This window comes from Drosophila mauritiana, chromosome X, assembly GCF_004382145.1.
Source record: "Drosophila mauritiana strain mau12 chromosome X, ASM438214v1, whole genome shotgun sequence".
In the NCBI taxonomy this organism is placed as follows: Eukaryota; Metazoa; Arthropoda; class Insecta; order Diptera; family Drosophilidae; genus Drosophila; species Drosophila mauritiana.
Window position 1 is genome coordinate 11,199,095 of NC_046672.1, and position 1,069,389 is coordinate 12,268,483.

General features: G+C 41.9%; 111 protein-coding genes and 6 long non-coding RNA genes across 215 annotated transcripts; 57 read left to right on the forward strand and 60 right to left on the reverse strand.

Annotated features, from left to right (window-relative positions):
- The first annotated feature begins 868 nt into the window (after positions 1 to 868).
- On the forward strand, positions 869 to 7,822 carry LOC117148819 (glutamine synthetase 2 cytoplasmic). 2 transcript variants are annotated; one of them, XM_033316465.1, is made up of 5 exons: positions 869 to 1,069; positions 2,255 to 2,427; positions 6,339 to 6,679; positions 6,774 to 6,965; positions 7,033 to 7,822. In XM_033316465.1, exons 1-5 carry the CDS (start codon positions 1,059 to 1,061, stop codon positions 7,423 to 7,425), a joined length of 1,110 nt encoding a protein of 369 aa, XP_033172356.1. In that variant the 5' UTR covers positions 869 to 1,058; the 3' UTR covers positions 7,426 to 7,822. The 2 variants fall into 2 exon arrangements, with proteins under 2 accessions (XP_033172356.1, XP_033172355.1); XM_033316464.1 differs by lacking the exon at positions 869 to 1,069 and adding an exon at positions 1,919 to 2,070 and having other exon boundaries at positions 2,243 to 2,427.
- A 1,235-nt stretch (positions 7,823 to 9,057) lies between these two features.
- On the reverse strand, positions 9,058 to 32,085 carry LOC117148816 (ecotropic viral integration site 5 ortholog). Of its 4 annotated transcripts, XR_004459938.1 has the most exons (10): positions 31,534 to 32,085; positions 16,287 to 16,731; positions 14,886 to 15,921; positions 14,701 to 14,815; positions 14,451 to 14,468; positions 13,437 to 14,104; positions 13,260 to 13,377; positions 13,092 to 13,190; positions 12,198 to 12,509; positions 11,022 to 11,108 (listed from the first exon to the last, which is right to left on the reverse strand). XR_004459938.1 is itself a non-coding variant. In XM_033316460.1 (9 exons), the coding sequence occupies exons 2-9, from the start codon at positions 16,516 to 16,518 to the stop codon at positions 10,971 to 10,973; spliced, it is 2,424 nt and encodes an 807-aa protein (XP_033172351.1). In that variant the 5' UTR covers positions 16,519 to 16,731; positions 31,534 to 32,084; the 3' UTR covers positions 9,058 to 10,970. The 4 variants fall into 4 exon arrangements, 2 of the variants coding, with proteins under 2 accessions (XP_033172351.1, XP_033172352.1); XM_033316460.1 differs by lacking the exon at positions 12,198 to 12,509 and having other exon boundaries at positions 9,058 to 11,108; positions 31,534 to 32,084; XR_004459939.1 differs by lacking the exon at positions 14,451 to 14,468.
- Positions 20,184 to 23,657, forward strand: LOC117148818 (sphingosine kinase 2). 2 transcript variants are annotated; one of them, XM_033316463.1, is made up of 2 exons: positions 20,184 to 20,272; positions 21,219 to 23,657. In XM_033316463.1, exon 2 carries the CDS (start codon positions 21,285 to 21,287, stop codon positions 23,238 to 23,240), a length of 1,956 nt encoding a protein of 651 aa, XP_033172354.1. In that variant the 5' UTR covers positions 20,184 to 20,272; positions 21,219 to 21,284; the 3' UTR covers positions 23,241 to 23,657. The 2 variants fall into 2 exon arrangements, with proteins under 2 accessions (XP_033172354.1, XP_033172353.1); XM_033316462.1 differs by having other exon boundaries at positions 20,194 to 20,376.
- Positions 32,086 to 32,485: 400 nt separating the features above from the next.
- LOC117147276 (serine/arginine repetitive matrix protein 1) lies at positions 32,486 to 36,016 on the forward strand. Of its 2 annotated transcripts, XM_033314109.1 has the most exons (4): positions 32,490 to 32,895; positions 32,989 to 34,227; positions 34,395 to 35,483; positions 35,922 to 36,016. In XM_033314109.1, the coding sequence occupies exons 1-4, from the start codon at positions 32,781 to 32,783 to the stop codon at positions 36,002 to 36,004; spliced, it is 2,526 nt and encodes an 841-aa protein (XP_033170000.1). In that variant the 5' UTR covers positions 32,490 to 32,780; the 3' UTR covers positions 36,005 to 36,016. The 2 variants fall into 2 exon arrangements, with proteins under 2 accessions (XP_033170001.1, XP_033170000.1); XM_033314110.1 differs by lacking the exon at positions 35,922 to 36,016 and having other exon boundaries at positions 32,486 to 32,895; positions 34,325 to 34,414.
- A 10,741-nt stretch (positions 36,017 to 46,757) lies between these two features.
- LOC117147127 (TWiK family of potassium channels protein 7) lies at positions 46,758 to 55,159 on the forward strand. The gene is made up of 8 exons (XM_033313893.1): positions 46,758 to 46,826; positions 51,227 to 51,388; positions 51,458 to 51,581; positions 53,514 to 53,663; positions 53,963 to 54,154; positions 54,211 to 54,326; positions 54,389 to 54,481; positions 54,547 to 55,159. The coding sequence occupies exons 1-8, from the start codon at positions 46,758 to 46,760 to the stop codon at positions 54,700 to 54,702; spliced, it is 1,062 nt and encodes a 353-aa protein (XP_033169784.1). The 3' UTR covers positions 54,703 to 55,159.
- Positions 55,160 to 55,727: 568 nt separating this feature from the next.
- Positions 55,728 to 61,867, forward strand: LOC117148098 (cytochrome P450 4g15). Its single transcript, XM_033315313.1, has 6 exons — positions 55,728 to 56,458; positions 57,059 to 57,256; positions 57,690 to 57,872; positions 60,188 to 60,885; positions 60,963 to 61,254; positions 61,359 to 61,867. Exons 1-6 carry the CDS (start codon positions 56,260 to 56,262, stop codon positions 61,520 to 61,522), a joined length of 1,734 nt encoding a protein of 577 aa, XP_033171204.1. The 5' UTR covers positions 55,728 to 56,259; the 3' UTR covers positions 61,523 to 61,867.
- Positions 61,868 to 62,175: 308 nt separating this feature from the next.
- On the forward strand, positions 62,176 to 63,714 carry LOC117146613 (ubiquitin-like modifier-activating enzyme 5). Its single transcript, XM_033312941.1, has 2 exons — positions 62,176 to 62,598; positions 62,691 to 63,714. Exons 1-2 carry the CDS (start codon positions 62,318 to 62,320, stop codon positions 63,622 to 63,624), a joined length of 1,215 nt encoding a protein of 404 aa, XP_033168832.1. The 5' UTR covers positions 62,176 to 62,317; the 3' UTR covers positions 63,625 to 63,714.
- Positions 63,715 to 63,916: 202 nt separating this feature from the next.
- Positions 63,917 to 64,933, forward strand: LOC117146614 (signal peptidase complex subunit 2). Of its 2 annotated transcripts, XM_033312943.1 has the most exons (3): positions 63,917 to 64,100; positions 64,237 to 64,841; positions 64,909 to 64,933. In XM_033312943.1, exons 1-2 carry the CDS (start codon positions 64,062 to 64,064, stop codon positions 64,795 to 64,797), a joined length of 600 nt encoding a protein of 199 aa, XP_033168834.1. In that variant the 5' UTR covers positions 63,917 to 64,061; the 3' UTR covers positions 64,798 to 64,841; positions 64,909 to 64,933. The 2 variants fall into 2 exon arrangements, with proteins under 2 accessions (XP_033168834.1, XP_033168833.1); XM_033312942.1 differs by lacking the exon at positions 64,909 to 64,933 and having other exon boundaries at positions 64,237 to 64,907.
- Positions 64,934 to 65,166: 233 nt separating this feature from the next.
- LOC117146612 lies at positions 65,167 to 73,094 on the reverse strand. Of its 3 annotated transcripts, none has more exons than XM_033312940.1 (2): positions 68,138 to 73,094; positions 65,167 to 67,810 (listed from the first exon to the last, which is right to left on the reverse strand). In XM_033312940.1, exons 1-2 carry the CDS (start codon positions 72,924 to 72,926, stop codon positions 65,418 to 65,420), a joined length of 7,182 nt encoding a protein of 2,393 aa, XP_033168831.1. In that variant the 5' UTR covers positions 72,927 to 73,094; the 3' UTR covers positions 65,167 to 65,417. The 3 variants fall into 3 exon arrangements, with proteins under 3 accessions (XP_033168831.1, XP_033168830.1, XP_033168828.1); XM_033312939.1 differs by having other exon boundaries at positions 65,167 to 67,802; positions 68,130 to 73,094; XM_033312937.1 differs by having other exon boundaries at positions 65,167 to 73,094.
- A 311-nt stretch (positions 73,095 to 73,405) lies between these two features.
- On the reverse strand, positions 73,406 to 74,255 carry LOC117147580. Of its 3 annotated transcripts, XR_004459849.1 has the most exons (3): positions 73,959 to 74,255; positions 73,775 to 73,832; positions 73,406 to 73,543 (listed from the first exon to the last, which is right to left on the reverse strand). It is a non-coding gene; the product is annotated as an uncharacterized LOC117147580 (long non-coding RNA). The 3 variants fall into 3 exon arrangements; XR_004459850.1 differs by lacking the exon at positions 73,775 to 73,832 and having other exon boundaries at positions 73,861 to 74,255; XR_004459848.1 differs by having other exon boundaries at positions 73,775 to 74,255.
- Positions 74,256 to 74,377: 122 nt separating this feature from the next.
- On the forward strand, positions 74,378 to 127,403 carry LOC117148201 (death-associated protein kinase related). 3 transcript variants are annotated; one of them, XM_033315482.1, is made up of 6 exons: positions 74,378 to 74,621; positions 74,954 to 75,255; positions 124,894 to 125,106; positions 125,168 to 125,343; positions 125,431 to 125,749; positions 126,129 to 127,403. In XM_033315482.1, the coding sequence occupies exons 2-6, from the start codon at positions 75,122 to 75,124 to the stop codon at positions 127,300 to 127,302; spliced, it is 2,016 nt and encodes a 671-aa protein (XP_033171373.1). In that variant the 5' UTR covers positions 74,378 to 74,621; positions 74,954 to 75,121; the 3' UTR covers positions 127,303 to 127,403. The 3 variants fall into 3 exon arrangements, with proteins under 3 accessions (XP_033171373.1, XP_033171372.1, XP_033171374.1); XM_033315483.1 differs by having other exon boundaries at positions 74,388 to 74,432; XM_033315481.1 differs by having other exon boundaries at positions 74,378 to 75,255.
- Positions 127,404 to 129,618: 2,215 nt separating this feature from the next.
- Positions 129,619 to 132,891, reverse strand: LOC117148202. Of its 2 annotated transcripts, none has more exons than XM_033315485.1 (4): positions 132,800 to 132,891; positions 130,537 to 130,699; positions 130,280 to 130,465; positions 129,619 to 130,150 (listed from the first exon to the last, which is right to left on the reverse strand). In XM_033315485.1, the coding sequence occupies exons 2-4, from the start codon at positions 130,651 to 130,653 to the stop codon at positions 129,971 to 129,973; spliced, it is 483 nt and encodes a 160-aa protein (XP_033171376.1). In that variant the 5' UTR covers positions 130,654 to 130,699; positions 132,800 to 132,891; the 3' UTR covers positions 129,619 to 129,970. The 2 variants fall into 2 exon arrangements, with proteins under 2 accessions (XP_033171376.1, XP_033171377.1); XM_033315486.1 differs by having other exon boundaries at positions 132,794 to 132,886.
- A 3,154-nt stretch (positions 132,892 to 136,045) lies between these two features.
- LOC117148942 (peptidoglycan-recognition protein SA) lies at positions 136,046 to 136,905 on the forward strand. Its single transcript, XM_033316667.1, has 3 exons — positions 136,046 to 136,396; positions 136,455 to 136,573; positions 136,641 to 136,905. Exons 1-3 carry the CDS (start codon positions 136,092 to 136,094, stop codon positions 136,823 to 136,825), a joined length of 609 nt encoding a protein of 202 aa, XP_033172558.1. The 5' UTR covers positions 136,046 to 136,091; the 3' UTR covers positions 136,826 to 136,905.
- Positions 136,906 to 136,922: 17 nt separating this feature from the next.
- LOC117148940 (DNA-directed RNA polymerase II subunit RPB1) lies at positions 136,923 to 144,399 on the reverse strand. Its single transcript, XM_033316666.1, has 4 exons — positions 143,979 to 144,399; positions 141,153 to 143,396; positions 138,844 to 141,088; positions 136,923 to 138,717 (listed from the first exon to the last, which is right to left on the reverse strand). The coding sequence occupies exons 1-4, from the start codon at positions 144,057 to 144,059 to the stop codon at positions 137,624 to 137,626; spliced, it is 5,664 nt and encodes a 1,887-aa protein (XP_033172557.1). The 5' UTR covers positions 144,060 to 144,399; the 3' UTR covers positions 136,923 to 137,623.
- A 287-nt stretch (positions 144,400 to 144,686) lies between these two features.
- On the forward strand, positions 144,687 to 145,602 carry LOC117148210 (transmembrane protein 242). The gene is made up of 3 exons (XM_033315499.1): positions 144,687 to 144,850; positions 144,937 to 145,178; positions 145,240 to 145,602. The coding sequence occupies exons 1-3, from the start codon at positions 144,784 to 144,786 to the stop codon at positions 145,369 to 145,371; spliced, it is 441 nt and encodes a 146-aa protein (XP_033171390.1). The 5' UTR covers positions 144,687 to 144,783; the 3' UTR covers positions 145,372 to 145,602.
- LOC117148209 lies at positions 145,597 to 146,325 on the reverse strand. Its single transcript, XM_033315497.1, has 2 exons — positions 146,073 to 146,325; positions 145,597 to 146,014 (listed from the first exon to the last, which is right to left on the reverse strand). Exons 1-2 carry the CDS (start codon positions 146,278 to 146,280, stop codon positions 145,671 to 145,673), a joined length of 552 nt encoding a protein of 183 aa, XP_033171388.1. The 5' UTR covers positions 146,281 to 146,325; the 3' UTR covers positions 145,597 to 145,670.
- A 240-nt stretch (positions 146,326 to 146,565) lies between these two features.
- On the forward strand, positions 146,566 to 147,507 carry LOC117147475. The gene has a single exon (XM_033314368.1). It carries the CDS (start codon positions 146,687 to 146,689, stop codon positions 147,356 to 147,358), a length of 672 nt encoding a protein of 223 aa, XP_033170259.1. The 5' UTR covers positions 146,566 to 146,686; the 3' UTR covers positions 147,359 to 147,507.
- A 107-nt stretch (positions 147,508 to 147,614) lies between these two features.
- LOC117147802 (transcription factor grauzone) lies at positions 147,615 to 150,003 on the forward strand. The gene is made up of 4 exons (XM_033314853.1): positions 147,615 to 147,849; positions 147,918 to 149,059; positions 149,119 to 149,503; positions 149,563 to 150,003. The coding sequence occupies exons 1-4, from the start codon at positions 147,724 to 147,726 to the stop codon at positions 149,902 to 149,904; spliced, it is 1,995 nt and encodes a 664-aa protein (XP_033170744.1). The 5' UTR covers positions 147,615 to 147,723; the 3' UTR covers positions 149,905 to 150,003.
- On the reverse strand, positions 149,956 to 150,437 carry LOC117147803 (enhancer of yellow 2 transcription factor). The gene has a single exon (XM_033314854.1). It carries the CDS (start codon positions 150,323 to 150,325, stop codon positions 150,020 to 150,022), a length of 306 nt encoding a protein of 101 aa, XP_033170745.1. The 5' UTR covers positions 150,326 to 150,437; the 3' UTR covers positions 149,956 to 150,019.
- Positions 150,438 to 150,696: 259 nt separating this feature from the next.
- Positions 150,697 to 152,646, forward strand: LOC117147818 (transcription factor grauzone). The gene is made up of 4 exons (XM_033314872.1): positions 150,697 to 150,906; positions 150,973 to 151,646; positions 151,705 to 151,902; positions 151,961 to 152,646. Exons 1-4 carry the CDS (start codon positions 150,781 to 150,783, stop codon positions 152,595 to 152,597), a joined length of 1,635 nt encoding a protein of 544 aa, XP_033170763.1. The 5' UTR covers positions 150,697 to 150,780; the 3' UTR covers positions 152,598 to 152,646.
- Positions 152,647 to 152,811: 165 nt separating this feature from the next.
- On the forward strand, positions 152,812 to 154,236 carry LOC117147819. 7 transcript variants are annotated; one of them, XR_004459874.1, is made up of 5 exons: positions 152,884 to 152,898; positions 152,989 to 153,009; positions 153,102 to 153,180; positions 153,294 to 153,310; positions 153,453 to 154,236. It is a non-coding gene; the product is annotated as an uncharacterized LOC117147819 (long non-coding RNA). The 7 variants fall into 7 exon arrangements; XR_004459875.1 differs by lacking the exon at positions 152,884 to 152,898 and adding an exon at positions 152,913 to 152,929; XR_004459872.1 differs by lacking the exon at positions 152,989 to 153,009 and having other exon boundaries at positions 152,812 to 152,898.
- Positions 154,237 to 160,519: 6,283 nt separating this feature from the next.
- On the forward strand, positions 160,520 to 165,237 carry LOC117147444 (kinesin-like protein Nod). The gene is made up of 7 exons (XM_033314326.1): positions 160,520 to 160,771; positions 160,836 to 161,030; positions 161,135 to 161,669; positions 161,802 to 161,947; positions 164,056 to 164,246; positions 164,310 to 165,020; positions 165,083 to 165,237. Exons 1-7 carry the CDS (start codon positions 160,655 to 160,657, stop codon positions 165,186 to 165,188), a joined length of 2,001 nt encoding a protein of 666 aa, XP_033170217.1. The 5' UTR covers positions 160,520 to 160,654; the 3' UTR covers positions 165,189 to 165,237.
- On the reverse strand, positions 161,720 to 163,949 carry LOC117147445. The gene is made up of 2 exons (XM_033314327.1): positions 162,293 to 163,949; positions 161,720 to 162,236 (listed from the first exon to the last, which is right to left on the reverse strand). Exons 1-2 carry the CDS (start codon positions 163,903 to 163,905, stop codon positions 161,957 to 161,959), a joined length of 1,893 nt encoding a protein of 630 aa, XP_033170218.1. The 5' UTR covers positions 163,906 to 163,949; the 3' UTR covers positions 161,720 to 161,956.
- A 626-nt stretch (positions 165,238 to 165,863) lies between the features above and the next one.
- Positions 165,864 to 171,998, forward strand: LOC117146582 (protein rhomboid). Its single transcript, XM_033312896.1, has 4 exons — positions 165,864 to 166,356; positions 170,413 to 170,774; positions 170,842 to 171,184; positions 171,248 to 171,998. The coding sequence occupies exons 1-4, from the start codon at positions 166,117 to 166,119 to the stop codon at positions 171,554 to 171,556; spliced, it is 1,254 nt and encodes a 417-aa protein (XP_033168787.1). The 5' UTR covers positions 165,864 to 166,116; the 3' UTR covers positions 171,557 to 171,998.
- LOC117146584 lies at positions 169,368 to 170,287 on the reverse strand. The gene is made up of 2 exons (XM_033312897.1): positions 170,182 to 170,287; positions 169,368 to 170,010 (listed from the first exon to the last, which is right to left on the reverse strand). The coding sequence occupies exon 2, from the start codon at positions 169,993 to 169,995 to the stop codon at positions 169,447 to 169,449; it is 549 nt and encodes a 182-aa protein (XP_033168788.1). The 5' UTR covers positions 169,996 to 170,010; positions 170,182 to 170,287; the 3' UTR covers positions 169,368 to 169,446.
- On the reverse strand, positions 171,931 to 177,704 carry LOC117146581. 5 transcript variants are annotated; one of them, XM_033312893.1, is made up of 10 exons: positions 177,588 to 177,704; positions 176,503 to 176,692; positions 176,203 to 176,412; positions 175,917 to 176,128; positions 175,032 to 175,370; positions 174,345 to 174,937; positions 174,195 to 174,282; positions 173,874 to 174,142; positions 173,655 to 173,793; positions 171,931 to 173,596 (listed from the first exon to the last, which is right to left on the reverse strand). In XM_033312893.1, the coding sequence occupies exons 2-10, from the start codon at positions 176,684 to 176,686 to the stop codon at positions 172,424 to 172,426; spliced, it is 3,207 nt and encodes a 1,068-aa protein (XP_033168784.1). In that variant the 5' UTR covers positions 176,687 to 176,692; positions 177,588 to 177,704; the 3' UTR covers positions 171,931 to 172,423. The 5 variants fall into 5 exon arrangements, with proteins under 5 accessions (XP_033168784.1, XP_033168783.1, XP_033168785.1 ...); XM_033312892.1 differs by having other exon boundaries at positions 176,203 to 176,421; positions 176,458 to 176,692; XM_033312894.1 differs by having other exon boundaries at positions 175,032 to 175,244; positions 176,203 to 176,692.
- A 333-nt stretch (positions 177,705 to 178,037) lies between these two features.
- On the forward strand, positions 178,038 to 181,178 carry LOC117146998 (ATP-binding cassette sub-family F member 1). Its single transcript, XM_033313677.1, has 3 exons — positions 178,038 to 178,148; positions 178,219 to 179,322; positions 179,393 to 181,178. Exons 2-3 carry the CDS (start codon positions 178,221 to 178,223, stop codon positions 181,009 to 181,011), a joined length of 2,721 nt encoding a protein of 906 aa, XP_033169568.1. The 5' UTR covers positions 178,038 to 178,148; positions 178,219 to 178,220; the 3' UTR covers positions 181,012 to 181,178.
- A 116-nt stretch (positions 181,179 to 181,294) lies between these two features.
- Positions 181,295 to 181,925, reverse strand: LOC117147001 (replication protein A 14 kDa subunit). The gene is made up of 2 exons (XM_033313681.1): positions 181,581 to 181,925; positions 181,295 to 181,509 (listed from the first exon to the last, which is right to left on the reverse strand). Exons 1-2 carry the CDS (start codon positions 181,815 to 181,817, stop codon positions 181,408 to 181,410), a joined length of 339 nt encoding a protein of 112 aa, XP_033169572.1. The 5' UTR covers positions 181,818 to 181,925; the 3' UTR covers positions 181,295 to 181,407.
- A 433-nt stretch (positions 181,926 to 182,358) lies between these two features.
- On the forward strand, positions 182,359 to 186,271 carry LOC117146999. The gene is made up of 2 exons (XM_033313678.1): positions 182,359 to 184,366; positions 184,433 to 186,271. The coding sequence occupies exons 1-2, from the start codon at positions 183,086 to 183,088 to the stop codon at positions 185,288 to 185,290; spliced, it is 2,139 nt and encodes a 712-aa protein (XP_033169569.1). The 5' UTR covers positions 182,359 to 183,085; the 3' UTR covers positions 185,291 to 186,271.
- A 2,031-nt stretch (positions 186,272 to 188,302) lies between these two features.
- LOC117146996 (tyrosine-protein phosphatase 10D) lies at positions 188,303 to 231,898 on the forward strand. Of its 4 annotated transcripts, none has more exons than XM_033313673.1 (14): positions 188,303 to 188,644; positions 189,960 to 190,430; positions 219,999 to 220,248; positions 221,866 to 222,147; positions 222,343 to 222,390; positions 223,383 to 224,055; positions 224,134 to 224,558; positions 224,621 to 225,052; positions 225,519 to 226,916; positions 227,082 to 227,099; positions 227,300 to 227,982; positions 228,053 to 228,311; positions 228,374 to 228,502; positions 228,795 to 229,136. In XM_033313673.1, exons 2-14 carry the CDS (start codon positions 190,317 to 190,319, stop codon positions 229,043 to 229,045), a joined length of 4,962 nt encoding a protein of 1,653 aa, XP_033169564.1. In that variant the 5' UTR covers positions 188,303 to 188,644; positions 189,960 to 190,316; the 3' UTR covers positions 229,046 to 229,136. The 4 variants fall into 4 exon arrangements, with proteins under 4 accessions (XP_033169564.1, XP_033169566.1, XP_033169567.1 ...); XM_033313675.1 differs by lacking the exon at positions 228,795 to 229,136 and adding an exon at positions 230,386 to 231,898 and having other exon boundaries at positions 188,304 to 188,644; XM_033313676.1 differs by lacking the exons at positions 222,343 to 222,390; positions 227,082 to 227,099; positions 228,795 to 229,136 and adding an exon at positions 230,386 to 231,898 and having other exon boundaries at positions 188,304 to 188,644.
- A 102-nt stretch (positions 231,899 to 232,000) lies between these two features.
- LOC117147000 (COMM domain-containing protein 10) lies at positions 232,001 to 233,639 on the reverse strand. Its single transcript, XM_033313680.1, has 2 exons — positions 233,457 to 233,639; positions 232,001 to 233,403 (listed from the first exon to the last, which is right to left on the reverse strand). Exons 1-2 carry the CDS (start codon positions 233,486 to 233,488, stop codon positions 232,719 to 232,721), a joined length of 717 nt encoding a protein of 238 aa, XP_033169571.1. The 5' UTR covers positions 233,489 to 233,639; the 3' UTR covers positions 232,001 to 232,718.
- A 387-nt stretch (positions 233,640 to 234,026) lies between these two features.
- Positions 234,027 to 249,401, forward strand: LOC117148861 (transcriptional regulator of filamentous growth FLO8). Of its 3 annotated transcripts, XR_004459943.1 has the most exons (8): positions 234,027 to 234,333; positions 235,886 to 236,156; positions 236,731 to 239,276; positions 242,407 to 242,580; positions 244,155 to 244,497; positions 245,767 to 246,487; positions 247,762 to 248,140; positions 248,503 to 248,595. XR_004459943.1 is itself a non-coding variant. In XM_033316531.1 (6 exons), exons 2-6 carry the CDS (start codon positions 235,895 to 235,897, stop codon positions 247,770 to 247,772), a joined length of 3,336 nt encoding a protein of 1,111 aa, XP_033172422.1. In that variant the 5' UTR covers positions 234,029 to 234,333; positions 235,886 to 235,894; the 3' UTR covers positions 247,773 to 247,827. The 3 variants fall into 3 exon arrangements, 2 of the variants coding, with proteins under 2 accessions (XP_033172422.1, XP_033172421.1); XM_033316531.1 differs by lacking the exons at positions 245,767 to 246,487; positions 248,503 to 248,595 and having other exon boundaries at positions 234,029 to 234,333; positions 247,762 to 247,827; XM_033316530.1 differs by lacking the exons at positions 245,767 to 246,487; positions 247,762 to 248,140 and having other exon boundaries at positions 234,030 to 234,333; positions 248,503 to 249,401.
- Positions 249,402 to 250,092: 691 nt separating this feature from the next.
- LOC117146739 (phosphorylase b kinase gamma catalytic chain, skeletal muscle/heart isoform) lies at positions 250,093 to 259,283 on the forward strand. 7 transcript variants are annotated; one of them, XM_033313188.1, is made up of 12 exons: positions 250,093 to 250,239; positions 250,774 to 251,261; positions 251,353 to 251,490; positions 252,037 to 252,215; positions 252,282 to 252,566; positions 252,629 to 252,719; positions 253,268 to 253,404; positions 253,469 to 253,566; positions 254,295 to 254,378; positions 255,650 to 256,159; positions 258,310 to 258,468; positions 258,541 to 259,283. In XM_033313188.1, the coding sequence occupies exons 3-12, from the start codon at positions 251,399 to 251,401 to the stop codon at positions 258,673 to 258,675; spliced, it is 1,770 nt and encodes a 589-aa protein (XP_033169079.1). In that variant the 5' UTR covers positions 250,093 to 250,239; positions 250,774 to 251,261; positions 251,353 to 251,398; the 3' UTR covers positions 258,676 to 259,283. The 7 variants fall into 7 exon arrangements, with proteins under 7 accessions (XP_033169079.1, XP_033169081.1, XP_033169082.1 ...); XM_033313190.1 differs by having other exon boundaries at positions 250,774 to 251,095; XM_033313191.1 differs by having other exon boundaries at positions 250,774 to 250,889.
- Positions 259,284 to 259,303: 20 nt separating this feature from the next.
- LOC117146740 lies at positions 259,304 to 259,961 on the reverse strand. The gene is made up of 2 exons (XM_033313196.1): positions 259,750 to 259,961; positions 259,304 to 259,670 (listed from the first exon to the last, which is right to left on the reverse strand). Exons 1-2 carry the CDS (start codon positions 259,856 to 259,858, stop codon positions 259,435 to 259,437), a joined length of 345 nt encoding a protein of 114 aa, XP_033169087.1. The 5' UTR covers positions 259,859 to 259,961; the 3' UTR covers positions 259,304 to 259,434.
- A 2,202-nt stretch (positions 259,962 to 262,163) lies between these two features.
- On the reverse strand, positions 262,164 to 265,751 carry LOC117148225 (alpha-(1,6)-fucosyltransferase). The gene is made up of 4 exons (XM_033315515.1): positions 265,009 to 265,751; positions 264,057 to 264,606; positions 263,383 to 263,807; positions 262,164 to 263,319 (listed from the first exon to the last, which is right to left on the reverse strand). The coding sequence occupies exons 1-4, from the start codon at positions 265,251 to 265,253 to the stop codon at positions 262,680 to 262,682; spliced, it is 1,860 nt and encodes a 619-aa protein (XP_033171406.1). The 5' UTR covers positions 265,254 to 265,751; the 3' UTR covers positions 262,164 to 262,679.
- A 193-nt stretch (positions 265,752 to 265,944) lies between these two features.
- On the reverse strand, positions 265,945 to 270,802 carry LOC117148228. 4 transcript variants are annotated; one of them, XM_033315518.1, is made up of 4 exons: positions 270,390 to 270,802; positions 269,587 to 269,637; positions 268,598 to 269,520; positions 265,945 to 268,199 (listed from the first exon to the last, which is right to left on the reverse strand). In XM_033315518.1, exons 3-4 carry the CDS (start codon positions 269,394 to 269,396, stop codon positions 267,349 to 267,351), a joined length of 1,650 nt encoding a protein of 549 aa, XP_033171409.1. In that variant the 5' UTR covers positions 269,397 to 269,520; positions 269,587 to 269,637; positions 270,390 to 270,802; the 3' UTR covers positions 265,945 to 267,348. The 4 variants fall into 4 exon arrangements, with proteins under 4 accessions (XP_033171409.1, XP_033171408.1, XP_033171412.1 ...); XM_033315517.1 differs by having other exon boundaries at positions 269,587 to 269,640; XM_033315521.1 differs by lacking the exon at positions 270,390 to 270,802 and adding an exon at positions 270,240 to 270,260.
- Positions 270,803 to 272,851: 2,049 nt separating this feature from the next.
- Positions 272,852 to 275,693, forward strand: LOC117148229 (thioredoxin domain-containing protein 5 homolog). Its single transcript, XM_033315522.1, has 3 exons — positions 272,852 to 273,118; positions 274,178 to 274,580; positions 274,642 to 275,693. The coding sequence occupies exons 1-3, from the start codon at positions 272,928 to 272,930 to the stop codon at positions 275,296 to 275,298; spliced, it is 1,251 nt and encodes a 416-aa protein (XP_033171413.1). The 5' UTR covers positions 272,852 to 272,927; the 3' UTR covers positions 275,299 to 275,693.
- A 565-nt stretch (positions 275,694 to 276,258) lies between these two features.
- On the forward strand, positions 276,259 to 279,557 carry LOC117148227 (BTB/POZ domain-containing protein 17). Its single transcript, XM_033315516.1, has 4 exons — positions 276,259 to 276,801; positions 276,973 to 277,957; positions 278,025 to 278,182; positions 278,268 to 279,557. Exons 1-4 carry the CDS (start codon positions 276,469 to 276,471, stop codon positions 278,520 to 278,522), a joined length of 1,731 nt encoding a protein of 576 aa, XP_033171407.1. The 5' UTR covers positions 276,259 to 276,468; the 3' UTR covers positions 278,523 to 279,557.
- A 532-nt stretch (positions 279,558 to 280,089) lies between these two features.
- Positions 280,090 to 291,667, forward strand: LOC117148136 (3-hydroxybenzoate transporter MhbT). Its single transcript, XM_033315363.1, has 4 exons — positions 280,090 to 280,250; positions 289,762 to 290,289; positions 290,362 to 291,018; positions 291,079 to 291,667. Exons 1-4 carry the CDS (start codon positions 280,208 to 280,210, stop codon positions 291,486 to 291,488), a joined length of 1,638 nt encoding a protein of 545 aa, XP_033171254.1. The 5' UTR covers positions 280,090 to 280,207; the 3' UTR covers positions 291,489 to 291,667.
- LOC117148137 (mediator of RNA polymerase II transcription subunit 29) lies at positions 280,688 to 284,841 on the reverse strand. Its single transcript, XM_033315364.1, has 2 exons — positions 284,312 to 284,841; positions 280,688 to 283,120 (listed from the first exon to the last, which is right to left on the reverse strand). The coding sequence occupies exons 1-2, from the start codon at positions 284,535 to 284,537 to the stop codon at positions 282,285 to 282,287; spliced, it is 1,062 nt and encodes a 353-aa protein (XP_033171255.1). The 5' UTR covers positions 284,538 to 284,841; the 3' UTR covers positions 280,688 to 282,284.
- LOC117148140 lies at positions 283,033 to 288,367 on the reverse strand. Its single transcript, XM_033315368.1, has 2 exons — positions 287,953 to 288,367; positions 283,033 to 283,120 (listed from the first exon to the last, which is right to left on the reverse strand). Exon 1 carries the CDS (start codon positions 288,258 to 288,260, stop codon positions 288,015 to 288,017), a length of 246 nt encoding a protein of 81 aa, XP_033171259.1. The 5' UTR covers positions 288,261 to 288,367; the 3' UTR covers positions 283,033 to 283,120; positions 287,953 to 288,014.
- On the reverse strand, positions 283,044 to 289,479 carry LOC117148139. Its single transcript, XM_033315366.1, has 2 exons — positions 289,182 to 289,479; positions 283,044 to 283,120 (listed from the first exon to the last, which is right to left on the reverse strand). The coding sequence occupies exon 1, from the start codon at positions 289,477 to 289,479 to the stop codon at positions 289,210 to 289,212; it is 270 nt and encodes an 89-aa protein (XP_033171257.1). The 3' UTR covers positions 283,044 to 283,120; positions 289,182 to 289,209.
- LOC117148138 lies at positions 286,813 to 287,312 on the reverse strand. The gene has a single exon (XM_033315365.1). The coding sequence runs from the start codon at positions 287,299 to 287,301 to the stop codon at positions 286,879 to 286,881; it is 423 nt and encodes a 140-aa protein (XP_033171256.1). The 5' UTR covers positions 287,302 to 287,312; the 3' UTR covers positions 286,813 to 286,878.
- A 4,851-nt stretch (positions 291,668 to 296,518) lies between the features above and the next one.
- Positions 296,519 to 312,069, forward strand: LOC117146898. Of its 2 annotated transcripts, none has more exons than XM_033313504.1 (8): positions 296,519 to 296,835; positions 297,899 to 297,995; positions 305,900 to 306,005; positions 308,906 to 309,059; positions 309,130 to 309,257; positions 309,327 to 309,474; positions 309,572 to 309,694; positions 309,757 to 312,069. In XM_033313504.1, the coding sequence occupies exons 3-8, from the start codon at positions 305,928 to 305,930 to the stop codon at positions 311,163 to 311,165; spliced, it is 2,040 nt and encodes a 679-aa protein (XP_033169395.1). In that variant the 5' UTR covers positions 296,519 to 296,835; positions 297,899 to 297,995; positions 305,900 to 305,927; the 3' UTR covers positions 311,166 to 312,069. The 2 variants fall into 2 exon arrangements, with proteins under 2 accessions (XP_033169395.1, XP_033169396.1); XM_033313505.1 differs by having other exon boundaries at positions 296,519 to 296,714.
- On the reverse strand, positions 306,161 to 307,193 carry LOC117146899 (farnesol dehydrogenase). Its single transcript, XM_033313506.1, has 2 exons — positions 306,549 to 307,193; positions 306,161 to 306,484 (listed from the first exon to the last, which is right to left on the reverse strand). Exons 1-2 carry the CDS (start codon positions 307,122 to 307,124, stop codon positions 306,305 to 306,307), a joined length of 756 nt encoding a protein of 251 aa, XP_033169397.1. The 5' UTR covers positions 307,125 to 307,193; the 3' UTR covers positions 306,161 to 306,304.
- Positions 312,070 to 312,347: 278 nt separating the features above from the next.
- Positions 312,348 to 319,361, reverse strand: LOC117146897. Its single transcript, XM_033313503.1, has 3 exons — positions 319,196 to 319,361; positions 315,259 to 315,577; positions 312,348 to 315,149 (listed from the first exon to the last, which is right to left on the reverse strand). Exons 1-3 carry the CDS (start codon positions 319,337 to 319,339, stop codon positions 313,513 to 313,515), a joined length of 2,100 nt encoding a protein of 699 aa, XP_033169394.1. The 5' UTR covers positions 319,340 to 319,361; the 3' UTR covers positions 312,348 to 313,512.
- A 6,522-nt stretch (positions 319,362 to 325,883) lies between these two features.
- LOC117147772 lies at positions 325,884 to 326,551 on the reverse strand. The gene is made up of 2 exons (XM_033314807.1): positions 326,209 to 326,551; positions 325,884 to 325,985 (listed from the first exon to the last, which is right to left on the reverse strand). Exons 1-2 carry the CDS (start codon positions 326,465 to 326,467, stop codon positions 325,900 to 325,902), a joined length of 345 nt encoding a protein of 114 aa, XP_033170698.1. The 5' UTR covers positions 326,468 to 326,551; the 3' UTR covers positions 325,884 to 325,899.
- A 2,362-nt stretch (positions 326,552 to 328,913) lies between these two features.
- LOC117148179 lies at positions 328,914 to 333,442 on the forward strand. Its single transcript, XM_033315447.1, has 4 exons — positions 328,914 to 330,508; positions 332,287 to 332,424; positions 332,490 to 332,613; positions 332,667 to 333,442. The coding sequence occupies exons 1-4, from the start codon at positions 330,230 to 330,232 to the stop codon at positions 333,017 to 333,019; spliced, it is 894 nt and encodes a 297-aa protein (XP_033171338.1). The 5' UTR covers positions 328,914 to 330,229; the 3' UTR covers positions 333,020 to 333,442.
- Positions 333,443 to 333,597: 155 nt separating this feature from the next.
- On the forward strand, positions 333,598 to 341,049 carry LOC117148237 (casein kinase II subunit beta). Of its 6 annotated transcripts, none has more exons than XM_033315536.1 (7): positions 333,598 to 333,721; positions 334,452 to 334,527; positions 334,786 to 334,888; positions 334,946 to 335,137; positions 335,621 to 335,810; positions 335,910 to 335,991; positions 340,739 to 341,049. In XM_033315536.1, exons 2-7 carry the CDS (start codon positions 334,456 to 334,458, stop codon positions 340,805 to 340,807), a joined length of 708 nt encoding a protein of 235 aa, XP_033171427.1. In that variant the 5' UTR covers positions 333,598 to 333,721; positions 334,452 to 334,455; the 3' UTR covers positions 340,808 to 341,049. The 6 variants fall into 6 exon arrangements, with proteins under 6 accessions (XP_033171427.1, XP_033171431.1, XP_033171432.1 ...); XM_033315540.1 differs by lacking the exon at positions 340,739 to 341,049 and adding an exon at positions 336,525 to 338,608 and having other exon boundaries at positions 333,599 to 333,721; XM_033315541.1 differs by lacking the exon at positions 340,739 to 341,049 and adding an exon at positions 336,390 to 336,432 and having other exon boundaries at positions 333,600 to 333,721.
- Positions 341,050 to 342,390: 1,341 nt separating this feature from the next.
- On the reverse strand, positions 342,391 to 347,733 carry LOC117148236 (endoplasmic reticulum chaperone BiP). 3 transcript variants are annotated; one of them, XM_033315535.1, is made up of 3 exons: positions 347,507 to 347,733; positions 345,553 to 345,698; positions 342,391 to 345,126 (listed from the first exon to the last, which is right to left on the reverse strand). In XM_033315535.1, exons 2-3 carry the CDS (start codon positions 345,675 to 345,677, stop codon positions 343,281 to 343,283), a joined length of 1,971 nt encoding a protein of 656 aa, XP_033171426.1. In that variant the 5' UTR covers positions 345,678 to 345,698; positions 347,507 to 347,733; the 3' UTR covers positions 342,391 to 343,280. The 3 variants fall into 3 exon arrangements, with proteins under 3 accessions (XP_033171426.1, XP_033171424.1, XP_033171425.1); XM_033315533.1 differs by lacking the exon at positions 347,507 to 347,733 and adding an exon at positions 346,911 to 347,043; XM_033315534.1 differs by lacking the exon at positions 347,507 to 347,733 and adding an exon at positions 345,939 to 346,034.
- A 2,251-nt stretch (positions 347,734 to 349,984) lies between these two features.
- On the reverse strand, positions 349,985 to 357,120 carry LOC117148235. 3 transcript variants are annotated; one of them, XM_033315531.1, is made up of 8 exons: positions 357,003 to 357,120; positions 355,723 to 356,108; positions 355,257 to 355,441; positions 353,797 to 353,976; positions 352,240 to 353,185; positions 351,527 to 351,939; positions 351,131 to 351,458; positions 349,985 to 351,064 (listed from the first exon to the last, which is right to left on the reverse strand). In XM_033315531.1, the coding sequence occupies exons 2-8, from the start codon at positions 355,835 to 355,837 to the stop codon at positions 350,532 to 350,534; spliced, it is 2,700 nt and encodes an 899-aa protein (XP_033171422.1). In that variant the 5' UTR covers positions 355,838 to 356,108; positions 357,003 to 357,120; the 3' UTR covers positions 349,985 to 350,531. The 3 variants fall into 3 exon arrangements, with proteins under 3 accessions (XP_033171422.1, XP_033171421.1, XP_033171423.1); XM_033315530.1 differs by having other exon boundaries at positions 356,999 to 357,120; XM_033315532.1 differs by lacking the exon at positions 357,003 to 357,120 and adding an exon at positions 356,809 to 356,826.
- A 300-nt stretch (positions 357,121 to 357,420) lies between these two features.
- On the forward strand, positions 357,421 to 377,571 carry LOC117148234 (breast carcinoma-amplified sequence 3 homolog). Of its 2 annotated transcripts, none has more exons than XM_033315527.1 (8): positions 357,421 to 358,580; positions 363,738 to 364,933; positions 365,244 to 365,547; positions 365,612 to 366,542; positions 366,610 to 366,916; positions 366,991 to 367,241; positions 367,308 to 367,460; positions 369,964 to 374,926. In XM_033315527.1, the coding sequence occupies exons 2-8, from the start codon at positions 364,062 to 364,064 to the stop codon at positions 373,368 to 373,370; spliced, it is 6,225 nt and encodes a 2,074-aa protein (XP_033171418.1). In that variant the 5' UTR covers positions 357,421 to 358,580; positions 363,738 to 364,061; the 3' UTR covers positions 373,371 to 374,926. The 2 variants fall into 2 exon arrangements, with proteins under 2 accessions (XP_033171418.1, XP_033171420.1); XM_033315529.1 differs by lacking the exon at positions 369,964 to 374,926 and adding an exon at positions 375,163 to 377,571 and having other exon boundaries at positions 357,424 to 358,580.
- Positions 377,572 to 377,939: 368 nt separating this feature from the next.
- On the reverse strand, positions 377,940 to 378,354 carry LOC117148488 (putative protein TPRXL). Its single transcript, XM_033315868.1, has one exon. The coding sequence runs from the start codon at positions 378,352 to 378,354 to the stop codon at positions 377,947 to 377,949; it is 408 nt and encodes a 135-aa protein (XP_033171759.1). The 3' UTR covers positions 377,940 to 377,946.
- Positions 378,355 to 379,925: 1,571 nt separating this feature from the next.
- LOC117148525 (probable cytochrome P450 28c1) lies at positions 379,926 to 382,206 on the forward strand. The gene is made up of 5 exons (XM_033315939.1): positions 379,926 to 380,113; positions 380,184 to 380,529; positions 380,588 to 380,998; positions 381,053 to 381,176; positions 381,236 to 382,206. Exons 1-5 carry the CDS (start codon positions 379,926 to 379,928, stop codon positions 381,682 to 381,684), a joined length of 1,518 nt encoding a protein of 505 aa, XP_033171830.1. The 3' UTR covers positions 381,685 to 382,206.
- A 1,084-nt stretch (positions 382,207 to 383,290) lies between these two features.
- LOC117147600 (histone-lysine N-methyltransferase 2D) lies at positions 383,291 to 386,396 on the reverse strand. The gene is made up of 2 exons (XM_033314550.1): positions 386,362 to 386,396; positions 383,291 to 386,188 (listed from the first exon to the last, which is right to left on the reverse strand). Exons 1-2 carry the CDS (start codon positions 386,365 to 386,367, stop codon positions 383,291 to 383,293), a joined length of 2,904 nt encoding a protein of 967 aa, XP_033170441.1. The 5' UTR covers positions 386,368 to 386,396.
- Positions 386,397 to 391,648: 5,252 nt separating this feature from the next.
- On the reverse strand, positions 391,649 to 392,810 carry LOC117148152 (transmembrane emp24 domain-containing protein 3). Its single transcript, XM_033315384.1, has 2 exons — positions 392,703 to 392,810; positions 391,649 to 392,621 (listed from the first exon to the last, which is right to left on the reverse strand). Exon 2 carries the CDS (start codon positions 392,542 to 392,544, stop codon positions 391,912 to 391,914), a length of 633 nt encoding a protein of 210 aa, XP_033171275.1. The 5' UTR covers positions 392,545 to 392,621; positions 392,703 to 392,810; the 3' UTR covers positions 391,649 to 391,911.
- A 182-nt stretch (positions 392,811 to 392,992) lies between these two features.
- Positions 392,993 to 395,223, reverse strand: LOC117147810 (nudC domain-containing protein 1). Of its 2 annotated transcripts, XM_033314863.1 has the most exons (3): positions 395,124 to 395,223; positions 393,694 to 394,971; positions 392,993 to 393,634 (listed from the first exon to the last, which is right to left on the reverse strand). In XM_033314863.1, exons 2-3 carry the CDS (start codon positions 394,949 to 394,951, stop codon positions 393,150 to 393,152), a joined length of 1,743 nt encoding a protein of 580 aa, XP_033170754.1. In that variant the 5' UTR covers positions 394,952 to 394,971; positions 395,124 to 395,223; the 3' UTR covers positions 392,993 to 393,149. The 2 variants fall into 2 exon arrangements, with proteins under 2 accessions (XP_033170754.1, XP_033170753.1); XM_033314862.1 differs by having other exon boundaries at positions 393,694 to 395,221.
- Positions 395,224 to 395,311: 88 nt separating this feature from the next.
- LOC117148528 (copper-transporting ATPase 1) lies at positions 395,312 to 405,183 on the forward strand. Its single transcript, XM_033315941.1, has 4 exons — positions 395,312 to 396,606; positions 401,193 to 402,439; positions 402,510 to 403,301; positions 403,367 to 405,183. Exons 1-4 carry the CDS (start codon positions 395,637 to 395,639, stop codon positions 404,120 to 404,122), a joined length of 3,765 nt encoding a protein of 1,254 aa, XP_033171832.1. The 5' UTR covers positions 395,312 to 395,636; the 3' UTR covers positions 404,123 to 405,183.
- On the reverse strand, positions 405,068 to 409,276 carry LOC117148529 (nardilysin). Its single transcript, XM_033315942.1, has 4 exons — positions 408,922 to 409,276; positions 407,104 to 408,864; positions 406,752 to 407,036; positions 405,068 to 406,686 (listed from the first exon to the last, which is right to left on the reverse strand). The coding sequence occupies exons 1-4, from the start codon at positions 409,110 to 409,112 to the stop codon at positions 405,507 to 405,509; spliced, it is 3,417 nt and encodes a 1,138-aa protein (XP_033171833.1). The 5' UTR covers positions 409,113 to 409,276; the 3' UTR covers positions 405,068 to 405,506.
- A 267-nt stretch (positions 409,277 to 409,543) lies between these two features.
- On the forward strand, positions 409,544 to 411,556 carry LOC117148531 (AH receptor-interacting protein). The gene is made up of 3 exons (XM_033315945.1): positions 409,544 to 409,717; positions 409,872 to 410,048; positions 410,130 to 411,556. Exons 1-3 carry the CDS (start codon positions 409,625 to 409,627, stop codon positions 410,820 to 410,822), a joined length of 963 nt encoding a protein of 320 aa, XP_033171836.1. The 5' UTR covers positions 409,544 to 409,624; the 3' UTR covers positions 410,823 to 411,556.
- A 181-nt stretch (positions 411,557 to 411,737) lies between these two features.
- LOC117148530 (BLOC-1-related complex subunit 5) lies at positions 411,738 to 413,132 on the reverse strand. The gene has a single exon (XM_033315944.1). The coding sequence runs from the start codon at positions 412,921 to 412,923 to the stop codon at positions 411,874 to 411,876; it is 1,050 nt and encodes a 349-aa protein (XP_033171835.1). The 5' UTR covers positions 412,924 to 413,132; the 3' UTR covers positions 411,738 to 411,873.
- Positions 413,133 to 413,670: 538 nt separating this feature from the next.
- Positions 413,671 to 415,736, forward strand: LOC117148273 (pyridoxal phosphate phosphatase). Its single transcript, XM_033315587.1, has 3 exons — positions 413,671 to 413,869; positions 414,264 to 414,647; positions 414,808 to 415,736. The coding sequence occupies exons 1-3, from the start codon at positions 413,867 to 413,869 to the stop codon at positions 415,345 to 415,347; spliced, it is 927 nt and encodes a 308-aa protein (XP_033171478.1). The 5' UTR covers positions 413,671 to 413,866; the 3' UTR covers positions 415,348 to 415,736.
- An 80-nt stretch (positions 415,737 to 415,816) lies between these two features.
- Positions 415,817 to 417,641, reverse strand: LOC117148272 (4-nitrophenylphosphatase). The gene is made up of 6 exons (XM_033315586.1): positions 417,322 to 417,641; positions 417,105 to 417,186; positions 416,877 to 417,043; positions 416,691 to 416,825; positions 416,427 to 416,634; positions 415,817 to 416,363 (listed from the first exon to the last, which is right to left on the reverse strand). The coding sequence occupies exons 1-6, from the start codon at positions 417,328 to 417,330 to the stop codon at positions 416,017 to 416,019; spliced, it is 948 nt and encodes a 315-aa protein (XP_033171477.1). The 5' UTR covers positions 417,331 to 417,641; the 3' UTR covers positions 415,817 to 416,016.
- A 510-nt stretch (positions 417,642 to 418,151) lies between these two features.
- LOC117146664 (anoctamin-6) lies at positions 418,152 to 427,695 on the reverse strand. Of its 5 annotated transcripts, XM_033313007.1 has the most exons (10): positions 427,475 to 427,695; positions 425,358 to 425,598; positions 423,662 to 424,176; positions 421,756 to 422,328; positions 421,637 to 421,692; positions 420,803 to 421,373; positions 420,118 to 420,739; positions 419,849 to 420,054; positions 419,495 to 419,776; positions 419,188 to 419,433 (listed from the first exon to the last, which is right to left on the reverse strand). In XM_033313007.1, the coding sequence occupies exons 2-10, from the start codon at positions 425,368 to 425,370 to the stop codon at positions 419,188 to 419,190; spliced, it is 3,084 nt and encodes a 1,027-aa protein (XP_033168898.1). In that variant the 5' UTR covers positions 425,371 to 425,598; positions 427,475 to 427,695. The 5 variants fall into 5 exon arrangements, with proteins under 5 accessions (XP_033168899.1, XP_033168902.1, XP_033168898.1 ...); XM_033313008.1 differs by lacking the exon at positions 427,475 to 427,695 and having other exon boundaries at positions 418,152 to 419,433; positions 425,358 to 425,370; XM_033313009.1 differs by lacking the exon at positions 425,358 to 425,598 and having other exon boundaries at positions 427,475 to 427,694.
- A 100-nt stretch (positions 427,696 to 427,795) lies between these two features.
- On the forward strand, positions 427,796 to 428,762 carry LOC117146666 (glycine-rich selenoprotein). Its single transcript, XM_033313013.1, has 3 exons — positions 427,796 to 427,949; positions 428,017 to 428,101; positions 428,165 to 428,762. Exons 1-3 carry the CDS (start codon positions 427,931 to 427,933, stop codon positions 428,385 to 428,387), a joined length of 327 nt encoding a protein of 108 aa, XP_033168904.1. The 5' UTR covers positions 427,796 to 427,930; the 3' UTR covers positions 428,388 to 428,762.
- A 130-nt stretch (positions 428,763 to 428,892) lies between these two features.
- LOC117146665 (glycine-rich selenoprotein) lies at positions 428,893 to 429,637 on the forward strand. The gene is made up of 3 exons (XM_033313012.1): positions 428,893 to 429,047; positions 429,105 to 429,189; positions 429,249 to 429,637. The coding sequence occupies exons 1-3, from the start codon at positions 429,029 to 429,031 to the stop codon at positions 429,493 to 429,495; spliced, it is 351 nt and encodes a 116-aa protein (XP_033168903.1). The 5' UTR covers positions 428,893 to 429,028; the 3' UTR covers positions 429,496 to 429,637.
- Positions 429,638 to 445,905: 16,268 nt separating this feature from the next.
- On the forward strand, positions 445,906 to 447,521 carry LOC117148213 (NADH dehydrogenase (ubiquinone) complex I, assembly factor 6 homolog). Its single transcript, XM_033315502.1, has 4 exons — positions 445,906 to 446,127; positions 446,197 to 446,311; positions 446,539 to 447,164; positions 447,366 to 447,521. The coding sequence occupies exons 1-4, from the start codon at positions 445,946 to 445,948 to the stop codon at positions 447,445 to 447,447; spliced, it is 1,005 nt and encodes a 334-aa protein (XP_033171393.1). The 5' UTR covers positions 445,906 to 445,945; the 3' UTR covers positions 447,448 to 447,521.
- Positions 447,522 to 448,385: 864 nt separating this feature from the next.
- LOC117146526 (poly(A) RNA polymerase gld-2 homolog B) lies at positions 448,386 to 453,696 on the forward strand. 2 transcript variants are annotated; one of them, XM_033312793.1, is made up of 7 exons: positions 448,386 to 449,606; positions 449,664 to 451,144; positions 451,213 to 451,684; positions 451,738 to 451,951; positions 452,008 to 452,151; positions 452,440 to 452,749; positions 452,812 to 453,696. In XM_033312793.1, the coding sequence occupies exons 1-7, from the start codon at positions 448,548 to 448,550 to the stop codon at positions 453,236 to 453,238; spliced, it is 4,107 nt and encodes a 1,368-aa protein (XP_033168684.1). In that variant the 5' UTR covers positions 448,386 to 448,547; the 3' UTR covers positions 453,239 to 453,696. The 2 variants fall into 2 exon arrangements, with proteins under 2 accessions (XP_033168684.1, XP_033168685.1); XM_033312794.1 differs by having other exon boundaries at positions 449,667 to 451,144.
- A 152-nt stretch (positions 453,697 to 453,848) lies between these two features.
- Positions 453,849 to 459,144, reverse strand: LOC117146527 (regulator of nonsense transcripts 1 homolog). 3 transcript variants are annotated; one of them, XM_033312797.1, is made up of 4 exons: positions 458,803 to 459,144; positions 458,512 to 458,684; positions 455,117 to 458,449; positions 453,849 to 455,048 (listed from the first exon to the last, which is right to left on the reverse strand). In XM_033312797.1, exons 2-4 carry the CDS (start codon positions 458,677 to 458,679, stop codon positions 455,007 to 455,009), a joined length of 3,543 nt encoding a protein of 1,180 aa, XP_033168688.1. In that variant the 5' UTR covers positions 458,680 to 458,684; positions 458,803 to 459,144; the 3' UTR covers positions 453,849 to 455,006. The 3 variants fall into 3 exon arrangements, with proteins under 3 accessions (XP_033168688.1, XP_033168686.1, XP_033168687.1); XM_033312795.1 differs by having other exon boundaries at positions 458,512 to 458,693; XM_033312796.1 differs by having other exon boundaries at positions 458,512 to 458,744.
- Positions 459,145 to 460,120: 976 nt separating this feature from the next.
- Positions 460,121 to 460,808, reverse strand: LOC117146939. Of its 2 annotated transcripts, none has more exons than XM_033313588.1 (2): positions 460,507 to 460,808; positions 460,121 to 460,419 (listed from the first exon to the last, which is right to left on the reverse strand). In XM_033313588.1, the coding sequence occupies exon 2, from the start codon at positions 460,368 to 460,370 to the stop codon at positions 460,158 to 460,160; it is 213 nt and encodes a 70-aa protein (XP_033169479.1). In that variant the 5' UTR covers positions 460,371 to 460,419; positions 460,507 to 460,808; the 3' UTR covers positions 460,121 to 460,157. The 2 variants fall into 2 exon arrangements, with proteins under 2 accessions (XP_033169479.1, XP_033169478.1); XM_033313587.1 differs by having other exon boundaries at positions 460,483 to 460,807.
- A 268-nt stretch (positions 460,809 to 461,076) lies between these two features.
- On the reverse strand, positions 461,077 to 470,788 carry LOC117146938. Its single transcript, XM_033313586.1, has 7 exons — positions 470,588 to 470,788; positions 465,839 to 466,078; positions 465,076 to 465,159; positions 464,868 to 465,005; positions 464,653 to 464,792; positions 462,395 to 464,597; positions 461,077 to 462,311 (listed from the first exon to the last, which is right to left on the reverse strand). The coding sequence occupies exons 2-7, from the start codon at positions 466,013 to 466,015 to the stop codon at positions 462,162 to 462,164; spliced, it is 2,892 nt and encodes a 963-aa protein (XP_033169477.1). The 5' UTR covers positions 466,016 to 466,078; positions 470,588 to 470,788; the 3' UTR covers positions 461,077 to 462,161.
- A 633-nt stretch (positions 470,789 to 471,421) lies between these two features.
- On the reverse strand, positions 471,422 to 473,658 carry LOC117148171 (RISC-loading complex subunit tarbp2-like). Of its 2 annotated transcripts, XM_033315439.1 has the most exons (4): positions 473,094 to 473,658; positions 471,985 to 472,697; positions 471,649 to 471,892; positions 471,422 to 471,591 (listed from the first exon to the last, which is right to left on the reverse strand). In XM_033315439.1, the coding sequence occupies exons 1-2, from the start codon at positions 473,305 to 473,307 to the stop codon at positions 472,102 to 472,104; spliced, it is 810 nt and encodes a 269-aa protein (XP_033171330.1). In that variant the 5' UTR covers positions 473,308 to 473,658; the 3' UTR covers positions 471,422 to 471,591; positions 471,649 to 471,892; positions 471,985 to 472,101. The 2 variants fall into 2 exon arrangements, with proteins under 2 accessions (XP_033171330.1, XP_033171329.1); XM_033315438.1 differs by having other exon boundaries at positions 471,985 to 473,657.
- Positions 473,659 to 474,473: 815 nt separating this feature from the next.
- On the reverse strand, positions 474,474 to 477,534 carry LOC117148172 (leucine-rich repeat-containing protein 20). 2 transcript variants are annotated; one of them, XM_033315440.1, is made up of 4 exons: positions 477,018 to 477,534; positions 475,076 to 475,219; positions 474,837 to 475,004; positions 474,474 to 474,768 (listed from the first exon to the last, which is right to left on the reverse strand). In XM_033315440.1, the coding sequence occupies exons 1-4, from the start codon at positions 477,301 to 477,303 to the stop codon at positions 474,617 to 474,619; spliced, it is 750 nt and encodes a 249-aa protein (XP_033171331.1). In that variant the 5' UTR covers positions 477,304 to 477,534; the 3' UTR covers positions 474,474 to 474,616. The 2 variants fall into 2 exon arrangements, with proteins under 2 accessions (XP_033171331.1, XP_033171332.1); XM_033315441.1 differs by lacking the exon at positions 477,018 to 477,534 and adding an exon at positions 475,419 to 475,598.
- A 1,653-nt stretch (positions 477,535 to 479,187) lies between these two features.
- Positions 479,188 to 483,751, reverse strand: LOC117148219 (PDZ domain-containing protein 8). Its single transcript, XM_033315509.1, has 8 exons — positions 483,242 to 483,751; positions 482,913 to 483,173; positions 482,603 to 482,795; positions 481,106 to 482,393; positions 480,880 to 481,029; positions 480,191 to 480,823; positions 479,879 to 480,125; positions 479,188 to 479,816 (listed from the first exon to the last, which is right to left on the reverse strand). The coding sequence occupies exons 1-8, from the start codon at positions 483,404 to 483,406 to the stop codon at positions 479,628 to 479,630; spliced, it is 3,126 nt and encodes a 1,041-aa protein (XP_033171400.1). The 5' UTR covers positions 483,407 to 483,751; the 3' UTR covers positions 479,188 to 479,627.
- A 4,218-nt stretch (positions 483,752 to 487,969) lies between these two features.
- LOC117146675 (voltage-dependent calcium channel type A subunit alpha-1) lies at positions 487,970 to 537,057 on the reverse strand. 13 transcript variants are annotated; one of them, XM_033313023.1, is made up of 34 exons: positions 536,821 to 537,057; positions 532,028 to 532,346; positions 531,814 to 531,953; positions 531,266 to 531,366; positions 529,146 to 529,301; positions 528,861 to 529,081; positions 528,663 to 528,766; positions 528,018 to 528,133; positions 525,728 to 525,787; positions 525,561 to 525,665; positions 524,336 to 524,533; positions 523,753 to 524,266; positions 522,627 to 522,962; positions 520,940 to 521,503; positions 516,945 to 517,088; positions 516,378 to 516,579; positions 514,797 to 514,961; positions 514,575 to 514,685; positions 514,373 to 514,456; positions 512,447 to 512,452; positions 506,615 to 506,797; positions 504,651 to 504,745; positions 502,506 to 502,787; positions 501,725 to 501,927; positions 501,324 to 501,532; positions 499,213 to 499,272; positions 496,549 to 496,766; positions 495,849 to 495,858; positions 492,673 to 492,794; positions 492,453 to 492,616; positions 491,687 to 491,887; positions 489,497 to 489,648; positions 489,054 to 489,298; positions 487,970 to 488,990 (listed from the first exon to the last, which is right to left on the reverse strand). In XM_033313023.1, the coding sequence occupies exons 1-34, from the start codon at positions 537,036 to 537,038 to the stop codon at positions 488,840 to 488,842; spliced, it is 6,159 nt and encodes a 2,052-aa protein (XP_033168914.1). In that variant the 5' UTR covers positions 537,039 to 537,057; the 3' UTR covers positions 487,970 to 488,839. The 13 variants fall into 13 exon arrangements, with proteins under 13 accessions (XP_033168914.1, XP_033168915.1, XP_033168917.1 ...); XM_033313024.1 differs by lacking the exons at positions 499,213 to 499,272; positions 528,018 to 528,133; positions 531,266 to 531,366 and adding exons at positions 526,513 to 526,628; positions 529,701 to 529,801; XM_033313026.1 differs by lacking the exons at positions 491,687 to 491,887; positions 528,018 to 528,133; positions 531,266 to 531,366 and adding exons at positions 526,513 to 526,628; positions 529,701 to 529,801.
- A 612-nt stretch (positions 537,058 to 537,669) lies between these two features.
- On the reverse strand, positions 537,670 to 539,870 carry LOC117148412 (serine protease gd). 2 transcript variants are annotated; one of them, XM_033315781.1, is made up of 5 exons: positions 539,578 to 539,870; positions 539,375 to 539,525; positions 539,151 to 539,310; positions 538,520 to 539,071; positions 537,670 to 538,417 (listed from the first exon to the last, which is right to left on the reverse strand). In XM_033315781.1, exons 1-5 carry the CDS (start codon positions 539,788 to 539,790, stop codon positions 537,907 to 537,909), a joined length of 1,587 nt encoding a protein of 528 aa, XP_033171672.1. In that variant the 5' UTR covers positions 539,791 to 539,870; the 3' UTR covers positions 537,670 to 537,906. The 2 variants fall into 2 exon arrangements, with proteins under 2 accessions (XP_033171672.1, XP_033171673.1); XM_033315782.1 differs by lacking the exon at positions 537,670 to 538,417 and having other exon boundaries at positions 539,009 to 539,071; positions 539,133 to 539,310.
- A 214-nt stretch (positions 539,871 to 540,084) lies between these two features.
- Positions 540,085 to 541,065, reverse strand: LOC117147565 (protein twisted gastrulation). Its single transcript, XM_033314508.1, has one exon. The coding sequence runs from the start codon at positions 541,012 to 541,014 to the stop codon at positions 540,265 to 540,267; it is 750 nt and encodes a 249-aa protein (XP_033170399.1). The 5' UTR covers positions 541,015 to 541,065; the 3' UTR covers positions 540,085 to 540,264.
- A 1,182-nt stretch (positions 541,066 to 542,247) lies between these two features.
- On the reverse strand, positions 542,248 to 544,880 carry LOC117147253 (fibrous sheath CABYR-binding protein). Its single transcript, XM_033314072.1, has 6 exons — positions 544,664 to 544,880; positions 544,502 to 544,605; positions 544,371 to 544,442; positions 543,058 to 544,310; positions 542,794 to 542,980; positions 542,248 to 542,717 (listed from the first exon to the last, which is right to left on the reverse strand). Exons 1-6 carry the CDS (start codon positions 544,752 to 544,754, stop codon positions 542,322 to 542,324), a joined length of 2,103 nt encoding a protein of 700 aa, XP_033169963.1. The 5' UTR covers positions 544,755 to 544,880; the 3' UTR covers positions 542,248 to 542,321.
- Positions 544,881 to 544,996: 116 nt separating this feature from the next.
- LOC117147252 (sushi, von Willebrand factor type A, EGF and pentraxin domain-containing protein 1) lies at positions 544,997 to 555,913 on the reverse strand. Of its 2 annotated transcripts, XM_033314070.1 has the most exons (15): positions 555,768 to 555,913; positions 554,013 to 554,602; positions 550,428 to 550,690; positions 549,285 to 549,759; positions 549,056 to 549,208; positions 548,846 to 548,995; positions 548,590 to 548,766; positions 548,137 to 548,432; positions 547,669 to 548,077; positions 547,376 to 547,555; positions 547,186 to 547,312; positions 547,009 to 547,121; positions 546,588 to 546,941; positions 546,004 to 546,528; positions 545,587 to 545,720 (listed from the first exon to the last, which is right to left on the reverse strand). In XM_033314070.1, the coding sequence occupies exons 2-15, from the start codon at positions 554,179 to 554,181 to the stop codon at positions 545,587 to 545,589; spliced, it is 3,525 nt and encodes a 1,174-aa protein (XP_033169961.1). In that variant the 5' UTR covers positions 554,182 to 554,602; positions 555,768 to 555,913. The 2 variants fall into 2 exon arrangements, with proteins under 2 accessions (XP_033169962.1, XP_033169961.1); XM_033314071.1 differs by lacking the exon at positions 555,768 to 555,913 and having other exon boundaries at positions 544,997 to 545,720; positions 554,013 to 554,181.
- Positions 555,914 to 559,170: 3,257 nt separating this feature from the next.
- On the forward strand, positions 559,171 to 561,812 carry LOC117147594. The gene is made up of 6 exons (XM_033314543.1): positions 559,171 to 559,410; positions 560,127 to 560,670; positions 560,736 to 560,862; positions 560,937 to 561,088; positions 561,153 to 561,487; positions 561,546 to 561,812. The coding sequence occupies exons 2-6, from the start codon at positions 560,230 to 560,232 to the stop codon at positions 561,697 to 561,699; spliced, it is 1,209 nt and encodes a 402-aa protein (XP_033170434.1). The 5' UTR covers positions 559,171 to 559,410; positions 560,127 to 560,229; the 3' UTR covers positions 561,700 to 561,812.
- Positions 561,789 to 564,052, reverse strand: LOC117147592 (glutathione hydrolase 1 proenzyme). The gene is made up of 4 exons (XM_033314542.1): positions 563,846 to 564,052; positions 562,800 to 563,785; positions 562,533 to 562,726; positions 561,789 to 562,474 (listed from the first exon to the last, which is right to left on the reverse strand). Exons 1-4 carry the CDS (start codon positions 563,934 to 563,936, stop codon positions 561,967 to 561,969), a joined length of 1,779 nt encoding a protein of 592 aa, XP_033170433.1. The 5' UTR covers positions 563,937 to 564,052; the 3' UTR covers positions 561,789 to 561,966.
- Positions 564,053 to 566,188: 2,136 nt separating this feature from the next.
- Positions 566,189 to 568,803, forward strand: LOC117147519 (regucalcin). Of its 2 annotated transcripts, none has more exons than XM_033314435.1 (3): positions 566,189 to 566,295; positions 567,744 to 568,462; positions 568,525 to 568,803. In XM_033314435.1, exons 2-3 carry the CDS (start codon positions 567,744 to 567,746, stop codon positions 568,715 to 568,717), a joined length of 912 nt encoding a protein of 303 aa, XP_033170326.1. In that variant the 5' UTR covers positions 566,189 to 566,295; the 3' UTR covers positions 568,718 to 568,803. The 2 variants fall into 2 exon arrangements, with proteins under 2 accessions (XP_033170326.1, XP_033170325.1); XM_033314434.1 differs by lacking the exon at positions 566,189 to 566,295 and adding an exon at positions 567,264 to 567,335.
- A 155-nt stretch (positions 568,804 to 568,958) lies between these two features.
- On the reverse strand, positions 568,959 to 569,750 carry LOC117147520 (chromatin accessibility complex 16kD protein). Its single transcript, XM_033314436.1, has one exon. The coding sequence runs from the start codon at positions 569,627 to 569,629 to the stop codon at positions 569,201 to 569,203; it is 429 nt and encodes a 142-aa protein (XP_033170327.1). The 5' UTR covers positions 569,630 to 569,750; the 3' UTR covers positions 568,959 to 569,200.
- Positions 569,751 to 570,803: 1,053 nt separating this feature from the next.
- LOC117148067 (LSM12 homolog A) lies at positions 570,804 to 572,839 on the forward strand. The gene is made up of 5 exons (XM_033315258.1): positions 570,804 to 571,471; positions 571,781 to 571,911; positions 571,968 to 572,084; positions 572,161 to 572,292; positions 572,644 to 572,839. Exons 1-5 carry the CDS (start codon positions 571,327 to 571,329, stop codon positions 572,770 to 572,772), a joined length of 654 nt encoding a protein of 217 aa, XP_033171149.1. The 5' UTR covers positions 570,804 to 571,326; the 3' UTR covers positions 572,773 to 572,839.
- Positions 572,840 to 573,186: 347 nt separating this feature from the next.
- On the forward strand, positions 573,187 to 575,076 carry LOC117148948 (pleiotropic regulator 1). The gene is made up of 2 exons (XM_033316688.1): positions 573,187 to 573,393; positions 573,452 to 575,076. The coding sequence occupies exons 1-2, from the start codon at positions 573,275 to 573,277 to the stop codon at positions 574,779 to 574,781; spliced, it is 1,449 nt and encodes a 482-aa protein (XP_033172579.1). The 5' UTR covers positions 573,187 to 573,274; the 3' UTR covers positions 574,782 to 575,076.
- Positions 575,077 to 575,179: 103 nt separating this feature from the next.
- Positions 575,180 to 581,102, reverse strand: LOC117148947 (ubiquitin carboxyl-terminal hydrolase 7). 2 transcript variants are annotated; one of them, XM_033316687.1, is made up of 4 exons: positions 580,528 to 581,102; positions 578,690 to 580,119; positions 577,168 to 578,565; positions 575,180 to 577,099 (listed from the first exon to the last, which is right to left on the reverse strand). In XM_033316687.1, exons 2-4 carry the CDS (start codon positions 579,929 to 579,931, stop codon positions 576,362 to 576,364), a joined length of 3,378 nt encoding a protein of 1,125 aa, XP_033172578.1. In that variant the 5' UTR covers positions 579,932 to 580,119; positions 580,528 to 581,102; the 3' UTR covers positions 575,180 to 576,361. The 2 variants fall into 2 exon arrangements, with proteins under 2 accessions (XP_033172578.1, XP_033172576.1); XM_033316685.1 differs by having other exon boundaries at positions 575,180 to 577,111.
- A 481-nt stretch (positions 581,103 to 581,583) lies between these two features.
- On the reverse strand, positions 581,584 to 583,283 carry LOC117148392 (probable cytochrome P450 311a1). Its single transcript, XM_033315756.1, has 4 exons — positions 583,108 to 583,283; positions 582,682 to 583,059; positions 582,229 to 582,581; positions 581,584 to 582,176 (listed from the first exon to the last, which is right to left on the reverse strand). Exons 1-4 carry the CDS (start codon positions 583,256 to 583,258, stop codon positions 581,604 to 581,606), a joined length of 1,455 nt encoding a protein of 484 aa, XP_033171647.1. The 5' UTR covers positions 583,259 to 583,283; the 3' UTR covers positions 581,584 to 581,603.
- A 1,494-nt stretch (positions 583,284 to 584,777) lies between these two features.
- Positions 584,778 to 587,340, forward strand: LOC117147814 (probable cytochrome P450 318a1). The gene is made up of 7 exons (XM_033314867.1): positions 584,778 to 585,025; positions 585,088 to 585,279; positions 585,405 to 585,605; positions 585,980 to 586,049; positions 586,102 to 586,417; positions 586,480 to 586,969; positions 587,091 to 587,340. The coding sequence occupies exons 1-7, from the start codon at positions 584,857 to 584,859 to the stop codon at positions 587,264 to 587,266; spliced, it is 1,614 nt and encodes a 537-aa protein (XP_033170758.1). The 5' UTR covers positions 584,778 to 584,856; the 3' UTR covers positions 587,267 to 587,340.
- A 23,299-nt stretch (positions 587,341 to 610,639) lies between these two features.
- Positions 610,640 to 612,854, reverse strand: LOC117146908 (ubiquitin carboxyl-terminal hydrolase isozyme L5). Its single transcript, XM_033313526.1, has one exon. The coding sequence runs from the start codon at positions 611,819 to 611,821 to the stop codon at positions 610,799 to 610,801; it is 1,023 nt and encodes a 340-aa protein (XP_033169417.1). The 5' UTR covers positions 611,822 to 612,854; the 3' UTR covers positions 610,640 to 610,798.
- A 2,351-nt stretch (positions 612,855 to 615,205) lies between these two features.
- LOC117146906 (collagen alpha-1(I) chain) lies at positions 615,206 to 620,584 on the forward strand. 9 transcript variants are annotated; one of them, XM_033313520.1, is made up of 3 exons: positions 615,206 to 615,297; positions 615,779 to 618,959; positions 619,059 to 620,584. In XM_033313520.1, exons 1-3 carry the CDS (start codon positions 615,256 to 615,258, stop codon positions 620,390 to 620,392), a joined length of 4,557 nt encoding a protein of 1,518 aa, XP_033169411.1. In that variant the 5' UTR covers positions 615,206 to 615,255; the 3' UTR covers positions 620,393 to 620,584. The 9 variants fall into 9 exon arrangements, with proteins under 9 accessions (XP_033169411.1, XP_033169413.1, XP_033169414.1 ...); XM_033313522.1 differs by having other exon boundaries at positions 615,207 to 615,297; positions 615,779 to 618,254; positions 618,420 to 620,584; XM_033313523.1 differs by having other exon boundaries at positions 615,207 to 615,297; positions 615,779 to 617,990; positions 618,156 to 620,584.
- A 5,121-nt stretch (positions 620,585 to 625,705) lies between these two features.
- Positions 625,706 to 626,106, forward strand: LOC117146910. Its single transcript, XM_033313531.1, has 2 exons — positions 625,706 to 625,885; positions 625,945 to 626,106. The coding sequence occupies exons 1-2, from the start codon at positions 625,715 to 625,717 to the stop codon at positions 626,104 to 626,106; spliced, it is 333 nt and encodes a 110-aa protein (XP_033169422.1). The 5' UTR covers positions 625,706 to 625,714.
- Positions 626,107 to 627,010: 904 nt separating this feature from the next.
- On the reverse strand, positions 627,011 to 627,874 carry LOC117146909 (moonshiner). Of its 3 annotated transcripts, none has more exons than XM_033313530.1 (2): positions 627,623 to 627,873; positions 627,011 to 627,565 (listed from the first exon to the last, which is right to left on the reverse strand). In XM_033313530.1, exons 1-2 carry the CDS (start codon positions 627,803 to 627,805, stop codon positions 627,296 to 627,298), a joined length of 453 nt encoding a protein of 150 aa, XP_033169421.1. In that variant the 5' UTR covers positions 627,806 to 627,873; the 3' UTR covers positions 627,011 to 627,295. The 3 variants fall into 3 exon arrangements, with proteins under 3 accessions (XP_033169421.1, XP_033169420.1, XP_033169418.1); XM_033313529.1 differs by having other exon boundaries at positions 627,011 to 627,568; XM_033313527.1 differs by having other exon boundaries at positions 627,011 to 627,874.
- Positions 627,875 to 641,338: 13,464 nt separating this feature from the next.
- Positions 641,339 to 641,912, reverse strand: LOC117147366. The gene is made up of 2 exons (XM_033314233.1): positions 641,681 to 641,912; positions 641,339 to 641,609 (listed from the first exon to the last, which is right to left on the reverse strand). The coding sequence occupies exons 1-2, from the start codon at positions 641,792 to 641,794 to the stop codon at positions 641,397 to 641,399; spliced, it is 327 nt and encodes a 108-aa protein (XP_033170124.1). The 5' UTR covers positions 641,795 to 641,912; the 3' UTR covers positions 641,339 to 641,396.
- Positions 641,913 to 642,056: 144 nt separating this feature from the next.
- Positions 642,057 to 642,799, forward strand: LOC117147367. The gene is made up of 3 exons (XR_004459835.1): positions 642,057 to 642,296; positions 642,349 to 642,442; positions 642,501 to 642,799. It is a non-coding gene; the product is annotated as an uncharacterized LOC117147367 (long non-coding RNA).
- Positions 642,800 to 646,137: 3,338 nt separating this feature from the next.
- On the forward strand, positions 646,138 to 646,743 carry LOC117147521. The gene is made up of 3 exons (XR_004459846.1): positions 646,138 to 646,345; positions 646,417 to 646,584; positions 646,659 to 646,743. It is a non-coding gene; the product is annotated as an uncharacterized LOC117147521 (long non-coding RNA).
- An 11,430-nt stretch (positions 646,744 to 658,173) lies between these two features.
- Positions 658,174 to 659,075, reverse strand: LOC117147141 (ADP-ribosylation factor-like protein 3). Its single transcript, XM_033313920.1, has 2 exons — positions 658,404 to 659,075; positions 658,174 to 658,284 (listed from the first exon to the last, which is right to left on the reverse strand). The coding sequence occupies exons 1-2, from the start codon at positions 659,040 to 659,042 to the stop codon at positions 658,174 to 658,176; spliced, it is 750 nt and encodes a 249-aa protein (XP_033169811.1). The 5' UTR covers positions 659,043 to 659,075.
- A 3,277-nt stretch (positions 659,076 to 662,352) lies between these two features.
- LOC117148261 lies at positions 662,353 to 668,528 on the forward strand. Of its 2 annotated transcripts, none has more exons than XM_033315566.1 (5): positions 662,353 to 662,436; positions 662,496 to 662,546; positions 662,613 to 662,788; positions 662,909 to 663,237; positions 663,300 to 668,528. In XM_033315566.1, exons 1-5 carry the CDS (start codon positions 662,432 to 662,434, stop codon positions 668,442 to 668,444), a joined length of 5,706 nt encoding a protein of 1,901 aa, XP_033171457.1. In that variant the 5' UTR covers positions 662,353 to 662,431; the 3' UTR covers positions 668,445 to 668,528. The 2 variants fall into 2 exon arrangements, with proteins under 2 accessions (XP_033171457.1, XP_033171458.1); XM_033315567.1 differs by having other exon boundaries at positions 662,616 to 662,788.
- Positions 668,529 to 679,544: 11,016 nt separating this feature from the next.
- On the reverse strand, positions 679,545 to 680,965 carry LOC117148739 (RISC-loading complex subunit TARBP2-like). The gene is made up of 2 exons (XM_033316309.1): positions 679,786 to 680,965; positions 679,545 to 679,719 (listed from the first exon to the last, which is right to left on the reverse strand). The coding sequence occupies exon 1, from the start codon at positions 680,831 to 680,833 to the stop codon at positions 679,871 to 679,873; it is 963 nt and encodes a 320-aa protein (XP_033172200.1). The 5' UTR covers positions 680,834 to 680,965; the 3' UTR covers positions 679,545 to 679,719; positions 679,786 to 679,870.
- A 5,365-nt stretch (positions 680,966 to 686,330) lies between these two features.
- LOC117147142 (GATA zinc finger domain-containing protein 5-like) lies at positions 686,331 to 752,252 on the forward strand. The gene is made up of 5 exons (XM_033313921.1): positions 686,331 to 686,832; positions 703,328 to 703,361; positions 748,724 to 749,329; positions 750,829 to 751,644; positions 752,179 to 752,252. The coding sequence occupies exons 3-5, from the start codon at positions 748,999 to 749,001 to the stop codon at positions 752,250 to 752,252; spliced, it is 1,221 nt and encodes a 406-aa protein (XP_033169812.1). The 5' UTR covers positions 686,331 to 686,832; positions 703,328 to 703,361; positions 748,724 to 748,998.
- On the reverse strand, positions 728,013 to 730,219 carry LOC117148736 (calnexin). The gene is given in 2 exon segments (XM_033316306.1): positions 728,013 to 728,646; positions 728,649 to 730,219. Coding segments are annotated over 2 exon segments (1,629 nt in total). The 5' UTR covers positions 730,155 to 730,219; the 3' UTR covers positions 728,013 to 728,523.
- LOC117148738 (RISC-loading complex subunit TARBP2-like) lies at positions 740,745 to 742,244 on the forward strand. The gene is made up of 2 exons (XM_033316308.1): positions 740,745 to 741,959; positions 742,026 to 742,244. Exon 1 carries the CDS (start codon positions 740,885 to 740,887, stop codon positions 741,845 to 741,847), a length of 963 nt encoding a protein of 320 aa, XP_033172199.1. The 5' UTR covers positions 740,745 to 740,884; the 3' UTR covers positions 741,848 to 741,959; positions 742,026 to 742,244.
- Positions 752,253 to 758,690: 6,438 nt separating the features above from the next.
- LOC117148735 (teneurin-a) lies at positions 758,691 to 885,613 on the forward strand. Of its 3 annotated transcripts, none has more exons than XM_033316304.1 (17): positions 758,691 to 758,867; positions 759,008 to 759,287; positions 783,985 to 784,553; positions 827,354 to 827,659; positions 829,541 to 829,647; positions 838,358 to 839,563; positions 839,705 to 839,899; positions 841,626 to 841,835; positions 844,916 to 845,101; positions 848,328 to 848,474; positions 848,609 to 848,816; positions 864,374 to 864,493; positions 868,367 to 868,534; positions 868,821 to 869,013; positions 869,633 to 871,017; positions 873,403 to 873,947; positions 878,743 to 885,613. In XM_033316304.1, exons 3-17 carry the CDS (start codon positions 784,408 to 784,410, stop codon positions 882,633 to 882,635), a joined length of 9,015 nt encoding a protein of 3,004 aa, XP_033172195.1. In that variant the 5' UTR covers positions 758,691 to 758,867; positions 759,008 to 759,287; positions 783,985 to 784,407; the 3' UTR covers positions 882,636 to 885,613. The 3 variants fall into 3 exon arrangements, with proteins under 3 accessions (XP_033172195.1, XP_033172194.1, XP_033172196.1); XM_033316303.1 differs by having other exon boundaries at positions 758,691 to 758,861; XM_033316305.1 differs by having other exon boundaries at positions 758,707 to 758,760.
- LOC117148737 lies at positions 788,641 to 789,993 on the reverse strand. Its single transcript, XM_033316307.1, has 2 exons — positions 789,335 to 789,993; positions 788,641 to 789,269 (listed from the first exon to the last, which is right to left on the reverse strand). Exons 1-2 carry the CDS (start codon positions 789,876 to 789,878, stop codon positions 788,821 to 788,823), a joined length of 993 nt encoding a protein of 330 aa, XP_033172198.1. The 5' UTR covers positions 789,879 to 789,993; the 3' UTR covers positions 788,641 to 788,820.
- A 49,947-nt stretch (positions 885,614 to 935,560) lies between the features above and the next one.
- On the forward strand, positions 935,561 to 939,762 carry LOC117147153. The gene is made up of 3 exons (XM_033313936.1): positions 935,561 to 935,569; positions 938,968 to 939,361; positions 939,422 to 939,762. Exons 1-3 carry the CDS (start codon positions 935,561 to 935,563, stop codon positions 939,502 to 939,504), a joined length of 486 nt encoding a protein of 161 aa, XP_033169827.1. The 3' UTR covers positions 939,505 to 939,762.
- A 5,585-nt stretch (positions 939,763 to 945,347) lies between these two features.
- On the forward strand, positions 945,348 to 946,682 carry LOC117147337 (casein kinase I). Its single transcript, XM_033314193.1, has one exon. It carries the CDS (start codon positions 945,465 to 945,467, stop codon positions 946,497 to 946,499), a length of 1,035 nt encoding a protein of 344 aa, XP_033170084.1. The 5' UTR covers positions 945,348 to 945,464; the 3' UTR covers positions 946,500 to 946,682.
- Positions 946,683 to 956,295: 9,613 nt separating this feature from the next.
- Positions 956,296 to 958,389, reverse strand: LOC117148830. Its single transcript, XM_033316480.1, has 3 exons — positions 958,001 to 958,389; positions 957,337 to 957,892; positions 956,296 to 957,279 (listed from the first exon to the last, which is right to left on the reverse strand). The coding sequence occupies exons 1-3, from the start codon at positions 958,387 to 958,389 to the stop codon at positions 956,296 to 956,298; spliced, it is 1,929 nt and encodes a 642-aa protein (XP_033172371.1).
- A 23,055-nt stretch (positions 958,390 to 981,444) lies between these two features.
- Positions 981,445 to 984,140, reverse strand: LOC117148432. Its single transcript, XM_033315805.1, has 2 exons — positions 981,835 to 984,140; positions 981,445 to 981,763 (listed from the first exon to the last, which is right to left on the reverse strand). Exon 1 carries the CDS (start codon positions 984,048 to 984,050, stop codon positions 982,551 to 982,553), a length of 1,500 nt encoding a protein of 499 aa, XP_033171696.1. The 5' UTR covers positions 984,051 to 984,140; the 3' UTR covers positions 981,445 to 981,763; positions 981,835 to 982,550.
- A 752-nt stretch (positions 984,141 to 984,892) lies between these two features.
- On the forward strand, positions 984,893 to 985,860 carry LOC117147586 (ubiquitin-conjugating enzyme E2-17 kDa). The gene is made up of 2 exons (XM_033314532.1): positions 984,893 to 985,455; positions 985,557 to 985,860. Exons 1-2 carry the CDS (start codon positions 984,976 to 984,978, stop codon positions 985,788 to 985,790), a joined length of 714 nt encoding a protein of 237 aa, XP_033170423.1. The 5' UTR covers positions 984,893 to 984,975; the 3' UTR covers positions 985,791 to 985,860.
- Positions 985,861 to 987,229: 1,369 nt separating this feature from the next.
- On the reverse strand, positions 987,230 to 987,890 carry LOC117147390. The gene is made up of 3 exons (XR_004459839.1): positions 987,692 to 987,890; positions 987,443 to 987,637; positions 987,230 to 987,377 (listed from the first exon to the last, which is right to left on the reverse strand). It is a non-coding gene; the product is annotated as an uncharacterized LOC117147390 (long non-coding RNA).
- Positions 987,891 to 988,217: 327 nt separating this feature from the next.
- On the reverse strand, positions 988,218 to 988,716 carry LOC117147389. The gene is made up of 3 exons (XR_004459838.1): positions 988,628 to 988,716; positions 988,408 to 988,520; positions 988,218 to 988,348 (listed from the first exon to the last, which is right to left on the reverse strand). It is a non-coding gene; the product is annotated as an uncharacterized LOC117147389 (long non-coding RNA).
- A 19,874-nt stretch (positions 988,717 to 1,008,590) lies between these two features.
- LOC117147745 (putative protein kinase C delta type homolog) lies at positions 1,008,591 to 1,029,831 on the forward strand. Of its 6 annotated transcripts, none has more exons than XM_033314750.1 (16): positions 1,008,591 to 1,008,705; positions 1,009,405 to 1,009,641; positions 1,011,368 to 1,011,723; positions 1,012,333 to 1,012,652; positions 1,012,896 to 1,013,011; positions 1,013,069 to 1,013,154; positions 1,013,214 to 1,013,343; positions 1,026,470 to 1,026,571; positions 1,027,012 to 1,027,095; positions 1,027,305 to 1,027,441; positions 1,027,500 to 1,027,673; positions 1,028,439 to 1,028,593; positions 1,028,655 to 1,028,802; positions 1,028,886 to 1,029,065; positions 1,029,138 to 1,029,278; positions 1,029,352 to 1,029,501. In XM_033314750.1, the coding sequence occupies exons 3-16, from the start codon at positions 1,011,631 to 1,011,633 to the stop codon at positions 1,029,499 to 1,029,501; spliced, it is 2,016 nt and encodes a 671-aa protein (XP_033170641.1). In that variant the 5' UTR covers positions 1,008,591 to 1,008,705; positions 1,009,405 to 1,009,641; positions 1,011,368 to 1,011,630. The 6 variants fall into 6 exon arrangements, with proteins under 6 accessions (XP_033170641.1, XP_033170643.1, XP_033170642.1 ...); XM_033314752.1 differs by having other exon boundaries at positions 1,008,592 to 1,008,705; positions 1,027,395 to 1,027,441; positions 1,029,352 to 1,029,831; XM_033314751.1 differs by lacking the exon at positions 1,008,591 to 1,008,705 and adding an exon at positions 1,008,778 to 1,008,870.
- A 1,285-nt stretch (positions 1,029,832 to 1,031,116) lies between these two features.
- LOC117147496 lies at positions 1,031,117 to 1,032,517 on the forward strand. Its single transcript, XM_033314398.1, has one exon. It carries the CDS (start codon positions 1,031,240 to 1,031,242, stop codon positions 1,031,810 to 1,031,812), a length of 573 nt encoding a protein of 190 aa, XP_033170289.1. The 5' UTR covers positions 1,031,117 to 1,031,239; the 3' UTR covers positions 1,031,813 to 1,032,517.
- Positions 1,032,518 to 1,032,750: 233 nt separating this feature from the next.
- On the reverse strand, positions 1,032,751 to 1,034,261 carry LOC117147154 (glycine-rich cell wall structural protein). The gene is made up of 2 exons (XM_033313937.1): positions 1,034,064 to 1,034,261; positions 1,032,751 to 1,033,893 (listed from the first exon to the last, which is right to left on the reverse strand). The coding sequence occupies exons 1-2, from the start codon at positions 1,034,259 to 1,034,261 to the stop codon at positions 1,032,853 to 1,032,855; spliced, it is 1,239 nt and encodes a 412-aa protein (XP_033169828.1). The 3' UTR covers positions 1,032,751 to 1,032,852.
- A 1,933-nt stretch (positions 1,034,262 to 1,036,194) lies between these two features.
- On the reverse strand, positions 1,036,195 to 1,039,473 carry LOC117146839 (ras-related protein Rab-40C). Of its 2 annotated transcripts, none has more exons than XM_033313394.1 (5): positions 1,039,229 to 1,039,473; positions 1,038,102 to 1,038,238; positions 1,037,823 to 1,038,016; positions 1,037,358 to 1,037,580; positions 1,036,195 to 1,036,952 (listed from the first exon to the last, which is right to left on the reverse strand). In XM_033313394.1, exons 2-5 carry the CDS (start codon positions 1,038,232 to 1,038,234, stop codon positions 1,036,735 to 1,036,737), a joined length of 768 nt encoding a protein of 255 aa, XP_033169285.1. In that variant the 5' UTR covers positions 1,038,235 to 1,038,238; positions 1,039,229 to 1,039,473; the 3' UTR covers positions 1,036,195 to 1,036,734. The 2 variants fall into 2 exon arrangements, with proteins under 2 accessions (XP_033169285.1, XP_033169284.1); XM_033313393.1 differs by having other exon boundaries at positions 1,037,823 to 1,038,046.
- A 469-nt stretch (positions 1,039,474 to 1,039,942) lies between these two features.
- On the forward strand, positions 1,039,943 to 1,054,599 carry LOC117146838 (TBC1 domain family member 5 homolog B). Of its 4 annotated transcripts, XM_033313390.1 has the most exons (6): positions 1,039,944 to 1,040,965; positions 1,041,569 to 1,041,808; positions 1,051,860 to 1,052,060; positions 1,052,131 to 1,052,213; positions 1,052,469 to 1,052,584; positions 1,052,654 to 1,054,599. In XM_033313390.1, the coding sequence occupies exons 1-6, from the start codon at positions 1,040,358 to 1,040,360 to the stop codon at positions 1,052,888 to 1,052,890; spliced, it is 1,485 nt and encodes a 494-aa protein (XP_033169281.1). In that variant the 5' UTR covers positions 1,039,944 to 1,040,357; the 3' UTR covers positions 1,052,891 to 1,054,599. The 4 variants fall into 4 exon arrangements, with proteins under 4 accessions (XP_033169280.1, XP_033169282.1, XP_033169281.1 ...); XM_033313389.1 differs by having other exon boundaries at positions 1,039,943 to 1,040,965; positions 1,052,469 to 1,054,599; XM_033313392.1 differs by lacking the exons at positions 1,039,944 to 1,040,965; positions 1,041,569 to 1,041,808 and adding an exon at positions 1,047,849 to 1,048,100 and having other exon boundaries at positions 1,052,469 to 1,054,599.
- Positions 1,054,600 to 1,063,110: 8,511 nt separating this feature from the next.
- On the forward strand, positions 1,063,111 to 1,065,435 carry LOC117147286. Its single transcript, XM_033314130.1, has 4 exons — positions 1,063,111 to 1,063,212; positions 1,063,953 to 1,064,167; positions 1,064,404 to 1,064,583; positions 1,064,723 to 1,065,435. The coding sequence occupies exons 1-4, from the start codon at positions 1,063,201 to 1,063,203 to the stop codon at positions 1,065,024 to 1,065,026; spliced, it is 711 nt and encodes a 236-aa protein (XP_033170021.1). The 5' UTR covers positions 1,063,111 to 1,063,200; the 3' UTR covers positions 1,065,027 to 1,065,435.
- Positions 1,065,436 to 1,066,254: 819 nt separating this feature from the next.
- On the forward strand, positions 1,066,255 to 1,068,930 carry LOC117148012 (larval serum protein 1 alpha chain). Its single transcript, XM_033315173.1, has 2 exons — positions 1,066,255 to 1,066,539; positions 1,066,605 to 1,068,930. Exons 1-2 carry the CDS (start codon positions 1,066,330 to 1,066,332, stop codon positions 1,068,840 to 1,068,842), a joined length of 2,448 nt encoding a protein of 815 aa, XP_033171064.1. The 5' UTR covers positions 1,066,255 to 1,066,329; the 3' UTR covers positions 1,068,843 to 1,068,930.
- The last annotated feature ends 459 nt before the right edge of the window (positions 1,068,931 to 1,069,389 follow it).

Genomic DNA, 1,069,389 nt, shown 5'->3' on the forward strand with positions numbered 1-1,069,389 from the left:
ATTTATTTGATACGTGAAATTGTTGTTTCTTTTGACCGTCTGCCCGTCCAGACGTTTTTATTTGCGTTTAAATTTAGATCAGCTGGCGAATGGCTTACACCCAAGCAGAAAATGAGTTTATCGAACTCGAGAGATTTTAAATGTAATAAAAAGCGGTGTAAATTAGGCATTGTCTGTTTGCTCCGCACAAAATATATACTGATATTAGTTTTAAGTAAACAAAAAAATAAACTTGGCTGTTTTATTTAGCACCTCTTTAGGAAGTAGGAACAACTCCACGAGAATCTGATTTCCACTTACCATTTTAGGCAGTGGCTTGTCAAATATGGAAAACTGCCCTGATAAGTTGTAAATTCCGTTCAATTTACATTACCGCCTAGACGCAGCCATAAAAAATCGAAGCGAACAATTAGCCTTTTTGTGCCAAACTCGTTTGCAATTAACAAATTCACACCTTCGGCTGGCAAACATGGCTAACATTTTGCTTTGGGTGTGTGTGTATGGGTTCAGGATTCGCAGTTGGCAATTTTTTCTTCTGTTTTTTTGTATTTGTTGTAGGGGGCTTCGGCGGGGGTCTGTCACTTTTCTGGGCCAAAGGAATTGCTCCCTTTTTGGGGCTTATTTACTTTCGTTTCCCGACCTGGCGAGCCGAGCACACAGCCAAATAATAATAATAAAAATGTGAGAATCTTGAAAAGGTAATTAGCACATGGTCGTGTTTGCTTTATGCGCCATAAAAATAATCAAAAAATCGAGTCACACATCCGAACATCCCCCCAGTTGTCCGAGTGCGAAGTGATCGGTGATCGGAGACCGGAGATCGGAGCCTATAAAAGCGGATCAATCGCCGCTGGATCTGCGCAGTCGCTCCTAAGAAGTGCCCACTGTATCAGCTCCAAGATCGAAACTCCCAATTGGAATTAGAGCAAACAGCTCCCAGCAAACAAAAAAAAAAAAAAGAAAAAACAACAAGAGAACAAGTGTTTGGTGTCAAAGTTCGCGTGTGGAATTACTACTTTCATTCACAGTTCGGGAAATCATTGAAATCACACAATAAGATGCATTCCGCGTAAGTTGTTCATCATTACATCAGCCGACTGTCCTTGTCCTTGTCAAAAACAAAAAAAAATAATAATAATAATACTATTAACAGCTTAACATTTGCTGGCGATCCAGCTGATAAGCGACATTTACTCATTCACACGCATTTGCTGGCACATCAAAAGTGAATTAAAAATAAACAAAACAATTTGGCAACTCAACCTGCAACTGTAAATGTACACTGCACGCAATAAGGGGTAATTGGGATTACACAAAAAGAAAACCAACAAAATGCACAAAAGTGTGGACACCTTCTTCGGTTTCATGAGTGATTTGAGTATATTCTTGAAGTGAAATCAGCTGAAGTTCCTTTAAAATTGGAAGTACCCAAATTCATGAAGTGCTCGACTATTTTTTTCCGTGCTACCGGAAGCGTCAGCCAGGAATCCAATTGGGAGAGCAGCTCTCAGACTCTCTCGCTCTCTCTCTCGCGACAAACTGCAAAGCGTCTAATCAGACAGTGGGTGGGAGTGGGCGGTGGGCGGTGCGGGCGAGCGAGCGAGCGAGGCAGCAAGGTGGATGAGTGGCGGAGAGGGGGCGTTGATCGTGCGGCGACTGCGCTGCGACAACAGCTGTTGCTTTTGTTTTCAATGGCGTGCTGCCCGCCTTCGCTGCCGGCGTCGCAGTCGCAGTCGTAGCTAGTTTGTTGTAACTATAGTATACAACAACAACCATAACAACAGCTACAGTGACAACAACTACAACAACAATAATAACAACAACAACAACAACAGGGGGGACGACGCGGGCGCGTTGCTTTTGTTTTGCTTTGTTGTTTATTGTTGGTCATTATAAATTGAGTTGGAACAAGGGGCTCCAGCTTAGTCGTGTTCCAGTAACGCTTCCGCGCACACCAAATCCAATTCAGTACCAAAATCCCCCAAACAGCGCAAGGACACAGCAGACAGCCGTCGTCCCGCCACCAATCAGAGATCGTCAGTCCAATCAGAAGTGCATTCAAACAATCAGGTGCGGATCTTAAGTTCCACACGACAGCAAAAGCGTAGGGGTCGCAACCCCCCATCGCCCCCCCCCTTCCCCCACCCCTTTGCCGGGACGAGTGCCAAACGAACATTGTTTATTTCTGATCCGCTTTCGATTTGTATCATTATTTTTTTGGGTGCCCTAATCGCAAGAGCAGTATGTCCGCTAGGATCCTGGAGGACTCGCCCAACGCGCGCATCAACAAGACGATCCTCGATCGTTATCTCTCCCTGCCGCTGCAGGAGAACATCGTCCAGGCCACCTACGTGTGGATCGATGGCACCGGCGAGGACTTGCGCTGCAAGGACCGCACCTTGGACTTCATTCCCCAGAGTCCCAAGGGTGAGTACCACCAATGAATGTCCATCAGATCAGAAGCTCCAATGAAAGTTGTGATAAAAATCAAACAGATTCAAACAGTTGAATGGGATTTTGAGTACTTTACCACACTGCCTTAACATTAACATTATAGTGCATAAAAAAGAAAAAACTAATAGTGCAAATGCAGCGTATTGAAACGAACAGTAATCACAATGCCCGATTAGTTAGTAGTTAAAAATCGCTTGGATTAAGTACTTGAAAGGGCGGCATTAAATAATTTCCAACTTATCGGAACATAGGTCGTGTTCGCACTTGATTTATGTGCCAAATACTCGGTTTTGTGCGTTAGTGTTATCTTATCTGGAGTGTCTAGAGACTTCAAACTGTCTCCGTCTCAGCTAGTTAGTTGGCTAGATTTATCGCGCTAATTCGCTAGAATCGCCGATCCGCGTTTGTTTTATAACCCGCTGCAAATGGTAATGGGTATTTAATAGGTCGCGTGTGAATGAACTTAAATACAGAAAATGTAGTTAATCTCAAACTGAGTTAAATTTAAATGCAGAAACTAAGGAATTGGCAAAAAACACGCTACTTGCCAGGTGCTAATTAGTCAGACGCCTTTGATGATCGAAACTGCAGGCACACTCTTAAATTAGAAGCTAATTGAGTAGATTTCTTAAATCGGAAACCCCTCAAGTTCACACAGTTCCGTATAGACCAAATAATGGAAGATGATAGACCAATAAATCAAAAGTTCACATATGGTCTATGCTTCTCGCTATCAGCTTAGCATAGATAATAATCTCTTCCTAATTAGAAACTATATAAACGTACATGTCATCCACTATCTGCCGCCTGCAAATTGTCAGTCTTTTAAATCGCTTAAATTCGCATTTGGCAGCAATTACTACGCAATAGCTATATGCTATATGGGTCTATACTATAAGTGGATCTGTGCGATTTTACGATCGTCTGAAAAATCTAGCCCATAAACGCCCCAAAAAAAAAAAAAAAAAAAAAAAAAAAATGTGTGTTCAGCCACGTCTGTTGCGGTTTTTTATTTTCTTTTATTGATCCCTCTCACGGGGTTATATAACCCCAACAAAGCCAACCCGGCGATGGGATGACCTTTGCCTTGGCACGATTCTGGCGACGGTTCTTGGGCTCCTCGAAGTTCGAACGTCTGGGGAAGTGCTCGCGACGCTTTAGCTTTATGGTCTAAAAACAGAACAGAAACAGAAACAGAATTTTCACGACTCGCGCGTCTGATAATGCGATTTAATCGGGGCGGAGGGGCTTTTTAACAGGCCGTATGGACTTGAAAGAGTTTTTTTTTTTTTTGTGCTTGGCACTAATTGATGCCGTTTTAATGTGCAATTAGCCGGGGCGTGTGGAAAGAGGAAGCAGTCTAGGGATATGACTTATGGGGCATTGTAAAGTCATTTCGAACCCTCTAACTTTGGCTGTGACACGCGCTCGAAGTGCTCTAATTACGCGGAAAAACGTGAATTTTATCACTCAAGCAAAAGCAAGTGTGTGACAACAATCAGTCATATCAGTTTATCAGCTTCACACAGCTACGTTTATTTGGAATCGAAGTACATTTAGTTATTGCACTTGGAAATAACTAAATTTATGGAGACTCACTTTCTCGTTTGTGTAGAATTCCCAATCCAAACAAGAAAAGTTGTAACTGTAATGAAAAACCCCATAAGCTGTGTGACAAGGACGGATAGCTGTCGCCCCCAAGTTTTTGACTTGCATTTGCAAAAAGCAAAAGCAAAACAAAACAAAAAAAACAGAACTCAATGCCTTAATGTGCACAATTACTATTGCAATTACAATTACTCACACGCTCTACCTCCCACTCGCACCAAGTGCCTCCAATTGCCGTTGAAGCAGGAGGGGTATATAGAGCGTCGGTGTGAGACAGCTGCAGTTTCCTAATATTTATTTTAATTACTTTTGAAGAGTGAAGTGAAAAAAGGGGAATTGCATTCTCCATCTCACATTTCAGGTTCAAAGTCAAATTGTAATGTGCCACTTGGATTCAATTATTACAAAATTGCCAGGCAAATGACATTTAATCGCTGAAGCGTGCCTCTTTCAATAAAGGACAATCGATTTTGTTGTCCAATCCTTTTGCCAACCCCCCAACCCCCCAACCGCGAATATCATTTGCAATCAATAGTAATTGACAACTTTTTAACCCGATTGCATTTATAAACACTTGAGCCAGTCACTTCAAGGATGGGCACGTCAGAAAGAGATAGGTGCAAGTACGTGCTGGTAGAAAAGTACAGTTTGCTAAATTGAAAAGACTTACACTTGGAAAAAATGTACTTATTTAAAAATAAACCCAATTAGGAAAGAAATCTGCGGATTAGTTATGTTTTTTTTCAATTATTTTATTTCATTTAGCTTATTATTATATTAATCTAATGTTGAGAGCTTCATTTTGCTGAGTGTAACTCTTTTTACGATCTATTGATTTGAGAAGTGATTGAATTTCGTGTTTTAAGATTCACTAATTTGGCATTATGTTTGCTTAAATGCATTAAGTAGTAGTTTTCAAGATCAATGATCTTTAGGATTGCTATCTCCAACGACTGATAGTGGCTGATAATTGATAATAGCCGGCCTTTTGCATTATTTGTCGCCGTGTAGGACAGAAATCGGAAGCAAATAGCAACAGTAGCTATTGGGGGGGCTGTTCAGTTTCGAGAAGGTGAAATCGCAGGCGTGCGGGGGGGAGAACTGTGGGCGTTGGGTGGCTGGTTGGAGAGCAAGGCTAATAACTGTAGTGTTGCCGGCACAGTGACACACTGACACTCGTGCGTTGAGAACCAGTCGTTCTTGCTGCGCGTGTGTGTGTGTGTGGAAAAATCTACAGCTGTTTATCAATTCGAGTGGCACACAGATACTCAAGCGCACACACATACACACACACGCGCGCACACATGCGGACCAGCAAGTGGGAGAGGGATGGGGAGCGGAGATAGGAAACCAACACGAGATACCAGATTGTAAATGAAAACGCTGGCTCAAGGTCACCCCCCGCCTGTTACAACAATGCAACGCCCCCCCCCCCACTTCCCCGCCAAAAGATTTGCATAAGTGAAATATTTTCATTAGCATTATTTACATACGGGGAATTAACTATTTATTATCATAAACAACAGGCAATGGGGAAAAGGGTGGGCGAGCAAACAAACATTCGTCACCCAACACCTCTTGATTATCTCGACATTTTTATTATTTATTTATTATTTTTTATTCTTTTAATGGATCATCAAAATGCAAGGCGAGATTCTAGAATGGGAGAGGTTGCCGCTTGCGCTTTGAAACTTAATAAGCACAATTGTTTAATCCATTTGAATTTATACTTACGTAAACAAAGGGCTCCAAAGATGTAACGTCACTAAAGATACATTAGTTTCTCTGTGAGGAAAACGTGTTCACAATAACACTAAATCATTTGTGTATAAATAAGGTACTATGACTTACTTTCCACTTAACTTTAAAATAGAAGTCTATTAAGTTAGTTGTAAATCAAGGTAAATTAATATATATATATATGAAAGTTCGAGCTAGTAACAATTTAGAAGCTAAATAATGATTTTATGATTTAATAGCAGAACGGGGGTTAATCTGTACCGGTTTTACAGTACCTATCATTTTGCTATGTAAACATTTTTCAATTGGATTTACAAAAGTACGTTAACGAGTTTTGGTTTCGAAAATACGGGGGATGTGAACTTTCGAACGGAACCCCGCAATCGCAAGTCAATTGCCCTCAATTATATTTAATTCGAGGGTATCGCATGCTAAGTGAGCGACGAGGTCACCCCTTTCAAATTAACCCCCATCGTGCACAAATGTCCAAAGACTAAGCCCCCCAATTTTTGCATTTTTGTGTTCGAATCTTGCAGAGCTACCCGTTTGGAACTACGATGGAAGCTCGTGCTACCAGGCCGAGGGCTCCAACTCGGACACCTACCTGTATCCGGTGGCCATCTACAAGGATCCCTTCCGGCGCGGCAACAACATCCTGGTGATGTGCGACACCTACAAGTTCGACGGCACCCCCACGGACACCAACAAGCGCAAGACCTGCCTGGAGGTGGCCAACAAGTGCGCCGCCGAGGAGCCCTGGTTCGGCATTGAGCAGGAGTACACCTTCCTCGACTTCGATGGCCACCCGCTGGGCTGGCCCAAGAACGGTTTCCCCGGACCCCAGGGACCCTACTATTGCGGCGTTGGTGCCAACAAGGTGAGTCGTTTATTTGATATTACATTTTTTACCCAGCCAATGGGGCGTATACGTTATTTAATTTTTAAACACATATTTTTGAATTGGCTTACAGGTCTACGCCCGCGACATTGTGGATGCCCACTATCGCGCCTGTCTGTACGCCGGCATCAAGGTGTCCGGCACCAATGCCGAGGTGATGCCCGCCCAGTGGGAGTTCCAGGTGGGACCCTGCGAGGGCATCTCCATTGGTGATGATCTCTGGATGGCCCGTTTCCTCTTGCACCGCATCTCCGAGGAGTTTGGCGTAAGTTTCATAAGCTGCGATCTCTGCGGAGCAAGAGTGACTATATATATTTGCAATATCCGCACAGATTGTGTCCACTCTGGATCCCAAGCCGATGCCTGGCGATTGGAACGGTGCTGGTGCCCACACCAATGTGTCCACGAAGGCTATGCGCGAGGATGGCGGCATCCGGGACATCGAGAAGGCGGTGGCCAAGCTGTCCAAGTGCCATGAGAGGCACATTCGCGCCTACGATCCCAAGCAGGGCCAGGACAATGCGCGTCGTCTGACCGGAAAGCACGAGACGAGCTCCATCAACGACTTCAGTGCCGGCGTGGCCAATCGCGGATGCAGCATACGCATTCCCCGCGGCGTCAACGACGATGGCAAGGGCTACTTCGAGGATCGCCGCCCCAGCTCCAACTGCGATCCCTACTCCGTGGTGGAGGCCATCTTACGCACCATCTGCCTGGACGAATAGGACGGGACATCATGGGACATGCCCATCTCCCGAATTGTTGTTATCGATTTATAGCTTGTTGTTAAACCACCTTTTGATCCACTGATCCAATGACCCACGAACACCCGATCAACTGAACACCGAACGCGAAGTTATTTGCATAACGTAGGATTAGTTTTTACCCAACGTATTTCCCACAACCCAGAACTAGAAACCTAAGGCAGCCCCCTCCTCCTCTTGCTGATATTTTCAAAGTTTTTTTTCTTTTTTTTTTGTAGCTGCTGTTACTTAGGTTTTAGTATGAGGTTTTTTTTTGTGTTGACCAATCAAATATATACTAATGTGGTCAGCGTAATGACGATGAAATGAAGAGGAGCAAGAACCCAAAAAAGACATCCCCACGAAGAAGAAGAAAAAAGAAAAGATAACATAAAGCTCTAGTATCAAACAATTCCCTGAGACCCCGAAAAAAGTAAACCCAGCCCCCTACTTGTTAATGATATTAAATAATTAACTTTAATCGTAAACTACATACATATACTCTCTAGTTAAGTAAATGCACTAAAAAATAAAAAAAAAATAAACAATACAAAGCGGAGACTTTCTTGATTACTTGGTAACTCGCCAGATATCTAATTGTTAAGATCATTTTACAATTTAAAAAGAATACTTAGTATGCCTGCTAACGTCTAGACTTTCTTTCTCCTGAGTCGCCGGCACGTGCTGATTTTATACTGGCTATATAGTACATATATAGTATACGGACTGCATGCAGATAAGGATGAAGTTCAGTTCGGCGAGAGTTCATTGATGGGGTTGATGTACATATGTTTTCCACTGGCCGATAAGCCGTATTTACCCCAATATAAAGCCTATTTTTGTTGGTTTTCATTTTATTTATTTAATACTAAAAATTGTAACTTTGATTTCGTTTTGTATATCCGTTTAATTTTATTGATTTGTTGTAGTTTTAGCTGCATTTTACTTCTTTCTGCTCTTCAGTTATCAGTTTTATCGTTATATTGATATAGTTAGGTATATGTAAAGTATATAACACTATTTGTTGTGGTATTTTGTCAACTACTTTCCAGTTCTTGTGAATTATTTTTGTAATTTTGTCATCAACAATGAATGAAACGATGAAACGCAATCAATAAGTGCAAATCAAGTTGAACACAGAACATATAACACTGAAGACTATAGACTGTTGACTGTAGAGTCTTGCTCAATGGAAGCTGAACTTGATTTATTTGAATTAAGTATACGCAATGAGCGAGTGTGCTCGCTAATTAATTGCGAAGGAGTTTCGATCGTTCTCGCCGCCCAAGGTCAACAAATCATTACCGTCTGCTTTCTGTCTGGGCCCAAAAGTCGTTGGCATTCGCACGCTGAATTGATAAACGCCAAGAGTCTTTCTTTTCACATTTCCACATTTATCAAATCGAACTGACAGGGCAGGGCATTGAAATTAGCTGCTATCGACGAGGGGGTTCATTATACTACCGCCCCGATGAGTCACTCAAGTGGGGGGGCCCAGTTGTTTGAACGGCAATTCGCACGAGTTCCACACTTATTGGTCAATCAGTTAACACCGAACTATGCGCGGGCCAAGTCTAGACTTTGGCCAACAATGATGCTCTCCATTTGCGTGTATAAATTTGTATAAACTATTTTAGATATCGTATAATTTGTGCCTTCGCTTGCCATAACATAATACGCAATTAACTCTAGACTTGCCAATTTTTTAAGACTCAAGGCTGTTGGGGGGAATTTGAATGAATTTGCTTATCTTTCACATCTTTTCTTTTCTTGGGGGAAATTTGACTTTCTCGGGAATGTTTGCTATATTTAAATGTCTGTTAACTGCTGCTGATTGTTAATACTGCCCCTCCCCCAGCAGCCTCCTCTTTTAGCCGCAAACATATCGTTATATATATATAAATGTGGTACATACATTACATAATCATTAATTATCGCGTAGAACAAAAAATTCTAATAGTTCTGCCAAAGTCGGGAACAAAACTTAAGCATTACATACATACTTAGTGTTTACATAACAAAGTTTTGTGACATCATTTTCGACATTCTTACAAGCTACGAATCCTACTTTTACATAGATCTCTTATTTCTCTCGCTGTTTTTTTAATCGGTTTGTCATGATGGGCAAATCAATGGAATTACAAAAAATTAAGTTAATTAAGTTAATAGGTCTTAGTTGCGATAAGTAACAAACCTAAGCACTGAGGACGTCATGCTAACAAATGATAATAAAAAATTGTCATAGAATACGAAACGCAATTGAAGCGAAAGTAAATGTATAATATTGCACATGGAAAACATGGTTCAACCTGAATAATTGTATTGTTTGTGAATAATTGTTGTTAATCGTTCGAAGCTGCCAAATATGGGTTAAATTAACCATATAAATCATATAATTGTATTTTGTTTGTTTTGGGGATAATGACAAGCGCTACTGTTAACTAAGTAGAATATCGTAAGTAGTGTGAATATCGTAGTCGTTATCGTAATATCGTTCTTAAACGGGGGAAATTGTGGGCCCCTTTCTCGTGGTTCTTTCACATATCGTTTTAAACTATTTTTAATAGTTATATATTGGTTTCTCAGTTTCTCATCCTGCATTTGGCCACGCTTGTTACTTTGTCTTTCGCACTTGGTTTTATTTTAGTTATCGTTTTAGATTTAGATTGGTTTAGCTTACTATACGAGAGTTACAAAATTCATTCCAGACAACTATGTGTTTGAGTGTTAATATCATTCTACAGGGATGAAATCATAATACAAATCTTGTGGATAAACCAAGCATATTCCGCACACTTTAAACAGGTGTGGGTGTTGATTAAAATCGTTTTGTTTTTTTTGTTTGTAGCCAAGAACAATTGGATTCGCTTAAAACTTACATTAAAAGTGGTTCACAGGATGCGTGGGTTGGGAAATGGTTTTGTTTTTTCCTCAGGGGGTTTACATAAAATTCATTGCATTGCATATGTGCCATACATCTAGGGGATATCAAAATGCCAATCTCCTAACTCCAATCCATCGCATCGCATCGAATCGGATTAGTTTCCGTATTGATTAATGTACAGGGGTGTAAAATACTCTCACAATATCGTTTCAATTAGGATTTAAAATAAATAAATATGAGTGTGTTTCGATTGCAAAACATAACAGTAATAAAAATATTGCAAAAAAAAAAGTTGATTATAATAATCGTAATAAAATATCCACATATCGTAATAGTAGTAGTACAATTTTAACGAATATTATACATAACTAATATTGTAATGGGATTGCAACTATTCTGCCCTCTTCCTCCTCCTACTTCTCCCTCCACTCGATGCTACTACTTCCCTTTCCGTTTCCGTTTCATGATCACAGGCCCCTCATATATGTATATATATATATATATAAATATATATAAATCGCCTCCAACTTTTACCCACCCATATAGATTTGGGTGTATCCTGTACTGCCCTCTCACTCGCTGCTTTTCTCCTGGTTGTGGCTATTGGTTGGTTAGGATATGCTAGATCTGATCCGTCTGTAGGTTATGTGGAGAGCTCCGTGCTCCCGCGCCTCACCATATTCAGATCATTGAAGTCGATCTCGGTCGATTCGATCGATTGGATCGAGGAGCTGCGCAGTTTGGCGCCCGGAAATTTGCCACGACTTTTCAATGCCGTCAGCTGCAGTAAATCGAAAAGATTTATTAGTTAAATAGTTCGTTAAAAAATAGTTATAAAATACATACGTATAAAATACGATTACAAGGCTAAAGCAGTTGCTAATTTTGATCATGCGGCGATTGAAAATTAGACATTTTTAATTCAAATGAACATAACTTTTGAATGTAACTACATATAATACCAAGTATCACAAAACTTATAAAAAAGCCGCCTTAAGTGCTTTAACCTAGTAATTAGAAAACAAGTAACATAGATCCGACTACGGATAAATCTTATTAAATGTCCGTGTAGTGGAACGTGTCTTAAATACCTTATTGATTAGTGTGCTGTGAGTGTGTCTGTTAGATAAGAAGGCATGCGAGCGTGCAGAAAATTAATAATATTACAAAATGCATTTCGATAAATCATAGCTATAGAACACTCCCTCATTTTCTGGCACAGTTAAATTGAAAATCGAATAATAATAATCCATAGCAAGGTCGAAACGAGCTCGTGTCAAAACAGCATCATTCTCATGTCAAGACCAACGATTACAATACGTCATTACAAGTATGCAAAACAAATAACAGAGGCTTTCGATTAAAATCAAGCCGACACCTTCCACATGCCACCATCAGTCAATCTTAAAGCGAATGCTACTCGGAGTCATTGACCCACATCGAAATGAGTGATATAGAATCGATCGGAACTAGAAGGTATTCCATATAAAGGTTCGCGTACAAGCTCAAAGCTCGCAGAAAGCTTTTTTTCAAAATTCGGAGAGATGTACACTATGCAGCACGTTTAAGGTACATTAATAATAATATATTATTTTATAATGTTTTGAGCTCTAAAAGTTATTATGCGTAATATGGCTTACTAAAATCGACTTTCCGATGAACTACGATGAACTAGCAATACAAAAATGGTTAACTGGGGGTTCATTCATGCATTTTCAAACTATGGAAATGGGATTCAATGGTGAGGATTCTAGGGACTACAGATCGTGCGAACGAACTATGGGATGGATGGTAGGGTCAACAGCAAATGCTACAAATACGCAATGGTTAAAAGTACTGAGTGGTTTTTTTTGAGCAGTTTCATAGAGACCTGGGTTGAGTTGGTAGCTTGGCCTGCTGCTTGACTTTTGAATTTCTTTAACGTTTTCGGGAGTTGAGTGTGTGTGTGTTTGTGTGTGGCAATATAGATTAGAGGATAATTGTGGCTTCTTGACTTTCAAACTGGGTTTCGGTAATTTGCTTTTTAAATCTTCTCTTTTTTTTTGTAATTTTCATAATTTTGATCGTTTTGTTTCGTTATCAATCAATTTCGTGTGTTTTCGTGTTCGGGGGCGGTGTTAAAATTAGTTTAGCTTATCCATTTCCACGGCTCAGTGTCGGGGCTGGTTATTGGCGTGGGATACTATGGAGCAAGACCAACAACGCATTGTATTTTTTTATTTTTTTTTTTGCGTGTGAAAGAGAAATTCAATGAGAAATACAAGATTATTATCTTGGCTTACGGAATGGGTTTTCAAAATTAGCCAACGAAAATTAAAAACAAAACGTACAATAAAATCCCTGAATAGCAATTATAAATGGGTGTACAGTAAAGCACAGCAAACTCAAAAATTCTTTAGTTTTTTCTTTTAAATTAGTAACTTCAAGTCAAATCTGTATATTTTGCTATTTGAGCATAGCAATTGCATAGCAAACAGATTTGACTTGCGCTCAGCTAGCAAACAAAGCATATTTATAGTGAAAATCCGCTACAGGAGGCCACAGCGTGCTCCTCCAGATGGGAAACGTGTCTCTGATCTGGCCTCTGGTTTAGTCAGTTGGGTGGGTGGACATAAAATGAGTGGGTGGGACGTGTTATTATTGAATGTCTGCTGCTGCTGGCATTTGAATGAACTTAAAACCAAACCGAAACCGAAACCGAAACCAAAAGCAGTGGGGGATTAGCGACAAATGCTGTGGGCATTGCAGGTCATGCCGCGCTCACCTCCGCCTTCATGTCGGCCAGCCTGTCCTGCAGGTCGCGCACCTTGTCCGAATCATCCAGATTCGCGCGCAGTTCGCCCTCGGCGAGCATTTCCGAGTTCTATAGTTTAGTAAAAAGCAGCAATTTAGAAAATGCTCAAACAAGTAATCATATGCAGTGGATAAATACCTTGGTCTCAAGTCGGGAAATTTCCTGTTTCAGTTCAGCCACCGTTTGGCTTTGCTCGGTGAATTTGATTTTCACATTCATCAGCTCATCCTTCATGCGAGATTCCAGATCCGAGTATCTAAAGATGAATTCATATATATATAACGTGACATGGCTCGTGAAAATAATGCAACTAACCTGTGTTGCTGTTCACGCGCCTTGTTGGACATGTCCTTCTCCCGGGTCACGGCCATTTCGAGCTCCTCCTTCAGCTTCTTGTGCTCCTCGTCCTGCCGCCTCAGTTGATTGGTGGACACCTGGACCTGCGTCTCCAGCTCCATGACCTTGAGCCGCAGCTCCTTGAGCTCGGTGAGCGTCTCCATCTCGCGTATGCGCGTGGTCATCAGCTCCTCCTCGAGCTTCTGCGTGTGCTCGCTGCTCTTGGAGCTGTCAAAGAAGTTGGTCAGCAGCTTCTTGGGCGTCGAGTCCACAGCGTTGGTGGTGCGTTCGCTTTCGCTGCGCTGATTCTCGGCCAGCTGACGCTGCCACTGGCTGCTCAGCTCCTGCACCCTCTGCTTGAGATCCTTTAGCGAAAGCGAGGCCTCGGCCTCGCGAAGTTTACTAGCAATCAGTTCATCCTGCAGATGAGCCACCGAATTGTCTGGCGTCGTTTCCCGCAGCGTCTTCTTGTCCTCCTCCAGCTCCTCCACCTTGGCCTTGAGGTTCCTGATCTGATCCTCGCTTTCGGCCAGTCCCTGACGCACCTTCACCAGTTCCTCCAGCAGACAGGAGACCATCTCGTCGCGCTGCTTCAGCGCCTCCTCCTTCATGCAGAGCTCGTCAATGGACGACTGCCGGGAGTTATTCTAAATGTCAATCGATAATGGGATTAGTTGAGCTGTTTTATGTTAACATTAAATGATTTTGGGCATGCAGAATGTGAGTTGTTAGCTATGAGACAAAAAAAGTCTACAGGGTTAAGAAATCGCATCATGTACTTATCCTAGATTACAGTTTTAATTTAAAGCGAAGTACGATTTCCGAATTAAATGTTATTGAATACTCGCTGGGCGTACTGATTACAAATACGATATTCTATTTATGTATTTAGGGCAAAACAATAAACATGCAAAACAACAGAACGGCAGAGTTATTGTATTGTACATTCAAACTACAAAGCAAGGTTGCGTGAACAACTCACGAGATACTTACGCTGTCGATGGATACGTTCTGTATGTGATTTGAGAATTTATTTTGGATTTATTTGTTTTCATATTAAAGCGAACAATTTGTGTGTGTGTATTTTGAAGCACCACAACCATAAGAAATCAAATAAAATAGAAAAGAATACAGAAGATTAGCAACAGATTCCGTTTTAGTTACAGGACAAATGACCGAGACATGGGGTCGCATATCGCCGAAGCTAATTGGGTAATTGGGCTGTTCACCCAACAATACTCACATTCTCCTGCAGCCGAAGACTCAGGCCGCGCACCTCCTCGTTGGCGTTTTCCAGCTGATGCGAGACCTCCAAGTATGACCGGCGCAGCTGCATCAGCTCCGTCTGAATGGCATAGCTGTATTGGAAACAGGAAAACCACCAGTTTATACATGCATTGATAAACATACTATATTCCAATTGCTTACCTAGTTTCCTCCTCCTCAGCTCGGGAGACCTGACCACGCACCAGGCGATCGGCCAGTTCGGCGCTCTCGGCCTCCAGCAGCTCGTTGCGCTGCTTCAGCAGGCAGTTCTCGCGTCTCAGTCGCCGCAGCTCGGCCATCTCCTCCTGCTCCTTCTTCTTGAGGTCCTGGTACTCCTTCTCCATCTTCTTCATACGCTTGGTATTCAGCTTTATGGAGTACGCTAGACTGAAGAAGCCCTCGACATCCGCCTCCACGCGACCGGGCAGCTCCTTTTGGAAGAACTTAAGCATGGCCTCCATGTCCAGGCAGAGCAACGTTTCCTTGCCGGTGAGCAGCAGGGCCAAGGCCACCTTGAAGATGAACTCCATGCCCTCGCTGAGGAAGACGTCCATGATGCGACAACTTAGATTGACATTCAGAGTGGTCGTGTATAGGGTGAGGAACCAACTGGAGGCGTACATGGTCGTCTGGAAGCCCTGCTGCTGGAAGTGAATGTGCATGTCGGGTATTTGCTCCTGCACCAGATTCTCCAGCTGGTACATGCACAAGCCCAACTCCGACATGGAGGGCTTGAACATGTGCCGCATCCGATGCTGCTGCATGATCTGGACGAGCACAGCGAAAGCCTCCTCCTCGGGCATTTGCATCAGCAGCAGGCCCACAATGAATCCCGAGCCCTGGCAGTAGCCCACCTCGCGATCGTGCAGGGAATACGCTTTGATCACATTGAACAGGGCCTCCTGTCCGGGTCCATCCTTCTCCTTGAAGAACTCCACCTCGGGATAGGTGCGGGCAATGTCCCGCCGTATGACCTTCTCGCAGGCACTGGTCGCCTTGATGTACTCCGCATACTGCTTCTTGTCGCCCTCGGACGCTCCACTCAGCTGCTGCCACACGATCGCTCGGAAGTGGTGTGGAATTCCACGACGCACCAGCTCACTGACGCAGGGATTCTTTCGTTTCAGTGCTCCCTCCCAGTCATTGAGGATGGTGGCCCACGTCGTCCAGATGTCCTCTTCGGCCACCGAATTTCCACCTGAAGCGAACACACTAGTTAGTCATCGGGTTCTGTTTGTTTAACCACTTGCTACTACATATTGTGACATATATTACCCAGGTAGTGGAACATATCACAGTTTAGCTTGTAATTTTGTTAATGTGTTTAGTCACCGATTATTAGTCAGCTTGTCACCTAGTCACCTAGCCACCTATTCACCATTTAGCTATCTCACATGTCGGATCCCTTATCGATAATATCTATTAAAGTGGATTTTGCTTTTTGTCGTTAAAATGAAATGATAACCTTTGACCCGAACAGAAAACCAGATAGGATATACCGAGTATTTAAACCTTGGCAAGGTAATGTCACTGGAAGATCCACTACCACTAACTCATACTTACTCGATGAGAGGCTGATCTGACTCGTGTCCGAGTTCTTGCGACTGTGCGTGGAGTGCAGTGAGTTGAGGGACTTGGCATCGCTCTCGATGAGCTTGTTGGCCGCCTCCAGCTTGGCCAGCAGATCCATCTCGGAGGTGGGCAGGTTCTCTTCGCCGGGAAGTGCGCCGCCCTTGACGTCCATTTTCGCTTGGCTCTCGGCTGATGAGGCAGTGGTCGTTGTGGTCAGGGTCATCTTCTGACACAGAACGACGTTCTCCGATCTTTGATCTCAGTCTATACTCCCCTCTTTCACTATCTTGCGTCCCTGGAACACCCTTTTTCCTCGACTTCGATTGCTGCAATCTGTAGTGCTCCTGACACTGCTCCTGTTCCTAATCCCGAATCGTGGTTAATAGTTCTTTGCTGCTTCTCTAAAACCGCCACATGGTGCTCCTAGTTTCGCAAACTGTAAGAGAAGAGTTGGAAAATTGTGTTGTTAGTTAATTTGTCAATTGGCTGGCGAAACTGAAGTTACCGGAATTCGAGAAGCCAGCGAAATGAACTCCTCTCGAGATCTGGCATGTGCCACATAATGGAAATACTACAAAATACTATATATGTACTATATATGTATATATATTAAACAAATAGAAGCGCGAGTGCAAAGTATTCCACTCTGTTTGCCAGCCTCTGTGTTTTTGTTTCCCTCTTGTTTTGTTTATTATTCGTGCGCCCTACAAAACCCGTGCTTATAAAGGGGGTTAGAGGGTGGGGGGGGGGGGGACCAGAGGGGGGTGTGGGGTTTGGACCTGCAACTGAACAATGGAAAAAGCTGTCAGGGCTTTCTGTTGATTGCCTCTAGGCGGCAATTTCTTTGCGGCGGGTATGTTCAACTTTACCACGCAACTAGATCAAGTTTAACTTTCTTCTTTTTCGCTCTCAATAAAAAAAAAAGAGCAGCGAAAAATGCTTAACAAATAAGGCAATTAAATGACTTAGAAAATAAGTAGTTAAAATTAGAACTTAGAAATGCAGCAAATAATCAGAAATATTGTCTTATAAAACATAAAAAAATCATGACAAGTGAAATAATAGAAACTATATTCACTGAGAACCCCATATTCTTATCAAGAATTTCCGACTTTTCTGGCTGTCGCGACAAAAACATAAATAAATCCAAAGGAAGTTCAAACTTGTTACAAAAAACGCAACAATTATCAATTTCGAGAGCAAAGATAGAGCCACAAAGAAGGCAGAAAAGAAAAAAAAAAAAACAATAAAAGACGCAATATTAGATTGGTAATTATTAAGACTCAATTTTGATAGCTTCTTCGGCGGTTTTTTAATCAATCAGTTTGGTTTTAATGCAGTAAAAGACTGCGGATGATTTTTTTCATTTTCAGTGGAAGTAGAAGCTTTTATCAACGTTCCGATAATCGAATATTATTGCCGCAGTTACTGTTTCTATTAATCCGACATTCCTAATTAAACTATTCCAAGGAAATGTATTAATTGGTGTATCTATGGATTTGAAACATTTCGAATTTATCAAGTTTCTTGCATCAAGAGGTATGTGATCTTATCTAAAGGTATCAAAATTTGATAAATGCTGATAAACAAAGTTGTCATTTATAAAAATATACAACGAAAACCAGCTTATTTCAAATGTAACCTTTTTTTTTTGTGTGCACTATTTGCCGTTCCTAATGGATACACTTGTAGTCCATCAGCCGGCTCTTAACCCCCTTCCAAGCCAGCTGTTCATATCTGGCGGCACTCTGAGCCGCCTTTGGGTTTGCGTCTGCTCCGTCTGGCCATTATCTAATGGACTCCTCTGGCCAGACAAAGCCACGCCCCAACCCCCCACCGCCCACAGATGGCTGCTCCTGCCCCCCCATCGGTGTGGTCTCAATGGAATTGAAAGGCAAAGTAAATTCAAATAAATATGTAGGTCAGGAAACGATAAACAAGCAGGCAGCCAATGGAATACTTTTCGACTTTTCGTGAGCAAGTGCATTCAGATGTATGTTTGTATGTTTATAGATATGTGTACGTTGCAGTTGCACCACTTGAGTGGTTCCCTTTTCAAATGATAAATCAAAGTTTTTAAGCTTTTGAGACTAATGAACGAGTTATAATTACCAAAGTGGAGTGTATGGTATTGCCCCTACTGCACTGTCTGCATTGCTCCTACTTTTTTTTTTGGTCTGATTCACTTAGGTGCGAACGCAAAACCTTCCATGAATCAGTGAGAAAACGTTTTAAGCCCATTAAATATTCCATTTTGGCGTGTCTTTTCTTACAAGGCGTATCTCTCAATTTAGCTACAGTAAAATACGGGTAGGTACGTCCACTTGCGTCAATATTATTGACTTAGCGAAACTTGGGTGTGTTTAATTTGGAAAACTCAAAACAATTTAATTGCCTTTTTTAAAGGGTTTGTTTAAAGCGAAGGAATGGTTGCCACTATATGATAAAAATGGAAATATATATATATTAATAATACAAAAGTTTAAATCTTAAATGAAATTTAATATTAAAATTTTGCGTTACTTTGCTTCAAGTTAAAGTTATACATCTAGCTACTTAATTATTCGTTTCAAATTCAAATCACTTTGGGTGCTCTTTTCGTATTACCACTGTACTTTGTATGTGTCCAGGAATGACCGTGGCCAATATCAATACACTGTACAATCTTTATTTCGCCTACTGATATCGATAAACGCGCAGTTTAAAAGCAAATAGAAAATATTAAAAGAACAAAAATACAATTTGTGCACCTGCCAGAGGCAAACAACAAACAAATTTGATTTTTCTGAAGAAATTGCGATTTATTTATGGCAAGCCCTTTAAAATCGCAAATTGACATAAACATATCAAGTAGATCCAAAACCAACACCTGCCAGCCGATTCTACCGAAATGGTTACTTACATTTTTTTTTTTGCCATTTAAGAGCGTTAAATGTGACACTTTGGGTGAATTGTGATTGGGTGAGTCACTGGGACACATGATAAGCGATAAGATCTGAGGACCAACGTGACGTATACGCAACATGTGCCGCAATGCCCCTTCTCCACTGCCTATTACTCACATATCCCACGCAAAATGATCGATTAACGCAATAGACAGCTCACACACACACACACACACACACACACGCACACACACACACACACACACACACACACATGTGTACAGAGAACTGTTGGGGTTAAGTGCCGTTTTATTGTCTATGTAAGCAAACAATTGCATTGTCGGTACATTGCAAAAAGCTGGCACATGCACAGTGGTCAAACAAATTCGTGACTTCTTCACCTTTTCTATTGTATTTCCCTTTTTATTTCCCCATTTTATTATACTAGTCGCAAAAAATCAATAGTTAGCAACAAAAGTCCAATAATAATAGATGTACATACATATACATATTTCCTATGCATTGATAATGCATTTGATTTGAATAGTAACCCAAAGGCAAATCCAATTTATCCACTGATCACTGTACCTAAAAAAAGACCTAAAAAATGCAACATTCCCACATCCCCAAACGCACAATGCCAAATGCCAAAAAGCTCGCGTTCCCAAAGTCAAAGGCAAATTGTTCAATTGCAGAAGTGCACTGAGCGAAAAGCCCCCCGGCCAAGCAAGTCAAAAAACAAAAGCAAAGTGGAAATGATAAAGACTTGGCGCAAAGGCAGCCCACAGGTAAATATCTCATCGATACGATACGTGTTGATTAGATTTCGACATGACATACAAAAAGCCAAAAACCAACAAGTGTATGTGCGCTGATGTGTGTGTGAGAAAGTAAAAAGCAAAGTAAAAAACAAAGGCAAAAGCAAAGGCAAAAGCAACAGCAATACAGTGCAATCGTAAAACCAAATCTCCATTGAAAATAAGGTTAGTTCACCCTCGCGATTCAGAGTTTCAGTACGAATTGTCGTGTCAAGCGCACAGGAAGCGATCGCAACCCGGATCGGATTGGATCGGCCGGATCGAGCCGCCATATGTACTATATACACGCACATATACATCTATATATATATATATACACCTATATATCGCAGACTTTACGGTGAACAGCGTCGATCGCATGTGGACAAACAATTAAATGTAATGCCAAACAAAAATAGTAAATAGTTAATAGCGGCAGTCGGGGCGAGTTATCAACAAAAAAAAAAATTAATAATAATAACCCTTAATTTAATAATACGTAAACATCGCAATGGAAATTGCCAAATAAAGCGTAAATAAAATAATCCAATTCCGTATGCCACAAATAAACAATAAACAAGACAGCGCTATCAACATTCAATGTGCATAGTTTACACAAAACACTATACGTTTCAATATAAATTAATAACTAATAACTGCAACAATAAAAACTTAAATTCTCTTGTGCACTCAGATATAAAAAAAATATTTCTTTTAAGTATGAGCAAAAAAAAAACACTTAATTCTATATTGTTTGTTACTTTATTGCTCCATTTCCGAGCAACACAAAGAAAATGATAAAACAAAGAACAAAAATTGTTATTAACAAATGCCAAAAGAAGGAAACTTAATCATTAACTGGTTTGCAAACTCCACAAAAAGTTAACAAATTTATTTTCTTAAAGTGTAATTTAAGGAGTTTATTTTGGTTACCATTCAAGTGAAATCATCACCAAACGCGGCGCATATAAATTTCAACACAAATTCGAGACAAATAGAAATAATTGTATATATATAGTAGATATTCAAAAACCAGTTTTGAAACTCCAATTTCACATAGATGGAATACAACTAATGATAGTAAAAGCCAACGCACAATAAACAGCGAAATAAACGAGTTTTCAAGTTGGCAATTATAATATTTTTTGCAACCGCTCTACTACTTTTTTTTTTTTTTTTGCACTACCAATAACCATTGTGTTTTTTGTTTTGTTTTTTTTTTCTGTTTTTTGCATGTGAAGACAAGGTCAAAGAAGCGCTAAAAAGAGAAGTTAAGTCGAAATAAACACGAAGATACCAACGAAGTTATGACGGCCAACACAGCGACGTCGGAGGAAAATCTGCTGGGAAAAGGTGGACAGCCGCAAGAGCCCTCCACGCCCACCTCGGATACGGAAGTGGGCGGCGGCACGCCCACGGAACTGAGCGAGATCTTCTTCGTGGACAACAGCCGGCGCAAGCAGAGCATCAAAATCCAGGTGAAACTGTGCCCGGAAGGCGTTTACCTGCGTCGCGAAACCGACGAAGATGACCACATCAACGAGCAGCTGATCAGGATCGATGATATCATAGGTTCGCGCTACGGACCGCGTTTGAAGAAACGAGCCCGAGGCGGCCTCAACTCCTGCCGCAATCCAAATGTTCCGGGACAGGAGGCGGATCCGGAACCGGATAGCGATAATAGCGCCTATTTGTACATCTATGCTTACTTGAAGAAGGAGAAACCGTTGCGGCGTGTCCAAACGCTCAGGATTCTACGCTTTCGTTCGAGCAATGACTACGGGGTGAATCTACAGACCGCCGAGCTGTGGCATCATACGATTCGAAGGCACAAGCGTGGCAATGGCAGCAGTTCGCCCGCCGATTGTGGCAAACAGTTGCTCATCCTACTGAATCCGAAGTCCGGTTCGGGCAAGGGGCGTGAGCTCTTCCAGAAACAGGTGGCACCCTTGCTGACGGAAGCAGAGGTGCAATACGATCTCCAGATCACCACACATCCGCAGTACGCCAAGGAGTTCGTGCGGACCAGGAGGGATCTGCTGGAACGCTACTCAGGCATTGTGGTTGCCTCCGGCGATGGTCTGTTCTACGAAGTGCTCAATGGGCTGATGGAGCGCATGGATTGGCGCCGAGCCTGCAGGGAGCTGCCGCTTGGCATCATACCATGTGGCTCCGGGAATGGTCTGGCCAAAAGTGTGGCCCATCACTGCAACGAACCGTACGAACCGAAGCCCATTCTCCATGCCACCTTGACCTGCATGGCGGGCAAAAGCACACCCATGGATGTGGTCCGAGTGGAGCTGGCACCGCGGGACAAGCACTTTGTGATGTACTCCTTCCTGTCGGTGGGCTGGGGTCTGATCGCCGACATCGATATAGAGAGCGAGCGATTGAGATCGATTGGAGCGCAAAGGTTTACGCTGTGGGCCATCAAGCGATTAATCGGGCTGCGCAGCTACAAGGGACGAGTGTCCTATCTACTGGCCAAGGGCAAAAAGGAACCACCAGTGGAAGCGGCAAAGGAGGCGCGAGAGATGCCTGCAGAATCAGACCAACCGAAGCGACCGTCAACCGCTGCAGCAATCCGTTCATCTCTGCCTCTGAATGCCGGGGAATTCCATGATCTACCCGAGGAGGAGGAGGTGGAGGCGGTCTTGGATGGAGAACAGTTCGCCGATGCCATATCCCTGGATCGTTCGGTTTATCGCCAGCATGCCGACAGTTGGCACTCGGCCATGTCCAGGCGAACGGCATATTACTCCCTGGGCGGACCCAGCATGCGATCTAATCGCAGCCGGATGAGCATTAGCCAGCGGATCGAGGCGGCCAATGCGGAATTCGCTGAGAGGGTGCCAACGGGCACCATTCCGGGATTACAGATGCCACTGCCCAGCAGCGAGGGTTGGATCTGCGAGGATGGTGACTTTGTGATGGTCCATGCCGCCTATACGACCCATCTCTCCTCCGACGTTTTCTTTGCGCCCGAATCCCGTCTGGACGATGGCCTCATCTACCTGGTGATCATCCGAAGTGGCGTTAGTCGCCATCAGCTGCTCAATTTCATGCTGAGCCTAAACACGGGCACCCATCTGCCCATCGGCGAGGATCCGTTCATCAAGGTGGTGCCCTGTCGGGCATTCCGCATCGAGCCGAGCAGCTCCGATGGCATCCTGGTGGTGGACGGCGAGCGGGTGGAATACGGACCCATTCAGGCGGAGGTTATGCCCGGCCTGATCAATGTGATGACCACCAGTGGTCAGTAGTGGAATTTTTAATCCGTGTGCTTTGCAAAGCCTTATTCATAACGAGATACATTCTGCTTCTTTAGGACAAACTTAGTTTATAAGAAGCTCACCTAATACTTGTTGCCTTTCCATTAATAATACTTACTAAATTCATACCTTTTTTATATCTACTAGGAACTTATTAGGTGGTAAAGTTGACTAAAGTTCTATTATCTCTGTTTCTATTGTTAGTGAAAACCCATTCTCATGGCTCTGAAACGCAATCCGTAATTTTTCCATCCGCCCATGTATCAAAAGAAAAAGGAACTTCACACTATGCACTTAAGTAGTTGGTTATAAGTTGTTTTCTATTATTTTTTTTTGTCGTTTTGAATCGGTCGATAGTGTTAATTATTTTAAGAACCCTACGTAGACAAATAAACCAAAAAGCTATAAAAAAAAATGTGGCAAAAGATTGTGCGGGTACAAGGGCTACTGGTACTTTGCAGGTGTTTTGTTGCCTTGGAAACGATTGATTGATTCTACTGCATATTTAGCAAATTCGGCTTTGCAAATTCGCAAATTCACAAATACACCGAAAAAATGCGGGAATTCGCCGCTCATCCGGTTGCATGGCGATCTTTATCGATATTGGGACCCCAAAGTTGGGGCCTACGAAAGCACCAACACGAAGGCAAATGGAAACGCACCTGGTCGATGTTCAAGTGGGGACTTCATACTTGTGTTAATACAAAGACCGATTGGCCAGATTAACCCTGACTAAATAGGAAAAAACAAAAAAAAAAAAAAACAAGCAAACCGATTGCAAGGGATTACGGTTACCCAACCAACAAGATGGAAAATTAACACCTAGTAATCGTGTGTAAACACTAAAGGTCAAGTTGGTCAATTTGTGGCGATGATGTAGCGCTAATCCATGGAGTTCATAGATATGTAGTTACCTAATTAGTCAGGCTAAACAATAAAACAGTATTAAATATTAACTATTTGATATAGAAATTCTATGAAAATACGCTCATGCGAAGACAAGACTTTCCTTACTGAATTGGAAAACACAAAATGCGATAGAAGTGACCCATTTTCCCCAGTACAGTGTAATTAGACAGCCTTTCCTTTTCTCTTTTATATCGCACACATCAGGTGGGATTATCTTTGACAGGCACTCAAACAAGTTGAGCAAATGACATTCGAAAATGGTAATAAACTGGTAGATAGACCAAAGACCAAACGCTCACACATCCAGAGCGGTTTCTTCAATGATATTTGGCTCAAAAGCGCTTATGTAGACGAGTCTACTGCGGATACACTGATAACAAGTCTAGCTCTTATCATTCACACACACACACACGCGTTAAACGGCTTGAAATACTAAAACCATACTTGAGGTATACTTTTAGGCCATACTAGTTACTGTTTTTGATTTGTTATTAAATGTGGGACACAGTCAAAGGATTTGACGTCACAGAGGCACGAACAATTTCACCCGATTTCCGATCAATGAAAATCAATAGGTATGTGTGTTGGTTTACGCTCATTCAAAGTAGTCATACTTTTAGGCGGTACAATTTTTGTGACAGTGCGACCTGGCTATATGGAAACCAACAAGTTTACCTACACATACTTACATATAGAAACTTTGATTTCGTATTTCAAAATATAATGAAACCATAAAATATGAATTGTAACTTTCGATATATGATTCCATATGCTATATATTCAAGTGGTGTGCTTTGCGGGTGACCACTGTACCACTAGCATGTATATTTTTGTGCTGAATTGGCAATCCAGTGACATTATTTCACTGCCACTATCAATTCAACGCAAAGATAATTGCGACAACAACAACAAATCGAGCGAAAATAATGCCAGCAGACAAGTGTACATACATATGTACATCCATATGTATAGACGGAATGAATAACGATAACTAATTGTAGTCACAGTCTGTTAACAGATGTTTACATTCCGCTGGCGGCGCTACAAAAAGTAGCCTCTGGACTTTAATTAATGGATCTTAAATTAGACAGAAGAAGCAAACCATAAGTTTGCAGCTTAAACGACAGAGGACACAACATATAGTTTGTGCATATATGTATGTACATTGTACATCTATACATTTACATATATTTCTAGCATGGTCTGCGAGTTGGGCCCCTTAATTATTAACGCCCACTGTGGGTTCTAAGACCTCTCAAGTTTCTACAGCCTTAAGCTTGAGTGCATATATGTACATATTAAAAAATTATATATATATATATAAACACATATTTATGTACCAGCACATAGAGTGAAGAGTGAAGTGGCATGTGTGTGTGTGCTGGCAGATATTTCTGCACTATTTCCAGTCTAATTCATTCATAAAAAGTTCTTCACATTTCGCTTTTTTACTTCAGCTTCTTGGCTTGAAGTCGCTGGCTTCGTTGGCTTTTATGAGAATCGTTAGTTCCGAGCCGACTCATGGTTTTGGCATTATAAATATATGCATTATGCATACATATATGCACGACCGTTAGAATCGTCGGCAGCCCGCAGATGGAAAAGGCAAACAAAGAGTATAAAAAACACCATCACAATTTCCGATTCGATTCGCGGGGTATTTCAAACCAATCGCTCGCTTTGTCGCAGGTAAGTTTTTTTTTTTTTTTTCAGCCAAATTTTTTGTGACTCATGGCATTTGGGATGTATGTATATTAGGTATTTCCAAAACTTGTTTTGCTCACCCTTTCACTATCGATTTCTAAAATATCTGTTTTTAAATACTGTTTTGTATTCCATTGCTTTTATTCATGGGAAAAAAAATTTGCATGAAATCAAAACATTTGCGTTATTAGCAAGAACATTTAACTATCAATAAATCTTATATGAACTAATAATTTAAAAAGGCTAAATATAGAAATTGTAAGTTTCGATTGTACATCCTATTTGGAGAGTTTCTTTTCCAAAGTAGAGCATAGAATATTCGCAAATTATAATAATCTTTGTGCCAGCCACATGGCAGTGTTATTTTATTTTATCTCCGCGGTTTACTTAAATTATACATCTGTTGCGACCGCAGTCACATCTGCTCCACATCTTTTGCCGGCAGCCTGTCGTGCGTATGACCCATTTGAATGGACTCCACTGTACCGGGGCGGCGATTAGTCAGAAACCTGATGGTGAATGCTTTGGCTAATTTTTGTCCGTCTCTTTTTGACTCTTGCCACTTTCGAACAAATCACAATTTGCTTATTTCGTGTTTTTATTTCACTTTGTTTTGTTTACGAGTTTTGTTTGGTTTTTTGTGTGTGATTTCTGTTTCTGTTTCATTTTTTTTTTGCCGGACAATAATGAATAATACATGGGTGACCGGGGCGATAGCATTTAACGAAGTTCATTTGTTGTCTTGCTAATTTGCGCACGCACACACGCCGCATTTGCATTTGCATTTGCATCTTTTAATGCAACGAGTCACGCCCCCGAGCCAAATAGTACCACTTGGCACACTCGCGTCCATGGCTATAAGGCACATACATATGCACACAGCCAGTGCGCTGATTAGCCTGTTATCACATTATAGCTTGGTTGGCTTAGAAACTCATTCACTCATAGGTTTGAAATATGAAAGTGTAGATTTATCCAAGTTGAACTTTAAGCAAATTGAATGCAACTAGTATCACAAATTTCTCAAAGGATATGTTGAATGTAAACCCATGGGATGGCAGCAAATCCTAATCATACGTCTGACTCGTATAAGAATCTTCCCTAATATCACAGCAAAGTTGTTGTGCTTCGCTTGCGCTTGCTGTCCCCAATGTAATTTAAGCCCAATCATCAAAAATTCAAGAGTGCCACGCCCACGCAACCCCACACCCAAACCGCCGCCCACTTGTGTGTACATACATATAGATACAGATACATTTACAGATACACAACACCGATACATATAGAACCAAGCCCTGAGTTGGCCAACTCTCATTAACCCAATTTGAATTGTTGACTCGCTGGCTATCTCGCTCCCACGCACGCCAATCGAGCCCTTGGCAATGGTGTGACGTCAGTCACAGTAAACACTCGATAATGGAAGCTGCTTAAATTATTTACATATTTTTGCCACCCCCTTTTTTTAATAGTTCAAATATTTGAAACATTTGGTTAATATACAATGGGTTTAAAAAATCCTTTTTTTTTTAAACAATGTTAATTTTAAGGCATAGCTAGAGTTTCACTTAAGGAGCGACCACTGTCCCTGGGTGGCAATTACAGAATGCATTTACCTGTCTGCTTGCCACAATTAGTGGAAATGCCAATGTGGCCATGTACATACATACATAATTCCCAAGTGTCGCCCCAACTCGAACTCAATTTTCCATCTATCGCCACGAATTCTAAACAAGTGAAAAACAAGTGCAACAGTGGAACTGATAGGGCGTAGTTACCCATTAAAAACCAGAAGCAGGAAGGGCGAAATAGAAGCCACAGGGGGGTGTACGAGGCCCAGACGATAAGAATTCGACGATTTCTTCAATCAGTCGAAAGACGCACTCCGCTCGAGCACAATTCAAGATTTGAGAACAATGAAACTTTATCGCGCAAATTACATTTACAGATGCAGTCAGAAAAATAGGTTAGATTAGTGGTTTCATATAAATTCTAAATCAGCTTTTATACTTTCATAATAACTGAATTAATGGTAAGTTTGCAAGTGAAATACATTTTAAATTTTATAGTTTACATTTAATTTACTAGTTGTTTTGTATTATTAGCAAATCGAAATATTTCAACAACTTTTGTAGTGCATTTGAGTGGATTGAAAGGGGCGGCACGATGAAATAAAGTCTAGCAAACTGAAAATATGAAAAAAAGGGGAAAAGCAGCGACCAAATGGAATTATGAAATACAATTCCCCTGAGTTTTTTTTTGGCCAGCCCACGGAAGCCCCTGCCAACTCCCAAGCTCATTAACATAATTTATTCAGCACATGATGCTGTATGCTACTAGTACACTTGAAAAAAAAAAAAACAGCTGAGATAACGCAGAGTAATATGGCAAATCTAGAATGTATTTTGTTTTTTCATTTCAGTACTTAATGAGATGATCACGAAAAGCAATGACCTTTTAACTTAATCATTTCAATTAGCAATCAATTTAAATGTCAAGTTCAATTCCAAAAGGGATTGTTACGACACGATTCGATATAATACATCTCCATTTACAGTGTACTCGTACAATTGTTGTTTAAGTTGCCATTGGCTAAAATAAGTTCCCAGTAGCATTCACAAGTGCTTCAATAAAAAGTGTTTTCAGCGCAATATTCGAGCCGTTTTGGATTTCAACACAGCCGCAAGAAACCGAATCCGAAACCGAGACTAAAATGGAAATTGAAATCGAAATGGAAATGGAAATGGAAACAGACGAAACTCCTTCAGTTTCCAGCAATAATAAATAGCAAAAACGATATGTGTCTGCAATTGCTGTTGAATGACTGAGTGAAAAAATATAGGGAACGGCAAACAAAAACAAAAGCAAAAAAACCTCAACAAATCAGGAAAGAAAACTGGCTGGCTGAAGAAAACAACAAACAAACCGACATTGTTGGCCAAACTGTAAATTCATTGCTTGAAATCTGGAATTCGACCAAACACACAGTGGCTATTGGCTGACACAAACAAAGGCAAGCATATCAATGTAAACACAAAAAGTACACAAATTATAATAATAAACAATATTTCTGGTTCAGCTGATAGAAAAATAAAGTATCGTAATTATTTCGCACTTATCGAGCATTCACTGTGCCCCGAAATACCAGCACGTCTGCATTGGAGATTGGCACACATATCGGTATCGCCACTACCGCTTCTGTTGTTACCTGCTTTTCTATGCTTTGGGGCAGGTAAATCAGGTAAGCCTCCAGTTGGCCAAGTGGCCACAATAGCTTGGCCACGACTGTGTGGATGCTGGATGCCGCCCCATTGTTGTTATTTTCGATATTTCTCGGCGATACATATGTATGTGTGGGTTTTATGCTGTGGAAGCTATTGCCTCTGATTTTACATAACGGCACTTTTTGCCTCGCCAGAAAGGGACGGCTAACAAAAGGTAGCTGCGCAATCGCAAGAGACGGCATGAGGTTGTCAAACTTTTTCGAAAACAAATTTCACAGGAAGTAACGAAATGCCAATAAAGTAAAGCCACGCTACATGGATACTTTCCGTTGGGCACCAAGAAAGGTGGCAGCTCGATCATAAACTTGACTCCAATAATTAGTATTCGCTTAAACAAGTAATTACAGATATATTTTAGAATTTTAAATGCACTTAAAATGTTAACAAAATCGTAGTTATTTCGGAGTCTTTTTTTTGCACAGTGATCACTGTAATTTCACAGTTGGCTTACTTAATTTGCGTTTAGTTTGGTTGCGCGAAAACGTGTTGGCAAGCGCTTGGTATGATCCGTTAAAAAATATGTGTACACACATAAATACAAAATAAACGCCGATAGGGAAACAGACTCAAGTGCAAATTATTTTTGACATATATTTTTTGCGGCTTTGCGGCGAAGGTCGAAAGCTCGCGCGATCCAAATGGGCAACATAATAAGCAGCAACAAACAACCGCCAAAATATCATAAAACAATGCAAATAATGAAACATGGCGAAAACACTTGAGCAGATAGTTGAAAAACCCGCTAAACGCAAAAAGAATTCCGTTTGAAATAACCCAAAAAAAAGTATCTTGACTTTTGTTATTTATCATTTTTTTTATATATATATGTTTTTTTTTTGTTGGCCAGAGAAGGCATAATGAAGGCTATCCTGCCCCAACCTTCTCCAGATAATGACGGATGATACACCAACACACCCACGCGCTCTGCAAATTTATGATCATAATTAACATGACGATGACTTTCTGCTCCATGTGCTCCACTAGTTTTAATGCTCGTGATTTAAATAAATAGCACAACTGAAATTTGAATAAGCACGCAACAATCCCCGCGCACAAAAAAAAAAAACAAAAACAAAAGACTTGAGGGCGATGGGTAGGGTACAGCAGAGGTCAAAAGACTATGGCTTCATTTTCAAAGCAAAGTACAGTACTGTAACTATCTGCCTTTGGGCATCTTTAATATCTCAATATCATTTAGCAAAAACACCTCAGTTGCACGTAGATGTAATCTACATACGGATATAAATCTTATCACGACCGGCAGATAAGCAAGAGTTCAGCAATCTTTAAGCTAGTTTCAAGGAAATTCGCTGCAGCGAGTTGGTTTTTGATGCAATGAAATTGTTAAATTAACTGTATTCATATTAAACCAACAACACAAGGTTGACGTAAGCCTAATAAGCTAGTAACTTACTATTTTACTTTTTCTTATTGCTAATTTTTTCACCCCCACTGTTCGTTGCGTCTACGTGGGCCATGTGCAAGGTGGCAACGCTGCCTGCAAGGTGTCGCCGAGTTGGCAATGCGCAGGCGCAGAGCGGGCTAGAGCGAGATGAAGCGATGCACAGTGGACATTGAAGAACAATGCAGCTTGTGTAAAGTTGTCTGAGGTTTTTAGAATTTATTTTTAAATATTACTAAGCCATTAGTCGTTATTAATGGTTTACTGAAGAACGGACGTAGAGTTATTATTCTTCGAAAGATTTCCATTTTCTAACTGATAAATAGTTTCTCCACCCCTCGATTGCTGAATTTTCCCACTGTGCGTTAGGCTCACGAAAAGTGGGTGGAAAGCAAAGGAAAGGAGAGCAAGACAAGGTTACAACAGAGCAAGAACAACAACAACAACACCAACAACTAGTGGCAGGAGCAGCTGATGCGGTGGGAGTGGAAGAGCAAAGCGAATTGGAAAGAGGAATTGGGAAAGGGAAGCGGGCAGTGGGAAATGAGCAATGGGAATGGCAATAGGAATGGAAATGGAAAAGGAAGGAAGAACAGGACTGCCCTGTTGTCATTGTTGTTGTTGCTCAGCGAAGCTGCGAAGAACGATGATGAATGATGATGGACAATGAGCGATGAGCAATGGACAATGGACGCTTTTAATTACATTAATGCGCGAAATTTAAGCATACTAAATTTGTTGTACCCGTTTTTCTTTTGCTGCTTCGCTAATTTGTAAAAAAAAAGGTAGCAACTCACACAGGCACACACACGCGAGCAGAAACCCACACAGACAGCGAAAGAAAGTTTCTGTATTTTTTCTCACTCCACTTTTTTTTATCAACGATAATGTTTACACACACACGTTCAGTTATTTTACGGAAGAAGAAGTGAAGATGATGAAGAAGAAGAACGACACATAAAATATAAATAAAGATGCTGGAACTCACCTTTGCTGCTGCTTCTTCGGCCACTGTGAATGAACCGTTAGGCTGGAACAGGGGGTGGTGGTGGTTGTGTTAGTGCGCTGCTGCGCTGCTGTTGTTGATGTTGCGGCAGCAACAAATTGCCGTTGTTTATCGTTTTTTTATCCGCGATTCGTTTTCAATCAGCTAGGCTTTTCCACATCCAACCAAATCAATGTGTCGCGATGAACTCGTATCCGATCGAGAATCGTTTGCATTAACTTTACGCGACAATTTTGACGACACTACCGAACTTTTTGCTGCTGTAAACGTCACACAAACACACACACACGCACAGGCAATTGCACACACCTCAGCAGCAGCAATTTTTTACCCTCGCCCTCTCTCTACCACTATACTGTTCTGTATGACTTTATTTTTAATTATTTACTATTACTTTTTGTAAAGGGACTACTTTAATTCAATCACTCGTTATACATCGACCGAATATTGCACTGGAAAAAAATACAGCGTTCGTTCGACGACGGTGAATTCACGAATGTTTTTTTTTCGCCCAATGGCGGTGTGACCGTCGTGCAAAAGCTGAAGTAAGCCGCTAAATAAGTAGCACCATATACTAGAATTCTCAGAAACGCAGAAAACCGATAGATAAGTTTCTACTGCACTATCGATTATCTAAATAATACAAAAAATACCAATGATAACTGTTTAGCTTGGACTCAAACCTGTACAGTGGGCTACAAGTGCTGTTATTACATGTTTGTAAATGATTTTCAAACATTACAACATGTAAGATGTAAGAGAGATAAGTATGAATCTTCATGAAGTTAGGTTGCTCAGAGTAATAAATTGTTGATCGGCATTCCAATTGATGATCTTTGTCGTTTAATGATAGATAATAGACATTTTGTTGATAAATTAAAAATAAATTGGCGCCATAAACAACCTATAAAAATGGGCCGAGGCGGTGAAATAATTTCGCGGTATCTGCGCACGGTCACATCGGCTGGATGGCGTCTTTAGGAGTGCGTAAAATTAATAAGAAAAGTTGCCTGAATGTAAACGCGATTTTAAAGGTGGAATCTGCTGATTAAGTGGACAAATCGAGTGCTCCTCGGGCCACAATTAATCCGTGGTAGAGTGGACCCAATAATTGTGCAAAACACACAGCTCTAAGCGCATATTAACCGTATATTTTAAAGCGGGAAATCTGCGCTCTTTGCTAATTTTCATTTTCGTGGGAAAAACGCAAAGGGCGGAATCCTGCGATAATGGATATTTTTGATATGGTCAAAGCGGCGCCGCCGCCGCAAACTATTAATCCGGTGGACACCAAGCTCTCCACTCCGTCGCCCATACCGCCCGATTCGCCAATCGACGTAAATGGTAAATTAAGCATAATTTTGTTTGCCTGCAAATTGGCTAGCGATCCTAAAAATTTAGTCACCTACGTCTTCTGTTTTTTTCATTTTCTGTCAGACATCCTGGAGAGTGGAAACGTGGACGAGAACGACTTACACACGACGAGAAAATCGAAGAAAGTCGAACATGGCATTGATCTATTGGATTCGGAGACATCCGTCGACGATTTCGACGATCTCGACGAGCTATTGAACAAGAAGAGGCGTAAGAGCGTGGCTACCTCAAAACCGAAAAAAACGAGGAAATCCACTGTCTCTGCATCGACGCCACACATCAAGAGTACAACAGTGTCCATGGACGACGTAGGCGAGGCCTTTGAGGAGGACCAGCAATCGATGGTGGTCGGTCCCACCAAGACGAAGGCTCAGCAGAAGATGTTCAGCGATCAGCAGTCGCCGAACGTTAAGAGAAAGGTGCGGGTGCGAATACGTCGCCTGAAACAGCCAGAAATCGATTCGGCCGTCGGATCGTTGGCCAATTCATCATTTGTCAATGTGCCCGAGATCGTTAACCAGAGCGTTACTAGTGGCCGTAGCAGGCCAAAAAAGAAAAAAACGTCACCCAAGAAACAAAAATCATCAACAGCGCAGACCAATTTCCACATCAAAGTTCCTTTGCAGAATGGCGCCAAAAAGCGTGCTCTGAACCACTCGTTGCGCGCTCATACACCGCCGCCCAGTTTGGCCAAGAGGGCTGGGAGCACACAGTCGGCACTGAAGCCAAGTCCCAAGCCCAAGATCAGGGCGAAGAGATTCTCCGGTCGCGGCCGCAACACCGATCCGGATTTGGTTAAGCGTTATGGCGCGCGTTTCTTTGGCTGTGTGGTGAAGGTGAGGAGGACGCGTTTACCAACTGCCAAGTGGCCTGACTGCAGACCCCCTCCCATTGGCGTCGCCGGTCTCAGGAAGGGGAATCCCAAGAAGGCGGTGTCCTTCAGCGAGGCCGTCGAGATTCTGGGCAGTCCCGGGGGTCCATCACGTCGGGCTACTTTCGGTTCGCTTTCATCGAGAGGAGCTCCGAAACCAACACGCCTGCAGCGTGTGGATGCCACTGGCAATGTGCTGGAGGATATAGCACTGACCTCCACGCCGCTCTTCTCGCCATCTTCTGGAGGCTCACGCGAGCGGGGTAGGCGACGCTCATGCAACGGTACGCCCGTGGTCGGAAGACTCAAGCGCTCCAACCAGAATCTGCAGCTGCGCAGGTTGGGCCGCCTGAGCATAGACAACAACTCCTCCAGGTCTGGTGCAGATGGAGATAGAGATAATGATGATGACGACGATGAGGAGTATATAGGTAGGTAGATTCATTAATTGAACTGACATCAAACTGAATGTAATCGCATTAATCATGTCTCATTTGTTATTAAATGATTTCGTTATTTTTATGACAGGATTTGACCAAATGAAATTAAAGAAGAATTGAGCTAAAACTAATGCAATTCTCTCCATTTTCACGTCCAGTGCCCAACGATGTGCCGGGGTCCAAGAGATCTGGAACGCCTCCGCCCAAGAAAAAGAAGATATCCTTTACCACGACCATCAGTGATGATGAGGACGAAAAGCCGGTAGTGAAAAAGCAGAAGGATGCACAAAAAAAGCAGACAAAACCCCTTAAAGCAAGCTCAAACAAAAAGACGGACAAGAAGCTAAAGGAAAAGGGGACGACTGACAAAACGCAAACGAAAAAGGAGAAAAAGACGGAAAACTCAAATGAGATTGTTAAGGGTGTACTTCCACAACCAGATGTGAAAATTGAATCCTCCGATGCTGATGACCAAATCAAACCACCAGCGAAGGAAATCCAACCGGAGGAGCGAGAGGGAGACGCACACGAAACTGAGACAAATGAAGTAGAAAGAGATAGAGCGGAACAAATTGAGGATGCAACAGAGCAAAATACAGATGAGGCGAAGGAAACAGTAGTAGTAGAAAAAGAGGAGGAAAAATCGGAAGATGATCAAGAAGAAGCTTCGCTAGACGAGGACGAGGAAAATCTGAAGGAAAAAGCAGCTGAAACCATCGATAAGCCCGGCGAATCTCCAGGAAAACCAACGAACGAAGACAGGGTTGAGAAAGTAGAGGACGTGGTCGAGCAGGCCGAGGAGTTCAGTGACTTGCCGACCCCACCACAGCTCCCGTCCACAACTGACGATAACGAAGATGACGTGCTGGAGATTCAGACGTCGTTGGACGATGTCCGTCAATTGCATACGCCATCATCCCGCCAGAGTACACCCAAACCGCGCAGTCGTCTCGATTCCGGTGACTCCGATTGCAGCTTTAAGTCCGCCAGCGAAAACGCCAAGCTGCTAGCTGAGAAGGATGCAAGCAAAGCGTCGGACGATGACGAGGATCAAAAAACAGCAGCAACCATCATCGATGTTCCCATCGATTCAGACGAACTTCCGGACGAGCTTATGACCCCGCCCTCGGCGCCCAGGAGAGTGAATGGTGATCCCACCAGCGAATCCTGCGCCTCGGCGCCATATTACTCGTCCATTGATGATTCCATGGCCACGTTAGATGACGTCATCAGGGACCAGCTATCCGGTAAGTGCCCGACGATCTCCGACGTCGAAAGGCATTCTAAAATATTAACACGAATAATTAATGAGTTGAAGTAGGGACTGTTAGGTCATTTTCTACTTTGATTCTTGCCAATTTGTCTCGCTTTTCACGAAACTCCTCTATTTTGTGAGGCCAAAAACCCTCACGTTCAAGCTTTAGCGACACTTGGTCATTGCTCAAGCATTCCATTGGTTGATTTAATCATCATTCGCCCGTTGCGTCCATTTGTCATTAGAACAACTACTTAATAGGCATTTTTTTTTTGTACTTTCTACAAGTCTGGGTATCTTAATTAGGTGTAAGTGTTGACTCAATGCACAATTTCCAGTTGCAATTTGAACGTGCTAATATTTCATACTTTCCTAGTTGTTAATTTGAATGCACCTTCTAATAACTATTTGCTCTGCTTGTGCCTTTTAGAACCCGACTTTCAATTGAACTCCAGCCGCCATGCCATCTCGAGGGGCACACTGGACGAAATAATGACCGCGTTAGAATCATAGTAAGCTGGCAAACAGATAGTCAGATAGCAGATACAGATCCAAACCGAAGTATACACACGGACACACAGACATAGCTACAAACTCACACACACACCACACGCAGTTTTATTAAGGACCGATTAAATTCTACAGTTAACTGAAATTATAATTAGTTCTCCCTACGATCAAGAATTAGTCATACGTTTATTTTTAAAGACATATTCGATTTGTAGGCGAACTCACGTTGAAAATACCAAAGTATTTTTGCAAGAGAAAGCTATTGGTGCATACTTTAATATTTAGCACTTTTGATTGCTGAATAAGTCAGCCAACAGGGACAAAAATCAACACAACTCACTCACTCAACTTGCAAATGTGTGCGATAGACCATGGAAATTAATATTTTAATATAATTAACGGTTAAGCGGAATCAGAAAATCAATTTTCAATGTTTAAGCTACTTAAACAGAGCGTTACCTTAATTTTACTTTAAAGAATACGTATTGTTCGTTTCTCCCCCTTTTTTTTGACAACTTAGATTTAAGCAAAAATTGCGTTCATGCACATATATAAATATAAATATATATTTAAGTATGGATCATCTTAAATGTACTGTAAATTCAATGTATTAATGTACATCATCATGAAATGTATGTATGTAAAAAGAAAACAGATTAAAAATGTATAAAATATGTTGCCAGTTTTCGATGGGATTGGCCGAGAAACTTTTTTGAAATTTGCCGCCTTTTGAAGATGTTGCCACATTCGAAATTTGACGTTGCCATACTGTGAAAAGTTTTGTACCGTTTATTTTAAGCTATGCAAAAATAATGTTATTTTTATTACTTCATCACTCATACATAAATACATAACATCACAAGATTTTTTTTCACAAAATATTCTACAGTTAAAAAAATTATTTTTTTTGTGACTAATTTGGAAAAATTGTTTCTTGCCTTATGAATACACACTTTACTTTCTTATATATTAATCAATCAACATAACTTAAGCTCGTTTTTTTTTCATTTTCTTTTGTATAATTAATATAATAAAATGTTTGTATACTTACGCAACCATCGCTCAGCTTTTTCCTCTTTATATATTCGTATTATTATAAGTATGTATTATTTCCAATTTATTCAATGATTTTACGTTCGCTCAGTTTCGCTGCCAACGTTGCCACATGCTTGCCCCCAAAGTGGCCACCTTTCGTGGGGAGCCCTGCGTATCCAATGCAGCGCCAAAAGCAAAACAGTCGCAACTTTGACTTGTTGACGGTTGGTTCTCCTCGGGATTCTGGGGCTGCGTCGAATTCCAGATCGTTTGGCGCGAGTGCGAAACATTTCAAAAGTTGCCCCTTTGCGTGAGACGTGCCCCCGAAATGTTGCACTCACAGGACCAAGGCGGCCCGGGCCCCTGAAAACCAAAACCAAAAAAAAGAAAGAATTTAAATAGTTATAAAAGAAAATACACAATTAAATGATAGCACAAGTAATTTGGGCATAGGCCGGCCAAATCAACCAGAAACGGAGTGCAGAATGCCCATGAAGAAGGTGACGGTGAAGGAGTACGATTCGCAGGACGAGGCCAGCACCGAGCTGCTGGAGAAGCTCAAGCATCTCGACCGCCGTGTGGATGCCGCCGAGGGCGGCGGCGTGGCCAAGGGATCTGCCGGCGGACGAAGGAGCACCGCCTGCTGGCAGTCGATGAAGTGGAAGTCGGCGCTCAATCACATCGGACTGCTCGTCTCCCTGTCCATTTACTGCGGCGTGGGCGGATTGGTAAGCGATGTGGTGGAGGGATGGGATGGTGGGGGCGCCGTGTGTGCCCAGTTCGGTGCCCACCAGACCCGAACATAACTAGGCAAATATTTAATTATTTTCAATATGTTTTTATTTATTTATTTTTGTTTTTCCCCCCACTACCACCAACCCCCTCACTTTGGCTCGCCTTTTGCGGCTGCCGCGAACATGCAAAATGATTTGTGTTGTTGGGCCAAAAGCCGAAAAATGGCTAGCGTTCAAATTGTTTGGAGCAAGAAAGAAATGCAAAACACACATAAATACAGTGCCCAATCGAGCTGGGGAATTAACTGGGCCTAAAAGAAATATTTCAAATCCATCTAATGCCAACAAATTTAAGATACTTTCCTTCAAAGCCAATCAAATATAATAATGCTGTCACATTTAATTAAATGTTGAATCTTAAATTATGAATCCAACGATCGCACACTGTACCAAATGCGATTAAAAACAATAACCCAAACAGAGCGCAATTTTATTGCAGTGGGAAATAGTAAAAATTAGACCAAAATTAAGTCATAAAACTATTTTGTACATTTAAGTGCCCCGCCTCCCCTAATTGCCACTGCACACATATCGCCACATATCCAGACGCCCAAATCTGTCTGGCTGGCGGAGCAGGAGGCAGTGCATCATGTGGACCACGTCCAGGCCTTCTTGGCCTTGTCTAAACATTTACATTTTCGCCAATGACGTCGTGGTTTCAGCTCTTGGCCAAGTTATAGATACATATATACTTGTACATATATGTATGTGTATTTGGAACTGATGCCGTCAGTTGTCCACGACTGCAAACTACTACTTACTGGCTGCAGTTAGTCCGCGGCAATGTTGGAACTCCAGCAGGAGCTGGAGTCAGCCAGGAGTCCTAATTGCTGTGTCCCACGACTTGACATATGGCCAAGTGTCGTGCCGGCTGGGTATTTGTTATATTGCCTCTCAATTTCCGCGGACTACAACAATTGGCCACTGCGAAACGGATACGAGGGCGTGGGTGACGGGCCAAATGAGCCAAGCGACTGAATGTCGAAGCTTATCGAGAATGTCGGATATATATAGAGGATATACGATGGAGGTAGCCATCACTATATAGCATCTAAAGCAGGCTAATTGTGCTTAAGGAGGCGCAGATTAGTTGATTTCTAAGATGTTAAGTTATTTATCATTAATTTGGCTTGAGCTGGCGAACTTAAAATAAATGTTGTTAGCAAATTGACTCTATTTTAATGTACTTCCATCGACGGACCGCCGTGGCAACTAATGATGATTCATGGCGCCTTGAGTTGCTCGATATTTTCCTCTCGGCCACATCGAATGGGAAATCGCACAGCATTATCTTGGCCCAATCAACACCTCGCTGATATATCGGGCGATTTGCGCAGATTTCTGGCAACTAGAGCCGTGCATTAATCAGGCAGCACATTCGCATTCATATGGATTGTCGAGGAATCCCCACCCCATTCCACGCCCTAGCCGAATTTTCCGACGAACGGATCGGGACGGGACCCTTCAATCTCTTGGCCACACACCACATGTTGGCCAATTATGCGCACTTCTCACTTAAATGGCTCATCAAACTTATTTCGGATTCAAATTCACATGGTGAATGGCATTTGTTTTATGTTCCGATTTCCCGAGGCCTCAATCGCTTGATCTTTTTCTTCATCCCCATAAACGTAATGCATTTGAGCTGTTGAAATACAAATTATATGAGTAAATGGCAATTTACAAATCATAATCGTTCTTAAATTATGTGCCACGTGGCATACAAAATATTGGCAACTTAAAAGTTGACCCTCCGTCTTTTGGTTTGCACTGACTTAACCCTTTAAACGGAAATGAACCCTGCGACGTGAGCGGAAGTGTCCACATCAGCATATCACATGTCATTCAAGTTTTCGCACAGTTTTTCCTCTATGTTTTCCGATGCCGGAAATCAGTTTCGGTCACTTGACCAGCGACAAAAACTCGCATTTTCTTCGATATTGGTATTAACAAATGTTTTGGGTCTCAAAAAATACATAGCTTTCAAATATGATCTTTTGATTTTGGGTAAAAGTATAAAGTTTTGTGTTTATTTAAAAGCCTCTTTTTAGTTTTAATAAGTTATAAGTATCTAAAGCTTACTAAATTCAAAAATAAAATTGTACAATTTTTAATTAACTAATACGTTTTTTTTTTAAACATTTAAACAATATTTCTAAGGTCATGGCGTCATCCTTTTGGGTATCTCCATTTCCCGGAGATGAGCCACTTTAAAGTGAAATCACTTTTTGGGTGGCACAAGTCCATAAAGTTTTAATTGCTTTTGTTGACGAGCTGGCCATGAAGCAATTGACATTTATCTATTTAATGCGTTCGCTTCCTTTTTTCCCCACGACAGCAAGTTTATTTATTAATTAAGCCAAATTCCCAGGGGATCGAGGGGAGTGGGTCTCGAATTACCAGCCAACAGCCTCCCTTTCACATATGGCAAAAAAAAGGAGAAAAACTCGTGGGATGAGTGGCCATAAATCATTTTAATTAGCATTTTGTAGCATACTTCAAGGCGTCGTCGATTCCCTGCACGTATGTGTGTGTGTGTGAGCTTTCTCCCTTTATCTGTGTGTGTCTCTGTGTCCTTGTGTGCGTGTGTGAAAAATTTCACTTTGTCAAAAGTTGTCCGGCGGAAAAAGTTAGAGGCCGAGTGAATTAAGTTGCTGGCCAAAACAACAAAACGGCCAATTAGACTCAAGTCAACCCAGCCCATTTTCCCACTTTCTCCCCTTTCTGGCCATTGGAAATTGGACAGCCAAGGCCAAGTTATTAGCAACTATGTAACGTTAATAAAACAGAAACATCATTAAGTGGCTTGACCAGGAAAAATGAAAAGATACTGGGCAAAATTAACTCAGCTTTGTAAATATTCTCATCATTTCAATGATTATGGTGATAAATGTCAATATAAATACATAATTGAAATTTATATTGGTTTAATATTTTGCTTTAGGACAACTATTTGCTTGACCCCTGCTGTCTTGTCTTATATGTGGATTGTCTCATGTGTTTGCTGGTGTTATCTGATTAACTGACCCATCCAAGCCTGCCCAGAAATGATTTTTCATATCGAGGCCAATTTGCTTCTTGGCCCTGAACGCAGGCCAAAACAGCAAAAGACAAAGCCAAAAGTCAGGAACTAGGCACGGCCCAATAGACGCTTTTCCGCTTTTCCGCATTTCCAACGCGGATGTTTGCAGCAGGAAAAGCAAAGACGTAGACGAGCGAAAGGACAAAAGCGCGGCGAGGGAAATTCATTTCGTGGAACGCTGGAAAATCACGTCAGGTTCACATTAGCAGCATATTTTGACAAATTTTCTTGGCCAGCCATCAGGCTCAAAGGTTAGACAAGCGAAAACAAAAGATAGTTAGTCTGTGGGCTTTTCATTATATATATTTTGTGGCTATGTATAATAAAACATATATATTCCACATAAATTGAGTTATTCGCTTTGTGCACTCTGACCACAAGTGATGAAATACCTAGAGTCCATTTGATTTGGTTTGCTAATGCTAAGACCTACCTTCTTGCAAATTCCAATCATGTACGCTCCATTTGCGCAACCCGAAACTTTTGCCTAAATTACAAAAGGATGACAACCCTGGCCATTCGCTGTCAGATGGGCGTGTAAAAAAACAAAGTCTGTTCGAAGTGCTTAAGTGTATTAAGCGAAAGTCGCTCATCCTTGCCACGCATGTGGCATACAAAGCGGCATTTGCGCAATTTGCAACCGAAAACGGGAACACAGATCAGATCAGTTGGAAATCGCCAGTCATAGTCATATCCATCGTATCGAATCGAATCGTTCATTTTCGAGGGCGCAAAAGTGAAAAGCCATCGGCAATTTAACACGCAAGAATGAGCCGGCCCCTTTTGTTTTACATGTGTCAAGTGGCACGAGATACAAATTATTTTTGGCCAGCGGCCAGGAAAATGAATACAAACTGAATAAAAGTAGGCACATCGAGTGGATGGGTGGGTGTTTGCTGCGAGTTGGAGAGCCGTAAAATTATTAACAAATTATGCGGCGACAGGCAGGTGACAAGTATGGGACAGATTTATGCGTCGAGCCGCCAAGTGTGAAATGAATTTATATCCAAAAAAATCGAGAGTTGCTCCTCCGTCGCGTGTGCCATCCAAAAATACGATATAAATATGCATCGAATTGAGTCGTTTGGGGAAACTCGTTAACTTGCACACACTCAAAGCGGCTGTGTACACAGATCTTGTATTAGTATAGATATACTCGTATATAGTGGATGCACAGACGATCCAGGTCACCGAAGTGCATGGGGCAGTTAGCCCCGATCCGCTGGAAGCTGAAAGCTGAAAGCTGGAACCATCAATCAATCGTTAATGTCCCAGCCAGTTGGTTCATCGCATTTATCAGTTTTTACTTTTAATTGTTTGTTTACACGATGCGATTTATTATTTATATATCCCTGGGCCCCCATATAAATCTGGCCCAAATTTGGCGAATTTATGTACTTTAAAAGTGCGAGAAATGGATGGTCGGCCATTTGACACGAAATTTTTTTTTTTTTCAGCGAAAGTTATTTGCAAACTTTTTGGTAAATAAGCGTTTGCAGATTTATTTAGTTATAATATAACTTTCCATTTCGATCCTATGAATAACTATTCCTTTGCTGGAATAAACGAAAGGATTTCTCCAAGAAATTGTAAACTTTTTTAATTTTTTTTTGCCAGTCATTTTCAATTTTCCGTCGCCAAGGAAATTCCATTGCATTTTCCGCCAGACGGACATTATTTACATTTTGCCCAGTATTTATTTGCCATTTAAATGTTCGTGCTTTTCATACAGATTTTTTAAACTCTTCCCACACACAGTTTTTTTCTTTTTTTTTCGATTGGAGAGACGTCACTGTTTGTGGGCGGGGCACATCGCACACGCCCCTTGACAATAGCAACAATTAAAACACCCCCACCCCCCTACCATCACTATCACTTTCATTTTCCGCATTGTTTGCTTGTTCGCATCGTTCTCACCTTGTTTTCTTATTTTCTTTTTTTTTTCTTGCGGCGCACGAGGCGTATGAGTAATATGCGTATGCGTGATTTTTTGTATGCTACCATGTAGCATATTCCACACATCCCCCCCCCCCCCCTCTCGTTTCGGTTTCTATCTTTAAGCGTGAAGCAAATAAATTTGAAGAATTCTTTGTTTGCATCGGACTTTTTCTCGATTTCGTTCTCGTTCGCGCTTCCAGCTCGCGGAAATAAATTGAAAATCATTTGTAAACTATTTGCAGAATCGCTGTATAATTATGATGATGATTGTTGGCCGTATGTCTGCCAAAACAAACTGGCCATTGAAAATGTGCTGGCATTAATAATTTATACAATTTATTAGCGCAAATTAAAATAATAAACTACCGCTGCCGTCGATTTGATTTATTTATTTGCTTAGCATAATGCTTCGTTCGTTGCTCGAATATAACGAATTTGTGGTGTGAAATTTAAATTGGCAACAAGGAAAAAAAAAAGAAAAACAAAAATCAACATGGAAAGAACCAAACAATTTTATGTGGAGTTGGCATGTCAAGGTTGGTTGTTCTTGCTCTTCGCAAAGTCTTGTTATTTTCACTTTTTTTTTTTTGTATTCTGCGGTTTTTGTAGGTGAGTGTAAGTGGGTGGAAGTGGCTTATAACAAAACGTTCGACGGCGAATTAGCATAATTGAAACGGAGTTGTGGCAAGTACTTCAGTTAACGGAAAGGAAAACATGTAACCATTTGCATAGAGACTGAATCAATGCTCTTTTGTATGTAAAATGTGATTTAATTTAAATTTTAAATCACAATTTATTTAAATGCCTGCATTTATAATGCTTAAATGAGATCTATAAATGGAAATAGCAAGAATCGATGGGCGTCTGATCGAATCCAGATGCTCATTATGATTTCTAGCATATGATAGCTTCTACTAGAAGACAGCCAAATGAGCAACTGACTTTGATCTCTGCTCTATGGGTTCTTTGGCAAGTCTAATATCTCTATATATTTATTCCATCAATTTCTGTGAATTACCATAATTTGTTTATGTGCTGCTAAAGGAATATTGTTTATTGGCCTTGGCATAAGAGAAACTAACTTCGCATACACTTTCACCGTCATTTGGACCATTCGCACCAATTACCAGCAGTTAAGAGCCAAGCCAGCAAGAGGAGCCAACACAGGAGTTGTTGGCCAAAAAACAAGCGAACTAGAACTCGGTCAACTTTTTAGTCCCGGCCATTGTGGCGCCTTGCGTGCTGCACCAAAATCACTGCTAAGCCAAAATCCGAGCCAACCTCAGCCCCATTAACCCACCTCCAGCTCCACCAGTTCCTCCAGCTCCAACTCCTCAACTTTCAACTGTTCCAATTTGCCCCTACCTTCACTTGAACATTGACGCGGCTTTGATTGTTTTACTTCCTTTCCCGCAGGTCGACAGTCGACATAATCTTAGACATCAGGCAGCACGCGATTCCGAGTCGAAGCAACTCAATTTTGAACGGAAAACGCAGAGGAAGAAGCAGATGGTTAAAAGGTTTGCCCAGGGTATCAACAGGGCATGCTGGGCAGACTAAAACGTAGCAGAAATGCATTGATGTTCCTGCTGCTAAGTTAGATTCTCCAGCTTATGTACAACTTGCTGCTATTTATAAATTATTAACTTAATGGGTATCTTATAGTTGATATGTGCTGATATTCCACTTCCGCGGCAAAGTTGCGTGCAACATTTTTGCATGTCGAAATGGCGTTGATTGATGGTGACTTTCTGTGTGTGGCCGCGAGTGTGCGCTAAATGCACATAATGCGCATACGCAGCGTGTGCCGGCGTTTGGGCCAAAGTTTGCCGCGACTCAGCATATTTTCCGCCTTGGCAAGAAGCTGAAAAAAAGAAGAGAAGTGAGCGACAGGCGGCAAACAATAAAAACACTTACGCACTCACCAGCAAGTAAATAGATGGATGTAATACTTTGCTGAACTTTGACAAGCGGCAAAATGCATTAAAGTTTAACTTATTGAAAAGGGGGGCGCGGTTGGGGTGCAGAGTTATGAAAGTTACGCAAGTCGATTATGTAAATTGCCAGCGAAGTTCAGACAATGTTAGTAGGTCTTGGACTTAAGGCGCCTTGGCTACGGACTTATGTGTAACTTTCTTAAGTTAAATTACATTTTTTGACAGCATTTACTTGCACATTTTGCTAGATTGTTTATTAAAAAACAATCCCATATGATTTACATATGCATGTGGCAACTTAAATTGCAGACTCTTTTGGCCAACTTATTATGGCCAGCAAGACTATCAGTTTCATGGCTTGAAATGATGCCATCGCTTGCAAATTGAAAGTAAATAAAATAGAATAAAATGAAATGAAATAAAGTGAAATATGCGCAAGTGAAAGCCACAAATCATCGTGGCCAAGCCAAGAACAGCAAACTCATTAGCCAACAAATTCATCCGGCAGCTGGCCACAACACAGTGTCAATCAAAAGTCAGCGCCCATCGCCCCCCTTTTCCCCATGGACAGTTGCCAAAAAAAAAAAAATAAAAAAAAATACTGATGCCATAATACACCCAGCTCATAATTAGAAAATTAAAAAACTATCATTCTTGGCTGTCCACGAAATTTGCCTAACACTTCATTATGTTCGAGCAATCATTATGTGTGTTTTCATTTCTTGTTTCGCTCATTAAGACACTTGATCTCGAAATATTTATTAGAGATGAGACTGAGTCCAGGGATTTGTCCAATTTGGACAGCTCAAATTCATGACTCATTATATATGCCTGATTCCGAAAACGGGTATATAACAATTTTAAACACTGCATATTTAGGGCGCAACTACAACTTTCTTGTTTTTTCCAAGAATCTCTCTTATTGGCACACGCAAAGTTGCTAGAGAGGAGCATGGATTAACGCTATTTCTAAGCTTTCAAATATTATTTATAAACTATATTATAAATTATATTATCTTATATATGGTATATTGTATTTTATTTGTATGCGACGTTTTTATACGCAAAGGTAGGCAAGCAATCAATATTCTGTGGCAAGCTGTGCGATACTATCGTAAGTGGCATCCATCGCCAGCCTCCGCCTCCACACCCTTCCCCTTCCCCCTACCCCTGCCCCTACCCCTCCCCCACCATCCCCTTGTTATGCCCTTCCATGTGGCACGCAATCCGAAGACCTCCATTCCGATCCCACGTTCGTAATCTTTCTGCTGCCATGTTTGGCTCACTCGCACTCGCAATCGTGGACGCGGAGCGGTAAAAAACGCACAAATCAAAGGCGGAACTTACATGAAGCAAAACAGGCAGTCAGGTGGGCGGGGGCACGTGTGTTTGGAGTGTATAAAATGTATATATATGTATATGGATATTAGCTCCAACAGCTGATTTGTTGTTGTGCCATGCAAATGGCACCCAACTCTGCGATTTCCTCTTTTTTTTTTTGGTGGTTTTTCAACTTCTCCATTGGCTTGTCACGTGCTGATGGACACGCAAAAAGGGTGGGTCATTCTGGGGGTAGCAGGGGTCACAGGTTGAGTTGAATGTGGGCTCCACTCACGTCGCATTTGCTATGATTTGTTGTAACCAAAAGCAGCGCACAGAGCTTAAAGTCGGCTTTGGATTGAGTCAAGTGATTTGGTGGATTGCTTTTAACTTGGAAATATTCAAGTAATTGAAAACTAACTAATTAGCTTCGAAACTGAATATGCAATTTGCCAAAAGAGATCATCATCTCTAACTACTTAACAAGTAATTGCAATTGATATCCATCCATCCATTCCTGCTGACCATTCCTGCTGATTTCCAATTCCTCAGATGATTTCCCATTTCATTCGGTTCGTTTGTATGGCAAATCAAGTGCTCATCCTGGCCATGTGACTGAATGGGTCTAGAGTCTAGACCCGATGATAGCGATGGCAATCTCTGGTAGCTACCACCATGCCCAGCCCATGGATGAGCTTCGTCCGCTGGCGATGGCCGATGTGGGTCAGGCGATGGCATTAGCATAAAACGAACATCCAAACCGGCGCTCCAGGAATCAGGAATGGCACTTACTCGCCGCCTTTTTGCCGGCCATTGCCATTGTGTCCGGAATTGGTTAATTAACCGCAGGTGGGGCACAGTCCACAGTCCACAGTCCGGCATTATCATTCCTTTTCGACTTTAATTCGATTTCAGTCTGCTGTTTTTGTTTCTTTCTTTTTTTTTTTATTTTATATTTCTGTGCTGCTCGGCCTTGGCCATAATAATTACGCATAAATATGTCAAGTGGGCCAGGGTGCGAATGGAGCACGGAGTGGGCCAAGCGGCGGGTGGTCCTCGTCGGGCTGCTGTGCCGTTGGCAATAAAAAGCCATAAACGTTTATACATTTACCATTATAATTGGGCCTTCTGCCGTTGTGTGTGTGTGTCAACGATACGATACGGATGGGGATGGGGATTTGCCTGGAAGTGTTTTTGCGTGGAATCCAACTGTTACAAGTGCCGCCGTGCTGTGATTCTGCTGCTCAGCAAGGAATTTATTACGCTTCAGTTGAGGATAAGTTGATTATTGTAAAATAATAGTCACACCATGCAGAATGATTTATTAAAGTGAGTGAAGCAAAACACACTCACTTCTATTCAGTTTTATGAGTTTAAAAGGTCTTCAAGGATTCACAACCCTATGAGATTTGTATCTCATAAATACTTAATTTCACATTATATACGCCCTTTTAAATCCTAATCCTTCACTCAGTTACTAGCCGAAAGTGGGGATGCCCCGGTTTTTGGCACTGCCATCAAATCGCTTAACAAGTTGGATCGTTAAAATCTTACAATAGATCTTCGCGTTAAGAGCCCTCAGGCCATTCGGTTTTATTGCGACGAGCGCGGCGCACTCAATAAATAATCAAAACTTAATGGACTGACAGCGATTTATGCGTGCAACAACAAGTTTTCGTTTTGTGGAAATTATGTCTAATTTGGTATCAAATCATAAACTCATAAAATCAACAAGATGCCCGCGGTTTTAAACGCGACGACAGCAGCGGCGCGGAAAATGTGGGAAAATGTTTTCCCTTTTCCCATAAACAAAGAAGTTTCTTTTTCTTAACATTATTTAAGGTTGCTGCGAAATCAAAAGCTCAAGAAGCGCGCCCAGCAGACGCCGCTGTCCATTTTTCGCATTTTCCACATTTTTCGCATTTTCCGCCTTTGCCACATTTTCCGCATTTTCCACATTTTCACAACGCTTCCGTTTTGGCAGGACTGGCCGAGAGACTTTCCTTGCTTGGGTCAGGGTCCTGGGAGCAACTGGCGGTCATTGCCGCCCATGAAACTAATTTTCAATAAATAATACCAATTTATATTTATTATGCATTCGCTCGCAATAATGTGCGCTTCTGGTAAATAATCATAAATACGCAAGGTTAAGATTTATTGTTATTTTTTGCGTAGTGCGTTGAGTGAACCCGTCTACATTTCGTTTATTTGGGCAATTCACACTTTGTTGCTGTTGATTTTGGGGCATAAATCTTTTGAAACAAAGGGTATGTAATTTGGTTCAGTCATACGAACTGAATGATATGTATTTATATAAGACCTATAAGAACTGAAATATATGGTTAAATATTTCTGATAATACATATGAATATGATGATGATATGATATGATACATGATATGATATTATGATACAATAATCATATGAAGATATATGAATATCTGGCTCTATTTCTACAATTTCAACTCATATATGATATATATATACTCAGATATGATATATATATGACTTTCATAACTCATATAAAGTCTTAATGATTGGTTCCTATATCTATCTATACATCTAACCCCCTGCTCAACCGAAAGTTCAGCCTTGATAGATCCCGAAACATGACCCTCGTATGCCAAAGTTGCTTATAGTCAATCCTGCGCCCCTCTAGTGAATCCTTCAGAGGATGGTGTGCTGAATCAATCCGTGACCTTGTGTCGAACTGGAGCTGCCGTCCAGTCTACGGATTGTTTACTGACCGTAGCCCACTTTTCGGGGCGCTCGCGGCGGAAATGAATTATCGCCCGCTAAATGGGCGCGCACATCATTATTGCCATACTTATTTGCTCATGGAGGCAGCCGAGCAACATTTTAGATGGCTTTCTTCTTCCTAGGTTTTGTTCTTTTTTTTTTTTTTTGCCATTTTTGTTATTTGTAAATGAAGAGAAATCTCAGTGGACATTAAAAAAAAAAGCAAAAAGGGGAGGAGCTGTAAAAGCGGGGATTACGAAACTGGTTCCGGTCTCTGGGCTTTTGTTTGTCAATCTGGATTAGCTGGGCTGCCAGCCTTACTTCTATATTAACTGCCACTCCCGAAAAGTCCGGAATAACGCTGAAAGAAAATATAGTTACATAAATATTACAGAAATAAATATAAATCATTAGGTCTTTTTATCTTTACAGATAGCTTTAATAGTATCTATGTAGCTTACATGATATATATAGATGGATTAAGTAGTTTACAGATATTTAGATTTCTTTATATCCCAAGTAAATACTAAACCAATGCATATAGCCAAGCATATACAATACAATTTATTTGTTAATTATTTAATCTAGGAATTTTTAGAATTTTTCTGTTGTGTATACCATGAAGTCCAGTTCAGGTGGTCATTTTGGAGCACTCCATTATTTCCATATGTCGTGCGTTAATTGCGGCACATGTATGATGATGGCTGGGATGGTCAGGGGTTTCAGGATCTGGAGTTGGGAATTGGGTATGGGGCATGGGGCATGGGGCTTGGGGATTCCCCACTCTGGCTCCGCTCCTTGTGATTTATGGTGTGCAAAGTGGGGTGACAAAGTGACAAGTGCCATAAGCCGGTCACGGCGAAGAGTTGTGGGCAGGAAGTCACTTTGCGAAACAGTGATTTTACGAGCAAAACGGGTGGAACGAGTCACTTGTCATAAATTTGGATTGGGGCTTAACCCAATTGTATAGTTTGTAGAGCAATTTTCTAGTTTGAACTAACACACGCATATTTACAAAGTATAATGTAATAGCAATAGTTACTTACTCACTTACTTACTGAATATAAAAAGCTGTAGTTAAAAGAAATACTTCTATACACATATCTGAATCTGTAGATACATTTTAAGGTACCCGCATATTTCAATCTGTAGATACATATTAAAGTAACCGCATATCTCAACCTGTAGATACATTTTAAGGTAACCGCATATCATAATCTTTAGATACATTTTAAGGTACCCGCATATCTTAATCTGTAGATACATCTTAAAGTACCAACACCCGTCACGGTTTTTGCTGCCCGGAGTGCAGCTCACCCTGCCACAAACCTTCACTTATCATAACTCAGGGGAACCCCCTGTTTTCCGAGTGGTCAGGCAGCAGATGGGGCAGGGCCCAGGATAACCCCATGTCCAATAATAATTATAATTTATGCGCCGGCACAGAAATAAACACAGACGCAAACTTTCAGCTGTTCGTCTGTCTGCGGATGTAGCGAACCAAATTACAGATCTGTATCCCTGCTCCTGCCGCAAGTATATCTATCTATCTATCTGTGTGTATGTGTATGAGATGGCTCCATTGGAGCTTGGACAACTTGTCGCCTTTAAATTGGTCAGGGAGCTGGTCGAGGGATTGATTTCGGTGGCCGGGAATTAATTAACCAAGTGCAGAAATGTGCAACTGGGCAACCAATTCAATTAATCAAAATGGAGACGTGCGTGGAATGCAAAGCATTTGGCAACTCTGTCAAAGTCATGGAAAGTGATGGAAACACTTTGAGTCACTCAAGGCTGCCCATATATCTTTCTTACCCCATTTTCTTTTCAGTGTGTGTGTGTGAGCCGAAGAAAAATTGTCTGACACATTTAAATTGAATTTCCCAATTCATTTGGTTTCTCTGTCTTTTTTTTTTGCAAACATTTCGCTGGCTGGCTGCTTCGCCTTTCGATTTGCTGTTAAAAATAAAACTCGAAATCAATTTGTACAAACTATTTTTATATCGAAAACAACATACTACAAGTTAAACAAATTTCCAGCGATGATGTGCGAGAAATTGAATGAAGATTGGATTCTGTTGTATTTACGTTTTCTTTCCATCACTTAAGAACATCAAACAATAGCATTTCGAATTCCGCTGAATGGGCATTTTTTCATCTTCCTCTTTGGCTCATTAAAAATAATCGTTAGGTTATTGTTCATCATTATTATTAGTCGTCGGGGGCGAAGGTCACGGGGGAAAGTTCAACATTAAGCGGAATTCGAATGCGTTTGTATTGGATGCTGGGAAAATACCCATTCTGCATTCCCCAAATAAATCTTATTTATTTAGTTTATTTTTAAAATATGTAATTGCTAACTTTTCACACATTTCCTTCAGATATTTCGCCATTTAGAACGCCCTGCGGAAGTGGAGCGCCTTTCGCATCTGAAGGACATTGTGAAAACGCACAGAGAGCGCTTTCTGCACACCATACTGAACAACACCGAAGTGCACAATCTCGACGAGCTGTTGTCCTTCGAGCTGGCCAAATATGAAGCGGTTGGAACCCCTTTGGGAAACCCCAAGCTAACCACTGATTAACACTATTTAACGAAACCCATTTTGCAGGCCGTTCAACAGGCGGCTGAGGGAGGGCTACTCATTGTGGCCGACAAAGACTTTCCAGAGCCCTACGAGCGATGGAGCATCCTGCAAGCTGTGTTCTTCTCATCGACTGTGTTAACCACCATAGGTGAGCGATGCATCCTAAATTATTAATAAATTATTTAAAATAACAAACAAGATCCTCAAAGGGTGGAAGTTACGGCGTTATGGAGCTATGGTGTCAACTTGGCTGAAAATGTTCATATATCAAAACGAATACAAAGGGTGTTTTTATCATAACTTATTCAAAAATGGTCAAAAAAGTACAAGATTGACTTTTTTGTGCTGCTAATTACCAGTACTAACTATCCCTATCACTTTTTGACGGATCTTGAAAAATTAATTTTTTGGTCGATTTTTGCATTTTCGGTAAGGGGTAACATCATCAAAATTTGCGAAAATTGACAAAAAATTAAAATTCCAAATTTCGAACGCCAATCGATTGGGAATTAAATTACGAGCTCAACAAGGTATGGCAATCCATATTTGGATCATTATTTCCGAAATGTTGGCCCAAAAACTAAATATTTTCTTCCTTTAAATCTGGAAAACGACTTTGGCCAAAAATACGATTTATACAAAGGGTGTTTTTCTCATAACTTGTCTAAAAATGGTCATAAAATCACAAGAATGACTGTTTTGTGCAGCTAATTACCACTACTAACTATCCCAATCACTTTTTGACAGATTTTGAAAAATGTATTTTTGCGTCGATTTTCGCATTTTCGGTAAGGGGTAACATCATCAAAATTAGCGAAAAATGACAAAAAATTAGAAATCCAAATTTTAAATACAGTTTGATTAGAATTTTAAATACGAACTCAACAAGGTATGGCAATCCATATTTGGGTTATTATTTCCAAAATGTTGGCCAAAAAACTAAATATTTTCTTCCTTTAAATCTGGAAAACGAGTTTTGGCCAAAAATACGATTTATACAAAAGGTGTTTTTATCATAATTTGTCTAAAATTGGTCATATAATCACAAGAATGACTGTTTTGTGCAGCTAATTACCACTACTAACTATACCTATTACTTTTTGACGGATTTTGAAAAATTAATTTTTGGGTCGATTTTCGCTTTTTCGGTAAGGGGTAACATCATCAAAATTTGCGAAAAATGTCAAAAAAATAGAAATTCAAATTTTAAATACAGTTTTATTAGAATTTTAAATACGAACTCAACGAGGTATAGCAATCCATATTTGGATTATTATGTCCGAAATGTTAGCCAAAAAACCAAATATTTTCTTCCTTTAAATCTGGAAAACGAGTTTTGGGCAAAAATTCGATTTATAAAAAGTGTGTTTTTATCATAACTTATACAAAAATGGCCATAAAAGCATAATAATGACTGTTTTGTGCAGCTAATTACCACTACTAACTATCCCTATCACTTTTTTAAGGATGTTGAAAAATTAATTTTTGGGTCGATTTTCGCATTTTCGGTAAGGGGTAACATCATCAAAATTAGCGAAAAATGACAAAAAATTAGAAATCCAAATTTTAAATACAGTTTGATTAGAATTTTAAATACGAACTCAACAAGGTATGGCAATCCATATTTGGGTTATTATTTCCAAAATGTTGGCCAAAAAACTAAATATTTTCTTCCTTTAAATCTGGAAAACGAGTTTTGGCCAAAAATACGATTTATACAAAAGGTGTTTTTATCATAATTTGTCTAAAATTGGTCATATAATCACAAGAATGACTGTGCAGCTAATTACCACTACTAACTATCCCTATTACTTTTTGACGGATTTTGAAAAATTAATTTTTGGGTCGATTTTCGCTTTTTCGGTAAGGGGTAACATCATCAAAATTTGCGAAAAATGGCAAAAAATTAGAAATCCAAATTTTAAATACAGTTTGATTAGAATTTTAAATACGAACTCAACGAGGTATGGCAATCCATATTTGGATCATTATTTCCAAAATGATGGCCAAAAAACTAAATATTTTCTGTAAGCCTGATTAAATTAATAAATTAATTACTTTTATAATTCAACTATTTCAGGCTATGGCAATATTGTGCCAGTGACGACCGGTGGTCGGGTGTTTTGCATTTGTTTCGCCCTCATCGGCATCCCGTTCACCCTCACCGTGATTGCCGATTGGGGTCGACTGTTTGCTACCGCAGTCTCTGTGTTTGGCAAACACATGCCCAGTAAGTAACTGAAACATATTAAAAAAGCAACTGAAAATTACAGGTAAATGTAGGTAGAGTGCTTAAAGTGATAATTAAATGGTAATATACAATAATAACATAGTAATAAAAACAGAAGCGTACACAGTGCGTATGAGCGATAATTATGCGGCTGCATTGAAAAGCATTACGCATACGCACCGTTGACTTTTGAGCATATTTCATTTGTGCAATTATTGCAATGATGCGTGAAGACGCTGCAGCTGAATGAATACTTTATTAATCATACAAATGCATATGTTATTATATCAACCCACTAGCCAAACCAAAGTTTACCAACTTTATTGGCAAAACCTGGTTCTATGCCATTTTGGCCGTCGGCTTTCTGGGCGTTTACTTGGCCGCTGGAGCTGGTCTTCTCCTGCTCTGGGAAGATGATTGGACATTCTTCGATGGCTTCTACTTTTGTTTCATCACCATGACAACCATCGGATTCGGTGATTTGGTGCCAAGTAGGTTTGTGGGAGCGCTCAAGTGTGTATTTACTTAATTTTGCCATACTCTTCAGAGAAACCCAACTACATGCTACTGTGCACATTGTATATTCTCATTGGCCTGGCCTTGACATCGACCATCATTGAGCTGGTGCGCAGGCAATATGCCACCAGTTGGGCCAAGCTGCAGGTGGGTTCTACAAGTATGCACTATTTTCCTTGTATTACTTACCAAATTTAACCATTTTCCAGGAGCTATCTGGTCCCATGGCGGAGACCCTACGTCGCTTGGGCGAAACAGCGGGCACGGGCCTGGATTACACAGCCCTGCAGAAGGTGCTTACGGTATGATGATTCCCATTAAAGAAAAAAACACAATCATACGATACTAAATGAAGGTGTACCACCAGGTGTCCATGCCCAAATGGAATAGCAAGAAGAACGAGCATAGTCCCGATATTGCGGCCCTGGAAGCCATCACGAATGCCATTTTGAAGGAGGTGAAGGAGGCGCAGAACAACAAGCCGAAGGTCCTGCAGATCGTCATCTACGAGTCCTCCGTTTAGGATTATGCAAATATTAAACAAAAATCGGGGGAAAGAAACCAGACAGCGAGAGAGAGAGAGAGAGCTTCCAACGATGAAAAGTGCTGCATAGTTTTGGGCGAGCGGGCAGAAATGCAAAAAAAATATATATCAAGCGAAATATCAATTGTAGTTAGGCTGCCGATCGTCAACCACATGTTACAGTGGACACTGGCTACTGTAGCACTGCCAGACTTCCATAAGTTAGTGTCCGTACTTATAGCTATTATATAGTCAAATGTCTAGGCAATAATATTGCTCATACGTACACACACACACACACACTCACACATGCAAAGCACGGCAGGTGATTTAATATCTATAGTAATAGAAAATCTTTTTTTTTTAGTAATTCTAACCGTATGAGGTAGCTTAGGTTATTGGTAATCTTAATCGTAACTCTTGTCCATACCATGCATAAATGTCATCTTAAAAATAAACCAAGAAAAAGACTTCAACAATCTGCAAGCGTTTTTAACCCAACAGATATGTACATATGTTCAAAAGGGTGATTTTTCAAGTGATTTTTCAAGTAATTTTTCAAGTGATTTTTCAAGTGATTTTTCCCTTTGATCATTCATTTTCCTGCTCGAAAGCTTTGAAGCTCAGTTCTCGTGACGAATGGAACTTTCACCGGGAGGAGCTTAGAGAAGACCTGAGTTCCGATTCACATGATCCAATTCCACAGAGAACCCCCCAATTCCATACGGCAGTTATTTACTCGAGCACTGTGAGAAAAAGTGCCACCATTCGTGCTAAGATCGTGAAAAAAGCGCAGTGTATGCCACATAAAAATATTTAAATGTGCATTGAACTATAAAAGTATACTTGGAATCTTTTTGTTCTATATTTAAGTTAGTAATTGAGTTTAGCGGATCAACTTTTAGCAAGCCGATGCATTTGCTTGCGCGCTGGTTGCACAGTTTTTTTCGCAGTGCACACATGCTGCACATTGTTGGCTATAAAAGTCGTTCGCACCGTCGGCGCTGTCTAGTCGCTGGAAAAGAGGCGCGAGGAGTGCGAGTGCGCGGGTCCAACGTATCCAATTTATACACACAGCCAGCCGATTCCGAGTCCGTAACTCCGCCATCCGATCCGGGTCCGGTCCACTTCGCTCCGCTCCGATCCCATCCCATCACATCTTTATCCATCGCAACCCCTGTGTGTGGGTTGTGATTTTCGCGATCATTTCGCGCTTTTTGCCTCGGCGAGGGGCTGTCACCGTTTAGTTGTGCGCTGGCCGAGCAGCGAGTAACATCCGGTCCACCGATCCGATACGATCCTATCCGATCCCGATCCAACCCAGCCCATGGATAGCTGATCGATCCGTGTGTACTGTGTGGGAAGTGTGCGTGCGCCGATCGATTGGTTTTCTTTTTTGTTTTGGTGTTATTGCTGTGACCTGGTGAACATTGTTGACCGATCGAAACAGAGAGAGAGAGAGACGGAGAGAGAGCGAGAGAGAGAGAGAGCGAGCGGAGCGAGAGAGAGGGAGAGTGTGTGAGAGAGAGAGCAAGAGAAAGAGGATCCCGACAAGCAATGGAGGTGCTGAAGAAGGACGCCGCCCTGGGCTCACCCAGCAACGTCTTCTACTTCCTGCTGCTGCCCACGCTGGTGCTTTGGTACATCTACTGGCGATTATCGCGGGCCCACCTGTACAGGTTGGCCGGACGACTGCCGGGACCACGGGGCCTGCCCATCGTGGGCCATCTGTTCGATGTGATTGGACCCGCTTCATGTAAATCCACTAGACTAAGTGCCCTTTCTTTCGCGGGAATAGCCCCTCAGCACACATAAGGGTTAAGCAGCCAGTGAGAATAACGAGGATAACCAGTTTTAAATACGGATGATCAGGCAAACTCAGAATTTAAATCAAATCAAATCAAAATATTTCATTTTTAATATTTTCTAAAAAGAGATCCTGCTGCTATTGAGAAATCAATTTGGAACAAACTTTAAACTCTAAGGAAACATAACTACAAACATTTTTGAAACTTGTATAACACTAGTTTGAAAGTTTTTTAAAACACCTCTGAAAGTACAAATTTATTTGAAGTTATACTCTCTAGATTGTTGCTCAACAAAACTTTAATTCTGATTTAAAAGTAATTATCATGCATTTTCCTAAATTTGAAACATTGATTGTTAGTTTTTAGTCGCTTGGGATAAAGTTTCCAAATAATAGTGAAATAAAAATTCGTATCCTTTTATTTTAAGAATATTAAAGTGCTGTCGAAAGAACTTATTTCTCACTTTTAAAATATAACGTATTTTCAAAATGTTCGTGGTTTTGAATTGACCCCCTCCAATTAATCCGTGTATCCTCGTATCCCCGCAGCTGTTTTCCGAACAGTCATCCGCAAGAGCGCCCCCTTCGAGCACATAGCCAAGATGTGGATCGGGCCCAAGCTGGTGGTCTTCATCTACGATCCGCGGGACGTGGAGCTGCTGCTGAGCAGCCATGTCTACATCGACAAGGCATCCGAGTACAAGTTCTTCAAGCCCTGGCTGGGCGACGGACTGCTGATCAGCACAGGTGAGGGGAGAGGGGAAAGCCTCCCACATTTAGGGGGTGGTGTCCACTTGCCACTAATGCAATTTGCGAAATCATAAATTAATTAAGCGATCCGCTAGCCTGACAGTTGGCACAACAATGCCGCTATAAATAAAATCAACGTCGCAAAAAAGTCACGGAAAAAAAATGCACAGTCGTTTGCAGTAAAGATATACAAATTTCAAATGTAATAAATTCAAAATGATAATATGATAAATAATATTACACATATTGGATTGAATTTAGAGGAGTTTATAGTAATACTATTTGGTCAACATAGAATTATTTGGTTTAAAACTTGAAACTTGTTAGCTTGAGTGATAATCATGAAGAAATTTTGAAGATTGTTGGTATTTTTTAAGAGTAGCTTCCATGTACGATCGGTTCTACATCCCTGCTCCATCTATTGTTGCAGGTCAAAAATGGCGATCGCACCGCAAACTGATTGCACCCACATTCCATCTGAATGTCTTGAAGAGCTTCATCGAGTTGTTCAACGAGAACTCGCGGAATGTGGTGAGGAAACTGCGTGCGGAGGATGGTCGCACTTTTGATTGCCATGATTACATGAGCGAGGCAACCGTGGAGATTCTATTGGGTAAGTGAACAGATCTACAGATATATGGATATACAGATACAAATGTATACAGATATACAGATACAGATAGGTGCGATATACGGATACGGGGCTAGAGATAGCCATACCATGATTACACTAAAGTACAGTCAACCCACACGCACTCGCAATCGCAACGATCATCCGAAAACCCATGCCATCCCATACCATACCATATAGTTATACGATACGATACCATAGCATACCATGAGCATACAATCCAGCATCATCATCATCATCATTTCAGTTATATGCGTGCGCCCAAGTCACCCAATCCCCGCTAGAAACGCCGTGGATATGGACACATTATATTGTATGCCACACACAATTGAGTGCAGACCCATTTCCCTATATACTGGCAAATCAAAAATTTGCCGCTTTTGTTGTGGCCCCACAATGGGAGCAAATGAGCTATATGCATACATATATATACATATATATATGTGTATATATATATTTCAAATCCCGGCCCCCCGATTTAACCGAATTATGCCAAACTGATGCAAACTGGTTGGATTTGTCCCCCAAACGATCATGTGGCTTGTTTATGAAAATTCCATAAGTAGAGGTTTTTAAGTGAAAACTAACAAACGCAGATCAGTTAAAAAGTTAATCGATATCTTATTTGTAGAGTGAATTTGCAGCATATTATTCAAAACATAACTATTGTATCTCAAAGTAGGCCAAAGTTATTTGGGAATTTGAAAGTAATAGCAAAAACATATAACATGTACAAATACCATACTTATGCTTTATAGAAGCTTAACAATAGTTTCAGTTTTAGTTTCAATTTCATGGGAATATTACACCGAGATATCTGAAAGATCCAAGTTCTATAGCAGCAATAAACAACCCCATATTTCTAGATGCAGGTTAAGGTAATCCCTATGAGTTTGGGCCACCCAAATGGGCTTGTTTATGATCATGCCAATGCCACCCAGACGGCAATTCGCTTAAAGCCAGACACGTTTTGGGCCTGGAGTGAAAAGTGAAACCGGCCAGAGCCTAGACAAATTGGCCGGTGGCCAATGTTAATGACATTGTGGAGCTCGGAGTGCTCGGCCGATTTGGGATTGATTTGTAGGCCATTGCATAATAATCCGAGCCCTGCACAATTGAAATGCAGCCAAGATGGCAGAATGCAATTGCCTTGGATTGGATTGGATTGGATTGGATACGATGTGATGTGATGGAATGGGCTGGAATGGGTTGGGATGTGATGGAACCGAGGCGAACCGAACCGAACCGAACCGAACCGAAATGCAACGAATGCGGGACTCGCAGTCAGCAGTGCAATTAAAGCCACGTCGCACTGCCATTAAGCATTTAATCAGGAAAATTTGAATGCAACGACTGAGGTTGTTGTTCACGGCGATTATTAGTCAGGGGTATATGGGGTCTGGGTCTGACGCAAACGGGCAATTAGCAATTAAGAACTCAACGAAACGAACCCAAATGCCAGACGAAATGCGAATGAAAAGCCGGGCCAGTTTCCACAGGAAAAGCCCAAATGTGTCATTGCATAAGTCAGATTTTCATATTCCTTTTCCGCACGAGCAAAATTCAAATTTAGCAGTGTAATTCAAATTTACTGACCTATCTCATTCGCAACCTGAATCTTTCAAATCGTTTTCAGATTGCGCCCTCACTTTCCCCGTACATTTCGTTTAGTTCAATTCCAGTTATAGACCGTGATCCACTGTGATTGCCAATCGAGAGCTTATCAACAAAAAATAAAATGCCAAATTCCAGGCTCGCAGTTTTCCCACAGCACAAAAACACACATGATTGTACACACGAAGCGGATTTGTCCGTAAGCTCGTTTATGCTGTCATCTATAGATCTATTTATGCATTGTATCTACAATTAGACAGGCGGTGGATGGATGGTGAGCTGGCGGGGAATCCGGGGTCTACCTCCGCCGCCTGTTGTCTGTTTGTTAAGTTCAATTGGCGCTTGGGTCAGGCGAGTGCATTCCACTTCCCCCCATTTGTGCTGGGGGTCCATCCCATCCACATCCACATGCCATCCCTTGCCATCTCATCTCATCTCATTCTATCCGATCTCCTCGCATCCGATCTCGATCGCAATCTGCTCTTCAAATCCAGATACGAGTCTCTGCACTGAAAGGAAAAGTACGATTCAAATGTGATGGGATATTGTTTTCCAAGGGATTTCTACTTGGATATGGAGGTTATACCCATACTTCCCTTTAGTTATGAGTTAATATATATCACAACCTAAAGCTCCTTGTATAAATACACACCCTGCTGAGTGCTCCGTTTGGACCATTCCAGAGACTGCGATGGGTGTGTCGAAGAAAACGCAGGACAAGTCGGGATTCGAGTACGCGATGGCCGTGATGCGGATGTGCGACATCCTTCACGCCCGCCATCGCAGCATCTTTCTGCGCAACGAGTTCGTGTTCACCCTGACGCGCTACTACAAGGAGCAGGGTCGCCTGCTGAACATCATCCACGGCCTGACCACCAAGGTGATCCGCAGCAAGAAGGCGGCCTTCGAGCAGGGCACCCGTGGATCCCTTGCCCAGTGCGAGCTGAAGGCAGCCGCCTTGGAGCGGGAACGCGAACAGGATGGTGGTGTTGGTGGTGGTGACCAGACCGCATCAACAGCTGGCAGCGAGGAGAAGGATCGGGAGAAGGATAAGGAGAAGGCCAGTCCGGTGGCGGGACTGTCCTATGGACAGTCGGCTGGTCTCAAGGATGACCTGGATGTGGAGGACAATGATATTGGCGAGAAGAAGCGGCTGGCCTTCCTCGATCTGATGCTCGAAAGTGCCCAGAATGGAGCACTCATTACGGACACGGAAATCAAGGAGCAGGTGGACACGATTATGTTCGAGGGACACGACACCACGGCAGCCGGCTCCTCGTTCTTTCTCTCGCTGATGGGCATCCACCAGGACATCCAGGATCGCGTGCTGGCCGAACTCGACTCCATTTTTGGCGACTCCCAGCGACCGGCCACATTTCAGGTGGGTAACTAATGCCAATGCCACACATCACCATAGTTAGTTAGTTATATTCTTGAATGTCCGCATTCCGATTGCAGGACACACTGGAGATGAAGTATCTGGAGCGGTGTCTGATGGAGACGCTGCGCATGTACCCACCCGTTCCATTGATCGCCCGCGAGCTGCAGGAGGATCTCAAGCTGAACTCGGGCAACTACGTGATTCCCAGGGGCGCCACGGTGACGGTGGCCACCGTTCTGCTCCATCGCAATCCGAAGGTCTACGCCAATCCCAACGTCTTCGATCCGGACAACTTCCTGCCGGAGCGGCAGGCCAATCGCCACTACTACGCCTTCGTGCCGTTCTCTGCGGGACCACGCAGCTGTGTGGGTGAGTTGCAGATATATAACACTGAAGCAAATTGTGTGTATATTCGGATCGTCTATAATGAATAACAATAATGTGTTGTTTCATTTATTATACATTTTTTTTAGGGCGCAAGTACGCGATGCTCAAGCTGAAGATCCTACTGTCGACCATTTTGCGGAACTACCGTGTCTACTCGGACCTGACCGAATCGGACTTCAAGCTGCAGGCGGACATCATCCTGAAGCGGGAGGAGGGATTCCGCGTGCGCCTCCAGCCGCGGACCAGGTGAACCCCGGTGGCCGCGACGAACATCAGCTAGGCGAACCAGGTGGACCAGGTGGAGCGGGTGGGGCAGGCGGCGCAGGCGGACAGCACACCGTACACCGTACACCGCAAACAATAAGCTACCCAGAACGGACACTTATCCATACATATAACTCCACTTGTTGGCAAGTGATAGTCACCGGTTTATACAGTAATATTGATAATATTAAATAATAATAAACGTGCTCCCACACTCGATTTATTGAATAGTATAATGATTATTTTTTTGTCGCATTTAACACGAAAAGCAAACACAACTATCGTCATCTTCCTTTAATTGTTCTACTCCTCTTTTTTTTTGGTTATTTAATAATTATAATACCTATTTGTGTGTAATGATTTTGACAATAAATCTTTTGTGTAATTATACGAATGGATTTTAGTGGGAAATTGAAATGTTTTCATACAGCAAATATAGTTAAGAGCCATTTGGTTGCTGTTATTACTCGTCTTCTATTTTATGTATTTTAAAATTCAAATATGCGCGCCATGGCAGCATTAACCAACACTGTACCAGCAAGCAAGGTAATTTGGTATGTTTTTGGTATTTAACTATCGACCCTTGGCATTCACTAGCATGCGGCGTTGCCCCATCCCATCGAACGCAAGTACCAAAGTAATTTGGCCATCTGGCAGCACTGGCCAAAAGTGACACGGCGACAACGAGCTTAAAAGCGAAAGTTAACAATTAACAATTAAGAATTGCTGGCGAGCACAGCCAAACACACGAGCCAGGAACTGGAGCCACCCCAACGCTAGGATGTCGCACGCCATCGACGAACTGCAGGCGATCATCGCCGATCTGAAGACGGAGCTGGAGACGGAGCCGAAATCCAGCAGTGGCGTCGCTAGCAACAGCCGCCTGGCACGCGATCGCATCGATCGCATGTCCGCCGAGGTGGTGGACTCCAATCCGTACAGCCGCCTGATGGCCCTGCAGCGGATGAACATCGTCAAGGACTACGAGCGCATTCGCGACAAGGCGGTGGCCATTGTGGGCGTGGGCGGCGTGGGAAGCGTCACCGCCGACATGCTAACACGGTGCGTGCACAGCGAGAAGAGAAGGACAACAGTCATTCTAACTATGCTGTATTGATTCAAAGGCTATGTATTAATCAATTGATTTCCTGCAGCTGCGGCATTGGCAAACTGATACTCTTCGACTACGACAAAGTGGAGCTGGCCAACATGAACAGGCTGTTCTTTACGCCCGATCAGGCGGGCCTCTCCAAAGTTGCGGCCGCCGCCGCCACGCTGAGCTTCATCAATCCGGACGTGGAGATTGAGACGCACAACTACAATATCACAACGGTGGAGAACTTTGATCGCTTCCTGGACACAATATCGCAGGGCGGTCGGATAGCTGGCCAGCCGGTGGATCTGGTGCTCAGCTGTGTGGACAATTTTGAAGCACGAATGGCAATCAATGCGGCGTGCAATGAACGCAATCTCAACTGGTTTGAGTCGGGCGTTTCGGAGAATGCCGTCTCAGGGCACATTCAGTTTATCCGTCCTGGCGATACCGCCTGCTTCGCTTGTGCACCACCCCTAGTGGTGGCCGAGAACATCGACGAGAAGACGTTGAAGAGAGAGGGCGTGTGCGCCGCTTCGTTGCCCACAACTATGGGCATTACGGCTGGCTTCCTTGTCCAGAACGCACTGAAGTATCTGCTGAATTTCGGCGAGGTCTCTGACTATCTGGGCTACAATGCCCTCAGCGACTTCTTTCCCAAGATGACGCTCAAACCGAATCCGCAGTGCGATGACAGGAACTGTATAGTTCGGCAAAAGGAGTTCCAAGCCAGGCCCAAACCTGTTGTGATCGAAGAGAAGGCAGTCAGCGAAGAGCCGCTGCATGCCACCAACGAATGGGGCATCGAACTGGTCGCCGAGGATGCGCCACAAAGTAATCCAACGCCCGCCGAAACCCCAGTGATGGGTGAAGGGCTGAGGCTCGCCTACGAGGCTCCCGAGAAGTCCAGCGAAACGTCAGAGGAAACTGTAACTGCAGCTACCGCGGAAGAAACCAGTCTGGAAGACCTGATGGCACAAATGAAGTCCATGTAAATTGATTCCGTACTCCGTATTTATAGACACTTTTTGTAAAACACACTGTCTTTTTTTTTTTGGATAAACTCCGCTTAGATTTGTGTAATATTTGGGCCAAGCCATTTTTTATTTATTTAAATATAAAGTGCACGCTTTTGTGCTGATATAGTAACTTTTCGTCACGCTAATTTATGCTCAAAATGATTGAAATATTTGAATTACGCGGGAAATTTCTATGCTAGCACTTTTTAGTATTTCAGTATTTTAAGCTTGCCCTATCTGGCAGCACGGGCAGCTAGCCAGATATCGATTAGCAGCGATAACGATTGTCAATTTTGTTGTCGCGTTGTCACACAAAAACGAAGAAAACTCCTGAATAAAGAGTTTCTCTGGGCATTTCACAAACTTCTCTTGGAAATCAAGGGCAGCAAAACACAATAGAGAGCAGATAGAAGATGGGCAAGAAGGATGAAAAGTCACAGCAAGGCGAGGAGGTGAGTAAACCGGTTGCCGGCTTGGCATTTGGTCCATTAAGATGTGTTCCACGTCATTGTAGACTGTAAATATAATATGTTATATTATTAATACGTGCATAAACTAACTCGTTCCCTGTTTCATGTGCCCTGCCAGCTGGTGAAGGTCAACAAGTGGGATGGATCCGCGGTGAAGCACGCCCTCGATGATGCAGTGAAAACCTGCCTCCTTGGCGATCGTCCCCAGCTGAAGGAGCAATTCGGCCTGGTCAACACCCGTTTGGCCCTCTGCGCCCTCGCCGTTTCCGTGGCCATAATGGCCCATGCTTGGGACTTCACCCACCCCTTCCCGGAATCCCGTCCAGTGCTCCTATTCAGCGTTTTGGCCTACTTTGCCCTCCTCGGCATTCTGACCCTGCACTCCAGTTTCCGCGAGAAGGGCACCTTTGCGGTCGCCCTGCAGAAGGACAAGGAGCGGGAGCGCCTGTGGGAGGCCAGCTCCGATATGCGCAAGTACGACGACAAGTACCTGCTGACCCTCAGTGTTCGCGACACGAAAAATGGCAAGCGGCGCGAGCAGAGCAGCAACAAGTCGTGCGCCGCCTTCATCGATCAGAATGGCATCGTCCTGGACAACCTGGTGGCCAACGAGGTCAACCGTCTGTTCAACGCCTTGGCTGCCGACAAGAAGAACGCTAGCAGCCTTGCTTCTAATTAAACCAAATCCCTCACTTTTCTCTCATTAAATTGTACACTTTCGTGGTAAGCCGACTGTTTGTCGTTTGTAATAAGCGGAAAAACTATATAAAATGAATTCTTTGATTTACAGCTTATCATAAATTGTCTAAATCTGATTAGAAACTTCACCAATGATTTGTGGGCTATTTCATGCTGATTTCATGGTTTCAGCTGCAAAAATCTAAAAGTTAAGAGGGCGGGGATTTCGGTGGCGGAAGAGGAGAGGGTGCCCAAACTGGAACTGGCGGCGATGAGGAAACCCATATTGCGCTGATAAGGCCATTGATATTAATTCCATATTTAACTTGGCAGTCAAAATTGGGGGTTGTCAAAATCAAAACGTGGTGTATATACTCCAAAATTATATATATTTTTAGCTGATACATGTGACATACTAAAGATTTTGGCTACAAGAGAGTGTACGACAATCTCAAGTATATTTACAATATTTTATTTTAAATGGCACAATGTGGAGATGACCCAATCCTAGTGTACCCAGAAATGTGTCTTGTGTGTCAATGTGTCTTGTGGGTCTTGACCTTCTTTCTGCGGCTTCCTTCCTCCGGCTTCCTTCGTTAAAACATCTCATTATACATATGTTCATTTCCGTCCCCATCTTCTTGGGGCAGAACGTCTCCTCTTTTCATTTGGCATGGCCATATTCTCTTTAATGGATAAAAATTTCTTCTCTCTTTCCAATTTCTCAAGTTCTAACATCTGATGGGCCAGTTTCAATTTTATATTCTTCAGCTTTTTCAACGCCTGTTTTACCATTTTCTCCTTGGCCTTCTTTAGAGCCTTCAATTTTTCCTTAGCTATCGTTAACCTCTTCCCAATTTTCTTTTCCAGTTCAGTCTCCGGCCTCTTCTCCTGCATTTTCGCCGTGGCCATCTTCTGGTTTTGCAAGTTTTGCTTTATCTTATCTTTCTTATTTTTCTCAGGGAGCTTCTTTGATACCTTCCACCATTCTTCAATGTTCTCCTTATTCTTTTCCATTTTCTTTCTTTCCATCTCCTCTACCATGTCCAGCTCCTTCATCACTTTTCTCTCAGAGGGACCGACATCCTCGGTATGTTTACGTTTTAAGGAAGAGATCTTCCTTGGAATCATTATCTCTTTTTTGCTGGTATCAATGCTTTTAAAGCCTAGAATCATTAATCCATCTTCGTTGCTATTGACAGCAAAGTCCTGGGCACCGAATGTGCTGCCTTGATGACGCTGGCCTAGCAAATTGTCCACATCCACTTCTTCCAGCACGCTATTATTCGAATTACGGCTCATTGGATCCGGCGTGGGGCGCTCCCCAGGCTTCTTGGTGGTCACGCCGCCCCCTAGATCGGAGATGACATTCTCCAATGTGCTTGGAATGCAGGGACTGTCATCATCGCTGGTATAACAGCTGTCCCAGTCTGGAATCATCATTTCATCTTCGTTGCTATCGACAGCGAAGTCCTGGGCACCGAATGTGCTGCCTTGATGACGCTGGCCTAGCAATTTGTCCACATCCACTTCCTCCAGCACACTATTATTGGAATTACGGCTCATTGGATCCGGCGTGGGGCGCTCCCCAGGCTTCTTGGTGGTCACGCCGCCCCCTAGATCGGAGATGACATTCTCCAATGTGCTTGGAATGCAGGGACTGTCATCATCGCTGGTATAACAGCTGTCCCAGTCTGGAATCATCATTTCATCTTCGTTGCTATCGACAGCGAAGTCCTGGGCACCGAATGTGCTGCCTTGATGACGCTGGCCTAGCAAATTGTCCACATCCACTTCCTCCAGCACACTATTATTGAAATTACGGCTCATTGGATCCGGCGTGGGGCGCTCCCCAGGCTTCTTGGTGGTCCCGTCGCCCCCTCGATCGGAGATGTCAACTTCCAATATGCTTATTATGCTGAGACTGTCATCAACCATGGTATTACTGATGTCCTTGCCTGGAATCATCTTTCCATCTTCGTTGCTATTGACAGCGAAGTCCTGGGCACCGAATGTGCTGCCTTGATGACGCTGGCCTATCAAATTGTCCACATCCACTTCTTCCAGCACGCTATTATTCGAATTACGGCTCATTGGATCCGGCGTGGGGCGCTCCCCAGGCTTCTTGGTGGTCCCGTCGCCCTCTCGATCGGAGATGACAACTTCCAATATGCTTATTATGCTGAGACTGTCATCATCCATGCTATCACTGCTGTCCGAGCCTGGAATCATCTTTCCATCTTCGTTGCTATTGACAGCGAAGTCCTGGGCACCGAATGTGCTGCCTTGATGACGCTGGCCTAGCAAATTGTCCACATCCACTTCCTCCAGCACACCATTATTGGAATTACGGCTCATTGGATCCGGCGTGGGGCGCTCCCCAGGCTTCTTGGTGGTCACGTCGTCCTCTCGATCGGAGATGTCAACTTCCAATATGCTTATTATGCTGAGACTGTCATCAACCATGGTATTACTGATGTCCTTGCCTGGAATCATCTTTCCGTCTTCGTTGCTATTGACAGCGAAGTCCTGGTCACCGAATGTGCTGCCTTGATGACGCTGGCCTAGCAAATTGTCCACATCCACTTCTTCCAGCATGCTATTATTCGAATTACGGCTCATTGGATCCGGCGTGGGGCGCTCCCCAGGCTTCTTGGTGGTCAAGTCGCCCTCTCGATCGGAGATGTCAACTTCCAATATGCTTATTATGCTGAGACTGTCATCATCCATGCTATCACTGCTGTCCGAGCCTGGAATCATCTTTCCATCTTCGTTGCTATTGACAGCGAAGTCCTGGGCACCGAATGTGCTGCCTTGATGACGCTGGCCTAGCAAATTGTCCACATCCACTTCCTCCAGCACACTATTTTTGAAGTTACGGCTCATTGGATCCGGCGTGGGGCGCTCCCCAGGCTTCTTGGTGGTCCCGTCGCCCTCTCGATCGGAGATGACAACTTCCAATATGCTTATTATGCTGAGACTGTCATCAACCATGGTATTACTGATGTCCTTGCCTGGAATCATCTTTCCGTCTTCGTTGCTATTGACAGCGAAGTCCTGGTCACCGAATGTGCTGCCTTGATGACGCTGGCCTAGCAAATTGTCCACATCCACTTCCTCCAGCACACTATTATTGGAATTACGGCTCATTGGATCCGGCGTGGGGCGCTCCCCAGGCTTCTTGGTGGTCACGCCGCCCTCTCGATCGGAGATGACATTCTCCAATGTGCTTGGAATGCAGGGACTGTCATCATTGCTGGTATCACTGCTGTCCGAGCCTGGACTCATTATTTCATCTTCGAAAGATTTATAATCCTCGCTGGTATCACTGATGTCCTTGCCTGGAATCATCTTTCCGTCTTCGTTGCTATTGACAGCGAAGTCCTGGTCACCGAATGTGCTGCCTTGATGACGCTGGCCTAGCAAATTGTCCACATCCACTTCCTCCAGCACACTATTATTGGAATTACGGCTCATTGGATCCGGCGTGGGGCGCTCCCCAGGCTTCTTGGTGGTCACGCCGCCCTCTCGATCGGAGATGACATTCTCCAATGTGCTTGGAATGCAGGGACTGTCATCATCGCTGGTATCACTGCTGTCAGAGCCTGGACTCATTATTTCATCTTCGAAAGATATATAATCCTCGCTGGTATCACTGATGTCCTTGCCTGGAATCATCTTTCCGTCTTCGTTGCTATTGACAGCGAAGTCCTGGGCACCGAATGTGCTGCCTTGATGACGCTGGCCTAGCAAATTGTCCACATCCACTTCCTCCAGCACACTATTATTGGAAATACGGCTCATTGGATCCGGCGTGGGGCGCTCCTCAGCCTTCTTGGTGGTCACGCCGCCCCCTAGATCGGAGATGACATTCTCCAATGTGCTTGGAATGCAGGGACTGTCATCATCGCTGGTATAACAGCTGTCCCAGTCTGGAATCATCATTTCATCTTCGTTGCTATCGACAGCGAAGTCCTGGGCACCGAATGTGCTGCCTTGATGACGCTGGCCTAGCAAATTGTCCACATCCACTTCTTCCAGCACGCTATTATTCGAATTACGGCTCATTGGATCCGGCGTGGGGCGCTCCCCAGGCTTCTTGGTGGTCACGCCGCCCTCTCGATCGGAGATGACAACTTCCAATATGCTTGGAATGCAGGGACTGTCATCATTCTTGGTATCAATGCTGTCCGAGCCTGGAATCATCTTTCCATCTTCGTTGCTATTGACAGCGAAGTCCTGGGCACCGAATGTGCTGCCTTGATGACGCTGGCCTAGCAAATTGTCCACATCCACTTCCTCCAGCACACTATTATTGAAATTACGGCTCATTGGATCCGGCGTGGGGCGCTCCCCAGGCTTCTTGGTGGTCACGTCGCCCTCTCGATCGGAGATGACAACTTCCAATATGCTTATTATGCTGAGACTGTCATCAACCATGGTATCACTGATGTCCTTGCCTGGAATCATCTTTCCATCTTCGTTGCTATTGACAGCGAAGTCCTGGGCACCGAATGTGCTGCCTTGATGACGCTGGCCTATCAAATTGTCCACATCCACTTCTTCCAGCACGCTATTATTCGAATTACGGCTCATTGGATCCGGCGTGGGGCGCTCCCCAGGCTTCTTGGTGGTCACGCCGCCCCCTAGATCGGAGATGACATTCTCCAATGTGCTTGGAATGCAGGGACTGTCATCATCGCTGGTATAACAGCTGTCCCAGTCTGGAATCATCATTTCATCTTCGTTGCTATCGACAGCGAAGTCCTGGGCACCGAATGTGCTGCCTTGATGACGCTGGCCTAGCAAATTGTCCACATCCACTTCTTCCAGCACGCTATTATTCGAATTACGGCTCATTGGATCCGGCGTGGGGCGCTCCCCAGGCTTCTTGGTGGTCACGCCGCCCTCTCGATCGGAGATGACAACTTCCAATATGCTTGGAATGCAGGGACTGTCATCATTCTTGGTATCAATGCTGTCCGAGCCTGGAATCATCTTTCCATCTTCGTTGCTATTGACAGCGAAGTCCTGGGCACCGAATGTGCTGCCTTGATGACGCTGGCCTAGCAAATTGTCCACATCCACTTCCTCCAGCACACTATTATTGAAATTACGGCTCATTGGATCCGGCGTGGGGCGCTCCCCAGGCTTCTTGGTGGTCACGTCGCCCTCTCGATCGGAGATGACAACTTCCAATATGCTTATTATGCTGAGACTGTCATCAACCATGGTATCACTGATGTCCTTGCCTGGAATCATCTTTCCATCTTCGTTGCTATTGACAGCGAAGTCCTGGGCACCGAATGTGCTGCCTTGATGACGCTGGCCTATCAAATTGTCCACATCCACTTCTTCCAGCACGCTATTATTCGAATTACGGCTCATTGGATCCGGCGTGGGGCGCTCCCCAGGCTTCTTGGTGGTCACGCCGCCCCCTAGATCGGAGATGACATTCTCCAATGTGCTTGGAATGCAGGGACTGTCATCATCGCTGGTATAACAGCTGTCCCAGTCTGGAATCATCATTTCATCTTCGTTGCTATCGACAGCGAAGTCCTGGGCACCGAATGTGCTGCCTTGATGACGCTGGCCTAGCAAATTGTCCACATCCACTTCCTCCAGCACACCATTATTGGAATTACGGCTCATTGGATCAGGCGTGGGGCGCTCCCCAGGCTTCTTGGTGGTCACGCCGCCCTCTCGATCGGAGATGACAACTTCCAATATGCTTGGAATGCAGGGACTGTCATCATTCTTGGTATCAATGCTGTCCGAGCCTGGAATCATCTTTCCATCTTCGTTGCTATTGACAGCGAAGTCCTGGGCACCGAATGTGCTGCCTTGATGACGCTGGCCTAGCAAATTGTCCACATCCACTTCTTCCAGCACGCTATTATTCGAATTACGGCTCATTGGATCCGGCGTGGGGCGCTCCCCAGGCTTCTTGGTGGTCACGCCGCCCCCTAGATCGGAGATGACATTCTCCAATGTGCTTGGAATGCAGGGACTGTCATCATCGCTGGTATAACAGCTGTCCCAGTCTGGAATCATCATTTCATCTTCGTTGCTATCGACAGCGAAGTCCTGGGCACCGAATGTGCTGCCTTGATGACGCTGGCCTAGCAATTTGTCCACATCAACTTCCTCCAGCACACTATTATTGGAATTACGGCTCATTGGATCCGGCGTGGGGCGCTCCCCAGGCTTCTTGGTGGTCACGCCGCCCCCTAGATCGGAGATGACATTCTCCAATGTGCTTGGAATGCAGGGACTGTCATCATCGCTGGTATAACAGCTGTCCCAGTCTGGAATCATCATTTCATCTTCGTTGCTATCGACAGCGAAGTCCTGGGCACCGAATGTGCTGCCTTGATGACGCTGGCCTAGCAATTTGTCCACATCAACTTCCTCCAGCACACTATTATTGGAATTACGGCTCATTGGATCCGGCGTGGGGCGCTCCCCAGGCTTCTTGGTGGTCACGTCGTCCTCTCGATCGGAGATGTCAACTTCCAATATGCTTATTATGCTGAGACTGTCATCATCCATGCTATCACTGCTGTCCGAGCCTGGAATCATCTTTCCATCTTCGTTGCTATTGACAGCGAAGTCCTGGGCACCGAATGTGCTGCCTTGATGACGCTGGCCTAGCAAATTGTCCACATCCACTTCCTCCAGCACACCATTATTGGAATTACGGCTCATTGGATCAGGCGTGGGGCGCTCCCCAGGCTTCTTGGTGGTCACGCCGCCCTCTCGATCGGAGATGACAACTTCCAATATGCTTGGAATGCAGGGACTGTCATCATTCTTGGTATCAATGCTGTCCGAGCCTGGAATCATCTTTCCACCTTCGTTGCTATTGACAGCGAAGTCCTGGGCACCGAATGTGCTGCCTTGATGACGCTGGCCTAGCAAATTGTCCACATCCACTTCCTCCAGCACACTATTATTGGAAATACGGCTCATTGGATCCGGCGTGGGGCGCTCCGCAGGCTTCTTGGTGGTCACGTCGTCCTCTCGATCGGAGATGTCAACTTCCAATATGCTTATTATGCTGAGACTGTCATCATCCATGCTATCACTGTTGTCCGAGCCTGGAATCATCTTTCCATCTTCGTTGCTATTGACAGCGAAGTCCTGGGCACCGAATGTGCTGCCTTGATGACGCTGGCCTAGCAAATTGTCCACATCCACTTCCTCCAGCACACCATTATTGGAATTACGGCTCATTGGATCCGGCGTGGGGCGCTCCCCAGGCTTCTTGGTGGTCACGTCGTCCTCTCGATCGGAGATGTCAACTTCCAATATGCTTATTATGCTGAGACTGTCATCATCCATGCTATCACTGCTGTCCGAGCCTGGAATCATCTTTCCATCTTCGTTGCTATTGACAGCGAAGTCCTGGGCACCGAATGTGCTGCCTTGATGACGCTGGCCTAGCAAATTGTCCACATCCACTTCCTCCAGCACACCATTATTGGAATTACGGCTCATTGGATCCGGCGTGGGGCGCTCCCCAGGCTTCTTGGTGGTCACGCCGCCCTCTCGATCGGAGATGACAACTTCCAATATGCTTGGAATGCAGGGACTGTCATCATTCTTGGTATCAATGCTGTCCGAGCCTGGAATCATCTTTCCATCTTCGTTGCTATTGACAGCGAAGTCCTGGGCACCGAATGTGCTGCCTTGATGACGCTGGCCTAGCAAATTGTCCACATCCACTTCCTCCAGCACACTATTATTGGAAATACGGCTCATTGGATCCGGCGTGGGGCGCTCCTCAGGCTTCTTGGTGGTCACGCCGCCCCCTAGATCGGAGATGACATTCTCCAATGTGCTTGGAATGCAGGGACTGTCATCATCGCTGGTATAACAGCTGTCCCAGTCTGGAATCATCATTTCATCTTCGTTGCTATCGACAGCGAAGTCCTGGGCACCGAATGTGCTGCCTTGATGACGCTGGCCTAGCAAATTGTCCACATCCACTTCCTCCAGCACACTATTATTGGAATTACGGCTCATTGGATCCGGCGCGGGGCGCTTCCCATGCTTCTTGCTGGTCACGCTGCCCCCTCGATCGGAGATGACATTCTTGGCACGGTTCTTGTCGCCAAGCACTTTCATGCTGAAATTCGTGGTTATCTTCCCGATATGGCAATGGGAATGGTGACACTAATTCGGCTGACTTGGGAAGAATTACACGGGAAAATAAAAAAAAATTATCCGCTGTGACGCTGTTACCTGGTGAACGACTTTGTTGAAATGAAATGACTCCAAGGAGCGAACACCAAATGTCAACTTTCAACTGTCAAATCAAGAAACTACTCCGTTTCTACTGGTAAACCCCCCCCCCCCCACCCTCCTTCCTCACCCTCCATCAGCCATTTTTTGGGGTTTCTTGCGATCCCATTTTCTATTTTCGCAGCGGCCAAGCATTTTCCCTAGGTCAAAAGCCGGATCTGCTAAACTTGAATGGCTGCCAAGAGGAGTTTTTGGCGAGTTCGTGGCAAGAAAATCCACCACCCGACCAAAAGAAAAATAAAATCATTTTGTAAAAAACCTGAGCAGATCCGGAGACGACAACATTATTAATAGACGGATGCTAAAGGTTTTTGCACTTGGTTTATTTCTGGTGCTCCGCATTCCTGAGATGCCGTCGTGGTGACAAAAATATATGCAACACACACGAGAAATGCAAACATAACGCATATCCACTGCATATCCCATCCAATACGATTACACTGAAAGAAAATAGCAACGTTATGATTTTTAAACAAAGTAGAAATGGCGAGGTCTAAAATAGATCTATTCCTGAGGGAGGGATTAAAATGTACAATTTTATAAAAAAAAAAAGTTTTCTCTGTCACCAAGTAAACTTTTTTTTAAACTTTGGTTAGACTATATTTTAGATCTTAGTAATGATTTAGAGTGCACGAGAAATGTGCAGTGGCTTGCAAGTGGAGCACACACACCTACACACGGTGGGAAAACAGAGCGGGAAATGTTGGAGGGCGAGAAAAAGCCAGGGAACTGCAAGCAAGCATAAATATAAATATACATTTAAAATTGAGAATTCAATGAAGACGCGAGGTGCCAACTATTTGCGGCCTGTGCCACGCCAACACGCCCCGATAACAGGCGCCAGCCAAAACGCACATTGGATCCCAAAAATTATATCTTTATATTACGTTACCACCACATAACAATAATTGGTACATTGAAATCATGCTATGAATCGGCCGCTGTGTGACCATGTGCTTTCCGCAAAACTTAACATTGGAAACGTCTTACACATAGTTTTGTAAGATGAAATGGTGTTCATACAACTGTATATTAAGTTTTACATTAGTTAGTTAAAACTGAAACGAAATGGGGCAATTTAAATGTTCCTATTTCTGCCTTTTCTCAGCTAACATTAAAAACAAATCTGCACTCTTATAAACCTAATGCTGTTAACAGACTTTCGGTATTTTCTGGTATTTTTCGCAGTGCCTAGCGTTAAACGCAGGACAACAGAGTGACCAGAGGCACTGGCAAGAAATACCAGGCCTCAGCAGCAGAGTTATTTTCGTGGTGTGCGTTCACTTTACGCGAACGCGAGTAATTGAAATTTCAATCCGCCAACGAACGGTTCGTGCGCGCTGCTCCGCTGCGAGTTTCTTGTACCTCCGTGCCTCCGCAAAGCGAAACACAAAAAAAAAGAATAAAGCCTGGCCAAAATCTGCGAGCCGTTTTTTCGTATAAAACCCTTTCTGAAACGAGCAAGCGGAGGAAGAAGAAGAAGAAGAAGAGAAGCTGAGGAGTTCTTCGGAGAGAACGGTACTTAACTGGCGAAATACCGAAAATAACAAAAACAAAAACATAACCAGCAGCAGCAGCAGCAACAGCATCACACATACATACACACGCGGGCATTTTTTCGGGCCTCTCTTGGCGCGCGTGTCTGTGTGTATGTTGCAGTTGCATAGTTTTTGCTGCTTTTAATTCATTTGTGTGATTTTTTTTTTTTTGTTTCTGCTGTTTTTGTCTTGTACTGGAATCTTGTCGCCTTCTCCCTCTCTGTCGCTCTCCCGCGCGCAACGTATTCCGCTGAATTATTTTGAAGCGTGTGTTTTTATCACTAAACTACAATTTTTTTTGGTTCTGTGCAGTTGATATTTGAAATAGTTCGACCCTCAAAGAAATAACAAGTTACCACTAAAAAAATAAAAGCCAATCAAACGAAGGATTAAATACAGCCAACAATCGAAAGAAGATTCGATCTTCAAACACACTACACACACACAAACACCACAATCCCCCCCACACACACACACAAAATGTTCACCGAAAAGGGAATTTTTCCCATTGGCGACGGACTTTTGGATGTGGACGCCGATCGGCTGAAGGGACTCCTCGTCTCGTGTCCCGACATCAACGAGATCTACGAAGTGGAACAGACGCCGTTTGCCAGGTGAGTTTTTAGTTTTCAGTTTTCTGTTTTGAGTTTCGCACTATTATTCTCCTTTTCCCTTGCCAAAAATCCAACCGAAAATAAGAAGCAAAAAAACAAGTTTCTCGCATCTCCACACTGCAAAAAAAAATCAGCTAGAAAGGAAAGCATATAGATATTTAACTCTTTTGGGGAATTCTGGTCAGAACCTAACAACAATCCAATTTTAATGAAAATTCAAAACTAGGAATTTTTCTTACTTGTTTTAGGTACTTGAACACCATTAATCTATACATATGTGTTTTTGTTGATCGCCTTATTTGTTTTTCTAAGCTCGATCTTTTTCTTTTCGTGTCATATTATTTTCAAAAGTAATCCAAGATAAATATGCATGTCTCTATGCATAGTTATGCCAAAAATAACCATATTGAAAATGATCTTCTAATTGCGATCTCAATTGAAGGTAACTGCTACAAAATCACACCAAAAATCAGTGAATTTATCATCGTTTAATAGATTTGTTTTCCTTTTTTCGCGAAAGCAGCTGTCAAATACAATAAAAAATAAAAGCGGAATCCCAAAAACCACCGAAACAAAGCTAAAAATGTTAAAGAAAGTCAGTCAGTGGCGAGCCTGTTTTATTTTTCTGAAAAACTTCTGCGTCTCAAAACTTGTTTTATTTACTTTTTTCTTCTTTCTTGCGACTCGCCTGTGTGTGTGAGCTTCTACTCAACACACACACACTGACATGTGAACGGGAGACAAAAAGAGAGTTTTGTGTGGATAACGGCACAGTGGTTTTGTTATGAAAATCGAAAGATTCGTAAACAAATACGTATATATATTCATTACGAATTGGTTTTGGAAATAGCTCTGTACCCGAAATTCATGAATTGGGATTTAAAAAATTTGAACTTTTAAAAAAGAATTTGCTTGTTACGTATTTTAGTTTTTCATTAAATTGGTACACAATATGGTCAGTTTCGCGATTGTCCTTATGCACTTGGTGTGTATCAAGAGATTCAGTTTATTTACTTACCTGATTTCGTTTCAAGGGTTCTGCCCTCCAGTTAATTATGTGGAATTTTAGATTTGTGCAACGACCACTGTGCACCTCGTTCTGCTTCTTCCTCTTCTTCAGTTTCTTTGCCTGCTTCCCTCTTCCGCATCTACCTCCCTCTCCATTCATCTTCCTCATTCTGCTCCCTGCATTTTCTCCCTTTTTTCTCACTTCTCCAAAGAGCAGCTGTTACCGTTTGCTGGCGAACTGACCCTCATGCACCGTCGTCTCTTTCTACGTCCCTCTCTAGGCCCTCTCCCTCTCACACCATATGGTTGGGACAGCCCTATCTCTTTCTGCCAAGCATTGCTCTCCTTGTCTCGAATGCCCTTTGACTATCTTTATTTTCAGCTAGATTTGCATTTTGTACCCTTTTTCATTATATATATGTTTGTTTGTATTTTTTTCGCATTGTGCCGTGTTTTTTTGCCTCATTAGTTTTGCATTTCATCGTTTCTTCAAAGTTCTTCAGACTCCGCCACCCACAACACCCACACCCCCTTTTCACCACACGAAGGTCGCTTGCTTTCGAGCGTTTTGTGGTTTCGTGATGCCCGGTGCCCAATCTATCATCATATTCCCCCCATTCTTTGATAAGCATTGTGTTATCAGCCAAAAAAAAAATTACAAAAAAAAAAAGAAGAAAACGAAACGAAAATTAATAATAAAACGTAAATCTCAATCGACGTGTTGGAGTTTCGAAAGCAGTCAGGCGTATGAAATACAATTTTTCTGTCACATCGATCGATGGTGGTTCTCAAATCGTAATTCTTATCAGTGAGCCGTTTGTCCGAGGTGTTTGTTGTAAAAACAAAAGCGCAGTGTAAACCATCGTATATGTATGTGATGTGGGAAATATTTGACAAAAGTGGCTTCGAAAATACATACATTTTTAGAGGCGTACATATCGCATTAATGTGAAATGCGATCGCAACAATTAACTGTAATTTTCTAATTTAGTTGTTTGCCAAAATTTAATGGATTCAAATTTGTTATAATAAATTCAACTTTCTCGTAAAATGTTATGCTTTGCTATTTGTTGTTTTGCTGATCACTTTGAAGTCTTCAAATTTCTCTATTTTATAACCGATTTGATTTTGCTAATGTGCTTTTATAATAATGTTTTATTTATTTAATACCATTTGGCTTGTATCTTTACACTCACAATTGCGTTGTTTTCTCGATTCAAGTTTTAAGTTCTTTGGCCCGTAATTTATATTCATTTTATTTGGGTACATTCATATATTAAAATGCAACTCCCTTGGAATTCCGTTTGCCAAAATTGCCTTATTTAGCAGAAGTAAATGTTCTGTTTCAGACGGGTTTTATTTTTCCTTGGCAATGGTGCTCTTTTTTCACCTTTTCTTTTGTTGGCCATTTCGTTTTGGTTTCTCATGATTCTCTGGTTCCGTCGTATTCGCTCAATACCAACTTGTTGCTGCTGCGTTTGCTTTCGTTTCACGTTTTGTCTTCACTTTGTTAAATTCATTTTTATGTACTTTATACCTTATACTTAATATTTCTTTTTGTTTTTTTTTTTGGTCGTTTGCGGCTTTATCAACGCATTATTTTTAAACGTTTCGCCGAAGAAATGCGTTCTTTAGGCTACAAAAAAAGGCTTTAGTTTTTTATCAGTCGCAAAGAGATAAGGAAAACGAGGTGAGGAAGGTGATTTAATGGAGGGGAACTCTTTTTTTTATCGCTCGTTTGCAGTGCCATAAATATCATTAAAATCTTCCGCAGAATTGGGATTTGGCTAAAAGTGTTGCAACTGTAGAGAGAACGGTACAAGTTAAGCTCTTACTTTTGTTGTGACAGATTTACTATTCAATTTAATATAATATAATATAATTAAGCACAGAAAGTGTGTTACATACAAATTGAAATGATGTTGCTAATCGCGCAACAAATGCAATTTATTTAAATTAACCCACCTATGTCACAATGTTTAACCCTAATGACCGACCAGTGGAATATAAGAAAACTGCCAAAATGGAAACATTTGACAATTGCAAGCCGTCAATCAATGCGAATGGCAAATAATGGTGGATTGTGGAGGGGGGTTTGGTGTATCGCGGGGGGATTCCTGATTTCTGCAAGCCGGAATGCCAAAAAATGTTGGCCAATTGGGCGACGCACATACACAATGTTTCTTATAACTTTTTGAGCTGTGCATAATTCGACTTGGATGGATGGGATGATGATATATGGAAAAATAAAAATAAAAAACCAACTTTATGCTGCTGCTGCTGGCTTATGGCCCAATTTATATGGTAAAAAAAAAGAAAAAAATTGAAGAAAAAGAAATACAAATTGACAGCGAGACAAATGAAGTTGTGGACACCGGAGTTTCAGATTTGCTAGCTGCTTTTTCAGTTGTCTTTGGCCGTGTTTGCCTGTTTGGCCATTTGGTTGTTGGACTGTTGTGGCTGCCACAAGACTTCACAAAGCCCACTTGACTTCAGCATTGGCACATTGTCCAGTTTTTGTTCGTAGCCCGGAGTTTTTGGCCTTTCAATTGGAAATTAGGACGCACATTTTGTGGGCAGTCGAACGCTTGCATAATGGAAATTTTATTCAATTTTTTGTGCAAACTTATAATGTGTGTACATATGAACATATATAATATATATGTATATGGTTTTTGGCAGAGAATGCGAATCAATAATAAATAACAATAATTACAATTCAATTGAAGCTCGCACACGAGGAAAGTCACACCTTTGGGAGGCCTTTATTTATTTATTTATTTGGATTGAGCTTGGGATAGGTGTATATTTGTCCATTTATTATTCACATGTCTGAAAATTGTATGCATGTATATTTGCCTAGGCGACGAATATTAAATATTGTGTTCCCTAAGCAAATTCTTTAATGTCTCTATTTACCTGAACTCCATACTTTTTGGTAACTCTCTTGACAAATATTATATAAAAGATATAATATAGTATAATGCATAAAATTTCACCGAGTGTCAAATGTTGCGCAGCCAGACTTACCCACTGAAAAGCGAATTTTCCCCAATGCTTTTGGTCCTTTTTTTTTGGACCTAACATAACCTCATTGAGTGTGACTGACGTCACGGGAAAATCAACCCCCAGAATCCCAACCAAAGCGAGGAAAAGCACGGGATAATGTAAAGGTGGTGGAGCTGGCCGCCCACACAATAGCAAATACATACATAGGCAAACAGCTGATAGATGATGACTTTTGGGCTCCGTTTTCTCTGGACTCACAAACAAATTTGTGCGTGGGCGAGGTTCAGCCCTTGGGAAAATAACATAAAAGCCTATTATAGCCACCCTCTTCGCCAGCACACGAACATCATTTATTCTCCAGTCAAAGTTTTCTGGTAATCTTAGACGCAGCATTAAGCGGTGCGAGGGGGGGGGATGGGGTCATAAATATCGATCAGAAGTTATGGGGTCGTGGGCCCAGGTTGGGATGTGCCAATCGCACATCTTGGAGTCCTTAAATGGCTGGAGGACCCATTGACAAAGTCAACAAGACTCGAGACTCGGAACAAGATATAGGGGTAGTTGGAGGAAAGGCTTCCCTACAATTGGCGGAAATTTGAAGTGCCTTTGCTAAATATTGCAGTGATAATAAAACTTATTATTAATTTTTAGCATCTCTTTGGCTATTTAAATGAAAAAACAACGTGTGTTCGTTCCAATTCTTATTTGTTTATCTGCATTCGGTGGTTTGTTTTAATGCATTTGTTTATCTGCTCAAGCGTACGCATTAAAATTCAACTTTAACTGCCCAATGATGCCCACCCACATTAACCCATTGGGGCCGTTGCTCCGTTTCGAATCGCCTTTTTGTTTATTTGCAAATTAATTTTTCAAATTGCCATTTTGGCTAATTAAGCGAAACCAAGTCGAGACGCCCACGCTGCCAATAATTTATTGCCTCGCATTGATACACATTTGATTATCGCTTTTATGGCCTGCGAAATGGAAGAAGAACTGTCGATGATGAGTTCATTTTAATTGAGTTTTTCAATATGCCCCAACTGCTTCTTCTTCTTGAAAGGGGGGGGGGGGGGGGCTTGTGTCAGTCAGCAGTCGTCAACAGACGATATGAAAATGTTGGGGTAGTTTACTGGGAATGCGACCTTGACGGCGATTCTATATTGGGGAATGATGGAAATTTCAGTTCTGGAAAATGTCGGCGGGACATGGAAAACCCCATCGCGACATGCGATGAAAAGCAAGCGAACTCTTCAGACCAAAAACAGACAAATTTTCAATGGTGTGGCGGCTAACATTCATTCATTTGTTATGCATGTGAATAAACAACAAATGGTGGTGCTTGTAAACTGGTATAATTATTTTATAATAAAACGCACCCGCATCAGGAAGCGAAAGCATCACAACACTTTTGCGTTCGAAAACAAGAAAAGTTTGTGTTTTCTTTAGATAATTACCGCGTTGACAACTCCGAAGAAAAACCATTAAAGACAGAAGACCGAAGACAGAAGACTAAAGACTGAAGATAATAAAAAGGCAAGCGAGCTGAGGGGAGCGAAGACGCCGAAGAGCCGGAGCTAGATATGTAGAAAGAGACAGAAATAATCGCAAGCTAAGCTTGAGGAAAGTGCAATCAACATAATTTCCGCTGTTACAGGGCACGTTCAATAAAGTGAACCGTTCCATAAAGGAGTTTCCATACATTTTCTCTACCCTGCAATGTAGCTTAAAGTCGTCCTTGTAACACACTTTGCACAACGTATTTGTGTTCACTCTGTGGTGCGTTCACTGTGGCACAGTGAAAATAGGGGTAAAATGCGGCAGCAAAAACGTGAGAGCCAGATATCAGAGAAACAAAAGCTGCTTATCAAAAGAAATGCAAGAAAATATGTGTCTCTGTAAACATTTCCTAGTTGTTGTCAACACTGGATGGAAAATCCGGTGGGTGTTGGAGGATGAGGAGGGGGGCGTATGTTCAAAAACCTTACCCCAAAAACAAACGAACGAACAACTAAAACCGAAAGGACAATAAAATGGATGGCGAAACATAAAATTAGAGGAGATGTTCATGTTCTCGACCAAAGTGAAATGTTAGCCACTAGAAAGTACTTCCAAAAATAAATCGTGCTGTCGACAACCCTGGACATTGACATTAAATAAATGGGCATGGATTGCAACCCTTGGCATGTGGAAATGGTAAACCACCTACGCCCCCACCCCACCACTCGTTGAATATTTGTTTTTCGGATCTTTTTGGCTACTACAAATGCACTGAAAAAAAAAGGAAACCAAGTTTATATTTTTAATGCAGACACTAATGCAAAGATCTAAATCAAAATCTACAGCTTCAACATTAGAAAATTATCGTACATATTATCCCTTTTGTGTGCGAACAGTTTCGTTTGCTGATCCATTTGCCACTCCATGTGGCATGTGTTTGCCTGCCCCCTCCACTCGCCCGCTGCATTGAACTTTAATTGCTGCCATAAAACCCCCCTCCTGCCACATTCCCGCCCAACGCCCCTGGCCCTATTCCTTTTGTTGATAAAGCTGCAGCTGCATTTAATGAGGTTTTTGGCTGTCATTTCGACGGGGATGGGTATGGGTATGGGCCAGGGGGATGGTTGCCAAGGGGGTGTGGCTGCGGGGGCAGGGTCATTGACAGGGTGACTAAGTCATGGTGACAGCTCAATGTGAACTATGCCCAAATGGCATGCGACAATTTGGCAAAAGGTAAACAGAAGGGTGATCAATAGAGCAGGGTTGGCAATATTGATTGTTGCATCCCAAATGGTAAGCCACAAAAGCCATAAAATTAGGAAATGCAATTTGGTCAAGTTCTGGAAATACCACATAGAATGTCAAGGACAACTTGACAACTTCCTTTTAGCCTAATGATTTAGTTTGGCTTTTTGCGCACTCAGCTTGTTATTATTATTATTATTGTCTCTTGTTCATATATTTTGTGTTGCTTGGTTTTTCGGCTTCAGTTGCTTTGTTATTGAGCAATTTTTAGGCCATTTTTTTTGTGTTTTTTCCATTTCCGCTTGACGCGCTGTTAGCTGGCCTTTAACCTTTTAGTTATGAATTCTTTGTTACCCCCCTCCGTTTTTAACGTATTTTATATATGTTTTTAACTGCCTTTTTGTGCTTAGTTGACTTCAGCGAAGGCCGTGCAAAGCCAACGAGTTTGAAATCAATGTGCAGTGACCTTGACAGGGGAACGGCACCCCCTGCCCCAAAAATGAAGCGGCGGTTCTTGCAGATTTTTGTATTGTTTTTTATTCATATAAACATTGCATCAAGTTGGTATTGCAAAAGAGTTGGTCTTCAAGTCTCGTGATTACAGCACCTATGTTTTTTTTTTTTCGTAATACTTGTATATACAGACCAGTGGAAATTTATCTAGGCACACAAACCACATACCTTGGCTGGGTGGTTTTTGGGTGGTGAGTGGGTGGTATCCAACACCCCCTCCCCAGACTATCTGCCCCCCTTTTGCGACGCGTTTTATCATCGCTTCCCTTTGTCTCTGTTCTCGGTGAGAATGATAAGATAATAAAATGCGACTCCGCAACGCGAGACATTTTTCGAATAATTTATTCGCTGAATGCACAGTGAGAAACGTAAGTATAAGTAAATTATATGGATAAAAGTCCAAAGACTTGCCTTGCAAACCCACTGCGAAATATTTCTCTGTGTAGCCGGTCAGCTGATATATCTGCTCTACATTTCTTTGTATATATATGAGTATTTGTGTATATTTGGTTGCCCTGCACTTGAGTCGCATTTCCACAATACAAAGCCCGTGTGCTTTCCCATTTTCCTGCCGCCCAACCTTCGCCTTCTCGCGTTTCCATGGCTCACAATTCCAAATTCTTCGGCTCAATGACGCATTTCATTGGGGGGGTGAACCAACGATTTTGTTCTTGTCTCTGCTATAGTATTTTTTATACATTTTTCTTTCTTGTGCCATGCCAAATACAAAAGTCAAAATAAAAAGCCGTGGCCTGTTGACATTGACATGGCCATGGGCAACAAAAGGAGTCATTTTTTGGCTGGATTTTATAATTTTTTTTTTTTTTTACTGCGGGGGATGTCGAGAAAGGAACAAAAGTTGGCACTGGTGGATTCGTTTTGAAAAGTTCAAAAGTGAAGGCAGCTTGGGACGTACTCCTTTGTCCCTCAAATGGAACTGACTCACACATGGGTACAAATGATGGGATGGATCGCTGGGGTTTCGTTTTAAGCAATATTAGCTTAGTGGTATACATTGTCCATAGTTCATCCAGCACTTTGTAAGCTTTTGCTGAAAGATTTCCACTTTTCCAGGCACCTCTTTTTTTTTTTTAGAGAACTAGTTCGGTTTGCTGCTGACTGCACAGCGAATGATGCAAGTTAGTTGTTTCGTGCGGTGTTATTCAATCGCCGACAACAAAGTTGTGTTGCGCATGAGAAAACAAATTTCCATATGACGACGAGGGGACTTTGATCGGGATGGCACGGTATGGAGCTTAAGGGCTCTACTATATCTCCCTGTTTTCGTGTATAGTCCAGATCAGTTCAGTTCAGTTCGTTTCATTTAAGTTGATAAGAGGCGCTGGTAGTTGAAACAGGACGGGTGTTGATAATGAAACTGGCAAGTTGACATTGGCTTGATCGAGGAAAAACTGCGAAGCTAATCAAGCGATTAATCGATCAATCAACTGACACTGAAATTAATGAGCCGCACACACACACACACACGCACACAATTGTAAAGTAATCGAATAGAAAGAGCGACCGACCGATATATGTAATGTAATACATATATTCCAACTACGTAGAGTTCAATTCCAAAATTGGACAGGCACAAAGGTGACAATGAGGCGGGCTTTTAATTTAAAGCTAACAAAATGCACACGATTGTGGCGGGGGGATTGAAACATTTCCGCTGAATTAATTATAACTGGAAACAAATAATGGGAAGCTGAGAATTGCATTCGAGTGACTAACCAAGCAAAATAAAAGAAAATGAAAAAAGTCCCGGCACACAAGTGCAATGCCAAAATGGCATTGGGCCAAGCCGTGAAAAAGGGAAAAAGAATAAAAATAAATCAAGAGAAATGGAAATGGAAAACCAAACCTCGTTCCCCAAAGCAGAGAAAAAAGTACAAATCAAATCTGAAACAGAATTGGAAGCCAGCAAAAAGCCAAGTTTATGGTCAAGTTGTAACCTTAGTTTTGGCATTCACTTTGGATTCGATTTTTCTCTGCGTTTTCCACATTTTCACTTTTTAACCCTCAAAACTGTACCCATCCGATATCTAATCGATGGTCAGGCCAATTAGTCTGCTTATCGCTCGAGCGATAAAAACTCTGGCCGATAATAATACGTAAACTATCACTCCAAAACTGCTATGCACTTAACTTTTGGCTCGGCCTTTTCTTTTTGCAGTGCCACGTGAAAATAGAAGGGCTAGTTTGTTTATAAGGGATAAGCCAACAGTACTGATAATTTAATATAATTTATAACCAGTATTCGTGAGAACCACACGAAATGTTATCCTAAAGCTATTATTTCAATAACATATCGATTATATCGATTGTTAATTAGTTGACGTAAATAGTTTCTGAAAAAATGTTCTAGTGATATTGCAAAACAGTAAGCACTTAAAGTTCTAATGAACAGCTGTCGTGCGCAAAATTCTTATCAAAAATTAATTCGTAAAAAGACAATTTAAGCTGCCCTACCCAAACAGCCGACCACGAAAAACGATGACTAATTTTAAAATGCTAACGGTGCAATCTTGCGACGAAATTTCCGCACTTCACGCTCGAAAAAAATACAACAAAACAAAATAATAAAAAAAAAAAGAAGAAAGAAAAAAGCTGGCAAAGCCAATTTACCGTTGCATCAGAAGCCGCTAACAGCGGCAACAACAACTACAACAGCAAATGAAATTGTCTAATTGCCGAAGCAACAGGGCAGCAACTTTTGGACAACATTTGGTCAACGCGGCGTATGCGCAACATTTTCAACCAAGCAATGAAAACAGTTTACGTGATTTGCGTGAACAATTGTCGAAGAGAAAAAAACCCACGAAAAAGTGCACTTCAAAAAACCAGAAGTTAGAAAACCCGTATGAAGAAGCAGATGAACATTTGTTTTTATTTTTGTTCGTTTTGCTGTTAAATAAAAAAAAAGGGGTAAATAAACTTCTTATTACTTTTGCGCCTTTTCTTCTTTTTCGTTGGCCACCAACTTTTTCCTGTCACCCACCCACCCCTTTTGTTGTCCATTTTATGCTACGTTCTTACGACTTGTTTATATACCCTTTAATAGGGTATTTCAGACATGGACAAAGCTTGGCCATGCCCTTTGTTGTTGGAAATGAAGCATTTCTGCTTGCCAATCAATAAAATTGTCAGAAATATTTAAATTCATTTAATGGCACATACTATGTACATAGATTTGTTGTATTTTTCAGGGTAAGTTAGATGTTAGTTAGATGAACTAACTGAAGCAAACTCCATTTCTTCTTTGCCATAATTTTCGTATGTTTATGTTAATTTTTCGCTTAACAACACTACACAAAAACAAAATTGTTGGCAAAAAAAACGTGACATCGTTTTGGGACTTCAAAATTGGTTTGGTGCTGTTGCTTTTGCTGTTGTCTCTTGTTGAAGGCTTTAACCCATGTTGACCCTACTCCCTCTCTATCTCTATCCCTGTCTCTGTCGCCCTTTCTTTCACTCACCTTTTGCCTTGTGTGTGTTGCCACACACCGAAAATGGCAACAATATTTTTCTTTTTCAACTCTTTTTTTCTTTTTGTTTGTACCGCTTCGGGGGCTTGACAAATTTGAAATTTTAATTTTTACGGTTTTTATTTCGAGTTTTTGTCGGGGGTTTTATGGGAAATCGTTGCTGCAATTGCTTTACATTCGAAACGGATTTTTTGGTTTCGTTTCTAGTACTCATTTAATTGAGAGGTTAATAAATGAGGCGTTTTTTTCCAGCGCAAATTGAGAATTTTTCGTAGCGTTTCGATTATCTAATACTGAATATTCCCTGATTCGAATTCTTTCGTACTTTGTAGCATTGTTGTCAAGATTGCATTTACATTTGCTTATTTATTGCCACACTTTGTGCGAATTCCTTGGGCTGGCAATATATTTATTTCGCTCCCATTGAAATGAACTCTACATTCATTCATTGATAATTCGCACACTCATTCACTCTTAACCCCTTACGAAACAGAGGAAAACAAAACAACATTGCCCACATGTGTGGAAATGTGTTTCACTTTTTAATTAGTTACATATCTCTTGGTTTTTTTTTTTCGTTTGTTTGCTACCCGTTTGCTTTTTGTTTTATAATTCTGTTTTTTTTTTTTTTCATATTAAATTAATCGAGAATTATTTTGCAATTGTTGCGTAGTTTTTCTGGTTGCATTTTCCTCTCTTGACCGATGTAATTGCTTTAATTGTTATTCAAGAAATGCGCCGACTGCCCGTTTTCCCTCGATTCCGCGATTCGCGATTCTCGATGAAATTTGCCCACCAACAGAGACAATTAATGGCTTATGGCTTATTTTGCAATTTGTTATAATTGAGTGAGTGCAATATGCAATTGCAATGGATCGTGCGTTGGGGGCGTGGAGGAGGGGTTAAGCGGCATTCGGTATTGGCTTCAAGGCGACGTTTGCTTGACTGTTGCTAAGAAAACCTGGCAAAATGTGCGCGGGGAATTGACATGATTCGACACCTTAATGCTCTATAATTTTGAAGTCAAAAGAGCCCTACTACACCACACCCTCTTAACCTTTTTAATCGAGCATTGTATAGACAACAATATACTTAAGTAATAGCTTTCTTTTACGAAACTAAGGAAAAGCTTCCTGAAAGTTTAGAAATCTTTATTTTGCATCATATAAGAAGGGCATACCAAAATTCAGATCGGTTGGCTAACTGAATCCCAAGTTACCCATAGAACCACCGATGAAAGACCGAAAAAGTCTTTTCAAAGCACACACACACACACACTGACACCCCGCATCACACTCACTCACGCACGTTCCGCACTATAAACGACCTGGCATGTCAAGTATACAAATTGCAGAAAAAAAAATGAGAGAACGCCAGAGAAGAGAACAGAGTCAAGAACGGATTGCGGAGGAGAGATCAACCCAACCGCACCCGCAAGTAAAATACGAAACAATATTGTAAAATGCAAAAAACAATCATAAAAAAACATAACGAGGAATGCAGGAAAAGGCAAATCAAATCAAATGGACAAACCAAAGGAATGCGGCTTTAACGATCATGAAAGAGTGAGACGGGTAGAGAGGGGGACGGGGGTCTGAAGATGCTGTCAAGGTCGTTGGTGTTCGCCTTGAAACCAACAACAAGAGCTACAACAACAACAACAGCAACAGAGATGCAGCGAATGGAACTGCCAAGAAAACTGGTCAGTCTGCAAGAAGATGCAACCAAGCAAAGCGCAAGAAGAGCGGAGAATCGGAGATGGCATCGTGCCGTCTCTTTCTCGGCTTCTTGTTAACCATCTCGTACGCAAACCATTGTTCTTTGAAAAAGCAAGCAAAAAAAATTACAACAAAAAATTCTGGAAAAAAATTGCGAACTCCAAAAAGTACTTGACTAATTAGCAAGCACCACGAAAAATGCTCATGATCATGATGATGCGAAGATGATGTTGATGGATCCCCCAAAAAGTCTGTCCGCTAAATCACAAGCCAAACAAATCTGACAAATGGCCACGTCTTCCACCGCAGTCTCCTCTTTACATAATTTGCACGCTTCAAAGATTTTCGAGCTGAAAGGGTTTTTTGAACCTCTCCCTAAAAACTGAAAAAAAAAAAGTAACAAAACAAATTAAAGCGATCCATTAACAGCAGTTCAATGGACCGGGAAACTGGGAAAGAACAAGGCCAGCTTATGGGCATTTAAAGAGCCTTAACTATAAAGTTATATAACTATAGTTTCCAAAAAACCGTCTTTCGAATTTGATTGTCTCAATGTTTGTATCTATGTAAATTCCAAAGTACTTTTTGTAGATCACTAAAGATTGCATTTAAAGCCCCGCTTGACCTTCCGTTTACCTTTCTCCGCACCCCCGTCTCTCCACCTGCCTGTGTTGACTAATTAAATGACATTTATTATCCTTAGCTAACCAGCTTGAAGGTCTCTTTGTGATTGGATAACTTGAAAAATGCTTAATAATTTCGCATTTTTCGCTGGCATTGTTTGTAGGCTCCTCTTTTGTTGGGCTTAGGTTTTTTCCTCATTTCATTTTTATTGTGTTGTTTTTTTTTCCTGCCTTAAAAGGTAATTAACACTCGGCCACGTTAATTTGTTTTTAATTATTGAGATTTATTGATTTTTCTCACATTTCGGCCAAGCCTTGAACTTTTGAACTTTTGTGCAGTTTTTTGGCTGGCGCCTTGCTATATTTTTTTTGTTCAATGTCTTTGGAAACCAACCTAGCCAACAATCGAATGAGATATATCTCATATCTCCCGAACTCGAACTTCATGTGCTTTATTCTGATTTGCCTGTGGCGTTTTTAAAAATAACTCGGCAAACGAAAATAAAAATCATAATAATAACATCGTAACCACATGGAGAGAATCGTATTTATAGATTTAGTACGAAGGAGGAACTTGCAGCTTTGGGTGTGGATATTTCTGGCCAGCGTTATTTTTTTTTCCACTATGTTCATTCTATTTCTTTTCATATCATTTTGTTTTGTTTTGTTTGTTTCTTTTGGCATAAATTAAAATTTTTATTGTTTGGAGCAGCGAGAACTTCTCACATCCCATATATGCATGTATGTACATATGATGGGGCATTTTTACTATATAAATATTATTGTTATTGCTTCTTCATCTTTCGGTGATTTCCTTCATTGTTCGCTCTAAAAATAATGTATATTTCTTTGTTTACTTGCAGGTAAGAGATGCCAAGATAATTGTTATTGTTATGATAACTATTCAATTTGATGGGCCACGGAATGCTCGTGTAAGTGGGAAAAGTTCTAAAATTTCGAGTGGCTTCCAACGGATATTTAGAATATGTATGTTTAATAACTATTTGCTATGTATGTGTGTATGTGCGTGATCTTGATAAGCCGATCCACTGCCAACATATCCCATAATTTGCAAATGATCAACTGCAGCAATCACTGCAGATCGAAGCCGAGATTGCCTAATTAATCGTGATGGCGGACAGGTAAACAGGCATCGAATCACAAATCACAAATGGGATGTCAGTTTGCCTCAAGATCAACGATCATTTCGATCGGAGTTCGTTATTCCGTTTTCCCCGCAAAGACAAGTTCTTCGCTCTGTATTTCCCCCCCCAACCATCAATTCACGTGGAGCACACTTTTCCAGGTTATAAACTTCAAACTGTGAAGGGCCTTGCATAATTTGTGCCTCGTACCTGTAACCTGTAGGCCAGCTGCTCTCTTCGAGATGAAAATGCCATGAAAAGGCAGACGGGATGGGGGGAAAATCGGGGGAAATCCGGAGACAGCGCGAGATCGCCAAAGCATGAAAAGATGATGAACAAGTTCTGGATGCGGCCAGTAGAGGGGGAAAGGAAAGGAAAGTCCCAAGTCAGAGTCGGAATCGAGTTGAGTTGAGTCGGTTGGTCGGTGGGAAGTCAAAGCACTTTAGAGCACTTTGAACTTTTGCAGTACACGACTCTATATCTCTATATAGCGTAATGTGTGCAGCCTAAGTGTGTATGTATGTATGCATGTGTTTGTAAAACAAATTGTGGGCAACACAGATGGCAGAGGGTCGGAATGGAGTCCCAGTTGGTTAATGAATAGGAAAGAATTCTACAAATAAATAAATAAATGCTGTGGAAAGCAAACGGAAAACGGTAAATTATCTTCTATTTGAACTTGTTGCACAATTGAAATCTTTCGTTTTGCTCGCAGGGTATTTATAAGGGTTCTTTTAGAATTATAAATATATAGTGTTCAAATTTTTGAAAAAATATTAAAAATTACTGAAAAAAAAGAGTAATTTCGTATGGAAATGAAATATCCAATTGTTTGTCCACTAATAGCTATGATAGTGTATTGCTTCTTCGTTAACCTTGATACACGAAATTCCCCAACCGAAGTTGTTCTTTCTCTTTTGCCTATATCTTGATTCGATTTGTTGAAATTGTAAAGAAACTCAACGGTAATTGATTGAAGAGAAAGAGCGGATGATGACAATGATGATGATGATGATGACGATGATGGTAGATGATGATAGTTAGTTAGTTGCTTGAATCGATCGATCGATCGATCAGTTTAGGGCATCAAATATAATTTCTTTAACCTTAACATTGTCTGCCCATCGCTGATTGATTCCCAGCAAGTCAAGTCAGTCAGTCCATCGACTTGTTGTCCAGTCATGCAGAACGGAATAGCCCCAAAACCCCACAAAAAAAAAAAAAAAATATACAACAAAAATACATAAATAAAAAGACCGACTCGTCGCGAAGCTCTTCTCCAATTGTTAAGCACCTCTAATTGCGAAAAGCCCGACAACAGAAAATAAAACTGTTTTCAGTTGGAGCAATTTTTTTTTTTTTTTTTTTTTTGTATTTTTGGGAAAGGTTTATTAGTCGAGCGCGTGAGACATTTGTCAAGAGAAGTGCGTGTTTTAGAAGGTAAAGGGGGCTGCGGAGGTAAATTACTCACAAAAGTTCAATGTCAAGATTTTCGTTCACTTTTTCGAACAGTTTATTGAACTTTTTCCCCTTACAACAAAATAAATAGCGTCAAAGCCCGAAAAATGTGATTAGTTTTTAATGGAATCATTTTTGATCGATTCATGTAATTTGGTAGATTTTTAAGGCTTTACACTTACTGGTTATAGATATATATATTTTTTTTTATCGATTTAAATTTTAATGTAAAGATAGCTGGGAGAAAAAACACATTCTGATAAGAGCAATTCATAAATATCTGTTGAAATTCCTCAAGCTGTTGTTGATAGCATTTATTTACAAACTGATAAAAAAGCATATTTATGTGCCTTAAGGAATTTGCTCATCTGGGAGATAGAAGATCGTCGGAAAAGTTTTTTAGCTTGGTTTGAGAACCTAATTAAGGCGAACTATGAACGAGTTTCCATTTATTTGTCAGAAAGGCAGCCGAAATATGTGAGCAAACAGAGCAGCAGATACAGATACAGATACAGATACAGATAGACGGCATACAGATGCAGATGCCACAGATACAAATATGGATAGACAGAGTAGAGATACACACACGCCAAAGATACTTTTTGTTTGGGACCAAGTCTCCAACTCCAATTTGGCGCCGCATTTTGCCGTTAGTCATGCACACACGTACCCAAATGTATATATAAATATATATATATATATACATACATATCTATATAAAGCTCGCCGATCAGCGGACAAATATTTCAACTTGAAATACAAAAACTTCTTGGAAAACATTGGCAGATAGATACACACAGATACACATATGTACATAAATGCCAACTCAGCAAATACTCTTAAAAGTATTTTATTTTTCGAGCCAGTTTCAGGTTTACTTTGTTGTATATCAAAAACTTGCGGGGCAGAGGCGATATATGGCTATATGGCTATATAGCGATATGGAGAGAACTGAACTGAACTGAACTGAAATGTTTGTTGTGCGACTTGGAAACGACCTTTGCAGGCATGTTATTTTTGTTGTTGTGGCCAATACCTCATTTCGTTGCCATGTCCAAAAGTGGGCGGCAAAGAGACAAAACCGAGGCAAAACCAGATCAGATCTTAGCCAAACCGATTGGATCGCTCAGCAGATACTTACTCGTACTCACTGAATTGCAGACTAGGCCAAGTCAAAGCTCACTTGTCTGCGGCTGGCCAGAGTAAATCACAACTAACTAGAATGTTTATAAATCAGAAAGTTATGTAAAGCCTGCAGTTGGGCGAATGATAATCCACGTTCCACAATACATTTTTGTTATTAACATAAATTGGTAGATTTATTTATTAAGTAAATGCGACTATTTGCATTTTAAGTTTTGTGACTACAAATTTACTACTTCAACGAAACGATCACAAGGTTGGTGGCACTCAATGTTGTGGCATCTTTTTTGCATCCGGCTGGAGATCATGATTGCCATCATACCATCATCATTATCGTCATTGTCACACTCATCCAAAACTGTCACATTAACTTTGATGAGGTGGTGTTTGGTGGTCTAGGATCGGCGGTGTGGAGATCGAAGAGACCGTAGAGCCACCGAAAGTAATCGTCGCTTGGAAAAGTGCAGGCGAAAACTGAAAGAAGAAATTGTATTTATTTTTTTTTCTCTCTCTCTGTTGCTTTTCTTTTAACTTTCACCTGATGCCGGCGACAGCCCAGCGGCAAAAGACGCTAGCAAAACGCGCGCCGCTCGCGCACAGCATTAGAAGTGATCATGATTGCGATTATGATCGTGATCGTGGCCATGATCATGATCATCCACATGATGGAGTTGTGCCGCAAAAAAATTAACGCACACACGCACGCTGAAATGTCACCGCATAAATAAAAAGAGAGTAATACTTATAATAATAATAACAACAACAACGAACAGACAACGGGCAACGAAATTGTGGCAAGTAAATGGAACTGTGTTGGAAAGTTTTTCGATATGTCGCCCATATGTGGAAAGGTAATCCAATCCTCGCCGCGATATGCGAGCCCAAGTGAAGGTTTTCCGCCCCCTTCAACGCATTTCAATTTTCCAATTTCACGACAATGACCTCTATGGTTCACAACTATTTGTTTGTGAAAATCGTTGATTTAAAATATTATTACGATGGCTGAAAGCTTATTTCATATGCGTTTGACTCGATTGTAATTAATCAAACAAACATATCTCAAATTGGAGGACACCATATGGGGGTGCTGTAAAAACGGAGTCCCTTTGAAAGAAATAAAAAAAAAAAAAAAAAAACTCTTGGCAAGGCCAACACGGGCATATCTCAGTGTGTGGTGTTGACCTGCTTTTGCTTTAAATTTACCCCGCTCCCCGTTTTTCAAACTGCGTTATCTTTTGCCATGGCACACTGACTTGACTGAAGAGTAAAGAGTGAAGACTGCGGACCGAAGACTGTAGACTGTAAACTGTAGACCGGAGACTTGAAGACCGACCGGCACATAAACCAACCATTACCGCCATTAAAGCCGCAACAACAACAGAAAGCGCTTGCAGAGAATTGTAAAAAACAATCGTAAACTAAGAAAACAACAAAGCAAAGTTCGTTTTGTGGCTCCGCAGATTTCGCACATGCAAACAAATTGCAAGCAACACATGCACACATGTGCATATACACATGACCGCGAGTGTGTGCAACCACCAACTGACCTTAGCACTCGACACATCGCACACACAACATCCAACATTCAACATCCGAGCCAGCAATAATGTAGTGACTGACTGCTAGCGAAAGATGCAGCGAAGACTGCAGAATGAAGAATGAAGAATGAAGAATGAACTTCGCACAATGGCGGCTTGTTAACGATTTTGTGTGGAAATACCCTAACTGAAAAGAGGTTGTTAAGGTTTATAGCGTAAACACATTGCACACAACTCAAGTACTCAATATTTACAAACCGAAAACAAAAAAAAAAAAAAACAACCCGATTAATTCTTCAAATTCAATCTAAACAACAAAAAACCTAAAGAATTCGCGGAATCTTGAGTGATTGATAATACTCCCGTTGCTTGCTAGTTTTTAATCCCCAACATTTGTTTGCAATTTGCATAAATTTTTTTTTTTCATTCCAGGGTATTTAAGTCAACGTTCTTGCAAAGTCTTGTGTTTATTTTTGTTAGCATTTTTTTTTTTTTTTATGTTGACTTGCTGACTGACTGTGCTCCACACGAAAAGTTGCTTTTATTTCTTACCTTCGCTCCCTCCCCGTCGCACATTCGCCGTCCCGCTCGCTTCTTGTAAACAAAAGACCGTTAATTGACATAGAATTTTTTGGTTTATGCCGCTGACGTGAATACACAAACTTCTCGGTCGAAATAATTTCCATAAAGTTCCGTCGTCAGCGGTCATATACCTACATAATTTCTTTTTTTATTTATTTTTATTTGTATATTTCTTCCTTTTGTAGTTTAAAACAAAAGCAGTTTGTCTATCGCAGTTCAATAGCCTCTTGAACTGTCAACTCGGAGGTTTTGAACTCGAGGCAGAAGTGCCCAAGTGCCCCATTGTAACCTTTTATGCTGTCATTTTTGGTCAGAGGGGGGAAGCAAATACGAATCGACCCAAATTTATGTGTGGGAAATCAGCTGATTGCCCAAGAACACGACGGTACATTTAAGAATTTTAGGGGAACTCCACAGGTGGGCTTAGGATATGAGGGACTGACAAAAAAAATGGTCGGTGGACACTCTAAAGATGAATGGATGATAATTTTATAGTTTACCTTCTTAGTCATAGGTGGTAGTAATTTATTAATACAAACCATATTATTATAGATCTCTTTCCAAATGCGAGCATATGTAAATCCCCTTCTTAAACAACTCAATTTGGCATCTCCTTCTTGCCTAATTTAAACGAAATTAAAAAAATCTTTGTTTTGCGAGCAAACAAGCCCAAGTTAAATGATGATTGATTCCCATTCGTTAATTACATGGATGCAGATTTCCTGATAAACATCGGCATCAACTCATCAACAGCATTATCATCATCTGTCATCGTTCCAGGGGATCGTCTGCCACCCCTCCCACCTGCCATCTCCTCCTGCGATGCACCATTTTAAAGCGCGGCAATTGCAATTGAAATGTTGCGTTAATTGTGACTAATTAGTCATCAATGCAGCATAGAAAATAATTAAAAGATACGTCTATATAAGAGCAGGAAACTTGAAGAGATTGACGCGAGAATGACTGATCGACCGAATGAATCAATCAGCACAAACGAGTTTACATTGACCTTTGTCAAACAGCAACTGCAACAAAAGCAAAAAACATAAAACAAACAAGTAAATAAATAAAAAAGTGCTTTAAACACAATGGCAACTACAGATAGTTCTAAGATAACCATGTTTGCTCGAAGGTGAAGGGGGAGTTGCCATGATCATTATAATAAGAGAAGACGCGGCCATAACAATAACTTTTCATATCTTATGCAAATGAACTTGAAAATTATTTTCATTGCAACTCATATTATCGCTGCGCGCTCTTAGTCATTATGAAACAATTAAAAGGAATACTATATATTGAGCAGAAAAATGAAAACAAATAGGAGAATACGACCATTCGGGGCGTCGGCGTGGGCGTTGAGCTCTATCTGCACAGATACTCGTACTCGTACTTCCAGATTTCCGCTCCATTACTCACCCAGGGATCCATTTGGCGCAACGGCAATAACCATCAATTATCGTCTGTCAATTGCGAGTCTTGTAATGTGTATCTCAGCGATACAGATACATGGCACCGCCGCCACCGCCATCGCCTGCCATTAGATATATTGATAGATTTTTTTATTGCAAAACTTTATTATTCATAATTAATTGATTTTGCATTTTGCATATGGCCCGCACTTCCCGCCGCTCTACGGCTGCTACTTTACATGCTCATTATAAGGATCCCAGGCGATTGCATAATAAAAATAACGATTTTTTACTTTTGTTTGCTTGCCATTTGTGAAAGGTATACCACACTACAACAATACACTATGCTCAATGGGGGATTGTTGGTAACCGATACAGATTCGGATCGGATCGGATCGGTTTGGAGCTGGTTCGCAAAGAGTTCAACAAACCGCTCGGAATTCAAATCCATTGACCCAAAAACCACTCACAATACATATTTGCAATAAATGGCAATTGAAAAACGATTTAAGAAAAAAAATAATAATAATAAACATAAAAACAGCTCGCAACAAAGTAGTAGTGAAGAAAAACAAAAGTGCCAGATCGCATTGCAATATCATTAAGCAAACAATGAGCAATCAGTGGAGGAAAGTTCAATTCCAGGCCAAGGCCAAAATCAGCAGGAAGAAAATTAAGGTACCACTGACCAATGGAGCGAAAGGGCTAAACAAAAAAAAAAAAAGAAAAAAAGTGGCACAAGGCCAAGATAATTTACGGAATTGCCAATCAAGGGAAAGATCAATGAGTGGGCGGCAGGAAATGGACAGGAAAAATATGTATCTGCTGTCAATGAAATAAGAGACCAAGTGCTCGATGTTGGCGAAGGAAGAAGCTTGTTTAAAGTAGTAAAAATATTTATATATTGTTTAGTATTTACAAAGTGTAATCAGGGTAATAAGTCAATGGTGTTCTGCACTAGTCAAAACCATAATAGCAATAATAACCGATTTATAAACGTTGTTTCTTTAACACTAGTTTCTCACCCCCCCTTTTTTTTTTAATTTTCACAAATTGCGTATACGCAGCATGTGCCGCCTTCGGCATTAACGGAAAAAAAAGCCACAACAATAAAAGCATTTTTATGGACTACCTTGAACGACCTTGCCGCCGTTTAGGCGCCCGCTAAACAAACTTGGTCAAAATGCATTAACAAAATCGAAATACACCGAAACCAAAACAAAAACCGCACGAGAGTCGCGCTTAACATTTTTGTAGCCTTTTCGTTTCGTGTCGTTTCGTTTGGATTTTTGATTTGGGTTCGATCTGAGTGTGTGTGTGTGTGTGTGTGTGGTGTTGTGCACCTGTGTATACATCATAGCTACATTTGTATCTGACTATTTCATTATTATTCGGTTACGCATTGGTGTTGTTGTTGGTCTTGCTGGTGGCGGTGGCTGCTACCACTTTTTAGGCCTTTTTTTTTTTTTGTTGTGAACCCGTGTGTGTGTGGGCTGCACTTTGGTCAGTAACTTTTGTGACGATGATATGGTGTCATCATTGACACCACAGCACCAAAAATCCAGCCATAAAATACGAAATAAAACGAAATAAAATCAAGACGTCCAACAGTCGGCGACGCCCACGGAGGTTTGACTCATGGCTTTTCGACCAGGCCTACAACCGTCCTTGTTAACTTCTATCAGAAGAAGCCAGAAACATGGGTGAAACCTACAATTTCACTGCCGCCAGCTCTACACATTATTCAAATGACAATTTCATTTTACCAAGGAATAGGCATTAAATTAACAACAGACTTAACGGTTTGCGCTCCAATGCCATCTAGACCAAGAACAAATGGCTTAATTAGGTTAGGAACTGGCGAAAAGAAGCCGACTTTCGCCACCAAAACAATGGCAACACAAATTTGCCTAACCGTTACAGTAAATATGAATATAGCTCTGGCTGCTATTGGCCAAAGCCAAAAGCACGATTCGTTTGAGCCACAACACAACCTTGAACTTGATGTGATTTTGGCCAAGCTCAGACATTTATTATATACTATATACCCATATATTTAATTACAATCGCTTCTGAAGACTTTGGCACGCAGCTCAAAGAATCGTGACAAACAATTTGGCTGAGCAGCAAAATGAAAAAAGCCCAAAGCCCAAAAAAAAAGTAGAAAAAACTCTATATATCGAGCAAAACTGACAAGTCGCGATTGCCTGACTGTTTTGACTGTTTATGGAGCGAACACGACACCCCGACTTTGATTTGGCAATCAAATAACTTGGCTAGCGACATGCGGAAAATGAAAATGGCACCGCAAAGCAGCTTATTACAAATCGAAAACAGAAACATTTTTGTTCTAAAACCTATTTAAGGTGGCGATCCAAAAACTGGCTTGAATGAATCAAGTTCAGCTCCGATTTTAATGATTGAGAGTGAATAAATGTCGAAAGTGTGCAGAAATATTTAAACAAAATGCATATGAAATCCTGTTTATTTCTGCTCAAATGGCAGAAGATCAATAAATGCCAAAGGACTTGAATACCAATAAAATATGAAAGTAAATATATGGCAGAGCTACTAAAGATATGTGTAGATTAAAGATATATTTGAAATTCCCGCAGTGAATCATTCGAATATTTCATAAACGGAAAAGTTTTGACGAAATAAAGCTCATGACGGCAATAAAACTTTGAGATATATCAACATATAATGGCCACTTGGTTGGACACACACACACACGAAAGATGCAGGCCATATGGGAAAGGCAAGCAAGTAACCATTATCTTGGTGACAAATTCACTTCCTCGCCTTGCTCGCAAGTAAATATTTATGCCTCTGCCAGAATCTCTGAATATGGCAAACCCCCAGTCGAACCCGAACCCCTTTTGAAAGAAATCTTCCGATGCAAACTAAACCGAACCATACCGAACCGAACTCAACCGAACCGAGTCAAGAGAAACACCTAAGTAAGCTGGTGTATTATGAACGTGTTTTGTCTAGTTTTAATTAGCATAATTTACATGCAAATGCTAAATAGAACCGGGCATTGGGAATGGGAATGAATAGCTTGGCTGGCTGGCTGGCTGGTTGGCTTAGCTTGGCTTTAACTTGGCTCAATTGTGAAATGTGTCGAGTGGCTTCGAAGTTTGATTTGACAGCCGAGAGGCGAGATGATGACTGCGATGACTATGGTGATAATGATGATGACAACGACCATATATCGGGCGTGTTCCAGTGTCAAATTAGTCGCCATTAAAGCAACTGCAGGTGGTAATAGTGGGGGGATATGATGTCTGGGGGGGATGCTGTAATAGCAATGATAAATCATAAGCCCAAACCCAGCCATAAAAACGTATTAAATGTATTAAATGCGATATAGTAATTGCCATTTGGCAAAACGCGTTTTTGGCGCGTGAATTCCAGCTCGCCGCCACCCGCGCAATTTGAAACTAGCAAGAAAAAAAAAACGCGATCAAAGGCAACGCCATTCGATACGAACCGAATCCAAAACCAAATCCGAATCCGAATCCGAATCGATTCTCGCTCCTCCGGTCCAGAAAAAGATGCCAAATGTAGATAGGAGCCCGCCAAACGCTTGATCATTGCCTTTTTCCGTGTTTCGCCGCCAAAACGGGCCAACATTTGTAGCTATTGTATATAATTTTTTTTTTTTTTTTGTAATTTTTACTATCTATCTAGTGGCGCCGCAAAAAAAAAATATGTATATATATAAATCTAAAAAACAAAAGCCGCGCTCGCGACAAAAGCAGCCAGCTCATGATTTAATGCGGTTTTTAGTTGCCCAGTTTGTTGGCAACGTCAAACTTCAATTAGCTTTTTAACTTATAAACTTAAACGTTCAATAAATTGTGATCGCCGCGCTTGCACCACCCCCTTCTTGGCAAATTAACAACGAATACCAACAACTCACGGCTAGAAAAGTCCAGCGGACATCGATGCAAACACGTTTAGAGCGGGCTCAAAACAGGGGCGTTGGCAATGGGGGTCACAAGTGAAAAATTAGTTGAGAATTGTAATTACTTAGTCGGTAACTTGGGTTTGAATTTAGATTTGAGAATATATTCTCCTTACTAATTAGGATCCCCCTTGCCAACGCCCATGCTGCCGGAGCTAATCTCAAGCATTGATTTATGCATGCAAAGCCAGAAATAATAAACGAGGAAATGGAGTGAGTCAGTAACTCAGCAAGTTTCACGGATAGAAATATGTCTGTCTGAAAATTAAGTAGCCAAGAATGTTATCACAAACGAATCTGAATCTGAATCTGAATCTGAATCTGAAATGCAATGCAAATAAATCCCACTCGAGAAATCAGTTCCCGTTCACTTGCCTGTTAACAATCGCGGTTTGAATGCATAGTTGTATTCGAATTAATCGATTGATTATGGGTGCATACTTCGACTCCTTCGGCCAACTGAATGCCCAATTATTTGCATTGGCCCAAAGGCTGAAATACGAGAAAATCCAATGTACTTTTCGCTGAAATTGAATTTTCACACGCGGTCGGGGATAAAAGTCCCTGAATTAAAGGAGAATAGCGAAGGGGGCGGTGCCTTGCATTGATAGCCACAATTTGTCTGGGGACAACTTTGACCCAATTATGAAATGGAAAAGCGCCGGCGAGCTGAGGAAAACCCAGCAGCATACTAAATGGGGACAACGAGGCGTATGATTTATGTGCTAGCGAGCGAATGAATCAATGGTTAAACGAATGAATCAATTCCAAGAAGAGGCAACAACAGACCAGTTTGTTGGCATTCAAAAATCGTTGAATAAAGGAATTAACTTAAATAGTTTATGCATACAAAATATACAGCAAATTAACCAATAATGTTTCGTACTACAATTACAAGAGATAATTGAAAGATATTCTTTAGGAATCTAATCGTTTAATCAAAAAACAACTTAACTGTTGTAGACAATAGGTAATTATATAAAAAAAGGGTAGAATATGAATATTAAAATGCATTAAGAGTCAATTCTATAGTATAAAGTGCCCACTCAATATCTTAATTTTGCAAAAAATTAATAACAAATTAAGACACAATGAAGTATGCTAAGCAAGAAGTGAAAGAGAAAAAACCAAGTGAATCATTTATCTAACAACTTGTTCTGTGAATCATCTCACCACAAAACCAAATCAATTGGCAGTTAATTACAGTTACTTGTTCGCTTTGAGTTTCTGGCCGAAAGTCATTCATTAGCCAAGTTAACGAGCAGCTCGCCCAGAAGCCCCTATAATAATAGAACAAATGTTTTATGAAGTTCTATTTTTTTTTTTTCGACGCGTGCAAAAAATAATGTTTTGCCCCTACTTCTTTGTTTTTTTTTGTGTGTGCATTTTTTAAGTGCGCGTTTTATTCTGCTTTGCTTTTTGTTTTTGTTTTTATTTCTATGATTTTATTACGACATTAGCTTTACCGTTTACAGTCGGTTAAGTACTTGGTTTTTTTTTTTTCATTTTTCCTCGCTGTATTGGGGGCGATGTTGAGGCGTCTAAACAAGCGAAACGTTTTGCCGGTTGTTGCGACTGCGGCCTTTGTTAAATTGCCGCCAATAGCAACAAAAATGCCACAGTAATTCCAGCAATAACAACAACAACAACTGGCGAGAGCAATAACAAAAAACAAGCGACTAATGTGCAGCCAATATTTATTGTCTTAACAATATATTTATGCAATAATTGCAGCGAAGTGGTGCCATTAATTATCTTTTTGCCACTCTCTCTCTCACTCGCTCTATCTGTCTGTCCCTGTCCAATGCACCCACACACACACACACGCACACACACTTGCGGAAGCTGTTGCTGCGATGACCTTAAGTGGTTTGCATCTCCGCTAGAAAGCCAGCCGATTGCACAACCAGTGCCAACGATCCCATTTCCATATCCATATCCATCCATATCGATATGATCTGATCTGAAGGTTTTCGCCGACTTCGTGCTCCTAAAAATCTAAATTAAGAAATGCAAATCTTTGAGTAAAGCCTAGTACTATGCAGTTGCATTTTTATTTTAGTGTTTCACAATAGAATAGTTCCATTGGAACCCCTTTTGTGAATATGAATATATATTTCAAAAATTTAATAAGCAAATCTATCTTGTTCTAATGATTAACTGATTAATTCTTATTAATCTACTCATACTTCTTGCATTATTCCATTTTAAATACAATCCAAGTTGATTACTCCAAGGTACGCACTGTACTTGTTTTTTAGGTTTATTTATGTATTTTTGCAGCCACCGCCCGCTGCGTTTTGGCCGCGTTTTCCGTGCGTTTTTGGTCGCTAATTTCGTTGTCTTTTCTTCTCTTATTTTTGTTGCGGGTGGTCGTCAATTTGGCCAACTGCTTGATGGCTCGACTGGATGGTGTGTGTGTGTAATAATCCAATCCAAGCCAGTCGACACACGTGGCGGGGGTGTGGCTCCTGCTGTGCTCAAGTTTACAAAAAAAATTAAAAAAAAAAAAATACAAATAAAACACCAACGAAATGCGGCAGAAATCGTGCAGTTGTCCATATATACACATATATTTCTATGCTCAAATGGGTTTCGTTGCGGGATTTTCCAACTCGCTCGCAATTGCCGCCAGATTTCTTTTCATTCTGATATTTTTTTCTTTTGTGCATGCACATTTTTTTTCCTATTTATTTAAATTGAAACTAAAAAACTTGATGAAAACAAAAGCAAAAAAACGAAACTCTTTTGAACTTTTGCCGATGCCATAACGAGCGGACGGCTGTCGTTGCTAAATGCAAATTAAAACGGCAGCAAGAACAACGAAAAAAGACAACTAGAATAACAACAACCACAACAAATACAGTGCAACAAACAGACACCCACAAGAAGAAGAAAAATGTAATAATAAGAAAAAAATTGATAAAAAGAGAACGCCACAGAAGAAAACTGGGTAGAGATATAAAACTATAGCACCCATAGGCCTTCCATCTTATCACTCGACCCCTTTTCCTCACGCCATAAAAATGGGTCGAAAAAGTACCATTTCTGGACAAAAATATACCCTAATTTGAAAAAAAAATCCTACTTTGAAAATATGCCTATTGAAATATGGAAGTCTTATACTTTTCAAGCCTCTAAATAATGTAAATTTTCTTAAAACTTAAACTTTATGAAATTGATGTGACCTATTAGCTGAATATTTCCAATTGACGGACTACCAAATAGTGTATTCCATTATTCGTTGTGATGCAATTTGCGAAGTTAATTTCTTATGTTTTCCGCTTGCTGTTCGTCTCGCTCTTTTTTTTTTTGTGCTTCTGACTCTTCGATAACAATTCCCAACCCGGCATTCGTTTGTTTTGTTATCGTCACGCCTCTGACCCCGCGACCCCTTTTTCCGCGCCGCCCCTGTCCACAAAAGTTGATTTTGCTGCGTGCGATATGAAGTATAGGGAAATCGCGCGGGGAAAAGGCGGCGGAAAACGACTTGAGACTGCTACTGCATTTTAATTTATTTCGTTGTGCTATTTTACGCAAATTGAGGACAAAAAGAAAAGAAAAAAAAGAACGAGTGCTACAACAATACACGCAATGCGGGCTCCATGTTATTGCTGTTTTTGTTGTTGTTCGCAGTGGTGTTGCTAGTTGATAAGAAATTGTCATTTTCCATGATTGCGTCTAGCCCGGCAGAACTGAAATGAAACTGAGAGAAGAGGGTAGACAAAAAGGTGCCTCCAAGTGGGGCTCAAATCCGGGCAATGCACATACACACATGTATAGAGTCCCCAACTTAATCAATTGAATATATAGAGTATAGTTGTCTATCTCCATACACTGTGCAGCTTATCTATTTGTATTATTCATTATAATTTCTAAAAGCTCCTCAGCTGCTATGCAAAATGAGACCCCTTCCCTACGCCCCTGCATTCTTGCACATATGAGCAATTGAATTAATGTTTGTGTTCTCTTTTTCTTTTCTTTTTACAGGTAAGCTTTTGCCCCGTCCATAGATATATAATTATAATAAAAAAAAAAGAAAAAAGTGAGGAAATTTCGCTGGAACCGAGCTGTGTGAGTTTGCCCCATATTACCCGTATAATTATCTCTGCTGGTGGACAAGGTTTGCCTGAATTATGACATATTTGCTGCGGAAACTAGACTTTAAATGTCCAAGCATAGGGCTTAGAATATGCTTGTCTTGCACTACTAAAGTAAAAATAAATACCAATTTATTATTTGAGTTCTTTTGGTTGCTTGCAAGTTTCATATTGTTTCTCAAGTCCTGCGGATACTAGATCTCTAAAGTTAGGGGGAAATGTTAAGTGAGTTATCTGGTAGTTTTGCTTGCTGTCGCCTTGCTGCAGCGAAAATTGCCAACTGTTCACCTGTCAAAGGAGGCTGTAAATAAATTTTAAACATTAGTGGCAGCCACGCCCCGTTCACCCACTGCCGCCCCCTTCATGGATCCTACCGTTTCGTATCCACTCCCAAAATTGTGTTAATTGAATTTGGTTTTTTGTTTTTTTTTTTTTTCGGGGTGTATTTTACAATTTTGGTGTACTGCCATTTGCCAATTTGCCTGCCATTTGCGGTCACGTTTTTGTTTTCTGCACAGAGAAAAACAATAGTTTTACCCGAAATGCATTGAAAAACTAAATGTAAGCAGCTAACTTTGTATTCAAATGAAGCATTTTTAAGCATGGCCAATAGTTTTGTGCTTGGTTTTTGTATGAATTGAATTGGTAAATTTGTTATTGTGTATGAATACGCCTCCTGCCACCCACCGCCCGCTTTAACCCGCCTGGTGCACCATTAACCCTCGTGCCACTTCACATTTGGTTGCGCAAAATGTGTTTAACACTTTTTGGCCAACATTTTTGCTTTGTGGGTCAGCTCATTGAAAAGTTGACTGCCAATTGCAGTTAACCAATTAGCAATACTCGACTCTTTGTTGCTGTTGTTTTTTTTTTTTTTTTGTGGACAAACCGCTTTTCACTTACCCGCAATTTTCAAGCAATTCTGTCAACACACAACAACAACAAAAAAACAGAAAAAAGCCCAACAAAAATAAAACCTTTTTGGCCAAAGCATTTACGTTCTTGGCCCAAATAAGTTGTTGCTTTCTCTCTCCACCTCGTTTATTATAAAATAATTGACAAGCCATATAAAAGCTAAAAGCGAAGATGACAAAGTAGAAGCCAAGATCCGTCAGGTAAAAAGCCCGCGGGCAGGAAAAAATTAAATAACATTGCAAGAAATGAAAAGCGCGAAAAATGTGTATGTATGTGTGAGGAAAAGAGAAGAGTTGATTGCATTATATCGAGAAGAAGCCGGCTGAACTCGAAAAAGAAAGTAGCCGAGAAGAAACCGCAAAACGAGCGAAGAAACCAAACGCATGGCAGAGCAAAAAAAAAAAAAAATCCAAAAAAAACTGAAGAAGAAGAAGTCGCTGAAGAAATGACTTTCTGTTGGCCAAAAGAACCACCTTGAAGATTGGCAATTCAGAGAATCGGAAACATGTACAGCTAAATAAACCACAAATGTTATTTCCTCATTCTTTGCCATACCACCTTAATGGAGTTTCTTTTTGATTCTTCTTTGGGCTTTCGTTTCTTTCTCTACAGTTTCATTCACAGATTTGTATTCTCTTTGGTTCATTCATTCTACAAATGCAAAGCTGGAATTTTAAACAAATTGAACGGCAAGATTTGCTACCAAATTTAATGGCAATTTTTGAATACCATTTCGAACACAAGATCCTTGTACCAATTGCATATTCCCGCGTATTCGTGGTTCAAATCCAACTGAATGCGAAATGATTTTCAAGCCACCCGCTTGGCCAATTTTCAAGGTAATGTAAGACAACAAAAATTGCATAAAACTCGCCAAAGCGCCTAGCAAATATACAAAAAAAAAAAAAATGTGAGAGAGGGGAAGGGCGGGCTAAAATTAACAAACGGCGGCGGCTTTTGTCTATATATATATTATTATCTAATGGGCGGACCGGCGACTGGGACACATTGTCCAAGCCACGACCGCAAAGCCAGACGCACAATGACTACTAAAAAAAATGGAAAAAAAAAAATTGAAAAACCCGGGAAGGGAACAAAAAAAAAAAAATTGCAGTCGAAGCGTAGAAAACATTTCATGGTTCAATGCCAAAGCAAAAGCAAAATAGAAAGAAAAAACCTAAAAGGAAACATTTCGTGTTACAACTTAGACGCCGCGCTTTCTGCGACAGAAGACAGTCTTTTCTTTTACTGTTTGTTTGTTGCTTTGCTTGTCTTTTTTTTTATTTATTTATCTATTTGTTGTTGGACCCACTACCCAGCCATCCAAGCTGACGATTAGTTTTAAACGCTTGGCCAAGTTGTCCAGGGGGGCAAAAAAAAGGGGGGCGGTGGTGGGCCACTTGGGGAGGAAACTGTTTTGTCGCCAACTTGCGGTAATTATTATGTCAGTCGGTTGGCGGCGATTCGAGAGTGGGCTTACACTGCGCGAAAAGCAGGGAGCGCTTGTTTCCAACTAACCTGGCGATAAATTAACATACAGATTTAAAGGAAATTCAAGAAAGTATCTGCGGCATAAACAAGTATCTAAAGCAAATACAAGTATCTAATGCAAATGCAAGTCTCTTTATGCTTTTAAGCCTTAAAAATTACATGTGATTTTGTAGGTCAAAGTGCACTTTAAACTTGGCTGGGTGAAAGGTAAGAACGCAAAGCTTAGAACTTGGCCCTTTAAGCCTATTATCTGGCATAATCTTGGTGTTTTCTAAGTCAGCGAGGGATATTACCTATTTTTTTCTTTTTTGCCAGGTGTAAAAAGAGGGTTAGGTGGGGAGTGTTGGTAAGTGTAAAAAAGGGGGCCGTGACAGCTCAGAACTCTGCGGACGCCTGCGGCATTTGCAATTAGCCAAACAGCGGTTTGCGGGCAGGCGGCGAGTGAAAAACAAACAACAAAAGTGAATTTAATTGATTTGCATATTTGTTTACGGTGATAACAAATCGCAGGCGGTGGGCTGGGGTGCCTAGAAAGGGGTGCCCACCACCACGCACATGTGTGTGTGTGTGTGTGTGCTAATCTATATAATCTGCAGGCGAACTATAGTTCGATTCGAGAACCAACTTTTCAAATCGCCAACAAAACGCGTTGGCGTTTGCGAACATAATTGAAGCTGCTGCATGGCGCCAGTTTTTCCAGCATTTTCCTTGCCCCTTCGATTGCTCGCTATGCACATGTAATTTGCAAAGACAATTACCAGATTAAAGGGTAGAACATAGCTAGTACCTTTAAGCCAATTGTTGCTTGGCTTTAAGCGCTGCTTTTGGTTGTTTCAAAAAACATATATATCGTATATATTTAGAGGCAATTTACATATATTTCACTGCATTTGCCTATCAGAAAAAGCGCAATCATAGTTGCACAACTATGAGAAGCCCTTTTTAAGTGTTGCCGAAACTTGTTAGCCATTTTAAACTTCTAAAAGTCTCAAAGAAAGTGGAAAGTTTGCCCACATTTACTTGAGCGGGAAAACGAGATAGGCGAAACCCTTGCGGTGGTTGCGACTTTATTTAATTTTCTGCACTATATGCAGCCGGATTTTTCAGTTTTTACTGAGTTGGCCAAGGAAAAGTTTCTTGTTGGCTGCACTGTTACATATTAAAGGGAAAAACAAGCGAGCGAAAAAGAGAGGTGAAAACAAAGCGCACTACAAAATAGACAATGGAATGTTGCGGCCCAAAATGGAGTTGGCTAACACCAACACTCTACATGTGTTTGTATTTCGCTCGTGTGTGTGTGCGTGTGTGTCTGTGTGTGGAGTGTGCAATTGTCTTCTTTGCGGTTTCGAGGCGACTCCGACGCGACTTTCGCAGCCGCGTCCGCATTTTTGCCACTTCTTCCAGGCCAATACAATCCAATCCGTCTTCATCTAAATTTTCATCTTCATCTCGAATGCAAAATAGTGGCGAGAAGAAAAAACTACACAAAAAATAAGCTTCCCTTTACATAGGAAATAGTGTTGCATAATTTATGAGGGGAAATTGTTATACTTTCTTGTTTTTTATTTTTCGCACAGCTTTTTTTCTTTTCTTCTGCTAATGCTGTGCAATAATTCGCCAACATTTAAGGCAGCGGCCTTGAGGTTTTTTTCGTTTCATTATTTGCCTATTATAGTTTACACTCTTTTCTACAAGCCTAAATAATTCCTAATTAACCTGTACTTATTTTTTTTAACATTTTAAGTACCAAAGTGAAATAAAAACTTCGTTTTATTCGTCATTTTTAAAGGCTTATAAACATTCTTTGCTTTTAATTAGTCAAAAATGCTTCGTACGCTTTCATTTATTTTTGTTTATCAATCGATAATATCAACATGGAATGTGGAAGAGGAAGCGAAACTCAAATTGAAATTTAATTGAAAAATGGCAACGAGTAGAAAACTGAAAACGAAATCGAAGAAGAAGCGTGGCGGCGAGCTAAGAATAAATAAACAATCGTATTTTCCTTCGCTTAATTTGTGCATATGAATGAATGAATGACTGACTGGCTGGGTGAATGAATGAATGATCGCACGCATGAATGAATGAAACCAAAAGGCCATCGAAGAGGGTGAGAGCGAGACAGGGCGAGAGGCAGAGAGGGAGCGAGACAGGGTGTGGGAGATCAATGAATGAAAAGTGCGATTGTGTGTGTGTTCGTAATTGAAGTTAAATTTGTTGATTCTGATCCATACGATGGTGGGCAAGTAACTAGGTGCAGAGCAGGTTGTGCCCGTCAAAATCAATCAAAATCAAATCCATGCCACTTACCTTCTCCCTTTTCCTCTAATGCATTACACAACACATTTCCCTATTTCAATCAATGCAGAAAGATCGTCGTACATCGTTTGAGTGTTCGATCGAAAGCTGTCATTCGATATCAAACGACTTCCTGAATTTCTGTTAACTATTTCCCAACACCTCTCTCCCCCTTTTAGCCCTTCGGCATCGGCATGAATGAATTGCAAACGAATAAGCTGAGATACTCGATATATTCGGTGGGCTATCAAATGGCCCTACAATTCATTCATGGGGGTGTAAACAATGATTATCAATTGCAATTGAAAGGGAAACGTGCTTAAGGCGTTGTAATCGATCATTATCGTGCCTAAAGATATATTTCGCTAGTATCTCTGTTTTGGCAAAATATTTTAGATATGAATAATGGCTTAAATCCTCCTGATATCAGATGAGTAACAAGTGAAATAGTGTTGTAGTGTTGAAATTTGCTTGCGCATGGCGTGATTCACTAGTTGTAACTTTGATCGATCAATTCATGAATACCGATTGCTGAATTAATTATACAGGAAACGTGTTGATTTTATGTGTCCAAAAAAAGTTAATTTAAATTCTTTGGGGGTACAAATCCTTTTCCCCCTTTTCTTTACTCTGTTTTTTTTTTTTTTTTTTTTTTTTTTTTTGATTCCTGGCCCATTTAAGTGGTCGGCATTGTGAGTGTATACTCCAACTCCCTCGCTCTTTGTTGCTCTTTTACTGAGGCCATCTCTTTCTAGCGGAAGTAGTCATACAAATAGAATCATTCACATGCTTGTATAAAAAAATCTTTACGCATGATTTTACCTCGTTTTGTTTGCTCCCCTCCGAAGGGAAACAACAAAATGTGTATATATAGTATAAAAGAATCATAAAAATGCATCGCCTCATGTCGCTCCCTTGCGACATGGGCGTAGTCTAGGGGGCAATAATGTCAAAAACATTAACCAACTTTCTGTAGTAGAACTATTGGAATTCCTGCACAAAGAACCCCCTTTTCAGTATATTTTATATTATTTGACTACGCCCATGTGTTGGGCTGCTCTTCTTCCGCTGCAATTGGCATGTGGATCGCACTGTGCTCGTCCAGGGGCGGCGGGGGCCAAAGGGGGTGTACGTGCTGGGCATTAATGCGATGTCCCCCCTCAATACTTTCCACTAGAAAGACTTTGCGCCCTTGCAACCAAAATGAGTCCAATGCCAAGTCGAGCTTTAGAGATGGGTGCGTGATACCAAAGGTTTTTGAAGTTACTTAAATATAAGTTAAAAAAGTTTAATTTATCCTCTTTGCCAGATTTCAATTAGCTAACAAAAACGCTCAGATATTCAGTTCCCATTCATTTAGCATGCTCCCACTCTCTATCTCTTTCTGGAATCCTGCTTCAATGCTGTCGTCTTCCTCTGGCACAGTGTTGCTCTCTCTTTCGTTTGGGACAGGCGGAAGCCACCCACCGGAGAAGAGGAAAGTTGCTGAAACCGAAATGAAACTTCACTTTTCACTCGGCCACCAGACGAGAGCAACCCCCTCTTTTCTCAGTTTCCCCCCCTTTTTTTTATTTATATATTGCATACCCCTTTCTCCAACTTCCCCTTGACGGCGTCCCCCGGTTTCTGGACCCCCCTTGCCACCGGACCCTGGGTTAGCCGGTTGCCATGATGCTGCAAACCTGTAAAGTAAAAGCTTGCATTTTCAGCGTCACATGTTTGACCCATTTTTCGGCCCCCCCAAAAAAAAAAGAAAAATAAATGAAAAAAGAGCCACAAAAAAATTAAAACTTTTGCACTGAGGTTTCGGTCTAACATCGTTGCTACCATCTTGGGTATTTACTACTCTTTGTGTTATTTTGTATTGCATTTTTCCATTTACTACTACTTCCTCGTAAAAGTGTAAAAATATTTACACACTAGCGAAGGAAACGGCTGCTTAAAAAGTTATAAAAATAATTAATTGCCAATTAATTGTTTATTTCACACACGCAAGGTGTGGTGGCATGACTAAATAAAAATCAACATCATCATGATGTATGCATGTATAGAAAGAGAGATCTGTGTGGATAAAAGCTATGGGCATGGGTTCAGGGCTAGAAGGTGGAAATAAGTCGAGTGTCCTCGCCAGGGATTAAAGACACCAATCAGTTCGATAAGTACAATAATAAAAATTCATTACAGAACATATTTAACTTTATGACAAATTTTAATCAGGACAAATAAACATGTTTTTCTGTTTTATTACCTCTAAATGAAAGGGTTTTATTTCTAAGCACTTTCTTATGTGCACTTTATCTGCCTTGAAGCATATCAAAAAGTTAATGTTATCATTGATCTTTCACACGAAGGCTTTAACACGTTCATTTCCAAGTATTATCACCCAGCATTCCCAGACATTTTCATAATCTTCATTTTATATAGTATTCTTTTCTTCTGCCGATCCACGCGTATTTAATGCATTTTTGATGCCTTCGATAGTGGAATAGATAATCATTACGATATGTTTAATTGATAAGTTATCGATAAATAAACCATTTCGGACGACTATCATTTCATTTTTATTTGTGTGTTTCCCCATCGTTTAAATGCTGGCATTTGCATGGCCCCAATGGCTGGCTCTTCTAGACATTTTCCACCGCTTTTCCACGGCTTTTCCCCCGCCATCGCTCACATGCTAGGCGGGTTTTATTTATTTCTGTTCAACTCTTTCTTTCACTTGGCCAAGGCAATCCGGCTATTTACTTACCCCCTTCTGCCAATCTGCAGACTGGCTTTGCGTGCCTGGATTTCGATTCGATTATTTTCATATTTAATTCTCTAATGTGAGCGCAAAAAATGAAACAACGATATATGTTTGTTTTTTTCCTCGCATTTTCTTTTGAGTGGCAGCTTTTCATTAGTTTTCCATTTGCATTTCGTTTCCACTTTGGCGGCCAGTAGTGCCAAGTTTACGCTCATCATGCCGTTTGTTGATTATTGTTATTATTGTTATTATTAACATTTTTAACATTTTTAACACGATCAACATTAACATAGTAAAGATTTTTCGTCTTCTATTGCATTTAGCTAGCTTTGATTTATGAGCTGAGATAAGGAAAATTGTTAGCACAAACGATTTCATAGATTGATGTGGAAGTATAATAAATTTGTGGTTAGCTATTCTAAGATGAAATCACATGGCAATCATAAATTCTTTGATGCCATCCACGGGGCAAGTTGTATAAAATCATTTAGTTAGCTTATGACTAATATGAATAAAATATGGTATTAACAGGGTATCAAACTGTATGATCAATGCAAGCAAGCATGGAAACCTCAAGAAGTTTCTTTCCAAATCCCTGAAATCGTACCCTACTCTTCCCTCTACAAACCAACCCCTTCAATGGATTCATTTACTCTATAATTGTAGACGGGATTAGGCTGCGGATTGAAGATCTCCAGACACGCTAATGGGGACTGCTGGGCATATAAATCTTTGATTCAGCGAGACGTGAGAACTTTTGAATGGAAACCGAGTGAAGAAAGACTGAAGAATCAGACGGCTGGGCAGTCGGCTTCTGCATGCGAAGAATTTGGAGACTTTAATTTACTCTATAAAATCGAGCTTTTGTATTTCATTTATGCCACTGCACAATCTTGCTCTCTCTCCCTCTGTTTCCTTCGCCTTCTCTGTCTCGCCTTTTCCCACTCTAGCAACGAAAAAATTGTTTCCATGAAATTTCCCACAATTTTCCCACTGCGAACTGCCGTGGAAAACGAGTTTTCATCAAAACGTTTGCCGGCAGTGGCGGGGCAAAAAGGAAAAAGAAAAAACTTTCAATGCTTGGCGGCTGTAAGCTAAAAAAAACCCCTTTTTCCCACTCCGCCCATCCACTGCAGCACTCCCCCATCAATCTACCCCACCCCCATTTTCGATGCGCCCCTGTGCCGCCCCCTTTGTCGCCAGAAAATGCATTCGCATTCATGTGTGAAAACATTTCCACTTTTTCCCAGAGAAATGCAAGCAGCAGGCAAAGAAGAGCTCTAGAAAACAAAAAGAAAAGCGGGGAGGCGAATTAGCATAATTGACTAGCATTCAATTGAGAGCGGAACTGCTCTCGGCTAAAATAAACAAAAAAAAAAAAACAAAACAACACAAACATATGTCAGCGACAAACAGGAAATAAAATAAAGAATTTCTTAAAATTTTTTATACCCTAAAGGTGTCGGAGATTGCGAATTATTTCCGTCGAAAAATAGTCAGCATTTTGGCTAAAACACGGCAAATAATTGTCCACAAATGGATTGCCATACCTCGTTGAGCTCGTAATTGAATTCCCAATCGATTGGCATTCGAAATTGCGAATTTTAATTTTTTGCCATTTTTCGCAAATTTTGATGATGTTACCCCTTACCGAAAATGCGAAAATCGACCCAAAAATTAATTTTTCAAAATTTGTCAAAAAGTGATAGGGATAGTTAGTAATGGTAATTATCTGCACAAAACAGTTATTCTTGTACTTTTATGACCATTTTTAGAAAAGTTATGATAAAAACACCTTTTGTATAAATCGTATTTTTGACCAAATGTCGTTTTCCAGATTTAAAGGAAGAAAATATTTAGTTTTTTGGCCAACATTTTGGAAATAATGATCCAAATATGGCTTGTCATACCTTGTTGAGCTCGTAATTTAATTCCCAATCGATTGGCGTTCGAAATTGGGAATTTTAATTTTTTGCCATTTTTCGCAAATTTACCGAAAATGCGAAAATCGACCCAAAAATTTATTTTTCAAAATCCGTCAAAAAGTGATGGGGATAGTTAGTAGTGGTAATTAGCTGCACAAAACAGTTATTCTTGTACTTTTATGACCATTTTTAGAAAAGTTATGATAAAAACACCTTTTGTATAAATCGTATATTTGGCCAAATGTCGTTTTCCAGATTTTAAGGAAGAAAATATTTGGTTTTTTGGACACACCATTGGAAATAATTTTTCAAATATGGATTGCCATACCTCGTTGAGTTCGTATTTAAAATTCTAATCAAACTGTATTTAAAATTTGGATTTCTAATTTTTTGCCATTTTTCGCAAATTTTGATGATGTTACCCCTTACCGAAAATGCGAAAATCGACCCAAAAGTTTATTTTTCAAAATCCGTCAAAAAGTGATAGGGATAGTTAGTATTGGTAATTAGCTGCACAAAACAGTTTTTCTTTTAGTTTTATGCTCATTTTTAGCCAAGTTATGCTAATAACTTCATCGAAGTCGATATAAAATGATCTTATGATTGTGCCAATCAAGTTGGCTTATATGAGCTTATGGAACCTATTTTTCAAAACTCCATATCCCAAAATTCGTGCTAATATTCTTTGCGACTCTTTCGTTTGCCGTCTTCCCCGTTTCGTTTAATTGAACTGTGTGACTCATTCTACTGCCTCTCGGCGAGAAGAAAAAACTTGAGTGAAGAATCTGAGAAGGTAAAAAGCGTTCCTGGTCGATGAATCATCGTCGGATTTCAATAAGGAAAGGATTGCTGCTTAACCGTTAATCGAATCAGGAGATTCGTAGTCTCCACGCTGATTTCATGATGTAATCGCAAATGTTTCGAGTTTGGTCTTTTGAAAACCGCATTTGAAGAAATCTTGAGCTTTCAAGGGTTAACCGCGTGTGGGTTGCCCTGCTGCATTTGTATGTGTGCGTTGCATGAGTGTATTTTGCGTTGGACCAAAGTCAAAACCAAGGCAGACACCCCCACCCAGTTTAACCCCTAGTCGCCCCTGGTTTTTTTTTGCTCTTTGCCACTTTGTCGTGTAATCCAACGCTTTGAACTTTAACGCTTCGCTGGTTTTCACGCATGCAGAATTCAAATGCTTACTTTATTTAATTTTTTTTTTTTTTTTTTTTTGTGTTCGCCTTACATATCGTTGCTATGTGCCACACGATGTAAGAGTTTTGTTGTCGTCCCAATTCTGTCAATCAACTGCAATCTTTTTTTTTTCCAAGCTCTCGTATTTTTGTGGGTGCCAAAGCGTTTTGTTTGGTTAATGTTAAACCGCAAAAGGCCAAAGTCAAAGTATTAATGACAGCTAAGGCAAGGGAAATAACAGCGACGCCATATCATCATCCAGCCGGCCAAAGGGAAAGGCAGGCCCAAAAGCCCAGAAAAATGCATCAAATTGCAGTTGAGGTCAAGGGCTAAGCCCAAAGTGTTGATTTAACCAACTTATTTTGTATTTAACCCCTTGAATAAAATATAAACATACATATGTACATGCGCATACACAAGTGAATCACGCGGCCAACCAAACGAAGAAAAACCAGTTGAGTGAGGAAGAAGGGGTTAACAAATTGGGGACTTGACTCAATTCTGAAACTTGGGCAACAAACTCTCTTCTAAGAAAACCCTTTCTCTGCGCTTTTCTTGTGCCGCGAAAACCAGTTGAATTAACCAAGAAATAAAACTAGTTCAAACCGCTAGTCCACATATCATACATCATTTCATGTTATTGTTATTATTTTCCTCATTTATACAAAATATACACATGCATACGTATATGGCTATTTTTGCTGCTTTTTTGGTTCAGTTTCAAGTCCGATTTTTATGTAACCTCTTAAGCGGCTTAAAGAAAACAACAACAAGCTGGCTGTGCGACCTTCGTCGCCAGCTGCCACGACAATTAAACACGAGAAATCATAATTTGTGGTGACTGCCAGTTGGATTTCCTAAGAAATTCCCATCTCTCGCTGTGCCCTGCATGCAAAATCAGCGCCCGTCTTTCGTTTATAATTCCTCATCTCCTGCTGCATATCCGCATATCGAAGAAGCGACAATAATAACAGGAAAACAAAAAGTAAAACATGCCACATAAGTGAGCATAAACTTGAGAAGCAAATAAATGCACCTCCGCGCGAGCTGAACCTTTGAATGGATACCCTCTGAGATTAATGGGTACATTAATATGAAACAGAATCGAGTTTTGGCCAAATGGAATAACTTGATGTGTCGTATTGTGGCGATGATCTACAGAAGTGCAAAATACGGACAAGGCTAAGATATGTTTTCTAAGATGTATCTTTTGCTACAATAAACTGTAGCATCATGTGAAGTATTTATGAAATGAATAAGAAGGATATGGTGTATTGAAAGCTATAACTAACGGACAAGCGATACGGACAAGGTTCATTGTGCTTTACAGTTTACCAAATTAGTATCTCAAGTAGCATAGGTATGATTCTTCTGGTGAAGGAGCATTGGTATTCCTCGCCTATTTTAGGAACTACTAGTACCCTCAAAATGTGGTCTATTCGAAATGCACCATCCCGGCAAGGGCATTATATCGTTCTCTTGTTGCATCGGGCATGACTCGAGGCCTTGATTGCACCGATGACACGTACAGTACACCATATACAATATGTTAAATGCGTGTTCCGTGCACTTCGTGCTATCTCTCAGTCCGCGACAGCAGTTTTTACGTGTCCAACGGACAACGGCGACAAAATGATGATTCCCAGCCGCAGGAACGAGACCGATGATATTCTACTGGAGGGCCAAAAAGAGATATAGCTCTTCGATTCGACTTCCCTTTCTTGGGCGCCTGATTTTTTATATTGGCAAGGTCAGCACATGTGTGTGCAAGAATATATATATATACATACATTATATAGTATGTATGTATGAATACTTATATCGGCAAACAAATCGCAATGTTGTTTGCAGTCTCAGTTTCTTGTATTTTGTTTTTGTCCATGGTGCTGTGATTCTTGGGGCTGGCCAATAAATTCATTTTGTCTGGTGGCATGTGCCCCGAGATTAGCCCCACAGCTGCCACATGGAATGGGAGTTGCGTGGAGTGTTGGATGCTGTGGATAGCAACTGGGAACTATAGTTCCCTCGTGGAGTTAAGGTTACAAAAGTCAAAGATTAGCCCTTAAAGTGCAATAAATAAGGATGATCGAACCGCTTATTACTACTCCTACTCCATATTTGAATATTGCATTGAATCTAAACTCGTTGCCCCAAACTGGCCAGCTCAGCCCGACTGCAATCAACTACAGTCGACAGTCGCTAAACAAGTCAGCATGTCTTGTGATCCGGCTGCAAAGAACTCGAGGAATGCGTCGCCGTCTTATCAATGGCCAGCCAATCACAGTCGATACAGAAATAAAAAACAAGCACAAATGGAAACAAAATGAAATGGCCACTGGCAGCTCAAGGATATCGGGCAGGCCAAAAGCCAACTCAGATCAATTGTGTGGCTGTGGAAAACAGAAATCGAAGTGGGGAGCAGCGAGCCAGTACAAGAGGAACAGGCAGCTGTGTGTGCCATATCAGCCAATTGGCAATTGCTAAGCTAATTTATCATAATTAAAGCCGCTTAAATGTTGCTGTGAAAGCGCGAAAATAGGTGAGCCGAACGGAAGCTGCTGAAAAGGGATGTGTGCAAGTGGGAAGGCATTCAGGCATCCAGGGGTTAAGCCAAACCAACTAAGCTAACGAGCCTGACACATTTCCAAGTGGGTGTCGATGGCCCTGCGCCTATCTCTCTCTGGCCACGTATGGCCCTCTCTTTCTGTTGACTGACTGACTGAAATGAATGTGTCAAGCTGAAGTGGAAAACGGGAAATGGGAAATGGGAAATGGAAACGGAAATGGGAGTAGGAGTAGGGTTGCAAAAAGGATACGAATGCATGCTGTGCGCCAAGAATACTCGGAAATGCATGGCAATGCACAGTGGGTGGCCAAAGTCTACGTTCGGACCTGGCCAAAGCTATCAAATATTTCTTTTTATGCTTTCCAATTAGCATTCGAATGGAAATCGGCTAGCCAAATATTTATTCAGCGCTCCTACTGATTCAAATACACATTTGCATACATTTACGTTCGACATGGATTGGCATTTTCAATGATGTCTAAACTATGTTGGCATTAAAATAATATAGCCACGAAATCGAAGGGAGTTCGATGGTATTTTACGGGCTGAATATTATATTTAATTTAATATATAATATTTATGTGGCGTCCTAGGGATCCCTTACTTTTGGCACCCACTGTACTTACACCACCTACATTGCAGGCTCTTTTGCCTGAGTCTGCATATATGAGTGTGCGATTTTTTTTTGTCCGTAAGCTCCTCGTAATAATGTCAAGTGCTTAAAGCGAAGGCAAAATCTCTCCGCCCGGGCAGATAAACAAAATAAGAAATGCAAAAGAAAAAGAAGAAAAAAGCGGCGGAAAAAACATGAATTAAATATAAACAAAGGCGGGAAAAACAAAAGCGCCCAGGACACCCGATTATGAACCTGTCCCTGTTGACAAACCCTCGTCTCGGGGGCTTTGACACGCTCCTAATTGAAAAGGAAATGCATAATGCAAAATCCCAAATGCAAGGCGCAAAAAAAAAACGCATGTTGTCATGTGTTCTGCGTTTTTGTGTTTTACGTGTGTGCCGCGAGCAAACAAACAGAACTGCAAATTAATGAAATAACACAAAGAAATTAATCCTTGACTATGGTAAAACTCAAACACAAACTCGAAATACAGCTAAGAAAAATGAAAAAATGAACGCGAAATTATTAAATGAATTAAATGCACACACAGGCAAACATACACACGCGCTTGGTTGCCTTTAAGCTCTGACCAAATTTGTCCACAATTAAAAACAAAGCGCGCGCGACGCCCACGCGATTTGTGCGCGTTTTTTGCCGCTTCGCCAGTCACAGTCGATGCTTTTTTTGTGTTTAAGCTGACCAAAAATGGCCAAGCGATCGTCGAAAAAAGCCACCAACCGGGGGCTCTAAGACGCATTAACAATTGGCACATTTAACGGAAATTATTGATGTCAATTTGCAAATTGGAAAGTGCCCGACGTAAAAAAAAAACAAAAAAAACAAGCCAAAAGCCAATACAATATCATAATCATAATCATCGCACAATATATGTAAAGCAAAATCGTACATTCGAGTGGGCTTCGTTCGATCTGAGATTTATTCTGATACTCGTAGCTGGCCAAACGGGAAATGAAATATGATTTGGACAAAGGCCGAGCAAAAATGAAAAGAAACGCGATTTGAGTATTCTCGGATGGGCGAAACAAATTTTGAAATAAGTGAACAGATAAATCTATAAATATATACTTCTCATATAATTTGATTTATTAATTAATTCCTTTTGGGTACTTTACTTCAAACTCAAGTTTAATTGAGATACCCTGTGTGTTTTACAACACTTTGACTTATCCTTGTATTTTGGCAGACTCACACCTAGTCGCTTGGCCCCGTCTGTTCGTTTTCCCTTTGCTGGAAGGAAACTGCCCTTGCCTTGGTTTGTTGACATTTTGTGGGTCAAAAACCTAATCAGAACCACCTCGATGCCCCGTCCGTCGCTTCGGTGTTTGCCTTGTGTTGTTATTTGCATAACAAGAGGCTTGTCTCCCCATCCTCCGCCTCCAGGGACCCCATCCACTGTGCCTCCATCCCTCCCTTCCACCATCCTCCTTCCCAGCACTGTGGATGCACTGGCTGCCCTGCAGCTTAATAATATTATCGTGACGCATGGGCCCTCATCTCGTCAGCGCTTCTCCTTCATATAGTAGTGTGTGCATGTGTGAGTACGATGGTCTGTCTCTTTCGCTCGCCCGCAGGCTGTCTCTTTTGCGCGGCATTCTTGCATTTCTCCTCTGGGCAATGCACTGCTTGCACACATTCTTTGCACTGCTTGGATTTCCTGACAAATTTAATTGTCACATTAGAAGCAATCCAGCACACTGAGAGAACATGCGATGCTGTAAAACATAATCATATTAGTAATGATTAATATTGATACCTTTGGAAAATTAATTATTAGTATATTCGTTTACTATTTTATTATGATTTTGAGGAATATCCTGTTTGTTTTTCGTTGATCATTATTTCAGTGACATTTTTTTTTATTTTTTGGCTGTGTGCATGAATGTCTCTTGTCTCGTTAGTCACCTTTCAAACAGTCAGTCAAAAAAGAAAACTATTAGTTGGCTTGACGTTAAATGTGATTGGGAATGGGAATGGGGATGTGGATGGGGTTGGGAATGGTTATGGGTATGGGTATGGTGTGGGTATGGGTATGGCTATGGGTATGGGGCGATGAGGACGAGGATGACGATGACGATGATGACTCCACTCTGCACTTCACTCCTGGTTCATTGCACTCGCCGTCTCTCTCTCTTTCTGCTCCATGCGCACATACCCGTCCTTTTCTTTCGCTGCACTGTGCTAAAAGCATCCATCCAGCCCAACAGCAACAACAACACTTAGATGCACTTTGGGCCCAGACCATCAAAGGCAGCAATACAAAAACAAAAAACAAAAAACAAAAAAAAAAGGGGGAAAGAAATAGAAAAACCTCGAGCGAAAAAAAAGAAAAGAAAACGTCGAAGATGCTGGGCAAATGAAGAAGAGGAAGCTGAAATTCTTCAGGCCGTCGAGAAGTGCAAGTTGCAAAAATGTTATTGTAAGTCCACAAGGAGGAAATATCTGGGCACCTGGATAGGTTGATCCATTATATATAGCCAGACTGCTCAAGAGACCGATTCCTTAAAATGCAACCCAAATGGCGCTCAAGTTTTTTTGTTTCGAAGGAACTTGGAATGAAGATGAAGCACATAAAACTATATACATTTAAAAGCTGTAAACAAAAAACAAGAAATAAAATAATATCAATTAAATGCACTTAATAATTGAGTCAATTACAATAACAGCAAAGCAAAGTCCGCAAACTATATGTAATTACCATGCCATTGAAACTCTCATAATTGCTATTTAATTAAAGCGAATGGGAAAGCGCGAAACCTTCGGAATCGTTATGAATCGAATATTTCAGCCATTTCCCATGATCGTTTTGCCGCTTTTGGCCGACTGGCTAACCTTTTGGCTATAGAACAAACAGCACCCGCCTAACAATTTGCACCTTGTTAACAAAACAAATTCTTAAATTCGCAATTTGCAATTCCCAATTAGCTAATGAATGCCAGTGACATTGTTCCGCATCGCATTGCATTAGCATTAGAATGGGAATTGGAATCGGAATTGGAATTGAAATTGAAATCGGATTTCGAATCGAAACGATTCGATCGAAATGTGGGGGAGTTTTGAAATTACAACGATCTCAATGCGATTTGCCAATCGACTGCAGCTGCTGTTCTGTTTGATGTGTTCTATTTGTTGCTGGCTTGTTTATTCGTTTATTTGTTTGTTTGGATTTTGGTTTACATATTTGCCTAATCGCTACGCTAGTCCATCCCGACTAACTTAAAAAGCCAAACAACTAAACCAAAAAACCAAAACTGACCCGCTCAAGAGGTGGAATGCGTAAACACGAGCGCCCCGGCGAAAGGCGAAAACAATTAAAATGCCATAAACAACCCAAAAAACAAAAAAAAAAAAAAAAAAAAAAAAAAAATACGAATAAAGAAACCAAATGAAACAATACGATCCTGCAATCTGCTATAGGAAAAATTAAAGAGGCAACGCTTTTCTGGCTCTCCGTGTGCGGTTGTTTATTTAATTGAGCCGCGAGTAAACAAAAATCCACTTGAAAATTATTTGCACATTTTTGCGGGTGATTTGTTTAACGAGGGAGAGAGTTAAGCGAAAAGGCCATCACACAGATCACTCATCGGAAAATTCAGCAATTTAATGTTTAAATAAAAGTCCATTTGAATGATAGCAAACATTATTAAAAAGAAAAAAAAAAAAGTACGAAATCATTATGTTCGTTCGATTAGTCTTTCACCATAAACAAGAAGTCTTAGTTATAGTTAGTTAACCAAAGTACCCTTCTTCTTCTTCTGCCTTCCCCAATTGGGCAACATTAAATGAATAGTAAATAAATCGAGTAGTGTTTACTGTACCTTTCTGGGCATCTTCAATCGCCACCTTCAGAAAACCACTAAACTTTCGCAACATTTACGATTTATTTTCCCAATTTTCTGGCGTTTTTTTTTTCGCTTATTGTTTTCCAATCTCTCAGCCTGGCGGTAAATGACTGGAAAAGGGCAATGTAAATATTGCGCAGCATTATTATTTTTTTTTTTTTGGAGCCCCCATCATCAAGTCTTAACCCCAGCAAACCCCCTCGCAACCGTTTCCCCCCGCCTTCCATAATCCCGCTGGCATTATCTTGACACGTGCACGCGCCGCGTTTTCTGCGCGTTTTTAAACGCCACCTTATTTGGCCCTCGGTTTTGGAGCCTCCATCTCCACTGTCATCTCTTCACTTCACTTCTCGGTGGATCGGATCAAGAAATCAGCATTTAAGGGGTTAAAGGGGCGGGCTGAATGTGCCATGTTTGTATGTAGATCCGATCAATTGACGATCATTTGAGGCGATCAAACAAAAAGAAGAAGAAAAACTGCCAAAGCTGACCAATTTTAGAATCTTCTCCGATTCCACACCACTTCGAATCGAACAAAATTCACACTCGAATTTTTTGGGATCTCTTTATAAAGCATTTATTATTATTTATTTATTATGTTTTGTCGAGAGCTTTCAAAAAAGTCAGAAGACAACGCAACAACAATACAAAAAGGGCAAAGCTGCGTGGGTGTGTCCAGTTTAATTCTACGCCACCGATCAACCATGAACTCTCGACTATAGCCAACGTATTTTGCCCCTATATCATCATCATCACATAGTCATCATCGTCGTCATCGGGCTTGACCTTTTAAAGTTCAGTTAACCAAGTGCCGGACACTTTTTAGTGCCCATAAATACGAAAGACACTTGCAGTCAGAATAGTACATTTAAAAAAAAGCAAGTAATTGAAAGGTATTAAAAGTCGCTATGCATTACTCTTTGTCTTCTATTTTAGTTAGGTGTTATTCTTTGGTAAATTATATCTTAGGTGCGTACCTAAGAATTCCACACCGATTTTCGCGATTTTCCGCCCATTAACTTTAAGTTGAACTGTTAACCAAATCAAATTGAAAAATCCCTGAACAAAAAAATGTCCATCCAGTCCAAAAAAGTCGTGCCAAAAGCATTTCAACTGTCTTACGTAACGGACAACAGCCAGCAATGAGCAAAAAAAAAAAAAAAAAAAAAAAAAATCCACAAAAAAAAAAGGAAAAACAGAAATAAAAACAGAAACAGAAGAGCAGATAAAATTCCAAAAAGGAGAGTAGAAGAGGGCAATAACTTTATTACGATCAGAGAAGACCTTGCCCAATTAGGCAATGTTTTTTGTTGCCGCTGCTGGGAATTAAATTGTAATTTAATTAAAATTTATGTTAATGCACAGTCGTCGCAACTTGTGGCTGGCTGGTCGAAACACTTGATACCCTGGCGTAAATGGGTAAAAATAAAAGGGGGCATCTCAAATTGAATTAATAATGGGCTAGCATTTAGTAATAGCAATGTACCTCTTATAATTACCCCCTACCTTCCGTTAAAGTAATCCTTATATGCAGACAAGCATGTTTCTACCCCCACCAGCAAAAAAAAAAAAAAAAAAAAAAAAACCACATGATCCCCAGGTTCCTGCAACATTGTTGCATTTTGTTTATTCTCATCGCGTATGCAAATCGCCTGGCTAATTAAATCAAACGAATAACATGCATACGAAACCATTGGGAAATTGAGTTGTGGCCCAGACTTCCTTCCATATTCCATATGTATGTTCATGTTGCTGTTGTGTTGTGCCGCTGCAGGCTTTAAATATTTCAATTCGATGCCGGGACAACTTTTATTTTATGACCCGCAACACTACACAACAGGCATGTTGTGTTGTTTGTTTAGTTGTAGACTGCCGACTGGCCCAAATGCTAAACACGGCAGCCGATTCTAGTCATGGATGCACCGCAATAAAAACCTTCTCCTACAAAAACTGAAAATATTTTAACCAAAAGATAGTAAAACACGTAATAGTACTTCTTATTAACCATATACCTAAGGTAACTCTTACCAAACTCGGCAATTGCATATATTCCTCAACTAAATTGATCATACACTGCATAAATCTGACTTTTCTCTCTCTGTAAGACCAGACAACAACTGTCACTGGAGGAGCTGGTGAAAGCGGGAGGGCAAATAGACATAGAAAGACAGGAGCGCCCGAGTCCAAGTCAATGTTTGTTGTTGTCGTCTGTCCGCTGTCAATGTCAGGGAAAGAGACAGGGACAGTTACCAGGGGCTCGAATAGTTTAGCGAGAGAGAGGGGGGTCGAAAGAACTTTGGCTGCCGGAACGCAGACACAGAACTTGACAGCTCCCCAAAGGGGCAGGGGGATGGGGAAGGAGGGTGCCATCTCCATCTCCGCCAGAGGGGGCAATTAGAAAACCAGTGTGGCGAAGGCGACGACGTCCAAGCGCTACTCATTATTGATGGCCAGCCAAAGCCCCTTTTTGGGATCGAAGGAGCTCATTAGCTAAGTGACGCCAATGGGCCATCAAGCGACTATCAAAATTCAGAAGCAATCTGTGGGAATTTTTGTAAGGCGCTCTTTCTTATGGTTGGAAACTACCTAAGCGCATGCTTTAACTATATAAATAATCGGAATTTCTCTTACTTATCGAAAACATTGACAACAGTAGCCATAAAGTTGATAACATGGTTATCTTCACCTCATTTGTATTGTCTGTTTTCACTTAGTCTTGAGCTTGTTAGTTAGTAGGCTTTAATCATTTCGCTTAAATGATTTATGCATCTCGCAATATTTGTAATAGTAGTATTAAAGCCTTTCGGCTATTATCGAGATTATCGATAAGTAATCATTCTCCCAATGCTAAGAGTATTTGCGATGGGTTGTGATCGAAATAAGTGCCTCCCTTTTATCCATTCCCCCCAAACCATTTAACCGATCGAGGCTTGCGTGATCGTCTTCTTGGCGGGATGAGGTGGGTGGTGGGCGGTGGGGTTCCCGACAAGAGAAGCAGCTGGCCAAGTATTTGGTATGCCAGCTTTGTCACCAAAGCTTCTTTCCTCCGGCCACCGCTCTGGGTTGGCTCTGGCTCCTGTTCTGGCTGCCGGATCGCATCGCCAGTTGTGGTGTCGCTTTGGGTGTTGGCAATACTCGTAGTGTTGCTGTTTTAGTTGTTTTAGTAGTTTGCCTGTTGCCGGAAGCGCAATTGCTTCATTATGGCACGTACTTTGTCAAAAGGCGTCGCGTTGAGTCACTTTTCGTTCGATTTGTGCACTACAAAAAAAAACCAATTTGAATATCTTAGCAAAACATTAAGATTACCCCTTTTGTGTAAATATTTCTCTAAAGCATTCGCTAAGAAAATTGCCATTAGGAATGAATCAAAATGGTTTAGTATCTAACTTTTGGGAACTTTGAGCTTTTTCGTTCAGTGTTTATTATCTGACCAGCGTTCCTTCTTCTTCTCTCCGCAACTCGGCCCAAAAATCCACTTAACTTATGAATGAAAAATGATCGCAGCTGGCTCACGCACTGTGTGGGCTGGTCGTAACAGAAACCAGTGGCTCCAATCCAACCAACCAATCCAATACCATCTCCATTCGCAGGGGCAAATTCGCCGCCGTTCGACGCGCCATTCACAAGAACACGGGCTCTCACTTTGCGGCAAAGTTCCTAAAGCGGAGGCGCCGGGCGCAGAGTAGCGACAAGGAGATCAAGCACGAGATCGCGGTGCTGATGCTCTGCGAGGGCGAGGACAACATCGTCAACCTCAATGCCGTCCACGAGACGCGCTCGGACACAGCACTCCTCCTCGAGCTGTAAGTAAAACGCTATATACATATGAAATGGGAATCTAAATGGATTTTCCTTCCTTTGCAGGGCCACTGGTGGCGAGCTGCAGACGATCCTGGACAACGAGGAGTGCCTGACGGAGGCGCAGGCCCGCCACTGCATGCGCGAGGTGCTCAAGGCACTGAAGTTCCTGCACGATCGCTCCATTGCCCATTTGGACCTCAAGCCGCAGAACATCCTGCTCGCCGGCGAGCGCATAGAAGGTTTGTATACTTTTGAATCAATTATGCAGATGCATATGCAAGCAGAATGCCCTGAACTAATGGATTGCCTTTTAATAACAACAACAGATGGATTGAAGCTGTGCGACTTTGGGATCTCGCGGGTGGTGTGCGAGGGCATCAATGTGCGAGAAATGGCCGGCACACCGGACTACGTGGCCCCCGAGGTGCTGCAATACGAGCCGCTGTCCCTGCTGACGGACATCTGGTCGGTGGGCGTGCTCACCTACGTGCTGCTATCCGGATTCTCGCCCTTCGGCGGCGACACCAAGCAGGAGACCTTCCTCAACATCTCGCAGTGCGCCCTCACCTTTCCGGACAACCTCTTCGGCGGCGTCTCGCCGGTGGCCATCGACTTCATCCGTCGCGCATTGCGAATTAAGCCAAAGTGAGTGTCGGTTTTGTAATTCAATGTATCAGCAGTAGACTAGACTAGACTAGACACAAATCTTTAATGAAATGATTCTTAATTTTGTGGTCAGCTGATTAATAATGTTTATACGCATTGATTTAAATATGATGCATGGTGATTAATGTAAAGCTTCTGCCTCATGACATTGATTCTTATAAACAATATTTTGATTAACATGAAAGGAATTCGTAACTTCCGTTGCTGTGAATGCATTACCTATTCCATTAAACAATCAGTGGATTTCCTGTACGTGCCATTTATCGTTAGAAGTTTTGTACACATAATGTTATATATTAGTATTTATTTATAATGCAGTTGGTTTAAATTTATTAACCGTGTATAACCATTCTTGCAGCGATCGCATGAATGCCACTGGCTGCTTGGATCACATCTGGTTGAAGGACGACTGCTCGCTGGACAGACAGATTTATCTGCAGCCCCAGAGCGATGCCGAAGAGGAGGAAGAGGAGGATATCGACGACGATGTGGAGGACGAGGAAGAGGAGGAGCAGGTGGAGGAAGAGGAGGAGGCACAGAACGTGGAGGAGCCAACGACAGAAGCACCACAGCAGCAGCAACAACCTGTCCAGCAGCATCAGCTAGCCAAATCCGGCCAAATTCACAGCAAACCGACGCACAATGGCCACCATCGGGCGAACAGCAGCGGCAGCATCTCCAAGATACCCATTGCGACCAGCAAACTGCAGAGTAGTCCCAGCTCCGAGACCACCACGGCCATCCACACGCTGACCAGCAACAGCAATGGACACGTGCACAAGCCCACTCAGATTGTGACGCCAACGCGAAGAGCTTCGGATTCGGACAAGGAGAACACGTATACGGCCACGTTTGTAAAGAAGCCAGTCGCCACCATCCAGCTGGGCAGCTCCAATGGCATCGAGGATGCCACGGTGGTGGCCACCCTCACTCTGTTTCCCGACGCACCCACCACACCAAAGGTGATTCGCAAGACGCCGACGGGCGAGTCGAATGGCTCGGCCACGTCTGTCAAGGCTCTGGTGAAGAAATTTCAGCTGGAGGACTCGAACGGTTCGGCGGTGGCACGGCGCAGTGGAGGAGCGGTGACCAGCAGCAGTGGACTGCATTCGCCAACGACGACATCGGTCAGGTTGAACAGCATTCGTCGCGCCTCGGAGCCGCTGACCACGGTCTACAAGAAGCAGACGTCACAGAATGGATGCAGCGGCACTTCGAATCCGAGCCCAAGTCCCGGCAGCAGTCCCACCACATCCGGCAGCACCGCCACCCTGCTGATCCACAGCCAGCGTTTGGGCAGCAGCACAGCGCCGGCGAGCCACTGCGTCGCCGTTCCGGTAACAGCCACAGCCACCTCCTCCGCCAGCAGCAGCAGCTCAGGGAAGTCAACAAGTGCCGCCCACCATCTGCACCACCATCACATGCACCACCATCATCATCACCACCACCATCATGTGGTGATTGCGGCAAAGAATGCCGCTGCCGTGGCCGCCACCAACAACTTGAGCCTGGATCAGGGTATCATCTGTTAGCTAAGGGCCAGCCGGGCCAGCCGCAATGCCAAAAGTTTCTTTCATCGCTTTCTGTGCTGCATGTAACCACCAGCTGCCATGGCTACCACCACGACCACTAACACGACACCACATCCTCCCCCGACCACCGCCCACTGGCAGAAGGCGAAGAGGAGTGGCTGCGAGTCACCTAGCTGCAGGATCACTAGGAGGCAAAGTGGCGATTTGAGGAGCTATGGCTACGGCAAAGGATCACCGTTGGGAAGCCGGTGGAGTTGGAACGGAATAGGAAACGGGAACGGGAACTTGAACATGAACTGGAATTGGAAGTGGAGCTGGAATTGGTGCTGCAGCGGGAGATGGAGATGGAAGTGGAAGTGGAGAGGGGATCATCCGCCAGACTGGCACGAAGACGATGATGCATTGATTTTGATTTGAGCTTAGTTTAGATAATTTTTTTACGGCCTTAGCATCTGGAGGAAGTGCCACACTATCTCACGGTTGCCACTCGAGAACCTCTTCTTATTCAACGGAAAATTGAAAGTTTTCATATTCATCATACCAAACTTTGCAGTTTTATAAGTTAAAGAAATTGATGTTTTTTTTTAATATTTGTTAAAGTGAATGTAGTATTAGACTACACTATTGGACCTTTTCGGTGGCAACCGTGCGTTGGCGACCCGCAGCATACCCCACACACACACACACACACTAGAAAAACGAAAAACAACTTAGCTAAAGTCACGAGAATGCGAAATGTGAGGGAAGAAATGAAGCTAAACGAAAAAAGAGATGAATGTGAAAGATTAAGGGATCGAACAGAGTGTTAGGTGTATTAGAGAGTAAGCTGATTTCAACGGAATTTTTGGTAGACATATCATCCATGTTTGTTACGCGTTTAGAGGAGAACACTAGGAGCTGCTGAGGGAGGGGATAGTGTTCATTGTTTCAACGAATATATAAATGTCAATTTTTGGCCCACAAGGCGAGCAAGTAAGTCCTTTGGCCTAGCATAAATTATACAACTAAATACATTATCTATATATACATACGCATACACATATAGACTATACATAGCATATATATGTACCAAAAAGTGAAGTGAAACGACATTTGAGAGCCAGCCCGCCATTGGTTATGTAGTGTGTTTGTTAATCGGCCAATCAGTGAGTGCATCAATCAGATGATAATCAATCATATAGCATAGCATAGCATACAGTGTTATTCGCCTAGGGGGAATCAGAATTTAGAGAATGTTACCAGCCAAGCAAAATTGTTAATCGTGTGTCCGGTGTGTGTTCAATCGTTCAATCGTTCAAATCGTTGCATAAATGTTGCCTAGAATACATTACATTACTTGAAGGAAGGCAGGAAGCCAGCCACATGGATCATATTGGAGGACATCTAGAGGGACATAACTAATTGCTTAGCCCACATATCCTTAACCCGATTCCGATTCCAATGCCGACCCAAATCCACAATCACATCCAGATCCAGATCCAGATCCAGTTCCCAGTTCCCAGCTCCCCCAGTCGTTCGCTCCTCGTTTTAAGTCGGTTTTTGTATATATTTCCAGCCAGCAGAATGCAAAATGCAGCCAGCAGCGAATATAATTAAATGTAATTCTTTTTTTTTCGATAATCATATCTTAATGCTTGATATACGAGTTGTATTTATTAGGCGAAACGTTTGTGTGGTCGGCGATCGAAGGAGGGTCAGTTAATTGTTAAAGAAAAATGCTTAATTTATCGTAATCGATTACCCTTTTCTTTTATATTTAATACTTGCGTGTACTTCTCTTAATTACTATGATTTTTTTTAATACACCTAAACCACTTATTTGTGTTTACTGTATATGTAAATTAGTAGTTAAAGGCGAGGGCTTTATGGCCACCAACAGATAATAAAAGCTGCGCCAGATGGAGCGAGAAGTGTGTTTTAATTATTATTAGTAATTAGTAATTTCTATTGATTTTTTGTGTTTAGAGAATCTATTTCTATGAGAAGACAAACAAAGATGCAAATTCTATTATATATTATATTATATAGTAATTATTTTATAGATAACTAATTTAAAATATATTCAATAAAAACCATAAAAATTAGCAATGTATTTTCTATTCCTCTCCGGTATTAAATTAAATGAAATTGTAATTTCATCGAAAGTATTTGTTTGCTAAGAGCAGCATTTCCCGCGCAGCCCAGAAGTATGCAACACTTTTACGATCGGTTCAAAGTCAGAAAATAAACCCAAAGTACACTGGCCAACACAATTAAGGCATGGCGACAATAAAAAACAAATGCAGCTGAAGCAACAAATATACAAACTACTGCACATTTAGAAAAAACATATAGACACACATCTTTATTCGAATACATGACAATCTGTTTGGTACAAAAGAAAGTGAGACAAAAAAAAAGTTTTGTATATATCGGTAAAAGTACAAGTAAGTGTAACTAGCGCCAAAGAACGTTTCACAGTACAACAAAGATTCCGCCGCTTGGCACCCACTTTCTCTACACCTATGTATGTATGTATATCCCTGGGCTCTCGCCTCCTCTTCCTGCTTCGCATGGCCAGTGGCTAGGGTTGGATGTGGGAAGAACAAATGCTTCGAGATTGCAAATTCCACTCGCTGAGGGGCTGGGAGATGGCCGAGTGGGCGGTGGGTTCTGGGTGCTTTAGTGCTTAAATGCCGCGATAGGATCGATGGGCCAGGAAGGCGCTGATGAAGTACAGCACCGTATTGACCAGGCCCAAAACGCCGGCTGCCATATAGGCGTCGTGCTTCACATCGCGCAACTTGAGCAGCAGGATGGTGGACGAGACCAGGATCAGGATGGCGGCCACACTGTGGTAAATCAGCTCCTGCAAAAGGTGAATGGTCATTGAAATGCAGTGATTGCAGACATAAGGCCAAGCACATATATGTACGTTTGTAGTTCCATGGCTAATCCTAAGGAATCCAAAAGATATAGCAATGATCATTATACTCACATAGATCGTCTTGGCAATAATGCCTCCCGTGCTGAGCGACGTGAGGCAGGCGAGGAGTAAACAGAACGTCCCTATCATAAAGGTAACGGCCATCAGATAATGGAACAGATCCTGCTGGCCATAGAAGTATCTGTGGTAGTCCTGGTAGTTGAACGCCAGAATTCCCACAATGGCAGCACCAATGATCTGCGTAAAAAACGTAATGGAAGGTACATTAATTTTAAAGTTGAGATGGAATTTTGGCAGTTGTAACGCACCAGCTCGAAAAGCTTGAGGATGCCGGGGAAGGACTTCAGATAGCCCGTGTTCAGGACAATGTAGGAGGTGTTGGTGGTGCTGGTGGTGGTGCGGGTAATGGTCACTGAGTGCGACATCTTCGCTCTGCTTCGGTGGTTCTTTTCGGGGGGTTAAAGGTGGGGTCTGCAAAGACAAGTAAATAAATTAATAAATAAATTGATAGCAAAACGGCTATTAGCTACTAATATCAATACAGGAATATTACAAACTTCGGTGATAAGAACTGAAATTAAATTATACTATTTATCAAACAATAAATTCCTCAAATTCGTGGAGATAAGCAAAAAAGTTTGCTAGTGATTCATGCTAAGTATATTTGCATACATGTGTAAATCTCTGATTAAATTATTTGATTAAAATGAGTAAGACTCTTAGGTTTTTCTAATTTCACTTATATTCCCCGAATATCGTAATTCATATGGTGTGTTTTTTTTTTGTATCTTTTGTACTTTTTGGCCAGCTGTTACAGATCGAACGCCCTTGCCACGCCCATCGATCTGCACTGTATCCATACAATGTTTGTGTATTTTTGGCCATCCATTTGTTGCTGTTTTTGTTTTGGATTTTTGCTTTTTGTCTAATTTTAAAACAATTTTCAATGCCGGCCTCGCAGGCGAAAAAGCGCCAAATGCGTTATTGAAGCAGTGGGAGAATCGGAAAAATCTATTTACTTGACCGACGAGAGAAAACCCCTCCTCCCCGCAACGATTTCCCCCCTTCTTGGGGATCGTACAAAATAGATGAATCGCTCTCGTCTATATGTTCGCCTAGGATTGGATATAAGTCGGTATGTATGTATGTACATATATGTACATATGTATGCATAAACGTCATGAACTTTATGGTCTGCTGCCTGCTGTTCGTTGTGGAAAAGCTGAAGGAAAACTGAAGAAAAGCGCCGCGTTCGTAATTGGGACACACACACACACACACACACTTTAAGTGTACAGATGCCGTGGGTGGGCATAATGTAGGGTATTCGCAAGTGCCGTTCCAGACCTCGAAATCAGATTGTGACTATAAGATCTGACTTCAGATTTGATGATTGGTAATCAAGCCGAAAAACATTGTAGGCAAACAAATAAAACCAGTTTCGCTTGTTTGTGCTAACAAATAAGCTTAAAACAAATAACAAACGGAAGGATAGTGAGATTAATGCCAAATTAACTGCTCTGCTATAGCTATATTTGCCATATTTGGCTTAAAACAAACAAGCCTAGTAAGAACCATACAGAGTAGTTGAAAATCGTAAATAATATTATATTTTTGATATTTAACTAGGGAAGGAAGAATTAAATTTAGAAAAAACTACAAGATTGATGGCGATTGAAATTGGAATGGGGTTGGATTTCAGAACTTAGACCTTCCTCAAAATCGGTGGCGCATTAGACGAGTCCAAAAACGATGACGCCACCGGTGACGCAATAGTTTACACACAATGTGAATGATGCTCATCGAAATTCACAAAAGTGGTAGAGGCACATACATATATCCCAGTGGCGTGGAAGGGGTGTGGCCCAAATTCCGGAGCGTAATACCGAAACCAAAAACCGAAAACCAAAAACAAAAAAATCAGAAAACAAAACAAAGCGAAAACCAAAATAACAAGACCCATGTGCGACATTTTATCGGAATTAAACAAAATACAGTCCGAATTTTGATTAGACGGCGGATTTCCGCCGAGGAGCGGAATGATATCATAGGCATGAATGATATGATATACGATAGTTTAATTCGCATGCTAAGCAACGTGGGCCAAGCAACAGGTTGTTGTTGTTTGGGCCCTTCGAGATTCCCTTCCCCTTGGAACCGGAAGAGCTGAACAAAGAGGCCGCCTTTGGTAATTTCCCAAATGACAACAGTTAATCAATATACATATGTACCAAAAAAGCAAGCTATCAAATGGTCTGCTGATAAGAGTATTTCCCCACTGCAAACGCGACTCACATTCGTTTCGCATTTTCGACCTCTGGAAATGATATCATCGCCGTCAATAATAGTGCAGTTTAATGCTTGTAGGAGAAAAAAAATTAACAACATTTTAATGCACAGCCAAGTACCGAAAATTCCAATTCCTTGTGCTTTTCGAAATGTTCAAAAAGTATATACAAAAAAAAAAAAAAAAGAAAACAATAAAACACACATATAGTCCCAGCGGAAGAAATGGGTGCTATGTACCTCTCTCTGTATATCTAAAGTTTTCGGTATGGATCTTACTCTTACTTTTCTCAAAATTCGGCGTAGGACTCGGCCAACTGGTTTTCCTCGCACTTTTCTTTCGACTTTTGCGTCTTTTCGCGCGCACGTTGCAAACGAAACTGAAACCGAAACTGAAAAATAGAAGCGTTTGGCCCGCTGCCTCTGCCTCAGTTTTCAGCGTCGCGGTCGACGCAGCCGAGACGAAAACAAAACACGACCCAGCAGAAGCCTTCCAGCCCGATTTACTGCGACTCGACGCGGCTGATACCCTGTATCTTGGATCACTTCACAAGCGATTTGGTTTGGTAGTGCAAAACATTCATTGCAATTCTTTAAATAGGTCGATTTTTGGGCAAAAAATGGGAAATAATGGTCCAAAAATGGATTGCCATACCTCGTTGAGCTCGTAATTGAATTCCCAATCGATTGGCGTTCAAAATTGGGAATTTTAATTTTTTGCCATTTTTCGCAAATTTTGATGATGACCCCTTACCGAAAATGCGAAAATCGACCCAAAAATTTATTTTTTAAAATCCGTCAAAAAGTGACAGGGATAGTTAGTACTGGTAATTAGCTGCACAAAACAGTTATTCTTGTACTTTTATGATCATTTTTAGAAAAGTTATGATAAAAACACCTTTTGTATAAATCGTATTTTTGGCCAAATGTCGTTTTCCAGATTTAAAGGAAGAAAATATTTGGTTTTTTGGCCACACCATTGGAAATAATTTTCCAAATATGGATTGCCATACCTCGTTGAGTTCGTATTTAAAATTCTAATCAAACTGTATTTAAAATTTGGATTTCTAATTTTTTGCCATTTTTCGCAAATTTTGATGATGTTACCCCTTACCGAAAATGCGAAAATCGACCCAAAAATTAATTTTTCAAAATCCGTCAAAAAGTGACAGGGATAGTTAGTACTGGTAATTAGCTGCACAAAACAGTAATTTTTGTGATTATATGACCATTTTTAGAAAAGTTATGATAAAAACACCCTTTGTATAAAACGTATTTTTGGCCAAAAGTCGTTTTCCAGATTTAAAGGAAGAAAATATTTAGTTTTTTGGCCATCATTTTGGAAATAATGATCCAAATATGGATTGCCATACCTCGTTGAGTTCGTATTTAAAATTCTAATCAAACTGTATTTAAAATTTGGATTTCTAATTTTTTGCCATTTTTCGCAAATTTTGATGATGTTACCCCTTACCAAAAATGCGAAAATCGGGAGAAAATTAATTTTTGTAAAGCAGCTAAAAAGTGATTCAGATCGTTAGTTTGTATCAAAAGGTGCAAAAAGCATTCATTCTTCCAGCTGCGTGCCCCATTTTGGCCGAGTTACGATGATAAAACACTTTGAAAACCATTAAAAAGAACTGAAACTCCAAAAAACCGCGAATGCTCTTGCGTCGGACTGGTCGATGCCACCCGGAGGCGTTTTCATCCAGGGTATCAGCAAGGCAATTCAGCCAACAACGCCAACAAGTTGACTTCAGACTGCTGGCTAGCGCGGTATAAATGACGCCTGACGTCATGATGTCATCGAGTGAGCGGCAGAGCAGCCGAGCAGCCGAGCAGCCGAGCAGCGGAGCGGCCAACCTTAATATTTGTAATCTTCAAGTGCAACTAGGCCCCCGGCCACGCCCCCATGACACTATTCACTAGCCGCCCACGGATTGGCAATTAAAAAGAAAGGAATTAAACTTGCTAGTGGAAGCTCCTTCGACTTTTTCTCTGACTCAGCGCCACCTGAAAGTGGTGAGTGAGAAGAGTGGGTGAGGGCGATAGAGAATGCACTGGAAAGAAATACTAGTGTGTATTCATATTACATTCTATTGGAATTATTATATAAATATGTAAATGCTTAGATAATGTATCTAGTACTACAAAGTACGTATGCATACTGTATTTATATGATTATAAATATCTGATCGATCTGATCCTACGTTATTCATGGATAACCCATTTATAAACAACATATCTATTACCATTGATAGCAAATACCATTTGCTTGCTTTTCATCATTTGTTTATATCATAAACACTTTGATAAAAGTATCTCATTCGGTGAAGTAATGCTAGAAATTAGATAGTCTTTCTAGCCGTGCAGCAGTAAAACACTGAGCGGTAAGTCCGATGAGTAACGCTTCTGCGGCGGAGATGACGCCGGATTGCCCCGCCCCAGTGGGTGGGTGGCAGTTATCGGGCAAACGGCTTTTATCAAAAGCGCCAATAATAACAGAACCCAAAATAGAATGAATGAATGAATGAAAAAAATGCATGCAGTGCTTAAGCGTAATGCATTTGCAATGCGGATCGCCTTCGGAGGAAAACCTTAAGGCAGAGACATGCAAATGCAAATGCCATGAGTAATTCACAATTTATAGACACCACACATCGCAATCAAGTTCATCGCATGGGGGTCAATTATTATCTACTTTGTAAAAGAATCTTTAACTTTTCCCGCGAGCTATTCATCCTAATGAAACTCCCTCTTACCCAAAGCGAACTCTTTTACCCCTGGAAATTAGTGTTAGAAAAGAAAAGCGGACGGCATAAACAATTTAAACGCATTTTTCATTGACCTACAAAATATATTGTTTGTTTGTTAATTTTTTTATTTTACAAAAACTATTACCATTACCATTAAGTTCTATTTAAGGGAAGTATACGTTTTTCCTCGCCCTGTTTTTTAATCCATTAACCATAAATTGATTTAATGTACGACATGTGGGCATGCGAGCCTTCTACATCTTTTCATTTATACACTCGAACGATAATATATCATATATTCGTGAGTAATATTGCTTCATTTATGGTTTATTTCATATATTTCTTACACAATTTGCAAACAAAAAAAAGCCCTCTCAATAAAAAATAAAAAACGCTCTCTGCGGGGCTGTTATCAGCGAACTTCTCGCGAGACTTTCAGCTAATCATTGGATTAGACTGATTGTTAGTATTTGTGTGTACAGTACATATCACATATTTTACTGCTTCTGGGGAAGCATTCGTCACTAGCTGAAAAGCGGAAATGCCAACACAGATCGGCTTTTAACCCGTTTTAAATGGTTGTTTGGGCTTTTTGCTTGTCGCTTCGCAACAGTGATGCAAAACAAAAAGAACCGAACAAAGAACGCGGAGATTTGCGACGGATCGGAAGATCTGGAGATGGCTAATGGTCGGGAGTCCCCTGTGGTGGCTCTGTGGGATCGTAAGCTTCAGAAAGCTCGGATCGTTGGCCCTGATAAATCCGGGAGATAGGCCACCGAGATCAGTTCTCATCCAGCCTCAGATCTTAGCACATCAACATCATGCAGACCGTTCGATTCGGATCTCCTTGGATTATGGCCATAGGGCTGGTGCTACTGGTGGCACTCGTCTCCGCCGGAAAGTCGCGTCAGCGTTCGCCAGCCAATTGCCCCACCATCAAGCTGAAGCGTCAGTGGGGCGGCAAGCCTTCGTTGGGACTCCACTACCAAGTGCGTCCCATCCGCTACGTGGTCATCCACCACACGGTCACCGGCGAGTGCAGCGGACTGCTCAAGTGCGCCGAGATTCTCCAGAACATGCAGGCGTATCATCAGAACGAGCTGGATTACAACGATATTAGTTACAAGTACGGCTGGTATCTTCGCAATGATCCAGATAACCATTATGATAACGATCTCTTTCAGCTTTCTGATCGGCAACGATGGTGTCGTATACGAGGGCACTGGTTGGGGATTGCGCGGTGCCCACACCTATGGATACAATGCCATTGGCACGGGCATAGCCTTTATCGGCAACTTTGTGGGTAAGTTGCAAATAGATATTCTCTTTTTTCGCTATGTGGAGCACTACATGACCAACATCTCCGATAGATAAACTCCCATCGGATGCGGCTCTCCAGGCGGCCAAAGATCTGCTGGCCTGCGGAGTGCAGCAGGGGGAGCTGAGCGAGGATTACGCCCTGATCGCTGGCTCCCAGGTGATCAGCACCCAGAGTCCCGGACTGACGCTATACAACGAGATCCAGGAGTGGCCGCACTGGCTCTCAAATCCCTAAATCAACTACAAGGAATAGCAGTTGTCTGCCAGCGTGAGCACATCAGTTTAGTAAAGTAAATAATCCAATGTTGTTGAGTATTTTTTTGCGGTTTTTATTTTATAATTTTCTATTTTGTTTTCTGTCATAATTTACAAAAATGTGTCGGACATAAAAATATATATGAATATATAGGTAGCGTATGGGTGCCCACGTGTTATGCTTTTATACGTAACTTTTGTGTGCAGGCGAAAACAACTGATCGGGTTAATTGGAGGGTATATGGAAAGGGTATATGGAAAACGCTACAAATAGTGTTTGGCGTTGGCTTGTTGAATTGGTGTCCTTAATAACTAGGGTCTTTATACTAACTTTAGGCCATTTAAGGATAGGGATATTAAAAAAATGTGAAAGTATAGTGACAAGAGTCTTCCAGTTAATAAACAATTTCATACAGTAGGTTGTGCAAAGAAATAGATTCGCATTATCAAATACAGTTCGAGCATTGCAACTTGAAACAATTTGTGCAAATATAAATGGCTTCGAATTCGCTTTTCTGTTAAACGCAAACAATTCAAATTGTTTACTTTACCACAAAACCAAATACGAAACTGCACGCTAATTTATACAAATTACTTAAAGCTGCTATTGCAAACAGTATTGAATTTTCTATGAGAGACCTATTAGCTGTATAAAAACTAGATGTTATTAAATTCACCTTTCCCGTTTCGGGCGGTCAAGCGTAGTCGGTACTTAACTACGGCTCGACCGCCCCGGGGATCGGGACGTGCTGGGGGAGCTACCCCCGTCCTCCCTTCCTCAGTCTTCGCTCTCCTCGAACGTGGGACTGCTGGGCGAGTAGGCCGGACTCGTGGGACTGTAGTGCGATGGTGCCGTTGGCGAGTACATCGGTGACGTGGGCGAGTAGTTGCGGGCCGTCGGTGTGTACGTTGGCGAGGTGGGCGAGTACTTGGTGCTGCTCGGCGAATAGATGGACATGTTCGGCGAGTAACGCGGACTCGTCGCCGAATAGGTCGATCCTGTTGGGCTGTACTGGTTTGAGGGCGAGTGCTGTGGTGAACTGGGCGAGTACAGCGGTGAGGTCGGCGAGTACTTAGGCGAGGCCGGCGAGTACTGCGGAGATCCTGGCGTATATTGTGGTGATCCTGGAGACCCATCGTACGAAGGTGACGGCGGCGAGTACGTCGGCGATGTAGGCGAGTACTTCACGCCCGTTTGCGAGTAAGCTGGCGAGGCTGGAGAATATTGCGGGGACGCTGAGTAGTTCGGACTTGTCGGCGAATATGAGGGTGTAACGGGTGTGTAGTTCGGACTCGTTGGCGAGTACGAAGGCGATGTGGGCGAATAGCAAGGCGACGTTGGCGAGTACGAAGGACTCGACGGCGAGTACGATGGTGATGTCGGCGAGTAGGATGGTGAATTGGGTGAGTAGTTGGACGAGCTGGGCGAGTACGCATTGCCCGGTGAGTAAATGTTGCTACCGCTGCCCGCAAACGACGGACTCGACTGAAACTGTGCCGTGGGCGAGTACCCCGGGGATGTTGGCGAGTATCCCGATGAAGATGGCGAGTAACCCGTCGACTGGGGATTGAAATTTGGCGTTGTCGAGGCGTAACGTGGACTTGCATAAAGCGGCGATGTCGGCGAATAGTTCGGACTCGAGGGCGAGTAATTGGGCGAGGCTCCACCGGGAGAAGATGCCGTGTAGTTCGGACTTGTTGGCGAATAAGAAGGAGAAACACTCGGCGAGGCTGGGAAGTACGGCGACATTGAAGGTCCTGGTGAACTGGGCGATGAGCCCGGATGAGCCGGCGACCAGCTAGGCGACATTCCGGACGCATCCGATGCAGCCGAAGGCGAGAAACTGGGACCGCCAGGAGTCATGGCACTTACTGCAAGCACAAAAAAGAAAGAGATGAAATATTTTAGGCAATCGAATCAAAAAAGTTATTTAAAAAAAGATACAGCGTTGCTGAGTCGAGAGTATAATCAAAAACACATAATGGATGGGTACTCACCGTGGCCGGGTGGAGAGAAGTATCGCGGCGTGTTGCAGTTAACCCACGGCGTCATCGGTGGCGTCATGCTCGGTGTGGATCCACCGCCAATGAACATAGCAGCGCCACCTAGCATACTGTTGCCCAACGTATTGGGAATCTCTATGCCGAAACGACACTTCTCTGCATCGAGCAGAAGGTCAAAGCAGCCAGTACCCATTTTGGGAAGCTGTCCCATGATAATGTTCTCAGACACGCCCCTCATGGGATCCGTTTCGGCGTGAGCGGCGGCATCCATCAGCACGTCCACTGTCTCCTCGAAGGAGCATCGCATAAGGGCACCAGTGTCTTGCCTGTTAATGCCGTGACGGGTGATGGCCATTAGATGGCCCTTGGCTGTCATCACATCACACAACAGGGCCAAGTGACGATAGTTCACGTACAGGCCGTAGAACTGCAGCACGGCGTTCATCTCCTTTTCGACAGACTTTCGCACCGCCTCGATGCCCAGCACCTGGAAAATCTCGCAGATATCGTTGGAGGATGTTCGGATTGGGTCCACGTCACGCTCAGACAGCACTTTCATCATCGATGTGCCGTCAGTCTCGAGCAGCCACTCGCCGATGGCCTTAAACTCTCCGGTCTCAGTGATCACGATACGCTTCTTGCTGTCGGTCTGTGGCAGATGCATGTACACCTTGCCGATGGCTTCGATACCCTGCAGTGTCATGTCCGACAGCATGTTGGCCTCAATGCAGCGCAGGAACATGTCGTCCTCCATCTTGTCGACGGCCTCGTCTTCGTCCTGGAACTTGTTCTCTTCGTTGTTCATGATCCTAATGCGCAGCACCAGCTTATCGGCATTGTCGTCATTGAAGATACAATTAAGATCCTCCCCGAAGCCCACGTTAATCTTCTCGGCGATCTGTTCCATTGTCAGCTTCTTGTCCGTCATCCGCTTGCGGTCCAATTCAATACGTAGCAACCAGGGCGAAATGCGTGTGGGATCAAAGTCGGGCATTTCGTAGTAGACATTCACAAACTCTTGATCCTCGGATATCACCGTTCTCTGCGGATCCGGGTCGTAGTAAATAGCCGTATTAGCCGTAACCTTGCGCAGCGTGGTATGCTCCAGGCGGCACAGTACGTTCTTGGCCTTCTCCGCATCGCGGGCAGCGCCGCCAGTAAGGAAAACGGTTAGCGACGGCGCTTTGGGCTTTTTGGATATGTTGATGATCTCCTTGAGACGAGGCACACCCAGTGTTACGTTCTTTGAAGACACACCAGCAAAATGGAAGGTGTTCAGTGTCATCTGAGTAGCAGGCTCACCCAAACTCTGGGCAGCCAGGGCACCCACCATCTCGCCGGGATTGGCCTGGGCCTGTTGGAAACGCGTCTCGATTTCTCCGACCAACCACTCAAACGCCTCCGTGGACAGGCGGAACTCCTCCGACACGTATTTCGTACACAGTGTCGAGCGGATTAGGCACTGGAATAGCAGCGTGGCGTTCTCGTTGGCCTGCTTTGAAATTCGATCATTTCCCGTGACAATAACACACCGTTCGAGCAATGTCTTAACGCCCTTGATCACCCGAATGGGCGAGAGATCCGTGGGCAGGCGCTTGTTGATGTGAAAGATCTTCTGCACATTCCAGATCATACGCTGCAGGTTGCACGGCAGTACCACCTTGGATTCGCCGTTGGGGAAGATTTGTCTCAAACTGTCGCGATCGGAAACCAAACGATCCCACTCTGCCTCCAGTTCCTGGATGGCGTCGCTGCTGTCGGTCATCTCCTTGATCACATCATCCGTAAATACCTTCTTCATTAATCGCTCGTTGCTCCAGTCAAATTTGAAGCGCTTTTCAAACAACTTGTTCGACAGTTTCACCGTTGGCATGTTCTGGAACTCAACCAGCTCGCCGCAAAGACCGTCTTCGCCGTAACGCAGCTGAATAAGCTGGCCCACCGAGTTACGCACTGTACCGTCGTAGTTTACCATCACCGACTCCATAGCCTTTATAAGACGACGCTGGATATAACCGGTTTCAGCTGTCTTTACAGCAGTATCGATAAGACCCTCACGACCACCCATGGCGTGGAAATAGAACTCAGAGGGTGTCAGGCCGGCAAGATACGAATTCTCCACGAAACCGCGCGACTCAGGACCATAATCGTCCTTAATAAAGTGGGGAAGAGTGCGCTTGCGGAAACCGTAGGGGATTCGCTTACCCTCCACGTTCTGTTGACCCACACAAGCAATAACCTGGAAGATAAGAATGCCAGCACATTAAATGAGTTCGAATGAAAATCGCTAGTCAGTTGCTCACCTGGGATATGTTAATGTTGGAACCCTTGGAACCAGACACCACCATAGCCTTGAGATTGTTGTACTCAGTGAGAGATTTCTTGGCCGAACCACCAGTCTTGTCACGAGCATCGTTTAGGATACGGTTCACCTTGTTCTCGAACGTCTGACGCAGAGTGTTACCCGGCGTGGGCTCCAGCTCCATGTTGTGGGCCTTTTGGATAACGTTTATCACGTCGTCCTTGGCCTTCTTGATGGCCTGCTGAATCTCGTTGTAGGTCTGCGGATCGGCAATGGTGTCACCAATACCGATACTATGGCCCTCGAAAAGCAACCAATTGTTAATCACGGTCTGAATGTTGCCATAGAACCGACCAGCGATGTCGTGACCAAGTTCCAGGAAACAAATATGCAGCAATGATCCGGCTGATGTACCCAGTGACTTCTTGCAGAGAATGCCCATGATAAGTTCGCCGTGCTCCACCATTACCTTGGTGTCACCGGGCGAGATCCACTTGTACGGTCCTTCATCCTCCTCGTCCGGATGCGTGGAATGAGTGCGTATCATGTTCACGTTGCCGGGGATGATCAGGGAGAAGATCTGTTTGCCCGTCCACAGGGGACGCGGTTTCAGGATGCAGGGTTGCGGCATTTTAGCGTCCCACGTGGGCAGGAACATGAGCAGATTCATCACCTGCTCGCGCGTGATGAATACGTCGCGCTTGGTCATCTTTCGCACTGCAGTCAGAGTGTCCTGCACGATACCCATGACAGGTTTGTTCGCCTGCGGCGTGATGATCTGTCTGGGTGTGATGTGGATGTTCTCCACCTCGGCGCGCGTCTCCATGGACTGCGGAACGTGCAGATTCATTTCATCGCCGTCGAAATCAGCATTGTAGGGCGATGTACACGACAGGTTCATGCGGAACGTCGACCAGGGCAACACTTTCACTCTGTGACCCATCATACTCATCTTGTGGAGCGTGGGCTGTCGGTTGAAGATCACCAGATCGTCGTCGCGCAAATGGCGCTCTACTTTGTAGCCGCACTGCAGATGTAAGTCAGAGGATTTAGGATGGAAGCGAAGATCAATACGCTCGCCATTGTCGCGCACAATGTACTTGGCACCCGGATACTGCGAGTTACCTCTGCGCACCAGCTCCTGCATGCGATCGATGTTGAAGGGAGTGACCAGCTCGGGGAAGGTTAGATTCTGGGCAATGGAACGCGGCACACCGACCTGATCGATACGCAGATTTGGATCGGGTGTGATGACAGTACGAGCGGAGAAGTCCACACGTTTGCCCATCAAGTTGCCACGAATCCTACCCTCCTTACCCTTGAGTCGCGCCTTGATGGCTTTAAGGGGTTTTCCCGACTTTTGCATAGCCCTGGGCATTCCAGGCATATCGTTGTCCACCAGTGTGGCGACATGGAACTGCAGCATCTTGATGTTCTCCTGGATCACATGCGCCGCCGCTCCACTGGCCTCGTTTTTGCGCAGCTCATTGTTTGCCTTGATGATATCGGACAGCTTGTGTGTCAAATCATCCTGATTCTTGGCAGCACCGAACATCACGACCGCGGGCCGTACGGCCAACGGTGGAACAGGCAGGACGGTCACGATCATCCAATCGGGACGCGCATACTTGGGATCCATGCCCAGAATAAAGCACTCCTCGTCGGTGATATGCTTGAGGATTTCCCAAACCCGCTCCGCCGAGACCACGATCTTCTTCTCCTGCGAATCCTCGTTCTGATGCTTCCACTCGGCGGTGAGATCCAGTCCTGTTCTCCGGATCGACGGCTGGTAGTGACCGCAACCACCGTGGCCGGGCTTTTTGTTTGGATCCGGCTGCTGGTTCTCCTTGGTGAGATCCATGTCCTCGCCGCCCTCGCAAATCGTCTTGCCCTTGCACAGATCATAGACGTAGGCCAGGCGCTTACGCGGCTGTCCCCTGGACTTCATCACGATCTCCTTGATCTTTGGATTGTGTGGCGAGACAAGCATTTTGGAGCAGTAGAAGCACACACATCGCAAAATCTTAATTGTCTTGGTGATGAAGCCGATGTGGAACACTGGTTTGGCCAGGTCAATGTGTCCAAAGTGACCGGGGCACTCGGTCATGTTGCCGGCGCACGTCTGACAGCGCGACGTCCTGTCTATGACACCCTGGCGCGGATCCATCAATCCGCCCAGCTTCGGTCGTCCGCCCTCCATCGTCTCTGCAAACTGGACGCCACCCTCGGTGACGGACATGCGACGCTGCAAGCAGGAAAGAAGTAACACATATGGATCAACAAAAGTCGAATTCGTAAAGTGCGTGTCATATTGATATGGCCAACAGGTTCTTGAAGGATCATAGTTAGAATATATCTATCTGAATTCCCCTGTCTTGAACCCTTTAGATAGATATCAATAACTTGATATTCGAGATAGTAGATTCCCAGTTCCCAAAATCTTGTGTTTTATTTTCCTATGACTTCGAATTTTCCCAGGAAACTAATAACAAGTATACCATTTCTTTACGTAATATATTCATAAACTTTATTGAGAAGTAATGATATTCAGCTGGAAAACATTTCTGATACCAGGGAGAGATCCTACAGATACATGACTTGAACTATCAGTATTTGTTGCCCTGCTCCCGTTCCATTTCGAATTAACCTTGCAACAAATCAAACTGGAATGCGTGTGTACATGAAATACCCATTCATTTGCCCATATAACCCATATAAAACCACGATATACGAATTGCGAATTCGATGGAATGCTATTTTTGCGTTTACAATATTGTTCAATTTTTCAATATGGCGTCGATCGAATGAATCTCTGAGCCGCACTTACAATTTCATCAGGCGACAAAATGCCGAACTGTACGCGTTTCACCTGGCGCAACGGCGCCTTCGAGTCCGTGGGGGTGCTCATCCTGGTCGTCGGCGGTGCTGGTGGCCACTAGACCAAAGTGGAGCCTGCTTTCGATGTGTGTGTGCGGGTGTTTTTTATTCCACCCTTTTTTTTTGCTTTTGCTTTTTCTGCTGCGTCGTCACACTTTTCACCTCGTGCGAAAGACAAGGGAAGGGAAAAGAAGGAGATCGAACGACGCGAATGCCCAAATTGAAGGTAAGCAATCACTGTTTGTTGCTGGCACGCTGGGCGTGCATTCTATACCAGTCGGGCGCTACAGGCGGTTGCGAATGCGAATTAGCCCGTTTTTTAAGACGCGTTGCGATGTGAAAATGCGGACAACGCCGACCGAAAAGTGTGACTGCAGAGCGAGCGGCAAAATACCATATCGCATAGCTGTCGTGATAACAGGGTTGCCAGACTGGCGTTTTTAGCTATTCTGTTAGATATATATATCTATTAGCAGTCAGTTATTTATTATATAAATTAGCTGCAGCACATTAAAATCAAACTTCTTGCATAATCTGTGATAAAGGCCAGCACTTGTTGAATATTTTTAACTATCTTCCAGCATTTCACTTCTAGCTTTTCCTCCCGCCATCTTAGCACCTCTGCAAACGCGTCGGTGGCAGTGGCAGCTGCGGCACCAGTGTTGGCGGTCAACAGCGGTCAAGCAATCAGCTGTGTTGTGCGATCCAATTTGGGCATTAGTAGTTACGACAACAATAAATCGCAATTGAGAAGGATGAGCGAGGCCGGCACCAACGCGGATGCAGTGGCGGCCGAGAAGGAGCGCAAGTTCCGCATCCAGGGTGGGTGGTTCTCCAAACACACACACATATGTGTATATCACCCAGCGACTGACTGGAGGACAACTCCATTTCATCCTCATTTCTAGCCGCCGCCTTTCTGGGTTTGGTGGGCGGAGTGTCCGCTCTGTTCGGCTTCTCGCGCACGCTGGCCACCGCTAAGAAGACGGATAGCAAGGTCCTCCAGCAGGCTGGAACGCGGCAAGGCATGATCCTGATGGACGAGGGCGCCACCCTGGCCCTGCGGGCACTGGGCTGGGGCACACTGTACGCCGTGATGGGCACCGGCGCTTTCTGCTACGGCTTCTGGAAGCTATCCGGAGCCAAGGATGTGAGCATTGCCTCCGGTTTGTTCAATGAATTTCGCTTTTAATCTTTCGTTTCGTTCGCAGTTCCAGGAGTTCCGCCTCAAAATGGGCCATGCACTGCCAAGGATTACCAAGGACGAACCACAAGCCAGCCGCACCGATTTCGAGAGTCTCACGGACCTCATGAAATACCTGGCAGCCTGGAACAAGGAATAAGCAGCTCACAAATAACACACAATTTAAAGTAAACCTAACGCCTAAGTAGACCAGAACATAAAACGAAACCTTTGTTAACTTCAGTTTACATTCAGCCAATGTTTTCAAGACGCTTGACCGGTTTTCATTTCTTTCTGTCAGATTTAAAGGCAGTCGTCATAAGAAGTGCAACTTAGGGAGTTATATATTAGGGTAGGAATAAATATAAGCCAAAAGCAAAGCGTCTTACAATCTCCGAGTCTTACTTTAATTTATCAATATCTACAATTCACATATGTATATTTATGCATAGCTTAGGGTCACCGTTGGCTGGCCATATTCTGGTGTATAGCGTTGTTGATCATGGTGTTCCGCATGAATAGGTAGTGATCGTCCAGATTGCACTGCAGCTCCATCATGTCCTCGTGCTCCGCCTGAAATCGGATGGCCGCGTTTGTGAACGCCAACGAGCTTCGCACGAAGTTTTGCAAATTGGGTCCCTGATCTAGGTGACGCTGCTGCTCCTTGTTTGGCTGGAAGCTAACCTTGCGATTGTCCGTGTCCAGTGCCGCATGCATCACAAAGTCGAAGAACTTTTGCTGCTCCTTCTGGGCGCGCTCCTTGTACTGCTGCACCTCGTCCTGCTGACAGCTGGGATCCCAGACTGAAAGTCGTTACATTACGTAAATGTAAATTTAATTAACCACCAGGATTGCACTTACTATCGTCCAGGTCAATGTTAAACAAAGTGCTTGCTTCGTAGCGACGCGGCTTTAAAGTGGCCTCCAGTTGGGCGGGCACGTCCTTAAGATCGATGTCGGAGAGATCACCGCTCGATAGATCGACGGCACTCATGTTGCCCACATCTTCCAGTACGTCACTGCGGCGTACGGATTTCATTAGTTTTTCTGGACTTTCGGCTGGCTCCATCGCGTCGCTTCGTTTGTTTTGAGTTTTTAAATCTGTAAACGCTTGCCAACACCCATCGCTGATCCAGTGATGCCACATCTTTTGAACGTAATTCGCTCTGGCTCTTTTCAAGCCAAAACCTTTTATTGAAATTCAAATATACGATTGAAAACTAACACTTTTAAAATTAATAAAAGTAAAATATATTTATTGAAAAAAAAGCTCAACTGAAAAGGTTGTTATAGTCATTTTAGGAATGCTAAGCAGGTCTAGCGTTTAGAATCACATTTCAGTTTATTGTATTTTTTCAAGTAGTAGTCAAACCAAACGAACCAAATCGAGAAACGAATACACAGCTAGATACTTTCTCAAAATCCAAAATTTAAAAATTATCCATAATTGAAAAATTATCAAAAATTTGTAAATAATGATTTATGCAATCGTGGTACACATACTGTCCCTGCTGGTGGGCTGTTTCTATCCAACATTCGCGTCCTACAAAATCCTGAGCAATCAGAAATGTAGTGACAATGATCTTCGCGGGTGGTTGATCTACTGGACTGTCTATGGAGTTTTTGTGGCTTTTGATTATTTCACTGCGGGTCTGTTGGCATTCATTCCATTACTAAGCGAATTCAAGCTGCTTCTCTTGTTTTGGATGTTGCCCTCTGTGGGCGGCGGCAGTGTGGTGATTTACGAGGAGTTCCTGCGATCCTTTAGCTGTAACGAATCCTTCGACCAGGCCCTGGGACGTATCACCTTAGAATGGAGAGAATTGGCCTGTCAACAAGTTTGCTCTGTTCTTAGCCATTTGATGATCTTGGCAGATCGCTATCTCTTGCCCCGCGGACATCGTCCTGCCCTCCAAATAACGCCCAGCATCGAGGATCTGGTCAACGATGCCATTGCCAAGAGGCAGTTGGAAGAGAAGCGGAAACAGATGGGTAACCTATCAGATACCATCAACGAGGTTTTGGGAGAAAATATCGATTTAAATATGGATCTGCTGCACGGATCCGAATCTGATTTACTGGTCATCAATGAGCCTATTTCCAAGCCCAAGGAGAGACCTCCAATACCGCCGAAGCCAATGCGTTAGCCGTCATCGACCAACCAGCAAGAAATGAATCTTTCGTAGCAGTTTATGCAACATCAATTGATGTCCTCAATATGTCAGACAGAAGTTATCAAGGTTCAAAGCGTTCGAAAAGCATACATCTCAGAAATAAAGTTTATACAAAAAAAGCATTTAAATTTATTAATTTTAGTCACAAAATATTGAACCAATGTGTTGGTTATCTTTTTAGCTATTTTTTCTAGCCTATTTTCTTGTGTTTGCACAATCAGATGCGGAGGTCTCTGTTCGCGGTCCGGTAACGCTCACATAACAAAACTCAGCAACGAATCAAAAACAGCTGCATTTAACGCGATTTGACTCGGGATTTGTGTCCTTCCTTTTATGAGATGATATGCCGACTCTGCCTGGAGGATGCTGAGCACGGGGTGCCCATTTTCGGCCAGGAACCGCCAATGGGGCAACCGGCACATCGCCACCTGGCCGAGCTGATCGAGCGACATCTGCTGCTGGTGGTGAGTGGATTTGGACTTTTCTACCCCAAAAAGACGTTTTTCCTAATGATTGAATCGTTCGTTTTCAGTTGGCGGAAAACGATGTGGTGTCCACGTGCCTGTGCAACCGCTGCTGGCGGCAGCTGGCCGAGATCGAGCACTTCTGTTCCATGGTGGCGGATAAGCAGCGGTCGCTGCACCGCTCCCTGCAGCTGAAAACTGAATTGCCGGAGCTGCCCGAACTGACGGAGCCGGAGCCCGCCCTGGTCGTGTGGAACACAGAGTCTCCGATCGAGCCAAAGCTCAGCTATGAGGGCGATGACATCAAGGATCACATACTGTGCGAGCCCGTCATCGACGCCTTGTCCGCGGGCGATGAAAAAGACAGCGACTATGGCGATACCTTTGAACCGGACTTCGAGCCGGAATCGCAGCAAGATGAAGAAGAAGAACCGGAGCCGGATCCGGTGAAACCACGCCCCAGGGGCAGGCCGCGCAAAACAGCGCTGCAGCAAACGCATCAAATAATCAAAAGGAAGTACGAGAAGCGCAAACAGCAGAACAAGGCAAAGATCACAGATTTATCATTGCGGGAATCAAGAGCCCGGCAAAGGGAACTCAAACGCAGCAGTGCTGGACCAGAGGACGATCAGGATGGCGACGAGGACGAGGAGGAGGAAGAAGATGTCGGGGGCGAGCTAACGCCAGATGCCGACGAACAGCCAAAGCCGCGCGGCAAACGTGGCCGACCCAAGACCAAGAAACTGGTAACCGCCGACGATAATGATGATACCTCGGAGGTGCCCGTCAAGCGCAGCAGCATCAAGGAAATGGACGACTATATAGCCGCCAATGTTAAGCTGGACTGCGCCATTTGCGCCGCCCCGCTGGAGGACTTCAACGATCTCAAGCGCCACTTTCGCGTGGAGCACGACTGCACTGGCTATGTGAAGTGCTGCAACAATCGGTACAAGAAGCGGACGCTGTACGTCGACCATTTGCACTGCCACAAGGATCCGCAGTACTTTAGCTGCCAGAGCTGCCGCAAGAACTTCCTTAACCGCAACAGCCAGGTGATGCACATGCTGCGCTTCCACTCGCAGCAGCAGGAGCTGGTCCACCAATGCGCCATATGCGAGGCGCGCTTTGCCAAGAAATTCCTGCTGACCATGCACCTTAAAGGACACAAGGGCACCGAGCGCCCCGAGGTGTGCGACACCTGCAGCAAGACGTGAGTGGCGCTAGACTGGTAGGCGAATGCACTAATGCGTTGCTCTCTCACTTTCATAGATTCCGCACCAAGTTCGAGCTAAGTGCCCATGTAAAGCGCATGCATGCGGCTGACTTTACGCCCATCATATGCGACATATGCGGTACACACTTCAGGAGCAAGGCCAACTTTCTCATCCACAAGAAGGCGCTGCATCCGGACGGGCCGGTGGCGGAGGTGCAGTGTACCCTGTGCGGCCGCTGGCTGCGGGACGAACGGAGCCTGCGCAAGCATCTGGCACGCCACGATGACCGCGACGGCGACACCAAGTACCGATGCCTGCTCTGCAATGCAGAGAAGTCATCCCGTGCCGCACTCAGCAGCCACATGCGGTACCATCACTCCGCCAAGCGGCACAAGTGCAGTCTCTGCGACAAGGAGTTCAAGCTGCCGCGGGCATTGGCCGTGAGTTAACCGGCGTATCAGATGCTGATCGTGCTAATTCCGAAACGTTTTCATTACAGGAGCACATGGCCACTCACACGGGCATCGATCTGTACCAATGCCAGTTCTGTACGCGCACCTTCAAGTCTCACGCCAACATGCACAACCACAAGAAGAAGATGCATCCCAACGACTGGGTGAGAAAGTACTCGCAGCCCAGCAGTAGCATTACCTCCACAGCGGCTCCACTTGCTCACCCCAATCATCCTAACCAGCCTGCTCCTCCAGCGGCAGCTCCGGCTAACCTAGCCGGGCACATGCTGCCGCCACTCGGTGGCATTGCCAAGTCGCTGATTGAGATACCCGATACCGAGGGCTTCGATTTCGTCAGCAACAGCTCCGTGTGCCCCACGCCCGACTGAATCTGTGTTTGGTGTCTGTCCCAACTTTGTGTAAACGTTCACTGGTCGGGATTTATGTATAAAATCGTACAAATAAACTTTATTAATATACAAATCCAATGACGCTGAGTTAAAGTTAGGATTCGTCCTCTGGCTCATCGGCCTCCTCCTCAATCTCCGTAAGAATGGTGCGTATCTTCATAAGCAGCTCCTTTTTGACGGCATCCGGGACCAGGGTGCGTGCCTTGGGCGTTACCTCGGCGATCAGCTGCTCTACGGTGAAGCTGTTGTTGGTGCCCTTCTCAATCAGGATGTTGCGGCACATCAGACGCACCTCATCCCGCCAACCGCATTCCGTAAGGCGGCTGCAGAGCAAATCCTTGATTTTGGAACGGTCACCGGTTAGCACCGTGTACTGGTCAACTGCGCCGGAAACGTTCATCCTTGTGTCGCGTATCTATGCTTTGCAAATTTCCAAGTTTCCTTTTCTACAGTCCTTGTCGATTTCACAGCGCCTGCTTTTCCGCTGCATCTATCGTTTTCTGCTATGTTATCGTTTTGTTGTTGTTGTGTTGTTGGTCCAGTGGCCATCGCAAACAGTCTGGCTACCTTGTAGCTAGTTTTTAGATGGAGACATTAACCAACTTCAAATATATGTTACCAAATACGTAAATTTTTGATAATTTATAGTTTTAATTGGAATGTATGCACAACTTGTATGTTTTTGATCATTTTCCTGGGGCACTTTAAATTTAAGCTGCTTTTAAACGCCCACCTTGGCATCTCTGTCGCTCGAAGTTTATTCAGCCTGCGATCTGGCAACACCGCGGCGACGTCTTAAACTGAATTTGCGAGGCAATTAATTGAATTAATTGCATTTTCTACAGCTGTAGTGCAATGATATGCCGCCTGTGCCTGCACGATGCGGAGCACAGTGTGCCAATCTTCGACCAGGATGACTCCGGCGATCAGCCAGTGCCCTCCAATCTGGCGGAGCTAATTGAGAAACACCTGCAGTTGGTGGTAAGCAGTGAATTCCGTTTAAACCACCAACATTTGTTTATGGCCAGATTGCATCCTTGTTACCAGCTCCTGCCCAACGATGGGGTGTCCAAGAGCCTCTGCACCCAGTGCTGGCAGCAGTTGGCCGACTTCGAGCAGTTCTGCGCCATGGTGATGAAGAAACAATTGGGCCTGCAGCAACTGAAGATGGAGCCGTTCTCCGAGGACGAGGATGCGGACACAAAGGCGCAGATCCTGTGCGAACCTGAGATCGATGTGAGTCCCGCGGCCGCCGACAACGAGGAGTGCAACGAGATCGATGGCGATGCCAGCAGCAACAGCAGAAGCAGTAGCACTCGCACCACATCGCTAGGAGAAATGTGCCTGCTGTCGCCCCTTAGACGCCGTATGCGTCTACCAAGGGCAGTTACAGCACCCAAAACTCAAGCGCTCAAGGCCAAGGCCAGGTCGATGCCCCACAAGGCGGAGGCGGACGAGGATGAGGATGGCGAAGGTGAGGGCGATCCAGAGAGCCGCAGCAGCAATAGCCGCGAAATGGACAGCTATATCGCTCTGCACGGTCGTTTGGAGTGCAGCATTTGCGGCGGCGACGATCAGTTTCCCAATTTCGCCGAGATGAAGCGGCACTTCCGGAATCATCACCAGTCCCTCGGTTATGTGGTCTGCTGCCAGCGGCGCTACAAGAAGCGTGCCCTCTACGTGGACCACCTGCACATGCACAACGATCCGAATTACTTTAGGTACTAGGCCAGCCCAGGCAATTGATTGAATCCCCCCACTAATGAATGAACTGTGCAGGTGCAAGATCTGCTCCAAGCAACTGGTCAGCCGGATTAGCTACGATGTACACATGCTGCGCTTCCATCCCAACAAGGACGACCTGAACTTCGCGTGCGATCAGTGCTCCAAGCGGTTCTCCAAGCAATTCCTTCTCACCATTCACTCCAGGGTGCACCAGCAGGAGCGCAATGAGCAGTGCAAGCACTGCGACAGATCGTAAGTGTAGGCAGGAAGTAGAAAAGCGAATTGATGAATTGCCTATATCCGCCCACAGTTTTCGCACCGCCGTTGACCTGCGGCTGCACATGCGACGCACCCATGACCCCGCCTTCGTGCCCTTCATCTGTGACTCGTGCGGCGCCAAGTTCAAGACGAAACAGAACCTGCTAGTGCACAAGCGGACCGTGCATCGCGAGGGCTCCCAGCTGCCCGAGGTACAGTGCCAGGAGTGCCAGGTGTGGCTGTCCGACGAGAACAGTTTGCGCAAGCACATGTACATGCATCTGGATGCCGCCTCGCTGCGTCAGTGGAAGTGCGAGCAGTGCGGCCTGGAGAAGGGTTCGCGGGCCAAGCTGGCGGCCCACATACGCTACCATCATCCGAAGGAATACCACAAGTGCACGCACTGCGCCAAGGAGTTCAAGAGCAGTCGCAGCCTCGAAGAGCACACGGCCACGCACACCGGCCAGGATTTGTACGAGTGCGCATTCTGCGAGCGCACCTTCAAGAACTCGGGGAACATGCACAAGCACCGCCGCCAGATGCACGCAGCCCAGGTGGCCGCCCTGCAGCAGCAGAAGAAGGTGCCGCCCAGCAAGCGTAAGGACAAGGGTGACCTGCTGCTCGACGTCCTGGCCGCTGGAGGCAAGGATATGAACCACGTCATGGGCGCGGGCGACATGAATGACTGATTGAATCTAAAAACCAAATAAACTAGATTGGAATGACACATAAAACACATTTAATCCGAAATTAGTTTGGGTATTATTAGCTTATACTATTCAAAAGAGTATTTTGCAATTGGAACGGTTTTGGAATCCCGCTATTTTCGCATTCATGCTGTTCCCATTATATTTTATTTGGTATTTTTGCAGGCATTAGTGTGGCCAAAACTCGAAGATATCAAGGGCTAGAGGAGCTAGATGTTGCGGCATTCGCGGCCTGGTCACTCTAAGCTAGGGCTACTTTTTATATCATAAATCCAGCGTTTAGGTAAGCGAAACAAAAAGAGCTTTAGTTAGAGGTATTAGTTTGGTTGCTATTATTTCTAAATTAAAAACTACACTTCCTTTGATCCAAAAGACACTGAAAAACACGTTTGCAGTTGAGTTCATTATTTTCTGGTATACATACACACTGATTACGCATTCAATTGGCATTTTGCTCTTGTCTTTCTCCGATTGCCTTGCACTCAGCATAAATTTAACGAAAAAGGAACGTAAGTTCGGGGTGTTTAGAAAGTTCCATCCACTTGGTACAGTTCCCATCGAGCTGGTGAGTACTCCGCGCAGTGCAACGTATACACACTTGAACTCGAATTGTGGCAGCAAAATGGTGGTGACCTATTAATAACATCCGTCCAATTCTCCCTCGCTTTTCCATTCCAGTCACCAACTATCTACAAGTGAGTGCGGTACTTCCGAGATCCTCTCCAATAAAATTAAAACATAGATCCAAATCCAACCAGTATAGCATCCATTGAATTAGATTATCCGACACGTTGCGCTCACGACAATCCTAATTCCATCCTCTTCTCTTTCGTTTAGGTAGCTCGGATGGCCATCGGAAGGGTAAATTGGTGTTACATATAGCTTTAGAGATCGTTTCGAATCACATTGATAATGGTGCGAAACGTTCTCCGAAGCAAAATCATAAGAGTAACGATTTCCGCACAGTCGAAAATGTTTAAGTTTAATTGTCTTACGGACAGTGAGATGAGTACGACTATTTGGAAATCAAAAAGCGAATTGTTTTCATGGTTGACACGTTTGTCAAGCTGAAAAACAAAATGAATGAAATACAATACACAATACTATATAATACAAGACAAGAAACATGTATCTTGGAACGCAACATTGTACAAGTCGCAATGCAAACTGAAGTCTTAAAAGACGTGTAAAATGTTGCAAATTAAGCAAATATATATGCATATATGAGTAATGTTTTACGCGCCTTAACCAGTCAAAATACTAAATAAATTGGTAAATTTCATATAACTAGTGAAATGTTATACGAAACTTAACAATTGCCAAATAACACAGATCTATTTAGAGCGAGATGGCAATAGAGAGGCGATCTCTCTCGTATATGAATCTTGAAAGGAAAGAGAAGGCGAACCGTGCTGGCTTAGAGCGAGATGGTAATACTACTTAACTGCTTTATGAAAAACATTTGTTTAAATGTTTCACTTCCAACATTGCCGCCATTTTGTTGGCGCTAAAAGTAACGGAAATTCGAGATGCTTTTAGGGCTGCCACCTTGGTTTTCAGGGTGACCAGAATTGAAACTTGAATTACATATATCAAATAAAGACTAAATTGACATTGGAAATACCGTTTTAACTGCCTTTTTTTCGATCAAATTCGTTAGTTCTTGTTCCAGTTTTGATAAGTTGGCAATACCGATCATCCGCGCTTGCTATGATTATCTATGATCAAATAGGGTGGCAGCGCAGGCCAGGGCTGGCAAGGGTGGCGCGTTAACAGAGTGCTGTTATGTTATGCTCATAACCAATGTATTAAAAGTGAAAGGGGTTGTTATTTGGTATTTTGATCAAAACATTCGAAATAATTACCCAAATATGGAATGTCATATCTCATTGAGTTTGTTTCTTAAATCCCAATCGAATTGCATTCAAGTTTTGGAATTCTAGGAGGTTTCAATTTTTTGCAAATTTTGATGATGGTACCCCTTACAAAAAATGCGAAAATTTGGCCAAAAATTAATTTTACAAAATCAGTTTAAAAGTGAAAGGGGTTGTTAGTATTGGTTGTAAGGAGTACAAAATGGTACTCCTTTTAGCTCTGTGACCATTTTTAGTCAAGTTATAGCCAAAAAAGCCAATTTGAAATTTCATTTTTTTGCCAAAAATATTTTCCCAGATTTTTTGTGAAAAAAATATTTGGTATTTTGATCAAAACATTCGAAATAATTACCCAAATATGGAATGTCATATCTCGTTGAGTTTGTTTCTTAAATCCCAATCGAATTGCATTCAAGTTTTGGAATTCTAGGAGGTTTCAATTTTTTGCAAATTTTGATGATGGTACCCCTTACAAAAAATGCGAAAATTTGGCCAAAAATTAATTTTACAAAATCAGTTTAAAAGTGAAAGGGGTTGTTAGTATTGGTTGTAAGGAGTACAAAATGGTACTCCTTTTAGCTCTGTGACCATTTTTAGTCAAGTTATAGCCAAAAAAGCCAATTTGAAATTTCATTTTTTTGCCAAAAATATTTTCCCAGATTTTTTGTGAAAAAAATATTTGGTATTTTGATCAAAACATTCGAAATAATTACCCAAATATGGAATGTCATATCTCGTTGAGTTTGTTTCTTAAATCCCAATCGAATTGCATTCAAGTTTTGGAATTCTAGGAGGTTTCAATTTTTTGCAAATTTTGATGATGGTACCCCTTACAAAAAAAGCGAAAATTTGGCCAAAAATTAATTTTACAAAATCAGTTTAAAAGTGAAAGGGGTTGTTAGTATTGGTTGTAAGGAGTACAAAATGGTACTCCTTTTAGCTCTGTGACCATTTTTAGTCAAGTTATAGCCAAAAAAGCCAATTTGAAATTTCATTTTTTTGCCAAAAATATTTTCCCAGATTTTTTGTGAAAAAAATATTTGGTATTTTGATCAAAACATTCGAAATAATTACCCAAATATGGAATGTCATATCTCATTGAGTTTGTTTCTTAAATCCCAATCGAATTGCATTCAAGTTTTGGAATTCTAGGAGGTTTCAATTTTTTGCAAATTTTGATGATGGTACCCCTTACAAAAAATGCGAAAATTTGGCCAAAAATTAATTTTACAAAATCAGTTTAAAAGTGAAAGGGGTTGTTAGTATTGGTTGTAAGGAGTACAAAATGGTACTCCTTTTAGCTCTGTGACCATTTTTAGTCAAGTTATAGCCAAAAAAGCCAATTTGAAATTTCATTTTTTTGCCAAAAATATTTTCCCAGATTTTTTGTGAAAAAAATATTTGGTATTTTGATCAAAACATTCGAAATAATTACCCAAATATGGAATGTCATATCTCGTTGAGTTTGTTTCTTAAATCCCAATCGAATTGCATTCAAGTTTTGGAATTCTAGGAGGTTTCAATTTTTTGCAAATTTTGATGATGGTACCCCTTACAAAAAATGCGAAAATTTGGCCAAAAATTAATTTTACAAAATCAGTTTAAAAGTGAAAGGGGTTGTTAGTATTGGTTGTAAGGAGTACAAAATGGTACTCCTTTTAGCTCTGTGACCATTTTTAGTCAAGTTATAGCCAAAAAAGCCAATTTGAAATTTCATTTTTTTGCCAAAAATATTTTCCCAGATTTTTTGTGAAAAAAATATTTGGTATTTTGATCAAAACATTCGAAATAATTACCCAAATATGGAATGTCATATCTCGTTGAGTTTGTTTCTTAAATCCCAATCGAATTGCATTCAAGTTTTGGAATTCTAGGAGGTTTCAATTTTTTGCAAATTTTGATGATGGTACCCCTTACAAAAAATGCGAAAATTTGGCCAAAAATTAATTTTACAAAATCAGTTTAAAAGTGAAAGGGGTTGTTAGTATTGGTTGTAAGGAGTACAAAATGGTACTCCTTTTAGCTCTGTGACCATTTTTAGTCAAGTTATAGCCAAAAAAGCCAATTTGAAATTTCATTTTTTTGCCAAAAATATTTTCCCAGATTTTTTGTGAAAAAAATATTTGGTATTTTGATCAAAACATTCGAAATAATTACCCAAATATGGAATGTCATATCTCATTGAGTTTGTTTCTTAAATCCCAATCGAATTGCATTCAAGTTTTGGAATTCTAGGAGGTTTCAATTTTTTGCAAATTTTGATGATGGTACCCCTTACAAAAAATGCGAAAATTTGGCCAAAAATTAATTTTACAAAATCAGTTTAAAAGTGAAAGGGGTTGTTAGTATTGGTTGTAAGGAGTACAAAATGGTACTCCTTTTAGCTCTGTGACCATTTTTAGTCAAGTTATAGCCAAAAAAGCCAATTTGAAATTTCATTTTTTTGCCAAAAATATTTTCCCAGATTTTTTGTGAAAAAAATATTTGGTATTTTGATCAAAACATTCGAAATAATTACCCAAATATGGAATGTCATATCTCGTTGAGTTTGTTTCTTAAATCCCAATCGAATTGCATTCAAGTTTTGGAATTCTAGGAGGTTTCAATTTTTTGCAAATTTTGATGATGGTACCCCTTACAAAAAATGCGAAAATTTGGCCAAAAATTAATTTTACAAAATCAGTTTAAAAGTGAAAGGGGTTGTTAGTATTGGTTGTAAGGAGTACAAAATGGTACTCCTTTTAGCTCTGTGACCATTTTTAGTCAAGTTATAGCCAAAAAAGCCAATTTGAAATTTCATTTTTTTGCCAAAAATATTTTCCCAGATTTTTTGTGAAAAAAATATTTGGTATTTTGATCAAAACATTCGAAATAATTACCCAAATATGGAATGTCATATCTCGTTGAGTTTGTTTCTTAAATCCCAATCGAATTGCATTCAAGTTTTGGAATTCTAGGAGGTTTCAATTTTTTGCAAATTTTGATGATGGTACTTACAAAAAATGCGAAAATTTGGCCAAAAATTAATTTTACAAAATCAGTTTAAAAGTGAAAGGGGTTGTTAGTATTGGTTGTAAGGAGTACAAAATGGTACTCCTTTTAGCTCTGTGACCATTTTTAGTCAAGTTATAGCCAAAAAAGCCAATTTGAAATTTCATTTTTTTGCCAAAAATATTTTCCCAGATTTTTTGTGAAAAAAATATTTGGTATTTTGATCAAAACATTCGAAATAATTACCCAAATATGGAATGTCATATCTCGTTGAGTTTGTTTCTTAAATCCCAATCGAATTGCATTCAAGTTTTGGAATTCTAGGAGGTTTCAATTTTTTGCAAATTTTGATGATGGTACCCCTTACAAAAAATGCGAAAATTTGGCCAAAAATTAATTTTACAAAATCAGTTTAAAAGTGAAAGGGGTTGTTAGTATTGGTTGTAAGGAGTACAAAATGGTACTCCTTTTAGCTCTGTGACCATTTTTAGTCAAGTTATAGCCAAAAAAGCCAATTTGAAATTTCATTTTTTTGCCAAAAATATTTTCCCAGATTTTTTGTGAAAAAAATATTTGGTATTTTGATCAAAACATTCGAAATAATTACCCAAATATGGAATGTCATATCTCATTGAGTTTGTTTCTTAAATCCCAATCGAATTGCATTCAAGTTTTGGAATTCTAGGAGGTTTCAATTTTTTGCAAATTTTGATGATGGTACCCCTTACAAAAAATGCGAAAATTTGGCCAAAAATTAATTTTACAAAATCAGTTTAAAAGTGAAAGGGGTTGTTAGTATTGGTTGTAAGGAGTACAAAATGGTACTCCTTTTAGCTCTGTGACCATTTTTAGTCAAGTTATAGCCAAAAAAGCCAATTTGAAATTTCATTTTTTTGCCAAAAATATTTTCCCAGATTTTTTGTGAAAAAAATATTTGGTATTTTGATCAAAACATTCGAAATAATTACCCAAATATGGAATGTCATATCTCGTTGAGTTTGTTTCTTAAATCCCAATCGAATTGCATTCAAGTTTTGGAATTCTAGGAGGTTTCAATTTTTTGCAAATTTTGATGATGGTACCCCTTACAAAAAATGCGAAAATTTGGCCAAAAATTAATTTTACAAAATCAGTTTAAAAGTGAAAGGGGTTGTTAGTATTGGTTGTAAGGAGTACAAAATGGTACTCCTTTTAGCTCTGTGACCATTTTTAGTCAAGTTATAGCCAAAAAAGCCAATTTGAAATTTCATTTTTTTGCCAAAAATATTTTCCCAGATTTTTTGTGAAAAAAATATTTGGTATTTTGATCAAAACATTCGAAATAATTACCCAAATATGGAATGTCATATCTCGTTGAGTTTGTTTCTTAAATCCCAATCGAATTGCATTCAAGTTTTGGAATTCTAGGAGGTTTCAATTTTTTGCAAATTTTGATGATGGTACCCCTTACAAAAAATGCGAAAATTTGGCCAAAAATTAATTTTACAAAATCAGTTTAAAAGTGAAAGGGGTTGTTAGTATTGGTTGTAAGGAGTACAAAATGGTACTCCTTTTAGCTCTGTGACCATTTTTAGTCAAGTTATAGCCAAAAAAGCCAATTTGAAATTTCATTTTTTTGCCAAAAATATTTTCCCAGATTTTTTGTGAAAAAAATATTTGGTATTTTGATCAAAACATTCGAAATAATTACCCAAATATGGAATGTCATATCTCGTTGAGTTTGTTTCTTAGATCCCAATCGAATTGCATTCAAGTTTTGGAATTCTAGGAGGTTTCAATTTTTTGCAAATTTTGATGATGGTACCCCTTACAAAAAATGCGAAAATTTTGCCAAAAATTAATTTTACAAAATCAGTTTAAAAGTGAAAGGGGTTGTTAGTATTGGTTGTAAGGAGTACAAAATGGTACTCCTTTTAGCTCTGTGACCATTTTTAGTCAAGTTATAGCCAAAAAAGCCAATTTGAAATTTCATTTTTTTGCCAAAAATATTTTCCCAGATTTTTTGTGAAAAAAATATTTGGTATGTTGATCAAAACATTCGAAATAATTACCCAAATATGGAATGTCATATCTCATTGAGTTTGTTTCTTAAATCCCAATCGAATTGCATTCAAGTTTTGGAATTCTAGGAGGTTTCAATTTTTTGCAAATTTTGATGATGGTACCCCTTACAAAAAATGCGAAAATTTGGCCAAAAATTAATTTTACAAAATCAGTTTAAAAGTGAAAGGGGTTGTTAGTATTGGTTGTAAGGAGTACAAAATGGTACTCATTTTAGCTCTGTGACCATTTTTAGTCAAGTTATAGCCAAAAAAGCCAATTTGAAATTTCATTTTTTTGCCAAAAATATTTTCCCAGATTTTTTGTGAAAAAAATATTTGGTATTTTGATCAAAACATTCGAAATAATTACCCAAATATGGAATGTCATATCTCGTTGAGTTTGTTTCTTAAATCCCAATCGAATTGCATTCAAGTTTTGGAATTCTAGGAGGTTTCAATTTTTTGCAAATTTTGATGATGGTACCCCTTACAAAAAATGCGAAAATTTGGCCAAAAATTAATTTTACAAAATCAGTTTAAAAGTGAAAGGGGTTGTTAGTATTGGTTGTAAGGAGTACAAAATGGTACTCCTTTTAGCTCTGTGACCATTTTTAGTCAAGTTATAGCCAAAAAAGCCAATTTGAAATTTCATTTTTTTGCCAAAAATATTTTCCCAGATTTTTTGTGAAAAAAATATTTGGTATTTTGATCAAAACATTCGAAATAATTACCCAAATATGGAATGTCATATCTCGTTGAGTTTGTTTCTTAAATCCCAATCGAATTGCATTCAAGTTTTGGAATTCTAGATGCCATTGTGCAGGATATGTTTGCAAAACAAGTTAAGTTGTATTCAGTATTTCGGCAAGATTAAATCGCTTAACATCAGCTTATGTTTAAAATAGAGGCAGCCCCTACAATATACACGTACCGAAAGCAAGGTCACAAGCCTCAATGTAAATATCCATGACACCAACCCAGATAGTTTTTAATGTTATTGCCGCGACGGTCACACTGCCAAAATCGCAATTTGAAATACAAATGACGCTTGGCTTCGTTAAAAAAGTAAAATACTTACGGTGAATGCAAGCTAATTGTGCATTATTCAAACAACTTCAATCCATCAATCTGCATGGAGGGCGCCAAATTAAGCGCAGTTCGGATTGCGGTCCGCGAGGCGCCGTACCGCCAGTTCTTGGGGCGTCGGGAGCCCAGCGTCGTCCAGTTTCCACCATGGAGCGACGGAAAGGTATGTGCCCCACCATTGGCTATGTGCATATCTAACGGTATATGACCGCCATCTCGCTTTGCAGTCGTTAATGGTGGAGCAGAATGAATTCTACTTCGATCACGCCTTTCCCGCGACCATTAGCCAGGATGAGATGTACCAGGCGCTGATCCTGCCGCTGGTGGACAAGCTGCTCGAGGGATTCCAGTGCACCGCACTCGCCTACGGCCAGACGGGAACGGGCAAGAGCTACTCGATGGGCATGACTCCTCCGGATAAGGTGGGTTTTTGGTTTAGCCATCGGTTGATCCTCGGCACGAGATCACTCAAAAACACAGTGGCATAAACCTTACCCTATGATCTATCGCTTTTAATCCTCTACAGATACTGCCCGAGCATCTGGGTATTCTGCCTCGCGCCCTGAGCGACATTTTTGAGCGCGTGACCGCCCGGCAGGAAAACAACAAGGACGCGATTCAGGTGTACGCCTCCTTCATAGAGATCTACAATGAGAAACCATTCGATCTGCTGGGCTCCACGCCACATATGCCCATGGTGGCGGCGCGTTGCCAGCGATGCACCTGCCTTCCATTGCACAGCCAGGCGGATCTGAATCAAATCTTGGAGCTGGGCACTGGCAATCGACGCGTTCGTCCCACCAATATGAATTCCAATAGTTCGCGATCCCATGCCATAGTCACCATTCATGTAAAGAGTAAAACCCATCACTCGCGGATGAATATTGTGGATCTGGCCGGTTCGGAGGGCGTGCGGCGAACTGGGCACGAGGGCGTGGCCAGGCAGGAGGGCGTCAACATCAATCTGGGCCTGTTGAGCATCAACAAGGTTGTGATGTCCATGGCGGCGGGACACACAGTTATACCATACCGCGACAGCGTCCTTACCACAGTTCTGCAGGGTAAGTGCTCCGTTTGGGATCGTCCCATGTTCAATTAGTTAATGGAACCATTTGGGTTCAAGCCTTTATTGATTAGCATAGTGACTACTATAAATATTAACTGCAACTTCTTCCCTTTTTAATTCTTTGCAGCGTCGCTAACCGCGCAGTCGTATCTGACCTTTCTGGCCTGCATCAGTCCGCATCGATGCGATCTCAGCGAGACGTTGTCCACCCTGCGTTTTGGCACCAGTGCCAAGAAGCTTCGCCTGAATCCGATGCAAGTGGCGCGCCAGAAGGTGAGCCATCTATATGTAGTTAAAGTCCACACAGTCGAGGATCACCTCGCGTATACGCTGTTTAAAAGTAGCCTCGTTGCCCGCGCCCAGGAAACCAGCTCCATGGAGATCCGTTGTGGCCCCCGCCTCGATGCGCTCGCTGATCGCCTGAAGGTCGGGCACATCCTGACCCTGCATCGTTACAATGGGTAGAACCATCATGGCAAGGAGCAGGCCCACAGCCGCTTTGGTAGCCACCTGTTCATCGAATGCAGGACGGGGAAAAAGTTGCTCCACCCGCTCGCCTAGTCTGTTGCGAACACAACACAATAGTTTAAGCTCTAGGATTCTCATACTTTCACTTACCTAATCAGCTGCTGGCCCAACTCTTCGTAGTAATCGTCGAGCATACTTTCGAGGTGCCGCTGCCGGAATCGCCGCGATGTGCAGGTGAAGAGGAAGTAGGCTAGATCGGTGACCGGCGAGGCATAGCGCATCAGTTGCCAGTCGATCAGGCGCACGTCCTCGAGATCTCCCCGCTCTGCAATCTTGTAGAGAATGTTGTTATTCCAGCAATCGCCGTGGCAGATGACAGCGAAGGGTTCGCAATTGGATCCGCTGACCAAAGGCAGCAGCAGCTCAAAGTACGATCCCCTGGCGAAATACGCCTCCAGACGAACTCTGTATGCATCATCTGCCGGTGCGAGCAGTGCAGATAGGGCGCTTCCCTTCAGATTCTCGAAGTAGACACCCAAGGCATGATCATCGCGTCGCTGCTCAAAGATATCCACCAGCTGCTGCAGTTGTTGCATTCTCTCGGGCAACTGCCGCTTCCCGGCCAATGATATAGCATGTAATTTGGCATAGGTAAGCATAACGCGACGCACATGCTCGACGGGTAGGTCGAGAAAGCGATTGTGCAGTGAGAAGCCGGCACAGGTTAGATCCTCCAGTACGATGCACTCGTTGGGCTCATCCTGGCGAGTTCCAAAACAGAGCGCGTGCTGCCGGAAACGATCATCTCCGGTTATCTTCCACTTATCCTGCATCAACGCAGTCAGCGGCAGAAAAACCTCATATGCTGCCGTCTCGCGCAGGAAACATGGTCGTGCAAAGAATTGCTTGCGGCGCACGCGATTCTGTGGCGGCAGCTTAACCACCAGGCTGCGTTTCGAATCGGAGGCCGCCTGTAGGCGCCACACCACACCCAAATAGTTGTCGCCCTTGGCACTCGCCCTTTCAAGACGCAGTTCCGGATTGGCGCCCAGCTCGGGCCACATCTGGCTGACCAGTTGGCGAAGGAACTGTGTTACCTGCTCGTTGGGCAGATCTTCTTCTGGCTTGGCTGCGTCCTTTTGTTGCTCTACAGGATTCTCCACCCTGTCTGGGTGCTCTCTATTCACCTTCTCGTTTCGTTCATCTGGTTTGTCTTCATGTGGATCTGGATCTGGAGCTTCTAGATTGCCAGTGAGCTGAATCTCACTCGCTGAGATTTCTGCTATCTTCTCTCTGTCCGCATTCTCTGCCAGCTCATCCTTTGATTTCGCCTCAGGCTCATTATCTCCTTCCAACAACTTATCACCAAATGTTTGATTCAACTGGGGAATACTTTCCTCAAGCTCCTCTATGCCTTTGAGCTCCGGTCTGTCGATTACTTTCGAATCAATCTCTTCGGCTAGTTGTTTTTCAATGTGCTCCACTTCAGCAACTTCCGGTTTGTCCAACTCCGCCACCCATTCATCCCTTTTCACACGACCATCTTCTAAATCCGGTACTTCTTCGCTGTTATTTGAGTCCTCCTCCTTTGGTTTCTCAACATCAATTCGTTTAGGTGACTTCTCGACATCTGGATTACTTTCTGTTGAGTCTGGCGAATTTCCTTGATCGGATGCCACTTCTATAACTTCCCGACTTTGGCGATCTTTCTGTTCATTCTCGCCCTTCTTCGCCTCCTGCGTCTTCTCACTGGGCTGTTCCATGGCACACTACGCCATCGCCGCGAGTGTGGATTGTTTATATAGAGAAACCAAACCATACCGAACCGAACCGAACCCATCCCAACCGCACTGACCGCAAGTCGAACGATGCAGTTACTCGAGTTTCATTCACCCATCTCGCTCTGATTGCAGCAATCGCTGGCCGCACGGACAACACACATCCTCCGCCAAGCGCTATGCACCTCGACGGCCATCAAGCCCAACGCCGCCAATCATAACAGCCTAGTTGTTCCGAACTCCAAATATAGCACGACCAAGCCGCTGAGCGGCGTGCTCCATCGAACTCGCTCCGAACTTGGCATGACGCCCAAAGCCAAGAAAAGGTGAGTAACGCGGAATGGACGCAAAGCGAACATGCTCTAATCCTCCCATATCTTTCTCCGTAGGGCTCGCGAGCTATTGGAGCTGGAGGAGACCACGCTGGAACTCTCGTCCATACACATCACGGACAACAGCCTTAGTCTGTTGGGTTTCCATAGCGGTAGCGATAAGGATAGGCATCTAATGCCTCCTCCAACAGGGCTTGAGACCAGACAAGCCAGCAGCCAGAACTCCACGCTAATGGGCATTGCCGAAGAGGCCGAGCCCAAGGAGTCGTCCAAGGTCCAACAGTCAATTGTTGCCAACACGGTGCCCACAACTGTACGCTGCCAGCTGTTCAACACCACCATCAGTCCCATCAGTCTGCGGGCATCCAACTCTCAGCGAGAACTTAGCGGCATCCAGCCAATGGAGGAGACAATAGTGGCTTCGCCACAGCAGCCATGCCTTCGTCGTTCCATGCGTCTAGCGAATAGCATGCGTTCGCAGAACTACGGCGCCATTCCCAAGGTGACGAATTTGCGGCGCAGCACGCGGCTGGCGGGAATCCGGGAACATGCCACCTCCGTTGTTGTGAAAAACGAGACGGATGCGATACCACGCCCTCGAGGTGCAGTGCAGAAGAAACGTACGCGAAAAGTGAAACCTGCGCCCAAGGCCTGGATGGCCAATAATACTAGATGTTTTCTGGATCTGCTCAACAATGGAAACGTTAAGCAATTGCAGGAGATTCCAGGGATCGGTCCAAAGTCCGCCTTCAGTTTGGCCTTGCACAGGTCAGTCGCCATACGTTCACTTGCGTTTTACCCAATAACCCACCTTAATCCACATTTTTCAGATCCCGCCTGGGTTGCTTCGAGAATCTCTTCCAAGTCAAATCCCTGCCCATTTGGTCGGGAAATAAATGGGAACGATTTTGTCAAATTAACTGTCTCGACACTTGATTCAATTACTAACTAAATAGAATTTCAATTCGAATATATATATATATAACACTCACTATGTTATTTATGTGCCAAATACTTTGATTTGACAACTATAGAAGGAGTAAAAAAAAGGAGCCGGATATCCTAAAACAAACAGTTATATGAATATGTGTAATATTTCTCAAGATGTTTACTTATTTTTTATTTTCGACTATAATTTACTTGATGATAGCTAGACTACCTATTAATAAGCGCTTTGTAAGTCAATATTTAATGGCATTTAATTGATTTAAAGTAAAATATATATTTCATTTTTAAGTCAATAATAACAATAATAATAGGACTCACATATTTAGTTTTTTTTTTTAGATATTTTATTCTTGGCATATAATTTTTAGACAATATATATATACATTGATTATTGAAGTCGTTTTATTTGCTTTGGGGTTTTATTTTTTGTTAATTGATTGTTATAAAAGTATTTAAAAAAAAACTAATCAAAAAGAAAATCTTTAAAATAAATGACTTATTAAAAGTGACCAAATAAATAATATTCATTAACTTTTTCAAATTTAACCGCCTTTCAGCGTTGCCAGATTGGGTTGCATGCGGGATTTGATTATTTTTATTCACAACTCCTGGGTAGAGTGTCATTTGTGCTGCTCCAGCAGCTGGTCACACTGCACAGTCGCGCAGTTTGGTTTCTTTGGTGCGAGGAGTCGGTTGGTGTTGTTAATTTTTTTTTTTTAGTTCGCTCCGCTGTTTTGCAGGTGCTACGCGCTTTATGGCCCGCTCTTAATCTTATCGCAAATCAAACCGCGGCCAATGAGCAGCGTAATTGCACTTTTCGGCTAACGGTAACGGCATTTCCGCACTCCGAATTCGAATTCAAACAAATCGCATCGCATTGCATCGAAAAGCCAAACAACAAGAAGTGGCCGCAAAAATGCCCGTGAAAACAGTGAATCGCCAGCAGAGCCAAACGCCCGCCCAACAACTGCAATTGCAGCAGCAGCGGGACGTCGAGAATGGGCTATATCCCACGATTCCGGCCGAGCGACGATCGCCCCCTTCGCGTCCACAAACGCTGCGACAGGACACCATCGATATGGAGGAAATACCGCTCAATCAGACGAACAGCCAAGAGCCCGAGGATCGGCGCAAAATGCACGAGATATTTGACAAGGTACGTAGAACATATAATACTTGCAAATCCACAGTTTTCCCAGCACAAGTAGGAGCTCATCCCAAGTCTTAGATATTTTATGTTTGTAGAGCCAGCTAACCAAGTAGTAGCCATGGTAACTAGAACTATTAAGGAATTACTGTTTACTTAGCACTATATTCTTAAACTAAATCTGATAGAATTCCGGAAATGTAGGATTAAGGTGAGGGAATAATTAATTTCTAGTAGTTTTCAAGTCATTTTGGAGAGCACATAGTGGTTAACCCATTAGAACCAGCTACCATTAATTATTCCAGTTAAAACTGGCTGGTAAGAAACAGAGGGTTAATGCTGAGATCTTGTGAAATTGCACCATATTAATGCATGGGAAATTGGCGAAAAACAGAAGAACAACTGTAATTAAAACACTCAGCCGGCACTTCGCGGCAGTCACACACACACACAGCCATACGTGCGTGTGAATGGAGTTGCTTGTGCTTGTGGGGTGGGCTGCCCTGTTGCCGTCTTCTTCTCACCCTCGGTGAAAGTTGAGTTCGATGAATCATCTGAGCATCGATCTGCTATGTCGGCGCTCTTCTCTCTTCGCACTCCACCAAAAAAAACCCCACCTTTAACCCTTCAATGGGCCGGCGGGCGAAAAGCGACACAATCAGATGCTTTTGTTTGCAAACATGCCAACAGTGGAACAAACTTAAGGTCAAGCGGTTGGGTGTAAAAATCAAACCCTGTATCTTGCGGTGATTAATAAATACGTGAGATTTTAGTGAGTTAAGAATTCGATTATATTGCCTAGAAAATCAACTGCTATATGTATTTATACCACACAATCATAATTCAACTTTTCGGTGTATTTAACCCATCACCGTGTGTCTGTCACTCAACTTTGCACCTTCGCAGAATTTCGTATCACATTTTATGAGCTATTTTCCGCTGCAGTTTGTTTTCTTAACATTGAAAAATCGTGTGTGGTGCAAAAAAAAAAAAATAGGGGCACTACTGCTGGGGACTGAGTTTTCTTATCGTGACAGAGGGTTGGGGGAAAACAGCAAGAAAAAAAGAAGAAAAAACCGGTTATAAATTATTGTTTGTTCGCTTTGAGTTCTGTCTTTGTTGTTGCTTTATTCTTTGGTGGCGTTAGTCACTTAACCCCCAACTGGCCCACCGTCCCCCGTTGACACCCACCGCCCACCTGTTTGCCCGAGTGTTACCATTATCAATTTAGCAATTTGTGGATTTCAGCTTTTCGATTTCTGCCACTGCGAGTGCCTCGACGTACACATACTCCTCCTTGATTCACCATTTGTTTATAGCCATATAGAGTGTTAAGCGTTCATATCGCGTTCAATGGCCCCCGGCAACAGGGGGATTCTATCTACGAATCCATCAGTTGAGGCCGCTTCGATTCCAGTTTAGTTAGCACTCTCTCCTGGTAGATTTGGTCAGATATGCACATACATATGTAGGTATTCTGACCATACGATTAGCATACAAGATGAGCTGCCCATCCAATCCAAGCCCATTCGATGCCGCTGGAAATCGGCATTCCAGACACATTCCTACTCTCTCGGCTGGCAATCTTATCTGAATTCCCTCGCTCCAAACATTCAAGTGGCCAAAATACTCTGTTTGGGTTTCCCGAGCGTTGATTCAATAATCTAGCCATGATATTACAACCAAAATAAAGTACACACCAAATAATAGCAAGCATATAGAGCATATTTTGTCAAAAAAAAAAAAATAAATAAATAAAAACACCAATTATCCTTTCAACCAACATTATTCATTGCAAAGTTCAACTTGAACTCGAAGGGGACTGTATCATTTTGATATTTTTGAAATATCATGTTTGATATGTCAGAGATAACAGTCTTTCTGATATGGGAAAATACCTGATAGATGACCATTTTCGTTGATATTATTTTCATTGAGCTGTGCCAAAGAGTAAATCTTAAGTTGTCTGTTGGCTAATATAGGAAAGTTTTGGAACTTCAGGTGTTCGAATGCTTTTACAATTAACTATTTCCGAAAACCATATTTTCAACAAACTGACCAAGTGGCTTTTGTGTGTTCCGAATCATAAAGCCAGCAAATGCAATGACCAACAACACTTGACGACTATGACTAAGTCCCAATCCCCGCGAGACTCCATAACCACTGGCAGCTTATCGCCTGGTTATCCAACTTTTTGGTTGTTTTTTCCCCTGTTCTGTTCTTTTTTAAAAACACCTAAAGGTGTAATATATTAGTTTACGACTGGAAAGGAGGCTACATATGTACACGTACATGTGCACCTATCTAATTACCTATAGTATATGCCATTGTGAATCTAACTTTTAAGTGCGAGCATTGACTTTTCGCTTGTTTTTCTTTGTTATCCCAGTTTGCAGTTATTTACTTAACTATAACTGAAATGTGATGAACGTATCCATAGAGTGAGCTGATGATGTGCCATTGTTTGTATTCCGATTAAGTTCTGGAAACCCATTTGTTTAGACTAGAGTTTTGTGAATATTTCCCAGTACCAGATACCTTTGAATTACATTTATAAATAGACCTATAATGGTGACAAATTCGAAAAAGGCAGACGGCTAAATAATAAAAAATAAACCATACTTAAAACGGTTAGTGCAGAGCTTATCTATGACAAATGTTTTTTATGATCGAGAACCGGGAACAAAAATCGGTAAGACAGTAACATCCAATTGAGAATTTCGAACTTCTGAAAGGAATAGATCCTTTTGTAGTTATCAGTGGGTATTGACCTTTCGCAAAAACCATCAGTTGCGTTTAGTTAACTATAACTTTGTAGGCCTTTGTGCAACTTCAAGTGACATTGTTTCGATTTGTTTTCGATTAGCCCCGTTTTGGATTTCTAGTTTCTCGTCTCGATCTGTGGCATTCATTCCTGCCCATTTATGGCCACTTTTTGGCCCGACAGCATTCGCGGCTGTGTTGCAAGTGCTGCTGCTGGTGAAGCAATCAAAAAGGGGAAAAATCACTCAACAAACATATTAATATGTGGGGACTTGTTTATTTGTGAACTCATGCCGCTACGCTATGATTTGGAATAGTTCTTCGGGTGGATGGGATTCATTCAGAGTCCAAGGGAAGGTCAAAGAACGTGGAATTTTGGCTCTTGGGAGCGAGGCAACTGGTGGCCTGCTGCTCCTCCTCTTCCACATCCACAGCATCGTGCCAAGCCTGAGAATCCGGCAACTCCTGCTCCTTCTGATCCGTCAGCTGGAGCAGACGCATCTGCAATCGCTCTTGCTCTTGCAGCTGAACGACTGGACGCCTTGGAGCAGCCACTTCGCGGATCAGCGATGGCATGGCGGTCGGCCAGTTCGGCGGCAGAGTTAAGCCAGTTGTCCTGCCCTGCCGCTCCAGGCGCTGCAACTGGCGGCGCTCCATGGCCACCAGTTCCCGCTTGGCCCGAGCCCGCACCTGGTCGTCGCTGGTCGTGGTGCAGAGACTCAGGACCGCAAAGATGCCGGCCATGCCCAGGTAGAGAACCAGTACGGTCATAATGCCGGATGATTCCTGCATCGGCTCTTCCTCCGCCTCGACGTCGCATATGGGCGTCGGTGTCCAGCCAAGCCAAGAGGTCACGTGGCGGGTCATCTCCATCAGTTGCGACATCGTTCTCGGTTGAATCTTGAGGCGAAGATACAAATAAACTGATAAGTATAGTTTATACTAAATAATTATATCATTAACCGATGTCACTAGAGTATAGAGTAGATGGCAAATGGTAGTTTCTTTACTTCCTTCTAGAGATGAGTCAGTAGTCTAGTTCTAAGAGGTAGGAGGGATGCTGATATGTACCCAATTGTAATCGGTGTTTCCAAGATGTTGTTTTTTTCTGGATTCGGTGCGGGTCTGTCCGACCACCCGGAATTTCAGCTGGGAACTGAGAGTTTGAATCCCTAATATTTTCAAGCCCCCATGACGCTTTAGTATATGGCCTACTGAGTAGTAAATGTTGACTTACCAAGTTCATAGGTGTGAGCTTAACCACGATGACTAACCAACCAACTATATATGCCTCTCACACAGCACGACTCTGACAGAGATGGGCTGATCAACACGCACGAGCTGAAGGAACTGATCTCGGATGGCTATTGCCGGGACATTCCCGCCTACATCGCCGACCAGATCCTGAAGCGCAGCGACCAGGACAACGACGGCCACCTGGACTTCGAGGAGTTCTATGCGATGTCCCTGCGCCACAAGTGGATGGTGCGCAACATGCTGACCCGCTACTGTCGCTACGTTGTGCCGCCACCGAAGCCCTTGGAGGGCGATGAGCCCGACGGTGCCTATGAGAAGCAAATGTCCATCTGCCCGCCGCCGCTCACCATGGTGCTCTTCTCGATCATCGAGATCATCATGTTCCTCGTGGACGTCATACATTTCCAGTGAGTAGTGATGGTACAATTGGTTGCATATGATAATACCTATTAACTATTAATGTGCTATGTTCAGGGACGATCCCAACTACCAGGATCGCATAGGCGAGAGCACAAGTGGACCGGCGGCCACCTTGTTCATCTACAATCCGTACAAGCGCTATGAGGGATGGCGCTTTGTTAGCTACATGTTCGTCCACGTGGGCATCATGCATCTGATGATGAACCTGATTATCCAGATCTTTCTGGGAATCGCCCTGGAGCTGGTGCATCACTGGTGGCGCGTGGGTCTGGTCTACTTGGCTGGCGTGCTAGCCGGTTCCATGGGCACCTCGCTCACCAGTCCTCGCATCTTTCTGGCGGGCGCATCGGGTGGAGTATACGCACTGATCACAGCGCACATTGCCACGATAATAATGGTAAGTCGTTGATATTTTTGATACTATTTGATATTCCATCATTACCTTCTGGTTGCCAAATAGAACTACTCGGAGATGGAGTACGCCATTGTCCAGCTGCTGGCCTTCCTGGTCTTCTGCTTCACCGACTTGGGTACCTCGGTGTACCGCCACTTGACCGACCAGCACGATCAGATTGGCTATGTGGCGCATTTGTCCGGTGCCGTGGCCGGTTTGCTGGTGGGGATCGGTGTGCTGCGCAATTTGGAGGTGCGGCGCTGGGAGCGCATCCTCTGGTGGGTCGCCGTCATCGTTTACTTTGCCCTCATGACCACTGGCATCATCATACACGTGTTTGTTCCCGACTACTTCCCAAAACAGGAGTACAACTAGCCCTACCCATAGCTCTAGCTCTAGCCCTAGCCCTAGCCCTAGACCATGTCCAAAGTGCACTTCGATATTGAGCCGAGGTTGCAGTACGCACAGTACTAACTATAGGATTCCCGACCATGTGCCTATGCCAGCTGCAAACATAATTTATTTTCTTACACCTTGCCATGTCAGCTTCATCCCAATCCGAACGTGGTGCACGCATGTCGTACGTATTTTTATATATTTATATACATACATATATGTATTCTCGATCCACATGACGCGACGCAACGAAATGTCAACGGAGAACAAAACTCAGCTGCATTTGTATTATACATTTCGTCGACATTTTTTTTTCAAGAATAACAAGAGATATCTTTAAACAAAGTGTTCTGTATATTTTTGGAGATTTATTATTAAGATCTTATATTTAAATGCAATAAAAACAATGTCTTTGTACGAAGATGATGGGTTGTTTTGCGTATGAATTATATTTTTTAATTGTGTCATTCATGTTCAATTGTAATGAGTACAACTTCGCAGGGCCAGCAGGACCAACAGAACTTACACGCAATCTTACATAAGTACTATAATTTTATAGTGAAATTTATAGTTCACTTCCCAAAACAATGATTTAAGTCGATTTAGTACGCCCCAGCAATTAACCCATTTATTTATTGTGTTTACATGTTTTTGTTTTATGTTCATTACAAGCTGATTATATCGTCCACAGCTTGTGACAAAGAAACGTATGGAATGTCGTTCAAGAAAATGGTTGAGAGTGTGTTTAAATGTGGTGTGGTGTTTGGGAGTGATGCTTCTCGAAAAGACTCAGTCTTGGCATTCTCTGCTACTGGGAGGGCTTAAATATGAGCTAACTTATGGCATCTAGGAATTGTTTGTCGGCTTTGGAGGCTTGAGGAAGGTAACCATGGTGCTGTTGAACATGTGCACCTTGACAAACGTAACAAAAGTTGTTGGTGCCACATCGCGCAGAATCATCAGCAGGCGCTTGGCGGGCAGAAAGGTCACGCATTCGGTGTGATCAGTTTCGGTGCAATAGTCGTCGGGAGCACAATAATTTAGGTCATCGTCATCCGGAACTCCCGGTACAGGGCGCTGCACGGGGATCACATCCTTCTTACTTCCCTTGTACAGCTCTCCCGTTGCACTTAACAGCTGGGTAACCAATCCCAGGCGGAACACGCGAAGCTGTAAGGCATTTTCGCAAACGGCACGCATCACGGAATAGATCACGTTGGCCGAATTTTGAATACACTTTGGGACCAGCAGCAGGTCCGTAACAGAGGTGCACATTCCAATCAACGAGGTTAGAAGGTCATCCACCTCGACGTTCACCAGCTCCAGTTGGTTTACCGTACCACCACTGGCTACACCACACATAATGTGGTACAGCGGAAAAGTGGTATTGACCATGTGCTTGTTTTCTAGGCGGAGTCTGCGTAGAGCCTTTAGATAGGGCAGCACTTTCTGGCCAAATTCCTTGGTATTCATGCCCTGGCATGAAGACAACACTAGCACCTTCAGTTTTAATAGTTTCTTCAAGAAGCGAAAGTCCTGCGAGCCTATATAATTCACTCCACGAATATTCAACTCGGTTAGATGTATCAGGTTGCCCAGAGAGTCTAGTGATTCCACTTTGCTTCTGTGGTCCGTCATTAGGATTTCGAGCACGCGAAGCTCAGCGCATTTCTGTTCCAGGTTGGAAAAACTATAAGTTGGACTGCAGCAGATTGCCCTTAGCTCCAGCAGATGGGGCAAGTCACGAAAGATCGCATACAGGAACTGGTCATCTACTGGACAAGTGCGAAGAACGCGCAATGATTTCAGGACGCTAAGGTCGAGATTAGCGAGAATATCCGGACTCGGCAAAAATGTGCCCAGCATGTCCAGTTCGCGAGTGTCATTCTTTGCGAGTTCACGGATAAAGCACGGCCAGTTGTTGATATGGGTGTGGCGTAGAGTGACTGTGCGCCACACACTCCTATCCTGACTGATCATGGACCAAGTTTTGCAAACCTGCGCCATATTTACACGTTCCTGTATGGTATGGGATGGGATTACGAACTTTAACTTTACGATGACCTAGACATTTTACCTTCATCGACATGATTTTCATAACGGCCATCACTATCTGGCATCCGACGTGGGAATCGGTCAGGCTCTGCACCAAATTGGAGCTAACATTGTCCTTTGAGATCGTTTTCAGGCCAGTCAAATTGGTCTGTTTTGGAATCCTGATAATTTGGGGAAATACATATAAATAACTGTGGGTTTCGTAGGTCTTTGCATTGGTCTTGGAACTAAACCGACTCACACTTTCATATTGCAACCAATCGGATCGGTTTTGATGGCTACAGCCTTGCGCCCTCCAATTACAACAACCTCTTGTTCCTTTGTAGCGGTCTGCTGCTCCACGATTTCTAACTGCTTTTTCTCCGCCTGTGGAACGGATATTTCATCTTCCACGGTGACTTCTATCATACTGAAGTCACTGTCGTCATCATCTTCATCACGATGACGATCATTGCCTGCAGCCTTTTCCAACCATCTCTTTTTGGCAAATCCCTTCTCATAGATACACTTCTGCAAAAGGATATTAAAGCCTTTGAATCTCCAATAGCATTTCGTAAATTACCTTGCACAACTTAGGTCCAGACGGATGAACCGTAGCCGTGCAGTTCGCACAAGGCTTTGACTTCTTAGGGGCTGCTTTTGCGTGAGCTCTGGACATGAAAATACAGACTATATAGAGATCGAAATGTGTATATATATACAATATATCTACCTGCGCCTGCGAATGTTGGAATTACCAATCGGTGAACTGCACGAGCTGCTGTTGGTGTAGTTGGATGCATCAGCCCGAGAATTCCCCTTCACCGCCATGGTGGAGGTCCAGCCCTCACTCGGTGGACTTGCCCCTTTGGGCACCTTGGGCTTCGACACCCGCTTTCCAGTGACCGCCAAGGTAGGCGTCTGGGGCATAACGCTGGACGGATTGGCCAATCCTTCCTTGCCCTCTACCACCGCCTCTTCCTTTGCCACCGTCTTATCCTTCACCACCGGGACATGCTCTATCTCCGCCACCTTTGGGGCTGGGTTACCATTGGTGCGAGTCCTTGGATTTCCAGAGCTGGGTATAAAGAGATCTCGTTCGACGCCTGTTTGCTTTAGGCGTGCGTAAATAACTTTAAAAGAGGTGTCGGTGGATGTTTCTTTCCCATCGGCCAGCGGCGTATGGCTACTGAAGCGCATGGAACGACGCGATTGCATCGGAGGCGAATCATGGGTGGACATGGAACGTTTCATGATGCGAGCGGACATAGCGTCCTTAGTTTCTATAAGAGATTTGTGCGAGGTATCCTGTTTATTAACTTCAACCTAAGGGGAACGAAACAAGTGGAAGATAAGGTCAATGGTTAGTAAGTCTGCGATATTTCCGACTCTTGGCATAAGATTTTTTTAGGGTCTCCACCTGATTGTTTAAGTCTGATGGTTGCATGTTGGTTGCTGTTGTACTGGTACTGGATGTGGTTGCAGTACCAATTGCATTTGGATTGTTATTTGTGTTCAAAGGTTTTTTAATGGCTTCATCCAATTCCCCCCCGGTGGCGTCGAGTTGCGATGTCATTATCGGCGTTGTTAGAGACTGCTGCTGCTGCTGCTCCTGCTGCTGCTGCTGCTGCTGCTGCTCCATAGACTGATTAGTGATATGAGCCGGCTTTGCTGAACCTGCTGCTGTCTCCTCTTGCGGTTCCACTCTCGGAAAAACCTTTAGGCCACTCCATGGCAGTACACCTGACTTGGCCGTCGACTATTGACGTCGTGTGCAGATTGTGTATTGTTTGGTTGAGATTTGAGATAAGCACAGATACGATTTCGTGTTGAGAAATACAATAATACAGAACAAACAAAACGCTGTCCGCGCTCTAACGGACACACAAAAAACAAACATAGTCCTCTGTATACCAGTTACCAAGTTTGGATTGGAATTGGAATAAACCTAGGGCATTAGCCAATAAACAATTAATGGGGATCTAGAAACCTTAAGCTCTTTGGATGTATGGAAATTTCCGTCCCAAGATTATTTACAATATTTTTATGTTTACTTCGATGGGGCAATTTGAGTATAAGTTTATATGAGTTATAAGTTTATAGTATAAGTTTATACTCAAATTACTTTGATTCATTATGTGTAATATGTGTAATTATGTGTAATATATGCCGACCGAAAGGGAGATTCAAATTAGCCCATTTGTGGATTGGACATGAGTATACAGAGAGGTATGTTCTATAAGCTTGAACAAACAGCAGCAGGCCAGCTCGTCTCCTGGACAGCACCGTCATCCCCTCTACTCACCAACGGATTTTTATCCGAGTTACTTTCGATGTTGGATACGGGCGTTAGCTTTGGGAATTCCCCAGTCCATCCCATCAGACCTAAATCGCACGGTTCAAGATAGCGCCTGTTGCGCATATACTGACGCATATACGGTGGAGGTGGGCTACGGCGTCGGCGGCGTACATCATATTTGATGTCATTTGATGTCCTCAAAGTCTTAATCATAGTACCTAAGTGGGTTTATATGAGATGTGTTAGAATACGCTACAGATGCTGGTTCAATTATTTATTTATTTATGCTTACTTTTTTTATCCTGCTCAGTGTTCGAGTCTTTGAAGCTAGAGCTATCCCGATGAGCAGAAAGATTCGCGTTTGTGGCATTGGCATTGGCATTGGACACCGGCAGGTCGCCGTCAATAATGTTGCGTCCTACGCCGGCACTCTGTTTACCGATGGAACCTTTTCCATCTATAGCACCCATAGCACCTTTTCCATCTATAGCATCTTTTCCATCTATAGCATCTTTTCCATCTATAGCACCTTTTCCATCGTTAGCACCTATAGCACCTTTTCCATCTATAGCACCTTTAGCGCCAATAGCACCTATAGCACCTATAGCACCGCCTGTGCTATTGACACCGGAACTACGTCCTGCAGCTGTAGATGATCCGACTAAGGAATCAACGTTACCATTATCATCAGAATCCGACGATGAATTGGTAGGGCTGGTAGAGTACTCAGCTAAGGGCTTCTTGTTACGCGGCTTTGAAGGCCCAGGATTGTCCATGACGCTCTGGAATGGATGTGCAATAAATCAAGCTAAGTTTCTGCCTATATGTTGTACGTTTTCTCATAAAACAGTAATAGAAGCGATAGGCAAACAATTCAATGGAATATCGGCTGTCAAAAATATTGACCTTGAAGACCTGGGTTGTCACCTTTTCCAGTAGCGACGTTTTATTGCTGAGTCATTTTATTTCAGAAGTATGCGATGTAAAGTCTACTCACCAGAATTAGCCCTTTTTGATACTTTACTGTAAGCAAATTCTGAAAAAAAGTTTTTTGCTCTATATTCTCCTCCTTCCATATAAAACAGTAATTTTGGCTATCGAAAATATTACTTAGCAACTTTTCGAGAAAGACAAGAGTTGTCAGGCCTGCTGTTTAGAAATTAGCTTTACAACAAGCGAACGCCGATTACAAATGTTAAAAAAACTAAATATGTTTTCCTATTCGGACAACACAAGCATTTGGTTTCGCACAAGGAGCTAACACTGTATTTTACGCATTTGTGTTCGTTTGCCGGTAAATCTGCACACAACTCACACACACACACACGTATATAAATTTATACAAATGTCAGGGTTGTTGCTTCGCGGTTTGTTTTCGTTACGATTCTGCTTTGATCGCCGAAGCTCACACACGAAAAAACTGAATAGCGGGTTCTTGCACTTTCGCCTTCACAAATTACACAGTTTTCCTTTTAAGTTCAATTTACTAGAAATCTTTCGGAACGTTTCGCTTTGTCACTGTGTTTATCAGCCTATGCATTGCCGCCTCTTCGGTGTATCGCGAACTTGCGGAAGTGTGTGTGGATGCGACGCTTATTAAATCTGCAGCGGATTGTTCACTTAACCGTGCCTAAATCGTGTCGAACTCAACAATTTTGTTTCAATTTTTAAGCTTACCTTTGAAAAAGAAATAAAAAGTTCACTTAAAAAGACACTGACTGAACACGACAACTTCTTTCGGAAATATGAATTTAACTCACAAGCGACTTAACTTGTCAACTTCCATTCACACAATTATTCGGTTAGATGGAAAATCTCGAAATGATTATTCAATACTATCGAATAAGTTTTGGGATTTTCCTAACACATTTAAATACTAAGTATTAAGCACACGATATGTTTTAAAACATACCGACATATACCTTCACTGAGATCACAGATTTTATTCAAACGAATGTCTAAACGTATTTTATTTTTCTCAACACTTGTTGTATACTAAAAGTAACGTTTATCGAAATTGCCATTTCTGGTGCCACCTAACGGTTTTTCCATCGCACAGTTTCGTTCCATGTGCTGTCATCGATAGTCCAACAAAAAAAATATCGCGTGCAATCATCCCTGGCGACACAACTGGTTGTACAATGTACATATGTATATAGCGATATTACATACACCTATATACTGCCAGCTCTGCACGTGAAATTCGAGGGCGGCTGTAGTAATCTGTGATCAATTCAAGTGAGTCAAGCGCTAAAGCAAGTACCATCTTGCCATACAATACCATCTCTTTATCCCTATGTGTTCACAGACATGTCCAAGGCCAAGGGTAAGAAGAAGGAGCGTTTTGATGACGACGAGGAGCAGCTGGAGAAAGTGCAGGAGAAGAAGCTACCGACGAGCAAGAAGGGCGGTAAGAAGGGAAAGCGAGGAGGTGGCGGCGCCGACTCCAGCGACGAGGATGTCACGCCCAAGAATCGGGACAACGAGGATCTGGAGAGCATAGCCTCGTCGAATCAGAGCAAACAGCAGTCTGCCGGCAAAAAGCAGGCCAAGAAGGGTAAAAAGGGCAAGAGGAATGATGACTGGAGCGACGAGGATGAGAAGCCAGAGAAGAGTTTGCCTGCCAACGACCTGGACGATGAAGATGACGATGAGGCGCCTCTGGCATCCAAGCCAGCTGCCAAAAAGCCACAGCCCAGCAAAAAGAACAAAAAGAACAAGAAGAAGAACGACGATTTCTCGGACGAAGATAAACCGGAGCTGGACTTGGACGACCAGGACACTGAGGACGAAGTGGAAGTGGTTGCTGCCAAGCCAGCCTCCAAGAAGTCCAAGAAGAAGCAGCAGGCTCAGCAAAAGAACAAGTTCGCCATGAGTGATGATGAGGAGGATGAGGTCGCCGAAGATCTGCCAAATGACAGCGAAGAGGAGGAGGGGGAACAGGTGTCCAACAAGGCGGCCAAGGAGTCAAAGAAGGAACAGCAGAAACAGCCCGAAAAGGAAGTGGATGAGCAGGAAGTGGCGCAAGTCCTTAGCGAAAAAGTGGCGAAAGTGAGTCTCAAGGAAAAGACACCTGAGCTCGTACCCAAGGTCGAGCCCGAACCCGAGCCCGAACCCGAGCCCGAGTCTGAACCCCAACCCGCCGAGGAAGGCGAAGCCGAGGCAGATCCCAAGTTCGAGGAGAGCAAAGAAACCAAGGAGAAGAAACTCACTCACAAGGAGAAAAAGAAGCAAAAGAAGCAGCAGGAGTACGAACGCCAAATGGAGCTGATGACGAAGAAGGGTGGTGCCGGTCACTCGGACTTGGACAACAATTTCACCATGTCGCAGGTGCAGAAGAGCGCAGGTCAAAAGGCGGCTCTGGAGCAAGCCGTGGACATCAAGATCGAGAATTTCACCATCTCAGCCAAGGGTGAGTCATCATTGCTACAACTTTTCGTTGTGCATTATCAATTTTAAACCCGAACATTTTTTTTTTTTAGGTAACGATCTATTTGTGAACGCCAACCTATTGATTGCACATGGACGCCGTTATGGTTTGGTGGGTCCCAACGGGCACGGCAAGACCACCCTGCTCCGGCATATTGCCACCCGTGCCTTTGCCATACCGCCCAATATCGATGTGCTGCTTTGCGAACAGGAAGTCGTAGCTACCGATAAAACGGCCATCAATACAATCCTGGAAGCGGATGTGCGTCGCACAGAGATGCTAAAGAAGGCCGATGAACTGGAGAAACAGTTTGTCGGTGGCGATTTGACTGTGCAGGAGGAGCTAAACGACACCTTCGCGGAACTGAAAGCCATTGGAGCCTACTCGGCGGAAGCCAGGGCACGCAGAATCCTTGCCGGTTTGGGTTTCAGCAAAGAGATGCAGGACAGGCCGACGAACAAATTCTCCGGAGGCTGGCGCATGAGAGTGTCCCTAGCAAGAGCTCTCTACCTGGAGCCCACGTTGCTTATGCTCGACGAACCGACCAATCATTTGGATCTTAATGCTGTCATTTGGCTGGACAACTATCTGCAGGGCTGGAAGAAGACCCTGTTGATCGTGTCCCACGACCAGAGTTTCTTGGACAACGTCTGCAACGAGATCATACATTTGGATCAGAAGAAACTGCAATACTACAAGGGCAACTATTCCATGTTCAAGAAGATGTATGTCCAGAAACGCCGCGAGATGATCAAGGAGTACGAGAAGCAGGAGAAGCGCCTGCGCGAGCTGAAGGCCCACGGTCAGTCGAAGAAGGCAGCGGAAAAGAAGCAAAAGGAATCGCTCACACGCAAGCAGGAGAAGAACAAGTCCAAGCAGCAGAAACAGGACGAGGATGAGGGACCGCAGGAGCTGCTGGCCAGGCCCAAGGAATACATTGTCAAGTTCCGCTTCCCGGAGCCATCGCAGCTCCAGCCACCCATTCTGGGTGTCCACAATGTCACCTTCGCCTTTCCAAGCCAGAAACCGCTGTTCATCAAGGTTGACTTTGGCATTGATCTAACTAGTCGAGTGGCCATCGTGGGACCCAATGGTGTGGGCAAATCAACCTTCCTGAAGCTGCTGCTCGGTGAATTGGAACCGCAGGAGGGTGAGCAGCGCAAGAATCACCGACTTCATGTGGGCCGCTTTGATCAGCACTCAGGTGAACATCTCACGGCAGAGGAATCGGCTGCGGAGTACCTGCAGCGTCTGTTCAATCTGCCTCACGAAAAGGCGCGCAAGGCATTGGGTTCCTTTGGTTTGGTCAGTCATGCACACACCATCAAGATGAAGGATCTTTCCGGTGGTCAGAAAGCCCGTGTGGCCCTCGCTGAGCTTTGCTTGAGTGCGCCGGATGTACTAATTCTCGATGAGCCTACGAACAATCTGGACATCGAGAGTATCGACGCCTTGGCGGAGGCAATCAACGAGTACGAGGGTGGCGTGATCATCGTCTCCCACGACGAGCGTTTGATCCGTGAAACAGGTTGCACTCTCTACGTGATTGAGGATCAGACGATCAACGAGATTGTTGGAGAGTTCGATGACTACAGAAAGGAGGTTCTCGATTCGCTCGGCGAGGTGGTCAACAATCCTAGCGTGGTGGCCAATGCGGCTGTGCTGCAATAACCCTCAAGTTGCATACGGACTTGGAGTCCATGCAACTGGTCATCACTCGTCATCCGGCTCGCCCTATGTTAATTGTTCAACTGTTGAATTGATTATCTGCTAGTTAGCCTTTTTATACCAACATATATACAATAACAAATTGTGAAAGTAAATGTTATTACACAAGAGCGGTTAAGAATGTGTTGTTTATATTATTGATCTAATAAGAAAACAGGAATTATGAGAGTATTTTGTTGTAGAACATACTGGTAGAAAACACCCGTAAATTGTAAACAAATGTAAATATGTAGATGCTTTATATTTAAAGTTTATGCCAGCTCTGGGTGTTCTCCAAGAAAATGAGAAAAATAACATTAGAGTGTATAATATTAATTCTTAGATATAATTGTGGACATCCTAGCCGCTGCGATAGAAGGCCTTGACATTGTTAATCAGGTGGCTCAACCCATTATAGCCATCCTTATCGAAGTCGATGTTCTCGCCGCCAAACTCAATGACCTGCAAGTGAATAGTGGGCAAATGGTTTGGGATCATATATGTACATGACTCCATGGATTGAGTGCACCCACCTCTTTGGCCCTGAGGGTGTCCGCGCCATGGGGCACTCCAATGACCTCCACCCAGGCTCCTTCGGCGGCGCCCAGTTCTCCCGGCAGATTGATCTTCAGCTTGTGGTTGTCCGTGGAACTGGCCAACAAAGTGGATCCCGCGACGCTTTCAACGCGAACCATTATGCTCACGGTTTGGCCGGAAAACTGCTTCAGCATGCCGCCGTTGATAATCGAGCGTGGATCAAAGGCATCCATAATAACTTCTCAGTTAATTAACGTTCAACAAACAGCCTATTTCGGCAGAAAATGAAATGCCGTCAACGAGAAAGAGCGCCAATACAGCTATCAAGTATGATAATCGATAATATTATTGCATTACGTCTCATATCGATATTATTCGAATTTTGTTGCAAAAATATTTATGGATTTATTGAAACGTCAAAAGTTATTACTTTCCCACAGTAAGAATCTAATAACTTTTTATATGTATAATAATAAAAAAACCAATTGTGTTCTATTTAAACAGTGATTTGCTGTGTGTTATCTGGTTACTAAATATAATAATCCAAATGTTTAATGCAATACGAAATATAACTCTTTTTTATAACATCAATGTATAATGCGATATTTAAAAAAGTATCCGGAGTTGCGATATATACTGAAAATTTACTTCACACCTAATAGATTACATGTATTACAACAATGTTATCGACTAGCAACAAGATGTTCGAGGTTTTCTGATACTTCGTCCGGTGTGAACGTGCGAATTTTAGTACGACAACCAGTTACATCGATGTATCGATAGTTTTTAGACTGGCCAATGTTTATTGTTATAAAATAAATGTTAAAAATAAACAATTAATCACTTAGTATAAACAAAAACTAGTGCAAGCAGCAAGTGCGTTGTTAAAACGACCCCCGCCCTTCGAATTTCCTTATTGCGGGCATTAAAACGCAACAACAACAACGACACCAGCAGAAGCAACAACAATAAGCAGGAGATTCAGATTCGCAACGCAATCAAAACGAAAAAAAAACGAAAAATAAAAAACTACAAGGCGAAACGCATAAATAAATAGGGAAGCAAATAATAGTAATAATAAGACTAAAAGCAAGTGGAAAAGTACGAAAGCGAAAAGAGAAAACATATGTACGTTGCGTGAGAGTGACGTGTGTGTGTGTGTGTCAGTGAGCGAAGGAGAGCTCGTGAGAGAGGGGAGGCGAGCAAAAACAAAAACAACATCACAGCATAAGCGAGACCTTGAAAACTTTAAAAGCAGCAACAAAAACAACACAACAGCCAAAAATAAGAAACTAAAAGCTGCAAAAGTAATAAAAAATATATTTTAGCCGAAAAATTTCCATAATAACAATTCTAGAAGTGCGGAGCGTACACTCTGTTATGGAGAGTGACGATTTTCATTTACCGCAAGGCGCCAATTAAAGGGGAAAATCCATAAATCGAGGATTACAAGTGGAAGACAAGGAGGCAGTAACTCCAGAAAACTCCAGAAAAGTCCAAAATGGCAGCAGCAGAGACGGGCAACACGGGCTCCACAGGATCCGCTGGCTCGACAGGATCGGGATCGGGAAGTGGGAGCTCCTCAGATCCAGCGAACGGACGGGAGGCCCGTAATCTTGCCGAGAAACAGCGACGGGATAAGCTTAATGCCAGCATCCAGGAGCTGGCCACCATGGTACCACATGCAGCCGAATCCTCCCGTCGCCTGGACAAAACCGCCGTCCTCAGATTCGCCACCCATGGCCTGCGACTTCAGTATGTCTTTGGCAAATCCGCTTCCAGACGTCGCAAGAAACCCGGCCTCAAGGGAACGGGCATGTCTGCCTCACCTGTCGGAGATCTACCCAATCCCAGTCTGCATCTAACGGACACTCTAATGCAACTGCTGGACTGCTGTTTCCTCACCCTAACCTGCAGTGGCCAAATCGTTTTGGTATCCACCAGCGTGGAGCAGCTATTGGGCCACTGTCAGTCCGATTTGTATGGCCAGAATCTGCTGCAGATCACGCATCCCGACGATCAGGACCTGTTGAGGCAGCAGCTAATACCCAGGGATATAGAGACCCTGTTCTATCAGCATCAGCACCACCAGCAGCAGGGTCACAATCCCCAGCAGCACTCCACTTCCACGTCGGCCTCAGCCTCGGGCAGTGATCTGGAGGAGGAGGAAATGGAGACGGAGGAACACCGTCTGGGGCGGCAGCAGGGAGAGGCGGACGAAGACGAGGATCACCCGTACAACCGACGAACACCCAGCCCGCGGAGAATGGCCCATCTGGCGACCATTGATGAACGACTACGCATGGATCGCCGCTGCTTTACAGTCCGCTTGGCCAGGGCTTCCACGCGAGCGGAGGCCACGCGTCATTACGAGCGGGTGAAGATCGATGGCTGCTTTCGTCGCAGTGACTCCTCCTTGACCGGAGGTGCCGCTGCCAACTATCCCATTGTCTCCCAGCTGATACGACGCTCGAGAAACAATAATATGCTGGCTGCTGCTGCAGCGGTGGCAGCAGAAGCGGCGACGGTCCCGCCCCAGCACGATGCCATTGCCCAGGCGGCGCTGCACGGGATCAGCGGCAATGATATTGTCCTGGTGGCCATGGCCAGGGTGCTGCGAGAGAAACGGCCGCCTGAGGAGACGGAGGGTACTGTGGGCTTGACCATCTATAGGCAGCCAGAACCCTATCAGTTGGAGTACCATACGAGGCATCTAATCGACGGCAGCATCATCGACTGTGATCAAAGGATTGGTCTGGTGGCGGGATATATGAAGGATGAGGTGGGTATACTAACATCTCCCTGAACATTTTATAACAACTAATCGTGTATTCTCCACTCGAATCAGGTGCGCAACCTTAGTCCCTTCTGTTTCATGCACCTGGACGACGTTCGCTGGGTGATTGTGGCCCTTCGACAAATGTACGATTGCAACAGTGACTATGGCGAGAGCTGCTACCGTCTGCTGTCCCGCAACGGGCGCTTCATTTACCTGCACACCAAGGGCTTTCTGGAGGTCGACCGTGGCAGTAATAAGGTGCATTCCTTTCTGTGCGTCAACACGCTGCTCGATGAGGAGGCGGGCCGGCAAAAGGTGCAGGAGATGAAGGAGAAATTCTCGACAATCATCAAGGCGGAGATGCCCACGCAGAGCAGCAGTCCCGATTTGCCCGCCTCGCAGGCACCGCAGCAGCTGGAACGGATTGTCCTCTATCTAATAGAGAACCTACAGAAGAGTGTGGATTCAGCAGAGACGGTTGGCGGCCAGGGCATGGAAAGCCTAATGGACGATGGCTACAGTTCGCCAGCAAATACGTTAACCCTCGAGGAGCTAGCTCCCTCGCCCACGCCCGCCTTGGCCTTGGTGCCGCCGGCTCCCTCATCGGTCAAGAGCTCCATCTCCAAGTCGGTGAGTGTGGTCAATGTGACGGCGGCCAGAAAGTTTCAGCAGGAGCATCAGAAGCAGCGTGAACGAGACCGTGAGCAGCTTAAGGAGCGCACCAACGCCACGCAGGGCGTGATCCGGCAACTGAGCAGCTGTCTCAGCGAGGCGGAAACGGCATCCTGTACCCTATCACCAGCCAGTAGCTTGAGTGCCGGCGAGGCACCGGACACGCCCGATCCGCACAGCAACACATCACCGCCACCGTCGCTCCACACACGACCCAGTGTCCTGCATCGAACCCTGACCAGCACGCTGCGATGACGGGCTGATGGAACCTGGTTTGCCTTCTAATTGGGTGTGGAAATGGACGTCATTGGTAGCTCACATGCCCACATACGACTTAGTATCGGTAATATAATCCTGGCCAATCGCAAAGTCAAAACCCAAAATGTATCAGGAAGACGAGCATGAATCAGATAATTTGAAAATGCAGCCAAAAAACTGAATGTGTTTTTGCCAAAAAGAACGTGGGTTGAAGAACCTTTTGTTTTCGCATTCACATTTCCAAGCTTTGAGCAATCAAACAATTTTAAGTTTCAGTATACATATGTATAATGAGTTGGCTTACAAAAGCCATTAACAAATCAAGCAATTGTGTAATTTAATATGGGACTTTCCGCGATTTTTGCTTTCTACGTACTTTTCAACTTGTTCCAAACGCATTCTTCATTATACAGCAAACTGATTCATAAGGTTTCCGTATTATCAACGAAATTACCGCGGTTTCATTTGAGTTTAAACATAACCATATGGCTATGTGATGAATATGCAATATAAGCTCGCATTTATTTTGATATTATGACAGTAATAATGATCTGATCACGATAATCGGTTTTCCCAAAACATAAGCGATACATTTTGGGTACATTTGGCCATAACTGTTTCTGTGTGTGATTTCGGTATAAAGAAGTAGTTTGATTACATGTTATATTGAATGGCGATCGGTGGGTGCTGCTAAATGCGTTCCATTATCAATAATCTTCGTTATGTAATTACGTTTAATTTGTAAATATGTATGAGTGGTGAGCGTGCGTGAGTGGTGTGTGTGTGTGAGCGTGTGAGCATGGGTGTGAATGAACATTAGATCAGTGCTCTGATTTGGTTTTAGTTGAAATTTAAGCCCCATTTCCCCGATTTCCCAGTTATCACCTTCCGCCCCAAAACACCAGTGTAAAAAGAGTACAAAAAAAAAAAAAGAAAATAGAAAAACAAACAAACAATTATATATTTATTTCGCCCTAAGTCTAGAACGTGCTAAACACAACTCATTAATAGTTAAACAAACGGATGTTGCAATCGATGGAAATTAAACGCTTGCTTTTAGATTTGCCGTCTCACTCGAAGAAAGAGAGAGGACTACATATGTACAGTCAAACTTCAGTTTTTGAATTGGAGATTTTATTAACTTGTCAGTGAACAATGTTTTTATTTTATGAAGAAGAGCATAATTTTTTTTTATATATATATTTATATCACAAATCTTCTTTGATATCCCTTTGTAATCGATAAAAACACTTCCAGGCGCAGCTTTATTTTTCAACAGTTTTAGTTTTGGGAACATTACAAAGAATGTAGAAAACGATATTAGATACCAAAATGTGTATTTTAAAATATGCTTACAGCTAACTTCCCCATACTCCATACTCCATACCCTTATAAACGTTGTAGTTTGTTAAAAATTTGTTCAAAATTAAAAAAAACCTAAAATCCAATCCGCTAAATACAATATAATCATTTAAATTGTTCTAAGTTACACTTCTATAATGTCTACCGGACAAAATATGATTAAGTTGAAATTCCAAAGTGTTGTTGAGGTTCGTACTAGCGAAGTTTGGCTGTAGTTCAATACTCACAGAGAGGGAGCGAGACATCTTCCCATCTCGCTCCGACCTGTTATCAAAGCCTTTGCCATTGTCCTTGGCGTTGCGTTCTTATCACCGGCGTATCGGAGGGAATATATGATTTTTTTTCGGGCAAGTGTTTTTAGTGGTAAATATGAGGCGGTGGGTGGTTTCGGGGGGTTAGGGCCACGGCGGTTGGTGATGGGCGTAGAGGATGAGGGAGGGGGGTGGTGTTTGGTTTAACACGTTTCGTTATTTTTTGTTTTATAGCGAAATTCCTGTAGCTATAAATGTATGCATACATATATGCTATTAACTTTTCGTTTAGCTCAATTTTCTGTTTGTATTTTTAATTATAACTCGGTTTGTCTAGTGTGTAATTTAATTAAAAGTCCAATGCTAATTCCCCAGCGAATCGTTCAGTGTTTGTTCAAACGAGTTGTGCTCTTTAAACACTTTTGGCTTATCCTGTCATTTAATTTTTGTTTGTTTTCCTTGCGTTGTTATATATCCAAATAAAAATTAAAGTTTGAATTGTTTTTTTTTTAGCAATTTAGTTTTAAGTGTAATGTCAAATGTCAAGAGGTATACTCTGTATAAGAATAATAATGTGTAATGTAATTTTTAGAACTTGCTAATCTCTAGCAATTAAAACATAGCCTGTAATTAACAATAATTAATTATAATAACCAGTAACAGTTCATGCAAATGAAACCTTAATAAATAATAAATTATATAAAAGAAAATTAAAGTGTTTTTATTTAATGAAGGAGTTGGAATACTACACTTTTCTATAGTAGGTACATAGGTTTCAATCGAAAAACTGATTTGAAATGCGCGCCCCCTTATTGCTGCCTTGCTCGCGCGCATTGTAGCCGAATAACGGTGATTCAATTCCCCTCTGAGGTGAGTTTGAACTATCGATTATAATCGATAGCATTCGGAGTTCGGAAACAAAGAACACCTTGAGTTCGATCACATCGGTTTTGCGCGGAATAAACAATAAAATATGAAGTGTTTGGTTTGTTAACATTTCGTCGTACATGCTGTCTGGGTGCGCATATATAGCCTATCGCCTTGGCTCACTGGAGCTAAGAAGTCCAATTGGACTAACATTTTGTGTGAGTAATTGAGTAATAATAATTACGGAACTCTGACTTGTAATGGCCAAAAACCTACTTCCGCAATGCTTGATTCACGTTAAAAGAATCGAGTAAAAGAAATTTAATTTATAGCCACGCAGCAAAGTAAGGGTTAATGCTGATTTTAAATAGTTGACAGTTACAAGCGACCATAGAAGCCGCAGAGGTTCCTATCGATACTATCGGTGTGTCATCGATTATTTGTCCAGCTCTACAGGTGAAACGAGCGTCGACGATTCCGATTCCAATTCCGATTCGAATTTCGACTCCGGACTCGAATCCGAATTTGAATCAGATTCCAATTCAGTGTGGTGAAGAGCGAACGGGAGTGCGGACGGTACGGACGCGAAATCTATTTAGGCGGGCCGCAAAGCAAACGCTCGAAAAACGCAAAATTTGTCGATTGTCCGTTCCGCTTTTTTCTTGTGTCTGTGCTTTGCGTCGCGTGCCTGCGTGTACGTGTAAGTGTGCGTGCGCCTGTGTTTGTTTTTTGTTATTTTTTTATAACCAACGACAACAACAGAAGAGAAGTAAATGAAATACACAAATTAACGGTGTATATATTTAAATGTTTTAGTTTTTTTTGGTGGCGTGCCGAATGAGCAAAATTTGAGAAAAACGCAGTGGAAAACGTAAGAAATGCTGAAATAAAGCTCAAAGTAAAAGCAGAAATTGAGAGTTGTTTGTGTGTGTGTATGTGTGTGCAATAATAATAACAAAAAACATTGGTCGAGGGGGGGCAGACACAGGCAGAGCGAGAGAGGTAGAAGCAACACCTACGCAGCTTTTTTATGTTTTATTTCGTTTTTTGGCATGCCGCTGCTTTCTCTCTTTCACACGCAGCCTCATTTGAATATTTTGTTGTTGTGCGGCAAATTTCTCCACTTCCTGTTTCTCTGACGGCATTCAATATTTTTGGGGATCTTTTTGGCTTGTTTCATAAAATCTCTATTTAATGCTCACAATAAGTTACGAAAAATTTCCAGCCGCATTAAAAAAACTTGTCCCACATTCAACAATAAATAGGAGGTGAAGAAATACGTTTTTAAAAACTTGTTTTGTTTTTGTGTTTTATGTGCCGAGATCATAAAGCTCTCCCTCTCTCTATACCTCTCTTCCTCTCTATCTCTCTTGCTCTTCTCTCTCGACCAGAAGGAAAAAGATCAATCAAATCTGCTCTGCTCTTCTTCTGTCTTCTCCTCTCTTTGCAACAAAGTTGAAGGTCTTTTTTGCATGACAACGCAACAACAACACAGTGCAACAAAAACAAACCATACACAGAACAAAATTAGAGTAGCTTAAAAGGAAACACTCCTAAATTAAATTAGTCCTACACCAGGATTACTGATTTATTACAAGTCTATTCAAAAGATACAAGGATTACAGCTTTAATCTTCCAGAAGATATGATAATTGTCAAAACAATTTGATTTTTGTGCCGTGCATCGTTTCGATTTCGCAAAACTGGTTTTCAGACGTTTAGTTTTATTTGTTCTTCATATTTATTTGTTTTATTTGCTGGCTGCGATATTTTAAATATTTCAATGACGTCAGCGGAGGCTAAATTATTGATCAGCAGTATTTTTTTGCAACTGCACAAGACAGTGCAATTAATTAGCACTTGTCTGCGAATTAGATTTAAATTGAATTAATGCATTGCTTAATCACACAGTTCCAGGAATGAAAACTTAAGAAGAACGGGTATTTCAATATTATACTTTACGGGTATTTAAGCAAAATGTTTAGTTTCAGTTCCACTGTGCCGAAATATAGAAACAAGTCGCAGAAAAATATGTAAAAAAGGAACTGAAGCTTTTGGCGCAAGCGCAAAGTGTTGGATAAGAAGAAGAGGAAGCGGAGCAGGTAGAGAGCAGGACAGCGCCACTATCTAGCTATCTCCTTCTTGAGATCACTCTTTCAGTTATTTTTAATTCATACTCTCTTGCAGATCACAAAAAAAAAAAAACAAACATACAAAAATATGTTATAATCAATTCAAATTAAACCAACAAACTGCAAGCAATTGGATTCAGGATAAAAATATACAAAATTTCACCAAACTGACGGGAAAACTGTGAAAACAATGCATTTAATCAAAGTAAAGACTAAACTCGCGCTGAAAATGCCCGAATTCGAAAGAAACTAGCGAAAAGCCCAATTCAAAAATCGCACAATAAATTGCAAAGTCCGCAGCAACAACAACCATAGGAACAAAAAAAATAAAATAAGACAAGAAGCAGGCAACAAAAGAGAGCCAGGAGGAGAGGAACACAAACAACGAAAACAGCAAAACGACGGCCCCAAAATGTTGTACCAGCTAAGTAAAGCCACTACTAGAATCCGGCTCAAAAGGCAAAAAGCCGTTCCACAACATCGCTGGCTCTGGAGTTTAGCATTTCTGGCAGCATTTACACTAAAGGTAAGCGAGAGGGCCAACAAACATGGCCAAAACACACAGTAGCGGGTGGATTTATTGGCCCGTAGAATTACCTGTTTCGTAGTTTTGGCTTGGGAAAAACGATTATTCAACACAACTTTTCATCTTACATCATTACTCATACATATGTACATCAATACAAGAGAAATATGCAAAAATAGATAGAAGTTAAAAGTCATATGATAAACAACAATAACCTCAAAGTGTGCACAATTAACTTTCTAAATTCGAGGGCTATCGGAACGACAAGGTTCTGCAAACATTGTCCGAAGTTATTTAATTATTTATTTGTGATTTACCCCGCCACCCCCGCCCCGCATTTAACCACCCACATGGAAATCATCGTCTTCGTCACTTTTGTCTGTGGTCTTTTCCCATGTTAATTAAATTCAATTATTTCGCATCGTGTTTGCTTTTCGCCATTGTTTATGCGAATGTATTTGTCTCACTGGACACAGTACTAAAAAACAAACAAACTCCAACCCGATCAAAGACCTTGAGGAAACAACAAACAAAAGCACAATAACCGAACAAGATTTTGCATTTTGCATCTTAAGTCGTGTGCTGTGCAGATATGAAGTAGAATGCATTCAACAGAAGACAACGATGATACCCTGTACACTCAGAAGAATTAGGTATATCAAACTTAACAGGCAGTTAGATTTTCGTTTCAAGGAATTGGTCTAAATACTTTGCATGCCTGGCATTTTTAATTGATACTTGGAGCTGTGTATTGCATAATAAGTAATTGCATTGCCGATTCCTCGATGTGTGCAACCAGCTGAGTGATGCAATCGATAAGGCTAGCAATTTTCCTAATTCGGTTTTTCACTGTTGCACTTTTGCACGAATTTCAATTTTCATAAAGTTTATACTTTATGGGGAAATATCTGAGAATAGGCTTTTTCATAGGGCATCGAGTCGTATTTTTACGTACTATTTGCTTTTTACTCGTTACTGGTTACTCGTTATGGATAATTAATGTGGGCCCGACTTGGCATGAATTCTGGACCCGCAATGAACCGGCTAGAATTCTGAATCGGTTTCATTTTACATTGACAAACTTTCATTCGTTGGCTTTTTTATTTGTTTATTTGCTTAGCAAAATTGTTGGCGCGTAACGACTACTATGTATGTGTGTAAACATTTATTCTAGTTCTAGTACAACTAACCAATTGTTTCCCGGTAGATCCATTTCAATTGGGTTTTTTAAGTCATTTGAGTTGTCGGTTTGTTTTGTTTATTTTTTTTTCTTTAACTGCACCGATAAATGGGCAGAAATATTTGCCATTTGGTCACATACAATCTCAACTTATTTCGTCGCTGGTGGCCATAAGTCACGTTTCAGTTTAATAGTAAACACGAGTATGTACATACATTCATTAATGCGAGTACACATCCATAAGATACTTTTCGCTTATATTCTTTTCCGTTTAAAAAGGTACAGTGTTTAACCGAATTGTCTTACCGATTATTATGCGATAATATTATAAAGCATTGTAAAACAATTTGTTGATAGCCTTAAACAAAAAAGCAATGGATACATATGTATGCACCGAAGTGCCCGATTAAATGGAGCGGAAAATGTGGCTTACAGAGAAAATTAAAAACAATTATCCCGGTAGGAATCTGAGGGGAACGAGAAAGTGTTGGGTAATTAAATGCCGGCCAGAATCCTCAGATGCACAAGGCAGATAGGACGACACTCTCCTCCCAAAAGAAACCCCGTGGAAGACCACACCCATTTCATGTCCAGGACACGTGTCAGCCGTAGCCGTAGAAACAAAAACATCAAGATGGGGCACATTTCTTCCAGAAAATAGCCGAGATTGGGGGAAAAAGGTGGCAAGAAGTCAGTCGGTGCAGGATGGCAATTAAATGCAACCCTGCATTGTCATGCAATTGACACCGAAAACACTTAGGTTTTTACCCCCTCGACTGCCGGAATGAAACCCCTTGGTTTTCTTTTTCCAACCAAAGCATAAACCGAATTCTACTCGAAAATGTGCATAAATTAAGTAACAATTAAGCCAAGTCGAGCTGAGCTTATTAACCCTGCGATGGCATGACTAATTGATCTTGTTCGAACTTAGCAATACTGGAATGAGTTAGTTGGAAGTGCATAATAAAGTGAAGGTTTCCTTAGAACTCAGAACCTGAAATCATATTCGATATCTCAGATCATTTCCACTTAACTCGCATAATTAACCAGAATTAGCAAAGATATAAGTTGTCGCCTTGGCACACTCTCCCGGTGCACTTCGTCACTACGCGGACTGCCGTTCACACTGATATATGCCAGATCTACTTTTGCGCGAGTCTTAAAAATATCTTGCAACAATATTTTTTGAACGAGTTACCGCTTCGCTTTCCACTCGCTTTCCCAGACATCAAACGCAGACTGAAAATAGAGCCTAATGCCGGAAATGCAACATCAAAATGTGAAATTAAGAGTGCAAAATCGAAAAGGAAAATGTGGTTTTTCGATGTGGGGGGAAACTGCTTCCATAACAGGATCCATTTCTCTGCCTGCAACATTATTTCAATGATCGATTAAGGCCCGGGGAATCGTTTGGCCAATCCTCCCTGCCTTCAAGAATAGTTTCTGATTGGAAAAACGAGCATTTTTCGGCATCGAGGAAATGTTTGGCCCATGCAGAGTGTTCCTCATTGTCCTGCCACAAAAGCATGAAAAGAACCGAAAACGAAATTGCTCTAACGGTGTTTGCTCCCGTGAGGCGTTTTTCGATTCACCCACTATTTATAAGGGTGACTTTTCCGCACAACTCTGGGCATATAGAACACCCATATATATATATATATATCTTTTAAGGTATTTACAGCTGCGGCGATGAACGCGGTAGTAGATATATAACATAGAAAAGTAACACACTTATTAAATATAATAATTTTTTTATTTTAATATTTAAACTTCTTGTGAATCCTAGTTCGTTTTTAAACACTAAGTTTCATTACAATACTGTTTAGTATTTCGAAAGATTACATTACGAAAGTTACATCTTTTGATACTATTTTTCGAAGTTAGTTCTACAACTGTGAACGCGTCTGTTGCCGAAATATGTGTGTGTGTGTGCGTTTACTATGCGAAGTCACTTAATATTTAGTTCACTGTACACATGATTCATAACCGGGGAGGTTTCTTCCAAATGAGGGGAGTTATTATATGAGGGCGAGGCCGGAAGGAGACTGCACTAGTTCCTGCCGCCACTTGAGCATTATGAAAGTCATAATTTTTGTATGCGAAAACTTTGTTACGCGTTCTGTCTGCTTACTAATTACTTGTGTGTGTGTGTGTGTGTGTGGTTGTGTGTTCTGCAGCAAAAGGTCGATAAAATGACTTGGCACAAATGGAGAGCTGAAATCTGGTGGCCAAAACTAGACCAGAATAGAATAAGAACATATGGTCGGATTATGTGGTGTACCCAGTCTAATCCATTTCGGAATGCAAAACAGCATTCTTCACTGAAAATGTGTGCTAAACACTTGCAATTCTTATTTGATAAATTGTGAAAAAACGATTCAAACTTTCCCCACAACTTTAATTACTTATATTGATCCGCTTTGCATGCTCCCTTTTTTTTTAATAAATCCTGACTCCATTTGTGATTAGCTGAACTTGTATTAATTAAAATCGATGCACGTACATTCTGTGCTGCAATCGTAAATCCCGATCCGTTTGTATTCAGGAATTCGCAATTTCAAGTGAACAAAAGGAGAACAAGCAGGGGGGAAAATAATAATAATAATAAAAAAAAAAATGGGCTGGGAGGGGGGTTGGGGCGGCGCTGTTTTGCAGTTGCTGTTTGTTTAATTGAAATTTATTGACTGCCCGCTTGTAAATTGTTTCATCTGGGGGGAAAAGAGAGGAGAACCAGATGCAGGGTGGCCTAAGAAATCACACCCGGGTTTTCCCCATTTTCTGCGCCACTTTTCCCCATGCGTTGACCTTTTCACAAAGAAAATCTTGCGAAATAATCCATAAGATAAAATTACTCCATATGGACGCATTATAGTAGCTCCATCGCATTTTCCGGGCTTGTCAATCTGTTTATTGGATAGTTCTTAGTCCGATGCCTGTCAGTTGGCCCAAACTGACAGGTTGTCTGTTTTATTCCATATTTTGACAGGCGAAATAAGGTGATTTTTAGGTGTGGAGTGAATGAAGTAGGTCTAAATACTTGAGCACTGCAACTAAAACTTTGACATCAATTTAGGGTAGAATGACTATATATATACATTTAAGAGGTAACTTCGAACAGCACTGAAAAAATATCTAATATTAAACGTGCCAATTGCACTTATTAACAATCCCAATGCAGTAAACCACTTTCATGGGGTTATTATACTCGTATATCACCAATTCTTTTGTAACAATGAAGCAAGCCAACTGGAATCGAACGAATCCACCCAAAAATCGAAGCTGAACAGGAAGGGAATGGATAGCGAAGACAAATCGGAACGCATCAATGATTTGCCATGGCAGGAAATAGTGACCGATGTCATTGGCCTTGAAATTTTTGTAAACTCGACAACCCTCCTCCGATGGGGGAAACTAGGGAAAACTCCCTCTAGGAAAACTGTTTGGCCAGCACGATCGTAATTTAGTTGAGTTCGAAGGGTGTGAATTCATTTGTCGATTTAATTATTAGTTGCTGCTGTTGCTAGTGCACTTGAAAAAAAACGTGGTAACATTAAGATTATTACATATTATATTGAAGCATCTTATTACGTGACTTGTGCATGTGAATAACATTTTATAGGCCAAGTTGTTTAGTTGCCAACTTTGCTTAATGTCAATCAATATAGCTTCCTTTTCTCTCAGTGCCGTTTTGTGAAACCCAATTCCCTGGCACTCCTGCTTTATTTTTCTGTGCCGCAGAAGCGGCGAATGCGTAGCGAGGGTGGATAGAAAAAATGTCCACCCCCCGAAGAAAATTATCGAGTGCGTGCGTACAATTCACTGACCTTGGGATATATGCACTCGTATTTGGGAATCGGAATGCGGAAACCTCAAACTCAATCGAATCGGGGTTGCGAGTTAATCCACTCCACATGGTCCACCAATTCAATTAGTCGATGCGAGCAGAATCAAAGATAAAAGCAAGACGGTTATTTGCCATCGATAAACGAATAATGAAAGAATGTCTTTTACTTCAACATGAAAGTGATATCGTATAAGGGGCGAGATAGTAACTGATATCGTTGAAGATATTTTCCCTTTTTTCTAATCAAATCTCTTCAAAATGACACCAATCTAAACCCGATTTCGTAGTGTCATAGAACTTTAAACTTGTGCAACTGATTCAGCTCTTCAAACGAAGTTAAATTGGACATAACAAGGATGACAGAGTTCCTGCACATTGCATATTCATCGCTTGCAACCCAATCACCCGCCAGACTGGGCTATGGACTCCATAATTGAGGTGCTTTATGCTCCAGGAAAAAAGAAATGTGCAGGAATATTCAGAGGATGTGCTCCTCCAGGGCTTGGAGTCTCTGAACGAGCATGTAACTAGACGCTAAATAACGTTTAGCATGGAAATGGCAACATTTCGCACAGTTGGCTTCGGCTTCACCTGTGGCCAAAACCACCACCACCACCATCTGCATCTGCATCTCCATTTCCACACACTTCCTCAAGCCTTCCAACTTCACTCGTGACTTAAACTGTTTGCATAAACATTTCCATTCTTTCTGCCATCCACATACGGCGTTCGCAACTCGCAACTCAGCCAAATCCCACCATGCACCATCATCCAGCATTAGGACTACGTGCTAAAGTGCACTGAGGAGTCAACAGCGTCTTCCCTGCAAATTCAATTTACCGCAAGTTTACCAAACACTGCAAAAATTATCACAAACTTTGTTCGAAGTTATTTTAGTAGTTGGGTTCTTTGAAAAAAGGTCAAAAAAAAGTCTCACAACAAATAACTACAAGTTTGGTCCACCCGGGGGCGCCACAAATGTTGTTCTGATTTCGTAATGTTTAATATATTCAATTGGTTAATGCTTCCAACTCTTATTTAAATATTATATTCAAAAAAAAATTTAAAAAAAAAATACAATTACGATTTTTTCTTATTAGTGAAGATAAAGTTTTCTATAACAAAGTTCATAATTATTTCAAATGTTCTTTATTTTCTCAGTGCCCACGCTGTTGACAGTTATGCCAGGTTGCGGTGGGTGGTTGTGTGGCACGTGGAAATTGGAGGTGCATCCTTAAGCCGTTTCTTAAACGTAGCAATCAGCTTACATGGCCATAATTCGCATAGGGTTTCAAGTCAACTGTGAATATATGATATCGTGTGCGCCAGCGACATTTTGATCGTCCTTTGCAGTTTGTGCGAGTTATCAGCACATTAAACGGTTCACGAATTCAATGACCATTGGCAATTTTCGGTGATAAAGTTCATTAAATGGCCTTTTCGACACGTGTGTGTGTGTGTGATTCGCGCTTTATTAGCACAGTATTTTATTGCCATTTTTATGGAATTTCACATACAAAAAGAAAAGATTGTACGAGTTTTTTTTTGACATTAAGAATGCTGAGACCTTTTCAAGTTTTAAAGAAAAAAGTATATATTATTTTTGAAGTATAATAAAAGTTAAATGATTTATGATACTATCCACCTCCAAAGGGAAAAACCCAGCACATAGGAGGGAAATCAAAGCACATTTTCCTCTCTCCCTCTGTGGAATGCATTTTTAACACTTTTTTGGCACGCATCTCGCGCCACTTTTCCCAAGGGTGGAATAAAAAAATGAAGGGGGAATCCCCTTCCTCCGGTTACGATGAAAATCGTGGGGTGTGAGTGGGCAACGCGGGGTAGTTCGATCTGACTGCCTTTATTATTTATCGATTGGCATTCGATTGGCCATTCTGCCTGTTAACAGTTCAGCTGGCGAACAATGGACGACAGACAGACATCAATTGATTGTTTTGGAAAAGCACCTCAAGCTCAAAAACATCGTCTTTTTCAATTTACTCAGTAAATACGTTCAGTAGCGTAGAATAAAGTAAGGAAATGTGACTACTTGGCATGAAATTTGAAATTTGTAAAGCCTTAAATTAAACAAAAAATAAAATCTGAAGCCAAATAAGCTGAAAAAGCCGAGACAAAACCAAAAGAAAGCAAACAAACAAACATATCAAACGTCCCTCAACATCTGTTGAAAAATGATTGAAGAACCAAAATGCCGACCGACACAAGCGAATGGAAAAGGCCAACATATGTGGCAAGCTAACCAACCAGCCCTCCCGAAATGACATCTATTCTTTGACATCTTTCTGGTATTATGTCACTAGGTGGGCAACGTGTCGGGCTGGCTTATGCTAATTTATTGCTGCACCAGAAGCTCCGGGACTCAGGTTGTACCGATGCTTCCTACGCCTGGTGCCAACTTTAGCCACCACCCGCGGACAATTGAGATATTTGTGTGCTCTAGTTATTTTCTATATTTTTTTTTTATTTATCCATTCATCCATTTCGACTAGGGGTTCTCGGAGGTTTTCAGGGGGGTTAAATCGCAGGGCAACAACAAATGACATTAACAACGCTTAGAGCAATTACACAGAGACAGACGACGGCTAGTGAGGGCATGTGTACGATGGGCAGGGTGGGTGAAGAAGGGTGCCTCTGGGCAGGGGATCGGATTATTTATAATGAGGCAATAACAATTTGTGCTGCAGTTGGTCATGACATTCGATTAAGCTGTCGGATGGCTTGGCTTTTGTCTCTCTGCCTTCTCACATAAGCAAAAGTTAAGCTGCTGGTTGCCGCCTTTGAATGTTGTATAACTAATTTGCGCTGTTTCCACATTATCATCTTCTGTAATCCGTGTAGTTCTTACGAATTCCTTGCCAGCGATTGAAAGTTATTCAATAATCTTCAATAATTTATGATGCAATTGGATTAGAATGTGTATTTAAATTCCGTTTCTCTCTCTTATCGTTTCAGGTTCGTAAACTAAACTCACGAATTTAACTGTAAAACGTCTATGGTTGCCCGAAGAGAAGGAAATTCAACTCTGTGAACTCTCACCACTGAAAGAAAAAGGGGGAAATGCGGAAATTCAGAGGTTTAGGTCTGATGCCACTTGAAAGCACTCAAGTTGTGACAGTAATGCTCTTAGGAGCAGCTATATATGCATATGCATTTATATACCATACACACATATGTACATGCATACGTACATATAGTAAAATTGCAAAGAGTGGGCGAAATCCATCTCATTGTTGCTCACAAAATTCAGTTTTATTGTCAAAAAGTGACAAAGACAAAGTTAAGACAAGTCGCAAGCAAATGTTATATTTCCAATATATGTAAACTGCATCTTTAAAGATTAAAGGGCTTTAAAGACTTATCGTAGATTTTGAATAATTTTATAATATTTATTACAAAGGGTTCTTGAAAAGCATTATTGTCAGCCCGAAATTTATTCATGCACTTGGCCCCTGCATAAACTTACTTGCTGCATTTAAATGCATTTAGAAACGCTTAGCTGGCACTGAAAACAGCCAGATGGAGACGGAAAGATATGGGATATGGAAAGATATGTATGTGCATGGGGATTGGTGGGTCAGGGGGTTTGGTGGGGGGCTCCACAAAAGGTCGGCCTTAACCCCTGACAGCGCCCCAAAGAATAGAGGCGAGCTGTGGAGCCCGCTAAGCTAAGACAAAGCTTTCTGGTTTATCTGTCTGCAGCAGGCAAGTGCGACTTCTCTTTCGCACTCTTTGTTTCTGTCTCTTTTTGCCAACGCACACACACACAAACACAGATCAGTGTGTGAGTGCGGCTCTATGCGGTTTATTTATGCCGTCTGCCTGATTTCCGCTTTTTAAATGTTTCTGCCCTCTGTTGCAGCTTCTGCTGGTTTGCTGCTTGGGCGAATACACTGGAAAAAACAAAAGTGAAATTCAAATGTTCACTTGCACGAATAATACCAGCCCAACTTAGAACACTTCTGCAATCTATGAAGATTATATGCATTAATTCAGACAACTTGATCATAAGTTGATATGTACATATGTATATTTAAAGGTATATAAAGGCAGTATTAACTTTTCTCAGTGTATGCTACATCGCCTCTGTCCTTCAAATCACACAACAACAAATTTATTTCCATTCTGTTCTTTTCTATGCGTTCGCAGTTAATTTTCGCTTTTTGTTTCATTCCGTCTGTCTCACTCCTATCTCGCTCCATCTCTTTCTGGCGGAGGTGCTAAGTGGAACACCAATTGGCCCTGACAAAGGCATTGCAATTAGAGAGGGGAGCAAGCGAGAGCGTAGACGGGCCTGAGTGAGATGGATAGAGATTGAACTGTGGGTGCATAGAAACGTTAATGGAGAAAGGATTTCTTGTAATAGATCCGTTCCTAATGAACAGCTCCATTTCCTCAATTTGAGAAAGGAAGAGAACTCGAGAAAGTGAGGAGAAATTAATTATAAAAGGGTGAAAAAGTTCTCTTCATCAAGGAGACGTTGGCAAAGGATTGAGAATTAATGTAGAGGTAGAAATTGAAGAAAAGTTTAAACAATGTACAATCCATTGACTTATGGGCTTGCATACATTTTTAATTTTCTAAACTTTCTGGTTTAAGTTTAAACTGAGATCTGTCAGTTTGCCAGTGTTTCGTTTTCAACGTTCCTACAAAATCGTAGTTCGATCAAGAAACTCTCTCATTAAATATACACTAATTATCTACCTAATACGATAATTTCCGTGTTAAATTCAACCCCGACCGCATGGTAACCTAATCAAACAGCAATTTAAAGCATTTCCCCATCGCCACCATCCAAAGTAAACAAATCAAACGGGGTGCAGATAATAAATGGGTGACGTACGGTGACGAGTTGCATGCAACCCCAGAGAAGAGTTAGATGCACTGACCGCAAACTGAAATGGAATTCCCTTGTCCAACGTGTCCGAAAGCCGAAAGGTCAACGCCAATAAAAGGTTTTGTGGATGGATGGATGGATTGACTGTATGCAAATGAGACTAATTAGATGACAGGACACGCACAAATGATTAAAACGAAATATTTCGGTTTTGTCGGGGTCACCACATTGGCTGTTCTTCGTGTTTTATTTAACCCCGTCCATCCAGCAGACAAATAGAGTTAAAAGCCGAAATTTGAAGCGGTTACACATAATTGTCAACAAATTTGAGCATGAAAAACCTCAACCCCCCCACAGAAACCTCAAACATTTTCAAGTGTACACCCTGCTGAGCATTGAAATACTTTTAAGCCAACGCTAAAAGGAAAATGATTAATTGCATTTGCTTCACGGCTGGGGAAAAATGGAAAAACGCCAAGAACAAGAGCATTTTCCAGCTTCTTAAGTAATTCCCTTCCAGCCACTGCCAACACTTTTCGAGGGTTGATGAACTCAAAAAAATCTTAGCTTTTTGATTCGATTTTAAGTGTATATTCGTTTTTGATAATATATATCTGCAGTCAGGTTATGTCGAATACTTGAGGCATTAGAACGAGTATTCCGTGGCAAGAAAAGTCTTCAAAGCAGTACTTTATTTCCGAAGGGCTTTTCATTTTGTGTAGGCGTGTTCCTCCGTGCGACTTTTACTTTGCCGCCTGATAAATTAAATTGAATTCCCCGCCTTTGCCGGGCTGTGGCGATGTGCTGAAATCCGTTTAAACGCAACTTTATATAGACACCCCGTCCCCCAAACTGGATACCATCCCCCTTATAAGTCTGCCACCCCGCCAAGCTGTCGCATCAGATGATGATGATGATGACGATGATGGTGGGAGCAATGAGCATTTGTTGTCGCTATGGCGATGGGAAGTGCTTTTGACCAGCTTACCAACCCCCGAACTCCGCAGGAAAAATTGTCTAATTTCTGAAGGATTTTGGTGCAAAGGGGGAATAACTCTGGACTCGGTACTCCTCAAAACTCTACCCCACTTTATCCCTTCATTTCCGTTGATCAGGAGGAGGTGTGGAGTGGGGAAATAGTTGCTCTAGGCTTAAGCTTTTCCTGTTTGTTGTTGCTATTGTGGTTGGTTTGGAGTCGCAGGTTTATTTCATTTGAAGAAGGTTATAAAAATTGCCAGCTAGAAGTCTGAATGCTTGGGGGGGACAGTAAAAGATAAGGGACAAATGCATGGAATAATTAATGGTAAATGATTTTTCGATGGATATACATTTGATGAAGATGGATGCTCTTTCATGCCACATTGCCCATTGAGTTTTAATTACTTAAGGTTAGGAGTACGCTTTGTGATCAGGAATATGATTGATATTAGTTGGCTATGTTATGAGTTGAATTCGGTGTTGTAAACTTTAGTTAACGTTTCAAAATCAGTAATATTGCACCAAGAGAAAGAGAAAGAGCATCTGTGTGGGACCTACTGAAATGACAGGAAAGAAAGTCCGTGTTTAAATCACCTTTTCCCCATTTCGCCTGTCTGCCTTCTTCCACCCTCCTTTAACCCCCTTTTTTTAAGTCAGCTCGTTGATTTTATCGTCTGCTTTGACAGCTGTCACGCCGTCATTGTTGAATGCCATTGGTGTTGCCGTCGAGCATTGTTGTTGAAATTGCGTTGTCGCTGTTGTTGAGTGTTGTTATCATTGCATTCCCCCATGTGATTCGCAGTGATTGATAGTCGGCAAAGATTTTTGCGAAAAGGAAATGAGTTTGCGACATTTGGGGAAAGGTGTTGACTGAAATTTGTATTCTGGTTCTGATTTGATTCGTGGATAAGCGTTATAAAGTGGATAATTAGTAAAATGGCTAAACATTTGGGTGAAAATCATGGCGGATCCACTAGTAAGATAGAGATAGTAAGTACAGTTTGGATTTAGGTACTTGTGTCTCTCAGTTCGGAAGTTGTGATGCTTGTATCAAATTCACTTTTATTAATAAGTGGAGAAAGCTTTTGCGAATTGTGCCCGCAACAAAAGATCACAATTTCATTTCCGTGCTAGTCGCTTCCTAGCAATTTCCTGACGCCAGGTGTCGCATTTGTGCATTAATGCTCACCTCATCCATTGTGCTCCGGTAAATTGCATCTGTCTCACTTTTGGTGGCTGTCTCTGTCAACATTTCCGCCACAGACGACGAATGGAAAAGTGTCGAGGAAAAGTGGAGAAGGTGTATGTGTATGATGGGGTCGGGGTAAAGGGCTGAAGTAGCTAAAAGGGAATTGTTTTGCTCTCGTTGTGCATTGTGTGATAGCTGGAAAGGTGGAGATTGCAAGGGAGCAAAGCAAAGGTGTATAGAACACACACACACACACACATATTGATCGTTGCGGACCCAATGCGGGCAAATAAACTGAACTATGCATGAACCCAAATCAAATTACCTGTCTGGGTCCACGTCGGACTTCATTAAGCGGTGGAAATCACCTCTTTGGTTCCTGTCAAACCCCTATTTGCCTCCTTTCACCCGGTGTCACAGCTAATTTTCCATGCAATTACATGCAGTTTACTGTGAAGTACTGCCAGTGGTCTCCTCGACTACGTTTTTCACATCCCTCCGCCTCCGCCTTCGCCTTCGCCATCCACTTTCACTCGTCGTGTTGTTGTCCTGTTTGGCCTTTGGGGCATATCCCTTCTGCCGTTTGGTCTTTTAATTGCATCAGCAACGCTTGATTTAACTTCTTCCAAAGCGAGTCATTTGCCAAATGGAAAAAGTCATTTTTGTAGCCATACAAGAGGGACTATTTTTGACCAATATTCCATAAAAGCATGGTAAAATAAAGACAAAGCCGAATTGGAATACAAAGAAGAACTGCTATCAATTTTGTAGTTGGATAAAAAATGATGAATAAATTGTTTTCAAAATAAAGAACCGGCTAGTATAATAGAAAACTCCACACAAAAAGCATTTGTAAGCCAAATAAAGAGAGGAGAAATATTTGGAAAAATCTGTATAGACCAAAAATGTGGCCATCAAAGGTGGTCGGAATTAATCAATGAATTTTTGTGGGAATTAACAAGTGGGTCAGATGAAATGCCCATGGAAAACGCACCGAGATACGAACAAACACATGTAAGTAAATACGGAAGGCAAACGGAAGTGGGGAAAAAACAACAGAAGCTTGCCGAAAAAATAAGACTTTTGTGAATGATGGCTGCTGTATCGCTGTCTCTGTCTGTCGCACCATCTCTTTCGCACTTTTTTTCCCACTGTTCATTCATGGAAATTCAAATTTTCGCCGCTGTTTTCGCATTTATCTAACGGCATTTACTGCGCAACAATCGTGCCCTCTCCCTCCTTTGGCCATTCGCCCTCTCTCTCGCTTCCGGCATCGGGCCCTCTCTTTCGCACTTACGCTTTTGGCGCTGTACCACATGGCGTATACGTATACGTAAGTTTTGCCGGCAACTCCTCACAGGAGCGAACTGTCTGTGTGTGTGTGTGTCGGCGTGTCTGTGTGTGTATCTGCCGAAATATATTGATTTTCTCTATTCCCTTTTATTAAGCATTTTCTGTTCACTGTGGCTTTTGTTGTCTGCATTTGTTGTTGTTCTCTTTTCTACCCGCAGACGAGACTTTCCATTTTTGTTGTTGTAACTTTTGCAGCAAAAAAAAAATAAAGGAAATCACAACAAAAAGTTTGCCGGTTCCGGGTGAAGAATACATATAGTTGTAATGCTCATTTAATATTTCCCCCCTTGTATTTTTTTATTTTGTTGCCTGACAACCCTGGCACAGTGTTGTAATTTGATTTGTAAAGTTGTTTACATACATACTACATTAATTTATTTTCTAATTTAGAAAATGCTTAAATTATATTAAAAAATACACGAAAATATACTATGCTATTTATAATATAAATATAATATAATTTTCGGATATTTCTAAATGGTATAAATAAACTTCGAAATATCGTGAATTGATCCCACTGTACAATAAGCACTACATTTGCTTTCTCAGCTTTATTTTTGTTGTACTTTTTTCTGTCGGCTCTTTTTTTTGTGCAGCTTCCGCTTTCACATAGTTGGGCTTCCATCTGCCACTCCCACCCCCTGAGCCGCCCACTTTAGACCCTCCCATTTGAAAGAAACATTTTGTAGGAGAAAACAAATTGAATTTGTCTGCCCGGTATTCCAAGATTTTGCCGGCAACCAAAGAGAATCCCTCTTTTTTAGGAATTCCCTTCGGAGAAAGTGCGAAAAAGGGCCAGCAAGTACAGTAACTAATTTTGAATATTATTTTTATAGAGAAATTTATAGGGATTATGTATGGGAATCTTTGGAAACATATCGTATATCTGTATGGAAACTTAACACCTCAATATTTAAAATATTGTACAGAAATCTTTAAAGTTAAGCAGTTTTTACTTTATGATATTTAAACAAAAATGGTCTATTTTATGTGGTCCTACTTAGCGAGTGCTCACTGTAACCCTTAGCTTCACTTTCAGGCGGCTCTTTGTAACCGTAAACAAAGCGCCAGGGGAAAAGGTTTCCGGGAAAAGTGGAAAAAGGAGCGGATTCTGAAATGGCTACAGGGCGAACACATTTGTAAACACTCCCACACAAACACATACACTGATGATGATACATACATACATATGTACATACATACAAACATCACCCACACACTCGTAGCAATTTATATACTATGTGCAGACACACACTTTGTGGCTGAAAATTGTTTGCACAAATCTTTTGGCAAGCAGTAGAAGGATTTTTTGTGTGAAATGAAACTTTTGCCAACCGAAAAGTTCCTGCTGATGATGAACGATGAACAAACCAAACTTCTGTGTGTCTCCTCTTCATGTCTAATAGTATTAAAGTCGGAAATATTCATATTCATTCCGTTCAGCCAGTGAAAGTTTTCCTTCCGCACAGATTTCCCTTTGAATTTTGCATAGATTTTTTAAACAAACGTTGAATGGAAGGACAGGACAGGGCAGGACGCAGGACGCAGGACTCCTTCTGTCTGCATTTAATTGAATTTAATTCCCTGATTGTGTGTATGGCTTTCTTGGGCTGTGTATTTTTTTTTTTGGGGTATCACAGCATCTAATTTGATTATTTAGAGATTCTGCATAGAAGTCCAAGAAAGATCTTAGTTTGTGTGTGTTGTAAATTAAATAAAAGTCCTTGCATGTCCTTCGAAGTGAGCTCGGTATAGAGTTACTTGGCTTTTTCCACATTTATGCTGCCTACTTTTATGGGCTTCCATTTTTGGTGGTCTCCTGTTTCAATTGCTAAGTAATAATCAATTTGCCATAACAATTGGACTTTTTTCCCTTAGAGATTTCTTGTTTTCACATTTTATGGTCTTTAATCAAACATTAGAGTTTGCACTTTTCATTCGGTATCCTTTTACAATCCGGCCAACCTATTAATCATTCCATCAATCAATCAATTCATTAAATTCTCGGACTTTCTCCCCTTCCCATTGTGCAACCCTTTTTTATGGCCAAACTTTCTTTTTTTTTTTTGCCATCATCTGGCTTTTTATTTCTTTGACGTCTTATACGATTTTGATGGCCATAAAATGTCATGGGATAAGGCGTCATAAAAATAAGATGGGGGAAAAAGGGAAAACGAGAAAAGGGGAGTTCTTTTTTGAGGCTTGGGGGAAATGGGATTTCTTTGCGATTTTTCGCAGTAAATTAGGCAAATTAAAATGGCAAATTTCCTTTGAAAAAAAAAATGCAAATTTATGTGCAGCACACGCCCATTTCTCCATTTCTCGCTCAAGGATGTGATCAAGAAATTTTGCAGCGAGAAAGCTGAAAGCCGAGAAAGGATAAAAAACGGGCAAAAACAAAAAGGAAACTGAGTGCAGAGATGCAGAAAAAGGAGTTGGGGATTCTGTTGGGGTAAGCAAAACAATAGGCGGCACATGGCAAGGAATAAAAGCGGAAATGGGGAAAAGAAGACGTTGATTTGTGGCGCTGGATTCGCCATAATGTCCTTGAAAGGCATGTCTGTATGCATGTAAATGGCTATGTATACAGGTGGCCCATAGCCAAAAGCCATTTTCCGCATTTTCCAACACTCGCCCCACCATCATTTCGACGCCTCCGACACCGTATTCCCTATTATTCCAGGTCCTATTCCTTTGGCCCTCCATTTCCCATTTCCCTATTAACCGGGAATTGTTTGCACAAATATTTCCACCGCTTGCGGCCTCAAAGGAAAACAAAACAAAAGCTTACAGTCCACACGGCATCCACAAAAGGAAAAGTATAGCGATTTTCATCTAGGATTACTCTAGGATTCGTTGGCAAATATTTTACGGGCGCTCAAGAAGAACCTTTTGGATAACGGGATTGAAATGTGCAGACTTATAGTTATTTCTGTTTTAATCAGTTTTTATCGAAAATAGTAATCGAAGTGATTTGAAATCACTAGCAAATTAAGCTTTTCTTGGCATAGTTGAAATCCAAAGTATCAAATTCCGCATTCTACCTATCTTGGCAATTAGAAAATTTAAATTGCCCGAGAAAAGAAGGCAAACTCTGTACTCCCAAACTCTGCGTACATCTGTCTGGCTTTTAATATTCTGCTGCTGTTTCTTCATTTCGGAGTTTGGCAAATGCAAATTGCCGCACAGCTGCCGTAAGTCACTGCCTCCTAATCCTGCAGATCCTGCTCTCTCCTGCTTTCCTGGGTGGCTGGGTTCCTGCTGCCAACGTTGCTGCAAAATGAGAACAGCAAAATGTTAATTAATTTGAATTTCAGCACCAAGTAGGGCGGGCCAGTCTGCCGTCATTTCCCATTGCCGTTGTGTTTTGCAGCAGAGAAAACAATTATGCTGCTTCTAAGCTTGAATATGATTTTAAATTTGGTTTGTATGAATAAATAAAGGATAAATAAAAAGAAGCCTGCAGTAAAAACTAAGAAGTGTTTAATACAACCGCCGCTAGGTGGCGCCTGGCTATCTTATAATCAAAACACTTGTGTTTCTTTATATATGAAATCACGATGAACTCTTACCCAGTTCTTTTTTGTTGCATACATTTAAAGATATCTTTTTAAGTACTTTTATACTTCATTACATTACACTTTTTTGTACGGTGTATATGATAGCACTCCCGCGAAACTGGCGAACTGATGCAATGACAAACTGACGCCGCTCTCAAGTAGGAAATGCGATGCATTGTTGTAGTTTGTTGTCGCTGTCGCTTATAACAATGACACCAAATTACATCATTAATGAAAAATATAACACAACAAGAAGGCGGCTGTGAGCTGGGCGCTGGAGATGAAAACTTGCATCACGTCAACAGACGCGGCCTGCTTTTGCCACATAAATATATGTACATATGTATGTACGAGTATATATGTACATGCATATATGAAAAGCAAAAAACCCTAGGTACTAACTAGCATATGCATTGCACACACATACTCGTAGATAACCTTATCTAAATATCTACAAGTGTTTGTCTGCATACTTGAGTTTGAGTTTTGCGGTTTGAGTTACATGCGAAGTGAAATCGCTGGAAAATCCCAAATAGGGTGAGAGGAAAACCTTACAAAGAGAAAATGCTCGAGCACTCGAGCATTAAAGTACTTGATATACATTTGTGGTTCTGCGGAAAACCGAGCTACTTAATTCCACTGAATAATGTCATTCCGCTTTCAACGACTTCTAGTTGCGAAAATTTGCGAGAGATTTTCTTTAATTTACTACATTTTATGACAGTTTTATTGCTACAAGTTGAAGTTATCGAATGAAACTTTATTTAATTTTTCCCAATTAGTGCACCAAATAAATGAAAAAGTTTGCATTGAAAGTTTCATCCACAAAAATTGATAGTAAAAAAAATTCGCCGCTTTTCTGCAATTTCAATGCGTTGCATTGCGAAACCAACACGAAACTTTCGGAAATTTCAGCAAAAACTTGGCCATAAAGTTTGCTTCTAAAAAGAAAAATCTTCAACTTTTGACACTTCCGTGCACTCCGACGCTTCTCAATACATTTTCCAGCACTGGCAGGTGTTGTTTATCGCGGAAAATTGGTCCTCAAGCTGTCGTTCTAGGCGAATAGTGTGTGTTTTTGCCCATATGCACGTATCCATGTATATTTCTATCTTTTCGCATCATCAAAAACCATCAGCTGAAAATGTGTTCGCTATTGGTTGGGTGGTTATATACATAGATATAGTATCTATAGCATGGAATATAGTGCAGAGTGCTGGTTTTGGTTTTCAGCAAACAGCTTTTGGTTCAACAAACTTCAATTAATGGCACACGGCAGGTTGGGCTTTTGTTGTTCCGTTGTTTGTTTGTTGGCCAAACTAGGAAAAAATGTGGAAAAATAGCGTTGAAAAAGAAAACTTTGCGACACTTTCAAGTGTCGACGGCGGCTGGTGGTGGGCTCATAACGAACACCAGTTGAGAACTAAGCAAACTGCACTGGCAGAAAAACGTGGTAGTTATTATCGGGTCATGTTTTTAACAGTAGTTTTAAGATCTTATGACACCTTTATATGACAATAGGTCATATAGTGGCATAATCTCTGGTGACTTCTTCGCAACGGTGTATTTTCAAAGTTCCAATTCGTTTTTCCCAGTGCATCCTCGCCATATACCCTACCCACTGGCACCGCGCCCTCTGCCATTCATCTAAATGTTGCCTAGCCTAGTTCGGTTTTGGTTTAGGCCTTATGGAGCCACCTCCGACACCAATGGAGTTTTTGAATTTTCCTATGGTCTTTCTGCATTTCACTCCACCCCACCAACACCACCTCCCATTTAGTTTTCACTCTCTTTTATGCGTTTTTGTTGGCTTCTTCCTCGCTTCTTCTGCTGCGTAAATATTTATGTTGCTTAAAATGTTGCTCTTTGGACTTGTATGGCAGGGGCGTTAATGCCTCAGTGGGCGTGGTTCAATTACCGCGTCTGAGGTTTGTGCAAAATTCACTTCACACATTTCTTTTCATCGCGATTTGTGGCCAAAAGTGTACCCACAAAGCCAAGTTCTGGCGAAATGGTGTGCCATTTGGTTAAACTATCAACTGTGAACTATAAAGTCGGATTCAACACTGTTGCTTATCGTGGTTGGGCTATATTCATTTGTCATTGCTTTCTGAAAAGTGCACATAAAAAAACAGCACATAAAACTGTGGCATTGCGAATTTTTATGCAGGAATAAGTTGGTTTCATTACAATGTTGGGCATAAATTGGAGAGAGCTCAAAGTAATGCATGCAAAGCGGGCAACAAAGTTTTTAATTACAAGTGTGGCATACTTTTGCGCCAGTTGTTTGGCTTAAACAACAGAGGACCAAGGTGGCCCAATTAATTGGCAACTCAGGAAAGGGCCAAAAAGGCGCTGTTCATTTGGGCCCAAAATCAGCGCAATTGGGTATCCCATCTGCCTTGGCATCAATCTGCCAGGATTTGGCCAACTGGGCTAAGAAGCGATTCTCCACTCTCTCACTTTAAATCCTTAAAGGATTGAGTTCAGCCAGCTGAATTGGGGCTAAGGCCTCGCCACGTTTCGCTGCACATGCTAAAATGGCAAAATGTGCAAAAAGCAAGTGGCTGCGCAAATCCAAATCCAAATGCAAATCCAAATGCGAATGCGAACGACGCCGAGTGCAAGTCGAAGTCATTTAATTAAAATGCTGCATGCTGCAAACTTTTAATTAAGATTAAACGCACTGGCCATTTAAATCGGAAAATGGCAACTTAATGGAGAAGATATTAAAAAAAAAAACAATATAAATAAATACTGCAAATACTCACATGATAACTTATCTCTGGAAATGAAATCAAAACCAACTAATGTCGCTCAATTTCGCCAAGTTCTTCGTGTTCGTCGATGGAAAATAGGTTGGTGTGTAACGAATTTCCCCAACCTCATTTACTCGGTTATGGGGAAAATCCTAACTGACATTTGACATGGCCAAAACCGAGAAAGCTTTGTATTGGCAAAATGTCAAAGGGGCCAACAGCCAAATCCGAAATCGAAAGAAAAGCCGGAGAAATGCAAAGCACACATTAAGGTTAATTCCCCGAGATGGGCATTCGAAAAGGTCCATTAATAATGCTAATTTATTGATTTTGTGTTGCACAACTCGATTTGCGTCCACTCATTTATCTAATTCCACTCTTTATGTTTATTGCCGATGGTGACCCCGATTACGTAACTGTGTGTTAAATATATTTGGGATTTTAAAATGTGTATATTTATCAGAACAAATAACTGAATATTTTTTAGCTTAAATCTGGAAAACGACGTTTGGCCAAAAATACGATTTATACAAAGTGTGTTTTTATCATAACTTATCTAAAAATGGTCATAAAAGCACAAGAATGACTGTTTTGTGCAGCTAATTACCACTACTAACTATCCCTATCACTTTTTGACGGATTTTGAAAAATTAATTTTTGGGTCGATTTTCGCATTTTCGGCAAGGGGTAACATCATCAAAATTTGCGAAAAATGGCAAAAAATTAGAAATCCAAATTTTAAATACAGTTTGATTAGAATTTTAAATACGAACTCAACGAGGTATAGCAATCCATATTTGGATTATTATTTCCGAAATGTTAGCCAAAAAACCAAATATTTTATTCCTTTAAATCTGGAAAACGACATTTGGCCAAAAATACGATTTATACAAAGGGTGTTTTTCTCATAACTTGTCTAAAAATGGTCATAAAAGTACAAGAATAACTGTTTTGTGCAGCTAATTACCAGCACTAACTATCCCTATCACTTTTTGACAAATTTTGAAAAATTAATTTTTGGGTCGATTTTCGCATTTTCGATAAGGGGTAACATCATCAAAATTTGCGAAAAATGGCAAAAAATTAAAATTCGCAATTTTGAATGCCAATCGATTGGGAATTCAATTACGAGCTCAACGAGGTATGGCAGTCCATATTTGGACCATTATTTGGCAACTTTTAGCCAATTTCCAAAATATGCCCAGTGCGTTATCATGGCTTTTGGGTTCAGACTTTTACCTTAAATAGCCACTGAATGTTCTCCCATTTAAATGGCCAGTTTTCCAGTTGCCTCAAGGAATCAGCAATCCTCCCCAAAATATTTTCATTTGTATCCCTATCCAGGATACGCATCGTTGAGCAGCAAAGAAAATGGCAAAACGAGGAATAATATTCAGTGCAAAAGTTTCTGGCAGAAAGAGAAGAAGGAAAATAAGAGGAGGCTAAGGAGAATTGCCAGCGGAAAATTGTTTCCATCTTGGTATAAATATTGATTTTTTCTTTTTTGCATTTGTTATTTTGAATTTTGCATATATGTATGAATGTATGTATGTAAGGGAAGCTAACTGCAGACCCTTCACAATTTCTCCCCTCATTTAAAACATAATTTATGCAATCCGCAGCAGAAACTTTGATGGCAGGAGTAAAAGGGTTTTCAAAAGTGTCATTTTCAGCGCAGGAGAAGTCGGCTCATTAAATTCCCATTGTGCAGTTTTCATTTTTCATTGACTGGCGAAAATGCATTGATTGAAATAGGCAACAATTAAACCGAAATGAATTATGGCGATTCAATCGAAATGAATTGCAATAATAATACATATAAAAAAACAATTTGAGTGCAGATAAATTCTACTGTCTAAGTTTCCAAATATTGGAATATTATTATTGATAATAATATCAGTGAAATAATTCGTAAAATGCAAAGTATGCATTTTTGAAAGAATGGGAAGAATACTATATATAAAATGTTAAAACGGTCATTTTGGTTTTTTTTTAACTTTGGGAGCCCATTTAAATTTACATATTCTCGTACATATTTTTCCACTTGCAATGAACATACAAAAACACGATGAACAACAACAAGCACTTGACAATTTTTCCCCCTGGCCTTTCAATTTACATATACACATTCGATATGCAGAGAAGATAAGCAGCAAAAAATGAAAATGGTGAGGTGTTGAAAATATTATGATAAAGCTGAAACAGACTTGTTAAATTTTCAACATTCAGAATACTCAGTGAAGTAATTTTTAAACGAAATTATAATTAGTTGGTAGGTGATAAATAAAATAGTCTTAAAATAAGCATTATCGAAATATTGTTAGAGAAATAATGACGGTTTCTCAAATCCACGAGATGTACAGGCCGTCTCATTCCCACAGTCTACCTGTCTCACCTGTATCCTGTATTAAGCAATTATCAAGATGGCGCCTCGTCTGTGTAACAGGAACTTTTGAATGCTCGCTCACTTTCCCATACAGGTAATTTGCCCATGTGTGCAAGAGCACACACACACACGCATACTTTCACAAACTGCGCCTAGACATGCCATCCCTTTCCCTCCCGCTGCCTATTTTCCGCCACCCACCGCCCACATTTGCCGGCACCTTTGGCTCCTTTTATATGCCCATTTGTCACAATATTTGCCATGAAAGGCAACTAATAAATTCTCTTACTGCGCTACTTGGCCTTTCCTCCTCCTTTTGTCCCTCCTTTATCCACCGTTTCACTTTGTCTGCAAGTTTCCAACTTCTACACACACACTCGCACACGCACGCACACAGGCCGGCATACACATGTCAACAGGGCAAAAGTTTCATTGGTAAATTGCCTGGTCAAAAGCAAAAGGCGAACTGTAGTTTGCTTCCAAGGGAGGCTAAGCAAGTCAGCCCACGAGTTAGTGTAGTTATGCACTGAGAGAAATCTGTATTTACTACAAAAAAAAAAAAGAAATTATGAACAGAACAGATTGTTAAATTGACAATTTAAAAATACTTCAGCTAAGCAACCAAATTTCACAAGACAGTTAGGAGCAGTTTAAAATTTAAACATATATTATTACATCAACTTAAGCATAACAACTTTATAATAATGGTTATTGTTGGCTCACTTTCTCTCAGTGCACAAATACATAAGTTGGTATGTCCTTATGTCGGGGAGCCTAACTCAAGTCCACAAATGCTGTCCTTTCGCTGTCTGCTTGTGCTTTATGACTGAGCCATTCACAAAATACTTTTCTATACCTTGGGGCATCTTCAGTGCCAATGGGAATGGCAGCTGGAAAATGGGAAAAGTAGAAGGTACCGAAGCTACTTAGACACTGACCACCGCCGGTGATGAGGATTTGGGCTTTGAGGTTCCTTGGGGACATTTGTTGATTGCCGTCTGCCCTCGAAATCGTTTTGTAATTGCAAAATTGAGCACTAAGGCCAATTTGGCAATATTTAGTTAGTTTTTCTTCTTCCTTAGAACTACATTCATTTCTAAACTTGAAGCTAACGAACATGTGTACCTATTTTTGGCGAGTCAAGCCCATGGCGAACTGAACTTGCCAGACATTAATGCAAAGCGGAAGTCGTAGGCGGAAAGTAATGATCGGCTGAGCTTAAGATTAAGATTCGTCTGATTCCGCTTGATTCGCAACTGCGGACTTCGACTTGCAGACAATTCTCTCGGCTCCAATTTAAGTTTCCGGCTTTCGTTGTCAGTTATTAAAGTTGCGGATAATGTTGATAAACTGATAACTGGCGATGTTATGACAACGAGCAAAACAAACAAATAAACGAGCGAGTGAGCAATTCTAGTCACGCATATTAACCAATAAAAGAAAGAAAGGTGAAATGCGGAGTGGAGGAGGGGGGGATAGGTCTTAAGCGATTTAAATAGACGCTCAACTGAACTGAGCTCGGCTCAGAGCACAAAAACATCCGTAATAAAAGTACAAAAACAACAATACGGGTGCAATGCGAAAGAAGGGAGGGAGAGGAATTCCAAGAGAAATAGAAATGGAAATAAAAGAAAAGTAACGAGAAGAAACGAAAAGAAAAGCGACTGAAAACAAAAACATATCCAAAAAAACGGGACGTGCAATGAATGGCAATTTGAACGCAAAGAGATGGCGAAGAAGCAACAAATGAGCATAAATTGAGGCAATTGAGGGGGGAGAGTGGGGAGCAAAGTACACTGCAAAATATAAATGTACCATATTTCACCTTTAGAAACAGCAATTGGGCTACCTTTGTTTAAATCCTATATATACAACATAAGAAAGGATTGTTGCACACTTAATATCCTTGTTAAAATACTTAATATGTATGTATATTTTAAATTAAAGAAATATTAAGAAATATTTCGAACTGAGAAAAGTCCTTTCTTGGTGACACAAAACAATTGATCATTAAAACGTTAAGATCCGCTTTTCATTTGTGTACACACGCTATAAACAGACAACTTATTCATACACATGTATTTACATATCTCACTACCCTGCCTTTTCCGCCACGCCCACTTACTCATTTCATTGTTCACTCTTTATCTTGACCCCCCATCTACCTTCATTTCCCCATTCCGCACCCCGTCTGTCTTCCACCTTTCGCCTGAAACCTGCAATTCAACCGCCAACTTTTCACACTTCAACTACAGCAATAAGTAAAGAACTAGTTGCAACTACAACAGCGTCTGGAGCCAGGGGCGTAGGTTCTGTTTTTATTCAAAGGGGGGATGTAAGCAGAAAAATGTATTCCATATGTATTACATCATATATTAACCATATCCCAACAAGGTTCGTTTATTGACTATGTTTGATTTCACATCACTATTCTAAGAGAATAACAGCATATTGCTTTGAAAACAAATGTAGAGTTTCGAAGAGCGTTGCCGGACATTTATTTTATGATTAGCAATAGGGCATCCTGGTGATTTTGGGAGCCCCTCTTCGTGGCGCCACTGCCATGCGCAACCGACTGTCAGTTGGCTGTCCGAGGCACGAACAAGCTCGAGACCCCCGAATGGAGCACTTTATGCTAATTGCGCTTTTGCCTCTCGGTCAGGTAGCCCGGCAACCAATGCAACTCATAGACAAGTCAAGTGCTCTGCTATTCGCTGAGTGGAGTAGTGGAAAGGGGGAGGGGGGACTTTACAAGTAAAAGTTCTGTGTAAAAAAGAGATACAAAAATTTAGCTTTCAAGTGCACTATTACTGGCTAATTAATGGTTTAAAGCGATCTTAGCAATTATGTTACTCACTTCAAGATGAGTAATAGCTGACTAAATAATAGTTAACAATTTAGCTGGGTTTTTTGTGATTTGCAACGGGCATATTGAAAATAGTGTGACCTTGCAACACAAAGAAGCATGCACAGCATACAGTGTGAACTTGCAACGCTAAGAAACATTCATTTCCACATTGAAGTTTTAAATCCTAAAAAAATTTCCGCATTTAAACGGATAAACAGAATGCGAACGATATTTAGGTTTTCAAGTGAGAGGAACAGGGAAAACTTGTGTTTACAACTAAGTACCCAAGTCAAGAAAAGGTCAGGACAGAGGCCAAATTTCTAAGGGCGAGTATTTACGTGCATTTACCCTAAAAAGCACTATAACAAAATGTGCTCCAGTTGTTTTCTTGTGCTGGCTTATCTCTGGAAAATGTCCAGCTTTTCTTTATTCAGTTGTTGCCGGCATTGTGTTTGTGTGGGCCATGTTGCCATTGTTCTACTTATATTGTTGCTTCTTGTATTGGCTCTGCTGTGAACTTCTTTTATTCATAGGCTGTGCCCCACCTGAGATGACGTTGAACTTTTAGCTTGTGAGCTCTCGTAACTTCCCGCATCTTGATTTCGCTTCTTATTTCTTGTCCAAATGTCTTCATGGGCTTGAAGAGGTAGGAATCTAGTCCGCAGACTCTGGGGAATTTCATTCTTGGCAGTTTGAATTGCAATTTTACGCGTACTATATTGTTGCTAAAAGTATTTGGGCTAAAGTTTTTACTGAATGGGAGTAGCTCTAAGTAGATCGAGAGCATATTTCAACTTAGGTTCCAATATTGTACCCATGTACCTGTAACGGCCTAATCCCAAAATGCCTTTGGTTATAACGGCTTTGGACTTGTTAGCCAAACCGTTTTGGCTACTGTGTTTTTAATTATTTAAACGAAACTCGCCCGCTGTCGTTGTTGTTTGTTTGCAGCGTGTGTTTGTTTGCTCCGCTCGCAATGTTTGCTTTGCATTTGTTTGTCTGTTTGATTGTTTGCTCTTGGCCTTTGTTTGCCTTGGCCAGTCTGCATCAGCAGCTGCGACAGCGACGGCAAAAGTTGAAGTTCATGTTTCCTTAGTGGCTCACGGCTGAAAAGCACGCACAAACAAATCGCAGAAAAAACAACATGACGAATAAATATGATTTAAATGCGGGAAAAGTCTTTTACAGAGACATTTTAAACATCAAACATCAACTCTCTAATGTGTGTATTTTAAAAAACAAGATCTGCAGTTAAAACCCTCGTTCTGATCGACTTTAAACAATGATAATCTGCGATGTTTTCGAAGCCTTGGCCATAAAACCACTTTTTTACGAACTTCAAGACCATGTCTGGCTTAGGGTTTATACTCTATACGTTAAATAACAAATTCGAAGGCTTTGTGGCGCATTGTTAATTGCCATTAATTTTATATTATTATTATTATTATGATTTGTTGTGTATTTCTGCAAAAATCGTGGCTTTGCCTCTGGCTTAAACGCACAATGTGTGAGTCACAAAGCGTGGACTTGAAATGAGAGGAGTGTTGTACATATGGGGTGTGGTTAAATTAACTCAAATGGTTTGTGCCCGAGCAATTGCAAAATAAATAAAAAATAAATAAAACCGCCAGCGAAAACTCATGTGCGAATAATGCAAAGTGTAAATTGAGCATTTAAGTGAAACGAAACCACAACAAATCGTATATATATATCCATATCCATATAATACACTTCTTCAATGGAGTATGCGATGCGAATATTTAATTGCATAATGTGACCAGACTGACACACTATGCGTTAATAATAATCAACGAACTTACCATCATCATCATCATCATTATTAACGCTGCCATTGATTTCAGTGATGTGCGTTTGGAGTTTTTCCAGTCAAACGGCTTTTTATTCATTCTTGCACCGCCGTTGTTAGTTAGAGCAGGCTATAATTCCCAACTGGTTAAAGCCAATCTAAGTTCTGATGTTAAAAGGCAGCTATACTTTAAGTTCTCTGGTTTAAAATGCATAAAACCCATTGACTGCCAGTTATATGGCTTTGAAATAATAGCATCTCTAATTCACACCATCATCATTATCTTGGCTAATGACTAATGGGCCATGGTAGCTGTTGAGCTCATGTAATGGCCAGAAAGAAGTGAAAAGAAAACGCCAGTAACAGACGCACAGCTTGAAAAAGCGAAATGAAGAAAGGAAAACAAGAAGCTCAACAAAAAGTGTTCAATTATGCAAGCGAGTTACAGTTAGGCGCCCACCAAATCAAAAAAAAAAAAAAAATGGAAACATTAAATAAAAGAGGTAATACGGGTATTCCAGGGGTAAAAGTGGGGTATAGCCGTTTTTGGAGCTGCTGGCCAACATTTCATTTCGATTTCGAAGCGAAAGCGCAACGCAAATTGCAATTGAATTCATTTTGTACATTTTTCTTTTTCACTTTGCCTTAGTTTTCTGACGAAAAAAGTGTTGTGAAAATATTGCAAGTAAGCCGACTGGGGTGGGTAAATAATAAATAATTGATTGTTTGACCGATTGATTGAGTGAGTGACGACGGTAATTGGCAAACTCCATTCCGTATGCAATGGAATGGGGTGCGATTTTGCGACGGGGGTACAGGTGGGCGCCACTAAGTGCTCTCTTTAAAGTGATAGGCGCAAAAAAAAAAAAAAAACGGGGAAAATTGAGCTGTCAAATCAAACAGGTTGACAATGCTTTTTGCTAAATGGCAATGTGAAAATTGCCACTGAATTAAGATTTGCATACGCTGATGATTTTTTGCACGTTATACGGGTTTATGCGTGCCTCAAATTGGTGATTATTCTGATAATATTTACAACTCAAGAACAATGGAAATACGATTAAGAGAATAGTTAAATTTTAATGGAATTTTTTACGAAACATTCTTAATAGTTGTTCTTGGCATAAATATGTATCAATAGTTATCATAAAGTTCTGACGCATAAACATGGCATGCAAGCCACTTTTTATTTGCAAAAGTCATCAATCAAGCCAACAAGTTGAGGAACTTTTCTCTTTTTTTTTATCCACTTCCTGGCGCCATTTTTTCGAACGCCATTTTGTGTGTGTTTGAGTTATACCTTTTTCATTCTGCTGTTCAAACGCTTTCAGTTTGATGGTCAACTTGCTTCTGCCTTTTTATGAACTTTCTGTACTCTGTACACATTTGAAAACATTAGAACAGTCACGCCTCGCATAAAAAAAAATAAGAGTAGTCCCGCAATTTGATCGAATTGAATTGCTGCCAAATGAAATTACAAAAGTTTGAACAACCGCCCCGGAGAAATTGATAGTTTCAGTTGAATTGGAGGATATAACCACGGGTTTCGTTCATTTCCATTTCTCTAATTGAGCGTTAAAATTGAGTGGTTCGAAAACGTCAAGTAATTGGGGATAGTAATGACCTTAGGAACTAAGAGGAATTTTAGGATTAATCGTGTGTTTCTGGTAGGGAATGGTCTGTATTAAACTGCTATAAACTTAATGCTTTAAAAAGGTTTTTTAGCTCTAGAAAACATTTGGTTTTGAAGTTATCAAATGTATGTACTTATTCTAGGTTCTTAAAGTAATATTCATATTTTACTTTCTTTAATTCAAAAGCTATTTTCTATATTAATTTCTCAATTTAAAGTTGAACTACATTTCATAAAGTGTACAATTGTCTGGCTTTAATGCAAAGCAATAATACAGAGTCTGGATTTAAGTCTCAACCGACGGCGACTGCATTTCCGTCATTTTAATCCTTTAATGTGCCGTAGTCCTTTTCGCCGCGTCTGCCGTCCTGCGGGATATGTGGCAGCATCTGTGTCCTGTGTCCTGCGTCCCATGTCCCTCTGCCAGTCAAATCCATTATACCTCCTGTTTTTTACTTTATTTTTGCCGCTTGCCTCATTTTCGCGGCAGTTTCATGGGGGACGGGGTGAGGTATCGAGTCCTGCGAGAGGAGTCCAAATAGTTGGGAGTGGGCGTCGGCAGAGCTCATTGTTTGCGGTGTTAATATTTGGCGTCTGGCACCAACAGACAGCGCCAGGAATGCCGACGGATGCACTGAGAAAAAGTACGAAAACTGTGCAAAAAATAAAGCAGTATTAAAAAAGGCAATAAATCAGAGAGCTAATTTCTCTCTGTGCAAGCGAGCTGAGTGACAAGGACAACCGTTAACGTCAACACCCACTCATGCCGTCCCTGTCTGTATCTGTATCTGCATCTGCATCTGCATCTGCATCTGTATCTGCATCGGCAGCTGCATCTCTATCTGCATCATCGTCATTATCATCATGATGTGCCATTTAATTGTCACTCGCGTTGCTTTTTGTTTGTTTGCCAGTCGTCCTTGTTGCTTTTGCTGTCGGTATTGTTGCTGTAATGTCATTGCACTTTTTGTGCTAACTGAAAATGACGGAGGGTAAACTTTAAATGCAAGTACGTAACAACGAAGTCAAACGTAAACGCATATAAAGGGCAATGTCATAATAAACTATTTATTTAATGAATAAAAAGTAAATAATAGCATTTTCTGTTTTAAATTGGGTTAAGCATTTGGAAGCTCCTAACTAAATGTTAAATGTTGCATATCTTATTTCTTGCAGGACGTTCGATGTGCAGATCTAGCCATAAGTATACCCAATAATCCCGGCCTGGACGATGGGGCCTCCTATCGACTGGACTATAGTCCGCCCTTCGGCTATCCGGAGCCCAACACGACGATTGCCTCGCGGGAAATCGGCGATGAGATTCAGTTCTCACGCGCCCTACCGGGCACCAAATACAACTTTTGGCTGTACTACACGAATTTCACGCACCACGATTGGCTCACCTGGACGGTGACGATAACAACAGGTGAGTGATAAGTGATAAGAGTAGTCCTGTTATTACTGAATACTTCAACTGTAACAATACCTTTAAGATATGCGAACATAAGGGGTTGTATTACAAAGCTTTCAACCAAATTACTCATACGCAACGTTGACTTAGAACTCATTTACCAAATGCTCTTTGTTGCTTCAACTATTTAAATATATATAGCTATTAAATTATAAAGTTATTCAGCTCTTTGAATTCTAGTAGCATAAATAAAGCAAAAGATATAACAAAGTTCTTCTAGTAGATCAACGTGGCGTATGCGTAATTTAAGTTCCTTTAATGCGTATTCTCCAGTGTAGGGCAGTATACCAAATATATATAATCGATCGTCATCTTGACTATATATGTATATTGTTGTCTCCCTTTCACTTGCAAACTCTGCCGGTTTTTGAGTAAAAGTGGTTGGCTATTACTGGTTTTGTTTGTTTTGCCTTTGTTTTCTGTCTTTATGTTACTTTTTTCTTTCTTTTTTATTGTATTTCTTTTTTTTTTTTTTGCTGTCGATCGGCGCCGATAACTTGAAATTTTTGTACACTTTCTTTAGTTGACCAGCTTGGTTCATTTGTTTTTTTTTGCAAAAACAGCAGTGAAAATAAAAACAAAAGTGCAGCGAAGAGTGTTTTTTTGCGGAATTTCTTGAAAATGCGTTGGCAATAATAACATAACAGCATTTTGCTCATTATTGTAAACAGTTAAAACTACAAATGATACAATCGTTCGTAGCGCTTTTCTTTCCTCTTCTTCCCTTCTCCCATAACTTTTCCCCATTTTCCCCAAAACGAGACCCTTGGGTAATTTATAGGCATAGACTGGCACTCAACGCCCTGTTTTTGTCCCCACTCCCACTGCCTTTATCAACCCCTCTTTTTGGCTGGACTTTCGCAGGTGTCGGTCGAATTTTCACCCTCTGTACTTTTTACAGTCGCAAAAATATCAAGTTACTCGTTTAAATCACATTTTATAACTGATCTCAAGCAATATATTTTAGATCCTTAAATTAGTTTAATTTTAATCAATTTCAATTTTCTATAAATCCTACATAACAACTATTATGCTGGCAAATATGTTTCTATGCAATTTTCTAATTCCCAGAACACATACATATTTTGTATCAGTGTAGACACAGTGTACTCCGAACTCCCACTCCAATTAACCAACTTTCGTCCTTTTCGCTGTACTTTATCCGTTTGTCTGATTGATTTCGTTACTTAGTTCGATTTGCTCATTAGCCAGCTTACAAACATTTGTCGAGGGGGCTGTTTGAAGGGGGAGGGAGGGGGGGGATGTGTACTATCGAACTGCAATTAGCAGTTTGTGGCACTTGCAACTCGTATTCGGTTGCATGTTTCGTTTGCTCTCTTTCAAACAGCACGCAACACAACAGGAAAAGGCAATTAGATGGAAGCCATTTGGAGGACAAGGCCAAGTTCTATTAGTTTGTAATCTTGCATCTTGAATTTCAAACTATTTCGAACGGGGGTAGTTGTAATTTTATCTCTAAACCCTTACCAAAGCTTCTCCAATTGCAAAGCCTTTGGAATATTGATAGGAATTAAATCCAAATCGTATTAATGTGCACTCCCCAACCTGCAGCACCCGATCCGCCATCGAATCTGTCCGTTCAGGTGAGGAGCGGCAAGAATGCCATCATCCTGTGGTCCCCGCCCACCCAGGGCAGCTATACGGCCTTCAAGATCAAGGTGCTCGGACTGTCGGAGGCGTCGAGCAGCTACAACCGCACCTTCCAGGTGAACGACAACACATTCCAGCACAGCGTCAAGGAGCTGACACCGGGAGCCACCTACCAGGTGCAGGCCTATACGATCTACGATGGCAAGGAGTCGGTGGCCTACACCAGTCGCAACTTCACCACAAGTGAGTCCATCCAAGTCAATGAATAACTAGAATAATCCAAACCAATACACTCAAAAAACGAAGATATGTTATTGTTCTATTCGGTGATGGTGACTTAACCTGATTAACTTCTTTGTCTCCCGCTTTCATTGTAACTAAAAACCAAATATACACGCACAAAACATGAACTTAAATTAACAACACAACAACAAAAAGGTCGAAGGACGCGGCATAAAGAATTGCTGGACATTAAGATCCTAAGAGGTAATATCTAAGCTTATACCACACCAACCCAAAGAACTAATCCCTCCCCGCCTACGACTAACCCATAATCCACTGATTTGTACACTTAAATAAAACATCAGCACACAAAGATTTGCAATTTCAAGTATTTATACGATTTTCCGTTCATGCGACTCGCCTATTACCCATTAATTTTCATTCAGCATGTTTAACCTTTTAGTTTACTAACATAAGCCATCAATTGCAGTGAAATGATTCTGGTAGTTAATTTCTGTCAGTGTACGTAGCACATAGCTGACCTCAAACCACCCCCTTTTGCACAGGCTACAGTCGAAATTGCATTCCAAAATGCATTTTTGATTCGACAATTGGCAACCGCAGTGCACTTTCTCCACCCAAAAATGGAGGCGGAGGCTTTTCCCCATTTTCCCACACTTTTTCCTGCCGCTTTTCTCGCAGTTTTCCCATCGCACAATGTGGCTTGTCCAGCCGCATCAAAGCAACCGAATCGCAAATAACAGTGGTCACTTTGTAAATGCAACGTTTGCTGGCATAGATACTTTAACCGGAAAAAATCGTACAAAACGCCAGGGGTAGCTGGAATTTAACAAACAGTAGATTATTATATACTTGATTATATATAATTGCTAATGATTAACCCTTTTACTTGTATGTAATTTTCGGCACTGAAGTTTTCCTTAACTAAACTCGAATATAATTTATTTAGTAGTTAAATCATTACTCAACTAGAAATTACTCGACTCACAACCACTGTGCCAAACAATTTCTAACTAGCACACACACACACATACTATACACACGCACACACACACACGCACACACACTGCCTGCCCAAAACCCAACAATTCTAACATCCCCGCAACGAAAACTAAAACTCCAACCCAACCAAAAATTCCGAACGCGACCGCAACTAACGCAAAGCCACTTCTCTGTCTTGTCCGGCGAATCCACATCCACTTCCGCATCCACAACGCGCAATTGGGAATCCGCAGAGCCCAACACTCCAGGGAAATTCATCGTCTGGTTCCGTAATGAGACGACACTGCTGGTCCTGTGGCAGCCGCCGTATCCGGCGGGCATCTACACGCACTACAAGGTATCCATCGAGCCGCCGGATGCCAACGATAGTGTGCTCTATGTGGAGAAGGAGGGCGAACCGCCCGGACCGGCGCAGGCTGCCTTCAAGGGTCTGGTGCCCGGTAGGGCGTACAACATATCCGTGCAGACGATGTCCGAGGATGAGATCTCATTGCCGACGACGGCGCAATATCGAACGGTGCCGTTGCGTCCGCTGAACGTGACCTTTGACCGCGACTTCATTACCTCCAATTCGTTCCGGGTGCTGTGGGAGGCGCCCAAGGGCATCTCCGAATTTGACAAATACCAGGTTTCGGTGGCCACAACACGACGCCAATCCACGGTGCCGCGCAGCAACGAACCGGTGGCATTCTTCGATTTTCGCGACATCGCCGAACCGGGCAAGACGTTCAATGTGATCGTGAAGACCGTATCCGGCAAGGTCACCTCGTGGCCAGCCACCGGGGATGTGACACTGCGACCTCTGCCCGTACGCAATTTGCGGAGCATCAACGATGACAAGACGAATACCATGATCATTACGTGGGAGGCGGATCCGGCCAGCACGCAGGATGAGTACCGCATTGTGTAAGTAATCTTCGGGATTTTTTTCGTTATTCTAGTTCAACTTTATGGTAATATTTGCCTTTTTTTTGCCTCCAACAGATACCACGAACTGGAGACATTTAATGGGGACACCAGTACCCTGACCACGGATCGGACTCGATTCACCCTGGAGAGCCTGCTACCCGGCCGCAACTACTCATTGTCCGTCCAGGCGGTATCCAAGAAGATGGAATCGAATGAGACTAGCATCTTTGTGGTCACCCGACCCTCGTCGCCCATCATCGAGGACTTGAAGAGCATCCGGATGGGCCTGAACATCAGTTGGAAGAGCGATGTCAACTCCAAGCAGGAGCAGTACGAGGTGCTGTACTCCCGCAACGGAACCAGCGACTTGCGCACCCAAAAGACCAAGGAGTCGCGCCTGGTGATCAAGAATCTGCAGCCGGGTGCTGGCTATGAACTCAAGGTGTTTGCAGTCAGTCACGATCTGCGAAGCGAACCACATGCCTATTTCCAAGCAGTTTGTAAGTTTGATGAGCGAGATTTTAAAATATATTTTTTCTAACTAAAAACTATTATATTTAAGATCCCAATCCACCACGCAACATGACCATCGAGACGGTGAGGAGCAACTCGGTGCTGGTCCACTGGTCACCGCCGGAAAGCGGTGAATTTACCGAGTACTCCATACGCTATCGCACGGACAGCGAACAGCAGTGGGTGCGCCTGCCCAGCGTTCGGTCCACGGAGGCGGATATCACCGACATGACCAAGGGCGAAAAGTACACCATTCAGGTGAACACGGTCAGCTTTGGCGTGGAGAGTCCAGTGCCGCAGGAGGTGAACACCACAGTGCCGCCGAATCCGGTGTCCAATATCATTCAATTGGTGGACTCACGTAACATCACTTTGGAGTGGCCCAAGCCAGAGGGTCGCGTGGAATCGTACATTCTTAAGTGGTGGCCCAGCGATAATCCCGGTCGTGTCCAGACCAAGAACGTCTCCGAGAACAAGTCGGGTGAGTTAGCGATCGATTGGATTGGTGGCGCCTTCTCGAATCCTGAATATAAACCGGAACCACTCTCACATCCTTCTGTCTGAAACCCCCCCTCCTCATCTTTCAAAAATCATCCATTTTCTTTCTGAATTTTCGAATTTCATCTCAACTGCTTCTGCCGTTAGACTTGGATTCGTTTTTCTGGAAATACTCTTCATTGCCCTAAATGGATACCCTAAATTCCTTTGCCTGCAATCTGAACTCTATCTTTAAATCTTTCCTGTTGGTATATATATAATATATTCTCCATTTCTCTGATGGATCAACTTTTCCAACTTGTCATTCATATACTCTTGTTAATCCAAACCATTTATACCACATCTTTTCCTTTTACCTTTCCCTTTCAACTGCAATCTTCTGAAGCTTCACCCTGTTCTGTTCCACTCTAACCCTTCCCCTTCTGCTTCTGTAACTCATCCAACAACAGCCGACGATTTGTCGACAGTGCGTGTCCTCATCGGCGAACTGATGCCCGGCGTGCAGTACAAGTTTGACATCCAGACGACGTCTTATGGAATCCTGTCGGGCATCACCAGTCTGTATCCGCGCACTATGCCGCTCATCCAGTCGGACGTGGTGGTGGCCAATGGCGAGAAGGAGGACGAGCGGGACACCATCACTCTGAGCTACACACCCACGCCGCAGTCGTCGTCCAAGTTCGATATCTATCGGTTCTCCCTCGGCGATGCCGAGATCCGGGACAAGGAGAAGCTGGCCAACGATACGGATCGCAAGGTGACGTTTACGGGTCTGGTGCCTGGTCGACTGTACAACATCACAGTTTGGACTGTGAGCGGTGGTGTGGCCAGTTTGCCCATACAACGACAGGATCGCCTCTATCCGGAACCCATCACTCAGCTGCATGCCACCAACATCACGGATACAGAGATCTCACTGCGCTGGGATTTGCCCAAGGGCGAGTACAATGACTTCGATATCGCCTACCTTACGGCGGACAATCTGTTGGCTCAGAATATGACCACCAAGAATGAGATCACCATCAGTGACCTGCGACCTCACAGGAACTACACATTCACCGTGGTGGTTCGTTCCGGCACTGAATCGTCGGTGCTGAGGAGCAGTTCACCATTATCCGCTAGCTTTACGACCAATGAAGCGGTGCCAGGGCGAGTTGAACGCTTCCATCCCACGGATGTCCAGCCGAGCGAGATCAATTTCGAGTGGTCGCTGCCATCCAGTGAGGCAAATGGCGTCATCCGCCAGTTCTCGATAGCCTATACGAATATCAATAACCTCACGGATGCGGGCATGCAGGACTTTGAGTCGGAGGAGGCATTCGGTGTGATCAAGAATCTAAAGCCCGGCGAGACGTATGTGTTCAAGATTCAGGCCAAGACTGCCATCGGTTTCGGTCCGGAGCGGGAGTACCGGCAAACGATGCCGATACTGGCACCACCACGTCCTGCCACCCAAGTGGTGCCCACCGAGGTCTATCGCAGCTCATCGACCATCCAGATTCGATTTAGGAAGAACTACTTCTCGGATCAAAACGGCCAGGTGCGCATGTACACGATCATCGTGGCCGAGGATGATGCCAAGAATGCCTCCGGCCTGGAGATGCCCAGCTGGCTGGATGTGCAGTCGTACAGCGTTTGGCTGCCCTATCAGGCCATAGATCCGTACTATCCATTCGAGAACCGATCCGTGGAGGACTTTACCATCGGCACGGAGAACTGTGACAATCACAAGATCGGCTACTGCAACGGACCACTGAAATCGGGAACCACCTACCGGGTGAAGGTGCGGGCGTTCACCGGAGCGGATAAGTTCACGGATACCGCCTACAGTTTTCCCATTCAGACAGGTGAGTGTGGGGTTAGCTGGATAGATATTAAATGCAATTATGTAAGGTAGTCACTAGAACTCAGATCAACTAAGTTTGTATTTGTAACAAATGATACCTAAACCTTAAATATCTCTAATTATCCAACATCTATGTATGTCTGTTCCGATATATACTTGTATATAGAAATGCTAAGTTCGCCGGGTAAGCAATTTTAATTATACAAAATTGTATTAACCTCATCGTTTACTTAGTTTAAAGATAAAATCCATCTTCAAAGTTATGTTTTCAATATTTGAACCTTTATTTAAGAATTTTTTAGCATTTTTTATGATTTATCATTTGGTTTACTGCAATATTTCCTCGTTAATCTTACTAATGTATTGAATAACTTCCATCCACAGATCAAGACAACACCTCACTGATTGTGGCCATTACGGTGCCGCTAACTATCATCTTGGTGCTCCTGGTGACGCTTTTGTTCTACAAACGACGACGCAACAATTGCCGCAAGACGACCAAGGATTCGAGGGCCAACGACAATATGTCCCTGCCGGATAGCGTAATCGAGCAGAATCGCCCCATTCTGATCAAGAACTTTGCGGAGCACTATCGCCTGATGTCCGCCGACTCGGACTTCCGTTTCAGCGAGGAATTCGAGGAACTGAAGCACGTGGGCCGGGATCAGCCGTGCACTTTTGCCGATCTGCCCTGCAATCGTCCGAAGAACAGATTCACCAATATACTGCCCTACGATCACTCACGTTTCAAGCTTCAGCCGGTGGACGATGATGAGGGCAGTGATTACATCAATGCCAACTACGTGCCGGGTCACAATTCACCGCGCGAGTTCATCGTGACCCAGGGACCATTGCATTCGACTCGCGATGACTTCTGGCGAATGTGCTGGGAGAGCAACTCGCGGGCCATAGTCATGCTGACCAGGTGCTTCGAGAAGGGGCGCGAGAAGTGCGACCAGTATTGGCCAAATGATACGGTGCCCGTCTTCTACGGGGACATCAAGGTGCAGATACTCAACGACAGTCACTATGCCGACTGGGTGATGACCGAGTTCATGCTGTGCAGGGTGAGTTGTCCATCAAGCCATACCAAACCATACTCACTAACGACCTCTGGGATATCTCTTTGAATTCCAGGGCAGCGAACAGCGCATCCTGCGGCACTTCCATTTCACCACCTGGCCGGACTTCGGTGTTCCCAATCCGCCACAGACACTGGTGCGCTTCGTGCGCGCCTTCCGCGATCGAATTGGTGCGGAACAGCGACCCATTGTGGTCCACTGTAGCGCCGGAGTGGGAAGGTCGGGCACCTTCATCACCCTGGATCGCATCCTGCAGCAGATCAACACGTCTGACTATGTGGACATATTTGGCATTGTGTATGCCATGCGCAAGGGTGAGTATTTATTTGATGTTACCATTGTTAAATGCACATCTATATCGTTTATCAATTTTTAGAGCGCGTTTGGATGGTGCAGACGGAGCAGCAGTACATCTGCATCCACCAGTGCCTGCTGGCGGTGCTCGAGGGGAAGGAGAACATCGTGGGTCCCGCTCGCGAGATGCACGACAACGAGGGCTATGAAGGTAGGTCGTTGGCCCAGGGGCATTGATACCTCCCCAGCTAAGCCCCAACCGTTCGTTCGCACACTGACTAACCAAAGAGAAAGGAATAAAGAAAGAAACCAGATGGACAAAGAGCCCCAGGACATTGTGGGACTTGCAGCCAGCTGCTTTTTTTTTCTGTTTAGTTACGTAGTCCTTAGTAGACCTAAGCTTAATGTTTCGATTTTCATTCTGGTGATGGGTGACTAACTATGAGCAAAATCATTTTCCTTCATTTCCCCCCCAAACAATGCAATGCAAACGCAACACGCAGGCCAACAAGTGCAGCTGGACGAGAACGGTGATGTGGTGGCCACCATTGAGGGTCACCTGTCGCATCATGATCTGCAGCAGGCCGAGGCGGAGGCCATTGACGATGAGAATGCGGCGATACTCCACGATGACCAGCAGCCGCTGACCAGTAGCTTTACTGGACACCACACTCACATGCCGCCCACCACATCGATGAGCTCCTTTGGCGGCGGAGGTGGAGGCCATACAAATGTGGATGCACCGGATAGATGACATTCGGTTGTCAACCAGAGTGATAACAACAATTCGGTGGTTATCGTCCTGGTTGACAACAAGCCCAGCTCGATGATCTGCAAGGATAGCAAGGGCGGCAACATCGATGTGCTCGATTCGCAGCAGCAGCAGCAGCAACAGCAACAGCAGCCCAACCAGGGAGGCCACAACATAACCACCATATCCGCCGTCAACGGCTACAATACGCTACAGCATAGACGGAAATCCCAGCTGATCACGTTCAGCTCGTCGTCCTGTGATATCAAGAACAGTCTCAGTCATGAGTACATCAATGGATCCAATGGATCGGCAGCTAATGGTCCACCCAGTTCCGGTTCTGGTTCCGGTTCCGGTCCAGGCAGCAATCGGGCCAGTCGTGCCAATGTCCGATTAAGTTTCGCCGAGGAAGATGTGATGATCTTGCCACAAAACCACAGTCAGCAATCCAATCATCAAGATGACGAGGTCTTCACGCGACGTCGTTCGCTTCTGGAAGTGGAACTCGGTGTCGAGGTGGGCGAAGATGGTGAACTGGCACCCCACGAAATGGAAGAGGATCTCGAAGAGGAGGACGAGGATGAGGAGCTGTATATGCACGATGAGTTCGAGACCCACATCGACACCAAGTCGAATAATGCCAACGATGACAGCGGTGGCGGCAGCTACGAGGACTCCCATGCCCTGCACTCCTCGCTGGGGGGCAGCAATCGAAATAGTCTGGAGAAGGATGACGACGACATCGAGGTGGATGTGATCAGCACGGACGTTAGCTGTTACGATCAGCTGCTCGGCAGCAGTTGCAACACGCGAAACGGCGATGACGACGACATAGCCACGCTGGTCGGCGATGGCGACTATTCCACCACGAAACTCAGCAAGGCATCCAGATTATCCGGCGCTGGAGTCGGCGGACTGGTGGTCAGCGGGGGAGGAGGCGGAACTGCCATCGGCGGTGGAATCGCTGTTAACGGTGGTGGTGTTTTGGGAAATGGTGTTGGTTCCGAGGCTGGCGGCGGCATCATCTATGCCAATCCGTTCATGGGTTTGTAGACACTTACGCAAATCCCGAGGAGTGCGTCCAGGTGCATTTCATGGTCAAAACAATATCTTTGTAAATATACAATTTCTGTAGTTAAATTGACAGTTTTCACCGTGAAACGCACTATGGCCACATTCCGTAGATGTTTTGTATATTTCCTGATTGTTTTTACCTGCATGATTACCTGTTTGTTTCAATTATTGTATGCCACCTTTATGGTTTTCTAACCCCGTGCATGTGCTAAGCTTTTGCTTTGTAGTCATCGTACAATTCTAACCGTGCCACTTTCACTGTCTTTCAGATGACGAGGGCATTGCAGAGTCGGGCATGTAAAGCCATTCCAAAACCCAATACTCCAGCCAATCCAAGCCAGCCAAGCAACCAACCAACTGAACTCAACTCAACCGAATGGAAACCCAACCCAACCCAACCCAACAGAACCCAACCATCTTGTGGCAACTACATTATTATTTACTTAAGGGACGAAGTGCGGAGGGAGCGCGGAGGAGGATCAACGCTTGATATTATACTTGGATATATGTGTACTACACTGGATACTACTGGATATATATATATATACTCTACACCGCGATCTATCGAATGGGAATGCAGCAATCTCGCCAAACAGAACGAACACGCATCAATTTATACATTTTATATATATATATAAATATATATATCTAAGATATCGAGGAATCGGCGTACAATGTAACCGCAATTGCCGCTTCACACCGACGGCAATACTAAATACTGGAATACTGATTGTATTTTTACGCTAGCCACAATTTGATATAAACTATATATCTTCCAATTTTTTTGTACACCTAATGTTAGTTGAAATATGTGAGCGAGACGAGCAAATTTTGTAGCAAACTAAAAGCGCTAAATGTTTACTTTTTTATATTATTATATATATAAATACTTGATAAACATATACCTAATATTAGACCTAAACTAAACTAACTATAAATCGCACACACTCATACACTCACACAAAAACACAATGCAATAATTGAGTTACATAGTTTTAAACAAATGTTAAAACATTTTGCTGCAACCGTCGGAGATGTAGTGTACAATTTTTAGTTTCTCGTATTATTTTTTTTTATGTCTGTTTTGTGTTTAATTTTTTGTAACTTTTTACAAAGCGTAAACTGTGTATGTATGTGCTACATTGATTTTTGTTTAATTATATCAAGTTTTTATTTAAAAAATCGAACACCACCTTGCATTCTCCTCATTTGAACTTGGCGCTCACACTTATTACTTATATAGGTCGAATACAGCGGGCGCTGGAGGTCAATCCAATCAGCAGAAAGTAATGCAAAACACCGAAGTTAATGTTTAAACATAAACACACAAAGTGAAAAGGGTCGTGTTTCCATATTCACTTGTTTTTATCGGCATGCGATTTTACTCACAGCGAAAAGAGCTTAAGACTCCAGCTTTTAACAATTCAGCAAGCTTGAATCGATAAAATTGTTGTATATATTAAATAGTTTAACACTGTGTAATTTTATTTATCCTAGCTCGATTCCAAGTGCTTGCCCAAATGATCATTTAAATTTGCTAACCCAAAAGAACTTATTTATTGGTTTATTTAGACAAAACTGAAATGAAGTGCATATGGAAACGCAACTCACAAACAGACAGCACAAATAGAACAACAGGAACAAATGACCAACGCATTTCGAAAGGCGATAATCATTTACACGAAAAACCAATATAATTAAACAGAATCCCACGCAAACTGAAGACTAACTAACAACCAAGTTAAGAAGGGCTAGTTAATGGAGCCGGTGCCAAAGCAAAAAGAAAAATAATAATAACAAGACCTACACACACGACAACTAAATGTAACAATAGCAATAAATTTTAATGAAAATTGTAGTCCAAATAATTTGCAAACATTTGTGTTTTGTCCAAACTTAGTTGAAATGATTAACCGAACTGTGAAAGAGTGCAATAGAAATCGTTTTGCTTCTAGATTAGTGAAAAATACAACGAAGCCCCTAATTTGAATACGAAGCAAACCCAAAATCCCCGCCCTCCCGCAATAACAATAAATACACATATGCATAATTATGCAAAAGTTAGAGAAGATGAAACTAGAAAGTCTGTATAATGCGTACATAATATACGACTCCATTATATACACACACTCACACATACTAAGGCCGACGAATAACATATGCATATACAATATAGACATATATTAAATATATATCATTGTAATAATTTGTAATGTTTATCAGTAGAATTATGATCCGAGGTGGAGTAGACGAGTAAAACGCATGCAGAGATCCATTAAAGTGTACTGTAAAATGTGCCACATATTGTTTTATCTAAATTTATTAGGGGATTTGTTATTTTGCAGAAGATCCTAATGCATTTTCGAAATCATTGCAACGTTTGATATATCAAAGCAGAACTCTTACTCTAGTAAACATTTGGCTACGTTCGGAAAATTAGCCATAACTTAGGAAAATCCCTACTGAATTAAACAAAAAAACGTGTTTAACATTTGGCTACGATCGTGTTAGTATTGCATACTTTTAGGTCCATCTTTTTGCACAGAGTTTTGTGCGAATTAACAATAAAATTGGCACTGGAATTGGTCGATGGTGTCCCCTATTACTGATTGCCAGGCGCCGTTGCTCCTGAAGCCTTCATGGCCAGCATGGCGTCCAGTTCGCCCTGGATGCTCTCGAACTGATTGTACAGTTCCATTAGTTCTGGTTGTGTCATTTCGATGTTGATATCCTCACCGACGGCCGTTTTCATTTGGAGCACGGCCAGCGGGGTCTTCTCCCGCTGCTGGCAATGCGAGGAGATCTCCATGTTGAGCTTCCAGGCCACATCTTCGATGACATTTGATTCGTACCGCTTGCTGGCCAAATTGTTCATAATGGGCGTCGTTTCGCGCACCCACAAACGCAATATGGCATCGATCTTGGCCTCATCCTCCAGCTGGAGTTTCTCGCGCAGCTCACGCTGCAGCAAACTTGGCTTGATGATGAACGTGGAGATGCGACGCAGGATGTAGGAGAAGGTCTTGATCAGCAGCAGGAAGTCCTGACGTGGTACGCCCACCAATCGCTCCAGTTCCTCGAGTGTGTACTCCGGTTCGGTGCTACTCGTGGGGTTCTCCTCGTTGCTGCTGTCCACCCGGCCGGCGGTCGTCACACTGGTGCCCACTGTACTACTGGTGGCACTCGCCGTTGCTCCGCTGGGACTCATCTGCCGGTGGGTGTAGAACAGAACCGTCGTAAAGGTCTCGTAGGGCAAGGCATTGATGATTTTGATGCCCTCTCGGGCTCTAAGATATAAATGCAAGCCATTAATCTCTATTGGAACATTGATATCACATACCTTTCCGTGATCTTTATCCAGTTAATGCTCATTGTAAGATATATTTAATAATTTGTGAGGAACATAGAGTTATTAAGTGTTTAGCAGCACTTTTTTATTTTGGCTTTAATATTATTTGTTTATACTGACCAACAAAATAAAAAAAACTATCGACTTGCCACGGTTCGGCGCTGCCACACAGTTAGTAGTGCCAATAATAACGGTAAGTGCTAAAATACGAAAATATTACACTTTGTCGATGTGGTTTTAAACATATTTCTTATTAATTTTTTGGGTTTTTAAGTTAATTTATTTTTCTGTAATTAAGCCTGATTAAATAAACATATAAAATTACAATGTTTTAAATAATATTTCCTGATGTGTTGCCTGCAAAATAAAATGTAAGAAAAAAAAACGCTTCAGCAATTATCAATACAAGATTGTCGACCGCACCATTGGACGGTCGACGGTTCAATTTGGAAAAGATTATTAAGTACGTATAGTTTCCCAACTCATTGAAATAATCGTCCTACCTGGCAACTCCGCTTATGCCTATCGATGGTCCGCTCGATAGCGCCAACAATCGATAGGCAGTATTTGTGTATTGGAAACGCGGCTTAACTTAATGCAGATTTTTCCGCTGATTCGGCTGCTAAAGATGCACTTTTGAGCCGCAGCGAGTGCACCCACGCCCCCGAGTTCGAGTGCAGTTGCAGTCGGGAAAGCTTGAAAAGTGCGCGGAGCAAGGAGAGCGACAAGTTCGTTGAGCTACAGCGAAACGGAAAAGTGCAAAAGCGGGGGAAACAGGCGCAGCGGAGCGGATGATAAACGGAACTCGGGATCGGAAAATTGGAAGCAAACCCAACCACCGATTATAAAAAAAGGAAGCATCTTAAAAGTAAGGATTTCAAGCTAAAGTTTCTGCGAAAGCGCGAGGAAAACAAAAACGCCAACTAAACTAACGGAACAGTGCGTCGAGATATATGCATGTGTATGTGGTATTCGTATGTGTGACTTTAGCTGCGTGCGATGGTATTGTTCCTGTGTAAATAAACAAAACCCGGCTCTTTAGTCTTCCTTAGTTCGTTTCGCATTTCTCTGCGAGGATTTTTTATTGAAAACACCTAATTTGGCATAGCATAACTTCCAGTTTATTTCCCTATTCTGCAAACTGTGTGTATCAGTGTTCTGGTGCTTCCAGCATGCCGTAAAAATCGATAGCGCGTCGTCGGTTGTTTATTTTATGCTTCGTCTGCATTTTGCAGCCCCTTTTTATCGCTCTCCCCTTTTCACCCACCCTTGCACACACTCACACTCTCTCCGGCGGAGTCGTGTGATGCATACACACTCACACACACCCACACACACATGCATACGGCTGATACGGGAAATTAAAAATAATACTTTTTATCGCGGCATGCAAAAGGCAAAGCTGCAAAAACAGAAACAATTCCAATTCCAACAGCAATAATCTAGCCATGCAATCAATTTTAGCCAAACAATAAGAAGAATCGTTTGGTTTCAGTTTCCCCGCTTTTCTTTTCCGTTTTTTTTCCTCTTTATATTCGGTTTTATCGCATTTTCCGCTCATTATGGCAGTTTAGCATATTTATGCTGGAAAAATATTGGGGTTTCTTCGCTTCTTACCTTTGTTTTACGTTTTGTTTTGCTGTCGGGCTGTAAAAACAGCAGTTAATCCAATTAAGAAAAATAAAACTCTAAATGCCATCGCCACCACGAATTCGAAATCACCTATTATCTACTCAAAAGATATTCATCTTATTTATGTTCCAAGATAAATATTAAATTGTAAATATATAAAAGTACCATACACTTGTTCAAATAGAATTTCTGCTAATCGCAGCTGTTTTACAGTCATTATTATTATTATTTATTAACTTAGATTTCTGCAGTTTGCGATTTTATAAAAATGATTCAATTTTTTATCTCGACTTTGCTATTAAACTTTATACATAAGCAGAAAATATTTGCTACAATGACGAATATTTCATTTTCAGCTTATGTGTAACGTAGCTTATTTTTTGTTAAATTAATATTGAAGAATTTACTCTACTTCTTATGTGATATATTGAAAAAATAGTACTTTTGTCTATTAGAATATATTGAAACCGTAACTTATTGGTTAATCTCGAAAACTGGTCGAGTAAACAGAGAATCTTGAGATAGTTTCTTGAATTGGATATAATTTGCATGGTTGGCCAATCTTTTGGGTCGGCTATGCCCGCCTCTTTGCTTCGTAGAGGAGCTTGGGCACCGGGCACTTGCAATTGGCACCAGCTTCGGGCCAGTCAGTCCGCCAGACTTGGTCTTTGGGTCGAGATGTAGAGCTGGATAGTGTGCCACACTATATATATAGGGGATACTACTGCGATACGGATACCGCGAACACGGCTGACATGCACTAATGCTCCGAATAATGCCTATTGCAGACGGGGATAATGGAGTCACAGAAGCGGCCTTCGTTGGATTTACACACGGATGTGCCAGCAGGATCAGCAGCTGGAGGATCTGGGCTGGGAGCTGCAGCTGAGATGTCGCCCACTTCCGGTTTCCTGCCGGACATGCCGCAGTGGAAGAAGGACCTCATCCAGCGCCGGAAAACGAACGTGGCCCGCACCCAGGCGGCGTCCATCACCTCGCCCACCGACGGCAGTTGTGGGGCTTTGGCAGAAGCCAACGCAGCTCCAGGTGCAATTGCAGGTGAGTGGTGGTTGGACAAACTGGAATACTTTCACCTGACATGCAAATTAAAGGTATTTTCAAGCCAAGCATTTCTGTCAAGGCATGTTAGGTGCAAGTATTCGTATTTCTAATCGCTATTTCTTGCATTTTGTACAAACGGAAAACTTGCAATTATTTTTCTTATCCGTTTTAAGAAATACCGTTCGGTACTTATAATAATCTCAACGAACTTCGGAATGAGTTTTAAAATATTTAAAAACTGCCGTAGCAAATAGTAATCAGTGTGAAATATATTGACTGGAAAAATGCGAAAGACTAATTGTGACTTACACAATCTGCAATTGCTCAGTTGGCATTAACCAGCCATGAGTAATGGTAACAAGTGTTTTTAATTCGTTTTGCCAACAGTTACGATTTCCAATACCAGTATACTTTTAAATTACCCGCCTTTCATATCGATATTGGCTTATCGATAGCTCACAGAGTTGTCAGATTGCGGACGAATAAGAAAAAAAAAAACAAAGTTATGTTTTAATGTTTTGTCTTTATAACATTTGTATTTGCTTTCTTTCTCCAACCCTTTTTACAACAGATTTCACAGAACCGGCGACAATCAGTAGCACTAGTCAAAAGAGAAACATGATCGGTTCAGAGGAAAAGTCTGAGAAATCTTCTATTTCGAATACCAATTCCGATTCCACTGGAGGTCATCACTCTGTTGTTGCCGTCTCCCTTTCGCCCGATGCGGCAGCAACAACAAATGTAACAGTAACACCAATACCAAAGCAGCGATCGAGTTTACTCAACACAAGAAGTCAGGAGAGGGAGATGGTGCGATATATTCTAAGCGAGAGCGGAGAGCGCGATGGAGAGCCAGAGAGCGGCGAACAGCCGGCTGGTGTGGTGAGTAGCAGCCGGTGCGGTGAAGTTGAAACTGGCACAATTGGATCGCCGTCGTCGTCAGCAAATCAAAATCCAAACCCAAATCATTTAAAAACGAAATGCAAACCGGGACAGAGCGTTGCTGAGGGCAAGCCTTCAGCGAAAGAGACCATCGTCGATAACAGCAAGAGCTGCAGCAAAACCAAGAGTATTTCCGATAAATTGCAGAGCAACAAGTTTATAATTCAACAGCAGCAGCAACAACAACAGCAGCAACAACAGCAACTGTCGCCCACAAAGGTAACGGTAAAACCGACAATGGTCGCCATGCAAGAGATGAAGAAGACAACCAAACAAAATGGCCAGCACCGACATCTAGCGGGCAAAATTGGCAGCGTAGCAGGAGGAGATGTGGATCCACAACATCCACCGACGAATCCCATACCAGATTCATTGGACACCGGTGAGGATCTGAGCTACGGGCCCGGAATTGTGTCCAAGCTGCGATGCCGCTACTTGAGCCTGGCCCTCCGCGAGTCCCGCCAGCAGAGCAGCAAACAACGCCTCCAACGCTCCACCAGTCTGAATACCCTGCTCGACCGCGACGATGACGAGGTGGAAGTGGAGGAGCCCGAAGTACCCAACAGCCAGGTGCGTGCCAAATCCACACCGCCACCGATATTGGGGGCAAAACCGACACCGAAACCCAGCAGCCAGCAGCAGCGTCCCGTCAGTCTGGGCGCTAATGGAACTGGATCAGCTGTTAACCCGCCCTCGAATTCGGATCAGGCCCAAACGGGCGCCGTTGCCAATGGAGGCACAGGATCTGGCCAACGATCGCGTCACTTTAAACGCGGCAACGAGGTAATGAAGCGGGCACGTTCCGTGGAGGCTCTGCTCTGCGAGAAATCACCATGGAACAGCCAGAGAATCAGCACTGCCGGCGCAGCTTCAGCAGCAGCGCCTTCACCATCTGCTCCCAAGGCCACACCCGCTGCTCCCTCACCTGTTACATCGCCCACCTGCGTTACCATCGAGGACAAGATCCACAATGCCCGCGAACGACTGCACAGCGGCACGGATACGGCGCCACCCAAGCGTCTGACCTCCATCATCGATGACACCGAGCGGCCGCCACCGGATCTGGTCAAGCAGACGCTCAAGATGTTTGAGGCGAGTGCCAATCGACGACCGCGCGCGGCCCATCGTTCCAATGGTGTTGGCGGAGTGGCCAGCAAGGTGGCCAACTACAAATCGATCATTAAGGATCAGAAGCAACCATCATCAGCAGCGGCGACGCCTCCGCCGCCCGGCATGGGTTTTGCCTCCTCAACGCCGCTAAGGCATGTCCATCCGGATATTATACCCCGTCAGGTGGATTCGCCCGTATCGGCGTTGAGTGTGATGATGCGTCGCATGGAGCTGCAGGAGCCCGAGACGCCGGAAAGGGAAACACGGGACGCAGAGGCCACACCGCAGAGCGAGGCGCCAAGTGAGACTGAGCGAAATGATCGCGATGAAGGCGATGGCGAAGTCGATGACGACAACCACAACAACAACGACGACGACGATCACGACGACGGCGACGAAGGCAGCGACAACAATGAGCAACGCGATAAAATGGGCGCGGCGGCGGCAGGCGATAAGCCTAAGCCCTCAGCGGAATCGGCAGCGGGAGGCGCCCAACGATCATTCGGTGCCTCGACGGAGAACGCGCATGTAGCCAGCGGGAGTAGCAGCAGTACCAGTGCCAGTGTACGCAAGCTCAACAACAACAACGACTCCAGCAGCGGACCAGCGGTGACCAAACAGATCGGAGTCATCCGTCCGCTATTCAATAGCCAGGGAGCTGGGAGCACGCCGCTAACGAGTCGCGAGATCGAAAAGAATCGCATCAATGAGATGAAGAAGTCGACGGCCACAGATGCCGGTGGTGCGGTAACCGGATCGGGATCCGGATCCGGAACGGTTGCTGGTGCTGGATCAGGAACCTCGCCCACCACTAGTCTCGACAGCGTGATAAACACCAAGGAAGCGGCCAGCAGCGAAACGGATGCCAGTGCCTCGCCACTGTGGACACTGCGCAAGCTGAGGAATCAGAGCCAGTCGGCCGGCGGAGGATCGGGTCCCAGTTCGAGCCTTCATTCCACAGAGAACACCTCGATGGTGTTCAACTTTTCCAAGAGCACCAAGGAAGTGCCCGACTACATCGAAAGCGACGTTGTGATTTACAGGCGCAAGCGTGAGCTGCCAAAGGTGAGTCCCCGGATTGGGGAAATGGGTACTACTACTAGGTACTAGGGTTTCCACTTCCATTCCTTCACGCAATTCTTTCGTGCGTTTCGTTTTCATTTTTACGAAATCTTTCCCGGAAGAGTCACATTTTAGACGTCTTATCGGCGGGCAGCCTTGCGGATTATTCATGCTTAACAATTACCCCATGCATTATTATTTTCGCCGATAGTAATTTGGTTTCTTTCGTCCGTCCCCAATATCTTTGTTGTTTTGGCTCATTTTCCTTTTCTTTCTCGCGTACTTTTTTTTGTATTATTATTATTTTTTTGTGTCATACGGCGGCGGCAGCCATGCCGTATAAACAAATATGAAACAAAGCACACAGAGAACAGCGATCATGCGCATTTCGAAAGTTCAGGGCGAGAACGGAACTGAGGAACTGCGGAGAATTGGGTGGCGCAGTGACAAAGCGCCACTTGGATACTCTTTCTTTCTTTCATTCGAGGAAACTCGTGTGCCATATGTATGTACATGTATCTTGATATCTTCGCCTTCTGGGAAATTAGTCATGTGTCGTGAATACGTCGTTAATAACGCCAATATTGCCAAGATGACTGACTAACTGCTCACTTGCAATCTCCGCCAGCTGTTCGATCGCTGATCGTTAATGGGTATATTTTTATGGGTTGGAGTTTTACAGATTAGGAAGCAGTTGTTAGTTGCTTTAGGAAACTTTGTGTTTTTTAGTTGGTATGGCATTAGGAAACTACTGGGTTACACTTAATATATCTGCAATATATACAAGAGATCAGTAATGGGACATATGTAAATGCATTATGATACAGTTTCGATGGTTAGGCCTCCTCTGTCAATTATCATTGAAATTAGCAGAACCATAGGTTTCCAATGACTTCTGATGGGTATTTGTGTGTGGCCATTTATTATCTGCCGGCAGCCAAATCATCGTGTTGATCAATAAGTATCTGGCCAAGATTACACAGCACAGTCGGTTAATCACAACAATACGGCGATCTGGCAGATCAGTTGGGGGGATCTGCCACTGCCACTGCCATCGCTGGTGCTATTGCTTTAGGAAGTGGCAAACCCCTAATAGAGATCGAGGCTTGCATCACAGCTGCGAATAGTTCGATGTGATCTTCTGGTCCGAGTCAATTAAAATTCGCCTTGAATAGCTCGCCGATCGATAGCCCCGGATCGTGTGCGACATGAGCAGATGCCCCTCCTATATGTATATGCATATACATAGCTCGATATATATATATGTACATAACACATATATCTGCATATTCTTTCCCAAGTCTGCTTTGTTCCCAGCCAGATGCAAGTCTCATCTTCTGGCAGTCTTCTGTCTTCGGTCGCTTCTTCTTCGTTTGGGCTCTTCTGTGGCTGCACTTTTCGAGATCGGAAGAATGGGAAACCAGTTTTGAAGCATGCATATGGACATGAGAAGATATTTCTGCGCTTCCTGCTGCTGCCAGCAAAAGTCCGAGTCTATAGAGATATGTATGTGTACACAGTGCCCATGAGATATTATGTGTCTGTCTCTCGGTCTGCCTGTCTGTGGGGAACTTTATTCTTGGGGCACAGCAGCTCCTCGGGATGCCGGTTTCGATGGTATGGGATGGGATGGGATGCAAGGCAAGGCTGCTCCTTACAGCTGTTCCTGTTGCCTTGCCAGGCATGTTTAAATACCCTTTATTTTGTGCAGGCAACTGAGCTTTTCTTATTGTTTATATTATGATCAGAATTGTTTATCAATTCAATAGCTCAACTTGAGACATCAAATCAATAGAATGATTCTTGTTTATTGTAGATATCCAATACGTATGGGTTGATTTGATATGAAAGAGATACTACCAAATCTCCACAATAGTGTCTAACCCAAATATTGTTCTTCGCAATTGGAAAAGCGAATGGTGCAGCCCATACTCTATAGAGTCTATATAGCTCTCCCTTAGCTTTAGACTTAGCTTTCGGTGCGGTTGAGTTTTCCTCTTGCCTTCTTCTCGCTGGCAAACCCGTTTTGTTTGTGCTTAGTGCCGTTCTCCTCTCCCTCTCTCTCTCTCTCTTTCTCAGCTGCCATGTTTCTCTCTATGTCCATATCCATATCTCCATATCTCCATGGCTCCACGGCTCTCTTCGCCCTCTTCCTGCCACTGAACTCAATTTTGTCAATTCTTTTTTGAGGCTCACTTCTACTTACTGTGTTTGCTTTTGCTTTTTGCCTTTGCCTTGTCTCTTTTATCTCGCTATGAACTTTATTATCTGCGGCACTGGTATATATATGGCATATATAGCATATGGTATGGTATGGTATATGGCTGGGGGTCGATTTGTGCCACAAAAAAAAAGTATAAAAAAATGGGCCAAAAACAGTGGGACAGTGGGTTTTGGTGAGGGAGGGGAGGAAAGGAGAGCAGAGGAGCGGAGCGGAGCGGAGCCGATAGAGTAGATATATGACATGGAACGGGACTGGGAACTGAAATTGGAACCGGGGGACCTGGACTTGGTACTTGGTACACTGCTCTGGACCTCTGGAACCCCCGGCGTGAGTCACAGATGACCCATAACATAACGCCGATTAAGAATGGCTTTCCATGAATTTCACTTTTCGAACACATGGTGACCTGGAATTTGGACAGATTTTCGTGTGGAAGGGGTGAAGCTGATCCTCCTTTGTAAATTGTCGAGAGACAGCCATTTAAATCCAAAAAAAGAAAAAAAAATGAAATACTTATGGTAAACGAGTTATGCATCAGCGAAAAGAGGAGGGTTGCTGGACGTTCTGCAACTTCTGTAGGTAGTTAAAGCGAAATAAAGGCGTGTTAACCTTTAACTGATAATATCTGAAGCAGCAGAAGAACATTGCAAATAGCTTTAACAACATTCGAAAGCAATAACACATTTTTTAAGTGCCTTGTTTGCATTTTAACGAATTTCATTTCCAAGCCAACAAAACGTTTGCACTGGAGATAATGAATATTTTTGTTGGGGGTGTTGTATACTAATTCAAAATCAACATCTACTGTTTTTATTATTATTATTTGAACTATTTGAACTACTTGGTAATGGCAAGAGTCAAGTATTTTTTGGTTGTACTAATAGTTTTTTTATCATCTTATCCTTTTAGCCAAATGAACCTGGCTTCGTGCTGCTGGGCGATCTCTCCGTGGAGACGTCGACGGACACGGACTACGACGACTACTCCATGTGCCCACCATCGCCGTGCGATGTGGAGTTTGAGAATGCCAACATTGTGATCGACGGCAAGTCCAGCATACGCCAGAAACCCAAAGAGTCTTCGGTAGGTACTACACCAAGGGATATTGCCGGGATTCGATTGGAGATCGCCTAGATCTCAACTCAATCCCAAGCCATATATGTATGCGTTCGTTACATAGCCCACTATTTGTGAGTGAGTCAGGTGCGGCGTTTTGTTTTTTGCCACCGAAGGGTAGATAGCATTGGTTCTTTTTTTCAATTCCAGTTTGAGTTGTGTAGGTGAAAAGGATAAGATAAGATTACTTGTGCCCCTTGGCAAGGAGGGAATGTACATACACACACATTCGAACTGTTTGACCACTCACTTCGATGGGTGGTGAGGGCGTCCGATAAGCGGGAATGTAAAGCATAAACACTTTTGCCTTATATAACCTTTATATCGAGTGTGTGTGTGTGTGTCGGTCGGTCGTCGCCTGTCCCAGGGACTATTAATCAACCCGCATTAGGTTCGCCTTACTTCGGGATTTGTTTGCCCATTTTGTGCTTGTGCTGCGGCCAGATCTGTTTCGCCTGGCGCTAATTTATTTATTTATTCCTTTGCTCGGGTGCGTTCCATCAGTGTGACTGATATGGGAATCGCTACTCGACTATTGTCTTTAGCCTCAGCAGCCACCGGCTGTATTTCGGTATCAATTCAATCGTATTCCGCGTATCGCATCGCATCGCATCGAATTGCGTCGGCCTGTTGGGGTTTGTTCTCCGATAAGGAAGGAGCCCGATTTCTGCAGTCATTGGGGTTGACTCATTGATATGGCATTGCGATAAGGCATCCATCGATGAGTAAGTGCCGACCGGGTTTGGGAGTTGCTTTTGTAACAATCTATTTGCCATTAAACCAATGTCACGGTTAAATGCCATTATTGCCAGCTGAAAACTGGCCAAAAATTATCAAATGCATTATGCATTTGCACCCCACATTGCCGAAAGTCCATCAATCAGTTGGATATTTTATTATATTTATTTATAACAAGGCATTGGTCCAATGCTTTCGTCTAACCTTGAATTTTTATGGCTAGCAGAGAAACTACTGAGTTTCGAATATATGTATATTCAATGATTTCTGGACCGCTAAATGTAAATCGAACCATCTGGTTATGCAAATTACATTTAGACCAATAGTCAAACGAAACCAAAATAAAGGTTAGAAAACACTAAACATATTTAAGTGCCTTTAGAGGCCTTAAGTTAATATGTAATCTTAGTCAAAGTGCAATATCCAAATAGTTATCACTAATTTCAATGGCGCCAGTGTTATTGTAAGTTCTACATTCGCTTCGTTATCAGCAATGCCAGCTAGTCATACATTTATGCCAAATTAAAAATAGTTTCGTTTAAAGGGAAAGTGGTTGAGTGGCATGATTTCAGTTCACTACGGGTATTAATTATATGACTCAAAACAGTTAGGCATGTAAAGATCTGTAGCAAAAATGGCATTTGATTATTAGTTATGGTTATTATCCAACAAATGATTAATTATAATATGAACGCTGCTGACTTCGGATTCTGCCACATTACCTGATACCCCATTGAAGCCCATCGAAGTGAAAGTAATCTCAGAATCGACCACTGATCAGATTTCTTTCGATTTTCCCACAGTTCCGCGTGCAGTTCAACGACACGCTGACGTCGACGTTTGAATACCCCTCCGAGGCATCGATGACCATCGAGGATCCGCCGTACGCCGATCCCTTCGGCCATGTGAGCAAACACCATCAGATGCTGCTCGCCGAGCAGATGCACCTGTTGCAGCACCAGGAGCAGCTGGAGCTGGAGCAGATGCACCAGCTGGGACTGGCGCCGGAGCAGCACCATCATGTGACCGTCGACGAGATCATCGAGCTGCCCACATCGACGGCGGGACATGGACATGGCATCGGAATTGGACACAGGGCGGGTGCAGCGGGGGGCGGCGGCACGATGCTGGGGAATTTACCGTTGGGTAAGTAATATCTGTTCCACCGAGTCCATCCAAGCGTGCATTGTATTATTATTATTATTATTATTATTATTTTTATTGTTGTTGCTGTACGTTGTACGAGATGTATGTTGTGTGTTGTTGTATGTGGCATGCAGCAGCGAATGATGATGGAATGGCTTTTGTCTTTGTCTCTCTCTGCGCTCTCTGTCGCCGTCTCTCTCTCTATATATATCTCTCTCTCTGTCTGCCTGATTGCCTGCATACTTGCCTCTCTATCTATCCATCTCTATCTATAACAATCTATACCCGTCTCTATCTCTGTCACTTGCCTTGTCCTTAATCTTGACTTACCATCAACCAGCGTTGTGTTCTTGAGTTTTGTTTGTTTGTTTACCATCATTAATACCCACTCATCCATCACACATCGTCGCGATCTCTTTGTTTTTTGTTTTTGTTTTGTGTTTGAGTTCAACACTTTCGTTTGCCTTGGGCGGATCGCGAATATAGCAATTCAAAAACTCCAAAGACAACTCAAGACACTTGTTTAGCAATGAACGTAGAAGAAAAGTGCCAATGGGCAGCAGGGAAATATATGTAAATCAGGTGGATAACCATTCTTACAATGCTAGTTATAAAATGTGATGATGTTAAGGAATTTACATGCACAATCTTATGCTCCATTTAGGATTTACAATGTTCCAATTAAAATGTTTCCAAATTAAAAAAATCAATGTGTAGTTCTCGTACAAACTAGAGTTTATAGGACTACGAGCCCAGTTCGGAACTGGGCGACCTGGAAGCCCACATCCAATGCCTCGCTAAACTCTCGGGTATATAACAACGAAGGTTTCTGCACTTTACAGATGCTGATAATAGAGCCACAGAGCATATTGTCTCCGTATCCGTTTCTGAGCCCGCTCCACAATCCGCTCCAGCCTCCGTCTCCGCCTCAACTTTCGTAACCGTCTCAGACCCCAAATGTCGTAGCGCCAGGACCTCGGGCAACGGCGGCTGCTGGCCGTGGCCGAAGTTCCGTACGGTCCTTGGTGCTCAGTTTCGCCGGCTGACCAGGCGCATCAGGTGGGTGCAGCCATCAGCTAGCAGCAGCCCTTCCAATGCCCCGTTTACCGATCCCCGATCCACCTGCTCTTCTATATACATACGCTATGTCACAGCTCTCAACGAACCAAAAGCTAAACCCAAGCCACCGAGATCTCCAAATAGCAAACCATCGTGCTGTGGTCTTTTCTGGCTGAAAGGCTTTCAATTTCGCCTCACGCATATTTGCAGATTACCCAAGTTTAGGGAGGGGTATTATCTTGCCACAGTCGCCACAACAGCAGTCACCGCAGCGGCAGGAGCAGCCAGAACCTGCCAGAGCCACATCGGCAACAGCAACACTGGCAGCAGTGGCAGGATCAGCAGTGGCAAACCCAACCGAAGTGGAAATCGAGCCACCACTACCAGCACCACCAGTCACAGTCGCCAAGCGCCCGCAGCTCCCGGCGAAGCCAGCACAGCAGCAGCAACAACAAGCGGCGCGTAGGGCCAGGCCATCGGTGCTGCTGAAACCGCAGTACGCCTGCTTCCTTCAGCACGACGATGACGCACCCAAATCCCAGCCAGCTGCTGCTGGACGACCGCGCAAGGCAGCCTCGTTTTCATTGGGCAATCAACGCCAATCGAAGGAGCAGCAGCAAGATCATCATCATTACCAGCCGCAGCATCAGCAGAGTAAATATGAACGCAGCGATTGCAGTAGGAGTCGGGGCAGTGGCGAGAGTCCAGCTCCAGAACTCCAGCAGCGACGTCGTCGGCCTAGTCTGCCGTCGTCGCTGGCTTTGTCCAATGCCAGCTCGGCCCTGCTCCAGGCACGCATTCCAGGCACCACGCTCTACTATGTCTGATGGCCACCCGATATGAAAAGCACTAGTCTCCAAACTCCAGATAACCAGATATCCAGATAACCAGATACTCCAACTCCGAACCGATTTGAAACCGCCAGCGAAACGTAGGCATTGCCCAAGCTTTACTATATGTTTACAACTAGGCTAAAGAACACCCATCATCCCCTGGATACCTCTTGGTGACCCCGTTCCGCTCCCAAAAAATAAAAAACAAATATATATTGGTTTGATGGCCGCTAAACTGTAAAGTGTAACCCTGTGCATATCCGACTCACTCCAAAACAAATAACTCAATGCGGAAACCAGGAACACCAAACCCGAACACACCAATCACAACACACACAAGAAAACAAACACTGGGGCAACCGGACACTCGAAACACACGTTTAATCGATTCATAGATGCCACGATGCTTCCCGATGCCGATGCACTGACGCCGTTTATCGTTTATGCGATGCTCTGGATAACAATCAACAGCAATTCGCGAATTAGCGATCGAAGAATACGCGAAGGATGATGGATTTTAGAACTAACCTAAATGAAGGATAATGCTGGTGTCCCCATGTTCCACTAAAACCAAACCATGTTCCTATGACTGCTGCTTGATAATGCCCTGCTCCCCCGTCTGTATTCATTATCCAAAACCTTAGGTATAAGATGCTCCATAGTCTATAGCAACCATTATATGGTATTTTACCTAGTAAATCGTATGCCAAGCATCAGATTGAACTGTAGTATGCCCACCCAGCTCATGTGGAAATTAAAGATGATTGTAGAAAAGTATTTAGGTCACCTATAAATGTTGGAAACGCTTAAGAATTAAGCTAACTATTCAGCTAGAGATCGAAGAAACCATTGCGATAATTGGTAACTAAGTGTTCATGGCAATTTTGGGGTGTAACTAAGCGTTTAATAAACCAAAAGCAAGCCTTCAGTTGCAACTAAAGCTGCAGACAAATCAAAGAACCCTATGTAGCGGCTGATTTCGACATGTGTCCGGTGTAAACCACACAAAAACGAATCATAGAACACTAGTTAGTGACTATTTTCATTTGAGTTACGTACTTAAGTATACATATTTGTGCACCCGTGTGAGTTGGCGTTAGTTATGTGTTATGTGCTTATGTATGTTTGCTTTGTTTGGCTCAGTTCGGTTTGGTATGCAGTTGTGGGGCATGTATTGAATTGCAATTTGCGATTTGAAATTGTAGCCATGTAGTTACGCTAACCTACCTTCTCGCCCCCGCTGTTTCCCGCCATCCGAATGGTTTTTCATTTCAACAACAACCTTTTGTTAAAGTCACCGCTGTCGCTTTGTTTGTTTGCTATTTGTTTACTTCTATTTCTATTTTTTGTTCATACCAATTTCTTTTTGCAGATATTATTTAAATGTAACAGAATACATAAGCAAAGCGTTGAAATAATATCTATTGTATACCAAAACCAAAAATATCTATGATAACAAACAAGCAAAGGCAATTAAACCGATCCGTAAACTGAATAACCGATTAATAACTGCAGCCGCTCAACCCGAACCGCAATAAATAACTATCAAGTAAAGAATAGAAGAACTTAACAATGAGAAATGCAATATTCAATATGCGAAATGCCAAATGCCTAATGCCAAATGCCAATCCAAATAACCCAATAACCGATTCAAGTGCGAGAACAGATATGCCACACCTCTAACCCAGTGCACTTGCTCTGTCTGCTCCGCTGGGCAATCAAACTAATCGCCAATTCATATTACTATTAAGGTAACTAACCCAGATTAGAACAGACACTCAAACACACGCACACACCAGCCACCCACACCCACACTTGGCACATCCTAGTCATATCATCAACTTCCATCGCTCATCTCCACTTCCATTTCTCCATCAACTGGTCATGTTTCGTTTTCATTTGCTTGAAAAGATCCAGGCGAGATCCTCCTTTATCCACAACACCGTCACCTCACCTCGATTATATATACATATATATATATATATATTCTCAAATATATATTTCCCAACTTGGTGCCACCTTATTTACCATTGTACTAACCCCAAATCCTTCCAAGGATTTAAACCCACTTGAAATTAAGATATACAATCGACTAATCTCGTTCTAATTGCAGGCTCCACGGCTCTGGGCTTCTACACGCCCATGAAGGGCACGGCGATGGACAACCTATTCCAGCTGGGTGTCACCCGGTACGCCCTGCCCGAGAGCAGCAGCAGTGGGAGCAGCAATGGCAGCCACAGCCCGGGCAGCAACGGGAGCAGTCCAGCCGGAGCTGCAGGCAGCCGGTTGATGTTCAACGGGAATGGCAGCATTATGGGCATCGGCGAGGGACTGATCAAGGAGGGCGACTTGGCGGCAGCGGAAGCAGGACCTGGAGCTGCAGATGGAGCAGGTGCCTCCAAGAAGGGTTCAGCTGTTGACGAGGATGATTACCATCTGACGGCGACGCCGGGCGCCGAAGTTGTGTACAGCGAGGGTACACAGAAAACGGATTTGCTATATTAGGTCGTCCTGCCAGCCAAATAACCGGAGCGTCTAGCTCTTTTTCTACCGGTTTCCACCAAACTTCAAACCCAAACTCCAAACCTTCCGAGCATAGTACCCTACCACATCCTGATCGTTCCCCCAATTGAAAAGCGTGCGCTTAGGTGAAATATCAATTTCGGTTAGACACGAAAACAGTAATGAAGGAAATAAAAATAATAACAACAAGGCAACGTAAACCAAGTATGGCAAGATATCCATCAAGATACGTATATAAATAGATATTATTTGTAAGTTTGTAGGCCTAGAGATCCGATGTGTATGTGTACAACAGCAAGCGTGTGTGTCTGTCTTCTTTATAAATATATATATATGGTTTTTTTTTCGATAAATTAATAATTATATTATTGTAATGTATCTACATACGGCACTGAATGAACAACTTTGCTGCTGCAATTGTATTTGTATTTGTATTGTGTATTCCATTTACGGCATTTTGATAGTAAATATACAACAACACAAAATCAACGTATTTCCGACTGCATCCAGAAGGTTACTGAAACCTTAATTCACGAAGTACGCGACGAGCGGTCAGTTCCGCCCGAGTATTAACTTAATGGATCCTAACGATCCGATCTTGTGACCCATCATCATCCCTTTCCGCGACCCTTCCAAAACGAAAATGAAGAACATTCTAAGCTCCGCTTGCCCATTCGGCGGAAGAAAGCAAAGGAAAATGTAACATTTGCCTCATAATTATTATATACATTTAGCGCTTATTGAATATTTTTTACAATTGTATTCCGTAAATAAATATAATATACATCAACTTCTAGTTGCGTGTTTTAAGTTAAAGGATATTCTCTAAAGCCGCAGCAAACTATTGGCAACAATTATTGTTAAAAGTTAACATTGAATTATTATTAAATTCTATGAAGTGATTTATTTTAATAGTGCAGTTATGTTTGTTATATTTAATTGGTATTTAGAAACGGTTTCATTTAAAATAACTGCTTTGAAGGTTTAATTTTTTAGTGCGTCTTTGCTAACCATGCCAATTGGGATCAAGCCTTTGCTAAATTGGTGGTTGTCTTAGCTAATTGTGCCATCCCTGGTCGGTGTGTGTCTTTGCTAAAAATAGGCATCGTTGATAGATATCGGTATGCTATCGATATGACACATTGTCGGGAATAATCGATAGTATTACTCCGATATCGGTACTAGTGCCACCTCCAGTTTTGTGATTGTGTCAAAAATACAGGGTTTTATTGTTGCACTAGCAATTTAATCCGAGGAATATATATTTTGTGTAGAGTTATGTTCGAGACGTCGTTGCCAGCGATTCAAGAGGCGAGCGGTCACACGTGTATGTGTTTCACTGGCGGTGCGGGCGCCAACTCCGCCAAAAAGCGTACTACTTTTAACCTTAGTTGACATTGAAATGTACCCGCTTAGTTGGATGTCCACGATGGTGCGTGTGTGTGCGTATATGTGTGCTGTGCGGCGTCTGTGTGCGCGAGTGTGTGTGTGGGATTGCAAAGGAGGATGGGTGAAACGAGAGCAGAGCAAAAACAAAAACAAAAGGAACCTGCTGCACATAGTCGGTGCATGCGAGCGTGCGTGTGTGTGTGTGCGTGCTAGCAAAACAACTGCAAGAAATCAGCAACAGTAGTAAGAAGAAGAGAAGCAGTATCAGTGATAAGGAGGCTAAACAACAACAAAAACAGCAACGATAATGTGCACCCTTTTGAAATGCAAACAAAACAAAGTTGTAGTTGTGTAATCATTCGTTGTGAACACACCGCACACACACACACACACTTGTGTAATAATACATTTTAATTCTATTATTTTTGATTTCATTTTTGCCTGTTATTCAAATCGATCTGTGTTTTTGCAGTTGGCATTCGTTATTAATTAAATCAGCCGCCAACAGCTGAGCGAGAGAGCAATAGAGAGCAACAGGAGAGGATCCACTTCCAATCGAATCGGGTGGAATCGAATAGCAGGGGCTTGGTAATTAAAAGGAAGACCGAACTGAACTGAACTAAACTGAAACGGAACGAAGCGAAGCGAAGTGCGGCGAGGCGACAAGAAACGAAAAGAAAAGAACGAAAGTCGGCAGAGTCGGAAAGTCGGCAAGTCTGATTGTCGGCAAAGTCGCAAAGTCGGAGAGTCACAGTCTCAATCGCAGTCGGCGAGAGATTCCACTCGTGTCACACGTCCGTTCGTTTCCACACTGTCGTTATAAAAATAGCAACGCCTTAAACGATCGCATCAACCTCATCAACAGAACACTACCAGAAAACACAGCCCCCTCCTACGCCTCCATCGCCATCGCCACCGCATCCCATCCCCATCATCTTCATTAGCAGGCAGCCTGACAGAGTAACTAACTGATCTTGATTGCGACCATAATCACCGTCATCATCATGTAATCCTTCACTAACCAATTGCTTTCCGCTCGTCCACCAAATAGATTCCACACTGCCGTTTCGGCAGCCGGCAAGATTTCACGAAATCTAATGGCCAAGGACGAGGAGGATGACCTGCTGCCCGACAAGGATGCGGCCAAGGGCTTCTATGCCAAATACGAGCCCAAGGAGATTCTGGGCAGGTAAGAATCAAATTACACTTGCCGTGATCTCAGACCCCTTATCAGATCCTTTTGAATTCAGTTGAAGTATAATTGATCCTGCACAAATACGTTTCTTTCTATTTTCACTTTAAATAATTAATATTCTTGGCGTAGTTAATTTTGCAACTTAAAGATCGTAGAAATATTGATACTTGTATCCTCAGAAATCACTAGAACGTCCAAATATCGATTGTTTCTGCTTTCCCAACATCTTACTGCCAAGTCTGCAGTAATGCAGATTGGGCTAAATGGTGCCAAGTGAGTCAGCCTCATCAAGCTTCCATTGCATGGAGCAATGGCATGGGCTGCTTTTCAAGCGGCGCCTGTCTGCCGGCCACTTCTCCGCCCACTCACGCCACAACGAAGATCAGAATTTGCCAAGCAAATAGTAGAGACTAAGCGAAAACAAGGGCTAATTACATATTACAATTCTAGGGATTAGAGATTAGATAAATTCCCGATCATGGCAATGTCAAGTGCAGCAGAAGCAGAGCTCTTTATCTACATGCAATGTTTGTCTTACAGGGGCATCAGCTCGACCGTGAGGCGATGCATCGAAAAAGAGACGGGCAAGGAGTTCGCCGCCAAGATCATCGACTTGGGCGCCACCACAGAGTCGGGCGAGACCAATCCATATCACATGCTGGAAGCAACCAGACAAGAAATCTCAATACTGCGCCAGGTCATGGGGCATCCCTACATAAGTTAGTCTCACATAGCAACCACATGTACTCAATTCCACCACTAACCATCTACGTTATCGTGCACAGTTGATCTGCAGGATGTGTTTGAGTCAGATGCATTTGTTTTCCTCGTCTTCGAGCTGTGCCCCAAAGGCGAACTCTTCGACTATCTGACCTCTGTGGTGACGCTCTCCGAGAAGAAGACGCGCACCATTATGCGACAGATCTTTGAGGGCGTCGAGTACATACACGCCAAGAGCATTGTCCATCGGGATCTTAAGCCCGAGAACATCTTGCTGGACGAGAACCACAACGTTAAGATCACGGACTTTGGCTTCGCCAAGCAGTTGCAAGAGGGCGAGAAACTTACAAGTAATAACAACACAGGATCCTCCTTTATCTGCTAAGCTAAACTATATGTAAATTTCTTTTAGATCTGTGCGGAACGCCGGGCTATTTGGCGCCCGAAACGCTCAAGTGCAACATGTTCGAGGGATCCCCCGGCTACTCGCAGGAAGTAGACATGTAAGAGCGTATAAACTAGCCACTTATTACTGCATTACACCTTTTTTTGGCTCACGTAAATTATAGAAGTAATTTAAGCACAAAAAGTATCACATTTATTGTAATACGAATTGTCTGCTCAAATTACTAAATTGCTCATGTTAACAGCTAGTTTTATTATTACAATTTTTTGCTTACATAAATGTAAAAGAAAGGCCTAAACTTTTTTATCGATATTAGACCCGTTTTCCTTCTTCTTTTTTATAGACGCAAATTTTGCTGATAGTTGCTTATACATACATTGCCTTTACTGGTGTGATTCGTGTCAGGCGATTTGTTTTGATCTTTAGGTGTGCATTTTAATGAATGAGTCATGAATGAAATCTGAGTAGTTCCGATACCGACGTCTATATTTCTTCGGTTCAGCAAAACGTAGGGCTTTTTGTATTTTCGAGTTCTTTAACGTTTCCCACTGGTATCTACGTTACTTGGTTTCAGCAAAAAATTTTAATAGGAAAAATTGACACCTTTTACCCATTTCTTTTTCGATTTCTTTTTGTTGTTTGCAGATGGGCCTGTGGCGTGATTATGTTCACGCTGCTCGTCGGTTGTCCACCTTTCTGGCACCGCAAGCAGATGGTTATGCTGCGGAATATCATGGAGGGCAAGTACAGCTTCACCTCGCCGGAGTGGGCTGATATTTCAGGTTAGTCCAATTGATATGCACATGCCAAACGTATGCTTACTTGCTTTGTTTCGATTGATTGCAGAGGATCCCAAGGATCTGATACGCAAATGTCTAGTCGTTGATCCTGCGCAACGTATAACAGTCAAGGAAGTATTAAGACATCCATTCTTCAACCAAATGGTAAGTGCCGGAATTGTTGGCAGCCGCCGGGCTCCAATTACCACCACCACCACCACCACCACTACTACAACCGCCTATACAAGAGGAATATCAGTCAAATTAGTTCAATTAGTCGCCAAGAATGAGGTCCGCCTTCGAGTCGCCTTTTGTGTTCGGGCAGCAGAGTTTAGCTTTCGGGTTCCTGTTCTTGTACATAGATACTAGATCTCTAGTTGATGGGCTTAACCTCGGGTGGGTTTATCTTCTACACAACCAATCCACCCAACCAACCAAATACCTGGCCCTGCAAATGTTTCTAAACACAACGTACACCTAAGAACACACACTCTGATGGAAAAGAACACCCACCTGTGACTCACAAACCAACCACTCACAACAGCCTATTAACTGCTTCTTCTTACTGTTACCTCCTAAAATTACGATTATGATTTATAATTCGGTTAGGGTAGCAGCCTAACCCCGTAGCTTAGTTCAATTGTCAGATTTATAGCCTGACAGGATCAGTCATTAGTTTGGATCCCCCGCCCCCTTAAAAGAAATTAAAAAGAAATGAAAACCCTTCGGACCCTCTTTGCGTTTTGTTAACTTTTTATTTCTATTATTACTATTTATTATACCAAACATTTTCTTTCTTCTTTTCCTTACATATAAACTATATATCAAATCGAATCCAATTAATTTTAAACGAACCCAAACGAACGATAACGAACACACACTACCATCGATAGCTGTTCGAGCAAAACATTGATGGCCTCAAGCGCAGCCTGTCGACCAAGTCCCGACGAATGAGTCGCATCACTGAGATCGCACTGGTAACGAACCGTTCCCGGACTAACCCAAAGCTCTCTCTATCTCTTAATCTCTCTGTGCTGTGTGTCTCCGTGTCCATATATTGATATCGGAGACGTAATCGTAATTGCTGTAATAACGATTATCCCGATAATCCTGATAATCCCGATAATAAAATCAAACAATCGGGCCGGCAGACCCAACTCATGACCATATGCAACCCTGCCGGCCCAGCATTCGTGTGTCTGTGTTTCGTTGCATTCTGTTTTGTTTCGTTCTGTGCCGATCTAATATAACCCAGCTAAACTGTACATCATAGTGCATATCAATTGTATACTATACATGTTTATTTATTTAAAACCCGTTCAGGTCATCTGTGCCAAGCATAATAACTTTTAACCGGCCGGCAATAGCCAGCGAAAAACGAAACAAAATCGAATACGTACCCGATCTGCTTCGTTTTTGTTTGCATCTGATTTGATTTGCTTGTCGACTGATCGATGCACCACAATGATAACAAAAAGAAAGAATATATATATATATATAACCCTTTTCCAATCCCATTCCTTTTTGTACTCGATGTTTTTTGTCGATTTTGTGTGTTTTTTGTACAAATCAACCGATTGCCTCGATAACTAAAAACGATAACACACGTCTGCAGCTCAGCGCTTGCCATTTGAATCATAATCTGTTAAGTTAATAACTGTGTCTGCATGCCAACCAATCAACCAAACAAAAATCCAGCAGGGTTTCCTTTATCCCAACCTCCAAAGAAAACCCCAATTCCTATTTTGAGTCACTGCATGCAAGCGTGCATTAACCATTCAGTTAGCGAGAAGAAGGATATAAAGGCAGTGAGATTTGAGGATTTGGTGATAGTACCCCCATACCTTGAAGAGAATTCACAGAGTAAAATAATAGAGTAGAATAAAATTCAAGATATCGGGCGTACTTTAGATACAATACCCCCCACAAGGTGCATATAAGTATGAAAACGTAGGTATATATTATTAGTAGTCCACTAGGATGTTGTACAATTGCCACAGTTCATATAAGTAGACTGTAAGTTGAAGTCATTTTAGGTATTATATTCATATACGTATAAGAAAGTCCTGTGATTCACCCAACCCAATTTTTGATTTAACCCCCGTGACTGATAAACCAATTTTAATTTCTTCCGGGCCCAATCTGCTGCTGCCTCTGACCCTCCTGCCCACTGCCAATCTCATCCTTCCTCCGCCTCGCCTCGCCTTCGGTTTTTTGTGTTTATTAATCGCGGTGTCGACGGGATCAGGTGTTAATGGGTGACCGCCGGCATCCGGCCCCGCCCATCGCGGCCGCCCACACGAACAGCAGGCACCTGCTCCAATCCGAGGCGTCATCGTATCGCTTTGGGCAGCTGAACAGCAGTGGCGCCGGTGCCCCCAATTACCTGTACTGTGCGCCACAGAGCTCCTACTCGTCGAATCGAATGCGCGACGGGCCGCTGGACGATGCGGCTGCCAGTGCTGCATCCGCCACCTGCCATGCCATGTCGCCATGCAGCGCCTCCAACTCGTACGCCACCAACACCAACGCCAACACCTCGAACTCGGCCTTGGCATCCGCCTCCTCCCACAAAACGCTCACGGCGACGGTCTACTATCAGCAGCAGCCGCAGCAGCATCAGACGCAGCAGCAGCAGCAGCAGCAGTACCAGCAGCAACAGACGACACAGCTGCCGGTGCAGCTGCAGTTGCAGCATCCACAATTGCAGGCCGGTGGCGATGGCAAGCAATCGGTGTATGCACCTCCTACAGTGCAGGCAGGTTTTCCAATGATATTCTTTGATCTTGCTTACCCATCACGAATGGCCCAGCGGGCGATGGCAGGAATCGCTAGGGAAACGTTAAATTGCATACCACAGAGCATTAGAGTTGCCTGAGATTTTTTGGACAGTGTGGTTAGCCATTCAGTCATTAAAGGAATACTTAAAGCTATCCTTTTAAATGTTTAAATGCCTTTTCTTGACAATTGTTTATTTGAACTTTTTGATTAATGTGTGTTTTAGATTTCCTTAAATACTTGTAAATGTAATCTTATGTTGATTACTTTTCAAACATTTAACATTCCTTATTAATTTGAATAATGATTTGGTTAAACACTATATATCAGTTAGTTTTGTATGGAATTTTTCGTTTTTGCTAACGTTTTTTGACAGCCGCGTGGGTTATACCTAATATTTAGTTGCCACACGTACTATTACCGATTAATTTCTAGTGCTTTTAGTTGATTCGAATCGGTCGACTCCACTCATCCACAATCATCAGAGACAAGCTGCACTCGATTCACCTTCATTGTATCACTCACCCATTAATCCATTTCACTCCATCATGTCGTTCGGCTGTCTCTTTCTAAATGATGTTCGATCCGTCGATGGATCGTTATATCTAGCGATCGATATGCTTTCCACCGCTGCTTTCCACCCAAAACCAAACCAAACCAAACCATTCGTCTACTATTTAGCGTAAGACTTTGAAAGTACCTCTACTGCATTATACTATTACTATTACTATTACTATTATTGTATTCTCTTATAGCTGACACTTAGTCATATCATAGCGAGTAAACACTATGTTTGTATTATATGCACCTTTCTCTAGTACATATCTCTCGGGTGAACTGGATGATATTTACAAGAACTGTATGTAGTTGACTTGCTTCTGCCGTTTATACCTCTGTGTTGTAGCCCTATAGTAAATAGTATATAGATCACTAATCTACTCAGTGTCTCTCATTTGTCTCATGTGTCTTGTGGAGGAAGTCAGGATAGTTAGATAAGCTAACTAGCATGATAGACCTAAACTTAACTATCAATAACCCTACATTCACACTGTGTACATATATACACCCAAAGAAAAACTATGGTGCTTTTCGATCGTAACAAAAGTTATTAACCATTGCTTCTAATTACTTTGTAAAATCAACTGTAAGCTTTATTTTAATCGGATTTAATATACTTTTGGGTGTGCATATGCTGCCCATCTATAACCGTATCAATTATGAAATAACGCCAAAATCGATTCACTGACGGATTATTTTGTTTAATTTCTCCTCTGTTGATGATGTTATACACGTTTTGTTTGTGTGTCATGTTCTCTATATTGTCAGAGTCTCAACGCCCTTATAAGATGTGTGTCTATAAGTCGGTGTTGTGGAGACTCCCTTGTGAGTAAACCAAGTCAAACTGAGATAGATTTGCATTCAGTATTATATCCATACAACCACGCCCACTCCGCATATACCTAAATTTATCGTCTATGTATATTCGTACTATCTGCCTAATGCCACACACATGTGTATATATATCTATCTGTGTATGTACGTTTATCGTGCCAGTTTTCAATGTTGTGGTTCACCTCGAAATGTTTCTCTGACTGTAATTACACCGCTAACCCATTGCCCTAACCTCTGACCCCTGACTCCAAACTGTTGGCTAATGGCTTTCGGTTATGGCTTTGTTGTCTTCTGTTACTGCCTCCGCTTGACCATCTAAACCTAGAATCATTCGAAACGAAAGTAACTAATGCCACCACGAATCACTAACAACGAATCACCCATCGAAACTCTGACCCCGATGTTGTACACTTCACTAAAAAAATAACAACCAAAAGAAAAGGACTAACACTACTGGGCATATCGAAACATATCGCTGTCCACGATCCCTGTTGTTGTTCCTCGTTTGTCCGAGGAAGTAACCATTAACCATTAGGCTGTAGTTCACCAACTGCTAACCACGAGTCGAGTTAACAAGAAACCCATAATCCCCTGCTAATTTAACCCGTGGCGTGTGCACCTCTAACCCAAACACGAAGCCAAAAGAAAGAGATCGATCCGCATTGCCGAGCATCCAGATGGTTTAATCCGTATCCTTTGCCCTCTCTCTCTCCCTGTCTCTCTCTATCTGATGTTTAGCTGCGCAAACAAAGTCGCTTCAACGCGCGCAAAAAGTTCCAATTCGCCATACTCGTGATACGGGCCGTCATCCGCATACGGCGCCTGCGCTTCACCGCCGAGCCGCTGCACGTTGAGGAGGCCATCCGGGATCCGTATCGCGTCAAGGTTCTGCGCAAGGTGAGTTGCCACAAGGATCCATATCTCGAATATACATATACTTAGCATGTACTAATTCAACTTTTGTTGCAGGTCATCGATGGCTGTGCCTTCCGTGTCTACGGGCATTGGGTCAAGAAGGGTGAGGGCCAGAATCGGGCCGCCCTCTTCGAGAATACTCCGCGCACCGAGCTCCACGCGCTCTATATCAACAATCTCAGCCGATAGAAGTCGGTCGGGCATGGGGCATGGGGCACGGGGCATGGGACGTGGGGGGTGGCGGCGTCCCGCTGATCTACACAAGCACACACACACACAGAAAAAAAAAAAAAAGAAAACACAGCAACAAGAAACCTAGAAACAAACAAACGCATTAGCAAAAGCAGGAAATTGCGATTGCAACTGGAGAGACACCACACCAAAAAGGATTCAATCCATCCATACATTCGGCTCGTTCTGGACGGATATACAAATCGCCTAGTAACATTACCTCCCTGCCTTCGTCGTCCTTGTGATTTTGTTTAATACTTTTAAATTCGATTTTATTGCGTCTAATGCGCCAGCCATCTAGTGTAATCAGTTAGTGTAGTGAGTGTAGCGTTCAACCACGGCCACGCATACCAGCCCGATGGTATATGGCTACCCTGTGGTTCAACGTTATTATCCGGCGCCAGAACGAGCCGAATCGGATGATGAGATTGAAAGTTGGGTTGGGGAATGCACACACACACCTCATCTCATCATACTCCACACCCAACTAAGCCCACACAAGCAAGCGTACATGCATATGTATTTTCTGTTAATGATTCTATTAAATTATTTAATTGTATTGCTAAGCGTTTACATTTTAATTGTTATGTTGTAGTATACACAATAAATAAAACAAACAAAAAAAAAAGAACGAAATAATAAGCTGAAAGCAAATCCATTGCCCATTGCCTCCTAGTTAGTTGAGCAATTTAAGGATTATGGCAATTAATAATGACTTTAGATGTGCTTGTCGCAATTGTATTTCCGCTCGCAGCACGCGGGAAATTCGCGATTGATGTTCACAAAGTCGCGCTGCTTGCAGCCCGGCGGCGGAGCGACTGCATCGCAGGTTTTGAAGGTCACCAAGCCATCCGCATGGCATTCGGCCCGCACACATGGCAGATTCGGCGCCCGACCCGTCTCCCCGGGCGACAGGATCGTGTGCGTGTCCAGCACACACTTGCCGGGATGCGCTGCAAGCAAAGAAGCAAATAGTTAGTATCGCATATGACTGACTGGCTTGCACCCAAGTGGACAGCACCACCAACTTACATGGATTGTTCAGTTTGACCTTGGCAACGGCCGCCTGGCCACCGTGGCCGCCAAGGATGACGACCAGGCCGAGGAGTAGGAGTGCGGCAACGGTACTGAACTGCGACATACTGCTTGACACTGGATTTGGTTTTGGCTAATCTCTGGTAGTAACTCTGGGATCGAGCTAGGTGTTATCAACTGGGATGCTGGTCCGCAAGTGCTGATGTTTGAGCCGCACTGGCAATGTTTTATACGCAGCCGGGGGCGTCGGTTATCAGAAGGCGAAACTGAATCCGAATTCGAGAACGAAGCCAAAGCCCCCGGAATGAGGCGGCTTATCCGCTCCAGCTGCCGACGACACCGACGTGACCTTGTCCAACGAGCGGAGCTCCTTTTTCCGATTCCCCGATTGCCGGTTTAGCTGCCTGTTTGGCCGCTTTGTTTTAATTTTATTTCTTTTTATTATTATTATTCTTTTTTTTATATCTGTGATCTTTTTTTTTTGTTTTTTACTTCCCTGCGGTTCATTGAGTACTTAATTACATTTACAATTGCTCCACGCACACAGACGCCTTTAATTTATTTATGCACACACACACACGCGCGTGCTTATTGTTATTATTCTTATTTTGTTTTATTGACGGTGTGTGGTGTGTGGAGGCTTATCACGTTTCGAATTTTCGGCACCCGTTTCGTTTTTTTTTTATTTATTTTTTTTTTTTTGGGGAATTTTCTTGTTTTGGTGTTTTGGAATTCCTGCGAGTTTTTTGAGAGTAGCAGTGTTTACAGCGGGTTTACCGCGACTTGACTCATCATCACGAGGGCACGCATCTTCAATTTGCACTTTCACCGGCGCCTCGGGGTTCTTGAACCGCCGCAAAGCCATCATAAAAAACTGGTCCTTCAATATTCGATGATTATATGTATATATTTACAATACAGTGCATATTGTTGATGAATGATCATTGATATCCAGCTCGGGTTAAAAAGGCTTTCAACCCACAGTCTAATGTAATTGATGTAAGTCATACGAATAACAAGCTAAAAGGTTTGTTTTGAACCCCAAATATGGCATTTTGTTCAAAATGTTATATTTGCAATTGGATTTTTCATCATAAGATATCCTAAAATGGTAAAATAGCTGAAATAGTTACTTTTCTATGCAGCTGGTTAGCAATCCTAACGATTCCTATCACTTTTAAAAGGATTTAGGGAATTTTATTTTTTGAACAATTTTCGCATTTTTTGTAAGGGGTAACATCATCAAAATTTGCAAAAAATGGCAAAAAATTATAAATCCAAATTTTAAATACAGTTTGATTAGAATTTTGAATACGAACTCAACATTCCATATTTGGATCATTATTTCCGAAATGTTGGCCAAAAAACTAAATATTTTCTTCCTTTAAATCTGGAAAATGACATTTGGCCAAAAATACGATTTATACAAAGGGTGTTTTTGTCATAACTTATCTAAAAATTGTCATAGAAGTGCAAGAATGACTGTTTTGTGCAGCTAATTACCACTACTAACTATCCCTATCACTTTTTGACTGAATTTGAAAAATTAATTTTTGGGTCGATTTTCGCATTTTCGGTAAGGGGTAACATCATCAAAATTTGCAAAAAATGGCCAAAAAATAGAATTTCAATTTTTGAACACAGTTTGATTGGAAATTTAATTACGAGCACAACGAGGTATGACATTTCATTTTCAGGCTATTATTTTTAAAGTTGTGGCAAAAAAACTGATTATTTGATGTATAAAATTCGGCTTTTGCCAAAAACTTCATATTTACAAACGGAATTTTCGTCATAACTTCGCTTAAAATTGCCATATAGATAAAAGAATAACTGTTTTGAGCAGCTAATAACCAGTGCTAACGATTCCTATAACTTTTTGAAGAATTTAGGAAAATTAATTTTTGGGTCGATTTTCGCATTTTAGGTAAGGGGTAACATCATCAAATTTTGCAAAAAATGGCCAAAAAATAAAATTCAATTTTTGAACACAGTTTGATTGGAAATTTAATTGCGAGCACAACGAGGTATGACATTCCATATTCAGGCTATTATTTTTAAAGTTGTGGCAAAAAAACTGATTATTTGATGACCGAAATTCGGAAAAACGGCTTTTGCAAAAACTTGATATTTACAAAGGGAATTTTCGTCATAACTTCTCTGAAAATTGTTATATAGATGAAATAATAACTGTTTTGAGCAGCTTATTACCAGTGCTAAAATTCCTATAACATTTTGAAATCAATAAATAATTGATTTTTAAAACAAAGTAGTAGCCGGTGTCTGCTGAAAACCAACCAGGCATATTTTTAGATAACCAGTAAGTAGCAAGATTCCCTTCTGAAATTCCTGTTCGCCTGGTAGCAGAGCCCACAGCCCAGAGTTGCAGAAAAGGACAATCGCTTTCAATATTTGCTTTTCAAAACATTACTATTTATTTCTTTTACTATGACGCTTGAATTTATCAGTTTTAGTTTTGTTTTGCGTTCGTTTTTCATCTTTGTTTTTTTTTAACTATTTTACAGGTGATAGACTATATTGCGCTTAGTGAAACTACATGCACTTCTATATATAATTTATTTATATATATAAATATATTTATGTATATTCTTGTCAACATAATTTCTTCGGCTTTCGACTTACATCTTATTAAAAGACTTGTACAAATGCAAAATAAGAATAAGATTCGGAATCGAAATCAGAGCGTAAAAGTGCGCAGACGAGAACATGAAGAAAAAGTCACATATTGATGGACAAGTACAGAAAGAGCGAGATTTCATTTGAGATTCTGGACATTCGATAGATTCTGGAGATGCTGATCCGAGCCGAATCGAAGTGCACCATGGAAATTCCAGGTGGAATGCGGCAGATAGGATTTACAGATCGATCAACAACACGGCCGAGAATGTAGTGATGTGAGCAACTAACTAAATGCCCGCATAGAGAGGCAGCTTGGCGGTGTCCACCTTCTCCTCCACCTTGAACGAGGGGAATAGGCCGCCCTGGTTGGTGCGGGTGTTCTTGCCCTTGGAATTGCCATCCCAATGGTTACCAGCCACCGAGACGAGGTCACCAACACGCAGCTGTAGATCCTCGTGCGTGCGCGGCTTGTGGGCGATAACGACGCGGCGATTGTGCGCATTCTGGCCACCGTAGTAGTATATGTCGTCCAGCGACTTGAACCGATGCGCTGCATCCGGATACATCGTCTGCATTATCTCGTAGGCCACGCGACACACCTGCGACGAGAAAGTGCACACCAGATGATCGGACATGGAAAGCAGGTGGATATCGAGAATGATCCCGTTCAGGGCGGTGTCCGTGTATCGCGTGGATACGGACGCCATGCGCGCCACCTCCGGATCACCAATGATCTGGTACTGCGGGTACTTTCGGCGCGCCTCTTCAATAACCTGGGCGTCATCCGACGCAAGGAAAATCCGACGAGCCACAGTGCTGCCGTTTACCTCCAGTGTGCGGTAGTAGTCTTCGACATAGGTCATATACTCCTCCACACTGTGGCAGGCCGCCTCTGTGCCCACTTTGTCCGTGCGACGGACATGAACGCTGTAAGGAAAAAACCGAATATTTATTTCTTCAAGAAAACAAATTCACTCTTGATTCACATACCCAACAATGGGACGCTCCCATCCCAAATTGCGCATGCCAGAGGTAAGGAAATCCCGCGTCGTTGGTTGCGGTCGAAGCAAATACTTAAGGAACTGACCCACCCACCAAACGATGGGGTCTCCATGCAGACGCTTAAGTCTCGGCGCCAGATCCTCGGGAACGGCGAGCGGCAGGTACGGCGGTCTCGGCATCAGCGAGTCGATGATGGGCAACACCAGCACCTGAGTGTTCGGCTTGCCCGGCCAATTGTAGGTGTTGGCTGTGCCCGCATCATGGCAGCTGTTGGACACCGGCTGGAACACCTCCTCCCAGCCGCCCTTGTGATACCGCCATCCGCGGGATTTTAAGATGAGCGTCCGCTCGGTGGCGTAGGCCACTATAAAGCAATACACCACATGGTGCAGTTGGCAGCCGTAGCCACAGCCCTGGGAATTGAGGAATTACTAATTAGATTAGAGTCGTCGATAAAAACATATGAAAGCAGTTACGGAATGCATTGGTAATTACTAATTACAATATAGAATTACAAATAATAAGCAGATTAAGTGATTTACTTGTTGAAAAGTAAACCATTTCCTAGGTATTTAAATATACTCATCGGACTGACAAGTAACGTGGTAGTTACCATAACCAAAAGATTAGCTCAAGAAATGGGAATAATCTATAAAACGCACCTTGTTGAGCTTACAGACCAGCTTGCGAGCATTCTGGCAATCACTGGGATTCTGTAGATGGTGCAGGCGCCGCTGTACCAAATCGCTCAGATCGCGTGCCTCCTTGTGCCGCCAGGCCTCGTAGCCATCGGACTGACGCATCCGCTCCATGTCGCTCAGCAGAGAGCGCTTGTGTTCGGCGCCTTGGAGCAGCACCTGGTTGATGGACTCCTCCAAATCGGCACTCGCGTGGCCGGCGGCCACTGCCTTACGCACTTTGCCCAGTTCGCTGCTGAAGAAGTTCCAGATCTCTCCGATGTTCGTCTGGATGCGTCTGCGCGTGAACTCGTACTCCAGGCTGGGCTCGAACTCGCCATGATCGGGGACACCGGCCTCCAGATCATTGGGCGCTCCCTCGGCCACATTATTCCAACCGCGCAGATCAGCGGGGGCGGACTCGAACATGGATTCTGGTTCCGGGCCGGCGACCTCGGGCGCCAGCTTTGGATTTAGCGCATCGTTCTCCAGCCTTTGCACCAGTTTCATTGCGCTCTGCTTGTCCAGTTGGTCACTGGAAAATAAAAAGATGGGAGATGGGGGTTCAGGTTAGCAAAGCAGCTTATCGCATGTAATTCCGCGAACGTGCCATGAATAATTAGCCCCGCTGCTGACAAATCATCATAATGGTGATCGCAAAAGTGTAACTGCTATGCTACAATGTTTCAGGAAGCTATATTTAATACAAATACTATTGAAGCTTCTTTATTTCTACATAAACCGAGAACTGGTTATTGATTGATGCTAATCTCTTTGATATCACAGCTATGGCGGTATTTAAAATCGCAATTAACGTGTATAATCATTTGTTTACTTTATAGCAAGACCAAAAGGGGTTCCAGGCGAGTGCTAACAATGATATATTTTGTGCTATTGTGCTCCCCCCGGCTGTATCCCCACAGCTCCAGCCACCTACCTCATCAACTCGTCGATGAGCTGTTTAAGCTCCTCGTTTCGCTGCCTCGTGTGCTCCAGCATCTGGAGCGCCTGTGATATGCGACGGGCGTTCAGCTCACTCTCCCCGGCCGCCTGCTGGCCCTGAGTATTGGTCAGCTTGACCACGAACACGTAGACTAATCCGATCCAGGCCAGTACGAATATGATGAGGGCGCGTGCCCAGGAGTTGGCCGAAGCCCCGAATAGCTGACGTACCAGCAGCATGACGGCGTTCCCACAGGTGCTTCTGCTCCTGCTCCTCCTCTGGATTCTGCCCTCCGCTCGTCGGGACCACAATCGATCTGCCAGGGGATCAAGGAACGGAGCTCCGAACGGGGGGCGGACTCGGGAATGCTCTCTACGTGTACTTCGATGCCGAGCTGTTTCGATTCCGGCGCATAGTCCCAATTAACTCCGATCCGGCCAGCAACCAAGGCGATCCAATGACATGGTCGGCGGGGCTAGGATTCCTCTTCGAGTTATAGATATTCTATAAAGGATATATGGACGTATGGATGGTGACCAGCTGGAATGCAAGTTTCACGCAGCTCGATCAATGCCGGAATGAAATTTCTGACTGACGGATGGGCCGGCGCTCTATATCGCCGATCGAGCTGGCCAGGTAGTCGTGGCAAAGTCGAATTAAGTGCAAAAGTATTCTATATATTTCCGTCCTGTTCTGTGTTTTCTTTTGATTAGCACTAGAGCTGTGTAGCTAGCACACCATGCTATCGATGCATAGACATCGATACATCTGCCCACCACTTGAAGAGCGTTGCCATATTCGGACAAGCCATAACATTATTTCCGATAAGTCGATGACTAGTTCCAAGGGCTCTCGATGTAACGCTTATTCAAACGCCAAATGCAAAAAACCCATTGAGGTGATAAAACAATTGAAGATGCTTGTGGGATGTTTTCAGTTTTATGCCGTGTTCTCTTAATATTTCACATTTTATTCGCACTTATGCTACTAATAATAAAAATGATTATAATTTTCAGATGTGTTGTTACTTTCAAAGTTCCGACCGATCTGCGAGTGGTATGGGTCGTGGATATCGGGGAAACCATCCGGTACCGGCAGCCCAAACCACGCGGAGATCGGACGACCTGCGTCGGGTGCAATTAAGATGCGGGCTTCTTATGCTTCCGTTTCTTCTTTTTTCTCTTTTGGAAATCAAATGAAAAGTGATTATCATATAAATTATAAAAAATTCAGTATATGTAAAGTTAAAAAAAAGTTTTACACATAATATAAATTATATTATTATAATTACGACCACAAAAAGTTCTTAGTGTTGAAATGAGTTTTGTTTTGTTTCTTCCGAGTGTTTGTGTGTTTAATGTGTGTGGGGAGGGGGTGTATTGTGTGTGCGGCGTGTTTTGAGTGAGAGAGATAGAGAGAGAGCGCGAGTTGCTGCGGGTCGAAGGTCGAGGGGGTGGTGGAGTTGGTGGTGGGGGGCTTGCTTGGTTTATACGACAAGTTTTGATTTATTATTAAATTTAAATACCTATGTATATAAATTACGTTTCTGTTTTATTATAATTATTGTTGTTTCCATCTTAATCATTTTGTTTTCTTTCGCTTTTTATTTTTTTTTCATATTTTTTTTTTTTTTGTTTTTTTGTATGTAGTGGGCAACTGCGGCATTTGTAAATTTTCTTTATATTTAAATGTTCCTTTTGACTGTGTAAAAATATCGATTTCCATCTGATCTTGTTTTGTAGTTACTATTCATGTTTGCATTTGCTTTTCGTTTCAGTTAAATTACGTTAACGCTGCATTCTGAACTCTCTTTTGCTGCTGCTGATGATGATTCTGCTGCTTGTTCTTCGGATTCTTGATCGGATTCTTCTGATTCTTCATCTTGGCGCGCTTCCTATGCTATTGAAATGTTGTTTGTGGTGCTGCTTACTGCCTTCTGGATCGGGATCCTATATTCCGCTCTGATCTGATCGGTTATGTTCATGTTATGTTGGGTTGTGTGTGTGTGTGTCTGTCTGTGGCGTGTGTGGTGTCGTGTTGTGTGTATGAGAGTGGAGTGTGTTGGGTGTTCGTTTCTCGTTATATGTTGTATATATATATATATATAATATATTATATGTATGTATAGTTAGTTGCTTAATAGTAGAATTTCTTGAATGTTGTTGTGGTAAAGTGTAGGTAATGTTGCTCTATGTCTCTATGTCGACTCAACTGCACTACATACAATGTCTTTCCACCGGATACGCGGCGAAACGAACCGTGCCGAGCCGAACCGATCCCCGTTTCTGACACGCATCCGCATCCGTATCCGTATTTCGTTTCCTCACCTCCGCCTCATTCGCTGCGCAGTTTCTTTAGCTCCGGTGACTTCTCCCCCACGCCCACACCCACTCCGCCGGCGTTCTTCAGCTCCATATCGCAGTGCAGGGCAGTACGCTTCTGTCCAATGGCTGGTGCCGAGTCTGCACCCGCTGCTACCGGCGAAACCGCATCCACCGTCTTGTTCGCCGCCAGCTGCTGCAGTTTACTGTCCCTCACAATGCCGTTGCTGCTATTGCTCTCGTCAGCCTCTAGCTCCGCCTCATTATCCTCCTCCTCGTCCAGCTCATCTTCCTCCTCGTCCTCCGCCTCATCCTCATCCTCGTCGCCCAGGACGCCGTTCCCGTTACCATTTCCATTGGCTGGTGCTGCAGTCGCTTTGCTGGCTGGCTGTGGTGCTGCTGTAACCGCTTCCTCTTCTGCCAATGGAGCAGCCTGACCGTTGTTGGTGATCGAATTGTTAGTTTTGTGGGGCTGGCTCGGCGCCTGCTTCTGATTCTGGCTCGAGTGCTGTGTGGGAGTCAGGATGGGCAGGCTGTTGGTCTTGGGCGGCGCCTCCTGATTGCTTTCAGAGTCCGAGGCGAGCGGTGTGCCACTCGAACCGATGCCAATGCCAATATCTAGGGCGATGGGCTCACCGTCCTCTGTGGAGGTAGTGGCCGTTGTCTGTGTGGTGCCATCGTTGTCATCGATGATCGGCTCCTGGGAGGTGGAATCGTTCGAAACAAAGTTGGAGTCACCGTCCTGCAGGGCGGCGCCAACGGCAGCTGCGTTATTCTTGGCCTCACCCGACTGTAAAGGCATCAGAGGAGCCGGGTTGGTGTTCTCATTCTCTGTCTCCGATTCTGTAGCAGTGTTGCGACCGCCTGGGGGATAGAAAGCATTGGATTAGCCATCAATAGTCAATTTGTTAACTCGGCAAACTGCGGTCAGAGTAATCGAACAAAGAAACTCTCTGTGTTTAAAATTATTGGACGTCCTAACACTTTTGCTAAGCTGCCAACAAGTATAAGCTTACTGATAATGTTAAAAGTTACCAATTTTACAGTAGTAACTTTACAATTCCTCCTTTTTTTTAACATGACACCACGCGTAGCAAATAAATTTAAAATTGTAAATTGACTCCTACGATAGTACAAACATATGGTTAATGGAAAATTCCGGAAAGGAAAAAAACTTGGTTTCTGGAAAAGATTACTCGGTTTGTGTGTTTTGTTGCATGTGTGTATCTAGCCGCAGTTACCGGATCATCTTAGCTGCTTACCTGCTCCCTGGCTTTCGTCGTCCAAATCGACACCCACACCATCGTTGGTATCGTCGCCATCGAGCACCTTGCTGCTGTTGCCGTTTGTGCTGAGTGAACCGGTGCCAGTGGCAGAGGCGCCGGATCCCGGCGGCGGCATATCGTCGAGCATCTCGGGACTGAGATCATTGGCCACATAGTGAGACCAGAGGGCCAGCTCCACGCGATGCGGCGACCAGTGCGGCGTATCCCCGCCCACCTCCGCATTGAGGCGCTCCACGGTGGCCTGAATGTGATTGACGAAGTTGAGGTACTCCTTGGTGGTGTAATCGATGCCCTCGATCTCTGGTATGGCCATCAGGCACTCGTCGGCCATGAATGGTGCCGAATCGGGAGCGGCGGCTGCCAGCAGTGCACTGGCCATTGTGGTGCCGACGCCCTTGAGGTTCGATAAAGCTGTGATCGCCTGCTCCAGATTGGGCAGCTTGCGGAAGGCCTTCTTTGTCTCCTGGATGACGGCGCGCGGTGTGTTGACCTTGACCAGGTAGGAAAGCTGCGGATAGAATTTGCCGCGCGACTGCTTCCACTTCATCGACTGGACGAGCTCATCGTACACCATATGCGCATCCTTCCCGCGTGCCTTAATCAATTTAGGCAGTTCATTCTGATACCACTGATCCAGGCGGATCAGCTCTTGCGGCTTCTTGCAGCGCTTCTCGGCCTTTAGCTTAAGAACCTGGGGATAGAGCTGGTAGCAGTACTCGAACTGTGTGGTGCTCCCGGTCTCGAAGAACGAGACCGTCGCCTTGCCGTTGGACATCTTCTGCGGATGCGGATGTGTCGTTGTCGCCTGCTAATGATTGGTGGTATCGCTGTATCTCCGTATCGTGGTATCTATCGTCTTGGGTCCCAGGACGTTGGCTGATCCGCAAGTGCCCGGCTGACTATATATGCGGCGATATATGTACTTAGGTGTAAGCTACAATACGCCAAATCAATTTATTGCTTACTGTTTAATCTCCTGCTTTTCCTGTCCGTTCCGAGCTGCTCCTGTCAACGTACTGCTATTCGTGCGTTGAGAGTTCCCGGCGAGAAAGAAGCGAGTACGTGAGAGACAGAGAGAATGCGAGTGCGAGAGAGGGAGCACGAAGAAGCAGCAACGCAAAGGAGAGTGGATGAAAAGAGAAGAAAAGAGGCACACAATTAGGTTTACAGTTACGATTACATATGCAAGGGGGATCGGTGCGGTGGCATCGGGAGGTAGTTCGATTGATTACTGTTAATGCTGCTGCTGCTGCGGCCGTGTCTCTGTTGTTTGTTGTATTTACTCAATCCGATAATCGCTCACTATTTGCCAAAAATCTGCTCGCTTCCGCCGCCGTGTGCACAGCACACAAATCGAATTTTTACAGTGCGGTCGTCGGGTTCTTTTTAGTCCGCCATGCACTCACACAGGCAAACTGACAGGCACACGGACGGACACACACACTCACTCAGCACACTCGCTCTCGCCACCCAAAGAGAGCCAGGCGCTCATACACAGGCAAAAACACGCACACCACACACACGCACTGACTTAAACACACACACACTTATATACTGAGGCAACAGCAGCAGCAGCAGAAAATTTCTTTTCCATCTAGGTTTTCGAAAAAATACGAACGCGAGCATTAAATAAACGAATGCTACTATTTTTTTCGCTGTTGTTGTTGTTTGTTCTTTTTTCGTACGTCTTGTCTTTTTGGCAAACGCTGAGAACAGCTTTTCACTAGCGCACTGCACGCACACAGATGAGTGGGTGAACAACAAATACCTTTTAGTTAGTCGCCGCCAGTCTTCCTTTCCGTCCACATCCAAACAACTACTCCAATGCTTTGCTGTTTTTCTGTGTTGCCTCTGCTTTGCTTTGCTTCGCTTCGCCTCTGTGCTTGTGCTGTGCTGCGTGCTTCGTGCTGTGCCCGTGCTGTGCTGCTTCTTCTTCTTCCTCTGCTGTTTCAGTTTCTGCTTCTGCTTTCTGCCTGCAGGGGCGCCGTTGACAACTGACAAATAAAAAGGGGTTACTCTGTTCTCGAAATGAGCACGCCACCGAAAGCACAACAAAAAATTAAAAAGGATCGGAGTGGAGCGATGCAGCTGTGCGATGTGCTGCTAACTCGTGTGACGGGAATTGGGAATTGGGATTGCGAATGGGAATGAGAGGGAATACGAGAAGCGAATATGGGAATGACGAACGACGACGAACCGGGAACAGGAGTTGTCGCTCTATCTCGCCCGCACTCGCTGCCCGAATGTATCTGTATCTCTCTGGCACCCTCGGCGTTCCATTTCATTTTGCCGGCGACGTCCGTGCTCTCTGCCGCCGCTCTGCCATCGTATCTGCCGCTGCGTTTATGCGCAGTGCGTCATTACACGAATACCTGTTCAAAGCGGAGGCATAAACGCGGCTTTGTCGATCAACATCCATGAAACCAAAAGCCATGTTCGGGTTATAGAAACTTCGAGTAAAAAATACCTATGTATATTCAAGCAATGTTTACCCTTATTAGTTTAGTTAATGCAAATATGTTTTATGTTTTTACAAGCAGCAGCATGTTCTTAAAAATATTTATCTCTATATTCAGGCCCTTCGATTAAATCAGTACTAAGTTGCAAAACAAAAAGGAATGGGTTGTGTGAGTGGGTTGGCCTCCAGTGAGACTTGTTAATAATTTAAGAATTCGCGATATTCTAGTGTAAACAGCGTGTCTCTGCATGTTCGCTGCTTTTGTTGTGCCAGTTGCCAGCGGCAGCGGCGTCGTTGTGCCATTATTCATATTCATGAGGGGGTGCGTCAGGTTTGCTGAATTTTACCGACTTGTTTGCGCGAACCGAAATTATTTATGGCTCAGCACGAAGAGCGATAGAAACGCATGCATATGTTGTTAGTTGGTTAAAAAGTTGCCCTTACATGCAGTTAAGTGCATATAATTTGTCTACTTGCGCATTTAATAAAAATGCATACATATTAAATAATGTACATAATTAATCAGCGGTTTGAGGGTTGGAGCATTTACAGATGGAACTATAGTGATCAAAAAGTAGCTATACATGTATAAATATCGAAAATATTACAAAGCTGTTCCAGCTTTCAAGCATTAACTAATTCGAGAACAGCTGCTGGTTCCATAATCGAGTACACACGTGTGCTACTCAAAGTCTAAGCTAAATGAGCGGTCGAGCGGCAACTTGATATTTAAAAAACAGAACCCTACTTAACAGTCGACTCAAGTTTGATCCCCCCGCCGGTACGCCCCTCAGTTCACCTATCACTCGTTTGCCTTTGCCGCCATCATTCGCTGTTGCTGTTTTTACCCTATTCGTCGAGCAACATAGCAGCTGCAATTTAGTTGTTTCTGTTTGTGCCTTCCATGTGCCTGCCATTCGTTCATTATACCCTTGCATAGAGCATTATCACTTTTTTAGATAGCGTTAATCCTATCTAATACATTATCAATGTGATCAGTTAAATGGTTTCATATGTACTTCAGTGCGATTTGCCTTCCAATTTGATGATCTACTGAAATGGCAATTGGCAATTGCTGCCAAAATTGTTCAAGCGAAATTTAATTTACTAGAAACTATTCCAGTTCATAGAGCATTAAAACGTCGGCTAGACGCACATAGCTTCCTTTTCTCGCGGCGATATGCGTGCGATATATCGCATCGATACTCGATGCGGATGCCCATCTGTTTTGCGACATTTTCCCGCTTTCCCTGTTGCAAAACCCGTTTTTCAAATTACAAATTCGAGTATATTTCAAAACTTATATTGATTAATTTTCTAAAATCCCCACTGGAGAGCGACATTCGTATTTGTAGTGGTTGGATTTGTATTCTCTCTTTGCCATGACACAGCTGTATGTATTAATCATTCGGTATACAAGCAACTTTTTCGCACAGGCCCCTTTCCAAATCAACTACGTCTCTGTGTGTGCGACTCGCTCGTTTTTGTGTTTTGCCATTCTCGCTGTTCACGCACCAATACACACAAGTGGCTGTTCGAAGTTGCCAGATCAACGTTTTACCGGTGCCAGAGTGTTTTAAACTTAAAGAGATGTACTTGTGCTCATATATTTTTTGAGACTAGAAATTAAATTCTTAAAAAAACGTACATAATTCCGTTTCATTATTATTTTTTAATATATAGTTCCTCTTAACAACGTGTGTATTTTTTTGAAATCGATGATCAGCTGGCCTTGCCTGTCTATCGATTGCCCTTTTTGGCATCTCTAGTCCTATTCATCGAAATTTTATTTTGTATCCGGACGTGGTCCCCCAACACTTTCAGATCTCTCCAAGCGTTCCGTGCATCATGTTGACCAGGTCCATTTTATCCGTTGCCGTGTGCGGCCTCCTTCTGTCGCCCCTCCTGCCCATCACCCGTGCGTCCCAGGAGGAGGACGCCGGCAAACAGGACAAGGAGTTCGCCGTGGAACTGGACCCGGAAACCTTCGACACTGCGATTGCCGGCGGCAATGTCTTCGTCAAGTTCTTTGCTCCATGGTGAGTTGCAATTCGATTTGGGTTCCTCCACCCCTCCATTCCGCCCTGCGCCCACACCTGAACGAAATAAAAAATCGCCGTCCCAAATTGGCCAACTTTTGCCGGCGAATCGCGGCGGTCCACATAGGTCGTCTATTTTGTGTGACCAAGCCACGCACACATAATTATCAGTGGGTGTTTTGGTTTACACATTCATTCAATTTCTGGCAATTTTATTGTAATGAAACAGATTGTTAATAATTAACAAGTATTTACAAAAATGAAATTTAGCTCACCAAAAATGGTCTTAAAAAGCTAGCGAAAATAAGTATTTAATTAGCAATTTAACAATAGTCGCCTTTATTTGTAGTATTAATAATATAAACTGCTAATCCTGAAATTCAAACCGATGCAAAAATAGCGAAATATCTTTACCCTCATAAATCCTAAAGAATTTGAATCTGAAAACCAGAACATACCTTTTGTTAAAATTGGTATATTTCGGCTTGTGAGAAATTTACCTGATGATCGTGAGTGACATAAATTCGTGACCCCGGCAATTTGGTCAAAAACTATAGATCCGTGGAATTGAAGATTCGTCATGTCTGTCGAGCAAATCGCACGTTCGTTGATAAGACGATCAAAGGGGCTTTGTTGTCCCCCTTGATTGACAAACTAAATACTCCAGATTTCGGCAACTATTATAGTTTTCATAGCGCCCGGCTTTCACGTCTTATCAAAAGCCATCGCAATGTCTATGAGCTAATTTGATTAGGTTCAATTATGTTGCTAGGAAGTGCCATGCGATTAGAGGGGGGAGTTTAAGGAAGCTCGAAATGCGATTCGGCGACTCTAGCAGCCCGATGATAAACTCTTTGTTCGGGACAAAGCGCCAACTCTTATCGCTGTTCATTGTTTCGTGCTCCTTTGTATGGGGGGAAAACAATGTGAGTTTGACCGATTTATCGATTCCTATTTCAAAATCAATTTAATCGCAATAGATTAGGTGTTAAATATTGTTTTTTAATTGTGAGTCAGAGAGAATTCGTATCCATTTCATATGGCATTTTTTAATCGAAGGTGCGGACATTGCAAGCGTCTTCAGCCGCTGTGGGAACAGCTGGCCGAGATCATGAACGTGGCTAACCCCAAGGTGATCATCGCCAAGGTGGACTGCACCAAGCACCAGGGACTCTGCGCCACGCACCAGGTAACCGGATATCCCACACTGCGCCTCTTCAAGCTGGGCGAAGAGGAATCGGTCAAGTTTAAGGGCACTCGCGACTTGCCCGCCATTACCGATTTCATCAACAAGGAACTGAGCGCACCCGCCGAGGCGGATCTGGACGAGGTCAAGCGCGAGCAGGTCGAGAACCTCAATCTTGGCAAGGTGGTCGACCTCACCGAAGACACCTTTGCCAAGCACGTGTCCAGCGGCAATCACTTTGTCAAATTCTTTGCACCCTGGTGCAGTCATTGTCAGGTAAGCCGAATTCAATGACTTCTCGCCTAAAATGCCTAACTGTGGCATCCTTTTCGTACAGCGTTTGGCACCCACGTGGGAGGACCTGGCCAAGGAGCTGGTTAAAGAGCCTGCCGTAACTATCTCGAAGATCGACTGCACCCAGTTCCGTTCCATCTGCCAGGACTTTGAGGTCAAGGGCTATCCCACTCTTCTCTGGATCGAGGATGGCAAGAAGATTGAAAAGTACTCGGGTGCTCGTGATCTGTCCACGTTAAAGACGTACGTGGAGAAAATGGTGGGCGTGCCACTAGAGAAGACCGCTGGCGAGGCCGGCGATGACAAGGTGGCTATCGAGGAGGTTGCCGGTGAGGAGGACGCAGCCAAGAAGCTGGCCCCACAACAGCTGACTGGCGAGGACGAGTTCGACCAAGCCATTGCCGAGGGCGTTGCCTTCATCAAGTTCTATGCTCCGTGGTGTGGACACTGCCAGAAGCTGCAACCCACCTGGGAGCAGCTGGCCACGGAAACGCACCAGGCTCAGAGTTCCGTGAAAATCGCCAAGGTTGACTGCACGGCGCCGGAGAACAAGCAAGTGTGCATCGATCAGCAGGTGGAGGGCTATCCAACTCTCTTCCTGTACAAAAACGGTCAGCGCCAGAACGAGTACGAAGGCAGCCGCTCACTGCCGGAGCTGCAGGCCTACCTTAAGAAGTTCCTCGGCCACGACGAGCTCTAAAGCGTCTGCCGGTTCACAGGGAATCAGCAGTAGTCGAATGATCAAATAATCGCCCGCCAAATTAATTGTAATCGTAATGATTTTTCTCCAGCATAAACCTCTGTGAGGAGTCCGCATTTAATCAATATATCCAACAACACCCAAAAGACAACGCGCTAGCTGGAATTTTGACTCCCTTTTCCTCTATTTTCGTTTTTGTCCCTCTTCCTTAGCTGTCTTTGTAGACCTTTTTTTATACATATTTGTTTAGTGTTTACGTAAATGGGGCACGGGACTGTGTGCGCGAAGATAAGCCATTTAGCGAACTTTAATTTCAATTTTAAAATCATTTTGTAGCCTACGTTTTAGGAAAATTCGTCAACGCAAAGCAAATAAATATCAATTCGAAAACAATAGCCTGCTGTTTAAAGTATTTTATTATTAAAGTTAGCTTAATACGGTAAGATAGCAAATAATAAACTGTACATATGGTTTATTTGAATAATTGTTTGGGAAAAACCACTATTTAATGTTCCGAGAAAAGCTGAAAACCAGTTGTTTATTGGTTTTTTTGAATAAATAAGAATAAGCCAATTCTGAGTTAAGCTGACTTATTGGCGTCCTTCAAATATTTATTTAACACACTTTAAAATACATGTAGATTTTGATGCCAATTAAAATTATTTAACAGCAGGCAGGTTTTTGAATTTAACTTTTAGCAACGCGCGCTAGTGTCGATAACAATTTATCGATTACAGATATAGTCGAGTATCTTAATTTGGGCTGCCAGATCTATGTAATAGATTAATGTATTTATATTGCACTTAATTAAAAGTTGTGTTATTCTTATCTAAAATTGCTGAACCCGGTAAAATACTACTTAAAAAAGAAATAGCATTTTGGGGAATAATTATTACGGATACGACTAATCTATCCATATATCGTATATGAAGTGTCATCGGTCTGCCCTGCTGTGTGCAATGCATGCCTGGCACACTGCTGCTACGATATAAATCGTATCGTGTCTGCATCGTCTGTAGTTTGTTCTTGCATTTGAAGTGAGACTTTTTGCCGTGTCTTTGGCTCGTGCTTACGGAGCCGTCCCGTAGATTGTCCTTGTGCCAGTTGTCAGCGCAGAACGAATCCCTAGCCGGGTGCAAGTCTATCCATACCCAATATCCCCGATTCCCGATGAACGACAACGGTAACGGCGGAGCAGCGCCAGTCTCCGGTGGAGTGTGCGGTGGTGCGCACGGAGCGGCTGCTGGCGCTGGTGGTGCTGGCGGTGGCGGTGGAGCTGGTGGCGCAGGTCCGGGCGGAGGTCCCGGTGGCGGAGCAGCTGCTGCGGACTTGCTTGGCGAGGCAGCTGGAGGAGCAGCAGGTGGCGATGCAGCCGCCAATACACAAGGAAATGCCAATGGAACCAGCGAGAGCCCAGCGAACGGACTTAACTCTAGCGAGGATCTAGACGCCAAGCGGCGCAAGTGTCGCGAAACGGAAGAAGGCCAGGATGAAGCCAGCACGGTGGGTATAACGCCAAAAATATGATCTTATTTGCCAGATTACCAGCCATATGCGCTATCAACATTTATTGATTTTGTCCACTATGAGTGGGGACTAGCTCAGACCTTAGTATTAAGTTAAGTTGATCCTGGGAGAATGTGCTCTAATCCTGATTAAATATTACCCATCTAGATGATCGATGCGAATAGTGTGCTCAATAAGATCGCCAACCTGTACGCCGAACAGCTGATGTCGGACATAGTACTACTGGTGGACGGCAAGGAGTTTCCCGCCCACCGCGTCATCCTCTGTGCCAGCAGCGACGTCTTTCAGGTGATGCTAATGAATCCGGAGTGGAACGAGTGCAGCAAGCATGTGATCGAACTGCACGAGGAGGCCTGCTGCTCGGCGGTGTTTCCGCAGTTCATCAAGTACCTATACGTTGGCCAAATCGAGGTCACGCTGCAGACGGTGATGCCAATGCTGGCGCTGAGCGACAAGTACAATATTCGCGACCTGATCGATCTCTGCGTGGACTACATGAACAAGCACGTGGCCAAGGCGGCCACCAGCGGTTACCTTGTGTCCTGGCTGCAGTATACGCTCTCCTTCACGCCCACCCACAACGATCTCACCGAAACGCTCAAGCGGTTTCTCAAATGGAACCTCGAGATGGTTGCCGAGTCGCGGGACTTTGTGGAAATGGACCCGGCCATACTGATACTGCTGTTGCAGCAGAACGATCTGGTTGTCACCAGCGAGTACAAATTGTTTGACATCCTGCAGACGTGGCTGCTGCATCGTCGCGAACAGATGGAGGCCACTGGCAGTGGCGGTTTCATGGAGCTGATCGAACAGACTGTGTCCCACATACGCTTCGGCATGATGACGCCGCGCCAGCTCTCACACCTGCTAATGAATCCGCTGGTGGAGTATCACAAAGAGTTCCTCGTCGAGCGCATTGCCATTGGCATGAGCTATCAGTCGGGCCATGAAGATCGTGTGCGGGAGGTGCGAGCCACCGAATCGGGTAAGCTGCAGTTTACGCCGCGGCTCTATTGGAACGACACCTGGAGCGTCGACATCGATGTGCACAACTTTACCGCGATCGAGGACTATAAGAACTATGTGACCTGCTTCTTTTCGCAGCGACACATTGCCGAGACTGAGGAGGACGGTAAGTAGTGGCCGACAGCTGACTTCGATTGATATACAGAAAAAGTTTACGATTACTTAATCGCCAGATCCTTGCATGACATGGGAAATCGAGTTTTTCCCGCGAGGTGTTAGGTATAACAAGGCCAAAATGGTATGGGGCGAGGATGTACCAGGCTGCTCCTTGAACACAGTGCGTCTACGGGTTACCTGCAAGCATCAAAACATCGGAGAGGAGCGATTTAAGGTAATTAAGCGGCAACCGTAATATTCTGTTGCGGATTAACGAGTATTTTGTAGCATATTATTTCACGCATTATTCCTATTTTTAGATCGCCGTGCTGATCGTGGGCATGCAGAACCAGATTATGCACATTCGCACTGTTGCAGAGCGTACGGAGTACTTCTCCGATACGTCGCGCGTCGTCAACCTGGACAACCTGCTGCCGTACGAGGAGCTGGAGCACACATCACTGTATTTGAGTCCCCATCTGACGGGCACCGCTCGCAACACGCTTACCCTGCACGTGGTCATCACGCCGATGGGCGCCCACACCTGCCGAGATACGCCGCCGTTTCAGTTCTAAAAAAAAACAAGGAAAAAAACAAATTAAGAAGCGGTCCTGTGGGCATCTCAACTATAGCACTCCGTACTTCCCGGCGCATCCACAGGCACCTCATGCATCCACAGCCACCACTGTATTTCAACCTACCATTTAACATGTGTATGTATGTAAAAATCCAATGCGACTGCAAATCCCCCTGGGCTCAACCTTTGCGATCTTAACTGGCGGTCTACTCCGACCCCGCGCAATATGATTTGTTATTAGTTTGTTGTTTTATATTACACTATTTCCTTTAAGTTAAGAATAAGTTCGTAGGCAGAGCCATATTCAGTGATTGATTGGACACGACGCCCATTTGGTACTGTATTCACCTGACCATTTCGCAGAAGAATCGCAAATGAAAATGGACTATGGAAAGGAGTTTTTTTAATAAACGTTAAACTGTAAACTAAAAAAAAGAAAATCATAAAATCGCTACCGACATGGCTGAGAAAGAGAGAGGGTCACGTTTGGCTATTTGCCATCTCGTTTGCATGAGGCATCAGTTTTAATGTTTTACAGCCAATAGAAGATACATATGTGCAGCTGCTTAGGCTTTTGGATCCCTTTACGAGTGCGTTTATGGCCCGGGATCAACCTGTCGCGTCTCGGGGGCCTATCTTTATGTGTGCTCTGCTGTCCATATAGTCTACAGTGCGGAACACCAAATATGTCATATGTAGATGGGACTTTGGGCTCTGGTCTCTGGATATCCAGATAGCCAAGGCATAACGAATATATATGCACAGATGTGTAAATCGGTTCAGGTATCGGCCATCAATCGAATTGATTTAATCTTGGCGTTAATGTAGTTGTTAAATAAAATAATGTCTCTTCAAAAATCAGCTATGGTCTATTATTATGCGTTTTCATTAGACTGAACTAAAGAGTAGAATTACTGTCTTTTAACGATATAATTTAGTGATTTCGGTTAATTTAATTATTGCCTAACACGTTGACCAGTCATTTTGTAAAATAACGTCTCTGAGAAACCTCGAATAAAGGTGTGTAAAACTATAACTTAATGTTTTTATTACCTCCTGTAGTACAAAATACGATAGGCTTGCATGAGAATATAAATAAAGCATTTTATTTTACTTTAAATCCGAACTATTGTTTTATTATTTCTCATGGTTTATCATTAATTCAAGGGAAATTATCAATTAGTGACCTATCTGTATCTACACCTATGGCTATACCTTCATTGAGTCCGGTTAGCAACTGTTGCCATGCTCCACAAATATCCACAAATTGCTTTTCAGACATCCAGTCCCCAGGGGGCTGTTCCTTGATCTTATGCGACGCCCCATTTACGATCGCTTGGCTTAGTCTTATCGCCGATCTTCCAGCTTGCTAGCTCAACTAACCAAGAACTTTAACACCACGATACTGACTTGCAAATTGCTTGAAGATGGTTGGATGGATGGCGGTTATTCAAGATTTACAGCTTTTGTTTTCGTCTTTATTTTTGGTGCGGATATCTCTGGCCGGGTTTACGATTGTGTTACCGTACCGAGCTTTACAGAACGCAATTGCGATCGGACTTTGAAGCACGTACCTCTGCGTTCGGATACCCGGACATACTTCTATGTCCACAGACCCACGGAGCTCATCAGTTGGCCGTGGACTGTGCCGCCAGACGCAACGCATCGAAGTTCCAGGACATCATGGATAATCCCGGATATGTGATTGACTGCGAGCGCGAGTTCGGTGAGTGAAAGAAAGCAATGGTTCCCTATGGGTTCTACGGTTTGAAATGGAAATCTGTGTGATACAAAGTTGTGAAATATAAGATGATAAATTATTATTATAACGATAGTAGTCGTATGGACCAAATGACTTTTTTTTTACAAGTGAAGATAGTGAAAATATCCCAAAGCATAAGTAAAAGACCATGCTTAACTTATTTTTGTTTGCTATGCTTTATTATTGCCAAAATGACTTTGTTTTTCTTGGTATACATATATAAGATATATGCGGTATATAAGATATATATGCGGTATATGCCCATCAGTTACAGATTCAATTCTATATCGTATGCATATCGTTTATACGTATGTTATTATTGATGAATTCAATTCTCGTGTCTTTGGATGCAGATGCAGTTTTACTATCTCTCCCTTTCACTTTCTCTCTCTCTCTCTCTCTCTCTTTTCCCCTCTCTCTCTCGTCCTCTCTTGACCACTTTCCTTAACTACCTCTCCCGCTTTTTCGCTTAGTGTAGTTGGTTTTTGATAGGTTTGCATTTAGTGTTTGAGTATGTGAATAGAACGAGCCAATGTCACGTCACACATCGGTTATATGCCCCATATATATGTATATATGTATATAACCACATATTTGTTCTTGACTTGAGCACGCCAGGTTTTATCTTGAGAAGCGAAGCGCCTATGGGTAATACGTCAGCTATTTATAGGCCACTTTATAGTGCGAATCTTCTGAGTATCATAAACGTTGTAATTGGGCTTACATTTGTTTATCCAATGATAAAGTTCCAAAACTAATATTTTGTTTGAAAAACATATGTTACATAGAAAGCCTAAAGTGCTTTTCGAAAATTTGTAAAACCTTTGAAATAGGTTTTTGCCAATTTGAATGAAAAGTAAAAGTACATATTTAGAAGTACATAATATAGAATGCATACACCGATATCTGATCATGACATAGTTCTCTTTTTGCGTGAGGCGACTTGGATTGTGTGTGATTCAATCTGATGATGCTGAATTCTAGTGACATTTATCCGCTGCCCCGTTTGCAAGGGGGGTATACTCCTTGGATGGGTTACTGGTAATTGGTAATTGGCTACTAGTTACTGGTTACTGTTTACTGGTAAACTGATTACTCTAGGGTTGGCTAATTATTGTAGTTGGTGTAGCGTTCGCTAGCTGCCTGGAAGCAGTGTCCTAGGTGGGGTGAGTTTGCTGCTGAGCTTGGTGAGGTGAGCCGCCTGTGTGATCCGTGATCCGTAATTCGTGATCCGTGATCGCTGATATCGTGTGACTTTCTACTGAAGTGGGTCCCGTATTATGCGTGAGTGTGTGTCCCTTTCGAGTGTGTTTTTGAATTGATTTGAGTTGAGTTGATTTGAGTGGATTGGATTGGAGTGGAGTGTGGTTGGTACATCGACTATCGTTTAGCTATGGTTTCAACTATCCTTTTGCAGTACATAACGTTTATTAACCTCTATATGTGGCCAGGCCTGGCTACGTATATATGGACCAATTTATAGCTCAGTACTGATACAAGTCAAGACTTATCTATAGCAGAAATGAGTTATACAACCGATCTACTTGCTTTGCCTTTAGTTTACATTATTATAGAATAAGCGATTACAACTTTTGTTCCTAAGTTCTTGCTATAAAACGTTAAATTTGTTCAATTGCAAACGCATTCTACGCATTAACTGAGATTATATTTGTACCTGTAAATTTCAATATGAAATGTCTAATATCGCTATCAATTTGGAAAACATATCTACTCGAACTGATTAATTGAAATATTTTCCCCATGCTTATGCCAGTACTGAGCTTAACTGAGTTATTTCTCCATTCAAATAGGTATGACAAGGTATGGAGGGTATTATTGCCCATATGTTAGTCGTTTCTTTTTTTTTTTCTTGGGCAGTTACCATTTCTGTGAGCTAATCTCCAATTCCGATCTTGACTGTAGTGTATATACCTCTACATGCATTAAAAAAAAAAAAAAACAATGAACCGCGACGTTTCCTGATTTGGGTGCAGTCCCTTACTTCTCGAAGATCAGCTCGCCGGTGAGGAACGGATTGAGGTAGGTCTGCGCCTCGTAGCCAGAAACCGAGGCCGTCGTGGTCCTTCGCCGGCCGCCGGATTGCGCCCCGTTCCGCCTCTCGCCGTGGACATGACCGTGGGCGTGGTGCGAGGGACGCTTCTCGTCGCTGGGACTCAGGATCAGTGGAATGGGCATCGAGGTGTATAGCTGCAGTTGTGGTGCCTGGACAATGGTGCCTGCCGCCGGATTTAGTGGGGCGTCCATATAACCATGTGGCAAAGTGGCCGCAGTGGCCAAGGACGCGTCTCCTCCGGCTGTGGTGCTCGGCGTGGAGCTGGCCATCGAATTGGCAATGGACAGTTTCTTTTGACCACCGGCTCGGGCTCTATGATGTTTGTAGTGACCGCGATGTGTCTTCCGCTTCAGGTGACCCATTCCGGTTACTTCGACCGGCGGCGAGGTGTCCAGGATTAGCGGCATGTGAGCCTGCTCCGTTTCTGCATCCAACTGATCGCCACCCATAGCGTGACTTATGTTGCCGGGTTGCGGGCTATATGGTCCTAAAAGCGGCTTCTTGGGCGGCTCCCTGGGATGTGGATGGGGATGCGGATGTGCCTGAATGATGGTGGCCGTGGCAAAGACCTCCTGGAAGCGATTGTTTGCCTCCAGCTGCTGCAGTTGGAGATGTTGGCGCTGCAGCAGTTGCTGGCGCTGCTGCTGCATGTGGCTGAGGATGCGGTACTGCTCGAGGATGTGCTTGTAGAACTGCTCCGCGGTCACTTCCGATGAGTTTAGGAGGCGAATGGCTATTTTCTCGGGTATCACAATTTTATCTGCAAGAATCAGGAATCATAAGGATTTGATTAGTTTGTTACTTATGAGTAGGATTTTATGGAAATCTCAACACGTTTCTCATTCAAAAGCATATATTCCTAAATATTCCTTGTAATTGGTTGAGTGTTTTGATGCCCATTTTTGCGGCTCTTAATTTAAATTTAAACTGAGTGGAATTAAATTGCGAAGCTCCTCCAAAGGGGGCAAAACTTTAAAAGCGAACACTAACCATATTACCTTACATTCAGCTCTGGAACAGTGCATTCTCGCTATCATAAATTGCAATTTGTTTGGCTTTCTGGCGTATAACTTTCATTGAGCTCCCAGATTCCGCATTTAATTGCATCAAATTAGATTTATTGAACTGCAAACTGCAAATGGAAAGTACACCAAGGAAAACTGCACCCTAGCGTGCTTAGGGCGGTGGGTGGCTGGGTGGTTTCGCTTGGCTTTGGGTGGTTTCGGTGTAGTCGTGTGCATGACACCCCATTGACCCAATTTCGAGTTGATTTACAAAAACTGAACAAAAAGCGAAGAATCAGCGGAAGGAAGGAGGCGGAACAAGCTGAAGCCGAAGCGAGTGGAGCGTTGTGGGCGGCTTTTTCACGTCCTTTCCTGAGAAAGTGCTGCCAATTGCGATATTTTGCCAAGAAATTTGGGTACATTCTATTTAAACGTTATAACAACAACAGAGTGCTTGGTAGAACAATTATATATTCAAACCATCAATTTAAAAAGGAAAAAAAAAACTTTAATAACTGTCACTTCTTTGAATCAGATATGGCAGTACTTATCCATTATGTGTTCGTGCATTTTCCGTTAAAAGCTCTTTATAATGAGGCTTCAAGAAAAAAGGGTCAACATTATCCTGCCAACCATCGAAGCCCATTTAATGGTAATGGCTAACTACTAATGGGTAGTGCAGCCCCAACGTTCACCCTAATACCCATACCCATCCCTTTGGCAATCGTAATACCGCTAGCTCTTAACTCTGGTAGCCTAGATTCGGGCTTTGTCCCAGATTGACCGCTGGCCGCAAATTACCCGGCGCGTGATTGGTTTCTGGCTTTTTTGGTCACATGGTCACTGGTCATTGGTCACCGGTTGGCAGTCATCGGTTTATGATGGAGCAGTTTGGCCGATGATGTGGAGTGTACAGTGATTACACGGTTGACTAACCGCCGCCTTACCGCAATGCGTGGCCTTGGTGACAAAGGGCCGGATGGTGGGGTCCCAGATGAAGATGTAGTATAGGGATAGCATGATGGCCGCCAGTGAAACGCAAAGGACATAGACGGCGACGGTCAGGATGCGGATGACCTTGCGGTTGCTCTGCTGCGGCTGGTAGCATCGGCTTATTGTCTCCGTGGGCGGCAGTTTCACTTTCTCCTCCAGCGAACTGTGTTTCGAGTTCATTTTTGATTCGATCTATTCGTTTGGTTTTTTGATTGTTTCGATATGGCTCTTCTTGATTTTGGTTGCTTTCCTCTAAAAATTTATTTGAGTTCTCTTCACGTTTTTTTTTTTTGGCAGTGTCCCGTTATAGTCTAGTATTTTGTTTTTGTTTGATAAATGCAAAGTTCTTTTCGGTTTTTAGCTTGCCACACGCGATTAGTTTTACATGTAAATGATATATATTTGATTCGAATTAATTTATTATTGTTGTTTATGCGTGGCGAGCTTAAAAGTACAAAAAAGGGCGCGCAAAAACTTGTCTGCCAACCGACGCGTCGAAAGTGTGAAAGCGAAATGAGAGCAGAGAGAGAGATTCTGGCAGGAGTTGGTACCGTTTTTCGCCTTCGTGCTTTTGCAGTTCCTGCTTCGTGCGAGAGCGAATCGCTCTCTCGCACTCGGTTTTTTCTTCCTTCGTGGCATTTTCGGCTGCCTTTGGGGGAGTTTACCATTGCATTAGCGATCTTCGCTTTTAATTTCATTCATAAAATCCATCTCTCTCACTCGCGCTCATTTGCATTTTCGGCTGCCCACGCTCATTGTTGTTTCTTCTGCTTCTTTTTTTTGTGTTCTTTTCAATATTCCGTGGGCATTCCTTGAAGGCGAAATAAAAACAAAAACAAACCGCACGTCGGCACGTTGCCGCTCTTTGTGTGTCAAGTGCAGTTTTCACTCCCCCGAAAATCAGCGCTCCCCTTTTTGCGTTCGATTTACATGCGGAAATTAAAATGCGCGCTTGAATTAATTTTCCATTATTTCAATAATTTCAATGCCAATCAAATGTTGTGCCAATCGAGGCGTTTGTTCGCATCGATAAAATCAAATGTTGTGCAATTTGTGGTGGACTGTTGGTGGGCGGTGGGTGGTGGCTGCCTTTAGTGGGCGTGGGCGTGGCGGTGCACTGCTGGCTTTGACAGCAACCTTCGCAGGTGTCGCGAAGGACGTTCAAACTTTCGCCCCCACCCCCACAGGCTACCTTTAACCCGCCGTGCACACCTTCGTTTTCCGTTGCCTTCGGGGGGTTAACAAACTGCAACTGGGTCACTAGGACAAGTCGAGAGAGAGAATGAGAGAGAGAGCGGCAGAACGAGCAGGAGAGAGCTAAGGGAGAGAGCGAAACGAATGCAGCGCTCGGCGAATTGAAATGCAGACGTGCGAGTGAGAGGGCCAAACGGTATTGCAATGTTGGCCATTGATTTTGTTGTGTAAGTTCCATACACACGCACACACAAAGAAAGTGCTGGGAAAAGAGATAGCCAGTCACACACCCACATGCATGTGCAGTTACAGGTTGCACTCCAAAACGGAAACGCTGGATTATTGTAATGCCCAAAAGTATGCTACAAAAACATCAAAATGGGTATATTGATATTTATCATATCTGTAACCTAACCATAAATCTAACAGAATAGTCATAAGTCGCAGGTTGTTATTAATCAAAAACAAAAACCTATTTGTGGATAGTGGTTTAGTGTTCCAGAAAGATCTACTGGAGCGCGTTCGCTTAAAACAAAGCTCCACTGTACTTGCACTTAAATGCATATTCATCATGTGGGCCAGGATGTAGGACACGCTCACACTCACACGCAAGTTCACATGCATTTGCCGAGCAGCATTGTTGCAAAGTTTCCTTCAAGGAGTTTAATTCGCCAACGTGGCCAGGTAGAGCCCTCATCCTGCCTATTCTGGCCTCGAAAATGTTTTGGGCCCGGCCTATTGCATTTTCCATTTTCCATTTCCCTCCCCAATCTCCCATTTTCCACTTCCGTTTCCCTCCAGCCATTTTGCCCATGGCAAGTTTAAGGATGGTTTATCCATCTGCTTACTTATGTGCAGACAAAGCTGATTAAGCAGCTCGGGCAGCCGGAACGATGGGATAACTTGGGCTATGGGCCTTGGCAAGCGAGTAAGGGTAAACTTATTCCCCCAACATGCATGATACAGAGTTGGATACAGATAATTAAACATAAACTTTTGCTGGGCGAAAAGTTTCTGGGCCAAAAAACGATGGGCGAGACGGGCGGTTTATCAACTTAATAAGAACTAATGGCATGGCTCGAGTAAATGTGTGTGCAGGAAAGATATTGGCTTTGAATTAATTAGACTAAGATGGTTTGCCATTTAACATAAAATGTAAAAGCAAAAAATGCTCCGACAACATTGCGTATGAGTAACAAAAGCGTGATCCTCGAATATAACTCATACGCCACATATGCCAGAACGGGATTCTTACCAAAAATGAAATTAAATTTCACTAGGTTGGGAAATATTTCGATGAATGAAGTGGATGTGTAACCAGGCTGCTCTAGCCGAAGGCAGGCCCCTTCTTCTGGCCCTTGTAAACGGGTGGCATACGTGAGTCCCAGAAGAAGATGTGGTAGATGGACAGGAAGAAGCCCAGGCTGCAGAGCCCGCACAAATAGATCACGATCACAAAGTATCGGGCAAATCGCTCGGTACACGTGGGCTCTGCGAACACAATCTCCTCCAGCTGCGGTGACTTGGGCACATACGATGTGGCACAGGCACTCCTGCGCGGTGCACTGCTGCTGGCCAAGCGGACGCTGCTGCCACTTCCGGTTCCGGTTGATCCCCTGACCGCATCCTCAAGCACCTCCACCTCCTCGCTCTTCACATTCGATTCGATGAGATTGACAATCTTGGCCAGATTCGCCATGCTGGCGGCATTGCCCAGGCCCGCTCTGGCGGATTCCGACGTCGTGGACATTACTGCGGATATGTAATTTACTGGTCGCGTCCGTCCAGTTCGCGTTGTGGCTGCTACTGATTTGGAATCGCCACCGCGATTAAATCAAAATCACACAAATGACGCCATATTCCCCACCAGGCTGTGTGGATAGTGTAGAGCAAATGGGAATTGGTGGTTCAAACTCTGCGATTCGTTGGCACGTAGCAAAGCGGATTAGTTTTGTGCCTGGCTGTCAACTTTTGATATTGGCCACGGGGGCTAATTAAGCCACTAAACCCAGCCCACAAACAGTGTTGACTGCTTTTTGCCGAATAAAATCTCTTCAGCGGATTTAATCCACAATAGGATTAAAGAGTACTCTCGCCAAATGTTAATGCAAAATATAAAGGGAAATATATTGTATTGTGCGATTATGATATGGTTATAGTATGATGCACCTCAAGCGAGATGAAGAAACCCCAAGAGCCAAATTCTGTAGCATACTTTTTCGCGCAGTTTTTTCCAGATTTAACATCAGTGAATATTTTCTGTGTGTGTTGCATATTGAATAGCCAATCTAATTAGGTAGCAACGATTTAATTGACAAATAGCCGAGCTGACAGCACTGTCACAATGCGAATGGCCCCAAATGCTGTCCGCTGTCGTGGTCAGTTCCACGTGGCCACTTACCCAATTCCGGTCACTGATGTCGCTGGGAGATGGATGGCCAACTAACTGAAAGCCATCCGATCCTAGCCAATCGGATGCGTGTGCTTGAACACGGGCAGCGGCGGCATGCGTGAGTCCCAGATGAACAGGTAGTAGACCGCCAGTGTCAAGCCCATGCCGCTCACGCCGCCCATGTAGAGCATCAGGGTGAGCAGGCGGAAGGTCTTGGACTCGAAGAAGTCATTCGACTTGGGCATCGGGATCTCCTCATCCTTGGCCTCCTTGACCACATCGGCCAGGTTGGCCATCAGTGCCGATTGTCCGCTCATGATGCTGCTTCTTTTTTATTTCGGGAATGTACTGAATGACCCAAGCGATAGAGAAAAAGGTGGCCAATTGCAACCGTAACCGCCTCTTCGAACGAACTGAACACAATTGAGCAATGGCTCCGACTGTCCGGGGATCTGGTCTTTGGTTGTGTTTCTTTTGCTGTTCGTGCTTCCTCGATTTTCGCATTCCGCTCGACGGTTTTTTGCGGTTTCTTTGGGTTTTTGGGTGGCGTGGACACCCAAAGGGTTGGGGAGCAGCGGGCTTGGATTCATCGTCTTGGCGGCCACGCTAATAAGATTCGCCAGTTGCACTTTGAGTATCCCAACCGAGCGCAACCCATTCCAACCGGATCCGCATCACGTGCTGCGTTCTTGGACGCCGTCGACGACCACTTGACCCGGTTAGGCGTCACTCCTCCAATCCTGATTCCGTGCCCACTTCGCTTCATTCTTTATTCTTTTCCCTGTCTATTCGTTTCCCTCCTATTCCTTCCGTTCCGTCCATATGCAGATTCTATATTCATGTTTGGCCAGGGAAATGAAAGTGACGATGGTGATGGGCAGTGTGTCTACATGGTATAACCGAATTGAAAATCTTCTAGAATGTTTCATTCATATTGATTTTTGACTTTCGAATCATTTGATTCATGAATCATATAGAATCATATGTTATTCGTCTTTTAAATGTTTCCATCTCTAAATTGTTTATTTTCTGATTTGAAAATAGGACTTTGTAATATTTGAATATTTCCTTTTTTTGTAACTAGTAAATAATTGTATATTCAAGGGCATCTCCCAGTCGAGATTTCCACTTGGCCATACTTGGGCCACCTTTGCTAGCATTCCCAAATCCAATTAGCAGCAGTCTGCCCTCCATCTCCAACCCGCACTGCCTGCAATTGTGAAGGTACTGGTACTTACCACCCGGCTGGGTCAAGTGGTCAAATGGTCACTGGTACTCGTGCACCTTCTGCACTGGATGGCCGCCAATGGAGACGGGGAACTTGAGATGGATGTCCGGCATGCTGGAGTCGAAGAACATGAGATAGTAGAGGGCCAGCACCATTCCCAGGCCACTGATCCCGCCCAGATACAGAAAGATCGAGATTATCCGGAAGGTCTTCGATTCGAAAAAGGCTGGTGGTGGCTGCTCCTTGGGCAGGCGCACATCGTCATTTTCCTCCGGCTTTTCACCCAAATCCAAAGTGAACGAGGCCATGATTAAACGGCAACTGAGCTCGGGATTCCCTGCCAAGCCAACTGCTTGGGTGAAACTTGAATTATTCCATAAACTCTAGGGTTTCACTTTGAATGACACTGATTGACTGATTCCATTTGATTGGTAAACTGAAAAAAAAAAAATTAGTTTAAGTTAAGAAAACTTTAAGATACACACATCAAGGATACTTTACATATCATATTTGTTACTTCGAAATTTCAGATAGCTCAATAGCAATATTCTCAATAATTATGGCTCAACAAACATTTTCTCTCTGTGTAGCAACCGTGGAGGGTGGTCGCGAGGAGAACCTGTCGGAGAAGCCCCGCCCCCACACTTTCGAGGAGGCCATCACGCTGACGGGAGTGGGCCGCTTCCACTACAAGTTGCTGCTCATCTGTGGACTGTGCTTCATGGGCGTGATGGTGGAGATTATGGGCGTTAGTCTAATCATGAACCAGATGAAGTGCGACCTTCAACCGACGCTGGACCAGCAGGGCATCCTGGCGTCCGCCGGTTTCCTGGGCGTCGTACTCAGCTCACATGCCATGGGCTTTCTGGCGGACACTTGGGGCCGGGCAACCACATTGCGATACGCCCTGTGCCTCAGCTGCGTGTGCTCCCTCATTTCCGCTTTCTCGGTGAACATCTGGATGCTGATCGTGTTCCGCTTCCTGACGGGCTTCTTCATTTCCGGCGGACAGGCGTGCGTGTTCAGTTTGTGCGGTGAGTTCCATGGCTCGGGATCGAGGATCAGGCATGTGACCCTGCTGTCCGGATTCCTTTGCACGGCCATGATCTTTGCGCCAGGTGAGTTACTATTGGCAAAGTTAATGGTAATTACCTAAAAACCAATTTGAATTGCTGTTAATGTTCGTTTAGCCATGGCAATTGGCATTTTACCACTGCGTATCGAGACCATTGTCTTGGGTATGCGCTTCTCGTCCTGGCGCGTTCTGCTCCTCGCCAATGTGTCCGTTTCTCTGCTGGCTCTGGTGGGGATCACCGCACTGCCCGAAACGCCCAAATATTTGCTGGTCCAGGGACGTGGCGATGAGTCGCTGGAAATTTTGCGCTTCATTTTTGCCAAGAACTCTGGCCGAGATCCCTCGGAGTATCCGGTTAAGGAAGTGGCTCTGGAAAGCGGTGGCGTCAGCTTGTCCGATGTCCATGGTTTCCTGGACGCAGTACGTCTCGTTTGGCACCAGACAGTTCCGCTATTCCATCGCACGCGACTGTGGCACACCCTGAACATCTGCTGCATCCAGTTCCTCATCTATTTCCTGGCCCAGGGCATCTTCATGTGGTTCCCCACCATCCTGGATGAGCTGGGCACACGTAATGGCAATGATACGCTGCTCTGCAATGTCCTGCAGGGTTTTAATATGAATTCTGGGTCAGGGGATGAGGCGTCGAGCTGCTCAGTGGAAGTGGACACCTCCACATACCAGGTGATGATCATCATCGGCGCCTGCTTTGTGCTGATCTACCTGATCTTTGCCTTCATCATCGACCTCATGGGCAAAAAGAATCTGCTGAGTGAGTAGCCAAAAAGAGCGCGATTATTGCTCATCCCGTACTAATCCTTGTCCATTCCAGTGTCCTGGATGATCCTGACCATGATCTGTTTGGTGGCACTGCACTATGTGGAGCAGTTCGCCCTGGTGGTGATCGCCCTGACCGTTGTGATGGCCATTGGCAATTGCGGCGGCCTGGTTAGCACCATAGCCATGGAATTCTATCCAACGCACATCAATGCCATGGGCATGTGCTTCATCATGATGGTGGGTCGTTTGGGCGCCGTGGTGGGCAGCAATATCCTGGGTCGCCTGCTCTTCGCCAGCTGCGATCCGATGTTCTGGGCCCTATTGGTCTTGGTGGTGCTGCTCTGCACCTTGGGCTACTTCCTGCCGGAGAAGACACGCAGCCAGCAGGAGAAGCCCTCTGCCACAGCAAAGGCCATTGTGGCTGCCACCACTAGTCCCATTTTCGCAATTAACTCCAAGTAGGATTAGGCACCGTTAAGTATAGAGGCTTCATACAGAACATCCATTCAACAACCCATCCATCATCCATCATCCATCGTTCTATATATTTTCGTTTTCTTGAATACTGTATATATTAAAAACAAAGTAATTTTTTATTTCAATATTATTAAATATGCATTTATACATTATTATAGCCTGAAGTAGAGTATTCGTAAGCTTAATAAAATTTAGGACTTCTGTAAGTTCCACGCTTTAATACTCAGTGTATTAAAAAAAAACACATTTAAATATTAAGTTAAACTATTTGTAATGCAGAGGAGTGGTGATGGTAAAGAAGAAGTTACACCCAAATGGCTAAGGAATCGAGAACGGGAACAAGAGCAGCCGCCTTGGAAATGGGAAATGGATTAGGTAAATGTTTGTGCCCATTCCTCCGCCAGTGGCGATGGATGTTGTCACCGAGGCAACAGGCACAAGTAGAAGTAGCTGCATTAACATTCCACGCATTCGTCGCTGGGCGCAGGAGGTGGTGGTCACGGGATTGAGGAAGACTAAACGCATTCCAAGTGCCGTCGCATCACCAACTTCAACTTCAACTGCTCTCCAAGGTAGCGGGTATTCCTGGGGCTTGTGCGGCATATTTGTCACTTTGTCACAATGAGTAATATTAGTATTCTGCCAAATCATTAATAAATATATCATTTAAATAAATAGAAAGCAATGCTTTTGTCCGTAGACTTGTCCGCTCAAGAGAGTAACGATCCTTTGCTGTATTTAAAATGTATCTTTTACAGGGCATAGCATAGTCGAGCCACTTAAACGAGTTCTTGCCCACTTGTCGGCCAGTGTTGTTGTGCGCCTCTTTTATTTTGTTTGTATTTATTCAGCAAAACGGTATTTGCTCCGCCGGCTGGTCACAGTCTGCGCCTGCGTCTGCGTCTGTGGCGGCACCTCCAACCCGCCGATCAGGTAGGAAATGGGCAACCGAGCAAGTGAACAGGTAACCAGGTAAGCAGCCAAATAGCCACGGAGCCAAGCTAGCTGGCTGGCCAAGCAACAAACCGTTGCCAATCATAACACACACGTTGCCACAGTCAAGCCAACCGACGGCGAGACTATGAGACAGTGTCATTGCGGATTCCTAACGCCGATTCCAACTGCAAGTCCAATTCCGATTACCTCCGCCACAATCCCTGGGCCCAAGAAACGATCGCCATTGATTGCCTAACTGCGCATTTCTCGACTTATATGGCATTGGCCAGATAACCACCTAACAACTGCCAGTCCCCAGTCTCCAGTCTCCAATGCCCAGTCTTCAGTTCTTCACTTCTCCAGTCTTCGTTTCGGTGATACTCCAGTGTCCACCGTCTGAGTCTCAGTTTCGTCTTCGTTCTGGTCCCAATGCCAGTTCCATTAGCCAACGGCATTGCCATTGCCATTGCCATCTGCCGGCGATCAACATCGCCGATGAGCCATCTGTGGGGGCTAGCTGAGAATCCAGTCCACACAGTCCAGACAACCCACAACGCCTTGGCCACCGCCCAATTGTGGAGGTGGCTCGAGGTCATCATAGGGGAAACAACATCGATTCTCATTCTAACAAATTAAACTATCGTTATCTACAGAACTAATCAGATATATTTTGCATCGGGGTCACCTGTTTGCAGGAACTGGAATAGTTCTTCGAGATCACTTGCAATAAGAATAACTTTAATTATTTTCAATGATTCGGGGTCACCATCTTTAAGGGTCGGGTGACAAATGAGGCATCCATCTTGCTCAGGCCCATCGACCGGCCCACTAACCCATAATGCTGGCAAATTAGCATCGACATTAACTCCGTGGCGATATTACCACCTCCTCCAGTCACAAATGCCCTGATAATGGCAACAACACTTGCGATGATGGTTCGTAATGGCGATGACAATGAAAGAGTCTGTCCGCGGAGGCAGCTTCATTTACTTCTGGGTCACGATGCTTGGTTTCTTTGTTGCTGGTGTCAAATGACTTGGGACATCATTGGAGCCACAGGTGCTGGGCACACGACCGTCCGGACCAGGTGGGCTCATGGAGGTTATAAACATCGCACACGCCCCAAATGGAGCAGCATCTGCCGGCGAGTGGCAAAAATAGTTAAATAGCCGACTTAGCCAAATTGGCACTTGGCGACCAAGGAGGCAGCGTACAAAAAGAGGGATGCACTAGAAGAAATGTCAATAGCAAATTTAAGTTATAGATTAAACCAACCAATCAACAGTGAAGTGGCTTTCATGGGTCCAAATTAGTGACGAAAAGTTCTTGTTACCCGTTTAGAAGAATATAATTTAATTTCAAGTTACATTTTAGTGTATAATGCCAATACATTTCTCTGAGTGTAGCAGAAGACAGCAGCAATAGGAACAGCAGTCAGAGCAGAGATGAATTTAGAGGCAGCTTTAGAAGTGCGTTGAGGAATTACAATGATGACAGAACGGAGGGGAGCAGGAATACGGTGAAGGAGGGGGCAGTATGAGTTGGTCCGCCTCCCGACCAGGTATGTCTGGTGGCCAAGGAGGTGGTGAAGCAGCGGGCGGACAAAGTGTGCCGATGGATGTCTTTGAAACGGGCAATGGCGATAGCTAACACGCCAAGTGGGAAGAAAGAACGAGCAACTGAGACGGCGACAGACGCCAAATTCAAAAGTGGACTGCGCATGCGTGGAATGGGAATGAGAACGAGAAAGCGATTGCGAACATCAGAGCATCAGAGAATCAGAGAATCGGAGAATCGCACTTGAAGAGTTGGGACAGAAACAACTTTGTTGCCCTGACTCCCATGTTGAGCTAATGAAGCGGGCCAAGAGGTGGTTTGGTGGAACGACCAGGAGGACGCCCGCCAAGTCAAACGTTATTTAATCACAATCGCAATGGCCTCAGTGGAAGCAACAACAACAGCATCAGCTCCAGTCTGGCCTGGGAGAAGTAGCTACGACAGGTGCTGCTGCCGCAGCGGTACTGAGTCCAAAGGAATGCATCAAGGCACAAAAAAAGCAGTCCAAAAGATGGAGGATACCTTTTCGAACTGGATTATACTTATCATTACCCCTTAAAATTAATGTGTTACGTTTGATTTGATTATTTAAAACAGTTTAGAAAATGTTGTTTCAAACGAATTTGGCTTATTAATGAAGAATTCAAGTGGTGGTATTGTTAAATATCTTTTTATGAAATAACTTCAAGGAAAAGTAGTACGAATATAAAATAGTAAGTCAATAAACTAGTTCGCTTAAGGAAACTTCAAAATAAGGAGCTTTGTTAGCTCACATTCTTCTGAAGCCCAGGGATTCCTCCACTTTCTTCCGCTAAAGACATCATGCTCAAAGATGCTCAAAAGCAGAGGGTACTAAATAAAAAACCCGATGTGGCAGCCGAGACTCTGGAAGAGGCAGTCGCAGTGGCGTGTGGAGTATGCAGGCGCGACGGCCAATCAATTCTCAGAAATGAAAACGCCGTCTTCGGTGGGTATTACCGTTGCTGTTGTTCTGCTTCTGCCGCTGGCTCTTCTGATTCTTCTGGCTCTTCACATTTCTCCGCCTTGTTGTTGGCACAATTGTGCGATGCAACACACAGCAACAGCCACATAAACAGAAAAGAATGCGAAGAAATGCAAAATGCAAACACCACGAACCACAACACAACCACTTTCCAAATGCATTCATGATGTTTACCGTTTAAATGCGCCCAGTCTACAAAGAGAGATAGAGCCAGCACGTGGGAAAGAGACGGAGAGAGACAGGGAGAACGAGAGAGCGAGTGAGGAGCGAGGAGCAGCCTCTCAAACACTAACAACAAATATGGAGAAAAGCAGCTGCCAAGTAGAAGACCAAGAGGAAGAAGAAGAACGAGGAAAAGAAGAGCCAGCATGAAAACCGTTGCAGATTCTTGGTGTGCAAATGTATGTGTAAGCTTGCCAATTCCGATGTGTGCTAAAGAGAGATGGAGCATAAGATCGCAAGAGGAAACGGATTTCGTTCTTTTTTTTTTAGTTTATTGCTCAAATCAGCTCTGATCAACTTCTGTTCCCATCTTGATTAGTTGTCAACGACGGGCGAAAACTGTTTAACCGTTATGAGCCGGCAGATCGGTTCCCAGCCCCAAAAAGCTAACTTATACACCTTGCCCACCTGAAAAGCTGGCTACAATATTTCGCCCTGCATGTGTCCAGTATTTTTCGGATAAGGTATGAAGAGTATAACGATTTTTTGAATGGTATCAAGGTGCTTACATTTTAATTATTATTTTTGAAGCGTTTCTTTACGTTTTATAATTAAAGTATTTTGAATAAATATAAGCTTCAAATTCCTAGAGATTTTCTTATAATCCTATTACGCGTTTCGTACATTTCATAATGCAATAATTTAATGTACATATGGAGAACACTTTAGGGTATCCATTAAGTCGAAAGCTTCTCTACGAAACGAGCGCGCCGAAAGTTCAAGTTCAAGTGCGCCAAATTCCCGACGTCAACGTCGGCTGCGCTGCCAGCTTTCCGCTGCGTTGCCATTTTCCTGCAGGAGGAGTTTTCAAAATCTCGCGATCTTCTGCTGATTGAGTGGGCGTTCGAATGTATGTATTTTTATTGAAGTGCTAGATGTAAGTTTCTTTTTATTGGTCGTCTAATTGGCAGGCTATTCTATGTCATTAGGCCGCTTGATTAGCGCCACCAACAACAACAAAAACAGTCTCAACAATAACAACAACAAGTTCTGGCTGAGCTGTGCTCATTTGCGCAGCTGCCAACGCAGGTGTAAAAAGCTCGTCGCGCAGTCGCAGTCGGCGCAGGCAGAGCTACTCTCTCAGTGTGCTTGCGTGTGTGTGTGTGTGTCTAGCTTTGCCAGCTTCTTGCGCTGCCTCTCTCCCCCTTTCTCTTTTGCTCACTCTACTGTGCTTGTGCTGCTGCTTCTTCTTCTTCTTCTTCTTGTGCTGCTGCTGTTGCCTCTTTCTTCGGCTGCTGCTGCGGCTGCTGTTCCCGACAGTTACATTACGAGGCCAAAGAAAGTATCGCCTGGCTGGCTCGCGTATTTCGCGTTCGTCGCTCGCCGAGTCCACACGTGCTGCTGCTGCTAACGGTCGTGATCGGTGATCGTGATCCGTGATCCGATGCCCAGTGTGCTGTCCAGTCCCGCCCACAACAAAAGTTGATAAAATAAATCAATTTCAAATAAAATAGAAAATCAAATAAGTAACACCACCCGAAGTGCTTACAAGTGTTAGTGCAATTTTTTTTTATTGTTCTTGTTGTTGCCACTGCCTGTTACCGTTACTTGCTTAAGCTTAGCAAGATACCGAGAAAGAACGAGAAGAGAGTTGAGAAGAAACGTCCCCGCGAAGTGAGTGTTTCTTCCATCCAAAAGCAAATAATTTTTTTTTGTTTTTTTTTGTTTTTGTCACATTGCCAATTTGAATTTTGAGTTGTGGGAAATATCCACGATTTGCAACTCTACCAGCAACTTATTCTATTCCTTTGGAGAAGCCAGTCTACGGCTTTCCAACATCTTAAGTCTATTTCTTTTCCTTCCTGTAAAGACTTTATCCAGGATCTGTCATTCCTGCATCTTATTCTTATTCCTCTCTCCGCAGAGCCAATTGCATTGCTTGAGTTCTGTGAAACATCCAATCTTAGTCTTTCCAGCATCTTCTGCCTCGTCTTCTTGCACTGCCAGTGGAGCCGATTAACCAGCTAGACAGCAAATGCAGCCGAGCATTTCATGCTTTCTAATTTTCCCAATTAGCACAAATGCGGCTGGCTTGTTGCCTCCGCTTCTTGTGCGCCCCTGCGTCCTCTCGTCTTCTGCCACTGATTCTTCTGCAGCAGAGTGGTGTCTTCTCAGCCTGGCCAGAATCGAAATCAAAATCAAAGGTGTTGCATGCACTGCGCCTTGGCGGCTGGCACTTTCCAAAGTTTTTCCCGTGTGGAAAATATAACAATCATACATAATAATAGTTAGTCATAACAATCACACGTACCAAGAAGACGAGACGCGAGACTTAGAGTTCCATAAAAAAGAGCAACGTCATCTGGCGGATCATATTCCCACACGCCCAGCAGGTGCACTATTTATTGACCGAACTCCAAAGCCCCCAATTCTCTCTCCCCCCCCCCCCCCCTGTCCACGGCCACCCCGCACAACTCGCATACACCTGTCAAATGGCAACTAATCATCAATCAGTCGCCATGAGCACGGACTTCTCTCGGACTGAAAAGTCTCTGATGACGATGATGATTCTTCTTTATTTGCGTTACGTGTTAGGCGGTCCGGTTCGGTTTGGTCCGTTCTGTTCCGATTTCACTTCTGTCCTCCTCTGCTCTGTACAATTTTATGCCACACCATTTTGCTACTTTTTTTTTTTGTTTGTGCCTCACTCACATTTTAATGCATTTGCCAAACGCAGAGCCGGGATTTCACAAAAGCACGGAAATATAAGGAGTCCAGAGCAGCTGTAACACACTCAGCTGTGTCTTGACCTTCGGAAAGATTACACTTTATCGGTAAGTTACACACATTATCTATCTTTTATTGAAACTACAAACTTAGTGGTAAGATATTTTCATATTTATAACTTTTAGAACTGCGTAAGATATAGAAGCATAAGTTGGCTAAGCTTGCTCTTTAAGGATTCCTAGAGGAAATTTTGGTCATGTTGTCTCTTTTAAGACAGTCTTCATCAGGCCATAAAGCTTTTAATACCAGATTCCCCAGCAAACTTAAATCAAAGAATGTAAACTAAGAGCCCCTTTCCTTCGCATCCTATCTATGTACTTATTAAGTAAACAAGCCAGACGATGGTCGATACACGCCAGACACAGATAACACGAGGATAAGAGTGGCCAAGAGCACGTTTATTAGCATACTGTTTTGACATCTTTTACTGGCCACATTGCCACCATTAGGCCGTGTGGCAATGCGACAGGCAGCAGATGAAATGTTATGACAACTTTCGTCACTTGGCACTTGGTTCATTAGTCTGCGAGTTTGTCTGCGGAGAGCAGATAAATAGAACAGATCTTTGCACAGATACGGGGCCAAGTAGATGGAGAAGTGAGTGGTAGCGGTGCAAATGCATTTGATCCGTTTTGGAGCGCATTAAATGCACCGTTAACTACTTCGAATTCTAATTAAGCTGATGCGACAATCCGAAGCACGCCGCTGTGGCACAATAAACTCAATTCCAGGAGGCCAGATTGGCAGCAGCAAACAAACACGCGACTTGGCCATAAATGCAACGCCAAGTTGCAACCAGCTAGTTGCAAGTCTCGTTGTCGCATTCGCATTCGCATCGGAATCGCTATTGGTATCGGTATATCGGACAACGGCAACTATCTCCACGCTGGACTATCTCTTTGTCTGGCCTCAAATGATTGGCTTTAACCATTATTGGTGGGACCCTAAGCCTCACCTCACCTTACCCCCTAACACTTTTCGATTCAAGGTCTGATTCTGCCCCTTCGTTTCTTCATTCATTGTTCCCGAGCCCCTCGCTCGACTCCACTCATCGATGACGCATAATTTATGAGCTGCTGCCGCGATCGACCCAGTAAATTCTATTCCCAGTGCTCTTTCACATCCATACAACATATACACATTCGCAGATACATCGTAGCAACAGCAGATACATGGATACAGTAGGTACAGATACAGATACGAAGACGTGTACAATATGCAGATGCGGATACAAGATAAAACCTCGTCGACAAGTCTTTTCTTTCACAGAATGTTAATTTGTATTCAGCCAACATCAAAGATACTTTGGACACTGGAAAATATTTAGATTGTGTGTGTGGTGTGGTGAGGGGGGAGGGGGGGGGTCTATTGAGTTTGAGATGCCGGCGTCTCGTCGTCTAACTGTTCTTCGCCTTTCTACAAACATTCCATAATGAAATGGAAACTTTTCGTGGCACATTTTGGCCTTTAGTGCATCTTTGGCCCAATCAAACGGTTAGAAAAGTGAGAGTACTGATCGACCCAATGGGGCTCATCAAGCTAAGATATCTCAAACACTTAGGAATGTTGTTGAGTTGAGATTACAGTTGAACAATACGGTCGAAAGTAAATATTAAAATAATCCAATCCGTAGAGGTTTCTTACGATTTTTCACGTAACTTGGTCAAAACAGGCCGTACAGTCGAATGGCATCAAAATTTGTAAAAATTCGTAAAAAAAATGGAATTCCGATTTTAATTACAGTTCAACGAGGTATAACATTTCTTATTTGGGACATTATTTCAAATGTTATGGTAATGAAACCGATTGTTTTATTACGCTAAACTGCTTTTGGCCAAAATGCACTACTTACAATAGGAATTTTCACCATAACTTGGCTAAAAATGGTCATATATCATAAGTAATATCAGTTTTAAGCATCTAATTACCCAGTTTAACGACCCCTATCACTTTTTGAAGGATTTTGAAAAATTGATTTTTGGGCCAATTTTCGCATTTTCGGTAAGGGGTAACATCATCAAAATTTCCAAAAAATGGCAAAAAATTTTAAAATCCATTTTTGAACACAGTTTTATTGGAAATTTAATTACGAGCTTAGAGAGATATGGCATTCCATATTCAGACTATTATTTTTAAAGTTTTGGCCAAAAATCCTATTATTTTATTATGGAAATTCGGGAAATCGGTTTTTGGAAAAATTCCCTATTTGCGAAGGGTCTTTTTATCATAACTTGGCCAAAAATGCTTATAAAGATGAATCAATAGCTGTTTTTTAGAGCTCGTTACCAATACTAACTAACCCCATCACTTTTTGAACGATTTTGAAAAATTGATTTTTGGGTCGATTTTCGCATTTTCGGTAAGGGGTAACATCATCAAAATTAGCAAAAAATGGCCAAAAAATAGAATTTCAATTTTTGAACACAGTTTGATTGGAAATTTAATTACGAGCACAACGAGGTATGACATTCCATATTCAGGCTATTATTTTTGAAGTTTTGGTCAATAAACTGATTATTTTATTACGGAAATTCGCAAAAAGGGTTTTTGGAAAAATCCGCTATTTGTCTTTTCATCATAACTTGCCTAAAAATGGTCATAAAGATAAACCAATTGCTGTTTTTTACAGCTTATTACCAATACTAATTATCCTTATTACTTTTTGAAGGATTTTGAAAAATTTATTTTTGGGTCAATTTTCGCATTTTCGGTAAGGGGTAACATCATCAAAATTTGCAAAAAATGGCAAAAAATTAATACTTCCAATTTTGAATGCCAATCGATTAGGGAATAAATAAGGAGCCCAACGAGGTATGACAACCTACATTTGGACCATTCTTTGCAATGTTCCGGCCTAAGAACTGATTATATTCATCCCGAAAATCCAACAAATTAGTTAAATTTGCTATTAAGGTGTGGAAATTATGCAGAATCGGTCCTCAAAGTCGAAGCCACTCTGAGTGAGCCTTAAAGCAAATGCCATAAGTACATACATATTTAAAGGCCTCGAGTCCTCTTCAAAAGCAGAGTGCCAAGTGACCCAAGGGCACAGCGCATCGAGCAACTCTTGAACACTCTCTGGCATAAACATGCCCAATAAAGATGTTAGCTTTTCGTCTGTGCATCCGATGATAAGCAGCTGGATGGCTGGCTGGCTGGCTGGCTGGGCTTGGCTCTGCCGTCGAGACGGTCTGCCCCATTGCTACCAGCTCCAAGCTCCAAGTTCCCAGCTCCACAATCCCCAGTCCCCCCACTCCGTGTCCCATTCTCGATTCCGGCCAGCATTGTTTGCACTTGACTCTGATGGCTGTGGGGAAGTGGGATTCCGAGTGGGAGTGGGAGTCATGGATGCTGATGGGGGATGAGCGGTCTCTCAGTTGGCAGTTGTCATGTTGACAACAGACTGCCAAACAAAAGTTTCGCTGCAACGGCCTCATCGCACCGAGTGAATAGGCGGGGAGGGCGGTTTTGGTGTTTTGCAAATGGGTCTCCAAGCCGAAGGCATGATTCCCAGGCTCTGGGCCTGGCCCAAATTTGAATGGCAACTGCAACTGTCGGAGGACGGAATGGTATACCATAGTGCGCCATGGCATGGTATGGTGCGGAATGGAGTCAGGGGCCATTTGACACGTTCTCGGTCTTTGCCAGCGCCATTTGAACGTTTTCCAGCTGCAGAATAGCTGTTGACAACTGCTGCAACAACTGGGAAACGATGTCATCTTCACTGTGTCGCCTCACATCCCATTCCCATCCCACTGCCATGAGATTTAGTGGCAAATTGTTGCCTTCTTCGAGTCGAGGAGGCCCACAAATTTAATATTCTGAAGCTATTAACTCCGGACTGTTCGCAGCTTGTTTGGCCAACTTAAGTTCGTAAATTGGCCATCTCTATGGTTGTGTTTTAATTGCTGAGCCGGCTTTTCGTGCCAGCCAAATTAAGCCGCATAAAATTGCATTTGGCGATTGTGTACGCTGGCAAATGCGCCCCCGAAAAAAAAATGAAAAACGGTTGCCAAAAGTGGACAAACTTGCTCGAAAAATAAAGGTGGCTAAGTCGGAGGTGGCTAGCTGGTTTGTAACCAGTTTAATTAAAAGAAAGTGAACCATTTAAAAATGTATTTTGATTTCGGCATTGCGCTTTTCCCATAGCCAAAGCATCATTATCATTATCGTGATTATTGTGCTTTTCACTGGGGCACGGTTAGCTAAAAATACGAGATGGTTATGGTATACATAGATGTATCTCATCAAAAAATAAGCCAACGAAAAGATATATATACGTTTATATCTGTATCTAAGCTGAAATGAAGCATGGGCTGGTGATTTACCGTTTGCTTTTTGCACAGACCGTTATTCGATTCGAAAGTGGTCGGCGCCATCGGCATTTCCAAGTCGGATCCAACTTCATTTCCACTTCCATTTCCACTGGCATTTCCATTTCCACAAGAAAAGTGAAAACTGGGGTTAACCGTAAGCAAAGTTCGGCATTGATCGCCTTTTGATGCGACAATTTCTATTCGATTTCGATTTCGTTTTGATTCGATTTTGATTCGTTTTTGATTCATATTCGTTCGTTCGACTCGTTGACTTGATGCATAGTTAATGAGCAACGAATGGATCGCATCAATTTAGATCTATTGAAGTGCTTCTATATGCTTGTATGTTTTTTGGCCATTTAGTTGGATTTTAGGGGGCCCAATTCACCGAGCGTGTCGAGTTAACTTCTACTTTTCCGCTCTTCCGCTCTACTCAGCTCTTCTTCTTCACTCTTCTTCTCGCTTCTTCTCCTCGCCGCGCGTTGCAAGTGCGGTACTGTTAATTGCACCGCGAGCAGTGGAAGAAGTCGAAGAAGAAGAAGCACCACCATCGGCGGCGTCATTAATTAAGCGCCACTAGAGCGTGCAACACGCGGCCAAAGAGCTCTAGCTCCATCGCACTTTCTTTGGCTTAGTTAGTTAGCTAGCTAGCTTGCCAGTTAGTTAGTTGTGCCAGTCATGTCCCCAAGCGATGGGAAAGGTGCTACATACATTTCTATCCTAAAATCAAAGAAGAACTGCCTCTTTTATGAATCTTTGATTCGTCTTCTCTGGCACATTGAGTATAGTACAGACAGCTCAGTTCCTAATCCATAATCTAATCCATAATCTAGTACGGTAAAGAGACCCGCAGATATGTAGATACCACCCATCAGTGCCCCTTGGGTAAAAACTCTTAATTGGACGCCCTCTGTCGGCGCTCATGCAAATTAGCACCTGGGTTACAGTTAGTCTAGCCGCAGTCTGGAGTTTTTTTGTTCACCTATTTGGGCGCTACTTGGCAATTTTGGGCTCAAATCCGACCAGTTTTCACTCTTCACTCGCTAGATGAAAGACCAAAAAAAAATAAAGAGTTGAAAAAAAAAAACAATAAACAAGTGGAGAGAAATTAATTGGCTCCGAATTAAAGACAAATAAGCATATCGGCTGTTTGCCGTTTACCGTTGGGTCTGTATGAAGTCGGGTTTTTTTTTTATTATCTCTCAGTTTTTTTTTTTCTTTTTATTTACAGTTCTGCGCGAGAATCTCCAGTGACCGCATTTTTTCGCTTCATTCGGAGGCTTGTCCATCATCTTTTCGTGCATTCGAATCTCGAATTCGGAATCTCGAATCCGCGGCTTCGAATTCGCTTTGTTTCCCAATTTCATTTTCACCTGTTTTATAGCCGCGCACCTGGGTAAAAGTGGGCACACAAATCGCACAATGAAAAGCAGACAAGAAATGAGATTTTATTATTATTGTTATTATTATTGCTCTATGGCTCTGTGATCTGTGCTCTGTGCTCTGTGCACTGTGGGCTTGACTGACCAACCGACCGGCCGACTGACTATCTGATTGATTGATTGATTGCCGGCGTCTCCTTAATTGCTGGTCGATCTCTGGTGAACAGGGAAAGTGCTGCCAACGCACAATCGACCGGGTAAATATTTGTCGAATTTATTTATACGCCAATGTGTGCGAAAGAATTGAACAAATTGGAAAGTTTGCAGTGAAATGTTCGTCAATCAAATAGCAATTAATGGCATTTCCTGATGATTCTCTGCGCCAAAAAAAGGTTCTATAAATAGTTGTCAATGGGGACACCAGACAGTTCCATAAAGGTGACCAAAAAACGTTATGCCAAAAGGATGATGTAATATTTCAAAATATTATGTTCTTTACAAACTCATGTACTTACATTCCACTGGGAATTTGATGTCTCAATAAATTAGTTTGACATTTGCCACATAATGTGGGCAGTGGGTCACCAAGCGGATATTTCCACCGCCGCATGACTCACGACCAGCGGAGTTACCTCCAACTCCAAACATAACTACCCGGCTCCAGCTCCAACTCCAACTGCAACTCCACCTCCATTTTTATTTTCATCGACATCGATCTCAGGCACCTCAATTTGCAATGTTGAAATGACGCCCCCGGGGGTCCCGCGATCGAATGGATCAGAGTCGATGGTGATCGGCAGGTTGCAAGTTCCAAGTTCGGGTTCGAGGATCAGGTCCGGGCGAAATTGGCCGCCCGGCCGTTTATTAAATTTCAATTTGTTTATGGCTTCTTTTCGTGGTCGCGGCCGCAGCCTCACATTTGCGGCCATTTCACGTAGTCGGGCAATTTTCGGCCGATCCATTTGGCCATTTGGCCAGTGGTCCAATGGCATAGTGGTCCAATGGTCCAGTGGTCCAATGGTCCATTGCTGCATTGGCGCATTGGCCGGGGGCGTCAGGTTAAGTGCGATCTGGCCCCGGATACGAGCAGCGCGCTAATGACGAGCATCGACATCTTTATTACCCCAACGGGCTCCATCGACAAGCTCCAAAAAAAAAAAAAAAAAAAAAACAAGGGAAAAAGAAAAAAAAGGATGCATGAGGGTAAGGGCCTTTAACAATTGATATTTAACATACGAATTGGTCGGAGGACGACAACGATGATGATGATGACGATGTGACCGCGCCCACTCTGTGTTCTTGTGCCGCCCCACCAAAAAAAAAAAGAAAAAAAAGAACAATTAGGGAATTTCATGGGAAAAGGCGAAGAAAGGCAAGAGGAATTCGATGGGAAGAAGGTCTGTGGACTGGGCTGTGTAATTAAGTCAGATGGAATTTGCTTAAAGATACAACAATTCAATCGGAAGGTTTAATAAATAGCGGGAATATTTGCGATATATACCTTGGTAGCTTGAAGATATTAATTCCCCGCTATATCTCTTGCCCTAAAAAGAGTTTATTATGGACATTCGCTCTTTGAAATAGTTTAGCCTAAAACTATCCCGATTTGGGGTTTTTTTCTGGCCAACAACCACCATCGCAATGGGATCAGGAGATCAGTCAATCTCTCAATGCAATTGCCGCAATTTTTATGGCCACATTTACTGCGGATCACGACTTTCGCTCCCTCAACCTGTGCCGCAAACCGAATTCGTGCCTCCAAATCGATTGCTTGCCGCGAAATATCTACTATGTATAGTGCAACACAAGGCCCTCAGTTTATTGTGCAAATGAGATCAATTAAGAGTGTGCAATTAATTGAATATATATGAAGTACAGTGTTGATTAGCTGGCACGGACGTAGAATAACACACGCGCAGTGCAGTGAAAGCGTTTCAATTATACATATCTGTTGTGTTTTGGGGGGGAAACAGGTGATTTCTACTTTCTAAATTGAGCATTATTTAAATTGTAGTGAAATAAGATAAATACTATGAATGCCAGAAAATAATATTGTTAAGGTTTTTCACCTTTTCTTGTTGCCCAACGAACAAGCAATCCATTAAGAAAAAATAGGCGAAGAGAGAAAAAACCAGTTAAGACCACTTCTGGATTTCCCCCTTTCAGTGCTAATACACATATTATTGAGGTAGTCCCAGCATTTAACTACTGTTTAAACTTATCTGATTGTTATGAATTTTTCGCTATTTTCAGATCCGATCGCCACGCCCACAGCGCCAACATGTGGAGCCCACAAAAAGGCCCTACACGACTGTGGGACCTTAGGTTTAGTAGCTGTATATTTATCTTACACTTAATGGTGAGTAAGCAAAATCAAATTTAAACAATAATAATTGGTGTGAACCATGGGCAAACAACAACAAAGAACAATATCTTATCTACGGAAATATGATTACAATTTGTTTGAACAACAAATGTTTAAGAAAAGTTAGAAACAATTAGGAATTGGTTTGCTAAAGAATTTTAATCACATAACGTTTGCTGCATATGCAACATGCATAAATATATAATAAAAATAAAATATAGTAGATCAAGTTCATATGACACTTCCTTGTTGTAAACACAAATAGCAGGTGCATCCAGTGGGAAATCGTACGTCTAGAGGGTTTCTCCTACGGGCTTGATGGTCAGCTCGTGGATCTGGACATTTGGCGGGGTTTGGATGCAGTAGCTGATGGCATCGGCCACATCCTCGGAGCGCAGCATTGGAAATTCGGGAATGCCACCGAGGGCCTCCTTGTCGATGATCTCGGTGTCCACGGCACCGGGACTGATGCTCTGCAAATGGAATGGAAGTAATTGAAAAGCCAAATCTGAGCAATATCTCTCTCTGCCCACTTACCGTGATCTTGGTCTGGGTCTTGTTGTTGTGGAACTCCTGACGCAGCACCTCCGTGAGAGCGGTGACTGCGTACTTCGATGGCGAGTACATGCCCATGGTGATGCCCGGGTGGTTGATCACCCGGTGTCCGGCCACACTGTTGACAATCAGGATGTGTCCATCGTTCACATTGCGTCTCTGCAGTGACTTGAATGCCTCGCGGGTGCACCACGAAACGCCCAGCACATTGGTATCCAGAATGGCACGAAGATCAGCGCCATTGCCCTCGTTGGTGATGCCAACACCAATGCGAACAATGCCAGCGTTGTTGACCAGCACATCGGCACCGCCCAGTGTGGCATCGATCCAGGCGAAGGCATCGATCACCTCCTGCTCCTGGCTGACATCGCACTTGCGTCCATGGAAACGACTGGCCTGTTCCGCCGGCAGCGAAGCCTTCAGCTCCTTCAGACGCTCCTCGCGACGTGCCAGACCCACGACCACCAAGCCCTTGGCCACCAAATCCTTGCAGCAGGCAGCTCCGATTCCCGAACTGGCGCCAGTGACAACAGCAACGCGATTTAGCCAACGATCCATAGTTTGTATTTGCTATTTGTTTATATATATATCTGTATATATATATCTTTGTATATACGGTTGGTTTGCGACCTGATCTAGAACTGCTCTTTCAATGCCGACCCACTTGCTTTTATAGATCACCCCAACCCAGTCCCCTGCAGAGCCGACCAGTTCCGAACTGAAATTCGAGAGAGTAGTAGTATTTCACCATTCGTCTCCATTTTGGCCCGCGTCCAAAACAATCTCGCCGTTCAGCCGGCGTTTTTCAATTGTAGCGTAATCGTGAGTCTGCATAAAGCCAACGCGCCTCCGTTGATCAACTCATTCTCGAAAGATACACCAAACATATATGGTATATACGTACTATGCGATAGCTCTCCCCTTTCGACGATGATGAGAATGAGCGTGAGTGGAGTTCATTATGGGTCAGCACATTTGGTGCGGAGGAGGAGGCTTCCGAAGACGGAACACCACATTGTGTCGCTCGTTTAGAATGATATGGAATCGCTGGCAATCGTCTCTATTTGTTTAATGTAGTCGAATTCAAACATGACGTATTTTTGTTTTGCTTGAAAACTGCAATTCATTGTAAGTAAGCAGCTTGTTTTGCTTTTGGAAGGGAAAATCATTGATAGTACGCAGTTTATAAGTTTATAAGTATAAATAAACATATGTACATATTATCAGACTAACGAAAATCGAATTTAAGCAAGAGCTAAACTTGGGAAACAAGTTGATGTTTTTATTACGTATACGTACTGTTGACTGTTTGCATTTGACTATTACGCATACGCACTGTTGTCGCTGATTATGTTTCAATGTTTTATTTAAAAGAGGTAAGCTTGTAAATGCAATAATGCTAAACTATTCGTTGGCTTGATCAAGATGTAAAACAATTACAACGCATTTGCATAAACTAATTTATACAGTAACAAGCAACGAGCAACTGGAAGATCTGGCTGCGATCCATAAGATCCATTCCTGCATTTCCATTCTCGTCCGTTGTGGCGACGCCAGACAATGTGGCACCAGCTAAGATCGGTTGCTATATACCCGGTTATATATATCCATATATATATATGTATATATGAATACCCACTTGTTCAGGAGCCACTCGTCCAGTAAGTCAACTTTTACTGCGGACGGGGGCAAGGAAAATGCAAATTCCTTGAGCCAGCGACTCGCTCAGACTTCCCTCGATTTGATTTTGCTGATCGAAGCCGATCTATGCGGCATGTGGCAAGGCAGTTTGGGGCAGGTATCGGTATGCAAATATGCAAATATGCAAATGTGTCAGGTGCAACTACCTCCCGAAAACCACAAGCCCCACAAGCATGATTGGACTGCACTGGTTCCAGTTAGATCCCCCTCAAAAAGCCAAACGGATGCTGGCCAAGTGGAATTCGCTTTCCCATTTCGATTGGCCTTCATTGGCCATCGAAATGGGGGGAACTGAGGACAGCAGACCGAAGACCGAAGACCGAAGACTGGAGAGCCTGAAGACTGGAGAGACTGGATTGCCGTTTCGTTTTTATTGGCAACACGTTTGTCAGGTGCCAGGTGCCAGTGGAACCGTTAGGAGCCCACCCACAAGGCTGGCCAATGAATTTCGGGATCGGGAATATCAAGTTATAGCTGATATCCATACCACTTGTAATTCATAGAAGACTTTTACGGGTATTTCTGTTCTTTAAGCGGTTCATCACTTAAACTTCGTCCAGCCTAAAATGCATAAAAGTTTTCTTTTTCTTTCTATACAATTAACTAAATTGTGATTCTCGGCTTAATTTTAATTACAGTTTAGTTTAGTCATAGCTGGTAATGAACTGTGGCCCATGGAACGGCCAGACGGAATGCCCAATATCGTCTCACTGGAGGTGATGTGCGGCAAGGATCACATGGATGTACATCTCACCTTTTCGCACCCGTTCGAGGGCATTGTCAGCTCCAAAGGTGAGTCACCTTCATCATATGGCAATGTTCCATATAATCCTTTAACTTATCGACCCCATTATCCCCAAAGGACAACACAGCGATCCGCGTTGCGTTTACGTGCCGCCCTCCACGGGCAAAACGTTCTTCTCCTTCCGCATCTCGTACTCCCGCTGCGGCACCAAGCCGGATCTCAACGGACAGTTCTACGAGAATACGGTGGGTGGTCAGAGTGCTCCTCTATAGGAAGAACGTCGTCTGAACATCCAATTTCTCTTTTAATGCCAGGTGGTGGTTCAGTACGACAAGGATCTGCTGGAAGTCTGGGACGAGGCCAAGCGATTGCGATGCGAGTGGTTCAATGACTACGAGAAGACCGCCTCCAAGCCACCGATGGTCATTGCCGATCTCGATGTTATCCAGCTGGATTTCCGAGGTAAGTACTTTTCAAACATATATTAACTAGTATTATACCCGTTTTACTCACGTGGTCTACTATTGTGGAAAGCAATTAACTTTCTTCGATCTTACAGGTGACAATGTGGACTGCTGGATGGAGATTCAGCATGGCAAGGGACCCTGGGCGCCGCCAGTAAGTGGTATTGTACCACTCGGCTCAACTTTGACCCTGGTAGTGGCCATCAATGATTATCGAGGTGAGAATGGGACTATGCGTTAAATGCTAGATGTAATCTAACTCATACTCGATCTCTGCCAGGCGAATTCGACATGCGTGTGAAATCCTGCGTGGCCTCCGATGGATCTGGTCATGTGATCAACCTGTCCGATGAATTTGGCTGCGTGCTGCGACCCAAGATGATCTCACGCTTCTTGAAGGCACGTGCGCCCGACGAGAGGGCCACCGTGATCACCTATGCCTTCTTCCATGCCTTCAAATTCCCGGATGCCCTCAGTGTGCACATCAAGTGCAAGGTGGAGATTTGCCGCCACGGCTGCCTCGATCATTGCCAGAACACGGGCGTGGGCGGTGGTGGCGGTGGATCCGGCGAGAGCCTGGGATTGGGTCTCGGCCTGGGACTGACCAATGCCAATGAGCGCAAGGATGTGCACATGTCGGATGCCATGGGCAGTAGCAGCAACGATCTGCTCAGGGATCTGGCACTGCCGCCGGGCGGTCAACACGGCATGGGCATGGGAATGGGTCCAGATCACGACATCTTCTACGAGGACATCATTCACGATCACAAGCAAACGCTGGGCGGCGGAGGAATGCCAGCTGGCGGAGATTATGGTCACGAGAAGAGTGTTAATCTGCAGCCACGACCCGTGCACGAGGAACAGGAGGAGGCGGATCTCTCAGATCTGTTTGGCGATGAGGATCTCGCCGACTTGGACATGGAAGGCGGCGAGGGCGAGCGGTACTTGGGCCTTAAGAAGAGCGGCAAGTTCCCACACGGTCCACGGCAGCTGGAGGCCCAGAAACGTATGGGTGTACCGATGGCGGGACCCCGTTCCCTGGAGCCACACGGTCATGGCGATGAGGACGTGCCACGACCCGTCTACAGACCACAGGCGGAGGCGTTGAAGCAGCCACGCGAGGATCACATCGATTTGGACAAGGAGGAGGATGAGAAGGAGAAGGAACAGAAAACGCAGCAGGAGGACAAGCTGACAGGAGAAGCAGGTGCAGCAGCCAGCAATGATTCCTCCAAGAGCCGTCGCCGCCGTTCGTTGGTCATTTCCGATCGCAAGGTGCGCAGTGCCGACGTGGGCGTCAGCGGTCTGTACGATGTTATATCCGAGGCGGATCTGGCCTTCTCGCCGGACTCCAAACAGGAGGCGGTCACCGTGTTCCAGGGCAAGATTAGCGAGGAGGTCGTCTACGGCATTTGTATGCCAGTGCCTGGCTTCAGCATTCTCTTCATCGTTGTCATCTCGGCCACGATCGTGTCCGCTCTGGTGGCCGGATCCCTGCTATATCGCTATCAGCTGCAAAAGGAGGCGCTGGAGAAGCAGACGCCCATGCCGGTGACCGGAACACTGGCCTCCTGGATGACCCTGCGACTCTTCCGCCTGCGACACATGCAACAGCAGCAGCAGCAGCAACAACAGCAGCAGCAGCAACAAGTGAGGCAGCCGAGTTCAGGTCACGAAACGGTCCAGTGATCGTTCGGCATCAAGATATAGATCGCAATCAGAATCATAATCAGAACCATAATCAGAATCGGAATAGCAATCGAAAGCGAATTCAAAATCGAAATGGAAACCAGCAGAAAGCGAAATCAAATCACGTTGCCCACATCTACGCCTTCCATTATTATTTATTTATTATGATTATTGTTTTTTTTTTTAAACGTATTATTGGGTTGTTTGTTCGGGATCCTGATCCAAACGAAAAGAGATACACATGGTGCAGATATCAGATATCAGATATCAGAGATCGGGCAACAATGCAATACTCAAACTGCTCGATTCGGTGCTGAATGTTTTAAAAGTTTTTTTTTGCAATTTGTTTTTTGGTTGCATTTAGTCGTTAAATTGCGTAGAGGAAATCATAGAAAAATAATGGAAGAGTACACAAAGAGAGAGAGAGATGCACAAACAAAATGAAATGAAGACTCCGGAAAGGTGCTCCGTGCTTAAGGAGATGGATGTTATGCAACGCATCCACTAGGCGTAAGGGAACTTATTTATTTATACATATATCTATAAAGTATACATACGAGATTTAGCTGTAAGTCGTGTGGTATGGAAATTCTTAATTTTATTTTGCTTTCGGACACTTGTTTTGTTTTTTTGTTGTGTGCTCTTTTCGACCGGCATCCAAAACATAATTAGGGGAATTTTAGTTAAATTTTAGTACATTCTCACTCTCACACACACACACACACACTCATAAAAGCACAGACTTACTGACGCACACATACAAAACCGACTACCATTTTCCATTGAAAGTACGAAGAAAAGCAATTGCAACTCCTTGCATGCGTATCAAAATTTAAACTTAAGTGCAAATTTTATAACTGCAAAATTGACAATTGAATAAAGACTAGTTAAGATGAAAAATAAATAACCTGCCATTGTTGGATTTCATTAGAAGCTTTATGAAAGAAAGATACGCTATTAATCCACACCACTTGCACTTTGCAAGGTGTCTAAAAGTATGCAGTGAAAAATGGACCGCAGACTTCGAGGAAAATGCGTTCGTCTATCGGTCTTAAAATAGTGTTGCATAGTTTTAGACACATTTGTAGGTAATTTCTGTGGCACTAAGCCATTTTAGTGATTTCGCAACACTTACGTAGAATATTAAACACCCTTTCCATAAAACCAAAAACATTAACAGCGTTTTAGGGATTCTAAACAATTTATTGAACACTTTCTCTTCTCACTCGCATTGCTCGGCTTACAAAAGTAGACAAAAAAAATCGAAGATATATATAAGGCGGTATATATGTGGGTATGTATGCGATATGTATAAGTCATTATGCAAATAAATAAGTGGACTATAGGGCGTACTATCTGATATAAGTAAATCAGGTCTGGGAAAATCTCTGACAGTGGGACGCAGAAGTATTCGGCTTAGTCTACGGCTTAAAGCGCTTAAAATATTTAGTGACTAATTCAAGTGTATATTTGTTATGCATATGTTGTATAAGTGTGCGTGTATGTGTGTGTCTTTGTGTGCAAAATGTGCGTGTATGCGTGTCTACAAAGTCTTAAGAGAGTCTTACGAGAAATACTCTAAGTAATGGATTGTATCGGCTCAAATGCTGAAGAAAGCTACAAGTGATTGTCAGATGGATATATGTACGAGTATGATGTGGGCTGATCATGGCTTAGCACCGTTTTACATGAAATAGAACCTAGGCTTAAACTAAAACAAAAATAATCGATTATCGGACTGCCACCAAGGATGGAATGTGGAAATGATAGAAACAAACAGGAAGTGGTGTGCTGAAGGGGGTTTAGAGCTACAGTTTTCACGAAACGGAAATGGAATTAGAAATGAAAATGGAAAAGGAAGTGGAAGTGGAAGAGGAAGAGGAGAACCCAGTAAACGGCTTGAGTTAATGTTAAATGATTTGTATCAAAAATTATACTAACGAAGTGTACGCTACAAATTTAAGAGCCGCAGACGCAGACACAACTGTACCTAGAACCGGAAACGGAAGCGCTGAAAGAACGCAGTAGCTAGTGATGACACTAATGGCAGTTACTTTTCAAATCGGGGTCTTTGGACGTGGACCTTCTTACCAAGGCAAAATTATAATTAATTTGTTATAAATAGAATACGATTATAGCAAATATTTTCTTAACCAACTTATATGGTTTTCGATTTCAATTATAGAATTTGATTACTCGATTTAAGAATGGATTTGAAAAGAACTTCTTCTGTTTGCCAACCAAAAGACCTGATCCCGAAGAAGCTATCAGTAGTGCCATTGCCCAGCCGCCGGAAATCGGTAATCCGCCCGCGGAACTAGTTCCAGTTGCACAGTCGGGGTCGTGCTCACGACATCGCCCGCTTCTTGGAGAGCGTTCCCTGCAGATCCGCCGGCGAGGGAAGCTGGATGACGGGGAGCGGTGCCAGCTGGGGATTCGTGAAGGCCACAGCCCGCTCCTTGGCGCTGCCTGCGAACGAGGAGAACGGACGCAGTCGGACGTAGAGCACCGCAGAGGTAAGGCAGGACGTGACAAGGATACCCAGGAGCACGATTAGCGTGATGGCAAAGCCCGGCGTGGTCATGCAGATCAGGCCCTCCTCGCGCAGTGGAAATACCATGGTCTGTGGACTGCGATCCACGCCGGAGTTCGCGCCATTCGGTGAGCTTCCATTACCGCCGGCCTGCTCATCGATGGCGAAGGTCAGATCGCCGGAGGACACCACCTTGATGATCCTGTTCAGACCCACCTGCGGTTCGGCCACCGCTCGGGCACGTCGCTGCACCCTTCGCTCGTCCCGCCGCTTGCCAATCGCGCTGGCCACGTGGTAGGCATCCACATGAAGTTGCGGCGGTGGACCGTACTGCGATTCTGGACCCACCTGCAAGTGGTGGACATCCTGCAGGTTCGTTTCCGCCGAACATTGCTCCGGACAATGGTAGCGACAGATCTGGATGGTGCACTGGAAATGCACCTCCATCGAGTCGGGGAACTTGAAGGCCTGGAAGTGGGCATAGGACAGCACGGACGCAGATGCTCCAAAGTTCTTGATCTTGGTGAAGCGCGACATAAGCTTGGGTCGGGTGACACAGCCCCGCTGGTCGACCAATTGGATGGGCGCCCTCTTGCCGTCGTGCGCCACACAATTCCTCACCAGCATATCGAACTTGGAGTCGTCATCCTTGATCGCCAGCACCATGGTCATCGTCTGGCCGATCTTAACCAGTCCAGAGACTTCGGATGCCCACGGACCCTTGCCCACCTGTATTTGCATCCAGCAGCCAACGTTATCGCCAGCAAAATCGGCCCTCACCACATCCAGCATATCCACCGGGAATGGACGGAAGGTCACGCTCTTCTCGTACTGATCATGCCACGTGCAACGGAGTTTCCTGGCCTGATCCCACACCTCCTGCACCTGCGGATCGTACTGGATGACGATGATGTTCTCGAAGTAGGTGCCTGCTCCCGTGCTGCCCGCCTCATGGCCATACCCCTGGCCATAGTTGTCCGTATTGCCGGCGGTGCCGCACTCGTGCAGTCCAATGTCGAAGCTCGCCGAGCTGCGTCCCAGTCCCGATGGCAAGTGGACGCAGTTCATGTTGCTGTAGTGACCCTTGGAGAACACAATGCCATTGAAGGGCTTGTCGAACTGCACGAACACCTTCATCCCGTTCTTCTCGCACTTGACGTCCAGGGACACAATCTTGGGCATATCCTGTACAGGTGCCGCCCATATCTCATTGTTGCTCGATCCGCCCACACTCAAGTCGGGCACCTGCACCTGCTGCTGCTGACCCTGCTGCTGCGTATGCTGCTGTTGCTGCTGCTGCTGTTGCGGCTGCACCTGCAATTGCAACTGCGGCGGGGGCTGCGGTCGCTGCTGCAGCTGCGGTGGAGGTGGTCCCTTGTAGAACTGGGCACCCGGCGGCGGAGGAGGTCCGAACGGCTGGCCAAAGCTCAGCGGAATGTTCTGGTGATTGTCTGTAAGTGCAGCAGCAGTATAAGTATTTTTGTTAATATTATTAAGCTGTTTATATATAATTATTCAAACATTGCATATGCAAGTAGTTGCTAGGCTATTTTCACTTACTTCGCATGGTGAGTGCCACATTTGGAGGCGGCTGTGGCATGTTGTGCTGGTAGTGCACCTGCACCTTGGGCACCGATTGGGGCAACTGCATCTGGATTTGCGGCAACTGCTGATGCTGCTGCTGCTGTTGCTGCTGTTGCTGCTGCTGCTGCTGTTGTTGCTGTTGCTGCTGCGCCTGGGCCTGCTGCTCCTGCTCCGATTCCTGGGCCATCTGGTCCAGCTCGTTCTCGTGATCCCCAAGAGCGATGGTCAGATCGTCGTCGGGTCCACCGGCAATCGCCTTCACCACCTCCACATCGTCCGCGCAAACGAGTGCGACCTGTAGCCCCATTTTCGGGTTTGCGGTTTGTGGGGGGTAAGATGAAGAGAGGGTGAAAAGATGAGAAGTTGCGATGATGAAGAACGGTATGATTTCAGTTGGGGAATGTCAAATGGAATGGGCGCAGAGCAGCTAGTGGCAAGTGGTAGGCAGGTTGCAAGGCGGATGCGGCATGCAACTCAATTGCATAAGGCAGCAAAAAGCCACTGGCTGCCGTGGAGAAAGAGAAAAACAAGAGAAAAACCACGGGCACTGCAACAATTTCGCTTTTTTCCGACGTCTGTTTGCCGATTGCCGTTTTCTGTCCGCTGTCTTCTGTCTTCTGTCTTCTGTTTTCCAACCAGCAACTCTTCTTGTGCCACATGCAACGTGCGGCGACCCAATTGCCAGGGAGATCCGCCTGGCTTAAAAGGCGATGTCAAGGCTAGAACCAGACCAGACCAGGCCCCAGACCAGACCAGACGGCAACACAAACAAAAGGCGAAAGACCATGGACGATGGACCCAGCCCCAAAGACCGAAGACTGAAGACCGAAGACGGAAGACCCAAGACACCAGACATTTCAAGACCCAGATTGAGATCGCAATCGACATGGATGGAACAGGAGATGCCGGCCTGGGATGATGGTGGTGTGTACCCGATAATAGCCGGGTAACAGATTAGATGCAATCCAGATAACTTAGATGGTGGGAAGCAACAGATCTTTACTTCTGTACTTTTCCAGTAATGTCAATATTAAATGTTAGAAAAGAATAACTCGGATAGAATTAACGAGTCATACAGCAAACTTTAACTGATAATGGACCAAATTTCAAGTTAATTTCTATACAAATAAATATTTATGTATATAAATAAACCTTTCTCTCTGAATCTGAATCGTTTTCAAAATGTATCTGTATAGCCCATCCATCCTTTCTAATCAAGATTCCCATGTCGCATCTTGTGACCAACTGTGCGATCTGCTAATAAACTTAATTAATTTTCCATTACTTTCTTTTTACGTCCTTCACTTGGCGCGGATTGGATTGGCCAGTGGCCATGTTCCGGGTGACCATTTCTTCATTTCGCCCGGCCATTCAGGAACATCTTGATCCGCGTCGATGGCTTGGCCGTGTACTTGTCGCCGAACTGGACTTATTCAGTTACCAACTCGCCAAGTTGCCAAGTTACCTGGCTATCTTGGCAATTAGACGAAAGAGGAGGAGCAGGAGGAGCGGGAGGTTGGGGGCACTGGAGCAATTGCGGACAGGTGGACGATGATGGCCATGGCCATGGAAATGGCGATCATGGCCAAGATACCCATACCCATACCCAAACCCATACCCATACCCATACCCATAGCAATCCCATGATGAAGATGCCCAGCGAAGATGGCGAGGCTGCATCCCATTTGGCCAAATCTGTGCCGCACCGCCGAAAACAACTTTCTCCGCCAACTGGGAAGCTGAGAAAACTGAGCATCCGAGTGTCTCAGTGTCTCAGTATCTCAGGTATTGGATTTTTATATTTTTGTACTTGGTTTTTTTTTTTTTTGTTTTTTGTTTTCTTAAGATGGGATGTCGCAACGGCTGAGACGGCGGCATCCTGAAGCAATCCTGTTTGGTAGAAAGTGATGTGGCAAGCGCGGCAGACGATTGACGACAAAAAGGTAAGTAAGCAAGTAGATGGTAAAATCGTAAATGCTCGATGGGGCAAGATGGCAAACGAGTGGGCCACGAACTCGGGAAAACCCACTGCTCAAAATTCTATAATCAAATTTGCATGCGGGTACGTGATTTGGAGCAACTGCAGCGGCAGGCCATGAATACCAAAAAAATGACTAGAAAACATTACAAAGTTACATTTTTTCCCACTAATACGCCGCCACATGGAAATCCACCAAATGAGTATTGAAATGTATCCTGTTTCGTTTTCCAACTCATATGCGAAACTAATCATCTCGAGAGAACTGCGTTAATTGAAATGTGTGCCAAGTGGGCAACAGTGTTTGCCCATCCAAGCCAGTGGGAAGTCGTGAGTTTCAATAGGCCCCCACTTCCCAAATCCCCCATTTCACATCCCCTGTGCAGTCCCCCCACGTAATACGAAATGGAGAAGACTAATGATGTGACTAAAGACTAAAGACTCAAGACTAGAGACCAAAGACGGAAGACAGAAGACAGCAGAAACCGGCTGTTGTTGCCAATCTTGACCTCGACCAATGCATGGTGCTAGGCTGTTTTTTTTTTTATTATTTTTGGAGGGGATTTCGGGAAGAGGCTGTCTGCCTGGCAGCGCACCAAATCGGGAGAAAGTGAAACATTAGCAGAGAATCGGAATTTGGCAAACATTTGGGCTGGAGGAGAATGGCGGATGGTGGATAGAGGACGGAGGGTCAAAGGTGAACGCCAGGTCGTTTGGCAGCATTTCTCGACCCCAAGATGAAAGCGAAAAGGAGGCGAAAAGTGGAGATGATGCTGCCACCACATGCTGCCGCTGGTTAAAGCAATGAAAATGCTTCGTTTTCCTATGCTTTTTTGGCTACCAGGCTAAATTGTGTCATCGCCCCAGAATGGCCAAAAAAACGCTGGCGAACAACAAAAAGAATAACTTTCTAACGTCATGAACGCTGGACGAGAAGAGATTCGGTCTGGGGGATGGGCCTGGGCATGGGGGTAATACCTAGGCAGCACATGGGATGCACATGGAATTTTTAATATGTGCCAAAAGGCGGAAAAGAGAAAGGAATGCTGCGGAACGAGTGTAGAATTGTGCTCTGTTATTGCTGAATTCTATTTGCACACATGGAAATACTTCAAAGGACATTGTAGAGCCTCAAATTGTTGCAAATGCAGCATTCTTTTAAAAACCGCAATCTTAGTTAAAACGCCACCATTACTACGTATGTTTAGTTTCTAAATTGCAGAGATGGCATCTCCAATGTGTATCCTTTTCATTACCCGCACTAATTACTCAATTTTCCGTTACTTTCCCCGCTGGTCAGTTCACTTGGATATGCTATAAATATATGTGTTCCTGATTGATTCCAGGAACTAAAAGCAGCACATGTAACATTCGCACAAGCTCGAGAAACGAGGCCATGCCAATTACACGTCCCATCCCAGCACATTCCCACCCATTCCATGCCGTTCCACTCGGCTCCTCTTTATTCCGTTTCATTCCGGCAGAGGCGCTCTTTCACTTGCACACATGCACACTTGGACTCACACGCACACGGCGAGGCAGACGACAGGCAGACAGAAGGAGAGGGTGTGGGCGGCAAGGCGGAGAGAGCAGGATGCAGAACAGTGTCGAGAAAGGAGGAGGGGGGCCAATTGCACCTATTTCAAAGATAATAATAGGCACTGCCTGAACAAATTATTAAATGCTTTAGTTTTGAACTAAACATTCCTTGTATATTCAAGTGGCTATTGAAGAACCCAATCTAGTAAGTGTAAGCTCAGTTAAAACCCCCTTTCATCAAAATCCCCGCACGCCACTGTAAGAGAGAGAGAGAAGCTTAAGCCGGCTGCTGCTAATGGGAATTATCTTTTTATAAGCTGATGTTGCTTGTGCTGCCGTTGTGTCTGCGGCTTTTCGCTTAAATTGATTTCAATTATTTGCATCGGCTCAACTCACCTGCAGTGAAAGGAAAATGATAAGCGGCAGCCAAATCTTCTTAGCACCGATTTCTACGTTTCTTCGTAGATTTCTGCAGCGCACTTGCTTGTGTTGTTGCTGCTGCTGCTGCTGCTGCTGTTGCTGTTGCTGCTGATGTTGCATGTTGCTGCTGTTATTGCTGCTGCTGCTGCTGATTGTTGTTGTGATGGTGTTGCTGTTTGTTAAGTGTGTAATTAATTTGTTTATCGTTATTCGATATTTATAGTGTTGTTGTGGGCGGTCAATGAAGAGAAGAGAAGAAGAAGCAGAAGAAACGGAAAACGGAAGAGGGAGAGAGAACGTGGCGAAGAAAGTGCTTTTCGCTTTTATTTCTTCTCATTGTTATGGTTACCTGCTATATGAAAGTGTTTCCCGCTAATTGCAATTTATTAGCAATTTCTCAGTCAACTCAATGATGATTGATTGACTTGCTAAGTGTTGTGGGCCCTCTTCTTCATCCCCCTTTCTAGCCCCTTTCTAACTCCACCCACTGACCATAAATGAATAGACTGAAGTGTAAAAGACAGACAGGCAGAAAGAAAGAAAGGGAAGCTGCGACAAGTCAAGAAAGAAAAGAATCTGTTTAATGACAACTCACTTGAGAAAATAAAAGGGTAGCTGCGGAGGTGAAAAGTGTTAATAGGTTTCCCCATAACTCAAGTGGGTCATCTTGGCCCAGACAAATACGAGTGCTCTTAGTTGGCCAATTAGAAGGCCAAAGATAGTGACAAAGGTGTGAGGAAATTCCGTCGAAAGAGAGAGTGAGGAAAGAGTGAAGGCGAGAAAGCAACACTCTGGAAGAATTAAGTGAATTCTTCACTCGCTATTTATTGACCTTGAAAACTGATCACTGACATTTGTCATTGCTGATGATTATTCATGCTTAATTTATCTATTTTCTCACTTAGTTCGAGGTTTCTCCTTCATAACAGCAATCTAAACACTTTTAAGTTATCCTCAGGATTTTAAGTGGCAATTCTTTGCGTTTCAATTTACTACCTTTGTTTTATGAAAACAGAAAGCTTAATAACATTGCATTCTAATAATCTATTTATGTTGTTCTGTGTTCCTAACCCATCTGTATTGATACGTTTGTGATGAAATAATATAATACCTATTAAAAGTTTTTTTTGTAGTAAAAAGTAGCTACCCATTTTAGTTGAAATATGTAACTTAGTTAGTTAGTAACCGCAACTTGGTTACGAAAAGTAGCCTCTGGGCCCAAGTTAAGATCTCTCCCTATATCTACCTCCTATTTCCCTTATCGTTTTCGTATTTTAGGATCCTCTCACAGCTGTTCTACTGCTTCCGTTTCCGCTGCGCACAAGGCAACTTCCGGCATGTGGATCCCATCTGCCGGCACTCACCTATTTGGTCCTAGGCCCAATTCCGATTTCGATTCCGTGATGTTGCAGCTAAAGTTCCGATTCCAATTTCAATTCCAATTCCGAATCGAAATCAAAAATTCCGAAGGCTGACAAACAGGATGCGTTAGCGGCAACTTTCGAAAACAGTTGCACTTGAACGGTGGCCGTTACTTCTGCCCGCCGATGATGATGTTGTTGCTGTTGCTGCTGCAGTTGATGCTGCTGCTGCTGCTGCTGCGTCTGTTGCTGCTGCTGCAGTTGCTGCAGTCCGCCGATGTTGCCGATGGGTTGCTGGTAATGACAGCAGCGGGCGAGGAGGGCGGCGTGTTGCACGCGGTCAACAATTAACGATCGCAAGTGGAGCACACACAAAAGAAAATGCAAACAAAAAAAAAAGAAAAGGACACAAAAAGCGTGTTGATCACCACTTTGCTAACCGTTTTCCCAGCGGTTCTTTCCGTTCCGTTTCGTTTGGCTTTGCTTTATGTTTGTTTGTTTTCATTTACTTATGTTTCTTTTTTGTTTTTTTTCTTTTACATATGTAAATTGGCTTGTTTGTTGATTACGCTCGCATATATCGAATATTTTGGTTTGTACATCGGGTATTTTTTGTGTTATTTTTGTTTTTCGCTATGCATGCGGCTGAGAGCAACGAGGATCGATCGCGCCTGGAGGAGCAGAAAGAGGGAGCAACGCGTCTGCTTCGCGCCGTGGTTAAGCGCCGAATGCTGCAGACACCTGCTTTCTCGCAGCGGAACACTTCGCATGCGCAGCAGCAGCAGCAGCAGCGGCAGCGCGCACTGTCGCCGCCAACGTCGCCGCCTTCGTCGGCAGCGAAATTTCTTCTTTCCATTGAGGCCTCCACTGAGGCAGTCGGCCAAGTCCAAAGCCAAAATACGATGCCAAGTACGACTTGTTCAAGTACAGCTTGCCGGCTCATGTTGCATGTGGTTGTTGCTGCTGCTGCCTGTTGCTGTTGCTGCTGCTGCATGTTGCTGTTGCTGCTGTTGCTGCTGCTGCATGTTGCTGTTGCAGTTGTTGGTGTCGCTTTTTGGGCCCAAATGTTGCCGCAGCAGCATTGCCTTGGCCATTTCTATTGTTGTTGCAGATACTGCTCATGTTGTTGCTTGGGCCATGCTGCTGCTGCTGCTTGTGGCATGCGTCGCCAGTTGGTTTCCCCCAGCCTTCTGTTTGTTTACACTGGGCAGCAGTTAGTTGTATGAATGTATGTACAACTTTCAGTTGCGCTGGGTTACAGAAGCAGCAGACGACTTCGTTGACAATTGCATGTGGCACAAGTCCTCTAACTGTTTGCACTTTCTATTCCCCGCCAGCCTTCTGCCTGCTTGCCACTGACCAAGCCCACAAGACGCGGACTCCACAATTATTGGCCACTGCCCATGCTCCAGTTGTGGCAAGCAATCAAGCCGAGCAGCGGGGAAACGCGTGTGTGGGCGCCCTTCGATTGCCGCACGCTGCGCCGCCCCAAGTGGGTGGCAACTGGGTGTTGCAAGGTGGCTTGGCCGGCTTGGGTGGCAGTGAATACGTAAAAACTAACACACACACACACACACACCCAAGTGCGGCAGAGATATCGTGGCTTTTTCCTGGACTTTTCTTATGCAGACTCCCCTTGTAATGTTTCATCGACTGTTCCACTTTTCCATAAAATATTTTTGCCAACTGCCGCATTTGGCATTGTCGAGCAACAACAAAAACTGTAACACCAGCAACTGAGGCAACAACAAGCACAACAACTGTGCGCCACTTGCTCTCGTTGAAATAATAGGATGAGCAACTGAGCAACACCAGCGACAACGAAGCCAATTGATAACCAGACGGCACAGTGGGGCAAAAACATTCATATCCCTTGTTTCCTGATTGTCCAGGATCCAGAACAATGGAATTATTGGTCCAAATATGGATTGCCATACCTCGTTGAGCTCGTAATTGAATTCCCAATCGATTGGCATTCAAAATTTGACCTTTTAATTTTTGACCATTTTTCGCAAATTTTAATGATGTTACCCCTTACCAAAAATGTGAAAATATAGTCAAAAATTAATTTTTCTAAAACCTTAAAAAAGTCACAGGGAACGTTAGTATTGGTTATTAGCTGCTCAAAACAGTTATTTATTCATCTTTATGAGCATTTTTAGCCAAGTAATGAAGAAAATTCCATTCGCAAATATCGAATTTTACGAATTGCTGAATTTCCGCAATAAAAAAATCCGTTTTTCGGCCACAACATAAAAAATATTCTTCCAAATCTGGAATGCAATACCTTGTTGAGCTCGTAATTAAATTTCCAATCAAACTGTGTTCAAAAATGGATATTCAAATTTTTTGCGATTTTTTGCAAATTTTGATGATGTTACCCCTTACCAAAATTGCGAAAATCGACCCAAAATTTAATTTTTCAAAATCCTTCAAAAAGTGATAGGGATAATTAGTATTGGTAATAAGCTGTAAAAAACAGCAATTGGTTTATCTTTATGACCATTTTTAGGCAAGTTATGATGAAAAGACCCTTCACAAGTAGCGGATTTTTCCAAAAACCCTTTTTGCGAATTTCCGTAATAAAATAATCAGTTTTTTGACCAAAACTTTAAAAATAATAGTCTGAATATGGAATGCCATATCTCGTTGAGCTCGTAATTAAATTCCGATTCAAACTGTATTCATAAATTGGAATTTTATTTTTGACCCATTTTTTGCAAATTTTGATGATGTTACCCCTTACCGAAAATGCAAATTTTGACCCAAAATATATTTTTTCAAAATCCTTCAAAAAGTGATTGGTATAAGAAGTATTGATAATTGTCTCTTCAAAACTGTTATTCTTTTAACTATACGACCATTATTACTCCACAAAATACTAATTTACGAAACGAAATTATTAAATTATCAAATTTTCACGGCTTTTTCAAGTAATTGTTTTCGAAATAGTCCATTTAATGTGCAGTATTATGTTTAATGAACCGTGAATGAATTGTAAATTTATCAATTAACATTTTCACGATCAATCGACACTCGCACATTGGAGGCAATAATCTCTGGATGGCCATTTTAATGGCCCAATGACCCACTGTGCCGCCCCATGACGATCCCATGTCGTTCCGGGGCATTTCATCGCCATTTCAATTCCACTTTGCGGTCTTGAGTTTTTAGGGGCGCCACGGCGCGTCCACCTCGCGCGATTCATTCCTGTTTGCTAAATATGATCAAAAAGACCCGTTTCGAAATTGGAGTAATTTCGATTGGAGTCACCAGTGGCGGGGCCCAAAGCTGCTCCGGTTCCGCCAGAAAGTGGCGTCTATCGCTGCGCATTGCACACATTAAGTAACACGCGCCATTCAGTCTGCCGTCTACCGTCTGCTAACTTGGTCAATTACTTGGTCAATTTTGCATGATCCATGATGATTCGCATTCGCATTCAATGCCAAATCTGTGCGGTAGAACCGAGTGCAGCACATGGGGTACATACGTATGTGGCATGTGGCATGCTGGCATGGCTGGCACGATGGGCATATATCATATAAAGAAGGGCAGTAACTCGCTGGATTTTTCTGGTCGCACGCCTCACGCATCTTAAGCGGCATCGCGAGATGTCTTATTAAAAGTATCTTGTTACTTTCACCATCCACCGCCGACTTGAATTGCGCTTCAATTTCTCACAACTTTTTTTCCGTTTTTATTTTCTTCTTCTGTGTGTTTTTTTTCCCATTTTTTTTCTTCTTATTTTGTGGGCTTGTTGGCTGACCAAATGTGGTGGCACATGTGTTTGTTGTGCTGCGTTGCAAAAGGTCTGGGTGAAAACGAGCAGGTCGAAGTACGTCCATCGGGATTCTACGGTTCTTGCGTTGCATCTGAGGCTAATGCAACATATAGTACACCCATACACATGCACCTGCATATGTATATGTACATACATAAGTTGACGGGCCAAAATCCTCTTCGCCACGCCGGTTTTCTAGCCAACTATTTGGGTCGCTCTCACAATTTATTGGTTTAGTTTTCATTGCATTGACACTTCATCATCGCCGGGCAAAACAGCCTGCGTTTGTCATCTGTCGCGCTTGTTGCTGCTGCCGCTACCGCTGTTGCAACGTGCTGCTGCAACTGCAACGTGCTGCCGCTGCTGCTGCTGCTTGCTGTTGGTATAACCTTTCGGCTGTTTGGCCAGCGCCCAGAGGGGTTACAAGGTGGCAATGGCAGATATCGACCAAAGTGAAAATGCCGACAGCAAAAACAACAAGTGCCACGACAGCGGCAGCAACCGCGATTGCTGCAAGTGCAACTGCAACAGCAGCATGTGTCGCCACAAGGCGGCAAAAGAGCAAACAGTAGCAATAGCTGCCATTAGGCCATGAGAAGACACTTTTTGTCCGCGGTGGGTGTGGAGATATTAAGCGAAGTAGCCGCCACCCAAGGGAGCAGAATGGGGTTAAAGCCGCAGCCGCCGCTGCACTGCGAGAAAAGCGCAGTAATAATGCTTATAACATATATAAGAAACGCAAAAAAACACAGAATGAAGTTGGTAGTTTACCTATATGCTCCTCATTTTATTTTCCATTGTGTTACAATAGTTACAACTTAAAATACGTAACTAGCTCTTAGTGATTTGTTTCGAATTGCTTACACCATTGCGGCGCATTTTCTCGCCGTGCACGGCCAGCGGCATGCCAACTCATGCCTTTGGAGGCTTAGAAAGTGCCTCCTTAGAATCCCATTCGGATGCCCGCCGCCTGACAGACAGTTCGGAGCTTGGAGCTCGGATTCGCCGGGAGAGCCACTTGTCTGCCTATCAATTTCACTTTCTCGCCTCGACAACGCTCAAATGAAATTAAACGAAACGAAAGAAAAATAAAACAACATTGAAAGTCAATTAGCCGCTGTCGAAAAAGATTCTTCAGTCGAACCAGTCGCCGGCTCCACAGCCCCTAGTCCACTTCATCCGATTCCAAGCGATATGATACGATCCAATCCGATCCAATCCGATCCGATTCGATTCGATCCGCTTTGCAATTCGGCAATCTAAGCCAGCAGCACACACGCATGTACATATGTATCTCGAGTATTTCGGAGTATCTGAGAGTACGTATCTCGGCATCCCGGCATATCCGAGCGAGTATCTTGGCCCGCGGCCATATCTTCAGCCTGGAAATCGAATGGAATTTCAGGTGCGGACTGAATGGCTGGATGGGTACGATCCGTCGATCGATCGATGCGAGTCGGTTATGAAAGTTCCGCAAAAAAAAACAATATATACACTTTTCGGATACTTTTAAGAGCTACATTCTCGCCATGAAAGTTTTATTTCTGGGAAATGAGACGAAGAACTTGAACTTTCATATCGATGGGTTGGGTAACACTTTGCAACAGGCACAACTTAATTTGCTCTAAATACGAGAGATACAAAAACAAAAAAGATTGCTTAATTACACACACTTAAAAATTGCTTTGAGCCCGTCTAATATTTCACTTGCTAAGTATATAATAAATTTAGTTTTCACTCGTAAATTAGAAACCCAAAAAATAGTTAAACACTCAGTGCAAATATTTAGAGATCATGCAAAATGTCATCGTAAATTAGATGGGCCACTTAACTGGCGTTGAACTTACCACTCATATTAGGAAGATCAGTTTGAAGAGCATCGTAGATCACTTTCCTCGTTTTTCCACGACATTCCTCGCATTTCCTTTCTTCGGGCCCATAGATTTCAGTTTTCAGTTGACCCCAGTCCATCAGAGGAGGCATTTTCCCAGACTCGAAGCGCCCAAGTAGTGACCACAGCGTTGACATTGGAGAAGGGGACACAGTCTGCGAGTCTGGTGAGGATGGGGAGGCTGGGGAGGCTGGGGAGTCTGGGAGCCCGGCCATTCGGACAGCTAGACAAACACACCCACTTTCCAAATGAAAACAAAATCGCGGACCACCAAATAGCAGCACGAAGTCGGCTCCATCCTCTTCCCCCATATTTCCCATTTTGTTTTTATTTTTCTACTCCATCGCCATAAAAATAAAAAAAAAAATGAAAAAAAAAGGCGAGTGTCTGAGCCGCAGACCGACGATCGTGAAATATCGATGCTGAATGCGCCGCGCATGCGCAAACAAAACGGAACCCACTTGATGGGCTATGTTTTTTTCTTTTTCGGACGATCTTGGACGCCGCATGATGGATGGTGGCCATGGGAAGGGCACGCACAAACCCCAAGACCCCAATCCGCACCCATATCCCCCCACCGATGGATACCACGCCGTTTTTCCAGCATTTACGAGCTTGTGTCTCTGCATAATTGAGCCAACGGCCAGCGAAAACTAGCCATGATCTACGGTGTATCATGTGGCAGCAAGTGTGGCACTCCAAGTAATCCCACACGCTTTCCCAGCCACACGCACTCGAGATCTGGTGGAGGAGCAGCTGATGGCCACCACTGCACTCCAGAATCATGCTCCGGAGTGCCGCGAGTGGGTAAAAGTTGATTTACTTGCAAAGGCCAAGATCTTAATAGCTTGGCTTAGTTGCACGAATGGGTTGAAGTTGCAACTAATTGCAAGAAATTGGTGGAATATTGAGGAAATTATTATTAGTAGGATGAAATGATATTAGTAGGATATATTAATGTTAAGTTATACGTTTAAGATAAGATTAATTTATGCATCTAAACCTTCTGTTTTTTGTTTCTAATATGTATTTCATATTTATTAACTTTATGAGCTTGGCAAGCTACTTTTAAAAAAAGTAATGGCCATGTAAAATATATATGTACATACATATATACATATATATATATATATTTGCAATAAAACGAGAAATTTGCCTATCGCTAATCCAGAAGGTCGATTGTCTTGGCAGCTGAAAGTTGCTACCATAATCCATCGATCTGATCCCAAGTTCGGTATGCCATTAACGAACCCACCGGACGTGGACACCATCCAACAACGTCCAGCTCAATTTTTTTTTTTTTTTTATTCCACCAATTTGTTGTTGCGTTTTATTTTTGCCATTTTATGCGGCTGTTGTTGCGGATTGCTTGGCAGGCGAGCATCGATCAATTGCAAATAGAAAACAAATCTCCAATCAGCCGGATTGCTTCCATGGATTGCCCATGGGTGGAGCTTCGAAAAGGGGGGGAAGGGGACTCAGCTGGATGGGTTGCGGGTGGGCAATTGGCAAAAAAAAAAAAAAAGAGACACCAAACGCAGCGATGCTGCGAAAGAAAGTGTTAAGACCTATTTGGAATATTCGCTGGTGAAATTTAAATCATTTTCAAATTTAATTACCGGCAAATAAACGTTTGACATTCCACACCGCACCGCACCGCGCCAGACATTCCGTCGACTGTCACCTGTAGCTCAAGCTCCAGCTTCAGCTCCAGCTCAAGCTCACCTGTGGATTCCGATTCCGGCTGCAGAGATTTCAGTTTTCAGTTTTCAGTTGCCCCACCTGTTGCCCCATTCAGTTTTTGGATGGCAGCTCGAATTCGAAGTCGGATTCGGGTGTGGCACTCCCAGTGAGTGAGGCATTCCGATTCCGGCTACAGACCCCCATTTATGTGGTCATTTCGTTTGGATGGATGGATGATCGGCTGGCGTGGCCGAAAGATCTCAGCCAGAGTCGTTCATTCAGAAAACGCAATGGGTAGCCGGATGAGCACACTGAGAGAAACTGGCGATTACTAAAGTGCTATTGCTCAAAATGTTATAAGTGAGTTCGAATATTACATTAAACTTTTAAGCCAGCTCACTTTCTGATTTGGTATTCCAACATAGTAAATATCTTTGGCTGAACTTGATAATACCCAAATAGTTCTATAACATGTTAACTAACCTTTATTTTATAGGTTTATTATAGTTAAAACTAATTATTCGAATTTGAAAGTATATTTGAATATCTCCATGATATCCTGTTTACTTGAATAGGCTTCAAAATGTTCGCCCACATATGGGTTAAGGTCTTTCGGAATGTTGGCCTACTTATTCGGTTTCGCTATCTTCCTCCCCGCTGATCCTGTCCTTCATCCGCCCTTGATCTTGGATTTCATTCATCCGCACACATACGCACGCACAAGCTCCACTTAGAGAGAGAGAGCGCGTGCAGAGAGAGTAGAAAATAGAGAGAGCGAGAGAGCGAAAGGAGCAGGCGACATTTCTTCGATTGCGCACTTGTTGCTTTAGTTTGTTTCATTTCGTCTCGCTGCCGCATTAAGAGCCGCTTTTCGCTTCGGTGCGTCTGCGAAGGAGCGAAAGGGGGTGCAGAGAAGAGGGGGGTGGCGAAAGGTGGGAGAAAGGCGATGGAAGGGGCGAGGAAGGAGCTGCCGTAGAAGCCGGAACTGGCCGCTAACGCATCGCAACGCAATGCGGCGACGAAAGTTGCGCCGCTTTTTTGGGCTGGCCAACAAAAAACCAGACGGCTCCAAAAGAAATGGGAGAAAAAAGCAAAAAAAAAGAGACGAAGCTAAAAGAAGCTAAACTGCAGACGCAGGCGGAAGAAGAAGCGGCGGCGGCGGCGGCGGCTGCAAAAGTAGCAACCTTCGAGGATGTCCAGTTTCATTCCAGTCCGGTCGTGAAAATGCCGCGCAACTCGTTTCGCAATAAAGAGAAAGTGTCCAGCGGATCGCGCTGTTCGTTCTGGCGATCGTAAAGAATAAATTTGCAGGCTATTAAAATGTTTCCTGTTTCCACTCACCACCGCTCAACACTCCCCGCTCTCACCCGCTCTTTTCCGCATCCACTTCGCCACCCCGAAAATTTCGCTCTCCGCGGCGAGAAAGTTGCCTGGAAATCTGGAAATCTGCATCCATGCGACAAGTGAAAACAAGATGCAGCCAAAAATACCTACTCGCGTTCCCCAGACTCTATATATTTCCATGCAAGCCTGCAAATATGTGTATGTATATGTTTACATATATAGGTATGTGCGCATTGGAAGGCGTTGACTGGACTTTACTGGCAAACGGACGTTATAATTGATAAGAGCGACTAACTCACCCGCGCTCTTGGGAGCGAGGAGAAATGGAACGGCGACTGATTAAGTTCCAATATTAAACTGCTGAAAAGAGATGGCATCGCCTTGGAAAACCGCTAATTTTTCGGTGTTAGCGATTAAAGGAATTACTGGAAAGGTGGAGCCAACCATATCTTGGTTCTCAAATGTTATACTTTTAATTTAATAACTCAATTGATTATATTGTAAATGAATGGCACGACAACTGCTACTTTTTTCCGCTCAAATCCACTCCTATATATGGCTAAAATCGAGCCAAGTGCTCAGTAATGTCGCATTTATTTCCAGCTACCCGATAATGACCCAGCCACAGCTATTCCCATAGAATTCTGTGGCAATAAGAAGAGGCGCCTTATCCGCAAAAACATCCGAATCCGTTGCGTTCCGATTTGTTGTGCACTCGAAGAAACAACTCTCAACATTTAATAATAATAATCATTTTAAGAGCTAATCAATTTGTCTTTTGTAGAACAAGGAATTATTTTGGAACCCTAGATTAAGACACTTAAATATTGTGATGATACAGAGATTTCCAAGACTTTTCTTCCAAAACTAATGTTATTGCACCACTTTGTGCCAAGATTTTTTAGAGTGTACTCATTGCTGGCTGCTAATGTCGCACGCTACTCGCGGAGATGGCGCAGTGCCATCGAAAACAGTTCCAGCTACAGCGCAACGGAGATCGAGCGTCTGAAACCGCCGGAAGATCAACGACAATAAACAATTGTAGCTCACCGTCATCCGGAATAATGGAGGCGATCATGGGCAGGAATGGATCGCTCCTACTGACCGCCGTGCTCATAATTATCCTGGATGTTGTGCTCGACCCAGTCGGTGCCAACATGTGGACACGACACAATAGCAATGCCCATCAAACCAGGAGGCGCTCAGGTCCCAGCAATCGGTGTCCAAAGGTAAATACATCACCCACTAGCCCCTCCCGTCAAGGTCAACTAAACATTGAAGTGCATACATATATGTACATATAGTTCATACTATGACTCAGACTTTTGATAGAGATGTAATCTTGCTGAGTGAAAAGCCCCTTATGAAATTCAAATTATTACTAAAACTGAGACAATTCCTAGAGAAAATAAGAACAATTGTTTTAAACCAACCAACCAGATATTAAGGTCACCTTCGGGCTATAAATTTGGCTAAGCGAATAGAACGGCAGACAGGCGAGGCAATCCATTAGATAGTCAGACGCAGGTGCAGTGTTGGATGTACAGGTTCCCGTCCCTGGTCACGTCCCCGGCCTCTTCTAACTGGATCACTTTCTTTGGCAACGCTTCGATTCGATTTCATTCTAAGCACAGCCGCCGGAGGAGGAAAGCATCTCAAATCCAAGCCCAAAAGCGAGTCAAACTCAAAGGCTCATCAATATGCCGGGCGCACTGTGACACATTTCAAGTCGCTAGTGATGGCACCATCTAGTTAGCTGGTAGAAAAAAAATAGCGCCTACAGTCGAACTTCCTTAAATCAAACGACTCTGTGGCAAAAGCTATGAACCTCTAACCTCAAAGCTATGATAATATTCTGTTATAATAGTTCTATGGGTCTTATAGTAGACTTTCCTGTGTCCTCCCCCACTGGAAATCATCCAACGTTTGACGGGAACGTTCCATCTCTAGCGAGTAGAATGAATGGGACATAAAGCGAGCGCAGAAAGAGCCAGGCAGAAGAAATGGGCTCACACCGATGCCAAAATCAATCACACTTTCTAAGTGGCTCAGACGTCGTCTGAGTCTTGTCTTGTCTTCTCTTCTCTTCTTTTCTGCTCGCTCCCCTCTCTTCGCTGTCTGCATCTCCGTTGGCGGCGACAATTGCACTTTGATGCAGGTGCAGTTCGACAAATACTGCTACGAATACAAACACCGAAAAGCGAGCCAAAAGCCAGAAAACAATCAGCAATAATAGACAAAAGACACGCACGTAGAGACCCGAAGAAAGAGATGGCGGGAAGACAGTGCCGAAAGAGGGAGTGCAGTGAAAAGGGGATAAGGGGGGGCAGCACATGCGGTGCAATGCGCTTTTGAGGCGCATCAATCAGAGGCTGTCTTGCGTCTGCATCTCGTGTCTGCGCGTCGCGTCTTCCAAAACAGAGAAAGAGACGGCAACAGCGGCGCAGAGAGAGAGACGGCCATACTGACTCCTCAATGAACTGTCAGTAGTCAATCACGGTGACAGCGCTAACGGCTTTCGTCGTCTGTCGCTTCTTCGACTCTTTCACCAACCGAAGTTTGTTTTGTTTTGTGGTCGCCAGGGCTAACTATGTAAATACACACATGCAGCTAGCCAAGTTGAATTGGGATTTTAGCCAAGAGGCATTTGTGGTCTAAACGTTTATTGGGCTTATTTATTAGCAGCCCTGACCTCTCCTCAAATATCATAATAATGATCGTTCACTAGGGTTTTTAAATACCCATTCAAAAGCACCAATGTCTCAAAGGTGATAATAAATATAAGATATGTATGTGAATCTTAACCAGAAAACATCGTTGTCTAATGTATGTATATATATATAGGTAATAGAAAAAGACTCCCGAAATACTAAAGTATAATAGATCTCGTTATAAATAATATTTTAAGGATCTCTAGAGATGTTCCTGTTTCTCGGTTACCATAACATTATAAAGACCTTCTCTAAAATACTTATCTAACTTATTTTGGATCTTATTTTCCGTTTAGGTGGGCGCCATTAAGAACTTTGACTTGGAGCGCATGATGGGCTGTTGGCACGTGGTTCAGTATTACGCATCTACAGAGGAACTTCCGGAGTACGCGTGCATGCGCAGTCACTTTTCCTTCTCCAAAGAGGATCAACATGTGAGTGGCAGCAAGGATCTCTTTCCCCGTCACAAATTATACCTCAATACCTTAATTTAAATTAGATAACGATGAACTTTAGCTACATATTTGCGGAGGATCCGTTGCGCGAGAAGCTCGTGGGCAACATCACCTGGATGATACCAAAATTCCAAGAGCCAGGACATTGGCAGCATACGGAGGACATCTGTGAGTGATGGAAATGTTTATATATGCATGTAGTTGAAGATACCTCCTTGCAGATGAGGGCATCTACAACACATACGTTCTGGACACGGACTACGACACGTGGGGCCTGGTGATGCACTGCGCCGAGAAGAAGAAGCAACCACGTTACCTGTCCGCCCTGCTTTTGTCGAGGAAAACATCGCTGGCCGACAACGAGATCAGCTTTCTGCGCGGCAAGTTGCCGCAGGACATCGACACGTCCTTTATGTTCAACATCGGGCAGGAATCGTGCGACAATCTAATGGAATCCAGTCGAGACGATCCGCTGGCCTATGTGGTGAATGGACGCCAGAGAGCCAAGGAAATCTTCAAAATTATCAATAAGCCTGACGGCAGAGTGCGCGCGAGAAGCGAATCAAGAAGATAAGAGCAAGGCGAGAAGATGGCAGAGTGAGAGCTTTCCGAGAAACGAGCTACTGTGCTTTGAAAATAAACGGTAATTAAAGCACAGGATACAAAAAAACAATCTTGCGCTCTGAGCGAGTTGAAGCGATAAAGCAGGTTGCAAACTGCTCTCTCGCTTTGTCGCCTGAGCTCGCAACTCGCTTCGCTCTCACTCTGACAACTTTCGAGCGATCTAATCAATCAACTAAGAGAAAATAATCCACGAATAACCGATTTATTTTGTCGATAATTCAAATTTAAAAACGCACGTTCAAAACATTCAATATAGTGTTACCATACACCTAAATGAAAAAATACCCTAAAATTAGTAGTAAGTCAATCGGTAAATTGTTTGACAAATAGCAAAACAGCCAACTAAATGCTGATAATAAACCATATTATAATATTTGGCTTGCTTTTATTTAAGAAATAATTCCGCGTTTTGTTTGATTAATTGCTTTCCCGAACCATTGTTGCGAAACGCGCAACCCTGATTAGCCGATACATCGCCTAGCGATGACACGGCGCCACATCGATTGGCAATTGCCTGCTGACAGCGCAGGACAGCGGTAATCGATAGTCGAGATTGCATACCTGATATCATCGTCTTCGCTACAATATTTGCCTTTACCGGTTCAGCTGCAGTGCAAAAGTCAATCAATTTGCGTAATTATTAACAATTTAGGTGAGTGCTGGCCACTGGAAGACAGCCGCAGCGGGAAAAATACAGAATAGCAAGTTGGTGTGCGTTGGATTGCGCTCATCAGTGTGAAGGCGTGCGTGTGTGCGCTTCGCGGTGTGCGTTTGTGTTTGTGTGCGTGTGGTGGCCCCTGTATATGTGTCTCTTTTTTTTTTCAATTTCCAACAGTGTGTGCTTCTTCTTGCTGCTCGGCACATTTTGTATGAGCGCTTGTCAATTGTCACAATACGAGTATAAAAATTTATTTTTATGCTCCCCAATTTCAACGGTGCGATCATCGAAAACTAGTAACATTACACAAGCAACGCGAATTAAACGAAAAACCGAAAACAAAAACCCCGAAAGACCAATCCAACCAAAAAAAAAGAGGAGGAAAGAAGAAAAAAGCGGAAAAAGAGAGTGTGGTGTGTGCGAGCAACAAGAAGCGAAACCAAAAGGAAACGTAAAGAAAGCAGGGGGGGTGGGTAGACAAGAAAGTGCCAAGATTGCGTTCCATGATATTTTAACAATAAATTTCGCACGCCAGCTCCAAATTACGCAAAATAATCCCCTTAATGTATGTAATAGTGCGTGAGCGTTTGCCTTAGTGTGTGTGCCATGATTGCGTGTGTGTGTGTGAGTGCGGTGTGCATGTGTGGTATGCGTGTGCAGGATAATTTGTCAGCAAAAAACGATGAAAATATGAATTAGCAACTCCATTCGCTTATCTTTGCAGCAAAATGAGCAGCTCCGAGGAAGTCTCCTGGGTCACCTGGTTCTGTGGACTTCGTGGCAATGAGTTCTTCTGCGAGGTGAGATATTATGATCATATCAGCATCAACGACGAATTACCCGCGTTGTTCGCTGTAATCGCGTTATCTAAGCGCGCGCTGTAAGTGCAACAATTGCAAAGTGCAGCCCTCAATCTCTGCCTTAGCGCGCGCGTGTGTGTGTGTGTGTGCCGCAAGGTGGGGCAATACCGTGCCCAACTGTACACACATGCCCAGATAACCCACGATATAGTGTACAGATCCAGTACAGATCCTAATTGCATACGCTTTCGTTTCCAGGTGGATGAGGACTACATACAGGATAAATTCAATTTAACTGGTTTAAATGAGCAGGTACCCAACTATCGCCAAGCATTGGACATGATCTTGGACTTGGAACCGGGTAAGATCGGAATGGGCTGTCGTAGTGTATGTAGCTAATGCGCATTACCATCCACAGAGGACGAGCTCGAGGACAATCCCCTGCAGTCCGACATGACCGAGCAGGCCGCCGAGATGCTCTACGGTCTCATACACGCCAGATATATACTAACAAATCGCGGCATCGCTCAAATGATCGAGAAATATCAAACTGGCGATTTCGGACATTGTCCACGTGTCTACTGTGAAAGTCAGCCCATGCTGCCATTGGGTGCGTAACCAGATCCTTGATCAATCTTACCTATAGCTATTATAAATAGTTACTAATCTTTCTGCGCGAAATTGATTGTAATCTTAAAAAGAACAACACATCCACGAGGAACCTCGTGCTTTTCAAAACTTAAGCTTCGCCTAGCAATTACATAGCCAGAAACTATCAACGCGATCATTTGCACAACATCTAATTTAGTTCCCTGAATAGCATATCAATGGGGATTTCCCATGAAATCTTACACCCAGAAGAAATCAACTCATTCTTAATGGAAACTTCCCTAAACGTTATTATCCATCAAATAGGACAAACTTTAATCAAATGCATGCACAAATCGTAAACATTTCTGTGATCACTATGCATATCATGTTGAGTTGAATCAAGTTAAATATGTGTGTACCAGATTCCACCAATGAATTCCTGCTTTATCTAGCTCTTTAAGTTTCACTGCCACTGCTCTAATCCTTTGATTATCATCCTCAGGTCTGTCGGACATCCCCGGTGAGGCAATGGTGAAGACCTATTGCCCCAAGTGCATTGACGTGTACACACCAAAATCGTCGCGTCACCACCATACCGATGGCGCCTATTTCGGCACTGGATTTCCACACATGCTCTTCATGGTGCATCCCGAATATCGTCCCAAGCGTCCTACTAATCAGTTTGTTCCAAGGTAAGATTTATTCCCAATACAGTACTATAGATGCACATTGTTGATACATTCTCTTTCGTTTTATGTGCCCGATACGACGACAACTTGATCTACACATAGGCTGTATGGATTTAAAATACACAGCTTAGCTTATCAAATTCAGCTGCAGGCAGCAGCCAATTTTAAAATGCCACTACGAGCGGTAAATTTAAAACTTAATAACTAGCTATTAGTATCCTTCCCACCGTTTACCCCACTCTCTCATCTTTTTTGTTGTATTTTATTTTGAAATCTAAAAATCTATATATTGACTAAAAAAAACACAAAGCCACCAAGGGATCATTCAACTACTAAGCATATAAATATATTATATCTTTTTTATTTGTTTTCTCTCCCCACACATACAAAACCACCAAACCAACCACCACCACTACAATAAAAAACCAAACCAAATCAAATCAAACATCCATAAAATCCGATCGACAACCTGAACCTGAATATGATTATGAATACAATCATGTCTCTGCCTGTCTGAATAAAACCAAAATATCGATACATTATCGATCGTTCCAATCGATCGATTCTTAAAATTGGGTGTAGAAAAACTAATAAAATAAATACACCAACAACAACAACAAATACTACAACACAAACACATACGCACGAATACAACAACAAACAAACAATCCATTTAACTGCATGTAAACGAAACAAAAACATAAATCGAAATGATAGTTTACAACGGGAAGACCGATAGACAGCAACACACAACAACAACAACAACAACAGCCACACTGAGAGACGGAGAGACAATTGTATTGAGGTTTTTAAACGCTAGGCGCTTTCATTTATATAAATATAAAAACTAAAAAAAACAACACAAAAAACAAAAACCAACTGCGTTTGTTTTTCAAAATGAAAAGAAACAGAAGAAAATGTATAACGAAACAAAATAGATAAAAGGACACACAGCCACACGCAGATTTATTTAGAGCCCTTAAGCACTCAGACATGTGGAACTTTATGCGATGTTGATTTTTTATTTAAAACACTGCAACTACTTATTGATCTAAACTTTATGAAAATATTCAGAAACATGTATTTGTGTTACATTTTAATATTACCGCTGAGCAGAATATCCTTCGCATTGAAGTTTAAGTTCAAGGACTATACATGCATAACTCTTAAATACACACACACACAAACGCCCACACACACACGCGCTTATATATAGATTATTTTCTTCAGTCAATTAACCAATTAAATGTGTTTTTATATGTTCGTTTCCTCACTTTTTATGTATTTATGTATGTTTTGTGTAACATTCTAAGACACTGGCGGTGCAACACTTGACCAAAAAAAGATAAAAAGAAGAAAACAAAACAAACAAAAAGGATACTCGAATTAGACAGAAAAAGAGAGTGTGTGAGAGAGAGAGAGAGAGAGAGAGAGTTAGAAGTATAGAGATAGGTATGAAGAAACTAATTTAAAGTAGAGAAAACAACGATATAAGCAACATAGTACTTCCAAATAATAGAGAACACAAATACCGATCAGCATTTATGTAAACGACAACGCAAATAAAACCCTGTATAAATCCATAGCCCAATGCGCCAATCAAACGCTCGAAGAATCCCAGAGTAGGCGCCTGCAAGAAGATGGCTACTGAAGGAAAGAAGTTACCGGAACCCCAACTCCCAAAGAAGTAGACGAAAATTAATGAAACCAACAAAAACATCCAGTACAGCCATCCCCATCCAACCAAACGCCCACTCACCCACTAATTTACACACACACAGCGACTCACTCACACACATAGATACCGCAAAACCCCCCTAACACCACCCACCCATACACAGAATGAATGCAAATGAACGGAAGCAAAAGCAACCGCTTGGAACATAAGGATGTGGATCGAAGAAGAGGATGAAGATTGGCAGCAGGACACGAGCAACGAACCGAACGAATCAAGCCCCAAAATTCCAACAGACACACACACACAATGAAGCAAGCACACATACACACCCACACACACTCATGAGCACGCACAGACAAGCGGAAAGCGAAAGAATGACAGAAGGATCCCTTTTCTTTCCATGATGTGCACACACTGTTATCCAACCGATAGTTACGGCAAGTGTTGCCCTATCGTTCCCAGAAGCAATAACAAACTTGTAGCAGTGTTCAACAATCAATCAAAAGCGCAATAAGAAAACGAATGATAAATAAATTGAAATCTGAAGCCAGCATTAAATTTCATTGCAGAATGTGTGTGTTCGTTCAGTAAAGTAAAGAAAACATAAAAAAAAACGGAACGTACATAATACATATATAGCTTTGGCTTTGTTCCAGTTGTAGCGGCATTAATCGGTATAGTTTAGTTTTTTAAGGGTCCAAAATTGGAAACTTTTCCCTTTCAAATTTTACTAAATTCAACTCGCCCTCCCCTTGTTGTTCTTTTTTTTTCTAATTCTTAACTCTAAACGTATTGTATGTTGTGTGCAAAAGCATTATAACCCAATTGTAATAATATAGAGAATAGCATTTTTTCTGCCAAAACGAATTAATTGAATTTGATTTTTTTTTTGTTAAGATCAATATGAATATTTGCGTGATTAGGAGAACGCAAAACAAAAAACACACAAACAATAAGTCGTGAAGTGAAGAACGTTTTTTAAGAAAATTAGAAATAAAGTATAAATATATATATATATATATGAAAATCTATATAGAGATCGATAGAAAGGCCGAGGACCGTTGATAAGTTAATCTGAACGTGTGCAGAAAACTGTTTACAATTAATTGATGAGAAAATAAAACGAAACGAGAAATGAAAATAATGGAGAACAAAAGTAATAATAACAATAACTAAAATAAAAACGAAACTGATATTTAATACTAAACGCAGTCTATCATTTCGCGCCCCTTCGATTTGAACATCCCACAATCCACTTGCAGATAAAGTCAAGAAAATATTATATTATTTTTGAAAATCTTTCTTTTCATTGCAAACATAAAAAAGTGCCGCTCTGCCCTTTACTAACACTTAGTTATATTTGCCATTGGGCCCATTGTCTTAACCGTAATTGATTTGTAGAATTGTGAGTGGCTGCACCTTTTGTTTCCATGTAAGATTTTCGATACGCACGCACAAGGATTGTAATATGTATGTCGCAGCAGTGTTTTATGTTTCATGGGTATTTTCGTGTAACATTTTAATTTGATTTCACTTTTCCATATGCTTCGCTTTTTGCAATTCCTCAAGGACTACATTGCACTCTGCCAGGAGATCCTGAGTCGTCCTGATCCCGAGGCAGAGGCCGAGTGATCGTCGTCAATTCATTTTCCACAGACGAACTTCTCTAACACAGAAAATGCATATTTCGAGTCCTAAAGTTGCAAAAATAATGTTCAAAAGCTAAAAAGGATAGGAATCAGTTTGACAGTTTGAAATTTAGTGTTGCCAGACATTTTTTAGTCTTTGAAAATAGAGTTCAAATAGATGTTACTTTAGGATTGCCAGTTCGACGAGATAATGAGTTTTTCAAACACATAGTTGGAGAAGTTCTACTGCTAATATATCTCGATCCATTCACCAACGACGACACACTGCTTCATATTACCTGTGCTTACAGAAGCTGGCTGCTGCAGCACCCGCCTGTCCCATTTTTTATATATATATCTCGACAAATTACCTGCTTAGCCGCCGATCCTAATGCGAATGTGAAACGAATATGGCAATGAACAAATAAATATGCTGAACTTATACATTATTGGTTTATTTTAATTAACTTAACTTAAATGGGCCCAATCGTGCACCTTAACCGACATTAACACACATACGAATATACAGTAAGTTCGGCACTGCTTGCTTCTCCATTTCCATGGACATAAAAAACACTAACTCCCGAAAATCACAAGCCCTACACTTACACCTGGGAGGGCGGAAGCTCTAGAGATTTAATAATATTATTTTAAAAAGAAAATATTAATCCGGTGCTTGCAGCGGTATTGTTTTAATCACTTAATATATAGTTTTAGAACCATACTTTGCAGCACTTCTCAAATATCTTTTCATTTATGTAAGCCTAACATTATAAAAACCAAATGCATTTTTCAAGTACACTTTTGACTTTACTGTATTTTTGCTGCGCTCAAAAAATTAGAACTATTGAACTATTTAAATCTCTAGAGATTTCGAGAGTACCACAGAAATTTTGAGATAAAACAACACAATTGGAAAATTAATTGAAGCACACAGAGACGCAGAGACACACACATAATGAAGATTGCTAAGAATTTGGAGATTTAGAAGGACACTCATATCACCGCTCCGTTTTCCCGGATTTCCCATGGAACTTTTCCGTTGGCTCGGCCAACTCATTTGGTATAGACATTCACGGTTCAGATCAATATCCTGATGCCATTCCATGCCATTATAATCTCAACCCGTTTTCCAATTTCGAAATAAAGTTGACTGAGTCACTCTTAATGCAATTGTACTATTTCATACATTTAACAAAACATTCAAATACATATCGAAAGAAACAAATGCCTCATCTAAAGAGCAACTTTTTCCAAATCAAGTTCATAATTTTTAGTTTTGCATTAAAATTAACATTCCCCAACATGTAAATACTAAAACAATTTTACTGTTTCGATTAAGAATTTATAAAAATTTTCAAAAACTTATTCGTGAACTTGCACTAATTTTGATTCTGCCGAAATTGGAAAGACGGTTGTATTTACACCAACTTACTCCCACAATTGATTGAATTCATATTGATGTGTGTGTTTCTTCTTTCTCTTCCGCTTTCTTTTTCTACTTTCTCCTATCTTCCACGTTTTTTTTTCTTCCTGTACGCGTGTTTTTTTTATCGCTTGTTTTTCCAACCATTCGCTATGATCTGATCCGATTTCATAATGGTAATTCGCTGATCCCCGTGCAGCAACGTGGTCAGCCGCCCAAGGACGAAGAGCCTGAGAATAATGCCGATACGGTGCCCAAGCGCCTCTAAGCGCAAGCAGTGCAGCCAAGCAGTCCAGCAGCCGATACACCACAACACACACCTGAAGACAGACACAGATACACACACACACATGCAGGGCGGCCCACACTGAGGAAAACAATTTGGATATAGACAGGAGGACCAACATCAAAATCTTCAACGCTGGATCCAAAACCAACAACAACAAGTCACCAGTAAAACGCATACAGGCATACAGACACACACACACAGCCAGCTCCTGTTCGAAAAAAGAAGGAAAGTAGGATCAGGTGCAGTGTGTCCAGAGTTTTGAACGCAAAGGTAAAAACTAATCTAATAACAAGTACAAAATTGAGTAATGCATTATTTATTCCCATGTTTTGTGGTTTTTGATCCTAAAATAATTGTAAGACTTGTTATTATTTTCCTATTTACCATTCGAGTGCATCAAATGTGCTAATTTAAAACTATTTATACTTGTACTTTAAATATTTGATGTTCGAGAATTTTTGAAAATTGTTCCTGAATTGAGAGTTATTAGATTACTTTTTACGCTGGTCACACTGAACAGGTGTCGTCAACTATATTCTTTGCATTTTATTTATTAAGTGAAATGAACGGGGCTAAACCGATTTAGATATATAGTATCTTTAAAATATTTAGTCAAGTGGCCGTATAAACACCCACCTTTGTTCCCTCATTTCCAACACTTCCCTCCTGCCCGCAAAGAGCCCATTTCGATTTCGAATCGCCCAGCCTGTTTGCTTCCTCCTCAAAGCCTGCTACTACTTCAAAAACTTGGATATATCGAAAGCTGAATGCAGCAAATCTACAACAACAAAAACAATAAGAACGGAAAACAAAAACCCAAAACTGAACGTGACCCGAATTCGAATGCGAAATCGTTCGGCGTTCCCTTTTTTCGAAATCTGAGAGTGCATATACTTATATAGAAATACATATACATAAACATATAAACAATATACCGTTAGCTTATTTATATATGTACACACAACACAAACACACACACACAGAACATACACACACACACACATCCAGACCTGTTCCCAAATTCGAATCGGGTTTAAATTGAGCGAAACCGGAAATTCAGTTGTTTTCACTCCCAAGCGAAGCCAAGAAATTGTTAAGTGCTTCGATGGGGTCAAAATCGCCGCTATTCCGAGTTCGTTAAATTCAAGATCAAATGCGAAAACGAGAACAGAACTGATATTGAAAACAAACAAGAACAACAACAAACAAAACGGAAACCAACAAAATATTTTATGTATTTTTTTAATGTATTTAAGAATAATTAAGATTAAAAAGAAAGAAGAAAAACAAAAATGAAAGAAAGCAGTTGGCGTAAGATGATGATAAAGCAGTTATCGCAGGAATTATATAGCAAAAATCAGAGATAAGGTTGATATGTTGCGCAAGGAAATGAAATGATGATGCATTTCGATGCCAGCGAATGAGGAGAAAACAATAAAGATGAAGAAAAACGAAAAGTATTGTTATTTATTTGGGAAAACCAACACCGATTCATTACCCATCATTTCCCATGCCCAATTCAAACAAGCAGATTTCATTTTTTCAATTTTTTTTTTATTTTATTTTTAAATAAATTAGAAAATTCTTCGTAAAATCGAAGAACCCATTTACGAAGCCTGGCCGATGGTGTGTGCCGCTGCTCTCTAGTGGTTTCCGTATGATTTCGTGGTTTATCTCTTGCTTTGCTGCCGTTCGCATTCCTCATCGACCTATTCTCCTCCTCCGCACGACCCGCAGCTCCCTGTGCTCCTCTCTCTTCTATATCTCATCAACATAGCCCGATTCCCCGATATATTCGCACTGCTATTGGGATATCAGTGGGGAAATATGCCCGAGGAATTGGTACCACATTACTCGCTTATACATATAACATTTGTCTGTTTGTTTTGTTTGTTGCTACCGCTTTACATATCCGTAGGCTAACCTATTGATTTGCGACTCCTCGGGGATTTCGGGGCTTACAGTCGTTCACATTTATGTGTATACATATATAAAAAAAATTTACAGTTTTACATAATTATGCAGCTAACGTGAGGGGGGAGTGGGCGGAAGGGCGTGAGAAATGCGAGGAACACTCGAATAAATCGTTATTACATCTCTCAAATTTTTTTGCCGACAAAAAAATACTTTAAATTTAAGTGTAGAAAAAAAAAAATGTATAAAAAAAGGATTGTGTTTTTTCTTTTGTTTTGTTTTCATGTTTTTCGAATGGATTTCTTTTTGGGAATTTTGCCTTAAAGGTCGAATGGATGGGGGGATGGCTGCTGAGGGCTGTAAAGTAGTATTATCTTTTGCTGTTGTGATCTTTCTCTATCTTTCTCTTGTTGTTGTTGTGGCTACTGCGTTTGCAATTAAGTTATAATTGTTTTTTTCAGTCTGAATTCCAACACTATGATCTCGAATGGATGCAGGCTGGGCTGTGTGTAAGTTATGTGAGGGGGGGGTGGCCATCTTACAGCTCGTCCTTGAGATCGGCATCATCGCCGCCCTCTGGAGGAGGAGCACCACCAGCACCCTGGTACAGCTTAGCGATCACGGGCTGAACGATGGCCTCCAGATCCTTCTTCTGCTTCTTGTACTCCTCGGGATCGGCATCGGGATTCTGTTCCAGCCACTTGATCGACTCATCGATAGCCGACTCCAACTTGGTCTTCTCCTCGTCGCTCAGCTTGGCGCCCAGCTTGTCCTTGTCACCGATCTGGTTCTTCAGGCTGTAGGCATACGATTCCAGTTCGTTGCGGGACTCCACACGCTCCTTCAGCTTCTTGTCCTCATCGGCGAACTTCTCGGCATCGCGGATCATGCGATCGATATCCTCGGGCGTCAGGCGGTTCTGGTCGTTGGTGATGACGATCTTTTCCTTGTTACCGGTACCCTTGTCCTCGGCACTGACCTGCAGGATGCCGTTGGCGTCGATCTCGAACGAAACCTCAATCTGGGGAATGCCACGGGGTGCTGGTGGGATGCCAGTCAGATCGAACTTGCCCAACAGATGGTTGTCCTTGGTCATGGGACGTTCGCCCTCGTACACCTGGATGGTGACGGTGTGCTGGTTATCGGAGGCAGTGGAGAACACCTGCGACTTCTTGGTGGGGATGACGGTGTTGCGGGGAATCAGCTTGGTCATCACACCGCCGACGGTCTCAATACCCATGGTGAGTGGGTTCACATCGAGCAGGACAATAGCATCGGTATCTTGTTCGCCAGAGAGCACGCCAGCCTGCACGGCAGCACCGTAAGCCACAGCCTCATCGGGATTGATGCCTCGGGATGGTTCCTTGCCGCCGAAGAAGTCCTTAACCAGCTGCTGCACCTTAGGGATACGAGTGGAGCCACCGACCAGCACAATCTCGTGCACGTCCTTCTTGTTCATGTCAGCATCCTCGAGCACCTTCTGCACTGGCTTCAGGGTGGAACGGAACAGATCCAGGTTAAGCTCCTCGAACTTGGCACGGGTCAGGGTCTCGGAGAAGTCATCGCCCTCGAAGAAGGATTCAATCTCGATGCGCACCTGGTGGGAACCAGACAGGGCACGCTTGGCCTTCTCAACCTCACGACGCAGCTTCTGAACGGCGCGGTTGTCCTTGCGAATGTCCTTGCCCTTCTTCTTCTTGTACAGCTTGATGAAGTGATCCATCACACGCTGATCGAAGTCCTCACCTCCCAAATGAGTATCACCGTTGGTGGCCACCACCTCGAACACTCCGTTATCGATGGTCAGCAGGGAGACATCGAAGGTGCCGCCGCCCAAATCGAACACAAGCACGTTCTTCTCGCCCTCCTTCTTGTCCAGACCGTAGGCAATAGCCGCAGCAGTGGGTTCGTTGATGATGCGCATCACCTGCAGACCGGCAATCACACCAGCATCCTTGGTGGCCTGACGCTGGGCATCGTTGAAGTAGGCTGGCACGGTAACGACGGCATGGGTGACCTTCTTGCCCAGATAGGCCTCAGCGGTTTCCTTCATCTTGCCCAGAACCATGGCGGAGATCTCCTCGGGTGCGAACACCTTGGCGCCCTGCGACGTGTCCACGCTGATGTGGGGCTTCGAGTTCTTCTCGACAACCTTGAAGGGGAAGAACTTGATGTCGTGCTGCACATTGGTGTCAGACCATTCGCGACCGATCAGACGCTTGGCATCGAAGACCGTGTTCTCGGGATTGGTGGTCAACTGATTCTTGGCGGCATCTCCAATAAGACGCTCACCGTCAGCGGTGAAAGCGACGTAGGAGGGAGTGATGCGGTTACCCTGATCGTTGGCGATGATCTCAACGCGTCCGTTCTTGTACACACCAACGCTGTAAGAGAATTTGGGTAAGAAATATTTAGATTAATAACGAATCGTAAATGAAAGCAGTGGTAGAGATACCCATTTACAAGTGTGAGTAGTGCTAAACTTGAACTTGAGTCACTTAACTACAGCGAAAATTTCTTATTACAATGCGCACGTGGAAGTGTGTCAGCTAAAATTACTAGTATGGGAGTATAGATAAAGTCCACTTTTTTTAAGAAGTAAAATCTTATACATTCTACGTTATTTTAAGGTCATATCTACATTATAAATATTTAGATATAACTGTGATTATGACTGATCAATTGCAATGTACACGTCTAAAGCATAAAAATGAACTGTAGGTTTATGGCCACTGTATACTTTATGATCCAGATATTTCACGTAAGCATAAATGGGTTTTAGAGTCGAAGGACGAGCATGTCTAACTTACCAGGAGTACGTGGTGCCCAAATCAATGCCGATCACTGTGCCCAGCTCCTTGTCCTTCTCCTTCTTCTCCTCGCCCAGCGAGAGGCCAACAAAGGCCACGACAGCCAGTAATATGCATAACTTCATATTGAAGATCTCTCAGGAAAACTGCAAATAAGAAAGGGATTGCGTTAATTTTCGCCCAATTATTTCAAGCTCGGCTTTTTGTACACGTCAACACAATCACACACATGCAAACATAAATGGGCACAGTATTCTTTTTGGCTCTCTCTCTCCCTCTGCGAGAGAACCAGTACTGATGACGTCGACCAACTGTCAACATGTACCGTTAGCTGTGCCACTTTGGCAACCTTATTATTTTAACCACGATTCTACCAGTATCAGTACCTTGTAAATCTTACTAGTAGTCAAGATCGAATAAAGAACACGTCTACTCCAATGGCTAACTGCCCGGCAACTGCTAAGCGGTGCGCTCATCTCCGTTCTGCTGACATTGACCGACGTCGACGTCGCCGGAAAGCAAGAAAAGGAGAGAGAGAGAGCGAACGAAAGAGCAACGAAATTTGTATACGTGTAACATTTTTCTGGTTCTTTCTTTGCTGCTACCGGTGAGAGAGCGGCCAAATAACTGGTTTAATTCTTTTCGTTCTTTCACGCACGCCGAGAAACTCCCCCTCCCCACGCACATTTCTAGAAGGAAAGCTGGATTTGCACAGCTGTTTGTAGCTTAACCACTTAGGTATTTTATTCTTATTTTTCTATGCCGCACTGACGTGTACTTTGCGACCAGCGGAGAGAGGCACACAGAGAGAGCAAAGCGAGAGCTTATAAATCTGCCAAATAAATGACGTGTACCAAGCGGATTGAGCGCAGACAAACGCACACAGATAGGCCTACTCCCACTCACACAGACGCCAGAATGCGCAGGCGCTTCGCGGTCTTTTAAAAAAAAGAAGGAAATGCAAGCTAAATTAACCGTAAATTAATGTAAATCGAAAACAAGAACTTCACCTAAACGAAAGCTTAGGCTGTAAGAAACTAATACGAAGAAGACAAAGTTCATTCACCGAACTTGTCATTTGTGTATTATAACTTATTCGTGCGTCACGACCACCACGTCATTGGTTGGCCTTTATTGGTTGGAACTATAATAGAAATTAATTTCACACGTTTCTATTTCTTTAAGGGCACGTGCGGGCGAACTTTTTGTAGCAGACCCCTTTTACTTTTGCCAACATGGCGACTGTAAAATTGCAGTGTATTGGTGTCCCTCTTTGCCATCGGTTCCTTTACACGAATATTCTAGCAGTGCAAGTGCACTTTCCTGTATTTAGGCCTTTTCTTTGAATAAACACTTACACTTATCGCTGAGCGGCTAACAATTTCAAATTCGTTTCGATTTAATGTGCTTTCTCGACGCTTCAAAGTGAACTGACAGAGCAGTAGAATATGTGGCTGCTGCTTATCTGACGTTTTTGCCGGCGCTTTCTACGTTCGCACACAGTCACACGCTGCGGCACACACACACACGTGCAACTCTGGGGCCAAAAAGACACGTCAGTGGTAGATCGGTGTTGGAAAGCACGCGATTGTTGGGCCAACGAATAACCGCTTTTTAAATATGTTTCAGAGTTACCAATGTGTCTGTCAAGCAATCCTTTTTTATACTTTTATAAATACTTTTCAGTCAGTTTAAACGCTGAATTTTTGCCTCAACTTTGTTTCAAAATAAACAAAAATAGGATATAAAAAAAATGATACAACGTGATTCAAGCCACTGAATTCCTTGCAGCACATACGAATAAAAAACATATATATATATTTAAATATGCACTTAATGCTGGTTCTTTTGGGCCGAAGTAAATGTGATAAATATTTTCCTGTTTCTTAGATGTTAATGCCAACAGCATCCACTCATATCAACTTTCAATATCATTTTCTTTTCGTATACTTACATTTTCTAACTAAAACTATTAAAAAAAAATCACTTATTTAGGTAATTGTCACTTTTTGTCACAGAAGTATTAGTCTTTGTTGTTTTTTGGCTTGGTTTTAATTGATCTAATGGGAATGTAACGATTTCTTGTTTATATTTGCGGTCACAGCGCGTTACAATATTCTTGGGGTAATAATTTGTATTTATTAAATCGCGTTTCTCTTTTGCTGTGATGTTATTCCTTGTACTTTTGTTTTGAAACTGATTTTCGCTCTCTGTTTTCCGGCTATTTATTGCTCTTTGCTCTCACGTACCACTGACGTGTCGATGAGTTTAGTTTTCTAGAAACATCGATAGACATCTGGCAATCGAATAAGTCGAACAAATATTACGTTAGACCAAAATAAAAGTATTGAGAATATATAATATGTTGATTTATTATTTATTTAAATTAAGACTTGAATAAACAAGCTATCATGCATGTGTAGGTATGTCCAACTATTTCAGACAAATAATTAATAGAAAATTAAAATAATATATAACTATTTCTAGTGTAGGGTTTACAATAATTTTAATAATCGTTTTTTTTAAATTTAACTTATTTTATATATATTCATTTTATTGAATGTAATTTTAATCGATAGCTATCATTAGCTGTTCCACCTCTAGCACTGACGTGTCGCAGGCGTCGCGGTTCCGCCCACTGAAGCCAACTCTCTCTCTCGCTCTCTCCCAGAGCTTTTCACTATTTGTTTACCCAAACATTTTCGGAGAGCGTACGGTGTTTGGCCTTCTTCTTTTTCTTTTTATGGTGTTTGGTTTGTCTGATGCAAATATGCGTTTGCCTTAAGTAACGCAGCAACGAAAACTGACGTGTACATTGCCCCAGGTTAACCGTTATGCTTCCAGCTGGATCTGGATGTTTGCCGTTACTTTAAGTGGGGCGTAATTATTGACGATTTCCCAAAACTATTTTTAGACTTGGTAATTGTTCATTCCGATATTTAAAGTTATAATTTGGGTCTTATTATTATAAGCAAATAAATACATTAGAAATTTAATTTTAGGCTGATTAGCAGCTGTTTTTTTAATACTGAGACAACCGGAAATGGTGCTGCAATATAAAAATGTAAATACGAAAGATAAATTTTACGGAATGTAAAAATAACTGCTTATCCATAGTTTTGAGTGGCTAACGAACGGAGTTTTGTATTTATAATAAAAATCGCTACTCGTAATAGAATCAAATCTTTTTTTTCAAACTTAGCTCTTTCATACATATGTAAATGTTCTTTATATATTATATTATTAAAAAATATCTTGTATTATATATTGCTATTGCTATTTCGAATTCCATATAGCAACTCTTGATTTTAGCACTTCCCAGAATTTGTATTAATAATATTTATCCGAAAAATAAGATTTAAAAGCTGTTTAAACAATACACTCAAATTCTGATTCATAAATGTTTCGATAATATCATGACTTATATTTGGGGGGATTCAAATGATACGTTTTCCGAAAAAGTAGAAAATACCACGTTTATCTGGCACTTTCCAGGCATTTCGTCGATCTTCATTTGAAATGATATTTTCCATAAATTAAGCGACTACCGATAAGACCAATCCCCAGTCTATATATGTAGCATATTTATAGCGAGTTCTTGACTTATCAGTCCGCATCCGCCCGAGATTGAAAAACACCCACTTTTTAGTTTTCTCTTCTCTTTTTTTTTTTTGTCGATTTTCGTAATGACACTCATTCAATATCAATATATTTTCATAACAATACATAATAGCATGTAATAATCTTTTTATCATCTCCCCGCTCAGCGCCCCGTCGATATCGTACCGTACTTTACATTATAAAAGTAGACGTTGCCCAAAATTCTGGTTTGGAATCCAGCCAATTTAGGTTTCTTTCTGTCGCAGATTGTGTGCAGGAAAAACTATGGACAGGTTGTACTCTAAGCAATACATTCAATAATCTCTATTCGGTAATTTTCATATCTATTCAAAAAAATTATAAAAAAAAAAAAAAAAGAATTGATACAATCTAGGTTCTCTATGGCAAATTTGCTAAAATTGGATTATTGATAATGAAAATAATGGTCATAATGGTCGACGTGGTCGAAGAATGGGCCACATCATCTGCTCTCCACAATATTTAAAGCTTACGACGTATAAACATTAATTGCTTTACAATGCTGTCGTGTTTTTGTTTTGTTTGGTCAAATGTGTTTGTGGCTATTTGTGAAAAGTGAACTAAAATCGCTAATATATATATGTGTATATAAAAAGTCGGAGCATAAAGAAAAGCACATCGAAAAACGATTAATAGTTAATAGTTTGTATAAGAGTATAGTTACAGTTTTCTTCTTTCTTTTCGGCAATAGAGTGCACAAAAATGGTTTGCTTTCTTCGTATATAATATATAAAGTTGCTTTAAATTGAATTTGTATGCTTGGTTTTCCATCGCGAGTTGCTGAAACACTTGAGTTGCATAGATCCGTTTTTTTTTTTTCTTTTTTTTTTTTTGGTTACCATTGTGTGAGAGTTTTTTGGTCCGAAACTGCGACACGAAGTGATTTATTCTATGGATACAGCATGCTGGCTATACTGCAACAAAGGGCAAGCTGGTGTTACTGAAAGAGTGTGGGACAATGGAGTAATCTGTGGACAATACCTGCCGGCAGTTGGCCTCAATTATTTACAACAGACAACTAACAACTGCTTACTTTAAAAGTAATGTCGAAATGTCGATCAAACATGGAAGCTTTTCGAATGAAATGTAGTATTTTGTGACCCATATCATGTGAGAAAGCCAACTGGCTTGGAATTATCCAAAGATTACCCTTTGCCATTGTCAAACCAAAAAAAAAAGACCCATTCTACTATATCTGTGTATATATAGTGGTGTATATATATATTCTGTGTTCTGCTTGGTGCGGTGGCAGCAAATTGTTTCATCATTTTCCTCCATATCATCCTCATCATCAGCATCATCATCATCATCATAATCCTTCAAGTTTCTGCGTGCGGCTCCTACTCGTGCCTCACCCCGCAAATGGACAGGAACGTACTGAAGTTGTGCAGGCTGCAGGCCGGCAGCACTGTGTAGACAATGGCGGCCGTATCCTGGCACTTGAGTCGGAAATCGTGCAGCGCCTGTAGCAGCAGATCCGTTGCCGGTGCAGCATTCACTTGATAGAACAATTTCAGGTGGATCGCCGGCACTGGCTGCTGCTGATCTCCGCCAGCACCGCCCGGTTGCGTGGGCGTGGCCGGTGGAGTTCCCGAATTTGTCGGTTGCTGCGCCTGCTTCTTGGCCAGCGGATAGTCCTTCAGCAGACGATTAACCACGTACGTAAAGATTTCGTCCAGGTGTTCGGCACTAACCGCTTGCGCCAGACGGCAGTGATTCCCTAGAATGTCGTCGCTCAGCTGCGTCAGTTGGGTGGTGGACGAGGCCAGGCCGGTGGACACATAGCAAACGATGGCCGCACAATTGTTCTCGTAGTTCCAGCGTCGACGTATCGAGATGGTGTAGTCGCCCACCGAACAGCCAGTCTCCTCATCTGTAAAGCAAAATAGTGAAAAAAAATAAGGATATGTTTTCGTGATTTATAATGTGTGTGCCTTACAATCGAATCGATCGTTGTGCGTATGCGCCCACACCTGCCATTCGACGAGTGCCTCGCGCGGCAGTGCCGGCAGCACTATATAGTCCATGATGGCATTGGTGGTGCGACGCTCCCACTGGCGACGCGCCTCGCCAATGAAGGCTGGATGGGTCACAAAGCAGATGCCGTGCACCACATCACGCAGCTGGCCGTGGGCGTTCATCGCCTTCGCAATCCGGCTGATGTGGCGCAACGTGAGCTTGCACTGCGGTCGGATGCCGCCCTCGATGATTGTCATGCTGCCGGGTACGAGGGCGATCTGGCCTGAGATATACGTAATGTCGCCAATCTTTAAAGATACGCGAGTGATTAGTGATTGAATGTAGCCATTGGGATCCTTGGATCTGTAAATCTCACCCTGGTGGACTGGCTATATGGACCAATGTTGGCCGGCGCCCAGTGCGAGATGCCCTGCACATGCATCGTGTTCCGTCGCCCGTTGAGCAGCGCCGCCGCAGTCTCCTCGCCCTCGCGATCACGCTCCTCGGCACTGGATATCGTTCCGGCCACCGGCTGGCGGTAGGCAATGGCCTCCATCACCACATGGCAGCCATCGGGCAGCGGACACTCGACACAGACGCGCGTCGGTGGATTATGGAAGTCGAAGGCGCGATGGTAGACACGATTCAGCAAGGGATACTCGCCGATCGAGCGGACATATAGCGTGACATAGCACAGATCCTGCAGATCGTAGCCCTTGGACTGGCACAAATCGCGCAGCGTGTCCAATGCCTGCTGCATGCCCTGCTCGATGCCCTCCGTTCCGGAGCCTGTCGAGGAATTAAGCAAATCATTAGCAATCGATTTTGCAGTGGATATAAATGTCAAGCACGATGGCCACTTGAAAAATCTACTCGCAGTGTTCTAGTGTTAATTTACTTCTACTTTGGTTAGACATTTTTAAATAGTTTTAATCTCAGACTAATTTAACTACGCAATTTGTCAACATCAAAATTGATTATTAGACACGTTAGTAACAAATTCGATATGGGTTAGTCTACAAAGATCAAGTGGCCACCGTGCCCATTGAAAGTGATAGCATTGAGATGCAATAGAGACTCTTTGGATACCCTGTATGCCCGCCAGCCACATCCAGCCCTTGGCATTGATGGCCGCTCTGGCCTCGTTGGCCAGTGGACGGAATTCCCGCTCGTACTTCAGCGGACTGGGCGGTTGTGTGGTGGCCGAAGGTGCTACTGCTCCTGCTCCTGCTCCTACTCCAATTCCAACTCCTCCTCCAGCTCCTCCCGGATGACAGCAGGTATTGGCGCTGAGCCCAAGCGAGGAGATGGCCAGCGACAGCGAGCCGCACACGGCGGCCGTGCTGCTGCCGAGCCCATGGCCACCGCCCTGGCTCTGTGAGCTGGCCAGGCTGCTCAGGCCGTCGGCGGTGGTGGTCAGCAGCATGGACGCACAGGCTGAGGTGGAACAGATTGGCGGTCCTCCAACTCCGCCCAGTATCGGCGCCGCCGCCGCTGTGGGCTCGTCGACGCTGGCGCTCTTCGTGACAATGGGTATCGGCGAGGAGGCGGTGGCGGCCAGATGGCGACCAAAGGAGTTACTGCGCGATATCAGCTCACTTTGGCTAAGCGATTCGCGCAGCCTGGTCTCCTTTTCGATCAGTTCCAGCTCCGTTTCGCTGAAATCCGGATCGCTGAGGTCGCTGTACGTCGATTCGTTCAGATCGCTAATATAGTCGAGTGAACGCTTCACGAACACCACCTCGTTGCCGCCGCTGCTGGCCGCGCCCGCCGCCTCCTTTGGCTGCAGCGTCAGTTTGGTGAAATTGATGTAGCCCACCGGGCAGATGGGATCGGCACTGCTGATGATGGTCTGGATGTCCTCGACAACGATGCGCTGCCGGAAGAGCGGGCAGTCCAGGGTGAATGTCTCATACTCGCCACCCTCGCCGCACACATTCAGTCCGTACTTGTCGCGCATCTTCAGCAGGTGCGGCTGCATCTCGCGCAGCGACTTGCCCAGGTGACGATCCGGCACGAGGCCCAGGGCAGCCACCTGTGTCCGGGATATCGGGGGAGATGGAGGCGCCATGGATGGTTAAGCGGGGTAATATTGCGACACAAGGAACACCTTCGATGGTGGGCAGATTTGCAATGCTAGTTAGGTTTACTTTCAGCATATGAACTCTAGTAACTACTACTTTTCATTATTTACTATGACTTCTGCATTCAAAACCTCCATCGTTCGCAAATGGAAATGTGGCATATCATCTCTTTTAGCTCGTTCATTTGCGTACAATACACATGTTGAAGATTCAAATTGATGGGCAAACAAAACAGTAAATTATTTAGTTTATTTACAATTGCTGCATATGGCAGTTGGAGTGGCAGCATCCAGGTGAAATAGCTCATTTTCAGCTGAGCAAGTCGTCGAGCGTTCTGTTTACATGGGCTAAATTTAGCACAAATGACAACTCAGCTGAGGAACTACATACGCATGTATGTAGCTGATAGCTAGCGTGGATTGGATACAAACGATTATGTCATGTTAGTCCATCCTCCTAAGTACAACCCCTTTAAATCTGCCCAACATCGAAGTTGTTCCTTAACTCTTATTCATTTCTTTTTTGGATATCTCAACGTGCTGGTGGATTCCTGCGTTCGTACCTTGATGATGATGGCGTGCACCTGGCAGTCGATCATCTCCTGCAGCAATTCAGTCTGATCTCTCCTCCACAGATAGGCCAGGGATATCAGGTTCAGGCGACTGCACACGTTCTCCACACGCACGCGTTGGTAATCGGAGAGGATGGCGCCCACGGCCACCGCATCCACCTGCAGTTCGTGCTGTGAATTGAATGCAGAATGAGTATATATCGAGCGGAAAAGCAGATAAATATAAATGGTACAAGTGCATAAAGGGCGAGGAGTTGGTTGAATAAACAAATAATGAGCAAAACTATAGGAACCTAAATGGAATAACCCAAAACTGGAAAATGAGCTGCCCAAAAACCCCACTTGCTAGTTGATCTTAAAGTCATCGTCATAATCAATAAATTCTCAGCGAATTATTAGTTCCTATATACGACACATTTTCAATGCAATTAATTTCCTATCAGCTCAAAGCTGATCAAATTGTAATGCACGATAACAGCTAAGCGAATGCAAAAATGTAATTACACTGTGAGTGCAGGCGATACTGATACTGATGGGTCGGTTAATAATACTATAAAGCCAATGAGGCCTGCCAAACTGTAAACACCATCAACAAAAGCAAATTGTATGAATTTATATTATAATACTCCTGGTTTGCGTTGTTATTGTTTTGGTTTCTGCGGTCTTAATACTATTTGTATCACTATTTTGAGTTTTTTTATTTTATTTTTTTTTTTTTGCCTTATTTAACCCGGTGGAATGGTTCACGTGCACGGCAACAGTTCGGTTCGTCCCGTCTCGATTGGTTGGGCATCGCGATAAGATTACCCATCGACCCACCGACCCACCGGCGCCTTCCCATCGCGAATGGATGGATGTACATATACATATACCGAGTATGTGAATATTTAAATGCGATTGCGCCCACCCAATTACCAAGTGGTTTGCGGTTGCAGTTGCAATCTGGGCTGCAGTTGATTGATGCGCTGCAACGCGGATGAGTGGGCACGACCAGAAGCCCAAGGACATGGCACAACAAGCGCGGATAGACGAACCAAATCGCAGATCTCTGATAGGCTCACGAACGAAAATTATAAACTATTACGTGCATTAAAAACCAAAACCTTTCCAACTAATATATACTATTTTTAAGCACGTTAAGATCCAAAAGGAAATCCCAAGCTCATTTTCTTGCGAATATAGTTTTGATACTGCCTGTAGCTAGTTTTGTCGGTGTATGTAATCCAAACCCATTGAAGGTCATACATATAGGTATATATATATTAAAAATCAATTATGTATTATATACCGAACTTGAAGGGCTTAGCAAAACAAGAGTATCAACACAGCAATTGCAGTCGATTTCTCCCCACTTTTCTTATCACCCATATTAATCAGAGTTTGGGTAAGGGGTTCGGGATTGGGGTTTGAGTTTGAGTTTGGTGCCGGCCAATCATTAAGCAATCAATCACCTTGCATGTCTCCAGCAGACTGTATAGATCCTCGACCTCGTCGTCATCGGTGGGCACGTACTGCTTGCCGGTCTGGGTGCTCTTGCCCTTGGTTTCGCGCCGGTACAGTGGCAATCCCATGGCGCTGGCCAGTATCTCGATGCCCATGTGGCCGACCGTCTGGTACATGAAGCTGTCCAGTTCGTCTGGAAATTGAAGATGCATGATGAGGAGGCGCACAGCGGCAAGAGATCAAATAAGGCGTATCGGTGGTAAGTGATAGTGCAAATAGGAATACACCAAAATGGCACTGTTGGAATCTGTTTGTCACAAGAATCCAAATTGAAAGCATACCTTGCTTCTTCAGAATTCAATCATGATTGAAAGGGGATACAGGGTATGTACGATATTTACGTTGGGATAAAGGAGATGTGGTACGTTTTCTATATCCTTTAAACTAAAGACTAAGTGATCGTTGTGGACTCACCTCTGTCCTTGGGATGCAGATTGGCCAGGGCGACGATTTCGTGACCCTCGGCGACGCACTGCATCATGTTGTAGCAGCTGTCCTTGCCGCCACTGACCATGGCCACTACCCGCATCTTGAAGCCGATTTGCGATGCGGTTTCGCTCAGTGTAATGGCTTGTGCTAGTGTTTGTGTGCGTGTGTGCTTGCGTGCGTGTGTGTGTGTGTGTGTGTGATGCCTCTGCCTCTCTTTTATCTTTAGCTTTATTTTTGGCTTAGTTTGTGCTGCTCGTTAGTCCCGAAGTGCGTGCTCATTTGGTCTGCTTTTGTTGACTAGACTGATTTGCCGTGTCTTTTGGTTTGTTTTTCACTCTTTTCTCTCTGCCGCCACCTCCGCCGTTCTTGTGCTGCAAAAGAAATATCAATATAAAAATAAAAAAAACACACCATAAAAAAACAAAAACAAATAAATATGGAGGTGCTGGGTAAGGAAGGAGGAAGGTAAATTGCCTGATTACAAAGCTTTCAAACTGTAAAAGTGCCCGTGTGTAATTGTTTTAAAACCGTAAGTGCTTGTTGCTCGTGGAAATTGAATTAAAGCTGGGAAAATACCCCCACACACACACATACACGCATGCACAGGCGATCTGATTGCATTATCGCAGGACCTCGCTCTCCGGCTTCCATCCTCTCCTTCGCCGCTGCTTCATTCTCTTCCCCTCTTCCAATTGGAAAATTGCACGAAGGTCACACACACAAACATATAAGCGCGGGCGCGCGAATAGATAGATGCTTTTATTTTGCATTTGTTTAGAGCAGAATATTTAAACATGTATAAATCTACGTTTTATAAATAAATCGAATTAGTTGCGCCGGCAGAAGAAGCGCGTGCAGCAGCAACAACAAACATGCGGAGCAGCAAAACAAGACGGCGCAAAGAAAACGAAAGTAAGGCGAAAGGAAATCAAGGAAAAAAAACGAATGTGCCTTATATACAATCACACCCACGCACACACATGCATCCACAGATTTGACCCAAATATATTATTTTCAACATATAACACTTTCTTCATTTCCTTTCCATTTTTCCCAATTGGATGAACTCACTTTGGATACCAAAACACAACCCAACACTCACACACACCCACACACGTAAGCACAACCGCAAATAAACACACATTTTGCGAATTTCGAAAAACAACAAACTTAATGCGCCATGTGGCTGTTGTGCAAAAATATGCCGCTGGACAGGATTAGAGGAATGCTGCGGCGAACGGGAGCGATCATGAACGCTTACCAACCCAGCTGGTCGAGTTTTATAATTGTTGTGCGACAGAACTTTACGCCAACGTAAATGGCCAAATTAATTTTTTTTGCCGCTAATGCAGCGACAGTGTTGCCAAATGGCGGTGGTCTGAATTCAATAATCGGTTCCGGCCTAGGGCAATTATATACTAAATAATACTACAAAAGCTCAAATTTGAAAATGAAAAAAATACTAATTAAAATAATTATTCAATAATTCGATCTTGAAAGTATAGGTTTTTTCAGAGCATATGTTGTTTTGATTTTATAGTTAAAAAGACGTTAGCTATTCATATCAAGCTGTTTTGGTAATATTTTAAATTAATTGACGGCAACTAGAATAATCCGTTACACAGTCGTACACTCAAATACAAAGTCTGGTCACACTCGGAGTGTTGCACTATAAAATTTGGTATTTCATGTTACAGCTGCCACGGTCACACTGGCATAGCACCCAGAAACCAAAAGAGCGAGACAAAAAAACAGAGACAGAAACAGCGCAGCAACCAAAATAATAACAATTAATAATACTAAGTGTCCGCTAAAGATATTGCACGAATAAAGGCAAACGCTCGCCAGCAGTCAGACCAGCTAGTACTAGTTTTTTCCCTTTCGTTCTGGCAGCAGTCTCTCTTGGTTATTTTATTTTTTTTCTGTTGCGACGCATAAATCGTCTCTTAATCGATATATACATATATATATATATAGACCTATATATATATAAGTTAACGGGAGAGTACGAAAACAAGGCGAACGTTTTGCAGATTTAATGTCGCAGTTACTTTTTGTGCAGCAAAAACAACAGCATTGGCAGTAAGCAACAGCAGCAGCAACAACAACAACGATAACAATAACAAAATCATAAACGAAAAACGACGAAAAGGAAACTTAAGTAAAACGTACGACGCAGCGCAGTCGTTGTGTCTGTATTGGTGCGTGTGCGTGAGTTTGTGAACGCGAGTGGGAGTGAGCCAGCAATAGGGCTCTGCGTCGACGGCGGCAGCGGCAGAGGAAGACGAAGAAGAAACATACAAAAAAATAGTTCAGTTTTTTTCAAACAAAACTCGAGCTCCGCAGTTGAGAATTTGCTGCGCGTCTCGAAAAAGCTTGTAATAATTAGTAGACGCCCATTATTAAGCAACAACAGTTGGAGGGCGTGGCAAATCATAATAATAAGAAGCACATAAACACAACATAAGGGGGAGACGGAGCGAAAGAGAGAGAAAGAGCAAGACACAATTGGAGATTTTGTTGCTGCTGCTGCCGCCTGCAACAACCGAAGATAATAATAAAGAGGAGCTCTAAACAAGAACCAAGAACAACAACAGCAACAACTGACGAAAAGCACACACCATAAAGGAAATCAACAACAAAACCTAAAGCGAGAAAGAGAGACCAAGTGAGAAAGAGTAGGAGAGCGAGCAGCTGAAACATATGATTTTTGTTTGTGTTGTTGTTTTTGCGCGCGCTCTGCGGAACGTGTGAGAAAAGTGGAACGAGCGAAACGAGTGGCAGTGTTGTTGTGTTTCAGCTGCTGCTGATTCAACCAGCGAACAGCAACAACAACGCAAGTGGTAAGTTCTTCCTCTTCTTCTTCTAGTTGTTTTTGTTTGACGCGCAAAAAAAAAAATTGAAAACGAAAAGGAAAGAAAATCGTGTATATATGTGTACGGATATGAAAAATCAAATCCTCTATTTATGCAACTATTTGTTTATTGTTGCTCTTTCGAAATCACAGACGTGTAAGTTGTGCAAACAAAGAGCCAAGAATAGAGCGAAATAAATGGGGAAGCGAAGCAGTGGAAAGAGAAGGAGAGAGCAGAAATTGTACCACCAAGTATTTGCTGTTATTTAAATGTCAAAAGTAGTGGAATTTTTGTTTTGGCTGTGACGCGAATAAAAACAATATTTCAAAACACAAACAATGAAGGAAAAAAAATCACACAGATACACTCACCCACGTATATGTATGTGTGTTTATGTGCGCATTAGACGGACAACAACAAAGCAGTGGAATCGAAACGGACTGATAGTGGAACACATTTGGGCACAGTGCTCTAAAAGTGAGAAACCTGTCATAGAAAATAGAAAGCTATTTACCATAATTTGTTTGTCAAGGACAAATACTATATTTTACTGCTTAACTTTGGCACAGTTTTCTTTTTCATCTACAACCTCATTGCACTAAAACTTTTACTTCAAATACAATATGTGTTCATTTTTATGTTCCACTGTGCGACGCTGCAAGGCAAAGAGAGAGAGAGAGAGATTGAGAGAGAAATAAAGAGCTTAGCTGCAAAAGAGAGGACAGCAACAAAATATCGTTGCAGCTGAGTTGCTGAAAAATGCGTTTGTGTGTGCATTCAAGTGCAACTGGCTGTGTGTTAGAGGTTTGTTTTCGTTTTCGGCTCTCTTCTTCGCCATCTCTCTCTGTCCCACTCACTTTTCGACTTCTGTATATATTTTGATAATTGCTCTGCTTTTGCCTCTTTGTTTTCCAGCTGAATTCGAGGGCAAAAGCAAGAACAGCAAAATGCTGTCGTGTAATCAAAGAATAACAAAAATATTTGGATGGCACAAATTGTTTTGGCTTCATTTACAAAATTTAAAACGCACATTAAAAGTGACATTTTTCAATTGCCACCACCGCTGCTCTTCTTCATTCCGCTTCATCACTGTTTGCACCCCACTTTCCCCCTGGTCCCATCTGTGATTTTACCTAATAGAAATGTTTGCCAAAAAATCGCCCAATGTTTGTCCGAGTGGGTGGGTGCCATTGAAAATAAGCAGAAACACAGAAGTAGAGAAACAAAACATAGTAAAAGCGAAAATTGCATTCCGCCTGTCAGCACTACAGTATTACTTACTTTCGAAATTTCTAATTTTAATTGACAGTAAGTTTACTGACAGTAAACGAAAAATGCACTGAAATCAAAAACTATGTAATAAAATATTGGCTCTGTATTTGCCTTATTATTTTTTAATTACCATAAAAATATCTTTGCTTTAAACTGTTCATCTTGAAGGGATTTTACTGTGCTAGTATGGCCTATGGGCTAGTTTTATCTGCTCTAGACCAAGAGGTTCCTTTGTTCGCATCCAAGGACTGCCAAAGGTTGAGGGACGTGGACGGAAGCCCATGTGCCTTATCATCTGGTGAGGTGTATATGGGGGCGTGTGTGACTGATATACGTATGCATATGTACATATGTATTTTACGTTAATCTGCATCAATAGGAATTATTTCGCCCGTCGTAATCAAGTAAAAATAATCAGCTGTGTGTGGGTTGATGAACTTGTGCTATTAAAAAAAAATCTGTTTCACAAATACTTTATAAAGTTGCTATGTACATATGTACGTATGTAGAACTCGGGAGAATAAGCACTGCAAAATAGAATAGTAACCAGGAGATAGATATTTCTTTGTATAATTTAAAACAGGTATTTCTCAGCTCAAAATTGCTCATAGCCTAAAAAAACGTTTAATTATTAGAACTGGTGAAATTAGTTGTCTAATATCTTAACGGTGTGTCGGTGTGTGATGTTTTTGAGAGGCGATGAGACTGCAGGGACCTGTTCGCGAACTGCAATTGTGTGCGAGAGAGCTGTCGTTGTATGTTCTTAGCCAATTGTAAAAGGAAAGGGAAAGACTTGCTGAGATTTTGTCAAGTGGCTTTTGGCACTGAGCAGCATATACAATGGGGCTTCCAATGAAAAAAAAAAGAAATTTTTTTGCATTGGGCCTGACACTCGTTTATGCGTAGGCCGAGTTCCCGTTTGAACTTGCTCTGGAATTGATCGAGTGTCAAGGATGCGTGTAAACTAATTCGAGGCCAGGTGCAGTCTTACCTCCATATAAAGAATCTCAGTTAACAAAACAACCTGGCAAGTTAAGATAGGAAATGCAACATGCTCAAAAGCACATCAAATAATCTGAACAATCGTTCTTATATAAAATATAGTTTGCAACATGATTTAAATGATCAAAATAAATATTGAGTACAGATATACAAATCCATATATGAAATTACTATTTTGCTGACCTACATTTTTGATGCTGCCTTTGTTTCGGAAGTTTGACTGTATCAACATTGAGGGGTCTGTCTCTAGCTCCCTCACTCTTCACTCTTTCTGCGAATTAATGCCGTTTGGATGCCTATTGCTAAACAAAGACAAATGCGTTACTTATGGTCGTCGTGTGTGTGTGGAAGCGAGCGAGAAACAGCGAGGGGGTGGTCGATTGTCTCTCTTTCGCTCGCTAGTATGTCGCTTTTAGGTTTGTGTGACATTGCACGTTCCTATTGCAGTTATTGTTTTTGTTGTTGTTTGTGTTGCGCGTGTGCCAAGCCAATTGAGGAATGCAGTGATGCAGCTGCACTCCTTCCACTCTCCCGATTCCGTGGGGGAGCTTAACCCTTGGTTCCCCTTTGAACCCACCACCACCCCCTTGGTCCTGACATTGGAATTTCGTTTGGGAATTTCAAGTGCTGTAGAGCAATGTGTGCCCCATCTCTCGAAATTCCTCACTGGTATTTCGCAATTTTAACAAGCGTTTAATTGAATCATTACGCCTTTACAACACGACTTCGTGCCTTATCATTTGTTAATTCCAATACGGAATACTATAGACGCATATAGCTGTGGTAATTACCTCATTTCTATCTATATGTGGCGAAATACCCGTTTAATCAATTGCCACCACACGTGGAAAAGTTTTGCCAACTGCATATATTCATTATGCATTTTATTTGATCAGTCATCATCGATAGGGATCGTTCACCCAACGTCCTTGGAATGGGTTAAATGGTAATTGAATCTGCGAATTGGTTTAAGAGGTAAAGACAAATTTGTTAAAATTATAATAAGATGATTAAATTAGCTGCGAAGCTTAAAACTGCTTGGAAATAAAAAGTAAAGATAAAAGAGAAATTATTTTCTACGCAGGCTCACAAGGGTTAATGTGTTTTATTTCTTGGACATTTGGAAAATGGGAAATGGAGAAGAGATCTTAGGCTTGGCTTAAACGGTTATTTCCAACAAGAAGGGAAAACGAAACGGAGAGAAGAACAAGCTCATTGCTAGCTTCTTTGTGGTTTGCATATTGCGTTTTGCTGGCGAATTTGAGGTGAAAAGGAGCAGAAAACCCAAACTAGAAGCTAAAAGCTAAAGCAAATGGCTAAAGATTTCTTCGTGACTTTGAGGCTTGTTGTTGTGGTTTGAAGCTTGCTTTTCTTTTCTTACGTGTTTACAAATTTTGTTTTATTTTTTGCGCTGTTTATTTATTTTTTCGATACCTACAATATGTAAGCGTATTTTGTTGCTGCTTTATTGCACACAATTTGCACCCATGGAATTGAAATTGACAAACGTGGAGAAGATGGGCACAAAAAGCCAAAAAGCTAAATTTAAGTAAAAACAAAGCGCAGCGAAGAAATACACGTAATGCGCTAATAAATTGGTAACAAGAAAGTGAAGAGGGGACGGGGAATTGGGTGCAGTGGGTGGGGGGTGGCACTGTCCAAAGATTAAAGCAATTTGATTGAGACAAAGGGAAACGGAACGAAATGGAATGACCAAAAGAAACTATGAAATGTGCGCATTAGGGTGAACCTTAACTCAATGTTCAATCATACATTTTATATCACGCATACGTAGTGTTGTCATTTTTAGGGAGCTTGTTTTGGAACGAGCTCGCCAATGGTGACCAATGGTTACCAATGGTAACGACACGTAATTTTTGGTTGAATGCTAAAAAACTAGTTTTAGTGTTAATTCTCGTATTTTTTGTAAGGTAAGGTAACATCATCAAAATTTGCGAAAAATTGCATAAAACTAAGATTTTCGATTTTGAATGCCAGTCGATTGGGAAATTGAATTCCCGAGTTCAACAATGTGTGTATAACAATACATATTTGAACCATTTATTCCGATGATAAGGTCAAAAACGGATTATTTTAGTACAAATTACGAATTTTTGTCAAAATTCTGTATTTTCATCATAACTTGTCTAAAAATCGACATAAAGTTGAAAGAATACCCTTTTTATGCAGCAAAATACCAATGCTAACCACCCCTAACATTTTTGAAAGATTTAGAAAAATTAAATTTTTTGTGAATTTTCGATTTTGATAAGGGGTTACATCATAAAATTTTGCAAAAAATTCGAAAAAAATAAAATTTCCAAATTTAGATGCCAAATAATTGCAAATTTAATTACGAGTTCAACGGGATATTACAGTCCATATTTATACCAATATTTAAAATATTGCCGGAAAAAAACATTATTTTTCAGCGGAAAATCAGAAGTTCAAATATCTTCGGACGTATTTTTAACATACATAGCTTGACTGCAAATACTGCATACTTATAATATTGCTTTGTTCAACCAATGTTTAATACGTTAACTGGGCGTAAAGGTATTTTTTAATGATTAATCAAGTTACTTTCTGGTATCGCTTGTTTGTGCAACCTGTTTTTTGTGCATTTTAGGTTGTTTTGCTGTAATTGTATTTAGCGATGAGTCAACCCACTTATAGGAATAATAATGACTCGCAAAAGCGAACAAAAGGTTGGGCAGACTATCAACATAAGATCTTTAAACTATTGGTGCACAGTTCATGTTTCGAAAACTCGACCAAAGGTCGTTTGGGTTCACCCTAAAGAGAGTGGGACAGATGAATGTGAGAGATTGTTCAATTTGTTTATTTATTGTCTTTGCTTTCTATTTGCAGTTGACAACAAGAGAGCAAACGAGAGAGAGACAAAGAGAGAGCGAAACAGCTGGGCAAAAGAAGCAACCGATCAGACGCAGTGTCTCCATAGAAGGCAAACAAGAGAGAAAGAGAGTAGGCGAGAGAAGCTAGCGAGCGAGGCTGCCACCCGCCACCCACTGCCATCAGCCATCTACCATCTGCCACCCCCAGCCGGCCGCTGCCCATTGACCTCCAGTGTGGAGGCACTGCATCATTGGCAACAGCTGTGGTAGCAGCTAGAAGAGGAGCAATTCCGGCGGTCAGCAGTCACCACCGGCCATCCCCCCCAGCAGCCGCTGCATCATGTCCGCGGACTCGCCACGCCGTCATCCCTCTGGCGTGGTCGGTTCCGGCATTGGATTGGGCTCCGGATCCGGTACTGGCTTAGGCTCCGGTTCTGCCGGTGGCAGCAAATCGGGTGCCGCCGTGCCGGCCATTGTACCTCCGCAAACAGTGTCGGATCGATCGATCCTTGACTCGGCCATTGGTTTCATCAACGATGTGACGCTGGCCAATCAGCCGGTGCAAGATCCCAAGGACACGATCACCTGGGCCCGTTTCGAAACGTGTGCGGATGTAAGCGATCCACGTTTCGGTGATGACTGGGAACTGGAGGGAAATGCAGCGCCACCACTACTGCTGATTCTCGGCTACGGTCTGGGCGTCCAAGTGTGGGCCATACCAGCCAACGGCGAGGCGGTCGAGGTGCTATCCTGGCGTCACGGCGTCGTCACTGCGCTTCGTGTGCTGCCCACGCCGGCCACGGCTGTAGCTCTGGATGAGAATGGTCGCGCGGATGAGCCGGTCGATGCGTTTGCCGAGAAACGTCCCCTGGTGGCGTTCGTCGATGGAGGCAGTGCAGCGGCCAGTGGTCTACTGGCTGGCAGCTCGGGATTGGGTCTGGGTGGCGGCAGCGGAGGAGTCACAACAGTTGGCGGATCGGTTGGAGGTGTCGGTGGCATCGGCGTGTCGGCCGCTGCCCAATTCAGTGCCGTAAACTTCATGTCCCTGAAAACGGGTGTCCAGGTGAAGACGATCAAGTTCAAGAACGCCGTGCTGGACATCCAGGCCAATCGATCGGCGGTGGTCATCACGTTCCACGAACGGATAGCCGTGTTTGATGCCAGGACACTGGAGGACCGTCTCACTATTACCACCTGCTATCCCAGTCCGGGGTAAGTGAACTTTATTCCACGTTTAAAAGAATCCACATAATAAATTAGTTGAAATATAAGTTAATTATAACGCCTAATCATATCACATTAACTGAATGTGATAATGATTAATGATAATGAGGATCTAATGGACCTAGTTTTCATTACACGGTGACAGTGGATCATTTTAGATGGTCCATTAACTTTGATAGTGACTCTTAGTTTTATTATAATTGGGTTCAAAAGTGATGATAGTTAGACTTAGTTAAAAATATTCACCGCTTGTGTTGCTGACGTGAACTTGTCTAATATTGATTGTCTTTCTTGCCAGGATCAACCCCAATCCCATTGCTCTGGGACCGCGCTGGCTGGCGTATGCGGAGCATAAACTGCTCCACTCCAAGCGCAGCGGCGGCGGATGCGATGGCGAGGGCGTTCCCAGCTACACGGCCACTGTTCTCAATGCGGCCAAATCCCTGAGCAAGGGACTGCGAGAGTTTGGTGAACAGGTGGCCGCCGGCCTAACGGGCACCACCGCCGGCAGCGGCGCCAGCTCCAAGAGCAGCAGCTTCGACTCGGCCAGCGGCGGTCCGGATGCCAAGCAGTCCGGTGTGGTCACCATCATCGATGTGAAGGTGCGTGAATGAATATTTATAGTGCCATACTCGTTGCAGACCTAATCATATTTTTGATTGGCAGCATCCGGTGAAGGACTACAGCCCCACGTCGGGTACTCCGTTGAGCTCCACAGCTGGCTCACAGGGCGGCGGCGATCCCATCGTTGCTCACTTTGTGGCCCACAGCGAGGCTCTGGTGGCCATGGAGTTCGACAGCTCCGGTATGCTGCTTCTCACCGCCGATCGACGCGGTCATGATTTCCACGTGTTTCGCGTACAACCGCATCCTGTCGGTCCAAGCCTGGCTGCCGTGCACCACCTGTACGTGCTACATCGCGGCGACACTAGCGCCAAGGTGCAGCACATTGCCTTCTCGCTGGACTCGCGCTGGGCTGCCGTGTCCACGTTGCGCGGCACCACCCACGTCTTCCCAATCACGCCCTACGGCGGCGCCATGGGCGTACGCACGCACACCTCGCTGCATGTGGTCAATAAACTGTCCCGCTTCCACCGGAGCGCCGGCCTCGGAGCCGATGGACGCTCCAGTTCGCCGATCTCGCACTCGGAGAGCACGACGTTCGTGCAGTCACTGCAGCCGTATCATAATCCCACTTTGCCGCCGTATCCGCGGCCTTCGGTGGTGCAGCCGCTGGCCCAGCTGCGCCAGCCCTTCACTCTAGGATCACCGCCAGGATCGGCGGGTCTGGGCGGTGGAGTGGGCGGCGGTGGAGTGATGGGCTCTGGCGTTAGTTCCGGCGGTCATGGAGTCGGTGTTGGTGTAGGCAGCAATAGCCAACGGCAGCGACAACGCCTGTCCTCGCTGTCAGACGATAGCGGCAAACCACTGAGTGTCTGCTCCATCTTCGCCAAGTCGCGCTCCTGGCTGCTGGAGCCACCAATGGCGACGCGAGAGCAGCCGCATCGTGTCCAGCGCAAGGCGGTGGACTCGCTCTTCGTGATGGCCGGCCACGGGGCGCTCATCCAGTACGATCTGGACACGAAGCTAGCCTCACGTGAGTCACTCATTTAGCTTTTACGTAGCATCTACTGTATGGCACACAATCATCTTATCCATTGCAGATGTTGCCAAAGAGAAGATTTGTGATGACACGCCCATCGAGCTGGAGGTTGAGGCCCGCGCCCAGTGGAATCTGGGACGGCGTAAGGATGGATCTCAAGAAATCGCACCACCGCTGGGGCTGGACAATTGGCTGATTAAGGATCGCCATGCCAGCCTGCTGTTGGACAGCGCCCATCAATTCGACGATCCGGACGAGCGAACCGAAAGCTGGTTGGCCCAGGTGGAGATCATCACGCACGCTGGTCCCCACCGCCGGCTGTGGATGGGGCCGCAGTTCGTCTTCAAGAACTACAATACGCCCAGCGGGTGAGAATTAGTTGATTTGTTCGAGCGTAATATGTTGAGTGAAATCTAATCCGTATATGTCCATCCTCTAACAGTTCCAATCTGAACCACGTCGATGCAGAGGCTGTGGAAATTGGCGTGACCAAGACGACGACCACCACGTTGCCCTCGACTGCGGCTTCATCTGCCTTGGGATTGGGTACGGTGGGAGGCAAGGATCGGTCCAGTCCGCTCAATATGCCCCTAAGTGCAGCCACATCGGTGGGAGGAGCTGGTATTGGCAGTTCGGCTGTCACAGGGCGCAGCGGTGCCGGTGTACCGGTTCTCATCGAGTCCGGGTCGTACAGTAAGTGGTGAAATCTTCTCTCAACGTACCAATGTACGAACTCTTATATATTCATGAACGAAACAGGCAGCATTGAGCAGAGTCCCAAGTTGATGGATCGCTTCCGACATGGTCACTTGGATTCGGATTATGGCCACGGCGATACACGCCTGAAGGAGGATTTGGCGGATGCCATGCGAGAATCGCCATCAACGGCAGCAGCACGACGTGAGACTACCGGTAAGTGGCAGGCAAATCCTATATCGTCCTGGATAGATGTACACAAGATTTACGCATGTTGTGCAAGACTATTCGAATGTTAGCCGCTGATTCCGGGAATTAACTTGCTTGTCTGCTTCTGGACGGGATCATTGAAGCGGGTTAGCTCCCGGAATCAAAGGCATCCTCGTTGATCATTTGCCGATTCTCGATGTCTTCACAAATCTGTTTATTAATTGTTTACGTTCTATACAAACGTTTTATGTTCTCTTTCTACATTTTCGATTTTTGATTTGTATTTACGTTTTTGTTTTGGAAACACATATATTTATCTATTTATATATATATATATATATATTTACGTTTTTTATTTCGAACGCTTTCAAATGAAAATGTTTAATTCAAAATATTTTTGGTGGTCAAACATAAGAACAAAACAAAAAAAAAAGCTGTATTTTGATCTTGATTATGAAACACCACGAAATTGGCATTGGTTGTTGGTTGTTGATAATGATGATAAACTTTGATGATATGATGCTGATAATGATGATGTTATAGCCATCCCTCCCACCTCTCACCTTTGCATGTTCCTTTTACTCTACTTCAAACTCATTTCACCAAGCTTTCTCCTCATTCTCCATCCATTCACATTTCCCCCCTTTATCTGTGTGTGTGTGTATATGAGTGTGTGTATTGGAGTGTTTTTGTGGTGTAAGTGTGTTGGTAATTTTTTTAAACTTTAGTTGTTGAAACTTTATTTTTCTAGCCGGAAACAAAACTCACTTAACCAAATTATTAATGAACTTATCTTTGGTGTTTTTGTCTAGCCCTAAAATGAGATACCACTAAAATTAATCTATTTCTATTTTATTGACAACTAAATTTAAGCTAACAACATTTTTGCCACAGCAGTGTCCACTATCTAAACGAAAATATAAACCCACAAAACCATACCCCCAAAAAGAATTCTTCTGCAACACGTTATATACACATCTACTTTTGCCCCATTGGTCGCTGTTAATCCTGTCGAGCACTTAACCCCTTGGAATTTGGTCGGACGGATCGGGTGGAATGTATGGAGTTATATATCCTCGATCTTGTCTGATTTTCCTAATGAAAATTTGAACGCTTTTCTCAACACAAAGCAGCACAGTATTTCCATTTTCTTCTTCTCCACCACAGACTTCTGATCCTATTTTACTTTTCCACACTTGATTTCCCCATTAATCTTTTTTCAGTTGCAAGCTTTATTTTAAAAATTTTACTCACCACAAAAGTTTTTTCAACACACTTTTTTACAAGCTACACTATCCATTCACTTTCCATTTTTTGTAATTTTACCCGTAAAGTAAAAGTTACAAAGAGTTTATATTCTGTTCTGTCCGTATCTTTTTTCGCTTGTCCTTCTGCATAATTGTCTGTTGGTATAAACTTCTTAAAAATACCGACAGATGTCGCTCTTTTCCGCGAGTTTTTCGAAAAAGTACATTTATTTTCCAATTTATTACCAATGCAACGGGTATCAGATAGTCGAGCATTCGACTATGGCGTTTCTTCATAACTGCACATTGATTCCTAACTTTTCATCACACGTCTGCATTTTTTATCACATGCATTTTCACCATTGTACTTTGCTGCTTCCCCTTCCTTTTCTACTGCTTCACTCCACTTATGGGCGACTATTTTTCGTCTCTTGTCTCTTGTGATTCGTTTGATGCACTTAAAAATTTGTGTTCCTTAAAAAAAAAAGAAGAAAAGAAAAATTGTGAACCGAAAGTTTCATTGCACGTGCGAGTGAGAAAGCATTAGAGTGATTGGGGGCGAGTGAGATGGAAAGAGGGAGAAAGCAAGGGGGGAGAGAGAGAGAACGGTTGAGAGGAAAGAGCACATTAATCTACATGAATCTCTTAATAAAAAGCCAAAGCCATAAAAATTTCGAAAACGCAATTCAAAATTCACGATTAAACTATTTCCAGTTTCGTTATTACTTCCCCAAATTCAATGTCACGCTATTTTCTTAACTTTATTTTTAAATTATTTTCGTTTTCACACTAAAACAAAACAAACAAACAAAAAAAAAGACAGTTAAAAATTTATTTTCGTTTTTCATTTTTTACTTGCCCAATACAAATATATATCTTTACAAATTTATATATTTTTCTGTTTCACGTTCGATTTTTCCTTTTTTGTATTGAGTGTTTTCCGCTTCCTTTTCAATCGATCAACTGCTCGAGAAAAACAAGTTTTAATCGCGCCTACTGCCAATAATGCATTACAAGCTTAGCTTAAATGTTACAAAATATGTAGATCAAACAGACGCTGAAATGTATTTTCCAATTAAACATTTTCAAAATTTCGAATCAGTATCGAAATCAGTATCAAAATTCGCCTTTGGCTTTTTGTTTTTTGTTTCTTGTACGAACAAAACTGCGCTTTTCTCATAATTTGTTTTCTCTTCTATTTCTCTTTTTTCTCCGCTCTGTGTTCTGTGTCCTGTGCCCCAACGTTGTTGACCCGCCTCCAGCTGCAACTGTTGATCAGGCAGCTCCCCCGTGTGGCGATCACCTGGCTACCGGTGCCTCGCCAGCTTCAGCGGATCTCCTGGCTGCCGGCGCCGGAGGAAGTGCTTCCTCGAATTGTGATAATGCCTGCTATTACGATGCACTCGCCGAGCACGAGAGTCTCAATGATCTGGACGAGGTGGTGGAGGATCAGCATCCAGATGCAGAGACGCATTTGCACTCAATGGACTCCATTTCAGCTCTGGCATCTGTTCTGCCCAACATCTGTAGCTATTCGCGTGTGGAGAAAATGGTCAATCCGCTGGGCACTGTGACGGATCTAAATGCTGGCATCTCCGGTGAACTGCAGACGGATATGCTGGACGAGGTGGTCGGCCAACTGGCCGCCGAGGATACGGTCATCCATGAGAATTGCGATGAGGCTCTGTTCCGGCCAGTGGTGGCCATCTTTTGCAGTGATCCCGCTGAGAGACAAAAGCTCCTTCAAAAAGATCAGCAGACGGAAGAAGCGACAGCATCGGAACTGGAACGCGAACAGGCCAGTTGCCAACCGCCCGTTGTGTTGGTCAATAAGTTGGTTGTACCTGTGATTGCCAAGGAGGTGGACGAGGTGCTTGTCCAGAAGGAGAAGCAAAAGTCCCAGAAGCAATCGCACAAGGCACAGCAGCAGCAGCAGCAACAACAGAAAACCCTAAGATCCCTGGCTGCCGCCGAGGATGCGGCACAGGCGCAGAAATTCGCAGAGCTTTCAAATCTCAACAAGCCCAAGGGCAACAGCAACAACAATAAAACTGCCAGCCAGAAGAGTGGTAGTGGAACGTCCGAGGATGAGGCCACCACCACCATCACACTCGCCAAATCAGCGAAGAAGGCCAAGAATAACAAGCAAAAGACCAGCGCAAAAGTCAGCGAAAAGAAGCCAGAGCAGACGAATCTGGACGAGAAGAAGGTTGCTGTCGAGAAAGAGGAAAACGAAGAGAGGGCTGTACCGGTGGTCAAGGAAACCACCAACAAGGATGATTCGGATGCAGAGTCTGATCATGCAGATAGTCTGCTGGCCAACAAAAGCAGCATTGCGGCCGTCATGGTGAGCAGTGCCAGTGCCCAGGGATTAAGTTTGCACGTGGAGATGAGTGCGCCGGATGCGGAGCAAGACGAAGATGAAGAGATAGAAGAGCTCGAGGAGGAGCCACCCAAAACAATGTCTAAAGACAACAAGAAGAAGCAAAAACCAGGAGATGCAGTAGCAACCATGACAATCGACAAGGAGAAGGAAAAAGCCAAGGAGAAGGAGCTGAAGCTAAAGGAGAAAGAACGGGAAGCCAAGCTTCAGGAGAAAGAAAAAGAAGAAAGGCTTAAACAGAAGGAAAGAGAAGAGAACCTTAGGATGGAACGAGAGGAAAAGCTTAAGGAAGAGAAGATCAAGGAGAAGGAACGAGAGGAGAAGTTGAAAGAAGAAAAGATCAAGGAGAAGCAAAGAGAGGAAAAACTAAAGGATGAGAAGCTTAAGGAAAAGGAACGAGAAGAAAGGATCAAGGAAAAAGAGCGCGAAGAAAAGGCTAAGGAGAAGCAACGAGAAGAAAAGTTAAGGGAGGAAAAGATCAAGGAAAAGGAGAGGGAGGAAAAACTCAAGGAGAAGCTAAGGGTAGAGAAGGAGAAGGAGAAGGAGAAAGAAGAAAAGCTCCGAAAAGAGCGTGAAGAAAAAATGAAGGAAAAGGAACGAGAAGAGAAAATCAAGGAGAAGGAGCGAGTTGAAAAGATCAAGGAGAAGGAACGAGAAGAAAAGCTAAAGAAAGAAAAGGAGGAAAAGCTCAAGGAGAAGGAAGAGCTGCTCAAGAAAAAGGAGAAGGAGGAAAAGGAGAGAGAAGAAAAGCTCAAGGAAAAGGAAAGGCAAGAGAAGCTCAAGGAGAAAGAACGGGAAGAGAAGCTCAAAAAGGAAACGGAAGAGAGGCAACGAGAAAAGGAAAGGGAGGAGAAGCTAAAAGAGAAAGAGAGGGCTGAAAAGCTTAAAGACCTGGAAAAAGAAGCAAAGCTAAAGGAAAAGGAAGAACAGCTCAAGGAGAAGGAAAAGGAGGTTAAAATCAAGGAGAAGAAGGAGAAAGACAAGGTCAAGGAGAAGGAGAAGGAGAAGTCCCTAGAAAGCGAAAAGCTCCTCATCTCGGCAACCGTTAGCAATCCATGGAGGCGAGTCGTCGAGGATGCTCCACCCAAACTGCCTGCGGTTCAGGACTATCCCAGTCTTGGCAAGAAACCCACTAAAGCGAGTCCGGAGAAGAAACGGGATGAAAAACTGCTGCCTGGACTGACTACTCCCCCCAAAGAGGTGAACGACACCTTTGAGGACTTCTTGAGCGGCTTAAAGCCACTGGAGGCCTTGCCACCTCTTCCTGCTCTCGAACCCCTGGAGGTTAAGGAGGACTCGAAAAAGGAATCTGTCAGTCTAATCAACTTTGAAAGTCCGTTGCAGGAGACAGCATCCATACCGCGGAAGATTTCCCCACCGCCACGTGGTTTCACCGAACAGAATTTGATCCTCGCCTTGTGCGGTTCCCTGCACTATGAAAATGAACAGGAACGGATCCGGGAAACGGAGGCAGAGGTGCAGCCTGAGGTGGTAACTACACCGGAACCGGTATACATTACCCTGGATACGATGGCCCTGCAGAAATCCACCTCTACATCGAATAACTCATCCGGATCTGAGGAGATTGTCGTCATGGAGGAACCCGTAAAGAAGCTGAGCAAGAAGCACAAGCGACTGAAGCAGCTCCAACTGCAGCAGCAGCAGCAGCAAAGGGAGCGGGAACCGGACGACGAGGAGCTGCGTCCCCTGATCAGCATCAGCATGTGCGATTCCCAGCTGGACGTGCCGGATATACCAGTCAGGGCCATGCCCGACGACGATGAGGGAGTCGAGGAGGAGCCCGAGACGGAGCCGGAGCAATCACTGCCCGAGGATCTGCTGCACTTTGGCAGCAGTGGAGTGGCCACCAATGCCACTACAACGGACAGCGAGGGACCGGTGCCGGCCACCACATCCGATGATAATGTGGTGTACGGCTCCTCCAGCACAACCAATGCCGCACCGCACAAGCTGAAGACCAAGAAGCTGGAGCACAAGATCAATCTGATAGCGGCCATCGAGGCGGCCACCTCCTCGTCCACATCCTCGGCGGAGGAGAGCAGTGTGGAGACGACGGTACATCCAGATCCTACGGGTCTCGGTCTGGGCATTGGCCTGCAATCCCATTCGCCGGGCGCTGCAGTCGGTGCTGGAAGCTCGACCACGGGTGCCGCTACAACTGCATCTCTGCCCGCTGCCGGTGGCGTTACCTCTGTGGGATTGGCCGTAGGCGTGGCCAGCCCACCGAGTGCCACAAAGAAGAAGACGAAGCGCCGGAAGAGATAAGAATTAGCGATCTGTTTGCTGTGCGTCTTTAGCCTGGTGGTGCTGTGGCATCTGTACGCCGCCAATCGACAGGATGGAGCACCCACTGCCCATGCGCTCCAACAACAGCAGCAGCAGCAGCCGCAACAGCCGCTGCAGCCGCCGCCACCGGATCATCCACCACCATCGGAGGAGCCAGGTCCAGCCATTTTTCAGCCCAATCCCATGCTGAAGCAGGAGGAAGTTGAGCAGCCGGTGGGCAGAACCAGAGCCAAGTAAAAGAGCAATGGACGCCAAGCAAACGAGTGCAGGAGGTCACTACTGTGAGCTCCACACAAGAGATTCGCAAAACTATATACATGAGATGGAGATGGCAACCACGACATGATGATGACTCTAGATTCTTAGATTTGTAGCTGAGTGCAAGAAAAGTATATCATTTCAGTAACCGCGAAACAAAAAGAAAACCAACAAAAAACAAAACAAAACACAAAACTCTGCAAAAAAAATTGTGATTTATCGAAAAGAAAAACAACAAGTTAGTTATAATGCATAATTTAAAACGAAACATAAACAAAAAAGAAAAAGAAAACGACTGTAGCTACTCGTTTAGACAAAAAACATAAAAGAATTAAGGAAAAGCGACAAAAATATTTAAATACTAACCGATTTTTAAGTGCAAAGTTATATGTTAGCTATACATCTCTAGAAATTTAAAGTATAACAATATATATATATAAACCAGACACACACATATATATATACATACATATATATATAATATATTGAAAAAGGCCTAAAAGTAAAAACACTGATTAAGTATCAAAACTAATTAATGCTCTCAAATTGTACATAAATGGCGCCCGAAAATCCACTCACTGTGGAAATCGAAATTTGTAAAATTGATATCCTGCCCCTTAGCTAACACACACACACACACACTATACACACACACATGCAGCTAAAGCTTGCAGGACACACAGTTGGAATTTAATGGTTAAATAGTAATATTCAGACCCATAAATGGGTGGTATTCAATAGAACGAACGACTTTTCCCCCAGACAAAACTACATTTTCCTGCCCAAGAAGCCAACTGCGTGTAAGAACTACTGCAAAGCGACTAATGACTAAACTATGTGGATTATAATACTAATTGTCCAATGTCACAACTGTTTAAACTCGTTTTCTAGGCTTTGCTTTCGTTAAGTTTTCTCCATACTCGTTCAAGTTTCATATAGATCCTCCCAAACTCAAGGTCTCTTTTTTTAAATCCTATTTTTTTTTTGTTTGTTAATTTATTCATTTTATTTGAAATGGTCTCTGTTTTGTTTTTATTTCGTTTTAATTTCGTAATATGTTCTGTTTCTTGAAAAGATTGTAAAAAGTGAGGAAATCAATTGTTTTCTGTATATAAATATATGTATATCGTATAAAAATTACATCTAACTCGCAGTATTTATGATTTACGTTTGAGAGATGGATGAAAAAAGGAGGCAAGGAAATCGCTAAACACTAAAATTTAATTTAATTAAATGATGTATGATTAAATAAATGCAATTTTAGTTAAAACAACAAATGTGGCCATCAAGTGTTGTTATTGGGAATCGGAAACATGATTTTTGCAGCGATTTGGAATAAATTTCCAGGACTTTCAGTTAATATAAATGCATGACAACCCTATTTTAGATTTGAAATCTTAAAAAGATTAATTTTTAGATGTTTTTATAACTAATTTCTTATGCTGTGCATCCTTTAGATACATTCGAAAATGAAAAATCATAAACTTATGTGCATTTTATGTATATTTTGTAGGCAACTATTTTACCACGGATCAGCTGGATGGCTTGGCTCTCAACAACAACAATAACATTAACAACAACATAATCCCAACCAAAGACAACCCGAATCCCAATCCCAATCCCAATACCAATACCAATCCCAATGCGATCCCGAGCAGCAACAAGGTCCAGAAAGCGGAGGTCACCGATGCCGGAGACTATCCCATTCGGCATTCGTACGGCGATCACGGCGAACTGTCGACGGTGGTGAACATCGAGGTGTTCGACGACCAGCTGAGCATGAGCAGCATCAGCACCAACAGTCGCCTCTCCCTGGAGGGACCGCCATCGCAATCGTCGCCGCCGCTTAGCCTGACCAACGGCCTGATGGACACCAATCTGATGCACTTCAGCGAGAGTGCGCATGGCACGGGAGTGGCGCAGGCACAGGCGCATGGAAGGGGCGCCAATCGCTACGAGGCGGACGACGACGAGGAGGAGGAGGAGGAGGAGCTGGATGAGGAGCCGGAGCCGGATGAGGATGAGCGGGAGGATCGCCCACTGGGCAGGCGGAATTTGTGAGAGTTAGTGCAGAGGGCGGGCCTGTTGGGTGGCCAGCTCCACCAGATGCGACGTATGTGCGCCCAGCTCTTTAGTGCGCACGCTGGCGAGGATTCCTAGACGAAGCTTTTGGTGCCGTTGGCTACACCCTGTATTCTCTGTAACTGCATATGCATCTGCAACTGCATCTGCCTCGGTATTTGTATCTGTATCTGTGTCTCCGACGAGCTAACGTAGATTTATTTTTTGCTTGTTTTGTTTAGTCCAAGTAGTCGATAGTCGATATATCCGGCAGCGTTTCTGTAGCCATTATACTTCCTATTATTTTTTTTTTTTGATTCTGATTGATTCTGTTTTTTTGATTTCTACGAAAGAGAAGAATACGTACTTTCCCCGAGAGAACTAAAATGTGAAATGCCAATGCAATAAAAGTGAAAACAAAATCGTGTGAAAAGATATATAAGCATAAGAAATAGATCAGATCAGACCTCAGCTGAATGCCGTGATATTTAAAATAAAATTTAACAAAAACAAAGTGAAACGTTATGAAAGGAAATGAATTGAGGAGCGTAGAGCGAGCGAGAGGCGAAATACAGTACATTATTAAATATATATATATTAATAAATATATGTATGTATTCAGAGATCGAAAGGCGCATAAAGCAACCACAATGAACCACAAAATATGAATTATGTAATAGCATAATAATAGCTGCATCTACTTACCCTAGACTAAAGAAGAGCTCCTTTAAGCCCAAAATTCGCTTATTTTTCCAACTCTTATTTTATACCATAATTAAGTAGGAATTTAGTTTTATATACTTTTCTATTGTGAACCAATGAAGTCCAGTTCGAGAATTCACTCTGCGTTTAGTGACTAATGATTTATTTTTACGGATTTTCCTTACCAAATTTTGTGAAATGCACTGAAAATAGTTAACTGATTCCGAGTCCTGAATATTCTGCCTTCAGCATTCACAGTCTTGTTAATAATTCTTCGATGCGGAAACGAGAATTCATTCCAAAACAAATACAAAAAAAAAAAAATAATAAATAAATCGCGCAATAAACATTAACGTAAAGTCCATAATATAAAGTTGCCCAAATAGATGAGAAAATTTAAACATATCCATTTACAGATATACATATAGTATAAATATTTCCACATTGGTGCATTAACGACAACCCAACAAAAGAAAAAAGAAACAAAAGTCTTGAGAGAACAGTTCAAACTTCATGGCAAAACATATATACTATATATATTTTTTTATAAACGTTGAACGAATGATCTACACATTTATATATTATAGATGAGCATACTAAGAGATCCCATCCCACAAATAATCAAAAATCAATCGCAGATAAGCAACGAGAATTTGCTCTTGTTGCCGCTTCCTGTTTCCACCTAAAAGTAAAAAGGGTAAAGATACAAAACTGAGGTCGCTGAAATCAAACATAGATACAAAAAGCATACACACATACACACACGCATACTGCTGGCCAGGTTGAGGTTGTGGATATAGAAGATTGAACATTTTATATAACAAAATATTGAAGAGAGGAGATTGAAGGTTTTGTGCAAGGAGAAACCGAGAAGCATACAAATATTTTTTATACTTGCAACTGTCGTCTTCACTTTGTGTTTCGATTTTCAGCAACAAATTTTAGCCAACTAAGTCTACGGATATGATTTCGCATATATACACATATATATATATAGACATATAGATACACAAATTGGCAGACCATTTACTTAAAACCTATACCTAAATATATGAGTATATACATATATCTACGTTTATGTGGGCATCTTATCCCGATGTTCATTTCATGTCGTCGCATGTTTTCCCCTTTAGTTAATCGAAAATCAAACAAAAAAAAAGTCTATAAGAGAAAAATCACAAAAAAATCTATCTTTTTTAATTCATTTGTATAACCGAAAGTGTCATAGAATTCATTTGAGAGGTCGATTCTAGAATTGATTCCACCATATAATAATAATAAATGCATAAACTAAAAAACTCAACAACTATCGTTTTTCTCTGCAAGGATTTTGAGTATAGTAATTCCCTTAAAAAAGCTTTTTGTATATATTATTATATAATCCCTTAAAAGAACTAAAATTCGATTTAGAAATTGTATTTTTCAATGTTTTTCAATTACTTTACTTGGTAAAAAAAATGTATATTACGATGTGATATAATCATAGTTTTTGCTGCGATCGGTGGGTTGATTTCGAGGGAAAGGACTCAAATATTTAACCACTGCGCCGGGTACGTCGGACTTTCTTGGTTTTCTTGTCCTTCTTGTTTTTCTTGCTCTTCTTGTTCTTGTTCTTGGACTTCTTGTCCTTCCTGTGGCGCCGGTTGACGTAGTGCCTCCTGTGCCGAACTTTCTTATCGCTCGACGATGATGAACTGGACGCCTCCGTGGTGGTGGTGGTCGTGGGAGCAGCTGTCGTGGTAGTGGTGGTCACCGTGGATGATGAGGACGACGATGGTGAAGTAGAGCTTGAAGTAGGTGAAGTAGTTGAAGCAGCTGGAGTCGACGTAGAAGCTGGTGGAGTCGACGTAGAAGCTGGTGGTGAAGTCGAAGCAGCTGGAGTGGAGGTGCTGTGTGCCACTGCCAGGAGGCAGGCGAGGATCAGTACGCAGAGGAATCGCATCTTGTTGCTTTGGAGCAGTGGCACTTGGAACTGTGTCTTTCGCTTCATTCTAACCAGGCTTTTATAGCACCCATACCTATGGCATCTAACCAGCATCCAACCACCCGAAGATTAAACTTTTATTTGACTAGGGCAAATACAAGCCCCCCACTTGGATCTCCGGTGCTCCGATCCATGGCATTGTTTCATTCTTTTCGCTATTTGCAAAGAACACGAGTCACATAATTGGCACTATTTGCCAAAATCGAGGGTAAAACTTCTGTTCGTAATTAAAGCATTGTTGGAGCTGTGAGCCATTTTAATAATATCTTTTGCACTTGCGATTTTGTTTGATTGTTCTGTTTCATTTTTGTAGGCAGTTTTTGAGAAAATGTTGGTTCTTATTATATAAGATATATGAATCTGATACAATATATCAGAATATATCATTAGGGATCTTCGCATATCTTGCAGACCAGCGGAATCATCACCTCAAAAGCTGGCCAAGATCTCTTCATGATGAGCTGGAGTCCATTGGATACGGTCTGGTCTCGAGATTCGTCTGGCGAAACAATGTCAATGCCACTGACTAGTGGGCTCTTACACTTAATAGTGGGATCTACACTTAAAGACCACCTACATTTGAAAATCAGTTATAGTCAAAAGCAATCATATTTTAATATTCTACACCAAAGACGAAAACATTAATATCTATATTTTTTAATAAATATATAACAAAAATTTAATATCTATATTTGAATATATAATATAATATAATATATAATCTTAGAGCAATACTTGTTTATTTTTCTCTTTGTTATCCGGAATTGGAGCAATTCGTTTACATAATACCATCAATCATGGAAAAATCTTGGATGATTGATGAAGCAAAAGCCTACTGCACAAATCCCCAAATAGAGACTCGATTTCGCAGTTGATTGATTAGTTCACTAAGCTGACAAACAAGCAACCTCATCTAATGGCATTCGTCACAACGCAAATGGCACAGAAGATGGCAATCTGTCGCGATTCGAAATTGAAAGTGTTTTTCGCTGACGTTTTTCGAAAGAGAGAAATGATTTGCTTGGAATTTTCTTCTTGCACGAGTCGTTGGTGAATAAATATTTACACTCAAATATGCGAATAAAAAGCAGCTCAACTAAACATTCGACAATGGCCTCTTTTGTTGAATTAAGTGTTCCGCGATTGTCTTGTGACTCTTGACTTTGCTTCGTTCAGGGTTGTCAGGTTGTTGGCAGTTACTTTCACTACCGCTGATCCTAACTGGCTTGTGACCTGTGACCTTTGCTTGAACACGTTCTCTGCTCGACTTCGAAATGCAGCTACTTAGTTGTTCTGATATAAGAGCAGTTCGCTGGTTAATTCGATAATGGCACCCCTCCTAAGTTCCAGCGACACGCAAACCCACATAAGATCATTGCAAAATGGGAAATAATAAGTGTATGCATAGTATATGTGGGCAATGGAAGCACGCTACGGAGGAGAACCCCAATCTCCGCCGGTCTCCTTGTGCCCCCAGATGCGCGTATCCGATTCAATTTCATCCACTCAGTTTCGCTTACAACGTCGTCATGTTTGGATCGCTTCTACTGGGGATTGCCACCTTGCTGGGCGCGATCTACGCCTTTCTGGTGTCCAACTTTGGCCACTGGCGGCGGCGCGGAGTCACGGAGCCCAGAGCCCTTCCGCTCTTCGGTTCCTTTCCCAACATGATTTGGCCACGCCAGCACTTCACCATGGACATGCGCGATATCTATATGTGGGTATCCTCATATTTGAGTTGGGTTTTAATGGATGAAATTACGACCTATACTATGTTTTCTTTGCAGGCATTACAGGAATACCCATAGCTATGTGGGCTGCTATCTGTTGCGTGCACCCAAGCTGCTCGTCCTGGAACCCCGCCTGGTCTACGAGATCTATGTGAGCGCGTTCAGTCACTTCGAGAACAACGATGCCTCCCAGATGGTGGACATCGCCAAGGATCGCTTGGTCGCCCTCAATCCCTTCGTGCTCGAGGGCGAGGAGTGGCGCCACCAGCGGGCGGTCTTCTCCACCCTGCTGACCAATGGTCGCATCCGGACCACTCATGCCATCATGCAGCGCGTCTGTCAGGATCTCTGTCAGTTCATTGCGATAAAGTCGGCTGGCGGCAAGGATCTGGACTGCATTGATGTGAGTATCACTTGAAACATCTTCGAAAAGGATGCACTAGCTCGACGTTCTTGTCCAGCTGGGTCTCCGCTTCACGGGTGAATCGCTGTTTGACTGCGTCCTGGGCATCCAAGCGCGCACCTTCACCGACAATCCACTGCCGGTTGTGCGTCAAAACCACGAGATGTCCGCCGAGAATCGAGGATTGGCTATTGCCGGCGCCGTCCGTGGCCTCTTCCCGAATCTTCCGCGCTGGCTGCGTCCCAAGGTCTTTCCCCGTTCCCACGATCTATTCTACAGCCAGATGATTAGCGAAGCTCTGCGCCTGCGCCGTTCCAAGCACCAGGATCGCAACGACTTCATCAACCATCTGCTCGAGATGCAGAGGGAATTGGATCTCAGCGAGGAGGACATGGCCTCGCATGCCATGACCTTCATGTTCGACGGCCTGGACACCACCTCCAATAGCATTGCCCATTGTCTTCTGCTGGTAAGTTGCTTCATCTTGTATTAGATATATTTCAGCTCATAGATATCCACTTAGCTTGGTCGTAATCCCGATTGCCAGCGGCGTTTGTACGAGGAACTGCAGTTGGTCAATCCCGATGGTTATCTGCCCGATCTGGATGCGCTGATAGACCTGCCCTATCTGAGTGCCTGCTTTAATGGTGGGTCATGGGTCATGGAGCATTGAAGTACCAAATATCACATCCATCTATCTATTCAGAAAGCTTACGAATCTATCCGGCTGGCGGCTGGGCATCAAAGACCTGCACAAAGGAGTACGAGCTCCGGGGTAGCCACCACTCGGAACCCCTCAGGCTGAGGCCCGGCGACAATGTGATGGTGCCCATCTACGCCCTGCACAATGATCCGGATCTGTATCCGGAACCGGATCTTTTCCGACCCGAAAGATTCCTGGACGGCGGTCTGAAAGACTGCAAACAGCAGGGCATCTTTTTGGGTTTCGGGAACGGGCCACGTCAGTGTGTCGGGATGCGATTGGGTCTGGCCATGGCCAAGGCCGCACTGGCGGCCATTGTCCAGCGATTCGAGGTGCTGGTCAGTCCACGGACACACAATGGCACAGAGTTAGATCCCCTGATCTTTGTGGGCGTCCACAAGGGCGGCATTTGGCTGCAGTTCGTCGCACGGGAAAATGTGACTAAGAAATAGATGGATCCATTAGTAAGTTCGAGAAAGAAGTTGCAGCAGAAACACAGAAAAGGGTTAAGCTGTAGAAGGGGTTAAGTGCAGGAAAATTTAAACAACTATAAACTGAAACCTTTTAGTAAGTTTAATCATATAATATTGTCGGCTAAATTCTATAGTTCTAATTGTTTGCTAGAAAAGATTTCAGTTTGATCTATTTTTTTTTTTTTAATATTTTTTTTACACATGGCACATCAATGGAAATTAGAGTGGACCATCGCTTTTGTTAGGCTCAGGGTTTAGCTGCATTCAGCTGGGAATTATGTCATCGGTCGATGTCAAAACACTGGAATTATAATTCATCAAAAGGGCGGAGGAAATAAATGCATTCATACACTGAGAGAAAGTGGTGTAACCCGAATAATTAAAGAATTGTGTCGAATATTTATTCAAAATCATGTTACCCCAAAGAAATCCTGAATTTTAATTCAAAATCATGTTAATTACCCCAAAGAAATCCTGAATTTTAATTCAAAATCATGTTAATTACCCTAAAAAAATCCTGAATTTTAATTCAATTTAATATTAATTAACCAAAACAAATGATGAAGGATCTTAATAAATATTAATGATATTATTCACAATGGCGACAACATTTTCCCAATAACTTTAAATGAGTTACTTGCAAAATCATGTGGTTTTTTTATGCCTACGATATTTGGTATTGAGTAAGGTGCGAATAATTGTCATCGTAGCACGAATAAACTGAAAAATGGAACGTGTAGGCCACAAATCCGGTCTGGCCTTTCACTATTAGCCGCTTACTAAGAGCGGAAGCAAACAAATAAATAAAAACCCGTCAAAAGCCCACTGTCCACAGCCCCCAAATGAAAATGAAACCACAAAATCCACGAAGGTCACGCGTTTGGGAGAGAGTTTTGTTTTTGGGTTTGGGTTTGGGTTGGGGAAGACACGCCTTTTGGGATGAATAATTTCGGATCAGAGACATCGTCTAAATTATAGTGGCAATCATAGAGATGCCACAACATTTGTTCACATGGCTGTTTTGAAGTAATAATAGTTATAATAGTTACTCGAACTAATGATTCCAAAACTGCTTAAAATGCGATGCAAATGATTCATAAAGTTGCTACTACAGATCTTTGAATATTCAAGTGAATATAGTGAATACTGAGTTTTGAGTTTGTAATCGAAACCAATTTGAAACGAATAAAACTCGAAATGCACAACCCATTTTCTGTTGGCCATAAAAATCTGAAGGTCCAACTCCAATTTCCGACTAGCCCAATCCCCAACGAAATTAAACAGTCAAATTATTTACATATTTTACGTAAGTATAAATTTATTAGGTAAGAAATTCGAATCGGTTGTTATTGCATGCAAATGATTTGATTTCGAATGCGATGATTGGCCATTTGAATCGCTTGTTTGTGCACAGAAATTTCATGCGAAATGAGGTGAAACATCGACATCAGAGTTGGAACAAAAACTAAAATGCAGAATAATAAAAAAAAAATAGTGCAGTGCAGACGCTGGATGGATGAGATAGATATATTAACAACTAATCAGTGCTGGGAATTGCGCGCGGGTCCAATCCTGGCCCAATCCTCTACAGACTGGCCACAGGATGCAGACGCAGTGGCTTCGACGCCTGCCGCACAATTCGCGCCCTGGGACGCGCTGGTGGCAAGTAGGCATTGCTCTGTGGCAGCAATCGCAGTGGCTGCTGCACATCGTCATAGATCTTGACGGTCTGCACATGACTCTCCGCACCACTGTGCGCATTCTGGGTGACCACCTTGACCACCTGATGGCGTCCCTGCGGCTGCTCATTGGTCGCTCCCAGAATCTTGATCGTCTTCACACCAGCCTGATCGAGTTGCTCCAGCACCTTGAAGGTTCGTGTGGCATGTGGCTTCACTATCTGCACGGTGCGCACACGGGAGCTGCCACGCAGGGCGGGTGGTGCCACCACGGGCGCCGTCGCCGCCATGGCCACATTCACCGCCACCTGAACGTCCTTGGGCATGAACTTCTGCAGCGATTGCTGCGCCTTGAAGCTCAGCGTGGGCTGCAGCTTCTGCTGGCTCTGCACCACGCGATGGTAGTGGTGGTGCAGGTGGTGCTGGGCCTGCTGCTGGCGGGGCACAGCGTTGCTCACGTAGGCGGGGGCATAGAAACGAGGACGCTTCGATTGCTCACGGTACATGGGCGCCACCTCGATGACCTGTTGCTGCTGCTGCTGCTGCTGGACATGATGATACTGCTGCTGCTGGCGTAGACTGACTGGCTGCGCATAGCGTGCGAAGGGCTGTACGGTGTTCATGTAGCTCCTTAGGGAGTGGATGTGCGTCACCTGGGTGGGCGCTGGAGCTGGCAGGGAAATGGCAATGGGAGCGGGTCCACTCACGTGAATGGGAGCGCGAGGAGCGGGCGCGGGCGCTGGAATGGGTGCTGCAACACGCACTGGAGCTGGAGCAGGAGCAACAACTCGAACGGGAGCGGCAGCAGGAGCAGCAACTCGCAGAGGAGCTGGAGCTGAAACATGCACTGGAGCAGGAGCAGGAGCTGGAGCCGGAGCAGCAACTCGAACAGGAGCAGGAGCGGCCACTGCTGGGGGCAGATAGCCAGAAGCCCGGTATTGCTGTTGATAGGCACTAGAAGTGGCTGTAGCCTGGACAACGGCAACGGGAGCTGGAGCTGGAGCAGGAGCAGGAGCAGGAGCAGCCAGGGGAGCAGGAGCTGGAATGGCAACGGGAGCAGGAGCTGCAACTGGCGATGGAGCTGGGGCAGTGGCAGTTGGAGGCAGGTAAGCAGGAGCCGTAAACTGTTGCTGGTAGCTGCCGGCAGTAGATGTTGCAAGTGTGCTTTGAGGAGCCAATGCTTGTTGCTGCTGCGACTTGGGGCGACCATAGACGATGTCTGCGTTTTGCTGTTGCTGGGCAACCTGCAACTGAGACTGCACGACGATCTGTTGTTGCTGTTGCTGTTGCTGTTGCACCTGCTGCTGCTGCTGCTGCTGCTGTTGCTGCAGCTGTTGCTGCTGCTGCTGCTGTTGCTGCAGCTGTTGCTGCTGCTGCTGTTGCAACAGCAACTGCTGCTGCTCCTGCTGTTGCTTCAGCAGTTTGGTTTGAGTCTGCAGGCTGTGCAGCTCGGCAATGGCGGCCTCGGCATTTTCGGGCTTAACGAAATCATAGCCATCGGGAAGGGCACCAGGATTGCTAATGGTTGCCTGTGTAGGAGCAGCATACACCTGTTGCTGCTGCTGAGGTTGCTGCTGCACCTGTTGCTGCTGCAACTGTTGCTGTGGCTGCTGCAACTCTTGCTGCTGCAGCTGTTGCTGTGGCTGCTGGTACGTGATCTGAGTTGGTGCCTGAGGACGTGGTTCATCGTAGCCAGGTGGCAGATAGCCAGGAGCACGATACTCGCCGACAGTCTGCTGCACGGATGCAACGCTCTGTGCGGTGGCAACATTCTGTACGGACGACACACTCTGCGAGGTGGCGACACTCTGGCTGAGCGACACGGGCAACTGATCGGGATTGGAGAACTCGTAGCCAGGTGGCAGATAACCAGGAGCACGGTATTCCTGACCCTGTTCCTGCACTGAAATCTGCTGCTGTTGCTGCTGCTGAACGGATTGAATCTGCTGCACTTGCTGCTGCTGCTGCTGTTGCTGTTGCACCTCTTGAACTTGCTGCACCTGCTGCTGCTGTTCCTGCTGTGGTGGCAGATATGTTGGTCCTTGGAAGACCTTCTGCTGCTGCTGGTAGCTGATGGTAGTTGGTAGCTGGTAGTTGGACACTGGCTGAGCAACTGCCTCGCTGGTGGTGGGTGGCAGATATGCTGGTGCCTCGTAGTTCTGTTGGCTGTACTGCTGTTGCACCTGTTGCTGCTGCACCACTTGCTGTTGCTGCTGTGGAACCACTTGCTGTTGCTGCTGCTGCACATACTCCTGCTGCTGAAACACTTGTTGCTGCTGTTGCTGCTGCTGCTGCTGCTGCTGCTGGATAATGGGTGCGGCAGCCGTGGGTGGTAGATAGGCCTGACCACTGTAACCCACCGAGGATGCAGCCGGAGCCTTGCGCTGGAAATCATGCTGGTAGCTCGAAGGGAAGGGCACAGGAATCGACGCAGGAGCTGCTGCAGGAGCAGCTGCGGCCGAAGTGGCAACTGGCGCTGTAGCTGGCGCATCGGGGAAGTTGAGGAAGCTCAAGTCCAAGCTATCATCGTTGGCATGACCACTTGCAGCCTGACCCTGAGGCGGCAGATAGGCGGGTCCCTTGGCGGCGAAATGGTTGTGCACCTCAAAGATCTGATAGCCGGAATTGCCGTAGTTGCTCTCCTGGAAGCCACCGCCCGTCTTGTAGTATTGCTCCTTGGTGATCAGCGGCTGTTGTTGCTGCTGCTGCAGTTGCTGCTGTTGCTGTCGCAACTTGAGCGATATATCCGCTTGGGTTAATCCGCATAGTGCACAGATGGCGAGCGCAATGAAGGCGCCAAAGAACTTCACCGAGAACGAATCGTAAGAGAACACAAAACAAATACTTTGAGTCACAGAAAAAAAAGAACTTATGGATATTATATCACTGTCATATGGATGGATGAATAGATGAATGGAATGTAAATGGATCCTTGGCTGAATGGTAATCCTTAGCCATGGGCAAGTGCCCTGCTTACATTCATCTTCACAGTGGTCGTGCTTGAGCCCTCGATGTCCAACCGATCAATGATGCCCCCATTGACCCAGCCACGCGTTTTATACAAGGGCCATCCGAAAACTAGTCGGCGCATCTTCATCGACATCGATCGACATCTCCATCTCTCCATCTCCGCATCATTTTGCCCCCTGTTTGTCGAACCTTCGTCATCTTTCGCCAAGCTCCAAACTCCAAGCGGCCCAGTGGTGGTCAGTGGACAGAAGGGGGCCTTTCATTAGTTTGGGGCTAGTTACCATGGGATGCTGCGCAACATTTTCGAATAGTTGCGCTGTGGCTGCTCGTTCGCATTTCGCTCGGATATTCAGATTCCGCTTATTGAGTTATCGCCGCTCAGCTACACGCAGAAAAATTTATAGGTCGTACATAGTATATTAGCAAAAAAAAAGTTTGATTTGCCTATTTAATAATATAATTATTATATAATAATCAATTATAATTTTCATAAAAAACTTAAAGAAGTTACTTGGAGTAAGCTAACTTCATACACCTAGAAAAATTGGGAACGACAAAAAATCGAGATCGATTGTGTTCAGCATTCCCCAGAGAGGAAACCTGCTTGATTTCGGGTTTCGATATCTTGGCTAGATTTTGCGATCGAAATTCTCAAATCGAGATCGCTGAGAATGATTTTTCCATTTCCAACTCACTTCAGTTTCTCGCAGTGCATGCCGACTAATTCCCGAAGCCGTGTGCTTTGGGCGGATGTAACTAATACGCCTGCCGCCAAAACGCCTCGGACATGGGACATCAGTCACCGGTGGTCAGTGCGTTCTCCGTCCGGATTGCGCAATACTCCGGCTCGTTATCGACTGGCTTGGATTTCCTGTTATTAGCTATTTAGCTCTGCATTTGCATCGGTCTCGGATACGGATACGGACTCGACTTCGGATTCAGATACGCGTTTCGCAAAATGCTTGCTAAAATATCTGGCTGGCATTGCCAAAAATTATTACACCTGTCATTAGCAATGCATTAGTTTTTTTTTCGAGGGCCTATGAATTAATCATTAAACATTGATAAGCATGTCGCCTCACCTCTGTCGCGAATAAAGTTTCAAAAAAATAATACCACCTGCTAAACACGATATATTCGTAGATTCTTGTGCAACATCAGTTGATATTTAACGATGGCTTTAAAGTTTAATATGCATATATGTAGTGAGGAAGGCAATTATTATCAGTACTTTTATATGGCAATATATTTACACAGTGTAAAATATATATTTTATCTTTCGAATATAATATTTCACCTCTGTGCGCCAAAAATCGAAACTAGGCCCACCAAAATGTCAACCATTCACAAATAGCCTAGTAAAAAAAAAAAAAAAACAACATAAAACATGACTCTATTCATAGGCTTTTAATACCAATCACAACAAAACAGATTGGATTGTATAACCATTATAGCCACCATATGTATCTTTCATTTGGTTTTCCGCAGAAACGCGTGTAATTTTCCCATGGCGATCGGTTTTCGGGGGGATTTACCCCTCGCGCCGCTAATCGAGGAAACCTTGACCCATCTTGGCTCAAATATTTTATGCATATTTGGCCCACCGACTGGCCAACTGGCCAATGCACACAAAACGGCCAAAACGATCGCCAACCACTTGGCCAACAGACGAAAGATTCAGACGAGATGGCCAACAAAGGCGGGACATGCAAATAATTGAATCGAATTGAATTGAATCGAAATATTGGCCAAACAATATCGAAATGGTCAAAAGGGTCTGGCCCAAAGATACTTATTAACTGATTAAATAAAACAATGTGTGAACATTTTTTTATTGTTGAGATTGCACAATCATTTGCATATTATTTCAAAATGTTTTATGGCCATATTTTGACATGATCTATAATAGTTTAGAAAAAATGAGAAAAAAGGTTAGCAGCTTAAGAACTCATTATAGATATTAATTATCTTTTATAAAATATTCACACTTAAATTTTAAGTTTTAAATTAAAGACGTATTTTATTTTGTAAAATATATAATTTAGCAAGAAATATTCATCAATATTAAGTTTAAAATAACTATTTTATTTTATAATTTGTTTTAAATGTGCTTATAATTATTAAATCTTTAATCAAATAATTCGTGTTGCCACAGTAATTACAATCATTTAATCGAATTATTATAGGTTTTTTTTCAAAATGAGTTATGAAATGCATTTGTAACTCAATCCGGAATTTTCGTGCGTCTCATCCTCAATTCTTTTGGGCCATAAATTTGGGCTCAAGTTGAATTAGCATTGGATATGCATTATTAATTATTTATGAGTGTTCCCCTGCAGTTTGTTGGCATAACTACAAAATTTGATATGCATATTGCCTGGCTTGTTAATTATTTAATTTCTCGCTCCCCGTCTCTCTCTTTCTGCCACTCTATCGCTCTCCCTTTCCGGTTCTCTGTGAAAATGTTAAAATGCTCAAAAACATCAATATGTATGTATGGTACATCCATACATATATTCACATTAACAAACATCCATTGGAGGTCGATTTACATAGTTATTGGAATATCTACCAGTATTGAATTTGTGCCATATTCGAGCTGGAACAGCAACAGGTTGCACTGAAAGAAACGAGGTGTTTCTTCATATATAAAAAATGTAAAAATACCATTTATGATATATCCGGTTGTATCTAGTTAATCTTATTTCTTATTTTTTATATTTGTTTTAGGCTGTAGAGAAGGGTAACTGAAAGTACTTATCAAGAAATTATCATTTTTATTGCTACTATTATTTCTTTCAGTGCATTGCACATATTTGGCAAAGACGATAAAGATAAACAAACTTACTACCACAAAAAAAAATCACGACACGAAAAATGAAAACGAAATGAAAAGGGAAACCGAATCGATTTTAAAAATGCGTCTGCCAAGAGGGCAGATCTATAGCTTTTCTATAATATGATTAATATATTTAGAATAATCTATATATATATTAATCATAGAAACATTTTCATTACAGACTCAGTTCAGAAATCTTTCAGTTTAGAAAACTTTTCTTTCAGAAATCAGAGTCTAAATGAAGAATATTTAATAGTTAAAAATGTATTGCCCAATCTTTTGAATATATAATAAGCATAATTCGCTCATTGCTTACCTATAAGGAATATTACTTGCCATTTTCCAGTAGTTACTGAGCAACCCTCGCAGCATCCGATCCAAGATCGCCCATTTGACGGATGAACCGGTGTCGTCGGATTACTAATTGACACATAAAGCCCGTAGAGACTCCGGCAGCCAAAGCGGCGACCTCTTGTCAAAAAAAAAAAAAAAGTCGGGGAACAGGGAGTGAAATTCACATAAAAATGGGCGTGGCGCTTTAGGAAGCTTGGGCTTATTTGTTTTGGGGGCCTCCGGAGTGACGATTCATTGATTGACCATTATCTATTGAGCCACGCCATGCAAAACTTGGGAAACTTTTGAATTCAAAGTTTTTAATTACCGCCCGCTGGCCAAAATTTAATTGCTGCACATGAATAATTTATATCAATCAACGATTGTTTATGCAATAAAGGATTGCAGGCTATACAAATATCCTAGTACTTTTTAAAATAAAATATAAGCCACAACAGAGATACATTGAGCTCGCTTTAATCGATGAAAGATACATGATGAAATGTAGATAACACATTGAGCACGCTTTAATCGATGAAAGATACTTGATGAAATGTAATTAAGGTTTCATATCGGTTTCTGGGTCTGCGATTTAAACTGTGACACGCGTGCCAGTTATTATTAGTTATTACTATCATTATAACTGGGTAATTGGCACCCCAAGTGTGATTAACCCCATTTTTGGGGGATCAATCGATCCGGATCCGCTGACAATTCATTTACAAAAGTCCTTCGCATCGGTTAACCCTTTCACTTTGGCCTTAAGCTGCTGCTGGCCATCTGTTGTTGCCAAGTCGCGAATTCCGTTTGGGCCAATATCGTTTAGGGCCAGCGCCAGGTAATTAATTAATGTGGAAAAAACCAAGCCAACAAAGAAATTTCAATGTATGAATAATACTATCAACTAATGGGATATTTAGAATATTTCATATTTTGCAAAGTAGTTGTTAAGCAAAATCAACAATCAGTTTAGATAACAAAAGGAGCCGCAGGATAAAGTGTGTATTTATCATTAATATTACCATTCAATATACATTTGATTAAAAGAAAAAGAGTTAACATTTTTGCTTTAGCACTTTTTGCCTGAATGGGGCAATAAACAATTTACTACCAACGATGTGTCACTGTCATTGTTTTGGACTGATTTAAATACTATTAATTGGCCGGCGGACAAACGGCGCTATTTGCATACCATTCATCGCATTTGATATCTGGCCATATATATATATATATTTGGCAATGCCATATATGCGCTTGACAAAAGATCTGCGAAATTCCAAGAGTCAGTCAATGAAGATCAGCGAACAAAAGATGACAGTCCGTACACAAAGCGGTTAAAAAGATTTATTACATTCGGCGGTGGCAATAAATTGGTTTGCATAATTGTCGTTTAGTAACCCGAATCCGTACGGATTTCAAAATATCCAATACCATTTTGATATAACGGGGTGCGAAGAGATATCCTCTTATCAGCTTGCAAGCCCAAATGTATCTCAAAAGTTGACCAAGTTGCGCGAATAATTATCATGCCGATAAGATTGATAGCACGAACAAGATTAATGCATTAATAAAAATCAATGATAACTTTTCGTTTCTGATAAGTATATCCCTTTTATTCCACTTGATGGGTACGTGTTGCAATTATCATATTCGTGGTTCCTTTAATTTGTATCTTTGTATCCATTCAATTAGATGTCATATCTGTATATTAACTTCCTTTATAGAGACTGAAACTTAATTTCCGTGTGAAGCTAATATGAATTCTGCATTAAAGTACATTTTCTAATACCACCTATTCTCACACGCGGCTAACATTCTTTTCTATTGACTCAGCTGAATTTTGGAAGATATATATATATATATACGTACAGATCTGAGCTATATCTATGTAGTATAATAGCGGCCACGCCATCTGAAATGGGATATGTAGGATATATCTTATGAAAATTCAGTTGATTTGGTGTCCAGATTGGAATTAAGATAGATTTACATAGTGCTAGATACTTTTACAGCGCGAAATATAGATCAAGTCAATAGGGGTTTTCGATTCTTTGTCCGATTTCCTTGCTTCTGGTCGAGATTCACGCCCGATTGACCCCCTTCTATTGAAACGCTTTGTGAGTACCTTCAGCTATCGAGTTCTGGTTTTTTATGTATTTTACCGGGTGGGGTCTTAACAAAAAATATTACATGTGTCGTTTGGGGGGTTTTTTTTTTCCCGAAAAAGAAACGCCCTTGAGGGGGGGATGGGGAGAGGAATGAATACGTTGTGGCTAAGACGAGATTGACAACATTTCGGGGGATTTGGACAGTTGGGTATTGGAGGAGACCCTCTCCATCCGAGGGCTCTGAACTAAGCTAGATCCCAACATGAAACCCGATCCTCTAGAGCCGCCCGTAGTGCGCCTGGCTGGGCTTTCGGTCCGTAAAGAAGTTCCTCAGCACCAGAATCTGGACGAGACCGATCAGGATGACTGCGGCCGTCTCCACGGATGACCAGACCATAACCCGCTGATTGAGATCTTCGGCCCGCTTGCGACCTTGCGCCTCCCTCAGTCGATGATGCGTCTGGGCGTCCAGGATGTCGTTGAGGCCCTTGTGAATCGCCTGCGACGATGTCTCCATTTGTGTGAGCACCGTGGCATGTTCATCCACACCGGGCAGAGCCGGCTCCTCGCCCACTTGGAAGTCCACGTAGACGATCTTGTGCGAGAAGGCCGAGAATTGATTGCCAAAGCACGCGGTGTACACGCCCGTTGTCTCCGCAACGAACTGATGACTATCGAAGGTGGCCTTCTCCAGATTGTAGATGACCTTGCCCTGCGGATCCTTTAGGGTGACGTCCACGTCTAATTGGCCACCGGCCGACACCTGGAACTCAAAGTAGGCGCTCGAGTTCTTTTTGATCTCCTCGTAGAAGCAATCCACCGCGTTGTCGGCCAGATCAAAGGTGAATTCGACGGCAGAGATGCAGTGCATCATCAGAGCTACCGCAAGTACAACGATTTGTGTGTTCATGGTTCACCCTTTTTGCTTTTTGGTATTCCCTGCTGGATTCGTATGATTCCCTGCTTCACCGCCTGCTATACTTCCAGCTGCAAGAAAAATGCGCTCGGTCAGTGCCAAGATTCCGGCCAAATGCAATGCCACCTGTCATTCCAATTCCATTTACTCACCAGCCTCCGTCCGGATTACGTGACGTGTTTTTGTTATTTGTGATATGCTATCGATATCGCCAGCAGTCGGCGTTCTTTGTTATCGCCGCACGATAAGTCGGGGTTCTGACGTGTCAACACTCTTTTCCGCCACTCGCTGTGCAGCACTGGGGACCCACGTAGGTAATATCGGCTACTGTGAGCAGCAGAGTTGCCACTCTTTTTTTTTTGGCGCCATTATCAAAATTTGTTAGGCACTAAAAAATAAACTTTAAATAATAAAATAATTAATAAAAATACATACAACCATATATTTTTAAAATTTTATTTCGTCATCACTCAAGATTGTTGTAAGTCTATTAATTTTTAAAAATATACATTTCAGAATTATAATTGTGAATCCGAAATTTTTTAAAAGTAAATGGAGAAAAAGGGAAAAGCTACTTTCCAATGGTAGCTGAACACGGTCTACACCTGCAGGCGTACCAGTTCTCGGTTGGAGAGAATGGTGATCACATTGTTTGCTGTGGTTATGCCTAGAATCTCTTCTATGTCGTCGTCCAAGGTGATGAAGTTCTGTTTACCCAAGGTGACGGGAGGTCCGTTGCGCCTGCGGAGACCATCAGCGAAGCTACGAGACGGAAAGTAGATGATCAAGTAGCGAACAGGATCACATATGGCCACGTAATCCAAATCCGGACTGCAGACGGTGAATTTCCGCACAACCTTGGAGGCCTGCACGTAGCCGAAGGCGTGAAGCTGGCCCTCGTGGCGGACACTCCATTCATCCGGACGACTGGGCTGGTACATCTGTAGCCATATGGAGGCGTCGACGCCCTGGCGGGTAGAAAAGGCGGCCGGAAAGCCAGGACGCAGCGTGGTGGTGAGCACCAGTGGCGGAGGACCAAGAAAAACAGTGTGGGTGATGCTTCCGCTGGTCAAATTGAAGCGTACTAAAAGGAGAAAATGTATTTATTAAGCATATGTAGCAGATATATAATGGAATGCTCACCCATCTTTATTTCTTCATCTGCGGATGTTAAGTCGCATTCTTCAACGGGATCCTGCAGATTTGGAATGGTCAGTGGTGGAGCTTGAATTGGATGTACTTCCTCCGGTACGTCATCTTTCTCCTGTGCGAGCAAACGTGGCCAATTCTGAATCTCCGCCTTGGTAAGTGACAATTCTAGGCCATTCTCAGCCAACTTGAATGCACTTAAATCATCTACCACACTGGCGTATAACTCTTCGGTGACTATAACCTCATCCAGATGCTTTACAACGACAGTGGTATTAGAAGCGCTCACGTCAAACTCTTCAGCGGATGCAGTTGATGATACATTGAAACAAATGAGCACATTATCATCCGTTTGGGACCAGATATAACTAGGTGGGCCACCATTTTCCAGCTGGCCATCGTGATCATCTGGGGAATTCAAGCGGGCAGCGGCTGCTTCATCGGCTGCCCGACGCTCCTCGGGAGTCTGAACATCGTGGTTGCTGGCAATGACTAGGGAATCGGCGCGAGGCTCAAAGGCGCAGTAGTGCAATGAGCCAGTGGTCTCCAGCCGTTGACAGATATTATATGACCACTCGTTATTGGTGGGGGAATGAGTCCACCGTGCCCAGGTCAAGTCCATGTAATAGACGTGCGTCTGATCTGGGCCAACTGCATCACGGCGTGCCACATGACCGGCCACCAGCGAGATCTGCTTGCGTTCCTGCAGCACATCCAGCCGGGCATCGAAGAGTGCAAAGCCGCGATTACCACTGTTATTATTTACCGGCGAGCGTGTAATCCGTTCCCAGTCCTGCACACCGGTGCGCGATCTGTCGCCGGTGTCCACCAGATGGTAACTGGTCATACCGTCGCAGATCACACAGAATCGCTCCGAAACGAAAACTATTGTGTAGTTGTAGTCACCCGACCGATGTAGTTCCTCATCGCCCTGATCGCTATAGTCCACCGTGAGGACAACGCGCTGGGCACGTGCGTTTCCAGTCTGTATATCGTAGTTGCACTGCACCAGCTGATGGCGGTTGTTGAAGAAGTAGCTGCAGTGACGCATCCATGGATCGGCTACCAGGTGATTGTGCTGGGCAAAGAGCTCCGTGTGCAACAGCGAGAACTGATTGCTGCTCGGTTGCACCGTGTAGGCTTCATATTCAAGTTCCTGCTGAAGAACTGGCACCGGATCGAATGTCAACTTGTAGCCAGAAAAGTCCGAGTGCACTAGGTTGCGGTCCACTTTTAGTTCCACCACCGGCATCTTGGGTTACTACGCCAATCCTTATTTGGATTTCAATGCAGATTTTGAACAAATAGAAATAGATATTCCGAAACAAATCAAATCAACTCGGCAGTCGACCGGATAGGAATGACAGCTCGGGCGGAGGGCTCGTATCGACTTCTCATCGATGAGTGGGGGATATGTACGATACCTTGATAATTTTAAAATCTAATAAAATTCCATTTTTTTGGTTGAAATTTAACTAAACAAAAAAATAGTAAAGAAATCATTAGTTAGTCACAATTAGTATTTTTTTGCTTATCGAATCGAAAGTTTAAGCAATGTATCGATATACCCTACATGGGTATCTCGCTCATCTCGACAAAGCCTGCCTATCGACGGACGGCCATCGCTAGTTGCGTGCCGTGGGAAAAACATAACGGGAGCGGAGCAGCTGTTGCCTGCTAATTGAAAAATTAAACGCAAAATTGTGAGTTTCGTGTGGAGTTTGGCCAAGTGAAAAGCGTTGGCGGGAGGCGAATACTACACCACAACAAATCAGTAGCAGCTGCAATACGACTCACCCGACTCCACAAAGTTAGTTTAGTGACACAATTCGGTACGTGCGATAGGGCGAGGGGCAACTCAAAAGTTCAAAATCTCAAGTGTCTCAAGTAATTCCGCATCGTCGTGTTCCGCCCACCCAAAATTATGCACATTGAGGATGCCAAGTGACGAGAGAGTAGAAGCGACGATGTCCACGGTGCGCCTGCCCATTGTGGGCATGACTTGCCAATCGTGTGTGCGCAATATCACAGAGCACATTGGCCAGAAATCGGGAATCCTTGGCGTGCGCGTCATTCTCGAGGAGAATGCGGGCTATTTCGACTACGATCCCCGACAAACGGATCCCGCCCGGATAGCCAGCGATATCGACGACATGGGCTTCGAGTGCAGCTATCCAGGGGAAGCAACAAATCCTCCCACAACTCCTGGCAGCGCATGGACCACCATACGGGTGGTGGGCATGACCTGCCAGTCGTGCGTGCGCAACATCGAGGGCAATATCGGCACCAAGCCGGGCATCCATTCTATTGAGGTGCAACTGGCGGCCAAGAATGCCCGCGTTCAGTACGATCCCGCCCAGTATGATCCCGCCCAGATAGCCGAGCTCATCGATGACATGGGCTTTGAGGCTAGCCTGCAGGAGCCTCGATCCCCATCCCACTCGCCGTCGCCCGCCCCCGCGTCATCACCCAAAAAGAGGGCAACTGCTACTCCTCCACCTCCTTCATATGCTCAAAATGGTTCGGCAGTGGCCATACCCGTCGAACAAGAGCTACTGACCAAATGCTTCCTGCACATCCGAGGCATGACGTGCGCCAGCTGTGTGGCCGCCATCGAGAAGCACTGCAAGAAGATCTACGGCCTGGACAGCATCCTGGTAGCTCTGCTGGCCGCCAAGGCGGAGGTCAAGTTCAATGCCAATGTTGTGACGGCCGAGAATATAGCGAAATCCATAACGGAGCTGGGCTTCCCCACCGAACTCATCGATGAGCCGGACAACGGCGAGGCGGAGGTGGAGTTGGAGATTATGGGCATGACTTGCGCCTCCTGCGTCAACAAGATCGAGAGTCATGTGCTCAAAATAAAGGGCGTGACGACCGCCTCCGTCACTCTGCTAACAAAAAGGGGTGAGTGTTTTTTGTGTGCTTAAGCTAAGTGGCTTTCTGGAACTAGTTTATCCAGAGAGAATTTCAAATCACGTTCTGGGTCATGCACACGAATCGAATTGCGGGTCTAGTAGTCTAGTAGCATTCCACAACAAGTGGCAGTGCCAATTGTTATGCAATATTTATAATAATAAACACCTGGAACGGGGCCATCAACCGATATGCACCTGTTGCGCTTTATTTACCACAGACAGATGTTGGGATATTCTGTTTAAATTCGAACGTAAGGGATCGAATAATGCAATCGGAGTAATGAGAGCTAACAGAAGCAAACTATTGGCAATCGTCGGTTAATGCATCTTATGGCAAATATCAAATATTAATAAGCCATTCAAGGGAATTTCGTAGAATGCCCTTTTATTTGCTTTGCATTTCCCGGAAAGCGACAGCTGTTCCTTTTTATTAACCCATTAGCATCGAGATCGAGTGGAATCGGTGCAAATGTTTCTTTTATTTATTGTTCGCTTTTCACAATTTCCACAATTGAAAACTGGCCCAGCAATTGTTTATTGCAACTGATATACTCGATTTACTTTATGCTCCGTGGCCGGGGGGGTTTAGTTTTTTTCTTTCTTTCCTTTTTTCTGGGAAGGGGGAGGTTCGTTGATAAGAAAGTGCGAGGAACACTAATATGCACACATATATATGTACATTATAAACCATACACTACTAACTATGCTTTCAGCAAACAATGCCAGTAGATTAAAGTGCTGGAATCCACAACGCTCGTGTGCGTGGGCAGTAAAGTTATCTGGAGCACTTGGGTGAGGGGAATTCAAATTGGCGAGCCGAGAGGCGGAATATTTTAAATATTCAAGATATTCGCTGGAAACACATAATATAACTATTATTTTGTGGGGCAGCTTGAGTTTTATTTGCCAGATTATAGCTAGTTTTTTTTTGCGAGTGTTCGGGAAGAGAGATTAGCTGACAAGGGGGAGCTCAATTAAAATGCGATGGGCGGGCTAAAGAACAAATGAAATGATACGAGCTCTTTGTTTTCATAAACTTCATACTGCCAATCGCATTTAGCAATTAGCATTTAAGCCTTGAAACTGAAAGTCCGCTTGGTTAAAGAAAAATCAAAACAAAAGTGAAAGAGCTACAAACACGCCTCGAAATACAAGTACATACATTTATATACTTATACATATATATATGCGTGAATGTATAATAATTTATATACCCGCGATTGGCGTTCAAACGGGCGAGTAACTAATCTCGCTTTTGTCTGGAAAAAAAAGAGGGAGACCTCTCTCTTTTCAGCTTTGTTGGACTCTTTCTGCTCCGCATGCGTGGCCACGAACTCCACTTCCACTTTACACACAGCGAGAAATGGGGCTAACTTTGATATTAGCACTAAATAGAAGAGTGCTATCTACTTTCGCATGTTATCATATAAAATCGACTAATATTTGGAAGCAGAAATCTTACTATATTCAGCATGTTCCTTTACTCGAGTGCTTATGTTAGGCACACACTTTTTCTTCCAGTGCATTTCCAGTTTCATTCACCTTCACTTTGATTTAGAGCTCGACTCCTTTACTTTTGCTTTGCCCCCCAAAAAAATGTTGCTCTTGTCTCGAGTATCTTGATTTGAAATTAGTGAACTAGTGGCGAATTATGCAATAACTTTTGCTTTTAACCAACACATTCGCATTGAATTCTGGCTGATTCACGAATATCGGTTTGCATACCTGTAGTTATATATGTACTTAGGTGTACATACGTGCGCCGTTTTGAGAAGCTCAATTGCAAATTCAAAAATGGAAAATGCATAAATGGGGAGCCTCGTAATTATGATTGCAATGGAACTGGTTTTTGTTTTCTGTTTCAGTTCAACTGACTTTTTGCGCTTTTTTCGCATTCGACATGGAGATATGCACACGAAAAAGAAAAGCGAGTGAAACTATTTCGATTAAATGTCACTGAAAATCATTTCAGACATTTAAAAGTGGTGTGAAAACAGCGAGTCCACATGAATATCACTCGCTGGCAGCTGTATGATGGTATATGACACACTATATCGTTTGTTTTTAAGTTTTTTTATTCAGTTTATTTGATTATTTTGAACTTACATATACTTTTTAAGATACTTAATTGCATTGTAATCATTTTCGAAAAACAAATACGTACCAGGCATACTTCTGAAAGAGTTCATAGTTGTTTTTGGGCCTGCGAAGTTGGACTTCTGCCATATGGATTCGGCCAATTCCGTGCGGCTTCTTATCATTCAATCAATTAGCACTTAAACTTCATTTAGCTAGCTAAACTTGTTGTTTGCCAATTGTTACTTGGCTTGTTTGCAATTTGTTTGCCGCAAGTCGGTAGTCGAAATTGGAAATGTAAACTGTTGAGCAAAACATATGTTTTCCTCCGATTCTTATCGTCCGGCGATAAGTGAACGACAGAGAAAGAACCACAGGCAATCTCAATTCAAATTGAAAATGTTCTAAAATTGTAACAAACGAATCGCGGGCGATAAGATGCAATAGGCGGGCAAATAAAAGAAAGAAAACAAAAAAAAAGAATCGAGAGCCCTAGAAAATGTACATTTCGACGACTACTTGCATAACGCATAAGGGTTAGATTAAGATACCTACATGTATAGTACTTATACTACTTTACTTTTGATTCCTCGAAGTTCGAAAAAGCGATTTCGAGTGTACGTACACACGACCCGCATCAATTATCAATTGAAAAGTGGGCGAAGATCGATGGGTAGCACTGATAATTAGCGGCAATTGTCACATTCGGTGTGATCAACCCTAATCCTTCCTCAATTTTTGCACACGACCCATGGTCTGGTGTCCACTGGATGGCCCTCTAATTGAACGATAAATAATGATATCATGGGTTATGTCAGCTCCCAATCTTTGCTATTAAAGCATATTTGCAGATGACTAGGTAGAGATTTCCATAGAAACTCACATTGACATCAATTGAGGGACTTTACCTGGATAAAACATTTTCCCTTTGTCTGATTAAATCATCTTTCACCACACAGACGGCTGGCTAATAAATTGTTTAATAAACAAACCGTTGCTCTAATCTAAACGTAAATTTGCCTAGTTACAGTTTACGCTATGCCGAAACGAAACAGAATGATCTTTTGTTATATTCCCACGTCTGATAAGAAAGTTGAACTAACAACGATTGCAATGAGTAGGCAAAAGTGCAGGCTCACAAATGTTGATAGACTGAAATGTTGTGTCTGCTAATAAAATATAAAAATATTACTAAGCGCAGCAGATGAATAAATCCATAATTCTTTTGAAATAATACTTGGCTGGTGGAATAATTAAGTAAGTTACTCATTATAGAACTGTGTGATAAATATGGTATATGGATTTCCCCTTTGCAAATGAAGGAAAACAAATAAGACGATGAATGGGAGAACCTACTGGGGGAATAACATGGCCAACAGATTAGAAATAATGTCGAGAAATTCCATTTTGCGGGCCAAAATTGGGGCGACAACATCATGCTCTCTAATCATGTAGAAACGGCAGCGATTTAGTTTACACATTCGACATAGTTGAAAAGTAGCTATCTTATCTACAAAATGTGCTGGGGGGAAAGGCAATGAACCTACAGCTGCGATATTTTGTACCCAAGATTCCCGGAGCCTCTGTGAGCCCCACGGATTTCTCTATAATTCGGCTGCATGATGCGATAGTTTTGGCCACATGTCTGATATATGGGCAAATAATACTACCTTAAGTTGTGTAATGAGGCAAATGTATGTGTGTGTATTGCAATCGAATCGATTCAAATCTGTCGCCATCGAACCGGTTGTATGCTCCAATTTCAATACCAGAACAACCGGCATTTTTTCCACAAACACTATTCACTTGACGCCAGCGAAAAAGGAAACCCACATGGGTTCCCTACTCCTCTGTCCATGTCTACCATAAGGAAACCCTTCTCCTATAGAGTTTTCGCTGGCGTCTTTGTCAAAACAACAGGAGTGGCCATAAAAGTGATAACAAGCTGCAGAAACTGTGATGAAATTGATATGGCATTCAGATATGCGAGTGTGCACATTCAGATTCACATACTCATCGAAATGAAATCGAATATTCCTGAAAAGTGGTAATATATCAATTCCCTAGATATACATGTAGCCAAGCCTAATTATTTTTCTTGGCTTGCACGCTTGGCATAGCTATTATCGCTATTATAGATCAGCAGTATATAGCTTTCACTTCAATCAACTGAATCTGTGATAAATATCCTATGTGAATATTCACTGGCCATTCAAAGTGGCTTTCTCTATTATTTTTTGTTTTACGACTGGTTCTGTAAACGTTGCACATGAAGCAAGTCCGGTTTTTTAGTGTACCAATTGAAACTAACTAGGCTGAAATGAGGAGGAATAATTGAGATACTGCGTCACCGTAATTAACTTATTCAACTGATTTGAATAGATGATATTCAGTTGGGTCTCAGTTAGTTCTTTACATAGGCTAATTCAATTTTGATGAATACTTAAACCCATACATATGAAAGACAGCAACTTATAATCTTAATCTTCATTTTTACAGGCAAATTCCGGTACATCACGGAGGAGACGGGTCCCCGGAGCATCTGCGAGGCGATCGAGGCGCTGGGATTCGAGGCCAAACTGATGACCGGCCGGGACAAGATGGCCCACAATTATCTGGAGCACAAGGAGGAGATACGGAAGTGGCGCAACGCCTTCCTCGTTTCGCTAATCTTTGGCGGACCCTGCATGGTGGCCATGATATACTTCATGCTGGAGATGAGCGACAAGGGACACGCCAACATGTGCTGCCTCGTGCCCGGCCTGTCGATGGAGAATCTGGTGATGTTCCTGCTATCGACGCCAGTTCAGTTCTTCGGTGGCTTCCACTTCTATGTGCAATCGTATCGTGCGATCAAACACGGCACCACGAACATGGATGTACTGATCTCGATGGTCACGACCATCTCGTATGTGTACTCGGTGGCCGTGGTGATCGCCGCCGTGCTGCTAGAGCAGAATAGCTCCCCACTGACCTTCTTCGATACGCCGCCCATGCTGTTGATCTTCATATCGCTGGGTCGCTGGCTGGAGCACATAGCCAAGGGAAAGACATCGGAGGCCTTGTCCAAGCTGCTGTCGCTAAAGGCGGCCGATGCCATGCTGGTCGAGATATCACCGGACTTCGATATCATCAGCGAGAAGGTGATATCTGTGGATTATGTACAGCGTGGTGATATCCTAAAGGTGATACCGGGAGCCAAAGTTCCAGTGGACGGCAAAGTCTTGTACGGTCACTCCAGTTGCGATGAATCACTAATCACCGGGGAGTCCATGCCGGTGGCCAAGCGAAAGGGATCCGTCGTAATCGGCGGTTCCATTAATCAAAATGGTGTGCTCCTCGTGGAGGCCACGCACACGGGTGAGAATACGACGCTCGCACAGATTGTGCGATTAGTGGAGGAGGCCCAGACGAGCAAGGCGCCCATCCAGCAGCTGGCCGATCGGATCGCCGGCTACTTTGTGCCCTTCGTTGTTGTGGTGTCCAGTATCACGCTGATTGCTTGGATCATCATTGGTTTTTCCAATCCAAGCCTGGTGCCCGTGGCCATGGAGCATAAGATGCACATGGACCAGAATACCATCATCGTTAGTTATGCATTTAAATGTGCCTTGAGCGTGCTGGCCATTGCGTGTCCATGCGCTTTGGGCCTGGCCACACCCACCGCCGTAATGGTGGCCACTGGAACGGGTGCGATCAATGGCGTGCTGGTGAAAGGAGCCACTGCCCTAGAGAATGCCCACAAGGTGAGCGAGCGCATAAGCATGCAAAACTTCAACCCACTTATACGCTTTTTGCGCTTCCCAAATATTTCAGGTAAAGACTGTGGTCTTCGACAAGACCGGCACCATAACCCATGGCACTCCGATGACCAGCAAGGTTACCCTCTTCGTCACAGCCCAGGTCTGCAGCCTGGCGCGGGCTCTGACGATCGTGGGAGCCGCCGAGCAAAACAGCGAGCATCCGATTGCCTCCGCCATTGTGCACTTCGCCAAGGATATGCTGAACGTGGGCGCCACACCCCAGGCCGGCAGCTTTGGCAAGAGCAGTCACTTCCAGGCTGTTCCCGGTTGTGGCATCCGCGTCACCGTCTCCAACTACGAGCAGACTCTGCGACAGGCGTGCAACGCCGAAGGGATCATTAACTACGAGAACCTGCATCGCACTCATCCACAGGGTTCGGTGCCGGTGGACAATGGAGCCAGTATCGAACACTTGCTGCCGCACCGCAGCGTACGCAAGTCCATGGAATTGAACAATCAGCAGTTGCTATCCGACTTGGTATTGGATCCGGAGGAAGAGCTCCTCACGGATCAGAAAATCATCGATGGACCCGAGATTCTGGTGCTGATCGGCAATCGCGAATGGATGGAACGCAATGCCATCGAGGTGCCGCTGGAGATCAGCGATTGTATGACGCATGAAGAACGAAAGGGACACACCGCCGTGCTATGCGCCCTCAACGGGCAGCTGGTGTGCATGTTTGCGGTGTCCGATATGGTCAAGCCGGAGGCCCATCTTGCCGTCTATACACTAAAGCGAATGGGCATCGATGTGGTGCTGCTCACGGGGGATAACAAGAACACGGCTGCCAGCATAGCCCGAGAGGTGAGTGTCCAGCGTGCTAACAGCAATACTGTTCCTAGGCTAATAAACTTATGTATATTCATTAGGTTGGCATCCGAACCGTGTATGCGGAGGTTTTGCCCTCACACAAAGTGGCCAAAATCCAGCGGATACAGGCCAACGGTATCCGCGTGGCCATGGTGGGCGATGGAGTCAACGACAGTCCGGCGCTAGCGCAGGCAGATGTGGGAATTACGATTGCAGCGGGCACGGATGTTGCCGCCGAGGCATCGGACATTGTGCTGATGCGCAACGATCTGCTGGATGTGGTGGCCTGCCTGGACTTGTCCCGCTGCACGGTGCGTCGCATTCGCTACAACTTCTTCTTTGCCAGCATGTACAATCTGCTGGGCATACCGCTGGCCAGTGGCCTGTTCGCACCGTACGGCTTCACCCTGCTGCCATGGATGGCGTCCGTGGCCATGGCCGCCAGCTCCGTGAGCGTGGTATGCTCCTCGCTGCTGCTCAAGATGTATCGCAAGCCCACGGCGAAGACGCTGCGCACGGCAGAGTACGAGGCGCAGCTGGCGGCGGAACGCGCAGGTGGCTCCGAATACGAGCTGGACAAGCTGTCCCTCCATCGCGGCCTTGACGATCTGCCCGAAAAGGGCAGGATGGCATTCAAGCGGTCCAGCACATCGCTGATTTCGCGCATTTTCATGCACGGCAACGGGGGCATCACTTCGCCGGATGGCAAACACGAGGAGGGACTGCTGGATCCCGAGGAGCAGTATGATGGCCGCACCAAGATCGTGAGGAGTCGCTTCCATGCCAATGACAGCACCGAACTGCAGAAGCTGTGAGCTAAACGATGGCAACTAGCAAGCTAGCAACCACAATCCAACCGAAGACCTTAAAACGACAAATTTTCAGTGAAATTATTAGCGGACTTTAAATTGAACCAGTAAGAGAGCGAATTATAAAAACCTATGTACATATTTGCAAATTGTTTTGACAAAGGTTGAGCACTAGGATCCTAGGGTTATCTTTGTACTACGTGGCAGTCTAATATGAGTTTGTGTGACTCAACATAAGGGAAAAGATATAGGTATCTTAAATAAAGTATTCTCGGTATGTAAATATATATATATATAGCTTAATCACAAAGTCATTCGCTTTCATTTTAAGTATGCTTTTTTGAACTACTGAGGTGCCTTTTTATGTTAAAGCAACTACATACTTGTCTTTCCTAACTTTGAGAACTACAAACGTTGTATTGGAGATTGTTGAAAACAAAGATGACATTTCGCTACCACTGATTCTAGAGATCTTTTGTTCCGAAATCAATTTGTGGCCGGTTTTCCATTTCTTAGACCCGCGCACCCAAACCGTCCCACTTTTCTATATAATTGTTATTTTCCCATATTTTTTTTATTTTATTAAGAAACCTACAACAAAAAAAGTTCGATACGACAGCTTCTTTCCCACTTTATTATATTATTATTATTATTATTGTATGCAAACCTTTTTTTTTTTGTTATAATCGTAAGTGCAATATTTTTATTATTAAGTTCAACTAAACAAAGGCAAAGGAGTCCACAGACCAGGTTTATCTCCCAGACATCAATCATTGAAATATTGTTACTCATTGTTAATTCACATTATCATATATATCCACATATGCAAAGGTAAAATAAATCAAAAGACGAAAATCGAACAAAAAGATCATTTGACCCCATATCGGCTTTAACACTTGTAATACCAATTGGGCACAAGCGCATAAGAAAAATTGAAACGCAAAAGAACGATTAACATTCTTTATGTGTAACTTTATTGTTAATAAACAAAAAGCACTGATGTTGTACATATTGTATGAATAAAACGATAGATGCGGAAAGAAGAGTCCCCATACCAGCAAATTGCATCGGAAGTTGTTTTCTAATTAGGCAACTTGATCACATCAAATTTTGAATATTTTTTCCTGCAGTACTAAAGTCCATTGGAATCCAACATATATGGTGTCCCCTCGATGCTTCAAAATGCATTCGTCATTTGCTGTGTTTCTAATTTATAATGAATGATGGTATTACAACATAAGAGTAAATTACCGACTTGGTCAGGAGGATGTCGTGGAAAAGAGGTTACTTCCTGTGTAACTAATCGTCTACCTTTGGCTAGTTAAAAAAAAAAATCGAAATCGTAGATAGTTTGTTGGGTGGTGGTGGGTGGTTGGTATGGCCGTAAATCTCACACCTGACGGATTATACTCGCAATGTGAGCAGAGATCAATTCATCCTCCTCTTTCGTCGGCTGGGTCTTTTGCTTGGGAAAAACGTGTTGATCGTCCTTGAATTTACAAATATCCGTGATAATAAATGCATCGTTGAATGAAACGGGCAGGAAGACGACATTCAACTTGTTTTCTAGTGCATAAAATAGATCGTCTTCGTCGGCCACCTCCTTCTCCTCCTCTGATGAAACTTCTTCCTCCTCGTCATCGTCATTTCCAGATTCACTCTCATCATCCGATTTGCTAGCGTTGTTGGCGGTGTCTTCGTCATGGGTACCACACAATGGTTCCGGCACACCTTCTGGCCGATGGCCAATCACCTGTACGGATAGCTTCCTCATGTTATTGCCGTCAATACCCATAACAAAATCAATGATCTCATTCTTTTGAAGCGTGCGCAGTACTTCAATCTGGCGCCGTCGACGATCGAAGAGATAGTGTTCGTTAATGATCTCGTCCCAGTTGCGATTCATTTCCGTGCTCAATGCCATGTCCGCCACCAGCTTCAGCTTGATCAGCGAGTCGCGAGTGTGTTCGTATTCATCCTCAGGCAGGTGGCGCAGAATTTGCAGCATTTTGGCTCGGAACACCTCGATGCGGCCCTCCACATGGCTGGACGTTGTCTTTGTTTCCTGTGAGTTAACCATAATGGAATAGCCAGCAATGCCGTAGTTGACTCTAACAGTGGCGCCCACATGGTAGCCCAGCTGCTCCTTGGTCCTCAATTGGTCAAACAATGGTTCGTCCACGAACATCATCAACAGATCAAGAATGCTCTCCACACGAACGGTATTGGGTCCGATTTGATAGAAGTTTGTGATCACCGTGTTTGTATCCTGCTCATTGAGCGCATGGCATCGGATAATACTAGTTCCCACCGGCAGCTTTACGGTAACATCGTCCAAGTAGTGTCCACGGTCCCTGATCTGCTTGCAGTTGAGGCGACTTAGCAACGAGTTCATTACATTGTGAGCGGACTCCTCCGTATAGTTGCCCTGGATGAGAGACTGGATGTATAGTTGCTTGGGGAACTCCTGGGCAAACTCGCGCATCTCCTCCAAAGTAATACCGTTTAGGCACTTGTACTTGTCGATCATCAGCCAGCGGACTCGTTCCAGCACACAGAGACGAACATCTCTGAAGAATGGCGAGCAAGATGTATAGTTTAGTATCAGCATTGTGTAATTTCAGGGATTTCTTACCTGTTCAGTGCCTTTGGCTTGATCAAAGTGTTGAAAAAGGTTTTACGCTGGTTCTTTACGAAGGCAGAAAGCATATTTTCGTCGAGCGTCTCTGCCACATGGAGCATGCCTTCGGCAATGGCTTCCACGATGAGATGCAGTTTTTCATTGTAGCCGCACACCTTGAGGAGCAAGCCCTTTTCGATGGTGCTTATGGTGTAAGAGAGTCCGGCGCTTATGGCTGGATAAAGTTCCTCGCACACATGGAACCTGACCATTTCCTCGTAAAGTGAGCACATGGCATCGCTGAACGAAAAATTACGTGTTAATATATGAGAGGAACTTAGAAAACGACGCATATGTATGTACTTACTTCTTGGCACTTTGCCGCTGCAGCGGCGAGATAAAATAGAAAGCCATATGGGCTTCAGGTAAATCGAACTTATCGTCCTGGCGGAACCAGAGCTCGCACGTGTCCGTCTTGATCAGCAACTTCGGGGATTCGGGAACTTCCGGCTTTCCCATCGAGTGCCAATGCAGTGTGAAGTCTTCCGTGACAAATTTATTCGGCTCGGGCAAGAACAATTCCGGAAGGGGCTTCGAGTCCTCCCACAGCTTGCGCCACTTCTCTGGCATTGGAATGGTGGCGTACTCGGTGCCGAACCACTCTTCCGTCTTATCAAAGGCGGAGACACCTTCATACTTTCTGCGTGAGGTCACCATCAGGTTGAACTTCATCTCATTCAGGTGGCTAATCAGTTCTTTGAGATGCTCCTCATTGTACTCATAGTAGAGCTCCTTGCCGGTGAGAATATCTTTTGGTGGGAAATACTTCGAGTTCAACACTAGCTCCTGTACATTGTCAAAGGCTGGACGCTGAGCATTGAAACGGAAACCGGTTTCCTCGATGCGCTGTTGCTCCTCGTAAACTTCCTTCATGGAACCGCAGTTCGAAAAGAGCTTTACGTAGGCAAATGTTGCGGCCAAGACCTCGTCCAGATTCTTAAAGCCCTCGTCGGTGAGATAAATGCAAATGTTAAACAGGGCATACATGGAGTTCATATCGAAGCCGTTCTCATCGATGCCAGCAATCAGTTGGAGAGCCCATAGGCGGCGTCTCAGGTAGGAGCACAGGCTGCCACGCCCCTCGTAGCCCAGCAGATACGAGAGGAACTGGTCGGGCTTGCTGCGGTAATACTGACGTACATTCGGCAGCACCCAAGTCAGCTCCAATTTGGTCTCGTTCTCCACCGGCTTGACGAAGAAGACCTGCTCGTGGAACTCGGCCTTAAAGGCGTCCTTGTAGTTGAAGCTGCTCAAATCGGGAGCCTTCACGTCATTGTGCGGAATACCAGAGAAGTGGCTCACCACGAGTGCTTCCAGCTCATCGATGGGCATACGAGCCTGCAGGCAAACGTACATGCGATTGGCGCCATAGTGCTCCTTGCGGATCTCGTGCAAAATCTTGTGCAGCTCCGCATCGTCAACGTTCTCCTTTAGCGACTTCATATTGCCCCAGGCAAAGGTGCCGTGGGGGAAACCTTTGGTGGCCAAACTGGCCAGCAGTTGATCACGCCTGGTCTCATCATCCTGAAGAATCTGCTGGAACTCTGAGTCCACGGCGCTGCGCTCGCGTTGCATAGCCTCCTGCTTCATCAGGGGCGCCTTCATCAGGGCCGTAAAATAATCTAAGCTGGAGTCCAGATGCTTCTCGGCTACCTCGAAATAGAAAAGCGTCTCCTCGCAGTCAGTGTTGGCATTGGTAAAGCCGCCGCATTTCTTAATATGTGCATCGAAAATGTTCTCCTTTGGGTACTTCTCGGAGCCCATAAAGATCATGTGCTCGAGAAAGTGTGCCAGTCCCTGGTATTTTGTGGGCTCAGCAAAAGATCCATAATCAATCAATAGGGCGCAGGCGGCCAGTTTCTCGTCACCTTCCTCGCTGTCCGTTTCCTCGCTGCTCTCACTATTGGTAGAGGTAGATGAGCTGGAATCGCTGCGTGAAGTCGTGGAACCGCTGGTCGACACGCTCGACTTATTCGAGGACGACTCGGATGTGGTAAAGCCATCGTGTGGCATGGGAGTGGGATCAGAGACAATCAACGCATGCAATCCATTCCCCAAGAGCAGAGTCCTAAGAGAATAGCAACCATTGAATGCAGTTGAACTGGGTTAATAGTCCGCAACTTACTTGTAAAGCTTCTTGTCCGTTTCCGACTTGTCCGGTGTGTCCAGATACTTGACCTGGTCGGTCATTTTGCACAACGAGCTGTATGTGATCGCCCGTACGCCGGCTAATTGAGTAATTGGGCTCCGGCGTTTCGTACGTACGTGAAATTCGAATCTCCTGAACAACTGTGCGCTGTATCGCTGCCAGAGCATGCAAAACTCGAATGAGAATAAGACGTATGAGAATCCGTATCAACTGTGATCGGATCTATGGAAAATCCAGATGGAAAAAATCACAGGCTGTCCAATATCCGACGCAAAGGCAACGAATTTATATGTTAACCATACAAGCTATTAATCGAAAGACGTGGGTTTAGTGATGGACCAGGTGCTTGGGTGTCGCCTTATCGATAACGCCGCAAATGTGAAATGGTTTGTGTGACGACGGTATTTTTACATATAGGGAAATAAAAATTGGAATAAATTTTGTGATGTACGACAGTGTTCTTCATAGCTAGTTGATTAGTGATTCAGTGTGGGCTTAGACGAAGGAAAAAAACTACACATAACATTTCTATCAATAGGTAATAAAAAATACCAAAAGCTTTGCACCGATTGGCGAGTGCAGATATCGGGAACCGATAGGCTTCGATAGGTTCGGACAAATAACGTCTGGTATCGAAAGGAAATTGTGTTTATTCCAAATAAAACCGATTCCAGCGGAGATGCAGTCGCGCAGCAAGTCCGATATGAAGCCCATACGAAAGGAGATCCTCAATCCGGGAAACGCCTACATAGAGCTAACCCCGGGCACCAGGGTGAGTTACCAAAATCGCTTGGCAGTTTGGCAGGGTTAGTTCCATCTGCGACAGCTGCAGCAGGAGCAGAACAGTGGGAAAATGGGCCAAGGCCACAGTCAGTGGGTGGTGCAACCAACACAGCCTCACGCCTCATGATATTGCCCTTTTCCAGGTGAAGTTCCACTTCCAAACGCGGAGGGCCGGCGACAGTCGCATCATCGATGATAGCCGCAAGATGGAGAAGCCCATGGAGCTGGTCCTGGGGAAGAAATTTAAGCTAGAGGTCTGGGAGCTGATTGTGCAGCAGATGTCCCTTAACGAAGTGGCCAAGTTCACGGTGCATAAGTCGGTAAGGGAATGTGATGTACACAGAGTCTGGACAACCTGATACCCACTGACCTAATTATTCTCCGAACTCTCGCACCTGCAGCTCTGCGCTCAATATCCTTTTATATCCAAGACCCTGCGGGACATTGGCAAGAAACCGGAGGAGCGACGTCACTGCTGCGGAATGACATTGCAGAACGAGGGCATTGGGTACACCGACCTGGATGAGCTGCTGCAAAATCCTGCCGAGCTGGAGTTCATCATTGAACTGTTCTCCATTGAGCTGCCCGAGCAGTACGAAAAGGAGCGCTGGCAGATGTCCGACGACGAAAAGATGCTGGCCACCAGTACGCTGCGCGAACGGGGCAACAACTTCTATAAGGCCAGTCGGTTCACAGAAGCGGAGACCTGCTATCGCGAGGCCGTCGGCATTGTGGAGCAGCTGATGCTGAAGGAGAAGCCGCACGACGAGGAGTGGCAGGAGCTGGCGGCCATCAAGACACCGCTGTTGTTGAACTACGCGCAATGTCGGTTGATCGCCGGCGACTTCTACGCTGTGATTGAGCACTGCAACGAGGTGCTCACCCTGGATCCGCGCAATGTCAAGGCACTTTTTCGTCGGGCCAAGGCCCATGCGGGTGCCTGGAATCCAGCACAGGCACGTCGCGACTTCCTCGACGCTTTGGCCTTGGACGCCAGCCTTAAGTCGACCGTGTCTAAGGAGCTCAAGTCCATCGAGGATCAGCAGCAGGCCCGTAACGTCCAAGATCGCATTCACATGCAGAAGCTCTTCTAGAACATAAGTTGCGTCAACGTGCTGCTCATGCTGCTTGTCTATTGGAGCAGCTACCTGCAGCGCTAGCAGTACTTGTCACTACCTTCTTTCCTTTCGCTGGCCGTCAGCTTCGCTCATGGTCTCGTGCTGCTCTGCTCGATGGCGAACCTATTCCTCTGCTGCTGGACCCTCAAGAAGCTGCTGCGAGCACTGCAGGGGCTCAGCTGGTGATCTTGCGACCACATAACACAATCAACCACCTCGGTACCATACCACCTCATTTTGTGAGATCTGCATTTCGGGGCACTATATGCCCATACTCATCCTCCGCCTCGATTCATATTCAACGGTGAAGGCTAAAGGGTCTAAATATAATGTAAATGTACCATCCAGATGCTTGTGTGGAAGTGTAATCGTGTGTATATGGAATGCAAAATGTTGTTTGCGTAGCGTTACCAAAAATAGTAATCAAATGTTTCACATTTGTTGTCCATAGTCGTATATGTATGTTTGTATTGTATTGTATATCCCTATATATGCGATATTTACTCGTAGCTAGAATCTACTCTAAATCTAGACAAATTGTGTAAGATGTAATAAATGTGCTTTTGACCGCTGTCTAATTGTTAATTGTAGTTGGAGACTTTATTGTTTGTATATATGCGGCGAGCATACGTAATAACATGCATTTTCATAAGAGAATACACTGTATAAAATAAATATCCGAACCTTTAAATGGACAAATAACGTCATAAGCAATTTGTTTTCGCCCTTTATATGAGTTTTAAACGATAATACTGTGGTGAGATATCTATTGTGGTTGGCTGACCGAAATATAATTATCGCATTTGCTAAGCTAGACTCACTCCAATGATAAAGAATTTGTTCCTGATTATATATCGTAATTATTTGTAGTTCGGGAAATAAAATATCAAATTGAGTTTAATATTAGGTTTAATTTACTAATTAAAAATCACGATTAAGCGGCATCGTTAACGAGTAATATACACAATAAATACACGATTATTATGAGCTAGGAAAATCTTTGGAGACTAATAAGTGTGTGGGGATCCTACAGTCGCCACAGGCGACTGCTGTTGCCTCCGATGGCGCCCTCAGCCTCGCCACGCAGCTTGTTGTCGTCGGTGCGCCAGACGAAGGGCTCCAGGCGGTCCTCGTCGTCCAGGAAGTTATTGATCGCCTCCAGACTGGCTATGTTCTCGTGCAGCAGCGAGTTGCATCTGCTAAGCTGATGCGATATGCTCCGAATCTTGGCGAATTGCTCGGCGTACGAGGCGTACGTCTTCTGCATGTCCACGAATCCGGCAAAGAGGGTGGTGATCGAGTTGCTCACCACCTTGGTGCGTTCCACGAGGTGATTCTGTTCGCTGGCCACATAGCTGGCGCACAGATTCAGGTGTGTTTGCATGCGGGTACATATGTTAACCAAATGCTGCGAGTTTAGCCGCTCAAGAATCTCCGCATCTCGTGTATTGGTCGCCGATGTGATGGACTCACGGAGCACGGGCAGAAACTGCGGTATATTGCGCAATCGTGCCAAGTCCATGTCCACATCCTCGCCAGCATCGCTGGCACCGGGACGTACAATCACTATATTATGACTGGAGGCCGTGGACTGCGGTCGCTTCGGTTTCACGGCGCTGGTGAGACCACTCGGATGTGACTTCCTGGCCGCCGCACGGCTGGCGCTGCTCTGCTGCAGGATGTGAGCCGGCTTGCTGCGTATCTTGGGCGAATCGCCGATCGGCCGATCTGTATAGGACACATATGGCAGGTCGGAGCAGACGCTAAGCGGCGGCGAAGGCGGTCTGCTCAGTTCGGAGCCGCCGGGCGAAGCGGCCTCGGCGATGATCTGCTTGCTAGCTATCACAATGCTAGCTGGGCCCACTCCAGCTCCCGGGCCCACCACTGTTCCGCCTGCTCCTCCTGTCGTCTGCTGGCGATGACCAACTCCGCGTCGTTTGTTGGCCGCCGCCGTGGCCGCCAGCATCATGGAGCTTCCATCGCCGAGGGATCCAGTACCCGCTCCTGGTGGCTGGCGTCCGTCGAAGATCTCGTGGCCATCGGCCTCAGCCCGCTGCTGCGAATGCTCGGCGCCCATTTATCGATCCGATTCCTGGCAATTCCGACTCCAAGTACCGCGTACTCCTGGCCCGAAGTATGTGGTTAGCTGGCGCTGTCACTGCTGCTGTCCTGGGCACACCTGCTGTTTCATTTCCAGTGGCCCAAGCCTGCGGATTTACACCTGAAAACAAATCGATGCCAAAGCCTCAAAACGAATCGCAACAAAGTCTCATTAAGGTCCTAAAAATTTCCCAGCTGCCCAGCTGGAATGCGCTAGTGCGTTTTTCGGTATTAAAGTACTGATAACGAGCTATTTCCACTGCAGGCATGATGTCAGCTTTCAAATAGGGGGGTTTCCATTTTCATTAAAACTAGGCTTTTCTTAAAAATATCAATATAAAAAAAGTTAAGCTATAATAAATAAGCTATAAAACTATAAGCTATAAACCAATGATATTGAAATTATTAAATATGTTCAAGTTAAATAGTTGTATATTGAGAGCTTTGAGTAAAGTATTATAAATACAGAAATTTAATTCTTTAGTTTTAAAATCTAGACATGGAGTTTAAATTTGAAGCTATAGCTTATAACTTTCAATTCCTATCATTTCCTAGACTTTTAAGGTATCTGTTGATATTTTTAAATATAAATACTATAACTTTTGTTTGTAAGCTCTTCTACTTTCGTTGTCTCTTGTTTTGAGATCGAGCTCCATTGGGGACTGTATAAGTAGGGGGATGTCGTTGAGGTTCAGATAAGACCAGGCGATAAGTGGAAAGCCCTCTCTTCCATTGCTTCCGTATAAGTTCGCCAGTGTTTTAGTGGCCGTCGTCGTTCTGCCGTTTGAGGTGCTAATTCTCAGCATCGGATATAGATTCGGTTTTGGTTTCGATTTCAGCTCGAGCAATATTCAGCAAAGTTAGTTGGCTGACGACCGTGATCGCGATAGCAACACTTTCACCCACCAGAACGGATTGCAATGGTGAGCAGGGAACGGGGCTTTGTTGGAATAATCTTATCGAGGTGCTCCATCGATCCCCACCTAAGTGTTTTTCAAGTCTACGCATATACTATTATTATTACTTTCTGGGCCTGCCATCTCAAATGTTTCCATATTTTAGACCAAACTTTAACTAATGTTGGTCTAGGTCACGGATGCTAAAAGATGTTTTGTCACTAAGAATGTAATTTTTCTTTTATTGCTAGGAGATAAGAGCTATAGACAAATTTAATTTTGTGTACCAAGCGCCGAATTCGTTTTTTTCAAAAAATTGCATTACTATTTTTTTTTACTAGTTTTGAGTTTAATTATTATTTAGTTTTAAAGCGTTCCCTGCTCCTTTTAGTCTTTACTGGATTTTTAATTGTCACCTTAGGCCAAACCACAGCACATTTTGCAGCTGAGCGAGGAGCAGCGGAGCAACTTCGTCGACTCCTTCGACCGGGTGATCAGCGACATCGATGGCGTCCTGTGGACCTTGGAGCACAGCGTGCCGCGTGCCGCCGACGGATACGCCGCTCTCGAGCGGATGGGTAAGCAGCTGACCTTTCTGACCAACAACAGCGTTCGCACGTCGGCGCAGTGCGTCAAACTCTTCGACAAGATCGGGATGCAGGTGCGCCCGGAGCAGATTTGGCATCCGGCCCAGTCCATCGTTAGCTATCTGCAGAACATTAAGTTCAATGGGCTCATCTACATCATCGCCAGCCAGTCGTTCAAGACGGTGTTGCGCGAGGCGGGATTCCAGCTCCTGGATGGGGTGAGTGGTAACTAAGATCGGTGAAAAGTGACGCTGGTTTTCAGTGCATCTGAGCCACTTGCCAAGGATTAGAATCCTTGCATCGTATGGTTTCACATGTAGTTTGAACTTGAACAATCCATTAACCTATCTATATTTGATATACCAACTCTGCCTGTAGCCCAACGAGTTCATCGAGGAGAGCTATGCCAGCCTGGCCGAGCACATCTTTGGCAGGGAGCCGGTGCGCGCCGTCATCATCGACGTGGACTTCAACCTGACATCCCCGAAGATTCTGCGAGCTCACCTGTACCTGCGCCATCCGGAGTGCATGCTCATCCAAGGCGCCACCGATCGCCTGCTGCCGGTGGCCAAGGGAGTGAACATCATCGGTCCGGGAGCCTTCGCCTCCATCCTGGTGGAGTCCAGTGGCAAGAAGCCGATTACGTTGGGCAAACCTGGTCGCGAGTTGGGTGATCTGCTTGTCGAGCACTACCAAATCGTTCAGCCCAGTCGAGTGCTCATGATCGGAGATATGTTGGCCCAGGACGTGAGCTTTGGACGCCAGTGCGGCTTCCAAACGCTGCTCGTGCTTAGCGGCGGATGCAGCAGGGAGCAGCTCCTGGCCGAGACGGATCCGCAGCGCATTCCGGACTACTATGCGGACAGCGTCGCCGATGTGGCCCAGATGCTAGGCGAGGCGCCCAAGTCGCGTGTCTAGACGGCGTCCGGCGGAGGAGATCGAAAAACAATATATCCATTGGCTATAGCTGTAGTTATGGGTACCTGGGTAGCTGATATAGTGTCGTATTCCTAACAAGATCACATTCTGTCTGCGAAATTTGAATCATAGTCAGCAAACAGAGTTGACGAACTTGGGAGTTCCAGGTAAACAAAACCACTGCAACCATTTGGTCGTAAAAGATCCATAGATGTGCAGTGCATATACACAAATAAATAGAAATATATATAGTCTGGCTGAAACAATGCACTATATTTTATTAACTGAAATATACACAATTACTAATTACCAAGGCATTGGAGACAAGCAATCGAACTTTGGGATACCCCGCAATTCACAGAGTTCATATATTAAAGGTTGTGAACAAATAAAAAGTTAGTTTTATTTAGAAATTTCGACAAAACATAGATTTAATGGGATTTATACCAGATTAAAAAAAAAAAAAAAACAAAAAAGACATGCAAGTTAATTGAAAGTTTTGCACTTATAATAGTAGATAGTGTCTAGATTATAGGGTATCCCCCACTTCCGAAGTCGAGGAACACATTGTGCAGTGAGTAATTGGAGTCACTTTTGGTTTCCGCCTATTACCAACAAACAAACTTGATTAAAAAGCCGCAGATAAGTTTGACAAACACTTGAACACTATCAACACATCGAATGCGCCGAGTCAGAGTTACTCGATGCCGGATTATTGGTTGCTATCTGGCCCAGGCAATCGGCCAGATAGTCGGGCATCTGGGCATGGTCAATCGGCAGTCGCTGGACATCCTCCAGCTTTGTGCCGCCGGTGAGGACGAGGAGAGTCTGGTAGCCACTGGCGCGGGCGAATCCAATGTCGCTGGCCAGACTATCGCCCACGAAGAGCACGCGGCTGGGCGGGATTTCCCGATGGCGTTCCAGCAGAAGCTTGCGCAGATCCTCGCCCGGCTTGCCCAAGGTTATGGGCCGACGGCCAACGGCCTGGGTCACCACATCGATAAAGGCTCCAGGTCCTGTTTTGGATTGGAAACAAAGGGAAAAACTATGACATGGATTTTCCGAAAGACCATGCTTACCTATAATTTCACCCTTGCCAAATGGAATCAAAGCATCGGCAGCTCCGGCGAGGAAGAGGCACTGGGGATTTTGGAGCTGGAAATGGGCACGCATCAACTTGGCCGCCGACAGGTTGAAGTCAACGTCGATGATGACCGCATCCACCGATTCGCCCGAGAAAATGCCCTCGTGCAAATCCTTCAGACTCGTGATGATTCCCGAACCACTCTATTGAAATTCCATCTAGAGATTGGAATGCCTTCACCCAGATCTCTAGTACCTACCTCTTGGGCCAAACGAAATCCGGCATTTACGAGGACTTCCTTGAATGGCGCCGTGGCCAGGCAGTAGATGAGTCCCTCGAAGTTAATGGACCTCAAGTGATCGCAGATGGTTTGGGCAGGATGAACGATTTGATGCTGGTGAGGAAGAGATAATAGTTTATGTAGTTCCCAATCATTGCTGCTCACCTCATGAATCGTTAGATGGCCCTGTTTCTCAAACTTCTCGATGTGCTCCTTCACCGAACTGATGCTGTTGTTGGTCACGAAGGTCACATCCTTGCCAAGATGGGTCAAATGGGCCAATGCCTCGGCGGAACCGGGTATGAAATCCCTCAGTGGATACCAAACCACACCTGGAGGAACAAGACCCACTCATGACCATATATTGTGTAGGTACAAATGAAACAAACTTGCCATCGCAATCGCACAAAACCAAATCGAATGAGTCAAAGAACTCATCGCGTTCCTTTTCAGTCATATTCTTTAGATACTTAACCTGCGGAAATAGATATTTTTAAACAATTGAAAGCTTATCCCTTAAGATCTGACAAATTGAAAATCAGGCAGCTGAATCGGCTATTCAACCAGATAATGATTGTCTTATTCATTGTTTCCATTCTACCCTACACACCGAGCTCATTCCGATCGAGTGATAGAAACTACGACACAAATCCGGATTTAGAGAGATTTTAGCACGGTATTCCAATTCCAATTCCAATTTTGATCCAGATTCGGATTCCGATTCCTCGCAGCGCAAAGTTCCAGTCCAGTGATGCGACTCAATCGAAGTGCCAGAGACAGATGTGTAACTAAGTGCAGCGAGACGAGCTCGCCAATCTGGAAGACCCAGCCCGAAGAGAACTGCCTGGTCGTGGAACGAGGAACGATTGCATTACACATTTCAAATTGCATTAGACCAGCAGCAGGCAGCCCAGCGTGTGCAGATTGGGCGAGGTAAGTGGAACACACTGCGGGCAAATAGTAGATCAAAATATATATATGATATTTTCAAAAATCTTAGTACAAACTAAGAAAATTGAAAATATAGCAGAGACCTATGTAGATCTATAAGTCTGCGTCACTCGCTAAGATCGCACGACCACCGCAGATTTGCATAGTATAGTAGTAATTGTTGCTGCAGGTGCGCTTCGTCACTACGCAGTTTGTGTGCGTGTGTTTTCCCAGTGTAGTTACACCTCAATCGCTCGTAATCCGTGGACTGCTCGACTGGGAACTAGGGTGGCAAGGGGCAGTAAGTGGTGTCTCTGTCAATTGAATGTTGTCCAGCCAAGTCGCTGGGTGGCGTTCCAATTGATTTGCTTTCATCGCCTCTCAATTGAGCAATTTGGATGCCACCTTATCCAGTGCATCCGGTTTACTTATCTACGAAAATATATTTGTATTTGCATATGCACCATATACAAACCCATCATATACTACATATGGATAAACACAGGGCGATGATCACCGTTCATACTAATGGAGTTAAACCCATTTGATTTATTTGTTATTTTTCATATTTTCTTTTTTATCCCGGGCACACAACACAATTTGTTTTGTTTCTGGCTTAATCTCTATCGTAATCGTAGCTGGTATGATTAGTTTTAGTTCGTATCGTATAAATATGTTTATCAAAACAACAATTCACTATAGGTGTTACGCACTGGTAAGTAGCATTTAGAGTTCTACAAAATATTGCGAAATGTGCAATGCTCTCGCTTCTCGCTTGGCCAATAATCAACAATAAAAACGATGGATTTGTGGGGGTTTAGGAGCAGGTGGATGAAACGCACATACATATGTCTGAGTTCGCTTCTCGGTTTGTGGGCAACATTGCAAGGTACATTGGATTGTTTCTTAGTGTCTGGATGGATGGGCTGCCAGCTGCTCATTCAGCTCGCACCCACTTGTGGTGTATATAATTCGTGATCGTTTTGCTCATGATCGATCCAACATGGCCACCAGGAGTTGCCCCCTTTCCAAATCATAAATACTCCTCGTTAATGCACTTCGGACGTGTGGTGTGGTTTGGTAGTGTAGTGTGGTGTGGTGTGGTGTGGTGTGGTGTATTTAATTTAAAAATATTCAAATACATATACCTAGAATTGTAGTATATCTCTGTGTGCTGCTAAAGCGACTTGGCCTTACTGTTGATCCAACCGGGTGATGGATGACTCGGGTTACTCATTGTACAAAATACAATGATCCGTTTGGGAAATCAACTAACAATATAAAATCCTATTCGTGTATGTATATAAAAATGCAATTGCTTGACTCGGGGCTCCGATGCCCCATATTCGTTGAGCATTTCCAATGCAAACACAGTACAAAAATCATCGTAAGTACGAAGCACTGCATCCATGCGATCCCCATAGATCGACAATCCCTAGATATTCGCGTGTCGGTATATACAAAAGTCTAGCTAACTACGTGTTTCTGGGGGTGGGCGGAAACCAAGGAATGATCTGACGAACATGCAGCTTCCATTCGCCGCTTCCTACACGAACGAGGTGGCTTCGTCGCGACTCCGGATCACCGTTTCGTTGTTCCGCTGACGCAGTTCACCTTCCGACTTCTGTTGCCCATTGAGTTCCGTCTGCACCAGTTTCATGGCGTGCTGTTTCTCGTACTCGATAATGTGCTCCCGCAGCAGGAAGTTCTCGCGCTTGATGCGCTTCAGCAGGCGACCAGAGACATCCGGCACGGCCCAGCGCAGGATGCCCTGCAGCATGGTGATAATGTTCTGTGGCGACACGATCAAGGTTAGCTGGAAATTTTATGTGATTTGCACAGATCATTCTCACCTGGTAGATGACGATGAAGGCCAGCCGACCCGTCAGTATCTTCCAATATATCATGGGGCGTTTATAGGGATGCGGATCTTCCGGCGAGTTTCGGAACTCCGTGTAGCGACACACCGTCTCGTTCACATGCTGACTGCCACCGAGCAGTGGCTGCACCTGAAAGTCCTTGGTGTTGAACACGGCCAGCGTGAAGTTTAGATAGTTGTTCAGCTCGGGATCACCCATGGAGGCGGCATACACTATTTTTGGTATGAGGTTCGTGCTAAATGCGATTATCATTGCCTGCAAAGAGGATAAGGATTTGGATGACGAATTGTAAAGCAATTGGGGCAGACATATCTTCCACAGACTCACACTTGAGGCCACGGCAATCCGCGTGACGACGGTCATGATGCTGTGCCAAACGCCAATGTCGCGCGCTCGCATTCCCACTGGCCGTCGCAGGAAGCGGAGCATCTTGATGGCGTCCAGGCGCACCTCAATCACATTGTTCAGCAGGGCCAGCAGCGGCGCCAATGGAAACGCAAGACTAAACAGTGTGATGAAGCCGAATTGCACAACTGCGCAGGAAAATTTTTAATAAATAATAGGGAACTTTCGAGCTAAGTTAGAGAAATTCGTACCCATTTCGAGGTATTCCACGTAGAGCGAGTTGTTCTCGGCAGGCAGTAGATTGTAGTCCTCGGTGAACTGGTTGTAGGGCACCAGACGCTGGTCCTGGTGGCTCTTGTACCAGCCGTGGCGGTAGCTCAGCTCCTTGAAGGTGCGCATCAAATAGGGGATTAGCATCTCCACGATGGCATTGACCGCCTGCTTGCCAGCCATAATGATTACCAACTGCATGCAGAGCTCCATAAGGCAGCCGCCAGGATTGCACTCCTCCTGGCGAAAGCCCAGCACGCGATTGTACTTCGCCGGATAGCCGACGAATTTGCCCTTGAGGAAGGCGATGTAGAAGAGCGAGGAGTAGTAATTGACGAACTGGAACACATAGTTTTTGATAGTTAGGCTCTCATCGTACTCCGTCTGGGTGCGACAGTACTCGTAGTTGGTTAGCTTCACAGCCAAACTCGAGTAGACCATGTCCAGCAGAGAGATCACTATGAGGTCAATGATGCCCGCCGTCATGGGCAATATCATAACCTTAAAGGTCATGGAATTCTCGCTGCCCAAAATGCTGTGCGATGCTCGCTGTGCCATTCTATAGATGATTATGCCCGCTATGGCAATGACTGATATGCAAATCTGTAAGAGAATAAACTTTATAATGCGGCTCCAATGGCACCAGATTCGTCGAGGTATACTCACAAACAAGACCATAATGCTATAGCTGGTGAAGTTTGGCAGGAACTTGAAACTCCAGAAGGGTACATCCGGATCCAAGATGGTCCGCTTGCCAGCCTGGTCCTGCTCATATGCTTTTCCGGCCAGCCTCTTGGTGCGCGATATTCTGGCCAAGTATTGCGGACGCGGGTGCTCCACGTGGTGGGTAAAGCCAGTCAGTCCCCAGCGGTGCACCAGGCCCGCCGAGTAGCGTTTCCAGAACTCCAGGTAAACCACTGCCCAAATGGCCATCGAAAAGGCAAACACCACTGTCATATTGTTGTCTATCAGATAGTTGAACTTAGAGGAGGTACACGTCTCGTTCAGTCGCCAATAGTCGCAGCTGCGGTCGCACTGTGGACACATGATCGTTCCATTGTCGTCGCAAATGTCCCGGCTAATCGGATCGCTGTTCCACGTGATGAAGCCGTACAGGAAACAGAGCACGCCGAATACGCTAATGGGTATTAGCATTTGCGTGTAGAATCCCAGCCAGGCAAAGTAGAGTGCCACCTTTGCTCCAAAGTAGTCTTTGATTTGGTCCAGTGGTTGCAGGCTGCAATAAAGTGGTTGTAATGTTTCTATTAGTTGGTTTCATCAAGTGCTAATCTTATGATATTATAATTTCTTCCGCTTCTATGGCTCCATAGATCTACCAGGAATGCTACATTCATTCAAGTTATAAGATCTTCTAACATAACACCTGCTTCAGCGGAATTAGATTGTATGTCTGATCGAGCTTGCTTCTGAGAGATCAGATTTCGCTCCTCGAGCAGGCTTTCCAAGAAATCCAACTATTGTTTAAACAGATTTGCTTACTTCTTCCACTTGGATATGTTGGCCCACTCCTTTAGCAGCCGATCGCGATCGTCTTTCTGCAATAAAATATGTATACCTTATGAGTGGAAAATTTGAATTGAAATGGATCTAGAACCCACATCATGCAAGGTGTAGGCGCAGGTGTACACCCCATCCTGGACGAGCTTCTCGATGCCCAGATTGTCGGCCGTCTCCTCGCCCTCCACGAAACGCTGGCGCTGCAGAATGAAATTGATGATGGAGTAGCGGGTGCTGGCGTCAAGAAAGTTCGGGTGCTCCGTATCGTACAGCTCCAGGTAGTTGCGGGAAAACTCCAGATGGATGCGCGGTTCGCGTTCCGGAAACAGGGCCGTATTCAGTTGGACGGAGCTGAAGAGACTTTTGCACATGCGACTGAAGCAGGTCTTGAACTCGTGCGCCGACTCGGCGAAGATTTGATCCTGGCCGGGAATCGGCTTGAGCGGCACCTTGATCTTCAGTATTTCCGCATAGCGATACAGCACCTCCGCCGGCGCATGGATCTTGATGAAGTGGACGCGCTGCACCTTGTTGTGCTCCAGCTGTAAGCCCTCCCGCTGCAGATTCGCCTCAAAGATCTCGCACTTGCGCCGATGCTCCTCCAGCTGCGTCTCTCCGTTGTACGCCAGCACAAAGTCCACGCTCCGTTTGCCATCGTCGAAGCGTCTGTATGTCTGCAGAGATTCCGAGAGATCCGGAGAGGAGCACGTGATGAACAGCGGAAAGAGAGTAACGGAGATGGAGAGCATTAGTATAAATCAGTGTCACGGTGAGTCACTCGAGAGCGATCTTAATATATACATTTGCTTATTATCAACTAGACGGAAACAAAGCGTGTGGGTGCGTGTTTGCCTACTGGCCATTTCCCCCTGGTCACCCCACCCTATCACCGTGGCGGACTCCTCCCGCCGATCTCCCGAGCGCAATCCGCGCAGGAGGCAACAGTTCAGCATGATGACAGCCCGGGCACCAAACCAAACCGAACCGAACCGAAACACAACCGTCGTGGTCGAGACACTACACGCAAATATTGGATTTTGGCCGCTCTGCAGGCTCTCCTGGATGGCCCAGCTGTTTGTTGTAATCAGTAGCGCTGCTCCACAGTAACAAAACGCCCGGCTTAGATACTAAATAACAGTATACAAAATTCGGATTAAGTGTTCATACCCAATCCCGCAAGCAAACTATAGGAAATAGAGAAATATAAACAAACAAAGGAGAGCGTGAAAGAAGGCGGCAAGAACTTGATCAAGTGCAGAATACATATGTAAATGTGTGTGTATCATTACAGCAGCGGGGCAATCGTATGTGTGACTGGTGTGGGTACAGTGATCGCTCCTTAACGCGAAATCCTCTTCGATTCTCTACTATGAATATGAAAGTTACGGAGCCTCTATTCATTCTTCTATGTGTTGAGAGACACATACAATCTGATAATGAGCTAAATTCAAAGATTCTATTTTTAGAAGATACTCTATAGATTTTAAAAAAATAAAGCTGAGTACTTGTTAGATTGGCATCTAAAAACATTATTAATATATTAAGTAATGGGAATTGTTTCGAATTTCGCTAAGTAATCAAACAATAAGTTATTAAATAATGTTTAGACTATCGCTTTGTTTTGCATTTCCAAAGGGAACACTATGAAATTAGGTATGAATTTGAAAAGAGATATTCTAAGTACTATTGTTAAAAGTTCCCTCGGAGTGCGTAGGAGCAACCACTGCACCACTGACCATCGAAACTCGTGTGTGAAAGCTGGGGAATGAGCGATCCGGCAGATGGGTGAATGTGACTGGCGAATGGCGAATGAGATGACTGACTGACTCCGGCGCATCCGCAACTGCAAGACAAACATGGAGGTGAAATCGATGGACGTGCGAGGGATAAGGACATCGGCGGCAGTGCAAAAGCGTGGCTTTCAACCGGAGCCATGTGCTTAATCGTTGTGGAACGTATTTGGTTTTGAAAATTGATTTGGAATCGTATGCTACTGTCGTTGTTTACCCTTGATTTCCACTGGGAGTATGTTATTGGCAATTTCTTATCTTTATTAGAAATGTTGCTACTAGTTCTTAACAGACGTCTAGAGACCTCATCGTCACCACCTCCTTGTCCTCCATCTCCGGTCACACCGATCCCGGTGGGCAGGTGGTTTCGTCCGTTTTGCAGGGCAATCATTTGGGCGGCAATAGCGGCATCCGTGTGATCACCACCACCGCCGCCGTTGAGGTGCTCTAGTGCTGTGGACTGGCGGTATCCGGGCTGCCAGGCCAGTGCCGCGTGCTCGGCCGCTGCTCCGCCGCCCAAACGCAACCTTCCTCCTCCGCCTCCTACTCCTCCCTCATCGCCCGCCAGATCGACCGCCGAGTGGTAGATGGTGTTGCGCGACTGCGAGATCGACTTGCGATGTGCCGCCGCAGCAGCCGCCGCCTCCGATTCCGCCAGCGATATGGTGTCGAAGTACAGACTCTCCCGCTCGTCCATTTCAGATTCGGGATAGTCGTAGTCGTGGGTGCGGACTGCAACGAAGTTTGAGATTAGTCGGAAGTACTGGAACTCGCATTACAAGTAGGTGAGATTCAGATGAGATGAGTTGAGTTAAGTTGAGCTGAGAGGTGAGGTGAGGCGGTGGTGCTGATGAGTTAGTTGTTACATTGCCACATTTCAATTACACAAAATAGTGCACAATTACATTTAATTTATAAGCGTATCTATCAAGAACAGTAACAACAATTTGGTTTTGCATTAAATATGGTATGAAATATGATCTCTTGATGTTCTTTTAGTTTAACAAATGATAGCTGATAGGTCTGACTTAGCGATTTAAAAGATCATTCTATAAAATTACTTTGAACTGGTAAAAAACGAAAGTGCTTGACCCATACCCCTCTAGAACGAACATCCAATTGGGCTTCATGACATAATAGCAACTTCATTAAATTATTAATTACTTAGAAAAGAGCGACATATTTAGCTTGTAGCGTCATCAAAATATGAAGAGCAAATAATATTTTAATGAATAAGACTACATTTTTCGGAGATCATTCACAAGTGCCAACGGAATAAGTTAAATAAATGCAATAAATAGAGTATTTCCGCAATGTTATTAATTGAGATTAATCGAAATATCAGACCCGCTAATATTAATTACTGATAAGCCTTGAAAATCCCGATAGTGAGTCTGTGGCCATGATAATGGGGATGATGGAATTTGATGGCCTTTCAGGCGTACCCAATTTGGAAGCCAACTTATCGGGCTCCAGCTGTCGCTGATACCGCCGCCGCCTGACTCATTTAAATGCGGTCAATTACATAAGTGGCCCACAAGTGCGTTTCCATGTCCATGGCAGTGCGTGTGAGAACTTCGATGAATGAATGGATCGAGGGTTGGCTGGATGGATACACAAATGGTTGGTGTGGCCACAGCTGCAGATGGTGATGATCAGTTTCCGGCGCCGGAAACCCCCAGCCCAGTTCTAATCCCAAACTAAAAACGGACAAACAGAACCAAATCAAGCTCGAAACAAGAACTAAACAATGACAACGCTCCAAAGATCAATATTATGCGAACGAAATGAAACAAGTTGGACGATCCGACGTATTCATTAAGTGTGTACATAAATAGCAGAACAACCAAACAAATTTGCATGACAAAGGGTGCGATGTTGGGAATGGTGGTTTACTCAGTTAACTTATTTACCCGCCGAATACATGATTGGTGGCTGGGGAAGAGCAAGGTGAATTTCTTGGCGGCAGTTTGCTTTGTGGGGGAAGTCGATCGATCGCTGATCCCTCCAGCGGTCTGTTACCAGCGATCCAGCTGATCCTGCTGAGCCTTCTGCTCCCTCGTCGCGAGCGACTCCCTCTTGAATCCTGAATCTTTCGGCACTTTCTCGGCGGCTGCGCAGCGGCACCGACTTCCACGCATTACGATACTCGGACTGCCGGCAGTGGAAGAAGAGCAATTGATGCAGGGAATAAGGTCGTGGCTCCACAGGACAAAAAAAAAAAAAAAAAAAAAAAAAACGAAAAACTGGAAATTTCTAAGCAACAAATTTAAACCAAAAGCGAAAGCGAAACACTCGGAGAGATTCACCCGCGAATGATGTCAGAGGGAAAAATAAATGTTGAGCCAGTGGGAATGAAATGTGCGTACAACGCGAGTGTTTGGCGATTACTGAAAACAGAGTACGAAAAGAATAATAGAGGCAGAAATATACACAAATTCGGTTCGGGTTTGCCAGCCAGCCAGCCAGCCAGGCAGCTAACCAACCAACCTCACAAATCGCCGACCGCCACAATAAACTGATTGCCCAAATAGGCGTGCAGCTAGAAGTGACGTCGCACAGTGGCCGGAAATCGATGGAAATAGTCTATGCACCCCCAAGAATATACAAATATGCCAGACTTCAGAAGCATCCAGAAAAATAGAAGAAATAACTTCTGTTCAATCAATTATTCAGTTAAGGGATCTTGCAGTTCTACATACTTTAGTTTCAGTATTTCAAAAAATGGTCTTGTTTCACATGATATTTATATGAAATATTTAAGAAAATTAAGAATATTATAGCTGCATATTATATGTATATATATACCACTGTAGTCATATGAACATTAATACAGAAAAAATCTCCATTTGCGTCGAATATTTCACGAGAGAACAACTTTTTTTTGCTCATCTTAAAAAGTAAATAAATCCGAACAGTCGATTGTGGTTTAGATTCAATTTCTCATGTGTTATGCTACTATTGTGCCATATATACACAGCTTTTAATGCGATGGTGAACATTTTTTTCTAATTTTCCACAATTTTAGAACCAGAAAACTGATAATAGGTGATGCTTATTTTAATGCTAATTTATGGTTCTTTAAAAGTTGAGCATTTAGAAAATGGGAACCCACTACATTTGTAATCTAACTACCGCAGTTGGTAAACATTTTTGTATTTTTCGAAAGAAATACATTTGTTTTAACATAATAGACGGCCATTGACTGCTTATAAAAAAAAGATCACATCGATTCTGATTGATGTCAAGTAGTTGACCCGTCTGGTTTGAATATGCTAACAACGACAGGATTTTTATATAAAATATATAAAAGTCGAGAAACGGGCAATTGTGATATAGAATAATGACTCTTCCTAGAGACAGCTCTTCCAACAAAATTCAACCTGATAATGATTCAAATACTAAGTGCAACCTACATTTGTTTTCGAATGCTAAAATCCAAGGGAGAAGCCAGAAGCATTAACCTTGACGGAGTACAGACAATCCCTGGGTGGCAGACGCATGTTTGACGGGGAGAACGGGTTAACATGTTGGCGGCAAAGGTAAAGGTCAAGTTGCTCCCGCAGATTGTTGACAAACCAAAGTGCGAACCGAATGCTCGTATAGAATTCTTTCTGTAGGAACGAAACCCGTTTTGGCATGTGTATAATGGAACACCCATAAAATAAAGGTGGGAGGAACTAGTCCAAGACACGCGAATCGGTTGAGAGAACATGGAAGCATGTCGGAGAAAGCTATATTCCCAAAAATTCTGAATACCGTATGACGATGTTGGTGATGATAATGATGATGATGGTGGTGATGGCCTTTCTGATGATGATGCACTACACCTTCGATTCTGTCTATGTGGACATTTCTATTTTTAGCAAACTGCAGTGGGCGAAAATAAACGGAAGGCCTGCCGCCGGTGGACCATTGAATACTATAGCTACGGAATATCGAGATTTTGGTTAGGAACAAGCTGTTAGTATAGCTGGCTATGCCCTGCCAACGTGATAATTCCAAACCCATTTATCTTTGTTGGTCTCACCTGGGTTTGTTGTCGTTGATTTTATCTGGTGTTCACCGTAGTTAACATACCCACTGGCCCCCCAATTGAATGCCGCCTCCCGCGCACTCCACTCGATTTGCACAGCCGACAATCAATTATTGTGCTTAAAGAGACCGCCAGCGAGGCTTGTTTTTAATAAATTTACTTAAACGCCACAACCGAACCGTCCGCGGCCAGTGTTGCCAGATGCATTACATTATCCAATCAGCTGTTGATTGGGTTATTTGTTTTGCGTTTACTAACACCAAATTATCTATCGATAGGTATATGTTTATGGTGAGCGATGCTAGTGACTTGACATTGCAGCTGGTCCATCCCTAGTAGTATTTTGAGATATTTGTTGAACCTAAAACATCCGTAAAAAAACATATATCTCCGTTAAATAGTGCATTAAATCGAGGGTGGCTGGAGCTTCCCGGAGGATAGCGAGGCGCCATGGTGTACATCGACCATAGTGAGTGCAATTGACTTGGGTACACCCTTGAATTTCCCTCACATTTCGCATTGGCCTAATTCCACAGATGGGCGCGTGTGGGAGAAGCGTCCGTGGGATTGGCGACGGATTGTGGAGCTATTTGTCGGGATATGGTTTGCCATTAAGCAGCTGTGAGTCTACCACTAGACTGAACGTCGTGCAAAAAAAACTAATGCTGTATGATTCCTCTACAGATTCCTCACATTCCTCGCTCCCTTTACGGGCAACGATAACCAGGCCAACCCTCGTCGCGGAAATGGATGGGGAGGCGGTGGAGGATGGGGCGGCGGCGGTGGAGGAGGTGGCGGCGGTGGAGGAGCAAGACCTGGATCAGGATCAGGAGGACTAAGACCAAACCGCCGGATCGGCCGCATTCAGCCGACTATGAGCTGTAATATGCCCGCTGGAGGCGGATGAGGATAGTAGCGACATCCGGTTCCCAAGACTCTTGGGAGGATGTCGCGCCGACAGAAGGCTGGTCATGTCTAGCAGCACCCTAAATGGCCCAGATATCACGGTTTATCCCGCCCACGTGGCACTTATGACGCAGTTGTCTTAAACTCGGACTCGAGCGGGCAATTGCTGAATACGATTGATCACTGATTCCTTGGCCGCTGCTTCGTGGCCGTCGTCGGTTCCATTTATCAACTATTAGCTCCAATATATGGCTACAGGTTTTTTTCCATCGGTCTGCGGGTTTACATTCGTTAATTTACAATTGCAAGTTCGAAGTCACAGTACCCAAATAGGATAGTTATTCTGGTAAAATACATAAATAAATACCAACCATAACTTTTGCAAAAGCTTTGTTTTAATGAATTCATAAAAAACTGTATTTTAAATTCCAAAAGAATTTATATTAACATATGAGACTATCGAATGACATCAGCGTAGGCTATGCGATATTTGTTTCATCAGCTGCTTTGCTTGTCCATCTCTAAACACCACGTCAATTTTTTTTCTACACAAACAGATCAAAATATTCAGGTTTGGCCCAGATTTGGAAATATTTGAAGGAAACGAAAGATATTGAACGCTATATTGCGTTTAGCTTTAAAATGGCGTACGTCGATCAATGTGAGTGCTAGTGAATGAGCATATGATCTCCAGAATGCTAAGCCCTTTGTTTTGCAGATGGTCGTCTGTGCGAGAAACGTCCTTGGGACTTGAAACGAGTTTTGGACATATTCGTGGGTATATGGTTCGCCGTCAAACAGTTGTGAGTGCTCAATGGGTGTTCCTAGTCTAGGATTCCTTAACCCATATCCCTCCTTTCAGGTTTGCATCGTTCCTGTCTCCATTCACTGGAAATGATAGCAACGGAGATAACTTCCGTCGAGGAAATGGATGGGGAAGTAGCAGCTGGGGTGGAGGGGGCGGTGGCGGTGGCGGTGGTGGTGGTGGCGGAGGTGGTGGCGGTGGCGGCGGCGGTGGATATCGCGGAGGCGGATTAAGACCTAACCAACGAATTGGGCGTATTCCGCCCCCCTCCCAATCCTGCAGTGCCGGAGGATGCTGCGGCTAAGCCAATAGTTCATGCATTTTGGTCCCCGGAGCTGCTTAACCAAAATGCTCCAATAATTAATCCAACTCACCTCTGTGATGCGGCAATTGAAGTAGATAGGTTTTTGTTTTACGTTTATATTAAAGCTATGTTTTAGTCATAATGATTTTGATTAATTGGGAAAATTCAAAATATGCAATCATATACGTATTTACATTTTCATAAAAATATACTTTTTTAATTTCCTAACTTACAATGAATCGTTCTTTTACATTCTTTTGACTTATATTTGCAACAATTTTTCATAAAACTGTTAATAATTGCCATTTACAGCGAAACAAAAAATCAAATTTCGAATTTATATTTATTGACTTAGGGAACAAGACAGAAAACCGGCTTTAAATTGGCTAAAAATGATCACACCGCTAGAATAACTACCTGTACTCCTAATGAACAATACTTACCACCCCTTTCACTTTTAAACTAATTTTGTAAAATTCAATTTTGGCCAAATTTTCTCATTTTTATTAATTATTTCTATTATTATTAGCATCATCAAAATTTGAGAAATATTTTAAAATCCCAGAATTCCCAAACTGGAATGCAATTCGATTGGGATTTAAACAACGAACTCATCGAGGTATGACATTCCTTATTTGGGCCATTATTTTCAATGTTTTGATCAAAATATCGATTATTTTATTCACAAAAAATCTGGAAACTTATATTTGGCAAAAAACTCACTTTTCAATTTGCCTTATTTGGCGATAATTTGACTAAAAATGGTCACACAGCAAAAAGGATTACCATTTTATACTCCTTATAACCAATACTAACCACCCCTTTCACTTTTAAACGGATTCTGTAAAATTAATTTTTGGCCAAATTTTTGCATTTTTTGTAAGGGGTACCATCATCAAAATTTGCGAAAAATTCAAAAATCCTAGAATTTTCAAACTTGAATGCAGATCGATTGGGATTTAAACAACGAACTCAGCGAGGTATGACATTCGTTATTTGGGTCATTATTTTCAATGTTTTGATCAAAATACCGATAATTTTTTTCACAACAAATCTGGAAAACTTTTTTCGGCAAAAAACCCAATTTTCAAGTTGGCTGTTTTGGCTATAACTTGTCTAAAAATGGTCACACAGCAAAAAGAAGTACCATTTTATACTCCTTATAACCAATACTAACCACCCCTTTCACTTTTAAACGGATTCTGTAAAATTAATTTTTGGCCAAATTTTTGCATTTTTTGTAAGGGGTACCATCATCAAAATTTGCGAAAAATTTAAAAATCCTAGAATTTCCAAACTTGAATGCAGATCGATTGGGATTTAAACAACGAACTCAGCGAGGTATGACATTCGTTATTTGGGTCATTATTTTCAATGTTTTGATCAAAATACCGATAATTTTTTTCACAAAAAATCTGGAAAACTTTTTTCGGCAAAAAACCCAATTTTCAAGTTGGCTGTTTTGGCTATAACTTGTCTAAAAATGGTCACACAGCAAAAAGAAGTACCATTTTATACTCCTTATAACCAATACTAACCACCCCTTTCACTTTTAAACGGATTCTGTAAAATTAATTTTTGGCCAAATTTTTGCATTTTTTGTAAGGGGTACCATCATCAAAATTTGCGAAAAATTAAAAAATCGTAGAATTTCCAAACTTGAATGCAGATCGATTGGGATTTAAACAGCGAACTCAGCGAGGTATGACATTCGTTATTTGGGTCATTATTTTCAATGTTTTGATCAAAATACCGATAATTTTTTTCACAACAAATCTGGAAAACTTTTTTCGGCAAAAAACCCAATTTTCAAGTTGGCTGTTTTGGCTATAACTTGTCTAAAAATGGTCACACAGCAAAAAGAAGTACCATTTTATACTCCTTATAACCAATACTAACCACCCCTTTCACTTTTAAACGGATTCTGTAAAATAAATTTTTGGTCAAATTTTTGCATTTTTTGTAAGGGGTACCATCATTAAAATTTGCGAAAAATTCAAAAATCCTAGAATTTCCAAACTTGAATGCAGATTGATTGGGATTTAAACAACGAACTCAGCGAGGTATGACATTCGTTATTTGGGTCATTATTTTCAATGTTTTGATCAAAATACCGATAATTTTTTTCACAAAAAATCTGGAAAACTTTTTTCGGCAAAAAACCCAATTTTCAAGTTGGCTGTTTTGGCTATAACTTGTCTAAAAATGGTCACACAGCAAAAAGAAGTACCATTTTATACTCCTTATAACCAATACTAACCACCCCTTTCACTTTTAAACGGATTCTGTAAAATTAATTTTTGGCCAAATTTTTGCATTTTTTGTAAGGGGTACCATCATCAAAATTTGCGAAAAATTCAAAAATCCTAGAATTTCCAAACTTGAATGCAGATCGATTGGGATTTAAACAACGAACTCAGCGAGGTATGACATTCGTTATTTGGGTCATTATTTTCAATGTTTTGATCAAAATACCGATAATTTTTTTCACAAAAAATCTGGAAAACTTTTTTCGGCAAAAAACCCAATTTTCAAGTTGGCTGTTTTGGCTATAACTTGTCTAAAAATGGTCACACAGCAAAAAGAAGTACCATTTTATACTCCTTATAACCAATACTAACCACCCCTTTCACTTTTAAACGGATTCTGTAAAATTAATTTTTGGCCAAATTTTTGCATTTTTTGTAAGGGGTACCATCATCAAAATTTGCGAAAAATTTAAAAATCCTAGAATTTCCAAACTTGAATGCAGATCGATTGGGATTTAAACAACGAACTCAGCGAGGTATGACATTCGTTATTTGGGTCATTATTTTCAATGTTTTGATCAAAATACCGATAATTTTTTTCACAACAAATCTGGAAAACTTTTTTCGGCAAAAAACCCAATTTTCAAGTTGGCTGTTTTGGCTATAACTTGTCTAAAAATGGTCACACAGCAAAAAGAAGTACCATTTTATACTCCTTATAACCAATACTAACCACCCCTTTCACTTTTAAACGGATTCTGTAAAATTAATTTTTGGCCAAATTTTTGCATTTTTTGTAAGGGGTACCATCATCAAAATTTGCGAAAAATTCAAAAATCCTAGAATTTCCAAACTTGAATGCAGATCGATTGGGATTTAAACAACGAACTCAGCGAGGTATGACATTCGTTATTTGGGTCATTATTTTCAATGTTTTGATCAAAATACCGATAATTTTTTTCACAACAAATCTGGAAAACTTTTTTCGGCAAAAAACCCAATTTTCAAGTTGGCTGTTTTGGCTATAACTTGTCTAAAAATGGTCACACAGCAAAAAGAAGTACCATTTTATACTCCTTATAACCAATACTAACCACCCCTTTCACTTTTAAACGGATTCTGTAAAATTAATTTTTGGTCAAATTTTTGCATTTTTTGTAAGGGGTACCATCATCAAAATTTGCGAAAAATTCAAAAATCCTAGAATTTCAAACTTGAATGCAGATCGATTGGGATTTAAACAACGAACTCAGCGAGGTATGACATTCGTTATTTGGGTCATTATTTTCAATGTTTTGATCAAAATACCGATAATTTTTTTCACAACAAATCTGGAAAACTTTTTTCGGCAAAAAACCCAATTTTCAAGTTGGCTGTTTTGGCTATAACTTGTCTAAAAATGGTCACACAGCAAAAAGAAGTACCATTTTATACTCCTTATAACCAATACTAACCACCCCTTTCACTTTTAAACGGATTCTGTAAAATTAATTTTTGGCCAAATTTTTGCATTTTTTGTAAGGGGTACCATCATCAAAATTTGCGAAAAATTTAAAAATCCTAGAATTTCCAAACTTGAATGCAGATCGATTGGGATTTAAACAACGAACTCAGCGAGGTATGACATTCGTTATTTGGGTCATTATTTTCAATGTTTTGATCAAAATACCGATAATTTTTTTCACAACAAATCTGGAAAACTTTTTTCGGCAAAAAACCCAATTTTCAAGTTGGCTGTTTTGGCTATAACTTGTCTAAAAATGGTCACACAGCAAAAAGAAGTACCATTTTATACTCCTTATAACCAATACTAACCACCCCTTTCACTTTTAAACGGATTCTGTAAAATTAATTTTTGGTCAAATTTTTGCATTTTTTGTAAGGGATACCATCATCAAAATTGGCGAAAAATTCAAAAATCCTAGAATTTCCAAACTTGAATGCAGATCGATTGGGATTTAAACAACGAACTCAGCGAGCTATGACATTCGTTATTTGGGTCATTATTTTCAATGTTTTGATCAAAATACCGATAATTTTTTTCACAAAAAATATGGAAAACTTTTTTCGGCAAAAAACCTAATTTTCAAGTTGGCTGTTTTGGCTATAACTTGTCTAAAAATGGTCACACAGCTAAAAGAAGTACCATTTTATACTCCTTATAACCAATACTAACCACCCCTTTCACTTTTAAACGGATTCTGTAAAATAAATTTTTGGTCAAATTTTTGCATTTTTTGTAAGGGGTACCATCATTAAAATTTGCGAAAAATTCAAAAATCCTAGAATTTCCAAACTTGAATGCAGATGATTGGGATTTAAACAACGAACTCAGCGAGGTATGACATTCGTTATTTGGGTCATTATTTTCAATGTTTTGATCAAAATACCGATAATTTTTTTCACAAAAAATCTGGAAAACTTTTTTCGGCAAAAAACCCAATTTTCAAGTTGGCTGTTTTGGCTATAACTTGTCTAAAAATGGTCACACAGCAAAAAGAAGTACCATTTTATACTCCTTATAACCAATACTAACCACCCCTTTCACTTTTAAACGGATTCTGTAAAATTAATTTTTGGCCAAATTTTTGCATTTTTTGTAAGGGGTACCATCATCAAAATTTGCGAAAAATTCAAAAATCCTAGAATTTCCAAACTTGAATGCAGATCGATTGGGATTTAAACAACGAACTCAGCGAGGTATGACATTCGTTATTTGGGTCATTATTTTCAATGTTTTGATCAAAATACCGATAATTTTTTTCACAAAAAATCTGGAAAACTTTTTTCGGCAAAAAACCCAATTTTCAAGTTGGCTGTTTTGGCTATAACTTGTCTAAAAATGGTCACACAGCAAAAAGAAGTACCATTTTATACTCCTTATAACCAATACTAACCACCCCTTTCACTTTTAAACGGATTCTGTAAAATTAATTTTTGGCCAAATTTTTGCATTTTTTGTAAGGGGTACCATCATCAAAATTTGCGAAAAATTCAAAAATCCTAATTTCCAAACTTGAATGCAGATCGATTGGGATTTAAACAACGAACTCAGCGAGGTATGACATTCCGTTATTTGGGTCATTATTTTCAATGTTTTGATCAAAATACCGATAATTTTTTTCACAAAAAATCTGGAAAACTTTTTTCGGCAAAAAACCCAATTTTCAAGTTGGCTGTTTTGGCTATAACTTGTCTAAAAATGGTCACGTCATTTTATACTTTTAAAACCGGATTCTGTAAAATTAATTTTTGGCCAAATTTTTGCATTTTTTGTAACGGGTACCATCATCAAAATTTGCGAAATTCAAAAATCCTAGAATTTCCAAACTTGAATGCAGATCGATTGGGATTTAAACAACGAACTCAGCGAGGTATGACATTCGTTATTTGGGTCATTATTTTCAATGTTTTGATCAAAATACCGATAATTTTTTTCACAAAAAATCTGGAAAACTTTTTTCGGCAAAAAACCCAATTTTCAAGTTGGCTGTTTTGGCTATAACTTGTCTAAAAATGGTCACACAGCAAAAAGAAGTACCATTTTATACTCCTTATAACCAATACTAACCACCCCTTTCACTTTTAAACGGATTCTGTAAAATTAATTTTTGGCCAAATTTTTGCATTTTTTGTAAGGGGTACCATCATCAAAATTTGCGAAAAATTCAAAAATCCTAGAATTTCCAAACTTGAATGCAGATCGATTGGGATTTAAACAACGAACTCAGCGAGGTATGACATTCGTTATTTGGGTCATTATTTTCAATGTTTTGATCAAAATACCGATAATTTTTTTCACAAAAAATCTGGAAAACTTTTTTCGGCAAAAAACCCAATTTTCAAGTTGGCTGTTTTGGCTATAACTTGTCTAAAAATGGTCACACAGCAAAAAGAAGTACCATTTTATACTCCTTATAACCAATACTAACCACCCCTTTCACTTTTAAACGGATTCTGTAAAATTAATTTTTGGCCAAATTTTTGCATTTTTTGTAAGGGGTACCATCATCAAAATTTGCGAAAAATTCAAAAATCCTAGAATTTCCAAACTTGAATGCAGATCGATTGGGATTTAAACAACGAACTCAGCGAGGTATGACATTCGTTATTTGGGTCATTATTTTCAATGTTTTGATCAAAATACCGATAATTTTTTTCACAAAAAATCTGGAAAACTTTTTTCGGCAAAAAACCCAATTTTCAAGTTGGCTGTTTTGGCTATAACTTGTCTAAAAATGGTCACACAGCAAAAAGAAGTACCATTTTATACTCCTTATAACCAATACTAACCACCCCTTTCACTTTTAAACGGATTCTGTAAAATTAATTTTTGGCCAAATTTTTGCATTTTTTGTAAGGGGTACCATCATCAAAATTTGCGAAAAATTCAAAAATCCTAGAATTTCCAAACTTGAATGCAGATCGATTGGGATTTAAACAACGAACTCAGCGAGGTATGACATTCGTTATTTGGGTCATTATTTTCAATGTTTTGATCAAAATACCGATAATTTTTTTCACAAAAAATCTGGAAAACTTTTTTCGGCAAAAAACCCAATTTTCAAGTTGGCTGTTTTGGCTATAACTTGTCTAAAAATGGTCACACAGCAAAAAGAAGTACCATTTTATACTCCTTATAACCAATACTAACCACCCCTTTCACTTTTAAACGGATTCTGTAAAATTAATTTTTGGCCAAATTTTTGCATTTTTTGTAAGGGGTACCATCATCAAAATTTGCGAAAAATTCAAAAATCCTAGAATTTCCAAACTTGAATGCAGATCGATTGGGATTTAAACAACGAACTCAGCGAGGTATGACATTCGTTATTTGGGTCATTATTTTCAATGTTTTGATCAAAATACCGATAATTTTTTTCACAACAAATCTGGAAAACTTTTTTCGGCAAAAAACCCAATTTTCAAGTTGGCTGTTTTGGCTATAACTTGTCTAAAAATGGTCACACAGCAAAAAGAAGTACCATTTTATACTCCTTATAACCAATACTAACCACCCCTTTCACTTTTAAACGGATTCTGTAAAATTAATTTTTGGCCAAATTTTTGCATTTTTTGTAAGGGGTACCATCATCAAAATTTGCGAAAAATTCAAAAATCCTAGAATTTCCAAACTTGAATGCAGATCGATTGGGATTTAAACAACGAACTCAGCGAGGTATGACATTCGTTATTTGGGTCATTATTTTCAATGTTTTGATCAAAATACCGATAATTTTTTTCACAAAAAATCTGGAAAACTTTTTTCGGCAAAAAACCCAATTTTCAAGTTGGCTGTTTTGGCTATAACTTGTCTAAAAATGGTCACACAGCAAAAAGAAGTACCATTTTATACTCCTTATAACCAATACTAACCACCCCTTTCACTTTTAAACGGATTCTGTAAAATTAATTTTTGGCCAAATTTTTGCATTTTTTGTAAGGGGTACCATCATCAAAATTTGCGAAAAATTCAAAAATCCTAGAATTTCCAAACTTGAATGCAGATCGATTGGGATTTAAACAACGAACTCAGCGAGGTATGACATTCTTATTTGGGTCATTATTTTCAATGTTTTGATCAAAATACCGATAATTTTTTTCACAAAAAATCTGGAAAACTTTTTTCGGCAAAAAACCCAATTTTCAAGTTGGCTGTTTTGGCTATAACTTGTCTAAAAATGGTCACACAGCAAAAAGAAGTACCATTTTATACTCCTTATAACCAATACTAACCACCCCTTTCACTTTTAAACGGATTCTGTAAAATTAATTTTTGGCCAAATTTTTGCATTTTTTGTAAGGGGTACCATCATCAAAATTTGCGAAAAATTCAAAAATCCTAGAATTTCCAAACTTGAATGCAGATCGATTGGGATTTAAACAACGAACTCAGCGAGGTATGACATTCCTTATTTGGGTCATTATTTTCAATGTTTTGATCAAAATACCGATAATTTTTTTCACAAAAAATCGGAAAACTTTTTTCGGCAAAAAACCCAATTTTCAAGTTGGCTGTTTTGGCTATAACTTGTCTAAAAATGGTCACACAGCAAAAAGAAGTACCATTTTATACTCCTTATAACCAATACTAACCACCCCTTTCACTTTTAAACGGATTCTGTAAAATTAATTTTTGGCCAAATTTTTGCATTTTTTGTAAGGGGTACCATCATCAAAATTTGCGAAAAATTCAAAAATCCTAGAATTTCCAAACTTGAATGCAGATCGATTGGGATTTAAACAACGAACTCAGCGAGGTATGACATTCCTTATTTGGGTCATTATTTTCAATGTTTTGATCAAAATACCGATAATTTTTTTCACAAAAAATCTGGAAAACTTTTTTCGGCAAAAAACCCAATTTTCAAGTTGGCTGTTTTGGCTATAACTTGTCTAAAAATGGTCACACAGCAAAAAGAAGTACCATTTTATACTCCTTATAACCAATACTAACCACCCCTTTCACTTTTAAACGGATTCTGTAAAATTAATTTTTGGCCAAATTTTTGCATTTTTTGTAAGGGGTACCATCATCAAAATTTGCGAAAAATTCAAAAATCCTAGAATTTCCAAACTTGAATGCAGATCGATTGGGATTTAAACAACGAACTCAGCGAGGTATGACATTCCTTATTTGGGTCATTATTTTCAATGTTTTGATCAAAATACCGATAATTTTTTTCACAAAAAATCTGGAAAACTTTTTTCGGCAAAAAACCCAATTTTCAAGTTGGCTGTTTTGGCTATAACTTGTCTAAAAATGGTCACACAGCAAAAAGAAGTACCATTTTATACTCCTTATAACCAATACTAACCACCCCTTTCACTTTTAAACGGATTCTGTAAAATTAATTTTTGGCCAAATTTTTGCATTTTTTGTAAGGGGTACCATCATCAAAATTTGCGAAAAATTCAAAAATCCTAGAATTTCCAAACTTGAATGCAGATCGATTGGGATTTAAACAACGAACTCAGCGAGGTATGACATTCCTTATTTGGGTCATTATTTTCAATGTTTTGATCAAAATACCGATAATTTTTTTCACAAAAAATCTGGAAAACTTTTTTCGGCAAAAAACCCAATTTTCAAGTTGGCTGTTTTGGCTATAACTTGTCTAAAAATGGTCACACAGCAAAAAGAAGTACCATTTTATACTCCTTATAACCAATACTAACCACCCCTTTCACTTTTAAACGGATTCTGTAAAATTAATTTTTGGCCAAATTTTTGCATTTTTTGTAAGGGGTACCATCATCAAAATTTGCGAAAAATTCAAAAATCCTAGAATTTCCAAACTTGAATGCAGATCGATTGGGATTTAAACAACGAACTCAGCGAGGTATGACATTCCTTATTTGGGTCATTATTTTCAATGTTTTGATCAAAATACCGATAATTTTTTTCACAAAAAATCTGGAAAACTTTTTTCGGCAAAAAACCCAATTTTCAAGTTGGCTGTTTTGGCTATAACTTGTCTAAAAATGGTCACACAGCAAAAAGAAGTACCATTTTATACTCCTTATAACCAATACTAACCACCCCTTTCACTTTTAAACGGATTCTGTAAAATTAATTTTTGGCCAAATTTTTGCATTTTTTGTAAGGGGTACCATCATCAAAATTTGCGAAAAATTCAAAAATCCTAGAATTTCCAAACTTGAATGCAGATCGATTGGGATTTAAACAACGAACTCAGCGAGGTATGACATTCCTTATTTGGGTCATTATTTTCAATGTTTTGATCAAAATACCGATAATTTTTTTCACAAAAAATCTGGAAAACTTTTTTCGGCAAAAAACCCAATTTTCAAGTTGGCTGTTTTGGCTATAACTTGTCTAAAAATGGTCACACAGCAAAAAGAAGTACCATTTTATACTCCTTATAACCAATACTAACCACCCCTTTCACTTTTAAACGGATTCTGTAAAATTAATTTTTGGCCAAATTTTTGCATTTTTTGTAAGGGGTACCATCATCAAAATTTGCGAAAAATTCAAAAATCCTAGAATTTCCAAACTTGAATGCAGATCGATTGGGATTTAAACAACGAACTCAGCGAGGTATGACATTCCTTATTTGGGTCATTATTTTCAATGTTTTGATCAAAATACCGATAATTTTTTTCACAAAAAATCTGGAAAACTTTTTTCGGCAAAAAACCCAATTTTCAAGTTGGCTGTTTTGGCTATAACTTGTCTAAAAATGGTCACACAGCAAAAAGAAGTACCATTTTATACTCCTTATAACCAATACTAACCACCCCTTTCACTTTTAAACGGATTCTGTAAAATTAATTTTTGGCCAAATTTTTGCATTTTTTGTAAGGGGTACCATCATCAAAATTTGCGAAAAATTCAAAAATCCTAGAATTTCCAAACTTGAATGCAGATCGATTGGGATTTAAACAACGAACTCAGCGAGGTATGACATTCCTTATTTGGGTCATTATTTTCAATGTTTTGATCAAAATACCGATAATTTTTTTCACAAAAAATCTGGAAAACTTTTTTCGGCAAAAAACCCAATTTTCAAGTTGGCTGTTTTGGCTATAACTTGTCTAAAAATGGTCACACAGCAAAAAGAAGTACCATTTTATACTCCTTATAACCAATACTAACCACCCCTTTCACTTTTAAACGGATTCTGTAAAATTAATTTTTGGCCAAATTTTTGCATTTTTTGTAAGGGGTACCATCATCAAAATTTGCGAAAAATTCAAAAATCCTAGAATTTCCAAACTTGAATGCAGATCGATTGGGATTTAAACAACGAACTCAGCGAGGTATGACATTCCTTATTTGGGTCATTATTTTCAATGTTTTGATCAAAATACCGATAATTTTTTTCACAAAAAATCTGGAAAACTTTTTTCGGCAAAAAACCCAATTTTCAAGTTGGCTGTTTTGGCTATAACTTGTCTAAAAATGGTCACACAGCAAAAAGAAGTACCATTTTATACTCCTTATAACCAATACTAACCACCCCTTTCACTTTTAAACGGATTCTGTAAAATTAATTTTTGGCCAAATTTTTGCATTTTTTGTAAGGGGTACCATCATCAAAATTTGCGAAAAATTCAAAAATCCTAGAATTTCCAAACTTGAATGCAGATCGATTGGGATTTAAACAACGAACTCAGCGAGGTATGACATTCCTTATTTGGGTCATTATTTTCAATGTTTTGATCAAAATACCGATAATTTTTTTCACAAAAAATCTGGAAAACTTTTTTCGGCAAAAAACCCAATTTTCAAGTTGGCTGTTTTGGCTATAACTTGTCTAAAAATGGTCACACAGCAAAAAGAAGTACCATTTTATACTCCTTATAACCAATACTAACCACCCCTTTCACTTTTAAACGGATTCTGTAAAATTAATTTTTGGCCAAATTTTTGCATTTTTTGTAAGGGGTACCATCATCAAAATTTGCGAAAAATTCAAAAATCCTAGAATTTCCAAACTTGAATGCAGATCGATTGGGATTTAAACAACGAACTCAGCGAGGTATGACATTCCTTATTTGGGTCATTATTTTCAATGTTTTGATCAAAATACCGATAATTTTTTTCACAAAAAATCTGGAAAACTTTTTTCGGCAAAAAACCCAATTTTCAAGTTGGCTGTTTTGGCTATAACTTGTCTAAAAATGGTCACACAGCAAAAAGAAGTACCATTTTATACTCCTTATAACCAATACTAACCACCCCTTTCACTTTTAAACGGATTCTGTAAAATTAATTTTTGGCCAAATTTTTGCATTTTTTGTAAGGGGTACCATCATCAAAATTTGCGAAAAATTCAAAAATCCTAGAATTTCCAAACTTGAATGCAGATCGATTGGGATTTAAACAACGAACTCAGCGAGGTATGACATTCCTTATTTGGGTCATTATTTTCAATGTTTTGATCAAAATACCGATAATTTTTTTCACAAAAAATCTGGAAAACTTTTTTCGGCAAAAAACCCAATTTTCAAGTTGGCTGTTTTGGCTATAACTTGTCTAAAAATGGTCACACAGCAAAAAGAAGTACCATTTTATACTCCTTATAACCAATACTAACCACCCCTTTCACTTTTAAACGGATTCTGTAAAATTAATTTTTGGCCAAATTTTTGCATTTTTTGTAAGGGGTACCATCATCAAAATTTGCGAAAAATTCAAAAATCTAGAATTTCCAAACTTGAATGCAGATCGATTGGGATTTAAACAACGAACTCAGCGAGGTATGACATTCCTTATTTGGGTCATTATTTTCAATGTTTTGATCAAAATACCGATAATTTTTTTCACAAAAAATCTGGAAAACTTTTTTCGGCAAAAAACCCAATTTTCAAGTTGGCTGTTTTGGCTATAACTTGTCTAAAAATGGTCACACAGCAAAAAGAAGTACCATTTTATACTCCTTATAACCAATACTAACCACCCCTTTCACTTTTAAACGGATTCTGTAAAATTAATTTTTGGCCAAATTTTTGCATTTTTTGTAAGGGGTACCATCATCAAAATTTGCGAAAAATTCAAAAATCTAGAATTTCCAAACTTGAATGCAGATCGATTGGGATTTAAACAACGAACTCAGCGAGGTATGACATTCCTTATTTGGGTCATTATTTTCAATGTTTTGATCAAAATACCGATAATTTTTTTCACAAAAAATCTGGAAAACTTTTTTCGGCAAAAAACCCAATTTTCAAGTTGGCTGTTTTGGCTATAACTTGTCTAAAAATGGTCACACAGCAAAAGAAGTACCATTTTATACTCCTTATAACCAATACTAACCACCCCTTTCACTTTTAAACGGATTCTGTAAAATTAATTTTTGGCCAAATTTTTGCATTTTTTGTAAGGGGTACCATCATCAAAATTTGCGAAAAATTCAAAAATCTAGAATTTCCAAACTTGAATGCAGATCGATTGGGATTTAAACAACGAACTCAGCGAGGTATGACATTCCTTATTTGGGTCATTATTTTCAATGTTTTGATCAAAATACCGATAATTTTTTTCACAAAAAATCTGGAAAACTTTTTTCGGCAAAAAACCCAATTTTCAAGTTGGCTGTTTTGGCTATAACTTGTCTAAAAATGGTCACACAGCAAAAAGAAGTACCATTTTATACTCCTTATAACCAATACTAACCACCCCTTTCACTTTTAAACGGATTCTGTAAAATTAATTTTTGGCCAAATTTTTGCATTTTTTGTAAGGGGTACCATCATCAAAATTTGCGAAAAATTCAAAAATCCTAGAATTTCCAAACTTGAATGCAGATCGATTGGGATTTAAACAACGAACTCAGCGAGGTATGACATTCCTTATTTGGGTCATTATTTTCAATGTTTTGATCAAAATACCGATAATTTTTTTCACAAAAAATCTGGAAAACTTTTTTCGGCAAAAAACCCAATTTTCAAGTTGGCTGTTTTGGCTATAACTTGTCTAAAAATGGTCACACAGCAAAAGAAGTACCATTTTATACTCCTTATAACCAATACTAACCACCCCTTTCACTTTTAAACGGATTCTGTAAAATTAATTTTTGGCCAAATTTTTGCATTTTTTGTAAGGGGTACCATCATCAAAATTTGCGAAAAATTCAAAAATCTAGAATTTCCAAACTTGAATGCAGATCGATTGGGATTTAAACAACGAACTCAGCGAGGTATGACATTCCTTATTTGGGTCATTATTTTCAATGTTTTGATCAAAATACCGATAATTTTTTTCACAAAAAATCTGGAAAACTTTTTTCGGCAAAAAACCAATTTTCAAGTTGGCTGTTTTGGCTATAACTTGTCTAAAAATGGTCACACAGCAAAAGAAGTACCATTTTATACTCCTTATAACCAATACTAACCACCCCTTTCACTTTTAAACGGATTTGTAAAATTAATTTTTGGCCAAATTTTTGCATTTTTTGTAAGGGGTACCATCATCAAAATTTGCGAAAAATTAAAAATCTAGAATTTCCAAACTTGAATGCAGATCGATTGGGATTTAAACAACGAACTCAGCGAGGTATGACATTCTTATTTGGGTCATTATTTTCAATGTTTTGATCAAAATACCGATAATTTTTTTCACAAAAAATCTGGAAAACTTTTTTCGGCAAAAAACCCAATTTTCAAGTTGGCTGTTTTGGCTATAACTTGTCTAAAAATGGTCACACAGCAAAAAGAAGTACCATTTTATACTCCTTATAACCAATACTAACCACCCCTTTCACTTTTAAACGGATTCTGTAAAATTAATTTTTGGCCAAATTTTTGCATTTTTTGTAAGGGGTACCATCATCAAAATTTGCGAAAAATTCAAAAATCCTAGAATTTCCAAACTTGAATGCAGATCGATTGGGATTTAAACAACGAACTCAGCGAGGTATGACATTCTTATTTGGGTCATTATTTTCAATGTTTTGATCAAAATACCGATAATTTTTTTCACAAAAAATCTGGAAAACTTTTTTCGGCAAAAAACCCAATTTTCAAGTTGGCTGTTTTGGCTATAACTTGTCTAAAAATGGTCACACAGCAAAAGAAGTACCATTTTATACTCCTTATAACCAATACTAACCACCCCTTTCACTTTTAAACGGATTTTGTAAAATTAATTTTTGGCCAAATTTTTGCATTTTTTGTAAGGGGTACCATCATCAAAATTTGCGAAAAATTAAAAATCTAGAATTTCCAAACTTGAATGCAGATCGATTGGGATTTAAACAGCGAACTCAGCGAGGTATGATATTCTTTATTTGGGTCATTATTTTCAATGTTTTGATCAAAATACCGATAATTTTTTTCACAAAAAATCTGGAAAACTTTTTTCGGCAAAAAACAATTTTCAAGTTGGCTGTTTTGGCTATAACTTGTCTAAAAATGGTCACACAGCAAAAAGAAGTACCATTTTATACTCCTTATAACCAATACTAACCACCCCTTTCACTTTTAAACGGATTCTGTAAAATTAATTTTTGGCCAAATTTTTGCATTTTTTGTAAGGGGTACCATCATCAAAATTTGCGAAAAATTCAAAAATCGTAGAATTTCCAAACTTGAATGCAGATCGATTGGGATTTAAACAACGAACTCAGCGAGGTATGACATTCCTTATTTGGGTCATTATTTTCAATGTTTTGATCAAAATACCGATAATTTTTTTCACAAAAAATCTGTAAAACTTTTTTCGGCAAAAAACCCAATTTTCAAGTTGGCTGTTTTGGCTATAACTTGTCTAAAAATGGTCACACAGCAAATAGAAGTACCATTTTATACTCCTTATAACCAATACTAACCACCCCTTTCACTTTTAAACGGATTCTGTAAAATTAATTTTTGGCCAAATTTTTGTTGGGCACATCTTTGCGTGACTATTTTTTGATAAGTTATTCTTTGATTTAATTCTATAAAACAATTTCAATAATACGAATACACCAGAGGTCATTCAAAAGTCGAGTAACGCGGCCTTATTAGCTTTAATCTTCCTGTTGGCTGGAATGGGACGAATCAAATTGCTGGCAGATTGAGGTCAGGCTGTGAAGTGTAAATGGAAATGGAGGTGCATGTCAATCACTTGCTGTATCTGCCCAGGAAGCTTACCTGTTTGAGTTTGATATCACTGGACGTGAGCAACAACAAGATCGCTAGTCTGCCCCTCGAGATTCAGCTAGAGGACAAACCTCTGACCTCGCCTCCGGCTAGCGTAAGTTTATTTTATTATTGTTATGCATAAAATACATATTTTAAATTACCTTTGCTTACCTGTGCATACGCGGCCTGGTGCACGTGTTCAAGTTTTTGGAAACGTAGGCCACCAAGGACCACCAAGAGATCCCGGTCAAGTGGCAACTACGATGAATACACCACCAGCGGCAATGTTCTTGAAGCTAGCATCACTGGCACCACAACAACAACAGCACAACAGTCAAGAAGTCAGAAAAAAGAAGTCAGGAAAATGACGCATGGCAAAAAAAACAATACTTACGGAAGGTATAGTTTAAATATACCTAAGCTAAGCTATAATAATCTATTATAAATTTACCAACAAGTCACATACAGGATTTTGAATCTTCCGCCAAAATTAATTTCCGAGTAATAGAGAATACCCCAAATGTGGCCACTTTCTGACAAGCCGAGCGCCATCTGGCAGCACCGCTCAGAACATATGTTCAGTTGTCTGGTGGAAAGAAGAAGCACAGATGCGGCGCCTGGTGCGAAATTGGAATTGCCGATTGTTATTCAACGCCAAGTCCGGCCAAGAAATTGTCAGGCATGCCGGAATTCACCAGGAGGCCAAGATCAATGCGGTTCCCAAGGAAAAGAAAGTGGTTGAGACGGACAAGAATGGATACGGGGCCAAACATTGCATGAGTCTTGTCGAGTAAGTAGCGCAAACTTGTCGATTGAAGTTATCCGTGTAATTGAATATGGATATATTTCGGATAACCAGGAAATACGACTACGAGAACTACCTGTGCACCTTGCTCCTGCCGCGGGAACTGCGACGAGCTGCATTCGCCCTACGTGCATTCAATGTGGAGGTCTCCAGATCGGTTAGCGGCCATGTGAGTGGAGCATCGAAATTCCTTGGGGCTTATTTGCTAAGTTAGAACAACGTGGTGCCTTAAATTCAGAAGGAGCTGTTACTCAGCTGTTAACAGAGTTAATTTCTTGTACACTGAAAGAGTGGAATTTCTCTCCTCCCTTTTAAACAGAAACAGCGTACTTTTTTTAAACTTCTTTTTTCATTCTGTCCAACAAAATCGTTTATATAATGTATGTGTCCTTGCAGCAAATTGAGCCGCAAATAGCTAAAATGCGCCTTAAGTTCTGGCACGACTCCATAGACAAGTGCTTTGAGCCGGATACCCAACGATCGTACGTGGAGGACCAGCCTGTCCTGCGCGAACTGAAGCACACGGTGGGCAGTCGCAAGCTAAATAAGGTCTATTTGCGCCGTCTGGTCACAGCACGTGAACGTCCGCCCACCCATGCATTTGAGTCGATACGCGAGCTGGAGGAGTACACGGAACAGACCTTCTCCTCGCTATTGCTCCTACTGCTGGAGGTGGGCGGAGTGCGTGACCTGAATGCTGATCATGCCGCCTCCCACTTGGGCAAGGCCCAGGGCATCGCCACCCTGCTGCGATCCATACCGCTGGCAGGACGTCAGCAGGCGCCCTGCATTCCGCTCGAGGTGCTAGTGCTGCATGGTGTCAGCCAGGAGCGCATCATTCGCTCCAAGAGCGACGACAAGGGTGTCGAGGACTGTATATTCGATGTGGCCAGTGCCGCTAATACGCACCTAAAGCTCGCCAGGCAGCTGCACGATAAGGTGCCACCGCAGGTGCGCAAGATCTTCCTCTCCGCCGTGGCCACGGATGCATATTTGGAGCGCCTCCGCCGTGCTAACTTCCTGTGAGTTCCTTTGTTCTATATAACTTTGTTTTATTTTACGACAAACACAGAAGGCAACCAAGTTCTTTTTGTAGTTAAGATGTTATTTTTATTTGCCTTTTTATTTCACCTAGCTATAGTTTGTTTTTTGTTCAGTATTCATGGAGGGGACCCTTCTTATTAACAAACCCATAATAATAGAATAATTTTTCTATCTTATAGGCTAACCCACAAGAGCTGCGTAGGCCGCGACACCTTATTACCAGCACGTTTATTCTGGAAGTCGCTGTTTAATCGGTTCTGATAGCGATTATGTTAGTAGTAGTACGAAAAAATTCTTCATTGTTGACTTCTTTAATAAAAATTACTTTAAAATAAGAGCTCTTACTTTTTCTCGGATCAATAGAAAAGGATTTCCAATTTTTATAAGACTACGAAGTGAATCCGATCGTAGATCTTTTGGATGAAAAGGGTTAAGAGCGGTTGCAGGAATATCGCTATCTCGCTTCGAATCGGGACGTAAATACTATCGATGACATGTGCCCCAAAGGTTCGTCCCGAAGAAGGTATCGGTGGATACGATGCAAGACCCGATTGGTACAGTAGTTGCTAGCTGATTTCAGAGCGTTTCGGGAGCAGTTTTAGTTTTTTATGAATGTTAGAATTGATGTGGAAAGTGTGTGTTGGATATAAATGAGAACGGAGCAGTGCGACGATCGCTCAACAAGATAAGCACCGTTTGTTTTTGGTCCCGTTTCCGGCTTTCGGTTGCTGGTTCCGGGAAAATTGCAACGCCCCCTTATTCTTGGCATGGTGAGTTTTTGGCGCGCTTTCTTCGCACTCCTGGATTGAACTTTGTAAGCCCAGATTCCCTCTCTATTTTAGTTTCCGGCCTTTATTGCCTTTTTTATTTTGCCCACTTTGCGTTGCGATTTCGCTTCTCCTCGCATGTAACGGTTCTTGCAAGCCCCCTATCACACACAACGAAACGAGAAGATCAAAGAGAGGAGAAGCAAGGTGACCGCAATTTACGAATACTAGGATAGTGTGTGTGTGAAAATACGGTACTTTACACTGGTGGACGTTGAAAGTGAAAGTCAGAGTCAATATATAAAAATCCTGAAATGAAATAAAGTGTATCTGACTAAAAGCACCAAAATACAAAAAGAAAAGAAAGAGTAAAAAAAATATAAAAATACACAAAATTTATAATACATATATATCAAAACAAATAAAAAAAAAAAAACAATAAAAAATCTAAAAAGTTTTCGAATTTGAAAAGAAAACTAAAAAAATAAAACATAATTTTACCCTAACTTAAAACTAGTTCTAAGCAACTGAGCGCACGGGCCGAGCACTCGAGCCACGACAGCCGCATACCCTAGAAAACTCGATACCTGGGATATGTTCAGCACCCGAATATCCGGCGATATGAAGATCTTTGCCGCAGATGTTGCCGAGAGCAGCGGCACAGCAACATGCAACACGTCCGTACAGCAGCAGCAGTCGCAGCAACTCGAGTTCCGGCCACGAATGTCCGCCGGATCGCCGATCTCCAAGCCGGGACAGTGTCATCTGAAGTTCGGGAAGTACAACAATAAGACGGTCAATCTGCTGCGCCAGGTCAATAGTTGCCACAGCAGTAACAGCAGCAGCAACACTAGCAACAACAACAACGAGGTCATCAAGGGACAACAACAACAGCCAGTTCACTACTGCAACAGCAACAACAGTCACTCGTGGGCCCGAAAAAAATACTTTGGCAATGGCAACAACAGCAGCAGCAACAGTCTGCTGCAGCAGCAACAGCAGATATCTTCGTACTTCCAGCGGCAGCAGCAGCAACAGCAAATGCAGCTGCAACAAGAGAAGCAGGCGACGAACAACAACGATGAGCTGATGAAGAATCAGAATGTTGTCAACGCACTCGTGTCTGATTGCAACTCTAGCGACAGCAACAACAACAACAGCAGCACCTGCAACAACAACACTAGCAACACCAGCAACAATAACACTGGCAGCAGCCACAACAACAATACTGGCAGCAGCAGCAGTTGCATCAACAGAACAAAGCCAGCCAAATGGCTCAATGAGAACAGTAGCAGCAGCAGCAGCAATAACAATAATATTAGCTGCAGAAATAACAACACCAGTAGCATTGATACCAAGCGACGCAACTCATCAGCGGACGCAACTGCCGCCTACTATCGCAAATCGGAATCGGAATCCGGCAGCTCGGAAGGTGCAGCAGAATCGATGGAAACGGATGGAACTCGAACAGGTGGCTGCAACAGCAACAGGACCACTGCAGAATCGTCGAGTGCAGATGATGTCACTAAAGCAACCATGGGTAAGAGCCAGGATCAGGAGCAGGATCAGTCGGTCAAGCAGAGACCGCGACAGCAACCTCTGAGTTTCTGGAAAACTAATTACCCACAGACAAGCGCCAGTCAGCTTAAAGATGTGAGTAGTTGCTTAAATATGCTCTCAACTCAGGGCTTAATCCATGACTACTTTCAGAAGGAAACGGTAGCAGCAGTTGTGTCGGCGGCCGCAGTAGCAGCTGCAGCAGCAGCAGCAACATCATCGGAGCAACAGCAGCAACAGCAGTCACTGTCCATCGAGCACAGGCGCAACTCGGGCTACCAGCAGCATCAGCAGCACAACTACTATCCGTATTACTATTCGCAACCTAAGCAGTTGACCATTGCCTCGTTCCTGCAGAAGGAAATGCTTCCGGATAGCACTGAGAAGTCCAGCAGTAATACGGGCAGCAGCAACATGATTAGAAGTAGCAGCAACGGCAACAGCAACTTCTCACGGCATCAATATGGCCATCAGTCGACGGGGTCTGGCTACCAGCAGCAGCAGCAGCGGTACCGGAATGCCCAGAATATCTATCAGCAGTACCAGCATCAGCAGCAACATCATGCGCAGCAGCACACGCATCCGCACTTCCGGCGGAAGCACAGTGACAATGGCAGCGGCATCAACAAGAAGATGCACTATAGTCCACCGGGAAAGAGTGGGGATCCAGCGGACAGATCCGCATCTGGACAGCAACAGCACCACCATCCACATCAGCAACAGAAGACCATCGAGATCTTGGCCAGCAGCCACTTCAACGCCATGCACCGCCGGATGCAGGGTGGGAATAATAAGAACGGATACTATCAGCACAGCTATAACCCGATGACGGGCGAAGTTGGTTCCACGCCCACGCGCTCCGAGCACCAAAATATCTATAATCTTACTTATATTCACGTGGACACGGAGGCAACCGGCGAGACCGCATCAGCAGCGGGATCAACACCGGTGGTCAAGCCGTCGCTGCTCAGCAAGCCGAACATTTCGATAACGCCAGCTTCGAGCACAACGCCGACAGCTGTGGACAGAGCACTGCTACCGGCGGTTCGCTCCGTATCTGCTCCGGTGTCCGGTTCTGTTCTGCCGGCGCCAGCAAACCACGTACGAAACATGTTTCCACCGCCACCGCTGGCTATGCTTGGTAGCCACGGATTGCTGTCGCCGGTGACCACGACAACGCCCACAAAAATGATTAGCTGCGCCCAGCTAGATGAGGCCATAACTGCCGCGGCCGCCAGTTGTGACAAGTTGTCCACGAGTCCCAGTTATAATCAGGCGGGGCACTACATTATGCCGCCCCAGCAGCAGCAGCAGCTGTCGTCGCACCCAATCCCGACTGGAACGAGTTCACATCCTCCGCCGCCGCCCCCGCCACATATGTTCTTTCACTTTGCCGACGGGCTCTGCAATCCGGGTCAGGGTCACCAGGCGCCTCCAGCTACCGTGTGGCCACACTCTAGCTCTCCCTGCTACCCGGCTTCCTACGGATCCAGCAGCGGAAGCGGAACTGGAGCCGGAACATCACCGCACAACAATGATGGGAATGCCGGTGCACTGCGACCAGCATCGCCAGCACTTTCCTCATCCTCACTTGGCAGTGAGTCCCACTGGAGCGGTACAAGCAATCGCAGTCGGTAAGTTCGAGACGGACTGAGGTCAGGTGAGGCCAAGCTGATGATTGGGTCATTGCATTTATTTCCAGCTTGGGCCACAATGGCCACCTCTCTATTTCGCCAACTCCCAGCGCACTGGGATCTGCCCAGCTATCACCGCATCTGCCCGAGATGCGTGTGCAGCATCCACTGCACCAGCAACATCCTCCATCGCATGCCAGTCATCGTCCACATGGGCAGATGGGCGGACATGCAATGAGCTCCTATGTCCAGCACCGCCCACCGCCACCACCACCACATCCGTCCATCTCGTCGCCGAACCCGACGCCAGTTGCTGCTGGAGCCGGAGGGCCTTGGTATGAGATGATCCTGCCGCCCGATCGCTACTTGGCCCAAGCGCGAAACATTGAGGTCACCGTGCAGCCAGAGAAGCTCATCTGCATGTGCAAGTACGACAATCTGTCGGCGGAAATCTGGAAGAGATTCAGGGGAGCCCAGCAAACGCACAAGAAGTTTAAGCTTAAAATGCGTCTCTGGCGCTACTTGCACCTATGGATGCATGTAAGTTAAGATAATCGATGTGTGAACATTATTAATAGCAACGTAATATACAGCAACCGATGTTTGAGAGGTATCGCATCTGCCTAGTTGGATCCACCATCACGGGCTTCGGAACGGACTCATCGGATATCGACATGTGTCTGCTGCCCGAGCAGGGGGTACACCCCCACCAGCATCAGTACCACCAACACCATCACTTTCACAACGAGAAGCGAACGGAGGCTCTGATCATTCTCACTTTATTCAACGCGGTGTTGAAGGACACGGGTAAGGATAGCGTATTCCGGACACTGATTTCGGCACAGAGTGACTGTCGTTTGCAGAGGTTTTCCAGGACTTCAATCTGATCGAGGCGAGAGTGCCGATTCTGCGCTTCAAGGACATCAGCAATGGCATCGAGGTCGATCTTAACTTCAACAACTGCGTGGGCATCAAAAACACCTATCTGCTACAACTTTACGCCCAAAGTAAGATGACCTTCAGAGTCCTTTCGAATTTAAATTTAATTGTGTATTGAAAATTCTTCATGTTCTTGTCAATGAAAGCAGCTTAAACAGTTCTGAAAGAATTTGGTGTGCGTTTGAGTGCCTGTCCTAAATGTTTTTAAAAGCTATCTAGCAATCCTTTCAAAAGATAGTGTACAAGTAAGTTTAGAAATGCGAGTTATCGTCTGAATCCATTAAATATGTTCGATGTCAATTGTGTTTCCCACTTTGTATAGAGAATATGCTTTAACTCAAACTATGTCCTTGTAGTGGATTGGCGTACACGACCATTGGTGGTGATCGTGAAGCTCTGGGCGCAGTATCACGACATCAACGATGCCAAGCGCATGACCATTTCCAGCTACTCGCTGGTGCTAATGGTTCTGCACTACCTTCAGCACGCATGTGTGCCCCACGTCCTGCCCTGCCTGCACTCCTTGTACCCGGAGAAGTTTCAGCTGGGACAGCAGGACTGCCTGGATCTGGATCTCATCGAACCCATCGAGCCCTACCAGGCGTTAAACACCCAGACGCTCGGCGAGCACCTTCTGGGTTTCTTCAAGTACTATAGCAGCTTTGAGTAAGTCCCGATCCGATCTTGAATCCATTGCAGGTAATCTCCCATTGTTCGTTTGCATACAGCTTCCGAAACTTTGCCATCTCGATTCGAACTGGTGGTGTCCTGCCGGTATCCACATGTCGAATGGCGAAGAGCCCCAAGAACGATGTCTACCAGTGGAAGGAGCTAAACATCGAGGAGCCCTTCGATCTGTCCAATACGGCGCGATCCGTTTACGATGCGCCCACATTTGAGCGTGTGAAGGCCGTCTTTCTGGTCTCGGCACGTCGCCTCGATCACACGCTCGACCTGGCCACCATCTTCCGCCCCATTCACCACGTGCCCGAGCACTTTCCCCAGCTGCAGCACCAGCAGCAGCTTCTCCATCCCATTTCCGGTCAGCAGCGAAGTACTGGAGGAGGAGGAGAAGGTGCCAATCCAGTGTCCAGCACATTGAACCCAAATGCAGTCTCGACCTATGCCGAGACGACTGCAGCGCATGTCGCCTAATTGAAGCCCTTTAAATGGCAAACATAAAAAGAAAGCAAAACAACTTTATGGTACTTGGAAACAAGAATGAAGAAACTAAATGGATAGGTAATATGTGCAGCAATGTTAAATCGAAGCAGGAAAGCTTGTAAATTGGAATTCAAAAGAATCCGAACCGAATCCGTACGGGAAAGAACGTGAAAGCAGCCGCCCGACTGAAATCGAATTTCAATAGACTTTTACATTACATACACTATCTTGTTAAATGTTATTATATTCTCCTATTTATACCTTAAACACTCGAATTGTTTGCTCGAATTTCATTAATTATTGTAAACAGCCACGGAGGTGTGCGATGTTCGTTCCTCCAGTGGTGTGTATGTATCTTTTTGAAAAACAACATGTCAACCGAAAATGTAAAATTGCAAGTTCTGTAAATTAAAAAAGCAACAAAACAGCCAAGTGTCTGGAAACTCGAATTTAAATTCAATTTTCACATGCCCCAAAGACAAAATTCTTGGCGCACTTATTGGTTTTTTTTCGCAAGGGAAATCTTTATTTTGAATTTCAAACAAAATGTTCCATTTTCTTGAGACAAATAGTCGCATGGAGGAAGAATTAACTGACAATATATGGAAATATATACAATTTTTATTTCGTTTTAAAAACAATGATCAGGCATCTGGAACTGCATTAATATTATTAATAACTAACCTTTTCTGATCCTGATCATTTATTCCGTTGGTTCGGGGTTTGTTAATGTTTGCGTGTTTTTTTGTGGTGTTTTTTTTTGTGGTGTACCTATGTAGATCGGTAAATCGCAATGCGTTTTCCTATCAACCATTCGATATCCGATCTGCGCTGGAAGCATGCATCCGCTTTGGGGGATCCGCCAGCGTTCCCGAGCGATTAAAAATGGTGTATCCATGTGTTTTGAGTTTGATTTTGTTTCGCCTTGATTTTTTGTTTGCGTGATTTTCCTTGTTTTTGTTTGATTTTGTTTTCGTGTTTGTTAGGATAACAAATGCATCAAAAAAGAGTCCAAAAAATGTACAACAGTGGGCATACATATATGGGGATCGGTGTGTGAGTAAGCCGCTTTGGCTGGGAAAATGTTAAAACAGGAGCTAAAGATTGGCTGCTGCACTAGAGGCCAGAAGAAGGTTAGAAGATAAGCCACTTGGTGAATACATGTCCTGGGCGGGAGTGATTGCGTCTTTGTTAGGCTCCGGCTGCGAATCCTGGCTGGCAAAAGAGAAAAGAAACGTGTCGAGAAGTTGTCCCATCTTGTGTGGCGCCTCGCTGGCAGATTGTCTCATCCGTGGGCGAACTCCGTCTTGGGAGCGCACTCGTGACCAATTGCCAATGGCCGGTGGCCACTGGCAAGACGCCTGGCTATGACACCATGGCCCGCGGCGCTACGGGAACAGCGGCTGCAGCTGTGCATCCTGGCAGCCTACAGTGATTTGCACTCGACATTTCGATCATTCGACATTCCTCTCCCGTCTCAGTCTTCTTTATAACTTTGCAACTCCACATCTTGCCATCTCCGTATCCATCTATCACGCTGCCTCGTCTCGATTTGCCATCTCTAATGTCCCGCTTTCTCCTAATGTTCTTAGGTCGCATTGTTTCCCGCATCTGTCGTTGTTCCCGTGATAGTCCTATCTGCTTTGTCCCTGCTGCCTACTGATGCTACTCCTTGATGATGACTTCAAAGTTGAGTTTGTTGTTGTTTCGTTTGTGTTGCTTGTTATCGATTGTAGTTATTGCACCTCCAGCCGGATTCTCAATAAGGCTGTGAGAACTGATTCAAACTCCGCTCGCCCGACTGCGACACACAAATAATTCGGATTACCTAATACTCTTTTGATTCAGAAATATCACTTCCACACTTACCACGTTAAAGGCAACATCCTGGGATAGCAGACCGTCCATCTGCGATATTTGCCCAAAGTCCTGTGAAAGTTCTGGCTGCTGGGACAGAGCAAAACCGCTGGGCTGGGTCATCTGCAGCGACAAAGGTATCGGGTGCTGACTGTATGGAGCAGCATTGGCTACCGAGCTTCCTTGTGTTTGCGGTGCTCCACCAGTCCCACCGCCCATTACGCGCGATTTTCCCAGCTTGTGGTTCTTCTTATTGCCGCCTAGGGAGGCGCTTCGTCCGGCTCCGACTCCAGTGACTCCAATACCCGAGTTACCCGGAGAGAAGTTACCCGACTGCTGTTGAATGGGGCGATTCTGCTTGACCGCCATGATCGCCTGCTGGTGCTGGTTGTAGAAACGCGGCGGAATATTGCTCATGTTCATGAACATGCCAACCGGCACTGGCATGTTGCCTAGGGTTGCTGCTCCATGCTCGTTGGATATATAGCCAATGGAGTCGTGGTGGAGTTGGGCAGCTGCCCAACTGGGTCCTGCCCCTCCGAAGTTGTTGTTGCCACCGGCCGCGCCGTTGCCTCCGCTGCCCATGCCAAAGCCCATCATGGAGTTGGAGCTGGGAGCACCGTAGCCGAGAGGTGAGTTTCCGTAGGGACTACCTCCACTGCCACCATACTGGGCGCCATTCATTGCCTGTCCCACCATTTGTCGACCTTGGCCGTAACCGCCACTGCGATCGTAAATGGAGCCCGGTACCATCACTTCCTTAGCGTCGGCAATAATGGTAGACATAAAATGTGCCCCAATGTTCATGCTGTTGACGAGCTTCTTGGGCTTTTGGAAGTGGATGAGCGACTCCTTAAGGTTATTCAGAGATCCCTCGACGAGCACCTTACGGTCCTTGTAGAAGTTGAGCAGATGGTTCCACAGCTGCTGCTTGGCGAGCACTTTGGGATTGCCCACAATGATGATGCCGAACTTGGCCCGGGTAAGGGCAACGTTAAGGCGACGTGGGTCGTTCAAAAAACCGATGCCTTGACGCTCGTTAGATCGCACGCAAGACATGATAATGATGTCCTTCTCACGTCCCTGGAACGCGTCCACACTGGCGATCTCGATCTCCTGGTATAGGCGAGAGTGCAGGCTGCCCTGGTATTGCATGTACTGCACCAGGTACGCGCGCTGACCTTCGTAAGGCGTGATGATTCCAATTTGTTCCGGCTTGATGCCTGCCTTAAGGAATCGCGTCGTAATCTTTTCCACGTTGGCCGCCTCTGTGCGGTTGAGGAACGAGGTGCCGGAGCCGGCAATCTCCTCCTGTCCCTGCGTTACCAGGAAGAACATCGGTCTCTCCGGCTGTGGCCAGGGGAAATCCAGCTTAAGGCGACGATCCTCCGCGCAGACGCCGTTCTGCAGCGATCCCTCGTAGAAGAAGTTGGACGGGAACTGGGACAGCTCGGGGTGCATACGATATTGCACCTCCAGCCGGAACGGACGGATACCCAGAACCACCAGGCGCTCGAACAAACTTTGCGAAAGGCCGGCACGAGCTGCTTTCTTGCACATAACAACCGGTCCCAGCTGGCAGTGATCGCCCACGAGGATCAGCTGCTTGGCGCCCAGCACCACTGGCACCATGCACTCCGGCTCCGTTGACTGCATAGACTCATCGATCAGGATCGAGGTGAACTTGACTCGCGATAGACGTCCATCGCCGGCGCCCACGCATGTACAGCAGATAACGTCGGCAGCCTCCAGCAGTTGGTTCTCGGAGGCACGTTTCAGGCTGCGGTAGCGCTTTTCGTCAGCTGAGCTCAGCTCACCGGTCTCGTCTTTCAGCTGCTGCAGCTTCTTTAGCTCCGAGTTGGTCTCCATGTTACGGATTTGGTTGTGCAGCGCCAGGAAGCTTACCGGGCTATCGATGGCCTCACGACTTTTGGCGCAAACACGCACCACTTTAAGGTTTGTGCGGTGGATCTTCTCAGTTAGCTGATCCACGGCCGTGTTGCTGGGAGCGCACACCAGCACTGTGCCACCATGGAGCTTGACCAGCTGGTAAACGATGGTCGCCGAAGTTACGGTTTTGCCCGTGCCAGGCGGCCCTTGGATCAGCGAGAGCGGACGCTGAAGCGCGTGTTTCACGGCGTACACCTGGCTGCGATTCAAATCGGGCAGATGCGGGGCACTAAAGAGTTTGGGCTGCGGGCCGCGGAACAGCACCTCGTCGTTGGAATCCGCACGACCGTGGCCCAACAAGCGCGAGTAGATGAAGTTTGACACCGAGTTGCGATCGATGGCGAATTTGCGCAGAGCACGAGTCATGCGGTCAAATGACGTGCACTTCCAAATGAAGTCCACCGTAAAGTTGCTGGTGCACTTGACCGGGGCACTCGTTGAGGATTTCAGCTCCAGGCCGACGTCATCGCCGAAATTGTCCGGCACCTTGATAACGTGGCCGATCTCGCTCCACGGATTGTACAGCTCGCCCACGTAGTGCAGGCGCAGCTCGTCGCCATGCATGAGCTTCATGTCCGAATCGGTCTTCGCCAGCGTAAAGTAGGCAATGGTCTTTTTGTTGAGGCCGACGTCCCAACGTACCTCGATGTTCTCCTGCGTGGCCGACTCCTTCAGCTTTTGGTCGTATTCGGCCTCGAGGCGGACAAGCGGCCCAAAGGTCTTCTCGTACTGATAGCCATCCTCGTAGCGGAGTAGCACATGTGCTGGCTCCGAGTCAATGCCTGGCTTCTCCAGATCTTGGAACGTGGCCTCAATATTATCCTTCCATAGCTCCTCCAGCTTGTTGATCTGAGCGGCTGAGATTTGGCGCGCTCGCAGCTGTCCCTGTTCGCTGGGTTGCTTTACCAGCCAGGCCAAAAAGCAGCGGTCTGCAATTAGAGGCTTCCACTGCTCCTGGTCCCAGTTCATGTCCTTTAGCGAATTCTGGGCGGCACACGGCTGGCGGCAGAGCAGCACGACCACAGAATCGGCCTTGGCCGGAATGAAGCCAAGCACAAAGACGTTGCGCACACCACAGGAGTAGCACTCCAGGATTGTCTCGCCCAGGGGACCTTCCCCGTGGAGCGTCACCTCGCGGTGCTTGGCCCTCACCAGATGGTTGATGATGTGCGAACCGGAAGTGCTTCCACGACCGTTGCAAAACCATTTGCGGCAATTGTTGCACATGACCACCGTGGCTGGATCATGGATGCCGCAATACTTGCACGCATGCGGCGGCAGCTCCTTCACATACGAGCTGCCAGGCTCGTCGTCCTCCTCTTCGAACTGCAGATCGGCCAGATCGTTGGTGATGCTGGCCAGTCGTGGATGCGAGTCTCCGGCAGAGCGGCGTGACTGTAAATTAAAAAGGGTATATGCCATTTGGGTTTAGCGGTATGTTTTGGGGGACAACTCACGTGCATCTCGAGCTGATCATTCTGGGTCTGGCTCTGTGAGTTGGAGGGCATGGTGAAGTCGCGGTAATCATACTGCGTGGGTTGAGTATCCGCTCCCGGAAGCAGCTCGTTGTCGTCCATGTCCAGGAACGACAGCGCCGAGCTGGGCGCGTACGTGTCCACGCTCATGGCGCCTGTTGTTTCTTCTCACCCAAGGTGATTATGGTGCGTTTCCGAAGGGATCGTGATGAGATCTAGTTAGCAATGAGCATTGGCCGATAGGTACGTTACCCGGATGGGGCTGATGCTTACCTGCAGTACCTGTTCCAAGACCACGGATCGCTTGGTCAGTATTTCCGGAATTGACAAATACCTAAGCTTGGAGCGTGGCCGCGATGATTATGGTATGGTGATGGTGTCGTGTGTGCGTTTCGCGCTTTCCGTATTCGGGAGCCCGCCGTTCGGCGCTCTTTCGAAACTGTGGCTGTTGTGTGTTTTGAATTAAGTTTGTTCAAGAGTCCCACGCTATTGCGGTGAATGTAGGATTAAAAACACGTACACTTTCTTGCTCGTTCAACAAATTTGCCCGGCCTGTTTTGCCAGTAATAAATATACGTCAGTTTGCATTTGACTCACGAGGGGTCTATCGATAACCGCAGATGGCAACATCAATCGCTAGTGTTGACAGTAAATATTATCGGTGACGGGGTGAATAAAATATCGTTGAAGTATTGTGCCTTTAGTAATTCGTAAAATAATTTTCTTGCTAAATGCATAAAAAAATTACTGCTTACCAAAATATCTCCCAAATTTAAGAAATGAATAAACAAGCATAGGATTCCCGTACTGCGTATTTATTTATCGGTACTTATATATAGTAGACTTTATGATGAACTATTACAAACAGCATTTAACCATTAGGTTTAAATTGATACCGTTGGTACCGTTGGAATTATGCAATCTGTTAGATAAAATGGAGGAACAAATAAAACCTTCAAATATTTTCCACTGGTTAAAGTTTTAGTTGCGAATGCCATCATTATAATCAAAACTTTTTCCGTTATCAATAAATATATGATATCAATATATATACAATAATATGATTCATCAAGATTTACCTTCAGTAGCAAGTGTTCCTTGTTATTATTAGGGGAATTGAAAACAAAACAAGAGAGAATGCTTTAGTCGAGTTCCCCGACTATCAGATACCCGTTACTCAGCTAGTGTCTATGCGAACGCGAAATTTCATCATTTTTCTGGGATATCGATATATATTGGGAAATATTATGAGAAAAAAATTAAAAATTTTCTAAAGTGTGGGCGTGACTGTTTTGTCGGCTTTAGGGCGTTAGAGTGGGCGTAGCAGAAATTTTTTGGCAAATCGATAGAAATTTACAAGACTAATAGAATTAAAAATAAAAAAATAGAGAAATATGGTTCAAAAATGTGCCTTCTGCCTGTTGCATACTTTTAAACGTATCTAGTATTCCCTACGATCAACGGGTATAAAAATAGGATACACTTAAACTCAAAAACCCAAATCTTAAATAAACAAGGAAACCAATCAAATGTGAACGAATCAGCATAATAAAATACAGTCGAGGTTTTCCCATAAATAATAATACAGTGGTTACCTTAGATTGAACCACTTATAACTTTAACTTTGATTAGCTTAAAAAATATACATATATAGAAATACATATAGCCAGACAAATCAAAAATATGAGAACACAGCAGCATACTGCAGCCCAGAAAAATAATTGTAGCTTATATTCAATAAATAAATTGTGGGAATAGCTGGCGCAATCCGCAGCATTAAGTTTCCCTAAAATATTTCGTCTGTAGTATTGTTCCTGGTTTGAATCGCTGTTGATTTTCATTTTAGAATTAAAGGCGGTCGCACTTAAATTAGATTTGAACAATGTCCACCTATAACACAAAAACGGATTTCAAATATTTGTCATAAAATAACCAACTATGTAATATTTATACCATTTGTGAATTGACATCACTCACTTTAATTGTCTGCAATTTTTGGATGCAAAAAGCTGTACTAAACAATTACTTAACAGATCGAGATAATTTACGTGTTACCCGCTCGAGTCACTGAAACGGTTTGAGTTCAGAAAAATGTTTTACTTGAATTGAGCGAGGGCTTCATAAATTTACATTCATTCGCATGTACATATGTATGTGCATATGTTTGGGCATTTTCCTTAAATTGCGACAGCGAAACAATCAAAAAATGCGCATTCATCATTTAAAATATACACTTGGGAAAATAATTGCATAAACCTTAAAGGTAAATGTTTACAAATCTTGCTATTATTCATTTATTTCATTTCATACATTTATTTACTTCATTTTATGAATTAAGGTAGCAGAGAAACTGATATATTTTTTGATTTTGAGCATTTGAATTTGAATATTTAAGCACATAAACGTTCAAATTTTGGTTGGGACATATCAAACTTCATTTTGCAATTAATGCATTTTTTTCTGATATTATATCTCCTTTTACTCGATTGTGGTGGTATTGAAATGCTTTTAAGAAGTACTTAGAGTTGAATTGAAACCAAGGACGCCTTTGTTAGTGGGTATTTTATTTATTTATAATTTATTTCAAATTGTTTTAGATTATACACATTTTGGAAGGCTTGCCCAGCCAAAAAGCGAATTAAATATGTAAGTTTGTTTATACGGCTGTAGCATGTCGCTTTCGCTGATTTCGCGACAATTATTATTTATCAATTAAACTTATAGTATATGTCTTGGACGGATTAGTACTATGTTACGCGAAAATTGATTATCATGAGAAAGTATATCGTGTGTGCATCCGATTCATCGTGGATTTGCAATCTACTTGTGTCATTTGTTCAATTAGGATACCCCAACATTAGGCTACTCGTATTCAATTCCAATATGCAGTGTATCGAGAAGAATACTAATCAGTAGTAATACTTTTATTTCAAACCTGTGTATGTATCTATCCCAACTACCATAGTGTATATGTATATTTTTAAAGACTGAAGGATCCTCGAATCTGTTCAAAACTCAATCGTGTGCATGTGGCAGTTTGTTTATATATACATTTGTAACTAGAAAGTATTGGACTTGCGATCAACTAATTTTGACGATAAGTTGAGAAGTTGTGACTGCTCATACAAATTTCCTATCGAACGGCAGCGTAACATTTAAAGAACACATTTAGCTAGAATTGTAACCATCTGGTTAATTAACTACCCTGCTCTTTTCACTCATCTTTGAACATCTTTGATTAAATGCGAAATCTCAGTTGGGAGTGCAGAACACACGAATCGAATGGAGTTGATACCACTGGGAAATGAATTTCAAAATTACGATAAAAAAAAGAAAATAATAATCAGAAAACCGAAAACTAAATCATCATACGCTTCGAACTGACAATCAGATTTTTCTTTATAGTGGCTACTTTGTCAGGCAATTGTAATTGGCACGTTTGTTAATTATTGTAAGGTTATTGAGTACTCATGCATATATGACCCATTGATTCGAATTACATGTAAGGGGCATTCTCGAAACTGGCTGAACTGCCCTCGATTACTCGCTCCTGATGGGACAATGGGTGGCTCATCTGGATGTTTTGTGCTATATCGATTGTTAGTTTCAATGGGCGTTGTCTTCCAATCCGTTCACCACTTGCGTGGAGGCAAGGGCATCTCCTTCTCCGCATGGTAGACCCTCCGATGGGTCTCCACGTATTCACTCTGCGTCTGGGTCTGGGACAGCACACGTTCGCCGCTCCTGCCGGTGGCTAAGGCCACTTGATTCGACGACAGGGGCTGCAAAGATTTGATATAGGATGTGCGCATATAGGATCCACGATATGAGAAGTGATTGGGATTCGATTGGAAGGCTGACTCACCTGTCGGGCGCGGCGAGTGTGCGGAGTGCCCTCCGGGGAGGAGACCTCCATCTCGTCGGGCGCAGTCCAGTGCTCGGTGAACTCGCTGGCGGATCGGGCCAGCGAGGGATGGCTGAGGGAGCGGTGGAAGGAGCGCCGATCGTCGTCGTCGTAGTACTGCATCCTGTAGTAGCTGCTGGCGTCGCTCACGTTGTCCGGATGGTCCACCTGGTGCGGGCGCCCAAAGTCGACGGTCACCTCGGACATCGAGCGGAAGTCGTTGTGGTCGGTCTGGTAGGAGGTGCGCGAACTGCGACGCGATCGCTGCATATTGAAGGGTCCGCCAGGTGCCCCGCCAGGTCCTGCGCCTGTCATCAGCATGCCGGACATGCCCGGATCGTTGCGGATGGTCCGCACGCTCGATCCACCATCGCTGTCGTACTCGTAGAGCGTGGGCAGCGAGCTGCGACGGGAGCGGGTGTCCCATGGCTGCGGTGATGCCTTCTTGCCGCGCCTTGGCGTGCGCATCTCCACGTCGGGATCATCGTCGCCGGGCGGAGCCAGGATGCGAATGATCACGTCCCAGGTCTGTGGCTCGAACATGCGCTCGTACCGGGTGTCCTGACGAATCCGCTCGAAGTCCTCCCTCACCACCGCCTCGGTGAGCATGGTGCGCAGCGAGGATTGGGTGGTGATGATCTCCTTCCACTTGGCCCGATCGTCGTAGGTCAGATTGTGCACGGAGCTCACGTCGTCTTGGCCCACCTCCGACATCTCGGGCTCCTCTAGGATACGGATCAGCACGTCCCAGTTGGGCACATCCTTGTCCTGTGGCGGCACCTCGATCGGCTTCATGTTGCCCACCAGCTCCGGACTGGTGAGCTTTAGCTTGTTGTCGTGGATCTGAGCTGGTAGCTCCGCCGGCGGCAGACTGAGCTCGCTGCGCTCCATCTTGGGCGTTAGGGTCAGTCCAGAGGCACTGGATATGTCCGAGAAGTTCTCCCACAGCTGCTGCTCCCGGTCGCCAGGATAGTTGCGCACCCGCACATCGAACTTGGGATCCACTTGCGGTGGTGGTGGTGGCGGCGGCAGTGGTGCCCTCGGCTTGCTCTTGTACTCCGTGACCCTACGCTTGTGGCTCTCGATGTCCTCGATTGTCTTCTTTTCAGTCACCGTGCGCAGGTAGACATCGTCGACGGTGTGCGAGGTCACCGGTGGCTCCAACGCCGGCATGAATTCATCCTCGTAGTAGTGCATCGTTTCCACAGTCTTGTCAGGTGCCTCAGAGGACAAGTCCGTGATCTCACTGGGCGCCGGGCCGTCGGTGTAATCGGACCAGGTCTCTGGGCGACCATCCACCACCTCGTGATGGGTTCGTGTGTACACGGAGAACTTGGGTTCGACGACAGCCGGCGGCGGGAGGGGAATAGATTGGGGTGCTTGCGGTGCTGGATGGAGTTCGGGAACATAGGTGAACTGCGAGTGCATCGTCTCGACCTGCGGCGGCAGGGAGTCCATGGTGAGCACGCTCTCGCGATCCTCGTAGGCCTCCATGATGGTCGAAAGATTGTTGCGATCCGGACGCAAAGTGGCCACACTCTCCGTATCCGAGGTCACTGGGGATGGAGGTGGGGGTGGTGACTTCTTCACGCGCACTTGGACATCGAATTTGGGCGAATCCACGGCGGCCACTGCCTCCTGTATGGGAATCGAGTGGCGGGTCACCGAGGTGGTGGTCATCACCGCATTCGCGGACGGCATCTCCTGAGCCGGAGCATAGTGATCACTGTAGATGCTGGAGGTTTCGTGGACAAAGGCGCGATTCTCGAAGCTGCCCGCTGAGCTAAAGGGCAGTGATCTCGTATCGATCTCCTCGATCTCCGAGTGCGATTCACTGGGATAGTCGGAGGGTATCAGTGCACCTTCGCTGCCCGAAGAGCTGTATACTGCCTGCAGGGCGGCATGGGCTCTGGGGATCTTGACGCCCTCGAACGCACTGATGTTACCCACACTGCTGCCACTCAGCTTGGTGATCTCCGATCCGCTGCCCATGCTCATCGGCAGGCGACGTACCACCGGAATTGACCGACTGCGCAGACAGTAGTAGGAAACGGCGAGTCCCAGAAGGAGGAGCGTAAGGAACATGATGGCGCAGATGATCATCAGGATCTGGATGCTCTTCAGCGGCGGCTGCAGCACAGAACTGGTGGCGATCGGGTTCAGGCTGTGGAGGAGCATAGATAGTATCCAAGCAGATAGGTTCGGATTGAAGGACTTACATTGGAGCCGGCAGTGCAGGTGGAAGCGAGGGAACTGGAGGTGGATAGCGGCAGACTATCGTGATGATCTCGTCGCCGTCCATTTCCAGATTGGCGTGGAATCGAACAATGATGTTGTTGGTGAACACACGGGTGGGGTTCTATAGAGGAGAATGGAATAACCAAGACTCAGATCCATCTGCAAGGTATGTAGCTGTCGCCCTGAAGATACTCACCTGGATGGTACCGCATCCCTTGAGCGGCAACTCGAGTCGGTAGCTGAGGGCTCCCTTTCCACTAACGCGGCACGCACTACTGCGATCATAGTCAGCCTGGATAATGCCATGGAAGGGATCGTTGAACTTGAGATCAACCTGTTTGGGGGAAAAGCTTAGTTAATTGCGGCTTTGGGATGGGGTAATCCTCGAAAGGAGATCCAATTACCTGCATGGAACCGGCGGCGCAATTGAGAGCGGCCTTCGTTCGGTTGAGGAAAATCAGTGGACTGATGTCGTCCAGTTTGGTAACCTTTAAGAAAGTATAGTAGTTTTTAAAGCCATATTTTTGCATCTCCGAGAATTCCGTTTGGTATTTCCATAAACAATATAAAACCTCCTCCAGATGCCCAATAATAATTCCCATATAAACGTATAAGCTTAGACATTCCACAACAAACTAACTAGGTGGCTAGGTTCATGCATATTTAATGGCCACTTTCTGCCATGCTCGTGCTCCATTTCGATCCAAGACAATGGGCCTGGGATTTTCCCTAGGATCTGTGCAACTGGCTCTGTGGCGAACCGAGCATCCATTGTGAGTGTGGACCCCACTTCCATCGGAAGTACAGTTGAATATGGAGCCCAAAGTTACTGATATAACACTAGCTTATAAAACGGAAAGATGAAAATGCATCGCTAACATATCTTTAATTTGTGGTTGCAGTTGCATTTCCTCATTAAAACCAAGACAAAGCTGGCAAGTTCGCCAGTTTTCTTTAGCCCATTAGCGATGTATCTATTCTTTTCAGCTGCGATTAAGCCCAGTCTTGGATGCAGTTTTCGACATTGACGTCCGTTTAAATGGATAAACTGGCCACGCTTGATGGATGGCACAGCCATGACGCCCCACCTGGCCCCACCTGGCCCCAACTGGCAATTCCAAGGGCGTTAAGCCGAGCGAATGGAGTGCGGTTGGAGTGATCACTCACCTTGCCGTCCAGTGTCGCCTCCTCGGGCAATCCGTTGGTGGTGTAGTTACCGCTGTCTCCATGCTGCACGTAATTGGACTGGGCCGCCGTCTGGCCGGCGAGGCAAATCAGCAGGAGAGCGGACAGCAGGCCATGCCGTCCTCTTTTGGCCAAGAGTGGCCCTTGGTCCGAGCTCATTTCGGTTGGCAGTTCCACGCGGGGCTCTCCAGAGCCGGAAAAACAGACAAAACGGGGTTCGGGCTGTGAAAAAGAAAGCTCAATTAGGGTTTTCCCTTAAAGGAATGGAATAAAAAATAAGAAGTATCCTGCTTGTGTCATGATGTTATCTATATCTTTAGATATAAAATAGTTACGTATTCCAAATGGCATACCCATAAAGCGTACAACATGACGTATGTGTGATAAACATCTAATACGACCTGTGTACCATAAGATCACAAACTCTCTTCGCTTAAATTGAAAACAGTGTTTTCTTGTCTGAAGTTCTATCTTTCTCCTAGACTTTCGCGGAACTTCAAAGTAGCTCTGTTAAACAACTGAGCATAAATCAGGTAGTTGAAGTGCATAATTTATTGCCCTCGCAAAGGGTACCGTTCAGTGAACCATCATCCGAGTCTTTGAATAAACTACCTCCACCTCGCCCATTGTATTTATTTTGCTTTTGGCTTTTGGCGGCCTTCTGTCAACGACCTTCGCCCCAAATATCGCGATACGGAGATACATAGATACATGGATACCTAGGCACATACACATATGTATGTGATTCATGTGGAACACGGCTTAGCTATAAAGCCAAGAACCAATTTGCAAGCTGCTTTTGCTGCGATCTGAGTTCTTTTGTATCTTTTTTCACTTTGCCTTCAATTTTGGCTTTGATGGACAAGCGTGGACCGCCGCAGATGAACAGATAGATGTTCGATGCGAAGATTGATAGGTCAGCCAACTTGGGATTTGAAGAGATTTGCGACTGCCATACGCAGATTACACTGGCTAACACAAAATACACAATGATACAGCAGCACTTTTGCCGCAGAAAGAAATATCTTTACTTGGATGCTGATAATTTGGTTTTGTCATCCAGTTTATTTATTTATGCACGCCATGCCAACCACTTACACCTATTGCATAAAAGCGTCTGGGCTCACGCAATGCTGACAAGACAAGAGATTCGATGTAGAAGTTGAGGCAATTGGTAGACCAATATAGACAGACACCTACGACAATTTAGCCATATTTGTCACAGGCACTCGCCTTGAAGCGGATCTCCATCCATCTGCCGACTGCATTGCGACAAAGCAAAGCAAAGCACAAGCAAAGCACAAGCAGAGCAAAAGCAGAGACTAAGCAAAGCAAAAGCAGAGCCAGTTCGAGTCGATCCAAGACAAAAGTGTAGCGAAAAACCAGCAATGGCAGTGGCTAAAACTCTACTCCTCCGATATAAGCTTACCACTTTTAGCAAGAACGGGTTTTTCACTCAGCCAACCAACACAAGGCACAACACAGTTTCAGCAGACAGATTCAGATACGACGAAGCTCGGCTACAGCCACAGATACAGATACAGATACATTGGCAGGGCAAAAAGCTGGGCACGTAGGAGCGGATTTTGGCCACAGCCCTGGCAAGGTAACTTAATGGTACACCTGGGCCAAAATCCTGTTCCAGCCGCTCGATTTAAGCCATACAGCACTCGAACTGCACTGGAAATGTATGTACTTGTCAAGGTTGCTGTCGCGTTTCAATAGACAAACTTTGTTATCATTCGAGTGACTCACGAAGCTGGCTTAAATAGGCGCAAAGAACTTGTTTTTGGTTCCACCGGAAACCCGCTATTTGACTGCCCATTTGAAACGGAACTTGAAATATATTATATATATGATTTCTCTAAACTCTGATCTTTAAAATCCCGTGTTTTTGAATTTCGCTTGAACAGCTAAGCTTTTAGGCTGAGTTATTTTATATATATGTACATACATATATACTATATTATATGGGGGCTGTAAGTGCAGTCAACCGGAAAAATTCTAAGGTCCTATGAGATAAGATGTTGACTCAATCATTAAAAATGCAATGAGTCAGTTGAATGCGCCGAAGGCTTTTCTTATTCATTTTTCAGAAAGGTAATTGCGCGATGAAGCATATAAGTAAACATAGAAACCTATTTATGTTTCTTTTTTTTAGTTGTTTAAATGTATAATAAGTAAGATATCGCTTTCTGAAATATAGCGTTATTTTTATTTATGAGTATCTTTTTAAATGTACCTTATATGAATAAAATAACAACCAAAGTATTTAAAATCTTCCCCAGTTGGAAAATAAAATATGAGCTCACAACTTTGAATACTTTCCACCAAAGAAAGAGTTTTTTTTATGTTACTATCCTAATTGCACCGGAAAAATCATAAAAAGTTTTCTAGTTTTATTTTCGTGTACGTGAGGCCGCGCAAAAAATCGCAATTAATTGGATTAGTGTTCTTTCTCATGTAAAAATTTCGGCACACACATCGAAACACACGTGTATGTGCAGCACACCTTTAGCCATGTAAGTGGGTATGTACATATTTATGTATATATGTATGCACAGGTAGGTAAGTATCTTTTGTATGCAGCCTCACAGGCACACTCGCACACCAGCACACACATACACCAACCAACACTGGGAGACCAGAAGGTATCTATAGGATAGGTTCGCATTGTCGCTCAGTTGGAATAAACTGGTATTTTGACTCGCTCTGGTCGCTCGCTCCGAGTCTCAAACACCCCTGGTAGCTCCACCATGCTCCACAATACACCGCACACCGCTCCCTCCAGATCCGAGCTATGGTTTAATGATTACGCGACGAACGAGAGTTGGCAAGGCATGAGTACCAGTTGAAATACAAGTGCACCGAGAGAAGTAACAGAGCACATTCTTGAAATCGAATCTATTCTATTTCCTTCTTTATACTGGATTGTAAAATTAACTTATACTTTTCATATTATATTTAATTTTATAATAATATTGAATTACAAATTAGTAAACTTCTTTTATAGATTTCCAACAAAGAATGCAATGCATATTACGAAGTACCGCTCTATTTTGCTCGGTGTACGCCAGGTATGTATCGCGAACTCGAGCTGCGCATGCGCTGTGCGCTTATTGAGCCGTCCCAACCGCTCTTCGCCGCCCCGCATCGCTGCCTCTCTTTCGCGCCCCAAAGACGAGCTTGCCTCATCGAAATGCGTAAGCATCGGAGACACTGCTCGGTGTTTGGTGTTCAAGCTCTGGAAAACAACAGCTTCGGCGGCGTTTCGACAGCATTCCAACTGGGCGATACCCACGCATTAGCCATGAATACTGGTACCTTCTGGTGTACAATCAGTTCTGAAAATCTGCTGCCTGGTACCTACTAGATTCTGGTTTGGCACACGTTTTACCTTCTTAAGTGGTGCAGTGGCGAAACTGGACTATACTTGTCCTATACTTGCAACATATTTGGTTGCAACCATCTTATATAATCCAATAAGTACCCATATCATGATATTCGTTTTAATTGCCATTGGTACCTTGCTCTATTTGAAGATGTTTTAAGGAACCATACAGTATGAAGTACCTTTAAAGAATTCTTAGCCAGTTCTAATTGTCTTTTAGACACCAATTACTAGATGACTTGTAGAATATGCTAATGCAGAATCTAACTGCTAGAGTGCCATTTAAGAGCACAAAAGAATGCACTTCCAAAAGCCATTCCAGCTAATCGATTCAAATTCGGCCAAGAGCTAATTGAAGTGCAGCGACTTAAGAGCCCCATAAGCCAGTAGCATCCGTCCACGAAAAAAGGCAGTCGTCACGATGGCGATAACAATTAAATTTGATGAAATCATCAAGGCGGTGAGAACTCTCCATTCTGCCACACTTCCGCACACGATCAGATACAATTGAGTGGAGTGGAGTGGAGTGGAGTGAAACTTTCTCGGATCAGAATCAAACGCCATTTATTCTGCCAGGGGATTACTGTACCTTACTTTTGATCCCTTCTTTTCATTTGTCTGGCAGGGAAAGCCAAAGATTGGTTCTTTTGTGAATGGACCTGCCTCGATTGGAAACAGGGCGCCATTGTCCACTTGACCGCACACTGCCTATTCGAAATGTTAAGCTTTTCAATTTTTCTACTTGCGGCCGAGAATCGTATCCACCATTCCACTGGGTTAGGATTAGTAATGCAAATTCCTGGAAGACCGACGACGATGATTTATATTCAGTACCCAGAAGGCATCTCAACTGAGAAGGCGTCACACACACCTATCTCAAACTCAATTGAGTTGCAGCACAACACATTTCGATGTTTGTTTTTTACCTGTTAGCACAGTTGCATTATTGAAAACTTAAACAATGATCTTGTGTTTTTAGAAGGTTGGTGTGTTTAGGCGATTAGCTTGTGCTTTTAATGGGCCATCATATCGTAAGCCGTCTTTTTTTTATCAGACTATAACACTACTTGGGTCATTATAGTTTTTCTGGTTACCAACTTAAAAACTTAAAACACTCCAAAAAAAAACCAAATGTAGTTTCACAGACGAATGTTATTCACAAATGTTGTTTTCTATGCCATTTTCAAATGCTGTTTGCAAGTTGGGGTATTCAAATTAGCCACGAAGAGAGGAAGAGCTTTCGCAAGTGTATTACGGGAAATAGATATGCAAATAAAAAAAACTACAACTTAAACGAACAAAAAATATGAAACAAAACAAAAAAAAACGCTGGTATATACTTTTTCCGTTTGAGTCGCGCTTCGACGTCTGGTTGATTTTGGATTTACTAAATGCCGATTTGTTTCTCTTCTTGCTTTTCTCACTATACTTTTTTTTTTTGGAATTTTGTGTGATCTGAGACCAGACTTGTCTCTAACACTTGTCCGTGCCCGAACGCGCTCTAGTGGATTACTGGCTGGCGACTGACTGTTTGCTTTGGGCCAGACTGGTTGGATCGGCCTTCTCGGCCCACAGCTTTTGAGCCAAGCTCCCAAGTCGCCAAGTTGCCAGTTAGCCAGGTTGCCAGGTTGCCAGGTTGCCGAGCTGCGGCTGGGTCTCTGTGCACTTATCATTCGTTGTCTCCCCCCGCCAAACAGCTCACTGGCTCTCTGGCTCTCTCTGCGGCTCTCTCTTTGGCACTCTCTTTGGCTCTCTCTTTGGCTCGACGGAGATGATCATCTAGCTATAACGAGCGTTTTTTTAACCGAAGATGTCTAAAAGTATGCTCTAACTGGGCTTTGTTTCTCATAACTTGGCTAGAAATGGCATACAGCCGAAGTAATAACTGTTTTGAACAGCCAATTATGACTGCTAACAATGACGGATTAAGGCAAATTTTTTCGGCATTTTATTAAGGCTTCATTACCAATACAAAACATTCCTTAAATTCCTCTGCTCCATTGAGATCAGGTGCTACTACAAGTTATAACAATTACCATGTAAGCTAGGGTATTTGAAGCTTCGGTTTGCTGCACGACCCGCCAACATTTATTTATAAATAAGTTTGCACATTGTTGATGTGAAGGATTAACAACCTCCCAGATCAAAAACATTTCTAATTTGCGTTCGATGAATTGTTTTTATATTGTGTTTATATAGACAAGGACAAGCGAATTGTTAATATCGGGCAAAACGACGAAATCCTCTCGTACAACGGGACCGGTACCATCGATTTGATAGCTATACTATTTAACCCGTTGGCAAAATGTCAAATGTTGAAGGAGTCTTGATGTTCGTTTCCCAGCTGCGTTGCAAAATTTGATAGTTAATGCAAAAGAAATAGGACAGTTTAATTACTTACTTTGATGCGTTAAACGGTAGTTTTGCCATTACTTTCATGTCGTTACAAAAGGTAATGTGGCGTGGCTGCTAGCACCTGTATCAGCGGGATGGCAATTAATTTGGTTTATGGCTTAAAAGTGGGACGTTCCTGGACTTAGCAACTGCACTCTGTTCGTGTAGGTATCTTGTATCTGTTTGACTTGCATGGCAGTATGATTATTCGTTTGGTTTGCAAGGCAGTATGATTTTCTGTATGTGTGCGTCTAGAAAACAAAAAGATTTGTATTTTTTTTTCTAGTTTCTCACTTTTTAAAAATTCATTTTTTCAAACTTCAACTTCAAACTTTCAACTCACATGTCGCTGCGTGCTGCGTGGTCCGTTTCGGCACAGAGATATTCACCAAAATAATTTTCACTACTGCGGGGTTCGCCCTCCAACTCGCCGCAGATCCTGTCGCTGATTTTGCCCGCATCAATCCCGGGCAAGCCGCACACACATGCTGTGGGCGGCCAAGCGCTTGGCTATCTTCTTGGTCGTGCCCTTGCCCATCACGCGGTGGTGGAGTACCGAACAAGCGATCGTGAAGACCCGCTCGTGGGGCAGACCCACTTCCGCTTCATACGACGGTGGTGGCCACCGCAGTTGCACACACAATTCTTGTAGCCTGCCAATAGGATTACCGACGGTCTCCTCGCCGGCATCTCCTCCGCCAGTCACTGACGGACCAGCGGAGCTGCTAGGCGATTCCGGCAGCTGCGCGCCGCTCAGCTCGTCGATGACCGCACGGTCCGCCGCATTCTTGGCCGACTCCTTCGAGCGTCCTGCACCCATGGCCGTAAAGGGCCGGGCAAGCCGCACACACATGCTGTGGGCGGCCAAGCGCTTGGCTATCTTCTTGGTCGTGCCCTTGCCCATCACGCGGTGGTGGAGTACCGAACAAGCGATCGTGAAGACCCGCTCGTGGGGCAGACCCACTTCCGCTTCATACGACGGTGGTGGCCACCGCAGTTGCACACACAATTCTTGTAGCCTGCCAATAGGATTACCGACGGTCTCCTCGCCGGCATCTCCTCCGCCCGTGGCATTAGCAATGCCGTCTCCTCCGCCAGTCACTGACGGACCTGCGGAGGTGCTAGGCGATTCCGGTATCTGCGTGCAGCTCAGCTTGTCGATGACCGCACGGTCCGCCGCATTCTTGGCCGACTCCTTCGAGCGTCCTGCACCCATGGCCGTAAAGGGCCGGGCAAGCCGCACACACATGCTGTGGGCGGCCAAGCGCTTGGCTATCTTCTTGGTCGTGCCCTTGCCCATCACGCGGTGGTGGAGTACCGAACAAGCGATCGTGAAGACCCGCTCGTGGGGCAGACCCACTTCCGCTTCATACGACGGTGGTGGCCACCGCAGTTGCACACACAATTCTTGTAGCCTGCCAATAGGATTACCGACGGTCTCCTCGCCGGCATCTCCTCCGCCAGTCACTGACGGACCAGCGGAGCTGCTAGGCGATTCCGGCAGCTGCGCGCCGCTCAGCTCGTCGATGACCGCACGGTCCGCCGCATTCTTGGCCGACTCCTTCGAGCGTCCTGCACCCATGGCCGTAAAGGGCCGGGCAAGCCGCACACACATGCTGTGGGCGGCCAAGCGCTTGGCTATCTTCTTGGTCGTGCCGTTGCCCATCACGCGTTGGTCGAGTACCGAAAAAGCGATTTCTGTTTAGTTTTTCTTTTTTGTTTTGCTTGTAAAATTTTTAGCTCACAATTAGAAAATAATTGGGAAATTTTTAGATTTTTCGTACTGAGACGAGTTCTGCTCCAGACGAGCTCTGAAAGTAAACTGAATAAATTTCGGGTGGGGCAGGGGTACATGGTTTTGACAGCTCCGTTTGTTGGATGAAATTAGATCCAAGGACAATGTGATCAGTTGCCATCTACAAGGTATAACATTCCATATTTGGGCCATTCCTTTCCATATTCTTCACTCCTAGTTACCAATACAAACCATCCCTATCACTTTTTGACGGACTTTGTTAAATAAATTTTGAAATATTTAAGAACCAAGAATTTCCACTTTTAAGTTTGAAATTTCAATGCGAGCTCAACGAGGCATGGCATTCCAAAAAAAATGTTGTTCTTTTACGGAAAATCAGGAACCAACTTTTGTTAGCTGTAATTTGGCTACTAATGCTAACTTGGCTCATCACTGGGTAACTATTGGCCGTCCCTCTCTTTCTCGTGCTATCGTAATCTGAGCTCTGGTTTCGGCTTAAGCCTCGTTTACCATTGCTGGTTCAGCGTATTTCAACGATATTTTAGTTGAAAAACCTTAAGCTTGCACATTTTTCCCACACATTTTCAGAGTCACTAGAAAATAAATGAGCTGCATATATAGATTTCGTAATGTAACAAAGAAATTTAAAGTATAATCGGCAAGTATTCGTTAATATATGTGTATATATATTGTAATTTTGCCCAGTGCATCTTTTATTGAGCTAACGATCTGCACTCTCTCAAGCTCCAAATGTCTCTCCCCACCTGAACATCGAGCTTTTGGGTCCAAAAGCTTATGCTTCTAGTAAAAAGCTTCGCATTTAACCAATTTCCAATGATTTTGACCAAAAAGTACATTCCACAACAATTAGATCAAGCTTGTTGACCAAATTTTTCCATTTCACAAAACTCTTTAGGAATTTACCTGTGGGCTATAACTTCTATCCAATTCTATTAAAATATATTTACATATATTGTCTAACTAATTTGAACTAGACATTAAAATAATACATTATAACGTTACTAATGCATAGCATTTCCCAGAGCGATTTGTCGCCGAATTTCATAACACATGGGTGGGTTTTTGATAAATATATATATAGATTTTATAAACAGAATAAATAAGTTGAAGGAGGGCCGTTTAGGGCGCTCTCTTTCGAGATAACGAGAGATTTGTGTGTGCTGTGTTGGAAAATGGATGGACAGGACATACATCCGGTTTACCAGTCGTCATCGACATCCTTGGAGATCTCAAGGAGGAAGGGGGTCTTGAAGTTCTGCAGCTTTCGTCGGCAGTTTCTGCTCAGCGGATTATTGCGAAGATCAACGAGGGCCAAATTGTCACTGGTAATTGCCTCATCGGTATCAATTTCTAGTGGATTCAACGTACTTGGATCATTAGGTATTCCACAAATGGACGGTTTTTGTTTTTAGACTTACCCAAAATGGCATTGTTCTGGGCATCCAGACTGGCAAGACTCTGAAGCTTAAAGACTACTTGTGGCAAAACGATGAACGAGTTGTTCGAGATATTCAGCTTGGTTAGCGCAGACAAGCTGGCGAATTCTTCTGGCAGCCTCGAAAGTTTGTTGTGTGACAGATTAAGATCTGGAAAGGGATAAACGATTTGTAATTTAAACATAAGAATATATTTTATATATTATTGTTGGGCAACCCACCTGTGATGGTGCTAAACTTTTGCGAAAACTTGGGCGAAACGCTTTTGAGCACATTGCCACTGAGATTGCAGGTGATCAACTCTGTGTTTCGCATAAGATGATACACTGCATCTGGTATTTGCATCAGTTCACAGCTCGAAAGATCTGAAAGAACCGAGATGTATACGAGTGGTAAATAACCTTCAGATATGGATAGCTGAAACAATAATACTGGGTTCAAGAACAGAATGCATGCAAAAATAGCTTTTTGCCATTAAAAAGCTATCACCCAACATAGTTCTTTAAGACCGCAATGTATGGGTTATGGTTACATTGATTTGGCTTATATCTCACGAACTCCTACCTAAATGAGCACTCTCGTTGGCATTCTCACAACGCTCAATCACCCTAACCACCAAGTGCGCCATCTCCAAGTTTCCATGCGATCTCCTCGATTACTACCGATCGTAACCAGCCTTATCACTATACCTATATGTATATATGTATATATAACTTCACGATTCTCTTTGTGTTCGCTCACAGCCGAATTGGTCAACACTGAACACATGAATGGAACTGACTAAATATAAATACATACATTTCCCCATCTGCGCACGCAACTTATTATGCGAAAAGAGCGCCGATATCGGGCGACTCTCTATACTCTATATGCTCTATACAGTTATAGTGACTCACGATCGCGAAAGCTTTTCGTCGATTTTCGAGTATAAGAGCGAGAGAAAGACTCTGTTTGCTTCGCGGAAACTGCGTTTGTCCACACTGGGAAATTGCGATGTGTTTTCTTTTTGGGGAAAACCAATGAAGTAAAATTGAAAACAAAAACATTGATTTACAACATTTTACAAAGAGTGCCGTTGTAATATTTGTATGTTTTAAAAGCAGAAGCACTCGTAAACATATTAATAGAGTATTTCTGAGAAAAACATTTTTTTTAATGTTTTCGGTTCATGGAAAACGAAAACTAAATAAATACTGCGTTCTTTTTACGTTGCGTTAGGATGTGATATGTACCATTACAAAAATGCCTTAGCATTAAAAATAAGTGGATACATTTAATACATTTTAGTTATGTAAAGTTGCATTGTTTTTAGAAATATTTCTACTAAAATTAATGTGACCCTTACTTTTATAGCAATTAGTTTATAGCATCGTAAATGTTGCCTTACTACGCTATTAAATTGAAACAAATTGCTCAAATTTAAGACTCTCAGATACCCTTTAAGACAAACAGTTACCAAAGTTTGGCTACACTTCTTATATCAGTTGTGCTAATAATAATAATAAGCTAATACTAATTGCCGATCTTTTGGAACGAACGTATTCTTAAGATTTCTATAACAATTCCTTCGTTATTTAAGAGTTTCAATCGAGGGATCTCGGTCTTTGATTTCATTCATCATCACAACAAATAACCCTGAAGAATAGCTGAAGGCAAATCTGCGTAGAATCGTAGAATCCCAGAATGAAATCGATTGGGGGTTAATGTCTGGGCAATAATTAACACCCCCACTACCACTTATCGCGCCCATTGATAATTTACCTTTCTTTGTTAACCGATGGGAATTCGTGGCCACAATCTGGTAAAACAATGCAATACCAATATGTATGTACATACATACGTAGTAGAATCGCAATCGGCAGAGACGCACTTTCATCGGCAATTTGTGCGGGGAGTGTTCTTTTCGGATTGTCCCTCAATTATAAACAAATTGTCGGCCTTTGTATGGGGAAGTCGGTGCGCAATAACTGAAATTGGCAATTGGCCAATTGTCCATACTACGACCTATATACGAATGTGTGCATATATGGAAGGAATAAACAGAACCCGTATAGTAGTTGCAACTGCGCCTCAAGCAAAAATGACTGGGTCACATATACACATACCTATGTATGTGCTATATGCATAAATAATATAATTATAATTATATTAACCATAACTTACCCAGCTTGTGATTCTCCTTGGCGTCCTCGCACCGCTGAACCACCCGGATAACTCCTTGTCCAGCGATCGGGGGGCAGGTAACGATTCCGCCGATCCTCGCTATATGCGGCGGAATACTCGGATCGTCCGATAGTCCGGACTCCTCGCTGGGATCCTCACTGGAGATGTTGGTGTTCCGGTTGTCGTTGCCGTCGTTGGGATCGTTGTTGCCATTATTACTACCATTATTACCACCATTATTACCACCGTTCGGGATGTTTGTTATGTCGTTGCCAAATGGCCGCATCTTTTGTTTTTGTTTTTTTTTTTCGATTGGTTTGAACTAGTCTTTGGTGTGGGTATATTTTAATTTGGCTTTGTCTCACTGGGTTATCACTCGAAAAAAATATGTGTGTTTTTGTATTTGCAATCGAGCAAGTGTGGCAAGTGTGATTGGTTCAAGATATATCTTTCCTATTATTTGGATTGTTTAAACGCGAGCTACTTCGCAGCCAACTGAACGTGACTATCTTCCGCATTGAAATATTGAAAATGCTTTTTACTTTCGGTTTTTATAGCACGAAGAAGAAAGAAAAGCTGCGCATAACAAAACAAATGAAAAATAAAATGGGAAGAAAAGCAGCAAATAATAGCACAATTTGGCATTTTCAAGCGCACACCGATTCCCAGATACTCTTTCCTTTGCTCCGAAATAGTCATTAGCCCTGCGATAAAAGGTACTATTAATTGGATGTTGCCAAGGCTTGATTGGTAGTATGTTTAAAGAAAATGGGAAGTGATCTCATTAATTTCCATACAAAAGTATCTGTCAGATTATAGTATTTAAGATATAGATCAAAAAGAAATATAAAATATTGAAAAATATATACTTGTAGGTAGGGTGAGAACTGAACTAAAAGCGGCTTCATTTAATCTAATTTAAATATGTTATGTTCAAATAAAGGGGTATGGTGCATCCAATTAACACCTTCTAAAGGGTATAAATGCTTCGTAACAAAATGTCTTGTCATCTTAAGAGCAATAGCCTCTGATATAAACAGTCCTTCTTTCTCTTGCCAATAAAATAAGCTTGTTCTACCATATCTGCGAAAAAGTGTAAAAGTTCAATGCGAAAATAGAGAGTGAACGTTTGAGAGAGAGGATCGCACCGTACACTAGTCAGCAAAATAATGGAAAACATAATACAAATAATTTAACAAACCTTAAGTTATATAAGATCTGAGACATATGTATATGCATATACATTCAATATATGTAGTTCATTTGGAACGTCTGTCCAATCTGTTAGCCAGTGTAAATTGGCCAACATACTTATAGAATCGACTTTTACGCATCAGCCCCGTTCGCTGTTTTTTTCCAGTCAAAAACAACTCGTATTGAACACCTCATTTCCATGTATCATACATGTAATTATAAAATAATAAGCAAACATTTGTACACTTCTTCAAGATAATGGCCATTTTCAAGGTTGTCAAGGCTATTCTACCCATTATCTTCAATTTGCGGGGAATGAAGATAATTCCATTTGATCAAAGAGAGCTGCACAAATCCAAAAGGCCAATTTTAAGTTCTGCTCCCCAAAAGCTCCACACTGCTCTTTCTTTAAAGTTGGGAAAAGCTTTCGCCACTAAACAATATACATTTGTAATACCACAATACCCTATAGATACGCACATTATGTAAAATACACGAACAGTTTCACCTATTTAATAATAATTAGGATTGAGATCTTTTTGTATCTAATCTAAAAGATCCGGTGCAGTACCATGTTTAATTTCTAAAATTTCATATCCTTCAGATGAGTATACCTGTATTGAGAACAAAGTGTCTTGTCATCTTAAGAGCAATAGCCCCTGATACAAACACTCATTGCTGCTGGCGCGGAAAAGCTTGTTAAGTCTGCGGAAAAGTGTAAAAGTTCAATATACATGGAGAAAGTGCGTCGTATATAAATCGTACTTATAGAACCGATCTCCTACGCATCCGCCATATGATTTTTCTCTGTTCCGGAACTGTCTGTTGTCTCATTAGATATCACTTGGTAGTAAAAACATGCCATTCTGAACTTGACATTTCCACGTTCACGTCTCTCATAATTATATGCAGAATGCAGTATGTTTGTAGAGAAAATCAATGCCAAAATTTTAAAATCAACGTCAAAAATATTTAATTTAATTTGCACACACGTTCATTACGTACTCTATTACATACCGATATACAAACATTTTGCTATAAAATATTAGATTGAATATCATACGAAATGTGATAGAACTTGGTTAAAAATGTTTATTTGCCAAAACAAATTGGAACTCTATGGATGCCATTGATATATCCATTAAGTTTGGGTTAATCCCATATTATGTATGTACAAATCGGTTTCAAAACTGACAAATAAGCGTATTTTGATCGAAACAAATGGCTAAAATTGAAATACTTCTAGTTAAGTATGCCACAACACGAATTAAAAATGCCCATTAGTTCACTAACACATTTCCAGTCTACTACTTAAGATTATGTACGAGTTCACGCGAATACACAAGTATTTAACCATTGACATTACGAAGATCACGGAGATCCTTGTAGTCCATGATCCCAGGATCGCAGGACCATCTACTGCAGCACCACACCCTGGGCATGCTGCAGACCCGTGCACAAGTACAGCATGATGATGCTGAGCGCCTGGACACGCTCATCCGATCTGTCCGATCTCCAGGGCGAGGATTCGGTGGCCTTCTCCGCATCGTTCATCAGCGTATAGCCCTCGGTCTCCGCATCCAGGGCTACTTTCAGTTTCGTTAACTAGACATAGGAACATTATACATACATATATATATATTTATCCATAAGCCATGCAGACTTACCAACTCGTTTATCTTGGCCACACGCTCATCGGGCGGCAGGGCAACGTATAGGAGTTTGCTGGTGCTCTTGGCCAGATTCATCAGATCCTCGTTGCGGGTGTGACGGATGATGGGCTCCGTGATGACGATCACCTGCTCGAAGCTGAGCTCTGGACAGTCCAAGGGCAGGGCCTCCAGGTGCTGGGTGACGCTCTCGAAAGGATTCTGCTGCAGAGCAGGAGTCGCCTCTTCCACAATCGACGATTTTCTGTCAGTATTCAAATATGGTATTCAATAAGTAGCCATTCCAGATGGTTCTGTATGCGAACTTACCGCGATGGCGTGTGCTGTGGACTGGGAGGCAAGCTCTTGGAGTTCACCTGCTGACCACTGCCAGTTAGCGAGGATACGATGCCGGGAATGTCCAAGTTGCTCGCCTGCCGCTTGATGCCCTGGGCCAGCATCCCGGTGAGGCTGGATCGATGTACATCCAAGCCAGGGGCCGTTGGCGATTGAATTTGCCCCTGATCTCCGCCAGATGCAGCAGACGTCTCATCCAACGGAGTCGCACCGGTGCTGGAATCAAGGATCTGCGGATTGTCGGCCTGTGTGATGGTGAACTCCGGTCGGCTGGCCATCGAAGGAGTAGAGGAGGTGGCCGGCATGGAGCCGGTACAGTCCACCGGACCGCAGACGGTGGCCATCTGGCACTTGACTATGCACTTCTTGTGGCAGCACATGGAGCACTCCTGGCACTGCATGGCGTCCTTTAACCAAATCTTCTTGCCGCAGAAGTCGCACTGTGTCGCCCGATGGAAGTGGGTTCTCACAAAGTCGTGTGCCCTTGGAGCGGCTGTGGTGGCACTAGAGGATTCGCCAGATGTGGAGCTGTCCGCCATAGAGCTCGTCAGCTTAAGGAACTGCGACTGATCTTCTGAAGCTACTCGATCGCCAGATAAGGGGTTTCTGCATTGGGAGCATAAGAATTAGTTTAGTCTTTTAATCCGGAACTTGAAGCTTACCTGGCCGGAGACTGGGACTTTGATGTGCTTTTGATGGGAACATCACCCACCGTCAAATTGGGATTGCCCATCCAGGAGAAACCAAACAGAATGTCGCCAAAGCAGAGGTTCGGATTGAAGCCGGACTGATTGGACAGCGGATGCGTCTTTCTGGGGATCAGTAAATATATATATCAAAACCATTGTGCATCCTGGAGTGTCCAGTGGCGGTTACTGGCTAACTTACACAGCCTGCAGTGATGCCGGATTGAGACTGATCTGCTTGAGGCACTGATTCAGACTGGTTTCGGAGCACTCGACCAGGATCTGACCGATCTGGACATTGTTGTACCCCAGAAGCACACTCTCGCCGGCGGATTTGCCAAAGACGCAGACGTTGAGGAAGCGACTGGAATTGTCCAACTGGAAGCTGCACACGTCTTCCATGTGGATAAGTGGACTAAACGGACAGTCGATGGTGGAGTGCTGGTAGAAGTAGTTGACCGGCTCCTCCACCTCCTCCTTGCCTTTTTCCTTATCCTTATCCTTGTCCTTGTCCTTGTCCTTATCCTTGTCTTTATCTTTGTCCTTGTCTTTATCTTTGTCTTTATCCTTATCCTTGTCCCGATCCTTATCCCCGCTTTCCCGACTCATTGTCTTCTTGATAGCCTTGGCAATGAGGTTGGACTTCTTGGGGGAATTGGTTGGTGTTCCGCTCAAGCTGGGCTTCACCACCAGGTGCTTGGGTGTCGGATCAGCGGTTGCAGGCTCATCCGTTTCCAACTTCGGCTGGCAGGGATACGAACTTGGCAGATCGCCGATATCCTCGTACTTTTCGAAGTCCTCCAGTATGGCATCGTTGCGAATAATTCCAGGAATAATGCGCTCGATGCGCAGACTAAAGACAGTGGCCTGCAGCGTCTTGACCACCTTGGCGATCTGCTGAATGGTGGTCACCGGCCTGCCCTCGATGGCCACCAGGACGTCGCCGGCCAGCAGGTTGGACTTGCAGGCCGGTGTATTCGGGAGCACGGACTCGATTCGCACCACCTGGCTGCCGCTCTGCTTAAAGACAATTCCAATCTGCTGGTTCTTCGCCTTGTGAATGAACACGTCCAGCGAGATTAGCACATTCCGGCTGTCCCGCTGACTGGCCTCGATAAAGGGCACCGGCGCCAGCGTGATGGTGCAGTACGTCTCACTGGCACCCGGGTAGCCCATCAACCGGGACAGCTCCGCCAGCTTAACGGTGAGCAGGCCATTCGGCTGAATGTCACAGTCGCCCGCGTCCTCCTCCGCCGTCCAGTGGAAGAAGGGCTTGTAGCGCAGTTTGTAGTTGGGTAGCGTGTGTTTCCGGCGCACCGCCTTCCGGATCTGGTTCGAGATCAGGTTGGTTATGTTCGACTGCATCTGGCGGCCCTGGTACTTCGACTCGATGTCCAGGATCAACTCCGGATCGCCCAGGAAACTAATTGACCAATGCGTGTAGGGCTTTCTCGTGAACTGCAGACGCGCCATTCCCGAAAGCTGTTTGACTGCAATAAAAGATGTTTTGATGTTAATACAAATATTAGGAATAAGTAAAATATATATGTACATATAAGAACAACATTAAATATTTAAATATTTTTAAATATACACAAAACCCATGCATTTTTTTTTCATTCCCAATAGCTTTTCCAGATTCGTGCAAGGCTGGTGGTAGGAACAATTAAAGCCCATTCCCTGTCGCCAACTTACTCACCCCTAAGCGTTATCGATCCCTTCTTGCCCAGCACCATGTCCGCGTCAATGGAAGTTGTGAAATTGCCAACGTAGTTGATGTCCAGCAGAAGGTCGAGGTTCTCGATGCGCTGCTCATCCTTATCCAGTTCCACGTTGTGCACCGATAGGGACTTGACGTCTGGAAACTGGTCGCCCAACTCGAGCTCTTTAATCTGAAATATAATAGATGATTTTTTAGTACACCAATTAACTTTGCAACTAACGAAAGGGCATAATATCACTCTAACTCTTTTATTTTAATCAAAAACAAAACTCGAAATACATCTCACCGTGAGCTTGTCCAGCAGTTTTCCGGTGGTAGTTTTCGAAATCAGTTCGTCCAGCTCGATGGACAGCTTGCGATAGAACCATTTCCGCACCCGATTGGAGTTCTTGAACTCGTGGAAGAGAAACTGCATGACAAAGTTGAGGGAGACCAGGGCGGAGGCCCGCCGGAGGCTCTCCTGCTGGTTCTCGCATCCATTGCCAGCGCCACCTCCCAGTCCGGAATTGGATAGCCTCTTCAGGTTCCTGGCCGTCTGCTTGATGTTCTGCGATTGTGGAGAAACGAATTTGGAAATTGTGAATCGAGGAAGGGAAATGTACTCCAGGTACTTACCAATGGTAGGGTGTATTTAGCATTCGCCTGCTTCTGCTCCTCGCTTTCGTCGGGCAGATTCGAGAACTTGATGAAGATGAGGTACTGCAGCAGGATCATCACCACACCGCCGATCAGCAGAAAGATCAGGCAGAGCAGCAGAATGTTTGAAATGGGTATTTCCATGCTGGCGACGCCTTCAATTCCCACTCTCACTCAAATTTACTGTCTATTCCTCCGGATCGTATTAGCTGGAGGAGCTGCGAGGCTTCGATTGGACCAGCTGGAGAGTCCAAAGCTCCACTGGCCACTGTATATCTGATGTCAGTCTTTTCAATTACGTTCTGGATGTGCTCGCATTGTATCACCCTCGACCAGTAGTTCGTTCGCAGTTCACACGGAGTTTGGATGCATCCGTATCTGAGCTCTTGACCCATCCATTTGGCTGATACCCTAGCCGATTTCGCCAATTTGAGGCTGTTCCCAGCTATCGGTAGCTGTAAACTTACAACAACTTACAACTGCTGAATAGGCGACATAAAATCAATATGTATCCGCAGCACTGGCTGCACCTTTTTTTGTGCCGTGGCCCCAGCGCAGTGCGGCTGCGCCCGGATCAGCTGGCAATCTTCCTGGGGGTTGATTCTCAGCCAATCCAATGCGGAGGCCAGTCATCAGCCGGACCCCTTGGAACAGCTGTTCGGAACGGTGGACTGGGTACAGCCCAGGAATCCCTGATGGCAGGAAGTTTCAATTGCCTTGGGGTAGATAATTTCGAGAGGCGTTGCAGGCTCTTCAATCTCTCAAGGATGCTGGGATCCATGTGCTCATCCATTTAGTCAATATAAACTAAAATAGTTGGTCATGTATTGAAAAGGTATCAAAATCTACTCAATGCACAAGTAAAACACAAGATGTGCAATTTTTGTGTTATTTTTTTGACATTTATTTTCTTCTTGCTTTTTTTTTATTATGGTATTCCTTTACTTTATGTAAAATAAGAAAGTATTAATAGTTTTATTAACAAATTTGTTGAAGGCAGGTATTTATGTTATTATATGTTTATGTATGTATATCTTGTATATAAATTACGAGTCATCTTTATAATTACATAATTATTAAATGTAGTTTAATTATCTCTAGCGTATCTTAGTAATTAATTTAACTGCTTTATTCACTTAGTATATTAAATTAAGATATTTATATTTATATTTATGTTTTCTCTCATATATTTATGTATATGTATTATCATTACAATTTAGCCGTAACAGTTACATTCTTCTAATTTTAAACTAATTTCATTATTATTAATTTTGTTTCCTTTCCTATTTGCGTATCATCCCCTCTCACATCCTATAATTTATATTTCTTGTTGCTTTGTAAAAAAAAGTCAGATCTACTTACATATATGTATTTCCTTTTTATTTTTGCTTGTTTCCGTTCTTATTTTTGTTTTAGTTTTCTTAATTTTTTTTTTTTGTTTCATGTAACCGCTCACACTAGACAGTAAACAAATAACAAAATATGCAGTCGAATCGTTAAGTTTTGGGTTCAATGGTTAAAAATGTTTGCCATTTCGACAGAAGTAAGCCACCTACGACATGAGTCAAGTTTAACAACACAGGAGCGGACCGTTTGGGTCACCTCAATTTTTGGATTTGAATTCAAGTGTTCGAATTGAGGATTGGCTCGGCAGCAGCCTTGTGTGCACTTCATCATGGTTGCATGCATAAGTAACCAGATTGAGAATATAATGACTCTGGATCTGGATCTGAATCTGGATCGGGCAATGCTTTCCATGGCATCTCCATGCAAGGATCTGGAGCTGGAAGAACAATCGATCGCAGCATTGTGTAACAATATATATTTTTGTTTTAATTTTGTAGTAAATGGCGGGACGTGGTGCCCGAATTGTTCTTCCCCGGAAAGTGATGTTCATATCGGATCCCTGCACTTGGCACCTAACCATACAAGTAGGAGTACATCATGTTGGGCAGAGTTCGCGGTCGGCCAGCTGGGAGCCTTTTTCGAAGGACGAAGCGAAAGTTGTGAGCATTAGAAGCGAATCGAATGGAATCGAGTTGAAATGGTCACGAGCATGCCAATATTTTAGCTAACTAAATATTTCCTCTATAGGCATCATGAACTGGATAAACGTCTGATACTGAAATGCACATCAGTAAACTAACTTAATACTTTGTACTCATTTCTATTTTTTTTTTTTTTTGTTTTTCGGTTTTGTTTTTTCTCATATTTTTTTTTTATTTATTTTCTTTGGTGTTTTTTATTATTTATCTATATTTTGTTTAGTTTTGGCATCGGGGCAATGATTCAGTAGTAGTAATTGAGCTAATGAGCCCTAAGCTGCCCTTCCAAGAACTCTACTGTTGTGTGGGGATATCGCTAGTTATAATTCGAATGTTAATGTTAAGCAAGCGGTGCAAAATGAAGGTAAAAAATCGGATCTTAGCCTAGGACTGAGGACTTGAAACATTTGCCGCGTGGACAAACTTTTACTGGAAGTAGTCAAAAGTGAACCTCGGAAATACAACGTGCAACGTGTATACAATTAATTAATTGATTAATTAATTCATTGGAGAGTGAACTTTTATATCGGCGATCTTTGTTCTATGTTTTTCCTTAGCGTTGGAGTTCCCATTTTATTTGATACTAGTTATAAACTATTGTATATTTATCTATGTAGGCGTGTATATATATCTTCAATGTATTTTTTTGTCAGCATCCGTAATTAAGATAATTATAGAAGAATACGCTTGTCGGTTACCTTTCTCACACTCCACTCCATTCTCTTTGTCTAGATTTTAGAAAATCGCCATCAAATCAAAAATTCAAGGTTTTCAAAAACTTCACAACGTGCAGGAAGTGTTTACGAACAATTATTTTTCAAAATTATATCAACAAGTAAAAAATCGTATTCACACAATGATTTTTGCTATTACAAACTAATAGCGAACGAAACCTCCAAATTAAGTATAAAATAGTAACTGAAAAATGCGTTTTGGAACTTGGGAAATTTTCGGAGATTTTTAAAACTTACGGCTCACAGCCAAAGGACATTATAAAATGGCGAGTTTCTAAGTTAAATGGCGATCTTGAACTTTTTTGAGTGTATATTTGGGTTAATCGTTTCTAGGTTAGTCGTTTTCCCTATTCAGTATTGCTCAGTTAATATTTAAGTATCGTACACAGCTAAAGTCAGCTCAGTTAAGTTAGTTTAGGGCAAGTGTTTCTGTTTGCTAAATGTTTTTGTTTTAGTTTTTTCCTTTAACTTCCGTATGCACTCTACGCTAGTCATCGTCATATTCGTAATGGTAAGTTCATTTGCTGTGTAAATTCGCATTACTGCTCAGCTGCTATAATTATTTACTTAAGTTATGGATTCTTTTCTTTAAATTACAATTATTGTGCGCTCTTCGATATCCCGTCGTCCAACATGTACGATTCGTCTATCTATACACATGATGACTGCATTTTCTGGTAGTGAGTTGGAGGGGCTGTGTGCATGGCTATAGTATATTTGAATACATTACGTTTGGTGTGCCATGAGCTCTGCATTTTTACACATTATACACATTCAATTCGAGTATGAGGAGTCGGAGGTGTATATATTATATCTACACATGTTTTTGTTTACGTCGAGGATGCTCGATTGTGAGAATAATGCCTTGTTTGCTTGTCATTTATAAATACATATGGACATCGAGTTCTTTCAACTGATCGGAAAGTTTGCGAGGAGCTTATTTCAGCATACGAAACGCATTAACAGAAGCATAAACCTCTCTTCGATTACAGATTACAGAGTAACTATGAAAACAACGTTTCATTCGCTAAGGCAAATATATGTATGATAAATAAGCTATTGTAAGTTAGCTAGAGTCTGTATACACAAATGGCACTGAATGATGCTTACTTTACAGATACATGCTTTGGTCATAATTGAGTTATTTGGATCTAGTTTTGGACTTGGATTTGGATTCAATATGCTGGACTTGCCATGTTGCGTGGACTTCTACTAATCGTGGGAAAAAAAGAATCCGCTCGAGTATAAATACACAACTGAATGTAAAAAACCGTGGGGGACCAAATTGCGCTGAATTGTTGCTAATATTCGCTATAGGGATTCGTTCCGATGAAGGTATTTATAATAGTAGTCGTAGGTAAGTATGTTACATACAAAAGAAGAAAATAAATAACAATTTCATATCTACAATTATCTGGTATGTACATTGAGTAAATAAATAAATGTCGCATTTAAATACACATAATTGAAGTACTAACTTTTAATACAAACAAGTCAAAAACGCTTGCAGATTACCGTACCGATTCCTCGAGCTAAATCCTAGATAACTTACAATGTATGCGAGTACCTACAATCTTTACTTCCTATGTATATTTTCGACCTAGATCTATGTGTGTGTTCTGCTTGAAAGAGTTCTGTTATCGTTAGCTTCATTTTGATGTGCTCTTCGTCTAGACTTGCCCTTACATTAAAAAAAAGTACAATACACTTGATCATATTCATATCTAAAATTAAATTGTCTACTCCTATTTCTAAGCAAATAGTAGCTCTAATCTGTTTACAATCTCCCCACGTCCACTCCCAATCCAATTGCGTGGAATAGAATCACTCTCACATTCTTTACACCTCGTTTCAGTTTCAGTTTGAGTTTCAATTAAAGTTGCACTTTTAGTGGATCTGGTTTCTGGTTTCTAGTTTCTAGTTTCTAGTTTCTAGTTTCTAGACTCTGGCTACTAGTTTCTGGACTATGAAACTATGGATTGTGGCGTCTGCATAATGGATGCTCGTTCTTGATCCTATCCTCCTTAGAGCGTATGATACGAATACTGCGGATAGTGCTGGTGATGCTGCTGCAGTGGTGGCTCGTGTTGTAGATCTGGTGTAGTTAGTTCTGGCTGGTGATAATGAAGAGCTGGTGCTTCGTCCACTCTGTCATTATCAGTGGCTCGTTCGGTATTATAATTAATGTCATTATCTGAATATATCTTTTTAATAGCTAATGGGGACGTTATTGTAATTGGTACGCTTAATATCATTGCTTCAGTTTTAGTTGTCCTTGGTGTTATTGCAGTTGTTCCGGTTTCACTTCTCTTCATAGTTCTGATGAATTCGATATCGGAGTGGGGCGATGTTGCTCTGGTCTCCGGCAATGATGCCATCACTGGGGATCCGTATGGACCCGATTGCCGGTACCATCTAAGCCACCCATCCTGATGCAATTGTTGCTCCTGCTTCTGTTGCGATTGCGGTTGTCGATTCGGGTTTAATTCCTGTAAGCTAACTCCAGCCAATTTGATATCAGATATAGTTGTTCCTAGTTTCGGTGTCGATACGTTCGTGCCATACCTTTGATATAGGTGCTGCTCTTGGTGTTGTCGTTGGTTTTGGGTTTGGTGTTGGTGTTGGTGTACTGGTGGACAAAGGTATGGAAGGGTTTGCAGATGTTCGGGTATCTGGTAGCTGTGTCGTATCGTATCAAAATTGTGATCTAAGTTTGGTGCTGACAAAGAGGAGCAAATGGCCTGATGCTATACCCAGATCTGATCCTTTCGATTACGCGATCGCAATCAAAGCCTTTGCTAGCACCAATCCTCCTCATCCGAATCGGAGTGTCGAGGGTTCAGACCACTCTTTGGCTTAAAACCGTTTAGAACTGGAGATGGCAGTACACGACCTGTTCGGCCCATAGCCAGCGCTTGTTCAAACGACAGCGGTGCTATATATTCCAGTCTGCGGGACATAAGGGCACATATTACTTGAGTGCTCCAATACTACATATATAGCACCACTCACCTTTCTCTTTCGACCTCCCGCTCGCGATCTCTTTCGCGCTCGTACAACTCCCGTTCCCGATCCCGGTACTCGTACCGCAGGTCGTACTCGTGCAGACGATCGCGATCCCTATCACGATCCCGATCCCTAAGGCGTTCGCGATCCCGCTCGCGTTCTCTACTACTATAGTACATATCCCTTGGATCTCGCAGCAGGTCGCGGTGGTGTGGTAGCGAGTGAACACTGTGGGGCGTTGAGTGGTGTGTCTGTCAGAAAAATTAAACATTATTAATTATGATAATTCTATATAGTTGTTCTCTTTGTTTTCCTATGAATATTAGTTGATATTCTACTGAAGATTTGGTTATTCTCATTATGAGCAAACAGTTGCTTTGATGCTTGCATCCCACTCGCAGGCAGAGTGAGTCTAGGGTATCAGATACCCTCGATCGATAGTCACTTACATGTGTGGGACTGGCATTCAGCTTCGGGAAATTGATATTGGTTGGCTTGAGCTGCAGTGTTGACGGTTTGCTGGGAGTCGGAGGAAGGCGTCTTCCGATTCCGGCTCTTCGGGAGGCCAGTGTTGGGTAACTATGCTGTACATGCGTTACACCTGCGGGATATCGAAAAATTACTTCCCTGTGGGCTGAACAAGTGCAGTTTAGGGCATAAGTCGTTGCAAAAATACTCTGCTGTTATGATACTGAACAAAGTGTACCTAAGTCGTTCTTCATTGACATTAACATGGACTTAAAACATACATACAAATATATGAAACATAATATAGAATGGGACATGTTCATTTGGATCAGTTAGGACTAACTAACTATCTATTAACTGAAGACAATCAGACAGACTTTATCGTAACCAGATTTATGTGGAATTTTATTGTGCCACATTTAGTGGGATTATTTAGTCTCAGTAAGGACTATTGGATTCTGAAAGTACAGGTCAAAATCAGCGTTAAATGATTTAAGATTTCATTAGTTATTTCTAAAAATACATGTACAAGCATTATAGAAACAAGATTTATTTGACAGGTTCTTTCAAAACTTCTAGCTAATATTTTTTGCACAATTATGATTTTATGGTTATTTTACGATATTGTGTAAAGGATGAACATGTCCCAATCAGAACGTAGTTTACATATTAAACTTTAATGTTGTTTAAAAATTGTTGCTATGCCAAAAATGCATTCACTGTATCTACGTTCATAAGCGTGTGGAATTATTTGAGCACCCTACAGAATTATACAACTTAGAAAAATATGAAACAGTAACAACAGTGCTATATAATGTATTGAGAGAAATATACACAAGTAGTTGGATGATTTGGGGAATGGGCCGGTCGGCAGCTAAATTGTTCATGGCAACATGCGTGACTGTTTTGATTTCGATTTGATCTATAGAGATACCATTTATGCAAAAACGAAAAGGATGGATTAAGAAATGGTGCAGATTACTATTGACGCACATTCACAGATAGATAAGATAGATAAATATGCACACACGTCTAGATACTGAAACACCCGAAGACTGCAACCCAAATTATTCCTCTGGTTAATATTACATAGACGAGTATGTATGTAGCTCAGTCTATTTTACCGCCCAAAACTGGTACAAAAAACAATACTGGAACATTGCCTGCATATCTGTGGTAGTAACTGGGTGTTTTTTTTTTTGTTTTTTTTGGAACAAGTAGCAAGCTTTAAATAGAGATTCTTGGTCAGTGTCTTATCCTGTGCTGGTCAGGCTGACAGAGGTCAATTTCGAACAAAAAAAATAGATACATGTACTACATACTATGGCTTACGAACTTCACCTTCTTTGTGGGATAGACTAGGAAATGATGTTCACTTATCTCACCCCTACACATTGCTGTTCCATAACATATTCACACTCCTCTCACATCGATGCTGTTTTTAAAAAGTGACCAGTACTAGGTGTTCTCGTCGGAGTCCGTCGAAAGTAGTCCTGACTCAAAATGGTATATATTTAAACTCCTCTATTGCTATTCAACAGTTCATTTGCCAGAGAGATTCAGTGTGGTAGTTTAATGACGAGGATGAATGTCTGTACATGTCAGCACCATTCATACGAGATGTGATTATATTATAAGGTGGATGGTACGAGGATGGCTTCTAGAGAAATGAAAATAATAACGCTGCTAGTGTAACAAGAGTACGAGTACGAGTACGAATAGTTGGGCACATAATCATGAGTTCTTCGGTGTGGTAGATCGCAGATCTGAATGAATTTGAGAGCTGTGTGGGATGTATGAAAAGAGTAGTTGAACTATTCGATTAGTTGAAGCTTATGGTTGACTGATTGGCTGATTGATTGATTGATTGACTGTTTGTTTTCTGATTGAACGTCTGGGCATGACAATACATGTATACATGTTAAGCATGGTTGGCAACTATGTACGAATACAAGTTAGTTACGAGATACGAGTTACGAGTTAACGATTTACGAGTAAGCATGTCTGATCTTTGATGTTTGTTAAAGTTGAGATGGTTGAGGTCGAAATTTGTGTAGAAGAAAATACTAGCATATATAGAAAACAAGTTGAGTAGTTGTTTTTGTTAAATTGTTTAAAGTTGATTTTGATTGAGCTTGTTGGACTTTAGATAACAAGTGCTAAGGATGTACCCATATCAATCCCATAACCAAGTCTGTCTCGTTCACGCATCTCCTGAAGTCTAGCGGGACTCGGCGATCGTGATCTTTGACATAGACTGGTTGTCCCATATGTGGGATAAGGCAGTTGAGTGCGTTTACTGCGAGACAAATGACCACCATATCGAGAAGGCGAAGGCGAACGGGCCGGACTTGTCGATGCTGACCATGAACCTATATTGTACATATAACAACAATAATAAAAAAAAGTAATAATTAAGGATGTCGGGGCACAACATTTTACGTATTGGATCTTAGCAACATATTTTCTCTTCTCTTCTTTTGTTTTGTTTGTTTTTTTTTTTTTCATTTTGGTTTTTTGCGATTTTCAAATTGCTTTCGAAGAGATAAACGATAAACGATAGAGAACCGACTTAACGGAAACGATAAAATTATTATTGAAATATAATATATTTGTATTAAAAGATTTCGTTAATAGCTATGGAATTGTAGACATATATGTATATATGTATATAACTACGGTTCTACAAAATAGATCAAAAATCCCTGGAGTATCCAAGTCCCTGGTTTTGTGTGTGCCCCATGCAAGCCGATCGATCTCAAATGGATACGAAGTGATTAGGGGCAACATCAAGGACAGACAACTCGATTACAGGATAATGTTGACGAATCCCTAACCAGATCATTTGGCTTACAACCAGCACACACACACACACACACGATAGTCAGTTGGAAGTAATTAATGGTTAAATGCCATGGATGTCGAGCCAATAAATACCTCTTGGATACCGCGGATGACTGTTGCCATGCCTAGGATGACGAGTCTCCTTGACCATCTCTACAACATTAGATACGGTATCGGAGAACCCGATATCATGATGTATGTATTGATGGCCACGCCGTCGAGGACTCGGAGATCTGGCCAGTGGAGAGCCGTTGTGCCTGCAGTATAATTAATTATTAAGGAAATTTATCAATCAACTTTGCAGCGTTCTTACCTCAAGCTAGGCGATCGCCGATGGCCATTCATATACGAATGTCCAGGATGTAAATGGCCAGCATCGGCACCGGTAAGCGACTCCTGCGAGGGATGTCTCGACGCGTCCTGCAGCTCCAGCATCTAGTTGGAAGATGATTGTGGAACGTTTTAGTAAGCCAACTGGTTCACCATGAATGCTACCACTCGAAATCAGTCCAAAAAGATTGAGAAGTAGTTCGGGGTACGGGGTTTGGGGAAAGCAGGTGGGTGATTTCGATTGGGGGAAACACTTCCAGATGGTCAAATCGATTCTAATTTGGTCAGCATTTCAAAGTTTTTGTGTTTTTTTGGTTTTTTGTTTGGGACTCCTCTAGACCGATTTCTTGTGGATTCATTCATTGCAAGGATGCGTAAGTTTAAGTATATCTGTGTATTTATAAATTTAGAACTATAGTTGTCCAATGCCCAGTAATGGAGCGTTGGCAATAGATATGTATATATGCTTGTACTTGTATATAATGCTACAAAATAAATATACATAGAGACATGTATGCTTACTTTGCGGGATATAGTATTTAGGGGATATACGATAGTATACGGTATATAAAAGTAAACAAAAGCAATCATTACTGCACTGCAACAAAATACATATTCAAATGCGTTTTTAATTGTACTAGTTTGTATAGAAAGGTTCTTAAATGCGGGATTATATTGGTTTTGTATTTGATGGTTAACCTATTTTAGGGCATGTAACATTTAAGGGATTCCATACACTACTCGGGAGTATACATATACATATATACTTGGTCACTTTCTCTAGATAATTGGGATTCTTTTGGGTTCTTTTATAATCGACTGGATGTCTGCTTATATTTGAGGTTTTTCTGAAAATGATATGACTGCCATATTGCGTTTCATCTTACGCCAATTGTTTAACATTCGACTTCATCTACGTTATTGATTTTGGTTTATTGTCCTATATTTATGGTGATTTGATGTAGTACAAAAGAAGTGAAACGCAAAATACGAAGGAACAGCTAGTATCAATCGATCTTTGCATCCGGAAAGTGAAGATTTAGCCAGATTTCTCTACAAGATATATCTACAAGATAAAAAGGATAGCTACTCATGCAAGTGATTGTGTTTATAGCGACTAGTTGAGAAAGCAGTGATATAATCTCAATAACAACAAGGCGGAACATTGAAAGCTAAGCAAATGTGTAACTATAGGCATGCACTACTTAGTCAAAATTCTTTGGATAAATGTGTGGTGTGATGGTGGGTAATGGGTTTTGGTCAGGTCCTGAGTCCTTTTCCAATTGCTCCTTTTTGGGCCGTGGAAAGAGCAGCTTCATCGAGCGCCAATTGATTTAGAATCGAGAAGGCCGACGAACTTACTTACCGTTCACAAACCGTTTCGCATTCGTGATTGGACTGACGATTAACATTTAAATACCAAAACTGTTTACTTATTACATTCAAATCGAATTCGAAAACAATTACTACCTACACATAAAGCCGCCTTTACATGTGTAACTAGAGGGTTAACTCGCTAGAAATCAAGAATCACTTGGGCGAATGGGGTATCTTCGCCACACTTTAAGTCTAAACCATTATAATACAAGTTACAATTTGTGTGCTAAGTGGCTGGCTTTAACTCTAAGAGAAAAAGCCATTCTCTAGTTTTGTATATAGTAGTGTTACAGTTGTTGCCCTAAGAGTGGCTACAAATTATTTCCTGATAAATTCATTCACTTGCGACCGAGAGTTCAAATGTTTTTCTTCGCGTGGCTTTATGTGTACGTAGAAAAGTCGATCAGGTCATTTCCGGATCTCACTTCCGATGTCCCACCGGAAGTCGGTGACATTGAACGTGACAACTACAAGTGACGTGATTATTCAGTCTGATTGAACCCAAGATTATCGGACTTTGCCCAAAAGGCTGTTGTGAGTGGGAACAGAGTTAGAACCGCCAACTTATTTCACATGGCTGGCACGCCTGATGCGAATTGGAATCAACGATTGTCAATTGCTAATTGTTAATGGGGCAGACTAGATCTGTGAGTAGGAAAATTGCAGTTTCTGGTGTAAAATGAAGGTGTCGCGGTATGTCTAGGTCGCAATTGTACTGGGATTGGTGAGTTAATCATACATTGCTGGCATGTTGTACGTGATAACCAAAGATGTTATTGCACTTGCCTATGCTTACACTATATTCCTAAAGGACCTCGCAAACCAGTCGGTGCAACGGGGTCACACACTCATTGGAATTGGAGAAAAACGATTGCAAGTCCGCTTTTTGAAACTACAAGTCAACTAAGCCTGCTCAAAGAGGCCACTCAACTTTGTTACCGAAGTAAACTATTTAATAACTGAATAATGCACAGAGAACCACAACTTAAGTGTCATTTATCAGAAGAGTGCGTTTTCAAAGTTAAAACCTCATATCTTTCATTGATGAACTATGGTTCACTGTATATTTTCAGGACTGAATTGTGGGATCAGACGGCAAAATCGGACTGCGATTTATTGGGGTTGAGTGGAGCTTTGCCAGAGCCCTTCGGTTCGCTGTTCGTTGCCACTGTTAACTGCTCAACTTGTCCAAGAAACCAACGAACCAAGGAATGCCTAAGTACATGGGAGTACATTTAGTGGTTATAGAAACGATCAAATTACAACATTGAGTACGAGTACGAGTACTAAGCCAAGTTTTGCGTTTCTAATGTTTTTTTGTTAAATTGCTATGCAACATTTAGGTACGAGTATGTATTGCACTATTGAGTAAACGCAAATTAAAGTTTTATTGTAGGTTGAATACGCAGTACACACATGTGCGCATGTATATATGATGTATGTATGTATTTATATATATTCATATTTATGCATGTGGAGCTAAGCTGAGCACCCGGCAATATCTGGCATATTATATATTCATATTGTACATAGTCATAGATACGTCGTACATGGGCGCGTACAGCTATACATATACTTATGAGTGAGTATGTATTTAAAGGTACTAGTTGATTACTTGACTTAATCGGTTTGTGAACAACATTTATATCGGAAACGGAGTATGGACACAAAGAGTATTCACATAAATTTATATAATACACAATTAATTATTATTTTTGATTAGTAAAATTTGTTGATAATTTCATTTTGGTTTACCGCTTGGAGTTTATCAAACTTATTCACCTTTTTGTTTCTGAAATATTTAAAAGTTAGAAGAAAAACAATTTACTTATGTCAATGTTGAAGAATGCACAAAGGCACAAAGATCTTGTAGTTAGTTGCTAATAGTGTTGGTAGGTGTTGTTGTTAGTAGTAGTAGTTGTATTTCGATAGTGTTTTGAAGCGAAAGTTATCTTATGCATGTACGTATGTATGTTGAATGTATGCTATGGTCCTTCACGATCAGCGAGATTACTGACTTATCTTCATGGGAAGATATAAAGATTACATCTGATTTTTGGAAAAGCTGCTTGCAAATCTTTAGGTAAAAGTTACTTGAACTCAACACTTTTATTTTGGGTTTACAACCAAACAGCTGTTGTAGTGTTGGTAAATACGTTTTTAAGATCCTGAAACTTTATAGAGAATGTTTTACGGAATCGCTCGTTGACTTGTTCGTTTAGCTGGGAAAATGAATTTACAACTGAAGATTATATAGCATACTTTCTTGCGCAAAGCGGAATAGATATTCCGGGAACGAGGTCAGAGCTTAGATCTATGTATATAAAGTACAATCGAGTAAAGAAGACCACTCGTCGTCGTCTGGTTTTATGGCTGATGGTGATCGAATGAATGGACTCAAATGGTGATAATGACAATGGCGATGGTTATAATACTTTGCACTTTACGGACTATGGTTAAGATTGAAGCTGGTTTAAATTACCTAACTGATCGCTTTCTGATCGTACTCCGCCGTGCTAGTGTTGCCAAACTGTTGTGTTCGGCATCACCGTTTGCGTGGTGGTGGTGCGTGCTGGCTAACAAATGTGTTTGTGAGTTGGCGGCTCCTTCCCCATTCGGCTCGAAACTTATGGAGCCCTGTCGCGATCCTCCTTTGTCAAGGGCGGCCATATCGAGTAGGCAGTTAAAGAATGATTGTTTCTACGGATTTTTCGATTTTGCGATTTTTTGATTGGCAATTGGCAGTCGATTTGGTAGACAGGAAAGTGCAGTGGTTGTAATTCATAGTTTTAATTGCCATTCCGTTCCGTTTTGGTATTGGTATTGGTTTCGTTCGTTGTTGTTCGTTTTCATGAATATTTTTCGTGTATTTTGTTTATATATATATTTTTTTTTTTTAAGTTGTAGTTGTTTTTAAGTTGTAGAAATACAGATTTCAGATAGTGTTGCAATTCAATTAAATTGTTGTTTATTGTAGACACAGTTGTGGTTAAAGTTGGGTGATTGGTGAATATTTGATGTAGTAACATTGCAACGCATTGGGATTGGTTTTGATTTTGTTTTGGTTTTTGTTTTTTGTATAAGCATTGAAAATGGAATGTAAGAATTATTATAGAGTAATTAAAAAGTATAAGTAGATTACAGAACAGAAATGATAATTAAAAAGTATCGTTATTATCGCATATATGTATGTACATATGCATAGTATATATTTTGGTTTATACATATGTACGATTGTTAATAATGGAGCGATAGCCCCTGCTTAATATCTTTACATTGAGGTATGGTAGTATATAGCATTTCGAGATGTGTCAAGCTCTATTCGGATTGTGTCGGTATTATGTAGGTTGGTTTAGAGGAGGCAATGTATATAAGAGATGCTTTCGCTTAAGATTTCATAAATAGCTTAAAAGAGAGGCTTGCTTAATATGGTAAAAGCATGCGCAAACATTTTTACAACTCACTATGATTTAAAGAAAATCTAAGAGGTACCGCTATGAGACAAAATTGTTACGATTGTTTTTAATATTGTTATTATTATTATGTGCCGATTTAGAGAAATGGTCAACCAAACAAGTGATTACGAGTTTTATTAAAGTTTTGACTATGAATAACAAAAAAATAAACTATCGGGTGGAAAAGAAAAACAAAACTTATGCTTGTATGGCATTTAAATGTTTGTACCAAATTAATAATAATCTTACATGCCCATATGACATTTGAATATTTGGAATATTGCAATATTTTGAATCAACCAGATTATTATATATTAAACCCTGGTTTTCATGATTTGCTATATGAGCTGTTGATATTTCTTTTTTGAATATAGTGAACAATATTTAAAACCACTTTTAAAAATATCTTCGAATACTTTGCTATTAACACTTTTAAGTCTCTTGTCATATGGGCATATATGATAAGCATACAAAAATTGGACCGATTTCATTCTTCCATGCTGCTGTTTTTATTAATTTTTTAATTAGTGTCTTAAATTGATGCGATCGCTTGGTTACCTTAAGCATGCCTATTCAGCAGAAAAGATTACAAGAAATTCAGTGGCAATTCGACTTGTAAATGAAAATATTAAATATAGGACATTTGCCTGAGATACTATCACAAATGGCCTGGTTCATATGAAGAATGCTACCATTGAATCCACGTGTCTTTGAATCTAATCAAATTCCAATATGTACACATACTCTAGAGTTCTTTGTATCAAGGGTTAAGTATATATATATTTGGTCGGTATATTAAAATGCAGACTTGCGATTGAGTGCAATTGAGTCCGATTCATACTTAAAACACAGTGCTTTACTTTTGTAAAGTGTACAATTAACTAAAGGACAATTACTTCAAATGCATCAACACACAAGGACTTAGACGTTCCACAATGTAAAAATAAATATTAAAATCGTAGATCCCTACAGAATTATATTTTCATCGCCAGACTAATAAAATCTTCAATTGCTCTATATTCACTTTTTATGTATAGATTTTTCCTACATGAAAATAATATTTACAATCCTTCGTTTCAAGTAAAAGTCCTCTGCTGCCATCGTGTTTGAAAATTGTAACAGACTCAAGAGGACGAAGGACTGGTTTCTATGTCAGAACTTCCATCATCACTTGCGCCATTCCAGCTCAAAAGAATAGGCCTAAACACAAAGCTTTTGCCAGGACCTCAGAGGGTCCTTTTAGGGGATTTAAAAAGCAGGCAACCTATATCAGACCACGGGGCATTAGCCCTGTAAAGTGCACACTCTTCTATGGCTATTAAAGTGTGATTGACTAGTGGGTGTGTTAAGCGAAACATGACCATGGCATTGCAGTTGGGTGTTCATCTACAGCTGGATTATTATATAGGATATAGGTGTGTTTTCGTACTGGATTTCGGTAATTGGTATTTGGTTGCACTTTATTTCATTGATATGATGGGTAGGCAGGCTGGTTATTCTGGTTTCCTAGTGATATTATTGCTCTTAGGCGAGTATGCAAAACATGCCTCTAGCCGAGAATGGTGAAACAGTTGGTTGTACAAAAGTAGTAGACGCAAAACATGTGGAAGAGGAGGAGCTTCATATTTAAAAGGCGAAAGTAAAACCAAGCGAAAGATAGATAGGTATATATATGGAAATATATTATATACCGGCTCCTCGACTGCCGTTGGGCTATATTTATGCTCATCGTCGTGCTCCAGCTTCTTCCGCTATCATAGATCATCGATGTAATTTACATTTTACATCGTCCAATTATCATTTACGTTCAGTGAACGTGGACCGAATGTCAATTATGGATTTTTTAAGTATCAATTTTGAGTTGTCAATTGATCGTTTGTGTGTTGTGCACAAAAACAGGATAACAGATAAAACATTTGAATTAATTATTTCCATACGAGTGTGTTTAACCCACATGAATTCGCTTTGTTAGGTAATTTCATAGAATCATGTTTTTTTTTTTAAACAATTTATTGTAAAAGCGAATCCGAAAGTGGTAAGATTTAGAGATAAAATGGATGTGTTAGGATGTTCCTTGACCCTCTAGTAATACGACTAATTTTGCGGATATTAAATGTTTCCAAATTTTCTCTTGTGTTCACGTTGTGTAAAAACAAATGGCAAACCTCTAGAAATATCTAAGTATCAATACATACAGTTTTGTGTAACGTAGTTAACTCTGTTTTTGTTTTGTTTGTCGTATCTACTTAGAACGAACATACAATCGCAAACTGGAGAATCAAAATACGAACTTCTCAACTCTACCGATATATGTAGGTATATATATTTGAGTATGTAGTTACTTAAAGATACTCGACTTCTACTAAACGGTTTTCAATCGCTCATTATACGAGTTAAGTTTAACCGTCACCCCTATTGGATTGCAATATTTTCAGCTATCGATTTGGAATCTCTTGATTCGATTTTGCATCGAGAAGGAGAAAACTATGCATCCCACATAGTGGCAGATCCAAGAGTTCTAATAGTAAACAAAATATCAGGATGGAATCATAGTTTATTTAAATTTGCTCGTTAATTTTCCTCTGGATCCGCCCCTTTTGGTCCCACATGCCTGCCCGTAGATAATTTCAAATTTTGACAGTTAAATATATAGTATTTGGGATCGGATCTGATCGGGCCTGATTTAGCCAATTACGGGCAGCTGCGTGTACACATACTTTATAATATATGTACGCAACTATGTGGTTATATAAATGCGATTGTGTAATTCTAAGTTTCGTGTATTTGAGTCACATACAAACGGGCATGTATGTGCGGAATATATAGGGTATTGTATATACAAATGTGATAAACATGAGGTTGCATATAAAATTAATTATATACCTCCTTCCAGTTCTGCATATTTTCATTATTTCGTTTAATTTGTTTACGTTTTTTTTTTTAGTTTTAATTGTTGTTTATGAAAGAGTTCATATATTCAGTCGTATGAGAAGAGAAATCATAATATCACATATTTATTCCATGGTATATAGATTTTATAGAATATTTTGTAGTTGGTGTAGTTTCGTTTCAAAATGTAGGTTGTTTGGGGCGAAAAGAAATTTTATCTTTGCTCTTAAGCAGAAAATCGCCCTAAAATATTTAATAGTAGAATGCTTGTTATTTAAAAACGCCGTGTAAATGTAAACCTTATTTTGTATTATATAGTAAGTTTCTGTGTTATATACATAAACGTTCCGAAGATAAGATTTTCCCGCTTTAAATGCGGATTATAAAACTTTTTATTTCTAATAAAGTATATTTTTTGAAAAGTCAAAACTGAAAAGCTTGCAACACTTGAGGTTTATATCTATTCCTGATATATATATATGTACATAGCTTAGGAAAGTTGAAAGTTGTGACGCTTTTCTGTAATTCAGGGCGATTTTTTAGAGTGCAGCATGAGCTTTAAGTGCTTAGAATTTGCAAGAGACTGATATATAGATAGTTGACTTAAATAAATCCCAAATCCTGGCTAAATGTAAACTTAGACTTATCATTACATTAAAGAGGACTAATCGACGTACTCCAAATAAATCCTATCCGCCTATGTTTCGGGCCTTACTGATGCCTAAGGATTCCTAACGGGTCGAACCTTAAGTGTCTACCATAAAACTGGGTAATATCTTGACTGGGCGAGTCAGTCCTGGGGGACAGGTGGTCTGACCACCGAATATCGACTCATCTCCGACTCTACGCAACTGGAGTTGTGCGGTAGTTTGTGTTTAAGGGGCTGAATGAGTGGGTATCTTGAGTGGCTTACCGGCATTCCCGAATCGAGTTGGCCGAACCGCGTGCTACGCCAGGACTCCAGGATGAGGAAACCTGCATAGATTTTACCCACTGACAGTTTGCCCTTGTTGAGCTGATCGCTGGGCGGCACCAGCAGGTTCAGCATCTTCTTCGCCTGCAATGGCCAGATGTTCGTGATGGTCTCCCGCAGTTCCATGTCCGCCTGGTCCATCTCCTCAGCTGATGGTTAGATGAATATGTTAAGTATAGAGCATTATATTGATTCCATAAAGAACATAAACCCAAATTACACAACACAAATCTATAAATTCTAAACATGCCATTTTGTTTCTTTAAAATTGATATACTACTATATAATACAAGTGAAACATGCTAAATAATTATACATTGACTATCAGTAGAAATACATACGCGCTCTCATTTTGATGCTGAGATTCTCACGAATCAAAGCGAATAACGTTGTGGTGAACTGAACTCTCAATTCATCGTCCAATGGCATATTCATTCTAATCAGTTTCTTGTAGGCCAGTCGGTTGGGACACTTGTTGCCAAAACCCAACGGTGGATCCATGTTCTTCAGCATGTCGTACATTTCCGTGTAGTGTATTTTTCCACTAGTTATCCGGGGAACACAACAAAAGTTAGATGCTTAGTTGGTTAGTACCTCAGCTCGGGGAACTTGTTCCGCAAAAAGATCATATCTATAGTCGAGTGTACAGACTATGACTCACCCAGCACTCACATTTCAACTGCTATTCGTGAAATGTGAATACCGGGCATTAACAGTGTAGATAATCGTTTAAATTGGGTAATATCGGACATATTTTGAGTCTCAGACTGGTTTATTTCATGCGAGGAAAAAAGTAAAGAAAAATTAAGTACTCGGCATTGCATTTTACCCAATCCTTCGGCATTTTCCGGTCGTTAGATAGGACTTAAGCTCAACTTGTGCACAAAGCCGCTCGGGAGCGATGTCAACCAACGAGTATGAATCAAATACGACCAAATAATAATCGTTTAATATAGAAAGACAGCCCAGATTGGCTTAAATTTCTCCTGCTCGAATGACAGAAATCGAGTGAAATCAAAGTGAAATCATAGGATAAGAACATAAAATCTGATTTTGAGTGGTTGGTGGGGTAAATGTGGCATGTGTTGTTGGTGATGCTGATTATATTAAACAGATAATTACGTCGCATTTGGATCATATTCCGCCCATATGCGCACAAATTCGTCTAAGTGATGGGCACCCAATATGCTGGAGTCCCTGGTGAGATAATCGAAATTATCCATGATGACGGCGACGAACAGATTGAGCATCAGGAAGGAGCAGAAGAATATAAACGATACGAAGTAGGCGTAGGCCAGTGTGGATCCGCAGTACTCCCCAGGTGCCTTCTCGGCGTCATCGTCGCAGGCCTTGCCCTTCAAACATGCCAGCATTATGTTGGGCCAGGCCTCGCCAGTTGCACACCTGTGTGTCGTTCAGTTACATATACAACAATATACAACATGGTTAATTAATGCGGCTTAGTCGTGCCCAGACTTACGGCTCTACATGTGCGATTGATTGGTCGGTACGAAAATGCACTTGATGTTTATAAAATGGGTCGGTTCGCAACTACTGACCAACTTCTAGGTATTTACAGATACCTGGCACTCGAAAGCGCCAGGCTGTTCAAGTGTATATACATACGGATGGGGGGACGGCGGGGGTATGGTATATCGGGAACTGAACGATGTTATCGGTATAAAGCTTACTCTATATATGATTACGAGGTATACGTATGCACTCTCTTCAAGGCTAGTTGCTATCTACCTATCTATCTAGCCTAGATATCTACGAGCGATGGACACATATTGCTATATATCTCAGGGATCGCAAGGATTGCATAGTACGAGATACATACTATCGCAGCTATGCAGCTTGTTCAATTACCCTGAAATATATGGCTTTCTCATAAATTACCATTAAATTAGTATTAAGCTTACAAATTCTCAATTACACATTAAATATATATGCTATAAAGTTAGGCCGTTCAGTAAACGAAAACAATTTGGAATTGGTATGATTTTCAAAATTCTGACTCTGGTTATATGTTCAGAATTGCTAGGACTATTTTTTTCTCAGTACACACTATAACGATTGATTTACATACAGACTAAGCTACGGTTTAAAATTACTTATGGTATTCCGGACAAACGGATATTTATGCCAATGGGAATTAATGTTTTTATTCCTACAGTCTTTTCATACCTAGAGTTATGGTGTTAATAATGGAATATGATGATATGGATTTCATACAGACATATTTCAATCGAGAGTTCTATTAACTTTGCTATCGATATAGTTATGTAGATATAGAAAATTGTAAGTTGGGATGGGCGTCAAAAATCGTTTTGCGACGTACAAGTATATAACAGCTATATATGTATGTATGTTTATATAAGTAGCTATAACGTAAATTACCAGCAATACTGTAAAACTATTGAACTTTCATTTAAATCTCAACTGATTAACTGCAATAACGAAAAGTGCAAACTTTGAAAAATCAAGCTGCGCTCAAATTTAGTAATTTTTGAATAATATATGTAGCTCTACAGGTTTGTAAATACATTGATATTACATACATATATGTATACGTATATTCCAGTTTTGTTGAATCAGTGTCACAACTCTAGAACTCAATCTACTTACACAGGTATCAAAGAACTTGAATTGTTGTTTTACGCAAAACGAATGTATGTAATGAAATTGGTTCGAGATCTGAGTGGTTTTATATTGTAGTTATGGATTTACCACCGTTTATATGGCTGTCACAAATCCGATTTACTCCGCGATCAGCTTGGAGAACCTCGAAAAAGTTACAATTCATCGTACTAGAAACCAATAAGGGTTACATAAGTATATGCTAAGAGAGTCGTTCTAAAATCTAGATTTTTCTATGCATGACTTCGAGTTAAATGAGCTAGGCTATTAGTAGTTTGAAATTATTTTGGGAGAATCCGAAAATGGGCTAGGACTTAAAGATCTCTATTAGACGAATATATCCCATTAAGGCTACGAATCTCTAAGTATCTAACTCACACATATCGTTGTTTCTAGGGTTTTTCACTTTCCAAGGTGCTAACCACCAGGACCCTATCGCTACTATTTAGTTATAGGATATGTTAGATCGCGACTGAAACGAGTATCTATCAATGCGAACATATGGATAGTGGTAAAGTTAAATTATGCTAACTTGTATTATATGTATAACTATTAACTTAATTACTGAGAGACGAAACTTTTTGTTGGGTTATAACAAATGACTGGAGAGATCTAGGAGTTACGTACCTGAATAGCAACATGACGCCTTGAATAAATGATTGGAAGTTGTTGTGTCTAGTAATGGAATTTTCCACCGTACCTAGTTTGATATTCCCGAACACCTATTCACGATTCAGATATCGGTAAAGAATGCATTGATTATTGGTTCATTTTTGTTTAGTAACTGAAATGGTTAAGTTATATTCGTTATACACATTACACAGATTTAGATTCGCCTCCACCTCAATAGTATTCAATATTCTCCACAATGCTGTCTCTACTACCAATGCAAAACCCGCGAATCCTGACCAAAAAAAAATATATATAGAACGGCAAATCCATGTGTGAGTGATTCAGGACGATCAGGATCAGGACTACAATGTGTGCCCACTTTCCCCGATTTGCAAAGTCGATGTGGATGTGTAGGTGTGTTTGATTGGATAGTTTGGGAATTGAGTTGCATAGCTAAAACTCTATGACAGTTAACATTGGAACGGGAAACGCTTATTTCATTTACTCAGCAGCTCACGAATCCAGTAAATAAATTCAAGTTTCGGGTTATTAAAAAGCTTACTTAACGAGGTTACCGAATTTATAAATTATACTTATAAGTGTGCTATTTACTGAACCCACAAAAACTAAAGCCAAATGATAATTAATGCAAACAATAATGACTTCTGGATACCACAAAGAAAAGCAATTCCTTAAACCTTCAAATGCATTTGGCATGTATACTATTAACGAGTTTAGTTAATTTACTTTATACGTTTTTCCTTTTAAGCTGCGTGTTTTTTTACAATAACTTCCGAACAATAGATAAAATATTTATACAGTTGACAAAATCTGAGCATCTTTGATTGAAGCATATCTACTAAATAATTTAAAAATACATCATTGTTACAATATTATGAATCTGTTATTGCTTAATCGATTTTTTATGCTAACTCGATTCGATTTGGGAAATTGGGAAAGTTTTCAGCTTTTTAGATGCACTACTGGCATCTTTGCAAACACACAAATATTAAAGGGAAAATAACTTCATTAACTAGCGCATCTATGTACAACATTAAAATAAAATGTGCTATGGAAAAGCTACATTCACATTCGATTAGTGATAGAAACGAGTTCGGGATAATGGAAAGGTATAAAAATCAAAGCTACCAATAGCATACGAATATGTAGCTCGATTCAAAGTCACAAATCTCAACTGCAACTGCAAACAATACGGATCAAACAACTTTCAAACGCATACACTGTTTCCACGATTTTTAGCGAATATGCATAAGCTTTAAGGGTTTTTCTTTTTTTTATTCGAACAGACAATGGATTGATGGTTATAATTTGGTATTTTAGATTATGGAAAGTTGAGCACAACCACAGCGGATGGATGCCCTCTAGTATAATTACACCGACCGAATCCACCACAATCGTAGGATTATTTCGAATAATGACTCGACATATGACTACGTTTTGATGTTGAGTAGAGTATATAGGTGACTGTGGTGCCTTTATCGTTTTGGGTATTCGCTATTGAGTTACTATTGCTAACTAGGTTACAGTTCTCGTTTACCGAAAGAGCAGCATGATTCCACCGGAGAACGACTGGAAGTTATTGTGGCGGTTGAGTTGCGTGTCCGGATCATATCTAATGTTGCCGAAAACCTTTTGGTTTGATGTAAACATTATAATTGAATTGAATAGGCATTAAATGGGTCCAGCATTCATGTATTTGTATTATTTGCTTCAAACGAAACCAATGTCCTCGTTTTTTTTCTAATCTAGAAGGCTAGTTCAAAAAGTAACTAATGCAAAACCAAACAAGAAAACTAGTTACTTATTCTACGTGATATTTATTTGTAGATCACCCGAATATTCAACCCCAAAAAGCATTTGACAGTGGAGATAGCCTATTTAACCCTAGCTAAAAAAAAGCCCACCAGTGTTTATCGTTAATCGTTTTCGGAAATCAGGATTTCCGGTTTTTGACTTACCTGCATGCCGATAATGGCGTATATGAAAAATAGCATTGCTATAAGCAAACAGACATAGGGAAGTGCCTTAAAGGATTGCACAAATGTCCACAGAAGAATTCGAATCGTGTATCCTTGACGAAGTAATTTGATAAGTCGCGCCGCTCGAAATAAACGCAGGAAGCCGACGTTGATTGAGTTCGACTGTAAAATATTATTGGCCAAAGGAAGAGAGTCGAAGAGATAAACAAACAAATAAAAAAACGAGAGAGAGAGAAAACAGAACGGATAAGGAAATTGGCATTAGACTGGTTTCAAGTTCCCATCATTACAGTGCGAATTCAATGAGCTCGGCTCACGGAATCCAGGGAACTCGGGAAACTCAAGGATCTAGAAGGCGTCGCCATCGATCTACGTGATTCGATGCATTTCAATCTAAGCTATCGATTGGTAGTAGTAAGCAGTAGGTAGTAGTAAGTGGGTAGTTAGTAGCTCGTTCCGTTAGTAGCAGTAGGTAGTTAGTAAGAGTAGGTTGTAGTTGGTGAGGTGCAGTAGTATGGTTTAGTAAGTAGTAAGTAATAGGTAGAGAGTTACATACATAGAAGTGGCAGTAGTAGTTTCTTGGGTTAGTTGTACGTTACAATCAAAGTAAACAATTGAAGCTATTTTAGTTAGTTGTTTGTTCTATCGCAAAAGGAACAGAAATGAATTCAAAGCAAAGACAATCCAATTTGAATTTACTGATAGTATGTTTATATAGAGGCCAAATGCTAAACAAAAACTTGTCTTTTAAACCATTTGTACAGCAAAATTGTAATATACAAATTCTTTTTTTTTTTTTGGTTTTCGCAAAAAGTTAATCAGCAAAAAGAAAAGTAATCTATTTAATTAGTATTTTGTGCGTATCAGTGTCGGTGTCGTTCTGATTCAGTGTTTTGTGTTTAGATTATCACCCAAAAACATAGTGATTTGTGCGTGGGCATCTGCCAAATACTAATTAACAAACTGTACGGAGTAGAAAAAATTACACATATTATTTATTAGTTTGTTCGTCTAAGGAAGCAATTTGGAAGAGCGATGTTTGTGCGTGGGTACTTAATAGTTTGTATTTAAAAAATTGTATTTTGTTTTTTTTTTTCGTCTAATCTAATCGTCCCAAGGTAAAAGTGGAACATGCGAGGCGTGTTCTACATATGTGTACGTAAATTGAATTTGAAATGGGCCTAGGCTGGCGAAAAACCAATTGGACAGTACAACAGTTAGGTAAGTTATGTACAATGAAATTCTCGATTTGTGAAGAAAGTGAACGTTGCAGTACTAGTTGCTTGTACACGTTGGGTTTGATTCGGTTTTTCGACGGGGCTTTGGCCAAAATATTTTACGAATCAGCTGTTGAAATCGTCGCATGGGCGGATGCAAGCCAGGGTTGCATTTAACCCGGTATGCGTCCGATCATGCGCGATGTGAATGTGGCATTAAGTGGCGGTTAAAATGTAACCGCCACATCAACCGCTGATTTAAGGACGCATACCGCCTCACCGTGGGATCTGCATTGATAAATCACATTCGACTCGACACTGTAGAACATGGAATTATTTATATATATATATATATATATATACTATTGGTGGTTATATTAATATTGCGTATGTACACTGAAACAAACAAAATTGAATTCAATACCGAACGGCATTGATAACTGGGTAGTCCTGAAAACGCGATGAATTGTTATTCGAAAAAGATTAAAGTTGAAAGTTATTAACATTATTACACTAAGGCGTAATCTCTTTCGGATCAATTTAGGCCAATTTCGGGATTACCCTATTGCCAATCCCGTACGGATGTGAATTTGGTGTGAGTACTTAACTAATGAGTTTGCATATACTTAAAGTTAGAGAGTGTGTATATAGAGACTACGGAGTCTAGAGCGGATGAGGGATATTAGATGTTTGAGTAGCAAGTGGTGACACTACAGTGTCCTCGTTGCCTGTTGCAAAAACATTGGTGTGAAGTACGTGATCAAAAAATGAAAGAGACTCTAACGTCGCAGTGTACGTATCCAATGCCTCGGTCGAGGGTTATATACACGGGATATAGAATGGCATGAAAGCTAAGCAGAGAGGCTATATCACTACCTGGGATTCTGCACTCGGCTATATAGTAGTTGGAATAGCTCTGCGGGTTATGCGGGATACAGATTTAGATATAGACAGAGATTGAGGACAGTTCAATGAAGAATAATTCCACGCTGTTGTTCCTGGCGAAGATGTGAGTCTTGGGAAACTTGGGACGACGCACTTAAAAGTAACTTGGATGGACTAATCTAACCCAAAAATCGAAAATTATCGATGCGGATAAGTACACACAAGTATATATATTCATGATCACAACCCTGAATATACTCGCTCATTTATATATATATGTAAATATATATAAAGGTTTATATATGGTTAACTAGCTAAGAGTAATAACGTAGAGAGTGGGCGAACGAATAAACGAAAGTTAAACTTGAATCTACAGATGATTCATCGATGTGATCTACTCGTATATTAAGAATTTAAGTTCAAAATGGAAATTACAATTCGTGGCAAACATTCTGGTTGAAGTTAAGTTTCGCTAAATTTGCTAATTAGAGAAAAGAATTTTGTATAGTGTTGTGTTGTGGTTTTGTATCATATTGTATTGTTTGTCATCGTTGATGTTGGAGTTTTGGTTAGTTTTGAAAGTAGAAAGCTTGTTAGGATAGATTTGTTTACTTACATCCTGTTAGTCAGAAACCATTTTCAATTGAAATTTTTGGATTTGTTTTGAGACAAATCAATGTGCACACAACTCATAAACAGCACAAGAAACGATTCGTATATATATTTGAATATATATATATATATGTATATTTTTTTGACGACTCAGGCAATTGTTCAATCATTGTTGTAGTTGTTGTTGTTAGTTGTAGTAGTAGTAGTGGTTGGTGTTGTTGAATTTATCATTCAGCAGTTTGCAATCGATTGCAATCAGATATTCAGATTTGTAGTTCAGATCGTTGCAATTTACAAGACGAATAACAACAGGGAAATGTTTATGATAGTTTTTTGCATTCAATTGGTTTCGTTTTTTTTTTTGGGTTTCGTTTTTTTTTTCAGTGCAGTTAATATATACTCAGACGTTTGACGATCGATCAATCACAGGTCAAACGAAATTCGTTGGGCGGCGTTCAATTTGTTGATTTACGTAATGGTTTTAACACAGTTTTTGTGATATTTTCGTTTCGTTTCGATTCGTTTTTTTTTTTTTTGTTTTTTTGAAAAATACAGAAAACAAATAAAGTAGAGTTGAAAATTAGTAGGACAAGTTTTCTGCAGTTTCTAGCAGGTATACAAAGATAGATCAAGATCAATATCAGTAAGCAGAGAGTTTTCTATGTTGTTGTGTGTAAATTATGTATGTCATTGTTCTAGTGTCTCGATTGTTTTCTAATTCATTTGGTTGGGGAAATTACAGCTCAGCAAGGGTCTAAAATTTGATATATTTCTATTCACGCAGATCGGCTTAGCTATGCTAGGCATTTGTTTTATATTCACTTCTACAAGGGCTGTTATGTTCGAGCACAGAATTGTATTTATTAAAAATGAATTGAAAACAGAAAAGAGAGAGAGTGGAAGGTTGATAGACGAAATTAATTACGAAAACCGAAAGTTACCTCGGATAATAGCATTCGTTTATTTTTTTTTTTCATTTTTTTGGTACCTCTCTTACCCAGGACTTGACTTTTGTAAGGACTCGCTGGATTTGTGGTGGAACAACCAATGCAAGCAACTATAACCACACATTTCAGCATTGGAAACTTCTTAAGCAGTTAAAAAGAATTGGGTTTGCGTGTGTTTAGTAAGCGGAAGCCAAATCTTATTGGATAGAAAAACTCCGAGTGAATTGAACGATCAAAACCGCAAATGTGTGAGTGACTCGAGTTAATGGTTATACCAGAATGTGTATCTGAAGGTGCAAAATGTGAGTGGAACATGCAGGAGATGTAACGAAAGCTAATCCAAAACCCTACTAAAAAGTTGCAGTCATGGTGGTGAAAGATGTGAGCATAGCAAAACTGAATGTGGCGGTGTTAAATAGAATTGTTTTTTTGGGGGGCATTAGTTTACTTTCTTATTGAGGCGGGAGGAGTAAGCATATCTGGAAAGCCATCCTGTGACTAATGATAGAGAGAAACTACTGGCTGAGCCGGCGAAAACATTACCCAGAGAGAAAACTAGCAGGAGCAGGCGGAAAATGGGCTGGGGTTTTCTCAATCAATCACAGACGAAAAAAAAAAACTAAAGACCAGACAGTAGTATTTGAAATCATGCTTTTGAAGAGTCAAGTTTACGATTGGTTCAAGATCAACAGAATTCAATAGACGTACTATATGTTAAAGGTTAATCCATTCTGAGCCTTTTTGCTGATTTTTTTATGTAAGTACCTCTTTGGTTGGCCTCAATGCAATTTACTCGCTGACTTCGAATGCGGCTACTTACAGTTACTGATCGACTGTTGGGCAGCTCAGAAAATACCTCATCCGATGCACAAGTTCGATGTGATAATGATGGCAATGATGCTGATTTTGATCAGGATTTGGTTATATATCGTTTTATATATCGAATAGTTTCTCGAAGCATTATTCAATATCGGATGTTCTCAGGTTAAAAGAGGGTTTGCGTATATTTTAAGTGTGCGTGATTGACGACAGTATGAGTGAGCGCAACGAGTTTTGGGTTGTGTGTTCTGGATTGGTGACGAATGTCGTGAAATTGCAATATCGATTAAACCAAAGAAGTCCATGTGCACTGTTAACCAAACGGAAGCAAGTGGATCAAAACTCGAACAAAAGTTGCATAATGCGTATGCATACTGTAGGCACTTTAAGATCAACACCATTGGTTCAGCAAAGGGTCTTACTAAAATTAAGAGCCAGATATAACTAACTTACAGCTGTAATTGGTCATTGATAAGCTCAACAGCCTGAAGCAGAATATTTTGTTATCGAATCCTTTAGTTGTTCATGATCTCTTGCTCTTTTTTATTCAATGATTACACTCAAATCATTTATGAATATGTACTAACTATAACCATTTCAAAGCAATTTGTTTTGTATTTATATTTATATTGTAAATAAAACTTCGGCCTTTTTATTTAGGATGCTTAATCAAAGCCTAGGATTTAGGATTGTGAAATATTGATGAAAGCAAATATTGCAAGGACTTTTAATTGAGCTTCCAAACTCCCAAGGATTTGATAACACATATACATATGCATGGGTCACCCTTTCGCTGTACATTCCGCCATTATCTTACGCTTGACTATATAAGCCTATATAAGCAACTTTTTACAGGAGACAGAAAAGACAGTTTATAGGTAACCATAAAATACAGATAGATATAGTGACAGACAGAAAGACACAGTAGCAAGTACAAATCGCAATGTAGTGTGCTATGCAACAGAAAATCTGATTGCCAAATCGGAAACGGAAATGAAAATAGGAAATTTAAGCAAGATGGATCAACTAAGTTAAATTAGTATATATAGTGTCGCACGGAAAAATTGAGCTAATGGTCGGTGAGTTAATTGTGATAATTATTGTGATAAGAACTAAAATGAAACTAGGTAGATGTTCTTAGGCACAAAGAAAATGATAGAGAAGTTAATAGAGTTAGAGGATCGTAATTAATAAGCTTTTCTTAAGGTGGAAGGCCATTACTTATCGTTTTAAGCATTTTAAGAATCTAAGTTCATCGATTGGTATTGGAATACACATTGAAAACTTTTTGGATAAATGCAAAATCAGTGTAGACAGTGTTTCGTACTTACATCGTGCTGCAGGTTGTGTCGTTTGGTTGTACATTTTGTAATCGATGTTCGGATGTAGTTGTTGTTGATGATGATATATAGAGATATAGCCACGTTCACACATACACGGACACCGGGCACCGGAAGCCGGGCACATATGTGTGTGTGCACGTGCAAGGATGCGATTATGCATGTGTATATGTGCGTGCACGCGGTTGATTAACAGACACAGTAGCAGGACATACACATACACATGCATGGGATTGGATTTGATTCGATTTGTTCAGATGATTGATCATTTGTAATCGACATTGTTGATCGATTGTTTGATTAATTTGGTCGATTAATTCGATATGTTGATTGATTCGATTCGATTGGAATTCCATTTCAGATTTTGATTGATTTCATTTGATTTTTGTTCACATTTTGCATATAATAATCGGTTGAATTTGATTGGTTCAGTGAGTTGATATATAAATAATTTGTTTTTTTTTTTTTCATATACAAATTCGTGATTTGGTGGCATTGGTGATTGTGGTAGTGGGTCAGTGGATCGGTGGATCAGTGGATCAGTGGTACAGTGGTTGGTGGTGGTTTTTGGTGATCGAGAGAGACATATATAGAGTTTGTTGCACATTCATTGCATTTGGTATTTGTAATTACATAGATGGTATTGTTGTTATTGGTTGTATTTGTTTTTGTTGTTGTTGTAGTTGTTTGTGTTGAAGTTATTATTGTTTGAACGTTGATTGAATTCGATTTCAATTCATTCCCGATGTGGCCAATTGCAAAGGACATATAAAACGTGGCGTTCGCATATATAAATTACATTATATATAGGATAATTGTACACCAGTGTATAGATGTGGAGATTGGCGTGAGTTATATATATGAAATTACACATTTTTTGAGATGTGTGCGTGGGTTTTTTGGATTGTTGTCATTATTGTGTAGATATATAGTTATATATATCATTGCGTGAGTGATTATTATATATTTTATGTAATTTATTTTTTTTATTTGCATTCATCGAAACATATTTTTGGATTGATTCGGATTGGGTTTTCCCGATTTTGAAACCACATTTGGTTTTTGGTATTCGTACATAAATAAATATGGAAAAGGAAATCAAAAAAGATATATGATTATTAATTTCTGTAATTTGTGATGTTTTGTTTCGTTGTTGTTTGATTTGGTTATACTGATTGTGTGTTTTCGATATCATATTCATAAAAAAAAAACCAACATAAATTCAGGTATAGGTGTTTGAATGTAAAAGGATAATTGATAAAACATGTTAAAACAGTGGGTGTAAACTGTACTGTCCTTGCCATCTGTGCATAGTGCCAAATCCTGACTGTTGCGCTGGATAAAAATACGACTTAATGCTAAACGGTAAAGGCCCGCAAAAAATTGTATTAGATATATGGTTTAAAAGTCCGCAAAATCGGACGAACTTAGCTGATTCCCCCTGTTAAAAGCAAATCGTTGAAATGGTTTTCAAGAGCCAGATCCAAAAGCTAATGACTCTTGAAAGATGCTAACTGGAGCAAGCATTTTTCAAATCTTTTTCCCTGATTCTCTGAATTCTTCGAATAAAATATTGGTTTGCAAAACAACATTCGTGTGTATGAGAGCCTAACGTTGGTTACGAAATTATATAGACTTAAAGATACACCCGAGATGCATATGAACATACGCATCGGGGTAATCATATAGATACTTATTTTAGATATATTCTTCTTTCTTAGTTGAGTGTTCTTGGTAAGGTGTGCTTGTGTCAAAGTTCAAGTGTAGACTTGTATCTTGGCAAAATAATGAAGCTAGATACATTTGTTATTAGGTTTGGCATTACATTGTTTCTTGTCTTGCAAAACGGCACAGAAATCGAACACAACAATAATATGTATGCTCTGGGTTGTGTAATGACAAGCAACTGATAATTACCCCGAATTCCATCCAAAGTGCATCCACAATACTGCCCAAAACGGTGATTAAATCGAATATGTTCCACGGGTCCTTGAAGAAGTTCTACAACGCGATCGAATTCAGATTATGTATTATTATGCAAAGTAATAGACAGTAATTAATAATACCAAAAGGTAGCTGGCTTTCCCATTAAAGAATATTAATAGTCACAAACACTCACCTTAACACCGAATCCAATGATCTTCAGCACCGTTTCTACACTAAACATTCCGGTGAATCCCATGTTGATGTACTTCAGCGACTTTTCGTACATGTCTCCCTGATTGTGATACTGTGGAGATTTACAGATATAATCAGATACAATATATATACGATTTGGACATAGAATCGATAGCAGATTAGTATACATTTTGCCAAAGTGCTTCAAGGCCCAGAAACTTACCTTCATCATCAGCAATAGGGTATTGAATACGATCAACATCATAATGAAGTACTCAAAAGGCGTTGACACCACAATTCGCCACACCTTATACTTGAAGGTGTTCCGATTCTTGGGCATATAGCGTTCGAGAGGTCGTGCTCCTATAGTAAAATCGATGCAGGATTTCTAGAGTGAAGAGAAATGTAATTATGCAGATGAATTTCGGATGTCCTTGAAGTGACGCTCGTGGCTAAATGCATTGCACAATACATTTTGTACCAAACGTTAACATCTTAAATGTTAGTAACACATTAATTCGAATACCAGTTGGTCATTTACAAATGGGATTTCAATTCTATATACACACATTAATCATCAACATCGATTTTAACCACTACATTTCGTTACCAATTTCAACAAATCATTTCAAATCAAAAAAAAACACAAAAAATATATATTAATAGGTATATGCAAATTGTTTTGAAGCAAAATAAAAAGTTCTACCCCCTTAGTTAAAGGCGAATAATACATTCATCTAACACATGCCCAATTTGAAATTTATGGTTTTACTTTCGAGTTTTGTCTAGCAGGATGTGTCTGTATTTGGATGGCACAAAAAAAAAAGGGATCACCCATTTAATCGCAGCTCCAGATTTCCGAAAACAAAAAGTTTAAACTAATAATACACATTTCTTACGATAGTTCTTCTAATGGCGGATGTTGTAGAATGCATACTTACAATCGTCTTTGTTCGCGATTTGCGATTTGATGGACAACGCGCGTTTGAAAAGCTTTGGCAACTGACTTTACGATACAGATCGTTAAATATTCCAAAACTAATGCGGAATATTTAAGGACTATCGTGTGTGAAATGATATATCTCTATTTTCCGGTAAATGTTCACTATTTATATCAAAAACAAAGGCAACTAATCGAGGCTTCTAAGCGAATGTACATAAATATTTATATGTATATATGGTTCTGGGGACTAAGGACTAAAGTCGTTTTGAGGCCCACCAAAATACACGGGAATCTATGGGCGGATCTATACGCAAGTATATATATTCAAACATATATGTAGAGATATATGTATATGGAAAGAGAGTGTTTTTTTTTGTGGTAGGTGTTATTGGGGGACATCCACAACGAAGGGCGAAAAAGCAAGGCAAACATTTCGAGTTCATACATATGTATGGAGCTAGACTAGGTTTTACGTTCTTGGATTTGGACACATTCGATGTACGAGTATTTGGCTCAGTGTACAGTGTGTACTTGTTGTGTTGGAGAGTTCGTTGACTTATAGGTATTTATAAGTATATTTTTGAAAATTAGTAGTTTGTTAGTAGTAGGCAGTTGTGGTAATGTCGATAGCGGGCTTTTACGAGTTAGTGAAATGTACGTGCAAATCAATCAATTCAGTAATAATTAACTTTAACTTTGTTAATGGTTTTTTTGTTTTTTTTTTTGGGTTTTACATATACGACTAGCAGTACATTACACACACAACACACACATATTTATAAGCAGAGAGAGAGAGACGGAGAAAGGTAGAGATTTGGACTCACATATGTAGGTATTACGGGTCGAATGGGTGTGGCTCACCTGATTTTTGTCAATTTCGCCATCTTGTAACTCAGCTTCGCCTTGCTCTTGAAACGTAATAATAATCAAGGCGACGAATATGTTGACGAAGAAGAACGGAAATACAATAAAATACACAATATAAAATATGGACATTTCGATCCGGAAATTTTGGATTGGACCCCTATCTTCATAAGTGGCAGCCATTGAGTGTTGCAAGACCCTATTATTCGTATATTCGTATATTCGCAGTTCATTCGGAATCGAGTTCGATCGATTTCGAGATCGATGTGGAATGCATTTGTCGTTTTGTACACGGATGTGTGTGGATGGACATTCAGGTGCAGTTGTTATTGTGTTGTGGATTGTTGAAGAAAGAGAGGCAAAAGATATCAGTTAGCTATGTCTTCCATTTCGATTTGTTCATCCGACAGATAGACAGATAGAGAGTTCGATAGACGGGATACAGATACATTTTACAGATACATATAACAGTTGTAGATAACAGTTGTAGAATGTAGATATAGCGGGGGGAAGTATACAATATTCGATCTTATGAGCTATAACAACAACAACAAATTGGCTTACTGTGGCCATCCCTCGCCGGTCTGAACGGCGAACAGGGTCAACATCGCAGCGGCAACATTGTCGTAGTGAAAGGCCCGGGGCTTCCAGACCCGTAGTTCCTGTCTTGGCAGCAGTTCGTCCTCCTCGTACTTGAAGTACGAGCCCCTTTGGTTGCGTATTTAAGGGTTTTTTTTTGTTTTTTTTTTTTTTCGTTTTCGGTTCAATGGGGGTTTTCATGTTTATGGTGTGGTTTAGTCAGTTAGTTATGTGGATTTATATTAGTAATTTGATTGAGACTCATTTGAGAAAATACCAAAATAAGGTTTGCACATTAAACACTAAGTTCAAAACGAAAAAAATATAGCAATGAAACTAAAGTTTGGCAAGCATCTAAAACGGAACCGAACATCAATTGGGAATCGTTGTTTTGTACTAGGTTTTTTTTATTTCCTTATGTTTTGTAGCTTTTGAAATCTTAATGGAGTGGAGTGGTGAAATGATTTTAATGTGAAATCGAAGTCTAGTAAACAGAACGACAGTTAGTTTTCTATAGAAACACATACTGGGGTGCCGTAAAAATCGTTAGCGATTTGGAAAATCAATGTGTGCCGCAAGATATTCAAGATTTTAGGACTTCTGTCTTATGTACTACCAATATATTTCAGGATTTTTTGACACCCCTTGATTTTGAGTCGATGAAATACGGTGGGCCTTGTTTTTTGTTTTTTAAAATGACATGACGGTTAGTCAGTGGTGCAAGAAGCTGCTGTCACATCTACATACTGCATTGACCTTGTACGAGTGGGCAATTTGACTTGGAATACGAAGGTTCAAACCAAATCAACACTCGATACGGTCTGAATAGGAAGGCGTACAAATAAAGAAATGCTCGAAAATTACTACATACAATAAAAAAAGGAGAAATTCTACGCCCATTACCCGTGGAATGGATGAATGGAACAAAAATCTATGGGTCGACTTGGAGCTGTGGATCAAAAGTAGAGCTCCCTTTTTACTGGGACTACGTGGTTCGTAGTTGGTAATTCGTGGTTCGGCCCGTTGTCGGTTCGGTGATGTGTAACAAAGCAGCTGCGCTCAAATGAATGGGTTCTCAACGTTAATTTAAAAGAAATCTAACTAGACTACACACCTAGTTCATTTAAAAAAAGGGTAAAATGCCAACGAAAATGTATTCGAAAACTTTAGCTGTCTGTTACGAGCCTGCACAGGCTCTATTTCCTAAAGTTGAACTCGAACCGATTTCAAATTTTGGGTACATTTTGAGTTACTCAAAAAAAAAAAAAGAACAGAACATTAACTTTCATCGCTGGCGGCGTATAGGCGTGAGTGTAAATGCTAGTGGGCGTTGGGATGTACGTGTACATATGTATTTGGTTTTTTAAGTAAAATTTTTATTAGATTTGATTTGGTTGTCAATTAGGGTTGACCACAGTTATTGCATACGAAGGCCAAACAGCTAAAACAAATCGATACTCATTGGCTTTTGATAGTCGTTGAACGTCCCTCGGTTGCAACGCAAGTATCGTGCTTTGTTTTTCACTTCTCAACAGCGTCGAGTGTAAGAAATACGCGGTGTTATATAATAATATAATACACATAATGATACTCTTTATACACACATAACTTGGGAAAGAGCGCTCGTCATCTAGTTGGATATAGTCTACTACAAAATATGGTTACGATTCCTACGATAGCACTATTCTTTTTTTTTTTTTTTTTTTTTTTTTTTTTTTTTTAACAGATCGAACATACAAATAATGGCGTGTATGTATGGATGATGGCTAGATATTGGGATACACACGTACTACTTGGTTTGCAGAAAAACTTTGGAGTTAAAGAGGAAGCCAGGACCTTGGGCAAGAACTGAAATTCGAACTGGGCAGGTGGACTGCGTCTGGAGCTTCTTCAAATATTCGATCTGAGTTACCCTATCTAGTAGTCTAGTCTAAAGCGGTCCGTGGACTGCTATGCGCGTGCTTATTAAGAAATCTTCTGGTAGTAATATGGACTCTTTGGTATTTGGAGAATACCCAATTTGCAAGTAAAAATGAAACATTTAAATATTGATATAATTATGGTAGTACGCAAGCTAAACGCGAAGATTCTTGGCTAGTTCCATTGGTATTGGTGTTACCCGAGCTTTGGTTTGTGAAGACAACATATACAAACATACACTGATACGGCTTAACTGATCAAATATACATATATAAAATAATTATAGAAAATTAGGCGTAACTGGTAAGGTATTTCAGGTGGCAACTAGAAACTGTAGGTTTGCATTTCTATATCACAGATGTTGGATTCGAACGCATTTTCTCTCTATATGCTTCTTTTTATCAGTCACTTTTTGATTCGGTTGGTTTTCTTTTTTTCTTTTTTGCCTCTTCTTTTCAATTTTTGTTTATGGTTAGTTTTGGGTTTTTGTTTTTTTTTTCTTTTTCTTTTTCTTTTTTATTGTGTTGTTTTTGGCCCGTTTAATCGCGTGACTGTTAATTAGACAAGTCAGGCAAGAAAAACATGGCGAGAAACTATAAAATGCTACTCTTACATTCTGTTAAATCAGTGCACCTTTTTTGGTTTCATGAAAACAAATATGATAATAGAACAAACGAAAGGGTAATAAAAATGCTCAGGTTAACGAAACAATCGTACAACACACATACAAAACAGGAATGGATCTGGAAATATATTATATAATATCCTAATTGCTCTCTATTAGGACCACTTCAAATTTATACATAAACGTGGGCATTCATAGTTATATACACTAAGCGGGATAGATTATCTAACAAAGGCCTCAACCTGCTTTCTCTCTGCATCGTTTGGTTTTAAATATCCTAGTTGCAAAAGCCCATCAAATATTAATTAAGCTATTCTGAGTGTTAAACTCGCAAGGAAGTAGAATATTTGTAAGCACAATGTCGAAATATTACAGCTAAACATCAATGTATTCGGAGTTTTGGGAGTGTTGTGTAGGCAAAGCACTCCTAAAAAATGCATCTGGCCTAGAAATGTATATAACTTGTAGTATTCATCCCTCACTCCCATCACCTAAAACCACAAGAAGTCTCTGGCTTTCATATGGGTTTAGAACAGTTGTGCAATTCCATCTATGATTTAACTATGTTGTGTAGAAAATAAACGTAGCACCACCAGGATTGTTTTACTCAGCATTTTAGAAGGCTGCCCTTTTAAGTAGGCAACATAAAATAGGATAATCGCTAGTCCTAACACACATAGCTAAACACATACATATGTATAATGATGCATCGGGTCGATTTGAAAGACATTTAGTTTGTTAAATTACTCACTTTAGCTCTACTGTAATAATTGGTGTTTAGGAAAACATTAAAGTTACATTATTTTCTACAACATCTAGTTAAGTCTTACAAACTATTGCACAGCCGACCAGTTAAAAAGTTATAGAAAAGTTGTATAGAGCCAAGGCAGTTTGAATGGGTGATGGAAGAGGGTGGTACTATTTGCTTGAACATAGCTATACATGTACGTGTAAGAGCCCAGAAAAATATCGGGAAATGTACGTACGAGTGGGTGGTATGTGTTCGTTCTTTCCGGATCTATAAGCTACATATGTTTCGAGGTATTTTCAATCATCTAGTTGTATAAATGGACCTTAGACAAAGAAACACACAAAGTTAGCAAGAGAGACAGATAGAAAGATAGTCATAGAGAGCGTGTTTTTTGTGGTAGAAAGTAGGGAAAGCTAGAGCGCTACAATGTAACGCGACTATACGATTGTATTGGATTAAATGGTCGAGATGGTAAATCAGAAAAACCGAAAATAGAGATCACTACGGTGGGACAATGATATTGAAGTTGGCATCTCGGCCGGGGTTCCTATGGCAAAATGATAAACGAATAATAGAAAATAATAGCGACACAACATTTGGAAAATCAAGAATAAGATTACGAAGAACTTAGGTAAGCGAACGAACAGTTTGGTAAACTTTGAATTGAATATAAATGTTACTTACTGGCACTCTGCGGAAGTATGTTTACTTTCGTCCGTACAATAAAAAAATTTTCCATTGAACAATTGTACTCCAATAACAGAAAATATAAATTGAAACAATATGTACACGATTAGAATGTTAACAACATTTTTCAATGAGTTCACGACGCAATCAAACACGGCTTTCAATTTCGGTACACGCTTAATGGTCTTCAATGGGCGTAGTACACGCAATACCCGAAGCGATTTAATAGTCGATAAATTTTGTCCAGCGCTGCTACCGCTCATATCGAAACCGAAACTAACAGCAGCGCATATAACGACCACAGCATCCATAATATTCCAGAATTCTCTTAAATAGCTGCCAGGGTGCAGGATCACACCCAAGTCTACAATTTTCAGCAACATTTCTATCGTGAATACGCCGGTAAATGCATAATCGAAATAATTCAATATCTTGTTTCGCCTCGAGTTCTCACGAACGGGATCTTCGGCTGCTAATGCTATTGATGACATTGAGATGACAACCATAATGAAGAAATCAAAATATGGCAAATTAACCACCCAATGGGCGCCGCGTCGTATGCTGTATAAGTCGTACGTTATCGTTATCGTTATTCATTTTGAATTGATCGAATTCATCATCGGTGGATAGGTTTTTAAATTGGTTTCGATTCAGTATTCAGTATATATGAATATATAGAGTTTGGTTTAATCATGTAATCAATTAGGATCATGGTCGTATTTTTGCATTCGGGATTGCGTCAAATTCGGTGGCAGTTTTTGTTTATTATATAGTTTTGATCGTTTTTGATTCGCAATTCGTTTTGGTGTGGGTAGAAAATTTCAAAGATTTTTGTTCAGGTTTCAATATCAAATCCGATTGTAATTTTCGCATTTTTTTTTTTTTTGGTTTTATTGATTTGTTTTATTTTTTTTGGGGGGTAACCGTTCATTTTTATTGAATTTGTTGATGGTTTTCATTTTTGTCATCATTCCAATTCGCATTGAATTTGTTTAGGTTTCGATTTAGTTTATTGTTTGTTTGAATTTTGAGATGAGTTCGTTGTTTATAATGAATTGTTGTTGTTAAGCAGTTTGTTGTTGTTTGGTTCGAAGTGTCGATGATTTTTTAACAAAATTGTTGCAGTTTTTCGAGATGATTTTGTGGTGGTGGTTGATGGTTGATGATGACGATAATTGTAGTCGGATATTGTGGTTGAATATATTTACAAACACATGTCAATTCATTAATTTGTTTGTTTGTTTGTTTGTGTGCAACATAAGATTGTAATTCAAAACAGGAAAAAAGGTAAAAAGAAAAGAGTATATTGCATCAGTAATTGATTAAGTTGTACTACGGTTATAGAAGTTTATCAGATATTAGAATATGTCATTGGCTATGGATGATATACGTAGTAACTAGAATAGGATACTGTACAATATGGATAAGAAATACTTCTATAGAACCCGTAAAAACTTTAGATAACCTTCAAAACTGGATCATGGCTACAAAATGATCAAGGCATCATTATAATATCATATAGAGAGTGTTCCAGTAGTCTTATTATCTCCCTAGCAAACGGGATAGGATCCTGGAAGAGACTCGATTAACTTAACTCTAGGATGGAACCCTAACTGATAGCACTACGATTGAATGACCCATGACCATGATCAATGGACAGCGGATTGAGTGATGGAATATTTACGGATTGGTTGGTGATAGTATGAACATCGATGAGTAGGGCAGCATCGGCTTGGGACCCTCGGTCACTTCCTCCTCCTCTTTCTTCTCCTCCTCCTTCTTCTTGCCCTTGGACTTGCTGGGGGCGACAGCACCATCGCCGTTCTCCACATGGACTCCATCCGCCTGGAGGGCCTCCATCTCCTTCTCGAGCTCCTGCAGTTGTTTCTCTTTATCCTCTTCGACTTGTTCCTCTTCGGCTGCTGTAAGTTCTTGGGCATTCGCCAAATTATCAACGGCGATAGCCAAGAACACATTCAATAGCGTGTAATTTCCGAAGAGTACCAAAACGATAAAGTATCTGTCGAAAGAGCATCAAGAACACACAAAAAACAATCAGAGTTGAACACACTCAATTGTATCAATCTATTTTTGGGGCATTAGCTCAGGAGAGGAACCTCCTCGATGATATGAAACTCAAAAGATACGTCAACGTGTGCTGGGAAATTCTTAAAAAAACGTAATCGGGTATTAATTGTACGGCATTGTGGGGGCTGTTTGAAAACTGGGGCAACTACGTTTGGTTTTGAGAAACCCATTTCATTTCATTCAATTTTTTCTGTTCTGCTGAATTGCTGTAAAGAGAGATGAGATTGAGAATAGACAAAAGGTATAGCGTTTAATTGGCTGTACAGTTTCAATATCAAAGACCAAAGGCTCTCTACACTTACGGATTAATGGGTATTCACGATGAATGATATAGTTAGTGGGTGGCTTGTTTGGCGGTTTCTTGGGACTTGCGCTTGCAGAATTTTGGTGCGTAAAATTCTTCAAGCTCGTAAGTCTAAGGTCGATTGCACACATTAATGGTTCGACGTTCAATGAATTGCGAATATGCTCGCTTGGTAGAAATTTCATAATCATATTGTCGCTATCATTTCGATTTTGAGGGATAGAAGAGGGGCGGCAAATAGAATCATAATCCTAACGTCTTTGATCGAGATCAAAAGGTTTTGCATTGTGCGTTAACTACATTTACATTTACATTTACATTTACTGGTACTTGTTTGTTCGTTTGTCTGAGTTTTCGACTGGCATACATACAATGCACGTGATAGAATGATGGGTACGTAATACAAACATAAACTTACATAGAGTAAATCATTCCTTTCTGCGCACCACCCTGAGATATGATGCCCTGGTACATGACCTCGTTCCAATCTTCGCCAGTGAGGATTTGGAATACAGTCAACAGTGCTATCGGGAAAGTGTTAAAATTGGTTTCGGGCGTGCCTCCGGGCAGATTGAACTGGCCGCCAAACAACTGCATGCCCAGTAAGGCGAATATGAGGATGAACAAGAAGAGCAGGAACAACAATGAGATGATCGATCTCATCGAGTTCAACAGAGAGATGACTAGATTGCGCAGCGACGACCAGTACTTGGTGACTTTGAAGATGCGCAGCAATCGCAGGGCACGCAGCACAGACAGACCAAACGAACCGCCTTTCACCTCGGACCAGATCACTTCGAATATCGAACCACTAATGACAACGCAATCAAATCGGTTGAACGACGACTCAAAGTAGATGCGGGGCCCCAACGCGTACATCTTGATGAACATCTCCGACATGAAGAGTCCCAGGAAGATGAATTCAGCATAGTCTGCAGGGAATAACACACAGTTTACAATCATTATCCAATGCATATATAAATGGATATCGTGATACGTACACAGAAACTCCGTGAGGAACGAGGGCTGGCCGTAATGCTCGACGGCAACGCAGACTGTGTTCAGAAAGACGAGGACGATCACGAACCAGTAGAACCACTGCGTCTTCACCGTGTGCCGGATCCAAAAACGAAACCTTTTCTCCGCCCGCCAAAATCCGGTACAACTTCCTTGAGGTTTCGAGCGCGTTTTGAGGTAACCTACAGAGAGCAGAGTTGGACAGTTAATCAGTTTAGAAGCCTTTAAATACATTGATATATCTCCACCTATGATTACAACCAGGCAAGTGTTGTGACCGTTGTTTAAATACGGGTGCAGTGCACTTCAAAACAATCGACTCTACTGTTTTGAAACGCACTGTTGGCAACAAATAATGTACTCAAATATAATGCGACAGAGGTATGTTGTTGTTGATCTTAGCGATAAAAGAGTATGATTGACTATTTGTTGAAAAGACGACGTTGTACAAGTGCGAAGTTGATTGTTTTTGGTGGGCACTATCTCTAAGAAGAAGGCACTCTGTCCTTGCAATTGTAGTCCTTAAAGTTTCTATCTAATGTGCTTATTTTCATATGCCAAAGATCCTTCAGCCAAATGCATACCCTCACTACCAGAACGTAAGTAATCAGTGTCTTATTTTTGGGAAAATATGGGCTTTTGTTTACGAAAGCGAATGTTCGTTATGAGTTAATTAGTTGATTTTAGTTTACTAATATTTATGGAAATCGTATACCCCAGATACATCTAATACCAACTACTTTCTCGTATTTACACAAGTGACAAGTTTACATATATTTTTCAAGAGTTTCTGTACGATGAGAACAATGAGTTGACTCAATTCTATTTATTTTGTTAGCGTTTTAAAAGGGATTTCAACTATCTGACGCTGGTGCAGATTTTTCACGTTGTGAAAAAATAAATAATAATTTACTTACACATTTTGGAACATATTCAAGGTAAGATTTACAATTTCGTTTGTCGTTGTAAGTTCAAACATAGAAATAAAAAATGTATTAATTGCATATCGAAAGTTCGTTAAAACGCAATGCAATAGGAAAACTAAAAAGTTAAATTAAGTTTGCAGCCAATTGTTTCGGTTTCGTTTATTTGTTATTTGCTTTATCCCATTAAGCATCCATTTCATTTCTTGGAATGTCTTTTATGTTGTGTGTTTATCAATTATAGACCTGAGCTCATTGAAAACTATATTCAAAATATCTTTCTTACCATCATCTCCATAATCTTCCTCCGCTTCCTCTTCCTCCGTATCCGTGGACTTTGATTTTCCCAAACTTTTCAGCTTTTTCCGCTTGGCAGCGTTTCGTCTTCGAGCTGAAAGGCAAAATGTGGTTATCATATATATGGGTGCCACAATCCATTTTGTTAGAACTTACCCTCCATTATGTGCATTTTCTCTTCTTCCGTGGTGCGCTCCTCGGCCAGGATTACCTCCTCTGAAATAGCATCAAAATCCAGTGATTGGTGATGGGTCACAACAAGTGGGAATCGATTTGATCAACACATAAGCAGAAAGGATATACTCGTATGTACATTATAGTCAATGTGGTTAGATGTTTATATATTGGGGCGGCATGAGGGATATGTGTCCATATTTCCACGAAAACTATTTTAATTCTGAGTATATTGAGGAATTTATTCACTTTCAAATTTGGCAATGTATAGGATTCGAGGGTTTCAATTCTATGAGGAGAGGGATGCTAAGAATGTGCCAAAAGTGTGCTGGCTATTAAGAAACATCTCAATACAACGTATATTTTATTCTTGTATCACTTTAAATATGTATGAATACATCGTCATTTTATATGAAAATGATATAAACGATATCCAGTTAATGTATCTTTCAGTGAAGCAATGACATTGAAGAAGAATCTTATGTTAGGCATTTTTTGTGATCCCTGTTCGAATTTTGAAAGTAAATTTAATGTGATTACTTTTGCCCTATTTTCATTGAATTCAGTTTTATAGTCATAGAAAAGGACCTGATTTAAATGTTGGCATATATCTCGTTTTTATAATATATATATGTACATATGGATGTGGATGAATATGGGGCGCATAGTGTTTAAATTTTTATGTTTGTATATATGTGTGTATGAGAGTTATTCATTGTGTGTGTATATATAGATTTACAAACAAGAAATAGGGGTAAATACTATACCAGCTTTACAAATCCATTCAACATAGCCGTTTAACTCTCTTTCTAGTTGCTGCTGCCTTCTAAGTTTAAGAAACTCTTGTCTATTTTCTACTTTTTCTCGTTCTTTTGCGAATTCACTACAAAAAATAATTAAATAGAACGTGATAAACCAAAAAACAGGATTGATTGATTGCTAAAACGATCATGTATGCTTTGGTATTCGGTAATACAATATCAAAGTTCACACCATACTTTCGTCATTGTTTTTGTACGAGTGTAATCAACAGAGAAGAATAACTTAAAGATTCGTAAAATCAAGAATATTCCAGTGCTTTGTTTTCTTTTTTTTTAGAACACAACAAACGGGCATAAACAGAAAGTCGAAATTATTTACTGGAAATGAAGTAACAGAAATGCAATTTAACACATATTTATATATATTATATATATTTATTGCGCCTCCCCGACGAGAACCTTCAATGAGGTCAAAAGTCAAGGAAAAATATATATAAAAGAAGGGAAATGTGTTAGATTATATGTGTGCATACAAGCATATATAAGATGATTTATTCGGTGGCGACAAATAAATATAGAGTACGCATGGGGTGATGATGCCATAGCGTCATCGGGTTTTGAATAACTCTAATCTTGCCCTGATTCGCTGGGGAGTCTGGGTGTCTTGGAGTCTTGGAGTCTCTGAGTCTGGAGCGATGATACATTTTGATGGCGATAGTTAACCGGGGACAGAACATTGATATTGATAGGTGGGTGCACTGCTCTATCAGTGTATATAGTGTATGGGGAGTGTACTATATAGCCGAGATATCGAGAACGAGGCCGCGACTCAACAACAATTCACGAGTCCGCTGGCGGGGATATGTAAAGTATATAACTGGAGGTTAAGTTGACTAACTGCAGTTGAAATAGCTATGTATTTGGTTAGTTTGGTTTAGTTGGACTGGGGGAATTCAACTTTATCGCTATGGTAGTAAGAATCGGGTTAAGTGTGTGGCAAAATGCAGAGTATATCATATAATACGCATTACGCACTGCAGAGTATATGGATTAGATTATTGGTTGGTTGGTTGGTTGGTTAGTTGAAACTATAGTGGGGTGAACGGCATTTCGCAGTTAATATTATTAATTCGGTTCATTGGAAGTACATAGTAGTTGTATTGTATTGATAGTTAGTTAGTTTTGGGTACCAGAACTCTTTGTAGCCGGGGAATTGCTTGCGATCTATTTAAGAATACATAACTAGCAGCAAATCAAACACGTTCTTTATAAACTGGTTAAGGAAGTATAGGTCGGAGTTTGCTTTTTTGGTTTAATTAGATGGGTGTTTAACTCAATGAACTCGCTCGGATTCGATAGCATTAGCATTACGATACGAGTTGACTTATTGTTCTGTTTTTGGCCGATAATAGTTATAATTAGTTATAATTGCAGGTTGTGTTGTATGACGTTCGGGTTGATTATGGCAGTTTACTTTGGTTGCACTTAGATATAGATCTAGTTGTATAAACCTGCTTGTGTGATCCAGTCAAGGTACGAGACCATTGCTGTCTGAAACATGGCCCGAAAGCGGCATTTTTGAAACTCCATGCGACGTTCGACACGATTTCGTTCGTTCGAAAACTCTCTGAATTCGGGAATACGATAGTTAAATGCATTGAACAAAATTTCGGAAAAAGATAAAAAACAAATATATAACGAAACGTACAAGTTGAATGCAAATCAAAATGACAGTATATCAAACACGTACATACATATATTTCAATCGTCCGGTCACAGGCGAAAATTTTGAATAATTTACAGCCAAATTGACTTTGTTTCATTTTTTTTTTTTGCACCGTGTATGCTCATGCACGTAGCTCTACGTAAAACCGATATATACATATGTATAATCTGGCAATTGGACACACTTTCTTTACATTTCATCTTTACAAAAATATTTAAACGCGTCAGAAGAAACACTCGACGACATTCCATATGGAAATGATCTAAACATATGTATGCAGTATTTTCAGATCCCATTTTTCCATAATTTTTTCTTTTTTACTTTTTTTTCTCAGTAGAACAGAAGTAATCGAAATCAAAAGTAGAACATAATGTGAACTGGTGTAGAAGTGGCTTCATCGGCAAAATAAAGCAATTCGCGATCAACTTACCCACTGAGGACACCAAGAACTAAGTTGAGCATAAAAAATGAGCCTATAACTATAAGAGGCACGAAATATATCCAATTAAATGCTGAACCTAATGCGTCGTTGGTCTGTGAATTAGAATCGATTAGGATATGAAACATATTAACCAAGATCAGTGATCACTGATCGAGTCTACTCTCGTATTGATTAATTTCAACTTACCCAATACAGTATTGACGTCCAGCCCTCCATCGTGATACATTGGAATACGGTCAACATGGCAAATCCGATATTATCGAAACTCGTGATACCTGAATTTGGTCCCTCCCACTTCTCCAGACACATGCTCGTGGTGTTGTTGCATACGAATGAGCCGGTGGCCTTTTCCAGGATGTTGTCCGTGTTGCAAGGCGTCTCTGATTCGCCCTCCTTCACTAGTTTGTCTGCTCGGAAACGAAATCGATTAGATGCGCGATCGCGGAATATAGTCATTCAAGGGTATATTACTTGGATCTTCTAAGCTATAACAAGTCTTATGCAGTGCGCCCGAATAAAACTCGAGTCCAATGATTGCAAAAATTACGATTGCAAACAACACCAAGAGACCGATTTGCAGTAAAGGTGCCATCGCCTTGATTATAGATTTTAAAACTACTTGTAAACCTGTTGACGTTGCCGTTCATCCGATCCAGAAACGATTCAGTTAGTTAGTTGTTTGGAGAAGATGGACGTTGGATTAGAAATATGGATATGCTGGATATGTGTTTCACATTTAGGACATGATTGTCGCAGACATGGATAGCTCCGCCACGACAATCATGTGCCACAAACAACCATTCTAGTCAAAAAGAGTACGTTTCAAACGAAAATCGAAAACTAAGTGGTGGCAAAAATGCAGGCTCTTGTCTCACTCGTTTTCCACTCACTCGTACTAGAACTTAAAACCGAATCAAAAACAATCTCATGTACGCACATTAAAGAGTCTGGAGCGAGATTTGGTTTTAAAATCAAGAATGTAAAGACAACAAACGACATGTAGAATTAAACAGAGGAACTACTCACTAGGAATTCCAGACACTAATTTTAAGGGCCGTAGCACACGAATGGCTCTAAGTGTTCTTAGGTCTACCTCGGGCCCTATTTGTGGGTACTGTGTCATGAATCTGTTTGCAGACGTTAAGCGATCGAAATGAAGTTATATATATATTGATTAGCGATACTCAATGGATACAGATCAGATAATCATAATTGGAATATCGAAATCATACGTGTACGTTCGAAACAAAATTTCATACATATGTATTGTGCAGCTTAAATCGAAACTTGAATCGAAAGCAAGAAGCAACTAAGGAGTGTACAAAATTTAAATAACTTAAATAACACAGAGTAACGTTTAACGCGCGGTTAGTTCATATTTTTCGCACACACAATGGGTAACCCAAGCGAAAACGCAGAATAGTTTAGTTTTGCTCTCCATTCCGAACAATATTGGTCAATATTTTCAGGCATTAGTGTTAAAGAGCAAATATAAACTATAGTTTTGGTCATCTATAGAGTTGAATATAAGTTAAGGCTATAATTTAAACTATAACATGAATCTATTGCTTATAACATACACACTGCTTATACCAATGTTCTAGGACAGTATAAATAAATTTTCCCTTTAAGAGATACAAATTTGCGATGTATAAAAAATAATAAAAAATTGAACACATCTACAGTTGGCTAAAACTGATTTTGGTCAGTCACTCTATAGTTTCGGCATTATATATAGATGTAAATTTATCATTTATGTGCCAGCTATTATCGAAAATCAATAATATTCGCTATTATTCTACCACCTTTAAAAGGGGGTTCATAGATGACTTGCAAGTTGCGATCTATTTTAAATCGAATGGAAAGGTAACTTGAATTACGTTCAAGACTTAATGTCTAATATATAAACATTTTAGTCGTCAGAATCACACACAGTTATATAGTCTTTAACTCACTTATATATATAAATATCTAGTTATTATAAAGCTAATATAATATTTTGTAAACATAAATAAAAATGGCTAGTCGAAATCACTACAAATCAGAAAGAATATACAGCTATAAATATATATGTATTCATAAAAAACTACCGAGTGATAGCCACGAAAGGTAATACAATTTTAAAGTTCCTAAATTCGTGGCCACCACTGTACATGAATTGATTTATATTATAAACCTACAAGTTAACACATTGCATCCTACTGATGCCATCTATAGTTGAATAATACTAATCCTATTTTCTTTATAATAATATTTTACAACCATGCTACCGTTTTCCTGAATATAATTTATTTTGTTTCGTTTGAAGGCTCAAAGGAAATCGTAAGCTTGATTGTGATATCATTTTATATGTAGCTACTTAATATATAACTAATAAATAGATTTTAGCATCTAAGTTTGTTTCTGTTTATGCCGTTTTCACTACTCCTAATCCAATTAAATTTATATTAAAGATCCATATAGGTCAACTAGCTTTTTCGAGTGTAATTTGTTTACTTAATATATATGTTTACTGAAGAAAACGATGTATTATCTGGCCTAGGTTTTTGGTAGTAGCAACTAATGGTTCTTTTTGTTGGCAGATGTCTTACTTGGAATTCGGGATACGAGCTTCAGTGGGCGTAAAACACGAAAAGATCGTAACATACGCAGGTCAACATCTATATTGGCCTCAGCAAATATCGTCATGGCTCTGCAATTGGCATTGTTATTTGCCATTTCGAGTTCGTTACACGAATTTGAACATATGGAAGAAGTTGTTAATATAGTCGCTTACTTATAATACATTTATATGCTTTAGTTGAGGCAAATATCTTACCGCAACACAAAAATTTAGTGGGCACTTAATAACTAAATACATATCTTAATAAAGAGTTTGAGTGGTTTTTACAATTTTATATCTTACAACTAAAATGGATCAGATCTATAATGAATGTAGAAAAAGTAACTAAGTTTTTCTGAGCGTATTAAGTTAACTTTTTCTTGCGATTCTTTATGATCAAGACTTAAACATAGGTGATATTGCTTTGGTTTGAATAAAAACAGATAATGCTTGCACGGCGTGTAGTTTTTTAATACGATATTAGTTGAAAATAAAATTGGTGCATGTGTTTCGAAAATAGTTTGGTTCATTATTTACCCCGTAACTACAACGAAAAAATCCATGATGTTCCAAATATTCCTGAGATAGGAGTGTTTATGCAGAACAAGCCCTAAGGCGAGGATCTTGAGCGACGCTTCTACACAGAAAATGCATAAAAAATAGGCCTCCGTTTTTTCCTAGTTCAATGGCCAAAAACGTAGATCAGTCAATCCGTTCACGTTCCGTATACCAATAACACAATTGATCTTACCAATTTTTGAGCCAATACTGTCTTGTCGCCCCCTGGCAAGTGCTCCTCTAGTGCCAACACAACACAGTTGGCTATGATTGTCAATAACACAGCGTATTCAAAGGGCGGCCATTCTATGATGAATCGTGTGTACTTTCTAATTGGGTTATCCTCGGTTAGAATAAACAATGACGTCGGACCACCACCTGGTGGGTTTTCCTCTTTTTTCGGGCCACCCATTCTATCAGCTAAGCGATGGGCTCCCTTTCGACCCAAGTGCCCCCCGCCTAAGGAGTCCTGTTGATGCTCTGCTTGCACTACTTCCTGAGCCGCTTCCAACCTGTACGGAAAAGGATAGAGTGTAAAATATTTACATATGTTCTTCCTACGCGAATCAATTTGAGCTATTCCTAGTCAGTTACTAGCGCCTAACATACATAAACCAGATTTTAATGAAGGAATAATTGTTTGGCTTGTATTTGTGCCTATATCATTACTGGCCTTATAAATTTAAATTAAAAAAAAGGATTTTTAACTTAAATAATCTCAATTCTTGTTGTCTCTAAAGTATTGCTCATACGCCATGTGGGTGTTGGTTTTGGTCTCTATATTTCATATTTTGCTCACATTACATGCCTGTTTTATTGTGGTTTTTATATAAAAAAAGAAATTAAAAAGAGACTTTATATTTTGACTAGCAAAGATACCAGGGATATATTCCGTAGGTGGTTTACTATTAAGTTTGGCAAATAATTGCAAAAAATATTACATTTTTATAGCTCGAATTCAAGGGAAGGGAAAGTCAGTCCCGTCCCGAGATTCAGAACATCAAGCTGTTGGAATTCTGAATTCATAATATTTTGTAATTAGATGAAGGTGGCACGTACCGTCACTGTATCCAATTTCTGATACTTTTGTAACGACCGCTCGGCCATAATTATATTAAACAAGGTCAACCACAATACGCATTTGTCGGGAGTGACACGCCGTCCGTATGGAACGATAGCGGCAACTGGACATTTAGCTCGCGAGTCCGATGGCTGTTGCTGGTGATTACTGGAGGATGTGGCGGTTGTTTAGGATGGAGGCTGGTGGCTGAAGGATTCCGGCTGCGATTCCTTAACTGCCTTAACTCGCGTCCTCGTCCTGAATCCCTCGATCGTTGATTTCGGCTCGTCTGTTTTTTTTTTCTTTTGTGCACGTTATTATTTATCCCTTTGCCGTATTTATCGCTCTTTAAAACGTTGTCTTTTATTATTATTTATTAGCTATTCCGCATTACCACCGTGTTATTATTGCACTTGAACTGAATTTGAAAATACGAATTCGATTAGATGCAAATCACACTCACACACACACACCCGATTCGATTTTGATTTCGATTTGAAGTGAAACTGGTCAGATTCCGGAATCTCTGTTTCATTCGCTTGGCTTTGCGGTGGCTTTGAGTGTTTCGATGTTGTGCTACTTATTTTGCCAACCGATAATTATGATGCGCTCGGGTCAATTCAGTTCATGACCTATTGAAAACATGCTCATACACTCGCGCACGAACATATACATACATATGACTGGATGGGAATGGGTACGGGCATGGGTATGGGAATGTGGTTACTTAGGTGCATGCCAAGTGCATGGCTGGTGTTATTCTTGTACCCAATATGGGATGTATCTATAGAGAACCAGATCCACAACATTTAGGACTGGCAATGGCTATGGACACGGTCAGCAGATAGATGTGGTTATTTCGGTTATTGGTATAAAATTCCATTACTGGAACACGCCATGAATGAAAAACGTTAGGGGATGAAAAAGTCAGAGGCTGAGAGACTGGCACACATACAAATAATGCATGTGTATGGAACACCAAAAAAAAGCTTTATACACTCGCACACACACACATACACGGGCTGTGGTGAGTTGTGAAACGGTGAGATTCTGAATTCCGACTGGAAGAATTCTGAAAACTTGTTTACCTTTTTGCGAGTATTCTTGAATTAACAAATTAGCCCATAAGGCAGTGAAGCTACGAACAAGGTTTTATCTTTACAGTTATTTGCAGATTAATCGAATGTTTTGATTTATTTCGCTGATAACAAGAATTGGCATTTGCGAATTTCAACTCTCTCCATTCCATCCACACAGACACACATGTACCGGCAGAAGCTCTCTCTCTCTCTCTCTCTGGTTTCAACAATCACTGGGTCACACCGATAACGATAACATCGCAGCCACAAATCGCTTGCCTACTTTTAAGGGCCCAGTAAATCTGGTTGCATTTGCATTTAAATTAACTATTGCCCTATTTGGAATAGGTCATTTTCAATTGCGCAAAGCAATGTCTTTTCCTTTAAGGGAAATCGTTGCTGTTAAAAGCAATTATATAGTTCCAGCTCTATTTTCCCTAGTGACGTCACCAGGCACAGTTGTTTGCAGATTTTTTTTTTTGTATGTTGACGATGTTTTTCGGAACGAGTTTGGGTTTTTGGAATGGGCAGAGGCTATATATATCTGTGTGTCTGACTACAATCGGGCCACAGTGAGACCAACGAACCTGTAATTGCCAAAAATAAACAGCAACAATGACACACTTGCCATCGTCGCCCCCTCTTAACTAACGCTTTTTGTTATTTTTTTTCTGGAAACAGTTACACTTTTAATTGGGCTTAAAGGACCAACTAACTGAAATTTGATATGTCGTTATACTTTAGTTACAGAGCACACGACTACCACAATATTTGTTCATATGCTGGCATTCATACGAATATTCATATGAGCATTGTACAAAGAACAGAGACAAACAAATTTTTCACTTCCGTGAAGAGAGGAGAACATCATTAGAATTCGTTTCCGGTATGGAAAACATACACATGCGTATGTGTGTGTGTGTGTGTGGTTGGGTTGGGGAATTTACGACTAGTAAATATTTGTGTGGACTGGGAATATAGTTAATTTAAATATTAATTCGGGGGGTGCTTCCTGCTACATCGCCGCAATTCATTCACCTCGAAAGTGCGTGTACACGTCACAAAAATAAACGATATACCGATAGGCTAAAACACCCGAAAACTCCATATCTCCTTTTCCTTCTCCTTCAGCTTTAGCTTTGGCTTTAGCTTTTCCTTTCGCCTTTGCTTTTCCACTTGCCTCTTGCCACATCCACTTCCACTTCCATCCACCGCAATATATAGCACCACCGACGCAACATTCCGCCCGTTGTGCTACCGACCCGCTGACCCAATCCCAACAACTATGTATATATGTATATATATGGCTATACATATATATGTATATGTATATGAATATGTATATTCGTGCGGGTGTGTTGGTGTGTGTGGTGCGTTCGTGGTGCTTGTTAACTTTAACTTTTACAACTGGTTTTTAAGGATAACTTGGGTAATTGGGACTTGAAACGATTGTATATATAGGTATATGTATGTGGCTAAAAATAAAAATTAGATCTGGGTGCCTGGAGGAGCACAATCAGAGGTCGTTTATTGGCTTCAGTAAGCCCGAATAATGCTTTTCACTTGGTTTCCCGATTTCTTTTCTTGCTATTTTTGCTGTCCTCGCCGCCATTGTCGCCAATTCGACGTTTTGCCATTGGGTTTTCTCACGATTTTCACGCTTTTCCGACTATATTTCTTGTTCTTGGTTTGGATGTTTGTAGTGTTTTTTCACCACTCGACCCGAATTCGGATGCCAGCGCACACAACATTCGAAATGTGGAATTTTCACAGCACTTTTAAGCCCGCATTGCGAGTGATTTGCACTTGATTTCTTAACACCAGGCTTCTGTATTCAGCCACATTTGTGTTGTCGCACATTTGCTGTTAAATTTGATGGGCCCGAGTTAAAAATAAAAAACAAAAACCGCTTCTACGGGAGCTGTCACCACCGACTTTGTCTCACCAGTTGGACGAAAAACTCAACAAAACGCAAGACTTCAACTCGGCGACTTTGTATCACATACTACCACATCGCCAGGGTCCACACACACGCACAAAGGGCAAAAATATGGGAAAAAAAATCTACCAGCCCTGCGCTCTGCGTCCGCCCGAAAGCTCCGTTCCAAGCTTCAGTTCAAGCTCAATCGGAGGGGTGGACACACTGGCCAGCAAGTGCGGGCGAGAGCGCATGCGTGTCCTCCAAGGAAACCCGCTCGTAAGACCGTTACAGTCGTCGATTGAGCTTTAAGCTCCGCTTGCTCTTCACCCCTTGGGAACAAAACTATCGAACTTTCGAGAAATCGAGGTTTTAAAAACCGGGCTTAAATCATAATTCTAAACTTTAAAAAAAGATGGGCGAAGTTTAACCTACTTAACTATCCTAAGAGATATTTAAATATGTTTAACGTTGCTGATTTACTACTGCCACAATTTTTGACAAAGCTTTAAGCTCTGAATACTTTCAACCCCTTATTATAAAAACCATTGCATCAAGATATCGGTTATTTGAAAACCCGGCTTTAACCGAATTACAAAGAGTCAAAGGGGATCTCATGCTTGACCTAATTAATGAGTTTAGAAAACAAACGAGAAACATATTTAACTCTATTTCAGACCTAATTTTATCTCTGTGCATTTCAATAACCATTGTCAGTTGATTCAGTTATTAAGAACAGCAAAGTATTTTCCGAAAAGGTGACATTCCATAATAAGTGAATAGTTTTTGCCAGAACAACTACCTGTGCATACTATCTATAATAAGCCATGGATTTTTACCATTTTTCAATACTTTTCTAAATATCAATTGATCTTTTAAAAAGATGTTAAGTTTAAATAATTTATATTTAAATTGTTGGTGGTACTCACATTAGGTCGCCTAGATTTGGTCGCGTCTGGACAAGAGCGAAGCTTTCCGGAGCCCGGCGCCTTTTGCTGGACCCTTGCGAGCCGTAGTGCGTGCTCCGCCGGATGACGCCATCGCCGATGATGGCAATATTGTCATCCAGGCCGTTGATGTTGCTAATGGTCAATCGCGCCATAGGAGATGAGCCCCTTCTGCGACGAGCTCCCACTCCGCCCAGCATTCTGGGAATCGGTGAATCGAACTTTGCAATGCGCGAAATGTACTCCAAATATGGCCATTTCTGTAAAATATTCACTACCAACTACCGGGCACGTTCACAATTCAATGCGTTGCACTTGTCTGAAGATCTTCATCGATTGCGGATGTCCGTAGACGAACGGGCCCAGAGCCCCGGGTGTGATGCACCAGCTGCCACGGTCCGGACGGAACTGAAAGTCGATGGCTACCGCCGACTGCTGTCGATGCCCCAACAACCCAGCAAGATAGATAACGGCCCAGATGGCGATGACGACGATTGCGGCTGATGACGTGCTTGATAGTAGTCAGCATATGCGCAGTGCAGTCTGCCGCTGGTAATTGGGGTGTCCAGGTGTCCATGGGTGAACGCCACTCAGACGGGCCAGGCCGCCCACTCCGGAAATTGGCAGCTTCCTTTGTTCACGAGCGCCAACACACTGATAACAAAGGCATGGTAAACGTTACTCTGTATTACAATTAATTTCGATATCAAACATACCTGTGATTCTCTCTACATACATGTTTTCTATATGTTGGTCGGAGGAACTTTTAAACATTGCAAATTTCGAGATTTTTAATGTTAATTTTAAGGTGGAGATCTAAAAGCGCAGCGATTCTATGGGAAAATTGCTTTTGGCTTTCCCGTGCCATAATTTATTATTTGAATTGCCCTACTGTCTTAGATAAAAGTATAACTGAAATGCCATAATCAGAAGTTTTCGTAGTGAAACTAGCCAAAAAAAAACCGATATCCGCTAATTACTCCGAGTAACTTTTTCCCATCGCCATGCCCAAGGGGCTATCACAGCGCTCACTTAGAAATGCGTTCCCATACACATTTCAGATGCGATTCAAATTACGAAGGCCGTGATCCAGTCCAGAAACTTGGCCACGTCGGCATATATGATGTACTGGTTCTTACAGCAAAGCTTATGGCTAGATTCCGCATCCGGTGACTCTACGGCGGGCAGGGCCGCTGATACTGTGCCACGCAGCATCCAGCGATTGTTCCGGCGGATGAAAAGTCCGGCCCCCGATATACCGGTGTAAATGCTCGCACCGCTCTGATGCGTATCTTTCTCCCCCAGGATGCCGGCGCAGAAGGTTCGGTTTGAGGATAGGCTGCGAAAGTGGGCATTGGCCCGAAAGCATTCGGCATTGCCGACAATGGGAGCCCTTACTACCTTGGGTGCACTGGCATCGGTGGAGATCTTGCCCGGTAGCCCCGACGACAGCTTCTGATCTTGCGTCCTGTTCGTTCTGTCAAAGCTCCAGCCGATGACGATGCCCCGCTCGCCCACAATGTACTCCGTTTTGCTGGAACCAGACCACAGGCAAGCGGGTCGAATAAAGGTGTTAAATCTGCGAAGAAAATAATGGTATGTCAATATAATAAATGATATTTATATTGGGTCTTAAATCGCGCTTTAGATTGAATATGTATAATTTAGGCATCGGACCCACCGAACTTCGTCCTTGAGTATAATCACTGCGATATCCGCATCGTAGCTGCTCAGCTGACTGTTGAAGTCGGGATGAATGTAAATGCCATCGACGGGGGCCGCCAGAGATCCCTCCTCGTTCCAGTTCTTCAGATTGTGGCGGCCCAGAAAGACGAGCACCTCGTTGGATGTGTAGCGCTTATTGAACAACTTGAAGCAGTGCGCCGAGCTGATAACCACACGTGCCGAGACAAGCGAACCGCCGCACTGAAAGTCCAGGGAGGTCAGGTTGTTCACATAGATGGCCGCTAGCCAAGGCCACGATCCTCTGGTGATCGATGGCAGGCTATCTGCGCTATCGCTTTCTATCGCTTCTGCTTCTGATTCGTCCACGAACTGATGCTCCAGGACATCATCTTCATCGTCATCGACAAAAACTGGTGATGTGATGCCATCGGAGCTCTTTGGTTCACCGATTTCGCCATGTAGTGATTCCGTTCTTTGGGACAAGTGAAAGTCCAGATCCCTGTCGATGCGTCCGCAAATCTCCTTGGGCGCCTGGGCAAAGGGTTTTCTACAAAAGCGGACATTAAGTAACGAATGAATGTGACGATCGTGTGTGTGTTTTAACCGACCAAAATCCGGATGCATACTTCTTGAACTGGATGTGCGGCGTACTGGGCGGCTTGTCGTCCGTTTTTCGCACCTCCTCCTCCTCCTCGGGATCCAGCAGCAGGGAGCTCTTCTTATCCGGTATAAAGGACAACTTCCTGATGTGCTCCAACTGGATTTGGGTCATGAAGATGCTGTGCTCTGTGGTGCGGGCAAACAAATCATGGGTTAAATCGTTTGCTACCCAAGTTCCATGGATACGCACCGCCGGATCCGAAGCAGATCACATGATTGTTGGCCGACATGAGGAGCAGCTTGGGCGGGAAGTGATGTTTGGGAAAGCGGATCTTGTACAGCACCGGTGCATTGTGGGTGAACTTGCCGCGTGTGAGTAGCTCGATTTCGCCCAGATAGTTCTGTGTGTACTATGAGGATTAGGTAACATCTGGATGACACTGTACCACTTACCGTGGTGGGCTTGCCACGCATCGAGAGCGTCACTCGGATGTGGAGCGGCTGGTGGCCATCCGGACTGCGCACGGCCATCAGGCCGAACCACTCGCTGCCGTCGAAGCGGTACTGAAACACCTTGGGGCACGGACTGATCGGCATTCCCTGGGCGACCGCCTTGGTTACGTGCTCGATGCAGAGGATGAGGATCGCCGCCAGGTGCAGCCTCATCGTTAGTGTCTGGGAATGCCCGGATGAAAATGATTTTCACTCAAAACAAACGTAAACAACAATGCCGCAATCTCGATCGAAGCTTTGACAGTCCGGGAACACTGTGTGCATTTTATCCACCAACAGAGTTGCCAGACCAAGAAAATAACCCCTGTTAGTTGAAATGAGAGAGAAATGCCTACGCAAGGGAAATTGATCCTTCAAATTCTCCATTCCGTTCAAGTTCAAATGTTAAAAAGATGAATAAATTATATCCCACAAATATTGATTCAACGTAACATTTACTGGATCTACTATTAGAACTTAATGGGATACTTTTATAATTTCCAAGTTTATTGTTGTCTTTTTTAATATGAACTTAAATTAGCAAGGCATTTGGTATTTTTACATGGATATTTACAAAGAGATCGTTTGCCATGATGAGCTCCAAGCTCCAAATTGGAGAGCCACATTTATTTGAAATTGTCTGTGCTATTAGGAAAATTCATCCTCCTCGCCATAGCCCCACTCGTCCTCGATCTCCTCGTTGCCAAAGAATCGCTCCAGATCCTGTTCAGCCTCCGCCGGAACGGTATCGGCGGTGAGCAGCTGATCCTGATCCTCCGGACAGCCGCGGCAGCGACTCTCGTTGATTCCGTAATTGAGGCAATTCTCGCCGACGCACTCGCAGCATCCGTCGTGGAACCATCGATAGCTACTGGCTCCCATGCTCTCGCATTGCTGCCGGCACTTGTTCGCCCGGATGCACGAGTTCACATAGATCACGGTGCATAGGGTGACACCTGCAGCCCCGGCATTTCCATTTCCATTTCCGTTTCCGGCATCACCGCCTGCGCCGCCCTGGACGCGCTGCTTGAAGCCGGCTCGCATGGAGAACCGTATGGTGGACCATCCCTCGTCATCCTCAGCGGTTAGAGTGTCGAACAGCTCGGGCACTCCCTCAATGTCGCCAATCTCCGAGCGCGGCGTCAGCGAGGGCAGGACATCCTTGTGCTTGGGACACATGTCGAGGCAGCCACAGCACTCGATGTACAGTTCGCCAAGGCAATTCAGACAGTCCTTGCAGCAGTGGCAGTCATTCAACTTGCACTGGCAGCTCTGGGTGATGAGGCACTTGGACACCACCGATCCGCAGACCACCTCGTTGCATCCATCGTCGTTGGCCAATGATGACCACGGTGCGATTCCAAAGAAAAGTATGACGAAGTAGCACAGCAACTGCATTCTGGTCGAGATCTCGCGGCCTTATGATACATTATCCACGATTACGGCATGCCTTTATATGTTTTGGTTATATTAGTATCCAGGTGGTCAGGTAGATGGCTAATCCTTACCACAATTCGCTAATCCTCGTGTAGCGAAAATCAGGTAGTTGCCCACATCAGGCGGGCTGGTCATTTAAAACCATTTAGAGGCAACTCCCCCTATAAAATAGGCCAAAATAAGGGATGATCATCTCAAAATAACCTCACTTTTTACCTGTATTATTGACTAATATGAACCGCCATAAAATAAGCCAATTAGGTAACATAAATAAAGTCCACTGGTTGGCTGACGCAAAACGCAGATTCTTAAACCTATGTATATCTTAACCGCAAACAGGTATTATTAGCTCTAAGGACTTATCAGGTATAAAGGCCAAAACATTGGCCAAAAATTGAAATATTATGTCAAAAAAACGACATTTGTCAAAAATGCCATTCTTAAATAGGGTTTAATCTTTATAACTTGGCTTAAAATCATCACATGGCTAAAAGAAAAACTGATTTGCGCAGATAATTACCAATGCTAAAGACCCATATCATTTTTAAGCGGATACTAAGATATTAATTTTTAGATCAATTTTTGCATTTTTGTTAGGTATCAAAATGTGAAAAAAAATTAAAAAAAATAAATTACTCAAATTATAATCCAAATCGACTGGAATTTAAATAACAAACTTATTGAGGTATAGCATTCCATATATAGACCATTATTTCGAATTTTCTGAGCAAAATACTAATTTTTTTATTTACAAAAAATCGGGGAAACGATTTTTGCTGTAACTTGGTCAAAAATGGTCACAAAACAAAAATAATTACCGTTTTATGCTCCTAATTACCAATACTAACCACCCGTAACACTTTTTGACGAACTTTGTAAAATTATTTTTTGATCAATTTTTTGCATGTTTTGTAGATCATCAAAATTGTCGAAAAACTGGAAAAAAATTATATATCCAAATTTGGCTGCCGTTCGATTGGGAATTTAATTACGAGCTGAACGAGGTATAACACTCCATATTCGCAACATTATTTCCAATGTTTTGACCAAAATATTGATTTTTATTTGCATAACTTCAGATAGCTATGCACATTTCAAACGCAACGATTTTCGTTACGCAACAAATTTAATGGGTATTATGGCGATATTACTTTTTCTTTTTTTTTTTATTAAATAGATAATTTTAACATTTCAACAACTTGGAATTTTTGCGCATACACTAAAAACTTTAGTAGCCAAATAATGAGTGCTATTGGTTGTCATACTAGTTACTCGGCTGCTGGCTCAGGTGCTGGCTCGGCAGGAGCAGGAGCTTCTGCCTCCGGCTCTGGTGGCGCTTCGGCGGCAGGTGCCTCCTCCTTGGGCGCCTCATGTGGCGCCTCCTCCGCTGCTGGGGCTTCCGGAGCTGGAGCTGGAGCCGGTGCATCCGGCGCCGCTCCTTCGGCGGCTGGCTCAGCTGGTGGTGGGGCCACCGGTGCGTCATCTCCGGCTGGCGGTGCTTCGCCAGCCGCTGATGCGGCATCTCCTTCCACGACAGCGGGAGCCTCTGTGGCGGGAGCTTCTGCTTCGACTGGAGCAGGAGCCTCCGGAGGATGAGCCGCCGCTGCAGCTGCAGCTGCAGCCGCAGCCTCCATTTCCTGATTGATTTCGGTGGCCCGCTTGCTCTGAAAAAACGAAATATGATTAATATATTTGATATTAATAGTAAGTTAATAGTAATAATATTTAGATAGAACCTACCTTCTTCTTTTTCTTTTCGACCTCGACGACGACCTCCTCCTGGGGCTTGTAGTCCTCCGGGAAGAACTTGAGCGCCTCGTCCTTGCCGACAGTTACATTGGGACTCACATAGCTGGGACCGTACGAGACCAGGGATAACATCATGTTGGACTGGACCTTGTTGACCTTCAGCACGATCTTGTCGCTCCTGCAGTTGGGCAAGCAAGAGATTGAATATTGAAGTACTATTGAACTACTTGGGCTAATCCCGGCCAGAATACGTACGCTGCGTGAGGGCTGCTCTCGTACTTGTCCGTTGAGGTGGCAATCAATTCGGCCTCATCCGGTTCGGCGCTTGAGAAGAATCCATAGAGCGGCACATCGTCCTTGTGTCGATCGATCACATGCATGATCTCCTTGCGCTTGGAGGCGTCGAAGGCCATGATGACGTGCGGCGGTTCCGGTTTGGGATCCGGTGGCAGAAATCCGGACGTCTGACCGCGGAAGAACACATAGATGAGAGCGGCATGGGTGCGCCGGCTGTTGGGCACCCAAATGGGTGGCATTTTCACCGTCTTGGTGCGAGTGAGTGGCTTCGGTGGCTCCTCCTCTTTGATCTCCTGCACCTCCTCCTCATCTTCGCCGGCCTCATCGACGGGATCCACTTCCAGCTCGAAGCCGGGCATGGATGGGATCCCGCCCATTGCATCGCCTCCGGGCTCAGGCATGACTGTCTCCTCCTCGCTGGCCTCCTCCTCGGCATCCAGATCGGCTGCTTCCTCTTCGGCCAGATGCGCTTCCTCGTGGCTAATGGACTTGGTTTTGGCCTTGCTCTTGGCCTGGTGCAGCCTAGCCTCCTCCTCGGAGCTTATCTCCTCCACCCAAGTCTCGCCCTCCTTCAGCTCCACCTCGACTTTTAGTTTCATGGTTGTGATAAGCGGCGGTATAACATGCTCCTCGGGTATATCATCGTTGGGCGGCGCCACTCGCTCCTTGGTCAGCTCGTGGGCATAGGCCATCAGGACGTTGGGCACTGTGCCGATGCTTTCGTCAATCTTCCAGAAGCACATGAGCAGCTCCTTGCCGTCCAGTTGCTCGATCACATCCGGCGGCATGGGATTCTTGCATGCAAAGTTCACAGTCTCGAACTGATCGCTGCTCACCTGGATGACCCGGCGATCCTTGCACTGCATCTTGAGCGCCTCGGCTGGTTCGGTTAGCTTCTTGAACATATCGCGATTGACCTGCGGTCCAAAGACCGTCACTCCAATATCGGGCATATTCTCCATAATGGAGTCCGTCACATGGGTGAGGTAGTCAATCTGCTTCTTGTGCTTTATCTCGCGCTCCGCCCGCTCGGCCCGCTCGATGGCCTCCATCTTGATGCGCTGCTGCTCCACCTCGATGGGCTGCAGTTCGTCAAGTCTGTAGGTGCCTGGACGCGATGACTTCTGCGTGGTCTTCTCTAGCTCTTTCATCAGCAGCCCCACCAGCTTGGGCACATCCGAGCCGAACAGAAGATTAACGGCCCTGCCGCCCTATAAATCAGATATTATATTCCCTATGTCTAACAATCCAGCGATAAAACTAAGACTTACGGTCACAAAAAGCCAGATGGGCTCGCTACGCTTATTGAATCGTTTCAAGGCCGTGATCGTATCCGATTTGCACTAGGTAAGAAATCAATTAGGGAGCTGAGGATCAACGTGAATAGTACGAATTAACCCACAATGGCCAGATGCAGATTATCGCCGCCAACATCCAGTTTGATTTTACGCAAGGATCCGACCATACCCTGGCAAGGACCACACCATTCCGAGTAAACATCCAAAACTGATGGGAGGAATTACTTATAGAGTTTTTCGGACCCGAAAATGGGCTGCAGACAAACCCAAGAGTCCTGGCCGCTCCATGAAACGCTCCAGCTCCTCGTCCGTCTGGATGTCAGCCTGCAGTTGTTGTTGTCCCCCCTTCTTTGCCATTTAGCCAAAAACTTGCATACCAACTTCCAAAAACAAAAAAAAAAAAGAAACGAGTTTTGGATTTTGTTTCTGAATTTTGAACGCCTATTTTTTACACTTTCAATTGGATGCCAAAACGAAACTGAATGTTCCATGAACTATTGATTAAACAAGACGCCCCATTTTCGCCCGCCTCCCAATTCATTTACCAGTTTTTTCTCCTTTTTTTCGCATTGAATTTAAATACACTTGGCAATCGTAAATAAATTAGTCAACCACAATCGTTTAATTGTTCGTAAAATTAACGCTTTTTACATTACACACATTGGCGAGTTCTTACACATTGCATAACAAAAAAATTGTTCACTCCTCTCACGCTACAAATACAATTCAAATAATTTAAACAATACAAACAAACAAAAATACGAGTATGAATATGGAGCGCATATCTTTCGGCTCGTGATCCAAAATTCCTACGCGACAAGTCACGATTTCAGTACATGGACTGCAGAGTAGGTACATCGATTTGGATATGTTAAGTTCATATAGTAATTATAATTATAATAATAGTAATAATAATAATAATAGATTATGCGGTATATGGATAGACATATGTCATACGAAGGGGCTACAGTGTACATGTGCGCAGGGTGAGCAAGTTTTAAAATTTAGGCGAACTACGAGTAACTCAAAACCTCCCTTAAACAATTAATATGTACAGTTATTAACACAAAACTAACGTTTAACGTTCGTCAATTAATTCTGCCATCCGTTGCCATCCCTTTGGATTTCGATATCAAGACAAGGACGCTTATATAAATAAAGATATCGATATATATATCGATATCGATATCTATCTCACGGAAATCCCGTTGATGGTGATGACATTACTGGCCACCGGTTCCGGTTCGTAAACCTCATCATTGGTGCGCATCTCGTAGGGAGCGTCGTAGAATTGCTCGTTTGGTATTTGATCGTAAATGTTTTCTGTAAAGAAAAAGAAACAAAAAATATATAGATAATAATATAGATAATAAGTGAATTTCTAATATAGTTTTACATGTTCCTAATATTTAACATGTCATTTTAATATTAAACGTCCTGAAGATTTTCAAATATTTCTAAACTGTTTGATATTTTTGAAAGCTTTAAACATTTATAAACTACTATTTTTATATACTGAAGAAGATTTAAATATTCTATACAATTATTGTGATATTGTTTATATATTTATGAATATTATGTTCCATATAATTTAATTCCCACTTACCCGACCGATTGTTGTTCAGTCTTTCACCATTGCTATTTGGATCCGGATTACCGCCGCCGTTGCTCCTTCCGCCGGCTCCGCCGTGGAACGTGTTGAACGTCGCCGACGGATTGTTGTCCATGTGCATCCGGTTGTTGGCCTCCAGTGTGGAGTAGGACATTACGGCGGCATTGCGCTCGTCCTTCGTCTCTGCCGCCTGCACGTTCTCCGTGTTCTTGACGGGTCTCGCCTTGTTGCGATAGAGGAAGATCAGACCAAAGATCACCAGCAGGGCGACAATCACGGTGGCACCAATGCCCACGCCCGTGCCCAGCTCCGAAGTCTCCTGACCCTCCGCCGTGGCCAATTCACAGCGCGGCTGCTTGCCGCTCCAGGCTCCATCCTCGGTGCACTTGCGCAGGTACTGGCCAATCCGGTTGTAGTTCGGTATGCAGTGATACTCCGCCGATCCGCCGTACAGCGTGGAATCGTTGACCACTATCACCCGACCATTCTCGATGGCCAGCGGACGACCGCAGTCGACGGCTGAGTTAAAGACGTTGCGAGGTGAATATGAATCTTTGGTTAGAGTGGCATATACTTACGTCTGCAGGTGGGACTCTTGCCAGTCCATTTGCCATTTTTCTGGCAGACGCGCGTATCGTTTCCCATCATGATCCTGCCCTTGGCGCACTTGAAGGTGGCCACGGAACCCACAGCACGCGGACCCGCCTCCACGATCAGATTCTCATTGATGTTGGGCGTATCGCAGACCACCTCGACGCATTCCGGCGCCTCGTGGCTCCAGTTGCCGTGCTCCGTGCACAGGCGTCGTGATACTCCGTTCAGCTTGAAGTTCACATTGCACTCGTAGAGGACAGCGGCGCCGTAGTAGGTGGCATTTGTGGCCAGGACCACCTTGCCATTGTTGATGCCTTCCGGAGCACCGCACTCCACATCTGAAGAGGATGGCAAAATATGATATCATGAATTGAATTCTTGGTAGGATTGGCTGCATATACTTACACACACACTCCGGAATGGTGCCGCTCCATTGTCCACTATCCGTGCAGGTGGCCAGTGCCTCGCCCACCATCTTGTAGCCCCGTTCGCATCGGTACTTGGCCAGTGCTCCAATCCTACAGAAGAAAGCAACCCATAGAATTAGAAGGAGCATTACGAATGGTGGGATCTATCAATTACTTGTAGGTTTGAGCTGTGTTCTGCGAGGATTCCGCGGTGCGGATAAGTGTCCTTCCGTACATGCGATCATTCCCGGTGACGGAGAGCAGACTATGCGCAGCCAGTTTCGGTTCCGGACAACGGATCTCTGTGGAAGATGTACGCGATGAGCAAGTGCATCGTTGGGGCATCTATTCGCTTGGATACTCACCCTCGCACTTGGGCGACGCATCGCTCCAGACAGCCGATTCCAGGCACGTGCGTTTGAGGACTCCGCTCAGTTTGTGCGATTGGGAGCAGCTGAAGACCACCTCGGAGCCCACATAGGTGGTATTCGTCACGTACTTGTGGCTGCCATAGGGAATGGGCAGGATTGTGCCGCAGTCGATATCTGTATCGAAGGAAAGATTATATTTAATATATATATAATAATTATAATTACTATGTAGAAGTAAGAAGGTTCTTCTGTAAAGATCACCATTATAATGGTTACCGATGACTTACATTCACAGTAGGGCGCATCGGCACTCCATTCCCCGGAGTCCAGACACTCGAGCACCGGAGTGCCGTGCATGATGTGACCGGGATCGCAGTTGTACTGGATCTTCGAGTGGACATTGTAGTCGTAGCCGATGACAAACGAACCGGATGGCACCGATGGCGTCTCGCAGGTGACCAGTTCGCAGACGGGCGCCTCACCCGACCACTTGCCATCCCGGGTGCAATAGAGCTCCGACTGCCCGTCCAACCAGTGATCCTCGTCGCACTCGTACTTGACCACCGAATTGACGGTGGTGGTGCCGTTCAGCAGGATGGCAATGCCACGATTTGGTCGTGCCGGTGCGCCACAATCGACGAATCTGCACGAGGGCGTCTTGCTGGACCACTCGCCACCCAAGCCGCACGAGATGATCTACAGAGTGAAGTCAACTGGCTTAGTTGGTGTACGTAACGGGTTGATTCATTACCTACCGCCTCGCCAACCAGCACATAGCCCGGCTCACAAACGTACGTGGCCGTGGAACCGGCTCGCTTGTCATTGAATCGCACATCGCCACCGGCTATGGGCTGCGGATCCGGACACCAGTCCACCAGGCACTCCGGCTGCTTGCCACTCCAGCCGTCCACGGCGCACGTGCGATTCTCATTCCCGATCAGCGTGTAGTTCTCGTGGCAACTGTACGTGGCCACCACGCCGAAGCTCGTCCGCTCCTCCGACATGTGGATGGAGCCAAACTTCAGCTCCGGCAGACTGCCGCAGTCCACATCTGCGGGAGAGTTCAAGGATTTCGGTGTGAGATTTTTGATTGAATTTAATTACAAAATGCAACCCATTTGCCATAATATTTCTGCATAATTGTTTGATCATTCCACTTCTCTTTGTTTTGGCTAACTGAAGCAGTGCGATTGCACAATATCGCTTACATTTGCAGGTCGGCGAGGAGCCACTCCAAGTGCCATCGAGTCTGCACTCCCGTTCCGTCTGACCGAGCAGCGAGTGGCCCTTGGGACAGGTGTACTGGATCTTCTCGCCCAGAGTGAACTTTTTGCCCATGACAGTGGTGTTTTGCTGGGCATCCGGCGAGCCGCAAGACAATGGAGCTGCCGGAAGAAGGTAAAGAGACGAAATCAGACGAGCTGGTGATGTGCCGCCATGTGATGGCGCACTGGCAAGACCTACAGTGCTGGCAGATGAAGTGCAGATAGTCCAGATTGCAGCCCACATCGTTCCACAGCCAATTGCGACCTCCATCGAGGACCACGCAGTTCTGCTCGCCATTGTAGTTGTTCGGCTGGTCCTTGCCCCAGGTGGGCTTTTGCACCACATCGCCTGGAAGTGAAGATCAATCATTAGTTAAATGATAGCAAGTCGTTTATTGGCCAGACCTACCGTTCACCCATTTCCAGGTGCGCGATGTGATGCCCGGCTCCTTTTGGGCGCCAATCCACACGAGCTGCGGCTTCAGTTCGCTCTTCCGGCGCTCCAGCTCGGACAAGATGTACGAACTGGTGGCGCCACGAAAGTCGTGTACCAAGTCGCCACCTATGATTATGGAGGAATTCATCAGTGCCACCGGTGGACATGCCCACATAGCGAGGCGGATGGCCAACTAACTCACCAGTTTGCTTGCAAATGGCTTGCGCCTTGTCGAAGCTTTCTCCTTTTGTGATATGAAAGTCGTAGCAGGTTTTCGAGAATGTCGTTACCACGGTGTCCACACCGATTTTCGGACTCAGGCATCGATCCACGGAGAACTCGTCGTTGGTGAAGGTCTCCACCTCGCACAAACTGAGGCTGCCCTCCACGCCCACCAGCTGAATGGCCACATACTGGCCGACCAGTGGGCGCGCGCACGTGAAGGTCTTCACCACGCCCTCGTCCAGGGTGCCCGGATACCAGGCGCACAGCGGATTCCGCTGCAGATCCGCACTGCTGTTGCCCACACGGATCTCCAGATCCTGCAGTGGCTGATGGCCGCAGCAGCCGCGCGTCGTTATCCGCACCACGTGCACCGCCTGCGGGGTGAGGAGATCGACGCGCCACCACGGCGATGGCTCCTTCTGCGTCTCGGAGCACTCCTGGCCATCGGGATTCTGGGCAGAGAATCGAAAAAGAAACTCATTTTATTCCAAGTCAAGCGATTGAGTAGCTAATGCAGTTATCTTAGTTAGTTTGAGCCTCAAAATAAACATTTTCTACTTGGCCAACATGGCGGATGAGTAATATTTCTAGTTATTTGCATATTATATATTATTTATTATCTATAAAATTTTCCATGCTAATTTAAAAAATATATTGCCAAGCTTTATTAACAATTTCAACAGCTTTTAGTAAATTCTATTATTTTAAATCTATGATATTAATTTTAGCAACTTGTTTCAAATCACCTTTTGGATATAAATACATCAATATATCTTGGCGCAGCCTGACAAATATTATTGTTATTGTTTTTAATTCGCTAAAATGGCACATAAAAAAAAAAATAGACAAAACTAGCAAACTGAATGTATAATTTGCATGCGATTAAAATACAACAATTTGACACCTGAACACCTTGAACTTTGACTTTTCGCATGAAAAAACGAAGCAAGCAAATTGCAACAAAATGATTGCTAATAATACTATTCGCACAACGGATTAAAAATATATTTGGTAGTAATTAAATCAGTTAAAAAGGTCAAACCAAAAGTAAATGAAAGTAAAATTGGCCATTTGCATGTTGGATTGGATGTTATGTGTCCAAAGGACGTGGCCAACTCACCTTGTTGCCCGGCTTGCCATCGTTCGCATAGCTGGCAGGACCGCTGCGCGTGTAGGAGCTCTGGTTGACCGGCTTGCGGTACGCCACATTCACCCCGCAGAAGGGCAGGTCCCGCTCCCAGCCCGTCCGCCGGTCACACTTGACCGCCGATGGCCCGAAGAGCTCGTAGCCAGCGTCGCACTCGTAGTGCGCCTCCGCGATCTGGGAGTCAACGGTGATGGTTCGCACCTTGGCATTCAGCGGCACCGCCGGCGGACCGCAGACTGAAACAAAGGTAATAAACAGCAGGCATAAGACGTTGATATTTGTATGATATATATATCTATACTATACTATATATACAACACGAAAGACTTAAATCTCGAATATCCACACACTCGCCGCTTGACGCAATCGAGTTTTTTTTTGCCGAGAAACTGGATTAATTAAATGTAGCCAGAAAGCGATTTTTAATCGCTTTAGACTCGCCTCGGCTTAATTCATTTTCGAAAGTGCTAATTGCTGTGAGTTTTGGATTTATCGAGGGAAATGCTAAAGATTTCAATGGGCGTTAAAAAATGGGTACTTCCTTAAAGCCAGCATTTAAAAATTGATCAAAAATGCTTAAATAAAGGGTAGGTAAATACACAATAAATAATAATAAATAATAATAAATCGACTTAAGAGAGAATATTTCCTATTTAAATATATCTATATATATTTTTTTTATTTAAAAAAAAATATTTTTTTTGTTCTTTAAAGTAGAGTGTTAAAAAATATATCTAAAGCACGTACAGCCGCAAAAAAGCAAACCAGTTAAGTCGGCTGAGTTGGGAGTTTGCTAAACGATTCCTTATATAGTAATAGTAGGACGCCAAAAGTCGTGTCTCTTTGTGTTTTTTTTTTTTTTATTTTCATTGCGTGGGTATTTTATTTTTTCTTTTTTTTACTTGCTCGTATCTCTCAGCTTTGTTTCTCCATCCGACGAAACCGGTGACCCATTCAGGAAAATTGTAATTTTATAAACGAACACTTTGAGCTAAGAACTTGTGAAAAGTATTTTTCCTATTCCCATGATAAATATGCAAAAGCCTAAAAATTCCAATGCTCCCACAATTGTTTGTTGCTCACAAAATTAGCAAAAAAAAAAAAGACTACATAATTATGCTGTTCATAGCTTACATATATATGTATATTTCATTGGGCCTGAGTAATTTCATTAAGAATAAAGCGGCAATTAGGGGACAATGTGAAAAAGAGCGCGAAACGGTTTGGCAAACATGTTTTTGGCCAAGTTAAAGGGCACAAGTTGGCCGAGCCAAGCTGTCTTGTTTCCAAGGGGAACGCCGTTTTGCGAGGCAAACAAAGTGGTTGCGAAATGCAAAGTGCGGTTTGAGTGGCCCAGTTACCACTTTTCTGTATTTGCCGACTGTCTTTCGAACCTAATCTTCCAAAAAGATGCACAAGCCAGTTGAATTCAAACGTATTTATATGCATTCACCTGGCTTTTATTTTGGCAAAAAAAAAAAAAACACAAGCTGTCTCGAAATCCGACTAAATCGAATTTGAAAACAGTATTTTGCATACGTAGGTTTCTCAGATCGAAATTGGCTTTTATTTGTTATTCGACTGCAGCTGTTGATGGCAGTCAGTCTTGAGTTTTCGCAAAATGGTAAAATGGTAATGGTAAAAAAAAAAATGGTAACAGCTGCGCTCGCTGAACTCGATGATGTTATTTTTTCCCAACCGCCAAAGAGCCGTTATTGTTATGAGTTTTGAATCGCATTCATCCGGTTTTACTGGTGTCAATGATCTTCCTACACACTCCCAGCCATCCCCCATCCATTCCTCCATCCCTCCATGCATCCCTCCTTTCCTCCATCCATCCAACCATCCAACTTCCTCCGAAAGGTAAAAATGCTGAAAGGGCGTGGATCGTTGAACAGCAATGAAGGAAACCAGATTTTTGACAATTTTTTTTTATAGGAGAACCCAGGAAGGATGCCTAAAACATTTATGGCTATGCTACAGGCCACGCACAGTGGGAAAAATGCGGGAAAACTGGTTAAAATGAAGAAGCAGCCACCAAAGTAGTTACATTTTTCATACTGAGCCTCATTTACTTATGAAGTTGTAATAAGTTTTAATAGGCAATGAAAAGTTATATATTTTCTATTTTTTATATAAAAAGTCCTGATTAATCCCACTGTGCGTTGGTGCGAAAGTTGCGTATTTAACAAGATTTTTTGGTCTGCCATTCATGGCTGACCTTCGAAAAACTGAAGTCAAGGGGGAATCAGCGTTCAAAGACCCCAAAAAGAAATTGTTTCGAAATCTATGAATTATCCCATATTTATAACTTTTTTTCTATCTGAAAAAATGCGCAAATATCAGCGTTTTTAAGCCAAATAAATGAGTGAAAATAGCTGCTCAGTAGCAAAAATAAGCTTTGGCCAATATTTGGGTATTGTGGCTTATTAGAAAGGTGCCCCATATTGCCGATGTGACAACATCGGTGGACGACGATGATAATCAAACGCAAATCGCCAAGGGAAATTGTTATTTAGTGCACGTAGGAGGGCGCAATACCTAAATACATAACTACATACATATGCGAATGGTTGGATACCTGTAACTGTTGGCTAGTAAATCTACAAACGGTGAAATGTACAAAAGCAATCACGTATTGCACGACGTGAACTTGTGAAACTTTTGAAGTAAGAATGTCACAAGCAAAGTGCCTTCCTCGAAGCCAACATAAAACCCAACTCAAACACATTGTCGCAGAAGTCGTTCAACCACTGAGTCTTCAGTCTTCCAGTCTTTCCGTCTCCGAGTCTTCGAGCATTTCAGTCTTTCGAGGCACTGCGTCTGTGAAACTTTCACTGCTCCACTCCAGCCGGCTGTCCATTTCTTCTCGCCCCTCCCTCCAAATGACCCAAAAGAGTTAGCCCCATTTACTTGGCGGCCGAAGCCAACAAACAAACAGCCAGAAGAAGAAGAAGAAACAGGCCATAAGGCAATTTGTGTCTCACAGTAATTGGGATGTATATTCCCAAACTCTAATTGAAATCACCCCATTAACTGCAAGATCATTTCTATGGATTTTGTATGGAAATACTCAAGTAGTTTTGTTAAGAAATTCACATAAAATTTACCATGGCTAGAACTATTAATTTTTATATTTATTCTAATGTTTCTAATCATTACATTCATTATGAGTTCAAATAAGATTACTTTTCTTCAAAAATCTTCTTCAATAGAGAAGATTGATTATCATTAAAATATGGTATACAGATTCCGAAAGTCACCACTCCAGCTTCTTTTGAAGCTCAGAATTGTGTGTTTTTTCAAATTTATATATAAATATTTTTTAAATTTGAGATTAATAAATTACCCGAAGATTACATAAATCGAAAAGCGTCTGAGTTTCTGAGCTTATAATTAACTTGAAGCTGCTCATCTGGCGCTTTCCCAAGATCACAAAGAACGACTTGAGAAATTCTCAGCGTGGTGACCCCGTTTAGAGGTGATAATTGGAAAATACGACGAGTCTTATATACATATATATAGATATAGATTGTATATAGTATGGGATGAACTTACTGTGGCCATTCCCAGCTGCGCACAGTGCCAGCAGCAGCAGCATAATGAGTGCCATTGCATTTGGAGGAGTCATGGCTCTTTTTGTGGCCCGTTGCAATGGATATGTGGATATGGATGTGGATGTGGATGTGGCCACGGATGCATCCAGCAGCATGTTGCAGCAAAACATTGTGTTTGTCTGCTGGTGGCAGGTGTGCTTGTATTGTTGTTTCCAATGCCCGGGATGTTGAAGTTGAAGTTGATGATTATAATGCCCGATGCCGTTCGTTGGCTGACGATTAGCATTAGCTTTGGCTATATAGCTTTAGCTTTTGTTGTTTCAGTTGGGGTGTTTTTCGTTGTTGTTGTTGTTGCGGCATCAGCAGCGATTAATTTATGCATACACTTGTCGATTATTCATATATATATGTATACATATCTCGCTATTTTTTGTTGTGAGATTGTTGTAAAATTTACACATAAACATAACACATAGATGGCGTGAGCGATCGTGATGCGTTCATTAAGGTTTCACTTTGCATTCACACTGAATTTCCACTGGCTAATTATGATGCTTTATGTATATTACATATAGCACTGGATACTGGATACTGCATAAAATCATTGTAATAATCGTGATAATCACACACATAGTATTCGCTGTCGGCCGTTGACTCCACCCTCACCTGTCCAATTCAACCGCTTGCCTAAGTTCCCATACCTTGCTAGCTCATATATATGCATATCCATATGTATGAACAACTATATAGATATAGATATAGTCTGTCTGGCCGTCTGAGCGACTCAGTTCCATTCGATTGCTTCGATTGAAAAAGTAAAAGTAAACTTTAAATGGCTTCCCTTTTTGGGGGCTGCCCGGCTATGCCATGGGTATTCGAAAGAATAAGCCACAGACATTCGATGAAATATATATGTATATAGATACAGATACATATAGTATGGTATAGTATAGTACGGTATGGATAAAAGAGAAACAAACGAAATCGCCCGAGGGCGAGTGTTGTGTTTTGGTGTTGCTTTCAAGGTTGCAACTACTACTACCACTCTATGAAAAAAAAAAATAATAAAAAAAAAAAACAGAACCCACTGGGACTTGGTTTCACTTCGCCCCGGGGATATGGATCTGAAAACTTGAAACTGGGTACCATCCGGTACAACTTTCGTGCGAGAGCCAGGCCACTATCATTTTATATATGTATGTGGTATATATCTTTCACTAATTATCGGCTACTGTGGATAGCCGCTGGTGGAGAATTAGGAAAGTTTCGGCTTGGGCACTCTAATTCGATTTTGGTCGGTGCTAATTTGAGCCGTGCGTGAAAGTACACGGTTTTTTATTATTATTATTTTTTTTTTTTTGGCTCGATGGAGAACTAGAAATATTGGGGCACACACACACACATTCCCGATTTTATTTGCATATTATAGTATGTGTGTGCACATACGTACATATGAATCGTGAACTGCTAACATTCATATCTCAGCCATGATTCAATATGACCGGATTTAGCCGTTTTTCTGGGTGGGAGCTGTAAGACAAGCAAACTCACTGAATCTCTGACCAGTTCACACACAAAAAAATAAATAAAAGAAGAAAAGAAACACTTTGAAAACCACTAAAACAAAAATATATACAAAACAGTAACCACACACAGGAAAAAAAAATAAAATAAAAATAAAGAAAAAAAAAAGAGCGCGACTTGGTTTTGCGGCTGAATTGGATTGCCGAGGAAAATGGGAAAAATTAATGGCTACCTATGAACGTGAACTTATTTCTCGTTTTGGGCGACCTGGCTGCATTTGCACGAGTTAACGCTGCTGCTGCAACGGCGAAACAAAAAACCGCCGCTTTCCGATGCGAAACTCCCAGCACGTCTGCTCGGAATGAAAGTTGGCTTATAACTGGTTTTAATGTCCCACAGAAGTTCGCAACGAACCACACTCCAAGCTGTATCAAGCCACTCTGCACCGAAGCCGAGCCCATACGAACCAAGCCGAACTAGCCCGAACCGAACCGACCCGAACCGAACCGAACCGAACCGACGCAACACGATCCGTTGCGATGCGAACTGCGCTGAGCTGAGTACTGCGCATGTGCAGCGATGGACTCGCCAATAGAAGCAACCATGGGCCACAAACAGGCGCTTTTCCCATTTATGAGTTATTTTGATAAAGATCCTACATAGTTTCAGAATCTGCCACAATACGATACTCCCAATATTTCCTAGGTTATACAGCTTTTGTTAGCCTTTTCAGTTGAACCAGTTGGTAAGTTGGCCAAAATGGCCCATTGTGCACCGTCACCAACATGAGGTTGATTGGTAGGTTGTCTGCTTGGCTGACCGATCGCCGCTTACACTTGACAAACAGACATTCTCAAAAGTTACTAGATTTTCCCAAAATTGTTAAAATATTTAGAAAGGCGAACTTAGAAAACAATGTGGTTCTCACACACTTTTCTTATCACTTCGATCCGAAAGCGAACTTTACAGTTTATTATTTATTAACTCAACCGGTTCTGAGTCGAAAGTATATATAATATATATATATATAATATTTTATATATATTTTGCTTGAAACTTTTGTTTATTTTTGTAATTATGCGCTTTTACAAGTGGCCAACTAATGCGGTTTTGATGGAAGTTACTTATGCATATATTTTGATTTTTGTTGTAAACTTACCAGTTCAGCCTAATTTCTCTCAGTGTAGTAGCCTTATTTACCGCTCGACGAATGGCGGTTGCTTTTCGCTGGTCGCTTGGCTGTCTTTGCATTGTGGCGTCGTTGCCGACGCAACGCGAAACACAATATGCGCAATCGCAGAGCTTTACACAATTCGCTGGAGAGTCGGATCCGATCCAAGCGTTCCATACGCTATATACTATACCTTCTCTGCCCCCCGTCCACCGAGGCAGTTCATCCGAGCCATCAAGGAAAACGCGGTGGCCAACTATTTGCATATTATCCACCAGATGCTGGACGCACCTTACTTCAGGAATATATCACACACATCCGTTGACTTGGAACTTCTTTTCATTGGAAAGAATCTGTTTGCATATATTTTTTAGAAAGTCCGTATTTGGATAGATTGATTGTTTAGAATTCTACAAGAGGCGTATAAACTTATGCCGCCAAAATGGCTAAGCTATAAAAAATTTGTGTAAATTTCGCAATTAGCGGGGGCGAAACAGTCTTTCTTTTGGCAACAAAAAAGTTTTGCTAATTAATCTTGTCTCCCTTTTTGATTCTAGAAATGTTGGATTAAATGTATTTTACAGATAGATGCCTAAATTATAAGGTTACTAAAGCTACATAAAATGGTTATTTTTATGCATAATTTAATAATCTATCAAGAAAAGAAGTTAACTCCAGTAGCTATAATTATTAGGAATATATATGAAAGTGTATACAAACTTCGGCTTCCTCGTTTTCCAGACTTCGCTGGCCAGTTGGTTCCCAGCAAAGTAACCCAAGCCGACAAGTTAACACAAGTTAATGAAAGAAGTGGGACTTAAAACCCGTACTAAAACTGGATCACAATAGTAGTCGTGTTCTATTTAATACCGATAATTGGCAAATGCCCAACGTTCTAAGTCGCAAACTGTGGCAAATTGTGCAAGTAAAAGGTGACGAACGGACTTTCGGATTTTATTTCTATAGTTGTTCTAATTCCAGGTTCAATATACCGCAATGACAAGTGCTATTTTGGCAACAAAAAAAGCTCTGAAACTAAAAAGAAAAATCTATAAACGAAACTGGCGATTATAGTTCAACTAGCGGAAAAAGGAAGTCAAATTTGACAGCTTTTTGTGGGAAGCGGGATTTTTAAAATCGCATATCGCGTCTATTTGTCATCGTAACATTTTCGATTCATTCTCAATCCAACATTGCGCATGATTAACAATTTATTATCGTTATTCCGCAACATTTCGCAAAGTTGCATTGGTCCGTTGACCAGGCTTTGTCGTCATCTTCGACGTGAAAACAGTCCCCCTTTTTTTTTTTGCCCCCAACTGACGTCAGTTTATGGTCTTTTGAGCCAGCACTGCAACGCTTCAGTTGGCATATATTATTTAACATTTTTACCTATGATATAACTAGATTAACTGCTAAATGCAAAGACAACTGCAAAGCAATTCAGCGGTCTTGAAATCGAGGGCTAAAACAAAAGAGTGGCCAGCAAAAACTAGCGTACTAACAATTTTAATCAACGTCTTAACGTCTTGGGTTAGTCGTCTTGCCAACTTTAATAAGAGCTTTTTATGGCTGAACCGTTCAAACTGAAAGCTTAGTATAATCAAGCTTGCGAATATGGGCTAAGATATACGCAAATCCATTTAAATATCAAATTAGTGTTAAGTGAAATTTATCTACAAGATACATTTCGAACTAAGAACTTACGAAATACTAATGATCTGTTAGTGATCTATGGTAAAATATTATACAAATTTAGGTATTGGTAGAACCTGGACATCTTAGGCTTGTTCTATAAACTAATACTAATACTATACTATAAATATATGGATCTTTTGAAATGCTATAAATGTTATAACAAGCCAATTTTCCTAATGAATAAATATATGGGTTCAAAAGTCTTCAGTTCATTATCAATGTAAATGGTGTGATAAAAAACGCAATTAGGCGATAATTTCATGAACATATGACCGTAATTGCAGAAGATATTTTTATTTACCATTTTTAAAGGGATATATTCATTTTAACACTAATTCCAGCTCTAAAGAACATCTTAAAATGATTCTCCAAATATGCAAAACTTTTTTAAAAATATATATTTTTTCACATATATTTAAATATTTATTATCTTCTTCTGGGATCAGCTCAGGAATGTGGAAAAGCATCTGTTGCTTTTCCAAACACTGAAAGTGGTCAATAGTTTTAACCTTGGCTAAAATGCCTTCTACAAGACCGCACTTTTCCCAACTCTCTCTCTCTCGCGATCTCAGCTTGTGTTTTACTGCCTCTCCGAGAGAGAGAGCGAGAGTAGGAGAGAGTGAGAGCGAGGTGTTGGGCAGTACCTGTGCATTCAGGTATTTAAGGCCATAGGTGTACACACACACATGCATAGATAGAGAGATAGAGAGCATAAGTGGATATGGCTCGCTTTAAATCGTACTCGATGAGAATTATTTTTAGTTTGTTTTCGCCTCTTGGTGCGTACAGTTGCACTCACGATCCGTCCAATCCGCTTATATTTTTATTTTTTTATTATTTTTTTAGTTCAGCTTCAGTTCGATTTTGTTTTGATTTCAGTTCGTTTTTAGTGCGGTTCGGTTTTTCTTCTTCTTTTCCTTTTTGTTTCATTTTGTGAACGCTGCTTTCCCCGCCTTCGCTGTTCTCCAACGCAACGATTCCGAATCGGACTTTCGTTTTTCTGTTGGTACGACAAGTTTGCTCTTTATAAAGTTGTAAAGTTTTTTAGTCTGGCCCGCCCAACCGACGATCAGAAATGTTTTTTGTTGATTTCGATGTGTGTTATGTGTGTGTGTCTCCCTAAATAGATCGAAAGTAGTGGAGTTTGGCAATCAGAGGTTTATATATTGATGGCACCAGCGGCAGAAATATCTTCGTATTTTCCCATTTAACGAACGCCTGTCCAGCGATCCGTAACTTTAGAACGGAGAAATTTTGAGAGTTCCAACAAACTGGCCAAGTAACGAAACCAGCAAATACCAATATCGTCGTTCTCTGGAATTTGTGAATAACTATCATTCCTCTCTCTCTCTCTCTCTGTCCCGCTCTCGCTGTCTGCATCTCCCTCTCGCCGATTGGTAGCATCAATGGGATGCCAACGACCCATTTAAAAACCGGAAAAATCTATGAAACCGGAAAAAATGACTAATCTTTACGCACCGGGGCTTTGAGTTAATAGAACTAGAAATTGTTTCAAAAACAGATCAAATATATATCTAATATATCGATTAGATTGCAATCTCAAAATATATAAACATTTAGGATCTCATATTTGCTAACAAAAATAGTAGCATAACCAGAGGCGTGGGAATTGTTATTGAAAAACAACAAACTTGATTATCTAAGAACTCATATTGCATATAGCTGTAGTTTTGTAAACTAAATAAACATTTTTTCTTACAGCGAATGCCGCCGAGAGTACTATGCTCGTAGCACCTGAAGCACTGCTTCCGCCTGGTTACCTCCTAGTTCCGAAATGTCCATCTAGCCAGGCGATTGGGGAGTCATGCCAGTGCAGCAAGTGCGTCCCGTGAGCACCTACGACAACTTGGGCGTCTCCCAGTCCAGGCAGCTGACGGCCGCCGGTATGGCTGGCGAACCGGAAGCGGAAGTCGAAGTGGAGCTCAATGGCAGCCACACCAGCCACAGCATAGCCGCTGTGAAGGCGGCTCTCAACGATGCCAAGTCCAAGTTCTTTGGCATCAACAACTATGAGTCACCCGTGGCCAGCAAGAGTGCAGCCGGAGTGACGACGATGGCCAAGCCGGAGCCAAGGTACCAAAATGTTCCGCAACGCGAGGAGCTGCCGGCAGCGGCTGCTCCCGATCCTCCAGCGCAACCAGCACAGCCGCCGGCTCCAGCTGGCGATCATAGTAGGGCACTGCGCTATGCGACCACCTACGAACAGATTCCACTCAGCGACTTGGAAGCACCGCAGGCATCGCAGGTGAATGACGCCATCTAGATAATCGAAAAGTCCAAATCAAATGTCCAACTCTTATTCCAAAAAAGGCCGTCTACATGAGCACCACAGTGCCGCAGAACATGAAGGGCATGAAGATCGCCGGACGACATACGCCAACTCGCAACAGCCTGAGGCACAGCCGCATGATCGTTGTCAATCACAAAAACCACGACAGTAAGTGCTCCAGCTACATGGAGTGTGTGGGTGTCATCAAAGTTTGGCTATCTATACTTATGCTTTATGTACAGGTCTCCAGGCCACCAGGAATCTGAATATATCGCGCCAGCTTCTGGTTATGCAATTAGCTGTGGGCCTGTTCATTGTGGCTCTTGCCGCTTGGATACTAATCCTGGCCCCCAATGCGTCCATATTGATTAATCCGTATCTGAGTGGACTGTCGGTAAGATGAATGTGGGTTTGATGGATTAGTATGTACAATAGGAATAAACTTATCTCTTGCTCAGCTGCTTTTGGCCAGCATTGCCGGGCTCATACTGCTGCGACGGGATCACAAGATCACGGAGCACCGACCGCCCAACAGTTGCTACAAGGTCCTGCTGGCCGAGTCGTATGTGTTCACTGGCCTGGCGCTAATCTTCTGCTGCTTGGCCCTCGTCTGTGCGGCCATTGAGTTCGCGGAGCTCATCTCATCCGCAGACGGAGAATGTGGCCCAACATCGAGCTCACTGCTTAGCTATCACAATTGCACATGCTTGGCGGCAGGTGAAGTGGTGGCCAACTACTCCTCCTCCGAGGCTTCAGCAACAGCATTCGCAGCTGGCCAGGAGGAGCCGTCACAGTAAGTTTCCAACTGCAGTATGCTTAAACATCGTTATGGAGAATATTCTACTTTCTAGAAACGATGGTTGTGCCGAGCTTCGGATCGAATGGAAGTATCTGCTCGCCTTCTCCATGGCGCTCAACACTCTGGGCGTTGTTGCAACATTCTTATACATAACGCTATTTATTTGTTGCCACCGCAAGCGAGAACACTTTTACACGTCTGTGTAGGATATTACTTAAATTAAACATACTACTTAAATTATTCTAGCAACTGATACAAATTACAAATAAATTATTATTTATATCTAAGTACTATTAAAATAACACAACGTTTAAACAAATACTGGTTGTTTTTTCATTCGTGCGGCTTACTAACTTCTTAAAAAATAATTGGTAAATTCAAACATATTTGAGCAATTAACGTGTTTCAACATAATTAATACTTTGTGTGAATACTATATGTTTGGTATAATTTGTAAAAAGTCATCAGACTTCTTAAAATCCACTAACTCCACCTGGCTTCCGAAAATCCGAATTCACCCAGATGGTGTCATTTGCTTGAGCGATTCCACAGATGACGGAACCGCGGTTCTCATAACGCTCGCATCGATGTCCCCTCTCCGCCAAGCTATCCACATCGCTCTGCCGTAGTCCATACTCGTAGAGCAGAACATTGGGCAGCATTTGATGATGGAGGCGACTGGCATCGATGGCGGTCTTGATGCTCGCCTCCTGCCACAGGATGCGCACGAGGAGGGGCAGGAGGGCGGATATTATTTTGGTACCGCCAGCGGCACCCACAACCAAGCGAACTTTGCCAGAGGCGCGTTCGGTGACAATCACTGGACTCATGGAGGACATGGGACGGGCGGCAGGAGCTACACCATTCGTGCCAGCCACGAAGGGCAGATCGAAGTAGTTCTTGAGCTGCTCGATGGAGAAATCCGACATGGCGTTGTTAAAGATGACACCTGTGCGTCTGCCAGTTCGTCCACTGCCAAAACTGCAAAATGTAAAGGTGATATAGGAATATTTATAGAGCATTCTTAATATATAATTACTAGAAATTGATGGAGCTGGTCACTGAAACAGCATCGTTTTCATGGAGCACTGAAGTGTGCGCTGTGCCGTGCTCATCTCGTACTTGAATACCAGGTGCTGCTCCATAGAACTCTGGGCGGTTAAAGGTATGTGTGTGGTTAATTTTCCTAGCCACGGATTTTGCCAATTCATAACTGGTCAAGTTAGCCAAAAGCTGTAGGATAAAGGGTACATTATTAATCAATTTCAAAAGCACACGAATTGGAAAGAGATGGATATGTGCTCACCTCCTCGCTCGCGGATTCGTCCAGTTGCCATCGCTTCACGAATCCAAACTTCATCGCCTCGACCAGCAAATGGATTTGGCGTGGGCTCATAATTCCCGCTTTTGCGAATTCCGCCCGGAACTCCTTGAGTATGTTCATCATAAAGCCGAGAACGTGACCACTTCCAGGTGGAGGAGTCAAATGGAGATCATACTCATCCAGTGGCATCACAATCGCCCTACTCAACTTGGCGTGCGCTTGGTTGAGGTCTTCCTTAGTTATTGCACTGCCCGCGTCCCTCAAGTCGGCCAGCAGATCATCGGCGATAGATCCGCGGTAGAAACTGAGTGGTCCCTCGTTGGCCAACCGATCGTAGGTGGTGCACAATTGAGCCGCGGGGCGAACGAGATGGCCCAATGGCCAGAAGCGCCCGGTGGCGGGATCGATGAACATTCGGCGCAGGCCGGGATCGGCCCTGATCATGTCCTGGTTGAGTATGAGCGCATCGTACTGGTGCTTATACAATCGGTAGCCACGACGACACAATTCCAAAGTGGGCAGCACCAAATCCTTCCACTTCAGCCGCCCGAATCTCTGGTGGGCCACCGCATAGCCGGCCAATTCAGCTGGCACGGCAATGGACCAGCCGGATCTCTTGAAATCCTGCTCATCGCGAAACGACGAGAAGTTCTCCGCACGCAGTGCCAGCGGCGCCATTTCCCTGGCCAGAATGCTGTAGGATTTGTTCTCCTTGGCCACGTAAATGTTCATGACCATGCCGCCACCGATGCCCATGCTCTGCATCCCGATGAGTCCGTTGCAAATCAGGGCCGCCAAGGCGCCATCCACAGCACTTCCTCCGTTCTCCAGGACTGTTCTGGCCAACTGGCTGCATACATCGCTGTCGGAGCAAATGGCCGCCTGGGAGAATCGATGGAGCGGCGAATTGGAGGGCGGCAGTGGATCCTCCGGGTTTGGCGGTCTCCTGGACGTCTTCCTTGTGCCAGCTAGAAGAGAAATGTGGGTTAATTGTGGGCAAGGAGCTGCTTCTTCGTCGCTTAACTCACCATTTCCGCCCGGATGTCGGTAGATATAGACTGCCACCAGGATGACAATCACCACGGATATCAAACTGTTCAATCCTATCCTAATGTACATCGCTAGCACCTAGATTTGCATTGTTTTCAACCCCATTGCCGCACCATCGCAGTTCAAATGGAAATATCCATATCCTTTTCATTTCAAAAATCAGCTGTTCTCTGCTCTTTTCTAGTGGTCAGGTCATACTGCCGTCGATAGGTCAAAATAATCGAATATATATACTAAAATTTTGAAAAAACTTCGGCGCGTTTTTATTTAAAATTTGTGCCACTTGTTATCGAATGTCAGCGTATGCGCGTTGCCAGACAGTTGGCAACTCCAAAGAGTGTAGAAGGTGGCAGCCCTTTAAGCTACCAGCTGACCCCATAGAGCGTTTTTGTTGTTGTATCTTTTATCTTTTCTTTTACCGCTTTGTTTAGTAATTATTTTGCTTAATTTAAGCATAGTTAATTGTGATTTGCTAATTGCTCATCTTCAGTAAGTAACCACAGGTTGCAAGGTGATGCACAGACGTTGCAAATCTGTCTAATTTGCACAATTATTATAACCTTGACATAGAACAGGGGGCAATAACATTATCGATGAAAACAACAACAAAAAACCGGTTGATCAAGCGCTGTTTACTTTTTACTTTGCGCTGCCAATCTTTTTGAATGTAACGGTAGTTCGGCAACAATATGTTTTCATTTCAAAAATCTCCATTAACGTATATAAATATAAACAAACATATAAACATAAATCGTATTTTTCATGCTTTGAAGTTCAAAAAGACTTAACCAAACGCAAAACGCTCCAAAATCGCACGAAAATCACGAAAAAAAGGAACAAAGCGAAACGGTGAATTATATTTGGCTTAGACGCGTTTTGCCCGCGATTTTGGCGCGGTTTGCAACTACTTTTGTTTTTGGCGCGTTTTTTGTGCGTTTTGAAGGCGTTTTTTGGTTTGGAATTAAAATACACAGAACAGACCATTTAAAATAACTGCATTAGATATATATTATTAATAGTAGCTAAATAATCTAAATTCCTATTGAAAATAATACCTCTAGCAATAATCCCACACAACCAAAAGTAATAGTTAACTTCCAACAGCTGTTTTAAAATTACAAACAAAATGAATATTTAAGTGCTTAGCATTTGGATTTCAGTGGCCACTCTATTGTTACGATTTATTTAGATTTATTGCAAATTTGGTTGGTAAAAGGTCGCGCTTTCCTTATCAATAATGCCCATAAATCTTACAGCAATTAATTAAATAACAATTCGAATTTAAAGTACCGATGAAAATAGAAAAAACACCAGTCAGGGGGCAAACCTGTGTGCCAGCCGTCTGCCGATAAGCAATCCATCTTGGACCAACCATTTGGACTTGGATTCTGTCCAGTCATGGCTCCCAATCCCATGCCCATGCCCAAATCCAATTCCGAACCCAATCCCATGGTCTGGGTGCAAAGGGCAGCGGGAGATGCGCCATAAATAACTTGGCACTGGAGGTCACTTGGGCAGCTGATACCATGGACCACCACATGCACCATGTACTTGGAGATCCATCCTTTGGCACTTTGGCACAGTGGCTCGGATGCGATTTATCGCTGCAACTTATCTCTCGTCCAGCGGAAGCATAGAAATGCGCTCAAGAAATGCGAAACATTGAATGTTTCAAGTTTAAAATTGAAATTTAATTTTATCGCCATTCGCCCACTCCTGTGCATTTATTATTGTAGAAATTGGCATAATGCCTTAACCCCTTAAGTTTAAATTTTATGCATTTTTAGTAAGAAAATTCAAGTTGATTTGTTTAAGTCAGGTGAAAAGTTAAGTTTAGCCAGCTGGAAATCGAAGTTGATTAGTTAGTTGAAGCCAGAGAATCTTAATGTTGTACTTAAAAACACATATATTAAACAACTGCTGCTTAAATATTATTTTTTATAGTTACTAAGATACTTTTATAAATTTAGGTAGCTTAATTATTCTGAAAATCATTTTCCAACATTTAGGCTTCAGTTTCTGTGTTCTGTTCAAAAAGTTTTCAAACTTTGCGACGCTTAAACTTGAAAACTTCTCATTACGCTTTTCAAAACTGCGATGCTGCGCTTTCGCAATCTGTTTTGGAATATTTTTTTGCAATTTGCCATCGGGTTAATTTGCCCGTTGGCGACTTCTGTTGCTCTGTTATCAGGCCGGGCTATCCAGCCCTCCAATTGTCCGCTTATCAGTGGGCGGAGGAGGAGGTGAAGGTGGAGGAGGTCTTGGCGAGATTGTGTGTCACGCCCGTGCCAGCTGGGGTATATAAGAATTGGGCCGGATCGGATGGCATTCAGTTTGAACGCGCTACTCAACGGAGCCGTGTCCAAGGATTCTCGATTCTCCATTCTCGATTCCCCATCTCTCAGCTCAAGCTTAAACTATCTCCAAGGTAGGTGCTCTCCTGCAAGGATTCCCCTATTTTTTTTCAAGTGTGTTAAAGTGATGCGAAAAAGAAGGTTTAGCTTATGCTGAAAACTTCTTCGAAAAAATCGAAATAACGTCAAATTTAATGGAAATTTATGAGCTTACGCAAAAGAATCTATTTAAATTTGCTAAAAAATATAGCTTCAATATTTTTCTTCTATTAAAGTAATAGCACAAAAACTTTTTTTTATTAATTTTTTTTTTTTATTAAAAAAAAACTGAAGTCGAAACAAATTTTGAATAAGAAACGGATTAAGTATTCAATTTTTTTCATATGCTCTACACATCTAAGCAGCTACTTGTGTGTTTGTCATTTTCGCGCGCTCTTGCCCCACTGTGCCCTCCACATGTGTCCGATAACAGAAGTGCCTGCCAGTGAGCATCTCTTTAAGGTCTCCACTTGACCAATTCAATAATAGCAGCCGAATGACAACAAAAGTCAATTAAAAATCGCTAAATGCCAGGCGCAATCAAACTTAAAAGTTAATCGCGGCATCTGTGTTGTTTTTGTTGTTGTTGTTGCTTTTGCTTTTGTTTTTGCTGAGTATGTGAGTAAGTGAAGGGCATGACGTCACAAGAGCGCAGCTGCATCGCACAGTGGAACCAATTGGCCGATAAAGCCGACAAAAAATGTTAGCTTTGCATACAGAAGAAAGGATGTTAATTGTATATTTAAATGGGAAATACTTTCCAAATTGCTTAAAAATAAAAAACCGGAAAGCGACATATGTTAAAAATCGAAAATGAAAAAAACTCCACTGTGCGGCCTGTGGAAAAATTGAACTTAAAACATGGAAATGGAAGTAAATAAATAATCTCGCATTGTGTTCCGCTTGCGATGATGACGATGCCGCCGGTTCTCAGCCAGTAATGTCAAGCCCCTGGTCTGGAGGTAATAAAAGCAACTCCGGGCGACGGCTTTGGGCTCAGTTTGGATTCGGAGCCACCGAGCGCAAGATGATGTTACTAATTCCCGTTGTTGCAGTGTGCCTTTTCGGCCTAACGGTACTGCGTCTATAAGTAGGACTAAGAGATCGATGAAAAAAAGTGTTGCGAAAGTCAAGTGTTTGAAAATAGCACGGTTTTGAATTCGTTTTAAATGGATGTTGCATATATTCTGATTATTTATCCTGATAATTCTATATAATCGCAATGTTGACAGTTCAAATCTTTAGTTTTTTGCTTTGGTGTGTAATTTTCTGATTTAATCCTACAACTAAATTTCAATTGTTCTTAATTGTTTAATCCAATTTAAATGCGCTGATTTTAGTCTAATTGAAATGGCAACCTTGATAAAAACCATGAAGTGCTGTAATGCATTCCACCAAATGCCACATTCTTATATATGTAAATCCATATATAATCAATTGGATGCACTAATCCGAGAATCGCTTTTCCCATTTTCGCCAACAGATGTCGTACAAGGTGGAACCACTGCCCGATTCCTACGCCGGCCTGGGCGAGGGTCCTCACTGGGATGTGGCCAGGCAGAGCCTGTACTATGTGGACCTGGAGGCGGGCAGCCTGCTCCGCTACGACTATGCCCAGAACAAGGTCTACAAGACGAAGATCGAGGGCGAGACCTTGGCCGGATTCGTGCTGCCCGTGGAGGGACGTCCGCAGGAGTTCGCCGTCGGCTGCGGTCGGCGCGTGGTGATCGTCAACTGGGATGGCGTCTCGCCCAGCGCCAAGGTGGTGCGCACCCTGTTCGAGGTGCAGCCGCTGATGGATAAGAATCGTCTGAACGACGCCAAGGTGGATCCCCGTGGTCGCTTCTTTGGCGGCACCATGCGCTACATTGGCGATGAGTTCGAGTTCCGTCACGGCGAGCTGTACCGCTGGGAGGCCGGTGGCCAGGTGTCGGTGATCAAGGGCGATGTGGGCATCTCCAACGGACTGGCGTGGGACGAGAAGGCCAAGAAGTTCTACTACATCGATACCACCGACTACGAGGTGAAGTCGTATGACTATAACTTCGAGACCGGCGTGGCCACCAATCCCAAGGTGATATTCAACCTGCGCAAGAACAGTCCCAAGGATCATCTGCTGCCCGATGGCCTGACCATCGATACCGAGGGCAACCTGTATGTGGCCACCTTCAATGGCGCCACCATCTACAAGGTTAATCCCAAGTGAGTAGTTCACTCTAGCATTCCAAGCGTTGACGAGCTTTAAATGTCCTACTTCATTGCAGCACTGGCAAGATCCTGCTGGAGATCAAGTTCCCAACCAAACAGATTACCTCCGCCGCCTTCGGTGGCCCCAACTTGGACATCCTGTACGTGACCACCGCCGCCAAGTTCGATCAGCCCGCTCCGGCTGGCACCACCTACAAGGTGACCGGACTGAACGCCACCGGCTATCCCGGCGTCAACCTGAAGGTCTAGGAGCAGCAATCTCTATCCTTAGCCCCAGTTAAATGTACCAATCGAATCCAAGTGCAATTATATGTTATGCTCTTTAACGTTTTAAATCGCGTCTTTCAACGTTTTGCATGCCAGTAGGGAATTCCTTTTTTGCAGTTCAAGGTCAGCTTAAGGATCACACTCCTTCCTGGGAATATCCAGGATCTGGATGAACATCATCATGTAAACCCATATGCCATATGCTATTAACTAGAGTATCCGATTTCGAACGGCAATCTTATCAGGCGCAGACACACGGTAATCATCCGCGGATCTTATGGTCATTTGGAGGACGCAGTGCTCTTATGCTTCTTTATTAAGTATTTGGTTCCATTAACAATTGTACACTTATCGTCTAGTCTAAATTTAAAGATAGCAAGGTGGCAATAAAATCAGTCGGTGTTTTGATGGATGGATGGATGATCCACTCAATTTCCGTGTAGAGAAATACATCTGCATGACCGTCTATTCATCAGACTCCGATCCCGATTCGGACTCTTCTTCGTCGTCGTCGTCGTCATCGTCGTCGTCGTCGTCGTCGTCGCTGCCGGCGGAGCGATTTAGTCGCAGCATCTCCTGGAACTGATGCACACGAATCTTCTGCGGCACGATCTGCAGCAGAAACTCCAGATTCTTGTTCTTGTTGACCACCTGGGAGAGGTGCTCGTACTTGAGTGTTTCGCCCGGTCGCTGGCTGAATTCCTCCGTGTATGCCGCACCCGCCAAATGGCGAACGAATAGCTCCGTGCACTTGGTCATCAGGAAGAGCACCTCGTTGGTGATCAGGCCCGTGTCCATGGAGCTCTTCATGATCGTACGCACGCGGCTGAGGGGCAGAAAGGTCTCCGCGGTCGGTGGACGCTCCACGGGCGGTTGGCTCCTTGGTTCGCCCATTTGTTTATCTAATTCCCAAGCAAACTATGGCTTGGGAATTTTTGGTTTTAGAGCTGGGCTCTCAAGCGGAGCTGGGAAACTATCGATGCTACCATCGAGGAATCAAATTCCTAACTTTCTAAGCCACTATCGATTCCTTTTTGTCGCTATCGATGGGTATGTATATAGATCCCCTAAGATACAGGAATGTAACTATACCTACGATTTGCACTAGCCATTGGGAGAAGCATACATCAAATTATCTTTATATTAGCATTATATAATTCTAAGAACAAATAGTACCTACCATTTTATGTTTGCCATAGCGACAGTCTGAGTGCTTGTTTGGCAATACCAGACTTATAATAGGTAACCGAAGGGCTTCCCTTAAAGCGAACAATGCTGACATATTTCTAGTTTTGAAAAAGAATTGGATTTACCGAATAATATTTTGGTTATTTTCTTAGTTAAATTGACTTGAATGTTCTTTTTTCGTTGGACAGCTGTTCTCCCATTTAGCTTCTTATATTATTATTTTTAAAAATTTTGTTTATCACACTGCAAGGTAAAAATAATTTTGATCTCTAATATTTGAAGTTATAGTTATAGCAATAAATATATAGAAATCCCTTCGGAAGTGCCTCTATTTTCAATGATTTCAATAATTAAAAAAAAAATGATACTATTGATCGTATCGAATGTTTGCTCTCAAGACATCGAAAATATCGAATGACTACATTATCGAAAGTTTCCCCGTTCCAGCTCGGCTAACAAGTATCGATATAGATGGAACGGGAATTCGCCCAAGTAGCGTTTGCCGATATGATATCGATAGTCAAAACAAGTATTTAATAAAACTTTTTCAAATATTTCAATTTTAAGTGGAAAAACAGCTTTAAGCAAATACCTTTAAGTCAATCAAGAGATTAGGGGTAAAAAGTCTAGGATCTGCGTGTTTTATAAGGAAACAATTAATCATTTAGACAAGTCAATAGTATCTACATTCTATCTTTTCAGTATGCAATCAACTTTGTATTTTCGCACTAATAGCTTAATAATCTGCCTTAATTCTTGCACTCCCATATTATTATAAAAAAGGAATTATTATTGCACATGATTTGCTTGCAGCAATGTTGCCAGCGTTTCGCAATCGATGACTATCGAACCTATCGCTGCGCGGCATGTGCAACACTGCGTTTTCTGCCCCCTTTTGGCTGTTGTTTCGTGTGTTGACCAATAAATTTTTCGGGTACTTTTCCAACTTTTCAATTACCGAACCGCAATTGCCGCCAAAATCGATAGCCGATAGCTAGTCAAGCGAGTAAGCAGCCAATTTTTGGACAATTCACGCAAGGATCAGAAGCAGTGGAAGCAGGAGCAGGATCTCGACCAGATCGCCAGGAAGCGACATTTCCATTGGAGCGGTTTAAGTGAAAGCGAGGGAGCTGCACGGCACGAGCGAACGAGACAGACAGACGGCGAGAGTGAGAGCGAGCGAGAGAGATAGTGAAATCCTTTCGAGAATTCCAGGAATTCAAGCATCCAAAACAGCTGCTGCTGCCGCAAAATCATCAACATCATCTCCGTTTGTGAAACGTTGTTCAAACAGCGGCGTGCCAACAGACCAGTATCGACATTTAGATCTAGATTCAAATCCCCTATCCACATAGCTTGTGGGTGCACTTTTCCAGTTGGCCAATCTCAACCAGCAATTAAAAATGGCCGCTGCCGCTGCGGGCGCAGTGAATGCAGTGAACGACTGCTTCAGCATCGGATCCACAGTCGTCTGCACGACCTGTTTCAACGAGGAGGTGGAGGGCGAGGTGCTGGCCTTCGATCACAACACAAAGATGCTAATCCTGAGTATCCTTTTGCAACAAAATCACCGAAATGCATGCCCACACACACACACACACACACACACCTTGCCCGCCGGGTGAAAGCGAGCACTTTCTCCGGCTGTCCACAGGGATCTGTTGGATTGTCTGTCCTTTAGATTCATATATAATTCTAATTCACACTCATCTTAACTGATAGTATTTTCATATCACCTATCTCTTATCAAACTGATTGTTTACTGCTTGACAATTTGGTTGTCCGTACATGGTATATCTTTGCCCCTGGCTTTGCCCCCGCCATTTCTGCTCTTCTCTTCCCTTTCCAACCGCATAGAATGCCGATCCAAGTCCACGGAGGAGCTGAGTGATATCTACGCGATGAACCTCTCGCTCTGCAGCAACGTGCAGGTGATCAAGGAGTGCAACGGCAACTTTGATGATCCGCAAAAGCTTAATCTGGAACAGGTAAGCATGCCAGGCTCTGCCCAGAAAGACTAGAGCATCTTTACCCACTTGAACAGGTCAAAATGCGCCTGCGGAAAACAGTTGAGCGAAGACAGGACTACTTGAAGTCCAAGAATGCGGATGTCAGTCCAGAGGCACAGGAACTCTATAGAGCGATAGCCAAACAATACGGGGTAATGACCACTTGCACGATGCCTTGGATATCATCGTTAATCATTGCCATTCCTATTGCTATTTTGTATTTCGTAGTACAATGAAGTCTCCTGGCAAGGACTTAACATACAGATCCTAAATGAAGTCACCATCTCGCCGCCGTACCGAGTGGACAACGTGGTGTCCAGCTCGAACAACGAAACTTCATGCAACTACATCAAGCGCATCGTAAGCAATTGCCCAACCGCAGCAACTTCAAACAAACTGTCATAAATCGGAAATTAAGTTCGTAAAATCTTAGATCAGCTTAAACAACGATTTAGTTAAATTAATGTTCAGAACATTCTAGATTCGCTAATGTTTATAGGTTATTCACATGTCAAGCGAGTCCTAAATATTTCAATTCTTCCAAATGTGGTTTAGGATTTGATTAGCGTTAAGCATTCTATCATTTTGATATTATAAACATAAACATGCGCAAAGTTGCGGTCAAAGATATAATGTTTTATGACAGAATTGTGACAGGTCGGCGATGTTTTGCGTTCATTAGTTAATCCTTACTCCATCTTTAATCCCCAGATCAAACAGTTCTTCAACACGAGGCCATCGCCGGTCCCGGAAAGCGGAGCTGCGGCCAGCACCTCGTCACCATCGGTGTCTCCCACGTCCTCATCTCTTGCATCTGGATCGCCGGTTCCCGCAAACTAATAATAAGCTGCAAAAAAAAACAAACAAAACAAAACAGAAAAACAAAAAAACAGAAATGTGCTTCAAAAAAGAAAAACGTATTTTTTTTTATTTATCGGTGGGCGGATCAAGTTGATACTTTCATGGGTATTCGATAAACGATTCTGAAATCGTTTATTATATCCAATCGCTTTTATGGAGCTTTGAATTCAGGACCCACAATTTCTCATATCGACAAAGTTTTGAAAAGTTAAATCATTTGTTTCTTATTGTTAGATAATTCTATTAGATATTTTAAATTAGATATTAGAAATTTCAAATTAGATATGTATTTACAAAAATTCATTTAAAATGTTAATACAATTTGCCTTGAAAATGGATGCTAACATTTGGCTATAAACAAGCTAGCAGACAGCACTGTTCGATAACCGATAGCCCGATTGTTGTGATTGGCTTGTGGTCAGCTGCAAAAGCCGCGCCGCATTTTTAACAAATTTAGCGAATAAGCAATAAATAACAAACAATGGCCACGGAAGAAGTGCAAAAGCACAGCGTGCACACGCTGATATTCCGCTCCCTGAAGCGCACCCACGATCTGTTCGTCTCCAACCAGGGAAATCTGCCCGAAATCGACGAACGTTTGTGAGTATACTGGAGTTTGCAACTTACGCATTGGTTATTTATGTTTTACCCGAAACAGAGAGAAGTTGCGACGTTCCATCAAGGCGAAGGATGGCTACGGCCTTGTGCTGGACAAGGCGGTGAAGATCGGCGAGGCCAGGAAGGCATCAGGAGCCCAAACGCCGGGCGACAAGCCGCTGGCCATCACCGATGGCAGTGCAGTGGATGCGGCCAGCGCCGCCGGCAGTCTGGTTAAGTACAATGCGGGCGCCAGGCCAGCGGAGAAGGCAGCGCCACTGGTTGCCGGGACACACACATCCCTGGTGCGCGCCTCCCTGGCGAACAGCAATGGTGATAAGAGCGCCAATGGCACCATCGCCAGCCATCTGCAATTGATACCGAAGAAGGCGCCCAGCATACCCAAACCCAAGTGGCACGCACCCTGGAAGCTGTCGCGCGTCATCTCCGGCCACTTGGGCTGGGTGCGCTGCATCGCCGTGGAGCCGGGCAACGAGTGGTTCGCCACCGGCGCTGGTGATCGTGTGATCAAGATCTGGGACCTGGCCAGCGGCAAACTGAAGCTCTCGCTCACCGGTCATGTGAGCACTGTGCGCGGTGTGGCCGTCAGCACGAAGCATCCGTATCTGTTTAGCTGCGGCGAGGATCGGCAGGTCAAGTGCTGGGATCTGGAGTACAACAAGGTGATACGGCACTATCACGGTCACTTATCGGCTGTTTACTCGCTGGCCCTGCATCCCACCATCGATGTGCTGGCCACCTCCGGTCGCGACTCCACTGCCCGCATCTGGGATATGCGAACCAAGGCGAATGTGCACACACTGACGGGGCACACGAACACGGTGGCCAGTGTGGTGGCGCAGGCCACCAATCCGCAGATCATCACCGGCTCCCACGACTCCACGGTGCGTCTGTGGGATCTGGCCGCCGGCAAGAGCGTCTGCACGCTGACCAATCACAAGAAGTCCGTGCGGAGCATTGTGCTGCATCCATCGCTGTACATGTTCGCCTCCGCCTCGCCGGACAACATCAAGCAGTGGCGCTGTCCGGAGGGCAAGTTTGTGCAGAACATATCCGGCCACACGTCCATTGTCAATTGCATGGCGGCGAACAGTGAGGGCGTGCTCGTTTCGGGCGGCGACAACGGCACCATGTTCTTCTGGGACTGGCGAACCGGCTACAATTTCCAGCGCTTCCAAGCGCCCGTCCAGCCGGGCTCCATGGACAGCGAGGCGGGCATATTCGCCATGTGCTTCGATCAATCGGGCAGCCGGCTAATCACCGCCGAGGCGGACAAGACAATCAAGGTGTACAAGGAGGATGACGAGGCCAGCGAGGAGTCGCATCCGATTAACTGGCGACCGGATCTACTGAAGCGACGCAAATTCTAGAGACCTAGTTTTTAAGCCTAACTACATAGACTACGATTTTCCAAACGATTTCATTAAAAAGTACTTTAAACACGCTCGAATCTTGGAGTAAACAAAACCACCGACTGGAGTTTCCAGTCAAGAATCCTGCATCCAAATGCAGAGGGAAATGAAAGCGCTGTCCAGTTGAATTCTTGGTATTTTTATTGGGTTTCTGTTTCGTTTTTCGTTCCGTTTATTTTGTACACATAAATAGAATTATTTGCTGCATAAATAATAATAGCATAAGCAGTAGGTTAATAAAATATGATTTCTTGTTGGCTCTTTTCTCATTTGATTGGGTTCTTCGAAACGGAAACGGATGCGGGCGCGGATCTCGATTCGTTCGCTATAGTTAACAAAGAAAGAAAAGCACTAAACTGTGTATTATTGTAATTTATTAATTAATTTTATGTTGTCTAGTCCTTTGCATACATTGTTATCATTTCATGTTTAAAAATCACAAATAATTGTTTGAAACAAATCCTATATTTTTCATCTCCCTTACGCCTTCTTGCCATCTCTTTCGATTTGCTGCTCGAATATATGCATTATATATATATATATCCACCGCCATCGTCTTCAAGTTTATCTTGCGTCTCGTTTGGTGACTTTTCTCTTTACTTAATCGTTTTGTTTCGTTTAAAGTTAAACTTGTTACATAGTTGCGTTCATTTGTTTACAGCTCTTCCCTCTCGTTTACCTATATCTATGTATATGCTCCTCTTGCTGGTTGCTTTCATTTAGTTTATGCTCCTTCTATGCCTTCTATTAGTTTAGGCTTTCTCTCATTTCCTTTCCTCGCCTGCTCTTTCTCTTTCCATCTTTACATGCTCCTTTCCTTCTTTGTTTATGTTTTATTGGGCAACTAGCAACGAACGCTTATTTACACTTGGACAAAAGCGAGTTCACTTCTACTTCTGCCTGCGATTAAACAATTATCGATTAAGAATATTATGTAGCATAGAAGAATAATTGTGTAGTTGAGCCTAAGCCTAAATTGAAGTTACTTTAGTTCAAGCAATGAGTCGCTGGACTCCTTGCGAAAGCTGATACTCTGGTCAGGATTGTTCGGCGGACGAAGCGGAAACGAAAACGGAAACGGAAACGGAGACGAGAGAGTAAAAGGAAAGGAAGAGCGGTAAAACGAAGTAAGAAGAGGGGGAGCAAGCTTGCGCGGCATGGCGTGGCCAGTGGATCTGATCTCCAAACACTGCCGTCGGCGGCGGGGACTAATAAATACCTAAATATTACTTAGCTGTTATAGACTACAAACAATTTATATGTATAAAAGTAAAAAGGGTAAGTTCCGCGCTTGTATGTGTGTGTGTGCTTATGTGTGTGTGTGGTGTCTATGAATCGTTTCCAATGATTGGGCTCTTTGTTTTCGAATTTTGAAGAACAATAAACACGTGTGGCCATGATCCCTTGCCCGCTATCCATCGCACATTCGCACATTCAACATTGATTCCTTTAATCCCGCTCCGCACGCAAACTTGCTCCGCTCCGCCATCATCCAGTTTAGAGCGTGTGTTCTCCTCATCCTCATTCGTATCCCCGCCTTAGTTGTATATCTTGATGGCCTTCTCGGAGAAGTTAAGCGAGCTGCGCTTACGCGACTTATTGATGTGATCCAAGCCAAAGAAGGGCAACTGGCCGCTGGTCCACGAGCGATACACCTCCAGATCAACGGGCGTATTGTCGTTCACATCCGAATTGTGGCCCATGGAGATCACACAGAATTTGTAGTTTTCCCACTCCTTGTCCTGCACATTCAGACGACGCTGGATGCGCTGCTTGACCGCACCGTACGGCTCGCCGTGGCGCGCCTTGGTTAGGAAGGGTATGCCGAATGAGTTGTACAGCTCCTTGCTGAAGTGGGCCACTGGGATGAGGAACTCGTTCTCCGCCAATTGCATATCCTCCGCCGGCACCTCCTCGATGCGAAAAGTCTTTTGAGCGCCCTGTGTGGTCGTTATGGACTCGTTGGACTTTAGCAGCGTATCCAGCGGTATATCGTCCTTGCATACCGCCACAATCTTATGATTGCTAATCTTCATCAGGCGCAACTTGCGACGGCTGTTCTCAGCAAACGAGATTTTCTTGGCCGCCTCCTCCAGCAGTCCCTTAACCGTATCGTTCTTGTTGGGGTACAGGACCAGCTCCTTCTCGTCCTTGAGGTCGCTGCTCACCCAGACGCACTTGAACTGCTTCTTGTTGTCCAGCTCGTGAATGCTGAGCGACAGCCGTTGATAGAAGATACGCTTCGTTGAGCTCTGTTTGGTGTAAGAAACCAGATCCTTGATTGTGCCCTTCAATAAATAGTAAACTTTAATGGAAAAGGCATTAATTGCATATCTATATTTACCTTAAATGTGTAGGGCACGGCATTGCCCGCCGTCTCCTTGTAGTTGTTGATGCACATGAAGAACTGCAGCTTCTGTGGATCGGTGTTCAAGCGCTCGGCCACCGCATTGGCCAGCTGATCGTAGTTATAGCGATTGGACAGCTCCAGCGTAAAGTCCGGCTCATTGGGATTGCATTTGTCGCTGAAGATGATCTCGATGCGATAGACCAGATCCAGGAAGTAATCCCCAACCGTGGGCAGGTCGAGTTTGGCGTCAACGTTTTCGCGCTCGAAGATTAGGATGTGGCCTTGCAGATGATCCTGCGGTATGAACAGCGCACTCTCGATCGGCTCGTTCAGATTGACCAGCTTCTTGTCGGCGTACTCATCGTAGATGGTCAGCTCGGTGTCCGGATCGAAACCCAATTTGCTATTCACATCCGGCACCAGATCAATGAGACGGCGGGTGTGCGGCTGCTGAGTACATCCAATGTAATTGAGACGCTTGTTGCGCGGATCATAGTACTTGATGAACAGCAGGGCTTCGGTCTTGGGATTAAAGGGCGGCAGGGGACCAGGTACATCCGTCCAGGCCAGCTGCAGCCAGATGACCCACGGTTTCTGTGACGTTGATATCTGCTCGATGGTGCGCGATCCCTCCGCCACGAAATCGAAATGCAAGAACTTTTGCGTCTGGGCGGTGCACAAGTTCCACATGCGCATGCGTTGGCGCGACACACCGAAACCCCTCACGAACATGTCCACCAGCTCGTCGACAGTCTGATTTTGTTTGATGCGGAAGACGCGCGGATGGACCTTCTCCAGATCGAAGAGACGACGCTTGTGCTGCTCCTCGAAGTTCTCCTCGAGGATCACGTGCACGGACACATAGGTGTTGGCCTCGCCGCGCTCCTTGCGGCGCGCCATTTCGATGCGCTTCTCCAGATCGAGACGCTCCACCAGATCGCTTGATATCTCGCTCTCCGTTATGTCGCCGAGTACGCGATCCAACTCCGACTGGCGGATGTAGACCAGCATATAGGCATTGCTGCACTTGGCGTGGAACGAGATCTCGTCGTCCATGCCGCCGTAGTTCTGTTCGATTGCCTCCTGCTTGCGGCAACTGGAGACCACATCGTCGTCGAACTTAAACCAACGTCCGTCAGCCTTTGGATTAATGAAGACCACATAGTGCCCGCCATGGTTATCGCCCGAGTGCACCAGCACGGCGTGCAGAACGTAGTCCGCCAAGGTATTCTCGCTCTCGGCCAGGTAGCGATCCAGATTGATCTGTTCGTAGAACTCGAAGCGATCGTTGTACTTGATCGAGCTGTCCGTGACGGGATCGTACTGGAAGCGCATCAGGTGCAGATGCAAAACGGGTGGGAATGAAGTGAAGATGACGCCCTTGCTGGCTTCCTAAATTCGCAAGATAATTACTATCTATTACTATCATGAATAAACTGGCAAATATTGTTTTAAATAGTAGCTCTTTTTTCTTGGTTTTTGTTTTGTTCAATTCTATTCAAATCCTGAGACTCACCTGCAAGCCATGCACACCAGCATCGTATTTGTTGTCACCCTCCAGCGTTTCGGGAGCTACGTAATCCTGGAAAGACTCGTAGATATTCTTCTTATCCTTGATGTTCAGCTGGATGTCGTAGAAGGTCTCGTAACGTGTGCTGTTGTAGTCGACATTCTTGCACTTGATGTACGACGACATTTTGCCCTCGAACAGACCCGGTATGGTGCCCTCCAGGATGGTGCCCTTCATCTTCGACTCGAGCTTGTCGAGCAGCACGCGCAGAAACTCCTGGACATCGTGCTGCATGAACGAATCTAGCGTTTCCCAGCCAAAGGACTTGGTTAGCTTCTTGGTGCCAACGGGACGGTCACCGAACTGCAGTTCATGGAACACACGCTGCAGCGATAATCCAACTGATTTGGCACTATCGTCAGCCTCCGTGGGTATGCGATAGACAGACAGTCTTAGCGAATTGGTGAAGTACAATGTCTGCAGCAGCGAGTTCATATAGCAAGTGGCGCCTTGGTTTTTAAGGCCAACATAGCCTGTATGCTTCTTGGAGTCCCACAGAACGCCATGCGGTGCATCCGCAACGACGTGAACCTCCAGGGTGATGCTGTTGTTGTGCACATAGCTCTTTTCGGAATCCTTCAGCTCCTGCCAGGTGATGAAATTCGAGTAGCCATAGTCATTCTCCTTGGAGTAGAACAAATGCTTAATGCGGGCACGCGTGAAGGGCTGTGCATCCGGCTTGTGGCACTTCAAACGCAGCTCGGCAATGGCATTGCACGACCAGGTGGGCGAATCATTCTCCCCATTGCACTGCAGAAAGAAGCCGAGCGCACGATCATTGGGTATGACCATTATCCTCCATGGCAGCATGCGGACAAACACTGGCGGCGACAGTCTCTGCGATTTCAATTGTACCACATTCTCGACGGTAAAGGAGAATGTGGTCTCCGATCGGAACTGATCCTCCTTGGACTCATCGTCAATGCCCATGGCCTCGCCGTCGCCGAACGAAGTGGAGCTGCTATCTGCCAATAGTTGTTGTGGCGGCATATTGCCGTTCTCGCTGGGCAATTGGGTCACTGCACCAACGGCGTGCAATTGTGGCTGGATAAGATTCTTGAATTTCGGCAATTGGGGCGGTGAATTCCGCTGCTGTTGTGTCTGTTGAAGGTCACTGGTGAGGATCTCGACCTCTTGGGTGTCCTGGGTGTCCATTGCTTCAATAGACTGATCTGTTTCAATTTCCATTTTAGTCGGCACTTGAATAGTGCTAAAATTGGCGGCACCTCCGCGGAGGATCGGATTTCTCTGGTTAGGATTGTCGCTACTCACTGGATGCGGCTTTCTACTGGACGATGGCAGCCGCTATGCGGCTTCTTCTTCGCTTTACTTTTGTTCGTCTTCTAACTTTGAATTTGTCCACTGAATAGCAAGTCCTGTCGTAAGCAAATGTTCAATTATAATGATGTACGCATAAGATGGGAAGACATACGCCCGCTATCGGCGCACATGTACATATATATATATATATACAATATACATATATATTGTACAATGGCTGGATGAAAAGTGGTACATACGTACTAACACTCGTATGCATGTACCAACTTGCATATAGATAAATGTACAAGTCTATATATTTTGTTTTATGCAATTTGTTGCGGCCGAGAAGGAGGAGGAAGAAGAAGCAGCAGCGGCGGAATCAGCTTTAAATGCGTCGCCGCTTCAGCGTCTTCTTCTTCGCTTGCTCCGCATACGCAGGGGCATGCACTTATTTTGCGTACATATGTATGTACATCCGCCGATGTACATATGGGATGTAAGTATGTATGTATGATGCTTACCTTGCTTGTTCGTTCGACCGCTCGCTCTCCGATTTTGCCGTATTGTGGAATACAACAAAAAAACAACAACAACAAAATAAGAAGAGTGGGTGGCGGAGGATATATCCGTGGGCGGGCGGCAAGGCTGTTCTCACGCACACACGATGGTTATACGGCAATTAAAAATGAAATCGGCGATGTAACACAAATGTAACGTTGCGCACCCAAAATGTTGACAAAAATTGCAGATTCCTTGCGTATTTTTCGCCGTATGCGTGTGCTTGCCTGCTTTCTTTCCAGCAATAACTACAAATACACTCGAACTTATGGCATTTGTATGGGTGTGTGCGTTTTTCTTTTGCCTTCGCTGTTCTCTTCCGTCGCTCCGCTTGGATTTTTTTTTGTATTTTGTATTTTTACGCTCGAGCAAGGGAGCACGTTATGCCGAAAAAAAAAACCAAAAAACTAATGCTGTCACAAATGTTAAACTTTTGGAATTTAGAAACGAACAGCTTTGAAGTATTTAACACGGCACTGCATCGCAGCGTTAACGTATCAATTAATATTTTCGCACACACACATACACATGCAGCGCGCAGCTCGTGCAGCTGTCAAAAACGAAACGATAACGGCAGCATATGTTATCGGCGCCAGCAACGCTGCGTGCTGCTCACGCGACTATCGATAGCTACCAGGGCGGCAGAAGGTGGACAGATGTAGCTAGATTGTAGCTATTTCCTCGACAGACTCCCTCGAATTGGAGGTGGACAAACATCGATGTTGGTGGACATCAATGTTTTCGATGTTTTTGGCGAAACGTACAATTTATACACTTTTCTCCTGCGTTGCGAATGGTAAAAACATCGATGATTTCTCGAAAAACGTCGATAATTGTGATTTTTCGAAGACATCGATGTTGGCATCGAACGTTTAGCTTTTTTCTAACCTAGTTTAATTTAGAAATTGTATTTCCGACAGCATAATATGTGTAATATACTATTTAAATATTGAATATATTTATATTTATTATATTTATATATATATATCTAAATATATATATTTTTACTTAACCAGAAATGAGATTTTAAAAGACCTCTTTATTGTTTCAAAAATGACACATGTATGCCCTGCTGGGCTTTCAGAACCATTTGGGCCTGCAGCTTGAGCGGAGTCTGCTCCGGCCTCAGTTCCATTTGGAATTCCCTGACAAGGCGGGCGGTGAGCAACTTCATCAGCAGCAGGGAGTACCGCCTGCCGATACAGACGTGTGGTCCGCCAGAGAAGGGAATGTAGCTGAAGGCGGGTGGGGCGTAAGCGCCATCCTCCGGCAACCAACGTTCCGGCTTGAAGGCATACGGATCCGGATAGTATTCCTTGTCGTGCGCCAATCCGTACATGTTTATCCACAGTGTGACGCCGGCGCAGTAGGTGCGTCCTCCAATCTCGGTGGATTGCGTGGTCTGGCGTCCAGTGGTGGGCACAATGGTGTACAGGCGCAGCACCTCCTTGATCAGCGCCTCCAGATAGGGCAGCCCGTTGAGGACGTCCAGATCCATGGTTTCATCCAACGCCACATTCTGCAGCTCCTCTCGCAGACGCGTCTGCGTTTCGGGAAACTTCGCTAGAGCGTACAACACAAACGACATGGAGGCCGTGGTGGTGTCCACTCCCTGAAAAGCAACGAATATAAAAGGAATAGATCGTAGTTAAAGGAAAACCCACCGCAAACACAAAGGTGTTGATCTCATCGCGAATTTCCCGCCGACTCAGCGATCGACCCTCGAATTTGGCCAACAGAAGCGTGTCCAGGAGATTGTGGGTTCTGCCCGCCGCGGGTTCCTCCTTATCCAGCAGCTCCTTGGCGCGCTTCTCGATCACCGACTCCATTAGGGTGTGGATCACCTGTAGCTGCTCGTCGAGATCCCGCCAGAGTTGCGTGCGTTGGAAGATCCAGTCGGACGAGAGGAGCGGATTGATCATGCGCTTGAAGAGGAGCTTGCTGCTCAGATGGAATGCCTGGATGATTGGCGAGTGATCCACGGACTGGGTGCCCAATTGGGCGCCCATTGAGGTGTCTGGAATGGGTGGGAAAACGGTGTAGTTGGTTACTACTCTAAGTTAGAGGGTATCTGATAGTTCACAGATTGAATATACATTTAGAGCTATTCATCTCACCCACGATGGCGTCTAGGAGGCAGGCGAAGAGCGGATCAGTGACCTCCAGGAACTCTCCCCCGGTGGCCGCCAGTCGCCCGACCAAGCGCTCCACATGCCCACCAATCGCCGGAGCAAAGCTGCGCAGCAATTGGGGCTGAAAGGCGGGCGTTAGGAGGCGACGCTGCCGCGTCCAATGGGCACCATGGCTGATCAGCAGACCGTTGCCGATGAGCGGCTCCAGCTGCAGAAAGGTGTCCGCCTTGCGGAGCGTGGGATCATGGAGCGCCTGGCGCGTCTCCTCCGCCGAATGGAGGAACACCCAGAGCTGTGGGCCCAGCCAGAGGCGATAGGTGGCACCGAAGCGATCGCGCAGCTCTGTGAAAACGAGAAAGATGTCTGATGAAAGACTATTGCGGATCGCTATTGCGGAGCAAGTGCACCCACATTCCGGTCGGAGTTTTCCCACCATCTGAGCATTGCCAAGGAGTGGAAATGCCCACGGACCCGGCAGACTGCTGCCCAATCGCAGCAGTGCCCACTTCCGCACCAGGATCCATAGGCCCAGGGTGATCAGTAGCAGTGGCCACAGCGCCATGTAGCTGGTTGTGTTCTCCTCGAGCGATTCGATCGAACTGAATGGGTTAGCTAAATGAAACCTGATTGGCAGCTAATCTGTGCTGGAGTACATTAACCCATATCAAAAATAGTTATTTTCATTGTTATGATTAAGAAAAACATTAAAAATATACCCTTTTAAACTAAAACATACATAGAAAATCAATATTTAATATATAAATTATAATAAAATTACGCATATAAATTAAATGTGTTTCAAATAATTGTATTATGTATTTATCAGTAATAATACAGTTAAGCCCACTTGGGCTTTCTAGGGTTAAGCACTGGATCCACTAACAGATCAACGAACTGTTAACAGTTAACAGAGGCCTAGATTAGATTATCGGATTTTACTCAGACGGCATATACTCGTATATATAAATATACATATATGTAAATATATATTTATAAATATGCACTTAGTTTATTGTGCCGCTGGTTTATGCGGATTATTGAATGCTAACAATCGGTATTTGCTGGCTTTTTCCATCGATCAAAGAGCAATATCTAATCTCCGACTGGAACGATTGAGAAAAGTGCAGTTGTCTGCAGCTTGATCTTTGACCTTGCCAATTTAGATGCAATATCTTGAGGCGACTTTGCAGGTAGAATGTTCCAATTAGATTCTTTTATAGATATAGGCTTAAATCTATCTAATTGTACGATGGCTTATTGGGAAGACATATCTGTGTCTTATATTTATATAACCTAATTATAATTATAACATAATATCTTATAAAGCTGTATTGTACATATTGTATTGCATACTTTTTGGCACCTTTGAGTATCTGAATTCACTCTCATTGCTAAAATATTGGAATATATTCGATTATAGTTGATTATATTTGATTAAATTCGATTATATTTGATTATATTTGATTATATTTGATTATAATTGATTATAATTGATTATAATTGATTATATTTTATTATACTTGATTATATTTGCTTATATTTGATTATATTTGATTATATTTGATTATATTTGATTATATTTGATTATATTTGATTATATTTGATTATATTTGATTATATTTGATTATATTTGATTATATTTGATTATATTTGATTATATTTGATTATATTTGCTTATATTTGCTTATATTTGATTATATTTGATTATATTTGATTATATTTGCTTATATTTGCTTATATTTGATTATATTTGATTATATTTGATTATAATTGATTATATTTGATTATAATTGATTATATTTGAATTTATTTGATTATATTTGCATATATTTGTTTGTTTTTGACCTAAACCATCGATGATGACCCAAAATGCCGCCCACTGTCCGCCGGGCAATTAAGAAAGCCATTTCAGTCGCCGACCAACGGTGTTGCCAATAACTGTGTGTACCACATTTCGGCAGTTGTCAACTGTTGGCCCAACCGATCGGTTCGCCACCTCCATTGGAGCCACCACCAAACCACCAAACCACAGAGCCACCAAACCCCCAACCTGAGCCACTATTACCACGTTGATTGCAAGTGTGCTGCCTACAAAGCACCACATTAGTCCGTAAATACGCGGCGTGGAATCGCTGGCCATTTGTGGTAGCGACACTACCGATGATGCACCTGAACGTGGCCCTTTGGGCGTGCGGCGCCCTTCTGGCGGTGCTCCTCGCCTGGCAGCAGCGCAAGTGCTGGCGGCTCATCTGGCAGCTGAACGGATGGCGCGGAGTGGTCCAGCAGCCGGTGCTATGGTTCCTCCTCTGCATCAATCTGCATCCCAACAGTTGAGTGAGCAGAGTGGCGGCCATTGGAATAGTTTCTTATATGGCTGGCATTCCATTGCAGGCATTCTGGAGAAGGTATCCCAGTATCGGGTGCACTTCCAGCGCCCGCTGGCCGTTCTCGTGGGCACCCGAGTCCTACTCTACATCGATGATCCGGCCGGCATGGAATGCGTCCTCAATGCGCCCGAGTGCCTGGACAAGACCTTTCTGCAGGATGGCTTCTTTGTTCGTCGCGGTCTGCTTCATGCCAGAGGTAAATAGCTGAATAGCTGAATAGCTTAATAGCTGAATAGCTGAATAGCTTAATAGCTGAATAGCTAAATAGCTGAATTTCTGAATAGAAATTTGAAAACAGCATTATTATCCTCCCAATTGAAGGGCAAAAATGGAAGTTGCGCCGCAAGCAGCTGAATCCCGCCTTCAGTCACAATATCGTGGCCAGTTTCTTCGATGTCTTCAATTCCGTGGGCAATCAGATGGTCGAACAGTTCCAATCGCAGCCGAATCTCCATGGACAGGCGGTCAAGTTCACGGCTGCCGAGGATTTGCTCAGTCGAGCTGTTCTCGAGGTCTCCTGCTGTAAGTAGCATTGCTAACTAGCATTAACTAGCAGCTAAAAATAAGCAATAAGATCTAAAACTAACTAATTAACTGGCTTAATACGCAAGTCAATTTATTTAGCAATCGATTTGTAAATCATCAATTAATTGCAAGCAACCTCCAACTGGAGAATCCGTTGCGGAATTTATAAACAAATCACTAATTGCATTTACTGCCCTTCGAGGGGCGACACGTTCCCACCGTTTCCATGCGACTCACGTAGCCGGAATCCAATATGAATGTGGCTATATATAAATATATATATCTACATTATTTTATGAGTGTTTGATTGAATTTGTAGTTTATAATTTTGTGTGATTTTTCTGGCATGGAATCGTTGTACTCTCTTGCAGTGACCATCATGGGCACTCCAACCAATTTCACGCAATTGGATGACGCGCACATTGCCCACAGTTACAAGCGGTGAGTGGAGATGACTCCTTGCTACCACAACTAACATTCCAATCCCAACCAGACTGTTGGAGATCTCAGCCGTTCGGGTGGTGAAGCCATGGCTACAGATACGCCAATTGCATCGGCTATTGGCGCCGGAACTTTACGAGGAGTCCAGAAGGTGCGCCAAATTGCTGGAGGATTTCGTCGGCGGCATCGTGAGGACGAAGCATCGCAACTGGCGGCTAAGGGACGCCGTTGGCGGTGAAAAGTCTGGAGAGGATTCGTCCAACGGCTGGCAGAGGCGCATCTTCATCGAGCAGATCTTTCAGCTGGCCGCCAATGGAGAGATGACGCTCGAAGAGATCATGGACGAGGCACAGTCCATGGTACTGGTGGTGCGTCTCGAAATGTGATGTTTAATATGCATTGAATAGGATACATTTACTCCCGTTTCCAGTCCTTTGAGACGGTGTCCAATAGCATAATGCTGGCCCTGCTCTGCTTGGCCACCAACAAGGGCGACTGCCAGCGACGTTTGCTGGCGGAGATCAGGGCACTCGTGCCGGATGGCGGCCAGGTGGGCTTGGAGCAGCTGCAGCAGCTGCGCTATCTGGATGCCTTTGTCAGCGAATCGCTGCGCCTCTTGGCCACCGTGCCGATGAATCTGCGCCACGTCAGTCGCGATTTCCAGCTGGCGGGCAGGCAGCGCGAAGCGATCGTGCCCCAAAACAGCATCGTGGTGCTGGACACCTTCAATATGCAACGCGACGAGCGCTGGTGGGGCGCCAACGCCAAGCAGTTCGATCCGCAGCGGTTTCTCGACCAGGAGAAGGAGCAGCTGTCCCAGGGGCAGAATGGTTCGGGATCGGGAGAAACACGGAGGCAGCGCGATCGGCGACACTCCTACAGCTTCCTGCCCTTCTCCAATGGTCTGCGATCGTGTATCGGTGAGTTGGACGAAGTAACACGACTATCGGATACCCATTAGTGAGCTGAAGATCGTGAAGATTATAAAGATTGTTAGCTACATTTTACGACCATCTTATTTGTATTTTTTTATCTTTTTAGGTCGTCGCTATGGACTTTTTATCATGAAGGTGTTCCTGGTCAAGCTAATCTCCAACTTTGATTTTCACAGCGATTTCGAGCTGGAGAAGCTGCAGTTTGTCGAAAACATATCGCTAAAGTTCAAAAACGCCGATGACATCTTGCTGACAATCCAGCCACACAAGCTGTCCACTTGAGATGCATTGTTTATCCGCTTTCCAAATACTATATTAGCACTTTTTTTTGTCATATATGTTATTAAGCTTATGCAATAAATACCCTTATTTTTATAGCACTAAAAAATATACTACTAACTTTTCCCAACTATTTGAATTTTTGTGCAAAGCTTTTGAAGTTCGTCGAGCAGAAAGCTTAGTTAAGCTTGCAACCATTGCAACTTGACCTACAGATGGCGCTAGCTACATAAGTTTAAAATGAATATCTATATATTTGAAATCTATATATATTCAACTAATAATATTAAATAGTTTTAAAGCATTTTCAAACGCATTTTAAAAGCAAACATTTCTGTTATTTATGTAAAGCGTTTTATGTGTTTTGTGCAACACCAAACTAAAGAGGACTAAAAAGGATTCAGCAAGGATAATTTGTTTTTCAACAAAAGATCAAAGGCCCTACTTGCCGACTTGAAGTGGAAAATGGGCGTGAAACTGAGTCGGAGCGGGCAAAACTGCAGCTGTCATGGGTGGCGACAAATGTCGGGCGATTGCCGAGCACACGCGACTGCTAATGTGGCAGGACATGGCGAAAGGACTCGACTCTTACGTACGTATGATAATATGCCACAACTGTCAGCAATATTTCCGCTCAGCTCCACTCCGTCGCCGGGTTTTCCGCCAGATTTGCCCGTCACCTATGGCTGCATAGCAGTAGTACCAGCTAGCTTACCTTCAGTAACTTCAGTGCCTTCAGTGCCGGGCACATTCACATATCATTGTCAGGACTCGAGTCCTTTTGACTTGTCTGAAGAGTGGCGTCCAAAGAGCGTCCGAAATGCTGGCATCGCCTTAGCAGCTAAACGACAACAGCAGCAGCAGCAGCAGCAGCAGCGGGAGCAGGAGCAACATCAACATCAGCAGTCAGCCGAGTGGCATCATTATAACTTGGTCTACACTGCGCGAAATCCGACAAGGATCTCACTCATCGCAGCGGGCGGAGTTCTCGATGGAGGCATCTTGTTATTTCCCAAATCATTCAGACAAGTGCTCTCACGAGTTTGCCGATAGCCCAGTGAGTTTGGGACCTGGAAACACAGAGCAGATGGCTTTTCTGCCTATAAACCGAGAGATCTATGCATTAGTCTATTCGATTCTATGCACTTAAGTATGTTCTTTATAGTTACCCATAGTTAGTTGCATCAAGAAACTTCTAAAATGGGAATCAAGAGGTACTACCAAGCCTAAAAGTCATATTTAAATTCGCTTGAGAAGTTTGTGTGAAGATTAGGCCAAAGTAATGGGTATGTGCTAGTTGAGTTCTCCAGTCCTTTTGGGTTGGAAGAATTTTGGCTTGTGAGAGGAACTTACCTTTCGCCAGGCAAATGACGCCGTCAACGAAGTCATTAGGTGTGTGGGGGGTGGGGGTGTGGCAAAAAGGGGGCGTGGGCGGTGGGCGGTGGGCGGTGTGTGGGTAATGTCCTTGCAGTTGCTTCTACTTCTGCCGTTGCTGTTGTTGTTGCTATCGCTGCTGGCATTAACTTGACACTTTCCCCATTGCCGTGAGTGGAATGCATTCGGTGCCTGCGTGTCCATGTCCTTCGTCCTTGCGCCAGGATGTGTGCGGAAATTTATAACTGCGAAAGGCACTTGAAACACACACACCCCTCACATATTTACTTTGATTGATGTGCCGGCACGAAATCGCCGAGGATAAAATATGGCTGGCTCCACTCTAAAACGGAGTCTTAATTATTTGCCGAAGCATCCGGAAATGCCCGTAATTCCGAACTGCCTGCAGTGGTCAAGCTGGAAGAAGAAGAGTTATGCCCCAAGTCCATTGGGGTTATCCGCATCCTGGAAGATTAAGTTTAGTACCCATACAAGCCATACAAATTGTATTTAACCTTTTGCATAGAAGTAACTACTGTTTAGTTTTAAAAGTTCGTATGAAGGACCTTTTATGGCTGATCAGATGTCCTTTTTTTTTTAGGCTGTGCCTGTTGCCAAGTCCACTCGAATCAGGTTCCTAAAATGCAAATCGTGCTGAATTGCATTTTTCAGCAAAAATGCTCGGGGAACCGAGCCGGCGAGTTTCAGCCACTGGACTTTTGCTGTGCGAGGCGTTGATAAATGTGCCGAGGAGCATCGGCTGAGCGGCCGGAGGATGTGGGCGCTGACATGGTGTGGCAATGGTGACCGAAAACGGACCATGGCCAGTGTCAGTGCCACTGATGCCGTTAAGTGCGACAGAAATCCACTGAGCCGCATAAAAACGAAAGCGTGAAAATGCCAGCGGCCAGCTAATAGAGGAGTCTGCCGTTCCGGCTGGCACCACCAGAACCATGCGAGCCACCAGGAGCATCGGGAGCCAACAGGACCACCAACACCACCATCGCCACCATCACCACTCAGATTCACATGCAGTCGCCAGCGATGGAGGCATTCATTCCAGTGTGGCCGGCATTTTTGGATCATTTTTCTTAGTTTTTGTTGGTCCTTTGGTTTCTTCGCTGGCAACGTTGTTGACAATTTGTCGACGTGTCAAAAGAGTCAACGTGAATGTGACAAGTGACGCTGACGAGACAGGCGCCACCCATCCTCCAATCTCCGCCATCCCAGCCCCCAGCTCCTGGTCGAGATCCTGCTACTGTTCCTCTTCCTGTTCCGGCTGCTTTTTCGGCCTACTCTATCGCAAAGGCTTTTACACATTGCCTTGGTTTTCAAAAAAATGTTTTCCAACTTCTGCAAACTTTCAAACTTACGATGTTAACTCCAAATGATGAAGCGATGTTTATTTAATTTTATATTCCTGCAGTAAAGTGTCAAACTATGAGTGCGTCATCCAGCTGACTTAATTATTATTTTTTGTATATATTATATTATATAACTTGTATTTCAAGAGCATAAGTGCAGCACAGTGACATCAATTTTTGGCCAGATGATGTGGCATACGCGATGGATTCCTGTGACGGCGTCGAAAATTAATTTCACCCTGATTCCTCGAGGGCGAGGAGCAACTCTCGACATTTGGTCATAAACGGCATAATTGATATATATACGACTGCATATGGGAGCGTGTGCGGATAAAGCTCATCAAGTGCTAACAGCGGTCCACTGTCCACTGTCCACTGTCCATCGTCCATCGTCCACTGGCCCCTTGTCACTAATTACATGCATGTCAATTTTTCGCTCATCGTTGCATCGTCGCGCTGGGATTGGGCAACGGGCAATGGGGATTGGGATGGGCATTGGGATCGGGATTGCTGGGCGGGCATCCCCGCAGCTCGGGCAGCTGAAAAACCAAACATATTTGGACAGTTTGTGGGCGGATGGCGGCCGTGGCGTCCATTTGGCGCCCAAGCCATCTGCATCTGTCCATCGGATGCGATGCCATGCAATGCAACACCCTTAACGATGTGCAACGCGGCGTATGCGCAATATTTTACAATATTTTGTACACTTTTTCTCTTGAGCTAACGAGAAAAATTCGATCTGCTTGCCAGGCTCACTGTTATTTTGTTTTTTTCTTTTCTCAAAAAGAAAAGAAGACAAAGCGAAGCTGTGCAACGTGTCGTATGCGCAATATTTTAACCTGTTGCTCGAATTATGGTTTGCTATAGAGATATAACTGATTTTAAACTAAAAATCTGAATAATCCATGAAAAATATAATAGCTGAAGAGTAATGCTTACATATTGCCAGTTCAGAACTCAAAACTCAGGAGAGCAGAGCATTGAATGCCTCGGCTTGCAGCTTTTCTCTTACTTTATTCAATTTTTCATTATTTGCTGACAGCTGTCGGTAAATGGAATTGTTTATTACCTGTCGTCTGCCCCTGTTCATGTCCAAGTCCATGTCCTGCCACCTGTTCCATCCCATCGGCGCCCAACGGAGCCCATTGCCCTGCCATCCCATGGCTTCCCTTCCAGCGAGCTGACCACGTGGGTGATTATCATAACGTTTGGACTAACCCGACTGCTCCATCAACTGCCAGCTGAATGTTGACAGTTTTGGTTGGCACAACAAAACGCTATTGTGGACTAACAACGGCGCTGCCCTGCCAGCCTGATAATGATAATGATGGATGTGTGTGCAGAAATCAGGAGTTGAGGGTTGAATGCTACGGAGCAGTGGGCCAGCAAAGGGTTTAATGGCCAAATGGGGCAACTGAAATGTGGAACGTGTACTGCGGGATTACGGGGCTTTAAATTGAACCCAATTTGAATCGCATTATCAATGCGTGTTCATTTGGAAAGTTCCGTTGCGAAAATTATTGAACAAGGCAATGCGAAAATTCGGTGATGAATTATGGCGCAGGTAATGTATTTATGCTATTGCCTGGAAAATGTAACAAAATATTCAACTTGAATGGTTAGAATTTATATAGGATTTAAGGCATAAAATCTTGCTTACTGCTCACTGCTGACATCGATTCGTTTGGACCTCAGACTGCAAATGCATGCGACACCCTTTTTCATGGCTCCACAGGCAATCCTGCCACCCAAAAAAGGAGTCTAATTGCCAGTGCCAAAGTGCCAAAGAATGGGGAGGAGGTGCAAAAAGAAGAGGGAAGAAAGCCGACCTGGCAGCAGCTGCTGCCTGCCTGCAACTGCAACGGCAGGAACAGCAGCAACACCAGCCACCAGCATCGTGGACTTGCAACATGAGAACCAATTAAAGACATCGTTGGTGTCGACGACGGCGGCATTGCTGGCAAACGTCAACGTCGAAAACTAATTAGCATAACAAGCGGCAGCAAAGCGAACCGGGGCCCAAACTCCGCTCCAAAACCGAACCGGAGACTCGGAACTGGAGACGGAAGCATCGCTGGTCATCAGGCGGCTGGCGAGGCGGAGCAGGAGGATGCGGTGGATGGATGCAGCTGGGCCAGGGATGTTTGTCGATAAGAGGTGTAAACAAGAAATATCGAAAATACCGTTGGATAGTTATCGAAGTTGCAGCGATTTCTGTGATAACTTGGAGTTTAGTTGAAAAGATCACTCAAATGCAATGTTGGTCACACTACACTGCGATTTTATGTTTTAAACTTGCTAGCTTTAGTCACACTGCACATATTTAATATTATTATTTTGTTGATTATCAACTTATTTGCAGCATCCCTGTTGGCCGAAGGCCAATGGCAAAATCTCGGCCAAGAAGCAGACAAATGTGTGGGCTCCTCCAATCAAAAGTGCGCCCCTGGAGCCACACACACATGCACATACATATACATTCATATATAAGCAAATACAATTACAAGGCGGTCCGCCCACAACTGCACGTTGCAATCGCTGGCCACGCCCACCGCCCAACGCCGCCTACGCCTCCGCCTCCGACTGGCATTAATAAACTGTCGGCATAAATAAAAGGCAACCAAAATGGAGGAGGAAAGTCTTGGCAAATGGGAAATGCCATCCCAGTTGGCGGGGAAATGGGAGAGGCTTAGGCGGAGAAAGGCGCAGAAAGTGCGGGGAAAGTGGGGGGAAAGTGGAGGGAGCTTGGTCAAAGCGTTATGATTTATTCGCTAATGGCACTGAAAAGAAATCAAAGAAAATTTAATAAATATTCAGTAAGCACACTAAGTAACTAATTCGTACCTTAAGCAATTGTTTAGTTAACAAAGCAAATTACTAGGAATCATATTGCTAATTATATGAGGAATAGAGACCATTTCTTTCAGTGTATTGCCCGCAATGACATCGATGCTGCAATGGCGCTTTCTTCCGGACGCCAGAATGCACAACTAGCGCCACGATTTTTTGGCTCGACTTGACTTGGTCGGAATAATAAAGGCCATGGCAGTGACGGTTCCTAGCCGCCCGGGTAACTGGTAGGTTCTGGCCGGGACTTGAGTCTTGGCCTCGATGCTGACTACTGCGTCCGCTGCGGCGGCGGCGTCGCATGTTTGTGATGGCGACGAGACAGCCAGCGAGACAAGCTCAAAGGGATTAAATTAAAATGTCCTTTGAGTTGTGTTTTAATTACTTCCTCTCTGGCAATGAAAACTGTCTCAGACGCGCCCACTCCCAGCCGCTGGCCAAGATTTTGGAGTTTGCCAAAAGTTTCCAGGGGGGGAATCAGACATCTGGCTGCAGTGGGATCACTGCAAATTAGGCAGGGATCAGCGCAGGATTTCCGTTTATTGTGAGGCATAGCCCAAAATCGATTTCTCAAGGATATATTTATGTACCCAAGGAAACAGCAAAGTGTTAAATTCAATTGAAGCAGAGCTGGAAGAGATGCATACCCAACCAAGATCTCCGAACTGTGGGCAACCGAAAATGGCAGCCTTAATCCTGTTTGGAACATTAACGGCTTAACGCTGGGCAGATGATCAAGTGAGTCCTTTTCGCAGTGCCCTTAACCCTTAACCCCACAAAGCCCAGCAAAGCTGCTTTCCGTTAATGGCAACATCCGCACTCGCATCCGCATTGGCATTCGCAGCACGCACAGATACATTTACATCTGTGCGCTGCATTGCCATTCGCATCCGCAAACGTATCTGTAGCCGAAGCGGCGAATGCATCTGTATCCTGTATCTGTATCTGCAAATGTATCTGGAGCTGCGGCTTTATCCCGCCAGCGATGGCTCATTCATTCTTATCAGCGTATGGGGGATTTGTCGCCTTTCAAGACAGACAAACAAATGGCAAATTAATTGCCCGCCCGCCGTCGTGAATGGGACCACTTTGGTCTCCGAAAAGGCGGACTGCCATCGATTGTTTATACGAGTATATTTATTTATTTATGCCGCCTTCGATTGGCTACAATTGTCGCTTATCTGCGTGGCGGCGTGGCGGGCGATCTGGGCGCGGATGTGGACGCGGATGTCGATGCGGATCCATGCTTGCCGTGCTGCCATGAATTTCGTGCCCTAGTCGCCCGGCGAATGTTTTGCATATCGGAATCGGAGTCATCGGGTGGGTGGAATTCGTTCCAGGGGGCTTTGCATACATTTTCCCTGACTCAGCCCGGACAACATATTTTAGGCTCTCCATTTCCATCTCCATCCACAGCCACATCCACATCGCCATCGCCATCGCCAATCTCCATCTGACTCCGACTTGCTTCCCAATCGCTCCGCCTGTCCCGCTCAGCATGGAATTTATTTGAGCAAATTTACGAATTATTGCCAGAGTCCTTTTTTTCGCTCCAATTTTTCGCAGTGTATCTGGAGACGTTGGACATCTATTACGTTGGCCATTTACATTTCACAATTGCCTTGTTGGCATCTTTTGCCCCGTTTGTTATGGCACTGTTCTGCTTTCTTCGTCGCCTCTTCCCCTCCCCGCTTCCTTCTCACATTTCTTTCGCTTTGTTCTTTCATTTTTTAATGGGCTTTCGAGTGGGCGTGGCCCAAGCAGATTTCGCACGCCGTTCGTGCTGGCCGCACATATCGGTATATATGTACATACATATGTACATATATACATATATGTACATATATAATGCCATATGCCCTTTGAATGCTGAGTGGATTTCGGGCCAAATTGAGGACAGATATTACGAGGCATGCATGAATGGAAGAATATTATTAACTTATGCCCATAATAAAGCATATTAATAGGTAATCCAGCATGATGCCAGCTCAGGATTTAACCATCGTATTACGAACTTGGCTGAAGTCCCAAAAAAATGTTTATCAAACTGACTGCAGAGTGCGTCAATTTATCCTTATGATTGATAATTATTAATAGCAATTCTTTTATTATTTAATTATCTTCCTTATTTACCTTTCACTTAGTGTGCAATTAATAATAAAGTAATATCTTAAATTATCAAACTTTTTTATGTATTTTTCGTTTTGTTGATGAGCAAGATCAAAACTAAGAGAGAGCGAGAGCGCAGAGCCAGCTTCAAAAGCTCTGCCTTGAAAGCTCAGCAACCGTTATTTTAATGAGCTTTTAATGCGCTCTTTTGCTATTGCATTGAAAGATCTCTCTCGCTCTTCTTCTTCTTCAGTTCAATTTTTGTTACAAAGGGTTGCAGGTGCGCAAGAAAATCAATTTTAATAATATAAAAAGTTGTTTCGCGTTTTTAAAGTGTTCGCAATATGAAAATACAACTTATTAAGCGATCGCCGTGCTGCGTTTTACACAAACATATAAAATACATGTTAGAATAGCCAGGTAAATGCAAAAATGCAAAAATGCAAATGGCGCTCCGCGGGGCAAGCGCAAATGTGTGCAAACATACAAAATGCAATAAAACAATGTTATTTCGCGTTGTTTAAGTGTTCGCAATATGTTAATACAAGTTATTAAGTGATCGTGGTGCTGTGTTTCACGCAAACACATGGAAAATATGTTAAAATGAGCAATTAAATGCAAATATGCAAATGAGACTGCGCGGGGGAATGTACATGTGCATGTACATATGTATGTATGTATGAATGTAGGAATGTGTATACATACGTGGTGGGTGGCCTGAAAGTTCAGCGTCTTGTGAAATTCGAATGCAATTGAAAAGTGTTGTTAAATCGGGAACTTTTTTTTTGTTTTTTAAGTGATGTGTTGCAGTGTAAGAAAAAGTGTTTTTTTTTTTAAGTGCATTTACATACAAATGTATATGGCCTATTAAATTATTAATGCCATAAGAAATCTTAAGTAATTCGAAAAAGCAAGGTAAGTGGCGTTTACATAATATTTAATATTGTTATTTACTCATCATTAATACGCAATAGAATTTAACATTTATAAAGATGCATGTATGTACTGTATGATTATTAATATGCATATTAAGCTGCAAAAAGAAACAATTTATGGAAATCCACTCTTTACAGTTTTAAGTTTGGTTTAAATTATTGCGCAAACGTAGCGTGTTTATTCTGAATACAATTGCACAATGTACGATTATGAAAACGTTGCTTACTTTACATCGACTTTAGCCGATTAACGAGCTCAGTTCTCGATTCAAAGTCGATGATAAGCTGCTTCCCCATTTTTCACGGTACAGTGGCTCTCATGTTTGCCCCGATATCGGAGGATACCGAAGATACCCAGCATAGGCAGGCAATATCTTGCACAACAAGGACATGTACCAATTGGCCCGCCCAAAGGGCTCAGTGGGCTGGGTGGGGGGGTGTGCGGACATGAAAGATGTAAATCAAATCCAGGAAAAATGAGACCAACAAAAGGCGATGAGGGAGAAGGAGGTGGGTGGGGGAGCAGGGGAGCAGGCTGGGCCAGCCAGGACAATTCAATCGAAAGGGCATGGCAGATGACAGGACGAGAGTCCTGCCGCATCCTGGGGGCTAACCCATGGCAATGCCAAAGTCGAGGACACGTCAAGCAGCCAGCTCACTCGATTGAGGTTCCCAGCTTCCAGGTGGCAATGGGCTATGTGAACAACGGATTCGGATTGGGACAGGAATTGGGCAAGGGTAAGGTGGTACTGCCAGAGACTTCTGCGCTTCCGATGGCTCATAGTCAGACAGAGGCACAAACTGCCAATTAACCAAACAAAGAAGGCAACAAAAACAAAAAACGCAAAACGCAAGTTAGATTCTCAACGAGACTGCAAATGCTCTTTCCAATAAAAAATATGCATATGAATAGGATTTGGAGTTTCAGGTGCCTACAGTTTGGTATAAAATTGTTTAAAAATTTGTACATATATTCATATGAATGATTGCCATTTGTTGGCATACGTACATAGACAAGTTTTTATACCCTTAGATAGGGCATTTGAAAACAAAACACCCGCAGTTCCGAAAGCGGTGCATTAGAAGGGTTCGCCGGTCCAAGTGGGCAGGATGCAGAAAAAAAAAAAACCAAAAAGCGAGAAAAAACAATATGAACACGAGACAAGGACTGAGCCTGAATTTGTCCTGGCCAGGATACGACTGCGTTGCTTTGCGTTGCGTTGGTGGAATCAATTAAAAATGCTATGATTTTACACTTGATTGCATGCGTTTTGGGTCGTCCAGGCAACGTGGCCAAGAGCCTACTCCACTGGAGTGGGAGTGGATTGAAGGACGCACGATACGGCATACCGTTCGGGATTGGGTTGGACTAGACTGGACTGCGCTGGGCTGGGCTCAATGGATGCGGCATGCACCTGAACTTGCCGCACGTCCGGGACCCTGCGTACTGGGAGTTCATCCGGCATTGACAAACATGCCATACGCTCAATGACTGCTGGCCAAGCAGTCCGGTCCTCCTCCGTCTCCTCGCGGAATCCAGGTGGAATGGGCTAAACTGACCCAGAGCAGCTGCCGTCAAGTGGGCAATTAGGCAAAGAGGCGGACTTCGGAATCGCAGAGGCACGCGAGTCCTGCGAAAGGATACAGATACCCCCAACCACCAACAACCCGATTATCAATTGATTTATACAAATTTCATATGTAAAAATAGTTGCCATTTGGGCTTGTCTTTACTTTGATTGGAAATCCAGCCATGGCTAGGATAATCTTTCAAAATTCCAAAGATTTTACTGCATTTTAGATGCATGGGAGACTTCACCGGATGGCAATTAGCATTTCGGTTTTGGTTTCAGTATTTATTTCAGCTTTGCCGCCGGTGTCTATTTGTTTGGTTGGTTTTTTAATCAAAGATTTTAAGCTGTAATTAAGCAGACCAAAAATTGCATGCCATATGTGCGTCTCTTTCCCCCATGCCAGCCCTCTCGCTCGCACACACCCACTCGCACACAATGGACTTGTTCAGTTGTGCGCTCGTAATACCCCAAAGAATTTAACACATTTTAGTTCAAATTAAATATTTAATGTAACAACAAATTGATATTTGAATTATTAAAATACAAAATAATGCGTCGCCAGAAGCACACACACAAATGCACACTGATCCATACATATGCGACTGAATGTGTGTGCATATTTATTTTTATCCAACACAATACAGTGCGTATCTTAAGTGTTATGCCATTAAATGGGCAACCTAATTAGGAGCTTGATAAAACTTTATACAAACATTTGTGTAACCATATGAACCATATCATTTTAAAGTGGATATTAAGAAAATTATTTTTTATTAATTTTTGAATTTTTTGTAACATCATCAAAATTTCCAAAAAAAAAAATGAAAAAATTAAGATTTTCATATTGAAACTCTATTCGATTAGGAATTTAAAAACAAAATCAACGAGGTATGACATTATATTTTCGAATCTTTATTTCCAAAGTTTTGGTCCAAAAACTGATTATTTTTTTTTACTGAAAATTAAAAAAACAACTTTTCGCAAAAATTCAACATTTACGATGGGAGAATCTTCATAACATGGCTAAAAATTGTCGTATAGATAAAAGAAACCCAATTTTGAGCAGCTAATTACCAATACAATCGATCCCTATCACTTTTTGTTCGACCTTGGGAAATTTTTTTTTGGATGAATTTTTGCATTCATCAAAATTTGCAAAAATTGTCAAAAAATTAAAAATCCCATGTGTGAACACAGATTGATTGGAGATTTAATTACGAGCTCAGCGAGGTATGACATTCTATATTCAGCCTATTATTTTTAAAGTTGTGGCAAAAAAACTGATTATTTAATGACCGAAATTCGGGAAAAACGGCTTTTGCCAAAAACTTGATATTTACAAACGGAATTTTCGTCATAACTTCGCTTAAAATGGTCATATAGATAAAAGAAAAACTTTTTTGAGCACATATTTACCAGTGCTAACAATTCCTTTCACTTTTTGAAAGATTTAGGGAAATCAATTTTTGGCCGCACATATCGGTATATATGTACATACATATGTACATATATACATATATGTACATATATAATGCCATATGCCCTTTGAATGCTGAGTGGATTTCGGGCCAAATTGAGGACAGATATTACGAGGCATGCATGAATGGAAGAATATTATTAACTTATGCCCATAATAAAGCATATTAATAGGTAATCCAGCATGATGCCAGCTCAGGATTTAACCATCGTATTACGAACTTGGCTGAAGTCCCAAAAAAATGTTTATCAAACTGACTGCAGAGTGCGTCAATTTATCCTTATGATTGATAATTATTAATAGCAATTCTTTTATTATTTAATTATCTTCCTTATTTACCTTTCACTTAGTGTGCAATTAATAATAAAGTAATATCTTAAATTATCAAACTTTTTTATGTATTTTTCGTTTTGTTGATGAGCAAGATCAAAACTAAGAGAGAGCGAGAGCGCAGAGCCAGCTTCAAAAGCTCTGCCTTGAAAGCTCAGCAACCGTTATTTTAATGAGCTTTTAATGCGCTCTTTTGCTATTGCATTGAAAGATCTCTCTCGCTCTTCTTCTTCTTCAGTTCAATTTTTGTTACAAAGGGTTGCAGGTGCGCAAGAAAATCAATTTTAATAATATAAAAAGTTGTTTCGCGTTTTTAAAGTGTTCGCAATATGAAAATACAACTTATTAAGCGATCGCCGTGCTGCGTTTTACACAAACATATAAAATACATGTTAGAATAGCCAGGTAAATGCAAAAATGCAAAAATGCAAATGGCGCTCCGCGGGGCAAGCGCAAATGTGTGCAAACATACAAAATGCAATAAAACAATGTTATTTCGCGTTGTTTAAGTGTTCGCAATATGTTAATACAAGTTATTAAGTGATCGTGGTGCTGTGTTTCACGCAAACACATGGAAAATATGTTAAAATGAGCAATTAAATGCAAATATGCAAATGAGACTGCGCGGGGGAATGTACATGTGCATGTACATATGTATGTATGTATGAATGTAGGAATGTGTATACATACGTGGTGGGTGGCCTGAAAGTTCAGCGTCTTGTGAAATTCGAATGCAATTGAAAAGTGTTGTTAAATCGGGAACTTTTTTTTTGTTTTTTAAGTGATGTGTTGCAGTGTAAGAAAAAGTGTTTTTTTTTTTAAGTGCATTTACATACAAATGTATATGGCCTATTAAATTATTAATGCCATAAGAAATCTTAAGTAATTCGAAAAAGCAAGGTAAGTGGCGTTTACATAATATTTAATATTGTTATTTACTCATCATTAATACGCAATAGAATTTAACATTTATAAAGATGCATGTATGTACTGTATGATTATTAATATGCATATTAAGCTGCAAAAAGAAACAATTTATGGAAATCCACTCTTTACAGTTTTAAGTTTGGTTTAAATTATTGCGCAAACGTAGCGTGTTTATTCTGAATACAATTGCACAATGTACGATTATGAAAACGTTGCTTACTTTACATCGACTTTAGCCGATTAACGAGCTCAGTTCTCGATTCAAAGTCGATGATAAGCTGCTTCCCCATTTTTCACGGTACAGTGGCTCTCATGTTTGCCCCGATATCGGAGGATACCGAAGATACCCAGCATAGGCAGGCAATATCTTGCACAACAAGGACATGTACCAATTGGCCCGCCCAAAGGGCTCAGTGGGCTGGGTGGGGGGGTGTGCGGACATGAAAGATGTAAATCAAATCCAGGAAAAATGAGACCAACAAAAGGCGATGAGGGAGAAGGAGGTGGGTGGGGGAGCAGGGGAGCAGGCTGGGCCAGCCAGGACAATTCAATCGAAAGGGCATGGCAGATGACAGGACGAGAGTCCTGCCGCATCCTGGGGGCTAACCCATGGCAATGCCAAAGTCGAGGACACGTCAAGCAGCCAGCTCACTCGATTGAGGTTCCCAGCTTCCAGGTGGCAATGGGCTATGTGAACAACGGATTCGGATTGGGACAGGAATTGGGCAAGGGTAAGGTGGTACTGCCAGAGACTTCTGCGCTTCCGATGGCTCATAGTCAGACAGAGGCACAAACTGCCAATTAACCAAACAAAGAAGGCAACAAAAACAAAAAACGCAAAACGCAAGTTAGATTCTCAACGAGACTGCAAATGCTCTTTCCAATAAAAAATATGCATATGAATAGGATTTGGAGTTTCAGGTGCCTACAGTTTGGTATAAAATTGTTTAAAAATTTGTACATATATTCATATGAATGATTGCCATTTGTTGGCATACGTACATAGACAAGTTTTTATACCCTTAGATAGGGCATTTGAAAACAAAACACCCGCAGTTCCGAAAGCGGTGCATTAGAAGGGTTCGCCGGTCCAAGTGGGCAGGATGCAGAAAAAAAAAAAACCAAAAAGCGAGAAAAAACAATATGAACACGAGACAAGGACTGAGCCTGAATTTGTCCTGGCCAGGATACGACTGCGTTGCTTTGCGTTGCGTTGGTGGAATCAATTAAAAATGCTATGATTTTACACTTGATTGCATGCGTTTTGGGTCGTCCAGGCAACGTGGCCAAGAGCCTACTCCACTGGAGTGGGAGTGGATTGAAGGACGCACGATACGGCATACCGTTCGGGATTGGGTTGGACTAGACTGGACTGCGCTGGGCTGGGCTCAATGGATGCGGCATGCACCTGAACTTGCCGCACGTCCGGGACCCTGCGTACTGGGAGTTCATCCGGCATTGACAAACATGCCATACGCTCAATGACTGCTGGCCAAGCAGTCCGGTCCTCCTCCGTCTCCTCGCGGAATCCAGGTGGAATGGGCTAAACTGACCCAGAGCAGCTGCCGTCAAGTGGGCAATTAGGCAAAGAGGCGGACTTCGGAATCGCAGAGGCACGCGAGTCCTGCGAAAGGATACAGATACCCCCAACCACCAACAACCCGATTATCAATTGATTTATACAAATTTCATATGTAAAAATAGTTGCCATTTGGGCTTGTCTTTACTTTGATTGGAAATCCAGCCATGGCTAGGATAATCTTTCAAAATTCCAAAGATTTTACTGCATTTTAGATGCATGGGAGACTTCACCGGATGGCAATTAGCATTTCGGTTTTGGTTTCAGTATTTATTTCAGCTTTGCCGCCGGTGTCTATTTGTTTGGTTGGTTTTTTAATCAAAGATTTTAAGCTGTAATTAAGCAGACCAAAAATTGCATGCCATATGTGCGTCTCTTTCCCCCATGCCAGCCCTCTCGCTCGCACACACCCACTCGCACACAATGGACTTGTTCAGTTGTGCGCTCGTAATACCCCAAAGAATTTAACACATTTTAGTTCAAATTAAATATTTAATGTAACAACAAATTGATATTTGAATTATTAAAATACAAAATAATGCGTCGCCAGAAGCACACACACAAATGCACACTGATCCATACATATGCGACTGAATGTGTGTGCATATTTATTTTTATCCAACACAATACAGTGCGTATCTTAAGTGTTATGCCATTAAATGGGCAACCTAATTAGGAGCTTGATAAAACTTTATACAAACATTTGTGTAACCATATGAACCATATCATTTTAAAGTGGATATTAAGAAAATTATTTTTTATTAATTTTTGAATTTTTTGTAACATCATCAAAATTTCCAAAAAAAAAAATGAAAAAATTAAGATTTTCATATTGAAACTCTATTCGATTAGGAATTTAAAAACAAAATCAACGAGGTATGACATTATATTTTCGAATCTTTATTTCCAAAGTTTTGGTCCAAAAACTGATTATTTTTTTTTACTGAAAATTAAAAAAACAACTTTTCGCAAAAATTCAACATTTACGATGGGAGAATCTTCATAACATGGCTAAAAATTGTCGTATAGATAAAAGAAACCCAATTTTGAGCAGCTAATTACCAATACAATCGATCCCTATCACTTTTTGTTCGACCTTGGGAAATTTTTTTTTGGATGAATTTTTGCATTCATCAAAATTTGCAAAAATTGTCAAAAAATTAAAAATCCCATGTGTGAACACAGATTGATTGGAGATTTAATTACGAGCTCAGCGAGGTATGACATTCTATATTCAGCCTATTATTTTTAAAGTTGTGGCAAAAAAACTGATTATTTAATGACCGAAATTCGGGAAAAACGGCTTTTGCCAAAAACTTGATATTTACAAACGGAATTTTCGTCATAACTTCGCTTAAAATGGTCATATAGATAAAAGAAAAACTTTTTTGAGCACATATTTACCAGTGCTAACAATTCCTTTCACTTTTTGAAAGATTTAGGGAAATCAATTTTTGGGCAAATTTTCACATTTTTGAAAGGGGTAACATCATCAAAATTTGCAAAAAATGGCAAAAAATTTATTTTCCCATTTTTAAATACAGTTTGATTGGAAATTTGATTACGATTTCAACGAGGTATGACATTCCGTGATCAGACCATTATTTTTGAAGTTATGGCCAAAAAACAGTGTATTTTACGAAAAAAATTGGTTTTTGCAACAACGCGATATTTACACAATAAAATTTTGCAAAAAAATTTAAAAAATTACAAATTCGAAATTTAAATGCCAATCGCTTGGCAATTTGAATACGAGTTGAACGCGGTATGGCAATCCATGTTTGGTCTAGTATTTCGCCAAAAATCGAGATTTAAGATTCAAGAACTACAGTCGCGAAACGCACTGCACCCATGCATGATTCAGTGAAACGCATTTGCACATGGCCAGGTGGGTTGGCTGCCTGACAGCCGGTCAGTTGGCTGGATTTGTTGTCCGGCTGCTGTTGATTTTGCATGGCGGAAATATCAGCGACAAAGTTACCAAAATATTGAAAACAAATAAAATAAAATTTGCATAAATAAATGCTTTTTATGTGCATGCCGATATGCACGCATTTGTGTGTGCGAGTGTGTATGTTTTAAATCCCTAAAGCACTGGATTCAAATAATAAAAACAGAGCCGACAGCCGTGCAATAGCAACAAATTAACAACAAACATGTCGTCGAGCAGCAAAAAGCCAAAAACATGCCAATTGTTTGTTAAATCCAACTGAGCGATGCTGGGCAAGGGGGGAACGGAGATGGGAGGGGGGATGAAAATGTCCTCTGATGCGATTAAAAGCGAATCTTTTTGGGCATTCCTTTTGTTGGTCTATGCCAAAAATTCCAATAAGTGTCCATATATATTCATAGATACAACCATGCGTTTATTTTTTTATTTATTTTTTTTTTTTTTGGCATTTTTGAGTGCCGGCCATGACGTTTCATTTATGCATTATTATTAGCCAGGTTTATTGCCAAATACTTACACGCCGTATTAGGCAACTCGAATAATTAATGAGAACGAAAATAAAGTTGAAAACATATTTGTTTACTACTCGCATTGTGCAATTTGTTCATTTTAATTTATGTACAAGTTGGTGGCTTAGTTTATATTATTGGTTAACCGAAAATATGTTTCAAATTTCCCATTGCGCCGTGTTATTTGTCTGCTGCGAATTTATTTATATTTATTTGCTTTACTCGGGCCAAAAAGGATGCCACCGCATTAAACCTCCAGCGTATTTCATTTAAAAATGTATGCATTTGATTAAAGTACTTTGCTTGATTTTTCATTATTTTCTATGCAAATTGGGTGCCTTGCGCGAAGATTGTTCGACTTTATTGAATTTTAATTCAAGCTTTAATATGTTTTTTAAATTGAATTATTTATAAGTTTATGCAATCTGTAGTTTGGTTTAATCTTAGTGTTTAGAGATTTTTATTTTGTATTTTTCATAAAATATGATTTGAATATTTGGTTTATATGCGAAAATCTGTAATTAATCTGTAACTTGCATTAGTTTAATTGTTAAATATATAACTAAGGGTATATCTAAGTTTTAATTGAAAATTTGATTTAAGCAAAAATAAAAATTCCAAATAAAACTGAAACCTGGACAGATAGGGCTATCTATTGCCTATCTTTTTTGATTTTGATTTTTTTGGACACGCATTTCCAATTTCCATTGCCGTTGGCCAATAATTCTTGACCATTCCTCGACTTGGTTTTGATTTCGATTTCAGTTTTTGAAATGGGCGCGTGGAGTATTTGATTTTCCTCTGGCTGGTTGAGCATTAATTTAGTCGAAATAATATATGAAATAAAATAAAAGCAAATAGACTACAAGTGAATAAATAAATAAATCAATTTTACAATTCTGTTGTGCAAACAACAATAATATGACAAAATGATTGCAAAATGAATGCGCCCGCATAAAAATAATTTGCAATTTTTCAAGCCACAATCGATTGTTTTTTTTTTTTTTTTTTTTATAAATGTGTTTGTTCTAATATTTAATTAATGTAATAATTCGTTAATGCGCGCTGGTCGGTCGGCGTTTTAAAGAGTTAAAAAACCTTTAAATGTATATTATTTTATTGGAAGCTTATTTTTAATATGATTTTTTGCTGATGAATATTTCAAATGCCTTCTCAGTTTGTTGCGATAAAATGGTAAAGTGACATTTTCAGGCTCTGTGAAATGTAAAACAATTCCTCAATCTAAGTGGCTCAATCCACCAACCACTTCACCTTGTCCCCTTCTATTTTCGCATTTTGGTTCCCCGTTTTTTTTTCTTTGAGATGTCTTATCAAATCACCTTTTGCCTCTTCGTTTTGGGGCACTGGCAATAATAAAAGGAATGAAAGGAGGGCCAAAGGAAGTACAACAAAGCAATCGGAAGCAGCGGAAATCAACGGCAAACAAAAGCCAAACACAGTCGCGCTGTGCTGACTGCAGCCAGAAAATGTCCCATTTCCATTTCCATTTTCGTTTTCATTTCCATTCCAGCAGACCGCCCACCACCCACCAGTGCCACCCACTCGCTTTTCCGCCCCACTCCGCGGGGCATTTTCTCCTGTTGCTGCCGCTGACAGTTTTCTTTTGCCCCCCTGACGCTCGGGGAATTTTTCCTCGTTTTGTCTTTTCCTTGGTCGCGTGCGCGCGCGAAAATTAGGAAAATATTGTTTTGCTTGCTTTGCACCGATTTCTTTTTTCTCCATTTTATTATTTATTTCGCTTCTATTTTTTTTTTCTTTTTTTAATCCAGCATCAAATAAGCGGATTTCAATTTCAATGCCGAATCAAAGTGGCGGCATGTTTATTCGGTGGGCGGCCGCGGGGGCGTGGCCGCCGATGTGGGTGGTGTCAGTCGCAGGGAGCAAAGAGCCAACTGCAATGTCGCCACTTTGGCCAAAAGCAAAAAACCTATGGCTATTACAAAACCGAAATTCAAGGGATTTACGCATTTAAAACCAATGATCTATGGCAGCAGAGTTAAAAGGAATTAATAATAGTATTTGTTTATAAACAAACTGCAGAACAACATACAAAATGTATGTTGTAATAGTATCTGTATCTTATATTAGGATGAACCCTTTGGAAGATATTTCATTAGGTAGATTTACTTAGAACTTCGATTATCAAATAACTAACTAAACAACTAAACTTACTAAAACAACTAACGTGGCTTATTAAGCATGTGAATTTTATTAATTTATTTAGTTTATTTTAATAATTATATATAGTAATTCGTTCGCTAATCAAATCGTATTACGACAAATGAAGTTAGTTTTAAAACCAGCCACTGTGACTACTCGCCAGCACTAAAATATTAATTATTTTGCCCGCTATCGATTCGATTGGGGTTTCCTCCTCGCTGGGGTCACCATCCCCAGAAGTTCCCTTTTCTCTACTGACATTTTTTTTTCTATATTTTCATTTTGCTTGCAGCTTTTATTTGTATTTGATGTAGTGGTTGCTGTAGTTGCGGTTACCGCTTCGGTCTGCTGTTGTTGTTGTTGTTGTTGTTTTAAATCCATTAGGATATGACAACCCCCTGGTTAAATTCAATTAAATTGTTTTCTCTTTGGGTTTACATTTCTTGGCAACTTTATAATTGTTTCATGTGTTTAAACCACTGGCGCCGTCGGAAAAGCCGCCGAGCGAAATGGCGCAAGTGGGAAAGGGACAAGGACAGGGAGCACGCCAGCGCTCCGGTTGGAGCAACAGAGATGCAGCACCAGGACATAGGGCGGCACGAAGGACAATGGACAAAGGACGATGGGCAACTGGGGACCGAGACGCCGGGACACCGGGACTCCGAGGCGCAAAGCCAAGAAGCACAGCATAAGAAATGTGTACGTACGATTGCCCAAGATGAAACGGAGCAGCACCAGGATCTGGAGGGGATCGGGCAAGCAGGATGGCAGAATGGAACGAAGTTTTCAGTAGCCTCAAGAGATTTTCCCCAGCCATTCTTCTTTTTTTTTTTTCGTTTTACACAATTTTTTTATCCCTGTGTGTTGTTTCCTTCGCCAGTCATAAGTATACATACATATATACCACCCATGTCCTGGGTTCCAAGGATCTGGGCATTCGTTTTGGTCTCTGTTTGCCGTTGTTGTTTCGTGAAATAATCAACGAAAACGAGAAAAAAATTGAAAGTAAGCAAGAAATAAATAATAAAACAAAGACAGGGCAGCCAGCAGATGCGATTTTCTTTTACAATTTGTTGAATAACCAACGCGATCGCCGTTTAGAGCCAATTATAATTAACTCAATCAGTTGTAAGTCAAAGGTCATATCTATTACAATCTTAGCGTATCTATAAAAAAACCATGTTAGTAAGGTCAATTTAAAGAAGCACATTATTTACTTAAATGATATTATTATTTATTTATTGATTTTCCGCGTTTTAAAATGTTTGAGATCTTTAATTGCTTTAAGGTTTTGCTCCCACACCTTCGAAACTTTTGGTTTGTCACTGAATTTCAGGATTTCGACCCCTCGAACATATTTTCGAGCATTCCGTCTTGAACATGTGCTGTTTTTTTTTTTTTTTTTATTTTGTTTTACCAACCCCAGTGCTCTTCACCCTTGTTCATTTATTTTCCATTTTTTTTTTATTTTTTTTTTTTGGACAGTCACAGTCGCCAGTTCGCGAAATCACAGCAGCACACACAACATATCCAAAATGGGGGGGAAAAAAGATTGAAAATAAGAAACAAGAAACCAAAACCCTCCGCTGAAGGAGATGGAGTTACAGTTTTACATGTGGTGGTGGTGGTGGTAGCGGTGATGGTGACGTCGACATCACCGGCGGCTGACGGACCAGAAAATAAGCATCCTGGCTCATTCCGCGACGCTCCTGGCCACTCCACCTGGCTTGTCCGACTGTTCACCGCCGCTGATGTTGATGTTTTTGGCGTGCGGTAAATGGCAAGGCCGAGTCAGCGGTGGTCTCGAACCCACACCACACCACATCATCCCATCCCATACCATACCATCCCATACCATATCATACCATACCATACCATTCCAGCGGAGCGTTTCGTTACTTGGCAGTCACCGCGCAAATGTTACAAATATTTGAAATATTTAAAATGGTACGCACACACAGGACACAAATATGTGTGTGTGTGTATGTGCCAACATGTTGGGTGGGTGGCCCCAAAACTTTCTCACCGAGACCTTTTTGCATTATTAATGGCAAATTTCAATTAGCCTTTTGAACTAGACGCAGCCAAGCGAGGGGCGACCGAAAAGAAGTGCCAAATACTGCAAATCGGTGTCTACTTTTCATGGCATTGTGTTCATTGGTTAGCTAATAATATAAAAACGAAAAATTAATTGGTTTTTTTATCAAGCATATTGTTAAGATTTTCTAGATTATAGAGTATAGTTTCAGAATTTGGGGTTTGGAAATTTGCAGGCAACTAGACAAATGAAACAGCAATTGCATAATTTGGTACACAAACTTTTGTGACCACCCTCGCTAATGCCAATTTAATGTTTTTGTTTTGTTTGGCATAAAAGTCGAATGCCGTGTGTGTGTGGGTGAGCACCTGTGGACATATTTCAAAGGTGAGTAGGCAAACGAAGGGGATTCCCCACCTCGGCCACGCCTTCACTTCTTCCGCAGTGGACTTTCCTTTCCACTCACTCGGAAAAATCATTAGCGTAGCTACAAGTTTTTTAATATGATTATTTAATGGTAATATCTCTTAGTACGTTGATTTGAACTAAGCATACAATTTAATCTAAAACATTATGTGTTGTTGTATTAAAATGCATATCGATTACATATGCTGTGCGGTTTTTGCGAGTGCTGGATTTCAGCCTCTATAAACTCCCATGGGCATGTGTGTAAAGGTAAGCACTTCCGCTTCCGCTTTCATGTTGGGTCCTCTTCCACACCCTCAACCGCCTCCTCCTCCTCCTCCTCCACCGCCTCTTCCGCTTCCTTTTTGGCCAAAAATATGAAATGAAAGATAAGCAAACCCGAAATCAGCTTCGCACACACACCACAGGCTTCAAAAGGTAAAGTTGCCCACCTTGTTCGCCCGCACAGATCTAAATTATTTAGGGATAATTTGAGTGTGCAGCATTTTTGTTATGATTGCTCTGCTGCACTCGTATTTACATATGTCCACGAGCAGGAAGGAAATGAAAACAGTGTGGAGGAGCAAGTGTAACAAAAGGAAAGCCAGCCGAGCGGGAAAAGAGATGGAAAATTGAGCGGGCGGATGTTGAAATGTCTTTTGGTTATTTTGCGGTTTTTTGTACTACATTTTTTCTTCTTATTTTTATTTTTTTTGTACTCCTGCTGTCTGTGTGTGCGCATGTGTTTCGCCTTTTATGACAGCCACTTCTCACACCCACTGGCACTTCAATTTTCTCATGTCCTTGCGTTTCTGGCCGTGCCGGGCATTATCCTTTTGACCAGAAGCTTGTCATGCAGTGAAGCCCTGAGTGAAGCAAACCGATACCATTTCATAGAAGTAACCGCAAGTATTTTTCAATGACAACCGTTCTGCATCCTGCGAAAAGGAAACTATGCAAAAATCCATTAACATTTAGTTATGGGTTCAATCTAAATATGTTGGAACTTACCTATGAACTCATACATTGTTTTTAAAGTAAAATGTATTTTTTTTTTTAACTTTCCATCGTGGAAACGCTCGAAAATGGTTTACAGCTTCTGCACCCTCCTCCACTCCTCCAGTCCTCGCCCATCATCATCATGGTTGTCGTCGTCATCTTGTCGTGGTTGTGCGACTCCTGCGGCAAATGAAAATTAGTTGTTTACTCTGTGGAACATAAACAAATAAGCGCAACGTCCACCGTCCAGAATATCCACCACTTCCCGTCCCAACCGTCATACTCATCCGACTGTTGCAAATGGATGCTGTAGGTTTGGACGTCCTCCGTTTGGATTGGGCCCATCGAAGCATTAAAAAGAAATCATTTATCAGAGCCACAGACGGTTGCAGATGAGGAACCGTCGTGGCTGCAGCAAATGCAAATTGAAAACCGACGACAAGATGTGGTGGGCAGAGCCTCAAGATGAGGGGCACTTGCGCCGTACTGTTGGGCCAATCCCAAATGGAATCTGTCATAATTCGCGGCGACAGCACTTGAATGGATACTCAAGGTTTGGGAATTTGTTCTTAAAACAGAGACGGTTTGTTGCACCCATTTTGCATACATTTAATACATTTAATCCCTACGAAATCCCCAATGCGACAAACAGTTCTCGAAACTCAAGTAGATAACGAGGCAATCTTATCACTTAATCGTGCTGAACCTATTTGCTTGGTAAAACGAGAACCGAAGTGAATCAATCATGATTGATGGATGAATAATGCATTAAACGATATTTATGTTATATTTCATTTATTTAAATATATGTCTAGGAATCTACTAAATCTCGTTCCTAGTTCCATCAAAGTGGAATGTGCGTTCGGCTCCGATTAATCGATGGGGCAGTTCAGAGCTGTCGCGTAATTTGGTTTGATATCATCATCTATATTAAGCTTATTGAGGTTGCTGGTCCATAGTGTCTTTGTTCGACTTAGATGGACAAGACCGATCCTTGGCCTTGTCGCAAATGGCCAACAATTGGCCAGTCTCGCCCAGCTGCTTCAGTAGCTCAACGATGAATGGCAGATAATTGTGGCGGCGACGAATGTTCTCCTTGCGGTAGCGGCGCTTCTTCTCCTTCTCGAGTTTCACAAACGATATAAGGGTGGCGATCTCCGCCTGACAATCCGCGTAGCTTAGCGGCGATGCTAGTTCGACCAGCATTTGGATCTGCCGCTCGTAGCATCGCTGACGATCCGAGACCAGGGCCATCAGATTGAAGTGGATCTCTCCGCCGCTGTAGCGCTCCATGCGTCCCTCAATAATCGGTCTGACCACATCCAGCCAGTTCTGTTGCTGGCCGATCTCGCCAAGCTCGATGGGACCCTCTTTCATTCCGTCCAATTCGTAAAGTTTGCCTTTTATTGGCATAAAGCCCACAAAGTGGTAACAATCTACGTCTTCCGAATCCGCACTGTCTTCAACCACAAAGAGTTGGGGTCGAGCAAAGGAATTGTGTACCTTACGGATCTTTTCCTCTTTGGCCAAGCATTGTCCACGGCATTCCGGACACAGATCCTGGCAGAAGATCTTCAATTCGCTCAAAGTTTGACCCAAATCGATGTCTTCATGCTGGAGATTGAGCAGCAGGGAGATAAGAGCCTGCGTGGCACAGGCATTCGTTACCACCTGGCGAGCAAAGAAGATGTCACTCCTATCCGTGACCACGCGACCAGCGGGCATGTTGTCCAGCCATTTGAACAGAAAGATCAGACCATGGATGGGCTCCAGGTGACGAAAGGCGTCCGCATTCATGGACCAGATCTCCTCCACCTGGGCACCCGTGCAGCCAAAACCACTAATCATCTCGGTGAAGACCCCCGGATCGCTTTCAATCAGGCACCAGTTGTTTGCGGCGGTTGCCCCTTTGGTGGTGACCGCCTCGACGGTTGCTTGTCCAGGATTGTCTGTGTCCATGGCTAAGAGAGTTATAACTTTAAATTAACCTTTTGGTCTTAAAATATGTGGTTTTTTGATTTTTGTATCAATTCCCGCTAAAACCAACTTCACTGTCGGAATTTTGGATTCCTTCTAAGTTTTTTTTCTTGACACTTGACATGAACCGTGTGATGTACATACATATGTATGGACATGCCAATTTGATTAATTGACTGCTGATGATTTTATTTTTATTTTTGATTTTCAATTGGACGAATTTGCAATGCAAAGGGGTTGAGGGGTTGAAATTTACCCCTTCGGGTGATCCAATTAATACAATTTTTCTCAGTGAACTATTAAAAGCCGAAACAATTAAATAATGATTCGCACCTTATCGTTCTTTCGCATTAATCTTATCAATATCTTTCTTCCAAGAAACACATTTAAATTTAGAAACCCCTTTTAATTTTGTTTTTATTTTTAATTGCCCGTCTGAAGATTAAGGCTACATCGCTGGGCAAACTGAGTAAAGAAAAGAAACTTTGCTTTAAATGGCGTCAATTTATCCATTTGGAATTTTTTGAAATTTTTAAGTGTGCTCTCTCATCTTTAGAGTTTAATTGGTTATGGCACTACGGTCACTTTAAGGAATTCGAACTTCGAGTTCGAATATTTTCGAATGTTATGCAAAATAAAGCTAGAATTTCTGAGCATACCCTTCTCATTTTCAATCATAATTTCGGGCTTCTCAGCCATCGAACCGCAATTGGCCATCGTCGGAATAAATGAAGCCCTAATGAGCCGCAATCGATCAACTTTGCTGATATGTGGCTCACCCTAATGCGTATATATCCTCCTCACTGTCGTGCACGCTGTGCATCTGGGCGTGGGAGTCACTGGCTGGCTGGCTGGTGGAATGGGGCAACAGGGACGTGGCAAATGGCGTCGCATCGCCAGGGGATTAACAGGCAGTAGCTGGGGCCGCCTGAGGGATAATAAGTGCATTGGAGCATCAAATCAATAAAACGCGCACACTGGCCCACGGTTGCGACACACAAAACACACACAGGCACTCGCATGGGACAGTGGCCATTGGACATGGGGCATGGAGCATGGAGCATGGAGCATGGAGCATTGGGCACGGAGCATGGGACATGTGAGGATTGTGCGGGTCCCTCGCCCCACTGCCACAAAGAATTCGCTGCATCAGTGGCTGCAATTGCGAAACATTGTTAATTTATGCAAATTTAGCCAACGCCGCTCGCTTTGTGAAACGCCAATGAGGCAAGAGAGTCGAGCCGCGACGCGGCGCTGCCCCAACTGGAAGCCTCCGCAGCAGTGCAACCACCAACGGCGTCGTCATAGCCGCGACCATGGCCAAAGCCGCGACCGCAGCGCCAACAACATTAACGGAGGAGCTGCAGCTGCAGTTGCCACTGCAAAGGGCGGTGTTCCTGCTCGGGCGCCATCTGCGAAAGGTGGAAGCTAAATCGCTGGTCCCATCATCCGGTTGGGCCCTCCGGGGCCTCCGTTGCATAATTTGACCCACCACCTTGGCGTATTTGCATTTGCCTCCATCCATCCATCCATCGCCTAGATCCCGATGCCAACCACAAAGCCTATTTAGGTTTGGGTCCACTACCAGCCACTGGGTTTCGAGCGAATTAGCACTCACCTAGCCAGAAGGTTTCTCATCGATGGCCACTCTAGCGCAGTCATAATATTAAATACATCTGAACACTGACCAAGCAAAGATTGCCATTTAAAATTAACTACAATTTATTAGGAGCTATTGCTATTTAATATATTAGATAGGTGATAAGTACAGAGTTTTATTGCTGACTTTATAATTACTTTATCAAAGTTCAAACCACCAGCACTATTATTACTAACTAATAACTGAGCTACATATAAATTCATGATATCAGCTCTTCCATATAATTGCAGTGTATACATATTTGATAATACAAATATATGGCTAACTGTATTTATTGTATTGTCTAGACACACGAAAACCGCAATTTGACTGCGCCTGCATTGCATTTACCATTTTTTTTTTTATTTATTTTTTCTTTTCCAACTCGATATTTCGTTTTTGTTGCACGGCTTAACCGCATTAATGGCAAATAAAAAAAAAAAATGAAAAAAGTAAAGCAAATTCCACTTAATTGTTCAATTTTCATGGAATTCGCCAGTTCAGGCGCTCAAAGGGCATATGCAATGGGCCAGGAGAAAGGGCAAGTTCGAAGTTCAAAGGGTGCCGGTGGTGGGAGTGGGACTCGTGGGATCCATGACAGATGTTGGGCGCACCTTTCGACCTCCGGGGCATAATGTGCACTACAGGTGTCCATTTCATATGGTAATTACGGCTCCGGGGGAAACTGGGATTTCTTAACAGAAAATAATGCTAAACCTATTCTCACTTTGACTTAAATTGCTCATGGTGGGCACAATAAACAATATGAAACAACAATGTAACATTTATAAGATTGTACAAATTTAGTTGGATTAAATTTAAGTGATACTTGAACTCTGGAAAACTCGGCCTCCTATTGTAAATTTGTAAATTTCAAGGGCTCCTATCCCCCAGTTATACAATATTTTTTTGGGATCCGCTCAGACTCTATGTCATCTGACAAGATCTGTCCCAAATGATATGCATTCGGGACAGCAGATCACAGCTGAAGCGTTATCTTAAAATGGTATGCAAAAAAAAAAAAAAAAAAAAAAAGTTAAAGAAAAAAAGTGTTTATACCATTTGACTGCGTCATTGGCGAGAAAACTGCACTCTGAGATTTACTCGTTGGGTTACGCGGTCTGTCGACCCCCAAGAATCGGATTGAGTGAAACTTTACGGAGTTGTATGTGAATTGTCTGTCTGTGGGTCTGCTCTCTTAATATGTGCTATTATGTTTATTCAACTAGCTGGGGGCAAATAAAGCAAAGACTCCAGTCAACGGAAATGCGCAGCCCGCTTTATCAACATTTACCTTGACGTTAGTGTTGGCCAAGATTAAGATTACGTATTAAAGAGTCAAAACAAATTGGCCAGAAGAAAATCTTCTAAAATCTAAGATAACAAGTCTGAGTCATAGCAGGCTTATAAAGTGCGTAAGTGGTACATAGAGCCATATCTGTGCTTGATATCCACTATATCATCTGAAAGTTATAAACTATATATCGCTTAATGGGGATTAGAAGATATTTGTCAGTTGATTTTTTAAATATAATATAATATAACCTGCGCCGCAATACCATAAATTGGTTTAGCCAAAACGGTTATCGGCGAGAGCAAACAAGCGATTATCGCGTATTTGGCCAGCGTCAGCGGAGATTTCGCTCGGGAAGCTGGCGAGATTTGAAGATAGCGAGTTTTTTTTTTTTAGCGAGATTTGCATAAAAACCCTGAAGGCTGGCATACTGAGGATAGTAACGATTCTTCATTCGAACCAAAAACACATCCAACGAACACGATGACAACGAACCGATCCACCAGACTTCTGGTGTTGCTAGTGGTAATTGCATAATACCGGAAATCGCAGCCATCGCGTCATCCAACGATCCAAGTTCAATCGCAACTTGCATCGCACACAGTGTCGCAATGGATTTTTGATCTGAACTCGTTCATTTTTTTTTTGTTGCTGTTCTATTTGTTTATAATTTACTGACGAGTTGTATTTTATTGAAATTCAATCCGGTGGTGGCACTTGGATACGCACATGCCGCGAAATCACGAAATCCCAAAAACATAAAATGCAACAATCAAAATCGAAACCGTAACCGAATCTGTAGCTCCCGGGACTCTTGTTACTTTGGATAACGTTCAAAGCGCTCGGCGATCACTCGAAAGTATCCTATGCAAGTGAAAAGAAATCACAGTGTAATTGTTAAGGTCCCGAGACAAACAGTGCACCGACCCAATCCCATGGAGCCCGCATCCACTAACACGATCTCTTCCTCCCCCCACAACCCGTGGGTTCTTTCTCTATCCCACAGTTGACCGCCCTGGTGGCCAGCCATCAGGCGCATGCCGCCGCCGTGGGACTCAAGTGCGGTGGCAAGAGCGCCGTCTGCGTGGGACCACTCTCCTATCAGCAGTGCGTTGATGACCTGACCTCCGGTCCGGTGGTGCCATGCGCATTGAACACCCGCTGTGTCACCGATGGCCTCGAGATCTGTGTGCCGGTCAAGTCGGCCGCTGAGGCGCCCACGGCGGCTGTCGCCAAGATGGTGACCATCACCGACAGTCCCGTTGTGAGCGAGTCGGCTCCACTTGTGGATTCCACCACCAGCGGTTCCGGCGTAGAGATCTCCACCGAGGGTGCACCAGCCAGCGCTGTTCCAACTAAGCCATCTGCTCCGGTTGAGACCACTCAGGCACCGGTAGAGACCACTCAGGCTCCGGTTGAGACCACCCAGATTCCGGTTGAGACCACCCAGATTCCGGTTGAGACCACGCAGATTCCGATTGAGACCACCCAGATTCCGGTTGAGACTACTCTGGCTCCGCTTGAAACCACCCAAGCTCCCGGCGAGACAACTACAGCAGCCATTGAAGAGACTACCACTGGGTCGGAAGCACCACTGGAGCCGGAATCGACGGTGCCCAGCGATACCACTCCCGTGGACTCCACATTGGCACCCGGATCGGAAGGCACTTACCCAACCATTGAACCCAACACACCAGGAGAAGATCCCAACGCTCCTGCGGGAACTACTCTTGCTCCTGGCGAAGTCGATCCCAACAGCCCCATCGACCCCAATTCCCCTCTGGACCCGAACGCACCAGAAGAATCTACTAACGAACCCAGCGCAGCTCCTGGCACCCCGGCTGATGTAACTACTGCCGCTCCTGGTGCTCCAGCTGATGGATCATCTGCCGCTCCTGGTTCTCCAGCTGAAGGATCTTCCGCTGCTCCTGGCTCTCCTGCTGATGTCACCACTGCCGCTCCTGGCACCCCAGCCGATGGATCTTCTGCTGCTCCTGGCTCTCCTGCTGATGTCACTACTGCCGCTCCTGGCACCCCAGCCGATGGATCTTCTGCCGCTCCTGGCGCTCCAGCTGATGGATCATCTGCCGCTCCTGGTTCTCCAGCTGAAGGATCTTCCGCTGCTCCTGGCTCTCCTGCTGATGTCACCACTGCCGCTCCTGGAGCTCCAGCTGATGTCACCACTGCCGCTCCTGGAGCTCCAGCTGATGGATCATCTGCCGCTCCTGGTTCTCCAGCTGAAGGATCTTCCGCTGCTCCTGGCTCTCCTGCTGATGTCACCACTGCCGCTCCTGGTTCTCCAGCCGATGGATCTTCTGCCGCTCCTGGTTCTCCAGCTGATGTCACTACTGCCGCTCCTGGTGCTCCAGCTGATGGATCATCTGCCGCTCCTGGTTCTCCAGCTGAAGGATCTTCCGCTGCTCCTGGCTCTCCTGCTGATGTCACCACTGCCGCTCCTGGAGCTCCAGCTGATGTCACCACTGCCGCTCCTGGTGCTCCAGCCGATGGATCTTCTGCCGCTCCTGGTTCTCCAGCTGAAGGATCTTCCGCTGCTCCTGGCTCTCCTGCTGATGTCACCACTGCCGCTCCTGGTGCTCCAGCCGATGGATCATCTGCTGCTCCTGGCTCTCCTGCTGATGTCACTACTGCCGCTCCTGGAGCTCCAGCTGATGGATCATCTGCCGCTCCTGGTTCTCCAGCTGAAGGATCTTCCGCTGCTCCTGGCTCTCCTGCTGATGTCACCACTGCCGCTCCTGGCGCTCCAGCTGATGGATCATCTGCCGCTCCTGGTTCTCCAGCCGATGGATCTTCTGCCGCTCCTGGTTCTCCAGCTGATGTCACTACTGCCGCTCCTGGAGCTCCATCTGATGGATCATCTGCCGCTCCTGGTTCTCCAGCTGAAGGATCTTCCGCTGCTCCTGGCTCTCCTGCTGATGTCACCACTGCCGCTCCTGGCGCTCCAGCTGATGGATCATCTGCCGCTCCTGGTTCTCCAGCCGATGGATCTTCTGCCGCTCCTGGTTCTCCAGCCGATGTTACTACTGCCGCTCCTGGTGCTCCAGCCGATGGCTCTTCTGCCGCTCCTGGTTCTCCAGCTGAAGGATCTTCCGCTGCTCCTGGCTCTCCTGCTGATGTCACCACTGCCGCTCCTGGCGCTCCAGCTGATGGATCATCTGCCGCTCCTGGTTCTCCAGCCGATGGATCTTCTGCCGCTCCTGGTTCTCCAGCTGATGTCACTACTGCCGCTCCTGGTGCTCCAGCCGATGGATCTTCTGCCGCTCCTGGTTCTCCAGCCGATGGATCTTCTGCCGCTCCTGGTTCTCCAGCCGATGTTACTACTGCCGCTCCTGGTGCTCCAGCCGATGGCTCTTCTGCCGCTCCTGGTTCTCCAGCTGAAGGATCTTCCGCTGCTCCTGGCTCTCCTGCTGATGTCACCACTGCCGCTCCTGGCACCCCAGCCGATGGATCTTCTGCCGCTCCTGGTTCTCCAGCTGAAGGATCTTCTGCTGCTCCTGGTTCTCCTGCTGATGTCACTACAGCCGCTCCTGGAGCTCCAGCCGATGGATCATCTGCCGCTCCCGGTTCTCCAGCTGAAGGATCTTCCGCTGCTCCTGGCTCTCCTGCTGATGTCACTACTGCCGCTCCTGGCGCTCCAGCTGATGGATCATCTGCCGCTCCTGGTTCTCCAGCTGAAGGATCTTCCGCTGCTCCTGGCTCTCCTGCTGATGTCACCACTGCCGCTCCTGGCGCTCCAGCTGATGGATCATCTGCCGCTCCTGGCGCTCCAGCTGATGGATCATCTGCCGCTCCTGGCGCTCCAGCTGATGGATCATCTGCCGCTCCTGGCGCTCCAGCTGATGGATCATCTGCCGCTCCTGGTTCTCCAGCCGATGGATCTTCTGCCGCTCCTGGTTCTCCAGCTGAAGGATCTTCCGCTGCTCCTGGCTCTCCTGCTGATGTCACCACTGCCGCTCCTGGCGCTCCAGCTGATGGATCATCTGCCGCTCCTGGTTCTCCAGCCGATGGATCTACTGCCGCTCCTGGTTCTCCAGCTGAAGGATCTTCCGCTGCTCCTGGCTCTCCTGCTGATATCTCTACTGCCGCTCCTGGCGCTCCAGCTGATGTCACCACGGCTGCTCCTGGTGCTCCTGCTGAAGGATCCTCTCCCGCTGGAGGAGCCCCTGCTGGTTCCGATGTCCCCGCTGGTGGAGCCCCTGCTGATTCCAATGCCCCTGCTGGTGGAGCCCCTGCTGATTCCAATGTCCCCGCTGGAGGAGCCCCTGCTGGTTCCGATGTCCCCGCTGGTGGAGCCCCTGCTGATTCCAATGCCCCCGCTGGAGGAGCCCCTGCTGGTTCCGATGTCCCCGCTGGTGGAGCCCCTGCTGATTCCAATGCCCCTGCTGGTGGAGCCCCTGCTGATTCCAATGTCCCCGCTGGAGGAGCCCCTGCTGGTTCCGATGTCCCCGCTGGTGGAGCCCCTGCTGTTTCCAATGTCCCTGCTGGAGGATCCCCTGCTGATTCCAATGTCCCCGCTGGTGGAGCCCCTGCTGGTTCCAATGTCCCTGCTGGAGGAGCCCCTGCTGGTTCCAAAATCCCCGCTGGAGGAGCCCCTGCTGATTCCAATGCTCCCGCTGGTAGCTCCCCTGGATCATCTTCTCCGGTACCAAATCCGCCAGCTAGCTCACTTGTACCATCGATTCCTGTACTTCCTGGCGGATCTGGCTCTTGGCCTTGGCATCCTCGACCGAACATTCCAATCTTGCCACCAACCTGGAGGCCTCTGCTGCCTGGACAAAATGGCTCAGGTGCTCCTGGCAGTGGGCTAATCAGTGGCAGCGTCAACCCGCCCCAACGCCCCCATCCCTTCTGGCCCAACTGGCAAAACTGGGTGAACAGCTGGCGACCAACAAAGCCAGTTCCTAGCACCGAGGCTCCTGTCCAACCGCAGAATCCTCAGCAGCCGCAGCAACCCCAAAACCCACAGCAGCCCCAGCAACCGCAGAATCCTCAACAGCCTGGAAACAACAATCCTGAGACCGCCGAAAGCGTAGAGCAAGCTGCTCCAGTACCACCAGCCAATGGACCAGCGTCCAACGAGAATGCCTCCGTCGAGGAGAGCAACAAAGCTTCCAGCGAGAAGTCGAAGGACAAGCCAAAGTCCGGTGAGGATCAGTCCAAGGAGCAGGAACAGAAGAAGCCCAGCTCTGAGGAGAAAGAGAAGGACAGCAAGGAGAAGAACGACAAAGAGAAGAACGACAAGGAGAAGAACGACAAGGACAGCAAGGAGAAAAAGGACAACGATAGCAAGGACAAGAAGGACAAGTCCAAGGAGGAGAAGGACAACGAGTCCCAGAAGGACAACGAAGGCGACGACGAGCCGAGCTCCAAGGAGAAGAAGCAATACGTGAAGGACCTGATCAAGAAGCTAAAGAAGGGTGAAGAGTGCGACGAGGACGACGTCTATCCGGATGTCCGGGATTGCCGCAAATACTACCGCTGCGAGGTCAAGAAGTCCGGCAAGCACAAGTTCGCCCACCTGCGCTGCGACAAGAAGGAGCGATTCGACTGGCTTACCCAGTCCTGTGTGCCCAAGGACGAGGCCCGCTGTCTGGAGAAATAGAACTGGCGCTCCATATTCGTTTGATATGCCGCTTCGCAATGATAACGCCACAATCAACTGCACTTTAATATTGGCAATGATATTCTAACTCCATTTCCTTGGTCCTACCTAATTTATTGCACTTAAACTTAAATATCTAACATTTTTTTTGTTTTCCCTATTAAATCTTGAACTTTATGAAAATCTGGCAAATCGGTTGTTTCCTTTTGGTGTAATATATATACTATCTAAAGGATTTCGTTTCCTTACGATTTCCAAAAAGATAAAATCGAAATCCTTCAATACTTAAACTATTCGAATGCGTTTAAGGCACAGCTGTTTTGAGTCTCGTCCAGTCATCTTTCTTGTTCCTAACAATTTGCTGATTATGCCTCCAATCCTTCTCGATGGCGCATAATGAGTGGCGGAACTTTGGTGGAACAAAGTTTCCGCAGCGCGCTTCCTTAAAGCATCTCACTTACACTTGCCAACTTTTTTTTTCTTTCCTATCTAAATATTTAGTGTAGCATACAATTTTGAAGTGAAATGTAAACAGGAGCAAAAAATGCGTTGAGGGGAAAGTGCATTGGGCTGGCTCCGGTTGAGGCCAGAAGGCAGATATAGCCGAGGAGCCGGAAATGGAGTTCCTGACCCCCAACTACAGGATACCAGATCCAGTAAAAAGGGGGATATATATATATATATATACATATAGAGAGAGAGAGAGCGAGGGAGTGAAGCAGAGCAATACACTTAAGTTGATTCGCTGTCATCCATTGCAGCTCATTTATCATTAGACGGAGTCACACAGGACCAGGCCTGGCGACAGTTTCAGTGTCGTCTAAGCAGGACGAGGACGAGGACGAGAACGGAGAGATGGATCAAGGAGGAGCGGGGACATGGGCGCGTCAAGAGCAAGCCCAACACTTTGCCGGGAACGAAAAGCGGGGAGACCACGACAACGACGACGAAGTAATTCAATTTTTATCGTGGGTAATTTTGTAACGAGAAACGAAGCAAGCAAATGCAATGGGTTTGGGGTTTGCAGCTTTACGGGTATATAAATATATATATATATAGTGTTGGGTTGTGGGTGTGGGCTATAGAGGACCATCGCTGACCGTGCTGATAAGAGCGAGATGGAAATGTTATACAGCCACTGACACGAGAATTGCGGGCTGACACCGAAAGCCAAGGCTTTAACCCTCCAAAGCCAACAAAGTCACAGCCTATACCTAAACATCTATATCTATAAAAACATATATTTAAACAAATATTGCTCGATATATATAATGATCTACTCGCTGTTAGCCGGAGTAACTTAAGTTAACATGCTGACTACGAAGTAGACAGCATTTAGGTTAGAGTGTACTTATAAGTTGAGGGAAATCTTAATTAACTATAAGATCTGAAATTAGTTGACAACGCCAGAGGGTTAAGGACCCAGGACGAGTCGAGGTCGACAAAAAGGAAGGATGAGCTAGCTGCCGCCTGGCGGGTGGTGTCGTGACACGGAGTGGTGCAACGCAATGTGCGACCATACGTTGAAAATTCAATTTGCCTGATGACTTGCTGTGGTTTAAATACGGCCAAAAAGCGACAGCGCACATTAAACTCATTGCCGCCGTTGTGGCCAAACGGATAAAAGGCGAAACGGACCGGCGACGGGCACCATGGCTACAGCATCATGGTTGGGACCCGTTGCCCAACAGATTCACCCATCCATGTCCGGCCAGCTGCACATTATATACTTATGCATACGATGCAACAAAAAACGACGAGGAGCCACACACAAAAAATAAAGGACAAAACCAAAAAATATATATAAAAAAAAAACAGGAACAACAACAGCAGCAGCAGCAGGACAAAAAATAAAGCCAGCAGAATGAGACAGCGGCGCGCAAAAAGCGTAAACTTTGTTAACTCCATTTGACAACACGGCGGAGTGGAGCAGAGTGGAGCAGAGTGCATGGAACATGGTGCATGGAGCATGGTATTCAGGATCCCATAGTCCATAGTATGGAATCCAGGCCGGCATCCCGGCCACATGGACGCGCACGGACCCACTTGAAGCCAGGCCGTTGATTGCATTTCATGCGCTTGGAAAATCAATTTTTATTTAATTAATGTGCCTCGTTGCATGCATTACACATATGCCGGAACCATGGTAAAAGTACCACATACAACAGCTAGCCCATATATGGGTTGAGATGTCCATGTAATAATAGCGCAGCTAGCTGAAGGATTTAGTTATCCGGCATGGCCAAACTGACCCTATTCCATAGCTCTATTAGTTTGACATAGTTTTACGGTTAAGGTTGGAAAGTTGATGAGCAGCGTATTCCCTCATCTGTAGGGATTTCAATTGAAATTTATACTATGCCGGCTAAGTACTATGCATTCCAGCCATCCAGGAGCAGTGGGGTACTCATCCGACGCCACCTTATCACTAATGCCAGCTGAGGACCGCCTTCCGCCTACTCGATTTCCGTAGAGCCACCTTTCGTCAAGTTCTTGAGCGCCCACGAAACCGAGGCGAAGCCCTCCATCTTCGGTACTCCAAACGCCAGCAGCCATCCAACGCCAGGGAATCCAACTGACCGAGCGCGGGTCTGGCCCTGGGAATTCGCGTAGAAGCCGGTAACATCAATCAGCGATCCCATCTAAATGCCATCAAATGGCATTTTCCACTGCCGCCTGCCAGGAAGCACAATGACGCCGCGGGGAGTTCGCCGTCAAGCGGTGGGTTGGTTGGATGGGTGGCTGGATGAGTAGGTGGCTGCGTGGGTGTTTGTTCTGGATCTGCAAGGTGCTGCAACAAACAATGGCGGGAGCACACTAACTGGCAACTTGTACTTGTATATTTAATATTCACATTTCAATTGTTTTTTTTTTCCACTTTTCGTTTTCATTCGAGCGAGTGGTTGTGGGTGTGGGGGTGGGTGGGTTTTGGTTCGATGGTGTGCAGCCAACTTTTCACCATCACCCAAACGGATTCATTGCGCAATTTATCCAGCTTGGGGTTCAGTTCGGTTGGGTTCGGTTCCTTGGCCCCAGTGACTTCGCCCCTGTTTGCTTTGACTTTTGAGCTTTCCTTTTCTTTTCCTTACTGTCAAGGAATCTGGCAACAGCTACTCCTGCACATCGCTGCTTTTGTATTTATAAAATTTTCATAAAGTTTCGTGTTATTAAAAATGGAATATATTCTCGCGCGAATACGCAATGGAATATTAATAGCATGAAAGAGCTTGAATTTTAATACAGATCCACAAATAACACTGGTACATAAGTAGCTGCTGGCAAGGCAGCACAATTTCATATCCTTGGGGAGTCGGGAATGAGCGAAAGTCCTTTTCCTGTCAATGGGAAATCTGTGCATATCTCCGTAAGGGTCAACAATCACGTTTTCACTCACTGGTGTGCTACACTTTCACGAAATCATCAAGATATTCATGTTGAAAATATGGTTTATGGTTTAGGATTTGCGACGAATGCAAACCCTTTACAGTATCCATAATCCGGCAGCTATCACGGATTAGCTATGAGAGATTGATAAGATTGATAATTTCCAATATATTATCATTGGCTAGAAGCTGCTTTGTTTTTGGTTCAGTGCAAATGAAGGTGTTCCGTCAAAGGCAACAGGATGACCCAGTCAGCGGGCCCGAATCCTGACCAATCTGGGTGCCAAAGTTCACAGTTGGCGGCTGCCAAAGGTAAAGTCAGATCCAGCTGTCCGCCATGCGGATGCGGGGTAATTGCCTTGAAAGGCCGCTGAAAGCCCTCAAACAAATTATAAATTGTTTCTCCACGGCGAGAGGACCGGCTCAAAAGGGGTTAACAACATTTGACGTCAGCCGCCCCAATTCAACTCACTCATTACCCCGACTCTGGATCTGGCTATGGCTGTGGCTCCATCTCCATCTGCAGCTTCTCCTTCCTTGTCCTTCTTCGGTCTGTCTTATCTGAGGCCGCTGATCCATCACCTGGTTCGCATGGCGCACGGAGTCGAAAGTGCCGGGTTCCGGACTCTGGCGTCCTGAGTCCTCAGACTTCGGCTTATGAGGCCGTCGTGGGGCATTTTCTGATTGCGTGTGCATTTTTAATGCCGCCTGCCTTTTGGCCTTTCAGCCACTACGCACTTCATTCATCAATGTGCGCCTGGCCTAAATGGAGCCACTCTCCGCTGCCTTGGTGGCCACCGCCTTCTTCCCGCCAAGACAAATGATGATGTGTATCCAGATTCCTTTTCGACATTTCCCTTTTGTTTTACTCGCTGCGGAGCTGACCTCCTGCTCCTCGATTTCATCATCCCACTCCTTCGGTAGAGTCGCTTACTTTTGTCGAATGGCTTGCACTGTAAGCTTTATGAAATGTTTATGGTCATCTTACAGAAATGATATGAATCTTATTTTATCTGGTATGATAACTTATAAGATAACATATTTATACATTTTTTAAAGAATGAACTAATGAAAACAAAAGTATGCAGTTAAGCTTTAAGATGCGTGGCGCATTCCCATAACCCACTTCTCCAATTCTGCAAAGATAAGATAATGTACTATGATGTATGTATGATATATATTACATATATGTAGGGTATACCAGTGTCGGTCATCAGAAAGCTCTTCTCCTTGCGCTCGCAGTGCTTACTTTGATTTTTATAAATTTTAGATGGCACACGCCTTTGCCTTTTGCCATCGCATCGCATCGCATCGCCTTCACCTGCGTTTCTTCTGTGCTGTGCGCTAATGAAATATGAATAATTAACACTGTGTTTTCTTTTTGTTTTACTTCATTTGGAGTTCATTATTTTTGGCTCTCTGCATTTGGCCCTGGTATTTGACTTTTGGCCTCGCCCGCGTGTCATCTTTTGGTGAAGGGATTCTATTCCATGAATTCCGGCTAATTACGCCGGAGCGAAGCCAGTTATTCCGTCAATTATTTATGCAGAAGCTACATTGCAAATTGGTTTAAACTTTGCTTGTTATTGTTTGGGCTTCGATAATGTTCAGCGATCCGATCACGATTCTCAGCTATATGTTATCGATTACAAGGAACCTGGTTCACCTCAAGTAAATTATTTCATCGTTAAGTATGTTTACATATGCCATATGTATTTAAACTAAAAACGTTAAATATTGCATGTAAATATATTTTAATATAAATATTATTTTGGTATTATAATACCGAACAAGCACACGGACAATCCTTTGGTATATAAACTTATCGAATATAATCGATGAGTGACTATAATCGTAAGCGGCGTTAGTTTTAAAGAAACTAAAGAAGAAGAAGAACATTTCGTTAAAAGTTTGAGAGCGTTGAGTTTTGGTGGGAAAAATGGCATTCTATCTGGAACACGTGTTAACTGGCGATCGGTATGACTTGACCGAGGGCATCCAAGTTCTGGGGCGCCACTCCTCTTGCACCTGTGTATTAAAGTACGACTACATGTCGCGATTCCACGCTCTTGTTCGCGTTAATGGTGGCGACATTTTCATCAAGGAGCTGGTAAGATGCGAAATACGATGGCGCAACCGATGGTTATCACTTATTTATGCCTTCCGCAGGGAAACAATAATGGCGTATATCTTAACTATTGGCCAATGCGAATCGGCACGGGTTGGCACGAAATAGTGGCGGGCGACATCCTGTACTTTGGGGTACAATTAGGCATCGAGCACGATGGGGAGATCCCGAATACGTTCGGAATATTCACCGTTAAATCATAAGACCAACCCAACGAAGAACCATTACTTTTCTGACTTGCTTAAACGTTGAACAGATTTTATACAATTTAAAGTTTAAGAGAAAAATGATAATGTACTCAATATACATGTAATTACTATACCTCTACCTATTGCTTCCTCACTTGGCTGGTAATTATGCAAGAAGAGATCGGGCTACGTGTGCATATTTGTAAAGGATTCCCTATGACAACCACCATAATATTAAGTTGTAATGGCCAGAAAGAATATAGAAAGGCCCGGGCAAACGACAAAGTTGTCTAGTATTATATAAGTTAAACGTTTTCCCCATTGACTGCAGCCAGTGCTCCAAAGGATATTTTGGATTGTAACGCTCTCAGTGTCGACTTACTCCCACTGACCCCCCCATTGACTAATTTGTCACTTTTGTTCTCGCCTCGAAGGGACTTTTGGAATATCTTGTTTGTTTTTTTTTTTTTTGTTGCCATTTTTGGCACTTTTTTTTGCTGGCAACCCTTTTCAAGGGCAATTTCGTATTCAAATGTTGTTTGACTCGGTGTCTGTCTCGCTTTCTCTCCATTTAGTTGCTGTACGTGTTCGTTGTGACCCCTGACCCCCGTTTTCCATTTCCATTTTCCCCGTAGCCAGTACATTTGGACCACATCCCCCACCGGGGAGCTCTCATTCGCACGTAATTAGCTGTTAATTTGGACTACCACTTGGCAACCGGGCGTGGAATTTACTTTGTAACTTCTCCATGTTTCGGCGTGTGGGACAGAGCCGCTCGTGGGTAAATTGGGCAAACGTTTTTGATTTGTCCCACAGAAGACGATGGGACTCGTATGGTTTATTAGCTCTGGTTTTGCTTTACACTATGCTTACGTTAAATTGGTATGATTTTACAAAGGTTAATTTGGTTACACAAATGTTATTTTGATTATACAATTGTTATTTTGACTATACAATTGTTATTTTGATTATATAATTGTTTTTTTGAATATACAATTGTTATTTTGATTATAAAATTATTGTTTTGACTATACAATTGTTATTTTGATTCTACAATTGTTAATTTGAATTTTTACAAACGATATTTTGATTTTACAGACAATATTTTGATTGCACAAACGTTATTTTGCTTATACAATTGATATTTTGAATTTACAAATGTTTTTGGTTGCTTATCTTAAGAGGCTGTAAGGACTACATTTTCTTACAGGCGACCAATGTTGTCAACAAACGCCTGAAGCTCGGCTTGACCCTCTGCGTCGGGGGCTGACATGATCTTGTCGAGAATCTGCCAGTGAATGTGCTTATTCAATAGTCCCTGCTTGATGATCAAGGCGCGCATCAGGATGTTGAAATGGCGAGCTCTCCAAGCGGGACGCAGTCGCGGAATATAGATGCGATTGTTGACCATCTCGTTGTCGTCCACATCGTCGATGTAGACCTCTCTGCGCTCCTCTTCGCTAGGCTGCTCCTGCTGCTTTGGAGGGATTTTCTTAGGCTTCTTTGGGGGTGGAGGTATGGGATTCGTTACCGGCTGTCGGTTGGCGAGCTTCGCCATCCATTTAGATTGCAGGGCGACCAGCGCTAGGTACTCCTTGTGCATTAGGTTTGGCACATCGCGGGACAGTTCCTCCAGCATGTCGATCATCACATCCTCCGGAAAGCTGCACGACTCCGGTATCCAGTTGCCATCGGTGGGCAAAATCTTGGCCATGGAACCAAGCAACGTGGTTACAATTTTTCAATGTTATTGTTTTGTGAAAGCTACGTCGATAGATCGTGCTATCGATCGATAATATGATAATCGGCTTACCGCAATGCGTGGGAGGATTATAGAACGTTCACACTTATATTGATGTTATAAGCTATTAAATAAATATATATGTATATAATATAATGCCACAAAATATTTTATTTATATGCATTTATAAATGGTAATTTAATTTAAATACCAAGTTATCTTGCAATCGAAAGAGCCGATAACATTAGAAATAAGACCAAGCTTAAAGAAACTTTTAACTTAAACTGCGACAACCTGGGCGTTGGACAGCTTCAGTTTCATGCGAGACGTCACAAGGACCAAGGAGCATTGAACATTGGGGCACCACCACCTGCAGTGCAGCCCCTGGCTCCCTTGCCCATCCATCTGGTGAGCCAAGTAACCCCGGGAACCCAGCTGACAAGCAAATTACTTGACCGGGGCCACACCAACCACAAGTCAAGGTATGGCTGGCAACCGTTAACTTTGCAGCTAATTATAAATGAAATCCGATATCAAAAGGCACACTGGGACACGCCTTTGTGCAACACCCAGCCACCACCACCCACTCACACACACGGGGGGTTGCCCCATGCACCCCCCGCACACACACACACACACACAGACACTGAACCAGCCGTCGAATACACAGACAATGTCAATTCATTTGGAGTTTTGGAAGTCCTGGTCTTGGAGTCCTACGGTCCTGGAGTCCTGGATTCCAACCGGCCGCCAGTCTGTGGTTCTCGGCAAACAAACAAATAATGAAAACAGCACAAAGGGGCAGGCATCCGGGCGGCACTGGCGGGGGGAGGGGTGGCATGGTTGGTGTATTGTGGGCGTGGACCGAGAACAAAGTGGAAAATTCATAAAATGTCATTGTCGCTTTATTAAAACGCGCCAAAAACCTTCACGATGCCCCACCACCACTAGCAGCGCAATCTAACCCCCATTTCTAACACACAATTATGCAGTGAAATCAATTGGGTATTGAAAGCAATTTAAGTATAATAAATAATTTCATTCAACTAAAATCTAATACAAATGTTTCAATTCTGAGAATTTTACTTAATGTTTGTATATCTTTTATAAACCTTATTATAAAGCGATCATTTCGATTGGCAGTATTTTTAGCGGTGCACCCACACATTGATGTCAATCGTGGTACAACGAAGGGGGTGTTTCCGCGGGGGGATTTTGGGGGTTGGGTGGGGTTTTTGGGGGCGCATGACTGGGTGGGTGGGTGCTTTGGCAAATTGGGCGGACGGCGACGTTGTCTGCTTTGCCATCGACAGCTGTTGGCGTCATTTACAAAAGCTTTTTGGCCGTTTTATGGGGTTTTGCAACAGTTTCATTTTCATTTTGCGCAGGGCGCACACACACACACACTCATGAGCAGGAGAAGGCGGTGGGCGGGGGTGGAGTTTGGGGGTCGCATAATGCCGCCATTAGAAGTTGCCGCCAAGCACTTGCTAACGCCAAAAGATGATGATGAGCAGCAGCAAGAGCAACAAGGACCATATGCCATATGTGTATGCAGTGGCATTCGCAGAAGGGGTCTAAACTATATATTTATATATTTAAGTACTACTTTTAAACAATAAGTGAAGGTAGCAGGGTGCCCTTAAAAACAAGATTAAAGCCCTTGATTGGAAGTTACTTTCTAAAAGAGAAAATATCCCTATAAAGACTTTAGTTATAAGCCCCCTTTATCATATGCCAAAGACGCCCATGTATGTTACGCCGCAATTGTATCTGTAGTTGTGCGATGTTGCGACAACGATAATAGCTCCAACGTTTGTTGATTCGTTTGCCGTCTATATATATAAATGTCTGCCTGCCCAACCTAGGATTTTATCACGCCCAAGCCCCCAAAGTCCACGCCCCGGTCCCCGCCCATGCACCCATAACCATTTTCCCTTGCCCCTTTTTCCCAAGCGTCGTCATCGTCAGCGTCATATTTGAACTTTTAATATTGACGCCATTTAACACGTTCGGGTGGAAATTTTATAAATGACTCTGTCTGTCGTTGGCTGGCTCCCTACTATCACCCCCCTGTAGCCTCCTTGTAACCACCTTGTAGCCTCCTTGTAACCCCCTATAACCCGTGTAACCCCCCACTGTGAACGACAACCTTCGATCCCCTTCGACGCGACAACGAACAATGATGATAATGATAATGATAGTGCCGATGATGATGGCGATAGCGCTGATTATGCGGCTGATTTGGGCCGTGAGTAGTTTGGCTTGAAAATGCAGTTAATACGTTGAATTACTCGACTGTTTGTGGCCATGGCATAGATAATTGAATCATGATTTCAAATTGGCCAATTGGTTTATAACTTAAATGGCATGCCTAATAAATCGATCAAATCAAGAGTTTTGAGTTTTGATATTTGAGTATTTCAATTATATATGTTTGGTGATCATCTTGATTGGAATCCAGGGTAGTAGCTCAAAGTTTCGTGTAGTCCTTGTTCAAACTGTCAGTAGTCACTTGCGGCTTTTACGTTGGATTGTCTGCGAATTAGCTGGAGAGAGCAAATCACTTAAAGCGACCGCGCAGCTCAATCACGGCAACTCCAGGACTTTTGGGGCGGTACACTGGGACATTAGGACAACGGGACATCGGGACATCAGGACACGACAGTGGAGTCACTATCGAATGTCAGGAGTGTGTGGCATCTTATAAATCGATATGAGTGTCTGTTGCACAGACAGCGAGACTGAGACTGAAGTTCGATCGTTACTGCCGTCGACAAGAGTGCCTGTCCTGGCATACACTGCAAGAAATTAGGTAGTTACTAACGCAATTTAAGCAATTTACCTCATTTATTGTCGTTTTGCACGAGAGAGCTTAAGATTGACTATGTTTTAGTCCTTGGCCAAAGTAAAAAAAATGTTTTTGCCAGGCAGTCGAAAGTCGCCGCACAAGGGACCCCTTTTTTCTGCCTGTGCAACATTGCGAGGGGTGCAAATGGGCGCAGGGACTGTGGCAACGCGTCATCTTGTCAAATATTTCGCGCTAAATTAACACGACAGCGCGCCCAAATGGAGTAAGAAGATGTCAGCCGGGCCGAAAGGACAGACCTGGCACAGAGTCGCTAGTTGCAAGTGCCGGGTCCTCAAAGGACGCCAAAAAAAAGAAAAAAAAAGTACAGCTCAAGTGGTGCAGGGGCGTTGCAAAAAGGGGAGCGGGAAAAGGGGCTGGTGGTGCGGATGGCATTGCCATGTGCCGGCTCCTTTGCACATACATACATACTGGTACATAACTCAAATAGCGACGCAGTTGTCTGCACCACCCCCATTTGTATGTGTGTGTGAGTGCATAATTTGTTGGCTTTGTGCAACACCCCCCCCTCGTTGGCCCCCTTTTTTGCCACCTACCCCCCACTGAATGGCAGACGAAGCCGTGCCAGGCATCAAGACAGGCCAAAAGTCGTTTGGTCGGCCAGGACATGCAGCCAGAAGATTCGAGCCGAAGATTTAACTACCCTACAGGCAAATTTATACAACACTTATGGCAATATTGAAGTTGGCTATTAAGATATATACTAGTATTATGCTCCTTCTGTAACCCAAACATTTTAATCAAATCTTAGTGTTACTTCATATGACTTCCACTAGCTGAAGCACCTCAAGAAAGGGTATTAAAAAGTGGCGGAGGAAGATGCTTGCAACAGCTGCCGCTTGCAAAAGTTAACACTAACTAAGGACAGGCGGCAAGACAGACAGGGTGGCAGAATGAGAGGGCTTGATAGACAGAGAGAGAGAGAGAGAGAGGCGGCTAGAGCTGGTGTGACAGGGACAGGGGCTGGGTGTGAGAAAGAGATGTCGAGGCAGAGCGACACAGACACGGCATATTATTAAAAATGATAGCAGCAATTTAGGCGCCGGCGTAATTAAAATTAGTCAACCTAATGATGCATCATCATCATTATCAGACAGCGGTGGCAACGAGCTAAGAAGCCAGCCATTCAGCATTCCCCATTTTATTACTATCACTACTATTCAAAGTGGTAATAAATCGGAATTTAAAGATCTTGAAAAATGATCACAACATGAAATAAAACAAAACATTCGCTATAACTCAAGTTAATTTCATAAGTCATTAATTTTAAGTGACCATTACATATATTTATACATTTCCAAGTTAATAAAACTCTATGAATTCTTATCAATTTCAGCTAAATGGCAAGCTAAAGCATTTCTACGAAAATCTGCGGTCGTAACTCTGAACATCGAAATGCCAGTTGTAAGTACATAATTTTCTTGCATTTATCCTTCCCTTCGATGACGTCATTATGGGTGGCGCATATGGCGCAAAAATTGGCAAGTGGCAAGGGGGGGGGGGGGGTGTCCTTACAGGCACCCAAGGACGCATTAAAAGCCAATAACAACATCCGTGATGAGCATGAAATTAATTTACAGAAAGCACTTGATGGGCTTATTGACAGACGCGGGCATCGCACATTTATAGCCGGCCATTTGCGCTCTAAAACTGTGTGGATATATCCATGTGTATATATCTATGTGTATAGGGATATACTATATGGGGGGATGCAACCATAAACAGACGCACACTTATTAATTAAAAGCATACATTAAGGCCACACTCACCCACACAGACGCGCACAAGGAATAGCGCTTTATGTGCGGCCAGATCATAAACTCCATAAAATCCTTATACGACCACCATCTACCACTGGGCACTGCGCAAAAATGTGGGCAGCATATGATGGAAACAACTATTCTATATTTTAAACTGCAAAATATTAACAGACCAATATAACTATTTTACCTTTAATATTTTATTTAATGCTCAATGCTCTATATTTTTATTTCGAACATGAAAAAGTATTGAGTTCTATAAGTTCACATCTTTAGAATAATATTTTCGTACTATTTTCCAAATAATTTCGTATTCAAAGGATAAAATGAATTATCTAAAAATACTAGTGTTGGTAAATCCTTGAGTGTTCATTATTTTTCTCAGTGCCTGCTGGCAGCAACATTTGGTGAGCATATTGAACGCCTTCTTGGCCTTTTCGGGATAGCATTTGGCTTTGGTTTTGGCTTTCGCTTTGGTTTCGGGGCTTGGAGCTCATAAAAATTGGCTTAGACCGCATCAATGTTGGCCTGTGTGTGCGTGTATGTGTGTGTGTGTGTGAGCACGATTGTTTATATGGGCCACTATTAAGCGAGTTGAAAAGTTGACATTATTTTTCGTTTATATTTAATCATAATTTCAATTAAAATTGCTTTTACGACACTGCCAACAATGACGTAGTGTTGGCTAAATGGGAGTGCATCGTTAAACTCGTAAAACCGAGTGTGATGACTAAGTAAATCACATCGGGCGGGTTGAGGGGTTCATCTGGAATAGTGAAAGCAAGGGTTTTTAGAGCTGAGCCATTATTTGCAGCTGTGCGGGTGAGCGAAAAGTTGTTAAGAAATTGGGGAATTAATAGCTAATTACAAAATAGAGAGAAATTAACATTACTGCGCAAATGTTTGCTAAGATATTACAACATTTCAAATAGTTTGATGGAGTATCGATTAAAGCTAGAATTTAAATTGCTAAGCAGTGATAAATTTGGTCAAAGCCTATTTGATAATTAGTCATTTCATTATACAAATGAAATGCATTGATTAATCGTCGATAACGATAACCTGGCCAGTTATGCACTCGACACAAATGCTGCATTAAATGCAAATGGGAAATAATTATCTGATTGTGAGTCATCTGCAAGACAGAGATGGGTGGGTTGCGAGAAAGAGAGGAGAACAACTGCACAGAAGTCAATAAAGGATCAAAGGAGAATGCAAATCGCAATCGCCAGTGTCAATGGCTGTTTTCATTTTATTCGCCTGTTGTTTTATTTATTTTCTAATGATTTATTTATCTCTTAGCCTTTGTGGTCCGTCGCTGTAGATGTATCTGCATCTGTATCTGTATCACTGCCTGTGGCTGTACATGCATTTGTATCTGCATGTGTATCTATGTCCGTAGATTTGACTTTCACACATGGCACGTACCGTACCGGACTGGACCGGACCGGACAACATGAAACGAAATACAAATAAATATTTTCGCAACAGCTGCAGTTGAAAATATCTACTATATATGCCATAAAAAGCGCCTCCCATTCATTCGCATTCATTCAAATGCATGGCACTTGCCGCCGCTTGCAGTGCAACCCCGCCGTTGCATCCCCCAATCCGACGAGCTCCGGCCGGCCGGACAACTGTACTGAACTGACCTGACCCCTCCTCCTAATCCCCTGCTAATAGTTCCATCTCCACGACCCTGCGGTCATTGCATTTGCGGGCAGTTCAATTAAATTTTCCCAGTTCAATGCATGCGGGTGGCCCAACACTAACTAATAGATGGAGGACGATGGCGGTGACGACGGGTTGGCAAGGCATTTCTATCACTTCATATTTCTTTCTATTAGGTGGAAACACGAACCCCCTGGCTCAATTAATTTATTTGTTTATTGCATTTCATGCGCCATATTTAAATCATGGGTTTCTGCAGTCGGGGGAATCAGGCGATATGGGCGCACACACTCGTATCGTTTATCATTATATGGCCTATTAATTACCAAATACCGTTTGCCAGTCTGCAACCCCTGCTCATCCGTGGCTCACTATAATACCCCGTACAAAGGGGTATGCTGCATTCGTGATCATGTGGATGGCAGGTGGATATTGTAGAAGGAATTTTCATCGAGTGCTTACTGCATATTTGGGGGAATCTTAAGATCGAAAGCATAAAGTGCATGAGTCTTAAAGAGTTTATGATATAACTATGTATATAATCAAATCTAATTAAGATATTAATTTACATTTAAGGCATAAAATGTTATGTTTGGCTTGTTTAAAAAAAATACAATTGCTAAATTTCGATTGGCGGGTATCCGAAAGTCTGAATATTGACAATGAACAACTTTCTTGTTTTCAAATTGCATTTGCACTTGTTTTTATGGCTTTTGCCGGACTCCTGGTCCTTGGTCCTTGGTGCCTGCATCCTGGACCTGCTTCTGGTTCTGGCTCTGACCATCGCCTGCAGACGGACGGAATGCAATGCAAGTGCAGCTGGCGCCGTTCCTGCAGTGCTACTCCTGTAGGAAAATGCAAGGGGCACAATGTGGGCAAATGTGAGTTGGAGGTGTTGGCTGCCCGATTGGCTGCTCCAGTGCTCCTCCTCCAGATCTGAGTTGCTCTGTTGTGTCTGGCGCATTTCACATGATAAATGATGCAACAGACTAAACGTTGAAAATCGCTGCAACGAGAACGCAGTGCAGGAATGAGTGCGAATCCGCCCCTTCACGGGGATGAGAATGGAATTAGGTGCTGGGAGCTGGGAGGATCTGGACACTGGGAACTGAATCGAATAGGATTCAGGATGGGCAATGGCAATGGTCGCCTAATAAGCCAACACACCAGAGCGTGACAAAACAAACAAATTGATGGAATGCCAGGCATCATAAATAATGACTTGCGATCCCCAGCAACAAAGGACAATAATAAACTTGGAGCAGTTTCTGTCCCATTTTCTGCGGGGATATGTGAGCAAAGCGAATCCAGAGCGTTTGCCCTAACTTAAAAATTCTAATCGAGTAATATGGTTCAATTACTTGGAATTAATTAGCTGCAGTAGCAAAATAGGTACATTTTTTAGGCTTTCTAAAATGAGAAAACTTCGAGAAACCATCTAAGACTTGACTAAATATACCGTGATTTTAGTTAATAGCATTAAAATTTTAATTTGTAGATTAGATTCTGCTTTGATAAGATCTTTATTATATGTATGTTCTTGAAATTGTTGGTAAAACCTGTTAATGTCAAAGGAATTGATTTATATATGATAATATATGTGATAATATTAATATTTCTGTACAACTTGTTCATTTTCAAATGTTAGATCTTAGTGACTTAAATGTTATTTACTACTTAATAATATTTAAGTACTTAGCTCTATATTTATATTCACCCCACTTGCAGCGTGTGTTCTACATGCAGATGACAATGGGGCGCGAAGAGAGTCCAAAAAATGTTCGAACGCATATTGTTAACGGAGTGGTGGGCAGTGTGGGCGGTGGGCGTGGCGGGCCGAAATCGGATATGTGCACAACAATACACACAGGCTCATGTGGGGCACACGACAAATTCCGCACGGCCGGAATACATATGCAAAATGTATAATTAACCAAACACACACGCACACTTTCAGAGTGAAAAGGACCAAAAAGGAGAGCGTAGGTGCTGTGTGTGTGTGTGTGTGTGTGTGGGTGGGGAAATGTTACGGCCGCTTACACAGACAGCCGGGCACTTCGACCACGTACCTCGCTGATCCCGTCACTCCTTGCCATCCTGCCACTTCTAGCACTCCTGCCACTTTGTCCTATCCGGCCGGACATGGCCGGCAAGGCATTGAATATTTTGACTTTACCAAATACCCTGCCAAAAGGGTATTCCCAATCGATAAGGACAACGGCCAAAAAAGGGAGTGCGCTCTTCTGGGATGGCATTTAAAAGAATGAAAAAGTGCAGTATGTTCTTTTTTAAACATCTAAGCATCTATAGATTTGCATTTTCTAAAGTAAACCAATATTATTATTTATATAATATGCTAACTTGCATTCAATACATTTTAAACAATTCGTTTTTAATAATATAAGATGAAAATTAAACACATAACTAGAATTGTCATTATGGACACCTCTTCTAGCTTTTTAGCAATTTCAGAGCATCGAAAAGTCGTCATACTTTCTCTAATAATCGCACCCATTCACTTTGCTCGTCCCTTTTTACGAGTGTAACCTGTGTGAGTGAGTGCGGCAGTGGCAACAATGAAACGGGCAAAATGTTGCTCATTTTTTGTCGGTCCTTCCGTCCAGGCACTCTACCCCAGAATTTTTGCCCAAACCATACCAATCCAACCCCCCTCCCCCCATCCGTTCCATGGTCCTGGTGATGTTTGGTCCAGTGGCTGCTCCTTTGGCCAATGTTGCTGCTACTGCTGCTCCTGCTGTTAAATGCTGTGGTCAGCATTGCTCCACCTGCTCCACCCGTTTTTGCAAAAATATGGAAACATTTGGCACTAATTGCATGTGCTCAGCAGCAATGTTGCTGCTGCGGAGCGACAGTTATGACAGCGGCAATGGAAAATGGAGGCGTCGGCGGCGGCGGCGACTGCACAAAGCACAAAAGAAATTGCGCAAAAATGGTTGTAACAAAAGAACAGGACACGCACACACACACATACCCACACACACACACACACATGTAGCCGCCACATGTGAAATGGGACAATTGCAGGACATCATAAACGTTTGCCACACCGCAAAAAAAGGCAAAGAACTTCCACTAAAGATCTGAAAGCATCTAAAGGTTTTGCAATTAAACATTAAGAAAATCCATAGTTATCAAAGCAGAAATGATTATTAGCTATTACTTTATCATATACAACATTTTTTTTCCAGTGTAACCCTCGGCGAGGCCAAAAATGTTTCAGAAAGAACCCAAGAATGAGCGAAAGAATGCGCGTGGCGCAGAACAAGGAAATTGGGGGTATGAGTATGAGTATGGGTATGGGGAGTCCTTCCCCAGGACTCCTGTTGCTCCTGTGCCATTCTGTTTGCTACTTCTTTCTAATAGTTGTTACACACACGCATAAAAGCCAACGACGTAGCAGTAGCAACAGCAGTCCCTGAAAGCGAGAGAGAAAAAAGCGGCAAGAGAATGGTGAAAATCCGGCGGAAAAGTGGGCAAATGGTGGGGGGGCAAGGACATCCTTGTAAATGGCAATGACAAAGGCAACAATCCGCGGCATATGCACGTCCTGTATACGCCAGCATATTTTACTGACCATGGGCTTATGGCCCCTTTTCGATAAAAATCCAGACACTCGAACGTAAAGAGAGCGCCGCTTGAAAAGATGGCCAATTAATGAAGAATTTCCAGTGCCATGTTTGCGACAAAATTAAACATCATTTGGCTTTATTAGCATCATTAGAGTTCTTAAAAATTTGGGTCATGGAAAGAGGAGGTCATTGAATTGAGTGTATAAACATCCTTGGAAACAATCTCTTAACTCTATCTATCTATCTCTATGGCCAATTGAACGATAATGCCGTCAGAAGAGAGGACATTCCAAAGACCAATAACCGTTATTGGCGGGGCACTCACCTGTTACCTGTTTGAGTGAACCGCTATTTTTATTCCCAGCTGCACTGGAGTTTCTAATTGGTGGCTGCGTTCGTGTGGAAGCGCCTCAAAATGATGCTTCTCGAGACAAAGTCCTTTTGGCAACAGCAGCCACTGGGACTCGTCTAAGGGGGAGGGGGAGGGGGAGGGGTTAGGGCCAACTCATTTTGGCCATGAAGAAGACATCAAGGGTAAAAAAGAGGCGAAAATTTATTGAAGAGCAAACTCATTTGACTATAACTTATGATTGGATTATCGGTTTAGTATGGCATTTGACAGCAGCCAGCCATGTGAGTGTGTCTGTGCGCCTTTGTGTGTCTCTCTGTGTGTGTGTGTGTGTGTGTGTGCGAGAGTATCTGTGTGAGTATCTGTGTGGGCATCTGTGTGTCTGTGATAAGACATATGTCTGTGCGCCTATATGCAGGCTATGCAAGCCAAGAGCCTCGGTGGGAAAGTCATAAATGCGCCGCAGACAAGCGGAAAGATGCTGGCTGACTGTCTCCGGCACTTTTACCTCTTTCTCCGCCCAACCAATACCCCCCGCCCGCCCTCCATCTCTTTTCAGGCTGCTCTTTTTGGCCAGCAAATTCGTCTGGCTGGGAGGCACTGAAACAAAAATACTATATATAAATTGAAATTTTAATGTTCATTATTGATAAACATTAAAGATACTAGTGATGTTTTTTGTTTATTTTTTACCCCATTAAATAATGCCTGCCGAGTGATAACTTTTTTTAAAATAGCTGTCTAAAAGTATGCAACTGTATGCTTCTAAACAGGCAGCAGGAAACGCAAAGTTCATTTTATGTTGCATACTTTCAGGCTGCCGTTCAAGTGATTTTACTTCAGTGGCTTCTTTGGCACTCTACTCTTTGTTTTGTTGCTATATGCAGTGGCATTAATTACATTTGATTTAATTTTTAGCGGCATACCATCATTTCTTTCGGTGCACTTGCTCCTTGGTCTCCGTCTCCGTCTGGGTCTGAGTTTTGGTTTTTTGGGCTTCGCTTTGGCTGCTTCATTTGGCTGTGGCAACATGCAACAGCAAGAGCAGTCAACGCGATTGCTTTATGTCTATGCTACAGCCTGCAGCCGGCAGCCTCCAGCTTCCAGCGTCGAGCATCTAGCTACCAGAGCCTCATCCTCATCCATGAGCACCCCATCGCCCCTTCCGAAAGTCACCCCCCTGCGCTTTGTGTGCCAGCCTGTTAGGGTCTGTTTTATTGCGCCATAAACACGCACTTAGGCACATATACGCAAAAAACATAAGCAAATACGAAAATATGCACTGCGAATAAAAGTTGGAGCTCAATTCGTTGCTTTGAAAACTGTGTTTCTATTATAAGAATATATAGCTAAGAATATATTATATAGTATTAAAGTGGGTTTTTCGTGGCTCATGTTTTATAACATCAACATATAAAACATAAACATATTTTCGCCAGTGTACAGATACTTTTGCATGTATGGCCTAAGTAGTCCCAGTTCCCCGGCCACCTTCTAGCCATAACTTTCGTTAGCCTTTGGAAATGTGTAGCCGAGTGTAAAATTTTGATTTTTCAACCTACACAAACAAAGAGCGGATGACTTGGGAGGGGACACAAAAGAAATTGGGGGATGCGGTGGGGAGCCAAAGAGGCTCGGCAATTTGATAACGATTTCAAGTGCTGAACACCCCAAAAAAAAAAAAAAAAAAAAAACATTGCAAATCCGCAAAGAAATGGGAAATCACAGAATTAGACCATGCTAATAGGAAAACTCCCAAAACTGGTAAACTCTAGTAACATTTAAAGTAAATTAGCACTAATACTAAAACTACTTTCTATAACGACTAACTTACCAATCTATAAGGTTATGTTTGCCACTAAGTTTCTAGTTTGATTTTCAATCGAATTTATACGTTTGTATTTATTTAAAGAAACACCATCTGTGTTTCCTTTCCAATGGGAAATGAATTTTCCCTGCGTAAACCTGAAGCATAATTTTGCTGTTCTCATAATGCGAGTAGGTCAAAGGACTTGGTGCCAGTACGGTGTGCACTTTGCCCAAACTTTAATGCATTTAGATGGGGCAAATGGAATGTCCTTGCTCCTGCTTTTTGTCCTGCTCCTTGTCCTGCTCCAGCTCTAGCTCCAGCTTCAGCTCCTGCCACTTTTTCCGGACGCCGTTGCCAAGTGTCGCGCCATAAGAGACGCAAAAATCTCGGCATAAACTAATTATGTCTGCTTTTTAGGCGCTCAGGCAGGCGAACGAACACATTCGCACACATACATACGCACATACGCAAGTCAAGATATTGAATTTCCCAGTGAAATTTGCCTGCAGGAAAAGCTGCTGGCAGATTCAACAAGTTATATGGTTGGGTATGTGCCCCATTTTTGCTACCCCCCCAAACACATTCGCACAAAATACGAACGTTCCAGGAAAATGAGGTGTATGTTCGGTTTATTTTTCGGTTTTTTCTTTTCACTCTGTTTCAATAAAAATGTGAACAAATTATTTTCGAGTGGCCTTAGATTCGCCTCCTTGGCCATAATTGGTTATCCTTCGTTTATTCACCGACTGTAAGCCAAGTTTCACATGACAGTTATGTAACGCCGCAAAGGACTCTGCCAACATAACAGTATGTTGCGCTCTCCGAAGAGAGCAAGGACAACAGTGATGTTAGGTGCGAAAGAGAGCCAGTAAATAAGGGAGAACGCAACTCTCTTAGGTAAACTCTTAGATGAAGTATAACAGTTTTGCTGAAACAAACTGTTCAATTTGTAACGCCTAAGAGAAAAGTTCCGCGGCCACTTAGCATTAAACTAGAACTAAACCTAATGTTTTCCTTTAAAAATTTCTAGAAAATGTTTTAGAAATTCTTTTTAATATTTGTAAATATATTTTTCAATGTATTTTAGTACAATTAAGTTGTTTACTTTAGGAGAATCCTTTTAGCCAAGACACCAATCCGCGAATATAAGAGTTTGGCATGCCGCAAATCTCTGAGGCATTTTATTAGCGTAAACTTCATGTAAACTCGATAATCAATTCCATTTTCCGAACTCTTTTTCAAGAGTTTTCTCTTAATTCTTATCCTTCGACAAAGAACGCAAGCGCACAGAAAATATAAGTCAAGTTTTATAGCATTTAAATAATAATATTTCGGAGTGTCGATTTAATAATGCAAAGTGTAAGATCTGACACAATTTATTCGGCAAATAAACTCTTTTGAATTATTCAATTGAGCGAAAATCGTATGCAACAAAACTCAAAAGCTGATTAAATTTGAAATACTTTATTCAAGCATATGTTCGATTCGATGCAAAAAGATCAAGCGATTTAACGCTTAATAGCCGGTAATGCTGCCCGATACGCGAAGATATCCCTCGATATTGCCAAATTTGAGCTTAACAATGCCATCGATGGCATCGCGATAGGTAATGATCATCGGACCACCGATCCTTATCCCATTCACGGCCACACATCCGGTGCGACTTTCGTTTTCCAGAAACAAGGCCTTCTCGCCGCGAGTCAAGCTGGCATGGAGCTTATGCAACGACTTTTTGTGGTATAAACGGATTATTCAGATTGGGATATGTACATATATACACATATATATTCACAACTCACCTTATCGGGCGAATAGTAGTCAAGACTCTTGTCGTTTTCATCGCTGCCGATGCGCCAAACTTGATAGGTGTGCAACACCTGGGTGGGTCGACCCTCAAACGATATGCTGGCCATTCGGATGCAGTTCACCACTTTGAGTTTAACTTCTGTCGAATTTTCCGGATTGCCTCGAAATTTTGTTTTCTGCTGCTATATGCAATGGAATACGATATCGAACTGAATGTACGACCAAAATTATTTTGACATTTGTCTAAGCATTGCCTACTGTGATGCGGTACTGTGATCACTTGGTCCTTGAAACTAATTTCATCGAACAAACGGAGCTGTCAAATCCATGTACCCCTGCCCTACCCGAAATATATTCAGTTTGCCACCAGAGCTCGTCTGGAGCACAACTCGTTTCGGAACGAAAAATCTAAAAATTTCGAAATTATTGTGTAATTGCTAAGCTACAAATTGTACAAGCAAACCAAAAAAAAAAAACTACACAGAAATCGTACAACATTTGTGTTTCTAGAGTTTCATGCTTTTGTTGACTCAAATACTCGCCATTGCTTTTTGTAAAGACTTGAAAGCAATGGCAACGGATTGCAAAGCAACCGCTTAACACAAAAAAGTAAGTAATTGAATTGTTCTCTTTTTTTTCCATTAACTAACAAATATTTCAGCGCCGTCCTGCTGAATGAGGGGTTTGCTTGAAGTTTAACATATTATACTTAATCGACTTATCACTACATGCTTATATATACTATCGTGGAATTGGTAAGCTACAAATTTAACAAAAAAATTAACCGCCACAGAAATCTTTACAATATTTCAGGAGTTTCATGCTTTTGTTAACTTAAATACTCGCCATTGCTTTTTGTAAAGCAGAAATGGGAAAGAAATTTTGCAACGCATCTGGATAATTGGTGATGGGCATCTCCTTCGGAATCTGACAATTCGATAACGGGATTACACATATTGCAGTCAAATCGATGGCACCGGTCCCGTTGGACAGTAGCTTGCATCGAATCTAACATGTTATACAACACTACTCGACCTAAAACTATGGTCTTATATGGGATAATGTGCGTTTAGAAGGGTTAAAAATAAAATATTGTTAAATTAAAGCGGAAAGTGTGGAATCTTTTCAAGGGGCTTGTATATATGTGTACCTATGTACATTCCAATTAGTAGTGCCAGTCGAAAGACAATGCTCTGAAATTGTGGGAAGGTGAATCGGGTAAACGGGGGAGTGGCACCGGGAATATCGGCGTATCGTGATGCGTGATTCGTGATGCGGTTGCTTGCAACGTGACACGGGGCGCTCTGCTACTCGATAAATTTGTATTCAAAATGCAGACCCAAATGAAATTATCGACCACAGACAGATTTCAGACGTGGATTCAATTACAAGGCATGTGCGGAGTTGGACACTCGAGAGGAGGCTTGTGGGTTAAGGCATCTGGTGGCTAAGGGGGTTGCCCTTTGTCTTCTGAGCTGCACAAATACATACGCATAAATTTGCCTTGCTATTTACATAAATGTGTGTGGGTGGTTTGGGTTGGTATAGGGTTTTGGTTTGGGTTTTGCGTTTGTGTTTGTGTTATGACATTTGCTTACGAAATGAACATCATTATCGGCATACTTGGGTTTTCCATTTAAGCACACACACTTATGCTTGCACTGCTACAAATTTTATTAAGTAATAGATATATATATAAAACATACAAATAAATAATATATCTATATATATATGTATCATGATTAAGTCTATCTATATAAGGAATGTGTTGTGTTTTTCTTAGGTTGTTATATATAGTTATTACTTAGATATAGTCTGGCTGATCAAGGCACTTATTTTTTGACTGTACACTTGGGTGCTTAACGGCCAGTTCCCGATGGTGGTTAATTAGCCACACAGATACACACACCTGATGAGGCACTCCCACTCCCACACGCCCATCCTTTAGTTACTCATCTCGCAACGTAATTGGTCTGTATACAATTGTAATTATAAACCACTAATAAGATTCGAACACGAAGCGATTTTCAAACTAGCATTGAACGTGGCAAAGCGATGGTAAATGAGAACCCGCCCCCCACCCCCCGCCGATATTCCACGTTGAATTGAACCCTTTTCCCAATTCCCACTTTTCCTGTCAGTTGTTACGGCTTCGTCGTCGTTGCCACATCAACAAGTTAATTTCGCATCGGCGGGACGGAGTTGGTGGTGGGGGTGGGGGGAGCGGGCTTTGGGAAAATTGGGTGTTTTTGAATCTCAGTGCATTCAAATGGTCGGAAAATGGGGGCGTGGCTGGGCGGTGCGTTGGCGACGGCGCTTAAGTGACTATTTAATGCGATTAAAATTGGAAAAGCTTCGCTTGACCAGGACACTCTGTCGAATCGGGCGGGTGTTGGGTAGGTTGTTCAAAGGGTCAAGGGGTTAAGGCTGCACCCGCCCAGTGGGTTCAAGCGGTCACAGGTGAGCCCCGTAACCGATGACTCCCAGATGCACCGCTTCCAAATTGCATTTGCTTGCGAACTCCCAACTCGTCCATGCTGGCAAATGGAAATGATTGAGTTCCTGGGAAATCAAGTCAAAGTATATTAAACCGAATTATGCTCCAAAATGGTCGAGAACTGGAAAACTGAGTTTCGAGTCGATAAAGCTTCCGGTACAAAATCAATTAATTGCCTCCATTGCGAATGATGAATTACGAACGGCCTTTCGAGGGCTATAAAATATAAATATAAATATAAATATAAATAAAAATACAAAATAAACATATTCTTTTCAATAAATATAACTTGAATGTTATCCAAGCTAAGTTAGTAATCGTTTATTAACAACTTGGTTTGCATTTCAATTTGTATCAACTTGCATAGGTAATTCCATTTGACCCTTGAATCGATGACCTTGTATAACTCGTTCTCTTCCTCTTGAGCTGAGATTACGCGATTCGAGGACCATCTTCGCATCTCTGCCAGCGACGAAATGAAAATGAAAATGGAAATTGACAAGTGGCCAAGCTGGCAACTGGCAACTGGAAACTGGCGAGGATGTGATGACCACCAAGAAGAGGAATGCACTCACATGTGAAATGGAAAAAATTATAATCCAAATAAGAGAATGCAAAAGGATATGGATGTGGCGAGCGAAGTTTCGGGGTCAGCAGGATTCGCTGGGAAACCCAGTGGAGACCGGGATGAAACCACCGGGGGGCTGGATGGTTGGCTAAGAAGCCGGCGAAGCGGAGCGAGGCAATCGAAATCGATGACGGATACGCTGGCAGGACAACAAGTCATCGGCTGTCCCGCAGATTGAGCTCCTGCTCCTGCTCCTTGTGTGGCTACTGCTGTAGCCATTTTTGAAAATTTCTTAAAATTCAATAAATATTTATGAGTTGATAATGCCAAAGGCACACACACACACAGCTGGCATGGTCGCTTGGTTGAATTAAATGGATTACAGATACACAGTGGCGTTCAAGCTTTATGCGAATGTAATATAAAATAATATTAATATAAAGTGTGCAAATATTAAAGCCTTAAAAATGGATATTTATTATAAGTTTAAAATAACTAATTGTGAAATATTTTTAAGACATAATACTAGTAACCTATGTAAGATAATTGTTTAACTTCGAAATGTTATAGTTTTTATTTATGTTCTTGTGATAAAAATCATAAGCAAGAAACTACTAATATAACTAAATTATTAATAGGGATTGAAATCCAAAAAAAAAGGCGTGAGCACTATTTTTGTGGCCTCAGCTGTGCAAGGAAGCGCTCAGCGCCACGCACAAAATGCAAACACGCACAGCGGAATAACATCAGAGCGAGAGAGAGAGAGAGAGTGATGGGGCGACAGCGGACGAAAGAGACGGACATAGAATATGGGATACTCCATATGGTTGGGGGCTTGAATGAGGCGATGGGTTCAAAGGGCACGCCAAGATGCTCGGTTAGCCGGCTTGTGCTTCTCAAAGTGGAACGGAACACATATCAAGTAAATGTGCATAATTCATACTCGCAGTTATCCGTTTGCAGTTCGCATTAGTGGACAATCGGGTGAAGGACATGCCACGAGTGTCACAACTTGGTCTGATTCCTACCCCAGCGCAGTGCACAAGTTTCGATATTCTTAATGATAAATAAAGTATATACATTATGCTTACTGCATATATAATACCATTTATTAAAGACCAGAGTAAATAGGTACTTAAATAGTAAATTTAATGGTCAAGAAGCAACTTTGGCTTTAATATTGCGATGACAATTGTGGAATAACACTTTGTACAAATGCATATATGGGTATCTTTATGATGCAGCAATGAATTTCCGGATTTGGTCATGGCCAACTGCCTACTTACCGCTTAGAAATTCCTGATCACATTGTCCTTGGAACTAATTTCATCGAACAAACGGAGCTGTCAAATCCATGTACCCCTGCCCGACCCGGAATATATTCAGTTTGCCATTAGAGCTCGTACGGAACACATCTCGTTTCGGGAAAATAAAAATGTGAAAAAAAAACACAAAATTTTTAGTAAAACCCAAAAAAGTTTTGGATTGCTTCGGTTCGCTTCGGTTCACTTCGGTTCAGAGGGACGCCCTTACAAAAATGAAATCAACCTGATAATACATCCAAATAACACATATAATCACACAATCTGAATGGTAAGTTTTTTTTTTTTTTTTTTTTTGTGAACCCCTTGTAAACGAAACATATGTTTATCCTGAATATACAGATGCTTCTACCGCACTGACCTAGTGAATCCCGTTCACCATTCCATATGTTAGTTGATTGCTTGGCAACAATCAATTGCATTACCAAACCAGAAATACACGCCATTGCTTTTTGTAACGACGTGAAAGCAATGGCAACGGATGCGAAGCAGCCGCTTAACACAAAAAAAGTAAGTAGCTATTTTTTTTTTTTTTTTTTTTTTTTTTTTTTTTTTCCCATTAACTAACAAATTTTTTAACGCAGCTGGGAAACGAACACTTGATGTTTGGCCAACGGGATTACTATGGTATGCCCCTCAAAACGAAGGTAGATGATCGCATCGTTTTGGATGCGACTGGTGCGCTTATTATATATGGGGTTTCGCTCCGCTTGCTAGTTGGTATATGGCCGTTCCTCCGTTCTCTTCCTTCGGTTGATTCAGCTCAAATGCAAACTAATGAAGATCGTTCCGCAGACTATAGGTTACTTGATAGCCAGACCATCATAGGATAGGTATGTTTAACAGCATTTCAACCCATTCAATTGCATTAATCGTACCGTCATCACAGATATAACGGAGTAAAACTCGATGGGACCGGTCCCGTTGGACGAGAGGATTGCATCGTTTTGTCCGTTATTAGCATTTCGTTTGGTCTTGTCTAAATAAACGCGATTCATTGAACGCAAATTAGAAAAGTTTTTGATCTGGGTGGTTGGTTGTGTTAATCCTGCACTTCAGGAGGTCCTGGGGGGTCTTAGCCATCGTCCCAAACACGTCGACGCAGATGAACAAAGTTTGGCAAACAACAAGCGCGGACCGATGCGCAAACTTATTTATAAAGAAATGTTGGCGGGTCGTGCAGCAAACCGAAGCTTCAAATACCCTAATTGTTTTGACTTGAGGGAACAGTTAGTATTCAAAATAAGTAGAAAAGATCGGTTATTGGTTTAGCGGTGTGACCGTTTTTAGTCAAGTTATAACCATAAAATCTCGAGATGATCCCAAATTGGGTTTCCCTAGTCGTATTTGTAAATAAAAGCATAGTCGTAGTTCCCATTTGGCAGACTTCGCCCAGCCGACCCAGGTTTGTTTTTTCCCATTTTTTTTTCTTTCTTTGTGCATAACAGTAAGTTGGTCCTGGGCGATTGTCTTCCGTCTCCCTCTGTCTCAAATAGTTTGTTGGCGGGGGGAAGGAGAGGGGGCGTACGTGATGTTCATATTTTCATAGATTCAATAATTCATAAATTTTATGCGCACACGCATACGCATATGCGCTGATTTCAGCATCCTTTCTGCGGAATGTCCATGTCCTGGCTTTTATTGGCATTCCACTGTCTCGAAACTTTCTGCTAAACGAGAAGGATCTTCGGGCATCAGACAGGATACCACCACTCATTTAATCCACAGGTTGAAATATATGACCACATTACGAGCATTCTACTGCACACATTCGTTTAAATATTACTGCACCAGCGGGGTTTTATTAATTTATTTTTGCTTCATATTTAATTCTTGATGAAAATTAGTAGACATTCGATAAAAAATCCCATCGAAGCTTAACCTTTTTTGAAAAAGATAGTTTTTCTGAATTTTGTCCATAAGTTTTTTAATAATGACCCAAATAAGGAATGGCATAACTCGTTGAGTTTGTTTTTTAAATCCCAATCGATTTGCATTCAAGTTTGGGAATTCTAGGATTTTTCAATTTTTCGCAAATTTTGATGATAAAAAAAAATGCGAAAATTTGGCCAAAAATTAATTTTACAAAATCCGTTTAATAGTGAAAGGGGTGGTTAGTATTGGTTATAAGGAGTATAAAATGGTACTACTTTTTGCTGTGAGACCATTTTTAGTCAAGTTATAGACAAAAAAGCAAACTTAAAAATTCAGTTTTTTATTAAAAATATTTTTCCAAATTTTTTGTGAAAAAAATAATCGGTATTTTGATCAAAACATTGGAAATAATGCCCCCAATAAGGAATGTCATACCTCGTTGATTTTGTTTTTTAAATCCCAATCGATTAGCATTCAAGTTTGGGAATTCTAGGATTTTTTAATTTTTCGCAAATTTTGAAATACAAAAAATGCAAAAATTTGGACAAAATTTTATTTTACAAAATCAGTCTAACAGTGAAAGGGGTGGTTAGTATTGGTTATAAGGAGTACAAAATGGTACTACTTTTTGCTCTGTGACCATTTTTAGTCAAGTTATAGCCAAAAAAGCCAATTTGAAATTTCATTTTTTTGCCAAAAATATTTTCCCAGATTTTTTTGTGAAAAAAATATTTGGTATTTTGATCAAAATATTCGAAATATTTACCCAAATAAGGAATGTCATACATCGTTGAGTTTGTTTTTTAAATCCCAATCGATTTGCATTCAAGTTTGGGAATTTTACGATTTTTTAATTTTTCGCAAATTTTGATGATGGTACCCCTTACAAAAAATGAAAAAATTTGACCAAAAATTAATTTTACAAAATCAGTTTAAAAGTGAAAGGGGTGGTTAGTATTGGTTATAAGGAGTATAAAATGGTAATTCTTTTTGGTGTGTGACCATTTTTTATCAAGTTAGAAGGATTACAGCCTTCGTGAGTATTGAATTTTCGTTAAAATAAATAAAATGTGCAATAAATTAGAATTCAATTTTGAAAATCTAGTTTGTTTACTATCATTTATTATATTTATTAATTTGTTGTATTTTTTCAATAACTAGCCTTCCTAAAAGACCACCGTCAATAGTTGGAGTGGTAAAATTCGAATACGATGTAACTGGAATGTGAATCGTAACTGCACTCAAGTTGCAGATCGCTAAAAGCCGTCTCCAATGACTTTGCCGATGAGTTGGCTAATAGTGTTGCCTACTTTTGCGGGACAAGTGGGTGGGAAATTCTGGTCATGGAATTTAAGGACATGCGACAAACATGCGAAGCACATACATATGTACGGACGTGGGATGACATCGTCGACACTTTCAGTTTTTTAACTCAATTTTCAATAAAAACAGTGCAGGAAACTTTTCCTCGCTGCCTCACTTTGTTGTTAACTTAATTTCGTTTGGCGCTGTTCAGTTGGCAGTTTCGCAGGCTAAAAGCATTTCATTGTTGTCCAACTCTTTCCGCCTGCTGTTGTTCTTGCTCTTGTAATACGCACACAACCTACACACACCCAGCACAACAAAAACACATCAACATACCGAAAAGGCATTTTACACGCACCGAGAGTTTCCACTTACATCCGCTGGAAGCATCCAAAAGGGCAAAAAACAAGAACCCATGGCCAAATGGAGTTATCGCCGATTGTGCATGTATGTACATATCCTTTATATATAGCATTCCAAAGTCCTGACACATCCCTGCTCCGATTGCTAATTGAATTGATCGATTGCGATCCGCCGGAAGAGCCCATGCGAGGCAAAATTCAAATCCAAAGGACTTCGACTCTGGCGTTGACTCCAATCCATTTCAGTTACCGACGAGCTGGGTAACCCAATATGCCTCAGAGTTTTCTTATCGCCACCCATCGCTCATTATGGGCATATTTGTTTATGGTCACCTAGGGTGAACCAGAGCTTTGTTCTTTTCAAACTTGTATTATTTTAGAAAACTACATTTGATATAGTTATTATTGGAATTAGAGATAATTAATTATGATTAAATTATTAAATGAAATGATTAAAGCTCTTTTAAATAGCGTTTTGGTCCACCCTACTGGCACCGCCCATCGATGGCATCGCAATCATTTTTAGCCACTAATCACTCTCGAATAACAGGCCAGTGGCAGCGTCATAATAAAAATAATGATGTGACATAAAAACAAATTCCTGAGTACAATATGTGGCACTGCCTTCCCTTTGAGCTCTCCACCACTCCACCAAGTCTTCGATGTATTGTCATAAATCTTTCATTGATTGCAAACGAAGTCGTCGTGGAGGTTGGAGTGGGTGTTGCACGGCATTCGATGTCTGTTTCGATGGTGGTTGCTGGTTCAGGGGAGACACACCGTGTGGTGTGGCAAAATAGAAATTGTATAAAGCGGCCAAGCTGAAATAGATATAAATATTTTAGCCATCGTCGCCAAGGCAGCTGGCTGTTGCTCCTGTGCTTCGTTTCGCAAATACCCTTCCACGCGGCATGGGTGTTGTCCTTCAAACACTTGCTCTCATCTTTATGGTATATTATAATAAGATTTGGGTCGCATTATTGCTCAATTTTTTAAAATATATTTACTGAACACTGGACTTTTACTTATTTATTTTTTTTTTAAAGCGGAGAGAGAGACATTTAGTATTCATTAATCTTAAACTCACTAGGAATCGTTCAGTTCCTTCTGAACTTAACCTAATGTGTAGCTTAAAAGATAATATTATGGATACTGTTCCTTATTTATTATATATACAAATGTACTCAAAACTAAATAAATTTCTAGTAAAGCTGCCTAAAAGTTGACTTGAAAGCTCGCATTTTGTTGCAACACTTTCAAACAGTGTTCTTAATGATTTCATATAGTATATAGGGTCTCCATCGATTCGTTATAACTTCCACGTATGTCCTTGTTTGTCTGCGACTCTTCTTTTTTGTGTGTTCGTTTATCTTGTTTATCGTGGATTTCATTATGCCCGTGGTTGCGTGTCTTTTGCTTTGCGGTGGCTTATGCCGCCATTCGATTTTGAAAATGTAAATCTCTTGTCGTCGTCGTCGCTGTCGATGGATGGTGCCTCCTTGCCTGCTGCTCTTGGCTTTTCCTTGTTACCGGCTTTGCCCGATTCCTCTCGACTTGCCCGCTTGCTTTTCCATTGAAGATGGTAATGTTCGGCGGCATCGTTTGTCAACATGTCGGCTGCGCTGATTGGTGATTTTGATCTGAATTATTAAGTTGCTTTTAATGCGTTTGCTTTTGCTTTTTGGCTCCTTTGCCTTGGCAACGGATTCTACTGGGCTTTTCTTTGGCACACTTTTAAGCCGCGCAACCGGGGGAAGTCATTAGGCGATTGTCGTGGAATTTGCCTGCACTACTACTACTACTGCCAACATGCTTTACATGCTGCCATTGAAATTGCAAGCTAAAAATATGCGCAATTCATTCTAAGGGTCATCAAATTGGGGCTTAGTGTTCAAGGGAAGTGACAATTTGACATTCCATCTTCAATGCGAATAATATGCTTCTAAAAATCAACAATTTATTATTAATATGCATCAACTTTGCCACTAGTGTAAATAAATATTTAAAAAAGAACATTTAGCTAACTAAAAGTGAGTTAGCTGGCATAAGAAATAGAAATACTGAATATTTAGAGATTTTCCGACATGTAGAACTCCAAAACATGGCCAGCTGATGCTAATCCTTTTCGCTGCTGCAAAGAGTGAGCACTCTCCTTTTTTTTTGTTTTCTTGCGGAGCCAAAGTCCAAAATCCTTTCACCGCCAGGACTTCATAAATATGCCAAAAAAAAAAGCGGACTCTATCAAAATGCCGGGGCAACCGCTTCGGTTTCGGTTTCAGTGTTTGCAAAGGAAGCAAAAGGGCCGCAAGTTGAGCAGCTAGTAAGCAAGTAAATTGAGACACGACGGACACGTGAGTTTGATAGATTGAAGGATATACGGGGGGCATACTACACACACACACACACGCATGTTTCCTGGAGCGCAGGAATCCTTCGGCGTCTAGCATCCTTGCTCGTGATTGTGCCTGTGTGCGTATTTCATTAACGTCGCCTTTGAAAATCCATTCATTTATCAAAAGCAAACTTCAAACACGCACAACTTGCGTTGTGTGTGTGTGTGTGCGTGCCAGGATGTCTTCGAGTGTTAGCATGTGTGTGTGTTGGCTACAGATATTGCAACAATTTAGCAAGGAGCGTCGTAAAAACGAGACGGCCAAAGGGATCAATGAAGTATGCCTAAGAATCTGTCATTTATGACACATGACATACTTTATGAGGCCTGCCTGGAAGCAGGATACTGGCTGGGAATTTGGCCAAGGACCACGGCTTTTGGGGGGCCAGGATAATAACAGCGGCGATAATAAAGATAAGCCGAACGAAACTTGGCCGAAATGCAATTGAAAGTTTTGCTCTTGGCAAGTTGACGCCGTCGTCCAAGAACATAAAACCCGTGTCCTGCGGCTGTGCGTATCCTTGTATCGGCTTTTCATCCAGCCTTCCGTCTCGCCCTCATTTTACCCACCCTGCCCCCCTGCACCATCCTAGGCCAAAGTCATGTATGTATTTGTAACTCTTGAAATCTGCTCGTAAATCTCATAGACTTTGCTTTATCGAAGCTCCTGCTCCTGCTCCTTGTGGCATGTAATCCTTTTTCCTTCTTTTTGCTGCCGGCTCGTAAAGCGCCTGGGAATTTATATTTATGGTTTGTTACATACACACACATACATTCACACACTGGGAAATATGACGCCCGGCCCGCCCTGGCCCCGCCCACTTTCCATTTGGCCAATTTAATGCGCTAATTTCGTTTAGAGATTCCCTTTCGGCATATGGAACATGAAATTACGTGCCTTTCAATTGGTTTTCAGTGATTGGGGTTAATTCTTGGATTGGTTTTTGTAAAAGCAATCTAAAATTATATTATAAAATTGAAAAATTGTGCTTATTATTTTATTTGCCACTCGCATTAAGTATATATTAGTTTATCTAACATAATTAATAAGTAAACAAATTTAAATTCACCACTAATTCTTGGATTATTCAATTAAGTTTTAGTTTTTGTTCCACATTTATAAATATATATCATATCTGCTGTGCTTTTTGATTTTTCCGCCACATGGGTATGCTTATGTTAATTCATAAATATTAATCCCTTAATTACTATCCCCGTATACGTGAGTCGCATGCCTTTTCGCCATTAGCCTTTTAGTGTTTTATGGTTTCGCCCAGTCCCCTGCGAAATGCGAATACTCTGCTCTTTGATGGGCTCCAACTCCCTGAGAACCACGAGGCCTGGCCAAAAAACCTCCGACTTCCAAACTGCCAACTGCCAACTCCAATTCCCCATTTCCCATTTACCAGCTTGAGCTCGATGCGCATTATGAATTAAGCACAAGGCAGTGCGCCTCACACAATAATTGCAAACTACTGAAGCATTTAATATTTTGAGTGCATTTCCGCGTTACGCGTTGACCAACAAAAAAAAAAAATAATAAAAAAAAAAAAATAAAGGGAAAAATGTTTTAAAACAGAGACGGCGGCGAGGGGCCATAAGCTTATGGCCAAAGGATCTGAGAGTGGAGCCGGGGATTCCCCCCGTATGCGATTCGCATCGCATCGAATCGAATGGCATGGAATGGAATCCATTCGAATCAAATCGAATCGAATCGAGTCGAAGCGGATGGAAATCGAAAGTCGAGGGCTGGAGATTGAGCCGCCGGCAAAGGAGAGAGGTCAGTTCTCACTCGGCCGATACGCCGTAAAGTTAATAAAGAACCCCTGGGGGCGATAAACAATTTGCGTTGGGAAAAGTCGAGATATATATGTATGTATATAGTAGTGTGGGTGGTGAAAACCCAAACATGGAGCGCTTAAGGCGGACCAACGGACTGCGAACTTGAAATTCTAATTGGCATTTTATGCCATTCCGGACGAGAGGGGCCGTGATTGAGGTCCTGTCCGTATTCGTGGCCAGGTCCTCGCTGCTGCCCCGTCGAACAGGTGTGAAATCGCTGACGAATTCTCACGAATACGTTTAATCCGCTTTCGGATTTTTGCAGCTACGTCCGTGCCAAGGATCTGTCAGGAAATACAGTCAATACTGTTTCAAGTACGTCTTCTGGCTCAAATATTGCTTAATCAATATAAAATAATACTACATAAAAGTTTTTAAATTGGTTAAAAGCGTTTAAAACTTGAAAATAAGGATTAGCATGCAAATAATACTTTAATAATAGTACTATCTAAAATTTAAAATTCATATAAAGAAGGAAAAACTCGGTGCGAAGTAAACCCTTTAGCCACCGCCATTCCGTTTGATCCTTTGAGGTCGCACTGTACAGTGGAGCGACCTCGGCCGCTTTGCATTTTGTGGGCGATATCATGTTGGATTAAAAAGAGCGCTTCTCCGCCTCCATCCTTCGCGTCCTTCATTCCGGCTGCCCTGGAAATTAATTTCGTGCACATGTCCTGCAGCCTTTTTGCGGCAACTTTGTTTGGCGCACACACAATGAGCGCAGCGTATCGCATCGTATATCGTGTCACCCGGTTTACCTGGCCAGACCATCCCCCTCCCTCGATCCCCACCCCGCCAAAGGACCAAAAAAGGCGCAAAGGTACAAAAAAGGAGGCGAAGGAAACACAGCCTCACGTGTTGACCGCAAATGTTAAAGCGGCGTGACTTTATTCGATTATATTGTATGAGGCTTGGAGTTGTGTGGCGGCCCCCCAGAGGCGGATTGGTTACGTAAAAACATTAGACCCGGATCCGTTTAGCATAACACCATTGTTGCACTGAAATGAAATTGAAACCCGGTGTCATTTGACCGGGACAATTGTTTTCCGCTGACCAGGAGTTGGCGCTGCACTGAGAAAAATGGGTGGAGCTATGTTAAAAGAAAGTTATACTCTATTGGGAGTGTAAAATGGGATTGCGAGATGAGCTATCGTAGATAAATATTTATAAAAATAAATAAACTAGTTAGTATTATGCGTGGCATACATATATACATTAAGATATGTATTCTTAGTTAGGAGCTAATTTCAAAGTGATTTACTACCCATTCGTGGAGTGCCGACAGTTATCGAGTTGATGAACAAGTTTGGGACAAGTCCTGGAGATTAATTTGCTCTTTGGGCAATGGCTTATCGCCGTTCACTCCCTCAAGGGGGTAACTCACCCTCCTTCTTTTATGTTTTTTGTCCCATTTTGTGTTGTTTGACAACTCGTTGGTTGGCCGTCATACGAGCGCATAATCGTAAAAAGTCTGCAAAATGTCCATAAATGGCGATTAAATCTTTATTTTCCGCCTTGACGCACGCGGTAGTCACCCTGAAAAAGTTGTACGTATGTATAACCCTTGATGAGGGTTGTCCTCCCTCCTGTTCGGTTATTCGGTTATTCGGATATCTGGATATTTGGTTACGCGTTTTCGAGCGCCGTTGACTGTTGACAGACGTGTGACAGGCGCGATCGTGCAACCTGATGATTTAATAACTCGCCCGGCGAAACGGATTAGAAATGCCCCTCGGAGGACAATGACCGGAAGGATAACGCACACCACGTCCCTAGGTATTGAACAGTGTTGGGAAATAAGAAAGCGTACTGGGTTTATTTTGGCTAAAAATTAGAAGAATACTCCAAAAAGGTTATAGCGTATATTAAGTAAGTGGTTAAATTATAGGATGCATCTTTCGGTTGAAGAAAGTTTCTTAATTGTTAATAATCCTAGTAAGTAGGTTTACTTGTACCAAGAATTTCTCTTATTTGTATTATTTTTTGCGCATCCATATACTAGTTGAAATTGCTACTAAGAAGTAAATACAATGCAGCAACTGTATCTTGTAGATCCCTTTTCACGTTGTGCTGCAGAGGGATATCTAGCTATGGGATATTACCAACACTGTTGGCCGGGGGGTTGCAAATTTGCAGATACAGATGCTGCTGCTCCCCCCCTGCCACAAAAACTAACCATCCAGGATAACGGTGAGACATCGGTGGGCTCTCCTTTTTCAGTTGTTGTTCCTGTTTTGGGTGCTGTTGTTATTGTTGTTGGTGTTGTTGTTGTTGGTGTCACCGCAGCGTATACTTCGTGAGCCCATGTTTGTGTGTGTGTGTGTGTGTGTGCGGCGTGTGTGTGATTGATGACAACTCGAATAAGCGATGATTGATGCTTATTTTACACTTTTCGCTACAACACACGGCGACACATGTTTGTTTGGGTGCGGTAAGGTGGTATTGGTATTCGTATTCGTATTCGTACAAGGCTTGGTGTCCTTGGCTATGTGCGTTTGCATTGGTGTGTGTGCGTGCGATCCTGGCAGTTTGGACTAACTGCAGCGAAGGCTGGTGCAACAGCAGCGGCCACAAAAAAAGGGAAAGGCCATTAAAATTTAAATTTTATGCATATTTAAACACAGAAGTTACATACGTAAATTTCACTCACAATCACTTTTTTTTTCCCAATTATAATTATTATTATTATTATTATTATTATTATTATTATTATTATTATTATTATTATTATTATTATTATTATTATTATTATTATTATTATTATATATTATTATTATTATTATTGTTATTAGAGCACTAGATAAATTTTATAAAATTTCCTATTGCTTAAGTGTTTTATCATAATATTTTTGACTTTATAATCCTATTGTTTCAACCGTGTCTGTGCGCCATGGGATTATTACGAGCACACGTTCCGGCGTCTCCAGACGCCGACGAGCCGCAATCATCAATGTCACCATCTCTCCGTGCCACCAACCCGAATCCGGAGTACTGAATTCTGAATCCTGCATCCTGCATCCACCTCATCATCCCTGTTATTCGAAAACAGGGAAGTGGGTGCGAATCGATGTCAGTGTATTAGTAATTGTTTGATTTCACCCGCCTCCTGGAATCGCCGACCATGTGTGTGTGTGCGCTCCTCCTTGCGGTTTGCTTATTGCTGTTCGGCAATACATCATCGACTGGCTGACACTCAACCCAGCAACCACCTAACCACCACCCACTCCTCGGCGATACCCACGTTCATATCCCATCAGGATGTCTGGCCAGAATCTGGTCGAAAGCGATGCCTTTTTGCATACTTACTTTCATACAGTTGCGGTCTAGATAATAGCACAAATAATTTGAGGGGATTTTATATAGGTTTCTTCTATGTGATTGTTATATAAGCTTTTAGACTTAACAAACCTTGAGCTGTTGAAATGGAATTTTGATATAAATGCAAAGTTTATATATGTATGCTTGATCAGCATTAAATTTGTTTTTAAGTCTGATTTAAACTAGAATTCTCGAATCAATATCAATATTCAGTGCTATCGTATTGAACGCTGGTGTAGCCTTTAAGAAATGTAATTTAAAACGCCACACAATGTCAAATTCAAAATCCTGGCCACTTGGGCCAACTTGTAATTGTTAATTAGAGCTGACAACGAACAGAGTCGACCGGAGGGCTCGTCATAAATTGTGCGAAATACATAATTCTCCGCTTACCAGGACAATTGATTAACTTTTGTTCGATTCGAATTGACAGGCTAAACAGTGGATATGCCAAATTCAAAATCAACACACATTTCTGTTGGGTTGTTCTGTGTTCTGTGTTATTCACTTGAATTTGCGTTCCACTTGCACTCACTTGTTGTTCAATGGCATTGAGATATTTGGCTGATATCTGTCAATTCATTGGAAAGTTTTGTATTTCACAGCTTAACTTTGATCAATGACGATGGCATGCGAAAGTGTACAATTACATTGGAGATTTCTTTACAATTTGAGAAAGAATAGAATGACTGCTAATTGTTTGAATAAAAGGGTTTCACATTTAATTCAACATGTTTTTGTTACAATTACTAGACTGAACTAAGGGCAAAAATAGCCACTGGTAAAAACACTTTAATGGTTTAATTTCATTTTTTTTGGCACTTTAAATGCGCACTTGATCACTTTTTTTTCAAAACTAGTTAGTTTCTTCTGGCTGCGAATTTACAAAGAAAATGTTGGGTGGTGCTGTACTGGGCCTTCTTTTTGTTCCACCAAATCCTTGGATAGCAGGCAATATCTGTGGGAATTTCAGTAATAAATAATGGTGTTTTTAATTTTAAATTATTATTTATACAAGACTTGGCTCACCTTTCGTGTCTGTCGCCGAAAACGATGTCTATGAACTTGAGCTAGTTTTGCGCTGGGTAAAAGCGATCGCTTTCGGCGCTGCCAAACCTGTAAATAAAAGGAAAATTTAAAATAAATAAGGATTCAGGATAATTGGATTTGGAAAGATACTTCTTTGACACAAAGGAAAGATAGCATTTTTATGATTTCTTGGTATGCTGCCTCACCTGCATATTTACATCGTATCGAATCCGCTGATCCAATTGCGTTTTTCTGGCCATCAACTGCTGGCATAGCCATCGAATTCCCCGCTGCAAGTCCTCCGTCTCGTCCATGTGACAGATGAGCAGTGGGCAGCCGCAGGATTTGGCCAGCTCCTCCAAACCGAAGGCATATTCCACGTCGTACAGCTGGACTCCAACCCGATGACGTGATGCCGCCAGGAGCACTGGTTTACCAGCCAGCTGAGTGCCCACAAGGCAATCGGTTAGCAGTGAGAATGTGCACTCCATTTCCATTGGATCCGCACCCAGATCGAAGCAATATATCAGGGCATGCGAGGAGGCATAATAATGCTTCCACAGGCGCTGCATCTCCGCATTGCCACCGACTTCGGTGAGCTGGAGCTGTGCAGGTGGTGGCTCCTCTGCTGACTTCATTTGATAGCAACGCACTCCATTCGTGGCCTCCTGGTCATCCTGGGCACGTGGCACTCTGCTCAGGCGATGTCCCAGCTCCGTCTTGCCACTGCCCGAGGGTCCAAGGATCAGCACCTGGAATTCCTCCATCGGAGGCGAACTAGTCCGACAACAGCTGATGGTTTGGTAACAACAGCAGTCGCGCAGCTTGGCGCACAGTAAACCCATCTAGCACCGGGCCATTTTTGTGAATATATCTATCGAAATTTGGTCGGTTTTCACTGCAACTCTATTTGTGATTGAATGGAAATGCTTGTTTATTTACCAGCCACCGGCGGACAGCTGACTGCGACAGGTAGTCGTCACGGGCAACGCCAGGATGTCCAATGTTTTGGCCAGTTTTCCTGGGCCAGTTGCCAAGCCAACCAATTCGACGAGGGCTGGCATTTCCACGTAAGTGGTTTCTAGTTCACATTCGATGCGGGGTGGTTACTCCAAATTTGGGACGCGAAAGGCCCCTTATTTGAAATACCAATAATGTATATTAAAAATATGAAGAACTGGTGAAGTTAGATGGTAGAACAGTATTTCAATAATTTATTAATCATTTTATACAAACTGAATGCCCAATTATGCGTTCATTAGGAAATGCTCTATTTCGAAATTATTATTATTATGCACTTAAAAAATGTATTTTAAAATTTTAAATTATCTTAAAAAGCTGTTAGCATGCGCTAAGCAACTGTTAAAAATATGAATGTTACTTAAAAGTTAGCTTTAGTTAGCGTTATTTTCCAAAGTACTGTATATCTTTTGGAAGTTTCGAAAGAAAAGCTTTAAGTCAATATGCCAATTATCGCCGCTGGCTGGCGCCACTTGTCCCAAGATACAATACAGGGATTTTTCTCAGATGAATTCTATGTTTTACGAAGTCGTTTTCGGGACTTTTGCATTTCCCACCTTGGCTTAAATAAGAGGAATTTGAAAATTTACCCGTTTTGTGCAACCCCCGACTTGCCGCTGATTTTCAAACACCAATTGTTTATTTTGTTCAAACCAAACTCGGCTAGTTATTGATTCGATAGCATTTCCTGATTGCCAATGAGCTGAACAAGTGGCCTTTTGCTTTGATAATGGCCAAATAGCAATTGCCCGATGTTTGTGAATGTATAATCTATGCACACACATAATGTATCTTTGATGAAGCTGCGGTGTTTGTGGCTTTGTGGTCTCAATGGGGCAGAAAGCAGAAAGGAGTCCTTGATAAACTCGCGCTGCTAATCGCTCTCCATGTGGCCGCATGTGTGGCCATGTTTGCCCCACCCAAGTCCAAAGTCCACAGTCCTTTGTGCCATTCCATCGCATTATGATGTGAATGGAGTCTGGGCGCATGTACCAACCCATGCGCCTTCATCTTTTTGGCCAACAAATTGGAAAGTAAGCAAGCTAAACGTTCGCCGAACTTTGGGGGGGAAAGAAAAGTCGTCTGTAGCCTTGAGGCAGTCGCCAGCAATCCTTTTGTCCAGGTCCTGCTCCTGTTCCCGAACACAAGGAGTAGAAAGCAGAGGCACAGAATATGTTGCACAAAAATGTTAGATTTAGTTTTAATTCTAATTCCTGTGTTCGTTTAATGTATAATTCTGAGTATTTTCTTATTTAACTGAAATAATAGTTATTTGGAACAATGTCTATTAGTAATATTTTATATATAATATTATTTTAACAAACAATTTATCCTAAACTTTCTGAAAATTTGCTTTCCACATATGATTTCAACTGTGTGCGTTAGGCAAATATTTGTTTTGCTAATTGCAAATTTGTTTATATGGACTTTACCGGATTAAAATGTGCTCCATATTTATTTGAGTGCACTCCGGCCTCATATGAATATCAAGTTTCTGGGCTTATGGCCAAGCCCGACGACTGACATTAGTTTTGCATGCCTTCGCCATCGTCTGCGTCCATTTTAATATGCGCATTAATGCGGCACAAAGCGGTGCGAAAAGTGACAACCCGGTAGCTTCGTCCTGCGTTTTGTCAGGTGAGTGGGCGGATGGATGAGCTGGTGGCAGGATGCGGGTGGCAGGAGACGGGTGCATATGCAAATACGCGGCTGCTGGAGCGGCAGTTGATTGCTTGCTGCACGGCACCCTCACAAATTACAGTCGAATAGCGAGTGGGGCAACCCACAGAATGCTAGGCGATTCGAAGTCGCCATACTTATTTATTAAGTTAATGTTTTAACTTTTTAATCATGGCACTATATTACTTGGCTATACGCAACACTTTTAGCAGTGACTTATAGTGATTGGGTTTCACAAATGCGTGGACAACTGCTTGAACAGCCCTCGCATGTGTGGCTTTTGCCAAGCTTAAGTCAAATATTTGCACGTGGCTGACGCCGTAGGACCTGCTCCGCCTCTTTAGCTCCACTCCACGGCATTACAACCCCCAGCTAAATGAAGCGGCTCGTCGTAATCGCTCCTCGACGCACGCCGGCCACGGACTCACATTCAGATTGTACCGCAGTACCAGAACCAGGAGCAGGAGCAGGAGCAGGACAAGGACCGGGACCAGAATCAGGAGCAGGACCAGACCACGACCAGGATCTGGCTTCATTCGATTATTCCTGCGCAGCGGCATCATTCCGTTCGCTTTCCGGTTGCCTTGGTTCTGGGTCCTAGCGTCATTTCGTCCTGCGTCTATCGTTCTTATCCCAATCCGCTTTGACTATTCCTATGTCACATGGCGACGTCATATTTCCTTGTGCTTTGGCGGACGAGCGTTCTTCTGAGGTTTTTTTTTATTTTTTTGTACAGCTCTCGCAGATTTCGCAGCTTTCCCGACTTTCCCGGCCAGCCGCACTTGTCGAGTCGTTCACCGTGGCAAAAGTTTAGCCAGCGGAGCAGCAGCTTGCCTCGGATTTCATTTCCGGCATGTTGCGGTTACGTTAAGTAACGGAGATTGCATCGCTAATGATGCAATTGTGTTTGGCGGAAATGAAAGCGGTTTCGTGTGACGACTTGGCGCGCTTAGCCGGCTCGAACACCTCGTCGCCATCATCATCATCTTTTGTCCTGTCCAGCATAGATTCAGTCTTCCATGAACAGCCAATGAAGTCGAAGGATAACCGAATGAAAAACTATGTACCCGCTAATTGCTAATTGCATCTGCTTTGCTTTCGCCTTCCTTTGGCCTATTTAAATCGAAAAAATTGGCAAGAGCGAACGGAAGTGGTTGTCAAGTAAAATTGAAAAAAAGAAACGAATAAAATGAAATCAAGCCGCTCTCGGCGCTTCTCAAACAACCTGCCTTAATGAGCTCTCCATAATTGTTTAATTGGATAAGAAATAGAGTCACGGATGCTTGACACACTTTGCCAGTCTGTCTGCGCAACATGAAGAGCGGAAAAAAGGAAGAAATTGAAAGTGGGAGTGGGAATGGGAATGAAACCGGGTTGGCATCGATTCCAACGAATCGGAGCAGCCACTGACCTACTGGCCTATTGATTTTCATACAACTTTCCTGAAGCAGACGACACACATCTCAAACACTTTCGGAACCAGATATTCTCATCCAGATTGAATGCCGTGCCAATTTCACAACTAGAGGGGAAGATGAGGTGAGTTGCTAACGCAGTTATCTATGGGAATGCACCCATTTACCCAAGGATTTTCACAGTAGGGACAGGGGGCAAATCGGTCCAAATGGGTCTGTGGAGTGCAACAATCGGTGAGTGTATCTCTCGCATTAAGCGATTGTAGGTTTTTACACAAAACATTTTGCCTTTCTTTTCAGAAGCTCGAGAAGCATCCAGGTAGCACGTTGTCCGCCACAGGGTGTCGATTTGGTTAGCACTCCGGAGCATCTTCGTCCTGGATTTCGTGGACGGGCACGGCGATACAACCCCAACGATTTCGGTTTGACGGGCAATGAGGAATGGCGCCATCCAAGGATGTTTAGGGATATGACCTGTAAGTATTTGAATAAAGTGATTGCAATACATTTTACAATCCAAAATGTGATTAGATTCTAAAGTATTTTACTTATTTAATTTTGAATTGATTTTCTTTTATTTATATATTTTTATTCAGATGAGACGGATGCGGCGGCCATGGAAACTTTTCGCCAGGCTCAACCACGTCGTCAAGCGTATGAAACGGGTATTAACCTGAGCAATCTGCCAGCGGAGTGCCTGGCGGATATGTCGGCACCTGGATTTGATCTTAGCCTGCCATCGCAGATGTCCGATTTGCGAGAAGAGTTTCTGGCCGATGTTTCGGCTCCGGATATGTGCGATGTCTCTGAATGCCATGCGGATGATGTTTATGATGACATTCTGGATCGCTTTAGGAGGATTCGAGAACGCATGAAGCGTTCCAGTCAACTCCGCGGATTGGATGATTGCGCAATGAAACAACATGTAAGCATTTAATTAATACTATTTCCTTTAAGGCGATTAATGTGAATTGTTTGCACACACAGCAAACGCATCGCAGAATATACACCCGCCGCGACCCAAGTGGCCATATAACCAGTCACGTGGATGAGACGACCATTTCAAATGCACCCTCGATGGATTGCACACAGGCTAATGATGGCGGTGAGCCTGGACGTCATCTGAATTTCTCTCTACCAAGCCGATGTGAAAACCTAATGGATCAATCAATGCCCTCGTATCATGAAGCATCGATGCCAAATGAATGCTTTGAGGTCATGTCGTCGCAGGACGTTCTGGAGGACGAGACCATGCCATCGTTTGACAATAGTTATGCATTTTCGCGACGACAGCCGACAATGCCAAGCGAATGCCTGGAGGATGTAAGCCAGCCATCTTTTGAAAGGAGTAGATCTCGTAGACAGAGTCCCAGACGGCAATTGACGATGCCTTCGCAGAACCTTTGGGACATATCAGCGCCATCTTTTGGCGATACAACCAGGGATCGAACTACCAACGAGTGTCTGAATGATATATCAATGCCCGCATTTGAAGAGGTTTCCAATGTATCCAGAAGCAGAAGTCCGCGACGGAGGAAGATATCCAGGAGTGCGCGTAATACAACTGATATAGTCAGCTCCAGACGACAGGCAAGTGAATGCCTCGATGACATGACCATGCCATCGTTTGGAAGATCATTGAGTGCGTCACCGAACCGAAGCCGTCGCCAAACGCAAAGATTGATGACAAGGTCAAATATTAACGATATATCCGAGCCCACATATGTCAGCCTATCAAGGGGACCGGGACCAATAGCAAACGAATGCCTAGATGAAATTACTATGCCTTCTTTTGGGGCAATATCGAATGTTTCCAGGGGAAGAATGTATCGTGGACAAACAATGCCCAGCGAATGTTTGGAGGACATGACAATGCCATCTTTTGGACGCATTTCAAGAGGCAAAAGTCCAGATCGATATACATCCAGAATGACAAGCGAGTGCTTGGATGATATGACCAAGCCATCCTTTGGTGGAGTTTCAGGATCCACCAGAAGGCAGTTAGTAAGTGCACCATCTTTTGCGAGGAGCAGTTCTCAAAGATCGAGCTGCCGGCAGAGAACCAATATCAACGATATATCGGCCCCTTCGTTTGCAAACTCAACCAAATGTGGAGATACAAACGGAGGAATATCGGAAACATCGAAAATAAAACGATCAAGACGGCAGCAGTTAACAATGCCATCGCAAAATATTGGAGATATATCTGCGCCATCATTCGCAAGTTCGGGTAGAGGTAGTATGACCAATGAGTGCTTAGAGGACATATCGATGCCGCCTTTTCGAGATGTGTCTACCAAATCCAGGAGCAGAAGTCTGGACGGCCGACAAAGTACAAGACATCGTTCGATGACCAACGAGTGTTTGGATGATATGACCATGCCTTCAATGCCTGGAGTATCAGCTGCGTCCAGAAGACAAATGACCCTGACAAGTGAGTGCCTGGACGATGTTAGTGCCCCATCCGTTGATCGAAGCGTCTCCCGAGGCTCCAGCAGACGACAAGGAAGACTGTCATCGCCGAAACCATGTGCGAGTTCCACCAGATGTCGACCGACAAATGAGTGCTTGGATGATATAACCATGCCTTCGTTTGACCCTGTTTCGTTGGCCTCCGCTCAGAGGCAGATGACCATGCCTAGTGAGTGCCTGGAGGACATGAGTGCACCGTCCTTTGCAGGTGTTTCTGGTCCATCTAGAAGACAAACTACTGGCCTACCCAGCGAGTGCCTTGACGACATGAGCATGCCCAACTTCGGCAATATTTCTGGAATATCGCGAAGAGGTGAATGTGAGCCAGCATTTGAAAAAAGTAAATCGGTTGGATCGAGTTTCCGAGGTAGACGCAACATAGGCAAATCTCATTCCGCCACTGAATGTCTAGCGGATGTGACAATGCCATCATTTGGTGGGAATTCATATGCTTCTAGGGGTAAGAGTACCTCACGAAGTCAGAAATCCATGATACCTGTTAGGGACTTATCCGAAATGCGGACTGATGAATGTCTGGAAGATGTAACGATGCCTTTTGTTGGAGATTTATCGGGTAGATCCAGAGCAAGTAGTCCGCGGCAAAGATCGACGACTCCTAGAAGAGGGCAGTTCACAAGCGAGTGCTTGGATGATCAAACAATGCCATCGTTTGGAGATGTTTCACAATCTTCAGGTCGTAGGACTCCCAGACGACATACTAAGAATATTAGTAATAATACTAATGAATGTATTGAGAATATATCAATGCCTTCCTACGTTAACAATACGAGAGCCTCCAACGCAGAAACCTTTAAATCAATGCAAGGATCATGCTTGGATGAAGTTACCATGCCATCCTATGGCACTTCAAGTCGATTTACAGCTACAAATGAATGTCTCGAGGACATTTCCATGCCTTCATATCGCGATAATACCGGATCGCTTAGGCAAAGATGTCCTACACCAATTCAGAGCTCCAGACAAGAATGTCTGGATGATATGACTATGCCATCCTTTGGAAGTACACTGCCAACTTTAGGAGAAACTCCACGCTCAACTAGGCGAAATGGTCCTAGGCCAATCCAGAGCTTAAGGCAAAGAACGTTAACCAATGAATGCTTGGATGATATGACTATGCCATCATTTGGAAGATCTTACGGAGGACCTGTTACTAATGAATGTCTTGAGGATATATCGATGCCTCCATGTGGTGAAAATACAGGATCGTCTAGGGGATGTAGCCCTATGCCTCTAGAAAGTACGAGACGGGGAGCATCGATGGTGCACAGATCCAGACTTGGGGCGATGACTAACGAGCGGCTGGATGACATGACGATGCCTTCATATGGAACGAATTCAGGAATGTCTAAAAGAAGGTGCCCCACACTATCGAGAAGAAAGAATCAGAGTGGTGCCACAGAGTGCTTGGATGACATGACCATGCCATCGTTTGGTGATCCAAGTCATGGAATTGGATTTAGTGAATGTCCTGAGTCCTTTAGATTGATTACAGAAAGGAGGCCACAGCAAATCCAAATATTTCAAGGACCGATGACCAACGAAAACTTGGATAATATAACTATGCCATCATTTGGAAGATCTTGCCAAGGACTTGTTACTAATGAATGTCTTGAGGATATATCGATGCCTCCATGTGGTGAAAATACAGGATCGTTTAGAGGATGTAGTCCTATGCCTCTAGAAAGTACAAGACGGAGGGCGTCGATGGTGCAAAGATCCAGACATGGGGCGATGACTAACGAGCGGCTGGATGACATGACGATGCCTTCCTTAGGTAGTTCACAACGTGGTCAAGCTACTAGTGAATGCCTTGAAGATATTTCAATGCCTTCATATGGAACGAATTCAGGAATGTCTAAAAGTAGGTGCCCCACACCACCGAAAAGAAGGAATCAGAATGGTGCCACAGAGTGCTTGGATGACATGACAATGCCATCGTTTGGTGATCCAAGTCATGGAAGCCCACAGCAAATCCAAATATTTCAAGGAGCGATGACCAACGAAAACTTGGATAATATGACTATGCCATCGTTTGGTACTTTAGGTCAGAGTCAAGCTACAAATGAATGCCTTGAGGATATTTCAATGCCATCACATATAAGGAATACTAGCACAATGCCAGGAAGAAGCACCACGCCAAGGACGCTGTATAGAAATGAAGTGACCACTAACGAATGTCTAGATGACCAGACAATGCCATCATATGGAAAAGTATTCAGTACACCCAAAAGGCAAATGACTTTGCCAAGTGAGTGCTTGAACGACGTGAGTCAGCCGCCCTTCGTAAGAAGTGCGTCTGAGGAAACCAATCGAAGACATGGGAAATTGACGTCCCAATGCATAGACTCGCGAAACCCCAGACCAAATCAAAGGTCGATGACAAATGAGTGCCTGGAGGATATGACAATGCCAACGCTTGGCGAAAATTCCGGGTCATCTCGACACGGGTTATTGAACAGCTTTCGCTTGGAGGACATCAGCATGCCCTCTGGAGTCTCAAATCGAACCCAGGGCAGTGAATGCGTTGAGGTTAAGGTGAGCGGAGCGCGTGGAGGACCTACGACCAACGAATGCCTCGAGGATGTTAGTGCACCCAGTTTTGCTACAAGCTCTCGCATGACCTCAAGACATATACCCGAGATGACAAACGAGTGTTTGGAGGATGTTTCTATGCCGCTAAATGAATCATTAGCTATGAATGATTGTAAACCAATAGCCCGACGTCCGCCCGACATTTCGTATCCCTCGGAAATGTTGGCCAACGAGAGTGCTCCTTCGTATCATTCACGGCAGGATAAAGCTGATAAATCTGCTAATTGCCTTTCTAAGTCTCCGCAGCAAACCGCCAGAACTCGAGCTCGGGAAAATTGTAGTGGCGCTCGATTGGAGGATGTGACAATGCCTACATTTGAGGACGTATCCTATCAACCACGTCGCCATCAATTGACTATGCCCACCGAGAATTTGGAAGATCAGACTCAACCGGATTTCTTTAACTCCACGGCTTTGCCAAGTTCTACGAGAACGGAGAAGCACAATGCAATAAAATCCCCTCGACAGGGGCAGATAAGCATCTGTAAACAGCTTGCCGATGAGAGTGCTCCAACTATACTGAAGGACACCACACAGGGACCCACGGAAGTGGTGAATAAAGTGATCGTCCATAGCTCGACAACTTCAGTGACCAGGGTTCTTCGGAATACGTCAGAAACCTCTAATAACTCCGGGCATCCTAGGATAGATGACCTTTCAATGCCACAGTTTGAGTCCACGGGTGTTAGCTCTCAACAGGATACCTCCCTGCATGGCTTTCAATCCATGGATAACTATAGACCATTCGATGAATTGATTTATAGCCAGAATTCGGTAGCTAATGAAACTCAGCCCGAGACTCCTCAAGCAACTCCTCAACCAACGAGGTCTGCAAATCGCAGTCGAAGTATTCGAAAAGTACCAAGCACACCAAGAACAGCAAGAACACCAAGAACACCAAGACCACCAAGAACACCAAGTACACCAAATATTCGAGGAGCCACTTCCCCCAGTTCTAGTACCAGAACTCCAGGACATCCATGCGATATGAGTAGCACCAATTACCGCAACGGAAAGCCCCAATGCTACAACCGAAAACCCTGCTAGAAGGGTAATATTTAACGAATATTTTTTATGTAAATTGGTTTTAATACGGCCTGGAGGTAAATTTTATAAATTTTATAGAGGGAAAGAAAAAAAATGAAAACTTCAAACGAAAACGTTATTAATATCCCTATTCTACGATAGACTAAATAGGTTAAAACTAGGTAAATACTAGGTTGATTAATGTTCATTACCTGAATGCGATTGTAGACTCACGCGAAAAACAAGCTAAAAAGGGTTTGAGATAGAATTTTCAAAGTGTTCAATAATTTACACCATATTGAAACAATTTCCGCGACAAAAGCCATGCAAGGTTTATTGCAGTAAAAAGAAACTGGTACTCGTACGTGCATATATATCTACAAAATTGTTAACAAATAGGTTCAGGAATCGGAGAGGAAGCTTTCAGCGGAAGCGCGTTCATTGCTGGCTTTTGTCAGGGGTTTGGCCTTCTGTTGTTTCTCCAATGCTCATTTCCTTTGTTGCTGCTGTTTGTGTTACTATTGCGCTGTTTTTGTTATCGATGTTATATAGGGTAAGTAAGGGGTATCTGTATCGGTGTCTGTAGCAGACACTTAGACGAGCGTGTCGAGCGATGCGAGCTATTTAAAAACAATTTATTTTTAGCAAGTGAAGCGCCACAAGCGAAACAACCTGTCGACCCACTGTAAAGCCCCACCCATTAAAGCCCCACACAGAGAAAAATAAATTGTAAATGTAGGGTGTTTGAAAATAATCACAGGAAAATATTTAATAGTGAAATGAAGTGCATTGGTACAAATTTAAATGCTCCTGCAAATGCGAATATATATATGGCGCCCAACGTTAGCCTTCTTTACCATAACTTTGTATTTAAATTCGAATTCCCATGTGGTGCACATATAATTTGGGCTTCGAGTGCTAATATCCAGTATATATATCCAGTATTTTTGTGTTAGGTTTATTCCAGTGTCCTTTGCATCGGTGCGTCCTCACCTCGTTCACTACCCTTCAGTTCCGCTCTTGTGACTGCGACGTTGATTTCGGTTTGAAAAATCGGCGAGGTCGACGAGGTCGGTTAGGAAGGTGCCAGAGGTATGCAAAACAAGAGCTGCAGATGCTTCAGATTGGTTTTCCAATTACTCAACATTTCAATGCAAATAACGCCTGGGTGCAAGACGGGATGGCAAGCGGGGGTGTATAAAGTCAGGAGAAAGATGGCGACGTAACGGTTAACGCCGCACTGGGTAACCCGTTGAAGAATTGAATTGGCAAACGCACACACACACACATCCTTATAGCCAACCCTATCGGCAGCCCCATCAACATCCACATTCACACCGAAATCCCCGTTTGTGAGCGGCGGTTGAGATTGCGGCTGAGATGCGAAATGTGTGGGGGCGGTGACCCAGCTCACATCTGGGGCTAAATATATCTTTCGATTTCTTGTCAGAGATAAAATTTCAATCACGTTTACTTCACTTTCACTTGGCCGTACCCGCCCACTGACCCACTCAATCACAACCAGATTCAACCTGGTTCTGGATGTGTTGGCCGGCACTCAAAAGTCGGCTAAGCCTTGCCTTACACTTGCCGATTGCGTTGGTGAAGTTCTTTCAAGCTAAAACTGGGGTATTCTTTATTAATTGAAAGACATATGTACTATATTTATATATCTGTATATGTATTGCTTAGAGCTCTTCTCTTAAGTATTGACGATACAAAAGTTTTTAACATTTAATATCATTATAACATTATAAGCTCCAAAGACTAAGTTACTTAATCATTTATTTATATAATTGCTCAAACATTTGCATTCGAGTTACATCGAGTTACAACACTGATATTATCCGGTCCTGGGTACTTTTCGGACAAAGCAATCGTTTGTCAACACTGAAGTGGGCGCGAATAGCTGGGTGGCGGATGCAGAACTTGATTTTCATTTTCATTTCCATTTTCCATCATCATTTTCAGAGGACGAAGGGTGGTGGCGGGAAAGCCTCACACGTAGTAGCCACTTAAAAGTTGAAAATTACAATTTACAGTTTTAGCCCCCGAAGACTCGTTTACCCACGCGCTCACACACATGCATACATATTTAGTTTATTTTTTTCTATGATTTTTTTTTTTTTTTTTTTGCAGTTACCATTCAAGTGGCTGTTAAAATGGCTTCAGCCTCAATTGCTGGCATCCTGGTTGGCGTTTCGCCGGCTGCATCCACCATTTTACCATTCCACCAATTTACCGCCCTACCAATTCGCCAACAGGACCTGCATCCAACATCCTACGGCCAACATCCTACATATAACATTCAACATCCAGCGACCCGCTGCATTAGGAAAGTTGACGCTGTTGATGCTGTGAGCGATTTATTGTTTTTGTGTAGAAAGCGTAAAATGGAACAAATTTCCTCATAACCCCCTCCTTGAAGCCCACTCACACACAAACAAACACACACACACACACACACAGGCATACACGCACACTTACACGCACAGCAGTGATGCCGGCGACCCATTTCAAAAACAGGACAAATCGAACTAAAAACAAGACAGAACGCTATAGTCGAGTGCTCGACTATTGGATACCCGTTAGTCAGATTATGTAGCGCCAGGAAGATTGAGATTCAGATTGAGAGCTACAAGCAGCGAAGCGAATGATGTAGTAAGGGGAAATTGAATGATACTTGTATATACTCTTTAACGAATCAAGTATACCCCCATTTATGCCATGACTAAAGGGTATAATAAAACGGCATTAAAAGGACAATAAAGACAACCGGATTTGGGTGAAAATTTCGGATGTTTAATCAGATTTCCCCCACAAAAGGTAATTAATTTTTATTCCGATTATAAAAGCAATTTATATAAAGAGCTTTTCTGTGAAGAATTTGCATGCGTACTTATAGGGATTTAAATAAGGTAGTTATTTTCTTCGGTTCATGGCGAAAATCAGTGATATTATAAAAAAAGCCTTTAAATACATTTAGTGCGCTTTTATACAAAGAGAGTTATTAAGTATTTAATTAGATATTTAACATTTATTTTCAAAAAGCGTCAGCACTTACCCGCACACACACACACTCGAAGTGTTTGCCTGTAAGTGTGGTTGCATACTTTTAGGCTGCAACTGCAACTGCTGCTCCTGGTTTTTCGTTCTACCATCCTTTTTCCAGCCCCCTCTTCCTTTATAGACCCCCCTCGCCCCCCATGACCATTCATGGCTAGGCAGTTAATTGTAATTCTGCAAAAATGCTGTCAAAGTTATGCGAGTGCGAAAATGTCCACGGGCAAGGGGCAGATGTCGGTTTTGGATTTCGAAAGTTGGGGCAGTTTGGTGCAAATGGTGGTAAAAACGGCAATTGAAGGGGGGCGGAAAATGGCGAACCAAGCCGTTGGGGGCGGTGGACAACAGCAGTCGACCAAACCCGCATCCGAGTGGATCGCTGTTTGTTTCCAAATTGCATTTTAAAGCCAGTGTCGGCAGGCTTTAAGCCAGCGGCATCGATTGGCCATGGTCCAGAATTCCGGAAGTGGCCTAAATCTGAACAAGCTGGCTTCGTTAATCGTTTTCGGTTTGCCAGCTCGTATTTTTAAAAATTCCATGCATTTGGGTGTCGCATTGTTATGGCCAGATGTGTGCAATGAAAAAAAAAGCAATGCATACAATTTTGAAACATTGCTAACACCATTGTAAAGCTGGCGAAAGTATATATATTTCATATAATTTTTGAATATATTCAAATAATAATCTATAATATTGCCCCAAACTTGTGTAATTACTTCCTATTTTTGAGCCATTCGAGTTAATTCTTTCAGAGCATCTTATCATTCTAAGGTTCTTATTAAGTTCATTCTTCAGTTGTTAACTCATCAATTATCCTTCAGCCGAGAGTATTCAAATAAAGCAGTTAGTGTTTGATTTCATAGAATTTCCTTTGTTTGCATTTTGTTTTCCAAACTTTCACGCACATTCTATTCTTGATGAAATCTACAGTAGCTGTGAATAACTTTGTTTACATTGCCAAACTTGGTGTATCTGATATATACAACGCCACCAGAAAAGTTATGATTTCCAAAAGGGAACTCTATAAACAACTTTCTGCCATACTATATAGTTAGTAGCCATTTAATAGCATTCCAGAGTCCTTTGGTGTCCCAAGGCGATAATTCGCCGGGAAAGATGAGCACCATTTCGTACTCGCAAAACTAAAATGAAATGCTATAATAAAGTGTTCAAATTCCTTTTAATTTCGTAGCCCATCGAAATCTTGTTTTTGGCCCACTTTTAACCATGACGTTTCGAAGTTTTCTTGGCTATGCAACACTGGCAACCAAACACCCGCCCACCCATGATTTATCCGTTGACGTTTGGCGAATTTGGCAAATCAGTGCCGGAACTTTCGCAAATGCTAAAAGCAATATTCACACGTTCATAATTTACAATCGCAAAGTTTCATCTGCCATTTGGTTGGCTTTCTGCATATATGTATATATGTATATACATACGAGCATGCTCGTACATCTATATATATTCCCACATATTTTACACTTTTTTTATTCGCCCCCATACAGGAAGGAAATTATTACTTACATCAAAGATTTGCATACATCGTCTTAGTGGGTTAGGCAACGACAAATTTGTCCCTGCCAGGGAAAGCAGGAAAAGCGGGAAAAGCGGGAAAGTCGATGGAAAGAATGGGATTGTGCGGCAAGTGAAGGAAGAAGTTAAGTAAAAGAATTCGAAGGGAAAACTTTTGCCTTCAATGAAATGAAATAAAATTGCATTACAACGGCACAAAAAGGGGCGGGGTATGGGGGACACCATTCGAATGGAGAATGGAGAGGGTTCCTTTGCGACGTGTGCGAAAAACTTTCGCCTTGCTCCCATTTTTATTCCTGCCAATGGGCAAAGTAAAGTCAAGTCAAGTCAATGAACGACACACACTCGCACACTCACTTGGACGCACATAAATTTGTTTAACCCGCACATGTGTCAAAGTTCTTTCTGCCTTTCCCCATCCCGCACTCGTAATTTTCCTTTTTTTTAACCCAATTTCCGCAATTAAGTTTATATCATTCACCTGAGCTGACTAAATCAGAGGCAAAAGCAAAGCAAAGCGAAAGCCAAAGTAAAATTTCCTTGTCCAAGGACGAGGAGGAACTGACAGGTGAACTTTGAGCCAGCTGACACTACGTTTATACGCCTCCTGTTTGCAAAATTAATTCGAAAATAATAAGCAGCGTACTTGAAGTGATTTTAATATTTTTTGATATTCTAAATATTTTACTTAAATGAACAGAGTTCGGAGAATACTTGCATCCCTTTGAATTTGCCAGATCTTTAGCTTAAGTATGTTTTCCAAATTCAAATAAATAATTTGCTTCCTTTGCTCGCACAAAAGCATTAAAGGCTGGCGCATAAACTTGAGTGATATGCGTTTGTGATTCTGATTTAGTGATGCCAAACGCTGCAGCTGGCAAAAAAGGGGAATCACACAAAGGCGGCGGCGGGATTCCCCCATTTTGCCTGTGCGAGAATGGTTTTGGTTCTCTGATTTCACTCTCTGTTTGACTATTGCTTCATTAGGGTTCTATGCAAGTGATGGACATGGATATAATGCAGGCGATACAGGTGCTGCAGATACAGATACAGCTGCAGTGACAGATACAGATAAAGCAGTTGGTTAATTTCAAGATAAAAACATGATTACTGCAGTTCAAAGAAGAAGGATAAAGAGCTTTTTTTTAGTTTTGTAAGCATTATATGTGCATACTTAGCATAAGCAATGAGTGAACTGATTTTAGGCCCCTCAGGGCCTTGTAAGCACATTTTGTTTCTTATAGAGCAAGGTAGTAGTTATTGTCCTTACAGGGAATAGATGATCCTACGGCTCGATAAATTCCAATCGTTGGTCCTCCAAGGATTCGCGTTCTCTTGGTTGCTGCTGGCCGGCGTATATAGATTGATATAGTGACGCAGCAGACAACGAGAACTGTCTTGGGGTAATAAATGGCAGGACAAGGGAATTTGCCAAGTTAACGAAGCGTTCTGGACCAGGACAACACACACACACACACACCCATACAAAGGCACAAGCATAAGCACACAGAGAGAAAAAGCAGTCGACTTAAGACGATAAAGAGACGCGGAGGGATGAGAAGTGAAGTTGCAAAGGAGAGCTGCATTAAATCCATGCTTGTTTGTTTTTCATATGTACTCGCAAACAAGGACGAGTGCCACATATGCACCTATCGCACAATGTATCTGTGCTGTGTGTGTGCGTGCGTGTGTGTATGTGTGTGTGTGTGTGTGAGCGGCGCGGCTTTGCGTTAGTGGAAAAAATAATTCTAACAGCAACTCAAACAGGCAAACAAACAGGCAAACAAACAAACAAACCAACAGAAAACATGAAAAGCGGCGCAAAAACGGAGAAAATAAAAGAAAACTGCACTGGAGAGTGAAAGAGATAGGCGACAAAGTGGATAGCGAGAGGGAAGCGCAACATTTGATGTTTGTGCTGAACAAACTTTGGCACGAAAACTTGCTCCAAAAGACACCTGAGCAGGCTTTCCTCCTCAATGTGCCCCATCCTCCAGATATCCAGCCAAAAGGCCCGAAAATTCATCCGTACCCAGCCACGCCCATCGTCCCAAAGATCGATCACGTGTTTGAAATGCGCCGACAGGATGCACGGAGAAAAAAATCTTGGCAACTGCAAATAAACAAAAAAATAGCATTGTCGGCTTGGAAAATCACTTATACGCTTCATTTTCGGGAGTTTCTATTAAACCTATTTAGAAACGTATAACCTTTAACAAGTTGAAATCACTTTCACCAAGTTTGGCTAAATCGCTAAGATAGAAAAGTATCTAAGACAACCTAAAGAAAGTTGTTCTGCATACTTTTAGACACCTTAACCAGTGTTCAGAAGGCCTCAGAGATTTTCTCAAAAAACATCATGTTTTCTTTTGCCGTGCAGGAAACACGTTGGGCGCCAATGGAGGGACATGTGTTTGCATTCAATTCATTCAAATATATTTTCAGCAATTTTTTCTTGTCATTTCATATGTGATGATGGGTGCTGGTACACCCCGTACCCTTCGCCCCACCCCTCTGCCTGCGTGTTCTATCGTCTCTTGTGTGTTTTCTCCATTCAATCATTTCATGGACAACATGTAGCCTAGACATCTATTCCATGTCACCGTGTGTTTGTTGTCTGGTGATTGACCCACAAAAAAAAAAAAAAAAAAAAAAAAAGAAAGGAGAAATGTCGGTAAGGAAAAGGAGTGAAAGCCACCTGAGTAGATACCACACATCCTGTCCCTTTTTGCCTCCGTTGCACAACAAAAGACTTGGCGCCCGATTTGATTAGCAAGAGTAGCAGAGCGGCCACATGGAATAGAATGCTGTCATGTGTCCATGCTGCTTTTCCACTCTCCACAATTCCACCATTTTTTGGGTCGTCTAAGTGCTCCGACCTGAGACACAGTGCATATAGCAAATAGCATATAGCATATAATAGTATACGCCATATATCTTTCGAATGGGCTGGACGATTGCAGATGCATTTATGAATTGCACATGACTTGTCGAGAGTGGTGCAGAATGGTCGATGGTGTTTCTGGATTGATGGGGTTGCAGCAACCACAACTCGGATGGATGATGCAAAAAGGGAAAAGCACTTAGCCGGGCGGTATCCTAAAAGAAGATATGAAAGGAGTCCTAGAAGTCCAAGGATGGCATTTTTCTTCTTACCGCTTCGATGTATAAGATACTAAATTGCACATATGTATTTCAGTTGGTTAAAGTCACTTGTATAAGTTTAAGCTATGCTTTGACCAATTATGAAGTAAACCAAGCTAATTGCATGTAGATGAATTAAATTAAATATATAAAAATACCATGTTTACTATTTTCAAAATAACTTTGAAAAAATCTTCAATCAAATCTTCAATCAAATCTTCAATCAAATTTACGCCAATAATGTTCAAATGCTTGCGTGTGTGTGCGTTTGAAGGGAGGTTGTGTAAAATATAATGCAGTGCCCGTAGCCCCACAATTTGGTTTACCTTTTTGGCTCCACACATTTTGGCTGCTCTGGCTGCCTTAGATTCTCATCCTGTTCATCGCATAAAGTGTGAAAATGCCAAAAATTGTCGTACGTTGCGGTTTTTTTTTTTTCGAGTACCAACCTGTGTCCTTGCCCTCTCTTTGGGTTTACAAAGAAAAAAAAAAAAGAAAAAATGTAAAAAAAATATTGCAATTTTGTGACTGTGCTACGTGAATTTTTACACCGTTTTTACACCATAGTTGTGGCTGTGTGGGTGTGTGTGTGTGAGTGAGCAAGTGGATTTGCTGTTTGTCTTAGTACTTTCCGCACACTGAAAAACATTCATAAAGTTGGCTCACGCTTAAGTAAACACGAAAAGTGTAAAATGATTTCATCTGATGATGATTTGGCTTTGGGAATTGCACGCTCCATTGCGTCACTTACGAGTCCTGCACTCGTGTAAGTGTACGGCATGCAATTATGTATTATTACACACACTACCCACACACACTCAAATGGATTTCCACAAAATGTAGAGCAAACAAGCTGGGAGACATTTACATATAATAAAGCAAAATTCCATTCGTTTACGGTGGATGCTCTGTAAAGTGGAGTTGCCGAGATTGATTTAAAATCCCACCCATTATGGTGTATTAATTATAAAATCTTTTATTTTATATACATATTTAAAGGCTTTTTTGAATTATATTTAACTAGTCAAGTTTCGCATATTTTTTTGCATGGCGCAGCCGTTTAATGAGTTTGTCTAACATGATATGACGCGGAAGAGGCCCTCGGGCATTTCGGGCTGTCAACAAAATGCATTCAATTGGATGCATTTCCTCCGGTCGGCCGACTGCAATTTGACCAATTCACTTTTGGCTTTTAATTAAAAAATATGTTTGCTTACTCGTGCGTTTGTGTGGAAATCCTGAATAAAGCGTGGCAAAAACCGCATTAATCTGGCAAACATTATCGGTCTGATTTAGCCGCTTGCTTTCTGTTTTATTTTTTTTTACTACCCCAGGCTTAGACAAAGTGGCATTTTGGGGCATTAGCCTAATGCCAACACAAATCCACCTAGAATAACGAACTGTTTATGGCCGCGAATCCCCCAAGATGATTAGCCAAAAGCAGAGCCAAAGAAAATCTGTGCACAATGTGGCACGTTGTTGGGAAACCAAACAAATTTAAGATCGAAGTTAAGCATACTCATTCGTTTGTACTCTATTATGCTTCTCAGCTTGAATTTTATTATTTATTTATTTAGAATAAAAGTGAAGCAGCTTCCTGATTAATCGCATAAACACAATCTATATAACGTTTTCGCTTCATGGAATCCGAAAACGACTAAATAAATCTGCGATAATCTCATTGCCTGGCAAGTGTATCCTTGTGAAGCGCCTAAGAGTAGGCAATGCTTTTGATAAGATCAACTTGGTGGCACACTCTTCGTGTGTTAATGTGGATTTCATGGGGGATTTCGGTGGTTGGGCGTCCAGCACACACTTGTTGAGGATGTAACTGAAAGCACACACATTCAGCGAGGCACACACATTGGGAATTTCCCACCAACACACACACACACACCCATACACTTGGTAGAGGGCGTGCTAAAAAGTTTTCATAATTGACGACAAGCTGCAGGATCGCAGGGCCCAACACTTTTGTTCTCCGCATTTCTCCCGGTGTTCTCCTTTTCAGCGCGATGATGATGATGATGGGCAAATATTTTACGTCATTAATTAGCGCGCTTGAAACTATTACGTAATACGATAACACCAGCAACAACAACAACAACGGGAACAGCATAAACTATTATGTGCAAAATTTTTAATGACGTTAGTGGGTGGGCTTTACGAAGGGACGCCGGGTTGAAAAAAAAAAAAAAACCGAAAACGAACATTGTTCGTTTCCCTAACCTCAAAATATATCCTTTTTGAGGTCCCAAAACTGAATTTGTGTATGAAACTTGTTAGTAAGTAAGTAGTAATATGACTTTAATATACTTGATTTTCGAACAAATTATAAAAATGTTTATATTTAGTTTAGCTATCAACAATATTTCCATTATTATAGATAAGTCTTTTATAAAAACTGATATAGTATATGTTTAATAATTTTTTATAAAATCAAAAAACATATGACATTTCCTTAAACTTTCTTTTGCAGTGTTAGCTTTTTGTTTACTTTACTTTTCGGTTTCTTTCGCTGTTATTTTTGATGCCCTTATAATTAAATTATTTAGCGCAAATTTGTGCACAGTTGTCGCCTCTCCCACACACACACACACACACACACACACTCACCCACTGGCACAAAAGGACACTCTCACGCACATATTAGATACGTTATCATTACTACATAGCGCCCTCCCGCTCATCCGACGCATCTGGCCCGCTCGCACACTGTCTCAGTTCATCTCTCATTCGCAGTATAATGAGAATTTAAATCGCAATAAAGTGGCGCTGCAGAAGATAAAGAACATTCTGAGTTGAGTTGGGCAGGTTGGTTTAAGCGATGCCTTAACTTCTCACTGCCCCGCCGAAAAAAGGCGCGAATATAAACGCTGCCAGTTCGTCACTTCGTCGGTCCGTTTGTCCGTCCGTTCCTAGGCAAACTTATCTTTCAGTTTAAAAGTTATCTGCACTAAACGATCCCAAACGTCTTCGTTTATTAGAGGTATTCTCTAAATCGAAACGGATCAGACCACTATACGAGTTCATATAGCATTTACAGGAATATTGGAAAAAAAACCAACCTTCGTCTTCGATTGGAAAAATTTGTATGATCAAAATTATCAAAAAATGAAAAAAGCCTAAAATTCAGTAGCAGAGCCACCCGTGTCACGTTGCAATCAACCGCATCACGAATCACGCATCACGATACGCCGATATTCCCGGTGCCACTCCCCCGTATACCCGATTCAACCTCCCACAATTTCAGAGCATTGTCTTTCGACTGGCACTGCTAATTGGAATGTACATAGGTACACATATATACAAGCCCCTTGAAAAGATTCCACACTTTCCGCTTTAATTTAACAATATTTTATTTTTAACCCTTCAAAACGCACATTATCCCATATAAGACCATAGTTTTAGGTCGAGTAGTGTTGTATAACATGTTAGATTCGATGCAAGCTACTGTCCAACGGGACCGGTGCCATCGATTTGACTGCAATATGTGTAGTCCCGTTATCGAATTGTCAGATGCCAAAGGAGATGCGCATCACCAATTATCCAGCTGCGTTGCAAAATTTCTTGTAAGATTTCTGTGGCGGTTAATTTTTTTGTTAAATTTGTAGCTTACCAATTCCACGATCGAATTAAGTATAATATGTTAGACTTCAAGCAAACCCCTCATTCTCGCCGCAGATGCTGTCGCTGATTTTGCGCTAATCGATGGGCGTCTCTTGCAGCCGCACCCACATGTGGTGGGCGGCCAAGCGCTTGGCTATCTTCTTGCTCTTGCCCGTGCCCATCTCGCGGTAGTTCCGTACCGAACAAGCGATCCTAAAGACCCGCTCGTGGGGCAGACCCACTTCCGCTTCCGTTTCATAAGATGGTGGTGGCCATCGCAGTTGCACACACAATTCTTGTAACCTGCCAATAGGATTACCGACGGTCTCCTCGCCGGCATCTCCTCCGCCCGTGGCATTGCCGTCTCCTCCGCCAGTCACTGACGGACCTGCGGAGCTGCTAGGCGATTCCGGTATCTGCGTGCAGCTCAGCTTGTCGATGACCGCACGGTCCGCCGCATTCTTGGCCGACTCCTTCGAGCGTCCTGCACCCATGGCCGTAAAGGGCCGGGCAAGCCGCACACACATGCTGTGGGCGGCCAAGCGCTTGGCTATCTTCTTGGTCGCGCCCTTGCCCATCACGCGGTGGTGGAGTACCGAACAAGCGATCGTAAAGACCGGCTCGTGGGGCAGACCCACTTCCGCTTCCGCTTCATACGACGGTGGTGGCCATCGCAGTTGCACACACAATTCTTGTAACCTGCCAATAGGATTACCGACGGTCTCCTCGCCGGCATCTCCTCCGCCCGTGGCATTGCCGTCTCCTCCGCCAGTCACTGACGGACCTGCGGAGCTGCTAGGCGATTCCGGTATCTGCGTGCAGCTCAGCTTGTCGATGACCGCACGGGCCGCCGCATGCTTGGCCTCCTTCTTCGAGCGTCCTTCACCCATGGCCGTAAAGGGCGTATCATTGACCCTAAAGGACACGCGAAACCGGAAGGTCGGCTCATGTTGGGCGCCCTCGATCTGGAGTTCATAGCCGGGAGTAATTCCCCGTCGGCTTAGCAGCTTTTGCAGAATGCTGACGGGCGTCCTTATGGCCATTGCATTGGCGTCCATCTCGCTGACGAACTTTAAAGCCTCGTCAACAAAAGTAAGAAACTCTAAAAAGTGTGTAGTTTTTCTTTTTTGTTTTGTTTGTAAAATTTTTAGCTCACAATTAGAAAATAATTAGGAAATTTTTAGATTTTTCGTTCTGAGACGAGTTCTGTTCCAGACGAGCTCTGAAAGTAAACTGAATAAATTTCGGGTGGGGCTGGGGTACATGGTTTTGACAGCTCCGTTTGTTGGATGAAATTAGATCCAAGGACAATGTGATCAGTTGCCATCTACAAGGTATAACATTCCATATTTGGGCCATTCCTTTCCATATTCTTCTTCTTAAATAAATTTTAAAATATTTAAAAACCAAGAATTTCCACTTTTAAGTTTGAAATTTCAATGCGAGCTCAACGAGGCATGGCATTCCAAAAAAAATGTTGTTCTTTTACGGAAAATCAGGAACCAACTTTTTTTTAGCTGTAATTTGGCTACTAATGCTAACTTGGCTCATCACTGGGTAACTATTGGCCGTCCCTCTCTTTCTCGTGCTATCGTAATCTGAGCTCTGGTTTCGGCTTAAGCCTCGTTTACCATTGCTGGTTCAGCGTATTTCAACCATATTTTAGTTGAAAAACCTTAAGCTTGCACATTTTCCCACACATTTTCAGAGTCACCATTTTATACTCCTTATAACCAATACTGACCACCCCTTTCACTTTTAAACGGATTTTGTAAAATTAATTTTTGTCCAAACTTTTGCATTTTTTGTAAGGGGTATATCATCAAAATTTGCGAAAAATTGAAAATTCCCGAATTCCCAAACTTGAATGCAATTCGATTGGAATTTAAGCAACGAACTCAGCGAGGTATGACATTCCTTATTTGGGTCATTATTTTCAATGTTTTGATTAAAATACCGATTATTTTTTCCAATGTTTTGATGAAAATACCGATTATTTTTTTCACAAAAAATCTGGAAAAATATTTTTAATAAAAAACTCAATTTTCAAGTTGGCTTTTTTGGCTATAACTTGACTAAAAATGGTCTCACAGCAAAAAGTAGTACCATTTTATACTCCTTATAACCAATACTAACAACCCCTTTCACTGTTAGACTGATTTTGTAAAATAAAATTTTGACCAAATTTTTGCATCATCAAAATTTGCGAAAAATTAAAAAATCGTAGAATTCCCAAACTTGAATGCAAATTGATTGGGAGTTAAAAAACAAACTCAACGAGGTATGACATTCCTTATTGGGAGCATTATTTCCAATGTTTTGATCAAAATGCCAATTATTTTTTTCACAAAAAATCTGGAAAAATATTTTTAATAAAAAACTCAATTTTCAAGTTGGCTTTTTTGGCTATAACTTGACTAAAAATGGTCTCACAGCAAAAAGTAGTACCATTTTATACTCCTTATAACCAATACTAACAACCCCTTTCACTGTTAGACTGATTTTGTAAAATAAAATTTTGGCCAAATTTTTGCTTTTTTTGTAAGGGGTATCATCAAAATTTGCGAAAAATTAAAAAATCGTAGAATTCCCAAACTTGAATGCAAATCGATTGGGATTTAAAAAACAAACTCAACGAGGTATGACATTCCTTATTGGGAGCATTATTTCCAATGTTTTGATCAAAATGCCAATTATTTTTTTCACAAAAAATCTGGAAAAATATTTTTAATAAAAAACTCAATTTTCAAGTTGGCTTTTTTGGCTATAACTTGACTAAAAATGGTCTCACAGCAAAAAGTAGTACCATTTTATACTCCTTATAACCAATACTAACAACCCCTTTCACTGTTAGACTGATTTTGTAAAATAAAATTTTGGCCAAATTTTTGCTTTTTTTGTAAGGGGTACATCATCAAAATTTGCGAAAAATTGAAAAATCCAAGAATTCCCAAACTTGAATGCAATTCGATTGGGATTTAAAAAACAAACTCAACGAGGTATGACATTCCTTATTGGGAGCATTATTTCCAATGTTTTGATCAAAATACAAAAAATCTGGAAAAATATTTTTAATAAAAAACTCAATTTTCAAGTTGGCTTTTTTGGCTATAACTTGACTAAAAATGGTCTCACAGCAAAAAGTAGTACCATTTTATACTCCTTATAACAAATACTAACAACCCCTCTCACTGTTAGACTGATTTTGTAAAATAAAATTTTGGCCAAATTTTTGCTTTTTTTGTAAGGGGTATCATCAAAATTTGCGAAAAATTAAAAAATCGTAGAATTCCCAAACTTGAATGCAAATCGATTGGGATTTAAAAAACAAACTCAACGATGTATGACATTCCTTATTGGGGGTATTATTTCCAATGTTTTGATCATAATACAGATTATTTTTCATTACTTTTTCAAATATTTGCTTTTAAAGTTGTAACCAAAAGACTGACTGCAAAAACTCTTGATGGACATTTTTATCATAACTTGGCAAAAAAAGGCCATAATGACAAAAAAAAATGTTATTATTAGCGGGTTACCAATTGTTGATAATATTAAATTGCGCCTACAATTTTATTTAAGTCGGAGAACTATATCACATAGGTGAAAGAGGAAATTGAATTAGAAGGTTAAACCAGGAGGTGCCATTTCGATGACCTCGGCTGTAGCTCAGCGAGTGTTACTAAAATGTAATTTGGAAGCGTGTTTACGGCAAAACCCGTTTGCAGTTTCCGCCGGATTCCTAGTCAGGGCCTTAGCCGAGCTCGCAGTAAAACTCGTACCGAAGTCATAGTCACCGACTGCGTCTGTCTCGACTAAGGGGATTATGAATCACCCGAAGAGATATTCCCGCATTCAGTTTCGCTCCAAGGGTCTTAAGAAATCAGAAGTTGAACTTGCTTGTTTGGCAGAATGCAACATTAATTGGGGTATTTAAAACGAAAACAGCAAAAATGTTCTTAAACCAATAAACATGTTTGAAATGCTTGATTTACATTTAAAGGCCCATATAAAAATGATAAGTTTATATTTAAAGTATACATATATCTGAATCCGTTCTTTTTCTTTATGGAATGGCCAGTGACAATGGGTGATTCCTTGATGCATACGACGCCTGAGGCACAGACACATAAATGCTTATTAGCATTAGTAGCACATTATGAGCAATCGAAGAACAGACACACAATCACACATACGAAGCTTTTCCGAGGGTGGGAAACCCCCAAATTTTGCGCTTACTCAAAATGCTCCAGGTATCGGGGTTGAACTGGCATTTGGCATTTGCCACCGCCAGCCATTGTTGTTTGGGGAATATTGTCAAGCGACTTGTGTGTGTGTGTGCTTGCACGCCGGTTTCGTAGCTGGCTGGTTTTGAATTTTGCATCCCGCATCCAGCATCCTGTATTCCGTATCCAGCACTCGAATCCCGACTGGATACGCGTCCCAACCGGCGGCATTGAGCTGCAATTAGAGCCTGCGTGACACCCGTGCAACTAATCAGCTACTTTCTGGATAAAAAAGTGAAATAATGTCACTTCAGAGTCAACACAATTGCATTGAATACTTTCTGAAAACGTTGTGATGGAATTCGATGTGTTTGATTTACTTAAATCATTTCTGTTGCTAAAGTTCGCAGTGCACATGCATGGTCATGACTAGTTAGTTTTGTTGGGACTGTACTTGAACGGCAGGCAAATTTCAGATGCAATCTTGGCTCGTCGTCAAATCGCTGCTGCCAGATATTAACCAGTTACTGTTCCTTTCATTCAGCACTTTTTGCGCTCTTCTTTTTTATTAACCCCTCTACTGATTTCGTCACGCGCAACCGGAAATTACTTTCCAGTTTTTTTGTTGCCCTACCAGCACTACTCCTAGTAGTTCACACTTGGCAGATGCAACTTTTCCGGCGGCGAAGGAGGTGGGCATTCTGCACCATCCGTGACCCCCACATTTCGCTGCACTTCCTCCTCGGTAGCTGGCGCTCTCTTTTTTCTATCGATAACAAAAGGAAGCCTTATTAGAGTGTTCCTTTATTTGAATGCCACATTTCACGCCATGTGGTGGATAAATGCGGGGATAGCCGGGGGGTCGCGTCTATTGTGAGAGTTGGTCTTTTTTCCAGCTAGCGCACGGTGCCCCCGCAATTTCCCCGAAGCCATCATGGAACCCACGATGAACCCCCGCAGAAACCCCAAAACCTCGACAAGTTGCCATTGTCAGCCATTGTGGGGTCCTTTGTTTTAGCCTGGGCTTTGTCAGCTGGGGCAGCTCCTTCAGCCGTCTGCTTTTCCCATTACCCCAGCACTTTCCACTGCGCCACCCACGCCATCCACTACGCCAGTTTGCCGGCTTTTCTGCATTTTCTTTGGCCGCCATCAGTGGCAACTTTTCATTAACCAAAAAAAGAGCTACCGTGGATGAAAACCACCAGCATACATGCTAAAAAAAGACACTTGCCAATGGACACTGGCAGAAATATATAAAAAATAAATATTTTTACTTACAGTTAACATTTCACAAAAGAAACTTTAATTTAATATAGAATCCAAATATTAAATTATAATAAATTAATCGCTATAAAGGTAATTCAAATTACCACAATCCATAATTTGTATTATAGAATACATTTTTAATTTACTTTATAAGTTTGTTTCTGTCGAAATTTAAGCTTCACTGTTGAAGTTATGTATGATTAACACAATATTTTCCCTTTAAATTAGAAATTATTCTAAAATTTTTTTAAATTTGAAAACTTAAGAGAGAGAAGCACTTGCACTTACCACACAATGCAATTATTTTTGTAAGTGCACTTTTGTGCGCCCTATTTAACCATAAATGAAGCCGGATGAATAACTGCGACGCTCGTTTTGGCGGGAACTTGCGATCAGATTTCATCATTGAGTGCCTGAACGTGTCCACTTTAAATGCCAAATTAAATCGAGTAAGCGTCGATAAACAGGGTCGGAAATTTTGGCCGAAACCGCCAAAACTTTTGTGCCGGGGGTTGAGAGCAACAGACGTCTGGCCGGAAAAGCCGGAAAAGCTGGGAAAGCCGGCTAAGATTCGGAAGGGAGAGGGAGAGGTTAGTGCGAAAGAAATGCGACGATGGATGGATGTGTGAGGGACATCAACTAATTGAAATTGCGCGCCAATTTTGTGGCTTAGCCTGAGTAAGTTGGCCCTGGATGAGTTTGTCTTGGCCTAGTGACATGCGCACACACTGGATACGATGGCTAAGAGCCGAGTGTGTTTGGCTTTTCGTGTCGTGGCTAGGTGGGCAAAGCAAAAGGCCCGAAAGACCAAAGACCGAATGTTGCCGCTTCGTGCGTTGTCGTGGGTCGTGGAAAACATACAAAACAGCAACTCGGGAGCTTGGTAAACTTTGGATACTGGTTCGGTCGGGCTTTGGTGCGGGGGATGTGCGTGTGGATTCATTCGCCTGGCCAAAATATCGGCGAGTGCAGTTAACGTCGGTATCTGCACGGTTTCGCATCGGCGGCGCCGTCAGTTGTCGAGCAGCGGTCCAACGGTGCGTATGCGTATTTCAGGCGGCCAACGGTCCACGGTGCGTATGCGTGTTATTTGACCCACAGAAGTGAAATAGTGGTGTCTGTGTTGTTTCGTCGCTTTCGTGGTGTCTTCCTCTTGTTTGTTGTGAGTCGACTTCTTCGCGCGAATTGAATTGTTTTTTTTTTTTTTTTTTTTGCACACTAATCGACTGCGCTACTTGCTCGATTTTTTTTTCTGAATTTTTGTTATTTGTTTTGGGTTCGATTTGTAATGGAATAAATATAATAAAATCAGCAAATAACCAAGGCGAGACCCTAGTGAAAAGTGTGTGAGTGAATATACCCGACGGAGAGAGAGGGAGAGTGTGTGCAATGTCGGTTTTCGGTTACCATTGATAAATGGCAAACAAATTGAATGGCAATGGCCGGTGAATATTGAAAGCGCCCATACAAATAAAAAAAAAAAGAAAAGAAGGAAGTAAAGAAAAAACACCGCTTCAAGCCGAAATCAAATCACACGTGTCATATCCGTTTCGTTTTTGGGAAAGGTAAGTTTCGTCAAATAATTGGTTACATGTTATGGAAATCTTTACATCCGATCTCCGGTTTCCGCTGAGCCCATTGGGGTTTTAGATCATTTTTGGGCTTGCTGGTTGCCTAATTTGTAATTCGAGAAAGGAACATTAAACATTTGCCGCCCGGAGCAAAAGGGATACATGACATGAGCACTTCAAACTGTCGTATTACCAAAAAAATGGGTTTGTGATTTGATAGGTTAATGGAAATTCAATGGGTTTCACATTTCCATTAAAATTGTCAAGTTCATTGGGGACTCGTGCGTTACCAATTAAGCAATTTTTCATTTTTTTTTTTGTGGATTGATTCTATTTCGATTCTTGGTTTTTTTGGTTAATTAACATTTGCTGTGGGTCACTTGGGAAAAATTCCATAATTCAGTAATGGAATAATAATATTGCATAACTATGATATTCGAATGCGGTAACCGTCAAACTAACAGTTTTATACATTTATTTAAATGGTTAATAATTATTTGGTCATCTTTTTATTTTTATTTGAATATCAACATCAAAAGGTAAGTAACCGTTAGCATCTATTTCTATAGACTTAATATAGAAATAAGCGCTTTAAAGATCAAGGAAAGGGTATACATACTTCGGCTTGCCGTAGTTAAGTTTCACTATCGCTTTCGTTTGAGGTTGGTAAGTGCAAATTACGGCATTGATTGACAATAAACTATTATAAATGCCGTGATTAAAAAGAAATTGCTGTAAATGAATAGCACTTAAAAAGTAATAATTAAAAATATGTCACTTAATAAAACTGATTACCGATCATAATCGTTGAAATGCCGTTACACACTTATTATCGGATTATTGAAATGGGATTTTAATAGTTTTGGATAAATATAATGTGTGTATGGTATGCAACAATTTTTTTGACATACTTCCTCTGATGTCTTTCATATTTTGCAATGAAAATATATAATTTATAGCTCATCTTGAAACTCCGGGGATCAACCGAGCCGCACAATTGCCATGGCCGCTGTAAACGAATCGAAAATTTGTTTGCCAAACGCTTTCACCCAGGGGTCTAATTCGATTTGGTCAACTGCAGCTAATAAGGTCAAACTGAATGAATGAATGTGTGTGTGTGATAGTTTTTGGCCGGCGATATATTTAGCATTTTACACGATACCTGATTTATGGTCTACATCCTAGTTGGAGGTATCCGCATCCTCCGGTGGCAGTTCCATCATCATCGGATGCCGAATCGAATGCCGTTAATAATGGAGCCCGGCCGGGGGCCAATGAATTTCATAATAATTAAATTAAAATCTGTTTATTTATGCACTTAAGCCGCAGCAGCAGCAGCGGCAGCAGCAGAGGCACAAAAATGCCAATAATAATAATAAACACAAGTAATAATAATAACACGGCTTACAACCATTCGGGGCGACCATTCGAATGAAATATCTAGATTAAATATTATTTATAATTAAAGCAAACAAATGTTCGTTCGTTCGTTCCACTGTGCCCTTTGCAAATTTCCCCTTAAATGCTCCGAAATATGCAGTAATTAAAACAAAACAAAAATATGTGCATAAACATGCCTGTGCATTTTGTATTTAAATCAATATTGCGACCAAAGCAACTAAAATGCCTGACTGAAACACACACTTTCGCAAGATGGCAAACTAATTTGAAATGGAAAATAAGTTCTGATCTGCAGCTGCAGCTGCCGTCTTTGATTGAGATACAAATTTCATATTTACCCCGCCTTCTACATAATCTCTCAATTAGCCCGGAAAATAAAGAGATGCCAGTTGAGTGGGCGAATTGCCTCCTCGGGCGGAGAATTGCCAGCAAAATGAAAATTAAATATTTATGATAACTATCGGGGGCCACGACAACTTGAGCGAGGCGAAATGCTCAATGTATTGACAGTGGTGCTGGTCTGGGCACTTTCTGGAGGGGATTGGTGATTGGGGATCGGGGATCGGGGCTTGCAGATTGGCTGCACCACTTCCTTTGACAACCAACATCGAGTACAGCACTGTGGGTGGGTTGCATTTTTGTTGCCACAAAGAAAAATGGAAAAATGCACAGGAACACAGTGCAACGTGCAAGCGAAAAAAATTAAATAATAATTGCAGCAAATGGCAGACAATGGGACTCAGTTTTGTTTACATCGCTGCAGCTCGTTCAAAGCTTGTTTTATTTATTTATATTTTACTTACTGAATTTTAGGAATTCTGTTCCGCTTTTTACCTGTCATCGATTTTCTTATGTCTTACGACAGCTTTGTCTGCTTATTCTGTAGCTGCAGAATGAAAACTATTTACATGTTTAATGCATACATTTTTATTTAACATTGATTTACTTTAAGCTGGCTGCTGGTCTTCTTAAGCTTTAAATGTTGCATATTTTTGTTTATATTTTTTTTTTATCACTTTGCATATATTTATGATTTTTGTATCTATGTATATCCAATTACACCATTTGCTCTTGGCCATTGAATTTTTTATAAAAAAAATGAAAGATGTTATTGTTGCATCAATTTAAGTCACATTTGCATTTCGTTTTTGTTGCAACTATTACTTTATATTTTTTGTGCATTTGCATTTGATTCAAAAAAGCATTCCAAGCAAAACATTTATATAATATTTTTTCTCTTCTGATTGCAACAAATTGAATTGGTTTTTTTGTTGTTTCACATGCCACTTGTGTTTGGCTTATTGTTTCGAGCAAATTGCCCTTAAAGTCGGATTGAATATCTTGTGTGGTTCAACAATTGATGATTGTGTTGCTGAATATTATTTAAAAAAATTACTAATAATTCTGTGTGTGCAATTAGTGTTTTATTTTTTACTTTTGTTTTATTTGTTTTAGCATTTTCTATTCAACAAATAGCTGTAGGAATTTTAGTAGTTTAGTCAATTCTTGTGATGTAAATATTAAAGATATAATAATGAAATTTAATTGATATATCTTAATTACGCTGCATTGGTTGTAATGATTTTGCATTTGAATTTAATTGTTTGTTAAAATGTTTCTTAGAAATTGGTAGATTTTCTGTAGTATTTTCTCTGTGCTTCTGTGTCTCAGCTTTTGATGTTGCCGCGGACTTTTACTGATGTTGCACATAGCCGACCGATGTTGCACGTTGCGAGGTGCCACTTTTTATGCTTAGCTTAGCCTGTGGCTCAGTCGGCACGGGACTCGTGGCAGATTCCCTCCTGGAGGTGCCGAGCTTCTACCTTGGATTTAGCATGGGGATTTCTTTAATGGATCTTGTGCCGGCACTGATTTTGTTCTACAAGCAAAGTGCATTTGCTCGCAGATTGCAGATTGCAGATAGCATGCTCTCAATGGTTGTAAACATTTCACTCTTTACTCCGACATTTTCATTTTAATTTTCCTCCTTTTTTTATTAGTACCCATTTCTGTGTAATGGGAATTAAGCCATCGGCCGCAATCAACCTTGTTATCGTGCTCAAATTGCAAAATTTACATACATTCGGGCTCCAAGGGTAAATAAGATTAGGCATGAACCTCGCCTGCAGATCCATGGCCATGGAATGCAAATGGATGTGTGCCCAAATGTATATATATAATATTTATATATATATGTATGGTATATGTGGACATGCGTTCGAGGTAACCGCAAATGGGCGATCCTAATTGATGGTTTCAAGATGCTAGTTATCCTTTCGGTTCATTGGTTAATTGCAAATGTGCATTTCTAACAAATTACGGTGAGATGTGTGCCACATTGTGCCGGAAAATTCGAACCTTGCAGCTAAACGAATGGTAATTGTTTTCAATCAGCAGCTAAACTTTTGCATATTGTGCTTGGAAAGTTGCAGAATAAATAGGTGATTTAATATGCTATTAATATGCTTTCACACAATTCGCAAGACAGATTAGGCAAAAGTTGAAATAAGCAGCTTAGTCTATTTTCAAATCCCGAACATCCTCTTAAATTCAAGCGGCTGATTGCGTGTAACGTATTTTTAGCCAACAGCTTAATTTGCGATCATGAGATTGTCCAGCTACTTTTTTGTGTTTTTTTTTTGGTCATTCTCCGGTTTTTCTTCAACCAAATGAGATTCATGAGTCCGGCGAACACGTTCCTCATTTTACAGTGGAAAGGACATTGGGCATTCCTTTCATTTTAATAGTGTCACGTTCGGCGCGAAAACGGAAGACCCGAGGCGCTCGTTTGATAACTCAATTGTACCAGGCCCGACGCCTCAAATTGAATTTAATATTAATTAACTAATTTCAGTGCTGACTTCACTTTTAATTAACTTGTGACCGCCCATCGCCGCACCGTCTACTATCCAGTGTCTAGTATATATGCATGTACGTATATATCTGTCGCATACCATCTTGAAATCATCTCGGCACCGACTGCGACGCTAATTTCATTTGATTTTGGCCAACATTTGAGGCAACCTGTCCTTCCGCTACCTCCCTCGGGAATTCCCCGCTTGCTCTTGGCCCACTTCCACCGACTTTTCCTGAGGAGAAACGACTGTCCTGGCGAATCTCTCAGGTATGGCTACGTTGACTTCACGTAAATACACGTGCCATCGCCTCGCTGGCCACCAAGGAATATTATCCACTCACACATGTTCAGCCATACACAGCGAGAAATAAATGTGCCTGCAGTTACTTTTTTTTATAACATCAACACTTTTTCACAAATACTTATGTATAATTCTAACTAAAAGAATTACAATCAGTTACAATTAATTTGAATCATTACATTTGAATAGTTATCATATTCTTTCTGTGTACAAACGGCAAACGATCACATAGATACGTTCGTACATCGATGTGCAACGTGTTTTTCCGGCTTAATACCTTTCTCAACTGAATGCGAATGGAAATAACGGTAAATGTACATATACCAGGAAAATTTTACGAAGCGGAGAAAGTAGAGAAAAAAAAAACAGGAAACAGCATCGGTGTTTTACTGAGAGTGTGAGTGTGTTGCAGCCGAGCACGCGCCGCTTTTACGTTACGGTCGTGACGTCCAAAAAAAAAAAAGAAACAGAAAAAACGCAGACAGTTGGCGGAGTTTTCAGAAGCAGTTTAGGGATATCGAGGTAGTACAACCCGCTAACAAAACAAAACGGGATCGAGAAAAAAAATCCACGAAATTTCCTTTGTCATGTGCAGCGTTTTCGGAAGGGAGAAATCTGGAAGCCCAAGCCACCGTTATTGACAGCACTGGCTCTCAAAAAGATTTCCCAAAGCATCCAATGAGTGACGGACTGACTAAGTGTGCCGAGCACAACTGTACCAGTTGAATCGGACCCAGCACGCCAGGGTAATTTATCGATAGCATTGGGCATATCGATTACTGGTGCTGCAGTGTCAGCTAAATTGATTCCTAGCACAACTGTACTAAGAAGTGCATCAATAAGTTATGTAAGCTATATTCCCAACTCACATATCAGTTATCGATAGAATCTGAATTTCCTTTTTAATTGTTGAATCTTTGAATTTGCACCCTTAGCTGAGGGTTATAGTTTCGTACAATTAGTTTTAATTAAACGTACCATAATTGACGAGCTGTAATTGAAAGCCTTGTGTGTATATAACTTAAAAGCCGAAATGCAGAGCAAGAGCCAACATTTCGGGATTGTTTTCGCTCGAATTCAAAGCTAAGGCATTTGAGACCATATAAATTGGCAGCAAATTAGCGTTAATTGTGTGTAATCACTTTCATTGTGCAAACAAGGTGGGATTACCCATAAAGGTTCCACATATTTGCTATTTCTACGAACTGGGCAATGAGGATTTGAAGTTACTCGAGTCTTGGCATCATAACTGGGTTCAATAATCTGTGGGCTGCACATTAATAATTTATGGTATCTAGCACATTGGAATGGAAATTCAAAATTTCGCTAATTTAACATTAACACTAGGTAAATATTAACGTTTATTTGCAAATATTCGATACTGTTTTTATAGTTAATTTTAAAGTACGTAGGCACATTTTGATATTACGACTTTGACCCATTGATAAAGATATATGTTTCTATTGGGTATCCGCCAAAATAAATACACTTTACTTTCTGTTTGCGTGTTCTCTTTGCTTATTTTTATTCTTCTATATTTGTACTTCTTTCTTGGCATCCCTTTCCCTCGTTCTCTCCTTTGCTTTTGGGCAAACTCTTTTGTTTTCGTTTCGCTTTCATACTTGCTCTTTCGCTTTGTGCAGCAATTTTTGTTTATTTTCTGCGGCTCCGCTTTTGGCATCTTTTCAGTGTGTCAGTGTGCTAGACACACACAACCGCACATATACACACACACACACTCACGTGTCGTGAACACAAATAAACATACATATATCTGCAAATGCACTTTACGTATCTATGATCCCAGTTCCCGTTTCAGTTGTATTGATATTGGCGAAAGGGCTTTGGATTTATGCTATATTTGCCAGATAATTTGCAGGGTAATTCGGGGTAGCTTGGTACCAATAGCCAATATGATGCAGTTGTTTTAAAGTACTGCAGTATTTATGTATTTGTGCGGGTTTCTGTTTGTGAATTGGATTTTATATGTATTATATAAAATTTTATTATATCTTTAATATCTTTTTATATCTTTATTTCTTTTTATTATTTGCAATTTATACCGAACGCAAGATGAATTCTTTCCCAAATTCAATTCCCAAATTAATCAAACTGTCAAATAATATGAAATACCTCTATCTGGCCACATTATCATAATGATAATAAACACTTTCACACGAATTGGTTGCGTGAAGAAAGCGTAGCATACATTTTGGGGCGCCATAGATCATCCGTCAGTCGATTCCCCGCTGGCAAAACACTTTCTCAATTGCTGTTGTTTTTGCAACTTTCGCGGAAATCGCGTGCCAGAAAACGCTAAAAATGTTTGCCGCTGTTTTTGCTGCTTATTTCCGTTTGCGTTTATGTTTAACTTAAATTCCCTTTAACCGGCCTCAACTTCCGCTGCCCCGTTGCCATTTCATTTGCAACCTGTCGTGGATTCAACTTTTACGCAATGAGAATTGTACGCTGTTGCTTTGGGCCTTTTCATTTGATTGTTTTTTGTTTATTGTTGGCTTTCCTCCCCTCTCATTTTTTTTTTTACATTTCAGTTTTATTTTTTTTTTGGTTTGCTGTTGATTATTTGTGTACTTGCACTATCACGTAACGCGGCAAATGAAGTCGTAAAATGTCGGTTCACTCTTTGGCGCTTTATACGTAATCCCTGACGGAATTTTCATCCCTTTTCCGTCGACGGATGGCAAACTCAATGGGTTTCGATTTGGTCCGGAAAACAAGTGGAAATCAATTCAAGTTGAATTATAATTACATGCTAGAGAGGCGGGCGCTGGATTGAATTTTGCATTCGGTCTGCAGGGATTTACAAAATAATCAGAAAGCGGCTATATGTATAAACTATCATAATCATATTAAAAAATATAGATTTATTTTAGTGTAACGTGCTATGAAAAATAGCAATCTTCCAGGGAATATTGTAATGCAGTAATAACTTACCAAGTGACACGGTCTCATCCCTCTTGAGTCTCTCTAAAAGTCCAAGAACTGCGGAAAACTTAATTCCGATGCGGAAAATTTACAGTTGTCAACCCGTTGGCTTTCCCCCATTAAGCTGCCATGCATATAAATCAAAAAAACAAAAGCTAAAAGTGTGAAAATAAAATAAGGTGTGGTTGCTGTAGTACGCCAAGAAAATGTCACCCAAAACGCAAAGTTACAAATGAGTGAGCGAAAACTTTACGCAAGAAAATTCATTAAAAAATCATATCAATTATTCGGTGACCTGTCAAAGTGTCTTGAAGTGTGGCTGCTGCCCACTTTAAGGATCAACTGGAATAGTGGGCGGGGCGGGGATTGATTGGATGATATTTTCCGAGTCCTCGGGGGCAGTAAAAATATTGATGCGAGTGCATTAAGGAGATTATTTCCTGTTGATTCAATGGATGTGTGTGTGTGTGAGAGTGTTTGTGTGTGCGGTATCATATTGATCCTGAGCCTTTAAAGCGCCTTAAGTCAACACAAAGCAGCTCTGTTTAGGCCTTTGTAAGTCAGCTTAGCCGCATAATGTGTGCACTGCGAGTATACTTGACCCAAAGCACACATTCCCAATCACCCAGGCACCCAAATCTGACCAAAGTCCAGCCTCAAAGCCAAACGAAATGACCTGAAAACTCATCGGGGACTACCAACAGCCGAGCACAGTTAACCGGAATGATAATGATAATGAGCATGATAGGGATGATGGGGTTTTGGCATCGTCATTATCATTACCATTAACAAAAGGCCACCGAGTGGTAGGCTGCATAAAGAATACGCACATATATATATTTATATCTATATATATATATATCGCATCACCACCCCCTTTTGCCTTTTCCATTGACGCCTTCGACTGACTAAGCAGAATTAGTTACAGCTCATTATTGATTTTGGTTACGAATCAAATGAGGCAACACTTCTATGAAAAAGCCGGTAAATTCCATTTAAGGGTAAGTGCTGGAGTCTCAATGAAGCGAATCCGGAAAAGTAATTGGGGGGATTTAATGAAACGGAGTTAATCGCGCAGGTTGATAGGAAAATCGTGAAAAATCAGTAAAAGGATACAAATTAATATACATTTTGAAAAAAAAATTCGCACAGATCAACCCAGCAACAATGCAATTAAAACGGTTAATTTAAAAACTATTTCTCATTTTAAAAATGTAATAAGTACTCGAGGAGATTTAAAACTGGAGCATTTCACAGACAGATAGCTCTCAACTTCAATTTAATAAAAGCACAGCAGATTGCAGGGCAATGGGAAAGTAGCTTGGATAGGTCAAATCCATCGGGCAGATCTAGCGGAAAAGCAAAAGGGGCGTTGGTAAAGGGGGCGTGGTGTCGCCACAAGGCTATTAACAACAGTTTGCGCAAATGACACTGCAATAAAGTATGGCAACGGAGAAGGAAAAACATTAAAAGGGAAACAGCGAGCATAAGGCAGGCGCACATAAGGATATAGCCGCCCGATCCGCCCATTTATAGACCCCATCCTCCATGCCCCATCTCCCAACCCCCATTCACCATCCCCTTCCCTCCAACCCCCGTTTGCCATCTTGACCAGTGGTCAGGGAATGTCTTATGCACAGATTTATTATGTGGCCATAAATAAATTACAGGACCAACACTCACAAACACAGACAGTTTTCCGTTTTCCACGGCGGTTGTGCGAAGGAAAATGGCAATGCAAAAAGGGGAGGGGCAGGGTTAAGCAGCTCCAACGATTTATATGATAAGGGTTAAAGGGTCCGACGACAGGGGAACGTCATCTCTCGCCCTGAAAATGCTTATTAAAATGCATAGAAAATGTTAAATGATCTAATTAGTGAAATATTTTCACCATAATTAACCAGCCGAGTGCGCAATGCGATGTGCCACACGAAAAAGGGGGTGCAAATTTATGTGTGTGCAAAGGGAAAATGTTCCCTTTTCTCAGCACAAAATTAATCGCCTTCAAAGCAATGTGTGCCAGAAATGTCGGGAATTTTAAATGAACAAAAGACCAAGAGATAAGACTAATTCCCCCCCGGGCTGGCTAACATAAAAAATGAGTTAAGCTGCGCAATCATAAATGGTACAATCTTGTTTCTTTTTTTTTTAGATTTCATATATAATTAAATGTTGATAAGCTGCCACGTAATTAAATACAATCATTTTGGAAACGTACTTATACAGGTGGCAACCAATTACCGCTTAATTACCCACGCAAGTGGCACAATTAGTTTGACATTAGAATGGGTCATGTTTGCTAATTAAGGCACTTGAACTAAAAATACTTGCCCTTTCATTTATTTTAATTATAGAAAAAAAGCTATAAGCACGAACAATGCGATATTTTAGTTAACAAATTGGAAACAAAATAACGTGTTTTATAAATGTATTTCATTGTAATGAAATTGATATTTTAAAACAAGCTAAAAATAGTTGGTTTTCTCCCTTCCTCTGCATCAACAGGACATTCCCTCGTCCACAGGCACTTTAATCTCAGTGCGGATTTCAGATACTTTTTTTTTTTGCCAAATGTCGAGAGTCTGCAGCAATAATTGCTCAAGACTCGTGAACTTAATTGAATCCAGTGGGCAGTCGCAACGGGCATGGTATTGCTACCTACTTATACGGACATGTGTGTGTGTGTGTGTGTGATGGGGGTGGGTGGTTGGTTGGTGTGGCTCTTCAATTTGAGTGGGGCCTTCGCTGTTGCCTTTGGTTTTTGGGGTGGACCCGATTAGCCGGCGCTATCGACCGGCCTGCCATCCGGTGGCGAAATCCGTTCGCCTCTGACTGACAGCGCCTATCAGTGCGTTTCGATCTGGGACAGGACAGGAACAGCAAAGGCAACTGAAACAGAAACAGAAACACCAACTGAAACTGAAACAGAAACAGAAACGGAGGCAGAGAAGTGCCAGTAAGGACTAAGGACGAAGGACCCATGTCAGGCCAGCTGACTGCGACAACAAAAATGTGACAAAATAAATAAATTAAATTGTTCAAAAATGTTGCAGGTTGTTACTGCTTCCAACATCGCATGTTGCATACGAAATGGAAAACGGAACTTGCCAAAGTTGATTTCTATTTTGGCACGTGTTTCTAGCCAGCCTGCTTAGTGGGCCAAAAATCGGCTACCAACAAGGGCTCCAGGGATGGGGGTTTCTTTCTTCTTCTTTTTTTTTGGCCATATCGTAATCGGTATCCTGCAAAAGGTACGACTATAGTATGGGATGTGGGGGTGTAAAGGATCTCGACTCAAGAGGACGCACTCGGGCGTACACTCATTAGGAATATGGATTCAATTATATGTCGCTGGTGTTTGGCTCTCTCGCACATAAAACAAGAAATACAGTTCGCTTCGTTATGGAAAACGTGCTCGAACTGCTGATGAAAGCCATCTCGTCGGATATGGTCCAGAAATGTTGGCAAATAATGGAAATATTTACTTCGTGTTTGGGCAACTTTTCGGTTTGCGTGAGTAAACATCATCACATACGCTAGCACACCTATTGAGGTATTACGAATTATTCGGATGGGAGCTCAGTGAAATTGGTAACTTTATACATTGTTTTTTAAGCCACATTTTTGTTTATTTTTGTATAAAGTGAGTCCTGAAATTGTCAGATTTATGTCGTTTAGAGGAAAATGTACGAAAACATATAGTTCATAAAAATTTATTAGCTTAATTGTTCTTGAGCTTATAGTATGTAACATGTAACGCAAAATTTAAATTCAAACTCATTCAAGCACACTCATAAAATCCAAAATTATAATGCTAAAAATTCACATTTAATTTCTACTATTTTCCTGGCTATTATTCGTGTTAGCACTCAGTTTTCCCTGCCCGTTGGACGCCTCGAAAAGAAAATGCAGTACATGCAAATCATTCATAATTGTATTTCAGCTGCTTGGCACATCAGTAATTAAGTCAATTTATCATTAACCTGGGGGACCTGCCACTCGCTCTACCAATTCCCCCCCTCGTCCGCTGCCCATGGGACTACCTCTAGGTCCCATGTATATATGCATATATATATATAATGTATAGGTAGGCCATGTATCTAATGGCGGGTCGTAAAATTTATTGCGTATACGCCTTCGTGTTCCATGGAATGCTTTTAAATGTTAAATGTGCAAATTACGCTGCACGTGACTGCGACTGCTACTGTTGCTGTTACAATGACTGCTACTTGGCCAGTGACTTGGAGGAATGTGTGTGAGTGCACTGAAAAAAAATATTTAATGTTTCACTATAAAATACAAATAAGGTGGAGAAATATTGAAATTTTCTACTAGATGAGTTAATTAATATTAATTTGCTTAATTTGTTCTAAACACCAATGCAAAATGTAAATGTAATTTTTCTCAGTGCTTCTACTGTCTCCGCACAACTGATGGGAGGGGCGGGCGTGGCAAGTGGGCGGACTTCTGGCCATCGGCTTGAACGTGGGCGTGAATCTTCACAGCCTCTGTTGGCTTTGACGGCAAACAAATGCTTTGATATTTATTGCCCTTGCAGTCAGCCGCAGTTCACCTTCGGTATACCCATCTCGCCCACTCGCAGCTGGCCCTCTCCCTTCCGCTGCCATGCCCACCCACTTTTCCACCCACTCTTAAGTGGCCAAAATGCGCGAGTAGCAATGTCATCCACGTCCTTGTGTTGCACTTAATGGCACAGAGTGAGAGAGAGGGAGAGATGGCGAGTGGCCGAAGAAAGAGAGCGTGCGAAATTGTTGTCGAGTGGGAGTTGATTGGTTTTGGGGGCGTGGTGCATTAGGCCAAGATTTAAGAGTTAACTTTTGGTCTGGTTCAACGAGGATGAAAACGAAAGTGAAATCTAAATGGGATTTTTGAGAAAAAAAGTGTGTGTGGATTAAATGGAAAGTGAAAGTAATAAAAATGATTACAAGTTTAGAGCTTGAAACTTGCATTTAAAATAATATAAACTAAAAAATAGCTCAAAATGTTTCAAATTCTAAGCATAAAGTGTGACCAACTTTAAAATTTATCTCGCCCAAAAGGATTTGCGTTTGGCAGGTGGTTATGAAATCCCCCCTGTGCTTTTTGGCCAATAAGGAATGCATGTTTTACTTTGTACCATTATTTGCATTTTTGTTGTTCGGCTCGCTTATATCTTCATTCTCGCATAGTTTTTTGCCGTTTTCCACATCGCTGGCATTTCTTCTATTTTTCATTTTTGTGCAATCTAACGTGAAATGAGAGCCAGCAAAATGTCAGCTTGGCACAGTTAAATTCACGTGACACGCCAATATTAAATTTGATTCAACTGCAGCAGATTCATGGGCGCAGAGTGGGCAGGAGCTGGAGCAGGAGCAGGAGCTGGAGCAGAAGGGGTCGGACTGGCATGAAATCGATCGTTGCTTTTGGCCTGTCGCTTTTGGGCCTTTTGCTGCATTTTTTTCTTCATTTGTCTTGCTTTATTTCTCCGCTTTTTTTCAGCGTTTTTCTGTTTCTTTTTTTTTTTTTTTGCTGCGTTTGTGCTGCTGCAGCAATTAAAACTGAATCAATTATGATTTTTGGCTTTGGCAGTGATGCGGAGAATTGGAAATGGCCAAGTGGATCACAAAATGTCACTAGGATGCGCCGATCAAATGGGCGGTGACCCAATTCCATGATGCCACTTTAAGCGCCAGCCTTTTTTTTTGGTCACCGATAAGCCCAAAAACTTAAACTAAAATTGCATACCAAGCATAAACAAGTAATTTTTAATATTTGCCTTACAAACCCAGCTATGTTGACAACCAACTTTAAGCGATTTGGAATTTTCAAATGTTTTTTTTTGTTTTTTGCTTATTTCCACTCGAACACCCAATCTGCAATATCCGTTCGGAAAGTTTCGAAGCTTCCGACCTGCTTGCAGGCCATGAAAATGTTCTCTTTCTTTTATTTTTTGGCCATTCGCCTAAACAATAAATACGTACGTCTTGCGTTCAATTTTTGGCAATTTATGTGTATGCTGCACCTTTAAGGAAACTTGCTCGAAAAAGTAAATAACATTTTGACCCGTTTGGTTACCTGAGCCAGTTATATATGTCTACAGTTTGGTTACCAATATGTGGCCCGGCATTTGACGTCGACTTTTGATCGCCTTTTTGGCCGGTAAGATTGCGAAGCTGGATGCTGGAAGCTAGAAGCTGGCAGCTGGATATTGGGGGCAGTTCCTGTGGCCACTGGGCCAATGTGGCGTATGCGCAATATTTGTATTACAGTTTCATATGCAGTGCAGGTCGTGCTAGGATGTGTGTGTGTGTGTGTGTGCTTGTGGAAAATGGAGGAAAATGAGACGAGGGGGGGAGGGAGAGAGACGCGGGCCTCCAGGACGCAGAGAAAAACGGCATCAGTTATGGCTAACGAATGCGGCGACGCTTTGCGCCCTTAACTCAAATGTACAACATCAATAAATAAAAAAGAAACGTAGGAGAAGCCAGCTAGGATATAAAAAAGGATAATAAACAGGGTCCCCAAAGAAATCTATAACTGAGTAAGCCACATCAACATACACCCACACACACACATCTGAGCAGAAGCGGCAACATATCGATAAGGATGTATAGGGACATGTTTGTGGCCCACACACACACACACACACACACGCACACACTCGAGCACGTTCAAATTTAAACGATTTTCGCGCAAGTGTATGTGTGTGTGTGTGCGCACATAAATTTCCATATGGCGAACGACTCATGCAATATGCAAGATAACTTCGATGAAAAGGCGATAAAAGACACCAAAGCCTCTTACCGCCCACCCACCTCATCTACCTAATGTCGCTGGCATTCAAAATGTATAAGGAATACCCCATTCACCCCCCAGGCACCGAGTACCCTCAACCCCTACGACCATCCCCTACGCCCATCCCCAATTGCAATCCCAATCGGAATCCCCATACCCATTCCAAGCCCTCAATCCCTATCGCAATCCCACTCACATCACACTAATGTATCTTCGTCCAAATTATGAGTGACAGTTGCCAGTTGAAAGGCGGAATGCGCCAAAAGACATCAACTTCATATTTTTGCCTTGTCAAGTGGCTGCTGGTGGGTGGGTGTGTAAAAATGTTCAAGGAATGCAGTGGAATTTGTTTTTTGAAAGGCATTCGCCGATTAATACTGCGGATTATGTGAAACTCCATGGTATTAAGTTATTTTGCCAGGGGTCTTTCTTAAATATTCTCTTTTAAATCGCACAATTAGTGGAGGGGTGCTGATTTTATATTTATTAAAATAAAGTGTGTTGGAAAAACTCAACTTTTTAAATTGTAACATAACTATGATCCTAAGAGCTCAAAAGCTTAAGCTAAAAGAAAATTATTGGTGGATTGCCAAAAAGTGAAAGTGGTCGAATTGAAGGGTTTCTTTTTTTTTGTAGTAAATTATATAAGAATATTCTGCCCTACTTTGTTTGAGTTGTAATGAACCAAATGCAATATTGGCTGAACATTAAACGTGTTAGGAACTTGTAATGCACTATTGACTGAGACTACGAGTGCTGTAGCTCAAAAGCAATTACCAGATAGATTTGGCTTAAGACCAAATGCTTGTACCTTTGCCTCTAATGACGATGAAAATCCGGATAATAATCATGATGATGATGATGACTTCGATGATGAGTGCAGTGGCCATGCATGATATTTCATCAACTCTCGACTGGCAATCAAAGCTCGTTATCCGCTGGGGCATGCCGTTAGCCTTATAGCAATTCATTTGCCAGCTTAGCTCCCGGCCATCACCCCTTTTTGCAGTTGGATCCGGACCCCGTTTTGTGATTTTCCCACGCCACCCATGCCAGTGCTGTTGGCAATACGAGGAGGAGCACTTGAGCGTGCGCCAAATTAAAACGCCGCAAAATGTCAAGTGCTGCAAATGCCAAGAGAGAGAGAGAGAGAGGGAAAGAGAGAGAGAGAGAGAGAGGGAGAGACAGAGTGAAAAGCGAGAAAGAGTGGGGAAAAGTGGGTGGAAAATGCAGGTGGGGGTGGCTGGGGATAGTGGGACAGACAGAGCGGAAGGATACGCGTCGCAGTTATTTTAATGAGCATTAAATGATGTGGCAAGCCACCCACTTCCACTCTACCCTCCCCACCCCCCACCACCCTTGAAAGCGCCACCCCCTTTGCGCCTCATTTACGGCTTAATTATGGCAATCGACAAATATGCAGCAAAGTATGCAACACATTTTTGTGCACCATCCCCTGCTGCCTAAAACAAATCTCGATTGCTATGTTTTACAAGGCCAACACAAAAATGGGGGTTAGCTGGCACCGCCCCCTATCCCCTAACCCCACCCCCACACCCCCGCACCCATTGATAACAGAAAAAAAACGCGCCTGACAGCGTTGCAAATTTATGGGACACACAAAAATCTTTTGTACTCGAGCCACCAAACCAGGCTCAAAACCATTTTATGCAAGCCAGCAGCATCAGGAGGAATAGAATAGAATAGAATGGAACGGAATAAAATGGGAAGGGAATGGAATGGAATGATATTACAGGGTTGATATAGGGGCGGCTGGATCCAATCGTTTTTTGGGGCATCCGATGTGACATCCGTGGAATTGGTTGAGCGGGATTACGGGGTTATAAAAGGGGTTACTGCGGCGGTGGGGGGGAAATTGAAACAAATGTTTTAGAGATATTTATTCGCATATTTGCATAATGCTCTGGCTGCGTCGGCTGCACTTTTTATGCAGCTTTCTATTATTCATATAGAAATGGAAGCCCATTTCCCACGCAACCCAAAAAAAAAATCAGGCTTACTTTCAATCGTTTCATCGTTATGTTGCATTTGTAAGTGACTTTGTATTGCTCGTTTAACTAAAAAGTTATATTTATTATATTAAAAATTATAGTTTAATGTGTATTTATAATTTCCTTGTTTATAAAATTAAATATTAATATATATATATCTCTCTATATCTCTTGCAGACTATCTCTGATCGTATATTTATTTGTTTAAAAGGTGAGTGACTTTACTTAATAAATATTTTACTTATAATATTACTGTTGTATAAAAAGCTGAAACTAATTGCTAAGTGTTTAATCACTTTGAGTTTCTAATGACATAGTTACTCTCGCATTTTCAATTGCCAGCATCTGTTTAGACAAAGTGATTAAGTGGCTAGTTTATGGCTTTGTTTTGTATTACTTTTTTTTTTGTATTTTGGCTAAAAGATATGGATGACGGGCACTCGATGTTGTGACTAATGCGTTTCGAATGGGGCCAAGTGTGTTTTTATGCCACACACATTTAACATTTAACGCAGTGGCACTTTAGTCAATTAGCTGAGCAGATGTTATCATGTTTGTTTTTTGTAGCAGGAGTTTTAGTTTTCGGTTTTAGCCATTTGTGACACGAACGTGCATCAATGCGCAGCAGAAGAGCGTTGGGTTTTCCGGTTGATTTTGCATGCATTTATTTATGATTTCGATGGATTTCTATGGGAAATTAAAACAAATTGGTAAATAAATAATGCACACACAACGGCAAAATCATGCGAAATTATTTATTTAAATTTTAGCTCTCTCTACTTTTCTGTGCATTATTTTTTTTCTTTTTTTTCATACCCAATACAATGCAAAACAATAAGCAAATTGTCCATCTATTTATATCTGTTTGTTGTCCGGCTTTCTGTTGTTGTTTCATACACATTATGTATTTGCATTCAATTTTCGATAATTTCCTGTAAAACCCCAGAGTGCCCAAATATATGTACACACATACACATATGTAAATTGACGATATATGCGATATATGGATGGGTTATGAGTAATTTATTTATTAGCGCACTCAATGATGGCTGAAAGCCAAAGGAAATGAAGACTCAGCTGCATTTCAATTATTTGTGCATGTGCTAAATACTTCGCATCGAAATAGGGACAACAATTTCAGTTCGATTGCTTGTGCCAGGCAAACAACAGCTCTTTGACACCCGCCACAAAACAGTCACCCAAGCACCCAACAACCCCAACCCATCGCTTTTCCAGGTCATTTTCCATTTTCCCATTTTCCCAGTTGCCCCAACGACAGAATCCTGTGTGAACAACATTCAAAGCGTGTCGAAACCTTGGGATTTGAATTCGATTTGAGTAAAATTGAAATTGTTCACCCATTTAATAAACAACAAGAACATCTCGGTTCCATTTGGCCAATTGTAGCAAGAACTGATGTGAAAATCCATATCGCAATGCAAGTTCATGATTTAAGTAGACTTAAATTGCCGATAAGCAGATCAAGATGTTACTAAAAATATCAATGAAACTTGAGTGTTATAAAATTCTTGTTATTATTTTCTTAAATTTGGTTTTTTTGTGTGTGTAAGTTTCAAGCAGTTTCTCGACCAACAAGTCGCATCATCATCATTTATTTTCCATCTTGATTGAGTCCATCAAACATTTCGGCCTTCAACTTCAATTGGAATTTCGCATAGCCCCCAGCTGGCAGCATTAGCTTCAATTTGCATTATTTTTGTTTTTTTTTTTTTTGGGTGTGGAACCTTTTGGAGCTCCATGGAGCCATGGCCACAGATATGCCGACCACTCAGCAAGGTCACCAAATGGGTGGGAGTTGGGCGGCATTCGGAGTGCTGTGGGCAGCAAGGTGAGAGGCTCGCATCATAGCACATTACCATTCATGAAATGCAATTTCACAGCCAAAGGATACACAAAGCACAGGCGCACATAGATACAAAGTGCCCACACACACACACATATGGACAAAAGGTTGGTCGACAAAGTAAAGTGCCTTTTTATATACCCCACACACTCGCCATCGGAATAATGGGATATGTGCGAATATACCTTGAATTCGTTATACGAACTGAGTGGTTAAATAAGCTTTATGATTTTATTAAGTTGCTTGCATTTTTGCTGGACTTCTCAATGTGCAACTAGGACTTTTTTTAGATACAAAAATCCTTTACCACGAACATTTTAAAACTAAACTAGAAAGCTTACTATCAAAAACATTTAAGTTTTCTATGCAATTTTAGCTACAATTTAAATGCCGTTGTTATAAATATTAAACTATTATCGGATTTTAGTCAGCTCCTTTTGTTTTATGGGATCATAGGGTATCAAACTAAGCTCCATGATGTTTCTAAACTCTTCAGGATTTCCACTTGTGTTGCTTCAATGATTTTCGGGCTCACCGCATTAATGTGCGTGCGTTAGGCTTTGTATCTGTGTTTATTAGAGTGTTGCTGAATGTCTGCGTGTGCGTATTGATATGCATATGGAAATATATGAGGCTGTCTGCATGTGTGTGTGCTGTTGTGTGTGTGCGTGTGTGGGTGGTGGTAGCCTTTCCTCAATTATGTATGCATGCGTATTAGGCAAAAAGCGGCAAAGTTTTCTGCCTTGCTGCCATACAAAAAGAGTGCACTGAAAAAAATAAACAAAAATAAAAATATGAATTTCTAAGGAATTTTAATTTACGAGGGAATATTTATTAAATTACTTTTCTCATAATTTTATCTGGTATAATGGTATTAGGATGTGATACAATTTGGTAATATAATCAAACAAATTCAATTACATATATTTTTAAGGGCAAGTTTTTTTTTTTGGAATAGCCAAGTGTTGAAATATTGAACATTAAATATATATGTTAAATTTAATTGATAATTAATTTGGCTTTGAGTATTAGATTTAAAAGTTTGATGCTAAGTGTTTTGCAACTTGGTGCTAAGTGAATTTCTCGCAGTGTAGGGATGGCAAAATAGAGAGTGGTCGCCTGGCAGGCCTGTTAATTAGCGTGGCACACACACCCACACCCACACACACACACACACACTAACACGCACAGTCACCCACATAGACCGCTCAAAATGCAAAAGGCAACGGCAACAAAATGCTACAAATGCGACCAACTTTTGCCTGATAATGAAAATCGAGTTCGTTGTCGTGGCGAAAAGTTTTTGCGAAAAACTTTCATCAAAGGTTACAATTTGTGCCAGGCCTGTATTTCGTCTCGCTCGCACCAATGGGTCCGCGGGTCAGGGGTCACGCAGGGGGTGGGCACTGCGAATCGAGTGGTGGCGAAAGGTGAAAGGTGAGTGTGGGTGGAACTGATGCCTGTCATGGACACCTGATTATATAATTACCTTGCGGAGCTGTTGTTTTCGCTGCTCTCGTTGTTTGATGCTTTCAACTTCAGTCTGTTGTTATTTAATTCGTTTCCTCCAATTTTAATTGTTTCACTGGGCGAAATGCACTCAGGCATGTGGATTTTAATTTAATTCAAAATGTACGCGGGGCACTTCAAAGGGACATTTTATTTAAATTAATTATGGAATTCTGCTTTTATAAGCGATAAGAAAAATTTTAAAGTTTTTTTTAATGTGCGATGTACATTTAAGGGTCTCCCTTTAATATTTAAACATTTCTTAGTGCATTAAAGACTTCGTAGTGCATTAAAGTTCTTGTCCTTCTGGAATGGAGAAACCCTCTACCTTTTCTGGCGATCGTTGATCACTCATTGGGACATCCGCTGGAGACTCCTTCTGAAATGTCCGACAGGCAAAAGAAAAAACAACCGGCGACGGAAGGAAGTTTGCAGCAAGTGAAGTGGTGAATAGTGTGCAGAGAGTGTAGTATAGGTGTATTATGCCATAAGAATAAAAGCGAGGTCAACGGAACTGGCCGTGTTTGAGTGTGTAAGTGTGTGTGTTTGTGTGTGTGTGCCTGGGAAAATGCATAATAAGAAACCAGGAGCAGGAAAGTGCCAACTCCCCGTGCACATTTCCATGCCACCACCGCCCACTGGGAACAGCTGAAAATACCCAGACTCTCGCTGTGTGCCACTTAATTTGCTTTAAAGTCCCGCTGAAGAGTTCTCGCCCCGAGTGCCGTTTGCCGAGGGCAGACTGTAGTTTTGCATTTTCCAAAAGGGAAGTCCTTTGATTGGCATCTCCGAGTGATTATTCGTTTTGCTTGCTGTCGATATTGGTCTTGGGTATGTGCATCTTTGTTGAATTTAATATATTTTACTGAAATATATAAAACCTTTGCAAACTTATGCTTCGAAAAAGAATTAAGAATTTGATTATTGATTGATTTTTCTTCTACAATTAATGTGTAGTTGTAAAATTAGTTGTCGCCTAACCAAAATATAGAATTTCAACCAGGTATTTCCAATGCTTCACCTGTTAAACCTGGTGCCATTGATTGATGGCCTTGAGTCCTGTTCGGATTGTGTCCTGTTGCCAGTCTCCTATTTTTGTCCTGTCCACTGCACTTGTCTCCCCATTTGTTTGCCTGTCACCAAGTCATGAAAACAGTCGGGAAAAAAGCCAAAATTTAAATATTTTATAAGACCTAAAATCGAAGAAGAAAATGAAAGAACAAACCAAATCCATATATAAACTGAATTTGTTGCTCCTTGTTGCCAACTCATCTTCTTCTCAGTTTTCTCGTCTTATTTTCTTTTCTTTTCATTTCTTTTTTTTTGTGCATTTTGGCTGAAATGGCGCGTAAATATGCCAAAGGAATCGTCGTCCTTAAGGGCGGGATCAACAACACTGCCATATAAAAATGGATGTAAATCGGGGCTTGCCTTAGCACTTATTCAATCAAAATCAAAATAAATAAACATGCGGAGCACCACTCCTGTCCCGCTTTCTATAAATATTCCACACTGCGCAGTCTTCGGGGACCTTTGTCGATTGTCAAATTGTCATTGTTGTGCATTAAAGGAAAATTGCGCATACGCCGCGTGTGCCAGCGTACGTACGTATGTACACCTGCCTTTTATACAACGACTCACGTTGCTTTTATTTTTGCTGCCTCGATTGGTGAGCAAACAGCGGGATAAACTGTAAGTCCTACATATATACACACATATATGTATATATTTTATATATATATAAAGTGCAACTCGGCCAAATTGAGTTGAATCTCCATTGATTTTCTGCTCGTCGTCTTTGCAATCCGAGTGCAGGGCAATAAAATAGTTCCAATTTATGCGTGACTATCTTGTGTGTTTAAGGATTGCGAGAAGTTGGCTAAATTGAGGCAAATATTGTGGCAACAGCCCTCAAATAATATTAGTGGCAAGATGTCTTTATTTTCTTGGCATTTCGTTCTCCTAGATTTGATTCGATTAGTCGGTTCGTGACCAGTTTTTCCCTTTTTATGTAAGCCCTCTGCATTTGATTTGCTTTCCGGCGGTCAGAAGTTTATTCGTTTGGACATTTAATGAAATTGTGTCTTACTTCTTGTTTGACGGCCCTTGCATTTTACGTGCTTCTTTTTACCATTTTTTTTTTTTTGTTTTTGTTTGTGCCGGAATACAAAACTATTTCAGCTACCTATTCGATTTTTAAACTACCTTTTTGCATCTAAAATAAAACTGTTTACGATTCCTGTGTCATGCAATCGCTTTATCAACATTTTTGATTATTCTGACAGAGTATTCGAAATTTCAAAGTTGTTTTTTTTTTTCTATTATTGACTTCACCATATTTTGCCACACATTCGTTTTAACACTGAGAAATTATAGTAATATTAATGGCAATAATACTCATTAAAGAATATGCTAAAAATGGTTATTTATATATTTTCTGTTTATTTTTTAAACGATTTACGGAATACTGGCAGTTTTACAAACTTGATTGGCCATAATGATTGGCAGATTCCTCACATTTTTTTGCACAGTGCCCCTGCTCGCGTCCTTTTTCGCCGTTTCGCACACAACTCACGCAGTCGAGTGTCCTTGCCTGTTATTGTTATGGCCGTTATGGCCATCCCGTCCACCTCCGCCCAGTTCATCAATCATACGCAACGTTGGCACGTGCACCAGAGCGTTAACAGTGCAGGGATAGGAAAGGGATTGGTAGCTCTTTGTCTACCCCGTTGGCTATCGAGGGCTAAGGGCCAAGGGCCAGGATGCCTGGATGGCAACATTCTTTCTGATAGGGCAAAGTGTCATAACGTCGCCCTAATGAAGCGTCTCAGTTTTGCCGGGGTGTCCATAAGCTGGATGTGACTGCAATCGCCAACAATTACAAAACTTGCAAGTTGCCCCAGCTAAATCCATTCCAGCCTCCTTCTCCCCTTTCGTTTTGCTAAAGTTGGCGGATTAAAACCAGGACGAGAACGATACGAACAAGTATCTGAGCGGAGCTGAGCTGAACTTCAGGCGGTGTTCATAAACTTGAACAAAAAATTGTTTCGCTCTGCGAGAAATTTTGCGGACAAACTGGGCGGACTGGGAGGTATATATATATATATATATAAAAAAGGAAAAAGTTTTATCTAACCGAAGAAAGTGGGCGTGACTGCGTGGCCTGTCGCATTCTGTTTAAAGTTAATATTTACATGCCACGAAGTGGCAACAAATTCTTGTCATTTGCAGCTGCGAGACAAGACAAGGACGAACGGCAGGATACGGCACATCAAAGGGGAATCCTGTCGAGGTGCACTCAGAAAAAATAAATACTGCATAGCAGAGAAGATAGAAACCAAAAAATAACTATCATATAATATATATATTCGTAAAGTCTGCCAATTATAAATTAAATTCCTAAAGAAAATGTTAAAAAATATAGAGATAATAAAGTTTAAATAAATATTTAAAAAAAAATGTAGGCCACATGCATCATAGACGCAGGCATTTTAATGAATTAAGCTGAAAGTCTCAACCAATCTGATATAGAAGTACAATTGCTTCCATCTAATCCTTGCAAGCATATTATTTTTAAACTTTTGTCATTCGTATGACGATTTTCCAAACTTTATCCTAGTGTTGAGCAAGACAAACGAACATCAAGTTTTGTTTTGGGTCGCCGGGCAAATGACAACTTGAAGTTCATAAAAGCGCAACTAATGTGCATGAAATACGTTTTGATATAGACGCGCACACAATGTCGTCCACTCGCTAAGCCAACTTGGCAGCCCCATCCATATTTTTTTTCGCCCTTTTTTGGCCAAAACTTGCCAGCCATTTTGGCCAGGACAACACCCTCGTCTTGGAATTTTATTTGCCACCTTTCTGGGCCATACGTTTCCCTTTCATATTTCGTAAACAAAACATCAACGTGGAACTTTTCTCTGCCTTTTTTACGTCTTCGTTTTCTCCTCCTTTTTTTTGGCCCAACTTTACTGCGATAACTTGCAATAAGGGAAACAACTTTGGAGAAATCAGAGAGGGAACGAAATATACAAGAAAAGAACTTTTCACATTGACATGTTTGGAGCTAGCCCCGCAATTTTCCTCCGACTTTTCCCCGACTTTTCGTCTCGATCCCGGTTTGCCGACAATTTGCGCACCCTTCGACCATTTTGCTTGCCATATTTCAGCCATTTATCTGAGCTTTTTTACCCCCCAGCTTCGATTCCTCGGTCTCGATGTAATGCATTTTGACGTTAGCTGGCTCAAAGTTTCTTGTTTATATTCGCTTATTGTTTATAAATGGTTGATAAGTGACGGCGCCCCTTCACACCAGTCCTCGTCCTTTTGGGCTCCTTTCGCTTCTCCTTCGAGTGCTATTCGAGTTCGTCCCTGATTTTCCTTGATTTTCATCCCCCACTCTCCCAGTTTTCCTCGAAGTTTCCCGCAGAGCTGCTTCTGCTGAAGTGCTGTGCAAAGTCTGGCCGATTGAGCCAGTGTTAGCCAATGCAATATTGTTTTGACATTTGGCTTCCTGTTAGCTCTATTTAACTTGTATTGAGCCACCATTGCGGCTACGTTATGGCTTCAAGTCGACTGGCTTTGATTGGGCCACCTAAGCCACTGTGAAGGGAAAAACTCAAGTGGATGGAAGGGTTGTTCACTGTTACTAATATCCGTGTTATTTTGTATTCAATACGGATTTAATTTTATTTATGTAACACAACCCCTAGAAGGATTAAATGTGTATACTATTTAAGTGTAAATAATTATTAGAGATTGGAATATATAGTAGAAATATAGCCTTTCAAAAATACTTTAAATTGGAAAGCGTATCAATTACATGAAATGGCTTTTGTTTGGAAACATAATTTTATTAATTGGTGTAATAAAGAACTAGCTAACATGAACAAACTTGTATGAAAGAAAATCCATTGTTTATTAATTTTACTAATATCATAATTGATGTAATGGCCTCAAAAATTCCCACAGTTCCTAATTTATTTTGCGATTGACCCAATTTCATGGCCACACTGATTGACTGTCGAAAAACGCTCGGAAACATGAACATGCAAAATTTCCATCACTGCAGCAACATCTCAACCAACATTTTCAACGCCACCACCACTAAATTCCTTTGTAGCCAAATCAAATTTTTCGCCAAAGGGGCGTTGCAACCGCACTGTGGCCACGCCCACTTTTGGCCAGCACATCGAAATCCATTAAGTGCATTTTGAAAAGAACTCACACTCGCATTCCGCATTTTCCAACACCCACTCTGCCCGCACGAACATTATCTAAATTTTTATGCGAAAACTTTGCTCGCCTTTTTCGAGTGTAGTGAAGTGCAAAAGGGAAACTCAGTTGGAGTTCGCTCTCGCTGCTGCTGCTGATTTTCCTTTCCAATTTTCCCCTTTTCCAACCTTTTATGAACCACCCACCGCAATGTTTAGCTAATTTAACTATGTCTCCGAGCTGGCTGCCAAACAGCAAACTAATGACACTTGGCAAACCACCGAAAATTGTACGAAATTCAGAAAAATTAATTTCCCAGCCAGCGGGAAAAGGAGCAGAGCGGAGGGGGAATCACTCTTAAGGCGGGGTCAGCCAACTTTTAATAAACAAAATTACGGAAAAACTCGGAGCAGCGCTGTGTGCCAAAAGCGCTTGGCCAAATAAAAAGCGAGATAAACGGCTAAAAAGGGTCGCTAATTTTTCGGTTTCTCCCTGGATAATGTTTTTGGGGGTGTTGTACGCCATGGCTGGGGCTCTACTTAGCCCATAAAAGTTGTTTGTACCCCCCATCTAAATATCCCCGAAAATCTTTCGCTCGGGTGCCAAAAGTTTGTTTACTTGGTCTGCGGCCAAGCAAAAAAAAGAAGAAAAAACTAAAACAATGTGAAAGGGTGTCGGAGTAAGTAGGTTGCGAGTTATCAAAGCTAATCGGTGACTTAATCTAAAGAATGTAGTCACAAGCCCTTGATCTACTCATATGGGCAGCAAATGAAGTTCGGCTGGGAAAAACTACGAAAAAATGTAGGCAGGCTCAGAAAAAAGAGAACGAAAAATGCAACGAATCAAAAACTACATCTGTCAATTGTTAAAAAATTATAGCACCGACAAAAAAAAGAGGAATTAAAGTACACCTACAAGAGTATTAAAGGATATTCGATAAAACTGAAGCAAAAATTCACGAAACCGCAGCAACAAAAGTTTGAAATAAATGCATTGAATGGGCCAAGTCCCCAATGTAATCAGCGAAAATGCGAAACGACTGGCAGATGGTCAAAATATCAAAATATATATATATGTATATGTATATATATCAGCGAACAAATTCGCGTTGTGTTCCCCGGCATTTATCTATTTTATTCCCAAACCATATCGTGAGTGTTCGTGTGTGTCTGTTGCAAAAGATAAAATTATACGCATCGGGGTCACGTGTAAAGGTCGTAAATTTCAAATACACGGACACATTGAAAGAAAGCCAAATCTCTGGGGGGAAATGATAAGCGGTACTCGTGTGGGCGGGCTAATTATGACAGCCCATTTGCATTTGGACTGTTAATCACGATTATGCATAATTAATCCCAATTATGCACAAACACAAATTAATAGACAAAATATGCACATTGCAGCTGTCGCATCAATTAAGCCGCTAGCCTGTAGCGCGTAACCCGTCCCGCCCACAGTGCGTATGATTGATACCGCCGCCCTCCTCGGCGCTTCTCATGCCACCCGGCTAATGGCTAACCGAAAGTGTCATGCTCCACTAACTGATAACCCTATTTCATGTTTAAAGACCCGCAACGACGATGAAGGAGCAGCAATAAATGGAGTTATCGTAAAATATGAAACAAGTCCCAAACAAATCCTCGAACAATGGCCAACAGATAGACACATGCAAGTGTGTGTGTGTGTGTGTGTGTGTGTGCAGGACGTGTTCAAGCAAAAAGGATTCAACGCTCTACTTGCAATTTCCGTTTGTCCGTTTTTCCTCTGCTCGCTGTCCGTTTCTCGTTTTAGACGGGATATATACAACACAGCAAGAGACAAACATACGGACACACAGACACTGGGGATGGAACAGGACACACACGATATAAATATAAAATAAATCTTTGTTTAAATACCCGAAGAATGTTGGCAAATATTTTTGAAACCGCACACATGGACACAGACATTCATGGGCCATGGCTCTTAAGGGTCGTCCCCTTCGTCCTGGAAATAAAAGGCATCCCCATAAATAATATTCAGCATCAAATCCGCTTTAAACAGAGAAGCCGGCCAACTTTTCCCACCGTCGCAGGTTTTGGGTTCGTATTTTTTTTTTTTTTTTATTTCTCGCTTTGTTTTCGGCAAAGGGGCTTCCCACTCGATAAGCATCGATGAACGACTTGTTGGTTCGTTTGGCTTAAAGAAAAATAAAAAATGATGGCGGGGCAAAAAGGGAAAAGCCGGACAATGACCCTCGCTAATTTGCGGGATTTTCCTTTCACAATAAATGAACTTTTGGAATGGTTAGTGTTAAGAAGAAACTTTACTTCCAGAGGTTGGCCAAGTGTAATTTTAAAGGCCAAATGTTGACAAAAAACGAATTAATCGTTGGATATTAATCGCTTTGAACGGGGAAAGGACACGCAAGAGTGATTATCCAGAAAACTTTTTAGATGAAAAATGAGGTCTTAAACTAATTAAAAGATTTGATTATTGATTGTATATATTATTTAAATGGATTGGGAACTTTAGCTCTATTTATTATTTAAAGATGTCTACAAGTTGATTAAGTGTTTATTTTTTATTATATTTTATTATATTTTCAAACTAAAATTCTAAGTAATAACGTGCTGTGGCATTTACCTAAATAGGAAACTATTAAATATTTTGGGTCATTTTCAACTTACAAGCACTCTGATTTAGTTTTGTATCCTATTACTATTGGACCGAAGCCCAGCGAAAATAGTCTTGGCCAAAGTCATGTGCAATATCCATTGGGGTAAAGCCCCCTAAAGGGACGATCCGAATGCGAATGCAAATGCAGCTGCCTTAGCAAACAACTAAAACAATGCCAGATTTTTGCAAACTTAAATCCGTGTTTATGTCTCCACAATGCCGCCCACTAGTCCACCCAGAAAATCCCCCAAACATCATTTCATATATCGTGCACATGGAAAAACAAATTTTACTTTTAGAAAATTATAAAATATTAATTTTAAGATTTTTACACACAAATAATAATTATTTATAATAATTTTTACTTACACAAATAAGCTTATGCTATTTGTACTATTTTATGGATCAAAATATTCAACTTAAATGCTTTATAACTTGTTGAATCCATGGTTGTGATTATTATTCACACTTGGTATGAATTAAGGATTAAATACTATTTTTTCCGTTCTGTATGAAGTATTTTGCGCAGTGCATGTGTGTGCGAGGGCGTTACTGTCTGTCTATAGAAATGCTTGAATGTATGGGTATGAGCGAGCGCGTTACGCCCTAATAACCTACAAAATAGTTGGCAAACCCACCCACTTTTGGGCAACATGACTTGAACTATGCAAAAAAAAAAAAAAAAATAGAAAACGAGGAGGAAAAACTAGAAAATAAAAGGAAAAGCTTGAAAAAAGAGGCAAAATGGCAGAATGAAAGCGCAAAGCAATGACAGCGCCAGATGCGAAAAAGTAGAAATGGCCCAGACTAAAGAGGAACAAACATTTGCCGCCTTTACTTATCCAAAACGAAGCGAAAGCAAAGGCTTTTGGCCAGAAGCTAAAGTTGGCCTGAACAAAGTGAATATGAAAGGAGCTGAATGCAAATAGTGTGCTATCGATATGCCAACCAAGAAGAGCCGTCCATCCTAACTTCCACTTGAAAAAACGCATTTTTCAGCTGGATTTCATTTGAATTTATCGCACAAGTTGGCAAGCAACTTCATATTTTTTAGATACTTGCCAACTTTAAATGTAATGTAATAAGTTTTTGGTTTCTTCCCTCGTCATTTAATTTAAATTTAAAATGTATTCTTTCGCAGATCATAGTTCCTCATTTATTAACTTCTTCTAATTATATTTTTCGGCACCACTTTAAACTTGTTCACATCTAGTAAATTGAATTTAGAAATTTAGGGCCATAAAGAAAGTTTTAATTTTATTTTGGCCCGCCCGTGGAATATAGCATTTGACTACTGATTGATTTTATTTCCTTTCCATTTATATTTATCTTGTGAATTGAGCTCGTACAGTTGGTTTTTAGTTTTATTTTGCATATAGATGACTGCGCGCGATACTCTCGTTGCAATCGATACAAATTCAATTCATTTCGCGGCCCCAAATGCATTTGAAATATTTGCCACATACGCGTTCGCACACAAAACTTCGAATCAGACCGACTCAAAATCCAAAACAGATAACTTATTTTCCAGCCAGTGAAAAAGGCCAAAAAAAAAAAAAACGGGCGAAAAAAGGTTGAAAATAGGTTGAAAAAATGAAATCGAAAGCGAAACACGCTTTCCACAGAGGGTAATTGAAATTTCTGGCAGTCAAATTGGCGCTGTCAAGTGTCAAAAAATGCAATTTGCACTGCGAATGAAGTGTGGCTCAAAGGACGAGGGCTTATCCATCTGTCTAGCTATCTAACCAAAAATATATCCAACATATCTAAGTCGCTGAGCTCTCTTCGGCTGTATCAATATCGCAATGTGTATAAATCATAAAGTAATTCTGGCTAAGAGAACGAAAAAAAAGGAATGTTTGTGCTGTGAAAGCTTTACGACACTTGGCCATGGGAAATTATGTCAAATTCAAGCTCAGCCAACCGAAACAGCCAACAACAAGGACCTCCACCTCTCCCGGTCGACACTGGGTGAAGAAGAGACGGGCCACAAGCACTCCAAGAAGGACCTCAAGCCGAACGTGAAGAAGAAGAACTAGGCGAAGCAGAAGCAGCAGCAGTTGCCGGCAGGACGAAGTGCAAGTAAAGGAGTCAAGGAGCCAAGAGTTCCAGGCCAAGTCGGAACGTGCAAATGAAATTTATTGTTATGACTGCAGTTTAAGCCTGACAGAGACGGAAGGTTCCGAAAGGGACAGCGATGGCAACAGAGGAGGAGCTGGGGCTGACATGGGGACACTCGCATGAGCAAGGATTAAATTGCTCAAGTTAATATTTCTGTTGCCAGCCAGGATCAACTGGGTCAAGCTGGGTAATCCAGCGGAAAAGTATGCCAGACTTAATGCAGGCGATAAATATTACAAAAATAAGCCTGCTAATCAATAGGCTCCCTATATTTTATCAATAATTTGTTAGGAATTAAAAGGAATATAGCTGATATTAGCCCAAAGAGCCACTTAATCGAAAACTACAAATAAATAACAACTAAAATACGTAAATGGTCTACTTAAATTCATTTGCATTAATATTTTCCTGCTATTTAACTGTTAAAAAACAATCTACAGAAATCTATGTCACATGTAAGAATCAAGTGCATTTATTTCTATAAAATATTTCCAAACTTATGCTTGGCCAATTTCCACTGATACTGTTGATAATTGACCATTTTGCGTTGGCTCTAATGGCTTGCCAGCAATTTTGGCAGCATGGCTATCAATACGTTTGCTTGTTTTTCTTACTATTGCCATTTTCTTTTTTTTTTTTTTGGCTTTTTGCTGTTTTGTCGAACAGAGCTCTCCTTTCGTTTGTTGGTTGTTTATTAATCATTGGGGCTCCAGTTTTTGCCAGCAATTTTGCTGCCAACTCATGGTAAATAAAATGAAAGTTTTACGTTGAACTCTTCATCATCGGCCTCAACTTGAGTTGGCAAACTTTCTCTCTCGCTCGCCTTGCCCCTTTTTCATTTCATTGCTCAGTGTGTGTGCATCACCTTCAATGTGTGCCTGCACTGAGAGAAAAGCATAGGTACTTATCACTATGGCAAGCAAGCATTTCAAACGATTTAAGAATTACAAGCGAAAACGAAAAAATTAAATTCTGCCTGATTATTATATAATTCCTTAATTAGTAAACGAGCTTTGGCTTTACATTATCATAAAAAAAGTAATTTATAAATATATGACCCAACAAATTAAATCATTTATAAATGGATTTTATTTTAATTAATGCCAATAAACCAATTACTGCATTGATTGTAAAATGATTTTTTTTTTTTTTTTTTTGAAAAACCCTATTTGGACATATTATTTTTCACTCTGTTTTGTGTGTTGTGGGCCAAAGGCAGTTTAGATTTGCATTTGGGAATTCAGCCCGCATTCCTCGTTTTGCCACTGTTATATGTGGGCTAAAAATATAATAAAATTTGCCTTTTGGAAATTAGTTGCACTTTGCTCACGTTACACTCCAGGGGGCTTCTCTGTGTGTGTGTGTGTTTAGGAGGGGAAGGGGGGTGCAGGGGCATGTGATGGCACTTGCCCTTTGACCCCTGCCCCTTTGGCCCCTCATTGTTTGGGGTACAACAAAAAGCAAATAAAGATGTGGCAAGCGGAAATTTAATATTGATTGTATGTTTTTTAGGTGTGTGTGTGTGTGGGTGTGGGTGTGAGTGTGCGTGTGTGGGTATCTCTGTAGCTGTATCTGTGTACAAATGGTTGCGCTTTCAGTAAATTATCATGATATCCCCATGCATTTTACCATCCTTTACCATCGGCTTTAACTTTAGTTTTGCGGCTTTTGGTCATATTTTCAGCTGCTTCTTCTTCTTTGGGGCTTTCCCCCCTTTGTTTTTCCGGTTTCTCGGCATTTCTTCTACTTTTTTCCCTGTTTTCGGTTCCGTTTTTCGGCAAAGTTAATTAAAATGCTTAGTTGATTTCCTAAAGGGATAACCAGTTGGCCGGTGTCTGGGCAACTCCTTGTTGCTGTTGTTGTTCTTGCTCTTGTGTGGGTGTGTCTGTACATGTGTGTTACACGTCTGTGTTTGCGTGTGTGTGTGATTTACATGTGGGGACTCATAAATGTTTTGCGATGCTTACATTACAACTGCTCGGAATTCGTTCGCACTTTCGTATTCAGTGGGGAAAATCCCGTTCGCATTTTCACTTTTCACGACTTCTTGCACGCCGACAATACGAAAGTTTTCCAATATGGGAAATTGAAATGCCATTATTTGTGCTACTACTCATGGTTGGCAAGATTGCCACAAATTTATCGAATATTTAGTACGAAATTCGTACTACGAATCTGTGCAGTTGGAAAACCAATTGGTTTGAACGATAAATTTCAAAGTAATTGGGTCAAAAAGGGGAAAAAAGAAATTATATATAAATTATATATTGCAGTATAATATTTTCTAGTAATAGCAAGTAAAATAGCAGTAGTAGCAAACTTTCACAAGTGTTCTCTATCGACGTTTTTATTATTTTTTTTTTGCCAAACGAAATTGACAACCAAATTTTGTGATCGCCACCAAAAACTAGACTTGATTGGGAACCAGGCCGATAAGCTTTATATTGTTGTGCACCTGTCGTGGCAGAAGCCGTGGAAATTACCTGCGGTTCCCATTCGTTTGTTCGCGTTTCCAAGTTATTTTTCATTTTTCCATTTTTTTTTCTTTTTTTTTCTTTTTTTTTTGTTTGGTGTTTTGTCCATTTTTGCTTTGGGGCAGAGCGGTCGGCGTCAGCGGCAGTGACAGCGGACAGTGGACAGTGGACATTGGACAGAACGGACAGAAATGGCGGACAGCTATGGCGATAATTAAAAATAATTTGCTGCCATGCTGAATAAAACCGAGACCAACCGGCGGGGCCAAAAAGCAAACGGGACCAACGGAGTCGAAAATGCCGGCAGTGTTGCCGGAAATCGAGAGCCAAAAATTGTGACATTTGCAGCGAAAAAGTTGGTTAAAGCTGTCATTTAAATGTATGCAAAATATTCTCGCATTTTTGTTTCTCGTTTAATTTAATTTGAATGCGAATTGCAGCCGGAGTCTTAAAGAAAATTTAACTGAAATTTAAATCATATTTGAATTCATCTAAAGTAAGTAAGTAATTAGATACAGTTTGATCTTAAATGAAAGAAAATATATAATTTAAACTTCTTTAATCATATTAATTTTTTATAAAACATAATGTACCCTACACTTAGCTTTAAAAGTGTAGTAAATGCCCTTATTTTTATTTAAAAGCGATGGGCCTTAGAAATATAGAAACCAGAATATTATTTTCAGGAAATCTGGTTGACCGAGGCAATTTGTGAAGCCCTCCAGATCCAGATCCTATAAAATGTCCAAGCTCCCAGCTCCGGCAGAAATAAAGGGGTTTTGGGTTAAATGCAGAGACAAGTACAAAAGCCGAATGAGCAGGATGCAAGGACATGCTAGGCGTAATAGGACACTTGCATGCATGGAATCCGCAAACATGCAGGAGCAACAAACAGGACATGGCCCAAGCTCACTGGCGACGAACTGCGTTTTTTGGATACGAGTTCGGGTCGGTTTTCGGAGTTGGCTTTTGCAGTTGGCTCTGGATTTGGGATTGCGATTGGGTTTGGGTTTGGGCTGTGGTCTGTGGACTGTGGGCCTCGGGTCAAACGGCATAAGTAAAGCCGCGCCCAGTCCATGATTAAAGCTGTAATATCGCGGAGCCATACAAATGTTACACTTAAACCCATGATATTCCAAGTGAGAGGACCTCAAAAATGAACAGTATTCATTTATGGAAAGGAAAATCTTTAGTTAAGTATGATAGAATTTTCCTTGGAGTTACAAAAATATTTGAAAACAAAGCTCACAATTGCTTCACATTTTAAAGAACACTTTTAAGTGATTTCATTAAAACCCTAAGGTCCAGGATTTGCAGGATTATTTTTTCCATGAAACTCAGTAGCGGTTTTAAAAATATTTTTTTTTATTGTGCACAAATAAGAGAGCGACGTATGTGACACGAACTGAGCTTTACTTTTTTTATTTTCAAGCTTGAACCGCCCCTTTTATAAATGCATATATATTCGTATATGGAACTACTTCTTTTATATCCGTTACTCGAAGAGTAAAAGGGTATACTAGATTCGTTAAAAAGAATGTAACACGTCACAGGATTTTATAATGTATATATATATTCTTAATCAGGATCACAGACCGAGTCGATATCTCTATGTCTGTCTCTCCGTATGAACGTCGAGATCTCTGAAACTATAAGTATTCTTTTGGCCAATTTCTATCGGTATGTCAAATACATACTCGCACTCCCATTAGCTGAGTAATGGGTATGTGATAGGCGAGGAAGTCGACTCTCTTCTTTTAATTTGAATGACACGAAGGTGGAGGCACAAAGTGGTTGCCCGATGCCAGACGTCGCAGCAGAAGACATGTCCGGACCATGGACTATGGAATCGAGCTTCAGGATTCAGGAGTCGGGCGTCGGGAGTGTGGACTTAGGAGACGGGCTTGTTGAGTCGGCCTCGGTGACAGTGGAGGAAGCACTTAATGCAAGTGAAATCCAGCTAAAGGCAACGTCACTGGGTCGATGGGTTGTTAGGTTGCCGGGTCGATGCTTTTCCTTTTGGCCCGCCCTTTGATTTTCCGCCCTTGGAGTGCAGTTGGCAGACAGACATGGACATAAGGACACGAAGGCACGAGGACATCAGGACTCCCGGACAGCCGGACAGCGGGCGTCACTCAGTCAGACAAACAGCAAACAACCAGCAGGAGAACGAATGCGGGAATCGCAGGATCTGGTACCATGGTATCAACCAGCACGATGTCAGCAAAAAACTTTCCAATATGGTATGGTAAATTATTGAAGTATATGCGCGAAAACAAAAACTAGGAATAAACAGATTAATATCATAAGTGTAATTTACACTCACATGCTAGTGAAGTTCATACTTAAAAAGCCATTCGTTTAGCGGAGTATTTGCTCTCGCACTCTATTAATTAAAATTGTTATGTACTATCACAATTGAAGAAAAATGGCCAATAGCTGGCAATAAACAATGCGAGAAACGAGGCGAAATGACAAGGACACTGAAAGGAGACTTCCAGGATACGGCGCTCCTTCGTTCACACTATCGCACTATCTGTGTGTTTGTGCAATTTAATTGCGTCGACGGATATGTTTTCGTCCCTTTCCTTTTTTGTATTTTATTTTCCACTTCCGCTGGATATTCGATGCCCTTACCAAGGATATTGTTGCCCAAAAGATAAACACACACATTTCGAGAGATTGAAAGTAGTAGTTCCTTAGTTACCAAGCTCAAATCAAATTTTAATTAAAGAAAGCTTATTAAAATAGTGTTTTTCAAGGCGAAGATCTTATAATTTTTTACAATTTAAAGGCAAGAAAATGTATATTTTTGCAAGAAGAGTGTTTCTGGTGCCGATATGACCCAATATCTTTCAGTTTCCGGGTCCGTTGTTTGTCAGGTGGCGACCTCTGGTGGCCGGAACCGGGCATCTTCCTTGCGGCCAGCGATTCCTTTTCTTTACTTTTCATTATTTCCCATCGCAATTCCTTTTAATTCCCCGTTTTTGTTGCACTTTTTGCGCGCCCATTTCACGATCCCTGGCCAACTGACAGTCAACGCATTGCGATTGCCATAATTTATGCATAAGTATCCAGCGAAATATCCATGTGTGCGTTCAATAAATTCCAAAAACAAAAAAAGAATTGGCGAAGAATGAAGGCACCCAATTGCATCATGTACACTCCGTACGCATATAAATTTGTATGTGTGGCACTGAAAATTGCAACAGTTACAACTACAACGATAAAAGCCGGGGCAGCAACCATGCAACACACACTGAAACCAAAAATATGTGCCAATTTTTATTGTGCGCTCAGTCAAATGGCAAAAGCCAAACGATGCCGCTGCACACAGACAAATGAACACACGACGTGGCCCAAAAAAAGTGGCTAACCGTTTGGACAGCCGCGGTTAAAATGACGCACAGTGGGTCAAATATGCAAGCAACTGGTTAAAACTTCGCTTATTTATTGTTTTAAATGGTTTCAACATAAATTTTGTTCAACATAAATCAGGGTTGAGCTAAAAATTGAATTCAAATAGAGTTTTTCAGCTCTTTTCGCCTAACATTGTTAATTTTGTCACAATTTTCGCAACATTTGATGTGGACAGGTGGGCTCAATGGGAATGGAAATGTAACGCCACAATATTTACCCAGAAACCCAAAAGCCATCGATGGGCGATGGGCTATCGAATTGACCTTTTTTGCGTTTGATTACCTGGTTTTTTGCACATGGACGGACTTAAATATTTGATGGATAAGTATTACGACATGCATGCGCCCCCATAAATAAGCATTGGCATGCAAATAGAATGCAATATGCGTAAATATGCGAGTGAAATTTTTATAATCGAATTTCGCAACGAGTTCGAGGCGCACACTTTGTTCGATAATTTTCGCAAGCGTCGCCAATGCAGCGAGTGTGCGTGTGTGTGTGCAAGGATATTTAACTATCACCACCCACCGAAAAACTATGTGTGTGTACACACAGACGCACACATAGACATAAGCGTGGCTCTGTATGCGGCGATAGTTCAATATTCATTGGCCGTAATTTGATTGAAATAAGTGAAGCGCGCTTTTATGCGTCGCCCCACTGAGCAATGAACTCGTGGGTGGTTTCGGGTGGCCTTTTGGGTGGTTTCAGGCGACTCCGGATGATTGGGCGGTTGGGTTGGTGGTGGCCATAGTGGTGCAGAGTTAGCCCGGCTCGAAGTTTCATCATAAATTTGATGAAGCATTCGACCTGCTGGCACAGGAAATTAAAATTATCGTCCATGTTTTCCTTCATACCATACCACTCGCAATACGAACTATGCGGCATATATGTGCGGCATCATTATTGCGTGGGCATGGCTATTCCCAGGGCATATATATATCGCACACATTGTCACCACTTTTTTTTTGTGGTTATGACCACTTCAAAAGCCCGTTTAAGCCAAAGGGATGCACACTTTATGCATGTTAAAATTAGATTTAGCCATTCTGCTTGATTATGTTGATTAAACATGGTGCTTGTGGAAAGTGATTAAATGCCAAAGTGGTTTAAATCAGTTAAAGTTTGGGGATTAGAAGCCTTATTTATTAAATAGTGGCTTGAAAATTGGCCGAAACAAGTTTGCTTAAACAAAGATTTAAATTACATTTTATTAAAGCGCAATTTGTAAGTTTTGCATAATTCAGATTATCTAATACCCTGTTTCAAATTTGCAAACTTCGTTGTTTGGGTTTAGATTCCAAACAAACTGCTTTCATTTGTTACACTCTCATGGTGATCAATTATTTTGACCCATTTTTGTGTTGGCTACTTGGGAGACCCATCTATATATCATATACCATTATTATGGCATTATTACCAGCTTTTGTGAACATAAGCACACATCCTTTTGTGCTTAACCCACAATTCTTTTACAGAGCAAGCAATTATTTAGATTAAACAAACTAAGTCTAGAGATAAGCAGCTCAATGATTTTCCCACACTTTGGGGCGCCAGGATTTTGCACTCTGTTCGGATAAAGGTGACCCCAATACACACACGTTCATATACAAATACATATGCAGAGTGACGCTGGCACTCACACACCGAAAAGTACACCCACAGGCAAACGCAGCCGCAAAGTTTCTTCATTAGAGTGCAAAACTGTAAAGCAAATATCGTGCGGCTAGTTTAAATGTAATGAAATAAGTTCAGCGAAAGTCGGGGGAGCCAAATGCTGTTGGGTGAATTTTAGGTGTCGGAGCTTTTGGCCCTCAAGCGAACGAGAGAGTGTGTTGTTTGGCCATAATTTCGCCGGCTAGCTCATTAAATTTTGCTTGCTTACCAAAATGATAATTAAAATGCTCCCAGCAGTAGCAGGGAAAGCGGCAAAATCAGGAAAAGGCAGCCGCCGTGCATCATGAATTATGCCCAAGCGCCACTTAACACCCGGTGCAAAAAGCCAGCGAAACGAAGTGAGCCAGAATCTGAATTTGAATACGAATCCGTATCCGTAGCCGTAGCCGTAGCCGTAGCCGTATCCGAATCCGAATCCCGACCAGAATCGAGGTCCCCAGAAGGTGGCAACAACTCCTTTGCTGCAAGTCATAAATGCTGTGCCACGGTCTCGTTACCAGTTATCAGTTACCACTTTTCAGTTGCGCCAGCATTCCACTTCCAGTTACCACCACCCCTTTTGCCTAACTCGTTTTTCCCACACCACACCCACCGACAGGAAAAACCCTCATCTGTTGGCCATATTCCCTCCATTTCCCTCTGGCCGTATGCATGCCTAAGCAGGTGATTTGAACTGCTGGCTAACACTGCGTATGCGTGATATGGCGTGAAGATTGCCAAGGTAGCAAAGACAGAGGTTTTCGAAATTATTGTATGTATTTTTTTGGACCAAGAAAAAGTTGGAAACTAATATATTTATATATATTTTCAAGCTTTGTTATTATTAAGGAGTGTTCTCTATGCGGGATTACACTGCGTATGCGTAATAATTTAGATATGATCGAGATACTTTTATATATTTATTTAAATCCGCCTGTGATTTAATAATGATTAATAGAAATATAAAACAATGAACATCCAAACTTTAATTTCTTTGAACTAAAATGAAAACATCAGCTTGTTCGTATTTTACTTTAGGCGATAATAAAACGGGGCAATGGAAATATTTCGAATGTACAAAGTCTGTTGAGTGTGCTTAACTTGGCTTTGTTGTGCGTTAGATCCCCGTTGCGTATGTGTGTGTGTGTGTGTGGGGAGAGAAAGGTGTGTGCGCTCAGGTGATGTGATTTATTGCAGTGCGGTAACTTTGTGGTATCGCCCCGCTGTATGTGTGTGTGTGTGTGTGGCCCCTTTTTCGCTTAAGAGACAAACCGCTAATTTGTTATCATTTATCACCAGGCTGAGCACACGTCTATGTGTGAGTGTGTGTGTGTGGGCTGCTGTGTGCGTGTCCATCTGCCAGTGTGTTTGTAAACAATTTGTAAATGTGTTACATTTAAACCCTAAAGTAATGCCTCCGCCCCGCCCACAAATAACGCCCCCTTACTGATTTTGTCATTGTGATAAATACTTAAACGTCAGCGTTACAACAGAAATTTGCCAGTGTGTGTGTGTGTGTTTAATGTGTGTGCACTGAGCAAAAAGGGGGAACAGTTTGATATTGTACACATAACATACTTACTTAATATCTTACTTTTAAAGCGAAGTTGCCACATGATTCCACTGAAATTAGCATAGCTCACATCTTCCTAATTGCAAACTTATTTTAAACAATATTTTTCTCGCAGTGATATCTGCTTGTCGCTCATAATTTATGAAGAACGGTAGGTACAGTGGGACTTTGGTCCAGTCGCCGAATAATGACAGCCACACAAAACCGAAAGATAAATATTCTTTATGGAATGGCACATGCAAACAAACGAGCTGGCCAAAAAAACAAACGAACAGAATGGAACGGAAACACCTTGGGGAATTCCGTTTGTGTGGCATTCGGGGCAAATAATTTTCGGATTACAATTGGGCCCGACTTCAAGGCCATTGCGCCATGGCATGTTGTCATTAATAATCGGATATACATATGTCGGGCGATATTAATTGCCCAGGGCTGAATATTATCGAATATTATGATGTTGAGTTTGAGGGAAATTATTATTGAGAAATAATAAATGGTCAAAGATGTGTCTAAATACGTCAAAACGATTGATTGTCCTTGTATGTGTTTATTATTATGAAATACTTAAAAAAAAAAGATTGAACATGAAAAAATATAAATAAACACCTCGAGCATTTGCAAACAGCCTTTGAGGCTTAGTTTTTCCCAGCGATTTCCCTGGCGCACTTTTCCGGGATCGATCGATGCAAAAGGATGCCAGGATGTCCAGCACTTTGGAGAGCAAAGTGAAATTCCAGACATGCCGTGAATTGCTTACTGGCCGGCCGGGCTTGCCTAACGACTTAAGTTTTGCTCGGCCACCGTAAACTCTTTTCCTTCGCTTTTTGGCCAGCTTTCGACATCTTAGCCATCTTTTGCCGGCGCATTTGTTTACCTTCGTTGCAGGTAATTTCGCTCCTAGCAACTTTTTTACGTTTTACATTGCGGATGTTGTTTTTCGTTTTTCGTTTTCCGTTTTTTGTTGGTTGTTTATTTTTTTTGCGAGTCTCGGCTCACTGGGGAATCCCCACTGCGACCATCTTAAAGTTGAGCATTAAGAATGTTTCACTTGAACTTTAATGAAATTTCGCCCAGATTGGGCCTGGGTCTTCGACACAGGAGCCCCGGCAGTTTTGGACGTGGGCCAAAATGATCATATGCATATTTCATAAGACCTTTTTCATTTCGTTTGGGAGTTATGGTTAAATTTTTACAACCTCAGATGGAATTGTAGTTGCGGGGAAAGCAGAAATGAGGGGGCCGGGTAAATTTCAAGAGCTCCGACGACTGCGGCGGCGAACAATAAAAGACGGAAGCTGGCGGCTGATGTGCCATAACGGAATGTTGTTGCCGCCATTTGCCCCTTCATTCTTGCCGTAATTTGTCGGTGATTCATTTTTCTTGCCCTCCATTTTGCCCCACGTAACCTTGCGCCCACCCACATGCCACCCATCACACACCGCCTGCCCATTTTCCACATGGATATTATTTCTTCATCTGCAGCTCGGAGTTGAGCCCGCCTTTATTTTTACCTTCACGAGCTGAGCTGAAAATTTTCTACATTATTATCATAAATGCTTTGTTTAACTGTTTACACACTGAAAGTTTTCTAAGCTAGCAAAAAAAATGTTGGTCTTATTAAGCTTACTCTTATTAGGTAAAATTAAGAGTACATTTTAAATGGCATTACCATTTTTTTATTAAATGCCATATGGATACGTTAAATATTACCATTCGATTAAGAACATGCTCTATTTTGTTTCTAGTATGTGATAAAATATTAAATATATATTATATATATATCTAAAGTTCAAACATTTTTCCTCTCTGTGGCCAATCCGAAAACTATTGCTGGCATAACCCATTTGTCACACTCCCTTAACCCTGGGGTCATATCAAGTGGGAAACAAGTGGGGAACACGGTGTTCGAGTTTCCCAACTGTGTCCCGGAAAAAAACAAACTTTAAAATACGCTTTCCACTTCACATGCAAATCACTTGCCATCTGAAAAAGTAAGGCAACCAATTTGTTTTTCCCGTTGCAGCACCACTAATTTGCCACTAATATGTTAACAATTGAAATGAAATAACTGATTTGTATGGATTTTTTGCTTACTACTATTGCTGTAATGCGATTTAAGTAAAATAAAAATTTGTGTTTCGCTATATTGTATTTTGTAAGAGCACAATATTTATTTTAGAGCAGAATAAAAATTTAAATTTTGATCACAATTGGAAAATGCCTTATATATTTATTTAGAATTTTCATTAGAGAGCGTGGCATATTTTTTGTTTATAAAATATGATCCTAATTATTATTGAAAGCGACCCCATGTTTCACATGTGTGAATACCCCAGATTCAAACAAAAGTGAGAGCATTTCGCCAGCGTTTGCTTTTTTATTCATTAACTAAACTTCGTTTCGGCCTTTTGTTGTGTTGCTGCTGTAGTTATTGTACCCGTATCCGGTGAATTTGCCGTAAAAAAGCCGTAGAAATATGGGAAAGAGGGCTTAGTTGTAGCTACATATAAATGGCATGCCAACAGCGCGTATGAGTAATGCAGGTGTAAATTTGTTAAAGTACTCGACAAAACGATAAAGGCGGCTTAAGCTGCGAAAGCTGGCAAAACAGCAACAATGTCCTGCTTGGCTGTTGAGCTGCACCTTGACCTTTTACAGGGATTCTCATTAGCAGCCCAGGAAAGTATGCTCCGATCAGCAACAAGATCGTTTGTCGATTTGCGTAGCAAGTAGTGTAGTGTGTGTGTAGATTGATTTGCTTGGTAACTTGGTTGTTTTGTTGTCTTGCAACAGCTGGCGAATTTGGCATCTGGGGTTGAATGCCCGCTTACTTCTCAGTGTTAGATTCCTCAGTCTGTGTGTGCCCATACGTTGTCATCTAAGAAAGCTTTGGTTCTTCGCCGCCTTGGACTTTTGGTTCTTCTCGTGGGGTAGCGGACAGCTGTATGCTCTTCTTGGTGGTATCGCCAGCATCCTTTTCGGGGCTCTGCTCATCCTCCTTCCCAACGGAATCGGCACATAATCGGGCTGAGGGTCGTCGGTCTTCTTGGCCTCGGCATCAGCCTTTTTGGCATCCGAGTCCTGAACCTTAGCGGTACCAGATCCACACCAGATGGTGAGGGCAACCAGCGCCACAATGGCCAGCAGGCCAATGGCCGGGCTCGAGGGATTGGCCTTCACCTGCTCGACTACCTTATTCACAATTGAGTTCCATTCAAGATCGATGTAGCGACGCTTGATGTCGAAGCTGTTGGCCGCAAAGTCACGGGCCACCTCCACGTCGTCTGTGATGATCAGGTTGTCGAAGAGAATATCGCTGGACATGGACCACAGCTCCAGGCCCACGGCGCTGATTGGCGTCATTTGGAAGGGGTTGAGATCCGGATTGGCTATCTTCCGGGGGGCCCACTTGCCTTGGTAGTTTGGGTTATCGATCATTGGTGCAATCCACTTGCCCTTGTAGTTGGGATTGCGGATGGTGCCACAGCTTTGGGCCTTCTTGTACACTGGGTTCTCTACCAATGGAGCCTTCCACTCGCCATCGATTTCGGTATCCCAATCTTCGGGTTTGGTGGCAGTTGGATCGAAAATCATGTCGGCATCGGGCAGCTGTATGGTGGCATTCTCGTCCCAATCCTCGGGCTTGTGGACATTGGGGTCCGGGATCTTCTCTCGCTCATCCCACGAATCTGGCTTATGGTCATTGGGGTCGTCGATCTCCGCCGGCGGGTTAACTGGCGGCTTGAAATCGGTCAGCAGGAAACCCTCTTTGATGATCTTGTGGTCAACGCGAATTTCAAAACTGTTATCTGGACGGACCACCAGCTGGTAGAGATGGGGTAGATTGTCCTTGAATAGCTCTTCCAAACTGTTATTTGGTTTGTTGCAGTGCTTTTCGGTGACGGTGCCATTGAGGTGCTGGAATATGAAGTGCATCTTCACATCCTTGCCGCACTTGTCCGGTCCAAACATGATGGTATAGGGTGTCTTGTCATTAAACCCTTTTACTTGCTCCGTGTCATTTCCGATGGACAAAAGTTTCAGATACGAACCGCCGCACTCCTGACCCTTCTGAACCGTGACCTCGTACTGCACCACCAGCGGCTTCTCCGACTTGAACTCGAACGGCTTTTGAAGGGGGGCGGCTATGGCCGCATGTTTGGCCTTCGACTTAAGCACCAGACCCAGATCGTTTGCCCATACCCTGCGCTGCGGCGGCTCCCAGTTCCAGATGCCATCGTACTTGGAGATCTCCTCGGCGATGTCGTCCTTCTTGTCCTCCGAAAGCACCCACCTCTTCCTGGACGCCTCCACGTCGTCGAAGTGGTCCGCGAAATGGAACTTCTTTGCATCGATCACCGGGCTCTCATAGGCCAGCATCTCATCATCCTCGAAGTCGTCCCATTCCGGGCCCGAATCGGTGGCTTTGACCGCACTCAGCAACAGCAAACTGTTGGCGAGGAGCATCGACAGCTTTGCTGCCCGATTACCTCCAATTTTCCAAGCCATTTTCAATCACTTTTCGCTGGTTTGGATTTAGTATTTGCGGAAAATCAGGTAGTGAACTTAGCTTTGTGCGCTGTGTTTTTCAACAGTTTTCCCAGACTGCCAAGTAAAATGTGACACTACGACGATAATGTAAATTATACGTTTTCTGCGCTGCCTACTTTTCTCAGAGCGCGTGATATTTTTTTAGTATTTTTTGTATCATATTTTTTTTGGTATAAACAAAGTTTTTGTGTGAGGGGTGAAAATCCCGAAGTCCCTGCGGTACTCTGCTTCCAACGTCCACGTTTTCCCTACCTGGAATTCTGTTGTATGTGCGTGTGTGTGTGTGAGTGTGTGTGTGTGTGGAGGCTCTGACTGCAACTCATGTATTTATGAAGTGTCAACAGCGTCGTCATCATGATGCATGGCACCCAGCACTATCTTCCTTGGGTTAAGCCCAACTGCACCCCGTGCTCCACCCACATTTGCCCCCTCCATCCAACCCGCCCACCCTCTTCCCAGTACATTCAACCACCCAACCAGCCATCCACCCACTCAACCAGCCCCACAAGCCCACGTTTTATCCACTCACCTGAACTGAGCTCTTGTCGCATTCTTAGCGTTTTCTCGTTCATTCTTTTACGTGTACAGAGGGCCGGACATAAAGTATTTTAGAATATTTTTTTATGTTATTTATAACTTAACATATCGCATATTAGTAATGAAAAGTACTTCCTTGGTATTAACATATTAGATAAGAGTTTAGATATAATTCGAAATAATACTAAATAATGTTGTATAAACGAAAGTACTGTCTCACTTAAAAGGGCTTACTAATTTATGGTTTTTTAAGAACTTTTTTAACCACCCATGGTTGGCTGTTAATTTAGGCTTTATTACAACACATCAAACATAGAAACAGACACAGCCAGCCGGAGTAATATTTGTTTGTTTCACGGTTCCGGTTTTAATTTGAGAGCTTTTTTAAACTACTTTTATTTTTGTCCCACTCACAACGCAACTCAATTTGGAAAGCGAAATGTGTAAAAAGCAATGGTACAACGTGGAATACTCTATAATAGAAAATACTCTTTCACACGAAGTAAAAATTATATAATACTCATAATACTAATAACATTACAGACTCATCGATTTGGCAATACAATTGGGCTTAAACCCTTTAAAATATACTCCTGCACTGCAGAGACTTTTGGGGGATCTTTGGGGATTAAGTTGCCAAGTGTCTGGTATATTTGCACAACAATTAATCATGGTAATACGAGAGCGGCGCCCAAAGGTGTGGTACCTCGTAAAAGGGCTAAAAACAAGCGAAATGGAGGCGCCAACGGGGAATAAGAATAAAATGGCCGACTGTCGGCAAAATCGTGTTTCTATGTCAAGCATAAATTTCTACCCTCTTCTTGCCCGGTCTTTCACCGTGATGAAGACAGACGATTATGTGGCAAAAAAAAAAAAAAAGAAAAAACCATGAGGGGATGGGTTGCAAAAAATGGAGGTACAAAACAGGGGCTTGTTGACAGCGCCAGGGGAGACACGGCGCACTTAATGAATGCAGAATCCCACCATTTCCACCTCCATCTCCATTCCATTTGCATCTCCACCTCCAACCCGCCAACCATCCGAAAAACCCAAGGCAGCAATGCACTTATGACATCCCACGTGCAATGCAAATAAATTACACGGAAATAATTGCATTAAGACAAAGAATAAATGGGTGTGTGTGTGTGTGTGCATATGTAGCGACACCAAAAATAAACTTCACATGTCATAACTGCAGCAAAAAAAAAAAAATGAAAAACAAAAGAAACACATTCGCCAGCAATTTGCACGACAATTTGCCAAACAATCTGTCAAGCCGGAAACAATTCGCACAACTTTCTCTAGAGTAATCAGAGCACTCGCGAAAGTGCGAACGGAACGGAGAGTTTGCGAAATAATCAAGGGGGTACTTGATGAGTAGTTCGGGGACCTGGGACTTTCCACCATTGCGAGCCGGCAATTTGGGCTAATCAGTTGACTTTGCAACTAAAACATGAAGGGTTCCCTGAGTGCTTGCCAGGATTTTACGCAGCTAGCTACTGCTCGTTATAATTGCATAGTGTTTGAAGTTATAAGCAGCTTGTGTATTATTTTAATATTTATATATTTACTATCGAAATTTGCATTTAAAGTTCTAGTTAACTATATTATTCGATGTAATCTGTTGGCCAAAAATGCTTTATCGACTTGTGGTAAAGGATTTGTAAGCCTTTTTAAGCAGCGAAACCCATTTTCCAAAGCGCTTCTCTGGGGAAAACTTCAATTTCAACTTTGCCCATTAGCCGCATGGAATGTTGTGGTAAAGCCAAATATTGCAATTCCCTTTTTTGGGCCAAATTATGACGGCCTTGGCCAAGAGTCTGGCCCATCGAAGGCTGTTCATCAAAACTCAATAGCCAAAAAAAGAGAAAATGGCAACCCAGTCGATAAAGAAGGCAGACAACGAAAGTGGAAAAAGCGAAAATGCTAAAGCCCGCTGAAATGAACTAGAAAAGAAGCAGAAGCAAATAGAGATACGTTGGTACACTAAGAAAAATTGAGGCACAATTTGCCATTGAAAGTCTTATATCTATGTTGTATCTTTTATGTAATAAATCTAAGATATGACACTAAGATCTCTTTTGAAATTATGCAGCTCTGCTGCTGGTATAATATTCTTATTTTCTGAAATCTCTGTGATTTAATTTTTTTTAACGTGTATAAATAGAGAAACGGAAGGGAACGAGGCCGCCATATACCATAACCGCACGGCTGCCTTAAATTGTTTTCCGACCGAATTCAACGGCGGAGCGAAAAGCGTCGAGCACATTTTACAACTCAGCTGAAGTGCTTAATTACACAGAAAGGGACGGGCGAACTGCCGGCGAAAGAGACGGGTATAGACAAGGTGAAAGAGACGACAGCAAAGACGAGCTGTGAACAATAGAACGCGCGATTCGGTAGTCGCACAACGTATGTACGTGTGTTGCAAAATCAAAACCGCCGAACAGCTACAGCTACTTGATTATTTGTGCTGGCCGCAGCCACAGGACCCTCTCCTTCTGAGGTCCTTTCCAAGGGGGGAAGAGGCGGGACTTCCCCACTCCCCAGTCCAACTCCTTCGTGGAGCCCAACTCACCCACTGATTCCGGCTTTGCAGTGATGCCCCCCGCTTAGGTGGCCATTAGTCCTAATGACTTGGGAGCCAGCTTTGCCGCTCCACGCCTTCGTTCGGGCGGATGGTACAGTAAAGCTCAGTTGAATACGCACGCAGACTTTTCACTCATTAAAGATGGTACGCTGTTGACAACTAAAAGAATGGTACTTTCAAATGGTAAAGAAATATTGAAATACTTACCATGACTTACCTTTAAGCAGAGCTAACATTTCTTTGAAGTTCTCGAGCCAAGGATAATAGATATGCAAAACAGCACTTTATCGATGTTTGCCTATCGTGCGAGCTTATCGATAGCGCGGAATTTGCAACCCAAAGTGCAGCAGAGACTTGCCTGTGTTTCAAGGAACAAAAGGATGGAGATAGAGTGAAAAAAGCGTGGGTAGGAGATGTAGAAAGTTGTCGGGGGCTAAAAGAAATGTGGCAAAGAAAGTTGCTTTGTGTTTTTAATTCATTGTTCACGTTGGCTTTGTTCACCCGCTTCACCAGCAGCCATCTCGCTTCCACCGCTATGTACATGCATATTTGTGTCTCTGTCTGGCAGCGTGTGTATTTTTGCAGCGTTGCGTATTATAAACAGTTAAAAGAAGTTTGCGCGCCACACGCCGCTGCCAACTGACGCGATTTTAATACCACTTCACCATAAGAAGGGTAATTTTTAATGAGCAGGCGGACCGAGGAGCCAAAGGATCTGCCAGCGAGGAGTCATCCTGCCGCTTTATCATCGTCTCGTGCCTTCCGTTTCAGATTCAGTTTCAGGCCAGCTGCATTCAGCAAACAGCCAGGCAGCGAAACAAACACAAGGATAAAATAAAAACGGGGAATACCCTAATGCCAGGCAGGATTCCAGTGTTGGGCATCCTGACTCGACCACAACTTTTAGTCATTTTCAACGGACAAATGACCTCGATAATTACCCTATTTAAGAAATTGAGCGTCGAAAGCCCTTTTACCAACTGGTAAACTTTATTGATTAATGGACTAAAAGTTGAGCTTAAATTCAGCCAAAGAGCATGCATTTTAGAAACTCTCCTCTAGAGTTCCTCTAAAAATGATAATACCCTACACAAGGGTATAATTATAATATAAATAAAATGCTAGGCGGAGAACCGGGGACAGCTACCTTTTTGTTTACGACTGTTAAGAAGGAAAGATATGCGAAAAGGAGCTGCGTTGCGGCGGGCGGAAGTGTGGGAAAACTGGGAGGGGCTGGCATCCGGCGAGACCAACATCCTGCTGCACTTAACCCATATTCCAGGCTCTTTGGCATTGCCAGAAAAGGCATAATTTGCACGCATTCGTTTAGTCATTTTCATAAATAACCCCTTACAAAAAGGGGCAGTCAGGGAGAATGGAAAATGCGGCAGACACGGCATTAACATTATCGTGCTCGGCTTTCCGCCCATTTTCAGGTCAATCCGGATTCGCTTTAAACTGAATCCAATAAGTGCACAGATTTCGCTTGAACAGCGCGAAAACGAGTTCAAAATACATAATTTGCATGAGCTAAGGGCCGTGAACGTATATTATATGCGGAATTTCAACAATATGTAAATACCAGCGTGAAATTATGTTATTAATTATAATAGATTTTATAAATAGGTTACAGTATATGAAGTGGACAATCGATAAAGTGAACTCTAGAAACTCTATTGACATTAACGTATGGTGGCTATTGCAAAAGGGAAGCTGCAACTTGATTGGTAAGCAATTAAATCCATACGGTAGCCGTGTTATTCCGTCAGCAATTAACATTCACCACTGACAGTCGAGTGTAGTTGGTATAATAAAAACATTATTGGAACAAACACCCGATGCGGGACGTACAAAAAAGTGTGGCACCATAAAAACGCGGCGGTGGAAGAGGGGCACTGGGTCGTTTGCCCGACTCCGGTTCGCTGAACATTCAAGTGCATTCAAGTGTGCTCGCAACAATGCTGGCATCGAATGCAAGGAGATGCCGGGGTACAGCTTACTGTACTAGCGCAAGTACAGTGGAGCCAACAATGGGCAATGACAATGCGTTCAAATGCTGATGATTTGCAGCCCAGACAAATTGTGGATAAGGGGTTGAGTATGGCCCACGCTGGGCACTAAAACATCAATAGTACAAGTACAAGAATGGTAAATTTCGGCAGAAAACTTCCAGCTTAAGCGTATTTTGCTTGTATAAATAGGTATAAATAAGTTGAGGTTTAATTTGGGCGCCACAAGTGTTAAATTTATTGGGCAAGAGTCGGTCGGCCGGCTCATTTGATTTGGATATGAAAAGGCCAACGGCCATTGTTAGTTAACCACTGTGCCAGAACCCTTCTGCACCCTCCTGAATGGTCCAACCTCTTTGGGACAGCTACAGTTACAATGCATGCGGATAAACAACGAGAACAGAGAGCAACACTTGAAACAATAATAATAACACAATCAAGTGCCTGTTCACACACGCTACGAGAGTGTCTGTCTCTTTCTTTGAGTGCGTTTGTGTCTGTATGTGATTATGTGTATGTGTGTGTGTGTGTGTGTGTGGCTCTGAGTGCACACATATGCATTCCACCTGAATGCATTACGTATACGCCGCGTGTACTGCAAAAAGGGGGGGGGGGGGTCTGCCTTGGTCGACTTTCCCCTGCCACGTTCCTTGCTCGCATTTCTTTTCACACATGCGTTGGCCCATGCCGATGACCCAGCAGAGGACGGGCTATCCATCCTATCCTTTTGTTGGCAAGCCTTGAGGCCATCACCATCAACAGCCCCAGATCCCCATCCCCATCCCCATTCCAATTCCCATCCCCATCCCCATCCTCATCCACCCCAGTTTCATCCTCCGGCACACGTTCTCCACATGCTCTTCACTCGCAGAAGAGCAGCTCGACAGCATTCTGCAACAATGGTCGTGAGTGGGTTTGTCAGCTGCTGTTTGCCCTCCCGTCTGTGTTTGCTTTAGGTAATCATCTCGCACCGCCCAGTACCACTGCCCAATCTCCACCTCCAACCAAATCCGAATCAGACATCCAGGTGGACGGGGGTCGGCAGCCGGCTGAAAGGTGCCAGGCCAAGTCAGGGCTACTTGCACAAAGGCAATCATAAATCTCATTCCCGCGAATCCCGTCCACTAGATATGGGCGAAGTCATCAAGTCGATCGAGGTGCTTTTGGTGGTGCTGATCCATATAAATGGTTTGCAGCTGTGAGGGAATCTGGATGGATGGAACTTTAAGTTTAACAAATCTGAAGAAAGGTATTTCTTAAATAAATGAATGAACAGCTTTTTAAACTCACTCACAACAGTAACTACAAAAATGTTTATTGCTTGCATCTTGGCAATTTGCAGTGAGTAACTTTCCCTGTTTTTCATTTCGAGCAAACGGAAATTCCGTATTCTGATTTCTCCCTACGCGTTTCAATCTCGGCTTTCTTATCAATTAAGCCGCCCTTTTTTGCTCCGCACTCCCTGTAATCACAATTCTTTCGTGTCGACTTCGTCCCCTGCTCGAGCTTATCCACCTCGAGTCTTGAATGTTTCTCCATTTTTACACTTTTTGGCGAGGAGCAGGCTCAAAGGCTGGCCGGGCTGCAGCAATATCCTTCCATTTATGCATGGTGCCTGCAATTTATGCGCATCCTTGTGCCAGGTTTTCCACCCTTTTCCCCCGAAAGTCATGTCTGCAAAATGTTGCCAGCCAACACCTTCTAATAGTTTTTTTTTTTCCCCCCCACACCCCCGGCCAGGATCCTTTTTCTCCTTTCCTCGTTCTCTTCTTTTCGAATGGCAACCACTGCTGACACCATTTTGTATCCATGTGTCGTGTGTGTGTGTGTGTGTGGAGTCCTTGCAAAGGAGCAAAAAATTAAAAATGTGTATAAAATAACTTTTGCCCTTTGACTTTTGGCGCCGTTATGCATTTTTACGCAAGCACTTGGCATCTCTCCACTCCTCTCATTTTTCGGGGTACCAGTTCCATGGTGCTAAAGGACTTCCAGGATGCCAGGAACGTGCCGCGTGCCATGAATTTCATAAACCCACTGCAACTGTACCGCCGCCATCCCCAACCCGTTCCCCCCCAACCCTCTCCCACCATTTATCCTTGCCCATATCCTTAGCCTTAGCCTGGGCTTTAGCTTTTGCTTTAGACCCGTGTTTGGCCATCGCTCCTCGTGGCATGAAAACTGCTCCTTCACTTGTTATAATAAAGTTGCGGCCACAGTGGGGCAATATCCAAAAGGGCAACGGGGTCCACTCGAAATTTATATCAATTACATTGTGAATTACGATGCGTGTGCTTACCGTTAGTTAAGAGTTCTACACTGCGCACTTAATAGTTGCAAGTTGATTTGTGGCAAAAGTAAGATGATGGATTTCGTAAGTACTTCGTTGCAGCTCAAAGTTTCAAGATAGAAAAAAAAATGAAATGGAAGCAGGAGCGAAGTGGTGGAAAATGTGGAATGAACATATTTTAAATACGTACTGACCGAAAAATGCAAGAAGCTTGAAATTATGTATATAGTATATTTTTTTTTTAATTCTCAGTGCATCCAAAGCCTGCAAGTTGAGGAACTTTGCCCCGCAAATCCTTACAGTTTCCCTATTCCGTATGACCAGCAAACAAAGGAGCTGTTTTGTGTGCCCGATGGGCTAGCAGGGGAGTGGGGGCTAGAGAAGTGGAAGGGGACAGGGCATGGGGTCAACATGCCACCAACGCCCACATGCTCGCATTTCCGACATGGCCTCAGACACATGCCGAAACTAGTGGCTAGCAAAACATGTGCCTGGCATAGTTCAAATTTCACAGAGATTGGGCGAGAAAGTCCAAGCTGATGAATGGAGTAAACTATTTTGATCAATAGCAACTGCAACTGGTGGATCACCAAAAGAATTGGCTGCGGAAAAACATTTATTTGTTAAGCAATTATTATTAAGCCTATTGTGTTTCCTTTACTGTTACGTTTTCACTTCAACTGTAGTCTTTTTAATTATACATTTTTCCTTTTGTTTGCAAGCCTAAGTGTCTAACTTTGCCATCGAAAAATCGTGTTCCAACGTTGAGTTCTTCTCTGGAAAAAATAGCCGAGCTACCATTAATTGACTTGGGTTATTTTTATCTGGATGACATCGATAGACATTCCGTGGGCGTATCCTTTTCGCAACACGGCGTCATGTCAGGACCCTCTCCTCTTCCACCATGCTGTCAATAATTTTGTTGGCAAGCCACCACAAAAAAAAAAAAAAAAAACAAAAAAAACAACGAAACAAGAAGGCAGAAAGGGAACTGTGTGTTTTCAGGAAGCAATTACGGAACACGCGGTACAGCAAGGTACATAAGCGTAAGGCCCTGGCTCAGGGGTGCAGATTGTAGCCCAGATAAATACCAACATTATGCGCCGAACATTTTCGCTGAAAATCTCTATTTGTTTGGCAGAGTAGTAATATTGAGTAATATATACTATTTGGATCTACTTCTCCATTTTTAAGTTACTTATTTTTGCTATTTTTCTTCGGCTCTGTGTTTGTATGCAAATAAAACTTTTTCGTTGCCGGAAATTCAAATGATTTTCAATTCTTTTTGTTTTCCTTGATCATATTCAAACACTCCATTTTATTATTGCTCTTTTTTTGAGAGCAGTGTATTTCATGGAATTTTTATTACTTTAGTTTCAGTTTCACTTTGTTGATAAATCTGAAACCCCATTAAAAAACCATTTGCATGGCTCTTGTAAACAAAAAGCAGCAATCTTTTCAACCAGTGTTTTGCATTTGTTTAACGAAAATCCCTATTTGCTTTTGCAAATTGATACTATACAAAATATACTGTGCTAGTTGTTAAATTGATTTTAAATTAGTAAGCTCCCTTACAAATTCATTCTCGTTTTTAATTTTTCTCAGAATCTGAGAAAAAGTGAAAGAGGTGGTAAAAATTGGTAATTAGCCGATAAAAACTGTTATTTATATCTTTATGATCATTTTTAAAAAACTTATGAACCTATGAAATTCCTCTTGAATTTTTTTTCAAATCCATTTTTCCGAATTTCCATCATAAAATAATCAAACAAAAAAAAAAAATTTGAAAAAATTAATTTTACAAAAATCGTCAAAAAGTTACAGGGATGGTTAATATTGGTAATTAGGAGTAAAAACCGGTAATTTGTGTGACTGTGTGACCATTTTTAGTCAAGTTATAGCCAAAAACGTAAAATTGAAAATTGAGTTTTTTGCCAAAAATATTTTTACAGATTTTTTGTGAAAAAAATAATCGGTATTTTGATCAAAACATTGAAAATAATGACCCGAATAAGGAATGTCATACCTCGCTGGGTTCGTTGTTTAAATCCCAATCGAATTGCATTCAAGTTTGGGAATTCTTGGATTTTTCAATTTTTCGCAAATTTTGATGATGTACCCCTTACAAAAAATGCAAAAATTTGGCCAAAATTTTATTTTACAAAATCAGTTTAACAGTGAAAGGGGTTGTTAGTATTGGTTATAAGGAGTATAAAATGGTACTACTTTTTGCTGTGAGACCATTTTTAGTCAAGTTATAGCCAAAAAAGCCAACTTGAAAATTCAGTTTTTTATTAAAAATATTTTTCCAGATTTGTTGTGAAAAAAATAATCGGTATTTTCATCAAAACATTGGAAAAAATAATCGGTATTTTAATCAAAACATTGAAAACAATGACCCAAATAAGGAATGTCATACCTCGCTGAGTTCGTTGCTTAAATTCCAATCGAATTGCATTCAAGTTTGGGAATTCGGGAATTTTCAATTTTTCGCAAATTTTGATGATACCCCTTACAAAAAATGCAAAAGTTTGGACAAAAATTAATTTTACAAAATCCGTTTAAAAGTGAAAGGGGTGGTCAGTATTGGTTATAAGGAGTATAAAATGGTGACTCTGAAAATGTGTGGGAAAATGTGCAAGCTTAAGGTTTTTCAACTAAAATATGGTTGAAATACGCTGAACCAGCAATGGTAAACGAGGCTTAAGCCGAAACCAGAGCTCAGATTACGATAGCACGAGAAAGAGAGGGACGGCCAATAGTTACCCAGTGATGAGCCAAGTTAGCATTAGTAGCCAAATTACAGCTAAAAAAAAGTTGGTTCCTGATTTTCCGTAAAAGAACAACATTTTTTTTGGAATGCCATGCCTCGTTGAGCTCGCATTGAAATTTCAAACTTAAAAGTGGAAATTCTTGGTTTTTAAATATTTTAAAATTTATTTAAGAAGAAGAATATGGAAAGGAATGGCCCAAATATGGAATGTTATACCTTGTAGATGGCAACTGATCACATTGTCCTTGGATCTAATTTCATCCAACAAACGGAGCTGTCAAAACCATGTACCCCAGCCCCACCCGAAATTTATTCAGTTTACTTTCAGAGCTCGTCTGGAGCAGAACTCGTCTCAGAACGAAAAATCTAAAAATTTCATAATTATTTTCTAATTGTGAGCTAAAAATTTTACAAACAAAACAAAAAAGAAAAACTACACACTTTTTAGAGTTTCTTACTTTTGTTGACGAGGCTTTAAAGTTCGTCAGCGAGATGGACGCCAATGCAATGGCCATAAGGACGCCCGTCAGCATTCTGCAAAAGCTGCTAAGCCGACGGGGAATTACTCCCGGCTATGAACTCCAGATCGAGGGCGACCAACATGAGCCGACCTTCCGGTTTCGCGTGTCCTTTAGGGTCAATGATACGCCCTTTACGGCCATGGGTGAAGGACGCTCGAAGAAGGAGGCCAAGCATGCGGCGGCCCGTGCGGTCATCGACAAGCTGAGCTGCACGCAGATACCGGAATCGCCTAGCAGCTCCGCAGGTCCGTCAGTGACTGGCGGAGGAGACGGCAATGCCACGGGCGGAGGAGATGCCGGCGAGGAGACCGTCGGTAATCCTATTGGCAGGTTACAAGAATTGTGTGTGCAACTGCGATGGCCACCACCATCTTATGAAACGGAAGCGGAAGTGGGTCTGCCCCACGAGCGGGTCTTTACGATCGCTTGTTCGGTACTCGACCACCGCGTGATGGGCAAGGGCGCGACCAAGAAGATAGCCAAGCGCTTGGCCGCCCACAGCATGTGTGTGCGGCTTGCCCGGCCCTTTACGGCCATGGGTGCAGGACGCTCGAAGGAGTCGGCCAAGAATGCGGCGGACCGTGCGGTCATCGACAAGCTGAGCTGCACGCAGATACCGGAATCGCCTAGCAGCTCCGCAGGTCCGTCAGTGACTGGCGGAGGAGACGGCAATGCCACGGGCGGAGGAGATGCCGGCGAGGAGACCGTCGGTAATCCTATTGGCAGGTTACAAGAATTGTGTGTGCAACTGCGATGGCCACCACCATCTTATGAAACGGAAGCGGAAGTGGGTCTGCCCCACGAGCGGGTCTTTAGGATCGCTTGTTCGATACGGAACTACCGCGAGATGGGCACGGGCAAGAGCAAGAAGATAGCCAAGCGCTTGGCCGCCCACCACATGTGGGTGCGGCTGCAAGAGACGCCCATCGATTAGCGCAAAATCAGCGACAGCATCTGCGGCGAGAATGAGGGGTTTGCTTGAAGTCTAACATATTATACTTAATTCGACTTATCACTACATGCTTACATATACAATCGTGGAATTGGTAAGCTACAAATTTAACAAAAAAATTAACCGCCACAGAAATCTTACAAGAAATTTTGCAACGCAGCTGGATAATTGGTGATGCGCATCTCCTTTGGCATCTGACAATTCGATAACGGGACTACACATATTGCAGTCAAATCGATGGCACCGGTCCCGTTGGACAGTAGCTTGCATCGAATCTAACATGTTATACAACACTACTCGACCTAAAACTATGGTCTTATATGGGATAATGTGCGTTTAGAAGGGTTAAAAATAAAATATTGTTAAATTAAAGCGGAAAGTGTGGAATCTTTTCAAGGGGCTTGTATATATGTGTACCTATGTACATTCCAATTAGTAGTGCCAGTCGAAAGACAATGCTCTGAAATTGTGGGAGGTTGAATCGGGTATACGGGGGAGTGGCACCGGGAATATCGGCATATCGTGATGGGTGATTCGTGATGCGGTTGCTTGCAACGTGACACGGGGGGCTCTGCTACTGAATTTTAGGCTTTTTTCATTTTTTGATAATTTTGATCATACAAATTTTTCCAATCGAAGACGAAGGTTGGTTTTTTTTTCCAATATTCCTGTAAATGCTATATGAACTCGTATAGTGGTCTGATCCGTTTCGATTTAGAGAATACCTCTAATAAACGAAGACGTTTGGGATCGTTTAGTGCAGATAACTTTTAAACTGAAAGATAAGTTTGCCTAGGAACGGACGGACAAACGGACCGACGAAGTGACGAACTGGCAGCGTTTATATTTGCGCCTTTTTTCGGCGGGGCAGTGAGAAGTTAAGGCATCGCTTAAACCAACCTGCCCAACTGAACTCAGAATGTTCTTTATCTTCTGCAGCGCCACTTTATTGCGATTTAAATTCTCATTATACTGCGAATGAGAGATGAACTGAGACAGTGTGCGAGCGGGCCAGATGCGTCGGATGAGCGGGAGGGCGCTATGTAGTAATGATAACATATCTAATATGTGCGTGAGAGTGTCCTTTTGTGCCAGTGGGTGAGTGTGTGTGTGCGTGTGTGTGTGTGTGTGGGAGAGGCGACAACTGTGCACAAATTTGCGCTAAATAATTTAATTATAAGGGCATCAAAAATAACAGCGAAAGAAACCGAAAAGTAAAGTAAACAAAAAGCTAACACTGCAAAAGAAAGTTTAAGGAAATGTCATATGTTTTTTGATTTTATAAAAAATTATTAAACATATACTATATCAGTTTTTATAAAAGACTTATCTATAATAATGGAAATATTGTTGATAGCTAAACTAAATATAAACATTTTTATAATTTGTTCGAAAATCAAGTATATTAAAGTCATATTACTACTTACTTACTAACAAGTTTCATACACAAATTCAGTTTTGGGACCTCAAAAAGGATATATTTTGAGGTTAGGGAAACGAACAATGTTCGTTTTCGGTTTTTTTTTTTTTTCAACCCGGCGTCCCTTTGTAAAGCCCACCCACTAACGTCATTAAAAATTTTGCACATAATAGTTTATGCTGTTCCCGTTGTTGTTGTTGTTGCTGGTGTTATCGTATTACGTAATAGTTTCAAGCGCGCTGCCATGCGCTAATTAATGACGTAAAATATTTGCCCATCATCATCATCATCGCGCTGAAAAGGGGAACACCGGGAGAAATGCGGAGAACAAAAGTGTTGGGCCCTGCGATCCTGCAGCTTGTCGTCAATTATGAAAACTTTTTTAGCACGCCCTCTACCAAGTGTATGGGTGTGTGTGTGTGTGTTGGTGGGAAATTCTCAATGTGTGTGCCTCGCTGAATGTGTGTGCTTTCAGTTACATCCTCAACAAGTGTGTGCTGAACGCCCAACCACCGAAATCCCCCATGAAATCCACATTAACACACGAAGAGTGTGCCACCAAGTTGATCTTATCAAAAGCATTGCCTACTCTTAGGCGCTTCACAAGGATACACTTGCCAGGCAATGAGATTATCGCAGATTTATTTAGTCGTTTTCGGATTCCATGAAGCGAAAACGTTATATAGATTGTGTTTATGCGATTAATCAGGAAGCTGCTTCACTTTTATTCTAAATAAATAAATAATAAAATTCAAGCTGAGAAGCATAATAGAGTACAAACGAATGAGTATGCTTAACTTCGATCTTAAATTTGTTTGGTTTCCCAACAACGTGCCACATTGTGCACAGATTTTCTTTGGCTCTGCTTTTGGCTAATCATCTTGGGGGATTCGCGGCCAAAAAATTGACAAAATTAGTTTAAAAGTGAAAGGGGTTGTTAGTATTGGTTGTAAGGAGTACAAAATGGGACTCCTTTTTGCTCTGTGACCATTTTTAGTCAAGTTATAGCCAAAAAAGGCAATTTGCAAATTATTTTCCCAGATTTTTTGTGAAAAAAATATTTGGTATTTTGATCAAAACATTCGAAATAATTACCCAAATATGGAATGTCATACCTCGTTGAGTTTGTTTCTTAAATCCCAATCGATCTGCATTCAAGTTTGGGAATTCTAGGATGTTTAATTTTTTTGCAAATTTTGATGATGGTACCCCTTACAAAAAATGCGAAAATTTGGCCAAAAATTAATTTTACAAAATCCGTTTAAAAGTGAAAGGGGTTGTTAGTATTGGTTATAAGGAGTATAAAATGGTATTACTTTTTGCTGTGAGACCATTATTAGCCAAGTTATACATAATAAACTAATCGTAAATATTGAATTTTTGCCAAGAATCGTTCCTCTGATATTTTGTAAATAAAATAATCAGTGTTTTGATCAGAGCATTTGAAATAATTGTCCAAATATGGAATGTTATACCTCGTTGAGTTCGTTATTTAAATCCAAATCGCACTGTGTTTAATTTTTTGCATATTTTTGGCCAAATTTGATTTTATAAAACAATTGCGTAATTAGGTGCTCACAACAGACTATACCCTTTTGATGATGAGAACAAAACAATAATGCGAAATTACTATGCGCACTGATACCATATTTTATACATATGAGAATATGTATATGTATTCACTTCAAAGTCTGACATTACACATTTCTCATGGTCTTGTCTATAAAAATAATTTTCTGATAAAATCTCTGTCTCTGTTGACAGCCAGTGTTTCGAAACTCAGCTTTTAGTTGCCATTAAAGGGCGCCCCTCCCGAAAACTACGCCCCTGCCTCACTTACATGGGTGTTGTTATTTCCAGGGGCTGTTTTTCCAAGGGGGTGGCGCTTCCCTCCACAAGTGTGTGCGTCATGTTTTGGTCTATGTTCTGTGTTCGTAATGAGGTTGTTTTTGCATGTTCACTCATAATACGAAATTTGGAGCTGTAACGCTGCTTTATCTATAAAACAACGCTGATGATGACGCAGCGGCTCAGGAAGTGCTTGCGATGCTGGAGGAAGTGGAAAATGGTAAATGGTAAATGGTAAATGGAAAATTTTTGGGCATTACGGGGCGTTTAGGGGGCGTGCCGTCGGCGGGGATCCTGAGTGTTATGGTTCCTGTCTTGTTCAATGCATTTTCGCATTTTGACATGTAATTAAACGTTTTGCGGTTGACAACGGCACGAGAAAGAGGGCACACATAGAGAGCTTGTGGTTCGCAGAGCCATTTTCCATTGTCATTGGATAAATGAACCTCCGCAGCCGAACCGAAGCCCCCGATATGCCACAAGTATGCATATAGTCATAGTCCTATATATTCATATAGTACATGAACAGTGGATGGAGTACATATCTGTTACACACTCGTCTGCATAAATATTGCGGCTGAAACAATGAAATGCGGCAGCAAAACGATTGATGTCAGAGGAAATGCGTCCTGCGAAGAAAAAAAACCCAACAAAGTGAAAATGCTGAATTCAAATGAAGCGATTTCAAGGCGAAATAGCGCACAAAAGAACTAAGACCCAGCCCAATTTGTAATTCATTTAGTGTCAAAGAGCGAAGCACTACACAAATTTCTGGGCTTTCAGCGATATGATTAAAGGAAATCAAGCGAAGATGTGGCCTGGAATTTAAGCTGTTAGGTTGCAAAATATATATAATATATATATATATATATACTACTAGAATGCTTAAGATATGAAATCTAATCAACCATCTGACCTATAATTATTATCCCATTGAGGTCATTGCCTTCGCGAGCTTCATTTAATTTGAGACCATCTTAAAATAGCAGCTGCAACGCGGCAAAGTTTCGCTGTGGGTTAAAGACGGTGGGGCTTTAGCGGGTTAAGCAGGGGGCGGGGCGAGAAAGTTTTATTTGGGAAATGAGCAAAATAACATTTCGTTGCATACTTTTAGGGCAACACGGCTCGGGTTAACTCAATATTTTCTTGGCTCCTTGTGGTGGCACTTGGTGGATGCGGATGTAGATGTGAATGTGAATGTTGCTGCTTTCGTACACTCGACGTACTTAAGCATGCATATGAAAATGTCGGATTCTAGGCTTTAATGCCCCACTTTCCACTGCGAAGTGGAGGCGGGATGGAGCTAGCATTCAGTCGCCCATTCATTCATTCATTTTCGCATTTCACTGGCTCACATTTCTTTCTCCAAATTGTTAAAATGGAGCATGCAAAATAATTGCGTGCACCCCGCAACACCCACGCCACCATTTCACCCACTGTCCCCATCCAGTGCCGCACCCACCCAACTGCCACCTTATGCAACATTTTGCCAGGCATATAATATTTTGCTCTTAATTCGTTAGCAAAGTTTCGTTGCAGCCGATGCAGGCTTCAATTTAAAATTGCAATTGATGCTGTGCCGTTTTTCCATTTGGTCCTAGCCATCAACAGTGTTGGCCAGCCAAAAAGTTGAGGACAAACATATAGCCAAATTAGGCTCACAAATACCTAGAATCGGGCATAATCCCTTAAGAGTTACCTGAATCAAATTAGCATTTTTTTACCATTAAAAATTGTATGCCCATAAGATACATTATTCACATTGTAAGATACAACATATGGTTAATTTTTTATTTTATACTTTTAGATGCATAAGACATAAGATACATATAGATATACATAAGATATACGAAATACTTGAAAACTTAAAATTAAATTTTCTCTTAAAAATGGAAGCCCAAATGGGCAACTCTATCTTGGTTCATTAGAGGGAGAACGCTATAGTGGCAGCATGAGAAAGAGAAATGCGTATTTGATTATCTTTCGGTTCGGACTACGGACCAACAAAGCCATACAAATGGATGCCACAAATATGCATTTTGCAGGCCAAATTGTGCATTTGCCGATGGAGAAAAGTTGACCGGCGTGTGCGGGTTAATGTGTGGGCGGGGCAACCGGAGGGAGATCGAAACAAAAAAAAAAAAAAAATGCAATGATTCCATGAGGCACATATTGGGCGATACGAATTGACTTGAAGTCGACTGCAAATGCAGTTGCATTCGATTAAGTTCTGTTTACCCAAGAAGCCAAACAGTAGGTTACACCACTTTACAACACTGCAGTTGGGCTTTTCCTGTTTACCAAGAGTTTTCCATGCTGTAAAATGGTAAATGCCGGTAAATGACTGCTAAAGAATCCGAAAAAGGTATAGCTGTTCGAGGAAACAAGAGTGAAGTTCTGCTACTCTGAACATCTTCACTTTTTTACTGCCTTTTAAATATGTTTTAACATTTAATAAATTTTGTTTTGGAATTTCTGAATTGAAAAAAAAATAGAAATCAAATATATCTCAACTTTTGTCATAATCAAGTTTTCCAAATCAAAACCATCATGCGGGTTAAAGTCCTTCTAATTGAGATTTCCGATTGGACAGGACATATTTGGAAGTCCTTCGAATGGATTCACATCCCCTTATACCCCAGCAACTCCGCCTCCTTGGAAACCCATAGTGGATAACATTGCCACACACAATCCTTGAGTCCTTGAGGCTTCGCCAGCGAAAGGTTGAGTCCTCAGCAGGGATAACCTTTGCGCTCCGTGTCCTTTTGAAACGCTTTGCGTGGCCATTGAGCAGACAGCCTTAACCCGCATCGAGCGGAGGCTGTCAGTAATGACCCACTTGTGCTGCCAGCCCTTTTCCCCTGTGTTTTAGTGCATTCAAATGCTCACTCATCAAAATCAAAAGTCAAATTGTCTGTCTAAGCCAAGCCAGCAGCGACCATAAACAGAAAGCTGCCCCACTGCGCTGACAGTTTGGCTGTTTTATAGCTAACGCAAATGCAGCGCATTTCATTTGGAGCAACAAAATTGACCAGAGCAAAATGGGCATATCGTAAAAAGTAGAATTTTAGGGTGCCAAACAAGGATTGGTGCTTTTTATAATCAAGTTTGAAGACTAAAGGAAAACAAAAAGTGATAAACAATGTGTATAAATTCTAAGAAATATATAATATAGTATAGTAATACTTGCAGACAGAAAAATGTACCAAGAATACCTACTATTGTTAATAGAAGTTATATAGGACTTGCATACTATATAGAATAATAGATAACTTAACCAGGATCTAAAGAATATATATACTTGTAGATCATAGATTTTACATGCCTCACTTGACTTCTTTCTGTAATCGATGGTGGGCATCGCTGGTTTTGTTGGGCAATGGTAAATGGGAATGGCATGTCCTCCTCCTGCAATTGCTATTAAGTTCACTTTACGTCCAGAAGTCAAAGTGAAAGTACCGGGGAGGGTGTTTTGGATATATGTATGTACATGTATATGCCCTGGTACCGGCTGCTATTTATTTTCATTTTCGTGCATTTATGGCTTTATCTTCCACTCTGCTGACACTTTGTCGTTTTTATCGTTTCAGCGTTAATTCGGTTAAGCACTTAAAGCAAACTGAGGTCCACATGGACTGGCAGTTGGCCAGCCGGAGCTGGAGCGATGCTGCGTTGACAGGAGCCACATCATCGTCATCAACATCATCATCATCGGCATCTTGGGCATCGGCAGCGTGCTCATCAAGAACCATTGGAGGAGCACAAGACCGCTGGACAAATTGCACCTGCCTAGTCTGAGTCGACCCACATCCGGATTGGATTTGCCATTTATCCGGAAAGCTACCACATCGAGAGCAGGGCCATCATGTCCAGCAGTCACTCCGGAACAATTGGCCGTAAACGCGTGGGCAGCGGCAGTGCGGCCGGTAGTGAATATTACTACGCATCCGGCGGACTGGGATCCGCGAACGGTGGCGGCAACGGTGGCGGGGAGCAACTGCGTCGACAGCGTTCCGCCGAGTGGCACAGTCACGGTCGTCACGGTCACGGTCATGGCCTGAGCCATGGACTGGGTCATGGCATGGGTCACGGCTACGGGAGCAGCAGCGAGGATGAGTACCAGAACACCGGACAGGCGACGGCATTCGATACCCAACTGCTCGCCCAGCTGCTGCTGCAGAGTCAGCAATTGGCAAGTGAGTACCACGGCTAATACACTCGAAGAAATGCATTTTAAAGCCTTTTATAACACACAAAGAAAACCAAATCAATCGCTTAAGAAATGTAGTATTTTTCTAGGTTGAAGAAAGTGTAATGCAGTCAGCAAGTATTAGCGATTTAAAATTATAGTTGGGATATGTATTTGGGTATATTTTTCTAACCAGTGTAGTCCGTTGGGTTTTCTTGGGTTGAATGTAACGAACCAAATGCGATTTACCAGTCAGCCAGGCTAGTAAATATTCATTATTTTATTTAATTGAATTATTCAGCTGCCGCAACTGTGTCGAGGATGTCGGAGTAACCATATAACCGACTGGCTTAGGTCCTGCCACACAAATCGATTCCATTGCTGGCCATTGAAATCGAGCTGGCCAAGATGCTGAGATACATTTTGAGGGGGGTACGGGGGGCACTCCTGACATTTCCCTGATTGAATTCACTAAATCGCCCGATGTAAACGATGAGCCACAGTAAAGGTAGCTTACAGGGAAACGCAAGCTACAATTAAAAAAAGAACTTGTTATTTAACTCTTATTAATAAATGCATATCAGTTTTAGATTTCCTATTTATTCAGTTGAACTTATTTTTTAATGAAATAGGCTTGAGTGTATCTACTTTTTATGATGGCAAGATTGTTGCACATTTTTCCTTTAAAGTAAAAGCCCTTTTACACGTACATAAAGCGCAATGGATCGCAAAACTGTTGTTTAAGTGCGAGTTTTCACTGTACTTTGACAGCACTGCGATGGCAGCACCGCGAACGTCAGCAGTGTGCAATTCAATTACAATCAAGTTGGCAGCGCCGGCCTAATGGCCGATACAATGGTACATCTTCTCTGATATTACACCACCCATAGCCCCACCACCCACCGCCCACCGCCCACCGCTTTTCCGCTCAATTTTCCAACACCCCCTCCCCCCAAACCCCACTTCCAGTTATCCCGCAGCGAACTTAATCGAAGCATAAAACGCAAATCGCAGCGACTTCAGCGGGGAAAATGCTCTTTTTACGGGCCGCCTGCATTTGTTTCGTTTCGTTTTATTGTCTGTTAATATTTAATGCAATTTACGATTCATTTTTTACAACCTAATAACGCTCGGACGGGCGCGACGATTTCTCGCAAATTGTTTGCCGGCCGTTACTCTTGCGGGAAAAGTGAAAAGCCAGCTTTTCCCCCGCCATCTCACCAACTTACCAGTTGCGCAATTTCCCAGTTTCGCAATTTCCACGCAACAAAACAAACAGAATGCGACATCCTGTGGCCTGGAAATTGTAAATGTTTGATCGCAGTGTAGACATGAAAACCTTAAATAAATACAATTATAGATTCTCTAGGGTCAAACAGGGAAGTTGGGTTCCATAGAATCAATAGTTATAGAAATAAATAAGAATACTCTATACCCTAGAATACCCTATAAATATATATATTGAATTTTCATTCACGTTGCTTTTGAATTTTTGCATATTCGCAGGCATGGAGCATTATAACTCAGACTGTGAGCCGGATTACTTGAGGCAGCGCGATCGTCACCAGGATGAGGACACGCCCCTGGGCGATGCCCCGCCCACCGTGGCCGCCGCCCCCGAGGTAACCTACGCGCAGCCGCACCAGCAGCGCTCCTCGATGGCGGGGTCACCACTGAAGGTGTCCACCGTTTCGGCGGGCAAATACCAATCGAATGCCAATCTGGGCCTGTTTCCCAACAGCAGCAGCAGCGGCGGCAGTAGTGTGCAGAATGGAGTCACCGCCCACACGCCGCGCAGCACAAATCCCTTCCTGAACGGCTCATCCAAGTTTGCCGGCGAGGATGGCGGCCTGGAAAATATCAATATGCTGAAGCCATCGGCCTCCTCCTCGACGGCGGCGTCCTCGAGCATTCGCAGCAGCCATCGCAATCGGAATGCATTGAATCGCCTCAGTGGCATGACCAGTTCCAGCAGCGATTCACAGACCCACCACCAGCAACAGCAGCAGCAGCAGCAACTGCAAATTTCGCAGCAGCAGCAACAGCAGATTGCTGCAGTTAAGCAGCAGCAGCAAATGCTGCCGCCGGAGGACAGCGGCGATGATGAATTCGTCCTGGGTCTGGGTTCCCTCGAACTGGGCAACTGCAGCAGTGGCGGCGATTCGGAGGAACCGCCGCCGGAACCGGCGCCACCAGAAATCCCGCCGCGCACCCAATCCCTACTCATGTCCCTTCGCAAGCACTCCGACTACAAGCTGAAGTACGAGGAGAAGGGTGACCAGAAGCACGAGGAGTTCATCCCCACCAGTCAGCTGCAGAAGGGTGAGTTCAGCTCCCAAAAAGGGTTCAGTTCAGGCAGGAAACAGATGCCTATCTTAATAAACCTAACTTAAATCAGTATTGAAAGATGACTTTTTAAGCATATAAGCCAAATTACACAGTACTCTCAAGTACTCAAGTACTCATTATCAAATGTTTCAAATCATATTCAAATGTCCTCAATTAATTAGATATTCACAAATCAAATCATTCTTTAACTCGTTATTTAACTTGTAACCGCAGATTTCATTTGAAATATAGAATGAAAAATTGCCCAACTAGGCAAGGAAATAGAAACACTGGGAAATTGCAACAAATCCCTTAAGCTTTAAGTCCCAAGCTTTTTAGTACAACTCTGTAAGCTTTCTATGTTTTTCGAAATGAGGAAAGCTTTTCGTCCTGTGGCAAAGTAAACCTTTAACAGAATTTTCGCCTTACTTACATTTATGTTAGTTCTTAAAGCTTAGGACAAGTTTTAAAAGCTCCTTTACCATATAGAAAATATGAACTACATTCCATTTCTGCTATTTCTTACAGATTATATTCTCAGCGATAACCTCCGTTCAGATCAGCAACTTAAGCCTATATCACCAGGCGACTCAAATGGGTAAGTGCAGTTTATAATTTATTTAAAAATATATTTCTCAATTGGTGGAACTTTGACATTCAGGGAAATCAACCATAATCATTACTTATCTTATCCTATGTTAAAATTATTATCTCTTGCATTAATCACTAAGCTTCAACTTGTTTAAACGTATTTCAATATAAAACAAAATGATTTAATTCATAAGCTGTGACTACAATATTCCTTTTCGGGACATGAAGAGCTTAATCTGATTTGACCCGCTCTTTTTCTTCGGATTATTCACCCTGTGTACAGTGTTTCTGTCATCGAAACTCGACTTAAATCCATCAAGTGAAATTTTTGGGGTGACCAAAGTGGGTGAAGTGGAGTTTTCTGTTCGCATTCGGGAAGACAGAAGCATATTGGATAAAAACAGCGCCGAAGGAACCTCCTCCATTGTCAACGTTTGCCCTCTAATCTCCGGCTGGACTATGGAACTCTTTGAAGCTCATGTTACCCGAAGCCCGACCAGACAAAAAGCAACAGATGCACTGGGAAAAATCGGAAGTAATAGTTTGGTAAATTCAAAAAGGGGTTTATATAAACTTTTGCATCCTTTATAACTTATTAGAAAACCGCATTCAATTCATTGACACAACTTCCACTTAACTACAGCTATTGCAAATGCAGTGCTTATGGGATTTGCATGCACTTTTTTTCCAGTGCACCGGAAGTGCGGTGTAAAATGAAGCTCGTTCCATGTTAACGGCAATTAAATTCGCAAAATGGTTTCGCATTGGCATACGTGTTCGCCGGATCGCAGTTTGTTTGTTTATCGTGTCCGTCAGTCTATCGGTTCGGTTCTCCGTCTCAGTTGCTCCAGCTCCATCTCCGACTCCTGCGGCCTTTCCCGCTTTTCCGGGGTTTTCCGCAGTCTCGTATCTCATCTACAAGTGCGGCTCCATTGTAATCCCGGGCAGATGTGGAGACACCAAAGCCGCAGCGCCAAACTTCAAAATGGCTGCCTTTGGTGGCCATTGGATTCGCCTTTTTTGTCCCTCAGTTTTCCGGAGGGGGGAACCCCCCCTCGTTTTCCCCCTCCCCCCAACCCATCTGGCAAAAAGATGTCCGTAGCATTTTGCGGTTTTGTAAGCGGCTTTCGCCTCGCATTTTGTTTGTTCTGCTCCTCTGGATTTCTCGTCCTTCAGGCGGCCTCTTTGTGTATGTGTGTGTGTGTGTGTGTCTGTCTCCTGCCACGCCCTCTGGTTTGTCCACCGCCCCCGCAGCAGGCATTTACCCCCCGATTTTCCCACCTGCCACCTGATGCTCCAGTTCCAGTTCCATTGGCTGTGTGCAGCATAATTAAAGAACTCCCTTGGAGATTACGTGGTTTTATAGGTTTAACCATTGCCATTGGATTCCCTCGTCCTCGCAGCTTGTCGGCAGGACTTGGTATTTCTTGCACATTTTGGTGGATTTTCCAAAAACGGTGAAAGCCTGCAGGGGGACAAGGAGGAAGAGCGGAAGAGGCGGGAAAGCGTTTCAGGTAGCCGAAAGTTTCCACCGCAAGACAGACGCTAATGTTACAGCTAATGATTGCGAAGCTCCTGGAGCTGCAGGCGTAGCTCCTCGAGCATCGGATATTCCACTGAATGGAATGAAAACCATGGGCCACAAACAATGGCAGCGGCTTAAAAAGTGAGAAAAGTGAGTGAGTGAGTGAGTGGCAGTGGAGGGAACCAGTGGATTTTCGCCGGGCAGACAAGATATAGTCAAGTGGTTTGTTTACACTAAATTACTGCAATACGCAAGGGGGCTAAAATAAGAGAGTCTTAATTTTGTGGAGATTTCTGGGCGGTTAATTATGTCAGGTGTAAGTAAGATATAGAACGAAAAGGAGACAGGTATATTTTTTTGAAAAAAGAGCTCGAAAGTTGTTGAACTTCTGAGAAGGCTGTTCACTTCAATGATTAAATGATTGATTGAAAAAGTGCCTTTAAATTATTAAATCAATCAAAGGAAGCAAATGTAACATTGATCGAAGGGAGTACATTTTCAAAGGCGTCTACATTTAATACAAGCTTTAATGCTGCTTACTGCCAAGATAAACTCAACAACTAGACGCACAAAGGACCCTCTTGGCTTTTGGGTCTCAGTTTGGTGGGAACAATCCATAATGGCCTGGCCAAGAGATGAGAGATTATCGTGGGCTGACCTAGCGGAGTACATGGCATATTCTATTAATGTGGGGATCATGAAAGTTTTTACAACTAAAACCGGATTGGAATTGGCAATTTCATGGTTCGAGTGCAGTGCCGCAGGAAGAGAGCTGCCATTTTTATGGCACATTCGTGAGCTTATTGTAATGAATTGCCTCGGATTTTTCCGCCCCTCCGTTTACCGCCAGCTATATATACACACATATGTGTATATATATATATTTTTTTTTATCTCTCCCTAAAAGGGGGAGTGGCATGTGGAGCATGTGGCATTTGCTGTAATCATAATTTTATGTCCGTCTAAGTAGCTGCGCATGACGACTGTCAACGACACGGCCTTTATCCTGACCCACTCCCACTTTTCGAACCCCGCAACATTATCCTGCACCATAAAAAAAGCCAGACTTCATGGCAAGTAAATTGGAAATATAATGTAGCAAAAATTGTGTTCAAAACATGCATGTCTTTCATAGAAAATGATTTCTATTTATGAGAAGAATTATATATAAATTAAATTTTTATAAATTAACAACTGTTTTAACCCTTCATTTGAATCGAAAGTGGGTATACTATTTTCTGCGAGTGTAGCAAGCATGTTCACATCCTGTCAGCCAGAGTCTTAAGCTGTCTGCCACACGTTGTGGCTGCCACAAATTCGAAGGACATGAAATGGCGAGAGTCCTGCAACAGTTAGCGGTCAATTGACTGCACTGGGGCCGTCATACGGGCCAGTTGTCTTTGGCAGATCTGGGTCTGAACTGTCGGCCAAAGCGGATGACAGTCAGTAACCAAAAGCGACAGATCCCAAAAATAAAACTTCAAATGCTAAATTTGTATATATCAGTGGTTCTATAAACAATTTAATGGAATCCATGAAATTAAATGGATTTAAAAGAGCATCATGAATATCAACTGGCTGATTTTCTTGGCACATCGTTAACGAGTGATCATTGAATGTGGTAAAATGTTGAAGGTGAAGTCGAAGATGCCCAAGATCGCTGACAGTCGAAGATATATGATGGGAATTAATAAAACAAGCGTAAACACTTAAAAGGCGCTCCACACCGAATTGACTCAATCGTTTTTTGCCTCTTTTTTTTTTGAATAATGGTAGGGGCAGTGATTTAAAAACAACCAAAAAACCTTTCCAACGCCCTCGCACTTTTGTTCGTTGAATGAGTCAGGAATTGAGTGAGTGTCTTGCTGAGTGACTGGCTCGGGTTTTCACTTCTACGGATTTGTTTGTCAGAAAATGAGATCTCAAAATCATCTGGGATTCTGAAAAACGGGGATTTGAACCTTCAGATACCGTGAATGGATATAAAATAAGAAACTGAATACCAGTTTTTAAAGCAACCATATTTTTAAAGTCAACTTATCTTACAAAATCGAATTTGATTTGTTTTCTAGCTGAAGAAACGAGATTCAGCCACTCAATCTTTAGGTAATGTGATCTCCTAAACCGTGAAGAAATCCAACAATATGGACATTGTGGTATACCTCAAAAGACACGGCAAAGAACGGGTATCAAAGGCGAGTAAAACGAACAGACTAATTGAAAACAATCATTAAACAGAAACTGAGACCTGGACTGCGAAGTGGTTGTCTGGGGCGCCCGTTTATGTGTATCACTTAATTATAACTGTACACACACATCCGCCAGGCGATATAGCATCCATAAGATACAGATACAAACGCTGTGGGATGCCCGCTTCGGTTTGCTTATCCACTTCATTAAAGGAGTTGAAAAGGTGGCAGGGCAAACAAATGGACGGTACATATATCGTACATGGTATGTGGTATATGTGAATGGTTGGATGGATGGATGGTTGGATAGTAGGGATCGGGAACTGGCGCTGGCCAGAGAATATGCCCAAAAGCAGTAGGAGTTGACCGCGAAGACGTCCCACTGAGTTCGGTTCTTCACTTTTTTCGGACCCTCGAAAGGCAACCTTCCCGAAGACCTTCGTCAGCTCACTTCTTTATTAATTAGGCTTTTTTTTGGAGCTTTGTAAATCTGCGATTTCGGCGCCCTTCTCTTTTGCCGGCGCTCATAATTTCGCGTAATTATGCTCAATTGTTTAATTGTCGACTGATTCGGCTTAATTGAATTTGTCTCTGGATGTCAAAACAAAGTTGAAAGTTCAATCGGGGGCGAAAATGTGCTGGCTGTGGGAACTCGAAACGGAAATCGTTGACATTTTCAACCGGAGGTTAAATTAACCAAACCACGTGATTGGATGTACATGTTCAACCTAATGAGTTGAAAATATTGTAAGCATTTAAAACAAATCCAATAACAATGCAACTTTCAATTGTATTAATATAACTGAGTATTTAAATTGCAAATGGTTGTGCTTTTATTCTAAACGTTGAATAATAATCATAAACGTAATCTGAAACAAAATGCAGTGCAGTATGTGTAACTTTTCATTGATCGTTATGGCTTTCCATTGAATTGCCCTGATGAATGGTTGAAAGTTCCCCATTACTTTCAATCTAGCTTACGGTGGATATATATCCATATCCACCAGCCGTAACGGATCAGCTTACCAATAACAAATGGCCAACTATCAACCATATGAAAAGCAACAACAATGCGGGCCCACGCAACACAGGCAACAACAAACAAAATAATAGGAAAATTTGAAAATATATGTTTTCTTGCTTTTCCTTTCCCTCAAGTGGCGCTGACGACAAAAAAAAACTGGAGTGAGATCCCATCACTCATGGGAAATTCATAAATTCACGCCGACGACTATGCAATTAATCTGCTGCTGGTGCACTGAAAGAAATGGATTCACTTCGAGAATTTTTGAGATTGAAAATTTGGAATATACCAAAATAATTAGTTTTGATAATTAGAGGGACATGCAGTTTCACTGGTAGCATGGTGATTGTATAAATGACTGCATAATTTTTCGCAGTGCACTGTACATTTCACCACCTCTCTTTCTGCAGCTGTCTCTTTCGTTTTTACGCGCATGCGCGACAGCTGTTGACAGCGACGCCAGCAGCGCAGTCGCCGCCCGCTGAGTCCGTTGATTGACCTTATTATTATTGTTTTTGTTTCGTTTTTTTTTTCTTGTTTCTTGGCTGTGAGAAATGTTGTTAAAATGTTGTAACTGTTCTCCGAATATTCGTTGTATTTCCAAGTCCAAGTGTCACGTTACAATAGCCATTTATAACACTCCTCTTTTAATTTGGTGTAATTAATCTTTGCAAGCGCACAGGCATAAAAAATCACACAGAGCTTAAAAATGCAAATTACGAGAAACCAAAATATTAAGATATTATGATAAAAACCAAAACATTATGGCAAAGCCAAATAAATGCGATAAAAATGCAAATCCTTCAACAAGTTGTTTCCGAAAAATAGCCAAGTTAGCAACCTATTTTTGGATGCTGGTATAAGAGTAGCGCGTATAACTGTTATACAACAAGGATAAGCAAGATAACAAGGAAAGAGTAAATCTAGCGCAACAAAAGAGAGTCAGGAATAGTTGTAAGAGTAAAGTAAATAGTTACATAAAACATTAAGCGAGCAAAAGGCATAAATTTACTACAGATAATGTATGAGAAACTCCTTGAATTGGCTGAAAGCTTAAAATTGTTAATATTAAATAAAATAATATTGCAACTGGACTTTTATTAGAGCTGAGAAATATAAACATAAGTTAATACTACAGTGCATGAATAAATAACGTAAATATAACTTGAATAGAATGAATGACTTTTACGGTTGGTCAACTCTTGGTAGTTGTCGTTCTTATATTGCTTTTAAATATAAATTTACTTAATAAATAAGAACATGAAACAGCTGTTCGAGAAACAAAATAAAGGATAATGCCAGTTAATAACAACAATAACAAAGTGCAAGAGAACAACAGAAACCTGTGGCGGCTAACAGAATGTAAAGTGGAATCCTGTTTACCCATGTTAATGCCCACCAATGTTTACCAACAGACTGTTAGGCAAGAGAGAGCCAAACACTCTCTCAATTTCTCTCGCATAAAACGCAACGCTATCAGCCATATCGCGCTGTCCCTTTCCCTACCACACGCTCCACGATTGCGTCCTGCGTTTTATCACAACATTCGTCGCGCGTGAGAGCAAAAGAGCGACGTCGTAAGAGCGGAGAGTGACCGTTTTGGGCCGCCAGCGAAAATACACCGCCAGCGAGAGAGCACAAACCTCGGCGTTTTCGGACTGGCCACACTGAGGCAAATGCAAGCGACGGAAACCGGAAACAGTGCGATTTCAGTCGTCGTATTCGCCGACTCAGCTCCAACTCGAACGGTTCTTTCGCGGCCGTTTACCGCTACTCTTCGGGTGTGTGTGTGTTTTTTTTTATGCGGCTCCGTGTAAGCGCGTGCAAATCATCACTGCCTCTCGCTCGCACACGTGTGTGTAACGGCGTCCCCCGTGTTTGTGTACGTGTGCGTGAGCCTGTGTGTTTTTGCGGAACATTTGTTGTTGTTTTCAATTTGTTACTGCCCCTTTTAATTTCGCCATATTTTCGATTTCGATTTTATGTCCCGTTCGAATTTGGTTTTAATCAATTCTTGTTTTTGTGTAGTCCTCTTTTTTTTCAAGTGCTAAAGTGTAAAAGTCAACAAATACGAAAGAAGATAACGAAAAACACAAATAAAACGCAAAACACAACAAAACCACTGAGAAAATGCAAGTTTCTTGAAACAAAACATCAATGTGAAACGGATTACAATCACTGAGAGCAGCATCTTTATTTGGATAAAAAACGAAAAGCATATAGAAAAACCAAAAGCGCACGAGATAGAAAAACAACAACTGGATTGCAAGTGCATTTGCAATTACTTTGGAAAAAACAACAACAAAATGTAGGTCACCTCTGATAAACAAAAGGGAAAAAAAGAAATGCAAAAACATTTCCTTTTTCCTTGGCCCAAAAAAAAAGGGTCGCAAACTGTGAAATAATCATATACATAACAACAACTTTGTGGAATGTTACGCTTTACTATTATTCTAACGGTGTTTTCTCGGCCCATCCTCTTGCAGTCCGCCATTCGCTTTTGTTATTTCTGCAAATTGCCAAAAATGCAAATGCAAACGAAAAGAGAAGAAGCGCGAGGATAGGGAAAGCGTGCAAAAACATGAAAAAACATTCTATACGTTATGGGGGAAAATATAGGAATAATAAATAACCAGTGTAATCACTGGACAACACTACACAATGAAAACATGCGATATGCAATTTAATATTTATGAAATCGATTTCACATTGCATTTCTAGAAACAACAGAAGTGCACTTTTCCTAGTTTATAATTGTTGACCAACTTTAACAGCTAAACAAATTAGAGATTGGGTTACATATTGTAACTAATATTTTGAAAGAAGTACTCTTAATAAAATGCAATTCAATTTTACAAGGAAAACTAAACAATGTTGTAAATGAAGTAAATGAGATTTTCTACAAATTTCCTATCTTTTGAGTCTATTGAATATAAAAGAAAAACAACTTAGTAGAAAAAATGTTAAAACTAAACAAATAATATTGCAAATGTAAATATCTGAGATTTAAAAATTGGAATAATTTTTAGCCTTCATTCCAAAATAATCAATAATGCTTTAGATAAATAAAATCCAACGTAATATACATTGTTGACTAAAAGATACATAGTAGAATTAATAGCGTTAGTAAACTGCCACAGAATAAAAAATATTATTAAATACGACAGAACCTGTAAACCCAAATTAGCAAACAAATAACCATTAACTAACAGTAAACCCATATTTTGACAACTTGAAACACTTTGACATCCTTTAAACACATTTTGTGTAAAAGTGCCAGACTTTTTGATGGCGGAACTACTTGCAGCAAGAAACAAAAAAAAAAAAACAAGAAAACATTAGCCAAAGTGCCAACATACTTAATAATTTATATTCATTAGTTCTTGTGCTTGGTGTTTAATGTTTTTTCTTCGGCTCGAAAATGTTGCTCAATTTGTGCGCCGGTTTGTTTATTTTCCACTGCCTTACAGTTTGACGTTTTTGGCGTTTTTATTTATTTTTTTTTTGCACATTTGTTTAATGGACAAACGCAAATGGTTATTGCCGAGGCTCATGTGTATTTTTTCCTATTTTTTCTACAACTCCGCCATGTGTTCTCAAAATGTATCTTAATATCTTTGTATCTTTGGCCATCGCTGGCATCCGCGATCTTCGCCGCTTGTGGCCATAAATCAATGCCGCCGGCAATCAGCGGATGGATTTATAGGCATATAGAGTCTATATAACCCGCCGATCTTGAGTACGAAGAATAGTTCCCTGGCAGCCCCTTATTTTACCCCTTTTTTCTGCCATTTATATGGTGAAGTGAGTCGTGGTGTTTTGCAATTAAGCAAATTGTTGAAAGAGTCCGAAAACAATCGACTCAATCAGCTGAAGTTTTCTTAATATTTAGCTTAATTGAATGGCATATTTGTGGCCCATAAATTTAAAATTAGGAAGGAAAGGGTTAAAAAGGCTTGATTTTTGCTGCAATAAACAGTTCGTAACGTTTGAAGGCAAATTTCCCTAAGATACAAGTAGACAAATGAAAGACTGTTTACTTTTTGCTTTAGGAATATGGAAAATTTTTGTGGAAAGAAATCAGTGAAGGAAATTTGAAGAATAGGATGTTTTAATAGCATTTCTCAAAAATTCTCGTAAGTTTTAAGATCGTACTTAACCAATTTGAAATATCAATTTCAATCGTGATCTTCTCGGGTTTCTCGAAAATGATACACAAATCCCTAGGAATTCCAACAGCTGTTTGAATATCTTTTTTTTCTCTGATGCGCCGTTGCCGCTTTTCTGGGGCAATAAAATCGGGAGAAGGTCGCTTATAGCTTATGCTATATAGGGTATATAACCTGCTTGAAAAGTGCAGAAATCCAAAATCCTGCTCTTTCACCCCCGCATCTTTATCAGTTCTTCTCTTTCTCTGCTCCTTTATCGTTTCGCAAATGTGCCGCACAGCTGTTGTCAGTTTAACGCCACGGAATGGAAAATGTATCTCATGGATGCAGCCAAGTATCTCGAGCTACCTGTGCCCGGATTAAACTCTGAGAAAGGGCTCCTTTAGAATTTGAAATTGTATCTGAGACACACCAGATGCATTTGTATCTCCAGATGAAAGAGAACACTCAATAAAGTGCCGCAGAATATTTGTTACTCATTCTTAGATTCAATAAAGAAATTATATTTCTAGATATTTATGATAATTTAAAACGCTCGAATCGAAAAGTGTACACATTATTATTACCCATAAAGACAATTTTTGCTTACTTAACTGTATAAATACTAATTTACCTGATATATCTCACCGTGCGAGCTGATTAAATGATTTACATTTTCTTGTAAATAATCCAATTGCATCTTATGTTGCCTTAAACTCTTTAGATGTAAGTGGCAGATAATTAAGGCGATTAACCTTCTGCATTAGTTACATCTACTCCCTGATTAAGCCATAGAAAATCGAGCGCACAAATTGATATTGTATTCAAAACACAAGTACAAGTATCTGCATCTCCAGCTGGCGACAGTATAATTTTACTCAAGTGGGCAAATTAGTGCAGCGAATATGTCAAATGTGTTGACTGACAGACAGACAGTACGCGGCATGAGTGTATGTACGGCCCTGTGTATCTGTTCGTTGCAAATTGTTATAGTTATGGATACAAGGGAACCGAAATAGCTGGATTTTGAGGGCTTGCTGCGGCGGCAGCCACTTGAGATGATTTATGATGCCAGTCAGCCCGATTCTCCGGCTCCTCGCACAAGTGCAGACAGCAAAAATAACAATCCAAAAAGGTTTTGCCATTGATAGCAGGCAGGCAGGCAGGCAGCCTCAGTCAGCAGCCTCTCGGATAAATTCAGAAACTGTGGAACTCGGGATCTCTGGAACCCAGAAAAACGGGCCCTACGACCATGATGCTGCACAAAAACCCAAGGAAGAGGAAACACGGAGAAAAACACGGAAGGCGGGGAGGTTTCCTTTTTTTTTCGTATTTTATTTTACTTAGTTGAAGGTGTGAAGCACACCCGGCCAAAACCTTGAATTGAAAAATTCCCAAAACAAAAATATGCCTGCAAAAATATGTGCAAATTGCACTGCCCAAAAATAGGGTCATAAACTAAAGAAACTGTCAAAACTCCTTATGCAATCGAACACGAGACTATAAAGCGGAACATTTTAATCAAATTTTAATCATAGAATCGAATCGTATTCTATATTTTATTGGCAACTCCGTTGGTAAAAGTAATCACTACATAGTCTATAAATTCTATACTATTCACTAGGCAATCGAACTTCTCAACAATAAATTATTTATGTTTTTGTCTCAGTGTTTCTTGTATAAGTAAATCAAAAACAAAGCTGCCGAGGAGCTTGGCAACAATGACGCGGCTAAAAAAGCAGCAGATGTAGCCAAAGAAAAGAAGGCTGTTTCGGTTCGGTTCGGTTCGGTTTGGTTTGGCCAAGAAGGAGTAGAATCTTTGGTCCAGCGGCGTTGGCTGGCTTGGTCATTACCGTCATGCCTTGTCATAGACAACATCGTTTATTTTCCAAACACTCGAGGAGTGCTCCATCCTCTCGAGTCGCCTCCAAAACCGTTTTCACACCTCTCGCCCGAATGTTGTTTTTTTTTATACATTTCTCTACATTTTTCTACATTTTTACCTGTGTGAATCAGCACAACTGGTTGGCTGCTTTGCCTTGGAAAGACGAAAGATGGAAAATACTTGAATGATTTCGCGATGTTCTTGTTGATTTTGCATTTACACAACACTACAGGAACGTCTAAGGAGACGACGGAGAGAGCTGGATTTATTTTCCATAATTATTGGAAATTTATGCAGCAAGTTGCCAATGAGACAAACAAACCATAAATCCACACAAATCGCTTCCAAATGAATTGGAGCGTGTGGAAAATGGTAGGGCGTTGGTGTTGAATGGTGATAAAGGGTGCAATCGTAAATCGTAAATCTTCCGAAGACAGAGCAGCGACACCAAAATCGAAATTGCTTTTCCCCGAGACCAATTAAACGAAATCCTAGATCGAAATCGAATCAAAATGTAATCAAATCGAGTAATAATATCAGCTCGAGCTGTGAAGTGCAATTGAAAGTTTGGAAATTTGATAAGCCAGTGTGTATTTTGGATTGGCAAACGTAAAGAGTGGCAGGCGAGGAAGGATAAGGAGAATTTTACGTGGCGAACCTGTTGAGGAAAAAGGGCGAACAAGGAGCTAATTTGCCAGGCGTGTTTAGCATTTAAGCATTTCGAGTGCGAGTGGGGCAATGTCGGCGGTGTGGGAAAATGCTGGTGGAAAAGTGCCACTCGAGAAGTCAAGTGGCTGTGGCTGCTGTGTGTTTTTCGCCTGCATCTCAAGACGTTGCAGGCAAATCGCTGGCAGGAGCTCGCAGTAAAAACAAACCGAAGAGAAACGCAGGCGGCATAATTAAATTTCAAGTTTCACATTCCCAGCTCAGCATCCTGTCGCGAAAAATCTAGAGCTAAATAAATATATATGTACATACCTACATACATATATTTGCAGCGGATTTAAAGGCTGACAAGGAAAAGCTTTTGCTGCACAAAATAGTGCGCGGAAAACTCATTAAATGACAGCGTTGCATTTGCCAGAGTTACCAAACTTCCACTAATGCCACTACTTAACTAGGGCTGCTGCCGCTCGACAAATTCCCCTGTCCGCTCGGGGCCAACTAATTGGATGGCCAAAGCAGGCTTAATTCAATTCCAGTTGCATATAGATAGCTGAAATGACAGTCAGCACAGTACAACACTGGCTGGAAAAGTGCACTAGCTAAAAGAAACGGTATAGTGTCAAGATATCATTTCAAATAGTTTTGATAACTAATATTTGAAAATATATTTAACTTTACAATATTTGCGAAGAAGAAACATTACTTTGCAGCAAAATTGGCCGCTTAACAACACTGCCAGGGCCATGAAAACGCACTTGGTAGTATAAATCACCGGCGGAAAAAACGAAATCCAACAAAACGTTGCAATTATTTTGTTGAACTTTTCCAAGGAAATAATTCTCGTGCGCCTTAAATCATTTTCATTTGGTGGCTTGTGTTTTATGGCCCGTTGGTTTATTGTTTCTTAAAATGTATAAAAATAAATGAGCTAAATTGTTGCCTCCTTCTACGCTGAAGTGATTTGCCTTTCCCCCGGTGCCAGGAAAATAAAAAAAACGTAGAAGCTGAAACAAAAGATGCCAGGGCAAATTTTTCACATTTTATGGACAATGTTTTTTCTTTTTTTTTGTTAGGTTTGAAGCTCTGAGCGTGACTTTGGTTTTGATAATTTTTATTTTCCAACGTACACGCGTGTTTGTTTACGTATATACGTACATACATAAGTATACCATTGCATATTTATGACTGAAAATATATTATGCGTATAATTGTTGTTGCCTCGTCGCCAAGTTTTCGCTTTTGGTTTCCCTTTTGCACCTTTGCGTCGTTTTGTTGAATCAATTACAGGAAAAAAACAGCGAAAGAAAAAAAAACGAAGGGAAAATGTAAGGAAAAGCTGGGAAAGCAGGGGCAGAAAATAGAACGCAGGCAGACAGGCTGGCAAAAATGGCAAATTATGGCACCCCAGAGATGCGCGATAAAAGCCCATTTACTTAAACTGAATATTTATTATTCCTGTCGCTGCCACCTACTCCCCTAAAAATACATATATAAAACGTATATATAAGTATGTATTCCCCTCTTTTAGACGTACTTTCTACCGACTTTTCGCCCATTTCCCATGCAAAACGTTTGACTTCTCTCCTTTTAGCCTTCTTCATATGCCGCGAGTTTTTCATTTCCTCCCAAAAACTTGGGGTGTCATAAAGTTTGGCCCCACCAAAGTTTGATTGAATTGTGTGCGGGGACTTGGATGGCAAAAATCTGCCGGAAAAAAGAGGATCCCCGAAATGAAGATGGGTTGAAATTGAGGCTGGCATTAGGTATTGAATGTTTATAAATCAAACACGCAGTCATGGCTTTTTATAAAGATTTCAGAAACGAATGCTGAAGTTTTATTCCTTTAAGATATATTCCTTCAAGGATTTCAGCTTGTTTTAAATATAAAGGTTTTTGTTAGGTTTCGAAAACATAAAACTGATTCAAAGCTGAAATGAAACCATTTAACGTAATAAAACATGGTAATTAATCCGTTAAATCATATCAAGATACAAGCATTTATGAACACTTCAGATACTAATTCAAAAGGGAACAGAGTAACAAAAGGTTTATATTATTTAATTAAAAGAGTTGTTCTAACTTTGTAAGATATTCTTCTGCTCTTTCACCCATTTAATAGTGATTACCTTTTCTTTTTGCCAAAGTAGTAATAAAAGATTTAATTAATGCCGATTTTTTCTCGCTGTGTTGGGGGATCCCTACGCGGATCGGATTACCGAAACCTTTTGTGCGAGATCTTTTGATTAGAACCCGATTCCAGTTGTGTTGATGCCCGCAGCTGAATTCGCCAAGAATTCGATACTCTACGCATTAAACCCAATGAAATTCGAGTGCAGAAAGAAAGCACCGAAAAAAGCCAACAAAGCCAAATAAATATAAAGAAATTAATGAAGTAAATGATAGCTGGCGAGGGCAAAGAAAATGCTCATATATTTATATATATTTATACGTATAAGCAAGGAGCAAGGAACCTAACCAAACCAAACCAAACCGAAGTGTTTCATAATTTTCGAATTCTAAGCGCCGCCGCCGTCGCCATCGAAAATTCCGATAAGCAGCCCCCAACGACGAGCAGCCACAAAACAAAAAAAAAAGATACAGTTCCCCAAAGTAAGAGGGAAAAATTAAATAATTTATGTTTTATGTGGCACAGGAAGCGTTGCCTTCTGGGGGTTGTTCCCAAATAAAATAAAATAAAATAGACAAGAGCGAGGAGCTCCGTTCGAGCACTCAAGTGATTTAGGAAGTGTTTGTCTGCGTTACGCTTGGTTAGTTGATAAAAATCAGTCGACGCTTTTGTATTCTTTTGGCGTGGTTCTTTCAAAACCCACCGCCCACCTCACCCATGGCGCGAACAGGGCGTGGCCAAAAGAAAAGGCGCAATGGAAGAGGGTTTTATGTATGGCCCTTGTCTGAGTCATGGTCGCCGCTTAATTGCATCGACTAAATTGCATTTTAAGCTCTCTGCGTTTCGTTAATTTCTGCAACATTCGTGATGATTTATAATGGCCACGCCCACAACGCCCTCTTCTGAGTCATATACTAGCCAGAGCAATCGCCTTTTCAAGGTGCCTCAAAACTCGTATCTGTGAGATACAGATATCTCACGATTTTATCTGGCTTTACTCATTCTCCATCCTTTTTGCAGACTGCAAATAGTAACTAAATGTAATATGTTTTCATATATTTTAAAGCGTAGTGCTTATTTTACGTAAGATAAAACCTAACAATTCTTAGATTTAAGTTGCCTCTGAAAAGATCTCTTCAGATTGTATCTGTAAGTTCTCGTTCTTCTCAGTTCGTGATTGCATTATTGCGTGCCAAATATGAATCAAAGACAGAACGTATCCACAAGATACTCTACTCTCGTCCACTTCCTGTGCGGTTTTCGGTGTGGAGCGCAGTTTAAAGTGCCATTAACCCACAATTGCACAAAAGCCAAGATATACACAATCTATGGTTCTTTACTTATTTTTTCCCTAGTTTTCCTCGTTTCTTTTTTTCCACTTTTGGGTTCGGTTAATTGCAAGTTTGGCCCGCTGCTGCGTGTCAAAATATCATTTTGTGTGTTAGATACATTTACGGTTCGAGCTGTTCTTTTGGGATGGCCATTAATTGTCGTTGGCCTGTCATTTTGCGGTACGAATCTGTGGCTAAATATGTGCCCCCCCCACCCCCTCTATCTACCTGAATCGCCCAGATTCGTTGATTATCCAGATACGGATGGGCTGTGACAACATTTTCAATAGTTTTTGTGCCTGGCTTTGGTTGGGCACCGGGGTGGATTATTTTCTATTTACACGATTTGCAGGGTTGAAAATCGCTCGTTGGCATCGCGACCAGCTGCCAGAAAAGACAGGATATATAGTTCTACACACACACACACAAATGCACACAAGGATTCTGCAGGACACCTTTGTCGCGATAAATTTGAAATAATTTGATGCGTCTTGTTTTATTTGACAGCCAACAAATTCGTGGTGCCCAAGGGACTTTGGAATCAACCCGGTACCGCCAATGTAAACATTTCGGCCGGCAATTAAAAGGACCTTCCATTTCTTTTTCGTCCTGCTGTAGGGAAATTCAATTTGTAGATTAAAATGTACTCCCTCGTTTCAGTTTCTGTTCCTGTGTCTGTTTGTTTTGTTTTGTTTTCGGATATTTTCGCCGTAATAGCCACGTGGGTTAGTCCTTCGTGCTCGAGGAAAAATGTTCAATTAAAAACTAAACGAAATCGTAATTTGTATCGGTCAATATATATAGGGTTTTATTTGGGGAGGTGCAGGCAGGAATGAATTAAGGAATTAGCAGAGCATTAAAATGGAGGGTGGAATGTGGTGGGGGATTCCCCACAGGGCAGATTGATTAAAATTGATTGAGCGTCTATGCTAATCAAGTTGGGGATTATGTCGAGAAAATGGCATTGGAAAGCGGGTAAACAAATGAAATAATGAACAAAAACCCTGGGACAAAGTAAAAAAAAATATTTTTAGAAGATATAGTGTGTAGGCAATGAGTTGAATAAATTGAGCATGATAAAGGAATAGATCTTCATTTTAAAACGCTTAGGAATAATTAAAAGCTTAAGCGTTTTCACTAAAATCATGCTAAAAATATTAAAGATACACTTTAAAATCGAAATTCTTGCCATCTATTTATGTATCAATCGACTGTGAAATTTGTTTTGTGCTGAATAAATCATCAAGCGGCAAGACGGCATTAAGTGTTCTTTTATTGCCCAGAAAGATACTTTTGAACCCTTTGCGATTTGAACTTTTATATTGCTCTTCGCTTAACTTTCGCCCCATCCCCTTGGTTCTTTTAATATTTGCATTATAAGCACTTTAAACCATTTAAACTTGCACTGGCCTCCCTTTTGCGCCCTTGGATAATGCGCTAAAAAAAGTTTACAAAAAAAAGAAATCAAGTAAAATTCGAAAAGGGAAAAAATCGCATTACAAGAAAAAGTAAGGCAGAATGGAAAAAGGGTGAAAAATGCAATTTCCGCACAGACGCACACATTTTCCGGCCAACACAGTGCACATACATATATTGAAATATATATTTATATAAATATATATATATAGTATATTTATATAGAATCAGATAGAGGAAGCGAGCGCGCGAATGGGAAAACTCAATTTCCAAACTAAATTCAACTAAGAAAAAAATATGTATTGTGTGTGTGCGTGTGCAAGAAAAAAGATTGTGAAAATTGTATTTGGCAAACGCATTAAACTTTCATTTTTCTGTCAGGCCAAGGATAACACACACACACACAGACAAACACACACACACACACACACAGTAGTGGCAAGGCGCCGCAAATGCAAAACCCAAAATACAGAAAAAAAAAATGGAGAAAAGTACGGGAAAATGAGGAAAATGCAGCCGGAGAAGATATTTGAAAATCAAAGCGAAAGTTCTCAGCTTTTGTCTGTCCGCAGGACTCATCCTTCCACGGCAAACTTTGCTTAGCTCCATCTATCTATATATATATATATAACATATATATGTATATAGTAGCCCGATCTTCCTGTCGCTGCGCCGAAAAACTTTTGTCATGAATTGAGGCTGGGGAAATGTGCGAGAAAAACACATCAAAGCAATCAAAAAGTGACGCCAGAGCAATTGAAAACTTTTCGCATGAAAAAAAAACAAATTCCAGCCGAAAAACAAAGAAAAAAAGGACAGAAATTACCAAAAAAAAAAAAATAAAAATAAAGAAAAAAACTAAAACAAAAAGCGGAAGAAGAGGAAGGAATAGAAAATGCAACGCATCAATGCATTTTCCGAGGGGCGAAATCAAAAGCTAAAGAGTCAATTGCCAAACCCATTTTCCCGCCCCCTTTTTCCGCCCAGTTAATGGCTTTGTTTGCCATGGCCATCAGCCAAGAAAAAAAAATAGAAAAAGAAGCCGAGCGCCAGAGAAATGCAACTCAAATAATGAGCCACCGAATTTCGAATGTACATATATATAAATTCTTCTTAATGCTCCTATTTTTGGCCAACTTGTGCTCAACTTAAATAATTTGCGCATAAAATATAATTTAATGCTGATGCCCAGCTCCTTCCATCAGAACTTGTTTGCTTGCCAGAAATTGCGGGCTTTATGGCACCATAGCTTAGGCGAAAACGAGGTCAAATGCAATGCGGACGCGTGCCAATGCGAGAGTCTCAATTTGGCAGCCAACTGTAGCGGCTATATGAGATCCAACTGGTGTTGCATCCGGAGTAACCGCCCCTTTGGAAATCCAAGGAAAAGCCCAACGCCTACCACCCATCGCCCCAGAAAGCCAACCAACCACCCACACTCAACCCTCAGCAAGGAATGCATTTCGCCAGGCGATGAGATTTTGCCGCTGAACAATATTTCATAAAGCTGGAAAAACTTTTGAGCGCGAGCAAAATGCCTTGGCTGCAATAAATGCAGCTCACAGAATTTCCAAGTCGGTTGGTAACATTTCGAGAGCTGCTTCTACCGAGATTGATTCTGGCTAAATCCATAAGTTGGCTCAACTGCACCTTTTGTGTTAGCGGCTGAGCTACTCAATTTAATTAAATGGAATTTATTACAGCCATATATTAACTAGGCTATTAGCTAGATCATTGTGTTCCCCTATAACTCTCACCCTTATAAAGATGAGATCACTTCCATAACTTCCGCATGCTGTGGAATGTTGCGTTGAGGTTTTCGAAGTGAGTTATGTCCACTTGGTAACCCCTATTTCACTCACCATATCCCCCAATGGAGTCTAGACTACCTATCTAGTCATTGAAATGCAGAGAAAGAAAATGCGATTTAAAACACTATCAAATAAATGTGTAGATACAAATAAATATCCAAGCGTAGATATATTTCTATTTTACTTAATATCAAAGACACAACTGATATTTGTCGAAATTTCTCTCAGTTTGTGTCTGTTTTGTCATTTTGTGCACTCTAGATCACAGATATGTATCTGTATCTATTGCAGCCGTGTCTCGAGCTCTTGGGTTCAGCGCTTTGTTGTTCCCGTATTTAAGTAGCAAATGATTAGCTTCAATTGGCTTCAATTGCATATGGGCTTAATGCCCAAATTGATGCGTAGAATAGCGAAGAAATCTCCAAAGCTTCGCCTATCCTCTCAGCTCATTTCACCAGCAAGTTTGTAAGATTGTTTTGTTTGTTTTTCTTTCTTTTTTTTTTGTATTTTTTGCCTTTCTGAGGCCAGATAAAAAGCGAAACCCTACGCCCGATGTCTGTCTTATTTTCTATCTCAATCGTTTTGATGGGATAAGTAGTTGGGCGACAGAGGGTTAAAGGAAAGGGTATGCTGCTGCGGGGTTAAGCAGCTCACATCACGCACATTCATTTCAAGTAGCTTCACTTTCAGCAGTTTTTAAGAGAGCGTCTGAGCCGATTGAAGTGTCTGGCAAGTTAAATCATTTGGAAATTTGAGGGTTTTCTTGACTTGATTCACCATTTCGGCGAAAAATGAAATACCCCCTTAACCCAGCCTGCCCCCTTCTCAAGTTTTACCCCAGCATCTTCGGCTTTCTTAACTTGGCTTATACCGAATTTTAGTTGGGCTGAAACAAGAAGACACAAAAGTTTCGCCGACTGAAGTTTGACTTTTATTTTCGTAGCTCTCAGTTATTGGGTGTGCAAATATTTGCTTCATTATTGGCCAACTGACTTCCTTAATAATGAGTTAAAGTTTCTTTTTTCGAAATTTCCATTCAGTTATTTTAAACTAATTTCATTAACTTTCGTAGTTCTTTTCAATAGTATTTCAGTTATTAACCTTATCAGTTCATGATTATTTAGAAAGTTTCCCATCTGTTTGCTTGATCTTAAAATGCCACAAATACGTGTAAGTCTTGCCACATTGTTGGCCCCAAAATCCATGCACAAATATTTGTAAAATGCCGTAATTGCTGAGATTATTCAGTTTGTTTATTATTTCGCCCATATTTATCTTGTGCCGCCCCGCAGAATGCAGCCGCATTCCTACGTTAAATATTTTTAATGATTTGTTCAATTTAAGCGCATGTTTGTTTGTTTTTTGGGCACGGGGCATTCGGCACTGCAACGGAGCATGTCCGTGACCTTTGTCGCGGCACCCACAAGATACAGGATACAATATACACAAGATACAGATACTTGCGAATGCGGCAAGGGCTGCAAATGAAAAGTTAAACGTTGCGTGCTGCGCCTGTTTATCTTACGGATGCGCCCTGGGATGCATCACTCACTCAACTCGAGCATAGCATTTAACTCATTCGTATAAAAGATACAAAAACCGCGAGTATCTGTAACTCTGCTGCACGCACATATACATATGCATATACATACATGCACAAACAAATGGGCGAGTTCTTCATGGGCTCTTCAGCTGCTTTCCTGAACCAACTTCTGCTCATTCATGGCGTTGCACTCGATTAAAAATGTTTCGTGTGTGCCCCGGCAGCCGCATTTCCCTCAGTTTTCCCCGCCCGCCGCATTTCCCTGCGATTTTCCTCAGCTCAGTTGTTGTCGCTTTTGTTGCAGGAAGTGCTCATCTTCATTTACTTTGTTGTCGCTGCCGTCTCTTGACGTTTTTCGGTTTTGCGGATGACACTGTTCGGTTGCTGTTCTGTGCACCAGATACACTGCAAAAAAAAATCTGCCAATGAATATGGAGTTGCACTAAAACTTTACAAAGATTTACATTTAAAAATGTTGTTATATGAATATCTTATAAACATTTGTCCAATGCAACTTTATATGCATTCATGCTTGGAATAACTTTGTTATAAAGTTGGAATTTTTCTTCGAGTGCACAGATTCGGTTTGAGATTATTGCCAATTTACAAGCCGCCTGTCTCTCTCGCTCACTTTTTGCCCATCTCTCTCTAACGCCCGGCACTCTGCTAATTAAATATCTATGAATGGCGGTCGTAGAACACTTGTGTGTGTTTGTTTGCTGTATTTGTATCTATGTATCTGCCGGATTGCCGGATTTGCCAAATGGCGGCATGCAGATGGAGTATAGAGTATTTTAGCATCTCCCCTTGCTCTGTGCGCCATCGTTTGTATTTTAATTTAGCATCTTCAAATTGCTACAGGAAATTGCTTTAATTTCCATTGAGTGTTTCTTCTTGTTGCCGAAAACCGAATTGCCCCTGTTTTCCGTCTGTTTCTCGTTCTGCGGTTGTTGCAAAGATTATCCCAACCGCACATCGAACTTTTCGGGGCAACTTTCCTTTAGTACGCACATATACACATATAAAATCCAGACAGACGCTTAAGCGCTTTTCATTAATTTATATCGCGGTGCAGTGAGCTTTTTGAGAACCGAAAAGCCAAAAACTGAACCAAAAAACCCACAACAAACGAACCGCAAAAACACAAGACTTAACAAGATTTTTGCGTGCAGCGGCGCTTGGAAAACCGCGCGAAGAAAAGTTTTTCGCTAAAGACATCAATCAATGCGATTAGACAATCTTCATTAATCTGTGAAAGTGAAACTAGAACGCGACGCATTAAAATCCCATAGAAGAGCCAATTCGGTATGGGCACTTTTCACGTTTTCCACCGAGGGGTGGAAAATCACACACCCACACACACACACCGACCCACACCCACTCGAGAAATCAAAGAGGAGACCAAACACTTGAGCTCATTTCCCAGGCGTTTTTTCTTTTTCATTTGTTTGTTGGTTATTCGCCGCTTTTGATCTTTCTTTTGTAGAATTGAGAGTCGAAAAGGAGGCGGCCGAAGAAGAAGCCCCGCGAAAAATCAAGGGGAAACCTAAGGAAAATACTGGGGGGGGAAATACACATCGATTGATTGGTCAGCCTGGGTAAAACTGCGAATGTGTAAGATGGCTGGGCGGAGCAATTGAAGTGCGAAACCCGAAAGAGGCAGCCAAATGGAGCGAAAATGCAAAGGAAAACCAAATGCCAAAGTTTTCCCGAATTTTCCCCATGTTTATGCGTGCGATTTTAAGGCGAAATGGCAAAGAAAACTATCCAATAAGTATAGTTTTTCCTTTTAAAATTTTTAAACAGTAGTTTCAAGAAGTTTTCGATTAACATTTTATAATTCATTTACCACTTTGCTAATCTTAGCTGTATTAACGCATAAACATCTTTTTGGCCTATCGAACGCTTTTCGGCCATTTTGCTATTTTTATTTAATTTCTTCTGGTTTCATTTCGCTGCCAAAGGAACAGAGCGTCGCTGCTACAGATACAGATACATTTTAACGGCCAAGCGTGAATTGCTCCCCTGGGAATGGCGTTCCATTGGATACACTTCGATTTGGTAGATTTGACAATGCGCAAAGTGTCTGTATCTGTATCTGTAGCTGTAGCTGTATCCATGCTGTGTGTGTGTGCGCGCCTGTGTACAAATGTATCTTGCAGATTCTGGGCATTTCATTTCATTTCATTTGAATTTAGTAGTCCGTAGTTGGCTGACTAATGATGAAAGTGTGACCCAAGTTTTGGGGCCATTTGCAGGATTCCAGCGTCTTTTTGGGCTGCGACGGCAATTTATTACAAATAATATATCATCCCATTCCTCCCGCCAGCATTTTATCCAATCATCCAGCGGCTGTTTGCCGTTTGTCCAAGTTTTTCGGTTTGGCATATTTGTCAGTGTGGCATTACTAATTGGTGATTACGAGCGGAAGTCGACAAAATATTTTATGCTCTTATTTCTATTTTGTAAACATTTTTGTGTTGTCGACTTGGGACTGAGGTCGTAAAAAAAATACGGCAACAACAAAAAAACAGTAAATAAAAACCACGACGAGCGAACGGCGGAAATTCAAGTGGCTAAAATTAAATCGAAAGCGCTGGGTTAAGATCTGCTGTATCTTCATCTGGCATATCGTTATATATGCGCATCCATGTAGCGTGTATCTGCATATGTATCTGTATCGGTATCTGTATCTGTAGCCGATGTGGCTGCTTTTCATCAATGGACTTGGAATATCTGGCCGTGTGCCAATTATTGTTGCACGTTTGTCTCCCGGTTGTCAAGAAGTTGTGAGTTCTTCGGGCCAACTGGGCTGCATTTTTGCCTCTCGATTTGCATGCGTGTCTTGCGCAAAAATGTTCATTCATTGCAAATGCAAATGGCAAAAGGGAGGGGGAACAAAATAAATAAGCCCAAAGGCAGCTAATGAAAATGGAAATCAACTTGCCAAATACACGAAAGAAAGTGCTCTTCATATAAAACGGGGCGGAGGGAAAAGTGAGGAAAAGTGCATTGGCCGCCTAACTGCAGTCCGCAGCCGAAGATGCCAATCAACACCCTAGTTGCACCTCTTCACCTGCCCCGCCCAGCATCTGCTCATTTGTCAGATACTTTCTCATTTGTCAGATACTTTTTTCTCTGATTCTCCTTTGGCTTGAGGTGTAAATGATTTTTGGGGCGGAAAGTCACTTAACACCCACCACAATCTTGAGAAGTTATATCACCTTCTTTCTACTTCTCAAAAACCTAGATGGTTTTACAATATTTAGTATATATAGTACGTTCGTGCTTCTAACAATTACGGCAATTAAGTGTTCTCTCTGGCCATTATAAAATGCCACATTAAAAGTATTAACATCAAGTGCCAGTATAAATGTATTTAGGTATTTGCTAATTGCATCTTCTAGAGCATTACTAATTTCGGCCACAAAACATGTTGCATCTGTGTAATTAATTCCAAGAAAATCTCAGCCCAAGTAGCTACACTCCTTTCGCCCCCTTTTCATATTTCACTTAGTCACTTTTTTGTGTACATTTCTTGATGTTTTTTTTTTGTTCGCCGGCAACTGTTGTTTTATTTACCATACTCATTTTATGGGCTGCATCTTTGGTTTTTCATCGTTTTCCTTTCGTTTTTGCCCCCGTCGTCTTTGTTTTTGTTGGCTTTTAATAGTCGCCCGGCGAAAAGGAAAACTGAGAATGGGAATGTTGGCCTGTGTCTGTGATAATTATTATGGCGCTCTTGACGCCTTTATTGGGTGTAAAACGTTTCGCAGGCGGTCGCCGCGGATGGATATGCAGATACAACGATTCACAGACCGCAGATACAGCGATATAAAGATACAGATACTTTTAAGACCCGCGGATTGCATCTCATTTCGAATGCAAAACGATCGACGGCGATAAGCCGATCAACATCTTTAGGCCAGTTACAAGGCTTTCAAGTTGGGAATCGCCTCGTTCGGATCGGATCGGATCGGATCTCGGGGATCCCAAAGATATATTCCCCCTTTATAGCTGTTGTTGCACCGTTAACGATCCATGTGTGGGGTCGATTTTTCCTCATTTTTTTTTTTTTTGAAAATGGCTTGTTAAAATGCAACAATGTTGCGGGGTTTACTGATGCGGAACTTTCCTTAGACCCAGACATCGAATTCATCCAATTTCTGTGCTTGCCGAAGCGACAAATAAATGCTACAGTCTTTTACTGATTTGTGAATTTACACAGTGAAAAAAAGGGTTAGGTCTTTCCAAATAAGTATTTATGGAAGAAAGATGCTTCAAATTGAGTACAGATGTTGTTTTTATATTCATAAGATACTCACTTTATCAGAAGTACCTAACATTTTTTGCCTGTGTAGCAAGCCTGAGTGGGTGGAGATCGAAAATTGGGTGGAAGGGGTGGGAGAACAGCAGACAACAATAAAAAGGGTTCAGATGATCATCATCATCACTCGGGGCTTGGTCTCTTGCGTTTTGGGTGTCTTTCGTGTGGGCAGATCGCCGCGATTCGATTCGAATCGGATTGGATCGTCAGATGCATCCCAAGGTTTCTTTTCGTCTGGGTTTTGTATTTTCCTAACAAGCTGTCAGTCAGTCAGCCCTTTAGACGGGAAATGTAACGTGGCGATGGTGGTGGGGGAAAAAGTGTCAGCCGAAGAGGAAGTGGAAATTAGCTCGAAATCGATGGGAATCATTGATAGATGCGATGAGTTACACAATCAACTGGCCAAGTGTTGGCAAATGGCTGTGGATAACTTCGTTGCTGAAGAGATCTGAACTGTGGGAATGGTATTTTACATGTCCATCCATTCGGTTGTTTGGATTCATTAAATGTTAATTGCACTGTTTGTAAATAAAATCAAATGTGATTTCAAATCGAGGAATAAATAAGCCATAAATGCATATTTGGATGGGATTAGTAATTAGCGATTTGTCTAATTTGTTAAACGCATGCATACATAAAATGTATATATGTGCACATTGTAAACAAAATCAAATAGGCATATTATCTAATATGATTTTGCGTTGCCATAAATGCATATTAGCGTGCGATTAATACAATAGGATGATTTTATCTTTAAGCCGGGCAATTATTACTTTGTATTTACTTTGAGATAGCAAGCTAAATTAAATTTCCCTCGGACTTTGGTTTATTTTCCCTTCCCCTTTCCTCGTTTGTTTTTTTTTCTTTTTGTTAATCCATAAAGGCAAACGACAGAAATTGTCCTACAACATTTTTCACTTATCCCCCCATACATTTTCCTAGCGCCCCCTTTCCGCGGGTGGAAAAACCCACCTCTTGAGTTTCGGCGCTTTGCTTTGTTAGCTTAACTTTATTCTCTTTATTTTCCTATTTTTTTTTTGCTTCTCTGTTAATGTGCGAGATGCAGATACAGATACAAATGGGTGACCATGTGTGTGTGTTTTGGGTTTTATGAGCGCATATCGCGGGCTAAGCTGCACTTGAATAAATCGGGAGTTTTTTTTTGAAACTTTCCATATATATATTATAAAATTCAAATTTAAATATAGCATAAATATACTTTTAAATATTTAATTAAAAATAAATATTCTGCAGAACAGTTTCATTTCATTTGAGAATAAAACAAAATTTCTATAAAAACGATTGAGATCGCTGCTCGTTTTTTCCCGTGTGCTAAGATAATAATCAAAGACACGACAAAATTCAGTTCAGTTCGAGTTGAGTTGGGATCCACTTCGAGTTCAGTTTCGGTTTCAGTTCATAGGCCGTTGTAATTCCCCAGAAGCGCCCCATATATATCTGTGCCCACATATACATTCGTATCTGTATCTGTATCTGCAGCTGAGGCTGTAAATGTATCTGCGTGTCTTGTGTTGTGTGCATAAGATATTAGCATTCTGTGCGTTAATGCTTTCATCTTACTGATACATTCTGCTTTTTTCGTCCGCTGCTGGCTTTTTGCCTGCGAGTTTATTTCATTTTCAGTTTCATTAAATAACAAATTGCTCTTTTGTTGTGTGTGCATGTGTGTATCTGCGTCTTTGTATTGTGAGCTTAACTTTTTTATGATGTCTATGCAGGCAGGCTTATGTGTGTGCACTTTACTTTTTTCCTTAGCTTTTCTTATAATAAAAGCAGTAGCAGTAGAGTACGAGTACAAAAAGGAAATTCAAGGGAAGGTTAAGGAGACGCGACTGAGAAAAAAAATAAGTTTATTTGTGTCGCCTTTCTATTTTATGCTTTCAATAAATATTAACATTTTCTGGAAAAAGCAGGGCAGTAACCTTCCCCGCATTTTACTTAAAAAACTTTCGGCTTTTCCTTTGTCTTCCCGTGGCTTTTGTTATATTTAGTTTACTTGACGCACATTTTTCATGTTTATAAAATGTCTTCAAAGATTTTAATCTCATTGAAATGGAAGGAGCGGAGGCTAAAAGCCCCAGGAGGTGGATGCCCCTGTTTTGGCCATGATAACTTATCAACGAAGTCTAAGAACCTGGCTTCTGACATGCCAAGAAAAACAAAAAACACCGTGACTTGAGTGCGTGTGTGTGTGTGAGCTAAGCAAAAGTTCTTTTCATTTGCAAGAGAAAATATGCGGAAAATCTCCATGTAGAGCTCATAATCAAGAGCGCATACCTGAAAATCTCAAAACAAAGTCCCAAGAACATATAACTTCTTATAAAGTGTGTTATTGATAACTTTAATAAATAGCCACAAATTTCCGAGCAAATTCTAAGCATTGGATTTTGAGATTCTAAATACGAAATGTGGCTCATTCTTGGGGTCATAAAACCATAAGAATCTCTTGAAGATTTCGAGAAAGGGGAAGTCCATCGGCAGATGTGTCTCAGTTGTTTTGAACAATATTTTCCTTAATTATGTAGGTGTGAACACTCGCCCTGTGACATGATCATCACCAAAACAAAAAAAAAACAAGAGCAGAAGAACCCAGGCCATAAATTTAAAAGCAATAAAACTTTCAAGACAAATAAATGCGGCTTGCCTCATGCAATTGTTGTTGCGACACCAACATAAATCTCGAGGCACGCAAAATATTTAAACAAAAAAGAAAAGGGGGGAATTCATTACTTCAGCGAGACGCGTGCGTGCGGTTTCTCGATCTGCTGGATATATGTACATATATGTATACATACCATACATCCCCAGACCTTGAAATGCACAGTGCACATATGTATGTATATATACTTACTTATGACAGGGGCGTTAATTTATGTGTGACTTGAAAAGGGGGGATACCGACTTGCTGGACGATCATGTGCGTCATTGCCATCGAGGATTGCGCCGATCTGATTGCGTGCTGCATCTGGAATCCTTTACTTTTTGCCAATAAAATTATCCAGGCGGATCAGCATTTATGGCCACCATAATCAGCTTGAATGGCCAGTGTGATTCTGGTTCATAAGTTCATAATTCAGTTGTGACTTTATGGCACATTGAAGCACTCATCTTTTTTTTGTCTATCTCACTCCACAAACAACGCCGAAAAAAAAACGAAAAAACGATCGAACAGATTGCTCCCAATTCCATAAAACGAAACGATCGTGACAAGAGCTTTCGCTGCAAGTCCCATGATTATTTTGAGTGATCTTCTTGGAAAAAGATGCTTGAACCCGCTGGATTTTCTTCGCTGGGGGAAATCTTCAGCTGGAAAAATGCCAGCTGTTTGATGCATCATGATCCATGATCTTCGGTGACACTCGCCACCAATGGCTTTTGGCCAATTAGCTTTGGCCCCAAATCGAATGCCCCAAGTGGGGAATCATCCTTTCCATAAACAGTGAAAAAAAAAAATAACAACTTATTTAAATACAATTTTTTAAATGCTTGAAATTATAATAATTCTTAGAGTAAATACGACCTATATGCAATCTTCTTCATTATACAATTTAGTATTTAAACTTAATAATTTCTCTATTGCAATTGTTAATTTCTTTTATTGAATATTTTTGAAAAGAATATTAATTTGAGAGCTGTTAATTCAAAAACTGCAGCTAGTAAACTTTATCAAGTTCAGTGTGCCTTAATTATTCGAAACTGTGGTGTTTGCTTGTTTATCTGGGCAAACATAAAACAGAAAATGAAAAACCAAATAAACGCTAATTGGAAAAGCATATTTTATATGGACTGTGGCTTTTCGTTTTTCCCTCCGATTTTCTCGGGACTCCCGCCCGCGTTTCCCCGCCACAAGATCCCCCCGTTGTTCATGTGGCACGCACTTCCCACTCATAAAAACTGGAAACATTTTTGGAGAAATACATATATGTGTGTTTTTGTTTGCCCCAGCGACCATAAAAATGTTGTTGGGCAACCCTTTGGTTTTGGTTGAAGATCTTCGGGATTTCAGAATTTCTGGAGTGAGCGAGTGAAATGACATGCCGTGTTGGCCATCATGATTACTTTTGACATTTGTGGCAAATGTTCAAGAGGGTCGGGGCATACATACTTTTCTCACCCTCTGCTACTATTTATAAACAATCAAAAATTGTTGACACAAGTTCGGGGAATGGGCAAGATTGGCTTAGACGCCATTTAATTGTTTTATGTTTGTGGCGTTCGTAGGGAAATAAAATCAATTTTAATTACATTTACTCGCTGACATTTTGATGCCTGACAGGCGGCGAAAAAAGAATAAAGGGGGCGGCAAGAAAGGGGGGCACAACAAACCAAGGCCCTCTTCTGGTTTTTCTGATGAAAACCAGTTCTGCCCAATCCTCAATCCCCAATCCCCAATCCCCAATCCCCAATGCTCAATGGTCCGTTTCGGTCGCAGTTGAAGTCCAAGTCGGAGGCTCAGTCCCAGTTTAAGTCCCAGTTCCAGCTCTGCTTTTGGTTTCCTCTTATTTTCCTATATAGATTTTTTTCCAACGTTCCTCTTGGTTTATTTTTTGTTTTCTTATAAGCTAAGCTGCATCCTAACGAAAACCTGGAAACTTGTCGTTGGTTTCTTTTTTTTTGCTGTTCGACAGAGCAACTTGCTGCGAACTCGTTTGGTAGCATTTTGGGTGGGCGAAAGGGGCAGGGTCTCGAATGCGCAGGCGGAGGGGCGTCGACATGATTTGCACTACAAAACAACAAAATGTTTAAGGAGCAGTCGCTCCTCTCTAAATGCACTGCAAAAAAAGGGGGAGTGTTGTCTGTGGAAAAAGATACAAAAAATATTCCCTTCTTCCTTCTTTAAAATGTTGTCATTTACTTGAGTTGGATTTTTATGGTCAACAAAACAGTTGTTTGCCCATAGAGTTGTCTTCCCCATATTTTTTGTTCAGTGCAAGTACCTCCCTGCCACCGCCCCCTTTTCGTTGCTGCCTCTTTTTCGCGCTGCATTTTTCGCGTAGGCCGCGTGGAGAGTGCAGCGAACTTGGTAGCCAAGCTGGAGATTAATGCGCTGCCAGACAAACTCAGCTGGAATATTTCTGGGCAGCTGAACGCCGAACGTTGGAAAACTGAAAGCTAAAAACGGGGAGCGGTATTCGTGCCTTTGGCCAGTAAATCTTTAGCTGCTTTTCGGGCTCGACCAAACCAACTAGTAGATTTCATATCAGCACAATGCGTTTTGGACCAGAAGATATTTGTCCGGGGATTTCCGAGAAGCCATATATGTATATGCCACGGGGATCAATCATAGGAATGCTAGAGATTTTCCAGAAAAACAAACAGAAATTTCCCAGTGTCTGCAAGATGCGATTTGGATGATAGGAAGCGGAAATTGTTAATCCTTGACCGAAAATATGTTCATAAAATAAGGGCATTATCAAGTGTTTGTAATTAACAAAAACCATAATAAAACCCAGCAAAAATAATAAAAATAAATATAAAAATGATGTACAATATATTTCCCGGCTGCATTAATATTAACTGTATCAGGAATCCCCTTTTCTCTTTTTTCGAGGCATATATTAATTTGAGGAATTAAAACAATTTGATTGCCAAAATACCAAAAATTGTTGTATTTCATGTCGTGGTGACAACATACTTTTCACCCTTCTCAAAATTCGTTCATATTTCTTATTTTTTTGTTCGCTTTTCGAACAACAATTATGCGATTACAAGCCATTCTTGTTTGTTGTTTTTTTAATGTTTTTTTTTTTTTTTTTTTTTTTTGACGTATCTGATACGTGTTGCTGAAATATTTGAGCAACAGCAATGGATATGCCAGTTCTTTGTTGGGTTATTATTTCTCTTGTTTGCTCGTGTTGTTTTTGTTCGCTGTTTTCATAATGAACGTGAAATTATTTTCGTTTATGATTGAAAGTATTTCATTAGCCACCGCTGTGAGAAAAGATACGGATGGTGTATCTGTATCTATTGAGGCATTGGATTCGCTGGCGTGGAATGAATGTGCTAGTTCATTGCGTTGTGCTAATTAATGCTCCCCAAAATCAGTCAGTGTTTCGATGTTTGATTAATGAGAAATTTGCCAGGATAGCGGAAGAAACGATACATCTGTGTCTATATGGCGATGCAAAATGCAGCAAGGAATTGACCATTTTGCGGTCGAGACGCTGTTACTGCAACTGCACTTGCAACCGCAGCTGTGCAGTCAGTGGCTTAGAAAGGGGATTTCGTTTTGTTAAATGGTTAATTTACTTAACTTGAAGTTAAAAAAGTGCTGCATTTGCACACTAAAATTAATGTATTTGTTTGATTTTTTTTTATAAAAAGAATCAAGTTTTCTTCACTGATTATAAATAAATAGAAATCAGTTTTAGAACCCCTTCGCCACTGATAAAATCCGTTCTACGCCACTGCCGTGTTTTCCGTATTTTGCATCTGCATCGATGCACTTGCATCTCTGCGGTTCATTTGAGGTGTCTGCTGTCTGCCGTTGAAGAGCCTTTAGTCTTACTACCCCCTCTATCTCCAGGTTGCCCTTTCCCTTGGTTTGGCATCTTTTGATTGATTTTGATTCACTTCGTGCCTGGCTGGGTGTTATTCAATTTTTGTGCCATATCATAAATTTAATTTGAGATGAAAATCCCAAAGATATGCCGCATTATCCCAAGCCCGTGCTGCTGCCGTGCTGGTCCATTGTATCCCACAGATACAGATACAGATACATATACAGGTTGAGATACGAAAACGTTTCGATCGGCCTGGCCACAATAACGGATTACATTTGAAATTGTTTGGCATCGGCGCCCGCTCCACAATCCCCAATCCCCAATCGAAAATCCAAAAGCCCCACACAGCTCCAAGTGTTTTTCCAATATTACACGATGACTTTGAATATTTTGCCTGGGCACATCATGGGTGGGATTTTGTGATTAGAGCCATACAGCAGTGTAGCACCAGTGCCACTACTAGTACCAGCAGTCCAATCGGATAAAGAGGGCGGCAAGTGTAACAAATATGCTGGCCATTGGCAGTCAGTCGGACATGGGACTACAAACTGCCAGATACCAAAATGGAATCCACACTTATTCTGATTGTTTGCCCAGCCGCTCTCCACTCGATTCGCCCCTCGATTTTTCCATTTTGGCCGAAGGAAAACCAGTTTTGGGATATTTGAAAATGCTGAAACGGAGCCAAGAATGATTTTTGGTTAGAACTCGGGAATGAAATCGATAGATAGATAGATATATAGATTGCGAAACGGGTGGGATGGTAACAGATACAGATTAGGCAAATGCAATCGTTGTTACCAGGGGAAAAACAATTAACATTTGCTAAGCGGTATTAAGAGTGTTTTGCCAGCCGCTGGCAAATGTGGGAAATTAGGGAAAATGTTGGAATTTTTGCTTTTAATTACACGCTTGATTAAGTGTTTACTTAAATTGCGAATGAAAAGGTCGATTTACATGTTTAGCAAATCCGCATTAATTCGACTTTAATTATAAACAATAGAATAAATAATTACCAGCAAATATTAGATAAGATGCAATGCGAAAAATAACAAATAATGCGAATAATTATATTAAATACTGAACATTTATAATGTGGTTATCAAAACTTGATAAAAGAGAAATACAAAATGGATTTAGTAAAGCGTAACGAAAGGTCACAAGGTTGTTGTCTTTAAGACAACCCCACTCAATTACTCACCCATATATTTTCTATTCCCATTCAGATCGAAAATAACCAATTGGCAGCCATGAAAAAGATTTAAAAACACTTTAAGGATACAGATAACCAGCGATCCAGAGCGATTGGAAATCCGATAGATAGGGATTTCGACGCAGAGATTTTCATTGTGTCGCTGGGAATATATATCCATACGCGGGTGGCAATGCCACCGAGGCCCCTGTGGGCCCCTCCTGCCCCTGCCCATGCATCGAACGGGGTGCAGACGACTCGCGATCGCCGCTGAAGGGTTAAATCCTGCGCTTGCCATTAACAATAATAATAGTTGTAATAATTAATAAACGACAAGAGCGGAACGCAACGTCGCGAAAACGAAATAAAAACGCATAATTAAATAATAAATAATCGACATAAATCGTTAAGCAAAGTGCACTCTCGCACTCTCGGTACAGTGAACACCAGACACAAAATGACTATGAAATCGATGAAGTACTCCGATTGTGATACCATCATGGATGGCTACAATCCGGTGCCGCCGCCCCTGCCCCGCCGAGTGCCCCCCGTGCGAAATATCTACGCTGAGCCCTTTGCCCACGAGCCGAACCATTCCAGCAGGTAAATAATGCACTCGATGCACTTGAAAAAAAAATTAGTTCAAATACAATTTAAGATTCTCTGCAACTCATATAGTGCATTGCAATGCTATAATAAGCAATTTCTTAAGTTGAACAAAAATACAAAGTTCACTCTATATAATATAGATATTTTAAATCACCCTATTAAAACATAAAATCTTTATATTCATTCATAAAATAGCTTATTTGTATTAAGACAAACTGGATTAAGTTTAAAAAGATTTATTAAATTAAATTCATAAGCAAAATTGCCTATAATTCGTAGGTTTAAACTAAACTAAACTTATAAAAATACCAAATACTTAAATATTCGACTTAATTTTCTGCAAGTGCATTCACCTGCACACCTGTGCAAATAATTGTAATTAAGTCGAGTGTCATCGCGAATTTACAACGCCATCAAAATGCCGGGAACAAAGGCAAAATGGCGATTATGCACAGGTCAACTCGGGTCAACCGTATCGCATTGCTGTCTGAGTTGCGTTGCCGTGATATCATTACCGAAATATTGCCACAGATTTAAGACTTAATTAACAATCGAGTCCTCGAGTCCTGTGGTACCCGCCGTTGCATTGAAATGCATATAATAATTAGAAAATACAAGCAATCCTGGGCAAATGCCAGCCATTCGAAACGCAATGTGAGTCGCCAGCATAAACGTTAGCTCAAAGGGCAAAGTGCTTTAAGCCCTAATTAAACGGAAATTTCAATAGGAAAATATAACTTGCAGAAGTGCCGAGTTAAGTGCTTTGTAACATAATTAAACAGTTTACATTTCGAGTGTTTTCAAGCACAACAACAAGTCATTTTAATAATGGCATGGGGTTCAAGTGTTTTGTGCCTTAGAAAAATGCAATGATTTAATACAGAAATAAACAAGAATTGTGCTAAATATTGCACCTAATAATGGCTGAAATAAATCGGAGCATGTGGAAATAACACTTTGAACCAGAAAGCATTTAAACCCATTGAGTTTTATCAAAAGGAAAACAGTTCCTTTATTGCCGTGTCACCCGAAGGTGTTGCTTTGTTTTCATTTCATTTTTTTTTTATTTTTATTTTTTTATTTATTTTTTTTTTTTTATTTATTTTTTTTTTGAGACTCCATTCGTCGGCGCAATCATCTCCAATTCAAACGCAAGAAACTGGAACACAATTGCAATAAACGCACGCCTCGATGAGTAGCTCCTATATTTTGTACCCATCCATATATCCTTTTTTCGGTCCGTTTTACCCGCACACACACACTCACATGCCACAGAGTTGCATATTGAAAAAAGGATAAAATATATCTGTGTGTGTATGCAGATGGAGGCGAAGAGCGGATGATAAAGAAATGTCCCATATAGAGCGGCGTGAGTCGAGTGTACAATATGCATTTTCATATCTGAATAAATAGACAGGCGAGAGGTGCGGAGTTCGCACTGGGATACAATACATATATATGTATATATATATATATATATAGTTAAATTCGTATATACATATATAGACAGCCCACAACAATGACCGGAGGGGTGAAGGGGCGGTAACGAGGGCACACAGATGGAAGAGCTTACGAGGACGAAATGGAGGTTGAGCTTGAGGATATGGATGTGGATGTGGATGTGGATGAGGAGCAACAACGGCCAAGTGGTAACCAACAGTCAGCCAACTGATACAAGAGACTGGCTGCACTGCAAAAAAAATATACCACCTGTTAAGGAATTGCTTATTTATTTATCAGTACAACAAAAAAAATATGATTTGATATTTTTTTTAAAATAATTTCAATGGCTATTAGCATTTCTTGAAAATTCAAATTTAAACTTTTTAAGAATGAAAACTGCTCAACGATTTTACATTTTTTTTATATTTATTATTATTGTTTTTTATTTATTATTTTTTGTATATTGCATAATGACTGCATGCGATTGAAACTGCTTTCGCGATTTCATATTAAAATCGAGCAAACTTTGAGCACTAAGTAAACGTAAAAGTTGAAAAAATCCGTATGCCAGAGATTCAAACAAAAAAAAGGCGAATTATTTGGATGCAAACTAAATGAGTGAAAATAAATAAGATGCTTATATGATTTTATTCCCCGGTGTAGTGGCTTGGAAATGTGGGCGTATGGGTGTTTGGGTCGCGTGGGCGTGGCCGTGGGCGGGTTTCGGCAATGCGGCGCAATATGTTTGCCTGTCAGTTTCATGCATTTCATATCGAAAACCATTCGTACTTTTACTTGAGTGAGTTTTATGAGCAACGAGCCGAGCCTGCACGGGGATACACATATCCATGAGTATGAGGATGCTCCACTGGCTACATTGTATCCTTTTTCCAGTTCAAAATGGAAGAGATGGATTTTTCGAGAGGGTTTCCCAAAGGGGGGAGCAAGTTGTGAAATGGGGGTGCAGATCCTAACATCAGTGGCCCCGTTTATATGCATAGTTTTTGGTTGCTGTGCGATTGCAAGCTGCCAAGTGGGTTAGATTGTGTTCCGCTGCCTGTGTTGTTCGCTCAGCTTTTATATTAAATGAAAATTCCAATTACTTTTTATGGGACTGCCAGCCGAACGCGGGACCACAACAGGGTGTGCTCTAGAATTCACTCCAACTTAAATAGTTAAATACTAAATTCCAGAGCACTAGAAACTGAAAAAATGCCACTGGAATTGGTTTGAAAGTACCTTTGCGGTACTCAAGCTTTTTGTAAGCGAAACAAGAGTAAGAGCATCTAAAATGTATATACACTTTCATGCCTGAGCTATATGTTTTAAAAATATTGCACTTTTTCTCTTTGCTGATTTATGTCCCCTTGAATGTCAAAGTTTCCCATTTTTAAGCTGCTGCTGCGAATTCAAAACAGAAAAATTACAATAAATATTTCTATTTCTCTCTTTTTTCGCCACTTTTAGGTAAGTTATGGAAACAGTCTGGCAAACCTGGAATACGATTACGAATGCGAATAGGACCTACTATATATGTATAAATGTATATATGGATGGATGGATGGATGGATGGATGGATGGACGGATGGGTGTATATGTATAGAAAAATGTGCATATTTGAGGAGCGAGGGCAGGAAAAGCGCCTCGTTTCGCTTGGCTCAACTGCAGAACTTCGAAATGCCGGGGGAATTTAATAATTCAAGTGGCCGGGCGAAGGGCGAAGGCCTCTCTAATGACCTACTTGAAAACAAACAACAACAGTAACTAAAAAAGAAAAAATGAAATGTGTAACCACACACTGAACCACCACCCACCATCCGCACATAAGTAATTTGTGTGTGCTCGTATGGGTCAGGTGGTTTTTTTGGTAGCCAGAAACTTGTTTAGTTTTCGGTTTGCCTTAGTTCAGTTTTCAGTTCTCGAGTTTCCCATTTTTTTTTTTTTGTAGCTTCGGGTTTGACTTGCAAGTTTAGTTTTGCACTTCAAGTGCATTTCACTAGCAAAAATCCCACACACAAAACATAACCTCTTGACCCAGTCCAATCAATAAGTCCCCACCATCTTCTCTATTCCAACCCCAAAGGAAAACAGGAAAAAATCGTGATGAACATTATGATTGAAATGCCGAGCTTTTCATATCATTTCGTTGGACAAACAAGTCGCACAAAACTCCCAAGAAGTGGACATGTCATACATATGTATATATACCTATACCAAATATATATTATATATATTTATGTGTATACCATACCTAGTTCATGTGTATTCTTATAGCAATGGGAGACAACTCGATTTTGCTCGTTAGACAACATTTGTTTCGGACAGTTGGCAACTAATTTGTTTTGAAATGGATGTCGAGAGTGTCCTCGACCCCCAGGACTTCAATTTGAGACAGGGGACCAAGGGTCGGCAAATTGAATAAGAAAGAAAAAAAAAGCACAAGATATGCTGAGAAAAGTCGACCGAATATGCCATGAGCATGTGCAGATTTTCTTCCACCCCAAAAATAATAGGCCCTCACTTGTCCGTAAATATTTTGCCACATTTTTGATAGCATCAACAGGAAAATTGTTTGCCTTTGATCCCTGAAAAACTAAGTAGTCATGCGGTGAGCAATTCAGCTATTCAAAGTTTGAAACTACAGGATTTTTAAGCAGAGTTATCTGAAAGCCTTTCTATTTTATTCCTCAATGCAAAGGCTGTGCTGTTGGCTTTAATGTCTGTATTTGTTTAATATTGTTGTCAGATCTAGTAAATAGCTGCAGTTCCACGTTTAATTAGCCATCAGAATAGTCTTAAAAACCCTTAAACGGGGCTTTTAATCAGTTTCCGTTTCCGTTTCGTGTTCATTTTCAACGATTTCCGCCACATTCGCTGAACATTCGACAATGCCAACTGGTTGTAATTCAAGTGATTCTTCTGGCGAATTCACCTCTAAGGGTGGTGAATTCGTTCCTAGTATGTCCTTGAACAAAGAATCGGCACTTGGGAGATAAAAACTTGGATCTTGATCGGTATTGGGAAGCACTTCGTCAGTTTTGGAATCATTGGTATCAGCAGCACTTGGTAAAATGGCCTGGTCTGTATTTTGGGAATCCATAAAGGTGAATAATGCTGACAGCGAGACCAAAACTTCATCTATATCTTCTCGTTCCTCTAAATTGGATCTACGCTGCTCCAAAGTTCGCAAGTTGGAGCCCACAGAAGTTGCCAATGCAGACTCATCGATCTCGTCTAACATGTCCTCCCTGGTATTTGATAAGTTATCTAGAAAATGAATGCCGTTTTGGTTTGATTAAATTAGAATGTGAACAAGCTGATAAATTATTTACCCAAAGTAATTCTATGTTTATTTTTCCTTGTTGGAACCATGAGACTGCGTCGATTTTCCTTTTTCTTTAAAACTTGTGAACTACTTGCCTTGGGTCTTGCGCTGGTGTTTAAACTTTGTGTTGGTGGATCGGCAATTGTAACCGATTTATTGGAAGGTCGGCGTTCCAAACGTGCTGACTTGATGATGGGAGAGGTCCTAGAGCCAGAAGGTTTCTCCGAACCACTTTTCACGACGGGACTAGCACGGGTGGTGGTAGTTGGAATTGGTAATGGATTTCCTCCCGAAATGGGAGCAACGGTCTGACGAAGTTTCTTGTTCTCCGCAAAGAGTAGAGACCTCAAATATTTCATTTCTTTAATTAGGTGCGATCTGCGCTCTTCCAGTTCCCTCAATTTACGATGTTCGGCATCCAAACTGGCAAAAAGTCGAGCAAATATGGCATTATTCTGTTCTTGCTGGCGAACGTGGGCTTCCACGCGGCTCGTTCGATTCTGGGATCCACTGGCATTATCATTATTGTCCTGGGATTTCTTCTCGGCCATGTTTTATTTGAGATTGGAGCTTGAGGTTCTCTTGGGTATAGTCTTGAAAGTAGGGAATCCTCAGTCGCTCTATCAAAAACAAAAGAATAATTTTGAATTTCCTAGACCTGAAACAACAATATTTGGGAATTTTGTTCTATTGTGTTGTGCTCAGTTACTGTGTCGTGTTTAAACTGAGATAATCAAGCGATGGGTGTTCGAACACAATTCAACTAAAATCAAGGCCAACATGTTTTAGATATTGGGGAAAAAAATTGATTTAACATGGCTTTATTTTGATTCGAAATGATGGCTATAAAATGGCCAAGTTTCAAATTGATCCAGTCAGAAATTGCGCCCAACAAAAAGTACAAATAAATCGGAGTACGATTTTATTTGCACTCCCTGTGCTGCCATTATCCTGGCCTTTTAGCCACTCTCAAATTGGTCGAACTATTAAAGTGAAAAACTTTTTAGCTTCTGTTTTCCGTCGCTCCCCTACGAATCCTCATCCCCGGATTGCTTCCATTTTATTCGGACTCTCATATTTTGGCAGACAAACTTCAAACTATTGTTGTGGCAAGTCAATGAACTGGCAAAATCGCCTAATATTTCCACACTCCCAGACACTTGTCCTTTTTTCCTCTATTTTCCGTGTGTTTGCTGGCATTTTGTTTTTTTTTTTTTTTTGAGGAAGGAAAAAGGAGTTTTCCCTGGGAGCTTCGCTCCATGTTTTGTGCTCTGAATGGCCAAGTATATTAAAAGTCTATTTCTTTTGGCAAGACAATAAAGTAGCGCGAGGGCGCAACGAGCGATAGTGAAGGACAGTAGTGGCTCACCCTGCCCGTTTTGCTGTAACAAAAGCACACGAAGATGAAGTTGGAGCTGGAGCAGGAACAGTGGGATTCAGGACTCAGGATCCTGGGATCCTGGATCCACGACTTTGGCAGTGGGTTGAATGAGCTGGCGGGCGGCTATTGTTCTACTTCGCGAAATAGCGCACATAAAAAGCCAAAGAACGACGGCCATAAATGATAAAAAAAAAAAAAAAGAACAGAAAGATAGAAAGTGGGAGAAAATTGGTGGAAGCCGAAACTGAACCCGAAGTGGGGATAAATGACAGCCAACTGGCAGCCAGACAGAGGCGCCCCAAAATGTGGCGTTATGTGGGGAGGGGCATCAAAAACTAGGGAGAACACCCGAGAATCCCAGAGAAAGACGGCTAAATGGAATAAAATACCAGGCCGACATCGACATTTTCCGCAGCCCCCAAACCCCTCCCACCAACCTACGCCCCTGTCAATTTCCAAGGAAAAGGGTTAAAAATGTTTCATTGCCTCTCTCGACAGGACTGCGAAGACAACATATGCCAATAATTTACGCAATTTAGACAAAGTAAAAAAAAAAAGAACAGAAAGTCGTGGCGGGCAAAAAATAAAACAAACAACAACGAAGAGACCGGAAAAATCGGGAATGGAAAGAAAAGGCCCAAGAAAATGTTCTCTTCAGGCAAATCCATCACTTCAAGGAGTTGGGTTGGTATGTCCAAAAACCATCAAAAAAAAAAAAAAAAATGAGGAGGAAAAAAGCCGGAATCCAAACCGAATTGATGCTCAATTTTATATTTTAAATGTTATTCAAATTGTGTCACATTTCTCAGTGTAATGGCTTGGAATTGTGTGTAGAAAAAAAGGGTTATCCCAGTTGTTGTTTTCGTATTTTGCGGCTTGTATGAGCCACTCCCCCCTCATTTTATTTATCGACAGCCATTTCTCCGGGGTTACACATCCGTTTTATATATAGGCAGTATATATAGAGAGTGTGGGCATATAGAGAGATGCCTTAGAAATGAGCGATGCTCGGGCGATTTAAACGCGCTAAGCTAATTAGCTTTGGCCAACACCACCAAGAAGTTGGCCAAAGCAACTGACCCTCAAAGGTTGCCAAAGGCCTCCGTTTACGTTTGCGGAAATTGCGTCATTAACAGCAGCTTAGTTTAGTGTGTGTGAGTGTGGTAAATAAATACAGTATACACTACCAATCGTATATATGCACAGCAGTGGTCAAGAAAATAGCACAGAAATCGGACAGCATGGGATATAAATCAACTGGATGGAGCGATTTTAATCGAAAATTATAGGCATTATATTGACAAAAGCGTAATCACCGCATTTGCATTCGAAGTTTCCCCCGAGGCAGTTGGATCATCTTCTATTCCCAGCGCTATAATTATGAGCACAATCGTTTTGATATCCCCACCACGTCGCTTGGCGAAACATTAACCCTAAGACCTTTGATTAATGCCGGCTCAAAAGACACAACAGAAAAAGGGAAGCGAACAAAAAGGCGATGAACAAAGTCTCGTAATGAGACTGCCATTCCGATGATATGACATCTTGTTGTTTGGGTCCACTCGACTGGAGGACTCAAGGACCAAAAGGAGCCAAAGGACGAGAAGAAGGACCACTTCTCCGCCTCTCGTTCTGTGCACCCATCTCAATTACAGTCGTACACACTCCCACAGTCCATACAGTCCAACTGAAAGATGAAGAGGGCGAGTCATCTTCGCCCTACGAATTGCCCATTCCTTTGGTCATTCCACCTGCCTCCAGGGGTAACTTTCACAAGGTGAACTCCTTAACCTACTGCCCCCCATTCCACCACCCACGCCCCCTGCTAATGATGTCCAATTCAGTGTATTCGATTCGATTTCATTGGGACTTCCCCGGAGGCCAGGTGTGATGGCCAGAACAAATGAAAGCAAATCCGAGTCGACGGAGGTGGAAAACCAAACGAACTACATGACATCTGGAGTACTATACATCCGATTGCTCGACAGCTAATTGGACAAGTGAAAGTGAAATGGGGGTCCTGGCCTCGGGCGTTCTTTCTGCCGGGAAAGGTTACCGCTTCGCACACACTAGCAGAATAAACATGACCCATAGAATTGGGTCACTTGAAAGTGAAAAGTGGGGTTGGTTGTACATTTTTATAAATTCTATAACATGTGGTTTCTTATAATTGAAAGCAATGTTATTATGCTTAATTAAGGGGGAAACCTGCTCTCCCTTTTATTCACTTTGATCTTAAAATTGTAGGTGCTCAGCACACGCATTTTCGCGCTGTGTAAGCCCTATACGGAACTGCTAATAAGACGCACTCCTGCTCGACTAATGCCAAGTCACAGGGAAAAGCCCTTGCTTCTTGGTTTCATGTTGGCTGCTTCTTTTTTCAGTTTCAGTTTCGGTTTCGGTTTCAGTGTCAAAGTCAGAGGCCGGGTCAAAAGGCGCATCAATGCTACTGAGCATATTTTGCGGTCGCCTCACTTCGCCCGGCCCAACCCATTTTCCATTTCCCAGCTGCCACAGAGCCCGGCTTTTCCTTACTTCATTTTTCCCTTCTTGTTTTATTTCCATTCTTTTTTTTTACGTCTTTTTGAGAACTTCCAGTGTGTGTGTGCCATGATGCTGCACAAAAAACTTCCGACAACAATTCTGCAAACGCAAGCAGGAAAACATAAATCTGGCTAAAGCTAAAACGCAAACTTTTATTTAAAAAAAAAAAAAGTAGAAAAAAAGTGGGGAAAAAAGAATAAAAGGAGGAATTTTGTGTGAGTGCGTGCAAGTGATAGAGGGATTGGATAAAACAGAGACGACGAGTGCAGCCGAGAGGTCCCGAGTTCTGGAGCTTAAGATTGGCCCCACCACAGCTTGTGGACCAACTTATTTTCCAGGGCACTCAACTGGGTCGACTGCCAAAGGGCGCTACTTATGGATAAAGTACACAGGGGTAATAATAAGCCAATGCATATATAAGTGTATTTATTCCATATAATAAAATGTATCTTTAAGACAAAATTACTAACTAGTAATGCTGTTCTTGAAAATGAAAATGCAAATGCAGATAGAAGTATTATTTCAATATTTTAATTAGCTGAAAACCAAACTGAACTGCAAGAAGCTCAGTGGTAGGGCATTATGTAAGCTCCTTGAATGGGCCAAACCGCATTTTGCAATGGACATAAAAATGCGAAAACAAGCTCTTCTTCAGCAGACTTGTTTCGTGCGAAAGAGAGGGGTAGGGCGGCGAGAAAGGGAGGGACACAAAGAAGTATCTTGGTATCTGGATTTTTTTCTTTCTTCTTTAAGCAAATGTCCACATTTTGACCATTTGAAATCCAAACAGGCAACTTTTCTCTGTGTGTGTGTGTGTGTGTGTGCTCCTTTAGTTTTTTGCACTACGTGTGTGTGGGGAACAGACTTTGGCTGCCATTTCGACTTGAGCTTGAAATTTTGCAACATGCCTTCGACATCTCTTGGGTATTTTTACGACCATCACAGACGGCCAAAACTGACTGACCACAAAAGCCAAGGCGCCCAAGAGCCGCGACTTGGTTGCCTCGCCCCTCCGATCATCATATGTATATATATATATATATTTCGTTTTTTTTTTTTTTGGTTCCTGGTTCTGGTTTTCGGTTCTGGTTTAGGTTTAAAGCCACACAGAGAGCCTGAGCCGAAAAAAAGTGCCTGCTCCTGCTGCCTCAAATGGATTTGGACCGAAACACAAACACACAGAGCTGGAATAAAAATAAAAATACAAATAGAGGGAGCATAAAAAACAGATACAGTGCGAGAAAAAAGGCGTTGATAGACGGGGGAGACGGGGGCATCTCCATGATGCACGTGATGCGATTCCTCACTGGCTTAGATACAAAGATACAAACCCAAAACAAGTAGAACAATCAGTGCTGCCAATTGTGTTTCATCGCAGGGTAGCCAAGTCAATAGAACTTAAGTGGAATAGAAAATATGTGTACCAATATCAAATCAAACGTAAATATTTAATTATTTGTTAGGTGGGAAATAGGTTTTATATTTATATCCCAGAAGATATTTAGCGTTTTCAAACCGCAGGTGGGTTTCCTTTGGCTGTAGAAAATGTCTTAATATTTGCATTACAACTTCGCCTTACAATTTCCGAAGAAATCCGCGTTTAAAGTCCAAGGTATCGACTCCGATGACTGCAAACTCAATTCGATTCGATTCGATTGGATTCGAGAAGAAAGCCAAACAGAAGAGCAGGCTTTAGCCAGCTGATTTGCCGCCAATTAGCAACTAAGTGGATTTGTAGACCGTAAGCTTAGCCTCGGGTTGCTGTGGGTGGTTCAATGGGTGGTGCGATGGGTGGTTGTGTGCTTAGGTGGGCTGGGCGGTGGGGCTCTCAACTGTCTGTAACGGTGTTACGTGCCAGGTCGAAATGTGAAAAAGTTGCCAATATTTATATCGATAAACAAAGTTGGAATAAACATCAGCGATTTCAATGGCACTGTGAGAAAATAATATATCATACATATACATTATAGTCATAAGCTCATTGTTGGTGATACCTATTACCTTTATGATATCCCTGTTGCACTGCCAAATCCACCTGCTTATTTTTGCGTCTATCGATTGTGTTTTTTTCCAGTGTAGAAAGAGAGAGCTCCATGGATGGGGACTTAGTCCAAAAGCCACGTGTATGCTACGCGTACGTGCTGTTGTTGAAAAAGTGGTGGAGTGGGTTTTAGGATTTGGGTGGTGCCGTAGCTGCCGGTGTAAGTGGGTGGTGCTGGGTGGTGCTGTTCGGGTGATGGCTGCTTTTGGGTGGCTCAGTTCGGCAGGCCAAGGGGCAACCTACTGGCGAACTACTACGTGCCCGGGTCCAGAACGAGACAAGTTAAATCGTCGCGTTATTGATGGCGAATGTACGTGATAGGCTCACATACCACATAGCACCACAATGATGAACACCATCATCATCAGCATCAGCATCGCGTTGATGATCATAATGCCGATGCTGGTGCTCCTGCTGATCATCATCATCATCATCATCATCATTTTGGTAATGGCTATAATGAAGGCTGAAGGGAACTTTTGCGCCGACAACAGCTTTCAACAAGCATCGGGCCCACCTGTGTGCACGCTTTTCAGACAACAAAAAACTTTTCTTTTTTTTTTCCTCTGGCCCCCATGCCCCCCTTATTTCACTTCCCCCCAGCCAACTGGATACCCACGACTTTTCTATATGAAAAAATCCCTTCCCCCTGCTTGGCAACATTATGTTGCCTGATGAGCAGACCTCTTAGCTTAATGTGATTAAAGAGACTTGACATTGGGATCTTATGTTGGCCAGATTGGAAATTTTGACCTGTTTTCATTTGACGCTTTTTAAGCAGCTTTTGTTTTGCCAGCGCAGATTGGATTTTCTTTGATATAGGGAAATATTAGATGATAATGTGTGCATTGTATCTTTTAAGGTCTACTTCTAGCTTATTTGGTATGTTAGATACAAATTTGCTTTCAGACTAATCTATTTCCCTTGAAAAATTCCCCCATAATACAAGTTCCTTTTTTCGAAAAACGACTAAGCAAAATAATTGAGTGTTTTTGTGTTCGGAATGCTATGCGCAGTTTTTGCTGACTCATAAAAACTCCCTTCCAACAAAACGCAGCCAACAAACACGACTGCAACTGACAATTTAACATTTAATTAAAAATCAATTAAAAACGTATTTTTGCACTTTGCTGTGTGAACGAAACAGGGCAAGTGGAAAAAGAGAAAAAACATATAGACAACGCCGATAGGTAACTCCAATGTGTACATAACTACAAAAATATATGTATGTAAAAGTGGGCGAAACCGAAACAAAAAGTTAGGAAGGGAATGCCAGGGAGTTCGAATGCTGGAATTGTGTGCACTGCAAATAGAGGCTTTTATGTTAAATAAGTATGATTTAAAAAATGTATATATATATCTAATAATTAAATAATTTAGATTATACTGGAAAGTAGTGTTGGGAAAGGCCGCATTTTACGGCATTAATTCAAGTTTCCTGCTATTTTTCTCAGTGCCTCTCCACTCCCATGGGCACACAATTGTGTGTGTGTGTGGGCTTATCTCTGTGTATATTTATGTTGTTGTTTGATTATTGGAACTGAAGTTGAAATTGAAAGAGCTTAATTGAATTAATGTACGGCATGAATGGGGGCCTTAGATGCGGCAGTTGCAATGGGGAATTTATTCTCTCATCATAATTCTTCGATTGCCGATGTTTGAACTCTGATGGGAATTCGTCTCGGCATTCAATCAGCAACTGCGAATTAAATGCCACCTCCACCGACCAAAGAAGAAGCATGGGCAGTATGGGGTTAAGGATGGGCGTTTTGGGCGTACCACCCGCATTTATTGATGCCAACGAGCCCTTGAAGACAACTTAACCCTTTAGTGAAAAGGTCGCGACTTCGGACATCGTTTATCATTAAATTGCAATTAAAATTGACACGAAATTTGATTTATATAAGTATGGCATATACAAATTATAATACATACATATGCATATTTGTGTGTTGAAGGGTTGATTGACTTGCAATTAACCACGCCTTGAATGACATTCCTGGTCTTGGGGGTTAAAGAGGTTCATGTGTGCGCTATATTATACTTAATAATATTGAAATTATTTCCATATACGTATATTTTCAACTCAAATTTCTGAACTAAATAAAAAAAAAGCCATAAACATGTGGGCAAAGCCTTTTTTCAGTGTTCTCGTTTCGATCGCCTGACAGGCGTTAATTCGGCCACTTCAGTGCTGATGATTATGAGGCCGATGATTAGAATGAAAAGAAATAAAAAAAAAAATAGGAAAAAACAGAGAGCGAGAAAATTCCAATTCATTTGAATTTGCATATAAAACGAAAAAAATTCATTGGGCGTTCCATAAAATTTTGTTCGATTCGGATTCGGAATCGGAATCGGAGTGGAAATCGTTTTATGGTTATGATGTGTCAGATGCGGGCCGTTTCATGTTGGTCATGTTGTTTGCTCCGAAAAGCCCAAGTCAATAAAACGCACTGGGTGGTGTCACTCAAGTGAAAAGTCCGGCGAGTGGAAAATCCGGCGAGAAAGGGGCAAGGAAAATGGAAGGAAAAGCAAAGATTAAAGAAGAATTGATGTGCATAAAACGGCGGCAATCAAACAATCGCTGGGTATTTTTTTTTTATTTCGCATTGGCTCCTCTGCTTTTTATTATTGTACGAGGCGGAAAATCTGCCAACAAAAGAGTCTTAAGAAGAACTCTTAATAAGGATGTGAAAAATGTTCGGCGTTGCTAATTGAGCGAACATTTAATTCCTTCCGAAACCCCCCAACCTTTCTCTTTAATTAAGGCAAAGAAAAAATAAAAATAAAAAGAGAATATAAAAAAAATAATGTGGAAAATAATGAAAGTAGAGGGGTGCAAGGCAATGGAAAACGAGGGAGACTATGGCAGCAATGTTAATAATACTTATGAAATTTTCAACTTGAGGAATCACAGACGATGGCCCGCATCGCATCTATCGAGTGCCATCGACAAAAGAGCCGCGTGCACCGAGAGAAATTACAAGTGCTTTGCCTGTGCAGCATGCATGCTTGTAAATATGTAAGAATTGTTTGCATTTAAAAAGCCATACAAATGGAGGCAAAAAGCCGGCGCGATTTCCCCGGGCAATACTCCGTTTTAAACTGCAATTGGCATTGAAATTTAACACTGGCCCTTGCATTCATTTGCAAAGCACGTTTCTTGGGCTCCGATCTCCGCCTGCCTCCTTCATTTCCCCGCCATCGTTTCCTTGCCCCGCCCCGCTGCATTTCCCCCCGATTCGCCTTGATTTTCCCCCACGATTTTCCATCCTCTTTGGTGGCGCTTTGTGTGTGGGCAGTCGGCAAAAGTCAGCGACTAAATTAATGTGTGCAATCAAATGTGAGCAATTCCCAACTCGCTGAATGATTCAAGTGTAATTTTATGGGAAATGTGGGGTGGGCAATGGGGTTGTGGGGAGTGGGGTAGTAGTGGGTTAAATTACATAGTATTCTAATATATGGGCACTGCAAGCGGAGTGGGAATATTGCTAATTATAACCACTGTTTTGCGTTTAGCTGCACTCTAAGTGCAGAAGCAATACAATTTCAGCATTTTAAGATGATTTCCAACACTTTTATTACCCCTCGACTGTGCATATTTGAACAAAAAGTGCAACACAGTTCGGTAGAGAAGTTAAGCAACAATGAAATTGAATTTTAATTGGCCTACATACTGAACAATGTGTGTGCATTTGAAAATTCGTTAGCCAAATGTTCTTGACAGATTTAGAGCAACAACTTTACAAATTAATAAATTGTTTGTCGCTTGATCGCGGCAGTAAAATCAAATATATTGTTGAAATGCTGAAAAAACCGACTGCAACTGACACAAAAATAAAAAAATTGGGAAAAGTTTTTAATACCAAATGTGATTTTGTTTTAAATTTGTTTGAATGACTATCAAAGGGAGTTTGTTGCGATTCGGTGTAAGTCTTTTGTATACACACTTTTTTGTGACCATACAAAAGGGCTTTTAACGTTGACTTTTTTATTTGCTGCTTGTTGTTGTTTTTTGTGACTTTGTGAGCCCATCAAATTACAGTCGAAATTTGTTATCCAATTAGGAGTTCGTCCCTCGATTTTCGCAAAAAAAAAATTCATTGCAAACTACGAGGCGTTTTTGCTTAATTTTTGATGTACAAAAAAAAAACAAAACAAAAAATGAATGGAGTGTTTTTAGTGCTCTTTTGGGGTGTGGTGCTGCCAAAAAGTTTTTTGCAGCTGCAGCGGCAAAGTAGATTAAAATCTAAATACACACACACACACACAGACACTCATAAATTGTGCTCAAATAAACCGAATTAAAAGTGCAAAACAAGGAGAGCAACAATGCAAAGAGTGTGCCAAAAGTGAGGGGGGGGGGGGGGGAAATGGAAAAGCGGGACGCAGGATGGGAAAACTTTTTAAAACAGTTAAGTGTAAAGGCGCGTCATGTTAGACACACCGCAAGCCACGCCCCGCCGCCCCTTAAACCTGGTTGACTGGACTAACTTTTGACAAAATGTCGACAAAAAACAGTGGAATAAATGAAAGGAGCAGGCTACACTTAACGTTTCAAAAGAAACTGATGCTCTGTTGTTTAAAGAGGTTTGGTTTTTTGGCCAATGAAATATAACCTGAAAATATAATTTAAAACATATTCGCACTGATGAAAAGACCAATTAATTACATATTAAACATATCATATTAAAAGGTTTGATTTACAAGCATATTTGTGCAGTGTAGGCCAGTCAAGAGTTAACGGACAGCACACAAACGGACAAACGGACAAACGGACATGCGGACAGCTACCGACAGCCGCCACACACGGAAGCCATAAAAACTTATGGCAAAATATATAAAAATTCACCCTTTTTATTGTGGCAAACAAGGAGAACGAGAAAAAATAAAATGCAAAACATTTTACCCCAAGCAGGAGCATACGAGTATACGTACTCCCGTACACAATCTGCAGTCAAAAGCGAACTGAACACAACTGAACTGAAGAGAAGAGAACCCAAACTGACTGTCGCCGTCGTCGTCTCAACCCTTTGGGCCAACTAAAATTAAATGCTGAGTTTAGCAAAAGTACGAAAATAAAAAAAGTACGACCACGAGTAGTAGAAAGCCGAAGCGGTGAATACTCTTTATGATGATCATAAGACCATGATACCATGATTTGTATTCGAAACGAAACAAAAGAAGTGCGATTTGAATATACTTAAAGATACATAAATATATAATTTTGTTACTAATTTTGCAATATGATATCATTTGTATGGTATTTTATAATGGTATGGTAAATAATATTTTCTATTTATAAACCATATTATCATATTTACTGCAAGAGCAATACCTGGATATCTGGTTAGGGTATTCGAGCAGGAGCAGCCAAAGCGGCAGCAGGAGCAATGTGGCATGCAATTGTTGTAAAACAAAGGCAATGAAGATTCGAAATGAATACAAACAGCCAAATGGGGCGCAAACAAAAAATAAAAATAAAAAGTAAAAAAGGCAGTAACGACAGCAGCGGCAGTGGCAGCGGCAAGGAATAAGGCAGTATAGTAACCGGGAACAGCAGGAGCTGTCTCATAAGAATAATAATAATAATAATAATATAGCACAATATATATGCATATATGTACATACATATATCGGGATATGTGAAAACGGTCCGCGCATAAATAACGGAATTGCAGTGCACACAAAGTGAAACAGAAGGTTGAAAGTAAAGCCAGAGAAATGGGAAGAGGGATGGGGTGTGGTGAATGTGGAGAATGTGGAGAATGTGGAGAATACATATGATTGGAGAAAGCAAACGAAACACGTGAAAGATCGAAAGATAAGCATTAGTTACTGTTATAAGTCGTAAGTCCATACGACAGAAATTATCAAAAGTTCTATTAATAGGCGCACTTGGAGTAATAAAGTAATGATTAATTCTTAAGATCATAAACGATTTCTTATACAGAATATAGATGATCATTATAGCATGATAATATTCTGACTTTTTTTTAACCATATAAGTAAATGAAGTAAATGAATGAAATTCCTAGTGATTAACAGCCGAAAAAGGGGAATCTCCCTGCGCAACAGGTGGCTCTTCGGTTTCTTTAAATGGACAACGAACCCTAAGACTAAACACCCAAACAAAAAAAAACCCTAGAACGTGACCCGTGCTCCTTTTTCGAAGAAAGGGAGGCTTTTTTTCGGAAGAATTCCCCCCTGGCAATGAGTTTCTTCCCTGGGGATGCCTGCTGTTGAATTACCGTTCTTTTTTCCACTTTGGCCTTGTCAACCCTTCTTCCGTCGGCTCTTCCCTTCACATTTCTTTGCTTTATTACCCGTTTTAACCGTTCTTCGGGGTATTCTGTTTCCATCAATAGTACTACCCCGGTTTTTATGGATACCTCTCAGCTGTTCGTCGAGCCGAGGGTTAAACACGAGCTAAATGTTTGTACCACTACTATGCGAAGGGCCTTTCCAAAACAGGGGGTGGCCGAAAAGAAAAAAAGAAGAGAATTTGAAAACGAGAGGGAGAAACACACACCTGGCATTCCAGGGATAAATGCGAAATGCAATTTTCCTCTTATGGGATAGCGTTGATTTCAACAGTAGTGTCCCCCTCTGGCTTTCCCCGCCAGTCTTAACCCTCCCAACGCCCACTGACCTGCTGAAATATTCATTCTGTATTGCATTTTCTTCGGCAGCACAAGTGTGCTGATGTGTTTTTCTGTGGCTGGAAAATGGGAAATGCTCCGGCTAACTGCATTTGGCTTGAGAGATTTTGCACGTGTGCCGCCTCAATTTCCCCCTCGTAGGCATCCTTGGGTTAAGGGTAACGGCGAGCGGAGTGTACGGGTTAAGGGTTAGTTGTTGGAAAAAAGGGCGAGCACAACACAACATTCTACGGGCTGACAAACAAATTAGCAAAATCATTGTGCAATCTGTAAATGCCAGACAGTGGTGTGAAATGTGTTGTATTTAGATTAAAAACTTTTCAAATTATGTTAATAGTTTAAAATGTAAAATGGCTCTCAATATAAGCTTTCTGTCCTTTTTTTAATACTTCATTGTTATAGACCTTTATGTTTTATTTTAAGCTTATCAAACTGGCATTCATATATTATTATTTCAGCATAAAAAGAGTTTTTATTGTGGAACCACTGTATTGCCAAGATTGAAATCCGAGTTCCTCTTGAATTCACGCTCACTTTCACAGCAATGTGGAAGTAGCAACCCCCTTTTGGTGGTCATTGTTTATCGAGAGGGGCTTCCTTCAGTGGCAACAACCCCTCGACGAGGTCCTCGAATTAAAACCCAAGCCCAGAGAAACATTCATCCATATCGAGACGGGCGGCAATAAATTTATAAGTTCTGCTAATGTGCGTTAATGGCTTGTAGTGTTCAGAACACAACAAAAAAAAACACGAGGTATATGGATACAAACAAAAAAGAATACCAAGAAGCCAAAAAATTGTACGGTCGTGTGCCTACTTAGCATATTTCCCCACCACATCCCTCTTTTCGTTATTTAATTTTTTCGTTTGTATGATTAGAGGTTATTATGCTAATTTGTTGCTCTGCCCACCCCTTTTATTTTCAACTCCAATACCAAATTTCGCCTAGTTTGGTCTGTGAATTCGGACATTATGCTGTAATTAGCAATACTGTTATGTCTCGGACCTTGTCGATGCTTAATTTATGCAAAATTACTCCGAGCGTTGGAGGCGGTTCAACAGAAAAACAGGGGAAAAACCAAATGCACGCCATAGTCGATTTTCTCGACTATCAGATACCCTTTACTCTGCTAGTGGAAGTGCTAACGAGAAAGTTATATATATAATAAATTGAATTCATCTCTACCTTTTAGCCAGAGAGATCAAGAATATATATACTTTTTATGGTCGAAAACGCTTTCTTTTTTTCAACGAATATAGTATACCCTTTTACTCTACGATCAATGGGTAAAAAAACACGACCAAATCATGAAGGGGGGAAAAAAATCCTCGTGTTCTGTTGCCTTTTTTCAACTCCTTTTTGTTGTTTTGCTGATTTTCTCTTCAGCACTTTGAGGTTATGCCGGTCTATATTTGGACAATGTGCTAAATGAGTCGAATGTTTGTGTAACACCCCAAAAGAAAAAGGGGGAGTGGATTTAATGTGACACATAATGACTCCAGTAATTCTACGAGCAGAGGATATTAAACTAGGGGCTTGGCATTAATAAGTATATTAAATACACGAATTATTGAAAGGTCTCAAATGTTAACTGAATATATAATGAAATTGAAAATTGTTTAATTTAGAGACTATGTTAGTAAGTTCGCTTCATATTTGTAAATTAAATATTTTCCCATTTCTTTTCTTTCAGGTATGTATTAAAATTCAAGACCGACTTCGTGGGTCATCCCAAAATGGTTAAGTACATACAGAATGGGCCAACGAATGGGCCAACCGCACATCATATATGCATGAGCATATAGTTTAGATATAGATATATATTCTGGCAAAAGTTTGCGTTAGTTAACTGAAAAAGTATTACGCAGTCTAGTGCCCAACTATGGGCCAAAAGCCCACGAAAACTTTAAATATAGCCACATAATTTTTTGGCCAGTAGAGGCAAAACTTTTCGCAGGCTTCATAAATGGTTGTGAGCGTGTGTGTGTGTGTGTGTGTGTGTGTGTGTGTGGTGAGCTTTCCCCCCTCCCACTTTGCCACCTAGTTATGACCTCCACCTCTGGATTTTCTCCTCAGTTTTCCCGCTCTGGCAAATTTTCATGCTAGCCTACCTACCTACCAGATATTTTTGTGCTGAGTTTACATTATCAATGAACGGCTTTTGCGCTTTTGTGCGGCTTGGTCGTCTAAGTAGCCCATCACCCAGTACCACCCACCCACCAAAAAAAAGGGGGCGGTTGGGAGGCGTGGCAGTTGCGGTTTTGGGCGTGACGGCAACTATGAAATAAAGGCACTAACGACTAGCAGCGCTCCAAAAGTAAGTAATCTGCACAAACACACACATTCGCACACACGGGCAGACTGAAAAGCAGAGGAGATGTATGCATAGATACGCGCTTACATGGCATCCAAACCCAATCCCCTCGCCATTTTCAGCCACCCACTCGCCATACATTTTCCAGCCAGCAGCCGTGTGTCGTGTTGTTTGTGGCCCGCCAACAGAAATTTGTTGGGCAATTTCCAAGCCAACAAATCTCTGCAATGCTGGTGCAGGCAACCCAACCGACTAAGCCACCCATTTCACCGAAAAAAAAAAAAAAGAAGAGGAATATCAGCCTATAGAGCTTCGGTTAGAAGAGCCTAGTAGTGCACTCTCCAGATTCTTGGGCTACCGGAAACCATCAAGTTTCCAAACTTCCCTAAAGTTAGGATCCAGAGCAAATGCTCGTAGGTATTCCTACTTGGTATTAGCCAAACTGGCTAAACTTGTAACCAAAACTCTAGACTTTAGTTGTTACAAAAGTAATGTTACTTTATTCTCACCGAGAGGATTACAACCCAATGTGATCTTGACCTTAGGATTCTCTCCAGCTACTGATACACTTGTATTTGCCAACTTCTGAATCAAATGAAATGGAAGCCCAAAACCACCTGGCTTAATTTTTAGAGCGACTCCAAATGAGGTGGCTCCCGGATGGGTGATGGCTGTGGGTGGGGTTTTGTGGACACACATGCAGCTTGTAACTTGCACATGCACAACGCCGGCTGCTGATGCTGCTGCTTGCTAACAAGGTTCGGACCTTCATTGGTTGAGGGGGGCGGTGTGGTTGGGCGGATGGAAGGGGAGGGGGCTGGGCACCACCCACTACAGTGGAACAGGCCGGGCATGCACAAACTGTCGCCAAAAACAATTTCGTTGAGATTTAAGTTCTGTTCAACAATTTCCGCTTTGGCTTTGCCCCCTTTGCGATTTTTGCTGGCGCAAAAAAAAAAAGAGAAATATATAGAAGAGAAGAAGGTAGGAGGGGGGGAAATTGTTAGGGGGAGGGGCTGGGAAAACCACCCAGGAAAAGCACCCAGCACTCCGAGGCTGCACAACAAAAACCACATTCATAGATAATGTGCAGCTTGGGTTTGTGGTTATTTTGTATGCTCCGTCGGTCTGCCAGTTGCCAGGGACTTGCCACTCCCATTTTCTATTTTCCCGCCCACTATACATATATAGATATATATATCTACTGTTCCCTTTTTTTTTTGGAATTTTTTGTTGCATCTGAGGGGCAGAAAGAAGAAGTGCTCATCCAATTTTCGTTGTCGTCGAGGAAATTTTTGGTGTGCGATGCTCTCTGCAGAAATTGCATTTTTCTCTGGGCCCGCTGACAATATCGCGATGTCCTCGCTTTTCCTTTTGTCCTGGCCAACACTCATACACACACACACACACACACACACACCCGCACACCCACACGGAGTGAGATAGATGGAAAAGGGAAGCGAAACTGACAACGGATTCGGATTCGGATGAGCAGGAGAGGATGGGAATGAGGCTTGCGATTGCGATTGGGATTCCGAAGAGGATGGGTTGGGCCTGGGCTTGGATTTGGACCGCCGCAAAGTTACCCGCCAGTCAAGCGCTCGGCCACAAACTTTTGGGCACGATTTTCGGTTAGCGAAACAACCATTTTCTATTTTTCGCCCAGCTTTTTTTTCAGCTTTTTGTTTCGTCAGTCAGTCAGCGTTAAAATGTGCTGACTGTACTGCTCTTCTGCTCGCTGCCTTTTTGGCTGGCTTTGTCATTATCAGTGGGGCTTTTTCGGGAAGCCGTCTAAAAGGGGACAAATCCGGCACTAAACTGCTGCAATTTTGACAATTTTTTCTTTCTTTTTTGGGTGCAGTTTAAGTTGCAAGCGATTGGGCTTAAGTTTAAGGCTCAACTCGTAAGTAATTTGAATCATAGTTAAATACTTGCAATGCTGTAGGCATATGCTCGAAATAGCCTTTGTGAATATGTCGTTATGTTCAGAACCTTGGAGTCACTTTACTTCCTTTGCCAATCATTTTGCTGACTTTCTCGGGTCAAAAGTTCACGGATAGATCAATGTCGCTGTCAGTCAGCCAGTCAGTCATCCAAATGGCCTGCTTCGGTCCTTCTTTACCAGCCAAACAAATCAAAGTAAATTAGAAGTTGGAGACACAAAACAAGTACAGAAAGAGACGGCTGTATGGCCGATGGAAAGAGACGGGGGTAGTTAAGTGCAATACTCTTCGCATTGATTGCGCACTTGATTACGATAAATGAAACGTCAACAGGCGGGAGGGAGCGAGAAGGAGCGTGTGGGAGCGAGACAAAAGGATGTGGGGTCCTTGGGGAGGGCATCCTGTGCAGCCTGCACGTATTGTTCCCGCTGTCCTTGTCCTCCTCACACTGATTTCTTTTGTCTACGCTGAAGACACTGGAAAAAATCACATCCTAGTTGAAAATCTCAATAGATTAAAGATTCTGCAATACGAGCTCTAATAGCTTGTTAGAAAACTCTATTGTTGCAACCAAAGTCTAAGAATTGCTAATATACTCTACAACCTGATTGTACTTAGTCTATATTCCCATAACTGGCATGCAATTTCGCTCAGTGCACTGATGACTTTGCTGCGACTTTCCCTGCGACCTTCCTCTCAGCTGCGTCAGCGTTTCTCATCTCTTGTCTCGACGGCGGCCGAAAAATCACAGAGGCCATGCCGGAAAATCAGGCTGATGTCCCCTCCCCGGCTGCTCCATTTCTCCACTTTTCCCCCGTATGTCCCACGGATCTAGGGCCTTTTCTCAAGGCGCCGGAGCAAATGTTGACATGCTGGCAGCAAGCCGTGACTGGACTTTGGACTTTTGGACTCGGACATGGACATGGACACGGACATGGATCCGTATCCGGACACTCGGTTACATGGTCCTAGGAGACGGTAAATGGGTTGGGGAATGGAAATGGGTGATGGGTGATGGGGCACGGGGAATGGGCGAATCCGTATCCACTCACGTCGCTGGGCCGTCTGTTTGTCATTTTGCCGCTTGGCCACTTAAGGCAACAATGTCACCTACCCAAGAACAGTAGACGAAGAAGAAGCGAGCCAGCCAGCGAGCCACCCCCAAAGGGGTATTCCATCCCCCTGCTGTCGTCCTGTTCCTGGAAAATCCTTGAGCGAGTGAACAGCACCCCCCAAACCCACACTACTCCCCTTTTGAGTTTGGGAGCGAAGCCCCTTTCATGTGTGTGCTCCGCCACTCTAGAGGATTCATTCATGTTGAAATGCGCAAATTTGTTATCAACGCTTTATGCCATTATGTTCCGTGTTGGTCGGAGATTTCCCCTAACCATTTTCCGCCACCCAAAACACCACTTCCCACTGCCCCTTTTGTTTCTGGCTTTTCTGGCCGCATAACATTTTGGCAACGCTTTGCTCATTCGTTTGTTTTTTTATGTACTAAGAGTATCTTAAAGCTCAAGGAGTTCCAGCTAAGAAGAGCCCATTGTCAGGGTTAACCCAACAAGCCCAGAATTTTCCGCTTTTAACTGCCTTTGGGATTGTGTTTTTCCTTTGTGGCTCATTGACTCATTAGACGTGGATAAATTTGGAAATTTAGAAAGAATTCTGATATAATTTTGCTTGGCAACGGAACAGGTGAGGCGGGTTTTAAAGTTGACAAGATCTTTAAAGTTAATTACCAAGTGCCGAGTATTATTTTCCACATCGACTGCAAACAATAAGGGAAAATGGTGGAAAATATAGGAGGAGGAAAATGGGTGACGGCCAGTTTGGTTCACTATAGCCACATTAATTAGAATTATCTCAAGTGTGCCACTGACTGCTGTGGGGCATAAATGTTTCAGCAGCATTTTATGCAAATGAGTTGCATACACGCACACACACACGTACACACACATTGCCTCCAGGATCTGAACTCGCAAACATTTTAGTTCTCGAAAGTCCCAAAGTTCTGCGTGGTGAAAAAAAAATAGAACTATAAAATGCCCACCCCAAAACCCACAAGCAACGCAAACAACAACGGCGGCATTTTATTGAATACAAAGTTTTTGGGGGCCACCCCAAAAAGGCAAGGCCGCAGTGTATTATAAATTAATAAGCGCTCAAACACACACACTCGCACACACACAAACACACACATTGGAGTTTCGGCATAAATAATAAAGTTAAATACGCTTACACGACGCCTTTTTGGCGGTGGAGAGATGGGGCCGAAACTTCAACTTTGCAACTGCAAATGCCGAATTTATCCTGCGAGTTCTCAATTGTTTTGTACTTTCGGGGATCCTTTGGGTAACATTTTGGGCTATTTGAGCCATTGGATGAGCGGCAAAGTTGCCAGCGAACTTCCGTTTTACGAAAAAGCCAAATACTTAAAATATTTAATGGCAACTGGAAAGGACTTTAGTTTTAGGGGCGGCCTATGTAAGCCTCAAAAAGACTAAAATCCGAATAAGATCACATGATATACCGATGTACTTTTCAATGGTAAATTGCTGACACAGCGCTTTGTTGCATTTTCGGCGATACTACAGCACCCCCAATCCCCAACCAATTTATCAACATTTTCGATTAGCTTACCACGAAACTCCATTCCGGCGGAGATTTGTCACAAGAACCGCAATCCATTGGAGCAACTCTATCAAAATTCCGAGAATTGTCAGCGCTTCGCATTGCCCGGCATTATTTTGATTAAGTAGCCCGGGCCAAATCGATATATCAACGCGTTTGCACGCGACATCCAAAATACAACAACCAACGTTCCCCAATTTCGGCTTCAGTATTCGGTGTTCGGTTTTCGGGGCTCCCCAGAATGTTTCCCATCCAGGCGAAGCTCCAAACCTCACTTCCATTTGCGGATGTACTACATACAAAGCCAAAAACCGAATACGACAATGACAAACGCAGGCGACATCTACGCACTTGTGCATTTGTATCTGTGGCCGTGTATCTGCAACTGTGTGTGTATTTTGTATCTGTATCTTTGCTTGATTTATAACCAAGCGAGGAGAACATAACCGCGCACTTTAATATGAATCATTTGACATATTTCGGATGTTGTCTTTGTTTTTAACCGTCTCACATTTTTGATTTATCGCTCCCTTCGTTTTGCCCCCTTCATTATTGCTTCCTGGCTTCATTACGGCGAAGGGGCGAGAGGAGGACAGGGGGATAAAAAGGAAAGGAAAGCGGAGGCGACAAAAATTAGTGACAAAATTTATTGCATGTGTGTTATCGTTATATTCAAAGGTGACTGGCTGCATTCAAATCGTTTGCTCTTACTGAGTCAGAAAATTGAATCCCTTACCCAAGATACCAAAAAAATTCACGCATTCCCAGGGGAGAACATGAATTAAGAAGTTTGTTTTAAGAGGCACTCGGAATTTGGGGACCAATTAGGACTCAGGGCTATCAAAAACCAAAAAAAAAAAAAAGGAATTTCCATTTTAATAAGCATTTTTCGAAAATCTCTAAGACAATAAACCAGCTTCTGTAAAACACTCAAGTTCTGTCAATGCAACTCTGTAAATCGTAGCATGGTTGATTAAATGCGCGGATGGCAACCCTGTCTCTATAGACTTCTGTGTGTATTAAAAGGCTTTTTATTTTTCCTTGGAAATCCAGCAATTTAAAAAGGATCCCTCCATCAATTGGTAAATTGCGTCTGCTAAACCAAGTTGTCATCGCTTTTGGGTTCGTATTTTTTTATCATTTCGCATATCGGGACTGAAACAAAACAAATTTGCATACGCTAAGGAGGCAAAAACGAAAAGAAAATACCCGAAAAGGCCAAGAGAAACGAAAGAAATTGACTGTCAAGCGGAAAGTTAATGCAACTAATGACAAAAACACCGTCACCTGAGGGGGGTTGGACTTTTGCGAGGGTTTGGTAGGGGGGATGGGGATCGAATTGGGTGGAAATCCAAGGACTGTGCACCGATTCGGGCACTTTGGCACTTGATTCATTCAGTGACACTCACTCAATTTCTTGCTGATAAACAAATTGAATGCGGATTCCGAGAAACTTGTCCCCACACTCTTGCCCCCACAGAAAGAAAAAAAAGAGAGAGATGGGAGGGTAGCTTCTGCCCCTGGGGGCACACATACAAATGGAAGTGAAATAAAAGTTGAAAGGGAATAAATAACGAAAAGCGCATTGATTTATTTTAGCCAGTTTGTTGTTAACATTTTAACGATTTTGTCCTGGCATTTTAGCTCGTTTCTGGCTCTTTCATCCCTACCAACCTACCTGCCCGACTCCTTCTCGTATTCTCGTTGTTGTCTCCAGTGTCTGTCGCTTAGCCAAATTGCTGAACATTAGTCACCGATTGACAAGGCAAAGACTCAGGCCCAGAAAACCCGAATTGAAGTCGGGCCAAGAAGGTCCCCGAACATCTTGCTCATAGCTTTTCATTTCTACCTGCGCAGCACCTACGCTGAAAGAAAACTCGGCTTAAGCAAAGTATACAATATTAGTTGAATCAATCAAATCAACAGCAAAAACCTATTACTATTACAGCAATTTCGTTTTTGTAATGTGTATATAGAGTTTGAACGCAAACATTTTCTCGCAGTGGAACCCCTCCTGATTTATCATATACAAATCAACTAATTTCCAACTCGCCGATATTTTAATGAAATATAAAAAAATAGGAAATGAAAGGAGGAGGAATAGAAATCGGAAACAGAATGGTGAGCAGGTGACTTCAAATAGAATTGGAGGCAGTGAAATATTTTTTTCGGCTACTGTCGCTCCCGCTCCCATTCCTCAGACATTTGTCAATGTCGCCTGTCGTTGTCGCTTGGCCAGGTTACCGGCACTTTGGCTAATGAAACGCCATCGAATCGATGGATCGTAGGCCATATAAAAAGCATTTGGGTGCTACCTGAATTGCCACTGCACTTAAATCGAACAAAAAATATTCGAATTCAAATCAGAACTATGCATGGCATACAAAAATGATAGCAGCAACGGAGCCAGCCTTGAAAAACTTTTAATTATGCATTCCTATGTGCGATGATTCATAGATGAAGATGGTAACCCCTTTCCCCAACTGCTTACATAGTCATCAAGCCATTCAACAATGACTAAATCAAAATTATTTCGATATGTTTTTGTTTATGATTTTGAGGTTTTGTTTATGTATGTATTTTAATATTTTTTGTATGTTCTTGCCATTCCTCTCAAGGGACTAGCTGGCTAATATTTCAACTGTGTCACATCGAACAAAGGCAACTCTGTGAGCCGCAGCTATCTTTTTGCGCTGCATCTGCAATGCGGGTGACAACCCTGCCGTAGATTAGGTTTTTGCTCACTTTTTGGCCAGCTTTTTAGTCTCTTTCGCCGCTTGGTTGTCTGCTTTGTGGCGCACTGGCGATGGCATCTTCTTTTGTTCGCCTGACAGCCGTTCGTTTTGGGCCACCCTCCGTTTCGTGCACCTATGGTTTTTGGAAACCCCCACATTTTGGGATGAGCACTTCCCCACCCGTTTTGAATAGTTGGCCATTGGCGATGTGTGTGGAATGAGTGTGCGACACTTGGCGATTGCCCGTGTTTGCATTCTACAATGGACCCAAAACAAGCAGAGTTGCCACCCCTCGATTTAGCCGTCTCCCTTCTCGCATTTTCCACCATCAGAAACTCTCTCTACCATCTCGCACATTTGCCCCAAATGGGGAAAGGGGGGCTAAAAACGGTGGAAATGCCTGACGAAAAATTTCAAACACGTTTCAATAAAATTCAATTTGTAGCACATTTCAACGCTTTCCGCTTTCTCCTTTCCACCCAACCCCACCCCCCACTCACATATGCATGAATTTCCTTTTGCACTTTGGGTACACAAAACCCCCCGAAACCCCCGACCGTTTTTTTTTTATTTTGGAACCCATCTCCATTGCGTTCGCAAACCATTTTGGCACTTTGCTTTTGAGCTATGCAAAATGAACGACAACAAGGCGCAGCTTGTTGTTCCTGTGAATGTGTGTGTGTGTGTGTGTGTGTGAGAGGGGTGGTTCGGGGGGTTCCAAGGGGGTTCCCAACCACCCCTTAAACCCCTCCGTAAATTTCGCGATATTTTCGATTTCGCGTTTACTTTGCCTCCTTTTGCGGGACTCAAACCAAGCTCAAGGATATTTTTCATACATGTCGCACGCACGCATACCCCATTTTCCGCCCACAGCCACAGCTCCCCCCACTCATTTTCCCCACACAACGACCGTTCTGCCCGCCACCCACTTTTCGGCACCCAAACTCATGTGTGGCATCCATTTCCCTCTGCCAACAAAATGCAAATGCAAACAGCATACGAATTAGTAAAACGGAAACAGGCGTTTGTGTTTTGTAATATTTGGCCCAAAACAACACACAAACACACACACACACATGCCCAGGAACAGGAACAGCACACTTATACAGGTAAACAGAAAGGAAAAGGATATAAAATAAAATAGAAACGCACTCTCACTCACTCTTTTCACCTCGGTTCACCTCGGAAGACCACCTCTGGCTCTCACCACACCATCACCATCTGGCCCTCTCTTTCTTCGACCATCGTGCTCTCTCTTTCTCGCTCTGTTTGCTTTCATCGGCTTCATTTTGATATTTTTGCTTAAATTCCCAACTGGCACGTTTTGTAAGCCAACCGAAAAAGCCTCCTCTCCCTACACAGCAAGAAACTTATCGGCTAATCAATGCGATATCGTAAATAATACTGCATTCAGTCCCAAAAAAAGCTAGCCAAAACTAATAATTTTTTACTAATTAAAAAAAAGAACAGTCCAACTCTGAGTCTCCAATCTAACATTTTTAAATACTAAACTTGAAGAACACTATTTAATAGTCAACTGCCAATATCCTTTAGTTACATTTAAAGTAGCATTACTTTTTTTGCTGTGCAGCTCTTCTTCCTGCTCCTTCTTTGACTTTTTCTATTAGATTCGCAGCGATGCGTAAGGTTTAATAAGCAGCGCGTGATATTCATTATCCACAAAGGCACAGGCCAACAAAAAAAAAAAATTAAATTAGGAGGTGTGGCATGAAGGAAAAATGTATTACGCTCGCCTCGTGTGGAGTTTGCAATAATGCGAAATGAATATACACACACACACAGGCGAAGAGGGCAGAAATGGAGGAGTCGGGGGTGTAGAAAGACCCATCCATCAGGACACTGGACCCTCCGCGCCACCCTTCTAACAAAATAAATAAAGTACAAGCGGGAAAATCAAGTGAAATCAATTTAATACACTTTTCATCTGGGACTGAAACTCGGGTGGGGTGGCAACTCTGCCGGCAGAGGAAAAGGAAAAGAAGGAAGGAAAACAAATGGGATGAGTTGGTGGTGGGCACCCTGATTCATCTGTGATTCACCATTTTCTTCAGAGCGGCTTCTTTGCCTGTGGCCTAATTTATTACATTTTAATGACTTTTTCATGCACACGCCAAGTCAGAGGATATACATATATACATACATGTATATATGTACAAGGGTGTCTTCGTGGTGAGCAAGGCGCATAAATCGCATCTTGATATCGCATTGATATGCAAGCTGGCACCGCTCAGGATGGGCCACATAATTAGAAATTAGAAGGAGCCGGGACAACAACAAGGACACTCCTGCGATAAGGATCGTGACAAATACGTATGGGATAGAAAGGCGCTGGAAAAAGTGGGCATGGGTAAACACCTTGTGGCAGTCCCTTGTGTCAGCAGTCCATTGATAGGTCCATGTGATATATATTATGTTACATCTATCTATCATATAAAGCCTATATGGCATACATTTCTCTTACTTTTTTTTACTCCGTCTCAATGAAATTAGATTCAATTCCGCCAGACTTTCTATGACTTCCTGTCTTGGTAAACCGGAATGCAGCAACATATTGCACAAGTCCTGCTCATCTTGCAACTGCTGGATGGATGTGAGATGCTGGGAATGCTGTGTTGTGAATGTTGTGTTGCGGCCACATCAGCAACTGTTAATGGCTTCGACAATTTGCATTTTCGGCAATCAAATAATGTTTGCCATCGCCTGCAGTTGGCGTCGTCATCATTGCTCGCACCACCGCATTACAATGCTCCAAAAAGTGGGTGGCGGTGGGATGGGTTTGGGCTTGGGTGTAAGGTGGGAAAACGGGAATGGTGATGGTGATGGTGGTGGCGATGTTGGTGGCGGTGGTGCAAACGTTGACAGGCTAATTACACATGCCAGTCACAAGTCACTGAGTGCGCCGGCAGTTCGGGAAGTGGTTATTTGGCTATTTGTCATGCGGCCATGTCGATGGAGTGTCGATGGAGGTTGCGTCATAAGTGCCCAAGGTGTAGTTTCCCGATCGGCGGTGCACGGGGGAAATATGTATCTTGTGGCATGTATCAGCTGAAAACTTCCATCACTACGTGAATGCCTTTGGAATAATAATAATAATAAATATGATGCCCCCTTTTTTTTCGCCGTGTATTGTTGTGCGTGCAGCGCGCTCAACCTGTAATTATCGCCCGAAAGTCTTTCAACTTAATTACGGGCCGCGATCCCGGCAACTGTTGCACCCTCATCACAATATCATACTTCGCATAACGACAGCTGGGCGCTCAACTCAGAGATACAAAGATACAAAAAAAACCGGAACCCTCCAAGCCAACATATTATCAGCCCAATCTGGAATCTGAAAATGCCGAATCGAAAACCCTATAGCTAAGACACTAATCCCATTATGGCACTTCAAATGGATGCCAAACCCACGACGATGATGATGATGATGATGAAGGGATGTATATTTGGGGAAGTTCTTTTGAAATTCGAGGTAGGTCAGATATTATCTGCTCGAAATCAAAGCTGAAGATTTGATTTTAAACTGAGATTTGCACATATAAGGTAAAATATCTAATCGCAATGTATCTCAGTGCAGTTAGCGCCTTAAAGATTTCGCAAACTTCTAATTCTTGCACAGCATTTAGATTGACACTTGCCACTCGTCGTAAAAGTTTATTGCACTTGCCCGATTTGCCAACGTTCTTCTCTTCGGGCTGATTGCATTCTCATCGATCTCTTATCGCCTTGCCAAAACTTTTTCCCACACCTCGAGATAATGCTTAACCCTATTAGGCCACGCCCACTTGCTCCGAATGTCTGTTTTAATTGCTACCGTTGAGTGGCCCACCCACTTTTCCCAGCCCGATTCTCACCCGATTTTTTTCTTTTTTTTTTTTTTTTGTTGGTTTTGTGCAATTTGCATGCGATGTGTCGATGGGAAATGCCAAGAAGTTGCCAAGTGGAAATGTTTGCCGAACACTTTGAGTGCGGTTTTTCTGTGGACGGGGGCGGGGGATTTTGAATGGCAGTTCAATGGGAAATTCTGTCTGTATTTTCTCCCCCTGAATCACTCGTTTTTCTGGGCCAGGATAAACATGTTAATTTCAAGAAATGCAAAAATTCTATAATCCGATTTAATGTTTTATTCATTCCGTCTGGAAAGGAGACGACACGCACACACATCCCAGTTGAGCAATTAGAATTTTAAATTTCGCCTGCCTAGACATCGGCAGATTGAAGCTTACTTTTTGATAAATATGCAAAGGCACTGAGAAAAAAAATAGCAAATTACAATAAAATGTTAAAATACTAGCTGATATTTTAGGTAAATGTTTCAACAATAAATTTTAGTAAAAGCTTAAATAAAATCTAAAAACCAGATTTTGAAACGGGCTTTCAAAACTGATATTGATTCAGTTTTATTTTCGTATTTTATGTATGCAACAATAGAAAATAAAACAGTGTATGTAGATGTCCTACTCTCAATATATATTTTTATCGACATCGACGCACATTAACCTACTTTGGGCGCCATTTTCCTCCGGCTTCTTTTCTCGTCTTTTGCTAATGTTGCTCCTCATCCTTGTTAGATATTCAAATTTGTCGAAAGACATGGCAGTAGAGGGGGGCAGAGAGATGGGGGGGGGGATGTGTCAGCTGCAAGGGGGGTCAGCATCTGATTATGCGTTGACACCAATTTGATTTTGGGGAGAGATTGTGGGATTGTACTTCAACTTGCTTTTAGTGTGCTCGAGGAAACTTTTTAGGTTTTCTCCCCTTTTTACTTGCAAAAAAGTTCGTATTTTCTTGCATAGGATAAAGTATTTAAAAAATATATCAGTTGAAAGTTTCATATAGGTAAAGACCATTGTATAGATTTCTAAGTTTTTCAGCCTTACTTAGACTTTCACTGGCTTACAGCATACTTTAGTATTTAGCTATTTATTAAACATAAAAACCTATTTTTAGACGGTTGGCTTTGTGCTCGGCGCGCTGCCTTCGTTTCTCGTCTTGGTCAAATATTATTTTGTATCTTGTATCTGAAGGGCTGCAGAGGGCTATACGAACCCAAACCAATTTGCTGGTTTCCTGGGATAAGGTTTTTGGGGTTCTGTTCTGGTTGTTCTTGTTGTTCGTGGGTTCTTCGTTTTTATTTACTTTTAATTTACTTTTAATTATAAATTCATGCTTTCCTTGGCTGGGATTAAGCTTTAAATGCAAAGGCGGCAAACAGAGAGTCTTGGCCGCCCGCTTTTCTCGCAGGACTTTCTCCTGAAAACACCCAGCTACCAGCTACCAGCTCCCAACGCGCTGCCTGTTTGCCTTGGCATTTCTCAAATGAGAAATGAAAAAAGGCACAAGGAGATGGCGGCGGCGAAAAGCGGAGGAAATTGTTTGGGGATGCGTCATAAAATTTGTATTTGGGCCATATGATTTATGCCCCTCCAGTTGGCCTGTACCCGGATATTTATACAGGCTCATCATTCGCTTCAGTGGGCGGCCACTTGCGCCCAGATTCCAAATTCCAAATTCCAAATACCAACTTGCAGATGAGCATGGTCCTCAGCTCCCGTTCGGAATTAATTTCAAGTTTCGCTTTCAGTTCGCTCTGTTGTTTGTGGCTTTTGTTTATTTATAGCGTTTCCCTTCGCATTTGCCAACTAATTTAGATGATTGTGGGCAGAAGTGGGCCACCCACTTTTCCTTTTGACCCGAAACCATCTGTCCTCTCTATTAGTTTCGGCAAAACATTTTACTCGTTTGCTAATTTTCACTTCCGTTCCGTATATATATATATATGTATGTGTGTAATATTTGAGCTTTCTAATTGACAAGATCTGTGGATCAAAGTTTAAAGCAGCTGGGAAATATGTTTTACTTCAGTTTGGATTTCAACAGTTTTATCTGATTGGAAAATATCCCGGCTTCGGCAGAAGTGATTTTTTGTCCCTATTTTGCGATTTCCTTTTTTTTTGTTTTTCTTACATTTTTTTTTACTCTTCCTGCCTTTTGGTTTTCCATCTATCATCATCCCCATTTATACGCGCAAATATTTGCGCTTTACTGCGGATTTTCCTCCTTACCGCCACCCCACTCCCCGCACCCTTTGTTTTGCCATTTTCCCAGCTTTTTTTTTATTTTTTTTGGACCGCTCCTCGTGGTCCTTTGTATGGATTTCCATTCAATGCGAATGCCGCGCAACGCAACGAGCCGAAATGAAAATGTTTAAATGAGAGATTGATTGGATTTTGATGAATTTCGGCTACACACTGATACTCACATGTACACATGTATATCCGCATCCTGCCTGACTTATGCTGATATGTGTGCCGCACACACACACACACACACATACATTTTTCTTCCTTTTTGATGCTCCTGAGCTCGTTTTTGTTGCTCATTGATAAGCGACCCGCCGAAAAAAGGCCGCAAAAAGAAGAAAATTGCGCACACAAAAATTACATTGAGATTAAAGTAATTCAGGTTGATCAAAAAAAAAAAAAATACCGGAAAAAGCATAGAAACAAACAACAATATATCATCCGTTCGAATCGAGTTTGCAAAATGTGTTAATTCGGCAAGGAATACTGAACTTTGTGTAGGCCTATTTTTAGCAAAGTAACACAATCATTCTGTAGATTGAAACCCAATATATACAGCTGTATTTCAATTTGAAGTAACGCTATACATTATAATTACTTATGGCAGCTCAGTTACTGATCGTTTTAAAGCAATAAATTCTTTAAAGGATTGTAACACAAGTCAAGGGTTCTTCCTGTTGGCCTCCAGAAATGAAAAAGACCAGGAAATGCAAAAATCAAAATCCCCAAAAAAAGTTACCAGTCGTTAGCAGACAATGCGATTTTTGGATCGGATTAATGTGCTACGGCGGATGTATTTATTGGCTAATGCATTGCTCATATTTCCGATTTTTTCTTCTTCTTCTTGCTGTTGTTGTTGTTCTCGACCATCAAGTGGACAATGTCCTGCGAGCTGTGTGTGTGTGTGTGTGTGTGTGTGGGTGCCTGGGGCGTCATTAGGTTCATATGTCATCCCATAGATGCGAAGCGCACACGGAACTAATGAATTTTTCATAAATCCCATCCACCGTTCGCCATCATCAAGGGTTGAATGGCCCTGTCGATATGGGGTGGGTTTTCCTTTTCGGGGGAAATGGTGAATGGGAAATGGTAAGTGGGAAATGGGAAAGCCATCCCGTCAGCAACCCACCCACCAACCGTTATAGCCCTGGCAATGTTCATTGGTCTGCGCTTGACACAAAAACCAGATTAAAAGATTATGTTGCAAATTAACTTGAGGGCGGTCACTGGACCCCAGAAGATCATCAGCGGCGTTATGAAATGGCAGAAAATTAATATGCTTACGAAGGGCAGTTTCCAGATTATTTAATTGCACGTTGCTCGTCGCGATAAAAGGTTCGCCTATCCCATAGCGACTATATGAACTCATATGGCTAATATAACTACAATTGGTTGACTTGTAACCATTTCGATATCTCTTGAAAGAAATCTCTCGTCGCGTTGCAGGACCTTCGATAATTGATGGACCGGAAATAAAAAAGCGGGCTGTGTTGGCAATCGAAAAATATGACCACGCCCATTGATTTGATTATTAGCCAGATGGGCGAGCATATTACTTTGCTTTATGGTCAAAATGTGAGGGTGTTGCGAAATTTCGGGGATGCTGCTGCTGGTGGTGGTGACTTTTCGCTGCACTTGCAGCTGCAGGAATCCCCGAAAACCGGGCGTCTAATTCAATTTATGCCATTTCAAATCGCAACTCAGGCATAGCGTCTATATATATTTATATATATATATATATATATTATAGAAGGGGGAGGGAGGAGGCCACGTGCTCGCCGGCCGATGACCCGCTGCGTTTTTCGATTTCCCGAATTTGTGTCCTGCGTTTTTCCGCCTTTCTTCCTGCGGCAATATCCGTTATTAGCTCGATTGATTTTATTGCCACACTTCTGGCAAATATTAAAAATCTTTCTCGCCTGCCGCCCAGCAGGTGGCAGTATGGCAGAAGCTCAACTAAACTCCAGCCGCTTTTCCCAAGGTTTTTCTCTTTTGCTTGCCTCTCCTCTCCGCTCCTTTTCATTTCCATTCCATTCCATTCCTTCCGCCGGCGTGAAGTGTGTTTGCCTTGGAGCGCCGCGTCGGCGACATCGCTGCATAATCCTTTGGCAAACACCCTCGTTACCTACGTATCCTTTTTGCACAGGCTCAAGCAGCCGTCGTCACTCGACAAACACAATTAATAAGCGCTTGGAAAAATGTTTGAGGCGCTTATCGCGCGACGCTTTTCAGGCCGTTTTTCCCCCATTTCCATTCCTCATTTTTACCCACACTTTTCGCTTTCCCGATTTTCACTCGCTGACAGACAAATGCAGAGCCGGCAAAAGGTAAAATAGGGGAAATTGGAATACGTCGACTCGAGAATGCTCTCGGATGGAGGAGGAAATTGCATAGGAGTTCGTGCAGCAGGAAACTTTAATTTAGTTTGTTTCTAACTACCTTTAGTTTATGCTACAAAAAGTGAATGATTGTGTGCAGGAGGAAGATGTGATACACATGATAAGCATACAATCGAAAATAAATATAGCATTTGAAAACGATATTAATATCTATAAATGTATTAAACATTTGGAATTTAACCAACACACATATAATTTGTTTAGCCAGCTAAGCTTTTTCTAAAATATTCACAAAAAATACGACACTTTAATGGATTATTTATTCCCTAGTTAAACTGCACGAAACCACCAACTCTAATTAAATTCATTCAATTTATTCTCAGAGGGTATAAACAAGCGGCAATGTGTGTGTGTCTGTGGGTTGTGTAAATAATTAATCTAGAAGTGACAGCAATTAAAGGCGCTTTTCAAACTTGCCAAAACTGTAAATATTTAATAAGGGCCCATAAACAGCGAAAATGATGGGTGGGTTGGGCGGTTGGCTGGGTGGGTGGTGCCGCCTTTGTCAAACAAAGCGGCGTGCGGCATTTGCTGATAATGACGTCGTGGAAAATTTCCCCCTTCTTTTTTTTCCTTCCTTGCTGGTGTGCCATCGCGAAATTATCAACTCAACGGCTGCAAAAAAGAAAACAGACACACACACACACGTACAGAGGGGAAAAGGACCAAGCGGTCTGCGCGACCCTTAATAATATTAATTCCGCCGTCATAACAAAAATTTAGCATGGCAACTCGCGGGCAAACCAGAAGGAAAAAAAAAGAATCAAAAGGATGAACCAGAGTGCAGTGGAAAAAATTCTTTGATCATTGGCCGTCGCCGCCAACCTCCGCCCCCCTACGCCCACGTCCATGGCCACGCCCCCAGGCGACTGGCTGCTCCCTCGGGGTGTTATTAGTCGCCCGACTTCACCCACGGGGCCAGCGGAGGGTTAAGGCCGGGGTTTTCTCTTTACCATTTCACTTTTTTTTATATATTTTTTTTTATTTTCGTATTTTGCAGAATCATCTGCCATGAGAGCGCGTAACTGATATATATTCCCACTCGACGGTGAAACAAAAAAGGGGGGCGGGGGTGGGGTAACACACACCCCACTTAGTTGCCATTTTTAGATCATTTACCTTACGGCTTAGTCGCGAACTTGCAATTTGTTGAGGGTCTTAAGTGGGAGAGAAATGTGGCAATAAAATGGGGGAAAATGCACAAGACTTTGCCGGTGGGGATTTATGAGATTGTTAATTAAATATTAGCTGCAAGCTGAGATTTTACCCCTAAAAAAATGGAAAGAAATTGGCAAAAAGGGGAAATAATATTTTCTTGTTACATTCTAATAATTAGAATTTATACTAAAACTCATAGAAGTTGTGCTTTCAATATAGTTTTTAATAAATCATTTTAGTGATTGATCTTTGGGGAGATTTCTGTGTAATAATTTCCATGTGCCCCCCTTGATTATATTGCGTGCATTGGAGCATGGAAAATTTGAGGGGCATTTTGCCCTCCAAAACACTGCTCAAAAGAAAATTGTGCAAAAAAAAGGGATATCAGAAAATGGAAATAAATCGTGTATAAAAAATTGTTCAAGGGGTTGCATTTTTGTTTGACGGCAGCAGCAGCAGCACCACCCGCTTTTTCCACCCCTCTCGGCCGCTTTTCCTCCGCCCCTGTATCTCCTGCGCTTTGGATATCCTTTTGCTCCTTTATTCGCTTGTTGCTCTTACGCTCGATAAAAATTGCTCATACGCGTGCGAGTGTGGGTGTGTGTGTGTGTGTGTGTATTTTCCCCTGTGGGCGTGATTACCTGCCTCCCTGCCGCCCACCGATCCCTTCGACGTCCTTCGCGTCCTGCGAAGAGCGGCAAAAGAAAATTTAATAAAAGCGCAAATTAATTTTGCGTCCAACCCTCGTTTTTCCTCCCATTTTCTTCGTCTGCTGTAGTTAGATACAAGTTTTGTTGTTGTTTGTGTTGTGTTTTCCGTAAAAGTTTTTCTCTTTCTTTCGCCCGTTCGCCTTTTTTTTCGCCGGCTTCTGCTTCTTCTTTCTCTGCTTCTTTTATTTTTGACCAAGAGTTTGAGTTTGGCGCTGGCGCTTAATTTATGGTCTCTGGGGCGCTGTCTACAGATTTATGCATAATTTGTAAATGAAAGTCAGAAACTAATTAAATTGATTTGCCCCACCACCCCGTGCCACCACCCACACTTTCCCGCTTTCCCGCGCACCACCGCCAAATGTTCCCCCAAAACTTTCTTTGTCTGCTCCATCGTTGCGATTTTCCCTTTGTTTTTCATCTCGCTGCCTTTTGTCTCAGACAGGAAGAAAAGAAAATTATGCTCAAAGGAAAAGCGGTTGAGGCTAGAAAAAAAAAATTGTTGTTGAAAACATTTTAAAGTCGAGCGGGATTGGTATTAAGTCGGCAAAATTGTTTTTCCATAAAACTAGATGGATACATGTCCAAAAAGGCAGTTTGAGGTACAAAAAACTAAAAACCTTTTGAATAAAAAAGAATATTATTTCAATATTACAATTTAGGTTTTATTTATGAATTTGCATTTTCTTATGATTTGCTTGCACATTTTTCTGTACTGGGTTTTTCCTTTTATACCCTACTTAAACTTCAACAAATCGAATCCATTATTTCCAACAATTATTTGACACTTTTCGCTGGAAGAAATCTGTGTTTTTGCCTTGGCAAATTCTAGCTATTTTCGCATGCGTGACAGGACAATGCAATTGCTCTGATTTGGTTGCAGTTGCCGATGATAATGTTGCACGTAGCCTTTTGCCACAGTTTGTTGTTCACCTATTTTTTTCCCCAGCTCTCTGTCTCTTTCGCTAGCAGTAGGGCTATCTCTTTCACGCCGATGCTGTCCCTTTTTATTGTGTGTTATTATTGATTTCGCGCTTCATTTTTCTAGCACGTTTTCAGCGCTTCACACACAGCGTGTAATTTCGTTGGGATTTTTCTTCGGTGCCGCCTCTTGCTATCTCGTTCTGCGCCTCTCGTGCCCTCTCTTTCGCCTCTTCAATATTCTGTGCGGTACTGTGTGTGTGTGTGTTTTTGTGAAATTTGGCGAAAATCACGTTTTTGGTGGGCGTTTTTGTTAGTTTTCGCTTTGTGCGGCACGAAACTGATGGCGGGGTAGCCAAGGGTTAAAGGGGCAGCGTTAACCCAACAATGCCAGAAAAACTAAATTCATAGTTTTGTTCCACTTCCACTCTATAAATGGATGTATGTGTGTGTGTGGGTGGCCCATTGAAAACTTTGCACAAACTGTTCAATAGCCTCGAGGCTCGATCGTTTTTGTAGGAGAAAACCAACTAAAATGGACGAAAAGTCGAATGACGGAAAATGCTAGAAAAATTGGAAAAAGTCATGGGAAAACGAGGGAAATTAAACAAATTTATTTAACAGCTTCCGTCGAGGGGAAATATTCCACTTAATGTTGGCAGATCTAAGACAACAATTTTTAAAAATGCAAAAAGTAATAAAATATTCATGCCAGTTATTTATTCTTACGTTTAAATCCTTTGGAGGAAAACTACTATGTTTCGCACTGTTGGCTTTGATGGTTTAATCAGTGATACTGATACTTCTATAAAATACGAAATGTGCCAATACAATACCATTAATGGCAGGTTTTCAGTTTATGACGATAGCATAAAGTAGTCAGTCCTTCAATTCATTCTCAAATGCTGTTCCCAACTGCATTTATATATACTATTTTGTTTTTTTTCTGCTCAGTTTGTCCCCATTGGATTTATGTCCCTTTCACGCAAACTATCGCCATCTCTCAGTTGTTTTCCCCACGGACAGTGCAAAAACAGTATTTATTATCACAAAGCGGAATAAACAGAAACAAAATTTAATAAAAGCAAAAGTTTTTCTGCAGCTGCTTCTGCTGCTGTTGTTGATTGCAAATGAAATGAATATTATTTGATTGAATAACAAGAGCGTCGGGCAAAAAATAATTGCTAGCAATCTTTGTTATGCGTTGCTTTTAAATCCAAATTAAATTAAACAATCAAGCACACGCGCTCACACACACACACACGCACACACACACACACTCGCAAACTCACATGCATTCAGCAACGAACTGCCATTTTGAGTTACAAAATGCGCTGCACTTAAAAGTATGCAACATTTTTGTGCGCTCTTTTTGCACCACTCCATATTGCGTGTGCACAACTTTCGTCGAGTGTCATGGTAGTGGTGGTGGAAAGTAGCGTTGCCTGGGGGGAAGGGGGGTGCAGCTGGAATGGAGAAAAGTGGGGCGAAAGTGGAACTGCTGCTGCGGCTGGTCAACGGCAATAATAATGGCAACAATATACACACGATGTGGAAAAGCGGAATGGGCACACACAAACTGCTGCCAAATGTATGCACAGGAAGCATTTGTAATGCCCCGCCAGCAGCGCGACCAAGTTGGCTCCCCCCACCCCTCTTGGCCATGCCCCCCTCCATTTGCCCACCGCTTTCCCAACTTTCCCCCCAGCTGAGCTTCCGCTGCTGCTCAGTCGCCTGCTGGTCAAGGAATTTCAGTCGAATTTGGCACCACGAACATGATATTACTTCGGCTAGAGGGTTACTGTTGGAAATTATATTATTTCCCAAATAAATAAAGCTCATAAAAATACATTTCCTAGTCTGTTTGCTTTTAATCATTAAATAAATAAATAAAATCCTTGCTATCTAAAATTGTTTACATATATTCATTATAGACGTCATCAAGTCCTACTTTCTTACCTTTGACTGGATTTCTTTAAATACCTTAGAATTTTGATAACTAAACAATAACTTGCAACTTACTCAGGCGTATTGCCTTGTCAACTATATAACCCTGACTTTCGAGGGTATCAAACTTAGTGGGAACAAAACGTTGCGTGTGTGCGAGAGTGTTGAGTGAATGGGGGGAATGGTGGGGCACAGTCCGCAGGCCCGCCTGCCAGACTGTTTATGGTTTTTGGCTACAACTTAATTTAAATTGTTTAATTCTATTATTGTTGCTAATAAATCACAGGCACAGCTTGCGCTGCTCGCTGGCTGGCTTAGTATTTGCTAAGCTGTCCCAAACTCACATAGATACACACGCAAATACACACACACGCACAGAGTGAGAGGCACATTTGTCTTGTGCCTGCTGGTGTAAGCGGCTTTCTGTTCCCGTCTCTCTTCCGGCAGGCACAGCCGTCTCTTTCGCTCCGGCGACCCCAGGGTGCCATTCATTGTTCTGTTTTGCATTCGTGCCGTCCCTTTCCTGCTATAAATTACACTGATCTAGTAACTTTTGTGGCAAAAACTCGTAAATTTGCAGCTTGATTTTTGATTTCGTTTTTTTTTTTTGTCTTCGTTTTCTAAAATTTTGAATATGAAATATCATACAGAACTTTGGGCACTATTCATAAGGCCATCTCACTCGACGGAGTTAAAATTTCAATTGAGAAATGAGAGAAAAAAAAGGGGGAAAGATAAAATACAAATAAACGAAGCCCGCACACAGGAACCGCATGTCAAATGCAGGCCAAATCGCCGCGAACGAGGGCTAGGGGCTGGGGGCGTGGCACACGCTTGACCAGCCGGCGACCGCTTGACATGGCCATAAATAACAAAGCCAAAATGGCGACCAAAACGACAGAGAGCCGCAGCCAAAAAACCAAAAAAAAAAAAATGAAAAAAAATGAACTGATTCTGAAAAGGCAAAGCGGGCCAAACCAAAAGCAAAACGAAGAGATACGAATAGGGCCAAATGCGATATGTCAAATACACGCAACAGCAAGTGACGATGAGCTCGGTACAATGGCAATGAAGTTGGTTTGACGGGGAATTTATAAAAATAATCGTGGGTCAGCGATAAGCTCCTCGAAATGGGTTAAAATGCGGTTTAGACAGTGCCATTACGTTGTATGCATCAACTCAAATTGAAGCAAGTGGGGCAAGTCAGAATGTTGAAATATTTAAAACAATTCGTTTGAAATCTGAGAAATATATATTTCATTTAGTACTTAAGCAAGATGTTCCAATTATAGGCCATGTAGTTCATATAATTGACTTCGTCTTTCGTTAGGAAAACAAAACAAATGTGAAGAATAACCTCTCAGAAAATCAAAATATTTGTCCAAAAACAATACATTGCGGCCTGAAGGCATTTTCCCGAAAAGACAACATTTTATGCCTTTAAGGTATTTGCTTGGCCAACAACAACGTGGCATTTATTGACCAAAAGAAAAAAAAAGATATCGAAGCCATAAAAGAATATTTTTTAAATCTGTTGAAGGAAATTAGTGGAGAGTGGCTTTATCTTTGCCAGTGTGTGTAAATCTATGACAAAAATGCGTTTCTGCTTTGGCGGCTGGAAAAGGTTGTAATTTCTGTTGCATACTTGCGGGCGGCTGCTGAAAATGGCAACCACACACCGACGACACACACACACACGCGCGCACAGGAATTTACAACAATGGCGGCAGTTATCGAGAAATGGCAGCAGCGACTGCATTTCCGCTTAATGTTGAGCGATAATAAAACACAAACAGCAACAAAATTCGCCCGACTGCCGGTCGGGGATAATGAAACTCGTCGTTATTTTTTGTTGTAATTTTTATTTTTACATTGCTTGGTTGCTATTTTTTTTCTCTTTTTTTATTGTTGCTTTTCGTGCAACCCATTCGCCCTTCGCCATTCGCCATTCGCCATTCTCCGTTCACAATTCGCCATACAATGGCCGGCGCGCACACATGCATTGATTTATGTTTTTTAATTTAAAATTTCCGCATCACTTAACCGTTAAAAATAATAATAACAATAACAGCGGGCCGCGGCAACAACAATAAGCCATTGTCCACGAGGATGCGATTTAAATATTGTAACATTGCCAAACGCGCAGAAGAAGCAGCAGCGAGCGGCGAAAACTTTTGCACATGTTTTAATTTCCGCATTACAAGCCAAAGTGCACTGAGCGAAACAGGTGGAAACGAATGCATAAGCATACCAAATGCATACACACATATCAAAATTAAGTATTCAGCTAAAACGAAATGAAATGACTTAAGTAAAAGTTAGCAATTTAGTTGTAAAATATGTTAGTGGTGCAGACTAAAACAGTGGATTTTTCTAAAGTTAAGTTAGTATGTTTACTTAGAATTGTAAACCTTAAAATTTGGAGTTATATTTATATTCATAAGTAATCAAGTGTCATGCACAATTCGGTTCGAGTGCATCCCCAAAATTGACAGCCAGTGGATAACCCAGTTTCCTTGCATTCTCTCCTCTTTGCAGACTGGGCGGCCACCCACAACAGATGCCGCAGAGTATGTCAACTGGCAGCAACACAATCGGCCATGGTGGCATCGATCGCGGCGGCGTTGGACTGCCGATGGGCGCTGGCACGATGCCCGGCGGCGTGGGCGGTGGACCGGGGGGCGTGGCCGGTGGAGGACCCCAGGTGGGCGTCGGTCCGCCCGGGAGCGGTAACGGTGGCAATTGCCAGATAAGCGGCTCACAGCCGCTGGTCATGCCCGGATTCCCGTTGCGTAATTCCCACTCAGCGCATGCACCGCACTATTCGCCATATTCGCCATCCAGGTAAGTTGACATCCATTCGGATATGTAGTAGTATTGGTAGTACCAGTGATAGTGATAGTGGTGGTGGTGGTGGTGGGAGCTGCGGAAAAAGGGGTGCCCCCCAAAATATGGTGTATATCTGGACCTTTCGCCCCGGGGGTCACAGTGAACACTCCTCGAGTGAATGAGCGTCAAATTGAGTGAGAAAAGTGGTGGTGCACTGGTTATGACTTTCCAGTCAACTGATTTTGTTCAAGAGAAGGCGGCTTTTTCGCTCGCGCAGCAATCGAGGATGTGCTGCACATTTAAGGGTAATTCTCACATTTATTTGATTATATTTTATTATTCAGAAAAGTTTTTGTGAACCAAGTAGCTTAGCTTACACATCGAAGTTGCCGCTGACTTTCATGCAATGATTGCAACGATATCCGACAGAAGCTTCCTCTGATTATCGAAAACTCGACACGTCCGTCAAGTAGCTGTGGATGCCAAGGATGATTGGGGATGCTCTGATCTTCTGCTGAATAGAACAGATTTTGATCTTAAAGCCTCTGTAATTCATGATCATTTGGCATCAATCATGAAAATATATCATTTTATATAACAGTTTCCTAATTCGTATAGTTTTTATAATTTTCTGTTCCTTTTAAATATCTTACATTTTGTTGATGTTTTCTTGTGAGATACTTACGACCTTAAAGACTCGTCTAGTTAGTATTTCAAAGTGATGCAGAAACTTTTTTGTGCAGTTCAGAGTTTCCTAGTTAGTGCCTAACTCCATAAGAAATTTTCCCCCGAGGGAGATTTCCACTCTTTTCCCTGTTGCTTTTTATTTTTCCCCTTCACCGAGTTGAATCACCTTTGAAGGCCTGACTCTCGGACACTTTTGAGTCTAACCCAATTCTGGGCCAACTTTCGAAAGTTGCCAACTCAAGAATTGTTAATTCTCTTTAAGCTGGGACCACGCCCCCTTCGCCAGCACTTACCCCTCTTCATTTTGCCCATATTTCCCCTATTGAAATTTCGTAACTCCCTCCGTCAGCGTTTCGCTCAACTTTTACGCAATTAGAGGCGACCACGCCGAAAGACTTGACAGCTCTGCCTGCGGCGGCTTAGACTTGTTGGCTGGCTGTATGTGTGATTAACACCCTTTTTTTGGGTCGAGATTGGGGCAGGTTGTCCTGGAAGCTGGGAGCTGGGAGCAGTGGTCCTTGTCCTCGGTCTTGTGCATCATTTTGCATGCGTTGCCTTTTCGGTTGGGGGGCTTTATTAAAAAAGTTGCCAGCTGTTGCCAGCAGTTGACAAACTCATTGGCGTAGTAACGCAGCGTTTTTGTTTTTTGCATTGGGAAAAATATTAAAATTTAACTTACTTTCAAGTTGCTTATTATTAAAAAATAGTCATTTTGTGTACGATCAGTTCAGCCGCTTTATGGTCACACTGGCTGCTTGCCTTATACACTTCCATTGGTCTCACTGATAAATAATGATCAAATGATCAAATTAAAGTAAAGTAAAGTAAAGTAAAGTAAAGTAAAGTATTGCTCATTATTTCTTATTATTTTGTAGCTTAAATTTCCTTTCTGTTGCGAAACTAGTATATTTTTCTCCGTGCTCTCCGTTGATTTTACTTGCTCTATGCGAATCGTGTTTGTTTGGTTGGATGGTTTCTGTGGTCCTTGTGATATGTCAAGCGACTAAAGCCGCAGGACAGAGTACAGGGTATGTGGGGGACAAAAAGGACATGGAGGCGATGGTGGCGAGTGGCTTTACTCCTGTCTTGCGGTCTTAATGCCCCGCCCCGCACCACCCCACCCCTTTTGTTAATTACAAATGCATTGCTCAGTTTGCTTACCGCTGCTATCTCATCATCATACTCTTTTCTCCATGTGTATTTTTACAGGTTTCACATAGATAAACGCTGTCAGCACCGATGTTCCTGGAAATGCTTGAGCATCGCCTTAATATTCGTATCCGTCGTCCTAACCGCCATGTTGGCGTACTTTGCAGGTAAGAACTTCTGGCTAAAAACATCGGACATTGTGATAATGCCAACACAGTTAATGAAAAATACACAAGCCCATTCGCACACACACACACGCACACAAACATGCGCGTACCTTTGCAAATATTCGTTCAGTGTATACATAAGTGCAAACTACAAACAAGCTATAACAAGGCAAATACATCAAGGTGTTTGCATTACATTAGCGTTAAATGGTGTTAACTTACACACACACACACACACTTTGGCCAGCTAAGAAGCACGGAGCATTGGCCTAGGTAAACACATACTTACATGTCCATACACTGAGAAAACAATTGACAATATGATCCATCGAAACTTGTTAAAGTACAAGACATCGATAGCTTTTAATGTTTTCAATTCTTAAGTATTCATTTACTGCTTTAATATTTATTAATTTATTAAATATAGATTTACTAAGTGCCTTTCATTAATTTTCTCAGTGTATGCACATGATGTATGTGTATAAATTCTTCGGCTGGTTCAAAATGTTAATTGATAAATGCACCAACTGCTGTTGGGTGCATCCTGCACAATTGACAAGCAAATTAGAATCCGCAAGTCCTCAAAGTTCGATGGCATCGGAAAAACCGCCAGATCGATTGAAAATCCATGATTGAAGGATATGCCCACAATCTTGGGAAGCACCCAAAATTTAATTAACTATTGCTGATTTAGCGGCAAACAGATTTAATGAGCATTAGTTAAAGTAGGCACTTCTTAAAAATCTTTAAAAACGCGTATAATTGCATTTCGAGTTAATTTTTGATAAATTTCCAACTAATGCTCGGTGAAAAATAAAACAATTTCCTCGTGTACGAGTTATGACCAAAGTTATGCTTTTCCTGGCAAATCTCACCTGAATTGGCAACAGATATTAAAATGGCTTTTTAATGTTTTCCCCTTTTTTTGCAAGTTGCACTTGCCACATCCGAAGGATGCTTTTCCCCTCGTGCTTTTTGCTCGTCCTTTTATATTCCTGTTTTTCCTGATGTTTTCCTCTTTTTTTTTTATATATATATATTTTGCTTTTTGTTTACAACTTGATAATTAAACACGTTTTGTGCCGTCCCTGGCTGTGCTGCCTTCCAAATTATATTTACAGGTCAATTTAATTCTTTTTGCCCATTTCTCTTTTCTGCTCTGGCGAACCTTTGGCTTTCCATGCCCCTCCCGCTCCCATCCACCATCACTTTTTGGCCACCCAACAACATCGTTGTTGTTGCTGTTGCTGTTGTTTTGCCCTGGCAAAAACTTTGCACATTAAAATATGTAAATTTTAATTTGAAACAAAAGGGTTGACGGTTGGCAGGCAGTCAGCCCTCGCCAACCGTTGACGGCAATGGCGACGATGACGACGCCTCCTCAGCCACCTTAAAATCCCCCAGAAAACCGCTCGGAAAACTGAGTCACCACCCCCTTTTTTCACCCATTTTTGGCCCCAACCTTTCGGCCATGCTGAAACCCCCCTTCCTGTAAATTTTCCTGTGGTGGCCTCTGTGCCCCGGCATTTTATCTAGTGAAACATTGGCACAACTTTTTGGACACTTTTAGCGTCTGTGCGTCGACATCTGGGCTGCCAGGTTCTTCTCACTTTTTCCGATGGGGGTTTTCCAACTGCCAACTGTTTTTTTTTCTGTTGTTTTCTTGTTCTTTTTTTGATAAATCTTACGCGAAGGCATTCAAATTTATGTGGCTGAACTTTAGCTACCAAAAAGAAGCCTTTTTGTGTCCGTGTGCCGAAATTTGTTAGGGGTTTTTGTGAGTGATTTGCGTTGTTTTCCCATGACATTTTCAGGTAAACAAGTTGGCCGGAAATCACAAAACAATTGTCATGCAAAAATCGAACCAGTGAGGAAATTCTGCGATGCCTTTAATAGAATTTATCCCTTCCATAGTATATATATTATATTAAATTGTAAAGCTCTAATCAAAGTTGTTGTGAAACCAAGAATTAGCCCTTATAACTTATTTTTTTTTTTTGTATTTTAGCAACATTATTTATTCTTGCTCCATCATCATCCAGGACTTTTCCCGGATTGTTTTGCTAGTGCCATTCATTACCAATTCGAGCCACTCATTTCTTCCCCTATTTGCCTGCTCCTCTGCGCACTTTCTCCGCGGGCCGCCCCCCTCTCTCTCTCTCCATTTTCGCACTTTCTCCCTGCGTTTAATTTATTATCTACGCAGAAGAAGCAGCAGCAGCTGCTCGTGAGACGGCGGCACTGATTTACAGTTGGCTAAAAGCTGCGGCTTGTTTGGTGGGTGCTTTTTGGGTGGCTGGTGGGTGGATTTTGGGCGGCAAGGTTGTTGGTGCCGCCGTTGTTCCTGCTGTTGTTGTTGCTGATGGGGTTGCGGTGTCACAGGATTGCAAGTGAACGAAAACAAATTTACAACAAACCACGGGAAAAATATATGTGATGCCACTTGGCACATGGCAGCCCCCTCTCAATCGCTCCCCCCGCCGCACTCCACACTCCACGCCCCTCGCCTTTTTTGGCACAAAATGAATTTAAGTTGAAAAGTTGTGAACATTTTGTGGATTCGGGTGGGGGGTGGTTGGCATTTTTGGGGAGCTGCTGCTGCGTGTGGATTTCACTGATTTAATTGTTGGCAGCCAGTGGCAGCAGCAGTAGCACATGCTTGAAATTTATCTTTTAAAAATAATGTATTAATTTTTGTGGCGCCCCTTGTTTCTTAACCACCATAAACTCATTTGTGTAAAAAGCTTTTTGTGTGCGTGGGTGTGTGTGGATGTGTGTGTGTGTTTGGGTGCTTGGGGGTCGCTTTATGGTTGAATAGTTTTAGAAACTGTGGGGTTAAGATACCGACTGGGGAACAGGTGAACCAAAAATTAATTTACCTCATTTTTATATACGTATATATTTTGGTTTTGCAGTCAAACTTTTCGCCCTTCGTGTTTGCTTAATAATTTTCTATTAATTAAGGGTTTCGCCATAAAATTAGCCAGCAATTGCGGTTTGAGGGGCGCCAGCTGTTTGGGTATTTTAAAATATATACACTTGTATATGCATGCGTATATGTATGCATATATGTATGTGTGTGTGTATGTGCGAGCACACTCAGGAAACTGTATAATTATATACAAATATGTGCGGCCCATTGTCAGTTAATTAACAGGCAGACAGCTTGCGTTTGCTTGTTTGCCTTGTCAGCCTCACGAGTTGTTCTCTTTAATTTGATTTACATACTGTCTCCATTTGCCACGCCTCCCACCGCCCGCCGCCCCAAATGATGATGGAAGATTTCAGGCTTCGAGCAAATAAGCACAAAAAGCTGGGAAAATAAAATGAATATTTTTCGTTGCCTACTTATGAGCGCAGCGCAACGGAAGATGTTTGCGGCGATTGCGTGCAAGAGTAATTTGTATAATTTGTATTGTATTCTGATACAGACGAACCAATAAACTTATCAATGCAATTATTTAAATAGTTTATAGTTATTTGAGAAATAAATCTCGAGGTGCACAATTTTATGGATATTTTAATGCCTAAGTAGTCACAAAGGATACGTACGTAATTACAGATTTTAAAGCAAACTTTTTATGTCTCGAGTTTTATGCTTTAAACTTATCCACTTTTGGCTGTGAAAAGTGTTGACGACTGACAGCTTTAAGTGCACATTTGCACATTTGCGTATGAGGCACACATAGCGATCTGCATGCAGCTGTCATATCTGTTCCGATAATCGACCGCAGTGTCAGCCGAGTGCGAGCGAGAGGCTGGGGCGGGCGGGAAAGAGAGGGGAGAGCCGGTGACAAGTGCAACCGCAGCAGCAGCAGCAGCAGCAAAAGCAAAAGCATCAGCATTCGCCGCCCATAAAGTTGCATAAATGTTTGCCCAGCGATTTACAAATGTGCCACTTTCTATCACAACAAAAGCAGCAGGAGCATCGAAGCAGGACAGCAAGTCCCAGTGCGAAAGAGACAGCGGACCAGACAGACAGACCGACCGACAGACGGACAGCAGTTAATATGCTTGACTGGCAGCTGGCCCTTTCAGGATGCGCATTGCAGTAGTTATCGGAAATAGGTTAATCGATTTTTAAGCAGATAACTATCGGAAACTCATTCGATATGCACTGTTTCACAGACAGATGGAGGCCGGCCACGCCCCCCGTTCCGATGGCTTGTTTCCCCCCTCAAGAATACACGGTCAGAAAAAGCAGGAACTGAAAAGGGATTTCATACCCACTCGATTTTAACTAACAAAAATTATGATTAAAAATTTAAATAAGATTAAATATATCTTAGAGAAATATGCTTTCCATTGAGTGCCACTTGTTTCTCACTGTGCTCCTGGCCACGCCAACTGGCCAAGTGCGTTCGTGCATCCATCTGTGTTGCAACTCCAGTGCTCCAAACTCACCTACCTCCCCCCCCCCTGGAAGCGCCCAACCTGCTCTGCTGCAAACCCCCCTGGCTACGTCCATGCACCACCAGCTGTGTGTGGTTGCATGCCTTACTGCCTTTGCTCCTGGTTTTGCTTTTGCCTTTGCTATTGCACTTACTGTGCTATATATAACTGCTGCAATGACCCCATGGGGCTTATTCCGTACAGCTTTTATTTGCCATTCCGTTCTATATATACTTGGATATACATGCATACATATATATTGGCCTGACCACCCTGGAAAATCCGTAGAAAAACCCACCAACTGACCCCCTTTAACATCTTATCGGCGTTGTCATTTACAGCAGCTGGCCTTGTAGTTTATGCGATTTTATTTTCATTTCACTTTGCGTTGCGGTTTGCTGGAAATTTAATTTGTTGCTGCCTTTGGCTCTGTGTTGCGGTTATCCCAGCCAGAGCCACGCCCACATTTTCCGAACCCAAACGGAAAATGCGAACTAGATGCGCACAGTGGGCAAAGTCCCATTGCCCCATCCCGCAAAATGCAGTGTATCGAAATGCATATGCCAATGGAATATTCAGCCGGTTTCCTTAGCCCAGCCAACTGTAATCCGATTATGCCAGCTGTTATTATGGCCACTAGGATGTCGTCTTAGCCGCTGGAAAGGTAACTAACCGACCGAGTGGGCTCCTAATTACCGGGATGCACTTAAGTAGTCGAGGGTCAACGGAAGGTGCGGCCAAATAGTTGGGGTTGCATCTGATTTGAAAATACATTTCGGGCTTTTTGCGAGGGAAAATCGAAGAAAATCCAGTGCAACTTAGCTGCAAAAGTTGTCCAAAAGTATGAAGTATATAAAATGAAACTTCACCTTTATATTTTAGCTTTGCAGAATATTAGTTAGATAGGCTCCACAAATAAAATGAATTCGGAAAATATTCATGCTGGAGCAAATGCTTTTCTCTTGCATGATTTTGAATCAATTTACTCGCACATTTCTTTGCTTTGTGGTACACATGAACTTCCGTGACTTCTTTTGCAGTAATTGACTTTTGCCCTGGCTATTTTTCAATTTCGGGATAGACAAATGCCAAAGCCCCCCTTGTCAACCGCAATGTGTCCTGTCAAATGCACTAGAATCGTTCGATCGATGGGGGGCTTCACTGTACCGAGCTGCCAATTAGTGAATGGAATTGTTCATTTTTCTGCGGTTTCCTTTTGCGCCTAACGAATTATGCAAAGCACTCGGAAATTGTCCTGCTCGCATTTCGTGTTTCCTTTTCAGGGCTGCAAAAACATGGTAAAAACATACTGAACGCTGGGCGGCTGGGCGTGGCAGGAAGAGGGCGTCGGGCTGGCCAATCAACCGGAAATGCGAACGTCACGCACAACCGCAACAAAGAAAGTCAATTAGCAGAGGAAAAGACCGAAGAACAATGTTGGCGGAAAAATGGGAGGAAAACAACAAGCTAGATGGTTTCAATTAATGCGTAGGCCGCAAACAATTTGCCTAAAATCGCCATCAAAACAAGCATATCGAAAGACATTTCAATTTAAATTACATCGCATACAAGCACCAGCACACACTCACACACACACACACACGCAAAACGCAAAAGGACATTTGTCACTTTCAACTGTAATGGCCGCTGGGCGTGCTCCATTCGCCTTTCTCCGAAAAAGGTGTGCGCATGTCGTTTAAATAAATTATTTTCCTTAAGGAAGTGCAATTAAGAAAATGTTTCATAAATTTCCCAGCCGGTTGTAACTTTTGCCTGACCCTGACACTGGACGTTTGGACATGGTTTTTCGGCGCTTCTCCTCGCTCAGTTTTCCAGCCCGGCAGGAGCAATTAGTGCTAGTCGTCCTAGTCCTGGTCCTGGTCCAAAACGCCTGACGATGTGTCTCATTAGGCGGGAGGACAGAAGAAAGTGGACGAGAACGAGAACGAGGACAAGAACTCTTTTATTCATGACGACGCCCATGATTCGAAAGTGGAGCTTCTGCTCCTTCTAAAGTTTATTGCCCACTTCCCGGACGAAGGGCGGAAATAATTAATCGAACACATCCGTTGCACACCCTTTGAGCCAGCAGCAACTGGAGCAGAACTCGAGTGGGTCTAAAAATAAAGCCAAGGGAGTGCCACAACACCCACAACACCCGCCCACCCACATGGATGGGGTTTATTAGGAAAATGCTTAAAAAAATAAATTAGTGAAGGCATATGGGTATTGAGGAAAAACCTGGGCGACATGTGTCACACTAATGATGTGCAGCACAAATGTTGATGAGCAGGAAACAAAAAAAAAAAACTATCAGCTGGTAATTAATTTTTGATCATATCAAGTGTGATTTCTAAACAAGATTTGCCCACCTAGAGTGTCAGCATGCAAGTTGGCAAAATGTCTGTAATACTCTAATACTTTGGTTCTCTATCGAAAGTATAGATTTATGCACATCACATCATAAGGTCTTTTTTATATTGTTCCCAACATTTTCTCCCTGTGCAACACCCAGTATGCTACTTGACTTACAGAGCTGAAATAAAATCTATACCACGTTTGGCTTCCACTTGAGGAATATAAAAAGCAACTAAATAACCATTAGCGTGAGTAAAGCGTGGGGGTTGTGATGGATGTAAGTCGGGTGGGTGTCTCGGTATGGGGCAACAAATTGTAATCAAATTTAATTGGTGAACGGAAAACAACGCGAAGTGAAGGAAACCCGAATCGAATCGAATCGAATCGAGCGGAAGGGAAACCCAACCAATTTCAAGGAAGCTTCCCACCATCGAGAGTCCTGTATTCGGCGATGGTGCGGGGCTGACAGGACACTCGAATGAAAAGCTTGTTAACTTAATAGAACCAACTGGGCCGAGCTCTTAATTTATTAATGATACCCGCCATATATATAAGTATACATTGTTCCTTCTCATAGGACTCTGACCAGTTTATCGATGGGAATGGGGTGCATTAGTTTACATGTCAACGAAATGTGTTGTGTGTCCTGTCAATTGTCCCGAATTGGAATTGGGCTAAGAATAAACAACAAGCCAGCAAACCGACAGCATTTGCAGCCATTACTCATATATTTATGATCCGCACGCTCTCTCGTCCCCAAAACGTTTGCTTGTGGCAGTCCGCACTGTACACACACTAATGCTCGTATATGTGGCGTCCATATAATGCGCCCCATTAACATAATTTCAATCGATATAAATGTGGCAAGGTTAATTGCTCGCACGGGATTTAGTTTCTACGGAATTCCGCTCTAATGTGCAAAGTGATTATTGCAAGTTCCGGCTATTTATGTTAGAACTTATTTTTGGATCTGTTAAAATGTTAGAAAAATTAAGTAGCATATTTAATCTAGAATCTAGAATATCGTTTAACGAAATAATAGTTTAAGGGAAGATTAAAGAAAGCCGTAGACTTATCCTTCTGCCGTGGGAAGCGCTCATTCCAGACTTGTTTAACCCTTGTTCGCCCAAGCTGTGCGTTCCAGCGAGTCCTTCAATCATTCGCCTGCCCTCCTTTCTCGATGTCCTGGTGGCCAGGACCTGCTGGCGCCGCATTCCCACTGCCAATGGCCATAAATCGCCAGCCATAGTTATCGATAAACGATAGCCGGGAGGGGTTCTTTTTTTCCGCTCCGTTTTCCAGCAGCAAAATGCAAACGTGTTAACAACGGCCACTTTGTGTCTGTGTGTGTGTGTGTATGTTAGTGTGTAAGTGTCTGAGCGTGTGCGTGTGTGAGCAAGGGTCAAGGGGTCAGCGGAGAGGGCGGCAGTAGTTTTTGATTTATACTCGTGTGCATATTAATATGGCGTTAAAATATGATGCCAAAATTTATGTGTGAAAAACAGGGCGGTGCAGCAGCTGAAGCCACCAACTACAGCACCACAGAAGACATTATTGCGATTCTCTTGGCCAAAATGGCAGCATGAGGACCAGATTTATGGCCAGCACTGTGGCCATCTCGCTTACCCTTCCCACTCCCCGCTCATCCTGCTAACCGGCTGGCTATATCCCTCTCTGTCTGTCGATTTATGGGCGCACATTTGGCCAAGCCGAATCGAAAATCCAGCCAAGGGGCACAGCCAAAAACAGAAGGATATAGTTTGCTTGGGTATTCCGAACGAGCGATGTGTCCCATAATCTCAAAAGCTTTAATTGCACTTTCTGTCGGCAGATAAGATGAAACAAAACAACACCTACATACACTCAATAAGTTGTATCTGTAAGATCTGACTAATTGAGCACGTTAAATATTCAATAAACTAAACAATCAAATAATGCCATTTTTTTTTGCCTCTTGCAGCTGTCAGCTCGATGAAACCCAACATGGACAGCACCAATTGCATCCTAGTCCAGGACGTCAAGTCACAGCCCCACGATCTGCGCGGCGGACTGGCCAAGTCCAATGAGAAGGGCGTGGCCACGGCCTTCCCCACGGAGGAATCGATCCAGACCAGCACCTCGGACCACGGCCAGAATGGACACGGACTGATGAACCCGTCGGCGGGCAGCGGAGGCAGCAACTCGGGCATCCAGCAGCAGTTGCTGCTGCAGCAGCAGCAGCCGCACTCGATCAACCAGCCGCTGACACCGCTGGACGCGACCAATACCCATCTGCAGGATCACCACCAGCTGACCTACGGTGGCGCACTGCCCGGTGGTGTTGGCGGGATTGGCCTGAGCGGCGGTGGCATGATGAATGGTGGACTGAATGGCGGACTGGGTGGCCAGTTGATGCAGCAACCGGGTGGCGGCTTGAATGGACACCACCATCAGGCGCTGCAGCCGCAACTGGGCGGTGTGGTGGAGCTGAAGGAGTTCAATGAGGCCTACCATGCCACCATACCCGCGTACCAGTTCTGGACCTTGGAATTCCGCAACAAACATCCCGCATTCATTCGCTTCAATTTCACTTTGCCCTGGGGCGCACATTTTGCGGTCTATTCGCGCCGCAATGTGGCGCCTTCGGTGACGCAACACGATTTTGTGGAGTTCATCAAGGGCGGACGACTGGATAGCCACCTGAGACATCGACGCAGCTCCGCGAATGCCACCACAACTGGGCAAGATGTGGAGCTGTATCGCCAGGACAAGGACCAGAGTGCGGAATCGGCTCAGGATCAGGACTCGGAACAGGACGAGAGCCGCAGTTTCGACTCCAGCGAATCGTACGACGTGGAGACACCCCTCGATACGGCCAAACAGCATCTGCAGCGGATTGGCAAGCCCCAGAGCCACTGGGTGAACAAACGATCCGCTGGCGATGGCCTGCCCGCTCTGGATGTCGATGCCATGACGGTGAACGTATCCCTGCTGCAGTACTTGGACACCGGCCTGTGGTTCATATCCGTGTACAATGACGAACTGGTGGCCCATTCCGTATCATTGCTGGCCGAGGAGGCCGAGGGCGTCAGCACCACATGCCCCAACGATTGCTCCGGCAGGGGAAGCTGCTATCTGGGCAAGTGCGACTGCATCGATGGCTACCAGGGCGTGGACTGCTCCAAGAGTAAGTAATGCTTAAGAGAATACTAATTTGGCCAAGAATATACTTTTCAAATATCACTTGGGTTCAGCTTTTGGCCCTTGAACCACTGTTCCCTTATTCATTCCCCTTGTTCTCACCGCATTTTCCATTCTGCTCTTCCAGGCGTCTGTCCGGTTCTGTGCTCGGCTCATGGACACTACGGCGGAGGAGTGTGCCACTGCGAGGAGGGCTGGAAGGGCGCCGAGTGCGACATTCCGGTGGGCGAGTGCGAGGTGCCCAACTGCTCCAGCCACGGACGCTGCATCGAGGGCGAGTGCCACTGCGAGCGCGGCTGGAAAGGACCCTACTGCGATCAACGTAAGTGTCAAGGACTAGCCCACAAATACACTTAAAAAAATAATAATAAACTAATGGAAAATGCCTTGACTTTAAAAGACTCAGCATACTTTTTAGGGCCTTGTGCAAAAAATGTGGAATAGATAATGTATTTGCTGAAAACTTTTAAACTATAGGTGGAATAAAAAGATAAGGGACACACTTTTTTTTGTGTCTGGCGAGTGTGAGCTTTCTGCTGACTTGGCATAAAAATGCTAAAATTATTTATTTGCCTTGTTTGCAATTTGGAGCCAGCCTCTCGGTTCCGGGCCATGTTGACACTGGCCGATAAGGCCAGCGGACAAGGACAAGTGGGCGGAGATGGGCGGATGAACGGGGCGGGTGGCTGGCCCAAAGTGGATGCCAAAATATTTCAGTTATTATGCCGACGACACCGTCGTCTGCACTTCTTTTGGCCAAAAATATTCTGTCCTCGCTTTTTGTGTGTGGGCCTTAAATTGACAAAGGGAAAGGCAAAGAAATGCCAACAATTTTTGCCTTGTTTTTCATTTTATTTATACATATTTTATTTTTTTGGTCAAATAACTTTGAATTAGCCTTAAAGCAGACACTGAAATCGATGCGAATTTTAGGATGCAGCCAAAAGTTGTCGAATGTTGTTCGAACAAGGCAAAAATATATTTAAGTTAAGAAAGAAATATTGATGAATTTGAATTATGGATCTGAAAGTAAATTCCATAAAAGCAATATACCCCATGGCAGAATGGCTCAAAAAATGACTTATGAAATATGCAACATGCAACAACGCACTGAGTGTGCCTGTGTATGTGTGCATCGGACTCTTGGCATGTGATAACAAACAAGGACAAACAACAAACAGAATCCGAAACAGAAACAGGACCAAACAAACAAAAAATAAACCAAGACACAGGGAAAAAAAAGAACGAAAGCCCGTTGAGCAAACATAAAACGTATAAAATCGAATTTATATGTTGGAAGCATATTTCTCATACACATGCAGGGAAAAGTAAAATACCAGGAGGTCACAGGAAAAGTGGGCGGGGCGGGGCGGAAAAGCATGGCCAAAAGCCAACCAACAAAAAAATTACGAACGGGAAAAAAAATAAACAAAAGCTGAACAAAGCGGGCCAAAAGAAAAATTGCAACAACTGCGCAAAATTACCAACTTGAACTAAACTGGAATTTCATTTTAATGACCACTTTTGTACGTGTCCAACATACTAATCATGTCATGTGTGCATGTATGCGTGCCGGCGGGAGCGAGAGGGAGGCACCCAGAAAGAGATGGAGCGAGAGGGGGAGAGTCCTTCATGGCGGAAAGCTTTTTGTTTAGCCACGACTGTCACGATTTCACTGCCCCTCCAAATATATATACAATACATTTCCGCTCTTACTGCCCCTGAACTCTTTTTTTTCGTTAAAAACAGTAGAAACTCGCTGATAGAAACAGGGCTAAGAATTATTGTTAGAAAATATATTACTTAAACATAATATAATTGCATTTCCACTATAAATAGTCAGTATAAAGTGATAGAGATTGCCTACACATGTCCATCCTACGCATTATTCACTGTACCCATATGCCACTCGTCTGTTTTGTGTGTTGACTAACAATCGTTTTGTGCTCTCTTCCCCAAAAACCACCAAATGCTGACCTGTGACCTCTGACCACCACCACAACCACCCACTTCCGCACCCACTGATGATGATGATGATGGATATAAAGACGACTGCCTGGATCCATTGTGCTCCGGACACGGCACCTGCGTCGCCGGACAATGCTATTGCAAGGCCGGATGGCAGGGCGAGGATTGCGGCACGATCGACCAGCAGGTGTACCAGTGCCTGCCCGGCTGCTCCGAGCACGGAACCTACGATCTGGAAACGGGACAATGTGTGTGCGAGCGCCACTGGACGGGCCCCGATTGCTCCCAAGGTGAGTTGTAATCCTTAAACACTAATATGTCCTTAACAGCCGCTAGTAACTGTGTTTACAATGTTTGCCCTTATTGTTTCCTTACACTACAAAATATTAAAGAAAATGTGACACTGAAATCACGAGCTTATCCTTTTTGATACAAACTATCTAGACTTTGTGCTAAAATATTAAAAAATAGTGGTCCAAAACTGGAATGTCATACCTCTTTGAATTCGTAGCAAAATTCCCTATCGACCTGTATTCCAAATTGGAAAATAAAATTTTTAGCCATTTTTCGCAAATTTTGATGATGGTACCCCTTATAAAAAACGCGAAAATTTGTAAAATATTTGATTTTCGAAAATCATAAAAATTGCGATAGGGATAGTTAGGCATGTTTATTAGCAGCCCAAAACTGTCTTTATTTTAGCTTTACCTCCTTTTTTGGCCAAGTTATAGAGAAAACCCCGTATGTAAATATTTAAATTTTGGCAATATTATTATTTTGTTTTTTTGTTGCTAAAAAATAATCAGTATTTTCCCAATAGCAATAAAACTAGCTGTCCAAAAGTGGAATGTCATACCTCTTTGAATTCGTAGCAAAATTCCCTATCGACCTGTATTCCAAATTGGAAAATAAAATTTTTAGCCATTTTTCGCAAATTTTGATGATGGTACCCCTTATAAAAAACGCGAAAATTTGTAAAAATTTGGATTTTCGAAAATCATATAAATTGCGATAGGGATAGTTAGGCATGTTTATTAGCAGCCCAAAACTGTCTTTATTTTAGCTTTACCTCCTTTTTTGGCCAAGTTATAGAGAAAACCCCGTATGTAAATATTTAAATTTTGGCAATATTATTAGTTTGTTTTTTTGTTGCTAAAAAATAATCAGTATTTTCCCAATAGCAATAAAACTAGCTGTCCAAAAGTGGAATGTCATACCTCTTTGAATTCGTAGCAAAATTCCCTATCGACCTGTATTCCAAATTGGAAAATAAAATTTTTAGCCATTTTTCGCAAATTTTGATGATGGTACCCCTTATAAAAAACGCGAAAATTTGTAAAAATTTTGATTTTCGAAAATCATACAAATTGCGATAGGGATAGTTAGGCATGTTTATTAGCAGCCCAAAACTGTCTTTATTTTAGCTTTACCTCCTTTTTTGGCCAAGTTATAGAGAAAACCCCGTATGTAAATATTTAAATTTTGGTAATATTATTATTTTGTTTTTTTGTTGCTAAAAAATAATCAGTATTTTCCCAATAGCAATAAAACTAGCTATCCAAAAGTGGAATGTCATACCTCTTTGAATTCGTAGCAAAATTCCCTATCGACCTGTATTCCAAATTGGAAAATAAAATTTTTTGCCATTTTTCGCAAATTTTGATGATGGTACCCCTTATAAAAAACGCGAAAATTTGTAAAAATTTGGATTTTCGAAAATCATATAAATTGCGATAGGCACAAAACTGTCTTTATTTTAGCTTTGCCATCTTTTTTGGCCAAGTTATGAAGAAAACCCCGCTACTTAGTGTTCGACCACTATATTATTTGATTTAGATATATATTGTTACAATGTTAAAGGGTTAACCTAAGAAAAAATTCCACTTTTAAATTAGCAAACTATGAGCTTCACAACAGATATTTTGGGTCACCAAGTCCTGAAAACTTTCCCTGCACAATCTAAAATTAGAGTGGATTAGCAACCGGTAGCCTTACGGTCCACCCTTAATATACAGGGTATTTTATGCAGTGGCCATAAAGTGGCGGTAGGAAAATCAGGTACACATAGAAGGGCAATCACTCACGAGATCTGTCAGTTGATATGGAGCCAGACTCTGCCGGTGCCACTCCACCGAATATGATGATGTTTTATGGCCACAACTAAACCCGAAATTAGAATGGAATGCTGAGCCATAAAGCCGGAGCTTCCAATTAGGCCCACGGCCGAGGTCCATAATCATCCGGCGTGGTTGAGAGCAGGGAAATCAGCAGAGAATCGGTGGAAAATTTCGGGGCAGGGGCTCAATAAAACAAGCGGCTTACGATGCCACCGAAGGCCAAAGGACACGTACTCCTAATTTGCTTAACTTTTTAGCACCAGAAGGAGGAAAATGAGCGGACTGGGGTGCATACTATATCGGATACATATATATATATATAGTACCTCTGTCGGGAAACCAAGTTGACGACTCCTCCCGGCGTAATGAAGCAGAGTCTCATAAAAATTCATTATTTATTTAATACGCAGGTTGGCTTTGCCACCGACCGCCCTCTCTGTCTCTATCTCTCTCTTTCTTTTAGCAAATAAAATAAATTTACGCTTGCTAACAAAAGTCATGGGCTTGTAAAGCAACCCCCGAAAAACGAGATTATGAACTAAACCATAAATTAAAGCTGGTTGGGGGAAAGCGGAAAAACAAGAAAAGCCCGAACCAATGCAATGAAAAATTAATAATTCAAAATTTTGGCCAAGATAAAGCTTAAATAAAACATGAAGTTATTTTTGGCTGACTGACTTTAAAGCGAGCTTTTCAGTCACCAGTATTCCTTGTTCAATCCTTAAAGTGGCAGGACCTTTTCATATTATTAAGCCAACCAAGTCATGTTCGCTGAATCAATATCCATGAAGAAATCGTACAAGCAACCTATGAACCAACTTATGAACCAGAACCGTTGACCATTCCCAGTCGAAAATTCCGCAGTCGAGTCGAGAAAAAGCGACATCTTTAGGAGAAAAACGGAAAAGCGACGAGGGCATGCTCGATGGAAATGGTATGGGTCTTGTTAGCAAAGTGTGCCACCACGTAAATGTAACATTTATAATGCTGTTTTTATGGCTACCAACACCCCAACGCCTTTCACTCCGGCCACTTTACGTGAAGGAGCCAGCGGAGCAGAAGCTTTAATGAATTTAAATGCGCACATGGAAAATTATGAAAATTGGATGGTAGAGAACTAGAAGAGAAAAAATAACTGCGGAAATCGTTGACAAATGTCATATTTAAACGAACATTTTAATAGTATTCAGCTAAAGTTCCTAAAATAATACAACCATGTCTGATTCAATATTTGTATTTTGCTTTTTTTTCAGCCGTCTGCAGTTTGGATTGCGGCCGGAACGGAGTGTGTGAGTCCGGAAAATGCCGCTGCAATTCCGGATGGACGGGCAACCTGTGTGACCAGCTGCCCTGCGATTCCCGCTGCTCGGAACACGGACAATGCAAAAATGGCACCTGCGTTTGCTCCCAAGGATGGAATGGTCGTCACTGCACACTGCGTAAGTTCACTGGAATTTAGAATCGAGATTTGTACACTGACACAAAAAGTGTGATAAAACTTAAAAGAAAATATGTACTTAAAGTAAGGCCACTTTCAGAATCAGTAACTCATGATGATAGCATGATAAAACGTTAAATTAAAGCTCAACTTCAATATCTTAAGAATTTCCTTTTTGGCAGTTGCCGAATTCTAGGCAGTACTTTACAACAGCAACATTGCGGTGTTTGCTGCAGCTGCCACGCCCCCGGTACCGCCCCCGCCCACTGTCAATGTAGCTGCTGTCGTGGCTGTTTTTAAGTTCCTTTTTTTTTTGCCAACGTTGCTGGCGTGCTTTTTATCAATCCCGATTTTTTTTCGGGCTTTTTTCTTCTCTGGCAGGAGTCGATGCACCAAAGTATTTTGTACATGTTTACGCCATTTGCTACCCACTTCAGTTTTGCAACGTTCCAAACCCTTTGATTTTCCGCCTGCACCACTGCAGGGAATTTTTCCCTCTTTTGCGATTTTCCTGCTTTATTTGTTGCTTACTATATCCTCCGCTTTTATTTTTTTTTTTGGCTGGAAGTGCGTTTGACAGTTTTGCCGCCATGACTTAACCATGTTGTTTAAGGCAACGCAACCAAAAAACAACACCAATGACAGGGAGCAGCAGCAGGATACGACTTTTCCCTAGAACAAAAAGCCGGCACTGCAGCATGATAAGTAGCTATCGATTGACAGTGATTAAAACTTTAAAAGCAAACAGTCATGTTACAAAAACATTCAAACGTGTGGCGCCCCCTGGCGGCGGCGGCGGCAGCGCAGGCATGCATGTAATGCCATTACAAGCCCCCTTTTTGGGGGGCTAAAACCACCCCCTACCCACGATCAGCATTTCGTTGACGTGTGCAAAACCAATAAAACTTCCGACGTCATTCAGAGTCACAAGCAATCTTGGTGGTCCCCTCCCCCCTCCCTGCTTTTGTCCCCCGGGAAACACTCTTTCAATCGATTCGAGTGAAAAGGGGGGGCTATCTGGTATACTATATGGTATCTGTGTCTGGCTGAGGGCCTCGTATTTTTAGAAAGTACTTAACGACTTTGCCGCAGAGTTGTCGCCTATGAGTAACAAACAGGCATATTTCCATATAACCTCACTTTTTAGATTAGCTTTATATATACAATATATACCGAAAGATACAACAGATTTTTGAGCTTTCTTTCCTGCTTTTATATATATAGAGTATTGGTTGATAGTCTCATTTTTACCTTCATATTTTTAGCTAGAAATTTGCTAAAAAGAAGACAGTGCAGATTAGACGAAAAAATGGACGTGGTGCATACAAAAGAAGGGTCTCTGCACAGATTAGACCTTTCAGACGGCGACTTCAATGCGGCAGAGTTGATTGAATTCGAAACAGAGATTTCCAGCGAATTACGCGCCACCGAAAGCTCCACTCGATTGGCCCTCCTCGGGGGGCAAAATGGAGAGTTTCTAGGTGCACAGACACCCGAAAGCCCCATGCATAGTTGATAGTAGTAGTTACATTTAGTTGCCCAAACCCCGTGCCATCCAGTTCTATTCCCTTTTCTATAACCCGTCGTCTCATTCAAATATTTACAATGTTTTTCCCATCGCCGATTCTCTTTTTTCTGCCCCGGCATTTTCTTTTTTTTTATGCTAGCTGGGGTTTTATTATGGATTGTAAAATATGTGCAGAAGTGTGTTTGGGGAGATTACAACAATTTTTTGAATGGCCAGGCATAAAAAACGAGGGATTTGTACGCCGAAAGTGATAAAATAGAGGGGAAATAAGCTGCGCAGAGGGCGAAAAAGCCAAACAGGGAGGTTCCCTGTAAATGGTTGAAAATGGTAAAAAGCCAATGGCAGACATTGCTGTGTTAAATACAATAAAGAAAGAAAATAGTGCAGCTTGAACTCTAAAATAAAAAAACATGTAATGGGAATATGAATGGCAAAAAATACAAGGTTAATAATGAATTCACATTTCATTTCGGTTGGTAAATCGGTTTATATTTATATAAATATTTTCCAAAGCGATGTTGGACATTCATATTGCGGAATTTTCGAAGGGAGTAGCAGATATTTCATATTTTTGAGTTGTAAAACTGTTGTTAAAAAACAAACACTTAGTGTCTTTTTTTTATTTAGCATTAAAAATGTCCAGACAGTTGTTTTGATTGATTTTGGTGGTTTTAAATATTAAGTACAACTTTGTGCCGTTTATTCGGTTTTCGTTCAACTAAAATCAGGTTTGTATGCAGTAAAGTTGGCCATTTCGCCGGGGTTTTTATAGTTCTCCAAAGTTCGAGGTCTAATCCAGTCAACAGATTTGACATATTCCCCCGTTTCTGCCGTCCCGGGAGTTCAATATTTGCAAGAACACTTGAAGTTATTGCCAATATGTGCACACAAACACGCACTCGAACGGAAAGAGACGGCACGATGGTGGCGGAAAGAGAGGGGGCTACTCGTAAACAGGAAGGCAGTAACAACCAGGGAAGTCATTTTATGCGCCGCAAACTTTTTAACATGCCGGAAGCTGAGTTAGCAGGCCCCTTTCTTCTTTTTTACCATCGAAATGGTGTCTAAGGGCCAAAAAGGAAGGAGGGCGTTGCTGCTACCTTACCCCATTTCGCAAATGACACATGTCAAGTGACATTAACTTTGCGTCAAATGCTGTCGTGGCACAAACAAATAAAGCCAAAAAAAAAAAAGAAGAAGGAAGGCAGAAAACGTAAAAATGGGGCCAAATCATCTATCGTTAGGTTACGTTTCGTTGGGTTTTTATGTTTGCCCAACATTTCGCCGAGTGTTCTGCCAAAGGTTAACTGCCACTGAGAGTGAGAGCAAACATCAACATTATTTTTATATTCATGATGTTGACTCGCCGAGCACGGGAATCCAACGTAGCTGGGGCTTGGGTTTGGGTTTTTAAATGGAAATACCCGTGCAAATGGCAATGGGCAGGGTGTTATCATTCAATTTGAAGCGCCACTCGATCCGGACAGTTTACTCTTAATTACAGCAAGCCATTGGCACAAAAATACCAGACCGTTAAATAAAATGGCATACAAAAGCCAATTCGATTGCGTGTCAAGTCGCTCGAAATCATATTGTTCAGTAATAGAAATACAAGACTTAGAGCATCCGCTATCACAACGATACAACATCGATATGCGACTTAACCATATTAATTTGCAAACCACTTAAATACCTCCAGCTGGCTGCGAAAATGGTTGCTCTCGACATGGGCAGTGTACCCTGGAAAATGGCGAATATCGCTGCGATTGCATTGAAGGATGGGCTGGAAGTGATTGCTCCATCGCACTGGAGCTGAACTGCAAGGATAATATCGACAATGATGGCGGTAAGTTGGAAAAAAATATATAGAAATCTGGTTTAAAATGCATAGCAATTAGTTGTAACCCATAGAGGTGTCATTCTGGCATCCTCTTTCAAATCCTCAATATCCTGATCCTGATAATGTTGTATTTTATATAGATGGAATGACCGATTGCTCTGACAGCGAGTGCTGCTCACATCCCGCCTGCTCGGAGCACATAATGTGCCTATCGTCCAACGATCCCGTGGAGGTACTGCTGCGAAAACAACCGCCCTCGGTGACCGCATCCTTCTACCAGAGGGTCAAATTTTTGATCGAGGAGAACTCGGTGCAGTCGTACGCCCACATGGACGAGTACAGCGAGAAGTAAGTGATTCGCCCTAGAATTAAGGACTATCTCGTAGCGCCCCTATATCTGTATAGCCTATATATACATATACGTATGCGTCTGACTCTTAGTGCGCAGGGATTCCAAAATGACCATATATATACCATATATATATATATATATAAAATGAGAGGGCCTGCCATTGAGCGACTCTTGAGTTTCCTACCTGAGTTCAAATCTTTTTCGTTTCCAGTTTGATATTTTGAGTTTCGTTTTTGAGTTGCAGATAGCGAGTGTCCCGCGTATATCTTGAATATATATGTATCTATGTATATACGGGGACGTTTCGATCTGCGATTGAGAAATTTTTCATTGGAATTGCGTTTGAACTTTTTCCGTTTTCGGTTCTGTGTGATTATTCTTTAAGCTTTACGGGTGCAATGAAGGGAAAAAGCTCAAATTTATTCTATATGAAGCGTATATATGTGTATATAACCAGATACCAGATACTAGATACCCATGGCCTATCTGACCTCCTATATATACATATATGCAAATATTTTTACTTTATGCTTTACAAAACGAAAAGAAAATAAAAAAAGAATCTGTTTATGTTTTATACCAACTTCAACTAAACACACTGCCAGTAGTATCAATCAGTCGAAAAAAGAAAAATCAAGAAGAAGCAAAAGAAATGAAAATCTAAACCCATTCACATTCCCACAATCCCGAACGCCTCTCTCCCCTCAATGAGTCTATCATTTATGCGCTGAAAACAAAAAAGAAAAAAACACTAAAAAATAATATTGAGATGAGAATGTGAGAATCTCAAGTGAAAATGTTGAATTTTCAAAGTTTTCTTTTTTCTCGTTCCTCTGAGTTCTCTTCCCAACCGTTCCGTTTCCATATCGATTCGTTATGTTATATATCAGTTTTGTGGATCCTTATTTCTCCTGATTTCTCCCAAAACAAAAAAAAAAAAAAGAGGAGGAAAACGAAATGACATTTTCCTAGTTTGAGCTTTTTCTTTTCTTGCCCGCCTGGGAAATGCCAAGCCAATGCGAAGAATCAGACGCTGATGATGACTACTTCCAGCGCAAAAGAAAGAAACCCGAAAATAATATCTATTTCCATTGTTTGTTTTTTTCGACTAAAAAAACCATACTTTTTCCTTTGGTTGATTCTCCTGAGTTTTGGAGTCGTAGGATCCTTGATCCTGCTGTCCTTTTCATTTCCATTCCTTTCTTTCCGCCTCATTTCTCTCATTCTCTCGAACTCTACATGGAGCAATGAAAAATCAGAACTATTTGATGAGAACATTATGAGAAAAGCGAATATATAATGATAGCACTTCATTGAGTATGTGTGTTGTCTAGTGTTAAACCTCCTTGTGTTCGTCTTACCCCAAAAAAAAGAAATATATACAAAATATAAAATATAACCAAAAACAAATGATATAAAAAATCTCTCAAAGTTAGGCCTCCATCGATAAGTAAGTGATCGATCAGATCGAGTGTATAACTAAGAACAGACCTAGTTACATTACCGATAGTTAACTTTAAATTTAATTTGCTTTCGTTTGGTTTCTTAAGCGAAGTACAGTCTGTCATTGTATCTATATATTACCTATATAGCGTGTCTCTTGAGTTGTTGCTATGATTTCGATTCTGATTTGAAGACCCCCCAAAAAAGTAAAAACAAAAAAGAGAACTGCGCCGATGCCAAGACCAAGAGGAGAGGATTCCCCAAAACTGAGGATGACCGAGGAGCGAAATTGATTTTGAGTTTCTCTTTCGTTTCCGTTTCCGTTCCGATGATTCCCCCGTTCCCCCAATCGTTTCGTTATCATTTCGTTCCGTTTCGTTGCGTTCCGCATTTAACCAACTAACCATACTAAACCAACCAAGATGATATGTCAGTCAAGCCCCGAAGATGTCTGCCGATCTCCGCCTCCGTCTCTGTCTTCGTCTTCGTCTCATCATCCGACTAAGTGTGTTCGTCAAATGTGTTATTTTGCGTTACTTGTTTCTCAGCGTGTCGTTTTCGTTCCATTTCCGTTTTGTTTCCATTTCCGTTTGATTTGTCTTTGGTTCACTAAGCTATGAAAGTACAAATCTCCACCTTAGGTATGCTAAAAGTAAATCTAAACAAAAAAATTATTACCAATTGTTAAGCAATATCAAAGTTTGATCAATTCGTTAACGAAACGCATTTTTGTCTTTTAATTTCTTTTTTATTGTCCTGTCAATTAATTGTGTACTGTCCTACTCTGTTGCTGTGGCTCGATACCTTCATGTTGTGTGCTAAACCAAAACCAAATACCAAAAAAAAAATCAAATCCAAATCAAATTTCAACACCAAATCAAAATGCATTTCCCATATGCAAATCAAAATCGAAAAAAATCAAAAAATATACAAAAAATCCTACGTTTCAACCCGTGAACTTGTAGTCTCTTCTGGAGCTCGTTCACACCTTGGTAAGTCGAAAACAAAACACCTAAAGCAAAAAAAGGAAACACAGACGTACAATTTTTTGGGTACTCCAAACCAGAAAGAAAAAAGAAAACAAAAACAAAACGAAAATCTTTGTTACAGTCGCATCTTCTTCAGTTGATTCTGAATTTTATGTTCACCTCATCCAAGCATCCAATTGATCCATTGATCCATCGCATCCACTTGTCCATCCACAAAAAGCATCGAGTTTTGTTTGCCTTCGGTTTTTTTTTTAAATATATGCATCCATAAAATCACACACGAGATTCTTTGGTTCACAAATGTAGGTGGCATCTCTCATCACTTCTTTTTCGATCACTCACTTCCTCTTCCCAGTTAAGAAATAAATGTGCCTTTCTAAATTCTATAAGTCAATGCAGTCTTTAGTCACTCAAGTCAAATCTTCTTTGAAGTAAATGAAGAACTTAGATTAGATCTAAAGAGCAGATTTATCAATTGTATCAGCTAATATTTAAATTCAACCAAAACTTCCATTTTGAATACACCAAAGTGCTGACATATTGAGCACAGAAAAGGAAATACGTTTGAAACGCCTGCAATTGACTTTTGCATTTTTTTCCAAATTCCTGATCAACATTTAAATGCCCCACGGCTGTAATTGCATTATAATTGTACCAGCACCTATCCCATTTGCACCATTCGCTTGCATATAATGCCATTTTGTTGATTTTAAATTACATTTGAACACACACACAAAAACTGAGAACCGCAAAACCCAGAGATCGAAAAGTCAACAAATCATTCATGTAAATAAAACACGACAACAAGAGGAGTGAAGACAACAAAAAGTACAAAATATAAATTAACAACGGAAAAAATGCATTCATAATTTTTTATCTCACCAACACACCACCACGCACACTCGCAAAAAAAAAAAATAATAATAAAAATAAAAATAAACACATGCATATCATGAGTATGTTTTCCATATTCATTATTTTTTTATCGTTTTTCGTTGGCATACTTTATAGGGCAAGATGAAAGAATCTCGATATATATATCCACATATATATATATATAGATAAATAATTGTATGTGTTATGTGTACCGTGTCTATGTGTGTATTTAGTTTGATTTCCGATTTGTGTTTGTTCCTTTTGCCAATCAGCCAGCGATTTTAACACTCATACTAACCCATTTACCCACGAAAGTCATCGAAATATTATTGTTATTATTATTTACTCTACTCTACTCTACTCTACTCCTAGTTTGGCATGTGAGCATTTCGAGCAGAATTTTGTTTGATTTCTACCGAGGTTCTCCGTTTCTCCAAATCACCCTTTCTCACATTCTCTATATATGTCTGCCCATCACAAAATGCCCCCGATCGTTATTAAATCGTTTATGTTTTGATTTCCATCAACGAAACTCCACCAATTTCTTCCCTCATCTCTCTCAAACTCTTGATCTCTTTACGTTTTTTGGTTGTATTCGTTTGAATTTTAATCAAAGCTTTTTATGGTAAACAAATCTCATCAAATATAAATCACTTTATGAGTTTTCGTATCGATTAATATCTCTGTTGATGTTTTGTTAACCAAACGAAGGAATTATGTATACAAAAAACAGAAACTCGATAGGTTTCCCATCCAATAAAATGAAATGAAAACCCAAAGGTCAGCAGCAGAACAAAGACAAAGAAAGAACCAATCAAAGCTAATAAAAATGCAAGTAAAACGAAAGAAAATATCTGTATATCCTTATATGTTATCACTCAAAAAAATAACAACGAAAAAAAAAAAACATCCCTACAAAACCCCCAAACGTATCCCTAAATGTCCTAATTGTCTGCGTCTAAGCCATTTGTTTATATGTTTTCCAAATACAATAAAACTCACCCAATCACACACACACACACAACCACACGCATACATCCATCCGTTCCAACACAGAAAATTCTTCACCAGAAAAAAGAAGAAAAATATCAAAGTTTTATAAAAAAAAATAATAATTAAGGAAAAACAGAAAATTCTTTACAAACAATTCTTAATGCAAATTTTTCCATCAGGTTTTTGCGTTTCTTTTTGCGTTTTCCGCATTTAAATTATTCTTTTTTTTCGGTTGATATATGTATGTATATATATATTTTCAAACTGTCAATGCAATAATAATTTCTTCGGCATACCGAAGTTCTATAAAATGCCCTTGCAGAAGTCCCTTCAAATAAAATAAAGTGTGTGGGAGGGTATCTAAAACGAGTAACGCAGTGTGAATATTGGGTAGTTCTATGGTTTGAGCTAAAAAATGCTATTAAAATAAGTCACAAGGGGTAAAAAAAAAGAAAATATTATATAATGTGTCAGCAACCATGGTCATTAATTGTGCAAAAGTGTGAAAAGTGTGGGTATTAATGGAAAAAAAGTGTGCCTATTAAGTTAATGAACGGGTTGCACTGACAGCCATCCGATCATCGTAATGAACTGATTTTCACGGCATTAATTAAGTGGTTTCATCGGCCGAGGGATTAGTCAAACTATTTCCCTCATTACTCACAAAAAAAGGGACTAAAGTTAAAAACTGGTAAATGGGAAAAGCGTTGCCTGGAAAAATTGCCATTATATCTGGAATATTGCTGTTGTAGACACCGCCACGCAATTATAAGTCATTTGCCTTGGCCAGAGAAAATTGCTGGAAAAGAAAGAAGAAAATATCAGTTTAAAAAATAAGAAGAATTTTACCCAAGACACCAAGAAAACATTTCTTCATCCGCACTTTCGCAATCTTTTAAGCACCAAAAAGAAGAGACATAAGCTAATGAAAGTATTCGATTGAAAAGAACTTAACAGCACTGGGCTAGAAAATCTGAGTAAACAATTAAAAATTGAAAGGATCGTGTAGATAGGAACTAGAGTTCCCTACCCCGAAGTTGAGCTACTTATTTGTTTTCAGTGTAGGGTGAGCGGAAAGAACCAGATGATGATGACGATGCCATGGAAACTGGGTGACGTTGTTGTCGTCGTCGGCGGGTTGCTGTTTTCCTTGCCGCTCCGATAAAGCGAAATCCAAGTAAATGCGATACGGGCGTGTCATGACTTCAGGGAGGCGTTGTTTAGTGGGTGGCAACGGGTGGCCATGGGTAGCTATGGGTGGGTTGGGGCTGTTGGGGGTGCAAGACTGCCGCCGTTGTCAACGTCTTCGTCTTTGGCATTTCGGGCCGTCTTTGTCTGCTCCTGCTGTTGCGCTCCTCTGCCCCTCAGCTCCTCCATTCAGTGTCCTCTTTTCCATTCGCTTTTTTTTTTGGCTTTGTAGTGCTCAAGTGGCATCGTTGAAAGGCAGGGCAGTTAAGGTGGAGAGGTGGAGCCAGGGGGTAGCGGTGGAGCGGGTATGGAACAAAGGTCCATTGTGAAAAGTTTTCGCTACTTGCAGCGGCAAATGCAAAAACTGTTAACAATAGAAATAATACAAGAAGAAACGGGCAAAGAAAACGCCGAGCGAGGTGGGTTGATGGTTAAGGGGGAGGGGAGATGGGGGTAGGAAGAAGGACGTGGGACGCAGGACGAACAGGAAGCAGGCATAACCAGAACGGAGACTTGGCCGGAGTCAAAAGTTGAGCAACAGCAACAACGTTGACTAAAAATTAAACAATAAACAATGGCGGAGCGACTATAGATTACTTCCTGTTTTGGCTGCCATTTTGTGGGGGTGCTGCGAAAATAAAGGGGATAAAATGGAGCCAGGAAGGGCGCTCAAAAAAGGGGGTTAAGTGTGAGCTTGGCTAAGGGAAAGCCCCCGACTTTTCTTCTCTTCTCTGTTTTTTTCGTTATTTTCTCCTTTTTTTTTTTTTGTTTTGCTGTCCCAACTGACTGACGGCCTGTTTAGGTGTGGCTAGTTGCCCGCTTAAGTGGTTTTCCCACCAGCCCACCATTTCTCCACCATATTTTCCACGCCGACCCCTTGGAAAAATCCCCCCGCCCCGGCCATGCACAGTTGTGTATGCAAATCAAGTTGTCTGCGTCGGGCTGTAGCTAAACTGATTAGTGTCAACTTGCTGGCAGTCATCAAGTGGCTACTGGAGAAAGTCGCTGGATTATTGTGGGTGGTGCAGGGATGGATGCAGGGTTGTTGTCGCCAACAGAGTTGCTCGGTGGCAACCCCTTTTCCCAACCGCCTTCCTAAGCTGCTTTTTGCGGTTCCTGCTGGCTGTCAAGTGTCGTAAGCGTTTGATCCTTGATCTTGTGCGCTAAAAAAGGGAAATGAGGATATATAAATGTAGATACAAATGGATTAGATGGCTACAAAGCCGAATTTCCGCTAGATCTTTTCAACAGTTCATTGTGAAATATGAGATATCAAACGATTATTTTCGAAATATTTGAGTCTGTGAAAATTCTGCTTGCAAAATTATCTCACATTTCTGAATCTTTCTCGTTTGCCGTATATTTTTCGACTGCAATCCGTTCTTTTTTCACTTCAAGTTGCCAAGACTTATGGGTAGAGATACATCCTGAATATGTGCCACATATATATACATATATATCTGTTTATTTTCCGCATGTGCTTGTGCCATGCATTCGAATGCAGATATAGTGTATATATAAATTAAAAAGGCGCCAGTCCGAATGTTTTCACAGGCAGTTGTCGTTGTCCTTGTTGTGATTTTCTGGTCTTATCAACGGGGCCATTGCCTGGACTATAGCTCCACCGGAATTGTTATTGTTGGTGGTGCTGGCAGAGCGGCAGCCGCTCTTATCGCCATCCGTTTGCTCAGAGGGCAAAAAAGGAGAAAAATCCGCTTTAGAAAAAAAGGGAGGAGGAATTTACAGCGTACAAGTTGCACATAAACCAAAATTAATACCCATATAAGTTACAAACAGTTTGAGTGTACGAGGTGTACGAGTATGTGATAGTGCAAAAAAAAAGTAAAAAGCTGCACGGATACGGATAAGAGCAAGGATAGTTAGCCCGCTTTCAGCCAACAGCCTTTTCCAGTCAACGTGGCCAATAGAAATGGGCAAAACACAACTGGCCAAACGAGAAGGCCCCGTAAAAAACGCCATGAAAACAAAGTGAAAATCAAGAGGGAAAGATTTAATTCGAACAGAGAATGCACTTCACAGCACTGGGTTTTAAAACAGGCTTTTTGATTGAGTTATATAAAAAGGTGATATAACATCAAGTAGCAATTGAATGAATGGCTGTTTTGATGTGTATACTACCATATCATATTGTAAAAAAAAATAATAACAATATACAGAAGTGAATTATTCAGGATTGTAGTACATGGCTATGATTCTTCCTAATTAAAGTTACAATATTATCGATATTTTGATTCGAAATCAGTATGACCGGATTACGCGTACGATGGTAACACTTTTCAGTTAATTTCGCAGAACTTTTCTGTCAACCGATTCCTTTGTAAATATTCTGAACTCGTATACAACATATATATTCTCATAAGCCATATATGTATACATCGCTTGATCGCTGCCAACTTTATGCCAAAGTCCATATATCCAAGAGTCCCCCACTACCATGCCGTTTTTTCTCTCGCGCGATTTCTGTTCATTTTTTCCTCTTCTTTTTTTTTGGCATCCAGTGAAAAAGGGAAAATGTTGGAAAAAAGCGACGAGAAATTCGCGGAATTTTCGCTGCAGTCGCACAAAAAATGTGGAGAAAAAAGCAAATATGTCGACGGGGCCAAAAGGGAAACATTGGGGATAGTAGTTTGCCATAGTTATGGTCTGCGGTCGACGGCTTCTACAATCCGTGGCCGTGGTCCGTATCCATATCGGTGTATCCATATCGCATATCCTATATCCCATGTCCTGCCAGCCTGTGTGTATGTGTGTGTGCACTCAATATAATTTAATATTTTTCGATAGCAACAACGACGGCAGCTGAAAGTAATTACTTTTATGTGAGATTAGATATATTTATGTGTTTGTTGGTGGGCAAGCGGCCAGTATAAAGCCAGTTGCAGTTGCAGTCTACGCTCCGCGCTCGCTAATTCGACATCAGCACAAAATTTTTAATGGCCTGCGGCGGAGTGGCAGTGGAGCCCCAACGTAAAACGCCTGGAAAACCAAGCCAACCCCCCACCAAATGACGCCCATCGTCGGTCGGTCATAAGTTTCCATTGAGTGGGTGGTTGGGTTGGGTGGCTTGGTGAGCTTACATTTTTGTTATTGTTATTCTTTTGACGGTCGTCGTGCGGCGCATTTAAGTGAAGTGCAAACTGCAGAGCTACAAAACTGGATTTCGTGCCACTCCGGCTGAAAAATGGGCGGTTGTTGTACGGACAGACCACTGTAATGGCTTCATATAACTATAAAATGTATAAGCCGTGTGCCATTGTGGCGGCGACATGAGAAATGAGTGGGCGGTGGGTTGTGCCTCATGGCTGGTGGCTGGTGGCTGGTGGTTGCATGCGGCCATTGCGGCAAAAGTTGATGAAAACTGTTTTGATTGCGGTATAAAATGAAGGCGATCCACCCAGTGCAATCCGCCCACCAAGATCCCGAATGATTATGAGCGGAAATGGAATGAATACATAGGTAGGCATCGAAAGGAGTTGCAGGCGATTCTTGGAAATATTTTATTTTAGCCACAATAGCGTTTTTCTTTTACAGAGGGAGAAATCTATTCCACTGGTTTGCGGAATTTAGCGACTTTAGAAACCTCGACTTTCATCAATTTATGCATATTGTAATGAACAATTAATTCATTTAATCCTTGCGCACATTTTGTTGAGTGCAAAAGCCCCTAAGTGAACGTTTTTCTTAACCCTTTCTTTTTTAGCTTTTTTCTGGCAGCGTTTTTTCGAATGGGAAAAACATTCGATCCATTGCCATTGCATTGCCTTTAAAGCCAGGTGGCAAAAGGTGCCAAGTGTAATCTTCTTAGGGACAAAAGTGTCATGCAATCCACTGCTCCGTCTGTCCTCGGTTTTTCCCCATCCCCTTGGTTTACCCCTTACCACCGCCTCCTTCGATTCTCCCGGTGACCAGGGAATTTCCCAGTGAAATGCTGCCAAATGAAATTTGTTTTGTGTGCATCAAATTGAACAGCCAAAATGTGGAAAGCGTAGATATGCTTTTCCGGCATCCATGCATGTGTGTGTGTGTGTGTGTGTGTGTGCGAGTTTTCCCGGTGCGCCTGTGTTGGTGAGCTGGCAGCATTAGCCGCCAGGTGGCGCCAGCTAATCTGTAATGAAAAACTGAACGGAATGGAAGGAAAAACCCCGAAACTAAATGGAAATGTTGGAGCCAATGAATGGCATTTTATGCAGGCGTGTTTTCCCAAGCACCCACCACCACCCGGTCACCACCCCCTAATTTTGCCAGAGTTGCTTACTTAAAGCGACGACACATGGCATGGCATTTACATATCGTCTCTATCTTGGACTTATGCCAGTTTTCCCCTTAGTTTTCCCAAACGCCAACCCCCTCCCCCCTCCCCTCTGCCCGCGTTTCCCCGCTGTTTGTGTGCAGCTTTTATGCAAATTTACAAAGTGCAAATTACACGCTACTAAAGGTTTTCTTTGCTCTCCTATCGGACGGTGTCTGTGTGTTGGTAAATGGCAAACTTAAAAATGCTATTCAAACTTTTTCCATACACGCCTCTGCCTTTGTGTGTGTGGTGTGTTGTATGTTGTATGTTGTGTCCCTATTTCAGCTTCAACTCTCCACTCCACACACACCTTGCAATTTGCCGTAGAATCGCCCTGCAGCTGCTATTTATTTATAATGTGTAGGGATTTTCCTTAGCTTTCATCTTCGCCTGCTGAACGATGGCAGAAATGTAAGGGTAATCAGTTTCGGTTTCAATAAAACAAGGATATTATTTGATTTCAATAAAGCAAGACTATTTATTATTAAGTATAAGAAACATATTTTTAAAATTTAGAATGTTATACAAATCAAAACAGTTCAACAGTTTACGATTAGAAAACAAAGCATTACTTAAAACTTTTGTATTTAAGAAAAGATGCAATTGTAATGAGTCCTTTGTCGTGGGTTTTCCGCCCAAACTACTTCTCATTTTAACCCTTTTTTTTAGCCTGCCTGCTCGCCACTTTCTTCGCTTTTCGCTTTCGTCCTTTTCAGTGCGATCTTTCTTGCTGTAATGAAAAAGATGCAAGATGCAAACAGAAGCGAGCAAAAGAAATGGCGAAAGTGCAGGAAACATTTCATCAGGCAGCCAAACACACACAGGCACACAAACGCCTCCTTAACCCCTCGGCGGCCATGGAAATGGTCTCATCTCTGGCATCTCGCTACATAAAGCACATTTATCGTGGTTACAAAAGCGTAAAAGAAAAGTGTGGCCCAGGGTTTTCGCCTGAAAAATGTTTCAAAAACTGTTTCAGGCTAAATGAACATAAAGCGGGGCCACCACCTCCAGCACCACCGACTGTGCCACCGATGGCATGAGCCGAACCACCATCTCCTTGAATAACCAACCCACATCCACCATCCACCCACCAAGCAAACCCAACCGAACCGAATCGCCTGCAGTCCTGGCTTTGTTTTTCTTGCCAGCTTCCTCTAAAGCTGCATCCTCGTGGGCGTCATGAAAATAAAGCCAAATTAAAATTATATCCTTTTTCTCTCGGTGTGTGTGTGTGTGTGGAGTGCGAATGTCCTTTTGTATGCACAAAAGTCAACTAAGTCGTGCTCAATTTTTATGATGGCAAGACGACGCTGCCGTCGCCACTTTGTGTGCCGTGGTAAGCCAAGTTAGCAAAAGGTGGCGAAGGGTAGGGGGTGTGGCGGTGGTGCAAATGAATGGCAGCCTGCCGCTTTATGAATGGCCACAAAAAAATAAAAAAAAAGCAACCAGCCACCCATTCTGAAACTCTTGCTGTCTGGCAGAGTTTTCCCGCTGCACTCCACACTCCGTCTTTCGCAGAAAGGCTCAAAAAATGGCAAAAAGAAAAGAAATTAAATGCACTTCCTTTATGCGCGGGCTTCTCATATTTTCCAGCCCGGCTCTTCCCCTCCGGCTTTTCACCATTTTCCACCCCCTCCACCCACACAATGCGCTAATAATGGAAGTGCACTTTTGACACAAAAGGTGCAGTGGCGACAATGCTGGCTCCTGGTTTTTGGTCCTTTCTAGCTTTCTAGGCTACCCATACCCACATCCACATCCACACCCACACCCACACCCATAACCCCCTCGCCATTGTTGCCTTCTATTGCTCATTCGCTGCAAGGGCGATTAGTCGGTGGGTGGTGGGCGAAAGAAAATGGTTGGGGAAATGGGGTAAAATTGGGTAAAGGCGGCGCAAAGGGCGCGCATCTTTTGAGATTAGAACATTTTTGTGGCATTGCTTTCACTTCATCGGACGAGATTGCTTCTCCTATATATACACACACATATATATCCCGATCTCTTTCAGTCTGGCTTATACATTTCCTTTCGCTGGCTAAATGCCTTTATTGCCTCATAATTTTGAGTGGCTTTTACTGATAATGATGATTATGCTTAGCTGATTGAAATGATTGAAAAAGGAGGCGGGTCCAAGAACATGTCAACAAACTTGCTGAGTAACTCACTGGCTTGCAGAGCCTTAAAAATGTGTGGTACTCATGTTTAAAGTTTTTACTATAAATAGCTTATAGTTTTCTATAAGCTATCTTATATAGAGTTTTTGAGCCATGCTAAATAATTAACTTTCTGAATTAATTTGCTTTCGAATTTTTAAATTTCCAAATTAAGAGAAAACTACTAGACATGGAATCACTGAAGCTCTGCTCACAAAACAAATTCCTAGCACAAAGTGTTGCGTATACGTAATGTGAGTCCTTGAGGCGACGGCTGAGGCGTTTCCCCACAAGCCCTTCCGCTTTCGTCCACTAAGTGCTGCATTTCCATTTCGATGGTAACAAAATCAAAGTGAAAACTGTTCTCATAACCAAATCAAACCGAATTCAATTGAATGGCAGCGAGACGAGACGCAAGGAAAGCGGGGCAGAGCAAACAAAACGAAATGTGCTGAAGACATTCAAGTGTCGGTGGCGTATGAGTGATTTACCTGGCCAGCAGACGAAGGAGCAGGCCAAAAAGGTTCCTTCTTGGCTACAGCAGTGCAAATAAATCAAATAAATAATAAATGAAACGAAACGAATCAAATGCGGAATAAAAATCAATGGCACTCACCACTTCAATGACTCGTGATAAACCTATATATATATATATATTATAAATGTATAATATATAGACATATATATACCTACTCAACGAACACACACATGTGGCATAAAAAATGTACTTATACCCATGCAATTTGCTTTTCGGCTTGATTTCAAATAAAATGTTGCTTCATTGCATGGAATTGAGGCAGAAAAATGAAATTGTGGGTAAAATACCGTTGCTAAAACGCCCACTTCTGTGGGCGAAATAGGCGTGGCACACACACACAAGCATGCTCGGAAAAAAAAGAGCTAGTTGGGCATGACTTTTGAGCACGGAACCTCGGACTTTGGTCAATTGCAATTAGAAGTCAGTGAAGAAGTGCGCTGCTCTCCAAGAATTCCAATGGGCCTTCGCCTCAGCCACCCCCTTCGCCCACTCCCTGGCGACCTTTGGCCCACCCACTGGTGGAAACTCCTCTTACTCTCACGCCCCCAGCCTTCCTCCGCTCTCTTCCTTCCTAATAAAAATGCAACTGGGCACATAAAACTCTGACCCAAATACTGTACATTATGTGTTTATGTCTGTTAGAAGTAAAAAGCAGAGTGGTGAAAAGGGGGGTTTTGCGGAAAAAGATGAGAGGGCGGCGGAACAACAGTAAAAAGGGGGCTGGTTGTGGGGGGAATGGGGGCTGAGAAATTGCAACACTTGAAAACTTGAAAATGTTTTCGAGAACTTGCGCTGCTGGCACAAAAGTTAAAAGAGGCCAACTGCAGTCCTCGGACTCTGGAAATGGAGTGGCATAAGGGGGGTATGGGAGGCTGCACCTGATGACGGGGGGACAGGACGCCCCCTGGGAAGCCCCTCGAAAACCCCCAACTCTGCAGCAGTAATTAGTGCAAACAATTGCGCTCGTTTCCGATATCCTTGGTAACTTTGCCCAAAAAAAAGAAAAAGGAAACCCCCATTCGGCGCACGCCCCTGCCTTTTAAGCCTCACTGCGGCATTTTGTTTCAAGGGGCGTCTGCTGGCTGCTCTGAAGAACCAGCTCAGAAGAATTTGTATATGCATATACATACATATATATGTATATAGACAGAAGGGGCCGCTGCTGTATTCCATTTATTGGAAATATAAAGCATATTTTGTGCGCTCTTTTGTCATAATAAATTGGCAAACTTGAAATCGGATATCGGTGCACGACCCCGTCTCCTCGAAGAAAGTGACAAAGAAAGCGGGTTGCCATAGTTTCTTCTCATTAAATGGAAATGTAAATGGAAATGAAAATGAAAATGATTTTGGGCCGCGCAGCTGCGTCCCTCATCAATAGATATGGCGAAAGGGGGGCGACTCGTGGAGGGTTAAACACTGCCAGAGGACACTGCAAGGGCAACTGACTGGTTTGCATTTCGACCCGTGGAAAGTATCGCATTTCGCAGCCGAACGCCAATCGATTTTCGTTATCGGGTCAAATGTTTTCTTGATTTCCTACAGCTTTGGGCCCTTTTGTGTTGTTGGTTTGACTTTCGTTGTTTTTTAAGTTGATCGTTTTGGCCTGGTTAGCCGTTAGTCGCATTTATCGAATATCGTTGAAAATCGCAGCAAATGCGTTATATATCGAAATCAATTTTAAAATAGTTTTTTCTCTAATACTACTTATTGTCAGTTATTGCATGTATTTTGTTAAATACGTTTGGTGGTGCCAAAGTCGGTGGGGAAAGTTATCGATAGTATGTAATCTGTGGTTAAGCAAATTAACCGCGACTTATAAAGGCACATAATTTCTAATGATTTTACAGTTTCTTACAAATTAAAGGGTATGTTTCCAACGCTCTTATATATACTTCACTTGTTTTCGCAACAATGTTTATTAATTTTAATTCCCTTTCACGCTTGACTCTCCAAAGGAAATGCCTTCGATAACATTCACCCACCGATCGATAGACCATCAACCGTTGCACTCTCCCATTCCCTTCATTTGGTCGCAGCTTCCATTTAATACCGAAACCAACTTGAAATTCTGATGAACTCACTGAGAAATGTTGAAGGATTCGATATATATTGGCATTCCAAAGTCGGGTCTAGAATATACCCCTCATCCGCCATTCCACCTCACATTTTCCCCATCCAAGCTGCGTGCCAAATGCCATTTGCACTTGCACCCCGGGAAAAGTAGGAAAATGGGGGAATCCATCTCCTCCTCTTCCCTCGCTCTCTTTTTTCCGTAGCTCATTGTTGGACATTCATTCGATTCATTCCACACACTCAAAGATACACATTCACACCCAGTTCCAATAATTGAATTACCCAAAGCCAGGCAAACACTTTGAGATTGTCCCGCAAAGAATTTCCCAGAACACAGAAACACACGCTCACAAAAGATATAGACACACTGCAGTTGCAGATACATATATATACAAATATACAAAAGATACAGATACAGATACAAAGTAGAAAACGCATTCCTGGTGACAAAACTCTTAGAAACTCATCCCATTACATTCTCATTCTCCGTCTCGCTCGCTCGCTCTTTCCGTCTCTCTCCCTCTATCTTTATACATACAATTCTAGTTGAAATACAAATACTTATACATATGCATACGAAACATAGCTATATTACATATATATTATATATATATATACATTTATATAAATATTTTCTCAAATTATTGCATAACTTTTTTCGGTTTGTCCTTAGAGCCAAGTGCTGAGAAAACAATCGAGTCGCTTTTCAGTTTTCCCATACCATCAATACAGACAATTGCTCAATGTTTTCTTCACCTTTTCAAAACGTATGATTTCAACCACAAAACTAAATTAGAAACAAACGGAAAAGAAAAGAAAAGAAAAAAAAAGATTAAACAAAAGCAAAAACTCGAACGCAAATTTGCCAAGTAACTAACATATATATTTTTGTCTTTTGCAATAATCCCAATTACCAAATCAAAAAACCCCACCCCATCGAAATTCGACGTGGATTCCTTTCGATTGGATAACCAAATAGCCGTGTATCCGTAATGCGTGGACAGGTGATTACTCCCCAAGGACTCGGAATTGTTGGCATTCGGGTATCCGTGGATCGCGATTCCCGATTTGGATTCACGCTAACTCGTCAAGGAGGCTGGTGAGTAGTAACCCTTATATTTCTTATTATCTTAAAAGTGCGATTTCAAGAGGTAACACTGGAAAATATTTTGAACTTGAAGATACATTACATTCTCTGAAGATAAGATTAGTGGTCCCCTCCTCCGATGCTCCACTGTACTTGTGTGCGGCAAATGCAAATTACTTACGTATGGTTGAGTTGCTCCATCGAGGGGGTAGCTTTTTTCGTTGATTAAATTCTGCTGATGGAATCCGCCATCCGCCGATGGCCAGAAGCACAGTTGCGCAGTCCAAAATAAAGGCCAACAAAATATAAAAAAATAAAATAAAAATGTGAGAACATAGAAGGTGAAGATGCGCCGGCGAGGCCAAGTTATCATATTTTTAATTAAATCTCTCGCTTTGATGTGCGGCCAACTTCTTGGAGGTCCCTCCATCCTCCATCCTCCATGCTCAGTCCTCTGTCGCCAAGTTCTCAGGCTTACACAAGTGGTTAGCATAATTAGAGCAGACAGGCCACAATTGGCCAAAAGCCGCAGGAGTGGTTGAGTGGTTCAGTTTCTTGTCATTCTTTCAAGGGGAAATGGGATGGACATTAGTTTCAATTATTTGACATTTCATTCGAATTGCTTTTTAAGCACAAATGCTCGGAGAACTTTTGCTCTAATTGAGCCCATCAAAGATGCAAGGACGGAACCGAAATCTGAATCAAAATCAGAATCAGAATCAAAATCAGAATATTTTCTCAACTGTGAACGGATGGCAAAATTCGGTGAGGGGCTGAGTGGAGGAAAGTGCCGGCAATCCAATATATCTAATATAAATATTTTTGCAGTTGTTTTTCTTTTTTGTAAAAAGGATTTCCGTTTGCTGCCATCAGCAACATTGTTTGCTGTCCTTGTTGTTTTGCCATTTTCTTTTACTCCATGTGTGTGTGTGTGTGTGTGTGTGTTGGCCAATTTAAATAAACATTTCGCACCCGACTCTGCCTGATTTTATTATGGCCAAGCGTAGAAATACAAACAGAATCTGTGCAGCAGACAGACAAAACTCCGACTGTCTGATGATTATTTGTGTTTACTTTCCACACACACACACTAACACACACAGGCACACACATACTCACGCTTTGTTTATTTCAATCTCGCACACACTCGCACATTAGCCTAGACAAATATGCAGGTGTATAGCATAGCATATCTTTCTGGGCCATGTGCTGAGCTCCGAAAATAAAAAGCAAACGAGACTTTGGCCTACAGTTTGTGTGTGTGAGTGTGTGTGTGTGTGTGTGTTGGCCATAATTTCTCATTAGGCCAATGGCCAAGTAAGCGATGTGTTGCATGTTGCTGCCAAATGTCGCAACTTCAACTACTTACTGGGCCACAAAAAAGGAGGTCCTGCCTGGCCCGGCATAAGTACCTCAGCTCTTATTTATGCACTTTTATTATGACAATATGTGTCGTTGTTTATTTTTCGGTCCTTTAAGGGGTCTTTAAAAATGTCCTTGTTATTTTTATATCCCTGCTGCTCGCCTTATTCTCTTATTCTCGCTCTTTGCCTCGCAATAATTCCTGTTTATGTTCGCCTTATTTTTGGCTTTTTTTATACACTGCCAGCCAGGGAATTAGTAACGCTTTTGCACAACTGCTATTGACTTGTTTGTTGGGCCACATGTTGCGAAATTGGCTTGAAAACTTCAGTTACAGTACAGTAACAAATCTGGAAACAATATTGATCGGAATTTTCTGTGCTCTTTCGTATTCAGAAACGCTCTTGAAACTCTTTTTCTCTGTGTAGCTAAATAGGAGTTATTTTCCTGAATTCATTTTGGTTTATGGCATGCTGCCTTTTGCAGCTGAAAATGCTGAAAATGCTGTAGCTACTGCTGTTGCTAATGCTGCTGCTGCTGCTGCTGCTGCTGTGCCATGTTATGCGGCCCAATAAGCAACAGTGTGTTGTTAGCGGGTCGCCGCCCCCTCATTTTCCGCCCAGCCACTAGCTGGCTTTCCCGGGACTTTGCACACATATGTGTATCCTCTTACTTTTGGCCTCAGATTGTTGTAGCTGGCTGATGCTTCTTGGGTCTGTTGCAGGATTTTATGGTTTTGTATTTATAATGTTTATTTCAATTCTATGCTTTTATTAGCTACCCCCCCCCCCCCCCCCCCCCCCCCCCCCCCCCCCCCCCCCCCCCCCCCCCCCCCCCCCCATTTACCGTTTTCCTTTCGCACCGACATTGCTCTTTTCTCTGTTGCTCTTTTGGCTGCCGCCATTTGTTGTCCTGCTTTATTTTTTTACATTTTTTTTTATTTTGTATTATGTTTTTTTTTTTGCGCTGTAGTTGTTGCTCTGGCTGGCTGACATGCATTGTTGGTTGTTGTTGTCATAGTAATAAAGGTAATAAAAGTCATTATATTGTGCTGCAGGGGATTATTGTTGGCATTTTTTATTGCATAAGTATTATTAGAGTTGGCCCAGCGAAACGTATGTCCTTATGTGTGCGTGTGTGTGTGTATGTGTGTGTGGGTATATGTTTTTGGGTTGTTGCCTCCGCTAAATGCTACACCACCCACAAAAGCGGCCACAAAACCACCCACTAAACCACCCACCGCACCACTGGCCACTCCTCGCATTTCTCCGGATTTTCGCTCTGCTCGTGCTCATAAAATCCAATTCAATTACAAATGAATAAATGCAATGCCGCGACGGACTTTGGCCTTCACACAGCTGCGGACAATATAATAGGGCCAGGAACTACTAGTCGACGCAAAATAAGAGATTCTGTTGGCCTTTATTTTGGGTTGATAGCAACGAGTAAAAATCCATAAAAAATTGGAAAATTGAAAAGAAAACTGCGTAGTATTTGAACTTTTAGCCCGATTACATCGGATTGCGTATGCACATGTGTGTCACTACTTTATGCAGGCCATAAAAGCAGCCAAAAACAACAGCAACGGCTAACAGCTGCAGTGGCAAAAACAGTTAAATTAAATTAGCAAAAATTGTAACCAATTTCACAAAATGCCCTTATATATTTGTCGCTTTTTTTTCGCTATTTTTTGTAACCACTTTATTTTTAATGAAATGCATGTCCTTGTTTATGGACATGTTTATGGGCAGCTTTGGTCGCCTGGTTTACGAGGCAATTCAATTGAATGTTTTGTCATTTGATTCGGCGGAAAATGCGACTGGGGCATTGAAACATTTTCCAGATGCAGGCTATCTCACTCGCTAGCTGCTATCCCTGTCGCACGCGCAAAACACAATTAAAAATCGCATTAATTAAATATTTCAAAAGTAAAAGTTTTTGCCATTTCTTGAGTTTCCAGCGCGACTTGGCTTTGTAAAGCAACCCCCACCACCCACTCCGTGCTTTTCCGAACTCATGCTCCTGGATTTTCTCGCCCCACACACCCCCACCCCCCAAGTTTCGTTTTCCCCCAGTTGTTGTTCTGTCCCTTTGTTTTCCAACATCTTCGTCCTCTTGGCAGAAGTTTGTGCAACTTTCCCGTAGCTGCAATGCGAATTCTCTCGTGTAATAATGGCGGCGGCTCGCAATCGCCATCATTATATTTAATGCGGCTAACGCATGATAAGGGAAGGGGAAGGGGATGGGGAAGAGGATTGGAAGGGGGGTGCATGGATGGATCTTAACTTGTGCTCTATACCTTCTGCAGCATCCAAAGTTTTTCAATTTCCCACAAACAATTGAGGTATTATCTGGGGCTCCACCTTGGCATTAGGTTGCGGGGTGGGAATCTCTCGCGCAATTCCCTTCGCTTCAAGTTCATTAAAATATTAATTTGCATGTTTGCCAGCAACTTTTGCACTAATTTCGTATTCCATTTCATATTTCTCATGCCAACCACTCACTCACTTACTCCACTTGCAGGTTCGATGTGCTGGTGAATGGCGGCGGGGCGGTGACCTTGCAGTTCCAGCGCTCCCCCTTCCGACCTCTGACCCGCACCGTCTTTGTGCCCTGGAACCGGATCGTGGTCCTGCCGCCCGTGCAAATGCAGCTCAGCGACGACGACGAGACGACCAGCAGGAATATCAAGTGAGTTTTCCAGCTTTTTATACCTGAACACCTGAAATTATCCTGCAGCTTGTCTGCAATTCAAATAGTCTCAATCACATCACCTGAAACACCAAACCCTCTTCTCTGGTGACTCGACGGAAAGTCTCCAATCCATTGTTTTCATTTCAGAAAATATATCTAATCACAACATCATAATAATATAATGGTTCTAATCATTATTTCTTAGCTATAGTAACTCTCGGAAACATGCGTTATAAATGTTTTGTATAAATATACCTGCTAATACCTATGCTTCTACTTCCAGAGTGGCTCCACTGAATCCAGCCCTGACGTTCCTCAACTCGATCCACTACCACACGGCGGACGAGGCCAACGATGCCAGCAAGGTGTGCATGGATCACGACCACGAGAAGCTGCGTCCCCAGCTGATCAGCACCTGGATGCCCAACGGAGTGGGCGCCATGCCCGGCAAAAGGGTCATCTTTGCCGAGACTCAGGTGGGTGGACAAGCAGGTCGGGGGAGTGGCGGGAGTGCCCCTCATTTACCATTTACTATAGCATGGCCCGTCCCTAATGCCATTCCTAATTAGCAGTCCGGGCAGCAGATGCTGGACGCAGCGCAGTTTTAATTAATTTAAAGTTTGCCTTAATGACATTATAACTTTGCATCTGCCCGCTGAAAAGGGGGGGAGGTGGAGACTGGTGTTGGTGGCCGGGGCAGGGGCAGTGGCAGTGGTGTTGGGTGCGTTTGGGTGAAAGGGCCAGTGAGGTGGACATTCATTCTGACCGAGAGCGTGGATGCCCTCCTCGAAGGTCTGGCCCTCGTCGGATTCGCAATGCGTTTAATTGCACCACTCGAACCTGTCCAGCTGCGGTCACCAGCAGACACTTGGCTTGCCTCCACCGATGTCTGCTTGCCATTACCTTTCCACTGGCGCTATTTCCCAACTTAGGTCCGAGGGTAATTTCTCCAGGTCTAGGTTAACTTTTCCCGCAGTTAACTGTCACCTGAGGACGATGATAAAAGTGACTAGGGTCTTAGAAGCAAGAAAACAAGCCAATAATTTGGCTTAAACCACTGTTAGCTAACCAAGTGCTTCTGCTCTCCATCCACAGATCGTCCAAGAATCCATCCAGATTCCGGGCTCGGACCTCCATCTGACCTATCAGTCCTCGCAGGCCAGTGGCTATCTGAGCATAGTGCGCATGCGCCTAACCGGCGAAACGATTCCGCCCACTCTGACCCACGTGCATGTGGGTGTGGAGATCGAGGGAGCCCTCCATGTGAAGACCTACGAGGCAGATCCCAGTTTGGTGCACACCTTCGCGTGGAACAAGCGCAATGTCTACCGGCAAAAGGTGTACGGAGTGACTGTGGCCCGCATTTCGGTGGGCTATCAGCACAGCACCTGCCAATCGCCCGTTTGGATTGCCCAGACGGCCAAGCTGCAGGGCTACGATGTGGATATATCCGATATCGGCGGCTGGGGACTGGACATACACCACCACTACAACTTCCACGAGGGCATACTACAGAAGGGCGACGGCAGTACGCTGCACATGAAGGAGTATCCGAGAACCGTCAAGGTGGTCATGGGCACCGGACTGCAGCGACCACTCACCTGCCCGGATTACTGCAATGGTGTGGCCAAGGATGCCAAGCTGCTGACGCCCATCGCCCTGGCCACCGGACCCGACGGCAGTCTCTATGTGGGCGACTTCAATCTGGTGCGTCGCATCACGCCCGACGGCAAGGTGTACACCATTCTGCAGTTGAGCGCCACCCAGGTGTCGTATCAGTATTACCTGGCTGTTTCGCCAGCCGATGGCCATCTGTACATATCGGATCCGGAGAGGCATCAGATCCTGAGACTCGTGCGACTGGAGAAGGTCAAGGATCCCAGTATCAACAGTGATCCCGTGGTGGGCAGTGGCCAGCGTTGCATTCCTGGTGACGAGGGCAACTGCGGCGATGGAGGACCGGCCCTATTGGCTCGACTCTCGCATCCCAAGGGCCTGGCAATCGCAGCCGATCGCACCATGTACATTGCTGATGGCACCAATATACGCGCCGTGGATCCCAAGGGCGTCATTCACACTCTGATCGGACACCATGGCCATCACAATCACTGGAGTCCGGCTCCCTGCAGCGGCACCCTGATGGCCAATCAGGCGCAATTGCAATGGCCCACCGGCCTGGCCCTTAGTCCTCTGGACGGATCCCTGCACTTCATCGACGATCGACTGGTCCTGCGACTCACCTCGGACATGAAGATCCGCGTGGTGGCCGGCACACCGCTGCACTGCAGCAATGGCGGACAGGATGGCCGGGTGAACAAGACGGGAGCGGACAATGTCCTGGGCACCGTTCTTGCCATGGCCTTCTCGCCCTTCGGCAATCTCTATATTGCGGACAGCGATTCGAGGAGGGTCAATTCCATTCGCGTGGTGGACACGGCCGGCAATATGCGATACTTTGCCGGAAAACAAGAGGGCACGGGGTGAGTAGATACTTCAAACAGTCTATAAGTCATTCCTTTGATCGTTAGTTCCATAGATAAAGTTGCATTTAAGTTAAAATACGTATAATTTTTATGAGTACTAAATAATATTTTGGGTCACTCGATTAGGTTCGCTGCCATATTTTGCTAATTTAAAATATTTCGCCACATCCATTTAACAACAATGGAAAACATTAATTATTTTCCATTATTTTTATCCTAAATCTAAAATATGAATATTGTTCCAAAGTTGAATAACCAATAATTCATGCAGTTTGAGTGCGCTTAGCTGGAAAATTATAATTCAAAGGGTTCCCAATTCGCTGTCATTGGGGGGCTGCTTATTTGCACTTTGCCGAGTTATCAAAGTGCACTGAAAATAAATAATTTCCAATAGTTAGCAGTGCTCCCTGGGGTACTTATGTGTACGAGTATGTGTGGGTATGGCATATGTAGTTGGAATACCCGACTATTGCATTCTTAGTTGTTTTATGCCCTCAAATATTGACTGGCTACTGGGTCAACATTACAGGGAATTTGGTCAGCAGGCCGCTGGCCAAAAATCGAATGGAACGAACGAATGAAATGGGTGTAAAGGGCATGCAGGAAAATGGGTTGGCTGGGTGGGTAGATTGACTCCACTCGGACTTGTTTATGCGCATACTTGACCCAATTAAGTGAGCTCCGGGCTATTTGCATATTGCCGAGCGATATCAGCCAATTTTTCAAAATGTCTACCAAACGACACACGGGACAAAACGCACACAGGACGAAAGTGCGAGAGAGAGAGGAGATGGAGTGAGAGCAAGAGCGGGACGGGGAAAGGATACTCGACCGTAGAGTGGGGCATAAATAATAAAAATTCAGCAAGAGCAGCACAAAATTGCCAATGCACCAAAACGGCCATAAATGTCAGGCCAACTAGGCAATACCCCCTAGTGTACCATATCCCCGTCTCTCTCTTGCTTCCATTCTATTCCATATAAATGCAATAGTACCGGTATGCAAAAATATCCATCTCTTTTCAGCTCTTTCTGCTCTTTTAGCCATCCACAGTCATGTTAACTTTATTTGACTTTATTAACCCATTTTGAAGGCATCGAAAACGGTGACCAAAAATTAATTGGAATTCTCACATTGGGGAATTTCATTGTCTGATTTTTCATTGCCCCAGTACACAACATATACGTATGTGTGACTGTGTGTATGCATACATGTGTTTCTATAAATGTGTTCGTGTACCAGAGGCACTAAAGCCATTTGCATTTTGTGCATTGATTAAAGCGGGGCAGAAAACGGAAACGGAAACAGCAGTCAATGAACTTAAATTCCTGACGCCAACGGAATAATTTTATGCCACGTTGCCAAGCGCAAAAACGTAGTGCTATATAGTGTTGTAAAATGGGTCTTTAGTGTTGGTCAGTTTAATTTCAGCATAAAGTACAAAGAAAGAGGAATATAACTTTTTATGGCTGGGGTAACAAAGAAACAGTTCTTCGCACATATTTCTTCGTATAAAATTGCTTTAATTCACGACAAAGTAATTGTAAATAAACTTTTTAAGAAGTTTTTGAGATAATCTTACGTTTAACCTAATCTAAATCTAAAATACCTACCAAATCCATAGTAAGGATATATTGCTCAACTTTATTCGCTCTGAATTTTGTGGGGTCATGCGAATGGCGTCAGGTGTCAGGGGGCTAAAGCGTAGATACGGGCGGCGGACGATTGAAGTGGGCGTGGCCGGCAGACGTGGCAAAGTAATTAGCGGCCGTCGCGCCACAGACAGAAACTATAAATCAACTTTTCACTCGTTTTTTCGCTTCTTCCCCCGGCGTCTTTTGTGTGGAGCTATATCTTTCGAGAGGTGGCCAAAGAGGGTTAAGCGCCCGAGGGGTAGCTCGCGGGGCTGTTGAGGGTTAAGGGCGGTGGGCTAGATGGATGGGGGCGGTCTGTGTCCGTGTCTGTTGCGTGGGCGTGGCTGCGATAAGCGGCACCCGGAGTTCGCTTTACTTTAGACTGTTTATCGAACAAACAATGTCATCATAAATATGCGTCCCGAGCAGCCAGAAAAGAAGGGGAAATCCTGCAGGAAGACCCGAAGAAAGGGTGCGGCCAGAGATAGGAAGAATAAGGATGACAGCAATGGGTTGATGGCTCTCAACCCTTCGTACAATATGAACCACATCTGCTGCAGAAGCACACTAGAAGTTGGCCAGGAACAGCCTATACAGTCGCTTTATCTTGGAAGTAGAATAGAATTAATTAATAGAATTTAAATGCAACTTATTTTTGTGCTCGCTTAGTGTATTTTCTATTATATATCATAGCATCATATATCATATAACACGCATTTCCCTCAATTTTCCACCTTTTCCCCACCAGATCTCAGACGTGCGACTGTGCGATTGGAAGCGGCAGCAATGGCAGCGCTGCCAACTCAGGAGTGGGCGGGGCCAGCGGTGGCGCCTACTCGACGACCGTCAATCCAACGCGTCCGAATGGCGGCACCACGCCCACCACCCCGTCGGGCGGAAACGGAAGCGGAAATGGCAACGGTTCGTCGGCGACCTCGGCCGGTGGCTCAGTGGGAGGCTCAAACGGCAGCGGTGGTGGTGCAAACGGAGGTGCCTGCATCTGTGCGGGCGGCATCGCCCTGTCCACTGGTTCCGCATCGAGCTCCGGCAGCAACGGCGGCGGCACCCTGGCCAGCATCGTCGGCAGCGGCGGCCTGATGTCCACCGGACCCACCACCACCACCACGGTGCTACTGGGCGCCAAGACCACGGCGGCGGGCATAGGAGCGGCCACCTTGAACGACGACGGAACGCTCAGCAATGCGGAGACGCTGCTATCTTCCAATGCCCGATTCCAGGCCATATCCGCCATTGCGGTGGCGCAAGATGGAGTCATCAATGTGGCCGATCAAGGTAAGTGCCTTCTATAATTTATAACAATTATTTGGCTTACCTGGTATAATTATCAATATATTTATTGAGCAACACAGTACGAATTTAAAACAAATTACAAAACATGGTTCACTTTTTAGGAAGATCTTTAGAACATTGGTACTGCAGTCAAGGCATAAAGTAAACAGGCATTTCAGTTCAAAGTTCACATTACTTGCGATGCATTTTTAGCCGTTTTTCGGGGGATTTTTAAGGGTTCCCCTCAAAACATATTGCTTTTCCAGTATCCTGACAGAGGGGCCCAACAACTGTCATCTGATACAGCAAATTTGTCATCTTCCTTGGTTGTGTTGTCCCACATGTGTGTGGGCTTATGTGTGTGTTGGTGTGTGTGTGTGAGTGGGTGGGCCCGGCAATTTACTTTTGTATTGCATACTCCCACACACAAACACACACGCGCCAACACAAACACAACAGCATGGAAAATGGAACATTTCCTTTGGCAAATTTTCTTCAACTCGCACTTCTTATTTCTGCTTTTCTTTCGCCATGTTATTGTGTTAACAAGCGGCAAAGGGAACAAAAATAGAAAATGTTAACTGCTGCTGGGATGGTAGAGTATCGTATAAAAAAAAGGAAACAAACGGAAAAATACGGGAAAACCGGAAGTTGAATTTCGACATATTGCAAAACACAACCACAGCAAATACAATAATAATAATGACAGCTACAACAGCAACAACAGCAGCAACAGCCACGGAAATGGCAACAAAACTTGAACAATGAACAAGCTGCGTAGGAACAAGCAATTGTTGTTGTAATTGGCCATTATGCCCAAAGGGGGCTGGGGAGCCGTGGAAAAGTGGGCGGGGCCAAGGAGGGCAGGCCAAAGAGGAAAGAGCGAAACCAATTTCCGTTACCATTCGAACGACGACAAATTAGGACCCACTCTCGCACGCACACACACACTCACACTCACTCACACTCGCATTCTCTCAGGTAACTGAAGAAAAACCCAAAACAAAATGGCCGCCAATAAATTTTGGGGAAACGGAAGAGCCAAGAAAAATTGGGGAAAAGACGCACACGGGAAAATTGTATATTTTGAAATATTCAATATCCTAATAATTTAAAGAAAATGAATACACAAATTATATTGAATTGAATTTGAATTGAATTTATATGCAATATAAAATGGCCTTAAATTACATTTTTAAAGCATATAAAGGCAGTTGAATACATGAACCCTAATCGCTTTTTCTCAGTGTACAACTAGAGAGTCCTCTGCAGAAGCTAAAGCTCAAAAAAGCACGGAAGGTATAAATTTGAGTGCATTAGCAGAGCGTAATTTGATAAGACCAAAAACGTAATTAATAAATTTCCACAAAAGCAATGGGATGGGGTGCCTCGGATGTGGATGACTCCCCTAACGATGGACAAAAGGGTGGATTTTTGGGTGGCGTCGTTTCCTTTTTTGGATTTCCTTCCTGGCTGGATGGATCATCATCAACTCGGCAACTCGGCGCGGAAATTAATGAAAAGGCTGGGCGAGTGTTGTAGCCGAAGCCGTGGAAAGCAAATCAATGGCTATAATTAATCAAGTTTTAGTCTGCATTGGTGGTGGTGTGGGCTGTGTGCACACGTGTGAGTGATTGCTGTGTGAGTGTGAAAAGCGAAAAAGTGAAAATCAATCTTATTACCTACGCGGCATTGAATTGGCAAAACTTTTCGCCCCCTTCCAAACAAAAAACGCGCCGCCCCTACACAGCATTAATCAGGAATACATACAGACACACACACACACACACGCGTTTATATATATTACATATAAATGTAGAAATATGCGTCGGTGTGTGGGTGTTTTCGCATCCGTGGCGGCAGACAAGACACATACAAATGTAGCTGCCGGCCAAGGAAAAACGTAAATAAGCTTCATTAGCAGCTCGCAAGCTTAAGTGGCCTTTTTCCCCGGCGAGCATGTGAAAAATTATTGCATTAATTGCCCTGCCACGGAAAAAAATGAGGGAAAAGCGAGCTAAAAATAAAGAAATATCGATGGAATCGAAGAGTGACAGCAGCAATGAGTAGAAAAACTGAGACTGTTAATGATATCGGTTTGTTCTACTTCTAACTTTGTCAAAATGAGTCGCACAGCAAAAAGCCCGACTGCTCATTACAGCTAACAACCTTGGCTAACAACCACACCCACTTTATAAACGATTTAGAAACATTAATATTTTAGACATTTTTTCAAAAATTTAAAAAAATGTGGTTTTTAAAATTTTAATGCCAGTCGATTGTAAATAAAGTTACGAGCTCAACGAGGTATGACAATCATATATTGGATAAATTTTTCAATAGTTTTGGCCAAAAAATCCGACTTTTGTGATCACAATTTGAACCATATCATAATTATGGCAAAATTAGAAAAAGGTCTGTGCAGAAACATCCTCGTATCGACATCGGCAAATCGGGAACACCGTGGAGCTCTCCATTAAGCATCCTCAATCCCCGTCGATATCAATTTCGCCAGCGATTTGGACATATGCCAGCTGGCCATGGCGACTGTTTAACGCTCAGGACAATTGCAGGACACCCTGAGATCTGAGAGTGTGTGTGTGTGTGTGTGTAAAACAAACCCACTAAGGATGGTTTAAAGACCTAGCAGATTGTGGGGCCGGTGGAGCAACAAACATTCGGCGACACAATGGCAACAACCCTTTGCACTGGGCACAAACAAGTTGTTCAGTTTATGGGGTCATTACCATTACATTACAATTCACCCACGCACACACACACACACATATGTATTTAGCGGTGGGAGGCGGTGGGTGGTAACCTCCAGCTGAGCGTCACACATTTATTGCATTGAAATTCGCTCAATCGCTGGCCTGGCGCTTTGCCAATTCGAATGCCAATGCCCCAGCTTCAGTTGGGAAAACGAGACGACTACACTGTGGAAAAAACCGCCTTGAATGGAAATAAGTCAAGAATTTGACGATCAATACTTAATTAGATAAATAAATAGTTCAACAATTGCAAGACACACATTTTATTTCCGATTAAAATCAATCAAATGGAAGCAGTCAAAATGCGATGCATTCTTTCTCGTAATATTTTGTACTGTACAACACGCCGAACCCGAAACCGAAAAGCTCCTCTAAAATGAGACCATAATGGCTTACGCTCCAACTACACGAGGTCACAGATGGGGGTGGATGCGGATTTTGTGTGGAGTTGTGGGCGGTGGTGGTGGTCTGGGTCATGTGTCTTTGGCTGGAAAGGATCCTGCCTCGCTGCCGCTGTGCTTTTGGGTCCTCGGATTCGGATTCGGATTCGGGTTCGGGTAAATGAACTGTAACGCAATCAAATCAAATCAACACTGCCCGAACCGCAATAAGAAGAAGCCAGAAGCCACAATGTATTTAATATTTTTATTGTGATATGTGCAAATAGCAACACACTGGCACATAATTCGCAATCAGCGGTGAATTGTTGCATGCAATAATTGCGTGAAATGGAGGTTTATGGTGGGGTGGATTTTGAAAAGGTCCTTGCTGCGCAATGATTTTGGAGCCGTGGAGAGTGTGTGGTTAACGCGGCAGTTGCGTATAAAGCGTAAATATACTATTTTATATAGTCGTTCCAATGATTGTGGCACTCGTTTGCTTTAAAAATCAACATTTTAAGCAGCTTGAATGACCAAGTTTTGTGGCATTTTAAGATGAATGCAGTTGCGGGCAATGATGTAAAGTTAATGTGTTCCACAGACCCCAACCCCACCTAGACATCGCCCACTTTTCTCCGCTTTTCCACTTAGTTTCTTATACAAAACGCTGTCATCATCGTCTTTTGTTGTTGTCTGTTTGCAATGCAAAGCCGTAGGAAAAAGGGGGTTGGGAGGTGTTGAAATAAAAGGGGATGATACCAGGGAGCTGTGAGGCGTAAGGCAAGCAAATTTATGCAAATCCAAAGCGATTTTCAACACTAACTAAAATGAAACGCTTCGCAGGGGCGCACAAAATGGGGGCGTGGCTGGTGGAGGCGGATGACTAGTAGTAGTAGTAGTAGTAGCAAATTGCACAAAAATACTTAAGACACTCGCTTGCAGACAGAACTTACCTATGCCATTTTGTATTTGTGCATTTGCAGTGATTCAAAAACTGAAAAACGGGGGGTGCTGGGTAATATTCAATGGACGGTGGGGAGGGGAAAGTGCAGTGAAAACTGAGGAAGGGAAAATCCAGAGCAGTAAAAACAAACAGCTGCAGGAACTTGGCGTTTAGCTTAAGCAAATGATCAACAAACCAAGGGAAAATCGAGTTTGGAATGGGAATGGACCGTTAAGGAAGTGCGAATAAATTTGATGACCAGTTAAAAGGAATGGCCCAAGGAGCTGGGAATGAATAAATGAGTCAATTATCTGGCAAGGACAACGAGTGTGCGACTTTTTTTTACGACTTTTCCCAGCGTTCGAGGGAAAAGGTAATCAAATGCCGAGCAGATGTTTTTCCAGCATTTTCAGCCACCCATTAGGTAGTAAATAAAGTTGATAAGCTGCGCTTGTAAAGAAAAAGTTGCGTTTAACTTCCAGTAAAGTGCTCCTTTAACTCGGCGCACATTAAAAATTAACTCGACCCATCAAATTGGCAACTCTTTCTTCGTAATTAATTCGTAAAGTGCTAAAAGTTATTCCAATACTGCCAATGTAAACAAAACACACCCAATAAATATACAGATCAAATAGTGCGAATGCATACTTTATTTTACTTTTCTATGATTACATCGTCATGTTTTTTTACCCATAATATTTCAGGATCTCTGCACGTTTTGGCCTTGGAGCACTATTTGCCCTCGCACGATGAGAACGGCGAGTTCCACATTCCCTTCCCGCCGTCCAGTGAGATATACGTGTTCAACCGATATGGCCAGCACGTGGCCACCAAGGATCTGACCTCCGGTAAGACGCGCTATAGCTTCCTGTACTCGAAGAACACCAGTTTCGGCCGATTGTCAACGGTAACTGATGCTTCCGGCAATAAGATCCAGTTCCTGCGCGACTACAGCAATGTGGTGAGTTCCATTGAGAACACGCAGGACCACAAATCGGAGATCCAGATCAATGGCATTGGCATCATGACCAAGCTGAGCGAGAAGGGTCGCCAGGAGATCGAGCTGGACTACGATAGTAACACGGGTCTGCTGAATTCGCGGTCCTCTGGCGGTGAGACATACATCTACCAGTACGATGAGTTTGGACGGGTCACTGGCATGATACTGCCCAGCGGTGAGATCGTGAGAATCACCTCCCAGCTGGCCGATAGCCAGGGTCTCACAGTGTACGTCCATGCCTCCGTGGAGTCCCTTTTCTCGAGGGAACGGATCGCCGGCGAGGCCAATGAGCTGCTGGTTCTGGGCGGAGTGCGATCCACTTTTCTGAAGCGCGGACAAGCCCACGCCGATGCGGAACTGAAGGCTAACAACACCCTGGTTATCCATGGCGATAATGGCGTGGTGGTGGAGGCCTCTGCCGTGGCCAGACACCCCCTGCTGGAGGCAGCTCTGCCCGTGGAGGCGGAAATGCTGGCCATGTGGTCACATCAAAGTGTCACCATGGGCGAGGGACTGACCAACTCAATGTACTCCGTCTACAGTTTGGTGGGCGATGTTAGGAATCCGCAGCAGACGCTCAACCGTGAGATTTGGGTCAACCAGTCGCGGGTGATTGGCGTGGAGTTCGATCAGTTCACCAACCGGGAGACCTTCTACGATGCCCGACGCACCCCGATCCTGATAGTGGCCTACGATCAGTCTGGTCTGCCCAAATCCTATTACCCCACCAATGGCTATCCGGTAAACATCACCTACGATCGATTCAATCGCGTCGAGGGCTGGGCCTGGGGTCCAGCGGAGCTCAAGTACAGCTACGACCGACATGGTTTGCTCTCGGAGATTACCTCGCAGCAGGATGGCATCGTGTCCTTCGTGTACAATGACTGGAATCTGGTCTCTGAGATCGGATTGGCCAGCCAGCGAAAGTTTGTGCTGCAGTACGATGATGCCGGCGGTTTGAGGCATGTGGTCCTGCCCTCCGGAACTCGACACAGCTTCAGCATGCAGACCTCGATTGGATTCATCCGCTGCACCTACACGCCGCCGGGCAGCACAAGGGCCTATCTTCAGCACTACAGCCATGCGGGAGCCCTGCTCCAGACGATCCTACCGGGCGATGGGGCCCGCATCGTATACCGCTACAATGCCGCTGGCCAGTTGACGGAGGTGGTCCATGGAGATGGAAGGAGTGAATTCCAGTACAACGAGGCCACCGGAATGCCGAGCACCGTTTCGCACACGGAACGGGAATTGGAGTACCGATGGGACTTCGAGTATGCCGCCGGCTTGCTGGCCGAGGAGAGGATCGATTATGTGGCCAAAACGGGCCTGAGCAATGCCAAGTTTAGCTACGAGTACGATTCCCAGCTGCGAGTGGTGGCCCTGCAGGGCAGGATCGGTGGTCAGAGTCTGCCGACACAGGCCTTTGCCTACGATCCGCGCACGGGAAGACCCAGCCTGATTGGGCAGTTCCGATTCTCGCAGCCGGCGCAGAATCAAACCCAATTGCATGACGGAACCGCCAGCTTCACACGGACGGTCGATGGACGCTTCCAGACGCAGCGAATGGCCCTAGCCATCCATCGGCTGGAGGTGTTCCGCATGGAGTTCTCGTATGGAGTGCACGGCAGGATCTCGCAGACGCGCACCTACACGCGGAACATGGCGGTAAACAGCTATACGAATGTGAAAAACTACACATGGGACTGCGATGGCCAGTTGGTGGGCGTGGAGGCCCAGGAACCGTGGGGCTTCCGGTACGATGACAATGGCAACCTGCTGTCGCTCACCTATAGAGGCAACACGATACCAATGGAGTACAATGCCCAGGACAGGATTGTGAAGTTCGGCGAGGGGCAGTATAAGTACGATGCGAGGGGTCTTGTGGCCCAAAATGCCAGAGAAGAGCGGTTCCATTACAATACCCAGGGCCTGCTTGTCCGGGCCTCCAAGCGGGGTCGCTTCGATGTACGCTACTACTACGATCATCTGAAGCGTCTGACGACGCGAAAGGATAACTTTGGCAATGTCACACAGTTCTTCTACACCAACCAGCAACGACCTTACGAGGTCAGCCAGATATACTCGCCGCGGGATGGCAAGCTAATGTCACTGACCTACGACGATGTGGGTCATCTAATCTACGCACAGGTGTACCGGCACAAGTACTATGTGGCCACAGATCAGAGTGGCACTCCACTGATGCTCTTCAACCAGTACGGCGAGGGCATTCGGGAGATAATGCGTTCACCATTCGGTCACATTGTCTACGATTCCAATCCATATCTGTATCTGCCCATCGATTTCTGCGGCGGCATTCTGGATCAGGTGACCACGCTGGTGCACATGGGCGATGGTCGAGTATATGATCCATTGATTGGCCAGTGGATGTCGCCGGACTGGCAGCGTGTTGTGGAGAGGATCATCACACCGACGCGCTTGCATCTGTACCGATTCAATGGCAACGATCCCATTAATGTCGGCCACGAACGTCACTATCCAGAGGACTTTGCCGCCTGGATGCGCACCCTGGGCTACAATGTGGGCAATCTGGTGCCTCAATTGGCCCGGGATCTGTGGCAACCGCCAGCACTTTGGGGCCGACCACCCGCCAATCCGGTGGCCCTGAATCTGCGGCGACCCTTCGATAACATTCCCACCATGGCGGTGGAGAGCGGCTTCCTGGCTCACCTAAACGTGCGCCGAATGTCGGACTTCGAACAGCTGTCGGCACCACCGCGTTCCGCCCTCAAGTGCGATGTGATGGACCCATCGCCCAAGACAATCGGATCCGATACGGAGCCACCGTTTGGCAAGGGCATTGTCGTCTCCCGTACCGCCGATGGCCAAGCCATAGTGTCCAGTGTACCAGCGGCGAATGCCATCTACCGGGATGTCTACACTAGTGTATTCAATCGTTCCAAACTACTGCCATTCACCTTTGTGGTTCACAATGCCCAGCAGGACTCGTTCTTCTTCGTGAAGGAGGATGCCTGGCGGGCCACCGAGGACAGGCAGCAGCTGAAGCGTCTGCAGGGTCAGGTGAACACCACGTTCCATGAGATCACAAGGGAGGCGACTGTGGGCAGTGGACCAGCGGGAGCAGCCAGTGGTGGTGCCGGCTCCTCATCTTCCTCGTCGTCATCATCCGGTGGTGGCTCGTCCTCCAATACGGGCAACTATCTGGACGTTAAGATTCACGGGGCACACGCCATCATTAATCTGCGCTACGGCACCACAGTAGCCAAGGAGCAGCAGCGACTGATGCACCACGCCAAGCTGACGGCGGTGCGAAAGGCGTGGCACCGCGAAAAGGAGGCACTCCGCAGCGGACTGACCACGGCACTCGAGTGGAGCCAGCAGGAGACCGATGAGATCCTGAAACAGAGCTATGCCAATAACTACGAGGGTGAGTACATCCACGATGTGAATCTTTATCCGGAACTGGCGGAGGATCCGTACAACATCAAGTTCGTGAAGAAGAAGGGCGCCACCGGCGGTGCGGCGGGAGTGCCCAATTCGCGACGTCGACGCCGCAGATCCACCGATCTTATCCAGGAGGACGAGGAGGAGCTCCACCGCGAAGCCGACTGTTAGCTCCGTAGGAAATCCCTAAAAACCAGCCACTAAAACGCGAGGAGCGCAGTGAAAACCGAAGAACAGGAGACATAATTATTTATATTTATACATATATATATATAAACATATATATATATATATATATATATGTAGTACATAAATCTATGTTATCGAACCAGTTTTTTGATGTCAAGGAACATTATATATATATATATATACACGTATACATAAAATATTTTTTTTTATTGTTAGCCACTAGAGAAAAGTAAAGAAAGAAAATTAATGAAAATTAAGAAAGCGACATGCCAACATAATCCCATGTAGCTGCATGTACGTTTATATATGTGTGTGTGTGTGACGTCAGCTAAGCCGCAGATACATTTACAGTACAGATACAGATTACAGATACAGCCGCGGATATAGACGAAGTTATAGATATACAGATACATATATATATATACATCATATATATATATATTCATCATATATATATATATATTTATATATATATATAGTATATATATATAAAGATAATGGATAGTATAGTGTAGTAGTCATACGAGCATAAAGCGTACCATAACATACAGAACATATGTACATGCATACTCACCACAATAAGGGGCGCAGGAGGAAAATTAGCGGGGCGGGAAATTTATGGGAATGGGCGTATCTAATTTTTTTCGTGGTACTCGAGCTTTTTGAGACTGGCATAGTTTTAAACAAAACCAATTGAACGGCAACTGACCGACGGACCTTCAGGAGGTGATCCCTTGGATCTTCCATTTGATACCAACCATCCAATGTACATAAGCGGAAATGGAGAGAGAGGTGGCGGGAACGGAAACGGAAGTGGACATTTTGAAGGACAGGCCCAGACCAAAACTCACACACACACACATAGACACACCGACGGACTCACTACACTAGACAACCGGTTTTGGGGTTGTGGGAGATTTTTGCTTAGCGAAAGCTTTCTCTCGTTTGCTTTGCACAGTGTCAGCTTTGAAAATTAAATGGATAACAAAAAAATAAGAAACGTAATTATAGAGATCGAACAAGAAAATGTAGCTGTTAGGTAAAGTGTTTTTTTTTTTTAATAAAATATAAAATGATATATATTAAATATAGAACACACACACACACATATTTATAGCGAGAAACCTATAGCTGTAATGTTCTTATAGATAAGTTTAAGTTTCGTCCTACTTAATTAATTAATTTATTCATTATTATTGTTCATACATATATGGCCGAGGCAAGGGCAAACACATCCACAATCCAAAAAAATAAGAAAAAAAATATTAAAAAGTATATATCGAACTAATTTTAATTATACATATTAATGCTATTATTATGTGGAAAGTGAAATGTTTTGTTATTATTTGTAAGTCTGCTTTTCTCGAACTCAGCTCAATGCGGCCCAAATAAACTCAACACCATAAAACGAATCGAAATAAATAAAGCTTAAAAACAGTATTAAAAACAACACAAACACGAAATAGATATATGATTTCAGCTTTGGAACCCAGATCGAGATCGTTGAGCTTTCCGTCCAATTTGATTGAGATTGCCAGGGATCCAGACAGATATTAGATGCCAATTAAAGTAGAATTTGACCGGATTAGTTGACCAATTTTGCTTCGCTTTAGAAAAACCCCACTTTTTGCAGCTCGAATTTCACTTATTTTCCATGAATTGGTGCTTATCGAATTTATTGCCACAACTATATGTGTAGGTATAGTTAAATAATTGCGTGTGTGTGTTGATCGTTTCCTTGCCTCCTAGAAACTAAGGAAAACATTGCTAATAACAAAATACCGTAGAAAAGGAAAACAAAAGATTGCTGAATTAGTTGCGAGCAAGCAAGAAAACGAAATTTTATAAAAATTACCAACTCGAAAACCAGACCACAAAACGAGGCCAAAACGATCGATCAATTGGACAAGAAGGGAGCATGGGGAGCCAGCCAAGTAGAACGCAGCTTAGAGCAGAATGAGTGTCCGTTCATGGAAGCGAGTGTTGTCCGCCGAAGAGCGACAGGTATATTGCTAAATGTCCGCTCAAGAAAGAAATTTTGTCCGTACATCAGGTAGAGAGAAAGAGTCCGCGTGCGTGCGATAGCGTTATATCAAAAAATATGAATGGAAATTCGGTGTCGCCCGACATTTGCCGGAGTATCTGTGTATATATATTAAGGCTAATCAAGGTAAACTAGTGTTATATCGTATATGGCACCGTGCATCGTAATCTCTAGTTATATACAAGAAAAAAACAAAATATACAAGCTCACACAGAAGTGTGCGAACATTTTTTTTGGCTTTTTTTTCTCCATCGTTGTCGCGCCTAACTAGATGTAAAATAAACGAGACAAACTATTGGATAAATGGCATATATAAATATAAATAAATATATGTAATATGTATAGGAGTCTATATGTTAGTTGTACGTGTGCGGGGTACCACTGTACTTTCCGCTCGAATTTCTCCCATCTGGTTTTTGATTCGTTTCCATTTCCGTTTCGTTGATTGGCAAACCAAAACAATTCGAAAAAGAGCAGGAGTCAGTTACCTATTAGAATTTGGCAAGCATAAAAAGCAAACAAGCAACAAAATGAAAACAAACAAAAAAAAAACGAAATGAAATTGCTTCAAAAGCAAACAAAAAAAGATAAACAAATGGCACACTAAAATAAATATTATTGATTAGAGCAAACTATAAAATGGCTTGAGAACGGAGAAACCGAAATAAAATAGAGTAAAAGTAAAATATAAAACAAAACAGCAGACGCAGCAAGAAATATTTATGTGTACATAACTGAAAACCCAAGTATTTTAGGATATTTATGTTAGAGCTACACAAACTTCAACTTAAACCGAAGGACTAACTTACAACTAAACCTAAACTTAATACTAAAATAATGCTAAAGTTGAAAGGCGAAAAAACGATGAGAAATACTTAGCAAATAAAGAAACAGGGAAACAATTGAGATAAATTAACATTTAAACGTTTTGCACACCACAAACAAAATAAACAAGCTAAACAACAACTATAACAGAGCTCACACAGATACAAACACACCCTCCCACATACACCGACATAATACAGATGCAAGTACATATACACTCGACAGCAAAGCAAACAACAAAATTTAGCAACAACAAGAATTTATGAGATATAATAAACAAATAAACAAAATAATATAAACAAACCAACCAAAAGGCAGCGACGCAACAAGAAAAGTTGAAATACTTATTATAAACAAATAAACGCAGAGGAGAACAATTTAAAAAAAAAGAAGAACAAATTATATTTATTAGACAAAATAGCAGAGAAGATGAATCTGTAGTATATCGAACTATGTAATTCACAAATAGTAAATAAACCGAGGCAAACCAAGCAAACCTAAGGAATATTGTAGGGCAAATTCAAACTAATTGAGAAACGAACAGAAAACATCCCAACTTTTTTTTGTCTGTGTAAGCTTAGTGGAGAATTCAAGGGTCGGCGGGGCGGACACCCCCCTCTGCAACCCCCGCATTGTCAATGCAAACGATAAACGATAACCCCCATTCATCACCTAGAACCCCCTAGGCATATGCATATATGTATCTATCGGTAAATGAACAATTATATATGGCATTATATTACCACAGCAGAACAGTAAACTAAAATGACATAAACTAAAGGTAATTACGATAATTATTGCAATAATGATAATGATATACCATATATGTAATGATTTCAACGCGAAACGAGAATATTTTAAGCGTATTAAGTTGAACTATATTATATATGAAAATATATAAATGGATAAAAAACAAAACAAAAAACATGCGACAAGCGGTAAAGATAAACCAAAACAAAAAAAAAAAAGAAAACCACACAACACAACTTCTGAGGATATCAAGGGTCTAAGAATAAATAAAACTAATGAATTAATTAAAAATAAATAAATGAATATGAAAACTAAATGTGAAGCTATACCCCTGTGTTTTTATTGAATTTCGCTTATCTCAGCCACTGAATGCGGATTATATTTGAGTGCGACCATTATGAAAAGTAAGTATTTAAATTATTCAAGCAGATTCTTATAACAAATAAGTATTTCTGAGTATGCTAAGAGTTATTTTCGCCTAAAATACAACTTGTAATAATTTGATGATGCGGTTTGAAAGTTACACCCAATTTGATCCTGCAGCTGTGCATATATGTACATATTGCAACTATGCTCATGAATAGCGTTGCTTAAATACCCTGGAAACGTGATCATTGAAGCAGCGGGTGAATGTCAGTTGAACCATTTGGCCCCCAAGGAAGTTAAGCCCCAAAATGCATACATAATAATCAACTCAGTTGGTGTTGCTGCTGCGACGTTGCTGCTGTTTTGGCCAGAGCGTTGACACACATGCATGCCAAATGCGTTTTGCGGGGGCTGAGGGGCCTGGGGGTCGCTCCGGCTTTTGCCAAAAGATTTGGCCAGGCCACGTTGCCGGAGCCAGCAGCTGTACTAGATTTGAGTGAAATGTTGCTACTTGTGGGTGGGTTTCGTGGGTCCTGTAACTGCTACGACTGCCACAGCCAAAGCCAGTGCATCACCACAGCCCCCATCCCCCCCACCACCGTTCCAATCTCCATCTCCATCTGCAACTGCAGCTGCAGTTAAATATTCAAATTTATACAAAGCATCTTCAGGTGCTCGTTGAGCAGTTTTGTGTTGCCTGTTTACCAACTACAAACTATGTGTCAACAGCGGCTCAGGCCGAGACAGATGAAGAAAGCATCCACTTCCTGCACCTCACAATTGTGCAGACCTGCTGCATTATTTATCCCCGGCAGAAAGGGGACGGTACTCACCTTTCCCAGGTCGAGGCTGCTCTCCATTTTCTGCATTTCAATTACAGACTTGCTGGCAACCCCCATCACCCCATTTCCATAGCCATCATCTGCATCATCAGTATGCACCTCTGCCTCGAGAGCTGTTTTCTAGCCTAGACCTGACACTCAGCCAAAAACAAAAAATCTGACACGAAAAAAACACATAAATGACACGAAACCGGCGCAAATGAAGTGGCATTGTCAAAGTCCCCAAGTTATTGCGATCCAGAATTTAAACATGGCGAAAGTATATGCCAATTTGATGATCCAGAGTCAAACAGCCTTCTTTTAAAATGCGAAAATTAGGGTAGTACAAAACTACCTTTATTTTAGCATTACCAACTTTTTTGTCAACCTTTTTTTCGTTTCTTTTTTTTTAATAACGAGCTTTTTTTAACAGCAATTAAAATTGTTGTCCAAAAAAGGAATGTCATACCTCTTTGAATTCGTAGCAAAATTCCCTATCGACCTGTATTCCAAATTGGAAAATAAAATTTTTAGCCATTTTTCGCAAATTTTGATGATGGTACCCCTTATAAAAAACGCGAAAATTTGTAAAATATTTGATTTTCGAAAATAATAAAAATTGCGATAGGGATAGTTAGGCATGTTTATTAGCAGCACAAAACTGTCTTTATTTTAGCTTTATCTCCTTTTTTGGCCAAGTTATAGAGAAAACACCGTATGTAAATATTTAAATTTTGGCAATATTATTATTTTGTTTTTTTGTTCCTAAAAAATAATCAGTATTTTCCCAATAGCAATAAAACTAGCTGTCCAAAAGTGGAATGTCATACCTCTTTGAATTCGTAGCAAAATTCCCTATCGACCTGTATTCCAAATTGGAAAATAAAATTTTTAGCCATTTTTCGCAAATTTTGATGATGGTACCCCTTATAAAAAACGCGAAAATTTGTAAAATATTTGATTTTCGAAAAAAATAAAAATTGCGATAGGGATAGTTAGGCATGTTTATTAGCAGCACAAAACTGTCTTTATTTTAGCTTTACCTCCTTTTTTGGCCAAGTTATAGAGAAAACACCGTATGTAAATATTTAAATTTTGGCAATATTATTATTTTGTTTTTTTGTTGCTAAAAAATAATCAGTATTTTCCCAATAGCAATAAAACTAGCTGTCCAAAAGTGGAATGTCATACCATTTTGAATTCGTAGCAAAATTCCCTATCGACCTGTATTCCAAATTGGAAAATAAATTTTTTAGCCATTTTTCGCAAATTTTGATGATGGTACCCCTTATAAAAAACGCGAAAATTTGTAAAATATTTGATTTTCGAAAATAATAAAAATTGCGATAGGGATAGTTAGGCATGTTTATTAGCAGCCCAAAACTGTCTTTATTTTAGCTTTACCTCCTTTTTTGGCCAAGTTATAGAGAAAACACCGTATGTAAATATTTAAATTTTGGCAAATTATTATTTTGTTTTTTTGTTGCTAAAAAATAATCAGTATTTTCCCAATAGCAATAAAACTAGCTGTCCAAAACTGGAATGCAATACCTCGTTGAATTCGTAACGAAATTCTCTATCGACCTGTATTCAAAATTGGAAAATAAAATTTTTAGCCATTTTTCGCAAATTTTGATGATGGTACCCCTTATAAAAAACGCGAAAATTTGTAAAATATTTGATTTTCGAAAATAATAAAAATTGCGATAGGGATAGTTAGGCATGTTTATTAGAAGCACAAAACTGTCTTTATTTTAGCTTTACCTCCTTTTTTGGCCAAGTTATAGAGAAAACACCGTATGTAAATATTTAAATTTTGGCAATATTATTATTTTGTTTTTTTGTTGCTACAAAATAATCAGTATTTTCCCAATAGCAATAAAACTAGCTGTCCAAAAGTGGAATGTCATACCTTTTTGAATTCGTAGCAAAATTCCCTATCGACCTGTATTCCAAATTGGAAAATAAAATTTTTAGCCATTTTTCGCAAATTTTGAAAAACGCGAAAATTTGTAAAATATTTGATTTTCGAAAATAATAAAAATTGCGATAGGGATAGTTAGGCATGTTTATTAGCAGCACAAAACTGTCTTTATTTTAGCTTTACCTCCTTTTTTGGCTAAGTTATAGAGAAAACCCCGTATGTAAATATTTAAATTTTGGCAATATTATTAGTTTGTTTTTTTGTTGCTAAAAAATAATCAGTATTTTCCCAATAGCAATAAAACTAGCTGTCCAAAAGTGGAATGTCATACCTCTTTGAATTCGTAGCAAAATTCCCTATCGACCTGTATTCCAAATTAGAAAATAAAATTTTTAGCCATTTTTCGCAAATTTTGATGATGGTACCCCTTATAAAAAACGCGAAAATTTGTAAAATATTTGATTTTTGAAAATAATAAAAATTGCGATAGGGATAGTTAGGCATGTTTATTAGCAGCACAAAACTGTCTTTATTTTAGCTTTACCTCCTTTTTTGGCCAAGTTATAGAGAAAACACCGTATGTAAATATTTAAATTTTGGCAATATTATTAGTTTGTTTTTTTGTTGCTAAAAAATAATCAGTATTTTCCCAATAGCAATAAAACTAGCTGTCCAAAAGTGGAATGTCATACCTCTTTGAATTCGTAGCAAAATTCCCTATCGACCTGTATTCCAAATTGGAAAATAAAATTTTTAGCATTTTTCGCAAATTTTGATGATGGTACCCCTTATAAAAAACGCGAAAATTTGTAAAATATTTGATTTTTGAAAATAATAAAAATTGCGATAGGGATAGTTGGCATGTTTATTAGCAGCACAAAACTGTCTTTATTTTAGCTTTACCTCCTTTTTTGGCCAAGTTATAGAGAAAACCCCGTATGTAAATATTTAAATTTTGGCAATATTGTTATTTTGTTTTTTTGTTGCTAAAAAATAATCAGTATTTTCCCAATAGCAATAAAACTAGCTGTCCAAAAGTGGAATGTCATACCTCTTTGAATTCGTAGCAAAATTCCCTATCGACCTGTATTCCAAATTGGAAAATAAAATTTTTAGCCATTTTTCGCAAATTTTGATGATGGTACCCCTTATAAAAAACGCGAAAATTTGTAAAATATTTGATTTTTGAAAATAATAAAAATTGCGATAGGGATAGTTAGGCATGTTTATTAGCAGCACAAAACTGTCTTTATTTTAGCTTTACCTCCTTTTTTGGCCAAGTTATAGAGAAAACACCGTATGTAAATATTTAAATTTTGGCAATATTATTATTTTGTTTTTTTGTTCCTAAAAAATAATCAGTATTTTCCCAATAGCAATTAAACTAGCTGTCCGAAAGTGGAATGTCATACCTCTTTGAATTCGTAGCAAAATTCCCTATCGACCTGTATTCCAAATTGGAAAATAAAATTTTTAGCCATTTTTCGCAAATTTTGATGATGGTACCCCTTATAAAAAACGCGAAAATTTGTAAAATATTTGATTTTTGAAAATAATAAAAATTGCGATAGGGATAGTTAGGCATGTTTATTAGCAGCACAAAACTGTCTTTATTTTAGCTTTACCTCCTTTTTTGGCCAAGTTATAGAGAAAACACCGTATGTAAGTATTTAAATTTTGGCAATATTATTAGTTTGTTTTTTTGTTGCTAAAAAATAATCAGTATTTTCCCAATAGCAATAAAACTAGCTGTCCAAAAGTGGAATGTCATACCTCTTTGAATTCGTAGCAAAATTCCCTATCGACCTGTATTCCAAATTGGAAAATAAAATTTTTAGCATTTTTCGCAAATTTTGATGATGGTACCCCTTATAAAAAACGCGAAAATTTGTAAAATATTTGATTTTTGAAAATAATAAAAATTGCGATAGGGATAGTTGGCATGTTTATTAGCAGCACAAAACTGTCTTTATTTTAGCTTTACCTCCTTTTTTGGCCAAGTTATAGAGAAAACACCGTATGTAAATATTTAAATTTTGGCAATATTATTATTTTGTTTTTTTGTTCCTAAAAAATAATCAGTATTTTCCCAATAGCAATAAAACTAGCTGTCCAAAAGTGGAATGTCATACCTCTTTGAATTCGTAGCAAAATTCTCTATCGACCTGTATTCCAAATTGGAAAATAAAATTTTTTAAAATATTTGATTTTCGAAAATAATAAAAATTGCGATAGGGATAGTTAGGCATGTTTATTAGCAGCACAAAACTGTCTTTATTTTAGCTTTACCTCCTTTTTTGGCTAAGTTATAGAGAAAACACCGTATGTAAATATTTAAATTTTGGCAATATTATTATTTTGTTTTTTTGTTGCTACAAAATAATCAGTATTTTCCCAATAGCAATAAAACTAGCTGTCCAAAAGTGGAATGTCATACCTCTTTGAATTCGTAGCAAAATTCCCTATCGACCTGTATTCCAAATTGGAAAATAAAATTTTTAGCCATTTTTCGCAAATTTTGATGATGGTACCCCTTATAAAAAACGCGAAAATTTGTAAAATATTTGATTTTCGAAAATAATAAAAATTGCGATAGGGATAGTTAGGCATGTTTATTAGCAGCACAAAACTGTCTTTATTTTAGCTTTACCTCCTTTTTTGGCTAAGTTATAGAGAAAACACCGTATGTAAATATTTAAATTTTGGCAATATTATTATTTTGTTTTTTTTTTGCTAAAAAATAATCAGTATTTTCCCAATAGCAATAAAACTAGCTGTCCAAAAGTGAAATGTCATACCTCTTTGAATTCGTAGCAAAATTCCCTATCGACCTGTATTCCAAATTGGAAAATAAAATTTTTAGCCAATTTTTCGCCAAGTTATAGAGAAAACACCGTATGTAAATATTTAAATTTTGGCAATATTATTATTTTGTTTTTTTGTTGCTACAAAATAATCAGTATTTTCCCAATAGCAATAAAACTAGCTGTCCAAAAGTGCAATGTCATACCTCTTTGAATTCGTAGCAAAATTCCCTATCGACCTGTATTCCAAATTGGAAAATAAAATTTTTAGCCATTTTTCGCAAATTTTGATGATGGTACCCCTTATAAAAAACGCGAAAATTTGTAAAATATTTGATTTTCGAAAATAATAAAAATTGCGATAGGGATAGTTAGGCATGTTTATTAGCAACACAAAACTGTCTTTATTTTAGCTTTACCTCCTTTTTTGGCTAAGTTATAGAGAAAACACCGTATGTAAATATTTAAATTTTGGCAATATTATTATTTTGTTTTTTTGTTGCTAAAAAATAATCAGTATTTTCCCAATAGCAATAAAACTAGCTGTCCAAAAGTGAAATGTCATACCTCTTTGAATTCGTAGCAAAATTCCCTATCGACCTGTATTCCAAATTGGAAAATAAAATTTTTAGCCATTTTTTCGCAAATTTTGATGATGGTACCCCTTATAAAAAACGCGAAAATTTGTAAAATATTTGATTTTCGAAAATAATAAAAATTGCGATAGGGATAGTTAGGCATGTTTATTAGCAGCACAAAACTGTCTTTATTTTAGCTTTACCTCCTTTTTTGGCTAAGTTATAGAGAAAACACCGTATGTAAATATTTAAATTTTGGCAATATTATTATTTTGTTTTTTTGTTGCTAAAAAATAATCAGTATTTTCCCAATAGCAATAAAACTAGCTGTCCAAAAGTGGAATGTCATACCTCTTTGAATTCGTAGCAAAATTCCCTATCGACCTGTATTCCAAATTGGAAAATAAAATTTTTAGCCATTTTTTCGCAAATTTTGATGATGGTACCCCTTATAAAAAACGCGAAAATTTGTAAAATATTTGATTTTCGAAAATAATAAAAATTGCGATAGGGATAGTTAGGCATGTTTATTAGCAGCACAAAACTGTCTTTATTTTAGCTTTACCTCCTTTTTTGGCCAAGTTATAGAGAAAACACCGTATGTAAATATTTAAATTTTGGCAATATTATTATTTTGTTTTTTTGTTGCTACAAAATAATCAGTATTTTCCCAATAGCAATAAAACTAGCTGTCCAAAAGTGGAATGTCATACCTCTTTGAATTCGTAGCAAAATTCCCTATCGACCTGTATTCCAAATTGGAAAATAAAATTTTTAGCCATTTTTCGCAAATTTTGATGATGGTACCCCTTATAAAAAACGCGAAAATTTGTAAAATATTTGATTTTTGAAAATAATAAAAATTGCGATAGGGATAGTTAGGCATGTTTATTAGCAGCACAAAACTGTCTTTATTTTAGCTTTACCTCATTTTTTGGCCAAGTTATAGAGAAAACACCGTATGTAAAAATTTAAATTTTGGCAATATTATTATTTTGTTTTTTTGTTGCTAAAAAATAATCAGTATTTTCCCAATAACAATAAAACTAGCTGTCCAAAAGTGGAATGTCATACCTTTTTGAATTCGTAGCAAAATTCCCTATCGACCTGTATTCCAAATTGGAAAATAAAATTTTTAGCCATTTTTCGCAAATTTTGATGATGGTACCCCTTATAAAAAACGCGAAAATTTGTAAAATATTTGATTTTCGAAAATAATAAAAATTGCGATAGGGATAGTTAGGCATGTTTATTAGCAGCACAAAACTGTCTTTATTTTAGCTTTACCTCCTTTTTTGGCTAAGTTATAGAGAAAACACCGTATGTAAATATTTAAATTTTGGCAATATTATTATTTTGTTTTTTTGTTGCTAAAAAATAATCAGTATTTTCCCAATAGCAATAAAACTAGCTGTCCAAAAGTGGAATGTCATACCTCTTTGAATTCGTAGCAAAATTCCCTATCGACCTGTATTCCAAATTGGAAAATAAAATTTTTAGCCATTTTTTCGCAAATTTTGATGATGGTACCCCTTATAAAAAACGCGAAAATTTGTAAAATATTTGATTTTCGAAAATAATAAAAATTGCGATAGGGATAGTTAGGCATGTTTATTAGCAGCACAAAACTGTCTTTATTTTAGCTTTACCTCCTTTTTTGGCCAAGTTATAGAGAAAACACCGTATGTAAATATTTAAATTTTGGCAATATTATTATTTTGTTTTTTTGTTGCTAAAAAATAATCAGTATTTTCCCAATAGCAATAAAACTAGCTGTCCAAAAGTGGAATGTCATACCTCTTTGAATTCGTAGCAAAATTCCCTATCGACCTGTATTCCAAATTGGAAAATAAAATTTTTAGTATTTTTCGCAAATTTTGATGATGGTACCCCTTATAAAAAACGCGAAAATTTGTAAAATATTTGATTTTCGAAAATAATAAAAATTGCGATAGGGATAGTTAGGCATGTTTATTAGCAGCACAAAACTGTCTTTATTTTAGCTTTACCTCCTTTTTTGGCCAAGTTATAGAGAAAACACCGTATGTAAATATTTAAATTTTGGCAATATTATTATTTTGTTTTTTTGTTGCTAAAAAATAATCAGTATTTTCCCAATAGCAATAAAACTAGCTGTCCAAAAGTGGAATGTCATACCTCTTTGAATTCGTAGCAAAATTCCCTATCGACCTGTATTCCAAATTGGAAAATAAAATTTTTAGCCATTTTTCGCAAATTTTGATGATGGTACCCCTTATAAAAAACGCGAAAATTTGTAAAATATTTGATTTTCGAAAATAATAAAAATTGCGATAGGGATAGTTAGGCATGTTTATTAGCAGCACAAAACTGTCTTTATTTTAGCTTTACCTCCTTTTTTGGCTAAGTTATAGAGAAAACACCGTATGTAAATATTTAAATTTTGGCAATAATATTATTTTTTTTTTTGTTGCTACAAAATAATCAGTATTTTCCCAATAGCAATAAAACTAGCTGTCCAAAAGTGGAATGTCATACCTCTTTGAATTCGTAGCAAAATTCCCTATCGACCTGTATTCCAAATTGGAAAATAAAATTTTTAGCATTTTTCGCAAATTTTGATGATGGTACCCCTTATAAAAAACGCGAAAATTTGTAAAATATTTGATTTTCGAAAATAATAAAAATTGCGATAGGGATAGTTAGGCATGTTTATTAGCAGCACAAAACTGTCTTTATTTTAGCTTTACCTCATTTTTTGGCCAAGTTATAGAGAAAACACCGTATGTAAATATTTAAATTTTGGCAATATTATTATTTTGTTTTTTTGTTGCTAAAAAATAATCAGTATTTTCCCAATAGCAATAAAACTAGCTGTCCAAAAGTGGAATGTCATACCTCTTTGAATTCGTAGCAAAATTCCCTATCGACCTGTATTCCAAATTGGAAAATAAAATTTTTAGCATTTTTCGCAAATTTTGATGATGGTACCCCTTATAAAAAACGCGAAAATTTGTAAAATATTTGATTTTCGAAAATAATAAAAATTGCGATAGGGATAGTTAGGCATGTTTATTAGCAGCACAAAACTGTCTTTATTTTAGCTTTACCTCCTTTTTTGGCCAAGTTATAGAGAAAACACCGTATGTAAATATTTAAATTTTGGCAATATTATTATTTTGTTTTTTTGTTGCTACAAAATAATCAGTATTTTCCCAATAGCAATAAAACTAGCTGTCCAAAAGTGGAATGTCATACCTCTTTGAATTCGTAGCAAAATTCCCTATCGACCTGTATTCCAAATTGGAAAATAAAATTTTTAGCCATTTTTCGCAAATTTTGATGATGGTACCCCTTATAAAAAACGCGAAAATTTGTAAAATATTTGATTTTCGAAAATAATAAAAATTGCGATAGGGATAGTTAGGCATGTTTATTAGCAGCACAAAACTGTCTTTATTTTAGCTTTACCTCCTTTTTTGGCTAAGTTATAGAGAAAACACCGTATGTAAATATTTAAATTTTGGCAATATTATTATTTTGTTTTTTTGTTGCTAAAAAATAATCAGTATTTTCCCAATACCAATAAAACTAGCTGTCCAAAAGTGGAATGTCATACCTCTTTGAATTCGTAGCAAAATTCCCTATCGACCTGTATTCCAAATTGGAAAATAAAATTTTTAGCCATTTTTTCGCAAATTTTGATGATGGTACCCCTTATAAAAAACGCGAAAATTTGTAAAATATTTGATTTTCGAAAATAATAAAAATTGCGATAGGGATAGTTAGGCATGTTTATTAGCAGCACAAAACTGTCTTTATTTTAGCTTTACCTCCTTTTTTGGCTAAGTTATAGAGAAAACACCGTATGTAAATATTTAAATTTTGGCAATATTATTATTTTGTTTTTTTGTTGCTACAAAATAATCAGTATTTTCCCAATAGCAATAAAACTAGCTGTCCAAAAGTGGAATGTCATACCTCTTTGAATTCGTAGCAAAATTCCCTATCGACCTGTATTCCAAATTGGAAAATAAAATTTTTAGCCATTTTTCGCAAATTTTGATGATGGTACCCCTTATAAAAAACGCGAAAATTTGTAAAATATTTGATTTTCGAAAATAATAAAAATTGCGATAGGGATAGTTAGGCATGTTTATTAGCAGCACAAAACTGTCTTTATTTTAGCTTTACCTCCTTTTTTGGCTAAGTTATAGAGAAAACACCGTATGTAAATATTTAAATTTTGGCAATATTATTATTTTGTTTTTTTGTTGCTAAAAAATAATCAGTATTTTCCCAATACCAATAAAACTAGCTGTCCAAAAGTGGAATGTCATACCTCTTTGAATTCGTAGCAAAATTCCCTATCGACCTGTATTCCAAATTGGAAAATAAAATTTTTAGCCATTTTTTCGCAAATTTTGATGATGGTACCCCTTATAAAAAACGCGAAAATTTGTAAAATATTTGATTTTCGAAAATAATAAAAATTGCGATAGGGATAGTTAGGCATGTTTATTAGCAGCACAAAACTGTCTTTATTTTAGCTTTACCTCCTTTTTTGGCCAAGTTATAGAGAAAACACCGTATGTAAATATTTAAATTTTGGCAATATTATTATTTTGTTTTTTTGTTGCTACAAAATAATCAGTATTTTCCCAATAGCAATAAAACTAGCTGTCCAAAAGTGGAATGTCATACCTCTTTGAATTCGTAGCAAAATTCCCTATCGACCTGTATTCCAAATTGGAAAATAAAATTTTTAGCATTTTTCGCAAATTTTGATGATGGTACCCCTTATAAAAAACGCGAAAATTTGTAAAATATTTGATTTTCGAAAATAATAAAAATTGCGATAGGGATAGTTAGGCATGTTTATTAGCAGCACAAAACTGTCTTTATTTTAGCTTTACCTCCTTTTTTGGCCAAGTTATAGAGAAAACACCGTATGTAAATATTTAAATTTTGGCAATATTATTATTTTGTTTTTTTGTTGCTACAAAATAATCAGTATTTTCCCAATAGCAATAAAACTAGCTGTCCAAAAGTGGAATGTCATACCTCTTTGAATTCGTAGCAAAATTCCCTATCGACCTGTATTCCAAATTGGAAAATAAAATTTTTAGCCATTTTTCGCAAATTTTGATGATGGTACCCCTTATAAAAAACGCGAAAATTTGTAAAATATTTGATTTTCGAAAATAATAAAAATTGCGATAGGGATAGTTAGGCATGTTTATTAGCAGCACAAAACTGTCTTTATTTTAGCTTTACCTCCTTTTTTGGCTAAGTTATAGAGAAAACACCGTATGTAAATATTTAAATTTTGGCAATATTATTATTTTGTTTTTTTGTTGCTAAAAAATAATCAGTATTTTCCCAATACCAATAAAACTAGCTGTCCAAAAGTGGAATGTCATACCTCTTTGAATTCGTAGCAAAATTCCCTATCGACCTGTATTCCAAATTGGAAAATAAAATTTTTAGCCATTTTTTCGCAAATTTTGATGATGGTACCCCTTATAAAAAACGCGAAAATTTGTAAAATATTTGATTTTCGAAAATAATAAAAATTGCGATAGGGATAGTTAGGCATGTTTATTAGCAGCACAAAACTGTCTTTATTTTAGCTTTACCTCCTTTTTTGGCCAAGTTATAGAGAAAACACCGTATGTAAATATTTAAATTTTGGCAATATTATTATTTTGTTTTTTTGTTGCTACAAAATAATCAGTATTTTCCCAATAGCAATAAAACTAGCTGTCCAAAAGTGGAATGTCATACCTCTTTGAATTCGTAGCAAAATTCCCTATCGACCTGTATTCCAAATTGGAAAATAAAATTTTTAGCATTTTTCGCAAATTTTGATGATGGTACCCCTTATAAAAAACGCGAAAATTTGTAAAATATTTGATTTTCGAAAATAATAAAAATTGCGATAGGGATAGTTAGGCATGTTTATTAGCAGCACAAAACTGTCTTTATTTTAGCTTTACCTCCTTTTTTGGCCAAGTTATAGAGAAAACACCGTATGTAAATATTTAAATTTTGGCAATATTATTATTTTGTTTTTTTGTTGCTACAAAATAATCAGTATTTTCCCAATAGCAATAAAACTAGCTGTCCAAAAGTGGAATGTCATACCTCTTTGAATTCGTAGCAAAATTCCCTATCGACCTGTATTCCAAATTGGAAAATAAAATTTTTAGCATTTTTCGCAAATTTTGATGATGGTACCCCTTATAAAAAACGCGAAAATTTGTAAAATATTTGATTTTCGAAAATAATAAAAATTGCGATAGGGATAGTTAGGCATGTTTATTAGCAGCACAAAACTGTCTTTATTTTAGCTTTACCTCCTTTTTTGGCCAAGTTATAGAGAAAACCCCGTATGTAAATATTTAAATTTTGGCAATATTATTATTTTGTTTTTTTGTTGCTAAAAAATAATCAGTATTTTCCCAATAGCAATAAAACTAGCTGTCCAAAAGTGGAATGTCATACCTTTTTGAATTCGTAGCAAAATTCCCTATCGACCTGTATTCCAAATTGGAAAATAAAATGTTTAGCCATTTTTCGCAAATTTTGATGATGGTACCCCTTATAAAAAACGCGAAAATTTGTAATATATTTGATTTTTGAAAATAATAAAAATTGCGATAGGGATAGTTAGGCATGTTTATTAGCAGCACAAAACTGTCTTTATTTTAGCTTTACCTCCTTTTTTGGCCAAGTTATAGAGAAAACACCGTATGTAAATATTTAAATTTTGGCAATATTATTATTTTGTTTTTTTGTTGCTAAAAAATAATCAGTATTTTCCCAATAGCAATAAAACTAGCTGTCCAAAAGTGGAATGTCATACCTCTTTGAATTCGTAGCAAAATTCCCTATCGACCTGTATTCCAAATTGGAAAATAAAATTTTTAGCCATTTTTTCGCAAATTTTGATGATGGTACCCCTTATAAAAAACGCGAAAATTTGTAAAATATTTGATTTTCGAAAATAATAAAAATTGCGATAGGGATAGTTAGGCATGTTTATTAGCAGCACAAAACTGTCTTTATTTTAGCTTTACCTCCTTTTTTGGCCAAGTTATAGAGAAAACACCGTATGTAAATATTTAAATTTTGGCAATATTATTATTTTGTTTTTTTGTTGCTACAAAATAATCAGTATTTTCCCAATAGCAATAAAACTAGCTGTCCAAAAGTGGAATGTCATACCTCTTTGAATTCGTAGCAAAATTCCCTATCGACCTGTATTCCAAATTGGAAAATAAAATTTTTAGCATTTTTCGCAAATTTTGATGATGGTACCCCTTATAAAAAACGCGAAAATTTGTAAAATATTTGATTTTCGAAAATAATAAAAATTGCGATAGGGATAGTTAGGCATGTTTATTAGCAGCACAAAACTGTCTTTATTTTAGCTTTACCTCCTTTTTTGGCCAAGTTATAGAGAAAACACCGTATGTAAATATTTAAATTTTGGCAATATTATTATTTTGTTTTTTTGTTGCTACAAAATAATCAGTATTTTCCCAATAGCAATAAAACTAGCTGTCCAAAAGTGGAATGTCATACCTCTTTGAATTCGTAGCAAAATTCCCTATCGACCTGTATTCCAAATTGGAAAATAAAATTTTTAGCATTTTTCGCAAATTTTGATGATGGTACCCCTTATAAAAAACGCGAAAATTTGTAAAATATTTGATTTTCGAAAATAATAAAAATTGCGATAGGGATAGTTAGGCATGTTTATTAGCAGCACAAAACTGTCTTTATTTTAGCTTTACCTCCTTTTTTGGCCAAGTTATAGAGAAAACCCCGTATGTAAATATTTAAATTTTGGCAATATTATTATTTTGTTTTTTTGTTGCTAAAAAATAATCAGTATTTTCCCAATAGCAATAAAACTAGCTGTCCAAAAGTGGAATGTCATACCTCTTTGAATTCGTAGCAAAATTCCCTATCGACCTGTATTCCAAATTGGAAAATAAAATGTTTAGCCATTTTTCGCAAATTTTGATGATGGTACCCCTTATAAAAAACGCGAAAATTTGTAATATATTTGATTTTTGAAAATAATAAAAATTGCGATAGGGATAGTTAGGCATGTTTATTAGCAGCACAAAACTGTCTTTATTTTAGCTTTACCTCCTTTTTTGGCCAAGTTATAGAGAAAACACCGTATGTAAATATTTAAATTTTGGCAATATTATTATTTTGTTTTTTTGTTGCTACAAAATAATCAGTATTTTCCCAATAGCAATAAAACTAGCTGTCCAAAAGTGGAATGTCATACCTCTTTGAATTCGTAGCAAAATTCCCTATCGACCTGTATTCCAAATTGGAAAATAAAATTTTTAGCATTTTTCGCAAATTTTGATGATGGTACCCCTTATAAAAAACGCGAAAATTTGTAAAATATTTGATTTTCGAAAATAATAAAAATTGCGATAGGGATAGTTAGGCATGTTTATTAGCAGCACAAAACTGTCTTTATTTTAGCTTTACCTCCTTTTTTGGCCAAGTTATAGAGAAAACACTGTATGTAAAAATTTAAATTTTGGCAATATTATTATTTTGTTTTTTTGTTGCTAAAAAATAATCAGTATTTTCCCAATAGCAATAAAACTAGCTGTCCAAAAGTGGAATGTCATACCTCTTTGAATTCGTAGCAAAATTCCCTATCGACCTGTATTCCAAATTGGAAAATAAAATTTTTAGCATTTTTCGCAAATTTTGATGATGGTACCCCTTATAAAAAACGCGAAAATTTGTAAAATATTTGATTTTCGAAAATAATAAAAATTGCGATAGGGATAGTTAGGCATGTTTATTAGCAGCACAAAACTGTCTTTATTTTAGCTTTACCTCCTTTTTTGGCCAAGTTATAGAGAAAACACCGTATGTAAATATTTAAATTTTGGCAATATTATTATTTTGTTTTTTTGTTGCTACAAAATAATCAGTATTTTCCCAATAGCAATAAAACTAGCTGTCCAAAAGTGGAATGTCATACCTCTTTGAATTCGTAGCAAAATTCCCTATCGACCTGTATTCCAAATTGGAAAATAAAATTTTTAGCATTTTTCGCAAATTTTGATGATGGTACCCCTTATAAAAAACGCGAAAATTTGTAAAATATTTGATTTTCGAAAATAATAAAAATTGCGATAGGGATAGTTAGGCATGTTTATTAGCAGCACAAAACTGTCTTTATTTTAGCTTTACCTCCTTTTTTGGCCAAGTTATAGAGAAAACCCCGTATGTAAATATTTAAATTTTGGCAATATTATTAGTTTGTTTTTTTGTTGCTAAAAAATAATCAGTATTTTCCCAATAGCAATAAAACTAGCTGTCCAAAAGTGGAATGTCATACCTCTTTGAATTCGTAGCAAAATTCCCTATCGACCTGTATTCCAAATTGGAAAATAAAATTTTTAGCATTTTTCGCAAATTTTGATGATGGTACCCCTTATAAAAAACGCGAAAATTTGTAAAATATTTGATTTTCGAAAATAATAAAAATTGCGATAGGGATAGTTAGGCATGTTTATTAGCAGCACAAAACTGTCTTTATTTTAGCTTTACCTCCTTTTTTGGCCAAGTTATAGAGAAAACCCCGTATGTAAATATTTAAATTTTGGCAATATTATTAGTTTGTTTTTTTGTTGCTAAAAAATAATCAGTATTTTCCCAATAGCAATAAAACTAGCTGTCCAAAAGTGGAATGTCATACCTCTTTGAATTCGTAGCAAAATTCCCTATCGACCTGTATTCCAAATTGGAAAATAAAATTTTTAGCATTTTTCGCAAATTTTGATGATGGTACCCCTTATAAAAAACGCGAAAATTTGTAAAATATTTGATTTTCGAAAATAATAAAAATTGCGATAGGGATAGTTAGGCATGTTTATTAGCAGCACAAAACTGTCTTTATTTTAGCTTTACCTCCTTTTTTGGCCAAGTTATAGAGAAAACCCCGTATGTAAATATTTAAATTTTGGCAATATTATTAGTTTGTTTTTTTGTTGCTAAAAAATAATCAGTATTTTCCCAATAGCAATAAAACTAGCTGTCCAAAAGTGGAATGTCATACCTCTTTGAATTCGTAGCAAAATTCCCTATCGACCTGTATTCCAAATTGGAAAATAAAATTTTTAGCATTTTTCGCAAATTTTGATGATGGTACCCCTTATAAAAAACGCGAAAATTTGTAAAATATTTGATTTTCGAAAATAATAAAAATTGCGATAGGGATAGTTAGGCATGTTTATTAGCAGCACAAAACTGTCTTTATTTTAGCTTTACCTCCTTTTCTGGCCAAGTTATAGAGAAAACACCGTATGTAAGTATTTAAATTTTGGCAATATTATTATTTTGTTTTTTTGTTGCTAAAAAATAATCAGTATTTTCCCAATAGCAATAAAACTAGCTGTCCAAAAGTGGAATGTCATACCTTTTTGAATTCGTAGCAAAATTCCCTATCGACCTGTATTCCAAATTGGAAAATAAAATTTTTAGCCATTTTTCGCAAATTTTGATGATGGTACCCCTTATAAAAAACGCGAAAATTTGTAACATATTTGATTTTTGAAAATAATAAAAATTGCGATAGGGATAGTTAGGCATGTTTATTAGCAGCACAAAACTGTCTTTATTTTAGCTTTACCTCCTTTTCTGGCCAAGTTATAGAGAAAACACCGTATGTAAGTATTTAAATTTTGGCAATATTATTATTTTGTTTTTTTGTTGCTAAAAAATAATCAGTATTTTCCCAATAGCAATAAAACTAGCTGTCCAAAAGTGGAATGTCATACCTTTTTGAATTCGTAGCAAAATTCCCTATCGACCTGTATTCCAAATTGGAAAATAAAATTTTTAGCCATTTTTCGCAAATTTTGATGATGGTACCCCTTATAAAAAACGCGAAAATTTGTAACATATTTGATTTTTGAAAATAATAAAAATTGCGATAGGGATAGTTAGGCATGTTTATTAGCAGCACAAAACTGTCTTTATTTTAGATTTACCTCCTTTTTTGGCCAAGTTATAGAGAAAACACCGTATGTTAATATTTAAATTTTGGCAATATTATTATTTTGTTTTTTTGTTGCTAAAAAATAATCAGTATTTTCCCAATAGCAATAAAACTAGCTGTCCAAAAGTGGAATGTCATACCTCTTTGAATTCGTAGCAAAATTCCCTATCGACCTGTATTCCAAATTGGAAAATAAAATTTTTAGCCATTTTTCGCAAATTTTGATGATGGTACCCCTTATAAAAAACGCGAAAATTTGTAAAATATTTGATTTTCGAAAATAATAAAAATTGCGATAGGGATAGTTAGGCATGTTTATTAGCAGCACAAAACTGTCTTTATTTTAGCTTTACCTCCTTTTTTGGCCAAGTTATAGAGAAAACCCCGTATGTAAATATTTAAATTTTGGCAATATTATTATTTTGTTTTTTTGTTGCTAAAAAATAATCAGTATTTTCCCAATAGCAATAAAACTAGCTGTCCAAAAGTGGAATGTCATACCTTTTTGAATTCGTAGCAAAATTCCCTATCGACCTGTATTCCAAATTGGAAAATAAAATGTTTAGCCATTTTTCGCAAATTTTGATGATGGTACCCCTTATAAAAAACGCGAAAATTTGTAATATATTTGATTTTTGAAAATAATAAAAATTGCGATAGGGATAGTTAGGCATGTTTATTAGCAGCACAAAACTGTCTTTATTTTAGCTTTACCTCCTTTTTTGGCCAAGTTATAGAGAAAACACCGTATGTAAGTATTTAAATTTTGGCAATATTATTATTTTGTTTTTTTGTTGCTAAAAAATAATCAGTATTTTCCCAATAGCAATAAAACTAGCTGTCCAAAAGTGGAATGTCATACCTCTTTGAATTCGTAGCAAAATTCCCTATCGACCTGTATTCCAAATTGGAAAATAAAATTTTTAGCCATTTTTCGCAAATTTTGATGATGGTACCCCTTATAAAAAACGCGAAAATTTGTAAAATATTTGATTTTCGAAAATAATAAAAATTGCGATAGGGATAGTTAGGCATGTTTATTAGCAGCACAAAACTGTCTTTATTTTAGCTTTACCTCCTTTTTTGGCCAAGTTATAGAGAAAACACCGTATGTAAATATTTAAATTTTGGCAATATTATTATTTTGTTTTTTTGTTGCTACAAAATAATCAGTATTTTCCCAATAGCAATAAAACTAGCTGTCCAAAAGTGGAATGTCATACCTCTTTGAATTCGTAGCAAAATTCCCTATCGACCTGTATTCCAAATTGGAAAATAAAATTTTTAGCCATTTTTCGCAAATTTTGATGATGGTACCCCTTATAAAAAAAGCGAAAATTTGTAAAATATTTGATTTTTGAAAATAATAAAAATTGCGATAGGGATAGTTAGGCATGTTTATTAGCAGCACAAAACTGTCTTTATTTTAGCTTTACCTCCTTTTTTGGCCAAGTTATAGAGAAAACACCGTATGTAAATATTTAAATTTTGGCAATATTATTATTTTGTTTTTTTGTTGTTAAAAAATAATCAGTATTTTCCCAATAGCAATAAAACTAGCTGTCCAAAAGTGGAATGTCATACCTTTTTGAATTCGTAGCAAAATTCCCTATCGACCTGTATTCCAAATTGGAAAATAAAATTTTTAGCCATTTTTCGCAAATTTTGATGATGGTACCCCTTATAAAAAACGCGAAAATTTGTAATATATTTGATTTTTGAAAATAATAAAAATTGCGATAGGGATAGTTAGGCATGTTTATTAGCAGCACAAAACTGTCTTTATTTTAGCTTTACCTCCTTTTTTGGCCAAGTTATAGAGAAAACACCGTATGTAAGTATTTAAATTTTGGCAATATTATTATTTTGTTTTTTTGTTGCTAAAAAATAATCAGTATTTTCCCAATAGCAATAAAACTAGCTGTCCAAAAGTGGAATGTCATACCTCTTTGAATTCGTAGCAAAATTCCCTATCGACCTGTATTCCAAATTGGAAAATAAAATTTTTAGCCATTTTTCGCAAATTTTGATGATGGTACCCATTATAAAAAACGCGAAAATTTGTAAAATATTTGATTTTCGAAAATAATAAAAATTGCGATAGGGATAGTTAGGCATGTTTATTAGCAGCACAAAACTGTCTTTATTTTAGCTTTACCTCCTTTTTTGGCCAAGTTATAGAGAAAACCCCGTATGTAAATATTTAAATTTTGGCAATATTATTATTTTGTTTTTTTGTTGCTAAAAAATAATCAGTATTTTCCCAATAGCAATAAAACTAGCTGTCCAAAAGTGGAATGTCATACCTTTTTGAATTCGTAGCAAAATTCCCTATCGACCTGTATTCCAAATTGGAAAATAAAATTTTTAGCCATTTTTCGCAAATTTTGATGATGGTACCCCTTATAAAAAACGCGAAAATTTGTAACATATTTGATTTTTGAAAATAATAAAAATTGCGATAGGGATAGTTAGGCATGTTTATTAGCAGCACAAAACTGTCTTTATTTTAGCTTTACCTCCTTTTCTGGCCAAGTTATAGAGAAAACACCGTATGTAAGTATTTAAATTTTGGCAATATTATTATTTTGTTTTTTTGTTGCTAAAAAATAATCAGTATTTTCCCAATAGCAATAAAACTAGCTGTCCAAAAGTGGAATGTCATACCTCTTTGAATTCGTAGCAAAATTCCCTATCGACCTGTATTCCAAATTGGAAAATAAAATTTTTAGCCATTTTTCGCAAATTTTGATGATGGTACCCCTTATAAAAAACGCGAAAATTTGTAAAATATTTGATTTTCGAAAATAATAAAAATTGCGATAGGGATAGTTAGGCATGTTTATTAGCAGCACAAAACTGTCTTTATTTTAGATTTACCTCCTTTTTTGGCCAAGTTATAGAGAAAACACCGTATGTAAATATTTAAATTTTGGCAATATTATTATTTTGTTTTTTTGTTGCTAAAAAATAATCAGTATTTTCCCAATAGCAATAAAACTAGCTGTCCAAAAGTGGAATGTCATACCTCTTTGAATTCGTAGCAAAATTCCCTATCGACCTGTATTCCAAATTGGAAAATAAAATTTTTAGCCATTTTTCGCAAATTTTGATGATGGTACCCCTTATAAAAAACGCGAAAATTTGTAAAATATTTGATTTTCGAAAATAATAAAAATTGCGATAGGGATAGTTAGGCATGTTTATTAGCAGCACAAAACTGTCTTTATTTTAGCTTTACCTCCTTTTTTGGCTAAGTTATAGAGAAAACCCCGTATGTAAATATTTAAATTTTGGCAATATTATTAGTTTGTTTTTTTGTTGCTAAAAAATAATCAGTATTTTCCCAATAGCAATAAAACTAGCTGTCCAAAAGTGGAATGTCATACCTCTTTGAATTCGTAGCAAAATTCCCTATCGACCTGTATTCCAAATTGGAAAATAAAATTTTTAGCCATTTTTCGCAAATTTTGATGATGGTACCCCTTATAAAAAACGCGAAAATTTGTAAAATATTTGATTTTCGAAAATAATAAAAATTGCGATAGGGATAGTTAGGCATGTTTATTAGCAGCACAAAACTGTCTTTATTTTAGCTTTACCTCCTTTTTTGGCTAAGTTATAGAGAAAACCCCGTATGTAAATATTTAAATTTTGGCAATATTATTAGTTTGTTTTTTTGTTGCTAAAAAATAATCAGTATTTTCCCAATAGCAATAAAACTAGCTGTCCAAAAGTGGAATGTCATACCTCTTTGAATTCGTAGCAAAATTCCCTATCGACCTGTATTCCAAATTAGAAAATAAAATTTTTAGCCATTTTTCGCAAATTTTGATGATTACGATTACCCTTATAAAAAAACGCGAAAATTTGTAAAATATTTGATTTTCGAAAATAATAAAAATTGCGATAGGGATAGTTAGGCATGTTTATTAGCAGCACAAAACTGTCTTTATTTTAGCTTTACCTCCTTTTTTGGCCAAGTTATAGAGAAAACTCCGTATGTAAATATTTAAATTTTGGCAATATTATTATTTTGTTTTTTTGTTGCTAAAAAATAATCAGTATTTTCCCAATAGCAATAAAACTAGCTGTCCAAAAGTGGAATGTCATACCTTTTTGAATTCGTAGCAAAATTCCCTATCGACCTGTATTCCAAATTGGAAAATAAAATTTTTAGCCATTTTTCGCAAATTTTGATGATGGTACCCCTTATAAAAAACGCGAAAATTTGTAAAATATTTGATTTTTGAAAATAATAAAAATTGCGATAGGGATAGTTAGGCATGTTTATTAGCAGCACAAAACTGTCTTTATTTTAGCTTTACCTCCTTTTTTGGCCAAGTTATAGAGAAAACCCCGTATGTAAATATTTAAATTTTGGCAATATTATTATTTTGTTTTTTTGTTGCTAAAAAATAATCAGTATTTTCCCAATAGCAATAAAACTAGCTGTCCAAAAGTGGAATGTCATACCTTTTTGAATTCGTAGCAAAATTCCCTATCGACCTGTATTCCAAATTGGAAAATAAAATTTTTAGCCATTTTTCGCAAATTTTGATGATGGTACCCCTTATAAAAAACGCGAAAATTTGTAAAATATTTGATTTTTGAAAATAATAAAAATTGCGATAGGGATAGTTAGGCATGTTTATTAGCAGCACAAAACTGTCTTTATTTTAGCTTTACCTCCTTTTTTGGCCAAGTTATAGAGAAAACACCGTATGTAAATATTTAAATTTTGGCAATATTATTATTTTGTTTTTTTGTTGCTACAAAATAATCAGTATTTTCCCAATAGCAATAAAACTAGCTGTCCAAAAGTGGAGTGTCATACCTCTTTGAATTCGTAGCAAAATTCCCTATCGACCTGTATTCCAAATTGGAAAATAAAATTTTTAGCCATTTTTCGCAAATTTTGATGATTACGATTACCCTTATAAAAAAACGCGAAAATTTGTAAAATATTTGATTTTCGAAAATAATAAAAATTGCGATAGGGATAGTTAGGCATGTTTATTAGCAGCCCAAAACTGTCTTTATTTTAGCTTTACCTCCTTTTTTGGCCAAGTTATAGAGAAAACCCCGTATGTAAATATTTAAATTTTGGCAATATTATTAGTTTGTTTTTTTGTTGCTAAAAAATAATCAGTATTTTCCCAATAGCAATAAAACTAGCTGTCCAAAAGTGGAATGTCATACCTCTTTGAATTCGTAGCAAAATTCCCTATCGACCTGTATTCCAAATTGGAAAATAAAATTTTTAGCCATTTTTCGCAAATTTTGATGATGGTACCCCTTATAAAAAACGCGAAAATTTGTAAAATATTTGATTTTCGAAAATAATAAAAATTGCGATAGGGATAGTTAGGCATGTTTATTAGCAGCACAAAACTGTCTTTATTTTAGCTTTACCTCCTTTTTTGGCTAAGTTATAGAGAAAACCCCGTATGTAAATATTTAAATTTTGGCAATATTATTAGTTTGTTTTTTTGTTGCTAAAAAATAATCAGTATTTTCCCAATAGCAATAAAACTAGCTGTCCAAAAGTGGAATGTCATACCTCTTTGAATTCGTAGCAAAATTCCCTATCGACCTGTATTCCAAATTGGAAAATAAAATTTTTAGCCATTTTTCGCAAATTTGGATGATGGTACCCCTTATAAAAAACGCGAAAATTTGTAAAATATTTGATTTTCGAAAATAATAAAAATTGCGATAGGGATAGTTAGGCATGTTTATTAGCAGCACAAAACTGTCTTTATTTTAGCTTTACCTCCTTTTTTGGCTAAGTTATAGAGAAAACCCCGTATGTAAATATTTAAATTTTGGCAATATTATTAGTTTGTTTTTTTGTTGCTAAAAAATAATCAGTATTTTCCCAATAGCAATAAAACTAGCTGTCCAAAAGTGGAATGTCATACCTCTTTGAATTCGTAGCAAAATTCCCTATCGACCTGTATTCCAAATTGGAAAATAAAATTTTTAGCCATTTTTCGCAAATTTGGATGATGGTACCCCTTATAAAAAACGCGAAAATTTGTAAAATATTTGATTTTCGAAAATAATAAAAATTGCGATAGGGATAGTTAGGCATGTTTATTAGCAGCACAAAACTGTCTTTATTTTAGCTTTACCTCCTTTTTTGGCCAAGTTATAGAGAAAACCCCGTATGTAAATATTTAAATTTTGGCAATATTATTATTTTGTTTTTTTGTTGCTAAAAAATAATCAGTATTTTCCCAATAGCAATAAAACTAGCTGTCCAAAAGTGGAATGTCATACCTTTTTGAATTCGTAGCAAAATTCCCTATCGACCTGTATTCCAAATTGGAAAATAAATTTTTTAGCCATTTTTCGCAAATTTTGATGATGGTACCCCTTATAAAAAACGCGAAAATTTGTAAAATATTTGATTTTCGAAAATAATAAAAATTGCGATAGGGATAGTTAGGCATGTTTATTAGCAGCACAAAACTGTCTTTATTTTAGCTTTACCTCCTTTTTTGGCCAAGTTATAGAGAAAACACCGTATGTAAATATTTAAATTTTGGCAATATTATTATTTTGTTTTTTTGTTGCTACAAAATAATCAGTATTTTCCCAATAGCAATAAAACTAGCTGTCCAAAAGTGGAAGGTCATACCTCTTTGAATTCGTAGCAAAATTCCCTATCGACCTGTATTCCAAATTGGAAAATAAAATTTTTAGCCATTTTTCGCAAATTTTGATGATGGTACCCCTTATAAAAAACGCGAAAATTTGTAATATATTTGATTTTTGAAAATAATAAAAATTGCGATAGGGATAGTTAGGCATGTTTATTAGCAGCACAAAACTGTCTTTATTTTAGCTTTACCTCCTTTTTTGGCCAAGTTATAGAGAAAACACCGTATGTAAATATTTAAATTTTGGCAATATTATTATTTTGTTTTTTTGTTGCTACAAAATAATCAGTATTTTCCCAATAGCAATAAAACTAGCTGTCCAAAAGTGGAATGTCATACCTCTTTGAATTCGTAGCAAAATTCCCTATCGACCTGTATTCCAAATTGGAAAATAAAATTTTTAGCCATTTTTCGCAAATTTTGATGATGGTACCCCTTATAAAAAACACGAAAATTTGTAATATATTTGATTTTTGAAAATAATAAAAATTGCGATAGGGATAGTTAGGCATGTTTATTAGCAGTCCAAAACTGTCTTTATTTTAGCTTTACCTCCTTTTTTGGTCAAGTTATGAAGAAAACCCCGTTTGTAAATATACGAATTTTGACAACATTTTTGTTTGTTTCTTTTTTTTTAATATCTAGTTTTTTTTCAATAGCATTTAAAATAGTTGTCCAAAACTGGAATGCGATACCTCGTTGAATATGTAATTTAAGTTTCTATCCACTTGCGTTGTTCCGGTGTTAAAGCACTTTTCTCTTGTGACAAACTGAGAAAACGGAAAAGGGATTTGAAAGCCCTGGAATTCCCAGGCGATCTGGCACAAAAGGAACGAAATGTCAACTATTTTGGTTTTCGTCTTTGATGCGGCAGCGGGACATCAAAAAGATGCAATGTCAACACACACACACACACACGCACTGGCCACATTATTAACTCGGAAGAAATGAACTCCTGGGCGAGTCCAGGATTACGATGAGGCCGGGAAACCATATGACAGACTCATGAGCCATGGCAAACTTTAGCATATTTGTTAAATACTTTAATTAATAATTTAGAGCAGGAGCAGCAGGGTGGTTAGAAGTCCTCTTACAAACAGGGTGAGCCGGGGGAAAACCCAGAAGTTGAGCAAACAACTAACAAAAGATCAAGGATTATGCGTGCTCAGTCCATGGGTATGTAAGCGTGTACGTGTGTGAGTTTCCTAGTGTGTATTTTCCGGATGCGGCGAAAGAGGAGGAAAAGCGCTCCTAGGACTCGGGCCTGTAATAAAAAGAAAACAAAGAAGATTAGACTAAACGGAGCGGAGGCCAAGAAGAAGCCGGCTTGATGAGTTTAATTATTTGAATGCTTCAGCTAGCACACACACACACACAGACTTACGGGTGGGCGGAGAAATGGGTTGGCAATAGGGGGAAGAGAAGGAAAAAGCCAAGGGCGCGCCAACCAAACAAAAGGCAGATGCTTTTGTCATATGCACACGACCTCTACTTTCCCAAGGCCCAGATACCAGAGTGCTGCCCCACAGCCACCCAACAACCGACCTGCCACCTACCATCCTCACCTTTTCAAGCTGAGAAATCCGAGCCACCTCCCTCCTACCTTAGCCCACCAGGAATCCTTTCGAGACCAGGAATCCAAGGCTGCCGAGAATGTGGACTCTAAATCTGGTCAAAGAGTTGTCCTCTTCCAAAGAAACCTACCTGAATTCCAAGCTAAAATAATTTAAATTAAACCTAGATAGATGTGGAAGATTAACATGCTTGTAAGAAATATTTTTAATTAATAATAGCAATGTTTTTTTTTAATTGTACAGAAAATACATTGCTTTCAGTTACATTTGATGAACACTTACTTCTGAAGTTTTCATTACCAGTTTTGTTTTGCGGTTTTACGAAAAGGGAAAACCCGGCGAGTATTAGTTTTTAGAATATGTAGTAAGTCCTTTGGATTTCAGGCTGATCAAGCTGTGTTGTTCGAGATCGAAAACCGTTTAAAGTGCAGCCTCAATTAGCGTTTGCCTGTCGGACGCTTCTGACCTGGTCTGATAATGGATGAGCCAGGACCTCCACTCTTCCGAGTCCTGTGTTTCAGCCTCTCCTCCCAGCACTTTTTTCCTTCCTCCCGTGGGAGTGCATTCAAAGTGATGCTCTGTTCTGTTTTCAATTTGGTTACATTCTCCATTTACACGGCAGCCCCCGCTTTTTAGAGAGAGAGGAGTTTCGCAGAGCCCGGCAGGACGACCTGCAGTCATTTCTGCATACCCACTTCCATTCCCGTTCCCGACAACATCCCGCATTGGCCGCCACTCTATTCAAATGAATCCCCATTTGGCTTCCACTTGACAATGGCAGCGTGCCCCTTCCTTCCTGCCCCTTCCCGCGAGTCAGTGAACTTAATTTGGTCACACACAATTGATTCTTTTTACAGGTGCTGGTAACCGGGCCACCTCCCACAGACAGACACACACAGGATGCCATTGTTGCACCTGCACAGCGAGAAAAAACGATTTCTTTTTTGGTATTATTTAAACTCACTTATTCATATTTTCCCCATGTACCCGCTGTGGGATAGTACATTTCTCCCAGTGCAGGACTAGGTAAAATAGAGAATAGTGTGGAGAATCAAGGGGAGAAGCGGGATCTGGAGCGGGAGCGGGTGGAGCTGGAAACTGGAAACTGGAGCCAGTGACGACATGTTTGCTGCCTTGTGCAAAACTCGTTTTGTAATTTGTGGCTGAAACAATGCAATTAAGTTGACATTAAGTGAAGTTCGCCCTGCTGGCTGCTGGCTCCTGGATCCATGCTGTTGGATGCTGGATGCAGTCTCCTGGCTTTTGGTCCACCTTGGAGGTCACCGCATCCACTCCGCAGCCACCACATGTCATTCTATGTGTGTTCTCCGACCATGGCCACCCATTTCTGGATGCCTGCAGTGGTAATGGGATCTAAAAGGGCACTTTCCGCACGGAGCAGCCATTTTGCGGGCATCGGGGTCACCACTCAGTCGGCGGCTAAGCCTGAATCCCTATTGATGCTCTAAAAGGACAATTTGCTATTATTTTCAACTATTCCTTAGAGTTTATTTAAGCAAAGTAAAGTCTTGATACTAGCTCAACAATAGCTTCGATGACATATTAGTATTTATTAATTGAAAGGCCACAGTATAAAGCAATTACTTAATAAATTATTACTAAGCGAAGTTTTCAGTTGAAACACGAAGATTCTGGATAAAATTGCCCACATCCTGTTGAAGGCTTTCTGCCAGATATCAGTTAATATCACTTATTAATTGGCGCTCCAAAGTATTTCGTATATTCTTCCGGATTGCAGATATGTGTATGGGCCATTTGGATCCCCTTCACTATCCAGAAATTGCAATCCAATTTCGTTTGCTGCCGTTTTGGTGAAACTTTCGAGTAAAGCGATTATCCTGCGAGTGCTGCATTCGAACTGCGGTTGCCCTGGGTCCGGCTCATGTCCTCGAGCCCGAATGGCGGAGCACGGCTGAAGGATCGGGTTCCTGGACAGCCGAGAAAGAGTCGCCACATGGCCGGAGAGAGCGAGATGGAGGGCGATAGGATACATCAAATGCGATGAGCGGTGAACACATTCGCCGAGAGCCGCAGTCAAGTGGAGAATTACTGAAATTAATTTTGAAACATGTTCGCAACTTTAATGAGATTTGCGTGTGTGTTTCCCTCTCAATGTATGTGTGTGTGTGGGTGCATAAGTGTGTATAATATAAGTGTGTGTATGTGTGTTCGTGTATTCTGCGGCTTTAGTGGGTTAAGCGGCTTATGTTGTTGCTAAGTGGCAAAAGAGCAAACCACCGAATGGTAAAAAGCATAATTAGTTGCATGCAACATCATGGCTACTGACACACACACACACCACGCCACGCCCCCTTGCCTCGGCGCCGCCCACCCCTTATCAAAGGGAAAAGGACTTTTCCGGAAACCCATTAAAGCCGAAAGCTGAAAATGGTTTTGTGCAGCTTTTCCACCTCATTTCGCTTCTTGTTTTTTTTTTGTATTGAAGAAAGCATTTATTCTGATTGAAAGTCATATATAAAATAAAATATTCAATGGAATTTAATTCGTTTCAATATATTTATTTCATTCTACGAAGTTACATTATAATACTTATTAAGATGTAATACAGCCAAATAGTTTGGCAATCATCCTTATGAATCATTTCATATACAGCTATCAATATTTTTACTAAAATCTTCTGATTTCAATTTTAAAATTGTTTTCCTAGAATGACTATTACATGCTTGGCATATATGTTTCCTTTGTATTTCTGTCTCTAAGTTTTATTATTGATCGACTTGTGCATTTAATTATTTGGCAGTCAAGTAATTAATCAATTGCCTGAGATATTTGGCATAAACTATGACTTGTCATTACGCTAAATGATTTTGTACATTTTTCGCTAGGCAGGGACAAATTAATTTGATTTTCTAGCTGTCTAAGTGATTACCACTGTTTTGTGTGAGTGTGTGTGTGCTCTATATGATTCTTTCGTAAACCACCGAATGACCTTCCTCCCATCGGAAAAGACCCCCTTGAAGTTACCCCCTGAAAATGACTCACTTCGAGCTGTTTGTCACTGGACTGCCAAAGAATTTCAGAGAAAATGGGGGGAAAAGTGAACTAAAGTAAAAAGCAAACTCAACCAAGAAAATTGAATTCGAGAAAGGGTGAAGAAAGGTCCTGAAAAGGGAGTAAAAGGGATGGAAGGCAAGTGAATTAGTGGGCAAAACTAAAACTGAAACTAAAAACTCAGCAAGATTAATAGGAACACGTAAAATGTAATTATTTTCCTGTACTTGTGCTATTTGTGCCCGGCACTCGCACACATGTACACACTCACACACTGGTACACATACACACACATGCACTGTGTTGATAGGAGAGGGGGTGGGAAAGTAGAGAAAGTTTGGGAAATGGGAAAGCTTCACGCGCCTGGCATGACAACATTGAGGATTTTTAGCCCAAGCCAGGACTCTCACACGTATACATATGGCTTCTGGCGTTGAATGTCCATGTGTGTGTGTGTGTGTTCCAGTCTTCAACTCTCTCTATCTTTCTCTTTCTGCCCAGCGCTACCTGTCTCTTTCCAGCAAAATGCCTCAGTCTCTTTCGGTCCCTCTTCGTAACGTGTTTCGCCCCAAGTAGTTTTCTTGTGTAATTATAATTGCATAATTTATTTATAATATGATTTTCATGCTGTTTTCCCTGGGAACAGCCAAAGAAATGGGGGTAGAGATCGGGCAGAAGCTGAAGAGGGAGAGAGAGAGTTAGATTGAGGGGGGATTGAGGGAAAGGAACAGGACAGCAGCATGATAGGGAATCCTCACAGCGCAGTTTAGTTTATGTTCCAAATGCATTGGCAACTGCCGTTCGAGCTGCTGCACCACACGAACAGGAATGAATGCACTGGCAAAATATCTCTACAAATGGAATTGTTCATTGTGCAGTATAAATCACGAGCTAATTAAATCTTTAAAAACCACAAAATAATAATAAAAATAATTTAAACTGTACAATTTGTATTTCTTATATTACTTTTCATTCCTAAGTATAGTGCTCTAAGCTATGTTGCCAGTATATTTTTTGCTAAGAGCGTATGTGGAATAAGAAAGAGGAATCGAAATATTCCGAATTTCTATGCCGTTTCAATAAGTTTATGAGCTTAGAAAATTTATCCATGAATTTTCATTGACTATAGAACCGATTTTGGTATCGTTCTCTGTATTGTCACAAGGGTTGCCAAGACCTCCATTTCTCCCCAGACAGGACGAAATGCCTAAAGAACCAAAAGGACCAAACAATCCAGGCAGTCAACCAGCCAAACTGCACTTTGGGCTGAAGTGAAATGTTACCAAACTTGCCGGAGTACATGGGCGTGGAAAGGGGGAGGGGGGCTTGCGGAAGAGCCTGGGAAGGGGTGTACGTGCCGGTGCCTCAAGTTCATTATGTCTGGCCATATAAATTTCACTTGGCCACAGACCGAAATCGGAGTCAAATGGCTCTGGCGGCATTTAGGTGTATAATATGCCACGTGCACTGGCACTAACACACTAACAATCACAGACACACTCACACGTATTGCTGAGGGGGATTTCGAAAAATATGACAAAGAATTATTTCGGTGCTCCAGCATTTTTGGTGGCAATTGGTGACATAAACGAAGGCTGCACAGATTTTGGCAAACTGAAATAGTATCCAATTTCAGGGTTGCCACACCCATTAAACGGAGTCAACAGAGTTATCCTTGCCGATGCAAAAGGAAGTGCCGAAAGAATGCAACGCCAAGGTGATTTATACCTCACAAATGCTTGTGGCTTCCACAACGAAGTTGCAATCTGTAGTTTAGAAATTTGTTACTGCTCCTCATATTTGTCTGGCTTTGCAAAAAAACTGGTAGTATTGCTTTGCATTTTAGTGATCAATTAGTTTTGCATTCAACTATCATAAACAAAACTATTCGCCTTTACGAAATTTGCATTAAATCGAAAACTTTAACGCCATTAAAAAGAATCAAAAGATAAATCCCCGAAGTCTAGGCACACCAACAGTTTAGTACAAAATCCCCACCCACATAAAGTCTCTTATAATATTAAGTCTAAGGACTCCGCAGGATCTATCCCCCCCCCCTCGCCGACGCAGTTGCTTACCAACACTGGCCACGTATTAGCAGCACAGATAATCATCAAAATACATCAACAAACTTATTGTGGAGTGGGCCTGGTGCGCGAGGGGGTGGTATCATGGAGCGTGACAATCCATGCAAATGCAGTGCGAGATGCTGGGGGTTAAGGGCGGTTCAGGGGGTTAAGGCTCGAGGGGCTGGGGGCGGTAACAGGTAATCGTAATTGAAACAAAAGTTGTAGCCAAAGAAACTGTAGCATACGTTGCGGCGCCTTAAAAACCCATTTCCAACTGTTGACACGTGCCGCATCGTGCCGCGGCCTTAACGCCGCCCCCTCCGCCCTCCTTGCACCACCACCCCGTTCCCGGCTGAAACCCCTCTTAAAAACCTACCCCCCACCCCTTTGAAACGATCTGAGACGCCGCCGTATGAAAATCACGCGACCGCATGCGAAGTAAACAACGTGAAATGAAAGTCATGCGTCGCATTTTAAAACGCGCCGGTGTCCCAGGACGTGGTAAACCCCCCCTTCACCCTCCTGCACCAACCTTTGCCACCGTTGGTCCATGGACGTAGTACCCACTCATGATAGTACACCCATGCCCATATTCCCAGAGATGCGCATAATTTAAAAGACAAATTTGCGTCTCGCGGGACTCTGATGAAGATGGCAAGGGTATGGCGATGAAAAAGGTGCCGAATAGGTGCCTGTGCACCTGAAAAAAAGGTATATATTTACATTGCAACATTTGTCATGAAGTATATCATTTAAATGAAGAGGTGATCCAAGGTATAGTTTCTATATATCCAATATGTGCATACAATTTTTCTTTTCATTGAAACATAATGTTGCTAAATCTCAACTATTTTCCTCAGTGTATCATTACAATCAATGGAAGGGGACATTCGAGCTCAGCGACAGAGATGCATTTGTAAGTACACCTCATTATTGTTATTGTGCCGCTCGTTGCGGTGGCCTAACTCACCTGGAAGCCACCTCTCCGGTGGAGAGGAGAGGACTCCTCCACCCCTCTTAAAAAGAAAGAAAATGAATCCAACCCCCGCCTCTGGAAAAGGGATCGCGGCATTAGCATTCGCATTCGTCACGTCGCATGTTTGGCTTCTGTCGTGCAGCGAAACGGAAATGGCAACAAAGTACAAAGCAATTTAATAAATGCCGGAATCACGTGAAGGTGTTAAACAAAACATTCATGCCCGAAACAGCCGACTTCCCCTGGCCGAGAAAAGTGTGTGAAATAAAAAGATGGATCTGAGTGGGCGAGAGGCGTAATTGAAAAACGGATTTCCCCTGGGGCAACAGGTGGCACTTTAAACTGCTTAGGTCCAGATATAAAATTATAGTTATTTAATAATTTGAACAATTGAAGAAATTACTGTTCAGTTTCAGGTGAATTTCACAAAAATGTTTATATTTTCTCGTCGAAAATTTAAATAGATAGCGTCCAATTCTTCGAATTTTACCTTTTTGCCATGCTAAAATTGACATTTGAATCGGGAGGTTTTAATTTTTCCCATAAGCAGCAGTCTAATTTACTCGTCCATTCGCTTTAATAACTGTCAATGCCATGACGTGGCCAGCCACTATTGTCCTGTTTTTCTGGACCGCTCTGGCCATGCTGTCCACTCGCTCCTCCTGGCCTCCTGCAATCGTCCCGTATCCTTCTCAATCCTTAGCACAGTGGGTAGCGTTGGCGTCAGCTGTTAATAATGAACGAGGCGTGTTGGTATTAAATGCGGCTCTGACCTCAACAACAAAAAAAAGAGCGGTTTCTTTCGGTTGTTGCTGTAGCTGCAGCTGTAGCGACACTGAAAACAATTAGATAGGAGTAAGCAATAGGTTGGTTATTATACTAATAGTTTAATAGCAGAGTTTATTTTGGTGAAACTTTGCTTGCTGCTTCTCTTTGTTTTGAATGTAGCACATATATTGCTTGAAGTGATGTATATCATTCGGAAAGTAATCTTATCGCGCAATATTACACATAGTAAACAGCTTTAATAGGTGTCATTAGTGTGGAATTTTTCTCTGTGTCGCACCGCTGTATTGCCGGACTGCGTATTTCGGATTTCGGATTCCGCATTCCGGATCCGGCTGAGCTGGCAATGGCAATGGCGGCTGATCTTGTTCCGTTTACCTTTTCAAGTGGCCAGCGACACAAAAGCAAAAAGCGTGCCCATGTGTGTCCTTTGTCGCCGTCCCGCTCTGTCCAGCTTGCCATCCCTTGTTCGGTGTCCTTTTAGCGGGCATGTCCTTTTGACAGGTGAAAGGTGAAAAGGGGAGAGTGGATTGCTGACATCAATTTGTAATTTCAATTAAAAATTTAAACGGCGAATGAACATTCGCTGGCACGGCCGCGACTGTTGACCGTTTAACGGTAGAAAGGATATGCATTTCTTGGTCCTCTCGCACACACTCCCTTTGATTTACTTATACGTTCATTATATAACCATATACTCGTACATATATGTGGCCATAATTTGATATAGCGTATGCTCAAAATGGCTGCCCCAAGCACTTAATTTGATTTCTTTCGCAAAATGGCTTTCTTTATGTAAATATACATATATATCCTGACCACGGAGATACAGAAAGAAAGGGAGAGAAAAGAAAGTTGAAAAGAGAGGTCGATGACGGGAGAGTGTGGTGGTGGACGAGGGGGGATATAAAAACTTTCTGTTAAAGGCGCAAGTTTTCCAAGCATTTAAGCCAACTGGGAGTGCAAATTGGGTTACTGTCCCACTTTTTATTCCTGACCCTTTGCTTTTGGCAGTAAGTTAATATTTTTGAATAAGACTTCGATTCGACTGGAAATTGGTTTACAAGACGGTGTCAAGGGGAGTAAAGCGTAAAGCGTAAAATATTCAATAGTGAATTTCAGACTAAAAATTTTGGCATTTAATTAAAAATGCATTTCCCTCTAATTCCCATTTAAGTAAATTGTGTTTAACTCGGTCATATATTTAGTTAGTTAATAAATATCTAGTTTAGGGAATTATGCTTTCATAAATAGTTTAATACATTAACTGCACTATTTTGCCATGAAATATTCGTATTAACCTATTAACAATTTTTCGCAACAGAATAAAGATATGAATATGTCCCTGAAAATTAGGCTATGAAAACCAAGACTTTAGGCAGCAGGATTTTGGTTTGCTGGGTTGGCCTTTGGCGCCCTTCCTCTTCCTTCCGTTGCCATTAGACGCGAAAGTGTCAACTTCCGCAGACGCACACTAGCGCACATACACACACACACAGGCGCACACTCATAAAGATAAAGATGTAATGTCGTCTTGACTAAAAGCATGTCAAATTTTTGCACATCGAGAGATGGGAATCGATGTGATGGGCGGTTGGATGGGGAGTGCGAAATGCCTGCGAGAATGCATGATTGAATGATTGAGAAATTAATACACATACGCATATATGGCACACACACACACACACACACACACAGGCATACGCAGACGGGCATGCAGAAGAAACCATCAACGGCGGCAGCTTCGTGAAATTATTCCATTTCACTTTACAACTGAATGCAAATTACATGCTGTAATTTCCTGCAAGAAAGCAAGAAATGAAGCGAAATGAATGTGGCACACACAGATACACACACATACGCACACACACGTTCTCGCACACACGCACGCACACAAATATATTTCGCGCCGAGCGGAAATAAAAATAAATTCGAAAAGTTAATATTAAATGTGCTACATTGGAAACATATTGTCTGTGTGCTGGCTTCGGTATCTCGTTCTCGTTTGGTTTTCTTCTTTCTACTCCTTTTTATTGCACCCCCCTCCTGGCTACACCCCCTGCGCCCCTTTTTGACGAACCCCCTTTGCCGTCTCCGCTTGGCTGGCGCTGATTTTCCACATGCCTAGCAGACAACAAGGGCGGCCACCCCCCTACCGACGGCCCCCCTTTTCACTGCGACCCTGCAGCCATTACCACCCATGAACCTATCCGCTCCACCCGCTACCAGTACACCCACCCCCCCCCCCCCCACTCTTTTGCAGTCACTCAAATACACGCACACCAGGCCAGAGGCGCCGGCGGGCATCAGTGTCCCCCTTTTCGGTGCCACCCCCTCATTTTTACCCAACCATGCCATAAACAATTGCGCATTTTCAGCGCCGTTTGCTTACAGTTTCCTTTTATTTGGCTTCACTGTACTGCGCTTTTTTGTTGTTGTTTTATTTGTATCTTGTTGTTTCCATTTTTGTTGTATTTTTCGCGTTTTTTTTTTTTTCCATGCTTCGCGCATTTTTACATTTTTATAGAGAGCAATTTCCATTGGATTTTTATTCTTTTTAATTTGCGCGCCATTTTTTGCACTTGCAGTTAATTTTTTTATTGTTATTATTTTCGCGCTCATTGTTGCTGGTTTTACCCCTCTTCTCATGCAACTGGTCAATGGCTCGCTTTTTGTGTGATTTCCATTTTTTTCCCTGCCTTCTTTACGTTTTTGTTGTTCTTTTTTTTTTATTTTGGCCAACGCGTAAAATATGCTTAAATATTTTAAATTTAATCACACGCTTCGCTGGCCTCGGCAAATACGTCAATGCATATGCAAACAAATGATGTGAAGCTGCTTGGCTAAAGGGAAGTGGTTGTGGGGGCTGGGGGTGGCGAAGGGGGGTTTCGGTGGTGGGCACACACCCCAATCGCAAAAGGCCTTCAAAGCCAGGTGAGTTGCCTGTTTTATTTGTGTCTGGACCAACTAAGGGTTAATATGGGAAACATACGAAATGAGGCCAGGCAATAAAAAAATATTCAAACCCAACCATTAATGGCAATTAAGGATCCATTCAATGACCGCCGCATAATTCTAACCACATACTTGATGGAAAAAAGTGTAGCATAAATTCTTAAATTCCCATTACATTGCATTAGTTAATTAAATTCTGTTACATTTTAGCCAGTTTATATACACTTTTTAAAAAAGCAGGGTGCAGCACTACAAAGGTCCCATTAAATCTATTTAATAATGTATAATGATATAAATTAGTTAATTAAATTCGATAAATATGAATTGGCATTGGTGACCAGCCAGTGACACGAATCTTTAGCAGCTTGCAGTTGAAGTATCCGCATCTTGGCCTGTTTCCATTCTAATCCTCGTCCTGTGCCACATATTGAATTAATATTGAATTGTATTATCCATTCGGACATGATTACATGCCGCCCAGTGCAGCTGGTAAATTTCGTCTGTTTACCTGGCATTACCTCTCAAAATCATCTCCCATGTGTGAACCATTATAATCCGGGCCGGATGCAAATTTCTCTAAGCTCACACTTGCAGCCTTTGCATTAAATTCATTCGATTTGATTTCCTTTGGCCTATGAATTAGTGAGAATCCAACGACAATGGAATATTTAGCATGCTGCATTTGCGCATCCAGTCGAATCCCCTGGACGCATCAGCCAAAATCCTTTCACGTCGAGTGCGGCCGATTAACGACATGATCAAAATACCGAATATCCACTTTCGTATCATGCATTTTTAAGATGTTAAGGGAAAGCAGGACACTGAAAGACATCCGAGCACCTCGGCCAGCGCTTGGAAGCCATTGTTATTGTTACCTGTTGGCCGTATTTGTTTTCGATTCAACCGCCTCGGCCCCCGAATCCAAGTGCTTGTGCTGTTGCAGCTGCAATTAATGTAAATTAAAATCAAAACCCGAAACCGAATTCCATTTCCGTTTTAACAAGACACTTAATTACATAAGTGTGTCAGAATATATGTGCTGGCTGTGCCGTGGACTGAGTTTATAGGGCATTATGGACACATTTAGTTTGGCAGCCAGTCGTTTGCCCATTGCACATTGCTCATACGCCATGTATGACGGAGCAGAAGAGAGATGCTTGGGGGAACGGAATTCGGAGTGGGGCGAATTTTAGGGGCGAGTGGCACTTAGTTTCGGCTTTCAGCCTTAGCTCCCCGGCTGTCAGGTATTCCGATTTCACATTCACATTCACATTGGCAGTGGCATTTGCATCTGCATCTGCATTTGCATTTTGCTGCTTGCCAGTCGGCCACGAGTTCGTAATTAAGTTTCAAGTGCAATGCCAGTTTATCGGCTAACCGAATTCACATATGCATCGCTGTATCACCACGTCAGTATCCTGGCACTGACAAAATAGACATGGGGGAACATAACATGCGATTCGCGGGAACTGTCAGGCATTTGTACTGTTTTAACTTAGTAGAAATTGTGCTTTTTTTTCAAAATTAAAACCTTGAGTCCTTTTACATTACATCAAAACAATCTATCATAAAGTGGACTCTTAGTATGGAGTATTTACTATTCAAATTACTATGTTTTGGTTGTGCAAACTAATAAAATCACTGTCAACTGAAACTGAAAACATTCATATATTTCATTAACGGAGATTTCATTTAAACTTATTTGCTTTCCATACTTAATGTTTTAGCGCAGTATTATATTCTGAAGACAAATTACAGGTGCTCAGTTTTTTCCAAATTAGGTTCCTAATTACATTTTCTCAATCGATGTTTAGCCAGGTTTCGAACCCGCGACAGAATCATTTATAGCAACTTCAAGCGAGATTTATGGCAGCTCCAGAGAGAAGCAGCAGCAGGAGAAAGCAGAGAAAGATGGAAAAAGAGAGTAAAAGAGAGCACTAGCCGAATGCTCAAATGAAAGGAGAATGTGGGGGGCAGTGTGAGTGGCTCATCTTAGAGGGATTCACAGCTATATAGTAAACATAAACATTTGGAAATTCAGTGTTTGAAATTACTCCTTATTAATTTTTAGGCTTGTGACAAAATAGTTTCCTCGATAAGGAATATTAGATTATATTTATAAGACATACATGTTTTATATATTCATATACATATATGTACTATAAAGTAATTCCTGGCAAGGGAAATGGGAACAAAATGAAAAGCACACGCCAAAAACAAAAAACCGAGCAAAAAACAAAACCAAAACTAATTTCGTCAGCGACGTTGGCGTTGCGACTGACAAGTGACTTGGACTCGCAGCTCCATCCCTTGGCATAAATAAAAATTCGTTTGGCAATATGCGCGCCGCGTATTTTGTTGCAAAAGTCTTGCATTAATCTAAATATTTGCATGCTTACGTTGCCTCGTCGCTGGTGTGAAGGGGGGTGGGGGAACGGAAAAGTCGGGGGATATAACTTTGCCTGCTGCCGCCTCCGCCTCCGCCTATTTATTTATTTTCATCGTCGCCAAATTGTCAACGACTTTTTGGGAAAGCGAAACGGACCGATGCGATCCGTTTTTTCGGCTGGAGTCGCGTTTAAAATGCATTTCGCATGCGATGATGATGACGGCGACGATGGGAGCCATTCTCATGCCCATTTCCATTGCAAATGCAGCGCCAGGGGCGACGGCAGCAATACTTGCAACAGCAGCAGCAACATAAGCTGCAAAAGTAACAGCAGTTGCAACAGCAAGTGATAAGTGCCAAACGAATATATAGACTATGTGGTACCCTTTTAACAAATAAGTACTGGTTTGAAGTATTGTCAATATATATATATCAATATTGAGAAATAGGTTTTTGTATGTTTTTCTATATTTATTTTACATTTATCTTATAAAATCATAAGATCGTAGCATACTTTTATGCTCACTGGGCGTATGATTAATGTTAGGCTGCATTTAGAGGATCAATGCCACTTTCAAATTACAGGGTACCACCATCATCAGGCTAGCGCAGGACAAAGGAAGCGCCAGAAATGGTAATGATAATCATTGGGGGAGCCGCGGCTAGCATCTTATTTATTTTCATATATATATTTATTTATTTGTGCAGCGCTTTTCCGCTTTTCTCCGCCATTTAATTTGCGGCTGCATTTTGAAGTTATCAAAACCATTTAAACGAATTTCGGGGATTTGCATTTCCTTTCGCTGGCAAAAAAAAAAAACAAAAAAATAAAGCAGAAAAGTGGCGGTAACTTTGATCGCAGCCGTTCGAGGATAATGACCCGCCAAGAAAGAGACGGGCAGCGTGGCAAGCGAAAGAGACGGCAAGTGGAGGTTTTGCCGAGTGTTTTCCACACACTTTCCAATGTTTTTTATATATATATATTTTTTTTTTTTTGTTTTGGTTCTGAGAGAACCGTCGGGCAATGTCAACGTCTATATGTATGTCAAATTAATTGATGACCAATTTGCGTTTTCAATTAAAAGCAACGGTGCACTTTTTTGTGCAGATACAATTTCATGTCACTGCCACGCCCCCTTGTTTTCCTCCCAGCTGCAATATTTGTTGCAGTTGCTGCTGTTGCTGCTACGATGTTGTCGCCGTCAACACACACGGAAATTGCCCCGCTTTTTTCACTTCTCTTTGAGTGTGCGACTTGGTTTTTGTTTTTCGGCCTGTTTTTTATATACATTTCGCTTTATTTCTGCCAGCTTATGAAGTAGATCCAATGTTGCAGGCGTGAGCGAGACAGCCAGCTGTTCGTGTCTCCTTCTCGCCGGCAAAACGAAACAGCCGCGGGCAAATTGGCTGACCTGGAAATCACAGCTGTTATCTCTAGATTTCGCCACAAAAATATTTGTATTTTCGTGCTTAATGAAATGTTAAAAGCAAGCGGTCGGTATATATTTATTTGCAAAAAAAAACCTTTTTATTTTTAGAGCGTGCAAAGTAGCTATTGTTTTCTGGTAGACGGATAGCCATAAATACAATTTAATAGTATTACCATTTGCTAAAGTCTTCATGTCGATTTCCCATAGAAATATATTAGTGGCCGTAACTGTGTGTGCATTATGTACAAATTCGTACATATGTACATATATATGTATGCCTCTGTTGACCGGTAGATGGCGCTGTCGTGTGCGGCGGTCGCTCAATTACAAAGTAAGACAGCGATTCTTTAATTGAGTTGGACAATTTGTAGCCAGTCGTTGCGAATGGAATGAAATAATGGCGTTTTTGGTCCATTTGATGGAGTCCTCGATATCTGTTGGCCATTGGCCATGTGTCTGTGTGTGTGTGTGTGCAAAAGTCTATAAACGACATATCCTGGCTTAGATTTCAGTTGGTAAGGGGATGAATGTCATCGAGTCGCTGACCAAAAATTGAACATCTTAATCAGTTGGTTGGAAATTCCCTCCTGGTCAGTGGTTACAAAGACATATATATATATATATAGCCCATCCATTTATATTTTATAAGTTTCAGAAGTGACCCTTTGGCTGCTTGGACAAATCAGCGTCATCCAGACTGACTGGAGTTGGTCCTGGATCCGATTGCAGAGCCCGAATCAGAATTTCCCGGCTATGTCCTGGTCGCAGGACACCTGTCCGCCGAACAGACCCTTCGCACCAGAACCCGGGGCCAGCCAAACCAAACCAAACTGAAGCGAACCAAAGTGCTGAAGTGCCGAAACGTGGACTCGAGTGGCGGGTCCTTGAGAGAGTGGGGCGCCAAATGAAGTGACAGGCAACTTAACGCATTTAAATTAATTAAAAATGTGCTTAAGATGTTTTCGACTCGCTTTGGCGACGATGCGGCGACAAAAGGCGCAGTAGTTGGCCTCGGATTTTCCCGCTGCTCCTGACAGCGCCGCCTTTTGTTTTCCCCTGCAGCTGGCAGCTGTAATTAGACAATTCACTCGCCCTTTTACCACGCCCCTTCCACACGGTCCGCCAGTCCGTCCGCCCCCTCCACACCATTTCTTCGGATTTTCCACTTTCCTGGACCCCAGGTCTCGGACTTGGATGGCCCACCCCACGTTTTTTGGCCACACTCGCCGCCGCTCGCCGCGTCGAATATTTTTTGTTGACGGCACAGATTCGGGATGCGCCGCATTGGCGGTAAAGTTTGCGCCACCGAACTTTGTCGTCGTCTCCGGTGACTCTACCATTTTCCCAACCCCCCGATTTTCCGCCCAATTTCAGTGCTGCGACATTGGCATGTTGTTAGCCAAGAGACAACTCAAATTCGAAATGCAATGCAAAGATAATAAATGAATAAATTGCTTATACCGAGGGCAAATCAAATACCAGGATAACTAGTTAACTATTTTTTCAAGTATCTTAAGGTGGTTATTCTTTTAGTTTTGCGGTTTATATATAATATCTTATAACTACTAAAATATTTGAGATCCTTATTTTTATATGTAATTGTCTATTGCTCACACCTAGCTACTTTCCAATATTTTCCAAGTCCCGGCTGACTACTTGTTGTGATCCACACTTGGTATCTCCATCGCCCGCCCACTTTTCCCTGCCCACAATTTCCCACTGGCCGTCTGCATTGTCACTTGAGTGACTGCAAAAGTGTTTTAGCCTTGCTTGCGCATCGACTTTTAAGTAGTTGCCCCATCCCCGCCGAAACCCGAGCACTTTTCCCGCCCACTTTCCATTCCCCATTTTCCATTTTCCCAGCCAAATGCAAGTGCATCGGTGGGTGCGAGGAGTGGGGGCAAATGCGAGGGAGTTGCTCACTCGTAGGCGTTAATGAAAATGCTTGTAATTAGTTTTGTTTGTTGGCAGCGAGCGGCGGAAGTGCTCCAGAGCAAATAAAGCCGACGCTGCGCTCTTCACATGCACTGAACTAATTGATTCGCTAGTGCCCGTGTATAGAGGATCCAGGACTTCCGGTTCAGGGGGTCACACCGCTACCAGGACTTCAACTAGAGCCCCGAAGCCATAGGAGTTGCTAAAGCTGCTGCGGGCTGTCACTTTTAATGACAAACCCCAAGCACTTTGAAGTGGAACTCTGGCTACTGAGCGGTTAAATTCGATGCTTCCAAATAGCCTTATTCTGAAACCAAGGTCTAATAATAATAATAAAAGTTGTTAGCTACGCTTGGACGAAAGAACTTATCAATTACTTCACACGGCCCAATTTGTGAAGGAAAAGACCTCAGGTAAATAATGACCTCAAAATATTGCGCATTCATTTATTAAATATATTTCGTATAAAATATTTTGCAATTTCGAAATTGAAAACAAAATGATTGTGTGGCCCCAAGACACTGGATTGTATGAATTCCTCTTCTGCTGAAAATTGCCAACACATTTTAAGACAGTCACCACAAAAAGTGATGTGGAAACTATGCAAGTCACACCTTTGAAGGAGCAAGCTGTTGCCATTTCACTTTCGAATGGAATGGTGGGCAGACACCTTAATTGCCCCAAATTTAATTTCCGCTTTAAGTTTGTCACACACACACTGGGCATTAATATGCAGCAGTGGCAGCAGCAGCAGGAAAAAAGGATGTTTTGTAAGGATGGTGGCCAAGATAAGAATGAGGACGGGAGTTGGTCGCTTGGTTGGTTGGTTGTATGGTTAGCTGGTTGGCTAGTCCGACGGTCGGTCGGAACAGGAACAATTCATCATCCATATGACAAGCAGTCGAAAGCAATCGTTTTGTCATCTTCTCGTGTGTTGCTAAATTGAATATGCCCCCCTCCCATTCATATATATGCCTCTGCGGCGCTCCTTTTTCAGTCCACCGCTATCTGAGTTGAGCAGAGCAGAGCAGATCCCGAGATCCAAATCCGGGATGTTCCAGGGCTGGGTTGCTGGGTTCCCGGGTTCCGAAATGAATGAATGAATGAATGAGCACACATGTGGGTGTGGATGCGATGAGGCCGTGGTTGTGTCGTGTTGTCCCTGCTTGAATCCGCATACCCGGGCACTGCGAAAAACGTTACCCTACATCTTTGATTGAAAACAAAAATATATATATACGTATATAGAAAATGTCAAGCTAGTGGTCAATAGCAAGTTCTATCCTTCTTCACTCCATATGCAGAGCTGTAGCACATGTTAATATTTTGATTCCGTTTGATACACTTCTTTTCTCCCTGTGCACATCCACATATGCATATCAGTCGACGCATTCCGAAATAACACTGAACGATGGATGGTAAGGGGCTGGATAAGGGGGCAGACACACGCATTGCCGCACGTTCGCTTCTGGAGGACAGGAAGGAAGGAAGGAAGCTCTACAGACTGATAGATGCTAAGGATGCACACACTCCACACACACACGCACACTCTCTGGCATTCTGCGAGACACGCATACAAAGTAAGCTCAACGAAGTGACTTTAAAAGAGGCCTACGAGGAGCAGCATCCCCCACCGAGAAGTCCAATCCGAGGCCCCCCAGAAGTGCCAGCCCACTTTGACAATAGATCATCAAATTCATTACGTTTCATTCCGCACATATGTATGTATGTCTGGTCTGGTGTGCGGTGTCCTCATTTGTGCACCTTTCGTCTGCCATTTGGTGGGTGAAGTGAGTGGGTGTGTTGGCTTTTGGAGGCTGTCATCTGTGCGTGACCAGTGCAGCGACCTCATCTAAAAAGCCGATTTCAATAGACGAAAATAATGACATATTAATATGACATGCTCTCCTATTATCAGCCACAAAATCAGAATCGATATAAAAAGGATTAAGCCAATTGACATCGAATTCCTATTTCCAAGAAGTTGCGTTTCTAAGAAGATTTACTTATAAATGTTATGTTTTGTTTTTGCGTAGCAAAGCAGCTGCAATGATGGCCAGAAAGGCCTTTAAAATACAGCTCCTTTCGTCGCGTGTTGACAAGGAATTTTGGTCAGCTGTGACGTGAAGGGGACTCAGCAATGTTGGCTATCGCGGACGAGTTACCCACCCACCAATCCGCCCACATGCGACCCAACCACCCAAAACCAACCAGAACACCACTTTACAACCCTCGAGGCCAGCCGCTCTTGACCATGGCCAGTTTTTGTTGGAGGCGGGAGAGGGGGCGAAGCCGTCTAGATCCACGGAAAAATCAGTGAGCGAGTGAGGGAGTGGGTTACAGTCTGGGCTTGTTGCACATGGCGTATACGCCATGTCCGGCGTGGATGCAAAGTCAGTGGCCCAAGATTGAAGCAGATTGAAGGACGCAAACAAATCGAGAAAGGAATATATACGTGAGCGTACGTCAGAAATGAATGCAATGAATACACTCGCCTTGGCTCATATGGTAATTGAGTGTGCTGCCCTGATTTGATTTGGCCTTTCTCTTCGATGGAAAACTGATTGCATTCGCTTGATTAGAAGTATTCATGCACTGCGTCCTCTCACCTTTGCAATGGGGAAAATCTTCAAGGAAGGTGGAAAAACTACCCTGTAACTTGAATCTTACATATATTCGGAATTAGAGTAGATCACGGACAATTTTCTTTTTTGTTCGTATGATTTGTCTTTTGACAGGTATCCAAATAATAATGAACTATTTTTAATTCTAAATCGAATTAAAGATAATTCCAATAATATTTGAAAATTCCTTCGTTTACTACTTTAAGCAAATATGCCAACACAATGTACACGATTTCACCCCTTATTGCGATCAAGAGTATTCGAACTCCCTTTTTTTCCACAACTTCCTCTTTTCCTTGCTCCTTCCTCTCCTTTTAGATTTTATTGTATTTTTTTTTCCTTTTTGCTGGGCGTGACAGTGCTAAGTGAGTTGACCTCGTGGCAACCCCAAAAAGTCGCAAATTATGAAAATTGAAGGCGTCCCGCCAAGGATACGGGGAAACAAGGACACGCAGGACACCGAGGTGGAAGTGGAACTCGAGACCCATAATAGAGCAAATTATGCGCGAAAAATGATGGCCAGACGGGTGTATCGATGGGGTTTTGTTTCCGAAGGACTCGCTACTCAGCCAGGATGGCCAGACACCCCCATTTCAGGTGGTGGCAATCGTACTGCTGCTGGTCGAGGAAATATAAAAAAATATGTACATGTAGGAGGGCGGAGAAGAGAAAGAACAGAGCTGGGAAAAGTTTTACCAATGCGAAATTGCGGCTCGGCGGGCAAACAAGGATAAATTATGCCGACGCACTCGAGTGCTTATTGTCCTGCCACGCCCCCAGCTCCTCAGCTACTGGCCCAGTTCCGCCCCCTCTGCCAATACACAAATCGAAGCCGTTTTGTTTGCCATATTCAAAGTCATAAATCATAAAAAAAGGAGCGAAGAACGGCTCGAGGATATTTTATCATAATCACATCAGGAAGCGGAAAGCGACAGGCCCAATAAATGTGGATGTGGGGCATTCGATAGAAAAATGACATTATCCATATTTTTGGCATTAAGTGTTTGCTGCCGCTGCCGGGTCTTTTAATTTCTGGCAGCATTATTCGGATTTGGACATGGATTCGGATGGAGATTGGCTTTTGCTTTCACTTTAGCTGCATTTGACAAGTGACTTTGTTATGGTTATGTGTTGCCCGAAGTCGGGGAGAAATCGTCGATGGATGGCGGGGTGCATAATTTAGCGTTTATTTGTCTGTTTGCTCGCCGGCCTGCCAAATTGCATATGAAAGTCAATAAATAATTTCCACGCACACACATGGATTTTTGCCACACTCCCCTCGTTATTTCATCCTGCTCATTAGGCATTCAAGGAGTCGCCTTAATAAACGAAGTGTCCTCCCATTCCGCTGGCAGTTCGATAAGTGAATTTTGATTTCGCCATTCGAGCGGAAGAGTTCTCCTTGGGGGAATCTCGAGATGGGTGGAGATCGAGATCAATATGCATAATGCCAATCTCTAATTAATCCAAGAAATAATCATAGAATGTTTAAAAATAATTTACTGTATTATTTATGTGAAATAAATAATTATGTCTTTTCTTTAAGAAATGAGTAATATATAAAATATACATATACTTGTCATTGAAGTCTTTACCAAAATGCAGCTGCTTAAACTTTAACCGATTTATGCAAATTCTATAGTGCCATTTATTTGATGATTTTCGCATTATTAAATCCCACAGGACGAGTGACATTTTGTGCCCAAAGTGGCGGACCAACCTCGTCCTTCTTCGACGATTTTCCAGCTTGAGGTTAAGTTGACGACGGCGGCGGCAGGCAAAGGCAATGGCAAAGGCAGCTAATGCCCGTCTGCCGGCATATGTTTTGGCCAAATGCTGTCATAAATTTCTGGCGCCGACAGGACAAACCTGCAAGCCACGACAAGGAGTCGGAGCTGGTGCTGGATGATCGGCCGAGTCCTGGCAAAAGTGCTGGGAAACAATGTGCCGTGCCAAACTGAACGGGACAAAGGCGCAAAAACAAAGGCAAAACGAGTGCGGTTGTCTGGCCAAAAAATGGGATGGCAAAAATTCGCTCAGGATGTGAGTCCTGGGGTGGCTGACTAGCTGGCTGGCTGGCTGGAAGGCTGGCAAAGTTGGCAAATGATCTGCCAGAAATCGGGAAGGTTAAAAAGTATCCTTAACCGCCGCTCGGCTCGTTCCGTCTCCAAAGCGATTAGAGCCATGCTGCAAGACACTAGACTATGGAATTGGACACCCAGCAGACGGGTGCAATCAGGCAAAGTGCCTCCATGTTGCTGCTGCACTCTGCTGCGCCTTCTGGTTATGTTGCTCCAGTGTCCGGCGATGGTCACCTGCCAAATGGGCGGGATATGTGGCTGGAAAACTGGATAGCTGGGTGGGTAGATGGCAGGATGGGTAGGATAGCTGGGATAGCAGGGATAGCTGGGATAGGTGGGATAGGTGGGACAGGTGGGATAGTGGGCGATAAGGACGCACACAGACGAAGCTAAAATAATTGCATAATTTGCATATTATTTTCTGCTAAACATGCAAAAAGCTTCGCGCAACGTGTGCAACATGCACTCATGTATGCACATCCCCCCTTCCCCCTCTCCCAGGACGAGATATGGGTGTGTGTGTAGGTGTGTAGTGTGTGTATTAAGTGCAAAGTGTAAATAACCAACTCAGCATAAATCGTGATTACAACATTTTGTGTGTGCGGATATTTGCGGGCTTGGTTTTGTGGTTTTAATTTAATTAATATTTTCACCCTTTTTTCTCCACGTGTACTTTGGTTGGCCAGCACAGATTTTTAGCTCGCAACTCTGTCTATTCTCGGCCCTTTTTGATATTTAATGCGATGTATTGCAATATGCTAAGGGACCGTGGAAATATCTCTTATCAAACAGCAGTAGTTTATGGATTGCGAGGATAAATTATTTCCAAAAATTTAGAAGTATTCAAATATTTTTATATAATTCCAAAAGTATGTGTTCAATTTACATTTCTAAAGCCTTACGCATTTGGAAAATATTAGGTTTTATACAGCAAGAGATATAAATATATATAGATAAATTGACCGACCACTTCCTTTTTATTACCAACGATTTTTGCCGCACTGTAAGCCATCGCTTCAGCGCTTCCATGCAACAATTTGTGTTTACCTTTTGCACGGCAGCCAACCTGCCGCACCCACCCGCCCCCACATTCGCCCACGACCACGCCCCCTTGCCGTTTTTTGCATGGGCTGGCTTTTCATTTCGAGCTTCATTGGCGGTGGGAACAATGCGGCTATGTAATATAGTGCAAATATTGCGTAAAACTTAGATAAATACGTTTTAGCAATAGACTCGCATGGCCAGCAGATGGGATCAAATCCGTTTATGGGCTAACTGAATTCGGGATTAGTTTTACACTTGCGATCGTAAAACAAATGAATGGTTTAAGTTTCACCCAATATATTGCAGCAAAAAGAATGCCATTTTAGCAAGAAAAATCTTTTGGTGCATGTTTCGCCTATAAATTTGATAATTCGTGTTTAGTAAAGTTTAAGTTTAATGGTAATCGATCGAATTATGTATTCACAACTTTCAACCTGCCATAAACCCATCACATATGTCCACTTTCCAGTGCATATGTGTGTGGGGGGGGTCCTGTGCCATTGCGTTGGTGTGTGTGTGCGTCTAATAGAAAATGCAAACGTGCGAAATCGCATTAAATGAGCATTAGCGCATTGTTGGTTTAGTGCAGCGAGCCCTGTGCCACGCCCCCTGAACGACCGGGCCATCAACGCCCCTTAAACGGGCTAAATTAAAGCCGGAATTTAAGCTCCGCCATTAGGATGAGAGGCTTCATCCGTGAACAGTAGATATTTCCAGGAATTGAAATACTTTATGGCTTCCAAGAGCGCCAGAATAATAAAGTTTCTTTGGGTAAACATGTACCGATTTTAGAGGGAATTTTAATAGAGTTTATTCCATAATTTTATAAGTTTTAAATTAAATATTCAACAACTCGGTAATAACAGCATCTCAACGTTGAAAACATGAATAAAGCTTTTCACTTCTTATCTACTCCATTTTGTTTGAAAAATGAATTAATTGAGCGACGGCAACGCTGCGTATGAGTGATAAACCTAAAATCCGTTGCGCAATTCGTGCATTTTAATGAATGTTTGAATGATTCGCGCTTTATTTCAGTTAATTAGTGAGCACTTTGATCTGGAAGTGAAGTGACCGCGGGTCAAAGTTCATAATCCCCGACAATCCCCTCACCTTTGCCTGCCCTCCAGGAGCACTTCAATAAATTAATTTAAAGTTTAATTAAAAAATTGGTCTTTATTTTCAATTAGTGGCTCGCAAAGTGACCCACCCACTATCCCCATCCCGTTCGCCCAGCGACTTGCCCTCCCGCACCCGCACTTGCAGCTTTTCTTAATTAATTAACCAAATTAAATTTATGCACAACAACAGCAAGGGAGAGGGAGGCGAGTGAACGCCAAAAGGAAGCCGGGCACAATAATTATCAATAAACCTGACCGTTCCACCTTTTCGTTTTCTTTTTTATTTTTTTGAGCAGCGAACGGAGATGCAGAAGGGCGGTGGTGGTGGGTCACGGGGTGACAGGTGGAAGGTGGAAGGTCGAGGGGCACGGGCACAACAATGGCTATTAACTTACATTACCTAAGAACCTAAGAAGTGCCTGGCTATGACTTGAAAGGGGGAAGGGATCCACTGTGGGCACGTAAAAGAAACATTAACGCGCCATCTCGCTCGCGCTTGCTCGCTCTCTCTCTTTCTCTCTTCCTTGTCGGGGACACCATTCTGTTCCCATCGTCCTTTGGCCTCGAAGGTCCTTACTTGTTACTTGTTAACCCGAGGAGCGTCAGCATCCTGCACGTGACCTGGAACCAGGAAGCAGGAACCTCGAACCTCCAACCAGTAGCCAGAATCCAAGGACCGCCACCCCAATCGGGCACCAGATATAAGGACATGCTGTCGCTCCATACACTGGGAGTTCCTTTGAAGCATTCAAATGATAACGACATTAAGTCTCAGAGTTATATATTATTTAAAATATAATGAAACATAAGAAAAACACTAAATGATTCAACTAATTGCTATATACGCTTGGACAACATATGAAGTCAAAGATTTTCAGTTAAAATCCCAAAAAATCATGCTAAACTGGGCCAAAAATGCCATTCGACCTTTGGCTCGAATGTCAGACTAATATAATGTAAAACCTTTGTGCCCAGCCAAGCCATTACACTCACCTCCATCTTTCGGAGCACCATATATGTACATACTCGTACATCAACTTGCATCCAGGCCGAACTTTGGTCTTGCATGTCCATTAAGATGTCTCAGGTAACTAACAAAATGGGGAAGTCCCCTAGTACGAGTACGTTGGTGGGAATGGCATTCAGTTGGCTTTTGCGGGGAGTTCCACACTCCATTATGGCCACACGGTCGAGCGGGACAACTTAATTTCCGACTAGATTTCAATAATAACAACAACAGCAGGAGCAGCGGCAACAACTTGCACGGCAGCAACATCAGCAATGAATTTTAAAATATTCATAAATGAATGCAAAAAGAGTTTGTCGGGTGCTAATGGGATAAGGTGGGGTTCTATAGCCCCTGGATCACCCTTTCACGTTGTACCTCGCACTTATTGAGGTTGAAGGTTTACATTGCTGGTGTGCTGATGTTGCTGCTGGAGTTGCACTAATTGCTGGCGGGTATACTGGGTGAAATCAATGGCAACTGGCAGAGGCAACAAAGCCATCGCATCCATCGCATGCAAAACGCTCTAGTTCCACGCTCACTCCACTTTTCACTCGCTTTTCCCCCACATTTCGCTCGCTTTTCTCCCGCTTTTCACCCGGTTTTCCCGTAATGTTGCTGTTGTCGCTGTCAGTTGTAATCAACGTTCAAGTCACACCCCATCCACTCACCAGCAACTATCGAGCTCAAAATAATAGGTCTGAGAAATTATCAATTCATAATTTCAATATGTTTATAAGTTTGCAACTTTGTAGCAGCTATATTATATTATTTTATTTATATAATGATTTAAGCATTAATTAAAGTAAAACAATAAAACAGCAATAGTTGTTATTCTGTGGTAACAAACCACAATGGTGCTATTTGCTTTACCCCCGCTGTTTTGGCCATCTGCGGCAATTAGAAAATGTTACCGACTTAGAAATGCGTGGCGCCTGGCTAAATGGACGTTAATGGCCAGCTGCTGGCAACCAACTAATAGCAAAATGGCAAATACAACGGCAACATTGGCGGCAATAATAAAATTATCGCCGAAAGGGGAAAAGGGAGCACGGCCTTTATGAATTGCTCATACGCCCAGGTGGACACAACCGGAAAACGCGACGTGGGCGGTGGTTAATGGCGGAAGGAAGGAAGGAAGGCGTTGGACGCCCTGCGGGGGCGTGGCACGCGGTAGGCACATTAAAATGAAATTGCAAATTAAACATCAAAGTCACTTGGCGGACAGAGAGCAGAGTGGTATAGTGAAATGAGTTCATAATCGGATTTGACGACTTGTGAAATGGTTTCAAATGCGCCAGTGTTCAGTGGCGTTCATTCCGATGGAATTATAATCATTAGAGCAAAAGCCGAGCAAAAAACTAACTCACACCGATTGGTTGATTTGCGGGATGTGCAATGGTGGAAAGGGAAGGTGGGAGTGGGGCATTTAAAGGGGTGCCCAGGTGGGAAACTAAACTATCTGAATTACTCCCTTTGATGCAAGGTAAAATGTTACGCCTTTTCATTGCCGCGTTAGTGGATTTCATTTGGCAACCCTGTTTCAATTATCATTGTTTTATGTTTAGACCTTTTATACTTTTTATGTGAATGGGTTCTCTTATCTATGAATTTATTTCATAAATTTAGCAAATACCATTTTTGTAGATGGAGTGCAATTTTTAAGACATTTTTTCGTTGCTATTCTTAACTGCGCAAGAAACTAAAAGGATTCTCCGGACAGCACCTTAATCGCATTTCAGTTGCTTCTGCTGCCACCGCCAATAAACATTAAAAACAGGCGTCGACAACCTGCATTCGGGCAATCTGGCTAAAATCCACCTAGCGGATTCTTCAAAAATCGATGGGCAGCGACTGAAACTGAAAACTGAACATGGGTACACGGTGCGGGAAAACTGAACTGAAAACTGGCTGGGAAAACGGAGTCTGACGCTGTCAGCTCCTCGGTGGTGGTCACAGTGCCCCAAGGAGGAGTACATAGTGCCACCCGTAACTCCCGAAACTCCCAAAACTGTTGGCTCTGCGGCTTTTGCCGTCGGTTGACTGACGCGTATGCGTTATTAAATCTGCATGTGTGTGCGTACTCGCATCCTACACATGTATACGTTTGTACGAGTATATGTGAGTGTGTGTCTCTATGGCGGCGACAGTGTGCGTGTGCTGACAGCAATTTGCGTATCAATATGGGCACATAATGCTTCGAAAATGATTTCCAAAATTTGCATTTAAATTAAAAATTATATTTGCAACACAAACAGATGGACGGACGAGCGGATGGACGGAAGGAGGCTATGAGGCATAGGCATTTGCTCTAGCTGCTACAACGCTCCTCACCGCAAAAACGTCAAAAAATGCAAATTTAGCAAATTTTAACAAAAATTGTTGCTTTTAGTTGTTTCAGCGCTGCTGCCGATAGAAATGCGTTGCGCATACGCAACGTGGCCGCCACAAAATGGACGTGCACACCCACACACACCCGCACCCGCACCCGCACACACACACGCACATTCACTGGCACCCATACACATGCACTTGACAGCATCCGCTGGCCAAAATTTGCGGCTTTCGTAGCTTCTGTTTTTGATTAGGCAACCAACAACACGACAATGCCAAACACACACGGTCATATGTGGCAAGAGTTTTGGGTGCCAAGGGATACTATCTATATGCTTCTATTAGTGGAATCGCATGGGAAAACCCAATGAGATCGGCTCGAAACATAAGGACATGTCTCTCCCGACTGGTTAGTATTACAGATAATGTATCCTTAGAACATGAAGCTTGACTTTAAGCTCTGACTCTAAAGTTTCCATACAACTTATAGTATCTGTGTTATCTTGCAGATGAACCCACTTCATAGAGTTCATTAACTTAATTTTTTGTATGGCGATATCTGTTACCTCCCCGCCACGCCCCTGCCCCTAGCGCTTTAGCCCTTAACTTAACCCTTTTGCCATTTCCGGAAAACACCCAATAAGCTCCCACTTATGCAAGGCTTTCGCATTCCGATATTCCGACGGCGGGACGCAATTCCTCAGGATGCAATGGCGGGCATTTGTATTGTGCGACAATGCGACGATGCAGCGATAGGAAAACAATGGGAGCAGAGGCCAAAAGGAATCCAGAGCAATCCACGACCGGCTTGGGATGCTGCACTGGGCGGAAAAAAGGGATAGAGAATAAGAATAATTTAATGAAATAGACCAGAAAGTGGCTAAAATAACCATTGTTGAATAACAGGAATTTAGATGTTTGGATCTTTCGACTATTTTCATTTGGGGTGTCAAAATGCTTCATCATTTCTTTTACCAGTGTAGCAGCAGGGGTTTGAGTTCGAGTTGGCATTGATGTTGCTCTTGTGGGTTTAAATGGGTGTGGGTGGGTGGTTGGTTTCGTTGGACTCGAAGTGCTAGTGCCGGTGTGTGTCAAAACAAATTTCATTTCACATTCAATTAAATTAATTTTAACACCATTTGCAGTCGGGCAGCTGGCAGGGCAGCAGGACGATAGTCGGAGGACGAAGGACTCGGCAGGACGCGCCAAGGGGTGTGCTGACCCCGCCGAAGATGCCAATGCCGATGCCGATGCCAATGACGACACAGCAGGATATTCAGGACTCACGGCTCGGAACCGAGGAGCCAGGAGCCAGGACACAGGACACGGGACTCAGGACCCCCGACCCAGCAACCAGGAGCAAACACTCTGGGCCGAGAACACCGCATGCCTTTGCCACGTTTTCCACATTTCTCCACTTTGCCGTTAATGGTTTTATCTTTTCCTTACTTTCCCCGCTTCCGAACAACCAGCATGCACACCCCATAGATCGATCGAGAGAGCGAAAGCGAAGGCCCGGCAAACGAATTCGAACAGCGAGTTAATATAATTACAGAAATAAAGTCTGGAATTTTAATTAAAACACAACTTCATTTACAGCCGCAGACAACAGGAGGCCCATTCGAGTCGAGTTACGTCGAGTTCGGTTCGGTTCGGTTCAGTTCAGTTCTGTTCTGGTTTAGTTCAGTGGAGGCACTACGATGCTACGATGATATGGGAGTGAGACATTAGGGACAGCAGGATGCTAGGCGCCAGGACACCAACCAGAGGTTCAACCATAGAGTGGGGCATAGCTCTCCAGGCTCCAGTTTCAATGCTATAGCCTCCATAAACTCGATGGTTCGTGCACTTCTGACCTCTTTTCTCCAGGCTTGGTCATTAAGACCCTGAGAATGCCTTCCAGGCTTGAGGAGACTGTATAAAACTATATGGATCCTTTAAACTTAACTACACTTATTCAATTAGTCTGATGTAATCTTCAAGTAAATTAAAATAATAATAAGCTTTAATTAAATTGGAAATATATCTTGTGCAAGTTGTATACCAATGGATATGATTAACCTCCACTACTGGGTACCTCAAAGTCGAGGTCCTCGACCAATCTTACTGGTTTATTGCGCGTTGGCCTGGCAAATGGAGAATTGAGAATGCAGAATGGAGAAGGGGCAGCCGCATTTCAATTATGTTTTTACGGCTTAGAGTTAATTGAAAAGCAATTCGTAGGCAAACAGCAATCGGCGGACAGTCGATTTTCCGGAGTGAAAATGAGTGGCCAGCCGGGATCTTTTGGCCGCTTAAAAATTCATAGACAAATAACGCACAATAATATGTGTGTTTCGCCTATATAAATACGGGTATATGTGCCAAAATGGTTTTTGTTTTTGGTTTTACTTGATGCTCGCTATTGACTTTGGCGATTTCAATTAAAGCACGTAATTGATTAACATTGAAGCGAGAATAAAAATTGAAATTATATTTACTTTTTATTATTGTCCACCCAATTCCACCTCTATATTCGATTTCCATAAGCTTCGCAGCAAATGCATACACTGCCTTTCTTTGGGGGCCTTGAATTTATTTGCTTGGATCTCTAAAATGCTAGATAAATTGTTAGTGAGTAAACACTGGCAATGGGCTCTAAAGTACATAACTATTTTAAATGCTCTTGACTAGGGCTTTGCTACACTAAGGCCTGTTTATTTTTATGAAAACAATTTGAAAAGAATACTTAAAGTGTATTTAGTGCTTCGAATTTATAGAAAGCCCTCTTGTCAGATTCGATTTGTGTTTGTCGGAACTTTAAATAACATTTGCCATAAAGGAGAAGGGAGCTGAATAAATTTTCCAATTGCGTTGATTTGTAATATTTGCTGTCGTTTCATTAATATGCGATAAGCATTATTGTTTCTGGGCAAATGGCACAGCTCATACACGATTGCAAGACTGCAACACATCGATGATTATTGCGGCATAATTGTTGCAAAACTTGAACTCTTTGACCGTCCGGTCCATCGGACAATCGGCCAAGGAATAAAGGACACTGTCCCCATTTCCATTCACATCCACACATCTGCGCATCGCCGCACAGCCCGCTGGCCACCCTTCATCCGGTCTTAACCCCACTCCTGCCACACGCCTCGTTTTCGACCCCTGGCTCGGATTTGCATAATAAATGAGACACAAAAGCCAAGCGGCTACTGTCACATGGCCAATGGGGGAAACTGGCCATGTGCCATCTATAATGATGATAATAATGATGCAAATGCACACACTGCATGCACACTCCTCGAAAACAGGTGTAAAAGGTGTGGGGGCAATTGAAGTGAGAGTTGACTTGGACACAAATGCAAATGGTCGGCATATGCCCAAAGAGCACTGTGCGAAACAAAAGCTAACGTTATACAGGAACATGAACAATTATGCAGTGAAACGGGGGTAAATCGTCGAAAATACTTATATGATTCATATTTTTGCGCACGTTACGTGATTTTAAATCATCTGACTAAGCTCTCAGACCAAGTTTTGCCACTGAACTTGCCAAATTTTTTTCCAGGTGCAACAGCAGATGATGAGCTGTTGGAAGGGGTGTCGAAAACAGGGAGCGGGACAAATTGCAGGGGCAAAATGCAGGAGCAAAACAATATGCAAATTTTGTTGCATACTTTTCGGAGGCAGCGTGAAAATCATTGCAGCTAAGCAGACAGAAGACCCCGTACCACGACAATTTCGATCCAAAAACCCCAGACCAGAAAGTCAGACAGACTACTCCAGTCAGCACAATCAAACAAATACACAAATAGAGCGGGACGGGCTGTGAGGATAGAGCGAGAGGGCCAGAGTGGGCAATAGAGAGAGCAACATAATGCCTTTCCGGTATCCAATAAACCGACTGCACTTGGACAGCCCGGATTTCCGCCTGAATCATTGATGAGCTATTAAAGTCATTTATATTTTGCTGTTTGTTGTTCATCCAACTTCAGCGCCATCTTTCCGTCTCTATCAGCCCCGCTAATGCCCTCTCTCTTTCACGTCAGTGCAATCCGTCTCTTTCACTGCCTCTGCAATTGCCGGCTGTACATAAACTTTTGTCACGTTTGTTCTAGACACGTTGGCAAGTTAGTTCGTCCGGCGAGAGGATAACTTTCATATTCATTAATACTCATTTGCACCCGGGCATGCTATCGTTCGCGACGGATATTGAACTGGACCCACGACAGAGGTTAACGGCATCAATCAAAGCAATCGCAATTATATAATACCATTTAAAGATATTGGTGCACTTGTAAACGTTTCTAATAGTGTGCTACGGCATATCCATTGTACGGAAATTTAAATAGTTTTGGCACTTTTAGCTCATTATTACTAAATTCCAGTTTCTAGATCTTAATTATCTAATTAGTGGCGGACAAGTGTCATGCCGTCTCTTAAATGGCCTCCAATTCCATTTTAATGAGCCTCAAAACGTCGCAGGAGGTGGACGGGGGCGTGACGAATAGAAGAACACACAGCCAATGGCGATTTTCAATTCCCCGATTTCCCGAATGTGTTGCCATTGTAACTACAAGTTGGAGGAGGACAGGAGAAGAAATGGGGGGAGAAGGTGTGTGGGAATGAAAATTGGAGTAGGCAGGGCGAGTGGAAGTGGCGATTTCTACGACAACAACAGTTACAGGCACAGAAAAGCCACGACAACGACGACGTTGATGGAAATGAAAAGATAATTTACCCGCATGTTTCAACATCAGGTCCGGCCACGCCCACCCAAAAACCGCACGCCCAGACGGAGTTTCTAGCTTTGAGTCTGCGAATCGCTTACTGAATCTGAATCCGAAGCCGAATACAAATCCAGGAGACAGGAACAGGAGCTTCTGCCGTCATCATCATCATCATCATCGTCATCTGCCCATCATCGTAATCATCCAAATCGTCTTCATCATCGCAGCCAATCCTCATCATGATCATCATCATCGAAATACCCATTGTGGTAGCCACTAATGGTAATGCCTGACTATCTGTCTGTCCATCAGGCGGTCATGTTATGATGTAAATGCTCGGCTGCCAGCTCATCCTCTACTTACCGCTTCTACACCAAAAAAAAAAATGGTTATAAGAAATATATCCAAAAGTACATATAATATAAAATTGTAAAAATGCTACAATGTAGCTACCTTTATGACCATTTATATCGAAAAGGCTTGAGTTTTTCCATTTTACGCAATTTGATAATGAAAACGTTAAAATTTGGCCAACAATTTATTTGACAAAATCAGTCTAACAGTGAAAGGGGTTGTTAGTATTGGTTATAAGGAGTATAAAATGGTACTACTTTTTGCTGTGAGACCATTTTTAGTCAAGTTATAGCCAAAAAAGCCAACTTGAAAATTCAGTTTTTTATTAAAAATATTTATCCAGATTTTTTGTGAAAAAAATAATCGGCATTTTGATCAAAACATTGGAAATAATGCTCCCAATAAGGAATGTCATACCTCGTTGAGTTTGTTTTTTAAATCCCAATCAATTTGCATTCAAGTTTGCGAATTCTACGATTTTTTAATTTTTCGCAAATTTTGATGATGGTACCCCTTACAAAAAATGCAAAAATTTGGCCAAAATTTTATTTTACAAAATCAGTCTAACAGTGAAAGGGGTTGTTAGTATTGGTTATAAGGAGTATAAAATGGTACTACTTTTTGCTGTGAGACCATTTTTAGTCAAGTTATAGCCAAAAAAGCCAACTTGAAAATTCAGTTTTTTATTAAAAATATTTTTCCAGATTTGTTGTGAAAAAAATAATCGGTATTTTCATCAAAACATTGGAAATAATGCTCCCAATAAGGAATGTCATACCTCGTTGAGTTTGTTTTTTAAATCCCAATCGATTTGCATTCAAGTTTGGGAATTCTACGATTTTTTAATTTTTTGCAAATTTTGAGATGGTACCCCTTACAAAAAATGCAAAAATTTGGCCAAAATTTTTTTTTACAAAATCAGTCTAACAGTGAAAGGGGTTGTTAGTATTGGTTATAAGGAGTATAGAATGGTACTACTTTTTGCTGTGAGACCATTTTTAGTCAAGTTATAGCCAAAAAAGCCAACTTGAAAATTCAGTTTTTTATTAAAAATATTTTTCCAGATTTGTTGTGAAAAAAATAATCGGTATTTTCATCAAAACATTGGAAATAATGCTCCCAATAAGGAATGTCATACCTCGTTGAGTTTGTTTTTTAAATCCCAATCGATTTGCATTCAAGTTTGGGAATTCTACGATTTTTTAATTTTTCGCAAATTTTGATGATGGTACCCCTTACAAAAAATGCAAAAATTTGGCCAAAATTTTATTTTACAAAATCAGTCCTTCAGTGAAAGGGGTTGTTATTATTGTCTATAAGGAGTATAAAATGGAACTACTTTTTGCTGTGCAACGGAACGATCACAACCAAATGATCCACGAGCGAGCGGCATTTAGCTCCTCCTCGTATTGCCAAAAGCCGGTTTTTCGAATTCCTGTCATAAAATATTCATTTCTGTTGCCCAAAACTATAAAAATAATAGTCTGTATGAAATGGGCCATTAGCGATGCCAATTAGCTTTACAAAACAGTTATTCTTTTAGCTGTATGACCATTAGGTTATGTTAAGTTATGATGAATTATTACCTTGAGACGTTCATATTTTGTCCAGAAATTTTGAATTAATTTTTCTCACTGTACGATGATGATAATGGACCCGGCTGCAGCCTCAATCCCGCTTCATTCCAGTTCAAATATGTCGCTTCCGTCTTGTCATTGGGTTTGCAGGCAGCCAGTAAGGCTACTGCCGAACTGAAATTTGCCAGGGGGATATACATATACATACATATGGGTGTATTACGGGGCATAGGAAAATCGGACGATATGGCGGACATGTCGGGTGACATTTAAGGGGGTATGGAAGAAGAAGATGGCACACGCACGGGCCGAAGACCCACAAATTTATTGTTCTTAAACATCTGAGAGCCCGGGTCCTGGTGCTCCTGCTATATTTGAATGCCAAGTTGCCAGTTGTCACAATGTGAGTGATATATAGCCAAAATGTCAAATGTCAGCGAAAGACATTATTACTGGCTAGTTGATCCGTCCTCGTCGCCTCCACTTGGCCCCAAACCCCGAGTTCCTCAGCCGTCTGCTTCTCATTTGTGCATTTGTGTCTCCGTCTACGGATGCCGCCGTCTGCCAGGATAATCGATACGCACAAGTACACACTCACACACATACGCCACTAACAGCCCGGGCAGGATGGCACATTAAAGGATTGGATTGGGCTCGCCCGTATCCAGGCATTTCGTTAAATCGCAGTTAAAGTGCAGACCCTGGATGAGATCAACGTGGCGGATACTTAATATCGAGCAGTACGTCTCTTTAGATGAGACAAACTATAAGAACCGTTATTAAATAGCCAATAGATAGCTTTGGTTTGATTTAAGTATGGTTGGTAGCTGATCTGGAAAAGAGTTACCTTTTTAATCGTCGTCAAAATTTTTCTATAGTTTTAAACAGTTACGGGCTCTCGGGACTTGATTTGTTCATTCCTGACATATTTAACTTTAGTAAGCTATTTTTTCATCAAATTAGACAGAAAACCGAGCCCGGGAAGGAAGCAGCACAATGGAACGACTGCGCTCCTCCCACAACCGCGAGGTGCGAATCGGCAACTATAAGGTGGTGCGCAAGATCGGCTGCGGATCCTTTGGCGATATATATCTGGGCATCTATATCCACAGTGGGGAGCGGGTGGCCATCAAGGTGGAGAGCAGCAAGGTGCGCCATCCGCAGCTCAACTACGAGAGGCGAATCTACCGGGCCCTGAGGCCCGCACCCGGTTTGCCTAGGATTAGGTACTTCCACAAGGAGGAGCACTACCAGGCGATGGTGATGGATCTGCTCGGACCCTCTCTGGAGAGACTTTTTCAGTTCTGCGAGAGGGCATTCACCATCAAGACCGTTCTGCTCCTGGCCGAACAGATGCTTCGCCGGGTGGAGTACGTCCATAACCGGGGATTCCTGCACCGCGACATCAAGCCGGACAACTTCCTGATGGGTCTGGGTACCATGTCCAAGCAAGTGTACCTGATCGATTTCGGGCTGTCCAAGAAGTACCTTGACATAACCACTGGTGTGCATATACCATATCGCGAGGAACGTTCCTTGACGGGAACAGCCAGGTACGCCTCGATTGGCGCCCATGCGGGTGTCGAATCCGCCAGAAGGGATGACATGGTGGCCGTTGGCTATGTCCTTATGTACTTCAATCGGGGTTCACTGCCGTGGCAGGATTTGAAGGCGTCCACCAAGCAGCAGAAGTATGAACGCATACATGAGAAAAAGATTTCGGTGAGCATTGAGGTCCTTTGCGAGGGATTTCCCTGCGAGTTCACCATGTACTTAAACTACTGCCGCGGCATGGGATTCTACGATAAGCCCAACTACGACTTCATCTGCCGCATGTTTCGGATGTTGCGGAATGGTCTCAATCTTCGACCGGGTCTCATCTACGACTGGGACATGCTGATGATGAAGTTCCACAATACTCAGAAAAATCCTGGCATTGGAATGCGTGTATTTCCACCCAAACAGAAGGAAGATGACGGTATCAGCGGTGAGCCGATCATCAAAGATGAGAAGTGCAACTACTGGCCGTGAAAAATCCTTAGAAATCGTCAAGTTTCCAGCTTGCATTATGTAAATCAATAGTCGGACTAAATTAATTAGTAACCTGTAACTAGAATTACTGGAATAGTCACTCACAAATAACATTTATAAATTGCATGCATAAATAATAAGTGGGAGTAAAAGTTAAATAAAGTATTAGAATTTAAATTGTAAGCCCTTGTATAATATTTAAGTGCAACATTTAACCAAAGCGGCACTTGCTTCGATTACTGTATACATACATAAATAAGCTGCACCTTTATATCTTAAATATTTGAATATTTGTTTCCCTAAGCAAAGTTTAATTGGATCAAAAATAAATATTCGTATTTTTAGCCCCATCTGGAGCAAAGAAGGTCTTCACCTCGCCTTAATCCCCAACATTACAATTCCTTGCTGGCCATATGCATTCTATGTAAATCGAACCGATGGGCTTTTTTCCCAGCAACTATCAACTGTTGCCCTTTGTTTACGCACCGACACAGGAAACAGTGATTTGAAGAGTGGACACACAGATGGATAGCGACCAAGTAAAAACGGAATCCCATTTTTGCTTCGACTCCGCAAACAGATGGTTCAGATGCCCACCTACATACATACATGTGTACGCACACCCACGGCTAATAAAAGTGGTTCGGATTTTCCAATTCGAAAGAGGCGACAACGATGGGCCACGCCCACTGGCCAAGGATGGACGATGGAGGATAGTCGATGGGTGCTGAGTGGGTGGCATCCCGGCAAATAGAGCAATTTAAATTGGAACGTGATTATGCAAACGTTTGCACAGCTTAACTCAAGTGCCGCTCCGTGCCGCTCGGCCAGTTGGCCAGTTGCCGCTGCTCACACATGGCTAAGAGTGGTGCCGAGTGGCAAAGAGTGGTGCAGCCATCGGCAGAGGGGGGAAACCAAAAAAAAAAACCAAAAAAAGGAACAGAAGTAAGCCCCAACCCATCCAGTAGCTGCATTACAAGTCTTAAATCAATTTTTAAGGCCAGCCGGCCACCGCACAAAAATCCATCTAAGTGCAGCATGTCTGGCTTAGGCGCCAAGCACTTAGGTTCCACCATCGCCCAAGGACACGCAAAGAAGGATATTGAACAGTAGGAACATCTGGCTGATTTGTGGTTCCTTCACTCCGAGTGTAAAATCCCAAATAAGAAGACTTTACTCGTTGAGTTTTTGTAAGAAACTGGTTTTATTTGGAAATATCTTCGGTTTAGATAGGTGACATGAGAATCGCATCTTAAAGTAAATGGCCTACGCAGAGGCCTAAGTAAATAGTCCCCGCCTTATCGAGGTCCCACGCTCGGGCACATCTGCCTATCTTGAGCGGCGAGGACCTTATCTGTGGTTTCCCACTAAGGGACTATTTTAGGAGGCGGGGAACGATCTCAAGTGACTGACTCATGTGGTGTGCACATGTTTTTGAGCAATGCACCCATGTCGCCTTAGATAACAAAATCCTAAATATAATTTATCGCTCTCGATTCATTTACATAAGATATGAACGGAGCCCAAAATTGTAAGTCTTTAAATATATTCGTGTTCATGTGTGAACATTCTGCCAAAGGGCCAGCAAAGCTGAGATGTACATTAGTATATTAGTTGCATTTATAACAGTAGTGGACTGTATTTATTTGATATATGTTCATTTATTTTGCAACTAAGATTTCAATGGGCCTAGTTTTTCTGGCTTTTAATTTTATTGGATTACAATTATGGTTTATATTATTTTTAATTCAACAATTTGTACTCAATTAACTTATTTTAAACATTTTGCTTTTTCTATGTAGAAGTACATTTTCTATTAAACAACGATATAGTGGACTGTATATTTTTATTTGTTATATTATTTTATTGTTTATTTACTATTGATATTTATAGTACTGGCAACGGACCTGCAAAGGTTATTGCTTGCATTCTTTGTTGCACAGCACATTTCCGTATGAAATATATTATTAATACTATCATTAGTATTAAAGCAATAATTAAACCAGCATGTCCGGAAATATGATGGAAATGTAAATCTTTCAATTTTTGATGGTTCTCTTTCATAAATTTAATTTCATTATTCAATCGTTCAAATTCCTCAGTATGATTTAATATTGATAGTTTCAGCGGATCCCAAATAATCTTCGGCACTTCACTAACTTCTCCTATATAAGGTGTTGATAATAATTCTTCACTTTCGGACTGAATGTTATGGTGGGCAACTAGAATTTTATCGTCGGTTCTTGCCGTACAATATGGCGCAATGCTTAAAACTCCTTGCTGAGGCAAATCAAACAATTCAATTTGAGAGCCAGTACATTGCAGACGGACTTTTGAATTCGCAGGAACCTTACCTGAGAATATTTGTATTTAGCCTACCGTGATTAATATCAATCAACAGGCTTATAATGCCTGCTTGAATTTTTTCGCCTTCTTCAATCAATGAGTGTAGTTGTTTCGTAATCATAAAGAATTTTATTGATTCCTTATAAACATAATAATTTTCTTTAAGAACTTCTGTCATGTTCTCAATTCTTATTTGCATACTTCTAAAATTGGAGTTAACATCTTCTGTTGTTCTCTTTAATAGATTAGAAGTTGAATCAACCACAGATGTTTGTTTTTGAATTAGTTTATCAAGGTTGTTCTGGTTATCTAACAAATTCTTCATATTTTCTTCTAATTGCTCTCTATCATCTTCATCCATTATACCAAATAAAATATGATACAAGGAACCCATAAATTCGAAAGGAGCACGCTTGCTTCTAGATCTAGACTGCATCATAAACAATTTATTGTTTTCTTCAAGTTCCGATAACTGACTTTGCATATTATCTAAGACTAGACTACATTGCTCTTCAAAGCTATGAAGTCTTTCGCAAACTTTCCTCATACTTTGTATAAGCGCATTACCCTTTGTTAACATTTTAAAATATGGATCCATTTTATAATAGATAACCAAATTCCAAGAAGTACTCACAATCTCAACATCTCCTAGCGGGTCTAGATATATTGCTGAGGTTTTATTTATTTTGTCTATAGAATATCTTGGTGCTATATCTTTAGGTAATGCGCTAGAAACTTAACAACTTAACACAAACAACAACATTGCCATAATGATTCCGATCTTGGACATTCCCGATGTCGCTCTAGTTCGTCTTTTTTGGCTCTTGGTCAGCCTCATTTTTGTCAACAGACTTTATTCCTTCCAAGGGACAAATTTTAGTAATGGGTCTAGTGATATATCCTTCCTGCATCTTTACTTTAGCCACTCGGACCTTATCATCATTCCCCTTATGCACCTTTTCCACTTAACCCAGAAATCTTTCTTCATTTTTTGGATAAGTCTCCACCTATCCAAATTTCCGATTTTTTCATCTTCCATTGGTTCGACTATTTCTAAAGGTGGTCTTCCAATTAAAAAATGACCTGGTGTTAAAACTTCTTGTTGGTCCTTCTCACTAACTATAGTGTATAATGGCCTTGAATTTAAGCATGCTTCTATTTGACATAAAAGAGTTGACATTTCTTCGTAAGTCAAAATAGTGTCGCCGATTATACGCTTTAAATGGTATTTCATTGACTTAACTCCAGCTTCCCAAATACCTCCGAAGTGAGGTCCTGCCGGGGGAATAAAATGCCAATCAATCCTGTCCTTTTCAAGCTGCGCTGCAATCGTTATATTTTCTTGTATTGCATTAAATAACTCTTGATCTAATTTTCTTGCAGCTCCTACAAAATTTGTTCCGTTGTCTGAATAGATATTGGAACATTTTCCCCGTCTAGCAATAAATCTTCTGAGTGCTGCTAAAAATGCGTCTGAAGTTAGATCGCTTACCATTTCTAAGTGTATGGCTTTGGTGGCCATGCAAACGAATACAGCAACGTATCCTTTAAATGTTTTTTGGCCACGATTTTTTGAACATTTAACATAATAAGGACCTGCGTAATCTATTCCAGTATTAAGAAACGGGAATGTCATCGTCACTCTATATTTTGGCAAGTTACCCATTATTTGCTGAGCTGTATTTTGTTTATACCTTGCACACGTTACACATTCTCTTAAATACTTTTTCAACGAATTTTTCAACCCGAAAATCCAATACTTTCTTTGGATATAGTTTCGCATTAGGTTTATCCCTCCATGCAATGTTTCCTTATGAGCATTTTTTATTAATAAGCTTGTTAGGTGGCATTTTTCTAAAATGATTGGATGTTTAACATTAAATTCTGCATTGGAATTTTGCAATCTTCCTCCAACTCTTAGAACCCCATCCTTGTCCAAAAATGGATTCAATGACAATATTTTATTATTTGTCTTGATTTCCTTTTTGATTTTAAGGCACTTTATCTCTTGCCTAAACTGGTATTCTTGTTGTTTCTTAATAACAATTGTTTCCGCTATTCTTATCTCCTTTACTGAAATAATTGATGAATAGGCTTTATTTCTTGTTTTCATCTGCACGAATCTATTTATGTATGCTATTATACGTATAAGTTTTTCTATACTGGAATACCTTTCTATTAATTCGTAAATAGGATCATCTATTTTGTCATTTAATACCGTATTTATTAAGACAGGTTCTTCTACAGACTGCTGCCGAGGCCAAAGTTCTTTTGGGTCTGCTAGCCATTTCGGACCTTTCCACCAAAAATCACAGTTGATCAACTGGTTAGAATCCACTCCCCTGGATGCTAAATCTGCTGGATTATCCTCTGACTTAACATGATTCCATTCAGTATTTTTTAATTTCCGAATGTCATCCGTTCTTCTTTTTATAAATTTGATCTTACTTTGACCACTGTTAATCCATGCTAAGGTAATCGTGGAATCACTCCAAGCATAGATCTCCATTATATTGTCAATTGATCCTTTTAGTCTTTGGATTAATTCACTAAGCAGGTGAGCTGCACACAGCTCGAGTTTGGGAATTGTCTTCCTATTTTTTATAGGGTTGACTCTACTTTTGCTAGCTATTATATTAACATGAGGTCCTACTTTAGCATAGACTACTGCAGCATATGCTTTTTCGGAGGCGTCCGCAAATCCGTGAATCTGAATGACTGAAGAACTGTTTGAATTAATCCACCTTGGGATTCGAATATTCTCTAACAATAATAAATTTTCTTTATATTTTTCCCAATAATTTTTATCTTCTATGGATAATTCCTGATCCCATTCACTTTTATTTATCCAAAGTTTTTGAATAAAAAGTTTTCCTGAAACCGTGACTGGTGCCAACCATCCTAACGGATCAAATATTTTTGCTAGCGTTGATAACACAACGCGCTTATTTATATTTTTTGATTCATCATTACAATTTACGCTGAACTTAAATAAATCATTTTGAGGTTCCCATTTTAGTCCTAAAGTTTTAACACATTCATTTTCGATAATATTGAAAACCTTATTGTCCCCTGTGTCCTCCACAGTGGTTAATATTTTGGAATTGTTGGAAATCCATTTCCTTAAGTTGAATCCAACTTTCTGCAATTCATGGAGAATTAATGTTATTAATTTATTAGCTTCTTCTACCGAATCAGCTCCAGTCATTAGGTCATCCATATAGAAATCATTCCTAATTATTGCACTAATAACTTGGTTTTTACATTTATCTGCAATATCTACCAGAACCCTGGTAGCCAAATATGGTGCAGATGCAGTTCCGTAAGTGACTGTGGTTAATTTATATGTTTTAATTTTTTCTTTTGGAGAATTTCTCCATAAAATATATTGATATTTTTGATCATTATTATCTATTTTAATTTGTCGGTACATCTTTTCAATGTCTGCCGAAACAACAAATTCCCATTTTCTCCATTTAATAATAATGTCAAAAATATCTTTTTGAACTCGTGGCCCAACCCACATTATGTCGTTCAAACTTTTGTTATTCGTAGTTTTTGCTGAAGCATCAAAAACTACTCTCAATTTGGTCGTAAGGCTTGAATCTCTAATCACTGCCTGGTGCGGTAAAAAATATTTGCCTTCATCACTCACTTCAATCATGTGTCCTAAATCCATGTATTCATTCATGAATTTAGTGTAGTCAACCTTAAGTTTTTCATTTCTTTTTAGTTTTTTCTCCAGATTCATGTAACGAGCTATCGCTTGTTTCTTTGAATCTCCTAAGGTGACATCCTCCTTGAATGGAATTGACACAATGTATCGCCCATCTGAATCTTTTTTTGTCGTTTTGATAAATTTATTTTCACAGATTTCAGACTCGATATCATCTTTTTCTTCTTCTTCCACTTCCCAGTAGCGATCTAACTCTTTTATTTCTATTGTTGTGGCTACAATGGTTTCTTTTCCTTTGGATTTTTTACATCCAGAAACTATCCACCCGAAATCAGTTTTTTGCCCAAGGAGACCGTCTATTTTTATAACTCCATTTTGCAGAATGTGAGTATATACGTCTGCTCCAATGATTAGATCAATGCGACCCGGTTTATTAAAATCGGGGTCGGCTAATCTAAAGTTCTTCCATTTTTTCTGATCAACATTAATCGTGTTGACTGGAAGTGCCTTCATAAGTTTTGGGAGAATAATTGCTTCAATTTCTAAATTTTTCGGAGAATTTCTTATCGAAATAACCGCTTTGTGCTTGGAGATGCACGTTCCTGTGGAAGATACTCCACTTATTTCAGTATGAGACCGAAATTTTTTCAATTTTAGAATCTGTGCAGACTCTTCTGAAATAATTGTGCTTTGAGAGCCACTATCAATCAATGCTCTTAATTGTTCAAAGCCTCCATACCTCGACTTTACTTGAATCAAGGCCGTGGCCAACAAGGCTTGACCTGTTGTTCTACACGTATTCACTTTTTCTGGATTATGACCTGCAAAGTGAAGTAACGTGTGGTGAGGTTTACGACAAGTCGAACAAAGCTGCTCGCTTATACATTTTTTACCAAACGGATGCCTCAGACATCTTAGGCAAATCCCATTTTTTCTTACCCAGTCAGACCGTTCTGCTGGATTCATTATTTTAAATTTATGGCATTGAATTAAATAATGCCCTGGTAGTTTGCAATATGCACAATTGTCACTATAATTTTTATTCTTGTTATTATTAATCATTTTCTTTACAGGTTTTACTTCCTGTGAGAATGATGATATAGAATTGAGCCTTTGCTCTAAAAAGTCCATGACATCAGAAAGTGCCTGTATTTCTTTTGTCTTTTTAACATGGCTTTCATATAAATTGAGTGATTCTTTATTGAATTTCCGAAGAATTATGTGAGCGAAAATTGCATCCACATCTTCTGGTAATTGTGCCTTTAATTTTATAATATAAATTGACTCGTTAATCGTGTCAATAAATGTCTTTATTTGCTTATTGGATTCTAAATTTAAATTTGGCATATCCATAAGCCTATTCATATGATCTGAGAATATGTTTCTTTTATTCTCATATCGCTTGGTCAAAAACTCCCAAGTGGCTTCATAATTTTCTCCAGAGCCGAGCAGTAAATGAGTAACCATATTTCTGGCTTCTCCTTTTAATGCTGACTTTAGATAATTAAATTTGAGAGAAGGACTGAGATCCTCTCTCACATGTATGAGCTCTGTAAAGAGTTCATTAAAAAGATCCCATTCTTTGGAATCACCAAAGAAAGTGGGAATCTGTATTTTAGGCAGGGTTGGTAACTCCTCCGCCTTAACAACCGTCGACATTTCAGCTTTATTTATTGTGCCACTGAGTCGACTATTAATGGCTGTAATAATATTTTGTTTGTCAAATTCAAGTTCGCTAATTTCTTCTTCGAATAGCGAGCTCTCAAAATGACTATTCACCTGTTCAATCAGGTTATCTATTTTATGCCATAAAAATTCAATTTTATTTTTCCTTATTTTAAGGAAATCTGGACTACTGTCTATTAGTTTAGACGTATCTTCTAGATATACTCGAAATTGGCCAACATTATTTCGAAATGCCTGCTCTACTTTTAAAGCGTTGTTTTGTGCTATACCCTCTTTTTCAGGGTGACCACACATTTCAAGGTTTAATGTAGGGGGAGGGTTTGATTTAGGGACAGTGTTTGATTTAGGGAAAGTGTTTTCTACCGACTCGCCCTTAATTTTTTCATTTTTATTTTCAATTTTTTCTAACACCATCATTATTAAATCATACTGCTTCGCGTTAAAATATTCATGATCGACAACGCCGATCTTTAACAAATTGCTATGATTAGCAATGAAACATTTTTGAAGCTCATTTAATTTTAGAATTTCTACATCTGTTAATGTTGGTTTTACTTCCAACTTTCTAATTTCCAAAATAATTTCGGACTGCTTCTTAAGGAATTGAATAGTCTTTTCTGACATCATTTTAAAAATTTTTTGTAATTTCTTAATATATATAGTACGTGTATATGTATTTTATATGTATTTATATATATATGTGTGTTTGGATAAACAGAAAATTCTTGTTTTGACTTAGCTGATGTCGTTGTTGTTGCTGCTGCTGTTGCTGCTGTTGTTGCTGCTGTTGCTACTGCTGTTGCTGCTTCTGCTGCTGCTGTTGTTGCTGCTTCTGCTGCTGGTAGAGGCTCCTTTGAATTTGACTTCCTTCTCTTCTTTAAGGCTCCGTCGATGTTTAAAGATGATTTTTTTTTTTTTATTTGGCACGTTTTATTATTTTTGTAGTCCAGTCAGATTTTTTGTTTTTTAGCCATTTATTTCGGCATTTATGCTCTTTTGGCATATACACTGCACTCTATTTATGAGCTGATTTAATGCTATTAGAGCATTTATAAGGCACTGTTTTCAGGCACTTTTTATTTAATTTATGCTCTTATGGCATATACACTGCACTCTATTTATGAGCTGATTTAATGCTATTAGAGCATTTATAAGGCACTTTTGTTATGCACTTTTTAATTTCACAATTGCTGATGTATGGCCTCAAGCACGCCTTACCACAATTTATAATGGTACACAAAGCAACCTTTAGCTATAGACTATAAGGTGCTTGTTTTAAAACATAAAAGATTCTTTTGTATCTTTTTGCTTTTTATATTTATACTCTGTTCCTTACCTTTGGTAGGGGGAAACAAGAGTCACTTATTTTTGCTACCTTTAGCTGTAAGATGCTTAAAGGAGCTGGCCTTTCTCTGAGTTCCTTACCTTTGGTAGGGGGAAACTGCAGAGTCGATTAAAGGCTCGATTGACCAAATGTAAAATCCCAAATAAGAAGACTTTACTCGTTGAGTTTTTGTAAGAAACTGGTTTTATTTGGAAATATCTTCGGTTTAGATAGGTGACATGAGAATCGCATCTTAAAGTAAATGGCCTACGCAGAGGCCTAAGTAAATAGTCCCCGCCTTATCGAGGTCCCACGCTCGGGCACATCTGCCTATCTTGAGCGGCGAGGACCTTATCTGTGGTTTCCCACTAAGGGACTATTTTAGGAGGCGGGGAACGATCTCAAGTGACTGACTCATGTGGTGTGCACATGTTTTTGAGCAATGCACCCATGTCGCCTTAGATAACAAAATCCTAAATATAATTTATCGCTCTCGATTCATTTACATAAGATATGAACGGAGCCCAAAATTGTAAGTCTTTAAATATATTCGTGTTCATGTGTGAACACCGAGGATTAACAAATTAGCAAGAGGAGTCGTTGGCCATTAACGAACTGACTACTAGCTACATTACCAATCTAGCTTTAAAAACAATGTAGCAACTCTCCTTTCTTTTATATTATTATATTTTTTTATAGTTTTAAGCTTATTATAAAGCATAAGCTTATTATTATATATCATTTTGAACAGTCATCAAATTTATTTATTCATGCACCCACTCCATCCATCGCCTTAGTCTGCCATTGCTGCGCCCCGCCAGCAATTCCAGGATGAACATCCCTGTGGCCAGAACAATCACCAGTCCGTGGATACGGTACGCCCCGTTCATTATACTTTTGGTGATCCTGCGCAGGAGAACTGGATCGTTAGAAGCCACCTTATGTTTCTTCTCGTACTGTATGTACCTCCTTTCGATGTGGGCCATCACCCCGGCGCTCAGCAGCTGTTTGATCTTCCGATCGATGGCTGGCCGGAGAAAGAATCTTCTGGGAAAGTAGATGACGAGGTGATACATGTAGATCGGCTGGCGAACAAAGGTCAGACGGCTGATGTTCGGGTGCTTGTGATTCCAGTAGGCCAAGTTACTGATCAGCGCGATTGTGGTTAGTCTTTCGTCCGGAGCTGCCCTCTGAACCAGCTCGAATCGGGCCGAAAAGTCTAGGGGCTGCCGGCAGGTGAGCTCCAAGGGATAGAAGTCATGGTACCCATTCGCCACCATGGTGTAGTTGTCCTTAATCAAACCACTGAGATCCTCGGGCAGCGGGCGGTGGCGCGAGAGGCGAAGAACGTCGAAGAGTCGCGCCTGATAGGCACATCTCAGGACCAGAGTGAGTAGCATCCAACTGGCCAGTAAGTATCGAAGGAATCCCTTGCCCGGCAGCCTTGGATTGGGTATCGGATTGCCCACAATCACCGTAAACAGATCCTCCATTGGATGACTCAGGCCCAAACGGGATCTGAGCCAACAGGTGCTCAGCACAGCCAGCACCAGGATCATGATGATCATGCCCCACACTTTGCCGCGAAACGGCAGGATCAGCGGGCCAAAGCGACCCAAATACCGATCCCTGCGCACCACCATCACAAAGTGGCTCTGGTGGTACGCGGTGGACTTGGAGAACAGGGAGCGACGCTTGTCCGAGCCACTCAAGCCGCCGATGGCTATCGACACAGTGCCATCTGCCAGCTGAAATTTTAAAACTTTCAGAAAGTTGTGACACTGATATACTTTATTTCAAATTACCTGCCTGAAGCAGCCGGACACGTTTCCCTCTCCAAAGATCTGGCTGGGTTCTTGGGGCATATAAAGCTGGATGCGAAACTTTAGCGCCTTGGCCAGCAGCTGGAGCAGATCCCAGTCGATGCCGGAGAGATCCTCAGCCGGAATGGACTCATTGCTGGCCGGAGGTGAATCCTTGTACCGCTTGTAGATCAAGTGGGGCGGCAGGTGGGTGGCGCTCACATTGAACGGACAATCGCCCAAGTGGCCATTCCGCACGGGATACAAGTCCGGCATACTCTGTTGCGGCTCTCCGGTGATCCTGTCGAAGTGATTGATTTGCCGCACCGTGATGCCCGGCGTGCAGTTGGCCTCGAAGAGCTTGTAGCTGTAGGTGCCCACCGTTCCGTCCTCCAGTTGGGCCACCACCACCACATTGACGAAATTCATCCGCAGATTGGATTTCACAATCGATCCAACGGTCTGCCTAACAAATTGGGGACTCTGGATATCCGACACCACCACTATGCAGAAGAACTCGCGCTCCAGCAGCTCGTCGGGAAAGATGAACACCTGACCTCTGCAAAAGGGCATTAAACAATTAAATGAAACCTACAACTATTTTAAGCTCTCAAAAATATTAAATAGATATTTTCTCTGCTAAACTGAAAACCGGAGTGTGCCTCACGTGAATGCGGTGTGGTCGTTGACCACGAAGAGTGTGTACTCCCAGGTAGTCTCCTCTGCAGTGCCCTTGTGGAGCAGGACACTGAGGTCCGGAGCGAGGCTGGCCAGGATCTGGTCTACCAGCTGTCGCTGGCGGTCGGTCAGCTCATATCGACACTCCACACAGTTCTCTCGAACTACCAGCGTATTGATCCTATTAGCAATGTAGTTCCTAGTCAGATAACTCGAGGCGTTCGCCAGTCGTCTGGTGTTGAGCTCGTTCTGCGGATTTCCCATCCGCGAGAGGAGCACATCTCGACCAGTTTGTTGTGCCCGCACCGAAGCCCACATCCCATCCTGAATCCCCGGCAGAAGACAGCCGGAGAACAGCCACAGGATAGCGAGGCGCATGACTGAATGGCCGTTGTGGAAACCGCGACTGGACGCTCTGGTAGCCAGGACATCTGAGACCCGGTGCTAATGTAATTGGCGATAGCACTTGGCTGATATGATTAATTAATTGCCAAGACTCCAATATTGATTGACCATGTTCGATATTCCTACTAAAGTGAGAAAATTGAGGTATTATAAACATATAATCACCTTTAGGGCTTTACAAATAAATCAGAAATATATATGCTCTTTCGGGAAATATAAAATAAACTAATAAAAAAGCTGATGATTATGATTATCGGGTGAGGTTTTTTACATTATAGCAATTCCTAAAATGTTATTAAATAGAATACGATTCAAGAAGCTTAAGCATTTCGCCAGGTATAAAGACCACGATGTCCTTTCAAGATAGGGCTTTCGATCCCCGAGCATCCGAGGCGCCAGGGACAGAAATAGAAATTTACGACCAATTGGGCGGGCTTTAAATTGAGTCAAGGCTGGCGGCGTCGCCACCCACTCGCCACCACCCCCATCCACGGTCTTGGCCATCAGTCATGAGCCATGAGCCGTGAGCCATGGCCAAAAGCGAAAGGCTGGAGCAGAGGCAGCAGCGCCACCGAGAGCGCACTTCTTGGTAATTTAAGAAGCATTGCCGAGGCCACGACTTGACCAGAATGTGGTCCGGGGTGGCTTAGAGTGGTGCAGGGCGCCTTTTGGGTTCACTAGATGTTATTTTACAAGGACACGCGCACAATTTATAATAACGTCGTCTTCGTCTCGGGCTTTTCTTCGTCTTCGTCGTTGGCTTTGGCTTTCTACTCCGAAAGACGCTTTCCCTTGGCCAAAAGGAAAACGCACCCACACATACACACACCCACTCTCACTCACTGACTAAGTAAACCAAGTTTTGGGTGTGTGGGTGTATGTGTGTGTTTGCAAACGAGAAAAATGAAGCGAAACAATTCCAAGTAAGCAAACAAAACTGATGGAAGATAATCTACTTGAAGCATACTTTAAGGCGTATCTAATGGTCCTTTTAATGTTTAAACACGCTTTCGTCCTCGGCCAGCCACCCACCGCCCATCACCGCCCACCGCCGCCCCCTCTCCCAGCCCACCGTAAACGCTGCCCGGCCAAACCAATGTCCCATGTTTATTTTATCCACATCATCAGCGCTCAAGTCTCCGGAGCAGGGTCCGAATCTGCGGCTGGCTTTTTCTCACAGTAGCCGGCCAATGTCACGTTCAGAGCGCCACCCACCGCCTCCCACTTGCCACCCAATTCGCCACCCACCATCTGGATGTACACTGCCGGAAAATGCATATTACATTACCACCATTAATCCCCACGAACAAAGCGATTTTGGATCTTTAATAAAAATATGCAACAATTTTACTATTTGAATTTATAAATTAAACATTTAATTAATTTAAACTAATTTAGTCAACCATTTGCTATAAATAATTTTAAAAACTGTGTTCGAAGAAAGGAGCATATATTATTATTATTATATTATATATATTATAGCTTATTTTCCACATTTATAAAGTTCATTTCTCCCAGTGCATTTTTCTGATTCTTTAGCCTGTCGTTGGTCGTCGCCTCGTCTGCGGCTTCTTTTCTGTGTTTATTTTATCATCATAATTTCGCATTTCTGCCTTTATGAATTTTTAATTTGAACAGTCAGGGAAATCCGCATGTCTAATGTCTAATGGAGGCGGACTGGAGATAAGTCGGTGATCTAAAAGGAGCTGCCATTTTTCGATTGTCAATTGCTTGAGGAGGGGGAGGAATCGTGATTTATAGCATGATATGATAACAACTGCGGGTAATAATATACTTGGCACACTAAACACAAGTAGCTGATGCAAAAATACAATAATATCTGCTGCGATATTATATTGTTATGCATTTACCTAGTCATTCAGCACGCATCAATTACTTGCCATCGATATCAATATACTTGGAGTTAACGACTTTGTTTGGTCCTGCCCCTTGGATAGCTGTGCTCCAGTTTTAAAAGTGTCCCTTCTCGAAAAAACCGCTGGTGGCATGACATACATATCCATGTTGCCACATGGCCACCAACATACCACCAACCGACAACCACCGACTTCTTTGCCTCGAGTTTTTCGGCTTTTGCCTGCCGAGTCGTGGAGAGTCCTTGGTCCTTTTGCGAAAAACGATTACGCACTAAGCCTATAACTTATGTTGATGTTTTCTTTCCGTCTTAACATTTGCAAATTTGTCATTTTTTTCCTTTGTGCAGCTCGGGCTGAGCCTTGGCTTTATCTCACCAATATTTTGCCAGAGTCTGTCTGTCCGTTTGCTTGTGGCTTTTTCTATTTTTTCGCCCAACTTTTTTTCTTGTGCCGTAGAATCCGGGAATCCGGACCACCCCCATCTTAAGTAGTCCTGCCCCGGCAGTTTTAAGTACTGTTTGCTTATTCCAGGAGCGTTATCTAGGCACCGCCTCCATCTGCAGCCCCCTCGTCCTGGATCCCTGTGTATCATATTAAACTAATCCTAAATGGTTTCTTCACGGTACATTTGCTGGCACTTGTTAGGCACTCGGAACGACAAGCCACAATCTGCCTTCACAATATGCACCTGCATATTGTTGGCATTCTGCCGGCTACACACACATATTTGTCAGTACGAAACCCAACTACAAACAGGAAAAGCCCATGGAAAATCCAAAGGAAAACTGGGGCGAGCCAAGCAGCTCGCATGCCAGCTGGGAACATTGGTAAAGTCAAATGCGATTAGGGACTTTCTTTATTTTCTCCAGGGGACAGCGGCAATTGAGGCGGCTATTCCCCACCTAGATCCACTGACTCTGGATTATCCGAACCCTAGGGGTTTTTTTTTTTAGCCAGGTGAATAGCTTAAACTTTCTGTGATTCCAAGGTCCAAAAAAATACCAAATTCAATGCTCAAATAAAACAATTTTCATAAGACTAATGCAATAAATATAAGGCCAATAAAATACAAAAAAAAAAAGAATTTATTGAGAACCAAGAAAATCAAACAAGCCTTCCAGTTACGAAACTACATACATATCTTGAAAAATGAATACCAACACAGTCAAATTGGACCAAGAAATGATTTCATATTCATTAGTAAATGAAACTCAAATTTGGCTTTGTTAAATCGAGCTGTTCAGTTAATTCAAGTGCCAGATAGCAGACAATTAATCCTTCAATTGGCAATAAATTGTACTGCAATCGAGAAGTAAGGAAAACTTACCTCAAATTTGGGAAATGTAAACACAGTACGAGTAATTCAATTAACCAGAACCTCAATCAATCAACCAATACTTTGATCGAACCAATGGCCATCCAATCCAGTCCGAGTATCGAGGCATTGATTAATGGCTTCGTATTCAATGTAAAATTCAATGCCGCTAATTGTGCAACAAATTAGAAATCTATGAAAATAATCACTACACATCGCCCACACCACTCGGTGGCTTTCAAGGGCTAATGATCCGATCTCGAAACCTCAAACTCTGGATGGCTGTTGCCATCGGACTTAACTTGGTCCGCATATTATCATGGTAAAATCCATGCAATATATACATACATATGTGCAGGCGATGTCCCCTTTAATTCAAAAACTCCTGTCCAATGCCGCTCATTTATAAAGTTATGCACTAATAAATAGTTCACAATGGGGTATAAATTGGCAGTTTCAACCGAAAAGTGAGGATTTCTGTATTTTCGGTTCGGTTCGGTAGGTGGAAGCCAAAAGTGTGTGTGTGACTGCATGTATGGTAGAAGCTGCCGCAAAATGATAATAATTACGTGCATTATGTTTAATGCAAGCGATGAACAAACTGAATAAATTGGAGGGGGGGGAGGGGGGGAGGGGGGAGGGGTAGGGGCTAAGGGGTAAGGGGTAAGGGGATAAAGAGCCACACAGATTTTGTGAGGGGTCGATGAGGGCCCATTGATTTCAGCTTTTAATTTGAGGCCATTGTTCTAAGGCGAGTGCACTGAAAACACAATAATACCTGAAAATGTACCAAGGAAATAAATGAAACTATATCAACTTGAGATAGTTAATCCATGCAGATTATTTCTAAATAATTTCTAATTAATGTGCTGAAAATTGTGTTAGGATGTTAGGTCTATAGTCCATGGATTAGCATTAGCAAAAAGCATGTCTAGAAAAACAACTAATATTGACAACAAATCGACCTCTTAGCCTTTTTAATAAAGTTCGAGAATCCATTAAAATGAAATACATATATTTATTAATATTAAATATTTATTGCAGTGCACCCCCATACGTGTTTGTTGCCGTTTACATGTGTATGTGTGTGAATGGGTTAAATGCAAGTGCATGTAAATGTTGGCGCCGTGGCCAAACAATAGCCGCTAGTTAGTTTGCTGGCCAGTTGATTTCCTTTTTTTTTGCAACTATTACGGCCCGATCTTTAACCCCTTACCTCTCTCTTTCCCGCCACTCAGTGCGTCTCTCTTTTTTGTGTGTTGCATTAATTAAAACACAATCATCGCAAAATTATGCATGCCGCTGCCTCATCGTTGGACACAGTTATTTATTGAAGGCATTCAAATAAATAACAATGCCCCCAGCGAAAAGCGCCCGAAAATCCTCGTGCATGGATTTTTACCAGTTGATTAGCTACCAGAAAATTATGCAAAAATTGGGAAACCGTCAACGGGTTTAGTCATGCGGTGTAATTTGGAATGCAAAAAGTGTGAATATTTCACAGAATGGGACTATTAAATAGTAAGTAAAGAGATAGTTGAGTTTTGGTGGTATTTACGCAGCAAGATTGAAATTATTTGTGTAAATAGCTTTTGGAAAGTTGGCTGTCATTTTTAAATTATGTTTGAAACACCTTGAAGTATCGAGAGCTTTGTAAGACGCCCCCTGGCGAACAGTGAGGAAAACATGATTTTTCAAACAACAGATGGCGCTGTGCCAAGCTAAGAATACTTTTTAATGATATGGGGTTTTTATTAAAAGGAAATAGATAGATATAAATGATACAAGACATTTATATAAAGTAATTGCCAAAATATTAATAATATAACATTTCTCTCTTGTTACATAAATAAATATTGTGAAAATAAATAATTCTCAATAATTAATCTCTTTTAAAATGGCTCGACAAATAAATATAACTATATATAGTAGTGGCACATAGGGCAACATTTGTAAGAAAATGCACTCTTAATAATTACATATAACAATACATTTTAAATGCCTAGCAAGTACAGTCGCTAGCCGATAAGTAGTTATAAAGCACGGTGCACTGCGCGAAAATGTTGGGCTGAACGCGAGTGGATAGGAAATTCTTGCAAATTTGTGAATTTTAGTAGTGCATACACCTAATCAGGTTCATTATTTGTTAATGATCTTATGTGCAACTAGCAAATTACTAGTTTTAGTCTTCAATTAAATTTATTTATAATATTTTCCTCTGTAGGAAGACGCCACCAAAACAACAGATTTAATTGCAGATATTGAAAATCAAAACATAAACGCCCGTCGAGCGCATTGCAGTGTTTTGTGAGTGGGAATGGGGATAGTGGACCGAACTGTAAATCGTATTAAAATAATTACATTTAATGGCAGCCGATCTCTCTGGCCGAAACTCATTTGTTTTTATTAACGCCACATGTAATTGCAACCGATGCAGTTGCACATTGCACTTTGCATGTTGCACGTGCCCAGCCATATGGAAGTGCAGCGGGAGGTCTGCGATTGGATTTGGTTAAAGGCCGGGTCGAATAGTTAACGATTATTTAACCAGAAGGAATTAACCTCATTTTCATGGTTTCATAATTAATCCAATTTGTTCAACATATAAATTTCGCTGTCTCGCACTCTTTCCTCATTTTGTTCACTTTTCTCTGTTGGCCTCCTGCTCCTCTTCCTCCGCCGACCGATCATAATTGGAAATTTATTATCCACCGCGGAGTTGTCGACAGGGGAGTTTTGCTGTAATCAATATGCAATTGTGTTGCCATCTCTCTCCGTCTCCCTCGGACCCCGTCGTTCACTCTGTCTATTAAGTTCTTGCATCTCTCTCTGCGGCCACGTGGCGTATACGCAATGCGGACAATCAGCAACAGAAACAGGAACAAGAACAACTTAATACGCGGCCACAAACAAGGGCAATTATGAAACGCAAGCACTTATGCCCAAGAGATTGGTCGGCTGTGGGCGTGGCGGGCAGTGGGCGGTGGGTAGTTGGTTTTATTGGGTGGTCAATTGCGGGTGGGAAAACCTCATGAAAATCCCAGCCAAGAACAAAAAGTACCTTGCTGGCAAAAGGGGGTATCTGGGATATTTTCAAATGGAAAGCTATTGTGTCCCAAAAGCTTTTGTATTCGCTGAGCGATGTTTTTCGAAACACATATTCTGTAATCAGATTTCTGTTGATAAAAGCTAAAGCAATGTTGATAAACATTTACTATTTGATCAGTAACATTTGCTTTAAGCTAAATGACTGTTATTGCTCTTACACTAGCTTTACATCTTCAAACTTTTTTGTCTTATCTTTCATTGAATTTATGTTCATGCAATACACCAGAAAATGTTTATATATGTATGTATATGTACATGACTTGAATTCTAATTTGAAATAAAATTAAATTGGGAAAATATAAAAAACCTTCACAATGAATAAGGTATCCTAAAAGTTACCTTATGCTTAAAATATTTATACAATAAACAATATTAGTTTTTATTTGTTTGTAACCAAAGCTAGTAGAGTTGTACACAACCAACAGAAGATATACAATTTCATTTATACTATGAATTTTACAATGACTTCTTAGCATATACAAATTTTATGATTATGGGTATCTTGTGACTTATACAAATATATCATGTTGTTTCCAAAAAAAAAAAAAAAACAATTTAATTCAACTTTTCTACAAATACAAAGGTATACTTAGAGAAAATGGATTGATTCTAATATAAGTAATATTTATACAAGTTGATTATTAAAAAAAAAATAATAAATACAACTTTTAAAGAAAATAAACCAATAAGCCATACAATTTGATATAAACTTCTTTTAGACAGTCAAACAGCAAAGAATTCAAAAGTTCAATAGTAAACGGCAAACAAAAATAACTTTAAAAACTTTGCACTTGTTATAAAAAATAAATATTTAAAATACGTTTGGTATGGTATGGTAGCTCAAGAAAATATTTATCAAATATCATTTATCTTATATTCGTTTTGATTTAGTCTATACTTGTATAAATTTACTTAGACATACCTAAAAGGCATCAATAATCGTAATGTTGATAGAAGCTGCCATTCCCTAATTAATTAAATCAGCACATCAAAATACCTTGCCAATTAAACGCTGGAAATGTTTGAGGTGAATTAAATTCAATCCCACATGAGATTAGCAACAAGTATGAAAGACTCCGAATAAAAATGCCTGCAAAGGATAGATTAGCGGAGACACAGTCCTTGAGTTGTTATAAGAGCTATTTAAGAGAACAAAATATATAAGAAATATATAAAGAGTTCAAAAGGTCAACACAGCGCATGGCTCAAGGATTAACAGCGGTGAAGAGCGTAGTTCAATTTTTAGAAAGGAGCTCTCAATATTTCAAGCACTACAGTTAGCCGAGTTTCACACCCAACCATAACCATAACCATAAACAGAAATCTCTTTGTCTTCCATTGCGCAGAATCCGAGAGAAATTGGGAAATCGCTGGTAAAAAAAAATTGGTTAACAGCAAGAATTTTGTCGGATTTTATTTTGGACAGGAGGGGTATTTCATCTGAAATATCAGCTGAATTTTGAGGCGCAGCAAAACACATTTAACCCTTCGTTCTGTCCATATCCTCGAGGTATTCGAATAAATCTCAATTACCTGTGGCAACAAATCACTGGCAGTGCTAATGTATGTAAAACACAATAAAAATTCTTTACGATTTTCCAAAAGCTTAGCGTGAAGTATTTGTTTTCATTTTGTCAAATGATTCGAAAATATGGGGAAACAAAATATTTATTCTGCCTTTCTGCCTGAAAACTATACAACTCGATAAATCAATCAATAAATGAATAAATTGGTAAGCTATTTAAAAATGGTATTTAACATTGAAGCATTCAAAAATATTTCAGAATTTTGTAGCCGTGAAAAGGTGATGACCATTTGGTGTTTTAAAATGGTTTAAGATCTCCCATGCAGTTCAGAAACTGTTACTTAAAAATATGCATTAAAACCAACATTTAATAATTTTAATTACCCAAAAACCGAATCAAATTTTGTTGTATTGGTTAGGCATTGAGGAGTAGGAGATTCACAGTTTCCGTGCCCTTGTTTTATTAATTGGCGAGAATCCACAGACAATAAATCAACCTGAGTAGCAGCTATCTTATAGCCGGAACATCAACTATATTGTTTCGGCTTTTTTGTTTGTTGTTCGGCGTGGGAGGGAGTTTTGTTTTTGTGTCGCATACATTTCGAGGCTTCCGGTTCCAACGTCTTCATTTTGCAGTCATCACGTTTCAGCCCGCTTCCTTTTCCTCTTTGCCATTTCACCAACCCTAGCCCACACCCCGTTTTACTCCGCCCATGGCACATTTTCGCCTTTTAATTTCGCACTTGGGTCATTTTGTTGTTTGGTGTGGATTATAAGACCACTTCATATTCATGCAACTAACAACCGACCGAGCCGGCACAAAAAAGGGCACCGGCCAGCCCAAACCGCCCAGAAAGCCAGACATTTTCTACTCGGAGGCGGCCAGAAGGGGGGCGTAGAATGGGGAGGTAGGCATAAAAACCAGCTGCCTTTTGTATTTAGCCACAAAAAAGGCTGGGAAAGCAAAAGGATGAGGGGTCGAAGGCGAAGAACAACGGCAGCAACAATAAACATTCCCAGCGACTGGCTGGCCAAGTGCAAGCTGACCGAAATGAAAGGCCAAAAGGTTTTTCGCCGGGCCAAGGGGCAAAAACAGTCAACGGGTAGCAAAACGAGACTAAAAAGACCAGGCCAAAAAGGACTTGGCCCAGGGAAAACTCTATTTTCACACGGCAACAAAATGCTGAGATAATACTGAACCAGTCCATGATTTATAGACTTTACTGCCATCTCGAGATCTTTACAATTTAATCTACAATAAAAAATTTGCTACATATATTTGCTTGTAATATTTAAACCTACGATTTATCCAAGCTTTAGTTTTCAAGTTCAGTTTTTTATCAGGCATCTTGGCATTTTTAATTAAATTACTCTTGCAGTAAACACTCATTTAATTTATAAAAATGATGTTATTTAGCTACTATTGAATCATAATCTTTTTAGTTAAAATTAAAACCGAAACTATGTTAATTTCTTTCCATGCACAACACTTCAATGTCTTCCATTCGTCGCTGGGACAATATGATGGAGTAATAAAAAAGGAAAAACACACGAAAAACTCAGAAAGAGGAGCTCCACAAAAGTAACAACTTAATTTCAACTGCCTTTTTCCACAGCTTGCAGCTTGGTTACCCTTTTGAATTCATACTGGCCTTATTGGCAATCCATTGAAATATTGAAACGTAGTCCATCAATCAGAGAGGCAGAAATAGATGGAACTACCAGATGATTGGCGCTTTTCACAAAGTTCAAGACTTTTCGAAATGTCTTTTCTTTGAAATTATTTCTGTAAGCGTTTCGTTATAATAACGTCACATTTTCTATGCCAATTTAGTGGTTTTTGGCCAACTAATTGGAAGAAAGGGACATCAAATTAAGCCGAAAAGTTAACCATTGATGGAATTCTGGGAACCAAAGTCGGTTGACGTATTCAATAATGGAATAAAGAATACAAGTCTATATTGAATTTGACTATAAATATGTACATAGCAAAACCCCAATACCTAAAAAAATCAAATATAACAGAACACTCTACTTGAAATTAGCTAAAAGCACCGTGCTCATTTCCCTTAAGCCCTATTAAGAACTATCATCAGGTGTCTCTTTGTTAGTTACCCTTGACCCTAGCCTTCCCCCCTCCCTCCCCTCATTCTTCCAACGCCCACTTAAGCCGTATAATACCAATTTAGAAGACCCGCGAGGGGAAAAGGAACTCAAGCTGCCAAGGCAAGCGCCTTAAATAACGGGCAAAAAAGTTGGTTGCTCTCTGTTTCGCGTTCGTTTTGTGGGCCACTTTTATTTATATGTTGATATAAATACACTGCGAAAAACTGATTGAACAACAAGAGCAAATAGTTCAGTTTGATGAAAAACATTTGCATTTATTCGCAGAATTATCCCCTGCTTTATTCAAAAGTTGACAAAATACAGCAAAATAAAATCGTAATTGCCTTCATTTACCATTAGTTTCAGTGCACATATAATAAATTCTTTTCTTTTTGGCATTGCTAAATGTCTAAAAAGAAAAGGGGAAAAAACTGGGGTCATAGTTCACAGCTGTTCATTCGTAGTGCCTTTTTTCGGCCACTTGTTTTGTGACCCGTCCAGTTTTTCCGTTCCACTTCCGCTTCTGTTTCGTTTTCGCCGTTCCCTTTTTATATTTTTACCCATTTCTGTATTCTGTTGCGACTTCCTGCTTTTCTTTTCGGGGTTATTGTTGTTGATAATTTGTTGACCATCACATTTTCCGCACATTTTGCGTCCACATTTTATTGCGGACTGCGAACTTGGAACTTCTTTATTTGACTCTGACTGCCTCTGTCTTCTTGGGCACTTCCGTCTCTCTCTCTCTGTTAGGGTCGTGCCGTCCCTGTCGCACGCACTTCATGCATTATTTAACTATTTTCTGTCCTCCATTCTCTGCCGTATTTGGTCCTGTTTTGTTTTGTTTTAATTAAAAGTGCTGACCGGCAAAGAGCTGTACCTAGTTTTTCCCGCGCGTTTTCCGTTCTGTGGGTACTCTTAGTGCGAACCCTACTACCCATTTTCCCGTTTTCCCATTTTCAGACACCGACCGCATTTCTTGCCACCCCGATTTCCCACTACTCGAGGCATGTCTGTGCATTAATGTGGCTTATAATCAAGATCTGCCAACAAAAAGCGTAGCAAAGTGGAGTCGAGTCAAGTGGAATGGAATAAAAAGTTGTTCGTCCTGCTTTTTGGCCACATCAAAGGCAAGGCCACTCCAGCTCCTATTTCAGCATCTCCCCAGCGTCGCCACCGTTCCCCCTCCGCACCTCCACACCTCCTCGCCGGACACCAAACCCATCCTTAATCATCGATTGTGGTCGCATTTTGCTGTTTGTGTTGTATGCCATTTCGGTCTGCTGAAACTTTCATCATCCGCTTAGCTCCGTTTGTGGTTTTAATATATCCTCGATATGAGCACTATTTAGAAGTAAGTGCATAAATATAATGGTAAGAGAGAGAAAAGAAGTATTTTCTATTGGTTCATAGCTAAGTGATGAAAAAGAGAAGCATTTCAAGCAATATATATTCAGCTTAATAGTTGGTCTAAAAATGCATTATGTATATTATACAAATAACTATTCAAAAAGCATTTGACCAGTCAGAAATTCAATAATTTCGAGCTATTGATTTATTTTAAAGCATCCACCCATCGAATACCTTGACCCGCTGACCCGATTCGCTGACTTTCACCGATTCATTTCTATATAGTCCGATTTGGCGGATTTTCCTGCGGTGAGTGGCATAAAAAAGGAAGGAAAATGTAAAAGCGGGGGATGGAAACGAAAGGGGTGGACAAAAAATGGGTAAGGGATGGCTGAGAAAATTAACGACACGGCGCGGTTTTCATTTGTTTTCTAATTTAAATTTATGTTTATGAGTTATGGCCGAGCCAGGGAGCCCCGCCCCCTTCTTCCCACCCGCCCACTCATAATTATGAGCTTCTAGTCTAGGCTCTTTGAGGTTATGCTCGCTGGCAGGCTATTAATTTTTGAGCACTTCGTTTCGCGGTCTCGGATTAGTTTACAGTCCATTTCGAAGGCGTCGAGTTGCGGGGAAACTTTCGAGTAATTGGATGAACATTGGCCAACAGACGAATGAGTAATGTGGCCGGCAATTGACAGATGGGTTAGTAGATTCAATGAATTAATCCCACTTCTAGAGTTAAAGTCCAATTTACTGGCCAGTTCTATAAAGATCTTTGTTCTTATGTTGTTTTTTCCTATGAATTTCATATCGTATATTACAATTTTGCGGCTCTGCGGAATACCAAAAGTGTCCTCATTGACTTCCAAATGTCTGATGCTCATTTTTGTACCACCAAGCCATCCAATATTTCGATGCTGATGCGGCAGTCGCCTGATTTGGCCCAAAAGAGTCCTAAAAATCGCGTGGATTCAGTGGGTGTCCAGGAGGATAGTTGGCCACGAAACAGAGCTGAGGTTAAGGCCACGCCCCCATTTGCGGCCCCTCCTGTGAGAGGGAAAAATTTCATTTATTATTAAAATCACTTTCGTTGCAATGAGGATTCCAAATGTCCTATCGTTTCGTTTGTTTTTATTGGTGTGCGTGTGTCGCAGCCCCCTATCACTCAGTCCGTCTCCCACTAGCACCCCCTCCGTCGTCTCTTTCCTGGCTGATGTTTGTCCAAAATCCTGACGAGAATCGTCTTGAACTAGTCCAGTTCCATATGTAATGTCCTTTGGTCCCCTGGCTTCCCTTTACCATCCGCCTTTCTAGAAGCCCTGTTCTATAAACCTCTTCTCGAATTCGTGTTGTTAGCTTAGCTATTTTGTAGCTTACACTTAGCTTATTGCTTGTGACCCTTTTAAAAACAAGGATGTCCGAAGAAGCAAGGTCAATAGTAAATAATATTGACTAAAAATGAACAAGTTCATTCATTATATTACTGTTTAAAAATAAGCAGCACGCCTTTAGTACTGATTTAACTTAGAGTAGCTCTTTCTTTTAAATTTTATAAATTTATTTTATATGAAAAGTTTATACTTAATTTTCTGAAGCTAAGTGCCAGCACTGTCATATCATTTTCAGCGGCCCCCTCAAGGATGCGCACTCCACTCGTCCTTAAAACCCAACCCGACCACCCACTTTGGAGTCCCTTGTTGTTGCCGGGTTAACAAGTGTCATATGTGGTTGCTGGATGTATCTCCATCTGTCTGACTGTGGCAATGGCACATCCACTGCTCCGCATTTGTCCGGGCAGGAGTACTCCACCTCGACATCCTTCGATGTTGCCGGAGCACCTGTCTCAGGTCGTGGCATATTCCTTGGATTTAACTCAAGTGTGCTTTGGAGATTTTGTAGCCGCTTTAAAACGTTATGCACCACAGGACAGCCCACTTTGGGCCCCAACCCTCGGAAAATCCCATCCCCGTATCCTTTTTGGGTTGTTTGTTTTTGTGTTGTTTTGGGCTGCGCAAAATGTCAACGAAAGTGCAAATAAAATCTAATGGCGAAATCATTGCAAAAGTTACGAATACAGACGTGCTCCTGCCTCATGTGCCTGTGTGCGTGGGTATCTCTCTCTCTGTCTCTCTCTTTCCATCCCTCTCCCTCTCTCTCCCTATGTGTATGGCTAGGTGAGCTATGTTTGCACACGTGTGTGTGTTTGTTGGTAAGTCCTTAATGGGCTTGTCATTTGGTTTGTCGCACCCGCGTGAATTTGTTTTTATTCCAGCATTGCATTTTATGAGTCGGTCGGCATTTTTGGCAAACGCATTTCGCATTTCCCATTTCCCGCAACCTTTCCCAAAAACCAAAAGAAAAAAAAGAAATGCCAGCCACGCATTCCAGCGATTTAATGACCCCAAAGTCGAGGCAACCATTTTGCCATCATCGCAAAAATCTCGTTAGGGATATTAGTCTCCAGTCAAAAGACGCAGAGCCTTGAAAGAGCAGAAACTTGGCCTTAACTTTTAAACGATTTCGGTTTGGCTTTGACTCGCTTCAAGCCAAAATATCCTTTCGCATTCGAGAGTTACATCGGAGTAGTTTCCATCAACTTTGCCACTATTTAGGTATTTAAAGCAGTTGTTCATACGTTTCAAAGGGCGTACAACTTTTAGAAGTTGGCATGTGTGTGGTCATAAAAAAAACATTTATATTTTTAGCTTAAAAACATAATTTTTTATTGAAGTCCTGTCATGGAAAATAACAATTTAAACGTTCTTGAAACTCTGCACAAAATAATGATGTTTCTTAGCCGATTTGATTTGGCCTAAGCCAATTCCTAATCTTCTTTCACACTCGCACTTGATTCAATTTCAAAATATTTTCCTGGCGCCAAACGGAAAAAGGCAAAGTGAAAGGGGAAAGGGGGAAAGTGGTACGGTGAATTGGGAATGGGCAGGGAAAACAGGATGATGGGAATTCGCAGGATGTTGGGCACTAAAGGTGCTCAAATATTTATGCCCCTTGTGGTGGATAACCGAAGAAAATACAATGAAACTAAATAAGAATATTGCGATATACAATAACAGACTCCCACAGCCCAATCCGCTGAATAAAACATAGACACTGAAAAGAAATGTTATTTAGTATAAAATATATATAATATAAGCTTTTCTCTACATTACTCTCTAAAAGTGTATTTAAGCTTTTTCAACCATACAACTCTTACCAATTTTGACATTACCACATATCGTTGGTTTCTTTAGCTGTTTGTATTTCAGTCATTTCTACAATTTTTTTCAAATTAAAATGTATTTCTTGCAGTGTAAGAAGTGGTGCTGCTTCTGCAAATTCATAGGTGGGTTGGGGCTTCGCAATGAATTTCTGAATTTAGGCGCTGCTCTTCTTTATGAAATGCCTCCCCTAACGATCCGTATCTTCGCATATGAGTAGTGCACAATTACACACATTTTTCCTCCTGCATTCGCATGTGTCTGTATAGCTTGCCCTGCAACTGTGTGCGAAATGGGCGGGGCTGAAGTGGGCGGCATCAAATATTTATGGACGTGCCAGGGGAAGCCGCCAAGCAATCGCTTCATATTCAATATTCAGTTGTTACGCGCGGCAAGTGCAGCAAATTGCCAATTCGCCATTCCAATAAGCCAAAAACAAATGAGCAGCAGCCAAACAATGGCCAAGTCCCTATATATCCATCCGGATATCCCACTCGATATGTTTCGGGCCACGGGCCAAAAGCGTTTTGGAGACGAGCGCAGATTCGCGTTGAGATGGAATCGAATCGGTTGGCTAGGGTTGATGGGATGGCGGATGGTGTTGCCTCCGAAGCAATTATCCCGCCCAGCACAATAAAATCCACATATTGCGCTGGCCCACTCAAATATGTTTCCGTTTGGAGTCGTTGGACTTATGGATAGAGTGTGGGGCTAGGCTTAAGCTGGATTAAGGTAAAGATAGTATATTTCGTACATTTAGGGCCTTCAAAAATCTGACTTTATCTGCGGCCCAGTAAATGAGGAGTATATAATGCCTATTATACATAAATATATCTTTAATTTTCTATTATTACAATATATATTCTTACTAGCTTTTGTTATGTAAATCATATTTATTTGTTTGCTACCTTTGCATATCAATATGTGTTCTTGATTACTTCTACCCAAGTACTTTTTTGCGGGCCATGTTAATTTGATTTAGCCCACTTGTTTATGAGGTAACGCGGATTAACCCGCCATGTCAGCGAAAATAATGACGTCGGCTTTATCCTATTTACCCCCCATCCCTAATGACCCGAAAGTGCACGAGTATCTGTATCTGCATATGTAAATGCAATCAAATTCGCAACGGTCATTTGGCCAGCCAGCCAATCTAATGGGGGCGTGTCATTTATGTATTCATAAAGCAGCCACCGTCGCTGCATCTGAATGATGTTTACCTCATAAATAAATAATTGTTAAGCACAAATGTGTGTAGCTTCACTGGCAGCAGCAGACAAATTACCAACGGTTCAAAATGTTGCCAAAAGTTCTTCGTTCCGAAAAAAATACAACAAAAAAAAAAAACGAAATAAAAAAGTACAAAAATTAAAACAAAAACGCGGTCTACGAATGTGAAATTCTACCCACACACTGCCAAATCTTTATGTATGTATGTATTACAGGTGTTGCAACAGCCACTGGCAAGTTTCACTAAGGCAGCCAAAGTGAAAACTACTTCAGCCGGACAGAGCTGGTGTTAAAATGTCTTGGAAAGTTTAAGACCAGTTTTTCCCCAATTTATTATAGCCTCTTGCTTTGATATTTAGCTCCCAAGTGGAGCATCTTCAGTGCACTTGATTGCATGCCACCGAACACAAAGGATATCGTAATTGAGCAGCCATGAAGACAGACCAAATCGAACTGAATCCAAAACCGCCTGTCACGGCTCATCAAGCTCTTAAAGGCGCAAAGGACGAAAAGGAATGGGCTCCACCCAAATGGACGCCCAAGTGGCAATGTGAATGCGAGTGAGTCTTGCAGATGTGGCGAAAGTATCTCAAATGCAAAGGATCCTAAAGAGTATCCAACAAGGATATCCAACAAGCAGCCAAAGTCCCGGCCAGTAGACATGCGAAATGTCAGTAGTATATCATTTTTTAGTGAAGTGCAACCGCAGCAGCCGCAAAGGGGCGGCCGAAGAGAGGGGGGCGTGGCCTAGACCCAGACCCCCAGACAAACACACAGACAGTACACACACACACAAGGACATGTTTTCGGTGGCAGACACAGACACAAACACAGATACCTATACAAATACAGAAGCTGGCCCAAAAACGCCCGCACTTGAATTAAACATCTTTCACATTTCGCAATTGTACGTTGAGTCCTGCTTTCATATGCACCCACACACTCGCACACACACACGTCCTGCATGTGTGTGCGAGTGTAGATATGTGTGTGTTAAACCAATTTGTCTGACTGCCTGCAGATGTGTTGGTGAGCCTGCTGTAGTTCTTGTTTTTGGCTCTCCCATCGAGGGGAGATCAAGCAGTTACAAAATATTATTAATTTATTATTATTAATTATTAAGATTAACTAACTAAAAGCAAAACATAAAGCAATATAAGCAAAAATTTGAATGTTTTATTAAATAATGTTCTAAAACATAGGAATGAAAAACAACTCTAGCGTTTAGTATATCCTAAAAAAACAGCTATGGAATGAATTAGATATAAGCAGAAAAACCAAAAACCAAAAGACAAATGTTATTTTATTTCTTTATTATTACATCTAGGAGAAATATTCTTTGAATATCCTGTAACTTTTCGATCTCCTCCCTGCGTTTTCAGCCAAAAACTAAAGCAGTTTCGTGGGCGGGTTGGGGAATTTAATGCGAGCAGCTGCTGCCTTTTTCTTTCGCTTTTCCTGCTAAAAGTCTTGCTGCTCTTTTTGGCCATCTTTTTGATATTAACGCTGGCTGCGACGTCGACGCGGACGTCGACTGCAGCTGCGACTGCGACGCCTTCTTGGTCGTCGTCTCCTTCATGAGAAATTCATAAGTATTTCCGCTTGCCTGATTTTTGATTCGGTAATTAAAATGCAACTGAGATTGCGCGCTGCTCCACGTGTGTTAGCTGCTTTTTGGGTGAAAATCCTGCAAACACACACGCTCGCACATATTTGTATTTGTGCAGCCAACAAACATTTTTCTCATATGGCGGCAGACGTGGAAAACTTGACGATGTTTTTGCCTAGTTGAGGTGCATAAATCTGAAGATTGCTTCCATTTTTTCGTTCACATATTCTTGTGGTGCCCCTACATCACTATATTAGTTTCGTGCTGCTGAAACAAACAACTCAAATTTAAGCTTACATATGACAGCTTTGTTACAGCATTGTAATTTTTAAAATGTTAGATTATTATATAATGAATAAATGCAAGTTTAAGCTAGTATAAATATTGCCACCGAAATATTTGGAATATTATATTAAACTATATATATTTTCTTGCGTTTCGAGCGTTAGATCCATTTAGGACATATTTTTTGAACAAAACATAGAAATTTTTACATATTTTTATTATGATATATTTGCGTGTCACGAGGCGCTGCACATCACTAGCACACATCAGATTGTTGTCGTGAGTGTTTTTGCCAACTCACATATTAATATACATACACATATACATACTTATATGGGGGATATAGGTGGGGAAAGGTGCGCGTGGGGCTGCGGAAACTGTTATTCCAGGTGCTCCCTGGGCCCGACAGCTGATTGCTTTGGCATTGCAAGTAGTCGAGCTTTGATTACTCGAACGGTTTCTAAGCACCAAAAGGGGACCCCAACCACTCACCACCCAAGCCGCCCATCATCTCGTCCTGAACAGCCCATCCTTTTACAAGCAGTCAGTCCCCTCATCATTCCGTTTGGTTCCATTCTGGGGCAATGCAACAGTGGCAAAACGCATTATCTGCTTCAGCTGTCAAGTGGAAAGTGGCAAGTGGCGGGGTGGAGATTCGGTTGTGAATCGGGGGAAAATCGGGCTGGAAAATCGGGGAAAATGCGGGAAATGCGGCAAGTGGAGAGCGCAAAGCGAAGCTAAAGAAATATATTTTGCAATTTCATTTACAAAAGTTTATCTTGGAGTGCGCGTTTTGCGCCAGGAAACGGACTGCGACTGCGACCAGGTGGAACCAGGTGGAGGAGGCCCAGATTCAGGTGGAGGACCACGGCCAGGATCGGGACCAGGACGAGGCTCAGGACGAAAAATATCAAGCCATCAAATGTCAAACTCAAGAGGTCGAGACTTGGGATACCCTTACTTTGCGAGTGGGAATATTCAAAAGTTGCGTTTTGGAATTAAAAGATTGAAGTGGCATTATTTTAAGGTATTTTTTTGCAGAACATTTTTATCAAGGAAAAGTAAACATGCATTAAACGTATATATAATTCGTATGTAAACAAAAGACAATGTCCTAAAAGTTAAATTAAAATTAAAAAAACAGCTTTTTTTATGCATAAACATTTAAATGATATTACTCCATCAAGATTTTAACATTAAATATACGATTTTGATGCCATTGATGCCTCAAAGGAACTCATCCTATAGAAGATAAAACTGCCGCAGAGAGAAGAGTGGCTCTCTCTCGAAGGGTATGGGAAAGCGAATAAAAGAAAAACTAATGGCATCAAAGAGGAAAATCAAATATTGCTCAAGTGCCACTGGCAGCCGCACCCACCAGCAACCGCAACAACAACAACAACAACAAGCCGATTATCGTGGAAAACCGTGTAAGAAAACATGCAGATGGTCCAAAGGAAAGTTTTTGGCCAACGATAGACCGCAATGCTGCCAGAGCCAGAGACTTCAGATTCGAGAGATGAGTTTCGTGCGGGGCGGAAAGGCGGCAAAGTGGGCGGGGCAGTCAAGCAAACAGGGAACAAGTTTATATGATTTTGATGAATTTCCGTGGCAACGGGGCCAAAATGAAAGCGCGACTCGATAAGTAGCAGTTAAGATTTCGCTGCTCTTCTCAATATCCGCATGGTCAAAAGGGAGGCGAGAGCTTCCACCCCTCCTCCATGTTGTTCGCCCGATTTTCACCGGCTTACCTTTGAGTTTAATATCAGGGAAAAGATGATGGGGAAAATGGGCAAGGGGAACGAGACAAGACCTCCTTCACTGCCACTCTGCCACTGGAAAGTAATTTCCTGCAATTTAAACTAAAGAAAAATAAGGAAGCGTCTTTGATTTCCGCGTGAAATGATGTGGGTGGCGGTGAAATATCCAAGTTCTGGGAAAACTCACTATACGGAGGCCCCATAGTTGGAGCATCGAATTAAGGTTGATTCAATTTATTATGAGCGTTGCAATTTGAAATGCCAGCACTTCGACGTCGATGTCGCTATTTTGCGTCTGTCGAATAAATCGAATGAATGCCATAAACCAAATTAATCGAATCGAAATCTATTGAATCGAGTACTTTTGATTTTTATTGCTTTTTAAATATGAACCATACTTGTGTCACACTTAACTTAACAAACGTTGCAGTCGTAAGTATAAATAAGCAATTTATAGATTTAAATGTAATCTTTTATAACGCTTAACTGCCAGTCCAAACAAATGTTTTTTTCCCCAAATTTTAAGCCAGTGCCATTGCCAAAAAATGCTAACCTATCTGTAGCTGCTGTTGCTACCATTTCTTTCCATTTTTTATTTGTATTTTTTTTTTCTTTTTTGTGTCAAATGGCAGACACTCCTCCCCCATTTAGTCGGGAAACCAAATGAAATGCCTGAGGGCAGTAAATTTAAGCGCCCGGCAGGAGTTGCTCCTTGTTGCCAGTTGGATGTTGAAAGTTGAGGAGCCGAGGAGCCGACCAGTTTGGCCAGCGGAAACGGCAATGGAACGCGGTTTTGGCCACGTGGCGAGCGGAGTATTTACCGCCATGTGCATAGTTTGCAAGTCTGCGCGGCGACACCTGCAGGAATGGTCACCCCAAGCTGGGCGTCCTGCCCGGATCCGGATCCTCCAGTAACCCCGCTACAGCACACCACTCCCTCCGGTTGCCCCACAAACCAATCCCATCCAGAACCAGACTGGAGAGCAGACATGGCCACTAACAACATCAAAAAGTGCCAAGTGCCAAGTGTTTGCGTTGGTCGCCAAAACGCGGCCCTACAAATTGTTTCTCCTCTCCTGCCTTTTTATACCCTGTAGAGCCAAAAGCATTTGGGTATATCAGTCGTATGTAATGTAATATTAAAAATAAGAAAAAAATCGTACTTAAAAATAATTTAAGTACAATTATTATTTAGAAAGATAACTGGTTTATATGACTTTAAGACCTATTTGAAAATTAAAATTACATAAATAACATCAGCATAATGAAGGAAAAGAAACAATGGGTATTCAATCCGTCGAGTTTCCCATAAAATGCTCGGGTTTTTAACCGTGTGACATTTTTCTTTTTTATTTACGGAAGGGGAGTGTTCAGCGCTAATGTGGACTGGTCCAAGTTTCCTTCATCCTGTTCCTCGGCAATTTTTTTTCAATATATTTTTTTTTTTTGGCTTGTTTTGTTTTGTTCACTTGTTGGCTACTCTTTTATGCACATCGATTTTCGCTCAGTGCTTTTTATTTGCCATTCTACGGGGAAGGGGAGAGATGGGGGTAGAAAGGTGGAACCGTACATCGGAGTTGTTTGTTTGGCACTGTTTGTTTATGTGCCGTAACTGGTTGGTGAGCAAAAGGTGGATAAGAAGGGCGGAAATGGGGAAAAGGGTGTGGAAAATGTAAAAAAAAAAAAAAATCGTCGAGGAAATTTTGGGGCGTGGTTTGGGGAAGAGGCGTGAAAACGCGGCACGGGGACAAAACTTTTTAAAGCGACATTTAACGATGCTCTTAAGTCGAGCACAACACTTTCCAGTACCAAGTGAGTGCCACATGAGTGCATTCATTCACTCCCGCCCACACTCAAACCCAAAATCATGAGTCCAGCGGGTACTCACTTGGAACCCAAAGCAATTAAAGAGTATCCTTGACTGCATAAAACAAACATATCCAGTTTAAAAATACCTACATTGACTAAAGTTATTGCTACATGTTTATTTTTCGTTTACAACGTTTCTGCATTGCATTTTGTGTCAGAAAAACATAAATAAATACGAGATTAAACTTTATGTGACAGCTTTATTAGATTTCGCTCTCCTATTTATACTATTTAGGACAGTAAGGCCATTTTGAAGCCTCCATGCTATAGTTGCATTTTAATAATTGGCTCATGAATTATGTTAGCTCAGTGAAATCGTAGGAACTACAGCTGCATTGGCAGTTAATACAACTATTTTAGCCGGGCCAACAAAGTTTGCCGAGAACGGCAACCTCTTTTGACACTGACGATTTTGGCAAGTGGCGGATGGTTTGCCAACACTTCAAGTACGGCGACAAATCGTGCAACAAAGTCAAATGCACTTCACGATACCGGTGGAAAACTAAAGGAAAAGCTGTGGAAAATTGCCAGCGAGGGAGTGGCGTGGCGTGGAGTGGTTGTGAACGTGAATGTGTACAATGTGCATACATGTGTACAGTACATGTGATGATTCATTTTGCAATATTGCATATTGTGCGTCGCACTTAAATTCAATTAAGCTACAAAGGCAGTTACACAGCACAAGGCAGGCAGCTCGAACCAATGCACACACGAGAACCAGGGACCACAAGCGTCCAATAACCCATCAGCTGTCGCGTCAGAAAAAGGCAGGGCCACCCAGGGCCACCCAGAGCCACCCAGAAACACCCACAGTCACATTCACATTCACATTCACTGCCGTAGAAACGGTGGCTGGACTTTATAGCGTTGCCCTTCGTGCACTCACTCATTCACTCATTCATTGATTCATGCACCAATTCGCCCAGCCAGCCATTCAAGACGGCACTCATTCAATCATTTCTGTCGAGTCCTCGACGATATCGCTTTAGTTTTGAGTTCGAAAGGTTCAAGATGTCATTGTAATTTGTAGCGAACATTTATTCCAGTAAATGGTTTAACGGAAAATTAAATTTAGACAACGTTTTAGTTTCTCAGCAGCGAGAATTGTTATTGAGAGTATTATTGATAACTTCACTTACATTGTGCTCTCAAACGTATACTATTACAAATTTCGATCTGGCATACGTGTGGTATGAGTAATATTTAAGAAAACGAATCCTCATTACATTTACATTTTTGATTGCATTTCTTTATTAATTAATTAAAAATACTTGATTAAAACCATTGTCCAGTTTGTTATGCTTCATTTAAGCGTGGAAAGTGCCTATCGTTCAGGCCCCTATCTTCTGTCCAGGATTCCCATTTTTCATACCGTGTTTGCTGTTGGCGGGGCTAAAAACTAGTGCCATCGTGATGGGGCGTTGGCTAGCCTTGTGGGTGTGGCAGCTCTCTAATTTCATTTACACGCTTTTCAACGCTTCCCAGCGCTCCAATCGAGCTCCATTTAAATGTTTGCCTAGGTGTGCCGCCCACCCCCACTCGGCACACCGCTTTCCAGCCACCCACTCATTCGCCCATCCATCCACTCACACAGATACTCAGAGGTAAGTAAGTGGAACTTCCGGAGCTATACTATAATGCCTGGTTCGCATACATCCTTGGGTGCTTTTGCTATTGAGCTCGAGTTTGCTTTTGCGTTTGCATCTCGCAGATGCCTCGCTGCCATGTAGAACTAATTCCATTAAAGCCAGCTCTAACTTGATTTTCAATTGACTCCTCATTTGCAGTGGTGCGGTGTGGTGCTGTGCGTTGGGTGGAGTCGGTGGGCGAGCGGATTCGGTGGGTCGGTGGGTCGGTGGGTCAGGACGCGCTGTCAGCAATCAACATGTTCAATTGAGCATATCCTGCTGGCTGCAGGACACTGCCACACTGCCACTATACCAGAGAAATGTGATTACCCGACGCTATTTTCCACATACATCCGTCCAGGGGCTTAGGTAAGAATAATTCCAGAGGGTGGAATCCAAAAGTTGTGTGTCCTAAAAATCAATCCTCTAGATTTTAACAATAATTCTGCAGACTGTTTCCAACTTAAAAACTATAAAGACAATATTACAATTTGTAAGAATTTTAGTGAAAAGATACTCGATGTGGTATATTTTAACTTACTTTTTAATTTCCCATCTTAAAAATGTATTCAAAATACTTTTTGACCACTGCATACGCCATTGTCTCTACGGCGCTGGAAGGAGACGGGCGATAGGGTATAGAAAGAGACGGCAAGCATGAACACAACAGGAAGAAGGTCCAGCGGGCGCCTTTTACATTTCATTGGATTTTATGCGTTTCACTTTATGCTGATGTTTTTATTATTAAATTTTCTTGAATTTTCATTTACATTTTCTGGCTTTCTTAGCGCCAAGCTCTATCTCCATCTATCTCGCTCACTCCACTGTCTGTCTCTGTTTGGTCGTTAGTGTTGTCGCCGATGCTGATGACTCCTCTTCATTTTCACACTTTTCATTCAATTTATTGCATTTCGCAAATTGAGTGTCGCTTTCCTTAGATCTATTCTCCCTCCTGTTTCGTCCTGGCCACATCATCCTGTGCTGTTTTCTCACTTTCCTAATTTTCCAAAGGAGACAGCGCGAAAAATGCAAAAGAAGTACGTAGAAAGAAGCCAATTCGATTAAAGAATGCTTAAGACCGAAGAGGATATAAAAGTCTAGGTAATACATTTACATTGTACAAATGCAGATAGCCAATAAAAAAATAATTACATGTCACTTCAAAGAAAATAGGATCATCATGTATATCATGTATTCCGTGTTTTGAGTTATGTCTTGTATGATTTTCATGCGTTAATATTTGCAAATTTAGAATTCTTATAATTTTGCCATCCTGGCGATAAACTGAATGCCCACCTTTTTTTTGCATTTTTGAGTGAGTGCTTCAGCTTGTTTGGCCGTTAGTATAATGACCCTACCACTTTTGATCAAATGATAGGGCCGAATGGAGTGCTTAATATCAAAGGGTTTTCCAGTATAGGATATCGTACTTATGGGAAAATCGCCACCCGTTGACCACAAAGTCAAGTTTACTATCATGGGAAATGTCTTGGACATTGTAGTTGCTGCCCAAATCAATGTTAATAGCTGATCCGGTTGGCAGTTTCCCACAATTTCACTCAGTTGCACATGCCTACTCATTATGGTGAGGGATAGGTTAGATCCATACTTGGAATATTCAAAAAGCACATTTTGCAATTGTATTACAGCATGACATTTTACGCTCTCGCTTGTAACCTTCAGATCCAGTTGAAAAGTAAATGGGGTATTTAATTCCAAATATTTCACAAGCCAATTTCTGTGTTTAGATGTCAGATGAAAAGCGATGTTGTACATAAAGAGATATTCTTGACAATTTTGATCCGGACACTTGGCTAGTAGTTGTGTCTTTTCCAAGCGAATAAATGGAAATGCTAAAGCATCTCGGGAAAAACGATTATTATCAAAATCGTTTGGAAGTTCCATTAGTTCACAATGCCGTTCAATGGAATTTGAGCAAGTAAATAAAACTCGTCGAACTACGGGTATACCACTACAGGCAAATCGTTGTTTGGGTTCCGATGACAGCCATTCCATATGTCGTCGGTTGGTCAGAAACTGACATCCAAATACTAAATATTTCTCCTGTAGATCGGAGAAGCTATATATTTCGTTAACATATTGAAGTAGTGCACGTCTTTCTTCCTTAGTATATGATCTTATATCCTTAGTTGCAATATCTTTACGTACTGGATCTACGGATTTGTTTATTTCATAGGGAGCACCCATTTGCAAACGCATCCCATCATTAATGGGTTTCTTTGGTTCCTGCATCTTGGTAGAACATTTCTCTCTTGTATCAATCCGTCGACCCGTCAATGTGCCCTTCACTTTCTTGGTGGTCTTTTCTTGGGAACGAGGAACATTCTGGTTATGCCAATCCTTTGTACAGTACATGGAAGAACTTCTCTTTTGGTGTAAAAGAGTGGTCATCCTAGGTGAAAAAAGCGAATGAGATCGACCCCCGTTCCCTGGGGTCGAATATTTTCGGGTATTACGCTGTCCAAGGATCTCGACAGCACTATCACTATCATTGCCATTATTTCTAATCTCACCAGGGTTTTGGGTTGCCATCATTGATCTGCGGACGTCATCGAAGACGAATTCCAGGTCAAGGTGGAGCACGAATGTTGCAAGGCCGCACAAAGCACATTGAAAACGCTCTCTTTTATCGCATTCCATACACTGATAGTGCTCCCGCAGGCAAACACAAACGCGAAACTTTTGCAACGTTGAAAACGGCGTTATAGTGGGCTTACGGCACAGCCCACAGTTCATAATGAATTTAAAAAGATCGAAAAATATGTATGTATATGGTGTTATTTTAGTGTATAATGTCTTATCGTTTTGCTATTCGACTAGTGTAAGTCAATTTTGTAAGTGGAATGAATACCCAGACAAATTGAGAGCTTGAGAGAGAGAAAGCTTGTGCTCAGCGTACTCAGTTGCACGACTTATTCTAACGAGAGGAAACTTTCTTGATTTCGAGACGAAAACGTGCTCAATGTCGATATTTTCAATCGGAAACAGTATCGAGGTTAAGATAGTGGAAGATGGTCGGTCGTGAGGGGAAAGCGGAAAAAATTAGAGAGAACGAGAAGGATATGAATCTTTGTCTTATTCTCTAGGATCTGTATGGTGATCTCTTCTAGCTTTTTTAGTTCCTGAGAGAGCTCGACGTTCATACGGACAGACGGACATGGCTAGATCGACTCGGCTATTGATCCTGATCAAGAATATATATACTTAATATAGTCGGGAACGATTCAATCTGCCTGTTTCATACTAGTATGTGATGATTCTTTGAAGGTATCAAATGATTCCTCAACGTTGCATCGATGATACCTGAGAATGGTACGATCTTGATCTGAATATGCTGATCATGATGCGATCTTGGCTAGATTTTGAGATCGAAAATACTCAAATTATGATCGTTCGATTTTTTCTCTGAGTGTATAATAATATGTATTAATATAAATTATTTATGTTATCTAGCATTACGCCTATATTTTCCTTTATTCGCAAAAGTATATTACCAAAATCCGATTGACTCTTACTTCCTGGTTTCTGTCACCCATTTAAGCAAGCCTTTGAATAAAGTTCACCGATCGTTAGACTAAAATCATTACAGCCCTGTGCGTTGACTGGAAACATGAAACCCACACAAAATTAAAGTTAGAAATCGGGACTCGAAATCGCCAAAATGTCCAGCAATCAAGTGAATTCACAACCGGATATGGAAACGGAAGCGCCAGCCGCGGTTGATGTGGAGGTCGAACCAGAAGTGCTCTCGAGAGCCAGTGTGGCCAGCTCGGTAGAAGAGACAGCACCCAGCACCAGTCAAAGTCCATCGGGAAAATCCACCGAGGCACCACTCACTGGTTGTGTGGTGCGAATCAAGCGCGAACTGCAGGACATTCGGAAAAATCCGCCGCCGAATTGCTCCGCCGATTTGCATCACGGGGATCTTCTTCACTGGACGGCAGGTGTGAACGGGCCAGTTGGCTCCGTTTACGAAGGCGGTCATTTCCGGCTGGATATACGATTTCCGGCCAGCTATCCCTTCCGGGCGCCACGCATTCGGTTCACCACCCGGATATACCACTGCAACGTGGACAGTCGCGGCGCCATTTGCCTGGATGTCCTCGGCGAACGATGGTCCCCTGTGATGAATGTGGCCAAGGTGGGTTCGATTTTTCAGTTTCCTTAGATATTATCTCTGTAGTTAGTTTACTATCGAGTCTCTTGGTAGAAGGTTACTAGCATTTTTGGATTTTTCCCTAGGTTCTACTTTCTATTTACGTGCTAATGAGTGAGTGCAATCCAGATGATCCACTAGTCATGTGCATTGCCGATCAGTACAAGACCAATCGCAGGGAGCACGACAAAATTGCTAGACACTGGACCAAGCTGTTTGCGATGACCAAGGCTCAGGATAAGAACAGAGAAAAGGATGCGGATCAGCATAATGAGCAAAACCAGGAAGAAAGTTCAATGCCAGGTCAGCAAGGAAATTAGCAGTGACCAAAGTAACCAATCAAATATAACCTAATAACCTTAAATACCATTATAAAATAAACATATCAAAACGCATTATAAAAAAATGATACCACTTTCTTCGCTTTAATGGCGTTTTTGAAGGGCGCCCACAAATGTGAGCCAGTTGAGAGCTTCTCCTGCCCTTTGAACCTGTTCAAAAATGCCTCCTCAAGGCAAGAAGTTTTCAAAATACTCCCAGCGCAATGTGCCAGCACCTCCTGCCCACCCTGCTCCGCCTGGTCGTCGAGGTCCTCCTCCTGACCCCCCTCCCCACCAGGAATGCTGACTGTGTCAGATAGGCCAACGCGGTCCTTTGGCCGCTCATGTCTATGAATATTCATGAGATGCCAAAAAATGAACGTTGGAAAAACATCCAGGGCCCAATGGAAGCGTGGGTGGGTTGCTTTTGGTTAGCTTTGAAAAATGAATTGGAACGCGAACGGTTTAAGGATGCCAGCACCTCCACGCCCACACCGAATCCCACCAAGATGGCGATGCAGGCCATCAACGATACACAGGACACGGGCTCAAAGGACCATGGACAAAAAAGGGTTGCCGCACATCGGGGTCACCTCAATTGATCACCTCAAAATATTTAAATATTCAAGCCGACAATCTTTAATGCTCATGTGGCAATAAGCAGAAAGCGCGAAAGGCAGACATAATTAATGCCCTGCCAGTAAAAAGAAACACTAAGGCTTAAGAAAATATTATACTCAAAATGATTATTTTATGACCAAATTTATTGACGAAAACGGCTTTGATCAAAAAAATTCAACATTTTTCGATGAGCATCATAATAATCATCACTTGGCTGAAAGCATTTAACATTTGACTGATTTAAGACAATTTTCTAGTTGGCTTTTTTGGCTATAACTTGACTAAAAATGGTCTCACAGCAAAAAGTAGTACCATTTTATACTCCTTATAACCAATACTAACAACCCCTTTCACTGTTAGACTGATTTTGTAAAATAAAATTTTGGCCAATTTTTTGCATTTTTTGTAAGGGGTACCATCATCAAAATTTGCGAAAAATTAAAAAATCGTAGAATTCCCAAACTTGAATGCAAATCGATTGGGATTCAAAAAACAAACTTAACGAGGTATGACATTCCTTATTGGGAGCATTATTTCCAATGTTTTGATCAAAATACTGATTATTTTCACGTACTACACCCGCCTACAAACTATATTCACAGAATTTCATTAAGACGACTCCGTTCGACGCCTTTCTACGGGGCCAAATGAGAAGTACGATTATGATAACATGTGCGACCAAAGAACCCCAATGGAATTCTCCTCGATATTATAAGAGCCAATTAAATTCCTCTGCTTGATGGATCAGGCGCTACTACATGCGCACTGGTACGCATTGCCCAGGAACTCCTGAAGCGCAGGATTAACCCAGATCTAAAAATTTCCAATTTACGATCGATGAACAACGTTTATTCAGACAATGACAAGCGAAATGTGAATGTTGGGCACGTGGCAACGACGGAGCATCAAATCGATGCAATCTTCTTGTCCAACGGGACCGGTAACAACAATTTGAATTAGATTTACCTGTGGAAGCCGTTTGATTAATGCAATTGATTATAGTTCACATGATCGAAAGGCTGTCAATTAACCTTGAATATGCGGAACGATCTTTTCATTAGTTTGCATTTGGGGCAATCCAACTAATCATAGAGAGGCGAGGCAATCCATTAGCGTATGAGGATGAGGGTAAGGCAAGCAATATGTTAGCATTGAATACGAGCGCAACAGATGTAACCAAAACGAAGAAATCCGCTCGTCAAACGGGACTGGTACCATCGTTTTATCTGTGAAAAGAGTCCGATTAATGCAATTGAATGTGATAATTCAGATGTACAAACCTCTCGTAGGTTGTTCAGACTGTTAACAAAGTGTAGGCGGAACGATCTTTATTAGTTTGCATTTTAGATAATCCAATAACAGTGTATCATATGCAGAACAGGCTTCATTAGATTAGTTTGCAAGAGAACATTTGTGTCCAAAACGATGCAATCCTCTCGTCCAACGGGACTGGTACCATCGAATTGAAAACCATTTTATCTGTGGAAGCAATCCGATTAATACAATTGAGTGTGATAGTTGAACAAACCTATCATAGGTTGTTCAGACTGTTCATTAACCAAGTGTAGGCGGAACGATCTTGATTAGTTTGCATTTTAGATAATCCAATAACAGTGTATGCAGAACAGGCTTCATTAGATTAGTTTGCAAGATAACATTTGTGTCCAAAACGATGCAATCCTCTCGTCCAACGGGACTGGTACCATCGAATTGAAAACCATTTTATCTGTGGAAGCAATCCGATTAATACAATTGAGTGTGATAGTTGAACAAACCTATCATAGGTTGTTCAGACTGTTCATTAACCAAGTGTAGGCGGAACGATCTTGAATAGTTTGCATATTAGCCAGCCAGCTAAATTTGGGATGGGATGAGTATCCAGTAAATGTGTTTGCACATGTGATTATATCTGCGGTAACAGCAGCTATCTTGTGTATCTGCCGGATGGCAATTAGTTTAGTTTATGGCTTGAAAGTGGGAGAGTTCCCATACATACCAACTGCACTAATTTCGTGTATGTATCCAGTGTTATGTCCTTATTCGATTAAGCTGCATTATCTGTACGTGTTTATTTGGATGTAATAACTCGGAAAGTTAGCCAATAAATTTCTAAAACAAATTCAAATTCATTAATTTTTGGTTTTTTTTCACTTTATAAAAATTGTTCCTTTTTTTCTAGGAAACAAAATCGAATCGAACCGAAACTTTTAACTCACCCGTCGCTTTACTACGAATTTTGTGTTTTTTTCACATTTTTATTTTTCCGAAACGAGTTGTGCTCCAGACGAGCTCTGGTGGCAAACTGAATATATCTCGGGTCGGGCAGGGGTACATGGACTTGACAGCTCCGTTTGTTCGATGAAATTAGTTCCAAGGACAATGTGATCAGGAATTTCTAAGCGGTATGTAGGCAGTTGGCCATGACCAAATCCGGAAATTCGTTGCTGCATAATGTTTTATAAAGTTATGCATATGTATATGTATTTGCACAGAGTATTCAACTTTATTAAATTAATTTTTTTTCACTAAAGAACGTATGTTATTCCACAATTGCCATCCCAATATTAACGCCTCTTGACTATGAGCTTACTTACTATTTAAGTACCTATTTACTCTAGTCTTAAATAAATGGTATTATATATGCAGCAAGGATAATGTATATACATAATTTATTATTATTATTATCTTTGGCAAAAACTTTATATTTACCAAGAATTTTAACTTGGTTATAAATGTATATATATATGAGATTCTATAGCTGCAAAATGAAAACGAATTTTCCGTAACTCCTACGAATGTTAATATAGCAATGCGCCAGTTCCGTTCCGTCGTGGCTACAAGTGACAATATTGATACTGTCATTTAGCGGAAATGCCAGAACGCACAGCAATTTCATGAATTCTGGGTGATAAACGCATAACCCAAGTGACAGGAGAACTCCTCCGCATCCATCCCCAACGAATATCCCTGGGATACCGAGTCTGGCCAACAATGTCATCAAAGTGCCGAGTGCCTTTCCAATATCACCGCCCATTGCCTGTCTGCCGCTTGTCTGTCCCTTATTCCCCGACAAGTCAAACGTTAATGAACTTAAAGAAATTAATTAAAGTGCCAGGACAGCAAACCACCCACAGCACCCAACCACCCACAGCACCCACATATGGTGCACATACAGCACAACATACGCACTGAGTAGTACATAAAGAGCTCTCGCAGCTTAACGCCTGTCCCGATTCCCGTTTATTGGAATCGACATCCGGGCTGGACGTCAAAGTCCTTGGCCATTCGCATCGCATCGCTTCGGATAGGATCGGATCGGATCGGATGGCTTCTTCCCGGGCGAATGCAATAAAAGCAAGTTGGTGGCACTGAAACAACTTGACCGTTAAAAATGAAGTCAGCTAGGCAGATGGGAGTTTCCACTGTCGCCAGCGAAGTCCACTAAAAACGACGAACAAATGCCCTTTGTTTCATCGGATTTATTTAAATAATTATCTATATTTTTATTTGACTATCAATTTATTAAACTTAATTTATTTGTTCAATAAGGTATGGTTATTTTAAACCGTTTTACTTTACGCTAGTTATATTCAGGCATATCCGTATGCAACTTGAAGACAATTGAGCCCTGGCTTTGTTCTTTTCCTGCTGCAAGAGGGGCAAACCACACAAGTGATGACTTCGCCCATGCTTCCTGCACCTGTTCTCATTAACCCCCGTTGGCCCTCCAGTCCGCTCTGGACCCACTGAACCCTCAACCGCCAAATGTGTCAACCGCCGCAGGCGTCGCTGCATTCGCACCCGTGCTAATCCCACAGAGTCGCCCGATTCCAATTGGCAATTGGCGATTGGCGATTGCCGGCAAACAGGCAAATAGCTCGGACAATCCGTCATAGCTTCGAATGTGGATACGGATGGGTTTTGGGCATATGGGATATGGTGGGATGTGCGATGTGGCAAATGGGACGTGGGATGGCACCGACTTGGGTCGATAATCGCATTGCATAATGGGTGTGCTGCAAGTGGGCGGTTAATTAGGACGAGGAGGACGATGAGCAATTCGGAGGAGTTGGGCACATGATGATGCCACATCCGCGAACTGTGCTCTCGTTGCAATCCAATTCTCATTTGCTGCAATTTCCATCGCGAGCTAATGGCTGATGGCTAATGATCCAAAGGCGATTTGAGTTTACATACGAATTGGAATCCACAGAGCTTCTTAACCGAACGATCAAACTTCGAGTGCCCGAAACAAGTTCTCTGAATAATAACAAATCTATAAGGCCTATTTCTATAACTCTCGTATACTTTCCAAAACAATTAATGATACATAAAAAAAAGGTTTGAAAAAAGGTAAATATATGCGGTTGAAACATTCCATTAAGTTTAATACTATAGTTATTTAACATAAATATATAAAAGATATGTAATCATTGTAAGTTGAACCGATAAAGTATGCGCATAAAATGAGTACCCGGAGTGAGTGCTCGTAAATTAATAAACTCCCCTTACCGGCGACTCAGCTATTCACCTTCCAGTTAATATACCCCATTGTCGTGTGTCACATGGCAATAAATATTGCCGCATGTTAAATGTTTCGGTCGCCCCTCTTCCGATGACTATGGGCTATGGTCCGGACTGCTTAAACTCGAGGATTCAAGGACTGGACGTTTGGGGCACTGGGGGATTGGGGGATTGGGGGATTTCGAGGCACCCAACAGGCTACAGGGCGATGGCCACTCGCCGATATTGCACAAAATTAACAAATGAGCCCGACAAGCGTCCGGCTGATGAGTTTCGATACCCACGCCCACATCGGAATTGCCTCGGAAAAGCCAACCCAACCGAGGACCGCCCCCGAAAAAGGCCGGGAAAACCCCTTGTCGATGGGGCAGTTTCCAACGCCGGAGGACCGGAGTCGATTGAATTCCGTGTCAAACGGTTTCTGCACTCTCAGCTTTTATTGAATTCCATTACAGATTCATGTCCATCAGTGGAGTAACGTCATCATAAGGGCCACATGGCCGCATGGTCGCATGGTCGCTTGGACAGGCTGTTTGCCTTTTCGGGGCAATATAATGAACACCCACCGATTGCTGTCATTAATGTTAATGGCAAATTGTTTTAGAGCACCGACGACTTCTGCCGGTGACAGTGTGACTGAGCCGGGACGAGGCCCGCATCCTGTTTGGCAATCAAGAGACACAGAGAGAGTAGTAGTTTGTCAAAAGTGCGACTACAAAAGCACTCGCTGCTTATCGCACCAGACAGACTTTTCCGACGGTCGGAAAAGTCCATGGGGGAAATGGGGGAAGGGGAAAAGCTATTATGATTATGCCGGCGGAACGTCCAAAGGTTTACGTTTCGGCCGGACCTTTATTTTGGCCAGCCATCCAACAGTTTTGGCCATTTAAAAATTACCAAGCATCGAAAGCCAATTAGCTTTGGGGAGCGCACACTGAAAAAAAAAACGGAAATAAAAAATGGTTAATACAGAATATTTGCTATTTTTATACTCATTTTACAATGTAAATAATGCACCTTTGCAAATGATTAATACATTGAATACTTTGAATGATGTATACTTTGAAGTCTCAATTCGACATTTCTTTTCTTTTTATGAAGCCATCGAAGTTTTGAGGTAAAAAATTCGAATGGCCTCTGTCAACTTGGTTACAATTTGTGTACGGGGTGTATATCCAAGAGACCCTTTTGCACTCTGGAAGAGAACTGCCTGCTCAATTGAAATTGCCGACTGGCAAGGGCTTCCACATCAAAATGACTACGTAGTGCATTCAAATCTGGACTGTGTAGATGAATTTCATGGCATTCGCACAATGAGAATTCAACCTCAACAAAGGAAAATTAATTTCGTCAACCGAGTGCAGCTAAAGAATTTTCCAGGGCTTCATCAGGTTGGATTGGGAACGGCATTGGGATTGGGATTGGGATTTGGAGTTTGGGATGTGGGGTATGGGGTATGGGGTACGGAGTATAGGGAGTTGGCTAACCTAGCATCGAAACTAAGGCTTTACGGACTCAATTAATTTGAGAGATTTTCCAAGCAACTCTGGCGAAGAACTTGAAGCTTGTGGTGCAATTGAAGCGACATCGGATTGAGTTTTGGCATTGCTCTTCATTTGGCGGTCTTCGCTTGGATTTTTGGCTTGCTTGAAATTTAATTAAGCCGTGCCGCAGGGTGAAAATGAGAAGGGGAGAGGGAGGGTGCGGGGGCTGGAAAAGCCTTTCGAAAGTTGCCGTCTAAATATTATTTTACACGATGCTTTAACGGCAACTTTTGCATGCCTCATAATAATAATAATCGTCATAATGCCGCCAGGCAACAACTGTTTCATTAAAAGAAAAATAAACCAGCAGGAAAATCGCAGCAAAATCTGAATGGGGGAAAATGCAGTTTGGTGGGGCAGGGAGGGGGTGGGTGGGAAAATGCGGGGCAAAGGCGGTGGCAGATTGCATCGTATGTTGTTTTATGCGTATGATATTTTGCCAGGCCAAAGTTATGAGTTCTATAAGGAAGCTAGCAAAAGGCAAAGGCAGCCAGCCCCAAGAAAAAATGGGGAATCTTTTCTCTGCTTCTTTTTTTTACTTCTTCTTTTTTTTTGGTGGGGTGAAGGGGTAGGTGGGGCGCTGCACTTGCTCTTTTAGTTAAATGTTTGAAAAGAAAAATTAAAAACTTTTTACAGCGCACACAACATGCGCGGCTGCTGCTGCTTCTTTTGCGCTGCCATAATATCCTGTAAGCGGGGCCAAAATGCAAGTGGAAAAAGTTAAGCGGCCAGAGGGGGGGGCGGCACGCGAAGGGGGCGTGGCAAGAAGATTATGTCGCACTAGCCGGGGCCTTTCAAAAAGCCCCAGCAACGTGGAAAAGCGTCTTAATCCCGAGTAAGAACAACCGCAGGCGGTGACACCCACATGCAACATGCAACTTGCAACGTGCAGCATGCCACATGTCAGATATAGCCTGCTGCAACAGCGAAAACTTGCTCATCCCACAAAAACAGGACTTACTATCCCATATGGTAAGCCTTTGACATCAAAGAGGGGCAGGAAAATTATTAAAAATTAATTCATTTTATCCGGGAATGGTAAATCAAAGACTATTAACAAGAAAGTTATGCGAGTTAAGCTCGTTATAAGTTTATAACAAAAATTCGTCTAGTTTTGTCTGCTGGCAGAGAAAAGTTGGCATGTTAAATATAAAAAATAAATGAATTTAAAATGATTTTATGCAACTGTAACTTGATCCAAACCGTGTTTTCCTGTGCAAATGCCTCTTAAATATTTCCCAGACATTAAGTGTAATGGATATTCACTTACCCCAAGATGTTGTTTCCCCCAAAAACATTCCCTGATCTTTCCGATGAGTTGGTTTTAAGAGCACTTAGTGGCTGTTTTAAGGACACCTTGTCTCCCCTCTTTTTGGCTTAAACAATTTCGGGTTTTTCCAGCTCCCAGGGAAAGGCACCGAAAGAAAGCACAAAATTAGAAAAAAAAGGAACGCTTGTAGCAACTTTTTTTCATATGTATGCGCTGTTTTTTTTCTCCGTTTTTCGATTCTTTTTTTACAATTTTTACATTTTTTTTGTTGACTTGGCTGGCTGGGCTGTCTTGTCTGTCTTCTTTTTTTTGTGCCCACTCCCCCTATTTCCTGTGCCACTTTCCACTTGCCGCTCTCGTAACTTTTGCTAGTGCGGCGACATCTGCCAATGTTTTGAACATTGCAACACACACGCTAGAGGACAAACTCCTTGGCAAAATAATGAAAAAGTAACTCAAAGTCGTATTTGTATTTTCTTCAGCTTTTCTGTCCCTGTCGCCCGTTTCCGTCCGCTCTGTCCCCCTCTGTTTTCTGTTTTTGGTATTGGGATATCTCAAAGTCGAACTCTTCCATCATGGAGGTTAAAGGCAAGTCAGCCTGTTTTGGAAATTGGTGCGAGTAATTGGTTTGTTAGAACAAAACTTATGGCACACACACACGCGCGCGTGCAGGAGCATCGCCCCCTCGAAGTTGTTTCTGTCACTGGACATGGGCAAAGTTTTCCCGGGGACTCACCTGGCACGAGATGAACAAACGGACGGACAGACAACCTAATAATAATCTGCATGCCAAGCTGAGAAACTTAAAAACATGTCACAGACTTTTCGGTTTACAGATTTTCGCAGGCTGCACACACAACTTTGCGTCGGCACACTGAAAGAAAATATTGAACAAATTGCAATTTAAAAACGGTTCCAAGCTTACTTTAATTCCCACAAAAGAGAGCAAGCTCTTTTCTAATATTATTTTGGATCCAGAAAACAAAATACATTACAATATCTATATTGTAATCTTTAATTAATTAATTAAGTTATAAACATTATTTATGTAATAAGTATAAAATGAGATTGATAAGAATGTTTTCTTCCCTATTTTTAGCAGTGTAGAGGTAGAGGTCCCGTTCTAAGTCCTGGTCTGAGTCCCGACTTGAATCCGGGTCGTGGGACAGCCCATGGCGAGGAGTCGAGATTCAGATACACGTCTAACATGTCACTGACACACACGAAGTAGCTGCAGTTTGGTGCCGCCGGGGGTCAAAGGGGAATGGCGGCGCGCACAAAGGTTAAAAAGCAATTTTTCGAAATGTCAGCATACAAAATTTCATTACAAATTTGTTGCCTTCATTTTTTTTGTTTTATTTTTTTGCACTGCCCACATCGTCTGTTCTTTGGATTGGCTTGGGTTAACCGTAGGGCATGTTTATCTGGAGACTATTTGGAGAAAACCTTTGATGAAAAAGGATTAAGTTAATTACTTTAAAAGCAACAGCTTAATTTCTTTGTTTTTGATGATATAACTTTAACAAATATTTAAAGCTCCGTGTTGGATAACGCATAGTAAAACAAAACCGGAGCTCCTTGACTGAACTCCTTGGAAAACTTGCGATACAAGCTCCTTAAGAAATGTATTTTCCCAAAAAAAAACTAACATAATTTATGATTATTAATAACAATAATAGGAAATATGCATATATGCAAAGTGCCCAAACGACCGCACACACAAGTGGGCGAACAGTCACGGACACGAAGGGAAAATCGACGTTTAAAAAGGATTTGCCTTGCTAAACATTTTGAGATGCCTTAAGCTATTCAAAAATTACATCACTCGAGTAAATACGAGCGAGACACTCGAAGGGAAAATTGTGCACGATATGTATGTGTATGCGTTGCGAGCTCTGAGTTCACGAGTTTCCGAGTCCTGAAAGTCCTGAGATGCACGATTAATGGCAACGAGAAATGTAATGTAGCGAATATGCGAGAGTTGCCGTCCTGATTTCAAAATGGGGCTCTGCCAAGGGAAGGGACGGGGGATGGTGGAGAGAGGGGGAGTGGAAAAGGGCAAGCCAGGCGAACGGAAAACAGGGAAAGCAAAACAAAAGGCGGCGCTGGAAAAACAACGCCAAGCGGTTCAATGCTCGACCGCTGGCGTTCGCCTGATTTAACCATGCATTGGGTCAGAACTCAGGACTCGAAATTGAGGACTGCGGACTGAGAACTGAGAACTGAGGACTCGGCCGCAGACAGAGGACCTCGTCCTGGTCCTCGACATCATCGAGAAATGAAAACAACTCAAGCGAAAATACAATCATATTTTTATTGCCGGCTGGTTGGCTGCATTTCGAGGCGAGCCCAAGGAAGCGGACACATTGCCGAACGGCGAAAAAGGGTCGGGTGGCATATCAAGGACCTCCGGCAAGGAGCGGGCGGGTCATTCGTTCCACACGGTGAAAAAATGGCAATCTCTGGTCATTAAATATTTCTTATCAGCAGGAGCCACAGAAAACACTAGAGTTTGCACATTACTTTTAAAAATGTGGAACAGTATGTGGGAAAAACACAACAAGTTGTACCAAAAACTGTCTTTAAAATTTAATATTATGAAAAATATTTCACTCCGTCATTCTATTATTTAACTCAAAAATTGATTCGTTGCTACACTGAAGGATATTTTTTTTTTTCAGTGAAGCAATTGTCGTTTGCTCGCTCGTTTAGTCGATTATTCTTGGAGGCGTTTTTCTTAATAGCAACTCAGAGAAATACAAAAACCAAAAAAATAAAACAACAAGTGGTGAAACAATAACAATGGGAAGAGCAATAACAGTCAGGACTCAAGGGGTGGACGGGTGGCTGGGTCACCAAGTGAAATGAATTAAAACTGAATCAAAACATCTGGACACACGACCGAAAGACAACAGACGAAAAACTGACGGACTGTGGAAAAAACGGAGAGTTTTCATCATTTATTCAAACTGAAGAAGATGAATGAATGGCTTGGATGACTGAGTGATTAAATTGTTAAACGAATCAGCGGACGAGTGGATAATTGAGAGGTTGAGAATCAGTGAGAAAATAAGGACTTCCACTTAATTAAGTGAAATATGCAGAGTGAGAAATAATTCAATAAAATATAATTATACATAAAGCAATTATGTATAATTAAGGAATGCAACTACACTCTCTTTTATTCACTTTGGGTTCACCTGCGGAAATGTCACTGAAAACTTGAAACATACATCTGAAAAGGAAAGCATAAATAAAACAATGTCTGCTGAATGTGATGTATGTATTTGGCTTACAAATCAAGTATTCAATTATCCCAGAATATTTGAGACACCGCTTCATTAAGTGAAGCAATTCCCACTGAGGACCTGGGCAACTCCCTTTATCAACTCCCCTGATTCGATGAGTTAACTTTGAGTTATTTGCGAATTGATTTCCGCCCACTGCAACCCAGTGCAGCCCACTACAGAAATGGCCCCAAGTCCCCAAAAGAAGCCACTTACCTGTCTCTGGGAATGGAACTATCAATGCGGCTGGCCGCACTTCAGCTACATCAGCTCCAATCCTTGTCCTGTCTCCGGGAAAACCTGAGGTAAAGCCGAGGAAAACCATCGGGGAGGGACGGGGACGGTGGGGAAAATATGCAAGCCAAGCAATTTGCATTTGCACACCGCAAACGGTGAAGCAAAACTTAAGAACACAGCAGACAAGGACAACAAGTGCTGCAAGGAATATGCTAAATTACGAAAAGACAAAAAACCAAACACGGCGCACGAAAAAAGAATGGCAGAAAGAATAAACTTTGTTAGACTCCCCCGACCGCTCTCTAAAAAAGTATTCTCGAGAAGTTTCCCAAAGTCGAGTTGAAATCTGGAACCTGCTTCCCAGGCTAACGACAAATGGCTTGCTTGCAGGACTAACAGATACCTATTAATCGATTTTTTTGCGTATATAAACACGGATCGGAAATGAATCAATGAGAAGTTAATAACGAATGGTAAGCTATTTAGAATTTCACAATTTCAATTCTTCAATGCAATGAAGCTAGTCATATTATTTAGCAAAATATTTAAGAACATATATAGCAATTATTATTATTTAATATTTAATTAAATCCAAATATTTGCGCATACTTCTTCAAAAGTCCCTTACACCCCATTTTGTCACTTCTACTGGGTATTAAAATCCCTTTTGCAAAAGGAGTTATAAAGGGGATGGGAAGATTGCCTTTCTTTCGGACAGTCCTTCTGCAACACGTAAAAATACTAGATATATTAATTGTTTATCGACGACATAACATCAAAATAATATGAAAGTAGAATTATACAGCTATTGAAATATAAATATAGTTGATTGAACAGCTACTTTTCACTCCACTTGCCTTGCACATGAAAATGTATTCAATTCAATTTGGTTGAATATCCGTTTGAGGACAAGTACTTTCTCTCAGTGCACTTGTCGTGTCAAGGTAGAAGGCAAATAATCAGAGACCTCAGCTCCGAGCATCCTTGTTGTGTGCTGTTATTGAAAATAGTTTTACAATTTATAGAGTACCCCCTGCCACAGCGACGCCCCCTTCTCCATTATCCCGCCCCCTTTGGCAGTGTCTCACCTGGCCTTTGTCTGGTCGGTGGGCGTGGCACTGCGGCTGGGCGCCCACAGCTCTTTGCATGACAAAGGCTCCTTGCGGTTGCCAGGTCCTTCAGAATGTCAGATTCAACTGTCGGCTCAAAAGTGGGTGGACGAACGAGTGGGGCTTCCTAAGGACCTGACTCCTGGGTCCTGGGCCCTGAATCCCGAGTCCACTATACTTGTCTCCGGCGACGGCATCGCACTCCATCTAAGCTGATTTGTCGGCTTACGGCCAAGTCACACAAGATGGCCATAACCAAAGTTTGGTTATGTGTAAGGAATCCCATCAAGTGATGTTATGTGCCAAGGAGATACCAAATGATCTGCTGGTTTATAATGCACAGAATCGGAATGATTTGAAAAGCTCAAAGAAAACGATACCAATAATTGAGAATAGTTATTTCAGAAGGTATACATTTCAAATGATTACTTTAAATAATTAGTAATTTTATTCATTATAATGTTTAGTAATAGCTACCTACATTGATGGCAACATTGTGTGTAGTATCATTAATATCCATTTCAGCTGTATTAACTATTTTGAAGCTGCTATTTAGTATCATATGTACATTCATACCAATCTGCAGAAATCATTAATCTAAATTGAGGCGAAGAGAAACTCTGTCGATCCCGGGATCCAACCTGAAATTAACATAATTTATCGCTTATTGAATCAATCGAAGTTCCAGCTTGTCAACCACCTTTGCCTCCATTTCCTCATTTTCTCAAGTTTCCCCCGGAGAATGAGGGCGGGAAAATTGAGAGATTGGCCGTTTAAAAAAGCGAGCCACGTAGAAAGATTACATGAATTCGTAATAAAAAACTACTGTCAGCTTGCATCAGGGAACTTTCCATCATTTCCCCGGCAAGTGCGGAACCGGAAGGAAAATCTTGGGGAATGGGGAGTGCAGATTTGATTTGGGTGTTGGCGTCTAGTAAATCCGCTGGGGATATATCCGAAACATACGAACACACACACACACACACACAGAGTGGATTCTCCATTGGAATGTTTTGCTATTTTGCGATTGAGCTGTCCAAATGCGCCTTTTAATGTAATCTCTTACGGATTTGTTTTGACAGGAGTGCCGCACACCCACATCCCACGGAATCGCCCACATCCCACGGCAAAACACCCCGTCTCCACCTACCATTTTGTGCGAATTTCTTTTCATCCAATGCATATGAAATGGGTGCGGATAAGTCTGGTTATGTTTTCTTGGGACCGAGTGCTTTATGCTTAGGTATACTTTCATCATAAATATTAGATTACTCGAGCGTATGTAATTTATTATATTAGATTTGAAACGGCCAATTCAATTGGGGAATGCCGAAACAAAAAAACTGATAAATTTTGAACCGTTGTTATAATGGACGACCAACTCCATCGACCGGAAGTGAACAATAAAAAAATATATGTTTAAGCTAATCTTATTAGTAACATTTTAAGCAAGCAATTCATTTTGAAGCTGTAGGGTGATAATACATACATAATGTAATCGAAATTAATATTAACCATTTATATCATCCATGCATTTTAAGGCATTCTTGCCCACTTTAAATTATTATTACAATTAATCTAAAAATTAGTTTTGTCAATTATTTTTGGCCCGAGGTAAATTCAATAAGATTGAACTGTCTGGCGAAATTGCAAAGTTCGTTTTTATAGTGGCACATAAAATAATCAAGTTTATTGTGGACCCCGGGGAGCTAATTTCCGAATCATAACACCATATCCCATCGCCGCTTGTTGGGTTAACTATGATATGTAAATGCTGGGGATGCTGGGGATGCCATCCAGTGGAGGCGCTGATGCAGATGCGTGTGATGTGTGTGTTTTCTGAGCTGCAGATTGCAGGGAACTGCTGGGCTGGCAATCCGATTTACATATTACTAAAGGGAAAGTCTGCTTTGAATAAACTTCCCACACTTATCCGCCCAGTTCCCCTACCCGCTTTTTCCCAGTGTACGTGTGTGCGTGTGTGTGCAGTTTTTAAATTTGCAAACATGAGCATGTAAATTTGCAATGAATAAATTAACTGGAGTCAAACTGCTCCTTCCCCCCCATCCTCTAGTTTTTTGAGAAGCGTTCTTGTGACGCTTCTCAACACTTTCGCTATTTATTAAAATATAAATTGACTTTTCAACTCACGCCTCCATCAAACAAACACATATAAATTACGTAAGGCCTATAAACATTAATTATTTGAATAAATTAAAAAACCGATTAACCTCTAATAACGAAGTGGGAATATTTAGGACCACAACTTCATTCTTAATCTTATCAATAAAAAATGCGCAGCCCAGCCAGCAGCTTTATTCTCTGTTTTAATCACTTCGTATTATGCAGTGTCCTTGAGGAGTGAGTGGGTGGCTTAGCTGGCTGGGTGGGGTGTTAACAAAGTGTTTGCCAAAGGCCCGGCAAAAGGAAAACAATCACGTGGCCAAGAGACAGACAGGCCTGTTCGGGCAGCCTGACAACGAACGGCAACTCTTTTTATGCCCCTTACTTACGTAGGGTAAAAGGGTATATCAGATTATTAAACAGTATGTAATAGGTAGAAGGAAGTATTACCTACAGTAAAAATTATCATTTATTCTTCTTTTTTGCCAATTTCTATCGATATGCCAAAAAACGTTTGCACTGCCACAACAGGTATCTGATAGTCGAGCGGCTGGACTATAACTTTCTGTCTTGTTATTTCTTATTTTTGCAATATCAACAATAACAAGATCCTGCAGATGAAAATGCACGGAAAGCAAAAAAGTTGCAATATAAAACATGCACATAAATAAAATAAATTGTTTTAAACGTAAAAACATATATTACTTTAACCCTATGTATGCATATTGAAACTTATGTATATCCTTATTTTCATGACCACATTTTCGCTCTGTGCACTCAAAAAAATCTGTAGGATGCGGACAGACGGAGAAGATATGGCAGACGTAGCGGCCAGACTCAGACTCCGAGCTGGATTTGGATTCGAGATTGGGATTGGGATGGGAAAACGTCAACGGCAGTCGCGGCGACAACGATACGACAACTTCAGGACGAATTCTGGAGGGGAAAACTTCGTCTGCCACCCAGGCCACCCCCTAAACTCCGCCCAGCACAACAACAACAGCGAGCAGCAGAAGCAGCAGCAAAAAAAAAACACAACGAGCCGAGAAAACTCAATTAAACTTTTGTAATTACAGCTAAAACGGAAGAAGATATTTATCCAGTATAATTGCATTGAAGGCAAATGAAAGAAAAGGAAAGCCAGAAAAACAACAAGAACGAGACACACACACACTGGCTGGGAAAAAAAGAAAAACCAAAGACCAGGGCGAAAGAAAGCTGGGAAAATAAATAAATAAAGGATGCCAGGAGACAAGAAATGGGCGACAGGATAAGCAGATGCCACTTGGATCAGTCCAAGGACGGATACTAGAGCAGATTCCATGTAGGCGAGTGTTCACAATCAATTGTTTTGACCCTGAAAGATCAACAAGTTTCACAGGGAAAATCCTTTTATCGATTTGTTTTCGATTAATATAGTTGAATATAGTTTTACTTTCCATAGAAACACTAACACTAACTTACAGTGATCGGAGATTTTTTATAAGCCATTTCAGAACGCAAAATACCCAAACGAATGACACGGTTAAGCTGATGATATCTGATTTGTTTTTCGCCCGAATCCATTTATCATTTTCGATAGGAAAATGTTTTCAATTGTCCGTGTCGTCGATTGTCCGTCCGGTTTGTCTGCTGATGAAGACATTAATTTGATGCAAATCGCGTCAACTGAACACAATCGAAGTGCTAATTGCGCTTCTTTCAATGGACAATCCGACACCGACGTGCCGCCCACTTTTGCCGCCCTCGTTCTCCAACAATTTTCCCAGCAATTTCCCAATCCTATTTTCCCACCTTCTTGGCCTCGCTCCACAATGAACGCTAACAAACAGCAGCCAATCGCCGCCCCACATCCTGACATCCAAGCTGGCGATGATGATTGTGATGATGATGCTGCAGGAGATGGGGTTGCGGATGCGGATGCGGATGCGAATGCGAATGCGGATGGGAATGATGATGATGATGAGGTGGCCGGGTCAGGTGAACTGCAGCTCCAACTCCAGCTCGAAGGACTCTGGACGCCGGACACTCATTCCCCTGCAGTCCAATCACTTCACTTCATTATGTATGCGCGACACAGACAATGGGCCACTGATGGACGTGCTGCAATTGCACTGCCACTAGTGGCTAGTAGCTCCAACTAGTGGCTAGTTGCTCCTGCGCCAGCTACTGCTACTGCCACGGCCAACTCCTGGCCACCGCAAACATAGACGTTCCATTTCCAGCCACTTTGGCACTGCTCAAAATAAATAATCACCACAGGGCATCCACTTACAAATTAATTTAGCGTAGAATGGTAATAATAATGCATTCGGAAAATATGGTATCACATATTAGCACATTAGCAGTAAAAGTTATCGGTGAGCTTACACAAAGCAATTAAATTTTATAAAATATATAAATATAAGATCTATCTTACCTATAATCATGCTTACTTACTTACTTAAAATTCGTTACATAAAATCCGTCTTCTCATCATTAGCTCGCTATAGTACAGCATTGCAAACTTTGATATAAAGCTATAAATACTATATTTAATCATCAAGAATTCTCTTTTTTTCAGTGCATGAAACTGAATGCATCGCATTCCTGTGAACCTGAGCGGTTGTTGCTACTATGACTTCGACTGAATAAAATGTTTTGTAAATCTGAAACGCTTGTCTATAAACGGGGCATGTGTTTGTGTGTACGGGTGTGCACACCTCAACCCCCTGAAAGCCCCTCTGAAAAGTACCCTCTTGACCATTTCCGGTGGGGGCAACACCTTTGCACCACCTGCATGCCGAGCGGAGTCAAATTGCCGAGCATGCGGTGCTAGTTTATCTATTTGCCTGCCTGACCAGCTTGTTAAGTTTTCTCTTCAGCCGACTGACCCCCTCTTTTCACTACGTTTTTCCCGCACTTTTCCCTTTCTCCTGGAAAAGCCACAAGTGACGGGAAGCAATGCCGAGAGTCGAGTTCCTGAAAAAGGGCGAGACCGTAAAGGCGAAAGGCTCGTCACACTTTGAAATATTTTCGAAATTAAGATCAATTCACTACGAAAATAAGACAGATGCTAAAAGATTTTAGCTAGCAATCTACATATGATGAGTCAACCCGTAATCCATCACCCGTTTCAAAGTTCGATATTTATATTTTATATACGTTTGTAAGAATTTAGAAGCTCTATTGTCGATTAGGCCCCTTTTTGCTCAGTGTCCTGCCCCAGCTCGCTCCCATCTCCGGCTGAAAATGCAGTTGTTCATCATCAAAAAGACGATGCTCGAAACTTTATGTTCGACCAACTCACACCAACTGGCCAACTCTCAGGTTTCAGGGTTTCCCGGATGGCAGTAGCTGCAAATGGCAAACGGCATCATCAAAGTGCCATTGGCAAAGTTATCTGGCCGCTTGTAATTTAATGTGGGCGTTACTATAAAAACTCGACCATTTTGTGCCACACTGCTGGATGCTGTTCCTCCATCAGCCATGACTATATAGCATAGTAGTCCATACCCATTCGCAATTCCACTCCATATCGCCTCTTTTTCGACTCCGCACAGATTGGATTTGCAAACGCAATTTTCGCTTACACAACATTATTTTAATGTAATTTTTCTATTTATTGCTGGGCACTCCTTTGGGCTGGACCCAAATTGCATTCAAGAAAATGTTGGCCAAACATTGTAGGTTTAAAAAATTGTTGCAGTCTTTGGAGAAATAGTATTACTTATACATTTTCCACACTGCAATTTAAAGTAAATATAATAGTAATATTTGCATCAATATTAATAAAATCCAACAAATGCCTTAACAAATCGTACTAAATTAGTCTGATCTTTCAGTTCACTTAAGTTTGAAGTCTTTGGCTTTAGTTGCAAAAGCGTTAGGAACCAGAGCCACCCTGCAAAAAGGGCATCATTTATATGCAACATTTTTTACACGCTCGCCGATATTATAGATTTAAGTGCACACATTAAGCCGGGTTATACGCAGTGCCCACATTGGAGCCATTATTATGAATACGCGCGGCTCTATTCAATTTTATAAGCTCTTTGCATATAAAACAAAACAATACACAGGACCTTCGGCTAAGTGCAATGTGGCTACATAGCCATATAGCCACGTCAAATTCCATCCATTTGCCCTTTTAATAGGGGTGGGGGGATTGCCACGGAAATGTTTTCATAAAAGCCGACGACCAAGGCAACAATTTATGAGGCCTTCTTCATGTCAGTTGGCTGCTCATTAAATCCCCGTTCGTATTTTCGCATCCCATCCGAATTCATTTCATCCAAGTATGGCCATCAAAGTCGATTACCTAGAAAATGGCCAGCATGCCAATCGATTAAGTTGCATTAGTCCAGCAGGCGCAAAGGTCCACAATGATTTCGATGTCCAGGCTTGCAGGATTCCAGGGTCCAGGGTGTTATGTCCTTCGTTCAAAGTTCAGAGCTCGTTTTCGGTGCCCTGGTGGCACTCGGTTGATTGTCAAATTACATTATCATCCTCGTAAAGGAGCAGCGTCTGTGTTTTGACAGCTGTTTTTGGCTATTGACATTCGCTTCTTGACAAAACACCCGCACATGTGGACCCAGCAACTCGACTCCTGGAACCATTGACCACTGGAACTCCTAACCCGAACCCTAAGACATATTTTCGAAGTACACGGCGGGGCACAGGCACCGCAGTTAGATGGAACAAATTTAATGATTTTGTGTAAAATTTAGTAGCTCGAAGGCATAGAAAGTCGTGCGCGTTGTCATTTAGACAGTGAATTTAATTTAGTTAATTGTGGTCAAGATTGCTCGGTCAAAATCAAGCTTAAGTCCCCAGCTTTTCGCAGTGTTTGCAGCTCCCTCTGCGGAGCGACGATATTTAGTAGCAGGCAAATGGCCGGCGTTTTTATGGCCAGGCATCAAAGTTAATTTGGCCCAGAGTCCAGGGCTTCGGGCTTTACGGTCTGGAACTCTTTGAAGAACTTCGGGCTGGCTACGTTGAAAGTTCGGCAGCCCTGCAAGTGAAAAAGTTGCCCTTTGCTCACCAAAAATCAGGCTGGCAAAAGTTTAACATTTTACCTGGGCAACAAAATCAACTGCCAACGAGTATGTGAACTCTGACCCCGCCCCCTCTCTAATTCGTTCGCCTTCGCTCCGGTGAAAGTTCAATAATAAAAATCACTTTTATTGCTCAATATATTCTAATTACGATAATTTCCACGTAAACGCAACAAAACTTGACTAATTTCAGTGGCGGCAAAGGAGCAAGGAGCCTGCCTTTTGGGCCGTTGTTAATTCATGAAGTGTCCCTGATAAAGTGTAATTATTCCATGAATATCGAAAAAGTGTTCACCTTGCGGTCGTCGTGAGTAGTTCCACAAAAAGAAAAACCAAATAAAAACGGGGGGAGCCAAAGGAGTCTGGATGGACTGGCTGTGTGTGATTTTATGGTAATTTGCGTGTAATGAAAACTAATAGCAATTGATTGTACGACGTGTACGACTGCCACGGACCCTTTTGCAGCCCCCTTCATATCCGGAAAATCACCCAGTGGTGACCCCACTGTCTTGGAATGGAAATTGTCGCTGACTAAGTAAACAAACGGGACTGACACCTGATAATGGTTATATATTGTACGCACTCCATTTCCCCAACCAAAATCATTGTCATGTGTGTGTGTGTGTGTGTGTGCACATCCGTTCCAGCTGTGGTCATCAAAATGTTTTGGCCTAATCCAGCCGGAATCCAGGGGCTCAGAAAGCTGACTCATTTGGCCGAAGCCTTTGTGCGAAAACCCATATAAACCGTAGTTATTATAGTTTACGTAAATTATTATTATATTCACGTTGGGCTTGTGCTTTGCTGGGCAATACTTTAAGACATTTGCATGGACTTGTGAGTGTATCAATAACGTTTTAAAATGCACACAAAATTAAATACTTGCTAACTTGGCTGTTCGGACTTTCATTTTCCACTGGCAGGTGGAAAAAAAAAGAAATAATACACGGGAAAAGCAAACCATAATGACCAACAAATGCCAGGTGCAGAATTTCAGAGATTGTATCCACTGCTTTCCACCTGGCAAAAATCCTTGCAGCATGCAATCTCCGCCATCTTGATGCATCCTTATAATTCGCATGGCATGCAACCGACATTTGTTGGATGCCACACGAATCCTTTCGTCCGGGATACATTCTCTTTCTATTCTACTTATAAACCCCTAGCACGCGACTATCCATTATCCATTAGATCAGGCGAACTTAAAGATGGCAAAGAGCTCTTCAACGTGGTGAGACCACAGTTTGCGGCAAGGAAAGTTGCAAACATTTTTGCTTGATTAACTTTTGAAATGAATATCAATACACAATATCGCAAAATGTGTATAGAAAACAACAATGGGGGCAGAAGGACGAGATGCAGATACAGATACGGATACATAAGTGTGGCAATATGGGCAAGCATTTTCATTATTGTCTGGCCAACTGATTTATGCCATTCAATTCGCTTTCGGCAGACAAACCGCCGGAAAATGAAGCCCATGAATCAGTAGTGTGGCCAATTCGGAATACAAATGCCGAACAGCAGCAGCTGTTGACCCCCGACCTCTGACCCACCGACTCCCCCTTGCACACATACATGGCCCAATCCCCTTTCCGATTCACTCAGAAGTTAAACGATAAAGTTTTCCCAGCTCGATGGCCTTGACTCGAAACTCAATCATTGTTTGGCTCGGTGTTTGACCAATGGGCAATGGCAAAGTCGAAGTCAAATCGGAGATGTCCCGCTGACAGTCCGGCGGATGGGCTTCCGTCCGGATTGTCCGGCAATATCCGATGGTGTCCAAGGAGTTGCAGGGGTTAAACAGGGGTCAAGTTGCCATTTGTGGAGAGCAGTGATATTATGCCAGTGATATGAACAATCATTCCTCGTTCTTTAGCAATTACCTAAGATCATTTTTAAATCAAATAAAATTCCAAACATATCACAAACAATGAGTCCAAATATCCCAATATATTTTGTTGACGTAGATTAATATGAACGCCTTATGAAAATTGATGGGTCCATTTTACACAGTTTATTGATTTAATGCAAGGAAAACGAACAAACAAATCAAGAGGAATGTCATGCACTTCTGTAGAAGTGTTCAATTTTTGGGACTTAAGAATATTTTGCAAGTGCCAAAGTTTCTGGGCTCTCTCTCTACCTCTGTTTTTGTTTGTATAGATTAAAATTAACAAAATACATAAATAAACATTCAGTTTGGTGAAAATGAGAGGGCGCACGCCCATTCCAAAAACAAAAGCTCTTGCAGCTTTTTTGGAAAATTTTTTGGGCATCGAATAAGAAGATTTCCTATAAAACGAAGCCATTCTTTGATTTTGGTAGGTAGGTAGGTAGGTTTTGTTAATATATATTAATTATATCCATATAAAAAGTTGTTATGCTTATCTTTGTAACATATCTAATATAAATGTTGTGAAACTTCAAGGATGCAAATCTGCAAATTTTAATTATAAATTTTGTTAATATATATTAATTATATCCATATAAAAAGTTGTTATGCTAATCTTTGTAACATATCGAATATAAATGTTGTGAAACTTCAAGGATGCAAATCTGCAAAGGGAACTACCTTTATATTAATTTTTTTGTTTTGTTTGTGAGCCTATAATAAATTCTCTTGGTACAGTGAAGCTTTCGACTGCGACTCTCTCACGCTCTCTCTCTATCTCTGTAGCTCTCTCTCTCTCACTGGCCATCTCTGCCATATGATCAAGAACTAGCCAAAGAAAATTGAAAAGGAAAATGTTAAAAGAGCACATGATCGGTGGAGCTGGTGGCCTGCATATACGAAACTCATACTGTCTATATGGAGGAGGAAGACAGAAACCGAAACAAAAACAGAATCGAGAACCGAAAGAAACCGCGATCGCTGGGCTTTCTCTCTGGATCCGACGGATACGTGGGATTTGCGGATACACAGATGCGGATACCGATATACAGATACATATTCAGATCGGGCACGTTCTCAGATATAGTAGTCTCCGGGTATATCACTTTCAGATACGGATGCTGTGCGCTCCCGTGCGAACGCAGCGTTCAAACAGAGCGGAAGATTCCGCGTTGACGTTGTATCTTTGTATCTGACAGATACTCGAATCTATTTATTATTACTTTCTGCGGCTGGCTTTTTGTATTGTTCCACGTTGTTGCCATTTCGGTGTGTTCTTGTTTTGCTTTATTAAGAATTTCGTGGTTTTTCGACCGTACACAACTACATAATATATCGTTAAATTATTTAGTTTTCTTTTTGTTTGTTTTGTCGCGCCACACACAAAATTATGGAATGTGCAACGTGGCGGATGCGTGATGCAGCCAAGTAAATGTGCGTGCAAATTAACTATCGACTACGAGTTTCTTTCTATTTTTTTTAAGTGAAAGTGATGGTGATGGTGAAAGTGCAAAGCAGAGAGAGAGATTTTTGGTGTTTGAATTTCCACACCTGTGCACCTGGCCAAAAAGGCTTTCCCCCTGGCATGACGTCACACACACATAGAACTATATACGGATATATAGACAATATATATATGTACTAATATATATATATAAATATATAAACATATATATATATAGGGGGGAATAGAGAGAAGGCTAAAGAACGCTCTGGCAACCGCACAATCATACAGTCAATTTGCGCTGTGTTTTTCGGGGCATTAAAACAAAAGCATTTCACTACGAAATATTTATTATCGTGTGTACCAATGTGGAATGTGTTTATAGTAGCCCCCAAAAGTCCAGATTCGAAATCGCCTTTATTTTCCAAACTCACCCACACTTACATTTTCCAATTTGTTCACATTTTCCTGTGTGCGTGTATGTGTGTTTTCATTGCACCCCTCTCTCTCCGCCCCACAAATAGATTTTGGACACGTGCTAAGAGCTGGAATCCTTCGATCATTCAGAATAATTCCGCCATATAAACTGCTTGTCATCTCTGATGGCCCACTCGATAATCAATCAACAAAAAGAAACTGGCAGCGGAAATAAGAAAAAACCAAAATGTATCTGCGGTGTGAAATCAGTTCATTAACGAAATCGATCGTGTGAGTTTGGACATTACGATTCTAACACCGATGTTTACATACATTGCTTAAAGGTGAGTGATTGTCGGGAGCCGAAAGGTAAATATCTGTGTTTGAATTCAACGTTGATGGAAAGTTTTGCATTTCTTATCCCAGGAATCAAATACAAAACGTATTGAGCAGATGTGTGTAATTTGTATATAATTATATTAGTCAGTTCAACAATAGTGCCAAAGCTTGATAATTTAAATTGCCATTGCCAAACAATTTTGTATGATAGAAATTGAAAGCATCGAGAGAAAAAACAGTCAAAACAAATAAAAACAATTCCAGCTTTTCCTATAAATGGGACACACAATTGTGTATTAAGTAAACAAACATTTTTTTAATAGCCACTTATTCCACAAGAGTATATAAGCTACTTAACTACTTATATTAATACAAATATAAATTCAGAATTACCAATTAAATTAGTAACAATGTCTTACTTGGCCTTCTTTGGCATTGTCAGTTGTGTACATATGCACTCTTCAAGGGCACCCAGATTCAAATGAAAATATCTTTCGGATCCATAATGGCTTTAGCCTCGATCGGCCTAAAAACCTTAACCCTGAATCGGAATGTATAGCTTCCATCCTTTCGATGGTTGCCTCACTATTGGCACATCTTGTTTGTGTTTTTATCATATCCGGCAATCAATTGGCACGCTATCTCGCACAATTCGCCACTTAATTTCTATTTTTAATAACATTAACAACAAACATGGCATGGAGGGCGGCCGGAGGCGTGGCGGGGGCGTCCAAAAAGTATTCACAACAAATTCTAAATGAATCAAGCGCTTATTTTTATTTTGGTGGCGCGTCGAAGCAGCAACAGAGAAATCATATTTTTAAACGTTTGCCAATGGATTCCCTCCAAGAATTTCGCCTGAGTGTGTGGAGCTGTAAAATTTCAAAATACATTTATCGGCCTCTCCAGTTCAACTTTTCCAAGCAAAACGCCCAAAAAGATATATTAGAATAAATCAAAGAAAAGGGGGAAAAACATTCAATGCAAGAAAGACTCTGAGTACATACCATACCTAAAGAATGCCTAATCCGACTTGATTCCGCTGAATCAAAAGCTATTTCGACCAAACGAATACTTCTCAGAAAATGTGAACTTTATAGTCCTAGATATTTTACTCGATGACAGAAAAGATTGAGTTGCCCTGAACTGAATAAATGCAGCTAAGCAACCAATTAAAACCAGATTTTACAAACTTATTGATCATTTAAATGATTAAAATCTTATGAAAAATTAAATGTGAATAAATATAAATTAGATGGAATTTCAAAATATTAATTATTACAATAAAGGGATTAACTAAAATGAAAAGTATTCATTCGCCACAGATTTCTCACTGTGTAATTAATAGAGACAAATAGTTCCTGAGGTTTCTTCACCCTCATCAACGTCTGCCCCACCCCCTTTCCACCATTTTTCAATGTCATTTCGCATACGTGACACACTTCCCTAGGGCGGGGGGAAAGGGGGGATCAAAAGTGGGAAGTACTTTCAAAAGAGGGGGGCTGGAGGCCACGATATAATATCAAGGCACGATCCACAACAAAACTGGCAGTTGTAGCAGCTACCGATTGTGTATACCATACACTTACATATACAGAGGTGGTCAAAAGTATTTACACAACGAGCTTTTTTTTCAATTGTCAACTAATTGAAAAAAAAGCTCGTTGTGTAAATACTTTTGACCACCTCTGTATATTCTTTTGATATTCCCCTGCCTTTGTTGGCTTTCAGATATCCATCAACGAGGCTTTAAACGTGGCCAACACAGTTGTGGCAAAAATGCCAGTACACCGAAAGCAGGATACCACATACAGCTGACTAAAAATGCTAGCTGTTTATTTAATATAAATATAAAAGAAAACGCCTTGTACGCGCCATAAAGCCGCTAGCGAAACACAAACCAGAAGCCCCCGGAATACGGCCCAAAAACCTGGGGGATCATATCGAATGTGGATGGGATTTGGATTCGGATTCGGATACCGGGAGATCACAAGATGATGTTCACACGTGCCCAGGTGCGCAAACAGAAGACCAGCAACTCGAGCAGCCAGCGACCACGGAGCTCGGGAGGATCGTCCCGCCATGAGGTGACTATCAATATGAATTCCATTTAAATTATGCTTAAGCTATAAGTAGTTTTGCATGTATAGCTATTTTATATAATTAATTAATTAATATTAACAAATTCCAAGTGAATCTTAAAATGTATGCCAAAAATATTAAAAGAAAAGTGAACTGACTTGTTTGCCTAGTCATTACTAGCTAATTAACAATTAATATGTATATATTTACACATTGAGAGCATTCAAGCAATGTTTTTGCCACATTTTTGTTCAACAATTTAAAAGAATAAAACTAATGTGTAAACACAAACACAAGTGTTTTTCCGGTATTTACCTTAAAGCAGGAGTGCTTTTGGTATTTTATAAAAGTGGGCTATTTGGCTATTAAATGGTACAACACCTCTGGCAAAGGAAAAATTTGCAATTCCAACAAAATTACAATTTATTTATTTTTTCAATGTTTTATTAAATATTTGCCAAAAGCTTTATATGTATTTGGGACCATGTTAAATGGTAAAATGATTAACTTACTATAAGACTTGCTGTTCATAGTAGTTATTAAATTGTTTTGTTGCTCTACATAGCCAATTTTAATTTTAATTTAATACTGATTATTTTTGTTTTTTTTTCTAGACACGCTACAAACAGAGCTCCACCAGCAGTAGTGGAGCAGGCAGTGGCCTGAGTGGCGCCAGTGGAGCCTCCGGCGCCCGAAGGGATCAGTATCGGGACAGGGATCACTATGGAAAGCATTCCTTTGAGCTGCCACGCCAGCACTCCAAGGAGGAGGCCTATCATCGGGATCGGGAGAGCAGTGCCGGTGGTGGCGACAGGGGCGAAAGGAGTGGCATTGGTGGCAATGGTGGCGGCGTCACCGGCGGTGGCGTCTACGTGGACAGAAGAACTCGCCCGAGGAGCATAACCAATCGCCGGGGGGCGATCAAACATCAGAAGTGAGTTTGAACAAAAATTATGGAGCTAAAATGAAAGTAAAATAGAAATTTACAGAACAGAAAAACCAGTTTTTAAAAGCAATTGATTACAACTTAAGATAAATTGCAGTTCACATTACCCTTTGAATTAAATCAAAAATGTATAAATAAATAAAAACACATTTCCAGAAGTAATACTTTCATTTTGGAGCATTGTATTTTACTATTGTTATTAATCTTTACTTTCTTTTATGTTTTCTACAGAACCCACGACATCAATGGTCATCGTTTTGTGGCCAAATTCTTTCGCCAGCCCACCTTTTGTGCCTTCTGCAATTTGTTTCTCTGGGGATTTGGCAAGCAGGGCTATCAGTGCATTAGTAAGTTAATACCCTGCACTAAAATTCGAAACATTAATGCAATGCCAACATTTTCAGTTTGCCAAACGGTGGTGCACAAAAAGTGCCATGATAAGCTCCTGGGTAAATGTTCCGGTTCCGTCTTCACCTCAGCCAGTACAATTGTAGGTGTTATTGTAAAGTTAATTAACTTAAATTCCTTTAACAATTTGTATCAATTTAGTTACTACGCGAACGTTTCAAGATCGATATGCCACATCGGTTTAAGCCGCACACTTTTATGTCGCCGACTTTTTGTGACCATTGCGGATCTTTAATGGGTGGATTTTTCATTCAGGGCCTCAAATGCGAAGGTAAGTCTTCGCCAATTTATATTACAGAATTATAAGCACTTTATTAGTCAAATCAAATTTAGATTTAAAATGTTTTTGTTTAACTCCTTCAAAGTTGCAATAAACCAATTTTAACTTGGCATCAATAATTCTAAACCGTATAACTATAAAATAAATGTAATACATATTTCTAATTACATTTCTAAATCTAAATTTTTATGAGACTGTATTAAGTGCTATAATCTTAGAGAAAGTAAGTTCTTAACTCAATTCTGTTGCGATTTTCATTGGCTACATTGGCTCGAGCTTTTGGCAGGTGGCACCATCTGTGCCAGAGGTAAACCGCAAAGCTTTTACAAAAAGCTTCCCCGATTCTTTAGTGGTCATAACAACCCCAGAATTTTGGGCTTATTCCCAGCCACAAAATGTAACGGTCAGCAAAAATAATGGGTATTGTTGAGGCTTAATAGATTTTTGCTATAATTGTTATTAAAGGTTCCGACGAAGAAAAATATCTCCTACAAACGGAATTTTAGTCATAGCTTCGCTAAAAATTGTCATATAGATGAAAGAATAACTGTTTTGAGCAGCTAATTACCAATGCTAACGATCCCTATCACTTTTTGACGGATTTAGGAAAATTAATTTTTGGCCAAATTTTCGCATTTTTTGTAAGGGGTAACATCATCAAAATTTGCAAAAAATGGCGAAAAAATTGAATTCCGTTTTTTTAAAACAGTTTGATTGAAAATTTAATTACGAGCTCCTCAAGGTATGACATTCCGTATTCAGGCAATTATTTTCAAAGTTGTGGCAAAAAAACGGATTATTGATGACCGAAATTCGGAAAAACGGCTTTTGCCAAAAACGTGATTTTAAAAACGGAATTTTTATCATAACTTCCCTAAAAATTGTCATATAGATGAAAGAATAGCTGTTTTGAGCAGCTAATTACCAATGCTAACGATCCCTATCACTTTTTGACGGATTTAGAAAATGTTATTTTTGAGTCAATTTTTGAATTTTTTGTAAGGGGTAACATCATCAAAATTTGCAAAAAATGGCGAAAAAATAAATTTCCCATGTTTCAACACAGTTTGATTGCAAATTTAATTACGAGCTCAACGAGCTATGATATTCTATGGTGAGACACTTACTTTTAAAGTTGTGGCCAAAAAACTGAATATTTTATTAGTGAAATTTTAAAAAAGTGTTTTTGCAAAAAAAAATATTTCCGATTGGAATTTTCATCATATCTTGGCTAAATATGGTCATAAAGCTAAAAGAATAACTGTTTCGAGCAGCTAATTACCAATGCTAACGATCCCTATCACTTTTTAAAGAATTTAGGAAAATTTATTTTTGGTTCAATTTTCGCATTTTTTCATCAAAATTTGAAAAAATGGTCAAAAAATAGAATTTCCATTTTTGAACATAGTTTAATTGGAAATTAAATTACGAGCTCAATGAGGTATAACATTCCATATTCGGGCAATTATTTTTTAAGTTGTGGCAAAAAAACGGATTATTTGATGACAGAAATTCGAAACACGGCTTTTGCCAAAAACCTTATATTTGGATTTGGATTTTTGCTACATGTTGTATCTATAATTTACATTTCTAAATGTAAACTAAAATAAATTACCTTTTAAAATTAAAATGTTAAAATTTTCGACGAAGAAAAACATTTCTTATGAAATATATAAGCCGACCCATTTGACGTTCCCCGATAAATTCTTGAAATTATCATGAACAGTACATTTTTCTGGAAAAATGAAATGACAATCATTACATTCAACTTTTAAGAACCATTTTTTATGCCAACACTGCGTATGAGTAATATCGTTGTACTCATTACACATTGTACATTTATGAAATTTCTGCACTGCTGGAATTGCAATGAAAAGCAAACGCACTTAAGTTACATATATGCAATTTTCTCCAATGGTGTCGTAATTTTTCAAACCGAAACGAGGGCCTTTCATTATGCAGGTGCATGAAATTGTGCAATACATTTGCTCTTTTTATTCGACGAACAAAGGAATAAATACTTTCACTCGATGTGTGTGCGATCAAAGCGGAAATAATGCGAAAGCCAGATTAAGCTGAAATCGCTATATATAATAGATGGTTAGACAGATAGCCAGACTGCATTAGAAATCAATTTATTGCGACTCTGCCAACACAAGACATGCGAAAAAGGGGAAAAAAAAACATGGCGTACCGAACAAGACGAAAATACAACGCAGCCAGAAGAGATTCCGTGATATTCGACTGACAGGATACCTATTAATATTTATGGCATAGCCCTTAGTCTCAAAGAGTACATATATTATCACAGTTATAGTGTTTTACAAACTATTATATCGCTTATAACTTAATTTGTATTGCTATTTAGGCATCGAAAAAATATTGCACATATTTTTAGCTCTTATTTTTGCAAATCATCGATAGATAAATAAATTATTATTTACCACAAAATAATATTTTAATAACAAGACAATATCAGGAAGTACACACTTCAACTAGATATAGCATAACCTTCAATTATTATCAGTTGATTATTTTATTTAAGTTTAATTCGGTTTATATATTTTAAATAAAAGCCTGAAAGGCAATAAAAATGCACTTAGTTTAGCATTTGGAAAGTGCTTAGCACAAACAGAAGCATTTAAAAACATATAAAAGGATTTATTTTTGTAAGTTTACCAAGTGGTTTCGTTTTAAGGGGTATTAAAACTTAATAACCCATTAACTGGATATGAAAGCGAATATGTTTTCTTAAGTGAAAGAGTACGCCCATGGATATGCACTTTGGCAACTGGCGGGACAGGAATGCAGTGCAAAAATATCGCACACCGAAATATATACATATATATATGTGCATTCAGCCGATCTCCCCGCGACTCACTATAAATCGCAAAGATTAAGTACTGGGGCAGAGGATAAATAAAACAAAAACCACAAATAAGAAAGAAGAGCATGTTGCAGTTCTATTTCTAGTTGTTTGGCGCTTTCCAACTGTCTCTTCCTCTTGCTCGGGGATCTATAAATGTACTTTGCGGAACCGAAAAGCGTCACCATTAGCATCGCATCTACGATTCCGAGTGCTACGGGTAGTACATCTCATGTGAGATACATCCTACGTGCGGCATTTCTGGCATTTGTTTTCGATTTCCTCGCTTTCTATTTGCGGGGGGAAGGGAGGGGTGGATGGACAAATTTAGCCAAACATCTCGATAGCAGGTGCTACCAACAGGCAGATTGATGATGGCCCAAAAGGATCCTAGCCACTTTTGCCATAAGCCATGTACAACGATGTTTGCCATCATTGGATTTTCAATAAAATAAGATACAAAGTCATTAGTTCAATCCATATAAAATCCATATAAAAAATAAGGTTATTAAGACATTGTTGATTTCAAACTCTTTAAGGATGCTTTCAACTCAGCTTACATTGTAAACTGTTATATTTTGTTCCATATATTTTCATATAGAAAAAGTATTAAAGATCTTGCTTAGACTTTTCTCGACATTCCAGTCTTGCAATACCCACATTTCTTTTCACTTTCTGCAATCTCAAAGCATCTCAATTTGTTGAAATTGTCATTTCACTGTACATCGCTCAGATGAACACTTTGATGTTTGATTACACTTGCCTAATTCGTTTAATTTATGGCTTATACACATTTTAGTGACAATTAATTGGTCACACATTTTATGACAGCAATCCCCACATTGCTTGTTCTCTTTTTCAGCCCATGTCTATTTCTATCGCTACTTTGAATTGAGATGGTTTTTAGCTCGTTGTCAGTTTTATTTATTTGCAAAAAATAAAACAAAAGTAGTGATGTTGCTATATGTTTTCTATTGTTTAAGGACTATCCCTTTAACTATGTTTTCGAATACCCGAAATGTTAAAAGTATCTTTGTATCTTTGAATGTTACACTACACATTGCACTTATCTAGTGAAAAGTCTCAAATGCCAGGTCCTATTTGCTTGTAATAAACAAGTGCGATATATGTTGCCATACCTATTTTAGTTAATTGTTCCGCATATCTTATGGACTCTCTTCTTCGCTCAATTCTTCGGAAGAATCTCCCATATGAGTTCTTCGCTCTTTCGCCGTTTTCGCTTTTACTTTCGCTGTGCAAAAACGAGGAACGGCATTTTGAAAGACGTCAAAAATGTTTTTTGATGCTTTTTCGAAATTCGAAAAACCGCTCGCCTTCGTGTGAAATTTATGGCAGACTAGAAATTTCGTGTGGTTGTGTTGAAAATTGTGAGGGGGCATATTTCGAAATTGGCAGACACGTAGAGATAATTGAAAGAAGAGGAAAATGATGATCTGGGCCTGTGCCTCAACACGGATACAGATGCAGATGAACACAAGATACAGATACAAGACACAGAGATACTGCTGCCAAGTTAGCCTCTCTCTCACACAGATGGACTTCGAATTTTCCCGTGAAAATCATCGACATGTGTGTGTGTGCGTGTGTGCTTGTGAGTTCAGAAATCGGAATTGAAAATATTCTGCGCTGCCTTTCACATTTCTGTAGTTTCCGTTAATGCGTTCGCCTCGTCGAGTTAGCTCCTTTGAATTTTTTCCTGTGTCGCGCTGACGGTAAAAATCATAACAAAAAATAATTGTTGCTCACAAGAGCATTCGAATGTACCAAAAAAAATCTATACCTTGTGTTTAAAGTGGCTAATAAAAAACGAAATAATTATATTACGGTACAACATAGAAGCAACAACGACAAAATTGTCAGCAATTTATGCGTGGAAATAGCTGAGGAAAATCGCAGACAACGACTCGTGAGCGCTTACGTCATGCGAAAAAATTTATCTCCTACATCGGATTATATATCTATATCTATATGGCACATGTGGGCTAAAGACGAAAGCCAATAATAAACATATTATGTATCGAGCGAAAAAAGTCCATTGGAATAATTGAAAAGCCATCGATTCCAGCTGACCTTCAGCCAATGACAGTTCAATTTCAAATCCATATCTAATGGCTATTTTGCGGTATTTAAAAATCTAGCACTTTAGCATAAAACTTCACTGGAAACGCTTTGTTTATTGAGTCGCATAAACAAATCGGATAGCTTTCATTTTTCAAATGAATAAAAATGGCTATCAATCTTTTTGATATCCATTTGAATTTTCTACCAAAGTTTAGCTGATTCAGACTGTTACAAAGAATTCCTTAAATAGTAACCGAAAGTAATGTTTTCAATAAAAAATTAATGAATATTTATTAAGATAAATTACCAAACTATTTCCATTTTAAAACGTATACTTAGAAACAGGTTCTGTAATATTTCTGCATATTTAAAATATTAATTGCCTAAGAAATCTGTAAGAAAGTTGGCTAATTTCGTTTAATTTCGATCGCAGCGTTTTGTTCGATCTGGCGACATTAAACCTTTGGGCCAATTAGGCAATAATTAATGTGACTTCGGTATTGCCAAATGCTGGCACATTATGACAGCCGTTTTGAAATCTCTAAAAATTGTATAATTAAACTGCGGCAGCGTCGAAGGGAAAGATACATATGCAGATACATGAACGACAGCCCCAAAAATACATATTTCAAGCAAGCGTTAACCTGTGAAGAATAAACTGAAGTGCCACCGAATTTATGGTCGAATCTCTGTGTCCGTTCACAATCTAAATTTATCATCTTGCCCAATTGAATGTGGGATTAGTCTGGTTAAAGGCCGCAATGGCCATTAAATTGAGTTATTGACATCGAATTGGCTTAGCCGGAAATCGAATTGGAAATGAACAGATCGGCAATCGAATCGGTTTATTTAGTTAATGATAGACAAATGGCCGAATGAGGAAGTACAGTGTGCTTCCAAGCAGTTTATCTAGGCCAAATCCTTATAATTTCTAATCAATTTTGACTTTTTACACATACAATAAATTATTTCAATAATTAAATATATGCTGTTATAAAATTTTGTTAGCAAATTACTTTTATTAGCTTGTAGTGTAGTAGTTCGCCATTAAAGTCAAAACTAGCTATGACTGTGCCATTTAGATAAAGATATTTATGTGTACATCCGAATACAGCGTAATTACGATTAAAATATGAGAGCCTAAACGAACCGAAGGAAACAATTAAGCTAAAAGCAGCGGAAAAGCGCCGGAAAATAAGCAAACCAAAAATTCAAACCGAAGGTTTTCTTCGTGTATTGTGATTTTTTGTTTTTGTTTTTTTTTTTTTTTTTGTTTTGTTTGAGTGGCTGCTGCAAAATGCCTCTGTATTCGGATTCAACCAACTACTACTATAGTGGCGGCAGCAGTCAGCTGTATTCGCCGTACTATAGTTCCGGCTTGGGTCTCAACTTGGGCATGGGATCCTCACCAGGATCAAGCTATACGTCCAGCTACAATCGCTCGTATCCGGCCAGCTATATGGTGCCCCTGAGTCCCTCCTCGCCGAGATCGCCGAGCAGTTATTCCAGTGGCAGCTCCGGCGGCAGTAGCTCCCTCCATGGCCTGGGCTCCAGATATCAACCCAAACTGACCACGATTACGGAGACGGGTCGGCACAGTGGTCATAGCAGCCTAATGCCTCTGACCAGGATTAACTCACCGAAATACAGCAGCTCGGTGACCACTCCGAGTTATGGTTCATCGGGCGCCAGTAGTCGGTACATACCAGCCAGACCCATTGCCATCAATACGGCGGATATCGATGTGAGCTCCTCGCGATATCGCAGGGCAGTGCCATCCAAGTCGCAGGAAAAGGAGCAGCCCAAGGAGGAGGTGAAGCCAAAGGAGCAGAAGGAGCAGGCGGAGGAGGAGGTTAAGCCTTCTCCCAAGGAAACACCAGCCGAAAGTTCAGATGCAGGTGCCGAAACCAGACCCAATCGTAGGTCAACCATCAGGAGAAATCGTCCGGTTGTAAGACTATCTACCATACGAAGACGCAGCAAGGATCGCAGTGCCGAGAGTCCCAAGAAGGAGCAAGTGCAGGAGCATCAATTCAGGGATCTGCCACCTGCCACCGAGCCCAGTTTGAGTTGGCGTCAAAAGTTGGCCGAAGAATTGGCAGCCTTTCCAGTGACCAGCAATAAAAAGTCACCCGGCGAATTGCTTCGCGAGAGATTCTATATAAAAGATGAGAAGGAGGAACCAACCAATTTCAATAGAGCCCAAATCCAAGAGCTTGTCCAACCACAAAGTGCTCATAAAACTTCGACTCCGGAAGTGGAGATAAGTGCCAAAAAAGAAGTGGATGACGAAAAGGAGGATGACTCCGATAAACAGGAACAGGAACTGGAGGAAATGCAGGAGACCATTCGTCGTTTGAGTTTGGTCCAATGTCCGACATTTCATGACATTTGCGAGGATATTTCATCCGATAAAATTGATGATGATCTGAATGCCGGAGAACTCAGACGCAGGGCCTCCATTATTCAGGAGCAAGAACAGGAAATACTAAATAAATTGCAGAAATCGAACTCCGGCAGCTTTCAGTTGATCCACCTGGAACGTAGATCCAGTCACGATAGTACCACCACAAACGATGAAGATCTCAAGGAGAGATCCAAAAGGCGGTCCAAGAAGAGTAAGAAGATGCGCCACAAGATCACCGCCATTGTTGAGGTGGAAAATGCGCCCCAAGCTCAGCCAGTGGAGCATATGCCCAGTGTTTTGGAGTTGAATGAGGAATCCCTATTAATACAACCATTGACTTCCGGTTCCGGTTCGAGTTCCACTCCAACTCCCAGTCCGAAGCCGAAGTTCACCGTAAATGTGGAGACTGTGGAGGAGCATCATCAGATACACAAGATCTTCAAGTTGCCCAAGAAAAAGACAGTGCCCAAGGATCAGGACGATTCGTCTTTGCCCGAAGGTTTCATGAAAGCTGCGCCCAAAACAACCAAGACATCGCCTCTGAAGAAAGCAAATAAGCAGCAACATGTGAATGAGGCGCAGATTTTCACCTTTGATGAGGCAGCCATACAACAGCAGCAACAAGTGCAGCAGCAGCAACAAGCGCAGCCGCAACCGGAACTACCTAAAACCGAGGGCAAGGTCGAGGGTGTGGCTACGCCCAAGCCCATTCGTAAGGCTATACAGAAATCGGAGAGCGGCGAGGACTTTTGGTCACAGATCGGTTCTAGGGAAACGCTATACATGACCAATCGCAAAAAGGTCTTTAACATGCGACAAGAGCAACAGGAGCAACTCCTGGAGGAGGAATCGCCTAAATCACCAGCAACGCCAAAGGCAGCAAAGACAGATTTAAAGACACCAACAACTCCCAAGCTCAAATCGGAAATTCTCATTGAGCTGAAGACAACACCTTCCATTGTGTCCACAAGTGGCAAATCGGAAACTCAAAAGGTACCATCAACACCACTTACTCCAACGGTTGTAAAAACTAACCAAGTCGAAGCAAAGAAAGTAGGATCAATCGATACTTCAAGTGAAGCACCTGCTAGTGCAATATCAAAAGCTGCTGAATCTCCAAAATTAAAATCCGAAAATGATAATAATAAGGCCAAGCCGACAATGACTAAAAAAGACTTGCCAAAACTAAAAACGGCAGAAGACACTAAGCCAACAATAACAACCAAAGCGACAACTGCAACACCAACGATGGCCTCACCAAAAACAACACAAACTAAGGAAGAAATATCACAAAAAACAGAAAGTGCAGCTACATCACAAATAAAGGCCGATAAACCAACAGCACTGCAAGTAAAACCACAAGAACTAACGAAAGTAGCAGCACCCACAACACCACAAGCTAAAATAGAAACACCACCGAAGGATTCACCAGCAAGAAAGATTGTAACACCTACCACACCACCAGCTAAAGTAGAAACACCAACTAAGGATTCTCCAACAAGAAAGATTGTCCCACCAACAACACCACAGGCAAAGGTCGAAACACCGACAAAGGATTCCCCAACAAGAAAGATTGCAACGCCAGCTGCATCAACAACATCACCACTAACAACACCACAAAAAACACCGCAAGCCAAGGCAGCAACAGATGAGCCCAAGTCAACACCAGCAGCACCAAAGACAACAATGGCCAAGATCAGCATGACAACAATGGCAGGAACAACTGTTGCCGAGGCAGGAAAAACAATCTCACCCAAGGGGATCAAGCAATCTGGCAACGCCGTAGCCATGCCAGCAGCAACACCAACCACACCAACAACAGCAACAGGCAAATCAAAATTGAACGAAACAGCAGGGCCAAAAATAAATAGCGGGCAGCCGGCCAAGTCACCTGAACAACAACAGGCAACGGCAGCCGCAGTCGAAACGAAAATAAATAAAACAACGGACAAGGAACAACAGCAGCAGCAGCAGCCGCAGCAACAGCAGCAACAACTGATCGACACGGCAGCAACATTGGTGCCACAAACGGAAACCAAAACGAAATTGACGGAAGCCGCTGAGCCAACGGGCAAGTCAAAGGTGCAATCACCGAAAACGACAAAGCCAAAAAGTGCCGGCAAAACAAATGTTGGCAAAAAGAAGGCTGCAACGCCAGCAGCAGCAGCAGCAGCAGCCGCCGCACCAGCAGCAGCAACAGAAGCTGTTACAGCTTTGTCTGAGAGCAATGTGACCCCAATCAATGCCGATCAATTTATAACGCTGGCCCCCACAAAGGCGGCCAAAACATCACCGAACAAGCAGCAAGCATTGCAATTGCAACAGCAACATGAGGAGCAGCAGCGGCAGCAGCAACAGGCCACAAATGCGTCATCGCCGGCGGCAACTGGCGATGCAACCACAACGCCCACAACAATAACAATTGGTGTTGCTGCTGTTAATGTTGCTGCTGTTGCTGTTGCTGCTGCTGCTGCTGCTGCTACTGATGCTGCTGCTGATGCGACTACCTCGCTCAGCAGCAACAACAGCTGCGGCGAAGGCGTCGGCAATAATTTATCAAAGTTTGCAACAGTATCGAATTTGGCACAGTGTCTGCGAGACGTTGATGCCGAGCTAGACGACTATATACCCTCGTCGGCGGAAAATAGCCAAGAAGACGACGACGACGACGGGAGCGGCAGCAGTTCCGACGATTATTCCAGTGTTGACGGTTGTGCGAACTTAAGCGCCAGCATGAAAAAGAAACTGCGCAAGGAGAAAAAGAAGCAAAAGGCGAAAGCCGCCGCCGCCGAGGCGAAAAGGTTCGATCCGCACAAGAAGATCAAGATCGATACGACGAACAAGTGTTATGTGAAGGAGGAGGCGCCCAGGTATCCACTGGTGGCCACACCGCGCCCGCTGTGGAAGCGCGAGAAGATCGTCTACTCGGATGAGAATACGGACGATGAGAGCGGCAGCGAGGAGGGCAGCGGTGGCTCCTTGGACGAGGACAGCGACGATGAGAGCGGCGGCGAGGAGTGCAGCTCCACCAGCAGCAGCGCCAGTTCCGAGGATCTCGATGCGGTGGCCATGGCCACCAAGGGTGGTAGCTCCAATGCCACAACAGTGCTGGATTCGCCCAGTTCCAGCGGCTCAAACACCGGAACACTGGGTGTTCCCAGTGCTGGTAGTGGCGGTGGTGGTGGCGCCTCCACATCCAGCTCGCCGTCCATCATCCGGATGAGCACCTGCAGCAACGATTCCGGATTCGAAGGCGGCACCGCGCCCTCCAGTCCCAAGAAGATGTTAGGTAAGGCTGGCTGGCCGATTGGTCGTCGCAATCGATACCCTGCACGTTCATCTCGAAAAAATAGCGGACAAATCAGTCAATACACTGGGAAAAACGCAGAGCAAGCTAACTACTCAATTCAGAAATTTTTGATAGCAATAGGGCTAGTTTCCAATTTTAACTAGTACTATTAAATATATTTTTTATCCATATATAATATAATATATATATAATATCCATATTATATATAAATTATCCAATATTTACCAATATTCTTAGATATGGAAAATCTATGGAAAAAGCTTAAAAGGATTTTAGTAAAATATATTACATTTTAATAGTCTACATTTCATCACTGTTAAGAAATACAGAATTGTAATAATTATAGAATTGTTTTAAAATGCAATTGATAAAAGCTACTGCTCAGTTTTTTCCCAGTGTACATCAATTCTCACACCGTTCCCCTATTTCCTCCGCTGGTCACTTGAATGGGCGGCACGTGTCCGGATCAAAAAAGAGCTTTCGACTTACTTTTGACTATCCCAGGCATTTCGGAATGCCTTCGTTTTCACACAAGAAAAAAGAAAACACCGATCTATAGATATAAGATATATGAGGATTTTTGGGGAAAAGTAGAGAGACAAAGAAATAAACAAAGTCATAACGATCAATAGCTAGTATATCATCCGGGGCAAAGATGCCCCCGTCTATATAAATATATATTCTCGTCTAGTCGACGGCATAGTACTAAAATTGAGCCCAAACTGTTAACTAGGAAGTGCAAGTGCTGAAAATCATATTCAGCGGAAAATGCGAGTGGTTCAATGACCTGCAGCTGGAGAAAAAATTGTGAGTGATTGTTGAATATGAATATGCGGAGTTTTCCCATTTTTCTGGGACACTTTTATCTGGGTTAATTGAGTTTATAGATAAATTCTTTTATGGCTTTTTTTTAATGAAAAAATGTGCGGAACATGGGACTATTTTAATAGCCAAGTAATGATTTTATTATTACTTAAGATTTGTTCTGAGCTATAAGTGCTTTAATTTCTGTTTAAATTACTATATATTGTGTGTTAGTTTTCTTGGTATTCTCTTTGATGAAGATGTTGTTTCTATTTGTTAAGACTTTTGTCTTAGGTTCGTAATTTGTTGTAAGATGTAATTTTATTGAGTGGATTCATATTTGTGTATTATTTTTACCAAGTCATAAGTAACAATTTCTTCTTTTATGTGTTTTTATTTCTAAAAAAAACACACACTTTTCAAAGAGCGGATTTTAGTCCGCCTATTTTGTTTACGGTTTTATTTATTAGCATTGTTACTCATTTTGTGCGATAGTGAATTTGGGGAAGCGACTTCCTATTTCTATTGCTCGATTCGTGTTTTATGTAATTTTCGCCGCGAATTTTATCGTTGCTTACTGTTCCGTGGTGGCGTTTCCTTGATGTTTGTGCGAGAATTTGCTAGAGATCCGCTGCCAGAAGTCGCAAAAAGCGGCAAAGAGAAAGAATCTACAAGTTGGCATTTTACTTTTAGCCAAAACAACAAATGAAAACAAATTGTTTAGGTCATCATCGTGTCTGTCTGAGCGTCAAAGAGAAAGCTTTTGTGTACATAAATTCAGATATATCTGCAAAGATACTATATAGATTTAGACATCGCCTGCAGTTGTTTTAACCATACGTAAAAACAAAACAACGCAGTTATTGGCCATACATACAGTCAATTCACAGATTATATAAATTCGCCGTGCGGAGCGCGGAAAATCATTTGTTTTTTGTTCCGTCGCCACACTGCGTATACGTGATATCCGGCTATCCGCCTCATTTAGTTGGAAATTCAATCAAAGTGGGCAGCAAGAATTGCGGATTCGCATTGTTTATGCGAACAGAACCTCCCACCCCAAAATAATCGTCGGAAATTCATGTCTTTAAACCGATTGAAATGCACCGAGAACAATAATCATTTAAATGAATGGGAAATTTGTTTGAAAGCAAGAGCACTGTTTTTAGAAATTTCTCTCATTTTCAAAATGTTTGTGCCTTAGGATAATTTGGAAATCTAGCATTTTTGAAACTGAACAAATGAATTAATTATTAATAATTATAATTAACTTAACAATATCCATAAAAGAATTGTACTTGAATAAAGTGGGGACAAAATTGGGGAATTATTAACTTATTTGCCAAGTTAGTCTGAAAATTTTTGGTCTTGTACCTGGCTAATTTATACTATAAAACATCTTTGCCAGTACATTTTCAATACGAAAACATTTTGCTAGAGTCAAAAAAGCGTGCAGCCAATAAATCGCAACAGCAGATTGGGTAACCCGCGCAGTTTGCCGCAACAAAAATGTATTAATAATTTGTTTGCAATTAATTCCCCTCCAATGCGATGTTATGCGTGGGCCCCATCCACAATCACATCCACATCCACGTCCACGTCGAAATTTAAAATTTAAAAAATCGAATCGAAACACGCGAACAACCAGAATGTGACGTGAATTGTCACAAGAAATGCGAGCGGCTCACGGCCAATTTATGCGGTGTCAATCAGAAACTCATCGTTGAGGCACTCAACCACGTGAAGCGAGGTAAAAACCAGACAAAATGCACAAATCACACTCGAAATGGGAAATATGGAGGCCAAATAATATTCATATTTTTTGCCTCGAATTTATGGGTCCGATTTTGCTCTGAACAGAATTTATAATGTGTTAATAGAGCGACTGGAAACCAGGAAATAATTATTCTGGGGGAAGTCTTTCATATATGCATTTCGTGAGAGAAAAATCGTAGCAAAAAAATATAAAATATATATAAATTCGAAGAGCATTTAAAATGTAAATTTAAAAGGAAATTGCTTAAATAATGCAGTGCTGTGATTCATTAAGTTAATCTAAGCTATGTTAATAAAGAGCTATACATTTTTATTAGTTCTGTTAGCAAAATCGGGCCCAAAAAATATCAAATTTAATAGAGATCTTATAAAGATCCATGTGCTAGACCCCGACTAATTCTCCCGAATAATTAGGAGCCCGAGAAGCCCGTGACTCACCCAGCACTCCGCCCAGTTTGAATCCAGCCTATAAAATCGAGGCCAGCGAAGAACACGATGGTATGCCGATTAAATATGATATAAGTCCCACATATGTTGCCCAAATTCAAGTGACCATCGGAAGATCTCATCAACGAACATTATCTATCTGCATTCTGCTAACATATATATTTATTTTATTTTAACTAACTTTAACTTTTATTCCATGACTGCGGTCTCTCTCTTTCTGCAACTATAAACAAAAAAACCTTGCTGTCTCGATCGCACAGAAACATCATATACATATTCACAATTCCAAAAATCCGGACGTTTCACTGCGCCAGCAACAGTAATACCTAGATTTAAGAATTATTCGGTAGATGATTTCCACTTTCTGGCCGTTCTTGGCAAGGGAAGTTTCGGCAAGGTGAGTTGAGAATATGATATTCCATATTTTCTCGTCTAATTGCGAAATTTCGATACAGGTTCTGCTTGCTGAGCTGCGTGACACCACATACTACTATGCCATCAAGTGCCTGAAAAAGGATGTCGTCCTGGAGGATGACGATGTGGACTCCACGCTCATCGAACGCAAGGTCCTGGCCCTGGGCACCAAGCATCCGTATCTGTGTCATCTGTTTTGCACCTTCCAAACGGAGGTAAGCTAAATGAAATAATATAGGTTCAAATAAGAAATATATACAGTAGAAACCTGAGTGTATTGCCTAGCAACTCTTAAGAAAACCTAGACTTTGGGGTCACCGTAGTGCAATGACCCTTGGATAAAATTCAAATTTAACTTAAAAATATTTTAAAAAATTGTCTTTGCTCTGGAAAACTAGCCCAATCAGTTGAAGTCGTAATGTGGCTTACAAACTGATATTATCCAGCTAAAAATATTCAGACGAAGGTGTTACATGCGCCCCTTTAGCTTTCAATTAGAGGCAATTCTCAGGTGGGGGTCACCAGTCGAAGGTGTGTCTGCACTCTTGATCGATACTTATCATATAGAACAATCGATCGGGCGGGCTATTTATAGCCAGAGGAAAGGTAAAACGTTCTATTTTTGGATCACTGGGGTCTGGCCATCGATTGGGGCACACGACGTCGATCGGACATCATGTAGATCAGGGTGCCTTTATTTTGTTGTATTTGTTTTGTTTGGTTGTTTTTATTTTATTTTTTTTTTTTGTGTGTATGTGTGTTTTTCTCTCAATCCGAAAATTTGCATCTGCATCTGCAAATGCAACGTCTTGCATTGACACCGATTAGAAGGTATTTTAATTATTTATGACTTTGGGGGACGATCTCTCAATCTCAATCTCAATCGGAATCTCGATCTCTCGCTATATTATAGGTCTCTCGCCAGTTCTCGATCAGTTTGTTAACTTCTCGCTATATTTTCTATATATTTTCTGCCGCAGAGCCACTTGTTCTTTGTGATGGAGTACCTGAATGGCGGTGATCTCATGTTCCACATCCAGGAGAGCGGTCGCTTTTCCGAGGAGCGAGCCAGATTCTACGGGGCCGAAATCATCTCGGGCCTCAAATTCCTGCACAAAAAGGGCATTATCTATAGGTGGGCTCATATCACATTGCTTGTAACTATTTGATTTTATATATTTCTGGGCCATTTATAGGGATCTCAAACTGGATAATGTCCTGCTGGACTACGAGGGACATGTTCGCATTGCCGATTTTGGCATGTGCAAATTGCAAATCTATTTGGACAAGACGGCAGATAGCTTTTGCGGCACACCCGATTATATGGCGCCCGAAATCATTAAGGTATTAATCTGTTACTAACATGTAGTAGTCTTAATTTTATAGATTTAGCTACCTACTTTTAACGCTTACCTTTCTATTTGTAGGGTGAAAAGTACAATCAGAATGTGGATTGGTGGTCGTTTGGTGTGCTGCTCTACGAAATGCTGATTGGACAGTCGCCATTCAGTGGCTGCGATGAAGACGAGCTCTTCTGGTCCATTTGCAATGAAATTCCATGGTTCCCAGTTTACATATCCGCCGAGGCCACCGGGATTCTCAAGGGGGTAAGATAAATAAATCCATTTAATACAAATATAAATACTTTATAACACTTTCACACTAATAATACCTCGCAGTTGCTGGAGAAGGACTATACGAAGCGTATTGGTTCGCAGTACAGTCCGGCTGGTGATATAGCCGATCATATATTCTTCCGCCCGATCGACTGGGGTTTGCTGGAAAAGCGACAAATCGAGCCGCCCTTCAAGCCGCAAGTGGTGAGCATTTGATGGAGCTATTGCTTAATTAAGTAATTTTATTAATTTTGTGTGTGTTTTTTTTATTCGTCAGAAACACCCCCTGGATACCCAGTACTTCGATCGGGTCTTCACCAGGGAAAGGGTGCGTCTAACCCCCATCGACAAGGAGATACTGGCATCCATGGATCAGAAGCAGTTCCACGGTTTCACCTACACAAATCCTCACATCACCCTGGACTAGAGCCTAATTAATGTCCTAATTAATTATTTAGAGCAACAGTATTTGTATATGTAAATATTTATTATGGCCAAGAAAACATGAGATTAACAACCAAAGAATATTTGAAGTGAAATCGAAATTTTAATACCTTGTAGTTAAGCTTTGGAGCACATTGAAAATTCGTAATTCTAGTCAGTTAGCTATACGTTTATGTCTAAGTCTAATTGTACAGATATCCCTCCTCACATTTACCTATATATATATATATATATACGTATGCATATAAATCTTTTTTTTTGCAAATTATTTGTTCTAAATTTTAGTGCTTAAGCAAAGGTCTACGTCTATGAGAAATAAAAAATAAATAAAAAATACAAACATAATGCGGGCTTAATGTGGATATTCATGTTGAATAAAAACAATGTCAATCAAATGGGATTGTGATTTAGCTACCGTTACCAGCGCTTTCCGGTGATTATCAATTAATACAGTGCGTTTCGAAAAAGTAAGTCTTGCAACGAAATTAAGTTGTAAAGTCCATAATTTCCAAATAAATACAAAAGTGAAATTTAAAAGGCTCATTATGAACCCCACACTTTATTATAATGCTAAAGTGGACTTTTATTAAGTTCTTCGGTTATGTCACGCACTGTACCGGACTGTCCATATGCAAATGTGGAACAGTGAGAGTGATCAGCGGAGCGTTTGTCAACTGCAAAAGCCGGCTGAAGTGAAAATTCTGAGCCACGCTTTTCCACCTTGCTAATCTGCATAGAGAGTTTACTGCCTTTGTTTTTTTTAAAATTTTTTTTTTTTTTTGAATGCGGGTGTCTTTTGTCTTAATGCTAATGGGCCGGAGATGTGTGTGCTTATGGTTGTATTTGGTTTTTTGTTTGGGTCACCACCAGTGGCAGCGAGAGTGGACGGGTTATGTTTTAATGGCCATTGTAATGGCTCAACTGTCGGCTAGTGAACCAGTTTTAATGTCAATCCACACGAAGGCATTCAAAGAATTATTCTTCTCCACTCTGGCATAAATCAACACACTCACACACGCTGGACTCACTTGATGTTGTTAATAAATTTGTGTTGCCCATAACAAAATAGAGGAAATAATGGAAGAAAGAGCCACTTCAACAGGCCCCCAAACAATAAACGTCCAGTCCGCGGCCAGTTATGTTTTTATTTTCAATCCAAAGTGTTGGACATATCACGCACAGTGGTGCCAAGCTATGAACTTCTCATTAATTTATTCAACTAACATCTAAGCTACTAAAATGTATTCCTTATCAAACATGCAAGGATCTATTTTAAACCGATTAAGTGCAATGCTAGGTTTATATAAGTTTATTAAACATTTTTTTTAGTTTTTTTTTATAATATTTTACTGTCCTAACACTTTATAGTTAAATTCATATATTTTCTAAAATTTCCTCAAAACGTCTTTTATATTTAAAATAGCAAAGACAGTACTTTTTATATTAATTTTTAATTTAATTTGCATATATTTTGACCCACTGTGCGTTCGTGTACCGTACGGTATTTTCTCTAATTAATTCGCTTTTACGAGCGCAGTCAGCTGGCTTTAGGTTGATTTGAGCCGTGTATTTTTTAGTCCGTTCAGTTGGTGCAACACGGGCCTAGAACGCGCTGCTTTTTCGCTCCACTCTCGACCAAATAATCAACTTTATTTATTTTTTATTCGAGTGCTTATACTACCAGTGATCCTTGTGTAAAATGAGCTAACAACTGCCGGAAAATGCACACTTTGGGCCTTGTAATTCTGAGCCTTTTAGGCCTGGTCGAGAGTTATGGCCATCAGCCGCTACTGAGAAATATCATCAAAGTGCGAGCCAGCGGCTTCATGCCCTTCGAATCGGATTTACTGCTGCCATTGAATATCCTGCGGCAGTTGCAGTCCCACGACCGATCATCGCGCTACATTGGCCAGAGGCCAAAGCCCATAGTGAGGCCAAAGGTCAAGCAACAAATCAGATTGGAGAGAGCGCATCCTTTGCGGGAGGCCAAAGGTGTTCAGCTCTACAACCTGATCGATGACGATGGTGAACTACTGCTGAATCTCAAGGTTCACAACGATCAGAAGGGGACGGCACCGGCAAATTATCAGGAGGAGAAATACCAAAGCAGATACCAGAGCTACGATTCACCATGGATGCCCTCGAAATGGAGACCCACCAGCGAATTTCCGCTGGGTGTGACCTCCTCATCGCCACGCCCACTGCCCCTGCATCAGTATCTTGGCCAAAACACAAATCGCATCGATCAAAATACGGCGAAAAGGAGGCGGCAGGATATATGGCCACACAAATAATAACTAAATTATATAATATTTGCATATTTACCATAACTCATTTTAATTGTTTATTCTTAAACATCACAGCACCCAGAGCACATTCACATTTATGGACCTGATTTTAAGCAAAATCTCAATGATATTCATTTGAATTTTTGATAAAAAAGAACTAATGATCCTTAAATATTTTCTAATATTTTAAAACAAATTATATTAAAGCCAAATGATGGAATACTAGTTCTAAAAATGCATAAGATAATTGAAAATAGAAAAAAAAAAGTTATAATTTATTTTCTTTCTACATTAAGTCAAAAGAACCAAAAAAAAAACTAATAACCTAATCTCGAGCTTAAAATTAAGCCACATCGTTCAAAAGAATCCACAAGATACAAAATGTACTACACACATACAAAATAATCCATAAGACACAAGAACACGCTACAACATAATCCACCAGACACGAAATACGTTTCGAAACATAAAAATAAACGTTAAGATACACATAAATATATCCATTAGATGCGACATATATATATCTATAATGAACATAAGCCCGCCGATGAAAAGGTCGTTGAGCTACCGCTAAATTGGATGACTGTGATTATGCTAATATGGGTCGGTCGATTCGAGTTGAAAGTGAAATTGAAACGCGAATCGAAAGTGACTGAGCCGCATGAATGGAATCAAATGAAAATGAATAAAATGCTAATTCACACAGCCTAACTAACCGTGAATACAGGGGAATTAGAATGCATAAAGAATGGGTTTTTTAATCAAATAATCAAATGATCAATGATACGTTAATTCGCCATCAATCAGAACTTTCCAACTATTTGTTCAAACATTCTCGTATGCTGCAAACATACTTTCCAAAACTTTGGGCGCCCATATATCACAGAATATCCGAATGGTTTATAATTTACAGATGGTATATTTGTTCAAAGGGTGAGGTTAAATGGGAACAACATTAAAAAAACATGGGAAATGAAAAAAAAGGAGACCTAAAATTACTTAACAAGACTCAAGGATCAGTATGGCTCGAATCGAATGGCATGGAATCACTTCCAGCTGGAGGATGGGGGCAGATATCCGGGCTGGGGAGCGGATACGGGGGGCAGGTACTCATTGCTGGGCGGCAGGTATTCGTTGCTGATGATGGGGGCGGGTCCGTGGCCGTGGGCGTGGCCACCCTCCTCGTGAATGACCTTGATGGTCTTGACCTCTTCGAATCCGCCGTGCGAGTGACCGTGTCCGTGATCGTGGCCGCCATGGCTGTGACCGCCCTCCTCATGGATCACCTTGACCACCTTCACTTCCTCGTGGCCACCATGTCCATGTCCATGGCCGGAGAAGCCACCGGAGTAGCCACCGGCATAGCCGCCGCCGCCGCCCAAAGCGTGTCCTTCCTCGTGGATGACCTTAACGGTCTTGACCTCCTGGTGACCGCCGCCGGAGTAGCCACCATGGCCGCCAGAGTAGCCACCATGTCCGCCAGAGTAACCGCCATGACCGCCAGCCTCCTGGTGGATGACCTTCACAGTCTTAACCTCCTGATGACCGCCGGAGAATCCACCGTGGGAGTAGCCACCGCCGTGTCCGTGGCCATGACCGCCCTCCTCATGGATGACCTTGACCAATTTCACCTCCTGATGGCCACCATGTCCGTGTCCATGGCCGGCAAGGCCTCCGGTATAACCGCCGCCGCCCAGGGCATGTCCTTCCTCATGGATGACCTTAACGGTCTTCACCTCCTGGTGTCCACCACCAGAGTAGCCACCGTGACCACCAGAGTAACCGCCATGACCGCCGGCATAGCCGCCAGCTTCCTGCTGAATAACCTTGATGGTCTTGATCTCCTGGTGGCCGCCGCCAGAGTAGCCTCCATGGCCACCAGAGTAACCGCCATGACCGCCGCCGCCGGAGTAGCCGCCACCCTCCTGGTGGATCACCTGGATGGTCTTCACCTCCTGGTGGCCACCACCGCCGCCGCCGGAACCGATTCCATAGCTGTAGCCACCGCCACCGCCACCACCGCCGGATCCGCCAATGAAGCCAGCCGATGCGGTGGCAGCCAACGTAGCCAGGAGACACACAAAGATCTGTAAATAATTCGATGTTGCAATTATTAAATATATAAAATATAAAAAAAAATTATCAACTTGTGTTTTTTTTTCATGATTTTGGGCTTTGTTGTTGTGTCCTTCTTTTTTTTTTTGGGTAATTTTTTAACTTTTTATATTTTGAAACTGATTTTGTCGAGCAGACTCACCTTCATTGCTGGAAGTTTCTTGCTTGGGGGTTGAAAACTATGGAACTTCACGTAGCAGAAGAGGAAGCCAACTGATGCTCCAATCCGAGCGATCCGCGGTTTATATAGCAGCCGGATTGCGAGATGCTCCGTCTGCTGTGAACTGGCTTTCGTCATCTTGCTGCCCACCACTCTTTTGACCACCAACCCGAAAGCCATCTCCGTCCATCTGGATTCGAGTTGGTCCAACAACAAACGCATCGACGGCTGGCAAATGCAAATGAGTCCGGTGGAAAAAAAATGGGAAACATAGCAGTTCCATAATTGGGACCAGCCGCCGAAATTAATCCGCCGGGCATGAACGAACCGCTTAATGATGGTGACCCCGCCCCCCGTAGGTCACCTGATCGATGGGCTAGGTCAGTTCATTTCAGTTGAGTTCAGGTCGGATTAACACTTTCCCAATGCAGGCCCAAGGAAATGCATTTTCAGAAATAACGAACAATCAATTAATAAGGGGAAGTACCATCCTCAAATGGCAAACCCAATCCCAAATATATATATCTATATATCTATTTAGCTATATATCTATCTATATCTATATACAAAATAAAGTTATTAACTAAAAGGCAGAAAATAAACTAATTTAGAAAAAATGTATATAAAGCGGACTATATTGTTAAAAAGAAGATAAGATTAGATATGTTCTTTCAACAATACCCATAAAAGTACCATATAAGTTCTATAAGATTTCAAGTTCTTTAAATCTTTCCTCGTTTCTTAAATGTAAGTTTAACTAAAATATACATTAATATAAAAATATATAAGAGCTTTTCTTTTGATGCTAAATAGAAATAAAAAAAAAGATAAAAATGCTGAAAAATACATATGATAGAATAAACAATTTAATTTATTACACGTCAGCTCATTTGCACTTAAATATTTTATAACTTGCCAAAACTATAAAACAAAATAGATAAAAAAAAAGACAAACCCATTATAAAGTAAATTAAAGCGTATGCAAATTATTGCAATAATTTCGCTATCACTTCGCATTCATTCGAAATTTGAAGATACGTTTAAAGTATAACGAGTCCACTGCCCCCGAGAGCCCCGCCCCCTTTTGATTGCCCAACTTTGGGAATTGTGTAAAAGCAAAATGCCAAACAGCCGAAATCTGGGAAGCAATAGATGTCGAAAAAAAGAAGAAGCCGCGAAATGTTTTGCCTCAAAGGGCGAATGAATCCAATGCGAAGCAAACCGACGAAAAGGCAATTTGAGTCATTTAAATAATATTACAATATCAAATTGGGTTTGCAGCCAACCGATTAATCACATCCGACAAGGGACAACCCCCAACAGATGTTGGAAACCCAACAAATCGACTGCAGAAGATAGGAATCCAAACATCGACAATCCAAGTGCTCTACAAGCTGAAATACCGGGGAAGAGTATTGTTTATACAACAGTTATGGAACTTCATAAGCCTGTCATATAAAATAATAATAATAACAGATGCACAAGAATACTTCAAAGATACAAGATACATGAGCTATACCAATACCTATGTTTAAACGATAGCATTTTTCCAACACTATCAATGGCCATTTTCAAAATATTTTGTTCTAGCCCAAAAACTTACTCTATATTATATTATTTATATAAAAATGATATAATTTATAAGCAATATCCGCATGTTCCCATAAGCTCCAGGGTATGCAAATATATTACTTCAATCAAAGTTGCAGTTGTATAAAGCAGATGTGCTAATTTTCATTGATAAAATCCTAACAAACATTGTTCAAACATTTTTTTTTTTTTTTTATCTTCATTAAAAACAGTACTGAGAATATCCAAATTTTATAGAAATGTATAAAAAATCTATCTAAAAAATCGTTTAACTTTTTTCGCCTTTAGTTTGGTTCTGCTCCAAAGTGCACATGAATTTACATCTAGAAAAATGGCAAATGAATTTGAAAACGCAGTTTTTCAAGTGAAACTTTAAAGAGTTGCATAATTATATAGACTGATCCTATTAAAGATGCAGCGAACTTTCACTTTAAATTACCACAAATTAGAAACCTAAATGGAAAGAGATGGAGTCAGCTGGCCAGGAATCAGAAAGGGATGGCAAATAAATGAAAACACAGTCTTCTAGTTCATTATGAATTATTTTTATCAATTCGCCTTTGTGTGTGCTTCTCTTGCTGAATTCGCTTCAATTACAATACATCTCTAAGAATATTTTAATCCGATGGTAAACAAACAAAAAAAAAGTAATTCTTTTTATCCATATAAAAGTTGATTTTCACTTGACGTTATTTCTTCGTTTTTCTTTTCTTATATGTTGATGTGTTTGATGCATTAAATATTAGAATTATTCAAACATAATAATATTAACAACATTAGATTAATGCAAAAGAGAGAGGTCGTGGGAATGGGGCTGGGATGGGGTGGTTAAAAACTAAAAAGGTGCACGCTTTACTGTGTAAAAAGTAAACATATCAATGTCAATGAAACAAAACATATAACCAAAGAGCTGGGTTGAATGGGTGTGTGGTATGGTAATGGGTATGGTTTGGGTGTGTGTGTCTGTTATAGCCTAGAGTACATAAGTAGAGCTCAATTAAAGTTAATGTCGGTTAGGGGCGTGGCGGCGTAGGCGGCTGGGCGGCGGCCTACAAGGCAACGATCACGCGATCGCACAGCTATTCCGACTGCTGCTCGTCGGCGTCTTGCAGCGGTTCTTGCTCTTGGAGCTCTGGGTCAGCGAGTTGAAGCACTGCGACGTGGTCAGCGCGTATGACTTGAGCGTCGACTTCACCGACGGCGGCAGCGGCAGCGAATCGATCGCATACACGCTCGTCCTTCGCACAATCGTCCTGCAGCACAATTCCTGAAGCGACAGCACTGCAATGGCATTCAAATTGGGTTACTAAGTGAATTAAAGAACAATATACATATTTTTCTGCTGGGGAGAGTGCATTTCGGGTTTTCATTTGATAAGTTCATAAGTTGTATGATACCAACAGTTTTAGTTGTTTGTGAATCAACAAAAGTTCACACATTATAGCGATTAAGTGTTATTCAACGGTCGGAAAAAGATTAATGATTGTCTTGACATAATGAACGCTTTAATTGGAGCTCAATCAAAATTGACCTCAAGGCCTTGTCTTGACTTTTTCACAATGTAACCAAAAATAGATGAGATTAAGTAAATTAAACCTGGTCTAGACAAACTAGATAATGCACTTTAGTTCTTTTAACTCGAAAAGCCACTATCCTTCTCTCATTTAATAGCCTAGTTATATTTACCCTTATTGCTGCGCCAGATGTGCTCCATGCCGTTGCGATGCAGGGCCATCCGCGCCAGTTCGCAAAAGGACTCGCGGATGTTGAAGTCGCAGAGAGGCGATATCTCGAAGCAGGACATGTTGTTGCGGCTGGCGTAGGTCTCGGCCTGTTTGGCCGCCACCTGTCGCTTGAAGGCCAAGTGCAGGCGATTGCCGACAAGAACCTTCGGAATTCCTGGGGCATGCTGCAAATTAATCGTACATATGGAGTTAATAATGGAAATCGTTTATCGTAAAATAAGAGAGGAAAACACATTGGAATCTATAATAATCTTCGTTACAGCATTGTCGTATTAATTGTGAATCTATCTTGTAAAAGAAGAAGTAGCCACTCATTAAGTACTAATTTACAGCACGTAAAAATGTCGTAACAAAGATATCTTCCATGTGCTTCCTTTCCTGAAGCAACTTATAATTCCCAACTGACCTCGTCCACCTCCTTGAGCCACCGATCGATACCGTCGAAGCTCCACTTGTTGGTGATGTCGTAAACGAGGATGATGCCCTGGGCGCCGCGCGAATACGAGCGAATGATCGTGCAGAAGCGTCCCTGGCCAGAGGTGTCCCACAGCTGCAGCTTCACCCGCTTGCCCTCCAGCAGGATGGTGGTCGTCTTGTAGGCTACCGTTTGGAAGATATGAGATGTGCAGTCTATTAGATTGGCTTGCATATCGGTGGTCGTTCAAGGGATATACCCAACACTTACCGTTCCCACTGCAGAAGGGACTCTCCGTGGAGGGATCCTCCAGGTTTGAGAGAATCTCGTGCTTGCCCACATCGCTGTCGCCCACCAGTAGAACCTTCAGCAGATAGTCGTAGTCCTTGGTCATGGTTCCCATGTGGCTGTCATGGTAGAGAAATTGAAATATTATAATTAAATAGATATATATATTTGAATAATAACTATTGGCGGACAGCTGAGGCGAATCATAATGCAACTACTTAAATTTCAAATGTATTTCTACACAAACGTGACGACGTGTTGTTTTTTTAATATTTAAATGGATTGTAAAAGGTGTGTGTACCTCAAACTTTTAAGCAGCTTAACACACTTTCTAGGGCAAAGTATTTTTAAATACATAGTTCCTCTAGAGCGTTCCAAATGAATGCCGGAAATTACCTTACACACTCATTTTTCTATTTTAAAATATGTTTTTTTAGATAACCCAGTTAACAAATTATAACCGCAAGAGGTTTACTCATTGAATGAGACATTTTTTTCCTCTTTTACGTAATTTTAACTGCAATTAAATGTGGGCTAGGGTTTTGTGGCCAAAGTGGTTGTGGTTCTTAAACATTTCTTCTTTTTTTTTGCATTTTCTTAACCGGGCTAACCGGTATTTTTGAACCGGCAATATTTGTGCGTTCTATTTTTGCAGACCCAGTAATTTTCTATGTGAGTCATGGTAATAAAAACTATAAACAAATGCATTGCACTTATTTATAGATTTTTCGCACTTGTTTTCATTTCGCGCACTGTAAAAGGATTTTCCACATTTACACACACACTCGCACAGGTAAAAAGTGGGTGTGTTTTGGTTTTGCATGAAAATGTATTTCACAATTTATCGATGTGTACAAAACCATTAAAGCGTGTAATTGTTGCGTTTTATGCACTTTGTTTTACAAACAAAAAGAGAAATAAACGAAAATAGAGAAAAACAGTTTTCGTATTAGTATGCGTGCTTATTTTGATTGTTGTTTTTGCTGCAAATGTGTAGAATGTTTATTGTCTTCCCCCGTAGCAATTGGAAAACAATTAATTATAGCCGTTTAATGGGGTATTTTGTTTAGTGAACAGCACAAACCGTTTTTTCTGGACGTTTAACTTACCATTTAGAATGCACGCAGTTTCATTTTCGTATTTGTAATGGAGATGAGCGATTTTCCTCTCTTCGGCGACTTGTCCTCGGCGGGCTTTTCACGCTTTTCCAGTCCCACGATTTACGCAAGTTAAATCGCGGCAATATATCCCATGTATTCCGATTTATTGCTATTTATTTGTGGTTTTTTCTGCTGCGAATATTAATACAGAAAATTGCAATTTCGCTCATCTCTATAGGGATGGAAGAACTGCTGTTGCGCATATCGATAGGCTATCGATAGTCGATGAATCGGTTAAGCAGTGTTGTTCAAGAAATTTAAAATATAGTTCTTACAATTATTTGCGAAATTTAAACATTTCTTATTTTATTTTGTGCAAACATATTAGTGCTAAAATCTAAGCAAACCTTTGTATATAACAAATTGGAGCAATTTTACTTTAAGCTATACGCTACATTGTATTATTACCACCAATTATTTTTCATTTTGATTGCATTAAGTATTTATTGTTGGAAATATAAGAATAAAATTTCTTATAGTTGAGCTTTCTAACTTTTCCTAGATTCTTACCTTTACAAAAACTATCTAGCCAGCTATCGCAAGTGGCGTTCTGCTTATCGGACAGTCGCGCTATCGGCCGGGTGTCATCGCCAGTGCGTTCGAACAAAACGGAACAGAACAGAACAGAAATTCGAAGCGCTGCCAAATATACACACACGATTGTTCCGATTGTATCGCTCCGATCCGAAAAAATCCGAGATCCGAATTCGCAGGACAAGAGCAACAGAGCGCGCGCTAACGGATTTATTAAATGCACATGCATATTTATTTATAAACGCGAGTTTTTGGTCGGGAACTAAAGTGCAGGTCACCGACGCCTCTGCCGCAGCCGCTGCCTCCGTCGACGTCGCAGTTGCGGTAGCTGTTGCTGCTTGTTTTTTTTTTTTGTTGCTGTTTACAGAGGTGCGCGTTAATGTGCTAAAAAAAATATAGAAATATATATTTGTGTGCCTTTGTGCAAGTGCTGATTTTGTTTGGCTTTTTTTTGGGTTGTCATTATTTTGCACACACAAATTGCGATTTAATTAAGTTTTTGTGTGTGTGTTTGGCGCACCTATATATATATAAAGATATACCTATGCTGGCCCTGGCCCCGCCCACCACGCCGCCCCCTCGAAATGCACCGTTAGCCGCGAAATCGAAATCGAATCGTTTTGCTGCAACCGCAATGCTGTCGAACGGCTCTGCTGGCGTCTCAGCCGACGTTGACGTCGCCGCCGGCGGCGCTGCCGACTGTGATGAGCGAACGCTTTTGCTAAGCGAGGAGATTGTTGTTGCGCCGCTGCCTGCGTCGGCGTTCTCTGCCGGCGTCGCTGCTGCTGCGCCGCCAACGTCGCTGCCACTGGTGCACACAACAACAACAACGCAGCAAAACAACAACAATGTGAACAACAACAATAATGGTTCGCTTGTGGTCAGTGCGAAAAACATGGCTAATAATAAAAGTAATAAGAATAACAGCAAATGCAAAAACAACGAGGCCAGCAGCAGCAACAACAACAATGCGGCGACAGCGGCAGCTGCAGCAGCTACAACAACAACGACGACAGGAGAAGAACCGGTAACAACAACAGCAGCAGCTGATGATGAGGATATATCCAGCGATCTGAGCGATAAATTCCCACGCCCCCAAAAGAAACCCGGCAAACTGAGCAAGTTGGGCACCAAAAGCGTCGGCCTCAAACGGTAAATCTCCTACAATTACTCTTATTCAAGCTATTCAATTTATCTTTATAAACAACTGTCTTGGGAACTTTTTCTCCTTGCTTCAATAACTTAAATTCCCTTAGTTTTCCCATCATAATTGTAACTCCAGAGTAAGAAACTTACTTACATAAGATATTCGCCATAACTCTAGTCTATATACAAATATTTTCGAAAAGGCTATAATAGGTATTAGTAAGTCTTGCATTTCGTGATTATCACTTAGAAGCAACCTGACCGATCGATTATAATTTCGAATTTGCTTCGCAACAAAGCACAGCTATATATCTTGAAGGGTATTCAAGGGATTACTTGTCGATTATTTATCCTAAAATGAAATTGATTTAGTTTAACAGCAACATGAACACTAGTTAACAGGTTCGTGGTTTCTAAAAGTTTCCTGTCTTATATTTCTTTGGAATACTTTTTCCGCTAGAGTGTTACTAAGTCATAAGTAGACTTATCTTCTATAATAGCCTTTTTATATTTTATTTGTTTATAATGAAAGGATATAGGAGCATATTTTGCTAAGTTAATTTTTTAATAGGTATTACTGTATTATATACTAACTGTTTGTGTCCACAGCGTCTCCTTTGGCTCCTCGAAGGGTTCGATGGTGGAGACGCTCGTCTTCGAGACGCCGACGCCGTTGTCGGAGCACATGGAGTCCACTTTTGGGTTCGATGCCGCCGATACCGCCGCTGCCGCCGCTGGTCAGCCGCAGCTGGCGTCGACGCTGGCGTCGCAACAGCCGCTCGCCGGTGGCTACAGTGGAGACTATGCCAAGGGGACCATGGATGACAGCGGCATTGAGGTGCAGGAAGAGTAAGTAACAAACTTGATACACTGTAACTAAACCAAACACAAAAGTAACGAATCCGTTGCCATATAAGGAAGTAGATTTAATAAATTCCAGACGAGTTCTTCTTAGGTAATATAAAAACCTGCCCTCATGACCAAATAAATATACGATAGTTATGGCCAATTAAGGCAGTGGTTGTCTAAATGTATGGTCAATATTTAATAGAAAACGTAATTAAAAAATGAAATGATTCACTATTTGACCTACTTGAAGGAAATCTTTTATTTGCACCGCACAAAATGACTAAAAGTAAACTCTGGATATCAAGAAAAGTAAAAATTTGATATCTTTTTAAGGTTCTTTGTGGTCTATCATCGCGAGAAAAAGTAAACTCTGGTATCTTGACATGTAGAAATATATGAGAGATATAATTGACTTGCTGAATTTCAAGGTTCTGCATATATGTTCTGGGTTTATTTGAATAAACGAAGATACTGAAAAATGTTGTATGTATTTTTGTCAGTGTAACAATGTGTGGCTAATCTTCGATATGCATTGCAGGGCTTTTATTGTGTATGCCCCGAAAGTGGGCCTACTTTTACCTAATTAAAATATCCGTCTAATGACTTTTTGGCAGCTTTCACTTTTGTTTCGCTTTTCTAATTCATAGTAAGCTCGGCATTTTTGGTTTTTGGGCCAATCCAAAGCTGATCTCTTTTCCGAAAGCCTGTGGGCAAAAAGTGCAGCTGGGTTGTACCACATCACCACCATACGTATGTACAGCGCCATCAACCCAAATAGCAAGCGATGAACTTTGTGCTCATCGCACCCAACCCTAAAACTAAAGCCCCCCAAATCCCCGCCATTTTTGTTTACCCACAACCTCCCCCAAAGGCAGGAAGCTTGAGACACACAAATTTTTGAATCGATAATTACCGCTCAACGTCGTCAGCAGTTTGGTTTTATAAACATAGCTACCTGTGTAGCTTTAACCCACGTACAGTGTTCACTCAGTTGATGGACGCGCATTTTTATGGCAAATCAAATGGGGGGCTAGGCCTTGTATTAAATCGAAACGAGGTGTATAATGACAAGTTGGAGCGGAAACAATTAAAAAGACATTTCAACTTGTGTTTTCATTGCTTGAGAAGCTCATTAAAATTATTCGGGCTCTTTCCACGCAATAAAAACAGTTTGTATCTTTTTTAAAATAGTTGAAAATTAAAATGGGAGATATTCCATTCACAAGTAAATTTAAGATGGCCGCAAAATATGAAACTAAAGTATCAAAATAGGAAACGAAATTAGTTTCCAATAAGAAACCCCGCCAAAAAAGGATTCTAATTGGCGAGCTGCCACTGTATTTTTGTTTATCCTCCCTTTTTCTATGCCACTTCTTTCGTGTTATCAGTCCAATTGGAAGATGGGTTTGTTTGTTTGGGTTTTTCTCCGTCTGCCTTTTCGCATTTCCCACCACCAGATGGGAACTCCAATTGGAGTTTATAATGCGCCGGCGCTGCAGTCATTCTAACTGGAATACCGTTAAACATCGTCATCGTTTTTATTACATAATGACCCCATGTGCGTGTGCCGCCAATGTACGTGTGTCTGTGTGTGTGTGCATTTTAAAGCAATATATATGTATATAAGTGGGTCAACTTCATTCGGTGGTTGTTGACCCACATCTTTTTCGGCTGCATTTTGTGTATCCGTATCTGAACGCGTATCTAATGGATGTGCCGCACCCACTAGATTCGAATTGGGCGCTTTAACTTTAGTTCTAGTTGGATTCACGCCGATAACCGAGCTTGACAATCGATTTTTGTCATGGAGTAGAGCTGCACTGCGATAATCTACGCCCAAATTATTCGATTATCTGAATAACGGGTGCAATTTAAGCCTTTGATCAGTTAAATGTTTTATATATTTAGTAAAAGATTAAGTTTTTGAATGTGATGAGTATAATAAGAAAGTTCCTAAACAGTTTTTGCTATTATCATTGCCCAGAACTCAACAAATAGCATTGGTTTTAAACGGCTGACAAGACAAATATAGAAGGTGTTTTATTTCTTGTGATGGCTGTCAAACGGGCATCAAATCAAATTTGCTGACAATTTGTTTTGCTTTGTCTATTGGCTGTTTCGTCTAGGTGGCATATTCCATTTTGGGAGAGATTAGACTTAACACATGTTGTGACCTTTTTGTTCGCCAGTCTCTCCACATGTGTGTTTCTTCATTTTTTATTGTATGTGGGGAGCATTAATTTGCCGGTGGAGCGTGATGTCATCAGCTTTTGAGCTCGGCACTTGCTGTAGAACTTTCTTTCTTACAGTTAGTCAGAGTCACAAAAGAAAGGAAAGGAAAAAGGCAAAAGAACGCTGAGAGAAGAAAAGAAAAACCGGGAATCTTGCGGCTCTTTATTCTACTAATCGATTATCCAGATACACGGGGAAAAACTTGATAAACAATTTAGCCAATGATCAGTCATATATTAATCATTGCCTTTTGCTAGTGTGCTATTACATTAAATAGACACAGTGTGACCGTTTGCGCTGAAAAAGAGCATTACTTTTACTTAAATCGAACTTTTTACTTGTTTTCTCTGCTAAAACCAACGAAAGGAGGCTGATTGAACAGCTGACCTCGACATGATTCTGATTTTTCTCTTTTTTTTTTGGACCTTAGAAATTCGATCGACCGGTGGGCCTTGCTCATGTCTATAGCTATTGTGAAAGTACATCTCGCACTGTCCGCCTGTCACTCAGTCAATTGATTTTCCGGTACCCACGGCACACTTGACATGCATACAGCGTGCTCATCATCATCATCGTCGCCGTCGTCATCATCATCATGATCATCACCAGTGGACCCAGTCATAATCATAATCATATAGGCATAATTATAATCATAGGCAGACGGGACAGGCCCATTGTCACATTGTTGTAATGCCAACAACGGTAATTGTGCCGCTGGCCAGCAGTGCGTGTGTAATTGTTGTTGCCGCTTCTGTGCAACGGAACAGTGGAAATTATTATTAACTTTTAGGCTAAACAAAAAAACGAGCAGGAACAAAAGATATGCGATTATGAGGCCACAAGGTGGGCTGAATACATTTTTCCACACAAAGATTATGCATAGTTTAGTGTAGTTTTGTTCAACTTATGGAATTAAAGCTGTCAGCTTTACAACAAATACTTGCAAAACAAATTGGTTTAAATTGTTGTGATATAAAACAATTGGAAGCCCTGCAAAAACTATTTTATTCCAGATGCTGCGGATGTTATAATACATTTAATAGGATCTTTTTTAGCAAATAAAGTTTATTTTTTTAAATTTTATTGTACTAGTTTTATATAATTATAATTCGAATTCTAGTGTCGACTCAATTTCAATTAAATTTCTCTGCAAGAATTCCTATATAGCAAGTATTTCTTTATATCTTTTAGTGCGCCAATCTTGAATACTGTCAATTTCATTGGGAACTATGCCAATTGTGTATTAGTTGTTTGAAATTGTAACGGAAATGGGGAAAATGCGAGCATACCAAATAAAATATACACACTTGTGTGCTCCTAAGCTCGAGCATTCCGTGAGATTTTCAAATGTTTATGTATAATAGATTTATAATAACTCGTAAATACTATAATACTCTCGACAAATTCCCATTGGCAATGGCAACAAATCGCCGAAATGTTATAAGTATTTATATTTATTTTCTGCTACCAACGTCACTCATCCATCTTCGCCTCAAATCGTTCGTTATCAATTGTTAGTGAACTTATCAGCGCGCCGCAATGCCAAATAATTTCAAATCACTTAATGCCCAAAAAATATATTGTGCGGCAAAAGCGGAGGAGCGCGTAATTCCATCGGCGAATTAATCGGGAGTAGTAAATTCTATATTTAGCCGCAGTCATGCTGTCATATTCAAATTGGATCGTTTTCGTATTTCCCACTGAGCATTAGCCCTATTACCCATTTACGTGTGCACCGTGCAGGTCGTAAAAATATTACCAAAACAAAAATGTATACTTGTATAAATACGATCATTCCATTTCAAAGTTTGTAATCTAACCATCTTGAAAAAATTTTGATTTTTAAAAAATGTATAATATACTTATTAGCTATTGAACATTTTCTGTGAGTAACTTGCAATTAGCAAGCAATGCCAAAACGATACTTGTTTATTGCCAATATTTACAGCTAGCCTAAAGTATCTGAAGTGCTAAATGGCAAACTGTGAGATATTTTTGCGGCACATTGTACACAGAGAAAATAGTATCACGCGTTCAATGAATCATATCTCAATCTAAAAATAATAATCGAATTTTCGATCTTTAACTCGTAGATTTTTTCTTTTTGTGTACATGAATCTTAAAATTATTCGAGAAATGTTGAATATTTCAATTTATTTCGGACTTCTTACCACAAACTGTTGAATGTACGGATCTATATTTTTATAGTGTGCTATTTGGCTGACCACAGGTGTGAATGTGTTTGTGGTTTGTGTGCCGTGGTTTTTCTTGATTTTGTGTTCTGCTCTTATTTTTCCGCCTATATTTTCGACTTTTTCCTTTTTTTTTTTGACAACAATAGATGGGGACCCCGATTCTAAGCATCTCCATAGTGGCGGTGGCAACCCTGTTTTAATCAACCCCCCTTCTGTGTCGTTCTTTATCCCCTCGCCCTTTTCCATCGCTATTTCCAGCAGCTTCCCCGCTTTTACCTTTATGTGTGTGTGGTTACGTGTTTATGTTTTTCCGTGTTTCCCTTGTGCTCTCTTTGGCTATTTTTTTTTTGTTGTTACATTATTTTCGGTCCGTTGCTTGTGTATAACAAGTGAGAGAGAGAAAGAGAGCGAGGAGCGGTAGAGCGAGCTTACGCTCTTTTATTACTTTGGTGAGTGCGCAAAAAAGTGATGTCATGTTTGTTGGCTTTGGCAACGTTGCCAGATGTGGCGCATTTGGATTTACGTTTTGTTTGTTTTCCCGTTTTTGCCATTACAAATTCGCGGCGTTTTCGCCCTTTGCTTATTGCGCATTTCATCTGCGCTTTTACAACAAAAGATACCAGCAAATACGTAAATCACAAAATTACACTTGGCAGCAAGAACACTCTTCAAAATTGGTAAGGTTTCCAGCTGTAGATTTTTGACTGCAATAAAACAAAATTAATCAGTTCGTGTCAGAAATGTATTTAAAATTACTAAAATAAGTTATACGTTCCTGATAATTCTGAATAAATAAATAAAATATTGGCGAAATTTTGAGAAAATACTTGCGTCGTTGTTGGCTAGTGTAATTTCAGGTTTGCCTGCAGCAGCTGCCAAAAATCCCCATACAAAAAGCACGAATTGCCGGCTGTGCTGTTTGTTTTCATTTGTTTGCCCGAAATGTGTAAATTTTCTAGCCAGGAAATGCGCGAAATGAAAAATTTGGAAATGTTTTTGTTTCGCTCAAAATAGATCGCAATAAAACCATGACAAAAGATAGACGTAGACGTGTGTGTCTGGAGCCCATTTAAGAGCTCATTAAACAGAATGTTAATTGTTCTTTGTGTCTTTTGTTGTAAAGTGAAACGCTTGCGGCGTATTTCACATATCTCAAGTGATTTATTTCGAATACTTCGGGTCTTAAGTTTTAAATAGGGTTCAGTTTTTCAAAGGACTACTTTTTATTATCTCAAGTACGTTGTTTTGCTTTACGCCTTGAAAGCAAGTTGTATGATTGTGACTTGTGTACTTGCTTCTAAAATGTAAGCTTGAAAACGAAAAGTAAACTATAAATCAACTTCAAAGCTCACACATTAGTTTTATTTTCACCATCGTATTTATTTTGTTTTCTGATAAAAGCGAGTGTTAAACGTATAGTTTTATTGTTAACTTAAGAAGTTAAGGTATTCAAAAAGCGCGCCACTTAACAGTAAGTAAGGTGGCAGCCCTGGCAAAAGTTTGCGAGAGAGCGGTCTCTCTCTTTCCCGCTCCTGCAAACATTCGTGCGTGTGAACGCCTGCGTGTGAGTGTGTGTGTTTTGTATCTTTTACTTTTCAGCAGCGTGAAACTCAAACAGTCAGTTTCAGTTCAGTTTTTCAGTTTAGGCAGCAACAACGCAAAAGTCCGAAGAGCCTCCAAACAAAAAAGAGCGCTCACCTCACACAAAATATAAAAGCACAAAAACCCAAAAACCGAAACGAAAGAAAATTACGCGCTCATCAATCGTTGCTGCTGCTACTTCCCGCTCTTCGGCTATTTTTTTTAATTCGCAAAAGGATCAAAGAAGAGAGCGAGTGTAAAACGCGCGTAGAATTACCCTAAAAGTGTGTTTAACATACGAATAAGAAAAGTATTAAGTTTAAACCAAAGAAAAGTGCAAAAAGAGAGGGAAAAATTACAGTTAACTGCGTGAGCGAAATAGTGAGAGGGCGGGTAGGCGGGCAAAGAGAGTCGAAAAAGCAAGTGCAAGTGGTTGAGAAAAAAAAAACAAAAAAAAAACACTTGAATTATATTTGAAAAGAGCAAAAACAATGTGAAAGTAATTTCTGCTATTTGGTTCACACACACTTAAGTAGTTAAACATTAGTAGTACACTTGTAATTGTTGTTGTTGTTGCGCGCAGTGAGTTCATCGCAAAAAATAATGCACACACACACGAACAGCGTGAGAGAGAACGACAACGCCTCCTCTCCCTCGCACTCCTGCACTGCGAAAAACAGAGTCTAGATTAGAAATGAAATATATAATACAACATTTTAAAATTAACAAAAATGTTGTCATTTCAGTACATACCTAACTTTAATGAATAAATATTTCATTATTGAATTCAATTGAATTATCAATTTAGATACAATATTTCGCTCTGTGTAGCCCGCTAAACGCAATTAAAATAACTGTGCGCCAGTGTGTGTGCGTGTTAAAATAGCACCTTGTTTGTACATAAATTAGCCTTAGTCGCTCTTATTTATACTATATATAAACCGTATACATTATACAATATATGCCCACATCGGTTGCGCCAGTGTATATATTTTGAAATTTAATAAAACAAATCGAAATCAACGCCGCACTGCAGTTGCCCTCTCTTCTCTCCCCGCCCCAGACTCTCGCGCTCTTTATTTTCCTCTCTGTTTTCGCTTTTCAAGTGCAAAATTGAATTTTCCGCTATTTGTTTCTCATGTGCTTGTGTATTTTTGTTGTTTTTGTGTTTTGCGGGTGGGGTCGCATAATTTGTTAAATTAATTTTCACTCTCCCTCTCGCACGTTACCCCCTCCCCCTTATCTTCTTCTTCTTATTCGCCCGTGACGTAGTCCCTCGCGTGTGTGCCCCAAAATACAACAGCAAAAACCAAAACTAATTGAAAAGCTGCTGCGCTGCCAGCGACGCAGTCTTCAAACAGTGTTGCCATCCACTCGATGCAAAAAAAAAAAAAAAAAATAGGCTAAAATATAGCCAAATGTCTCATGACAACATAAACATATGTTTCAAGTGCTTTTTTTTCAATGTGCCAATCTTTCGTTTGAAGCGGTCCATATGTTCTCAAGAAAAATGCCAAAAAATTACAAGAAACTTGTATAACACTCCAGTTGCATAGCAAAAGGAAAATAATAATTAACGTTTTTAATGAAAGCTACACTATATTATTGCAGCGAGAGCCAATATCAATTTAAAATTTAACAAATTCATTCATTGAAAATTTATCAATGAAAAACTTAATGACTAAATAAGCTATAAAATTGATCAGAGTTAATTTTAATGTACTTTTCTTATCACATGAAAAGGCTAAACAAAAGTTAGCATAATGCATTGTGTCCGCATGGCGAACCACTGATAAAGATCACCTGCTAGTTTAAGACTTGTGTATAGCTATTAACTAGCCAGAAAATGGCCAAGCGCTCAGCACCTCAGATCGCTGGTGGCAAACATAATTAATGCGATCATCTTTGAGTTCGCTTTTCCCCAGCTGATGCTGCTTCTTCTGCTTCTGTTTCCCATTTACAGCTCATGTTCCACCTCCTCTTCGTGTCTTCTCCTCCACTTCTCCACTCCTCTGCTCCACAGCATTATCCATCTATTCACTCCGCCTCCTGCTTCGCAGTAATGGCAACAAGTATTTTTCCCATATTTTTCAGTTGTTTAATTTGCTGTGGGGCACTTGAAGTCGCGTTTATGAGTTAGTGGTAACTCCTTAAACTTTTTCTCTACTTCAACTTAACAAGCATTTTGTTCCGAGGAAAAAACGTTTAATAATGCTTTGGGCCGAAACAAGATGAAAACGTTCATCTTTGTTTTTTTTTTTTTTTTTTTTTTTGGTATTTGTTATTTGCCTAAAACTTGTTTTTCGAGCTTGTAACACTCGTGTTTTGTTGATGGTCTTGTTCTTGTTCCAGTTGCTACAGGCCGCTGTCGATATAGTAGACTAAAGAGTGGAGTTGGAGTTCATAGACACACCATAGAAATCAATATTGTAACAATTATAGAGATGCTAGGGATAGTGCACACATTTATTTATTTCCTTATTGGAGTATTTCATCTTATCTATTTATTTCATGTTCTATTGTTGAATACTTAATTATAGTAATAATAATATTTTTTATCAATTTTTTTTATTGTTATTTATTTAATATTTGCATAACAACGCTTGTTCGCACTGTAGAGCGTGCCCTGTATCAATTTTTCCATATCAATTTCGGCACATGACGTAATCTTCACATGTTCAACAGCAGCAACAACAACAGCAGCAACAAAAGAAATAATTACAACAACAAGCACACTGAGTTATGAAGTGTATTTGAAATGTAAACAGATAAAACGCTGTGTTGTGTGGGGGAGGAGGAGGGGTCTTTATATAGTGAACGGGTTGTCTGATTCGATTGTAGGCTGTTTATTTTTTGCTACTTCTTCAGGTTCTCGATTTTTTTTTTTTTTTTTTTCTTTTTTTTTGTCGACAGGTTTCTCTAATGGTTTTTCCACTTGGGGTTCAAAGTTCTGGGACAATAAAACCGAATGCTGGAAAGATGTAGAGGAAGTGAATGTCCCAAGGGCCATTGGATGGATGGCGGAGATTGAGATCTTACAAGTTAGATCTCCCATTCCAGTTCTTTGATAGTACAGTGTGTTTCGGCTCAGTAAGTCTCGGGCTTTTCGCGCAGCCAACCAGCCATAAATGAAGTCATCGACATAAACCAGTTATAAAGATAAAAAATAGGTTGTGCTATAAAACCTAATTTATTTCTGAACTGATTTGTCAAATTGCTGGTTTTCTATTGGGCATAAAAAAAATGTCATTGCTCATTAAATGCAGTCGATACATTTTTTTCGCCAGTGCAGCTGATTAAGCTAAATATAATACAAATATTTTAAGAATAAAGCAAACGTCTTCAAATAACGCATTGTATTTCTGGATGCTCTAAAAATGTTTCAACTATGTCTTCCACGAGGAACAATAATCCTAAAATAACTCCAATGATCCCTCAATAACCAAAAAAAGAAAAAAAATCTGGAACACTTTCCCCCTGTATTGATTTAACTTCTTTGATCTAGTGACCTGGTGATATTTGTGTTAGTGGCAGAAATCAGATTTCGTTTTCGTGGCCAACAAAATAGAAGGCTGCAACATATGTATCGAATATTTGCCTGAACCCGCCGTATTTGTATATGATTCCTGGATGAAAAGATCCATTTGGGACGGGGACAAGCTGATTATTCGGGAGTAATGTAGTTCACATTCCTAAACTTATCACATGAACCTGGCCAAAATACAGAGAGAAAATCGTATTTCGCTGGCAGTTGCAATCAATTGAATCAGATATTTAGCTGAAAGCCAATTGCCAAATGACTTAATTTAATTGACATTGAGGTGGCTCCTCAGTAGATGACGCACTTGCTCAGCTATTTTAAGGTCACATGCGCCGATGCGTGATTTTAGTGCTCGCTGGTTTTCCCCCCCAACCAACCGCCCCCTCTCCTAATCGCGATATAAAACACACTGCACATCAACCACTGCACATATAGATACACATAATATAATATATAGAAAATGCCTAATTAGATTTGTGTTGCCTGCTCTGCTCATTTCCAGATCGGAGCGTTCGATAGTGCGCGTTTCAATCTACAACAGCAGCCAGCCGCAAGTAATCTGTCCACCGGCGGAGTATCTGGACTTTCCGGAGTTCAACTACAGCAGCAACCTCCTAGACTATAACACGATGGCCACGACGGCGGCGGGGATCCAACAGCAGCAGGTGATCGGCCTGGGAGCGGCCTACGATCGACAGCAAAGGTGGGTGGCCATCATCATGAACCATATAACGTAAATATATTATCGACTCTTGGGTAATCCTCCATTGCAGCACCGATTCCGGCTGGGACAATCCCTTTCGACCAGGCGGCGATCTGTCCAGAGAGGCTGATGAAATTGTCAACATGATCAGAGGTAAGTACTACTTGATCAAATCGATCAAGAACTGTGTATTCGGATAAGGTTTTTCACGATGTTAGGCGGAAAGCGTGAACTTCCACAAGGTTATAATAACTTGGTAATTCACTTTAGTTCATTATTATTTTCTATCTACACTTGAATTCCAAGTATTTCAGATTATAGCTTAGCATTATAATTGGATGGGCGGAGAACATATATTAGAGACCCCAGTTATCCGATCTGTGTGTAATGAAATACCCTTACTTTCAGGTGGCAAGCCCATCACACCCACAGAGGAGCGTACAATTGGCAACGGGAGTGCCCAGCATGCGGACGACAATTGCAACGGCGGTACGGCGATCGGCGAGAGTGTAATCAAATCAAATGTGAGTTGGGATATTGGTTACCTATCCCTATGTGCACACCTGACTAAAGCCCTATGTCATTATTTGCAGCTCTCGCAGAATCTAGCAACAGCACAAAATGGTACAAATTCCCATGCCTCTGCAACTGCCGACGCTGGCGCCGGAAAAGCAGCGACGGCGACCGAGCTGAGCGGCGGAACCGGAAACAATGGGGTCACCTCGCTGGGACAGGTGTCCAAACAGGTGGTTCCCGGACCGACGTCCGCTAGTCATGTGGTCATCGACGAGAAGAAGAACAAGAAGAAGGGCTGCTGCGTCCTCCAATAATTGGGGCAAATGGCGGGGGACGCGAAGAGCAGTTTGGGATGGGGGGAGGGCGGTCATTTTCCTGCTAGCCCTGTTTTTTGATGTTAATGTTTTTTGGACGAAATGGAGCCAAGCTGTTAATATTTTTCATGCCGCATAAATCGCTTTGCTTCGCTTTGCAAGAGGAGACCAAAACCGATACAGAGATTGAGATTCAGACCACACAAGAATGAACTAGAAGAACATTAGGAAAACCAAGCTCTCTGACCAACAAACAGCAGCTGATTGTCAAGAACGTTGTAGCGGTACCAGCAGCCACAGTGAGAACCAACATTTATGCAACACCCTGCAGCGGTTGCTCCAGCTTCGAAACATAAGTCGATGGACACTTCAACATTTGAATTGTAAACCTGAAGGCCGCACTTATATGTTTATATATATACATATATATATATATATATATATCTGTGTGTCTGCAGGCGATGCTAAACTGCAATTCACCATTATTATATATACATATTATTTTTTTCCCCCTTTTTCTGTAATGTGACTCGACCTGCATATGTGTATTATAAAAATTATTGTATGCATATATGTGAATTTATTTTTTTTTTGTAATTGTAAAATTTAGTGCGGCTTTTTTAAATAATGAAAAGGATGTAGGGACGTTTAAGAAGTAAAAAGTAAAAGAACAAAAAAATAACGAAAAACGTTTTGCTTGCATGCATAATGGATACAAAATCGAAAAAAGAATGCAAAAAAAAAATTAACATAAAGAATAATGTATTTATTTTTATTTATATGATGACGAAGAAGCAGATGAAAGTAAATTAAATGTTAAACCTTAAAACAAATATACACACACACACGAACATATACAAAATACACACACACATACGCATATATACTATACGATATATGAGATGAAATGAATGACGCAATAAAGCAAAACGAGATGAACCGGAAATAGTAGAAAAAAAAAACCAATTAAAAAATCCCCATTTTCTAAGGCTAAATAATGAGTAATTATTTTGTATCATTATTTACATGAGGCAGACAATTGAAACCGGGTGCGCTGACTTTTGGGCCCACTGTAGCGGCTGATCAAAGGAAAGCGGTGCTGAAGAAAGAGGGCGAAAATGGTAGAAAAGGTCTTAGTTCTTTGAGCAGAATATATATATATATATATCTATATATAGAAAGAAAGGCTTTGAAGAAACCGAAATCCCAAGACAAAAGCTTAGAAATGAGGCCAGAGAAAGTATATTAAAAGGAAGAACCACCGTTTTTCAGCTTAGTTAAGCACAATACAACCCCCCACAAAACAACCAACCAACCCCCCATTTCTCCAACCCCTTTCACTCAGTATTTTTCTCAGTTTGAACGCAAATCAAAAGCAGAAAAATGAAGGCAAACAAATACGCAAAAGTAATATGCAGGTAAATCGAGCAAAGCGAGGTACAAGAATGTTTACACAGAGAGAAAAGCAGCAACCAAATAGCTAAAGAAAGTAATGAGAACACCGAAATGGACAGCCACACCCACAAATATGTAACACTCACACACTCTCAAACACACAGACACACCCACACACCTACAGCCTAAGCATCAATGTGCTGCATTTGATAAACGTAACGAAAAACAAAAAATAAATTAAATATATATATATATATATATATATATATACACACAGATATATGAAATAGCAATATTGTTTCAACTGAATATAAGCAAACAGCAAAAGGGAAATTCCAAAGTCCGCAAATGAAGATAAAGAAATCCGTAAACTAAATCCATCAGAGGGTTAAAACAGCAGCCAGTACAGCAATAAAATCAATATTTAATATTGTATATTTCCGATTCCAAAAAGAAAGCAAAAACCTATTAAAAAAAAAACAACAAAATGTTAAGTTATTGTATAAAAAATCCTAAATAAAAAACGAAAGCAAAAATGAATGAATGAATGTGCGTATTTTTCGAAGTATAGCATAACTTTTGGGGCTGGCAAAGTGAAGCCCATTTCTAGGCTTTTAGAAATAAATACATATGTACATATGTATATGCTACGCGTGGGATCCAAAGAGCGAAAGAGATAGAAATGCTTATTGATTGATGAATGCTTTTAGTTCATTCGATTGAGGGATAATTGATTGCAATTGTTTAAGGCAAACAAATCGATTAATGCTTCCGCATCAACCAAATTTAGTATTCCAATCGATGAACAACAAAACGAGGAACTGCCAAAGAACCTTTCACCCCATCGACGAAATTAGGCAAAACCAATACGTAGAAATCGAATTTGTTAATGGCTAATTAATCGCATGGTGCAACTGCATAATTATATTTGCCAAAAGTGCGGCTCAAGCTTATTAAAATGTTAATACTCTAAAACGCAGGATTTTTTTTATTAGCTTTAGGTATTCCTTTGAATAAGTTTACTTCCTATCTATACATTTTTCCATTTGAAATTAAATATTTAAGGAAAAATAACTTTACTTGTTAGGTTTCAATAAAATTCCTTTAAATTATGAACAACTGCAGAGCAAGTAGGAAATATCACTGGTTTTTATCGATTTTAAAATATATTTCGAATATTCCGGATAGGGTCAACGGTTTCCCAAGCGAACTATCAAGTTCTGAATTCACCCACGTCACGCCGCTTTTAAAGATGAAAAACCAGAATGCGAATTTGGTTCTTTTTCTTTTTTGTGTTATTAATTTGGAGTTGATTTAATTTATGAACTCTACTCGGAAAGACATTTATAGCAATTTATCTGGATTTGGTTTATGGCTTTGGGCCATTCCGATTCACACTCGCATACGGATTCCAATCAAAGATTAATTGGCAACCGGGGAGCTGTCAATTTTGAAATTGTTGCGCCTCAGTAAGCGGAAATGTCTTTGCTTCTTGATCACGATCACGATCGCATCGTATTGGATCTGAGTCCGCGTTTCGATTTGAATGGAATTGAACTGTATTTGATTTGGGTATCGATGATGATGCGACTTAGTTAGTTGTTGGCGATCGGTGATGTTACCCAAGGCACCCACTCAGAAATGGAGAAGGGAAACTGGATTTTGGCCATCTATCTAATGAAAGTCAGTCATCGTTAATGGTCAAACGTGTTTTCTTTTCTGTGGGCATATGGCCTGACACCCACAGTGCCACTGAAAAGTCTGTTTACCAACTTATACTACTACACATATGTCTGTACCTTTTTAGCCAGTTTTACTAGCCTGGCATAAACTTTCTTTATTTTGTAACACATCGTTTTAATAAAATATTCAATAATTTTGATATGAAACTAACATAGGCAGGGAACACATACAGCTTGCGGAAACTGTGGTTCTAAATCTTGTTCCCAAAAACCCCCTTCATATCTCTCTTTTTGCCAACCAATAAAGCGCACCTAATTTGCGAGTGCGATTCTCGTGCAGGTGCAAATTATGATGCGAGCCAAAACAACGAATAAAAGCAACAAAAGCCGCAATAATTTATGGCAAAAAATCTCAGGAAGAATAACGAAGAAGCTCTGTTACCGAGGGGGGGTCCATAAAAAAGCGACATGTGTAAACGGCGGAGGGGCAAAAGGTAGCCACGCTTGGAGATAAAGATAAAGATCGGTTAGTTAGGCAACGGACACATCGGCCAACACAAATTAATAAAAAACAAAAAAAAAAACAACAATCAAATAAAAGCTGCGCATGCGCCGCACGCGTCGCCACACAAATACTAATACAGTTGCCCCTGTACGTATACGTAATATTAGCTGATGTATACGTATACGTAATATTGGCGCATGTGTGCCTAACTGTACAAACGCGCACGCGCTGCCGTTTTCGCGCTATCTCGCTTGCTCCCACTGCGCAGAGCTGCGCATATCTAGCTAGTTCTTAGCCAGATTAAGTAGCTTATAGCTAGTTTCTAGCGTCGTTCCTTAGAAAGTTTTTAGTTTCAGGCTAAGAATATTTAGTTATTGTTAAGTTTAAGTTTTACTTTTATTTTTTAAAAGTTTATAATTATTATCTGATTTTCATTTATTCTTTTTGTGCCATCACTGTGATCGTGATTGTTTGTTTATGCGGCGGAGTCGCGCTGTCTGCGCTGTAAGCTTTTGGAAGTGGAGCAAGTGTCTTCGCCGCCGCGTCTCGATTTTCCGTCGAGTTCCAATAGATCGTCTGAGTAACTCCATGTGCGGCATTATTCAGACCTATAGATCCAAATCTAACAGAGCCATATAAACTTATTTACCCCCCTCTTTGTTGGCCGGGATTTCTTGATTTATGCGCGACCGGTGCTGAATGATTGATTCGTCTTTCAACTTAATTGAAAGCTTGAGCAAGTTGGCTGATCATTAAGAAATTTAAGAACTTGTTGATGTAGAGATTGAGGCAATAAATGATTGATTGGAAAAATAAATAAACTGGGAACCAGGATGAAGAAAAATTGAACTACAATAACCGGATGGAAGGCTTTTAAATTACTTAACTATTATAAGCTGATGCTAATCAGCTAAATACTAGAAATATACTAATAAAATATATTCCGAAGGATTCTTTTGAGGATATTTAATATTATTAATAAAGTTTATTTTGGGACTTTAATGTACATTTAAATATTTAACTTAAAGAATCATGCAAGCAATGAAAAACTATAAAACGTGAGTCCCCAACTAAGTTTAGAATATATTAAGCATAAATTCAATCAAATTATTCCTTAATAACCGTCCAACAATCATGATTGACACAGTTCCCAATCAATTGTTGCCCTTGGCGCCGCATTAGCGTGGACAAAGGCACCCAAAAGTGTTTTCCAAAAAAATATTTTTGTTATTTTCTGTGCTATTTTTAGACTTTGTGCGCACAAAACGCTAACAAGCCAAAAGCTAAAAAATTATCTTGAAAACCAGAATTTTATGTGGTGGGGGTTGACCGGATCTCAGTTTTTGCGGAAAACTCTGATAAGTTATTAAATAAACAAGTCGTAAACTCGAACTACTCCTACCAACTATTAATTAGATGGATCATCAATGCTCCTTCTGGCTTCGCCCGTTTCCAATACGAGTTTGATATATCTGCCAGAAGATTTATAATCCCTATAAAACTTTAATGGAATTAGTGAGGCAGAGTTAATTGAATGGCGGTCTTAAATGGCGACAGCTTTACTTTAATGTGTTTTCTCTTAGACTCGCTGGCGATTTATTTTTTATATATATATTTTGGGATTGGTTCTGGAGCTAAGCTGTGGGTCTTGATTTCTGAACCTGTGGCTCTGCACTTGTTGTCACGCTCGAGGAGCTCCATCTAGATTTAATCTGGAATAATTTAGTGACGAACAGTGGGTTTCGTGATTGCAAGTTCAGGTCAATGATGTTGATTTAAACATTTTTAAACAAAATTCTTTTATTGCTAGTTGAAAAATATTTGTATTATCAAATGGATTACCTCATGCAGAGCCTAAAAAGCTTTCAAATTAAATATCCCATTAAATTAAATTCGAACACATGGCCTACTTAATAGCATTGTTAAACTTGTTTAAAAACTGGTATTAGTAAAATGGAAGATTTAAATATCTTATTAAATTTAATTCTATATTTAGCACATTATTTAATTTTATTAAGAACTGGTATTCGGCAATCAAAGCCTAATGAATAAAATGAGTAAAATATGGTACTGCGGCTTCTACTTTCATCCCATAATTTCGTTGACACTTTTAACACCGAAACGCACTGTATGTCTGCATATATATTTAAAGGAACTTAATACTCCCCTAAAACCAAAATACAACAAAAAAATACTGGTCTTAATTATACGAATTCAACAAAAAACTACAAAAAGCCGAGCGCAGAGACAGATAACTTTACGTTTTGGGGTAAAAGCAAAACGTGTTAAGCTTTCTATTTAAACTATGCAAATTCGCATTGATTATTTATTTTTTGGCTCTCGCAGAAATAACAAAAATAAAATCCCCCCCTCAAAACCAAAGTAAAACAAAAAAAAAAACCTGGAAAAAATGGAAAAAAGGTGAAAAAAAACCGTAGAAAACAGCCATAAAAAGGAGCGTTGGTTGAATCGATCGATCGATGGATCGGCTCAGGTGGCATATGCATAACCGGTCAAAGACCACAGAGAACCTGATCGCAACTCGACTTAGTTGGTTTGCTCGGCTACACGGTTGGGTTCTAGACCCGTAGAACCAACCACCACCACTGGGCTCCCAGTCGAGCTGAGTTTAGTATGGCGTATTTCCTTAAGTTGCCCATAAAATATGATTTAGCCACATATTATTTATGGCCGCAACCAGATCTCTCTCGCTCTCTATCTCTGATTCAGAACGTGCAGCCATAACTGATTCTTAATATTCCATTCAGATTCAATCACGCCCTGGACATGCTCCACTAATGACAACCAGCTATTGCCAAAAAAAAAAAAAAAAAAAAATTTGGGGCGTTGTTCGGCCACCTACAAGAATAATTATAATATTATTCCTGGAGCGGGGGGGTATTGATTCGATATGTGTGTGGAGCAGAAGGGGGGTTCCTCTGCATGTGCCCCAATGCAAATCAGTTGGATTAACGGACGGCATCGAACGAACCAGTTCGTTGGAGAGAGATGTAGGCAGATCCGATCAGATTGGTCGGGTGATGGGTTGCTCCGAAATGGAGCTGCCCAGATTTATGGAACTGTCTATAAGGAGAGGTTCACAATGCGATCTGCATATCAATAGAATATTAGATGCACTGATAGATACTGCTTAATTTGGTCAATAAATTGTGCGAATTATACATTGAGAGATTGGAACAGAAACATGAATTGGAAACGGTAACAGAGCCTTATATGCATGCTTCTATCCATTAATAAATCCAAGTTAATTCTAAAATACAAGTGGCTATGAAATAAGTTAGTTCCTCACATCAATTGCATGAAAAACATCATCACAGAACACCGCAGACTTCTTTATCAATGGAACATTTATACAGAAGTATCTAATGGAATCAACCTTAGCTTAATTTACTTAGCAAATGGTCAAAGTTATTGAAAAAATGGCAAGCTTCCGTGAATATTGGCAGCTCGTAAAAATTCCCACAGTTTTTAAGAATTAGTGGAGCCGATCTGTCTCGTAAACATATTTACTCGTTGTCATACTTAATGACTCTTCGTCATGCTGGTCAATTTTAGGCACTGATTTCAGTGCGTGTTTTCCTAATCGAATCTTGGTTTTACATAACTTTTACATCATCCATGCCACAAATTGCTCAAGGGCAAAAAAAAGTAGGAGGGAATAGAATCGTTTCGAATCGAAACGAATCGAATGGATAGGAATCGAATGGGTACAGAACTAAATGTTTTGGTTTCCAAGAAATCTCGTTTCTGTCTCCTTATAATTGCTAATTTATTTATTTATTTTATATTCGTTTTTTTTTTCAGCTCTTTCTTTATTGTTTTGGCTAAGCGTTGACGGGAAAAAAATAAACAGAGAGATGGGTGCTTTACGACCCAACGAAGATTTGAATGCTCTACGGATGATCATATATATATTTGTTAATTCTATTTATTTACTAGTTTCGTAAACAATACGTTAAGGAACACAAAATAATAATGTTAAAATATATTCAAGCAATATATTCAAAATATATATGAACACTTTAAAAAGTTCTGACTTGCTAAAGCTTTAATAATCCAATGCAAATGACATAATTTGTCTTGCTTTCGGATTGAAATCGAATGGCAAAAACTTCGGTGATCCTCGAAATCCGTGCCAAATTCAAAATACCCCCAGATAATGGGGCACAATTCCGAAAATCGGCAAAATTCAAAGCGTTCGGCGAAACGAGGGAACTGGGGGCTGCGTAACAAGTTGTTCGATCTGTTAATTTGCCAAAGAAATCACAGGCGACGACACGGGCGAAAGATCGCAATAAAAATTAGAGACAAAAAATGAAACACTTTCTTTTCTTGGCTGTATATGCAAATGGCAAATGTAAAGCCGCATCTAAAGTTAAAAAATTCACGTTAATCGCATGCTAATTAATACGGCAGCTGCAGCCTTTTACTTGGAATTAAGGCGATGACAATTAATGGGGTGATAGATCGAGATGATGAGTCAGATCGATTGGACGGACGCAGACGGCCACTCCCTTTTGGGCGGACTTTTTGTTAACTCGTTTGCTTGGACATGGTCTCTAAGTGAGCCATCAAGATCGGCTCGCAGATCACAGATCGAAGACAAAACTCTGGGGCGTGTGCAAGTATGCATAACAAATGCGATTTGATATCAAAGGCACGGACGAAACAGCAGACATCAAACATGAGAAATCAGAAACACCAGGCTAAATTCCAAGGCGAACTAACTAAGTGAGCCAGCCGACTGACTAACTAACAGCCATCACACATTTGACAAGTCGCTGAAATGGCCAAAAACGTTTTCATTGGGCCAAGAAGAACACAGCCAACCCCAGAAGAAGAATCAACTGGCCAAAAATAAGAGATACTTCTTTTCGGATGAAAAATGAATGCCGTGCGGCATTCGTTTAAGTTATTAAGCATAAAACTTAAATTAGAGGCACCATTAGCGATTATCATTAGAGCTGCGTGTCCGGTCCGGTTTGATTTCAATCTCATCCCCTCGATGGGAAGCCAAAATGTGATTGACTTGATTGCTGACAGCCATAAATCCAGTCAAAATATGTTTGCAAAATCTGCAATCCAGGAATAAATTTATAGTATTAATAAGCTAACCAAAAAATAGTTGATTAATAATAGGTTTATATGTTCAAATGCAAGCCAGGTTTAGCAAACAGAAAATCGAAAGAATATGTCTATAATATTAACATTTTAAAATATACAATATTTGCGTTATACCTTGAATTTTGGGTGTATATGTGTGTCATTGTATTTTTAAAACAGTTTGATAAGCCATTTTGCCGTATATCAGGATTTGTATAAACTGTTTACTTTTAGAGCTTCAAAATTGGCAAAAAGGAAATAAATATTAATTAATCGAGAACTAGTTTATGGAAACGTTACATTTTTATTGGGCTTTTAAAATGGAATATGAATAATTATCTTAAGATGACTAGATTTCAAGGCAAGCTCGCTGAGAACCCAGACAGAAACATGAACCATCAATCAAATAACAATAATGCAATTTACAAGTAAATTGGAAGATTCAGAAGACCAAACAAACAGTTTCATAAATAGAGCCATTAGTGTAACCAATAACTATGCAAATGATGGAAATACAAAACGCTGAAAAGCTACCGAAAGCGAAAATCCGATGACCCTGTGCGGTCCGAAATGGTCAAATGGCATTTGTGAGCCCAAGATCTCACGATCTTAAGAAGAACGCAAGACACCAAGCCCCGAAGACACCCAGACAGACACTGATCCGCCAGAAGAATCGCATTTGATAAATTTTGATAAGACCGAAAACGAAACGGCTAATTAAGCGAAGGCTGACCGATGCATTAGCATATGAAACCGAAGAATGAGAATGGGGCATCTTATCAGTGGTGAAGAATCACCATCGCCTCTTTCCGCTGAAGAAACGGATGGGAGATTTGCGGGTTCCATTCAGCGGCACTTTCGGAACTTGGAACTTGGGTGTCCGCTAAAAACAAACTGGTCGCCCAAAATCGTTAATCGTGAATCGACGCATATTTTATCGTTAGTATATATATATATATATTTTTATATATATTCCATGCTTTATAAAAAATTAACGCAGATTTAAATTTACGCACATGCACACACTCACACACACACACACACACACACACTCAGGGCGAGAATCATCATTAAACGTGTATGCTAATTTGATGATGGCGGTTTTCTAATTTTGTTGCCCCGAAAACCAGATTTCTATGCTTTTCGATCTGCGATCAGTCTCCGTCAGCAACCGAGAAACCAAGGGAGAATTGTCCAGAAGACCCTAAAATGTTACATCTTCGGGAGGCTGAAGATTCGCAGATGGATGATGCCCCTCTTCTGGGCTAATCCCCTCCCTCACACACATACATATATACCATATATATATATATATATATATAATATATATGCATATATACCGATTTCAGCGTTGACAAACTTTGGCTTTTTTCGATTCTAAGCGGCTGCGACGCCGGCAGAGGCTCAGTTCGTTGTCCGGTTCCTATTTCTGCCGACTTCGCTGCCGGCGTCGCAGATAATACCATATATAAGGAAACAAGAAGTCGCATCGTTTGTATTTATTTGCTAGAATCTGTGAGCATCGGAACTAACCGAGCCGCTACAATAAAAAAAACATAAATTAGTCCTCGTTACGAATTTTGTTCGCCAAAACACACATAAAAATGAAGAGTTTTGTAAGTGCCCGAAAGTACTGAAAAGTATATATATTTAATACGTTATTTTTTTTTTGTGCTGTCCCAATAAATAAAAGAATAAAAGGATCAAGTGAAAGTGCGCGCAAAAATATCCTTAAAAAGTGTGAATACTTTTAAGCCACAGAAATGACTTTAAAGCTTATTTTGAAACTTAAAAAAAAGATACACTTTAAAATCAATTTAAACAAAGTTCCTGTGAGGCTGCCTTATAGTTTTTTTTCGCTTCTGGGATCACCTAAGAATTAGTATGCCAAATTAAGGAACTAATGACCCACACTTTAAGGAAAGTCCGAAACCTAAAGTGTTTGAATCACCTTGAGCAGCCGCACAGCTCATCAACGTCGAAACAGACGAATGACAAATATCGAAACGGTTGGAACCCATTATGATTAGTGCCTCGGCCCGAAACCAAATCAAATAAATCACGGCAAATATAGATAAAAAATTAAAAAGACTAAAAAAACCAAAAAAAAAAAAAAAAAAAAAACTGAGAGACTTGCGAGACAAAGCGACGCTGTGCGGTCAGAAACGCCAGCGATTCGCGCGCGACTTTGATTATTTGCCCGCTAATGCGAAATGCAAAATACGAATCCGAATTCAAATCCAAATCCGTATCCAAAACCGAATGAGCAAAGAATAAATCGTAACGTCTGTGATCCACAGATACGGAACGATGCATTGTGTGGCGAGTGGCACTAACCAGGCATTCTATCTTTCAGCTGATCCTTCTGGGTTTCGCTGCCCTGGCCGCTGCCGATGTCAAGCATCTGACAGATCGCAATCTGGACCTCTTCAAGTACAATCCCAGCGATATCTACACCCTGCCCGAGGACATCGATGACGACAAGCCGGCGGTGCACTTCAGCGGCGATGTCATGAAGGCCAAGACCGAGACCCTGCAGAACTACAACTCGGGCAAGAAATTCAAGCTGGAGTGAGTGTCTATATATGTATATAGTTCATTGATAAATAGTGTGTGGGTTAATTGAAACTGATTTATGGGGTTAATAAGAAGTTGGGTCGCAGTCTTATAGATTTATAGAACTACTTTAACATAGCTTTATAGATATGTAACAACTTTTGAGGCATAGCAAATAAATTTAACTTACTTTTATATATTTTTTAAATAATTTACGAAGCATTACTAAACCTAAAACTACCTTTTTTCAGACTGAAGACCCAGAACGGCATCGAAGTGAGCAGCGTGGGCAAACTGAAGGACGACAAGACCTTCGTGGTCAGCGGCTCCTACTCCTTCACCGGCGCCGATGGCAAGCGGTACAAGACCCGTTACACCGCCGATGAGTTCGGCTACCATCCCATCACCGAGCTGGATCTGGACATCCCCGAGTGAGTAACCAATACACTTTGCAAAAAACCAAAAAACTAACACATTGGCTTAAAAATCAGAAGTTTCATTCACTATTATGGCAAACTATATATTAGATATCACAAACTTATTTTATACATATTCGTTTTTGTGTTTTAGACCCCAGCCTTTGGCTTCCGCCGGACAGCGCCAGACCGTGGATCCCAGCAGCCTGTTGGGCAACAAGAACCGCTTCCAGTTCCTGCAGCAGACCCTGGACTCCGACCAAGGATCCCAAGGACCTCTGAGGGGCAGTGGACAGAGTGGCGATGACTACAGCTACACGTCTCCCTATGGAAATGGCAATGCTTACGGAAATGGAGCTGGAAACGGATACGGAAATGGCAACGGCAATGGCTACGACTATCAGCCACCTCAGGTGCCACTGGCGACGCCATCTCGTCTGTATCTGCCCACGGCATAAGGCGGTTATTATTTAGATATACCCCTATCCAACATCCTTCTCCCGCGAGATTTATGCCCCACCCGATTCCTGATTCCCGATTCCTGATTCCCGATCCCCGTTTTTCCCCCCAGCTGCAAGTATTTAGTTTTTAAGTGCAACTCCAACAGGCAAATGAAGAGTAAAACAGAGCTAGCGAAATTTTTTTTTATCATTTTTTAGTGTTATACACGGAGCACAATTTTATATGATATTATACCTATATACACTGATATATGTTATATATCTAGCCCACACAAAAACACACACACACACACACAAAAAAAAAAAACAAACACACACACAAATCCCGAGAAAAGACGCAAACGAATCTATGTATATACACTGAGTGATATTAGTAGTAAATAAAATGGCTAAACTAACGATCAAAGTTTTAATGTGTTTTAATTGGGAAGAATATGGATGGGGAGATTTAAAACTATTTACTTTTCATTTTTGGCTTTGGTACATTTTATTGCGAGCCATTGTTTACGTTTTATTCATCATCGGTACAAAGGAAATTAGTTGTCTCGGAATAAAGTTAAGTCTTATTAATTTAAAATTAATATTTTGTTTACGGTTTTATAAGCATGGCATATAACACTTTCAAACTAAGATATGATTTTCTTCGAATGCCTAAAAGAATGCAACAAAAATGTGAATATAATTTGCATCTACATGCACATATACAAAAATATTTAAATAAAATCTATAATGACTTCTAGTTTAGGCTCTTAGCAGCAGACAAGTTTGCTTTATGTATATGGAATGTATATGGAATTAAAAACTTTTTTAAAATCGGAATAGAGTGGTTGCCATCATTGCTCATACGCCACGTTGCACACACTTTCCTCAAAATAATGCTAAACTTTAGTTTGAAATAGGTATATGATTGGCAGTATCTCTATAATATATTCATATGAGTAATTAAAATCCAAAACGATTAGAACTTGTGCAGAAATTGCAGACAAAGAACCGAATCGAACGCTATTTTTGGAATGCAAATGTGGACTCGATATGCTGGGACCAACGTAGCCTGTCCAGAGATAAGCTGATGCGGTGCAGTAGCAACAGATGTTCGCGGCGAGCACCTGAGATACACCCGATGATCCCTGATCCCGTCGTCACAGATATGTTATTTCCGATTACCGCGGGAATCTGCGGCTATAAAAGCAGACCCGTGGGCGTCGGTAAGGCAACAGTCTTTAGGCATTGGATCCACCAAGTGCATTCGATCCGGAGCAGTTGAAGTTGAGTGTTTCGAGCAAAAGAAGGAGTTCCCAGGATGAAGTTTGCCATCGCATTCCTGGCCTGTGTGGCCGTGGTCACTGCGACCGGTTACCACAAGACCCACGACATCAAGGTCGCTGACAAGGCCTTCCTGATGAAGCAGAAGTTCCTCTTCGAGATCGTCTACCGCGTCGAGGATCCCCTTATGTTCGAGGAGTACATCGCGATGGGAAAGCAGTTCTTCTTCGAGAAGGATCACTACACGGTGAGTGGGAGAATAATGCGGATTCTGAATGGTCAGTACCTTAAGGCTCCTCCAATTCTTCGCAGCACTTCGATCTGTACATGGAGAAGTTCTTCGAGGCCCACAAGGCACACGCTTTGCTGCCCAAGGGCGAGTTCTTTGGCGCCCTGGTTAAGCACCATGCCAAGCAGGCACGTGGACTCTTCAACTGCTTCTACTACGCCAAGGACTGGGAGACCTTCGCGGCCAACGTGGCCTTCGCTCGTATGCACTTCAACGAGGGCATGTTCGTCTACGCCCTGACCCTGGCCGTGATCCACCGCGATGACTTCCATGGACTCGTTCTGCCCGCCATCCACGAGATCTTCCCGCAGTTCTTCTTCAACAGCAAATTTGTGATGGAGGCCGAGAAGTTCGACTACGAGATGTGGATGAAGACTAGCCTGTACGAAAAGGAGTACATGGATGTGTACCACAAGATCCCCTCCTTCTCATACGGACACGGATACGAACAAGGAATGGGACACGGATACGGCAAGACACACGGACATGGACAGACTTACGAACACGAATTTGGCAGCATGTACCAGTCCAGCGACTACATGTACATGAAGGACTTCAAGACGTGGCAGTGGTGGAAGCTGATGGGTCTGGGCGAGCACTGGTACAGTGAGAGCAACTACATCCTGCGCGAGAACATCCACGAGTACAACCAGGAAAGCAACTGGCTGACGATGATGAAGGACGTGAAGAAGTTCTACATGCCGGTGGACTATAGCCGCGACCTGTACCTCTACAACGAGGAGTCCAAGCTGTCCTACTTCACCGAGGATCTGGGATGGAACACCTACTGGTACTACCTGAACATGGACTACTCCTTCTTCCTGGACGGCAAGACCTTTGGCCTGCAGAACGATCGTCGCGGCGAATGGTGGCTGTACAATGTGCACCAGCTGCTCAGCAGATACCACATGGAGCGTTTGTCCCACGGCCTCGGCGAGATTCCTCAGTTCTCCTGGTTCCACCAGATCGAGATGGGCTACGATCCGCAGATGATCTACTACAACGGCATTGGCTACAGCTATCGCAAGAACTACTACGAACTGGAGACGTACGGCAACTTTGAGATGCTGGACAAGATCACCGGCTTCCAGCGACGCATCCAGAACATCGTCGAATTGGGCTACTACCAGACGACCGATGGTGACATGATCGATCTGCGCAAGCCGGAGTCCATTGAGATCATCGGTAACATGCTGCAGGGCAACGTGGATGCCATTGACAACATTTTCTTCCAATTCTGGTACATGCTGGCCCATATGTACTTCGCCGATACCCACTACTATCAGATGGAGGTGTACCCCAACGTGATGCTGAACTTCGAGACAATGATGCGGGATCCCATGTTCTACATGTTCTACAAGTCGATCGCCCAGGTCTACTTCCAGTTCATGCACCATCTGCCCAAGTACACCAAGGAGCAACTCCTCATGCCGGGCGTTACACTGAAGCACGTGGAGGTCAGCGAGCTGGTTACCTACTTCGATCTGGTTGACTTCGATGTGACCAACATGCTCAACGGCAAGATGGTCTTCCACGAGGGTCAGTTCGTGTGGGACAAGTCCCTGTTCGCCCGCCAGATGCGTTTGAACCACAAGCCCTTCAGCTACACCTACACCATCGATTCGGCCAGGGATGAGAAGGTGGTCATTCGCGCCTTCCTGGGACCCAAGTTCGATGAGTACGGCAGGATGATCTCGCTTGCGGACAACCGCATGAACTTTATGGAAATCGATGAGTTCACCTATACCCTGAAAACGGGCAGCAACCTGATCACCAGGAAGTCCACCGACTTCGCTTGGACCGTCAAGGATCGCACCACCTACACCGAGCTGTACTACTACACGATGATGGCCTTCGATGGCAAGTACGATTACCCGCTGGACCTTACTGAGCCGCACTGCGGATTCCCCGATCGCCTGGTTCTGCCCATGGGCTGGAAGAAGGGCATGCCCATGCAGATGTTCTTCATGGTGGTTCCCTACATGGCCCCACAGCACGAGCAGTTCTCCACCTTTGACTACACCTACTCCTGCGGCATCGGCTCCGGAGCTCGCCACGTGGACAGCCTGCCTTTTGGATATCCCTTCGATCGCGAAATCAACGAGTACGAGTTCTACGTGCCCAACATGTACTTCAAGGATGTGACCATCTTCCATGCGGATACAATGGAGAAGTACTACAACTACAAGGAATACTCCAACTACGGTCACTTCGATTACTCCTTCTTCAACGACTACTACACCAAGTACTTCAAGTTGTAGATCTGATAACATTCCGATATTGACCATGGATTGATTCTAGTTAGTAAGCATCGCAAAAAGTGAAATAAACTTTCGAAAATCCAACGTATTCAGATTTCTCTGTTAAGCTAGTCAAAGGGATCGGGAGATAGCTGGTCCTACTTAGCCAAGCTATAATAATAACCGCCAATTGGTGTCCTTACCATATTTAAGTAGCTGCCCAAGACAGTTTTTGGTCTATTCCTTCGTACGTTGAATTTCTAGCAAAAAGTCGATTTTATATATTCTTTGTCCAAAAATAATCAGTATTTTTGGCATAACTCTAGAAATAATTATTTCAATCTAGAATGAAATACCTTGTTAAGCTCGTATTGAAATTCCCAATCAAACTGTGTTCAAAAATGCAATTCTATTTTTTGCCATTTTTTGCAATTTTTGATGATGTTACCCCTTACAAAAAATGCGAAAATTGACCCAAAAATAAATTTTTCTAAATTCTTCAAAAAGTGATAGGGATTGTTAGGACTGGTAATTAGCTGCTCAAAACAGGTATTTTTTCATCTTTATG

Bases quoted from the DNA above. Each gene is read 5' to 3' on its own strand.
- LOC117148819 (XM_033316465.1), top strand. The intron at 6,680-6,773 runs GTGAGTCGTTTA...ATTGGCTTACAG, and splicing joins GCGGCGTTGGTGCCAACAAG to GTCTACGCCCGCGACATTGT. The intron at 6,966-7,032 runs GTAAGTTTCATA...ATATCCGCACAG, and splicing joins GCATCTCCGAGGAGTTTGGC to ATTGTGTCCACTCTGGATCC.
- LOC117148816 (XM_033316460.1), bottom strand. From the start codon at position 16,518: ATGACCCTGACCACAACGACCACTGCCTCATCAGCCGAGAGCCAAGCG. The intron at 14,816-14,885 runs GTAAGCAATTGG...TTTCCAATACAG, and splicing joins GCTGAGGAGGAGGAAACTAG to CTATGCCATTCAGACGGAGC. The intron at 13,191-13,259 runs GTATTTATCCAC...ACTAAACTATAG, and splicing joins TTTCCCGACTTGAGACCAAG to AACTCGGAAATGCTCGCCGA.
- LOC117148818 (XM_033316463.1), top strand. From the start codon at position 21,285: ATGACGGCCAACACAGCGACGTCGGAGGAAAATCTGCTGGGAAAAGGT.
- LOC117147276 (XM_033314109.1), top strand. From the start codon at position 32,781: ATGGATATTTTTGATATGGTCAAAGCGGCGCCGCCGCCGCAAACTATT. The intron at 32,896-32,988 runs GTAAATTAAGCA...ATTTTCTGTCAG, and splicing joins TTCGCCAATCGACGTAAATG to ACATCCTGGAGAGTGGAAAC. The intron at 35,484-35,921 runs GTAAGTGCCCGA...TGTGCCTTTTAG, and splicing joins CATCAGGGACCAGCTATCCG to AACCCGACTTTCAATTGAAC.
- LOC117147127 (XM_033313893.1), top strand. From the start codon at position 46,758: ATGGCAATCTCTGGTAGCTACCACCATGCCCAGCCCATGGATGAGCTT. The intron at 46,827-51,226 runs GTGGGTCAGGCG...CATTTCCTTCAG, and splicing joins GTCCGCTGGCGATGGCCGAT to ATATTTCGCCATTTAGAACG. The intron at 51,582-53,513 runs GTGAGCGATGCA...CAACTATTTCAG, and splicing joins GACTGTGTTAACCACCATAG to GCTATGGCAATATTGTGCCA.
- LOC117148098 (XM_033315313.1), top strand. From the start codon at position 56,260: ATGGAGGTGCTGAAGAAGGACGCCGCCCTGGGCTCACCCAGCAACGTC. The intron at 57,257-57,689 runs GTGAGGGGAGAG...CTATTGTTGCAG, and splicing joins CGGACTGCTGATCAGCACAG to GTCAAAAATGGCGATCGCAC. The intron at 61,255-61,358 runs GTGAGTTGCAGA...CATTTTTTTTAG, and splicing joins GGGACCACGCAGCTGTGTGG to GGCGCAAGTACGCGATGCTC.
- LOC117146613 (XM_033312941.1), top strand. From the start codon at position 62,318: ATGTCGCACGCCATCGACGAACTGCAGGCGATCATCGCCGATCTGAAG. The intron at 62,599-62,690 runs GTGCGTGCACAG...GATTTCCTGCAG, and splicing joins ACCGCCGACATGCTAACACG to CTGCGGCATTGGCAAACTGA.
- LOC117146614 (XM_033312943.1), top strand. From the start codon at position 64,062: ATGGGCAAGAAGGATGAAAAGTCACAGCAAGGCGAGGAG. The intron at 64,101-64,236 runs GTGAGTAAACCG...GTGCCCTGCCAG, and splicing joins AGTCACAGCAAGGCGAGGAG to CTGGTGAAGGTCAACAAGTG.
- LOC117146612 (XM_033312937.1), bottom strand. From the start codon at position 72,926: ATGAAAGTGCTTGGCGACAAGAACCGTGCCAAGAATGTCATCTCCGAT.
- LOC117148201 (XM_033315481.1), top strand. From the start codon at position 75,122: ATGTTCACCGAAAAGGGAATTTTTCCCATTGGCGACGGACTTTTGGAT. The intron at 75,256-124,893 runs GTGAGTTTTTAG...CTCCATTCGCAG, and splicing joins GAACAGACGCCGTTTGCCAG to GGGCAAATTCGCCGCCGTTC. The intron at 125,107-125,167 runs GTAAGTAAAACG...CTTCCTTTGCAG, and splicing joins ACAGCACTCCTCCTCGAGCT to GGCCACTGGTGGCGAGCTGC.
- LOC117148202 (XM_033315485.1), bottom strand. From the start codon at position 130,653: ATGTCGCACTCAGTGACCATTACCCGCACCACCACCAGCACCACCAAC. The intron at 130,466-130,536 runs GTGCGTTACAAC...TTTTTTACGCAG, and splicing joins TCCTCAAGCTTTTCGAGCTG to ATCATTGGTGCTGCCATTGT. The intron at 130,151-130,279 runs GTGAGTATAATG...CACCTTTTGCAG, and splicing joins TTATTGCCAAGACGATCTAT to GAGCTGATTTACCACAGTGT.
- LOC117148942 (XM_033316667.1), top strand. From the start codon at position 136,092: ATGCAGACCGTTCGATTCGGATCTCCTTGGATTATGGCCATAGGGCTG. The intron at 136,397-136,454 runs GTACGGCTGGTA...GATCTCTTTCAG, and splicing joins TACAACGATATTAGTTACAA to CTTTCTGATCGGCAACGATG. The intron at 136,574-136,640 runs GTAAGTTGCAAA...CATCTCCGATAG, and splicing joins CTTTATCGGCAACTTTGTGG to ATAAACTCCCATCGGATGCG.
- LOC117148940 (XM_033316666.1), bottom strand. From the start codon at position 144,059: ATGAGCACCCCCACGGACTCGAAGGCGCCGTTGCGCCAGGTGAAACGC. The intron at 141,089-141,152 runs GTGAGCAACTGA...CTTATCTTCCAG, and splicing joins CCAACATTAACATATCCCAG to GTTATTGCTTGTGTGGGTCA. The intron at 138,718-138,843 runs GTGAGTACCCAT...TTGTGCTTGCAG, and splicing joins CTTCTCTCCACCCGGCCACG to TAAGTGCCATGACTCCTGGC.
- LOC117148210 (XM_033315499.1), top strand. From the start codon at position 144,784: ATGAGCGAGGCCGGCACCAACGCGGATGCAGTGGCGGCCGAGAAGGAG. The intron at 144,851-144,936 runs GTGGGTGGTTCT...CCTCATTTCTAG, and splicing joins GCGCAAGTTCCGCATCCAGG to CCGCCGCCTTTCTGGGTTTG. The intron at 145,179-145,239 runs GTGAGCATTGCC...TTTCGTTCGCAG, and splicing joins AGCTATCCGGAGCCAAGGAT to TTCCAGGAGTTCCGCCTCAA.
- LOC117148209 (XM_033315497.1), bottom strand. From the start codon at position 146,280: ATGGAGCCAGCCGAAAGTCCAGAAAAACTAATGAAATCCGTACGCCGC. The intron at 146,015-146,072 runs GTAAGTGCAATC...AACGACTTTCAG, and splicing joins TAACATTGACCTGGACGATA to TCTGGGATCCCAGCTGTCAG.
- LOC117147475 (XM_033314368.1), top strand. From the start codon at position 146,687: ATGATTTATGCAATCGTGGTACACATACTGTCCCTGCTGGTGGGCTGT.
- LOC117147802 (XM_033314853.1), top strand. From the start codon at position 147,724: ATGATATGCCGACTCTGCCTGGAGGATGCTGAGCACGGGGTGCCCATT. The intron at 147,850-147,917 runs GTGAGTGGATTT...GTTCGTTTTCAG, and splicing joins AGCGACATCTGCTGCTGGTG to TTGGCGGAAAACGATGTGGT. The intron at 149,504-149,562 runs GTGAGTTAACCG...TTTTCATTACAG, and splicing joins AGCTGCCGCGGGCATTGGCC to GAGCACATGGCCACTCACAC.
- LOC117147803 (XM_033314854.1), bottom strand. From the start codon at position 150,325: ATGAACGTTTCCGGCGCAGTTGACCAGTACACGGTGCTAACCGGTGAC.
- LOC117147818 (XM_033314872.1), top strand. From the start codon at position 150,781: ATGATATGCCGCCTGTGCCTGCACGATGCGGAGCACAGTGTGCCAATC. The intron at 150,907-150,972 runs GTAAGCAGTGAA...CCTTGTTACCAG, and splicing joins AGAAACACCTGCAGTTGGTG to CTCCTGCCCAACGATGGGGT. The intron at 151,903-151,960 runs GTAAGTGTAGGC...ATCCGCCCACAG, and splicing joins TGCAAGCACTGCGACAGATC to TTTTCGCACCGCCGTTGACC.
- LOC117147444 (XM_033314326.1), top strand. From the start codon at position 160,655: ATGGAGGGCGCCAAATTAAGCGCAGTTCGGATTGCGGTCCGCGAGGCG. The intron at 161,670-161,801 runs GTAAGTGCTCCG...AATTCTTTGCAG, and splicing joins CCTTACCACAGTTCTGCAGG to CGTCGCTAACCGCGCAGTCG. The intron at 165,021-165,082 runs GTCAGTCGCCAT...CACATTTTTCAG, and splicing joins TTCAGTTTGGCCTTGCACAG to ATCCCGCCTGGGTTGCTTCG.
- LOC117147445 (XM_033314327.1), bottom strand. From the start codon at position 163,905: ATGGAACAGCCCAGTGAGAAGACGCAGGAGGCGAAGAAGGGCGAGAAT. The intron at 162,237-162,292 runs GTAAGTGAAAGT...TGTTCGCAACAG, and splicing joins TTGGGCCAGCAGCTGATTAG to ACTAGGCGAGCGGGTGGAGC.
- LOC117146582 (XM_033312896.1), top strand. From the start codon at position 166,117: ATGCCCGTGAAAACAGTGAATCGCCAGCAGAGCCAAACGCCCGCCCAA. The intron at 166,357-170,412 runs GTACGTAGAACA...CCTCTCACACAG, and splicing joins TGCACGAGATATTTGACAAG to CACGACTCTGACAGAGATGG. The intron at 171,185-171,247 runs GTAAGTCGTTGA...GTTGCCAAATAG, and splicing joins ACATTGCCACGATAATAATG to AACTACTCGGAGATGGAGTA.
- LOC117146584 (XM_033312897.1), bottom strand. From the start codon at position 169,995: ATGTCGCAACTGATGGAGATGACCCGCCACGTGACCTCTTGGCTTGGC.
- LOC117146581 (XM_033312891.1), bottom strand. From the start codon at position 176,686: ATGGACAATCCTGGGCCTTCAAAGCCGCGTAACAAGAAGCCCTTAGCT. The intron at 176,129-176,202 runs GTAAGCATAAAT...AAACCCACTTAG, and splicing joins CACTGAGCAGGATAAAAAAA to GTACTATGATTAAGACTTTG. The intron at 174,143-174,194 runs GTAATTTACGAA...ATCCTTTTGCAG, and splicing joins CTGGACCTAAGTTGTGCAAG to AAGTGTATCTATGAGAAGGG.
- LOC117146998 (XM_033313677.1), top strand. From the start codon at position 178,221: ATGTCCAAGGCCAAGGGTAAGAAGAAGGAGCGTTTTGATGACGACGAG. The intron at 179,323-179,392 runs GTGAGTCATCAT...TTTTTTTTTTAG, and splicing joins TTTCACCATCTCAGCCAAGG to GTAACGATCTATTTGTGAAC.
- LOC117147001 (XM_033313681.1), bottom strand. From the start codon at position 181,817: ATGGATGCCTTTGATCCACGCTCGATTATCAACGGCGGCATGCTGAAG. The intron at 181,510-181,580 runs GTGGGTGCACTC...ATTCACTTGCAG, and splicing joins ACACCCTCAGGGCCAAAGAG to GTCATTGAGTTTGGCGGCGA.
- LOC117146999 (XM_033313678.1), top strand. From the start codon at position 183,086: ATGGCAGCAGCAGAGACGGGCAACACGGGCTCCACAGGATCCGCTGGC. The intron at 184,367-184,432 runs GTGGGTATACTA...CACTCGAATCAG, and splicing joins CGGGATATATGAAGGATGAG to GTGCGCAACCTTAGTCCCTT.
- LOC117146996 (XM_033313673.1), top strand. From the start codon at position 190,317: ATGTTGTACCAGCTAAGTAAAGCCACTACTAGAATCCGGCTCAAAAGG. The intron at 220,249-221,865 runs GTGAGTGATAAG...CCCAACCTGCAG, and splicing joins GACGGTGACGATAACAACAG to CACCCGATCCGCCATCGAAT. The intron at 224,056-224,133 runs GTAAGTAATCTT...TGCCTCCAACAG, and splicing joins CAGGATGAGTACCGCATTGT to ATACCACGAACTGGAGACAT.
- LOC117147000 (XM_033313680.1), bottom strand. From the start codon at position 233,488: ATGAGCATTAACTGGATAAAGATCACGGAAAG. The intron at 233,404-233,456 runs GTATGTGATATC...TTTATATCTTAG, and splicing joins TGGATAAAGATCACGGAAAG to AGCCCGAGAGGGCATCAAAA.
- LOC117148861 (XM_033316530.1), top strand. From the start codon at position 235,895: ATGGAGTCACAGAAGCGGCCTTCGTTGGATTTACACACGGATGTGCCA. The intron at 236,157-236,730 runs GTGAGTGGTGGT...TTTTTACAACAG, and splicing joins AGCTCCAGGTGCAATTGCAG to ATTTCACAGAACCGGCGACA. The intron at 244,498-248,502 runs GTAAGTAATATC...TTCTAATTGCAG, and splicing joins GCTGGGGAATTTACCGTTGG to GCTCCACGGCTCTGGGCTTC.
- LOC117146739 (XM_033313188.1), top strand. From the start codon at position 251,399: ATGGCCAAGGACGAGGAGGATGACCTGCTGCCCGACAAGGATGCGGCC. The intron at 252,720-253,267 runs GTAAGAGCGTAT...TGTTGTTTGCAG, and splicing joins TACTCGCAGGAAGTAGACAT to ATGGGCCTGTGGCGTGATTA. The intron at 258,469-258,540 runs GTGAGTTGCCAC...CTTTTGTTGCAG, and splicing joins GCGTCAAGGTTCTGCGCAAG to GTCATCGATGGCTGTGCCTT.
- LOC117146740 (XM_033313196.1), bottom strand. From the start codon at position 259,858: ATGTCGCAGTTCAGTACCGTTGCCGCACTCCTACTCCTCGGCCTGGTC. The intron at 259,671-259,749 runs GTAAGTTGGTGG...CTTTGCTTGCAG, and splicing joins GGTCAAACTGAACAATCCAT to CGCATCCCGGCAAGTGTGTG.
- LOC117148225 (XM_033315515.1), bottom strand. From the start codon at position 265,253: ATGCTGCTGGTACGTCAGCTATTCGGGGCTTCGGCCAACTCCTGGGCA. The intron at 263,808-264,056 runs GTGCGTTTTATA...CTCAATTCCCAG, and splicing joins TGGTCTGTAAGCTCAACAAG to GGCTGTGGCTACGGCTGCCA. The intron at 263,320-263,382 runs GTATGTGAATCA...TTTTCCTTACAG, and splicing joins TGGGAGCGTCCCATTGTTGG to CGTTCATGTCCGTCGCACGG.
- LOC117148228 (XM_033315518.1), bottom strand. From the start codon at position 269,396: ATGTCCAACGGCAAGGCGACGGTCTCGTTCTTCGAGACCGGGAGCACC. The intron at 268,200-268,597 runs GTAAGCAGCTAA...TCTATCCCCCAG, and splicing joins CGACGAAAGCCAGGGAGCAG to GCGGTCGCAACACTGCTACA.
- LOC117148229 (XM_033315522.1), top strand. From the start codon at position 272,928: ATGTTGACCAGGTCCATTTTATCCGTTGCCGTGTGCGGCCTCCTTCTG. The intron at 273,119-274,177 runs GTGAGTTGCAAT...TTTTAATCGAAG, and splicing joins GTCAAGTTCTTTGCTCCATG to GTGCGGACATTGCAAGCGTC. The intron at 274,581-274,641 runs GTAAGCCGAATT...CTTTTCGTACAG, and splicing joins CCTGGTGCAGTCATTGTCAG to CGTTTGGCACCCACGTGGGA.
- LOC117148227 (XM_033315516.1), top strand. From the start codon at position 276,469: ATGAACGACAACGGTAACGGCGGAGCAGCGCCAGTCTCCGGTGGAGTG. The intron at 276,802-276,972 runs GTGGGTATAACG...TTACCCATCTAG, and splicing joins GCCAGGATGAAGCCAGCACG to ATGATCGATGCGAATAGTGT. The intron at 278,183-278,267 runs GTAATTAAGCGG...TCCTATTTTTAG, and splicing joins TCGGAGAGGAGCGATTTAAG to ATCGCCGTGCTGATCGTGGG.
- LOC117148136 (XM_033315363.1), top strand. From the start codon at position 280,208: ATGGATAATCCCGGATATGTGATTGACTGCGAGCGCGAGTTCG. The intron at 280,251-289,761 runs GTGAGTGAAAGA...CTCTCTGTGTAG, and splicing joins TGACTGCGAGCGCGAGTTCG to CAACCGTGGAGGGTGGTCGC. The intron at 291,019-291,078 runs GTGAGTAGCCAA...TGTCCATTCCAG, and splicing joins GGGCAAAAAGAATCTGCTGA to TGTCCTGGATGATCCTGACC.
- LOC117148137 (XM_033315364.1), bottom strand. From the start codon at position 284,537: ATGAACTCGAAACACAGTTCGCTGGAGGAGAAAGTGAAACTGCCGCCC. The intron at 283,121-284,311 runs GTAAGGCGGCGG...TGATTCTTGCAG, and splicing joins CACCAAGGCCACGCATTGCG to ATAAAATTGTGATACCCGAG.
- LOC117148138 (XM_033315365.1), bottom strand. From the start codon at position 287,301: ATGTCCACGACGTCGGAATCCGCCAGAGCGGGCCTGGGCAATGCCGCC.
- LOC117148140 (XM_033315368.1), bottom strand. From the start codon at position 288,260: ATGAGCGGACAATCGGCACTGATGGCCAACCTGGCCGATGTGGTCAAG.
- LOC117148139 (XM_033315366.1), bottom strand. From the start codon at position 289,479: ATGGCCTCGTTCACTTTGGATTTGGGTGAAAAGCCGGAGGAAAATGAC.
- LOC117146898 (XM_033313504.1), top strand. From the start codon at position 305,928: ATGTGGAGCCCACAAAAAGGCCCTACACGACTGTGGGACCTTAGGTTT. The intron at 309,258-309,326 runs GTGGGTGGTCAG...TTTTAATGCCAG, and splicing joins GACAGTTCTACGAGAATACG to GTGGTGGTTCAGTACGACAA. The intron at 309,475-309,571 runs GTAAGTACTTTT...TCGATCTTACAG, and splicing joins TATCCAGCTGGATTTCCGAG to GTGACAATGTGGACTGCTGG.
- LOC117146899 (XM_033313506.1), bottom strand. From the start codon at position 307,124: ATGGATCGTTGGCTAAATCGCGTTGCTGTTGTCACTGGCGCCAGTTCG. The intron at 306,485-306,548 runs GTAAGTGGGCAG...TTCCATTTGCAG, and splicing joins AGACCCAGACCAAGATCACG to AGCATCAGTCCCGGTGCCGT.
- LOC117146897 (XM_033313503.1), bottom strand. From the start codon at position 319,339: ATGCAACATCAGCAGCAACAGCAACAGCAGCAGCAGCAGCAGCAGCAA. The intron at 315,578-319,195 runs GTGAGTTGAGCC...ATGGGGCTACAG, and splicing joins TCATTTTCCTTTCACTGCAG to GTCGCACTCGTTTGCGCGGA. The intron at 315,150-315,258 runs GTAAGTGAAAAT...CTGCACTTACAG, and splicing joins TGTGGCACTCACCATGCGAA to ACAATCACCAGAACATTCCG.
- LOC117147772 (XM_033314807.1), bottom strand. From the start codon at position 326,467: ATGGCCGGGCTCCCAGACTCCCCAGCCTCCCCAGCCTCCCCATCCTCA. The intron at 325,986-326,208 runs GTAAGTTCAACG...TCTCGTATTTAG, and splicing joins TGATCTTCCTAATATGAGTG to AGCAAATTAAGTTGTGCCTG.
- LOC117148179 (XM_033315447.1), top strand. From the start codon at position 330,230: ATGGCGCAGTGCCATCGAAAACAGTTCCAGCTACAGCGCAACGGAGAT. The intron at 332,425-332,489 runs GTGAGTGGCAGC...AATTTAAATTAG, and splicing joins TCTCCAAAGAGGATCAACAT to ATAACGATGAACTTTAGCTA. The intron at 332,614-332,666 runs GTGAGTGATGGA...ACCTCCTTGCAG, and splicing joins GCAGCATACGGAGGACATCT to ATGAGGGCATCTACAACACA.
- LOC117148237 (XM_033315536.1), top strand. From the start codon at position 334,456: ATGAGCAGCTCCGAGGAAGTCTCCTGGGTCACCTGGTTCTGTGGACTT. The intron at 334,889-334,945 runs GTAAGATCGGAA...TACCATCCACAG, and splicing joins GATCTTGGACTTGGAACCGG to AGGACGAGCTCGAGGACAAT. The intron at 335,138-335,620 runs GTGCGTAACCAG...TATCATCCTCAG, and splicing joins TCAGCCCATGCTGCCATTGG to GTCTGTCGGACATCCCCGGT.
- LOC117148236 (XM_033315535.1), bottom strand. From the start codon at position 345,677: ATGAAGTTATGCATATTACTGGCTGTCGTGGCCTTTGTTGGCCTCTCG. The intron at 345,127-345,552 runs GTAAGTTAGACA...ATTCTCTTACAG, and splicing joins TTGGGCACCACGTACTCCTG to CGTTGGTGTGTACAAGAACG.
- LOC117148235 (XM_033315531.1), bottom strand. From the start codon at position 355,837: ATGCGGGTAGTGGCCATGGTCAGTGGCGGCAAGGACAGCTGCTACAAC. The intron at 355,442-355,722 runs GTGAGTCCACAA...TTCAATTTCCAG, and splicing joins TCTGCATCCCAAGGACAGAG to ACGAACTGGACAGCTTCATG. The intron at 353,186-353,796 runs GTACGAACGCAG...TCCCGGACACAG, and splicing joins TGCACGCCATCATCATCAAG to GTGGCTGCCCTGGGCCTCGT.
- LOC117148234 (XM_033315527.1), top strand. From the start codon at position 364,062: ATGTCCGCGGACTCGCCACGCCGTCATCCCTCTGGCGTGGTCGGTTCC. The intron at 366,543-366,609 runs GTGAGTCACTCA...TATCCATTGCAG, and splicing joins GGACACGAAGCTAGCCTCAC to ATGTTGCCAAAGAGAAGATT. The intron at 367,461-369,963 runs GTAAGTGGCAGG...ACCCGCCTCCAG, and splicing joins AGCACGACGTGAGACTACCG to CTGCAACTGTTGATCAGGCA.
- LOC117148488 (XM_033315868.1), bottom strand. From the start codon at position 378,354: ATGCGATTCCTCTGCGTACTGATCCTCGCCTGCCTCCTGGCAGTGGCA.
- LOC117148525 (XM_033315939.1), top strand. From the start codon at position 379,926: ATGTTTGGATCGCTTCTACTGGGGATTGCCACCTTGCTGGGCGCGATC. The intron at 380,999-381,052 runs GTAAGTTGCTTC...ATATCCACTTAG, and splicing joins TTGCCCATTGTCTTCTGCTG to CTTGGTCGTAATCCCGATTG. The intron at 381,177-381,235 runs GTGGGTCATGGG...CTATCTATTCAG, and splicing joins TCTGAGTGCCTGCTTTAATG to AAAGCTTACGAATCTATCCG.
- LOC117148152 (XM_033315384.1), bottom strand. From the start codon at position 392,544: ATGAACACACAAATCGTTGTACTTGCGGTAGCTCTGATGATGCACTGC.
- LOC117147810 (XM_033314863.1), bottom strand. From the start codon at position 394,951: ATGCCGGTGGTGGAACTAAAAGTGGACCGCAACCTAGTGCACTCGGAC. The intron at 393,635-393,693 runs GTGAGCATTCCA...TTCTCCTTTTAG, and splicing joins AGATGAAGAAATAAAGATGG to TACGCTTCAATTTGACCAGC.
- LOC117148528 (XM_033315941.1), top strand. From the start codon at position 395,637: ATGCCAAGTGACGAGAGAGTAGAAGCGACGATGTCCACGGTGCGCCTG. The intron at 402,440-402,509 runs GTGAGCGAGCGC...CAAATATTTCAG, and splicing joins CCCTAGAGAATGCCCACAAG to GTAAAGACTGTGGTCTTCGA. The intron at 403,302-403,366 runs GTGAGTGTCCAG...TATATTCATTAG, and splicing joins CTGCCAGCATAGCCCGAGAG to GTTGGCATCCGAACCGTGTA.
- LOC117148529 (XM_033315942.1), bottom strand. From the start codon at position 409,112: ATGCTCTGGCAGCGATACAGCGCACAGTTGTTCAGGAGATTCGAATTT. The intron at 407,037-407,103 runs GTAAGTACATAC...TTTTTCGTTCAG, and splicing joins CAGCGGCAAAGTGCCAAGAA to CGATGCCATGTGCTCACTTT. The intron at 406,687-406,751 runs GTAAGAAATCCC...GCCATTCTTCAG, and splicing joins AAGCCAAAGGCACTGAACAG to AGATGTTCGTCTCTGTGTGC.
- LOC117148531 (XM_033315945.1), top strand. From the start codon at position 409,625: ATGCAGTCGCGCAGCAAGTCCGATATGAAGCCCATACGAAAGGAGATC. The intron at 409,718-409,871 runs GTGAGTTACCAA...GCCCTTTTCCAG, and splicing joins AGCTAACCCCGGGCACCAGG to GTGAAGTTCCACTTCCAAAC. The intron at 410,049-410,129 runs GTAAGGGAATGT...TCGCACCTGCAG, and splicing joins AGTTCACGGTGCATAAGTCG to CTCTGCGCTCAATATCCTTT.
- LOC117148530 (XM_033315944.1), bottom strand. From the start codon at position 412,923: ATGGGCGCCGAGCATTCGCAGCAGCGGGCTGAGGCCGATGGCCACGAG.
- LOC117148273 (XM_033315587.1), top strand. The intron at 414,648-414,807 runs GTGAGTGGTAAC...CTCTGCCTGTAG, and splicing joins GATTCCAGCTCCTGGATGGG to CCCAACGAGTTCATCGAGGA.
- LOC117148272 (XM_033315586.1), bottom strand. The intron at 416,635-416,690 runs GTAGGTACTAGA...GAATTTCAATAG, and splicing joins GATTTCGTTTGGCCCAAGAG to AGTGGTTCGGGAATCATCAC. The intron at 416,364-416,426 runs GTAAGCATGGTC...AATCCAAAACAG, and splicing joins TGGCAAGGGTGAAATTATAG to GACCTGGAGCCTTTATCGAT.
- LOC117146664 (XM_033313008.1), bottom strand. The intron at 421,374-421,636 runs GTAAGCAAATCT...ACTTTATTGCAG, and splicing joins AACATATCCAAGTGGAAGAA to CCTGCAACCACTGGACCAAA. The intron at 420,740-420,802 runs GTGAGTATACCT...ATTCTCTTACAG, and splicing joins ATAGCATTATGGTCTTGTTT to ATTTGCATATCAGTCATTGC.
- LOC117146666 (XM_033313013.1), top strand. The intron at 428,102-428,164 runs GTGAGTCTACCA...ATTCCTCTACAG, and splicing joins TGGTTTGCCATTAAGCAGCT to ATTCCTCACATTCCTCGCTC.
- LOC117146665 (XM_033313012.1), top strand. The intron at 429,190-429,248 runs GTGAGTGCTCAA...CCCTCCTTTCAG, and splicing joins TGGTTCGCCGTCAAACAGTT to GTTTGCATCGTTCCTGTCTC.
- LOC117148213 (XM_033315502.1), top strand. From the start codon at position 445,946: ATGCGGCGCCTGGTGCGAAATTGGAATTGCCGATTGTTATTCAACGCC. The intron at 446,128-446,196 runs GTAAGTAGCGCA...TCGGATAACCAG, and splicing joins CATTGCATGAGTCTTGTCGA to GAAATACGACTACGAGAACT. The intron at 446,312-446,538 runs GTGAGTGGAGCA...GTGTCCTTGCAG, and splicing joins CCAGATCGGTTAGCGGCCAT to CAAATTGAGCCGCAAATAGC.
- LOC117146526 (XM_033312793.1), top strand. From the start codon at position 448,548: ATGTTCAGCACCCGAATATCCGGCGATATGAAGATCTTTGCCGCAGAT. The intron at 449,607-449,663 runs GTGAGTAGTTGC...GACTACTTTCAG, and splicing joins GCGCCAGTCAGCTTAAAGAT to AAGGAAACGGTAGCAGCAGT. The intron at 452,152-452,439 runs GTAAGATGACCT...ATGTCCTTGTAG, and splicing joins GCTACAACTTTACGCCCAAA to TGGATTGGCGTACACGACCA.
- LOC117146527 (XM_033312797.1), bottom strand. From the start codon at position 458,679: ATGAGCGTGGACACGTACGCGCCCAGCTCGGCGCTGTCGTTCCTGGAC. The intron at 458,450-458,511 runs GTGAGTTGTCCC...TTTAATTTACAG, and splicing joins ATGATCAGCTCGAGATGCAC to TCACGCCGCTCTGCCGGAGA. The intron at 455,049-455,116 runs GTAAGTGTGGAA...TGTGTGTCGCAG, and splicing joins AGGATGTTGCCTTTAACGTG to TCGGGCGAGCGGAGTTTGAA.
- LOC117146938 (XM_033313586.1), bottom strand. From the start codon at position 466,015: ATGAGCTCGGACCAAGGGCCACTCTTGGCCAAAAGAGGACGGCATGGC. The intron at 465,160-465,838 runs GTGAGTGATCAC...ACTTTCTTAAAG, and splicing joins AGGCGACACTGGACGGCAAG to GTTACCAAACTGGACGACAT. The intron at 464,598-464,652 runs GTAAGTCCTTCA...GCTCCTCCACAG, and splicing joins CCTGCACTGCCGGCTCCAAT to CCTGAACCCGATCGCCACCA.
- LOC117148171 (XM_033315438.1), bottom strand. From the start codon at position 473,307: ATGGGCAACGGCACGACCAAGAAGATAGCCAAGCGCTTGGCCGCCCAC.
- LOC117148172 (XM_033315440.1), bottom strand. From the start codon at position 477,303: ATGCGGCCATTTGGCAACGACATAACAAACATCCCGAACGGTGGTAAT. The intron at 475,220-477,017 runs GTAAGTTATGGT...CGGTTCTTTCAG, and splicing joins CAAGGAGAATCACAAGCTGG to ATCTTTCGAGCTGTGAACTG. The intron at 475,005-475,075 runs GTGGGTTGCCCA...ATCCCTTTCCAG, and splicing joins AAAGTTTAGCACCATCACAG to ATCTTAATCTGTCACACAAC.
- LOC117148219 (XM_033315509.1), bottom strand. From the start codon at position 483,406: ATGGAAATACCCATTTCAAACATTCTGCTGCTCTGCCTGATCTTTCTG. The intron at 482,394-482,602 runs GTGAGTAAGTTG...CTTTTATTGCAG, and splicing joins GGGATCGATAACGCTTAGGG to TCAAACAGCTTTCGGGAATG. The intron at 480,126-480,190 runs GTAAGTTCGCAT...GAATACTGACAG, and splicing joins CCACAGCACACGCCATCGCG to AAAATCGTCGATTGTGGAAG.
- LOC117146675 (XM_033313023.1), bottom strand. From the start codon at position 537,038: ATGCTGGGCGGAGTGGGAGCTCGTCGCAGAAGGGGCTCATCTCCTATG. The intron at 529,302-531,265 runs GTAAGACATCTG...CAACGTCAACAG, and splicing joins GCTCGTATCCCGAATTCCAA to GTTTACAAGTAGTTTTAAAA. The intron at 501,928-502,505 runs GTAATTATCTGT...CCGGATAACTAG, and splicing joins GAATATGATCCAAATGCGAC to TGGAAAAATACACTACACGG.
- LOC117148412 (XM_033315781.1), bottom strand. From the start codon at position 539,790: ATGAGGCTGCACCTGGCGGCGATCCTCATCCTCTGCATCGAGCACGTA. The intron at 539,072-539,150 runs GTATGCATCCGG...CCGCTTTTGTAG, and splicing joins CCGCACATCCAGTTCAAGAA to AAAACCCTTTGCCCAGGCGC. The intron at 538,418-538,519 runs GTGGGTCCGATG...TTTTCTTCGCAG, and splicing joins ATACTCAAGGACGAAGTTCG to ATTTAACACCTTTATTCGAC.
- LOC117147565 (XM_033314508.1), bottom strand. From the start codon at position 541,014: ATGCAGTTGCTGTGCTACTTCGTCATACTTTTCTTTGGAATCGCACCG.
- LOC117147253 (XM_033314072.1), bottom strand. From the start codon at position 544,754: ATGGCAAAGAAGGGGGGACAACAACAACTGCAGGCTGACATCCAGACG. The intron at 544,606-544,663 runs GTTTGTCTGCAG...TCCTCCCATCAG, and splicing joins GGAGCGGCCAGGACTCTTGG to TTTTGGATGTTTACTCGGAA. The intron at 542,981-543,057 runs GTACGTATTCTG...GCCCAACTGCAG, and splicing joins GAGAGCAGCCCTCACGCAGC to GAGCGACAAGATCGTGCTGA.
- LOC117147252 (XM_033314071.1), bottom strand. From the start codon at position 554,181: ATGTTTTGCTGCAACATGCTGCTGGATGCATCCGTGGCCACATCCACA. The intron at 548,433-548,589 runs GTAAGCGATATT...ACTCTCCCGCAG, and splicing joins CTCCTCGCCGACCTGCAAAT to ATGTGGACTGCGGCAGTCTG. The intron at 545,721-546,003 runs GTAAGTGGGAAT...TTTTCTTTACAG, and splicing joins ACTGAACAACAATCGGTCGG to AAAACATTTACGATCAAATA.
- LOC117147594 (XM_033314543.1), top strand. From the start codon at position 560,230: ATGCCAGTGCAGCAAGTGCGTCCCGTGAGCACCTACGACAACTTGGGC. The intron at 560,671-560,735 runs GTGAATGACGCC...ATTCCAAAAAAG, and splicing joins AAGCACCGCAGGCATCGCAG to GCCGTCTACATGAGCACCAC. The intron at 560,863-560,936 runs GTAAGTGCTCCA...CTTTATGTACAG, and splicing joins CAATCACAAAAACCACGACA to GTCTCCAGGCCACCAGGAAT.
- LOC117147592 (XM_033314542.1), bottom strand. From the start codon at position 563,936: ATGTACATTAGGATAGGATTGAACAGTTTGATATCCGTGGTGATTGTC. The intron at 563,786-563,845 runs GTGAGTTAAGCG...TTTCTCTTCTAG, and splicing joins CCGACATCCGGGCGGAAATG to CTGGCACAAGGAAGACGTCC. The intron at 562,727-562,799 runs GTGAGCACATAT...TTTATCCTACAG, and splicing joins ACGAATCCGCGAGCGAGGAG to CTTTTGGCTAACTTGACCAG.
- LOC117147519 (XM_033314434.1), top strand. From the start codon at position 567,288: ATGATGTTACTAATTCCCGTTGTTGCAGTGTGCCTTTTCGGCCTAACG. The intron at 567,336-567,743 runs GTACTGCGTCTA...TTTCGCCAACAG, and splicing joins TGTGCCTTTTCGGCCTAACG to ATGTCGTACAAGGTGGAACC. The intron at 568,463-568,524 runs GTGAGTAGTTCA...ACTTCATTGCAG, and splicing joins ATCTACAAGGTTAATCCCAA to CACTGGCAAGATCCTGCTGG.
- LOC117147520 (XM_033314436.1), bottom strand. From the start codon at position 569,629: ATGGGCGAACCAAGGAGCCAACCGCCCGTGGAGCGTCCACCGACCGCG.
- LOC117148067 (XM_033315258.1), top strand. From the start codon at position 571,327: ATGGCCGCTGCCGCTGCGGGCGCAGTGAATGCAGTGAACGACTGCTTC. The intron at 571,472-571,780 runs GTATCCTTTTGC...CCAACCGCATAG, and splicing joins CACAAAGATGCTAATCCTGA to AATGCCGATCCAAGTCCACG. The intron at 572,085-572,160 runs GTAATGACCACT...TGTATTTCGTAG, and splicing joins CGATAGCCAAACAATACGGG to TACAATGAAGTCTCCTGGCA.
- LOC117148948 (XM_033316688.1), top strand. From the start codon at position 573,275: ATGGCCACGGAAGAAGTGCAAAAGCACAGCGTGCACACGCTGATATTC. The intron at 573,394-573,451 runs GTGAGTATACTG...TACCCGAAACAG, and splicing joins CCCGAAATCGACGAACGTTT to AGAGAAGTTGCGACGTTCCA.
- LOC117148947 (XM_033316685.1), bottom strand. From the start codon at position 579,931: ATGGAAATTGAAACAGATCAGTCTATTGAAGCAATGGACACCCAGGAC. The intron at 578,566-578,689 runs GTGAGTCTCAGG...TTGCGAATTTAG, and splicing joins CTGGTGTGCATGGCTTGCAG to GAAGCCAGCAAGGGCGTCAT. The intron at 577,112-577,167 runs GTAAATATAGAT...TATTTATTGAAG, and splicing joins CCGTGCCCTACACATTTAAG to GGCACAATCAAGGATCTGGT.
- LOC117148392 (XM_033315756.1), bottom strand. From the start codon at position 583,258: ATGGCGCTGTGGCCACTGCTACTGATCACCCTGGGCCTATGGATCCTG. The intron at 583,060-583,107 runs GTGGGTGCACTT...GTCTTTCATCAG, and splicing joins GGGAAAACTCCGACCGGAAT to ACATCTTTCTCGTTTTCACA. The intron at 582,582-582,681 runs GTGAGATGAATA...CACCCATTCCAG, and splicing joins CCTCCTAGACGCCATCGTGG to ACACCTCAATGGGCGCCCAA.
- LOC117147814 (XM_033314867.1), top strand. From the start codon at position 584,857: ATGATGCACCTGAACGTGGCCCTTTGGGCGTGCGGCGCCCTTCTGGCG. The intron at 585,026-585,087 runs GTTGAGTGAGCA...ATTCCATTGCAG, and splicing joins CATCAATCTGCATCCCAACA to GCATTCTGGAGAAGGTATCC. The intron at 586,050-586,101 runs GTGAGTGGAGAT...AATCCCAACCAG, and splicing joins ATTGCCCACAGTTACAAGCG to ACTGTTGGAGATCTCAGCCG.
- LOC117146908 (XM_033313526.1), bottom strand. From the start codon at position 611,821: ATGGACACAGACAATCCTGGACAAGCAACCGTCGAGGCGGTCACCACC.
- LOC117146906 (XM_033313516.1), top strand. From the start codon at position 615,256: ATGACAACGAACCGATCCACCAGACTTCTGGTGTTGCTAGTG. The intron at 615,298-615,778 runs GTAATTGCATAA...TCTATCCCACAG, and splicing joins GACTTCTGGTGTTGCTAGTG to TTGACCGCCCTGGTGGCCAG.
- LOC117146910 (XM_033313531.1), top strand. From the start codon at position 625,715: ATGGCATTCTATCTGGAACACGTGTTAACTGGCGATCGGTATGACTTG. The intron at 625,886-625,944 runs GTAAGATGCGAA...TGCCTTCCGCAG, and splicing joins ACATTTTCATCAAGGAGCTG to GGAAACAATAATGGCGTATA.
- LOC117146909 (XM_033313527.1), bottom strand. From the start codon at position 627,805: ATGGCCAAGATTTTGCCCACCGATGGCAACTGGATACCGGAGTCGTGC.
- LOC117147366 (XM_033314233.1), bottom strand. From the start codon at position 641,794: ATGGCCAGCATATCGTTTGAGGGTCGACCCACCCAGGTGTTGCACACC. The intron at 641,610-641,680 runs GTGAGTTGTGAA...TACCACAAAAAG, and splicing joins ACTACTATTCGCCCGATAAG to TCGTTGCATAAGCTCCATGC.
- LOC117147141 (XM_033313920.1), bottom strand. From the start codon at position 659,042: ATGGGTTTACTGTGCGCCAAGCTGCGCGACTGCTGTTGTTACCAAACC. The intron at 658,285-658,403 runs GTGAGGCAGCAT...TTTTATTTACAG, and splicing joins GATACGATGTAAATATGCAG to GTTTGGCAGCGCCGAAAGCG.
- LOC117148261 (XM_033315566.1), top strand. The intron at 662,789-662,908 runs GTAAGTATTTGA...ATTTTTATTCAG, and splicing joins GATGTTTAGGGATATGACCT to ATGAGACGGATGCGGCGGCC. The intron at 663,238-663,299 runs GTAAGCATTTAA...TTGCACACACAG, and splicing joins ATTGCGCAATGAAACAACAT to CAAACGCATCGCAGAATATA.
- LOC117148739 (XM_033316309.1), bottom strand. From the start codon at position 680,833: ATGGACGCCAATGCAATGGCCATAAGGACGCCCGTCAGCATTCTGCAA.
- LOC117148738 (XM_033316308.1), top strand. From the start codon at position 740,885: ATGGACGCCAATGCAATGGCCATAAGGACGCCCGTCAGCATTCTGCAA.
- LOC117147142 (XM_033313921.1), top strand. From the start codon at position 748,999: ATGTCCAGCAGTCACTCCGGAACAATTGGCCGTAAACGCGTGGGCAGC. The intron at 749,330-750,828 runs GTGAGTACCACG...GCATATTCGCAG, and splicing joins GCAGAGTCAGCAATTGGCAA to GCATGGAGCATTATAACTCA. The intron at 751,645-752,178 runs GTGAGTTCAGCT...TATTTCTTACAG, and splicing joins CACCAGTCAGCTGCAGAAGG to ATTATATTCTCAGCGATAAC.
- LOC117148735 (XM_033316304.1), top strand. From the start codon at position 784,408: ATGACTATGAAATCGATGAAGTACTCCGATTGTGATACCATCATGGAT. The intron at 839,564-839,704 runs GTAAGTAATGCT...CTGCTCTTCCAG, and splicing joins GGGCGTGGACTGCTCCAAGA to GCGTCTGTCCGGTTCTGTGC. The intron at 869,014-869,632 runs GTGGGTGGACAA...CTCCATCCACAG, and splicing joins TCATCTTTGCCGAGACTCAG to ATCGTCCAAGAATCCATCCA.
- LOC117148737 (XM_033316307.1), bottom strand. From the start codon at position 789,878: ATGGCCGAGAAGAAATCCCAGGACAATAATGATAATGCCAGTGGATCC. The intron at 789,270-789,334 runs GTAAATAATTTA...TTCATTTTCTAG, and splicing joins TAAACATAGAATTACTTTGG to ATAACTTATCAAATACCAGG.
- LOC117147153 (XM_033313936.1), top strand. The intron at 939,362-939,421 runs GTTAATATAATT...CTTCATTTACAG, and splicing joins CAAACGAATTCGAACAGCGA to CCGCAGACAACAGGAGGCCC.
- LOC117147337 (XM_033314193.1), top strand. From the start codon at position 945,465: ATGGAACGACTGCGCTCCTCCCACAACCGCGAGGTGCGAATCGGCAAC.
- LOC117148830 (XM_033316480.1), bottom strand. From the start codon at position 958,389: ATGCGCCTCGCTATCCTGTGGCTGTTCTCCGGCTGTCTTCTGCCGGGG. The intron at 957,893-958,000 runs GTGAGGCACACT...GCCCTTTTGCAG, and splicing joins AACGACCACACCGCATTCAC to AGGTCAGGTGTTCATCTTTC. The intron at 957,280-957,336 runs GTAATTTGAAAT...TTAAAATTTCAG, and splicing joins TGTCCGGCTGCTTCAGGCAG to CTGGCAGATGGCACTGTGTC.
- LOC117148432 (XM_033315805.1), bottom strand. From the start codon at position 984,050: ATGAACTGTGGGCTGTGCCGTAAGCCCACTATAACGCCGTTTTCAACG.
- LOC117147586 (XM_033314532.1), top strand. From the start codon at position 984,976: ATGTCCAGCAATCAAGTGAATTCACAACCGGATATGGAAACGGAAGCG. The intron at 985,456-985,556 runs GTGGGTTCGATT...ATTTTTCCCTAG, and splicing joins CTGTGATGAATGTGGCCAAG to GTTCTACTTTCTATTTACGT.
- LOC117147745 (XM_033314747.1), top strand. From the start codon at position 1,019,598: ATGCCTCTGTATTCGGATTCAACCAACTACTACTATAGTGGCGGCAGC. The intron at 1,027,674-1,028,438 runs GTAAGCTAAATG...TTTCTGCCGCAG, and splicing joins TTTGCACCTTCCAAACGGAG to AGCCACTTGTTCTTTGTGAT. The intron at 1,029,066-1,029,137 runs GTAAGATAAATA...AATACCTCGCAG, and splicing joins CCACCGGGATTCTCAAGGGG to TTGCTGGAGAAGGACTATAC.
- LOC117147496 (XM_033314398.1), top strand. From the start codon at position 1,031,240: ATGCACACTTTGGGCCTTGTAATTCTGAGCCTTTTAGGCCTGGTCGAG.
- LOC117147154 (XM_033313937.1), bottom strand. From the start codon at position 1,034,261: ATGGCTTTCGGGTTGGTGGTCAAAAGAGTGGTGGGCAGCAAGATGACG. The intron at 1,033,894-1,034,063 runs GTGAGTCTGCTC...AATTATTTACAG, and splicing joins AGAAACTTCCAGCAATGAAG to ATCTTTGTGTGTCTCCTGGC.
- LOC117146839 (XM_033313393.1), bottom strand. From the start codon at position 1,038,234: ATGGGAACCATGACCAAGGACTACGACTATCTGCTGAAGGTTCTACTG. The intron at 1,037,581-1,037,822 runs GTCAGTTGGGAA...ATTAATTTGCAG, and splicing joins GGCTCAAGGAGGTGGACGAG to CATGCCCCAGGAATTCCGAA. The intron at 1,036,953-1,037,357 runs GTAAATATAACT...ATGCCATTGCAG, and splicing joins CATCTGGCGCAGCAATAAGG to TGCTGTCGCTTCAGGAATTG.
- LOC117146838 (XM_033313389.1), top strand. From the start codon at position 1,040,358: ATGCTGGCCCTGGCCCCGCCCACCACGCCGCCCCCTCGAAATGCACCG. The intron at 1,040,966-1,041,568 runs GTAAATCTCCTA...TTGTGTCCACAG, and splicing joins AAAAGCGTCGGCCTCAAACG to CGTCTCCTTTGGCTCCTCGA. The intron at 1,052,061-1,052,130 runs GTGGGTGGCCAT...CCTCCATTGCAG, and splicing joins GCCTACGATCGACAGCAAAG to CACCGATTCCGGCTGGGACA.
- LOC117147286 (XM_033314130.1), top strand. The intron at 1,064,168-1,064,403 runs GTGAGTGTCTAT...ACCTTTTTTCAG, and splicing joins GGCAAGAAATTCAAGCTGGA to ACTGAAGACCCAGAACGGCA. The intron at 1,064,584-1,064,722 runs GTGAGTAACCAA...TTTGTGTTTTAG, and splicing joins CTGGATCTGGACATCCCCGA to ACCCCAGCCTTTGGCTTCCG.
- LOC117148012 (XM_033315173.1), top strand. From the start codon at position 1,066,330: ATGAAGTTTGCCATCGCATTCCTGGCCTGTGTGGCCGTGGTCACTGCG. The intron at 1,066,540-1,066,604 runs GTGAGTGGGAGA...AATTCTTCGCAG, and splicing joins TCGAGAAGGATCACTACACG to CACTTCGATCTGTACATGGA.